This window comes from Coturnix japonica, chromosome 1, assembly GCF_054131305.1.
Source record: "Coturnix japonica strain WE chromosome 1, WE-NBRP24, whole genome shotgun sequence".
Lineage (NCBI taxonomy): Eukaryota > Metazoa > Chordata > Aves > Galliformes > Phasianidae > Coturnix > Coturnix japonica.
The window spans coordinates 135,576,047-136,729,479 of NC_140663.1; the positions used below are offsets into that span (position 1 = coordinate 135,576,047).

At 35.7% G+C, this 1,153,433-nt stretch overlaps 2 protein-coding genes and 1 pseudogene across 17 annotated transcripts; all 3 read right to left on the minus strand.

The window, feature by feature from the left end:
- Positions 1-7,623: 7,623 nt before the first annotated feature.
- On the minus strand, positions 7,624-516,119 carry GPC5 (glypican 5). Of its 16 annotated transcripts, none has more exons than XM_032442041.2 (8): positions 515,892-516,119; positions 507,615-507,776; positions 447,922-448,616; positions 432,701-432,834; positions 429,992-430,087; positions 358,294-358,414; positions 249,398-249,560; positions 7,624-8,119 (listed from the first exon to the last, which is right to left on the minus strand). In XM_032442041.2, exons 1-8 carry the CDS (start codon positions 516,049-516,051, stop codon positions 7,959-7,961), a joined length of 1,692 nt encoding a protein of 563 aa, XP_032297932.2. In that variant the 5' UTR covers positions 516,052-516,119; the 3' UTR covers positions 7,624-7,958. The 16 variants fall into 16 exon arrangements, 15 of the variants coding, with proteins under 15 accessions (XP_032297932.2, XP_032297931.2, XP_032297930.2 ...); XM_032442040.2 differs by having other exon boundaries at positions 7,624-8,116; positions 429,992-430,117; XM_032442039.2 differs by having other exon boundaries at positions 429,992-430,117.
- Positions 516,120-535,975: 19,856 nt separating this feature from the next.
- LOC146762742 (uncharacterized) lies at positions 535,976-538,537 on the minus strand. Its single transcript, XM_085536024.1, has 2 exons — positions 537,085-538,537; positions 535,976-536,038 (listed from the first exon to the last, which is right to left on the minus strand). The coding sequence occupies exons 1-2, from the start codon at positions 537,824-537,826 to the stop codon at positions 536,028-536,030; spliced, it is 753 nt and encodes a 250-aa protein (XP_085392150.1). The 5' UTR covers positions 537,827-538,537; the 3' UTR covers positions 535,976-536,027.
- Positions 538,538-952,057: 413,520 nt separating this feature from the next.
- On the minus strand, positions 952,058-1,036,760 carry LOC146762743 (uncharacterized; annotated as a pseudogene).
- Between the last annotated feature and the right edge of the window lie 116,673 nt (positions 1,036,761-1,153,433).

Sequence of the window (1,153,433 nt, forward strand, 5' to 3'; positions counted from 1 at the left end):
CCCCTCCTTTCCGGGCCCCGGGGGGGGCGTGGGGTGGCTTCCCCTGTCACGGGCATAGGTAAATCTAACTAACCCGTGACACCTGGGAAGCTAATGCAGAAAGGTAAATGCTTTAGAAGGTATTTTGCTTCTAGAAATAAATGTCTGAATGAATTAACTGGATCAGATCGTATGATAAAAGTGATATTTACCTCTGTCAGCTACACATATTGAATGTTAGACAGACTTGAACTACTCTGTTAATTTCCAGAAGAGACCTACATGGCCATAGATACCTTTATCACTATGAAAGAAATCACTTCTTTTTAGTTTTCCATTGATCATGAGAACTCAGTTCAGCTGGCCAGAATCTTCTTTTGCCTTTTGGGATGTCCTAGGATATCTGCTGGGAGCTGGTGGAAATAATGCATAATATGTCTGAAAAAAACTATGACTCTATGCTGCATCGGGAAAGGGTGAGTGTTTCTGAGGATCCCAGTATAACTGCATTGACTTAGACCACAATATTGTTATTGCCGGCAAAATCCATTAACTTTGTACTGAGTTTGAAAGACCTCTAGACCAAAGCTCATCAGACTTGTTCGGTCTCTTCTTGATCATCCTGCAGCTTTGTTTTGGTTGGTTATCTGTGGCAGCATCTTTTTTCCTAGTTGGCCAGGTAGCTACAGCAAATTTACTTCACTTTTATTTATCCTCATATGAGACAATGATTGTCATGCAGCAGTAACAAGCAGTTGTTCTACATAGAATATTTATGATTTTAACACAATTATGTAATGGAGAGATATACAGACTTAGTACAACAGGAGGAGACAAAAAACATGGATACAGTATGTAGAATAGGGGAGAACAAGAGCAGGACAATAAGTACAGGGCATAAAGATTGTCCTGGAAACCCCAGGGCTATAAACCACTCAACTGTAGCCAGTTAAGGAAACAAAGACCAAAAATTGGACAAAAAAAAAAAAAAAAAAAAAAAAAAAGCAAAAGAGAGAACCAGCAGGTTGCATCTAACCATATGTAGTGAAAGAATAATGAACAGTGGAAAGATGAGCATAAAATTAGAAAAAATAAATGTATGTATTTCCATTTATTTATCTTATTACTCTTATTTATTTTTTTTCTTTATAAAATAACTAGGTAATTATGCTTTGTTTCCTTTTCCATAAAATTTAAATCATGATCATGATTTTTTTAATTAGGTTTTTAGAATATTAATAATATTAATAATATTTACAGTAAATTCTTAGCTTTATATATATGGCAGATTTCCTCTTTGTTTGTAAGCAAAACACTGAATGTAAAAATAAGAACGTGTGTTTAAACAGCAGCAGTCATCTGGAGTGCAGAAGACATTAAGGTAGTGGGACATTAAGGTTTTACATACATGAGTTTGTATCGACTACTTTTCCTATATACCTAGAGAAATAGATTAGTCTAAAGAAATGTTATGTTATTTTAGTCAGTGGGTTTGTGGGGTTTCGTAGGATTTGAAACTGCATGGATACTCACAGTCACAGACAATCTTCTGTAAAGGTGATCTCTTGTGGTTTTTATTCACATAACATTATAACAAATATGATACAGTGTAAGAAAAATTTTGCCTATCAAAGGATACCTCTACATTTTTAATGTCCGGTTCATTGTCAGCAGCTGTTCTAAGTCTAAACGTAGTAAAATTTTCATGGCAAAAGACTGAAATCAAAGACATTAAGACAATATGTCAAAATACCTCTTTTAACCAAATGTGAGTGTGTAAGTCTTCTTACATATTTGAGTGCAAATATGTTCCTCTTACACTTGTTATTCAGATTACGGAAATGCTAATATTTTAAACTCCAATTATATATTTAATAGAATTCACTCTATACATTTTTGTTTGCTAAATTAAATTTTTATTTGTCACGCTGTATTTATAACCATTTTAAAAGAGGGAAATAACCTATTACCTGTAATGTTGTGATGCCCTTCTAAATCAGTATTAATGTGTTAAATGCATCAGTTCAGTTTTACACACAGGTGGTACAAAGCCAAGCTCTGCTCGCATTTATATCTATGGAATTCAGTACTTACATAAATGTATAAAAGAAGAACTCGGCACAAGCACTGCTTAGCAGACCTACTGATGCTCTGTCAATGCAAATACATGACAAGCAATATTTATTCCTCAGGATCATGTTGCCCTTTTGTCAGTGATCTGGTATCACATATATTGTTTTATGTGATTAAACCTCTGATCTTTTGAGAAAGAAGAAATGTAAAAGATAAGTGTAAAAGATAAGTATATTAGAAATGCTTCTGTCTACCAAAAAACAGGAATGTCAACAGGCTAGAAATATGTTTTTACCAGCCAATACAAAGGAACTGCCTGTGCTGCCTATGTAAAGTAAATAGGAACTAAACAGGAAAGAACGTTTTCCAAATACACAGTACCAGTTCCCTACAGATATATGTATAAGGGACAAAGAAAGAGAAGTGACTCAGGCTAAGATATTCTATGCATATTTTGGGCAGTATGTTTTAACCAGTTGATTAGAAATAGATCTGTTAAAGTCACTCATGTGTGGAATATATGTGAATAAAATCAGACATAAGTTTGATATATATATATTTTTAATGCTAATATCCTGATTTAGATCACAGATAGATACTGAAAGAAGAATTTGAGGAGTAACTGTACAAGCAATTTTTTTTTTCCATTTGTGGTTATGCTAATAAAAATCAAGGTTAAAATGTTTTGATGTGCCTAATACTGAGTTTATTTGCTAAAAATGTGCCATTGCTTGTCAAGATGCAAGGTGAATTGGATCAAGGAGATCCTTTTTGTACCTGATCTGTTTCACTACATGGTTCTGTAAACTCTTCATAAGCATGAATGGGAGGGTGTGGCACTAAGAGAAACTGAAAATTCAGAAACTGTAATTGAGAAAAACTTATTTATTACTTCCAGTCAAGTCCAACAATTGAGCTAGAATGCCTGACAGACTTGGAGGTAAACAGCTGTGAGACTGAAATTAGACATGCACAGCAGGTGATCTTAGCATAGACCTGTGCACTCTAAGGAGTGATGAGATAAATTGATCAAGTCCTTCCAGCAACTGAAGCTCTGCACATTCTTCATTGTGAACTGATAAAAGAGCTTTATGGGGTGCCAGGTATATGATATCTAGAATTCCACATCTGCAAGTTAAAGTATAGAGTAAATGATAAAATTTCGAACAGCCAGAGGTGCAGATTTTTTGTGTTAGAATTTTTGTTGTGCATCACCAGTAAGGAAGAACTGGGGGCTAGAAAATTATTAATAACTTGCTGAGATTTCTAGGGGCACAATCCTTTTTTTTTTTTTTTTTTTTTTTTTTTTTCCCTTAATCTTTTTAGCTTAATGTTGTTAACAATAAGGGGTTTTTTTGTCTTTTTTGTTGTTTTTTTTTTAATATATATATCATCCCTATTATTATTACTTGTGAGTCAGACAGAACACACAGAAAACAGCATAATTTGCTGAATGAGATTCACGTTTTCACAATTCTTCCAGATTAGAATTTAGCTTTAAAAAGTGTAAGTAGAATTAACATAACTATTTAATTTAATAGATATTTATAAGATGATGAAAATATATAAAAATATGAACTATGAAAATATTAAGTCTAATCTGAAATCTTAGGTAGGTAGATCTAAAACCTTCTATAATCTGAACAGGAATGTTATCTGAAGAAACATATAAAATTACAGATGTAGAGAAATTAACATTTTATGTCTCTCTCCAGCCTGTTACATGCTCATTTTTTACTAGTCATTGAAGGAACAGGTGATACTTGTTTCCTAAGGGAATAAATGCTTTTTATTCTGTTTCACCGAACACACTTAGGAAAGCTGTCACATTAAAATGTTTATTTCAATTGCTAGGACATTAGTTATGAGAAAAACTGTACTTCAGTACTTTGCTGTCTGGCACAAGATACATTTAAACATATAGGTACATATAAATAATTTCTTTTTTAAAAAAGGAATGTTCAGGAAATAAATATCTCAATCTTACCAAATAAAATTATTAAGGATTGTTGAAATGATGTATTTTTATAATTATTCTTATATTCTACTAGTTGTCTTGGTCTGTTTGTTAGTTTGTTTTCCAAATAACTGAACTTTCCTTTAAGAAATTATTCCTTATAAGTGTCTCACCTTCTGCTTTGCTATTTTTTACTTTACTGATACCAGACGCACAACTTTATTAGTGATATTCATTTCAGTTTTAGTATAAACACATTTGAATGCTGAGTGGTTGAGTATGTTAAGTACAGAACTGATATTTTTATCCACATCAACTGTATATGAAATATATTCAGTGCAACCCCAATAACCTTATTCAACAGAAGTTTTGTCAGATACGGAGAAGTTTCAGACTGTTAAATTGGCTGAGAGGAAATAAAAAAAGCTCTCAGAGCAACCTAGACCCAAGTGACATTTCTCAGGTCACCCAAGGAACTCAGCAGTTGCTCTGTGCTACTTGTGTGACCTTTCTGTTGGGAATAGCCTCTGAATCCCAAGAAAGACTGGCTTACATCTGTACTGTGTGCTGTCTACTATTTTGTAATATGAGAGATCTTTTAACTATTGTCTTTTCATTATGTCCAGTTTAGTTTTTTTTATTATTATTATTTATTTTAACTTCTTGGTTTCCATGTTATACTTTTCATTTTTCTACTCATTGCTTACCAATGACTATTCTTCATTTTATAGTTGTCTCTAATGCAGACTGTGTTTTTCAGGTATTTCTTTTGTTTTTTGCCCATTTGTTTATGCGTTTGGTTTGTAGCTGCCAAGCTTGGAGCTACAACCATGCTATGACAGGCTCTTGCACAGTTGTCTCCCTTGCAAGGTAATCTTGAGAAGCATCAACAAACAGCCTTGGTTTCCTGTGAGGCAAGTTCTCTACAATGTGTTAAGTATAATGGCAGAAATGTGATAGAGCTTGGATTACCAATCTAGGCAACGATATAGTGTGTGGTGGTGCCTAGAGATATGGGCATAATGCCTAGAGAATGGGATAATAGAAGAGTTGGGACAGTGGGGTCATTTAGGGAATTTCAGATTTACCTCAGTTGTACTCCTATAAGCTGTGGAAGTAGTCCCAAAATCTAGACTGTCTATGTTTTTTTCTGGAAAGGAAAGACATAGTTTTCCACTCCAGAAGGAACCTTAGCAAATATTTTGTATAAGTGCATTGTAGGAAATAGGGGGAACAATCTGTGAACAAACTGAGAAGTAATACGATGTAGTAACTAATATGTGAAGAAGCCTTAGGATCTACTTGATATCATTATTTGAAAACAAGGCTTGTGTTTCTAAGTTGCTATAGAAAGAACTGTGATATATGACTATCGTATCCTGTCAGTAGATACTTGTAAGACAAAATAAAGTGAAAAATAGAAACGAAGTCCTTCGGAATATAAATCTAATTCTGAGTAATAGGTATTAGAATTTTGACTCTAGATAATGAATATCCTATTCAAAGTTGTATTCCATTTCCCTTGATGGGACTGGTACTCATCACTGTTAAATAATAATAATAATAATAATAATAATAATAATAATAATAATAATAATAATAATAATAATAATAATAATAAAGTGCAGGCCTAGAAAGATCACTGATCTGAGGTGGTATGAAAGGGGAAAAGTATGAAATCAAATTTTTTTTTCTTTAAATTACCAGTGTCATAATTTCAGCATATGCTGAGGTGACAATTGAATTTGGAAGATTTATTTACAAAACCTGCAAAAGAAAATATATATATATATATTTCCTCAAATAAAGCATGGAAAACATGCTTACTTTTTTGTATTATTTTCTTTTGGCTTTAGTTTTATACAGGACTATAAAGGAGAAATAACTGCAAAATTTTCTAAAATACTTTCTAGTTAAAATGACACAGGACTTAGTCATGGTAGCATAATCAAATCTTTTAGCAGTAGTATATGATGTACTATTAGTACTGTGGAACATTTTAACTTACTTATAAAGTGTAAGAACATGAGGGGGAATTCATATTCTGATTCAGATTTGTATTCATTTGTCACCATGTCAGACAGGTATCTCAGTTCCCAGTATTACTGATGGAGACCTGATGTATGATTCATTGACCCACACATAATTGTCTAAATCTTTTGGGGATTTAAGGTACTCAAGACTATCCTACCTTGCCAATAGCTGCCAAACCAGACAGCTTCCTTTTAAGGAAGCCTCTGGAATTTCATATTAATCATATATGTCAGTCTTAAATATATCCAAGGATGCCTTGGCTGTTTGGAGAAATCTCAGTTGCAATGGATCAGACACTTTTGGTAAGGTGAATTCCTTTCTTAGGTGCCTGCTTTATTATGTAGGCATATGGAATGGAATATTTTAGCACAGCATTGAATCCAAGCCTTCCTATTATCTGCAGATAGAATGTAATTATATGTATTTCTGCATATATAGTGATTAATATATATATGTTTTTTCCTGTGTTAGAAAAGTAATCCCTACCAAAAGCAGATGAGTTTACACTCTGGGTTGTTTTGTTTCATTTTCCATTTTGGAGAAAGAGAGTAAGGCAAATTTTCAGTTTTACAGGTTTCTTACTTGAAAATGGGAGTGTAAACATAAAAATCATAAAGTGCATAAAACTCATGTGGAGACCAGTTGCTCTTGGTTTATCCAGGAATTGGACATCTTCAGTAATGAGACAGACAGTGCAAAAGACTGTACTGTCAGCAAGTTCTCACAGAAAATACAGAAATGGGAAGAGTGGCTGACATAACAAATAGTTGTTGCCATTCATAAGAACCTTGACAGGATGAGGAAATCTCCTGATAAAAACTTAATGAAGCTCAACAAGAGGGGATGATAGTCCCTATCCAGGGATGAATAACCCATGTGATTGTGTATGCTGATGCTGACTGTCTGGAAAGCAGCTTTATTAAGAAGGACTTGGGAAAATAAGTTGGATATAACATAACAATGTGGCCTGGCAGCAAAAACAACCAAAAGCCTCCTTCACTGAATTATGAAAAGTGTTGCTAGCAGGTCAAAGGAGGTGATCTCTACTGAGCACTGAAGAGTCTACATCTGCAGTGCTATATCCAGATTTGTGTTTCCCAGGGGAAGAGAGGCATGGGTATACCAGAGTGAGCTCTGCAATGAATCACTAAGATTTTTAAAAGATAGAAATGTTTTTCATACAAGGAGAGGCTGAGGGAGCTGGGACTGTTCAGGATGAAGAGCCTTAGAGTGTTCTTAACAGCATGTATAAATACCTGAATGGGAGGTGCTACGAAAATGGGCCAGACTTCTCAGTGGTGCTTAGTGACAGGACAAGAGGCAATGGACAAAGCTGAAATGTATTAGGTAACATTTAAATGTAAAACAACTTAAAAAAAAAAAAAAAAAAAAAAAAAAAAAAAAAAGCAAAACTTTTTTGCTATGATGGTTCAAGCAATGCAGCAAATGCGCCAAAAGTACTGTAGAATCTCCATTTTCAGAGACATTTAAGTACCAACTAAATGCTGTTCTTGAGCAGAATCTCTAAAAAAACAAACAAACAAAAAGAAAAAACAACAAAAAAAAAACAAACTTCTAGATTTTTCCCCAGATTGTCTTTATTGCTCCCTTTCACAATTTTGTGTATCTGTCATTCTGTGATCTTTTTGTAGAATTTGCTTTTAAGAGAAAGACTTTCATAGTCAACTTGTTTTTGACATAAAATATTGTTAAAGGAAACATATTGTTTATGATGACACATGTAAAAAACATACAAAAAATATTACACAAACAACTTTGTTAATATCCAAGCCTAACATCAGATAAGCTGATGTTGCACACTATGTTGTACATATTAATAATCCTTTATTCCAGAATTGTGAATGGGGATAAACAAATGACAGTAAGACACACATAACAAGACAGAGCAAAACAGTTACCAGAGACTGAGAAACAACATCACCAAACTAATCAGCATAAGTGTCATATAATCCAGTTTTGTTGTACAGCCTGCTCCAGTTGTATGTAAATTGTTGGCATTGATGGTTTGATGGATTTGCTTTATGTCACTGAGGTTCGTCTTATCTGGTATCCCTGCTGAGACAAATAAGAAAATACAGTGTGATGCATGCCTTGTCAGTTCTGGCAAAATGTTACAGCTAGAAAATGTGCGTATATCCTCAGTACATGTACTGTCACTGCTTGGCTTCTGATTCTCATGCTACTGCCAAATTAAAAATCCTTTATGATTGCATCTACGAAGACACAGTAAAGTATACAACTATTCTTCACTGAAAGTAATTCAAAGGTACTCCAGCTATGAACAAAGATTTTCTTATACAAATATATCTCAACAAACTTTTTCAGACTGAAATGAGCAATTTTGCAAGTCACACAGCAATCTTCTACTTACATATTTCTTGGGTTTGAAGGGATAGTAAAATAATTTCACATGAAAATGCAGTTATCTGGATCACAATATTATTCCAAATTAACATATACCTATGCAATATACATATGCAGAGAATACAGCAGAGTATGTTTGTTGCTATATAAAAACCTCCTTTTTTGTACAATTTGCCTAACTTCAAATAGGATTTTTTTAACCAATTTCTAGGCTGAATAGTTTTACTTTTTTGGACCAGGATAAAAAATTATCCAACTCAAAAGAGAGCTTTATATGAAATAAGAACATAATCACCTGTTTTATTTCCTTTACCTGGTTAAATGATCAAAACCCAAAAGTCTTAGAGGCACATTTAGATTTGGATGCTTTATCAGGTCCTTTCATTTGCTGTTCATACTTATAGACTGTGCTATCTGATATAATAATTTGTGGCATGCCACTATCAATCAAAATTAACAAGTCCAAAGTCGGCCTTATTACATGCAACAAATATTGACGTTGCAATTACACTGAGACTGAAAAAGTATTCATATAAAACAACATCAATATTTATGTAATTAGGTCAATACATATATAATTCAGTAGGTAAACTCTACAATTGGAATGAAGCTCATCACTACTGAGCCAACACTGAATTTACAGTTTAAGTTTTTTTGTTCATTGTTTAGGTACTTCTTTCCTTTGTATCATTTGTAAAGATGAGTAAACTAGGAAACATTTGCTGTTTTTGTTTTTGGGCTGTGATGAACTATATTTAACTTATGGTGTTGTTCTCTTTGTTAAGCTAATTTCACAGAAGCTACATACGATCATCATTTTTGATAGGAAAAACTTTCATTGCTTGAGTTATAAGTACTCTTTTTTTCTAAAGGCAGCTTGAAAGCTGCTCTTTGTGAATCTGCTGTATGTACTCAAATATCCTTCCTGTAGCTTTGAAAAAATACATTAAAGGAAGAGTCAGTTAAAGTCAATCATGTTGCCTGAAGAAACTGCTAGAATGAATTTATCTTCTTTGCAGCGGTACTCAGACAGGAGAATAGACTGCTATTTTGTGGATTTATCGATCCAGTGCTCTTACCTGGAAATTGGTAAAATTAGCTATTTGAGTACAATGCAAGTGGAAACACAAGGAGAAAGAGAAACAATAAAGGCTGGCAAGGAGAGAATTTTTCCTTATCATGCACATTTATAGCAGCCTGTCTAGAAAAAGATGAGGCACTCAGTAGTGCTTCGCTGAATGGATGTTTGGTGGATCACCAGAGTTTAAAAAAAAAAAAAAAAAAAAAAAAGATTTAAAAAAAAAAAAAAAAAGTTCAAGAGATCAAAGAGTTATTTTCCAAGGCAATGTTGGAAGTAGAACCAAAATATTTTTTTATCACATACTTTCATCTCATAAAATTTTTTTAAAAAAATCTTTATCTAATAAATAATTTAATTCCTAGGCTATTCTTATTTAAATAATAGTAACTATTATTTGATATTAGAAACTGGAATTATGTTAAAGAAAATGTATTTAAGTTTCCCAAATCTTTTAAATGGTGTATAATAAATGTCTTTTTAATATCAAAAACATACTAGAGATAATATTTTGACTGGAAAATGGTGGAATTCAGAAACTTCAGCTACAATTCAGAGTTTCCACTGAACAAAAACTGGAACTGTAGCAGAGCAAAAGATATTGGGAATTAAAATCCAAGTGTAAGGTTCTTGTGACCCTGCGTATAGCAGAGCTGTTGAATAGACCATATCTGTTTTCAGCATTAACTATGAAATAGTTAGTGGCTGCAATTTTAAATTTTGTCCTAGTCTGTTTTAGAAAAGATTAATCAGCAAAAGAATTGCACCAAATGGTGGCATATAGTGCAGTGTCTTATTATAGTGTAACACCAACAGTATTTCTTCAGCATCTTTTCTTCATAAGGTTCTTCAGCATCTTTTAAAGATATTTAAAGCTGTGAAAGCTGTGAGAGCTAATCTGCACCATTCTCCCAAATAACTGGACCAACAATACAATAATATGGAACAGACTTTAACTTTGATTTTTAAAAGTTAAAGACATGGAAGATTTTCAGTTGAAATGGAGTTTTTCTATTGAGATTGTCAAAATATTCCAGAAGTTGGCTATGACATTTGAACAGTAGAAGCTTGCCTACCAAGGCCCCATGCTGGGATTTCAAATGTTTTAAACTTTTGAAAGATTTTAAAAAAGAACAAACCTTAATAATGGCTTAGCTTGAAGTGTAGATTGAATAAAACAAACAAATAAAACACAACAAAAGATGCCTTTTGGTAACAAGTAATACAGAAGAAGGAACATACATTACTGTTCTTTGACTGGATAGATTCAGAAGAGGTGAAAAGTGATGTAAGAGATATCTGAGAATTAAGCCAGAAATTAACACAGTGGAAGATGTGTCTCTTTTAATTTTCCTTAGCTTCCATTTACTAGAGAAGAAATAATTAACAGATGATATAAAAAGGCTAAAAAAATAACACTTTCAAGCTTTTTTTTTTTTTTTTTTTTTTTTCCCAATGAAGGTTTGTTGGGTTTTAGGCTTTGATTTTAAAGAAAAATAAATTATCTAGCAGTGCACATCAGTTTGCCGTATCTGAATAATAAATCAGTTTACTCAGCTGAACAATTTGAGACTGTTTTTCAGTCTAGCTCTGTTTGCTTCAAGGTTCACGAGAAAAGGGCAAAAGGAGTAAAAATGATTCATTTAGATGAATAAAGGCTTCTAGTTTATGGAATCTACTGTTATGAGGGCTGCTCCAAAAGTAATGTCTCCTATTTTATTATGCTGGACCACGACATCAGAAATAGATTTTGGTGGTATGGCAGTAGAACAAGCATGTACAACTGGCAGCATGGGGCCCAGCACAGTACAGCCCACCCACTGACCCTGGTGGCTCTTCCCCACAGAGTGACCCCAGGCACTTACCTATCACTCGGCTACAACCTACAACAATAACCTACAACAGCTACAACACAGTGTTAACTGGAACCAGGCCACAGTGAGGGCAGTGCTGACTCAAATTATGTCAAAAAACTGTATGCATTTTGGTACACTGGCTAAAAACATACTCTGAAGAATGAAGAGTATACAACTGTGCTTTCCAGTTTGATAAAGAAGTTTGAGAATGGATTTCAAGACTGCAAAAAAACATCATTATATATTTGCAACAACACTTTCAGTTTTTGTAAGTACATTACCTACAAATTTTCAGATGGAATGTATAGAGTTACAATTAGATATTCAACTCAAAAATCTGAAAATGTTTCTTTACCAGAATTTCATAAGACCTCTCTTGCCAGAGAAAAATATCCTTCACAGTTGCGCCATCGCTTACAAAGAACTGAAACTTCTTTCATTGAAAAAGAATGTGTTAGTTTCACAAAAACAAGGTAAAATATCCCATTAGTTTTATGTTTTTGTTCCTCTCCTTTTTTAATACTTTAGGGAAAATATTAAAAGTTAAAATGTTTTGTTACTTACATATTTAAGATACTGCATATATGTTCTGAAAGTTATGTCTTCTATTTTGTTACATTTGCCCATGTTTTCAGAGGTAAATGATGGTGGTATGGTAACAGAGACTGAACCTGCTAATATCCAATTACATTTTGTTGCTGTGAGACCAATGGCAGCAGATGAGCAGACTGACAAATGGCGTCTGACATGGAAGGATATACAAAGGTGTAATTGTATCCCCTTATGAGGAAATAATAGCACCCAGTGAAATTCACTGACTCTTGCTGAATGTTTATAGAGACTAAAGAGTAAATATGAGCACAGTGAGGCAGTGTATGGTGATTTTCAGCAGTGGTGACAGTGACAGTGTGTCTCCTCTGCTGGTATACATACTGATGAGAGTAGCATGCAAACTCTTGTTCACTGCAGGTGAAAAATACACAGCTAATGGTGATAAGTATGTTGAAAAAGACTTTTGTAGCTGAGAGTTTGTCCAATCAAATATTGTTATTTTGCACTTTGCATTGGTTGTACTTTCCATGGAAATAAATAGGAGGCATTACTTTTGGAGCAAACTATGTACATGGTCATTTATATACTTCTTATCCCTATCAATTAAATTAATGAATTAGCATAGAAAATAGGGTTTTTGGAAACTAAAATTATATGCTGTAATTATTATTATTATTTTCATTTCTTTTCCCATTGTATCATTCTATGAGGTCTGAATCCCAACAGGTCACAAGCTACTGTAAGGTGAAAACAAAGAGTCGAAACCAAAATGCATAGATTTTTCCATAACAGTAAAGTCTTTATTTTACTATTTGAATCTGTCTGTGATCATTGCTTGATTTTTTAGAAGTGGGCGAAACACTGATATAACGTATAATTTAGATAACCAGACCATTGGGACCCCTACCTTCTTGTATTCAGTGATTAATGTGGAGCATAGGGGATGTGTATTTATAATCCTTATGAAATAGAGTGAATTGTTTTCTTAATTCTCATAAATTCATGCTACTTTCTCTAAAGCCATTTTTCCTTATGTGAGAAGAAAGAAAACCAAAACCAATGAAAAGCCAAAAAAAATACTCACACTGAAAATGTACTTACATCTTCGCAATAGCATGAGGTCATTTTAAATATGAAGACCAGGTTATTTAAAAAAGCAATATAGCTTATTTAAAACTGCAGGTGAACTCATGTTTTGGCAGGTCAGAATTTCATCTCCTTTGCTTTAGTGGATATAAGAGTCAGTCCATGTTAGAAATACTGGGCTTATGTGGGGGCACCATCCCTAATGTCATAAAAGGTAGTTGATGTTATGTTGATGTTAAGGTGGTGAATTCAAGAAGTTAATGGCAGATAGTACTTAAGACATTATTCATTCCACATTTTTTGTGTATATGCCTGTGTGAGTGAGTGCATTTTTGCAGTCTATATTACAAATACTGAGCGTATTGCACTTGGCGTACACCTGCCCACCCAAAAGAAGCTTATTTCTTACAAAACCCTGCAAGACTATGTCCTGGTTTCAGCTGGTAGAGCATTGATATTTTTCTTCATAGTATCAGGTGTGATGGCCTATTTTGGCTCATACAGTCTTGTCAGCAAGAGGGGCTGGGGGGGGGGGGGGGGGTGCTTTTAAATATGCAATTATTATTATTACTAATTTCCATTTATCTTCCCTTTCTATCTTAGTAAATAGTTTCTCAACCCATGAGTTCTACACTGTTTTTTCCCTGCTTCTCTCTCTCAGCCCACTGGGAGGGGAGTGTGAGTGAATGATTCTGTGATGCTTAGCTACCTGCTGAGTTAAACCACAACAGAATGTTCTGGATATACTGGTGTATTTTTCAGTGGCATTTGGCAGTTCTGTATACACAACTGAATCCTGTTCTGCATTAATATTACTTATTGCAGCTCCCTCTATACTGGACATAGAGACATTAGTAAACACCAAAGAAAGAAATGGAGTACTCATATGTAGATATTTCATGGTTTCAGCATTAAGTTTGCCTGATGTTAAAGGGTAGCATGAAGAACTTCCATATTGACATTAAAATATTGAATCAGATTCCAGTGTTTTCAACTATTTCTGAGGACATGGAACTCCATGAAGAGTTTCCTTCTGAAGTACAAAAAGGGTTACTGTAGCTGTATTTACACAGCTAAATACACATCCCAGAAGGAGATCATTGAGACAAGGTGGTGCTGAATGGTCTATGACTAACATGCTCAGTAATAGCAACACACAGAAGAAAATGCTGAGCAAACCTCCACTACACACTGCAGTGTCCTGCATCACTTCTCAGACACACAAAGTGGTCTTCTTGGCTCAAAGATCCAGTTAGTATTTTGTTTGTTTTAGCTTAAAGTACCTGAGGGGAAAACTTACAAAGTGGTGTTTCTGTAAAACAAATCTGAAGGAGTATATTACAGTCTTTGGGATATAGTATCCAGGCATGGAAAAATGGTTTGAAAATGAAAAGGCTGTTGTTGAAGGACTTGGTAAGGTAGAGAAATCCAAACCTTTGCCTCTCTTGTTTGAATTGCCTTCTGGAAGCAGACCTTGGAAAGAATTATCCAAAGAACTTGAAGCTTGTTTTGGAGGCATAGAGATGGTTTTTTCTAGCACTAAACGTTACATGAACTAGCACTTATACAATGTGGACAGTAGAACTGAAACCGTGAGACAACTCAGAAGCTAAGTTACTTGGCAGTATAGACACAACCAGTGAAATCACTGAAATTCAGAGAATTACTTAGCATCATAGGAAGGTTCTGTACTTGCATAGGAATTCTAGCAGCAATTTTTTAATATCCTCATACATTTCACCTCTATCACTAAACAATCATTTCATTCGGTGAAATGGGTTTTCATGGCTGTTCCCAAGGAGAGTATCTCAGAAACCTTTTTCAGATCCCAAGTCAAGACCATAAGAATGAATACTAAAGGACTAAACCTTATCTGTGTGCAGCAATGTAAGTTGGAAAAGCGAGGTGATCCTTGCTTAGGAGCCAAGAAAACAGAAAATTTACATCAAACTGGCCTTCACATGGGGATATATCATCAATGAATTGGATTTCTGTTTCCATATATCAAGTATGATGATAATCATTACATTTTCATCCCCCTTAAAGTAATCTGTCTTTATCTTGTCTACCGAGTGACAGAAATTTCATCATTTTCCTAAGGGAAACTGCCCGTATAATGTAGTACTCATAACAAGGTGCAGGTAAGACTTCAAACAAACATATCACAATAAGCAATTTCCAGTTTTTGCTCTATATACTAAAAAAAATCTTTTCCAGTCTAATCATTTCTATGATTTTCTGATTTTATAAACATAGACATTGTTCTGCAGAAGGTTTCTCAAGTTTTTGGTATTTAATCAGAGAAAATAATTTGATCAAAAATCCTCCTCCTTGATTTTATATGTTTTAATTATCATTGTAACAGCATATACAAGCAACAATTAAAAATGTTCAGAGAATATCAAGACACAAGTATTATCATTGACAAAGAAATACTATTACAGTCATTGTTAGAAAGCATTTAAGACATCTGCCTAATAGCATCAGCTAAGAGAATTCTTCATGGTTTATCATACACTAAGAAATGAATGTAATGGTTGGACTAGATGATCTTCTAGGTCTTTTCCAACCTTGATAATTCTGTGATTCTGTGAATGCAACATATCAAGTTTAACTGTGCTTGCTTTATAAAATCTGTACATAAGAGAAAGATCGTAACCAATGATCTTACTGTAAGTCATTTGGACTATGAGATCAGCAGACATTAAGTCTCTGGTCTAGTATTTGGAAGCCTTCATTTTAACTTAACAGTGACGCATTATATATTTATGAACTCAGTCTTTCCACTTATGAGTTAATGCAGCACAAATAAATGATGTCACAAACTAAAACATATCCATTTCTTTTGCATTCTTAAGATTCATAAGTGGATTGCATTATTTTTTGCAAAGATTAATTTCTATTTTTTGCCTTGTAGGCCTGTTTTAGCAGACAACTTAGTATTATATAACTGGAATACTTGCTTTTGTTTTGGATACAGAGTATAAAAATTAACTGTATTTTTCCTCTGAGGGAGAAAGAGACACAATAACCTTCCTTGTCTCTAAAGCTATTACCTTCTGTCCCAGTTGTCTCTAAATCCATGTTCTTTATAACATATGCTCATTATAACTTCAGTGTTACTGCATGCTGGAATCAGCATTGTCAATAATGCCAGTTTTAGGTGAAGAAATTCAATTTTCAATCTTTTTATCTATTGAATAACCTCTATCATGAACCTAAGCAAAAGCTTCATAATCAGTACAAAACGATAATAGGGCTAACAGCTTGTAAATCAAACTAGGTAGAAGTTATAAATTTTTTGTACCTTGAATTTTCATCTTATCAGTGCTGTTTTCTATCCTTTGAGTCAGGAGTCTCATATAGATTACTGTTCTTCAAAATAATTTACCCACATGCTTCCTTTTTAATATCTTCCAGTTTGCTCTAGAAGGCTTATAACCAATTTTGATCTGCAAAAAATCTACCATCTGGAACAAAGAGATGAAGTTGCACTGAAGCTTGTGAAAACAATACACAAACAAGAAAGTTTGGGTTGTAGCAGAATGTTGCTACTAAGGCTCATTAAGAAAGTGAAATGATTTTATATATTTTTTACCTTTCATATTCCAGAGATTTATGATCTAATTGTACTATAGCAGTTCATTTTCTTACTGTTTGTCTGGATGCTCTTTTTAACATGAAGGTATAAGTACTCCTTTTCCAGAAGTGAAATATGAACTAAATCCATTTGCACTGTTAAAGTGATGAAGTAACTTCAGCAATTTGTTCTGATCAGTCCATCCAGAATGCCAGTAATTTCACTATCTTATAAAGATAACATAGCCTGTGGATTAGATTAATTAATCACACTAATTCTTATAACTTAAACTGTCCTCCTTCAATTTTGCTGTAAAGCACATTTAGTACAATTTCCACAATTTAAGGCATTGTGCTTTCAGCTATTTTCTCATGTCTACCAGGTGCAAAAGTATAAACCCACATGTTGTAGCATGCAAAATCCCCACAGTGAACAAATAAGTAGGGCTGAGTGATCAGATCTGTGGTTATTCTTGTTGAGGTAGTTTTATTGCATCTTAAGTTAACTTATAGAACTACTTCACTGTATGATCAGAGAAGAACTGGCAAGAGGAAAAAAAAATGTTTTGAAGTTATTATCTGGAAAAGGACTTAAGGTGTCAGCTAACTATAACATCATAAAGCACTCAGAAACAGACTGGGAAATTTATATAATCTACTGCTGATTTCTGACCTGAGACCACTACCAGCAAAAAAGGAAGTGTGGAGTGAAGAACACTGATGTCCCTGTTTCTATTCCCTGCATATAAACAAAAGGACAGATTTTCTAATTGTAAACAAGAAATAAAAACAGGTAATATCCTTAGTTACTGATTTATTTTCCTTCTTGGGACAACTTTTGTTTCCCCATGTTAAAAATGTTGCATATGTCTCAAAAGAGTCTAGTTCTGGGTGTCCTCCAAAACAATATTTTCTAATTGGATTATTAGGATGGAATGGCAAGGGAGGAGAAGAGGAAGGGAGGGGAGAAAGGGAGGAGGGTGGAAGGGAAGGGAAGGGAAGGGAAGGGAAGGGAAGGGAAGGGAAGGGAAGGGAAGGGAAGGGAAGGGAAGGGAAGGGAAGGGAACGGGGGAGAGAACGTAAGGGAAGGGAAGGGAACGGGGGAGAGAACGGAAGGGAAGGGAACGGGGGAGAGAACGGGAGGGGTGGGGAGGAGAGGAGGGGAGGAGAGAGGAGAGGTTGTTGAGAGGTACTAAAAGTGTACTAAAGCCATTTCCAATGCATTTCACTATCTGTGAAAAGTAATGTGATTTTTTAATTTTTTTTTATTTTTTTTAATTTTTTTTAAAAGTGCATGTGTGTGTGTGCGTGTGTGTGTGAGAGACAGAGAGAGAGAATATATTGTGGAGTCATATTCTGTGTACTTTCTTTCCATTTCAGGAAACCACATCCTTACGCTGACCACTCTCTGTCCTTTAAGCATAAGAAATATTCTTCTTGAAACCGAGTATTTACACAGGAAGATTACCTCCAACAGAATTCTGTTTTCTTTTGAAGCATCATCACTTTTTCAAGTGATGACAGGAGGAGAGACAGTAACAGAATGATTTGGGCAGAGAACGAGTTTTATCACAGAAAGAAGCATTAGGGTAAACATTCTCAGTTCCCAAGGAGCACAGTAGAGCTCGCTTTGCAAGAAGCCTATACACAAAAGCTTGTGAATGTATGCCTGACAACAAAACAATTTGCACCTCTGTCCCTCAAGCATGTTTCCCAGAGTCATCTTAAGGTATTTAGCACAGCTGATGTATCTTGGTGATTAGTAGACAGGCAGGAGACATCAACAACCTCTCTAAATCAATGACAGGTCTTTCTCTTCATGAACTCACATTGACTATGCCTGATAAAAGGTTTTTTTTTTTTGTTTGGTTGGTTGGTTTGTTTTTTTGTTTTTTGTTTTTTGTTTTTTGTTTTTAAGAGCATTTGACTAACACTCAAGATAGTCTTCTGAATAACTTTTCCAGGTACTGAGATTAGACTAACAGATCTGCAACTTCGTGGATCTTCTCCTGTGATATTCTTGTAAATTGGTCTGACACTAGTTTCCAGTCATTAAAGACTATAGCCTTCTTCCAGCAAATGACAGCTGAATAAGCATAGAACTGCTTCACAGACCACCAGAGATTCAGTTTTCATCCTGACTCCCAGATTTGTGATTTTATGGAGTTGTTAGAAGCCATGAATTCACTGGCATAATGTTGAGGGTCTGTTTATGATGTAGAAAGCCAACTGTATCAGTTTCTAGTAATATGGTGAGTACTGAAGCAAACTGTCTGCTTATGCCAATTGAAGTCTTCCCTTTTGAGGGACTCCAAATGGGAGATCTGGAGGAAATTGTCATTTGTGCAGTGCAGAAGATTAGAGTGCCTAAAGTAAAATAAGGAGGAATTAAACTGACAAACTAGATGTACTGTTTGAATATGAGATCTGTTGAACGGGCTTATGAAAGTGACTAAATATAACATAAAATACTTAAAAAAAAGAAAAGAAAAGAAAAGAAAAGAAAAGAAAAGAAAAGAAAAGAAAAGAAAAGAAAAGAAAAGAAAAGAAAAGAAAAGAAAAGAAAAGAAAAGAAAAGAAAAGAAAAGAAAAGAAAAGAAAAGAAAAGAAAAGAAAAGAAAGGAAAAAAAGAAGAAAAAAAAAAGGCTAGCTCTTGTGTGATATATATATATGTTATATGTTATATGTTATATGTTATATATATATTCTCTTACACACAGAATGTTAAAGTAACTAGCCTACTTGAAAGCATTCCATTTTGGAATTACATCCAAGTTGGATAGATTCTTATTTTACTACTGATATATGTTTTTAAAGCTTTACAAAAAATGAGCACCTGGACATGGCCTGTGCACCTCAGAGTCCTACACTGACTTGCTGACTCCACTCAGTGGGCAGAAGAATATCCTAACAGAAGATGCTAGCCTATTTGACAAAACCCTCTCTAATTTCTCATATTTATGCATGCCAGAAGAAGATTTAAATGAGCTGTTAAGCCAAATATGTGCTGATATTCTTACTGAAATGTGTACATGCTGCTTGATCCAATTATGTCATGATTATTTTTAATCAATTTAGGCCATATCAATTTAATCAATTTAGACCATAACATATCTTTATATGAAATGAAAATCAGGTGCAGCTATGGCAAATAGTATAGTGATCCTTGCTTGAATAATCATTTTTTTAATATGGAAACCTATTCCTTTTTCCAGTATAAAGTATTTGAGTTTAGCAATGTAGATTTCTACAAACATTGTGTTGTATATACCACTTTGAAACAGAGTGTTGTAAGCAAAAGTAAATAAAATATATCATGATTATTTCCAGCATAATAAGTAATTTGATCACTACTACAATACATTACAGTCTTCCTTAACATTAAAAACAAAACAAAACAAACAAACAAAAAAAACCAGAAACAAACAAACAAAACAAAAACAAAACAAAACACATCATCATCATCATCATCAACAACAAAACAACCTAAATTGCTTTTAAAATAATTCTGGCCTTTCTTGAAATAAATAATTCCTGAAGAATTGAGTATGTGCAGAAATATATGTAAAATTTGCTTCTTGTTGAATATTATCTGTGACAAATTTAGTACTAATAAAGTTTCTTCTCAAAGAGGGGGGGAAAAAAAAAAAGAAGTGTTGCATTCATAATGTTTGAAAACATTGAATGGATATGCACACATACAGAAGAAAATACTCAGATTGCTCTAAAAATAATTACTCCTATTTATTTCCATGGAAACTACAATAGCTACAAAAAGCATGAAAACAATATTGGATAGAGTTAATTCTTGGCTACAAAACACTGTTTTTCAACATAGTCATCACCATTAGCTTTGCATTTTCAACAACAGTGAGCAAGACCTTTGGCTTGGTGCTTAAAGACTTTAAGACAGAAGGGAAGAAAATGAAAACTCTTTTGAAAATAGTATGCCATTAACAGAGAAATCATTCCTTCATAGTTCCTGTAATAAATGTTGGCAAACATTCATTCAGCTGTCCATAATAATTTCAAGACCCTTTTTTAAAGAACTTACTTTTTTTTTCACATTTTATTTTTTTGTACCACAGTTCTTACTTAAGAACAATCTTTTCCTCCTATTATGCTCTACATACATATATTACCACAATGGATCTCTCTCTCTCACTCTCTTTATTTTATTTTCCAAACTACTTTCAGTTCTAGAGCTTTATAACATCTGAAAATTTAATAACAATGTTCCTTATTCCACTATCTTGAGAGAAAAATGTTAGTAAGCCTTGGACAGACTTCTGCAATACCACACAATAAATATCTTTGCAGTCTAGAAGTAAGCCACAGTTAATTCTTTCCTAAAATAGTTTTCCATTTTTTTTTAATTATTATTATTATTTTATTTTTAAAAAATTCTTGTTGTAACTGCTTAGTCTGAACAGTATTTCCTTTCACTATAAGACTGCCACATGAGAATTTTAGAAGCCATTCCAAAATATATATTGTAAACTCTACTTCTCCTCCATCCACAAGATGCATTAAAATATAACGGACGTTTAGCTGGAGTTTCTGCCCATATCTATATTGTTGCTGATATCAGAGTGATAGAGTTCCGTGTTTCTGGAAACTCATGCTTCCTGGTGGTATTTAATGGAACTCTAAATTTTAACACTATTTGCTATAGCAAAAGTTAATTGAAAGTACAGTCTATTTCCTTGAGTTAAAAGCAATTTAGTGGTACAGAGCACTGGAATCACAGAATCACAGAATTGTAGGGGTTGGAAGGGACCTCTAGAGATCATCGAGTCCAGTCCCCTTCATTCACTTCATATTCAGTTTTGGATTGCAACTAACTGGAGTATTCTTTATAAAATACTTTAAAATATTGCTTTTGGTATATTACATGCTTTTCTAAGCAGTGAAAAAGTTTGGTTTTGTAGAGTACTGAAAGTAACTTTTGCTGACATTAGGTTGGTACTGCTATTCTAAGGATCCATTACCATTTATATTAAAAGTACTCCATGATCTAGAGGGTCTCTTCCAACCTGAGCAATTCTATGATTCTATGGTTCCATGTGGTTGCTGAGCCACTCTTCCTCATATTTGAAAATCAGGCTGTCAGGCGAAGTTCCCAGGGAAAAAAGGAAACATCTCAACCCATTAATAATAAGGGGAGGAAGGAGGACCTGGGTAACTACAGGCCAGTGAGTCCCACCTCTGTGCCTGGAAAAATCATGGAACAGAGCCTCCTAGAAGATGTGTTAAAGCACAAGAGGAATGAGCAGGTGATCTGAGTCAGCCAGCAGGGCTTTACCAAGGGAAGGTCATGGCCGACCAATCTGGTGACCTTCTATGATGGAGTGATGACACCTGGTGGACAAAGGGTATGTGACTAATGTCATCTTTCTGGACATGCGCAAGGCCTTTGACATGGGCCCCTACCACAGCCTTATATCTAAATTGGAGAGATATGGATGTGGGGGTTGTACAGTTCAGTAGATGAGGAATTGGTTGGAAGACCTTAGACAGAAGGTTGGGTTGAATGGCGCTATGTCCAGGTGGAGGCCTCCACCTGGCCTCATGATGTTCAACACAGTGAAGTACAAGGTTTTGCACATGAATCAGAGTAATCCCAGATATGTATGCACAGACTGGAAGAACTCTTTGAGAGTAGCCTTGTGGAGAAGAACCTGGGGGTCCTGGTGAATAAAAAACTGAATATGAGCCAGCAGTGTGCTCTTGCAGCTCAGAAAGCAACTTGCAGCTCAGATATGCTGGGCTCCATCAGAAGAGGGGAGGCTTGAAGTGAAAGGGAGGTGATTGTTTCTCTATTCAGCCCTCATGAGACCCCAGCTTGAGTACTGTGCCCAGGTCTGGGTCCCCCAGTAAAGGAAATTTGTGGAGCTGCTGGAGAGAAAACTCACTGCAGCCTTACAGTATTTTATATAAAACAAAGGGAATGGTTTTAAGCTCAAGGAGGGAAGGTTTAGATTGAATGTGAAGGGGAAGCTCTATACAGAGAGAGTGGTGAGGTGCTGGAACAGGTTGCGTGGAGAGGCTGTGGATGCCCTGTCCCTGGAGGTTTTCAAGGCCAGGTTGGGTGGTGCCCTGGGACAGCTGGTCTAGAACCAGATCTGGAGGTTATTGGCTCTGCCTACTGGTGGGCTGGAACTTTATGATCCTTGGGGGGTCCTTTCCAACCAATTCTATGACTCTGTGTATTTTACATCCTGTTAAGTCATTTAACTTCATCGTCTTGGAAAATTCCTAAAAAAAACTTGCTTCTTTTAAGGCAAAGTCTGCATTATTTTATCATTCAGTACAATGTAATATTCTTCCTATGAAGTGGATCCTATCTGGTCTTAACTGCATCAATTCCTGTGGCTTCCTTACAATGAGGAGTAGAGGGGAGAGTGTTGATCTCTCTTTTCACCAGTGAACCCATGGGAATGGAATGAAGCTGTGTTTGGGGCTGGGGCTGAAGTTGCAGTTTAGGGAAATGTTCTTCATCAGATTGTGGTCATGCACTGGAACAGGCTCTCCAGGGAAGTGGCCATGGCATTGAATTTGCCAGGATTAAAGAGACATCTGAACAACTTTCTCAAACACTGGTCTGATGTTCTGGTGGTCCAATGTGGAGCCAGGAGTTCAGCCCAGTGATCTTCATGGATTCCTGCAAAGTCAGGATGTTCTTTGATTCTATCATTCAGTGTATAATAGTTTTCCAAATACATTCTTATTCATCATGATTCAAAGATTTTACACATCCATTTACATCATTAGTCACAGTGACATTTCATGCTGAAAAGCATCTGGAAGGAGCCAGAGCATGTCTTCTGTCCTTTAATTAGCTATTCATACTTCTGCTATCATGCCACCATCTGCATCTGACATCGTAATCCAGTATAATAAAATAGAAGGCATTACTTTTGGAGCAGCCCTCCTAGATTCTCTATATTACAAAACATTATTGAAAGCAGAGGCATATCTACTTGTATAATTTTTATTATCAGTGATTAACTCTCCAGTTACAAACTACCTTTTTGTGGATTTCTTTGCACGTAGACTTTAGCAGCATAAATATAGGAGATGGATTTTTGACAAATACAATTCTTGCTCCACACAGGTGGTTTATAAATAGGCAACAGAAAATATTACGCCTTTAGTCCATCAGAATTCTTAGAAAGCACAGTTGTGCATTGTTACAAAATTAGAATTCTTAGGACTGGTTTAATTATGAATGGGGGAAAAAAAAAGAAAAAAAGAAATCCGTTCACTTTTGTACTCAATGAACTGCAACATAAGTAAACCAGATTTTATTTATTTATTTATTTTTAATAGAAAATTCAATAGAAATGTATTACAGATGTATTCTATTCTGATCACAGAGTACCACAATAACAGTGCGGCATGTAAAAGTATTGTAAGCCCAGAGTTGTTCACATTAGGAACAGTTAGACAAACTGATGTAAAAATACATTGTAAACAGAGAAATGAAGAAACATAGACCTAAACGATTATACATTCCCAGGGAGCACGTTTTTAGATGACGTATCTGGATTATAAGTAAATACTTTAGGAGAGTATGCAGGTAGTTAAACTTAATGCCTTGCAGCACACACAAGATCAAAATGACTTAATGGCTGAAACAGAATTTTTTTCATTTTGGATCTGTTAATCTAAAATGAAATGTGCAGATTGAAATCACGTTGATCTGGAATTAGTACTTACTAGCAACACTTCAACATTATTTGTTCAACTGAAATATCTGATTATATGAATCAGGCATGAGTGTTCATAAACAGGATATCTTGACCTAGAAAGCTTGTTTTGAACAGACTCATTAAGGTCATTTTTAATTTTTGGAATACTTATTATATTTACTATTTTGAAAACTGGAAACACAATGGACATTTCAAATACTTAATGTTTACTATCATCAAATTATTGTTTACTCACTTTGCCACATTTTATTGATCATTTATAATTTGCAATTGATAGTGATCCTTCAAAGCCACAAAAAATTAAAGACAAAATTTTAATTATTACTATAATGAGACATTATTTATGTCAGGAAATGCTTTTGTAAAGTGAATTTATAAGTTCTAAAGAAATAAATTCCTAAAAATAAACTTCACTAACTGAGGACTGACAAATACTTATCTGGAACACTATACTTAGAACCGTCATAGCATAATCTGTGTGCTGGAAATTCTGTACTGAGACTCTTTACAGTGCTTCTCAATTCAGATGACATTTTCAAAGTGTTCCTCTGTGCAAATACTTTTCCCAGATATATATGGTACCTCTGGGATTGAAGGTGATTTTTACTGGTTCTTTATTGGAGTTAAGAACCTGAGAAACAAATGACTGAAATGAGTTATCTTCCTCTATACTTATCATGTAACTGCCCTATATCTTTGACTATTTTTAAAGAAATCTTTTTTAAATAGTTCATGGTCTAAGTCTTCCATAACAGTACTAAAACTACATCTAGGCAGTACTCAGCATTTTTTTCCCTGTAGAACGAATATGAAGGAAAAATGTCTACCCAAATCTGCATCTCCTAGACAAAAATTTCAGACTGTGTAACAAAAGTATTACTTGATTTTTCACAGGTTCTACTTCATATGCTGATTGTCTCAGCATGGAAGTGAGAAGCAATCTGGCCCAAGTGTTATGAAAGAATTGATTCAAATTGAAAGTAAGGGTGATCATTTGGCATTACAAATGTGTAAACAAATATATATTTGTTTTGGAGTAACCAGGTCCATTTTCGGATAGTTTGCAGTAGAAAGAATGAACCATCTTCCTTATTTAAAACAACAACAGCAACAACAACAACAAACAGAACGAAAAGAAACAAACCTACTAGATTGTCTAGATTAGGCATGCTGGTATAGAATTAAAAATGAATATTAAAGATAGAGTATGTTGCAAGTGAGCAAAATTTTCATGATTACCTAGTTTATTCATGCTCACAGCAGTTGGTTTAATTATGGTTAACCCCATACTGTTTCAACATTTTCCTCATAGAGAAACAGTTAAAATCATATTGTCTCTACAATTTTCCATGACATCTGAGAGACTGAAAACTCAGAAACTGTAGTGCAGTGGTCACTCTACATGCAAAGAAAGCCAAGGAAAACAAAGCATGTGCCAGAAAGTCTACCATAAGTTTTATTATATCCCCTTCTGCGTCTACTAATGTTGGCAAGGCTGAGTTTACAAGGTCGGTGATTTATTGTCTGCCTCCAAGCATGAAGTGTGAAAATAATGATACTTTAGCAAGGCTTTTTCTCACAAGTTATATATATAAACATTACTCTCTGGTGAAGTGTGCTTACATTTCACTGAAAAATTTTAACTTTTCTGTAGGGCAGAAATTCAGTACATTTACAATTTCTTAAAGCATGTGTTTAGTCACAGATATATAGTAGATACATTTTTGTGGCAGGATATATACTTTCAGTTTCTGTCTTTTGTGACTACTGAAAAATTAGTATTAACTTTCAAAATTATTGATTACAAAGACTTTTCTGTGTACAATGTAGGATTCTACACACCCGTATTTATTGAATTATCTTATATGCTCTGGAAATAAACAAACAAACAAAAAACAAAACACTACAATTAAGAAATGTATAGTCTTATTATAGGAATAAGTTACAGACTAATCATGAGTGTTTTTATAAATGATTTTATATATTAAATACTTCACTATTTTGCCTATTTCTTTGCCCATAGAAATAATTATTCTCCACTATATTAAATGGTCTATTTTATTTTTCTAATACACATAGAAATATTCTGTGTAGAGATTTTAGAGGCACAGACTGATATCTCTGTATGTGTGTTACTGTATCTCAGTATGTGTGTTGCTGTATCTCAGTGCTACAAAAGTATAACTTTGACAGTTCTTAACAGATACTAAACAAAACTATTGAAAAAAACCAGTTAAAATAATTTTAAAGAGTTAAATTTAAAAACAGATTTTAGCATTCTTTTCTTAAAGTATTTTTATTTTTAGAAAATCTTTTTAACAAACCAAAATAATGCTAAAATTAGCACTTTTAATTGTGAGATTCAATGTAATTAAGAAATGTCATATCGTTGTGTACTTTTTTACCCTGTATTAACTCTAGTAGGGATAATGAACTTCTCACATTACCTAATGTAACTCAAAGTGAGTTTTTCATTCATTGCCAAACTGTAATGTAAATACTGTTGATGGAAACTTTACAGCACAAGTATTTTAGTATTTCAGTATTTCAGAACTTTTTTTTTTTTTTTTTTTTTAAATGACCCCTTCATCTACAGACTGAGATTAATATCAAGAGCTAAACCTAGAGCAAATATGACACATGAAGAATTCTCAGCTTTCTGGGCAAAGAGCCTTGCTGTGAACCTGCCAAAATACTGCTTGGTGAAAAATAAAACTTTTTTTTTCAAGTATATATATATATATATTTAAGAAATCCATATTAAATAGATTTCCTAGTTCTTTGCCAAAAAAAATGTAGTTTTAATTCTGAGTTGTAAATTTACATAGGTTGCTCAGAAAATAATCCTAAAAGATCAACGTTTTCACTCACTGAGAGAGCTGCATCTTGTACTTTTTCTTTAACAAGGAATCCACAAGTCATCACACCACAGATTGCCATTTTGCCTCCAGCTTGTAATGGTGATGTCTTGCCACTGATAGTGATGCAATCCAGAATAATGTCACCTTCCTCCTTGCATTGGTGCAATAGGATATGACAGACTTGCATGTGGTGTTTTTTTGTTTCTGTGTGAGCATTTGTGGAAACCACATGACACAAAGTTTATGATATTTTCCACTGTCATGGTTTTCTAGTTTTTACTATTGGTATTCCACATCATAACATCATGTGGAGCACAGAGAATAAGAACTATATGTCCCAGAGGAAGAAAATATGTCATGGAAGTGATGCTTGCTCTCTCTCTCACTGCCTGGCAATGGGTCTGGGTGTGCTTGCAGGCCGTGCACCTTCAACTTCATATTAGGATTCTCAGTCTTTGGAAAACACTCTCTCTCTTATTTTACTTGATTTATTAGCTTCAGTTTCAATTAGATTGTATTATATTGTGTTACCTTGCATTTCAATATCATATTTGGTAAAATAAGTTTTGCTCCTTAGATCATTGCTGCTTCTCTGTTTGTTTCCTTGAGCCCAGCTCCCATCTCCCTACACCTTTCCCTTTTTCCCTTCTGAGGGATGGGGGGCCTACTGCTCCCTGCCATGGACATAGATGGATCTAGATAACTCCGTCTCATTCACCACTGTTTCCAATGTGTTGAAGATTTCCAACTCTGTACATGGTTCCCTGATAGTAATCTGCCAAGTCACATGGATGAAATGCATGGATTTTTTGCTGTTACTGTTGTTTGTCTTTCACACTGCTGTCAACACTGCAGAATAACATCACTCACTGCCTCACTGTGCTGATACCCACTGTTTGATCTCAGTTCAGAAAGTATCAATGAATATCAAGCAAGTTATACTTGACTGGAAGGAAGATATGCTCTCAAAAGTCCCTTTGTGTAAATACAATTATACTATAGAGCAAAAATTTAGGTATTTAGGAAGAACACAAAAGAATCTAGTGCTTCCTGTAACAAGCTGGTAATCAGAGTAAGAGTCCATCCCTACTACAAGAATTTCAAAAGCTAGAGATGGATGAGCAGCCTAAAAGTTCAAAACTTCAGACCTTCAAAGATATCCTGAATGATGAAATCAACTGTTCATAGAGACTCTGGAAAATTAGGCATTATCTATGTGATTTCTGGGAAGCAAGAATGGTTTCAGCCTCCCACACTCATAAGTCCATGGAACGGGTAATTCCTGCATTTTCGTGCACTGCCAGCACAGTGCATTTCCAGCACAGCACATTCAGCCCAATATGGGACTTACTGTTGCATTTGTTTGTTTGCATTTTTTTTTTTTTTTCCCCTGGAGGGCCAACTCTATCCTGGGCTGCGTTAAAAATGTGGTGGCCAGCAGTGAGAGGGAAGTGACTGTCCCCCTCTACTCAGCTCTTGTGAAGCCCCATGGGGAGTACTGTGTCCAGGCCTGGGGACTTCAGCACAAGAAAGACACAGAACTCTTAGAATGGAATGGATCCAAAGGATGGTCACTAAAATGATCAGAGGACTGGAGAACCTCTCTTACAAAGGAAGGTTGAGGGTACTGGCTTTGTTTAGCTTGGATAAGAGAAAGCTCCAAAGTAATTTATAAGAAGCAAAATGTTTCTAAATTTCTTTAACATCTGACTATCAGACTCATGATCTGCCTGTGAGAATGTACAATTCTGTTGATTATCTATCCTCTTCAGATTTCTGCTTTTATTTGCTTCGTAGATTGTGCATGACCATATGAAAACTGTCCCTTTTATATACATATGGAAGAGTGTACAATGGTACTGAATTTATGATGTTTAATAACAAACAAACAAACAAAAAAAACTATTCTCTATCATATCATTTTAATTTATAATTTTGGAATACACTTTGGTTATATTTTTTCTGTGCTTTTTGTTTACAGTTAGTTACAACAAATCACACATCACACAGATATATTTATGAGCATGTCAGTTAGAAGAAAGCCATGATAACAACAGTTATCCTTCCCAAGTGGTATGTGATATGGTATACTTGTAGCTTGTTATATATATCTTTTTTTTTTCTTTTTTTTTTTCTTTTTTTTTTTTTTTCCTTCTAGACAGCTATATTATGAATAATTAGCACAGAAGTACATAAGGACATGTTTAGGCACAATAATCAAGAAATGGTGGATCCTTTTATCTGCAATTGAAGTTAATCCTACCAAAATGCATGGAAAATAATGAGATAGCTGTGTTGGCAAAAACCCTTTCAATTAAAGCTTTATAGACATTCCATTAATGATACTAGCTTCATTCTAGCCAAAAATGTAATTATTTAAACTCAGAAATCTGAGTATCATCTGTAAATTAAATTCTAGTTCAAATATTTCTTTGGTAATGTTTAATCAGAACAACCGAATGTACATTAAAGAGAGAATAAAGAAAAATATGCATTAATCCCTTAACATTTTCATATTTTACAGACATTTTCTTCAGTCAAGTTCTGGTACGAAGGGGTTCCACTCACTAAGGGAATATTTTCTTTGTAACACATAAAATCGTGTACGTCTTTGTGTTGTATATTTTCTATTTGAAAATCTATTTGCATGTGCTCAGTTGCAGAACAAGTGTGAGCACAGACATTTTAGAAAATTCATTTTGTCACTTAAATTACTGAAGAAATAATTCTCTTCAGATCCTCCTTGTTGTGACTAAACTAAGTGCATCATTACAGTTTGGTAACTGACCCTGTTTCCTGCATGTGGACAAATTCAAAACTTCTCTTCAGACTCTTCCCAGATTTACTCTACTTATGTATTTATTTATCTGTCCAAACACTGACAAAGAAAACAAGAGTGGTTTTCTCTCCCTAGCAGTAGCAGCATCACTTAATATACACTGGTGGCAAGGAAATAATTTACTCATATACAGTTGAAACAGATTTCTAGTTGAGAAGGGAATTCGGTGGCTACAGGCATTAAAATATTACCAAGACTATTCATGGAATCATAGAATCACAAGGCTGGAAAGGACATACAAGATCATATAGTTCATCTTTCCTCCCATTACCGTTGCTACCACAAGCCACTAAACCATCTCTTGTAGCTCCTCATCCAGATGCCTCTTGAACAATACCAGGGATGGCGACTCCACCACATCCCTGGGCAGGCCATTCCAGTACCTGACCACTCTCTGAGAGAAAAAGTTTTGATTTATGTCTAATCTGAACCTCCTCTGTAACAACTTGCAGCCATTTCTTCGGGTCCTGTTTGTTGTGTGGGAGAAGAGGCCAAAGTCTTCTCTCCATGAGAACCTCACTTCAGAAAGTTGTAGAGTGCAATGAGATCTCCCTAACCTCAGGCATATTGACACCACCTCCCAGCTTGGTGTCATCTGCAAACATCCTCATTTAGGTCATCAATAAAGATATTAAACAAGATGGGCCCCAGTAATGACCCCTGGGGGACACCACTTGTAATGGGTCACCAGCCGGACTTAACTCCATTAACCACTTCCCACTGGGCACAGCCCTCTAGCCAGTTCCTTACCCAAAGAAGGGTATACTTGTTCATATTAAACTAGGGAAGAAGAGGAAGACTTGGAGGAAATAATGGGAAGATTGGAAGCCATTTGGATGGAAAGAGTGTTCACTGAACAGAAGGCTGGTGAGAGTGAAAGAAAAATCAGACTTTTGAATGAGGAAATTAACTGAGAAAACAGAATGATGAAAAAGAGTAAATCAGATGGCAAGACAAGTGAGTTTTGTCATGGAGATATAAAAGAAAATATGAAGGAGTGGGAGCGAGATAAAACTTAAGAAGAAGCACATTACTTCAAACCATCTGGAAATGTCTGAAAATACAGATCAAATGAAATCAATTGCCATTCAGTTAAATGAGTATGAAAACAAACACTATAAAGGATAACTATAATCTGCAATTGGAGGGACAGTAGGATTGCCTTACTGCTGTTGTGATTAATTTCTAAATTTATTTCTTCTACTCTTATTTTATTTCAAGTAATTTTAGCAGTGGATCTGAAGACTCACAAGAACTGGAAAAATATGCCAGCAAATTATTAGTGATCACTATATTCTTGCTGTTTTTGTAAATCATTACCTAACCAGTTAGGTTAACCATGAGCCAGTGGATGCAGATAATAGATAAAGTAGGTGAGAGTGGTGGATCTTGAACTGTTTTGAGCTTTTTTCCCCAGAAATTTTTAAAACCATTTATCAAGAAAAACCTTAAGCTATCTGAAGTACAAACACATAATACAGGTTTATTACTCTTTTCTCTCTTATTTTTGCACTTTCTGAAGGCTTATTCTCACATTAATACTTTAACTAACTATATGTCAGATTCTGCTATGAGCTTCAGATGGCTAGATCAGACTCAGTGCTCATGTAGAATCTCTATGAGGCATCTAGTCCAAATGTAGATGCTATGAATTCTGATATATTAATCCTCTCTCCCCACATCGTAATGTAGTACAAAGACAAGGTACTTCCAGGAAAGAATGTATTGGTTTCTCAGAAAAGGGTGTACCAACAGAAATTATTGCTTTATTTCTATAAGTAAAAAGAACAAACTCTTCAGGGAAACAGCATCTTTTTATTCTTTTCTCATAATATAAGAAAACCACTTGTGTCCTCAGTGATGAAGATGATACAAATCAGTCTAGTTACTGAATTGCAATGCCAATAAGTACACTGGGTTCTACGGGCTACTATAAATGCTAGTCATAAATCTGATCTTGAAAAGACTGGCATTTTCCTTGTACACTTATAATTTTGCAATTATAATGAATATATTTGACAGTGACAAAGAAATCTTGCTTTTCCAAAAGCTTTAAAAGGACAAAGAATGAGGTAAAATAAAAATAAATAAACAAATAAATAGTGGGACTTTCTTATACTAAGAGCACTATCATAAGCCACATATTGTTTACTCAGAAAACATGGGAGTTAGTGGCTGGGAGATATAAGTGCATTTAATTCAGTCTAATGGACCAGTTAAGTGATCTTTTCATTTTTCAAAAGTTCCAAGTTATGTCTAATAATTCTTCTTGCCTTCTTTGGCCTAAAGGAGAAATGTTAACAGGGTCTAGGACTGACTGTACTTTGAACTGCATCTTACATGACTGAATGTAGCAAAAAAATTCAGAAAATACTGTACATGAAAAAGTGCATCTTTTTTATTACATTTTTTCTAGTACCTATTTAAATTATATATACTTCCAAAACTTTCCCAAGAAGATATGACTGAGAAATAACAAAACATAAAATCTTAGTGAATTACAAGTTGACTTTCATTTACATTACTAAAAGAAAAATTCTCTTTGACAAATTATGTGATTAAACTAAGTTCACATTCAGATCCACAAATAATGATATTGCATGATTTAATCTCATTATGGGCTGGTTCCTGGTAAAAAATCACCTGTAAAGTTAATGGCAGTGACCTAAAATGAACTACAGAATTTCTAAGAAAATGTTTTTAAATTGGGGCAGGTGAGATAAACATTACATGTCCAGAATTGTTTGGCATGCTTTCCTTGTAAAATATAAATAGGCAAAATACAGCAAATTCTAGCCAATCTTTCAAAGGTAGTGAAGTCGTCTTCTCCAGAGATATTCAAAACCCACCTGTATATTTACCTGTGCAACCTACTCTAGGGAACCTTCTTTTTAGCAGGGGCTTAGGTTTAGTTATCTCCATAGGTCCTTTCCAACTCCTATGACTCTGTGAACCTGTGATTTTATGGCCTAGATTAATCAGCTCAGGAGGCAGTGGCTAATGGATCACACTCTACCTGGCAGCAGATAGATAGCAAGGGTAGTACTGAAGAAGTCCCACTTTGAGTATAAGAACATCAGGTTCTTGGCAATTAGGGGTCAGAATAAAGTGGTCTTAATACCACGAAAAGCTTTCTCACTTGTAGAAAGGTGAGGATGGCAGAACAATAAATATGTTGTAAGTCTCCCTCCAAGTTCAATTTAAAAAATAGATGTCATATCCCATAGAAAGATGTGCCAAATGGATCACCTCTAGTGTTACTAACACTCAGGACACAATGCACCCAAGTTTTGAATCTCGTTCCCAATTACACAAGCATAAGCATAAAGTCACTCCAGAAAAATTCACAGCTGTCTCTGTTTAGCTGAATCACTCTATGTTTACTGAGACCTGAGCATTATTATACTGCTAGTTCTTCTTCTGTCTCACTAGAATGTTGAGTATTTTTCTCACTGACCTTTTTTTACATATTGCAGGAGTCTGTGGGTCAGCGCTGTCTAGGGAAACAATACTTGCTCCCATCAAACAAGCTTGTCTCCTAAGAGGAAGTATTTGGCCCTTTGAAATTATTTGCTATTCCCTCATTAGTTTAACGTGTTACATTTTCACACCACCTGAACTGTTAAATAACTGTTAGATCAAACTGCATAAAGCAATTAGTTTAATCTACAAACACTAAATGTAGGTATTGCAAAAAGAAGACCATAAATGTACTTCAGAAGCTGAGACTTTCCTTCAGTGATATGCTGTTTTTTTCTCTAGCAAATTATTCAGAACATTAACAGCTTTACTCCTGATATTTCAAAAAAGTCTGCTTAAATATTTTTAATAATAAATGATTCTTTGAAAAAAAGTTTATATCCCTTAAACATGTATATGTCATCCTACAGTCAAGTGGCATCAGAGACAAGCAACAAAAAACTTCACAATGTGAACAAGGAGATTTTCTGACATCAGATTCCTCACGACATGATACCTGCATGCTGAAGAAGATACCTGCATGCTGAAGGAGATGCCTGCATGCTGAAGAACAAGTTAGGTATCTATCTGGCTTCAGATCCCTCACTGCTGCTCTGCTGCTGCCAGTGGACTCTCCTGGGCCTGTTGTGTGAGACCCTGCTGCTTCTTCCACCACCTGCTCTGCACTGACTGGTTTGCTGCTTGTGCCCAGCCACTCTGCTGCTGCTCCCATCTGCTGCTGCTCTCCCCTGTGCTTTTGCCTTGGACCAACAGAACTACATGTGACGAGACTCTGCTGCATCCAGGTGGTGACTATGCCCACTTTACGCAATTCTTGCTTTCTTCCTACTTTTCCTATCGACCGCTTTCCCCTCCCCATCACCCTAATTCTCAGTAGTCACCGCTCTCCCTTCCCCATCTTCTCGGTTGATTATTATTTGTAATAAACTGGTCGGACCAACATTTGAACCGTTGTTTCTTAATCTCATGCCAGGTATAATATATCAAAGAACCTTGCCTACCTCCTATAAATTGGAGCAAGACAGTATGTGATACTGCAAGTAATGCTGTTTGTCCAACTGTACTGTTTGGCCACTGAGTACAGAACTAAAAGGTTAGAGCATGAAATTACTTGCCAGTTACTATTGGCATCTTCTCTGGAGGTTCCTGCCAGTTCCTGACTACAGCTGTGAAGGAGATCTTTGTTTTAGACTGTGTTTCCGCACTGCTCAGGGTATGTATCAATGTGTGCTGTGTGTCCTCTCTAAATTTATAATTTCTTCCCAGATCAAAATTAAATATAAAGTAATCATACTAAACATTCCCTTGCATGTTCAGGCATATTTAACAGCATTTTGTTATTTGTTTTTCTCCTTCAGATGTTGACGTCAGTTCAACATTTCAATACTTATTCTGGCACTGCAGTATTCATAGGATAAACTCACTCCTGTGTCACTTTCAAGCTATTACTCTCATCTCTGCCTTATCCTCCACCTTTTGCCAAAACCCTGGATGACCCCTTATATTAATTTTCTTGACTGTTTTCTTTTGGCACTCACAAAATATGATGTATAAGTACTTCAGATTTGTCATATTCTCGGAAATCTCAGCACATACTACCTGTTTAATTTACTTGGTAGAAAATGTGCGTCCTTCTCTCAGCTTGAGTCTAGGAGGCTGATTTGATCAATTCCATCTATTTCTGTAACCTCAACAGAAAACCCCAAGGCAAATACATAGGTTACTCAGGCTTCATTCCTTAGTTAATGGGAGATAGTAAAGATTTGACCAGAGCAAATTAGCATGCTGTAAATAAAAGTGTTTTACAAATGGTGCATTTCTTTCTTCATTTGCTAAGATTTGTATGCGACTGTAATCCTAAATGAAATTCCTGAAGTAAGGAGGCATGAATGTACTAGCTGCTGTTTGGTTTGGTTTTTGTTCTAATTTGTCTTCATATATCGAAGAAAGACATTTATGTTGACAGAGCTAAGCTATACCCATAAGGGAGGATCATGTTTATGTGATTGTCAGAAGTTTTCTTCGCAGTTGTCATTCCATATGCCAAAAAATACTGGAAATGTATCAACGTCCCGTTTGAATCCTCTCAAAAAGATTTCTGCACGCTAAAAACGAATCACTAAATGAATAGTAAGAACATGATATAACATGCATGGTAATATATTCATATATATATTACTTGTTCCTACTTGTATCAATATTAGTATTTGTTTTCCTATTTCTTTTTTTTTTTTAAAAGATAAAATAAATTAAAAAATATAAATAAGCTCAAGGGATTTCTGTATTGTTATATTAAAGGAGGAAAATTAGCCTCTATTTTGGATTTATGTTATATTTTTGCCCTGCAAATACATTTTAGCAGAAGATGATTTAATCTAAAGTATAACATTTTCAGATACATGAATACCAGATACATAAGCCATAGTAGTTTATACAGCATTCCTAGTAAAGATTTTGTTGAAGCTATATTTTCTTGAACATTCCTGAAAGAACTTAATTGATTTTATATTTCCCGAAACAATTTCACCATATTGCTATATTTTTATAATGTATGAATTTACTCAGATGGTTGTGTGTGAGATGTATTTAATAATGTGTATTGCCATTGCTTTTCAAAACAGAGAAATAGAAGAGGAAAATGAGTTCCTTGGTTCATATCTAGGGAAAGACTTATATAATCAACACAAAGCTATGAATAAATGCATATATATGCAACGGGATATACTTTGATTCATTTCTTTTTATCTGAATTCATTTATGAGTGTACATTTCATTTTGCTAAAAGGATGATAGCTACCATAAAATGGTAGGCTAAGTGGATGCAGTGTGTGATTGGACAGCTGCTTTGTTTTATTTTCTCCCTGTCTGCCATTATGTGCTGAAGCCCATCATCTCCTATCCAAAGCACTTATTTAAACTGGGGAAGTGTACAAATCGTTTTTATCTTTTAGACGGAGGAATATAGCTTTTCCTTTTATCGATATATTTTTTTTTTTCCTATATAGATATGGCCTCATTGTTTTAAGACTTCAAGAAATATCTTTTTAACAGAAAATATTTTGCAAAAGTTCAGATTCCTAACCAAATATCATTAGTGCTGGTCTCATTGAGAGTGTCAGTATCACAAATAAATGATCAATTCTGCAGAATATGAAGCATTATCAATTCTTTTTAGTTTCCAGTAGAAAACAAGGTTATTTGGTAGAACACTATAAATATTCAACACAATGGATATAGGCCAAATGTAGGAGTTGTCACTGTTACTGGTGACCCATTTTACTTGTACTGAGATTGATGGTTTCAAACAAACAAACAAACAAACAAACAAAAACAAACAAAAACCCACAAATTGTTTAAATACAAGATTATTCATATTGGGCTTATTCTAAGACGTGTTTATTGTGTTATTCTGTTAATTTTGGGAAGAAGCATATTTCAGTCAACTTTTCAAACTGAAGCATATAACTTTAAAACCTCTTTTGGGCAAGGATTTTTATTATTATTATTTACACTTTTTATTGTTTATAATAACTTAGAATGATATAATGGAGCGGTGACGTTGTTTATACATCCAGATTCACTAGTATCCTGTGAAGTAGTTAAAGCTTACAGATTAACAGCATCTTCTGTATTTTGGCTATTTTTTTTTTTCATATGTAGCAGCTGGTAAAATAAAAGATATTCCCACTACAGCCTTTCTTTCATTTATTATCACAGCTAAAACAACACTATTATTAGAAAATTTTATTGTGCCAAGTAATTCAGATTCTCCTTGTTGTGTGTTATTTAGGCAGAGAAAAATAGTCACTGGTGTAATCTCACCAACAGAGCACTGGTTTTAGCTGCCAAGGCCTTGGGCAAAAGGGGTTCTTGGGTTTCCCCTGAGACAGCCCTTATATTGCCATGCTTTATATCTCTTTCCTGTACAGCATCTGATTTACCAGCTCCTAACAAGCTGTATCCTTTTTGTAGCAGAGCTGATAGGATCTTTAGTATGAGGGTGCATAACCTGTCATACATGCTTGAGGTTGCTGTAAACTCCATTTTATTCTGCTCTTGCAGAATTAATAATAATAATAATAATAATAATAATAATAATAATAATAATAATAATAATAATAATAAAGCTCTTGCAGAGCTGGCACCTAAGCTTGCATATAGGAATGGTATTTTCCACAGATGTCATTGTTTATTGGTAAATCCTTAATTACTGTTAAATTGATAGGTCACTGATCACTGATTAATTGTTGGTAAATTTCCTTGCATATTATTTGTCCGTGAAACTTGCTACCCTTCAGGAATTGCTACACACATAGGAAAGCACAAGTTAGCTGTTCCTGATGGGAGTTTGGGTGCAGCCATCCTTTTCCAGTGAAGAGCTATAAAGGATCTGCTACAGAGTGACACTTAACTCAGGTATGATCCTGTTCTAGAGTAAATGCAGCCAAAGCAATGCTATGTCAACCTGGGACTACAGGTGAGTGAGGAGACTCAAGGTTGCCATAATAGTAATAACAATAGTAATAATAATAATAATAAACACCTATACCACATCAACAATAAAATCATGTTTTACACCAGAAAATCATTGCTGAATTAACATGTGCTTTTAATAAAATAGCAATTTCTCTGTCATGCATACAGTGCACATTACACACTGCAACAAACTTCTGAAATGTATTTGTAGACAGCTACACTGTGCCACCTGGAGTTTTAATAAACCAAAACAAATTATTTTCTCTCCATCTCATGCCATTTTATTTATGAATAAAGTATTCAGATTTTGAGCAAGTGTTTACTTCCATTATTCATGGATACAGAATTCATGAATAGATTTGCAAATGTTGTGAGGATGGTTCATCAGCTATCCAGAAAGTACTATTAACTGTGTAATTTGTAAGTATATTTTGGATGCTGCAAAAAGGGGGGAAAAAATGAGGAAAGGATGAGTGCAGGAGCTTTACAGAAGCAGGTGTTCCCAAATACTTTAGAATTATGATATTTTGGATGAGAATCATGAGAATTACTACTGCTGAGAAATCCACAGTAATGAGATATGGCAACAAGACTTGTGAAGGTCTTGGAGAATATGCCATTCAAGGAGCGACTGAAAGAACTAGGGCTGTTTAGTCTAGGGTAAAGTAGGCTGACGGGAGACCTTATTGCTCTCTTCCAATATCTGAAAGGTACTTACAGTGAGAGCGGGGTTGGTCTCTTCTCACTTGTTCCAGATGAGAAATTCTGTGACTCTACGATTCTATGAGTGACACTAAAAGATTAGGTATTTTTCTTCCTTTCTCTCTCTTCCATCAGCCTGAATAGTTATTTTGGTTATTACATACCTAAGTTTATGTCTGATTCAAATGCATTTAAGCAGATAGTTCTGAGGTTGAGATTTTGCTGGGCTGCTCCTGGTGCAATTGCCCCCTTTTAGGGAAAAATTTTTATGAAGGAAAACCACTAACTGAGGGAAGAAGACTTGTAGTATGTCTACAGATTTTAATTTTTTTACAGGAAGAGCAAATGGCTGTGGCTCTTTTGTTGGTTAAAATATTTGTGCATTTACAGCCCAGAGATATAGCAAGTATAAAAAAGTCAATGTAAATCACATTCATTTCCTTAATAATGAACAAAGTATGGTCACTTCATTCACTTGAAGACAGGTTCCAACTTCAGCAACATGTGCAGCTCTTGACATTAATGAAGACTTACCAAGACAAGAAAGATTCCCGCTGAACCAGGGAAAAAAATAATCTATTTATAAAATGATCATGGCTTTCAGCCTTGTCTATCTAGTAAACAAAAGTAAGAGAGCTACATAATCTGAGGGAGATCTATAAATATAAAAAAAGTATATTCCTGCCAATGCTGAGAATCAGAAGTCATCACTTGAGCTGCCAGTTTCTAAATTCTGTTTCTTTTTCCTTGTGAGAGCCAAAATACTAGTATCAGTAATTTCAGAAGAAACTTCAAAATCCCATACTAGAATAATTTTTTTTCCCCACTGAAATAATAGGTTAATTTATATGAAAGTAAATGGGATCAAAACTCACACATAAACACAATATTTTTTTAATACAGAGCAGTTTTTTACAGCTACCATTAAACAGTCTAGCCAAACAATGCATTACTGCATGCAGACAAAAGCTCGGAGCGCCAGCACCTGCTTACAATATGGCTCAATATTAATTGGACCAGTGAGTCAGATATGTGAATTCCCATATGGAGTCCCACCTGTTTACTGACACGCTCATAAAAGGTATAATACTGTATCCTGTATACAAAGTGTTGATTTGAGCTATTCTGTCTGTTTAATGCAGTTTAAGTTGTGACCATGTGTCTAACTTGTCTTTCTCGGTCTGTCATCCAGAATGAGTTAGTGTAGCAAGATAAATGTATCTCAAGGGCCAATAGTTTGTGTACTGTCATTGTTACTGAAGCTTGGGAACTGGGATCAAAGCAATCATTTCTTCTTATGGCAAACATAGTCTGATTTTCTAATGGAAATATTTGCAACAATGTGTGGATAGATGGATAGGACATAAAGGTTTTTGAAGTAATAGAGTTTTTGTTTGTTTCTTTGGTTGGTTGGTTGGTTGGTTTTGGTTTTTTTTTTGTAAATATGTGAACAGAAACTTTAAATGGAAATCATTAAAAGAACCACAGTCTGCAAGAGAAAATACCTTGGCATAAGACAGGAGAAGTGTTTCATGGCACTTAACATAGACTTTTGTAGTGATTATCTGGCAATGGTAAGAATAAACAATATTTCACCTGTTAGGAAATATCACAGCATACCTGAGAGCTCAGAAAGGGTGAACGTATGAATTAGAAATGGGTACAGATTTAAGAGTACTCCATACAGAGACAAAGTAAAGGTACTGCTTCATTACCAGCTACTGAACATTCTGTTTCTAATACTATGAGGGCTTTTCTGAAAGTAATGCCTCTTATTTTATTATATTGGCCCATGACATCAGAGAAGCCGGCAGTAGAGGCTGAAACTTCCAACTAATATTCCATTAAATTTTGTTCCTGTGGGGTAGATGATATCAGAGGGGCAATCTGATAAAATGTCATCTGAAGTGCATATTAAAAAAAAAAAAAAAAAGAGGGGTGGAAATGAATTCCTCCATGTGGAAGTAACTGTGCCTGTTGATAAGCACTAATGCTTGCTGAATGTTGAAGAGGGCTAAAGAGTGGATGTGAGCACACTGAGGCAGAAGGTGATGCATTTCAGCAGTGGTTATAGTAGGTCATCTGTGCTGGTGTAGATTTTTATGGGTACAGCATGCAGGTTCTTGTTCATAACTAACAAAAATGCATAGCTAATGCTGGTGACTGTGATGAAAACTACTGTTTTGTAGACAAGAATTTGCTTTATCAGTTAGTGTTATTGTGCTCTTCATATCTGCTGCAGTTTCCATGAAAATAAATTGGAGGCATTACTTTCAGAGCAGTCTACATATTTTGGATTATTAATGTTACATATTAGAGGTGTTCTGGCTTACTGAGAGGGACAAGTCAGTGACATTACAGACGGGGATGAAGCCCCAGAAGGTAATGAATTCTTATTACAGTAAGCCTGTGTTCATCTGTGTTGTAGCAGAGGAAATAAATAGGGCTTCAGTCCCAGGCACCCAGGCTGTGTGTGGAAACATTTTAGGCAAAGAATGTCAAGGAAGAAACACTACAAACCACACAGAACAAACTGCAGCCACTCAAACACAGCTTTCAGACAAAGAAGTTTTGGCCAAAAGTACAGAATGAAAAGAAGGTCTTGATTTCAAGACACTGAAAATCATGCAGGAACAGCAAAGGCTGTGGGATATGAAGTGAATCCAATGAGTAACAAGGCTGCCAAGCGATCGTTCCAAGTACACACATGTATAACTCAGCCTCTGAGCCAGCTAACACATGCTTCTGTAATGCAGAAAAAAAAGCCAGAGATATACTTGAAAAAGTTAAAAAATTCAGAAGGAAAGTATCAGTGCTAAAATTTTACATCTCAGCAATATACCCACAGACAGTGAAAGAAAGAATATTTAGAAAGAAATGTGAAAACAGTTCTGAGTCAAAGACAGTAACCTTTAGCATTCAGGTTAGTAATCTCTGGCAACACAGGAGAAATCATGGCAGATAGAGGTGACCACGTGCTGGGCTCATAGAATGAGAATGACTTCCCTCCATAGAAGCTGCATCATGAAGTAAAATCCCATAGAAAACATCAGGATGAAACCAGTTTTGAGGGAACATGAGCAGCCCCACTGAAACTAAAGTCACTGAAACTAAAGACTGTGATCTGAGCAGCAGAAGCCAAGAAAATCATCAGTAGTGGTAGACAGATGAAGAACTCCATGATTTATTCCACCACATTCAAATGCTGTCTTAGCAGAACTAGGGAGAGGTCCAAACAAGAGTCTCAGTGACTGCCCACCCTTGATACAAGGCAGGCTATCTAGGAGAGAAAAAAGGAAGAGTTCATGATTGATAAAAGAGTTGGGAGAAAATGCCACAAGAGGTGAGAGATGATAGATGTGTGCAAGATTGGATTTTGTTTAAGAAGGTGCTGAGGAGAAATCTCATCAGACTTAAGAGATTGCTGTGTTTCAGATTGAATGCAGGCTGCTTCTAATGGCTAGCTGTGAGTGAAGTGCTTGGGTATCTGGCAGCATTACAGAAGCATGGGCTCTGGATCTGGCAGGGTAGTTTCATCACTCATTTATATCTTAAAAGGGTAAAAGAGTAAGAAAGAAGGAACCCATTCCCTGCTACTGCAGAATTCTTCAATTTGTCCAGCTCTCTGGATTTTGGACTTCCCACAGTCTGTTCTACCTCTTCCTTTGATTTCTGCTCTTACTCCTTACTCCCTTATGCCTGCACCCTTCTGACTTGGTGAGTGGGCAGGGAGAACTCCCACATGCCATCTACCTGGGACAACCTGTGTTGCTGATGCCGCTGCTCAAGGGAGCTGTCCTAGCTGACCCCCAGCCCCTAGTGAGTCCTGATGAGTCTGATTTAGGTACTGAAGTTGCTGTTTTCTAACAGTACTCCCCCCAGATAAACTTAATATTTCCAAGAAAACATAAGCACTATTAAACTATTATACACACTATTATATTCACCTAAAGGAACAATTGTTTGGAGAAAACAAATCAGTGCTTAGATATTATGTATGGAAAGACTCTTTTTGTCACTATTTAGTCACTTTTACTTCCACCTTTCATAAAACTGTTGTAAAGATACTTACCTGTCGTAAATATATTTTGTAGCAAAGGGCTTCAAGTAATTTTTTTTTTTTCATATTAAAAAGAAATCAAATATTTTTAGAAGAAAAGGGCTTTTGACGCTAGTTTGAATGAAATATATTCCTCTTTATGTAAAGATCAGCTATTAACCATAGAGTCTAGTGATTTCAAACAAAATCAGAAATACTATTTCAGTGCTCACTGATTCATATTCATTTCATGTTTTGACTTCTGATATAAGCTTCATGAACTTTTTAACAATCAGAAAAAGTAAAGTTCTTTTATTGACTTTAAGGAGTAAAAGCAAATTTATGAATGTGAAAACAGGAAGTCTCACCCACATTCTGCTAATGAATGTGCTAATATACCTTCTTGAGGGATTTTCTCACTGTGGAAATATGCAATCACCATTATTTCTAAAACATGGAGAAGGGAGGTGTTTTACATTAATAATTATAAGAAGAAAAACAATACTTCAGAAAATAACAAGTAATTCACTGGGGCATCACTGACCTTATTGCTTTTTCATTTATTAAATGAATCAGAGGACTGATTCTGGATTGTATCGATTGTGTTATAAAAATGACAGGTGAACTCCAGATCAGTTCGCACACCAGTATCTCTCAACGGAGCACAAAGATGCTTGTCAGTGGTGCCTTCATTATTGAAATAGATGTGATGGACAAGACCTTCAACTGACTGTTAAAAACATGCAGATTTCCCCAATTAAGCTGATCTTTTGTCATTGCTGTTGTTGTTGTTGAATGAATTTTATTGATTAGGTTTTTACTGCTACAGCAAATGATAGCAATGTTCTTAATACCATATTTAAGAATATTTAATCTATGACATTACAAAGTCAAGTTTATCACAGATTCATAGATAAGTTTATGTCATTAGCTATAAATATGTCTGTCTCTAGTAAGGTACTAAGTGAACAAAAGTAACTGTATTTCAGTTTGGAATAAAATGTACAAAAACAGGTTGATGCATTAAAATTTAATGGGTAGACAATTACTAGGTTGGCAACCCTGGGCCAACCTCAGTAGAGCCAAGTTTGACCTCAGCAAGGTGTATCCCATGGATTAGAGCATTGGATGATGTGAGTTGGTTGACAGTGAGTTGAGGAAGCACTACTTCCTCCAAGCTCGTGATCAAAGGCAGTACTGGCAGGAGATCCATGTGGATGAGCAAAGGGTGTATGGAGAATCTCACATGGAAGAAGAAAGTCTATAGAATGTGGAAAAGGAATCTGGCTACCTGGGAGGAAAACAGGAATGCTGTCAAGACATGCAGGGATGAAACAAAGAAGGTTAAGGCCTACTTGGAATTAAGGCTGAGGGAGGTCGAGGGCAACAAAAAAACCTTCTTCGAGTATGTCAAAGCAAAAGCAAGACTAAGGAAAATGTGGGTCCATTACTGAATTATGTGGGTGACTTGGTAACAGATTACACTGACAAGGTGGATTTACCAAGCACTTTCTTTGCTCCAGTCTTTACTCCTAGTACTTCTCCTCAGAAACCCCATATATTGAAGAGAGCAGGGAGGAGGAAAGGTGGGAAGGAAGACATCTCCTTGATCAAGGAAGACAAAGTCACAGATTGTTTAGGCAAATTCAGTGCACACAAATCCATGGGTTCCAATGGATTGAGTGATGAGTACTGAGGGAGCTGGTAGAAGTGATTACCAAGACACTGTCTGACAACTTTGAAATTCATGGAGAGTGGGAGATATGCCTAGGGACTGAAGAAAAGCCAATGTCACTCCAGTCTTCAAAAAAGGCTAGAAGGAATAGCAGGGAAACTGCAGGGCAGTCAGCCTCAATTGCATCCCTGGGAAAGTGATGGAACAACATATTCTGGATGTCACCTCCTAGCAAGTGGAAGAAAAGAAGTTTATCAGAAATAGTCAACATGAATTCACCAAGGGGAAATCATACTCAGCCTATCTGGTAACCTTCTATATTGTCATGACTGAATGGGTCAGTGAGAGGAATGCAATGAATGTTGTCTGTCTTGACTTCAGTAAAGCTTTTGATGCTGTCTCCTTTAGCATCCTCATAAGTAAGCTTAGAAAGTGTGGGAAAAATGAGTGGACATAAACCTTGATAAATCTTGATCATAATTGTAGTAAATGTTTATTAACTATTAGTCAAGGAATAAATAATTATTCTGAAACATTCCTTGCTTCCTCGGTTAGTCTGCAATGTAATTTAACCTTTGTTGTTGTTGTTGTTAACTTTATAAGAGAAACAAGGAAATTATGTAAATATAACTGAATCTATGCTGAAGCACAATTCCTTCAGCTTACCAAGGCAGCATTTTTTTAAAACGTTCTATTGATCATCAAAAGCATTATCTTCAAATGTATTTTTTGTTTCCTACTCTTCACGTTTTTAAATTATGTTACTTTCACCTGTGTTTCACTCCCAGAGGCTGTTAATTAGAACTAGTACTGGACCCAGACTGGACTGTTTATGTGTTTATAACACTGCACTTTCCATCTTGACAGTTTTTATGTAAAAATAATTATTTCTGTGATTCTGGCTTACACATACCTTCTTCATAAATCTGAAGTGCCTCAGTAGTGTTTTGTTCTGTTTTGTTTTGTTTTTTTCCATTTAACATTTCAAATCTCATGACTTTTATATAAAGTTATTCACACCATTTGGCACAAATCCCACTTGTTCCATTCCAAATCCCATACTTCAAGTTTAAGTGAGACAGTGCATATTATATATTAATTCCAATGAAAAGATGAATTTCATCCTGAAATTCTAGGGCAAACATTTAGACTGTCTTACTCCACCCAAGACTGGTACAGTCTGACTTTGGGCTTGTTTGCCTTGGCTACTTGGGATAGGATAGACACAAGGTTCTTTCTCTGAAATTTGAACAGAACCATGGAGCAGCTCAGAAGTTACACAGTTGCATTTATCCTTCCACTTGCCTCTCAGTAAAGAATATCCACTCTGTTATGGCATAATGTTAGTGTGAATGGAGTACAAACCAGACTCAGTTTAAGGCTAGTCAGTCTAGAAAACAGACTGAGTAAATACAGAACTGCAGAAGGTAATCCAAACTAGTTATTTTTCAAGTGACACCATCAAAGATATCAAAATTAGTTGTTGCAGTTAACCTCAGAAAAATCTGTTGACATGAGCATTCTAGAGAAGAAAAGCTGTGTTCTCCACCAAATTCTTTTAGCTAGAAAGAAATTGTATTTGCAGTGACTGAGAGTAGATTGAACTGGTGACTTTAAATTTTCTTTTTCAATACAGATATCATTTCAGCCCAGCATGAGTGAATGATCATAGATATGGAGTTTTTTCTATCACTTGATGGTTAAGATTTTATGTAGAAGAGAGGAATACAAGATCCTGGTCCTTGTTCCAGGCACTGTAGGGAATTTTCCATTGTTATTAATGTGTAAAAGAGATTTTAAAGAGAAATGAGAAAAAGAACATCAATTCTCCATACCAATTACAAAATATAATAATTTCTGGGTGAGATAGCACATTAGTTCTTGCTTAAGTGAATGAAACAAAATTGCAAGAGAGTAAGAAAACAAATGCCACTGTATGTTTAACAAATCATTACCTTATTATTTGTGATACATAGTTATATCTTTAGCAGTCTATGTAGCAATCTATAAATATCTGGATGATCTCATAATGAAAGCAAGAAGATAATTTTGTATATTAGCGTGGTGCTGAAATCCAGATTACTCACAAATTCAGAAACACTGTCAGAAGAAAACCTACTAAGGCCATGGACCACTAAACAGTGTTGCAAAAGAATAATGTCAGCACAGTGTCAGAATGCTATGTCAGCAATAATCCTGTGACAAAGTTTTTTTTAAGAATGTGCATTTTTTGAAGTCCTTCCAGTTACAAGATAGCAAAACTTAATAAGCATTTCCATTTTTTTCCAAGGCTTACCGAGAAATAATTTGGTCATCAGAGAAATAAATAAATAAATGAACAGATAGATAGAATTCCAGTTAAGAACAAACAAACAAACAAACAAAAAACAACAGCCTTTTCTGACTAGCTATATATATATGTGTGTGTGTGTGTGTGTGAAATTTCTGTAAATACATATATTTTTAAATTTTGAACATATAGTTAGTCACTGCACCATTTCTACAGCAAAAAGCTTCATTCCAATTCTTGGCAAAGTCAAAGAAAATTATACTCTATTCTTTGATATAAGGCAATGAACAAAAAGTAAAGGCATTAAATGTAAAAAGGGGAATTCACAATGGAATTTTTAAAGTAAATTAATTTTAACAATTACTTGATCATGCTATTCCCATGCCAGTTTTACACCTTTCAGTGTTACATAAGAGGTACATTTATGTACCTTTGAACTTTTGTGACTAGGTTACACTTTTTGTATTTTAAATGAAATCCCTCTTTTTTTTTTTCTTTTCTCTTTTCTTTCTTTTTCTTTTCTTTTTTTTTTTTTTTTTGCATAAAGTTCCTTTTTTTTTTTTTAATTGTAAGCTTTAATCAGAAATTTCTGCGTCTAGTGACAGTTCATTTTAAATACCGCAAATGAAGAAATGCTACCTATTGAAATGTGAAAATGATTAGGAAAATTATGAATTCAGAAAAGTTTCTCTTAAAGCACTGGTGACATCCAAATATATCTTGGATGCATTTACAAGATAACAGTGCAAGTAATGGAAAAGTCAAAGTTCCTACTTGGGATTTAAACTGCTCTGTATATAAAGCATTGATTTTAAACTCATTGTTCAAGTAAGATTTCTGAATGTTGCTCACCATAACACAGACGGTTGTATGAAGTCATAGACCTGTAACCAGTTGAGAATAAGACCCTTCCTGGCTATTATGAACACTCAGACTTACAAAGCCTGGACTTCTTCCATTCACTCTCCTTGCTACAATAAAAGAAGTTGAAGTTTAATTTAAAGTATATTTCCTAGTTGTTTTCATTCTGTGCCTGTGAATAAAATTTTAAAGGGGTTACTAGCCAGGGGCATAATAGACACATCAGGAACCGGGGAAATTGTCATTCTGAGGCAAAGACAGATTTATGGTAGGTTATTATGGATTCACTAGCTGACAGGACAAAAAGAATAGGTACTACTATAGAATGAAAATCACAGTTATTCAACTTTCAGTTTTAGAAGAAAATTAATTTAAAAATTAATTTTCTTAGACTTTCTTAATACAGGTAAGCACCTGTGAACAAAAGGCCAAACAAAACAAAGTAGTCTGATCAAAATTTGTAGCTTTTAGTGGTAGTATCCTCTTCATAAGATACAATATCATTATTATTGACAAGGTTGTTCTGATTGCAGCCCTCATATTTATTAATCTGGTACACTCTTGTAATGGAAATGTATTTTATAAGTAAAATGTACTGTTCATTATCCTCACTGGTTCATTTCCAAAGCAAAACATTTGCCATGAAATGCTGCCTCTTTATATATACATCCTACACTAAAATTTTCATTAATACTAGAGCAGCTAGTATTTTACCATTTCTTATTCAGCTTTTAAAAGTACCATGTTATGAAAGTATGAGAAGTTGACATACCTGTGCCATTAGTAAAATAACTTTATATCAGAGCTTGATTCAAATACAAAGCTTTGTATTTCACTCCTGAGATTTCCTTGCATTTCAATTAAATAGAATATTCCAATGATAATAATATAACATGTCCCAATTAGGATGGTGGAAAATGAAACATACCTCTGTTATTTCAAGGACCCAAGTACCATTTAACTATTCTATAAATACAGTGGGTGCATAACGTAAACAGAATCTGGCTGCATAACCAGGGTATACTAAGCCTTTACATACCACTTTCTGTCTTCAAAGTCTTGTGCAAACATTGACTAAGTACAGCAGGTATGATGATAAATTTGCATTAAGTGAAGAAATAGCTTTTCTGGTAAGGACTAGGAAGGGTAATTGCAATGGTTGTGAGTTAAATATAAGAGCCAAGTATGGAGGCTCTGAAATGTAAAATTGGGAAGTTGACTGTAGAAGAGTAAAGAAAAACATTTTCAGACAATACTACTATACATTCAAGGTAGAGTAGAATTTGTGACTACAGACAGTAAAAAATGAATGGAGAGAGAACTGTAAGGCAAGTAGTTCGTGGAAACAGGAGAAAGAAGTCCTATTTAGATTCAGTTCTTCTGTTTATAACAAACACTACTAAACATCTGAGTGCATTAGCTTCAGTTTCCTCCATGCTATGTTCACACTTCTAGTTTCTAATGTCTGGTTATTTGTTTTGCTTATTTTTATTTGACACACCAAACATTGCAGGTATCATCCAGGAAATCTTTAATCACAGCTTTTTCACTGCTTCAGACTGACAACGAAAAGTTCTCAAAAAAGGGAGTCAGTAGGAAATAAAAGAAAAAAATATAATTCATATAATTATCCTCAAAAAGGCAAGAAAAAATTAATAAATGTGAATTCTCCATGCAAGCTGCTGTCCCATTTCTGAGCTACAGTGTTACACTTGCTTCTTTTTTTTCTCAGTCAGTGAGAGTGCTCTAGGTGCATTTGAAAAATAAATAGACAAAACATAAGACTCTCAAGCTATTATATTAACAGCCAGGGTTTAAAGAAAAGTAATCAAATTATCACAATAAAACTGTGAACACAGATAATACAGTTTCCTGAAAACATTAGCTTTACTCCTGTATAGGGTTGGGTGTTTTGTTTTTTTTTTAAAGATTTTTAAAGATCTAGCTAAGTGTGAAGATCTTGGCTAACATCTGGCCAAGCATATTCATTTGAAAGATCTCAGGTGAACATATGGAACTAATAATACCTTGCCTTTAAGTGCATGTATATACAATTTTCTTCTGGTTATTACTGAATATTTGCTCTTGGAAGTAATATAAAGAAATGTATTATTTTTAAAAGAAATGTTAAAAGAGTATCTATGATGTTGCAGTTTCTAACTACATCTCCTGGAATACAAAAGAATTGGAACAAGATGTTATGTGTGATTTAGTGATTTCCCCAGTGTCCCAGTGTATTTTCACTTTCAGCTAAGCATCGCAAAAATCTTTTTTATTTTATTTTATTTTTTTTTTCCTTGAAACTAAGGGACTGGAAATACTGAGCTTTTAGAGAAAATGAGAAGTCATAATACAGTACAGTTATGAAATTTCTTCATCCATTCATATTTTCCAGAGTTTAATAAATTTTGTTGCAAGTTGTGAGTCCCTAGTTCTTTCATGATTAAATCTGTATGGATGTGCACTGCACATTGTGGATTCATGTTAAACATCATTATATTTATCTAGATGTTTATACGTGTCAATTCAGGCAACTGGTTCTACAATAAACCATGATTATGTAGTACTTCATAGCAGTCTCTCTGGAATCTAAGGGTGGTGATGCTGGTGCAGACTGGTGAACATTTGCATTCCACCAGCATGGGACGATGTTTTCCTCAGTGGAGCTGAAATATTTTGTTTTGCTTTATAAATCTCCAAATGGTTTAGCGCTTGCTATTTCAAAACTCACTCCCCTGACCTTATTCTTGTTGCCAGAGATGGATTAAGCAATCACAGCCACACTTGCTTCTATATTTGCTATATAAGCATGTTCTAGGCAAAGGACCAGTTCATTTGGCTTTTTTTTTTTTTTTTTTTTTTTTTTTTTTTACAATTGAAAACAAAAAAGCTTTTGAATTTGAGGGGCAGTACAGGCAACTAACTGAATGTGGAAATTCCTGTTTACCAGGGAAGCACAAGAGACAGACTATGCTCAAATTCTCAATGGAAATAACAACAAGAGAAGTGTTCTTTTTCTGGTACACTCATATCTTTTCTGTTTTTCCATGTTAAGTTCACAAAATATTCCTGGTATCACTGCAGCAGCCCACTTTGAAATTTGTTAGAAGCCAGATTTTTATATAAATGCATGTAATTTAGAAGTACATACATACAATATGTTTTTGAAGATAAATCTTAGCTTGCAGTATTTAAATCTTATGTCACATGGGAGTTAAATCACTAATTCTGAACAATTCCACATGTATTCATTTCTACTTCTAGTAAAACCTTAATTTTAACATTAACTGCAGTGAAACATTTCTGCATAATGTTCTTCCGTTTCCAGCCATTCTCTGTAGTAGTATACGGTTATTCAATTTAGCAGCACAGAAGGTAACTACTGTAAACATCACACTCCATTTAAGAAAAGTAAAAATAATTCATGGAGTTTCTAATTCAAGAAAGAAAATCATGAGTGGCCAGATAGAACTGCAAACTGAGACTTCACTACTATTGGTCATGCTGTGTTAAAGATTCACTGGGGAAAAAATAATAATAATAATAATAAATAAAAGAAAGAATAACAATAAAGTGGTTTCAGTATTGGTTACTGCTCTCCTCATATATGCTGCTTGCCAGGAAATTTGTCTGGGGAAGTTGAACACTTTCCCATTTAAATTATACAGGCACAATTCCTATCTTTTGAAATAAATAATCTATAGCAGTATCTTTGCAGCAAAAATCTTTACAGTGATTAAAATGTAATTGCTCACTGGGAACTTGTTGCATAATTCAGTATCTGTCTCTATAATGGGAACAAACTGTATGGTTTGAACATGCTTTTAGATGCAGATTGAGCTCTTTTCTATATCCAAGATGAAAAGCAGCCTTAGACTTGCCTGATAACTGCATTTGATTTTAGAATGAAAGTAAAGTAGACAAATTGGGAAAGTAAAATTTCAGCATCAAAGCTCCATCACAGAATCTTTTACAAGCCTAAGAAACAGAATACAATGGATAGGGTACTTTTATTCAAAGGTGTATCAAAATTGAATGCTTAATTTTAGAGACAGATTCTTATTATCCTTGGGCTGGCATAAAGTGAATGCAACCTAGAAGTTGGGAGGGGGGGGGGGGGGGGAAACCAAAAAAAGAAAAAAAAAAAAAACACCAAAAAAAGCATAGATTAAAGTATAGAGGAGAAAAATGGCTGCACTCAAGAAAATTTTTTACTTGCCCATTCCTGAGCCACTGCTGTAAACTTCAAAAGAAAGTATTTTTATCCCTCATTTTATCCCTCATACTTGAAGATATTACTGTTGCCTTTGCAGTCTGTCTGCCAAAGGTCATTAGGAGGCGAGGTTTATAAGCTCTCAAAGTGAATTCAGTAAAAAAAAATAAAAATTGTCAGCTTAGTTTCAGTCTACTATCTTTATTTCCTATTCCAAGGCATTAGAAATGCCATAAAGCAAAACAGAAGAGGAAAGGTGTTCTTTTCTCTTAACTAAACCATGTCATGATTAAAACAGTATATAGACAACCTAAGTGACTTAGCTTTACTGCTATTATTTCCTTTATACACAGTTCCAGCGAACATGAAAAACACAATTTCCTTTGTTAAATAAATACAGAAAACAAATTTTAAGAAAAATAAATGCTCAAGCTTCAAATGCCATATATTTATTCTTATTTTATATAATTGCAGCCTGTTGCACCTTGTGCTCTTGGAAAACTCCTATATTCTCAGATATGTTGACAGAAACTATAATATAGAGATAAAAACACATCATTTTGCATCCATAAGTACCTCTTTTTCCCCTAAGATCTACCCATAGTCAGTCACTGTAGTTTCCCTGAAAAAGAAGTTCCTCAAAGGCAGTGTTTCTTCCAGAGTTCTAGGCAGAGTTCACTCTCCACCATATCCCAAGAAAGTAAAATAGATGAAAGAATTAGGTATGTTTGCAGCTGCTGATTCATTTGGTGAGAGATCTTTTTTTTTTTTTTTTTGCCAAGGCATGTTTCATTGCTTTAGGCCAGATGGTAAAACATATATATGAGAACAGTCTATAGCCTTTTGGCCTTTAAGCAAATGGATGTACTGTTGTTCTTATAACTAACTGCTGATGCCTTTCAGAGAATCCAGAAGCACTCTCAGCCTAATTAGTTGTGGCCTTGAAGCATACAGATCTAGCTGCAAACACATCAAACTATTGTAAGCACTTGACAAAACCTGTATCCTGTTTGCATTCAGAATCTTGAATTTTCATCTGGAAGCTGATCTCTCATGCAGAGTGGTTTATTTTAGTTCCAAGCCAACTGACGGTTAGTTCTTTAGGCCACATACCAGCATATTTTTTACAGCTCTGCAAAATCTGATGATGCATTATTCTGTAACTTTGCAAATTGAGTCACAGTAAGGAACTGATGGAGATAGGAGCTTTTCAGAGAACAAATCCTAGTTAATTTTGACTTCATACAATGAACATTTTGTTTTGGACATTAGAGAGTGTGTGGACAACAATATAAGAAATTTTTATTTATTTATTTTTTTTTTAAACCAAATATCAATTTCAAGTCTACTGCTTACCTAAATGTTTCCTCCTCTCTCAGTTTTACTCCTTTCCATATAACAGTAATGATTTGAGTCACAGCTGTTTCACTGGGAAAATCTACTGCATTTCAGTGCAAAAAAAGCAAATCTGTTTAAAGCAGCTTCAGTGTTAGATTTAACTAATCTATTTCACTTTGCACAGAAATGGACTGGAAATTAACATGATCAGTTATGGCATCTCAGCTGTGAGGCTGGTAACAAGCAGCTGTGAGGGATAATTTCATAAGCTATTTCAGCTAGAGGCATAAGAACATTTCTTCTTGTGTACTGACATATTGAGAAGTCCTGTAAACGCCTTGTCTGTGGGATACTTACAGAGCAAAATAATTTATTTCTTTCTACATCTAATGAATAAACAAATCTCCACAAATCTATTGTACAAGTAGGTAACACCTTGCAAATGATTATGGATATTAGGGTACTTAAAGAGAGCTTCTGCAATAAAAAGCATCTGCCCACAAGTGTAGATCAAGTTGAGAAGGTACAGCTTAAATGGCAGAGAAAGATTTATTTGAAAAAAAAAAATAAAAAGCACTCCCAACAAGGCAAATATGTTCAGAATAAGGAGAGTGGTAGCATGAAGCACAAAAATAAGAAATCAGTGCATTATACCCTATCAGAGACTGAATACGTCACTTAGTCTCTGCTTACCAACTGTATGGCAAAATGAATAACTGAAAGGCATGCACCAGTTATCTTCAGATAACTGATTGCTAATAACAGATGTCTAAGTATCTGAAATGTTCTAAGATATCCTCCCTGGCTTCTCATCTGCTGCTCTCAAGATGTACAGAGCTCCCATGTTTTGTGTGCTATTTTTACCAGTCTAGTGTAGAAATCTTAGAAATGCTATGGCATCTAAAATGATACAAGGCATACAGATTAGGCAATTCCATCTGAATCTGGACCTAAATTCCAGCCAAAAGTGTCTGCCAGGGAGAAAGACTAGATTAAACTGGCAGAGAGAAATAGAAAGACTTCTGGACTTTTGACTTTAAACTTTGGTAAATACTTTCTGAGAAACATGTCAGACTTCAGCAAAAGGATTTGTCCAAGATTGAAGATGTTCTTGTCTGTGGAAAACAGTATAAGGGTACACAGCTGGAAATACATATATATATATACATATTAAACTTTATAACAAATAGGAGATCTAACATAGAGTCATCTTATAGATAAAAGAAATAGTGACACAAAAATGGTCCCTGTTAACTTGCTAACAATTTGTTTAGCTTAAGGTGATAACTTTACCTTTACCATCAAAAACAGTGCTCACTAGTGATAATTAACATTATAATAGAATCTGAAATAAAATAAAATAAAATAAAATAAAATTGAGCTGTCAGGAAATACAAGTAATCTTACAACCCACCCTCTTCTCCCTAAAGTAGCCTCAGCTACACATAAATCATTCCTGATGGAATTGCCTAGCCTGCTTCCTAATGATGAAGGCTATATAGTGTCCTCAGTTACTTATTCCAGTTCTTCACTAGTCCTGTAATTCACAAATTTGTTTGGTTAAAATATACAAATAAGCAAACAAAATGCAACAAGTCAAACGTGACTTTAAGGTACAACTTGTCAAAAGACTGAAGCTTGTAATTCATATACAATAAATAATCCACTAAACATATGCAGGAAAATTATCAAAGTCAGGAAGTGGGGTATGGAAAGTCAGTAGGTGCTTAAGGTGTAAAAGTAACGTTCTGAAAATGTAAGTAAATTGTAGAGGAGCTAAGTAATGTTCATAATTTTGTTGAACATTCATATTCACTGTGACAGATATATGGCAGTTCTATTCTATTTCTCTTCTTCATCTTTTCTTTTCTCTTTTTTTTTTCTTTCTTTCTTTTTTTTTTTTTTCCTTTTTATTAAGGAAAGACAGAAAAGAATGATTGGGCTAAACTGGAGGATCACAAGAAAAAAATTAGGAAAATGTTACAAATGAGTAATAACAAATGTCAGACAAGACCTCAGAATGTTATTTCAGTACTTGAATACAATACTTGACCTAACACTTCAGATGACTATTGGGATTAGTTAAGCAGAGATGATGCAGTTAAATCAGTAGAGCTAAATCTTACTGAGGAAATTCACAGGGGGGAAAAAAAATGGGTGAAGAGGGATAAGTCAACAAAACTTTCCTAGAAGGATGAGATCTTGAATAAAAATCATATGAACAAAGATGTTCTGATTGTCATCTATTATAGTTTTTCATGTAGAAATTTTAGGTTATCCTATCAAGGAAAATTTAAAAATAAACAAAAAAACCAACAACATATTTTGACAGTAAAAGCAGTTCAAAAATTAGAAAACAAAACAAGTTCTGTTTTCATTCAGAATATGCTTTGCATACAGAGGTATGAGAGTTTAAAAAGTTGAAGAACTTTCTTCTGTAAATTAATTGTCCACCATCAAAAAAAGCAAATTTTACTATGAAAACAAAAAGGAAAAATAAAGATCAATCAAACTAACAAAAACAACAAAACATCCTTATATCTTGAGGTACTGATTCTTCCTTTGTGAAAGAATACAGTAGCAGAGTTACAGAGAAAGTAAGGATGTTTTATTTTAGATTTCTACACAGTGATTTCTATGAGACTCCCACCTTGACATAACCTTCTTTCAGGTAGTTATAAAGGACAATAAGATTTCTCCTCAGTCTCTTCTTCCCCAGACTAAGCAATTCCCCTTTCCTCAGTTGCTTCTCATAAAGTTTGCGGCAGATCCACCTTTCCTCCTGGCTTAGGGTCACCAGCTAGATTTAACTCCATTTATGACCACCCAGAAAAGTGTATACCTGTACAAGTCGTAGGCTGCTAGCTTCCCCAGGAGAATACTATGGGAGGCTGTGATAAAGGTTTTGTTGAATTCTTGGTAGACCACGTCAACAACCTTTCCCTCATCCACCAGGCAGGCCACCTTGTGATAAGAGGAGGTGAGGATGGTAAAGCAGGACCTAAAGATGCTGCTTGAAATGAATCAAACACCTAGGAAATAATTAAATGATATTGTTTCCCTAGGAACTGTAACAGTATCAAGCAATATGAGCTTTCAGGACTCCTCTGAAAAAGTAATGTTTTTCCATTTAGTAGCCCTGACAGATTTCAGTCCTACAACTACATCCTCACCCCAAACAAAATCAGAACAGGGAAAGAAGGAACACACAAATGGTTTTAAGCTGATTTTATATCACAGTGCCCTGGTCTAAAAGCTTATTAACACATCTGAGAGCAGCTGTGAAGCATTAGAGTGTTCTCCAACATCCTTGTCAGTGTTGTGGGTTGGAATAGTGTGCAGTGTCAAACTACTGTCCTTCTGCTATGGGAACAGATCTCCCATTAGATAGATAGCTTCAACAGCCCTCTTTATGAAAACAGAGGAAATGACCAAAGATCTTTGCCTAACATATTTTCCTCTTATGAAAGAATGAAAATCTATGTTAGGCAGGGAATGTTGCAATCACTATTTCCCTTTTTAGAAAGTGACAGAATTTACACAGAGCAGTCAATAAAAGCCTTCCCAAATGGTGGAAACCACTCAAATTATGGGAGCAATGATTTTAAGGCAAAAACAAAACAAGATTGTAAACACAGTGAGAAGCTTCCTGTAGTTGCAGTGCTTGTTCATTTAATTAAAGTCAGTTATCTTTCAGTAGGTGTGAATCCTCCAAGGATTAGTCTGGAGGTGGTACATGCAACAAAACTGTAGTCCAGGAGCTGGGAGTCAAAAGAAGTCTTTCTGACTGCATAAGGACAACTGATGGCCCCTTTCTTCCTTCCTTTCTGTCTAAATTTAAACTGAAAGGATATCTTAATGCATAATTCCTTTAACTGTACATACTATATGCAGGAGCCAGAGCAGGAAGTGTTAGTCTTGCCTTTGCTTTGAAACTAACAATTAATTCTTCTGATTAGGCTTTGTTAAATTTATTATGTAAATATTGTTTTAGTTCAACATTAATGATGTTCCATTTTCATACTTCCCCATTTTAGGAATTTTTTTCTCAATATAATTGAATGCTAAAATATATACATGGTTATATGAAATGAAATATAAGAAAATCAAGCTCCAGATAATGAATCAAGGCTCATGCTATGTAACTGATCTGTTATGCTTTGGAGTATTTCTGCATTAGAGCTGCAATAGGGGGTTGACCTTACATGAATCTTGACTGATACGAATTTGAAAAGTAAATTCTATTGTCTAGTTCACAGACGGCAATTGCTAGGAAAGTACAAAAAAATCTCTTTCTTGGAACAATGTTTCCATTGGTAGCTAAAAACTTGTGGCGCAATTCAGGATTTACACTTCCAGAACAAACAATTCCTTAATGACACTGAGTCTTTCATATGATGTTTTAGTTCGGATCAGTCTATTCATAACAGTACTGACAGAAAGCAAAGAAAGACAGACCAGACTGAAAGTATGCAACTGTGTTTATGAAAACCAAACTGTTGCTACCTGGTTTAACATTGCATGTAGCAATTTTGAGGAGCTCTGCATAAGCTTAGCTGCTGTGATACTGCAATCTATTCTGCAGAATAAGTGTGGTGGATATCTTTTCACAACAAACAAGAACTACTTGTTCTTAAAATAAAAATATAATGTACTTTCACATGCTTTTTAATTTGAAGTATCTTGCATTTACATTTATGTTCCTATTTTATGTGCTACCATAAACCCTGTTTGTGTTATGAACCATCTTTATGCACCAAATTCCTTGTTTATGCATCATTCATGATGCCCATGCAATAGAATAATCTATGTTTTAAAAATTTAAAATATAATAGTATAAAATAGAGACTGTCAGATATTCTATATTAAATATCCCATTCGATCACCTATGTATGCAATATTTTGGTGATTTAATCTCCTGTACTGATATCTCAGTAGCAAGTCATACTCAATAGAATATAGTACCAGAATACTGTGTCAACAGACTTCACAAAAACTTCTTAATGATGGCAGAGAGAAGCAGACTTATTTAAACATTAAGGAAGTCAATATAGCTCCAACATTAAAAACTGATTCTTAGAGGGAATCAATACTTTAAGTAGTTAATTTCTGTCATGTTTTTTGTATAATGTTACATATGTTGGGGCAGTAGTACAGATAAGACATAAAAATGAGGCCAGGGAGATATATAAACTCTACTGTAAATGTGAAAATACTTAGCAAGTACTTTCAGTTTGAAATAATCAATCAGGTGCACTCTAAGGCTGGATGAGAAACTGATCACATATGATCCTTCTAGTAGGGGTACTACTATTATACTATTCCTAAGAGACAGATGTTTACTACTCATTAAAGCTTCTGATTCCATCATCATATAAATATTGTAATGCTCACTAAAAATAAGTCTCCAATTTTCACTTGACACAAAGATTCTAACACCACCAGAATTTTTACTGCAAGTTTTGTTTACTTTCAAAATTTGAGAGAACCTAATCCATGATGATTATATTAGAATCATAGAATCATTAAGGTTGGAAAAGATCTTCCAGCCTAACCATTAACCTGTCACCACCATGCCCTCTAAATCATGCCCCTAAGTACCACACCTACATGATTCTTGAACACTACCAGGAACAGCGACTCTCCTACCTCCCTGGGAAGCCTTGACCACTCTTTCAGACAATAAATGTTTCCTAATATCCAACCGGAACTTCTTTTGGCGCAACTTTCTTTCTGGTTAGCAATTACTGTGTATTACCATTGTTCCCTATTTAGCTTTTTATTTTATTTTATTTTATTTTATTTTATTTTATTTTATTTTATTTTATTTTATTTTATTTTATTTTATTTTATCCTTTTCTATGTTATTTTGTCATTTAATTAGAAACAAAAGAAGATACTGCTGTGTTTTAATCTGAAAATTATTTCTTGGACACCTGGAGGCGTCAAAGGAACATTTAGACTTTTTGTTGAGGGACTAGATCATCTTGTTGATCTTTTCCAACCTTGGTAATTCAATGATTCCATGATCTTGTTACTGTTAGTTGTTTTAATGTGTCTTTTTAAACATATCTTTCAATTAGATATTGACTAGACAGCACAAATAATGACTTGTCAAGTTCTCTTAAAAAGATTTACAAAAGAGTTAAAAAGAAAATATTTATTACATGTAGTGATACTTACCAATTAGAATCTTAGAAAATAAGTTTGACATTTTTACATTAAAATATTAGCAGCTCCAAGAACAAAAATCATTCTTAAAACTTCAGATTAGCTTGAAACATCAGAAAATAAGCCAAACGTGTTTATTTTAAGCAGTCATGTAGAAAACAACCTAGAAAATATTTGGGGGGCTTAAACTTCTTTCCCACCACCACGTTTTCTGTCTGCTGTAATATGATCTGCTTCAAAAAAATCCTGAACGACAATAAAACAACCAGAAGGAGGAACATGTAAATGTATAAAGCACTTTACCCTTTCTAAGCATGTAACAACATGCATACATGCATTCATGCACTGTAATTGATGAATGCAGGTAGAGTGTGGGGGAAAAAAAAAAATAATATATATATACATATATACATAATAATATATATATACATATATATATACACAAATAAATAAAATTTATGCCTTCAGAAGAATTAGCAGGTCACAGCCTGACCTGATGGTTGAGCACCAGGCTAACCCAGGGAGTTCAGGTGCAAGCAATACACCTGGGTGATTGGAAGGGATGGATCCCTCCTCAGCTTCCTCAAAGGGTTAGCAACCAAAAAGCAGTATCTCCTCAGATAGAGTTTGTAGTTCTCTTCAGCTATTTCTGATTGCTAGAAGAGGTAAACTAGTTTTTGCTGTTGTTGTTGGTTTTTTGTTTTTTTGGTTTTTTTTGTTTGTTTGTTTGTTTTTTGTTAGTGCAACTACTGAATTATGTATTCAGGTTTATTTTTAGCATTTTCAGAGTCTTCTATTTACAGTGAACATTTATTTATTGAGAAGCAGGATGTTGCTTTTCTCTGTGACTGTCTTACTTTAACTGACTGTAAATGATTAAAATGTGCTTATCAGAGTTTTATGGAGAATAGCCCTGGAGGTTAACTTCATTCAATGCTTCCGATAAGCCCTGAAAAAAAATGGAGTTTTGGCTTTCTTTCTTTTTTTCAACCCAAAGTTAAGTAAGCTGTCATTAGTAAAAAGGATTTTAAAAGAGCCGTGCCCAAGTTTGACTCATCATTGACCTTATCCACGTATAAGCAGCAGAGAGGGAGCAAATTCGATTATATCCTTCTTCTCTCTTTGGTTGTATTGCAGATAATTTAAACGACAGTCTCAGTACAGAACATTTTTGTTTCTTTGCTAAGAAAGAACGAGTTTTTATAGAAAAAAGTAAAGGGAAGAAAAAACAGGCTCAAGCCCTGGTATTTTTCTCTTGTCCATTGGAAAGTCACAGAAGGGTGTCAGGCTTCTCTGCAGGGTGAATTCTTCATCCTAAGATGTGCTCAAGAAGTTCCAGCAGAGAGCATGGCATGCCAGCTTGGGAAAACTTACTCTTGTAAACTATATCCTCAAACATAGTAGGATGCCTAACTGTTTTGTTGCTTTTTAAACTGTGACACAGTTTCCTTCCCTTATTTCTCAACGTGATAAAAGGTTTTCATAATGCACCACATAGTGCTAGTACATTTTCTAGCATTGTGTTCTGTATTTTCCATCCTGAAATGGATTCTCGCAAATGTAAACAAGGAAAAGAAGAAAAAAATCTCCTTCTATTCCCTTCTATTCTTTTAGTGGAATGCCACCTTTTATTCAAGAGAAACTGTAAACAACATTGTCACTAATGAATGCTGTTTGTTTTGAAGCTCACAGGTTTAAGTGAAAAGACAATTAAAACCAATAAAGTATTAAAGAAAACCATGGAGAATTTTAACATGAGAGCAAATAGCAAAGCAGAATTCTATAAATCAGATCTGTAACGTTCTCTTTCTCCTCAGGGAAATAGTCACATACACAAATCATTGACACAACATGCTAAAATTCCTCTCTGCAAAGATAAGTACAACAGCCTTAATTAGTAAAAATGAAATAACTGAGGCTATTGAAAACTTAAAACTTTACTTAGCTTAGACACCATAATTAAATCAGAATTCTTATATTTTAACAAGTTCAAAGAAATGCAACCAAAAGTCAATAAAAATGTATTAATTCCCTGATCTGTAAGGTCTCCTCTAGTGAACAAGAAATTACAGCAAAGATGGTCCTTCTTTGAAATGTTACAAACAAAAATGGATGAATCAGTTCTCAAGACTTCAGGATTGTGTGTAGCACATGGAAAACTACAATAACAACATGCAGTCCTCTTGTGGAAATAACCTGTGGATGCGATAGGGTGCAAATTATGTAAGATTTGTAGGGAAGAACAACAGTAAAGTAATGCTGGAAGAAAAAATAAAACCTACAAAACCTAAGTAACTAAAAATCACAGCAGTAACAGGAAAACTTTTAAACTTGCAAGACATGAATCAGGTAGAAACTACTTTGGGGAAGACTACAGAGTAAAGGTCAAAGTTCATTCTGACAAATGCAAAAATGAGGTTTCTCACCATCATGAAGATACTGCAGACTCAACTGCATTGCCAAAACAAAGCTAGAGTCATTTGGGATGTTATAAGATTTCTTTCCTGATCCAGGGCTGCAGCTTCTGAAGGTCATAGGCATTCTTCATCATAACTGCCATCCCGTTGTGAGGTCCTGGATACCTTAGGGCTTGGGTGACAGGTACTTTGGCTTACAGAGATGCACTGACTGAAGTGGAATTGTCCTGTGTCCCATGTGAAATATGTATTATATGTATTATAGATTTTTTATGAAAACATAAGGAAAAGGAGAGCAACAACAATGTAAAACTGGTGAAATATTTGACTTTGTTTATGTGAAACTAATGCATCATTGCCTGCTTTCAAGAAAGCGCTTGAAATGCTTAGTGAGTTCTCAAGGTGCTCCTCAGAGATTTCTGATTAAGTTTTACTCTTTCTGTGCTTCAGATTTGAAAACAGCTGTTCACGTTTGTAAGAAGATTTTTCCAAAAGTAATGCCTCCTATTTTATTATGTTGGCCCGTGACATCAGAATTGGATATATGGTGGTATGGTAGTAGTGTCTGAACCTTCCTGCCAATATTTTACTACATTGTTGTCAGTGTGACAGATGGTAACACAGGGCAGTCTGATATGGAAGTGCATATGAAGCAAAGGTACATATCATTGAATTCCTCCATGAATTAAAAATTACACCCATTGGCATTCACTGACAATTGCTGAAAGTTTTTGCAGACTAAACAATGGATGTGAGCACACTGAGTCAGTGAGTGATGCATTTCAGCAGTGGTGACAGTGACATGAGAAACAAGCCACATTTTGAACAATCATGCACAGATTTCAGCTTTACTGTTGAAGATTTGTATGAGACAACATGCAGTCTTGTGACAAAAATGCATAGCTAATAGCTGTAACCTTTTTAAAACAGATTTTTGTAGCAGAGAATTTGATCTTTGTAATAATTTTATTTGTATCTTCTGTAGTTTACATGGAAATAAATAGGAGGCATTGTTACTTTCAAAGTGACCTACGTATGTAACAGCCAAACAGTGACGACATAAATAAGGCATGTTTGTAAAGCAAGGAATACCTTTCACAGGAAAGACAGGGGATATAAAAGTCTAGTAAAGAGGCTTGATCAAATTTTTCTTTGACTTGAATGTCTGACTGCAACTCTATACATTCCATTTGAAAATTTGCAGATAACGTATTTGTGTTCGTAAATATGAAAATATATATATATGATTTATTTTTTGTGAATATGTATATGTAATTACAATAATTTAATGAGAAAAAAAATTATTAACTATTTGTACTTCCTATACCACAAGTTTAAAAACTATTTTGACATGTTGACAGTGAAGACCACAGCTCTTGTCATATTTTCTGTGTGGAGTTACAGACACTGCAAATGCTGTGGTCACTTTTACTCTTCCAAGAATTACATTTAAAAACTTCCATGCTACACATTGCATTTGTTACTAGTAGACAATAGTCTATTAGTCTACTTTAAGAAGTCTTATTGATTTGTTAATATTTGGCAATGTTATATTTGCCCAATTTTAATAATTAAATAAGTTATATGTCTCCTTAAAAACAAAAAAGATGTGCCATCACAGATGCACACATGTAGATATGTTGAAATATATTCTAGGTATTCACTACATTTTAAACAGACATAATCATAAGTGCATGTAAAGGGTAATACATGTGGGTTTCAATTCAACTGAGTGTGTGTACGGCAAAGTTAGCAGTGCATTGCACCTCCCTCTCGAGTGTTCTGTTGTTCCCTACACATACTGTGCCCAAATGAAGCACAATTAACTTACGAAAAATATCACTAAAAATCACATAGTAATATTAAAAATTTGCCGTCTTGTGCAGCTGTGTTGTCAGTTGTCCAAGACTACATGTGGTCCATGGGGAGTGGGTTGGATGCCTATTCTTGAGTAGGTCATATAACAATGGATTCCTGTGTGAGGCTATCTTTATTGATGTTTTCACAGTTCAGTGTACATTTTGTTATGTGCAGATTAATTGTATTTAAATAGCCTTTCACGATACCATAGAAATCTTGAATGCACTCTTTCTGGACCTGCCTAAACTTTTATTTTTCTGGACACCAATACTAGATTTTTAATTAAATAATAAAAGAACAGAGGTTTGGAAATAGAGCAAATCACATAGCAAAACAACATGAGTGAAGTAGGTCAGACCACAGTTCATGTTCAGTGGGACCTTATGTCTAATAACAGCTTGTCGCTAAGGTTTAGGTATGGAAAATGTACTGCTTTTCAGGCTATTTTCCCAGCTTTAAACAATTCACAGTTCAGAGATGTCTTCAGAGATAAGTGATACATTTGTATTGATAGATTTTTCTTCCACACCAATCAGAGGTCAATCAATCATTTATTTGATGTCAATGACTTGATGATTTGTTAAGAATTTACTGTAAATGTTTCTATTGTTGTTATTAATATAACAAAGTATGCTCTGAGGGAGCTAGCAGAGGTGATTATTGAACCACTCTCTATCAACTTTGACAGGTCTTAGTGAATGGGAGAGGTGCTTGAAGATTGGAAGAGTGCCAACATCTCTTGCCTATGTTCCTTCATAATAACATGCAGAAGAACTTTATGGTGATGGTGATTGAGCACTGGAACAGGTTACCAGAGAAGTTGTAGGGTCTCCTATGGAGAAATTCAAAACCTGACCGGATGCCTAAGTGTGCCATCTATTGTAGGGCACCTGATTTAACAGGGGAGTTGGACTTGATGGCCTCTTGAGGTCCATTCCAACCCCTGCAATTGTGTGATTTTGGAATTATATTGTACCCCATGGTTGACAAGAATGGTATGCTGGAGTGTATTAAAGAGAGTATGGCCTGCTGATCAAGGGAGTTTCATCTTTCCCTCTACTCTACGCTCACAACAGTAGTCTTTATAGCATAGTATCAAAATAAATTTGCCCAAGTATTAGGAAAAGTCACTCAAAAAGAGGTTCTAAATACAGGATCCAACCTCTCCTACAGGATGTATCATTAACTCTTATGAAATAAACTTTTTATTTTATCTCTGCTTACACATAGTTTACAGAATCATTTAATCAAATCATATGACAATCATTTCAGTTTATTTTTCTTTCATAAGCTTTGCTAATGACTGCACACATTCTTTAAAATGAAGATCTTATGTTCATAAGATCACATACAATTTCTAACACATTGCCCTTAAACATTAATATTTTACTGCCATGTAAGTCAGGGAAAAACTTTTCTTAGTTTATTTTAGATGAATCTGTTTATGCATACATAAAATCTCACTTTTCCACTTCTTTCCCCGAGGAGAAGCCTAACACATAGCTCTTAACAATCTAATTCACTCTCTCTCATTAAAACTGAAAGAAGAAATAGGATAAAAGAAGTATACTGTGCTTTTCCATAGTAATCAACGAGCATATATTTTCATCCATATGGTTTATAACCTCAACTTAGGAAAATATACAATAGCTTGACTTCTGTGTGACCTAAGATTAAACTGTTTCAGAAACAGATAGGCAGCAAGGGACAGCTTAAAACTAACAAGTTCCATGCAGGGAGATAGAGAACCTGGTAACACTGCGGTAGAAACAAGCAGTCTGGATAAACCCCTCAAGGAACCTCTCAAAACGGTAGCATCTTTCCCTTCCTTTATAACACGAATAATTTGCTAATAAACAAACTCTTGAAATGTTTTAGATAGAAACATCATAAAATATTTACCCAAAGTGCATTCTCTGCATTTTAAGCATAGTCAAACTGTTCACCAGGAACACAACAGTACCAGCAAAGGATCCACTACTAGCTGTTCCAGTCATGAATCAGTAAGAACATTATAACTTCTTGAAAGTTTCATCGAGGTTTTTTCAGGATCACTATGCTTAAAAGAGGTCATGGAAAGAAAATTATGAGGAGAATGTATTTTCTGTTCGATTCCAGTATATAGCAGATCTTGTAACAGAACAAATTGGTAGAAAATAACTGATTGTCTAGATATATCTAGATCTACCTTACTTGCTTAAGGCAAGTAATAAATTTTGCTTGTTGTGTTGTTTTTTTTTTCTCTTTCCCTGTTAAAATCAAATTTGTTCCAAGTTTGAATTGTTCATTTATCTATTTATTTCAGATATTTTCACCTTTTTTTTCCTTTTTTTTCTTTTTTTTTCTCCCTATTCCTCCTAAATTCCTAGTTTTGTTTTTTTGTTGTTGTTGTGGTTGTTGGTTGGTTGGTTGTTTCTCCTGTTTCTACCTTCCCCCTTCCGCCCCCCCCGCCCCCCCCCCCCATCCCTTTTTCTTTTTTTTTTTTAATGCCATGGAAAAAAAGAATAGAAAATGGCGCTGGTACAGAGAAAGAGAAAATGTTTCAAATTTATATATATATATATATGTATGTATATGTATGTGTATACATATATATACATTTGTGTGTGTGTGTATAGATATATAGATATATAGATATATATATACACAAATATACATATATATATATATTGCTGGTAGCTTTTATTCCTTGTGCATAATCCATCTTGCTTTTACAAGAAGTTTTATTAGACCTATGGCATTTTCCATCTCATGTAGTCTGGAATTTGTGTCATACTACAATATCTTTAGAAAAATATAAATATCTTAAGATGCATCTTTCAAAAAAGTAAATTTATACAGGGATATTCAGGAGTTATGACCACGATATGTTATATATATAACTTCAAGCTTCACCTCTTGTTCCTGTTATGATAGATATAACATAACACCGGGCGCCTCCGGTGGCGCAGTGGTAGGAATACCGCTTTGCAACACCAGAGGCCTGGGTTCGAATCCCCCCTGTGGCGCAAGTGGTAGAAGTGCCGCTCTGCTACACAGGTGGCTCGAATCCTGAGGGTTGGACTCAATGATCTCTAAGGTCCCTTCCAACGCACACGAAACTGTGATACTGTGACTGTGACTGTGATACTGTGATATCAGTCTCTAGAGGATGGGAGGGAGTCAACGGGAATGTTGTTGAGACAAGTCCTCCTGTCCGGAATCCTGAATCTTTAAATGAAGTGCATCATTATAAGAATGGAAAAGCTCTTTCTTATTTCAGCAGAAAGTGAATTTCATTATCTCTTTAGGGAGATGACTTATATACATTAAATGAAAGACATATTTTTGTTCTTCACAGATGCAGGCTCAAGACTCAAATTTACTTACCAATGTTTAAACAACATTTGTTTTCTCATTGCACAATAATTGAACCTAGAACCTTAAAGATCATAGAATCAGAGAATCAGAGAATCACCAAGGTTGGAAAAGATCACCCAGTCCAACCATTCATCTGTTACCAATAGCTCCCACTAAACCATGTGTCATGGTTTTGTGCTGTTGCTCTCAATATTCTACATCATAACATCATGTGCAGTATGTATCATTAACTCAGGGTATAAATAGTGGAATCGTGTACAAAGGAAAAAGAGTTGAGAAAGTAAGTTTATGTTTATAACTGAACGATATGGATTGCTAAGGGAAAGTTATATGGTATTAAGGGTGTTTGAATGGGACAAACTGTTTTGATGGTATAAGAAAGTGTAATTGAGGGTATGTGGAAGTGTAATAGAGGGTATGTGAAAGTGTAATTGAGGGTATGTGGAAGTGTAATTGAGGGTATGTGGAAGTGTGGAAGGTTCATGCTCCAGTTCCGTGGAATGGCAGCACCCCGAGTACTCAGCTCTTGGAGGAGAACTACATATCCCAGAGGACGTTGCGGCCAGAGATGAATCACCAGAGGAGGACATATATAATCTCGCTACAAGGCTGGAACGCTCTCTTTTTCTCTCGCTCTCTCTGCATTCCACCCCACTTTTCTCTTTGCATTCCAGCCCTGTCCCCTAGAGTTCACAGTACGCCTCCCAGTTTTTGGGGACTTTCTCTCTCTCTCTCTCTCTCTCTTGTTCGATTTATTAGCCTCAATTATATTGTATTATATTGTGTTATCTTGTATTCTGGTATTGTATTTAGAAAAATAAGTTTTCCTCCTTAGATTGCTGCCACTGTTTTTGTCCATTCCACTCTTTCCATTCATTTCTGGGCCCCTGTCACGGGCACAGGTAAATCTAGGTAACCCAATGACACCATGTCCCTCAACACAACACAAGGTGTTCCTTGAACACCCCCACGGTTGGTGACTCTATTACCTGCCTGGGCAGCCCATTCCACTGCCTGACCACCCTTTCTGAGAAGTAAATAAGTAAATTTCTAAAACATTGGGTGAATCATAAAAGCAAATGCCAAAGAGAAAAGTAGTATTAAAAAACAACAACAAAAAACAGATAATTTCTTTTTTGAAATGCCACTTGTACCTATTTCTTCTGTGGACATAGCATATGTAGTTATACCGTTTCCTAAGTAATAGTAAATAATCTTGAGTGACTGTGTGCAGCGTCTTGTATTCCCACAACTGTGAGTGTGTGAAATGCTATTCTGTATGTTTTGATTTTCATATTACAAAAGCAAAGGGACCCCAGTAACTCATAAACATAATCTTCATTTTGTTCATTGTTTTTAATACACATACATAGTCAATGTTTTTAACCCTCATGCAATAGTCATATTTCTTAATATTTTAAGATTTTACATCAATAACCAGTTCTGGAAATCTGATTATGTAAATATTCCAGATATCATAAAAGAGAAAAAAAATGTCCGACACCAAACTTTTACAGCACTGAACAAATTGAATATTTGGGAAATCTTATCCTATATTGGATATTAGAAAAAAATTCTTCTCAGAAAGAGCGTTAAGGCATTGGAACAGTTTGTCCAGGGAAGCAATGGAGTCATTGCCACTGGAGATGTTTTAGGAAAGGGCAGACGTAGTCCTTATAAACTTGATTTAGTGGGCAGTATTGGTGGTAGTTGGATGATGGGACTAGATGATCTTAGAGAACTTATCCAATTATAATAATTATATGAATCTATATCACAAGTTCTACTTGAAGAAACATTCTGACATAATTTTTCTTTCTTGGATGCATTCTTGCACTGCCAGTATTTTTATTTTTTCTCCCTATACATAATTTTTCTTCATCACGAAACAAACAAAAAACAAACAAACAAAAAAAAGAACAACAACAAAAAAAAAACTCTTCAAAAACTTGGTGCCAGTGATAAAGTGAACTCACTTACTTACACAGATTTATGCATCTTCCATTCACACTGGTGTTACTGAGATTGTGAGATGACAGTTCAGAGAGAATGTAAACATCCAAATAACTTGTATTTTTCCTGTCTTTTTGTCAGCTTATTGGCACTCCACTTCCATTAGTCAGTCGATGTCCTGTATTTCGAACCTACTTAAAGCTTCTGTAACTTATAAGCCAATGAGCTGTCTTCTGGTCTTTTAAATTCATAGTAGTAGACTTCATACCCTCTAGAAATTTATCTGAAACTTGCATCACAAATTTTAAAGATCAACAGGCAACTTTACAGAATTTAGGTCTAATATAAGAGTAAAAATTCTAGTAAATCAAGAAAAAAAAAATCTGTGTTATTCTATTCTCAGATGTGTTTCTCTACACATCAGCAAAAAGGAAAAAAGAAACAGTAGCAGGGAATTTATGATTTGCAATATTACAATGGAATCATCTTCCTATGGATTGTTATTGGCAATAAAAAGGGAATAAAACTCAATAAAGGAGAAAGCGTGATAAAAAATATAAAACCTCATGAGTATTTTTTTTCTGCACTATCATACCCAGTAACATTAAAATTATAATTTTTAGATCATTAAAATGACTAAACAAATTTTCATTTTCTCATGGGCCAGTATATTTTTCACTATATATTTCTGATTTTACTCATTTTCTAACCTTTTTTTATTAGACACAATAACTGGATTATTATGTATAAAGGACTTCTACTATGTCAAGTAGCATATTTAAGCAAATAAAGGAGCAATCTTTCATCTTATGTATTTATATTGCTCCAAATGGGTGCACATACATATATATGCATATATACATATGTGTATAAGCAGAGATTATCTTCTTTCAACGATATTTCAAGGCATTGCTCTGGGAAGACTGTTTTCTTTATCCTTGACTTATGTTAAGCATTCCACTCAGGTTAGGGAAGATGGTTGCCAGATTGCCTGTCCTATTTTTCTTTCCCAGAGCAGACAGAGTATGCTTATCTATTAAAAGCACTCCAGAGTTACATTAAGTTTGGACACCTGTGGAGCTTGTCTACACAGGTTCTCATGCAGGTCACTGGTTGCTGGGGCAGCTTCAAGAACAGAATAATAAGCACTATTTGGAATGGGAAACATATTTCTGTCTCTTTCTTTTATCAGTATACTTATTAAAAAACAAAAAAAAACAAAAAACAAAAACAAACAAACAAAAAAACTCCTTTGGGTAACAAAATGGAAATTCTTTCTGGATAAACTTAGCATTTGTGCTAAATTCACTAATTTTTAATTGGTGATGCAATTATTTTTTGTTTTTGAAACACACACACAAAAAAAATTAAAATCCCTGTAGTGTTTACAGTATTTATGTATCACCTCCATGCTTCTTGGAAAGATCTCTTTGATTTCATTCTGTGATAAAATAAAATAAAATAAAATAAAATAAAATAAAATAAAATAAAATAAAATATAAAATAAAATAAAATAAAATAGAATAAAATAAATAAAGGAAGATAGAGGCCTTGTAGTTTTCATTTTCAGCCAGTGTTTAGAAAAAGAAATCTCAGAGAGAGTGATAAACAATTGATCGCTTGTGAAAAAAAAAAAAAAAAAAAAAGGTGGGGGGTGGGGGTGGGGTGGAATTTGAGCTCTAAGAGGTTTTTTTTAGAGGTTGTATTTAGTTGCGCCTGTTTACTTCTGGCACCTGAGAAAGCTGTTTGGATACCTAAGATGGATACAGAAATGTTATGATTTTCTAGAATTGAAGATAAATACAATTCACAATATCTAAAAGAAAATGAGACATCTATACTCTTAAACAATACATCAGTGTACCAAAGCTGGCACACCTATACAGCTTTCTCATCTTAGTTCTCTCTAGAACATCTCAAATAGTATTATCTTCTTCAGTCTGGACAGCTGCAACAAGTTTCTGAGTATACATATCAGCAAATTGTATACTATAAATAAAGTAAAAATAGGGAAAATGCAGGTATACTTTTTAGTAGTTTATATGAAGACACTGCCTACAGTGTTGAATCATTTCTGCATAAATGATCAGCAAGCATCAATGAATGTCAGTGGGTGCAGTTTTTTCATCAGGGAGCAATTCAGTTCCACACCTTTGCCTCATATGCACTTCCAAGTAAAGTGTTGTTTTGTCGGACTACCCTTCTGCTGCTGTCTGTCTAAAGAACAAAATGTAATGGAATGTTGGTGGTAAGTTCAAACTCGGCTGTCATACTACCAACATCCACCTCTGATTTTGTGGGCCAACATAATAAAATAGGGAGTGTTACCTTTGGAGCATTCCATGTAAAAAATATATTGTTAAAATTACTTTTTACAGTTATAATCCCTTGTTTCTTCCCCTGAAGTATGTTTTTTTTTTTTTTTTTTTTTTAATTATTTGGGACCTGTAAGTCATAAATGTCAGGTCATAGTTGCTTGTATTTTTTTGTGAGAAATGTGTTCTTCTTCTACAACACTACTTAAATGTTCATAGCACTCAACAAGAGTTCATATTGAATTGGAGGTGATGAATAATTCATACAGTCCAATTTAACAATTTTTTTTTCTGGGCGCTAGATGATAATTGAGAATTGAGCATAATTAATGATTCCTAAAATACTGTCATTTGAATTTTTGCCCAGTAACATCTAGAAAATGTAGAAAAAGTATACATTTATGCTTTCTTTAGATGCAAGACACTCAGCATGGAAATATAAGACAAAATATTTCCTACTATCCCATCAGTAGTTTGACAAACCTCACATATCTAACTTGTCTGTGGAAGGAATTCCAGACTGCTAAAATAATTTGGTTAGGTATGCTACCTTTTCCTTTTTGCCTAAAGATTTTATACAAGGGTGTCTACAAAAATGCTTCCTGTTTTGTGATGTTGGCTCATGACATCAGTGGAATATGGTAGTTAACAGTAGATGTTGAACCTTAAAACCAGTATTCTGTTACATTTTTTGAAGTGAGAGATGGCAGCAGAGGGGCAGTCTGACAAAATGGCATTTGACTTGGAAGCGTGTATGAAACAAAAACCTGTCTCTAAATTCTTTCATGTAGAAAAAATAGTACCCACTGGCATTCATTGATGCTTGCTTAATGTTTATGGAGATCAGTCAGTGGATGCTGGCACAGTGGGGGGGTGGGTGGTGCATTTCAGCAGCAGTGACAGCAACATGAAAGAGGCCGTACTCCAGACAGATTTTTATGAGTGCAACATGAAGGAACTTGTTCATCACCAGTGAAAATGCATAGCAAGTGGAGTGGCTATTCTGAAAAACAGTGTTTTGTAGGTGGGAATTTGCTCTATTGAATAGCATTATTGTGCTCTTTGAAGCCATGGAAATAACTAGTTGTAGTTTTCATGGAAATAAAGAGGAGCCATTAATTTCATAGCAATCTAATTTTATTATGTTGTATAGTATCTATAATCAAAGCCCAGGAGTGAAGTTAAGGAAATCAATCATGACATACTAAAAGTAATACTGTTTAAAACAGTATATTTTTGGCGTTTTTTAAATTAGCCAAGATTTCACTCCTGTGTTCTATCTTAAATTCTGTCATGTATTTTTGCATAACTTTGGGAAAGCAATTTGAGGTCAATTTTTCAATCTCACTGCAAGAAAGACATTGAGGCCTTGGAACATGTTCAAAGGAGGGCAACAAAGCTTGTGAGGGGTCTGGAGCACAGGCCATATGAGGAGAGGCTGAAGGAGCTGGGAATGTTCAGCCTGGAGAAGAGGAGGCTCAGGGGAGACCTTATTGCTCTCTATAACTTCCTGAAGGAGGGCTCACTCTTCCTGTAGTGAGCTGGGGTGGGCCTTTTCTCTTGTGTCATTAATGATAGGACCAGAGGGAATGGTTTCAAGCTGCAGCAGGGGAGATTCAAGCTGGACATTAGGAAGTATTGCTTCTCAGAAAGGGTGGTCCGGCGGTGGAATGGACTGCCCAGAGAGGTGATGGAGTCACTGTCCTTGGGGGTATTCAAGGAACGACTGTTGAGGGTCATGGTTTAGTGTTGAGGGTCATGGTTTAGTGGGAGCTATTGGTAATAGGTGAGTGGTTGGACTGGATGATCTTTTAGGTCTTTTCCAACCTTGGTGATTCTATGATTCTATTATTCTATGCTGGCGAAATTATTGAGCTGAATAAAAGAACTCCTTTTAAAGAGAGATTTTTCTTCTCCAGTCTGAACAATCCCAAATCTCTTAGTCTGTCTTTCATAGGAGTGGTGCTCCAGATCTCTGATCATCCTCATGGTCCTCTACTGGACTCTCTGCAACAGGCACAAGTAATTTAATGTTAGAATCCTCAGAGATTAACACAGTACTCCAGGTGGAGTCTCATGAGAGTGGAGTGGAGGGGGAGAATCACCTCCATTTATGTGCTGCTCATACTTCTTTTGATGCAGACTACGATACAGTTGAATTTTCAGACTGCAAGCATACATTGCTGGTTCATTTAGAGTTTTTCATCATCCAGCACCCTAAAGTCCTTCATTTTTTAACCAGCCTGTATCTGTGTTGGCATTACCATTACCACTTACAGAATCTTGCACTTGGCCTTATTGAACTTCAGGAGGATTGCACAGGCCCAGTCCTTCAGCCTGTCTAGTTCCTGGGCAACTTGCCCAACTGGAAAAAAACAAAACAAAACAAAACAAAACAAACAAAACCAAAAACAAAACAAAAAAAAAAAAAACCCAACTCCATTGCAAATAGATTTTTAAATAGATATCTGAAATTAAAAAAAAAACTCTTCAAATCTCTGTACTGTGAAGTGTCTACTTAAGAAGCAATTCTAGTCTAAATAATGTTAAAATGTACTAAATTTTCCTAATCTGTAAATTAGTGGGTTTTTATTATCATCATTCATTCTCTTTAGTCAACTAAAGGTCATTGAAATGTTTCTTTCTTCAGAAAAATAATGTGTCTCCATAGAGCAGTTCATGCTAATTCATGATCATGTGGCCTTTCAAATCATTAATTAAATTAATTTCATTGCTTTCACTCGTGCACTCTTAATTAAAAAGGCAGAGAAGAAGAGGGCTATGAGGAAATAATATATGGTATTATCAGTGTCATGTCCATAAGAACTATTTAATAATAGCTCAAGCTAATTTACTGTTAATAAAACCTAGTAATTTTCTCGAACTGCATACAGGACAACCTGTGAACTTTACAAAGTTTGTTCACTGTTCTCTGCATCAGTCTTGATAATTAATCATTCTACTATCAGTAGAAGTAAAGAGTAATATTCAAAAGCCGTAATGACTAACCTGAATTTAATCATATCAGAACACATTCTGAACACAAGTCACAATATCTTCTTGATCTTCTTTATTGCTGATGACTTTTTGTAGCTAATACTGTGTACGGAGTGAGTTAAGCAAGTATTCTTTGGTGAGATACATTCAATGAAACATACAAAAATAAAAATTACTTAGCATATAATATATTTTAGTCTTTTTTTAGTAATTTTCTGAGGTTGTTGATGTAACCTAAATTAAATGATAAAACTTAGAGACCAAAGAGAAGAGTTAAAAAAAATATATATAAATAAACACTACTTTTTTGTCATGCAAACAATAGGCAAGTGTTTGCATCTGGAATAAAACAAATGATAACTGGAGTATTTTAGAAAGTAAACAAGTGACTTACAATAATGGCTTTTCACCTCCAAATTTCCTGTTACCTTAAGACAAGTTAAGGCTCTATGCAAGGATTACTTTAGTTTGCCATATGCACATGCCATCATCCTGAATATCTCCTGGAAATCTAATGGGAGGTTGATTCTGAAGTCTTGGACAAGGTACCCTTCAAGGTATATGGTACAGAGAAGCAAGGAGAAGTCAGCCATGACATGACCCTGAAGGCACTTAGAGTGCCAAAGGAGATGCACAGAAAACATATAACTAGAAATGATATATCTTCCATTTACAAACATCTGAATTATCTGAGCTTGCATGTAATTCTGTCTGCAATTGTAGCTAAAGAACTATCCAAATTTCATTAACAAGTAAAAGAATGCAATTCTTGCTATCTCAGTGCTATATAATCAAATTATAAACTTCTTCTTTGAAGGGTAGCATAATCAAACATTTCTTCATTATTCACACAAGAATCATTTGACTCCCTATAGGTAGGATATCTCAGATTTCCTCTAAGGAACAAAATTAATGCCTTTCAGGTGGATTTTAATGTCTGAATTGCAAGCTGTTTGTGTTCATTGGCAATAAATTATACTAGTATACACTCAGAATTACATAATTTAGATCCATGACTGTTTTTCTCTGAATGCTTTAAATACTCAATACTGTATTACCTTTTTACCAATATAAAAAATGTGTAAGCTATTCATTCAAAATATTTATGCACGGAACTGCATAGACATTTTTTAATTAAATGAATTGCTATATCAAAGCAAATAAATACACTTTATTAAATAGTAAGAAATACAAATGGCTCTGTAGGAAAATTACTGTGGAACATTTTGCAAGCTTCCCTTCCTGCCTCACCAAGCTCTTATTTTTAACTTTCTGTTTTCTGATCCACTGAATAGTCCATCCTTCAAATCCTTATTTTTCCATCTTAGGGATAAGGATGTCATGCAGAATCATGTTGAATGCCTCATAGAAGTTTAGGTAGATTACAACAGTTGCTCCTCCTTTGACCACTGATGCTGTTGCTCCATCATGGAAGCCACCAGATTGGCCAGTCTGCCCTTGGTAAATCCATAGTGGCTGTCTCGGATCCACTTAGTCATTTTGCATATGCCTTGACTTTTTGAATGTGTTAGAGTGGCTTGGCAACTGCAACATCCAGTTCCTTTTTTGTGCATGTTCAATCTCATCACGTTGTCTCAGACTTTCTCTTAGCCTGCAGTGGAGGGGATTTTGTCCCCCTAACCCTCATCTAGATGTTCAGGAATGTGAGGGACATGGGAAGCCAGACTACCAATGAAGACTGAGGCAAAGAAGTTGCTTCATATGTCAGCCTTTGCCATGTATCTTCTTGCCATTTCTCTCTTCTCATTTATCAAAGGAGATACACTCTCCTTGGCCTTTCTCTTCTGACTAATGTACCTAATAAAATCAATTTTTTGTTATTTTTCATGTCACTTTTCTGGTTCAATTTCATCTGTGCCTCTGCATTCCTGTTCTCATCTCACACATCCAGGCAGCATTCCTGTTCAGTTTCCAGGACCAGACAGGTGTAGGAAGGAGTAATTAAAATAGCACCAATTTAAGTCAACTTAGACTTTTAGAAATGTACTGTCCAGTCTTCAAATTATTATATGTATTTTATATATATGATCTTAATAAGTACTTGGAGAAGCTAGACAACATGCAACTGATGTTTAACTTGCATGATATTTAAAACCAGCTATCTCGTCACTTGCAGCTTTAGGATGAATTCTTTGAATTATGTTAGAAAGCAAAATACAGAGTGAGGATCTTGCCTAAATATGCTCTCAATACTTTTAGATACAGAATGGATCATATTATACCCACAATTGTACTGATTTATTTATTTATCCAATCTTTTTCCTAGTATAAGGGATCTTTGTAATATTGGCTCATACTGAGGTGATTTATTTTTTTTTTTAAATTCCCTTTTTCAAAAATTTGTTTTGAAGTAACAATATTTTTTACTCAATGCAAACCAAGACTAGTGACAGTCCACCAAAAAACTTTGAATAAAGTGACACCATCTGCTTTGGAGACCTGGAACAGTTGTTTAGGAAAGAAATCATGCTGCACTGTGAACACCCAGAATAATCTTTCTGACAAATATGCACAGTAAATGTTCACGCTACGCATTGTATGGGCAAGACAGCAGCCATTTCCAGCAAACACTTTGAGCAATTCAATTGGACAGTACCAGAGTTACCTTCTGTTTTGTCAGGGAGTGAAGCCAAAATCCTGATATTTGTCCACCTCCCTTTTCTTGCTTATAAAACATGCACACAGTACCTAACAGCTCTCTATCACTAAGACTTCCACTAACATATTTGCCAAGTAAACTGCAAGATTCCATCAAAATTCAAGCAGCTTGTAACTTTGACTGTTTTCATTTGGTTGGAGAATGCAAACTGGCCTCAAGTAATACGCATTAAAAAAAAAAAACTAGGAAAAAAAATTAAGATGACACATTAAATACAGTGAGCTGCATGGAATATGCAGAGAATTAAACAATGAGTTTTTATTTTTTTGCTGGTATTTGTATAAAAAATCTTGATTCAGTTCTCTATGTAACGATAAGCAAAAGCATTTCCAGCCAGTTTTCAACACCTATTTCATCAAAGCCATTCAAACTACACAACACCTGTACTGGCTAGCCTGAGTAGTTCAGATCACTGAAGACAGGCCTCTAAGATCCCTTATCAGTTATTAAAGATGCATAATCAGTCATTTGAGGAAGACAAGAAACTAGTCCATAAATGAAAAAAAAAAAAAAAAATGTGATTCAGATCTTTCTCATCTTCAGCAGGTTCCAGTTCCTTGTCTTTGGCATGATCAGATCTACACCGAAAGTCAGATGAGACTGTCCTTAAGCTTTACACTAAAGCTGGATGGCTGTCCAGAAATAAATACAGTTTGCATAAATGCAGAGATATTACAAATAGGAAATAATTTATAACTCTTTTAATGATGAATCTGCTTTAATCATCAGTTTCTAAACTTCTCTATTGTATTTGGTAACAAAAGCTAAATGTATAACCTGGCAAGGATGGATCAAAAACTTAATGATGTCAAGAAATATTTTTTCCACTTTTTTCTGGGAATTTATCATCTTAATTCATGCTTGATTATTTTTTCTGTGTTCAGATTACAAGACACTGCAGAATAGATAGAAAAAGAATGGATAATTTTGGTTTTCTAAATATATAATTGCATGACTTTATGCTCTTTCTCCCAGAGCTGGCCTTAGACTAAGACATTTATGTAGTCATTCACTTGAGCTTTTATAAGAAGCTACTCTATTCTCAATCTCTTCAGGTGTTAATTTTGTATTTAAAAAGGTAATTATGATATTTCTAATCCCAAATGCATTATTTTCTCTTAGTTGAGGATCATAAAATGGGAAGAGAGCGGGAGAGAAAAATTGTATTTTTTAAATTAAAAACTTAGCAGGTCACCTTTTAATAGATTTATCTTTGCACGGGGATTTATATATGTGCAGTAAAGACATAAAAGTAGAGATAGCAATTAAGAACTATCCTGTGGGATATTATTATGTGAAGATATCCTTTCTCCATCTGTAAGAAGCTGTGTTTCCTATCAGATGTCAAACACACTAAGCACAGCTGTCAATAGGCATTAAAGAAGAAATCAGCATATAAACCATACACAGCTCTGTGCAGGATTGGATCCTATATATAATGAATAACCTTCTAAGATTTTAAATTATACCTGACATCATAAGGGAAGCATGAGATGAAAATACATTTCTTGTTCCTCTACTTCTAAGCAAAAGAGGGAAATGTTGGAATGGACATCAAAATTAAGCCCTAAACAACCTTATCCAGGAACTCACTAGAAGAGGAGAACCGATCTAAAATGTATTTCAATAAGCTAGCTATCCTAGGATAAATAATTCAGCAAAAGGAGACATTCAAAACACCAAATGCTTTTGTTTCTTAAAATAAGTCTTTTAATAAGCCCTTTGTATGCATTCCACATGACAGATAATACATCAAAGATGTAAAAGTGACCAGTGACTTTTGCAACAAATGCCAATTTCAAGAATTGTGTACGCAGAGAGGATCTCTAGTAAAGCATTAGTGTAATGTCAGTGCTCTTAGGCTACAAATTACTCTGATCCTTGTTAAGATTACCATGGTCAGGCCATTAGACTGGTAATTACAGAAGCAGTTGAGAAGCTGCCTTTAGAAAAATATTCATACTTTCTTTATTCAGCAGTCTTCCAAATCAATAGGTTTTTTATTTTGTTTTGTTTTGTTTTGTTTTGTTTTCACTTAAGACATACAAAAGAGCGGAAAAAAAAAAAAGTAAAAGTAATATAGGCATATCATTAAAGTGATATTAATTAAATATTAGAACTATTAAAATATTTTATTTATTTATTTCATTGGTTTTGGAGGCAGCCTCTTTATTTGTTTGTTTTTTTATTTATTAGAAATGCTTAAGTGCTTCTTTGAAGTGGTTTATATCTCTATACCAACACATTCGATGCCTCAATATCTTTCTTTAAACTGCCTTACACAAATTACAGCCTTCTTTGACTTTCTTTTTTTTTCATTAGAGCCAGGGTACTTGGATTCAGAAAGGAACCTGTAGCAATTCTGAACAGTAAATAGTTGTACAGGGAGTTAATAAAGTATTATGAAGTTCAGCACAGATATAATAAAAGATTATATCGCCATAGATAAAAGGTAGAGCAATGCTTTTCTCCATGGGATTTTGAAAAGGATGTGAGTTCAATTATACTCTTAAGAACTTAAACCTCATTTTCTGTTCACTGCAATAAATATTTCTGGAACAAATTTACTCAGTTAACTGCTGAACAATATTGATTATTTTAGACCATATTAACTTAAGCTTCTCCAGGGACAGGAATGATTCACTTAGATCAGACGTATCAAACTGAGGCAATTTCTAGCACAAAAGATAAAACATACTTACACATGGAAAAATGGCTACTTATTCCTGTATTACACAGAGAACAAAAGGACTTTACTTTGCTTAAGGTTTCTTTTTTCAAAATTCAGTCTACAGATTATGTTACTGCTTATATCTATCAGGTCCACCATTGTCACACTCAGTATTAAGGGAATGATATTGAGTGTTGAGAGTTGTCTTAGTTCTCTCATATGGTCACTAAGAAAAATATACATCTCTAGGAGATAATTTTGAGCATTTTTGACTATAATATTAGTGGATAGTATGTAAAATAAAATGAAATTATTTCACCCAACAGGTGTTAGGAAAATTATTTGCTTTGAATCTTCAAGAGCACTTGGCCTCCTTTTGTCATGGCACTCTGGATTTCACAGGTTCTTACTTTGCAAAAACAATGCCACACTACCTGAAAAGGACAGGCAGGTGTGTTGGCTCAATTCTTCATTTAAAACCAGAAGGATTGAGTTTCATTTTTTGAAGTTTGAGATTCATTTGAAACCCAGAAGTTTTGAGTCCCAATAACTTGGCCAGAACAGTAGCTGTAACTTTGACCCAGATCCGTCTTATTTTCTTTCTGATTTCTAGGACAAGTGTTTCAGTGAAATAGTGAAAAGCCTGACAATGAGCAGATAATATATTGTTAATCTATCTTGAGTGTTGCAATGCTTTTTGGGTCAATTTAGAATGAGGCATTTGGGTAGATGATTTGTGTGACAGTTCTTCTCTCCTCACAAAGTTCCCCTGCTATACTCAGATTCAGAGCAGTGCTATAAATGTGGTAAATGCATACTGCTACCTCAAGACATGGAGAGACAGGAGGGACTCTTGAGAACAAAATGAGGATACCCACTTCATGTACTGCAATCAGTGGCAACATACTGGTCATATATGTTCAACCAATGAAAGTAAATTTACTAAAATATATTTAAAACCGTATAAAAAAAGCTACATACATACATAAAAGCTAATTTACTTCTAACCTCATACCTTTCATTAATAACAGAGTTATTAATAACAGAGTTTCCTTCAATTCTGTTTCAGCTATGATCTTTGCTGGTTGTAATTTAAAACTATAAGTATTTACCAGCAAATTCTGTACAGGAAACAAATATACTTGGCAAAAACAAAATTATTCTTTATGATCTCAATTCTTTCCTGCCACACTTTAATGACTTGGAACTACTTTTGTCACACTTTTGGGTCTCTACCAACCATGTTCATTTTTTCTGCTTTTTAACAGGAAAAAAAGAAAGCTACTTATCTATGTATTTAGTTTGCTGCTAATTATCCTTGTAATAAGATATAATGCCCCTGTATAGTAAGTATGCAAAAATATGCAGTCACTGGGTCTTGACTGTCACTAACGTGCAAAGTATGACATCATTTGTCCTTCAAAACTTTGAAAAATTTCTTCTACTTATAAAACAGCTTCATCAACATCTTGGGAAGCACAGAATCTCAGCTGATTTTTACATGTTCAGTCTTACCTTTATGGAGTGTTCATATTACTTCTTTTCTAAAGAAAATTTTCAAATCACAATAACATCAACTACTTTTAAATTGCACTATTTTATCCTTTTAATAGATCTATTTTTCTCCCCAGGAATTCATTTTCCCTTGATGTATTAATATAAAAGTCTTTATCTTTTACATTGACCTCCATGTTTGTCTTCAACACATTTTTATATTTTGCTCACTTTATTTTATCCTTAACACCAATAATATGCATAATATTACTCAAAAAACAGGTAGCATTATTACCATTGCAAGTCAGTGAATGTTTTCACCTTAGATAATAGTTTTTGCTGGGGAGTAAATTCAAAGACAAGTGTGTTAAGAATACATAAATGATCTTGCTAGAAGTCTCAGCAGGTATTGAGTCACAACCCATTACTCTTTTCATGTACACCTTAGCAAAAACAATTAAATTCTTGGTATAATGAATCTATTAAAATAACTTGTGATGTTAAATATTAAAATTAAACAAGGAGACAAACAACAAATTAGAGTAATAAGTGAATCTCAAGTATTGCTAATCAGAAGTAAAATCAGTTCAAAAATGATCAAGAGGCTTAATGTCATAGGAGACAATACACTTTCAGCTGTGAATGCTGTCCCATAATTTAGATAGGTAGATCTAAATTACAAACATGAGCGCAATTCATGCTATTAATATTGACTTATAAATTCATACTATTAATATTGACTTATAAATTCACGCTGTTAATATTGACTTATTTTGATATAATTTCACTTAGAGGAGTAAGGATACATCTGCGTAAAACTATAATAATATATTGTTGGTTCACTTTACTAGCAATGAACATAGCTATCTATGAGGCCTGCTTTGAAAGTAATGCCTCTATTTTATTGTACATTAGGAAACACTTCTTTACAGAAAGGGTAGTTAAACTCTGGAATAGGCTCCCCAGGCAGGTGGTTGAGTCACTGTCCCTGGATGTGTTTAAGAGCCATTTGGATGTGGTGCTCAGAGATACGATTTAGCAGAGGGTTGTTAAAGTTAGGGTACTATAGTTAGGCTGCACTTGGACTTGATCTTTAAGGTCTTTTCCAACCTGAGTAATTCTATGATTCTATGATTCTGTGATTATGTTGGCATATGATATCAGAGGTAGACGTCGGTGGTATGGCAGTGGAGGTCAAACCTTCCCAAAAATATTCCATTCAATTTTGTTGCTGTGTAATGGATGGCAGTAAAGGGGCAGCCTGACAAAATGTCCTGTGACACGAAAGTGCATGTGAAGCAAGTTATGTTACTCATATCTTACCCATGGACACTCACCAATGATTGCTGAACATTTATGTAGACCAAATGGTGGATGTAAGCACAGTGAGGCTGTGAGCACAGTAAGCACAGCAAGGTTACGCCAGCAGTGGCAACAGCAATATGAAACCATGATCCAGATGGCCATGCTATTTTTTATGAGTGTGGCATATAGGCTATTTTTCATTGCTGGTGAAAATGCATAGCTAATTCAGAAAAAGTTGTAACAAAATTAGGACTAAAAATTAATAAAGTAAATTAATGTTTTTGTTAACATATATTTATACTTCAGGCCTTTAATTGTCTCTAGAAGTTCTTGCTGTGTGGGAAAATGGAAGCTGAGATTCAGCTCAATGAGTTTTCTTCCACTATGCCCAAATTGTCATTAAACTCATTAAAAGATTCAGGCTAGCATCATAAAGCTTTGGACTAGGTTGATATTAAAAAAGTGAAATACTGATTTTTTAGATCGCTTCCAAGTTTATCTCTCCTATTATTTAGAAACATACATAGCCTTTGGACAACATGTTTCTTCCTTCTGCCAAGCACACCTGAATGACATAGCTTCTGTTCAAGCTTTATGAAAAACATACTGCAGGAAGTCTTTCTATTGCAATGGATCTTACATCTGAACATAGATGAGTTCTTCAAGAAAAGTAGGTAAGGCAGGAAAATGAAATTATTGTATCTGTTCTTGAGACTGGGAGAGGGAAGCAGAATCAATGCAGCATAGATATTATCCATTCTGCTCTTACCTTCATAAACTGAGACAATATTAAACAGTCCTGCTAAACACTGAGAAACCTTTTCATGAGATTCGCAGGGATGCACTTGAGCAGCAACGGAGGACCAAATTTAACTTATGAGTCTACAAATCAGACATCTGAGTTAATTATTCTAAGGCTTTTGATGTTTTTAGCTCAATAAAGTTTCTACCGAGACTATTTATCTCACACTGAGAAGTATGTATGAGATAGGTACTCTGGAATTACTCTTTCCACTGATTATAGAAACTTAAGGTGACCAATTTAGACATCTAAATGTATGTGATGTGAAATAAATTTTTACACAAACAATCTCTGAAGCTATGTAAAATGTTATTCTTCAAAACAAAATGTACTTACAGGAAAAAAGTACTATAACATTGCATTAAAAATATTTGGCTTACTAAGTTTCCTTTTCTTAACAATATGGCTCTTGTTTTAGCAGTCTGGGAACATATGACTTTAATCAGATAGCATATTAGTTAGGACAGATGAATCATTCTCAAAACATACTCAGTAAATGTCATTATTTTGGTACATAAATCATCTTTAATTTTTAAAGGTATAACGTATGAAAAATAATTACCCAGTGAGCTGAGGAAATCATTCTTTTTCAGTCATTTGTGGGAATTCCAACAAAGTTTTATTTTTTATTTTTTATTTATTTTTGTCATTGTTATTGTCTGTTTGTTTGTTTCTCATGGAATAGTTTTATTCTCTGATGAAATGAATATAAATTCAGAGATCTGATGTGTAAAATATTTGAATACAAATTAGAAAATCAAAGAACACTGCTTGCTCAATTTATAAGAGCTGAAAGTAAGCTATTTTTCATTACACAATTTACACACACACATGCACCAAAATAAATAAATAAATAAATAAATAAATAAACAAAATAAAATAAAATAAAATAAAATAAAAGGAACAAAAGTGAAATAATCTGTCATTCAGAGTAGTTGAGCAACAGGCAAAAACACAGCTTCACTCATGGGTTCTGCCCAGAAAATACTGTGTGACCTGTATTCTTATTTTTCCCTTTTGCCTCAATATCTTCTGAATGTTTACTGGTGATAAAAGCATGGTGGCTCTACACAAATAAACCAGTTTCTGGGAGCAGTCATTTCCCGGCATTAACCATACCACAAGAATAACTTTTAGTTCTTATCCAAGGCTAGATCCTGTTATTTATGGGGGTTTCAGTGCTCAACAAGTCACTGCAGTAGAATGATTACAGGCATATGATTGAACTGACAGGTTTAGGAGTTGAAATTTTTTCAGTCTCACAGTTACATAGCTTTTGGAAGCCACAATCAATAAGAAGATTTAAAATTAAAAAAATTAAAAAATAAAATAAAATAAAAGAGAGAGAGAGAGAGAGAGATGAGAAGAAGTGGAAAGGAGAGGAGAGAAGAGGAGAGGAGAGGAAAATGGATAAAAACTCACAAGATATGGAGAAAAAAGGTTTAATATTAAGAATTTGAATGCCCACTGACAATGCTGAGTGTGCCCCAGTATTATCTTTCCGTCAGTTACAGAAAGCCAAGCCTTCTCATTTCTGCCAGTCAATCACAATTCATATCACCTACAACAGCATTGGAGGGCAGACTTTGAGTCACATAGCTTTATTTTCTTAAAACTTCTAACTTTAAAATACTCCATGAAACAATGTGCTATATTTTACTTTCTGCAGAACCATCACCATGATTATTATTCTTTATTAAGCTAATGCAAAATAATACATACAGAAGTAAGTAGGACTGTAAGTAATCAGTTTTATAAACCATGTTTACATTTTCTTTACTTATTAAGCATAGAATTAACTGGAAACAATTAATTTATTTTAAATGATTTATACTCATTTAGCTTCTACCTATTCATCCACATTGTAGCCGTATTTTCCACAAGATTTTCCACAAGATTTCTTTCATTTTTAGGCAGAACTAAAATCCATTGGCAGTTAATTAATGACTGTATATCATAAACCTCATGAACTAACAAAGTGGATATGAAAATCGTTCAAGACATAAAAACCTTTTTTAGGTGAAATCATGTATGTGAGGTTGCCAATTCAACATATTAATACTTTATAATGCTATATTAAATGATAATAAAATATCTTTACTATTCTGTTACTTTATACAATCTTGACAGTTCCAATTTATATCAAGAAAACAAATAACAATCAACAAATGCCAAAAGTTTGGTTTGGCCTTTTAAAACAACTAAAATAAATCTTGTAATTCCCTACATGCTTGTTTCAATATTTCTTATTTTTCAACAGCCATTCAACTGGAAGCTGAGCTGAAATAAGTTGATTTTCTAAGCGAGACTTGCTTTTAGATAAATGAGCACAAATATAAGTCAAACTTTGTATTATATACACATTGACTCATCTCAGTCACAGCATCTAGGTATTTTATAACACAGTTTATTACATTTGAAATTGAAGCCTATCCTGTTCATTATCTTTATTGATAACTTATATGAGGAAATGTATCTGGGGTTATTGGTTGATGCTCAGCTGAATGCGAGCCAGCAGTGTGCCCAGGTGGCCTAGAAGACCAAGGGCATCTTGGTTTGCATTAGGACTATTGTTGCTAGAAGAAGCAGGGAAATAATTGTCCCTCTGTACTCAGCCCTGGTAACACTGTACCTCAAGTAGTGTGTTCAGTTTTGGGCCCCTCACTGCAAGAAAGACATTGAGGTCCTGGAGCATGTTCAGAAAAGGGAAGCTCATGAGGGAACTAGAGCAAAAGTCTTATGAGGAGCAGCTGAGGGATCTGGGGTTGTTTAGTCGGGAGACGAAGAGGCTTGGGGGAGACTTTATTGCTCTCTACAACTCCCTGAAAGGAGACTGTGGTGAGGTGGGGGTCAGCCTCTTCTACCATGTATCTAGCAAAAGAGGTAGAAGGAATAGTCTTAAGTCGTGCCAGGTGAGATTCAGGTTGGACATTAGGAAATCTTCTTCTCTGAGAGAGTGGTCAGGCAGTGAGCTGCCCAGGGAGGTGCGGTGGTCACTGTCCCTGGAGATGTTCATGAAACTTTTAGATGCTGTACTTTGGGACATGGTTTAGAGGGAAATATTGATTACATATATATATATATAGACAGTTGGACTGCATGAGTTTAGAGGTCTTTTCCATGCTTGGTGATTCTATAATTCTATACTCATGAGTGTTTTTTGTTTGGTTGTTTGGTTGAGATTTTTCCCCCATCAAAAAGGAAAGCACAAATTGTTTTTAGTTTGTTTGTTGTTTTGGTTTTTTTTCTAACTTATTTGTTACCTTGAGCTTTCACTGAATTATTGTTCCAAGTCTTTACATAAGTCACTATACAATCTACAGCTGATCATCAGACACACTATTTCTATTCCCATAGGCAAGAAGTGCTACATACCTTCCAAAAGTACACAGCAGTAACAATTATAGAGTAATGGTGTACATGCTATTCCACTTGTTGACAATACTGTGTAGAGTGAAGATTGTTACTGAACTTGTAGAAAGCAGGCCAAGGCAGAAATAGACATAAAATTAAAAGGCCTCTCTGCTACTGAACAAAGAAATTGTGATAGCTGCAGGGAAATCTGCCTCGACATTCAGACCTCAGTCTGAAGAAGGCAGGGTGAAAAAATCATGCAAGATCTAAGAATCAAGGGACAGAAAAGTATCCTGAATATAAACCTTGGACATCACACATACTCTGTGAAATGTCTACAATTAGTGTAGGTGATATGAAGAATGAAGGAAAATGTTTAGGAAGGTGTAAATAATTGTCATTCACAGACAGCTGTTTACAACTGTTCTGAAACCTCATCTTCTTACTCAGGACTCTCTCATATTTCTTCAAGGCTATAGGCCATCCTCCTAAACACTGACCAGTTTCTCAGGTAATTTCATAGGCACTGGTATAGCAATCCTGCTCAAATTTTCTAGCCTTCCTCCAAGTGGAAACAACATCAAACCCCTGTTTGTTTTTTTTTTCTCAGCTAAGTTTCCAGAGCCTTTTCCATCAGTTTGTCCTGCTCTTAGTATTCCTGTCCATGGCATGATAAACATGGGCAGATTAACTTTGGGATGTTCAGGGCATCTGCACTGGAAGCAGAAGAGAGGATAGAACAGTTTTCAGGCACAGGAAAAACATGTATACAAACAAACAAACAAAAACCCTGAACATGCATCGTGAGCAAAACATTTAAACAAAATATGACTCCTTTGCAGAAAAGGACAGGGAATACAGAGAGGATGATTTCCCGTGTGATAAGAACAGTGGTTGGGGCTAAGTTTTGGTCTTCTGAATCACTGTCCATAGGTCACACTAGATTTCTCTGACTGCACTGAAAAAAAGAGCCATATACTAATTGGTGCTTAACTAAAATTTTTCCCCAGGAACTAATTTCACTATCTTTAAACTAAGGGTAATAATAACTGAGCTTAGTTCTAACATACGTAAAAATCATTACACTTAACCATTTGGCTGGTGTTAGTGTGTTAAATGGTGTGTAGCCACTGGTAAACAGATGTAAAATTTCCAGCCTTTCAGCTGGAAAAGGAAAATGGGGAAATAAAGTTAAATGAATAGAATATTTACTCTTGTGCCCTTATTTCTAAAGTGATATAAATGAAAGCCATATTTAAACTTTGCAAGCAGAACATTCCATTACTGGCAAAACACAACCGTCATGAGGAATCTACTACATAGTAATATAAAATTTAGTACCAGACCAACACAAACCTTTGAAATTTTCACTTAACATGTTCTTAGTGCAAACGAAGCTGGGGGAGGGGGAAGCATGGGGGAATTTATCAGCTGCCTTTTGAACACCATAAAAATAAGTTGAAAATATTTAGGATAAATAGGTTCAATGACATTTGCACTAGAAAAAAATTTAATCAAAGAAAAATAGCTACAGACAGCGTATGGAGTTCAGATGCTAGAATTTATATGTATTCAATATCAGATTACTTTCATGACTGAAGTCCTCTGAACAAGATACTTTATGTGGTATTGTTAGAAAAAATGAATATAAGAAGGCAAAGAGGGGCCCCTTTTTCAGATTATAACTCCACTAATTCTATGTGAGGAGAAAATTAAAGTTTAAATGAAAGAATGGGCAGCTTATCCATACTAACCATCGTCACTGTGTTCAAAAAATATATATGCACCCTGCTCTATAGCAGAAGTAGTGAAGGTCATATTGAAAAAGGAAGACTTACTTTTCCAGATGCCATCTTCATTGTGAATTATATTATAGTAAAAATCAAAATGTTTTAGCTGTCAAGAGTCTATCCCACAAATACCTTCCAAATTAAAATTAATGTTGTGACTTCACTAAACACATAATGGTGGAGAAAAAGAAGTGCATTCTGTGCTGTTGGTGTACACGCTAAGCAACTGCTTTTGAGTCTATGCACAGGCTGTAATAAAGATATGATATACAGATTTGATGTACTTAATAGGCTTTAAATAATTCTTCTCTAGCCCCAAATGAACTAAATTTTTAGTGAAAAAAAAAAAAAAAATCAAATGAACAGCCCTGCTGTTAAAAAAGAAAACCAAGTTTTATTAGTGAAGTAATTCAATACCTTTGTTCCAGTGTTTATTATGGTATTTTTAGAAAACAAAATTGGCTGCGGAGTTTGCTACAAAATTTCCTTTTGACCAGATGTTCTTTTGAGACCAAAGTCTTGCTGACTGGCATAAGAAGCATCTGGCCAGCTGTCAGGTTTGATTTGGCTCAGTGGAAACTGGCAGCAATAACAGAATGTAGGAAGGCTGCAATTACACTAGGCAGTAAGCCCTGCAATTCCAATAGGTAAGATCATAACCAAATACCTCTGACACCTGATAAAAAGAGCTGATACATTGATTGGTTCTGCATTAACAAAAAATTTCACGTAGTTGCACTGGCACTGCACCATCAACGCCCTACAGAAATCCTACAGGAGTAAAAAGTGGAAACCTAAGTAGAAAAAGTACAAAGAAAAAAAATATATTGCTGCAGTTCTGCCGTCATTTCACTAGCTGCTTGGTGCATCAGTCTTGTATGTGTTATATTCTGAGTTTGTACTTGTATTTGCAATGCCTTCATTTTACACTGTTTTCAAATGTTTTGGGCTTTGCTTATAGTATGTGAAACGTCACATAACAAGAAACTCTGACTAAAGAGAAAAGGGCTGCAAGGAATCTCTCCCCTGTCTCCAGTAAGAGTTGACATGAGTTGTAGTTAGCTGGCACATGACAGATTCTGTGACAATTTTTATATGTCACTTGGGAGTTTGTCAGCTTTCAATGACATTAACCATGTTGTGAGATGAGAAGATGGAAGGGGTGGAAAAAAAAAAAAAAAAGAAAAAAAAAAAGAGCATATCTGTAATACCTCTGTCTGTCACCTTATTTACTTTCTTTTGCTTGTATTAACAGACTGTTAAATACACTGGTATAAGAAACAACTCTATAAATATATGGCTATTTCATCTGTAGGACTGTAAAATGTTGAGAGGCTTTTAAAGAAAGAACAGACCACCGTCAGACAGCAGGGATGTAAAATAGCACCAAACTATCCTTCAGAATTCTAGCTCCCTAACCTAGCCCAAATAGGCTATTTCATGCTTATCCAGGTTTCAGTCTGTTGCTGAGTCAACAGCTGCATAACAGTTTCTGTGAAAATATGTACTGAACTGTTAGACTGCAAACTTCCTCTTGTCCTTCAGGAAGGGACTTTTACTCAGTCAATAGATATAAATAATAAATAAAATATTTTTGTCCTTTTTTTTTTTTTTTGCTTGTTTGTTTCCTATTTACACAGCTAGCTTATGTCTTTAAAAATAAGATAAACATGGTATCTTTTGATATACAGATGTTTCTTGGTATCTCATTTTCCCTACAGCTATATATGCAAACTAGAATCTCTGTTATGCAAACAACCACACACACCCACACAGTGTGTAAGTAGTGAAATAATATTTTTCTTTGCTGCCATTGATAATTGTTTTTCATTGGAATTGCCTGGACTATTCTTAAACTTGTCCTTTACAGACATAAATTTATTACTCTTCAACAGTCATACAGGAATAAGCATTTAAAAAGGTCCTCAGGGAAGGAGGTGAACCAGACTGCATCCCTGAGTTCACAGAGCGAAACATGTTGGTATCACTGCCATGTTAAAAAGTCTTTGTACTTTCTATGGCTAGACATGCAAGTGTTAGGTACTACTCAAGGCTCTATTACTTACATGTAACAGTAATAAATAGTCAAAGAAAATTACCTCTGTCTTGTTTACTGCCACCTCTTGCTATGCTCGTTTACTTTAGTTGCTAAAATACTATGGCAGGAAGCTATCATTCCATTCTTTTCCCTAGGGCAGTAAGCACTACAAATTCTGATTGACACTGCTATGTATCATAACTCATGAACAGTATGCTTTAAAGACTTCCTCAGTCTTACAAAAATGAGTATTATCTAACTGGAATGGGACTTCTGAGCTTTCTCCAAAAAGCAATTGTTAATATGAATAAGACTGAATTTTCATCAGCTCCTTCACAGAACCTCAGAACAAGAATCACAGAATGCTGTGGTTGGAAGGGGCCTCTGTGCGCCTCTTCTCCACCTTCTGTGCCAGCAGGGCCACCCAGAGCAGGGCACCCAGGCCCAGATCTAGACATCGTTTGAAGATCACCAAGGAAGAATACTCCACAGCCAGAGCTTGCTTGCCCTCAGGGTAAAGAATCATTTCATAACGTTCAGAGAGAACCTTCTGTGATATTCTGTCTCATCATCCAGATTATTATACTTAATGTTGTCATTCTGAACATGCTATGTATTTGAAAAGCACTATGTTAGGACTACTGTGAATGTTAACACTGTTCACTATTGACTCAAAACATAAAGAAATCTAAATGTGACATGTAGCCTATATGAAAAGTTATGTGAGTTTTGGATGCGAAATAACATTTATAATATAAAAATTACCAGAAAACTGCAATATTTTAATATTAAAAATTGAATAAGTAACTTAAAAAGCAACAGTCAAACAAATATGTCAACAAAATTACACAGTAATTATGCTCATTAATCTGATGTTGGTCTAAAGAATCTTAAGTCAAAATAAAGATGTAGGAGAGGACATAATACTATGACCTATCTTTTCTATGTTGGATTTTATTAAGCAAAAAATAAAGTGTCTGTTCACACCCTCTAAATGGATTTATACCATTGGATCAATAGTAAAGGATAAAACTAAACCACTTAAGAAGGCATTGCATTAATAAAATCCCTCTCACCTATCTCTGAAAAGAGGATAAACAGAACAGAGTTTCAGGGGGTGATTAACAGAGTATCAGGTTTCAGTGAAAGGCTTAAATGTGACAAATTAGACTTTGCTGTACACGGAGATAAGGCAAAGAGCTGCAAGACTGAATAACATATTACAACTTTTACAGAAGATTAAAAGGTTTTGTTTATTTTTTAAAAGATACCATGGGGATATCATATGACAAAATATTTTGAGGCTATTTATATAACCAATAAAAAGATAATAAACTTCTGTGCTGAAGCTACCCTTAGGGCTGCTTGTTGATCTTATTTATTGCAGTCAGAATTATACTTGATTCATAGCTGTTCTTGTGTTTATTTTGTAGAATGCCCACTGGGACATGTGAGAAATAACATGGATATTCAGTATGATATTACTGATTTCTAATAATAAAATATACTAGATGTTGTACTTTTATGAGCTTGTTAATTTATAAATATGGTTCTCCTTTTCTCACAAAACTGAATCCCTTACACTGGTGTCTTTTGCATTCATTTTTGTTCTCAGATGGCATCTATCATCAGAATTTCTCAAATCTCTGGGTCAGGGAATCACTTATTTCTTGAAGGTGGATAACCACAGCTGAAGTCCTGTCTTGTCATGACTGACTAACTTTCTGGAGATATAATAACAGTTTAAAAAGAGCTGTTTGATTACGTCTACTACCAAAAGTTATTGGGTAAATTATAGAGTAAGATGTTTTTATATGCATTTAAAGATGATTATAAAAGAATCACAAACAGGAGTATAGATGAACTGTGTATGGTTAAGAGCTGGGCAATGAAGAAGATGAAAAGTATGAAAGAGTTTCTGTACGAGGAGTAAGTAAGTAGATTAGCATTCTTTAGCTTGGTAAGAAATTGACTAAGGTGGAAATGATAAAACATGTAGAGAACTGATCTTCTCTTCTCTGTTCTTTGACAGCAAAAGAAATAGTAGGTATCAAATGAAGCTGTCAGCTGTCAGGTTCAGAATACATTTACGGACTGTCTGTGCATCTCCTTGACATAGAGTGTTGTGAATGATAAAAATGTAAATAGACTCAAAAGAAGACTAGACAAATTCCTGTCAGAAAAATCCATACAAACCATTTCTGCCTCAGGTTGTCTTGTAGGCTACAAGCATTACCATATGCTGCTGTGATTTTATTTTATTTTTTTATTTTTTATTTTTAATCTGGACTTTTACTTGAGTTGCTCTTTGAATCAAGATCGTGTGCTAGCTAAACCTTTGTTTAATCTTTTTGATGTCCTGGTATCAGTTGATCTAGTGATGCCAAAATCTACAAAAGGCCATCTGCCAACAAAGAATGAATAAGAGAGTGAAAGCATTTATCAAAAATAAAACAGAATCACAGAATCACATCTCTTTCCTCTCTGAACTGCCTTAGGTAAAGTGTTTCAACTAAGATTATTTTCAGTTCACTTTATTCCACTTAGATTGCTTTACAGTTAAAAGTCTGTAGTCTAATATAGGTAAATTTACTACTACACTGTAGTAGTAGGTTTTTTGTTTGTTTGTTTGTTTTTTAAAGTCAGCCGCATCGCCTTGTAGGAACTTGAGAGACTAATGATAACAGTGTCCATGGAAGAAACATTTTATAATTTCAACTGTAGATGACATATGAGAATACAGTTCTAGAAAATGATTCTGTGGCAAGCAATGGACATGAAGTTCAACCTAATCTAATTTTAATTGTGCAGATGTTTACACATGAGCTATAGTCATCTAAATTTCCCTTATAGTCAACAGAAACTCACTGTTTCATCCTTGAGAAGTTAGGGAATAAATCCACCATTCTTTCTCTAAGTATGTTATGTTATGCCAGTTAATAAATACATTAACTTTTCATAAGTCACAACTATTTAAGCCACTTCGAGAAATAGATTTTTGATCTATGTCTATTATCTTCTTTATTTTAAGAAAGGATGTTTCTCTTAAACTATTTGTAAATGGTATGCTCATTCGGAACACTCCTTATTTTAAACATCTATGAATATATTTTATAATTTTATATATATATATATATAAATATTTATATCTGATAGCAAGTTTCATTTTATGGATCCAATTTTCCACTGCTCAAGTTATGGAATGATGATAAATTTTGAGATTCCAATTTCAAGAAACTGTAATATCTCATTCTGTTTTCATATAAAAGCACAAAATGTTTGCAGTGTTCTTTACTTGAACATACAGTCTTTCCCTGCAATAGAAATAAATATAAATAACTTTTTAAAAGAATTTTGAAGCTATCTCAAGCACCTTGAAAAATGAACATATAGAAATCTGGAATATATTGCATTTTATTAGATGAATGCTGAATATATACCCAAGTTCCTGTTCTCTTTTTATGACACATTATAGTGTTTGGGTTTACATTGCTTTACTGTAGATACTGTATATTAGTAGAACTGGAGAAGTATTTTCTGAATTACTGTGAATGCAGAATTTCAGAAACCAGATGAATCATACAATCACAGAATCACAAGGTTGGAAAGCACCTACAAGATCATCTAGTCTAACCGTCCTCCCATTAACGTTGCTACCAGAAGCCACTAAACCATGCCTTGTAGTTCCTCATTCAGACACCTCTTGAACACTGTAAATCCACCACCTCCTTTATGTCTGTTGAGTATAAGATAAAATATTACACAGAGAGTTGATTTTTCTTATTGATTTTCATTTTCTTCTTTCTTTCTATAGTCCTTTTTATACTTGCCTCTGGAACTGTGAGACAAAAGCCTTTGTTCCAAAACCATAAGGCAAAGAAGACTGAAGGAATGGAAGTAAGGTTTACGTATTTTGAGAAGTATGTTTCTAGTTTACCGAGCAATAATTATATATATATATTAAATAATAATAATAATAATAAAAACATAAAAGACTCATCGTAGGATGAGGACCCTCTGTGTTCTTTACTTTTAGTTTACTTTGATAGATTGCACCTGACCATCCCATCTGTCATTGTAATTTGTCTCTTTCTAAGCTCACAAGATCACTGAACAAAAATGCAGGGGATTCTTACTTCTCCTGTTGCCTTCTGAAAAATGCACAGGAACTGACACTAACCTCTATCTTCTGTTGAATATAAAACCTTGTAGATGACTTTCTTCTTATTCATCAACAGAAGACTCTGAATTAAATGACAGCAAGGAGATATCCAGTAATTTAATTACCAGTTTCACCAATACAATTTTTGAATAGGAACTTCTTTTTCATTTGTTATATTACAGCATTTTGGGAAAATAATTCTCTACTTTCCTATTTTTTCAGACATCTTGGACTGGCTATGTATCTTTGAGCTATGAAAACTTACATTGCTCTTTCCAATGGGAAGATATAACAAATACCAAAAAAATAAACATTTGTCTTAGCTTAGTCTGTAGCTACTTGATCCTAGAGAAATGTGGATTCAATTTTAATTTGTAGGGTCTTAAACATAGCATAATTTCATGCTCAACTTCTATAGTATCTGGCACGCTTGTGACCATGTTGGAGCCCCTTTCTTATGCCTGTGTGGAGAAAGGTGACAAAAAGGTCAGGTTCTTCTTTTATTTCAAGTGATTACTTTTTTAGAGAAGAACGCATCTGAAAAGAGCACAGATTGACTGAATTCCTTCTCAGTGCAGATGATCAGGAGCTATTTGAATTATATGTAGGGTGTTCATCTCTAAGGGCTGTGTGCACTATGCTGAGACTTAGAATATAAATGTAGAAGACAAAAAAACAGTGAGGGATGGGATTAATCTCATCCACCTTTAGAACATATATGTAATAGACGTAACAGATATCATCAACAGTTGCACATGAATTAGCTGTTTAGAGTCCATCTAGTTTCAGTGAAAGAAATCACACAGTTCTTGTCATGCTAAATCTGTAATACTGTAATCAGTACTAAATCGTGCTCAAGGAGAGTGTTTTTTTCTCTCTGTTCACAGCCAAAGAGTGACTACTCTCTTTATATCTCAGGCCAGAAGGAATTAATCCTTTCCAGACAGTTTGGTTAAAGATTATAGTGGTCAGTACAGTACACCTAGATAAAGAGGGAGACAAGTAAATGTGGAGCATAGAACAAAACTGTTGGGGAACAGGCAACTTATAAAATGTGTTGCCTGTCACTGAAGAATGCTGAGACCATTCGCTGACCCTGGCTTACATGTTAGTACAGATGCAGTTAAAGATCTCTCCAGACTAGAGTTAGACTCCACAGAATGTCTAAATACAATGACTGATTGGAAAGGAGGTTTTGAATTTAGGACGCTGAATGAATGATCTACTAAAATCTACTTTCCTTGATGCAACACACTGCTGCTTATACTCCTGCAGGGAAGTGATCATCCCTCTGTACTCACACCTGGTTTGGCTGCACTTCAGGTACTGTGTTTAGTTTTGGGCTCCTCACTACAGGAAGGACATCGAGGCTCTGGAGCATGTTCAGAGAAGGGCAATAAAGCTGATGTGGGATCTGGAGCACAAGCCTTATGAGAGGCATCTGAGGAAGGTGGGATTGTTTAGTCTGGAAAGAGAAGGCTCAGAGGAGACGTTATTGCTTTCTACAACTACCTGGAAGGAGTTTGTGCTGAGGTGGGAGTTGGCCTATTCTCCTGCGTAACTAGCAATAGGAGAAGAGGTAATGGCCTTAAGCTGTGCCAGGCAAAATTCCTGTTGGACATTAGGAAAAACTTCTCCGAGGGAGTGGTCAGGCACTAGAATGGGCTGCCCAGGAAGGTGGGGGGGTCACTGTCCCTGGAAGTGTTCAAGAAACATTTAGATGTTTTATTGACATGGTTTAGAGGGAAATATTGTTGATATATATGTACAATTGGACTGGATGATGCTAGAGGTCTTTTTGAAACTTGGTGATTCTGTTTCTACAATTCTAAATTGTCAGACAAGTGGCCTTTCCTTTTAGGAATTGACTTAGGCTAAATTCAGATATTTAAATAACATGTTCTTTTCTCATTCTTCTGGTTATCATTATTGTATTATATACAAAAATATTTCATTTTCTTCCATTGACCTTATTTTGCAGCTTACTTTACATACTAATGCAGTCTCATTAAAATGAAACCCAACATGTATTTGGAAAATGTTAATGACTAAACGATATTTCTATTTGCTCAATTTTGAACAGTAGATAAGGAAGAAACAGTGCTAGAGATAATTACCAAATTTCAATATTTATAGAAACCAGGCACTTGTGTAGATAATAAGACAATTCTTGATGTGCTTTGATGATGATTAAGTGCCAGTTTTCTGTAAATATTTAAATAAGGTAATTATCACTTGAACTATTCATTATTTATCTTCTTTCAAATCACAGTGAATACAGTAGAATTGTCATTTTTTTTTTCATAGAAATGTGGAGCTGAAAATATGTATTATATTAACATTTTATTTACTCTCTGTGGAAGTAGCTTGAAAAATGTTCTAAAATTGTAACGAGGAAATTTCTACAAACACAAGTGAGGACAATTTTGTGAATTTATTCATTAAGTTAAGAAAACAGACTTACTATTAAATGAACTCTCCAGTAGGTATTTATGATCTCTGCAAACTCTGGCATTCAATGATAAATCTATTGGCCACTTATGTGTATAGCAGTATGCACATAGGATGAAAAGACATTGTCTGAATCACTGAGTTTTGTAGTTTTTATGTCTACATCGTTAATTCAAGTTGAAAAATATCTAGTCCTTTTTAAGGGGATTGTCTTTATTGTCTCTGCTAATCTGGTGATGTACTGGTTTTGGCTGAGATAGAGTTAATTTTATTCCTAACAACTCATATTGTGCTATGTTTTGGATGTGTGAGAAAAAAAGCACAGGTAACATATGTTTGTTTTAACCACTACTGAGAAGTACTGACATTAAATCAAGATCTTTTCTGTTTCTCAAGCTGCTCAGCCAATGAGGAGGCTGGGATGCACAAGAAACTGAGAGGGGCCAAAACCAGGACAGCTGACCTCAACTGACCAAAGGCATATCCCACAACATACTGTGTCATGCTCTGCAATAGAATCTAGAGAAATAAGATGAACACCTGCCTTTCAGTGGAAAGCAGCAAATGAATTCCCGGTTTTGCCTTGCATGTAATGCAGGTCTTGCTTCAGCTATTAATCTGGCTTAGGTCATCCCACAGATTTTCTCACTTATACCCTTTAATTCTCTCCCCTATCCCACAAAGAGAGAGTGAGTGAACAGTTGTTGGGGTTTCACTGCTTGCCAAAGTTAAATCACAACAGATTATGGTATTGTTTTGGAACCTATTTGTTTTCAAAATGGCATCTTCACATTTACCATTAAAAGTAATCCTGAGTAGTTACACATTTAATCTTCTCATGCTAGTATTACTAAACATAAGCTAACATTTTCAATAAAAGTCATTGGCTTGTACTATGCAAGTACTATATATTTGCTTTGATCTTTATGTAGTTTTAAACATAGAAATATTTACATATAATATTCTTTTTGTAGCTAAGACACTACAGCATTCTCTAAGTGTATGTATTTTCAGGATTTCTGATAAGGCATGAAGTAACACACTGAACTGCTTTCAAGGGAAGTCTGATAATAATGTAGAAATATAGAGCCACTGAAATGCAAATTAGCACACCAAACAGCAACTTATCTTATGATGAAGTGATGTCTATAAAACATTAAGCTTTGTAGTATTCTAGTGTCTAGTTCTACTGCACTCAGAATGATATTTTATTCTTTTAAAGCCACACAGAACACATATTTCTTTATCACTTGATCTAGCAGTATATTTATAAGCAAGTAAGAGGAACAGTGTGCTTCAACACCGGATACACTGACAAAATGAAAGATCATTTGTTGTTGTTCACCATGCTTTTGAATATCAAATTTACTTCATGTTTAGGAAAAAAAGAATTCCCAGTGCCTTAAAATGTATTTATTAGAGCTACATTTGTAGAAGTTGGGAGTGACTAAAAGCAAAATATCAAGCATCTAGGAGCACTGTCAGAAAGAAACATAGCTGGCATGGAGGCTGCAGTACTAGGAGTGCTGACTGTGCAGGGGCTGCAGATTAGCAGACTTTGTGGATTTTCCTGTACTCAACAATTTTCCTTTTTTTTTTCTCAACAACATGCTGCCTCTCTTCTGCTTCACAGGTACATCTGTGTGGGATTCAGTTCTTGCTATCAACAAGACCCTCAGGAACACTGTGCAGAACAAACTGCTTATACATGGATTGGACATTGAACAGCTCTGATTATCCATTTAATTAAAAAACAAACAAACAAACAAAAAACACACAAAAAAACAAAAACAAAAAACAAAAAAAAGATGAGTTACTGCTAGTCTTATGCACCTAAAGAAGACTTGGGATGAAAATATCCTTCCTTTTTCTTAAAAGTACTAAAGCTCTACAAGATAATCTATCAGAAATGGAGAAGGACAAAGCTGTCTGATAAAATCTTGCAAGACAATAAGACATTTCATTAAAGAACATTAAAACATAAGAAAATATGCCAAAGAAACAGTAGCCCACATCCAAACCACAACTTCCATTGTTCAGCATTATACATATTGTAAGGGATATCCCTTAGGCCAGCTGTTCTGGTTCCGTTTCCTCCCAGATCCCTTTACATTCCCAGCTCTTTGCTGGCAGAGCAGCACAAAAAGCAGAAAAGTCCTTGGTTCTCCATAATTTCTGCTCATACATGAGTGGGTGATCAAAATCATTCTCATCCTAAATCCAAAACACAGCACCATGCCTGCTACTAAGAAGAAAATTAACTCCATTCCAACCTAAATCAGGACACCGCAAAAGGGGTTTATGCATCTAAACACATTCAGTTCATGTCGTGTACTCAAAAAACCTGATGTCACGGGTTACTTAGATTTACCTATGCCCGTGACAGGGGAAGCCACCCCGTGGGCCCCCCCCCGGGGCCCGGAAAGGAGGGGGAAAAAGGGAGTGCGATAAAACAGTGACAATCTAAGGAGGAAAAACTTATTTTACTAAATATGATATCGAAATACAAGATAACACAATATAATATAATTGAGGCTAACAAATCGAACGAAACAGAGAGAGAGAGTCCCCGAAAACCGAGAGGCCTACTGTGAACTCTAGGCGACACGGCTGGAACGCTTCCCACTCTCCGAGAAGTTCGAGAGAAGAAGGAGGGCACTCCAGCCTGGGAACGAGATTATATAGCGTCCTGGTCCCGTGACTTATCATTAACCCTGTTGTTCTCTGGGATATGTAGTCTTCTTCCGTGGACTGCACATTCAATAGAAGTATCCATACTTTACATGATGTTATGATGTGGAATACTGATAGCAAAATTATAAAATTACAAAACCATGACACCTGACAAAAGCTGTTACAGCAGGGCCACACTATGTTGACATGGCAGCTAAAGACCTACCCCACAGATCCTGAAAGCAGCACTAGATGAATGAATTTAAGCAACTGAATTTAGATCTGATAGACCGCATCTGCCATTAACGTCTATAGCTCTAGAAATATTAAATATGTGCATACTTTAGGCTGCAATAAGCAAGATGTTCTGCTTTCTGGTCTGTTATAGCTACATGATATAAAAATAAAATCCTATGGTTTTTATATATATGCAAGTGGTTGCAGCTTTCTTGTAAAAAAAAAAATGCAAGAAATGGACGGCAAGAATAACATTACTACCAATTCAGCCCATAAAAGAACGGAGTAACTGTCTTAAAGATTACAATTTTATTTTATGCAGACAATAATTACCAGCATTTTCTAAATATATTGAAAAGCAAGAATGTGTACTTAAGCAATCTCGGGGATGCTGTGTAAAATTATGTGTCTGCAAGAACAATTTCATTTCTTGTTTTTTGTTTGTTTTTTTTTTCTTTCCCCTCTGGCCTCACGCACTACAGCTTTTCTAAGGTTGTGTGAGCTCTTCATATTTTGCCAGTCTTGCATTTTAAATGTATGTGCCATATTTCATAGGAACTCTTGTTTTTGTGTGCGTGCATGAGTGTATACGCATATACAATGGGTGAAGGAAGTTGAAAATATAAATACAGTGGCCTAACATGCTACAGGCATGTGTAGCAGAAATCCAGAAATGAATACAAATGGAGAGTGACTCAATAGGAATGAAAATATGAGTACTCATGTAACAGCCGATGCATATCAGTATTAATTCTACACTGCTATAAGTAGTAAGTCGTTCTTATTCCTATTTCTGTGGTTAAAATTCTGTTTCTATATGGACTGCATGTTGCTGGAATTTGTGCCAGTGTCAGCTCTTACTGATTTAAGATAAGGGTTATAACTTTTGTATTCACAGTAATATAGTTTTTCCACTATATGTATTATTAAAGTACACATAAAACAGACCACATGTCCACTACACTCAGAATCATTATTTTAACAGCACATTGCTTTTAAGTACAGCATGATAAATTGTAGCCTTTGGATGGTTTTAAATAACTGCATTGGAGCAGATATGCAGCCTAGTAATTTGTTCTTACATGTGTTCATTCATTGTTGTTAAAACAAAAGTACCTCTGTAAATATTTTAGTCCTTACGGGTGCCTATCATCTTTACCAACTCAGTAAATACAAAGTTTAAGGGTAATTAGAATTGTACCTTTTGTTGAGTTGAGAGTATTCATAACACTGAGAAAAAAAAAAAAAAAAAGAAAGAAAAAAAAAAAGAAAAAAAAATTCAAATTATTCCCAAGATACACATTATTTATTTGGATCCTAGCTGCTAAATTTACATCACTGCCAGATGAATACTTATTATTATGAACAATGCATGTGCATATGCAATGTTTAAAAATATGATTTTTTAAGCTTGTACCAGAGACAAATGTACTAGGAACCATTCGTCTGAGCTCAGTCATAGGCACCAGAGAAATTTGATGGCTCACTTTCATTCTTTCCACATAAGTAGACCTAGATACTACCATCCATATTGGCTGAAGAAATGTAAAGGTCCACCTTTTTCTTATTCTAGATAAATGAAGCAAAGTAAGATAATTTCATTGTGCACTATTTGATGAAACTGACTGATCATGAAGTCTTGCTACAGAGGGACTTTAGAAGGGATAAGAATATGATAAATTAAATTGCTTTAAAAAGTGTTTTTGTCTCTTTGATAACATCTATGGAAAGCATAAATAACTATAAATAATCAAATCTTGGTTTTCTCTTTGTTTAATTTATTACAGCAGAAATGTTGCAGGGTTTACATTTTGTATTTTTTATACAAGACAAATTATACCATTTGATATTTCTAGGTCAATTTTTAATTTAAATATTATTTATGTGCATGCTAATTCAGAGTTTTTCTTAACACTTATTTCATCAAAGACATGAAGTAGAATGGCTTGTGTCACACCTTCATATTGCCTTGACTAATAAGAAGATGAATCAACATGAATGCATTTGTCTTTACTGAGAATTAAAAAATTCAGCTCCATTTAATCAGCTGACCTATACTTCTTGTTCTTCCTTTTAGTTTTTGTATACTGTGACAATCGGAAGTCTTGCTATCTATTTATTTGTCCAGACCAAGACATCTAAACAGGGAGTATAATATATACAAAGGAAGTACGAATGTTTCAGAAATGGTTAGACATATTTTCAGGGTATTTTAGCCAGACCATAAGTTAACTTTCAAAGCTGCTTAGAAAGAGCAGAAAGATGATTAGTGGTTTATAACAAGTAGAGAGTCAGAGCCAGCAACCTAAAATAAATAAATCAATATAGTAGTTGTTGAGAAGTCTAGAGAAGGAGATAGTCACAAGAAGGACAGTCAAAAGAACAAACTAAATAAGGTGGAAATGAATGGTATGAAAAAGACTTAAGGAGCAAAAACATTTCCTCTGGTAATATAAAATGAAAGATGGTATGGTTCTGTGTGATTTGACAGCTCTCATAAGGCCAAAGGCAACTAAAGTCTGGTTTGGAAAATTACATGGCTGAGGCGGCAAACAAAACATTTGCCTTGGAAAACACATGTACATGAAAAAGGACTAATAGAAAAGTACAGCACATTTTGAGAGCTGGTGCTTGCTCTAGTCAGTTTGGCACCTCCTGTAAAATTATAATGGTAAGTAAAATGAGTTCAGGAGTGGCTCTGTTGCCTAAGAGTAGGTTTTAAGGGCCATTTTAGATGCTTTAGGATGTCCACATGGCCCCCAGCTGTCTCTCTGGAGGGATATCTAAGGAAAATTCATAGTCACCCTGGGAGACCATTAAAATGAAAACTGCCTGTTTTCAGTCTTACATAGTTTTGTTTAAAGTTTCTAAAGAAGGAGGAAAAATATCAAGGTTCTCATATACACACACACACACAAAAAAACATTTATTGACTTTATGCGAAGCATATTCTATTTCTACACATTTAACTTGAAATTACATAGAATACTGGAAATCAAATCCTAGACAATGCCTAGTGAATCCAGTTCAGTACTCTCCCAAGAATCATGGCTCTAGAGACAATACAAGACAGATATGGGTATTGAAATATGATATTAAACAAACAAACAAAAAACACCAAAGGCACACACACTTGTCCTGACAGTTGCAGTGAATGAATTAGCAGAAAGTATAAACGTAGCTCTTTGTGCATCTGCTTCCCCTAGAACAGGGGATATTATAAAATCTATCTATCTGATTGTGTTAATGCAAAGTTAAATTAATTTATGATTGTTAAATCATATAAGAGGAAGTGTGATATTATTTTTACATTTACTATTTACATATGTCTTGAGATCACTTCAAAGAGCTGGAAAAATATGCCAGTGGTGCTCCTTGTATTCAGTCAAGAAACACAGACTCTTCTGGAGATTCAGAACAGCAGCCGGTTGTATGAGTTCTGAATTTTTCTTTGATCAGAGGAGGAATCTAGGCAATGGGCAGATTGAGACTGACCTTAGCCCCATTGTTCAAGATTGTACTGATACATCAAAGAGGAACAAGTAACTTAAACATGGGTTTGTCCATGTTGAATTTCTAGCAGCAGACTTCCTGGCTTAGTCCTTGTCCTTCTATTTAACATGCTCTGTGTCAATGCCCAGGCACAATAAAAGGGAAACTACTTCAAAAAAAGATACTCAGTATGAACAGGCTTTTTCAACTCTACTCTGGGCTGAGAACCTGCTGCTCTTTTCAGCCCTACAACGCTATTCTAGCAGGTTTTGTAGCTTCAGGTGTTAACAGCATGCTTCATGCCACAGCCAGGACATCCTGCACATGCCTACACTCAATTTCATGTTGGGAAAGTAACAATAAGATTAACAACACAATTACAATACAAACAAAAGATAATCATCTTAGGGCCAGAAATGGTCCAGAGTTAGATTATATGAAAGGAGAACACAGCAAGTCTGTTTTTAATTCAAATTCAGTGCTGGAATGCAACCCATGGGCTTTTACTATTAGCAGTATGCTCAGTCACTGTTGATTCTCTTTTAGCTTTCAGTCTTTTTTAAGAAAAGCATCATCATTTATACTATGCCTGTGCATTTCCTATTTATAGTATGAATTAAAACACTTACTTATGCTGCACTGATTTCATCTTACGAAGATCTTTGTAGGGCCACGTAAAAAAACACTGCTGTCAATTCTTCCTCAGTAATCCACCAAAAAGCTGCCTTCCACCGATGGTTTGATTTGTTCCCCAAACTATTTCAAATACAAATCATGCATATTTTTAATAGTTTATCAAGATTATGTTCTGAAGCTCAGCAGATACACACTTCCATTTTCTTTCTCTTTATATCTCTTTTCGGGATAATGTATGTATTTTTGTTTAAAAAATAAAAAATGAAAGAAAAAAAAAAAGAAAGAAGAGAGAATATTTCCTGAAGTTTCATGTATTTATTGTTAGAATGGATCCATCATCAGACAACATCGTCAATTTTCTGTATTGTGTTTTTATGGAAGAAATGAGCTTATTACCCTAAAAAAGCAATGAGACAAAATTTCATGTTCAGTTCTTTCAGAACACAGTTATTTGCCATAGTTTCCCCTGAAATCTCTCCTTCACAGCTTGAGTAACATTATTGATAATCCTGATAAACTGTGTACACTTCATGCATGACAGTTTCCTCAGCGTCTCTCTTACATCTCGGATTTCTTAATTTGAATTTATCTGAAACTCATTGTCAGTTTGTAGCTCAAGAAAATGCATTATCTTTAGCATGACTTTTCTCATTGATGCTTGTTTTTTGGTTGTTTTTTTTTGGTTTGTTTTTTTTTTAAGATGTTGACAGAAGTGTTTTTGTTGTTGTTGTTGTTTTAATTGAAATGCATCTTTCCTAAATTTCAAAGATAGAAATATAAACAATTTTGCATGCAAAACCACGTTTGAATGTCCAGGCATTATTTGTTTGTTTGTTTGTTTGTTTGTTTTAATTATTATTAGCTTCAAATAAAGGAAAGTTATGTTTAATCCTTATTGGGGATGAAGGGCGAAGACAAGACAAAGAATTATGATAGCCACTTCTGTCTTTTCAGAGCCATGAGATGATAGCTAATTTTGTTTGTAAAAATGTTTTGGATTTTTTTGTGAAAATAATAACTCATCAGTGCCCTAGTTGATGCTTAGCATTGCTTACACAGGGGCATAACTTTTCTCATGCTGCCTTGACTGAGAGAAGGCTGGGGGAACAAAAGCAGCTCAGAGCACATAGACAGGACATATGAGACAAAATGGAAAAGGAACATTCTATAGCATATAGGAACATGTGGAACAATAAAAGCTGGGGTAAAAGAGGAAGAAGGGGGCTTTTGGAGTGATGGCATTTGTCTTCCCAGGAAAACAGTATGAGGAATGAGCCCTGAGAGTGGATGAACATCTGCTTGCCCATGGGAAGTAGTAAATGAATTCTTGTTTTGCTTTACTTGTGCACACATGCATAATTTCTTGTACTTTTACCTTTCCTATTCTCTTCCCTCATTCCACACTGGGAGAGTAAATGAGTGGCTATGTGGTGCTGAGATGCCTGTCAGGATCAAAATACAGTATTAAGGCATGTAATTTCTTCTTTATATTTTTTGTGCATTTCAAAATGTTATAGTTTTTGCTATGTTCTTTTATTGTCACAATGGTGCAGTTTTACAAAACTTTACAGATAGATATCCAACTGCTCATTTGTTTTGCAAGTCTTTATGATAAGAAAATGGTTCGGCAGGATAAGTAACAGCAGGGATTGTATTTTCATTACTTGTGAAGTGGCAATGCCTTGCCAGAACAGACTGAACTTCAAAGCCAGTCTAAAAGCACTATACATAGTTTATTTGTTTGGCAGATACAAAAATAAAAGCCAGAGCTAGGTTTGCTACAATGCTACTTCAAATAAACTGCTGTGGCAGCCAAGTATTTGTCAAGGGCTGAATAAGCTTTTCATCAGCCAAACTATTTTTCTGTTCCTGAAGTTAGTAACTGATCGCTGACTTAACTGCTTTATTGCTGCACAAACTGTCATACTGTGTCCAGAGCACAGAAGAAAATAAATAATAATTCATATTTATGCACCTATTCCATCTTTTAGTTTTCTTTAATAAGTATGGTTTCCAATACTTGCCTAATCATAAATTCTAGTCAGTCTCTTTTAATTGGTTTTTGACCTACATACTATTATGGGCCTGATTAACAATTCCCCAGTCAAAGTTGCAAAACATTCTTCTTTGTGTTCAATAATTTAGAGATCCATATGGGAGATGTATTGTTGCTCATTTTCTCAATGTGAATTTAGATCAGTCTAACCATGCAGTCTTGAGATTCATTTGAGACAAAATAATTTCAAATTCCAAAAAACCTTCAGCCTTCTAATTCAAGAATGCAATGAGTCTTTAAACTGTATTTCATCTTTAAAGACACCTGCAGATTCAACATCAAGTATGTTCATAATTAGCAAAAATGGCCAAAGGGCCTTAGAACCAAATATTAGCACCATTATTTTGAACAAGGTGGCCAGAGTGCTTTGTATTATCAAGCTGTAACAGACATGCTTGAAAAGAGTATTCCCATTCATGAGCAAGTCAGAGATGACATACATCCCTTGCTGTCCTCCTCCTCTACTGCCAGTAAAAAAAAAGAAAAGGAGCATAATGAGGTAAAACACCAAATAAAATACTAAAATATGGTGATTAAAGGTTTTTGAAGTAAAGGTCTTTCCAAGCCTAACTGGCCTGTAAATCACAATGTATCTGTAGCCTCCAGAAAAAAGAAAACAAAACAAACAAAAAAAAAAAGTGTGAAGCTTAAAGACCTCTTAACATTTTTCCATGCTTTGTCTACTGTTTAGATGAGTAGCAAGCCTGAAAAGTAAATCACTGGTTTTAAAGGAAGACACCTCAACAACTTTCTTCGTCTCTTTAATAAGACTCTTATTAGATAAGTGACCCTACAAAACCAAGAAATTTCTATTTTCCTGCAACTTTTTTCCTTTCCTTCTAGTACAGACAGAAAATAGCTGAGTTGGATTCATAAATGTTTAAGACATTAGGGAAAACTTTGAGATTGTGTCTGTTTTGTTGCAGTTTATGCCCCATTCGATAAAAATCCATGTAAGTATTATTTAAGTGCTAACTGTCTTCTTATGATCTTGCAGTGAACAGCAGAATAGCTTTCACAATTTGTCAGAAAAGAAAACAAGAGAGCTGTAGACCAAACTGCTCCTAAGTATACTGACAAATAAAGAATCAGAAGGAAAACAAAATTTTTCTCAAAAGAGGCATACACAACATTTAAGCAAAGATTATTCAACTACTCTGCTGACAACCATAGCTGCTATGAGAGTTAAAATAGTACTCAAATTCTAAAAAAACTGAACAAGTATCCTAAAACTAAAGATGAGAGAACATATTCACTGATAAACCAACCTGTGAAATATTTTCCACAGCCAGGCAGATTTATGTGTCAGAACAGACTTTTAAGTAACAGAAAATCTACCTTAAATGTAAATTCTGCCAGATGCCTGATGATTTGCAAGTCCGTTTTTCCTGAGGGAACTATGTTAAAATCCATCATAAATATTCAGATTTTGACATGTCTGTAGATAAATTAATAAAATTCAGTAGGTAATTCCTTTTTGCAAGAATCAGATGAACTAGTTTCATCACCAAGAAGACACAAAAAAATTTATAAAATACACGCTTCATGAAAAGTTTTTTAAAAACATTTTCTAGAGCAAAACAAACTGGCTGAAGACTTTCTGTGACATACACTGGTTTATAGTATTAATTTTCTTCAAAGTATGAAGCTGTCATCAGTTTCTTTTTACTGTGTTCTTTTGCATTATCTCTTGTGAAAATGCACTTGGTCCATTGCATTATTTCCCTACATTGTGATGGAAACAAATTTGCCACAATTAAAAAAAAAAAAAAAAAAGCTCACCTCTTGTACAGCTATAGGGATTCTGACACTATTTAAGGAATCAAGAAGGGTATAAACCAAATAAGATATGAAAATCAGAGTCAATCTTAATCTCAGTAGAAAGGTTACACTAATAAAGCTTAGACCCTAGCAGATAGACCTTATCAACATAATGGCTATCAGGATAGTCTTTGAAAGCTTATATTAAAATCTTCAAACTGAATGAAAATGATAGAAACTGTTATGTAAGCAAAAAACACAGCATGAGATGTACTTTTATGTCAAGGTTATAAAAGCTCCCCACTTACATACTGTATGCACTACGTATCTGCAATAAATTCTAGGCCATATAATTTAATCTAAAACACACAATATAATTTTTGAAACTAATGAAGGATCTGGGGGAAAAAAACTTCAGTGAACATACACACAGATTGCCAGGAAAGCACTAGGGGTCTTAAACTACAGTAGAAAGAGAACAGTAATTTCTTTAAATTTATTTAAATCAAGGTAAATGACAAAGAATTCCACTCAAAGTATATTTCTGTCTGTTAGTATTAAAGGAGGTTTTAGATCGTAACAGTATTATTCCAGTGATCACTCTGGAATAACAATAGCAATAATACTTTCTATGTGATTACATGCTGGGAAATTATTTACTCCATTAGCTGTCAAGTTTCAGTCTCTTGGTATTACCTTTCATGGGACACAATGGAAAAAATTTTTGACTATATGCAGATAAAATGGAATTCAAAACACTCACTGAAAAGAAAGGTAGGAATCTGAACTAAAACCATGGAATGTGATTTTATGAGAGTATATTCTGAACAGTTTTTGCCAAAGCAAATATATAAAAGGCAGTAATTATTTTAAAATTTCTTTGTTAGAGGAAAAAAAAAAGAGTTCTATTTCTATGCATATCTTCCAAGAGCACCTAAATACCAAAGTGTTCAGAATACTGCTTAGAATGAAAACACTAAGCAGAAAATAAATAATTTCATTCATATTACAGTACATTCTCTATTATTCCTGTTCACCTTAAATTTTCACTGAGTATTGTTAACAGTGACAATAATTTTTTTACAGTTGCAATGGGTGGTCACCTCCTCCTGACCTGCTTTTCCTATATATTCTTTTTATAGATGGAGGTATGGAAAAAAGATAAGGAATGTGTGTAATGTAGTACAGATCTTCTTAGCTCTGGGTGCAATAGTCAGTTTCAGCCATGATGGCATTATCCTCATGAATTTAGGTAGTATCAGTAATGATTAATGTTGAAATTGCAGAACTATTTATCTGAGATCTCAAAGAGCACAAAAATACCATTCTTCTGTTATTCAGTGACAAATAGTTGACTTTGCAGGTAACAGCATTTTTGGTAGTATCAAAATCAGAGATGGTTCAACCTCATTGAAAACTCAGTGATGGTTACAGGCTTGAATAGTCAGAGCTGTCAGCAACAGTGCACCAGAAAAACAACAGCTGAGAATTTACCTTTGGTAACGCTGTCAGTGTTATAGTGCTGTCCAGTGGTACTGTCTGAAAGAGGACCCTGTAAGATGACATTCTAAATTACTGTGTTCCATTTGCTTTCAAAGAGTAGGCCATTTTATGTTGCAACTGTGCCTTTCATCTTATGATACAGTAGACACAGAAGACTTTTGTTTGTTCATGTTTTGTATTGACTTCTTTTCTGAAATGAAAATAAAAGAATATTCACGACTGCATGGATTTAAGAGGTCTGCTCTTGTGATAAATATTTTAAATTCAACTCTTCTTCATTTTCAGAGAAAGAAAAGAACAAACCTTACTCTTCCCCTTCTCCTCATCTTCAGACAATCAAGAGTTGTTCTGAAGATTTCCTCTTTAAACATGATTTTCAAGTTAATTACAAATGGGAAAAATCTAAACCTGACAATGCTGGAGATATAATATATAATATAATATATAATATAAATATTCATATATTATATATATAATATAATGCAAAGATTCATTAATTACTTATTTTTAAGTTTGGGCGATGGGAAACCAGTCTTTAATAGAAAAAAAAAAAAAAAAAAAAACAAAAACCATTTAAATATATTAGAATTAATGGTTGGGGAAATGCGGATTTTTAATTGTTTTTGTTTTGTTTTGTTTTGTTTTGTTTTGTTTTGTTTTGTTTTGTTTTGTTTTGTTTTCTTCCTGAAAATTTCCTAACTGAACTGTCCTTCCACAAATAAGTAAATAAATAAATAAGGAAAGTAGTAAAATATTTACTCTTCAATCCAGCTATACTACTGTTGCCCCCTTACTGTAATTCCCATTGGTTTAGCAAACAATGCTGTCTCATTTCATGTAAGTACAGAAATGATGAATAGAAAATCTTCTACTTGATTTCATAACAAGAGGATTTCCCACTAAAGTATCACTCTATACTTTACAAAATTGTATCAGAGAGTGTAAATGGGTGAGGGGGAGGTAGGCTGGGGGGGGGGGGGGAAAGAAAAAAAAGTGAATAACACATCAAATGAATGAAATTAATGGTATCTGTATTTCTTCTAGAAATTTTATAGCTAATTGAATGGCAGTGAAAAGCCATTTGTGTTAAGGGTATTTATGTGCATAGAAAAGTCTTCCTGCATAACCAAGTTTGATTACTTGCTACTGAAAGCAAATGTATTCAACAATTGTTCAATACATTTTTACAATTACTCAAAACTAATCCTGTGAGAAATTTTGTATTCAAATCTAAAGATACATGTATTAATGCTGACTTCTTTTTAATTTTGAAAATCCATTTATGTCAATGGGAAAAAGTGTACTTCTTGTCTAGTTTCACAAATGCTTCTCTTTTTAATGTTAGGGCACAGAAACTTGCTGAGACCAAGAAACAAGACTTCCATGCTAGATCTGCTACGTGAAAAGCGAAAGCAAAAAGTGTCCAAAGCTATCTCCTGCTTGTTGAAGATAAGAAGTTAACTTCAAGTGCCATAGAAGCAGTAAAGAAGCATGTGTTATGAAGGTTAATTCTTTAAACATTAAAAGAAAGGCTTTTCAAATTCATACTGTATTGATATTTGATTACAAAGTGCTTTTGCAGCTGCTGTGTTAAAGAACAAGGAATACATCTGATTGTGATATAACAATTTCTTCAATGACACATTCTACAACAAAAAGATTACTGAAGATCAGAAAGCTTTGTATTCAGCAAGAATTTCATAAACAGACTTATTTACAGTAAATCATTTATTGGGAGAACTGTCAGGGATTTTGGGGAAGAAGACAGACAGTAAAACACATAGACACATATAATTGTTACAGACAAATAAACAAAAAACCCTATGGAATGGTCTTATGCACAATACTCCAGAAAGAAAGTCATCTCCTTTTCCCCCTTCCACACTCTGTCACAAATCATATCTCACAGTGAAGTGGAATGATATAGCACTTAGCGCATCTGGCCTAGTTAGCCTAACTACTGTTATAAGCCCCTGGAATGTAACCAACTTCTTGTTGTAGTGAACAAAATGTGAACAATCATCTTCTCCAAACAACCAAAAGTTGATTTTTGTGTGCTTAACAAGATACATAGAGCGAGCAGAGTAAGAGAGCCAACCACAATAGCAAATCAATATGGTACAATTTGGTGAGACTAACCATCAGTGAAATACTCTCTACCCAAGCCTATAGAAGAGGATGCTTAAGACTACTCACAGTAACTGAGAACTGACAAATATATTCCACAGAAGACTCAGTAAAAGGGAAGCCTGTGAGATTCTGAGGGGGCTTCACGATTCAGGGTGCACCAGGGACCATCTCCTCAAAATCCCAGCAGACTCTGAATGTGACTGAGCACCAGAACTACCCAACAGACCACTGCACTAACCTGCCTGACTTCTCTCCCACAGAACAGGGACAGATTCTAAAGTGTAAAACAGCACGTGCCTGTGTTTAAAGTATTTTGGTATCCAGCTCTACTTAGTATCCACAGTGATTTGTTCTTAAACCACAAAGAACAAGTTTATGTTGTTTTTATTTTTTGTTACACAAACAAGAAAATCAAAAGGAAACATTTAAAATGAATTATCTAAGAAACTTTGTTCACCTTCTACACTGTGAAATACCCATTAAGTGCAAGGGAGTCTGCTCTTATAATCCACTTGAAAAGATGTAGAAGAAAAACAGGGCCACAGTAGGCAGACCTCACTAGAGCAGTCTTCCAGGCAATTGCAACAGCTTCTACATCTTATCTACATTTCTGTGTAAATGACAGTCTGCAAACCTAAAAGCATTGTATCACACTGTTGAAGGCAAATCACATTAAAGTACTCCTGGCATCTTTTTGCTGCCTAGCAGTTCTGGGACTCTTGCGGGCCTAAGAAGTAACAGTTACTTTTTGTATTTTTATGAATGTTCTTCAAACTGAAAGAAGTGAACTCAAACCTACCAAACTGAGTTTTACAGAATAAAACAGAAGATGTATGTGATATACTGAAAATAGGATGTGAACACACTAACCTGTACTGATGCCTATGTATTTTCCTCACCAGGTGTAGAACTTTGTATTTGCCCATGCTGAACTTCATAATGTTCCTCTACACCCAATGCTCCAGCCTGTTTAGGTCTTGCTGAATGGCAGCACGGATTTCTGGTGTGACTACTCCTGATACTCTTATTTTCTTCCTCTACCTAGAAATGACATCCAGAATATGTCGTTTTATCATATTCACAGGAATGCTGTTGGGGCTGACTGGCCAGCAGTTTAAATATGTCCAGGGATGGGGAGTCCACACTGGTCAGCCTGTTCCAGTTCTTGACCAAAGATTCAAACCTTCCTCCTTAGATAACAGAGGAAAAAGTCATTCCCTCTCCAACATTTATTGACTTGTTCTGCTGTCTACACTTAAAAATAATAATAATAAAATTCCTTTAGAAGTTATAATATGACAATATAAAGAAACATCAAAGTCTTCCATACTTGTTTAATTTTCAAAGAAATCAGCTGGCATCTCAGGTCTTTTTACTTCTAAATAGTTTGTCTGGATTTTAAAAATAAACACATACATTAAATAAATTTATGGAAGTACTTAAATAGCAATTTTAAAATAGCAGTATACTTACTAAAGCCTAATGTTTTCCATATTATCAGAATCTATATTAGCTTTTAACAGTTTGGCTTTATCAAAGAAAGAATTGTTCAGTGAATTAAAGCGTCACAAAGAAAGAAACATTCAGTGAATTAAAGCATCACAAACATCCAAGATAGACTGGAAACATAACTGTGAAGCTATTCTAACAACTAAATCATTCAAAAGAGATATTGTTTAGAAAATAAATTTAATTATTTAAATAGCCATTGGAGATGTAATTTGAAGATGTCCAAATTTTTCCATTTGTACCTCTAGTAACACTCTGAATCAACTAGAACTGACTGCAATGACATTCTAGAGAAAGCTTTTCTTAATTTTTGTATATAGTAAAGAAACTGATACTTTTAGAATAACATTCCATTGAATGTATTTTTATAGTTTGTACTAAATTATACCTACATAATAATGAAGTAGACTAAGAGAACACAACTGTAACTTCACTGTTGTAGAGCAAAGGTGATGACAGAGCCTTTATTTGAGAAACAGGCACCATAGGAAAAAATATCAAAAAAGAATTAACTCATCCCTCCCAGCAACAGTTTGCAGTTTTCTCCTGTTCATGCTCTCATGCCACAGGAGAAGAGTGGGGGTAAAGGAGAACCCAGGCAGACTCAGACTGCACAAGCATTCCCAGAAGCATCACTAAAGCAGAAAGGGTGAGTCTCTAACCCCACCCTGCTCCAGGCATTCATGTGCTCATGTATTGGTTTAGGCTGTGACCTTGGAATTCCACTACAACTGTCATATAAACCATTAGATTGAGAAATGTGAATGGTTAGCTACAATATCAAGGCTAAAACAAACTGCTTGGGGTGGTGCAAGCTTATTCCTACTTAATCACCAAGCAAGAAAAAGAAGTTCACTTTATGAAAAAACATAAGCCACATAAAGCATCTGATCCATGCTCTGACCTGTAATTAAATGCCAAAACTCAAAAAACAAAAAGCCGTCACCAAAATATGTAATTTGTTCTTTATAAACCTCAGTCTTCCACTGCATTAATTCTTCAAAAGCTGAAAATGCAGAAGTTCTTTTTACCAGAAATACTTTGATCTGATTAGACACATTGATATAGCATCTGATTAAATTTTGCAAGTAGGTATTCACTCGCTGATACTGTGATTTTTTTTTCTTTTCAGTCTCTCTTTCCCCCTCCCTCCTATGTAACAAACAAATACAAACACAAAAATGTGTTAGTTTTAATAATGCGAACAGTAAGCAATGTCCCAATAAAAATGCAAACTTAAGCTTATGCTGACTGTACAAATGCTGAATTCTGACCTATTCTGCTTGTTATCAACTTGTTATGAGACTCTGCTGTGTGAACTGGAGCTTGGTACCAGGTGTGTCTTGTTATGATGTAGAATATAAACATGGGATAATAGAAATTGCCTTGAAAATTTAGTTGAAAGCAGAGGAGGTAGACCTATAAACAAGCTACAGATGGTCAATTAATTACTGGTCATTGAAGAAATACAACCTTGACAGTGCGAAATAGACTGCTTTCAGCATAATAAAGAAAAAAAGCTGGTAAGCAATTAAAAACAGCTGAGCAACAGGATAAGGCACCTGTCTGTGGAAGTAACACTCTCACTGTAGAGTGTGTACTCCAGGATGCAAAGGCTGAAACTGCCTGAAATTCTGGGGTTTGGATTTGAGGTCAGGGAGAAAATGAGTCTATAGTGAAATTAAATAGTTATCGTAGGAACTGTTCTGCAAATCATTGTGGGATTGTTGGGTTTAGAAGGGTGCTGCTTGTTTTTCCTGCTTTCTCTAAAGAGTGAAGTTTTTTCTCTTGCTGCCTGTATACTTCAGAAATCTTCAGTGCTTTAGAGAAACTTTTGATCTGCTAAGGCAGCTGTCCAGGACTATGCATGGATGTATGTGCATGTTCATACTTTTTCCCGACTAAGTATTGCATTTCTCTTCTATAACACTCTAATTTGTTAGTAAGCTGTTATTAGATGTACATATACCTAAATGCAACTTTTTTTTTTTTCCTCATCTGCCCTTTAACTCACTCTATGTCCTTCTTTGCTCTTCATAGAACCTTGTATTATGTAGCTTGATAGTGATTCAATTATTTTACATCCCTGAGCATGCTTTTTATTGCTTCTTAGTAACAGTCAAAATATTCAACATGTTATATGCAAGGGAATAATTAGGAATGGACGACTATATGTGTCTGTTAGTTTTATAGTTTCTAGTCAATAATCTAGTAAAGTGTTTAACTACTATTTAATCATCTTATGCTTGCCCTTGATCAACTACTTTGAAGAAATTTTGAAGAATAGCCTATCTTCATTAATCCTTCTTTGCAAGTTAGGGATCAGTCAGTGATAGGGCTTGTTATGTTGCTGATGGAATTCTTTTCCCTCTAGAAGGGAAAGAGATCTTTATAGACCCCACAAGTCTCATTATGTGTTTTAAATCAATTTTCTCCATTTTTATTATTATATTTTAAAATTCTGACTTAACAAAATTTCTGTTACATAGGCATTTCAGTGTTCATTTCCAAGGACAAGGAAAACTTGAAGCTACAAAAAGGAAAAGAGAAATAAGGGCTAGTTGGCACAGTCAAAGGCATGGTTAGAATTTGCTTTTACCTTGGGGAAATGTCATAAAACATGCGAGAGCTGCTTCACGCTACAGGAAATGACAATAGCATCAGTGAGCCGTTAAGAGAAGTAGGATGCCTAGTTTGCAGTGATGTCTCCTGCTAGTTTCTAGTCAATAAATATTTTTGCTTTTATTATGTTTTCTCTTTTTCCTACTTCTAAGAAGGTAAATTATCTTCCCAAGATTTAATAGAGTAAAAATTCCCAGTTGTGAAATCTATTACATGGTAACATAGTCCCAAAAGGGAAGTAGTAGAAGCTTTATTGCTAGGTACATTTAAATCTAGATAAGACACAGCACTTGCAAATATACTTGAGGGAACAATCCAGTGAATACATGAAATACATGGCCTAACATATTTTTGACTCTAATTTCTACCATTAACACATGGATATGCTATGGTATGAATTGAAGGTTAGTCAGATAATACTCTGTTACATAGCTGTTAGATAAGATATTCATTATGCTAAAAGTCTTTATTTTACATCATTGTGTTCATTATTGTAGATTTAACATTTAGTAACTTGACCACACTTAAAATGAAGAATACGTTAATAATGATTGAGCTGCAGCCAAAAATATCCACCTGATTTTAAGTGGTTGCTTTTAACATAGCAACTAGAAAATCACACTGGCCATTCTTCATCATCAGAAATGTTGTCTAGGAATAGCAATTGAAAAAGTGTGTCAATGAAAATATCTCCAGTCCTAATAGACTGGAAATGGACAAGAGACAAGCAAGAAGATATAGGAAATTTCTGGTTGACAAGTATCTGCCTAACAAAGGGGTTTTTATGAAAGATTTTGGAACTGAAATACTTCTAGCTCTACAGGTAATTAAGCAAGATAAGGGAGGAGAGTATAGATTTTTTTCCTTAGATTTCTTTGTGCTGATATAGCCAACTCAATTAGAAGTGAACACTCCAGGTACAACTGAAGGAACTTCACAAGTACCTCTCCCCACTACACAGAGGTCTATCTTCCCCATCCATATCACTTATACCAGATTGAAGTGGATATAAACCTTAAAGTTCAGGATTCAATTCAGAAACTAACATACCCTGTGTTTGGGTGACACTTCATTTTGCTGCTTTATTTGTGGTTAGGAGGGATACGCAATTTGGATCACTGATTCTGAGTCTGTTTCAGCACTATGCTTTCCTTTTGATCCCTCTGCACATGAAAGATGCAACCTTATATATGAAAAGCAGCGCCCAGGAAAATCAGTCTTGCCTTTTTTGTGATGTGCTGTCAGAATTATTACAGCTTCAGGTGAGCAGTAATTCTTGAACATGTTATAGGAAGAGACAGATTGGTAAAAATCAGTGTGAAGCAGTATCTTTATGCAGACTTGGGAAGTGAGAGTGTGAAACCATAGTAACAGCCACCTATAGCCTTTCTAATGTTACAAAAGATCTATAGCATGTAAAACCCCCTCTAAATCATGCAGGAAAGCTTTAAAGTTTAGTGCAGCACATTGCTGGCAAAATGTCAAAGATAGGACCAGAAAAGGTATGGCCACATACCAGTGTCACAGAGTTTTCTGGATCAATCTATGTCTGTGACAGGGGGCAGTAGGCCCGTGGGCCCCCTGGCCCCCAAAAATGGGAAGGGAAAAGAGAAAAGGGGAAGGGAGATGGGAGTTGGGCCCAAGGAAACAAACAGAGCAGTGGCAATGATCTAAAGAGGAAAACTTATTTTAATGACTATGATATTGGAATACAAGGTAGAACACTATAATACAATCTAATTGGAACTGAGGTTAATAAGTCAAGGAAGACAAGAGAGAGTGAGATTTCTGAAGACTGAGAAGCCTACTTTGAAACTGAAGGCATGCAGCTTGGAAGCACACCCACATGCCAGGCAGTGAGAGAGAGTCACTTCTGTGATGTATTTTCTTCTCTGACCACGAGGTCCTCTATGACGTGTAGTTCTTCTCTGTGCTCTGCATGATGTTATGATGTGGAATACCAACAGCAAAAATTACAAAACCATGAAAACCAGCTACAATTACAACATGAAAAGTAATATAGATGCTAGATACAGTGTGCAGGAGGGAAAGAGAGGAGAATGAACAAAAGGATAATTTTTCCCACAGGTTGCTGTCATCTTGGCATCTAAAATGAGGTCAATTTTGCAAAAGGAATTCTTACAGGACAGAAAAGACAAAAATCTTTGAGTAGACTTGAATTAGCATTCTGGCGCATTCAGGCTTATGTTCACTTGCCCCTAGACCCATGTTAGACTTGTTAGATTATTTGGCAGACTAAGTAATGCCTTTGGTTTTTGAATATATTCCCTTCCCTTTAAAGTTCTTTTCCAGCCAACATATATGTTAATGCAAGGGAAAAAAATAAAATAAAAATAATAAAGTACCAACAAGGAGAAAGAAATGTAGGTTGTATGTAACTTGCAAAACTGTATAATTCATGTTGCTTAAAAAACAGCTAGTGAGAAAGGAAGAATATTTTATTAAACCGGAACTAGCAATTAAGTTATTTAAATAAAATTAAATTCTATATTGCATTTATCATCCTTTTTCTTACAGTGTGAGTTTTATTCATTTTTAATGACTAATTTGCAGTTTTTAACTTCCAATAATATATAAAATGAATGTTCTGCACCTTCTGTAGAAAACTGCTCTAGTGGTTCTGAAGCTCCATATCATCATTTATAAAACATTACCCATTTACAGGCTGTTTTATGACTCCCATAGGAAGCAACCTTTATACTGAAGGCTGAATAAACCTAGAAGTGCCCTAGTGAAAAATAAGCTCTGATATTATTCTCTTTGTCCCTAGATAGCATCTGCTTTCAAAAAAAATGTATACTGATTTACCAATCTAACCCTTTAACAGCAGATATACAATGTCACTCTGTAATAACTGCTGGAATGGTATTGGAAGAACCTAGAAAGAGCACTGTCTGAAAACAAGTAAATCTCATCCAGAGCAGCCAATGTTTAAACTTCACAATAGGGACTTTACCCTACGATTAAGTCTTGCAGTTTAAGGTAAAGACATGGAGATTGCTCGCCATCATGGTCAAAACAAACTTCACTAGAGGAATACTAATGGAATTTATTACCAACTAAAATAGAGCTGTTTAAGTGAGAAATAAGGACAAAATTAAAAGCAAGAATTCCCCCCCACACACCACCATTTATCCAGGTTCAGCTCCATTCCTAGGTTTCCACCATCTGCCTCTTCCTACCTCAAGTGGAATAGAGAGATGGGGAAGTGAGAATCAAAACCAGTTTTTAACAGCAGCACTCTTCTTCTACTTCTTCCTCACATTTTTTTTGCTACTCCTGTGTGGGCTTTTTTCACAAGCTCTGGAATGACACAGTAACTATATGCTCCAGAGTTTTGCACAGCCTGCAGGAAAATACCTGTTCCAGCACCTGCAGCACCTCCTCCCACTCCTGCTCTGACCTTGGTGTTCATGCTGCCCTTTCTGACTTTTTTTTTTTTTTTTTCCCCTCCCTTTGTCTAGCAGTTTTTCCAAACTTTTAAAATGTTTTCACCATCTTGGCTGCTGCGCCCAGTCCTGCCCTTCACGGGGGGCTATTGAATCCAGATGGAGCCAGCTCTTCTCAGCATGGAGCAGCCCCACCTTCACCTCACAGAGGAACACTTGCTACCAAAATTCTGCTGCCTACCCATAATACAAAGCTTTTGGAAGAGGAATAACCAGCTTGCCTCCTAGTCAAGCATTAATTTTAAAGTTCTAGCTAAGCCAGTTTTAGTTCCTTCACATCACCCTCCACAGGTCAGAAGAAGTCACTTTGTGAATTTCTTCCTTCAGAAAAGGTACTATGGTACTACCAGGTCTAATGATTTCTTAGAGTTATAGGTTTCTCATAGTAAATGTTCCTAGTCCTGTGAATGTGTATATGTAGGCAGAATTCCAAGGAAGGCAAACAACTGATATTTGTGCTGTTCCTAGTACTGCAAGTTAACCCCAGCCATGTGCATGTATATGCCATTTCCTGAAAAAGAAGGACTAGACTTAAAGACATCTACAGATAGATGTTATTCTGCATTTATCAGCCACATGATACACCATAGCCTGAACTTATTGAATTCGATATGTTTCATGTCCGTAAATTGAAGTATCAAATAAACTTTCTGCTACTAGTAAGGGTGTTGTAGTGTGCTGGTTTTTGTCTCAATGGAGAAGTAAAACTAACCTAATTCAGCCAGAAGCTTGTAATAGTTCTCATCATAAGGTGATGAAGAGAAAGTTAATGTGAATTTTATGTTTGTTCCTTGTCTAAATACTATTTGTTATTGTTCATGTACCTAAAGCTCTTTAGAATTCAGAAAATAACTCAAAACATGTTGCTATTTTGCTAGACATTTACAAACATAAGTTCATTAAAAATATGCTGGCTTTTTACTCTCAAGAACAATGCAGCAAGAGAAGTCAAGTCTCATGACCCCAAAATTCAAGAGTATGTCTATAAATTAATATCTTCCCAGTTATATCTTGTATCATTTTGCTTCACCTTTCATAGAATGGTGATGTTTTTTGTTTTTGGGTTTTTTTTGGTTTTGTTTTTTTTTATTTGTCTCCTTAAATTATAATTATTTACATAACCATTCATCTTGCTGGCATAATGAAAGGTGTTATGAAGAGTTACTTAATGTATAAAAACTAGGGAAATAGATGTTGTTCGGAAACTATGTAGTTATTTTAAAATCATTTGAAAATGTATGGTCAGGTACCTCAAGCCGTATTTTCCTGTTAAGATTTATGTTGAAATAAGTCGTTCTATAAGCAAGTGAAAGGATGAGCTGAAAAAATGAAATATTCTTTTTAGACGGAAAAGGTACTTTCTGCACCAGTTTGTCCCTATGACTAGAAAACAAAATGCTCATTTAGATTGCTTTTTCACTTTCCTGATTTTACTTTTATATAATTATGGGTTTAGTGTGAGATTCTAAAATTTTGCTGAGCCATAGTTGAAAATTTTATATGTATTTAATGTTTCACTTTTATTATAGGATGTACAGTCCAAGAACATTCAATGTAAATGTGGCCTTTGATGCCAAAGGAAACTCATCTTAATTACTGATTACATAGAAGTAATACAAACCCAGAAATTATAATATATTTAGAGGTTTTGGTTTAGTTTTTGTTTGCTGCTGTTTTTAAGAAAGCCATTTTCACATATTTCTGGAAGAGTGTTGCACATTCCTTGGAATATTTGTAAACATATTTTTACATCTTCCAAGGAACAATAGAAGCTCTATGCCATAAATTTCTCTAACACTAGAATTATGGATACTATTATATGAAGCCAGGTTTTAAATTTTGCCCTGATTTAACTCTTTGAGAGATTTCACATATTACCTGTGGAAGACGTTTGGCTTCTTTCCCAAAACAACCTACCAAGAATCACTCCAGACATATCAACACACAGCTGCTAATAAAATGGTTTAAATTTGAGACCAGCCACTGCTGAACTATATTTTTGAAATAGTTACGTCTACTTCATTCTCAAACTACAACTGAAAAGATACAAATATCATTGAAACTGCTACTTATTCTTTTAGAATCCATGTCAGAAGTTCCTTAACAACAGAGACAAAGTATTTTCTTTTTTTTTTTTTTTGTCAGATTTCAAGGTCATCCTTCATTTTCTAATACTTAACTGAATCACTTCATTTTATGTATTCAATTTCTCATCCTTTGATGGAGTCAGTGTAATAGGGTAATACTATTATTCACCTGTTACAAAAGATAAAGAACTGATGGAAAACATGTAGTTGAAAAACCCAGGGATATTTAAAAAAAAAAAAAAAAAAAAAAAAAAAAAAAAGTTTTATGGTTTGCCATACTTCACTGTTTCCTTTGCCAGAATGTTTGAATCATTTTAGTACAAATAGCCACAAGAAATTTACTTGAGATTTTACTCCTGAGCAAAACATGTGCTCATATATATAGCTCAGTACTAGTGGAAGAACATTTGTCCCCTATTCCTTCAGCTTTTATCATTTCTTATTTGTCCATTTAGTTACAGGTTATCATTTTTCAAACAGTACTTGAATTATTCTGTATTTAATTCTTTGCTGGGATAGTAAAGTTCTTTCCTGCCAGCTGAGAAAACTACAGCATGAATATCAAACAATTCAAAATGCAAAAGGGAAAACATGTGTTTTTTATTTAACATTTAAGCATAAGAAAGAGTCATTTGTACACTTTATTGATTACTAGACCTTGTCCTGATATTTCACTGAATAATCTGCCCATTAGAGTAGTATTGCTATAATATGTTGTGACAACAGTACAGAACTAGGTGTACATTTAATTTTGAAGACATTATCACTGCAAGTAAAACATGTAATATCTACTCCAAAGAACTGTCTCAATCAGAATTAGAGAATAGTGAGATATGAATACTTATTCTGCATTAACTTATGTATTTCGATATGTAATGTTGAAAATATCAGTATGTAATATAGTAATATGGATATTTTCTTATAAATTGTCCAACAGAAACAGTTTAATATGAATATACCAGTTAAATAGGTAATGCGGGATGAAACCACCAGATACTTCTTGATAATGAGAACACCCAAAAGAACTGTCCAGGTCATTTGTGATACAAAGTACTTTCTTTATCTAGCAAACAGGGAATCTATTTCACTCAAATTGATTGACGCTGCTCAAAGGGGAGATATTGACTTTTATTAGCCACTTTTTGCTTTTAGCCTTTTCTCAAAGTCTTCAAATAGATTGTTTCAGTTGACATATACAAAAAGAAATAAAAGTTTTTTGCCTTGTGATAGAGCCTTTGCTACAAACAGTATAATTCACTGCAGTTCTAATGTGGAATCTCCAACAGGGGAATAATGTACACTGAAGTATTAATTTCACAATACCCATTAAAAAAAAAATAAAAATGAAAGAAAAATGAAAAAAAAAAAAAAAAAGATGCAGTAACCAACTGGAGTCCTTATTAAAGATCTATAATATTTTCAATGTGATTTCCACTTTCTCTCCAATGTAGAAATAAAACAAATGTATCTTTGTTTTCAAGCAGGTAGTTCATTGTGAGTGCTTATAAAGATTCATATACCAGTGTGAAAACAGTAAAGCGCTAAGGAAGTGGCTTCTTTCAAGTATTTGTCCTTAAGTAGCACTTGGCTCATTGTTTGTCTTATTACCATGCTATGTGTAGACATGATTGGCAGTGTCAGCAACAGTTTTGCTTTTTGACAATTCATAATGTCTTGCTTAAAAATGAAAAGGTGAACTGGGTTTACAGGGCAAGGGAGAGCATAAGATGATTGCAAGGCTGGCTTCTGTAAGATGAAATCATTAGCTACCCCTGTGTCAACACAGCTGGTTCCAACCAAATCCAAAAGGGAACCACCAGTACCCAAAGCAAAACCACTGATGTCAATTCTATAAAACCATACTTAAGAAAGTGTAACAAATTCTGCAGAGCAGTTGTGAGAGAGAAGAGTGAGAAAAAATGGGAGAGAAACAACACTTGCAGTCATCAAAGTCAGCAAAGGAGGAAGAGTAGGAAGTGTTCCATGATTCATGCGCAGAGATTCATGTGCAGCCCATGGGGGAAGACCTTGTTGAAGCAGGTTATCCTTTGCAGTCCATGAAGTATCATGTAAGAGAAGACACACTGATGACTATGGAAGACCCCTTGCCTGATAAGTGGTCTGAAGGAAGCTGCTTCCAGCTCACAGACTGAAGCTACTGTAGGAGATACGGCAGCACGTGGGGGATGTATGTTCAAGCAGTTCTTGAGATTCTTCTAGAGACAAGGACCTATGTCAAATCAGTTTATGAATGTATCTCATGTAGAGTCCCACTCTGTTATTCATGCAAATAAATTAAATTAATCTTCCCCAAGTCAAACCTGTTTTGCCCATGATAGTAATTGGAGAGTTATCACCCTGTCCTTGTCTAAAAACTCATGAGATTCTTCACTGTATTTTCACCTCGTCTTCCTGTGGAGGAGTGAGATGGCAACTTGATTGACACATGGGGATGAGCAAAGGTTAACCCACCAAAAAAGGTTACAAAATAGATTATTTATTTATTTATTTATTTATTTATTTATTTATTTATTCTCTTTACTTAGTGGTCATTTCACTGGCACTCTTTACAGTGGTTGGTGCTACTTGATATAAAAAATGTTGAAAGTGTCTCCGCTGGGTCTCTAAATGTGTGCAGTTACTAATTACCGCAGTTGCTTAATTATGCTAAAGTACTCCTGTTTCTTTTCACCAACATTAAATGCTACACTCTGTTGTTTAATATACTGAACAATAATCTGAATGCAGTCATGGACAACAACACAAAAAAGAAAAAGTAAAAGATTAATTAACTTCTATTAATTAAAGAAAACTGGAAAGGTCAGAACATGACAGGAAGAAATAATAACATATCTAATTGGAATGAGAACCTGACATATTTCTTGTGGCTTTTTGGATTGCTTTAAATGCTTTTCTGGTCTCTGTATGAATCTCTGATGAACACTGATGGGTGTATGATTGACTACTGAACAGATTAACCAGTGCTCTAATATGATCTGTGTAAAAATCTTACATTCCGTCCTAGTTAACCTATTCCCTATCATCTGATGCAATGAGAAAATTCTAAAAGGAAACCTGTGGAAATAAAATGTATTGAAAAACAGTACAATTCTTTTAGTCTAAAGCATAGGGGAAAAAATTATTTTGCTTTTTTTTTTTTTTTTTGGAGAGAAATGGAGGCCATAACACTGAGGATATGTTAGAAATGCAGATTCTTTGACACAAGAAATAACCTGCTGTACCTTCAAACATCTAATTTTGAAGAATTATAATTCTCTTGTATTAGAGAACATTGCAGTTTTTCGTAGTTTAATGCAAGTTTGGTGAACGATTTCCCTCTTCTATCAAAATATTTTATGAAATCATCAGGTCCCAGATAAACCAAAGAAATGTCAAGCAGTGCTTTCTTCACTATTGAATTAATTCTCTATGAATTTGCACATAAAAATATTATTTTTCTTCAGACAGTTGTATCTGCTTTTTATTACCAAGTTATTTATAGAATTTAAAGGTAAACAAATAGGGTTTAAAGTGTTTGCTAAAGAAAATTTATAAAGAAGTTATAAATTATTTCTACTTTCTAAACTTTGTGTTGTTTTTGTTCTTGTTTTTTTTTTATGCATTAGGAAGAGCTGGAGATTCTGTTTCATTAGATGTTAGGTCCTTTTTCTGAGTAATTTCAGTCTGTTAATCATCAAAGCACCAGAATTCTCCTAAAATATTGCTGCATGACTTACTTTTGTAATATACTAAAGATTCTGCTCCTGTAAAGATATAGAAATGTCCTGTAAAGAAAAGATATCACCCAGAGTGGTCACAGGTAGTTAGCACAGCAAATTAATGGGAGTGACAATTCCACTGGAAATATAAATTACAAAAACTAAGTTTCAGGTCAAGCCAAAGGAAGTAGTGCAGGCACTATTCAACATTCGTTTTAAGAGCATCCCTATATACAGGTTTGGGTTTGTCTAAAGCAAGGGAAACAGTTCCCACAAGGATTTAGTATTCACTACTCATTTTCATAAAATATTGCCTTATTTTTACTCCTTGGAGAAAAAAATATCAGCTGTCCTACCCTCGTCCCTTACTTTTTCATGCATCTCTTATATGTCAAGGGGCAGGGCTGGATTTCACCATTGTACTGCTGCAATTTTTCCTTTGACCATTCTTTCCCTATAATCATTAAGTACTTTTCAAGCCAAAACACAGCCTTATCAATAATTAAATGCCGTGCTGATCATCATCAAGATATGCTTTTTTATATTTTATTTTATTTTATTTTATTTTATTTTATTTTATTTTATTTTATTTTATTTTATTTTATTTTATTTTATTTTATTTTAAATGATGTAACAGAGTTAGTCAGGGTAAAGAAAAGGAAAAATAAAATTCAAAGAAAAACAAGAAAGTTTTTTGTGTTCTCCTTTTAATGGGAGAAGAGAATAACTTCGAATTAGTTCATAGCCTGTGAAATATATAATCCACCATCTTTATCAGCCAACACTGGAAACAAATGATTTTTGGACAATATAATTGTGCCTCTCAACTGATCATCTGAGAAACTGATACAATGATAGTCTCAGCTATCATTTTAAAACTACCACTGTTTCTTGGTGACAGCCATGAAAACTATAACTAAATCAAGATTCCTGTTTGAATTGTACTTCTCTTTATTTTCAGTATTAATTTGAGACCAATCTTATTTGAAGCTCTGTTAATAAGCCGTTAAGTTATTAGTTTAGTTAGTTAGTTAGTTATTAGTATAAGAAGGTAATTTTATTTAAAAATTATACTTAGTTTTACACATGGTAAATCTGTGCCTGTTCAACAGATAACACAGTTTCTTGTGGACTTATAGAGCAGTTGACACAACTGACCTCTTCTAGAACTGTCACAGCTTGCAGTGTAAATATGCATGAGATCCACATTTTTAAGTTGATAAAAGGCAAATTCAACACATTTGAAAAATACAGCTCAAAGGTAAGTGCTGAATCAATGAAAAGGCAAAGATCATCACAAAGCACCATGAGAACAGAAGATGCCTGAAAATTGTTCAAGGGCAAACTTTTAGATAAAATGAAGGACGGTGTACTGTCAATAGCTAATTATAAAAAGACGTAAAGAAAGAATAAAAGTTCCCATATAATTACAAACATTCACAAAATATTCTCTCAGTTGTTCAAAATCATCTTAGCAGAGAGGCTGAACAGATGAACAATAAATCATCAAAACAGACAGCAAAATAATGAAAGTACTGTAATTTGAGAAGCGAACTATATTAATCTTATTATTATTGACTCCTACTAAACTTCACATATTGTGATGATACTTATTCTATATATTATCTGAGCAGAATCTCAATGACATATCAGTTAGATTATGCAGAATAAGCCAACTTCTTAATTAACAGCACTTAGCAAATTAACCACCATCACTGTCCTAAAAATACACAAAGAATATACAGAGAAGAAGAATATGGAAAGTGGGAACACTGTATAAAAGAAACAGGTCTATTAAAGAAAGAAGAGAATGGGAGAAAGGGAAACTGCAGGATTTGATGAGTTACTAGTGAAAAACAAAGAGTAAAGAGAAATAGTGAGAGAAAAAAAATAATTGAAACAGTATCAGAGTTTGAGCTCCTACAGTGCAGTATGAGAGTTTGTATAGGCTGAGAAAGAGGAAATTGAAGACAGTTAATGTATGTAAGAAAATGTTTCAATTTCTAATGTCTAAAATGGAGAAGATGTATTTAAAAAAAAAATAAAAAAAAATTCAATACTGCCTGAGAGTTATTAATGCTTTAGCACTTCCACACTGCCAGAAATTCAGTTTTCATGTAAAAGAAAGAATGTATTTGCCTGAGGATAGCCAGTTTATCTAATTTACACTAAAATGTGAGATTCTTTGGTAAAAGTCCTCGTAACAAAATTTACACAATGAATGCTGTAACTATAGTACAATGAGGAAATTCAAGTCACATTTGCGAAGCAGTGGGTCATCAAGCTGCTCCTGTGTGCATACTAAGCACACTTAGTCATTTTTACCCTGAATGTTCAAGGAACTTCACATTAGTCATAAGTAGGGATGAGACAAGGTGACTTCAGACAAAGTGGCTGTCTGAGCTCAAATATTTATTCACAACAGTCTTCTGTGGATAGAGGAGATTATTAGAGCATGTTTTTATGCAGTTCAAGATTTTCAGTAGGAATGGATCAATGTATATCCTGAAGCAAACATTAAGACATCCGACCATTGGGATTACAAGAACGTAGATCTGGGGAGTATTGCTGAATCAAATTAAAAGTGTTGTTACAGGGATCCTTGCAATGGTGACTATGTAAATATGTGTTGTCATGGTTTTGTAATTTTTGCTATTGATATTCCACATCACAACAGCACAGAGCACAGAGAAGAAGCACTGCATGTCCCAGAGGACCTCATGGTTGGAGAGGGAAATACGTCACGGAAGTGACGCTGGCTCTCTCTCTCACTGCCTGGCAGAGGTTGTGGGTGTGCTTCCAAGCTGTGGCACCTTCAGTTTCAAAGTAGGCTTCTCAGTCTTCAGAAACCTCTCTCCTTCTTTTATTTACTTGATTTATTAGCCTCAATTTCAACTAGATTGTAATTAGTAAAAGAAGTTTTCCTCCTTAGATCGTTGCCACTTCTCTGTTTGCTTCCTTGAGCCCAGCTCACATCTCCCTACCCCTTTTTCCCTTTTCCCCTTTCCCATCTGTCAGGAGCCGGGGGCCCACGGGCCTATTGCCCCCCCTGTCACGGACATAGATTGATCTAGATAACTCCATGACATGTGTATGTGTGTGTATATATATGTGTCATATGCACGAAAACTCATCCAAGCAATAGATTAAGAAATGATGCGAGGGAAGAGAAGCAACATGCTATTACTTACTTGCCACTTGTTGTTAATTTCTCTTGCTCTTTGCATCACTTTTGTGAACCACAAGTGCTTGGCAATGTCACTATCTTATTATTTGCTTGCATTTTATTTAAGTGTGCAGCTGGATCTGCATGATTCCTAGCAGGATGCAAGAAAAACTCCCTCCAGTGATACATATTTCCCTCATTTCTCAGCTGTGATTCTTGGCTATGAAAAACTTCATGGAAGCGTAATATGTACACATACAATCTCAGAGACATAAGGGAATCACCCAGTCTCATTGTTGCAGACAGTTATTGCCTAGAACCACTTATCTGGGGTACAGAGACCCTATTTTGTCTCTTTTGGTGCCCACTGTCTTCAGATGTCCCCAGCTGGATGAGGTCTGGCCTACTACAACTCTTAAGTGCTGTTGTCCAACCTGTTGATGAACCTATTAATGATCCTTGTACCACCCACCAAACTCAGGCTCTGAAGGACAGTTCTCACCAGGGAAGGTTTAGTCAGTACTATGGTGCATGCAGTGCCCTGCTGCTTGGCTGCTATTCTGGGCTGAGCTTTGCCATTTAACACAAAACCTACTGTAAGAAATAGCTCTTTCTCTTGGACATACACTTGTCCTCACAGAAAATTCAAATTGGGACATTGCTTTACTCAGCCTGACTTTTTGTGTTTATCACAAGGAAATGACACAAGTTTCTTGAAAGCAAAGAGCTCCCTCCCTCATACAAGTGCCATCCATAACATGCAACCAAGTCACCATGTAGAAAGCCAGTAGGATACACAAGGAATTCTACTGAAAATAGTCACACACTTCACTGTCATAGCACCTGGAGAAATTGGGATTGCTTTTATGTGTTTTGGAGAAACACATCCAGCCCCATCTGGGGCTATGCTGCTAGGCTGTATAGACACAGAGTCCTATTTACAGTTTGTTGGATGCTCTCCATGTGAAGCTGCAGAAAGGTCAAACAAGCTTCAAACTGAAATGCCATGGAAAAGACATAACAGGATTAAATAGTTAATTGACTCTCAAATTTGTATTAATGAAATCTTCTCTCTTTGTACATCATAATCCTATTGAGTGTATGTGCTTCGTATCATGCATATACTGTTAATGTGTTTCCTGCCTTACAGTAGGTTTCACTAGCAGATTTCTACATTTAGTATAATGAAAAAAATGATAATAAAAGTAAACAAAAGGATTGCTTGCTTTTATGTCAATTGCATATATACATGCATGAATGTATATTACAGCAAAACTTATTTTGACCTACAGAATGTTTTGAGTTCCAATAACACCATCTATTAATATATTATCTCCAACTAGCTTATAAATTTATATTTACATTGTTAATTTCTTATTTAATTTCTAAATTCTGTTTTTTTTTTTCCACTTCTAAAATGTGGAAGAAAATATTACTTCCAATTATTTCAAATAGCATGCTAGTGTAATTTGCAATTTTATTTATTTTTTTTACATCTAGCCATTACAACAGCTGTATTTTACTTTTTTCTTATTATTTATCCTTCTAGGCAGTAGTAACTCTTATTCTTAAATAAAATATTCAAGTGCTTAACTTTGAGCACAAGTAACCTCATAAAAACCAATGAGCTAAGCATGCTTTAAAATTAATCATGGCGATAAATCATCAGAGGCTTAAGGTCTTTAAATTATATGTACCAAAAGTATAACAGTAACTTTCAAGGAACAGTAAAAAAACATAATAATAATAATAAAATGCAAAAGCACCACATTGTAAATAACTTCCTTATACATTGTTGAATGATATCTTTGGGCATTTATTTTTCCCTTAAATATCCAAACATTATGACAAACTAAACGGAGATTCTCATTTATGAAAGGAAGATCCACAGTTTAGAAGCACATGTGCTAGAGAGAGGAAGAAACAGGGGAACAGTACTCAGAAAGTTATAAATAACTTAAAAATAAATTCTAAGTAGTTTTCTTCAGAAGACTTTCAGGGCTAAATTCAAAAGAATGTTATAATCATGAAATGCAACTTATGTGAATTTGACTCTTAAGAATGTGATCCAGATACCTTCACCTTATATTTTGCTTGAGTTTTTGCAGGTGCCTAAGCTCCTGTTCTGTCAGATTACTTAAATAGTTTGCCTAAATGGGCAACTAGATGAAATTCATAAATTTAGGTAATATACTACTCACAATATCAGATTTATTTATTTTGTTTCTATCTGTGCTATGCCCACAAGATTCATCTGCAATATTATATTTAAGCTTTCCTACTCTTAACCCTAGTGCATACATTCTTGTTGCTTCAGTATGCCCCAAATTCCACCTGAGCTGTGCATCTCAGCCTGCAGTCCTGCTGAAGAGGCAGGAAATGCATGTGTTTTTGCCAATTAAAGCACTGCACCTAGACCTTCAAACCCCTCAGCAGGTGACAGTACTGTTGGTCAGAAATGGAGACAGTTTGCCCTTTGCACTGTGTCCTCTTCCTCTGTGACTATACTGTGAAGGTCAAGAGCCAACTATCTATATCTGAAAGGAGGATCTCAAGTACATCAATATGGGTTAAACTGGGTTAAGATGATGGCTGTTTAAACTGGTAGACTATAATTGCATTTTGAAAACACTGGAGCTAGAAGATTGTAGATGATACACAGTAGGTCACAACAATAACCTTTTAAGGTCAATCTTGCTAATCTAAGTGCAAAAACAGACTTGGGGTAACATATATATCTATTTTTAGATTGGATCTTATGGTCTTATGTTCTTACTCCTCAAAGTGTAGGTGAAAACCACATTTCATGTCTAAACCTCTCTGTATTAATATGCCATTAGTTTCCTGAGGAAACTAGTTACTAAGAGTCTTCCTGGGCAAGAATATTAGAAAACTTAGTTTCATGGATTTCACTCCAGAACAACCAGAGTACATGGGCACATTACAACTGCATCAGTGACTATGGCATTCTTAATATTACACCACTATGAACTCAGAGATTGTTCTCTCAGAAAATTTACATTTACTTCTCTTTGACATATAGAAATTACCATGCATTTATACCTTCCAGGAATGGGTTACATAGTAATTAAAGCAATGTATGCAGATATATATGTATCAGGCAGTTTTACCATTTTATAACAATTTCCTGCACCCTTTAATATGACAGAATTTGTCACAAATACAAATTCTCAAAGACAGTATGAAAAAACACACATATGTCCACTCACACAGAAGTGAATATAGGTATTTGATATATTTATTCAGGAGTAAGAAAAAAAAATAAAACTCTGAGATGGCTCTTGAATATTTAGAAACTGTAATAAGGCTCCAAGTGACAAAAGACATTAAGATTCTGAGACCTGCATGCCCAGAATTAATCAATTCATCCATGAGCTTTAATACTGAAATAATCACTGTCCTCCATGGTCCATGATTTTAAGAGGGTTTTGTATTCTCCATAGGAGACTGCAGTGCACAGGAGGGATCTCTGGAACACGTTCAAAGAAAGCGCATTATGGCATAGAAAATAAATTCTAAAATTTTAATTGGTCATAGAACATTGTAGATAAATACTACTCTGGAATTACAATGATGAACTTTAAGAACACCTGGCTGCATTCACTGACCCATTAGCTAAGCCTCCCACAGACTGACAGAAGCTGAACAATATCACTGGTACAGTGCTCACTGTGATTTGTAAAGACAATTCAGTACATATTCCATTTCCATTTCAACTCTGATACAAAACACAAGCACAGCATCCACTTACACTGCATGGGAAGGTTGTAACATGGACCAGAAGACTCATGGGACTTTCTGGAAGATTACAGTGGGCAGTGTCCCTGCCATGTCAAATGTGGTAATTCTACGATGCTTGCATCTTGAAAATTATTTTCTTTAATTCTTTATAATTCTTAATAATTCTTGACTCCATGACTTTTTGTCTCCAGTGGAGCTCTCAATCTGAAGCTGACTACGTTGAGGATAGCTAGTTGCAATCTTAACAATAACTAAATATTAACTTCAAAGCCACTGGAAAGGAATATGCTTGAAAATATATAGCTCAGATAATGGCAATATTGGTAATATGACTATGGAAATATTTGCCTTTTCTTAAGAAAACCCAGGTACTGAATGTAAGTAAGAATGAAATACTGTTGTCTATTTCATATATTTAAAAATAGTAGTAAAAATACTAAGGATGTGGAAGCTACTTCAGGTATAAAATACATTCAGAAAGACTTAAATATAACATAAAATCTGATGATTATCTTGTAGTAATCTCCAGAAAATATCTAAAATTTAGAGAACTTTTCATCATCAGATCTATAAGCACCACACAAAAGAGCTGTTATTCTGGGAAAGGAAACAGCAGACATAGTTTCACATGTATTTTCTTCTACTAACTGTTCTTGAGATCCACACATAACTGTTTGATGACATATATTGGATGAGTATCAGGTAACGGAAGTGAGAGTTTAAAACTTTATCTGGAGGAAAAGAAAACTTAGATTCAGTCATCAATGCAAAGGCAACCCCCATCCCACCCTTGCTTCCCACATTTGTACTGATTCAGAGGGAACAGGGGAAAGATATCTAGGAAAGGTGGAGGAAACAGATCTCTGTAAACTGCTGAAAAGAAGCAGATGAAATAAATTCCTGGTGCTCTTAAGGGTGAAATGTCTACCTGAAAACTATCCTGCTAAAAAGGAACAAGTGGATGTGGATCTGGTAAGGACTGTAAGTATTGTCCCTCCTTGCTCGGGAGACCGGCTTTCCTCTTGGTAGTCTCTGAGACTCCAGGATTATTCTTATTCTTATTATTATGGTCTCTACCAGACAGCAGGCTTATTCCAGGAAGACCGTGGTGACCCACAGTGAGGTCCTTCCCAGAAATGTAGCTGTTCGGGTCCCCCACTGCAGGGAGCGCCTGAGCCTGCTAGTGCCCAGGGAGGTTGTCAGGGATTCCAGTTGCGTGAGGTGTGAGCAGGTGGATCTGCTGCTCAAGGAAGAGGTGCAGAGACTGAGGACCATCAGGGAGTGTGTGAGAGTGGGACATCAACTGGTGGAGTGACTCACTGGTGTGCCCAAGTTCCAAGATGCCAGGGAGATACCCCCAGAAAAGTGGTTGACCCCCTGCTCTGTCACAATTGGACAGACCTGACTGATGAGGAAGGTTGGAAGAGAGTCCCAGCTTGGCATCACAGAAGCTCCCCCTGCCTGCCTAGCCCACTTCCCCAGCTCCCTCTAAGCAATAGCTTTGAGAAGAGGGATATTGAAGGAGAGGTGAGTGGGGAGGCAATGGAGGATCTGCCTAGGAGGAAGCCTAAGGTGAAGCGGTCACCCCCGTGCTTTGAGACTGCCTGGGTCAAGAAGGGTGGTCGTGGTGGGTGACTCCCTTCTCAGAGGAACTGAAGGCCCCATATGCAGACTGGACCTGAGCCATCAGGAAGTGTGCTGCCTTCCTGAGGCCCAAGTCAGGGACATAACAAGAAAACTCCCAAAGCTGCTTAGGCCCACAGATTACTTTCCATTACTCATAGTTCAGGTGGGCAGAGACGAAATCACCTAGAGAAGCCTACAAACTATGAAAAGAGATTTCAGGGGTTTAGGATGTTTAGTTCAAGGAGTGGGAGCTCAATTGATCTTTTGTTCTATACCTTCAGGGGCAGTGAGGGACAGGGAGCGGGCTTGGAAAGCACAAGTAATGAATAATTGTCTCAAGTTAGTGTTGAGCCAGAAACTTTGGATTCTTCGATCATGGGGCAGTATACTTGGCCTCTGGCCTTCTGTCCATCCATGTTACCCATGTATCTCAAATTAAACAAACCCTATTGCAGAAGCTTGTGGAGCTTATCAAAATAGCTTTAAACTTGCTATGACAGGGGAAGGGGAAAAAACAGGGCTCTCCATAGATGAGCCTAGGGGAATGATGCTTTAGCTGAGGGCGAGGCAAATTACACAGCTGAAGTGTGTCTACACCAATGCACACAGAATGGTCAACAAACAGGAGGTGTTGGAAGCAATTGTGCGTCAGGCTAACTATGACCTAGTTGCTATTACCAAAACATGGTGGGACCGCTCCCATGAATGTAGTGCTGGTTACAAGCTCTTCAGAAGGGATAGATGAGGAAGGAAGGGTGGTGGTGTACCCCTTTCTATTAAAGACTGTTTTGATGTTGAAGAGTTTGGGATTGGGAATGATAAAGTTGGGTGTCTGTAGTAAAGATCAGAGGGAAGGCCTGCAGGGATAACATCTTGGTGGGGGTCTGTTATAAACAGCCTAATCAGGATAAATATATGGATGAGGCATTCTATGAGCAGCTTTCCAAAGTTGTGCAATTGCCAGTGCTTGTTCTCATGGGAGACTTCAACTTCCCTGATGTATGTTGGAAATACAATATAGTGCAGAGGAAGCAATCCAAGAGGTTTCTAGAGTGTATGGAAGATACCTTCCTTATGCAGCTGGTATGAAAGCCTACCAGGGGTGATGCCCTGCTAGAACTGCTCTTCACTAACATTGAAGGACTAGTAGGAGATGTGAAAATTGGGGACTATCTTGAGCAGAGTGACCATGAAATTCTAGAATTCTCCATTCTTGGAGATGCCAGAAGGGTGACTTGCAAAACTACTATCTTGAAATTCCAGAAACTTGACCTGTTCAGGACGCTTGTTGCAGGGGTCCCTTGGGAGTCACTCCTTAGGGGTAAAGGGGTCCAGGAAGCCTGGATGCTCCTCAAGGTGGAAATCTTAAAGGCACAAAAACAGGCTGTTCCTGAATGCTGTAAGGCGAGCCATAGGGGAAGAAGACCAGTGTGGATAAACTGGGAAATACTGTTGAGACTCTGGAAGAAAAATGGAGCCTATGTCATCCTCTGGAAGAAGGGATAGACTACCTGGGAGATTACAAGGAAGTTACTAAGGTATGCAGGGAAGAAGTTAGGAATATATCAATGGTCAGAAAAGAACCTTTAGTTGATGCAATGAGGAATGTGACCACTGAGGATAAGGAGAAAGCTGAGGTCCTCAACACCTTCTTTATATCTGTCTTTTATAGGCAGATAAGTAATCCGGAGGGCGCTTTATGCCCTGATCTGAAAGTCTGGGATGGAACACAGAATACACACCTGGTGATTCAGGTGAAGACAGAGAGCTCCTCCTCCATCTGGACTGTCACAAGTCCATGGGACCAGATGGGCTCCACCCTTGGGTGCCAAGGGAGTCGGCGGGGGTGATTGCTGAGCCGCTCTCTGCCATCTACCAGCACCTGTGGTTATCTGGATAAGTCCCAGAGGATTGGAGGCTTGCCAATGTGACTCCCATCTACTATAAGGACCTCAAGGAGTATTCAGGAAACTACAGACCTGTAAACTGGACCTCAGTACCAGGGAAAGTTATGGAGCAAATCATCTTGGGTGAGATCACATGGTATGTGTGTGGTGCCCAGGGGATCAGGGGATTCCAGGAAATCCAAGGGACTCTATGGTATCATCACAAAGTACTTTGTGTTTTGTTTTGTTTTTTTCACAGAATCACACAGAATCACTGAATTACAGAGTTGGAAAGGGCCTACAAGATTATCTAGTACAACTGTTCTACCAATTGGTAAAAAACTCACCAAAACAGAACTCTGTTTTCAGAAGAAAAACAAACATACAGCAACAACAACCCCTCCCCCCCCCCCCCAAAAAAAAAAAAAAAGGAAAACAAACTACAGTGGCAACGGCTAAGGTTAATCTCTTAAATACTTGATGATATGTTACTAGCTCTCTGTCAGAAATACCTGTCGTGGTCTCCATTAGTGGAAATTAAATCAGTGAACTGTTCATTCAGTTTCAGAAAGGAACAGAAGTCTACCTTATGACGTATAATGTTATCTGGAATTTCAAGCAATAAATAAATAAATAAATAAATAATCCACTAATTTACATGTTCATTAGTATGCATTTCCCCTCTACTGATTTCAAAAAAAAAAAGAACTACAATGGGTTTGCTCTCTGCCTGATAGATGCAATGAAATCCACATGGGATATCTGCTGGTATTCAAGGGATTTCATGTTACCTGTGACCCAGTACACACACTGATATACAGGTCCAGAGTTTAAAGACTTAAAGTTCTCAGATTTCCTACTGGCACCCTACTAGCTACACACATGAGAGCTTATCTGATATTTTTCAAACCACAATGCTAGCATATTTAAAATACCAGACCTCAGCTGACAAATCTGATGGCTAGCTATTTAAAACGCATGATAGGAAGTACAAAAGCAGTGACCTCCCAATAATTAAAGACCATTAACAATACGTAAAGGGTATAAAATACTGAGTTTATCTAAGGAGAAAAAAACAAAACAAAACAAAACAAAACAACACACACGCACCAAAACAACACAGAAACAGATAAACAAGCAAACAGACAAATAAAAGCAACAGAATCAGAAGATTCTGTTCAGGTATCAGCAAGAATTCCACCTGATTCCTACTTTGTGTAAGTTCAGCTGAACCTAATAAATCCTTCACAAATGGTGAAAGCATGTATAAGATCACTTTAGTGAGAAGAATAGTATTGCTACTTGTCATCATAAGAGAGGATCACTGTAGATTGATTTTCTTACTGAAGTCTTTGCAATTGCATTGCAGCGACACCTCCATATGCTTAATGGCAGGCTGAACAGCTTGTAGTGAGTTAAAATGTCTAGAGTGGGTAGAAAATTTTTAAAATGGCACAATTTTATTCAATTAAGCTAAGCATCTAACACCCACTAAAACCAGTCCCAGTTCTGTTAATGAATTAGAAAATTATTCTAAAGCATTATAACAAAGAGCTTTCTCAGCTCTCAGAATTAAATTTTACAGCCTTGTCCCAAATGTGTGCAAAACTTTTCATGTAAACTGCTGGGCTAAGTTGTAACACAGAGAATACATAGAAAACTCTTTCTTTTCTTTTCTTTTCTTTTCTTTTCTTTTCTTTTCTTTTCTTTTCTTTTCTTTTCTTTTCTTTTCTTTTCTTTTCTTTTCTTTTCTTCTTTTCTTTTCTTTTCTTTTCTTTTCTTTTCTTTTCTTTTCTTTTCTTTTCTTTTCTTTTCTTTTCTTTTCTTTTCTTTTCTTTTCTTTTCTTTTCTTTTCTTTTCTTTTTTTCTTTTCTCTTTTCTTTTCTTTTCTTTTCTTTTCTTTTCTTTTCTTTTCTTTTCTTTTCTTTTCTTTTCTTTTCTTTTCTTTTCTTTTCTATTTTCTTTCTTTCTTTCTTTCTTTTTTTTTTTTTTTTTTTTTTTTAACTGAAACTTTCTCTAAGCTATAGAAATCAATACTTCCCTTTAATGTTTAATGTGTTTTCTATAAATTGCATTTCACAGAATCATAGGGGTTGGAAGGGACCTCTAGAGATCATCAAGTCCAACGCCCCTGCCAAAGCAGGTTCCCTATATCAGGTCACACAGGTAGGCATCCAGGTGGGTCTTGAATATCTCCAGAGATGGAAACTTTACAACTCCCCTGGGCAGCCTGTTCCAGTGCTCCGTCACCCTCACTGTAAAGAAGTTCTTGCACACATTTGTGCGAAACTTCCTATGCTCCAGTTTCTGGCTGTTTCTCCTTGTCCTGTCTCCACACACTGCTGAAAAGAGTCTGGCCTCGCTAATTTGCCCCCCACGGCTTAGATATCTATAGACCTGAATCAGGTCCTCTCTCAGTCTTCTTTTCTCAAGGCTAAACAGACCAAGTTCACTTAGCCTTTCTTCATAGGGGAGATGCTCCAGGCCTTTCACCATCACTGTGGACCTCTGCTGGACTCTTTCCAAGAGAACCCTGTCTTTTTTTGTACTGGGAAGCCCAGAACTGGACACGGCAGTATTTGTGAGGCTTAAATAGAAATAAGTAACAGGAAACGTTATGTTATTCTTCTAGAAATATAGAGATCTGAAAATCCCAGAGTGGAAGCACCACTACTTGCTGAAAAGACTTTTATACATAAATACTTTATGAGTTTTTGTTTTGTTTTGTTTTCTTTGTTTGTTTTTGGTTTTTGTTTCTTCCCCTTTTTACATTAAGGGATATTTTGATCCAATGAAGTCTCCATGTTACCTTGCTTTGGTCATGTAATTCAGCATCACAAGGGAAATGAAATCAAAATTATAAGTGAAAAAAACAAATATTTGAGCATGTAAGACTTCTATTCCATTGTTATTAGGGTTGCTGGTCTTAAGTTCATTGTTTAAGCAAGTCTGATCACTCAAAGAGACAGGCTACATAAGAAACTACCAAACATGATCAAGGCTCTGAATTAGAAGTGTCAGTTGGAAGCTAGGGTTACAGTACTTTCTGTTCTCTTTTTTTTTTTTTTCTTCTTTTTTTCTTTTTCTTTTTCGTACCAGTAGAGACATGACCTCAGCTATTATTTTCTTAATAGGTGATCTTCCTGTACATGAAGTTGGCCTCTACAATACTTTCTAGCTCTTTGTAAATGACAGAATACTTGACTGTAGACCCTCCTCTTCAGAAGAGAAAAAAAACTGCCTACAAGACTTCTGAGAACAGTCATGGTAAGGTTAAGTGCTACAAGTTAGACATTATGAATCATCTTCTAGAAGAATCTGCTTCTCTGTCAACTGTTAAATGCATGTGTGCTCAGTTATATCAGTAGATAGAATAAGACAAGTATATTCTTTAAATAATTGTTATATCAATAGAAGATAAAGCTCGTTTCTAGTCAAGAAGTTTTCATCTCCAGTTTCTCCCAAATTAAATTATTCAAATGTATGCACCCTTAAAGACAATCTTTGAAAGAATTTTTACACATTTCCCACATTTTGTGCTTGTAAAAGACTAGGGAAAAAAATTGACTTCTGCTGTGCCTATACCTTCCTAGAAAATCATACAGCCACTAAAGCTTAAATACATTTCTCTCATACAGTTGGTCTTAACACTTTACTTCAATTTTAATATGAATTTATTATCATGTTTGCAAAATTTGCCTACAAACACTACAAGCAATGTTAGAACAGATGTAGATCGAGGCAAAATATGTCAGCTCACTTCACAAAATTATTCTCCTAAACAAACTACTGAAAGTGTTTAATTGAACAAAGAAAGCTCCCACCTTCATGTTTTGAAGATGTATAAGTCACTAATTCTCCAGCAGTAACTGACTACAAGTCCTATTACTGGACCATGCTGTAACACATAGAATCTGTGAAAGCAAACTTTGTCAAGGTTTTTACCCAAGGATCCTTAATATGTTAGCCTATAAATTTTCTTCAGTTCCTTGGGTCTGTTCTGTCACCTCCCTCTATCTTAACAGCACCTAACAGAATTCAGTTGACTTATGATTCTTTTCATGGCTTGCAATAGCACACAGCACTCTGTGTCTTCTAATCGGTTTACCAACTGACAGAATGTGCTGGCATGTTGTGGCTTTTGGATAGGGTTTGCAAAAATATTTGCAAATATTCCTGCATCAATGTTGCATACCCAACTGTATAAGGAATTATTTACATTTGCAGTGAGCTTTGCTCAGTGGTGTCTTGTGGGTTTACTGTATTTATGCAGATGATATATTTACTGAGGATACAGCATTTCTGCTATTTTTACCTGCCAATGTTTGCAAGATCTAGATGTTGGCAGATGTCTTCTTTGTTTGATTTTAACACCAATATATTCTGCCTGCCCTTGATAACTACTGCTCTGAAGTCTGTTTAATCATTACTGTGTTCTAGAAGTTCTCATATTGAAATGCCTCGTTGTGGTAGAACCTGGTTTGTCAGGTTGATGGTTGGATTTGGTAATCTTGAAGATCTTTTCCACCCTAGATGGTGCTATGATAATGAGATTCAAAGCAGTAAATATTGAACTTCTTCCTACAGTTATTTTCAGCTCCGTGTTAGTTTTTCTATATTCCAATCAGAACTGAAAGCAAGAAAATGTGCTAGAAATTTTACAAGCACTGAGGTTGTCATGAAGGTTGTATGTCAACAGTGGAACCTCAAAAGACTGAATTCTGATGTTAGCTAATCAAAATCTCTCTCTTTCTCTTTTACCCAAGGGCAAACTTACAGGTTCGAGCATTCAATAGCATTAAGAATCATGAGAATGTGTACTCAAGGATATAAAATAACCTAGTCACTATCAATCTATATATAAGGGTTTGTGAAGAGTACAGAGTGACACAAAGTCAGGTGAAGAGCAGATGAGGAAAGAAAATGTGTTTGGCTTTATGTATGAAGACTGAACTGAAAGTAAAGCCTCCTGTTTTATTATGTTGGCCCACAGTGTCAGAGGCAGATATTGGTAATATGGCAGTAGAGGTTGAAGCTTCCTTCAAATATTCCACTATATTTTGTTGCTGTGTGACAGATGGCAGCAGAGGGGAAGTCTGACAGAATGGTGTCTGACATGGAAATGCATATGAAGCAAAGGTAAGGTATGTCATTGAACCCCTCCATGGGGAAAAGAAGAAAACAGAAACAAACAAGCCCCTCCCCTTCTTCCCCCTTTCAACACCCACAGACATTTATTCACCAAATAGTGAATGTGAGCATAGGGAGGTGGAGAGTAGTGAGTTTCAGCAGTGCTAACAGCAGCAGTGGATCATCTTCAGTGGCAAAGATTTTTATGCTCATGAATTCAAGCTTTTGTTCATTGCTGGCAAAAGTGCAGTTAGAGCTTATGACTATGTCAAAAAATAGTGTCTTGTAGCTAAGAATTTGCTTTATCAAAAAACGTTATTGTGCTCTTTGTATCTGTTGCAATTTCGATGGAAACAAGTAGGAGGCATTATTTTAGGAGTGACGGGCATATATTACCTCTTGTAAAAGTAATTAGATATTTTCCATATATAGATAATCCTTAATAATATCAGACCTTGCTAAGAGAACCAGAATGGACAGGCACATATGTAATCAAGGTAATTATTTTTGTCTCAGATTAATGCCTAAATATTTTAGGGAAGGAAGGATTTTAATGAGAATTGTAATGATAATTTGTAAGTTGGATACAGCATGTAGTTATTTCACTTCAAATATATATTTATTGCTACAGATTTCTATATTAATATTCAACATAGCTCTCCTGATTAATAAATTTCATGTCTGTACTGCAACTGAATTAAAGCCCTTATTCTCTCATCAATAAACTACTATAGAGTGCTATCAAAATGATGCAGTTTCCGACAATATTAAAATGCTAATGTTAGTTTAACTTCTATGATTTGAAGTAATTATATTATACTTTATGTAAAAAAGATTATGTGTACTCATGCAGAATCTGGCATTTCAGATTTTCCTACAGCATATCTATTCTATTTGACCAAGAACAAACAACATGAAACATGAAAAAGGTATACTCAGTTTGCATATAGACAACATACAATGTGAACTGATGCAGCACAAGCCTTCTATAGTTCAGAAAATCAAGATCTTGCTACATTTTTTTTGACACTAAGTGCATGTTTAAAACTAAGCAAGTGTGCAAGTGTTTTTGTTGTTGTTGTTGTTGTTGTTTGTTTGTTTGTTTAAAGAAGCTTTTTGGAACCACAGAATCACAGAATAGCTTTTGTTGGAAGAGAACTTAAAGACTATCCAGCTCCCCACCCCCACCAGCTCAGGCTGCCCAGGGCCTCATCCAGCCTGGCCTTGAGTGCTTTCAGAGATGGGGCATCCACAGCTTCTCTGGGCGGTCTGTGCCAGTGCCTCCTTGCCCTCTGAGTAAAGAACTTCCCAGCATTCAAACTAAGTCTTTCCCCCGTTATCACAAGGTATCACAGCCAGCTTGGCTATGGGAGGGAATAAAACATTAATTCATTTATATGTATGACTCAATTTTGGGGTAATTGGTAGTTACCCTCTAAACTACCCAGCACTCTAAAGCCAACAAATTCTAAATTTTTGGCAGCCATAATAATGCTAATGTTTAATCTTGGCATAAATTATACTTACCCAAGCCAATCTATTTCATGCCATTATTACATGTTTCAGCTGAATGGTTCATATTTTTGTTACTATTTGCAGTGGATTGCCAGTCTTTTTTTATTGCAGCACTTCAATACAGATGCATTTTATTTTAATTAAGTCATTACTGCTATCTTGTAGATTTGCTTAGCACTTTCAATGTTTAGCCATAATCTATATCTGTAATCTTCATCTCTATAATTAATGTTATTTTATGATATTTTAATGTGAAATTAATTTGAGAAAGACATTCTTTGGCTGCTAAAATAAGCTTTAAAAAGATAAAGCTCCAAAGGCCAGAAAGTGCTTTGATCTTCAAGGCTTATTAATGAAAGCAACACACTTAGAGTTGTGCTTACATAATCAAATGTTTTCAGATAATCTGAATCAAATCTCAAGGCTCTACAAATTTGCATAATTGGTTTAAATTTCCTAAAACTCTGAATAAACTGACAACCTGGGGATATGGGCTGAAAGTACAACAAAGAGAAACGTAGGTCATACAACTGGGGAGGAGGAATTCCAGGCCACCCAGATGGAAGGCAGATCTGCAGAGAAAGACCTGAGTGTCCTGGTGGACATGAAGTTGAACACAAACTAGCAATGTCCCCTTGCCACTAAGAAGGCTATCAGTATTCTTGGCTTCATTAGCAGAAATATCATCAATGGATCCTTCCTCTCTACTCAGCATAAGTGAAACTGCCTGTACAAAATGGCTCTGCTTTGAATAACCATCGAGCCATCTAAATCACTTAAATCTGATTTACACTTATTTTGTAATTATGCATCTGAAATTTACTCAAGTAGAAAGTATGTGTAAACTGGGATGAACATTGCATTTGTGTTCACTTTTGCAGGCAAAAATGATAAAAAAAGTTGCCCATCTTTACTAACTAGTGCAGTCCTGGTTCTGCCACTCCCCAGCTCCTGTGCCCCCTCCATCCTCTTGTTGACAGGACACAAGTCCTTGGCTCTATACAGCACTGCTCAGAAAATGAAACACAGCATCATGTGAGACACTAAAGAAAATGAACACTGTCCCAAATGAAACCAGGACAAATTGTCTATTAATAAATAACAAAAGACAAAAATACAGCAAATTATGAAGACGTGAAAGTTTTTTGCAAGAAACTTATTTGTAAAAGGATAAAAAGAGACATTTCATACAATAGGTTTTTTTTTGTTGTTTGTTTTTGTTTTATTTTTTTGTTTTGTTTTGTTTTGTTTTTCTGCTGGAAATGGTTGTTCACCTTAAATTGCAATCCACTGTACGTAGAAGCTCTTAAACACAGAAATGTAGAGTTTTTTCTTCTGAAATTAAAGGAGTCATCTAGGCCACTGCATGGGGACAATGGTCTCAAGTTGCACCAGGGTAAGTTTAGGTTAGATATCAAGAAAAACTTTTTTACAAGAAAGGGTTGTTAAGCACTGGAATGGACTCCCCAGGGAGGTGGCTGAGTCACCATCCCTAAATGTTTATAAAAACTGTTGTGATGTGATGCTCCGGGTCATGATTTAGCAGAGGGTTGTTAGAGTTAGGGTAGTATGGTTAAGTTGTAGTTGGACTTGATGATCTTTATGACTTTTCCAACCTGAGCAACTCTATAATCCTATGATACTATAATTAGATATTGCTATATCTTAATTTAAAAGCATTGTATTTCTGTCTAATTTTTCATCATTTATTTTTGATACAGATTTCAGTCTGGAATTTCAACTTTTTAAAAAAATATATTACACTTTTTGATACAACAGTGAATGTGGAAGCTCCAAATCAGAATTGATTTAGTCAAACTCACATGCAATGAGCAGGACCACCTACAGCTAGATCCGGTTGCTCAGAGCCCCATCCAGATTAACCTTGAAACCTTCCAGGGACAGGGCTTCTACCACCACTCTGGGCAACCTGATCCAACACGAGACACTTATTCAATACTACCAAAAATCATTAGATAACAAAAATTGCTTAATGATTGACAGAATTTCTGATTAGCAAAAATATAATGACAAATATTTATGAGTTCTGTCCCTGTACATGTTTTCAATTGCTTATTCAAATTATATATTTGTTTTTTTATAAAGATCATTTTATTAATACATAAGGAAGGAAAACAATGCCTAAGAAGGGAATATTCTATATTAAAATTTCTATATTAATAATAATAATAAATAATAATATATAATAATTAATAAAATTTCTATATTAGGCTTCCAAGATGAAAGCTAAACAATGCAAAACATTTTACAATTATTCTCTATCTAATAACAATTATTTTCAGACATTCCCATATGTTGCTCAAAGAGACTGGTCTAGAAACCACACTTCGGCAAAGAATAATCAGATTTTGTACATTCCTTCATATGAAATCAAAAAAAGGGTTAAATATGACTTCACTACTTAAATAAATCGTAACAATTTTTACAATCACTAAAGGACTTTGCTGTGTGGAAAAACTAGTTCATTGTATTTGTCAGTAATAAACACACAAATGTTCTGGACTTAACCATTTTATTTCAAGTATTTGAAACCAACAGGTCTGTTGAAAGTTAGGTGGTTCATTCTGTTTTGATGCACATTCAGATGGATAGACCTATTTTAGTCTATATCTGAACAGGAAGGAGAGTCATTCAGTAATGAATGGTCAATAAAAATGGTGAAATAGATTTTGTTCCAAGGGCTGATGGCTGGATAACTTGCAAAACAAACAAACAAACAAATAAATAAATAAATAAAGGAGGGAGGGAGGGAGGGAGGGAGGGAGAAAAATTATGGAATACCTCTGGATCAATGGCTATTAATTTAAGAGCAGCATATTTCCTGGAAAGTAACAGTTGACGTTGTTATGTGGAACAATTACCATTTTCAATTAACTGACATTTCACATAACTTTGAGATGAGAAGACAATAACCCTCAACAACTAATCTCAGTTCTGCTGTTAGGTGAGTCGTCTGTCAATACTTTCATGGTATTATTTCAAAGACAAACTCAATATACTATGAACAATTACCTTCATTATTTTAAAACTCTAAGAACCACACAGACACGGCTCAGACAGAGTTCGGATGCGGTGGTCACTATGACAACTGCAATATTCCATGTGGATTCATACATATATTTTGCAGAAATATTTTTGATCATTTTCAATATTTCCCCCCCCCCCCCAGTCTACCTGGTCAGGTAGATTGTCACTGTGATACTGTGATACTGTGATATTTTAAAATGTGTGCATAATTTTAAATATCTTCTTACACGATCTTATGTCATTCTTCTCTCCATAGGATTTCAGTAACATGAGCAGCTTAGTGAGCTTGCTTTATAGCTGCTATAGTATGTCATGATAAGATTGTAAAACAAATATCAGTGATTTGGTAAGCTATTTCATTTGAATGAAAAGAAGTTGTTTTCACATCAACACTAAGTTTAATATGCTGTATAAGCCACCCTTTAATTTCCTTAATTCAATAAACACAGCTATTGAGATAATTCAATTAAATTGTTTCAAATTACCTTTTTCTTACAGGGATCATTGAGTGGAAAAATACAAAAACAAAAGCTAAAACAAGCAAACAAACCAAAAGAAAGAAAGAAAACCAAGAAACAAACAAAAAAAATAAAACAACCTTATGGCCTGAGCTATACAAAGTGTAGAAACATAAATAGATGATTGAATGACTGTTGTAAAAATATAAAAATATAATATTAGATTGTCAGCATTATGCAAGTAAGATGTCACCCAGTATTAATATCCTGCACAATTATTCAGTGTCTACAACAGTAACGGGAAACTACTGATCATTCAAAGTGTTATGTACTTAGTAATTCAAGTGTGCTCACTTTAAGGCTGTAGATTTTTTAAATTAATTATAGCATTTGCTATAATTTATATTATAATTAACCCCTAAAATGTGTCTGTATGACTCATGAAAACAAACGAACAACTGCTAGGGTCCAGAACAGCACTCTGCAGCGCATTCACAAGGCTGATAGCTATCATTCCAAAGGCTCTTTTGAACAGCTGTTATAGCCTGACAGAGTTGCAGAACTCTTTGGTTGCTCAGATATTTTATTTTTATTTGCTTTTACTGTTCCTGTTGTTGTTTGCTTTTTTCACTTGTTTATTTGCCTGCCAGATATCCCTGTTTCTTGTCATCCAAGAACATGTATTTATGAATAACATATAAATACACTACTATTATGTAATACTATGTAATAATACATTATGTAATATATTATGTAATACATATTTCTTATACTGCATGCCAAATTTTGACTCAGAATTTGGCCTATTGCACTGATTCTGATCTAGACTCCATGCACCCATACTTATGGATATGCACACACCTTGTGCAGTTATATGTTTGAAAATAATCACTTGTGTAAAATGAGGCAAGATTAAGATCTTTGGTAATAGCTGTTAACGTTTTCAAATCTGTTTTCTTCAAATCTAAATAAGGGTAAGGGAAATATTAGCTTTTAAAAGAACTATAGCATTCAAAATCCAATGTTGATATAAATGTCATTTTCAACAATGGAGTCAAAGTTTTTTCTGAAATAAAATTTTACTCCTGTTCAGAAAAAGTATCAGAGTAAATTCCGTATGAGTCCCACATTCCATTTCTTAATATGAATTTTAATTTATGTAATAATTCGAAGTAAGCTTAAAAGGTAATATATTTTCAAATTCTCTCCACATTTTAAAAGGCATGAATCAGTTTCTTAATGTCAGACACATGCTCATCATTTGGTTGTTAGGTGAACTTGATGTTCTATATATAAAATTAAGATTAATATTTTTTCTTTCTAATATGATATTTAAATTCTTCCTTATTTATCTCACCACACAGTCCTCTAGCTTTTTAATTGTTTAGATGAATGTGCCTTTGAAATATTCTGTTTAGATTCGTATTCTGAGACTTCAGTGAAACTGTCAGTTAAGTAATATTTATTGCCATTAGCATTGCATCAAAAATGTCCCGATTCAATCAGGAATACTACAAGGAATTTACACAGTCAAAAATGTCCTACTTTACTTAACTGCCTTTTTTCCTCAAAGTTATTCTGCAAGTTTTATTCATGTACAGATTTTATCTTTCCATGTATGCATATGTAACATATATTTAATGTATGATACATAATGAATAATAATGTCCACGTATTCATATATAATCTTCCATTGGGGCCAAATCAAATCACAGTTATATTACACTGTGTGAGAGGAAGCATTATCAAGGTTCTAAATGATGGTACACTTAGTCTGATCATCGTTCAAGCTGAGCATTTTATGTACAAATATTTCCAATAAAAATATAGAGGTATTTTTTATCCTCAGAATCAGTTGCATAAAACTGCATGAATTTCTCTATGATGATGTAGCTTGTATTTTTTTTACAAACTTCAGATATTAAGGAAGGAAAATTCATCTCATTAATTTACTGAGAACTACTAGAAATCAGTGAGCACTGATTTCCTCTGTTACTTGAACAGATGTGGCTGTTTTGGAAGCTTGAAATTTTCATTCTTGCCACTACCTTCAAGGGTACAGAAGGAATTACTGATCAACTGATCTATGCAAAATTAATTTGTCAGATCAGTGTTACATACTGAGAAATAAGAAAAAATGTCAGCAGTCCTGAAGCCAGAGAAATTTTATGTAAGATATCAGCTTCTAAAAAGAGCCACCTCACTGCAAAATCACTTGGAGGAAAAAAAGTTGTAAACATGATTGAAAATGAAAAGGAGCCCTATTATTTTAATACACTTTTAAGCTATGGAAATTGACCATTTCCTCACTTCTGTAAGACTGTGGTGAACATTTTGGAAAACAAGCTGCAGTATCTGCAGAATAAAATATTGCAAATGAGACTTGTTTTGGTAATCTGTTGTGAAAGGGAGGTACCAAAATGCATAACAGAGTTAACATTAATTGATCATTAATTGCTCACTGTGATATATTTTATTACAGAAATAGTTAATCTGTGGCAATAACTGACTCAAATCAATACTGTAGTTTCTGCACATAAAAATTATTAAAATGCAATAGACATATTGTTTAATGTTTGACTTGTAACAGTATTTACAAGACGTTCTATCACAGAAACAAATTAGCATGACAAGTATTCAGCCAATGGACACTGCAATTTATTGCAATTCTTGGCACCCGAACAAGCAACTAAGGCTTTCAATATACCCTCCAAAAGCACTTTGTGTAGAAGCAGTGTTCTATCATTAAACCCTCAGGTGCCTGTCAGAGGAAGAAACTCATGTCCTTTTTTCACATTTTCAGTGGGTAAAACACCCTAGGTAACATGATAAAAAATGTTAGTTAAACCTTGACTTTCCTAAGATCTTCCTATTTTTTTATTATTTTTTTAAAATTTTTTTTCCCTTACAGATTGAAACTTTTCATATCATACTCTTGATAGTGGTAGTACAGCTGGTTGAGGATATCAATACCTAAAATCAGCATGTCATATTCTAGGAAGTCTCTGGCTTGGAATCCATAATAATTCCCTCCATTGTGTGTTGAAAGAGTAAGACAATAGCTGCTCAAAGATTCAAAGAAAATTGAGTTCAAAACTAGTACAAAACTTTATCTAAAATACTTTTCACTTGTAAACCCCTCTATTTACTATATACCTTTCTATTTAACTAAATTTCTCAAGAAGTTTGAACTTATGCTTCTAAACAGGTCCTGAAATGTCTTTATTTTTTTAATGAAGATAATTATTCAAACAAATAAGCTTGCCTTTAAAGCTTTAAGAGGAAGGTTCTTTTTTCCAAACTTAGATTTCTAAAATTAAGTGGGGATGATTTATCTGGACAATAAACATTTTGTCAGGAGATGAATTACATCTTAGACCAACCTACTTGCTCCTTTTGACTGAAAAGATCCTGCCATTCTTCATCAGGTTTTCTCAGAATACACAAAATGCAAGGTGACTGAGAGAAAAAGCTGCTGCTTCCTGATTGAAACTCTAAATTTAGCTGCTACCAAAATGTCAGTTTGGGAGTTCAGTTCTGTTGAGTCTATATAGAGATATTTGAGATATGTGTAGGTATTCAAGACAACCACAAAGGCTGCCATGTTTAATAAGAACCTGTGGGGAAATCTAAGCCTTTCTGAAATGAGGATTTGTCATGGTTTTATAATTTTTGTTGTCAGTATTCCACATCATAACAACATGTAAAGTATGGGGGATTAAGAGTTAATGCTCCAGTTCCATGGACTGACAACTTTTTGGATACCTGGTTCTCAGAAGAGAAAAGAAATACATATCCCAGAGGACTTCACGTTCAGAGAGGAAGATAAGTCACAGGAGGAAATCACTAGATTCACTCTCTCACTCCCTGCCTGGCAGTTCGTGGGTGTGCTCCTCAGCTCTGTGCTTTCAGTTGAGTAAGGTTTTCGGTTTTGGATGTTGTCTCTCACATTTTATTGGATTTATTAGCCTCAATTCTATTTATATTGTATTATATTGTATTATCTTGCATTCCAATATAATATTCAGTAAAATTAAGTTTCCTCCTTACATCGTTGCTGCTGTTCTGCTTTTGGGTCCATCTCCCATCTCCCTAACTTTCCCATTTCCCCTTCCCATTTTTAGGTTGGGGGTCTATGGGCCTGCTGCCCCCTGCCATAGGCACAGGTTGAACTAGATAACTCCATGACTAGACTGGAGGTTACCTTAGATGGCACTAGTTTACATTTGAGCCAACCATGCCAAACTGTAGATCTCCACTGATTTAAGCACCTAGTTTAAATGTACTTCCCACTAGAGATTTGTTCCTAGCTTCAGAAGTAAAGCAAAGAAGTAATGAGTTTGTTTTCAGTTTTAGAAAACTTCTAAGCATGTATGTATTGAGTCTAATTTTAGGTTTTTTAACCTAAATTGGTATTTCATGCATGGTTCAGATTCTGTCCCGATTAAAATCACTTACGATTTCAGTTCATCATTTCTAAATAGAGCTTTTCCATTGTTCTCTAAGAGAAATGAACATTCATTGGCTTACATAAACATATTTCCAGTTTTTCTTACCTTTGACTACATGGAAATCTGGTGAGAAGTAGGCAGTGATAATCTATAGCACAGTCCAGATTTAAAAAAAAAAAAAAAAAAAAAAAAAAAAAAAGCAAGAAAAAAGTTTTAAAAAGAAAAAACAACAAAAAACAATATTCACTACAAAACACTATTCATATTTTCACTTTGTTCATTTGCAGGTCAAAGGCTGGTGGTTTTCAAATGGGATAAATAACCTCCAGACCTCCAGTAGCTTTTCCTGCCACAGACATCCACACCTGCTCCCATGAATACTCCGTGCAAGAATAATATCAAAAACTTTGTTAATGCACTTTTATCAGTGTTCTGTGGGTTAGGCACTTCCTTACATCACTAAAATCAATTACAGCTTTGAAGTGTTTGTTAGGTTTGGAGATTCTGATTTTTTGTTATACTTCCACATTATATACTGCTTTAAATTATAGGGAATGAGGGCTGTTGTTTGCTGGCTCAAGAGTCCTGTAAAATCTCCTTTTGAGAGATTTTACATGTATGTACTACAGAGACAGTTAAATATCCAGACTAGGACCAGACAGTACAATCTGCATGTGGAACTCCATATGTACACATTCTCAGAGTTTACTCTGAACATTTTTGCCCACAAACATTTACAAGATTTCATCATAAATTATTTCAGGAACTGAGATACAACAGGGAGGAAAGTTCACATTTTTCATTATATCATTTTATCTATATTCTCTGTATTGACGCTTGAAATACTTCCTTGCAGGAAACAATTTTCTCCTTGGTAGGTCACTGTGGCAAGTATACAGAAATGCAACAGTTTCAATGATGCCTGCTTGCAAACACTGTACATCTTGCATGGAATTACTGTAACACTTGCCTTTCTCACAGACATTTACTCCTATTTATCTGAGTATTTGATTTAGAAATCACAGCTGTCCTTTTGAGTAGAAAGACTGACATACATACATACAGTCTTTCAGTACATTGTGAGATCAAGTAAATATCCACAGTATTCTCTCCACTGCCGCAGTCAAAATCATAACCATTATCATAATAATAATTATTATAATTATTAATTTAATTTAAATTATTTAGTTATTGGATGTTTTGATTTTGGTTTTATTGCTGTTCCTGTTTTGGTGGTGCTTTTTGGTAATCTTTGTCTATGTTAACAAATTCAAAGATCAATTTTATCCATCAATTAGACAATGAAGAATTTCCAGACATAGATTTTTAATTGGCTTTTTTTTTTTTTTTTTTCTAAATGCAATTAAAATTTGTTTCTAGACTCAACATATTCTGCACAGTCTGAGTCTGGAATAAATTTCTATACTCATATTTTCTTTCTATAGTAGGATACTTGGATTTGCACATTTCATTGAACTCAATATCTTTGTATTGCTCAGTTGTATGATCAGTTTTCTGGATGAAGTTATTATAAAAGAGTACTAGGTTGTATGAAACATTGGTTACTGAGAATTTTTAGACCTGTATTTGGAGCTATTCACTCCATATATGTCAGCAAGAAAAAAAATGTCATTGATTGTAGTGAACATATTCTGTTTTGTTTTGTTTTTTCATTCCACATCTAGCTTTTCAGAATAGCATCCTGTAGGAAATACGGTTGAGTCTGACATGATATTATGTTTTGGTTCTAGGAGATAAATAATGTTGATAAAACACCAATGGTTATAGTTGCTGTTAAGCAGTGTTGTACAGAGCTAAGGCCATTTGCAATGAAGGGACCAAGGATGTGGGAGAGAACAGAATTAGGACAGACGACTTAAAGTGGCCAAAGGAATATTCCATATTATATGACATCATGAAGAAGGAGTTTTGAATGGGGTAGGTGTTTGTTTGGCACTCTTCTGCTGCTTGCAGGCCTAGATGGGCAGCAGTTGCAGGGTGAGAGTAAATGCTTGTACTTCACTCATTATATACCTTTATATATACATATGCATATATATACATAAGCACTGTCCTTTTTCCTTTTCTCTTTCTTAGTAAATAGTTTTATCTCAACCCACAAGTTCTACTTTGTGGGGTTTTTTTTTCCCTATTCTCTCCCACATCCCACTGGGAAGCAAAGGGAGTGAGCAAATGACTGTATGGTGATTAGCTATCCTCAGGGTTAAACCACAACAGTTGTACAGATTTGTATTTGCATGCTTTTTATTGCTTATTCCTCCATACATTTTTAATTTAATCCAAATTTCAGTGAAAATAGGCTGAACAAAGTTTTTTTGAAAGATGTTTTTTAACATGTTGTTTGAAAGTAGCCAATAGAAAAGAGGAGACTACAATTACCCTGCTTCATAGAGAAGTCAAGGTATTAACTATTAATTTATTCAAGAGTTCGCAGTTCTGTATATACTACAGATAAGTACTGATGACATGTACACCTGGAATTCTGGTTAACTGGACATCTGTGATGAAAGCTGTTTTGGATGTATCACAGGAGAGGATGTAGCTCTTACGGAGGTGGATGAGAAAGCTATGTCTAGAACTCCTGGAAGTCTTGGAAGGCTGCTGAACCAGATGTCTTACAGGTGTAGCCAGACAATCCTTGTAAATACTTCAGCCATCAATGACAATTCTGAACTGAAACTGCAAAACACCACAAGATACAACAGTGTAATAAATAGGCTTAACTTTCTGATGTTCAAGGAAAATAAAATTACTTGAATTTTGTGAGTTTTGGGTTGTTTTTTTGTTTGTTTGTTTTTCTTGTACAGTTGCTTGTAGCAATTGCCCTCTGTAATTCCCAGGCCTTCGTAATGGAAAAATAAGAACTTCACTTGAATTGCATAATAAGCAACAGTATGTTGGGAATGTATATTTGCTACAAATGTGAGTCAGTGATACATCTTTTGCGTAAAATTCTTTCCTTCTCAAGTGTTCAGTCTCTAAAACATATTCTGTTAACAGCTTTTCTTAGCACTAAGTTTATGCAAGTATTCCCCGAAGGTTTTATGTACAGCATATGTTAAGAAGCATTTAATTCTAAGCAGGAACCTTTTTTTTCACCTCTTTAAAGAAATAACAGTTTTGTATTCCTGTTTTAAAATACTTAGGTCAGCTAAGGATTGGTTGCTATCATTATTGCTGTGCAAAACACAAGCAGTTGTTCTCTATTGTAGATATATATATATGTATATATACACACACACACATATATAAAATAGCAATAGACATATACTATAGACTGTGTGATAATATGAAACCAAATTATCTGAAAGTGTGCTATCTGTACCCTTTAGACCATAAACAAAAGACTTTATTTTTTACTTCCTGGTCTTCATGGAAACATTTATTTTGATTAGAGAGGAATCATTTCTTAGAGCATCCTAATATTCTATTCAGTGTTCTACACTTCGTACAGTGCAGTATTTTCATGTTTCACAATTGTTAGTCCTATGGAGACAGGAAAGTATCATTTGCACTTCAACAGATACAGCCAAAAACCAAACAGTTAAGGCTACATCAGACAGCAGAAATGAACAAAAAACTCAACTGAGTGCCTAGTTTGTAGCTATTTCAACAAAAATGAAAAAGATACCTGATAGAGAAAATGGTAAAGCCCTCAACCAATATGTTATTCATGTATCCCCTGTATAGCCCTGAACTATGACCCATGTAGGGGTGTTAGACTATAAAACAGCAGAGTTAGACAATCATAGTGCTGACATTGTTATTTAGTAGTTAATAAGTTAAAATCATGAGACAGATGGAATGGACTGGTCTAGCTCGGATGGCTTGGATGAAAGAAGATAATGAATTTTTGGACAAGTTTAAAAGTAGAATAACACGTGAAGCATGAAGTCTGGGCCTAAGATGGAACACAGCGTTTTCGAAAGAAGAACTGAAGATAGATTGATTAATCACGAGAATGAATAACATAAGTGATGTAATGTTTACCTAATCATATAAATATACGACCTCTGTAAAGCTTGATGGTCATTCACTAGGAGTGACCCAAGCTATGTATGCATGTTGCACCGTGCACTGAGCTTGTTAATAAAATCAACCCTGGAGTACCCACGAGTTCGAGTCTCAACCTGGCTCCTTTCTGCAACAAAACCCTTTAAGAAGACACTTTCAGAGCAACTACTAGTTTCTAGATGTTATCATTTCTCTGTGAGAATAACTGGAATCTATCTGGCATGCAATATAAAATAAAAACGTTTTTCATGGTAAGAAGCTAAGACCATACGGATACTTTATTAATTTGCAAAATGCAGGTCAAAGAAGATTACATTTCAGATCTTAAAGATGCTCTAGAACCATCACAAAATTGTTATAGTACTAGACAGAATGTCATTTTTAGAATATTGTTATGTTGATATCTCTTTGTAGTTTAGAGTAAGGTTAAGGAATGATGAGAGCGCTACAAAGGTAATCTAAATGAATGCATTTTACTTTACAAAGTGATAGACCAGAAAGAAACCCACGTTTTGTTACTATGCTTTCAGAAACAGTAATGGAATATGCTATTAAATAAATTTGACAAAACGGAAAACAGTAATTTGATCATAGTCTAAACTGGGCAGGCACGTTCTTCTTGAACACTGCCACAGAAACAAGAAAATATTTACGGTGATACTGTAAGCAGTAAATTTTCAGTGATTTTGATATGCTGGACTTCCAAGACTGAATTATGCAAATTGAAAGCATCCATCAGTTGTCAGTCTTACTTTATTGGTGTGCCCCAGTGGAGCAGTGGTAGGAATGCTGCTCTGCAACAGCGGAGGCCCGGGTTCGAAGCCCCCCTGTGGCGCAAGTGGTAGGAGTGCCACTCTGCTACACAGTCCGGGGGTTGGACTCGATGATCTCTAAGGTCCCTTCCAACCCGCACGAGACTGTGATACTGTGATTTACTTTGTCCTGGACATCTGCAATTACTGGAATACTCCAAAGAAAGGAACCATAGAGGAAAAAATAAAGAGATAGTTGTCTCTCCTTAAGGCAAAGATGAGTTTAATTGCTCCCATGAAAATTACGTACACTGCAAGATGTTGTTTAATAAGGCTAACATGTCTTTAACCTGGCCAGTTTACACTATAAAAATTATTTGTTTTTTGTTGTTGTTGTTGTTTGTTTGTTTGTTTGTTTTATGTACTACATATAGATATTATGTTGCCTTTCAGCTACTAAAGCAAATATATTGCTTTAGGGACAAAAACACAGCCAAAATATTGAATGGGTAAATGGGTATTTCCATCACTGTGATACTGCTTGGGAACCACATTGCGATAGCTGTAGTGCTACCTATTTAGATATACTCCTTTTATTATTTGATCAGCTTTGAATATGTTATTTCAGAGAATCTGAACTATGCTTTCAGGCCTTCCATGTATGTAATGTGCTCAAAAATGGATTTGTGTAGGACTTTATTTAATTAATCTTAGAAACAAGTAAATAATGGAAATATGTATCAAATGTAATTAAAAATAATACTGCATCTGATAAACGCCATCTACCTTCAGCCATCATCTTCTTTATACATGCCATTAGCCCACACTTCTAATCTGTTTTATAAAAGGTATTTGAACTTACGTTACACATACCGAGAGTCATTGCCAACTATAATTATGAGTTCATTAAATTGTATTGGCTGCCAGCTTCTTAGTCTCTTGGATAGAGATTTCTCAATCAGTTTATTGAACATTGTACATCATAATTAGAATTATATTCTAAGTATATAGGTTAGATGAGTTCTCAAAAATATATATTAAACCTTAATTATCTCAAAAAGCAAAATGTTTTAAAATCTGTACTTTCAGTTCTAATGCTTACATCTCCGTTAAAATTATGCCACTGTCTACATGTTATCATGCAATACACAGGACATATTCTGGTGTCCCTACAGCCTTAATTTTCAGTGTAAAAGATATTAACTCACCAGTGCTCTTAGCCATGCTGTGTTATGGAGATTTACAGATCTATTTGATTAGGGAGAGACATGACTATACAGGCCTTCAGCTCTGTGTTAAAATACTTCATTTCTTCATGTGATCCATCATAAGTCAGAGCTCTGTAAAGTATGGTGACTGCAATTTCAAGGGATATCTTCCCTTCCCAGTGTAATCATAAGATCACAGAGAACAGAATAGTAAGATTACCCAGTTTAATTTTTCTGATCTTTTAAGCATTTCCTATCACACAGATTTTGTGACAGTTGTTTCAAAATGCTCGATAAGATAGAAATGTTTTTATTTTTATCCTGGTGCACTGGAATTTTGAATCTTATTTCTGTGTTGGCTGTGACAAGTTCCATCTTTGTATATTTATTCTTAAATCTTATGTTCTTGTATTCACATCTCATATCAATTCCTTATTGAGAACTAGAAGACATTTGAGGTAGAATGAGATCGACACTGAATTCTAAGATGTAGTATATATATCAGATCCAAGACACCAAAATCATAAGAGAAATAAATTACATAAGACCATGAGGGAAGGAAGAAATCAGTAGAAGAGAATGCATGGAAGGCATACATACAGGAAATGTAAAATAGTTTTATGGGTGTAAAGAAGAGCATAAAAAAAATTATATTTGGTAGATATAAGGAGGAGAGATTTTCAAACATTTAGAAAAATCTTTCAAAGGCATACTTTTGCATGTGATTGCATTACAGTGACAAGCACTCACTTTAGACGAAATTCCTCAAAAGCAGATAGCTGAAAATATCACCAAAGAAATTGCTCTGAATGAAAAGTTAATGTTCCCATTGAAACATTTAGGAACAGTAACATGTCTTTGTTTTTTTTGGTTTTTTTGTTTTTGTTTTTTTTTCAGTTTTTACTTTCTTTAATTTCTAACAGCTTAACAGTTTGTGTCCTCTGAAAAATAGCTTGAAAAAAGTAATTTTCAGTGCTAAATATTTATCCTGATGTGTATCTATTTCAAAGATTAGACATCTGTCATATGATGCATGTTTCTTTTGCTTCCTTTTGTTTGTTTGTTTGCTTGTTTGTTTGTTTTGTTTTGTTTTGTTACTTTCTGAGAATAATATTGCGCTTCAAGCATCAACAGAAGTGTTTTGTACAGCATTTCCTTTTTGGCTGATTATCCATTACATGATTTTTGAAGATATCAAAGAACACACTGCTGTTCTTCTAAGGAAGCTTTTGTGCACAGATAGGGTTTGTAGAAAGTAATAGCAAAAGTATGGGATTGTGATGGGCTAATACAAATACACATGTTTATAGGAGACTCCAGAAGTTTGACAACCTTTATGTTTTCCAGCTTCTCCTTCTTCAGAAGACCTTTCACTGTAAGTACTGGAATGACTCTGTGTCATTTCTTAGAAGATTACTCGATACCATACACCTATAAATAAATAATTTTCTTTATCTCCCTTTCTACCCTAGACACATATGACCTACAAAACAAAAGGTGCTTAATGGTAGTACAATTTATGGACAACTAATGTAAAAGAAGTTAATTTAGATAAACCTCATTATGATTTTGGCTGGGATAGAGTTAATTATCTTCATATTAATGGTATGGCACTATCTTTTGGATTTACAAGGAAAATTATGTTGATAACACAATATTAAAGTAGTTGCAGAATAGTGCTTGCACAGAGATGAGGACCTTTCTGTTTTTCATACAGTTTTGCCTTCAAGGGTCTGGGAGGGGACAAAGTCAGGACAGATGAGCTAAGTTGATCAAATGGATACCCCATGCCATGTGTTGCCATTTTGAACAACAAAATGGGGAAACTGGCCAGGGATGACGCTGCTTCTGCTTGGGTACTGGATGGGCATAGATCAGTGGGTGGTGAATAATTGTACTTCAGATGTTCTTCTGTGTGTTGTTGTTGTTTTTAATTTTTTTTTTCCTTTTCTTTTTAACAATTCTAATCTCAATGTAAGTTTTTTCACACTTACAGAACTTTCTACAGTTCTCATACTTCTGCAGAGGAGTGACCAGCATAAACCACAACAATAAGAGCATAATATCCGCATGCATTTCACTCCCAAATTACCCATAACAAAACATGAATCAACAGCAATTTATTTTATGTTTGATTATTAGAGTCATTTATTTATTTCAGATTTATGTATATGGACTTAATTTATCTTAGAGTCCAATCTGACACTTAGCACTGAACTCTCCACAGTCTGGATTCTCCATATACATCCTTGTTTTAAAACCACTGAGCCAGCAGTTAGTCTCAGTGTCGGTTTTTCTGGGTTCCTGAATAAACTACTCAGTTACTTACTATTTGAAAGAAGGGCAGATTATTTTAGCTTAAAATTGTATACATGACTTCTAAAGATAAATACAATGTTAAGATCAGATGTACAAGTAAATAGTATAGAGTTCTGCTAGAAGCAATATCCTAAGTAAGAAATAGTCAAACAGGAAATCTTAGTAAGGTTCATAGACATTTAACCTGTATGAGGATTATGTAAAAACTGAGACATCAATGAATATATAAATTAGTGAATAGTACACTTTCAATTCTGGCACGTTCGTGAGAGATATGGAGAAAGTAGCAGAGGGTTTGGAAGGCAATATTAACATAAAAGGGTGTGTATTTAAGATGGATTGTATTCTTCGAAAAATAAAATCTAATTATTGCATTTCGTTTCATTTTGAGCTAAGCATATTCATACTCTCCTGAAAAATTATATAGGATTTTTGAAATAAATGTGAAACACAGAGCCTGTTCAGAGTGGAATTAACTTCATGCTTATACAAAAATAAAATAACTACAAAGCTCCTAGAACCATTTCCTCAAGGATCGTGACACCTTACTTTATCAGTTCTTTGGGAAATATGGATATAATGAAAATAAATGTTGATGATATCTTTTATCAGAAGACACACATTCTATAAGATAAATAAATTACACTTTGTATAAGGTTAAGAAGGATTAAGAAGAACCACTGCAATACATCACCAACACAAGAAGAATTATATGCACTTGTTCAGTGTGCCCCTGGGCCACACCATTTTGCAGTAGATATTTTTCTTTCAGAAACAATGAATTGTCAAAAATAATGTTAACGAACAATAATTAAGTGTATACAGTGCATAAACAATAAGCATACAACTATGCATTCTTCTAGAAGTTTGCATAAAATTTTAGTCAGAAAAAAACAATAATGCTTTACTAAATTTTATATAAAACAAGTACATAATAAACCAGGAAAATATAGATGATGAAGCATATTGCAGCTAAATTTGTGCAAGACCTGCACAGGTTATCAGAACATTTTCTCATCTCCAGCTCCCCTCTACTTTGCTTTTAGCTAATATAAAATTTTCCCTAGCAGAAAAAGACAACTGTCTTCAGTTTTCTTTAGTAACTACTATTTGCTTCAGCTCTTGTTTTTCAGGAGGGAGCAATATTATGGATTTCATGACCAGAATTAATCACAACAATTTATACAAATAAATCATCAAAAATTCAGCACTGATCTAAGATCAAACTCTACACAATTGTCATGAAGAGGTACCCTCTGAAGGAAGAGAAACATTTGCAAGCATTACAAATGCTTTGAAATGCTGTGGGGAGAAACAAAAACAAGAACAAAAAACAAACAAATAAAAAAACTGTAAAAGGAAATCTAGGAATGAATCTCAAAGAAGAAATGTTATGAAGCTTGAGGCCCAGATCCATTCTGGATATGTGTTTTAGGTGACTGTTTGACAAATTATCACAGTAATGCTTACAGAGAGACAGATCTATTTTATTAAAACAAACACCTTTCTCAGGGGTCCAAAAATGAGGTGGAAGATAAATTTGTGTTCTAGGTGTTATGATACACAGAGGCACATACTTTTTTAGCGCAATCTCAGAAAATGACTTTTGTATTAAAGACTTTCAGTGTAAAGTAATGTGCAAATGTAATCTGTGGTACTGGGAAATGAGGAAGTTAAGTAGATATTCGTCGATCATATAAAAAGAAAAGACATTCCAGCTTTAAAATGAAGTATTTAAATAGGTATTTAATCAGGGCAGTTAACAAGTAATGGCCACAATTAATCAAGAAGTGAAAGCACACTCACCTTGTAAGGCCTCCCCCACATCTAACCCATTCAGTTTTGAAAGAGATGGATTGCATTTATACAATAAGTCAACACTAATTTAATTATTATGAAACAATGTCAAACAGCTTGTTAATTTGGTAAATATTTGAACTATAATCCTTGCTTATACTGAATTCTCGAGCAGACAGGTGTTTTTCAGTGTAACAAGTACAGGATAGGAGACAAATTGAATAACTAGGAGCTATAAAGTATCATGTAGAAGAGAGAAGTTCCCCATGAAAATAAAAAAAAGAAAATAAAAAAAAAATAAAGGAAAAAAAAGGTCTTAATATATGCTTTTTAAAAAATTATTGAACAAACAGGAAGGCAGAAAGAGAGAAAGAGAGGAAGGAAGGAAGGAAGGAAGGAAGGAAGGAAGGAAGGAAGGAAGGAAGGAAGGAAGGAAGGAAGGAAGGAAGGAAGGAAGGAAGGAAGGAAGGAAGGAAGGAAGGAAGGAAGGAAGGAAGGAAGGAAGGAAGGAAGGAAGGAAGGAAGGAAGGAAGGAAGGAAGGAAGGAAGGAAGGAAGGAAGGAAGGAAGGAAGGAAGGAAGGAAGGAAGGAAGGAAGGAAGGAAGGAAGGAAGGAAGGAAGGAAGGAAGGAAGGAAGGAAGGAAGGAAGGAAGGAAGGAAGGAAGGAAGGAAGGAAGGAAGGAAGGAAGGAAGGAAGGAAGGAAGGAAGGAAGGAAGGAAGGAAGGAAGGAAGGAAGGAAGGAAGGAAGGAAGGAAGGAAGGAAGGAAGGAAGGAAGGAAGGAAGGAAGGAAGGAAGGAAGGAAGGAAGGAAGGAGTAGCAAAAAGCGGAAACAAAGAAAAGGAAAAGGAAAAAGGAAAAGAAAGAATAGAGTTGATATTACTATCATAGCTGAAATCAGGAATCGGGTAAATAGGTTCCTTTCACATGAAGTTTAAGTATCCTAGGCTTCAGGGAAAGTCAGAAGAAAAGGACCAGTGGGACATGTCGACGTTTCTGTCATCAAGACAATGCAGCTGGGCAAACATAAGGGAAAGGTAGCCAAAGAAACTGGTTTTGACTGGATTAAGAGAAGGAGCTGGGTCAAAGAAGGAAGGTCAACCTGAGAAAGATTTCTGACTTCATCCCAATGACCACAGGAGTGAGACCACCGCTATGGACTGTGCACGTGTTAGTAGGAGGGACAGCATGTAAAATATGTTACCAGAAAAACAATGAATGTGTTAATGGTTTCTTGGAAATCTGTTGAATCTGTATATGCTTGCTCTAAAACTTTTTAACATTTCTGTCTATCGATGCACATGATAGGAGGAGTGATTCCCTTGTGCCTAGCACTGAATAAACACATACCAGCTTAATAACCTAGTTATGGTTATAGAGTTTGATTCCACATGTCACAGCCACAAAGGAAACAAACACACCTATAGAAAACACAGCAGCATTATGTCTCTGACAGAGGCTATCAGCCTATGCTAGTAAGAATCATAATATTCAAATTGCAATTTATTGTTACAGTGACTGTTTGATTGATATTATTTAATTATTTTCATCATTTGTACAAGTAAATTAAGTAGTAAATTAAGTCAGGATCATGCATATATATGCACATATCTCTTCTTTAACAGAAACACCATGATGAGTGCTCTGCAGTTTACAGTCAAGGATATAATCACAATATTGTCCTGTGGTGTCAGAAGGAGCAAAATATGCTGAGATACAAGCAGGATTCTGACAACTACAAGCATCCAGGAAGAAAGAGCACTTACAATTGGGGAAAACCTGACCAATAAACAGGTGCAAGAAAAATAAATCTAAGAGCAAAAGAAAGACAGAATTACCTGTCCTCTACCCTTGAATTCTGAGACTTTCTGCAACGTTCTACTGTTAGCAGCATGTTATTCATAGAGTGAAATTTCTGATGGGCAATGATTTTACAGAGAGGATGCGAGTAAAAAGATGGCAGATGGGCATAGCCAAAGTGAAGATCTATAAGCTTCATGAGATCAATTTTGTTTGAATTTAAATTTTATACAGTACATCAAAACAAACAAAATGAAAGCAAAGGAACTTGACACAACTTGAGCAAAAACAATTTCTTTCAGTCTATGTATTCTTATATGTGTAATGCAAGACAGTTTAAGAACTGTATGTGTAAATAAAAATTCCTTCGGGAATAATTATTACTTATATTTTAAATCACTGTGACCCTTATGTCAAAAAGATTTTAATATATTTGGAAACCAGTTTACAGGTGTTTAAACAAGCACCTCTTAAGACTGCATAGTCAAAAAATGACACTTAAAATACACTTCATATCTTCTCTTCATAATAGCAAAAGACTATTTTCTGGTAGAAAATGCAGGCTCTATATAAGAAAAAACAAACAAACAAAAAAAAAAACAAAAAAAAAAATAATGAAGAAAAGCTTCTATAATTGTATTTTTTTATCTGATACTGAAAGTCAACACCGACCAGTTTTAATGACCAGAAGCAATGCTAAAACCCTTTTCCATCACAAATCAGAATTTTTCACACCAGTAATTACTGAATTCTTAGTTCACATATGTAAATGCAATATTAAATGACCATGCTATCTTGATGATTTTTCTGCTTTTTTGACTTGGAGCAGATTAGATTCCGAGCTTTCTGGGAAATAAAAAGTGTTTCTTACTCAGTGTAGTTGAACAAATACTATTGCACATCACAAAGCTAACTGATTATTGCTAAGGATGCAGAATCGGGCCTTTCAATCCAGGCTGACATGGAATAAATTCTAAAACAGCCTCAGGGAAAAAAAAAAAAAAAATTAAAAATCTTAGGATAGGCACTGAACAGGCAGAATGACTCTTTCAACTCTTGCAGCAACAGAACTGCTGCTAAATTGAAGGTCATTTGAACTCTAACAGCACTTGGAAAGAAGCTTGACATATTCTCTACCAATTACAGTAATTTAATTGTAGCTATCTCACAGTATTAATGTGTATGAGCCAATTTCCTATAATGAGCATGATTAAGATACTTCTCTGTTAGAGTTTTTATCCTCCTGTGGAGAAAAAGAATCATGCTCCACAGAACTTGTTTCTTTTCATTGCCTGTAAAAGATGCCCAAGTGATTATCTCATAGTCAAGTGACCATACGGTGACTATACTATAAATTTCAGTCTTGATGACATCAAAAAATACCAAAAAATTTTGGGTTCCCCAGTTCAAATAGACAGGGGTCTCCTAGAAGTAGTCCAGAGAAGGGCCGCAAAGATGATTAAGGGCCTGGAGCATCTCCTGTATGAGAAAAGGCTTAGTAGCCTGAGTCTGTTCAGAATGGGGAAAAGAACCACAGAATCATAGAATTGCTCAGGTTGGAAAAGACCATCAAGATCATCAAGTCTATCCTCAGCCTAACCATACTGCATTCAGACAGAGAAAACATCTGGATGGTTTTTAAACACATCTTGCTTTTAGCAGGTGGATTAGACTTGGTGTTCTCTTAAGGTCCTTTCCAACCCTTGAGATTCTGTGATTTATATAAAACTGTTTATTCAGGATACTTAGATGAATGCAAGTTTTTATATTCTTTTTACTTATTCTACATACCAATCAGTGTCATGACTGAGAATCTATATATTAAGCCTAAGTGTACTTTGTTGAAATTATTCTTGTATTCATTGTTGAGGATTTTTTTATTATTATTATTATTTATATTTTTGTGAATTGAAATTCTTTAGACAACCTTAGAAAAGTCCAGGTCTTATGATAAGAATCTTAACACTATTTCATTTCATTGATTAAGACATAACAAAACAGTTATTTCTTGAAAAATATGTAATGTATCAGGTGAGTCATGAATACAGAAATGGAGGACTTTTTTTTTTTTTTTTTTTAAATTCTCTCAGATTTTAATATAATTGAACCAGATCTGAAGCAAAGCATTGCTGAAGATCAGTGTTCTGTCCATCAACTCCCAGTGTGGCTGAAGATTCCTGAATTTTTTTGTTTGTCCTGTTTCACACATTGTTAACAGTCATAAATTTGATGCTAAAATTTCATTTCACACTTACTTTCTATAGGGACAATATTTTGTCAAAAGTGTCTATATCCTTAATATGGAATGAAGAGATTTGAATATATAACATTTGTATTTCACATTCATGATGACAAGGGCTGAAATACTTGAAGGCTTGAAATGTGAACCATTGCTATTACACAAATGTAGTATGTGAGGAATTGTGAACAAAAACAACAAATGTAGACAATAATTCAAGAAATAATATTGTTCATGAATATCCGTTAAGAAGAACGTTACTCTTTTCAGTACTGTTAATTGTCACCTTCAGGTGTTTCACATCCATGGCATATTGTCAGCCTGCTGATAGTGGTTCAGTATTCCAGACCACTGGGTTCAAAAAAAACAAAGTATCTCACAAGGTTCTAAAATTACTGTGAAACAGCTACTGCAAAACTATACTGGGAGTATGAAACTGACACAGAATCATGACATGAGGAAAAAAAAATAAAAATCCAGTTAAAATTGTTATGAATTTATTTCAGGAAACAAATCTGACCCTCCAGTTCTCCTGTTGGCACATACTTAGCCTAATGACTCTTTGACAATTTAGATTTAAGTGTTACTTGTGCAAATGGTCAAATCTAGGCCAAGGCCTCTTTCAATCTTAGAAGCTAATGAAGGTGATCTTTTACAAATAAACTACTTTAACAGCCAAAATCAATTAATCGATTGGCAGCTTTGTTCACATCACAGATGAAAGCATGGACTACAAAATAGCTATCATAAGTTACTTGAAAAGAAAGTGCCAAAGAATTAAATCTAGGTTAAACATAGAACAAATGAATTAACTTTAAGGCTAACATAGCAAGTTTTTTGTTTGTTTGTTTTTGTTGTTGTTCTTGCTTTTTTGTTTACAATACTTCAATACTTCAGCCACACATTTTCTCTGAGATAGGCTTCTGCTACTAACGCTGTGTGGTAGTTTTGTATCTCCCAGCTATGAGAATAATTTTACAATATTAATAAATTTGCTATCTTCAATACATTTTTCTACATATTTTATAAATTTCTGAATTGCACATTATCTACACTCAGATCTATAATTATCTCCTTTTTTTGTTGTTGTTTGTTGTGGAGCTGTTTTTTGCTGTTTTGTTTTTTTTTTGGTTTTTTTTTTTAATTGTTCAGTATCTTCATTTCTAGAATTTTTACAAGTCTTTATTGGGGACAGTTTTCAAAAATTCAAGAATACATAACTGTTGATTCTACTAAAGAACTCTAGAAGATGTTCTGAATTACTTTACAAAAGGCATTTCAGCTCTAAGTGTATCAGTCTGTAGTCCAAATAACCCATTATTTAAAATACATACTCCTTAGAATACAAGCTTTACATGTGACTCAACAAACATGTTGGGCATTTTTTGTCTGTAGATCTCTGGATTTCCTTTGAAACCTTCCCATAATTGAGATTTGCTACTTTTGTGGTAGTGTCTTGGTTATGGCCAAAACAGCTTCAAGTAAAAGTGTCCAAGTATATTTTACCTATTTCACCCTTGTAGCCCTTATAAACACTCAATACATCTATGTTGTCTTGGTAATTCCTTGTGGTAGTTTTTACTGATATGTTCTGAATGCCTCCCAGAAATATTTTCCAATGCAAATAGTATAATTTCTAATGCTTTTTACGTTAAGAAAGATTTGCATCTGGGGCTCTTTCCAAGGTGTTCTGTGGAAAACAGAAACTATAGATAAAACAAACAAACAAACATGCAAGCAGATACTTAAAAAAACAACCAACAAACAAACAAAATAATCCACATATAATTAGACAGATCAGAGGACAACTGCAAGTGAATTTACTGATTTACAAAATAAATGTAGTATATTGGCATACAGAGATAACATATTTGATTTCATAAGGTATGCAACGGTATGACAAAGTTTAAAATGGGACATAATCTATTGAACTATATATTTATATAACCACATATGTGCAGTTAACACTGTGGTTCAGAACAGATAAAAAGCTTTTTGTGATTCAGGTAGTTCTGGTTGAGAGAAAAAAAAAAAAGTATATTTCAAAATTTCACTACCATCCCTAAGAATCTACTAACCTTTGTCTAAATGTATTAAAAGCACATTCTAAGCAATGAAAATCCAGTGGATTATTCAAAGAAAATAAAACATCAGAGCAGGCCTTCTGACTTTTTAACCTACATTCAGTCTTGTCTAATGTAAACAACTTTTGATGTAAGTCACACTGAAAATACTATTCTGGGTAAGCTTCACTTGGGTAAACAGGATACTTTCTTTGAATATTGTTATTTTTCCTTCTGGTATAATATACTCTTCAGACATATAAATATACATAGTATATTTCAAACATAATGTAAGAATGTCCTCCTTTCTATTTATTATTGTAAAAATGACTTTTCTAGTCAATTTGCTCTAGTATTGTGAGCACAACAGCTGCAGACATGTCAGCTTTTTATCTTGCCAGGGTTACATAAAAATCCCTGTGCATAAATGTTTCAAACATTGACAGTTTTAATAATGTAATGGAAAGAAAAAGAATATGTAGTTTCCAGTTAACATATATGCCAAAACCAATTTTGAGAAGCACTAGCCCTAAGACTTGTTTGACAACCTAAGTTATATGCATGTAGTAAATATTTATTTATTTGTATTTAATGTTTACCTTAATTTATCTTAATTTATTTATCTTAATATTTATTAAGATACATTTGGAATGTGTGATTCCTTACAATATATCTGGTTTGATTTGAAAACCATTTCCAACAGGATATTTTTCACTACATCAGAATAACAAGCAACTTTGAAGAAATACATATTTTACCTGTGTTAGTAGAAAATGGAAATCATAAAAAATAGAGCTAGTACTGGATGCTGAAAGTGCAGTTTGTGACTACAAGACCATCTTTAATTCACAGATCTCCATCAGAGACGTGACTTATTTATTTTTTAAAATTTATATGTGATTTCAAAGGTGTTACTGGAAGTCAATTAATTTAATACAATTCTAATTAAAATTTGATTGGTTATGTTATGCAAATGGGAAGTCAATTTCTCATCTTCTTGATTTTTCCTCAGAGACTACAGTAATTCTGCTGTAAATCATTGTCACCTTAAACACAGCTGCAGCTTGATGAGAGCCAACATAATGGGACCAAATAAAGCAAAACACTGGAATGTGATGTGATTCCAGAAGACAGATAAATATTTGTCTACCTTTAAACTATTAGAAAAATGAGTGAGAAAACTCAAGAAAACTTTCAAATGAAAGATGTTTAAAGCTAGTGTTATTACACCATACAGTGTCATAGAAATCGACATAATTGTACCTGGGAAAAAAGTACCTGAGAAAAGTTGGTGTGAAAAAGATAGTAAATGGTAAGATATTTTGAATATACTGGATATCATCACAAACCTTTGATCTTTGATTGCATTTCTCCTGTTTATATACTGACAGATGAAATTGCCTTTAATTTTGAAAAGTTTTGGCCTTTAAACGCTGAAATCAGGTAAATATCCTAGAAATTACTTGCAAAGTAAAAATTGCTAAAAATTTGTAAAAAAGCATCTAAAAAATTTGGTTTGCTAACTAGAAATATAAAAATATTTTTAATTTATGCAACACCATTCCTCTGCTAGCTTCTGGCATGTATCATTTCAGTCCTCAGAAGACACAATAAAATCACATTGCATAATATATGTTTACATGAAATCCTGTATACAAAACAGTTTAGTGCACAGCATGACAAAATTTCTCCCTGCTAGGCCATATTTCACTATGTCTATTCATTTTAAACAAGTACCTCAGAAGTAAATGAACAATAAATAATTTATTTGAAGAGGAGCTGATAGTTACCTCATTTTTTAAAAATATATATTTTAGTTAAGTGTTTTCTTAGTGGTTGTAATTTATAAGTTCATAAAATGAAAGAAAAACATTATAAAATAGAATAAAAGAATCTTAATGAATTCTACATGCATTTAGAGAAATGCATGTAGAATTTATATATATACATATATATATATGTATTTATATATATGAATTTATATATATACATATATATACATATATATATACATACATACACACACACACACACACACACACACACACACACACATATATATATATAAACAGTAGAATGCTGTCAGCTAGAATTAAGTTTTTAGGTAGATATTAACCCCCAGAATGCATGTCTTTTTAGTATTCATTTCATAGTTTATCCAATCATAAATGTAAAATACAGAGGAGTCATTGTGTTTATCAATAGATGTTACATAATGGAAGCACAAAGGTAAAAAAATGAACATGAATAAAAATGTCAGAAATGCATATAAATATTTAGAATAAATAAATGGGAACATCAGTACACAACTGAATTTTTACACAGAACAAACATTAATACTAAAATCAAAGGACAAACTTTTCATTTTCACTGCAATTATTCAGTTCTTCCCACTGAGCTTGATAAGGGATCTCTGCAGTTTCTTCTCCTTGAATTTTGCATGAGACAGGCAATAAACTTTTATCTTCATTAAAAATGGCTATATATGAAGAATATAGTATAACTTTGTTCTCTCTAGATATTTTTTCCCTGTTGTTTTCCATTAAATGTAAAAATCTAGCATAAATAAATGTTGCAGTAAGCATCTGTCTTACAGATATGTAGTCAAGACATTTGTATTGTTAAAAAGATAAAGTAGAATGTCTAGATAAATGTCCAAAATCTCACTGTTACTTGAGAAATTTCAGCTATGTAAAATTCATTTGGTGATGTGATTCGGGAAATTTTTATTAGTTTGATTAATCAGTAATACATAGCAAAAACACAAATAGCTTATCTTTATTTATTTATTTAGTCCATTAATGTATTTACTTTTTTATTTTTACCAGTAGATTTTTCTGTAGTTTAGTTTATATTACAGAAATATTATTAGCTTGTATTACAAATATTGTCTGTTGCTCCAACATGTGGTAGAGTGTAGGATAGCAGTGTACAACAAAAAAAGAGTTATTTTAATACTATTGACTTGTGAAGGATTATGAATTTAAAGCTCCTTGCTCCTGAGCACTGCTGCAATTTTCAGTTGGAAGAAACAGCACTTGCAGATGTTTCAGGTTTTATACAATCTGGAGGTACGTAATTTGGTCATTGACTGAGTGGTAAATGATTTCCATCTTTGTATCTCAATTAAATATTGAAGTTAGCTGAGATGAAAATGAGCCTTTGAAAATGACTATCTAACTCTTTTTCTCCAAAGGGAGGATGGATAACATGTTGATAGACATTAATAGAAGTAAAATCATAAAATAGTTTAAGTTGTAAAGGACCTTAAGATCACCTCGTTCCACTCCTCCTGCCATGGGCAAGGACAACTCCCAATAGAACATGCTGCTCAAAGCCTCATCTACACTGGCCTTGAAAACCCTCAGTTTATGGTCTCCCAGATGGTCTAGTGGTTAGGATTTGGCGCTCCCACCCCTGCGGCCCCGGTTTGATTCCCAATCAGGACATGTCATGGTCAGGGAACCATCCTCTGCAAAGTCCTCTGGGATAAGTAGTTCTCCTCCGAGAGCTGAGCACTCGGGATGCCGCCATTCCACGGAACCAGAGCATGAACCTTCCAATAATCCATACTGCACATGATGTTATGATGTGGAATATTGACAGCAAAACCACCAAACTATGACAAGAGTGTTCCAGCCGTATATGGCCCTCAAAGAAAATATATCTCTCTATATATAATTACATATTTTAAAAAATCAAAGCATAATCAGTGTCACAGATACACTTGGTTCTTGATTTTTATGGATAATAGTACTCAGGATTAGTTGAAATTCTGTATGCTATTAAAAGCCAAGTTATTCAGTAGAAGGCTAACAGTACATTGGAGAGACTATGTTTGTTACTTTTAGGTAGTTTGTTTTCTGCAATGTCCTTTCTCTTTTTCCTCACATTTTAAAATACACACACACACACACACACACACATATATATATAAAACTTCCTTCTGAATTTTATACTGTCATGAACAGTGAGGTAGAAGAGAGGATGACTGTAATAGAAATTTTACAAGTTCTGTATAAATGAAAGTCTCTCATGCCAGTTCATTTAAGCTCCATTGCTACTCAAAGTGGTTACCAAGACACTGAAAGTGAACAAGCACTGCTGGGCTATTCAAAAGCATTGTCAAAAAGCAGACCCACCTTGTCACTTCTAAGTTATCAGTTCTAATTTCACGTGGGAGTTACAGTGAGAATTTGTCTCCACTATGATTTTATCACCCTCATTATACAAAATCCTCATGTTTTTTCATGTGTACGGATATGTCTACAATCTGACAAATTATCAACCTATGCAGCTTTTCAAATTAAAAGACTGTAGCACAAATGGTGATAGGGTATTCTTGAAAGGCCATGGTCTCTGTATGCATGCTAAGTTTTTGTTATCAGAACAGGTATGCACTGATTTTTACCTGTCATTTAATCTTCAGTGTAGCTCAGCATGTACAAGAAATACAAAATAAGCAATCCTCAGACCCCTTCACTAACAAATATTTACTAAAACAGAAGTAGCTGTGAAGTGTTGGTGGCCTTGGTTCTGAATTGGAACATCAGTAGTAGTACTAAAATATGACATCTGTCTGCTCAGACACTTTAGTGAATGAGATTTGAGAGCAGTAGTGCAGTCCTTATAGCAAGACAATTTAACATTTATCAGTCCACACAGGAACACTGAAACAAACAAATAAGCAAACAAAGAAAAACAGCTGAGGGGAGGAAAAAAAAAAAAAAAAAAAAAAAAAAGCTTGAATTACTGCAAAAGCCTTTAAGATATGCTACTAGCTACATTTTCAGAGGTCAAGAAGGTATACAAACTGAAAATAGAAATGCAGTTCCAAGGTACTACATGTTATTTAAATCAAAATATTTTTAATAATTTGAATTTTGTCCATCTGAAGATGAAGATGAAGTCTATTTTTCAGAAAGTCAGTAATTACACTTGGGAAGAAAAAAATACTAAATTCTGCAACATTTTGTCAGTAAAAATCTCTTCCTCCACCTTTTTGTGTAACCGGGTCTAAATCATATCATTTACTCTTTTCAACAAAGGCATTTCATTTTTCGTATTGTTCATATGAATAAATAATTAAACATGTCATAGTTGTCTATGGATACTTTTAGACCTCAAAGAAGTAAAGAGGATTGAGGATGCTGATGTCACACTACCCATGAAAACATGTGACTGTGTGATAAAACATTTTAGCCTTGTTCTGTCTTATATGCATTTTCTTTATTTGCCTTCAAGATATATTCACTCTACTATAGCCAATCTTCCTTTTTTCATTACTCAGCAATTTTATTCTGGTTATTTCATGACTGTGTTTATTTCCTCTGTCCACTCTTTAAATTTCCTTGATGAATTTTCTTGTAGCTATGCCTTCCTGTTCATACATTTAATGTTACATTTAATGTAGACATTCTCTAGGAAGAATTTGTGAAAAAATCCAGTGAAGTTTACTTTCCTGTCGTAACTCTTTTACATATTACCAATGCTAATGCTTCTCATAAGCCTTTTAAGAAGCTTTTTTTTTTTTTTTTTTTTCTTGTTCAGCTGTATTAAAGTAACAAATTTCAGGGTATTGTTAAACACAGAGCAGATGACTGTGTTATTGTGTTATTCTTCCTCTTTCAATCTCATGAGTAAAATCTAATGTGCTAATCTAATATAATGTTGTGGTCCAGATAACAAGAATAAATTATGTATAGCATGTGTGATTATCATGCCATCCTCTGCATCTTTTTTATCCAATTGATTATGCTGTAAATATTGCCATGATCAACTTGCAATGGAGAAAAGGATTGTCATAGTTTTCTGCTAGTAGATGCATTAGCAAAACAAATTGTAAACCTCATAGGTAATTCTAGCCATTACCTCCTTAAAAGCAGTATTAAATAATAAAAAGCATTACAAACTTTCTTCTTTGATTCAGATGAACAGCAATTACACACAGAGTGAGATTCTAGTCTGTGATGTTAATACCTTAAGTGCTTGGAGATTGGCTGTACACAAATTATCTATACATTTATTACAATCCAAGGTTATCTGGGGATCTGAAATGTAGATTTGAAAAGTGAGTAAAAATACTGAAGGGAAGAAGAAACTGAAATGAGGTAATATTTATGTCACTGAGTGATATGTTAACATTTATTAGTTGGGTTTTTTTGTTGTTTTTTTTTTCATCTCCAAAATGTATGCTGTTTTAATTTGGTGGAATTATTCTCAGATATCTTTAGTTGTCTAAAAAGTTGGTAGCTGTGTCAGCATTTCCCTTAAGTTCCACATACATTTCCACTAGGAAAAATGGATGTTTGCAGTTTAAGGAGATTACTCCATCCTCACTGGAATCTCCAATTCCTTCTTTCTGTGACGTATGGCTAACAATATTCACAGAATTTGCATTTTCAGAGAATATCTTCTGAGTCTCTCTCTTCCATTTGCCTTTCACACTTAAAATAAATCACCTTCCAGGAATTAAAACTAAATACTTTTCTATAATTTATTTATAAATATTATGTTTGTGCTTATTAATTTGCTGTTGAAGATAACAATGTGATTCCAGTTCACTATACACTGTATACTTTAGTTTTCTGACAAAGCTCACAGATGTGCATCTAAAGCAAGTATGATTGTAAATTTTTAAGACTACTATAAAGTTGTTGTGAAATGGAAGTGAAAAGGGGTCAGACGAAGTCATATAAGTATGTGTGGTATAATATAGCCTTCAAAGAAAAATATTTTTGACAACAATATTTCTTAACAAGGATTTTATATTCATATCCTAACAGAAAAATGCCATCTACATATTTCCTCATGATGAAAATGAGAAAAATTATATATTTTAATTATCACTGAAGCTCTAAAACAACATCTTTCATTGATATGGATACATTTTTTTAATATTACTATTTTTTTACAGAATAATATGCATGGGTATATTTGTACTCCTAGCTCTCATGTGGTGGCCGAAGTTTGATAGGATTAGGGGAAATGTTTTCAGAGTAAAAGAGGGAAGACTCAGATTGGATATAAAGAAGTTTTTTGTTTTTTGTTTTTGTTTTTTGTTTTTTTTTTTTTTTACAATGAGAGAAGTAAAGGACTGGAACATGTTGCCCAGAGATGTGGTGGATACCTCAGTCCCTGAGGACATTCAAGATCAGTATGGATGGTGCTTTGAGCAACTTGATCTAGCTGTAGGTGTCCCTTTTCATTGCAATGAAGCTAGACAAGATGACTTTTAATGGTCCCTTCCAACTAAAATGATTCTATAATGATAACTAATCTTTCCTACATCTTTGGCTTTCAGGAAAGGTAATTGGTATCAGTGGTACAGTGTTCCCAGAAATTTGCATCAATTAATATCATTGCTGATGTTATCTCAAAGTAGATCAGGTTAGTTCATTTTTATTATTTCCCTCAAACAGAACAATCAAAAATTAACTATCCATGCCATTTATTAGGGTAAAATAAATCCAGGTCTACATGTAAGCATAAGCATGTAAATTTTTCATTCTATGACTCATATTTAAGTAAATTCTTAATTCCAATTCTAAGGAAATGCCTGCAAGTAAATGTGGATACATGAAGCCTCAGAATCACAAAACATCTGGCTTACATACTGTGTGGCTACCAAAATAACATTCTTTTCTTCATATCTCACTAGGTTAGAAAACCAGAATAAGCACATGAAAAACCTCTATGTGCAATCAGAATTAAACAAAATGAAATAAAGAGGCTTTTGCTGAATTTGAGAAGATAAGCCAATCTCACAGAATCAGTGAAATAGGAAGGGCTTATTTCTTCTGAACTGCATCATCAATTAGCAAGTTCCTAACTTCCATGGCTCCTGGCATAAATAGGCAGACATACTGATCAAAATGTCAGTAAAGCATCACGCAATAAGAGATGGCTCAGTGGTATTTCAACACCTGCCCTTTTAACCAAATGAAGGGGGAGATGAGGAGGGAAAGGAGCTTCCTAACAGACCATTGTTTTACTCATGAACAGAGAAAAGAGATAGTCACTGATCTCTACCTCTGGTGACAGACAGAAAGTGCAAATTAATGGCATTTAGCTGCATCAGGGGAAGGTCAATTGGGGTACTAGATAAAGAGAGTGGTTGGTCCCTGGAACAACCTCCCCAGGGCAGCAGTCACGGCCCCCAGCTTCCATTGTTCAGTCTGTGTTTGGATAACATTCATAGACATCAGGTTTCAATTTTGTGTGGTCCAGTGTAGAGCCAGGAAATAGACTCCATGATCTTTGAGGATCACTTCCAACTCAGGTTATTATATGATTTTACAGAAGTAAGTATTTTCTCCCTCTGTGCCTCATAGATAAACAAAAACAGAACAAAACAACAACAACAACAACAAAACAAAACAAAAAAGTTTACAAAAATATAATCTAATTTTTATATTTTGTATTCAAAATCTTGTGAGATGTGTAACAGAGAAGAAATTTTAAAGAGAATTAACTTCAAAATGTTAAGAACTGCAGCATAGTTTTATAAGACAAATGTTAGAAGTGATTAAGCAATGAGAAAAGTGTTATTTGACCTTTTCCACTGTCCTGACTTTTGAGTCAGGAACCAAATATAAATTGTTACCCTGTCTTTTAATAGTATCGGAGGTTCTAGCTCGATAGCCTCAAAATTCAACTTTCTCATTGTTAGTAGCCCTCAGGACTTCCTGGACTTTTCTCAGAATTTTATTTGACTGCTTGAAGAACAACTAGAAATGACCATTATCCAACTTGCTTTTAGTTCTAGCCTAGCTTCGTACCATTGTGTTGTATAAAACAGTTATTTCAGTATATTTATTTAGCTATAAAATTACATAAATCAGTATTTATTCTATGTAGCTATAATCCATACACTGCAAGAATCATAAGGCAGGAATCCCTTGTGACAGCTGGGCCCATCTATCCAAATTACTGGATCCTACCTACTGTGGCACCTTTCTCAGTTTTTGTGTAGCATCTTTTTTTCTCAATAACAGATTCTAAAATAAATTTACTGGCCTGTTTCTTATTGGGTATTGATGAGATATTTCTGACAGAGAACTTCTGAACGTACCAGTTTGTGGTACATTTAGTGTAGCCTGAGTAAAAAAGCACTGTCTACTCACAGCTGTTTTTTATTGAGAACAGATGGAATGAGCCCTAAATAAAGAAAGTATACTGTTACAGCCACCAGAGATACCACTCCCTAGAAATGCTTTAATTTTCAATATCTTAAGTACCTTCTATTTGTTATACTTTATAAATAAATAAAATAAAAAATAAATAAAACTCTTGATTACAGATTCAGTCCTGGACTCAATCATGTTCCTGTAGTTTTGGTGTTAAGCTCCATGGTAATGAGGATATTTCTATCCTCATTCTATCCCAGTATTCGTTTATTTCTGTCATTGATTATATGGGGAGGCTATAGAAGTAGCTCAAATGGGTTATTTGTCCTTGAGATTATCAGTTAGGTGAGATGTATTCAGTCCATAACAAAACCCACTCAGCATGTAGCTTTCTCCATCATTAGTAATAGGACATATTTCAGTGTGCCACACACACTTTATTTAAACACTTTAAAAAAAAAAAATAATAAATTGAATACCTTGTGTAAAGTTGGTCAGCTGTTAATTTTATTGCTTGTATCAAAAATGTTAAAAATGTACGTGATAAATGTTCATATATTCACCAACTCTCAAATTCTCAGGAGTTTTCCAGATCTGATTTCTTATTTCTAAGTTCTATATATCTTTTCTTCATGTGGATTTTTTTTTCTTTTTTGTTCTTTCTGTAAACATGTAGCTGTAACAAAAATGAAATGTGTAACTAGTTTAGTCAAAGCATGAGATTTTAACATAAGAAATCAGACAGTATAAGAAATTATTTTATGTCTGTTCTATGTTTTGCTAACAGAAATTATTTATAAATATGAGAACAAATTAGCAAATGAAATGGGAAGATTTAGTCCAATTAATATAGTACTAAAAAAAACCTAAAAATACTGAAAGGAATTTTTACTAGAAAGCTTTGCACAGCACATCAAATTTTATTATCTTCCCCCTCTAGTTTTTTTTTGTTGTTGTTGTTTGTTTTTGTATTTTTTTAATTATTATTATTATTTAGACAAAGTCAGTTTTTACAGTAATAAGTTTCAACAAATATATAAGCTTTTTAAGTAATAAACTGTATCTTTGGTAAGAGTGTCCTCATTTATAAAAGTATTAAGAAAAAATAATAAGTACTAAAGTTCACACATTAACAAAATATAACATTTTGAAGTAGATTTTGTTTTCTAAAATGTTTATGGATTACATACAAAGAATCACAAAATGCTGTTGTTAAGCAGTAATTTTGTGATACCTTGAGATTTCAGTGCTTTCCCAAAAGAAGCAAAAATAATTTTGTGTCTTCCTTTTATTATCTCACCTGTTTCTTTCTCATTTCACTCTATTTTTTCTCCTTTTTATTATTCTGTAGGGAAAAAAAAAAAAAAAAAAAAAAAAAAAAGCTAATCCCCTTTGTATAATGTGTCCAGAACATTTACAGATGCATTCAGATTTCTCTTTTACAGCACCTTAAGGGTTAGACAGCGTTTTATTTCTGATATTTTAAAAGCAATTCTTTCAATATCTGGCAGATATTCTGCTGATCAGATTCAAACAAGATGAATAAAAATATTCCCTCTGTTACAATTTTTATCGCCTAAATCAATAAACTCAGAATATGTTCTGCATGTTATTGGACATCAGTGAGCTGTATGATATGAAGTGTTTTCTCCTACCTAGTTTTATATCACCCAGTTTAGAGACAAGAGTACAATTTTAATATCCTGGTGATTTTTTCTTTATTTTAACCAGAAATTGTACTTGAGAAGTATAATGCCGGAAAATCTGAAGACCTATTTTAAAAGACTAACAGTTATCTAAAAGACTGTTATGTAAAATGAGAGAGAGTGCGAACATACCTGTCACACATTTGGTTTTGGATTTTATTTTGTTCATGTACCACCCTACAGTGGCTCCTAAATCTAATCACAGAATACCATTTTAATTTCAACATTCGGCATTTTTTAAAACCCCCTCAGAAAGTAATATTTCATGCCATGTCAATTCACAAAATGATGGATCTTTCATCTTGGAACATTTTTAATGAAATTCTATTCACTTAGCATAATTATTTAGACAATTAGATTATTCTGCATTACCTATGAAATATCTTCCACTACTTCTGAGGAGTGCACCTCAACAGAAATCTAACAATTATATTAGTGCCTAGAAATTTGGTTGCATGTCCACCCCAGTTTCTGACTACATCAAGGTTCAGTTGTTGATTGATGGATTCTTTTTCATCAGTGAATAAATAAATAAAAAATATCAGTTGAAGAACCTTGCAACCTCAACTATACTGTGATTCTGTGAATAAAAATCCAAGCCTAGATGTGTAAATAAAATTTCTTTATACTCATTCAGCTTTTTCTACTCAGTTTATCTAATTGTTCTATTCAGTCTCATTTATGTCCATCAATGTTTCTGTCAACTTAAGAGCATGTGAGTAGAAAACTGTGTGCTTAGTACATAAAGTGCATTCAGAAATATTCCTGTCATTCTATTCTGTTCATTTTTATATCTACATTTTATCAGAAATAGGCTACTCTACCAACTTTTTTTTCCAATTAAATATTAGCAGTAAAGTTCTGACTTCTAGCACAACCTCTGTTAGGTTGCAATTTTTTTCTTTCAGACTCCTTCACTACAGAAAGGTGAGATGATATCAAAGAGATCTAAACAACAGATTGCCATTAGCATTTTATTTTGAATACAGAATGCACTTTTGAAGTTAGTTTTCCAGTCATTCTGATTTGTCTAGTTTAGTTCTCATGGCAAATTTTGGAGCACGGAATAATGAAGTCCCTGTTTGGATGAAATTGGTCAGGAAGAGTGCACCTAACATTCTCTAATTATTAATCATTATTCAGTCCACAGGACCACACTGGAGCTTATAACACTGAAGTCCCACAAGTACGTATAGTGTCGTTTTGACTGAAAATCTCCTTCTACCAGGGTAAACGACTTATTTCATAACTTTGGTATTCCACAAAGTTCAAAAGAGTTGTTGCTTCAGATCTAAGAGCAAAGGCTAGGTGGCTCATGACTCAGTCATTCCAGAAGAAAAGGGAAGACTATACAATCATTTCTAAAAACTCCTATCCAAGTATGTTGTGTCTTTCAATCCAGTAAACGAATGTTAAAGTTCATTTCCCTTTAACATAAATTCATATTCCTAACCACTACTGGCACAAATGAGATTTCACACAGACTCCTACAGACAGTGTAAGTATGTTTTCTGATAACTTTTCTCCTGGGTCACCAAGGTATTCTACTTCTAAAATACAGCAATCCTAAAGATAGTGGATTAATAATCTATTTTTAGATATTTTGTAAATTAATAATATTTTATTTTGGAGAAATATGATCAGATTATCATGAATGTATTTTTGAATGCAATATTCTTAACTTGACCAACTACTTAAGCATTCATTTCATTCATCTGTGAAAATACTGTGAATGAATTTCCCCAAAAGAATGATTTGTAACCATTGCAGGAAGGCCTCTGGTGCTTTTGAATTGAGATGCTTACATCATACTGTTCCTATGTGATAAGGTACTGTTTACAACAGAGAACAAGGCTGAAAGAATACTGAATAACACTCAGGAACAAATTTAATGCAAATAACTTCATTATGCTAGAATTCTACAGGTAAATGCATATGCTTAGCATGCTCACATGACAATAGCATTCATTAAAAAATATTCTGTCTTCATAGCTATCAACAAAATAATATTTAACATTAATATAATAATGTGAAGGTCTTTTCTAACAGAATTTCACAAATTCATGTTTTTGTAAATCCGTTACACATTTTTAACTTTAAAAACTATTTTGATGCCACATCTACCATTGAGATCTCTACTACATAAATTCTTTTGAACCCAGATTTTAAGCTATTTTATGTCTCATGTTCAGAGGCTGCTCAAATACAGGTTATAATCATAATCTTTCAATACTTTACTGTTTTATTTTATCTGACTTACTGAGCTAGCGAACTCATTCTAACTTGCTCTGCTCTGTCCTATTTTTAAATTTAGACCCTACTAACTTCTCCAGCAGTTCATCTGCAATATTTATTAATCACATTTTTCTGTCAGAGTTTACATTTTACATTCCTTCATTTGCAGTATACCGTATGGAGAGAAAGAAAAGAAAAAAAGAAAAAAAGAAAAAAATGGGGAGTGGCTGGAGAGAGGGAAAGGAAAAAAAAAAAAAAAAAAAGGAAGATCTTAAGTAAGATGAACTACAGACTAACTGTTATCTTTCTCAGTGTCTGCTGCTCCTTTTGATAGTGTCACTTATAAAACTGTTTGTATAAATCTTCTGCTGAGATCGTGGCTTTATGTTCTATAAAGCTTCTAAAGCAGCTTTGAAACTTGTACCAAGTTGAGTAATACTTGTACCAAGTAAGAAGTATGAAAAGCAAATAGAACCTTCAGTGTTTGGGTTGGGTTTCGGTGGTTTTTTTTTCTGTTTTCATTTTGATGAAGTCTAATATAAAAATACCGAACACCAATAACATAATGAAAAGCTGATATTATGTTTTATGTTTATTACCCTTTCTTTGCCTTGTTTTATAAAATTTTAAATATGCATTTTAAAAAAGCTTTCAAAAATATTTTGTTTCTGATTCTAAACCTGTCAGAATTTTTATGTGCTTACAGGCTAATTATTTATTAACACAAATTATTTATTTTATGCAAATTAATTAGATTTTTGACTTCCAAATTTTCAGTCTGTAAGAAATTTAATTGTATATTATTATATTTGCATATTTCTTAATATCTTATATTCCACATATATGTACACAAACATGCATATGTATATAAACACACAAATAAATAGAAATAAAATCAAAATTAATATTAGTAATAATGAATATAAATAATTTCATAGTTTGTAGCTGATTTTTGTAAATGATTTATGAGTGTATTTGTAATACTTCCTGGATTTGTGACATGTATATTCAAAGTTCCTTTTAGACCTTAATGCTATCTGTCAATAAAATCTTTAATAATTATATGTATATATATACTATTAATTTTCGAGTTTTGCATTAGAAAAATGAGTTCCCTTTGTAATCCAGTGTTACTATTATTTCTATTTTCATTTTAGAATTAAAGATACACTTTTTTTTCCCCAGTCGTTTTATTTAACCCTTTTGATTTACATACATGCCAGCACACAGGGAGCAATATATATATATATATATATATATATATATATATATAGGTAGATAGATAGATATTTGTATATATATTTGTATTATATATATTTGTATATATATTGTGTATATATATATATATTTTACACAGATAATCACTCTGAAGTTCTTGTACTACAGTACAGAATTAGAAATTGCTTATATTGTTCCTTTTATTAAATATATATATTTTTTCATTATTCTTTCTATGTGATAACTAAATTTCATACAATATACCTTTCACTCATAAAAAGACTTCTTTCTAGTACCAAGTAACTTTAAGAATTATCTGATGTTTTCAGTCTCCTAGGCAGTCCTGATGCTAGCTCATTCTTGTTTTTCTCATTATTCAGAAAAATCAGAGTTTTGCATCCTATATTTTGGTAAAAGTGCATTATTAAATCTTATTTCATTATTAAAAGCTTGTTCATTCCAATGAAAGAATAAAAGATTTTAAAATCTTCTGTGCGTGTCATAAGGGAGGGTCTGTGTTACACAGAAAATGTTTCCACTAAACCTCAGCAGAAACTCCCTGAACTGACTCTAATAAATTTGCAACATAATAGTACATAAAAATTCTCTTTCTGAATTTTACATCCTTGCATGAAGCTCAAGTAGAATAGGCTCACCTACATTCATCTGTAAGCTGGCGATCATCTATCTCAGTGATCTGTTACCCAGGCCTTTGTATGGCCCTGAAGATCTGAAGGAAAACTACTTTTTGATAAAGCTGAGTAAGTTACAAGGCATCCTTCCTTTTCTTTCACAGACATAGGGTAGTACGTGAATATAACATTTATTTTAAATTGCAAAACAGTACCCAAAATGGCTAACTGTGTTGTTCTTCATTTTAGTGTAAAGGAAGCTCAATGGAGAGTGACCTGTCAAGAATTCCTCCAGAACTGGAGGATGTCCTGTTCCGAGTTCCAGAGAGAGGGAGAGTTTTGGAAGCAGTAAGCTGTGCTCACCCAAAAACTGTGTCACATGTAGCCTAATGCTTACTCCAAGATTCTGTAGTGACTTCATGGTCTGTGTAAAAGAGAGCTGAACAGAACTCAAAGGTGAAACTATGGTTCAGTGCTGTCTGGCAAGAAAATCAATGTCAGAAGACACTAAATGACAAATGCTGTGTGCCAGGAAGCTGTGTGCCTAGACTTGAGATGAGTTTTCAGCATTGCTCTTGTTGCTGGTCCATATACGAGAGGTAAGCTAAAAAAGCACAAGTGAATTTACTGCAGGACCAAAGATGAGGAAAGGAGGTGGAGAAAGATCTTACTGCCCTTCACTCTTCCTTACAGCTTAAGATTATAAACAAGATTGGTTCAAAACTTTCTATTATCTCTGTAGTTACATCCATTCTGTGGTGTTCTTTAGGTACTTCAACAGTAAAAGAGAATTAATTCTTTTTAAAATGATCCATTTACCTCTAAAAGTTCACAGTAGCTAAGCAAACAAACAACAAAAAGTTATTTTCAATACAATTTGCAATTACCATTTTATAAAACAAAACTCTGCTTGTGATAGACTCCTTTAAGCTACTTGAAATATGCACTGATGCATTTCAGAAGACCCAAATGTTGCCACTATAAAAATGAATGAAATAGCAAAGGAAATTCTTCAGAGCAACACTTTTTTCATGAAACAGTGTACATGTTTCTGCAGGCAGACTTTCATTCATTGGGCAAGATCTACAAGTAACTAGAAAGTGTGATGTTGCAAATTGTACCTGTAAATCTATAAATCTTAGAACAAGACTCATTGCTTGTATTTTTGCATAGAAAACAATTACTATTTTTACATTGGTAACTTTATCCTTCTGTGCTTGATAATTTAAATCATGCATTTAGCACTTCTGGATTTTAGCGTAAGATGTATTGCATTCTTTAACAGTATTATTCTGAAGTTTACTGGATGTTAATGAGATGTGTTATCATCATTCATCCAGACAGAGTTCATAATTATCACAGTGTCTACATCGTTCTATCCTTGCGTAATACTTATATGTTCTTATTTTTCATAAGCGTTACACAAAAGGCTCAAATAGGGATTGTGGTCCTAAATTCAAGATTCCAAAATACGTACAGGGCTTAGAGACTGAAACTTTATTTATGATAAAAAATATATAAAATGAACAAATTCATCAAAACATGAAGCCTTTTTGTTCACAGACAAGAGTCATACAGATGCCGTCTGCAGATGCAGAAACATGCTACTGCAATTTGTGAATCTGAACTTTCTCGATGAAAAGGGGTCTGGCTTCAACAGGAAACTCAGAGGCAGCTCCCATCCACTCCAACATAAACTATGTCAGGAGTTGTTTACTTAGCACTGTTTTAGGCTACTAAGAGATAAAATCCAGGTATCTGCTCTTAAAAAACTGCCCTGGCCTCAAAGTTAATGCATAGGAAACATTAGGACCATAAGGCTGCCTTTGAAAAGAAAAAGAGAAAGACAAAGGTTTTAAACAGAGAGTGTAGCTGTCTGGTTATAGGAGCACATTTCACATGCTTCTGTTGCAATGATAAGTGATTCACTGTCTCTGAAATATGCCTCACTTCCACTTCTTGTGCATCTAGAGCTATATCCTGAGGCTTTCAGTGCCAATCTCTGGTGCTCCATTTCCTTGGTTCCAGTCAATATCACAAAATCACAGAATCATAAAATGGCTTGGGCTGGAAGGAACTTCAAGGATCATCAAAGATCCAGTCTCCTCAAGGCCTTGAGCAGTGCATTTAGAAGTCCATCAATGACTTAGCAGCTATGGTCTTTGCTATTATATCTATTACATCCTAATTTTTTAGAGTTCCCATATTATAAATAAAGACAAATATTACTTCACTTACCTTCTTTTCAACTGAATATTTGGTTTTAGTGTATTAATATCAATTTTGTGTAGAATTCAAGTATCAGTGAAATCAAATATTACTTTTCCATTTAAACTTTTGAACATTGTAAGCTTTCTATGACTTCTAAAACAAAGAAAGCTAGTCAAAGACCTGGGTGATCTCCCTGTTGTTAAATATATATGTATATATATATATAAATACTCACATGCACATATACATCCTAACATTATGGCATAAGAAAACCTAACAAGACACAGAAGAGTGGAATTGACTTTTAAGAGTTCTCTGTTAATATAAAGTTTGCTGCTCCATCTGGATGTATATGAACCTATGGGGCCAAATGGGATTCATCCCAGGATACTCAAAGAGCTTTCTGATGTCATCAGAAAACCTCTTAATTTTCAACAGTCTTGGGAATGTTGAGAGGTCCCAATACTGAAAGATGGTGAATATAACAGTTTTCAAGAAAGACAAGAAAGAAGGCCAAGGCCTGTCTGATTTGCTTCAGTGCCTGGTAAAATTATGTAAGAGACAGATTATTCTGGAAATGACTGAATGACATCTGAAAGACAGTGCAGTCATTGGTCACAGACAAAACATGATTAGGAGGGAAAATCCTGTCTAATGAACCTAATTTCCTTTTATGACAAGGATACCCAATTAATTGAGCAGGGGAAGTCAGTCATTTTATTATTATTATTATTATTTTGGATTTTAGCAGATTTAAATACTCTTTTTCACAGTATTCTTCCAGAAAAATAATAAATAAATAAATAAATAAATAAATAAATAAATAAATAAATAAATAAATACGAATCTTTAGCACAGGGCCAGGATTTGGACTTGTTCCTTGTGAGACCATTCCCATTTAGGACATTCTATTGTATGATTCTGTGAAGAATAAAACAAACAAACAAACAAACAAAAAAACCAAACAAAAACAGCTTTGACAGCTTTTTTTTTTTTTTTTTTTTACTGAAGTTGCAAATGCAGAGACATGCTCTGGCATGATATGAATCCTTCATTAAATTTGGGCAAAAAAAATGCAACACTTCAGTTCCTTTTAATAAAACAGAAATATTATTGTCAAGAAAAAATGTCAAGTAGCATTATTTTAACGTCTGACTTCTTCGCTATCCCATGTTTTTAAGCCATTTGAGATTACCAGCTTTTTCTACAATTTTTCAAATAATTTTGTTTTCCAAATTAGTGCATGTACAATAAGTAGTAGATCTGTTAATTTACAACATCTTTGAAAATCAATCTGTGTCTTCTACAGGTAATACAAAATTTCATATCTAATAAATATGATTTCTAAGCCTGTGCAAACTGTTAAATATTAAAGTAATACAGAAATGACATATACTTCTTTACAATAATAAAAGAGTGCTGCTAGATATTAAAAATTTTCCAATACTGAGTGCATTTATGTGGTTATTTGTGTAACTAGTTCTAGCTTATTAGTAGCAACTTTTCTGAAATAAGACTTTTTTCTCTGTTTCAAATGTGATTATGTTGGAGGAAGTTAGTATGACAAAGCTGTATTTTCCTGCTATATGAACCTTTGATATGAACTTTGTCTGACTTGTATATCGCCATTACATTTGTGTGAAGAGTGTCTGAATAATACTAGATTAAGCTATTATTTTGAAAATTGAGCTGGATGTACAGGTGCTGTAGTTGTATTACCATTAATAATATTTATGGATGATATGGTGCTCTTGTGTAGATCAAATACACAGTCGTGGAATTTTAAAATGTCACCTGGCTTTCCCAGTAAATATATGTAACAATAAATGCTGTTCCACAGAAATAAAAGTCATTATCTTTCAACTGGATTGCAGATTTCTGTTCCAGTTCCCCACGAATTAATCTATGCAGAATATGTGATGCATAAATTTTATTGTTTCATTTAATAAATATAGAAAATAAATGTAAAACAAATTGAGAAAGATTTAATTGCTTTATGAACAACTGTAATAATAACTATTAGATTGTTTTGTGACAAAGTTTTCTCATGAAATATGCTTTGATCCATCACAGCACTGCAATTTTTCTCCTGACTGACATTATTTATGTTTAAGCACTCCGGTGATGTGCCTAACACTACTAAAATATTACTTATTAACATACCAGTCATCTGAAATTTCCCACACACAGAAATTGAGTTGTTTCACTGCCACAGATAAATTAAGCTGTGACCTGTTGAAAATCAGTCCCTTAAGCTACATCATGGAAGGTGCTATTTACCTTTTAACTGACTGGCACTCAGTAAATTTGTAGGGTTTCAATGCTTTCCAGGAAATGGTTTGAAATAACTACTGTTGAAAAGAATTATGTATTACTCTTCACTGGAACCAGAATATATCTGTAGTAAATACTTACATGGTGTTTTAAAACAATTTTAAACTCGACATAATTTTCATGGAAAACATACAGAGCACAAGATATAGCAGTATAGAAAAAATGACAGTTTGAAGGAGAACTGTGGAAATAACATACGTGTTTTTAGATAACATTAGAGAATTAGGTAGAAAAATATAGTGAACATGTAGAAAGTTATTAATGTAAAATAAAAACATTTGAGTAATTGAATAGCTTTTTTGCACAATATATTTTATTTGTACAGTGTTTCTAGAGTTTTACAAATATGAGAATGGGAAATTCATTTACTCATTTCAGAAACTGCTAAATGTACCTACAAATAATTACAGGAACCAAAATTCAATGATTACAGCTGTTCTTGCTTAACTATCTATGTTTAATTTTCTGTGTAGATTGTAAAATATGGAGTGCTCAAACAAATGCCCAGAAACTATATTTGCTCTTTATCTCATCACTACTAATCTGCCAGACAGTTGCTCGTATGGCATTTGTTATACTAATTGAAGCAAAACAGAAAATTGATACATGAAGCTACCATGTCCTACCTGTACGACATGATATGTTGTGTTACAATAGTAGAGACAACTGCTTTGTATGCAGTGTGGATTCAGATAATACTAAAACAATTAGATTGGGAACAGAGAGAAGAAGTTGCCAAGGAGAGCTTATTGAGCTCATTTACTGTGACTGTTAGGCGGCTTTTAAGATCACATATCTTGACATAAGCACAGGTGTTCCTTTATATAGGATTGTATTTACATTATCTGTTTAGCAATATATCAAACTCAAAAAAATATTTTAATGTGAAGTCTACATTAGCAAAAGAATGCAGAATGTCAGAAGTGGGATTTATAGAGAGCAGATCTGCAGAATTTGTCATGTGTATCCAAAGCCTATACAGCATGTATTTCAAGGTGTTTTATTTTGGATTAGGTCTTATTCATTCTTTCTTCCCACTAGCTGCTAGAGATGTGTTCTTGTTCTGCATCTTTCAGTCTTCTTTCTTCTGAAAGGAATCTGGTTTGTATGCTACATCACGAGAAAAAGAGAGCAGTGGTAGGGCTAATCAAGAGATATGTTTCAAATGTGCATTTCTAATGAGGATCCTCATCTGAACTTGGACTGAAAAGGTCCAGGTTTCAACTGAGATTCTAGGTGATGTTTACAAATCACTTTTTTCCTCTTTTTGAAACTAATGGATACTTTTGGACCAATGAGGTAGGCAATTTCTGATCCAGATGTTTAAATGATTAGGTCAATGAAGAGCAAATACAGTAAAGTGGATTCTGAGACGTGAATGAAAATTTATAATTTAGGCAGGTCACAAGGGAAACAGATTTAATCTCCCTCCTGTAAACTAGGAGAAGCATCCAGCAACTTAAATTTCATACATTGGTTACAACACTTAAAGTCAATTTCACTTGGTTTGGGGCTTGTGTCTGTATGCCTGTATGCGTGAATGGCAGTCTCCAGAACAGGTAGTTCTTTGATGATGGCCAAACACTTAAGAGCATCTACCTAGTAGATTTTTAAATCAATCTGGATTCTGAAAACATAAAATTATTTGGCAAATGTCTGAATGAGGAAGTCTCTGATCCAATTAAAGAGATATTCAAGACAATGTGATTTGTGTGTGTCAATGGTCAATATATGGGGGGGGAGTTTTTTATAGCACTCAGCCTGGAATCATAAAAAAGTACTTATGAGAAAAAAAGTCTACTCAAGAATATATTTCAACAGTCTTTTTAATGAATAGACTAGCACAAGTTAATATGAAGGAAAGTTAGCTTGAAAACCCACATTTATCCATGTTCCAGGAAAGCAAAAACAACAAATTAGAACAAGTAACATGCTCAATGAATTGTTGTATTTAAACCATTATGAAATATTTCTTTTTCCACAGAAAAAGAACATGCTAAATTATTCAACGTATTAAAAATCAAATTGTCTTTTTTTTTTTTTTTTTTTTTTTTTTAAAGCTCTTTTCTTTTTCGCATATTGGAGAAAGAAAATGATACCTTGGCATGTCAGCCTTGCATTTACATCATACCTAGCATGAACTGAGTTGTGTTTCTTCAAGGAAATATCTAAATGATTCTGACTTTAATCTAGATGTAATCAAGTTCATTTACTTTATGCAGTCTTGTCTTGGAAGTATGTTTTTCTACCAAAGAGCAGAATACAAGTAATTAGATTGTGATGAAAGCTGTGTGTTTTCACATGGTGAAGAACTGTGACTCAAACTGATGTGTGAGAAAGAGGCAGGCTAAGTAAACAGAATGAAGCAGATGTGTGTGGTACTCTGGGCTGGACAGATGAACATCAAGAGACAGAACCACTTTTTAATATGTGAATATTTGTTCAAAAAAGGATAATTCCTAACAGTTAATACTATAACAAGATATGGTTAGAACATGACAAAATGATCATTTCAAGGTAAAACAATCTCTTTAGATTTATATACACTCCTAAGGTTTCAAAAACTAGGGGAAAAAAAAAAAAGAGAGAGAATTTATATTTGTTATTTGCATGATACTTGTAATTACTACTGATAATTGCTATGAGGTCTATAAAGGTCTTCTATAAAGACGTGGAAGAATTGGTAGATTAGAAGACAAACTCATCATGTAAGCGTTTCACACAATCCCACACAACCTCACTGTCTCTAAATTGGAGAGAGATGTGTGAATTATATGGTGGATAAAGAATTTTTTGGAATACTGCATTTGGAGTCAGTGGTTTAATGCCCAGGTGAAGATCAGTGATGACTAGTGTCCCTCAGGGATAAGGTTTGTGGATGATACTGAACTGAGTAGTGCAGTAGACACACTTGAGGGAAAGAATGCTATCCAGAGGGACTTGAACAAGCTTGAGTGGCAGAGCAAGTGCATGAAGTGGTCCTGAGGTCCAACAAGGCCAAGTGCAAGGTGCTAAGCATGCATCAGGGCAATCTCAAATATCAGTACAAATTGAGTGATGAATGCATTGAGAGCAGCCTGAGGAGTACTGGTGGATGAAAAATTGGACAGGAGTCATCAGGGTGTGTAGCTTAGAAAGCCAGTCATATTCTGTGATACCTCAAAAGAATCATGGTTAATGGAGGTGATTCTACCTCCCTACTCCACTCTCATGAGACCCACCTGGAGTACTACAACCAGCTCTGGGGACCCCAGCATAAGAAACCTGTGAATTTATTAGAGTGGATCCAGAGTAGGGCCATGGAAATGAACAGCTGGAGCACCTCTCCTGTGAAGATAGGTAGGGAGAATTTGTTATTTTGTATGGAGCAAAGAGGCCACTGAAGAGACTATAGTGGCTTTGAAGTACTTCAAGGGGAGGTACAAGAAAGATGGGGAAATGCTCTTCATCAGTAACTGTAATGACAGGAATAAGAAGTAGTGATTGTGTAAATTAAATATAAGGGTTAAATTCATCATTAGGAGAGTGGCGAGGCACAGGAACAGATTATCCGGAGATGTTGTTCAAGGGCAGGTTGAATGGGGAAGGTGTCCTCACACACTGCAAGGGGAGAGGACACTCAGCATGGTCTCTAGTTGTCCCTTCCAATGCAAATAATTTTCTGATTCTCTGATTATCTGACATATTTACAATGAATATTTAGCAAATACCATTAATGGTTATTTTGCAATTTTCTCTAAGGAAATACTGTATTTAATTTATTTAACCCACTGGGGAACTGTATTCCATATAAATTATACTGAGATCTGTGAACATTTGTCATTATTTCTCTCATATATAAAATGACATTTTATTATTTGTAACATTCAATAAAGTAAGTTTGGCATTAAAGAAGGAGGAAGGACATTGAGAAAGAAAAATGTTATCAGCAATTTAGTTGTCAGCTTACAGAATCACAGAATCACAGAATGACCCGGGTTGGAAGGGACCTCAAGGATCACATAGTTCCGACCCTCCCTGCCTAGCAGGGCCACCAAACATACACATTTACTAGATCAGGTTGCCCAGGGCCCCGTCCAACCTGATCTTGAACATCTCCAAGGACAGGGCATCCACAACCTCCCTGGGCAGCCTGTTCCAGGGCCTAACCGCTCTCCTAATGAAGAACTTCCCTCTAACATCCAACCTAAATCTTCCCTCTTTTAACTTAAAACCATTTCTCCGTGTCCTGCTATTGTCAGCCCTTTCAAAGGGCTTCATGTATTGAAAGGCTGCAATGAGGTCACCCCGCAACCTTCTCTTCTCCAGGCTGAACAAACCCAACTCCCTCAGCCTGTCCTCACAGAGGAGGTGCTCCAGCCCCCTGATCATCTTCGTGGCCCTCCTCTGGACCCTTTCCAAAATCTCCATGTCTTTTTTGTACTGAGGGCTCCACACCTGGACACAGTACTCCAGATGGGGCCTCACAAGAGCAGAGTAGAGAGGGACAATCACCTCCCTATCCCTGCTGACCGCCCCTCTCCTGATGCAGCCCAGGATCCCATTTGCTTTCCAAGCTGCCAGAGCGCACTGCTGGCTCATGTTGAGTCTTTCGTCCATCAGGACCCCCAGGTCCTTCTCTGCCAAGCTGCTCTCAAGGACCACTCCTCCCAGCCTGTACAGGTGCCTGGGGTTCTTCCTGCCCAAGTGCAAAACCTTGCACTTTGCTGTGTTGAATCTCATTAGGTTCACCCGAGCCCAGCTTTCCAGCCTTTCGAGGTCCCTCTGAATGGCATCCCTTCCTTTCACTGTATTGACCGCACTACTCAGCTTGGTGTCGTCAGCAAACTTGCTGAGGGTGCACTCAATTCCCTCATCAATGTCATTAATAAAGCACATCCCTTGCCAGGTTCTGTTCTGCCTGTGCAGAACGGCATCCCTGTATTCTTCCCAGGTGACACAGCCTTGTTTCCAGAGCTTGTACACCCCTTTCTTCGCCCTCAGTTCTCTCAGCAGGTCCTTGCTGAGCCATGCCGGTTTCCTACCTCGCCTGCTCACTTTCTTATTCAGGGGAATGGAGACCTCTTGTGCTTCCAGAAGGTCATCCTTGAAGAGCAGCCAGCTCTCCTCAACATCCTTGTCTTTGAGGGCAGCGCGCCAGGGGATCTTGGCCAGCAATCCATTGAGTAGCTTGAAGTCTGCTCTTCGGAAGTTCAGTGTCCTGGTCCTGCTCTTTGCCAGGCCCACATTGCTTGAGATCACAAACTCAAACAGGGCATGGTCGCTGGAGCGACCATGGAGTCAGCCTCCAACCTTGACACCTTTGATGATCTCCTCAGCATTGGTGAGCAGCAGGTCCAGCAACACTTCACCTCTGGTCAGTCTGTCCAATACCTGAACCAGAAAGCTATCATCAATGGATTCCAAGAGCCTTCTGGAGCTCTTGCAGCTCGCCGTGTGGTTTTCCCAACAGATGTCTGGATGGTTGAAGTCCCCCACCAAGACAAGAGCCCATGAGCCAGCGCCTCACACATCTGGAGCAAGAAAGCCTCGTCAACAGCCTCCCCTTGATCAGGAGGCCTGTAGTATACCCCTAATACCAGCTGACCTTTATTAGTCCCATCTCTAATCCTAACCCACAGGCTCTCAACCTGTTCCTGACTGTTTCTCATAGGGAGCTCCTCACAGTTTATCCAGTCTCTGACATAGAGAGCAACTCCCCCACCCTTCCTACCTCGCCTATCTCTCCAAAAGAGTCTATAGCCATCGATGGCAGTATCCCAATTGTGGGAGTTATCCCACCATGTTTCTGTGATAGCAACAATGTCATAACTTTCAGAGTGCATTGCAGTTCCTCCTGCTTGTTACTCAGGCTGCGTGCATTAGTATAAAGGCACTTCAGCCGGGCTATCCGTCTCGCCACCTTTATAAGGGATCTAGGATCCGCTAGAACAGCAGCATCCCCAGCATCCCCCTGCCCTGCTCCCTCCCTTTGCACTCTGCCGTCATTACCCACAGAGTTTGGTACAATCCCTCGAATGACCCATTCAACCCCAGTAGCCCTTATTTCGCCCCCTTCCCCCTTTGTTCCTAGTTTAAAGACCTGTCAATGAGTCCCGCTAATTCTTCAGCTAATATCCTCTTACCCCTCAGGGACAGGCTGCTTGCATCAGCAGCCATCATGCCAGGTGCAGTGTAAATTGCCCCATGGTCAAAAAAGCCAAAATTCTTGCATCTGCACCAGCTCTTTTGTCATCTATTTAAGAGTTGGGTTTTTTGGATCCTCAATCCAGCTTAAAATGGATAATAGTATTCAGACAATGGAAGTTTATATTTAAAAATATATTAATATAACTATAGGAGAACTTTCAACTTCTATATAATGTCTTATCACCAACACTGAATGAGAAAAAAACTGTCTATAAATTATCACTAGTCTAGTCTTTGTTAAACTAACTCTGAATTCCCATTTGAACTGGTAGTTTTTGTTTGTTTTTTTTTCATATATTTAGCTCTCTATGTTCTCATCCCCTCAAATAACACACATTTTTATTTCTCATTTCATACTTTATTTCCACATCATATAAAAAATGTTATTTTCTCATAACCATCTACAGTTATGCAGAGTAAAGCTCAAATTGAAGTACGACAACAAAATTTAAAAATTGATTATATTATTTGAATTTTTGAGACTTTGTTATAAAATACATTTTTGTTCTTTCTAGTAAGGTAAAATTATCTGCAGGCAGAAGTAACCAGGTTGTGAAAGTGACATCTTGCTAACTTAAGAGTTGTATGTGGAAATTAAGCTCTGATAAGGTTTAACATGTTACAATATTGGTTGAATGAAAATAAAAAAATAAAAATAAAGTGGAAGAAATTAAACTCAAAAGTTTCAATAAGTACAAGGACAATAAGTATTGCAGAAAAAAACCCACTATTTTAAGATCATGTGCACTAAGATAGAATCTGTGCACATGAAACATAACATAAGAATTTTCAATCCTATATCATAACAAACTAACATTATGTGAAGTATTAAAAAATAGACTGGGTAAAAATTGAATCATTGAATCACAGAAACATAGAATTTGTAGATTTAGATGGGACCTTTAAAGGTCATCTAGCCCAACTCCACTTCAAAGAACAGGGACATCCAACAATATATCAGACTGCCCAGGGCCAGATCCAGTCCTGCCTTGAAAGTCTCCAGGGACAGGGCATCCACCACATCTCTGCATAACCTATTCCAATTCCTCAGTGCCCTCACTGTAAAAGATTTTTCCCTGTATCCAACCTAAATATACAGACATTTAGTTTGAAACTGCTTCCCCTTGTCCTATTGTCACAGACCCTGCTAAAAAGTCTTTAATCATCTTCATTCATGTAGAAGGGATGTTGAAGGGGTACCAAATTTTCATTGATAGGTAGAATTATTAGTTGTCATGTCTTTTCTATTTCTGATTTCCGCAGTCTAACTGCACATAGAGGTCTGACAATATATATAAAATAATCACAATAAGACATTATAGTCAAACTTCTTTCACTCTTTTAATTTTATTTTATTTCACACATGCTGATAAATCACAATGAATTCAATGAGCAGTGATTACAGGAAAACATCTTCCTCAGTGAATTGCTGTTGATGATTTTTTGCTGCAGTAGCTAAGAAAAAAAATGCTCTAAGCAGCTATTAAATAATGCATCTTGGCATTTAATGAGCTCTAGGTACTCTACAAATCAAGTCTTAACCTCCATTGTAAATAGTGCACTCTTATTTCATAAGAGAGAAAACCAAGACTCCAGCAAAGCACTCTGGCTGGGAGTATTTGGTAAATTTACTTCTAGCTGGAAAATGTTGGGGTTTTTTTAGGCTTGAAAGGGGAGTTACTGTGTATTTAAAATTATTGATGTCAGCATGGGAAGGAAAAAAAACCAAGATAAGCATGTTCTCCTAAGAACTGAAAGAGGTTCTTAGATCTCATGCCTCTCAGGAAGTTACCAAAGAGCTATAATGCACTTCTAAATACTGAGAAAATCCTGTTTGGTTATAAAACTGAACACTAAGGAATACCATTTTTTAAAGAAATGCTACTCTATAGTAACAGAAAGATTAAAAATAAATAAATAAATAAATAGAAATTTAAAAACTCTAAACCAGAATATTCTAACAATTTCTAACATTTAGGGGAAAAAAAAATCATGATGCTTTGATTTGTTTTGCAAACTAGGCAGTATCGATTGTGTATTGACAAGCATTTTGTGGTAAACTGTGCTGCACATGATAATTGAGCTGGACATAAAACCAGAGAAGTGAAATAACTACATTCAGAGTGCAGAAAATGTAAAGAAATGTAACAACTTGGGGTTTTTTTTGTTGTTGTTGCTGTTAGTTAGGTTTTTTTTGTTTGTTTGTTTTTTGTTTTTGTTTGGTTTTTTTAATTGTGGAAGCATAAGTAAATGTGTAATTGTTTATCCAAAATTAATAAGTTAATTGAAATAGCTCAAATCAACTCAGCAAGGACAAATCAGACTTTTCATTCTTCCCAAGTTGTTTGGGGTTTTTTTGTATGTTTGCATTTGTCCTGGAACACTGATACTTTATGATTAGTCCAAAACAAGAAATTTAAACTGTTGCAGTCATTTTTAATAGAAGCTTGAAGGAAATTTCATGTTAAGGCTGATGGCCAAAAGCAATACTTTTGTTTTACACTAATCTGAAGCTAGTTTCTTATCTCTCAATTAACTTGACTTTGAGTAATTCAGATATGCAATTAAAAAGCACTTAAAAAATTGAAACACAAATTGTTTTATAAGTCCTTCTTAGCACTTATTGGACTTACATTGCAGAGGAAAATTAACTTTACCATTTGAATGTGGAATATATTTGACTTGCACAAGTTAGAAGGTCTAATAAACATTTTGTTTCTGAATCTTTTCCAAAATGTTAAAGATTTCTAGCAGTGTCAGTCTTGATAATATTATTGTATTTACATCAGAATTATGTTGATTCAGGTTAGATTTCAGACCATGTTTACACTGGGGCAAATCTACAGATATTAAATAGAATTGTTGAAGAATATACTTAAATAAACACATTATTAGTCTCTCCATAGGCTCGTTTAATGGAATTGAATCATGCTATGATAAAAAATATTACAAAATACTGATCACTAGACAGAAAGTATGAAAAAAATACCAAAAACATTTCTCTATAATGCTGGAAGCTTTACAGACTTTACCAGTTTATATTTCTAAGGAGAGAATTCACAACATATATTTTTTTATCAATTCACAAATGTGCTCAATATTTACATAATGCTCTCCTTCCAAAGATGAAAGACTGTATGAACAGTAAGTAAATTGTGACCTTCCTGCAAAACAATGTTACTTTTAAAGATGGATCATGTAGGGTGATGCTTGGCCGCACCCAATTCATCAGTATTTATTAAGCTGATGGAAAGTCAATTTTCCCATACTTTGTTTTGTACCACAAAATATCCATGAGAGATATGCCAGGATTTAAAAAAGGGGTAGAGGGTGGAAAAGAATAAAAGAATAAAGACTTTTCTTTTCTTTTCTTCTCTTTCTTTTCTTTTCTTTTCTTTTCTTTTCTTTTCTTTTCTTTTCTTTTCTTTTCTTTTCTTTTCTTTTCTTTTCTTTTCTTTTCTTTTCTTTTCTTTTCTTTTCTTTTCTTTTCTTTTCTTTTCTTTTCTTTTCTTTTCTTTTCTTTTCTTTTTTACTTTTCTTTTCTTTTCTTCTCCATTATAGGTGTTACAGACATATTCACATGCAATGATTAACACTGAATTGAAACCACTGCCACTGAACTAGAGTTATGTGTTTGCTTCACAAAAGCAAGGTCAGATATCTCACTAGTTCTATGTTTCTGTTCCTCTGTTCTTTTAAAATTTCAAGAAAAATATTGAACATTAAAATGTTTTGTTCCTTATATATTGATAGTATTGTATATTTTACAAGAGGTGCTCTAAACGTAATGCTTCCTATTTTAATATGTTGGCCCACAGTGTCAGATGTAGACATTAATGGTATGGCACTAGGGACTAAACACTGAATTTCTATTGAATTCCTTCATGTGGAAAAAAAAAAAAAAAAGGCACACATTTGCATTCATTGACACCAAGAAGATGTGAGCACAGCAAAAATCTATTCCAGGTAGTCTAATTAATTTGAAAATCATTCTGGATAAAATAATTCACATGTATTATAAATGTTATAAATACATGTAGATATGTGTTTGCATGTATTTGTATAAGCCCTATACACACTGAATACAAACATCAACTTATACTTAATTTTTTCACAGCTTAAATTAAAGGACAAAGCATTACTTTTCCATATGTTTTTTGTTGTGTTTGTGTTTGTTTTTTTTCCTTCCCCTTCAAAAAGATTCTGTAGTAGCCCACAGAGATATCATTTATTTAGTTGTACAATTATCTAGGAATGAAAACTTACTTTGTTGTCTTGCTTCCAAATGAATCCACAGCATGATGAACTAGTGTTATGCCACTGCAGGTTTCCTGAATGAATTATGCTGTGGCAGAATAAGGAGAAACAGTTTCAAACTAAAAGATGGTAAATTCAGGTTAAATATAAGGAAAAAGTATGAGAGTGGTTAGGTGCTGGAACACATTGCCTAGAGAGGTAGTGGATACTCCATTTATGGAGACATTCAAGTTCAGGTTGGATGGGGCTCTGAGCAACCTGCTTTACCTGTGGATATCCCTGTTCATTGCAAAGGAGTTGGACTGGATGGCTATTTAAGGTTCCTTCCAACTCCAAGGATTCTAACAACATGATTACACTTCTGGAATTTCTTTCATTAGTTGAAATAATATGAAGCAAACAATTCCATATTTAGTTATGTAAATTTACCATGACTGTCCCTACTTCTAGGATCTCAGGCATAGTAAGAAAGTAGCACTTTGAAATTACTTTCCAGCACTTTTGAAGTGGTGCTTATCCATACAGATAATTTAGATCAGCAAAAGCTTCCAAACCTGGCTTTTTCAGTCAGTGATAAATTTAGCATAGTAGTGACTATTCTGCACAGTTATAGTACTTTATTTATTTTTACTCACAGAATATAATGTTATTACAAATACATGTTATCTGTGGTAGAAAAAGCAATATTATTAAGCTAACCTTCAGAAATGTGCTTCTTATAGCTGTTAATCCAATGATACACATTTCAGAGGTGTGAATAATCACCACAAATTTCACCTATCTATGAATACATAATGAAGCATCTGAGACTTATTTTGCAGCATATCAACTTCTGTCAAGTGATTTTCATTACATCAAAAACTGAATATGCTAAATTGAAGTTTACCGTGTAATGGATGAGTCCAAAGAACTGATAGGCATCACTTAAAATGTATCTTTTCAGAGTGTGCAAAAATGTTACAGTGAGCAACAAGAGTGAAAAAACAAGAAGTGAAAATTGTCAGCTTGCATAATATATTTGGATAAAGTTCTTATGTTCTTTGTTAATCTAAATTTGGTGACTGGGAAGGAATGAAAAGTAGGCATACAGAGATAATTATAATTATCCCTTCTAGTGCTGGTGTTCTTGACTAACAAAGGAAGTCCTGGTAACGACAGGGACTTTTTACCAGGCAATAAATGTTCTGGAAAAAAATAAGAATAAAAGTAGAGTCTTAAGTTCATTGGAAGATCCTGTGATAAACTTATTTCTCACAGGACTGAGACTCACTTATTTTACCAGTTCCAGCAGCAGCAAAGAACATTGCATTTGTAGGAGTGATTGATTTTTCAACACAATGCTGCTCTTCAAATAGTCTCACAACAGTCACTGTTGTGACTGTACTGTACTGACAAGAAAAAAACAAGATGTTCAAAATAAGTCTGTAATGCATTTATTATCATGTCAGGCTCATGTATTTTTAATATGTAATAAGGTAATTATTTTCTGCCCCTGCCCTTGTCACCGCCATATTGTCACTTTGTAATTATATAGTGTTATACATACTGTTATAGTATGGAACTAGTTTATTTTCTAGAACTAGTTACTCTTACAATACAACTCATTTGTCAAGGTTAAATTCAAAAAAATCTATCTATCTATCTATCATCTATCTATCTGTCTATCTATCTATCTATCTATCTATCTATCTATCTATTTTATTTTTTTTTTTTTTTGTATTAAATTGTTTTCCAAATGTTAGAAAAATGGCTTAAAACATCTAGCAGATCCCAAGTTATGGTTGTCTTAGAGTATTTCATATGGTATTTAGGTAACTGAATTTTGCACTGCATTCAACTGTGGATTGAAATATGTCCTGGGAATTCTCACTTTTTTTTTTAAAAGATAATTAAATCCAATACAGATACCTACATTTAAGTGAGATGAATGGATGAATACCTCTCTCAATGTTAGTTAGATACTGCTTTGAAAAATATTGAGCTCAGAAGGTACAGGAACATTTCAATTAATACTCCTGGTGCATTCACAGAATCACAGAATCACAGAATTGTAGGGGTTGGAAGGGACCTCTAGAGATCATCGAGTCCAACCCCCCTGCCAAAGCAGGCTCCTTACACCACGTCACACAGGTAGGCGTCCAGGTGGGTCTTAAATATCTCCAGAGAAGGAGACTCCACCACCTCCCTGGGCAGCCTGTTCCAGTGCTCTGTCACCCTTACCATAAAGAAGTTCTTCCACACATTCGTGCGGAACTTCCTATGCTGTACTTTCATCCCATTACCCCTAGTCCTATCCCCACGCACTACTGAAAAGAGACCAGACTCACCACTATGGCTCCCACACCTCAGGTATTTATAAACCTGGATCAAGTCCCCTCTCAGCCTTCTTTTCTCAAGGCTAAACAGACCCAGTTCCCTAAGTCTCTCCTCATAGGGGAGATGCTCCAGGCCCTTCACTATCTTTGTGGCCCTCCGCTGGACTCTTTCCAAGAGATCCCTGTCTTTTTTGTACTGGGGAGCCCAGAACTGGACACAATACTCCAGGTGAGGCCTCACCAGGGCAGAGTAGAGGGGGAGGATCACCTCCTTTGACCTGCTGGACACGCTCTTTTTAATACATCCCAGTATGCCATTGGCTTTTTTGGCTACAAGGGCACACTGCTGGCTCATGGTCAATCTGTCGTACACCAGGATGCCCAGGTCCCTCTCAGCAGAGCTCCTCTCCAGCAGGTCTTCCCCCAGCCTGTACTGGTGCATGCAATTATGTCTACCCAGGTGCAAGACTCTACACTTGCTTTTGTTAAACCTCATCCGGTTTCTTACTGCCCAGCTCTCCAGCCTGTCCAGGTCTTGCTGAATGGCAGCACAGCCTTCAGGCGTGTCAGCCAATCCTCCCAACTTTGTGTCATCAGCAAACTTGCTGAGGGTGGTCACTATCCCCTCATCAAGGTCGTTGATGAAGATGTTGAACAAGACCGGAACCAGCACAGATCCCTGGGGGACGCCGCTAGTTACAGGCCTCCAGCCAGACACCGCACCGCCAACAACAACCCTCTGAACTCTGCCAGTCAGCCAATTCTCGACCCACTTCACCGTCCACTCATCTATCCCATACTTCCTCAGCTTTGTTATAAGGATGTCATGGGGGACAGTATCAAAAGCCTTACTGAAATCAAGGTAGACTACATCTACCGCCCTCCCCCTGTCCACCCAGCTAGTGACATCTTCATAAAAGGCCACCAAGTTGGTCGAGCATGACCTCCCCTTGGTGAACCCATGCTGGGTACTCCTGATAACCTCCTTATCACCCAGTTGTCTGGAGATGGCATCCAGCACAAGCTGTTCCATCACCTTCCCTGGGACAGAGGTGAGGCTGACTGGCCTATAGTTACCCGGGTCTTCCTTCTTGCCCTTTTTGAAGACTGGAGTGACATTGGCCATCTTCCAGTCTTCAGGCACCTCCCCAGTTCTCCAAGACCTCTGAAAGATTACAGAGAGTGGCTCAGCAACGACCTCCGCCAGCTCTCTCAGCATCCGTGGATGCACCCCATCAGGTTCCATGGATTTATGGACCTTAATGTTTCCTAGGCACTCACAGACCACCTCTTCCCTGACTAAAGGGAAATCTCCCATTCCCCGGACTCTCTCATCAACCTCCAGGGTCTGGGATTCTGGAGGGAGAGCCCTTTCACTAAAGACAGAAGCAAAGAAGGCGTTCAGTATTTCCACCTTCTCAGCATCCCCCATTACCAGAGTGCCCCCCTCACTTAGTATGGGGCCCACATTCTCCCTAGCCTTCCTTTTGCTGTTAACGTATTTTAAAAAGCCTTTTTTATTATTCTTTATCTCCTTAGCTAGATTCAACTCCAGGTGGGCTTTGGCCTTCCTGGTCGCATCTCTGCAGTCCCTGACTACATTCTTGTATTGTTCCCAAGTGGTCAGACCCTTTTTCCACATATCATGTACTTTCTTCTTTCCGCAGAGCTTGCACATGAGCTCCTTACTCATCCATGCAGGTCTCCTTGCACCTTTTCCCGATTTCTTAGTCACAGGGACGCACCGATCCTGAGCGTGGAAGAAGAGCCATTTAAACACTAACCAGCTCTCACAGGCCCCCTTGCCTTCTAGCACCCTGGCCAACGGGATAGCCCCAAGTCGGTCCCGAAGGAGATCAAAGTTGGCTCTCCTAAAGTCCAGGGTAGCAATCCTACTTTTTGCTTTGCTTCCTCCACTCAGGATCTCGAACTCCACCATCTCATGGTCACTACATCCCAAGCTGCCCCCAACTTTTACTTCCTTTACAAGTCCTTCCTTATTGGTGAGGATAAGGTCCAGCAACGCCCCACCCTGTGTCAGTTCCTCTACCACCTGCATCAGGAAGTTATCTTCCATGCACTGCAAGAATTGTCTGGACTGCGCATGCCTGGCCATATTGGTCATCCAGCAAATATCTGGATAATTGAAATCCCCCATAAGTACCAGTGCCTGGGAGTGTGCCGCTACTTCCAGTTGCTTATGGAAGGCCTCATCAACCACCTCATCCTGATCAGGAGGCCTGTAGTACACACGAGTCTATACCAGGGTAGCTGCAGACACCATAGAACTTCCAAGTCTTTATATCAGGGAAATCATGGAGTGTCAGAAAAAAAATAAAATAAAATAATAAAAATAAAAATTAAAATTAAATTGGCTTGTGGGGTATTTGCCCTTGGTATAGTATCTTATTAGGATGATACTTTAAGATAGGTAATTACTGCAAATTGTTCTGCCTTAAGGGAAGTAATTGTTAAGCAAACTACAATTCTACATATGCAACAATGGAGAAAGCAATTACCAACAATAAGAAAACAATATATATTTCAGTCAGAACATACCTTTTTTCTTTCTCACCCCTCCCCAATATTTTTTGGGGTTTTTCAATTTAACTGTGAATCAGCAGCAAATGCTTCTCCCTGTTGCTTTCAATCAATAACGTATCTTGATGACATTCTGTTGATCTAATAAGATTATCTACCTAGATGACAACAACCAAAATAGATAGTAATAATAAAAAAGAAAATGTATCAAACAGCTTTACTTGACTGTGGCAAATTGTGGTGCCTGCAGATAATGGACGCATTTTGGTTTTTCTACTTTTTTTTTTGTTTGTTTGTTTGTTTTTTCTTAAGACTATGTAAAGAATAAAGAGCTGAAAGATATTTGAGAGCGACCCTGAGCAGTACAATTACCAAATCAGCTTGTGCAACTCACATGCACACATGCAGAAACTGAAGCATGAGATTTGAGCACTATAATCATAAAATCAAAGAAAGCTTTGCACTGGAAAGGATTTTAAAGATCATCTAGTTCCAATCCTCCTGCTATAGGGAAAGATACTTTCCACTCAATCAGGTTGCTTATAAGCCCATGCTTATAATCCCATCCAATCTGGATTTGAATGGTTCCAGGTATGGTGTATCAACAGCTTTACTGGACAATCTGCTCAGCATGAATAATGAATAAATTCTTATATCTAATTTAAACCAATCCTTTTTAGTTTAAAACAATTACCCTTGTCCTATCACTACACTCCCTGATTAAGAACCTTTCTCTGTCATTCTTTTCAGTCCCTTTTAAGTATTGGAAGGCTGCTTATAAGATCTCTCCAGTGTTTTCCATTCCTTAGATTAAGCAATCTCAACTTTCTTAGGCTCTTTTCATTGCAGAATTGCTCTGATGCTCTGATCATCTCCTAGAACCTACTCTAATAGGTTTGTGTCTGTCACGGGTTACTTAGATTTACCTATGCTCGTGACAGGGGAAGCCACCCCGTACCCCCCCCACCCCGGAGCCCAGAAAGGAGGGGGAAAAGGGGAATGGGATAAAAACAGTGGCAATCTAAGGAGGAAAAACTTATTTTACTAAATATGATACCGAAATACAAGATAACACAATATAATATAATTGAGGCTAACAAATCGAACGAAACAGAGAGAGAGAGTCCCCGAAAACCGAGAGGCCTACTGTGAACTCTAGGTGACTTGGCAGGAACGCTTCCCACTCTCTGAGAAGTTCGAGAGAAGAAGGAGGGCACTCCAGCCTGGGAACAAGATTATATAGCGTCCTGGTCCTGTGACTTATCATTAACCCCTGTTGTTCTCTGGGATATGTAGTCTTCTTCTGTGGACTGCACATTCAATAGTAGTATCCATACTTTACATGATGTTATGATGTGGAATACTGATAGCAAAATTACAAAATTACAAAACCATGACAGTGTCTTATGCTGGTGCCCTCAGTACTAGATAGAATACTTCAAATAGAGTCTCAGAAGGTCAGAGTTGAAGGGGAAAATTACCTCCCTTGGCCTGCTAGCTATGCTTTATTTGATCCAGCCCAAGACACAGACATCTTTCTGGGCTGCAAAAGCATGTTTTGCTTTTCATCCAATAGTACTCTCGAGTCTTTCTCTGAAAGACTGCTCTCAATCCAGTCATCACACAGCCTGTATTCATGTTTAAGATTGCCCTGACCAGGGTGTAGGATTGTGCACTTGGCCTTTCTGAACTACTGTTTGCAGAGGTCCAGCTCTCAAGCCAGTAAAGGTCCCTCTGGATGGCAGCTCTTCCCTCCAGTATCAGCCACTCCCCTCAGGCTTGTATCATCCATAGGCTTGCACAATTCTGTTGCTAACAATATGGAATAAGCAAGTTTGTACTTTCATATAAGTCTAAACATAATATCTACAAATAAAATTCATTTCATAATTTCCTCTAATAAATCAATAATGCATTATTGTAGTAGGGTTCGCTCCGCAATTAAATTGCTTCAAGGTTATTACATTCCTTCTGAGTCAGTACCTTAGAAGACAATATCTCCACTAACAAAAAAAAAACAAAAAAAAAAAAAAAAAAAGAAGCAGGGAGGGAGGCACAATGAGAAGACTGAAATCTTTACAAAGCATCTGGCAGCCAACAGTACTGACTAGGGATTATAAAGATCATAGATTTTAAAGATAAAAAAATAATGAGTTCATATGTAAAAATAGAACACAATATTTAGACGAAAAAAAAGAAAAAAGAAGAAAAAAGTAAACCTTCACAGAAAGATGCACCAAACAAACAATCAAAAGAAACCCTATAACATTTCTAACTTTCAGTACAATTTTGATGTGTAAAAGGAAAAAAAAAAAAAGAAAAAAAAAAAGAAGAAGAATCACAGTGCAGCTTCTGCTGAGAAAAGACCAGAATGATGAGAATGATGAGATATAGTGCGGATCACAGATTATTGCACTTTAATTTAAAAATGAGCTTAGACATCTGTGAAATTAAAACCCCAGGGTTGACAATTTATGTGACACTATGTTGAGAAAGAAACAAAGCTTTGAGATGCAAATACCAGCTTTACCTTGCATCAGAGCAGGTAACCTTGCAAGCAACCTTCACATAGACCAGTCTCTCTGCTCTGACTGATGCCTCCCATATGTATCTATTTCTCCTCTCTGTTTTCCAATCAAGCTGACAGTAATTCCCAGTTCATTTTCTAAAGAGACTGATAAAAGCCAGGCTGGACCTGTACCTATTATTAACCTCTGTTGTACTGTTATTACTTATTTTTCTCCTTTGAGATAAGCAGTTACACTGCACTTGATGATCTTTGCCTGTGATGTGTTATTACATAAAAATGGTACTGCAAATGTCAGCCTATTACTGGGTCATTAAAGTCAGGTCATGATATTTGAAAACTTGATGTTCTTAACCTTTTCAGGAGTTAACCAGCATATATTATGGTCTTATTGTCTTTGTTGTTTTTGTCATTGTTTCTGTTGTTGTTGTTGCTTACATTAACTTTTCATATCTATAAGGAAATATAGTGCACTAAAATAAGAAGGCATGACATTTAATTGATTTATAAAAATTATTGAATAAAATATGATTTTACCATTAACAACATTGTGTAATTACTTTCATGGTCCAATTTCAGACTAATTCCCTATTATTCTGAAGGAGTAACTTGAACTCTCAATACACACATACACACATAGAATTATCCAAATCTCTTCTGTACATACTACACAAATATAAAAACCATTATTTTGTCTGTAATTAGAATAATAGAATCCTCCAAGTTGGAAAGGCTCTTAAAAGCCTTCTAGTCTTATTCCCCTGTTATAAATAGGGATATTCAGAACTAGATTGGGTTGCTCAGAACCTGGTCCAGCCTTAACTTGAAAGTCTTCAGGGACAGGGCACTAACCACATAACTGGTCAACCTGTTCCATTACCTCACCGCCCTCATTGTAAAAGACCTTTACTTATATCTAACCTAAATTTACCCTTTTTTCATTTGAAAACATTTCCCCTTATTCTACCAAAGCAGACCCTTCTAAAGAGTGTCTCCTTTCCTGTGAATCCCCTTTAGATGTTAAAAGGCTGATAATCAGGTCTCAGGCCTTCTCTGCCCTAGGTTGAACAGCCTCAGGTCTCTCACTTTGTCCTCATAGGAGAGGTGTTCCACATTTTTCCTGCCTATCAGTGGCAGTATGCTTATATTTGTTGCAAAGCATTGCTGAAGAAAATTAAGCTAAGCTGAAATTAGTCGTCAGTTTCAATCACAATACTCAATAATATGCATATATGAAAATGAACTGGTAAATTATTTTCCATGTGTGAATTAAAATTACAGATCTCTGCTACTACCTGAAACTTATCAAATGTCCGAGAGGCATTATAAGATGACAGAAATGGTGTTACTTTCTTACATTACTGCAGTCCAAAAAGAGAAATATCTCAAAAGTTCATTATTGTTTGCAAGACAAGTGTTTGCATCACCTTTTGAAAGTAGCTGAAAATAAATAAATAAATGAATGAATGAATGAATGAATGAATAAATAAATAAGTAAATAGAAAACAAACTGACAAACAGAAAAAACCCTAACAGGTGGAGCTGAAATATTTGCCATGTTTAGTTTGAAATGGTATCAGAAATCCTCTGGGAAGCCATTCAGAGTGGAGTTTAAGAATCCAGACTCTATCTTCTGCTTGGAAAGTGAGATTTTCTAAATAATTCAATCCAAGAATATAGATATACTTCTAAGTTCTCAAATTTCCATTATGCCTATGGTTTCTGTAGACAATATTTAAATATAAGTTCTTGTCTTTCTTTAAGGTACCTATTTGAAACTGTTATGTAAGCCATCTACAGAGAGTAACTTTTCTAATTGTATTCTTGGTTCATGCCTAGCTTCCAATCCACCAGTATCTTCAAGTTCTTTTTGAGAGGGCTTTGCTGAATCCTTTCATCACACAGCCTGTAGTGTGGATGTGGATGTTGCCTCAGTTGTTAGTAGTTTTGAAAACATTTTGCTTTATTTGTTAGTTCAATGTACTTGATGAAAATAGCTCATTAAGAAACTCTTCCATGAGAACCTTTTTTAGTTGCTTCTAAAATAACTTTTGGAAATTACTGATGAACCATATTTATACTCTTAAAGTAGATTTTAAAAAATAGTTTTATTGATGCATATCAATGGCACGATGATCTCTAACAAGAGAACTGACATTCTTCACTGTAAGAATACTTTATTTTTATTTTTTTTCCTGATGCATAATTATTTCTGAATTAATGCTCTTGAAATTTTGAAACAGCTCCTAAAGGGACAATATACTTTTTTTAGGTACAATATTCAAACTCGTTTGAAACAAGAGGTTAACAAAGTCATGACAAATGGTTTGTGCATCTTTTTCATATTACTGAAACATAGTCTCCACAAATGGAGCAATATGGAATGGCAGTTTTACAAATTAATATGGACTGCACAAGATTGCAGTACTACTTTAGTAAGCACTTTAATTTATGAGAAAAATGGCACAAAACTATTACAACTCTTAGGCAAAATTATCCATACTAATATCACATAGTAGACACTATAGCAGTCAGGAAACCTGAACCCCAGTAGTGATTTAATACATTCTTGAGCAATTGGATGAGTAGCATGTGATAAACTAATTCTGGGCATGAGTATATTTATGGGAGACATTCATGTTGTCACAATAAGCATTTGCTTAGAGGGTCACTCACCTGATAAATTTTGTAATTCTTCCTAGTAGTACTGATGTGGAGAAGTTTAATCTAAAATGCAAACAGTTAGGCTTTCAAGAGGAGGCTGACTACACTTCAGCTCATTTTTCCTAAGCATTTTTTTCTGTAAAAAGCTTCTTCTGCCTCTTATAGCTGTGTCATTTTTGCCATTATTAGAAATCCAATAGCAGACTGCTATATTTTGGCAATTTTCTTTCTTTCAGAAAAAAATAGCTTCTTGGTGTTGGTCTTAGATCTGTGCATTTTTTTTAAAGATGGTTGAGATCTTTAGTTGACCCTTACTAGGACAAGACTGTATAATCTGCCTTTCTTGTGAAGCAAACGTCTCTTCAGAGTTTTGACACTTTCATCAGGGAAATATTTTTCCTGCCACACTTGTTAAAGAATTGTTTAAATGAACTTTCTAATAAGTATTTTTTACAAAATATCTAAATGCAAACTAGCTAGTAGGAAGCCTTAGCAGGTGTGTCTCTATCAAAAATAATTTCACTGCATCTTCTATGTAATTGAATTGACTAAGTTCTGCTGCATCATGATGCTTTCTCTCATTATAATGACAGCTGTGATGTACTGCAAGCCAGTTGCTTAAGCAGGGAAAGAAGTGGACAAAATAAGAAGAAAACTATCAATTTCAACCATATTTCTTAAAATTAAGCACCTGGGGAAAAATAAAAACGAAAACAAAAATGAAAGCAATGCCAAGTGGAGAATAATATGAAATATTATTATTTTGTTACTCAGTCTGTACTTAAAATATTATCCCTATTATTCTTTGTGAGAACACAAAAAATACTAATGACTTAATGCTACTTCCGTTGCCATCAGTGGAATGAACTCTGAAGTTCTCCCTACTAATGGAAATATGTATTTACTTTCATTTCCTCATGAAGAACACCCATTTCAAAACATTCAATTAATATAAGTAGAAAATATCATCTGTATGTCATACCACAAGTGCAATTTGCAAGCTTTCAGTAGTACAAACATCATAAGTAGTTTTTATACTCATCTATAATGCAGAGTGTTCAGATTTCTATAGGCAGAAATAGCCAACCTCAAGTAGAACTACTGTTATTGTCATGTCTAAAATTGCATACTACTTTCTATTTGTAAACATATGAGATATGTATAGCCAGTAAAACTTCTGGTCTATTGAGAAACTAATGCATTTATCATTACCAGTTCTAAAGAATTTTTCCTTTGTTATCAAATTTTTTCCAAATGTCTTTTAAAAGATTATCAGAACACATATTTATGTGACTACACTTCATGTTCTCCAAATATATTTCCTGTTCTCAAAACCTTTCAGATACATGGAGCTACTATTTTTCCCAAAACCATGCAGTAATTTTCAGAAACAGAAAAAAACGATCACTTAAAGAAAGATTTCTGTCTCTGTGGAAAGGTGATCCTAAAAGCGATGTAAGAATAAGAAGTGCGCATCCTATATGAACCTATTCACATATGCATTGGAGCAGGAGGAGATCTTTTATAGTTCTTATGAAAAACACACATACGATATGAACTGTTTGGTTGTCAATAACATGCTCCCAGCTGTCAAGTGTGCTGCTTTCCATTTATTGACAACTAAAACCAAAGCAAAAGATAGGAAAACCCAATTCCTGTAAGGAAATTAATATCCCAAGTATAATACAGCAGATTTACACTGTTCAGTGTAAATTCTTCTTTTTTTTTTTTTTTTTTTTTTTTTTTTAAGAAACACTGACAAACAGGAGTAGGCTTCAACATTTAGTCTACAATTCTGACTAACATGGCAAAGCCCACTCCATACTGGAGTGAACTAAGGTCTTGATCTCCACCGACTTTAATCAAAATATGTAAACTGAACTCATATGTAGACACAAGAATGTTTAAAAACCTTCAGCTCTCAGACACTGAGGATGTAGTTCATTCACTCAGTTATCAGTGCCTACAGAAAATCATATATATTTTCTTTTATATGCTGCATTAGGGAAATTTTGGGTTCCCTAATGCAGCATGCTGGGAACATGCTGGGAACAAGAGCAATACTCAAGCTATTCTATACTCTTGTCCAGTAGAACTATCCTGACTTATTTCTTGGTTTCAGCTCTGGCTCTTCTGCTTAATGTTACTGGCTTTGAAATGGCGTGAACTGAAAGTTACACCATGACAGTGTTGTCTGTACAGAATCACAGAATTGTACCTTGAGAACTATTGGACTCGCAAGAGGATCTACACTGAAACTCCATGAGGATAGCAAGAAAAGGTTAATTTCACTACTCAAACAACAATTCTGAAAAAGAAATTTGAGAAAATTTGGCATGTCAGCACAGTACCTTTGAAAATGTCATAAACTGCAAGACATTGATGAAAGTCTCTAACTGGAGCTAGGAGCAAGTTGATCTACATGATCCAATCAGCCTATCTGAAAAGCCAATGTGCCATTTGTGTTTGCACTGTGCCACAGAGCAGATGTGCTTTGATACACAACATGTTTTACAGCTAATTAATATTAGTGTCAGTCTGGCATATTCTATATAAACACACATTTGGAAAACACATCATCCTGTCAAATACAATTTAATAAATAAGCCCAGCTACCTGGCTAATGTTCAGTAAAATGGCTATGAAAGCCCGTATGTCCACTTATGATGCAAATACTTTCCTCTTTGTTGAAAATAACTTGAAAAAAGTATTTTCTGTTTTGTTTTGTTTTCTCTTCCCTCAGTAAAAATTAAATAGCCATAGATTCAGAATTGTGATTTTAAATACTGTGAAAATATATTTTCAGTTAACAGCTATTTGACAAATTTGTTACATCTATCTGACATTAAAGCAATTAAAACTTACTCCTCATAATAAAAAAAAAAAAATGCATAATTTCTACAATATTTTCAATGTTTTAATTTTAATAATTAAACAAACTTTCTACCACTGAGGAAGAGGCCTGCAGTGATAATTTAGGGACATAGGAAATAAATAAATAAATGTATATATATATACATTTTTTTGTATTGCCAAAAGATATATATATATATATCTTTTATTCTGAAACTTAGAATAAATATTTAATATCTATTGAATTATACTGCAAGTAATCAATAGTTAAATCAGTAATTTATAAATTTATAAATGCAATGTCTCTTTTTTTTTTTTTTAAAGGTAATTGTCAAGAGTGCACCATCTACCATTTTTTTAATACTTATTCAGAAATTAAATTAAATTTCACTTAATTTTTCTGTCATCGTATAAATTGGGTAATCTGTAATGATGTCTTTCAGTTTGTTCATTTATAGACAAAATTTATGAAAAAGAGCTATTCACATGTTATAATACAGCTATGATGAAAGAAATACAAACTATTGAGGAACTAGGCATGATGATCTATGAAGCTGAATCTGATATTGCTTTGGTAGGAAACGTCATAATGCCCAGCACTTAATTTCCAGTCTTTCTTTTCCAGGTATTTGAGTTTTAACAGTTCATTAAGTGGAAGAATGTGGATGTCCGCTGAATTGTTAACTTTAATAGCCAACATCTTGAGGAGCATTTCTGCAACACTGAAAATAGTACAGCTACAATATCAACCATAAGATTTCCTTTTTAATTATCTAACCTTGAATATGATAGACAGCTTCCTATTTTCATACCTTTTCCCAGAGAGCAATATTCAAATTTTCAGAATGAGTAATTATTATTTACAGAGCTATCTGTGTAAGTACACTCACTATTTTGAGAACAGTAATTCAGTTGAGAAAAACCTTTTTAACCAAAAGTACCAATCAGTAATAACAGTAAATTAAAAAATCTGGAAAGCAAAGCACCTAGCATTCAGCTTTTAATTCATTTAGGCCAATTTGTGGAGTTGCACATTTGGAAGATCTACTTTATAATGAATGAATTAATGGTTTGAGAAATAGGAGGTGCTGTCTTCTTATTTTCATCCTAAATTGATCTATCTTGCTCAAGTCAGCATTATAGCAGTATAGGTGCAAACCTGAATAATAGTTTGTAAGCTAAACATTTTCAACAATAGACCATATAAAATAGGATGATAGAAAAAATATAAAGCCAAGATTTAAGTAAGTAAAGTAGTTCTTTGACAACTTATCCTAGTAACAAGCTTACATTTTGTTAGAGGGTTTAAAGGTACATAGGTAAAGATTTAAAGTGCATAGATAATACATAGCACATTGTGTTCGTTTAGGCTGTGATAAAGTTAATTTCCTTCCTAATAGTTGGTATAGAGCTCTGATTTAGGATCAGAATGTTGATCACAATCACACACTCACATTTTTGTTGCTGTTGTGTAGTGTTTACACAGAGTCAGGGACGTTTCATCTTTTCATATTGCCTGGCCAAAGAGTAGCTCAGTGTGCACAAGAACATGGGAGGGGACAGAACCAGGGCAGCTAACCCAAATTGGCCAAAGTGTTATCTCATACCCTGTGACATCATGCTGAACTACAGAAACTGAAGGAATTGGGTGGAACAGCAGGTTCTGCTCAGAGACTGTCTGGGCATTAGTTTTTAGATAAGTAGCTGCACTGTGCATCACTTGCTTTATATATTATTCTATCATCATTATTATTAATATTTTCATTTTCTGATCTACTAAACTGTCTAAATCTTAACCCATGTTTTACCTTTTTTTTTCCCCCTTTTTCTCCCCTATCCTTCTGCATGAGGGAGTGAGAAAACAGCTGTGTGATGCTTGCCTGCCTGCTGAGTTTAAACAAAAAGCACGTCTTACAAACATATTAAGTGGCATGTGGAAATGCATGGTATATTTTCATGAAAAAAACTGAGGGTACAAGTAATCAGTCCCATATCACAGAATGTGTAGTAGATGAGGAAGAGAATTTTAAACCCCTGTATTTCCAAGTAACATTAAAAATTGCTTTTCTCTTAAGATGTTTAATAGATCACAGGGCTCACTCTCTAAACTGCTTGCTGATGTCTATGGAATACAAGTCTATATTGCTTAAAACTGAGATATGATGTATTGCCTAGAGACACTAAATATCATCAATTTATTTAGGCAATGAGATTCATTTAGTTAAAGTTTCCTATTTCATTTTGGAGGGAGTTAAGCATGCAGTCAGACATTCCCCAAAAAGACTTTGAGAATTAACATGTATTCTGCTAGTATTTCAGTTCTTCCCAAAGATATGTTTGAAGTTGTTCATCTGGTTCATAGTTCTGCAAATAAACAGGAAGTTATGATGTCAAGTTTTTTTTCCAAGCGCATTTCAAAACCAGTTTTTCCTTCACAAAATATACTGCACCTGAGGCACTTTGGGTTAAACCTGTATTTAATTAAGAAGTAGTTATGCATTGTGCAGTGGTCAGCATCAACGTGATTCATTAGGAATCACAGAATCACACAGAATCACAGAATTGAAGGGGTTGGAATCACAGCATTGCTGACTTTCAGTAAGGCATTTAGTTATATTTTGTTCATTAAATATTTGCTAAAGTCTCCGCCATATAAATTGTATCATTTATCTAGTCATATTTTAAAATAGTTTTTAGGATTCAGCTGGTGGCTGTATAGAATACAGTAAATAGTAGAATATAGTAAATTTGCTAAGGACATGAAACTGGAAGGAATGGCTAATTCACAAGATGGTGGTGCTGCCATCCAGAGAGATCACAACAAGATGGAGAAATGAGCCGACAGAAAACTCATTAAGTTCTACAAGAAGTGTAAAGACAGGTAACTGGGGAGGAACAACCCCAGTTGGTAAGCAGCTCTGCTGAAAAGGACTCGGGGATTCTGGTAGACATCAAGTTGAATAAAAGCCAACAACATGCCTTTACCACTGAGAAGGCTAATGGTATCTTGGGCTGCATTAAGCAAAATATTGCCAACAGTTGAGAAGAAGTGATCTTTCACCTCTACTCAGCACTGGTGAGGCTGCACCTGTAGCAGAGCATCCAGTCGTGGGCCCCCTGGGACAAAAGAGACATGGACCACCTGGGAAGAGTCCAGCAGAGAGTTAACAAGACTGGAACAACTCTTATATGATGAGAGGTTGAGAGTGTTGGAGCAGTTCAGCCCAGAAATGAGAAGGCTTCGCGGTATCCTAAAGGATATCAGTAGGCAAAAATATTTTAAATGACACATCTTTATTTTCTCACTGATTCAATGAACTTGAAGTACAAAAAGGCTCCACATTATAAAAAATAAGAAATATAATCACAAGTTTTCATAGAAAATACACAGTAAAGTAATAGATGCTGCTATTAAATAGTTGTTTTTGGTTTTTTTTCCCCTCTGATTATTACAGCAATACAAAGTATAGCAATAGATAACAAACTACGTCAAGAGCTGTTTTTCAAAGGAGATAAGGTGTGTCTATTGTCACTGAACAGTTTCTCCAGAAAGTTCTCATATTTTTTTTTTTTTAGTTTTGTCATTGAAATAACTTTATGTTTTTTTGAGTAATAAAGAATTATTTGTTTCTGGTTTATTCTATGAAGTTCCTAAAGCCTTTTACAGTGCAATGCATGTTGTACATAAATGTAAGATATTATATCAGAAAAAATAATAATTTTTCCTTTACTCATGCTCAGCTCATATTTCTGGGTGAAACCATAACTCACAGTGAATTAAATGGGAATGCTACTATTGGCTTTTTCAGAGCTGGAATTTAACTTCTTGTACATCTCTCTTATCTGAAGAATTTTAACAAATCCTTGTTTTGTTTTGTTTTGTTTTTAACACTCCTAATCTGTTTATTCTTTATAGTCACCACTTTGCAAATTGTCCTTCAAGTAGAAAGAAGTCAATATCACTGAACACTCATTCTGAGTTTTCATTGAAGACTAGACTAAAAAAGCACCTGGTAATTTTGCTACTCAGCTTTATCACATGAAGCTTTTAAGTTCCCACCCTCTATAACTTATAGATTTTAGCTAGCCTTTGAATTGAAACATTTACTTTGATTTTAGGTATATCTTGCTCCTTGGAGAACAGATCTGGCTCATGTTGATTAAAAATAGCTAGAAAAGCAGCCCCATTTTTTTCATGTCATCACTTTGAAAATTCATCATTTGAGCAACTATGGCCATATTACATTGTAGACATTTCTTAGTCCACTGTGTAGTCCATTGGCAGAAATAGTTACTGATAGAATTCACTCTTTAGTGGATGTTTAAATTAGGTCTGAAGAGTTAAGGAGTCTTTATCAGAATGAATGAGGTAAAAATAAGGAATATTGGTGTACATCAAATAGTTGATCAAGTTTTACTCAGCCTTGTTGTGTTAGAGCTGATGCAGCCAGAATATCTGGAATCTGTCACATATACTAACATAAAAATTCTACATATCATTTTATTAAGAAATGTGTAATAAGTAAGCATGTGATAGTTCAGCCAGAGTTTTCTCTTTTATATTAAATTCCAGTTAAGCTATTTACCTCTAATTTCCTGTTACATGAATTTCTGTGACAATTCAAATGAAAGCCCTGTAGACTTAACAGTTTGCCATAAGCATCTGATAACTTGGGAAAACCTGTGCATGATAGGTGCTGATAGATATTTGACAATGAAAAGGTAAATGAAACTACCTGTGCTCCTCTGCCCCTTGACATGTGCTGGAATCCTAGCTTTGCTAGTCAGGTAGTGGGAATCTTAACTGACAGTGAATTCTAACAGGAAATCTTATTTAAGGAACACAGGTTGAATAGCGTAGAAAGCAATTAATTGCAGTGAACTTCCGACTCCAAAGAACATGAACCACTTCAGTCTTTTCCATTACAGATGGCATTACTTCTGTTACGAAGCAAAGAACAAATCTCTCCAATTACTTGAAACCCATTAATTCTAACTACATTATTAATATCTGTCCTTTTCTTTTAAAGCAAGTGGTCCCCATAATCATTTGAGGTGATAAAAATAATATAAATCCCTTTTAAAAGTAACATGACTGAGAGAAAATCCACACAGAAAGAAGATGCTGGATAAAAATGTGTTTGCTATCCTTTCTCCCATTATGTGTTCTACCACATTTTGCAGCATCAATAACTTAAGAAAATATCAGTAAATCCATTACTCTAGGTTGCCTGTCAGTATTGTATTAGGTGAACGTGAATCATATATTTGTTTTCCAGACATTGTTGGATCTATAAATTCTATAAAGAAAATTCATGTTAATTATTTTTTCATAGATCTGTATTTGAAAAAGGAATCAAATTTCATAGCATCAATAATTTTTAAATCTTACACCTTACTCATTTATTTTCCCCCTTTTTTTCATTGCCATTTTTCCTTCTTGTAAATTTGTAACGTTTAGTATTTTTGCCCCAAATGTTTTTTCATCTCCTTAGCAGTCCTCACACACACACACACACAAAAAAAAATCATTTAAGCACTGCGCCTGGTGGCACAGTGGTAGGAATGCCGCGTTGCAACACCGGAGACCCCGGTTCGAATCCCCTGTGGCGCAAGTGGTAGAAGTGCCACTCTGCTACACAGGAGGCTCAAATCCCGGGGGTTGGACTCGATGATCACTAAGGTCCCTTCCAACCCGCACGAGACTATGATACTATGATACTATGAAATTAAGAAAAAAAATAGCACAATAAAGAAATAGCTAAAATCTATAGCATATCACATTACAGAGCTAACTGTATCCAAGCTTCGTATTTAAATCTCTCCAAATTGTTATACTATTAAAGGTTTACTCAACATTGTCAACAGACCAAAAAATATTGAGCTGAGGATAGAATACCTGAGAAAATGTTAGCTCTTCTACTAAACAGAATATTTTAATAGACAGGTTGGCCTTTACATGTGTGGTAGGGTTGATACACCAGAAGGATGAGATACCATCCAGACAGACCTAGAAAGGCTTGAGCAGTGGGTGCAGGAGAATCTCATTAGGTTCAACAAATACAAGTGCAAGGTCCCCCCCCTAACAGAAGGGATTGACCACAGCCCTGACAAAAAGGTCTTGGCGGATGGGAAGTTGGACATGAGCCAGAAGGGTGTCCTCATAGTCCAGAAAGCCAATTAGATCTTGGGCTTCATCAAAACAAATGTGGCCAGCAGGTCAAGGGAGGTGATCCTGCCTCTCTGCACAGTACTCTGTGCTGGTGAGAGTACTGTGTCCAAATGTTTAATCATCAGTACAGAAGAGATATGAACCTGTTGGAGTGCCTCCAGAGAATAGGCACAAAAATAATCCAAGGGATGGAAGGCCTCCTTAATTAGGGTAGGCAGAGAGAGCTGAGGTTGTTCAACTTGGAAGAAGCTGAAGAAGATTCTGGGGAGACCTGATAATCAGTCTTTCAGTATTTAAATGGTGTCTGTAAGAAAGAAGAGTAAAGACTCTTTAGTGGGGGCTGTTATGATAGGATAAAGGGAAATGTTTTCAAACTAGAAGAGGGTAGATTTAGTTTAGATATACGGAAAAAGTCTTTTACAATGAGTGGTGTGGCACTGTAGGAGATCGCCCAGAGACATAGTGGATGTTCCTTCCATGGAGACATTCAAGGTCCAGATGGGCTGGACTCTGAGAAACCTGATTTAGCTGTAGATATCCCTTTTCATTTTAGGGTACTTGGACTAGATGACATTTAATAGTCCCCTCCAACTCAAAGGATATCATAGATTAGATTGCATTTTCAGTGACTTCATATTCATATAACAATTCAGAATGCAACAATTCATAAAATGAAACACTGCTTCAGTAGTGTTTGGCTTGATAAATATTCTAAACTGTTTCCTGTAAATAGTGATAAACTGTTAATGCTATTTCATATTCTAAATTGCTAATTTCAATTTCTTTTCCAGTACATAGAGTAATATTTTGTTTATTATTTTTGCTTCTTTGAACAACACATATTTGGTTGATATCAGCAAAGTAATTTGAAGAAGAATGAGGAAGATATGATATGCCTTATTATCATTCATTAAAATAAATTATAGTTTACATAAATACCTAAGATGTTGATGATAATAATAATTAGAGATTCGTTTTTATTTTGTTGTTGTTGTTGTTTGTTTGTTTGTTTTTTAATTGTATGTATTTATTTGTTTTAGGTAATGATTAAAATTGAACATAGAAGTGCCAATGTTTAACCCTCAGGGGTAATTATGATTGTTATGCCGGTTCCATTGCTGTAGAAGTACCAAGAGAAATCATAAGTAATACAGTTTTAAACATTCATGATACATATGTATTAAACTGAGGCAAAAATATTTAACATAATATCCCATACAACTGCCAGAAAAGAAAAGAAAAGAAAAGAAAAGAAAAGAAAAGAAAAGAAAAGAAAAGAAAAGAAAAGAAAAGAAAAGAAAAGAAAAGAAAAGAAAAGAAAAGAAAAGAAAGGAAGAGAAGAGAAGAGAAGAGAAGAGAAGAGAAAAGAAAAGAAAAGAAAAGAAAAGAAAAGAAAAGAAAAGAAAAGAAAAGAAAAGAAAAGAAAAGAAAAGAAAAGAAAAGAAAAGAAAAGAAAAGAAAAGAAAAGAAAAGAAAAGAAAAGAAAAGAAAAGAAAAGAAAAGAAAAGAAAAGAAAAGAAAGGAAAAGAAAGGAAAAGAAAAAAGAAAAGAAAAGAAAAGAAAAGAAAAGAAAAGAAAAGAAAAGAAAAGAAAAGAAAAGAAAAGAAAAGAAAAGAAAAGAAAAGAAAAGAAAAGAAAAGAAAAGAAAAGAAAAGAAAAGAAAAGAAAAGAAAAGAAAAGAAAAGAAAAGAAATCTTCATATAATACCATTAACACAGATTATAAACTGTACACCAGTGAAAATGTTAATGTTGACAGTTAATGAAAAGATAAAATTAGTGTACTAAATCTTCTGCAATTAAGATGAATTAATTTAAAAATCAACAATGAAAACTAATGCAATAAACTTGAAATGTAGTGGAAAATAGCTTTTTCTAATCAGATATTTTATAAATTAACATTTTCTGAGCAATTAGCAAACAACCATTTATGAAGTTTAAATATGTCGATGTAAAAAGCTATTAATATATTTTTTTTTAATTTCTGAAATGAATATTTATAAATTATACCCTACTGGAAGCTAGTGAAAGTAAAATAATTCAAAACAAATTCAAGATTTTTGTGAGTGGGAAAATATAGTAAGAAATGTTTCAATGTGCTTGTAGAAGTGATGTGAAAAAGTATGAAGCATATAGAAAGGGAGTGATAATAAACAGTTATCAGGATATGGGCACATTTTTACTTTGCAATTCTAAAAATGTGAAAGTGTCTAAGAATAGCTTAGAATAATGTAGATTTCTGCTCTGTGTCAGATTCAGTGCTCCCTCTAGTCCCATCTACTTCCTCTGCTGAAGTGCCCTGTGTTCACCTGGGAAAGCTGCTTATATGAATGCATAGATATTTTGTTGTTGTTGTTCAATTGTTTTCATTTCAGATATGTCATTTTCCAAGTCTAGATCTCTGCACAGCTTCAAAAATGCCCATGTTAATGCATACCTGATAAAATGATGAAGGTACAGAAAAAGGCAGCTGAGAGGAGAAGGGAATCACAGGATGAAATGAACACATTAACAGCAAGTAACAGGTGAAATTACTTGAAAGAACTATCAACACTGCAAGAAATTAGGATAGTCATTTTAGGTTGTAACTCGGATACCTACAGACTCAATCTCAGCATTTTCCTGCCCAAAGTAAAAATTTAATATAGGTAACTAGGATAAAAGTCAATAAATAATCTAAAAGTCTCACTGTTTGTATGAACTAAGAATTCTACTTCTAAGAAGATCTCCAGAGATATTAGAGGCATGTTTTTAGGTATATCTACCGGCCGAAATCAGAAGGAAAGACTGTTCTTTCCTTTTTATTTAAAACTATACCGGAGGATCTGCTTTTTTCCTTCTTATATTCATTTTAGTGTTTGAGCACATTTTGCTGTTTCATTCTAGAAAGAAGAAAGAAAGAGCACACTGACATTTTACTCAGTTTACTGCAATTTTGTTTGGGGAAATAGCTGTTAGTTTTCTACATAGCCTGACATTACTCTTCTCAGCTGAAATCCTTTCATGCTAAAAAGATGCTAGATAATATTTTATTTTTTTTTCAATCATGTCAGCATACTGAGCTTCTAGTAAGATATAATCATCAATTGTGTATCAATACAGAATCAAGACACTTGATTATGCACCCTCTTCTTTTCTTCTTCCCTGCAGGGGAAAGTTACCTGTATAGCAGGCAACAAAAAATTAATTATGGGAGTTTGCATTTCCAGTAAAACAACAGTAGCAAGACCTAGTGTAGTATAAACTGAGGGGTCAGCCAAAAAAAAAAAAAAAAAAAAAAAAAAAAGGCTATGCCAGACTGAAACTTTCTGTCTTGCTTCTATTGCTAAGATTGTACTTTGGTTCATTTACTTATACTGAAAATGTCACATCACTATTAAGTATGTGAAAAGCAATATGATGTGGAGGGATAGGAGATTTTCACAGTACTCATGGGAAATGTTTACTTTTTTTTCCTGAAAAAATGAAAGTTAATAAATTTAAAAATTAATAAAGTTAATAAAGTTAATAAAGTTAATAAAGCTCTAGTACACTAAAAGACGTATGCAGCAGAAGTGAAGGCTTTACGATTGTTAATGGCTTTACGATCTCTCGCCTTCAACTGAAGCAGCAGCTAGGCCAATTACCAAGTGACACCAAGGTGATGGAGTGGCAAAATGGTGATTTATTGAAACAAACACAAACTTATATAAACTACGCCTTTCGTGTCCGCCTACTGCATTACATGTCACTAAGATGCTTCTGGAAATTGCGGAAGGGCCTGTCACGTAACATCCCGATAAGTTCCCCGTGTTTCGCCTAATACAACACACAAGATAGTATGTTCCCATTCTATGAGCATCTCCACAGTATCCCACGACATTCAAGTTCATTCAAGCATATAGGAGAAAAAAATTAAGGTTCACCTCTGTTATTTCCTGACTTCCAAGGGCTTGATTTTGCAAATCTAAATTTAATTATTCTAATGAAATTTTTATATACCATATATTATAGAGGAAGTATCTGGATAAGGAAGGACTATTTAATAACTAGAGCACTGTTATTTGTTTGCTCCTGGGCATTCTCAGGTAAAAGCACAGTAGTTAAATTTAAAATTATTTTTAATTGCAGAAGCAGTAACATCTTATCCTATCACCGAATTAAGTCCATTATTAATGAACAATTTCATTCATCAAATTATCATGCAAGCACTAAAAAGTCTTGAATTTCAATGAAATAATGTTTCCTTTTATAATTTTCTTCTATTTTTAATATTTAAAAGACATATATATTTAGCTTTTCCTAACTGATTGAGGGTTTATGTAGACACAAAGACACTGCAAATGGATTTTCTCATGTACTCTTACCAGGAACGGAGATCCAAAATCTGATGAGAGCTGAAATAACAATAATTTTTTGTTTGTTTGTTTGTTTGCTTTTTGCTAGTAGTAAACCTTCAAGCCTTGTAGACACATGTGGGGAAACTAGGTGGTTCTTCTGACAGAAGATACAAAAATTACCTGACTTCTGGGTAGATGTTGATATAGCAAAAGTGAACCAACAAGAAAAAAAAAAGAGCTTTACCAAAATTTCATGTTCAGCATGTTGTCCTCATTTGTTCACTCTATTATGTGAATTCAAGAAAGTCACTCACAGCCCAGAACAAAAAGTCCACAACTAGTAGTAACATTGGCTGTCTCTATTACCATGGATATGTACAGACGGATGCTTTATGTCCTTGCCTACTGAGATAGCACCACAGCCTGGCTACCTACTAACTTCAACAAGCGTGAAACAACTAGTCCCTAGAAACACAAAATTACAAGCTGGGTATATCTAACCAGAAATATTTCTTTCTTATGCCTGTAGATCTTTACTTTTGTAACAAAACTGTGCTTCCAGTCCATAAAGTCTGGATGACGTCACCTAAGTCAGTGATTATCTAGGAACAGAATACTCAGAGGACAAAAAATAAACTGAAAGAGTTATTCAGCAACGAGTTTTGAGGGGCTTGAACCAATGTGATCAGTTACCAGCTGGGTTACTTCTATTCTAAATTAGGAGGAAGAGTCCATGACTGAAATGAATCCTGGGTGTCTTGGGGGGACAAAATAACAGGAAGGACAGACCATACTTATTGTTCTTAACGACTAGGGGAAGGGAATATATATGAAGAATTTGAATAAAATAAAAATTCTATAAAGAACATCTGATCTAATTTAAATAATTTAATTAGTGAAACCCTACTTTGAAGTCACTATGAGTGAAAATGACAAAATGGGAAAACAAGTAAGAAAAAACAAGCAGGCAAGACTGTCACTAAAATACTGTGGCATACTTTGAAACTGCAGGCTCAGGACCATATCCTCTTTCATTTCTGAAAACAAAAATGTATATCAAGCTTTCTGAATTTCAAGAAAGGGGAAGGGTATGTTCTCATCTTAATTCTAATAATTTATCATAAGTTGTGCTATATTATTCATTTATTTATAGCCTTTTAATTTGGTGTCCTACTGGTCTTTTTACTCTGCCTGATGCTTATTCTTCCATGGATTAATTCCCTGTTACTTGTGTGAGGAAATGATGTAGGATTTGATTCATGGATATTAAGGTCAAAGCTTCAACAAGAGAATCTGTGAAATTAAAAAGCAATTATGGTGGTCTAGAACTTCAGGTACCAAACAGCCAATCAGATTTCAAATTTAATTAAAGGTCAAGATCTCTGGTGTGTATTTAAAATTAACAGAGATATAAGTTCTGTGGGGCACCTGGGGCAGTTTCTGTAGAGACAGATAAATATAAGGTACAGTCCATAAGATATCAATTCAAATCACTCCAGTAATAGTAAAAAAGTAGTCACTGTCCCGAGGAAAACGAGTAGCAAGGATTGAAAGAAAAAAAAGTATGATATGAGGATTTTGGGAGCAAAGTGTCAGCTGTATTAAATAGATATTTAACATTTTCTTCAGGAAGATCAGAATTCAGTACATCAGGTAAAAAGAAATTAAGAAAAAAAAAAAGAAAAAAAAAAGAAAAAAAAGTAATGATTCATTTCCTCTTTAAGTTGTCTTTTTATTCACCTGAGTCTAGTGTTTATGAAGTGGAAATGTCTATGTATGCTTTAGTTTAATGTGTCAAACAGGGTTAACTACATTGCATCTTCCCCTACACATCATGCATAATGTTTATTGATGCTTTAAAATCCAAGAAATTAGGATTTTGCAAATGGAGCTCTAGAAATAATAATAATAAAATGTTATAAATAACTGCTGTCAATAAACACTCCACACTGTCTTCCCTCAACATGTTCTGAATTATGAGTATACATTACAAGCAATAATTTATTTTGAAAGTTAAACACAGAATTCATAACTAGTTTTTATAAGACAGATTTTTCATTTTTAGTATTACATTTCTATATAAATCTTTTCATGGGATTATGAAGGATTAAATGACTGTTCAGAGTAAGAATGGCAGAATTAGGTCCTATGACATTTCCTGTGCTTTGCTCTGTTTCCTGAAGAAGAATAGGAAATGTAATACTAAAATTATTTGAGCTAAGTAGAATTGTTCATTTCATATGCAGTTTAAGAAACATTTCCACACAGGCATGAGTGCCAGTGGCAAGATAACTTAAAGCCATATATTTTTCTTTTATCTAATTAAATTCATACTTTCAGCTTGATTTTTGTCAATGGTATTACTTATTTTTAAAAGAAAAAAAAAATAATTCTTTAAATCACTGGAAATATATTAAGATTATTGTCTCAAAAAAATGATCAAGTAACTGAAGGTTTTTACACACGCACTTTTTTTTTTTCTTTTTACTTTTCTTTGTTGGAAGGGAAGTGGATATAATCATGGACCATCTGATAGGAGAAAGTAGGAACAGGAAGATTATACTGTGATTTATATCAGGAAAAGGAAATAAAACATCTCATTGTACACTGAATATGAGCTATTTGAGACAATGAACAGAGCGAATTTCCTTAATACATCACATCAATAAAGAAATACCAAATGAAGTAACTTGATATGCCATCCATTGTGGATATTTTCGCTATTCAGCTCAGTAACTTTCATTTCCTTTTATCTTATGTGCTTCTGCAATATTCATAGTTCCTTTCTAAAATATAATGTTATTCAAAATTTATTTGAAATGCTTTCTGTAAGTTTTTTAAAACAAGAATTATAAGTATGCATCAAAAGGCCTCTAAAACTATAAGTATTGCCTGTGGTCCCGTGGTCATGTTTCTTCCGGATTACAGTTAAATGCATCTTGTGACCTAAGAAACCCACAAACAACAAGTCTGTAAGCTTAGATGACTTAAAACTCCTTTATTCTCACATTCTCATTTCTTTTCTCTTAATTATTTACTTCCTTCACATTAGTTGGGTGTTTGGGTTTTTTTTTGTTTTGTTTTTTTTTATTTGTTTGTTTGTTTGTTTGTTTTTGGTTTTGTTTTTGGTGGTGGTGATGGTTTGTTTTTTTTTTCATTTTCTGGAGGGAATTTGTTGTTATTTTTGGGATTCCTGTATTTTTTGTCTCTGGCACACCTGACACAATCTATAAAAACATGCATATCATACAACAACATGCTTAAACCACAGTTACATGTGTTGAAGGGAATAATTTGTGGAACTGCTATGAACTGAAGGACATGAATTGCTGAATTCAGTGTTGTGGCTGAAGAGGTGGAACCTGTGTCTGTGAGGAGCAAGGACTGTGTGCTTAATGACAAGGGCTTCTTTGATAAATAACGTCACAGCAAAAATGCAAACAGACACCAAAGTAGGAAAAGCTAACCCCAAATCAGTGTGGTCTTTAGTTAAATATTCCTAATTCACCTTGGTCTAGCTCTGTTTTCTGAGAGAGGTTTGTATAATGCAGATGGTAGATGTAGAATATAGCTTATTAACACACCTCTTGCCAAAAAAAGTGTTCAGTTAAAAATAAATAAATAAATATAATAATTATAATTATATCATTATTATAGAATATTATATATAATATATATTTAGTAATAAAACAAGACACAGAGTTTAGTACTTCATCCAGACAGTAAAATTGCTAAAACTTTGCCTGTTATCACGCAAGTATGCCACCAGATATGTGTTCAGAATCACTTGTACTGTATGCAAATATGGTGTTACAATATAGATATATTTTTGAAAAGATTTTGAAAATCTTCATGGACTAATTTGGGTCTCCAGCATCCTTTTTTTTTTTTTTTCAAGTTGCTAATTGTGTTTGCACAGCTGCTTTGAATATCTGACGTTCTTATCCTTAATATTTATTGATCTTACTCTCACAGTGTTTCTGGTTTTCATTTCTCTCTGCTTATTTATCTTGCTTGTTTGTTTTTGCATCTCTTTTCTGGGAGCTTTGCCATCCCCTGTAGCTTCTGCTGATTGTGCTTCCTACTTACTATTAAGTATTGCTTCAGGCGAGCAGCATATCACTGGGCTGTGAAACACCACAGAGGTACTGCAGATGCACTCTCTGCAAATACCCAAATTAGTTGGATACAGGCTATGGAAGCTCTTTTCCATAGGTGCCACCTCCTGCATCTGCAACTCTGATATGTGATTCTCTTAACTCCCCATCCAAGATCCACTCCCTCACAAAACCTTCTCCAGTGTCTGCCCTCTTCCTCCACCCAACAGATGTTGCTGAAGTTCTTCAGTTCAGTTTTCCAATATAGAACTGCACAAATAGGGAAGATGCAGAGACAAGGTCTTTGCTCAAGCTGTTCCACTGAAGGAAATGAGAAGAAATAGGCTGGATCAAAGCAGAAAGAATAGGCTGATGGAAGAATCCACAGAAACAGTACAAGGCTGAAAAAGAATGATCGACTAGTGTCACCAGTCCTCCCATGTGTTTACCTTCATATGCAAAAGGTGTAGGTCTTATTTTGGGACAGTTTATGTTATGTCCTCATCCCCTTGGATAAAGTCAACAGTATAGGCATAGGATCCACCTTGTCCCTAAAACTACAAACACTATACTATATTAGATGTCCCTGACAGTGAAAAAGTGGTTGTATCTAGATGATCTTTAAAGGTTTCTTCCAACTCAAAGCATCATTTATGGGTACTTTTTTGTGTTTTTTATTTGTTTGTTTGTTTTGTTAAGGTTAATTAATCAGTTTGTTAGGCAACAATACTAACTAGTGATTGTAGTTACTATTTTTCTATAGGTTATGGGTGTCCAACCATTTGGATTGACAGGGCTGCAGTGAGTGAACAGGAATGGTCTTGGGCTGCATATGAAGTATCTAATATAGTTAAGGTATGTAAGTACCCAAACTTATTTTCTTGTTTTAATTTTTTTAGTTAAACATAAGGAGAAAAAAAAAAAAAAAAAAAAAAAAGAGAGAGAGAGAGAGAGAAACTAAACTAAACTAAACTAAAATACCAGGATTTTTGACCTTGTTTTTGTGAAACTAACAAAACAGTGTCTGGGTCAGTGGAAGTGGTTGCAGTTCTTAGTGAGTTCTCAACGTGCTTTTCAGAGATTTCTGATGAAATTTCATTTTTTCTGTGCTTTGTCCTAGAAAACTGTTGCTCAAAAATGTACATTCTGCCAAAAAGTGATAGCATGAACAAGGCATGATTGTGATGTGAAGGATGTTTTCTTTGGAAAGGGATGTCTTATAATAGTCTAGTAGAGAGACATTATCAATATTTTCTCTGAGTTGAACGTCTGATAGCAACTCTTTTGGCAGGTAATTTATTTATGTCAACTGACTATGGCATTGTAAATATACCAAAAACTGATATTTTCAGCAGTCTTGAAATTTGTTCTCAAATTTTATTCTCAAAATTGAAAGCAAGTCTGTATATTTTTCAATGTTCACATGACTGTGCTTAGTCAGTGTATCAAACTGCATAAAATTATTTGCCATAACCTGAATTTGCACTGTAGTGCACTCTGTCATGCCCTTGTGTCAGTCCAGACAATGCCAATCTCACACCAGTATTTTAGATGTTGCTGAGTAATGGGTGCATACTTGGGCCTGGGCCAAGCTGCTTGACAGGAAAGAACTGCCACCATGTTAGCACAGAGTAGAGGGCAGTCACAGGACAGGCTGTGCCAAGCTAAGTTTACTGTGGGCCACAGGTTGGGCATACCTGCTCTCGATGTTCTACAAATTTTAATTTGGAGGTATGTCAATGCATTATAATTTGGCTACATGAATTTCCAGAAAGTCAAACTATGCTCTTTCAAATAGATTTTTAATGCAAGAAGATTCTGAGAATGTCAAACAAACTTTACCTTGCAGTAAACTCAATAGAATTTTTCAGATATAACAATATCCATAAATTTTATGTTGGCTTCTCCTCTGATAGGCACAGAGAATTTAATTTTGTTACTGAAATAGTAATATGTTAAAATGCTACTTAAGTCACTTTGTACTTGTTAATAGTTTATTTGCCTATGCAAAAGTCTTTTAGGTATAGTTTATTTAGCATATTTCCAAAAGAAAACAAACAAACAAACAAATAATAAACACAAATAATACATTGTAGAAAGAATAAGAGGTGGGTTTTTTTCTGTTTTTGTATATTTGTTTATTTTCTAGGATTCTTTTTTAAGTGAGCACATGAAAGGTAAAAGAGAATAAATGTTTTCTGGTTATGGTTCTTGATGTTAATGTATTGTTCAAAATATTTTTATTCAAACTTGAAGTGCATCAGCCTTTCAAGCAGAAAACATCAAGGCAAGCAGAGCACAGAATCACTTTGAATCATGACAGTGTATATGAGATATTCCATGTAAATAATTTCTGCACTTTGTTTTAGAGCAGTCTGAACATTCCCATCACTTGTTTCCTTTCCTTTGCATCCTACAACTGTGGGAAAGTCACAGCATTTAGTACTTTATTTAAATGTAAATTTTTGAAAAGGTCATACAGTTTAAGAGTAGGGAAGGTGTGTGAGACACATTAATCCCTTGCTTCCAACCCCTGGTAGTACAGTTAGAGTAACTAGTGCTGTTTTATAAGTTATTATTCTCTGAAGTCATTTTCTGTAAGTGAGCTGGTCACATATCAGCTCCTCATCGGATCTTCAAGGTCCCTGGATATCAGGCTGACTTATTCTTTCTTTACCAACCTTGAAGGTCCCAGGTACCTGGGGAAACAAATTCTGGTGTCCCCATCACAGAAAAGGGAATTGTAACCACACGCATGTGGATCACAGATTCTGAAATCAAGCAGCTACAAATGCTAGGACTGAAACTGCTGCTGGATACCCAAACATGTGATTCCCCAATGGTTATAGGGATGCCTTCATTATTTTCTGCTTCTGCTTCCTCCACATATTGAGTCTTGCATACCTTTAGGAGTTTCATGCGTATTTTTTGTTTGTTTGTATTGTACGCCAAGCATTAAGTTTTGATAAATCTGTCTGTCTTTGCAGCATCAGATGAGAGAAAGGCAGCCAAATAGCATCATGGGGTTACATGAGAAAAGCAAGAAAAGGAAGAAAAAGTAATAAGTTTCCAAAAAGAATATGGGAAAAAGAAACAGATGTGAGTACTTAGGTGTCATGGTTTTGTAATTTTGTAATTTTGCTATCAGTATTCCACATCATAACATCATGTAAAGTATGGATACTTCTATTGAATGTGCAGTCCACAGAAGAAGACTACATATCCCAGAGGACAACAGGGTTAATGATAAGTCACGGGACCAGGACGCTGTATAATCTCGTTCCCAGGCTGGAGTGCCCTCCTTCTTCTCTCGAACTTCTCGGAGAGTGGGAAGCGTTCCAGCCGTGTCGCCTAGAGTTCACAGTAGGCCTCTCGGTTTTCGGGGACTCTCTCTCTCTGTTTCGTTCAATTTGTTAGCCTCAATTATATTATATTGTGTTATCTTGTATTTCGGTATCATATTTAGTAAAATAAGTTTTTCCTCCTTAGATTGTCGCTGTTTTATCCCACTCCCTTTTTCCCCCTCCTTTCCGGGCCCCGGGAGGGGGGCCCATGGGGTGGCTTCCCCTGTCACGGGCATAGGTAAATCTAAGTAACCCGTGACAGATTTTTTGGTGGAGAATGCGGGCATAGAGCTTTTTAGCTTTTAGAACAACTCTCTCTTTACTCTTAAAGAGCTTCGTTAGGGGAGTGTTATCTTTTCGTAGCTGCTCACTGAGAACGTGACCTTGAAATACCAGACAAATTGCCAACATTAAGGGCTGCTGTACATTCTCAGCACTGCTATCTAACTTTTGTGTAGAAAACAAAGGGATTTCTTTCTCCCTTAGAGCAAAGCTAGCTAGCTCTGACTTTTACAGAGCCTGCCAGCTATGAATCCACTCTTCATCCCAGTTGCTCTGTTTAAGGGATTGAAAGCAATTATGATCTTCTTAAAGTATTGGTCAACTATTAACACCATAATTTGGTGTTGTGGAATTGTGCAGGTATATAGCCTAATAAGGTGGATACTGATGGAGACACCTGCCTGGTACTTTTATGAGATGTGGTATGGTCAGAATTTTGGCACCTACACCCCAGATGGAATTGTGAATCTTACAAACACTTGCATCCCAGATGGAATTGCGAATCTTACAAGTACTTGCATCCCAGATGGAACAGGCAATTTTACAAACACCACCATGTTTAATTCAGTGTACAGGCTAAAAAAACCCTTTTTATTTAGGTTGTACTCTCAGATTTCCACACGCCTTTCAATAACTGAGATAGGGTTCATACTTGCATCCATGCTATCACTATTAATGAATGCATATATGTTCCTATGCATTCGTTCTATGCGGAAGTCTCCTCCAGAACCAGAGAATGATGACTGGCAGGGAATATGGAAAGGTTTAGGAAAAGTCTTAGAAGCATGGGGACCCGCAGTGTCATGGGATTTCACTCTTGAACATCTAAGGGACCCTAAGAAATTAAGTGAGTATTTGGGTCAGAGATCTAAGGAGGTAAACCTTATGTGGGGTTTGGCTTATGCATACCGTGCTTTGTATCATACTATTCTGGAGAGAGAGAGTTTCCGATCTGAGATTCAAGCCCAAGTTAATTCTGATCAGTCACAGGAGGCATCAGTAGCAATATCAGTTGCCCCTGTGGAAGGCAAGAAATGGAAACGGGTGTCCACGCGTCTAGAACGAAAAGAAGGAGAAGCACAGGGGGGGGCTGCAGAAGACCCAGGTGCCGGGCATGGAGCAGTACCGAAAAAAGCAAAGGCAAAAACCAAGAGGCATGAAGAAGAGACTGATGATGAGGAGGAAATCACCTATTGTCGACCTCTGAAGCTGACTGAAATCCAAGGCTCAAGAAAGGAGTTCACACGGCTTCAAGATGAAGGTATCCTTGCTTGGTTGCTTCGCTGCTGGGACAACGGGGCCAACAGCTTGTCTCTAGATGGTAATGAAGCTCGCCAACTAGGAAGCATTGCCCAAGATGCAGGTATCGACAGAGAGATTAGCAGATGTTCAGATGGAGCTGCCACTCTCTGGTTGCGGCTGTTAGAAGCCGTGAGAGAAAGGTACCCCTATAAGGATGCTTTGAAGCCTAAATTTGATAGTTGGAATACCGTCCAAAAAGGTATTCAGCGCCTGAGGGAATTGGCCATGGCGAAAATGTTGTACAGCCCTGATCCAAGCGAACTTGACCCTGAGAGAGTAAGGGCCGATCCTGACATGTGGCAGAAAATCACAAGTACAGCACCAGAGAGAATGGCACAGTCATTGGTAACAGGTTCTAAAGGGTTCGTGGACAGATGGCCCCGAGTTGTTGAGCTGATTATAATGCTTCAAACCACCGATCAGCAGCTCCCTCAACTGCATGCCGCAGTTTCTGCCATCTCACGGCTAGAAAACCGAGTAGATGAAATGTGCAAGAAATTGTTTCCATCAACTAATCGTAATGATCCCGTAATAGTATCAGAAACAACTGATGAAGGTCAATCCTCGTACGGGCCACCAGGTCTAATGAAGGATCTGATCAAAGTATTCCAGTCCTACTCCTCACCTGCATCATCAAAAGTCTCAGCTGTTAAACGCACACGCTTCCCAGCTCGAGCAAAGAACAACAGTACAATTGCACCGCGTGTTTCCATGTGGCGCTACCTACGTGACCGTGGAGAAGACATGAGGAAGTGGCATGATCAGCCCACTTCTGCACTACGAGCACGGGTGAAAGAACTACTAGACATACCAACCACCAGTGGAGTTGCTCCAGTCATCACAGGTAACCAATAGAGGGGCCCTGCCCTCAGTCAGGGGAGGGAAAGGGATAATAGAGTTTATTGGACTGTGTGGATTCGATGGCCTGGCACATCAGAACCACAGGAATATAAGGCGCTGGTGGATACCGGTGCACAGTGCACCCTAATGCCCTCCAGTCATGAAGGGACAGAATCAATCCATATTTCTGGAGTGACTGGGGGCTCTCAAGAATTGACTGTGCTGGAGGCTGAAATAAGCCTCACTGGCAAAGACTGGCAAAAACACCCTATTGTGACTGGCCCAGGGGCTCCATGTATACTGGGTATTGATTACCTCAGAAGGGGGCATTTCAAGGATCCTAAGGGGTATCGATGGGCCTTTGGGATAGCTGCTGTAGATATGGACAACATTAAGCAGCTGTCTGTTTTGCCTGGCCTGTCAGAGGACCCGTCTGTTGTGGGGCTGCTACGAGTAAAAGAGCAGCAGGTACCAATTGCTACAAAGACAGTGCACAGACGGCAGTATCGCACCAACAGGGATTCCTTGCTCCCCATTCATGATTTGATTCGCCAGTTGGAGAATCAGGGAGTGATCAGTAAAACTCACTCACCTTTTAACAGTCCCATATGGCCAGTGCGTAAAGCCAGTGGAGAATGGAGGCTGACAGTAGACTACCGTGGCCTGAATGAGGTCACACCCCCATTGAGCGCTGCTGTGCCGGACATGTTGGAACTCCAGTACGAGCTGGAGTCAAAAGCAGCCAAATGGTATGCCACAAAAAAAAGGGGGAGCACGGCAACCGACCACGAAGCGAGAAATAGCTACCAGAAAGATGAGTAAAAGACAAAAAATATTTTTGAAGAAAACCAGCTAGGGAGAAGAATCTATTTTAAAAGCTGTGATAAGAATCACTAAACAGATGTGAATTACTTCTATCTTATACATGCATTTTTCTATGTACTTTTGTATTTGTCATTCTAATCATCAGTGTCTTTTGAGTTTTACTTCAAAATACGTAGGGAAAAGGAGAGCTGGAGTGTTACTGAGATAATGCTGAAGTACTACTTCATACCATTTCTGCAGCTGATCATAGATATAACACAAGCTTAGATCATCCACCAGGAACAAATTTCATGGAACAAGTGCTTTAAGAAATACAGATACAGAAAAATTTAAAACCATTTATTCTTACTTCCAACAGGATATCCAAAATCTCCAAACTGGTATCAGACAGATTTTCACCTTTATGGCTAATTTCCTCTCATCTTTGTTTACTTTCTAATTTTAGCTTTATGTGCTGCTAGAGCAGCTATTTGGAATCAGTACAGACTGATTAATCCAATATTGTGCCTTCCAGAAAGAGGAAGAGAAAGAAAATGAACAAAATATGTGGGAGAGAGAAGTAGTGAGAGTTGGGTTGGAAACATCTGGCAGTGTATAATTAGCATGCAGCATGTTCTGTAATTCAAACAGATTATTAAATCAGTAACTTAGTAAAGTAATGCATATAATTCTGAATTACTTAGCATGGGGTGGTGGCAACATAAGATAGTCTTTTGAAAAGGGAATATAAAATCACCACTTGTTTTTAGTTTCAGTCTTATCCAAATTAACAGGCCAGTCAAGTTTTGATAATTTATGATCCAGGATGATATAAATGCATGTCTCATGTTAAAGTCATATTTTCTACCATGACAACATGCCTTATGTTATGAAAGTTACTAGTTATGAAAAGCACCCCATAGAAACAAGAACTGCAGTGGTAGTGTTTTAACTAAGCAAGCAGACACAAATCACATTATCTAGGATAAAAATTGTTTATGACAAAAATATAGAAAGTTAGCGATTTGAAAAAGTAATTAGCAGAAAATAATGTAAGAAAAATTATCACTTAAGCAAAAACATTACTGCTGTCTGCCAGAGTATCAGTTCATAGCCTTTGCCCAGTTCTTCCTCTGATAAGTTTACAAATGTGTTATGAATTCTTTTAAAAGATTACCATCGTGAACAACTTTATAATGAAATTAACTGCTACAGTTAATACTGCATCTGCAATTTTGCTTTAATTCATAGCTACAAAAAAGCACTCCAGAATGAAGTTTGGCATACCAAAGTAGTTTCAAATAGGAAGAAAAATGTGTTCACGTTCATGTCTGACATGAAAGCATGATAACGTATAAGTTATTATTTTAAAACTAAGAAATATGTCAAGATTTTGCGTGCCTTTTGCTGGTGGTTTTTTGTTGTTGTTGTTTTGTTTGTTTTTTTGTTTTTGTTGTTTGTTTATTTTCAAATGAAAAATAGATTTATAATGGTAGACTGATGGTATTTAATTTTTTTTCATAAATGTTCCAATCCTTTACACATATCCACTATTTTGTCCGCAAGTATTTTGCAGTTATTGTATACTAATAAAAGCCTCTATAGAAAGGGTATTTTGACTACAACACTATTAATTTCTTATTGTTTCATTTTTCTTCTTTTTTTTTTTTCTTTTTCAGTTATCCATGAAATAAGATGAATAACATTTAGTTCAGACAGAGATAAGTGTGAGAAACTTTATAGAAGGAATAATAGACTTTCAAAATTAATACTGTGTTTTTACCTTATTAACCCTCACAGAGCTGCTACAGTTTCATCAGAAAATAACTCTACCATGAGTAACATAATGAACATAAACAAATGCCTTTGTTTTTTACACAATGTATTGCAACTTCTCTATTGTGGAAAATCAAGGTGATGAGCACTTCCTCTGTTAATGAAAAAGCCTTGTGTATCTGTGGCTTTTATTTAAGCATTTACTACCACAGACCTGTTTATGCTGAGTCCTGAATCTTAGGTGGCAAACATACATTTTTGTTGAGACACATCTCACGACACACTACTTTTGATGTGTGTCATGGTTTTGTAATTTTTGCTATTGGTATTCCACATCATAACATCATGTGGAGCACAGAGAAGAAGAACTACACGTCCCGGAGGACCTCATGGTCAGAGAGGGAAATACGTCACGGAAGTGACGCTCGCTCTCTCTCTTTCACTGCCCACCAGTGGGTGTGGGTGTTCTTCCAACCAATGTGGTAAAAAGACGTCAGTAAATTTTATTTTGTTGGTGTTTTGATGACATTATTTTGACTTTGATCAGCACAATGTGTGTAGCTGGTCAAAGAAAGTTTGTGCAGATTGTGATGAGTGTATATTTTAATGATTTATCTTCAACTAGTTTAAAATTGCACTTCTTCCAAACAAATAAGTGGTTTCATAATTATAATTTGTCTCCTCTTAGTCATGGTATAAGAAGAAAAAATATTATAAGCACCTCACAAATGCTGAAGAAGGGAAAATCTTAATTAAAAGCTACTTTATGTTTCCATTCAAAGTATCATGTTAAATTATCTGTTCAGAAATCACCAAAAGGAGAGAACATAATGCTTCCCTTTTAGAAGCAACAGACTAATAACAATGATAATAATAATAAAATTCAAAAAATAAATTGAAATTTTAAACTACGCTGTGAGGATAAATGTAATTTTTAAATTGGATATCATTTCCTTTGCTAACAATAATGTGAAATTTACAGAGCAGTCTGTGTACCTGTAGCATGTAAGTTCACAACCACCTTCCCCAAAACAAGCAAAGAAAAATTGCATTTAAAAGATCCAATGGCACATTTTATTAGCAATAGGAGAAGAGTAGTTTTGTAAAACAATTAGCTTTGCAGTGATACTAAGAAATAATTCTCATCACAAGGTACATGGAACTAGAAAGAGTTAGATTTGCTCTAATGGAAAAAAGCAACTTGACAATTTTATCATCTCAGCAGAGCTACTACAGCAAAACAGCTACTATAGCAAAAGAATGTTTCTCTTTTCCCACAGCAGCAGGAGATCTCCAGATGATTTTAAAGTCTAGGATTAATTATTATGTATCACTCTAGGCTATCTTTTCTGTTTATAAAAAATGCATTAGGGGCAGAAATGAATCTTGCTGCTACTTAATGTTATAAGTGTTATTGTTATTAATATGTAGATGGCACTATCTTAATATAAAGAGATCAGTTAGTAGGGAGCTTAAGTAATACTCCCATAAAGAGCTACTAAAATTAGTAGATAAAGCAACCAGTAAATGTGTATCCTGCCTCAGATCACTGTCCAGAAGTGTCAAGCTACTGTATCTTCAAGCACTCCATTCTCTACTGGAGAATTAAGAAAATCACTACAAGTAGCAGGAAAGAAGGCAGTAAGACATGACAATAGTCTGAGCTCTTGACATTAAGTGTGCTTTTCTACAAAATGGGAAGAACACAGAGAAACCAATGCTGCAAGTGTCTGTTAACAAAGCACCCTGAGTTCAAAGTTGTTAACAGTCTTGTTGCCAAGGATGGCTTACTCCAGCCAAAACCAGAGACAACAGAACAGAGCAAATGCTAATATAAAAATATGGTACTGCACTAAGTCCATGACAAATCAGAAGTCTTGGATTCCAGATATGCTCTTCACTTTTCCCAGAGAAGTAATACTTCTAGTAATAATCTACTATAAGACACTTATAAAACTGTAAGTTGCATCTGAAGTTTCTATCCACAAAACTCTCTATTATACTAACACACAGTCCAATTTCTGTTTACAGAGAAACAGGTAAGGAAATTTGACTGAAGTGTAAATATTCTGTTAATACTGTTCTGTTGATATTCTTTGTCTCCTGTTCTCATAAAGAGAAATTAATCTCTGAGAATTTTTTCTTAGACACACATTTCAGTAGGAAAGACAGGCCTAAATATTTATAGGAAAAACAAAACCACCAACACCAACACCAAAAATCCTACAGTACTACATTACTAAACTCCTTGTGAATATGATTTTTCTAGATGCTAGGAGTACATTGTGACACTAAAGGAAAGGAATTTCACTACAGAAAGGTTTTCATTAAGCAAAAAAGTAAGTTAAAAAATTGCATGAAACTAGACTAAGCACTGTGGAGGAAAAATAGAAAAAAATAGAGATTATTTCCTTAATAAATCAATTAATTAACATTATTCAAAGAAAACATGTTTCTTTATACTGTCTCCACTGGGCATGCTAACTCTTAAGCATAAGACAGCTGTTTCCTTTGCAGAACTGCTTTTAGACAGTAAATAGTCTGCAGGTAATTGACAAGTCAAGCATGTAAAAGCCCCTCAGAGGTTGAAAATATATTTATGCATTTGTAATATTAATGACAAGTTTATCCTTTGAAAGAAACAAAGACTATGCTTCCTGTTTAAATTGACATTTCTTTTTCAATAAATTCTGTGCACACTTTGAGTGCTTACTATGGATCAGAATTGATCAGGATAAGAAATAGAACAGGTTTATTAGTTTCCTGAACAAGCTGTACTTATGAGAAGAGACAGAATGAATAAAAATATAACTGTACAACCAGTTATGAAAAATTGCACAAAAGGTTGGAAGAAAATGGCATGCATTAACAACTGTGTTATACAAAACAGTCCCAAGATACTCATAGTTTTATATCTGTTTACATATGCTCTTTTTCTCATGAATGTACTAGAGACTCAGCTATCCAGTGTCGTGCTTAAAGTTTATGTAAACAGTGAGTTCTGAAAGGACTATGTAAGTGTTAATAATGAGAACTTTTGCAAGCACAGCCACAATCATAATTTAGCCAAATAAATACAAACTATTGCTTAAAACAAAAACAAAACAAAACAAAAGCAGATTGAAATGTCACGTTATTTTACCTTACAGACACATTATTTCTGTTTATCAGTCAATCTGCATACTCAGAATCTTAAATATTTATTAGTTTCATCTGGTTCAACTGAAATAGATTTCCAGTGTTTTCTATTATTTTGCTATGCAATACACGTTAATTTATAGAATAAACTAAATTTTAGAAATCATTTGGGCACTATTCCTAAACAGTGAATACCTTCTAGTTACATAATTATATTTGAGGATATGGCCTGTACAAGTTTTCCCTTTAGAAACACAGCAACCTGAGCTTTCCTTAAAAGAGATTCAATTCAAGAGAATAGTGGTTAAAGTGTGTGAGTTATTTTTTGAAAATGAAATTCATTCTTGAATCCACCAAAATAAAATAAAGACAGTTTCAGGTTTTCTAATGATGTTTTCCAATTGATAAAATTGATTCAGAAAAGAATTTAGAAATAGTTTAATATAGATTCTATACCTTTGAGTGATATGAAAAATCATATTTTTAACTATAATTTCTTTCTGATTGGTCATATTTAACCACCACATATTTGAATCCTCTCCATCTGTGGCTTGTTGTAGACTATTTTCTGATTTGTGAGCTCTATGCTACTGCACTGCATTGATTTATTTAAAAAATGTTTCTGGAACGGCTTTTACATGATGATCAAGTCTGTATATCTATTTTCTGTTATTTCAAGTTCTACAAGATTTTCTTACCATTTAATCAATAAATAAAAAAAACAAAAACAAAAACAAAAAAAAATGCAGGAATGGAAAAGTCATAAATAAGAACAGTATTTCAGTGACAAATAATTGACCCATGCTTAAAGGACAGTACATCTATTTATATTTTATTCAAAAATACATGTTCCTTATGAAAAAGTAGAGTTTCATATACGCTGACAATGTTCTGATTTCTTTCCAAGTTACTGGTTCTTTCAGAGTTCGGTAAATATTTCAAAAATTTCATAAGCCCATTTCAACTTCAAGCTAAATCTTTGTCCAACAATGAAATTTTGAAAAGAATCCTGGTAGATGTTACACAGAAAATAGAAAACTACCTATAATAGAATCTGAGACAATTACAAGTGTGGCTTTAGCTGCCTCTCATATATCTTGCCCTCTGGACCCTTCTCCATTTTCTTTGTTCCCCCTGCTTTGGACACTGTACTTATGTCTGCCTTATATATTGTTCATTACTACACACTGCTTGAAGAGAAGCTACACCACTGCAGTGTAGAGTGGGGTAACCACATCCCTTTGGTTGCTTTGCAGCAGTAAATATGGAAGAAATATATTGTGGTAGAAATAGTGTTAAGTGTTCACTAGCATCATAATTTCTTTCAGTTTTTATTGCACTTCTAAATCCACTCTTATTTACAGAGATAGATTTTTGTACTAAATGCAGTTTTCCAAACACAGTTGTTATTACAGACAAGAGGACTTTAAGTTTGCAACAGATGGGCTATTTGTTTAATCATCTTTGCCAAAAACTAAAGAGATTTTGTTCAAGGAAAAGAAATGCTGTTGGTACATTTAAGACACAATTTTGCCCTTTAATTATGTAAATTTTATTTAACAATGAAACTGTGTTTTATAGCCTCTGATTCAGTGTGTGCTTAATATTCACCAAAATTAATGAATAAATAAATAATACAAGGATGAGACACTATGAAGTGTTAACACAAAAGACAGAGTTACAATGACTGTAAGCAGAACAAAAAGTCTCCATGAATAACTGCAATATAACAGATTTATGCTGAGTCTAAGAAGAGTGCCCCACCCATTGAATTGCCATTATATCAGGCTATTTCCTATTACTAGACCAATTTTTAAGTGCATTCAAGTCACCGGAATGAGAAATATTTAGTATAAGAATATTTTATTTTATATTTGTATTTCACTGATATTTATGTCCACGCAGCATTGCTCAGCAGCAACTAAAACACTGGAGTGTTATCAAGATTATTTTTCTCCTAAAGCTAAAACACCAAGTGCTATGAAAGAAATCAAACCAGAAACTATGAAGGAAATCAGTTCCATCCCAGCTGAAACCAGGACAACAGTGAACAGAGACCATCCTGTCATTCCACATAGTAACATAAATTCCGATGAGAAATTCCATTACTCACAGGGTAAAGAGATTAAAGGTATTTCTAGCAACTAAGTAACCTAGCATACTTAACAGTCTGAATAGATGTGCTGGACATGGAAACTTATTGCTTTTGACTTAAAAAACAAAAAAAAACAAAAAAAAAAAAAACAAAAAAAAAAACAAAAAAACCCACCTCTTTTTCTTTAACACAAATCCACTTGAGTTAATTTATGCCTACTTGTAGGCAAAAGCATAATCAGCTCTGATCTTCAACTAATAAACCTGCTAAAACTCAATATATGAATTCTATATGCAATGAGTGAAAAGGAAATATTTTTCCCTGGTAAACCTTAATATGACATGGAATTTGCACTGCTCGTCGCTTATGATATATTTTTCCCCATTGTGTTTTAAACATTTAAACATTTCATAGTAGAAGGCCTTGCATAGTTAGAATGAATGCTGGTTAGCTATTTGATGGCATTTATTAGCGAATGGGAATCTCACACTAGAAAACATATGTTCACACACTGTAAATATATTAGCTTGCTTTCTTAAATACGCTTCACATCTTAGAACAAACATTTCACTAATAGAGAGCTTTTTCAAAGGACATTATTGTAAAGAAGCTTTCTCCTCTTACCATATTTCTTTACAGATGATTGATTTGAGATTTTTTACTATTTAGTGGGACTCCATCATGATCTCACTCCCCCTTCTCCCCTGTCACCAGCAATCTGCATTCCTTCCAAGACATAGCATATTCAAATTGTTCCTAAAATAAAATAAAATAAAATCTGAAGGTATCTTTTTAGCTAGATCTTCTGGGGATGTATTCTTTTGGCTGGCCTCTTTCTTTATCACCTGGGGAAAATCCTAGTTTCTGAAGTTACTGATGGACTGCACACTACCTGCTTTTTATTTGAAAAAGGATTTTTTAAAAAATGAACTACGACACACTGCAGCAGACAGATGATATTAAACCTCTCTGTGATTAACTGGATGAAGAAGAAAATGAAATAGTAACCTATGGAGAGTTGCTTTTTTTTTTTTTTCTATTTTTTCTTTTTTTCCCTTTTATACAATTTGTTACATAGAAGGGAAATCCTTTCTTCTAAAGCCCTTTGGAGACAAAGCATGGGCTCTTCAACATTGGCTACACAGCATTGTTCACGAAAAAGCAAATACTAGGGTTTAGGCAAATGAAATAATATTAAAAAAAATTATTGTTTCTTTTAATTTTTGCTCTCTAGATGCTTTTATTCATTCACAGTTTTTTTCTCTTTTCAAAACATAAAAAAATATTGCAGAATCTATTTCTTCAACAAAATTAAGAGCCTTTACTTTTAGTATACTCTCAAAAATACCTGACCAAGAGCAATCAATCAGGTGCTGCACCTGATAAAATATACATCTCTCCACTGCCATCAGTCTTTCCTGTTTGTCAGTGAATGCTTCAGTGGCATCTTCTGGTATTCATAGAATGAATAATCACCTTGCTGTGAAATATTTTTTTCCACTAAAAATATACATGATGAAAAAAGCTTACAGAAATGAAATTAAAAAAAAAAAACAAAAAAAAAACCCAAAAAAAACCAAACAAACAAACAAACAGAAAAAAACTGTGGTTCTTCTTCAATTCTTGTTTTTACACCAGTTGAAGTAATAATGAATGAGGAGAAATTAAAATCCAGTGATCTGGTAAATAAACTGCTTCTAGAGCTATTACTATTCAACATAATTGCTTACAATTGTATCATTTGACATAAAATGAGAAATGGTAGTAGATCAGGAAAAAACAAGAGAAAGAAGAAAGGAGGGAAAAAGGCAACAGTTAGCTTTACCAAAAAAATCCCACCAAACTGATTATTCTTAATGCATTTCTCCAAAACTCTCTTTTATATGTTATGACTTACATTTTCTAGAAACTGGTGGATAGTAAAATAAATTAATGTTTATCACAGAAAGGTTGGAAAGACCTAGAAGATCATCCAGTCCAACCATTACCAATACTTCCCAGCTAAATCTTATCCCTCAACAAAACATCCAAACATTTCTTGAACACCCCCATGGTCAGCGACTCCACCACCTCCCTGGGCAGTGCATTCCAGTGCCTCACCACCCTTTCGGAAAAGTAATATTTCCTAATGTCCAGACTGAATCTCCCCTGGCGCAGCTTGTAACTATTGCCTCTAGTTCTATCGCTGATTACACGAGAGAAGAGGCCAACCCCCAGCTCACTACAACCTTCCTTCAGGAAGTTATAGAGAGCAATAAGGTCTCCCCTGAGCCTCCTCTTCTCCAGGCTGAACAATCCCAGCTCTCTCAGACACTTCCCATAAGGTCTGTGCTCCAGACCCCTCACCAGCTTCATGGCCCTCCTCTGAACACATTCCAGGGCCTCAATGTCTTTCTTGCAGTGAGAGATCAAAACTGAACACAGTAATGAATTGGAAAGGAAATGAAAATTGGTAAGAACTAGACATTCCATTTGATCTTTTACAAGAACAGTACTTTATAGCTTCATAAAATGTTACTTAGTTCAGAGGATTAATCACAATTCCTTTAACTGTGTATATTTTCCTTTGATATGGCATATACTGTGACACTACATCATAGATCTTGCTCAGTATATCCCAGTAACAGGTGAATCCTGAGAAGCCAACAAAACGACTTCCTTAGTCACAAGAGTTTTAAAATAAAATCACTGGCAGCTCAATTCTGGGTCACTGCTCCTCAGTACGTTATTGGATGTCACCAAGCATTTCCAGAGTCTTTTGAATTGTTCCCTTTTCTGAGGAAGCTGTTAAAACAGATATCAATTATGGGACCACATTTAACAATGTTAAACTACTGGGAACCACTGGTGAGTGTCTCAAAATAACTAGTCCTGAATATATCAAAAGTACTTTGCATAGAAAAGGAGCTTATCTAGAAGCAAACTGTTATCTCCAATTAAAAATTTATTAAAATGAGCACTCATTCACCAATACACTTACTGTAGACTGTTATCCCTGTGGGGGGAAAAAAAAAAAAAAAAAAAAGTTTTTTCATCCAACCTACCAAACATTCAAAATTTGCCTTTTATGAACTGTGAATACTTGCATTCAGCTCCAAGTGGCCATCCAGAGTGCAGGCTCATAATTGTGCCTGGATTAAGCAGGTTATGAATGCAGTGATGAACTGAGTGCTTCTTAACCAGTTTGGTCCCACTTCCATAAGCAATTCATAAATTAATAAACCTTGATAATACTAGAAGAGCCTAAAGCTGTACCTGACACACCAGTGACTGGTGCTACTGTGCTGGGTTGATTTAGCAAGGAATGACTACAGGGGGCTGTGGGGCTCTTCTGTGAGATAAGGTACAGAACACAGATGGTCCCAGTTGGCTCATCGTTTATGATCGGATTATACTCCCTCATTTCCCAGCCCCCAAGCAACACTCAGGGAAAATAGGGAGACAACTCAAGAACTGAGGACTGAGGTTTGCCTGAGTGTACTGTATGTCTAAGCCTTAGAAGGACAACATAAACTAGAAAACTATTAATGCTTCTCACTGTATCCATTGAAATATATGAGCATGCATGTTTAATCATTGAATGCAAATTCCCTAATGTGCCCTATTAACTAGGCAACATTTAACTAACAATACATGTTTTAATAAATCTCAAGTCGTTCTGCAAATCAAAATGTATGATCCATATTTTTGTCTATAATTAGCTTTCACTGAACAATTTTATTGGGAAACCTTCACCCTAATTAATAATTCTTCCATTTTTTTCTAATGACTGAATTTGTCTATGTAAGCTATCCATACAATATGAACAAAGTGATTATTTTACAATTATTTAGCTCACGGGTAGTTTCTGGCTTTAAAAACAGCTGTCATGTACAGATTTTACTTCCTGGTATTTCAGAAATAGTAATTTTTAATAGCCAGATGTCTCCTTTTTGTCTAAATACTAACATATTTTCCAAATGTCACTGTTGCAATAAGTAAAACACTCTTAAGGGTATTAAGCTTTCCTTGTCACTGCCACCTGTGTGTCATATACTGTGTTTCTCACAACCAAAAGCTGCTCACAAGAGTCATCCTTTTCTTGGAACTGGAGTCTTAAATACATTTCTACCCAAACCTATAAACGCACTGAAGAGTCACAGAAAAATGATGGAACAGACACAATAAAGGTACTGAACAAGGAAAGTTCTGCCTATTTTTCACCCATCCTTCTCTATTTATACTTATTCCCATTCAGATATCCCAATCAGATTTGTTTGTCAAAAAGATTCCTTTCTTCAGCTCCAGTTTCTAAGGATGAAACTCCTCTAGTTTCATCCCTACCACTTTATTTATTTATTTATTTATTTATTTAGGTTAAAGTTTTGCTCCTCTAGTTCGGATCTCAACATATTTTGGCCCTGAATTATCATAGAGTTATAGAATCATAGAATACCTTGGGTTGGAAGGGACCTTAAAGGTCATCTAGTTCCAACCCTGGGCAGGGTTACCAGCCACTGAATCAGGCACTAGTTCAGGTTGCTGATCGAATCTAACCCTGAACACCTCTAGGGATGCTGCACACACAGCTTCTCTCGACAACTTGTTCCAGTGCCTCACCACTCTCTGAGTGGAAAATTTTCCTCTAACATCTAATCTAAATTTCCTCTCTTAGCTAAAAGCAGTTACCCCTTCTATCATTAATACATCATGTAAAAAGTCAGTCTCTTTTCTGACTAGAAGTTCCTTTTAAGTATGGGAATGCCACAATGAGGTCTCCCCAGAGCCTTCTCTTCTCCAGGCTGAGCAAGCACATCTCCTTCTGCCTCTCTTCATATGAGAGGTGCTGCGGTTCTCTGATCATCTTCATGACTTCTGGACCCACTCCAACAATGCTACGTCTTTCTCATGCTGTGGGCCCCAGAACTGAACACAGTATTCCAGATGGGGAAGAATAAATGGGAACAATCACTTCCTTCTCCCTGCTGGCCACCCTTCTTTTGGTGCAGCCCAGGATAACACTGGCCTTCTGGGCTGCAAGCTCACATTGATAGTTTATGTTTGGCTTCTCACCCATCAGGATTTACAAGGCCTTCTCTGCAGAGCTGCTCTCAAAAAGTTCTTCTCCCAGCCTGTTCACACTTCTCACTTGTCCTTGATGAACCTCATTATGTTCATATGTGCCTGCCCAGTTCCATCTATATTTCTTCCTTCTGTTGTGTCAATTGTATCACAAAGCTTGATGTCATCAGCAAACTTACTGAAAGTATACTTAAACCCACAGTCTATGCCACTGAGGGACACAGAGGTGAGGCTTATACCCCTGTAGTTTCCCAGGCCTTCCTTTCTCCTTTTCTTAAAAAAATGGTAGTGACATTTCCCTTTTTCTAGTTACTAGGGACTTTCTCTGACAGCCAATTATAATGTCTTTGATTGACTCATGTCCACAATGCTTAGGGCATTATTGAAAATAAAATAAAAACAAGGGCTTTGTGCCCTACCCTGAAGCCCGGCACAAAATTACATATGGTCTGTCAATGATCACAGCATTCATAAGTTCAAATCATATGTCTAAATGAGAAATGTACCAGCTATTCAGGGAGCCCTTACTTTAAGACTGTGCAATAAAAGCAGTTACCTAGGGATGACTGTATACAATATATATTTGAGAAAGGAAGCCAAATGGGAGAAAAGATACATGTTTCAGAGACTAATGGATTTGACATAAAAAAATACTAGTGACTATATGGTACCACAAAGGATACTTTTAACGAAGACTTTGTCTATTGAGCTGCAGCATAAACCTTCTGTGCCTCCAACTGGGTAAATTACAATGAAGCAGGAGATTTTTCCTTCTTTAATCACATCCACAGGTCCTAAACTGAATTTGATCATAGGCTTCTGATTAAGAAAAACAGCTTATGTTTAACATACGATCTCATTGTTTCTGGACAACATTTGGCACCGTGTTCTACTTAAACCACCTCTGAAAACAAAAAAAGTAGAACTTATGTTCAGAATCAGTTACTTAAATGTAGTCATCCACAATACAGGTTTTCATGTGAACTAACTGTTGTTGCAAAAGACACAGTTACTATAGCTAAAGTACACCAGTGAACTATTCACCACATACTGAAATGGGCCTTTGAAATGATTTGCAAAATTTAGAATATTTCTAGGATACAGTTAGGAGTCTGATCTAGAGGGGAATCCTTTCAAGAGGATCCAGGAACAGAGTATGCTTTCTCCCTGCATTTATTCCCAGAACATACAAAAGAGTATTCATACCACAGTATGGTTCTAGAAAACAGGTAACAAATTTGTAGGCCAAATTTGAATTACAGACTGCTAGCCACATCCCTCTAGTAAAACAGGAGACAAGGGAATCTTAGTTGCTGCTCTGCAGATACATTGCTTGAGAGAATGTAGGTTATGAGTATTTTAGTGTAGATTCATGCTTTTTATGAAGCCTGCAATATTTTTGCTTGATAATAACAATCTTTTTGCAAATATATAGAACTAGGTCTTGCTTATTTCTCTCACTACAATATATTATTTTTAGGAAAAATAAACAAAGAAATACAAAACAAACAAAAAATCTTGCTTGTGTAAAAAAAAAAAAAAAGATGATCCACAGCACTGTTGTTGCAATTATTATAAGTTAAATTTTGTGCACAGGTTACAAAGAAATCTGTCAAAAGAGAGAGTAATTGTCAACATTTTGTATTATGAAAAAATACTTATTTTTTCTATTTTTTCTTCTATTTTTTATACTATTTTAAAATAAGATTGAGATGTTCTCAATAGAACAGACATATAAGCAGTGAAGTGACATAGTCTTGCCAAAGAAATCCAAGTAAGATCACTTCACACAAAAAATAGGAGATTAGAAATACTGTTGTGTACAAACAAAAAAAAAAAACACCTGAAATCCTACTTAGACATAAAAGATTTTTTTTTCTTTACTTAGGTAATATCAAATGCATATTAGACTGTAAAACAATATAACAAATGTTAAACATCATAACAGAGATTTTATTGCTTTTACTATCTGGTGGGTATCACTAGTCATAAACTTTGAATTCTAAGCCAGTTGGAGATGACAGAAATCTACTGAGAAGCCCTTCATTACACCGCTTCCATAATGAATTTGTACACATTACTGCTCTACTTTTAGAGCTGATGTTGGTGTAAATGAGTAGAAATAGCAAAACAAACTGACCAGAGAATACAGAAGCAGCTATGTTACTTGACATCATTTTAAATCTTTCAGTCTTATAAACTACCATTCTCCAACAGTCATGTCATTAAAACAACAAATACTGATCACACTGTTTATTTTATTTGCGTATATATATTCTTAAATTTGTAATCAAGTGAGTCAAAATATAGATTTTTTGATTATGTTTTAAAGTTAGAATATGGATTGGATATTTAATCCAGAGTTTTCATTTCACGTTTGGCACTCTGTGGGGTTGTACATGATTTCTACTTCAGGCTGTAAATCCTCATTCTTTGTATTCAAATTATACAGTGAATCTATCTCAGCCTAGTTTAGTGATGATTTATTTAAATCCTACATACCTAATGACTGACAATTGATTTATAATAAGCACAGATCGAGATAAATGCAGTCATTTTGTCAAATCTACCTTTGCTGCCTAAAATAGTCTTTTCTTGTGTCCCAGTCAAGCATTTTGAATGAACACTACCTTAACAAAATAATGTATTGTAGTCTAGCTAAGATTTGTATTCAGTCTAATTATTTTGTTCAATGAACAGTAACTGTTCAGGTCCTAAAATTTTAGGACAGGAAGGTTGATGAAGCAATGGAAAGAAAACAGCTGTACAAATAAGAGATAATATGATCATTGCTGCTACTGCACTTTCTTCCAGTTCTACCTGATCTCATGATTTGTTATTTTGCATGTTTACACAGGCCTATTTCTTCAGCCTGTCCAGGTTTCTCTGAATGGCTTCCCTTCCTTCAAGTGTATCAATGGCACCACTCAGCTGGGTGTCATCTGCAAACTTGCTAAAGGTGCACTTGATGCCATTGTCTATGTCATTGATGAAGACGTCAAAAAGTACCAGTCCCAAGACTGACTTCTGAGGGACACTGTTCATGACCGGCCTCCACCCTGACACGGAACCACTGACCACAACCCTTTGGTTGGGTCCAGCCAGCCAGTTCCTAATCCATCACACAGTCCATCCTTCAAATCCACACCTCTCCAGTTTAGAGAGAAAGATGTGGTGAGGGACCACATCAGAGGCTTTGCAGAAGTCCAGGTAGATGACATCCATCGCCCTTCCCACATCCAAAAAAGCCATGAATCCATCATAGAAGGCCACCTGGTTGATCAGGCAAGATCTGCCTTTGGTGAAATCATGCTGGCTGTCTCAAATCACCTCTATGTCTCCTATGTGCCTTAGCATAGCTTCTAGGAGGATCTGCTCCACGATCTTCCCAGGCACAGAGATGTGGCTCATAGATCTGTAGTTCCCCGGGTCTTCCTTTCTCCCTTTCTTAAAAATGGGAGTAATATTTCCCTTTTACCAGTCCTCGGGAACTTCACCAGACAGCCAGGATTTTTCAAATATGATGGAAAGCGGCTCAGCAACCACATCAGACATCTCTTTCAGAACACTAGGATGGATATCATTTGGTCCCATGAACTTACACACATTCAGTTTCATGAGGAGAGCTCGGACTTGTTCCACCATTACAGTTACTGCTCAGGTTCCTGACCAGTTTCCCCCTCAGAGGGGGAACACTCTCCTTGGCCTGTCTCCTCCTGCCAATGTAACTGTAGAACCCCTCCTTGTTACCTTTCACATCCCTCACCAAGTTCAACTCCATCTGTACCTTGGCTTTCCTAATCCTATGTCTGCACACACAGATAACAGCCCTGAATTACTCCAAGGCTATACAACCATGATTTCACTTCCTGTACATGTTCCTCTTTTCCCTCAGTTAAGCTGCAGGTCCTTGCACAGCCACAATGGTCACCTACCTCCCCTGCTCGACTTCTTTTGCTGGGGAATGGAGGGCCTTTGCACTCTCAAAACGGTGTCTTTAAAGAGCTGCCAGTGCTGTTCTGCACTTATGCCCTTAAGGACAGTTTCCCAGGGAATCCCACTCAGCAGTTCCTTGAGTACCCAGAATTTTGTTCTCCCAAAGCACAGGGTCCTAGCTCTGCTTTTTGCCAGGCCCGCATTCCTCCAGAAAAAAAAAAAAAAACTCCACCAAGGCATTGCCACTATAGCCCAGGCTGCCTCCAATCTTAACCTCTCTAAAGCTCTTCTCCACATTTGTGAGGACCAGGTCCAGTAGGGCTTCACCTCGGGTCAGTCCATCTATTACTTGGACCAGGAAGTTGCCCTTGACAGACTCCAGGAATCTCCTGGACTGCCTGCCACCCACCATGCCACTATCCCAGCAGATATCCAGGTGATTGAAATCCCCCATCAGGACAAAAGCCCACGTGCAGGACATCTCCTGCAGCTGGAGCAAAAAGGCTTCATCAACAGACTCCCCCTGATCAGATGGTCTGTAGCAGACCCCAACCACTAGATGCCCTTTACTTGACCGATCCTTGATTTTTACCCACAAGCTCACGACCTCATCGTGGCTGTTCCTCAGACACAGCTCTTCTCAGTCTATCCACTCTTTGACACACAGGGCAATTCCCCCACCCTTCTTACCTTGCCTATCCCTTCTGAAGAGCCAATACCCTTCAATGATGGTATTCCAGTTATGGGAGTCATCCCAAAATGTTTCAGTGATAGCAACAAGGTCATAACATCCCAAGTGCAACATGGTTTCCAATTCCTCCTGCTTGTTACCCAGGCTGCGTGCATTGGTATAAAGGCACTTAGAGGATATAGGATCCCCTAGAAAAGCAACATCCCTCTTCCCTACTCCATCCTTTTGTATTCCAACCTCTTTGCCCATCGAGTTTGATACAAGGCCTTGAACTACCCGCTCAACCCCAGAGACACTCATTTTGCCCCCTTTACCCTTTTTTAATAAGAAATTAATAATCCACAGATTAACTAAAATCAAGTATTTTTGAGAAATATTTTTCTTCAGACAGAGAAAATATATGGTAAGCTAAAAATCAAATACAGGAAAAGTCAAGATTTTCTTGTATAAAGACCCTCAAGATAGTGTTAAATATGTGAGCCTTGAACTAGGACATATGATTAGAGTAGAATAAAAATTGCACAGTGTCAAGACTTTATACAAGTGTTTATTTTATACATTTAAAGTACACTATCCTTTGTAGTACCACTCCTCCAAAAGACTGCATGAATTTGCTATGTTTTAAAGCAACTTAAAAAGGACAAAACAGTCAGAAAAACTGTAGGGCTCTGAAATACTGAATGTAATAGAATAATTGACCATTCAATATGAAAACTAGAATTTTTAAGAATACAACATATTTTAAGCAATAGTATACTGCTAGGGTAATAATTTCTGAGTCATAAATAACAAATCTCTCCATTGGTCCCCCAGAGCCTAAAGCCTGTCACCACACATTTGTCTCCAAAACTGAGTGAAAACACTTCCTATATCTGTAGCACTGAGTGGAGAAAAAAGTTGTCCTGAACTTCAGTGGCTATATATTCAATTAAAATTGCTAGTTTTATCTTAGCAAAAATGTATCTTCCCTTCCTCTCTGTTATTTCTGAGTCTGAGGACTATACACATGTTTAGAAGACTGTGACGAGAAATTAGAAAAGGTATGTGTACTCTTAATATGTTTTTATTTTTATGCAAAGCAATGCCTTTAGTATGGGTATTTCCATATCATACTTTATCAACTTATTTAGATTTATTTTGCTTATTTATTTTAGTTATTAATTTAGATCATAAACTTATTGGAAATAGGATACCCTTGGTGAAATTCATTAGACTAAATAACAAAACAGAGATTTGGCTTTGGACAAGAGCCCCAGATTCTAGTGTAATACAAAATAGGCAGTAATCTCCGTTCCTTTCCTGACTGATTATGAAAAACTGACAAGAAGTGAAAGACTGTGAAAATAATTTTTGGTAAAGAAAAGATTAAACCATGCCTGCACGTATCGAAAGATTAAAGGTAAAGTGAAGGTAATCTTCTCGTTTCCACAATAAGTTCATTATGTAATTCTAACATTATTTCTAACATTATTTTTCTTTTCAGGATTTCTAAATTGCTATGTGAGCAATGCCCAATTCAGCCCATTGTGTTTCTACCTGTCTGAGATTACTGCAACTGCATTCTGCTTTTCACTTTAATAATACGGTTATGTTAGACTGATAAACTAGCACTTCATAATGGACAGAAGCAGTTGTACTTGAAAAATCTGCCATGCACCAGAAGAAACAAAATAATATCTGCATTCATGAAGGTTTTTATTTGAACAAATCTAGTATCTTCATCTTCTTCACAAAGCTAATGTGTTTTTTGGTTGTTTTGTTTTGTTTTGTTTTGTTTTGTTTTGTTTTGTTTTGTTTTGTTTTGTTTTCTCTCTGTATATCAGTATCTTCAGGATTTCCGATATAAATTTCTGCACCAGAAATTCAGTTTCATTAGTCCTCTGCTACTAATGTGATCAAACACACACCATATCTAAATATAGTAGTCAGACATTACTGGCAATTAAAACAAACAAACAAACAAGCAAACAACAACAACAACAAAACAGCACAAACCAACACTGTGATGAACAAAAACCATAAGAACTAACAAACCATCACTGAGGATAAACATACTCATGTCAGCCTGTTGGCTATGTTTGATATTCAATTGTACTTCACAGAGGACAAAGAATGCAGCAAGCAACATAGGCAGCCAGGAGTTCAAGATCTGACTTAGCTTGGACTTAGTACCAGTCATATGAAACTGAGAAAATTCCACCAGTTTAAATAGTGGTTATATTTGTAATTTAATGTTTTCATTTTTATTCCTAATGTAAAATTATAAATATTGAATAGTTTGACTCAAGTAGTTCTCTCTGAGATACATCTACCATGACAAAATCTTAACTTTCAGCACAGTTCCATTACATTAGCTCCTTTAATTATCAGAAACAACTTCTGTGCTAGACTGCCAAGTATTACCTCTCCTGTTAAGTCAGTAGGTCAGAGGGCAATATTATTATAAGGCCTACTAATTAACTGAAATAATGTAATGAGGTCTAGGCACTAACATATGCTGTGATGGAACTGACACTTATCTTCATACCATCCTCAGAGAAGTCTTATAATTACAGTCCTATTCCAGTATACCTTGGAAACATTATGTAGACAACTTCTGCACATTTTTTCCAAAATAATTCAATGGTGTTTCCTAGTGGAACATATGATAATTTCACTCTTGAATGTATGAAGGAAATGGAATCATGGACTTACAGTCTGTAATTTTCAGGACTCTTTTTACTTCTCCACTTCCTGATCCTCCACAACCATCTTCATCATCGCAGTCTCCACTGATCTGTTCATCCACACTTCCACCACTGCCTGTTTGCCGTAGATCCCAATTATCATATTTAGGAAATGATTTGCCCCGCAGCAGCTGAGGACAAGACATGGCATGCAAGTTAGCAGTACAGATGAAGAACTTCAGAGAACATCCAAAATTTAATATCTCTTTCTCTAATATGGTTTTGATTTTAAAAGAAAAATACAGGATCCAAAGAAAGGTAATACTGACTTTTTTCTCCTCCAGTTTTACAGTCAGATTTAAAAGATGTCCATTCTTCATTTATTATTTAAAAACATATGTAACATTTCTGTTTGTATTTCTTCTATACTGCTAAATAAGAGATTGGTCATTAAACCCTAGCCAGGAGGCCAATCATCTTGTCCTTCATGCTTTCAGTCTGGAATCATTTTGAGGAGAGAGACAGCATCCATGCTAAATAGCAACTGGACTTGCATCCATTCCAGACCCATATGGTGTCCACATGGTCTTAAAATACAATTAATATCTTGTGTAGAATTTTCAGTTCAAAATATCTGGACTAACACAAGAGCTGTGCTTTGTATATTGGCATATTTCTGTTACATACAAAACGTCCAGGTTGCATCTATTCAGTGTGTTACATGGGAATCTGGTATAAACTGAATAAAACAGATGTGCTGGGATATTGTCCTGGAGATTACTGTTTCCCAGATCACATTTAGGCATTGTTTTAGTAGAGCTAACAAGGGTGACCCAAAGTAAATCAAAGGGATAGCTAACACTGTGTTAGGCAGTGTAAGTGCTTTAGATCTAGTAGACAAACTTGTTCTCTTGTTCCTTCTTATTTTTTAGTATAAGCATGGCCAATAATGGCATACAAGACAGAAGGTCAGAAGCATAGATTTCAAGTTTGACTCACTCCTTCATTCTGTTAAGCAGAACCGGGCAATAATTTGAATAATATTCATTTGTTTTTCATTATCAAATGCACAAATGCTGCCACACAGATTTTTAAATATTAAGTTGTAGAACTGTCATGCATGCATACTGTCTTCCTTATTCCCTATTCAGATTCAGTTTACTTTATATTGCAGATACAAATAAATATCATGATGTCTGTATAAATCTATTCTTGTGAGTGATCATAACTACATCTAGTGAAAATGCAGCTAGTGCAGTCTCATGCATTGCCCTTTCTTTCAGGAAGACTGATTTGCACTGGTCTAGACTTGCTGGCTCAGATTTTTTAATGCAGTGTGGTAAGTCTGAAACACACTTGTTTTAGACCTTCAAATATTTGGTTGTTTTATTGTTCAAGTAAGATTTGTGTTTTTAAAGAGAATAGTTTACTTATGCAGCGAGTAATTTCCTAGACTACCTAATCTGTTAAGTGATGTACAAAGACCAGGAAAAATATTTTAGACATTTCTAAGACATCACACAGATAAATATCAGTAGCTCTATAAAAGCTACTTGCAGCACAATATATGAACAGCGAAGAATGCCATCCACCACTTAAACACCAGCACTAAATTATGCAGCACCTCTGATTCAAAAGCTTTGTTGGATGTTGTTATACTTTACCTGCAGGATATATCTAAGAGGAAATGCTGCTCTGTTCGCTATGTAATTCATGAAAATATTGTGTCAAAATTGTACATAAGGAGACAAAACAGACAGTCTAATTAATTACACCAAGTATCATAGGATCATAGAATCACAGAATCATAGAACCACAGAATGGCCTGGGTTGGAAGGGAACTCAAGGATCATCAAGTTTCAACACCCCCATCACCAGCTAGGCCACCAATCTCCAGATCTGGTACTAGACCAGATTTCTCAGGGCTCCATCCAACCTGGTCTTGAATACCTCCAGGGATGGATCATCCACAACACTCTGAACAGCCTGTTCCAACACCTCACCACTATCTCTGAGAACTTCCCCCTGACATCCAATCTAAACGTTCTTTCCTGTACTGGGGGCCCCAGACCATTGGCCAACTGAGATGCAAGATTACAATGCTGGCTTGTGTTCAGTTTTTCATCCAAAAGGGCCCCCGGGTCCTTCTCAGCAGGGTTTACTCTCAAGGAATTCTTCCAGTCTGCATATGTATCTGAGATTACTCTGACCCAAGTGCATGTTGAACCTCATGAATTTCACACAGACCCACCTTTTCAGTTTAAGGTCCCTCTGGATGGTTTCCCTTCCTTCTAATCTATCAACCGCACCACTCAGCTTAGTGTCATTGGCAAAGTGCACTCAAGCCCACCCTTGATGTCACTGATGAAGATGTGGAAGAGCACTGGTCCCAAGACAGCCCTCTGTCTTGGCACTGGCCTCCACCTGGATATAGTGCCATTCAACACAACCTTCTGTCTATTGCTTTCCAACTATCCACCTTATCCACCAGATAGTCCAGCCCCTAAAATCTGTATCTCTCCAATTTAGGTATAAGGATGTGGTGGGGGACCATGTCAAAGACCTTGCTCAAGTCCAAGTAAGTGACACTGATCACTGACACTTTGTCCAGCAGTGTCATCACTCAATCACAGAAAGCCACCAGATTGGTCAGGCACAACCTTCCCTTGGGAATAACACGCTGGGTGTCTCAGACCACCTGCTCATCCCTTACATTCCTTAACATGTCTTCTAGAAGGATCTGATCCATGGTCTTCTCAGGCACAGATGCGACACTCACTGTCATGTAGTTCCCTGGGTTCTCCTTTTTCCCTTTCTTGTAAATTGGAGTGAGGGATGTTTTTTTCCAGTCCCAGAGACTTCATCCAATAGCCACAACTTTTCTAATACGATGGAGAGAATCTCAGCAACCACATCAGCCAGATCCTTTAGGATCATGGGATACATGTCATCCCCACAAAACAATCTGTATAATACAATACTCCCTATATATACAGTGTAAGTATGACTAAAAACCACATGAAACACAGATTTGCTTCCAAAACTTCCACACTATTATTCATTTTATATATGCTTTTTTTTTTGTTTTGTTTTTGTTTTGCTTTGTTTTTCAGTCTGAGAACATGCTTCTTTACATTCTGCGTTTGTATCTTAAGAATATGTTGCCTTAATGAGGTCATTAAATTTCACTTCTCTAAATTACAACCCATATTGTTAGGTTCTCATTCCTGTTTTTTTTTGTTGTTGTTGTTGTTGTTTGTTTGTCTTGTTTTTTAATTTTCCCCTTTTTATGCATTATTCACCTACAATTATACATATGAAAATCCAGAAACTTGCCCTAAATTCAATATGTTAAAAAAAGTTCCACTTTTTCAAAACTTTTCACCGTACTTATAAAAAAAGTAGAGGTGAAAAGTGAACAAGCTATTTTTTTAATTTCGGTTTTGTTATGCTCTCCTGTATTCTTAATTGTACAAGAAGAAGAATTCTCTCCATATAAATTCACAAATCTCAGTGGTGGTTCTCTACCTAGCGCGGCTTATTTCTAATATAAATTCTTTATTAGCTTTATACAGTTCACATACTCCTTCAAAGCTAGCTTGATTGAAATAAAGTTAAAAGCCAGTCATAATGCCCTTGTTGTGTGATAAATCTTGTAAAACTACTGTCTGGAAGGAAAAGTAACACAGGTTATGAGTAGACATTTTGTGTTGTGTATACTTAACTAAATTGTCCAGCTGCATAAGGAAGAAGTTTAATGGCTATATACTGCTAACTCTATTAAGTAAAAATTAATACAATAAATGTTCTTCTCTTTGTATCGCAGGGTAAAATTACCTCTTTCCTTTCAGTGTCCGAAAGGATTTTCTATTCTATCGTATGTCTGTCACAATCTAGTTTGGCCTTGATCATTTATCATTGTCTTTCAGTTCTAATGAAAATATCAGCAACATTATTGACAACATTAGTTTGACTGATCATGGCAAAGGGAGTGTATCCAGTGTTCTGAGACTGCAGTAGATACTGTTATTGCAGGCCAGATTTGCCAGATCTTTTCCTTAATTTTGTCTAATGTTTGTTGAACTAAGATTTTTGACATCCAAAGCATGTCATCTTCAGGTGACATTTATTTTCACAGAGAATTTTCAGTTTCTTACCTCTATTGCGGTATGTATGCACAAACAAATTATTTTGTCCCTGGGAAGATCTATCTCCGGTCTTGCCACTACATAATGGGAATTCGGGCCTCACAATTAGGTCTTTAACAGTCCATTTGCCTAAAAGCCCCTTTGGATTTTCACTGATCATCCAGTGAAATGCTTTCTTTGACATAAACAGCAATTATGGAAAAGATTTTAATACCATACATCAGCATTAATAAGTTTTGCAAAATTTAATCTTTTAGAAAGAAAGTATGAGTTTGCTTGAGAAAAGTTACATTGTAGTAATAAAGGACTTATGGTTATACAATACTTATGACTTAGTATTGTATAACATTTCAGTAAGGAAAAAGAACTGCAGCTACAAAAGCATATACAGAGGTCTCTGAAGCTTCCATACAAAACTAAAGTGTAAGCCTAATTAGAAAAATTATCACTAAGAGTGTATGTTGCTTGTATAGCCCTATGAGGATTGATAATTTTTCCAGATTATTTAGGATTTTCTTTAGTGATCTTTCTGAAAAGCAATATAAAACACAAACGGAGCAAATAAACCTACAAAAAACACATGCAACATAACTAAGTGACAAAGAGAAACAACAAACTGTCTTATAAGGTACCTCAGCTGGTAAGACAAGCAATAGAATGAATTTTTAAATACATTCTATAATAAAATACAGACAGAAATAAATATGCAAGTCTAAATATTGTATTACATGAATATTAGAAGATAAAATATTCTGCTCCGTAAAATAATTGTGGGTGTCCTGGATAGCCAGCAGACTATGAACTATCAAGACTAGTGTTCTAGACAAGGTTTTAGTGGGATATCTCTGAGGAGAGAAATAGGAATACTAGTCAGATTAGGTATGTTATATTACTCCCAAATCCAGTTCTTGTTTCCACTGTTCAGAAAAGAAACCATAGAATTGGATAATTGTATTCTTTTGGAGAGCTTAAAAGACAAAAAAAAAAAAAAATTAAAAAATAAAATAAAAAAAAATATTTTAATCAACATCAAAATAGCAAATGAATCAAAAACTTTGATTTATACATTCAAATCTAACCAAACAGATCTACATTACTAACATACAATACAAATAAACCAAGCAAGGACTGTTCTATATCAAAATAATTTATTAACATCTGTCATCAGGTACTTCAAAAAAAATTTACGTACTCTGTCTCAGATAGACCTTAAAGCAGAGACTAATTCAGAGGTTCAAGGCCAAATGCCAGACTAATAAATGAAAATGGTCCATTCTGACTCTCAGAAATGTGTGAATCTATGCAAGTAAACCTGATTTAAGTGGAAGACTGGATTCTTATTGACTTTCCTGTTCTTGCAGAAGGTTATAACTGATATCATTCATGACTGATATATACTGAAACACAAGGTATCTGAACATTTACACTGTTGCAACAGATGTGATAGTGCTTACCTTTCAACAGATGTCTAGCATCTCATCTACTTATCTTACACATTGTCTACCTTCAGGGGAATCACTGTTTTTTAAATGAATTTTATTTTTTTTTTTTTTTCAAAAAAGTATTTTTATTAATTATACTCTGATGCAGTCAATGTGAATTAAGCTTAATCATAATATTTCTGCTCTTTCATTTATGAGCATATCAAAGAACTAGTGAAGGAAATCCTAAAGGAGATCGGCAATTAATCCAATTTACTTAATCAAATAGTATCTAGAAGAATTATTTCTAGGAACATAACTATCTTGAACTCTTTCAAACCAGAAGAATATGCTCAAGATTATCCCTTGTCTTAAGCATTAAAAACCTGAATGATTAAAAGGCTGACATTTCTTTTTATTGGCCTAATTATAAAACCACTCATTCCTCTGTGGGCCAGAATATTCTGCAGGGTACCATTTTCAGTAATGTAAGATATCCTTAACAAAAATATTTATAAGGTAGATGCCCAGCTCACACTGTAGACTGGTAGTAAGATAACAAGCATTAGGACTTATTTGATATCTAAAGATATGGCTTTTATTTGTTTTAATAAAAATATGTATCTCTCTGTGTACAAAGCTCATCAAACCACTTTCTATCTTTTTGCTACAGCAACAGTGAAAGTTTACATTCTTCAGTCTGTGTCTGTTTCAGTTTAGTTCAGAGAGCTCTGCCTAAAGTAAATTTAGTTTTAAGTAATTCTAAATACTTTGGACATAAATCAGCACACTGTGATCCTTGGTCTGCTTCTAAATGTATGAGGGCTGCTCCAAAAGCAATGCCTACTTTATTGTGTTGGCCCATGACATCAGGGAAAGGTGTTGGTGGTATCGCAGAAGAAGCTGAATTTACCTGCCATTATGCCATTACGTTTCACTGCTGTGTGACAGACGACAGCAGAAGAGTAGTCTGACAGAATGGCATTTGACATGGTAGTGCATGTGAAGCAAAGGGGTGGAATTGAATTCCTCCATCCAGAAACAATGGCACCACTGACATTCACTGACACTTGCCGAAAGTTCATGGAGACCTAACAATGAATGTGAGCACAGTGAAGTACTAAGCAGTGCTGTTCAGCAGTGGTGAAGGACAGGCCATGTTCTGGACAGCCAGGAAGATTTTTACAAAAGCTGTAGGCAGGTTCGTGTTTATTACTGGTGAAAATGAATAGCTAATGGTGGTGTCCATGTTAAAAAAATAAAAATAAAAAAAAAATACTGTTTTGCAGTTGAGAATTTGCTCTAACAAATGTTGTTGTTATGTTTTTTGTATCACTCATTGTTTCCATGGAACTAAATAGGAGGCATTGCTTTTAGAGCAATTTATATAATTGTCCTTCAACAAATAACCTTTCCCTTTTTGTTTTCCTGTTAACAACAAAGTCCTTTCTGCTGTAAAAAATCTTGCTTCATCTTTGGGAGTACACTTTGCAGCTAAAACTCCTCAGATGGCATTCATACATGAGTTCTGTTATGAGTAATTTCAGTTATTACCAGTTCTGATTGAAAAGAGAAGCAAATACTTGACTCTCATCCCTTGTTTCAGCTCCCACTAGTCCAGCTATGCACACTATCATCTTGATTGTTTCTCAAATGATTTAATTTTTAGGACCTAAAAATAACAGCCTTGCTGTACTTTTAAATCGTCCTCAGAAAAGAAAGCAGAAGACAAATGAGAGTAAAATTAAACACTAGACTGTATTCCTCATTCTGCCTAGATAGTTGAAACAGCAGAACAAAGTTGCATAACATGTGATTAATGATCAGAGTGCAATATTTTTGACCAAAGGCTGTATAATTAGAAATAAACGAAAATAATAACAAAAGACAAACATACAATTCAGAATAAAAACAGGTTACCAAGAATGAGTAAAAAGCATCATAAACAAAACTACATTTAAAATATTTTTAGGCAACCAGCAATTTAAGTTTTGTTCTGTAGAATTATTGATTGGATTGGATCTTTTATTTCACTGTTTCATTGTAATTCTTTGAAGGTCACTGGTATAATCTCCATCACAAATATTTTGCAGATAATTTGCACATAATTTTACACCGGAGTTTTACACCATTCTATCCAAAAGTGAGGAAAATTTTGATTTATTTAAGGAGTTCCTAAGATGAAACCAGAGGAACACATAACTGCTATGTAAAATCCATCAAGACTAAGTTGAGCAGCAAGGGTAATAGTGCATTTACTGAGACATTTGAATTTTTGTTATTGTTACTCTGATTGTTTTAGCTTTTTATTTCAAACAGAATTTGAATCAAAAGGAAGAGCCTCCTTATAGTAGGATAGAATTCATGTCAATGAGTTATAGGTATTTACTCCTGAGCTACTCATCCTGGTATCTTCTCCAGTCAGCAGAAAGAAACTGGAATTCATAAATTCCCCCTCATCTAACCGGCTTTAGGCTCATCTTTAGGATAAGGTCAGATGGTCTAAATCTTAGAACATTTCACACTATTGTTAAGAAAGACAATTTCAAGTATTGAAGATTTAGCTAATATTTCAAACTATTGTGAAGGCATGTATGGCAATTAAGGCATCTTGGGGTCATGTTCATCCAACCTTCTGATGTTATCACTGGCTGCATGGGAGGGGGGAGAACAGTGGATGTAGTCTACCTTGATTTCATTAAGGCATTTGACACTGTCTCCCGCAACATCCTTATAACAAACCGGAAGAAGTATGGAATAGATGAATGAACAGTGTGGTATCTTGAGAACTGGCTAACAGGCAGAGCACAGAGGGTAGTGATCAGTGATGCAGAGTCCAGTTGGAGGCCTGTATTTAGTGATGATCCTCAGGGATCAGTGCTGGGTTCCGTCTTGTTCAACACCTTCATCAATGACCTTCATGAGGTAATAGCACCTACTCTCAGCAAGTCTGCTTATAGCACAAAGCTGGGAGGAATGACTGACATACTAGAAGGCTGTGCTGCCATTCAGCAAAACCTTGACAGGCTGGAGAGTTGTGCAGAGAGGAACGAGATGGGGTTTAACAAAAGCAAGTGTAGTCTTGCACCTAGGGAGGAATAACCACATGCACCAATACTGGTTGCGAAATGACCTGCTGGAAAGGATCTCTGCAGAGAGGGACCTCAGTCTCCTGGTGGACAACAGGTTGGCCATGAGCCAACAGTGTGCCCTGGTGGCCAAGAGGGCCAATGGCAACCCGAGGTGCATTAAAAAGAGCCTGGTCAGCCAGTCATGTGAGGTGATCTTACCCCTCTGCTCTGCTCTGGTGAGGCCCTACTTGGAATACCATATCCAGGTCTAGGCTCTCCTTTCTTATGAGGAAAGGCTGAGTGAACTGGGTCTGTTCAGCCTTGAGAAAAGAAGACTCAGAGGGGTTCTGATCAACATCTATAAATATCTAAGGTGCAGAAGGTAAAGGGATAAGGCCAGGCTCTTTTCAGCAATGTGAGATGATAGGACAAGGGGAAATGACCACAAAGTGAAGCATGAGAAGTTCAGCAGAAATGTGCATAAGAACTTCTTCATAGTAAGAGTGACAGAGTACTGGAACAGGCTACCCTGAGAGGTTGTGGAATCTCCTTCTCTGAAGATTTTCAAGACCTACCTGGATGCCTCCTGGTGCAACCTGGTCTAGGGAGACTACTTTGCAGGGGTGGGGGGTAGTGGAGTTGGACTTGATGATTTCCAGAGGTCCCTTCAAACCCTTACAATTCTATGATTCTGTGATGTCATGAGGAGTTCAGTTATTCTATAAAATTATGAGAAAAGTTAACTATAGAAGGTTTAGTTGAAAATAAGTTCTGGTCATTTTACCTGGGATGTCCAAGAAAACCCAAACTGCTGCTAAGATACCATTCTTTTTCTCAGCCCCTACTATAACAGTCTATATGGAAGGGCTTCACAGTTAGGTCTAATGAAGTATTCAGGAGAATATCACAGGACAATCCATTTTGTATCGTTTTAATTATTAAATAGATTCTAAAAGAAAAGGTTGAAAATAATATTACAGCAGGAAATGAGACAGACAAAATAGTAAATAAAGCTGTTTCTGTTCAAACAGTTCAAATATAATGCCAATGGCTATAAAGCCTGTTCTCTGACAACTGAAATAATTCACTTATGGTTTATCAGCCCAGTCAGCAAGAGGTGATAGGAGCCATTACCACCGATGCCTCACTCACAATAGGGTTTAATCAACACACTGTTGGCAAACAGTGCATAGTAACTCTTTGTTCCTCGGGAAGGCAGAAACCTCTCTCTTTTAGATCTGCGTAAATTGCAATGGCTACTGGTATAACAAATGTAGATTTGGTATGAATACACATCACTGATAACCATAGCAGAATAGCAGAAGTGAGCAGCTCAGAGAAAAATGAGCTGGGTCACAAGCTGTATTTGTAGAAGTCCTTAACATTTCAGAAATCTCTGCACAAATGTCAGAGTATGCCTCCAAGACACTTAAGTCTATGAACAAATAACAGCTATAGGATGGTAGCTCCACCAAAGACTTGGGGCTTGTACTGATATAGGAAGAGACAATTTTTTTTCTAAATGTGCATGTGCAGCATTGTTCATTATACTATCCCGGTCTGGAGGAGTGGTTACAAAATAATGGTTTATGCAGTTTACACTAGCTCCAATCGAACTGACACATACACAAACAATGGGTTCTACTATAAGTTATTTACACAGGGAGGAGACTCACCTATCACTGACATATTGAAAACAAACAGTGACACACTTCTTTATACACCATCAAGTCAAAACTGTGTAAAATTGGGTAAAAGTCATTCAGCAAGACAAAAAATATATTGAAACTCTATATATTTGAAGATGGTAGACTACCAGAACTATTTGAAACCAAGTTAAATAAAAGAAGGATTTAGAAAGAAGCTATTTGTTTTGCACTAGCCATTTTTCTGTAGATAGTGTGTGTCAAACTTGGTTCCTCATAGTTAACAAAATGAAAACATTAAAAATACACTTCTGCAATCAGCAGCTTCACTGGTACTTTTTTTCCTTGTATCAGAGCATTCCAAATCAATATAGAAGATGATATGGGAGTAGACACCTAAAAGTTTAATAGAAAACTCAATTACTATGAAACAAAAACCTTAAACAGTCATTTACCTCAAAATGAAAACTATAACAATGTTGATCATAGAACATTTTTTTTTGTGGGGAGGAATTCTCTGTGCAAAAGTAATTTCCCCTCTAGTATGAAATAAATTGAGTAGAAACTTGAAATAATTGATAAGCAGGAATCTCCTTAGATTTGTAAAATCAAGTAGCAATTACAAATGTATACCACCAGACTGTGACAGTGCTGGACCAATCTTGCATCAAGAGTTTGCTACATTTTCTTTTTCCATAAAACACACAACAGCAAAAGCAAGTGATCTTCTGCACTATTTACAACATTTTACTTCAGGTCACGTATTATTTCTTTTCATTTGAAGCATATATCCTTAAATCAGAAAGTTAGCAAAAACTCTTGTACACTATTTATGCTCCACTTAAGTATTAAAGTGAAAATTTTCCAGTTTTCCTTTCAAATAAGACCTTCCTGACATAAAATTTATTTTCCACTCCTGTTCCTTGGTTGCCCTTTATTTTCATAACTTCTGTATAACTATACTCCTCTGGCTATGGTCATTATGTATTAAGGCTGCTTTGCATAAATTGAGACTTATCGCATATGAAGGGCTATACTTTTAAATCTTCTTTGCCTCAAAACTATTCTTAGAATAGTTGCTGCCACATTGTCTTGTCAAAATTCATCATGCCTGTTTTTTTTGTTTGTTTTTTTTTTTTTCAGGAAATTTCAAGAGAATTAATGTATTCTTGAAGTATGAATGTGGTAGAGGAGGGGACACTATATTAGTTGTGAACAGTTCTTGGTATATAAAGAAGTGGACCATTTTCAATCAGCCTTCTCACAGTGATTGGATAGAACTATTCTTTAACTCCCATTGGGTCGTTGTATGTCTGATAAAATGTAACTTTTCTTGGAAAAGCTAGCTTTGAGTTCAAGTAGCTGCCTATGCTACTTGTCTACAACATTACTTATTCAGATGTAATCAAATATCATGCAGAATATTATCAAATAGAAAGAGTCTTTTTAGAAATTCCTGAGAAAGCCTGGCTCATCCATTTTGCAGCTGTAATATGTGCGCAGTACTCTAATTATAGTAATCCTAATCTATGCAGCCTGTGTTATTAGAAGTGACATATACTTTAATTGTTGACAGATGGCTTTGAACCCTGCATAAATATTTATAAAGTCACGTGTATTCCTACAGTTAGCAAAAACTCCAGGTATATTAGTCTGTCTTTTCAGAAACCTTTCTAAATGCACTTGCAAGCTCAGGATTTCCACTGCCATAACTATTTTATTGTTAAAGTTACCCAAAGTATTTAAAGGGATCACTTTCCTCCCAGCATGAAATAAATAGAACATAGATTATGGACAGTTTTGATTACTTTAGAAATCAGAGTGCTTCCTCAGCAGTAGATTGTATTGTGTTAGGCCATATGCTTGCAGTTATTAAATATTTCTGTAATGCTGATCATTTGTAATTAACTCTGTCCTCACTGGCCATCTACATAGCAGAGATTAACAGAAATCTTTCAATCTTGAATAACAGTTCAGAAAAAAAGTAAAAAAAATAAAAAAATAAAAAAAAAGTGCATGCTGACATTTTAATTCAGTGCACTACTTCTTTTTCAGACCTTAGAAATGCAAGAAGAAATGCATGCAAGAAATTTGGTTACATGTGCATTACAAAAACAAAACTAAAACTAGAAAACAGGTAACATTTACAAAAAGTACCAAACAGAAAATTGAATGAGAAGTTATACATGAGTTTTTCAGAGATGTCCTAAGGTAGGATTAAACAAAAGGATCACATGAAGACTAAACAATCACACTAGTCACAGAAACTGCTTACTTATCTCTTTATCTGTTAGGGTGGGACATGCTTAAGGTAACTGTAGCAACCTAAACTTAAGACTTTGTCCTTGCAGAAAGATGGATCCAGGGATTAATCCATCTCAACCTAAAGATATTTATCAAAGCTAAAAGTCATATCTCCTGCTTTATTCTCCATTTTGAAAGAAATTTAGCTTCTGTGTACAATAGCATTTTACTGTTTCTTCACTGTAAGTATTTGCCTATTTGGTGTAGACATCTGCAGGCGAGCTAAGTGGTATTGTTACCTTTTACAGTCACTGGACTTCTTACAGTCAATAGTAAGAAAAAGACATCTTCAGAAGACCAATCTTACACTATAATAAGCCATGTAATAACACACATGTACATCTATGTTACTGATTTTGGAGGGGTATTAGCAGGCACTTTATATTATATTTATATATTATATATATATACTATGATATATAATATATTTATATTATATATATATACTATGAGGGCTGATTCTAACTGAAGTGACTCTAGAAAATGAAAGAAAGGGAGAAAGGGAACATGATCATTTAAGAGAACAAAGTGAAAATGAGAAACCCTAGTGTGTAACTAGAAGAAAACTCTCATCATGAAGTGATAGAATGCAATTTCTGTCAAGGGGGTTATAAAATTTCTTCCTTCAAAGTCTTATGAAGGGATAAATCATAAAAGGAAGGCTTTTGATTGCACACTTGTCTTTCTCTCATAGAGGGAGAAATATATATAATTATTAAAGTATTATTTGAAAGGAAATTATCAAATAATTTGCTTTATTCATTCATTTTATAATTGATATATATATATATATATATATGGCAAATTTTATGCATTGCTTAACACAGCAACAGTGAGTTTTGACTGATTTTCCTCATATAGAAAATATTTCACATAAAGAATACCAACAATTAAACATCAGAAATAGAGTAGTCATCATTCTGCAGCTTTTATGAAACATTTTAAAAAAAGAATTTACTTGAAATGAGCTATCTTTATTATATTTATTTTTCTCTCACATAGAGCATCTAATTGGAAAAATCCTAGAAAGTTCTATTTAATGTAGTTATGTATTTTTTCTTTTAATTCAAATTAAGAACATCTAGCATTAAAGGCCTTACTATAAAATTAAGAAAATATTGTTAAATCCTAGAAGAAATATCTTAAGACTTTTTCTTAGACACTGTGGGTGTTCTTTTCAATTTATTGTAATCTAATTTCATATTTGCATATCTTTACTGCTTGAGAGATAATATATAATAAATGGAGCTTGAATTTTATTTCAAATACTAGCAGAATTTCAGTATTGCACTCTAAGCTGATAAGGATTTCATTATTGTTATACATTCATTTCTGCATGGTTCTGCAATGTAAATTTATGTAGAAATGAAAGTCATTACAAGATCAAGTATTAATCCAGAAAAAATACAGGACAGCTTTGATAAAAGTGAAAATCTATAAAACTCTTAAGTCTGGGGATCAGTTTCTAGTGTTTGGTATTCCTATTTCTCCTTACCTTTTAAAAATAGAATGTTTAGCAAACTAGAAATGTTTTGGTCTGGAGTTTTGCATGCAGTCATTTCCGTAATGCACATATATTCTATAGATGTTAGTATAATAAGGTTGAAGTTCTAAACTAAAACTTACTAAAAGATCATCTATCAGAAACAGAAAAATGTCAAATTCTTTTGTAGTTCTTATTGCAGTGCTCTTTTTTTTCCGGTGCTGGGCTACACTACCCTATAAATTATATTGAAAACAAAGTAGTTCTATTCTGAGTTGGTACAGTGTAATGCAGTACTGGGCACGGGCACAGTAACTTCACAACTTGGCAGAAAAAATAACCCTCATAATGCCCCCCCCAAATGCAAAGATTATTCATAGAGGCACAGCATTAGGGAAAAAGCTCAAAATAAAGAATCTATGTGTTTCACAGCTTCCTATGTTCCAACTAACAAAAGAACAGATACTGCTTTCATATAATAGCTTAATTATTAGAGGTTCTATGCAGAAAATGGGAGATTTAGACTGAAGGCCTTCTGCTGTCCGCAATGATTCATACCCACATTTTCTCCAATTATCTAACTCTCATGCTGTATTCCAGTTTCATTAAGAAAAAGAAAGATGTGTTAATGAGCTATTCTTATAAAAATGTATCATTAAATAATAAATCCCAGATATTTTCTGAGCCCGAAGTTCTCAAAAGAAAGTTTAGGAAATAAATAGTTTAGGAAATAAATATTATACTTATTGAAGAACAAAGAAAGTTATTCTTTCACAAATATCCTGTAACTGTGAGAGCGAGGCACTCTTATCAGAAACAGACCTTGTAGGCTCTTTGGAATATGTAATATTTTAATCATCAGTCTATAAGTTGAAGGCAAAGCAGGGAAAGAGTAGCAACTTATTCCCTCAAATGTTAAACCACACAGAGTTTAGATTATGTGATTAAATCTTCATCTCCATCTGTACAAAAGAACATATAGACACAATGGCTGGAGGGAAATCTCAATAGCCCCATCAGAAAGATGAGAATCTGTATTGGCCAGTGTTGGAAAAGCATAATTAACCCCATGTCCTGGTGGAACACTCATCACACTGGTGGGAGAGGATCTCCGCAGATCTCCTTACATACTAAGGAGATTACTTCCTACAGGTTGTGGAATGCATTGTATGGTTCATGGGAAAAGCATTTGGAATTACAGACAACTTAAATACAGGATTCTTAGGAACTTAACATATTGGATGGAGGTGTGAGTGCTCTGGAACTGGCTGAGTAACAGTCAGCTGGTGGTTAGCAGTTTTTTTTTTGTTTTGTTTCTGCTTTTTTTCTTGCTTTTATATTTCTTTACTAATTTTTCTTTCTTGTTAAACTGCCCCTATCTCAGCTCTTGCATTTTTCTTTTCAATTCTCTTCTATCTCACTGTGGGATGTGGGTGAGAAAATGAATGGCTTTGTGGTGCTTAATTGCCTACCAGGTTAAACCACAGCAGAATACAGAAATGGAGTAGCTGCACATCCAAGTTGAAGCCTGAAAGGCAGTACAGAGATAGCAAGTATGTGAATGCAATGTGTACATCTGGAAATCCTCTCAAGATTTATCTTCAAATTTTCAAATTAAGAAGCAGCCTATGAATGTCAAGAATGTACTGAAAATATGAATCAGTGTTTTGAAAATACACATTGTTGACATCTCAACATTATTTAAGTAAGTAAATAAATAAATAAACAGTCCAGACAAAGTTCTCTGTTAGAATCTAACCCATTTCTCTTTCTACAGCTTTCTGTAACATGCTTAAGTGTCCAGTACACCGGTCAAAAGAATGCTTGAATCCTGCCAAATGAAACTGTGATTGTTATTCTACATCCTGGCCAAAGATAAAAGGAGCAACCAGTCAGCACTTCCAGACTAGAGAAATATGTAAAATACACGGAAGGGTCATACTCCTAACACTTGAGAGAAAAGATTGTTTCTCCCAGGATTCCAAGAAAACTGCTCTGGTCATCATAATTGACTTACAGATCTTTGCTGAACAATTTTGAAACTTTACATCTAAGGCTCTTTTTATGAAAGGAAGACTCACTAGGTTCTATTGTGCACATACAGAGATGTATCAGAAATGCTACATGACTTAGTAATTTGATTTCCTGTTATGATAAGATCACCGGCTTCAAGAATGAAGGGCAGATGGCTGTCATACATTTCCAGATTTCAGTGAGGCACTGTATATCATATCTAATGCCATCCTTTGCCCAATCATAAGAGAAACAGGTTTACACTACAGTGGCCAATAAGTGAACTTTATGGCAGAGGTCAAATTGTAGAAGTATGGGGGACTATGGATGGTGAGTAGTACTGGCAGTTGGTCATCAGTGGTGTTTCCCAGAGCTCAATTCTAGTGTGATTTCTGCTCAGCATTTTTATCAATGGTCTGGATGTGGGAATGCAGTGCATCCTCAGTAGGTTTGATGATGATGTGAAATATCATATGTTGTTGACTGTCTAGAGGAACAAGAGGCCTGGCAAAGAAATCTGGATACCTTGGAGCACTGAGTAATTATCAGTGGCATAAAGTTCATTAAAGGCAAATGTTGAGTTCCACCTGGGATGGAGTGATTCCAGACACAGGTATAGATTGCAGAGGAAACAAACCTGGGGATACTCAATGACACTCAGCTGAACATGAGACAGCAAAGTATCCTAGTGTCCAAGAAGGCCAGTGACACCTTGGCTTGTGTCAGAAATAGTGTTGCGGGCAAGAACAGGGAAGTGATCATCCTTCTGTACTCAGCACTGAAGAGGCTGCATTTCAAGTACTGCAATCAGTTTTGGGCCCCTCACTAAAATAAAGATATCAAGTCCCTTCAGCATGCCCAGAGAAGGGCAATGAAGATGGTGAGGAGTCTGGAGCACAGGCCTTATGAGGAATGTCTGAGGAAACTGGGATTATTTAATCTGGAGAAGTGGAAGCTCAGAGACCTTGTTGCTCTCAACAACTTCTTGAAAGGAAGTTGTGGTGAGGTAGGGGTCAATCTCTTCTCCTCTGCAACTAGTAATAGAACTAGAGGAAATGGCCTCAAGTTGTTCCAGGGGAGATTCAGGTTTGATGCTGGGAAAAATATATTCTCCAAAAGTACATTCAGGGGCTGGAACAGTTTGCCCCAGGAGGTGGTGAAATCACTTTCACTGGAGGTGTTCAAGCAATGTTCAGATGTTGTAGTGAAGGTCAGGGTTTAGTGGGAAATACTGGTGTTACAAGGACGGACAGACTGAATGATTTCAGAGGTCTTTTCCAACCTTGTGATTCTGTTATTCCATGATACTATGCTGTGCAAAACTACAAATACCACTTGACCTAACATTTCTGCTGTTTACACATAATTTTCTATTGAGGTCATTCCCACTGTTTTCTTGGGCTATTAACTATGACCACTGATGATATCTCCTATCTAACATTATCACCATTGATTCAGGCTTGAAACTATAGGTTATCAAATCAAAGAATGGTTTGGGCTAGCAGATCATCTTATTCCAACTCCATCCCATGTCAAGGACACTTCTCACTACATCAGCTTTCCCAGGAACCCATCCACCTTAGCCTTGAATATTTCCAAGGACAGGACATTTGCAACTTCCTGATAGTCATTCCCTATGTATGGAAAACTGTTGATCACTGCCTGAAACTCTGAATAATCACCTGAGGCAAGCAATGAATAGGCTGTGGGAACACAGGTCAAGGTAAAACAGCTGTGCTACCAGAAGGGGTGGAGCTTGGCTACACCTCTCCCAGATCTCATTTAAGGGCTGACTACTACTAAGGCAGGATCTCTTTCTCTGGAGATTGCTCTTTTGTGGAGTTTACTCTGAACCTTCAACACTGGCAGTCATTTTCCTTTTATCCTTCTATTGTGATAATCTTTCATAGAAAACATCTGTATAATCCCTGTTTACCTACTGACTGTGTAACTGTACAATTGTATGTCTGTACACCCTGTTTTTCTTTATAGCCCTCTTTAGGTACTAGAAGGCTTCTGTAAGGTCTGCCTAGAGATTTCTCCAGGTTGAACATCGTCAACTCTTTTAATCTATCTTCATAGGGGACGTGCTCTAGCCTTCTGATCACCTTCTGGCCCTCCTCTGTAATCAGTCCAACAGCACTTAGACAGAGACAATTTCTCTGACATTAAGTATATTGAAGTATTAATATATAACTAATGAGTGCTAGTGAAGTGTGGCATGTTTGAGTTTACAGTCAGTACCAAGTAAACAGAAATAATAAGGCACTAACGTTACATCTATGCAAGCAGTCTACTGTACATATCTTTATCAGTCCAATGGACAACTGGGCTTTAGAATTTGAGTGTCTGTGTATTGTTTGAACAGTTTTGGCTCACGACAATCAGTATGTATCCTCTTTCAGCAAGAAGTTGAAACAACCCTGTGGTTAGAAGAAGTTAGAAACCATATCCCAAATGCCAATTTGGGTGTAGTTTCTGTGTTTTGGAGAGTGCAGAATTATCTGTATGAAAACAAACAGTTCCATAGCACTAAGCCTCAATGCTAGAGAACTGGCTCAACTTATTTATTTATTTATAAATAAAGTAATATAGTCTTTCCTGTCCACTTTACGTCTTCAGAACTCTTCCTAAACATTTCTTAGATTTGAAAAACCAGAATCTCCCTAAATTTCAGTACTAACACAAGACCTCTTTAAGCTGCTTACAAGTTTCTTTCAGCTCAAGTGCATCAATATAATAAGACAACACTAATCCAATTTTTCACTTAATGTCAGCTCATTTCCTGATTAGAATATAAATAAAAACAGCTGCTTGATATCACAGACACAGTTAATAGAGAGGGGGGAAAAGAGTAATGATCATATTCAGATCAGTGAAGTCATAATACCTGAATGCTGGAGATTAGTATTCTCATAATAAACATTATAGTAGTAGCAGTATCATGGGGTAAAGCAAATGAAGAAATTGCATATTTTTCTTAAGTGGTAACTGTTACTGTAATCAAGGCATCTCATAACAATTACAACATGCTGAATTGAGATGAATCCCGCTATCAGCAAATCTATGTTAAGTGTTTATTTGAATGATTTTAGTTAATGTCCTATCAAATTCAGTTAGCTTTCTATCACTACATGTTATACTAACTCTCTCTTGTCCTGGATTATGAATTTGTATTTTCATAATGACCATATACAGTAACTGGTACAGGTGACACATACCAATCTATTCCTGCGTGTGAGCCAAAGGTTATCAGCTTCAATGATAGGTGCTTCTGTAAAGTTATACATACATCAGCAAGTTTTGTGGATCAACAGGAACAGACATAAACAACAAAGCAACTGGTACTGGCAAACTACTCCTAACTCTTTATATTATTTTGTACTTTTGAGAAACTCCACTGCAGACCCTCAGGCTGGATTCCCCTTTTCAACTCCATTACACTAGATTTGCTCCAGGACTGTATCATCCAGTTAGGATTTATCTAAAAGGAATCAAATTCACATATCCCCAAACTGATCTGTAGGGTAAGTGGTAATAATCAAATGGATTCATGATTTATGAGGGTAGTTTTAAAAATAATTCCTTCTTTATTAGGTTGGCTCATAACTTCAAAGGTGGATATTTGTAGTATGTCAGTAGGGGTTGAATCTCCCACCAATATTCCATTGCATTTCTTTGCTGTGTAACAGACAGCAGCAGAGGGCAGACAGTCTGACAGAATTGCATCTGATGTGAAAGAACTTACAAAAATAAGTTTTGTAATTGAATTCCTCTATGCAGAAAAATGTACCCATTGATATTCCTCATAAACATTCAGCAGGTGTTGAGACCAAGCAGTGGATGTGAGCGCAGTGGGGGGGCATTTCAGCAGTGGCTGCAGTGACAGGGTGACCACTGCTGCTGCAGATTTTTTATTTTAAACATGTGCAGCATGCACGTTCTTTTCCATTACTGGTGAAAATGCATAGCTAATGACAGAGATTGTTTTGTTATTTTTTGTTTTGTTTTTGGAGCAAATTATCAGCTATCAAATATTGTTATAGTGCTCTTTTTGCTGTTGAAGTTTACTTGGAAACATAAGAGGCATTGCTTTTGGGGCAACTTGCATATGTTTAAACAGTGATGCAGATAAACTTTTAAGTGCCTAACAATAAGTGTACATCCAATTACAACAACAACACTAAGAGCATCAAATAGATATTTGTGGATTGTTACAAAACCCTATCCATATTGGTAGTGGATGATACCATAATGCTGAGTAGACAAGGAGGAAAATAAGAATAACATGATAATGCTAATCCAAATCTTTGCTAAGATGTGCAACTTAGATGGAAAGTAATTTTGTTTGCCTTGTTTTATTGTGTTTAAATCAAAATCATTTGCTCTCAAAGAAGAGGGTGAGGACACAGTGGAAAGTATTCAGACATAGAGTTCATTTAGGGCAGTTCCAAATACTCAGCTCTAGTAGAGTAATAACAAATGTGACAATGAACACAGCTTGTAATAGCCCACTGGATTTTGAGATATAATTTATTTTGTCATAATAAAAACCTTCTGATTACACAACATTACTGCTTATATTATTTAAATCAATTTTATTTTCTTTCACCAGATCATTTTCCCCTGATTCACAGCATCCAAGTAATATAAGTCTAGAATATCAAAATGAAGACCAAATATGAAAGCAGACATTTTCCATCAAGAGACCTCAGAGCAATAGATGATCTATTTCACCTGTGTAGTTTACACACCAGGGCCTTGTTTTATGATTTAATTGTGTTTAGCTATTACAGTTTTAAGTGTTTTGTGGTAATCAGCAGAAACTAATTAGACATAAAACTATAAGACATTCATTTTCAAACACTTTATCTTAATTACATTATAAATGCCAATATTAACAGATTACACAGCAGTTTGTTTGGCTGCTTCATTAAATGATTGCTAGAGGGTGCTTTAGAAGCTGTAATAAACACACACTAATGCGCTCAAAGTCCACAGTAGATGTGGACAACTGAAGGAAAAAGAGAAATTATGTATATTACCCTTAAAATGCAATAGTAAGGGTCTTATTTACACCAAGGCTGCAGGGTGATATCAGAGCCACCTTTCATCATTAAATAAATAAATAAATAAATAAAATTGTTCTCAGGAAAGGAACAGATAAAATACAAATATGACTGCCATATTAACTCAGAAATGTAAATCCTCAAGCTTCAAAACAACAGAAACAAGCATGGAATCAATCAATGGAATCAATGGAATAATTATTTTAACAGTAATAGTATTATTTAAAACCCAAAACTTGAAATTAAATATATTTAGTTACATTCCATTCTTCCTAGTTTTTAAAATACCACCAACTTGCTTTGGTAACATCTGTCTGGTAAATTGCTACTGACTTTTTTTTTTTTTTTTTTCCCTGCTGCAACATGAGGATCGTAATGAAAATGAAGCCAAACATGCCAGTGTGACATGCTAATAGAACTAAACATACAGAGGACTTCAACTTAACTCTTTAACTCTTGGAAATATCTCTTTGGGATGCCGTGTTTCTTTCAGAAATCTCATTATAGTGACAGAGTAAAATCTTGGCAGTCAAAACAGAAGTCAGAACTAGTGGATGAATCCCTTCCAGGCAGTTTCAGAGTTCATAATCTCCAGTCCAAAAAGAACTGAACATATAGAATACTTCTTGGATTTTTACATAAAATCTTTACCTTTTTATCTAGATAGGTGTGCATAGACAAACACTTTTCCTGAAACCAATTCACACTCAATTCAAAGTGTTTCCACAAAACAGTTAATATGCCAAGAGTTTCATAAAAAAAACAGTAAGAATAGGACTAATTTTATCATTTTGCTGTCTAAGGAAATAAGAGGAAATCATTACAGACTACAGCTGAATTCAGAACAACTTTACTTCTGTGTTTTAGATTCATGGCACGAAAGTGAATTATCATGCTTTTGTATGAGATAATGGTAAGAAACATAGACGTTGACAGCATGTACAGAACATTATGAAAGGTTTGTAATTGACCACTGATACTAGGCAATTACACTATTTGTTATTCTAAACAAAGAAGAAAATTCACCACATATTGACAAAGCTGAGTTTTAGATGTATCAATACTACATTAAGTAGTCTACACACTGAGGACTGTTTTTAAGGCTGGCACAGAAAATAAGCTGAGCACTTTCTAAGACTGACATGGAATCCATAAAATAGATTTTACTGAAATTAGTAAAACATGAAAAACTTCTGTGATTTAGCAAAAATTATTTCAAAGTCTAGGATATGAATGTTGTCTTGACATTTCACTTTTGAGTTTAAGAATATCTTCCCTATTCAGTGTCCTGTACAGATTTGCTTGTGTAATTTAACTATAACATCCATACAGATATATCCAGTCATTCAAATCGGCCATGTCCATTGCTCACTGGTCAGCCCTGATCTTTCCCTCCTCCCCTATAAAGCTGATCTCTCAGACAGTCCTTCACATTCACCCTTTCATACAGTATCAATTGGAAGGGTCATAACCTCCAGAGAGCATACTAACATTTAAATACTTAAGTAAATCTTATGCGAGTCCTTGGGCTGGTCCTGTGTAATTTACCTGTGTGGATACAGCCATCCAGTCTGGCAGGGTAACATTCTGTGTATCAACGTAAAGTACCATATTACAAAAACGATATTGACAGAAGACTATAACATTCAGTAATTATCACATAGCTGTCAAAACCTTGGATTCAAACACCTGAGGTTTCTAAACTCGACTGCATACGAAAGAGAGAAGAGCAAAGTCTACAGTTGTAAATCTTGACACTCTTCATTGCAATAATTAGTCTCTTGGAGAATCTAGTCTGAAAACATCAAAAGCAAGAGGCTTGATGAAAAGCTTGTTAAAAATAATAAACAACTTTGATTATAGAGGGTTGTGAATCAGATTCTATATGTGTGGAATAGGTGTCATCTGACACAGTGGAAGTTGTAAAATACAACTGTTTTAAATATATCGTCTGTAAAGGCAGATTAATGATTTAATATGTGGAATTCAGACTAGAAGTCATTGTCAGAAGTAAAAATCAATGGATTGGAGAGGAAGCATGGACAGACATTTCAGGGTATGACATACATTATATTAAAAAGTGCACCTCTTTCCTAGTAGAAGAGTTGAAAATTCAATTATATGTAACTTGTCTACACAAAATATGAGGAAATACTACTGAACATTAATATTTTCTTTTTCACTTTGAAAGTCATTCTCTGAGTTCCAAGTAGGCCACGGCACAAACAGTCTGGAATTCATAGTTCATATTTTTTTTTTCAGTGAAATACTTTCCATTCAGACAATGTTCCTTACAGGCATGAAGCCAAAAGAAATCAGCAGAATAGAATGTATTTATTTATTAATTTTAATCAGTGCCACAAATGCTAAGACCTTTAAACCATCTGCTTCAGTAAAGAAAAAAATATGGACTGCTGGCAATGTTACTACTGGAAAAACAAAACAAAACAAAACCACACTCCAGAAGGCAGAGAGAAAAAACACCCTAAAAATATAGATGTCATAAGTATAGAATGAATTCTACAGACATTGTTCCAGAGTTTTTAATATTCTGGATTTCTTTCCAAGATATTCCTTTTTTTCTTCCCCCCCTCTGTGTTTGCTACTGCAAGAGGGGAACAGAAAAAAAAAAAAAAATAGCACTGTAAGCAACCAAAAACTCCTATGATGACTCCTATGATGTTCATGTATGCAGACTTCAAAGGGAACATGGGTATTCACACACTGATGACTGAAACAATCATCTAATCACTCTCTCAGACACATTCAGAATAAAAACACTTGCAAACTAACTGGTGGATTACATTATTGTTTGAAGAACATAGAGATTTTTAATTTAGACCTGTCACTGCCACATTTACTGTCTCCTGGTTATCCACACTTCAGTAACCCCACAGTCAAAATGATTGTATCAGGCAAGTGGCATGAGAAAGGGGCTGTTTCTCAAGTCAAACAATTACCTGCCTTACCCAATCTGGACTGACTTGAGTCTCAGAACCACATGACAGAGGCAATGCAGCATTATATAGGAAACTCCCATGAGACAAATTGCCTTATCAATATCTTAGCTGCAGCTCCCTATAACTAACAAAACTGAATACACTTCTTCACTGAGATTACACTGGGGTATCATTCTCTCCATAGAGAAAATGAGAAGTCAGAGAAGGGACCTCCCATGTAAAACTGACCGAAAAATAACCTGAATAAAGATTAGATCTTCTTACTGCTAAGTAAATGAGCACTGAGAACCAATCCTTCTGCTACATAATTTTCAGTTCTGTAGTTAAAACAGAATAGCAGAATTCTACTATTCAAATGCAGCGTCCATAGCAAGGCACTCAGAAAAGACTGAGTGATTGGCTGATAAAATTCAAGACAGGTAAAAGAAAGTAGCATTGAAAAATCACCTAAACCATGCCTACATGATGCTCAGGACTCACAGATAGATACAATCTGAAAGGAATAATTTGAAGTTCATTTTGAAAAATCTCAAAGTCAGCAAAACTCTGATGATGTTTCAGGTGTGGTTAGAAAATATCTAGTAAGCAAGATGCAAATACTAGAAGAATGTAATGGAATGGATAGTGAGCAGGATCACATTCTATCACATTTTCCCCAAATAACATCTACTATTGCTATTGTTTAGTGATATATATATCACTATATATATATATATATACATACATACATACATACACACACACACTCAGTAAATCATTAGTCTAAACTTAAAGGGTATTTCTGGTGTTCTTAATCATTTGACACTAAAGCAGTATATGCTTGCAGGGAAATAATAGAACAGAAAGTCCTATACATAGAATTAATTAACATTATATCTATTGGTTGTTTAAAAGGAAAGTAGAAGAATGTTAAAAAAAAAAAAAAAAAAAAAAAAAGTAGAAAACCTTTGAAAAGAAGAACAGCTCTGATTTATGGCTGGCATAAATAAGCTGCTGAATTTCCATACATTTTAATGCTTAAAAGCTGTTGGGGTCGTTTCTAAGTAACATCACATCCTGATGTGGGATCATAAACAGGATTGCAATACTGCATGGGTACAAATGCATACACACCTGATGACAAGTTTTACTGTATATAATCACTTCACTGAGCTTGAGGCATTTTAATGAAAAGCACGAGGGGATACAAATATAAGGCAAATATTTGCATAGAAGTGATTCAGATTTGAATTTGAAACTGCATTTGAGCATTTGGATTGAAAATGAAAGCTGGGTGGAAGGAATGAAAACAGATTAGACCAGAGGAAGTTATCTTTGAGAAGCATGTCCTGGAGATGCATAACCATAATGCTTAGGAATTCTGGGAATAATTTACACTTTAGATGTTTAAATCTTGAAAAATTATAAAGAGAAGATCAGATCTCAGAAATTCTATTTCTTTAGTCTTTCACTCCACTAATTTGCCCTTTTTTAGTTTGTTTGTTTTTTTCTTTTCTCTTGTTTCAGTTTAAAAACTAACAAATGTAACAACTGCATTAATTAGCAGAAGGCATTTTTAGAAAGCATTATTCACTCACCCCTTTGAACATTCTGGATTAAAGGCCAAAAGATGTGACAAGATAATGGTTGAGTTGTTTGCAATTTTTAAACAGGCTCCAAGTCAGTGGTACTGTTCTAACAAGTTTTTGAACAGTCACGCTCAAAATAACTATGTTTTGTTTTTCCACATACACATCATGGTTTACTATAATGCAACAATAAGGGAAAAAAAAGTATTTGCATGAATCCTCCCATCTAAAAATAGCTTTTCCTGGTACAAAAATTGGGAAATAATGATTCCAGCCTTTCACTACAACAGGAAAAACAAGGCTTCACGCACTGTGTTCTTGCAGTCTTCTTCCTCTGGAGAATTCAGACATTTGGTCATAAGTCTAATTACACTATTGCTGATCCACTAGCATATATCCAAAGTTCTATGGTTCCTGAATACAACCCATCTCTACTTCAATCAGATTAAAAGACTGAAATATGGGTGGAAATATTTAGATCTTCCTGTTTGCTGTAGATCATTACCTTAATGCAACAGTAAGCATTTCAACTTCCAAAATAAGGTGGAAAAATCAAAATCTTTGCAGTCTATGATTTATATCCACTATGCTGATAAATATAATGGCTGACTAACGACCTTGTAATTGTTATTTTATCAATAACCCCTAATACTGATATTAATATTAAAAATGGAAGTAGAATCAGTTGCACAGAGTACACATTTATGACAAAGTCCAAGTTAACCTTCCAAAAAGGCTGTTGTGTGACAGCACTCAACTGATAGAAAATATGCTCTTATTTTTGTTGCAACGTATACAGCTTTCACAAATAACATTTTTACTAAGAAATACTTTATCTGTGACATCATAGAAATAATATAAGTGGAAATCTTAATATCATGTATGGAAAGGAAAAAATATACACAACGGATATCTGATTTATTTATTTATTTATTTTAATAAGCCAAAGAAATGATATTTTGAATTCTATGATAAAGCTTTCATAGTCTTTAATGATCCATATTGATCTCCTTAGTCATATTAAAAAAAAAAAAAAAAAAAAAAAAGTCACATCTCCGGGTTGCCAAAAAAGTTTCTTCTGAAAAATGAAAATACTATCTAAAAGTATTTTGTTTCTTTTTCCTGTAGAATGGCTCTTTATAGAAAAGACATACGACTCAATTTAATTTCAAAAGAAATGACACACTGAAATGTCTACCTGAAGTAAAATGTTTCTATTAAGATTTCTTTACTTTACAAGCATTAATTTCAAATACTATTTATCACAGAGTCACCAAAGTTGGAAAAGACCTCTATGATCATCCAGTTCAATGATCTATTTATCACCAGTATTTCCCACTAAACTATGTTCCTCGGTACAACTTCCTCTAGTCATTTGTAGAATGCCTCGTGTCTCTCTTTATCCTGGTTAGGCAGTCTGTAACAGACCCCCACCAGAATGTCCACTTTCTTCGTCCTTACGCTGTTCCTTACCAACAGAGATTCAACTTTATCATTCCCAGCCCAAAGCTCAACAACACCAAAACTTTCTCTAACTTACAATCATGCCACGTCCCCTCCTCCTTTGATATCCCTCCTGAAGACCTTATAGTCATTTACTGCAGCATACCACACACAGGAGCAATACTACCACGTTTCTATAAGGGTAACTAAATCATAGTTTACCTACTGAATAATGGCTTCTAGCTGCTCCTGCTTGCTGCTCACCCTGCATGCTTCGGTGTATATATGCTTTAGTTGAGCCACATACCACACCCATTGTCCCATTATCATTCCCCTTAGGCTCATCTCTAGCAGGCCTAGCTTTGTCCCGTCATACCTATTTTAAAGTTCAATAAGCCCTGCTAGCTCCTAGGCTAGGAGCTATTTCCCCCTTTCTGATAGGTGAGGTCTATCAGCAGACATTAGGCCAGGCATCAAGTAAACCACCCCACGCTCAAAAAAGGAGGGGGGAAAAAAAAAAAAAGATTTTTTTGAGGGGGATTGTACCAGCCTCTCAGCCACACATTTAAGACAAGGATCATACAACATTTAAGTACTACTGTGGTAGCTTGTAGCTCATGCAGAACTTAGAACTGAAGTCATATTTATAGTATTTGTATGCGGATTGCTATCTCACAGCTGTACCAGTTATTGAGTACCAGGTAAGAAGGACTGGCTAACACAGGGTGTACAGGTGCAAGCAATGCACCTACTCATTCTCATTTAGGGGTTAGCAGCATTGGAAGCAGGATCTCTATTCAGAGATGGCACCTTCTAGGGACTTGGCTGACGTGTGAAAGGGTAAGCCACTTGCCCCTGTATCATCTTCTGAACTGCATCTTAACAAATACCCTTATATCCTGATAGAAGGCAATACTATTGCCTTCCCTTTCTCTACAATACTTAACCTGAAAAAAAACAAATTGTTGGCTGTGATACTTTTCTGTATTTAAAATTAACATCTGTAATGCAATAGAAAGTACAGCAATGACAGCAGAACATCAAGATCCCAGGCTGCAGCAAATGAAGATCTGCTCAAATGCAACAGCTGCAGGCAGAGAAATAAAGGAAAGAAACTGCTTACACTTAAGCGGCTTCAGGTACATGAGAACCTCCAGTGAGATTCCCTTTCCTCTACTACTCACCCTTACATGAGATCTGGGAAGGGGTGGATCCTGGCTCGTCTGGTTTGGCCCTCCCTTCCTACCAGGTGCTCACTGTTTCAGGCCATGAAATAGAATTTCTGCTGTAACGCCAAAGCATTTTCTCTTGCTATGCAGCAAAGGCAACGTGGCCAGACAAGAAGGGAAACATGGTACTTACTTTAAAGGCTTTATTTTAAATGGGCAAAATACAGACCCCACTTGAGCAAAATATTTAACTATATGTTTAGTGTTTTTAATGTTTCCACTACAGTCAAAGAGGTAATTCAAATGCTTACAAAATGGGAAGAACATGTTGAATGTTTCGCACTGCTGAACAATCAGAGCAATGAATAGCATAAACATTTTGAACCTAATTCTCAGTAACTGCAGAGATTTACAAGGCATTAAAGAAACAGTGAAATAAAAATTGTTTAAATGCAAAGTGGGGAAGAAGTGCAACCATTTAATCATTATTTTCTCTCTGTGAAAGCAAAAAGAAATCACTTACAGTCACTAAGAAGACTGTGGTTATGCAGTGCTTTGCACTACTATTCCATTCATTTCTATCATATGAGGTAAATGTTCCATTAAAATTGAGGTAATGGTTTCTGTAAATTCCATAATGTAGTAAGATTAAGAAAAACAATTTAGCTATTATTAAATAAGAAGTCATTTTATGGTTTTTCTCAGAGATTCAAAGTTATTCACTAAGCTAGTAAGACATGAAAACAAAATAAAAAGGATTTGAACATAATGTTATCTAAGCAGTGAATTAAATTATGCACAGCAATGACACTACTGAATGTAATCCATTCAGAATTTCTAAATTTCTTATTTTTAAATTAAATGTATGAACTGGCTTCTACTGACATTTTGAAAAACTATATTTAGAGTCATGCCGTGTTTTAAATTATTCTAGATTGAAATAATTGATTAATGTCCAGTTTATCTGATTTACTTAACCGCCAGATGGATACAAAGAGACAAGAACATTCTGTATTACCAGCTGTGCTCCTAAGTATGGGTAAATGTCTGAAGTGTTTTATGCATGGCACCTGTAGCAGCTTTCAGTAATAAGAACACTGTAAATCAGCTTAATAAATAAATTTAACATTTAGCTTGTGATAATTATTGCTCTTAAGACTACAGGAAAATAAAAATGTTTCTTGATTTGCGTTAGCGGTTATGGGATAATAGATTCTGCATACACTTGAAACAGTGTGTCATTTAGTGTGATCAAGTACAGAATGCAAGCAAAACCATCAATGATATCTATGGGTTATATGTCTATATATGGAATATATATCTAAGTGGGGATATGCAAGTTTTTATAATCCAAAAGATAATGATACAAGAAACAATTGTTTCTGACTTAAATTCAGTATTCCAGTATGCAATTTGAGAGAAAACCTAATCTGGAATCACAAAGATTCTCATAAAACTGTCCTTGCCAAATGTAACTCCCATTGAGGAGAGCAATGCTTTAAAACTAGAACAAACAAACAGGAAATCTTCCAAAAAGGAGAATGTGCATTTGAACTGTTTTTATTCTTCTGTTTTCAGCACATACAATAATCTATTAGGTAAACACAGGAAAAAGAACTGTAGATCAAATAAATGAATATTTTTCTCTTCAGCATTTTCTCTCTCTATCACTATCCATGCAAATACACTTTAAAAAGCTCCAGTTTATCCTTAACCTTACAAAAAACAGTGTCTCAGTAAGCAGGTAGTTCATTCAGAATTATTTCTGTTTTAAACTGATTTTTAATTGTAAATTTGTGCTATTACTTTTGGCTTAGTGCATTAAGTACATTAGATTTGCACCCATAGTTCTGCAATGGTTGCCTTCGTTGTACAATTAGAAATAAAACAGTGAAGTAAAAATTTAGTCACTACTAGTGTATAAATAGTATTAGTAATTATTAAAATATTTATTTTATTCTCAGTTTTGAGGGATTCGAGGACATACTTTGTTCTTTTTCTGAAAGTAACAATGAGAGTATGTGAAGGTAATAATGAAAACTAAAGCATATATTTAAAAACTAAGTTGGCAAGAAAGAATATATAGAATTTCAATAGCCTAAAACCTCATTGTTATTGGTGAAACTGTACAGTTCACAAGTCTGGGAAACCTATCAGCTAGGCATATGTTTTGGATAATGTATCCATTCAAAGCATTAAAGTGATTGTATGATTTTTTTTTCCTAAAGCCATTTATAACTGAGCATCTATCTGCATAAATGTTAACTGAAAATAATCATGACACTAATGATGTAACCAAAAGCGTGTGCTTCACCACAGAAGTCCTCTCCTGCAACATTCAAGAAAAGACAAAGTTGATTTATTGAAAGTCCATACTAGCATCTGCTGCCTCTGAAGCGAAAATCTCTCTCTCATGTTTTGAAGGGTCTTTAAGCCTACTGCTATCACTAGAATTAGGAAAGTATTTGGTTCTCTATAAAGTGCTATTCAAAATCTTAAATGAGCTGAGAGAAGGCATGAAATGTCCTAACGTAGATCCATATGCATGAAAACTGAATCCCAGAATCACCACAAATCTTATCTCAGTCAGGTGTGATTTGCTTGCTGAGACCACTAATTTTATCTTTTTAATCTAAGAAAAAGTGGGAGGACAGCAAATAAGGAGAAGAAAAAAAAAAGAAAGAAAGAAAAAGAAGAAAAAATCGAGAAATTTTCTACTGACTATCTACAAACTGAGGCTAGAGATGAGTACTAATGGTATAAAAACAGCAGCATATCTGTAGAGTCTGTTGTTTCTGCTCCCCTAAAAGGTAAATGAGTGGTTAGGAGCTGGAAATGAAAAATCAACAGATGAAAGGTAATCAAAGAAGAGCCACCTTGGGAAAGTCATACCAGTGATTCCTATTACTGTGGTAGCTCTGAGGTTTGGAAGTTTCAGATCTTAAGTCATGAACAGTTTCCACTGAGGGGATATCAGCAGTAGTGGAGTGGCTGGAGTTTGACATAAAGGATGGAGAGATATATAGACATCTTCTTGTAAATTCAGTAACTAAACGTAGGAGGAGCACATGGGAGGCCTAGTTACAGAGTCTGAGGTCTGAGGCATAGTCTCAGATTCCCTGTTTGGCCATTTACTTAAGTAGAGACCCAAATTGTTCCAAGTACCAGGGCAACAAATCCTGTGAAATGTTAAGTACATGAGTGTGCTCTGAGTTATATCCTCCTATTGGAACAAAAACTAACAAGAATAAGAAATATTAGAAACCACTGACAAATTTAAAATTATCGAACAGCAATTACTTAAGGATGTTGCTCAGATCTTCCAAGATTCAGATTCTCAATTATATACATAGATTAAAGCATATCTACACTTTGTATATACTCACCATTAGGAAATGACATAATGTGCTATCATGGCAATTGAAGTTTGTAACTCGTTTTTAATCCCTTAAATAATTTTGACCTGTATTGATCAGATAAGTAAGCTGAAGTGTGCAAAATTGTTTTAATGATATTATCTTCTCAGCACATTCCATATCCATTTAGGCTCTACTATGTCGCTTAGGAACTTCTGATTTCCCAGATTTCAGTGTTAATATCGGCCATACTCACTCTATCTTGGGGATGAGAAGGGGTGATACCTGATGTTGAGATCATGCTACAGGTAAACACTTTATTGGGAAAGAAATGCAGACTGAGCTGAGTCTTAGTTGGAATCATCTGGTGAAGAAGATCTGTTCTGTCTCAGCTTGCCACAGCATAGAACATAGTCTTTTATATATGTTTTTAGACATAAGACCTTGTTTATGCATTATGAAAATACACTCAGACTTGATTTCAGTGGAGTACAATTGTACTTATGGTCTTCCACATGCTGATATGCTAGCAAAACATATTCAGGAATTATATTGCACATACATTTACTTTAATATTCTAACTACTTCTTCAAGATATTCTTCTTGAAACTATATACAAATTCAATTTCAAGATATAATAGTTTCCATATTTCACTGGCAGATTACAAGTTTCAACTTTGTAATAAGTGAGTTTTGTTCAGAGATCTACCAAGCAGCCATATACCAGGATCTTATTTTCTTACATTACAGCTCATTTTAAACTTCAAATAATCCCCCTGATTAAAAGTCTGACTTCTGACAAGATGTCTCTGACTGTACATTTGTTCCTTAAGGCTCTCCAGAGCAGTAAAGCATAGCTCAATAAAAAGCTTAAGATAAACATATGTTGCTCACCATTTAGAAAAAACAGTGAATCTAGAATGTTACAAAAATCTAAAAGGATATATTCACCAGTATCTAAATTATTTCTGTACAAAATTAAGTTGATTTTTCTTATTTTACTACCAGTATCTTTAAATACATGGAGAAGCAGATCTGATCTGTTAATTTAGTTAATGCAGAAAACTGTCCTGTGTAACAGACAGCGCAGCACTCCTGCAAATTTTAATTGATTTAGTCTGCTGTACTACACCATAAGACTAACACCATCATACTGATATTTCAGAGTAATCCTCCAGTGCTCTGAATGAGCAGTTGTGTTCTGGAACCTTTCCCCAGCAGGATCACAGCTTCTGCGCTTCTAAATTAAAGAAAGGTTCTTACTGATTCTCTTGAACAAAACCATAAAACTAAACTATAAAATATGAAATGGAAATTGAAATCCATTTCTGTTGGAGAAAAGGGAGAAGAAAAAGTCAGCAGATTCTTTAGTGGTGTTTTCATGCTTACACCTTTTTATATGAACTATGGAATCAATCTCTGTATTATCACATTCACTTTACATTCACCCATATGACTGATTTAAAAATGAGATCACTGTCACATGAGGGCACTAGATAGAATTACTACGTCTCTCCTGCCATCTTCTGCACAACATGTCTAATATCTGTTTTTTGTTTTGTTTTGTTTTTCCTTTTTACCTATTTAATTTAGCTTTTTCTGACCAGCACCACCACTATTCCTAACGGTGCTCAATGCTTGGCATGCAGTTGGAGTTCAATTTTCATTATTCAACCATAATTTACCTCCTAAGTACTCCTAAATTATGAGGCTGCTACCCAGCACACTCTGTTTGGGAATATGCATATGGGAGTACAGTAATACCCTTTTCTTCATGTTGTATTCCAAATCTTGTTTCTCTTAGATATCTTTGAATTGGTCTTGATTCCAAATGAGGAATTATAGGTTTTTTTTCCATGAACAGCAGCCGAAACAGTTGATTTTAAAATAGCTTTAGTAAAGTAAAATAAAAGCTTTTATAGAACAGTTTTTACAGCCATTTAGTTCTGCTTTGTTAGCAAAACTGAAAACTGCAAGGATCACATTCCACCATGTCAGAAACTTCTGATGCCAAACCATGAAGTGAACAGAAGCATTATAAAAACAGAGCTCATTAGACTGAATAATTCTAATATGTGTTTCCCTGTTCTCTTCTAAATTATAAAGTCACAGTAAATACTGCTGTCTTCTTAGGCAACATTGGTACTCTGTGTTTCATAGTACTGACAGGAATGTAGTCTATGGGTCCTTGCCAGATTTGTTCCAGCTCCCATACAGGAGGAACCCATTACCTTTATAATCTGGGCTCTCACATTCCTGCACTGTGCTTCCACTGTACAGTCCCCTAATAAGAGTTTACCTCCACACCATCAGCTTTCCCTATCACTCCTTCAAAGGGGCATAGGGGTACCCTCTCCATCCATTTAACTTCCTGATACCCTTGTTGCTGATAATTGCCATCACCTATGTGAAGTCATGTGATTCCAAAGCCAGAAGTCAACATCAAGTAAGTTATCCCTCTGAGATTGTTAAGCCTCAAAGATTTAGATTCAGGACCAAAGGCAATTATTAATCAGTTATTCATTATTAATTATCTAAGGGATGTACTCTACAACTCAAGTGAGCTTCTTAATGCAGGCATTGGGATTTTGGAGATATGTTTCCTATAATGTTTCAGAATGGCTAGGAAGTCTGTAGGATGGCTGAACTGCCATTTTTTATAGAAGATTTACAAATAAGTGATGTCGTATGCTCATCTGATTACTCAGAATTTCAAAATTTAATCATGAGAATAATGACTATATCAGACCAGCCCAATCCAGAACAGTGAAAGTAGCAGTTTCTATGTTTGGATGAGGGAAATTGTGTTGACATATTTCAACATTCTTTCAAAATAATTGATCCTTAATTGCCTGTCCATAGGTACCTGATAATTATAAAAGCAGAGATAAATTCCAAACAAATTTGATACAAAAATTGGCGTCCAGTTTTCTGTGGAAAACTTCAGACATCAATGACTAACATCCATTTCAAAAGATAGAAAGGAGAGATTAGTTGTGTTTAGCTATGATTAACTAACTATAGAAACGAAGTCTTAACAGAGTGGAAATGCCGTGAAGGAAGTGGGAGTGTTCAAAGGACCATTCCTGCACTATATGCTATTAACATGAGAACTGCACCTATATTAATGTTGAAAAGACCAAATTAAATGTCTACAATGTTTCTGAAAACAGAAAAATTATTTTATTAGTTCAGTAAGTCTAACTTCAAATTAGAAATTACAAGTTGTTTTACCACTGTCTTCTTTATTCATCAGGTTTAGTGTCTACGAGTTATACAAGATCTAGAAAATGTGAAAAAATGTGAAAAGTGAAAGCACAAGCATACTCTGAGAATGGGCATTTAGTTCTACAAACCTAGAATGATTGTGAGATTTTCGTTAGGAAAAAAAAAATAAAAGAAGAAGAAAAAGAAAAAGAAAAGGAAAAAGAAAAAGAAAAAGAAAAAGAAAAAGAAAAAGAAAAAGAAAAAGAAAAAGAAAAAGAAAAAGAAAAAGAAAAAGAAAAAGAAAAAGAAAAAGAAAAAGAAAAAAAGAAAAAGAAAAAGAAAGGAAAGGAAAAAAGTATTCAAAATTTCTTGAGTTCTAGAAAGATAAGAAACAAATATATACAGAGAGAGATAGGGAGAGAGAGAGAGAGAAGCTGGCATTCAAGTAAGATATTTTGACTTTTAATTAGTAATCTTGATGACTACTGAAATGCCATTTTCTCTTGAGTAAATATAAAAGTACTCCGACAAGAAAAGGCTCAGATACCTTTATTATGCACAGATGCCACCTACTGGAAACCAATGAAAGCAGAAAAATCTCAAATCTGAGCTGTGCTCCAGTACATTCACATTCCAACGCATTCAGAGAATTACCTTTGTATAAAATCTCCACATTCATAAACCTGGGGTGAATGTATGAACAAACTAAAAACACAATGCTATTTAGGTCAGACACTTCTCAGTTCCCAACTTTGAACTCGAAATTAAATGACAAAAATTGTCATCAGTTCCTACAGTATTCTGAACTATTAAACCCTTTTGTACAATGGAGAATCATACAAAAAAAATGTGACCACGGGAGAAATTTCCTTATAACCTCGGGCCAAGAGAAAAGGTATTTTCATTGGTGAAGCTTGAAACAGACACTGGAATACACTGGAATTCCCAACAATAACTTCCTGTAATAATGAAAAAGACATGTGACAACAGTTTGTGTAAAATGAAGTCACAACATAATGTCAAGAATGGTTAGTAGGGTCTCTAGCCTATCCCCAGTGAGGAATTTGGGCAAAATTCAAATTCCTTTTAATAATATTCATTGTCTTGAACAACAGCTAATACAGGCTCTTAATCAACAGCTTACCTTTTAAGGAAGAAAAAATACTCTTATTCAGATGTTAATCTTTTGCTACTTTTCCTCTCACAGAAAATTTTCTCAGACATACAGAGTACATTTTAGTCATACATACTTTGTGACAATTCAAATGATATAGCCCAGTAAATAGTGCCGTTCAGATCCCATCTAGCAAGCACCAGAACACTTTTGAAGTACAAGATAAAGTAGAAGTACCAATTGCAAAAGAGTAAAATTATCTAGGATATTAACAAAGGCAAATAACTTGAAGTCACTGCTGTTCATAAAACAGATTTCTGCATTGGGATATTGCAGTCTTTTTAACAAAAATAAAACTCAAAGGCTTGTCTTTTTTCTTAGTTTATCAACTGGTCTAGTCTCCCCAACACAGACAATGTATAGAAATTAAATACTCCAAACAGAAATATAAATGGAGAGAAGTACAAAAGGAATTAGGCTGTGTAAACTTGCTATATTAGCTTCACTGGAACATAAAAATGTAAAAAGCAAACTAAAAGGAACAAATCTGATATTGAAAGTTTAACCAATTAAGAGTTTAAAATGTTAATAAAGCACTCTCAATAATACAGTATTTCTGCTGCATGCCAGTTCCTTTCCAGCTTTATCTACAAGACTTTTATCAAACAGGACTTTAACAATTTGATATAATATATATTTCAAAAAATGCATCCTATTCCAAAGAGAACTCTTGTTCAGTTGGTCTTGTAAAACGTCAGCACTTTTGTAGTAATATTAGCAAACACAGCAGTAGAATGTAGGGGAAAGATTTGGAAAATGATAGTATCCTGCTAAGCTCTAAGCACATTCTAGTACTTAGTGCAGACAAAAAGCCTTGCAAAGGGCTGTTACATTTACTAATTTATCTTCTACATGCAATGACAGTATATTCCTGTAAGCAGTTTCCATACCCTTAGTCTAGATATAGGAATATTAAAACTGCTGTAAAACAAGCACAGGGTGATTTTGTCTCCAACATTGCATCCTCTGTGCATCAGTTCTCACTGATCTTGGAAAGAATTTTAGATACAAATGCAGCAAAATCAAACCCCATATCTCCGTATATAACATTTGCAAATACCATAGAGAAGCAAAACAGCTTTGACGAAGTATAACTACCACTGAACATAAATGATGCTCTGAGACCTAAAATAAGGTCTCTGTAGGTCAGGAAATCCAAGCAAACAAATAAGTATACAAAAGAAAAAAAAAAAAAAAAAAAAGAAAAAAAAAGTAAAATAATATTTCAAGAAAATCAATGCATGAAATTGTTGGACTGGGAGGAAATTGATAGATGCTTGCTCTCGAGCCTCAAAAAATATGCCAATACCTATACTTCTTCTGCTACCAAACCCTTTTGTAACTTTGAATTTTATACAATTTAGGTAAGACAAGAAGTAGCCATGCCTGACCAACCTGTTAAGCTTCTATAGTGAAGTTGCCAGCCAGATGAATGAGGAGGCAGCAGTGGATACTATCATCCTTTGATACTGTCACCCGTAAGATATTCATAGAGAAGCTTTTGAAGTATGAAGCAGATAGTAAGGTGGATCAAAAAGTGTCTGAATGGCCAGAACTAGAGGTAGTGGTCAGTGTGCAAAGCCTACTTTGAAGCCAGTGGAATATTCCAGGATCCAGTACTGGATCCAGTCCTGCTTAATATCTTCATTAACTTCTCAACTGTGTGGTAGGAGTGAAACCTCAATAAACATGAAGATAACATGAAACTGGGGTGGCGTGGTTGACTCACAAGGGGGTCATGCTGCCATCCAGAAGCACTTCGACAGGCTGTAGAGTTGTGTTGACAGGAAACTCATAGAGTTCAACAAGAAGTACAGACTCCTGCCCCTGGGGAGGAACTCCAGGCATCAGTGTAGGCTGGGAGCTAATGAGTCCAGCAGAAAAGTACCTGGGTTCCTACTGTACACCAAGTTCAACAGGAGCTAGCAATGTGTCCTTACCACAGAGAACGCTAATGTTATTCTTGGCCAAATTAGGCAAGTATTGCCATCAAGTCAAGAGAGGTATTTTCTTTGTTCAGTACTGGTGAGGCTATACCAGGAGATCTATATAAAGTTCTGGGCATGTTACAGATGAACTCCATGAATGTAGAAGAGAAACACATCTTTAGAAGACCTTCATAGAAGACAGTATCTTAATGATAGAAATTTTACTGCTTGACTATTTTCTTTGTCTTCTGGATTAAAGACTTCTGAAATGTCCCACTAGCTATTAAACTATGGTTAAATCTAGTTTTCCATGGACTTATGTTTACTTTCCCATATGTTCCTTTTGTCTGTATTCACCGAAATAAAACTGTACCTTACTTCTGCCCTATCTTGACAACAACCTCACTGCAATTCTGTTCTCCTTTGGCGACTCCCCATCCTCCAGCAGTATAGTCAGGTTCTCTCTATATCCATGTCCCTTGCTTGTCACAATTTAGCAGTCTCGTATGACCAACTCCTCCCTGTGATATCCTCAGTTCCATCAAGCAGTAGCTCCTCCATCCAGTGTTGCTACTTTCTTGCCTTCCTTTTTGGTACATGACTCAAGTTTGTTAAAATCATTGCAGTTTCCAGTGGCTAGGTGACATCTATTCTTTTGTTCAGCGTGGCTGATGAAGGCTACAAGATCCAGAAGTTATCAGTAGATCAGCAAAGTAGTGTTTGATGTGTCTCTCTGCAGACTCCAGTATTTTAGGAGGCTACAAAAATGTTCATGACTGAGTAGCAAATCCGTTTTACTGGAGGAATCACATTTCTTTAAAATCTACTTTCTGTATTAAAAAAAAAAATAAAATAGTTTCATTTAAAAGATTTCTTCATCACACTGTATTTAATTCCATCACTGATTGGCATATATGTACACTGTAGCCAGCATTATATTACTTAACTTTTCTGTAGCTCAGCAACTACATCACAGTAATCACAAATACCTTATGCGCATAGTGATGACACATAATCAGGTTTTACATTATAGGGACGCATGCTATAGGTATATTGGTTTCAAAGCAAAAGAATTAATAGACTGGATCCAGCTTGCATCCAAAATGACACTCAGATGTGTTAGTCCAGTTACTAACACTGCTACTAACTACACTGTCTGCTCTTTGAGTTCAGCTTGTAAAGTGGTTTTGTGGAATTTTAAACCACATCTTTCTCTCATTTCAATAGACAATTACCTCACCTGAAAATGAATTTAGTCTTGGAGATATTTTGATGAGAGGAAGAAGTTTCCAAGCATTTCTCATGAATAAAATATATCAAATCCATGTGAAATGCCTCAAACCGAACACTCAGATTGTAGCAGAGGATTTCAATTTTACCTTTTCTTCTCTAATGATTACAAGCAGTTTTCCTCTTCTTTTCTGTATTTGAATGGCATATTTCATTTCACACATCCATTGCTTTCTGCCCAGCACTGTAATTCAGCTAAAGGAAAAAGCTTAGTATTTGAAAATGTCAGCTGCCCAAAAGATATTTGGAGTCCATGAATGTTAACCTTTCTAACATTTGCTTAAAGCCATCCAAAATTAATTCTCCTCTCTGCCTTCCTGTATCTAAGTAAGGAGAGAGAACTATTCTAAGATGCCTATTTAATCAAAAACTGATAGAAAATGTACGATCTATTAGGAGAAGGCCTCCTAATACACATAAATAACTGCTATTCAGTTATCAGAATAAATTATTGTGTCCCAAGATTGTTACAGAGTAAATTAAAGTTATGTTCATCCCTCCCGGTTCCTCTTATTTAGTCTCATACAAGTTCTTTTTCCTCTTTTTCCTTCTTTTTCCACCTTTCTTCTTAGTTCATTGTCCATAAAGCTAAATGAAAAGAAGTAGACATATAAATAGCTATAAATAATCTTAGTGTTCAGGATATTTATTTTAATCTCTGTTTGTCAATTCAAGTCAAATTTACTGGCAGAGAAACTAAGGAAAGCTTTGAAATGATTATCATATTAAAATCTACATTTTTCCTTCTGAAATACATAGCATCGCATCTTTTTTTTTTTTTTTTTTTATGTCAGAATCACATCTAAGCTCCACCTACATTTCCTTATCATCCTTCCCATTTTCACATATCATTATCTTCCTAAAACATAAGGCTTGATATCTAGACTCCTACCTCCACTATCTTACTAGACATCCATCTCCTCAACACATGATGGTTGCGTCCCATACTTCTCCCAAGAAAAAGCAGTTACCCTTTCACACAGCTGGGTAGTTTGGTTGTTAAACAGACATTGCAACAAGTACTAGGTGCCCTCTTGTTCACCAGTAGTCTGCAGAAGAGAGGAAAGCAGCGCAGTTGGTATCGATTAGCTATATTGTGTAGAACAGTCATTTGCAGATGTTGTGGGGTTGTTTGTTTTTTTTTTTCTTTTTTTCTTTTTTCTTTTGTTCTTGTTTTCTGTATATAATCTTCACCTCACAGAAGGAATATAAGTATAATAAATGTATGAAAGACACACTGTCATATTTTAAATGGTGAATGGATAATGATGTTCTCCAAAGCAAAAAGCTGCTATATCTAAACTAACGTGTTTTTTTTTTAGCAGCATGCCTTTGCTCCCAAGCCTACAGGCCATCTAATTTCTGACAATTTGACATGGACTCGCCATATCCAAATTATATATGGAAAATAAGTATCAGCAGATATCTAATGCAACAAAATATCCATCAATACTTCACCCATAGCTTAGTATCAGCATTTCTACTAGGTCATAATATCAATAATCAAAGCCTCATGTAAGGAAGCATTCAACACAAATGCTTTTTTTCAGCATTCACTTTGAACACACCTTTTTATTTCTACTTTGCTATTTCTGCTGTTCACATTAATCTTTGCCACAGAGACAGATTCTTTTGACAGTATTACTCCAGAGTCTTTAGTGAAAAGATGCACCAGACATATTGTAACAAAGAGTGGGGCAATTACCAGGGAATTAAGGAGTATCTTCCTGGAGCATTTAGCACTATCCTCTGAATCAGGAGTTCCCTCTATTCTTTATAGGAAATTTGGCACTTAGGATATCTCTTCCTATATGTATGATTTTATTCCACACAACTGAGAACAGTAACAACAGAAAAGCTTTAAATTCAACATAGCAACATACTTCTCTAGAAACCAACACACTCCCTTCAGTATTAACATCCATTCTTCAAGAATCCTGTCTACTATGAAATGATCCCCACTGTTGCAGCCTATCAGAATCTTAATGGGAAACCGACACCTTTCTGAGGTGACTAAATTCAACATAGGTCTTACAGCTGTCATAGTCTGGTAACCAGCACAAGCATTGCTGCTTCCTTCTTCTAACCTTCCTAAATGTGTACCCCTGAGGGCTTGTGAATTCCAGGAAGGCTACCCAGTTGTACAAAGTTTTACTGTAGGGAGAGAAATAAATGAGTCACCCAAGTTTCTAAAGAAAAAAAAAAAAAGACAGCATAGCACAAACTGTCAAAATGCAAATTGATTTACAATTAACTATTCTAAAAGACCAATGCAGCTAATCTGTCACTGACTTATAGGATCAGCCAGTATGTCTGGGGTCTGGGAAAAACAGAATGGAGGTAAAGGGAGAGAAGGCATAGTCTGCCTACCAGTATTGTCCACAATACTCAGCCTGACTACTGACTTGGTATCTATACATATGTATTGCAACTGGGTCTGCTGTGATAATTCAATTGCATCCCACACATCTCTAGGCCTTGGTAGGGCTTTGGCAATGATTTTATATTCAAAGGCCTGATAAAGATTGATATAGCACATATGTCCCAGTCCAGCCTCAGCTCACAGCTATTCCCTGGGAGGATTTCAGTGCATGGGGTTGGGGCTGCCCCCGCTGTTTCTTTTGCCTGACCTGTTCCTGGAACAGGCCCTGGCTGCCAGTGCTTACCCCATAGGTAGATGCTTTCACCTTCAGTACCCTGGAAGCATCTGGCTGCACTGCAGCATGACAGGAAGTTTTGTTTTGTTTTGGTTTGGTTTGGTTTGGTTTGTTTGTTTGTTTGTGGAGGGAGATATGGTTTTAATCATTGAATTTAGTATCCGCACAGCCCTTATATAATCAGCTCCAGAACAGGCAAAATAGGAAGGCAGGTCATGACCTAGGTCATGGTGAATTCAAAGGTCTGCTCTCACAGATTTTCATCTTATTCCAAAACATAAAAAAAAAAAAAAAAAAAAAAAAGCTGATAGTTTGGTCCTGTGTAAAGAAAGATTTAGGAAGCCTTTCTCTATCACCTGTCACCACCCCCCTCTGCTTTTGGTCACTTCTGCTACTTACAGTTGAATCCACAGTTCATTGTGTTCCACTTAATGTAAGCTGATATCATTGTCTGTTTGATAACACCCAGAAGGAAAGAAGGTGAAATTAATATAGGTCTTGTAGATTTTCATGCTGATATCAGTATCGCAAACACTTTCATCATCTTCCACTGCTACTAGAAGATGCTGACTTGCATCTGTCTTGTCCCTCCTCCTTTTTTTTATTTTTATTTTTTGCCCTCACAGATCTTGTGCAGTCTTGCAGAGAAAATTAAACCAGTGCTAAATAAATCCCTCAAAATATATCAGCTTTAACTTCCATCAGTTGCCCGATTCATTTTATCATGTAGTCAGATGAATGTACATGCTGGCACAAAATATTCAGTTGTTCTGGGCAGTGGAGAAGAAAAATTGTCTCTTTCAGAAGCAGTGTCAGTTGATACCAACTCAAAATGTGACAGCGCAGTGAAAGGTAGGGTAAGAAGAGTACAAGTCACATATTTTTAAATATGAGTTGGAAAGGATATGTATCCAAGATGTGTTGGGAAGATGTGGTTAGACATCTATATTATTACAAGCTAAAGATAGGAAGGGTCAAATATACATTTTTAAGTATGAAAATCTCTGCAGTTTTCTGAAAACTGAGGAGAAAAGAACATAGAAAAAAACAAATGTTTTAATTTTAATATTGGAACATAAAAAAAAACCCACAGACTCAGGAGCCCAAGTATGTTTGCAGAGATTCTATCATATCTGACACAGTGTGATATGACCTGTTCAAAAGAAGGAGGCATATATCAGTCTGACCCTTCAACTGAACCTTGAAATCTATGACTCTAGAAAAGCAACACTAACTCATACAACTTAATTTACTCACCTAAACTTCTCATATATTCCTTTATGCTATCAATTTTATTATTTTCAGTTTTCATGTTATTACTGAATACAACATATTCCTAAAAACGTTTTTGATAATTTACTGTCATCATAGTATCATAGTCTCATGCGAGTTGGAAGGGACCTTAGAGATCATCGAGTCCAACCCCTGGGATTCGAGCCTCTGTGTAGCAGAGCGACCCTTCTACCACTTGCGCCACAGGGGGGATTTGTACTCCGGGCCCCAGTGTTGCAAGGCAGCATTCCTACCACTGCGCCACCGGGGCACACGGTAAGTTATATAAGTTATAATTAATTGCTTATACCTTTGTAAAACATATTTTATTAAAAAAAAAAAACTGTTAAAATAATGCATATATATTGACATGAGATATCACACCAAATTCATAAGCAGCAACTAATGTAGATCACTAAAACTTCAAAGTTCAGATGTTCTTTGGATTTCAGATACTCCTACTATGGCAATTAGTAGGAAATCTACTCAGACCTGTGTTACTGAAACTAATACACAAAATTCCCAACTTGAAAGATACTCATAAAATCACATAATATATACAGAATCACACAGAATCACAGAATCACAGAATTACCCGGGTTGGAAGGGACCTCAAGGATCATGTAGTTCCAACCCCCCTGCCTAGCAGGGCCACCAAACATACACCTTTACTAGATCAGGTTGCCCAGGGCCCCGTCCAACCTGGCCTTGAACACCTCCAAGGACGGGGCATCCAATATACACTTGTTTCTTTTCTTAATGAAGTCTCATTTCAGACCATTCAATCTATTAGTATTGCAGTTAGCAACAAATTCCCAGCCTCTTAACTTCTGATGATGATGTCAAGTGAAGAAAAACAGATTAAACAACAGATGTTCCCAGATGTTGCCTTAACTTCAACCACTATACTCAACATGCTGAGCATCTGAGATCACAAAAACCTGCAATAAATTCTTGCAGTAAAAGATTCAGAAAGTGAAAACTAGAAATTTCTACTAAGCTTTTATTCAAATTAACATCCAAAATCAAAAGAAGAAAAAAAAATAAAAATAAAAAAAATAAAAAAAAAAGAGAAAAGAGAAATAACACATTCCCTGTGGGCATCCATATATTTGTGTGTGAATTAGTTTTCTATGACTAAACACATGGATAAAACCAGAATAAAACAATCAAGGCTTTCTCAATTTATAATTTCTCAGTTAAGGATTTTCTCTAAACTCTGCATACCTACAAAGTAAGATCCACGCATTAAAGCCACACACTGGAACTGTTAGCAGATAAGCTTGTACTAACAGTGTCAGTATAAAAGTCAGAAAGCTGTCAGATCCGCATTTTTTGGTTAACACTAATGAGGACATGTATCGAAAGATCTAAAAATACATTTCCTGAAATGAAGGAAAGTTTCAGTCAATCATAAAATCCAGTCCAGTGCAGATTTAAAAAAACACATTTATTTATTTATTTAATGATATAGTAATGCTACTCAGCACAGAGTTTTAGGGAAAAAAAACATTCACATCTTAAAAGTCATTTTGATCCTACAGAGAGCAAAACGGATGCTCTGTAAGATCCTTCCAATCCAGATATCTGTCTTGTTGTTGACTGTAGGAATCAGCACTCAGTAATCCACATGGCATATTCCTAACCTATGATTTCATACAGAAGCATTACACTTACATGCTCAGATATTGATCAGCTATCATTTGCAAACAATAGCACTGAAGTGTCCGTTGCTACCAAATAGATACTATTTTATTTTTTTCAAAATTTATCTATCATCAGGGAATGACCGTACAGGAAAGATCTGTAAATGAAGTAACTATATATCTGTTCTGACTTTCAGTCTTAGTGTAATATATATGGAATACAGAATTATTAGAGGCTTTTCAAAATTAATGAAATCAAACACCTCAGAACATAATTTCCAACAAGTTTTTACATTCTTATTGACTTTTTCCATTACTGTAAGTCATTAATATAAAGGATTCTAAGGACACCAAACCATGTATTTTATGATTTTGGAACACTGAAAACAAGGTTAGAAATCAGTGATGTTCAATCACCAATGACAGTAGCCAGTTTTAACCAACATTAGTATGGAAAATTTATTTCTACCAGTGACATACATATAATGAACAATACAGTACATCTGGTTCAGCGTAAACGGACTTAGTTAAAATATTGTAAAATTGGAGGTATGTCATTTAACCTTTTTTGGAAGACACTGTAATTTGATTGCAGTACATGACAGGAGGTTAGAGAAGATAACTCATACAATTGCCTATAATTCTATTTGTTAAATCCTGACAATTTAGTAGGCTGATTCTGACTTTGCTGAGTGTTCACTGGCAGAAAAGAAGTGATGTTCCTAGCAATTGGAAGTGTAGTCACATGTCTACGCAGAGTAGCAGTAAAATTCAGCTAAATTACTACTAGCTATTAATGATTATTTCTATGATTTAAGAAAAGTTTTATTACTTGGTTCTGCACTTCAGAGCAACATTACAACTCCCTTTACAACAAGGAGAAGAAAGTAAAACCTAAGGATGTACCTAGCAACTGATGACTTTTCAGGGTGACAGCTAGTTTCTTATAGCATAATTTGAAATAAGCAACTATAACTCATAGTCTTCCAACTAGTTCTGCAATATAAGCTTGTATATATACATTAAAAATGTAAAATTCCTTAGTCACAATGATAAAATCAGAATGACATTACAGAGCAGCAATGAGTTTGCTGGGGGCCAAAGAGAAATGTCACCATTAAGCTTTTGAATTCATGCTCGTCTCCTTTTTAATTATTTTATATCTTTGCAACAGTTCTGAATTTTACTCTTGAAGGCCTCCCAGTGGTTTAAAGTTCAGTTTAGATTACCACACATTCATACTCAAAACTGCTGTGGCCTTTACTTCTGTGTAAAAAGGAAAGGTATTCAGAGTCTGTTATATGGATGTCAAGGATGGACTGCAGAATATGTTCTAGGCCATACAGGTCTTGCATTTCAGACAAAGACTGAAGGATAAACTGATACTTATTTCTACTGTTGAATCCTTGTCTAGCATCATGATTGAAGATTCTACTTGGAAAACAAGAACCAAATCAAAGGTGTAGAAATCTCAGTTTGCTCTTTAGGTCATTAAGCACTTTGCTGTCTTTAAATGACAGTTAAAAGCTACATATTCCTTAAAGGCAAATTGTTCAGGGAAGCAGTTAGCTACAAGGGTCCCTTAGCTAAAGGCAGCTGGTACTCAGACTCCATCATTTCAATTAATAAATTAGCAAATGTAATGTGAACCTCACTGTTAAAAGTAATTGGTTTTGTTCAGATGCAAAATTATGTATTGTTTCTGAGCCTCTAGAGAGATATTTCTAAGTTGGTACTGTAAAGACTTTATCATCAACAATTAATAGTGTTAGACAACATGAAAAATAATGTGTCTCATTCACCTGCAGCAGCTATTTGCACAGATGAGATCTATTTCTAAGGAAGAAATAAATATAGCTTATCGGAGATCTTAAAATAAATCCCAAGTATCCTTTGCAAATTTTGAAATATAGAAGACTCTCAAGAAAAAATAAAATTTCTTCTTCTAAGAAATTCCTTATTTTTATAGTAGTTCTTATATTTTGTTGTATATTTTATATATATTAATCCAATAATTATTACTAGAAATTAAATTTCTAATACTTACTTACCTCTGTGTTTACGGAAAACGTTTTCTACAAAAATCTGTTGCTTCTGACTAGAGAAAGGAAAGTTCTGATATACCAAACAAAAGGCCAGATCATGACTTGCTTTGTATTAAAGGACATTCATCTCTGTTGTCTTATATCAGGATGAATGTTGAGAGCTTTTTTCTTGTATTTCGGAAACAAGGAGATATGACGAATTGTGAAGCAGCTTGCTGAGGATACTGCTTGTATCCTCAAGCAGTCTTTTATATTTCATGATTCTACCCTTCTTGTAGCAGTGATAAGAACCCTATGCCATTATGCCAGGTTCATTAACTTGAATCACTAGTTAATCTGAAGTGACTCATATCAGGGACTAGCTCAAAAATCAAACATGATAAACATTTAAGGAACAAATCCACTAAAAAATGTCTTCCTGATTAAACAAAAGTATTTGCCTAGGCTTCTATCATGAATGGTGTGGTGAGCAGAACTAGGGAAATAATCCTACCCCTGTACTTGGCACTGGTGAGGCCTCACCTCAAGTCCTGTGTTCAGTTTTGGGCACCTCAGTACAGAAAGGACACTGAGGTGCTAGAGCAGGTCCAGAGAAGGGCAACAAGGCTTGTGAAGGGCTTGGAGAATATGCCCTATGAGGAGAGGCTGAGGGAACTGGGGTTTTTCAGTCTGGGGTAAACGGGACTGAGGGGAGAACTTATTGCTCTCTGTCAGTATCTGAAAGGTGCTTACAGTGAGCAGGGTTGGTCTCTTCTCACTGGTGACAGGTGACAGGGCGAGGGGAAATGGCTTCAATTTTTTCCAGAGTAAGTTTAGTTTGGATATCAGAAAAAAAATTACATAATTTACAGAAAAGGTAGTTAAACACTGGAATAGGCTCCCTAGGGAGGTGGATCCACCATCCCTGGATGTGTTTAAAAACCATCTCGATGTGGTGCTCAGAGGAATGATTTAGCAGTGGGTTGTTAGGTAGGGTAGTTTGGTTAGGTTGTGGTTGGACTTGATGATCATTAAGGTCTTTAGCAATCTGAGTGATTCTATGATTCTGTGATTTAGGTTGTTTGGTTAAATATTTAAGGGCAAGAAGAATGGATCTAGGTTTACAATATAAAAAGAACTTTGGACATGTCCTGTTGTTCATCTTCCAGCTGAAGATCTAAATACATCTGTGCTGGTACAGTGCTTCAGGCAAAATAAATATATTGCAGATAGGCAAAGTATATTAGCTGAGACTGTGCGGCATAATAATCGTGATAATTCCAACATACCAGATAATTTCATATAAAATGGACTTAGTCTTATGCTTCTGCATCACTGGTGTAGACAAGCCTCTTCCATCTACCCTTCAAGCCTTCCTTTGATATCCATGAAAAAGCAGATTTCTGTTTTTCTCAGACTTATTTGAAGACCCACCAGATAGCTGTGCTACTCTACTACACAGCAAAAGAAAACAAACAAAACGTAAACAATAATTAAAAAAAAAACAAAAAAACCCCAACCTAATAGCACTTCAGAAAATTTTTATATTAACTGTGACCTAAATCTACTTTTTTTGCCATATACCAGATGTACACACTTACTGTACTTAATTTATGTACATATATATACATATATGTATATAACAACAATTTTAAAGATTACATTATCTTAAAAATGGAATTTTCTAAGACAGTTTCTTTCCCTGATATTTCTGAAGTCATTAAAGATTCTCCCACTGACTTTTTTTTTTTTTTTTCATTTTATTCTGAAATGGATAATTCTGACAAACAAAAATATAGATCTGATATACATCACTCAATTTATTTCTGTGGAAACTACAGTGGATACAAAGAACACAATAACATTAACTGATAGAGCAAATTCTCAACTATAACACACCTCTTCAACACAGTTACCACAATTAGCTGTGCATTTTTTCCAGCAGTGAACAAGTCTGCGCACTGCATTCATAAAAATCTGTAAAAGATAGGTAACAGCTGTACGTGGCCATCTGGAATGTGGCTTATTTTTCATGTCACTTTTCCCAGTGTTGCAAAGCACCACCCACCACCTCACTGTGTTCACATCCACTGGTTAGTCTCCATAAATGTTCAGGAAGTGTTGATGAATGTCAGTGGGTGCCATTTTTTCCTCATGGAAGAAGTTAGTTACAGCACTTCACTTCATACACATTTCCAAGTCAGACATCATTTTGTCAGACTAGCCCTCTTCAGCCATCTGTCACACAGCAACAAAATGTAATGGAATATTAGACTGCCAAAGTCTACTGCCGTACCACCATATATCCACCTTTGGTGACATGGGAGAACATAATAATATAGGAGACATCACTCTGGGAGCAGCCCAAAATTATTATTATTATTTTTTACTGCAGAAATATGTTTCCCGCTCCATGTGTACTTTTCAGTAGCTAAAGAAAATGGATCGATAAAATGGTTAAATTAAGATGAAACTGTAGAATAAAAATCTCTCAAAGAATTAAAAAATAAAATAGATTACAGGTTTTTGCAGTTATATCTCTATGCTAAAACAGTATATGCTCTTCAGACTATATTAAAATTCAGTTATGAACAGTACTTTTAAACTTTTCCAATCACAATGCATGCAAATCTAATTCCAGATTCTCTATTTGATTAAAATGAGACTTTGTCTATGACCTAATCGTTGAACCTTTCTAATCTGAAAATAATATAAATTCAAATGATATTCAGCATTATCACTCCAGACAGACAACTCAATATAGTTTAAATTTCCTTTTAGAAAAATTTTCTATGTAGAAGAAACTGTAGTTCCTTTGAATTTTAACTTGCATATACAGGAAACAGAAAAATTACATCAGGTATCTTCACTTATCAATTTAGATGATTTTTAATCTATCCACTTGGAAATTCAGTGATGAAAAATCTTTCCAGCACTTCTTCATCACTTTCAAGCAAAGAGCATATTTTACGCTTGCAAACAACAGAAATACAGCTTATGTCTTCAGAGAGTTAGGAAAAGTTATCTACAACATATCTTTTGAGTTTGCTCTCAGTAGTGGTGTGCACTTTTATAACAGGATAATAAATTTTCACAAAATATCTGTTGCTTCCCTAGTTCCAGTCACATCTACAGGTAGCCTTTAACAACGCTATTTATTCTTTCTCACTGACTTGCTGTGCAACAAAAACAAATCTAGTCTATTATTTCTGTACAGTATACATATCACTTGCTGTTACAAGCAGCTTGTGAAACTGAACATATAAAGGAGTTTTTGCCATCACTCCCACCAGTCAACATACCGCTGCTCTAGATCAACAGGCAATCGGAAGGAAGGAAGGAAGGAAGGAAGGAAGGAAGGAAGGAAGGAAGGAAGGAAGGAAGGAAGGAAGGAAGGAAGGAAGGAAGGAAGGAAGGAAGGAAGGAAGGAAGGAAGGAAGGAAGGAAGGAAGGAAGGAAGGAAGGAAGGAAGAAGGGAGGCTGCTCAAAATGATTTCATCTTTCAGTTCTGTACAAATGTCTGGGATTGCCATGACCTATCTGCAATACTGTCAACATGGACTTGTTAAACCTCATTAGGTACACACAGGCCCTTTGCTAAATTTCATGAAAGTCCTGTCAACTCATTTCTCATACCTGTCAAGTTGGTACCTGAATGGTAGCACAATCATTTTTTGGAAGGCTTCTCCAAAGACAGTTCACCAAAATCGGTACTACAACAAAATGAATGCTCTCCTTGTAATGTATGCTTGTCACTGCTAATTACTCAGGGCCAGGATGCCTAGCTCATGCTATGCATAGACCTTTCCAATCAGTAAGGTTAGACAAGGGGAAACTATGCTGAATACCTACATTATCTGTCAAAATGAAGAACTATGGGATATCCAATAGTGTATAGTCAATCTGAAAAGTGTTATACTTTCTCCAAACCTTCTTCTTTTAGTAGTGCAAGTCTTGAATTATTTTTTTTCTGCTACATGCATTACATCTTATGTTTCATACATTTAAAAAAGGAGGAAGAAAAAGAAAAAACAATAAAATAAGAAATCCTCCATTCTTATTTATCTAGTGTAGCAACTGTGTATCAATTCAACAACTCAGTTTAGATCCAAAATTTCATTAGCCTGTTGATAGAAAAATCCTTACTTCCTGAAATTTTACTTTTTTTTTTTTTTTTTTTAACTCTTTCAGTCTGTGTAAATAATCCCCTTTCAAAGATCTTCTGAAGAAGATTTCTCCACAGGGTAAAATTTATGTATGTCATTTAGTCTGACAGAATTTTCAAGGCCAGAGAAAAATCTATATGCAGTAGCATATGCGCTATTCATTATAGTTTGCATATTCCAAAGCAAAGAACTTTTTAGGTATCTGAATTACACATTCTCAAATATTATCAAGGTATGTTCATGACTTTTGCAAAAGTTAATCATTTAGGCTAAAAATGCTCAAAAAAACCCCAAACATACTGCCATTGCAAATCAAAAAAAAAAAAAAAAAGCCCAACTTCAATCCCAGATCATCCTAATAATTCTTACAAATCATCAGATTCCTTACAGTTTTAAATATCAATGCATATACTTCCTGATTTTCAGTTAACTTTATTACACCACTGTAGAATAAATGTACAGTTGTCTTCTATACTTTCCCGACAATTTATTTTTCAACTCCTTCACATCAGTAGATGTGAACATAAGTAGGGCACTCCTTGATCTACTGATGTTAGAAATGCTACAGCATTGTACCTTCTGTAGACCTTCTTTATATTACACCTCTTTCCATAGCTCAGAGAACTTCTTAAATGACAGTATAAATGACAGCTTGCCATGTAAGAATAGAAAAAAGGCAGTTGCAATGGAAGAATAGCAAATGTATAAAATATTTTTCGTAAGATGGACTGGAAGAACAATGCTGTTCCAGATTGGATCTTAATGCTGATTTCTCTATAAATAAATAAATACATATATAAATAAATAACTTTCAACTGCTTTGCTCTGATAAAAATAAACTGCATTGTTCCTAAAAAGATGATTTTCACCCTGCAAGATTTGTGTTCTTTTCTGTGAAGTTAAAAATAGGTTTTCCACAGAAGTCTAAAGATCAGGTTAAAATTTCCATGTTCTCCTGTAATTTGATGGCTAGATCCATTTTAGTCTCACACTCAGGCCTATCACTTCTTGGTGCATACTGTCCTAAATAAAAGAATAACTAGAGCTGTAGTCTTTGTTGCACACACTCTCAAGTCCTGTGATATTCTTGCTGCCAATCAACCACATAGCTTTATCTTTTCACACTACTGGTTTGGAGAGTTTGTTTTTTCCTCCAGAAACGTCAACCCAGATTAGAGTTCCTGGCTTCTTCTCTCCCTCTACTTTGCAAGTCACTTATTTTCTGTGAAGCAGTTTAGCGAAGCTGAAGTTTTAAAAGTAGGCACTTTGTGGAGGGTAGCATAGTCTACATGGCTTACCCAAGTGCCCCAGTAACTGTATGCTGCAAATAGAGGATTTATTGTGCCAATTTTTATTTATGTATTTATTTATTTGTATGCAGTCGTGGACAAAAAAAAAATCAACAAAAAGCAAACAACAACAACAACAAAAAAAACCCAATACAGATCATTTTGCCCGGTTTAGACCTAAAGTCTACACAGAAACATATTTATCAGGCAAGCTACCTGAAATTATGTTCTTTCTCCCCTGCTAATAGTGAATTTTGACTGTTCTAGTTTAATGTATGGTTCTTGTGATTCAGTGCCAATGCAAACCTCAATATTCATTCTGAAACCCTACTTCACAGTGTGTATCTATCATATATTACAGGGCATATGATGTCATTTTTTATATTTTTTTTTCTTGTAGACAGTAATTTATGCTCTCCAATTTCATGTTGTTGTTTTTTTCCTATATGCCTACATACATACTTTTGCCCTTAAACACACATATAGACTTGCTGAGATTCAAACTTTAAAATACTGGGTGTGAAATTTGTTCCTGTTTCAGCTGGCAGTTGATTTTTTTTTTCATAGTGTCTGTTATGGTACTTTTTTGGCTCTAGGAAAAAAACAGCGTTGATAACCCACTGATGTTTTATTTGTTTCTGATCAGTGCTTACACAGAGTCATGGATACCCACGATGCTATGCTAGCAAGGTAGGAAACTGGGATCTGGTAGGGAACTGCGATACAGAACCATGACCCAAAATAACCAAAGGGTTATTCCACACCATTTGACATCTTGTGAAAACTATAAAACTGTGGTGATTTGGCTGGGGAAGCAGCCACTTCTCAGCGTCTGGATGGGCATCAGTCAGCAAATAGTGAGCAATTGTGTTGTTCCTCACTTGTTTTGAAAATAAATATGTATATATTTATATATATTGTTATAGTTACTATTATTCCTCTCTTCCTGTTCTGTTGTAGTAAATAGCTTTTATCTCAACCAACGGTATCTACCTTTTTTTCCCCTGATTCTCTCCCCCATCTCACTGGGAGTGGGTGAGTGAGGAAATGGCTGTGTGGTGCTCATCTGCCTGCCAGATTAAACCACAGCATGATCAGAGAAAAAATAAATTAAAAAAAAATAAATAATAAATAAATGGAATAGCAAGCAATTCTGTACAATTTTGTGGCTAATGGGTTTGCCAGCATTTGGAAGTGCTATATTTTATGCTAGTCCATACAAATGTCTTTTTGATCATCCTGTAAGTTTTATTTTTTTCCTTTTTTGTCTTAATCAAATTATTATTTACCTGAAGAAGCTTTCTTACTTTCTTACATGCAGAATTATATATACATGTATTTATGATATGCCTTTCTTACTCATTTTCAATCATCAATAAATGGCACTTAAAAAACCCTTTTGATTTTGTGGTGTGTACTTTTTGTTTTCTTTTGTGTCATTTGTCATAACAACTTTTACTTGTGTTTCAACATCTGAGGATAAAAAGGCTAATCTGTGAACATGCCATAATTCAACTCTGAAAATATCTATTTAGAACTTATGCAACTAACAAATACAAAAGAAAATAATTGACCATGACCTTCCAACACTCAGAGAAAAAAAAAAAAAGACTTACCTGTTTTAATCAACAAGAAATGCTGTTTTCAATGTTTTGATTAGTGAAAGTAAAAAGAGCAGATTTATTTCACTGGAGAAAAAGGTGAGAAATGACAGTTTGGCTAACTGCTTGCATATACATCCACCTAGCCAACATGCATCTGTCCAGATCAGATTCAGGTCCCTGTCTGTTCCTACACTTGCTTTTGCAGGTGAAGGAAACCATATGGGAAATGTTTAATTGAACTCTGGTGTGGAGGACAGATAACAAGGAAAGCAGAATGGCTTCGAGCTTTCACTTACGAATTAAACAAAATCCTAAGGGATCTTTAACCAGCAGACATTTGGAGGAAATTAAATGCTAATGTGTGCAGTTGTACTTTTTACACCCACAGACATCAAATATATAAAGACATTAACTCCTATTCTGTTACAGCAAATTCATAATATATGCACAAGGTATAAGGTTAAATCTTATGGAGTATGGTAGGAATTCAATATCAAATCATATGCTTGCAGTTTAACATGAGCCCAGACATTTTCAACGTTAAACTGTTAAAATAAATGACTAACACTTTTTTTTATGTGCAGAAATATGGCACTACTGCAGAATTAGAGAAGGACCTTGTTGAATTCTGCAATGTGAATTATGCCCAGGAGAATACAGTAAATGAGATTCTGGAATGGTATGAAAATTCTTATGCATAAGATTTCAGTAGCTCCATCTAGAGAAGGAAAACATTTAAAATATTTTGCACTAAAGTTACTTGCATGAGACTTCAGCAGCTGAGAAGAAAGTAAAAAGTACCATTAATGGCAAAAGTTGAATGCTGATCACAGTGATGAGTATGATAAAACTTGTCACTTTATCATAGTCATAGTCACAGTTTTACAAATTATGAAGAATCTGTGCATGTATATAAAAGATAATAGTATTATTGTGGTTGTTGTTTTGGTTTTTTTTTATTATTATTTTTCTAAACCAAAAGTTTAGTATATTTAGGAGAGATGAAAGTACAGCAGTCATCACAGGAACTAGTTGTAGGGAAAAATGGTTTGGAAAAACACGGGGTAATATGTGTGGATTTCAAGAAACAAGTTGACAACTGAACATGTAAAGAAATGAAAAATCATATGAAGCACATGCTTTAAAATAGGAGAATAGGAAATGAATTTAAAGTAAAATGTTAATTCTGGGAGCTGGATTTCCTCCAAAGAACAAATACAGAAACAAAACAAATCAAAAACAGATACAGTTGTATCCTTTATTGAATGCTAGCTGAAAACCTCACTGAATTCTCCCTTAAGGTGACGGAATGCCTAAAAGTGAAATTTGTGTGACCTAAATGTTATTTAAATCTGAACTATGTTCATTTTGCAGTCAGTGAATAGAAATTGTTACTTGAAAAGTCAATCTAGGTGACGGATCTGTAGGTTTTTAAAGCTAGCTGAGATGAATTTCATCCCAAGTTTGTAGCAACACTAATACTTGGCATCAAAATTTGTAGCACTTAAACCAAATTGAAAACAGATTTAGCATACATAGATGAGCATGATACCTAAAAGTTAGATGTTTCAGTGTTTAAATGCTTTTCTGAGTCTTTAAGCAGAGAAAATTAAAACAGAAATTTATGGTAGATAGCTAAAATACTAGAATGATAGACCAATTTGAAAAAAATAATTGGAGAATAAAAATAATAAAATACCCACTGAAAATGCAACAGGCCAAGTTAATTAATGCAAAGAAATGCATGCATATACAGTTAGTACATATAGATAGAGAAATCACCAGTACAGGTACATCTTAGTGATTCTGCAAAACTTTGATGAATTTCTGTCTCAGCGTAGTCCTATCCATGCATCACTATATGATATGACTCCTCTGATCTCTGTTCCTTGCCTGAAGTCTATCTCCTCTAGTCTCACGTTTGTAATACACTTTAGAGTGCCACTCTTTTTACATCCCTTGAGCATGCTACTGGCACTTTTATAGGAAGTGTAGAACAGCTTTTTCTATAAAGTAAAAAAGAACATCTTGCAATTGCAATTTGTTTACCCCCCTATGATACGAAAGTCCAGACCTTGGTTATCTTTTTACTTCCGATTTCAAGGAACATAACAATTCCTGCATTATGTTGTTTTAATAAGTAAATAACAACTAAGATTAAGGATGTTGATACAGTCTAGTTAGACTTCAGCAAAGCTTTTGACACTGTCTCCCACAGAAGCTGGCAGCTCATGGCTTGGACAGGCACACTCTTTGCTGGGTAAGGAACTGGATGGAGGGCCAGGCCCAGAGAGTGGTGGTGAATGGAGTTAAATTACACTCAGTTCTGAGTGGTGTTCCCCAGGGGTCCACAATGGTGTCTGACCTGTTCAATATCTTTCTTGATGACCTGGATGAGGGAACTGAGCACACCCTCAGTAAGTTTGTAGATGACACCATGTTGGGCAGAAGTGTCAATCTGCCTGGAGATAGGAAGGCCCTATAGAGGCTGGACTGACTGGATAGCTGGGCTGTGGCCAATGGTTCAACAACACCAAGTGTTGGGTCCTGCACTTTGGCCACAATAACCCCAGGCAGCACTACAGGCTTTTGTCAGAGTGGCTTGAAAGCTGCATGGAGAAAGGAAACCTGGGGGTGTTGGTTGGAATTTAGCTGAACATGAGCCAGCAGTGTGCCCAGGTGGCTGAGAAGGCCAGTGGCATCCTGGCTTGTATCAGAAATAGTGTTGCCAGAAGGAACAGGGATGTGATCATCCCTCTGTACTCAGCACTGATGAGGTTGCACCTTGAGTACTGTGTTCATTTTTGGGCCTCTCACTACATGAAAGACATCAAGGCCCTGGAACGTGTCCAGAGAAGGACAATGAAGCTGCTGAGGGGTGTGGAGCACAAACCTTATAAGGAGCAGTTGAGGGAACTGGGATTTTTTAGGAGAAGAGGAGGCTCAGGGGAGACCTTATCACTCTCTACCACTAACTGAAAGGAGGTTGTGGTGAGGTGGGATTGGCCTCTTCTCCCTGGTAAATAGTGATAGGACTAGATGGAATAGTCTCAAGTTGGGCCAGGGGAGGTTTAAGTTTGGATATTAGGAAAGACTTCTCTGAAAGAGTGGTCAGATTCTGGAATGGCTGCCCAGGAAGATGGTTGGTGGTGGTTGAACTTGATCTTAATGTCTTTTCCAACCTCTGTGATTCCATGAAAACCTAGAATCTTTTCCCTCACTGTCCAGATCACTGAATGGCACTGCACTTTCAGGTTAGGAATTCTGAGAATGTTTTTATGAAAAATAAATTAGTATCATGATTGAACGAATACTTTGAAAGAACATTCTTGATTTTCACTGCAAATTAAATTCCACACTGCTAAGTTCTATACCACTCCAATATGACACACTGTAAAATACTAGACCAATCTACTAAAATTTGAAGACTCCTATTCCTTTAGAACTTAATATTAGTAGACAATGAGAAGATCTCCCAGACTGCTTATCATCTTTAATACATTATATGTAATTAGCTCTTCCACAATTAGGAACTGGAAAAAAAAACAAACAACAGTTTTAATTGAAGAACATCTGTGATATTTCAAATAGGAAAACAGAAAAGCTTGAAAAGTTTATTTGATGCTAAAATATATTTTTGTTCACATAAAGACATTTTCTTTACACCCCAGCTTTCACAATACTTAAAATATTTAATACTTCTTTTCCTGACTAGCTATTCTCTCACAGTCACAATGAATTATTCCTTCATCGATACTAAGATGCTGTCCAGATGGCTGGAAGCTATCCAATGGCTACTTAACAGAACTCACCCGAGATTTATGAAAAACTATTGCTCCTAGGACAATATTCATTCTTGACAAATGTCAGTGAGTTAACTGGTTTATCTCAGAAAAGCGAAATTCATATTGCAAGTCATAGCATATTTCAGATTTAGTTATAGCCATGTACTAACATCTATCATGATTCATTTTCAGGTCAGATATATAAGCACTGACTTTACTTTTGTTTAGGGATTTTCCATAGTACTTGAAAGTTGCTATAGCACAGAATACAAAAATTGCTGAAGGCTTATGGTGAATTCATGTACAGTTTAAATAATTTTCAGGAATTTACAATACTAAATTATTGCAAGCCTAGCCATACAGGTTATAAAGAATAATTCTCAAGAAAAACATTCCACATTAGGATCTTCTCTTCCATTAAATCCTGGAAAAGTCTAAGACTGAGAATATGAAGATGTTTTGAGAATTATTTATTAACCACAAGCTCTGAAAGGTATCCACATTACTCTGGACAAAAGCATTAATATTTGTGGTTTTGGAAGTATAGTCACATACCAGAGTTTTCATGCCAGAGTATGCAAAAATAACTAGTTCTATTAAAATGCATAAGACAAAAATACAGATAGGCTAATGGTACCTTTTCATCTTTCCAGTTTGCAATTCATTCTGTGATCCAGAAGATTAAATAATAGCTTTGTCTGATGAACCTCACAGGAGATCTCCACAGAGGCAGAGTTGTCTAGTTTTTTTAGATAAAAGAAAGAACCATTTCTCTTTCTTGACTTGAACAACAGTATAAATATCATATCTAGGTAAACCTTTCAAACCATAAATTTCGGCCCCCAGGCTAAAAGGAGTAGACTGAAAACAGAGGTATGTCTGAAAACAGAGGTCTATTAGATCACATAATCTGCTCTAGATACTTTGAGGCACTTCTGCAGTCTCTGTGCTGCATAAGCAGAGCTCATTCTAGAGAATCATAAAATCATAGAATCATAGAATCATAGAATGGCTTGGACTGGAAGGGACCTCAAGGATCACAAAGCTCCAACCCCAATGCTGCAGGCAGGACCACCAACCTCCATATCTAATATTAGACCAGACTGCCCAGGGTCCCATCCAACCTGGCTCTGAACACCTCCAGGGATGAGGTGGCTTTGACACCTCCATCCACATCCTCTCTGGATAGCATTTTCCAGCACCTCACCACTCTCATAGTAAAGAACGTTCCCCTAATATCCATTCTAAATCTTCCTTTTTTCAACTTAAAACTGTTTTCCTTTGTCCTGCCATTATCTACCCTTGTAAAGAGTTGACTCTCCTTGCATTTGTAGGCTCCATTTTGGTACTAGAAGGCTGCAATGAGATCACCCTGAAGCCTTCTCTTCTCCAGGATGAACAAGCCGAGTTCCCTCAGCCTATCTTCATAGAGGAGGTCCTCCAGCCCTCTGATGATCTTTGTGGCCCTCCTCTGGACCCACTCCAACAGCTCCCTGTCTTACTTGTATTGGGGTCCCCAGGCCTGGACACACTAATCCAGATGGGGCCTCCCAAGGGCAGAGTAGAGAGGGACAATTGCCTCTCACCCTGCTGGCTACCCTTCTTCTGATGGAGCCCAGGATACCACTTACTTTCCAAGCTGCAAGAACACACTGCTGGCTCATGTTAAGTTTTTTATCCACCAGGACCCAGGTCCTTCTCTGCAGGTCTACTCTCAAGGTCTGTTCCTCCCATTCTTTATATACGCCTGGGATTCCACTAGCCCAAGTGCAAAACTTTGCACTTTGCTGTGTTGAATCTTATTAGTTTTACTCAAGTCCACCTTTCAAGTCTGCTGAGGTCCCTCTGAATTGTATCCCTTCATTCCACTGTGTCAGCCACACCACTCAGCTTGGTGTCATCTGCAAATTTTCAGAGGGTGCACTGAATTCCATCATCAATGTAACTGATGAACATGTTGAAGAGCACCAGTCCCAAGACAGACCCCTAGCATACATCACTCATTATCAGCCTCCATCTAGACACAGAACCATTGATCACCACTCTTTGTCTGAGGCCTTTCAATCAATTCCTTATCCACCGAGTCATTCAGACACCAAATCCAAATCTCTCCAATTTGGAGATAAGGATGTAGTGGAGGGCCATGTCAAACGCCTTGCACAAGACCAGGTAAATGACACTGGTCCCCTTTCCTTTGTGCGCCATTGCTGTCACACCATAATAGAAGGCCACCAGACTGCTTAGGCATGACCTTACCCTCTTGAAGCCATGCTGGCTGTCTTGGATCACCCGTTAGAATATGTAACTATTCACAGTTTATATACTTTGTTTAAGGTTCAAGAACTTAACATTTATGAGTTACAGCATCAGCTCAGGATTCTTCTCCCAAACCAAAAGAAAGTGCATCTTTTCTTTCAAGATCCCTGCTTTGATATGGCCTGTTGTATTTCAATCAAGAATCAGCATTCTCCATTTCCAGAAAAACATAGTAGTGCTGAAGTCATTGAGGTCTCTGTTCTTTCTGTTCATTGTTTCCTATAGTATCTGCAATAGGGATATGCAGTCGATCTATTATTTATTTATTTATTTATTTATTTATTTATTTATTTATTTATTTATTTATTTCTGTTGGCTAGTAAATAGTTTAAGTTCTGGGTGAAAGAACTTTTTTCTTCTTGTATGATCCAATACAAATAAATGGAATATTAGGTGTGGAATATTTAGGTGTGTTCACGCAATTTCTAGTCATTCCCTAATATCAAATTCCTACAGGAACAAGTCACACTAAAAAAAGAACCTGAAGAATTGATAGACTTAAAATGTCATGGTGAGTTTTATTTATTTATTTATTTATTTGATGTAAGATTTGCTGGCACATATTACTTAGCATGTTATTAGCTATCCATATCATTATTAGGAAAGCAGATACTAGTTACGCTGATCTGGGGAACTAAACTACTGTTTCCACACAGCATAGCCTTGTGTTATACAGATTTACCACCTTGCTCAGAGATCTTACAACAATGCTGTACAGATATTACAGCTTGGCTTGAAAGAGTATGAGTACTGAGTACATACTGAGAATATGTATCACAGTATGATAGTTGTGTTGCTATGACTGGAGCTAACAACTGCATTTTAAGAATATGCTTACCATAAGAGTGTGGATTTAGCAAAATATACTGATACTACAAGAGACATATTAGCTTTGCATAGGAAAACAGAACAAAGCAAAACAAAACAACAACAAAAAAAAAACCACTTAAATTACTCTTCTATAAAAATATTGTTTTTTTCAATTATCAACCTATTGTTAATTTCCTGGAAAGATTATAAATAATAAATATTTTATTTTATATTTTATATTTTTATTTATATTTTATAAGGAAAAGGTATTTTCAGAAATCTCATCTAAGCTACCCCATTATAAGAAAGAACTTATTTTTTTCCAAAAATTCCATTCTCTAACTTCAAAAGTACATGACCTATACACTTAGAAACATCCAGAAATACTGCCATACTAAATATGTTATTCAATCTCAGATTACAGATTAGAGAAAAACATACAAGTTTTGAAAAAATGTTCATGAATACCATACTAGTGTATGTAAGAATTACTGGTTGTTATTAAGGTGAAAACAATGTTATAGAAAGCAAACTGTAGAACAGCATAGAACACTTGCTTTGAGGAAAGAAAGATCTCAATTTTCAGTGAATAGCAAATATTGCTATGGAGCACCCTCTTGCAATTGATAAACTGAAAGCAAGTTTTAACAAAACTTCAGAAGTTGTAAAGATGTAATTCATTATTTTCACAGTCACAGAATGGCTGAAGTTGGAAAGTACCTCTGGAGGTCACCTTATCCAACCCTCCTGCTCCAGAACAGCAGGACTATGAGCCAGGAGTGTGTGCTTGTGGCCTGGCAGGCCAACTGTATGATGGGTTGCATTAAAACAGCAGTGGCTAGCACAGAGGAAGGTGTTCATATAGCCTTGACAAGTATAAAGTAGTTTTGTTATACTATTGACAACTTCACAGTCCATAATAAGAATATTCACTGTCTGTATATTGATATGTTTACTGAAGCTATTATAACAACATATGTTTGCTGCTACATTATTGATTTTTACTATATCTAATTGCCTTTCTAATATCTTTGATTCCCACTACAAATAATTATTGCTATTTGCAATATCTGCTGTTAGCTAGTATTCATTGGATTCTGTCCAGTATCTTTACATGGCAAACTCACCTGACTAATATATACTTGGGTAGAGGACCTCTTCGAACAGGTGGCTGATATGCAAAATGCTGTGTAATATCTGGGTGGAAGAAATAAAGATAGACAGCTGGACTCATGTGCAACCTCCATTGAATACACAATCTGGGGCCAAACATCCCCAGGCTCCACCACTGGTGGAGCACATACATTTAGAGGGGAAGCCAAGAATGATGGTAAATGGAAAATTGCCATGAGAAGGACTAGAAGGAGGAGGAAGCCTGCCTCAAAGCCTGAGGTACCTCTGCAGAACCAGTTCACAGTTCTGCAGGCAGAGGAGGAAAAAGAAACCATAACAGGTAAGTTGTCAGAGCTGAGTAAGGCAGCCAGACGAGCTCATCACTGCAAACAACTACCGCAACTAAGAAAATGTGATGGGTGAGAGTGACCTTGAGAGAGGCGATCCTCAAACCACCCCACTCAGAGGCTGATGATGGTAATGGATGTTCTGAGCTTGGAGTTGGATTGCAGGCCAGCAAGGCAGCATTTAAATGCAAGATAAGGGATCAACTGGTAAATCAGCCTCAAGGTGAGACCAACTCAAATGTCTGTACACTAGCACATGGAGTATGGGGAACAAGCAAGAAAAGTTATAGGTGTGCATGTGCCTACAGGGCTATGATGTCATTGGCATCACTGAGACATGGTAGGATAGCTCTCACAACTGGAATGTAGGAATAGATGGGCTTAAACTCTTTAGGAAAGAAAGCAGGGAAAATGGGGAGGCAAGTGCTGGCAAGGGACATGGGGGGTGCGTTCTCCTCCAGTGGCATGGGGAGGCTCATCCAATGGATGATACAAGAGGGGCTGATTGAGTCAGCTGCACAAGCTATGGATAAGGTTCAAGCAGAAGGGACAGCTGCTGGGGCAGGAAATAAGCATATCCCTGCTTGGGGGGAGCTACGAGGTTGCCTCCATAAACTCTGTGAGTCACAGAGTGTTTGGATGGCAGCAGTGGGTACTGTGTATGGCTCACTGAGAGCAGTAGAGCTAGAGAATTCGAGCCCTAAAAGGTCGAGAGTCTCCAGTTGCTCTCTGGTGATTCATCTCAGGAATCTGCTAGAGAGATAAAGGGAGAGAAAATGGGGAGGATTATGAGGGTTCTCAGGAATCAGCACAGGCTTTCCTGGTCATCGAGGGAAAAGCCTCGGAATCCCTGTTTGCCTCCAGCATTGCAGTCAGCCCTGCACCTCCGCTGGCTCCTTCTGCCCCGTGTCTGCCAGCAGTGCCACCTTCTGTCTACAGTTCAGGTGTCTCCTTGGATGTTAGTATCCATTGGTGGCCATTGGCCCCTCAGAGGCTCATGGTGGAGGGGGGGTCGCAGGATTATTCAGAGCGCTGGGGATTCTGAGGGAGATGGTTTATCAGAGAGGCTGTTAGAGGAATTGAGGTGGCTTTTAGTTAACTCCAGATCACTAGCTCAGGCAGTTCATATTCAAGTTGTGCAACAACAGTGGGACCATGGTTCAGTGCAGTGGAAACATGTTCCACTGAACGCTGTCATGGGCAGTCAGTACTGTTATGTCCTGATACAATATTTGGCTCAGGCTCTTCAAATACTGATGCCCTTGACACAGGAGGTTCACACACTTATGAATTCTCAAATAACTCCTTTTTTCATCACTCATGTGCGGAGTCATACAGGCCTACCAGGGCTGGCTGAGGGGAATATTCATGCAGATGTGGCAGCAGGCCAGCTGCAAGTAGCTCTGACTACTCTTGCTCCAGATACTCTATTGCAGGCACAATCATCACATCAGTTTTATCACCAGGGTGCTCTCACACTTGCAGAACAGTTTGATTTGACTTTACCTATCACACAATCCACTGTGACAGTGTGTCCAGCCTGTCAGACCATAGAAGGTGTTTCCCCTGTGGCTTCACTAGGGGTTAACTAGCTGAGAGCTGAGGCCTGGAGAAGAGAAGGCTCTGGGAGGGTCTTATAGTGGCCTTCCAGTACCTGAAGGGGACCCACAGAACTGCTGGGGAGGGATATTTGTAAGGTCATGTAGCAACAGGACAAGATAAAACTGGTTTAAGCAGGAAAAGAGCATATTTGGACTAGATATTAGGAAAAAATTGAGAATAATGAGACACTGGACCAGGTTGCCCAGAGATGGATGCCCCCATCCTGGAAGACATACAAGGCTGGGCTGGATGGGGCTTTGAGCAAACTGGTCTAGTGGGAGGTGTCCCTGCCCATAGCAGGAGTACTGGAACTAGATGGCCTTAAATGTCCTTTGCAACTCAAACGATTCTGTGGTTTTACAACAAGGAGCTGCCGATGGTGTTTTACAATGGAAAAGTGGGAAAGATGACAACAATGTGTCATTCTCAGCCATTTGCAACCTGGAAATTAAAAAAGCAAACAACAACAACAAAAAAGATACAGGAATCTAAACACAATCATGAAACTTCTAAGACAAATACAAAGGCTAAAAAGTACTACACAATAATTATTCAAATGTTGACATTTGACCAAAAGTTGATACAGATAGCAAATTCATCAACAAATCATAATGCAGCATGACAAAACAGTATAAAAGTATGTTTGTGTTCGGAACAAAGTGATCAGTGGTAGGAATGCCGCTTGCAACACCGAAGGCCTGGGTTTGAATCCCCTCTGTGGCGCAAGTGGTAGAAATGCCACTCTGCTACACAGGAGGCTCAGATCCCAGGGGTTGGACTCAATGATCTCTAAGGTCCCTTCCAACCCGCATGAGACTGTGAGACTGTGAGGTGAAATATTGTGCTATAAATGATAAGAAAATGGTTTATATCCCATTATTGAATATGATAATGGTAAATGGCAACAGTTAAAATTTTGAAATCTGATTTAGATATTATTTTTAAATGGTAAAATACGAGCACAGAATTTTACCACAGCATAAACTAAAGGACTGCTGTAGTTAAGTCAGAATATGTACACAAGGTAATCAGAATAACTTTCAAGGAAGAACACTGAAGTAATAGATCAAGTTGCAGTTTGGATGACTGATGATGATTCTTTAAAAAATTTTTGACTATAGTGTAGGGTCTGGGGAATTTAAACAAACTGTTCTCACCAGTATTTTAAAAGGCAAATTGGCTGTCTAAAGCAACTGTGAATCTGTTAGCTTTACATCAATCTCATAAAAAAGAAAAAAAACGTTATGAGAAAAAGTCTATAAATACTTAACAGATTGCAGTTCAACCATTACCAATTTAACGTGGCTTACATATATGTCTTCCTAGAAGAGATTTGTGCATATGTGCATTCTGATGTGCACTCATGTTTATGTGGCACATACAATCATTTATATGTATATATTCATAGGAATAATCATCATTTAATGCAAAGAGAACTACTGATAAAATAATATTTATGTCGAATAAATCACTGAGGTTTTAAAGATATTTAGTAACCAACCTGCCATTCATTTCAGCCTTTCATGACTTTATAAGGCTAGATTAAACCGAAGTTTTGTCATCTTAAATCCATGAATCACATATTCAAAGTGACATACCATTAGAAATGCTGATCTCTTAGGGAGGAAAGTGTTTTAGCTATCTGCCAAGATGCAGGGAAAAAAAATGTCTATGTTGAGTCATGTTATGATTTGCCTTTTTAAATTTATTTTTCTTTAGGAAGGAAAGACGTTCGAGGATTTTATTTTCTTCTTTTTCCTACTTGCTTTCATAAACCAATACTGTATACACATGACAGACTTATACATTAGCTGTTTGCTGCTAGAAACTCATTTCAAGACAGTTCTGTAAGACCAAACTTGATTTACATGCTAAAGAGCTAGTGTTGCACCTGTTATGTGAATTCCCTGTCCAGAAACAAGTGAAGCAGGAACAAGGAATGCAGGTTAAGCATGCAAGTGAAAACCTTCCTAAATGAAACATCTGGCAGAAGTTTGGTTAGAGCAAAGTGGGCACATCAGTTGTTCCAAACTTGACTCTAAAGGAATGTAGTAGAAATGATAAAATGTTGTAGAAAATCTGACAAGGTTGTTTCTGTAGGTATTTTCCTCCTTTAGGGAATCAAGTAAAAATTCCAATTGCCGCAGGAATTCTGTCCTCACTAGTAGCAGTTTAAAAAAAGGTTGTAGGTCCATTTTTTAAAAAGATGAAATTAGTCCTCAAAAGATAAGTAGAATGACTACTAGTTCAAGAGACATAAAGGTATGTGGACTCATCCAGAAGCAGTTCGGAGAAGCTAAGTCAGCAGAGGAAAGGTAAGATTCAATTTACTTCTCATCAGGATTTTCTAAATTCTCATTCAGGTGACTACTGAACTTGTTTGTTTCTCAAACCCATTAAATGCCCTCCATAGATCCCACAGATCTGTAGTTTCACAAAAGCACATATAAATCTCTTTCTTATATTTGCCTTCTATGAACTCGTTCATATTGTGCACATGGAATTATTTATTTATTTATTTATTTATTTATTTATTTTTCAGATATGAAATGTGGGTATTACTTCTGCAATCTTTCATGAAATGACTAACAAAATAAACACATCTGCTGAACATTATATAAGGTTCTGGCACAGTGTAATTGCCACCCCCTGCCCCCATACAGTTCATACCTTAGTGTTCTGCTCAAGAGATTTTTTGGAAGAAAACACTAAGACATCAAGGAATGAAAGAGTTCCAAGAATCCAAGAATGCTGTCAGGTAAGCTTGTTGAATATTGTTAGCGGTTTACAGATTGGTTCGGCAGAAGAGCGGCAAAGAACAAAGCTGAAGGGAAGCAATAGAGAGTCAAATGACCCAACACCACCTTATATACATTCCCCCTGTGTGGGGATAATATCAGTGCAGAACAGTCTTCTGGGAAACGTAGTTTCTTCTCTTTGCTGTGTGGACCTGGTGTAAGAGGCCATGATTTTTTGTCTCAAAGTTTGCTGAAATGGACAAGTCCAGGCAAGCCTTAGCCAAAGTTCAAGAAATCCCTTTGTCTGAGGGTGACAGATGGACAAGTCCAGGAGCTACGAAAGGGAGATAAGATGAAGATGAATGGCTGTAAAGTGGCCTTTTTGTGTGGGCTTATCTCAAGGAAGATGGCCATCTCCGAGGTACTCACATGACTCTGACCCAAGCTCCCAGGAATGCCATGTAGGCAGGGAAGAAGTAGGATAAAAAGAGCATGGACAAACCATGAAGTTAGGTTTTCTGACATCAGATGCCTCACTACATGAACAAGGAGGTTTTCTGACATCAGATGCCTCACTATGTGACATCTGCATGCTGAAGAAGATGCCTGCATGCTGAAGAACTTCAAGATAGGTTTCTGGCCTCAGATTCCTCAATTGTCATCCTGCTGCTGCCAACAGACTCTCCTGGGCTTGCTGCTCAGAACGCTGCTCGAGACTCTGCTTCGTGAGACCTCGCTACTCCGTAAGACCTCGCTTCTCCCTCCACCGCCTGCTCTGTGCTGCACCAATCTGCTGCTTGTGGCCTGCCACTCTGCTGCTGCTCTCCCCTACGCCTTTTCCCCTTGGACCAAAGAAACAACGTGCGACGAGACGCTGTTGCATCCAGGTGGAGACTATCCCTGCTTTTACGTAATTCTTGCCCTTTTCCTACCTTTTCTATTGCCCACTTTTCCATCCCCATCACCCTAATTTTGGTATTCGCCGCTCTCCCTTCCCCATCCCCTCAGCTGTCTATTATTTCTAATAAACTGGTCAGATCAGCATTTGAACGTTTTCTTCTTAATCTCATGCTGGGCATAACATATCAAAAGAACCTTGCCTCCCTCCTGTAAATTGGAGCGAGACACCTGGGGCATTAACACTTTAGTCCCCAGTACACTACATGATGTGATGATGTGGAATACTGATGATCATAAAACCATGACAAATATTAATGTCACACAGCAAGACATTCACAGCCTCATATTAAGACTGAATAAAAAGCAAGTCCAGACCTTCCACTAACTGGTAAATAAAAACAGTACTTACATTTACAGATCTCACCCACTGTGTTCATACTTGTCGATTACATAATGTAAGATAAGTAAATCCTTTATCTTCTTGTTAATATCATTAAATGTAATCTGATATCACTGAAGTATTAGCTTAGCTGAACTTCAGAAAATCTTTACTAAATTGGCTTTGCTTAAATAAATGCTATTTTTTCTTTCTATTTGTACTGATTTTTAGTTTCTTTGGCTCCATCTCTAATTTCCCTTGTATTGTCCCCAGAAGGGATACAAGAATACAAATCTAATCCATTATTGGACTACTCTAGACTAGTCTTGTCTACCGCTTACTTTAAGACCTGAAACTAGCCTTAGGTTTGTGCTGCAGCCGCTCCATAAACCTGTTTACCTAGATGTACCTACAGTTACTTCAGTGATTTCCACGCGCCATTTTTATTATTCTGTTCCACAAGTGTAACAAATTGTACCGGTTCACATAATCTTGCTTCTTATTTTCATCAGCATGACCTGCAACTGTGCTCATACAAGTCAGGACCAAATTCTATAGATGTAAAAGGAGATTCTTGCAGTCTTGAATTGTTGACTTGCCATGACACCCATCTCTAGGCCTGAAATATTTTAAGAATTTCTTAACAACAAATCAAGAAAAATGACATACAAAGAGAGGATTCAGAACTGGGATAATGCTTAGTTTTAGGGTTGGATAGAGGATCTTGTTCACAATATTACTTCATTTCCTAACTGGCATTTTAGACATAACTGACTATTTTTTTGGGGCCACTATAAATAGTGAACTAACTATAAATTTTGAGGAATACATTACCTCTACCTTAAAAATCCGTTTCATCCTTCAAATTCATTACACAACATATGTGATTTACAGATAGAAACTGAAGCTAGCAACTACTAGCAACAAGCAGTTGAATAGATCTCAGAAAATGGAGAAATCATTATATTCTCGAAAGAATCTCTCACTTATAACAAATGACACTTGAATTGGGGCAGAAACCAAGCCCAGTTCCTTTTCTAGGTACAAACATTGCAAAAACAAAACATTCTTTCTTTTGCTCACTCAGCCATTTTATTCCACTATTATTTGTGACATAAGACTTTGAACAGTATAGGAAAAGTTCTCTCATAGCCCTACCTCAACCCAGCTCTTTCCTTAAATCTATTCTTTGGTGAAATATTGAAATGCTACAAGTAGAAGAAAAACTGATGACCTTCCTCTTCACTAGTATATTTAGCCTTTTTTTATTTTTTTTTTTAAATTATTTTACTTTTATTAATAATATATATTTTTTTAACTTATTGTAATATAAGCAATTTCCTTCATCACTAAACAATGGAAAAAACATATATTTGTTTTTCTTTTGTCTGTTAGGTGCATTTTGGCATTTGTAGTAAATCAGACCACTAGAGAATATAAATAAAAAGATACTAGTGTCTGACCTCAGTTTCATTTCAATCCCATCTAAAGTACTGCACATCATTTCTGATTCCTGTCATTTTTGTTATCTGTAGATTATTTTACCTAGCTTGTCATCTCTTTTCCATCTCTCTGTTATATTTCTTTAGCTTGAACACAGTTTAAACAATGAGCTTTCCATGAGCTATACCACCCACAACCTTAAAGTCAACAGCAAGAATCAGAATAGCAACAAAGGTGTACATTAAAAGTACATATACATTTAGATTTTATTCATGTTCCTTAAGAATCTATTAATTGAATTTTTTTTCAAAGCTACATTTTAAAATAAATAGAAATTCCTGTTTTTCTAAGACAGGAACTAGAGTCTATCACCTCAAACCTTATGTATTCAGCCTTCAGCATTAATCAGAGACTCTTGCTAAGGCAATTTGCTATCACTCAGCAACTAGCCTCAGAATAAATAAAAGAAGACCTGACACAAGATACAAGTAAAGACTATATTATCATGTAGCAACAAATCCTTCCAACCTTATTGAGTTAATCACTTTAATGCTTCATGGTTGTGTTGTCTTATTTGTTATTGAAATTACCAAAGTTTGCTAAAAAAATAAATCACTGCAAGTGGATAATATTATCACTCATTCTAACTTACTTTTTTCTATTATTATTCCTATTGTTTATAGAGAATGGAAATAAATTTGAATTTGAAGATGGCAATTTACTTCTTACAAGACAGATGTCCCACCACTCTCTGTTCATAGTTTGCTATTTCCTATTTCTGTAATTTGTTATAAAAGAAGCTGAGAGTTGCTAGTTTCTATTATTAGATTTTTAGATATTTTAAGTTTCTGGACCTAAATCTCACAAAGTATGTTTTCATTAGTTTGTATTCCGTATGATTCATAACATATACTGTGAGTACAGAAATTAATAATAGTTAATTCCATAATTTAGCAAGTATTACAAAATTATTAAATAGAGGTCAATCATTTCAAAATTATGACAGCTACTCTGAACATAATGCCTCCTGCCTTATTATGTTGGCACACAAATCTAGAGGCAGATGTTGGTGGTATTGCAGTAGAGGTTGAACCTTCCCAACAATATTCCATTATATGTTGTTTCTTTGTGACAGATGGCAGCAGAGAGGTAGTCTGAAAAACTAGAGTTTGACACAGGAGTGTATATAAGGCAAACATGTAGAACTGAATTTCTCCACAAGGAAAAAAAAAAAAAAAAGTAGTTTTTCAGTAAGCAAAACAATGAAGCTGCTATTTAATCTTGTCATTGACTTCCAGTTTTATGCTCACCTGACTGAGGACAGCTAGATGTACTGTGGCTAAATTAAAGTGAGTGTTCAGCTGGAACAACCTTAAATGATGGAAATCCAGACTGATATCTGAACACATCACCCTCTTCCTCTGTATGGTTCTTCTGCTATTTATAACTCTGAATATTCCACAAGTCTGATGAATCTGAAACCTTTAAAACCAATGAGAGAAACTTAGCTAACTTCAGTGAGCTCAAACCATGCTCCTGATAAGAACAGTAAAACCATTTTTTTCTTTGTCATTTCTTATTTCAGCAATATGGAAAAAAAAATACAATTTTAATTAGACTGTAATTAACAGACATAATTCTGTAACAATATTTAATTATTCATCTTTTTCAAAAAGTCTCACAGAAAAAAATATTTTTTTTTACAGTATCTCTTTAGCCAGTTCATTCACTCCCATATTCCTTGCTTCAAGATGCCATACTTGTTTACACTCAGATAGATCTTTTCCCTTGTATAGTAAATCAATGGGAAATGCTTCATTGATTTCACGTGAGGAATAGTAGACTCTGAGCAACAAAGGGCAAAAAAATATCTGTTTTATTGATTACCATTGACCATAACTGCAAATCCATTAACAACTTGGTTACAGAGGGGGCTATAGCTTTCTCCTTGTGTTGAAAAGAAAAACAATTCACAGAATCACAGAATCACAGAATCACAGAATGACCCGGGTTGGAAGGGACCTCAAGGATCATGTAGTTCCAACCCCCCTGCCTAGCAGGGCCACCAAACATACACCTTTACTAGATCAGGTTGCCCAGAGCCCTGTCCAACCTGGTCTTGAACACCTCCAAGGACGGGGCATCCACAACCTCCCTGGGCAGCCTGTTCCAGGACCTAACCACTCTCTTAGTAAAGAACTTCCCCCTAACGTCCAACCTAAATCTTCCCTCTTTTAACTTAAAACCATTTCCATTTGCTCTCAAGGACCACTCCTCCCAGCCTATACAGGTGCTGGGGTTCTTCCAGCCCAAGTGCAAAACCTTGCACTTTGCCGTGTTGAACCTCATTAGGTTCACCTGAGCCCAGCTTTCCAGCCTGTCAAGGTCCCTCTGAATGGCATCCGTTCCCTCTACCGTATCGACTGCACCACTCAGCTTGGTGTCATCAGCAAACTTGCTGAGGGTGCACTCCATTCCCTCATCGATGTCATTAATAAAGATGTTAAAGAGCACCGGACCCAAGACAGACCCTTGAGGGACACCACTCGTTACCGGCCTCCACCTGGACATAGAGCCATTGACCACCACCCTCTGTCTGCGGCCTTTCAACCAATTGCTTATCCATCTAGTTGTCCACCCATCAAATCCACCTCCCTCCAATTTGGAGATGAGGATGTGATGGGGGACCATGTCAAAGGCCTTGCTCAGGTCCAGGTAAATGACATCGGTCGCCTTCCCTTCGTCCACCAACGCTGTCACTCCATCATAGAAGGCCACAAGATTAGTTAAGCATGACCTTCCCCTGGTGAAGCCGTGCTGGCTGTCTAGGATCACGTGCTCGTTCTTTATGTGATCAAGCATGTTGTCCAGGAGGATCTGTTCCATAATCTTCCCAGGCACGGAGGTGAGACTCACCGGCCTGTAGTTACCCAGGTCCTCCCTGCTCCCCTTCTTGTGAATGGGAGTGACGCAATCCTTCCTCCAATCATCCGGGGCCTCACCTGGCAGCCATGACTTCTCAAATATGATGGAGAGCGGCTCAGCAACCACCTCAGCCAGCTCCTTCAGGACCCTGGGATGCACGCCATCTGGCCCCATAGACTTATACTCATTCAGTCTAAGGAGGCACTCTCGGACTTGCTCTACCCTTACAGTGGGGAGGGATTTACCTCCTTGGTCCCCACATGGAGGTATGGGGGTGCAAGAGCTAGGGACGTGAAAAAGACTAGAATCCTGGCCACCAGTGAAGACCGAGGTGAAGAACTCATTCAGCACCTCAGCTTTCTCTTCATCTGTTGAAGCCATTTCTCCTTTTAAATTTACCAAAGTAGGTACGCCCGTTTTGGCCTGTCTCTTCTGGCCAATGTACCTGTAGAAGGTTTTCTTATTGTTTTTCACGTCCCTAATAATTCACACACAAGTAAGGCAGTTACAGAAACAGTTTCTTGCAGAAATTTAATTCACTGAGTTTAACAAGGGCAAATTGTCTCTCCATATATGCACATATGTTTAAATAGTCCAGTTTTTAAAATATAAATATGTCAAATTATTATATCCTTCAAAAGGAAGCAGCTAACCTGAAATCCTTGCGCTTCATTAGGCAGTACTATTCAATTTCTCTGTATAGAAATAAGTTGTTACAAATTAATCCACACAATTAACTAATATTATACTTTTTATGATAAAAATTTACTTAATACAAAAAGAGAAAGAGCTCATGCAGTAATATATTAAAAGTTGTATTGCACTTTTGTTTATTTTTTATTTGTTTATGTTTCTGTTTATACAGGAAGAAACTATGAAAAATCAATGCTACTATCAAATGTTCTGGACTGTTTTCCTCAGTGACAAACAGAACAGACACTAGTACTTCCCCCAGCCCTTCTTTACTTTGTTTTGTTTTTCAGTAGCCCTTATAGCTTGGACTCTAGTGGGCCTTGATGTAGAGAATGATATTGAGGGGAATAAAACTACCACTGTGATACACTTCACTTAGCTGGGTTGAGGGAATAAATAAATACAAAATATGCTTATGCTCCCGTAAAATCTAAGGCTACCTGAAATCTGTTCAGTCCAGCATCAAATTGAGAAGATAAAGGACTTCAGATTCACAGTCCCCAGTAACAGTTCCCTAGATACAAGTAAGAATTCTTGAAGCACAGCCTACACTGAAATATGACTTGTATCCTTTTCTTAGATAACTATAGGGAAGTCAAAACTGGGACAGATTAATAAGAGACAGCATCACCAAGTCACCATGATGGCCCTAAACCCAAAGCAAGAATTCATCATTCATCAGTGACTGTCTTCCAGACTCTATTTTATTCAAAATTAACCTTTGCATATGAATAGAATGTTTAAGCACTCTGCCTTTATGCAATACATTGCTAGTCTGTTTCCTGACCAATTCCAATAGTGCCAGCTCACAAATATGTCCAGTGGCATATGACAAAAGAAAGAATGAGGTATCCAAGTATTGTGCACCAGATATGCATAGAAGGATATACCTATGGTGTACAATTAACATAATTTTGTGATTTTGGTTGAATAATGATTCAATTACAGCAAGAATCCTGTATTTCACAGTCACCACTTCTCAAAACATGTATACACAGGAAGCCACGTTGCTCAGAAAATAACTTACTTTCAGGAGAGATAAGAGATGATAGACCGAAGTCTCTAGTGAGAATATTTTAACCATGTGTGCTTTATTACAGCATACCACACTTCAGCTTGTGTTTATAACATTCAGCACTGAACAATGATCTCTCTGCCTTACATTATTATTAACGACACTGTGACTTTATTAGCATGTAATCCTTTTCCATTCAATTCTTTGGATCATATTCAATTCTAATGCAACTCCAAGGGCTTCACTGGGCAAGAGGATGAATCAATGTTCTATGGTCTAGTGAGATGTTAGCCCCAAATTAAGAAGTGAAAAAACCCTGAAAACAGGATGCTTTCTACGGCAGAAATTAATGGTGGAAAATCATGTTATGTGTAAAATATAATTTGAATTTAAAGTTAACTTAAATATCAAATTCATCTAAAGTTAATTAATTGTAATTTAAATCCACTTAATACTCTGTAATAAATTTTATACTTGTAATGTATAAGCTCAGTCCATTAAAACAATAACTTAATATTAGTGAAAAGAGACTAATTTAAAATAAAATGAATTTGTGGATGGAACAAATGTTGAATTCCAGGAGTCTAATATTTCAAACACAATTTACACTTTCCAAGGGCACCTCTGTCAGTATATACCATATAATTCTACAATATAAAATATACTGAAATGGTCAGCCTTTTTATTCCAGGACTGTGGCTTCCAAGAATTTGCACAGGCTTTATACAGAACAAGAACTAGTTTAAATCAAGTGGGACTTTAACAAGAAAACCAAAGAACAAAAAACAAAAACAAACAAACAAAAACCAACAACAACAAAAACCTTGAAAAGTTTGTTCTGTATTATTCTGGTAGTATCATTTCACTTATTATCTCATTGCTTTAAACTTAAGTAAAGATCAATGTATATCTTTAAATTGATATCAGTGACCTTTGTGCTGACCTTGTCTGCTAGCAAAACAGTGATTTAAGTCCTCCACTCTTTGTAAAACATTGACTTTTTTTTTTTTCACCTTGAAGATTTAGAGCCACATTTCTATAAAGATCAGATATTTAAGTATTTAAGATACTTTTTACTTCCACAGCTGAAGATCATCATCCACATGTTCATATGCATGCACAAATTCTTATTATGCTAGAACAAGCAAGACTCTTGTACTATACTGATTAAGATACTCAAGGGAAGAGATGTACATGTCACTTCTGAATCTGCTGTTAAGCAAGTTAGAACTAACCATGATTTTCTCATTGCAAATCCTAATGTGTTTAATAATAAAGGCTATATTATTGCTTGTTATATGCACTGACCAAATTCCTCTTAGCTGTTTTACTTTTTTTTTTTCTTTTTATTTTCCAATCCCTGTCCCCTTCTGATATTACTGATATGTAAAGACCTTATATAGCACTCATAAGGAATGATGTTTTTTAAATTGGAAATGTAAGGTTTATATCATATATCTTGATCTGATCAAACTGAATCTTTCATGCTTGTGACGTTAAGTTGCCTGCTTCTTGGATTTTCCGTAGCTGTTTTCATATGTTTTCAGTGTCTCCTGGGGCAAAATCAGCAATACCCAATTTAATCATTTTGGAAAATTTAAATATTTTTATCAGTATAAAATTTTAGTCTTTCTTCTTTTATTATTGTCAATTTTCAAGTCAGAATTCTTACATAGTTAGCAGACTTGTAAGGAGAATACAGTATGGCAGTATTTGAAACTGAATACAGTAAGGAGGTAAGAGTGTAAAAAAAAAGAAAAGAAAAGAAAAACAAGAAAAAAAGAAAAAAATCTACTTAATTTTAAAAATAATGCTTGAAACAAAAGTGGAAAAGACAGGCTTTGAAAATTTTATATATTATGATAATTTTAGTCAAAGCAATCACTGAGTTTAGGAAAAAAAAAAAGACTGCTAAGAAATATCTGAGAAATTGATTATTTTTAAAAATAAGTTAAAGAAACAGCTTTCAGAAGAAGAAAAAGTTTGTGAAGAGATTCTGGGGGGAAAAAATGCAGGCTTATAGATCAGATAACTATTAACTGATCCACTCTGCCTGAGCTTTTAGAATAAACTTTCACATCTACATCTTTGGCTCCTGAGCTAAATGCAGGATGATAGCAGGCTGACTCCAAGTCAAGGATCAAAATGAACTATAGCACTTAAGAACTCTGAATGTTTTCTTAATAGGATAATGAAGGTTCTTGGGCAATGTATGAATTCTCAAAAAGAAAGCAAAAGTTCAAGAAAAGGAAACTGGTAAAACAAAGAAAGTGTATCTCTATATAGAAGTTAGTTTAGACTGACATTTAAACAACCAATAGATACAGCACCACAACACACAGTTTTGTAATTAAAAACTTGATTTCATCAGATTTTTCAGGTTCATCCACTAGAGGTTAAATCCATCAACTTTGGTGTGACTGAATATAAAATGCAAAAAGGCATTTATTCTTGACTTTCTGATCTCATAGAATAAAGGATTAACATTCACTTTATTGCAGTGGTCAATTAACTTCATTAGTAATCATTTTTCCCCTCAAATATGTCTAGCTACTTTTTTACATATACATTTTTCATATATTTCAGACTAAGGCTTAACTTCTAGGCTTTCCTTCTTAATATGATTATAAAATAAGAAGAGAATTCTCAAATAATTCTTGCTCGCTTGCTTTAAGTAACTAGTTCAACTGCTTAAATAACTGAGATCCTTTCTGAATGTATTTTTTTTCTGTGTTCTTTTTTTTCACTCTTTCAAATGCTGATGTACTCTCCTTAATCACATATGTAGGTGCAAATGACTGTTCATCAACTGTACAAACGTCTTTTTTGCCTGCAGATATTGGCAGTGTAAGACCAATAAACATTCTCCAGGCATACCACTAGAAAAGCCACAGTCACCTGTTCTGGGGGCATAGCCTATATTTTAAGAATGTATGCATGTTTATATATATATATTTTGTAATAGCTATGCAACACAAAAATAAAACAATGATTTAAATTACTATATTTATTAAATTATTGTTTCTGGAATCAAGATACAGAGTATTAGTAAAGAATAAAACAACCATAGCTAGTGAAAAGACTGCATTTCATTATCACTCACAGATTGCTTGTAGCAGTAATACCTAAGGCCAAGTGGTTGTTTTGTGTTGTTTTCTTTTTTGCTAGGTTTTGTTCTCTCTCTCTCTCTCTTTTTTTTTTTTTTTTTTTTTTTTTTTTAAGGTGAATTGTTTAATAACTTACCTTTTTGCAGGTTCTTAAGATGAATGTACTTCTTTGGTTCTGTTTGAGTGTAGTGGCTGGGCAAACTATTGTTTAGGGCTCTATTGCTATTCCATTTTAAAAGTATACAAACAAAAAATTCAAGCTGCAAACTATCACTCTATGACTGTTTGTTTTCTATGTGACGTGAGAGGTTGAAGGACATGAAAAGAACTATTTATCTGTGTCTCCCAGTTCCTTACCATAAAATTGCTCACATACTCAAGTCAGGAAGTAAAATTTTTCCTAATCAACCTAATCTGCAACTCAATCTCAGTTTAATCTACAAGATTATTCTATTTTAAAAGGAAGCCATGTTATGGAGACTAACTTGGGAGGCCCATCTAGACCAATATTATTCTATCATCCACATGGGGTAATTAATGTATACAAAGATTCAGATCTAGCCTACAAGCATGGATTTATTTCTAATTCAGGAGTCTGAACTATCACTATAGTCAGTGAGGAACCAGTCAATACAATCAATGTAGTTTGCAAAACTTTTTTTGTCATTGTAAAACTGGACACAAACCATTGATCAACTGGTTCCTTAGACACTATTTCTGCACTGACAAGAAGCTCAATGACTGCAGACAATGGTTTACTGCCATCTGAGATGGCAAAGATTACCCTGTCTGGCCTATAGCTGTTGCTTCTATATGACACTAAATAGGTCCCACATTATACCTCCCAGCCACATGTAGGTGTCTGAGGTATATGTATACTCAGTTGTTTTACAAGCCTGTCTATAAGCAGATTCACTGTCTTAGAGTATAAATTGCAGGGGAGGTGAACTGGATGGCACACACTTCTTTCCAGCCTGCCCATGCTTACTCCATCCCCCCTACATCACGCAGATGAGAATATTCAGGGGCACAATGCAACTCTTTCATTATTAAGTACTACCATCATATCAGAGATCGGGGCACAAGAGTAATGAGTTATTTTCAGGTTACAGTCTCAGCAGATTGTGTTAATATATGAAACTGACACACTAATACCATTATTTGGACATAACCTTAGAAATCAAGGTCAGTGATGGTATTCAAACTTGGAATGTTCACTAAACATATTAATAACATGCTCGTGATGCAGAAATATTTATTACAGGCAATTAAATAGTCATAATCATGGACAAGACTGTCTTTAATTTTTTTTCTGGAGAGTAGATGTTCTGGTAAGTAAATTATTTATTGCCACCAGCTTTACTCTAATTATGTGCAGTGTGATTTAGAGCACACAGAAGTACTGTTTTTTCAACTATTTACACTTACGAATTATATTTTATACAATATACAAGACAGCTGTTAATGTTTACAGAAAGGAAGCTGGGTAGATTGAGAACATTATTCATACTGACAGGTATAAATTAACATGACAACAAATTTTCACTTGGAGAATTTTAGAAATTAGCATTCAATTAGAAACCTTATGATTTTAAAATTTTAGACTTAGGTGTCATTTGAGTACTTATTTTCAAACAGCTAAACAGGTTTCAGTTGTTTCCCTCAACACCCATTTAAATAAATAAATAAATAGATAAAAATATTCAATTTTAATTCTGTTAGTCTCTTTCAGTCTTTCAATACCAGTTCTTTGCTTCACTTTCAGCTGTAAAATGTTATCAGAAAAAAATAATGGGAATATTTTGTCTTTGGATTCAAATGTAGCCTTTTTTTCTATAAAAAGGATGCATTTGATTACAAATTGCACTAATGATCAGAGTTTTATATAACTGTTTTTTCCAGTAAAGAATTTGATCATAGAAAAGCAGAAGTAGAGTCTGAAAAGAATATAGAAAATCATTTTCTCAATATTTAAAGATATGTTTCTACTGATATGAATAGAATGAGTTATATACCATTATTTTTTTCTTTCCTTCTAGAAGAGTAGTGGGTGTGTGTTTGGATTATGTTTCAATATTCAGCATTATCTAGATTGTAGAATTAAGAGTATATTTAAGAATATTTCAGAGGATAAGGAAATTTAGCATGGATGTCATGTTTATCTGACTTCCTGAGAAAGGAAGTAACACAAACTATAATAATGTATTTTATTACTGATTGATTGACTGGTAGTCTTTGCACTGTGAGCTGCTACACTGGAAGTTAAAAATGGAATGAGATAATACCTGAGCTTTTAAACGCCTTAAGATAACTAAGTATGCAATATTCTCACTGGTCTGGGTGACATGTCATGGAATGTGTGACTGTTCTACAAACTTCTGTTGTAGTTGCTACAGGCTAGGCATTTCAAATGGCACAAGACATTTATATGCAGTAAATTGAATTCTATGGATGTGCAGTATGTTCAGCTCACCTTTGCTCCACCTGTTTAAACTGACTCCTGCCCATTGTAGCTGAGAAAACTATTTCTCTGAGTATATATGTGTACATATAAATACTTACAGTGTAGATATCTGAATCTAGAAGTGAATTGCACTGTTGTTTCTATATAGTCTGAACAATTTGTAAAAAACAACCTTCTCCTTTGATTAGAATGTACTTGCTCTTTGCCAACCACTTTTTTATTCATATCCTTAATAAAAACAAAAAGACAGTTTTTATTCTGTCTACAGCTGTCTGGTTACGTGGATTTCTTATAGATATTTTGAAATGTGTAACTCTTGGAAAACTTGGATGTGTCCAGTTGTTGTTTATGTAGAATAAGTGATAAAGTCTGTGATGCCTTGATCCCTTCTTTTTGCAGTATCACCTTTCAATTTATATTTGAACTAGTGACTGCAAGTGCAATGCTCTGCATATTCAAAAGCAGCATTCCCTGTATTAATCCTTAACCATCTGGATCAAAAGAAGAGCTCTGAAACTTCTGAAACTGTGAAGACTGTTTCTTTGTTTTCTTTCTTTTTTATTTTTCTTTTCCACAGTGTGAAAGGAACGGTCATTAAGCTCTGCTAACTGAGCATAACTATGATCCTGTATCTTGTGTGATTCTTTTTACAGTACCAGCTGAATTGCTATGTTTCAGTTCAGTGAACTGCTTATCTTAATAAGTGGATAATTGTCTGCTTTCTTTTTTTTTTGTGAATTAAATGCATTCTTTTCTTTATCAGAGTCTGGAACAATGTATCTATTTTCAGAATGCCTTTCTTCCACATTAGGCTCTGAACTGTATCTATAGAACACTCAGGTATTTGTTAACATCCTATTCAACTTACTCATTCAATTTCTCATCCTAAAAGCAGCCTTCCATGCTGGTCTTTGACTCTAAGATTCCTTCTCCCAGAGAATTTTCCCTTCTATGATCCCCCGCTACAGATTTTCCTGGTTGAAATTGCTGCAGCTATAATGTTAAGTGTTTAGAATTTTAAAATTACTGCTTCAATAAAGATTTTGTTTCTGGTTGTAAGTAATCTACTAAAACAATTCCAAAAGAGCTTTGATTTATTGACTTCCTTCAGATTTTCTAAAATATGTTTGAATTCTTCATTCTCCATTTTCTGTTTGTTTTTAGTTTGGAAGTGTACAAGCTTGTGCACTGTCTCCAAGGAAACTGATTCCTACAATTGTCATCAGTATTGCCCTTTTTGACCTACTTGATTAACCAATGTCTATGGACAGGCAGGGTCAAATAGTCATTATGCAAACTTATTTATTGACTACTAACATGCAGAGCTCTCTTTTCTTGGACACAGCAGGACTCAAATCCCTTTCAGACAAAGCTTAATCTAAAATCTTTCTTCATTAGTGTTTTCTGTGTTACTTTGTTACTTTGCCTTTTCTCTCATTTTCTCCAATCCATCCATTCTTTTCTTGGAAATAAAGAACTCCCCAAAAACTGGCCAAAGAAAATTTTCTTCCATCTGTGCCAGCATATGCATTTACTCAGTTTTGTATAGTAGTTTTGTTCTAGCATAGCTGAGCATCTTACTCTTCTTACATATTTAAAAGAAGTGGATAAGAAAAGCTATAAGGAATTCCCTGATCTAGGAATTTTCTCTAGACATGATTAGTCTACTCTGGCAGATTTCATTCTTTTGGTGTTGATTTCCTGTTACTGAACATAGTCATTAAAATCTCTTTGGTTGTTCAGAGCTTTTTCATGGCACTTATTTCCTCACTAACAATTAGCTGCTTCAGTATCAATTCTTTTATGTTTTTCAAGGAAATGTTTAGATTATTAAGACAGTGTCATTTATGGACAAGGCTGACTGTTATCTCATTTGCTTGAAGTAACAATTAATTTTTGATATATATCCTCTAGTGTACTGCCATTGTCAGTTACACAATGAAATGCTCAGTCACTGATTTCAAAGACTATAAGAAAGTATGATAAAATTTGTAATGATTTTAATGTTTAAATACAAATAAAATGACATAGTCACACTGGTTTGTGAATTATCTGCTGCAAGGAAAGTTCTATGAAGTGGATTCACAACTATTCCAATATCATAAAGAAAAGGAACAAAAACTGTATTAAAAGAGAAGTGTGTATAGAAATCTATCACTTACCAGTCACAGGTACCAATCTAAAGTCTAGTTGAATAGACTGGAAATGTTGGATTTATATTGCTGAGATTTGCATGACTACATTAATGAATATTCTTATCTACAACTACAAAGAACGAATTTCTATTTATTCCCTTGTCCGAATTTGCAATTTTTCAAAAAGCTCTACACTAGTCCCATTCTATACAAAGGTATGTTCTTACTGAAAATATGTATTTATATACACTTACCAACACGGAGCTATACTTGAAGAGTTGCTTTTCAACACTACCACTAATAATGCTAGGATGGGCAAATAACTTTTTTTTTTTTTTTTGGCAAAATATTTGGCAGAACAAATTTATCTTTTAGCTCTATCAGACAGCATGAGAATATTAAAAATTTAAACTATGTACAGTCATATCTGAGAACATGATATAGCATGTACATATATGTAAAGTCTGCATCTTAATAGGAAACTTCTCTGTAATTATGTACACATACACAAGCATTAATTATTCATTTTGCTTTTTATCTATCTCTCTTGTACAGTTTCTTTCAGTCTCATTCCATTCTTTTTTTCATTCTGGGCTAAATGTTGTCTTCCCTTTTTCTTTTTTCTCTATCTCTCTCTTTTTTTTTTTTTTTTTAATTTTGTGTGTGTGTGTTTGTGTTTCTAAGTATCCCATTAAACATTTACTAATATTTCTCTATTTTCCTTTAAAACTTCTATTGTCTTGCCACAATTTTTAACTAACTTCCAGAGAGTCTCACTTTCAAAGAGTGGTCAGGCACTGGAATGGCTGCCCAGGGAGGTGCTGGAGTTGCAATCCCTGTCAGTGTTCAAGATGCATATGGATGAGGAGCTACGAGGTATCACTTAGTAGCAATAGTAATGGTGACAGGAGGACATTTGGACTAGATGATCTTGTAGATTCTTTCCAACCTTGTGATTCTATGATTCTGCTCTATTCATGTTTTATACTTTTCTAGATCATCTTTTCCTCTTTTCTTTTTAGTTCCTTATTTCTATTCTGCTTTGCTTTTGTAATAGTCATCTTTAGATGAGGCTTTATTATTCTGAGTTTTGATGCTCTTCCTGGGTAGCTGTGAGCTACATGCAACACACATATGTAAACATCACATGATAGCTTAAGGACAGGTTTCTCTGCAAAGTTTAAGTCACACTTTAATTCACTTAAAAATGACAGCAATAAATGAGACTAGGCAGAAAAAATCTGCTTCAGCATATTTGAGAGTTGTAGTGAGAGGATATATTACTTTAATAAATGATGTATTCCATTCAGTTTCAAGCTTATTTTGGAACATGCCTCATTGTCATTCTTCTCATATTCTTCCCCATGTAGCACTTCTTGCATATCTCAAAGTCTGTCAATATGAACTACTGCAGCATTCCACAGACTTTTGTGTCTTTTGTTTTCTGTATATATATCAATTTGTTAAACAACCAAAATCTTTGACAACTTACACAACAGTTCAGCTAATAGTCCATGCTTTAATGCATCTTATCAACTGCAAACATCTGCCTAAAAATGGCTGTGCTTTCATGACTGTCAGGCTCTAGGGGAAATGTGAAGTTAGATGTCATTTTCTTGATTGGGTTTAAAGCAAGGACTGAAAGATAAAAGATCCCTGGCTCTAAGCAGCAAGTCCATGTAAATAATTTATGGTCTAAAAATAATGCACTATTCAACACTCGCAGGAAGGAGTCTTCTTTCTGTGTCTGTTTCCTAACAGTTCCTTTAGAATGATTCCAATTAATATTCAAAGATTACCAACTTCCTATCTATAAATGAGTTGCTTATTAATATTACATAAGCTGTCCTCCTTTCTTCTTAAGAGGCAGAGCACAACATTCTGTAAACAGTATTGACAAGAAAATACATGGTCTGGAACAGTAGTGAAGCTGTTCACCATTCATGAAGCAACTTACTAATAATAGTTGTCTTCTTATGATGCTCTAAGTATAGTACTAAAAGAAAAAAGGTTTAAGAGGGCACTGTGATTAAAAAAAAAAAAAAAAAAAAAAAAAAAAAAACTATTTTAAATGATCTAGAATTTAATTATCTTTTTGTAGCTACATATATACAGACTGCTCAGTTAGACTGCACAAGCACAAATAAGGTATGTACTTCCTGTTGGCTGGAAAATTCAGTGGAAGAATATAGCCTTATGACACGATACTACAAAGCTCAAAGATCTCATTGTAATAATCTAATCTACTGACCATAGCTATCAATAAATAACAAAAGGGCATCCTTCCATCAATATGCCTTTGGAGATAAAGGACAAGTATTCAAGCAGGACAAATTTCAAACAATTAACAACACTCTAACTCGGTGGTCAAAATCTTAGTAGAGGTTGCATTTCATAATAATTCTGCAGCTTGAGAAAAAAAAAAAAGAAGAAGAAGAAGAAAAAAAATGAAACAAAGCACATCAATTTGTCTAAAGCATGCAAGAATCAAACACAATAGAAATAACTGTTATGCAGTGCTGTACTGAATGCAATTTCATAACTACATGCTGATTATTTTGACAAGCTCTGCTGTTCGATATTATGCCTGACTGCTTCTTTATGGCTGATGGTATTTTTTTGTTCAATATGACAAGCCTAAATGAATTTGAACCCAAGTGAATTAAAAATCTGATTCATTTATTTTGGCTAAAACCCCTCATGCACAAAGGAAATGTGTTGGGTTTTTTGTTTGTTTGTTTGTTGTGTGTGGTTTTTTTAGCTTCTGACAATTCACTGACCCTAGAAATACTTCAACTGTTTCATATTCCATAATTTTGTACAGGCCAAAAAGACTCAGAACCTCTTCACAAGAATAACCAAAGCCAAAAGTTATATTTATATATTAAAAAAAAAAAAAAAAAAAAAAAAAAAAGAGTGACCAAGTAGTTTATGAAGTATTTTAGGAAGCCTGACAGGATTTTTAATTTGAGTTTAAGAGGTAGCTTTCCTGATTAGGGATGAATAACTCCACTGATTTCTATACTTCCTACTTAAAAATATAAAGACTTCGTCAAACTGTGCTGCTTATGTTTCTGCTGCCTTCAATATGTATGCAGATATGAACATGGATGCTTCTACTACACAGGCAAATACTGTGGAGTGCTCTGCTCACTGCTACTGAGTGAACCTTGGAATAAATGGAGGAGTAGAAGCCTCCAGTTTCTTTCCAGTGATAAAAACTTTAATATAACATCTTGTAGGTATTACCACAAACTCTTCATGGAGCAATGCCAGTTTAAGGTAAGCAGATGAAAATCTGGAACATTAAATAAGTTTCTGAAGATCTGCTGCAAGAGCAGCTATGACCAAGTTCTGTTGTGGTAGGTGAACAACAACACTGCTGAAATTGAAGTTCAGGTTCCGGAGGAGTTTGCTCTATGCCAGAGCTTTGATTGCAAGAATTTATTTCACTTACCTTACAAGTGATTCTTTGAAAGGGAGACATACTCACAATCACTCTTTTGCAATAAAAGCAGACCACTGTGATTTTCTTTAATCAGCATAATGTGAGGTGAACATGTTGGATGTGTTCAGTTAAACCTAGGAAGCTTGGATTTAGTACGCTGGAAGGAACTCTGCTGTCTAAGTTAAGAAACAGTTAATTTGCTTGACAGAATGCTGCTAACAGATTCATAGACTGGTTCAGACACACATAAAAAGCAAGTCTTCAGTACTTCAGTAGTTCTTTCTTCGAAAAAAGAGTATCTCAAGGTAAAACAACATTTTTTCTCATAAAAAAAACAAAACAAACATATTTATTACATACATACATTCCTCTAAAATTCTGGCTGAACTTTACATTAAGTAGGGATTGTCAGAAATTTTCTTTTAATTGCCTCATGAACGCTGTGCACCCCTGAAGTGCACATTATTTGGTTTTATGGAAAATGAATTTTTTGCTGCTGTTAACAATATTTTCATTAATTTAAATACACTTTTGGGACACACATATTGCATGCACCCTTCATTTCTGGTACCTCACAATTATTCTGAAATCACATGCCCTCTTACACCAACTAGCTGCAAATAATTCCCTGAACCTCTACTAATAAAGGATGCTTACCACCATCATTCCACATCACAGAATGACAGAATTGTAGGGGTTGGAAGGGACCTCTAGAGATCATCTAGTCCAACCCCCCTGCCAAAGCAGGCTCCCTACAACACATCGCACAGGTAGGCGTCCAGGCGGGTCTTGAATATCTCCAAAGAAGGAGACTCCACCACCCCCCTGGGCAGCCTGTTCCAGTGCTCCGTCACCCTCACTGCAAAGAAATTCTTCTGCACATTTGTGCAGAACTTCCTATGCTGTAGTTTCATACCATTACCCCTGGTCCTGTCCCCACGCACTACTGAAAAGAGACCAGCCTCACCACTATGGCTACCACACCTTAGGTATTTATAAACCTGGATCAAGTCCCCTCTCAGCCTTCTTTTTTCAAGGCTAAACAGACCCAGTTCCCTAAGTCTCTCCTCATAGGGGAGATGCTAACATAACCACAGCCAAAAAATCACAAGATGACTGAATTTGGAAGGAACCTCTGGAGGTCAGCTCCAATTCCTCTGCCTAGGGAGGATCACACTTTCTCAGTCATTCTTCATAGGAGCAGTTCCTTAGCCTCTGAATCACCTTTGTGGCTCTTCATTGGAGCCTCTTCAGCATGTTCATAACTCCCTTATACTGAGCTGAAAACTCAGAACTGGGTGCAGTACTGTAGGAAGGATCCACTCCTTTGACCTGCTAGCAATACTTCACTTAGTGTAGCCCAGCATACCATTAGTCTTCTCTGCAGCAAGTACATACTGTTGGTTTGTGTTCAATTTGATGTCCAGCAGGGCTTCAATGGCCTTTTCTGCAAAGCTGTTTTCTAGCTGCATAGCAACTGCATATACTCGTGCCTGGGGTTGTTCCTCCCTGGGTGCAGGAATGTTGCTAAATACAACGTTTTTCACATTTTGAAAATAAAATAAGAAATTAATAAAAACAAGCAAATGAAATTCCATCTTCTTTTTTTCTTCCACTTCCTTCTATTTAAATTCTAATATGAAAAATTATAGAAGCAGTAATAGCACTCATAAATTTGCAAATCTACCATACTAATACAGAAAATGAGCTACTCATTATATATATTCAGTTGCTTGAGCAGAGCTATGTTAAAGAACCATAAAATATCCATCTTCTGAGCTGCCTGGTGTTAGGAAATCGGACATGCTTTTCGCTAAGTAGAAAGGCTAGATAGCTTTATTTACCTGAACAGCAGTTTTTTAAAGTGCTTCAAAGATGTAGAAGGCATGCTCTTGCTCATCACTTTTGCTCAGGAGTGCAGTTAGGTGACAGACTAATTGCTGCAACATTGGATTCATGTGTGCCCTTATAGAGCAAAGGAACATCTGGTGTGTATTTCTGTCACTTCCTCATTCAACACTGCTGTGCGCTTGTGTCATCAATATCACCTACGCTTGTTCCTATGCTACAACTTTGTTTCTCTCCTACATGATTGCGTGGTTTCTATATCCCTTAGGCTATATAAAGTAATTTGAATGCATACGACAGCAGCTCATGTATAATGCTGTTAGTGCTCCTAGGATTTATCTATGTTTGAAAATAGCATATTGACTCTGAAAAATAAAAACATATTTTTTTGGAATTCCAAGTGGAGATACAAAATGAAACTGAAAATGAAAATCTTAAGAGGAGGAGAAAAAACAAGTATTCTTTCACATATACCTTCTTTTCACTAGGATTAACCTTTTGGATTTCTTTTACACAAAGCTCTGAACATGCAGATGCACTTATCACAGTTATTGAAACCTCTTTGGCTCTCATCAGTTTTGTACTGGGCAAGCACCTACTGATCTCAATGGAAGCTTTATTGATTGAGATTTAAATAAGGCTTGCACACTTCAGCTTTATAGGACTACAGTTCTGGGTAATGACTTACTGTAGAAGATCTAAGGGATAAGGAAAATGTTGATAGTGGTCTAACTTCTGTTCTTTACTTTTTTTAGCATTTTTATCTTTAGCATGATAGAGACATAAGTCACAAATATTTGAAATATGGAAAAACACTTTTGATGAGCGTGTTGGGAGTGTGAGTATACACATCTATTTACTTGTATATGTCTATAGATACAAAAATATGTTTAAAACATGTGCCATACTGTTCAAGAAAATAGAAATAAATGTGATGACCTAAAGTTCAAAATTACAGAATTGTTCTCTAATTTTAAAGCCAGTCCTCATTTTTGGATATGCTTTGAGATGATGAGGTTTGAGAATATGTGCATCCTCAAGGACGCACTACACTTGTTTCTTCTTCCCCAACACAAAATAATTCTGATATTTAGATATATATTTTCTTGCAAAAGTCCTAAGATTCCATCAGGGTAAATGTAACATAAATACAATACAGTTTCTGTCCAAGGAAAAAAGGCAATAATAACTATGCTTACATATTTTTTCATTTCAGATTAGCTAAACAGCTATGAAGCCTTCTCTAATAGCCAACCAGATCTAGCTGTCCACTCGTCTAGACCATAGTGCCTCAACTTAGATACAGAAGTATTACTGGAGTTGGTGCTGAGTACCTTCTGAATTTGGATGTAAATGGCATCCATTTCTCCCTTTGCCTGCAAACCCAGTGATTTTATCCCAGAAGGCAATCAGCTTGATCAGGCATGATTTACTCAGTGGTCAGGCACTTGAATGGGCTGCCCACGGAGGTGGTTAAGTCACTGTTTCTGGATGCGTTCAACAAACTTTAAATGTTCTACTAGGGGACATGGTTTAGTGGGGAAATATTAGTGGTAGATGGATGGTAGACTAGATGACTCTGGAGGTCTTTTTCAACCTTGGTGATTTTGTGACTCTTTGAGATTCTGATTCTGCTCCTTGCAGGAAAATTTATATTTTTTCCAGGTAACAAAGTGAAGTTGATGAGCTTGTAATTCCATGGGTTGTCTTTTTGAGCCATATTTTTTTTTCAGTCATTGGGTGCCTGAGTAAATCTTTATGACCTTCTGAAGATTATGGAGAATAGCATCGCAAGGCTATCAGCCAGATCTCTCAGCACTGTTGGATGCAGCCTCTAAGGTCCCATAGACCTGTATTGGTCAATTTCTCTTTTGTAGCTAATCCTGTTTCTACCATAGTATGCTGATTTTCTGTATTGGAACTCTCTCATGAGTTCCCTTTTTAGCCAGGCCAGTCTCCTAATATGTCTATGCATTTTCCTCAGTATCACAACTAACTGTATCCGTGTTGGAAAGATCCTGTCCTTAAACATTTGCCCTTTCCTGATCTTTTTCCCTTCTGTGAGATACTATTTAACAGTTTCCTGAACAATCCAGGGTCTGCTACTCCCTCTTCTTACTCCACTCAGGATCAGAGCACCATAATTTAATGATAACTGCAGCCACAATTGCCATTGACTGCCAAATGTCTAGGCAGATCTTGTTAATGAATATCAGATCCAGATGCCAGTCATCCCTTAGTTAGTCTGTCTGGCATTTACACCAAGAAGCTATTCCTGCATTAAAAAGAACGTGACCAGCAGGCTGAGGCAGGTGATCCTCACCCTCCATTCTACCCCAGTGAGGCCATATATGGAGAACTGTGTCCAGCCCTAAACTTCACAATTCTAGAATGACAGGGAGCTCACACCTGGACTCTCTCCTGTGCAACCTGCTATAGGGAACAGGCTTAAGCAAGGATGTTGGACTATATGACCTCCAGAAGTCCCTTCCAAGTCCTACAATTTTGTGTTTCTATGACTTCCTTTGGAAGGCTTGCTAACATCTTCCTATAATGCTTTTTCACAAGTTGGCACACAGTTTAAAGTCCCCCATAAGATCCAGCATCTGTGATACATATTTATATACAGAATTTGTCATCTTTCTGCAAATTTTCAATCAGATTGTGGGCTGCTATGTTTAAGAGCTACATACCTTCAAGCTGCTCCTTTACATAAAAAGCAAACTTCCTTCCATTTATTTGCCCTTCCTGAAGAGCCAGTATTAATGTATCACAGTACTCAAGCTGTTCAGGCTATGACACTACATATTTCAGCATCAGTAATGTCGCAATTCTGCATCTGTATGTGGAACTTTAATTCTTTCTGCTTGTCTCCAAGGCTACATGCATTTGTGTATATTTCAAGACAGCACTTTTTTTATTGTTTCTGACATGTCTGCTTATCCTGGCACCCTGCACCATTGGTTCACAAGGTCTGAGAGTTCTGTCTTTATCCAACTGTATTCAAATTGAACCATTTTAACTGCACTGGCAGTTAATGTCTGTGTAAGAAAAAAGTGGCACATGGGGCAAAGATTTCCTGTAAAATCACTGACCATAAAGCAAATTCATGCAAAGAAAAAGAAAGACACATTCACTCACAAAATTTATAGTAATACAGGCATTGAAGTTAATGAAACTGAAAATACAAAAAATGCAATGTTAAAAATTATTATCATATATATATATATATATGCATATATATATATAATGGGGTATCACCCGGGATTTTGGCAACTGCAACAGTTTTTGATGAATGTCTAGCCCAAGTAAATTGGGACTTTTATTTTGGTATTATTTTTTATCTTAAAAATGAATTCAGTTTTTATTGATTTTGAAAGTAACACTTGCAAGTATTAAAGTAATAGCTTTTTGATTGATTCAGTCAGGATAAGTTAGGAATTGTGACTAAAGGGGGAATTAATCAGAAAGGAGTTGATTTAGGACCTCTTTAGTATTATGGATTTCCATTTTTTTTTTTTAATTATTATTATTATTATTTTATTTTTTTTATCATTGTTCTGTTGTTAAAGACCTGGTGGACTGTTTGCACAGAGGTGAATGAATAAATGACTATAAGTGAGAGTAACTGAAAAGTGAGGGCATGTCAGAAGAACAAAAGTCCTTAAATTAAATGCAGAAATCAAACTCAGTATAAGAAAGGCTTTATGAAACTATATGGTAAGCAAACAGAAAGGGAATAATTTTCCATTCCAGGCAAAAACAGCTCAGAAATGACATGGAACTCATTCAGAAATCTACCATCTGAGAGAGAAATGACTGTCTAGGAAAAAATACATAAATATACAGAGGTATTTGTGACATTTTAAGACAAGCAACACTTTTCCAGTCCATTTCATATATTATGTATAAGAATCAACATATGAAGATGTTTCATACCAGCTTTTAGGAATCCTTTTTCCAAGCATTGTATCTTGGCAAGGTACAAAACATTCTTAAGATTGCTTGGTATAGCTATGATAGAAACAGATCATTGAATACTGAACTGAGCAAGCAGCCAAAGAGCTTTTTCTTTGTCTTTAGGAATTAACATAATTATTCTTATATGAACTATAAGAAGTGGGTATCAGTTTCAATTTTTCAAGGACTCCAGAATTCATTTCAAATAATTTTTATGTGGATATGGAAAAGTGTTTTGGGAGTTCTGAGACTCTGAGATCATGACATCCAAACAAAATATATTTTTTCTCTGGGAAACAATTAGCAAGAATCAGCTTTAGGCAAATACTGGCCATGGGGTTGTGGGGGTGAATGTGTGTGCAGACAAACTGCCAAAATTTTGTAATATATGAGTAATATTTTTACAGAAATGGAGAAGAAAAAAATAAAATAAAATCCAGGGATTATATTTTTATTACTGTGAGGAGAAAGGTTAATTTTTTGTTTTGAACTATGTAGATATAAATTTACACTTGCATCTCTTCCTTTTAATAAAATGAATCACTGAAATTAAGCATAGAATCTCAAAAACAGATAGAAAATCCTGAAAGGATTTCTGTAGCACAAATGGGTTCAAGAAATAATCAGTCAATATATTTAACCGGTGGTTCTCCTATCGCACTGAAACACAGTGACATACTAATAATTACTCTATTCATGCCTTTGTAAAAGAAATCTATAAAAATAAAATGATATATTGAATACAGAATTTGAAGAGAAAATTTAGTAAACGTGATTTTTATATGGTTTATAATTCTAAAAGAATATTTAAACATGAAATAGCTTTATAAAAAGTACTGAAGTTCCTTTTTCCCCTAAATTCATGTATCTTCATATTTAGATATGTTATAGAAAATAACTGGTAAGAAGATGAATGCATGTTTAGAATCCATCCCTGGATCTATAGCTGTGCCAAAGATAATAAGCTTCACATGGATCTAAATTACCAGGGAGTGTAAATAGCTCACATCTATCTTCTGATAATTTATCCTAGTCTTAGATTCTTCACTTGCGTCCCACTGATGAGCTTCAAACCTTATGAAAATTCTCATTAATAACAGGAAGGCTGTCTTTTATTCACAAGTTTACATTTCATGTTACTGCAGTTCTTAACTCATACAGTTTTGTTGCTACGTCACAGTACGCTCCCCGTAAACTCATGTACCTCAGCACATATTGTATTTTCTCCTTCTTTCCCATTTTTCCTTGCATTAGTTTATAGTCCATCTAATGGGTATTTGGATGCCTGAATTAAACTCTATTTTTTTTTTCCTTTTATCTTTATTATCTATATTTTATTTCCATGATGTAAATATCATAGTTCAATCTCCTCTAGGTTCCTTATTCAGAATCTCCTTTTGTGCTGGAAATGGTTGCACAGTTCTCTCTAACTTCATTTTTGCTGTTCTTGAAGGCTGTTTTCACTACTTGTATTACTGTTCCTGAAAGCTGAGATCAGCTTGACATTTGACAATTTGAAGTTATCCCTGCCCTAACTAGATATATTTTTCTTTTCTCTTCATTGGCCTTCCATCAGATCCCTTTTTTTAAAGGCTTTTCCATTCCTGTTTATCCATTTTTATTTACATTGCCATTATGGTTTCTTTTTCCTGCTGTTACTTCACATTCCAGTAAGATACATTCTCTACAATTCATTTTGCATTCAAAACCATTAACTTCTCAGCAGATTTACTTTTGTATCCCTTGTTTTTTCAAAGTTTGCTCTTTGAAACTGGGGGGGAGGGGGACATGAAATAGCTAGAGAGCTTAAGTGCATGAATGGTTCCTTTTTCAGCAGTATGCTAATTTAAAATGTTTTAAGGTGATGAAAACACTTCAGTAACAAGGGAAATGATCAACTGATGTCACTCCCAGCAAAGCACAGAGGACTACATTTATATTGCTTCTAATAAAGATGAACCCTTTTTATTGTCATCTATTTAGTCTAACAGGGTTTAGATGGTACAAAAACCTTCGCAGTGACGCAACATTTGTCTTTGCTTACTCCTTGTCCATAATAAAAGTATATTTGCTAAAAAGCAGATCACACATCCCACTCTAAATTAAATATATAGATACATATATATTACTGGATTGCTATTGTAAATTTTTTCTGCTATAAATACCGAGATCTTTTAATTTTTATTTTTAATAATTCAACCTTGCTTGGAGATTATTGAATTCCACAGTCTTTAGGGAAGTAGTTATGGGTTCATTCTTAACCAGCTTTACAGTGGCTTATAACTTGTGTTTTACATTTCCTGGGAAAGCACAATAATCACCAAGTTATTAGCCAAAGTTATCTGATATGATTCTGTTTTTCCTTTTTTTTTTTTTTTTTTTTTTGTAATTAATTCACTACAATTGCAGCATGTGTCATCAAATATTATTGGTGAAAAAGAATTGTGTCCTATCATGGGAGTCTTGTGATAACTGGGTACCTATAACATATACCTATGCCATAAATATACCAGCTCTCCAAGCCCACCCACAAAAAGAAATGAAAAGGAAAAGCTAAAGCAATGATTTGTTGTGCATATAGGAACCCTTAGAACAGTATTTCTACTAAAGCTCTGTGTAATGAAAATATACCCTGAGTTAAGTAAGTACACTGAAATTACACCTGAGTAATCTCATTAGGGGGTATTTAATGAATTTATGTTTGTCTAGGGAGCTGATAAAAGATTTTAAGAACCTGTAGAGTTTTTGTGGAAAAGTGGTCAACCTGTTCTTGAAAGACAGTTACCTAAGGTCCACACAAGAATATGCAACCTAAATTTCATGTTGCTCAAAATGAATGAGATCTTATTTTCTTTCATCCAAACATGCCCTGTCTAAAGCATATCCTATGTAAAATATCTCAGTTTGGTCTATGCTCATTCTAGGAAGCCAAAGCAAACAAACAAGCAAGCAAATAAATAAAATAAAATAATAAAATAAAATAAAATAAAATAAAATAAAATAAAATAAAATAAAATAAAATAAAATAAAATAAAATAAAACAAAAAGAGTGAGAGAGAGATATTCTAGATTACAATTGAAGCCATCTCAAGTGTGAATTGCCTAAGGGGAAAAAAAGAGATGTTTTTTTCCCATTAGTAAACAAGAAATGTTTCAGGATACCATTAAATAATTCAAGATAGTTTGAGCCCAGGTTACAATATTGCTTTCAGTACCAAAGGAATGGTAGCTAGTTTTATTTTGATTTCAAGAAATACACAGAAACTAATGTACTACTTTCCTGTCCAGAAGGAACTTGCATATTTCACATACTGAATAATGGAACTGTCATACAACTTAGAAAGCAATAAAGGTAGGAATCATAAATAATTGTTGCAGTGTTTGAAACTACTTATTACTTTAAACACATTGGGGAAAAAAAGAAAAAGAAAAAGAAAGAAAAAAGGCCAAAGAGAGAGAGAGAAATGTGAAAGAGATAGAAAAGGAGAAAGGCACTGAGCAGGATTAAAAAGAGCATGTAAAAAGTCTGTCCCCTTCCTGCTTACAATCTCCCTTCAAGCACTTGAAGATCAAATTGAGGTCTCCATGGAATCTTCTTTTCTCTAAGCTAAACAAGCCCAACTTTCTCAGGCATTCTTCATAGGAGTGGTGCTCCATCCCTTAGAACATCTCTGTAGCCTTCTTCTAGCTACTCTTCAACATTTCCACATCTTTCTTGTGCTGGAGGCACCAGGCCTGAAGGCAATACTCAAAATAGGGCCCTACAGGGGCAGAGTTGACAGGGACAATCACTGTTATCTCCCTCCTGGCTACCTCTTTTGATATAGTCCATGATATTGCAGACATTCTGAGCTGCCAGCATACAGTACTGATTCACATCAGACTTTTCATTCATCAGGACCCCCAATTCCTTCTCTGCAGGAATGTTCGCAAGTTCTTCTCCCAGTCTGTAGACATACATGTGATTACCACAATCCAAGTACAACACTTGCACTTAGCCTTGAAGGACCTCATTAGATTCTTATGCACCTGCTTTTCAAGTCTCTCCAAGTCCATTCCTTCTTTTGTATCAACTGCACCACTCAGCTTGGTATCATCAGTAAACTTGCAGAAGGTACACTCGATCCCAGTGTCCATGTTTTTGATAAAGATGCTGAAAACCACCAGTCCCAAGATGAATTAGTGGGGGAAAGTACTCACCACTGGCCTCCACCTGGACATTGACAACATTCTGTCTGTGATCATCCAACCAATTCTTTATCCACCAAACAGTCTACCCTTTAAGTCTGTACCTCTCTGATTTAGAGAGATGTGGTGTGGGACCATGCCAAAAGCCTTGCAGAAGCCCAGGTAAATGACACTAGTTGTCCTTCCTTTGTCCACCAGTGGTGCCAGTCCATAACAGAAGGCCACGAGATTGGTCAAGAACGATTTGCCCTTGGTAAAGTCATTCTGGTTGTTTTGGATCTGTTCCTCATCTCACATGATCTTTAATATCTCTTCCATGATGACCTACTCTATGATCTTCCCAGGCATAGAGGTGAGGCTCACTGGCCCGTAATTCCCCAGGTCTTCCTTTGTCCCTCTCTAAAAAATGGAAGTGAAGTTTCCTTTTTTCCAGTCACTGGGGATTTTGCCTGACAGCCATGACATTTCAAATATGATGGATGGCAGTCTAGCAACCACATCAGCCAGTTCCTTCAGAAACCTGGGATGCACGTCACCCAGCCCGATAGACTTGTACATATTCAACCTCATGAGGTGATCTCAGACGTGTTCTGCTCTTAGGGTATGCAGGATTTTTCTCCACCAAACCTTGCCTAGAAGTTCAAGGACAAGAGAGACCTGGGAAGGGCAAAGAATTAACTGTGCACCTCATCCTTCTCCATTTCTGCTGAAGCCGTTTCTCCCTTCTCATTTATCATATTATCTCCTTTACCTTTCTTGTATGACCAATGTATCTAAATAATCCCCCTCTGCTATTGTTCACATCTCTTACCAAGTTTAATTTCACCTCTGGCTTGTCTTTCCAGATTCTCATTTCTGCACATTCATAGTATCATAGTATCATAGTCTCGTGAGGGTTGGAAGGGACCTTAGAGATCATCGAGTCCAACCCCCCAGAATTCAAGCCTCCCGTGTAGCAGAGCGGCACTTCTACCACTTGCACCACAGGGGGGATTCAAACCCAGGGCCTCCGGTGTTGCAACGCGGCATTCCTACGACTGCACCACCGGGGCACACAACAGCATCGTTGTATGCTTTCCAATCCACACATCTCTGCTTCTGCTGTGTATACTTTTCCTTCTTTTCTCTCAGTCTGACAAGTAAATCCTTGCTAAGCCATGTAGGTTTCCAGCCTCCTCTTGTTGATTTCCTATACTGAGGGATAGAGATCTTTTGTACTCTCAGAAAGGCAACCTTAAAGTGCTGCCAGCTCTGTTACATTTCTTTGTTCCTAAGGACAGTTTCCCAGGGAATCTTATCCAGCAATTCCCTAAACAGACCAAAGATAGATCTCCTAAAGTTCTGTGTCCTGACTCTACTCTACAGGGCCCGTGTCCTTTGAGATCACAAACTCAAGCAGAGCATGGTCACTGCAGCTCGGACTGCAATTTTTGGCAGTGGCTATAACACATTTCCTCTCTCACTTGCCTGTATGAATAGTTACTAACTTAAGTCAGATATTTTAAGCTAGTTTTATTTTATTTTATTTTTTTTTCTGTTACAGCTATGACTTTCTGAGAAATATTTGTGTTCAACCTGAGCTTCCACTGTCCCAGACCTACATATCTGTGGGAAACAGAGAACAGAAAACTATTAAAAGAAATGACGAGTAAAACATTAAAAGAAATGCTGAGTAAGATATATAATGAGATGAAAATTGTGAACATTTTTAAGAATGCAGAAATGAATCTGAGGAGGGGAATTAAGAGGGACAGGAAATAAAAACAAGAGGTTTCTAACAGGAGATTGGATCTGGGAAAACAGTTCTTTAAGCAGTATGGGAGGAGAATAGGAGCCTTCTCTCTTCATTACAGTTATACATCCCATCAACAGGCAAAAAAGACCTACCAGACTTTTGTCTGAATTCTTTAGGCCCCCAAAAACTTTGTGAGCAAATTTACGTGGTATTCAGATGTCAACTAATATTAAATGTAAGCAGTGATTACCTGCTACAACTGAAGTGACAAGAAAGTTATAAGAAATAGTTTCTAATCAAAACATTATCATAATTAAAAACATGGGGTCTGCATACTGAGTTTAAGAAATTACAGATAACATGTTTACCTCTAAAAGTGTTTCAAAGATTTGTTCCATTGTTTTTTTTCTCCTTTAGCTTTTAACATTGGTGAATTAAGACGGTCTGTAGATCAAGATGAACTAGTCCCCAAGACTTTTTTGTCTTTTGGCACAGGGAAAAGAGGAAGCAAAGGTGATTGTCCTAGTACCAGATCAGCACCTCACTGCGCTGGAGAGTAGGAAAATAAAGTACTTCCTTCTTTCCTTTTTTTTTTTTTTCCCCCTTTTTCTTTTTTTTTTTTTCTAGAAAGTTTTACCTGGTGGATGAAGATAATGAACTTTTCAAAGATATTTGGGTGGATCATTGTTATAATGGCAATAAGATCTTTCTAAAAACCTCCATCTGCCTGCTTTTAAAGGCCTGTCAGAAACAGGAAGGGGCGAAGAAGGGCAAAAGAGAAAAAAAATACGAGCAAAAAAAAAAAAAAAGGAGCTGGGAAATATGCTGGTTTTGAGATAAAATTATTTTTAACATGTATGGCCCTGAAAAGTTACTTAAAGAAATGAATGCATTATAGTAAATTTAAGTGAAACTGCACCACCTGTGTAATGAAGTGGTTTGCTAATACATTTTAAAGATAAAATCTGAAAAGGAGTCACAAAAGTAGTATCTAATCTGCCTTGTAAAGGGATATACAAATATGTTTTTCATCATATTGCTACCAAATATGTGATTTACTATGTATATAACAAATCTTGATGAACCTTCTTATTTGAATGTGTTGCTTGGTTTTTTTCTTATATATGCTTATTTTTGAAACCACTCAGAATGATTTACTTTTGTTGTTGTTGTTTGGTTGTTTTTCTTTTGACAACATATCAGTCAGTTACAGAGCAGATTAATATTTCTCTTCCTGGAGTACTTTCATCACCTAAGAAACAACTCTGCAAGGAAACATTTGTATTTGCCTATATTATCTCTCAAAACAAAAACAAAATGACAAATTGCATAGCTCAGCCTATTTCTGACACTTCATTTTAATTCATAATGGTGAACAGTTTTGCTGAGGTTTCATATAATTTACATGCTTCCCATTTGGCTCTCATTCTTTTGCTATGTGCTAGCTGGCTCCCAGGGCTTTGCTGAGCAAAATGTGTGTGCTTAAAACATATGATATAGTTTCAAATATGAATTCTGTTATCCATGTAGATTTCACATGCACACTTCAGGAGGGAAAAATAGTTTAATGTGTAATTCTATGCTGCTGTTATAGAATTTTCTACATTTGCAGAGAGCAAAAGACTAGGCAGATGAGTTCTTTAGGCTCCAAACAGCCCTTGTAGATAACATGGGGTTTTTGTTTGTAAGGTTTCAGAGCAACAGATTGCTTTCCAGACTGATACTACTTGCATCTGCAGAATGCATTGCTTATTGTATAGACTGACAAGGAAAACAAATTATGATGATACCTGCAGCAAATGACTTGCTCTGTATTGCTGTTTACAGGCCACTGACTTGGAGGATTTCCCAGAACTGCAAATAGAAGGAAATAACCTGTCTCAAATAGGAAACATTCAATATGCTCAAAAAGGATGTATTGCTTTTCAGTACAGAAACTCCATGGACATCAACTTTCTTCTCTCAGAAAGTGACTCTTCACCACTTAAATGCTGCTACAATACATTTTTGTAGTGTGTTTTGTTTATGTGTTCATTTTTGATGCCATAGCTTTGCACAGTGAGCTTTGCATGCATCATAAAAAAAATGGTTTTATGATCACATATGAAAAAGAAGCCTGTTTCTTATGGCATTCTGTTTTGTAGTTGGTTACAGTATTTATAATGACAGTTCCTTGTGTATTGTCTGGTGTTAACAAAGTGTGAGTTCACTCAGTAGTGTGATTTCCAAAGCTTTGGAAATAGGACTGACATAAAATAATAAATAAAAATAAATAATAATAAATAATAAATTTAATAAAAATAATTAAAAAATAATTTCTTGCTTTATTTAATTTTTTAAGTCTTTTTTTTATAGCAAAGTTTATATTTCTCATTCTTTAGGAATATAGTTTCACAAGTATGTCAGAAGATGAATAGAGGACTATTCCTCTAACTTTTATTACTTTAGTATAATAGTATTGATTTCAGTCGAGAATATCAGAATGGTGTATAAGGTTTCCGTGACAAGGAGGTGACAGTGGGGCTTGCACAAACCCTCTGTAAGGTATGGCTGGGGCTGCCTCATGAAGGACACAGCCGCATCCCAGGGCTCCAGTGCAGAGATCACCTGTCCCAGCAGCCATGGGTGAGCACCCTGGGGAAATGTATTGAAGAAAGGGTAAAAAAACTACTGTGTAGCAGCTGTGAGAGAAAGCAGTGAGAAAACATATGAGGGAAGTAATTGGCATTTACTTGGGCACAAATAACAGCTTCAATTAATGCAACTTCTAAAATCATGTGTTAAGAAAATTTACAGTGTATATCTCGTAAAGAAGTTCAAAGGTAAAGAGTAACTGAATTCTTACACTTCAAAAAATTTATTTGTAAAATTAACTCAACCTTTTAAATAGCAATCAAGACTATTCAGGATGGTGTATGAAATATTTGCAGAAAAAATACCTTAATATTTCAATAAAATACATTGTAGCAAATTTTGTCTCACTGCAAAAAACAGTTTGAAAAGAACAGGACTAAACAGGAGTTCAGCTGCTGTGGAAGAACACAAGACAGTAATGTAATATTAAAATATATATTCACCCTTAATGATATAGAGCATCTATGTATTCTGGTGTAGCTGGCAGTTTACTAAATGAGCAAGGGCAGCGCCAAAAATATTATTTGTTTAATTGAGATTCACTATGCTGTATTAAATTTTAAACTGTTTCAATCAATCTATATCAATCAAAATCTGTATCAATTCTAATATAATAATCTATTAACAGGATATGTCTTTCCTGTTTTATTTTTTATTCTAGATATATCTCTCACATTCTGGTTCACCATCAAGCTAGTCTGTGAATATAGAAGATGGAATGATTTAACACTGTTTGCATTGCAAGTAGCTGAGGCTTGTATGTACCTCTGCAAACTCCAATTGTTCCACATCAGAAATAATGAATATAATTCTCCAACCATAAGAACAGAAACTCTTTACACAAATACAGATCCCTACAGGCAGGTCATGTTCAAGCTGAATTCCTAAAATACATTCTAGTTGATTGTGTACTAATTGGCACGGCTGCCATTGCACAGCAGTTGATTCACTAAATGGAAAGGCCACTAGCAAAGGTAAACCACAACACTGCTGTTTAAAACAGTCTTCAACTTAAAGTGTACAGAGACATTTCTTACAATGGCTTTCACTCAGAATGAAGTGTACTTCCTATACCAATTCTGTTATTCCTCATGAGATCACATTTCAAAGGTTACGTTATCCAATTAAAATATGAAATTAGACATTGACAGCTTCCTCTATTCATAAAAAGATCTAAATAGATGTTTAAATTTAAGAGGGCTCCTGCTTCTTTTTTTTTGTTTGTTTTTCTTTTATTTTTTATTTATAAGTATGAGAAGCACATATGCAAAAACAAACAAGCAAATAGATAAGTAAGTACAAATCCCAAGGCATTTTAGATGAGAGATTCACCTAATATGGTTAGCTAGTTAAAAATCTGACAGTGTATCCACTGTGATACATTATGCAATATAAATCTCATCTATGTGTACAACCACTGGCAGGTGAAGCCTTTCCAAAAAAAGGGACTTTTTTATTCTTCAATGAATTTATAGAAGAATGTTTCAACTTTCAACATTTACAGAGTGACCCCTGGGCATCTGTACAGCCATATCAAAGTTAATGGGAAGTTGTGTATGTACCATTATGACTGCAGCATTGGGGTTCTGAAGACCTCTTCAACTCTCAATACTGTCTCTATTATATATCAGTACCTATATTCTTTTTCTTTCCAAATTGGGATTGGGAATTAAGGGCACCTGAAGCTCCTTTTCACTCGTAAAATTGCCACTATTTCTATTTGGTAGGGGGACAAAATATCTTCTTGTTTTATTAGAGAAATCTACAATCACTATTATGGGGAGACTGATAGAATGTATGAGAAATAAATTAAAAATCTATTTTTATAGGAGTCAAGGAGCATAAGTGATAAATTATCAATAAATAAAAGAAGGAAAAAAAAAAAACCAAACAAACTTCACATGGTTTTGCAATAGCAAATAGATCAGATTTTCTAAAATAAGAAAAAAAGCTGTGCCCCAGTTCACACTGTCATAGGTATAATTCACCCCAAATCCCTCAACTCTCCTTCACTTCACGTTAACTTTCAAATTAGAAGATAGTACAATGTTCCTCTTTTGTTGAGAAACCTAACACAAGCAGTTTTTACCAGCTATAGCAGCAAACAATTTAGGTGCAAAATAGGCTTTTGTAGAGAGCATCTGCACTATAATGAATATTTCAGTTAGTGTCACTATCCACCTAAATAGCTAGAAAAGTCTGTCTTATTTTCTGTGCTACTGTTGTCTGCACTAAATGGGTAAGAATTGATAGTATCTTCCTACTGCATCAACATATATGTTATCTAACTGTGCACTGTGCAGTGCTTTACGCTCAAAGGAATAAGAGAAAAATAGGAAAATATAAATGTTAAGGATTTTTTTTTTTTCTTTAGCTAATTCAAAACTTAGCCTTGGTTCCAGAAAACTCTGTCCAGTGTACATTGTTTTCCTTTTGTTAGGTCCACCTAGAGAAATTAAAAAAAAATAAAAAAATCATCCAAGCACAAATCCTATTTTAGAAGGTACAATATAGAAATGAGGATCGTTTGTATTAAACGATTGAGATTCCAATTAGCCTTTAATATTGTTGAGTTAAACTTGTTAGTGAAAAATAAGACAAACCAGGGAGAAGGTTACTGAGGTTTTATTTGAATTATTGACAATGTGGCTGGTAACCTACTCCTCTCAATTTACCCCCTAAGCATCCCAGCACTGGGAAATGCATACATTCAACTCCTAATCACTCTTTCTTTCTCTGTTGTTACTCTATACTCCATATAGGTTTGAGTTTACACATAGTTTTTGAGGACATACAGTCATCTCAGAATGTTCACATAAATTTTAGTGTTTTGAATTTAAAGTAGAGAAAGACTACTTTTGAGAACAAGATTACAATCACAGAACTGTCAAGAAAGCATTTTCACCCTCAAGAGACACAAAAGCATTTGCAATCCTGAAATCTGATGTATATTTTTGACGTCGTGTGTTGTCCTTTCATCTTTCAACTGAGATAAAGTTAATTTTCTTCCTGATAGCTGGTATGGTGCTCTGTTTTGGATTTAGTATGTGAATAATGCTGATCACACACTGATGTTTTAATTATCACTGAGCAGTTCTTGCAGAGTCAAGGACTTTCCTGCTTCTCATGCTACAGAGAACCGTACAGAGGGCTGCTACAGATCTTGCTCTGTACCCCCCCGCCCCCCCTTTTTTTTTTTTTAATTTTTTTCCCTCTTCTTTCTCTATCATATTAAACTCTCTTTATCTCAACCAACAGGTGTTAATATAGACTTTTTAATTCTCTTTCCCAGCACATTAGGGGAGAGTGAGTGAACGGATGTGTGGTGCTTAGCTGCCTGCTGGGTTAAACCATAACAGATGTTTGAGTGTATAGTAAAAGGAGGGGGACATAGCTCAGTAAAAAATTGCCCATTTCATTCCTAGCTGTTTCATATCTCTGTGGAAATTATGTCAATACCTTACACACAATGGTAATCTTCAAAAAATTTAACATATATCTTCAATAAAGGCTAGCAGTCAGAGAGAACTCAAATCAATACTAAGGGAAAAGGCAGTTCTCTGTAGATGTGCCAGAAAGCAAGAACAGTTCATGCTACAAATATGAAATAGGATTCTCTGCCAAGTATTAATATCCTGGTATGACATATCACACTAATACTCTGCTATCATGCCTTGCCATAGATGACACTTCTCCAAGGGTTTGTGATATGACGGTAGCATTGCATTAATTCCAAAACTAAAATAAAAGAGCCAGCATAAAATTAAAAAAAAAAAAAAAAAAAAAAAAAAAAAAAGAAAGGAACCTAAAGCAAAAGCAACATTTAGGTATGCAGTTTTAATATGAAAAACAAAACAAACAAAAGCCAACATCAACCTGTGCAACAGTCTTTCCTGTTGAAGAAGAAACAGAAAATAATAAATAGGCAGGTCGGGTGCAAACACAGATGAAAGCAAATCTAACACAAGACAACGTTGAGTGACTGTTGCATAAAGTGAGCAGAAATTTTGCTTCCTAAATACACCTCAATTGGCTTCGTGTTACAGAATGGTGCAAAGAACAAGCTACAATATATCAACAGATAAAATTTGAGCAGAAGGAAAAAAAGAACATTTTGAATGCAGGTCTCAAGAGCTTTTCCCTGTTTCTGAAGAATACATCGGACTAAGGCTGATGCAAGCACTAAATGTTGTACTCTTAAGAATTCACTTGTTCCAAGAGAAAGAACTATGTTTCAATCAGAAATAGAATTATCAATGTATAATTTGTTAAATTCATACAGCAATTTAAACTATGCTAAGAGGCAGAGGGATTTTATCTATTAGGTAATTATCATAACACTAAAGAAAGCACAAATATGTTATCAGTGATCAAAGGGAAGCACAACTGCAAGTACCACATTTTGCATATGAATAATTCAAAAATGTGGCTCTTTGTATGTTCAGTTGAGGACTCAGGTGATGTATTCTGTCACCATTCCCACTATGTACTCTCATGAAAACATGTATTAATTTGCCTGTGGTGTGGTGCATTAATATAAGCTTTAAAAAACACAGCTGGAAGGTTTAGCTAGTGTGAAACATCAGTGCCAAGAAAAAATCCCATCTTGCTATTTTTGTAACCTGTTTAAGATAGCTAAATAGACAAATGATGGTATGGTTAAATGCAGAGCTTACTAACAGTAGTAATAACCAAAAAGGAAAAATAGATTGTCACTCACATTTAGTGTCATATAAAATAGTGGCACCGACTCACTTAAAAGATACAGACATCACTTTCAGCCAAAGCTTGTGCATAGTGCACACAGGTAGTCAGAAGAAACTTAACAAATGTCAGGATGCACAAGGAAAGAAATAGACAAATTCATTTAAGGAGGCCAAATTAACCTCATCCCTCCCACTAAAAAATTCTGAGATATAGCTAGGGAGCCTCTGAAATAGGTACTAACAAAACATGATGAAACATTTAAAGTTCTGTGTTGTAAACATTTCCATTTGGCACGGTAGAGTTGGGCCAAAATTTGACCAAAACTTAGACTTATATTACTGACAAATATATTTTTTAAAATTTCTACTGATACTACTTGTTTCACAAAGTCATTTGGCTTTTATACAATTACCAGCTAGTAGTTAGACTGCTGGATTTATTTTGACTTTTAGGATTCCTATCAGTAATAAAAAGAATACATTGGATTCTCATTTTTGTATGAATTTTGCTAGTAATAATTAGATATCACTACCGTTTGTGACATTTTTCAGGCTTTAGTTGAGAAATTAAACATTAATCCATACATACCAGCTAGCAGTCCAGGGGTACAAAACTGTGAGATGTGAACCCTTCCAAATAAGTTCAGGCACATCTTTTTCTGCACATAGAAATAGGAAATCGCTTCTCCCAACTGAAGTGTTTTAATTTCCAGTGTAGCCAATAGAGTGACACCTGCCTCTGGAGATCTCCACAAGATTTTCTCTGCTTGAGGTAGGCTGACGTACATAGTGGTTTTTTTTATAGTATGTCAGGATTTTCTGAAATTAGGAAGCAATTAGTGGACTTCTAAATATGAATTCCAATAAATATCTATTATTTTCAAAAGCAGAAACTAGATTATCTTCTGAAAGAAAAAATACACTGAAATGTTGAAGATCCAATTGCCTGTAATCATAGTACCAAAATATACTTATTTCATAACCTTAGCATTTGTGCTTGCAAATAAGATAAATGAATTGTGTCCTTAAATTATTAGGGGAAAGAAAAGAAAAATAATTACCATTATTATTGCTGCCATATGCAACTGACTTTGTTTATTGTGATTGCCTATTAAAGAAGAGCGATAGCTGCTGACTGAAGTACATAAGAGAATATGCACTGAACCCATTGTTTGCCCTACCGTGAAGATAAATGAATGAGGAAGAGCCTATCATTTAAAAAGCTCTTCAAAACACCAGTCTGTCCAAGTGAGGATTTTTACAGAAGGTGACTTTGTTGAATCATTTTCATCACTCACTGGGTCACCTCAGTTCACACCAGTTCTTCTGACTGCACTGTTGGGAGCATGGATCTGTGGAGTCCAGAGCACAGATTATAGCAGTCAGGGTCCAATGGAATCAAAGGTTCTATTGATTTTTGGTAAATCTGCTATTTACAGGAAAAAAGAAAAAAAAAAAAAAAAAAAAAAGGAGATTACCTTGAACCTCCAACAAAGGAAAAATCACATACGATCCACTGTGGCATGTACTAAACAAATATGTTTTGTGAAGTTTGTGAACAATTGTAATTTAACCCTGGCAGAGTAGCCCAGAAACCAAAGCCTTTTAAAAAGAGATGCTCTTATTCTCCCTTAAGCAACAAGTTTAAGCAATAAGTTAAAGTATAATTAAATTAAAGTAATAAGTTAAAGAAATCAAAGACTATGTTTAAGCACCAAATGTTTACATATTTTAAAGCAGATAATTTTCTACAGAGTTTACACACTTCTGTAACTACACAGCGATATACCCTAACTCCTTTTATAATGTGTGAGGCTAAAGACCTACAATTTGTACCCTTAAAAGTACACTCATATTTGGCCAAATAAACAGCTCTCTAAGCTCTACAGATTATACCTAAATTCTGATTACAGAAATGAATCCCTTCCCTGCTGCAAACAGACGTCATATGTTACCTCTGGTTACACTGCATTGCAGCGCCTTTCACAGTATTTATCACGGGAGGTACTAGAAGCAAAGCCTCTGATTCTTTGCTGGGCATTGATATTTACCAAGTGCATGTCTCAGTCCAAGAGGCCTTAGTACCATGAAAGGGCATACAAGCAGAAGAAAATCAGGATATACTTAGGCTTGTACACAGAGATCTTACTGTGACTGAGAAGGAGGGATTGTACACTACCAAGGCATCATGAGACAGAAAGCAGTGCTGCTTTGATATCTCACACCTTGAAATATTTAGAGGCTGATGTGAAAAGTCATATAAAACTGAATTGCTACTCATTTCCATTTTCTAATACAGACAGAAAATTGCTACATTTCATGCTCCATATGAAACACAACTAAATAACAAAATCGGCCTTACTAGCAAGCAAGGTTACAGCAACATGGAATTTATATAAAAGTATATATAGTTGCCTTCAGAAATAGAAGGTTACATATCATGCTGGCAGCCTTAATGCTGAATTAGAGTATAGAAACATTTACGGACTGAAGGAATTATTAGTTATAAAAAGCAAGAGAAATATGATTTATTTTATTTTTTCTTTAACTGAATTACCTATTTAAGCTGTTGTAATGCAGTATTACTGCTTAGGTAGACTGCAGGAATTAAATATATAGAATGAGGACTTCTGCCTGAGAGGTGACACCACAATCTATTAAATTCCCCTTATTTAATCTTTTCTTTGTAAGCTTAATTTGTGATTCATCCTCTTCATATCACAGAAGACACAAAGGTGAGGTTTTATATTTGAATCTCTAATTTACCCTTGCTATCCTCCTTTTGCAGGCAGTAAAAGCTAGTGAAGAAAGCTTTTTCTGTAATTTCTTCAACCCTTTTATCTGAGGAAAAACAGGTATATATTGGGGCTCTAAGGTATTTGTTGCTCTTTTTATCCCCTGACCCTATTTCTATACTCAGAGTTACAAGAAAGGAAACTATCACATAGAAAGATAATGTATTTGCAGGTTAGTTGGACTCACAGTACATAGACTGTAAGTCCTTCTTTCCAAGATCCCATCCAGCCTCTGGGGATAAGGGCAAATAAGCTCTCAAAATGAAATGCCTTATAATGGAATTGTTCTATTCCATTCTTTCACATCCTTGCCCAAGGAAGAAGTAACACAACTCCCGGTCTCTAGAGGAAAACAACACAGTAAACTATACAGTGCAGATTTAATATCAAAGAGGGAAGAGCAGGCATTCCTGACAGATGAAAGACCTTGCAATTTACCCAGTAAGATTTGCAATATTATACTTTGCAGAACAACTTTTAGTTCTTAATTAAGCCACAACATCCATTTCAAGGCAAAATTGTATTCATTTTCTTACCATTTTGCTACTATTTTAATAAAGAAGTAGAGACACAAGCATGCTAAAGCTGGAAAACTAAAAGAGGTAATTCTTTCTAGGAGGAAGGAATAGTGATTATAATTCTAATATAAATAAAGGAATGATTATATTCTTAACTTAAGAAAAGGAATCTGGATGCCACTTCTCCCAGAATACAACTACTGACAGAGAATTTTCTTTTCTGTTTTTTTGCTTTTTGTTTTTTCCTATTTTAACATTCTTTCCTTTGTTGTTATCAAACAATTATTTATTTATTTATTAGAAATAGAGGAATAGGAACCATGAGAATTCATCATGAAGATACTGATAATATTAGAACGGCTTGCTTATTTCAGCTACAGAAACCATTCTGGAGACTGTATTTAAAAGTTGCCAAAAAGATGGAAAAACAAAATCAAAGCAAGTCTTAATATGGAACAAAATGCGCTATATATTTATATATTTAATTCCTAATTTTTATGCTTGAGAAATGCGGTAGAGAAGGAGAAAAGGAGAATGGAGAGGGAAATTTGCTAAGCTTGCACGTGCCCCGTTTAGCCTCTCTTTTTCATCAGCACACATGAAAGATTGTTGTGCTCAACGACACAATGACAAAAAATGCCAGCAAAGCAGTCCATATCACTGAGTTTTCAGATCATAGTAAATAAAAAAAGATTATTTTCCAACTGAAGTGCAGAGTTGCAGGCAAAAATTTTTGTTACTTTCAACACGGTCAGATACTTTGTCCTATAGTTACAGCTCTCCGTGTATACAGATACTAATGAGTACAACAAAACATACATACAATGTTTTTTAATGTATTACAATACTGCAGGACCATGTCAGAACTGAATACTTTATAAGCCTTAAATTTAGTAACTCACTCATATGTGCACCATGTAGTGAACATCAACGTATTTAGTAGGTAAATTATAATTCAATCTTCCTAGTATTTCTATCTGATTCCTAAATAATAAACTTCACAGAAATGGTGGTTAAGAAAATACTTTGATTTAGAAAAGAGAGATGATGGAAATTACCTTCTAATTGTTTTTAAATATACACAGCCAGTTAATATCTCTAAATTTCACTTTTGTACTTCTGTAGGCTTAATGCAATGCTGAACTGGTACTCACAGCTGCGCATGACCCAAATGCCACTATTACACCCCACGCTTGTCTACCACATGTAAACCTTTTCATAAAGGTTCATCATTTAATAATTTCGCTGAGAAGGATTAAACAGGGTATGTTCGTTTGTTTGTTTGTTTGCTTTTGGAGTTAATGTACAATAACTTGAACTAACAATTACCCTATAACATACAGTAAATTCATATGTTCACCACTAGAGTTGCTTTTAGTTTTATACTACATAGAGAGATAGAAGCAACTTACCTGAATAATATGTTTCAGCTTGTCAATAATTTGATTTATTACAGGATCTGTTCCTTTCACTCTTACTTCTGGATTCCCAGCCTGAGCTTTAATTCCACTGCCAACCACATGATGAGTATAGCTATTTGAACAAGAAACACACACACAAAGAGGTAAATTATTCTGCTCTCACTCATTTCCTAGTTCATATTAACTCAATTCTCATGATACCAACATTACACTTTAATGAGATGCATTAATTTTGTGCATATATTTCTAACAGAAAAGAAATATAGTATAGTATAATTACTTTATCCCACAAAGTTGTGTTATTTGTTATTGCTTTAATTTTGCTGCAAACTCTAACAAGGAAATTGTTATATACTTTTTGTAGGAATAAACATTTCTCTTTGAATAATTTTTAACTCCATTTTAATTCTGTTAAATACAAACTGCACAGTGATTGTCTAAATCCATAACATTTCTAGTTTTGGAAAAAAAAAAAAAAAATCATTTCATATTGTACACATTCTGTATGTTTTTAACTATATCTAAAGTTTCTTAATGTTTCTGGGAATGCACAAGCAGCTTGAATAGGTTTTGCGGGACAATAGTCAAGTTACGCACAAATTATTTTTTTACATAACTGATGTAAGTATACAGAAGGTCAAAACTTATTTAGTAGACAGACATGTATAAAATAAGCCATGGAAAGCAGATAAATGTTCATTTAAGTATGTATCAATGTAGTAAGTAGAACAGTGGTTCTAACAGGCCAATATATCAAAACTCAAAATGCCAATACCAAAAATAATCACTTAGCAGAATTCTATGGCTTATGAAGATGCAATTCTTCAGCTTTCTATTTTTTATGTAATGCTAAAATTATGCAAGAAAAACTGAACTGCTGCCTTATCATAGATACTGTACATTATGCAAATATCCTCCATATGTTGTTTTGTCTGCACACTCTACAAAAAATTAGCTTTATATATCTCTGTCTTAAAACTATTTTGCCAGCTGTTACACTAATAAAAAGAAAGAAAGGAACCCTATTAGGAACGGAGGACAGAAATGCCTAATTGTTGCCTATCAGGCCTACAGATGAGCATAGGCAAGATAACATATTCAAACTCTGCAAAATATGTGTGTTATGAAAATTGTTGCAAGTCCTCTTAGCTTCACAGAAAAATGCTACATGTATGAAGCAATCACAGGAAAATTAGCCTGTTACCTGAGTTTGCAGAAAGCTCTGAAGTATAAGTCTGAAGGGCAAGGACTCCTTACCCTTGGCCATTGTATATGAAAAATGTTCAAGGAGAGAAATTTAATGTCCATCGTTGGTTTTAATATGGATATCTCTGGTAGTTGGAACTGGGAAAAGGAATTATCAAAAGGTAGAATAGGGCTATAATCTGAATAATAGTTGATGGGAATTAGCAGACAGAAAAGAATGTGGAAAGAAAATGAAAGGTAAACTTTCAAAGAGAGGAAAGGGGGGAAAGTGTGGAGAAAGAAAGAAAAATAAATCCCTTTAGAGGTATGAACTTGTTTTCATCCCTTAACTGTATTTATGAGAATGTTAAATAATGAATGTTGTTCATTAAAGGAAAGTTGCCACAAAGCAACAATATCTTTTCTTTGATATTTGCTTAAACATCACCTTAAGTTAGTGAGATTCAGTATCTTCTTAAAGAAGCATACAAGGACCCAGATACCATTCCTAAAATGACAATGGCCACATTTTTAGATATAAAATAACTCCATTGTACAGAATGACTACATTTTCCATATATCTGATGATAGTATAATTTGGTCCAGTAGTCCTTGATTGTTGTAAACCTTTAAAGCATTTGGTTTCCCATAACACATACAAAAATCCTAAACCTAAATACAGCTCTGCACATGCTAATGAAGAACAGTGTTGTTTCTTTTGAACTCATTTAATGCTAGTAAATATAATATAAAATTTAAATTCTATTATGTATCATGCCATTGTAGCAATGATTACCTAGGATTAGACAAAAGTTAAATATCTCAACATTATTCATTCTTCATTAGAGCATATATATTGTCAGTTGTATTTAGGGCACACTGTATCAGCTAAACATTCACAAATGAGGCAGTTGCCCTGAAAACAGCACAAACCCTAATCTGCACCAATACATTCCATCCCATCCTCCTGAAATTTTGTCTGTTACAGACCCCAGGAGTCCACAAATAACACACAAAATTACATTCACAGTAATCATAGAGAAAACATCGCGTCTGGAATTGGTAAAACCTCTAAATATTTCAAAGGATTTATCTTCAGGCCTACTAGATGTTCTACCCTATTACCAGCTTAACTCTTACAGGAGCTACTTCTTTCTATCTCCAAAAATCTTCAGATTATGAAGTACTGGATTATTTGAACTTTGAAATATTTGTAATGTTTCAAGAGTTTTTGTTGTTGTTGTTGTTTTTGTTTTTTGTTTTTTTTAATTTGGTATGCAGGGAGAATTTGATCTTGAAGTTAATCTTCAAGGTGCTTGGTGCCAATTTTTATCTGGTTGGAACAGAAGAACACAGTTTCATTTTGGTAGCCTTTCCCCAATACCATCTTTGTGCATCAGTTCACAGCATAAATGCTGAACAGTGTTTTTCAAGATGGAAGTCTCAGTATGAAACCCCCAATTGTGAATACATTCAATATACTGAAGTAAACAAAACTACTTGGTTATATTTTTTTCCTGATGTTGAAATATCTAACATATATTAAATCTGCCTTCCCTTCAAAGCGATCCAGATTTGAGCAGTTGACTTTAAAACTTGTCATTTGACTTTGAGTCTTTTGTAATTACAGGCTCAGAAATCAGGTTGAAAAAAACCTTTTTCTTTCTTCAAGTATATAATAAGGCATTGACAAAGCCTTATGAAGTATTGTTTTATTAATTCTTACAGCAAAAGAAAATTTCTTGACATCAGCATGTTCTTTGCAGAAAATAATATAACTTTACTTATATACTGCTGTTTAATTTTCCACATACAATTGTGTTTAATTGACAAATATTTATTTATAAAACATCTTCACACAGTCTAATGTGGACTAAGTGATCTGTCAGAACAAAATATTCTATTGGGAATTTGAGCATGATGCACAAAACTTCATCCCTGTAGACTTTCATTTACATGCAAAACATGTTTCTGTTTAGTTAGTGGAGAAATATAAAAACTCTCAGACTCCTGGTTTGAGACACTTCATTCATTATAAAGTTTTAATACAACATTAATCAATTTTTGTTTCTTTCACTCCTAATGTGCAAGTAATGAAAATTAAAAAAAAAAAAAAAAAAAAAAAAAAAAGTAGTTTAGCATCCCCACAGAGGTAGTCCACCTTGGGCAAGTGTTTCTCAAATAGAAATCCTGGGAGAAATAAAAAATAAAAAATAAAATTAAAAAAAAAAAAAAAAAAAAAAAGGAAAAAGATGAATTTTGTGCTAGAGAAGTAATAGACCCACCATCTGTGCTCATTTCTGTGCAAGCATGGTAATGTATCATAACACTTTAATCGGCAGGCTTGGTCCCCAAGTACTATTCATTTTCATCAGCATGAAAAAAAATAAAGCACCAATGTATTTGTATTCTACAAACATGTTTTAAAATGATGAATAACAAGTTACTCATTCTCTGAGTTCAATACATGAATATTAATACAAATGCCCTATCATTTTATATTGTATTTATGAACTCAGGTTTGATTCAGGTTTGATTGTACCAGTAACTGTTAAAAGAGGAGGTCATGCACTATTGGCTATTGATAGTTTCTTTGTTCTTGCAATTAGAAAAGCTATTAGAAGTCATATGTATATGAATTCTGTTAAGAATCATCCAGAAGTGTGGGCATAATACTTAAGAGATATGTATCTGTATATTCAACATGAATAATCTACATTGCATTGTGATTGCAACAAATAATGATACATCATATTTATTGTTAACAACTGACAATGATTTTTCATTCCTTTACACTAGATTTACATTGTTAGAACAGCATAGAATAGATACCATCAGTTATTAAATCAATGCTAAAAATGGATCTGAGCTTTTAAGTTTTGATCTAGATCCAACAGAATTCAACCCAGCACTGGCAGCATTTTCTTTCCTACATGTTGCCTGGGGGAGAATCCACAGCCAAACAACTAGACCTACTAGGAGCAGCTACTCAAGCTCTTTCAATACCCTTGCCTAAGCCTTAAGAGTCAATCCCTTTGACAGGCGGCAAGTATGGGCAGAAGGCTGGCATAATCTAAACATGGCGTGTGTATAACCCATTGCAAAGCATGGGCTGCTCCAGGGCACCCTTTCAGCAGCTGACTGAAGTAAGCACTGAAATGTCAGGGAAATGGTTTAAAACTGACTACTTGCTGTGGAATCTTCTGAAAGTTCTGGTTAGATATAATATATAACAGAGCAAATTACATAACTGTAAAAATAATTTCTTTACTGTAGTTGTCCTCTTGGTAAAAGCAGTAAAAAATGTTAGTTCACCTCTTTTAACCAGCATTGATATGGTAACCAATTTACACTTTTTGCAATACGTGCCTCCTTCACAAATTGCTTTCTTTCCATGTTTTAGTGTGGAAAAGTAGACATTCATGTACTGTGATTGCTATGGGACTTGTTTTGTTCAACTTCTCATTATAAATAAATTCTAATTAATTCACAGGTTACGCTGTAAGCAAGCATTCATACTTATTGAGGTTCACTGTGTTTCAGGAAGGTATGAAAATGCAGTGTGCCTACTTCATTTTGTTTTGCTTTGGTTCTGTTTTTGTATTTTTCAGTCTCAGGATATTTTTGTAAAATAACTCATTCCCTATTTGGTTGCTTTCTGATTAATGATTATTGCAGTTTTATGCCTGCTATTGCTAACCTCTTCATCATTGCTTGACATTTCAAGACTACAGGTAATTGATTTTTTTTCAAAATTTAGTCTTTACATTGTTTCAAAAATTCAAGAACTATAAGAATTCAAGAACTATAAGAGTTCTTATTTAAAAATTACCATGGAAATTAGTCTTCTCAATTAATGGTACCAACTGTGTTGTCTGTGTATTAGCCATCTGTGTTGCAAAATGAATTCCACAAAAAGCAAGACAAAACATTTTCAATAGAAGCACTATTCTGCCAAACTTAATCTCTTTTAAAAAATGTTACACACCCAGAATTGTGTAATGAAAATGAGGGAGTTCCTCACTCTCACAATCTCCATGTTCTCCACAGAGGCAAAAGAAGAAGCATCCGAGTGGGAACCCCTATCAATCTGCATTGCTCCTTAACAAATAAACATGTTCCAGTAATTGCATGCTATGCTGAAGAGAAAAGAACTGAAGGTGAGCTCTAAGACAGATATTTCATTTAAACTAGGTGCCTTGGGTAAGTCACATGTTTAAAACTGAGAAAATAAATTCTTATTACATTAGAAAATAACTAAACTGCAGACATATGCAAGTACACTAAATCTAGATAACTAAGGACAACAACATCTTCATTTCTTGTAGTATACTTGGAACCTTCTTACAGCGTTAATAATTCTACAGTAGCTTCAGTTAATGGAGCAATGAAATGAGAGATATTAATGATCATAAACAAGCACATAAATGTTTATAGAAGATCGCTGGCAAAACAAAAGGAACTATCTTGGAGAAACAATATAAACAACTTGGAAATGCAAAGCTGTCAAGCCTAATTAGTCTAACACTGAGAAACCTGTTTCCTGTATACATCATTAAAATATGTCTGCTTGGAAACAGCAAAAGGATTGTGTAACTATGACATTACGTAGGACACAAACCCTGGAGACAAAATTCTGACATTTCCTATTTTCTCCAATATGATGCTTCAGTGCACAAAACAAAGTATCTTCTAGAGACTTAGAATGTCTCTTGATAATTTTGGGACTGATACCAGACAAAATGCTGACATGGTCAATATTCACCTCACAGCAGCACGGGAATTACTCCACTGCAAATAATTGCAAAGGTGCACTCCCACAATCCATTCTTTGTTATTGACTGGTTGGTATTTTTCTGAAGTTATTTGTAGAAAATAACCACAAAATGACAGTCAAGTTATGGTGAAAGACTATCAAGTAGATAATAAACTTGAATATCATTATTGACAAAAGAAAAAAAGTCACTCAGCAAATAAAGGTCAGATGAAGGAATCAACCTAAGATGCTGTGCAATGCTGAGTGAAATGCAATTTCAGCAAATTCAGATCCTCACATGAGCCACCTGATAGATCTTTTTCTGTTTATTCTCAACAAGTTAACTTCCATTTGGTGGTAAAGCTGCTTTTTATGGACCTCTCTGTTGTCATATTACACTCAGTTAGCAAAAGACTGACATTACTAACAAATAAGTATAAATGGATTATCAGTCTCTGTGACATTGGATTCATTGTATTATCCTAGTTTTCCTGAATGTGCATGAACAACAGTTCTGATAACTAGGATGTGGTAACATTTATACAACCTACGATGTTTTTCATCTTAAATGTTTTATGACTTATATGTGCTTCACTTTAATTGTGAGGAATTTATTTTTTGTTTTCACCTAATATAAAATATTACAATATAATATCACCTATAATATTTATCTTTTTTTTTTTTTTTTTTTTTTTTTAAATACTGAAAAATCTTAGACAATATAACATTATGTGTTCAGGACATATAGGACATAATATTCTGTTCATTAAAACCAGTCTTAAAATTACACAGTGAACAGGGTCTGTCTGGGATGGAGTTAACTTTCCCCATGGTTGCCCACATTGTGCTGTATACCTAGTGTACTTGCAGCTAAAGCAGCATGCATATCACACCATTGGTGAGCAGTGCTGGCACAGCATTAAGACTTTTCCATACCCAAAGCCACTAGACTAGGAATGAGCAACAGTTGAGGAGGCTCACCTAAAGTGGCCAAAGGGATATTACATCCCGTGTGACACAACACCAAGCAGTAAAAGAGAGAGAGAGGCAGAGAGAGCTTTAAACTAGATAGGAAGGGGGAAGGGGATAAAGCCAAGCCTGCTAGAGATCGGTCTGGGGAAGTGGTGTTGGGACTAGGAGAAAGGTGAGGGGCTCAGCTGAGGTGCATCTACACTAATGCAGCAGCATGGGCAACAAGCAAGAAGAGTTGGAAGTCATAGTGCAGCAAGCAAATTATGACCTAAATGCCATAACAGAAACATGGTGGGATTGCTCCCATGACTGGAGCGCTGCAATGGATGGCTACAAACTCTTCAGGAAGGATAGGCAAGGAAGGAGGGGTGGTGGTGTGGCTCTCTACGTTAGGGAATGCTTTTATGCTACTGAGATTGTGACTGGGGATGATAACATTGAATCCCTATGGGTAAAGATCAGAGGAAGGGCTGACAAGGCAGACAACCTGGTGGGCGTCTGTTATAGACCGCCAAACCAGGATGAAGAGACAGATGAGGTATTCTACAAGCAGCTGGCACGAGCTGCACGGTCATCAGCCCTTGTCTTTATTGGGGACTTCAACTTCCCTGACATATGCTGGGAGTATAGCACGGCACAGAATAAGCAGTCTAGGAGGTTTCTGGAGTGCATAGAGGATGCCTTCCTGATGCAGATGGTCAGAGAGCCAAGAGAGGAAATGCCCCACTAGACCTGCTGTTTGCAAACAGGGAAGGTCTGGTGGGAGATATGGAGGTTGGGGGCTGCCTTGGACAGAGTGACCATGAAATGATAAATTTCTCAATTCGTGGTGAAGCTTGGAGGGGGAATAGTAAAACTGCTACCTTGGACTTCCGGAGGGCGGACTTTGAATTGTTCAAGAGACTAGTAGGGGCAGTCCCCTGACATTCGGTCTTAGCAAACAAAGGGGTCCAAGAGAGCTGGTTGCTCTTCAAGAAGGAAGTCTTAAGGGCGCAGGAGAAGGCGGTCCCCCTGAGCCTCAAAATGAGTCAGCTGGGAAGAAGACCAGTGTGGATGAATAGGGAACTGTTCTTAAGGTTGCAGGAGAAGAAGAGAATCTACCGCCTGTGGAAGGAGGGAAGAGCAACTCAGAATGACTACAAAGAGGCTGGTAAGATGTGTAGAGGGAAAATCAGAGAGGCAAAAGCCCAGCTTGAATCTAAGCTGGCTGCTGGGGTAAAAACAAACAAGAAACCCTTTTACAAGTATATCAACTGTAAGAGGAGGACAAAGGGGAATCTCCATTCTTTACTGGACGAGGCTGGGAATATGATCACAGAGGATAAGGAAAAGGCAGAGATTCTGAATGCCTTCTTTACGTCTGTCTTTAAAAGTCATCTCGGTTATTCCCAGGACTCCCCACACTCTGACCTGGTAGTCTCGGCTGGGGAGCAGACTGAACCCCCTGTGATTCTTGAAGAAGCGATCAGGGAATTACTGCTCCAAATAGACTGCCACAAGTCCATGGGTCCGGATGAGATTCACCCGAGAGTGCTGAAGGAACTGGTGGAGGTGATCGCTGAGCCGCTTTCTGTTATCTTTCAGCGCTCCCTGTTAATGGGTGAGGTCCCGGAAGACTGGAGGCTTGCCAACGTGACTCTCATTTACAAGAAAGGTTGTAAGGAGGATCCAGGGAACTACAGGCCTGTTAGCCTGACCTCGGTGCCAGGGAAGGTAATGGAACAAATTGTCTTGAGGAAGATCACACAACAGGAGTGGGACGACCAGGAGATCAGACCTAGCCAGCATGGGTTCGTGAAGGGCAGGTCCTGCTTGACCAACCTGATCTCCTTCTACGATCCTGTGACCCATCTAATAGATGAAGGACAGCCTGTTGATGTGGTCTACTTAGACCTCAGCAAAGCCTTTGACACTGTCTCCCATGCTGTTCTCCTACAAAAGCTGGAAGCCCGTGGCTTGGATGGATACATTCTCAGCTGGGTAAGGAGCTGGCTGGAGGGCCGGGCCCAGAGAGTGGTGGTAAATGGAGTTAAATCCAGTTGGAGACCAGTCATGTTTGGTGTTCCCCAGGGGTCGGTGCTGGGGCCTGTCCTCTTCAACATCTTTATTGATGACTTGGATGAGGGCACTGAGTGCACCCTCAGTAAGTTTGCGGATGACACCAAATTGGCAGGGAGTGTCGATCTGCCTGAGGGTAGTGAGGCTCTGCAGAGGGATCTGGATAGGCTGGAGAGCTGGGCCGAAGCCAATGGGATGAGGTTCAACAAGACCAAATGCTGGGTTCTGCACTTTGGCCACAACAACCCCAGGCAGCGCTATAGGCTTGGGGCAGAGTGGCTAGAGGACTGTGTTGAGGAAATGGATCTGGGGGTACTGATTGATGCTTGGCTGAACATGAGCCCACAGTGTGCCCAGGTAGCCAAGAAGGCCAACAGCATCCTGGCTTGCATCAAAAACAGTGTTACTAGCAGGAACAAGGAGGTAGTTGTCCCCCTGTACTCGGCATTGGTGCGGCCGCACCTCGAGTACTGTGTTCAGTTTTGGGCCCCTCACTGCAAGAAAGACATTGAGTCCCTGGAACGTGTTCAGAGGAGGGCTACGAAGCTGGTGAGGGGTCTGGAGCACAGGCCTTACGAGGAGAGGCTGAGGGAGCTAGGATTGTTCAGCCTGGAGAAGAGGAGGCTCAGGGGAGACCTTATAGCTCTCTATAACTTCCTCAAAGGTGGTTGTAGTGAGCTGGGGGTTGGCCTCTTCTCTTGTGTAATCAGTGATAGAACTAGAGGGAATGGTTTTAAGCTGCATCAGGGGAGATTCAGGCTGGACATTAGGAAGTATTACTTCTCGGAAAGGGTAGTCAGGCATTGGAATGCACTGCCCAGGGAGGTGGTAGAGTCACCGACCATGGGAGTGTTCAAGAAACTTTTGGATGTGGTGTTGAGGAATATGATTTAGCCAGGAAGTATTGGTAATGGTTGGACTAGATGATCTTCCAGGTCTTTTCCAACCTTTATAATTCTGTGATTCTGTGATTCTGTGAAAAGCTGGAGAAGAAGTTTCCTTTCAATGAAGGTGTCTGACCACGTGAACAACCACTATGTGTACTGAGAAGCTGCTTCCTAAGACATGGAAAAATACCACTTCATGATCAGAAATAGGTGATTCTTTCTTTCCTTGCTTCCCCATGACCTTTGCTTGTATTTTCATTTGTTCGTTGTTCATTTGTATGTTTTATTTCTCTTTTCTCTTTAATTAAATTATCCATAAGTTTGTTTTTTCTCAGTCAATTTTCTCCCCCTCTTCTTCCTTTGAGGAGGGGGAGGTGTAGTGGAGTTAGCCATCCATGTGAGACCACCACATTTAAGCATGCTGTGAGACCACCACATTTAAGCATGCTGTCTTCATGCATATCTGTGTGGGAGAAAAATCAGCTCCCAGCTGCATTGCTATACAGTCTGGATTGGTCTTATCTTTCCAGAAATATCATGCAAATTATTTACTTTTAAAAAAAAAAAAAAAAAAAAAAGTGTTTTGACAGTAATTAGAAGTTTGTTCAGCTACTAACCCATAACTGTTTTTTTATTTCACAGCTTTGTAATTCACAGTGCCTTTTCTGAACACATTACATGATTGCAAAACACCTTTATTATCGCTTCTTAGAGTACAACGAGTAACTTGTGAGAAACAAGTACAGGACTACAGGTCAGAAGCTCTAGAGTGTGCTGTATTCTATTAAATAATACAATCAAGCATTACACAGAGATACGAGTATAATACCTGTTATGTGCTTGTCTTACCTGGTTTCTACATGAGTTTAAATGCTTTTCAGGATGCCATACTGAAAAGCAACTGAGTAAAGGCCTCGTTCTTTAATGATTTTTAACTAGCCTTATACCAAAGATAAATAGGGCTGCATTAACTTTCTTAATTTTTGGCACATTACATCCTCCATGATAGGCACAATTATCTGATTTTTAAAGCATTTCATTTTTATTATTACATCAGGCTTTAAGAAGTCAGGTTTTAAACAAAATTGTATTCAAAAACATTGATATTCATATGAAGAGCTTCAGTTTCAGAAGTCACTTTTATCAGAACAAGCAATTGCAATGTCTGTAGAAGGTTAAGGGTCTGTGCATAAAGGCACAAGTAAGGTATTTGAGCTGACCTATTAAAACCAGTATCCTTCATCTTAAATTTTGTTAGACTAAATTACATCAATACCACAAAAGCATATTTTAAATAATAATACAAAGCACATCTTGGCACAGGGGATGTAAGGGATAAAACACATCTGAGAATGTTTTAGTGCTTTCCACTTTTCAGCTCAGCTGTTCTTGCACTTATGTACAGTGTAACACAATATTTAATATTTCTTTAAAAGGAGAATTCCTTCTTGAACATTTCTGGCTATAACCTATACATATATATATATATATATATATATATATGAGCGAATAATGCATTCCTAGCTATTATTGTATTATTAACTTTTATGGATGGTATTGGAGGTTTCAGAGCTTTAATAATTTTTTTTTTCTTTTTCTTCACAACTTCCCCTTCTTACATTTTTATTCAAAGATATGTTTTCTTACAAAAACAAATAAATAAATCTTTCACTTATCACATTGAGTTACAGTTTTCTTCTAGATATAAATATGGATGTAGTTAAATTTAATTATTTTCTCTGTCCATCAGTAATTAAAATAATTTTAGAGAAGGATAAAGAAGTTCATCATTGTGGTTTAACCTGGCAGACAGCTTAGCACACAGTGAGATGAGAGAGAGAATTGAAGGGAAAAAAATAATAAAAAATAGAACTTGTGGTTTGAGATAAAAAATATTTACTAAGACAGTAAGAAAGTAATAATGATAGTAATGCAGTGCAAAATGTTGAATCTTCTGTAGTTCTGTGTAGTCAGTGCTCAGCAATAGTAAAAACATCAGTGTTTTACCAAAACTGTTTTTCTTCCAAAGCCTAAATAGCATCATACCAGCTGCTAAGAAGTAAATCAAGTTTCATCCTGGATGAAACCAGGGCATTAATATAACCAAGACCTAATAAAATAACTAGTTCTCATTAGTTGTTTATTTCATTTGATTGTGACAATATTACAATAAAAATATGACAGTGACCCAGTTTCACACTCCTCTCCTCATTCCCCCAAATCTTAGCAAAATAGCATCTTCTAAGAAATATGACATAGTTTTCCCATGATAATGCCTCCAAAGGAACAAATATGACAAAATGATTTTCAGTTGCATTCTACTTGCCTATCTCCAGCTAAAATAAGCTAAAAATAAGGCACCTATTGCCTAGGCATCTATCGCTTAAGCTTCTCCTACTGTCAGAGTAGAATGGAGAGAAAAGAGAAGCACTAAGGCTTTGAGGGAAATTCAGCTCTCATTGTAAGATGAAATACTGATTCTCCATCTCTATTGGACATGTCTCCTAGACAACTAGCCTAGACACTATGCTGAACTTTTAAATAACTAAACTGAAATGAGATTGCACTAGCCTCTGGGTTCGCGTTGCTGAAATTAGAAGCCTATTGCAGCCAACCTATTATTCGCTATGCTTTTCAGCTCTACGTTTATAAAATCATAGCATCTCCTACATACCTCTGTCATGGGAGGTACTATGAAAAGATACGATTTAAATATTATCATACATCAATACATTGCAGTAATGGGAAGTTTGGACCTGATCAGCAACAAGATGTCAAATAATTTAGATTATTTATTTATTTATTTATTTTCCCAGAACACATAGTTCAGTACAATATAGGAAACAATGCCACTAATAGCAAGTTTTTATCTTTCTTTTTTTTCCTAATGAAATTTGAAGTATTTATTTTACTGAAATTTATTTTACCGACAGTAGACCCTGGCAAACCGAACAAAACCTATAAGAAATTTATACAGATTATAATGGACTGCTGGAAGCTACAATCATTTCCTAATAGAAGAAGAGTTCCAATTTCATCTCTTGTGATCAAAAGAAGACTGTTGTGAGTTTGGAAGTGTCTAGAGTGAAGCTCTGTGTGACTGCTTGTTATGCAGTCTAAATGGAGAATCAATCCAGACAATGCTACTCTGAGATTCGATTTTTAATTTCAATTGTGACATTCTCTCCGTTAAAGAAACTAATGTCAAGTAAGCAACAAGGGGTTCAAGGGTAATGTAAGTCAAACAGGTTGTCTTTCCTAAGGTAATTGCTGCCAAAAAAAAAATTTAAAAAAAGAAAAAAAAAGGTCAAACTGCTACCAAAATTGTTCAGGGAAATGGCATCCTGCTGCAAGTATTATATGTCTGAAAACATTAATTCTGCATTGCAAATATATACATATATGTAAAGGTAAATATTTATATGTCTATGCATATATTAAATGTATGTGTGCAGATGCACATTTCTGTTATGATCTACACATTAAGACAAACTTCTTTATCTCCCCCTTGTATTGAAGAACTTAATGAGGTGATTAAATTGTTTATGAACAATGGCTTGATTTTTCAAACACTGCAATTATAGCAACCTTCAGTGTGAGAAGATAGATTCTCTGGTATTCTGAGAACTGGGAAAGTGAAGTTTCTCAGCAGGCACAACATTGGATCCGGAATTGGTGATGTCTCCTGCTCTTTTTCACTTTTTCTCTTAATGTTTCTAGGTAACAAAAGGCTTACTTAAATTTCCTGTAAAATGGCAATGCTAATGCATATAGCTGTTTCATAGAACTCTCCTGTTAAAGGTGGTGTTTTTACCTCTTACGTGCAGGTCTTGAATGAGACCATTTCACCTTAATCTAACCCACGGGAACTGCAAATCTGGTCACCTTTCCTTCATGGGCAGGATGTGACACCCATAATAGATTACTTTACAGTCTATTCTTTCTCATTGGATTTGAGAAGAAAATAAATTTATTAAAGAATAGAACGAGATGATAAGCAGCCTACAATCTTTGGCTTAATTTTACCACTAATCAAGACAGAGGGGATGTGGATCTACCTACAAACGAATGAACTGCTTCATGGAGTGACAGCCTTGGTAGAATACAGTGAGTATCTACTTCTAGCTGGGAGGTCAGCAGCATAGAAAAATGGCTTGTGAAGCTTCCCACGTACTAAGAAGAACAATGCACACAGTGTGTATAATCATAGGAGACAGAAGAGAGGTGGGCAAGACAACAGAGTTTCAGATGGACCATATCACAATGAAAAATCAGGAACGTACAAATGTTTCATTTCTGTCAACCCATGTCTTTCTTGGTGGACAGTGTGCACAGAGTAGAAAATTATAGTGACAACCGCAGTATACCCCTTTAAGGTTGGAACCTGTGTTAACTCATCTGTAGATAAATTAGCAGTAGGCTCCTGGGTTGCAGTTTAAGATATTCAAGCATTTGAAGCTCAGTGTTAAACATAACTCTTAAATTCTCCTTAAATAATCTTAAATTCTCCTACATGCAGCCAAACACCACCCTAAGTCCTCCAGCACTACAGACATCAGGTTTGATCCAATGCATCCAAAATGAAAGCAGTTTCCCTAGTGGTAGCTAAGACTGACAGAGAGTGCTATATATAAAACACAGTAATATCCCTGAACTCAGAAATATCACTGATATTTAGTTATCAACTTGCTTTATGAATATACTGAGAATCTGACTGCATGGAAGGAATTATGATAAATTCATACTTTGAATTCACATTCAAATTACATTTCTTTTCAGAATCCTTGGAATCCCTTAATCTAAAGCTTGATCTGAGAACTGTAGTGTGTATACTTTGGGGAAAACATGTACATTTGTGGACTGGTAATATGGTGCCTTTCTCAAGCCCCTTAATAACTTTTCCAAGAAAATAAGTTAACAGAGCTTACTTTCCAGCTTACTTTCCACTTGCATTTAAGGTTCTCACTGTGAATAAATCTATCAAATAACTTTCAGAGTGACTAACAGCTTTTCTGAAAACTTTATAATGTTGATGCAGCAATTTTTAAAATGCAAATATGAGATAAAGAAGTTTCATTTCTGATTCATTCACTGAAAGCGTGAATCCAAAACTGCCTCATAAGTAAAGCTTTTGTCCTTCAGAAAACTGTGGCTTTTAGTTCTACATATCTCCCCCCGAAGATCCCCCAGAAGTTCTGGTTATTACTTAATTTGTATACTTGTGAATATGCTCCACGGATATCTGCATTATGACTGCTAGTTCTGATCGATTTTCTATTTTCCCCATATGGACCGCACTGATCTTCTAAAACATGTTTTCATTCCTGCTCATGAGACTGTTTTGCATTTCATCCTTGGAAATAATGTTCTGTTTCTTTCAGACTAACTATCTTTAAGTGTATGCATATTTAACACTCATAGTCACTGGCATAGCCTTGAAATCCTTCCATGAGATACAGACCCATTTATCTGAATAGCATGGTAACACTTGTCACTTCAGACTGCCAAAATTCAGTAGAGCATTGTCTTATTATAGTTTTTAGAAGCAGCTGATAAAATCCAGCTTGCCTCTAATATTCCTATTTGTAACCCAGAAAGCTTGTGGAAGGCTGTCACTTGACAGATTTTGCTCCTTGCTAAAAATCATATTGGCATTGTTCTTCACCAGACTGCTGGTGCACTCTTCCTTTTGTCTGAACAGCTTTTAAGAACTTAAGATTTATCACCTTTTCCTAAACACCAAGACGATTTCTTCTCTTTCCTTCAGAAGTTTTCACAGTTGCCTTATCTTGCTAAAAAAATAAATAAATAAATAGAGGTCTTATTATAAGCCCAATGGCACTTATCATTTTCACAAGCACTAAGGACACAATGTCTCTCGAGCAGCTTGGCTAGGTCTGTGTTACTCAGAACTTTATTCTGGAGCTTCTTTTTGCCTGTTAATCTTCCATGGTCCACTGTAGTTTTGTGTGATTCTTAGGGAGGACATACTAAAGCACCGTGAGCGCATTTTCAATCACTAATTGAGTATTTCTACTTGCATTTTTTTCATGGCTATTCATTAATTTTCAATTGTGTCTGGAGTGGCTTCAGACACCTTTTCTGTTTTATTATATTGTGGCCCACATCATGAACTATAGAAAACACAACCAAAAAGGAATGGAAAAGTTCTAAGAGCCCCAGTTTCCCCAGAGTTAGCACTCACGGGTTTAGCTTGTAAATAGCATGGCACGAATCATTCAGTTCTAAACTTGGCCACACACTGGGCTCAGATTTGATTTTCTGAAGAGCTAAACACTTTCTGAAAAGATTTTAGGTCATTTCACTTAGGTATTCCTTCACTAATTGTTTAGATTTCCTTTTCCATTACTTAGAAGATTGACCATGTCCAGAAGTGTACTCTCTCTCCCACAGTGACGTGTACAACCTTGGGTGCCTTAGTTCAGCTGCAGATATGTAGGATGCTGTTCAAATTCTGGCATACAAATGCCTCATGACATTTCAAAAGCATAGGACAGATGAGGTTTGAAAGAGCGGGCTGGAGTCCTGTATCATTCTGGCATGGCACATAGGTACCCAAGAGCATGAAGCACCAATGTCCATATGCCTCAAGAAATCCCTACATGATAACTAAGCAGATCTCATTGATATAGGTAACATGCTACTGGAATTTTTCACAGAAGTCACCAGACCCCCTAGTTTAATAGTCTTTGTGTCATAAATGTCTCCAAGTCTGAACTGAACCCTACAGACATTTCATGTGCCTGAAGCTGAGCTGACATGGCATACAACAGAGAGTCAAAGGAATAAGTTCATTAAAAAGTGTTAAAATTCGTCCATAATGGTCATCAATTTAGTTATTTGTTTGAAGTAGGACCAAAGAGTTTGCACTGAAAACTTAAGTCATAAGATAAAATATCTTTATGAACTGAACATAGTATTATAATAGTTAACATGAAGATCTAAGATTCTTTGGTGGGACTCAGCCCCGAATGAGACACTCAGATATGTAGATGTTCCTCCAGAGGCACCATAGGCCCTGTACCACATCTGTGTCTACCTTCAGTATCATACCGCCAAGGAACTGAACTGCACTCTGGAGATCTACTGACCCTTCTCAGTGGAGTCTAGAAAGCAGCTCACCACATGTTGAATCTGAAAACCACATTTCATCAGCTGAAGCACTCTGTAAGCATCACTAATTGTACTGAGTTGTCTAAATATGGGTGTCTAATGCTATTTGAGACGCCCTCTAGTATCACATCTGTTCCATAGCTGCTGCTCAAGAGCTGTTTAGATCTCCCATGCTATATATCTGCCTGATCCATCTGGGTAACACTAGATAATCTCAGTATTGCAAATAGCACTCTACAAGCATTGTTCCTTATTAAGCTAAAAGCTGTTTTCATACATCCCTGAAATACATTGGGAAACACATTTAAACATAGTTGTCTGAATGAAGAGTTCTGAGATATGGTTTAGCGGCTTGCTGTAGCTATGGTAATGGGAAGATTGTATGACTAGATGATCCTGTAGGTCCCTTCCAACCTTGTGATTCTGTGAATCTATGATTCTATGATTCTATGTAAACTAATACTAACATAAATATATTCAGTAGTTTCTAACTGTATTGAATGAGATGGTCAATTTTTACTTATTTTTTAAATAATGTCATGCAGAAATAAATGTAACCCTTGGATTTTAATGCATTTATTTATTTAATTTCCGTGTAATTTTCATATGTGGAATTCTGTTATTTTCAGTATTATCCTCTGGGTCTTGCAGACATCCTTGGCCTGTTCTCCAAACTGGATAATTGCCAGTCATCCTTGTTGTGAGGTTTGTAAGCCCAAGTTAATATAGTAATCCTAATGAGAATACAGCACCATGCTAACAAAGACACACAGCCTTTGCATTGAAGTTTGCTGGCCTTAAGCCAGATTTCAGCACAAGTTAAATGAGTGTAGCTTTCTCTGAAGGCCAGGAAGATACACCGTAACTTACATTAAGGCAGATTCCCAGCAATCCGTAAAACAATCGATTAATTGGTTCAAACAGGTTTTGAAGGGCAAGATCTCCGAAAACACATGGCTAATGTTGGCACAAACAAAGACACAACTTTACAGACTGCTATGTAACCAAATGCAGTGTCCACTTGGTATAGGTATATGAACTGTTAGTACTGGGTTTTTACCTATGTTAACTGGGGATAAGGTACAAAGATAAAAATGTATATGTATTGGGTTTAATTGGCAAGGTTTGCTAGCAAGGAGGCAGCAGGTCTAGCACCTGTAATGAGTGTCCCATAGAAGAATAAATTCTACTTGGCTGCAAAAGGGATCTACCACTGGCCAGAGCTGAGCCGTGAGTAACAGCGGTTGTGCCTGTGGGAGAGAAGATTTAAGAAAGGGAAAAATGCATCACAAGAGCAGAAAAGAAGCCTATGGTGGAGTGGTCTCCCGTCCAACAGTGAACAGGGATATCCACAGCCTGATCAGATTGTTCAGAGCCTCCTTCCCTACTCCCCCGCCCCAGCCCAGCCTAGCTTTGAAAGTCTCCAGGGACAGGGTACTGACCACATCACTGGACAATCTGTTTCGGTGCCTCACCACTCTCACTGTAAAAGACTTTTTCCTTATATCCAACCTAAATCTACCCTCTTTAAGCTTGAAACCATTTCTCTTTGTTCTATAACCACAGACCCTGCTAGAGTCCGACCTCTTCTTTCCTGTAGCTGTCCTTTAGATACTGAAAGGCCAGTATCAGTTCACCTCAGAGCCTTCTCTTCTCCAGGCTGAAAAGGCTCACCTCTTTCAACCAGTCCTCGTAGAAGAGGTTCCATCCCTTGTATCATTTTTTTTGTCTCTTCTCTGTATGCACTTCAAGAGGTCCTTGTCTCTCCAGTACTGAGTGCTCCTCATCCGAATGTGATACCTCATGTGAGGCCTCATCAGCACAGAATAAATGGGGAAGATCACCCCCCTCAACCTGCTGACCATGCTTTTTTTGACGCAGCCCAGGATATGGTTGGCTTTCTGGGTTGCAAGAAATGGGTTGCTGGCTCATGTCCAGGTCTTTTTAGTCATGGCTGTACTCCATCCTTTCATTCCCCAGTTTGTATCGGTACAATACAAACTGCATCAATCCAGGTGCAAGACTTGTACTTGGATTTATTGAACCTTATGAGATTCATCTAGGCCCTTTGCTCAAGCCTGTCTAGGTCCCCCTGGCTGGCATCCCTTCTCCCCAGTGTTAACTGCATCCCACAGTTTGGTATCATTATTTTCCCTGGCTTAGAGTTGAGACAGACATCTTGAGAAACTTTTTTCCAAATGGTCGTATTCCTATGTACTGAGTATCCTTCCATCTTGGAAGAGAATAGGATGCTATATGGAGGAGTATCTTTTAGTAAACAGTAAATAAAATATTCAAACTGATAAGCAAGGTAAAAAAAAAAAGTCTCTTTTTCTCATCTGGGCTTTACTCAATCAAGTAATAAACATTTTCCTGGTAGCACTGTGGGCAAATGGTGGTCAAATTTCACACCCTAGAAGGTGTAACTATGTTAATTACATGATAGAAATTGCAAATGTTTCACATGGTACAATAAAGAAAACATACATTATTATCGATACTGAACTTCCACTTTCAGCAGTCACTTCTGGCCAACAAAATAACTTTTCAAATAGGAAGATTGAAGGGATGAAAGAAAGTGCAGCCATATATTATGCAGAGCTAGAAGTTCATCACAGCATCATGTAATCTACAGATCAGTTACTGGATTGCCCAGTGTTCCTGAATATTTAATTTAATCTGTTGTCAGTACAACCACTACAGTTCATGCCAACATCACATGTTAGCTGACATATATACGATTCCGCTGCTATGAATTTTCAGATTGCTAAGTTCTAATGGAACTATTTTTTACTTTGTCTGAATCTGTTTATAAGTTTGAAAGAACTTATCCGTGTGCTCGGGTGTATTGTAAGATTGTATTAGGTCTGTGAGCAAGTTGCAACTACTAGAAGGAAAACAGATAAATGATGCACTCTTTAAATATACTTCTAATAAAGGTTGAAAGATGAAAAAATAGATTAAAATATTTTCTAGGTAAATTTTTGTTTTCAATAAAAAATATTCTTAAAAGCTGTTTGAAATAAGAAGTAAATGATTTAGCTAACATAGTAATGAAAATAAATATACAAGATATTTTTATTCTGTGACATGATAAAATTTTGTAGGATTTATCAGTATATTTGACAAACAAGAAAAAATAAATAACTCTGTATTTAAAATCTTTATTTTAAAACAAACACTATAATATAGACTTGAATTGAAATGGAAGCAAAACTGGACTCAAAAGCAAAACTGGATTCAAAAGCCAAAGAAAGTAAAAAAAGAACAGCTGTAATTTGTACTTGGAAATGATACTGGAAAACACATGAGAAGCTTTAAACTTTTCTTCTCCAAAATATGCAGAAAGAGATATTTATCTATGGCAGCATCTCAAATACTTAAAAATTTGTTATATTCTTATAATGCTTCCAGGATTATTCATGTTCAGCCATGTAAAGTATATCAGTTCATTTGCTTAAATATACATAGATATAAGCTTATGTGTATATGCTGCTTTATACATGTAGCAAGTAATTTTCGGACTGCCATTGCGCATTTCAGCAAACTACTCAGATTACCTAACATAATGCAGTGTAAACTGGGTCTTTGTTCTTTTATATGCAACATTTCATAATAATAATAAGAGTAAACTTTGCTTAAAGATTCTATAAGTTATCACAGTAAATGAGGAAGATGCTCTAAGTTTTGGTACCAAACTGAAGAAGGGATTTCATAATGTTGTAAAGTTACTGAAATATTAAGAGAATATTAAGAGAAATTTTAAGAGAATTCACAAGACAGGTGGCAGTTACCATCATTTTGAAAACAAAAAACAAAAAACAAAAAACAAAAACAAAAAACAAAACAAAACAAACAAACAAAAAAACAACCAATCAACCAAAAAAAAACGGACCATCACTGTTACTGGATATCATTCAGAACATGTCTAATAGGTGTGTTAAGGTTATGTCTTCAGATGGGGCCCACTGCGGATTTAGTGAGAAGAAAACTTAAGGATCATTGTCAGAATTGCCAGGTATCCCTGTTAATGTCAGGGGGTTTGGAACCAGATGATCTTTAAGATACTTTCCAATCCAAACCATTCTGTGATTCACTCTAAAATCACTATGTGCCTAAATTAACTAAGGTAACTTTGTCTGAGCACTGGATCTTAGTTAAATTTTCTGATGACCGTTGTTGCCAAGGTATGTTACCTTGATTATCATAGTTGCTTGCATGTGCACATAAATCCTTTTGTGGATGAAAGCCAAATTTATTAACGGACTTGTGAGGCAGAAAATCTCTGGCAGAGGCAGAGGCTGTTTGCATACCTGGAAGCAAAGGCAGTTCCTGATTAAGGTCCTGATCTGGAATTAAGGGAACAGCCGGTTTAATTCCCTGCTCTGTCACAAATTTTTGTGACTTTGACCTGGTCATACTGAATATATTCATTTTTATGTGTAGGTACATCCAGCTTTCTCTCTCTGAAGTAGCTCACATACACAGACATATCTGTGAAATATGCAGCTTCTTGGAAATTAATGCATTCAAATTATCTTTCAATATTCTCTTAACAGACATCACAGGAGTGGAAATACCTAAAATAAGTTTTAGTAACTATGAGATCTTTCTCAATGAAATTTAGGAAAAAAAAAATAAAAAAATAAAAAAATAAAAAAAAAAATGCAATAAAGCACTTTAATTATCCTCTTTTGAGCTCATCATGAACCAAAACTATTTGAAGAGTCTTCCATCATTCTGATTTAGATGCAATCCAGATGGTATTTCCTGCTAAATGTTACTCTTTACAGAGCTGCTAATTCAGTGTGACTGGCAAATGGGATACTGGATGGTAGCTTCACTTGAGTCCCACAAATCAGAACTGTTTGTCCTCATAATAGACAGCCATTATTCCTTCAGTCCTTAGTATTGGTGGCTAGGATTGATCTGAAATTACCTGTTCAAATATCTTTAATAAAAATAATAGGATGACTAGAATTTTATACTGTCATTTCTTCAATTCAAAGCAAAAATTATATTGCAATTCAAAGCATGAAAAATTGAACATTTAAAAAAGGGCAGAAAAGGTTTAATATGATATTACATATTTCCAGAAGCCAGATACTACTTCATAGTTGTCCTAGTCAATAGTCTTAAAATTAAGGAAAAGATTATCATTTCATTTCTACTCCTGTTTAGTATTCACTTTTGTTTCAGACTCTGGAAGAGTTGGACACAAAGCAACTGCATAAATAAGCCTGACATTCTTTCTAGCAATGTTTTGGGGGGCAGGAGGGGGGGGGGGAATATGATGGTGAAATTGGAAGACTTAAGGAAGGCCATTTATGTTACCCAGGAGGATACAAATCAATAAAAGTTCATGGCTCAGAGGTTCTCATTGATTGGAACATACTGGTAGCAGAGTAATTTCAAAAACCAGCGTAAGGTTTGCCAACCCCACCACATTTTCTGATTGTACACAATAAAATGTTATGATCTATAAACAACTCTCTACAGTACAGGCTTTTGAATGTCTTAATGTGTTTGACTTAAACATGGATCAGCTGAACACTGACAGTGACTTCTTGAAATATTTTTCAAAGAATTATATGTCACAAAACATAAAACGTTTAATATGGGGAAAAAAAATCTATGAAATATGATCATAGGCTGAAAAGCACAGATATTATAAAGAAAACAATCCTCCCTTAGGAATATTGTATTTTGCTGAAAAGAAATTATATGTTGTATGTGACCCTTATAAAAGTACCTAACTAAAGTCTTCTGTTCATTCATTAACTGTTGAAGACATTGTTGGCTGTCAGAGTTAACTCATGCATGTTGCCATGACAGTAATTTACTGCAGACCAGGGAGTGGGAGGAGGGTGGATAGGGAAACAACCATTTCCATTCCTCACAGATATATCTCAGTTAAGTTCTTAAGCAAAAATTGCCTACTCTACTAGTTGTTGCTGTGGGGAAAAAAAAAAAAACAAACCAAAAAACAAAAAACCAAACCAAAACAAAACAAAAAACACATAGTTTATGTTTGAGCTCTATTGTAGATTATTCTGACTCATGGGACGCACTATGAATGAAAATATCTACTGCTCCAAACTGTGGAACAAAGTACTACATAGTACATTCACTCCTGCTGAACCAAAACACAATGTTCAGTTGAAATATAAACAAGTAAGATACATATATGTTTTGGTATAAGTTTGCTATAACATTAATCACTTTTGAATTATGATAAAACATACTCTTTGTGAGGAAAAAAAGTTAAACGTTAAAATGATCATTAAAATGCTATAGGATATGGAATTTTAACTGTTATCAGTCTTATTTCATATTCATGCTAAATGAGAAAATCATTCAAATGCTTGATTTGGGATCTTAGGTATAACTAATGGGTTTAATGCAAGTTTTCAGTACTACAGTAAGAAAAAATCTACTATGAAACAACTAAGAGTGTCTGTCAAATCCAATAATGGTGTTTACTTCACTTCAGTTTGCCATACTCTTTTGCCACTGGAGGTAAATGAAAACCTTTTGAAGCAGTAAGTCTCTTTAAATTGATTAAAACTTGTTTTAATTCATACATGCAAAGTAAAGATAAATAATAGAATAAAATTTATTATAAAACATAAGTACCGTTAAGAAGGACATATTAAAATTGAATGTTTCAGTTGTGAGCAGAAAAGTCACCCTTAACTTGATGAGTCAATGTTTTGCAAATTTCTTGTCTGTGTTCTTTTAACATTTAGACTAGACACAGCTAAGGGCTAGAAAACTATATGACTTCTGGACAGGTGAACCAGGTTATTCTGATTAATTAAGGTGATGCTTTCTGTACAATTTTGTCTCAGCCACCTGACAAACCTTCTTCACCAAAAGTGGGTCCTGTCCTTACACTGTGCATACATCCAGTCTTACCATTTTCTCTTCTTTTCCTAGTGGTCCCCTCAGCACTTCCAGAAGTGGAAGACTGTGTAATACAGTCTGACCCATAAGGATAGCTGGCTTTTTCTTAGTCATACTCCAGAATACTTAAGGACCAGCAGATGTACTGCTATTAGATTTTGACAAGTCCCTGTGTGTGCCCCTGTGGCTGCGCTGAGTTGCATGGTTTAGGGCAGGTGTCCAGGTATGCTTTAAATAGGGTGGGAAGTAGTACAAAAGAGATGGACAGTGTGTTTCATGCATAAAAAATACTTTTTAAAAGAAAAGAAAAAAAAAAAAAAAAAAAAGGAAATTATTCTGTTAGAGGATGGAGGCCAAGTTTTACAATAATATACCAGGTTTCTTCTATAAGACAGCAAAGTAGATTAGAAAGAAGAAGAGGATGACCATGAGGTTCTTACCTCAGACTCAGACGTTAGATATATTTGAAGATGAATGGCACTACAGGGAAAAATTTTAGGAATTTTGTATGTCAACGTTTCCTAATAGTCTGTGAATTTTGCTTCATCAATGGTCTGTGAACTTTTCTTCTTCAACGGAATTACATCGTTGCTCAGTTCAGCTTCACATTAATTAATATGATTTATTTATTTATTTATTCTTTAACGTGATTGTAGAATCATAGAATCATAGAATGGTTTGCATTGGAAGGGACCATTAAGATCATCTAGTTCCAGCTCCCCTGCTATAGGGAGGGACCCCTTCCTCATCACTATTAAAATCCCCGCATAGTTACAGAATGGCACTGCAGATTTTTGCAGGGTCCTGGTCTTTGTGTTAGACTGACACTACCGTCTGACCAGTAAAGTCTTGACAGAAATTTCAGAGAGGAGATCCTCAGAAGTATTACAGAAGCTGAGACCAAATTCTTCCATGTAAGTCCTACATCGAATGGATGATCTTGGAGCCAAGCTAGTATTTCTTTAAACATGTTTCCTCCGTGAAGATGACAAAACTGAGCAGAAGTAAAAACTACTAGAGACAAATAGACATCCTCACAGCTCTCCTGGGTGGCAGTGTCCACAAAAGCAAACACTGGCTGAGAAAGCTTGTCTTCAGTATATTTCAGTCTACCCTAACAAAGTAGAAAGCTTGCTACAACCTCCATCTGGTACTTCATATATATTTAAATACAACTAAGGTAAAAAAAAGGGTTTTCAAAAACCATCACTGTGCAGAGGGAAAAAAAAAAAAAAAAGACCACACCATCCCAGCCTAAATCAGGAGTAAAACAAATCACGAATTCTTGAGCTTTCCTTGCCATGATTAATTATGTCATCCATTTGCAAGGTTTAATTCACATTTACATAGTCTTATCAGAACAACTGAGGCATGTTGAAAAAAAAAATAATATATATATATATATGGCTAAAAATCGGTATCCAAGAGGATAATTATAAAAATATGTTTCTGTATCACTTGTCAGTTCAAAACACCTGAATACAGCCATGTTTTAATGCTTCCCATTTCTCTTCTCATGCTCACATTTTCCTTTCACATCACCTCTGCTCCAACTCATAGACTGGAGCCAGGGAGCAGGGTGTAAATCAGCCCCAAACTGGTGCTTTTCTGATTTTGCCTGCTGCTGTTCCTCCTCTTCCAGCTGCTTCTCCTTCTGCTCTTCTGCCATTTTACAGAATAGGGGTGATAATCTGAGTTTTTCAGGTTCATCATTTGACAAATATTTTTGAGAAAGAGAGTCAGCCTTTAATAAGTCCAGTTTCCATCATGCTTGTTTGGTAATTTCCATAATAATTTCCAAATTGATAGCTAGATTAGCAATGAACACTTAACGAGGGCTAGTAAGGAATTATTTTTGCCACCATAAAGCCATAACAAGTTGCCAGCAGTATCTTGGCACCACTGTCTCCAATTGAATTTCACATGGGGAACATGGCAACATGGACATTTATGAATAAAGATTTAATCTAAAACTTCTAAATTTTTTATGCTCAATTACCATGGATTTATCCAATATATTTTAAAACAGCTAAGTTGTACACTCTACTTTGCAAAAGCCACAGCAACTGAATATTCCTGTAGCTGCAGATTAAAATTTGGGAGACTCATTTGGGAGAGAACATATGTCCCATTGTGCCATTTTTTCCTCATAAAGCAACAGCTTCAATGGCAGTGCCATCAAATAATCTTGCTATTATTTCAACTAATAGAGCTATTTAAGTCATTAGATAATTGGGTATGTCATGGATTCATCTGCTCTTCATTTCCAGTACTTGAAAGATTAACAAAATGAATTCAACTGGCAATAAATTTTTTAAGAGCTGAAAAATCTATCTGGGGAATTGCCAAAACTAAAAGTAGTACCTATAGCTTAAAATGCCTCATCTGCAAAGCAACAATTCAGTATATCTTTACCTGAATGACATTTATCATGTGCTTTCCATTTAGATACTTTGAAGAAATTGTGTCCTTAAAAGATATTCTCTTTGGAGGTTGTGAAGGTATTTGTTTTTTGTCTCATCTTTTATTCTGTAGTCATACCTCAAGAAAAAAATAGAAAGAAAAATCAAAATGGCCAAGATCATAATGAATTAAAACCAGTCTGCATAAATAAATATCAGTTTTCTCTTTACTTAAATTGAACTGGATGATTTTATAACAGCAAAACACAAAATTATGTTTAAAAAGAAAATTAAAGAAAAAGTAATAAGACCACAGTATTAGGTGCATTTCTCCTCAATGGAAGAACTCTCTTTTAAACAGTTTATTCTACCTTTTTGACCATGATACTTATCTTACCTGACCGAATGCCTCTATTTTATTATAAATTACAATAAAATATGTCCCTTCAAAAGGAATATAATACATTTTCTTGCTTTCATCACCTTTATATTCCTTATATTCCATTGGGGGTAGGGGGGAAAGGAAAAAAAACACACTTTTTTCCCTGAATACAGAAGTTTTTGTCACATGCAATTAGTCATATGTTTTTGATGTCTATGTATTGAAGCTGAACACAATATCACTAGATTATATAAAGAAGGATACAGCCTCCCTGCTTTGTGATCATATTCTCTTCATATGCATTTTAGAAAATCACAATAGATTTTTCCTTCTGCCTAGTCAAGTTGCAAGGTAATACATAATTAGCTAGGTAGGAAATGTAACAGAAAAAAAGAATATTTATATCCTGCAGAGTAAAATCACATTTTGAACTGTTCCTTAGGAAGGACTTTGAGTTTGCAATCCTCTCTTTAGCAGATTTATAATTTCTCTCAGTTCTATTCATTTCAAATGCCTGCAGAGACCTTTTTCAGTCATTAGAGAACAATTGAAACTTTCCATCTTTCATCAGAAGCCTTTGATGATGCACTGACTACAATGAGGTGCAGAATCATAAAGGCTTCATATGTCCTTCACTGACCTATTCATTAAATGAGAAATCATACGAGCAGGCTTTGGAACACCTTCTGAATTTCTGACCACAAGGGAAAGAAGTACAGTCATAGAGCATAACAGTAGATTCCTACCTAGATGATCCATTCTCAACCCTATCAACTCTATCTCCCTCTTTTTTTTCTTTTTTTTTTTTAAATATTCTATTACAGTTGAATGACCAACCTGAACATCATTTTTCTCTATTAGTCCTAAACTCTATGTCCCCACATTCTGCAAGAATATTTGGAGACAGTGATAGTTCTGTAAACACCATTTCTATAAGCATAGAAATACTTTCTACCTAAAATGTCATCCTTGTGATCCTTGTCAAAATATGGACAAAACTGAATAAGCATAGAAATGCATCTTTCTGATTCCAAATTCTGAATAAAAAGTTAAATAAAAATAAGCCATTTCTATAAATAGCAAACCATTTTTTTTTTGATATTTTAAAAAGCATTTTAACTTTTTTGTTGTTGTTGAATTTGCAAAAGATTTGTCAGTTCCTCAAGAAGGTTGCAATTTTCAGTAAAAATCTGGTATTCTGAAATGAAAGAATCTTATAAAGAGTACTTGACTTAGTAATCATCTATTGCACAGTACTTTTCATAAGCCATGATATGCATATTTATAGAGAGAAAATACCCACAAATTAATTATAATTCTTTACAGTGAAAACTCATTAGAAATGATGTGTTCATCATTTCATAAATGAAAGCCTTTCTGTGAATGAATACAGTGGTATAATTGCATATGATAAGTATTTTTCAAAATGGTCTATTGATTATACTTAACAACACTGTTAGCTGACCTGCTAATAAAACTGAAACCCCAAGGTACACAGTTTTCCTGCTCTGTAAGGTCTGTAAGTAACTATTAGCATTACAGATTCTGCAATGAGTCCCACATCTGCCATTGTCCATACTGACTGCTCCACTACATATGAGTAATCTCAGTGCTTTCAGGGAATAGACTCACATTGCTCAAGATACAACTCAGACTCTTATCAGGACTCTAAATTTCATTTTCTAAATATAGGCTATGCTATTGACAATTGGAACTCACCACTGTAAATAAATGCATTGAGCACTGAGATCAAGATGCACCTGAGCAAGATGTGGTATGTGTTCAACTTTCAACAAGATTCACTGAACTCTGCACACTAATTTAGGATTTTTAAAAACATGCATTTTCCAAGCCTGGTCTAAAAATATGTTTTTCTTATCCACAGTGTAGCAACAATTCTGTCAGTGAGTATCTTTACTCATTGCTTCAAACTCCCTACATGGATAATTCTGCATGTACAATTACATTCCACAAACCTACATTTCATCATATACTGAAAAATCTAAATATTTGGTAGCTCTCTTGCTAGCAGATAATGAATTCCTTCTTGCTCATTTTTCTTAGAAAAGTAGACAAGATGAAAAAAAATGTGAATATTCTACTTAAAAGATGTATGATATTAGCTCCTACTTTAAATATATGCAGTTACTTAACTCACAACATTTGCATTTGTCTTCAAATGTTAATTCCACCCTGATCAGACCAAAAGCTGGAAGAAAAAAATGCTGATATTTCACAGGAGTAGATTTTAATCTGAGTACCAGAAATTGGGCCTCCGCATGGAAGAGATTTTTCATAAATAAATGAAATAATCTTAAAAGGAATCCCATAGAAAAATATTTGTGAAATGTTTCTTCATCTTTTTATTATAGATGCATAAGTATATTGATAAACAAATACCTAGTAAGCACTCACCTGTGTACCAAATTATGAATTCTCTTCACATTTTGGAGAAACAAATTAGTATTCATAAGCATTTCTGATAATCTTACGACACAAGTAATTCTTAAAAGTTCAGATTTTTTTTAATATATCACTGAATTTTTAACAATGGGCACTTTATACAATAGTATTAATTAAAGGAATATTTCTATGTTTTATATAATGAAGTCTTGAAAATAATGATATCTCACATGTAGTGGTGACAGTGTTGTTAAAACCAAGATATCCTGATGAATGTCAGCCAAGCTTGCTCCCTGGGAACGTCACGACTTCTATCTGACAAACTGTTTCAGATATTTACAAAAAAGATTATGCAATTTTATTTAATTGAAAACATTACTTTTGGCTACAAACATTCTCTTAGAAAATATCTTTTCTGATGTTCTTATTTGCCCATCTGAGATACCATTTATTAGAAAAATACAGTAACAGCATGATGAATATCCATTTTCCAGTCTTCTGATTCAAATTAAATAGAAGTGGGCAAACTAGAGCCTCCTAGGAAAACCATTTTCAGTTGTTATCCATACAGCATATTTTGATATACAAATAACTCAGACAAGAGTTTTTTGAAACATTTGGACTTCTCCTAAATGAACACCTTTACTCTATTGTTATATGAGGACTGCAATTATTAAGATGAATTCCCTGAGTCTTTCTACGTAATAGGCCAATAGTGACACTACTTCCTCTGGATTTATTTGGCCAATAAATGTACTTTCTGTCCTACACTGAAAGTGCATCACAATTTACTCTGCCATTTCATGATATATAAATTCTCTCCACAAAGAAAGAAACAACATAGCCCTTAGGGTACAAACTTGAATCAAAGTAAAGAGCTGCACTTTCAATTGCTTTAATCTTTGTAATAACAACAACAACAACAAAAAAAGATGCTTTCTTTTCCATTAAAATTGTATAAGAAAAATAACTCCTGGCTGACTTCAATTATCATTTGATAGGCTAGCAAGGAACTTATAATTCCATCATTACATATTATAAGGTAGTACTGTCTTACTCAGTTTGTCTTCCTCAGTTTCAAAATAAACATATTCAGAGTCCTGTATAATATATAATGAAGTTTCTGAAAGATTTTATTTTTTTTTTTCCACCATAATGACATTAAACTTTAAAAATTAATTAGGGGGAAGAGGATAGATTTAAATTAGGTGTTAGGAAAAACTTATTTGCACAGAGGATGGTGAGGGCCTGGCATAGCCTACCCAGAGAATGCCCCATTCCTGGAGGTGTTCAAAGCCAGGCTGGATGAGGCACTGAGCAGCCTGAGCTGGTGGGTGACATTCCTTCCCATGGCAGGGGTTAAAACTGTAACATCCCTTCCAACCGAAGTGATACCATGACTCTATGACTCTGTGTAAAAGAATGAGAAAGGACCCAGTTATCAGCACAAGATGTCATTTAGAGGTTATATTATAAATATTTTTAATAAGTGTAAGTTAAGCACTATTTAAAAACAAATGATGTTTGGACATTTAGACCATCATTTGAAATATATGTCTTTAAAATCTCAATCTGTATCTCCTTTATGACAAAATCCCATAGTGAGCCTATATCTCATTTACACTGATAGCTATTTATACAATTCTGGCAGGGTTAAGGGGACTCTGAGTGAGTGTAAATGTAATTAATATATGTTCAGTTGATCTTTCCCCGATCTACAGTAATATTCTAATATATTATTTACCTTCAGCTGAAACATTAATGTCAACTGAAAACATTAATTTTCAAAATCCTATATAAACTTAACACCAAACTTCACCCTTAAACATGTTGCTAGGTGGAATTTAGTTCATATGTTGTACTGTAACCTTTCTCACTGGTAAATGTGTAGTTTTGACTGTCAGTGATATTAAAATGCTACTCAAGCCAAGGGAGATGTTCAAAGGATGAGTGCATTTCTGACAAGAACACATGTAAAGCCTCGTTTCTTCTCAAAATATAACAAGATCACATTTCATCAGTATCTATCTGTCATGGCTTTGATTCAAATAGAGCTAATTTCTTTCCTTTTTTTTTCTAAAAAAAAAAAAAAAAAAAAGTAAAAAAAAAGATTTGTACAAGTAGAGGCTTGTACAATGCTGGCTTTTAAAATTATTATTATTTTATTTTTGATGAAAATAGTGTAAATAGCACCCTGATGTTTCTGTTGTTGGTGAGCAGTGCTTTCACAGAGTCAAGGACTCTTCTATTTCTTGTGATGCCCTGCCAGTAAGGAGCTGGGGGTGCATAAGAAGATGGGAGGGGACACAGCCAGGACAGCTGACCTGAAACAGCCAAAGGAATATACCCTATAATGTGGTAACATGTTGAACAATAAATGCTGAGGTAAAGAAAAAGAAATAGGAGAGACATCTGAGTGATGGCATCTCTCTTCCCAAGTAACCATTAAGTGTGATGAACCTTACTTTCCCAAGAGTGACTGAACATCTTCCTACCAAAGGGAAGTAGTAAACAAATTCCTTGTTTTGCTTTGCTTGTGTGTATGGCTTTGCTTTACTATTCAGCTGTCTTTATCTCAACTCATGAATTCCAATTCTCTCCCCCACGTCCTAGCATTTTGATGGCTTGGAATCCAATAGAAGAATCCAGTCCACAAATGCTTGGCTATGACACCAGTGCTACCGGCACGGCTGTAATCAAGGAGTAGTTTGCCTCAGTTGATGAGGACTGAGTTAAGGACCAATTAAGTAATCTGGACTTCTATAACTCCATGGGTTCTGATTGGATGCACATGAGGGTGCTGAGGAAGCAGGCAGAAGTCTTTGCTAGGCTATCTTTGGTAAGTCGTGGGGAACAGGAGAGGTGCCTGACGACTGGAGGACAGCAAGTGTTAACCCAGTCTTCAAAAATAGAAAGAAGAAGGACCCTGGCAACTATAGAATGGTCAGACTCACACCCCTGGAAAGGTGATGGAACAACTTATCCTTTGTGCTGTCTCCAAGCATATCAAGGGTAAGAGGGTCACTAGGGGCAGTCAGCATGGTTTCACCAAGGGGGTCGTGCTTAACCAAACTGACAGCCTTTTATGAAGAAATAACTAGGTGGATAGATGATGGTAAAGCTGAGGATGTGGTCTATCTTGATTTTAGCAGAGCATTAGATATTGTCTTCCACAGCATCCTCACAGCTAAACTGAGAAAGTGTGGTCTAAAAAATCGGGTAGTGAAGTGGACTGTGAATTGTCTGAAGGAAAAGAAACCAGAGAGTTGTGGTCAATGGGACAGAGTCTAGTTGGAGGCCTGCATCTAGTAGAGTATCTCAAGGATCAGTACTGGGACCAGCACTATCCAATATATTTATCAATGACTTGGAAGAGGCAAGAGAGAGCACTGTCAGAAAGTTTGCTGATGACACAAAACTGGGAGGAATGGTTGACACACCAGAAGGTTGTGCTGCCATCCAGCAAGACCTAGACAAGCTGGAGAGTTGAGAGGTGAGAAATTTAATGAACTATAACAAATGCAAGTATAGAGTCCTGTATTTGGGCAAGATCAACCCCTGGTACCAGTATAGGCTGGTGTTATAGTTTTATGATTTTTGGTTATTGGTATTCCACATCATAACAGCATGTAGTACACAGGGAGTTAAAAAGTTAATGCTCCAGTTCTGGGCACCTGTCCAGAAGAAAAGAAGAACTACATATCCCAGAGGACTTTGCATTCAGAGAGAGGATATAACTCATCATCTGATGTCTCTTTTTTCCTTTGGCTCTCCTCTCTGCTGCTCAACCCGACTTCACATTTCACCTCAGAGTTATGGTGAGGCCTTTCCACCTTTCAAACACTCTCTCATTATATTTGATTTTATTAGCTTCACTTCTAATTATATTGGATTATAGCATGTTATCTTGTACTCCAGTACCATAGGTAATTAGTTTTGGCATGGAACAGGGCCAAACCAGCCCATAAACTGTTGACAGTTGGGGACTGACCTGTTGGAGAGCAGCACAGAAGAAAAGGCTCTGGGCGTCCTGGTGGACAGCAGGATGACCACATGCCAGCACTGTGCCTTTGTGACCAAGAAGGCCAGCTGCATCCTGGGGAGTATTAGAAGGCTTGTATTCAGTAGGTTGAGAGAGGTTCTCCTTTCCCTCTACTCTGCCCTGGTGAGACCGCTTCTGGAGTATTGCGTCCGATTCTGGGTTCCTCAGTTCAAGAAGGACAGGGAACTGCTTGAGATAGTTCATTACAGAGCTGCAATGATTAAAGGAGTGGAGCATCTCCCTTACAAGGAAAGTCTAAGGGAGCTAGGTCTCTTTAGCTTGGAGGAGACTGAGGGCTGACCTCATTAACATTTATAAATATGTAAAGGATAAGTGGCATGAGGATGGAGCCAGGCTTTTCTCAGTTACATCCAAAGACAGGACAAGGGGCAATGGGTACAAGCTGGAACATAAGAGGTTCCACATAAATAGGAGTAAAACTTTTTCAGAGTAAGGGTAACAGAATACTGGAACAGACTGCTCAGAGCTGTGGGGTCTCCTGAATGGAATGTCTCTCTGGAGACATTCAAAACCCACCTGGGCATGTTCCTGTGTGACCTGGTCTAGGTGTTCCTGCTCTAGCAGGGGGAATGAACTACAAGACCTTTCAAGTCTCTTCCAATTCCTGATATTCTGTGATTATGTGATACTGTGATCCCACCTAGAGAGACAGAGTAAGTGGCTGTGTGGTGCTGGGCTGCCTGCTGCGGTTAAATGACAACATCTCTTTTTGGTGCCCAACATGGAGCTCAAAGGGTTCTAGATGATGACAGATTTGATTGGAGTGTGGAGTGTGTTAAACCAAATAAATAGATGTTACAGCTACCGTACTTGTCATGGGGCTTGCTTACCTTACCTAAGAGTCGAGTGCTTGTTAGTGGCTGCTTTTGATTCTGCCACTTGCTCTACCCCTTATCATCTGGCTTTGCTGTACTTAAATCCTGCAGCCTGGTCCAAAAGGACAAAGGGTGGAGCTTGTAAAGGATATGGCTTTAAAATTTTGTAACTGGTGGTTTGAGTTGCACAAAATATGATGTCTTACAGCAGGAACCACCATTACTAACAGAAGATGATCCTCACAGGAAGCAGTGCAAGTGCAGCAGCAGCCCAAACTGAGATAGCTTTGGCAGCCAGGAATTAATGCAACACACTGCCTCTCTTAGAGATCACCAGCGAGATCACCAAAACAGAGAGCTAAGTGATGGACTAAAAGAACTCAGTTGGAATTGTATGGACACTTCACAAGGGTGGTCCATAGACTAAGGGAATGATAACTGTATATTAATTGGAGGGTAGTGATTAATGAGGATGTATTAGGAAGAGTGAGACCTGAGAATGATGTAAGCGATATGGAATAACTGTTGAATAGTGTCATGATACCTCATACCAGATGGTGTCATGCTCAGCAATAAAAGCTGGAATAAAGAAGGGGAAGGTGGAGGACATTTGGAGTGAGAGTAATTTGTCTTCCCAAGTAACCATCACATGCCATGAGCCCAGAGAGTGACTGAATATCTGCCACTGATGGGAAGTAGAAAAGGATTTCCTTCTCTTGCATTGCTTTTGTTCTAGTACTCTTCCCCATACCTTCTGTGAAGAGAGAGTGATTATAGTAATCACAATATTAAGTAAATCAGACATTAGACTTTAGTTGTTTTTTGTATTACTGCTGCCTTGTCAGATTTTATTAGAGTTCAACATCTGAAGGTTAATGTTTTACAAAAATTAAAAAATATATATAATGCTTGGAATTAAGAATAATCACAAGTTACAGAGGGTAATATATAAAAATATATGAATTATGAAATGGCTTTAAACAGTGAATGAGATGCATCTCCCTGCAATCCCAATTCATATGTGCTTTTGATTCACAATGAGACTGCATATCTATCTTGTAGTTGACCTTTCTTAGAGCTCCCATGGGAGGGATGCATCCACAACTACCTCCTGCAGCATGTCCAGGGCCCACAGTATCCAGATAATTCAAGTGACTGAGTACATCACTGTGCCTACTTGTGTAACATCTTTAGGTTTTACTTCTGAGGGCACTGGTGCATTTGTTTTTCTCCATGACTTAGTCAAGATGCAGCCTATATCAGTGCCTGTGCTGTCAGCAAGGTATTGGTATGATCAGAGCAGGAGACTAATAATAGGCATATTAACATATACATCCTGGTGGTTTTGATTTTTCAAGCAACTTGGCAAATATGGGTGTATTTTTTTGTTTGTTTGTTTTGTTTGTTTGTTTTTGTTTTTGTTTTCCTACTTTGGTATTCTTTTAGAAGGAGCACAATTCAATTTTGCTATAAAATTCCACATCAGCACTAATGAACGTATTCATCATCTGTCATGTGATGGAGCAAATGGGCCTGAATGAAGGAAAAAGACAAAAAAGTGTGACCAGGTCAAATGGATGAACTTAAGAAAATGAATTTCAAGGAATGAATAATTGGATCAAAGTTAGACACTACTGTGATCATAGTTAGCTATTTTATTAAATGTATTGTGTCATTATCAATCTGCAAGTATATTTTAGAGAGATTTGTTATATGTAGGTTACTTCCTTTGCTGCTGTAAACTAAAAAGGCCTATTTACAGCATGTGAAAATCTGCTTCACTCATTACAGCAAATTTTCTCTACGTAGCTAAATTAGTTTGTTGTGAGTGTATTCTATTCCATTTATTAGCAAGAAAAAGATCTATGACCTTGGTTACTTTCCTTTGAAAGCAGTCCTTTATCTCAGAATACAGAGTGTGATGTGAATAATGCTGCTACATAGAAGCCTGAGAAAGAAAGTGCTATGTGGAAAATATGGAAGTAATGTCTTGGGAATTTCCCTATGAGCTTCACAGCCTGGCAAGTGTGACTGAAGGCTCTCTCTCCAATGGTGACATTCTTTAAATCCTGAGAGTGAATAAAGCAAGGAGCTTCCAAGACAACATCATTTTAGCTGCAAGCAAATTAAGGCTGTGATGAAATATAAAAAGTAAAATGTAAAGAAATGTTATGGAACTTGCAACTGGAATGTGTTTCCATTAGGCTGGAGTGTGCATAGAGATTATATGGAAATTGTTTGTTTTAGTTTTTTGTTTTTCCTTTTTCCTTTTCTGCAAAGATTGCAGCAATCTCTGTCCCTGAATTACTCATTACAAACTTACACAGCACAGCTGGTGTTCTGTATAACCCACTGGGCATTTGTTGACACTATACTGAACAGGTATATTTACAGTTCTCGGGAGAAAATGGTATTGTATGTGTTTTCAAAACTCTCCTAAAACATCTGCAAGGTACAATGAAAACAAAATACAACAACAACAAATAGTCTGTCACTTCAATCAGCAAATGCTGACTATTAGGAATTAATTCACCCTCTACTACATCCTTGCTGGCTTATTTATTTAACTGCCAGGTAAAGGAAAAGCAAGACTAGATTAAATTTGCCCCAGCAATTCAGATATTGATGGTAAAAACTATAGGAAAGTATAAACGGAAAATTCTGGCACTAGGCAATATTGTTCAGCCTAGCAGAGAAAAAGGAAAAGATATAAACAAATTCAGTTGGAAGAGGTAAACCTAGCAAAAGTTATGGTTCTACTACTTAAGGGAGCTAATTTCAAACTCATCAAAATAGTCCTTAATTTACTCAGAATGACTGATGCTATGTAAATTCAGGTCGTGGTTATGAGTGAAGTCATATTATAACACTGAGTATTTATGATTGAATGGAAATAGTAAAGCCTGTCTTTGTAAAGGAGATTAATCAAAATGGGGGGGTAACTAGAGAAGGTCAACAAACGATGATTAAGAAATCCTACAAGCATCAGTGTTTCTGAAATGAACAACAGTAGTACTGCAATTTAGTAAACTTTTATTTGCTGAGGGTAAATTCTTTGAAATAATTTGAATGAGAAAAAAAGAAGAAATTACCTTTCCAAGAGAGCAGAGGGATTACACAGCCTAGCTGCTCAAAGCACAGAACGTGATGAACACACTGCTGTGATTATGTGATTTTGCTCTTTGTGGCAGTGCAGAGCAGAGATTCATTACACAGCAGACCTTTTCCAGACATATGTTCTAATGCCTGACTAGTTTGAGTTTGATTAAGAAGAATAAACATAATTTGCTAAACACAAGAGTTTATTGCCATTTGAGATACCTAAATTTCTAACTTCTAAAACAAATATCTTTAAAGGATTTAGGAGAAAAGTATGTACTCCTTGATGCAGTTGAGAGAATTTGGGAGTTCCAGTCATCTTGACTATCTTCCTGCTGGTAAATACACTGGACCAAGGTCTATCCTTGCTCGTAAGAAAGAGTTGCACCATGCAGGACCATATGGCTATGAGCTTCTACTTCTCAAAGTGAGGCAGCCTTTCCCACCCCATAGGTGGTCCGACGACCTTGTCAAGGCATCTTCTGGAAGATCAGCGTGTCAACTATGCTGGAAAGTCTCCAAAAAAGCTACACGGCAAGAATGGTCACATTCTACTACTTGAGTAACTTCCCCTGCCCCCTACAGGTAAAACTCTTTCAGGTATGCAGCAGTTTCACATCACAGGGTAGTTTCTGTTCGGACTCCTCATGAGTTCCACTGATAGGTAGATCACTGAACAAATAATGGAGGTTACTGCATCTAGAAAGGCTCAGAGCAGCCTGGAAAGAGGGAGGAAAAAGCACGGAGCACAGGCATGGAGCTCTGACATGGGAGCCAGAGCCTCTTGGCTCCCAAAACTTAACCATATTGGCTGTAATTACCTTGTTGTTCTAGTCTGCAAAGGGCCTCGGTCCTAACAATTGACAAATCAATATATTGTGTGCTCTCACTGCATTCAGTCTAAACGCAGAATAATTATGATACTGTGATTACTCTGAAATGCCTAGAGGATTCTTTAAGAAGACTCTTTAAATAAACCTATTAATATAAGTATTTTGCACTGTCTGTTCTTTCCTTAAGAAAAAAACTGTCTTGTACATGTCACAGCACTGGTGCCATACTGTAAGAAATATTTAAGATGATTTGCACATTTGTGTACATTTTCTGAGTTACAGTTTTAGGGGTCATATGTTTAATGCCCTTAGAGATTAAGAAACATGTTTCAGCATATTTTAATGCTGCTAATCTTTTCATTGTTTCACTGCAGTTCAAAAGTGCAGATACTGGTACTGGCTAGTCAGTAGTTCCCACTTGGCGGTAAGCTCTGGTATGTGCTTCGCAGGCAGTCTCACAGCTGCCATTGAAAAAGATTAATGCCTGAAGCCCACTTAGGGAGATGATATAGGCTCTATTTTGACATCATGTCTACTGTTAAATGCTTGATTTGAAGGAATTTTTCACTGATATTTTAATCATTGCATATGGCATTCTGCTTTGGGAAAGTGAGTAAAAACACTGGGGTTTTTTGGGTTTGTTTTTTTTTGTTTGTTTGTTTGTTTTCTTTGCTTAATTCTCTAGACATTTGTATAGATTCTCGTCTAGAGCAACAAGTCCATTTTCAGCTTTTGTAAATCAGAGTCCAGGAAGATTTTGCTATTATAACCCAACATCAGAAAAATCAATAAATGTTAAATTTCTCTCTAGGTGCCTTCTAGACAACATCTATAAAAAATGCTGATACTAACAATATGATGGGAAGCCAAGCTTATCTTTAAGAGAAAAAGGAATGCATTACTCTTCCTTTTGTTTTGCATTCAGCTTCAGAAAATTGGTATCCTGTATATTAGAGCACTTTCTAAACTCTCCAGGTTGCTTACGTGGTAACAGAAGTCAGGAAAGTAAGATTTATCAGCATAATTAATTATTTTTGCCCTGCATACAGTACACTGGTGCCACCTACAGACATGAGTAAAAGCATTCCTAAAAACATGCACTTCAGTCTGTGAAGCTGCAATCCTGGATATTAATTAACATGTTTATTTCACTGACTATGACTAGAATGCTAATAGCTTAACCACTGGAGATCAGCTCTCCCTTGAATAAAATAAAATAATTGGTTGTCATCACTTTGACAGAAACTGAATCAGGCCTTGAATTAGTTTTTCAGACTTACAATACACCCCCCCCCCCTCCCCCAGATGCTCTGCAAAACAAATTATTTCCTCTAATTTTACTGCACAAGACAAAATGTTCCCTCACGTGCAGATGGTTAATTTCATTTGATTCTGACGAAAGCCTTCTGAACTGCAAGCTGTTATGTTACAACATGTTTATAATTTCAGCAGATACCTCTAACTTGAGCTTATCCCAATAAGAGTTTTACCTAAGAAATGCCAAGAAAATACCAGCACTGTAATGTGTACCCTTGGGCCTGGCCCCGCATTGCATTTGTATCCACAGATCATTCACACCTTTGAAAGATTCCTCTTCTACTCACTTATCTCTATTTTAAGATTAAACAAATGCAGTTTGATCTGGTGTGGATTTGGTTTTACATTTTTTTCTTTCCTTTTATGTCAGTCAAATCTAGAAAAGAAAGGCCCTTTTAGCCTTGAATACATCCCCTGGTGTATTCTGTTATCTCACCTGTCTCTAAAATTTTGTTCAAGACATACTTTGTACTGCAAAACCTATAACTGTTTACTTTTGGAAATATCTCCCTGAATTCAAGAATAGTCACTACCTCATTTTCAGCACTAGCAAAGTTAAGCCTTCAAAAATCATAGTATGCATAGCCTCTTTTTCTCTATAGGTAGAAATGTAAGAAATTAACAGCATCATTGAGGATGGTCAGCAGAGATGTACTGAGGGCAGATTGTACCTGATTATGCAGGTATTCATCTCTAATGAGATGACTGGCTCTGTGGATGAGGGAGGAGCAACAAATAGTTTATAATATGACTTATTAATTTTTTTGAAATGGCCTCTCATGGTATCTTCACCGCCAAGGTGTTGAGATACCATTATAAATACCATACAAAAGTACTATAACATAGATGTAAGATTGGTTGGACTACTAGACTTAATGGCTTGTGATCAATAGAATAAAGTTTAGCTAGAAACCACTACAGTGGGGTCAACAGTGGAACTGGTTTTGTTTAATGGCTTTACTAATGATGCTAACAATGAAAGAAAATGAATGTATTTTCAGCAACTTTGTGGATGATGTCAAGTTGTGGGACAGCAGTCAGAAAGGACCATGACAATATACAGACATGGGCCCATATGTGTAGTTACTTTACAATATGCTTAATATGCCTTAGTCTACTGCTTAACAGTAGAAGACAGAGAATAAAGAATATTATGAAAAATCCTTGGAGAGAGAAATTCCACTGATAAGAGTGCTAGGGTTGCTAGGATGATAAAGTAAGGCTTAACCATACTCTGAGAATAAATTTTTCTTTAACCTTGGAAACATTCTAAGATGGAAGGAGTAAACATCCTGGAGAATGATAGAGTTGTCCTTTTAGGAAGAGAGAATTACTTAAATATAAGAAGACAAAAAAAAAATGGCAAAAGAAGCAAATACTATCAGCTGTAGAATTAAAACACTCAAATTTAAATCAAGAGGTTATTAGCCATTAGTGAAACAGAGTTCAAATAGTATTTCAATCATGAAATACAGAGGGGAAAAAAAAATAATCTATTTTAAACTAGAACATTTAAAATTATGACAGAACTGATATAACACAGTTGTTGCTGACCATAAGAGCATATAGTGATCTACATTGTGTTTTCCGATATAGTGCCTCTTACTATTGTTTGTCACAGTGGCTCCAGAACAAAAGCTTTATTGTTCTCTGTTATTTCAAAATGGAAGATGAGTTGCCTAGGCTTGGCTTTACATTTTCAGGACTTATTAGAAACTCAGAGCCTTCAGTCACTTTCAAGGGAGATGTAAGTATATGTGAAGGAGAGCAATAATCTTCCTAACTAAGAAGGCTTTTAAAGGAGACTGCAAGGAAACACAGGGAGACGGCTCCAAAGCCAATAAGCAGACAAAGGTAATATTCTACCTTAAAAACGCTTTGTCTAAAACAAAAAATTGGTATAATTGCTAGTGAAAATGTATAGCTAATACTGGAGACTGTGTTGAAAAATACAAAGCTCCTTCTTTTTTATTTCATATTGTGAAAGAAGATGTAAAGATAATTGTCAGAGCTTCAGCTCATATGATTCAGAGCTTCTGGGATATTTTTGCTGAGAGAGTCAGAGAGACTTAGCTGATGCATGCATGTATAGAAATTTAGTACAGAACAAATGTGAGGTGACTGGCTTCATTAACTGTGCATTCAGAAAAGAAAAAAAAAAAAGCTTCAAAAATCTACTGGTTAGTCAATTCTTCAAAAGACATATAAAAATTGTTATATAGTTGCACAATTCAGACAAAATCTTGGTAATAAGGAATACTAAGAAAAGAGCCCATTTGTGCAATATAGTCTGAAACAGCAAAATAATTCAATAAACAATGTACTTGTGAATGAGGTAAGCTTTGATTATGGAACTGGAAGAAAGTGCAACATAATCTCATGAAATTAATAACTAATTATAAAGTCAAGGTTGAAGTTTGTCCATGGGGCACATGCACTGCAAGTGTGTTGGTGGAACTGTTCCTGTGTCCTCTGTGAAACAGAGGCACATGAAATTCAAATGATCAAAGTTTCTATGTAACATTTAAATGTGCTGATATAAAAATATATCCAGATTTGTTTCTGGTTATTAATCAAACAAGAAAGACACAGCAAAACAAAAAAGAGGAAAGAAAAGTGTATGTTAAAAAAGGAAAAGATTGCTACTTTAAAAAGTCTGTAACCATTTTATAATTCCAGAATCCTTAAATACCCACAGGTTCACGCAGTTGCTACACAGTGACCATAACAAGCATTATTAACTGCATTATTATAAGGAATCATAAATACAAAATAAATGCTACAGTCTTCCACAAAGAAAATGTGGTTTTGGGAGATGAACGAGTGAAGGAAAGATAATTATTTTGAAATGGCAAATTTCCGACTCACACAGACCTGAATATTTTAGTTCACTGTCTGGTACACCTGATCTATCACTTTTACATTAATTGACATTTGTGTGCTACAAGTGTTCCCTGACATCACGATGGATAAATTTGGAACAGCCCTTGATATGCTAGTAAAATCTTTTAGCCTTCAGGAATGGGTGCAGCATATTGCTTAATGGGAACTGTGCCTAGAACCTTCTAACTTTCAAACTATGCCTGGGAATTGTTTGGGAAAGTGCCAGTTGACACAAATCAAACTCTTCCAGAGACTGCTGTAACAACTCAGTGGGATATATGATAATTTTTCAATGTCTAGGAACATTCTTGAACATTATTTACTTTGTTTAACTTACATACACATTATTAAAACATTGCATACATATATATATTAAAAAGTATATACAAATAAATACATGTATACATGTCATTCATATGGCCAGAAGTTCTGCTTGTACAGGAACACCAAATTTCAAAAAATAAACAACAACAACAACAACAAACAAACAGTGAAAAACTTCTAAACATTATTTTGATCCAGAAACCAATGACCAGAACTTTACCTGCCTTCTCTTAGACCACACTGAGTAATGCCAGTGGGGAAATGGGATAACCAGGAGTGAATACCAGCTCAGCCTCTCCTTCATTCCAGTTTCTGATGGGAAATATTTATTTATAGAAGCACAGTTCATCTGATTGTGGAACTGAGTGACTTGTACAAAACATAAGTTTTTTTTTTGTTTGTTTCTGTTTTTTTTCCAGATTTTAAATATCAAGTGAGCAATTGCCAGTAATAGTTGAAATATATATATATTAATAAAACAAAATAAAAATGATCTATTGGCAGGGGAGGCACATGGCAGCTTCCACAAGAATATATATATACAACCTGAGTCTCAGGTACAGGGTAGAATTTCATTTTTATCTATAAATTCTCTAATGTCTTTCAATTTACTTGACAGACTGCTGTTGTTCCCTCTTTTTTTATAATAAGCGATGATGGTGAAAGACTGGTTTATGTAAAAGAGTTGGCTGCCAAGGCAGCATCATACAAGAGATCTCCTTCAAACTGTCCCTTTATTTCTGGCACTAACACACTCCATAGTCTTTCAAACAGGCTGCATCTTCTCAAGCCAGCGCTTGGGAGGAATTTCCAGGGAAAAAGAAGGGATGCAATGGGAAATTCTTGGTTCGTTCACTCCTAATGAGTACCATCTGTGGCTGGAAGGAAAACAAAAAGCTGTTGCTTGTTCAAGTTTTGTACCTGTTTTTTTCTTGTGCTTTGAAAAATGGATACATAACAAAATTTGAAGAGGAACTTCCAAAATTAAAAAAATAAATTTAAAAAAAAAAAAAAATTGAATTGAACTTCATGATAGTGTCTTTAGCAAGAGTCATTTCCCCAGTGCCAAATGCAAAGCAATTAGTATAACTATTGTTCCTCCTTACAATCCACAGAGGAAAGCATTATGACTGCACACATATCGTCAGCTACCCTTGTGCTGTCCTGTTCAAGCAGAGACATAGCTCTGCTCTAAACAGGGCTTGTATTTCCTCTGAATGATAAAGTATGCTGAAAAGAACAAGTGATAATGGCTTCATATGGAATATACACAAACATACTGGACACTTAATTGTGTCATATCTTTGAATGTAATACAGCTATAATCCTTAACAACACTGCTGGTGTTCTTCATTTATCCATATTAGTCAAATATCCACCTAATTCAATGCTACATACTATGTTAATTCACAATAGCACACATTATCATGTCTTCCATTTTTGTTTCATTAGACCACTGATGGAATAAAAATGGTCCCTGTCATTGTTAAATTTACTGGCTGGCTTTACAACCACACTGCGGTTAGTCCCTGTTCTGCCCCCAGCCTCTTGAACCAATCAGGCGATGAACAAACGTTTAAATTAGACAATGAACACCGGCATCTTTGCTCCATTCTGGAGCTTTGCCCTCTGATCTGGAACCTCTGGCCTGGTGGTACAAGATACTGCTGTTGCATTTCCAGAGTACAGTGGTGGAAATCTTGGCAGCCAGAAAAAAGTTAATGAGAATTTCAAAGGTGCAAGGTTCTTCTTGGAGCTGAAGGAAGTTACAGGTTTCTCAGTGGAAACATATAGGAAGCATCTAAGTAAAAAGGAAAACAACACCAATAAAAAAAGTCTTTTTATTTTTTTTTTTCCTCCAGGGAAAAAATAAAAATAAAAATTAAAAAAAAAATCAAGAGTCAAGTTTAGAAATATGCATATTTTAAAATAAAAATATCTTTCTGGCACTGAAGAGCTTGGTTGCTTCTATTAAAGGAAATGGCATATAAGGGACAGTGAGCTTTTTTCCAGGGGCAGAAGAAATACCTCTCACATTAAACATTTAAAAGCCTGTCAGGACTAAAGAGTAAACATATAAACACAGAATCATAGAATCATCAAGGTTGGAAAAGACCTGAAAGATCATCCAGTCCAACAGTTCACCGATTGCCAGTAGCTCCCACTAAACCATGTCCCTCAACACAACATCCTTGAACACCCCCAGGGGCAGTGACTCCACCAGTTCCCTGGGCAGTCCATTCCAGTGCCTGACCACCCTTTCTGAGAAGTATTATTTCCTAATGTCCAGCCTGAATCTCCCCTGCTGCAGCTTGAAACCAGACAAACAAACATAGATGGCTTTCTGTATCCTGCACTGTAAATGTCTCAGGAACCACAAACACTCAGCTGAACCTTACTCTGATCTTTAAAAAAGCAGCCATATTTTCAACTCACAAGCAGAAAAGAAATTAGACAGAACATTTGCATTTTTGCTGGGGTATATTTAAAATTTCACCATGTACATTCTCAAAGAACATTACAAATATATATATATAAATTTCCATATGCATGTGGATTGATTTATAAAGATAAATTTTAAACCATGATGATTTTAAATACTTAGTTTATTAACCTGACACCTAGACCTGAGTATGCTTAAGAAAATGAGTCTGTGTTATGTATCCAGTATTTTATATAGAAAATACTATATTGATAACAGTATGCCTCAAGCTTTATGATAGCGTATCATTTTGAAAATGAAATGACTAGTCACCAAATCATAACCATTGCTTTCTGTTCTATTTGTGCACGCATGCTTCAGAGAATATTTATGAAGTAAGTCAGATTAAGGAAGGAATCCAACACAGAAGGAAAACTCAGTTCTGTATGACATACTTACTTCTTTCTCATCCAAAATGTTTCAGGAATGAGTCTATTACAAACTTTGTCAAGATCTGCACGGACAGAGCAAGTGTTAGAAGTGAAGTGGCCAGAGAGATCACTCCGAAATCTTTTCAAAATCTCCCCTTACTTGGCTTAAATAAGCACAAGCTTTCCTACAGCTGCTGCTGTACCACAGCTGGTGCAGCAAGAGTTCGCCCCTCTGTTTTCACAAACTTTAACCACTGTGCTCACTTCTGAGAGGAATCTAGACTCCTGAATGGAAGAATATAGGAAAAAAAAAAGAAGAAGAAGTAAAAAGAAACTGCTGTGGCCTATAGGCCTGGTTATTTATTGAAGCAGAAAATATATAACCTTAAGTTCTTTATAGCACCAGTAGCCTCTATAAAGCCTGCCACTGAGCCAAGCAGGCTTGCTTAGGCAGCAAAATGCTTTGAAGTGATCAGACTATGGAGAAATGAGTTTATGTGGCAAATACTTGAGCAAACATATCTAAGTCAAAACCATGGTTTGTTTTTTTTTTCACCCTACATTAAAGCCCAGAACCTTCTGAAAACAAGTGAACACCTGGCATTTCCTAATAGACCTGAGTTTCTCCAAGCTGCTACCACTTCAGCCAGCAATTTGGCCACTGAGCCAGGGCCTCTAACGTTGAAGTGGCTTTTGCTGAAATCTGAAGTAGACACTTGAAGACCTTAAATACATCCTATGAAAGTCAGTAATGCATATTTATTGAAAATAAGAAAAGGCAATGAGTTCTAGAAAATCAATCAGGCCATATAGTAAAAATTCCTAATAATTCTCTAAAAATGACAGTAAATTATTTGACTAAGAATAGTAACTACAATTTCAGTAGCTACAGTAATGAAGGCAGATATTACTAATTCTATTTCACTAGGCATGATGACAAAAAGGAAGACTTTTTCTGGTACTGTAATACCGCTCATGGTAGCATGCCTTATTCTGTGTTAATCGGGTGAAAAGTTGAGGTGCATCTTGTCCTTCCAAAGAAAATTTGCATTAGGTCTTAAAAATAATAGAAGATACTTTAGTATAATCTGTTTCAAAATAATTAAAAATAAAAAAAAATTAAACATTAAAATGCATTGTCTCAGATCCTGCTGCTTCAGCAAACTGGCAGGGTGTCCCCAAAAGTTTCTTATTCATTTAGTTGTAGCACCACAGTGTGGCCAATGTGAGAATATACCGAAGGTGAGAGAAATTTCCATTGAGTTGTTATATGCATGCATTCCCCAGCTAAGCATCAGTGACTGTGTGCACACCCTCCTTCCTACCATAAAAGATTACAGACTAATGTAATCCAGTGATGGGGTTTTTGCCAAGATTAACTTCAGGAACTTAACAATATTAATATCAAGAAGTTTTTTGACTTTTTATATCCTGTAAAACGATGACTTCTTTATAAAACATAATACAGAATAACTTGTTGTAATTATCTGTTACTTGCAGTATCTGTGCATGTTCAAACTTGTTTAAAGTTGGACTACAGATCAAGCTTCCCTCAAAATTCCTTGAAAGTTTTTAGATAACACAGATATATTGTTCATTCAGTACTTATTGCTGTAAACTTTTAGAATACATTATCATTCCTTTGCAGTTAACTGCAGAAGTGAATAATGTTGTCACTGTTTAGGAACATGGTTAATTCTGTGCTATTACTGCTGAACTGATTCATTCCAGTGAGAAAAATAAATAAATAAATTGGCAAATTACAATACAGTTAAGGTTGCCAGTTTGCATTATTTTATTCCTAGTTAAATTTTTCAGGCATTAGTAAATTGGCCGTAAAGATTGCTGTGGCCTGGGGCCACTGTGATATATATTGCACTGACAATCTGTTCGTTATTCAGCTTCTTATGTCTAGATAAGAAATATCATGCACAATTCCAAGTATGCCAGCAAAATATGACAAGGGTATGAAGCTGAGAATCCAGTGTCAGATTACATCCCCTCTTATATCAATTAACAGTGTTATATAAAATTTTGATCACAGAGTTTTGATTATCTAATAATCAAATATATCAAATAATCAAGTTGAAAGAGTAATAGTAATACTTAATAGAATATTTTTAAAGCATGATTTTATTAATTTTCATTCTACTCCATAGGGAAGGAGGGAAAAACAAAATGCCTTGTAAAATATTGTATAACAAATTAATATTAAACAAGATTAATGTTAGAGCTTTCCTGACATACCTAATCTTCTGAATTATACTCCCCCACACTTCTATTAATCATTCATATTTTTAATTCATAGTTTTTTGTTTATTGACACAAAAATAATTTTACAAAGCAAATTTACTTATCCTCATTTATACTATTACATTTTTGCAAACTTAGGAATTCCACAAAATAACAGTAACTTTCCCATTATGTCTGTTTTACAGCATAACACAATTCTTCTTAAGCCCTGTGATACAATTAATAGTATTTATACAGCATATAAATATAAGTGCATAATTTCTGTGGTCATAATAATTGTAATGTTCATACTTAGTTCTGTGACCCATATCAGTCAACTCAAAATTGTGAACTGGTATTATTTTGGGACTTAATGATTGCTGATATGATATTTAGCCAAGGTAACACATAGTTTTGCTGAGTTTTAAATTATTATATATATATATATAACTTGATATATATAATCATCTGTATATATGTGGATTTCCTTAACCAAGATCAGCACTGAAAGTTAAAAACAGAGTATCTAGCATTTTTGAGACTCCTCTGATAATTGCAGGCATACCCTTTTGTATAAGCTTTCTATTTTCACATTTTTGGTATTATCTTTCAGTGGCAGAGTGGATTATTTTCTTTTATCTTGTATTTTATTGTCATGTCTTCAAAGGCTGTGAATATATACTGTATTTCAGCTCATATAATTAAACATTCATTTCTGTCTGAAAGCATAAAAAAATATCAATTGAGGCTGTTTCTGTGTTCCAGAGAAAAGGAAAAAAATATCTCAGTAATACAGTAAAATAGAAGAGATAACCTTGACTGTATTATGCTAGTAATAGCACAAAAACAGAGTAAGAGGAAGAAATCTCCTCTAAATCATCTATAGGCTGTATCCCAAAAATCATCCCAATAAATAAATAAATAAATAAATAAGATTAATAAAAAAGAAATGAGAAGAAGGAAAAGAATCCACATAGATGAGTGCTCTCATTAAACTGAAAATCTGTCAATGAATATTTATCTTTGTTCTCCTGCCCAGAAGGGAGGCTGGAGAAAGACTGAGCAGAAGCACTTACTTCTGTCAATGAAGCTTAGTAATCAGCTCCATCACCAGAAGTCCTCTTACTGCCAGCTGTCATTCAGATGAGAGGTTACTTCAATACATGAGCAGAGGGCCAGCTGGCAGGGGGATAGAAATGACATCCTTGCTTGAACAGTGAAAAATATTTTCAGCCAAATTAGCAAGGTTGAGTTGTCTGTATATGTTTGGGAATACCAGTAAGGCCAGAGGTGGGTGGTGTTTCAGCAAAGAGCCATATTTATTTTCTGTCTTCTGGTGAACACAAGGAAATATTTTCTCCCAAACAGCAAAAGATATGCCACTCAAAGGTAATTTAATGTTTGGTCTGTTCAGTAGATTACTTTTTTTCTTTTTTCTTTTCTAATGTTTATTTCATGACGCTAGTCTTCTCATATGTTCCCTTAAAAGTTTCATCGCACCTCTGTTTCTCTGCTTGATACACAGTGGTTTCTATGAACTACTTTTTGTCTTTGTGACTTTTTTTTTTCCCCCGTCTTTTAAAGACTCCAACTTTCATTTTATTAGCTAACAGAGTCTTTTCAGTCTCTGCCATTTCTTCTGTCATAGTTTTGTAATTTTTGCTATTGGTATTCCACATCATGACATCATGTGGAACACAGAGAAGAAGAACTACACATCCCGGAGGACCTCACGGTCAGAGGAAACTACATCATGGAAGTGACGCTAGCTCTCTCTCTCACAGCCTGGCAGCGGGTATGAGTGTGCTTCCAAGACGTGCGCCTTCCATTTCAAAGTAGGCTTCTTGGTATTTGGAAAACTCTCATCTCTCCCATTTTACTTGATTTAATAGCCTCAATTTCAATTAGATTGTATTATATTGTGTTATCTAACATTCTGATATCATAGTAAAATAAGCTTTCCTCATTAGATTGTTGCCACTGCTCTGTTTGTTTCCTTGAGCCCAGCTCCCATCTCGCTACCCCTTCCCCTTTTCCCTTCCCATTTTTGGGGTCAGGGGACCCAAGGGCCTACTGCTCCCCTGTCATGAACACAGGTGATCTAGATAACTCCATGACATTTTCCTACTCCACATTCATCAAAATTCTCATCCCTTAAGAGGTTTAACTCCAGTTGACTTTGAAATTGTGTGCTCACAGATTAGACTCATTCTTTGAAAACTTCATCACCTGATTCCTGAAGTTCTAGCTTGCAGTATTACAGTGCAATAATATGAGGCTTGCATTGACTTTACCCAGAGCTGAATGTATCAAAAATTGTTGAAAATAAGTCTCTAATTGCTAGTATAGGAAAACGAAAACTTGACTGTCTTCAGCTATACATTGTGTGCCTTTATTTTTCTTTCACTTGCACTGCATTGCATGTAAGGCACTGCAAATTTTAATTTGTCTTCTGTGACTTTTTGAGACATAGCAATTATTGACGTCTTTAGTTTTGAAAGTGTGTTTTGAAAATCTCTTTTCAATCCTGACTTATTTCCATTAAAACTTTCACAAACTCCTTTACTGAAAGTTTCCATCTTCAATGGAAAACTGAGGACTTAGAATGACAAAATGGAATTAACTGGAATTAATGGGAATAGGGCATAGTTAGCCAGTCCGCTACAATATACCTTGGGTAGGTTCAGAGATTTAAGGTTTTCAAAATAGATGTCTTCAACCATCCAAAGCAACTTAATTCACTAAAAATACCTTAACATTATTATGGTATTGGCTTTTAATTTTTAAGATGACAATTTTAATAAGAAGAGGTTATTTAAAACATAACTTTCAATTATGAGATTATTTAACATCTAAGGTATAAGATAAAATGCTTTTTTTTTTTTTTTTCCTTTTCTCATCCAGAAATCTTGAGCTTGTAGAAATATGAAGTGGTTGTTAGTAAAATCTAAAAAAGCATCAAATCTCATTTTAGAATATGTGTTAATAAATCACTGACATAATGTCTTACTGAATGCTGCAGTTCAATAAGTAAAAAATGAGAGCTGGAGACAAGTCACCATTACAAAGAAAATCCTACAAATTCAATAAAGCCGTACTCATTTATATCAGAGTTTAATCCAGTACCTCATTTTACTCAAAATATTCAGAAATTCTAAAAAAGAAAGTCAGCTGCAGAATGACTGTCTTAAAAACAGATTGGTAGGATTAATTTGACTCTACCACAAGTAGAGTGGAATTCAATTGCTTAAATGTAAGTATCTGCAAAACTATTCCATATGCCATAGGGTATCAGTGACATTCCCATGGGGCTGGCAAACATGACACAGAAGTGACTGAATACGAGCAGCACTAGACACTGAGCAAGACACTTAGAACCACTTCAAGAGTTTAACTGCATCTTCAGATGTGACAGCATTTTAGCTTTTAACTCCCAAGGAGACTAACATTTAAATTACAATTTTTTTGTGTTGCTTTCTTCTGTATTCAAAGAGTCTTGGTTGGTCTCTTAATAATTTTCCACACAAACAGTAATTCCAAAAATTGAATTAATCATTCATTGCGTACACTTCACAGGTAGTTCATCCAACTACCTGTAAAAGTGGTGGCAAATCTTTTAATGCTTCCTTCAACATCATGACTAAACAGGACAGGATTTTAATAGAAAGAGAAGGATCTTCTTAAGGAAAAAAGTCCAAAGTTTTTTATCATTTGCAAATCTCCTTTACGGAGTACAAGATTAGAGGTTATACTTTTATAACAAATGATTGATGTAATAAAAATCAACTATTTTTTCTTGTGAAATTAATGTGTGTCATGGTTTTGTAATTTTGTAATTTTGCTATCAGTATTCCACATCATAACATCATGTAAAGCATAGATGATTTTGCCAAATGTGCAGTTCTCAGAAGAAGACTACATATTCCAGAGAACATCATGGTCAGGGATAAGTCACAGGACCAGGACACTATATAATCTCGTTCCCAGGCTGGAGTTCTCTCTCTCTCAGACTCTTGGAGAGTGGGAAGCGTTCCAGCTGTGTCGCCTAGAGTTCACAGTAGGCCTCTCGGTTTTTGGGGACACTTTTTCGTTCTATTTATTAGCCTCAATTATATTATATTATATTATATTATATTATATTATATTATATTATATTATATTATATTATATTATATTATATTATATTATATTATTTTATCTTGTATTCCAATATCATATTTAGTAAAATAAGTTTTCCTCCTTAGACTGCTGCTGTTTTTATCCCATTCCCCTTTTTTCCCTTCCTTTCCAGGCTGGGGGGGGGGTCCTACGGGGGGGTGGCTTCCCCCTGTCATGGGCATAGGTGGATCTAGGTAACCCGTGGCAATGTGCATTATAATGTAAAAGCTTCTTCATTGTAATTAAAATATTAAGAGATCAAATGTATTTGTATACAGTTTGGCTCTGGGCAGCCTGGTCTGGTGGTTGGTGGCCCTGCACAAAGCAGGGGGGTTGAAACTAGATGATCATTGTGGTCCTTTTTAACCCAGGCCATTCTATGATTCTATGACATTTTAGTCCTGGGGTGGTTATTTAATATATAATGAAAACAAAAATCATTAAGTTTTTTGGCAGAAAGCCAAATATATAGTTTTGTTTGTTTGTTTGTTTCTCAATGAGCTCATGACATGTAAGCACAATTTCATGCTGGAAATAAAAACATTAATTTTATTCTGACCAGTCTGTATGCATTGTCAGATGCATCTATTAGAGGCAGTCACTGGTGATTAATATGGGTAAAATAGGAGCCAGCAATTGAATAACAGCTCTGTATCATTACATTTCATGCTATTTCTTTTCTTCACAAGATAAGGCTCATGTACTTAGAAATTCTTTCAGGTCCATACCAAGTGTTACTTGATTACACAATCATGATAAAGTACCAAATGTTGCATCTATCAAAATATGATCTTTAGATAGAAAAGTAGACAGGACATTAGTAGGCATGCCTTAAGAAATGCTGCTTTAAGCTAAGACTGATATCTTCATATGGTGCACAGCCGTCATTTCAGCTTGACAGGACACTAGCTTGAGAACTTCCTACACTGCACTCCTTTGAGCAATGAAGACAACTCCTTGAACAGAACCTATGCTAACTTTATATGAATAATATAAAGAAGCCTGTAATGGATCCAGTTATTATTTTATATAAAAGATTTTCCAGTTTGACAGTAATCCCATTTCTTACAGTCTGATTGAGTGCTTGACCTTCTTTCTTCTCCCTGAATAGGCCTTTTTATAGCTTTCTCCTACACATCTACAAGTAAAAAAAGGGGCAAAAGCTGCACTTAATCACCTTCTGCTCTGGAGATCAGAACCAGGTCAAGTGTAACTGTCCAGTATCTTAAACAGTAAAGAGAAATAATCAGAAAAGATTTGTGTATATGCATGTGGATATGGCAATACAGTTGAAAACTCTTTACAGATACAGTTCTATCTATGAAATACAGTCGCTTACTTCTTTCTCTGTTTATCATAAGGCTTTCTACACAGAAGTAAAACTGTCATCCTCTGGTGAAAAGCACTTGTAAAATATTTGAGGGACTGTGGCTTTTAAAGTTTCTGTCAATCCTTGCAAGAGTTTCTGCATAAATACATTTTTTATCTAAACATAAACATGAAAAGAAATACTACAGTTACTGATTGCCAAAGTAGAGCCTGATGCTTACTGTTTATTTAACAAATATCTGCCAAACAGAGAGCTTCCTCCTCAAAGACTTCATTATCTAACACCCCAGCTTTGCAATTACTTTTTTTGTGCGTTTAGTTACACACATAAGCAGTTCCTTTGATTTCAGCAGTCTTCCTCTGACTACATTTACCTTTTCAAATGACTTTTCATGGTCTGAGTTTAAGCAGATGACAAAGTCAAGGGAAAGAAAGCTTACAAGAATGACAAATGGCTTAAGGTTTCCTATGTTACCATGGAAGAGAGGTAGGTACTTCTTAAGGAAAGCTTCAAAAGAAGAACCTTATCTCAGGGCTTCTCATTCACCTCCCAGTAATGTATTTCCAGCTCTATTTTCTATTTAGGAAACCTAAAAGTTTAGGCAAGGAAAAAACTCAAAATTCAGATGCCTAAGGCACAAATTAAAATAATTTTCTCTCTTGTTTGCAGACCAGGAATTGAATCATAGAATCATAGAATTACTCAGGTTGGAAATGACCTCGAAGATCATCAAGTCCAACCTCAGTCTAACCATAGCACCCTAACTCTAATAACCCTAAATCTCTGAGCACTGCATCCAAACGGCTCTTAAACACATACAGGGACAGTGACTCAATCTATCTCTCTGGGGAGTCTATTCCAGTGTTTAACTACCCTATCTTTAAAGTAGTGTTTCCTAATGTCCAACCTACACTTACCATGGTGCAACTTGAGGCCATTTCCCCTCATCCTGTCACTTGTCACCAGTGAGAAGACATTTGCCCCATTCTCACTATAAGCACCCTTCAGATACTGGAAGATATTGCTTTCGGTGAAACATACATTCATATGGACATACCATGTGGTCACCTTATATCTAAAATAGTATGTATGCTATATATAAAATAATATATACTTCATTCAAAATGTATATTTAATAGTTAGTATTTTTATAAAAGTACATTTTGTCTTTGCATTTCTTAACATGTATACAAATATAATAATAATTTATTTTGGGGAGGAGACAATATTGAGATAATAAAAATTATATAACATATATAGGATGAAAACTCCTTAACATACAAATTTGCTTTTGACTTCAAAATTAAAAATAGATAAATAAATTCCTCTTCAAGAACCATTCATGTCTTTGACAACTAATAACTAATATATTTCTTCCAAATTCACATCATTCATAGAATAGAACCATAGTAACACCAAGATAATCACAAGATCATACAGTCCAACCATCCAACTATCACCAGTATTACCCACTAAGCCACGTCCCTCAGTACAACATCTAAGCATTTCTTTAACACCTCCAGGGATGGTGACTCTGCCACCACCCTGGGCAGCTCTTGGAGTCTCAGGAAAATCTCCCTGTTCATCCACACTGGCCTTCTTCCCTGCCGGATCAACTTTTGGCAGAGGGGCATGGCCTGTTCCTGCACCTTTAAACATCTTTTAAACACTCTTTATAATCATTGGCTGAAAGTAAAGCCCTTAGTACTCATGGTTCACAGTCATTATAAGTGCATTTATTTTAGCAAGATGTTTTCGCTGCACAGGTGGAAGAACAAAAACATAAGGAGAATCTACTTAATCTGTATGAATCCCATTTAAAATGCTGCATTACAGTGAGTTTCACTGATCAGTTCAAAGAAATGTCCAATAACACCAACTGATGTTTTAAGTTGTTTCACTATTTTCTATGCATATTTCAAAACTGGGAAAAATGGGTGATTGGGTGATCTGTCACTTTTTCTAGTCACATAGTTATATGAAGTGTCCCTCACTAAAAATTATAGTGTTCTAAGATTATGGTCAACAGGCAAAAGCCGTTTCATAGTTTGTGGATTTTCTCAGCTTTTAAATAAACATTAGAAAATTTAATCCACTCAAGGGACATTCACCCTTTCAAAAAGCAATGCAACCCATAAGACCACAGAAATGCAGAACGGCTGTTTCAAAATAAGAAAAAAAATGTTAGTCTGCACTTGATGTATATGTTGTAGAAGGAAATACCAGAAGAAAATAAGCTCTAACCTTCTATTCATCTGGGAACATTTGGCCACCTTATATCAGTCTCCTGCATTTCATCTTTTTCTCAAACTATCACACAGTATCACATAGCATTTGTTCATTCATTTGGTTTGTCTCCTTTGCCTTATTTATTATTGTTAGACCAGGTAACCTTTTGATACTGTTTAATGAAATGAAAAAACTTGCAAGTCACTACCCTTGGTGTCCCTCCTTCAGTCAGAAATTTCTGTCATTCTACTAAGACAATACCTGTGTACTAGATGGCTACAGTGGCATGATTTTAAAGGATGCCAGCTCCTTGATTATAGTAGAAAAACAATGATAAATACCCATAGGAACAGATAAGGCTTGTATAAGATGGCACAAATAAGACTGCAAAGATCACAGATTTCCATACTAATAACAACTTTGGTAAAAACAGTAATCTTTTGTTTTTATTTTTTTAACTGGTACATCTAAATCCCTAATATAGCTGCAGCTATTTCAGAAAAGAAAAATGAATAAATGAATAAATAAATTAATAAAAATCAACACTTAATATATGAAGATTTCTCCCTTGCTTTTAAGGAGTAATCCATTCTGCTGCAGGCATCTTTACACCCATTATACTGAACACATACTGAGTGAATATCTGTACCCAGGGAGTATAACAAGCAAACCTCAATAACAGACTCAGCAAGAAATCTCAGTCACTTGGATATCTTTTTGTGCAAGTCAGGCTGAGAATGCACATGGAGCAAAAGCCACAAGTAATTTGTAGCACTTCACAGTTACATTAACACCTCTAATTGTAACTGACAAGGCAATTAAGGCTAAAAAACATCCCAGTACAGAGGCTTGTACATGATGATTGTCCCACTGAAACAACCCATCATGTATTCCATTTGGAGGGAAACTGTTTCACTTTAGTTTCCACCATTGAAGCAGATGTCCCATTTCATCATGTCTTATTAAATGTCTGTGTTGTTATGTATATTGTTATTTCAAAGAATTACAAGCCTTTATATGTAGAAGTTTAACAATTTTCATATAGTATCAACTATTAAAAAAAAAAAAAGATACTGTTATGTATAACCAATTTAGATAATATTTTTTAAGAGTAATAAGCAGATAATATTCTGAAAATACATATATTTAGGATACATTATCCCCCACCCAGACAATATCACTCATGTACTGGATTAGCCAGTCTTTGTACAGTGGTCTCTCCCTGTGGAACTGGTACTATTTTATGTCCTATTTAATTAATTATATGGGAAATGCACTACTCCCTGTGGTGAGCAATAACATGACAGATTGTGCACAAAAGCACAGTGACATTCAGAAACAATAAATTTAAAGAAATTTCTATCTGCAAAAAACAAAGCACTTCAAGATTTGTATTTAAAGAGGAGAGAATGCTTCCAATTAGATCTATTCTAATCCCAAGGGACTAAACATTAGTAGTTAGGGTGTGTAAGATGCAAACATCAGCTGTATCTTTTACTTGAGTTTCATCTGAAAGGAATCCAGTTTATTTGCCCTAAAACTATCCCTCAGTAGAAACTGAAACACAGCAACAAGGAATGAATGAGATTTTTCCTCCTTAAGTACATTCCTCACCCAAATTCAAATGTTAATGTGGATGCATCTGTATTTGTTTCTCCATGTAGAAAACAGGTCTGTAACATGTTTGTTATTTGGAAGAAAATAACTTCCCTCCATTTTCTGGTCACCTATTTGGGATTTAAAATGAGTTTTTTTCTCATCTGAGAACTGTCCTGCCTCATAGCTGTTGATCGTTAAAATCTGTTAAAATTCTCAGTCACATGCTACTTATCATTAACTTAGTATATTTATATATCAAACATTAGTAATATCTGACTATACTTTACACAGCTGTGATTAAAAACACACAGGGGAATAGCATCAAAACATTAAATCCAAATCTCACAATTTTATGCTGTATTGCAATCTTAAAGAATATGAAACAAAAAACAAAGTGCCCGAAAGCAGAATAATTAGGAAACTAGTTCTGGTAACTAATAACTTGTAACTAATAATAACTGGCAACTAATAATAATTACTGGTAACTAATCAGATAATAACTAATAGATAAAACGACTGGTTTTACAAAAATACTGTGATCTACAGTCATGTGACAGAGGTCATGTTAAAGGTGAGTTGTGGATTTCAGAATGCACTTTTATTCACTTTCCCAAATTTTTCTCAAGCTAGTCAAGGTACCTTTGAGATAACAAATGTCATAGCAACATATGAGCCTTTACAGGCCCAGAAAGCAAAGCAAACTCTTTAAGATGCCACGAAGATGTTAAGAGAGCTGGAAAACATGACCTGTGAAGAAGGGCTGAATGAACTGCTTTTTCAGCCTAGGAAAGACTAGACTGAGGGAGGATCTTCATCTAAGGAACTTCAGTTCTTTAAAATGCATACAATAAATTAATAAATAGATAGATAGATAGATAAATAAATATATAAATAAATAAATAAATAAATCCTTGCATCTCCAGGGACGCAAAGACAGAAAGACCTAAGAGGCAGAAGTTTCTTAGGGAAATGCTGTCTGTCTATAAGAAAATATTATTCACCATGTGAACAAGTAAACACTGATTCCAGTGCCCCAGACAAGAAGTGAAATCTCTGTCACTGAAAATATCCAAGATTCAGCTTGATGCAGTCCTGAGTAACTCATCCATGGGCCTGCCCTGAACTGAACATTGGACTAGACCTTTGATGTCCAAACTTTCAGCTTGCCTGGGCCGCACTGAGTGAAGAGGGATTACCTTGGGCTACATGTAAAACACACAACATATTTAATGTATATAAGTAACAAAACCTTAAAAAAAAACAAAAACAAAACAAAAAAAAAAAAAACGTTTTGCATCAAAACATAAAACAAAAGAGGTTAACAAAATAGTAATACTGGCAGAATATTTAACCTTGTTTTTGTGAAACTAACGCATCAATATATGGTTCAACCGAAGTGGTTGCAGTTCCCAGTGACTTTTCCAGATGCTCCTCAGGGATTTTTAATCTAATTTTGCTCTTCCTGTGCTTCAGCTTTGAAAACAGTTCTTAACAAATATACATACTGACAAAAGAACAGTACACACAAAGTGACATGAATCAAGTATGACTATGAACTGAGGGATATTTGTCTTTGCTAAGACAGGGCTTATAAAAGTCTAGTAGAGAAATATCACCAAATTTCTTATTGAGTAGAATGTCTAATTGCAACTCTTTACATTCCATCTAAAAATTTGCATGCTGCACACCACATGTTTCATTTATTAGTATACTCCTATTACACTGCATTCTTAAATCTTGTCAATCATTCGTTTTTTTGGAAAGTTTACATTATCATCCCTTTCATGAATACAAAGACAGACTTACATGAGAATTTTTAAATATATATTAATTATAACATTTTGAAATATGTACTTTTTTTTTTTTTTCCCTAGTCTTTTATCTGTGCTTTAGACTTTATCATAAAACATCTAATTAATTTCACTTGTGGCTACTAAGTACATGATTTAGAGAATTTCCAGATTCTGAGAAAAAAGGAATAATGTAGGTATAATGCATGTCCTCTGTAAACTCACCTTTAGCATGCTTGGATTAGTGAACTGACACGTTATTTGTTTAGAGCAGACACTTCCAACTCATGGACTGCAGGCTGCATGCCTGCATGCAACCTGGCCTGGGCCTTACTGTGCCCCGCCTCCTACCCTATGACATCATAATGGCGTATGTTCCCCACCAAGTGATTCAGCCTGGTCCTGGGTATACACCCACTGCCCAGCAACAACCAAATGCCGGTGTCCTATTAATGCTGCCTAGGCTGAAACCAAACCAAGGGTAGTGGGCAGTGCAGTGCTGACTCGATGCAAATCATTCTAAGCTGGCTAAACACAGTCCCGAGAACATAGAAAAATAAGCAGCTGTGCTTTGTGTTTTAATAAGGAATCTGAAAAAGGGTTGCAAAATAAATAATCATTTTATTGGTATTTTTATACTCTATTTTCAGTCAACAAAATATACTCAACTGCAAATTTTCAAATAGAGTGTACACAGTCACAATCAGATACTCAGCAAAAAAACTTAGTCATGTCTCTGTAACAGAATTTTATCTATCTTACTAGAGAGAAATATTCCTTATTTCACAGAATCACAGAATTGTAGGGGTTGGAAGGGACCTCTAGAGATCATTGAGACCAACCCCCCTGCCAAAGCAGGCTCACTACACCATGTCACACAGGTAGGCGCCCAAGAGGGTCTTAAATATCTCCAGAGAAGGAGACTCCACCACCTCCCTGGGCAGCCTGTTCCAGTGCTCCGTCACCCTCACTGTAAAGAAGTTCTTGTGCACATTCGTGTGGAACTTCCTATGCTGTAGTTTCATCCCATTACCCCTAGTCCTATTCCCACGCACTACTGAAAAGAGACCAGACTCACCACCATGGCTCCCACACCTCAGGTATTTATAAACCTGGATCAAGTACCCTCTCAGCCTTCTTTTCAGAAAAGACCCCGTTCCCTAAGTCTCTCCTCGTAGGGGAGTCTCATAGGGGAGTCTCACTCATGTAATTGCTTTTTGGCAGTACACACACTTGTGAACAACTGTTTTCAGGGATGAAGCATCAGAAGAGTAAAATTTCATCAAAAATTTCTGACAAGCACCCTGAGAATTCACGAAGAATTGCAGTCTCTTCCACTGAATGACACTGATGCATAAATTTTACAAAAACAGCATCAAACATCCTGCTGGTTTTATGGGTATGTTGCTTTCCTTCTATTATCTTTTAATAAAAATATGTTAACAATTAAAATAAGCTTAGTTGCTTGTCTTAGTTATTTGTATACATACTCTTTTTCATCAGTGGTGAAACTGCATAGCTAATTGTGGTGAATATGCTGAAGAAAAAAAAAAAGTGTTTTGTAGCTGAGAATTTGCTCTATCAAACAGTGTTATAGGGGGGATCTTTTTATCTACTGTAGTTTCCATAGTAACAAACAGGAGGCATTACTTTCGGAGCAATCATCAGATATACAGCTCAATACAATACCTCCTCACTAAATGCAGCTCAGGCAAGAGTAAAGGTTGGCCTCTCACCACTTAAGCATCATCATATACATTGCCCCCTACTGGTTTTACTGTGTGTGGTGGGTGCAAGAGGCACAGTTTAACATTGCTCTCTGTCTTCCCTTCCCCAACTTTCTGATGTTGCTTTTGCAATCCATGCTTGAGTGACACTAGGAAACCCTAAGTAAGCCACTGAGTCAGCCTTGCCTGACTCTTTTTCCTTCTCATTGAAAAGACATATGTGGAAGAAATTGAAATGTGGAAATACTGACTGTTCAGTAACAAGACAAGAGAAGGAGATTGCCTTTGCTCAGTTCTAGACACCCTTGAACTCATGGACTAGGGAAGAAGTACAACATCTCAGAAATTGATCTGATACAGAAATTTTGGTCTTGGTTTCAAATCTGTTCCTTACAAAGATCAGTGCCTTTGGGGTTTTTTGTTTGTCTTCTTTTTCACCTTTCTCTAGTGTCCTCCTACCTTTAAATGTTTAAAAGTATTTCCTCATGATACGCTACATAAATGCTGCTGGTTGCCAATGCTTGCCTAACTACTGTTGTATAGCTTTCCAAACACTTAGGTGACTTAAGCACAGAATGACTCAGATACTTCAGTAATATAGATTGGTCTGTATTGCTCATTCCTCAAAGCTGTGAACTGGTTATTTAAACATAGCTAAGGCCAAATCAAGTTTATCACTCAGCATTTGTATTAGAAGAGGTTTAAAATCACGTGGCTTAAGTAATAAGAGCTTGAAATTAATGTATTTTTTGTGTAAAATTCAAGATACTGCTGCAAATCACAGCTCTGATCTGCTGCAGTATTAAGTAGTTTTTAATTTTAATACAAATTGAGCTACATTGTTGCATGAGGCTTCTACATGCCATATAATGCCCTGGTTAAAATTGAAAAAAATATCTACAGAACACAGGCAAACCCTGGAGGCTTTCACCTTAAGATACTGTGCTAGTTTACCTTTTAAATCTGAATTACAACTACTGAAAACAACAAAAGCAAGAACTGGGTTTAAACAGGACAGACTGCCCTGAGTAGCAAAGTTCTCTGAGCCTGTAATAAGAATTTGCAGACTCCTCCACTGGGTGGCAACCTAGGATGCAGCAACTGCATCTCCTGATACAACAGCTTTCTCCTGAGGATCACCAGAAGGAAAAATCAGTCACTGTTAACATTAACCTAATATTTTTGCTTCTCTCAGTGTGCAATTGGCAATGCAATGAATATGTGGAAAAAATGAAACTTTGAAAAGCAGCGAACAATTGTGGCCTAATCAGACAGGGTATGGACCTAATGAGTATTAGCAAAGCTTTTAAACAAACAAACAAACAATTTTTTAACAGTTTTTCTTTTTTTCTTTTCAGTTTGTATTTTAACATGGTCATTTAATACAAACTATACTCACCATTACAAGTATTTGAAACCAATACTGCGTTCTAGCTTTCTCACAAACATCATGCATATCATTCCATAAATCACTTGAAAGAATAAATTTACTAGTCACTTGAATTTATATCAGGAAAATATAAAATTCAATGACAGGAGTAAAAAAATGCTAATTCCTATGTTTGTTTCTGATTTGTTTAAAATGCATTTTTCCTCACAGAATTCCACAGAACAAGGACTCCATCCCAGAATATTTGTAAACCAACTCATTTTATTTTCTAAACTTATTTTTGGCAACCAAGAACAAAATCAGGCAAAATAAAAAGGCAAAGCCCACTCTGTCATCATTACATGATTAACATAATTCTAAGGAAGTAACAATTAATAAATGGAATGCAAAGAGGAGAAGAGTAAAGTGAAAGGTAAAGGAAATAAAATAATATGGAAAGTACTGAGAACAACTGGCTGACCAAGAAATATGAGGTAGCAAAAAATAATCAAAAAAAGGAAGAGATTGCCTTAGAAAAAGGGGGGAAAAAAAATCACATCAACTTTATTTCCAGTTAAAAAATGACATGAAATTAGGTAACAATTTGAGCTCTTCATACTGTATGAAAATAAGAAAATAAATAAATAAATAAATAAAACATACTTGCATTACTGTTGAGAAGTCCCTACAAATTCATAATATTTCTGCTATAATTTTTACTTCTCAACTCCTAATTTTGATTGATCGTTGAAAAGCAGATCTCTGTGGATCCACCATATGCAGACCTTGATGGATATGAACATACAGCTGAGAGTGATCATTAGATTATAACTGTTTGTACCCATTTGGTTCTTTATCAATATCTCTTTTTTTGTTTAAGATGAAAATGATTCAGAAATACCCACTAATGGACAAGAAGTTAAAATAATTCTTTCAGAAATGTCACAACTCAGGAAGCTCAAATCTAGTAACAGCAACCACTCTCTAAGGTCAGCCAGTACAAACTAAGAAGAAAACATCAATACTTTCTCCTTCCTCTTCCTTGTGTACAGCCTCCTATTTTCTGGCAATTTATAGAAGACAGAATTACATCCTACATATTATATCCTATACTATACTGATAAAGTTAGTATTAGTAGTCCTTGACAAATTCTTACATTTTGTTGTCCAAACTTTCTTTGAATCCAGGTGTACTTTCTGCTTCCACACTGTCTTGGGACAGTGATTTAACTATAGGCTTTGTAAAAAAGTATCTTCATTTGTTAGTCATCTGAACAGAGGGAAATCTTGTTTACTCAGAACAACACCAAATGCTAACTTCCTTGCATTCAAGATCTATTTCCTGTCTCTGGAAAGAGGGAAAAAGGCAATGTTAATCACAAGCAGTTTAAAATTTGATTGAATTCTTATAGAAAAATGCCCATCTGAACAAGTGTAGGATCTTTTTACATATGGACTCTCCTCATGTATTCCAGTCCAATTTGTGTACACAGCTGAGACAAGAGTTTTTCCTGTCATGAGCATCTGTTTGACTCATCATATGTGCTGCATCTATCACTCTGAACTGTTCCAATAGCAGTGCTGAAGCATCTGCCACTTTAGCTCTTTCTCTACAGTGGAGTTAAGATCCTAGAGGAATCTGAAAAAAAAGGATGCAGGGTAAAGTGATTGACTGAGCCTTGCTGATGTTCAGAGAACTTTCAGCTTCAGAGATCATCTTCTGCAGGTGGTGCACAGTGTTACACCTGTAACTTACAGCTCCCTGAGGCACAGAGTAGAAGCAATCCAGATCTGTAGTTTCTTTCTGAGAGTCATGATATAAATTAGGAATTGTTTCCATTTACTCTGTTAGGGTGCAAGTTTTTTTCCCTCTGACTTGCATGTTCTTGAGGGCAAGATTCCGACTACATAAGCTTTGCAGCTCTTATATGCTGCTCATCTTGACTCATTCCCAGTTGCTACAGAGGGTAAAAACAGCTGGTCCACCAGCGCTGTTTAGGATATGGCACTCTTCACTAACTATACAGCCTCAGCAAGTTCAGATAAGACACCGAAATTTTGCACATCTAAAAGATGTCAGTAGAATTTCATCATGTCCAGCTTGCCATCCACCAGTAACCTGAAGTTCTCCACAAGGTTACTCTCAATGAGTTCTCCACCTAGGCTGTACACGTACCTGGGATTGCCACAACCCAAGTGAAACACCTAGCATTTGACCATGTTGAATCTCAGAATGCTCATGTGAGCCCACTTTTCAAGCCTGTTGAGGTCACTCTGGATACATCCTTTCCTTCTATTGTGTCAACTGCAACAATTGGCTTGGTGACATCAGGAAACTTGCTGAGGGTACACTTGATCCCACTGTCTTATGCCACCAATAAAGCTATTGATGAGCACTGGTCCCAACACTAACCCCTTGGAGACACCACTTATCACCAGCCTGCACCCACACGCAGAGCTGTTGATCACAACCCTCTGTTTGTGACCATGCAACCAATTCCTTATCCTCTGAATCCAGACATCAAATACATATCACTCCAACTTAAAGATAAGGATATGGTGCAGGACCATGCCAAAGGCCTTGCACAAATCCAGGCAGATAACATCAGATGTCCTTCCTTTGTCCATTGATGCTGTTATTCCAACATAGAAGGAAATCAGACTGATCAGGCATGATTTGCCCTTAGTGATGCCACGCTAGCTGTCTTGGATCACCTCCTCATCTAATGTGTGCCTTAATTTCCAAGAGGATCTGCTCCATGATTTTCTCAGGCACAGAGGTGAGGGTCACCAGCCTGTGGTTCTCCAGGTCTTCCTTCCTCCCTTCTTTAAAGATGGAAGTGACATTTCCCCTTTTCCAGTCACCAGGGTCTCTGTCCTGACTTTTCAGTGTGGAGAGTGACTTGGCAACCACATTAGCTTCTTCAGAAACCATGGATGAGTATCATCTGACTCCACAGAGTGGTACACATTTAATGTTGCATGTGGTCTCAAACTTGCTCTTTGCTTACAGAGGGAGGGATTTTGTTTCTCCAGTACTTGTATAGTCGTTCAGGAACCCGAGAGACATGAGAAGCCTGATGGCCAGTGAAGACTAAGGCAAAGAACTCACTGAGTACCTTAGCCTCCTCAATGTCTGTTGAATCCAATTTTGCCTTCTCTGCTACACTATCTTTTGCTCATCTCTGCTGACCAGTGTACCTGTAGAATCCCTTCTCTTTATTTTTCACATCTCTAGCCAAGTTCAGTTACATCTGCATCTTGGCTTTACTGATCCCATCTCTGCATATCTGGATGGCATTTCCATATTCTTCCCATGCCACCCATTCATTATCATAGTCTTTCACAGTCTCGTGCGGGTTGGAAGGGACCTTAGAGATCATCGAGTCCAACCCCCGGGATTCGAGCCCCTGTGTAGCAGAGTGGCACTTCTACCACTTGCTCCACAGGGGGGATTCAATTTATTTTTAGCTTCAGTCTTTTTCACAGAGAATTATTACTGATTTGTGCTTGTCTGCATGGGTAAACTCAAAACATCATTTACAGCATATTAAAGACGCAAATGCAAATGGGCCAGCAAAGCATCATTAAATTTCTGAGATACCACACTTTCATAATTAAAATTCTTCCTGAATCAAAGTGTCTTCAATTTGGTTTGTTATTCAAATAACTGAGTAAAAAATGAGCTAACAATACTGATTTCTGAATTCACAAGCATCATTAGTTTCCCTGAGTGTCAACATGTAGTCAAGCGCTATAAAATACTTAGACCCTGAGAATACAGCGTAGAATAGCAATTGCTGGAACAGAACGGTCTCTATAAAAATTTTTTGCCAATTTGTGCCTCCCATCATATAATCCTAAAGGAGTATAAGAAGAAGAGCTGCTAAGGGAGATAAGAAATTGTAACTTTTATTAAAGAGAACAGAAAACACAGTACTTTTGAAGTAGATGGTCACAGACACAGTTGAGAATGGCAGATTAGTTTTACTTCATTAAGGAGGAAACACTGATTCTATTAACTGAAAAAGCAGCAAGAAGAATTTGATACAGTTGGAAAGGACAATACCCATTCCTAGAAAAAGAAGAAGAAAAAAATAACTGACAATCTTTGAAATGCATTAATAAAATTATATGAATGCCTATTAATTATCAACTATATTACATAAATGGCATTAATTAAATGAGACCATATGCATAATAATTTACCGAATATCCACTAACATAGGACTACAAAGCAAAATAAATCTTTATACATAGACAATAATTTACTGCAAACTACCACAATTAGATGCATTAAAAATAAATAAATAAATAAATAAAAATCTGTGGTTTTCTCATAGGACCAGACTCCTAAACAGTTCCCAGGTCTCTAAAATTAAATCTGCTCAAAAATAACAAAAGTAATTAAGCCTCCTGTAAATATGTAAAAGCAAGCAAGCAAACAAACAAACAAGCAAAAAACAACCCAACCAGCAGAATCTTTTCACTAATATCGATCTGGTTGCTGAAGGATGCTCAGTGAAAATCTGGACTACAGATCTGTGAAAAGTCTTTAGCTGACAAAACTTATCATTGCTAAAATGGGAAGGAAAATCTGTAAAATGCTGTAGTGGTGAACACTTGTGCAGCCATCAGTACTCAGAAGTTTCCTGCTTGGACTGGTATGCCTGCATTTTGATACATTGCAACTGTGAACACTGCAGTGAAAGAGAATCCTTGAGCTTTTTCACAACTCAAATATTATTTAAATAACACAGTGAGAGCTGTTGTATTAAACTGCCGTTGATGGGGTGATAAATAATTTGCTTTTAGAAATATGAAATGCTTCAGAACGTCACTGCACGAAAGGGGTCTCATTGTGAAATATTACTAAATATATAATTTGAAAAATATCTTGTATTTCAAACTTGAATTTATTTTCACCACTGTATGTCATGAACTATGAAAAAGTGGCCCTGAACCCTGGAAAAACCCCTACCAGGCCACAGGTCTCTAATGCTAAACTCTAGAGTATATATAGTGTATATATATACAGTTATTTTTTGAGGCTGTGTAAAATGAATATCTAACACTCCAGAATGAAGCTATTATGATGACAGAATTCAAATATTTCTATGAGTTTGGTCACTGTTCTTTCTCTCCTACAACAAACACTACAGAAAAATATATATTTGTTCAAGATCGAAGGAAAAAAAGATCATTTATTAAGAGGTAATCAAATGAAATATGTTGAAAACTGATATTACAATTATTAAAGCAGGAATATTTTATGTGTATATTTCATGACAAAATGGAGAACAAAATCCACAAATAATTTAAGCAAAGGAATTATATGCCATTTAATTTTTTCCCTTAAGAAAAGTTTTGGATCTCCTAAATGCAAGTGACAGAGGGATCAGAGTTGCAGATCAAATCAGTATTATTCTTTCTTCTACTTTTTGTCTTCCCCTGAAATAGCTTAGATTCCTACTCTAAATCCCAAATTCATTAAGCTAAGCAAGAACAGTATTTGAGATTTCTCAAAACATAAGACAACAAAAAGTTATACTGGAAAACTAGTAAAGAGACAAACACCATTTTTTTATTATTGGATTACATGTTGCTGACAGAAACAGAAATGCCTTCTGTTGTATACATTGATGGTGACAACGATTCTCATGAGACCCACTCCTTCTTGTAATCAAGATAGGACATTAATGATGTTTCTTTTGGGGTTGGTGGTGGTAAAAATAATGGCACTGATGATAAAACTATTGGTGTTGCTAATTAGATGTAAAATATATCCTGACACCAGCACTTTTTCAAATGCAAATTTATAAATCGTAATGAAAGGATTCTCCTGAATTCAGGGAGAAGTATATAACAATTCTGGTTAGTTTGTCTTGATTTTGCCAGTTGTTAGGAAGTGCATATTTATAGTTGCTTTTCTTTAGGCATCTGTTGCTGATCCTTGTTAGTAACAGCATATAAGGAAAATCAGTAAAAGCCAATGGTCTATTCTTATATTTTAAGTTGCTCAGGCAAATCTTTTGAATAGGTGGCAAGTGGTGCCTTCAATAGTAATTTTAGTTCTGCCTTGTTATAAGGTAAGAACCATCTAAAAATAAATAAATAACTAGTAATAAAACAAACAAATTTGTCTGGTTTTCTTGGCTAAGAAATTATACAGGATTGTACTTTTATTTCAGAATACTTAAGAATAGTAGGAGAAAATTCTTTTCCCCAGCCTAGAAGCTGTGCCAAAGCTAAACATTTATTTGATGATAGATGCTTATTATAATCACTTTCTAACAGCTTGCTCAGCAATTAAAATCAACCGTGCTGTTTGATTCTCTTAATTTGGATACTTTTGATATGTACTTTGTATGAAATTCTTCTTCCAAAACTTGATTAGCTGTTTTTAATAACCTCCATTACTTTTGAATCCTTCAACACATGTAATTTTACTATTTCCTTCTCTTACATCTATTTTTGTTTCAATAGAATCACAGGTCTTGAGATGTAAAATACACATACAGCTCTCCTCTGCGGATGTTTAATTCACATTCCAGTTATGTGCTCCAGACAGTCAAAGTTGTATAGATGTCAGTTAAATCTATCTCCTCCTCTTTCCTACCTATTTGTACAATTCCTGTTAGCATAGCTTTATAAATAAGTAACTACTGAAATTCTGAATTCCTTAATGCAATTATTTTCAGATGCTTTGGTATGCATAACCTACCAATTGTAATTTCTCTTTTTCCACTGAATCTCATGAAATCTATAACACTCTAGTCTGTGTATATCATCACAGGATTCAGTTATGCCTATAAAAGAAACATTTTTATAACCAGTCACTGTAGTCACACAGCTGTCTAAAACAGTGGAAAGGCTGAAAGTGGAAAGAATCTTTTTGAAGTATCATCCCTCATTCTGCAGTGAAATGGACCTTGTGAGAATAGTCTTGCTCCTGAAAGACTTGTCAACTACAAATCTTGCCTGGCATGTTTACAGATTCTTAGTTTTGATAAAAATGTGACCCTACACCATGTAATAGGCTAGACTCAGAACAAGGACTATTTTCAGAATCAAGAACAACACAGTCATGACATTATGGATATTAAAAACCACACATACACATAAAAATAAATAAATAAAATTTTAAAAAATTAAAAAAATAAAAAATAATAATAAAAAAAGACTTAAAGCAAAAAGGAAATACCAGAAGCATATGAAATGTAAACTGTTAGGCAAGCTTTCATTGCAATAATAACCTCTTTTCTATTTCTCTGACCTTTTCCCATCCATATTTGATAATCTCTAGGTGATATGAAATATGGTGAAAGCTGTAAGATTTGTTTGAAATGCAATATTACAGCTGTTAAAATACTAACTTACTTCCTTTATAAAAATGCAACGAAAAGGAGAAAGAAGAGCAACAAAGGCTTTTTAAAATCACATCTATCTTATGTTTCCAGTGATTTTTGCTGCTTCAAAATAGAATCACAGACACAGCAAGCACTTAGCAATCTCTTCAGGTGCTGCTACACTTGCATTAGAATTACGTAGCCTATGGCATTGCTTTCTCGTTTCAGATCCAAAACTTCAGTTAATAACTGCTATGCTACACAATTTTGAAATAGAAGGTTAAAACAGGGATGAATAATGTTGAAACAAACAAAATTCCTTTACATTTAATTAATTGGTACACTGTAGATTTTTCCATCCTCTCCCTCAGCAGCAAGGAACGTTGCATGGATGAATTCCCCAATACCTTTATTTATTACTATACTAGTTGGGAGGGAGAAGTTAAAAAAAGGAAAAAGAGCAAGTTTACAGATTCGGGTTTTCTTCAGTATTTACAGAGGAAAGCAGCCACGTCTGCTCAGGTCATTACTGCTTCTAAAATGTCACAGTATTCTGGGATCATAACAGAAGTTGAACAAGTATTTAGATATTACTAGAATCAGAATCAGAAGGCTGAAGGAGATCTTAGGAGGTTATCCAGTTCACCTTTGTATCTCCATGGAAAAGAAAAAAATGGCTTTAGCTGACTTCTTAGCCATTACTTTTCTACATTATTACTTTTTCTGCCTGATCTTAAACAAGAAGGCAAATGACAGGTCTCTTAATTGCCTACTTTTGTCCCTCATTGTCCTCATTACTAGAAAATTAATCTAACTGTATTTTAAAAGTTTACTATTCTAGCCATTATCTGTTTCTCTGGATATTTTCCTCCCTCTTAGCAACAAATCTAGATCTTTCACTCTTTTCACTCTTTTTTTTTTTTTTTTTTTTTTTTTTTTCCTGGTAAGCTGAGTTTCCTAGATTGTTCTTATAATGCTTTTGGGAGTATTCTTCAGGTATGCCATAATATTCCTGAAAATCATATACCTGGGCTTGTTCAGAGTTTGTCTTGGAAGAGTTGCCCCAGTTCTTGTGTTGTATTTTGTGTATGTATTCATTTAAGCTCTTCTAAATTGATGTGTTTGCACAATGATTAGTCCAAGTTCCCATTGCCTGATATCTTCATTTCCCTTCAAAATGTCCTTGAACACCACCACTTCCACCGCTATTCAAATCCCATCAAATCTCTTCACTATCTGATTGATTCATTAATCTATTTCAACCATCATTTTTCAGCACAGTCTGTGGGGCAGAAGTCTTTCTTGCTCAAACATATTCCCCTTGCGATTAAATTCACAGAATTTCTTTGAGTCTGTTGAGAATATTTCTGAGACTGACTTTCATTAAGTCCCATCACTAAACTGTGCTCCTTGGTGCCATGTTCATACATTTTTTTAAATACTTCTACTAATGGGGACCACTTATGTCTTATTTTTCAGTCCCTTCACCAGCAATATCCTTTCTATAGTGCGGGGCCTAAAACTGAACACAATATTCAAAGTGCTGCAAACTATACATGCATCCAAGCCATGAGCATCTAGAAAAATATTGTGAAAAACGGTGTCTAAAGCTTTACCAAAATCCACATAGACAACATTTACAGCCTTTTCCTCATCTTCTAAGCAGGTCATATTGCCATAAGAGATGAGGTCATAGAAGGAGACCACATCAGCCAGGCAGAACCTGCCTCTCAAAACCCAAGTTAAAGCAGCAGTCTGTCACTGGCTTTTCTGCTTAGTACCAGCTGTCTCTTACTTTATTAACTCACCTTACAGCCTATGGCCACCTTTTTTGATAATACCTATAATAATATTAACAGATCTGTATAAAACATAATTGCAATTAACCTCTTAATATTGAGATTTCCATCGCCTGCTGAAATACTTCTTTTCTTGATGAAAATAATGAAGCATAGATATAATTTATGTGAAATTCCATCTGACATCCACAAATGTTAGCATCCTGTAAGTTGTGAAGCATTCTAATTTCAAACACAGTCATCCAAGAGCACAATAGTTTATTTTTTCTCTTTTTTTTTTGCCATTGCTACTGAATGATGCTTCAAGCAAAAGCATATGTAAAATAACAAGTGTTTCACCTTCAAAATATTTTATCTTCTCCTAGTATTTTAACTTATAGCCCTCTCCTGAAAAGGCACATATATAAAAACTGTTTCATTCCTCAGAGCTAAAGAAAATGTTAAGCAAATATTTTCAGATCCTTACCACAAACTACATATTAAAAGAAGTACTGTATAAAAATCACACGCACTCAAAAAAAAAAAAAAAAAAAAAAAAAAAAAAGCTATTATTTTTTGTCCAATTATATTTTGTAAATGTGAGTCACTCGTCTTCTTCTAACCAGAGTATGGTTAAGCTCCATAAATTTGAAGGAGAAATGTCTGAGGAGCAGTAAGACACAGATTTTTTTTACTGTTCTCAGATGAAGCCTAAGAAACCCATTCTGACTTGTGTTTCAATCTGTTTTTGACATACTCAGGGAAATAATGCACTTGATTCCACATGGAAGCTATTTTAGAGAAAAGAAAAATGCAGGGTGGAAAAAAAAAATACAAAAGAGAGTGGAAAAGGTACCTTTTTACAACATCTTCTCCATTCCAACATGGGATATCATCAGCAGCTGCCAACTCATTACCGCATAGCTGATCAGCCAGGCCACCATAAAAGGCTCTGTAGAGGCGAAGGTGGCTGATAAATTCTCTGCACAAAGGAATACGGAAGCAATTGATAGTGTCAGTCAACAGTATTATGCAGTACTTCAGTCGTGCACTTCTACAAGAAGATACAGAATGTGCTTTTTCTAAGTAGTATCTTGTTTTTTTTAAAATCAATTTGCCAATTTTCTGTTACCTAAGTAGGATTCCCTCAGGTACATTTCAGTTGTTCACAGAGTTGATACTTTTATTTGTGAAAATTAAACAAAACAATTTGTTCATGCTCTGGAACAGGAATAATTTTCCTCGACTCTGAAATTTTCTTGTATAGTTCTGATACAGTCTGAAATGTTGCCTTTATAGAAATGTACGATTTTATTTTACTTTTATTTATTTATTTATTAAAGCATAACAAATTTAAAAAAATAGGTGTTTATTGTCACCTGTTTTTCAGCACTATCAATCTGTCCCCTGCACAGTTATACAAGTAATAGAAAGAGTACCGGCTAGAGTTATGGGGAATTCATGATTTAGGTAGAATGAGTTTAAGATGTAGACATTAAATATTTAGTAGATATTTAAATTACTGTCTGAAAAATGACATTAATTTTATCGCCTTATGCTGCTAAGTTATAAATTATGTATTGCTATTTTAAATAATTGCCAAGATGCCCAGAGCTGATAGTAAGTTTTTATACTGAAATCAAAAGAAATCAGTGGGTTTCTTTAGTTAGTATATTTGTAAATAAATTGTGATATTTATGTTTATAATTTGTTTGCTTATTTATTGAAAATCTCTTGCTGAGAGACCAATTCCTGCTGTGAAAAATTAAAATACTTATTTATTCAGGATTAGAATTTCACAGTATATGAGTTATCTATGACTCGCAGGCACAAAGGAGAATGGTGCCAACAAATTCTGTACTCATTGCTCTATAAAACCAACAAGCTTCAGTTTATTTTACCTTATTGAATGGCATTTGGAGTTGTAAAAATAAAAAAAGTTCTAGACATTTCTGTATGTTTATTTTTTGTAGATCTAAAATGGAACAAGGAATTAAACTCTTAATTATTGTTTACTATAAACTAACACAGATAAAACATGAGTATTATATGCAGTCCACCATTAGAATACCAGAAGACTCTACACAAAGCATAGGGATTCATAATTACTATAACTATTTAATGCAAGCTGATTGTATTAGCATACCTAAAATTGCAGTTCCGAAAATCTCAGAGTCATTTTTGACTGCATATGTGCAATATATTTTAAATACATAAATATGATTCATCTGTTCTCTCCCAACCATGGATAGTTGTAATACGTACTTCTCTGGCCCCAAAGTTGCATTTTCCATTTTACATTGAGTAGGACTGCCTATAACTATGTGTTGGTTTTATGTTCTGAATGAAAATTAGTGATTAGAGGCTTCTCATAAAAATAGCTGGAATTTCTTTTGTACAACCAATCCATCCAATCAACTCCATATAGAAATGGAAATAAATAGAGCTGCTATCACATCTTATGACAAACTGCATTCTAACAGAAAAGTCAGTTATTCAGTTTATTAGCAAACACAACCCGAGGCAAAGATGAAGTTAATGTATAAGTAATAACTGATTTCAACCCCTGTAGATGTCTGATCAAAGTAGCTAGAAGGGCAGATGGTCTGAATTTGAATTTTCACATCATCCTCTTCTAGATCAGACAGCATGTAACTACAGGCAGTTGAGCACAAATGTGCAATTACAGTCAGTGGAAGCTACTAATATTTCTCAGCAGTTTATTTGGAAATGTTCTCCTTTTTTTGCTTACAGTCTCATCTGCTCGGAATGTTGAAGTTTAAACTGTTTGATAGTAAAAAGTTCAGACAGAGATAGTCCAACATATACTTCAAAATGAAAATTTTCATCTGAAGCTGAATATGGAGAAATTAGAGAACTCTAAGGAGTCACACATTTAATTGAGTCATTTCATTCATTTCCTGTTCTTATGATCATTGTCATAAATCAAGTCTGCGTCATTTGGAAGAAGCTTGTTCTTTCCTGCTAAACTTGTGAATGTGGCTGGGAGTATACTTCCACAGTTTACCAGCAGGTAAAGTGGTTGACTGGGAGAACTGTGCTTCCTTAAAAGCAAGCTGTAAGCAATTGCTGAAGTTGCTCTTCTCCTCCAGGAGTTGTTACAGTTGCCATGGGAATATAAAGAAAAATATAAAATGATTGTGACAGATAAAGAAGTAGATGATCCAGGAGGTAGCAAGTAAAAGTGAAATGAACTGTAAAGTTGCTAAACTGAAATCTGTACCAGTGGATCTCGCAATCTGCTTCCCCACGCCCCCAGCTTCATTGTTTTTTACTGTCTGCTCCTCTGATGTCCCCAAAGTTCCCCCCTGAGGTCATCTCATACGTCACATTTTTACATCATGGAACAGTCCCAGATGAAGTCAGATATTAGAATGTGGAACAGATATTGACTGATGAAATTCTGAGCCGACCAAAACAAAATTCTCTTTTGCATCTCTTTCCCTTCATTATTTCACGCCATTACTTTGAATATAACCTATTCTGTTGTAAAATTAATGGCTTACTTTATTCTTTTTTTCTGGCTGTAAAACTAATGTCTTACTTTCTTCTGCTGGCAAGAGTTTCTTCGACATCTCTTGAGAACATCTTCAGTCCTTGGCTATATTTGTTCCGATCAAAAGAACAATGTGGAGACTGCGTAGGCTTCCTTACAGGTGGACCACATACCTTGTTCACCTAAAAGGAAAACAGACATTAAGAAGTAAAGAGCATATGTAAGAAAAAAATATATTTTGTTTCTCTTTATTCTGTTTAAGTCCATTTTCGCATGAAAATCCGTGGACACATCATGAAGATTAGCTAAGAAAACTATCATTAATTATCATACTTGTCAACACTGTATCCACACTGAAAGCAGAAAACACGCAATTGCATTTCATTTTGTGTAAGAAAAATACAAATGAAATCACTCCTTTTGAAGGAGTACAAGGTGTATAAGCAAGCTACATATATTTTATTGATGGTGTTTTTTTCCCTTCCTGTCACGAAACTGCTATGCAGACAGTAACAGTAACCTCAGAGATCATGGCATGTAATGAACAGCAGCATATTTCTATTTTTCAGCAATAAACTCCAATCATATTTTTAATATGCATTAAACTCTGTGATTTCTTTCAGGGTTGATGAATTATTACAGCATGTTCAGCACAGTTACTCAGAGCATACACTGAACACTTAAGCATGACAGAAACTTGCATTACAACTTTGGAAGATGTAAATTTAATGATCCGAGATGCATGTTTAATGATTCAGACCATAGATGCTGAAAATACTAACTGATTTTATACATCTGGTTTTCTGATCTAGATGTCAATACATATGAATTCATATGAGCTTTTTTAAAAAAAATGTAATACTGAGCATTTTCCACTATAGAGGATATCAATCCATGTTCACAGCTCATTATTCTTCCTAGTCACTAAAGAAATGTAATTAATGACATACGTATTTATTAAACAAGATATACTTCATGCTGAGGATCACATCAGACAAGATATTAAGCAGACAAACCAGTACATATATTTTGTGCATGCTCTACTTGAAAAACTAATACTGCAAGTGATTTATTAAAACTTGTTTTCAATACATAGTCAACCTTGTTAAAAGAAAAAGGAAAACAGAAGAATTCACAGAGAATTTAAAATAGAATGCCACTTCATTTTACTCTGACTGAAATGAACAAATAAAGAAAACCAGTTGTTTTATGGCCACACTGCCTGACAGTATGGACAATGCCCATTTTATTTATTATACGGTTGCTTCAGAATTCTAATAACTGTTTACATGGATTGATAGAGATATGACAAGGGGATAATGGCTTTAAACTAAGACAGTGAAGGTTTAGGTTAGATGTTAGGAGGACGTTTTTTACTCAGAGGGTGGTGACACACTGGAACAGGTCACCCAGAAAGGTTGTGGATGCCCCATCCATCGAGGCATTCAAGGTCAAGCTGGATGTAGCTCTAGGCAGCCTGGTCGGGGCAGGGGAATTGAAACTAGATGATCTTTGAGGTCCTTTTCAACCCAGACCATTCTATGATTCTATGATTCATTCTCTTTGACTCAATGCCTCAATAAATGTTTTGTGCCATTTGGGGAATTTTGCATTCACTTATACATTTACAAGTAAACCATAAATACCTTAAAAGGTAATCTTAAACTTCACATCCATAAGTACTGTCAAAATCTCAAACTCCAGTTGTTATCTGAAATGTCTTTTTAACAAATAGCCAATTTTTTCTTTTTTATTTTTTTCTTACTTCTTTTCACTTACTTCTTTTCACTTACTTCTTCAGACATAGTTTCTGCAGGATGAGCGTGTACAAGTAGGTATTCTGATGATGTCACTGTCTGTTATCATTCCCATATCTCTTATATCTAAAGCACTGGGAACACTGCCTGTCTGAGTGGCTGACTAGTGTGGTGTCAGTTACTTCTTGTTAAATGCATCACACATTATCATTCACCAATCTGTTTCTTTTTAAGTGCTCACTGCTGGCTGTGATTTTTATGTCATACTCAAGACACTAACTGTACACGGGTGGCAAATGGACTTTTGCCTTCCTCACTGCCACAGCATCTTCAGTGAGTTGCTGTTGTTTCCGTGAAAAGGTCATAGAGTATTATCTTGCCTTCAGGTGTCCATTGTGTCTGTGAGCCAAAAAATTTAAAACTGAAATGTCAGACTTTTATTTTCCAGTAGAAAGTTGATGGTACATTAAAGTAAAATAAAATAAAATATAAAATAAAATTTAAAGTCTAATAATGTATAATAATGATTATAACGTCTAATAAACGTCTACTTTTTTTGAAGATGCATTTTTCAAGTCTCTCGAATGAGTACATGGCACAAGTATAATATCACTTAGTTTATTTCCACCGCTTTCAGAAGAACTATAACATCCATTAGACACATGGTTTCAGTCTTTGGGCTGCAAAGATAACTTTTAAAGCAAAAAAACATCCAAAATTATCCAGTGCTATTACTGCCATTCATCAGAGACAAAGACTGGAATCAGAAGTTTGAGAGGAGGGGAGTGCGCTCACTACATGAATAATCATTTTGCAGCAATATTTGATCAGAATGTATTCTTATTGTCTTCCACTTCCACTGAAACATTTCCACAAAAGGAGCATTTCTTGACCTCAAATACAAAAAAAAAAAAAAAAAAAAAAAAAACTTGGAGTATAAAATGATTCTCAGAAGGAACTGAAAATACTCTGATGAAAGCGAGACTGACAAAAATGCCTCAAAATATTATTCAAAAGAGAATTACAAATCTAGAATTTCAAGAAAAATTAAAAACTGCTGTAATATTTTAAAACAGACAAGCTTATTCAATTAGTTGATTTCTTTCCCCCAATTCCTTTGTCAAATGTTCTTAAAAAAACAAACAAACAAACAAACAAAAAACAATATATAAAGGCTTAAAAGGAAACCTCAGAAAATTATGAAACTCCTGATTTTCACAGTTCAGACAAACCTATTGTCATTATACTCAGCATGCTGTTATTATGCACAATTTGTATGCCACAGTATGATGACTGGGTTAATTAAAAGCTCTTGTAATAACCATGCAGTTAAATTGCAATTAGTGCCACCCCTGAACTTTATGGCAGTTTGACTTTTTGTGGTGAGATTCAGTAGAACATCTCTGGCTACACATCATTGGGAAAACCCGAGTATCCTTTGCTTTTAAAGAGGACTGGACAATGATGTTCTCTACATTCACATATTCAATAGGGCAAATCAGTCACATTCTTTGGGACTTTTCACCACTGTGATAATGGTTATTTCTGATTTCATCATTTATATGGAAGTGTTCAAGACCAGGTTGGATGGGGCCCAGGGCACCCTGGTCTAGTATTAGATATGGAAGTTGGTGGCCCAGGTTGACAGGGGGGTTGAAGATTCATGATCCTTAAGGTCCCTTCCAACCTGGGCCATTCTGTGATTTTGTGATTCTGAAATCCTATATTTAATTTAAAGACTGAAATGAAAGTAACACCTCTTTAAAAACTTGATAATAGAACTGCTGTGGTATCTTAAAGTCAAGGTATGGAGTGAGACAGAATGTAATAAAACACAGTAGTGAGACCTTTCTGGAATATGCAAAATTGGCTGCAAACAGGAATTTGACTGATTGAGAGAAGATTGCTTAGTAAAAGCAATTACAAACAGTACTGTGACACGGGTGCCATAAAGGTAGGTTTGGATTTGACAAGTATCATGACTGTCTACAAATCTGAAGGAAGATTAAGAAAAGAAAGTATAAACACAAGCACTCAAGTATGTATGTATGTACATATGTGTGTGTGTGCAATTATGTATGCATACATATGAGTGAATACATTCAAACATTCACAGAAATACCTTTTTCCATTGCATCCGTATGCACAAGAAAAGATAATAATTATATAAGAAAGATGAACAGATCTATCTGATCTAATTAACCTAAGATGCTAGCACACATGAGCCTGGTATTCACTAGTGGCAGAGACACAGTACAGACATCACATTTGATTTAACGTGATACATACATTTGATTTAACGCGATTTTCCTTCTTTCAGTTAGACCACAAGAGGGAGCGCCAACATTTCGACATTTCCAAGCACTAGAGCAAGCTTTTACTGCCTACTGCTGCTAACAGATGCTGGCTCAATATCATACTTCTAGCGCAATGTAAAACGTATTTTAATATGTGGGAGAGTGCAGAGGTGTATGAAATTTTAAAGGATTCCCTAAGTTCAAGCTCTTGAATACCAGAAGAAGAAACATTAATTAAAATAGGATTTTGTTGTTGTTGTTGTTTGTTTGTTTGTTTGTTTTCCTGCAGAACAGGAAAAGCACATTAATGAGACTATCAGGAATGAACAGTGGAACATTACTGGTATTTACAACATAGGCAGATCATGGAGAAATACTGCACTGTTTCCTAATTGTCTCGTTCTACACTGTAGCCTTGGGGTTCTTGGCAAAGACTTCTTAGACATCAGAACTTTAGAGATACAGCAGCAACTTAAAGTTTTCTTCATTTCACACATACATTTCACCATTTTACAGATTTTAAGAGAGAAGTCCAACACAACTTGGATGGGGAAAATATGAACAGTCCAGAGAATTACAGTCTAAAGTTGATACTTAGAAAGATGCTTGCACAATTCTTTAAATATTCAGTTTATAAACACCTGCAAAATTTAAATGGAGTTACCAAATAATAACTTCAAACCAGCTGATTTTTTACTCAGCTGATACATAAAAAGGTGTATTTATAAATTATTAAAGAGAGATGGAAGTAGCTTCAAGCTCATAAAAGAACAAATTCAATTCATAGAATTATAGAATCCTTAAGAGTTGGAAAGGACCTGATCAAGCCTTGCTTTGATAATCTCCAGGGATAGCACAACCACCACATATCCAAGCAATCTGTTCCAGTGCCTCACCACCCCCACTGTAAAAAAACTTTTTCCTTATACCCAATCTAACTCTAATCTCTTTTAGACTGAAACCATTTCCCCTTGTCCCATCATCACAGACTCTATACTAAAGAGTCCATTCCCAAAGCAGTCAATTCAAAGCAGCCTTGTTAAATTTGGTAATTTGTCCCACACCCAACCAGATGAGTTTCAACAATGATTAATGTAAAGTGGGTAATTATGAAAGCCAGAAAAGCAGAGAGAGGGAAGAGAGAAAGAGAGAGAATAGAAAGGATTATACATTCAAAAAATTTATATATAAAACAGTACTTGGAGATTACAATCTATGCTCAAGATGGAGGATCAAAGAAGAGACAAACTTACTAACAGGTTATGAAATAGTGGTGGTTTTGTTTTTCTTTTATTTTTTTCATAAGAAAAATTTAATAGAGCTTTGCAAAAGACTGATGTCCAAGGTCTTGGATTCTGGGAGCCACAGTTTACAGCCAGCATATGACTGGGACCTGTATCCTTCTCTTCTACTAAAACCAGTTTAAGCATGGGTTCTTGAGGCTGTTCTCATATCTTATCAGTTGCTAATTATCTCTGGTTTCCTTCTTCATTCTGCACATTGTGACTGTAAAATAACATCTAATGGCCCACTAAGTATGAGTTACTTAATATACTTTTAATTTGCATCTTCTCCTTTTTAATTATCAAAGTCTTAAGTGATTTTAATTCTGCTACTCCTTCCATGAGGGACTAATACTCAAGTAACTCAGGCAGTAAAAATAGTTTTTTCTTCTGAATGGGGTGAGTGGGAAGGAAATGATCTTTTATAATGGCTTAATGTTAGGGGAAATCCTAATGTTCTCAGCCAAGTTATCCTGCAGCCAGAATACAGAACTGCCAGTTCAAACTCATCAAAGGCAGTTCAGCAAAACTGCTTCTTGTGAGAGGCTGCCAGCTCTCCCAGTCCAAGTCTGCTTCAGTGGATGCCAAGGTGTTTCATTTATGTTCAGCAAAAACATTCTGTGGTTCTCCTCTGTAAATCAATTATATAAAAACTGCAGTAGTTCTTTCCCAAGATCAGCTCCCACTGTGTAGTGAGACTGACATATCGATGTTCTCTAGTGGCTAAAACGTACTTTACTGTTCTTTATTTCTGTGTGCCCTGAAAGTATAGCTCTAACATAGAGGGCTAACACTGCCTTCTTGTCTGATACTGGCAGAATTGTTCATTTAAACTAACCATGTGTCTACCCAGGGTCACCAAAAGCCTTTATCAGGCATGTTGCACTCTTAGAACACAACATATTACAACCCACAATGCATAACGAGTTTCTGAGAGCAAGACAAGTTGACTGTGTTTGCATTCCTGCACTCTGTCCTTACATTTTGTGGAAGGTTGGCAAAATTGTAGAGTGAAGAGTAGTTTTGAAAATAAGATTTCTAACAGAAGTGTATGTTTACAGTAACAGTCAGGATGTATTATTTCACTTAGTGTAAGATTCTGTCAACCACTCCTTATATAATTGGAGGTCCATGGTTTTATGATAATCAAGAATCTAAAACCACCTGAAAAAAATAAGAAATGAGAAGGAAAAAAACAATGAAAAAAAAAACAAACCTATGAGTGCAGATCCAGAGATTTCGAAGCAAACTACTTTTTTAGATAAATTCAGTACCTTACATAATATGTAAGTGAGTGAGTAAGTGACAGTCTTGTACTTATAAAAGGTCTTCACAGAACACTGGTTTATCCAGGCTTAAATAAGAGGTTGAAAAGACATTGAAACACTTACTACCAGAAGGAAAATGACTAATCTCCTAAGAAGTAATCTGGAATGGGGGAAGAAATACTAGATTCTCAGAAATGCTAGCTGCATTAATAATTCATTGTCTATCAGTATCACTAAACTTATATAACGCCTTGTAAAACCTCCATACCAAATTCTAGGTTTTACTTATATTTTTATGTTCTCTGTTATTAATACTCACCTAAATTTACAGCCAATGACGTCTCAGAAAATCAGTTCCTTAAAGTTGTTACAAAACATGTTATGTTTCTATACAGTAATCTCTAACACTGCTCTATGTTTTCATTTTATTTGTACATATAGCAATCAGGATCCTTAATGTTTTTTATAAAACCATACATTAAATATGTACCCTTTATACATATGTGCATTTACAATAGCATCCATAATGCTCAGAGTTTTTGTAAAAACGTTTGTCAAAGGCTACCACAGCATACTTCCAAGTTGCCTGGCACAGGAGAGGTCTGAGTTTCTTTTCTTGTATTTTCCTTTTAAACACTGTCTTTTTGTGTCAGAATTTTACACACTCTATTTGCACTTATTTTCCTGAATACATGCAAAACTGGACTGCAAATGATTTTGTATGTTGTTTTTTGGTTTTTTTTTTTAGCTTGCATCAGTTTCACACAAAAATTATGAGGAATTGTGACCTAGCCTAAGACACTAGCTTTGTGTCTTACTTTCAGCAAGACCAAATGCTGGGTCCGGCACTTTGGCCACTGCTTGGAGCAGACTGGCTGGAAGATTGTGTGGGAGAAATGGACCTAGGGGTGTTGGTCGATGCTACATTGAACATGAACCAGTGGTGTGCCCAGATGGCCAAGTAGGTCATATAATATTGGTGATAGATGGACTGTTGGACTATATAATCTTAAAGATCTTCTCTAACTTTGGTGATTCTATGACTCTGTGATTCTATGATTCTAATTTCTTCAGATACAAACATTGTTCTTGTCCTCGGTTCATGTACACAGACGTCAAACCTCAGTAAATATAAACCACTCAAATAAACAAAAAGGAAGAATCAAATCAGAAAAAAAAAAAAAAAAAAAAAAAGAAGGAGCCATCAAACTGTACTGTTATATAGGAAGAAAACTTATCATTTAATAATAATTTTAAAAACAAAATAAAACAAAACAAAAACCAAGCAAGCTTTTTACTAGTTAAAAACAGTTCACAAGCTTGCTTAGCTGATTTTCACTATATTCCCAAAATTTTCTGTTCTCTTTTCTCACGACTGAAGCCCAGTTTAATCTCAGGAGAAAATATTTTTGATATGAAAAACTCAAATTCTTGACATAAGCAAGGAGTTTTTCCACTTTGAAACACTGAGGAAGTGAAATACAACACTAGAGTCATCTGAATTAGATGGAGGTCATGACTGCAGTATACCTGCTTCTTGTTACATTCAAACGATGACTGATGTATCAAAACAGTCAGTATACTATACAAGCGTCACAGTCTTTCACAGCTGCAGTTGCACACATACCTGTGAATGGATGGAAATGGAAGGTGATGGTGTTCAACTGTGTATTAAGTTAGGTGTCAAACCTTCTTTTACAACACAGTGCAATTTGCATACAGAACTATATGAGATGAGGACTTAAAATTCAGTTACTGTTCAGCAGTTTCCACAAATCAGTTTATATCAATCTTCTGAAGGAACTTAAACAAATCAATTTATCAAGTAATTTAAATTCTGCAAAGTAAAGATTGCAGAGACTTAAGCTAAAATTTTCAGGTAGAATTCCACAATTTTATCCCAAAGTCTGTTTTGCTGAAAACTACATATTTCAGTTATTCCTTTTCTTTTCTTTTTTTTTTTTTTTTTCCTTTCAAGTATGAAAGAACTATACAGCATGTAGCTCAGTTTTATAAGTTCATAGTAAAAATACAGTCACATACAGTTATAAATGAACAAGGCTGAATGCAGTTAGACATTTTAGAGTGAGGAATTTTGCTGTGACATCAAATTCAGGTTGTATCTGTGCAGTTTCTGAAACAAGGTTCATTTTCCCATAGCTTATCAATACTTGTACGTCTTTTGAGAAAATAAATAATTAGGTAGATAAATAAATAAATAAATAGTACATACTGTTGATATATAGCTTTGTGACTAACTCCTTTGAGAATCTTCAGCCTACATTTGTAGCTGGTTGCCCAGAACCATGTCCAGGCAGCTTTTGAAGCTCTCCAAGAACTCCACTATTTCTCTGGAGCAACTTGTGCTAGTGTTCAGTCACGCTTGTCATAAAGAAGTGCTTCTTGACTTTCAGAAAGACAGTAAGTTGTGCCCAATGACTCTTGTCCTGTCACTGGGCACCACTGAAATAGCCTGGTTTTGTCCTCTTTGCATACTCTCTTCAGCTGTTTTTACATGTTGATAAGCTCCACCATGAGCATTCTGATCTCAGGGTTTCACAGTCCAAACTCTGTCATCATTTCCTCATGGGAGAGATACCCCAGTTCTCTAACCATCCTCATAGCCCTCCACTGGACTCATCGATAGCTCCATGTCTCTCTAGCACTGGGGAGCCCAGAACACTCCAGGTGTGGGCATCACCAGGGCTAAGTAGAATGGAGGATTCACCCTGTCCCTTGCAGACTGAATAGATCCTGTAGCACAGTACTAGCAGCAACAGCACAATGCTACTCAAGAGTCTGTATGCTGGATTATAACAGTGTCACACACTATTCCACAAAACAAAACAAATCATTAAAATAATCAGAAGGTGTCTGCTTTGGAGGGAAATACCACAAGCAAAGAGGTAAAAAGCCAAGGGAAAAAAAGTAGTTTATATCCTATATAATCTCAAAACGAAAAAAAAAAAAGGGAATAAGCTAAAGAAGGTACTTCAGCTGCTGTATCTGTCAGATCACGTGGTCTCTAATGATGATCTGAAAAGCAGTAGTGTCTAACACCTCTCCGTGGGTGTAGCTTTCCTCCATTGAAGCAGCATGCTCTGTCCTGGCAGCATGAACCTTCTGCTGGCTACTCTGGTAGCCAGGCTGGCTACTCTGCCTAACCCCTATTGTAAGCTGCCATCTTCCTGCCCTCCCCTACAGTGATAGATATTTTCTTGCCAGCAACAGATTCTCCCTGGTTGATGCCAATGAGGGGCTTAAAAACAGCACCAGTGGCTTAGTGGGTAGTAATGGTGATAGAAAAGTTGGACTAGATGATCCTGCAGGTCCTTTCTAACCTTGTGATTCTATGATTCTATTCCCAAACAGAACAGCAGTAGTCATGACAAAGGAGCAGGGGCACATGAAAAAGGAAGTCAGAGGGGCAAATGTGGAAAGTTGTCCCTGCCCTCAGGCTGCTATTATTTTACTACAACATTGGAGAACTCCTTCATAAGGGGAGGGGATGCTACATGCAAACCTGCAAGTGCTAGAATACACAGGAGCAAATGAATCTCTCATAGATGCAGTCAACTGTTCAGAAGAGCCAGCTAGATATTTGTCTAACCTTACCTACAACCAATCAGATAAAGTGCACCTAATATGTATGCAATCAATAAATTTACCTGCAGTTTAAATGCAAACAGTACAGATAATAAATCAAAGCAGCCATAAATTATATAATGCTGTGTAATCTGCTTAATGTGTAAAACAATATGTGATTATGTTACTTTACAGTAATTGCTCGTATGCATGGGGAACTAGGCTGTGAAATTGTATTTTCATTTAATTAATTCTTCTTATCATTAGAGCTTTTATTTCTTCTTAGCTCAAGTTTATATCAGTCTATGCCACTTCATAAAAGCATCTGAAAAAATTTTTATACATATACTTAGTTTACAAACAATAAAATATTGAATATATCAATTCCAAATGACACTTCTCATTTCACTGTAAATTAAAAGAATCAGAGGATTGACATAAGAAAATGCTAATTATTTCCTCTTAAAGACTGCAAAATAGAAAATTAAAATCTGTTTGAATGATGCTAAACACATGAAGCACAATAATGAAATTCAAAGAAGCAAAGATAAAGCCCTTACTAATTCTGCAGCAATCTAATATATAGTCATCAAAATCAGGGAATGATTAGTTACTGATTCCTCCAGCACTGGTTATTTACTGGTAAAACAATCACTGTATTTGATAACAAATATATACTTTATATATATGTATATATAAAAGTATATATGCTTATATACTTTTAGGTGCACTGAAACATACGGGAGTAGCAATAGAGGACATTCACATCGCAGTCTTATTTAGAAAAACTGAATTGTTTTACAGAAAATGTTTACTATTTTCCTCTTTTACTGTATTTACCTGAAACTGTATTTTTCATGAAAATGCTTATAATTTTTCTTCTTCTCTTCCGACTTTCCATTAGATGGTTAACTCTTGAGTTTTTCATGCCAAAAAATCAAGTGCAGACATTTTGAGTAAAGCTTGGAATTACAGCCAAATATTTCTCTTATGGTAAACTACTGTATCTCTGATTGTTATCAAATCCACAACTACATTTGATAAACTATATTATATATTCTTAAAGGCATCTAATATAGAATTTCACTTCAAGTAGGCTGAATATATCTGTGATACCTACAACTTTGTTTTTGGGTAAGTGATGAATTTTCAGTCTCTTTCATGATCTGATTTATGTAGCAGATTTATAGTTAGCATTTTCAAATATCAAGATTTCTTGAAAATAGGGCAATGAAAGTGTAGTTATTTCTAATATGTTAAAGTAGCTTCTGAATGTATTTCATGATTTACCAAATCACTCTAAGGAAGCAATCAAAATTCAATAGTTATGAAGCAGTAGTCATAGTACTGACATGTTTAAAGGAATAAAGTGTAAATAAATCAGATTTAGATACTAAAGCAGTGTATTCACGGGATAACTACTTCAAAAGACACTGATCTCTTGCATCTCTTTAAGTGCCTGAACCTGATAAACAAGTTACTATATATCTAGGTATGGCAATTTCATTTCACAATTAGAAATACTGTTATCTGGTCTCTTGTCAATAGTCGTGCATACTCCTTCCCCATAATAAAACTGCAAATACACTACAGCTTGCAGGTATATGTCTTGTGCATATCTGAGATTATCAAAACATGTTTTTCATTACCTTCTTCCCATTCCTTTTTTAAATCTCTGGAATGTATTGATTTAATGCAATTGTGCAGATAGTTTGTTTTCTGGGATGGTATTGAATAAGGTCATGTGATTTTTCACCAGGGAAGCTTCAAAAAAAAAAGTAGCTACATAAAGCAGACCCTAGCAGGAACAGAAAAAAATAAAATGCATTTCATTGATAATGTTTGTGAATAGCTCTAGTCATAGGAATAAGAATCATTGAAATTCAACATGTCACTGCTGCAGCACTTTAGACTGTTTATGTGTATATAGCTAGTCATCTCAAACAAAAATAATATGGAAAAAAAGCTATAAATGTAGTCTATTAACTTCTTACTCCCAGCATTCTATAGTACAAGAAATATACTTTTTTCTAGTATGAATGAAATAAAAACAAACAAAAACAAGCAAGACAAGAGTCCCTTATAAAATATATTCATGCTTATTTTCAGAAGACTCATAACTGAGAGCTTTTTTCAGGATTAGATTGAGATAGAAGGAAAAAGGACAATAAAACTTTAATAAATTTGTCATTTTCATTATCTCCAACTATTTCAAAAGCTGTCTGGTGTAAGTCCACAGAGATTAGAACATAGTGAGGACATACTGCTTTTAAAAACATCATTCCAAACCAAATTTTTGTAAGCTTGTTATTACATACAGAAATAAATACAAGAATGTAGAAAACTTCAGCATAAATTCATCACTTCCACATCCAGGAAATGCTGGAATCTGCCTGCATAGTTATATTTTTTTCTGTTATGCTTCTGATTCCCACATCTCTGTGTGCATATATAGTTTTCCACATCATGGTCACATACTTAATTTTCCTCCAGATACCAAAACCATGAGTGCCCAGAATATATAATGAACAACTAATCAATATTTCTTTTCATCTCTTTTATTCAACATTCATCTCAAACAAGATTGCTCTTTTGGCATTCAAGAATTAAATTTCAATGCAAAGTTTAGTTAGGAGGAAAGATTTTCATTATAAAGCCTTGTGCTTTTACTCTTTCGTTTCCTGGTCCCATCCCCACTTCCTTCAGCTCTTGCCTTGAATTCATTTCACCTTCTCTCAGGCCCCCATGCTTCCTTATGCAATGCATGATTGCACAAGTCCTCACACAGTGAAACAAAACCAGAGCTAAAAGAGACCTCTCCCAGCACCAAGTAAACTTTCATCTGCCTAATCACCATTCACGCAGATGAACAGAACGGAAAAGCACACTGTAACCCAGGTGAGCCTGGTTCAACCTGTCATTAAATCATGCTGTGAGTGACACAGAAACCTGCCCTTCCATAGAATGGGACCTTACTATTAAATCACGCATAACAAAACACGAAACCCTAACATTAACCTATGCATACCAGAAAAGACAGGGCCCATCCAGACCAGAACTTCAGAAATCTTTCTAAAAACTCTTTTTCCTTCTGCCTTATGACTGACATGCAACATCTAGCACAACAGAATGGAGATAACACAAAACAATTTATTAAGACCAGTAAAAAGTTTCAATCATTTGTTTTCCTTTTATTTTTAAACACTACTTAACTGTGTTACAAAGCATGTGCGTATTCATCAGCCTGCACAGTCCACTGCCTTATGTGGGGTTTTCCCAGGCTATACCCCAGCTCAGAAAGATCAGCATGTGGCAAAGTAGGCTGGGCGTTAAAAGCACAGGAAGATGTTAGAAGATCCTTTATAGGAACAGACACCACACCTCTTTTTCCATGACATTGCTCTCTTAAGCTTCTGTATTTGCATGAGTGTACAAACAAAAACAAAGACTGCTAAAAATGTTTCTGTTTCAGCTCCTATAAGCTAAAAAGCATAGGGCCTACTACAGCACTGAGTATAAACATTACATAGATGGACATACATAGGCTTTAGGAGCACAGAACCTGGCATTAAGTATATGTCCGTATATATATTTGACCATACTTAAATATGTAAGTAGTTGCACAGCTGCAGAAAATCGTGGAAAAAAGTCCTGGTGTAAAGATGCTGAACTGATGCTGCATTTACCTGCAGTCAAAAGAGTTGCAGAAGGAAAGAATTAATAGCATGGGTTCAAAATAGCAAGAAGGAAGCAAAAGATCTTTCTGCACCACACAGAGCAACTTAATGTACACTAGATTTGTACAATGTACAATGAATCAATGTAGATTCTTACATTAAAAATTGTGTATGCATATAGCACATCTCCATGGATTTTAAGATTTTTCCCCCTCTATCTGCTTCTTTAAAGCTCAAAATAAATAAATAAAATAAAATAAATTAGTTATTGTGATAAAATTCAGCTTTAAAAATGCAGAGACTGCTGAATGCCTAAGCAGGCTGTTATCAGCTGGCTTATAATCATCTTTCTCGTGTCAGGATTGCTGATGCATTAATTGGTTATCTAAGTTTTCAGCAGTTCATGAGTCACTCTGAAGATAAATAAATAAATATTAATGAGCTAATTTCAACAGAATTCATATCCTCTTTCTATGGACGTTGAAAGACTGTATGTATTATTACATTTCAGAATCAACCAAACGCATGGACAAATCTGAACTACACTGAAGCCATACTCAGCAGTACAGACCAACTAGATCACTATGTTTCAAGGGATCAATGCCCCACAGTCTTACTGACTGAATTACAAATGAAAGCGAGAGACTGATCAAGTATAACACAGAGATTAAGTTATGGCTGCCACAAGGGATTATGAATAGTTAAAATATGTGCATTTGATGCAAACAGTGAAAAATTGATTTTTTAGCTATTAAGGCTTGGAAGTAATTCTATATGAGAAGAACTTACTGGAACAAAAGTCAACAGTTGATCTTCAAACAAATATATCGGCACTAAATAAGAAAATTTAATATTCCTTATGTCTACTGAGGAAAAAGGAAAAGGAAAGCATAAAAAAGTCAGGAATATCAAAATAATGCATTTTGCATTCAGTCAATCAAAACAGCATAGAACTCTTCACTCACTTAATTTTTCATTGAAATTGAATAAAATATATTATTTTGGAGAATAAAATCTTCCATTTTGAAAACAGAAGTATCTTAAGAGTCATTAAATCTGGAGCAATTATGGTACATTATTCAAAATTCAAATCTGAAGTTTAACAGAGGAGCTCTTTTCAGACCAGGTGACCCAGTATGAAGAGCAAGAAAGAGAACCTTTAAGCTTTGAGTCTGTATTTGCTTTTCCTAGCTTGATCCTGAAGACTGTAGGGTAATAGATCTGAACAATCTGAAGAGAAACAGGGACTAGCCCTAAAAAGCATGTGCAGCCTTGGATCTGTTGTCAAATAAAGCTGAAGTTGGATGCAAATATATGCATTGCTATAAAAATAGCCAAATATTAGTTTTTAGTGAGACTTGTGGCATGTATGCACCTAGCATGGCTAACAGCAGCTTCTTACCTGCTCAGTTAATTCTGGTCCATTGACACGAGCTTGCATGAGAGCATCATTAACAAGTGAGTGAAAATTTAGAAGCACGTGCTCAACATCATATGTTCCATGCATGGCACTTGAGAGCTCTTCCAAGGACTGAATGTATCCCTGCCAATGAAGGTCAACTTCTGCCACGTAGGCTAAGCAGCCTCGTATGACGTTGAGGCAGTAGCCCATACAAGGCTTACTCAAAATCAGACCCTGGCAATGGGGACAGTATTGCATTCTCAATAACGCTCTGCTGCAGTCTTTAGAGAAATGCAAATGGTCTGTTGTGTTGATTACTTCAATCCCCAGATTCAGAGCCTGCAGGAAATTCCGGCTGGGTAACAGAGATCTTCCCATTTGTCTTCTGACTTTCTCAGGAATGTCACCAAAGGGCCTGATATCTCTTCTTGCCATTTGGAGGCACTCTGCATATTCCAGTGTAACATCAGTCAGACCTGGATTAATCATGTGATTGTAGACCACTGGGAACAAGTTGTCAAAAAATCTGTTGACGCATTCCTTTGTGCTGATGTCTGTGCCAAATATGTAGAGTGCAATGTCTGTGAAAAACTCCTGCACACGTGTAGCAGCCTCAGCAGCCATGTTTCTATATGCATTGCAGAAGAGTGTGCTTGTGTAATTCTCAGCCAGTTTGATGAGCATTTCAAAGGTTTCTGTAATTAAAAAATAAAAATTTAAAAAAAAAATCAGAAATTAGCACAAGAACTTAAAGCAATCACATAAGGATTGTTTTACTTTTCATTTATCCCAAAAGCATTTTTTGCAAAGACGCTGACTTAGAATTTCTGAAGAGATAAACTACACACAAACTGTGAAAACTGTATTTTCTACTTAGACAAACACCTTACAAGTAATTTTACTACAGAATAATAATCTGTTAATAATAATAATAATCTATATTTTCTTGGAAGAATAAATTATTAAGTAGAGTCTAAACAATTTTAAAAGGAAATCAGTTATAATCTGTGTTATTAAGCTGCTAAATACAATGAAGCATTACTGCACCTGTCTACATATATACATACAATAGATCTCTCAAACCACAACTCATTCTGCAACTTGCAATGATACTGAAATGCTTCTAGTCATTCTCCTTCAAATCATATCGCTTACTATCCCTAAATGGATGGGAAAAGTAACATTAAACAATAGAAATAACTCTTACATTCCATTAAAAGTTAACTTTTAAAAGATAAAAGAGCTCACCCTCTTGATGAAAGAGGAAGAAAGGAGATGTACTAAGCATACACGAGAACATAGTTTTAAATAATGCTGATTAGTCTGGCAATTACTATTGTTGAAGTGATGGAAGATGCAGAATTGCTCTCAAAGCCTCAATATCTCAAGCCTTTCATTCATTGAAACTGGAGACAATATATTATTATTAACATTTTACATAAATGAATTTCCCTTCAGAAGCAATATATGGCAGAAGACAAAAATAACAGACTGAGATGGGAGGAAAGGGGCATGAGATGCAGTGTTATAAAGGGACCAGTGTTATAAGAGGGACTGTCTTCAAGGGAAATTGACATATCTGGTATCCTGTACACCTTTACAAGTTCTCATTTATTTATATTTTTGCAATAATTTAAATTGAAATCTCCACAGAAATAAAGTTGAGAAAAAGTATTAAGTACAACCAATACTGTGCAAACTGACTGTGATGTTAAAAACAGGAAGAGTCAGGCAGCATCAAAATACATCAGGTAATTAATAAAGCAAAGTGAATTCTGATGCTAAGGAATAGCAGAACATCCAGAATACTTTTAATATAATGCCCAAGATTTGCTATCACTTCTTTAATATGTATCTATACATAAGAATAAATGCCTTATCTTAATGGCCTTATCTTAAGGCCATTTATCTGCCTTTCCAGAAGAATATGAGCATACTGCAGGTACTGTGCTACTTCTGACAGATTCATGTGGATATTTTGCTCTTAAATTGATAATAGGTGGCTGTGGCTAGACAACTGAACTATATTTCAGATATCCAGTTATCACCAAATGAATAACCTTTTATTTAAAAGCTTGAACTGGAGAGAAAAATAAAGAAAACATTACGTAAATTTTATTCTTGTTTTAGATAGTTTAGAGTAATAAAACAAAAAGAATATTTAAGACTACGAAAAAAAATCTGTTTTTGTAACTGTAGATCCAGTCCTTAACACAAATTCTGCACATGCTTCAGATGAAACTTACTGAAGAAAGTACTATTAGCTAAATAATCATGTTATCATAATCTCTTTAGAATGACACTAATAAGATTTCTATGATCTTTTTAAATTTTTTATTACTATTTCTTCACAGATGAAATACAAAGTATATGATCTATAATGTCTGCTACAATCCATGGCTGCAATATCCTACTACCAAGAGCACAAATATTAGATATAAAAAGAAATCATGCTATACATAGATAATTAATATATTTTGCAACATACTCTAAACAGTAACAAATGTCCAAGATTAAATTACATTCCCAGTGCCCCAGCAACCCACAAACAAGTGGATATAATAATCAGTTGCATGAATGACTGGCTACTGGTGCTTCTAAAGGAAGTATATAATAATATTTGCCACTTGTGCTTACAACACTTCAACATGCTTTTAATTGTCATTTTACGACTATATATATATATAAATATTATTTTATTAGTTTTTTGGGTTTTTTTACAGTTTGTTACTTGGGATTATTCTACTAGCATTTGTCCTGTTTTATTACTGCTAGAAATATTCTAGAGGCTTGTTTAGTCCTCCATCAGCTTGAAAAGTTGATAAGTTGTTCACATATTGTGAACATTCGCAATGGTGATCTATGTCACTTACAACACTATCAGAGACTTCAATGACTATCAACTTATGCTGATTCTATACCACATGCATAGCTTAGATTTAAAATTGAGCTTCTATGTAGACCAAGGTTAACATCATCATCTATATAATATCTTAATTACTGAACCACATAAGTGGTAAGTTTTCTATCTGCACAAAACTAACACATACAAAAGACATTTAAAACATAACCAAGATGACCCAGACAAGCTCTTTTTAATGTTATTAAATGCTCACTTGTTTTTAATTGCTTCTTTAATTCACAGGCAAACAGATGCTCAGAGACTCTTACCTCCACTCTCTATATTTTTGTCATAATCACAATACAGTATCCTATGGAAAAACTGTATCTGCAGCATTACTGTGTTGCAACATCTACTGTTTACCATGGGCAATAAGCAAATTTATTTTTCTTTTGCTAATGTTAGTATGATTTGTGCATTCCTAAATCAAAAACCACAACTGTCAACATACCAACTCATTAATTTTTGAAAGAACAGTGTTATCTCTCTTCCTGATTTAGTTAACAAACAAACAAACAAACAAACAAAATGTAGCTGAACAGCTTTTACTTTTACATACTGCATTTATTCAGTGGATTCTTTTGCCTCTATAATACTTTTTTTTTGACAATAGCATATTGAACAAAGTGATCATAAAGCGATGTAAGATAACTATCAGACTAACAGGTCTTTTTTAGAAATAGTAGTATCTTTCATTTGCTTCCTTTAGCATTTCTGTTCCTGAGAGACATAGATTATTCTAAACCATAAAGAAATCACAATAAAATCAGTAGATTAGTGACTTTAAAAGACATAAAATTATAAATATGCCTCATTTACTATTACACTGCAAAGCAAGGGGGGCGGAGGGGTAATCTAGGTTTTTATTGCTGGATATCGATTTGGCAAAGGGATCTTTCTCCCTGAACATATAAGGAGAGCTACTGCATTTCTTTTATCTTGCATTTGGTAGAATGGCCCTAGAAAGGGGAAATCCCAGTTCATTTTTCAGACTAGCTATCTGGTCTCATGGGATCAGTGAACATGAGATCAAACCCAGGATTTCTGGTAGTTAATGTATGTTGTCAAGACAACATCTACTACTCAAAATTCCTTTCATCAACTGCAAAGATTTTTCATGAGTTTATTTCATGAATTACTACCTGACATTGGTTAGCAAGATGCTTTTTAATGACTGTTAATGTTTAATTAGAGCTCATGCAATAGTGCCAAGAACAATAGATGTTAAATTTAAATGTAAATCAATGTTTAGTGTAGTATGAATAATTACGCAACTAAGGGTTTGTGTAATTATTCCCTTGAGCTTCATATCTTAATACTTCTTAATCTTTATCAAATTCCACCAAAATATACTATTTTTATTGCTATATATTCTATGTTTAGAGAGACCATTATCTATTTTTACTATTCAGCTTCACTGAATGTGCTCATAGCCTTTCACCCTCGTTGTAGATGCTCTGCTAAGACAAGTTTTGCAAGTTCTGCTGCAGCCCTGACAGTAAATACATTCTCAAGGCATGTAATGATTTCCAAGAAGGAGCTGCAGATAAGAGCTGCTGTGAATATGTCTCTTCCAGACTATAATCCCACTGTGATTTCCACTCCATTGTGTGATTCTGCTCCATCATGCAGTGTGACAAGGGGCACACATTTCTTGCACGACTCAAAATGGAATGGTTATCTTCATATTCCCTGTCCAGCTGTCAAACCTAGCTTATGAGAGCTAGAATCAGTCTTACTAAATAATGAAACCACATAAAAAAAAGAAGGCCAAGAGAAATGTGAGATGTCCTCCAATACATATTTGGGAAATAGGATAAGTACAATTGTATCTATAGTCTTATATTTCAACATACATATTTACTTAACTTATTCTTAAAAAAAAAAAAAAAAAAAAAAAGGAAAACTGTTCTACTGTTTCACATCCTCTCACCTAATGTAAATGAATTGTTTACTTCTCCCTCCATGTAAGTATTTCAGATTAGATCCTCTCCACCTCATTGCAAACATCACCTAAGTTCCACAGCAGATGTCTGCATCTCAGTTAACCAGTAGAGAGGAACAGGCATGATTCATCTGAGCTAGTTTAGGTGTCCACATGGAAATAAGACAAATCACGCTCCTTCTCTAATTATAGAGAGAAAGAGCGTGATTACTTTGGAGAACATATGTGAAGTCAGGTGATTCCTCAACACTTAAAGATGTTATATAACATCTCTGCTTACCCCTGACATAGAAGGAAATTATATTAGTTTGGCCCCAGCTTGTCCGTAGTGAACAAAGTTTCACTGCTACTTCTCAACTATTTCAGCCTGGAATTAAATTAAACAGTCTAAAATGCTCGCTTTTCTGTTTAACAAGAACAAACAACTTCCCTTTTCAACCTTTCTCTACCTCTACACAATTACTCAGGTACATGGCAGCGTATATTTGACAAGTAAAAATCCTTTACATCCTGACAGTGATGCCTCATAACTATGTAAAGAGGTCTTTCAGCTATTAAAACTTTGGTCAACAGTGGTGACATCTGGGCTTTAGCAGAATTAAATATTTCCAGTAGAATCTGGCAGGACACATGAGAACATTCTGATCTTCTACATTTTTTGATGACTCTGTATGAGAACTAATTTATAACATCAGAATCCTAGAGTAATGGATACTGTGATGTCAGTTATTAACACCTAGTTTATCTTTTCAGTACAAAGTACAAGGCACACCACAGTGCCTTCCAATTTATACAGTTCATAAATGATTTTGAATGAATGGATGCCAATACTGGTGAAAGCAGTGAAATTTACAAGGATAACTGCCAAACCCAAAACCCATAAGGAAGAGGGCAGTAAAAGATCACATCACCTTCTCAGACCTCTCACACGAGCTCACAGGGTTGTGATTCATCTCAGCTGCTACTTCAGCTAAATACCATATCCTCATTTATTTTATTTTTTTTTCCAACAGTGGAAAGTAATGGGGATGTTTAAACTGTGATTCATCTTACTTACTTTAGGTGTTTATGAGAAGATGAATCATGCCTCTATCAATTTGCTACAGAGATTGCCGAGAGTGTCAAGCTCAGCAATCCACTGTTATTATACTAATCAACATTAGTTTTGTTATTTCTCTTGTAGACCAAGGTTATCTGAATTACATATTTACTTGTAACTTCTTTACTAGAATATCTACTTCTTCTATATTGTTTTTACAACTTTTTTAGAATTAACTTATTATTATTAACTGTGTACTGCTACCAGTGGTTCAAGAAGAACTCCCAAACCAGTGGCAACTGTTGGAGAACTCTCCTTGAGGAAATGAACCACACACAGAAGCTGTAATTTGTCTTGGAGCAAATGGCATTGGAAATGATTCCTTTCTCCTTCTCATATCAAGCTTATGAAAGGAGGGAGAACCAGATTTGCAAATCTCCCTGAAATCAAGAATTGGATAAATAGGGGCCTTTCACATATTGTTTAAGTATCCTAGGCTTTGAGGAAAGTCAGAAGAAAAGGACCAGTGGGACATGTTGATATTTCTGTAGTCAAGACAATGCATCTGGGCAAACATAAGGGAAAGGTAGCCAAAGAAACTGGTTTTGACTGGACTGAGTTAAGAAGCTGGGTCAAAGAAGGAAGGTCAACCTGAGGAAGACTGCTGACTTCGTCCCAACTACCACCAGAGCGAGACCCCACTATGGACTGCGCACACATCAGTAGGAGGGACAGCATGTAAATAAGTTCCCAGAAAAACAATGAATATGTTAATGATTTCTTGGAAATCTTTTGAATATGTATACACTTGCTCTATAACTTTCTAACACTTCTCTCTATTGGTGCATATGACAGGAGTGATCCCCCACGTGCCCTGAATAAACACATACCTGCTTTATAACCTAATTATGGTTACAGAGTATGATTCTGCACATCATCCCCAGATAGATTAAGGTGAAAAAACATTAAAGGTCCATACATAAAATAATTAAATTTAAAAAACAAACAAGGATGGCCCCACCAGCCCCTGTTGATAGCTGTAGTTGGCTCCAAGTTTGGGACTGGTTGACACAAACCAAATGGAAGCAGATGACACCAGGCCTCCTCCCATTACATGACTGTATGATGCATGACATCAGAAAATTTACAGTAAATAACAAATTTTAAAAAGCTAAAGCTCTGATTTTATGTCTTTTAATTGTTGATGCAGGACTTTATTTCACGCCACATTAATACTTTGCTGCTACACTCTTGTAAGATCTCTAGCCTTCAGTGTTTAAAATGAAAACAAAAAAAAATGTATTTTTTTAATTTCTCTTGGATAGCTCAGTTTATAATAGGTATATGTATGACAATTCTGCAGTGAGGATTTCTTGCTAATGATGCTCTATGAGAGCTGGGAAAAACAAAAATAAAAACAAAAAAACACAGAGAACAATAATTTGTCCTTTCTATACATTTAAGTTTGGCACTATGATTGTGAAGAAATCTCCACTGAACTGTCAGGTGTATAATGTAAGGTGCATTTCACTTTAGCCATCTAGAAGAGGAGTACTTTGCATACCCTACTATGCCAGTGGGTTCAGACAGGCACCTCATATTTTATCTCTGAAGCAAGTTTGGCAATACTAATTAATTAAATAAATGCTTCAACTGTGTAAGTCATAGTTTCCAATCAGACAGGCACCACTGAAGGGCAATTCATCCGGATTATGGCAGCCATCCACCTCAGGATGGAATGAATTGCACTTGACTTGCTTTTATTTCTTTACAAACTATGCTGAGCCTAAATGTGGTAATAGATTAGATAGTCCTTTAGCTACTTTGTTGGTAGCTAAAATTAGAAAAGATTAATCCCACACATAGTCTGTAAATTCAATCAGGTTCAGTGCTAAGTAAATTTAGTACCAAGTTTACCCACCTCATGAGTCTTCAATTGCCACAAATATATTTTCTTTGAATTAGTGTATATGAAAAGATTCACCATTATTTGGGAACTTTTGGCTTTTAAAATAATTTTTCAAGAGCCTTCAAGTGCAGATGACTAATGCAGTTATGAGACATAATTTTACCTCCTACCTGATTATGATTATGTGTTAACTGCTGATGAAGCCCAAAAGGTCTAACCAATAACAGGGCATTCTGTAATTATTTAGCTTAGATCTACCTGCAATATATTTTAACTTTAATGCCTGTGTTGCCTGATATAATGATCAATCATCAGCCATTTAAAAATTTAATAATATGTGCATTCTCCAAGGTATGAATGTAAATCATTGTTACTTTAATACATATTTCCTAAATATCTTTAGATATTTAGAAATTCATTACACCATACTGATGCATCCCCTAGTAACTGGTATCTGGGAAAACAAAACAAAACAAAACAAAACAGAAGTCTGTACGGTGCTGTTCTTATTGAAATCACCTCTTCCCAGCAAACACTTATTTCCATGCAGTTCAATGTTAATTGACTTACTTTACTACATCTTTAGTTCCAAAAAATCCACCTACAGTTTGGTATTCTGAATATCTTCATCTCCACACGCATTAACTATTTTTTCCTGGTCTGGCTCTATGACCATTGTTCCCTCATCTGTGCTGGGACATAATCTAGCTACATAATCTAGCTACACAGCAATTTCCTGTCCTGGAAAATAAACTTCAATTAATTTACCTAGCAAGGTCAAAGACCAGAACATCCAGAAGAGCAAGACTTGAAAGTAGGGGGTCACTGAATATTAAATAATGATACGTGAGTTTTTCAGGAACAGTGGCATACTAAGTTGGCTATACAGACTTTTCTAACCAGTATCCTAGCATGCTGAAGATAAAATTAAGCCTTTTTGTATACTTACACTATCTAATTTTTCTTACCCAGAAAGAATAGAGAAAATACCCTAAGTTCTACAAACACTTTGGTCAGCAGAGACTTTCAGCTTTAATGGAAGATGGAGAAAGCAGCTCATCTAATCTCTCAGAGAATTTCCTTTTCTGATCATCTAGATCATTCTATGATGATTCTGTGATTCTGTGATCACTGCTACCTTTCTTGAGGGAGATTGTTATTTAAAATCTAATATTCCAAAGACATTACAACAACCAGTTATGTGAATCAGTGGAAAATCTGACACAGCATACTATATTGATGATTTGTAAGAGTAGCCAAGGTTGTAGCATTCATCTGCCATACACAGTGACCTCTTGTGACATAGAATTTAATAAATAGCCTGATTCCACTAATGCTCCACAGATAATGATCTTCAAGCAAGAAGAAAAATCACCAGGTAACAGTTTCTATGCTTCTTTGAGAAAAGTGAAGCAAGTCACTGTAGGGTTGGACCATCTACTTCTGCTTAATCACATAATCATTTTCTGACCCTTGATCTCTAAGTCCAGAGGGGAGAATGAGCTTTGAAATCTCATACCATTCACAGAGATAAGGAAACCATTGTTTATTGATGTTACCAGCTCTTGATTTTTATTATTATTATTATTTTAATACTCTATTGTGCTCTACTGTGGTTTGATCTTTGACTGTTAAACACAGGAAATTCATTCATGTTGTGTGCTGATGGAACTTGGTGATTTTTCACTTATTCTGTACAGAAATGAAAAACAGAGTATATGATGCTAGCTAGAGGGAGCCTGGGTCAAATGCTGACAAGCAAAATGATTGCATTTTCAAATAATGTGTTAAGAATACTTCTCTGAAGGAAATCAATTACCTGGACTAATAGTGACAACAGTGTTGTTCTTTTATTTAGCAGACAGGAAAGAAGTTTATTTTGGACAGTGGAGCCTGAAAAGTTTTCAAAGCTGCTTGAGTTTCAGCCTGTATTTTCTTGCTAAATGAATCAAAAGAAATGGTTTAAATTCCTTCAGGTAGAAAGCAACTGCACCTGAATCTCCTATATTATCTGCATTGTACATATGTCATTACAGTTGTGTTAAAAGGCTGTAAAATACATTAGAAATCAGGTTCTTTGGGATACTTATGTCGGCATAATTTTTGAGCACCTGCAGTTATTTGGAAACTGCAGTAGCTATAGAGTGACAGTTAGCTAAATGTCGTGGTTTTTTCAGAGCACAGTTCTGGAGGTAGACAATCACACTTTCTGTAGCTTCTGGTATTTCACTATCAATCCAAGATAAGTTTGTGAGTGAGTCATCCAAAAAAACTGCTGTTCAACAGGACCTGATGGCCTCCTGGCACTACATGAAAGTCTGATAGTCAGAGTTGTCAGCTGTACACATTAATCCCATTCACACATTTGTATCATGGAAGTCTGCCAGTTTACAGGTTGATATAGAATATAAGCCTCAGCAGGCTGACACACATCACAGAAAAATTTACGTGTCAGACCTAAATACAGGAAGGATGTCTGAACCCATGGAAGTCAAATTTAACTGCCATGTTTGGTATTTAATTTCTTCTCTGATCTTAGCTTTCTAATCTAACTTTTAAATGTTGTTTACTGACTTAGAAGCTTTACTTTTACTAGATGTCAAGTTCTAAAATCTAAACAAAAAATCCATTTAAATTCCATTTTCTTACTATGTGGTAAAAATACTGCATATCAATCACTTGTCAGTCACACAACATAGTGAGTTATTAAATGGCACTTTGAACAGTGTATTTTATTGAGTGAACAGTTTTAATGGATTATATTATTAAAACATATCCCATCTAATCAAGAATCTATTGGATCATTACCTGTGTTAACAGCAGGTAGCAGTGCTTTGCAAAACAAACATACATCAAAACCAGGGGGATGTTCTATTTATATTTCAGCAGCAGAAATACTAAAGACTGTAAAAACTAGTAGATATTGTATGTGCTGTTATTATAGAGTATTTTACAGAATCTGTTCCATGATATTGCAACATAATTAAATTGTAGTGAGAAGCTTTGTTCTGAGGTAACAGACCGAAATGTGAGGTATGTTATTCAGGACTGAGCAGTGGGGGCCAGACAGAGGCAAATGAGGATATGGAAAGAAAAGTAGAATACTTACTATTTTTCACAATAATCTGTAGTATAACTTGAATCACTGAATAATACTGGGAGGATATAATATATTATATATATATCATGTTATATATGTATAATATAATATTGGGAATCAGGAATCCTGAATCTCCAGGAGCCTCAAACTGATCTGAGGTTGACTAGCTGTAAAGTCTTTCCTTACTGTAAAGACTTGGACAAGTTCTATAATTCCCTCTGTTTCTATTCCTTTGAAACACTTGTAGAAAATATTTACTTGAATGAGTTCTGTAAGGGTGATTTATTATTTGATCTGGATGTTTTGTACATTAAGTACCTATATATATATATACATGTTTATGTGTATATCTTTAACATTATATGAAGCCACTGAATTTATTTGAGACATCATTAATATTACATCTTTATTTTAATATTGCAACAGTAGTCTGAGGTATATGACTTTTTATGTGTGACTATCATGCTAATTACAATTGACTGATTATGTTTTCTGTTACAGAATAATAGAATCCTTAGAGTTGGAAGGGATCTTTAAAGGTCATCTAGTGCAATTCCCCTACGAAGAATAGGGACATTCACAGATAGATCAGGCTGCTCAGTGCCCCATCCAGTATCATTTTGAATGTCTCCAAGAATAGGACTTCCACTACATTTCCGAGCAATCTTTTCCACTTCCTCATCACCCTAATTGTAAAAGATTTTTTCCTTATGTCCAACCTAAGTCTACTCTCTTTAAGCTTGAACTCATTTCCCCCTGTCCTATCAGCACAGATCCCACTAAAGAGTCTGTCCCCTTCTTTCCTGTAGCTTCCCTTTACATACTGAAAGGCTGCTACCCAGTCACTTTGGAGCCTTCTCTTCTCCAGGCTGAACAGCTCCAGTTCTCTCAGACTGTCCTTGCAGGAGAGGTGTTCCATACCTTGGATCATTTTTGTGGCCCTCCTCTGCAGTACTCCAGGTGAGACCCCACCAGTGCAGAGTAGAGGAGCAGAATCGTAAGGCTGGGAACTATTGCACTAGTGCTAAACCAGCAAGATGGAACAGACAGCAACACTATTGATACCAAATCAATATTTGTTGAAAAGGAATATAATGAAAAACAAAATCTCCAACATTTTATTTGGACAGATTGATTTTATAATTTGTTACACAATATGGAAAGCATAGACCTAGACCTTTTGAAAGAAGACTTACAAGATTAAGAAGATCTAAGAGATTTCATGTTCAGGATGGGAAAGGGAAGATCAATAACATAAATGTAAAAGACAAAAAGAAAAGAATTCAGAAAAGTCAGAAATGACGATTAAGATCCCACAGGGAAAAAATCAACAACTTCAATGAAATTGTATTAAAAATACATTTTTAATGTACCCAACAGAGAAGAAAGATGGAAGCCCTGCTTACTTAGGAGAATCACAGTCATTAATTTTAAATACAAAAAGAATGTTTACAGAAAATGGACACTAATCAAGTCACTAGTGTAAGAAATGAAGAACAAAACAATATCAGTGTAAGGGTAAGCAGAATAGTGTCTGCTCTTTTAAGGGAATCTAGGCAAGGGCCCTATTCCAAGGCAACTAGGGAAAATAAGAAAGGGAAGCAAGCATGGGAACTACGTGACATAAATTTATGAGCATTTCATGGAGAACTTCTAACCTGGATGACAATCACAAGAAACAAATCTCTCAGTGACATTAACTGGGCTATGAAACTACAGGCACTGCTTCCAGGAAGATCAACATGAACTTCGCAACTGATAAGATTGTGAACCAAGAAGCCTGGAACAGTGGAGAAACAGCAGAGCTCTGCAATCCGTAGGGGTGCATGGGGGAACAGGGCAGTAGGAGGAACAATAAAGGCAGGTACATAGAAAAGAACATAAAAGGGATGGTTGCATGTAAAATGTGGCCAATTGGTACCCTTGTCTGGCTCAGCTCTGTGCCAGATCACCACAGTCTGTCCTATATTCTGTCTTTCATTAAATCTCTTCTTATCGCCCTCTGTATTTGCATACTCTCTTGTGTGCATGTGAAGCTGCAAGGACAACATGCCAGGTACTAGTGATACCTGGATGTGGGTGGCTGAAGCTCAGTCACAGCTCCTGGAGTGCAGCTTTGTGTCAGAGCACATTTGCCTTATGCCAGCTGCTAGGAGGGGTCTATATCTTCAACCATTTCTTTTTTATTATTTGTTTATTTATTTTAATTTGTGTGTGTTTGAGTTCATGTGCATTGCAGCAAACTTGATGTTGGCAAGTAGGGGACCCATGAAGCAGCTGTGAGGGCCTGGGATCTAGGTGGGGGTGCTGGAAAGACAGAGAGGCCATGCCAGGCATAAGAAGGACATGCAAATCTGTGTGTGCTTGTGAGTCTAGAGAGTGCTGTGTGTGTCCTGAACTGGTGAATCTGTATTTCTAACAGCCAGAGAGGAGGAGTGGGTCTCTCATTGTTTAGATGAGAAGCTGGTTGGTAAAATTTACCACTACTCTGTCATGTAAAAATAGTTCATTTTGATTCACATTGTCAGTAAATGAATCCCTGTGAGACTTTAAGAAAAGAGCACAACTTCTGCATATTGCCCAGAAATCCAGAAATGTTAAGTAGATCATGCTTCAGAGGCTGTTCTGTTTTGCATTCCAACACCAGCTGCCAATGTTCCCTCATGCATTTGTTATTACAATACTGGATTGAAATCTCTCTCATTAACTAATAACATAATCTCATTTGTTTTATTATTGTCATTTGGAAGTACTGCTCTGACATGCTTTGCAGAATCAGTTGTGTATGCAGTTAACCAATGGATGGCAACCACTTTCTGAAGCTAGATTTATACAGTTCTACACCTGTTTCTTGTTAGAAAACACTAAAAGCAAATATGTTTATAAAAGCCCGGTGCAGTATTCATTTCAGTCACTTTACTACATACACTCTAAATATTACTTACTTCAAAAAACAAAGATAATATCTCTCATCTGAAATTCTTGTCCCATGTGAAGAGTTGTAAATGAAACATCTTGGACTCTAAAAAGAAGTGTTTCTAAAACTTCCATAATAGAGGCAAATTATTAAGAATAGATGCTGTTTTCAGATAACATATTTCATATTGAAATATACTTAATATCTCTGTGTCATGCAATCATGTTCTTGATGCTAAAATATACCAAATATAGTAACACTGAACATAATATAAATAATTTTAAAAGTTATTTTACTTGTTAAATGTCTCAAACACTTCAGTGTGCTTCAGATGTAATATTCAAAACATGATGAAATTAGCTTTAAAATAAATAAAGGACTGAAAAATGACCTAGACAAGCTTGAGCAGTAGGACCAGGTGAACCTCATGAGATTCAGAAATACCAAGGGCAAGGTTTTGCACCTGAATTGTGGCAGCTTCTGCTGTCAATACAAACTTGGGGATGTAAAAAATCCCTGCTTGAAAGGGATGTGGGGGTGCTGGTGGATGGCAAGTTGGACATGAGCCAGCAGAGTGTCCTTGCAGCCCAGAAAGAAAACTGTATACTGGGCTGCATCAAAAGAAGCATGGTCAGCAAACTGAAGGAGATGATCCTGCCCCTCTACCCTCTACTTTCTACAGACTGCCAGAGAGGTGGTGGAAGCCTCAGCTTCAAGGTCAGGCTGGACCAGGCTCTGAACAACCTGATCTAGCTGAAAATGTCTGTTTTTTTCTGCAGGGGAGTTGGAATAAATGAAGTTTAAAGGCCTCTTCCCAACTAAAAAAAAAAAAAAAAAAAAAAAAAAAAGCATCAGTTTTTACTTTCAAACTCACTTGTAATTCAATTGGTTGACATAATGTGTTAGAACATCTAAAGCCAAGTGATAGAAGCATTCATATTCAACAGATGCCAGTAACACTATTTATATTACCTTAGCTAGTTCAAAATATTCCTCTTAATGTCTTCCAAAATGGGATTACTGGAATGATAATGGTCAGATTATCATGAATTAAAAAACAAAACCAAAATACCTGTGCAGTTTGTAGAGAAAAAATTCATGTTTCTAGGAAGAATCATTTGAATAGGGTTTGTACAAACTAGTTAGTCAGATTACAAAATATATGGGGATAAGTTTATGGAAAACTGACTTAAATAGACTTAGGATCAGACCTTCAATTTGCTGTTGACTTGTGTATACTTTGAATACATAGCATGCACACAGGAATTTTATCACGAGACTTAAAAATAATTTTCACAATGCCAAGTGGAAATTTTATGCATAAAGCTCATTTTCATGATGAAAAATTATCAACTATATAAACATATATATGTGTGTGAGTGTGTAGGTGTAATTGATACAACGGAAGGAAGAGATGTTATCCAAGGGAATCCGGACAAGCTAGATAAGTGGGCTCACATTAACATAATGACATTCAACAAAGCCAAGAGCAAGGTGTGGCACTTGAGTCAGGGCAATCCCAGGTATCTGTACAGACTGGAAGGAGAATTCACTGAGAGAAGCCCTGTGGGCTGGTGGATAAAAAGCTGAGCAGCAGTGTTTGCTTGCAGCTCAAAGGCCAACAATATTCTGGGTTGCATCAAAAGAGCGGTGACCAGCAGGGCAAGGAAGGTGATTGTCCCCCTTGATTCTGCCCTCACGAGGCTCCATTTGGAGTACTGTGTCCAGGTTCAGGGCTCCCAGGACAAGAAAGACAAGGAACTACTGGAGCGGGTCCAGAGGAGGGCCATGAGAATGATCTGGAGGCTGGAGAATCTCTCGTACAAAGACAGGCTGAGGGTGCTGGCTCATTCAGCCTGAAGAAGGCTTGGGCAGACTTCAGTGCAGCCTTCCAGTACTTGAGGGGAACTTCTAAGCATGAGAGTGCCCAACTTTTTACATGGTCTGACAGTGATGGGACAAAGAGGAATGGTATTAAACTAAAGGAAGGGATATTCAGATTAGGTATTAGGAGAAAAATCTTGAGGCACTGGAACAGGCTTCCCAGATCAGTTACAAATGTCCCATCTGTGGGGGTGTTCAAGGCCAGGTCAAATGGGAACCTGGGCAGCCTGATCTAATGGGTGGCAGCCCTGTCCAGGACAGGAGGGCTGGAACTAGATGATCATTTCCAATGCAAGCCATTCTAGGATTCTATAATAAAGTTTAGGATTTAAACTAGTAGTATTTCCCCAAATGACATCAGAATTGGAAGTATGTATTCATTACATGAATTGTACAATGATTTCTTTTAAATTCTTGTATGAGATCTATATTATCAATATCATGCTTACTCATTGTACAACACTCACTACCTTAAAAGCCCAGAGCAGTCTGACAGTTATCAACTATGAGAAAATACAAATTTACTTTCATCTTTCCCACCTGTAGATTATTCTGAATTGCATTTTTTCCTCATTTTCTCTCCTCCATTTTAATTCATCATTCATTCTTTCAAATAGACAGTATTATTTTTTCTGTCAGTACTTAGTATCATGATCTACTATCTAATTCACAGATTCAATGGATTGCACAGCAGAGATGGACAAGAAATCCTATCCCCCTGCTACTAAAATTAGAAGCCTGATCATTGCAGGTCTGAGAACACTGAGAAGATTAGATATAAATTTCAGGTGGTCGATCTCATATATTTTTTTACATCCACTTTATTCTGCATTATTTACATTTTATTTTACTGTCTGAACATTTCAGATTTACATTCAGCATACATTCTGGTATCTATAACCTCCAGGAACTAAACATTTCTAAATAGCAAGTAACTGTTAAATTCAAAACAATGTTTTTATCATACTTCAGGTATAGCTGTCAGTGTGATTAATATAAGTAAATATAGGTACCTGCAGGGTAGAAGTGTATTTCAGCTTTCAATTCTATAACTTTTTCACTGGTATCTAAAGCAGTTGCAGTGGAGTAAGCCCTGAATATGCTTTGTTTTTCTTTCCACTGACTACAGATTGGATGGGGACTACTAATTCAAAGGTAGCTACTTGTATTAGAAACTTGCTGTGCTAGATGGGAGGAAGTCTACATTATATTTGTGTGCATTATTTTTCCTTTTGCTTCCTGTTTGGAAAATTTTCTTCTCAACACCAGGACAATTCATTGTCTCCACAAGTTGGAAGGTCTGGAAAACACTTTAGAGATAAAATGTGTTAACGCACATCAATTCTGGTCTACAGAATTAGTCTGAACTTTCTTTAATTCCAACATATTCCACCTTCCAGGTTTTGTTATGTGCAGAATAAAATGACATAAAGCAATATACTGATGAATTTAAACCCGGAAAAATGTGGAGAAGCAGAAAAGGAGTTTTAAGACAATAAAGTAAATTAATTCCTTCCAAATGTTATGCTACAGTAGGTTGTATTACTCTGACAGATGTTTCTTTTTATATGAATTTTATTATGCTACAGAGGGCAATTTGTTTTAATGAGAACATTTTTATCAGGATAATATTTGCTCTAGAAAGCAGAACTTTTCTAGCTTTACATTCTAACAAGAACAAATTCCTTTGATTCATTGGTGTTACCATTCTTTTGTTGACTTAGTCAAAACACCCATTAGTTGCACAGAAGCTGCAAGAGTGAGAAAACAGGAATATGCTGATTAACGGCTCAATCCTCAGAACATTTCAGCAATGTTATTTACTTCTTTGTACTTCTTTGCATGAACTGACTGCATGACCAGGAGCCAAGAAGGTGAAAAAGTAGAATTACAAACATAACATCAGATTGTTTGCTTCTAAATGTGAATGTACTCCTCAAATCCACTTGGTAGCTATCTTTCTATGAAAAAGTACCTTACTGCTATTGTTTAGATTGTGTTATCTTCAGGTATTTGACTTTCAAAGGTATGCTAATAGTTTCTTCAGCTCGCTGTATATTTGTTTTCAAGGCGTTACATGTTGTCCATTTGAGAATCTGGACGCTTTCTGACATAAAACTAGGGAAAAAAAATAACATATATAACTACTAGTTCTACATTTGGTCCACCAATATCTTCCTGCATTTCTTCATTCTCTTCCATGCTACAACCAAAACAAACACAATAATCTGCAATTTTAGGTTTTGAGATTTTAGAGATATAAGACCCTATCAAGTAAGTTAACTCTTGCTACGTCTTTTAGTTTCTACAGGGTTTGTGATTAGACTGCATTTTCTATCTTCCCTGCACCTTCAATCTCAGAAACCACATGAGGTGTCAGAGATGTTCTATGAATCCATAAGTATCTCAGCTGGCACCTAAAGCCTGATGGTTATGCCTGATGCTTGTGTGATGGTTGTAACCCAACCACCCAAGCACATGGCAAAAAACTCAAAAAACTTGAGGGGGAGGGGGGGTGGAGAGAGGAGAGGGAAGAGGGAAAGAGGCTATTACTGGTTTAGTGGAACTGACTCTTAAATGACTGGCTAGTTACTGTAGCTAGAGGTTTCCCTAGTGTCTCATACGTTTCTAGTTTCTAGCTTCACTAGAAAACTAGCTGTGTATTCTTGTAAAGCTTGTCACTGTAAGCATTTCTGGAAAAATCTAACAGACATTAGAATGCCATGTGTATTTACTGTCCCTAGAAATATTCCTCAGTATCAATTAAGTTTGCAAAGAGATGTCCTTTAGCAATATTTACTAGAAAAGTGGTGCTTATTTAAGTAAATATTTTTAAAGATTAATCAAAATACAGAAAGAAATGTGGGTTTAGTTTTTTAAAGGACCAAACTATATGACATAAATTTAGAGAAGTTAGCACTGATGGAGAGATACAGTTCCTAGGCCAATTCCAACAAAACTGTTCTGCTTCTTTCCAGATTTCTAACTTAACAGCCCCACAGCATGGTCTCTAGCCCAGCACACATTTACTCTATATACTACTAAACACGTCAAATAAAACTTAACATAAATCCATTTGTCTTATCCTGTGTTCTTCATCACTATATGAGTAGATTGTCACCTTGTATTTACTTTATTAGTCCAATTGTCCTCTTCCAACTTCATAGCCCAAGAAATATTTTGAGGGGAAAAATACATAAATACACATGCAAAGAGAAAATGTTCAGGTCTGTAAATATAAAATGACAACACTTATGAAGAAATAAGTATACACGCACACAGGAATGCAAAACTAATTGTATGAAAAGTAATTGTTTTGATTGAATACAGGCTGAGCATTTTCTTATTGTTATTTCATTATAGACTGCTTATGAGTCTGAAGATGTAAATTACCAATAGTACAAATTGCCATGAGAGGGAAGGTAACTAAAACCTATAACCTAGCTGTCCTTCCCTTATTCAATTCCCTTTTCAATTATTGACAATATTCCAGGAGCACAGTTTATTACTTATAATATCACTCTATTTAGTGCACATGGATCTCTTTAAAACTAGCAACCCACTACTCTTTAATTTCCTATTTCTTTCAAGGTTATTTTTCTTACCCTTAATCTTACCCTTAAGGATTTAATTTAGACAGGCAGGACAGGATTTATTAGGCTCATTCCCCTCCCATTCTCTTTTTTTTTTTTTTCCACAGATCAGTGAGACCTTAGCTTTCTGTCTTAATCCTACAGTGCCTTCACAGTCCTTTTTTGTGTGTGTGTGTGTTGTTTTTTTTTTTCTCCAGCATAGATGACAGTCACAATCAACTGAATAAATGCACAGGGTCCTTTTATATGTATGCAATTTGCCCATTTATTTTTGTCTGACCAGCTTTAAAATACTTGCCCCTCTTTTTCAGCTCAGGCCAGGTCCTAAAAAACGAGATTGGCAGAATACCTCCCAGCAGCATGACAGTACACAGCTCCAGCCATGTCAATTTGTGCTGTACACTGTGTATGTCAGCGTAGCTAACACAGTATGAACTGCACATTGTGAACTGCAGAGGGGCTGTATGGCAATGGCTGACAAACGGAAAGGAAGCAGAGGCAAAGTTGTAGCCCTCTGTCATCTGATGTGGTGCCTGCTTTTTGCCTCAGGCTGCACAACTGTGTCTCACCTGAGACTCAGGGTAGGCCCCAGTATGCCAGTCCACTGTCTGCTCCTGACTTTCCTCCCCTCTGCCCGCCAAGATTGATTTTTTTAAAACCACTTAGACACTGGCGACTTAGAGTCATTAATCATTAATTTAATCCACCTGCTCATTTATTAATAAGCTTACTTTCTCTCAAATCCTCATTTTCCCTTGATATTCACTTGTATCTACTCTAAATGACATTAATCCATTATTGTCCTTACCTTTTCCCTGAAATTTAAATCATTATATCTAAGGAGGGAATGTAGTAAGCAAATATCACTTGGATTCTTTTTGGACAGTTTCACGTTAATGCACTATATATACAAGGGTGAAAGACAGCACACAGAAGAATTACCTTAGACCTCTTTCCATTTCAGGCCGGGAAAATTTATTCTTTGAAGAAATGGTGAGATATTGGAAGATTCTGCCCGAAGAGGTGGTAGAGTCACCACCCCTGGAGGTGTTCAAGAAAAGGGTAGATGTGGCACTGAGGGACATGATTTACTGGGCATAGTGGGAATGAACTGACAGTTGGACTGGTTGATTTTAGTGGTCTTTTCCAGCCTTAAGATTTTTTGATTTGTCATCCACCCTGTATTCCACTTACAGGTCACCCAGCAAGGTACCAGCTGCACCACCCACTTGGGTGGCTCTAAGTGGCATATACCGATGTTTGTTTGGTCTATGGGCAACAAGATCAACCTGGGGGAATCAAATTAGAAAACAGTACGATAGAGAAATGAGAAATGTGAATTTCTTTCCTGATCAAATTATGGTTTATTCTTCAAGCAAGCTATAAATTATGAGCAGCACCTTTTTAACAAATAACATGCACAATCATAGTGTTTTTTAAAAACCTACAGGAATAGCAACCATGAATTAAGGGAGATTTCAATTCTGCAAGCTTAAATGTACTCTAGAAGTTAATATGTAGTTTACACTTTCTTTGAAGTGAATTTTTACATTTGGAACATTTTGGGTATGGTGCCCACCTCTTAATGTAAGATTTATTTATTTATTTATTATTTTTAAGACATGCATGCAGAAGCTTGTAAGACAATAAAATCATTGTTTTTCTGTGAGGGGGAGGGTATGTGGGGTGGGGATGTGGGGGGGGAAGCAAGGAAAAAGCCGAGGTAGCTAATGTTGTTAACGTTAATGCTCAGTCTTAGTTAGGCAAACTGTTCTCAGGATACTTGGCCACCTGAGATGGAAGACCATGTCAGAGAGCAAGATGAATCTTCTACGATAATCTGTAAGTGATGTATTACATCATTTGAATATGTACAAGTTGACAGGACCAGATGGAAGTCAACCAAGTTCAGTTAAATAAGGAAGATAGACTCCATCTTAGAATTAAAACTTAAAATCTGTGAATATAGAAGGGAAGATTTTCCTTTACAATTTTTGGTAATGATATTTTCAGCTCAGTCAAATGCTAGTCATTCAGAAATAGAATATATGATTTTATTTTTTTAATTTCAGATTCAGAAATCTCTGAAACTCTACCATTTATCGTCCTGGACACCCTAATGGTACAATACATATTTGAAACAAATGAAAACTTCGTGTTTTGTTCCATAAGTTATTTTCAGATTGGTTCCCCGAGCTTAAGATCTCAGTATACATGATGGTGACTTGGATGAAGTCAGATAAACAACAGAAAATGAAGTAAGGCCACTAAGGCCAAGCTGATTTTCAAGTAGTTTACAAGCCAGCTCATCTGACTGACAACAGTTGAAAATGTCATCCTCTTATGTTCTTGAACAACTTCACTGAAAAAAGACTGAGAGACCTCAAACAAACCACACTCATTAACTATGTTCGCTATCATTACAGACAGTAAAATCACATTTGGAAGACTGCTGACTCTCAGAACAGTCAGAGCTGTGCCTGGAAACTTCTATAATTGTCTTCAGGTGCATTAGTTCTATTATATTTCCTGCCTGCGTTAACTACTACATTAGGCTACTAAGGTCATTGAGCTGGCAAGATTTAGGTTTCAAATCAGTTGAGCATTTAAATATAAGTTTCTGCATATTGCTGTCTAGGAATGGATTTAAGCATGTGGTTAAATGCTTGGTGTATCAGGCCATAATCTTTACAAAGCTGAAATACTGTGTCAATTTTATTTCATAAGCTCTTCTAAACATTTACAACATTATATAAAATTGAATAGTATTCCATTCTTATCTTTTATTGTCTAGCATTCATCATCAAGGAGATGAAATGCTTTGAAGAACTTACAGAGTCAGACTCCATAGAGAGCTACCAAGAGAGGCTCCAAGTGTGCAGTTCTCAAGTCACTTCAGGAGGTTTTCTCATTTCCTATTTCAGATCACTGATGGAATGAGCTTAAAACAATTCCAAAGCATAGTCATAAATCCATAAAATTAATGATGGCTTTTTTGGAGGGCTTGTTGGTTTGTTTGTTGTTGATGTTGTTTTTGTTTGTTTTTATAACTTTTTTTTTTTTTTTTCTTTGCAGTGGTGGAGCTGGTAGGTTTGGACTTTTTAAATTTATTATTATCAATATTATTATTCAATATAAAGAAACATTAAGTCCCACAAATGTAACCAAACTAGCAACAAATGTAGTTCATCTCCATTTACCTCATTAAGTCAGAATTTAAATACACTGTTTAGATGAATAGCTGTCATGTTAAGAAGAAATTTTCATGAAAAACATAATCCAGATGTTGCTAATAAGGCTATGTGAACAATGTGGAAACAATCCATTCCAAAGTTCTTGTATTTTTCAGCTTGTGTACAACTTACTGCTTTCTGCAGCATTTTAAATACCCACCTTCTTCTGCAGAAATTTCCAAAATGTCTTTACACACTGTAATATGGACTTCTCTAGGATTCATTCTACACAACTTTGTAACATTCTTGAGAGCCACTACCACAGTGGTATTCCATTTTGTGAAAATCTAGTTCTCTAGTGAAACTCAATACTATGTGGGTTTATCCATTGCCCATGGTGTCTCCCAGAATCTGAAGATTCCTACCTGCAGTGCAGAAGTACTGTTTGTGACTCACTCATTTTCTTCTGAATTTCTTTCCTTTATTCACTGCCAAGAGGTTATGTGACATGATACCTCACCTGCTAAGGCTATATTGAATTAACAGGGAATGTCAGAAAACTTGATCTTCATGGGACAAAATATGTTTTATTAAATTACTGAAGGTTAAGGAGAGACACATATAGACATCTCTGCATACAAACGTTTCACTCATAATGAACTTTTGTGATATAAAACACCTCTTTTTCTCCACATCTGGTGAATTCCATTAGGACAGGATAGTTTGTAGGAATTGTATCTTTGCTCTTTGAAAGCACATCCTGTGTGAAAACAAAAATCTTCCTAAAACAGAATTCTAGACACCTCCTTCCAAAGTGTGCATTGAAAGCAGGTTCTGATCTACCTATGCTACATCTAGCCCCATGACATTTATATACCTCACTAACACCTCAGCTTCAAGGGGAAAATGAAAAATATTCTCTTTAGTCCAAATTACACCTGGGTTTCTCCTATTGGAAAGAAATCACACGCTTCTGTCTCAGGTTGGCTAAAAAGATAGTAATGATGGGACACTAACTAAAAAACTGCTTCATCTATCACAGAACACAAGATGACCAGAATTGAGAGGGACCTCCCTGCTCAAACAGAACTGCTTAGCGTTGTTTTCCTAAGACCATGTCCAGACAAGCTTTTGCAGATCTCCAATTAAAAAAAAACCATAAATTTACTAGCAAAATCATGTCAGCATTTCCACTGAACAAGACTGGAAAGATTAGTATTTTTAAAGTATCAGCAATACTACATTACTTTGAATGACGGTAATAACTGAAATTATCAGCTGGAATAAATGCAGAAAAAAACATCTGTGTTCTCACATACTGAAGAGATACATTAATGTTCTACATACACTGTTGATTGCTTTAAAGAATTAACCTCTAAATTCAGAAAAGAGGAATCTCTCTTTCAGAACTTTTGCTTGCGTAAGTCATTACATTAAAAAAGGAAACAAAAGTTTATCTCTGACTCAAAAACCTTCTTCTGCTCTCCCTGTGTTGTGTGTCTGTGATATCTCTTTGCCTCACATTGTAGAGATTTCACTGTAGAATATTACATTTTTATTATGCTCTGTGGGTTTTTTTAGTTCTGAAAACACTTTTATTTAAATCTAATTTTCTCTAAAATGTTAATAATTATGTACTTTTCATTTGAAGAAAGACAGAGGAAACTGAAATATGAAAGTCTTATTGTGAAATCAATGATCATGAAAATACTATAAAGTGCACACAAGTAAAACTGTTATTAAAATCATAATATCACAATAACTGAGAAGTCAACTACAGCACAATCCACTTTAATGTCTTCTTTATTGCTGCCATTAGGTTAGCAGGAAATAGAGTGCAGTAAGGTACAACAGTCGGCTATTAGCAAGGACTTGATGTAAGAGTGATGCATGGATTTAGTGGAAAAGTATTTAACTTTTTTAACTTCTTTGTATAATTATTATTATAATCCTGCACCTAAATCTGTCTGCAATAATTTCCCATTGGCTGAAACAAAATCCACTGCTGAGAGCAAAATCATCTTATTCTTTGAAAGCTGCATTGATGCTGAACACACACAACATACAGAATTCCAGCAGATGTTTTCAGTTTCTAGGATCAAGGAAACTTTACATTAACATCTTCCAGAGGCATTATTTACAAAACCTGGCATCCTTCAGCTTCACTGGGGTCTGAGGTCAGCAAGAAAATAATATGAAAAAATTATCTTAGTTAATCACTAACAAGTAAACCCATGAACTTGTACCAAACTCTAAGAATGCAGTATTTATACCAGTGTATAAAATGTTGCTTTTACCACGCAGGAAATTGAAAGCCATCTGCCATCACGGACTCCTGAACTGTACTTTTTCTGAACTCAACCATACAGTGTAATCTTACGTTGCATAAAGAAAGACTGTGTACATGTATTATTAAAAATAGGAAGAACTATCATGAAAATATTTTAAAACTATACTTCTGAAAGTCTAATAGGAAGAGAAATTCTTTGCATACATTCTTATAATGTAAGCATGGGTTTCCCCCTTAAATTTAGCTTTAGTCAAGGTACAAGAAACATACATACTTCCATGGTAAATGTTATCATAACAGATTTGTGAGCCAACTGGTTATGAAGAGTAATGACTGCCACAAGTTAATGAAGATCAGTCTCAGAAACAAAAAAAAAAAATTGTATCTTACTCTAAGACATTTTTCATAAAATGTCTGTAGTGATAAAATTTATTGCTTGTTTCTAGATGTACTTTCAGTATCTGGAGAAATGGAAATGGAGTACAGAAAGCAAAAAAAGCCTGTAGAACCGTTTTCCACAGAAAATTCTATATTGGGAAACTAAGAAGTTGTGGCTTTGTAAAAGGATGGCCATGAATACTAAATACTGCTTCTGTCTGCCAAGTGACCAGTCCTAAACTGAAAGCAAAAAGCCGAAAGGACATGGATATACTCACACCTTCTGTAAAAAAAATAAAAATAAAAATAAAAATAAAAATAAAAATAAAAATAAAAATAAAAATAAAAATAAAAATAAAAATAAAAATAAAAATAAAAATAAAAAATAAAAACTATTTGATTCAATGGTAAAAAATAGGTAAGTTTATGCAAATCATGTCTATGTTTCTACTAATTAAATATCCACCAGCAGGAAAGAACCTACATCAGTCAGACTGAACTGCCTGAGACCAATGTCTCCTCTAATCATATAGGAAATGCATGGTTTTGTACAGCACAGTGGATTATCCCCATCAACGGAGCACATTATACTGCAATGGCTGCTTTGAAAATCTACAGTAAGATGACCTTACCTTTCAGTACTTTTAGCTAAATATAAAGACCATGATTTTATATCCTTTGACCTAATATCATAAAAATCTATTATTTACCAGAACACACAACTACTGTCTGTATCAAGAGTGTAGCATGAGGGGCAGTGTATGGAAGACAATACTTCAGTTGAAATTCAGGAACCGTTTTGGCAAGTGGGTTAGTTGTTAGCATATCTGCGATCTTTTGAGTAGGGTATTATCAGCCTTTAGTACCTGTAATATTCTGTTAAAATACTGCCAGCTAAGAAAACTTCAAAATTATGCAACAACATTAAAAGCTATGAACATGGTGATAATTCCTTCCAAGATTTCAGGCAAAAAGTACAATCTGACAGGCACGCATACTGTAATAATCTTTTACAAAATGTGTATAGCATTAGAAAAGACAAAACGTCAGTAACAGCAGCATAAAACAATGTGGGAGTAAACGCAAAGAACCTGTGGATTTTGCTCCTGAAACTACCTGATCCTAGTTTTTTTGACACATTATAAATTTCATTTTTGTATAATTCTTGTATAACTATTAGTAGGATGAGTCAGAAGATTATCTGTGGGCTGATTAAAAATAATAATGGTCCAGGAGAAAAACCTGTTTCCTATCTAAAGTCTAACAGGAATCCTACTTCAAATACTGTATTTCTAAGCAGGCAAAGCTACCTGTAAGATATAAGAATCAGTGCTTGCTAAAAAATATTTCTTTCTTTCCTTCTTTCCTTCTTTCTTTCCTTCTTTCCTTCTTTCCTTCTTTCCTTCTTTCCTTCTTTCCTTCTTTCTTTCTTTCTTTCTTTCTTTCTTTCTTTCTTTCTTTCTTTCTTTCTTTCTTTCTTTCTTTCTTTCTTTCTTTTCTTTTCTTTCTTTCTTTCTCTCTTTCTTTCTCTCTTTCTTTTCTTTTTTCTTTCTCTGTCTTTCCTTTCCTTTCCTTTCCTTTCCTTTCCTTTCCTTTCCTTTCCTTTCCTTTCCTTTCCTTTCCTTTCCTTTCCTTTCCTTTCCTTTCCTTTCCTTTCCTTTCCTTTCCTTTCCTTTCCTTTCCTTTCCTTTCCTTTCCTTCCCTTCCCTTCCCTTCCCTTCCCTTCCCTTCCCTTCCCTTCCCTTCCCTTCCCTTCCCTTCCCTTCCCTTCCCTTCCCTTCCCTTCCCTTCCCTTCCTCTTTTTTAAATCTACACATGACACACTGCCAACGTAGCCAACACGTTTTGTGTCTGCTCAAAGAATTACAGTGAACTGAAATGCTCCAGGGTTAGTTTTCATGGCTATTGCACACTGCCATTATGCTGTTCCTATTTTCTTTCTCCATGTAATCACACAAAATATTTCCATAAATTATAACAGAGGTGATGATTAACATCATATGAAAAACTAGAATTTCAACAGGAATACTTAATGTTTACAACAGAAATGACTGATTTAATTAGAAGTGTTTACCTCCGGTAATCTATTAAGATCATCATCAACACAAACAATTACATCATCTAGAAAATGAAGAAAAGCATTCTTTAAACCATTGGGGTAAGCAGCAGAAAGGAAGAAATTTATCAGGGCTTAATGAGCCCATCTATTTTAAGTGCAAAAAATACTTATGGATCTCTAACTTCAATAACAGCATTCAAACTATGTGGAGACTTTTGGTTTCAAGTGGGTTATTCTAGTCAATGTTGTTTTTCTGCATAACAGCCGCCATTGGTAAATAAATTTCTGCTCATAATACAGAGCAAATGAACATCCTGCCAAGAGAGAATAGTTTTGTCCCCAAAATGTGGCTTTGTAAAACTTGGCAGAAGGATGGGCTACAGAATGGCTAATCAAGTGAGTCTATCATGAGCAGCAGGAAATCATGAGAAAAATTTTTATTCAACATTTTGTCAGTATCATCTTGTAAAGTGGTATGATCAATGAACACTTTAATTCCCTATCTATAAGCAACCTATAAAAAATACAATGATAAGATCCTTAACAGCAGTCCACCACTTACATAGTTTTGTCTGCAGTGTGCAGATCCAAAAAGGCAGTCCTGATAAATGACTGATTAACTGTTCAGAAATGTATTAGTCTGTTGTTCCTTTCTAGCAGATAAAAAATAACAGTTATCCCGTGACAGCAATGCCAAGAACACCAGGTCTAAAGTTGGGTAATACCACAAGAAGTAAGAGAGATAAAATCACAGTATCCACAATTAACAGTACAAGTAACCACAGAACCTGAAAAAAAAAGTGACAGTTACACATTTACAAGTCAGCTTTTCACTTTTTCTTTCTTTTTTTAAAATTTTATTTCAGTTGGGCTTTATTCTGTCCATATCAATACCTAAATTTGGGTAAAAATTAAATTCCTTCCAAGTACAAAATAATTTAGACCACATGAGAAAGACTGATCTACATGTGAAACCAACACTACATTGGCTTACAGACAGGAAAAGGTAAATTCTGATAAAGAAAGGGAAAATGAAACTATGTTGTGACAAAGACATTTTATTCTATTATGTTCACCAGAAACTACTTAGTGGATTTCAGAAATCACTAACTGAAACAAATTGAACAGTATTCATCCAGGGCTTTTACAAACCACAACTGGAACAAATTATCTGGATATTCAGAAAATATTTGATTCTGGTAATTTTCTGAAAGATGGCAAAAAAAAAACCTACTCTGATTATAATTTAAAAAAATAAAAAAAATAAAATAAATTAAAAAAAAAAAGTTTAAAAATTTTAAAGTTTCTTTATATCATTTATGCTATCCTGATAGTGATTCCAGGCAAAATGATACAGCATTTCTGGAAACAGCAAATTCAGAAAGTTCTCAAAAGATATAGAATAAAAGCACAATTAATCCAATACATAACTTTGTGGGAAACACACCTTCTTGGCAACCTTCTTATTTTTTAATGAGATCACAAGATCATTTAATTGATAAAGGTAAATAAGACGATAACATAAATTATTTCCATTATTAAGACAAGAAAAAGCACTGCTTGAAGCAAAAAATATGATCAACTTGAGATCACTGCAGTTAGAAGACCATGAGGTTTTCTAAGCACCAGCATGTTGATTTACTGTGTTTCTTAGATCAAAATATAAAGCCACTGCTGCTACAACCTACAGATAATAAAAAAATTAGTGGAGATACAAATAATGAAGTGGTCAGGCCAGCTCTACAGGCAAATCTGGATCTCTTGGAAATATGCAGTAATTACACAGGCCAGGTCAAAATACATCTATCAAATGCAAGGTCACATGTTTGTAAGGGGAATATAGAATCAAAGAATCACAGAATGGCTTGAGTTGGAAGGGACCTCAAGAATCATTAAGCTCCAACACCCCTGCTGTAGGCAGGGCTGCCAACTTCCATATTTAATACTAGACCAGGCTACCCAGGGCCCCATCCAACCTGGCCTTGAACACCTCCAGGGACATCCACAGCCACCCTGGGCAGCCCATTCCAGCACCTTACCACTTATAATAAAGAATTTTCCCCTGATATCCAACCTATGTCTTCCCTCCCTCAACTTAAAACCATTTCCCCTTGTCCTGCTGTTTCTATCCTTGTAAAGAGCTGACTCCCTTCCTGTTTGTAGGCTCCCTTTAGGTAGTGGAAGGCTGCAATGAGGTCATCTTGCAGCCTTCTCTTCTCCAGGCTGAACAAGCCCATCTCCTTCAGCCTGTATTCACAGGGGAGATGCTCTAGCCCTCTGATTATCTTAGTGGTCCTCCTCTGTACCTGCTCCAACAGCTCCCTGTCTTTCTTGTACTAGGGGCCCCAGGCCTAGATGCAGTACTCCAGATGAGGCCTCACACAGGCACAATCACCTCCCTGTTCCTTTCCCTGCTGGCCACCCCTTTTCTGATGGAGCCCAGGATACCATTTGCTTTCTGAGATGCAAGAGCACAGAGTAATGCAGTGTCTTGTAATAAACTGATACTGAACATCCTATATATTGACACATAGTTAGCTAAGCTCAGATTCCTTTTATGACCACATAGTTATACAGGATAACACAACCTTTGATAGCATATAAAGTCAGAACTGGCACACACATATCTGTTTTTTGCAAAAGCTAAGAAAATTTTTGTCATGTGATTGTTTGTGGCAATGGTTGTAACATCAAAAACGTTAATTCTGCCAACCATCATTAGTCTAGCTCTAGCTGGTGTTTAAAACTCATTCTAATAAAGAGGAAGGAACAAAATCAACAGTAACATGTTGCCAGGCATGAATTCATGTAGAATAACAAAAAGTAGAGGCAATACATGAAAGGAAAGCAAAAATATCTAGGTATTTCTTGAAGGAAATGTATAACATATGCAGAAAACTAATTAAACAATTATGCAAATGTGTGCCTTCCTTACAAATCTTAAGACAGTCCCACACATGCAGCAAGTGCTATGAAAAAAGATTTTATGCTACTGAGCAGATAAAAGAAAGAAGATAGGAACAACCAGCAGTTTACATGAATAAGAAGTATTACTTGTTAAAATAAAAGACTGCATCTTTCTCACAGATGTCCTTATTTCATACTTTTTCTTCCAATTTGTTGCGTGAGGGCTGCTCTGAAAGTAATGCCTACTTATAGGGACCTCTAGAGATTATCACGTCCAACCCCCCTGCCAAAGCAGGTTCCCTACACCATGTCACACAGGTAGGCGTCCAGGCGGGTCTTGAATATCTCCAGAGAAGGAGACTCCACCACCTCCCTGGACAGCCTGTTCCAGTGCTCCGTCACCCTCACTGTAAATAAGTTCTTCCACACATTCGTGCAGAACTTCCTATGCTGTAGTTTCATCCCATTACCCCTAGTCCTGTCCCCATGCACTACTGAAAAGAGACCAGCCTCGTCACTATGGCTCCCACACCTCAGGTATTTATAAACCTGGATCAAGTACCCTCTCAGCCTTTTTTTCTCAAGGCTAAACAGACCCGGTTCCCTAAGTCTCTCCTCACAGGGGAGATGCTCCAGGCCCTTCACCATCTTAGTGGCCCTCTGCTGGGCTCTTTCCAAGAGATCCCTGTCTTTTTTGTACTGGGGAGCCCAGAACTGGACACAGTACTCCAGATGAGGCCTTACCAGGGCAGAGTAGAGGGGCAGGATCACCTCTCTTGACCTGCTGGCCACGCTTTTTTTAATGCACCCTAGGAATGGCCATTTTGGCCACCAAGGCACACTGCTGGCTCATGGCCAACCTGTCATCCACCAGAACACCCAGGTCCCTCTCTGTAGAGCTCCTCTCCAGCAGGCTCCTCTCCCCAAATATTTCTGTCTATAGTCAGTTCTTATCAAGCAAGATAATTAGGATCAATTTGTGGGTTTAAATATTGTCTTGTAAACATAACCTTTTCTGAGTATTTTTCTTCAAATTTGAATAATCATTGCAAAATACACAGAAATATTAATAAAACATACAAAGTACAGATGCCACAATTGTGTTATTTATATGCCACAGTTACGACAAGAATAGGTCACAAAACTAACAAACATGAAAGCCAAATCATCAGTCTCATACGCTATAAAACTATATAGTTATCTTCAAGAATAACTGAAGCATACATTATTATTGTTATATATCCAGATAAACTATTACCACTACCTCATATGGGTGCAAATATTTTCAGTTTCATCCTTTTTCCTTACTCTAGGGGAAAATTTTAGAGACCATATTCTTTGATTTTCAGTAAAATGTGTAACTTCATTCTACTTCAGCCATATTCAATGCTTCAATCAAGTTCAATATATGACAGAATATGTGCAAAAGCTGCACTCAGAGATCCTATTTATGGTAAAGTTTAACAGATTCACTATACATTGCAATATGCTTTCTCTTTAGACATACCATAGTGGCCATGGAATGTCTTTGCATGCTTGTTTTTCTACACTAACAGGGTAATGCAAGCTTTTTATTTTTTCTAATTCTTTGGCAAAGACTGCAGCATAAATTATTAGTACATTTATTCCAGGTATCCTATACACTTATACACCATAGCCTAATTACTGAAAAATAATTAAACCATAACTTAAGTATTATTTATTAAGTAACTTCCAAGAACTTGCCAGACAAACAATCAATTGCTCCTCTGCTTTTCTCACTTCTGACTGGTTGTGCACTCCAGAAGCAGATACAGTGTAGCCTTTGCTAATTAACTACTCCTTCATTGCAATTAAGTTTAAGAGTAAATGGCTTTTATGTTAGGAATGAATGACAGGAGAATTCTACTGAAGTTACTGAAACTCTGTGCATTTATCACACACTATTTCATGTACCATTGCTGAACAATGTCAGCCTCACCTTCTTAAAAAGCCTTTATGAAATACAAAATGTATGACCACTATACTTCAGCAATGAACCCTCACAACAATAAAGAACAGCTCTCCAAGTAGTTTGCAATTAAATGGTTCTGTGAACCCTTCATGTTTGCTTAGCACATTCCTTTGCAAAGTCTAGGAAACTTATTCAACTGACCAAGATGTTGCTTGGTAGCAGTTTCATCATTTGTTTCTTACTGGGAAGATTGAACCAAGAGTATTTCAGCACTGCAGTCAATCTCTACCATGGTGAGTCAACCAAGAAAGGCAATGCAGAAAAGATCTAATCTGAAATTCACATCAACACAATTGCTAATCAGATGCAGCTTTTGATAAAAATTCCTCTTAAAGCTTTTTGCTTTAGATATCACAGGCAAGAGGAAAGAACAGTTCAGCACAACATTAAAAGATAACTTGAAAACTCTTGTGCTTCAAAAGAAAAAAAATAAATAAAATGAAAAAGGAAAACCCAAACGATGGTAGCTAAACGTTATAAGAATTTTAATTATGTGCTGCTATAATAGTGTTTTATTAAAAGCAGACTATGGACAGATTGAATGAAGTGATTTAAGAGTAATTTCTAAAGACACCTAATATACTTAAGCTATCCATTTTACCAATAAATTAAACGTCTGTGACTATCCCTTGTCACTGAAGACAGTCTTTATGGAATGACCACCATCCACTTTAAAACACCATGCATACTGCCAACAGCAGAAGTTCTTGAGCCATTCTGACTGCAGAACCACAGAGGAAGCTTTTGGTATTGTGCTAATGACTCACAAACAATCCAGGGACTGTTTGGACAATTAAACAACAGTCAGTTTCAGAACATGGCATGTACCCTGATATTTTCTGATTAATAAAAACACAGCTTAATAAAAACATCCTTCCAAAGATTTAAAGTTCTTAGCCGGAACTTAGATGAAGCACAGATCAAGACTGGAAAAAAATGTCAGTAAACATATGATTCAGTGACAAGGCATCCAGAGGAACTGCTTTATCATCTGTAGATCAAATTATATTCAAAAGTCCCTAACTTTAAGATTAAACACTAGTGAAAATGCCTTTACCAAGAGAGCTGTTAGACCCTGGAAGAGGCTTTCTAAAGAGGTGATTGATGCCCAATACCTTCAGTGTTCAAGAAGCATTTGGACAATGCTCTCATTAATGTGCTTTAACTTTTGGTTAGCCCTGAATAGGCCAGGTAGTTGGACTAGATCGCCTTTGAATATTCCTTCCGACTCAGCTGTTCTACACTGTTATATTCTATTTCTTACACGCTAGACAAAGCACTGTATTTCTAAGTTTTGTTTTAGAAGTCTACATAGGTCTAACTTTAAGTAAAATTATAAACAAATAAAAAATAGTAAAGTAAAACTGAAATACACTGAAAGTGGTCACTGCTGATAATGAAGAAAATAGTACACATGTGCCCTACCTAAGAAAGTAATTTAACCACAGAACACACACAGAGATTATAGTTGATATAGGACGAAACGTGAATTATTTAGTGAATAATAAATCAGAAAACAAAGATAAATATGTTGAAGCATGAGTTACCAATCCAATAGCATCTAAGTTTTCACTTTAGTGGTGTGTTTTTTTTCATTAGTAGGCATCTACTGACCTTTAACATAATAGAGATGTCATGCTTTGACTGTTTTTGATACAGAAGTCACAATATTATTGCAATATTATTAGTCACAATAACATCCAGCAGACCATTTATAACAACCTACAAAACTGCAAATTAGCACAAGAATGCAAAAGCAAATATCATTCACTACAATCAGCCTTTGAAGTTTTTCGAAGCATACTTCATTGTTAAGTACTTATGCTAAGAACATTAATGTACTGTGTACTTAGCAACCATTCAGTGTCTTAATATGTTTGTAAATGCAAAATGTCTTTCTAGCGTGATTTCACTACCGCATTGGTTCTTTAATCTTCAGTGAAATATATGAAGTATAAGTTATGGCAAGAATACGAGTGACTGACTTCCATATTCTCAACTGAATACAGTAATATTAAATAAATAAATTTCATTCTAAATTTCTAGAATGTATCATTGAAAGAGTATATATATGCTAAAATTATAAATATTCTGTCTGAACATTTATTTTAACAAATAGAATCAATCTCCACTTACAGTGATACATCACAATCAGTACAGAGCAAACATAGCAACAACAAAACTGAGAGAAGATTAAATTCATTTTTTCAGTGTAGTTCTCGCAAGCATAATAAGTGAAGGAAAATAATGACTTTTACACACAAAACACCATAAATGGCATTTTGATTCCACTTAATCTCATAACAGTCTGGTTGGCTCCAGTCATCTTCTATCATAACAGGAAGAATTATGGAAGAGCTAATTTACTAATAAAAATGCAACCCTTCTGTCTTCTTTCATTTTTATTTATTTATTTATTTAGGCACATTTGCAGCTAAAATGTTTTTCTATCCTAAGACACTAATAGAAAGATGTTGCCAGGGAGCCCCCATATTCTGCTTTTTGCTCTATAAAGTATTTTCTGACATAGGAGGGGAAAATAAATAAATAAATAAATAAATAAATTATAGAAGACCAACTAAATAAAAATAAGTAAATAAATAAAAACCACCACAAACAAACAAACAAAACAAAGCCACCTTTCTTGCAGTGCTCCCCCTTCTGTAGATCTAGAGTTTGAACAGAATAATTAGACTCTCCTGCTTTTCCAATGAGAGTTTTATGAGCTTTAAAGGATATTGCCCAGATGACCAAGATGTGTAAAAGTTCAACATCTGGCCTGTGATGTGATTCCATAAAGCTGTGCTGACAAAAATGATCCTTCATCTAAAATAAATTATCCTTTCACAGGATCAAGTTAACAAGGCTCTTTGCTTACTAAGCTTTCTTTGTCATAAAGACATTTGAGATTTTACATCTAAGGCAAGGATACAGATCCAAGTAAATTCTGTGCTATATGAAAGTAAGTTATTCTTGTTAAATTATCAGTAAAAATTTAGTTAATGGTATTGATGCTTTAAAATTACCATATTTCAGTGTATTCAGTATAAGTAAAAGATGGTCCCAGTTTCCTACATTTTATGACAACAGCTTCCTGTTCTATTTAGTCATCTAGGTCATCAATTAGCAATTGTCTATGTAAAAGAAAAAGAAAAAGAAAAAAAAAAAAAAAAAAAGAAACTCTGTTGAATTAACATCACTTCAGATTTTTATTTTCCTGTCTTTAAATGGTTAAATGTAAAAGTATTATGTCATCATTTGCACTTTTCCTTCCATCTACTTGAAGTTTATATTATTCTATGATCTATACCAAGTAAAAGAAACAACTTTATCATACTATATGGACGAGATCAGGACAAGAAGCCATCAAATCAACACTGTGTATGAAGCAGTGCTATAGATGCTTCCTGAAAAACTTTACATTAGACATGGCATTCTCCAGCTTCCAATTTAGGCTAGATTTTATTCTGCAGAACTGAACTGATGTATAAATTTTGCAGACACATCCCAATACTATTAGATTCACAGCTTTTGTATTCTCCTGAGAACTACCTTCTAATAAATTCATTTTCTGTCTCCTATTATTGGAGGAAATAGTGAAAAGTGGATCTCTCTTTATCATATACACTCTACAGCATATATCCTGAGGTGGTTAAAAACAAATCAAACTGTTTTTGAAATGCGAGCTTACTGTGGCTCCAGTGATATGGGGTTTTTTTGTTTTTTGTTTTTGTGTGTGTGTGTGTTTTGTTTTGTTTTTTCTTTTATAAAATTCCTAACATTCACTTTTCTGTGAATGCCATTAAACTGAGTGTCATATGGCTTTCTTACATCTACATTAAACTTCAATACTTAACTCGAGAACTAACATTCTTGTAGTTATTTGTTAAAAAAAAAAAAAAAAAAAAAAAAAAAAAAAAAAGAATAGTCTGGAGAAGAAGATATCAAATGTAGCTGTCAAAGCTAGTATGTGCTACTCATTGTAGCAGCACAGTACCAAGCATGCCTGTGAAAATACACAGGACTCATTTTACACTTTGATGTGTGGCCTTTGTTTCTTGAAAGTGATCTGCTTTGCACTGATAACTCCACATACTGTTTGATGCAAAGCTGGTTACGTAAGATGCCCCTAATGAATTCCCTCAGGGCAGCTATAACCTGTGCTCTCATACATTTTAAAAGGACTAACTCCTAAAAAGTTAAAATTGCAAAACAATCTATAAGTAAAATAGTATTTTCACTAAGAAGCCTCAGGTCATTTTAAATTTCTGGGTTTCCTGCATCTTTTATATTAATAGACACTCAGCCGTAGTTTTATCAGAAAATCATACTATTGATTCAGTACAAAGGCATTCCACATCCTATTTTATGTGGTTCTAAAATATATATCAATATATATCATTGCTTGATCATACTTTCACTAACTGGTAACAGCAGCTGGCTTTCCAGAAATGGAGTATTCTATAATTCGCTGAAAAACATTGCAATAGATTTTCAACAGAAGGAAAGTATGTTGAAGACTGAACATAGAAGTCAACAAAGGTTTTGTTTTTGACACTGTTTTCTGTATAGTTCCTCATGGTAGCTTCTAGATTAAACTTAAACAAAGTTCCGCTCTGTTCTAATTCAACACCTCAAAGTTTTAGTATTTTGCATGAAATTTTGTATTATATTCAACCAACATATCCTCAAAATCCTCAGCAATATTTTGTGAAAAGCTACCTTCAGTTATGAAACTGAACTTGCTGACAGCAACTGGGTCATTGATTTCAGAAATCCTATATTAGTCAAATTCATTCCATCACTATGTGAAAAATACTGTAATAAATGTAACGTGCCAGACTTGATTGACCCGATTTCCATCAAGATGCAGCATCCCCTTTATTTATAGCATCAGTTACAAACATGAAAACTCATTGTATGATATTTTCACATGAATGAATGCTCTCTATCCTATAAAAATATAGGGCAAACTGAGATGAATTTTGAACTAACTCTCAATTGCCATTATCAGCTCCTTATTCTATGATTCAAGCACTGTGCTTTCTTTGAAACAAATTACTTAAAACCTGACTATGGTGTCATGAAAACATGCTTTATAAGCACTGCTAAAGATTTTTGAAATTGCCTCATTAGTCTTCTGTGGAAGCAACTGATATGATCTCTAAACAACAGAACTCCAATCTAAACACATTTTGTTCAGTCACTACATGTTGAAAGGGACAGAATAATTAATAAAAAAATAGTGAAATGCCAAAGGTCTAAGGCAAAGAGCCAGGATTTCTCTCTATGTTAGAAAGCAGCCTTTTTTATCAACTGACAACCTTGAACAAAAGTCATCAAAATACATGCATACAGGATATGTATATACCCCAAAAATATTCTTGGCTTGGATAAATATATAGTTTTTACATGCATTTCCTATGTAACACTAAACTCTTCTCTCATGCTTGTTTTTACTAACTACTCTGAGATTTCTGTTAACTAAGAAATGAAAAAAATCTCCATGTACAGCCATCATTTTTTTTAGCATAAGTAAAATTTTAGAATTGAAAGATGCCAGACATTGAAGAGACACTTTGGAAGTTACCAACAAATACTCATTCATATTTGTAAATAAATAAATGGTATACAGCTTTGAATATCAGAATAACCTTTATCAAAACAGAAAGCACAGCTCTATGTTTTTCACTGCTCCCAGGACTGTGTTTGTATCAAAATGTATAACATTATTTGCCATAACTTGAGTCAGCAGTGCCCTGTATGCTCCCCTTGTCCTCGTTTCACCTCAGAGGGTGCCAACTGCACACCAGTGTTTAGTTGTTGCTGAGTGATGAGTGCGTGACCAAGACTGGGCAGTGTCACTGAGTGGGGAAAAGCCACCTTGATGGTACAGGGCAGGGGGTGAAGTAGCAGGGCTGTATGAGCTTATGATTGAAATTGTTACTAAACCATCCTGCATCTGTAGAATACAGAATACTGGAAACTCAAGAAGGAAATGACTACATAAATGTGTAAAAGAACAAATGTTACTCTGCTTTACAATACTTCTGTTGGAGTACTGAAAATAAAATTGGCTTCCTCTCTGAAAAACAGTAGTTAAATTTGTTTGACAGCCTGCAGATTCCCATTCAATTGCTACAGTTTTCTTAAGAACCTGAGAACTGGTGCATCTGCTACCAGAAGGGACTTTTTGCAGTAGGGGCAATAGATGTGTAGAAGGACCTGCCACATCTGGATCAAAAAGAATGTTTATGATGACAGGCAATGTAAACATTTGTCTATCTGCTTCTCTCAGATTTAAAATCTCTCTTAAAAAAGGGCTTGTCTACCCCACAATTTTGTGGGATACTTACATAGGAAAAATGACATCTTTCTCACTCATCCCTTGTTAGAATTGCAATTTTATGAACATAATAATACTAAAGCTCAGTGGACTAAAGGTATGACATTACTAAGAATTTGTTTGAGTCATAACTGTCTTCTGAATTATTATTTTTCCCACTAAATCTGAATATGTATAGAAATATTTGGTAAACCAATTCTTTATTACCTTGCATTTGAGATGGATGATAAACTTCAACATTTCATATTCCTCAGATGGATGAAAATACAGAGGACAGAAGAAATAATTTAAATAAAATACCAGTCAAGTCTTCCATCACTGTAATTTCAATGCACCCCTAGCTTTTATTCTGAGTTATGCTGAATTTCAGAGTTGAGTTCAGATATTCAGCAATAACTTACAGATTCAATTTGTGGATCATTCACATATTATATGAGAAATCTTTAGTCTAACAAACCACAGTATTCTTTTAATTAATGCTGTTTTATTTATAGAAGTTTGCATAGTAATTAAATGTTAATAGGTTTTTAGTGTATATTGTACATAATTCATGCAAGAAATTTGAACACAAATCCTTATGAACTAGAAATACTGGTTCTGATCCATTTTATTTTGTGTTTATTTGACTATTAACATCCAATACAAATTAAAGTATCCTATGGAGAACCTACGTCAATTTTCCTTTTCCTCAACCCTATGTAGCCCATCTGATTTATAGTAAACATGAGCAGTCAATTATTTCATCTTGGTATGAATGTAAGTATATTAATAAGGAAGATTGTGAAACACAATTTATGACAGACTTGTCATCAAAGATACTTTTTAATTATAAGCACTGGAAGTATCTCAAAATCACTGTGTCTTTAACTATGGTCTCACAAGTCCTGGGCTGCAGTATCAGACAGACACACAAGCATTTGTGCAGCTGCTCCATGAAGCAGATCAGGAAAGTATCCAATTTTAAATTAATGCATAAGGAAAAATATCTTGCATCAGCTTCCCACTCTAGCAGCCACAAAAGCATCTGGGCTTCAGTCAAATTCCTGACTGAATCAGCTGAACCTCTATTTGCAGCAGGAGCCTGAGCACAGATTAAACCAAAATACTTAAACGCAATGAATATGTCTTCTTAACATCTGAAATCAAAACAATTCATGTTGTCTAACTTTAGGTGCCAGCTGAAGCATCCAGACAAGCCACCAATGAAGATGGAGAAGTTGGCTCGTCTTCTGCAGATATCTCTCACTGTTGACTACAAAGCAGCCCAGGAAAGCTGTTAGCTTAGGTGTCTCAATTAAGTGGAAAGTAGCTGGATTTTGGAGCCCATGTGGATTTAGGTCAGCTACTCAAATGCAATCCATTTAAATGCAGACAGCGAGGACTATAATGACCTTAGGCTCTTTCTGTTGCTCATGGAAGAAGGTTAACTCTAGGAGTCTTTCTTGGACATGCTATTCTATCCTTTCTTTCTAAAGTCTTCAGAGGGACTTCAAGTGCCTAATTTAACGCAGAATATATTCAGCTAATTTTCTAAAACATAAATCACTAAGCACAAGCAGACAACAATAAACAGCTTTAAATAGCTAAGTCAGATTACTCGACTCAGAAAAGCCCTTCAGCATGTCCTCAGTAGATGACATCATTACCTCAGTGTTTCCACCACTGAGCTGCCTTGACTGGCAATGCCAAATCACCAAGCTAATTTCAGTAAGACGCACCCTCTGCTTACCAAATCTCAGATGAAAAAATACAGATACTGGATGAATGAAGGTGGCACAAATACCTATCCTTTCTATGACAAACTAGTAAAAAATTAAAAGTATAACCTGAACATAATTGCATATGTTACAAAAGCTCCTGTTTTTTTCTGTATTAGAGGAAATGACAAGAATTGAACTTTGCTGGGTTGCTATACTTGTAGGTTTAAAGCTAGAGCAGTAGAACACACACACACACACACAAAACTGTTCAGCAATAAAAGTTTCTCAAACTACCTTTCCTTCATGGTGATACCAGAGGCATTCAAAAGCAAATATTTGTAACCTTTGAAGGAAATGTAACTGCAATGTTATTTAATTTTCTTTTCAGACTAGAATTATTAATGAAATGATATTTATAAGCCATTACAGGCAGTCTTTCATGGTTTTCATGGTTTTTTTACAGGATTTTTGGTGAAAAATTAATATAGAAAAGAAACCACCAGTATTCAGTTGAATGCATTTATAAGTGCAAAGGGTCAAGGGCAAGACAGAACTTCACACAATTCTTTCCTTGTGAATAACAGGTGAGAAAACTGCAAAGCAAATTACTTAAGTTACACATTATCAAGAAAGTTGCCTTTTGAAAGTGGTTGGTCATCTGCTATGTTTGATCAAGTTATCTTTGACTGAAATGCTCTCCCTGCTTAAAAAGTGAATGCTGTTTTCTTTAAATAGTTAAAGACTCCTAAGAAAATCCTATTTCATTTGAATTCTAAAATTTTAAGGGAGAGGTTTCAGGAAAAGGTAAGCATCCATATGAATGCTTGCTGATGAATCCAAATGGTATCAAATTAACATAAAATACATACTGAAACCATGAATGCACATTTATTACATTATCTTGTGTTTTTAACATATTCATATTAATTATTCATATTAAACATTGAGAGCATACAATTCTATCACAGCATATGGCACATCAAATAAAATTCATGTTTCAAGACCAGATCAACATGGAGGCATTACCCAGCACTTCCCTTGTCAGGATTTGAATCTGGCTCCAATGTATTTTAATGAAAACCAATATCTAGAAAAGGAAACCTGAATTTCCAAAAAATACCTGACTGGCTCTTCATTAACACATCCATTTGATTCCATCCATTAGACAGTAGTCACATTTCTTTGTCAAACAACTGACACCAAACCTCTCTTTGCAGAAATCAAGATGCTTTCCAGTAATTACACGCCTTTGATTGCTGGCCTCTTATCATGGCAAAACAGCTGTGTAACTTCAGCAAAGTCCCTTTTAATGCTGACACTATATCAAATACCTTTTTGCTCTTATTTCAGAAGCCAGATTCCTGCTTGCATTTCAGTATGCTGAAGGTGTGTACTAAATTTTTCACATCTGACAAGTAAAGAATAATTTATCCTTAAAGTCTCACAGTGTTTAGATAACTCCTACATTAAGAATGTTAATGATGTTATTGTCTATCAGTTCTACTGCCATCAAAATTACTGTCAATAACATCTGCTCTAAAGCAATTTAAGTGGTCTTCAGTTACATAATCACAGACTTAACAGCACAGAGAAGCTTCAGAGTACCTATAACAGCCAAGGAGGCACGGCACAGGATCTACAGATCTCCAGAACAGCTACTTGAGTAGTTGTGAAATCCAATAGCATTATACATCAAGTGATATACATGGGGAAAAGAAATCCTGCTTCATGTGTAAAATTGTGCCCTCAACAGTTGACCTGGCATAAGATCTTAAGACTGCAATAGTTATTTCTGTGAAAAATTCACCTTAATTCTCTAACAATTTAAAAAGTAAATACATAGTAGGTACTCTTAGAAAAGTAACAGATAGCGATATATAATATGTTGTTACCTAAATTGATGCTCTCCTGTGTTTTGAATACTGTGCTCAATACCTTACTGACATAGGCTTTGAAATCTCCCATCACTGAAGCTCCCTAACTTCTAATCATAAATAACCTTATCATATGTCCTAGGAAAATCATAGTTGTTGTTTATCCCTGTCTGGGGAAGAATGAGATTTGTTGACTTCAATTGCTTCAACCTACATTTTTTTCTGGGATTTTATTTTTATAGTTTATCAGTAACTACAGTATCCTGGGTACTAAAGAAATCTCTGATAACTGAAGATGTAACAGCCAGTATCTAAGAACTCAGCCAAACAGACTCAGATGAAAAGTAAAATCATAAATGTTAATATTCAAAGGTGATTGGTCACTAGAACACTATCTGTGGAGGTAATCAACCCCATCTCAAGTATTTCAGTTCAGATTTAGCATCGGTTTTTGGAAATGCACTGTATTAATTTGCCAGCCACTGCCTTATTTTATTAAAAAAAAAAAAAAAAAAAAAAAAAAAAACTTGCTTGCCCAAGGTGTGCTACAGCAGTCAGATTCCATGATTCTATTTTATCCTTATAAAAGGTGGATGTGAACATATGAAGACATTCATTCAGACTAAGTGCAGCTTTCCCAAATCTGTTTGACAGTATATTCTTGTTCCAGTTGCATTAAGTACCATAGCAACTGCAGGGAAAGAAGTGGGATATCAAATAACTATCTCAGCTAGATAAGTAAGCATTTAGTTGGAAGTACAAATCCATTTTTTTTTCTCCTGCTACTTTGTTTGTTCTGTATCTAGTTCCATAAGTGTGATGTTCATGATCACAGTCTGAAATAATTATTTGTTCGCTTTCTACTTCCCATCCCAGGCTCTTGTGTCTGTATTGGTGGCACTGTGAAAGACCTAATTATTACTGAGCCCTTTGCTTTTTACAGACAGTGTACTTAAGTAAAAACTGCACACTATTAACACAGCTGTAGCCAGGCACTGGAGGCCACAGAGCTACCTAATTCCACTTAAAACAGACTCTCTCTGAGAGTGGTCAGGCACTGGAATTGCCCACCCAGGGAAATGGTGGAGTCAACATCTCTGACAGTGCTCAAGAAGCCTCTGGATGAGGAGCTAAGAGATATAATTTATTGGCCTGTGGTAGCAATAGTAATGAGAGGACGGCTGGGCTAGAAGATCTTGCATGTCCTTTCCAACCATTTGATTCTACAATTCTATAACTAATCTTATCTTTGTTTGTTACAAGATCAAACAACCCTAGCTCACATACAGACACCAGATGTGGGCATCTGCAGTCTAGAAGAGTGAACTAGAAACTTCCATCCAAACAACTTTATTTGTCATTCTCTAGATTATGCAGGACATCCTACACAAACTGGCAGGTATGATAGAAGGCAGACAGGATCAGCATCACTGAAGTTGTAGGTTTGAAGGATGGACACAACACCCTGCTTCTAAAAATACACTAGATAATATGTCTATTACATGACTGAAATGAGTCCAGAATCCTGTCCCAGTAAGCTGCTGCTAACACGTTTTCCTCTTGGAAAACTGTACTGCATAATGTTGTTACCTCTTTTTGTTTTGGTACAGCTGCTATCCCTCACTTCCTTACAGTCTCTTCTAACTTCACCCTACTTCTGTTCGCTCATACTTTTGGAAATTCAGTAACAGAATCAAGAAGTTCAAGTTACCACCCACTTAACAATCGCCTCCAAGTTTTATTCAAAAGAAGCTGAAAGTTTGTTTGATAAAGCCAGGAAAATAAGTGAAAAGAAATATATATATGTGTGTGTTTTTTCTTAAACCACAGGAGTCATTAATCTATTTCACAGTAAGGACTAACCATGGTGACTGTTGCAAGAGCTATATTTAAACCTTAAATTATAATAAAAACCCAAGAAAACATTATCTTTAAAAGAAAACAGCAGGTTCATGATCACCAGGTGTAAGGGAAAGAAAGAAAGAAAAAAAGCAGCTTAATGCACTATTAAGTGTAAAATGGAAATATTAAATGAAAATCTAAATCTTTCCCAAGGGGGGTTATTCCTACAAACGTTCCTCAGATATTAGCTTCTATCTATTAACAGAGTACAGGAAAAGCCCTTGAATAAAAGAAATTACAAATCTTAATCCTCTACTTTAATGGAAACTCTTAAATTAGGTGGCTATTTCAGGTTATTTTTATAACAACAAGTCATGAAGAATCAAGTTCCTCTTGGGACTGACCAGAATTGAATTTACAGCTTTCTCTACAATGCCGATAATCACAATAAAATCAGAATCAGCCAGTTAATAGCTTCAGTACAACAGTTACACAGCAAAAAGTAAATTAAAATGCAGACAGAATTTTAATATGGCTGAACTAGGCCTCACTTTGCTTACAGCATATTTGCTTGCTACTTTTAAATAGCATACAAGCAGTAACAAAATTGAATTTTGTAAAGATTTGTTTCATTGCCACTGTTAAAATCAGTACACCGAATACTTTATTCCATAAGATGTACATATATTTCTGATTCAATCCAGAATTAAAAATAAAATTAAATTAAATTAAAAAAATAGGGAAGAAAAAAAAAATGTAGACAAACACTTCATAGAAAGCAAAGAAGTGAGCAACTGATTTCACCTTCTATTTATTTGTACATTTCTACCACTCCAGCACAAGGGAATTAGCTCACCCTTAGCAGAGAGCCAGCTCTCATTCACTTCAGGTTAAAAGGAATCATCTCTCCGAGTTGCTGATATGCTGGAAACTTGCATGTTATCTTATTCCTTAGTAACCTGCTTGTGCTCCCAGACCTTAATCACACCCTTGAGCTACATTAGTCCCTGCTGCACTAAGATTTCAAAGAGTAGTGGAGGGTGGTTACTTTGTTGTGTATAATACACAGATTAGGGTACAGTTTCAGAAACCTCACTGTAGGTATCTAAATATTCAAAATCTAACAGTGCCCAAGCTTTCACTATAGCCAAGGGTTACACAGGGTCCCGTTTCTAAACCATAGGTTTCTAGAGACAGCCAGTATGTCCTAAGTTATTTAGCACTAACTTTGGATTTGTTTCTCTACAGAGACAAAATTATTTTCCCAGTTTCCTAGTTTTCTGTTCTAGAGCTATTTTGCAGATTTTTAAGTACAGTTTTAGATATACAAGGACTGTCCTAAATGCAATGCCCCATATTTTATTATGTTGGTCCACAATGTCAGAGGCAGATAGACAGTGGCATGGCAGTAGGAACCAAACCTTCCTACCAATGTTCCATGTTGTTGCCATGTGAGAAATGGCAGCAGAGTGGCAGTCAGACAGAATGATGTCTGACATGGAAGAGCATAGGAAGCAAAGTTGCGTCACTGAATTCCTCCATGCAGAAGCAATGGCCATCCCTGACATTCACTTTCTCTTACTGAATCTTTATGGAGACCAATAGGTTGATGAGAACACAGTGAGCTGGTGGGTGGTGCATTTCATCACAGCACACAGGCTCTTGTTCATGGCTGCCAAAAATGTACAGCAAATGGTGATGACTGTTGAAAAATTGTGTTTTGTAGCTGAGAATTTGCTCTATCAAACAGTGTTACTGTGCTCTCTGTATCTGCTGTAGTTTTCAAGAAAATAAACAGGAGGCATTACTTTCCAAGCAACTGCATATACAAGGACAAAATAAGTTCCTGTTTAATTTTGTAATAAGAAATTTTAGTGCTTGTTTGATAAATTCAAACTTGATGCACTTTGCTCTCCCTTATTCCTTTTCTGTTCTGAAAAGATCACAGAATCACAGAATTATCAAGGTTGGAAAAGACCTAGAAGATCATCCAGTCCAACCATCACCAATACTTCCCAGTTAAATCATATCCCTCAACACAACATCCAAACGTTTCTTGAACACTCCCATGGTTGGTGACTCCACCACCTCCCTGGGCAGTGCATTCCAATGCCTGACTACCCTTTCCAAGAAGTAATATTTCCTAATGTCCAGCCTGAATCTCCTGTGCCGCAGCTTGGAAACAGTGCCTCTAGTTCTATCACTGTCTACATGAGAGAAAAGGTCGACCCCCAGCTCACTACAACCTCCCTTCAGGAAGTTATAGAGAGCCATAAAGTCTCCCCTGAGCCTCCTCTTCTCCAGGCTGAACAATCCCAGCTCTCTCAGCCGCTCCTCATAAGGCCTGTGCTCCAGACCCCTCACCAGCTTCATAGCCCTCCTCTGAACACGTTCCAGGGACTCAATATCTTTCTTGCAGTGAGGGGCCCAAAACTGAACACAGTACTCGAAGTGTGGCCACACCAATGCCGAGTACAGGGGGACAATTACCTCCCTGTTCCTGCTAGTAACACTGTTTTTGATGCAAGCCAGTATGCCGTTGGCCTTCTTGGCCACCCGAGCACACTGTCAGCTCATGTTCAGCCGAGCATCGATCTGTATCCCCAGGTCTGTTTCCTCCACACAGTCCTCCAGCCACTCTGCCCCAAGCCTATAGTGCTGCCTGGGGTTGTTGTGGCCAAAGTGCAGGACTCGGCATTTGGTCTTGTTGAACCTCATCCCATTGGCTTCAGCCCAGCTCTCCAGCCTGTCCAGATCCCTCTGTAGGGCCTCGTTACCCCCAGGCAGATCGACACTCCCTGCCAATTTGGTGTCATCTGCAAACTTACTGAGGGTGCACTCAATGCCCTCATCCAAGTCATCAATAAAGATGTTGAAGAGGACAGGCCCCAGCACTGACCCCTGGGGAACACAACTCGTGACCGGTCACCTGCTGGATTTAACTCCATTCACCACCAGTCTCTGAGCCCGACCCTCCGGCCAGCTCCTTACCGAGTCGAGAGTGTACCCATCCAAGCCACGGGCTGCCAGCTTCTGCATAAGAATACTGTGGGAGACAGTGTCAAAGGCTTTGCTGAAGTCTAGGTAGACCACATCAACAGCCTTTCCCTCATCCAGCAGATGCGTCACTAGATCATAAAAGGAGATCAGGTTGGTCAAAAAGGACCTGCCCTTCATGAACCCATGCTGGCTAGGCCTGATCCCCCAGCCATCCTGCACATGCTGCATGATCTCCCTCAAGACAATCTGTTCCGTAACCTTCCCTGGAACCGAGGTCAGGCTAACAGGCCTGTAGTTCCCCGGATCCTCCTTACAACCTTTCTTGTAAATGGGAGTCACATTGGCAAGCCTCCAGTCTTGTGGGACCTCACCAGTCAACAAGGAGTGCTGATAGATGATGGAAAGCAGCTCAGCTATCACTTCCACCAGTTCCCTTAGCACTCTCAGGTGGATCTCATCCGGCCTCATGGACTTGTGGCAGTCCAGATTGCTTCCTATGTAAGAAATGTCACTTAAAATGCAATTATATTTACCTGATATACATGTAAAAAACTCTTACTTTAAAAATTCCATTTAAAACTAGATTATTTTAGTTAATATTTGCTGAGAAATATATTTGTTTTTACCTCTCACAAGGCTTTTGAAAATGCAGTGTAAAATTGCATTTCTCCCTAAGTAGTATGCCAGGTTTGCTGAGGTGCGATTTGAAAGGAAAACAGGGGTAAAAATAAGACTGTCTATATTATAAATACTGCAAAATTTCTTACATTTCCTGTATGGAGCATGAACTTCTTAATAGTATAATTGCTATTTTTCATAATCATGCTTCATGTTTTTCACATATACTGCATGCCAGTGTATAGATACCTACTTTATTCTACCTATTTATCACCCATGTTTTTGAAAGAATAGCACAGTTCTTCTCTAGGTGTCTCACTTTAAAGGAATGTGGATTGTCATTTTTTTGTTTGTTTTTGCTTTATTACATTTAGATTTCAGAATATATGTTAACTTTTTTTCCAATGGGACCATTTCTTTCTTCAAGTAAATAACACACAACTGAGCAGTTTCCAGCTCAAGGTTTATCAGCACAAAGCAGAAAAGTTTCAGTTCACAAATCTTATCTGTTGTCTTTCTGTTTAAGAATCCTAAGACTATAATTGTTGCCTTGTGTAAGGTAACCTAAAGAACTACGTCCATCATTGAGAATGTGCATCTGACGGCCCCATGACCAAGTTACACGCTGATCACACCAATATGGTGAGCTGTAAAATGGCGTTTAATGAACCGTGTGAGACCCTTATATAGGGCTCCAATTTCAGCCTCATACATATACATTACCGAGCACGGGGAGGCCTATCGCGTTACATCTCGTGAGTTCGTGCCGCCTAATACATCATTTCCCCCTCTCCATGCTCGATAAAGTATGCCCCGTTACATCCCGAACGCTAATCCTTAATCCTAATATAAAAATGTTAGTCTCTATAATTTAAACTTAATAAGTTGTCTAAAAAGTGAGGTAGACAAGCTACAGAGGTAGGTAGTGCAATATCTAATAACATCAGTAGTTTTCTAATGATTATATCCAAGGCATCTTGGGTTTATACAGTTCCTTCTTCTCAAAGTTTATCATATACCCGTTGGTACTCCATTTTTTCGTTAAACATTCTTTCTATCATACGCTGTAAACAACCCTGGACACATTGAAACAAACAAGGTAAGCAAATCATTAAAGCTAAAAAGAATAAAATACCTATGATTAATACTTTGAGAAACTGCTTAAGCCATGGGCCCAGATTACCAAACAGTCCCTCCAACCAGCTTCCGAATGCATCATCTATTGTGATCTTCTTCGTGTGTTCTTGCATCCATTCCAACTTCCTATGTATCGAATCGCTGTGGTCGCTCAGATTGAAACAACACATCCCTTCAAAGTCCTTGCACCCGTGCCCTTGAGCAAGCAGCAGAAAGTCAATTGCAGCTCTATTTTGAAAAACAGCGTGTCTGATGTTGTTAACGTCCATCAGGAGTTCCGACAGGACTGCTGTGGTCGATTAGACCATGTAACCCAAATATTTTCTGGTTGTGATGTTAAGTGAGTACCCTCTCCCCCGGTAATGAATGCAATTACACAAAGACACACAGCAAGTGATACAACAGATGTCCTTCTCGTTGGTACTAGCAGCAGTTCTTTATCTGTTCTTTTTCCTTTTTCTGAAGAGTCACTTCGCGGTTGCGGCTGGCGGGTTCCCATCAACCATGCCTGAAAAGAAAGTACTCAACTTTCTATTAGTTTTTTGTTTCTCCCAGAACATCCTTTTGGGTGATCGCTGTATCAGGTTTTATTTTTCTCGATGGAACCCATAAAATTCTCCCCGATTCTCTGTCTTTTACAGCAGCATAACCTCTGCCCCAAACTAAAACAGACCACCCTGATTCCCAGGTACCATCATCCCTTTTTATCTTTACCGGTGGCCCCTCATCAATGATTGTTGGTCTCCAGTGTCTCTGTATTGGGGTGTGCTTACTCTCTCCTCGCTCAAAATGGTTGACTGCATAAAGTGCTCGTGCCAATACTTCAGCCTGCTGAGCTAGTGGGATCCTGCCTTTGTGACCATCCCCCTCCCCAAGGACACGTATCTTGTCCTTCAAGAGACGGTTGGCCCTCTCCACAATTGCTTGTCCCTGGGAATTCCCAGGGATGCCTGTAGAGTGAGATATTCCCCACCGTTCAAGCCAATCTTGTGTAGACCGCGAGATGAAACACGAGCCATTATCAGTCTTGATGTGTTGTGGCAAACCGAGGGCCGCAATGGCAGTGGCCCAGTGTTGCTGAGCTGCAGGAGAGTTAGCACGCGCATGCTGGGTGGCTATGATGATTGTCGATGATGTGTCAATTGTGACCGCCAACCACTGCTTTGGTGCCATGCGTTGTTCGAAAGTGAAGTCAGTCTGCCAAATATCTAGAGGAGAGAGCCCCCGAGGGTTAACTCCCGCCCCCAACACAGGTGCTGAATTACAATGCGGACACGTTTGAACCACGTCTCGGGCTGCAGATAAAGGAATGGAGCATGTTCGTGACAAAGCTCGTGCTCCAATGTGCAGAGTGGAGTGTAAGTCACGTGCTTTCTGAAGGGTGAACACCTGTCCACCAGCAACCCGGTCAGCCATCGCATTCCCAGTTGTAAAGAACCCCGGTACCTCCGAATGACTGCGGACATGAAGAATAGCCACAGGTGCAGATCGGAAGGCCAGAGCCTCCTCCAACAGAAAAGCAATCTCAGTGCTAGACACACCCTCATTGCCCATGCGAAGCAACAACTTTGCCACAAAGGCTGAATCGGTGACCACATTACATGGAATTTCTGGCCACAAGCGTAAGGCTATTGCTACAGCCCTGGCTTCAAGCACCTGAACACTGACCGTTTTATCTGTTATCAGCTTGTGCTCCCATTTTTTAGATGAATTCTGCCAAACCACTGCTCCCTGGCCTGTGGCAGAAGAAGCGTCTGTAAATACAGTTGGTCCCTTCATCGGTTTGTCAAATACCCTGAGTTTTAATGAAATCTGAAGGGGTTTTGCAAGATCATAGATTGGCAGTGAGTCTGAGTAGAAGATTTTACCACCGAAACCTTGCAAAGCAAGTAGAATGGCATCAGGTAAAGGGTTAACATTTCTAAAGGCACTTGGTATGTATATAACATCTGGCTCTTTTCCCAATGCCCTCACAGCAGCGAGCCTGATTTTTTGAAGCAAAGAGGATAGCTGCTCAAGCCAGGAGGTGAATGCTCTCGCTGGCTGTACAGAGAACAGCCACCAGAGCGGACGTGGCCGGGAACCCAGAGTATGTCCGAGAATCCCCACCGCCCCATCTTGGCACTTGGTAATCGCCCCCTCCAGGGGTTGATCAGGGCTCCATCGAGCAAGAGCATTGGAGGAGCAAGCCTGCAAGATTTCCTGCCAGGCCGAGTCCATCTCTTGTGTCCACGCTCTCTCCTCTCTGGGGTCCGATCCTTTCAGCTGGTCATAAAATGGTTTCATAATACGCGGAGGTATGCCAAGGGCATTGCGCACCCACTGGATAGCCCCCACCAGCTTCTGGACATCCCACAAAGTCCTAATGTGGGGTTTAATATCCAAGCCTTGGGGTGCTACCATTGTGGGTCCAAAACGGTAACCCAAAAATTCAATCCCTGGCCCCTTTTGAATCTTTTCTTGGGAAATAGTAAAACCCGCCGTGGTGAGAGCTTCAACCACCCGCCTTTCCAAGTCGTGCAATTGAACCTCACTAGGAGCCGCAAGCAACAGGTCATCCATATAGTGAGCAACTCGACAAGCAGGTAGCATTGCTCGGACTGGCTCAATTAGCTTGCCCACAACAAGTTGGCAAATTGTGGGGGAGCATGCCATACCCTGAGGGAGTACCTTCCAATGGTACCTCTCAGCAGGCCCTTGGTTATTAACGGTGGGTACAGTAAAGGCAAAGGCCTCTCGATCCTGGACTGCCAAAGGAATGGAAAAGAAACAATCTTTAAGATCGATAACCACCAAAGGCCAACCCTCAGGTACAGCTGATAGTAGAGGGCTGCCCTGCTGCACCGGACCAAAGAGGATGAGCTGAGCGTTAACCATGCGGAGGTCATGTAACAGCCGAAACGAGCCTGATGATTTTCGAATGACAAAAACAGGAGTGTTCCAAGAACTAAGAGAGGGTTCCAAATGACCTAAAAGGAGTTCTCGTGAAACCAACTCCTTGAGCGCTGTTAATTTTTTATAAGGAAGAGGCCACTGATCTACCCAAACAGGACGAGCATCCTGCTTCCAGCGCAAAGGAATGGCGTGTTTTATTGCCAATTGGTAGACAGTGGCCCTTACCATAAATTTGTCATGCGAACCCCTAAGGCATCAAGGAAGTCTCGGCCCAAAATTGTGCCTGGAACAGACCCAATCATAGGTTCGATCAGTACAGGTTTGTCTATGGAGTCATCCCTATTGACAAGGGCGATTTCCACCTGTTCCGCTGACTCGCCAGCTGACACTGTACCTCCAACCCCAGAGATGGAATTCGTCAAGGCAAGAACTGGCCAAGCTGGTGGCCAGTCCCTTTCTGCTATTACCGTAACATCCGCTCCGGAATCAAGCAGGGCGGTGATAAGGATGGAGCGAGGAATCTTTTTGTAAGGCAATTGTCCCATATATGTCAAGATTATCTTGACTATGGGGCGCTTGCTGAGGTCCATAGTTAGCGCCACTGTGGGCGAGAGGTCTGGCCTCTCCCCCTGAACGAATTCGATGGGATGGTAGGCCCAACTGCTTGGCTGTGGGAGGGACCCAGGGCCTGAGGTGCCCTCCCAAAATCGTTTCCCTGCGGCATGATAACATATTTCCGGCACTGTCGGGCCTCATGACCCAGCTTGCCACAGGCCTGGCACTTTTCTCTACTCCTATGCCCCTCTTCTTTAGCTGTACACTGCGTCTTGTAATGGCCAGTCTGGCCACACTTAAAGCAAGGGCCTTTAGATCGATCATTTTGTATGGACATAACAGAAAGCCATGCGCTTGCTAGCCCTTCACTGGACAACGGCGTTGTTTGTTGTTTGTCCAGTACATACTTAATAATTTCACCAGGAGTCTCAAGATCTTCAGGAGCCGCTCGAATGATATCCTTAATCTCTTTATGAGCCTTTTGCTTCAGGCAATCCTTTATAACAGAAGTCAGCGCTTCCTTAGGCAGTTCCGATCCTTCTACTGCCCGTATCAATCGATTGGCAAACTCAGAGAATGACTCTGAGGGACCCTGCATAATCTCTGACCACGGGGCTACAGGCTCTGCTTTTCTTATAAAGCGTATAAAAGCAGAGGTAGCTGCCCCCGTGGTGGCAAGCAGCTCTCCTGGGCGGAGGTCCCTAAGCTGCCTCTCTGCAGATCCAGCCAAATCCGCAGATGAACCTGAAAGCCTCATTAAATCAGTTTTTGGATCTCCCTCCTTCCCATTTGCTGGATGCTGTGGATCGCGCGCAGCCTGTGCTAAAACAGCTTTGAGTTGTATTATCCACTCCTCCTTCCACACAGTAAACTGTACTGGTTCGAGGGCTACTCTCATAAGGCTTTCAATATCATATGGGAGTAGGGGACCTGGGGCTACGAGAGCCTCAAAGGCACTCATTGTCATCGGGGATCTCAATCCCTTTTTGTCAATCGCCTCTATAAACCGAGCAACTGCTTTTGCTTCCAAAGGTACCCAAACCGGTCCCTCCTGTTTGACTACAATTGGGAACACCGCCCAGTCCCGCTCCTTGAGCCCCACCTCTCGCATTGTATCGCAAATGTCAGTCCAATCAGTGGGCTTACGCGATATCTCTCGCTCCTCCCACTTCTCCCCCCTCCTCCGGGGAACCACGACCGACTGGGTGGGGACAGGCAATTCCTTCCGTTCCTCCCCTTTCTCCTCCCCCTTCGCGGGAGACGAAACCGACGGGGTGAAGGCAGACAGTACCTTTTGTTCCTCCCCTTTCTCCTCCCCCTCCGCGGGAGACGAAACCAAAGGGGTAGGGGCAGGCAGTACCTTTCGTTCCTCCCCTTTCGCGGGATGAGGTCCCTCCTCCGGGGGCGGGTCTAGGGGTGGCTTAACGCCTCCACGGCGCGCCTCCCCCCATGACTCTCCCTCCCTCGGACAGGACCCACCCCCCTCAGGTGAACGAAAGCTCTGCAAACAGGGGTATAGGCGGGGATAATATGGCGGCGCCTCCCCAGATGAGGCAACTTCCGCCATCCCTTCCGGAGTTGTTACGGGCGCCGCCATGGCCATTGTGAAAACGGCCGGCGTGGTCGGCGCCATCTTGGGTACGGAGTCGCCGCAAGGGAGCGGTTCCTCCGTACCCTCCGGGACCCCAGACGTCCCGGAACCCACCCCAAAAACCCCATTCGCGACTGCCTGGATCTTTTTCTCCTCCTTAGCCGCTTTAAGCGCACCCAGGACCAAAACCCAGGTTTTTAACTCCTCCGCCTTATAATCGTTTGTTGCTCTTAGGAGCAGGGCAGCGGTGAAAGATTCCCACCGCTCCGAATCGAGCAAATTACAAGGGGAGGGTGAAAGCTCCGCTTCCTGCAAAAAAGTAATAACGGCAACAATCTCCTTCATAGAAGGAGCATTCCTACCGCAGTGGGTTTTACAAACCCGTAATAGTACCTTTGTGACGGAATCCATGTTTTTTCTGGTGCTCGACACCGTACGTCCTCGCACCCTTTGTATATATACCCGGGCCCAAAGTCCCACGGTCTTCCACGGTCTTACCGCAGGATAATCAGTAGCTGCAGCCAATATATCGCCCCTCCGGCGCTTCCACGGGATCTAACCGCAGGATTCGCGTCCGTCTCGCGGTTAGCCGTCGCACACTCACTCTCAGGACAGCCTCACACGGGGCACCAATTGTTGCCTTGTGTAAGGTAACCTAAAGAACTACGTCCATCATTGAGAATGTGCATCTGACGGCCCCATGACCAAGTTACACGCTGATCACACCAATATGGTGAGCTGTAAAATGGCGTTTAATGAACCGTGTGAGACCCTTATATAGGGCTCCAATTTCAGCCTCATACATATACATTACCGAGCACGGGGAGGCCTATCGCGTTACATCTCGTGAGTTCGTGCCGCCTAATACATCATATAATTACCTTTTAAAACAACAGTATGAGACTGATAATTTCTGCCAGATTTTGATCCATTATTATTCTAAGAACTTTTCCTATAAAAAATATCCATAGAAAGTTATCCTCAACCCTGATCCTTCTTCCCAATTAAATGTATCCCCCCGTATTTGCTCCTATGGAACACCAGATTTTCCACTCACACTTGAAAATCCTGCTAGTCTAAAAGGCTAAAGAAAATTCTGTCTTTGAAACAACACTAAACATCTGTTCTAAACTACCAACTTTATACTGCTATGTTCTCTTGGAGTTCAGTCTTTGTTTAAATTCCTGTATTTCACCAGCAAATCAGCTTCACAAAATTTCCAGAACAAGCAGGAAGCAGGCATCCACAGCTCTGTGCAAATGCAAGCTTTTATAGCCCTGACTACAAAGGAAACAACATTTTAAATTTGTAATTAACAGGTTTTTTGTTTTTGTTCTTGTTTTTTTCTCACGTGTAAGTACTGCATCTAGAATTTTTATACTTTATTAGTGTATGTCTATACTGATCACTCTGTTACACAGACATGAACCAAAATAGTAGTTATCTGAGTATTAAAAATAAAAATAATAATAATAATAAAAAAAAGATTTTGACAAAATCTTAGTATTCACCCAGTATTTTAGTCAAATTTCAGATGATTTCCACAATGACAGGATTGCATAACTTCTAGTGCACCTAAATCAGCTTAATTGTAATGCAGGTATTACCATAATTGAGAAGAACAATTGACTGTAAGTAAGCACAGCCTGAAATGAGACTCCACAAGCACAAGTGCACACTAAGCAAGTATAATTTAAGAACATACTGAGGTGGTAAAAATGGTTATTACAGAAGCAAAATAAATCCCTGTGTTTATAAACCTCAGATATGCCCATAGCAAAGAATATGTGTACGCAAATAAGTATCCAAAAGATAAGAATGCGACACAATGAAAGTAAATTCCTCTAGAACGATAAAATACTTGTTTCCAATACATAAATAAAACTCAGGATTAATGTTGAACTTTTAAGTATTAATCTAAATCTCCAGATTTCTGCACTTAAAATAGCCCTACAGTGCTGAGCTTTATGTGTATACAGAAATACTGGGTCCAATCTTAAGCTGCATTAGCACACTGCTTGTCCCAATTTTGTATCATAAAGGAATCAAAAAACGATTTTAAGAGATGATTTCTGAAATTAAGATTTCTGCAGCAGCTTTGCTCCCTATATCAAACAGCAAGTATTATATTTGTTCCCTTTATTAACACTCTCTACTTCCTCTTCCTTGAAAATTCATAGCAGTCTGGTGAAGTTTTCACTGACTGTAAAAGGGAAAATATCACTTCAGTTTTTTAAAAGGGGAAAAAAAGAAGTCCCAAGAAACTACAGGCCACCCAGTCTCACCTCTGTCACTGCAAAGATTATGCAAAAGATCAACCTGAAAACTGTGCTAACTCACTTTAAAAACAGAGTTGGCTGGTGACAGCCTACATGGCTTCACTAAGCCAAATCGCGAAAAATAACCTTTACTCAAGGAAAACAGTGGTGAGGCACTGGCACAAGCTGCCAGAGAAGCTGTGGATACTGCATCCCTGGAAGCATTCAAGGCCAGGTTGGACGGGATCCTAGGCAGCCTAATCTACTGAGTGGCAACCCTGCCCACAGCATAGGGTTGGAACTGGATGATCTTTAAGTCCTCCTCCTCCAACCCGAATCATTCTATGATTCTAAGATTCTTTTCCTCACCCCATATGATAAAACCATCATGGCCATGAATTACGGGCAACAGAACAATGTACATAATTCCAGCAAACTGTAGGCATTTTTATTTTTTTTTTTTGAGACCCTGATCTATCAATACAACAACCCAGTGAAAACTGGATTTCAGCCTGTCCACTTTCTTTTAATACAATCAGTTTCATTTAACTTCACTGGAAGTTGCAATTCACATGTACTTGAGTCTTAGCTTATTTACATCAAACTTAAAATACAAAAGATTACAGAGCTAAGAAAGAGAAAACTGTTGGAATTTCAAAGTAGCTCTTTACATTGCAAATTACCTACAGCGCAATGTATCTTTTGAAATCCCAAGTGAGATACAGCAGTTCCTGCTGAAAGAGTTTCCTGATCTCCAAATCATTCTCCAGAAAACTTTACAAATGGAAAACAAATGAATCAGTGCCAGAGCAGATTTAGTTTTACAAAAATTATAGAATCCTGAGAGTTGGATTAGAGTTGGGCCCACTCCTCAAGCCTGTCTAGGTCCCTCTGGATGGCATCCTGTCCCTCTGGCGTGCCACCTGCACGCCACAGCTTGGTATCATCAGAAAACTTGCTGAGGGTGTGCTCAACCCCACTGTCAATGTAATTGATGAAGATATTAAAGAGTATTGGTCCCAGCACTGAACCCCAGGGGATACCACTCCTCACTGGTCACCACCCAGACACTGAGCCATTGACTACCACTCTCAATCCTGCAGCCAGTTCTTAATCCACTGAACAGTCCACTCATCAAATCCATTTTTGGATAAACAAATATTCAATTATTTCTTACGACTTACTATGCTACCAAAGAAAGCATCCCAGAAGATTTCAACAGATTTTTTAGCTCATATAATTTAATTACCAGTTAGAATTTTACTATATTTAAATGCAGAAAGTCCACTTTGACTTCAAACAATCTCTGCCTATTCACTGAACTCTGATCATGGTTAAAGTCAACTCTAAAATTGTTATGCAGTAAAAATTTTACAGGAAAAGAAGAAAAAAAACCAACAAAAACAAACACAAAACTGCATTAGGACAGTGTGATTCAATACACTACCAAGCTTACACCACAAATGCAGTAGAGTTTTCCTTTGTAGTTGTAAACTATCAGAAAATGCCAAAGTGAACAATACAATTTATTACATCTTTCATACGCGGTGTACTTGCTAAAACTTGGTGAAAGGCTGCCACATTCATAAGAAACCCAAGGACGGCTTGGGTTCCAGCAACAAACACTACTCGTGTGTTTCACCATAAGATGAAAGAATGTAATCCTTAGGAAGTTCTCAAACCATCCCTCTTTTGCAAAGATAAATAATCACTAATTCTTTGGAAAGATGAAAAATCTCTTTTTTAGTTCCTTTTTATACAATAAAATGGTATCACTAGAAGAGTTAAAAAGTGCACACATTCCTTATTAGCCTCTAAATCAGTGATTACAGTGCCTTTAAAAGCTAAGAAGAGGCCAGAATTCAAATTCTGAAGAGTTACTAAGATTGCACATGAGGGAAACAATAATTTCTCCTTAAAGGCATGCATACTCCAGTCATAGAATCACAGAATCACAAGGTTTGAAAGGACCTACAAGATCATCTTAGCTCAACCATCTTCCTATCACCATTACCCACTAAGCTACTAAACCTTACCTTGTAGCACCTCATCCAGACACCTGTTGAACACAATCAGGGACAGCGACTCCACCACCTCCCTGGGCAGGCCATTCCAGTGCCTGACCACACTCCGAGAGACAAAGTTTTTCCTTATGTCTAATCTAAATCTCCCCTGGTGCAACTTGTAGACATTTCCATCCTATTCGTTGCCTGGGAGAAGAGGCCAACCCTCTCCTCATCACAACCTCCCTTCAGGTAGTTGTAGAGCACAATGAGGTCTCCTCTGAGTCTTCTCCAGACTAAACAATCCCAGCTCCCTCAGCCACTCCCCATAAGACTTATACTCCACATCCCTCACCAGTTTCATTGCCTCAGTGTCTTTCTTGTAGTGAGGGGCCCAAAACTGAACAAAGTACTCAAGGTACAACCCCATCAGAGCTGAGTACAGGGGGATGTACTCCTGCATTCTGGCTCCTGCTGGCAACACTATTTCTAATGCAAGCCATGATGGCACTGTCCCTATTGGCCACCATTCAAGAATAACTAACCTACGAAGGTAGGTATACATTCTACAAACACACTGAAAAAAATACCCAACATACTGAATCTCTTGGAGCATAAAAACAACAGAAATGAAGTCTCTAGGTCCTGATTTCACTTAAGCTTCACTTCAATCACTTCATTTCAATCAAATCCAATTGTTGTCAAGACTAAGGAATTTTTGGATTGCACAAGTAAATTACCTTGATATCTAGGGCGTTTTTTGTTTGTTTGTTTCTGATTTTTCTTCTCCTAGGGTTGGAGGAAAGATGGTAGTGTTAAAAACCCACAGTAGAGAGCACAGCCCTCACTTAAGGCAAGTACAGTTGGTTCTTCAGTTCCACAAAATCTTCAGCCCTTGAATCCAATACAGCATGTCATGGTGCAAAAAAAAAGGCTAATATACCGAAGATGGGAGGAAGAATGAAGCCAGGAATCAGCAAGTGAAAGCTTTCTTTGTACATTTTACCAGTGATGTCCTGAACACAACAGTCATGGACAGCTGCATTAGGCAGACTAATTCAATACTAATACCAATATAATACAAGCAGTGCTTCCAGAAAGGAGAGAGCAACTCATCTTTAGCAGTATAACAATACCTAAACTTCAAAAAGTGAAGGCATCTGGATTCAGAGTTATGGTCATAAAATGGCCATTAAAGCTAAGTCCATCTGCTAACGCATTTTAGCTGTTACTGGAAAGACAACTTCCTAAACTTGTACAAGGTTAACACATTACCCTGTTCGTCCAAGTGGCCATAAGTACACATTAATAGAAAAATGACAAGACCGTAGGATTTTGTCCTCAATGTGTGAACTCTATATTCTTTTTTATCACACAAAACCATCCACTGCCACTATTTCTCACATCTTCCCAACTCCTGACCAATTTCTGTATTAACTGACACCTTTCAAATACAGAGAAAACCGAGCAGTGTGTAGGGAAATGGCTTAAACACAATTCCACAAACAACCCAAACAATTACGAATGTGCCAGATAGTTTCCCATCATGCATTGGAGCAACTGAGGCTCAACCCTCACTATTTTATTATTTTTAGCATCTCTGAGTTTTTTTTAGTAATTCAGAAGCCTACACAACTTGAAAGAAACTTGATCCCAGGAATGTATCTCAAGAACAAAACACCCACATATTTCCATTAGAACTAAAAATTAAGAGGTAAATTGCACATCCAAGCCAAATGCAAATGAAAATGAACAAGTTTGGAAACAAAAAGCAGAAAGCCGTACCTTGAAAAGCTGCTGCATTACGAGATATTAAAAATTTTAATGTAGCACTGGATGTTTGAAGCACTTGCTGTATATCTTGCTTTGCCGCAGACTGATATCTTTCTTCCATCTTTTTGGTACAGCATGTTGGGTTTTTAGAAGTACAAACCTGGAGATCAACACCTAGAGAAAGAAAAAATTGCAATGATTAATATGAAATAAAAGTTCACAATACACAGAGAAAAGAGCTGTTGGGGTTTTTTTTGTTTGTGTGTTCTAGACTTGTTTTGTTTGTTTGTTTTTTAACATTAGTATATACATTTAAAAGAAACGCCCAGAATTCTGAAGACAGTTAGTGTTAAACAAATTTATATGACAGTAGTAACTAAAATTCTGTGGGAAGAGTACCCTTATTACAGTTAATTGGTGTCATATAATAGCATTACCTTAACACTGTAATCTTATTTCAGCTGTGAAGATTGCTAACTAGTGTTGGTAAAATACAACGGACACGCATTGTACATCACTTGGAATACTGACCTGCTAGCTCATATGACCTAGCACATAGCCAGCATTCTTGTTCTGTAAATCCTGGGCTGAAAAGAGCTAACTGCTACTAAATATAACAAACAGAACAGTGAAAAGTCCGTCCTTAATGGGTACATAATAAACATATTCATATTGACTTTCATATGGAGCAGTCATAAATCTTAGTCTAACCTATTTTACCATTTCTTTCTCTAATGACCAGCATTCCCCATGTATGTAAATTGTCATGACAATTTACTACTTCACTAACAGGATGGGAAAAGCTTATAAAAATTAACATAGAATCACAGAATGGCTTGGGTTGAAAAGGACCACAATGATCATCTAGTTTCAACCCCCTTGCTATGTGAAGGGTAGCCAACCACTAGACCAGGCTGTCCAGAGCCACATCCAGCCCATCCTTGAATACTTCCAGGGATGGGGTATCCACAGCCTCCTTGGAAGACCTGCTCCAGTGCATCACCACCCTCCAAGTGAAAAACTTCCTCCTGATATCTAACCTAAACCTCCCCTGTTTCAGTTTAAGACCTGGAAAGTACTGGAAAGCTGCAATGAGGTCCCCCCAGAGCCTCCTCTCCTCCAAGCTAAGCAACCCCAGCTCCCTCTACCTTCCCTCATAGGAGAGGTGCTCCAACCCTCTGATCATCTTAGTGATGATTATTCTCTGGACTTGCTCTAAGACCTCCACATCCTTCCTGTCCTGGAAGCCCCAGGCCTGGATGCAGTAGTCCAGATGGGGCCTCACAAGAGCTGAGTTGAAGGGAAACATCTTTTGAAATGTTTGGCACACTAAAATTCAAGAGGAACAAATCAGTAATGTATTTCTTATTGTATAGTAAAAAGCATCTTTTATGCACCCTGAGGATTCAAGTCAGAATACGTGGTTGTGGAGGAAGACAAAAAGGAAGAAATTCTAACATGGAACATCTGTATCAGCCTTGCCTTTATACATACTTTCACCTATTACATCATCTCTTTGAACTTCATATTTTATTTCCCTGCCACTAAATCTACAAATTATAACTCTTCTTAAATTTACTCTTCTAATGTTTTTCCATATTTTCTCTGATAAATCATTTTATATTCCATGTTATGAATACAGTAATGGGAAAAGAGAAGCCTTACATGGCTTGTACTTTTCATTTTCCATTAGTTACCTTACATAAATAAAGGTGTTTTAAATAACATGTTCCAAAAAGCTCAAGCAGAAAAATTAAGCTACTGAGCAGAATATGCTGATGATGCTAAATTGGGTGGGGAGGCAGATACACCAGAAGACTGTGCTGCCATTCAGAGGTAATTCAACAGGCTGAACATTATGGGCAGGGAACAACACAAAGTTCAACAAAGGCAATTGCAGGGTCCTGCACCAGGGGAGAAATAACTCAATGCCGCAGTACACATTACGGTCTGACATACCAGAAAGCACAAATTACATAGTTCTGAAGCACCCATTTTTAAATCAAGTTCCACTTCACTGGTTATGTTCTCATACCTGAGCACTTGGGTTTGAAATAGATATGAAAAACTGTGCATTGCCTCAAATGAGAATGACAGCTCTAATATTGCTATAAAATCCATTCCAAACTTGAAGACTGTAAACATAAGGCCTAGTTCCAATTTAATCAGATTGTTTACAAGCTCCCCAAGCCTAGTTGCTGCACACAGACAGTATCTAGTGGAGGACCAGATAAGTTATAGCCATGCCATCTCTTACTAACCAATATTTATAGCTGAATGATCTGGCATTGACAGATAACGTTGAAGTGATTTCCAAATATAGCCTTAGCATCTATTTTGAGAAACCAAATACCATGACACAAGTGTTTGACACATAACAGTAAATCCATAAAGCCAAACAAATCAGATCAAAGTGTTAGTACTGGTTCTCCTGTCACCACTGTAGAACCACAACATGCTTTGGGCATGGTGTTGACCTGCATTACGTAGCAAGGATAACTACACTAGCTCTCAACCATCTGGACAGATGCCACTCAGACTCTGAACCAGGCATCAGTACTTGGCCCTCTCTTAAACAACTGATTCCATTTTACTAAGCAGCTAGCAAGCCCTAACAGTGATAGAAGGAGAACAAGTTCCACCAAGACACTAGTCAAAACCAGCAGGGCCTGACCTGAGCACTAGCAAGTGGCAGAAGTGGAAGTAGATGCCAATCCTCCTAGCAGGGATGGCAGCACCAGTCTGCAGACAGGACATGGTGCCATGGTGTCTTTACAGAAGAGAGGTAGAGACATGGGCAGGAGTAGCTGAGGCCACTTGCTTTGTTCAGCCTAGAGGAGACTAAGGGAAACAGTCCCCCCCTCTTCCTCACAAGGGAAACAGAGAGGTAGGTGCTGATCTCATCTCTCTGGTGATGGCAAAAAGATCTAAGGGGTCCCATAGCCAGGAACAACACACTCCATTGCTACCCACACCCAAAGGCTCTGCCCGTGGAATATCTGTCATGGTATTTTCCTGTTGTTCTATTAAAAATAAAGCAGAAACGCATTGGTCCCTCAGCAGGAAACCCTCCCAGCCCTGTGACTAGCCCACCTCATGCACCCTCCTCCCCAGCACAGGGCCAGGCTGCAGCCATGGTCCTGGTAAGCAACCCAAACCCCAGTGTCTACCCCACAGCTGCCCCAAGTCTGCATCCTCACACCACTTACCTCTGCTGACTGAAACATGCCCTGCAAGGCCCACCTGCCTGAGCCAGTGAAAGTTGGGGAAACACAGGCAATGCTGTGGGGATGGGCTGAGAACAGCTGCCACCAGCCCTACAGCACTACGCAAGCAAAATCTTGCTAAAGCCTCCAAGCCTCATGAACATGCTCAGCTAGAGACCAGGAACAAATTAGGATGGGCAAGGCTCTGCTGGCACCCTAACATATGCAGTGGAGGTACATGAGGTCACAGTCCATCACCTGGTGATGTAACGCACCACTTTACTGTGACATCAAAATTAGTTGCCCAGGGTGCTGTCACCCCATGGAAGCATGCCCAGCCCCTCAGTTCTCTAGTCAGCACCAACACTGTACCTCTGCACAATCACTGGAGCTGCTGTAGTGTTTCTGTCAGAGTCCCCCAGCAGTCACACCATCCTTGGCCTAGTGTTCCCCACTCTGCCAGAGGCCCTCTCTTAATGAGTGACAAATGTACCCCTCAGAAGTAACCAGCAGTTTCTTTTCTTAGAAGCAATGATTTCTTCTTTCATACATAGTTAAAAAAGCTGTCTTTCACAAAGCATTTGTGCCACTTTCCCAGTATATATATAGTGAGAGCCTGCTATTACATTTTAGTTATTAACAATTAACATACACAGCATCAGCTCACATGCAGTTCTTTGTGCATATAGGTACATATGCATAACTCTCACCTACTATTAAAATTAAAGAACTTAAAAATTAGGAATATTAGCCAAATTGCACATAGTACTTTCATTGTTTGGCACAGCTTATGTTTGGCACTGCTTAGCTTTCAAGCTTTCTACTATTTTGTCTGTTGTAATGCAAAAAACTAATACAAACTTTTACCTTAGCTTGTTAACAGACTTCAGTGTAGCTTCAAGAGGACATTCAGACTTTCAGCAAAACTCTAATATAATAATGAATATTTGCTTGTGGTTTTTATTTATCCTTGAATATTCTCTTCTTCCTTTGATTTTATGGTAAGTACTTTTCCCAAGCAGCATATTTTTTAACACGAACATCATTCCCAACCCCAAGGGAACTTTGTTTTTACTTTAAGACTGCTAATCACGCACATACAAAGTACACTTTATTGACCTAATTCTGTTCTAGCTCATTAAACACTGCTCCCTTCAATGATCAGGAAAAAGTAACTGAATACAACATGTGAAAGAGCCCAACCAACAAAAAATGGAGTGGTTGCTCGAAGTCCACAGAAGGGTTTTGTAATTATTCCATTAAAATGCTATGGAACAAGCAACAGCATACAGGTCAGTGTTTGAGGAGAGTACACCAGCAACTGAATCAGGTATTTCAATTTCAGAACAATGTACAGAGAAAAAAAAAAAAAATCCTTTTACATGTTTTTGCATGTAAAAATCTTATTGTCCTAGGCAACAATTGTTTTGTCAATTGACAAGTATTCTGAAATACATTTAGAAAGTTTTCTAACTGTAGGAACACTGGCTCTTTTCAGTACTGAATTCTGAAGGCTCTATGACTACAACTTGTTTTTTATCCAAACCCAAAGCAGAGAGAAAAGTGAAATAATTTACACTACAATAATTAAAAATTAAAATATATAGTTACAGTCTATGAAAGATTTTATAACTGGAAACAATCTTGATGAGAGTAGAAAAGAGCTCAGCAAGAATAAAATATAGTAATCCAGAAGAATAATTCTACCTATTTCCAGAAGGTCTGGAACTGATTTCAGCCTTTGATTCACAGTCTCCATCCTACAAATCCATATTTTCAGTAACTTAGGATAAGCAAGTGCTGGCAGGATGAGGATGTTAATGACCAGAAAGAGAAAATACCAGACATGGTAAATTTCTGCCTGTCTGCTTAGGTGAATGCTTTTATGAGATCAAATCCAGACAGTAAAAAAATCCCCAAACAGACCCAGCACTGTCACAATAAACAGTCTTTTAAGAGACAGCACTGAAATGCCACTGGCTGGAAGCAGTCATTCAAACAAGCAGTTTACTGCAAAACAGATTTGCAACCTGTATCATGCTTGAGTCTTTCTCATGCTCATCCTTTAGTATCTATTTGTGAACTAATCTTTATTACAGACACCACCCCGCATTAATCATTGCCATTAAGATCAGTGTAACGTACTTCAGCACTGCTAAATTAAAGAGGTAAGGATCAAACTCAAGCACATGACCCTGGACTGTCCACCCTGCAGACTTCTTCATTGTGGCTCTATTTAGATGGCTCCAGAGAGTCTCTTAATGCATTTCTAGAGAATTTGCATCCAAACATGGCTTTCCAAGGACGTCATAGGTTTGGCTCCTTCCTAGCACCCTACAAGATCCCCTTCCTACTGGCAGGCATCCTAGCAAGACTCTTCTTACATGTTATAGAGCCAGAGGTGAAATACTACCTGCATTCAGGAACTAACAGCTTATGCTCACAAACATGAGAATAATACAGGCAGTAATCCTTACAAAAGCACAGATGTGATAAAATGGACTTCAACAACTGATAGCACTGCATAATCCACTTCCTGTCCCTCTTCAAATCATTTTCTGGAGATCTGAATATGTTCAACAATTAGTGGAAGCACAAATAAATTCTTGATTTAACATCCAGTAAAGCCAAAAGCAAAATTCCCTGAATTTCAACTGTAATGGAAACCTAAATTAGAATTCAAAGAAGAGTATGGGGTTGCTTCTGACCCAGACATTAAGCTTATTTTACTGCTATGTTAAGCTGAACTAGCAAGAATATTTTAACTTGAATTAGCTAAACAGTATTAGGCACCAACTTTTTCTGACATTAAAACAATCTTCAAGCATAGTTTTTTTGCCTTTTTAATTCAATTCTGTACGTATAACTGTTCCCAAAAAGTCTTTGCAGTAAACTTCACACCAATCAACATCTTCATTCCTTTAATTATGTTTTTTGTTCTTATGACACCATAAATGGTCTCCAAAAGATTGCTGAAGAGAAGCCTAGCTTGGTTACTAAAATGAAAATAACCTGCTCAGAGTTTGGAAAAAAACAAAAATAAATAAAATAAAAATGGGATTCATTCTACAATTCAAAGAAATTTAACTTTTTTTCAATAAATCATTGAACTTAGCTTTTTGGTGCCAAGACAAGCCTGACAATCAGATCACGTCAAGCTGCCATCTAACACTTGACCAGCTGAAGAGCTCTGGGCATCACTGGCTGCTCCAACCACCCGCTGCCATCATCTACCCCCAAAATGCACTGGGCTGAGGGCTCCGGTGTGCTGCTCGCTCTCACTCCAGGAAGCACCTCAGAGGATGGCAGCTAACAGTCTGCCTAGATCTTCTAGAGGCTCCAATAAACCTCAAACAGTGCTAGAAGCCCACTCAAAAACAACCAAACTGAGACTCCTACAGGCAGCCTTAAGTTTTATTTCCTCACGTCAGCACCTACATAAAGTGTTTATGTACAAGGGCATATGTTGATGATAAGCCAGCAGACACTGAACCTTCCCACAGATATCCCATTACATGTTGTTGCTGTGTGATGGATGGCAGCAGTGGGTCAATCTGACAGAATGGTGGCTGACATGGAAGTGCACATGAGGTGTGTCACTGAATTTCTCCACGTAAAAAACAAGTAAAAATCATTTATAAATGCTTGCTGAACTTCTATGGAGCACAAACAGTGGATGCGAGTACATTGAGGGGTGGGTGGTGCATTTCAGCAGTGGCAGTGGATCACCTCTGCTGGTGAAGAATTTTCAGGATGGAGGATCTTGTTTGTCACTGGTGAAAATGCATAGCTAATGCTGGTGACTATGTTGAAAAACAGTGTTTTGTAGCTGAGAATTTGCTCTGTCAAATAGTGTGATTGTGCTCTTTGTTATAGTTTCCATGGCAATAAATAGGAGGCATTACTTTTGGAGTGACCTACATACATAAATAACTACTACGGTTCTTTTCTCGAGGCAACACATTTCCTCCTTACTCTCAGTATGGCACTGAGATAAATGATGATGACAAAAGTACAATAGTTACACCAGACTATGGACAGAGAAGAGTACAGCAACAATCAACATACATATCGTTCATACTAATGTTACTCACACATGCAATGAGCGCCAAACATTAATGCCACTAATCGGGCTTCAGGGTTCTTTTGTTTGTTTGTTTGCTTGTTTGTTTTCAGACAAAATATCTGCATTTGCACAGAACCTATCCAAGCAGGCTTTCCAACAAAAGCATTTGTTTTCTTTTTGGTGAAAGTTACGATAAAATCTTAAGCTTACAGACAAGGTAATAAAGCCTTGGATACTATTATGTGTACTTGTGACCTAACTACAGTATCATAACAGATAATCCTAAAGTTATTACAACGTTACAGAGTGCAGTTCACAAATCAGTCTCTCAAAAGCTGTACTCCGAAGTGATTCCTGCAGGAACTGATATAACGTAACCAACCACCGCTTGCAGAATTCATAAAAACTACACAGATTATCTTAAAAGGGGAAGAGATAATCCACATTTTCTAAGTAAGGTGGATGTTAATTCAACTCTGGCTGCATATAGAAGTCAGTTTTTGTCGCGAAAGCGCTGATTCACATTTACTAATCCACATTTAAAAGCGAATGGATTTTACACATAGGGATATTATTATTTAATTATGCACATAGAGAATAAAAGTATTTTCTGTCTCTACGTCCCCAACCACAAAAGTTATCCATACACTGCATTTTGAGCAGTATGACTAAAATCAAGGCTGGGAAAACAAACAAACAAACAAAACCAGCACAGAAATCCAAGAAGGTACTCATTACTTTCATGATTTCCACTTTAAAAGTTTCATTCGCAATACAACGCTACGATGCACTCAAAATTCCATTATTTAAGACGTTACATCACTAGGAATTTTATCAAGATAACGTGCAGAATATGTGCACATCTACCGGCTGCAGCTGTGCCAATCCTCCCGTGCCATTGGGCGCTCACCCCGCCGCCCGACCCACGGTTCTCCCCGTCCGTCCAGCGACCGAAGCGGGACTCGCAGCTCGCTGCTGCCGCTACTCCTTCCCTCGTGGGCCCCGTGCTCCCCTCACCTGCCCTCGGGAACTCCGGGACGCCCCTAAAGGAGCCGAGCTGACGCAGCTGGAAAACTTTCCGGACAGCCTCGCAGCTCCGCGGCTCCCCATCCCGGGGGGCGGGGGTGGCCGCAGCGGCGAGCAGCAGCAGCAGGACGCTAAGGCTTCGCGCTTCCATGCCTGTCCACCCTCGCAGAGACCACAGCTCAAAAGCCCCCAAACCCTTCGCTGCCTGCCAGATCGCCACTCTCCAGCGCCGCCCGCCGCCCCCTGCAGGCGGGGCCCTCCCCAGGGCCGGCGCTACTCCCCGCCCGCCCCCGCCTGCGAGGCGCTGCCTACTAAGGAGTGCGAGGATGGATGCCGGGATCCCGCAGCCCGGGGTCATCACACTAGAATCATACTAGAATTACGAACCCCCTCCAGGCACATATTTTAAGGACACGCTCACCGATACAGCTAGAAGTTTTTTCTTAGGTTGTGAAACTGCCCGAGATCATCCAGCGTGCTTCAGCACGAGACTGTCCCAGCCTTCACTCCAATCCTGTAGCAGCAATTTAAACACGAGACCGCAAAACTGTGAGGAATGTGTGAATTATTCTGAGCACCCACGTGAACAAGGGTAACATAACAGCACATCAGCTGTTAAAACCTGTGTTAGAAATCAACTGTTTCACTGCTGAGCAAGGCAATAAGGCATTAAGTTATCATCCAGTCTACTGAGTGACAGCTTAATTCATTACCTGTGGAGAGAACTATTTCCTTTCTCTAAGGCATCTGTACTCATGGACCTGACAATTCTTTTCTATCAACAAATTCCAACATAGAATATTTGATATGTCCTTTAATAGATTTTGTTCTACTTCCCTTCTTAACGAGAACACTTCTGAATATTGAAGAATATGACTGGGGAAAACAATTTGGATGTGGGAGGCAGAAAGCATAGGATCTTACTTGGCAACTTGAAGATGGTAGAGGAAATCCTGAGAACCACAAAGTGATTCCTCAGCATGTAATATAAGACACGTTTGTTCACAATAAAGATACAGAAATAATTTATTGGAGGAGAGGGGAAAAGTCTTGTCAGATAAAAAAATGTAGACAAATATTCTTTTTAAAATGTGAATTTCTTGAACTGTAGAGAAGTCTTGTCATCAGTAACAGATGATCCCAGGGATCATGGATTTAAAGCAAACTGGCATTTTATCATATTTCCTACTGGTAACAACTCACTGAAACTTCTCCAATTCTACAGGTTAATGTAAGAAATCAAATTTCCGTTTTCCATCTGTCTATTTTCTCTTGGCATACAGCACTAACTTAACTACTTACACAGAATCATAGAATTACCCAGGTTGGAAAAGACCTTGAAGATCATCAAGTCCAACCACAGCCTAACCATAGTACCCTAACTCTAACAACCCTCTGCTAAATCATATCCCTGAGCACCACATCCAAATGGCTCATACATACATACATAGATAACACTCTTCTTCAGACTGTCATCTTGCTTGTAAGCACTGAAAACCCTTTATTTGGCTTTCCTATGCTCCCTGTATCCCTTTAGAGATCTGCTATGAAAATAATTTTCCTTGTTTTACTTACACCTGCTTTTCTCACATCCTTTTTTGCCATGTCAAGCACAAGCCATTAAGCTTTGTTTGCAAGTCACTTTACTGTTCCCATCTAACCCACGATGCTAATTTCCAAAGGACTGCAGCACCTGCCTCTACCTCCAGCTTCCAAGCATGAAAATATTCCTTCATTTATCTCCTGTTTTGTTTGAAATACTTTCATATACCTGAAACATCTGTTAAGCTTTTTTTTCTTTTTTTTTTTCCCCTTAAGTCATTCTTCAAGGCTTTCTCAGTTGTGAGTCCTATCTATTATTTTTACATATATCACACCAGTTAAGGAAGTTCTTATTAAAACCACAGACTGTTGTGTTTACTACTATGTTCACATCATGTGCCTGAGGAAAATTTAGACACCTCCTTCTGGACTAATCCACACTCTTCATAAACTCTTCTTGGCTCTGATACCATCCTCTTGCTTTGAGCTTGGTGGGGAAACCCAGCACTCAGATAGAGCTCCTTGAAGCTATAGAAACAGCAGGAAATGAATAAAAAAACCTTTCCTCCTCCTTTCCCCCCAGTCACACAGAATTAATTGGAAGTTGCTATGGTAAGTATATAAAGAAAATCTTCTCATGTTAGGTTGGGATAATTAAGCTAAAAGACCTGAACTGAAAGAGCTGTGCACCATTCGGATTCATAGCACTATTCTGTCTGCTACCAATGAATGACCCTATAAACTTATATGAGGCCAGTAAAACTTTACATGCATCTTTAAGTTGACCTCATCTACAGATCCATTAACTGCTTTATTTAAAGAGTTTGTACATTCTCAAACTTCTGTAATACTGTTATCTACAAACACGGATCAGAGTGTGGGTTTTCTTAATAAATTTTATTTATATATACATATATTTAATGAATATTCCCATTTTATTTGATTCTTTGTGATTATAGTGAATTATCAGCCAAGAAACAAGGGAACAGATGAGACTACGCAAGGGAAATAACTGCAAGTCACAAAGGAGAATTGTAGACTATCCCCCCTCCATGTTACAAACACTACTCTACTACTGCTCCATATGCTAACCTAAATTTTGATGCATATCCACACTGCATTATGCTCCTACCACCCTGAGTCCTGGTTCCCTATCCCTGCCTAACTCCTCGCGTGATCTCCACAGATAATTCAGCAGGCCGGTACCCGCCACCGAGGACCCGAAGCATCGCTGCTTTGTGCTGCTGCTGCCTGACGCACCGCTCAGTCGTCCCGCAGCACGCAGCCAACGCTCAGCCGGGAAGCGCAGCTCACAGCGACCGCATCCGGGTTCTGTCGAGCGCCTCTGCAGGCAGCGGGACGGGCGGGGAAAGAGCTCCCTCCTGCTTATTCATTTATTTATTTTAAATTACCGCTGCTTCCTTTAAAGGGAAAAGGTTTTCAAAATGCAGGTATTGCATTTTGCTTGTCTAGAAAGAGCTTCAGCTCTTCACAGTAAATCAGAAATTCAAGTGTTCACCTCAGAATATTGTATCCAGTATGTAACTACATAATTTCACAAAGGTTTTATTTATTTAATAATTTAAACTTCAAATCTAGCTCAGCAGTTTACTTAAAAAATACTTCTCCTTACTGCTAGGTACAGTGTTTCCATTGAACATTCTTAATCTCATTTTCTTTTGATTAGTGTCCCTTGTTTTACTTTCTAGAAACTTGGACCTGTACAATTAAAACACTGTCAGACAAGAACATCTGAATTGCTCCCAAAGAGGGAACACACAGTAAGGAAGACTGCAACAAATGAAAGTAGCAACTTAAACAAAATATTCACACCTAGCAGAATTAAAAGCATCATGTAATTGGAATTGTTCTGCAATCTAATGCTAATATGAAAAATCCACATTCAATATTGCTGCTTCAGGCTAGCATCAGCAATGGTAGGGGAGGAGGAGGAGGAATATGAAGACCTCATATACTTCAGTTGGTACCCAAGTATTCTTCTTTGGAGCATTTGCAAAAGATTAACAAACTATTTTGGTCTCCCCTAAGCACATATAGCATAGGGAATAACTCTTCTCTCTTAAGTTATAAAATATTCAAGTTTCATTGTGCCTAGACATGAGAACTAATTTCCCTTAGCCCATATGTTTGCAATACTTTGACTTGATCAGTACAATGATGCTCAAGGAGATTCTGTAATCAGAAACCTGTTCAACAAGAGGCAGCATGCTAATAAGTTATCAGGTACGTCACAACATGATATTATGCATACACTAAGTGGTATCGCTCAACTTCTGTTATTTACTGTTGCTGTTGCCCACATAATCAAGCTTAAATATAATAGGTAACTTTGTATGAATTAATAGTTCAGAATTTTGGAGAAAAATCACACTGTATTTATGTTAATATCCATCTGCCTCTAATAACTTGTTAATGGGTACTCCTTTGGTGTAACAGGCGTAGGATACCAGAAACACCTCAGTTACATAAAAAGTCTCAAGTTGGATTACTTTGGATAACAAACCAACTGCAGTACAACTAGGTTCCATGATTCTGCTGCCCATGAACTTTTTCCAAGGTTGTACTTCTAGTATACTACCCTATTTAGTATTAAACAAATGAAACTAATGTATAGAGATAGGCCTATCTCTGATTAAATAAATACATCATGCCTACAAAGATAATTAGGTACCACAATTTTTACACCTTAATTTACTGACACACACACAAAAAATATTTGCTTCTAACATAGGAACAAAGTCTTTTATGAGCTGGAATTGTGCCCAGCTAGTAAGCTGACTAGCTCAAGGCATACCCTGTGAGACCATCTCCGAAAACTGCATTTATTTCCTAGCTTGCCAATAGCATTAACATACATTTCATGGAAACTATCTATTACATGTGAGCAAACATCTACTTTGGCTCTTACAAAGCCATTATACAAACAGGAATTAGATATTACAGCATGTAAACACTTTGAGAGGTTGGCCTACTGTTAATCACTTACTGCTCCAGAGCACGATAAAGACAATGCAGGCATGTAAGCTTAATCTCAAGCTTCAGGAGAATTTGAGTGCTTCTTAAGAATAGTAAGGACTAAAGACAAACAAGAAAACAACTGGAAAGACCTTAGAAGGTCTCCACAATTCCTGTTAATAATATACCTATAAAAGAATCCCAGCTTTCCCTTCCACTGCATCTCCTGGATGACTTTAAAATATGTATCTATATAAAATATAGAAAAAAAATTAATGTTAAAAGAAAAAAAAAAAAAAAAAGAAAGAAAAGGTATGTGTTGAATGATACATTTTTATTGGTGTCACTTTGCTAGAGTATATTGTCTGATGAAATATTACTAAGATAATATGATATCATATATCATCCCAAAACAGAATACAAATTCCACTCAGCAGGACCGTTTCCATATATTTGTTAGTATGCTTTTTGTCTCCTCCAGGAGACAGAAGAAACTAAAAAATGAAGGGTCTTCATAAGGAATTTAATTTGCATGTGGCAACTGATGTCCCCCACTGCAACTACCTCAACCTTTGCTCCAACAGAATTTCACCAGTGCATAACATTTGATCATACAAAATCAGAAAAAAAATAAATGCTGCAGACTGTACTCAAGTAGATCTAGGTCACTGCACTCATGATTTCATTGGTGCCATGGTCTGATGGTTTTTCACATCAGTAGATTGGTATTCCACATTATAATATCATGTAGTGCACTAGGAGCTAATGAGTTAATGTTGCAATTCTGTGCATTGTTGATATTTCCAGTCTCTTGGTCTCAGAAGAGAAGTCTGAACTACAGCTCCCAGAAGACTTTGTTTTTCCATTTCCATTTGGAGGGAAAGATAAAACTGAGTCGTGAGACTTCCCCCTTTGCTCCTTGGCAGTTTTGCCTACAGTATTAGATTAAGGACTTTGGTTTCAGAAACTTCCTCATTTCATTTGATTTATTAGCTTCAATTCCAACCATGTAGTACATGATATAATATAGTATATATACATATACTGTGTTATTTCATTTTCTACTTCTATCTTTAGTAAATCAAGATTTTCCTTAGGCCATTGCCACCTTCATCCAGGCCCATTTCCCTATCTTTTCTCTTCCCCCTCCCCTTCTTGGGGTGTGGGTCTGTGGGTCCCTTCACCCCCTTGTCACATAATAGGTCAAACCAGGCTGAACCTGACAGCTGGCCTACATCTTTTCCAGTTGTTAACTATCTCAGTTAAGTCGTGAAAGCTAAATCATATCTGAAGGTTGCACTCCTCATTATTTTGTCCTGCAGTCCTGTTCCCACGAGAAGCTACAGAATGAACACAATAATACAATGCAAATGAGAAACAGGACATAAATGAAAAGAAAAATACGTAGTACATACAATAGTTCAGGATGGCATAATACAAATATTTCAGTTAAAAAACATGAAGTAGTTTCCTAACAAAATAGTTATATATTTTCATTTTCATCAAAATATGAAAACTCAGGTAAGAACATTCCATTTTTCCAGTTATATTTTCTGGAACCAAGAAATAAAAACAAGAAAAAAACACATTAGAAAATGTCTGTATATGCATCCCTTGAAATTTCTAGTTCCATTAAAATATTTTTAAAGTCAAAGCTTTCTCCAAAATTCTGAACTAATACTTCATACAAAGTTACCTATTATATTTAAGCTCTCATTAAAAGTTCTTGCAGTCACCAAAAATGACAGCTCACCATCATCTGCTCTTCTGCTGCTATAATCTTCCTCTATCAAAACCCACTGCCCACTAAACCATTTAAACACCTCTTTTTTTTTTTTTTTTTTTTTTTTTTTTAAGCATACAAACAGTTCTGAGCCTCAGTTTAAGGAATGATTGCACAGTAAACACAAACTTCATTGCATTTTTCCCAGGAACTGGTCTTTTGACAGTTCCCTCCTGTCTCTCTTCTGGTCAGGATATCTGTCATCTGTCTCACCTGTACAATTCTGCAATACAGAGTAGAAACCATATTGTTAGCTATACTGGCTTTAGGAACATTGCTACTGATTCTGAACAGCCGTTTTACAAGGTGGTTTCATAAATTATCATAAGTTTGACAGAATATTGAAATTCATGTTTACACTATCAAAAAAAGTATTTACAAAATGATTTAAAGTTGGGAGTGCTTATTTAGTAGGTCTGTGATTCTGATTTTAGATTTCTAACTTGGTCAATACACACAGCTAGAACTGAATTAACTTGTTTTGGTGACTTGTACAGTGACAGCTGCAAAGCATTGGAGCCACCAACTGTTCAAACACGGCAACAGCTAGCTAGCATCTACACCAGAGAAGTTTATATAAAGCATAAAGTTCTGTCACCAAGTTTCTTTCCTTACTTATTACTCGTTGTAACAGTGATCCTACTAAAATTCTGTAAAGTTTGTATTTCATCAGAGATGATTATTTACTTCCTAAAATTGCATTTCTACCTCTAATAACATGAACTTCAGCTAGAAGTTCTTAGAGTACTCAGATCAATTAGACACCTACTATCAGATATCTGTATATCAGAGATACACAGCAGATGTAGTTCCTGAGCTACAAACAAGTTTACACAAGCTTTTTATAAAGAACTCTGCACGGTTACTACTGTAAAAAATAATCTTAATTTCAAATATTTAACAGTAGTTAAATAATAAATTAATCAGCAAAACAGAAACATCTTTACTTCAGAACACACCCAGAATCTAAAAGTAAAGGGGCAAGTAGAAGTTCCTTCCCCTTTCAACAGGTTTTTCTCAAAGAACTTGTATCATGTACACAACAAATAAAAATGAGGGAAAATGTGTGAAGCACATAAATTGTCATAGCAATTAGACAGATCAATACAATAGAAAAGGTATTACAATAAAGGTGTTATGACAGAAGGACCAGAACAATAGAAATATGCTGTAAAGGAAGAAAGATTGCTTATCCATATCTGAAATTTCTAGGTTTGCAGGGGAAAGCTTCTTCAAGCACAGATCTCCAGAAGAAGTCCTTCCCCAGTAGTGGTCAGAACTTAAATGAGAACTGAGAGGCGCAGCCAGGCTCCACCTCTTCCAGTCATAGCGGTGAATTGCCTTCACCTGTGCCCCCAGAGCTGACAGGGGTCTTTTCCCCAGGTTCTCAATCAGTAGTTCAAACCAGGACTCAACAGTTCCCATACACTGTGTTAAGCAAGTGATTCTTTCTCCATTTCCCAATCATTCATAGCAGATACTATATAGGAAAGTATTCTTCTAGCCATCGTATTCTCAGCCATACGCTGTAAAGAGAAATTAGGTTCTGTGCATTAGTGCCCCATTCCCATGTGCATATATTTACACATTAGACATACAACAGATACACATTATCTGTACACAGGGGAAATTAAAAAAAAAAAAAAAAAAAAAAGCAGCTAGGGAAACAAGAGGCACCTGAAAAGAAAGACTACTTCCTGAAGCTTGAACAACCTAAGGTGGCTCCTGGTTTGTTTACATCATTTCTCAGCCCCCACCAAGGATGAAGACGGTAGCACCAACATGCAGTAATTTTCCTGATTTGGCTGTAACTGAAGGTGAGCTTTCTAAGATGCATTCAAGTTCATAAACAGGTTTCCTGATACCTATTACAAAACATAAAGTCAGAAAGAACATTCTCCCCAGCCTCAAAAACTTGTTATCCAAAAGTCAGAATTATCTTGAGCAAAATAAATAAATAAAAGCAGCCCACACTTCCTTACATTAGAAAAGGGGTCTTGCAACCTATGACAATGAACACACCATATTGCTGTATAGGTTCTAGATACTGAGACAAAAACTCCTGCTGAAAGTACTGGACAAGAAGACTGGAACATGACGATTTGGCAGACCAGAAGTAAAAGGTATCCAGGAAATGTTCCATCAAAAGGATGTCCAAAGCTTAGAAGTAACCATTTCATTAAATAAAATTAGGTCTACTATAATAAATATTACCCTTTAGTTTATTATCACGATACATCCAAAAACACTGTTAATCTGGAAACACCTCATACTAGAAAAAACAGTAATAGTCTGTTCTGGAAAAGTCTTGAGTGTTTAATCCATCAACTTATAGCTAAGTTTCTTGGTATTTACTTCTGATATACCTAGACCATTTTTTTCCTTATTGTTATTAACTTCTATTGTTAAGAGGGTACAATACAGGCTGTACAGACAGACCTAGACATCAGTTCTGACTTTGCTGAGGCCCAAAGTGAACAGATTAGGACATTCTCAATCTCAGTAAACTCAAGATCTCTCATCAGTGAACGAGACAGTAAAGCAGCTAACTGCTGCTCTGAGTGTTCAGATCTCAGGGAAGAAACATCCAGTGATAAATGCACCAGTTCCACAGGTCAGTAAGGCTGAACATGTGCAGTGTAACTGCAATGAAACACAAGGTACCATCGCTGCCTTATGAAGATAGCACTCTGGCATCTTTAATGAATTCCACATTAGCTGAAGTTCCAGCGTACTGAGGTGTTATGCAAGTGAGCTAGTTCTCTGGTGTTCAGGGAAAAAAAAAGCACCCACAAATAAGAAAGATGAGGTAAACTGGGTAGGCAGACTTTGAAAATTCACACTTCCAAGGTTTGTTTTATCACAGCGGCAAGGACCATTTAATCTCAAGTGCTTCTGTCACAGCAGTGTCTTGCCCCAGTGCAAAACTGTGAAATAGTACCACTATCAGGTACTGGTGGAAGCCCTAACAAACATCATTTGTCATGAGTTTTAAGGGTGAATGATCTGTAAGTTTCTGTTCTGGACATAAAGCAAAACATACCAAGTTTCTCACTGTTGCCACTTCCAGAAGCCAGTACTTAAAGGAACACACCACACCAAGAACAGACAGATATTTTAATTCTCACCTTAGTTTCATCCAGCTTCCATAGTCGACTCCTTTTAGCATGTATATGTCAGTCACAATAATCAAACAAGTTTTTTTGTTTTTTTAAATTTTATTATTATTATTTAAATTGAGTCCCTCATAATTCTTTCCCCATCTCAAAAAAGGCCCTGCAAGGAACCTCTTGACAAGACCTAGCTCTCAGCCTTTCCTTCTATCCTCCTCTCAGGGTAAAGGGAAGAAATACAGACATATTTTCATACACTTTTGGTATAGTTTGTTCCACTACGTTTTATCAAAACTCCTCCTACAGGCTACAGAAGACCATCACTAGCAGAACTTAAATGAGTAATCCATATGTTTTACGAATAAAGCATATACTTTTTTTGTCAAATGTTAGATCTGTAAGCACGATCTTACAAGCATCGCAGAAACATCCTGTTGGCTCCACTGCTTCTTCTAAAGGACATATGGTAAAACATAATGTCCTATTAATCTGCAGTTCTTTTAGAAGTAATTCACAATGTGCTATACCTTCCTTACCCAATGAGGAACAAGTCTACAAATCAACGTATGTTCCAAACTTTGGACTCCTTAGTACTAGAGAAGCACTCATCAAGTGAAACTACAAAGATTGTTTTCTAAGAATAGCCTCTTCCCTCCTAATTTAAATATATGAAGGCTGCTCCAGAAGTAATGCCTCTTATTTTATTACACTGGCTTACAACACCAGAGGCAGACACTGGTGGTATGGCAGTAGATGCTGAATCTTGCCACCAATATTCATTACATTTCTTGCTATGTGACAGATGGTGGCAGAAGTGTGTAACAAAGGTGTAATTCCTCCATGTGGAAAAAACAGCACCCAGTGACATTTACCACACTTCTCAAGCATTAATGGAGACCAAACAGTGAGAGAGTGAGTGGTATGTTTCAGCAAGGACACTGTCGTTACAGTTGTGAAACAATGGTTTACCTCCAGTAGTATAGATTTTTAAGAGCATGGCATGTGGGCTCTTCTTCATCACAGGCAAAAATGCATAGCTAGCAGTGATGACTGTTGAAAAACAGTGTTTTGCAGCTGAAAGTTTGTTCTATCAAACTGCACTATTGTGTTCTATCTGCTCTTTCCATGGCAATAAGAAGCTTTACTTTTACAGCATCCTCTGTACATTAATGGAAGTGATTACTTTTAAACATAACTCCATGAAGCTTCAAGACCCATCATTTACCTAAGTGTCAGTATCGATTGCCTTGGTACAAACATTTTTGTTCATTTCCTCAGGTAACCATTCCCATGTCAGAGCATGAAGTACATTCATCAAGGCCACAAATGTTGCTCGAGCTTGGGAGGGAATTATGCTGGTAGATGAAGGGTGTACCTCATATACTAGGTTGTGTCCAGATAAGTTGACAACCACTACACTGAACTCTCAGAAACATCCTACCATTATATGGGTTACAGTGGACTACGCTGCCAGGAAAAGGCCATAAGATTCACTAAGTTGTTTCAGTGCAGAACAGTCATTTTCAGCTAGAATCCAGGACTTCATTCTCCAAGGCTCTGAGTGTTCTTTAGCCTTCTTCAACTATTATTTTCATCTTCCATAGCAAAAAGTTATTGTTACTGACTTTTGTGAATTAGACAAGTAATTTGAACTACTGATCTGTAGGGATTTTCAGGGTCTAAAAATCAAAAAAGGAAAAACTCTTAATTCAATCTGTAACATTTATGTTTTTCTCCTCTTAAACAAAGAGGAAGAAAACCTCAAAGCCTCTGTATCGGATATGTGACCAGAGCAACACTAGATACCTTTGAGAAGCCTAAATACTTCTCCACACATTCAGTATTAATGAAAATATGCAATGTTAAGAATTAACAGTAGCCCGCTAATCCAGCAAAAAAAGCTCTGAAGGTTTTTTCACCCATCCTGCTTCCCTGCACCAAAATCACAGAATAAAAACCCACCCCAAAACCTAAAAAGTATTCAGCATTTACAAAACTAGGCTTATGATGCATACGATTTCTGCAGCATTATGGATATCCAGAGGAGAAAAAGTGTTGTTCATCAATCTAAATTGTCCAAAACTTCAGTGAAGAAAGCTTAGTTTTATCCTCACCTACCTGTAGCTTTCACTTCAATAACTGTTTTTCTTCCCTTTCATTCTCTTCCCTACTCCACCAAGTTTTTACTTCCATCTGTCTCAACTGCCTCTCATATTTGGAAATAAGTTTATTCATGCAAGTGTGATATGAATAGATTTATTTTCCTCTTCTAAACCACAAGGGCAGTACCTGTAAGAGTCCACACATAACTGTTTTAATTCTGATTAGGCACTTTATTATTGGCTCAATTTAAATAATCAGACCTTAATAAATAAATAAACACACACGCACACACCACATACACACAAAACAAACAAACAAAAAAAAACCCAAACCAAACAAAACAAAACAAAAAAACCAACAACACAGAAATAACTTGAGCAGTAGATACAAGAAGTGAGCATCTGTTGTCAGTCATTGGCACAAACCTTAGACATGAGTTGCTAGGAAATAAAGAGGTAAAACGAAACATCCTAATTGAACACACAGTCTCAAACAAGAGCTGACTCAGGCCTGGGCAGCCAAAGTGTTTTCACTGATCTGCTAGACAACCTGCATTACAGATTGCTCATGAATTCTCATGGAGCAAAACCTACATTCAATATCCTGCTGAAACAGCCTCTCAAGTGCTGGTCATCAGGTTGTATTCAGTTTGACCATTTGATTTCACCTGGGATTCCTGTGTTTTCTGCAAATGGATATGAAAACAGGAAGAACTACTTTACTTACCCAGGCACCCAGATATTAAAGCACACAAAGAGGATTAGGATTTCTTTTTTTTCTTTTTTTTTTTTTTTTTTAAAAGGAGCTCCAGTCCTTGTTTGTCACAAAGTCAGAAGTGTTTCCAAGCTCAAGACGCTGACAGCTCAAAACATTCCAAAGACCTCCAGTGTGTTTGCTGCTCATGACAACTCCAAAATTCTCTCTACGTTTATTCTTGCACGTGTGTCAGCCAGCTTATTTGAGCTAAGACCTAGCCAGTTCTTACAGCATACTCACCTGCACAGAAATTCCATCCAGCACTTTCAGAAACACAGACCATTTCTACAAGTGTTGTATTTCTACTGCAAGGAACTGACAAATTCAAGGAACACATACTTCGTGACACACAGAAGAATGCTAACAACTTTCAAACAGGAATCAACTTATGAACTAAGTAGTTCAGAGTGCAAAACTTGTTCAAGGAACTTCAGCATCCTGCGCACTATTATACTGCAACAGGAGCTTCCAGCATTGTTATGTGATGGTTGAAAAGGGACACAAAGCACTAAGAGATATCTTCCTGCTACATATCTCGAGAACATAACTTTAACAACTTTGAAGAGATTTCCTGACTTGCTTACATACTTTATCTGATAATTCTGATGCACACAAAAACACGTTGCAAAACTGAGAGCAGAACCTCACTTATGTTGTAGAAGAAACTATTTAAAGTAACGCCAACTACGCAGCTCCATCTCACCTACAGCTTCCAGTAACACAAGTTAGGTATCAGTCACTGTTTCAGTGATTTCAAAAACTTTTGGAAGACAACAGCTTTTTAATCTAGATTGGTAATACACTGACTAGCACAACAATCTTAAGACACTGGTACTCTTAGCAATTTAAATCTTTTAGTTCACACATTTAGTCATTGTTTTCATTAGTAAACCCTTTATTTTAATGGTTTTACTGCACTAATAGTAGTCTGATGAGCCTCTTAGCAGTGCCCATTTCTAAATTAACTAGAGAATGAAATACTAGGAAACAAAAAAAAAGCCCTCCCCAAGATGCATTTAATCTTCAAAAAGACACACCTTAAGCCTGAAGAGGTTGATAGGATTCAAGTATTTAGAACTTTCCACTTCTATTCCATCTTTATTTTACAGCTAAGAAATAAAGGTTGATTTCTCCCCCCAAAAAACAGGCCTTTACATATTCAGAGGGGTGGGGGGAAGATGAACAGGAAAGAGATTACATATCAAAACACAACTAACTGGTGACTCGGTACTTTTTCAGTGCTTATGTTTTATAGCTCTGCAGAGACAACACTTATTTAAAAAATAAATAAAAAGAGCACTAAAAACTGGAGATTAGAAAGGAGTACTAAGCTGGAACCAGCTAGATTTCTTCTCTATAGCAGGGAAGAGTACTGTCATAAACACTCTTAAAAGATGTGGGTATCTGGAATCTTTTAAAGATTCTATAACATGCCACCCAAAGGATTTCTCATTGTTATATGATGTCTTATTCATTGTTAAAACACAGACCAATTCTATCCAAACTGCTGACATGCCCCACAGCAGGACAGTTGTTCTAACATTCTTGTCAGTTACAGCAGCATACAAGGCATAGAGAATTATTAAGTAAGCCAAGCTATAGCAGCCTTCTGCCTTAACTGAGCTTTCTATCTCGTCTTCCTTTTCCCCATCCATTCCTGTTTTTATTTCCCCTCCAAGGAATGGCATCCAAGAACGTCACAGTATTCCCCCACAGCAAACAAGTCTGTATGCTCCTACACTAAGAGCACGACCAACCACAACTTACCTGCAGGTCTGATGCCCTGTAGCACAAATCTCTTACAACAAACTCATGAGAGCACACACTTTTCATAGCGACTAAGCGACTGCAGCATACAAGGGCTAGCACTGAAGCATTTATCACAGGCTACTTTTTGCATTCTCAAATGTTACTTTATTAATAATACAGTTTGGACTATGTACTAGCAGGCACTAATGAGCTCGCTCAGCTGGGAGTAATTAAAGGCAGCCTGAACCCCGTATATGCACTGAACACCCATCTCCAAAACAAGCATTTCTTCCATTAAGTCTTATCTACAGCCATTTACCAAGCTTGTGAAACAAACTATGCCATTAGGATGATGGCTATATATAAGAACCTTATGAACAACTGATTTTTAATCAACCACGGAGATATGCCTTCCCTCTAATTCAGTTTAGACGCTAAATCTGTTGTCTCCGATGGTTGATTTGGTTCGTTATGACCAGAAATGCTGATCTTTTCATACAACAAAAAATAAATATTTAAGATTACCCAGATTACAGCTGTTTATACTTAAAGCTTTGACTATTTTGTTATATTTTTACAGAACCTGAACCAGTTTCTAAAGAGCCTGAAGAAGCCAGCACATGGCTGTAACCAATCATTCTGTATTTGATACTTACACCTAAGCTTCTCATATGTCATATCACCCTAACAATTTAAGTGTAATGAAAAAACACAACACCCCCCCTCAGGAAAACAGACTTCATGAATTCATTGAACTGTTCTTCTATTAAGCGATTTGGGTAAGATACAGAAAAATAAGTTTTCTTTAACAATAAGAACAAAAAAATTGTTATAAAAATAGGAAATTTAGAATAACTGAGGAAAGATTCATTTTACTCTCCATCTCTATACACTGGGCCAGTATTTGAGGCCCCTCCATCCATGAACCCTACTGGTTGTAGTTATTTAATAAATCACACAATTTACCCAACATTTTCTGTTTGCCTTCTGCATTTCCAAGTTCCTTCTGAAACATGAAAAGCTTCAGAACTGGCAGCATAGGATGATGTTAGGTGTGAACTCCTTTCCAGTGTCACTGTTGCCAGACTGATGATCCTCACGTGTTAGCAAGTAATCTCCATTCTCCCCACACCGACCAAACAAAGTGAAGGTAGACAGGTACTTGCTAACATTGCTGAACTGACGTAGAATAAAAGCCAACAGATGACTCATGAGGAAGGCACAAGAAGGATGCACTGAGAAGACTAGAGAATAATCTTAGAGACACAGTTCATTTCACTATACCTTCTCATCTAGACCTCATTCTAAAAAACAAAACAAAAACACAGAAAACTGCAGGACTAAATTCCAGTCTAATGATGGGAGGTGGTATGGAAACAAACAGACTAAGACATCACTTACAAACTACCGAAAGAAGTGATCTGTTTTAAAGATAACTGGTAAAAAGCAGAACATCAAGTATTGCATGCAGTTTCTCATAATGCCAGCTATGCAGAAGAGAACTCCCATGGTGCCACACCAGGGGACATCCCCATCTAGTCTTATGCACATTTACTGCCTATGAACTAGCTGTTACTCAAAATGTCTGCTCCTGACAGTCATCTCACTAGTAGCTTTGATATTTGAAAGTCAACACAAGTCAGATCTAAAGAACTGAGCTGTTCTTTTTTTCCTGGTACCATGCAGTGACAAATTACTCAAAAAACTGCATAATTTCCCATCATGTTTTCAGATACTAAGAGTGTATAGAGAAAAGTTTTCTATGATTAACAGACAAGGTTTTCCTTATAAGGTTAACTGTGCTATACAAAAAACTCCAGGCAAATATTAATACTGCTTGGAATTTCTTGCTTTACTCCCTCCCCTCCCCCCGCCCCGTAACAAGAGGTTACTCTCTTACAACAGGAAAAAAAAGGAAAAAATATTTTATGGAAGTGCTAAAATTCTATACAGGCTTACATTTATTAGTGCTAAGCTTACATAGTATTTATGGCTCAGGCTAATTTTGAAGCAGGAGACCACTTAAAAAATGATTACCCGTACCAAGGCCCAAATAAGCTTCCTTATACACTTGGGGCTATTTTAATAGACTCATCTGAACTCATCTGCAGAGAATAACTACTTTGGTATTTTTAAATGGTATTTCCACATTTTTCTTTAAACAACTCTCATTTTAGCTTCCTCATCATCCCATTCTAGTCAACCTTCGTAAAAATAAGAGCAACAGTGCTCAGTTTATTTCAATAAAACCAGATGAATTTATCAGCAGCAATAATCCATTAACACTGTCAACCAACCACATCTCAACTTCAATGAAACTAAAATACACAAAAAATAACAATTCCTAGGAGTTATTCTAGTGAAGAAAAAAATAATTTACAAAGAACTTAATGTGCAAGGCTTACTACACAGGCAACAGAAATGTACCAATCCACTATACTGAGCATAACTGACACAATAGGAGGGAGAAACAATTCAGCAGGACCTGGGACTCGCTCAGAAAACCTGCATGCAAGAATCTAATGAGGTTTAACAAGGACTAGCGAAAGATATTGCACTTCAGTCAAGACAACCCCAGAAATTAGTACAGATTGGGAAAATAACTCACTGAAAGCAGCCCTGTGAAAGAGAACTAGGGGTCCCTCATGGACAAAAAGCCCAACGTGACCCAGCAGTGCAAGCCTGCAGCCCAGATCAACAGTAACCTGGGCTGCAATAGTGGGAAGGCCATCACACTGAGTTAGGTCCTTGTCCTCCCCTACTCCACCCTCATAAAGTCCCATCTGGACTACCATGGTCTAAGACTGGGGTCCCTAGCACAAGACAGGTGCTGGAGTGGGTCTAGAAGGGCTACAAAGATTATCTCTTTAAGGATAAACTGAGGAAACTGGACACGGAGAAGGCTCCAGTAAGAGCTCACTGCAGTCTTCTATTACTTAAGTGAGCTTACAAGCACTTGCAATCTGACAGCAACAAGGAAATGGGGAATAGCTTTCAGTAAGAGGGGAGACCAAAGTTCGATGTTAGAAAGAATTTTTTTACTCATAGGGTGGTGAGGCACTCAAACAGGCTGCCCAGAGAGGTTGTGGGTACCCCAGCCCTGTAGTTGGGATGGGCACCCCAGGTAGTCAGATCCAGTGTTCAGCAACACCACACATGGTGTGTGTGTGTGTGTATGTACGTGGGGGGGAGGGGGGAAGGGATGTGAGGTGGAACTATATGATCTTAAAAGGTCTCCTGCAACCAAAGCCGACCTATGATTCAATAGCAACACGCTAGAATGAGTCAACACTCAGTACATACATCTTTTTTTTTTAAAAAAAAAACATTTAATAAGCCTCTGAGTTGTACAAGTTTTACAATTAGTGAGATGAAGCTGTATTGAAAGTATACAGAAGGTGATTATTAAGAGTTTACACAAACATTACTGTAACTGCCTCTGAAAAAGCTTAGCTAGCCATTACCTTTAAAATGGTATATGACAGTCATGAATTTATTGCACCTTTGCACTTGTTTATGGGGGAAAAAAAATACTTGTAGGTGAGTACAAATTGTCAGGTTTTTTTTTCCCCTTTTTTTTTGTCATTGTGCTTTATGGTCAGGCTGAGCAATTAAATTAAATGATGGGAATAGGAACACTTCTGTCACTGATTTTTTACGTAAATGTTTTAAAAAGCTACATAGGTACTCTCCAACAAATCTAATGGGACAACTCAAAATCCCTTAGAATAAAAACTGCTTTTATAAGCACTAAGTTTTAAGAAGTTTTGTTGTCAGAATCTAAGACATATACTTTAAAATATACTGCTCACATGACAATATAAACAATCACATTACATCACTTGTTATATTTCAACTTGTGCTAGAAAGTACACGGCTTTTTAGTTCAAAAAGGAACTAAACCTGTTCTCGCTAGCAGATTACTACAGGAACTTATAATAGGAATCAAACTATGAGACACTTGTCTTCTTTACCTGATCTCGCTAAGACAAAGCTTCCTCTAAATCTGCAGAACTAAAGAAAAAATTAAATTTGAGAAATGGTACTTTTTGGTAATGAACCTGTCTGAGGATTCTGTGAGTCGCAGAAGAAAAAAGGCACAAAGGTAAAAATCTCAGGCTGCTTGGATAATTCAGAAAGAAATTTCAAAGGAATGACAATATTTTGCTAGACATTGAAATAATAGAAATTGAGACAGCATCATGACATACATTGACAGACTCTAGAAAGCACGGTCTTGGGAACAACGACCCATTTAACTTTACATTCGGCTTTAATTTAAGAACACCAAGAGCAGCACTGACCCAAATATTCTTAGTTCTTCTACCACACAGGTGTTTCAGAGCACTATAGTTTGTCACCTGTAAACAAACTGAATACTTGCTGGAATTAATGGCACTATTTCTTAGAAAGCCCACTTTAGATGTCTGAGCTGCAAGTGTAGTTCAGTAGTATAAGGCTCATCCAAAGACTGCATCAAATGCTCCACTTGCAGGTTTTACATTTCTACTTCCTTACGAAGCCAGATAAGGAATCTGTCCCCAGCCTTTTAAAACAGTTGTACTAGTGAGCTTTTTAGACAGCCCCAAAGATGTTCTGTTTTTACTGCTTTGCATCATATGCTTAAGTGAATTACTCCAAAGCTTGCAAGATGACCAGTTACACTCACCAGAAATGCACATGCATCACAAGATGCAGACACCTAACTAGTATTAAAGATGCCCCATAGCTGAAAAAATGCCATAGTTGAGACACAGTAAGAATGTCTGTAACCTTCTTTACTACTCCTGAACTTCACAAAGTGTGCTCTTACATTATTAATTAGAGCATCTAGTTTTGATAATAGTAAAAATTATAATCAGTACAGAAAAAAAGCTATTAATTCATGTAATTTGGATTTGAGAAATTAGCTCAAAGATTTTGTTTATTGAGACCTATTTCTTCCCAACAAAGTAATGGAGAAGAAATTGTAAATACACATTCAGCTCAGTGTAACAGAAGACTTGTAACTTTCTTTTTTTGAAGAAACAAACCAGAACAAATGGAGCTCCCCTCCCCCACCACACACACTCAAGGACTTCAGTAAATAATTATTATCAGCAACAAATCTGGTACATACAAACAATTCAGATACAGAAAATGAACATCTAGTTACAATGAAGATTACATAACATTTTTTCAAGGAGAAACTTAAAAGTATTTAGGTTTCCTAGATCAGTGAGAAAGGGAGAAATTCATTGAAACTACGAAGTGTTTCAGCCTCCATCCCCACCAACCTCAACAGGCCGGGACAAGTGCAATACCACAGAAACGCACAGCATTGCAACTGATCCCAACCTGTGTAGAAAGGGGTACAATTTTTTCACATTTACTGACTGACTTGTCACTGCCACAGTCAGTTTTGCATGGATTTGCACAGCAGAGTATCATACAGCTGGATGCAAACCTGCAAAACTAACCAGAGAACAGTGTTCAATTTAACAACAAATATATTGCAAAACATGCTGAATATGTAGTTCTACAGCTAGCAGTACTTTAAGTGCTTATAATGCAGTAGATTAGTGAACACTACCTGCACTATAAGCACTTTAGTGCTACAAGAGCTGTCATCCACTAGTCTGCTGTTAAAAGTGAGAAAGGCCACAAAACATCCCATAATCAGCAGAAAGCATTCAGACTCCTTGATGTAGATTATAACAGGCCACCATCAGTTTTGCATAGATTTGCACAACTACATTCTTCCTGTAGTGCAACTATGCAAAACTAACAGAAGACTGCAAAGCAGAAAGCTACTGGAACATCTATAGTATTGCCTGAGTGACTGGATGAAGACATAACTTCTTATGCCAGAAGGAGCACTTAGGGCAGTAGATGCTAATCTACTTCACTATCTGCACTAGATGCACCTTAGTACAAAAAGCACTCGACACCACCACACAGTACCTTTCCAATCTCTGAAGTCCTGCAAGATCTCCTGAGGCAGTTGTCAACATAATGCTACAAGTGCCTTCACTGCAGTAGGTTCTATATATCACTACCTGCACTGTAAGCACTTTGACATTACTCTGACGCAACCAGCTTTTTTAGTAATTCAAGATACGTTGTTTACTTTGTTCCTGTTGAAAGAAAAGAACAAAGTGAGTATTGGATCAGATTGTAAGTTGCATACTTTCAAGAACCAATATTCAGCCTTCATTTCTCTCAAAGTTAGTGTGCTGCTCAAGCTATCTCAGTCCAGGACTCCCATACGGAGTACCAGGAACGTTAGAATCAATGCTGACAATAGCAGAAGAGCCCATTTGTGGAAACTCATCAACTACCTTTCCATATAATGATACTTTCTGAAAAAGTATCATTTTCAGAATGCCATCAAAAAATAACTACTCCTTTTCAAAGACCAATCTGCAGCAATAAGGGTAAGCTGCACCTTGGAAATAATAAAATAAAAAGGTAAGGCCAGAAGTTTTAAGCAAATATAGAGAAAGTTAAAGCTCAATTCAGAAAATTAAGAATTTAAAAATTACATTCAGCAGACAATATTATCCTTCTGATTTCCAGAAAACACCTTATAAAAAGGCAGCTGATGTGCAATGTTACAACCTGCAAAGTACAGAACATTTACTATTACTGCTACAGATACCCTCTGCCTCAAGAGGGTTCCTCCCATTGGGTTTAGATGGGCCTGCCCAGCAGTGAGAAAGTTTCCAGTAATGGCTGTTAAGTTACCCCAACCAAGTCACTGCTGCTTATTACAGATTTGAGGTTCAAATAAAGCACAGGAGTGCTGTATTCAAGAACTGAAAGCACATTTTATTCCCTCTTTAATTTGGTGTATGACATAAAAGTGAAATTTACCTTACCTGGTACATAACAGAAAACTTAACTTGAAAACACACCGGTTTCTTTAAACTGAAAATGAGCTTTGATTAAGAAAAAAATAAACACATGATTTAAACATGGTGAAGAGTCCTCCTCCATCCGGCTGCTTTTGTCAGACAAATGAGCACTCAAAGAAAACGTGCATAACTCTCCTCTAAACGGGAGAAATTGTGGGCTGCTAAACATGCCTGCAATCCCGGTAAAGTCTTTGAAATTGAGTGCCACAAAAGCACGAGCTCCACATTAAAAAAAATAAATATATTAATACAAGATAAGCACTTACCATTTCCTGTGAAAAGCAACTTTCCCCACCAACACTCCACTGCAACATCCACAACAAGCTCCTGCATTTTCTGCCTCCCATGTCGATGCTGCAAAAACACCACCGAGTTACTCGCTTTAGGTCGCTGCGGAGAGAACAAAGTCACACACCAAGTTTCCCGGTATCCTCCCCCTCCACGTTCCCACCAAAGGGCGCGAAACGCTCGGCTCCCACCCGAAAGCAGCGGCCGCCTCCAGTCCCGAGACCTTCCTTTCCCCAAACCCGCCGCTGCTGCAGCACAGCCCCTCCCGGCGCTCTCCCTCCCATGCAGCGCGGCCCACGGGAGGCACAGGGAGGCCGCGGCCGCGGGCCATGTGCCGCAGGCCCCTTCCCGGCCGGGCCCGCGCCCCTCACGGCGCAGCACGTGTTCCTGCGAGAACACAGGCGATCGTGTATCCCGCGCCCGCCAGGGGGCGCCGCCTCCAACAGCCGCGGAGGTCACAGCCCGGCTACGGCGTGCCGCCCCCCGCCCCCCACCGCCAGACCGGGCCCGCCGAGCCCCGCGGCCCAAAGCGGAGGGGAAGGGGCCGGGCCCGCCCGCTCCCGAGGGCCGCCCGGATGGGAAGGGGCCGCGGCGGGGGGAGGGGAAGCGGCTCTCCGGGCCGCCGCTGCCCACACGCGACTCCGGGCCTAACAGTGAACAATCGGCCCCAGCACGCAGCCGCCGCCATGTCCCCCGCCTCCTCCCCCTCCCCAGCAACATGGCGCCGCCGAGGCCCCGCAGCTGCCGCCGCGCCGATTTCGTAACGGAGCCCGCGGCTCTCGGGCAGCGCGTGGCCCTCCCGCGGCCCCTCTCTCGTCCACCCGGGGAAGGCGGGAGCCCGCGCCCCCACCTCCCGCTCTCCCACGCCGCCGAGGAGCGCGGCCCGGAGAGGGGGGGAGGCGGGAGGAAGAGGAGGGCCCGCCGCCCCCGCCCCTCTGCGAACAAAAGCCCACGCGGAGGGGCCCGGGACGCGCTCGCAGCCCGCGGCGCTGCCCCCCTCCCCGGGGCCCCGCGCCCCCTCCCCCGGGGGGCGGCGGAGCACAAAGCGCCTCCGCCGGGAACTCCCCGAGAAGCCCCCCCCGGCCCCTCCCCGCCGCCTCCACCTCCCGCGTTACCGCCGCTGCCGTTCCCGAGTTGGGCGTGGGCGGCGAACGGAGCCCCCGAGCCGCCGCGGCCTCTGCCCCATGTGCCGCTTTGTTCTGGAGCCGCCAGCTCCCCCCCGCGCCGCGCCGGGCACGCCACAAACTTTCCCGACCGGGCCTCGGGCCGCCGGGGCACGGCCCCCACCCGCACCCACCGCGGCCGCTGCCATTGTGCCGCGCCGCCCGCGGGCTCGGCCGCTCCGGGCCCGGGCCGCGGCCGTGGGGGAAGGAGGGAGGGGAGAAAGGGGGCGGCGGGGCTCGCCGCAGCGGCGCGAGGCGCGCACGCTTTTCAAATCTCCCTCATTCCGGCCCCTCCCGCCCCGTGTGCGAGCTCGGGAGGCGCCGCCACCGCCGCCGCGGCTGCCATGCGCCCTGCTCCGGCTCTCCCCCGCCGCCCACCCACTCACCCACACCCCCTCCCGCCGCCCCGGCCACTCACAGCGGCCCGCCCGCACGCACCCCCCGCGCCGCCGCCGCGCTGCCCCCCGCTCCTCACCGCCACGGCTCTGCCACTGACACTCACCCGCCGGCGGCCGCCACCATCTTCCCTCTTCCCGGCCCCGGCGCCCCGCGCGGCGGCGGCAACGGGGCGAGGCGCGGGGAGCTGAGCGCCGCCGCTCCCGGCGGTGCTCGTGGGGGCTGGGAGGGGGGGGAAAGCGGCGTGGAGGCGGCGGCGGGTCCCAGCGGCGGCGGCTTGTCTCGGGGACCATGTGGGTGAATGAAGGGCGGCGGCTCCCGCCTCAACGTAAATATCCACAAGCCCCGCTCCGCCCTCATTAGAATAGAAAACAAAGTGCTTCCGAGCAGCCGCGCCGCCCAATCGCCGGCCTCAGACCCCCGCCCCCGCCCGCAGCTGCCGCCTGCTGCAATTCATCCACACATCAGGCATGCACCGAGCGAGCGAGCGAGCGAGCGGCCTGCCCTGCCCCGCAGCCTCCGCCACAAACTTTGTCTCCGCCGCTGCGGCGCGGCACAGCACGGCACGGCGTATCGCGCTGCGCAGGCGGTGCGGTGCGGTGCGCAAGGAGGGAGCGGCGCACGCGTTGGCCCGGTGCGGGGCTGCACTTGTCCGAGCGGGAAACGCGAAGCACGAGGGTGGGTGGGTGGGTGGGTGTGGAGGCAACGCAGCCACCATGAGCTGTGACTGCCCTGCATGGAGCCCAGGCCGGGAGCTGTGCGGGATGCTCCTTGCAGGGGTGGAGGAGTGCTGGGAGGTGACACGTGCAGAGTGCTGCGTTGTGTGAACTCGTAGGAAGCGATGGCGAGAGGTCAATATCCTTCCATACAGCGTCGGCGCATCTTTGCAGAGCAAGCATTTAATTCAGTATTTTTAAAGGTGGAAGTGCCTTTATCTCTGAGTATTTCATAGAACAAACATTTTCTTTTAGACCAAAGTTTCCTTAAATGGATGGAGATTAAAAAAAAAATCACTTTCTCTTCCCAATAAAAGGGTCAGAAAAGTAGGATCCTGTATTTGTCATTTCTTAAGCGCTCTGTTTTTATCTGGTGTTGTAACACCGTGGTGATGTCTGCAGCTAAAAGAATATTTGCTTATATCTTTTATTACCTTTAGTATATATTGGAGAAAGTTTGCTTGTTTCCCAGTTTGTTTTGTGTTGTGGCTTGCATAGAATGCTGGCAGCTCCTGACCTCATGGAATTTCATTAGAGCTGCAGCGCTGCCTTTTAGATCATTTTGCTATTTGAACCTTCATGAAGCGATAACATTCAGGGACTGTTAGCATTTACATGTAGTGATAAACACCATGGAAGTAGACCCAATGTATAACAAAGTAGTTGTAGGATTGCTGTGGCTTCCTCACAACCGAGATGCTGAGGCTCTTTTCCTGTTATTTCCACCCAAGAATTTATTTATTTTTCCACTTTTGCTTGCTTTTTTGTTTTTTCCCCCCTGTTCTGCTGTTACTTTTGTCAAACAGGCCAACAAAAAAAGTGATCAATAAGATGCAGATGTAAACATGGTGTTTTCAGTGCTTTGGGTGAAATCTAGGCCTTCCCAAAACCTGGTGGCAATATTCCTGCAGATTGAAACAGGTAACATTTCAGTTCTTTTACCTGAAGATCCCACACGGCTTTTGCAAAGCTGAGCGAGTGTTTTCTCAGAATCTGAAGTAAATGAAGCAATAAGGGAAGTCACGTTATACTTTACTGCATAGAAGAAAGATAATTGAATGGGAGAATGAATACAAGACCTTTTCCAATGGCTTTGCTCAGCTTAGCAGAGGGGATGTGCTGGGAACTGGGTTTGTGTCCCTGTCGGCACTCCATTCAACCAATGGAAGAAATGTGTGGCTTCACTGTGCCCAGGGGATGGAATCTGTGCTGCTCATGAAATCCAGGAGCACATGGACTACCTGCGAGCGTGTGTATCTTCGTATCTTCTGTTTCCCAGCTCTGGGGGATTGACCTACAGAAAAAAAAGTGTCATTCGAAGTGTCTTTGGAGTACTGTCCACATGGATGTGACGTAGGAAAGAACAGACTGCAGCTCTTTCAAAATCAAGGTTGAAACCAGAGCTGCAGTGTTTTCTGTGTCTTAATCAATATAATGAGTAATAATAAGAAAATCATTATACATCACTTGAAATCAAAGTTAACATACCTAATGTGCAGCACACATTACTGAGAAATGTTAGGAAACAGCTAATTTAGCAAGAAGCTGATGCACCTAAAAGGAGAAAATATACTGAAAACTTTTATAACTTGGTTAATCATGATTATTAAAATGCAATGTCAGCTCCTTGTCAAATTACTGTTCCTAAAGCTAAAGGCAGTGAGGAATGTTAAAAATAAAAATAAAAAGTTGGCAACAGGTTTTGAGATGATTTTAGGGGTGTTTCTTAGAACATGGGTGGACTGAGTACAGGCAGACCTGCAGAAAGTGCTCTAGTTTGCTGTTTTACTCCCGGTGTACTTTGGAAATGCACCATTTTTGGATGCACATGATTAATTCTAAACTTTACAAATCCTTTATCTGTAGCAGAGATGATGGGTTTAGTAGGTTTTGGTCATAAAGATGAAACCAGGACATAATCCTCCAATTATCTTCTTATATTTCCCTATCAATGCTAATGCACAGGTAAGATAAAACTGTACTTGAATAAAGTAAAAATTTGAGGGGTTACTGATCTTTCAGAGCTAGTACTACTCCACGCATACAGTTTCAAGAACACTAATTGAAACTGACTGAAGAGCAAACAAACAAGACCGGCGCAAGAAGGCTTCCCTGTCTTTAGGCTTAAGATATACTTTCCAGATGTTAATTTTTAGAATCAACCCTTTAATTCCTGCACATTTTATCATACTCGGGCACACATGCATCGTAATTTCAAATATTTATATTTACGAGGATATGTGTATTCTGTAGGGAGGTGAGTAACAAGATACAGGAGTCCTCAGTCACAGACAAGTTAAAGATTTATGTCTGATTATTAATGCTGGGAGTTTAGTAATGTTATCATTCAACCATTAATTTAATTTCCCTGTGTTTACAATGTTATCCTACCTGGAAATCGGTGTTTGCGCAGGCTCTGCCTATTCATTTCACTTGTAAAATGTTTCATTTGAGGTATAGGAGTCTTCAATTTATGGATATATTTCTGCATCTACAGGCAGAACAGCTTAAGCAGCATGGAAAATGGAAAGTGTTATATGTGCAACAATGCTTGCCTTATCTCTGTGCTCCTCTAATGTTGAAAATGCCCATACCTTGAGGCTAGAAAGCCTGAGTACAGGCAGGATCAATCATTACCTCCTCTCTCTCAGGCTAGCCAAAATTGTGCACTCCTGAGATTTTTACTGAACCAAGTTTTACTGCAGGGTGCCTGGGCTTCTTGAAAATGGAAAACTGAACATACTCCTTGTTAGGGTGTTCTGAAATACTTTGGAGAGGTGTTACTGCAATCCAGACTCAGTTATAGGAAGCAAACAAGCTGCTGGGAAAAGTAGGACTAAAGATAAGCTGCTTCAGCTTCAACTGTTCTGTCTTCTTGTCTCACAACTTCTCTGGCTATTATGATCCTCAGTGTTTTAAACCATTCACTACTTTCCTTTTCTCAGTTCCTAAGCATCTCCCCAGTGCTTTCTTTAAACAGGCAAGAGGGAGGTAGCATGAGAAGCACTAAACAGTAGGAGCCACAGGAGTCACATCTGAACACGTAGATTTAAAACCACGGGGCGCGAGGGGGAGGGGGGGAAGGGGATGAACACAGACAAAAAAAAAAACTCACCAAAATAAACATGGGTGCAGAAATGGTCTTTAAGAAGTATAGATTCCAAAAGTAAGAAAAAAAAAAAAAAGTACTGAAAAAGAAGCTCTGAAGTGAAAGGGGGAAGAAAAATGAGCAATACTCCAGAATAAAGTTGTACTCTGACATTTTACACAAATGTCCAATAAAATCTGTCCACGCTGTTGCCTGGTACTCTTAGGTATAATTCCTGTCTTTTGTTCTCTTTGTTCCATGCAGAAAGCATTTTCTTTTTCTGCTTTGTGAAAATTTTCATGACTAAGAACACAGTTTAAAAACTCCCAGTACTTTATCACAGCTAAATCAAAGAACATACTAGGGGAAATAGGGCAAAATAGCTGATGTACGGGTAGTATTACAATGCATTCCTCAAAATCCCCTCCACACTTTGTGGAATAGACTTTCCACTGTTCTGTAAGAATGAATCCTCGTGTATTAACACATATAATTATGTAAAATGCCTTCAGAGACATGTAAGAACAATTACTGAAACAGATACACTTATGGAAATATGGTCGTCTTTTAGGGATTCCTGCGCTTAGGCTAGCTAACCTGAGTGCTGAACACAGCTACCTGTCCTGGATTTGTTTGAGAATGAAGATGGGTAATGGAGGTGTGGAAAAGGATGGAAAAGCACTGAAGGCAGAAGCAACACCTGTATTGTAGGCATTTGGGAACCTGATGGTTAATAGATAAGAGGAGAAAGGGAATTATTGTGTAATGTACAGAAAATTATGAGTGGTGAAAAAACTGGCGGAAATTGAGAGAGTTTATATGTACATGTCAGAGTAATAGCTGAAAGCCAGGATTCAGTGGGATCTTTTAAATTATACTATCACACCTGTAGATATCATTTTAGATATTCTTCATAATATTCTTGATATTTCTATTTAAGAATTTCACACTTTTGGCAATACCCTTTATCTGTAGAACTAACGTAAAACTGTACTTTAGGTCTTCCTCTCAGATCCCTACACTGACACTTTTTCCCTGAAACTAACCAACGAGTGCCATCCATATGGCACCAGGACCAACATAATACCTAGTAGCCAGTTATGTTTTTTGATGTATTTGGCAGCCTCGTTGGCCAAACATAATTCTGCTATCCAGAGGCCCAAATAATTGGGCTGCACAATGGACTCAGGGGAGTTCACGGAGTTGCATTAGGAAAAAGTTCTTCACTATGGGCTATGGGCATGGAAAAGGCTCCCTGGAGCAGTAATCACAGCCCCAAGCTGCCAGAGCTGAAGGAGTGTTTGGACAATGTTCCCAGACATAAGGTTTGAATTTTGGGTGGTCCTTAGTGGAGACAGGAGTTTGTCTCAGTGGCCCTTGTGGACCATCCTTCCAACTCAGGATGTTCTATGATTTGAGAAACACCTGTTCATGGAGGATATGCAGCAGTAAAATTACACTTGCCTTAGTTGCCTGACCCTTAAAACATGAATCTAACACATCCTTTGACAGCATCTCCTTAGTGGTGCCCCTGCCTCTGGAGCTGTGCAGACCCTGGTTATCCTTATTCCAATGGAGAATGAAGACATTCAGCTTCTGCAAGCCACGTGTTCCTTTGACACTGCCATAGCCAGTGCCCTTATTTTGCAGTCCTGCAAACCATCAGTTCTTTTCCTCTACAGTGCCATCTTTAGCTCCTGCAAGAGAGCACGAATAATGTAAACTTGTGATACAACAGCCCCTTCTTTTTGAGATGTGGAACTGTAAGAAGGATACAGATGAAAAGGATATGCACAAAATCATCTTTCGTTCTCATTTTAAATCAGTTGGAAATTAATAACATTGGTCAAAGTAGGAACAAACTTCATGTATTCATTTACTCCCAGTTTAATGTAGCTTTAGCTCAGCCTTCTTACTTTACCTACTACAGGAATTTTATTCCTTTCAGTGTCACCTGGGAAGCTGGGCTAGCTGTGTACAGACTTAAAAAACAGTCTTTCTTGTTAGTTAGAAAAGTTGCTCAGTAGATTCAAGTGGATGGCTATTCCTATCTGTATACTACTATATATACATCACATTGACTCTACCCTTTACTGTGGGACTGTACTGAAAACACTGTACTAAAATACATGTATTTGTCCATGTAGACACCACTAAAACAGTATTGATGCCATAAGTATTCAGCTTGCTCTAGATTACTGTAGAATATTTGAGTAAGTTTTCTGATTTCTCCGTAGCTTTGTTTCAGTGACACTAATGGCTATTTATGACATCAGTGTGCACATAGATGAAAACCCTCTGTTGGTTCAGAAACTTGAGAGAATTTATGACTATTGCAAGCTGGCTTGGATATCCTGGCTCTAGAAAAGAAGGATGATAGGACCCTTCATAAGAAGAAATTCTTTTGAATTTCTTAATGCCCATTTTAGATGGCTTCAGGCATTGAACTAAAAGTATTTTTGTGATTCTAATGAAGATTTTCACTAGATGATATTAACAACAAGTTGTCTGTATCAGTGTTGTATACTGTTCAGCTGACTTCAGCTGATGAGTGCTCTGCTGCTTACATGCTATTCTAAACTAGCCCACAGCCTCAGCAAGTATAGATAGGGAGAGTCTGTGCTTGTATTTGTGGGAAAATGTGTAGCAGGAAAATAGTAAATAGTAGACAACCATTTGCCTAATTGTATGACTAGTCCTTGCCTCCTCTTCTTTCCTCCTACTCAAAGTGTTATGGAAACCACTGAGAAGTTTAGAAGTAAGATGCTGGACTAGATGCTGTCATTGTGCTGACAACACACGGCTCTCCATTCTCCATGACTCCTTTGCTATGATTCATATTGCTTCAGTAGGAGAGATAATTCAATGTCTGCTAGATGCCGAGGCTTAGACAGGAGCTGTCTGGTCATACTGCAGTAGCTCAGCTGGAAAAAGAGAAAAAATGGTTTCCGTGTCAGTACATTCGATTAATGAGTTTGACTATTGTTTGTGACACATTTTTTGGACATGCAGTTAAATCTAAGGCTACTTGTGCAGATGGTTAGGTAAGTAAGAGGAGCAAATAAAGATGCGTTTTCAACTACATTTAAACAAATTTTATTACCTTTTTCTCAGCAGACTCTTCTCCAGTTGTACACATTGCTGTTGCATATCAGTTTCATTTTTGCTGTACAGTCTGCAGCGAGCTACTCTGAAGTAGTCCAGATTCTTTCTCAAACAGATTCATCTTAACTGAATACAATATTTGTGCTCAAGAGCTGTGCCAAACTGTAGCATGGAACTTAAAATATTAAACTCTAGCAAAACAAATGTCACATTCTGCAAGATTTCAGATACTACAAGTCACTTTTATGCCCTTTATATACAGTATTTATTGTCAGAGTTAATTTGGAAAGAAAAAAAAAAAAAAGACTCTGGATCTTTCTGGTTTTTCAGAACAAAATAAACCCACATTTTTTTGATCTCATACATTTATCTAAAAGTTGCAAAGTATAGGAAAAATATACAAATTTAGGGAGTGAATGCAAATACAGATACAGCAATGTCACAGACAGATGCTGTTTTGAGGGATACAACAAACGTAATTTGAAAATAATCAGAAATCAGAACTTTAATATTCAGAGAGATGCCATTTTATAAAATGCTATTGTAGGACAATCAATTTTTAAAATTACTTCATTTATTCAAGCATATTTGACCGTTTTGCTTCTGCAGACTTCTTCAAATTCTGTTACAGTTTATGTTCTTAACATACGGTTAAATTTTTGCCTTTTAAGGTGTAATGCTTGGCTTCAAAGCCAGTGAGGGAGTCTGTAGCTTGGTTCAGCAAAAGAAAGCAGAACTCTTGCCACTGAGCACTTAGGTTCACTCCTTACAATAAGTCTGAACTTGACCAAGCTATTTTAAAACGTGGAGAGTAACAGTAAAAACAAAATCTGCTTATTTAATAGATTTGTTTCTTGTATATAATCTGAGTTGTATCTACTCAGTTGATTTACAAGATCTGTTTGCTGTAATCCTTGCTCATTGAACTGGAAAAAAAAAAAAAAAAAGTGTTTCATGAGAGATTGGTGTATATTTTCCCTGATTTATTTTCATCGTTAGCACAGCTGTTAAATATTTCATTTGTAAATACTGCTTACTTCTCCAGAGGCATAACCCAATAGTATAGTTTCATATATTCGAACAGTCATAATCTACTACCTTAAGGTAAACAAAGAAACAAAACAGTACAGAGAAAAACTTGTGTGTAACCAATTAAGTTTGCTTTCTTAATCTTTTTATTTTGCGAAACTCAGGTATACGTTTTTCAAGTGCTATATTGCACTTAATGAAAGAAAGCACATGGATAAAGTTAGAGACTTGCACAATAATGTGTTGTAACTTCTGATCTTGACTGACAAGTTAAAAATCAAGGCCAATCATGATGAATTGTCACCAGTAGGCATGTACAAAGAAAAAGAAAAATCAAACAGCTTTGTATGTGAGTGAACTGCTGCAACTTCGATTAGTTTTTCTGCTCATTTTTATAATGAAAGGTTTTTGGCAATATTGTAAAGTTCAATTAGAAGAATATAATCATTCGGGATTATAAAAATTAAAAAAAAAAACAACAACAAGCTGTGGGCATTAGTGAAGTATCTAGAAGAAGTGGCATCTTTCTTTTTGTCATGGAATGATATATTGAAATTTCAAACATGCTAAGTTAGTTGGATAACGTGCCAAATAATTTGAAATACTTTAACATTATGATTTAGATTGAAGAAAAGCAAGACAAATACAAAGGCAAAAGTAGATTCTTTATGAGGAGTAAGAAATAAAATAGCCCATCCTTCCCTAAAAATGGTTACAGTCATTAAGACAAATACCAATTATGACTGTTAGCTATACTTTCAATAATAATGGCTTGTAGAATTCAACATTAATTAAGTTTAGTCAGTTAATTTTGGAGCAGAGGAGAAGCTGTTTTTGACCTCAGCTGCCCTACATTCTAACATGAGCAAAACAACAATATATTTCAGCTCTGAAGGAAAGCCGTGCATCCAAAATTATCCTTGCCTCTTCTTTTTGTTTTTATTTTTGTTTGTTTATTTTCATTTTTGTTTGTTTGAAAACATGAATCCAAATGAGTAAATGCTGTTCCACACTGTAAGATATTTTTCAGTGAATCATCAAGAGAAGTTTCGAATTATTTATCTCTACTTATCCTCAAAATAGTCTTTCATTTTATACATCATAGTGCATTGTAGTAGCCTGTGAATCCACTTGAAAGACCTGTGTATATGCTTTTTCAACTTGTAAAATACTAAGGGCCCTGATTACTCAAGGGGGTATAAATACTTACTGCCACCCTGTAGTACTCAAATGAGAATAAATCAGAATACCAAGCACATTTTGGCCATGGCATCTCACTTCATTGTTATTAGCTCCAGAAATTCACACTGATAGCTTATTGCATCTTTCAGTCTTGAAGGTTTAAACTGGTGTTTTGATGTAATGTCATTGTGAAAAGCATTTATTTTTACAATGTGTATATTCAAGTGCTATTGATAAAGTAATAGTAGCGACAATAAGTCTGTAGTAAAAATTGTAGATAGAAACTTAATATTTGTTTGAAAATTATCTCATTTTTTCTCTGATGAGTGCAGCACACAAAAATATTAATGCCTTTTATTTTTACAAGATGATTTCAGCTTTGGTGAGTTATACCAGTCAACTACTTCCACATGGTAAGTTTATCTGGTAAACAGGCAAGTTATGTTAGCAGCTTGCAAGTAAATTGAATTTAAATTCTTGTATTTTGTATCGGACGAACTGGAAATTTTTTACTTTTGAACCATACTTTAGCCATTGTGGTAGCTGTGAACATGTTTACTGTAATCCTTATGAGGAAGAAGCTTTTTAGGCCCTCTTAACTTAGTATTTTAGGTTCATACTACTGTGAATATCAGGCATAAGTCTGAAGCATCAATTAAAACACAAAGTAATCAAAAGATTTTGAGATACTTCTTTGCCAAAAAAGTTATTTCTGAATTTTTCTGATTTTTTTTTCCCCATGGCTCAGTATCTAAGCAAAATATTTGATATAACACTGATTGTTCTTGATATTTTTGGGGCTTTTTTTTGGCTAGTAACTGTGGGACAGATTTATCAATTGCATAAATTCAGTAGACTTTTGATACCTTGTGGTAGCTAGCAACTCTATCCAGCAAATACAAGACTGAAGATAAAAACAAATTCCCCACAGAATGTGGGAAAGAATGTAGTCAAACCAATGTCAACAACATCAAGTGAATTGTTACCAAAGTCCTTATGCTCTATCGAACTGATGAATCAACTTCATAGATAACAGAACAAAATAAGAATCTTATAGATGTAATCACAATATAAGAAGAACTGAAGAGAACAATGGGAAAAGAGAGAAAATAAAATTTTAAAAATGCAGAGATATTCCTTTGGTTCATCTTTGCTATCTTTGTCTTTATTCTGTTTTAGAAGATCGTGGTTTGTGTGAGATGTGAGTTCTCCTATTTCTTTCCATATGTTCCTAGACCAAAAATAGTTTCTTTCCTCTCTTCATATGGATTTCTCCAAATAAGGAGTGAAGAAACTGTAAATTAACTTCTCATTACTGCAGAACAAATGCATACATCCAATATGCTGATTTGGGGGGAGGAGAAATGAGGAGACAGCTTTTGGAAAACTCTGCTGAAATCTGTCTTCTAGAAATTTCTCACTTAATTACAGATTTTTATTTATTTATTTAAATATCATGTATTTATTTGAATTTACACTTATAAGAGAAGGAAAAAGAAAAATAAAAAAAAAAAACCACACACCTGTTTTCAACAAGTCAATAAATTAGTTAAACTAGATTTCCCAGTGAATTTAATTACATTGTGAATCCTTCATTCTGATTAGAATACGATAAAAAAAAAAGAGTTAGAATGATCCTATAAAAATCCCACAGGGTGAGAGAACATAAATAAAATAGTAGAGGTGATCAGATAGGAAGCTAAGACGTAAGTGCTGGCCAGAAGTAAACTACATGGTGCTGTAAAAGAGATCCACAACAGAAAGTGGCATAGTTTCCCTGGCTGTTGTGCTTACCTGTGGATTTCAAGAATGATCTTTGAGAATCACAGATTCTACCTTCTCTTTCTGTTTTGAGGATTTCTTTGGCACCACTTGTACTTTAATGTACAGGAAATACAACATCTGTAACATGATGTAACAACATCTGTTGTCTGCTATTGAAGGAAAATAGTCTGTGTGAGATACACCAGATGATCCAAAATGACAGCATTTATGAGTCTCTAACACAAATATATACATTTAAAATTAACGACTAACATGGACTTTCGCATATACTAGCATATTAGTCTTTACCGTTCCCTGAAAAAGCATTGTATGTGGATGGAATTTTTTATTTATATATTTATTTTTTTTCCTGATAGCTGCACAGTACTTTTATTGAAACCAAATAATAAAGTGTAATTTATTCAGGTAAATGTGTATCTGCATGTGTATATTTTGATTTAATCAGGCCAAGCATTACATTATTATAGTGTTGGCTTTAAGGTTGTTGTACCCAAAAAAGTACTGACAGTGTTTGTAATTTTGTTTTGTTTTGATTTGATTTTTTTTCCTTATAAACTTCTCTAAATTAATATTCATATTCTAAAGCAGATTTTTTTCTTGCTAATTCAAACTTTTTGAGCTTTACAGTCAGCCTTTCCCCCTGACACTTTGGCTTGATATTCTATTTGAGTTCAAAACCAGCATTTGTTTTATAACAGATCTTCTGCAGAACAAATTAGTGTTATATTCATCGCAAGCATGGAGGTTAAAAACAAGTTCCTGGCCTTAAAAGTCAAAACAAAATTATATGTTAGCATCTGTTATTTCTGTCATTTTGTCATCTCTCTGCACATCAACAAAAAGCATCGATGGTTTCATCATAATCTTTAGTCCTTTTTGTTGTTGCTGATACCTTCGTCCAGCATCTTTATCTTGTTTATTTTGAAACCTTTGTTTTTCAGTATGAATAACTCTGAACTTTTCATGAAGATTTTCAACACTAAATATTCAAATATATATATATTTATTCATTTCCCACATGTCAGATTTAATTTCTTTGTGATTGCATCTTCCCTTACATGATTTGTTTTACCTTCTTCCTTGGAATGCAAGGAAGTTGCTGTATGAGCTTAAGGCATTTCTCCAATTTCACAGTGTTCTCAGATAATGTTGTTGAGTAAAACTTGAAGACACATATGCTTTAAAAATGAATGTAAGTAAGAAAATGATATTACTTGTTATTACATGTCATCAGGTGGTTTGTTGTTTTAGGGGGGGAGGTCTGAAATTTACTCTTAACGGTTTGTGCTTTTGGTATGATTTCAGGCTCTAACTGATACTTTGGTTTTGCACTTCTGAAAGTTTGTATCTTTCATTTAGTACAGATTTCTCATCCCTTAAAAAATGTTTATTTAAGGAATAAGAAAAGATATACGCATTCTAATTTTATTATAACTCAAAATCCTGAAAATGTGAAAACAGGAAAAGAGTGCTGATACTGCACATTAGTTCTGTTAAAGACTGAGTTTCCAGACGTGCTACACAGGCTGCCTGAGTACTGTCCCCTTATACCTGGTTGGAAATGGATAAAGAATACTTTAAATATCTATATCTATATCTAGATATATTCCATCAAGCACTTCAAGCATTGCTTGCCGTAATACACTGGATACTGCATATAAGTCACACACAGTCCTTATAATGACCTATGCAGCAAAATTAATTACATTAATATAGGCATTTAGAACATATAGACCGGCAGTCAGATCTTGTTTCTATGAAAAGTTATCCAACTAAAATGAAAGGCAAATAGTATGATTCTTTAGCTTTATAAAGAGCTGTTTGAGAAACTAGTCAGAAGTTATACCAAATGCTGATATAATATACAAAATGTGTGCTATTCTCTAATTTGTTCCTGGATGGCTACAGACATGTTTAAAACTGTCCCCCCTTTTTTTGGATAAAACGGTAGAAAAAATGGCTTGTACATCAATGATAACAATACCTACCAATCAACAAGCTTAGGTACTGAGGAATTTTGTTGTGTGTTTTTTTTTTTTGTTTTTTGTTTTTTTTTTAATGCATTTAAATCCTTTTATTTCTTTATTCATAGTGGAGTCACTGACTGGTATTAATCATAAAACAATTATCAGTGTTACCAAAGAAAATCTAGCAAATACTTTCCCATACCCTGAGAATGGGGAGATTATTTACTGATACCTCTAAGTATGCAGTGTAAAATATTTATCTACGTTTTTTGGACAGTAAAAACAAAACATAGTTACTTGCTCTAAAATAAAAAACTACATTCTAGACTTTTCCATCATATAAGCAGTAGGTATATTAGAAAATAAATAGGTGATAGTACATGTATGATCCACGTATAATCTGTTTTTATAGTTCTTCGACACAGTGTTTGCATGTGATTTAATGGTCATGTATTTTGTTTCTTTGAGATGAAAGACAAATCTAATTATGCCAAAATTAGACCACATTTACCTTATCTTAAAATTATATTATTATTGCTAAAGTACTTCATATAAACTGATGACTAAACGGATTCTAGTCTACATTTAGCATTTAAATTGTGTAATGGCACTTATAGAGCATATATTGTCTTCTGGCATTTGTTAACACAAACCAAGAAGAAGAGAACCACAGTGATCTCTACTTGCAAATGTGTGGACAAATAAATTAAACCATAAAGCTTCAGATCATGTGGGGCTGCACAGCCTCTAAAGACCAGGGCTTAGTACCTCCAGGCTACAGTAAGGCTGGAAATTTTGAGGTCTCTTGGTAATGACCATGGCTACTTTCTCACATTGTTAGCAATGTTAGTGTTGAGTTTGTTTTAAATATCTGTATCATGTGATATGTTAATATTTGCTTTTGGCATGTTACATTTTTGTTTGGTACAAATAGACCCTGTGGGTCTCCATGCAGGCAAGCTTCACAGAAAGAAACCCAGATATTCTACATAAAGAACCTATTTTTACTGGCTTGAATAAAGACATAATAAAGCAGCTCCAACTGAGGTCCAAAATGATTCTTTCTTCTGCAGCATACCACACACTTGTATATGAAGTTCTGAAACCTAAAAACTCTGAAGTACAGAGTCACCTATCTTGTCTATAACCATTTACAACTCACAAAGTGACAGCTGCATCCCATAAGAATATTATTACATGGATAACACTAAATTTAAAAATCATTGCAAACGTTTTGCATCATTCACTATGGCTGCTGATTCCTGGCTGTTGCTAATGCTAAGCTGTTATATGATGCTGACAACAGAATGAAAGACTTGCATTAATTTTGCTGAAGTCTAGTAAGAATTTAATCTTCAGCTAGGTTTTTGAGGAGAGGAGAGGAGAGGAGAGGAGAGGAGAGGAGAGGAGAGGAGAGGAGAGGAGAGGAGAGGAGAGGAGAGGAGAGGAGAGGAGAGGAGAGGAGAGGAGAGGAGAGGAGAGGAGAGGAGAGGAGAGGAGAGGAGAGGAGAGGAGAGGAAAACTGAGTAATGTTGGTAAAAGATTTCTTTACTTTTTATTTTTGGTCAGAACGTTCCCTTATTGTGCAGGATAGTTAAGTTGGAGTTCATTCATAGGAGCTTTTTCTGATTGATTCCAGTGGAGTCTTCCCTAGTCCATTCAATTCCACTTCACACACCTAAAAGCTATCTGGGAAGATGTTAGGGTTGTTTTTTGTTGTTGTTTGTTTTATAATGTGGATCTTAACTAGTAATATCTTGATCAATTTTTAGCCTACTGCACATATGGAAAATTGCTACTGTTTTTAGATAATGGTTTCTTTTGCAGCTATTACTAAACTTCAGTGCTTTTCCACCCTATGCAGAATTCATCTTAAATTTCCTCCAAAATCTATAAGATTTATCTCTACCTTCTAACTTTTTTGTGAAATTAATGTCTTACATGCAGACAAATTTGTTAATTTTTTTTCATAAATATTATCCACCTAAGTTCATACTACAAACTATACAAAAATTCTTAAAATTTTCCTGTACCAAAAAAATAACAAAAGAATTAATGTGAAACCCAGTTCCTTTCTTCATCAGTCACTGAGAAACAATTTCAGCGTTTAGTTTCTGTCAAGTGGTCTGCCAGTGTAAGGTAAGTCAGAACCTTTGTTGTCCATGGGTAAACTTGGCTCCAAAACTGCTATTGCAGTTCATCCTATAAAATATATGTAAAGTAGAGATGTTTACACCTGATCACCTAGATTGCCTTTTTATATCCTAAAGTCAATTAAATAAACTCTGAGAAGTGCCTTTTCCTTTCCTTTGACTATATAGAAAATCCACACTGACTGGATCATGTTAGGTACTGTAGATACCTAAAGCTGTTTGAGATGATGGCAAGATGCTTAGTTCTGTTTTCCATGGAAAACAACACAGGTTCATAATACCTGCCTATCAGCCTCGAAGGTCTAATCTAACACAAGTAGCTTTGATTCCTCTTTACTCCCAATGAATTAACACTGTATGTAGGCATTCACAATAACTGATGTATTATATATCTTCAAGCTTCTACCAAACACCTATCAGAGAATCAGAGAATATCCCAAGTTGGAAAACCCATAAGGATCATTGAGGCCAACTCCCAGCTTCACTCAACACCACCATTCAAACTGTATTTATGCCAGCACTGTCCAAATGATGCTTGAACTATGACAGGTGTGATGCACACCTGGTAAACAACACTCTTATGCTTTGACAAATAATATGCAATATATCTATATATAGATATGTCATGTGAACTCTGATCAAACATGATAAAGCTTCCTATTTCTTCAGTGTCTAAATTCCCATTTTGCTTCATCTTTCTTCAGGTTTTACAACTCTGAAGTTTGAAACAACAGAATTATTACCTCTACAGTAGCATTTTTAATGTCTGAATATAGAGGATTTTTGAAGAGCTTCAAACTGATGTGAGAAAATAGTGCATTTCAAAAAGGAATATTAAATTGTGCCTAAGTATACCTTAGCAGCTGCTGTTTTAGTCTAGGATTATACAGACAGGATGTTCCTGTAGAAAGAAGATAAAAAGGCTCAAGGTATGTTACCAAAAAGGAGCAGAAACACAACTAATGATCTTCTGGTGCCCTAACATTGATAGTTTTGTGATCAGTTGTGAAATGTGTTTGATATACTGATGTGAGTAGATAATTCCACTTGAAATGGTAATGCCAGGAAATATGCAGCTTTGCAGCTTGTATGATTATGGAGATATCACACAGCTTGGTAGAAATTGTTCAAATTGAAAAAAGTGGCAGGGGCTTGGAATCTCACCTTCATAAAAAGAAGCTACTTTCTTTATCATGCACAATATTATGAAAAAATTTGGCACGTTATTAACCTGCAATCTTAACATCAGATGAGGGTAGCTGTGGTCTCTCCCACTTCTACTTCCTTTCACTTCTTTCTTTCAGCTATGCTGTTAAGTCTAGAGAAAGAAAATGTATTCCGAGATTTTTGAAAATGAAGCGAACAATAGCACTCTGGTGGAAAGAACAACAATGTTTATATAAAACAACAATATTTATACAAAAGTTTAAGAGTGTATGTCTGTGTTCTTAGCAAACAACACATTGCAAAAAAAGTGTGGTTAAATACACTGCCTGGTATCTCAAGCCCCTCAAATAATGCAGTAGTCTTCGGTTGTTATAGCAGCTGCTCTATCATTATTCTTACTCTAGCCAGTTTCTGAACAGTGATAAAATGTGCTTTCCTAACTCAGTAAGAGATCCATGAGTTATGTGATTATTTGATAAAATAAGCTTGCTGGCAATGTAACTTCAAATCTCTGCCTGTTATCTTTTTTTTTCCCCAAGTCTCATAGAAGAAGTCTGGAATAATTAACATTTCTTCCACTGATTCCTGAAGCAGAAAATAATTTTCAGTTGCAAATGCAACTGGAATTATAAGCTAGCTCTCTTTATAGTTAGTGATGTGTGGTGTCTTGAATGGATGACTCCTGCCTTCTAAACTAGATGCTTAGGATAACTGGGACACAGCATTCCTAGATCTGTTCTGTGCTTTTCCACACTAGCACCAGAATTGGCCAGCTACAGATTTAGATTGTTACAGTTGGACCACATTAATTCCAACCTCACACGTTAGTCTGCAATTGCTTTTCCTTCCTAACCCCCTTTCCCTCCAGAAATATTTTGTATAGATGGAAGGTGAAACAAACTTCAGGACTTTCTATTGCACCTATTACCAAGGGGAAATGGTTTTAAACTAAAAGAAGGGAGATACAGATTAGATGTTAGGGTGAAATTTTTCATTCAGGAGATGGTGAAGTGTGGAACAGGTTGCCCCTAGAAGTCTATGATAAAATGATGAATGACAATATGCTTTTGTTCCAGAGCACCTACCACTGGTATGACTGTACCACTGCGGACAAGTTTGACATGGTGAAGAGCATCAAGCCAAGGTCTTGCCACTGGATAACCACTCCAGTGATTGTATCCTGAAACTGAAACAAGGAATGCGAGTGGATGGACGACCTGACAGTGCTCTCAGCAGTCACACAAACTGAAGAGACAGAAGGAAACATGAAGGGAGGAAAGAAATGAAGAATAGAGAACAAAGATGGATGAGAATCCCCAGGAGACCATAAAATGCTGCTTTCAGAATGTCTCTAACATGATTATGAAATGAAAGGGTGAGACACAGATTTTTCATGGGATATGTTTAAGAGAGTATGTACTTAGAAGAAGAAACCCCAGTAATATAAACATCTGTGGTTTTGATTCTGCATAATCATGGACTACAAAATATGCAGGCAATATTTTGGAAAGGGAGAACTAGCAAATGAGCCACAACCCAAAAACCATTAGCAACATAGATTTCATTCTATATTTATTCAAGGCTCTGAAATAAGAACAGATGCAGTATAATAATGCTCCTAGGAGCCCCTACTTGCAAGGTTTTATCCTGTATCTGATGTTTGCACATAACTGATGAGTTTAGAACAACTGTACGCCTGCTATTCTAGGCTCACTGAATTTAAATGTAAATAAAGAGAAAAGTTATTTTATTTCCATGGTAATTAAAACAATATTAGAGTTGAATACAAAGACAGTGGACTTGATGTACCATACAGCAGTCCAAATTTGCCAAACCACCTGATTATTCAACACAATTACAGTCTCCAGGCAGATTGCACATGTCATTTAAAACAGCATCCCTAATGTCTTTGTAGTACTAGACCATGTCAGGAGGAAATTCAGTTGGTGGTTGCTTGTATGTAAATGATACTTTCAGAACTCACAATTCATAACATGCAGAATGTAGGAAGGTGATCTACCCTCCCTGAAGATCATAAGCATCATCAAGTACTTGCCATGCCCCAAACAAGTGAAAGATAGCAATAATGCTGTAGTTCTGGTAAGTCAATTAGAAATGCCATGTTGCTGTAGGGCACCTTTCACCACAATCTGCACAGCTTAGAAAGCAGTTCAGTTAGACAGATAACACTGTTCAAAAATAAAATCTCCCAGCTGCCCAGTTTAAAGACCAAGTTTAAAATTGGTTTCCATCTTATCTTAAATTTGATTGTGACATAGGTACGTGCTGAAAAACATAAAGGTTTGTTTTAAATGAATATTTCAGTGATATATATTCACTTCTTTCAAACATAAAGGACAATGTAGAAGAAACAATAAGACAAAAGTAAAAAAAGTGAAAGTGAAAGTGAATTGTTCAGAGAGAATTTTTATGGGAGAGAATGGTATTTTTTAAAAATTATTTTATTTTTTTTAATGATAAAAATGATAGTAGCTGAAGTTGAAAGGTCTCAAAGAGAGTCAGTAACTTCATAGCACAATAAGCTGGGAGAAAAACACATTTCAAGGCTTTTGAGTACTTTGTGATATGTGAAACAACTGTAGTTATGAAGCTTTTATTCATAATTTCCTGCTGTTTGGGTCTATTATCACCCAGTTGGGCTCACATTTGCAATAGTTTGCAAATACACAGCTTAAGTGAATAGATGTAGAAGACCTTCAAATTAACCAGACCTGTGACTCTGAAAGCAGAGATGGCTGATGGTAGCTTTCGGAAAATGATATATTGTCTGATACCTTTCTGTATGTTTAACTTATTTCATTATTCCAGTCATTTTTCTTCTTCATTTTTTTTTTCTTATAAAGACAGCTTATAAAAATATTAGTATGAGTGAGTGTATTACATAGTAATAAATAATAAGCCAGCTGTGCATATGTTCTGATAAAAACAGATGCATCTTGAAAGAACACTTATTTCTTCACAAATATCTGAAACTGGCAGTCAGATAAAGAGGTAATACTAGAAAGAAATTCATCATTCCCAAGATAAAAAAGTACATTCTTGAGTACTGTCACTTAAAAGTTGCATTGCTAACATTTTAGATGTTTCTAAAATGAACACAGATGTTTATATTGCCACAACAAAACAGAAGCAATACCAGCACCATGTTTAATAGCAATTACCTTCATTGGGTATGAGTAAAAACAAAATTCACTGTTCTCATAAGGATTTCTGTAATCACATTTTCTGCACGGGTATACTAGTGTATGTGTTGCTAACTTTCAAAGCCACAGCTCAATTTCAGTCAGTTCTGGTAGAGAGCTGGAAGTGTCAAATGTACTGAAGTTCTCAGGAGCTTCATAAGGATAGGTACTTGGGAACAGAAAACCACGTTAGTCTTATCAAAAGAAAGACTTTGGCATTAATTCAGCCCATCAAAAAGGACAGGAAATGCACAGGGGAAAGAGACATATAGTACAAACTGTATGTGCAGCTGGAAATAAAAGAACCCAAATTTATACAGTCGGTAAGGGCTCCCAATGCACTGCTGTGAACAAACCTGTTTGAAGATAGATAAGAGAAATAAATTTACCTGACTTAGATATGTTATTTTCACCCACAACTTACTTAGGGATTACTTCAGCAGCACTAATCACTTGAAAGTCAGTTATTTACCCCAAGCTAGTCATATAGGCCATGTCTTTAGTGCTGAATGGAGCTGCTAGGGACAAACCCCCAGCTCTGAGCATGAATAGCACTGAACAGCAGAGACTAACAGGAAACTTGGGTATTTTTTTGAGAAGGACTGTTTCTACAAACAAGTGAAATTAGGTGTAAGTAGTCTAATAAAAATAAACTGAGTTCTGCTTCAGATTTTAATAGTTTTGGTGCTCACTGAACAACTTCATATAAGAAGCATCTGCATTTTATATAATGGATGTGGCTGGGTGTAAGCAAGTTGTAACAATCCAGCACACTGCCAGGAAGTTGGTAGGCAATTATCTAGTGTGTAAGTAAGTAGGTATCCACTGTTAAATGACGGTCTTCAGATGAAAAAAATAAATAAATCTTACTACTCACTAGCCAGGAAACCTAAGTAATTGTTTTAGAAATATTTCTTCAACTAAATACTGGAATTCAGATGTATGGTGTCTTATAAAGGTGTATTGACTTCTCTTTCTGCTGTTCAGTGACTGATATCACTAGAGCTATTAAAGTTTAATATTTAGTACTGAAATTCATGTTTATATTGACTTTTTTTTTTTTTTTTTTTTTTTTTTTTTTTTTTTTATTTGTCACCACAGCGTCAAAAGATCAAAACTGACTTAAGGTGTGCTGGAGGAGGAAGAGCTTTCTAAAATGACCAGGTTTTCACCTGTGTTACTAACAAAATTTGTATTACTGATATTATGAACTTGACTATAACGAGGAACTTAGAAACATTTTCCAACTAATGGATACAGGTGTATAGTTGAGCTGCTTCCTAACTGCATGACAGCAGCTACAGCCCTTTGGAAGGAAATATTGGTGCATAAGTAGGGAAGAAACTCAATAAGATCTCTTTCTTTGCATGTCTTAAGATTGAAGCAAAAGTTAAGGAATGTTACATATATAAAGGAATGTCTGCTTGGTTATATATATATAATTCTTCTTTAGATACGTTCACAAATCATTATAGAAGTTTTGAAAACATTTTATTAAATAAAAGGTCATTTAGACTAGAAATAACGTGTAGTAGGAATCAAAGAACAGTAGGAATCAAGGCAGTAAGAGCCAAGCAACTTCCCTGAAAGTAGGATGAGGTCTGCTTGATGAATTTGCTCAGGACAGCAGATGAAAGAGAGGATACATTTGTAGCAAAGAAAAATTGCTCAAGGCTGCAACACTGTGGAGGCTTGGGGAAAAGGGGAGTTCTTTCAGTCACTGGGGATGTTTGGAAAAGTTTCCAACAAGCAAAACTCCAGCACAAGTTGAAGCTGAATTTATTTCCTCAGTCTTTATGGCTAAGATAAACATTAAGGAAATCCTTATGGACAGCAATGAATGGAATTTAAGGAATTATTTTGAAGCATACTCTAATTTTTCTTTTCACAATTTTTGTTTTTGTTTGTTTGTTGATGGCTTTTGTAACTCCTTCCCCCCGCTGTCCCATCCCACTCCTTCCTCACACACACACAGTTCTCTCAATGATAAGTTTACCCTTCTCCTTTGTTAGAGCAGAATTGTGTTCTGCTCCAGGCCTGTCCATGACATCAAGAGGAATCTCAGGTAGCAAACATAGGACACAAGTGTTGCCAGTAGAGAAATGCTTTTTTATTCAGTTATCCTCCAAGTAATGTAAGAGGCTAATGTAGGAAGACATTGCTTTTCCACTTAAAATACTTATATTAAAAGGCCAGCTTTACTACTAGAGCTACTGAAAACAAAACAAAACAAAACTACATTGTTACTATATTCTTAAGCTATTCAGTACAATCAATTACTGGTTAATGATGTACAACACATTTCTGGTTTAAGCTATTACTGGTCAGAGTGATTTGTCACAAAGTACATAAAATATTTTAAAGTATTCACAAATGACTGCATTAATCGAATTCTTTACTTCAGGAAAAAAGAAAAAACAAAAACAGAGAAGAACAGACAAGTTTAGGAGTGGATTTAAGTTTTCAACACTATATTTCCAGTAGTGCATTTTTTGTCTGGAAAATAAGAATGAAGAGTTTTAGCTCACCAAAGGTGTCTAAAGAATCTGTTTCAGACAAGCTGCCATTGACAATGCTGTTTGAAGGCGGAGAATCTAACTCACAAAACAGGATTTCAACTTATTCAACTTTTTATATAAGCTTTTAGTAGGCTTGTCAGTCTATAATATCTGAGATCTCTCTTCTACTCATTGTAGAGGAAGAACTAACAAATAACTCAAACAGAATTCAGTTTGGATGGCAAAGTTTTGTCTGTAGTGTCACATATAGAATATTTTCTCTAATGAGCTCAAGCACCCTTAACAGCTACAAATGATACCAGGCTGTTCGGTTTCTCAGTATTTATAGCAGTCTGAAGTACAGTAAAGCTGACTGGCTTAGGTTTTGGTTTCTGGACAACTATTAGTTTAAGAATGACAGATATGTTATAGTAAATTAAGCAAAGCTAGCCAAACTGAAACAACTTTTCCAAACAGAGATAATAACAATCACTGCAAACAATTTGTCTGTTTTATAATTTTACTTTCTAAAATCAGGATAGCTAGTAGGTTAAGTAATAGCTTTTTGGAAAGTTTTATTGGTAATACTTTGATAAAGATGGCATTTAAAGACAACAGTGCTGCTGAAAATTTTAGAGACATAAAGATGGAAAATTAAAGGTTCGACCTTGAGAAAATATCACAGTATCACAGTCTTGTGCGGGTTGGAAGGGACCTTAGAGATCCCTTAGAGAATCCAACCCCCAGGATTCGAGCCTCCTGTGTAGCAGAGCGGCACTTCTACCACTTGCGCCACAGGGGGGATTCAAACCTGGGCCTCCGGTGTTGCAAGCGGCATTCCTACCACTGCGCCACCGAAATATATTTAGTTATCAGTGAAACCATAAATAATCATTGCTTGAAGTTGATATCTTATGATATCTGCCTGCTGTTGCTTTCTATTTAGAAGATTTCAGTCAATAATCCCCTGATACTGCAGGTTGCTCAACTAGAGGAAATATTAATGGAAAGATGTATTGAAAGATGAAGACTAAAACAATTTCTCACCCTGACCAGTAGACAGCTGAAAATGAGTTGTGAGAGTCCCAAAACAATCTCAAGGGCCAGAAAAATCAGTCATAAGGAGAATGGTTATCTGTAACTGCTGTGATTGGAAACCTGGACTAGAGGTTTTGTTGAAATAACTATGTATAAAATGGGAAAACAAAATAAAACAAAACAAAACCAACCAAACAAACAAACAAAAGAGCAGGGCAACAGAACAGTGTTATAATCTAAGAGATGAAAATATTCAATAATACAAGATACTGTAGATAAAAATTATGCACTGATAGATCAGTAATTTAGGCTCTGATAGATTATCAGCTGATGTGCTTCAAAATATATAATCCAATAAATCTAGATTCCTAGCAGTGCAGGCAAGATCTACTCCTTATATTTAAATACAAAGTAAAGATCTAAAGAATGGATGGCTGACATAGGGTAGAAAATGTGTTAGTTATTTCTTTGTCAGTCCACAGAAAGAAGCAGGTGCTTCTTTGGAGTAATTCATCAGACAGTCATAAAGAGAACTAAAGCTGGCTAGATTAATTGCACTCCATAAGTACTTCTCTTTTGATTATAAGAGGGCCTAGTGTGACTAACTCAGATGTAATTGTTTATACAATTTAAGCCTAAAGCATGCTGAATATTCACCCTAAAAATCACTCTGGAACTAAGCTTCATTTGTTGTGTATAAATAAAAGTTTTAACCTTTCATTCATTAATTCAGATATCAATTTAACATGGAAATGACCTATCTATGTAACAAATATTATGTCTTCCAGTTTTAATTTTAAAAAGCAATGTAAGCTGGTACTATTTCCAGATGAATCTTTAAAGTTATGCATATAGCATATGGAGCATAAACATGCTCTCTGTATCTTTGGGATAAAGTGGGGATAGCAGATCTGTTTTACTTACATATAAATAATTATCCAAATGTCTTTTTCTGAAATGAACACAGGCTTGATTAGTGGGCCCAGCAGAACCCCATCATTTTCAGTAAATCCCAGTACAAGGTTTTTCACCTGGATTGCAGCAACTCCCTGCAAGCTGGGGGATGTAAGGATGGAGCACAGACCTGTCAATAAGGATTCTGGGAGAGGAAACTGGTGAATGACAAGCTGGACATGACCCAGCAATGTGACTTTGCAATCTAGAAAGCCATATCCTGGGCTTCATCAAAAGAAGTGTGGCCAGCAGACTGACGTGATGCTTCTCTGCTCTGGTGAGATCTCACCTGGAACACTGCATTCAGATGTGGAGCCCTCTGTACAGGAAATATATGGGCTTTCTGGAGTGCATACAGAGAAGAACCACAAAAAAATGATTCAAGGAATGAAACACCTTTTCTGTGAGGACAGGCTGAGATTGCTGGGGCTGTTCAACCTGGAGAAGAGAAGGGGACAGATTCTTTAGAAGGGTCAGTAGTGATAGGACAAACTAAAAGAGGGGAGATTTAGATATAAGGAAGAAGTTTTTACTTTGAGAGTGGCGAGGCATTGGAACAGGGTGCCATGAGATGGTGGATGCCCCTTCCCTGGATACATGCAAGGCCAGGCTGGACGGGGCTCTGAGCAACCTGATCAAACTGTAGGTGTCCCTGTTCATTGCAGGGGGGTTGGACTAGATGACCTTTAAGGGTCCCATTCAACTCAAAAGACCCTAAGAGTCTATAATTCTATACAATTCTATAATATTTCTTTCTTAATTACCACTTTGTGCATATAATGAATAAGCAATATTTGGTTCATATTCAGATGGAAAACTTTCCAGTCATCATACACATTAGGAAATTATTTAAAACATTATTAAATGACTTACATTGTCTTTACAGTCTGTCCAGGATTATACTTTTCATTGAGCTTTCAGGAGTTTATAGTTACCATTCTCATCAGTAGCGCTGAGAAGTTTCTGCATTGTCTAGATTCAGATTTACCACTTAAATACTCCCAGTATACTCAGAGATTGTGATCAGGAGGCATAACATAACACCTACCTCACAAAATTACTAGCTTTAAACAGCATGTGATGTCCAATGCAAAGTTGCAATCTTTTTAACTCTGGGATGTAAAGTACTTCAAAAATCCTACTCATCCCTTTTGAGCTGAGATTCAAAATAGGTCAACTAATCTATTTCATTAATAGTTTCAGGACAGGGATTTATAAGCCAATAACTCCTACGTAAAGATTTATTCCAAAGGAATTTTCTCCCATCACAGAAAAAAAATGAATGCTTAATTTCATTCACCCAGCTGTAAACACATTTACAGATGCAGAGACATTAAGCAGTAATATGTAACTGCAGAGAACAATGTACTTTACTGCATACATGTCAAATATGACCAGCATACAGACCATGGGGTTACCTGTAAGAAATGTTTTAGGCCCTAACCATCTTGGTCGCCTATTGCTGGATAACTTCTTCTTGTAACTAGGGGGCCTCAACACTGACCACTGTAGTGATCCTGCCTACCAACAATAAGTAGAGGGGAAAAGTAATTTCCCTTAATTTTTTGGCCATCCTCCTCCTCATGGCCAGCCCATGCCAATACTTTTTGGGCTCCAATTAGCCTTGGATCTGCCACCGTGCCATTGTGGTGGTTCTGCAGAGGCCAATCGGTAACTCCTGGGCCAGTGGGACACGATGTGCCACCACGCTGGGTGCAGAAAACGGCATTTCCCTGACAAAGCCACAGGGATTTCTGATGTCTCTCGGGAGTGTACTGCTTCCTGACCCAACACCGAACCATCCACTTATTACCAGATGGCAAACAGTTACACCACTACGCTTTGAAAGTGAGAGCTCTTTGTTCCTGAAACAGAAAGCAGCATGATGTCAGGACTGGTGCACATCAACGAGCAGAGTTTGTAGGCACTTCCTGGAGAAGCAGACGCTTGACTCGCTTTTTCCTCCACAAAGCTCGGACCTGCTAAGAAGCAGCGGCTTGGAAACCACCGCAAGCTGCCGACCCTGTCGACATTCACCGCCCGCCACAGCTCTCTCTCTCTCCCGGAGCATCTTAAATCGGCTCCGGCGGATGGAATATCACTACACTGCCGGTCCAGGCACATCACCCCCCTTCCTCCGCCGCTTCCCAGACCCACCGCTGCTGCGCCCTGTGCTGCCCCCCAGCGGCTGGAGGGAGCGCGGCGGCGGAAGGCGGGAGGCCGGGGCGGGCGGGGCGGCGGCGGCGGGGCCCCGGCAACGGGAGTGCGGGGCACCGGCATGGGGGTGGGGGAGGAGGGCGGGATCATGGTTGTACCCCACGGCGAAGAGGGGAGGATCTCGTTGTGGGGAGCGGACACAAATCGTTTTTTCCCCGGGGAGAGCGAGGCTGGGAGGACATCGGACTTTTTTCTTCTTTTTCGTAGAAGAAACGGCTCGAACGGGGGCAGAGGAGTTAAATAGAATAGCAGCGATGAAGCCAGAAAGGAATGCCGCTTGCAGATTGTGATTATCAATAATCCCGGTCCCGAACTGCTGGTGGCAACGTGAAAACCTGTGGCAGCTTTATATTTCTACTGGCGGATGCTTAGAGAAGTGTCGGTCTATTAAGCCTCTTCCTTTATTTCAGGATAAAGGCTTCCGTATTACTTAAAGAGGGTGTAATTTATGGTGTGCTGCCTCTTTAAAATGCTATATGTAAAGTTGGGTTGCCAGGTCCCGTTTTTATAGATACCAGATGTAGGGAAAAAGCAGTTTATGTTCCAACAAGTCTACAGAGTGGATGTGCACTTCCTAGCTGTTAGCAAAACATTGACTAATTACGGTACTGATTCCTGCGTTCTCTTTCAGACACCCTGCAAAGTGTGCGTTGTGTTTAAGTGTGAAGGAGCGTGATGGCATCAGCACTTTTTTTCGTTTAGTAAATGCGGTGAATTCCAACGAGCTCAGTAAACACCGCCATCGAGATTGGGGAGAGAACTTTTGTTGTTGTTGTTTTCCCTGTTTGGAAACTGGAGAAAGTGGTATCTGAGTAGTGAACAGATGGCACGAATCAGTCAGCATAAATCCTGCCCGAAGTGGTGCTCCTGTACGGAGCTGTACTGAAATTAACCTCAGTTTCAGACACCGATATGGTTGTTGAGGAAGTTTGGAGGAGTGTATTTCCCTTCACATGGTATATTGCTTCAAATATGGTATTTCCTTTTATTTTGGGGGTGGCTGAATAAATGATTATTAACACATCATTCTTATATAGAAGGAACAGTTTTCTGTTTGCTTGTTTGTTTGTTTGTTTGTTTTAAAATACTCAGATTTTAAATGAGGTTTCTGATGACTGTGACCGATCAGATTTACAGCATGGGTTATCTCTGTACTTCCTATGTACTTTAGGCAGAATGGTCTCTCTTTACCCTTGGTCTAATTGCTTTCTTGCCATCTTGTTTATTTTGCCTTTCAATCAGTATCAGTCAGACTTTCTCCTATTTTTTCCCCTTGCCAACGCATCCCCTTCCCACATGCGTGGAAAGGGGAAGATCGCCTCACATAGTCGTGTTCTCCCAGCAGGCGAGTAGGAGGTGTTTTATCATACCTTATTCCTCTGTAATAGGGAAGCCACAGATTTGTCCTGCTACCTACGCTTACTCACATCTCTTTTTAATACTGAAATGTGTGCACACAATTTAGGGAAAAATAGTGTCTGTCTGCTGATTGGGGTTATGATTCCCTCTTTCTTCATATACCTGTGAGAATGACTGCAGCAAAGACTTCTCTTGTGCCATGCACTATTCCAGTGCCAGTATCTGGTGTGGTACAGAAGACCTCACAAATCTTTCTCAAGCTTCAGAGTGAGGAAGACTCACACAGCTTTCACTGCCCATGGACACAACTTCTTTTAGCACCCGTTGGCTTTCCATCTCCACTTGGGAACCTGGGAAAGCCCAGATCAACCCCTTCTCCTGAAGCTCTGTAATCACATGCACACACCGATGTCCATTGCCTCATGTGTCACAGCATGCTGCCATGTTTCACACCACTGCTGCCAGCCAGCTCATTTTTTTTCACAAGTCACAAGGTTCTTGCTCTTTTCACTTACTGTGACCAGACCCCAGATCACAACAGAGGAAGACTGGGAATGAGGCTGCCTCTTTCTTCTTTCTTATCCCTCTTCATTGCAGGGGAGCTGGACTAGGTGACCCATAAAGGTCCCTTTTAACTCAAATGATTTTATGACTCTTGCTTTCTTTCTCTCTTGAGCTCCTGATTCCCTTTCCTGTACAGTGCAGCTCCATACTTACTTGTAAGGCCCATTCACAGGAAAACTTACAGCACTTATCTCAGGGATGCCTTAAAAAGAGGCTGTAAAGTTTTCTGCACTGATAGACTAGTAAGGAGTTTGAATTAATGTTTTTAACTCTGATGAGAGTTTCGTATCAGAACAGGTAGGAGAGAAATGTTCAGGAAAATGGTTTGTGAGGGAAGGAGAAAGATATCTCAGCCAACCCAGCTTCTGACAGCAGCACATAACAGTTTGTTGCAGATTATTCTGGTGGGTGGTAAATTTCAACCAAAGCATGTTCACGAATTAGTTATGTTGTTTTGTTTTGTTTTTGCTATTATATTCAGAATACAAACTTTGAATTCACATACTATTTGCTGGGTTTAGATGGTTACCCTCTATCTCCTGAAAGAAGAAAATTAAGAAACCAGGTATTTCGAACATGATCCAGAGGGAGTTGTCTGTTAGAGAAAATCCTGCTTAGATCTTCTTGTGACTCAGTATTCATAGCTTTGTACTTAGCTGTATTTGTACCAACTACTGATAACTTGTGCTCTGCATCTAGTGATGTATCAGCAGCAGAGGTACTACACAGAATATGAGGTTCATGTTCGTGAACTTGATTTTCATAAAATTTTAGTAAGAACTTTTCATTCTCACAGTAGGCTAAGTGGAAAGAAGGATGGTGATTTTGATGGATTTGTTTCCTATAGGTAAAGCCCTTGTATGCCTACAAGACCGAGCTGTAATTATGCTAAAAAGAGCAGTATTTTTCCCTTTTGATGAATAATCTGGAGGGGGAAAAGTTGAAGATGTGGAAGGAATGAGGAAATATAAAAAGATTTTGATTGCTTGGCTGTAACTGAAGAGGAGGCGGTACATTTTTGTTGACTATGCTCCAAATGTTTTTGCTTTTCCAAGTCTCATGTTCCTCACTTAGCACTGAGGGAATACATAGCAGTATTTCTGTTTGTTTGTTTGTTTTTGAAATTATTATAACAACTCCTGATCCTGGAATATTTTATTCCACTCCATGGAAAACGATTTATATCTAATCTAAGAAAAGTGGACAAAAATCTGCACATATGATGATACTCAAGGTTCTAAAGAAAACAACAACAGCAAAAAAAACAACTTAAAGTCCCAGCAAATTATAAGAAATGAAATCTCTCCAATAATGACAAAAAAATCAATTATAAACATAGTTCTCTTATTATAATGTGCATATTTATTTGTGCATGGGCATGTGCTTGCAGATGTGTGCTATAACTGTGACAACTGAGAGATATTTCTACAATTATGCTGTGAAAGAAGAAAATGTTTCCCAGTTGTTGGTGATTTTAGTTGTCTGTATTGTAACCTGAAAATACATGAAAATGTCTTGATTATACTTAAAAAAAAAAAAAAAAAAATTGGTCTAGAAGGGTAAATAATCATTTTTCCTTGAAAAGTTGTATTGCAAGAAAGATTATGCTTATGTGTTTTGTTTATTTTTACCTTCCAGAAGAATATTATGTGCTGTAAAACAAAGCAGTTTTCTGTGGGCATTAACAGGTTACCCATATTTTCACAGATTTAGAAGATCAGAAGAAATCCCCATGTGAAGGAATATTTAACTTGCACCAGCAATAAACAGAAAGCTTTGAATAAAGACATTTTTTAAATTTTGGGGAGAGAAAAATATTTTATCATTATGCTATCTTTTTATCAATCACTCCAAATTCAACATGTCAAATCTAAGAGATTTCTGGAACTTCAAGAATCTGAATATAATGTAGGTAAAATATGCTTACCTTCATTCTTAAGAAGGATTAGTCACTTTGATCATGATCCACAGGTAGTAAAGTCATTCAAAACCAGCATTCACAATGTTAACACAATTTTAAGCCCGAAGTCACAACTTCTTAGGTCTGTATTGAAAACACAAACTGAAAAGGAAGAAGAAATATACAGCTGCAGCAACAATAGCAGGAAACTAGAAGAAATAAAGGGGTAGGTTCTATCTCTTGATCTGAATATAATCAAGATAAAAGCAAACTTGACTTGCTTTGATAAATAATTGCACAACGGATGTCCTGCTACTTGCAATTTTTTTTTTTTAATTTTATTTTTCATTTTTTTCCCAGAGTATCTTAACAGTTTAGACTTGGCTTCTTTTGCTTCTTTTATGGAAATAATAGTTTCTTAACTCTTTAGACCTGAACTGATTTGGGGATCTCAACTAATAGCTATTCTAAATTTGACTCAGAATTGAATACTCAGGAGCCCTACAAAATGGTCTTTCTGCTGCAATCCCATTTTTATTTCCTATGGCCCCAGGACAGCAGAATCATGAAGACTTCCAAGGGCCATGGATGTTATCGCTTTACTTTGGAAACAGCTCTCCCACTCTTCAGAAAAATGAAAACTTGGGGAAGAGTGGCTTTCCTCATATCAGGAATAAAGTCAAATATTAGAAATATAGGTTATTTTCCAAATACCACTAAGACTGAGACTGTTGCCTCTGCCCTAATGCTTTTGATTAGTTAGTATAAATGCTACTGCAAATATCCTAAAAGATGGCAGCTCTGTTCAAGCATTGCTCTAAGTGTAATGATTAGTTTTGGTTTTGCTCATTTATCTCAGACAAAAATGGTTTTGAAGAATACACTAGAAGTATATAGAACAAGAAAGATTTGTATCCTCCACTCTATTTTGAGCAGGTTCAAAGATTTTTACACCACATGCTGTTTCTGCAATCTGCCTGCTATGTGTGTATTCAGGAATATGTAAGATATGATATTAATACTCTTTAAATTTTGTAGTTCTGACAGAAAGAAGAATATATTCTTCTGGGACCTGCCTGAAATAAACAAACAAAAAATCCTTAAGATGTGATAGCAGTTTTCCATTTCCTCCTGTATATTTGTATAAAATTCTAAGACACCCAGAAATGTAATTGTGAAGCACTCTTCAAAACCTGCAGTGTGCAACATAATCACTTCATTCAGTGGTGTCCTGATGTCAGCCTTGAAAAAAAAAGAATAAGGATAGAAGCAACTGAAGTTTGGACACAAACATAATTTCATTTAGCTTGCTGAGCAAAGGGAATCTGTTCTTTTGATAGCAGTCTGGGATAGCTTTTGTATTGAGCCTAAGTAAAGAATTCTACAATTCTATACAGGATAGTGTTCTTGGCTACCTTAACATGCATATTAATTTATATACTGAGTTTTTCTTGAAAATAGAACCAGATGATCAGATACCAGATCTGTGAGCAAAGAAAACCTGATTAGACTGATCTGCTACAAATGGCAAAATAGGTTTTCCTTAAAGGGTTTTCATGAAGTGTTAAAACTTTACTGAAAATATAATACTAGCTGATATTTTCAGTATGATCTTAAATGTGCATTCTGTCACTCCCCCGAGGGACGTGTTTATTTTACATGTAACTATTTCAAAACATAGGTAATGTAGCCTCACATCCTAGTTTTTTCAAGATGATCTCTGTCACCTCTGGTTCTTCTCATGGTGTGCACAGATGTCACCATCAAGTGTGAAGCAAGGATAAGTTCTTTACCAAGAGTGGTGAGGAGCTGGCACAGGCTGCTCAGAGAGGCTGTGGATGCTCCATCCCTAGAGGTGTTCAAGGCCAGGCTGGATGGGGCCATGGGCAGCCTGGTTTAGTATTAAATGTGGAAGTTGGTGGCTCTGCCTGTGGAGTGGGGGTTGGAGCTTCATGATCCTTGAGATCCCTTCCAACCCAAGCCATTCTATGAGCTCAGTGATAATAAAACCAGTTATTTGCTGTTCATTTGAAAACTACAAAAAACATAATAATAAGAAGAAGAACAGTATTATTAATAATAGTAATTTTAAATATAGTTATATCTAGACTATATATATATATATTGTTCTTACATAAAATATAAAATTTGGAGGATTTTTTCTGAAGCTAGCAATACTTGTGCTTATGATAACAGCAGCAAATAAGTGCAGTGCTCTGTAATTCATTCATTTATTTATTTGTTTATTTAACACTTAATGGTAATAACAGGAGAAGTGGCAGGATCTCTCTTCTATGCCTTTACTAAAGCAAGTGTATTGACAATGTCCTCTGAACTGAAACAGCTTTTCAGATAAAGCTGACAATTTTTTTCCCTACTTCAAAGGAGAAAGAAATTGGTTTTCTACTACTACTAAAAAAATATAATAATAATAATATTTTATATATATTAATAATATATTTATATATATATAAAAGAAGCAATTTCAGTCAGTTGTTTGCAGTAAGTTTGAAGCAGGCTGTCCATCATTATACAGATACAGTGAGGGCAGTGGTACAGGTGGAATTTTATAGCAACAGAGCCCTAAAGGAAGAGAGACAGTGTGAAGGTGGCAGATGAAACAACAGAAGAAACCAGAGAACAAAATAACTGTATCCAATAGATTGCCACGGAGCACTTTGAAGAAAATTATAGAGGGTCAGGAAGAAGGAGAAACTTGGTTGTAGTGTATGCAAGGCTTTGAGGGAGAAAAACTTAATCTGTTACTTGGGACTCATGGAAAGAATATGAAAAATATTAAAAGTTTTTGTCTTTCACTTCTTGCAGTGGGACCGTATATGAAAGCCAGCTATTCTTCACTGAGTAATAAAAAAATATAGTCAATAAATGGTATGTCAAAAGAAAGAAATATGTGAAATATAGTGGATTGCATATTTTTATGACATGAACAATGCTAATTTTCTTATTTGATCAGATCACTAAGATAACTGACAAGGAAGCAAATGGTGCTATTGGAAACCTGTGGATTGGGTTATAGTTGAGGTTTGAGCAGGGAGAAGGAACTTCTGTACATCCATTCTCAGAATGTATCAGCTATAGTCCCATAACTGCTTTCAGGAACGCACAGATAGTCTGTACACAATTTTTTCAAATCCCGTGCTTATACTGTACTTTTTCCTTACGTTTGGACCCTGATATTAAGAATTAATCAGTCAGGTCCTGTCAAAGCATCTCGGTTTCAGCTTTGAACAGCTTGTTTACTGCAGCCAAAAATCACTTCTGAAAGACTTGGCTTTGACTATCATTGCTCTGTAAGCAATGATTACTTATAGTTGTCAAAGTTAAGCTTTGAGCGATTGTGATTTGTTTATTTATAAAACATAATAGTTTTAAATTCATGGATAATACCAAGACTTTTGGTCCTAAATTCGCTGACTATTGGAATGTAGAACATTTCTACACTTTCCTCTCATGTGTACATACTAGCAATCAGAACAGCTACTGTGTTGTTTTCAACCAGTCTCAGTGGATTGATGGCATGTACTATAAGAATTGATTCTCATCAACCAAAGCACCTCTTCTGAATGCTCCTGAAAAACACTGCATGGTTGGAAATGCTTTCCAGCAGACCTGCTCTGGATGGTTGGGGATCAGAACTGCAGAACACGTCAGGCGTGTGCTTGCTCTTCCTTTTAAGTACAACTCTGTGTTCTATATACACAAGAATAATTAAAATGTAGACGTGACATAGTTTCTAAAGAAGGTCACAATATTGCTGAACAATTATAATCAATCACAACGCCAGTATTTTTGAAACTGCTATCAAGGCATGTCAGCTCCTGGAAATGCTAAAGGGCATGCTGGCAAGAAAACAAACTAATATCAACCATTTATAAAAACACACTCTCTAAATCAAAATATTTAGGTGGGTAATATGTTCGTTCATGTTTGTGGAACACTAACAGAAACTAAATTAAAAATATCAAAATATACACAGAATCTAGCAATTAGAAAAATTACTACAGACAAATAATGCTGTTTGTTAGTCTCATAGACTGCCTGTTTTTAGTAATAAATAGTAATCACCAGCCAATAAGTCTCTGCATATTAATCTTTGCAAAATGATTTTCCATCTCTTTTAATTTCTTATTAGTTCAATATTAATAAAAAAGTTAACAAAAAATGTACTTTCCACATGCTTTATATTTTTTCCTGGCTCTTTCAGCTATAGTGTTGGTTGGAGATAAAACTGTTAGATATTTATGTTTATACTCCTGTGTATTACTGACATTAATATTTACTGCAAATGAATACTGACAAACTTCACAAGGTCTCTATTAAGGGATAATATTGTAACTTACCTGATTTACTTCTGATTATATTATTAATAATAATAATAATAAATAGTGAACAGAACAAAATTGGAATAATCCAAATGCAGTGTTCATGTTTACAAAAGACCCTCGCCTTGCCTCGCCTTCCACCTTTCCCTTTCCCCTCTCGCTCCCCCTTCCCCTTCCCTTTTCCATGTGTAAAAGCATTCCACAGTTCTGGTTGCTTTGAGGTCTCTGGGAATAAAATGACTTTTTTTCTTTACTTCACGTTAAAACATGAAATTATGTTTGTATTGCTCATTAGTTTGTAAGATGTATCTCAAAAGGAAATCAGAAGTGAAAATTAATGACTTCATCTCCTCTGAAAAAATAATAAAAAAAGCGTTGGAGGTTGAAGTTTCTCTCACTATGTGCACCGATTGTCAATGTATCTAATTTTTCCTTCTTGAAATGACAAAATACTAATGTCTATTCATTCATGTCACATAATCTCAGCAAGGCTGAGGTGGAAGGGACCTCTGGAGGTCGACTGATGCAACTCCACCCAGAGCCATTTGCCCAGGCCTGTGTCAAGGCAGCTTTTGAAGCTCTCTCAATCTCTCTTGGCAACCTTCATCAGTGATTCCTAATGTTCAGGAAGAGCCTTCTTTTTTCATTTTATACCCATTGCTTTTGTCATATCTGTGGGCATCCCTGAAAAGAGCCTGGATGCACTCTTTTTGCATCTTTGCTTTCATTATTAATACATATTGATAAGATTATTGGTAAGATTATTGATAAGATCCCTCCTGAGACTTCTGTTCTCCAGGCTGAAAACACTCTCAGCCTTTTCTCATATGTGAAATGCTCCAGTTCCTTTGTCATTATTGTAGTCCTTACTGTTGGACTCTCTCCATTATTATTATTATTATTATTATTATTATTATTATTATTATTATTATTATTATTATTATTATTATTATTATTATTACAGGCTGAAAATTCCAATAACATTTGACTGAATCATATACTGCATTCAACATATGTGCGTGTTTGCATATTTATGAATATAGTATTTTTATATCTGTCTGGTTTTGTTAATATTGCACATCACTTTGTCTCAGAAACATAGTGTGTGTTTTTAACAAATATACAGAAATTAGAAACAACACTTAAATCCTCATATTTAGTTTGCAGCAACATACATTTTTTCCTCTAGATGGCAATGCATTGCAAGAAATATTCTGAATCTGTTTGCAGTACTTATAAACATTTGATTTGATGTTCTCCAGAAGATATTTAAAGTGAAACTACTCTATCTTTTCTCCTGATATTTTATTTACTCATCTATCTATCTATTCATTTATTTATTTTGGAGGGTTGACAAGCATAGCAAAATAATGATGAAAAAATAGGAGCTAAATAGAAAGGAATAAGTAAGTTATAAAACCATTGCTCCTAGTACATGCATAAAATAATTCTATATGATGAATAATCACGTGGGCTTACATACCTAGATACCCTGTGTAAGTATTTCAAAAGTATATCAATGGTTTGCACATGCATTTCTGTAAGAAATATGTCGGTTACATTTCTGCATCAAGACTTCACAATTCCATATTGACTCATCATATTTTCAGCTTTGTTTACTAATTCAAATACAATATAATAAAATAATATTAATACATGTGATATCTGTATGGAAAATTATGTAATAAAGGTAACGTTGTAGGTGTGATCATACCGAACATTGCAAGAACTAACCTGTCTGAAGAGGCACTACCTTTCTTATACCAATTCATAGAAGCATGGCATTAAAATAGACATATTTCTGGATACATCCGTCAAAAATAGTAACATTGTATTTTTCCCTTGTCTATACATTTATATATATATCTGTATCTATCTATCTATCTATCTATCTATCTATCTATCTATCTATCTATCTATCTATCTATCTGTCTGTCTGTCTATATCTGTCCTTCCACAATATAAAAAAAGACTTAGACTATATTTTCCTGGAAAGATTACATAGAAACTCAGGGATTCATGGTAGTTGTGCACCAGCATATAGACATCTGGATCTTATTTATATGTATGCCTTCAGAAAATACTATGCACACCTATAGAAAAACAAACAATCAAACAAAAAAAAAAAAAGAAAGACTATTTGGATTCATCCATACTAATCTGAGATTTTCTATGTGCAAGTTTGATTTTCCACTATAAGTAAGGAAAAATAAATACTGATGCTTCAACTGAAAGTTTCTCACCTTTCTTCTTTTTGGCAGAATCTGACAGAGCAGTAAATCAACCCAGAAAATTTATTATTCATTTATCATCTTCTCCTTAAACTTCTGGTGCAGATTCCTGGGGAATTACTGACTTTTGTTAAGTGAGGAGATGATCTGGTAGCATGATCATAATTAGGACACTAAGGACATTTTAGGGAGGTCATAAGCTGTGAAGTACTCCCATAAGAGAGAAAAGGAGAGAGCAGGAAAAGCTGGCTGAAATGACAGTTTTAGGGCAATATATCTCCAAATTTATATAAGTTAGTCATATGTTTTGCCTCAGGAAAATAATATGGGTTTATGGCTGGATTTCTCATCACTGTATATTTGCCCTCTTGAAACCTGTCTAAAACCTTGTGCTGATCTGGTATTGTTTGCCTGTTGGGTCTGATTAAGAGAAAGAGTGTTTGGGGGGATTATCTGAAGCTAATAAATACAGAAAGAGAAGGTAACAATAAAGATAGCTGGGCATTGGTGGATATTGATAGTAAAATATATAGGTATTTCCTTTGGGATGGTGAGAAAATGATGAGGACCTGACTGTTGATTCTACAGATTTTAAGATGACTCAGGCAAAGAAAGGATTAGAAAACATACTATCTGATTTCAATGTACCGAATAGGTAAAAGCTGCAGATGGCTGAGAATTAGGAGTACAGCAGAGGAGTTTGCTAGCTGGTGTCTTTGTGATAAAAACTGAAGGTTAAAAGAACTGAAGAGCAGTGGAACTGATTGAAATAAAGCATAAATATCATAGGGAAAGCTATATATCATTTTCTGAACACTGGTGGAAAAGCAGATGAGTCAGTATAAGAAGAGTAAAAGGCAAAACTCTGTCCCTTGTAGCTAATTAGAGTTCAAACTCCCACCTTTGAAGGTAGACAAATTCAGAAACATGCATTGTAGCAAACTGTTGTGTTGTACTCAGACATCTGGAAACTGTATGTGGTTTCCAACAAGAAAGTTCTGCAAGGGCAGGCAACAGTGGGACTGAGCTCCATGGTGAAATTCTTGGAGAGCTATAGGAGCAGGAGTGTGACACTGCTGCAGTGATGTATCTGCTGCAGTGTTGATGTTCAGCAGTCTACATGGATTCATACAACAGTTCTCATCTCTTAAACTCCTGAAGACTCATTTATCTCTAGCATCACAGTACTTGCCGTGAGGTGTCAATGCTATACTCTTACTGCGGCAAGTAAGTGTTAAACACCAAATCATCCCTTAATAAAATCTGCCCTTGCTGCTGGTGAAAGATGCACATTTAAGGCAAAGATATTAAGACCTCTGCATGAATCTACAGGAGTATATTAAACTGGGTCTGTTGTATACATGACCTCTAAACTGTAGTGTCTCTCCAAAGTATGTTTCTCATGATGTAAAGCTTTGCAGATCAGATCTGAGGTAAAAGAGACACACGGATACCAGATGCTTATTATATGTACTGTCTATCTTGTTTCTTCTTCCCAGGGGTCAAGAGATTGCTTTCTTCAAGACTTAATGCAGTACTAATGTGTAGGTGTAGCTTGTATGCATATCCTTTCTTTGTAGGCTAAGTAAAATTGGTGGTCCCCAGTTGCTAGATCAGCTTTGTAGGATAACTTGCAAGTCTCAGTCTCTTCTTAGCAGTACTCAGAGCTAATCATCTTTCCCTGCCACTGCAGTGAATAGTTTAACAGAAACATCATACTGTCCTTGCCACCAGCATCTTTGGCATTTATGTTGCTTAATGAGATTTATGCAGGAGACTAGGGAATTATTTTGCCAAAGCACTAATAACTAATTATAAAATCATATGTTATTTGAAATTTAACTATAAATCATAGATAGTTGCAATAAAAATAAAGGTAAAGATTCATTTGGCTAAACTATGTTTCTAAGAATTAGTAAACCATTGTCAGTGCTGCCTGCCTCAGACTTCTTTGATAGTAACTATGGAAAGCCAGGACATTCCAAAAAGTGATTAATCTCATCCTAAATTAAAAGTTTAGGATGAATTTGATCAGAAAGCGATCATTTCTCTCTGCTGAATAGGTTGGTTTTCCACATGTAAAGTTAGGTGAGGTGAATCTCACTGTGTCTGCTCTGAACAGTCCTTGTCTTAGAGTACATAGGATGATAAAATCATAGAATATCCCAAGTTGGAAGGAAACTGTATGGATCATTGAGTCCAACTCTTGGAACTGTCAAACAAAGCTGCTGTAATATCTATATATATTAAGAATTTTTTAATCATCGTCAGGAAGCTACAGCCAAGTTACAGCAGTTTAATAGAGGGAGGACTGGCCTGTGAAGCTGTCTACTACATTATATAAAGCCATGCTATTTTTCTTGGAATGCTATCAGTTAGTTCATAATATGTGCTTGCTAGCATTTTAAATTAGATTTTAAACTAATGCAAATGAATTTGTTAGATATTTTCATGTGCAAAAATCTCTAACAAAGAGAGATTCTTAGATGCTGTGAAAACAATACTCCACTGCCTTGCAGCTTTTATACTTTTATACATAGTTTCCTTCCATGCTAAATTTGCACATAAAATGCTGTAAAACAGCAATATCTAGTTACTTAATGTTTGTTTTGAGGCTAATAATTGAGATAAAGGGGAAGGAAGATACCAACAGTGATATTACCTTGCACTCACTTTGTGCTATTCATCTGCAAAAGGTTGCATAAAATTGAAATACTTCATTAAAGATTTGGTTCTTTACTTCATATTCAGAGAAGAAACTATTTCTGCGTAACAAATTTGATTTTTGATGTTGGTCCTAGAATAGTTATCATGCAGTTATTCACTGATAAAATTCTCTCTTCTTTTTTCCACTTGAAAGAATCCCTTATGGTTATTTTGTTCTTTAGATTCCCTCTCAAGAACCATTTTTTTCCCCTTGTGTTACCTCTGACTGGCATAACAGGGAATATATAATTCTTGAAATTCACGTCTTATCTGTATTTGTAAAGATCTCATGTAGTGTCTGTACATGCTTAGGAATCTGTCATAGTTTCGAGAAAGGACAACACATGTTTGACTTCTTTAAAAAGAATTAAGGTGGATGCCAGAGCATGTTGTGCAATGTGGATGAAATAACAGGAGTTAGATATAGCTTTTGAGCAGCAAAAGCTGCAGCAAGTGGTTACTGTTAGGATTGTATTATATACCAAAATTCTTCTGTGGAGTCAAACCAGTGCTTAAAATGCTAGACAGCTTCCTGCAATACCAGGTTATCAAGGGTCTTTCCTTCTCTACTTTCTGTACAGACTCATCTGATGTAGTCACTGAACTGAGAAAGACTAATTTGCCTCTGGCATTTGACCAGTCTTTAGGAAATACAGAGGGTCTGTGGCAACAATCTTCATACTTGAGCTGTTTCAGATTGTACCAGTTTCTGAGTCATTAGGATTATACATCACCACTCAGAGAAGATGGGGTACAGTATGGCCAAATTTACCATAAATGTATGTATATTAGATATTTAAATCCAAAGTTTGCTTTGTGCAACTGTTAGGCTAACCCTAACTCTAACCCTAACCCATCCTTAATATACCTGATGAGATGACGATGATCAATTGTGGCTTTAGCCTTTCTCCTCCAAAACTGGTGTCTGTACTCCCCTGCCTTGGCAATGATTTCTACCACCTTGGAAAGCAAAAGTAAGGTGCTAGCATTTGCAAGGCAGAACTAACACCAGGGAGAAACAAACCTCAGAACTGTCAGTTCCCAGAGCCATCTCCCTGCCTGAATCATTGTGTATATGTAAGGAAGACAAGTGGAGTGAGAGAAGAATGATCTCATCAGCAAACTCAATTTAATTTAAAGTAACCGTGTCTTTAGTCTGCATCAGCATAGTTCAAAGTTGCACATATCTGGTGTGTTCTTGTCGTATTAATAAAACTCCTCCTGGAAAAGAATTGTTTAAACTGTCAAGAGTAATGTCCTCATGCACATTTAAAAGTAAGATAAATCAGTTAATCAAATATTCTCACAGTATACATCTAATTTAAAGAAGAAAAAAACAAAACTAACAGATCCATTGGCCTGATAGCATCCTCTTCCTTTGTTTTCCCATTTGGGCCTCCGTTTGTCTGATATTGATTAGTACTCAACTGTTACTTTGTTAGGTTAATTATATAAGACAGTTCATTAGCAGTGCCTAGAAGGAGTGATGGAAAGTGTTACAGCTTCAGATATTTTTAAAGAGACTATTTGCCAAAGGGTTTGGTTTCCAATTGTGAAAAACAGATAATAAGTTACAAATTATTCTACCATCAGATGGAGACAGTAAATAAAATATATTGGGATAGTTCAATTTATTTTCAATGAGATGCTATCAGTTGCTGCTTTCTTGCTTAATGGAGAAAAAAATGAAATTCTGTTTATTTCTAAATGATACATTTTAAAAGTCAGAATACTTGAATATCTTTCTGTAAGTTTTTTAGAAGGATTTAGGCCTGAGTTTCTTCAGCTGTGAAATGAGAATGATTTCTCACAGGGGTATGAAGAGACTTAATTAATTAATATTTAATAAATTCTTTGAAATCACAGATGGAAAATTCTTTAAGTTAGTGCTTTGTGAATAGTGTTCCAAATAACTTCATATTCTGCCAAAATATTCTGCCAAAGATGTAAGTATCAATCAATCTTTAAAAGAGAAAGCCATTTCAGAACTGCTAAAACTGGGTACATTGTAGAAGCTAATTAAATTAACAGCAAGTGGAATGACAGGTTTCCAGAATGGAACAGAAACTGTTGTGTGAAGCTTCGTCTTTCATATTTTTACATGTGTTTTTCTTTTTGGACACAGTAAAGCAGTTACTCTTTTTAGAAAACAGGCCATCATAATCAAGATTTGAATACTTAATTGTAAAACCAGAATTTTATTTTGATTAGCAAATAAACATTTTTTTTTATTTATTTTTTTTTTCTCTAATATTGTTTAAATACAGACTGGCTCAAGAAGTGACAAAGCAAGAATGTAATTTTTTACACTTCCCTAAGTAACTAACCTGGAGAAATAAATATCTCTCTGAATAAGAATGATTGTAAAAGGACTGAATCACCCTTTGAAATACCTATTTATCTCTACTACGTATGTAGGGAAATTAATTTGACCGTATTCCTAACCCTCGGTTGCTAAATCTAGATCTTCAAAGATATCACCTGTTAAAGAGACAGAAAGCAGCACTCGTAGCTGTTCCTGTTGCTCTTAGGAGAAAAAAATGGAGAAAATAAAATGCAAAATGTAGCAAACAACAATAACAAACACAGAAAACCAGAAACAAACATAAACAAAACAAAACAAAAAAACCCAGATGTCAGCTTTTCTGTTAATGAGATTTTTATAGTGTTGCCTTGACCATGACAATGGAAATCAGCACAAATATTAAAAGACCCTGACACACTACAGTCAGTGTGTGAAATAGTGTGCCAAAGTTCTATTTGGTTGTCAATTTATATATAGTGATGTAACACGTAATAGCTCAAAAGCACACAGATTGGCTTGTCAGGAATTCAGGGAACAAAAAGGCAGCCTGCAGCTAGCTTCTTTCACCTATACTGGGCACAAACACATTATCTACGTGCTGAATTCTATTGCTAAATATAAAGAACAGTGAAATTTTAGCAAGCAAGAGCTAAAGCTGGCAGAAGAAGAAAAATGGTAGCATTCAAAAAGCAACGGCAACAAAGAGAGAGTACTACGGTCCAAAGCTGAATAAAAGCCAAGGGAGCACATCCAAAACCAGAATAGGTTATAAAACGTGGTCAGAGATAAAATATTCCCATTGGAAATAAATGGGAAAGGCACTACCTCTCATTTTTTGACTGAACAGAGAATTATAGAAATCGTCCTTTGTACAGCCACCAAATACCATGTTGTGCCTTCACTGTTGTCCCATTTTAGGCTTTAGGCATTCTGTCTTTCTTCTCATGATTTTTCTTGGCATGCTTTTATTATTATTATTATTATTATTATTATTATTATTATTATTATTATTATTATTATTATTATTTTAAGTTAATTTCTTTTCGACCATTAAAAACATCTTTAACAAAGAGCAGTCAACAGCTATTTTTCGGATATGTCTACTCTTCACCTCATCAACTTGCCTGCAGCAAATCTGGGGCATTTTAAGCTGCGCTGAATAAGATGTGTGAGTGAAAACTATAAAGGAGCATCATGTCTCTTAAGTTACTGCTGTATAATAAAAGAGAAGGAGCCCTCAGCTCAAATATACCCGCATACAGGGAATGTACACTAATGTGTGGCCATCTCACAGAAAAAATAACAAAGTAGATATATAGACTCTGAACAGTGGTCTAGTGAGAAGCTGCACTTGTACAGATGCAATTAGTCAGTGTGGCTAATGTACAATCTGACTGCCACCAAAACTGGATGTTTCTGCTCCTCCTACCAATGCCTCCGTGGCTCCCCTGCATGCATTCTATCATCTTCTGCTGGACAGATTGATAAATTAACAGAAATCTAGTATGATAAAGAAGGGAACTTTTTCTTCAGCCATTTTAGAGGTTGAAATCAGCCAAGCAGGCACTTACAGGAAAAGCCACTGACAGGGCAACAGAGGGATGTAAACTGCGCAGTTCACAGTGAGATCTGCATGGATAAGCCAGGAAGTGTTGTGTCCACACCACCTCGTGTAGCAGCAACTGGCTTAGCTCTGCTGCTGGACTGCACTCTTACAGAGACGAAATCTCCAAGAGTATAAAAGAAGAAAGTGAAAAAGCATAAAATAAGGGCCCTGGTAATGTGACTGTAATTGAGCAAAAACTAGAGAAGGAAAGCTTTTATGTTGAATGTTAATAGTTCCAGCTGCCAACTCTAAGGAGGAAGAACTGCATGACATTTATAAGAAAAAACAGGATTTTATAAAAGAAGTGACCAATTCTAACAGCAGCTTCTTTTCTGAATGGAAACAACTTATAAGCTATTTTTTTGTGGGTTTTTTTTTTTTTTTGGCTGTTTGTTTGTTTGTTTTTAGATATGTATATATATTTATTTGTCTCACAGAGAGCTCAACAAAAGTGTCACCGATTGAACTTCTTTTCAAGAAACACATTAGGAAGCATGTTTTACTGAGCCAAGAAAGATAAGTAATCCAGAGGAAGTGTGTATGGAAAACCCTAACTAAACCCTAGTGTGTATGGAATAGGCAAAGAAGCTAAAAAAAGTCCACATTGAGTCTAAAAATAATTAAACTGTGTCAGTTTTTTGTTGTTGTTGTTGTTTTTTTTTATGTTTTATTCTTTTATTTTTTTCTTAAGTGACAAAAGGTACGATGAATTCTTTGCTGGAACATTATGATGCATGCCATTTTTAATTTTTTATTTGGTATGTATTTCATACTTTGTCAAATGGATTTCTCTGGGTTACCAGAGGACTAATTTGACTGTTTGGCTTGTCCACTCTGGAGCAGAATTCCATGGTAACATGAGAGGGATCACCATACCAAAGAGCGACTCAGCTCCCAGGACAGGGCAGATTTGAATGCACAGCTCTTTCCATTCAGTATTGTGGACTCAGGGAATGAAAGAAAATACAGAATGATTCCTGAGAAGGGAACAAACAAGTTGTCAGACCACGACAGGACCTGAGGGAATGGCATGGAGCTAAGTCATGGGAGGGGCAGCTGGGGTTAGGGAAAAGGTCTGCACCAGAGGGTGGTGAGCTGCTTGGGGCAGTGGGCATGGCCCAGAGTGCCAGAGTTCATGGACTGTTGGACAGTGCTCTAAGATGCAGGATCTGATTTTTGGGTGTTCATGTGTGAAGCCAGGAGTTGGATGCTGGTGGGTCCCTTCCAACTCAGGATGTCCTGTTCTATGATTCTGTGACCTGTGGAAAAAAAAAAGACACTGGTTTAAATGACTGGACCATTCAGAGAAATTGCGTAGGATTAGATGTTTTGCAATTCTTGTCTGTGTAAACTGTGACCTCTCAAAAGGAATTTCAAATATTTACAAAGAAATTAAATTGAACTTGGGATTGATTGAAAATAGGATTTAGTCACTCTGAATTGTGAAATCTGCTAAGCTGTGAACAACTTTGAGACCAGAAATGGTTTTCTGTTGTTGTTGTTTTTTGTTGTTGTTCATTTTGAACAGTTAGAAGCATTCTGTAATTTGTGAAACAAGGGAATGCAGCGATAATGATAGCATAATACTTAAGTGCTGGTGATCCACAAAAAAGGCTCTTATAATTACAGCCAGCCTGAACTGAACATTATTAGTTTCTGAGAAATTTTACATCAAAACAAGAGAAGCAGATGTTGCCCAAGAAGTTTCCTTCTGTCATTATTTAAGATCTCATTGTTGAGATAGAATCGTAGGAAAATGTAACAACGCCTTACAAAACTGAAAAATGTTGGATAAGTGCAGAAACTGAATGTGCTAGATTCTGATTTATTAATGAGATGATTAAAGAAAACCAGTCAGTTGATCATAAGTGAAAAGAGCAAAAAACTTGAAAATTAATCTTTGAAAGGAAGTCCAGGCAGGCAAAATGAACTATATGACGCCCTCCTGGGATCTTCAGGGTTCAATGTAACATCACATATTAGAGGTTCTCCAGCCCCTGATACAATCACTGGAAGTCACTTGTGCCCTCTCTGATGTCCATGCTTTCATAGTTTATACTGTTTGATTGAGAAGCCACTCTTACCCTGTGACTACAATAGAAGACAATCTCTGTTGCAACTTTCAAGTGAAGAATATTTTATTCTTATCCAGTTTGTTTAAACCAAAACAGCCTAAGGTAAAAAATACAAATGTAAGCATTCCTCATAAAATACATAAGAGAAAAGAAATCAAAATATGAATTTAATCTAGCTACAGTAATGTTACATAAAATCACTGTTTCCATAATTTGACTTACCTCCTTACTTCTAGGCTTTCTGCATGCCTGTCTTGTGCTTGGCGTCAGGCTTTCAAGCCTTACAGGCAGTCTTCAAAGTCTAGTAGTTGCAATTAAAGACAGCCTGACCCTCCTCTTAATTAGAGTTCATTTGCCTTCTAGAGATATGCAAATTCTCTTTCTGTCTCTTTCATTACTTATTCCGTTCTGCCTTTCCTTATCTTTTTTCCCTTAATTCTCTCTCCTTCTTGTACTCTATCTGCTTTTCTCTTTTTCACTGCTTGTCTCTCTATTTCAAACAGATGTATTTGCCTCAAAAACTTAATTGTTTAATTATTTGCAAACTTTTGGTTGGAAATATGAAGTATATACCCTCGTATCTTTCTTTAATGAGTCCAGAAAAGCAGAAAGTGTGATCTTCTCCATATATGGAATGATAAGAGTCTTGTTTAATATCAGGAATTTCCAAGAATCCAAACTGCCAGAGCTTTAGGAGGTCTAAAATGAGAACAAGTTAAAATCTTTGCTTCTCTGGTTATTTTCTCAGGCTGCAGCTATTAGAAATAAAATAAAATAAAATAAAATAAAATAAAATAAAATAAAATAAAATAATAAAATAAAATAAAATAAAATAATAAGAAAGAAAAGAAAAGAAAAGAAAAGAAAAGAAAAGAAAAGAAAAGAAAAGAAAGGAAAATAAAAGAAAAGAAAGGAAAATAAAAGAAAAGAAAGGAAAAGAAAAAGGAAAAGAAAAGAAAAGAAAAGAAAAGAAAAGAAAAGAAAAGAAAAGAAAAGAAAAGAAAAGAAAAGAAAAGAAAAGAAAAGAAAAGAAAAAAGAGAAAAGAAAACAAAAGAAAAGAAAGTGAGTTGGTTGCAACCCAGTCATGGTTGTTTACAGTTTTGGAAAGGAATGCTTAAACTAGCTTAGTTTAGTACTCTTCTGTTGAACACAGCTGTGTTTTTAACCTGGAGTTTGGACTCAAAGTGCAAGATGCTTCAAGAAAAGGAATAATCTATAAGTTATTTTTAATTAACACACATTAAAGAAGAAAAAAAGAAAGGTTGTTATTGAACAGGACAAGAAGACTCTCAAACACATTAGATATAAATTTATAAAGAGTTATGCAGAACTTCTGCAGTGTACATTTGTGCACATTGAAATACCACTGCAGAGGTAAGTTAGAGATAGTGCCTTTAAGATTAAAGTTAACATTTTTGTATTTATTAAGGTTGTTACTAATACTCCTGTGCCTGTTTCAGGAAGCCTTTTGTTTTGGAAATAAATATGATTTCTGGTTTGAGAGCAGTTGCAAGAATTATGGATTTTTATAACACAATTCTAAATGGTGTGATAAAAAAGAAATTTTGTGCTGTGAAAAGTAGTTCTCAGCAGTTCTCAAAGCTGAGGAACGTTGCTTTCACTGCTTGCCTAAGAGGAAGTTCGTGGTCAGGGGAAAACATGCAGCTCAGCATGGATCTTTAAATACAGAAATAATTAGAAGGGCAGCTCATGAAAAGACTGGAAAAAAAATGCAGTTTAATGATCAAATAAGGCTGAAATAGTGCTGGCATTGCTGGAACTGTAATTAAAGTGCTCTAAGCAAGAATTGGAGAACCTATTTATTGAAAGATGTATTTACTCAGGTACAGAAATGATCCACTCTTGTAATATAATAATTAAAACCTCCTGCTTTGTATATTTGGTTGTAGGAGTGATGTTCAGATCAATCAAAACTTACCAAAGGCAGGATCACACAGGATGATTTGTCAAATAACAAGGTTTTTTTATTTTATTTTATTTTTTAAATCACACTGATATTACAAGGTGATGGTTCTTAAAGATGCTCAGTACTTGCTGTGTGGGATGCTGCATTTCATTCTACTCAGTTTCTAGTATTCGGCCAATTATAACATAATGTGTGCCACTCTACTCCTCAATGATAGGCCTCGGTAAAGAAATCTTTCAACTCATCTGTGTGAGGTACTGAAAGGATCAAAAAAATTTGGACTTTGAAGCAACTTCCTGTTAGTAGTTGAAAATTTTCATTCTTTTTCAACAGATTATCTTTGATCTTTTAAAGACAGATAATGGTAACAGTAAAGAAAACAGATAATCCTGCCACTCGCACAAATGTTGAAAAGGATGCTACTAATCTGAACTTATATATATATATATATGTAAAAAGCATGTAAGTTGACATGACAAGAACTGATTGGATCCTGAGCCTATCCCTATGGACCTGTTAGAATCACGTGGATGCCCAGTAATCAGCAAGGCTGAGAACATTACTAGAGGAGCTGAGGTTAGCTAATAAAAAAGACCACTGTCAAAAAAGCAATCTGTAGATTCTTGAAAATTGGTAGGCATATCATCTGAGCTTCCTACAATGGTACTTCTCTGACAGATTATAGAGAATCAGAGAGTGGGCATTTTAATGTAATGAGATTTTTATGAACAATTGATGTAAGATACCTGTCAGAAAGATGGAATAGTTGAATGAGCAGCTGGAATTTCTTAGGCTAGGTCTTCTTTTTGTGGCATATATAAACACTATTCTCAAACTAAGAGTCTAAAAAGCTCAGGAGTGCTGAGGAAAACTGTTCTCTCAAATGATTCTATAATTAGCTTAATTCCATCAGAATGAGGAAGTAGGAAGCATCTATAACTACTGGACAGCGTACAGTTAAATTACCTCTTGTTGGTACTAGCAATGCAGCTGCTTCAGGAAACTGTGCATTTCCTCCAGCAGTCAGGAATTACAGATCTGTGCAAGAAATAAGTTTGTAGTACTGATGATCAGCTTCCTGGTTACTGCATTTACTGACAAATATCCCCCAAAAGCAGAATAACCCTAGAGGAAGTCATGTATAAGCAATGTTTTATACCTTCATCATTTTGACAGCAAAGTCAAGTTGGCTTGCAAGAGGTAACACAGTATGATGTGTTAGATGTGACTAAGAGATTAAGAGCACATGTCTGTGCTTTGGGTCATCTCTCTGCCTTGGTTTCCTCTTCACTCTGTGGTTACAGTTTGGTGCTCTTTATATGATTCCAAAAAATGAATTAAAATGTTTATGTTGTCTCTGATGAGTACATGAAATTTGTGCTTTTGTTTAAATACCTGTTCTGGTCACAGTATTTTTCATTTTCCTACAGGAAGATCTTTAAATGATTCAAATATAGATAATATTGTGTGTCACTGTGGTATTTATCTATGCATTATTTTATTAAATTGAGTAATTACTTACTTACCTCTAGATTATTCTTCCTTAGATTAAAACTGTGTTTTTTTTCAAGCAATTTATTTGACTACAGTGGAATTAGTTATGATGATCATTACTATTCAGAGTAAGGGTGTTACAATCTTGCTGTTCTACAGCTTACTTAAAAAGGATCTTGTATATTTATTTATACAATGGAACAAATGTTTAGAAGAACATTTTTTTTTTTCTTTTTTTTTTTCAGTTGTGTGAATAAAACGTTCTTTATCATACAGCTAAGGGTGGATGTTTTCTGGTGCCATTGTTTGTTTATATGTTTAGTAAACAGAGAGTATCATTGTGGAGCTATTTTATTATTTTGTATTGTAATTTTTTTAAAGCCATACTTTTTTAGTTTTTAAGGACCAAGACTGGCAAAAATGTTAATGTTTTCTAAGTGACTACCCAGGGAAAGTGCAATAACCATTATTGTTAAAGGTCCTGCATTGGCAGGAAGGATGGCAGATAAACTGGAATGCACTGGTATTTTAATTTAGTCAAATTTAAATGTAAAGCATCCAAAAGAAGCTTTATAGCTTTTCTGAAAAGTAGCACTTAGGCTTATACTCAGGTGCAGTGTCACTATGAAGTAGCACCTGTTAATAGTGCCAGTTCAAGTAAGAGTGTGCAAGAAGGTTATTAAATATCCCTAGTATCATTTGGTCTGGAAAATGAAGCCCTTGTACAAATGAATGTCTTCTCTCTTTGTTATGGAGACAGTACATTGAGAGCTTTTACTAATGCATTATCCTTCTGTTGTGTTTATCACTTTCATTCTTTTTTTCTTTCATATTTAATCCATTTTTTTCTCTTTTTTTTTTCCTGTTTCCTCTTCTACTTTATACCTTAAATGTAGTAAGATGTAATGAGTGATAAGATAAAGCATATATACACATTGCCTTCCAATTACACACTCCAACATTTAATGTGATGCTTTTCTGTTTTAGTTATTTAACTGAATGGAAATCTGCATATTATGGTTTGAAAAACAAAAGAAGAAAAACAAAGAAACAACAACAACAAAAAGCCTCTAGCTCCATGCAAGAGAAAGAGAATGAAAGAAGTTTAATTTGTGTTCTAGAAAGTTTGCTGTAGCTACTAGGACAGTGACTCAAATACGTGGGTGGATGTAGGTGTGTCGGATCTAACCACTTATTTTTCCCGAAGCCTGCTGTCATGGTTTTGTAATTTTGTAATTTTGCTATCAGTATTCCACATCATAACATAATGTAAAGCATAGATAATTTTACCAAATGTGCAGCTCACAGAAGAAGACTACATATCCCAGAGAACATCATGGTCAGGGATAAGTCACGGGACAAGGACACTATATAATTTCACTTCAGGGCTGGACTCACTCTCTTGAATCCTTGGAGTCAGGGGGGAGCATGTGGGAGCCTTACACCCATTTCACCTAGAGCTACAGTAGGCCTCTCGGTTTTGGGACTCACTCTCTCTCCCATTTCGCTTGATTCATTAGCCTTAATTTCAATTATATTGTATTATATTGTGTTGTCCCGTATTTCGATATAGTATTCAGAAAATAAGTGTGCCTCCTTAGATCATTGCCTCTATTTTCTTTTCCTTTTCCTTTTCCTTTTCCTTTTCCTTTTCCTTTTCCTTTTCCTTTTCCTTTTCCTTTTCCTTTTCCTTTTCCTTTTTTCCCTTTCCTTTTTTGGCCAGAGGCCCTGCGGGCCAGCTGCCCCCCTGTCACGGGCCCCGGTAGATTTTTGCTTAACCATTCTCATGCCACTGAACAGAAAAGGTAGAGTTTGCAATCCAACATGTGAAACACACCATTTACAGTTCAAGTTCACAGTTAAGTACACTTGAAGAGGCTCTGTTTACCAATATTTTTAACACTTATAGGTGAGGGACTAGACATGGGTCACTTCCTGTCTTTATCTTCCTTTTCCAGAGGACATTATATCAGCAAGGAACAATTCTGAGTTGCAATTGGTGCTCATTGAAATCCCATTTGTCAAAAATCTGGGAGGTTCATTTGCAAATCAGGCTTAGTGTGTTCTGTCACTGAAAAATAGACTTGTCATGCTGCATGGACTAGGAAAAGTGCGAAAAACCAAATTCCACAGTTTATATGATATAATAAAGTTTTTAGAATTCTTAAATAGTGATTATATAACAGCCTAAAGAAGCCTCAATACTTGAACCTACTTCAGACAGGGAGAAAATAGATTTCTGCATTAAAATTTTGTGGTAGAATCAGGTTCAGTGATGTAGCCATACGTGACCAATAAAACAGTGGTTCCTCAAGTTGCCAAGAATGTCGTTTTTATCTTGTGTAAACAATTGTACTTATTTAAATAAGAACTGTAGGTATCTATGTCCTTTATATTTTTTCATGACTCAAATTCCTAGTTCATATTTGTAGTCACACCTTTGCTTAAAAAGATGCTTATATATTTCTGTATATATATACTTGTACACCTAGAATAAAATGTGAATTTGTATTTGGAGTTAAACTTTTCTATTGTTATGTCCAAACTATGAAATTATAGATGTTAGTTTTACTTAGAGATGATCTGCTAAGAGGCTAAGTACAATAGTTTCTCATTATTGTGTGAGGCAGGGGTAAACATGATGACTGAAATTAAATGCTGATTTTTTTGGAAAGGTTCTCTACATTTCTCTGATTCCTCTTCCCCTCAGCCCTCTTTCCACAAATCTAAAAGTATTGATTACATAAATGTATTGAAACAGAAATCTTGTCAATTCTAGTGTCCTTTAGAGAAGTTCCTATAAAATGATATTACTCTTTTTCATAACACTAGCTCTATCCTCAAAGTGATACAATTGGGAAATCCCATCTGTGCATATCATCTGCTGCTTTTTAAATTACTTTACTCAAATTGATTTTGGTTATATCTATCAACCTCAGTCTTGATGCAGTTCCTGAGGAGGCAGTTAACCTTAACATCAGCTACTAGCAAGAATTTAAATTACCATTGTTCACAGGATACTGGGACAGATTATTTTATAGGAATATTTTAGACTTACTTGCGTTAATACTGAGAAATATGTCCAAAGTCATAGTTTTGGGTTTACAAAAGCTGTGTTCTGCACAAGATAGAAGTCCTTGAAAAATTAATGTAATATTAATATTTCAATTACTTTGAAATGAATTTAATAGATCAAAATTATTAGATCTGAATTAATATAAGATCAGGCATCCCTCTACTCACTGAAAAGGTATTATAAATCTTTAGGAAAGGAGAAGTTTAATGATGAATATTTGAAGAAAGGGATACAAAACCTCAATTACTGATTTTATTCAAATGACATTGACCAGGAATCAGCTGCTAATCAGTTGACAGTCATCCTTTCATCACCTGAGGTTGGACTGTCTTCTTCTGCATACAACAAAACTGAACTTCATGGCAGACCATTTCTCCTAAAATTGAATGAACCAAAATTTGGGATCTGATAAACGATATCCATCTATAGATATTACAAATCTAGAAAATCACCAATTTGAATAATTTCATTTCACTAAGGCTCATTCTACGGAGCTGGCAGTGAAGCAGTATTGTATCTGTACTATGTGTCAGGTAGCCTCCTATCTTATCTTTTCAGCTTGTAATAACCATGAACTGTAAAGGCAAAAGAGAAAGTAGATGGCACAAATGATCCCTTTTCCTTTATGATGATCTTTTTCTAACTTGTTGAAAAGCTTGTATGACCGGATTATTTCTTTGCTTTTTTATGTTTACTGAAAAAACAATTACAATAATGACGTTTTAAGGCATACTACTGGTAATGGTGATGTCAAGTTGTAAAAAGTAAGACAATTAAACACGGAGTAAATGAATAAAACTATTTAAAATAGATCAGAAACAAACAAACAAACAAACAAAAAGATTCTGGGTATTTCAGCTACTTAGAGGACAATTTAAAGGCTGATTTACAGAAGATTGTTTAAATATAGGTCTCAATTATTATGTTTATATTGAAATAAAATGTGAACTAGCAATCCATTCATGTTTACTGGAATTCATTTCCAAAGAACCCTCAACAAAAATAATATATTGAAAAAGTCAGTATGGCAGATTTTATGAAAAATCTGCATAGAGTTTGATAAGAAAAAAATGTAAACATCTACATCAAACTACATATGGCTCTGGGAGAAAGTTGTACAGTAATGAGGCTCACCCAGAGAGATGACAGAGATGTAATCTGACACATACTAAGAAGTCTTTCTCTGCAGAGGCCTTTAAAAGAAAATGGGTTTCCTCTCATTCTCTCAAGATTATACAATATTTAGAAACAATCAGCAATTCCAGCTTTAGTACTTCCAGTTGGTCCCTATTGAAAGTTAGTCATGTATTATTTAAGATTTGTAATGCTAGTATAGCAAAACTATGAAACAAATTTTCAGGATAAAAAGTAGCTAATGTAGGCTGGAGTGTTAATGTAGGCAGAACTGTACAAAAGATTCAGCTTGAAAATGAAAATGCTCCGAATTAGTCTTTAAATTCTTGACAGCTTAGATATATTAAGCTGTGGAACAGTGTCCCGAGGGGAGCAATGAAAATTCAAATATGTGGTATATTTAAAAGTAGGTTTGGAAAATACTTAGCAGCTCTATAAGAGAAAACAATACCGATTTGGCAAGCAGAATATCTACATAAATGTTACCCAAAATGCCATCTCATAATCTTGGGGAATATAGTTTCTTTTAAGATTGGTCCCAGCATACATCATTTCCTGTTACAAGTGAATATAACAGTTGTGAGAGTACTGCAGTAGTGATGAGTTTCACAGTTTCAGAACAGCAAGGATAAAATTGACCTAGTCATATGAAACAAAGGACTTTTTTGCAATTGTGAAAAAACTTACAGAATGTGGCAGTATTTGGTTTCTTTCACTCCCTTTGAGTCGCAGAGAACTTGTTCTTGAAGGTCCTTTAACTTGAGATTTCATTCTGTTCTCCCATGTTATGTTTTGAGAATCCATTTGTGAAACTTTTTTGGTTTTACACGATCTTCAGAACAATAAGATTAATCACTGACACACTCTTCTGAATGACCTTTCCTGAACAGGATATATATAAAATGAATTTGTCAAGTTGTGCCATGATCTTGTCATCCAACCTGTCTCTCTGTGATAAACTTGCATTTGCTGTGAGTTCTCTCTGTTACTCCTCTCTACAACTCCTTGGGAGCAGCAAATATTGGGTAGATTTAAGGTGAATAATTGATACTCTGTGATTTACTTTAAGGGGTGGCTTGAGACCATCACTGTTTGTCCACAGTGAGCCCATGCCCTGTCAGTGAGAGCAGAGTTATCACTTTCTTTTGCCTGACATCAAGAACCATGTTTTGTTGTTGTTGTTGTTGTTGTTGTTTTGTTTTTATTTTCTTTTCATACAGTCCCATAAGAAAAGCACCAAAAGTATCCCTGCAATAAGTTCAGCCAGTTCATGTCAGCTAAGACTTCTGCAATTGTTTGACATGCTTTTGCTATTGTAGCTTTTCGGTTTAGTTCCCCATTTCCAATGAACACCATAATGCAATTGTATCTCCTGTCTTTTTACATTTTTTTTCTTATGCACCCCAAAATTTCCTGTTCTGCAATTCAGATAGCTTGCTTGTAGCCCTTTTGATAATCTGAAATCAGCAAAATTTTCTTAAATATGTTGGCAGTATGACATGAACTGCTTCAGAGAGTCCTGGTACAGTATGTAACCCTAAAGAATCTAATGCTTAGTCCTTGTCTGTGACACGGAGGACTTATTTGCCATAGTCTTGCTTATTGCCTTCAGCTGAAACTCTGGCAGCTTCACCAAAAATAACATTTTTAATGTCTTATTTGTAGAGTGGTGTATTCCAGGCTACCTTAGGAGTCTTTTCGTAGTTATCAAACCAAACGTTAGTTATAATAAGAAATGCATTTTTTGTAGGTTGAGGTAGTATATTTCTTTCTTATATTAGTCTCTATAGTTGAAAAAAGAAAATGTCCTTCTTAGGTCTGGTGTAGAAGCAACAGACTTCAGCAACAGCTATGAATTTATAACACCTTCTTAGTTTAATTTGTATTGATTTTTCTTTACATTTGCACTAAATTACTGGCTAACAGAAGCAGAAAAAAAAAAAAAAGAAAACAAATGAAAAAGATTTTTTTCCCTTTTGAACAGCCTGTTTGCTTCAACTTTGGTTCTTTACTTGGCACTGTTGTCTTCTGCGTTGTTTACTCCTTCTTTGTGCTGGTATTTTGTGGGATTGCAGCAGATTCAGTTTTTTAACCTTTCCAACACATCCTGCAGTTCCCATTATTTTATTCTTTTGTGCAAAGTCATTTCTTTACTGTTTTAATTAGGTGAATCAGTTTATCTTGTGATCACATCAACACCACTGCTTGTTCTAAGCTGTGGGAGTGTGGGATAGTGCAGATGGAAGGTAAAATTAAAAATTTCTCATTTGAGAATCAGAAAGCTGTTCAGTTTAAGCTGCGTTAGAAAACCATATCCTGAAATACGGACAAATAGATGTTTTCCCTCAGGGTTAGCAGAAATATTTTTTTAATCTTACAGACATAATTTTGCCATGTATTCAGGATTAATTTAGAAGGTAAATATAATGGTTTATGGGATAGGTAAATGAAAGTGTGGGAACTACCATTTGAAGTACAGACCAGCTGCCAAAAATGGAAGTAAATGGTGGTGCTGGAAAGGTTTTCCCAAAGTCACATATTAAAATGGGTACTGTGCCAATATTCCAGTATTTGCTGGAGTTACTTGTATGACAGACTAGGAAAATTACTTACATATGGAAGTCATCAAGGAAGACTGGAGACATATAGGGCCTTATCCTGTGACCCATTGCTTAGCTACTAGAAAGCAGAGTGATAGCAAAAGTGAGATTTGGGATTCTGAGCAATGGTGGTTCTTTTAATTTCTTAATGATTAAAGAAAGAAGGTATTATATATGTAACTTATAAATAAGGAATATATTTTTTTTTTTCCTGAAAACATTGTTAAACCACCAGAAAAAAAAAATTGCAAAACGTGGATAATTGCTTTTTTTAAAAAATGAGTGAGATTTAATAATGGATGAAACTGTGGACTCAAGTCATGGTAACTCATGTTTGCTTTTTTTTCCTGACACGACTTCTAAAAAAGCACAGATACTCTATTATAATTTCAGAATTTGCTTATCTGATCCCCGTCATCAAGTGGTTTCTGAAAATTTTATAGTTGCTTTTTTTTTTTTTTTTTTAATAGAGAAAATTGCATGAGGGAAGATGCAAACATTTTTTTTTCTTCTGAGTCTTCTAATTGCCTGACAAAGAAGTTTATTCCTTCACGTATCTACTTTTGTTTCTAAAACTGCTTCTACCTGTCAGTTCTCATCTTTATATCATATTGATATTGTTCTTCATCTTAAAATTTGCTCCTTTTACTGTTCAGGGTGGAAATCCTTCTCTGAAATTACATTTTTATTATGCTTGTCTCTTGGTTTTCTTATGGAAAAATGAAAATGTGTATGAAAGAAAAAACTCTTTTATCCTCCTTTTATTCCAAAATTAGGAAAAAATAATCAAAATCACAGTCTTTCACAAATTCATTTTGCATAATTGCTACTCATTTGGATTTTATAACAATCCCATTTCCCATTCACTCTGTCTTTAGTATAACAAGGGTAGTTCAGGATGTCCTACGTGTGTAGTGCTCAACATAGTGGGATCTGGATGATTCAGACCACAAGTTATGATAGAGGTGGACAGTAAATAAATGAAACAAAAGTGGGAATTGCAATCATTACTTATTTTGTAATAGAAAAGAAAGAAAAGAAAAAAAACAACAAAAAAACAACACTCAAACCACTTCATATTTACATCAGTATTTTACCCTTGCTTTGATATAAGTGCCATGGATTTGTATTTATGACTAATTACAGAGAACCGAAGAACTTGGATCTCTTATCAAATAAGCATATGCAAAAATTTAATGTACAATTACATTCTTTCAATGAAAATATCTTTTGGGGCTATCTATGATTTTTAATATGGAAAAAGACTAGGAGATGTTTAATAAATTTTTATTTTATGTTATTCTAGTTCAAGTTTAGTTAGAAATGCTAGTAACTGTTTTAGGTTGAAAATAATTTTTGTTGTATTCTGTTGCCATTCAGATCCACACTATTCTGCCTTTTGCCTCATCCTGTTCTGTCAAAAAAGAACTTGTTTTTGTTGTTGTTTTGTTTTTTGTTTTTTCCTACTCAAAGTAGCTTTCTGCTACTCATGAAAGCAGTTATTTCAGCTAGTACCTTAATATTCAATTTTTCTCAAATAATTTGTGTAAAGTGTGAATTTCCTTTGAACAGCAGAGAGCAGAACCAGGAGAAAACTGATAAACACCTCTGATGCTGTAGTTACAATGAAGTGAAATGTAAAGGCTCTTCAGCACAAGTTTTTCTGCTCATTTACTTAAGCTTATCCTATGGATTAAGGAACAAAACTCCTCCTTCTAAAACTCTTGACTGACATTATATCTTCCTTCTATTGATTGATTATACAGGGATATTTCATAAAAAGAATACACTGTATATGATATCATATTTGGTAGGGATTGTAATTAAAGGACATGATCATACATCATGGCCATCAACACATGTTTACAGAATTTAGAGATCTGATAAACTGCATGCAACTTAATTCAGAAACTATATTTTTAAAATGAATGCTGTAATAATGAGTGGGAACAGCAGTCTTGTAAATTAAGTGAATGTACTCTTAGAGTTAATGCAAGGAGAAAGCAGTATGAAACCGTATGTACTTGTATTAACCTACATGACTATGTGCTTGTATTAACCTACATGAGTATGTTGTACTTATTATCCTTAAAGCAAGTCCAACACAGAACATGTAAGCCTTTGCAAAAACACAACTTTTAGGACTTTGAACAGACACTTTCTGTTGCCTTTGGTTGAGTCTTCTTGTTCTTTGAGTCATTGTTCTTCTTGTTCTCTTATATCATTGCCCTTTTCAAATCTGTGCTTCACATCTGGAGACAATTGTTAAACATCTTGGCCGAATGTATGGATCCGTGAGAATAAAATAATGAGATACAAAAAAGTAATAATGATTCTTAGAAAAGTGCCAAAGAACCATTCTGTAAGTGTTGTATGCACAACTATTTTAGAATCTGGATAAACTTTTGTGTGTGATAGAGATGTGAAATTTATTAAGGAGAGCTGGAAAGTAGTAAAACTTGAAATCTTTTACATAGCTAGTGAAATCCATCTATTTAGCTGATAAACTGTTTGATAAGAATTTTTTTTTTATATATATATTTAGCGTATTTTTTTTTTCCTCTTATTTTTCAGGAGATGATATTTTTAGAAACAGAATGTCTCAAAACTGTATTCTCAAGCTGGAGGCCAGGCAATAAAAATGATGAAATGTAGAAAAAGAGTAAGAAATAAAAACATCTGAACTCTAGCTGTGTATTATAGTGTGACATTTAAACTGTGTCTATCTCTGAAAATAACAGGAGTGAACAAATTAATTTGGAAAAATAATCCAGCTTCCTAGATTCTGATTACAGGGTATCCCAGCAGACATCTCAAGTTGTCTTGAGGAAAACTGTAACTATAGTAGTTTCTTATTTTCAGAATACTTCTTAGTCTACGTGCTTCTTTGGTTTCTTTATGCTTTCAGTATTTTGAGAAGAAGCACAACAAATATGTTCTGAAATTGATTTTTTTTTCTTATTTTATTTTGTGGTGCTTCATTTCTTCCTGATGAAGCTGAATAGATTGTTTTCTCTAAAGAGCAACATCTTTTCTTCTAATTTAAATAAGTTACTCCAAAAGTAATGTCTCCTATTTTATTACATTGGTCCATGATGTCATAGAAAGATGTTGGTGGTGTAGCAATAGAGGTTTGAAACACCCACCATTGTTCCATTTCTTTTTGTTGCCATGTGACAATTGGCAGCAGAGGGGCAGTCTAACTGTCATGGCTTTCTAATTTTTCCTGTTGGTATACCACATCATAACATCATGCGGAGCACAGAGAAGAAGAACTACACGTCCCAGAGGACCTCATGGTCGGAGAGGGAAATAACTCATGAAAGTGACGCTGGCTCTCTCACTCACTGCCTGGCAGCGGGTGTGGGTGTGCTTCCAAGCCGTGGTGCCTTCAATTTCAAAGTAGGCTTCTCAGTCTTTGGAAACCTCTCTCTCTCTCTCTCTCTTATTTTACTTCATTTATTAGTCTCAATTCCAATTAGATTGTATTATATTGTGTTATCTTGTATTCCAATATCATAGTTAGTAAAATAAGTTTTCCTCCTTAGATTGTTGCCGCTTCTCTGTTTGCTTCCTTGAGCTCAGCTGCCGTCTCCCTACCCCTTTCCCTTTTTCCCTTCCCATTTGTCTGGGGCTGGTGGTCCACGGGCCTACTGCCTGCCCTGTCACAACATAGATTGATTTAGATAACTCCATGACATGGACATGGCTTATTACATGGAAGTGTGCAGGAAGCAAAAATGTGGAACTGAATTCCTCCATGTGGAGAAAATGGTGCTCATCATCTATGTTTCTGGATTCCAACCAGTGAACAGTGAGCCAGTGGGTGGTGCATTGGGTCACCTCAACTGGTGCAGATATTTATGAGTACAGCATGCAGGTTCCTGTACATCTCTGGCAGAAAATGCATAACTGGTGGTGGACACTATGGAGAATTTGCTCTATCAAATATTGTTATTGGATTCTTAGTATCTATTGCAATTTCTGTTAAAATAAATAGGAGGTATTACTTTCAGAGTGGCTTATGTATTTATATTATGCTACATTTGAAAGATTAATGCATGTAAGAACTAAAGTCAAACTATGTCCTGCCATTACCTGCGGGAGAAATTCATTTTCAGAAGGATTTTCATGAGCAAAGTGAAAAATACAACCATTTTTAAGGCAGTCATTTGTAGTGCCTTATGTATGTACACAGATAGTATGAATGAGTAGTAGTAAAACCAGACTTTCATTTGTTAAGAGACTTTATTATCATAGCTGGATATAAAATACTAAGATGAAAAAGAGTTTGAAAAATGTAAATACAATGAAATAATTAATAGATACTTTATTATTAGATTATACATTTTTAGAATGTGGCTTAGTACAATAGTCAAAGATGTTTCTCTTTTTATATCAGGATCTGTGGAAAAGTTCCTTTAGCAACATAAATAGGCTCATGGATCTTATTAAGAAAACTTGAGCAGATAAAGTATTTTTATTTGATTGATACAATGTCCTCTAAAAGAGAATTCAAGCTGATTCTACAGACCATTGAAGTCAAGCCATTCAGTGCTAGATTTGGAGAATATAAAGCAAAAATTTATGCGACATTGAAGCTATAAACCTGACAGGTTTTAAGTAAAAGTTATAGAGAACAATAATATGATAGAAGTCTGAATAGCTAATCATTATGGACTCAGTATGACTTGAAAATGAGCTACAGGAAGAAGCATTAGTTAATCACGGCACATAGGCACTGGCAAGCAGCAGGGAAATTGGATTTTTTTTTTTCCTCTTTTACTGTGAAATCATTGAAGTGAGAATTAGTGAACGGTTTACAACAAAAATGATAATAGTCATTTCTGTGAAGTAGTTTTTAACTCTTCCACTCGAGTGGCAGAAAAGGCTTATACACACAGAGCTGAATTTTCAAAGGGAACTTAGTTTTGATCTAACTGTTTACTTGAGGTCAGTTGTTTTGTCATTCAGTTTCAAAAGCAACGGATATAAGCCATAGCTCACGGCCTTTGAGAAAAGTTCTGCTTAGGAATTTTAACATCTTGGCTAGGATTTTTAAAGTATGCTGTGAGTACAAGCTCTAAGAGAAAGAGTGGTGGGCAACAGAGGTTGGAGATTCCCTCCTGCAGGAGATGGAGGCACTGATCTTCATGCTTTCATGGGTCTTTTGTGTCTTTGTACCATCTTGAATTTTTTATTTTTTAAAGAGTGCTAAGCCTTGTCCAGTCCTGTGAAAGCTTTTGTTGCTTACCCATGTGGGAGCGGCCAATGCTGCAAAGGGAGCAAACAAAACTGAGCACAGAGCCCATTGGGAGATACCAGAGGCTTAATGTTATTCTTGTCCTTTCTACAGGTGAAGACTTGTCTTCCTGGTTTGACTCACAAACTGCTTTGGGTTTTGACCAAGGGTCCTTTACAGAAGGAGAAATGTTTCTGAGAAAGGGGATCTCTATTTGGAAATCCAGAATTCGATATTGCTCAAAACAAACAAACAAACAAACAAACAAACAAACAAAAACTGATTTCATAAGAACTGGATGTCCTACAGTGTTACACGTAGGAGTGGAGTAGACATTTTTAACTCCATCAGAAATAGGAAAACAGCTTTGGAAGAATTTATACATGAGATTTATGTATGAATTACTGGAAATTTACTTATCAAATTGCATATAATTAGTTTTTGTGCAGAAATTAAGAGATGGACTGTGTATTTCATATGTCTGGCAAGAACTCATTTTGGTAGTTAGAATTTATTGCCTAAGCCAAGCGTTTCAGCCTGAAATGTTAAAATGTCAAAAAACAAACAAAACCAGAAAGGCTTCTACTCTCTTTCTCCAATAATTTCTGGTTAAAATCCAATCAACTATAGATTATTGCACACGATTCTTGTTGCTTTTCATGAAATTAAGAATATATTTATATATTGTTTTACAAAAATTCCATACAGGGCTAACACACATCCTGGAAGTGTCGCAGATAGTTCCTCTTAATGATTTATTATGGCTACTAACAGTATACCACACTGACCTGTGGTTTGCATCGAACACCAACTGCCATCTGCTCTGATGTATCATCTACTAACATAATTGCCTCCAGATACGATAACACATTTAGCTGAGAGCAGTGAGGCATTTCCTGTTTATGGTGTTCCAGGTTAAGGAAACTTGTGAAATGATTAGAAATAACAGGCAGCTAGGTGGAACTGAATTTTCCCTTGTGAATTTTAATGATATCAAAGAAAACAAAAATACTCAAGATCTGTAAATGTTTTAATTTCCTCTCAACGAGTTGTAAACTACTTGATTTTAAAAGGAAAGCAAAATACCAGAGTAAAATGACAGTTGTGGCATGTCTGAGTTACATGAACATTTTCTTACAAGGGTATATTCACACAAGACAGTTATGATCCCATAATTTTATTTAAGCATACTATAATGGTGGTAGATTTACTTGTTCTTCATTTATTAATAATTAGTTAAAATAAAATTGCATTGAAAGCATTTCACTGTGAATCAAAAGATATTCCTGATTGATCAAAAGACTCAAGTGCAAGCTTTGTTTTAACTCTGCTCAAATTTGCTGAGGAATGAACCAGAATGAACCAGACATCAGATTTTTTTGAATTTTTTGGGGGGGAGGGGGTGTTTGTTGGGGTGTTGGGGCTATCTCTATGATGCAAAATGAAATGCATGGAAGCTTAATATTGCAGTTTGTTGTGGTAAACCAAGCTTTTACCTTTTAGTGATTTTTTCATTTTCCTTTGAAGTTAATTTTGAAGTGGGAAGGAAATGCAATACAAAATGATACTGTAGGTTATTTACATTCCAAGTCTAAAAAAATAAATAAACAGAGAATGCAAATTAAGGTTTCCATAGAAATGGTAATTTGCCAGAACCAAGGATTTGAAGTGGTATGTATATATTTGTCATAGATATATATTGCACATATATACCATAGAATCAAAGAATTATAGATTGGTTGAGGTTGGAAGAGACCATAAAAATCATCTAGTTCAATCACCTCTGCCATGGGGAGACACTCTAGATAAGGTTGCCCAAACTCTCATTTAGCCTGGCCTTGAACACTTCTAGGGATGGAGCATCCACAACTTCTTTGAGCAGTCTATTCTAGAGCTTCCTCATCATCATACTAAGGATTTTTTTTTTTCTTTTTATCTAATCTAAATCTACCCTCTTTAAGTTATGTTTATGTATACAAAAATGTATAACTGTCTTAATTCTGTTAACAATGGTTTTAGTCTTAGCTTGTTAGTAAATTGGTTTACTTAAATCACCAGTTAAACTAGTAAAACATAGGAAGACTGATGTTTAAATTTCATAACCAAACCCTCAAAAAAAGAGTAATTTTACAACCTGGAAACATGAAAGGATGTGGTGGGAGGCCTGTCAATCACAATCATACTACAGCATGTGATTTCTACTTGCTGTTGTCTCAAGAAAGAAAGAGTTACAGTTCAGCTCAAGTACTCATTTGTTCTGTAAGTAAAGAAAAATAATTTATATTTCAAAGTCTTGAAAGCTGGGAGAATGTTGTAAGTCTTTAGGTTACAGAAGAAGGAAAGAAGTTTAGGAAGCCATTTTGCTAAGCAAAGTAGTTAACAACAGTGAAAGAGGGTCACTAAGTGACATTTGGTAGTGCACTTTTTTGCATGTTGAGAATTAGACGGTGATGAAGTGAGAGCTTCTAACAGAAGCATTAAGTAAAAATAAATCATGAGCTTCAATTAAGCACAAAGCAAAAAAAGGTATATTTTTACATTCTTTCAAAAATGACTTTTTTTTTTTTTCTTTTTTCCTGTTGGAAAAATTTTATTCTGCACACCTTCAAAAATTCGAGAAACAAATTTATTTTAAAAGTACCTTAAATTAAGCATTTTGATGTAACCTTGTCAAAGAAAAATTAAAACAAAAATCTGTAAATCAGAATTAACTTTTTTTTTTTTTTTTTTTTTTTTTAAAACTACTGTTGTAAAGTCCTGAATGGAGCACAGACAAGTACCTCAGCATGAGTAAGATGGACTCTCATTGCTTAATTAGCTCACAACTTTTAAGAAAAATGTGTTCTATTAACTATGTCTAAAAAATAGCTAGACTACACAGCTTGTCCAGCATTGCTCATACCTTTAATATAATGAGTAACTCGTAACTGTTCTATACTTAGCTAGTGGGATGTTGGTAGCATGTTTAGCCTATGTATGTAAAATTCACTACTACAGCTTGGATAATAAATAGTGAGTTTTCTAGATGAGCACTGCATCCATTAATTACTTGAAGTAACTAAATGGCTGATTTTAAACAGTATATGAAAAATATCGTACCTTGTTGGTGCTAGTTCACAAAAAGAAAAAGAAGCTGAATTAATAAAACAAAAGTACAATTACACATTCTAAAAATGAGAAGTCAGAATATGATGATGAAACTTTATATCTCTCTTTGTATTTTTTTACAGACTGATATTTATAGATATGCATTTTATGTATATATGTATATATATTTTGCATCAGCAGAGTGTTGAAGATAGCAATTTAAGGACCTCAATTGTGTGGTCTATTCATATTAATTTCATTTACTTTACTAGAATCCATGTCTCTCAATTTAAAACATGGAAGTAGCCCTAAATTTCCAGTGCCATAGGAAATACGAGAACATTTGTTTTCCTATTCTACAGACTGAAAAAATAAACTTTTTCTCTGTATGTATGCACTTAATTATGTATTCATGAATACAGAATGTGAGGATATAGGGCAAGAGACACATTAAAATATCCATTCTCAGTATTTATCTCCAGACTAATTCCATATCCTAGTTAAAGGGAAGACATAATTTTTTTTCTGCCACTAATAGTTCCATCAAATGATCAAATATTCACATGCTATAACTTCATCTACTGATGCACCAGTTTTAATAACTCAAATAAACTTATGATAAAATTAATATTGACTACTAATCATTACGTTAAATAACTATCTAGATATTTTAATATGATTGGTTATATCCTATTTGCTGAAGATTTGTTCATGAACTTCCTTGTCCTCCAGTAATAGTGCTAAGTTGAGAAAAAAAGGTAAAATATACTATAAGTAACAATAATAAAAAGTAAATATAAACTGAATATAGTCTCAAAAAATTATACACTGTACTGGGTACTTAAGATATATGCACTTCAGAGGAACTCCACCAAGAGTGAGGCTGCTTTTAATACAAAGGATTTGGTTGGATTTGAATGTAACAAATTTAATTCACAAATTTTCTGTTAATATTTCACTAACAAACTTTTACAATAACATCTATGTCCATAGAAGGCTGAATTTCTAAAGTGAGGAAACTAAGAGTATATTTGAACTTCATGATCATATGTGTTGGCACAGCAAACTCCATGGCATCTAGACCTGCACACTTGCTTTCCCAGAATCCTGGCTGCTCTGGTTTAACAGAACAATGCAGTATATGAAAGCATATGTATATGCCTATGTAGGCACGGTTTATGAGCATAGCTACCTAAACAGATTGGAACCTGTAGACTTATAGACTGCTCTCTAGCACCAACAAGAAATAGTGCCTTAGTGCAGGCACAAGTCTGGAGGTCACGGACAAATATCAGGAAGCTATTGGACCTAGAAAACTGAATGAGTTGCAAGATTTTTTTTTTATTTTTATTTTTTCCTTTGCTGATCTTTAAGAAAATTGAAGAAAGATTTAAAAAGGCAATTAAAGCCAGTTAATGGCATTTTGAAAGAACAGACAGGGCAACTAATTATTCCAAGACTTCCAAATTGAACAATAACACTTACTTAACAGATAAAAGTTGTGCTCATCTTTGATTAGATTTCTTCAGCGGTGGCACTATTACAGGTAATACAAAAATGTCAGTGATAGGCACAGAAGAAAAGGTCCCTGCCAGACAGCCTACTGAAAGTGTTGTGGTTAAACACTGACAGACAGATAAGTACCTTATAGCCACTCTCTTTCACCCTCCTCATCAGGATGGAGTGGAGTTAAAAGAAAATGAGATGGATGACAGACTGGTTTTCTTTCAGTAGTCTCTATAGTCAGTTAGATGGCTCCCACCAGAAGATGGTAGGGCAGTGGAACAGCCTCTGCAGGGAAGTGGTGATGGCCCCAAGCCTGACAGAGTTCAAGAAGCTTTCAGATAATACTCTCAGACATAAGGTTTGATTTTGGGTTGGTCCTGTGTGGAGCCAGGAGTTTGTCTCAGTAATACTTGTGGGTCCATTTGAAATACTTTATGATTCTATGATGCTATGGATTTTTCTTTCCCTTTCCCAAATGCTTCCTCTTTGCTTTTGTCCCACAAGATGATGTCATCAATATATGGCTGATATTCAGGACCTTTACCCTGTTCCAGTACAGTTTGTATTAGCCCTTAGCAGATAGAAAGGCTTTGTTTCTACTGCTGGGGCAATTGATTCCATGTGTACCGGATGTCCCTCCAGTGAAAACAATTTCTGACTTGTATTCTGCTGCAAAAGAGGTTGGGAAAAATGCATTGATGCTATCAATTGTGGCATAATCACTGGGTTGCCTTACGGCAACCACTGGACGCTGTATATATATATATGTATGCTGGGACAACAACACTCAGCAGTAATGTGACTTCCCTCAGGCCACACCAGTCTCCACTCTCCATCAGCCTTTTGCGCTGAGTATATGAGACTGACTATTTTAGGGTGAACAAATCTTGCTGAACACTTCTTGGATCTTCAGTCAACAAATCCACTTGGATGGGAATTAAGAATTCTTAGTTTGTGTGATACTGTCACTGATGCATTGTCATGGTAGCAGTTTGCACTGCTCCTTCCCATTTAATCTCACTTCAGCTGTTGGATCCCCTATCACTCCAAAAACACAGATGAGATCTGACCCTTCATAACCTGACAGCATGAAGGTACCCTGTGCATCAGTGTTCATTAGAGCCCTATCTTGTGTTCCCAGTGCTCCAGAAAATTATTATAGGCCAATAAAACCAGCTGTTCTTTTATCTTGCATATCTGGAAGCAATGCCCTGGTGACAGTATCCATCACTTAACTTAATTCATGCAAACGTGAAGTTGATGCCCCTTCATTAGGGTCAGAAGTAAGATAAACTCTTCTAATATTTCTGTGAAACTGCTCAATAGACAATGGAATATTAATTCTCTTGAAATAATCAATTTTGGATATTGTTTTTTCTTGTAATTCATGTATCAAGGCTTCTAGGATTGAGGAGGGTTTGCCATTCCACTTTATGTCTTCCTTGTGGTCACAGAGGGAAATCCAGAAGGTGCTACATAATGTGGACCCATGATTATGTTAGTCTTGAGCAGAAAAATGCTGATTCTTAATAACTGAGTTACTGATCTGTATGGATAAGGAGGATATTCAAGGTGTTGAACCAGATTCTCCATTGTCAAGACACAGGTCCATATGGAGGATGAGGGATTTTCTTCATACCTCTGGTGTTGGCTGGCCAATCCATCCACTGCTGGTGCCTATTTCCATCTCCAGTGTGCTGATATATAATGTTGTCTTTCTGCCACATGGACCAAGTGACTTGCATGTCATCTGGTTCTTTGAATGCCTAGTTGTTCCTCAGGTCATATGTCATCAACTCCCGCACAGCTAATTCCCTCAAGTACTGGATGCCTCTTTCCAGAGAGGTCCACTTACTTTGGAAATATACAGTAATTTCCTTGACAGGAAATTTTTCATTCATGCCTGTCAGGAGTCACTTACAAAGGTTTAGGTTTTGTGTTCACTTGCTTAGTCAATGGCATTTTCCTTAGAGAGGAAACTCAGCTGACTGAATTCTTTGCCCGCTAATTCCTGACTGTTGGCCTCAATATCCTCGGTGACAGTGTTCTCTCCTTGGTGATGGCAAACATCTTTTGCAGATCACTGGGGAATAGAGACTGGGTAATTTCTGATGTATTTATGACTTCCATCCCTACTTCTCTATTCCTTTGATTGCTCTGCAGCAGAGCCACCTGCCTCTTCTGATTCTTCTTCCTTGTCATTCGTAGTGGAAGCTGATTCTTCCCTTAATGAAATGAACTGACTTTCGCTTCCTATGTTCCCTCTTTACTATAGAGTTGGCTGATACAGTTGAGGGCTGACTCTCTGGTTTAGCCACAGTGTCCTGATAGATCCAGTGACCTAATCTTTCCCTAGAGGGTACTGAAAAGTACTTACTCTTCTTTGATAAGTATGGGTCAGTCCCCAGCTCAGATTACTGTTTGTCGCCCACTAAGGAAATACACTTGTCATTTGCTATAGCAAAGAGATTTTGTCTGATTCCATCATTGAGAAGGTAGAGAACATACCTTTCCAGAATTTCCAAAGCCCAGGGTGTCAGAGGTATATTATTATTTATAGGTAGATTATGAAAGTGTGTTGTGTTACATTCTTCTTACTAAGAATGGAAATTCAGTGAAGTGTAACATGCAAAGCACATGCATCAAATCAAGATGCTAAAGAATGAAAACAATTTTCTGGCCACCCTCTCTTTCTTGATTACTTGCTAATTATCTGTTTCTTTTTTCTTTCACTGCCAGATTGCATCTTACAGACATAGAACAATTCTCATCCGTGTCCTCTAATCTGTTTTTCACAGTTTTGAGCTGTTGGCAATAGAACAAGTACTGAGGTATGAAATGAGGTCACAAATGCGTTTGGTTTTCATGGACATGCTGAGGAGGAACGGCAAGTGTGTACTAGAGAAGCAGAAAAATGAGTAATATAAATATACAGATATAACAAAAGGCAAATATATCTCCTTCTTCCTTATCCCTCGCATGAGTATTCTTAACATTTTAGACTAAGTTTTTAGACAAAGTTTTCAAAAACAAAGTGTTGTAAATACATACTTTTTTGTTGTTGTTGTTGAAGTAAAGGAATTTTAATACCCAGAAAGGATATTTTTGTGGGGAGTTGGTATCTAAGACTGATTATCTGCTAGAATATCTTGAGGATTATCTGAAAACCCTTGTCAGCCACTATCATGATTAATCAAAGCCAATATCAAGAATAGAGGGCTAGAACTAAAACACTGACAAGGCAGTTATTTAATGATGTAAACAATATTGAGCACTCTTAAGTATAAAAATTCAAATAAACCCTAAAAAGCAACTAAGACAACGTTAGTCAGCTAAGAAAGTAATTGATATAAGGCTTTAGTTAATACTATCTTGTTTACTTGCTTCTTGTTTTCCTTTTTTTTTTTCCCATGGATAGCAGTAAATTACCTTTTTATCTTTGTCCACAGTAGTCTATAACTCTGAAGACTATCCCATGCAGAAACATTTTTCCTGAGAAGGCACAACAGTTCACATGACAATGTAAAGACAGAGCTCTAGCACAGAGAAACATTTTGAAGTCAGTGGATATGCCTGCAGCCAGAAGCCAATGCCTTCTGTATAGGTACAGTGTCCTAACAGGTAGGTTGAAGTTTGAAAAAAAAAATCAGAAAAAAAACCTGAGGAGTACAGAGATAGGACAGGTGAGGTGTTCCCCAGTTAGTTATTCTAGGCACATACACATCACTGTGCCTAGAATAGCAAAAGGCTAATTCCAAGTAAAAGACAATGAGTTAAAGTGAGAGCTAATATAACAAACTAACTCTTTGTGACCTACCCTTTTTACACTGTTATTTCATAAAAATAATAAAGAATATAAAGCAAAGCAAAGAAGATTTCTTCAGAAAATTCCTTTTTGTCTTTTTCTGTAAATATTCTCTATAGACTGGATTGATGGGCCAAGGCTAACGGCATGAGTTTCAATAGGGTCAAGTGTCGAGTACTGTATTTTGGTCACAACAACCCCAGGCTTTGGTAGGAGTGGCTGGAAAACTGCCTGATGGAAAGGGACCTTGGGTGTGCTGATGGACAGTCGGCTGAATATGTGCCAGCAGTGTGCCCAGGTGGCCAAGAAGGCCAGTGCCATCCTTCTTGGGTTGTATCAGGAATGGTGTGGTGTGCAGGACTAGGGAAGTCATTCTGCCTCTGTACTTGGCATTGGTGAGGCCTCACTTCAAGTACTTTGTTCAGTTTTAGGCACCTCAGTACAAAAAAGGACATGGAGGTACTGGAGCAGATCCATAGAAGGGCAAGGAGGCTTGTGAAGGGCTTGGAAAATCAGCCTTATGAGGGGAGGCTGAGGGAGCTGGGGCTGTTTAGTTTGGGGAAAGGGAGGCTGAGGGGAGATCTTATTGCTCTCTTCCTGTATCTGAAAGGTGCTTACAGTGAGAGTGGGGCAAGTCTCTTCTCACTGGTGACAAGTGACAGGACAAGGAGAAATGGACTCAAGTTGTGCCAAGGTAAGTTTAGGTCGGACATTAGGAAGCACTTCTTTACGGAAAGGGTAGTTAAACACTGGAATAGGCTCCTCAGGGAGGTGATTGAGTCACTGTCCCTGGATGTGTTTAAAAACCATTTGGTGTGGTGCTCAGAGATATGATTTAGCAGAGGGTTGTTAGAGTACTATGGTTAGTTAGGCTGAGGTTGGACTTGATGATCTTTGAGGACTTTTCCAACCTGAGTAATTCTATGATTCTCTACTTCTAATGTAATAAGGAAACAAAAATTAGATCAGCTGTTTGTTGAGAGCTGCTGGAAATTCACATAGAGGTATTTCATAGGTATTGAGAAGTAAATAACAGATTTTAAATGCATGACTTTAGAAAGATATTGTGGAGAAATGGAACTCATGGTGTTAAAAGATTTTGCTGCCAGTCTCATGCACAGAATAAGATGTTTATTTCTGTTTTATTTAAGCTATAGAAGGGTACAGTTAAGTGATTTTTTTATGAGTGCCTGACATGCTTGGACACTTTTGCCCAGACATAGCTCAGCATTGCAAGTTGTGAACAGAAGCTGACCTAAGCAGCTCGAGAGGTTTCCTTTTGTGTATATGTAGTTGATAACTGCAATGTATTAATTGAAATGAATGCTGTAATGAATGTGCTTACACATTTATAACTATGTGTAAGCAAGTATGAAGCCAGGGTATATTTCTGTGGGTCTGAAAACAACTTGACAGCGAGGGAAGCAGTGTGAATGTTGCTCTGGGAGAAAGCCAAGAGAGAGACAGAGTGAGCCTCTTTTAGGTACAGAACTGACTGCAAAAACAGGCTTGTTTTTTTGGATAAAGAAATGGCCTCTGATTCTTTATTCTATTTGAAGAGAGTAATTTTCCTTTGGAAAAAAAACAAACAAAAAAAAAAAAAACAAAAAAAAACAACCCAGAGTTGCATTGAAGAGATACCTGAATTAAAATTGCCTGCTTTATTTATTTTTTTTTTTTTCCTTTTTTTCTTTTAAAGAGAGGAACAGCTTGGCAAGGCGATTAATGTTGGTTCATTTCCAACAGTAAAAGCAGATTGTTTGAGATAATTTCTTTGCAGATAGCTTTGCATATCTTGAAATTATCCACTTATATCTGGGTCAAGATGCAAAGAAGCACTTTTCAGGAATGTGACTTGAAACTAATATATACTAAGCAATATGAACTTAATAATTTTTCTTTGAATTAAAGCACATTCTTGCTCATAGAAGAATATGCCACTCTAATAGATCCCACGTCATACTTCTTTAAAAAGGAAGTTTTGTGAGAGAAATAAGCCTGAAGCTCAGCTTGTTTGAAATTCACATACAGAAGATGCTATACTATAAAAGATTACCATCTCTAGTGAGCCAAGCAAGGGCCATTACTGACACCTTTTGAAGGAAGAATTGCAGCTCCTACATGCCTTGAGAAAGGGGGAAGATCAGACATAAAATGGACTAGAAAGGAGAGATACATACATAGACATGGTCTAAGTGTAGTCATAAAGGTGTTGCAAAATATAGTTTCATGGAGTTGCAGACATTTGTAGGTGATGTAGTTTGTCTCTTTGGTATAACTACATGTATGTACATATCACACAAACTTGTTCTCCCCAGGATTAAATAAAAAGGTCAAATAAAATCTTGGCATATTCTCTTGTTAATGATGTAAATATTTCTCCAATTCTAATAATGAATCTTAACTGAAGAATGTTATGTGAAAGTTGTCTGACAATTTTTGGATATCTGCTTGTATTATTAGGAGAGTTTCCACGTGAGTACAGTGTCTCAGAACACACTGGTTTAGGCTGGTAGAACAGTTCTTTTCTTCCAGGTTAGGTTGCCATCTCACTGGTTATACTATAGGTTTCCATCTAAACAACTTCATAATGGAGAACAAGAAACATCCAAGCCATGACCATAAATCATAATCTTTTCTGTATCTGAGTAACAAGCTATTTCTCGTGGTAATCTTGCTTTTTTATGTATAATTTATATAGTTATTCTAAACTAAGGTGTTTCACATCTTGGAAAAAAATGAGAGAGTATGGAAACACAGAATCAAGTTGAGCAGGCAACCCAGTATATATATATATATATATATATATATATATATATTTACACATTAATAGTGCTTCTCTGTTTTAATTGTGTTTGTTATTAGCTACCACAGAGCTAAATGCTTCAGATAACGTACTTTTTGAGAAAAATGATAATAAAACAAAGAAACAAACAAACAAGCAAACAAACAAACCAGGGATTGTATAGGTAGCTTCCATTAGCAACAGTGGGATGCTGGATACATTTGCAAATTACAAAATGCTCAGTTTAAAACCTGTTTTTCAGATAATAGTTGTAAACCCAGAGTGGGAGCATGGGAACACTAAATTAACATATATTTTCAGACCCATAATCTTTGCATGGAACTGATTTGTTAATTTTTCTTTGTTTTAATGCCAGAATGTTTTTTTCCAAGGTTGCTTCCACCTTCCCCCCTTGCTAAAAAATGCACAGAGTAATAAGAAAAAGAAATATTTTATTGCTTGAGTTTTACAAGCTAAGAGAATATCCACCATTATTTTTATTCTTTCAGTGACATTTAAGGCCAGTCTTTCTACATGTGATACTGAAAGTCCACAACAAAATACTGAAAGTCCTTTCTGTTACTTAAGGTTAAGACCAACTGTTTTGTGTAAAATGTAGTAAATACAGTGTGTCTTTTGCACAGGATTTGTGAAGTGGACACATGCCAAAAATCCACAAGATATAATAGACTGTCTTGGGAAACTACTCTGTTGAATAATTCACAGTAACCCGAGGCTGTGTATTCATGAATTGGTTCAACTTAAGTGGATGTCTCAAAAAATCATTTACATTTGAGTATTTGAACAATATTTTATGTAAGAACGATACTTCTTTCTGATCCCTTAAGGGGTATTCCTTTCAAACCAGAGCCAATTGAGTCTGCCACCTAGTGAGACCGGGGGAAAGTACACTGAATCACGCAATAAGGCAATCCATTTTATCAGCGATTTAACTACCTCAATTATCATCTTCCAAGAAATTTTAAGTAGATTCCTCCTCCCGCCTTTAAATTTTGGAATGCATTCAGTTTTAAAACTAATTAAAAGTCTAATTCTTAGATTAGAACCGTAGAATTACTTTTTATTTTTTGAAGAAGAGAAAAAGGAGAGAATAAATCCATTTTCTAGAATTGTGATGAGCATGGCTTCACTAGAAGGCATATGTATTCATGCATTCAATATATCTGAAATCATTCTGACAGTAATAACTGCAATTCAGGCACTGCCTGTGGGTTCTCAGTGTTCAGATTTGGGCAGTAACAGTTAGTTTTGATAGATAGCTGGATAGCACTGGAAATGAAATGGCTAAGGTGGATACTAACTATTCAACAAAAATTATTGTTAATAACTACACCCTCTTCCTTCTGGATATATTTGATTATTTTGCATATTATACTTTCCAAATTTATTCACTTAAAATTTAGCAAACAAGAAGTAGATTTGGAAAACACTGAAGGTTTGTTTAAAGATAATACCTTGAGGTGGACTGATCACAGAATTCCAGTTGGAACTGGAGAAAAAAACGGAATTCAGTTTTAAGGTATTTAACAATTAAAAATATATTTTATCAAAATCAGTGAAAATTACATCAAGAGAACAACTCAGAAACTGGAAGAACAAGTTTGTTAATAATTCATTAGGTAGATTTTGAAATATAGAGAATTTTCACATATTCCATATTTTTCTCACATTAGAATGCTTTTCTAACCAGCATTGTTTTTAAACAATATATGATTTATATAAACTTCTAAAAAAACAAAAGGCTATTTTCAATGTTGTTTACAGTGCAACAATAATGATAAATGACATTTTGATATGTGGAAAGTTGTCAATGTACAAATTCATTTTCATGGAAGTTAGTATACCGCATCACACACTCGATAATGGGCCAAATAATTATCTTAAGAGCTGATGGTGGTAATGTGATCCAAAGCATTAATTATCTTGCATGATGAGTATTGCATCCCAAAAATCTACATTACAGTGATAGAATTTATTCTGCCTGCTTATTATCTCTGCATCAGAACTGTGCAGAGATCAAGAAGGATACACAGTTTGATTTTTGTCACTTTGCTTCCACTGGACTCCTTAATTGCAGCAGCTGTTACTTGTCTCCACTGTTATGAAGGTCACTGAACAATTTCCAGGATAACCCAGTGTTCTCACAACTGTCTGAAACATCTCCCTTTGGTGCTGAAGTGTTTCATGTTTGGTTTCTGTATCAAGAGCAAAGTACCTGCAGTTAGTTTAAAGTCTTGGGAGAATTAGACCTTTTTTTTTTTTTTGGTCAGGGATGTTATGCTATTGAGAGATGCTGAGAAGCTGCTACTTGATTCTACAGAGTAAATACTTGTTATCATATTTCTATACAGATACTATGTGTAATAGAAAAAATTCTACAGTTCTATAAACCTTTGAAAAAGCATTCCTAACTTAGAAGAGGAAACTAACAAAACGCAAGATGAATGGGGAGCTCTTATGAATATAGCTATTATCTGTTGAAATAGTTTCTGCTACATAGTTTGTGGACAGGGTAACTTGGTGTCATGGTTACTGGTATTCCACATCATAACATCATGTAAGGCCCTGGGAGTTAAAGTGCTAATGCTCCAGTTCCGGGTACCTGCCCGGAAGAGAAGAAATCCCTCCGCCCCATTGGTCACGGAACCAGGCTGAACCAGCCCATAAACCGTTGACACCTGGGCAAGAGAGGAAATCAAAGAACTATCAGCTCTGATTTCACATAGTATAATGGACTAGGCCTGTGTTTAATTTCTTTTCTTCACTCTTCTTTTCTTTTCCCTGTCCCATTCCCTTTAATATTCCCCTTCCCTCTCCCTTTCCCTCTCCCTCTCCCTCTCCCTCTCCGTCTCCCTCCCCCTCTCCCTCTCTCACTTTCTTTCCTTTTTATTCTTTTTCTTTTTTTTTCTTTTTTTTTTTTCTCTGTGATCTAAGATGGTACCTTAAATTCTGCATCAATTACAGTTGTATTAATTAGCATACTACTAAAACTTAGAGATTTGGAAAATCTTCCTGAATTTAAGATATATACGTAGCATTAGTACAGTCAGTTCAGGGCACCAAAATGTAAGCTTCTCAATGTTTTACTTTCTTTGATTAGAGGACATGTGAATCACTTCTAACAAACAAACAAATGAACAAAAGCAAACAAACAAACAGAAAAACCTCAAATGTAATTACAAGATAGAGGAAAAAAATTCCTACATTTCTTCTCACTAATTAAGAAATAATGTATGGTAAAGAAATAACTCACATTCAAAACAGTATTTCTCTTAAAAACTCAAAATCCTTCCAAAATATGTCATCATTAGTCCAATGGGAAATCTAGAGAATTTAGGAATTAGTCATTAGTCATTACTAGTCCCGTATTTCTCTCTCCCACAAGAGTTCTTTAAAAAACAAATGGACTGTCAACACAGCAGCCATCTTAGGAAATGAAAGGAATAAAAAAATTATTATTGAATTGTAAGAGTGTAATGCACTATATTCCAATGTACTTCATAGAAATAAAGGCAGTAAGATATTTCAAGTTCAGAGTATCATTTTCAGGATGCTACCTTATTTATTTGGTGATGGAATTTTATTAAAAAAATTCTATCACGGATGATTTGAGTGTTCATAGTGTTTACAGAACTTTTCTTTCTGAGTTTGATTCGACATTAAAAGGAGTTAACTTAGCAAAAATAATCTGACAAATTCATCTACCACTCTGAAAGTAAAGAGTGTGTGCCTAGAAAATCCAATTTTATGACTCATCAAAATTTGTAAAACAAATAATAAGGAAACATCCTCTTAATCATTTTTATTTACAGATATGTGTAGTTGGATGTGGTGATATCATAGCAATAATTGTGATTATCTTATTTTTATGCTGAATTTAAAAAAACAATATAAGATCTGTTCTGTCCAGAGACAGAAATTCTATATGCATACACTGAGAAGCAAGTAATAATTGTGGGTAGTTTTTAGAATAGAAACTATATTTTTCAGTGTTATTATAAAATTTGTCTTGGAGTTGATTAAACACTTAATAACAGCAGAGGAAGGTTTTAATTTATTTGCTCATCTGTCAAACCATAGTCATTAGTACTGTTGTTTACAAACATCCAACAAAAGGAAATTAAAAAAAAAAAAAAAAGCGGTCTTATCTATGAAAACAGAAAAATGTTTGTCTCTTTGCATTCTTCAAACAATGAAGGTAAATATCAAAAGCACAGTCTATATGTAACGGACTCACATAGAGAGTATGAATCTACAAATGAATTTTAATTGTGCATTATTCGTTCTTGCTCATCATAGTGTTTCATGGCATTTCAGAGCTCTCAGTGTTGAATGGTGAAGGCTGTTGGTTTTATATGATCCTTCAGAGAGCCCAGCTGTAAACAAAAATTATGAAAGGCATAATGCAGTCCCACAGTCCCAAAGCATGCATAGCTACATTCATTGCTTTGGATTTGCTGATTCATATAAACAGATTTCAGTTGCACTGTCACAATGACAGCCTATGATGATAAAAGGACTCCCTGAATAGTTTCAGTCCTTGCATTCATTCTGGAGCTATTTTTTTTTATCCTGTGGGAACTGAAGATGGTATATGCAATACTTACTATAATACATCCTAAATAAATGGCTCAAACCACAGCTGTTCTGAATTCATTCTATATCTCTTCCACAGAATGTCTTTAATTTCTCCTGAGACTGTGGGATCTGGAGGGTGCAGTACCCTTTACAGTCCCTATTTTTATGTATGTATGTTTGAAATATAGAGGGAGATTAATCCCATTTACTGTATTTTAGAAGTCCATTTCTGAGCTAATTGTACAGTATGAAATTTTGTGTTGCCATCTTTTGCTATTGCAGGGCAAATTTTAGGTAAAGCAGACAAATTGTACCTATAATTTGTTTCTGTTGACCACAAAGGGTGCCTTAATTCAGAGACCTGCAATCTGAATGTATGAGATTATTCAGTATAATTAGATATTTATGTGGTAATTCAGCTCTTTGTAGAAACAGCTAAACAGTGAGAACCCAAAGATTTTAGCAGTACTGTGTAAAAATATAGATAAATAGGAAGCTACAATTAGTTTTAAAATGATGCTAGATGGAATGTCTGCTCAGGATTCATTCTGCCAGGCCAAAATCACTATCATTTTACTTCCCCCTTCTTAGATCCTCTCTTCTGTTCACTGAATGTATGATCTAATACTTCTGATATGTATAACCTCCCCCTTTTACTAGTCCAGTCCTTGAGTTGATGCCTTCAGCACTCAATATCTCCAGCCTTTATGTGATGTTCAGATTCCACCTGTAGGTCCTGACTTTTTACGTAGGGTTCTTGTAACAAAAATACTAGAAAAAAAATCAATATCAACACTGATCTGGAAGGATGTATTTGTCACTTACCTTCAAGCCAGCTGGGGAAACTTCCTCTTTCATATAACCTATTGCCAACTTTAACTTATGACACTCAACTCATTTGCCTATCCATTCACTAATCACAGCCTTTTCAGTCAAATGAGCAAATTTCATTTTCACATGATATCAAAGTTTCTCCTAGACTTTAGCTAGCTAAGGTCTATTTAATCCCTTTAATATAGTCCTCTCTCTGAGACTGTGACAGTCTACATTTGGCAGCTGATTCTCATTACAGTGGAAAAAAAAAAAAGTTGGAATTTTTTGTAGAAACAGCATTTTCATATCATCTCTTCTATGAACAACTCCCTGTTCTGGTTTTATTTTGATAGTTGAGGAGGGAGGAATAAACATATCTGAATGAAAACCTAATTAATTAATGTTCTGAACTACTTTACTGTTGCTATTTTTTTAGAAGCTGTTTAGCACAATTATAATGATTCACAGTATTATGAATAAGTGTAAAAGTTTCCAAAATAATTAGGATTATAGCTCAATTAACTCCTAGTATAACTCTATAAAACAGCTCCATTGACATTACAGAACGATATAGAACCAAGCCTTTTTAGAAAATATTTCCCATTTTAATTCAAAAACTGTATGAGCTAGGAAAGATGACTTTGGTTGCAAGCAGCTGCACTGGTAGCATCTATTTTCTTTATTGAAATAATTGAGGTAAAGATTGGATTTTTAGGGAATTCATCACAGAAATATAGGAGGAAGGCCAATAATGTCCTTAGTGATGAGAAAATTTTGTTATTAACAACTTCTAACTCCTTCTGGAGGAAAATGAATAGATTATCCTCAGGGTTTTTAACTTCAAGCAGAGATGTAATTTTTTTAAATCTCTCAGCCAGTTTGTGTACAAGAAGTCGCTCAGCACTTCTACATCTCTTCATTTCACCCAACTTTTTCCTCGCCAACCCATAAACTGACATAAAACAAATGCAAGTAATAGAATACTAATTGGTAGAGAAGTGCTCTTAATCTATGCCACATCTTATTTAGTTGTAGAAACAGTGTATCTGGACTCAGACTCTTGTAGTGATGCATTTTGAGTTGTAGAATCCCGGCCTCTTAAAATTAATGTTTAATTACCTATAAAATCAACGGAGAAAAGCAGATGTCATTGGAAGACTCCTGAGATAAATTTGTTCATCATTCTGAGTACAGAAATGAATGAAGAAATTCTGGGAGAAAAACAATACAAGTCATGAAGTGTTATGATGGATTTCTTATCAAGAAAGTGTGGGCCCTATATTTATGCTAAAATAAAACTTATGATTGAAATACTTCTATAGGTTCTTATATGGACCAGATCTTGATGCTGTGAAATAAGTCATATTTATTTATTTGCAATTTCTTTTCATGGAATATAAGAAAAAAAATAATTATTTTATAAGCTGTTCCAGAAAATCAAATATGTACAAAGTATTAGGATAAATATATTCATACATCTGTTAAATATAAAATTGCTAAATCACGTTGCTGACCATTTACTTATATGTTCCTGCATGAAACCAAAATCAACCAAGCCAAACCAAAAACATTTCTTGAGACTGCGCAATTCGGCACAAAATTGAATCAATGACATGAAACCACAATATAATGTTGATCTGTTTCATACTAATTCTTTATACATGTCACTAAAATCTGGTTTGAAGGAGAGTTGAAAAAAATTCCAAATAGGCTTTAAATAAATCAGGGAGATAAAAGACTGCATGTGTCAGAATGAAATGCTTTTTAATCTATCTAATGAACGTTAGATGGCAGCATTATTCAAGATATTTAAGACAGCATTTTATTAAAGGAAAAAGACCCTCAGAATATCTTGTAAAATATTTATTTATAGGGCTTATTATCCATTTTTGAAGGAAAATTGTAATTATTTTTTCTATCTCAAGTGGTGGTGCTAGAGTTTGTAACTTTCTCAAAATGTTGTATTCTTGTATCAAGTGGCACAAAAGCAAAGCAGATAGTGTTTTTCATTATAGTAATAAAAATCACCTTGAAAATAAAGAGAAAAAATAAAAAGGTCAAAGACATGGCATAGGAGGTGTAAGGAATAAAGGATACACAAACCTTAAAATGAAGAGATAATTCAGAGACAACCAAGAGGATAAATAAATAAATAAATAAATAAATAAATAAATTAATAATGAAATGGTGGAGAGGATCAGTGGTAATACATGGAAGATTATAGAGTTTGAAGTAAATTATATGGTTATCAAAGAAACATCAAAATCCTTTAACTTTCTTACTGCTTAAAACAAACAAACAAAAAAAAATTTCTTTTTTTAAAATTAAACTTCATATTGTTTTATAAATTACAATGATGATAAGCCAGACAGTGATTGCTCAGTGCTAGCATTTTCAAACTGCATTAGAATTCATTTGCTTGACTCATGAGGTGCTGATGCCTGTTAACAAGACAGTTCACCCAACACAGTCACTCCAAAATCTTTGCAGAACTGGTTCAGGATCTTGTTTTCCTTTGTGACCCTTATAGCTGCATGTCTGTCACAGGGCTGGCTATTGGTTAACTTTCAATTCCTGGCAAGACATTAGAACAATTTGCTAAGCTGTGAACCTCAAATCACCTGAAGTGTTACACAGATCAAAATTTGGTGAATTTAAAACCACAAATCAGAGTAATCTCTTTATGAATGTAATCCGCTCATTCAATAGGGGTGAAAAAAGAAGCACACTTCATAAGTCACTTCAATATGAAGAAAGGTCCTTCATATTGTTTCTTCTCAACAAAGAAATGATTAACGGTGAATAAAAATATCATTAATCAAATGAAGTTACCATAATGTTACTGCACAAATGTGATTATAATACTATAGAAGAACAGACTATAAGAGTAGATTTTAGTCACTTTTTGTCATTGTGGGAAGACTTTTGGGTGAGATCACAAGCAACTGTGTTCTAGGCCTCAGTTCTGATTTGCAGCGCTGCTGGGATTTGATGCACTCTATTCACCCATAGGTTTGGGATTTGGTGGCCTGGACATAAGGAAAAATTTGAGAAAGCATATGTCTATGGCCATTACCCAGTCTGCTGGCAAAGAGTGGAAGGAGAAAGAGATTAAAGAATCTAGGGGTGTTCCCTCTTCTTGATGTAGTTGCACTGGACAAACATGCTCTGACATGGCCTGAGCCATATTTCTACCTCACCTTGTTCCTGCTAATTCTGAGCCTTATTGTCTTGATTTCATTTTCTGGCCTTTAACTGTCCCCATGGATCTGCCTGATGTTCAGGGCTTAGGCTGCTGATAGTGCCCACAGCTACCTTGCTCCTAAATAAGGAGTTGGAACAGGTCCTGGCTGTGACTGCGCTGACTCCCCATGAGGAGCTCCTGGCCCCAGGGAGCAGCCAACCTGCATGGCACCCAGCATGACAAATTAATTATTAGCTTGAGTAATCAAACACAAAAATACTCTTAAAAAAATTGCATTGCTGCAACATATAGAAGGTTTTAGAGATTTGTATTGGAAATAAAAGTGATCACCACAAGGAGAGAGGTGCTCTGATTTTAGTAAGATGAGGCTCAGCAACGACTTTTCAAAAGGAAGGATGCAGAAAAATAGAAAGTAAAAGAACTAAAATTGGATTGACAACAGTACTAGCAAAAAACATTTTGAAATTATGCTGTAACACAGTAAGTCATCCAGTCATTGTACTGCAAAACAGGCAATTCTCATTCTGAGATGTATTAGCAGAAACGCTGCATATGAAGCAAGAGAAGAAATTCATTATTATACTTCGACAAGAATGGGAGAGCCTCAGAGTATTTTTTTTCTGCTTTGGGTACCTAACATTAAAATCATGTAGTCAGTTTGGGTAGGATTTGAAAGAAAAATAAAGGATATTAGAATTTTTTGAAAGCATTAACTGTAGAAGTGAGCACAGTCTCCCTGATTTTGTATTTTAGATGTTTACGACTGTCAGTTCCAGGAAACATCCAGTTATTTCCTGTATGTAGCATGTAAGTACAGGGAAGAACAGTACACTATTAGTTTAATCTGAAGGAAAAAAACTGCTCTCTGTCTAGTATTAAAAATATCATCTCAAATTTGAGTATGGTACAAGACAGCAAAATACTATAGAGAAAACTTTAGAATGTGCTGCACTCTGTGGTCTTTTGAAATATCTCCCAGACCACAGTTTCCAGTGTATGGTAGATATGGCCTTTATCTGATTTTTTTTTCTTGTGCTTGCAGGTGGCAGTTGAGGAAGCACACCATGTGCCCAAATTTTGGGCTGGGCTCCCCAGTACAATATCTGGGCTCCCCAGTACAAAAAAAGACAGGGAAAGAGTCCAGCAGAGGGCCACTAATATGGTGAAGGGCCTGGAGCATCTCCCCTATGAGGACAGACTTAGGGAACTGGGTCTGTTTAGCCTTGAGAAAAGAAGGCTGAGAGGGGGCTTGATCCAGGTTTATAAATACCTGAGGTGTGGGAGCCATAGTGGTGAGGCTGGTCTCTTTTCAGTAGTGTGTGGGGATAGGACTAGGGGTAATGGGATGAAACTTCAGCATAGGAAGTTCCGCACGAATGTGTGGAAGAACTTCTTTACAGTGAGGGTGACGGAGCACTGGAACAGGCTGCCCAGGGAGGTGGTGGAGTCTTCTTTTCTGGAGATATTCATGACCCACCTGGACGCCTACCTGTGTGACATGGTGTAGGAAGTCTGCTTTGGCAGGGGGGTTGGACTTGATCTCTAGAGGTCCCTTCCAACCCCTACAATTCTGTGATTCTGTGATTGTGTATGCATTCTTTCATACTACACTGACATTAATAGCAATTCTGCACTTTAAGGAGAGCAGAGCACTGGAGATTCATTAGTAGAAACCTTATGATGGAATTTTGTTTCTTAATGAATGCACAGCTCAAGTGCACAGGAGCAAGGTTATCCATACTCATAGCATACTAAGCCCAGTGAAGTCTTCTCTAGGTATTGCAACTTATGTATCAGTACACACCTTTATTAGGCACTTGCTGAATGAACTGAACCACCCCAATCATAACTTGGAAATGTAATAATTAAAAATTCAGAAATATTTTATAGAGCCTGGAGATACATTCTGTCTGCTGAGTACGCTAAAGGTAGCTTAATTTGTGGCTGAAGCTTGTGGTTACAGCTTCATAAAAAATGGCCTGTAGTTTTATTACAGTGATCATCCTTGATTTTGTTTGTGACTACAGGTAGAAAAAAATGCTATACAGCTTAAGAGAATGTTATCATCTGCATAGGTTTTTGCAGAATTGTATAGGCTGGCTTGAAGCTCTGTAGGAAACTTGTTCTGTTTATTCTAAATTGTCTTAGTGCAACAGAGATACACTCCTGCTGTGGTATTCCTGCTATATAGAAAGGTTATTTATCCATATTTAGTACTATGAATATCTACACTGAAAACATTCATGTACAGCCAGAAACAACTTGAAATTAAATCATGAAGTAAAAATATATTTATATGTGTATTATTGATAAAGGAAGATAGAATAAGAATCTAGAGACAGAGAGCAGCAAAAGAGTAAGCGTTCTTCATATATTGTATTTCAGTTTTTTCATTTAGCCACATATGGGCTAAACAAGTGAAATTCAGAGGTATTTCACTGTTTACCAGGTTATTAATACCTCCTCCATTTTTCATCTGACTTTTTATTTCTTGATCAGCATATCAAAAAAGTATTTTTAATTACTGTTTTATCGAGTATTTTTATTAAATCAGATTGGTACTGAAATGGTTTCAGTTTAATTTTAAAGCCAATAAACACCTTTGTGTGTTTCAGTGCTTCATACTGAAGCCAAATTTAAATGTTAAGCAGTAAAATAAGAGAAGTGACTGAAATAATAAGATAATACTGAAAACTTATTTTATTTAAATTATGGCAAAGCAGAATTTTGTTAATATTACTGATGTCTACAATAATGTTCAGATCATTGCTCTGCTGCAAGAAAAAATATGATTCTACAGTCAGTTTTGTAAATACTTCTGCCATCTAAACTCAAAACAAAAGAAACCAAAAAACATTAGATGGCACTGTTCACATGACAGCACCTTTGCAGTGCTGCAACACAGCTGGATGCTTTAAGGTTTCCAGTGCAGGGCCACAGAGATGATTAAGGACCTGCAGAATCTCTTGTAGAAGGAAAGGCTGAGTAATCTGGGTCTGTTAAGCCTGGGGAATAGAAGATTGAGAGGGGAGCTAATAAATGTTTATAAATACCAAAAGGGAGTTGGGAAGGCCAGGCCCTTCTTGGAGGTGTGCAGCAACAGGACAAGGAGTAATGGCCTAAAACTACAGTATGCGGAAGATCCTCTTTACAGTAAGGATGATGGAGTGCTGGAACAGGAGGCTCAGAGAAGCTGTGGAGTGTCCATTCATGGAGATAATAAAGAACTGTCTGGATGCTTACCTGTGTGACCTACTGTAGGGTAACTTCTTTAGCAGGGGGGATAGAGTCAATGACCTGTTGAGGTCCTTTCCAACCCTTGCAATTCTGTGATATTGTGTTGTGTCTTTCTATAAAATTGTTTCTTTTTTATTTGAAATATTGTGGTTTTATCTTCTTTTTTTTTTTTTTTCTTCTTCTTCTTCTTTTTTTTTCTTTTTTTTTTTTTTTTCTTTTTTGCCCCTAAGGGCTAAAAGAAACTACACACACACAAACAACAAAACAACCCAAAACAAGCAAACAAACAAACCAACACACTCTAAGGGCCATTCTTTGGAGGACTGCAGAACTGCTACAGAGATGCAGCGCAGCATTGCTTTAGCTCCCCTTCATTTAAGAAAACAGGGCAAAGCCAGGCAGACTCACAAGCAGTACAGATGTCTAATGAGGCATACGTATCACCAAATCTTCTGATTCTTTTTGTTTTATACAAATTGTAAAGCCCAAAGATTTTATAGCTCTGATATCAGGATTTAGTGTCTTCACTGACAGGATATTACAGTAGAGCCAGGTAAGGAATAAGGATACTGAAAGGTAGAATCTACTAGATAGAGAAGTCTCCTCTAAATTGGTGGATTAGCTTTTGTATTTCACTCAGATTGTAAGAAGGGACCAGATTGTCCACTGATACAGAATAAACATGGTTTTTTTTTGGAAGAAAATGAGTATTCACTGTGGTGATCAAAAGGAAATAATATAAAATGACAGCATTTTGTAACACTGAAGAAACAAATTCTCTAAAGTCAGGAAATAATGTAGTACATTTCAAAACATAAACTTCTAGAAAAGCTGAGCACTATATATGCCAAAGATTCTGTTAAACATGATAACAGCCTGAATTATAAATGAGGGCTAGTCCAAAAGTAATGCATCCTATTTTATTACATTGACCCATGACATCAGAGGGAGAAGTTGATAGTATGGCAGTAGGGGTTGAACCTCCTCACCAATTACATGGTGCTGCCATGTGACAGATGGCAGCAGAGAGACATTCTGTTAGAATGGCATGGAAGTACATATGAAGAAGTGTTACATGAATTCCTCCATGTAGAGAAAATAGCACCCACTGACAGTCACTGATACTTGCTAAACGTTTCTGGAGACAAATAGTAGATATGAGCACAGTGAAGTGGTGGGTGGTGATCTCCAGCAGTGGCAACAGCAACACAAAAGTGAAACCATGAATATTTTTACAAGCATGCATGCATGCTGTTGTTCACTGCTGGCCAAAAAAAAAAAAAATAAAAGGCATAACTAATGGTGGAGAATAGATTGAAAAATAGCCTTTTGTAGCTGAGAAATTGCTCTACCAAAAAGTGTTATTTTACTCTTAGTGTCTGCTGTAGTTTCCACGGAAATATGGAGGCATTACTTTCAGAGCAAACCTATGTAGCAGAAAATTGATAGTTGCACTGTATAACCAATTTTGCTTTGCTTTAAAAAGTTTGAGTGTTTCAATGGAGTCACAAGTATTCTTCTGTATAAATGATGTCCACATTGCTTATGTCTCAGTCTTGGAACTCTTTATCTTGGAATTCTCAGAATTCCTGAAGATAATGAAGAAAGAAAATGGACTTCTGTTTAGTTGACACATTTTGAATACCGAGGTTAAGATAAGATAAATCAGGTTTTAGAAGTCTCTATTTCTGTTCTTTTAATTTGAAGGTAATATAGATCATTAAAACAAATGTAGACATTTATATTGTTTATATATTTACATTTTGCAAAGCCCACCTTTTATGTCTTAATGAAAAGGTTAAATTTTGTAATTTAATTTTTGTCACTTTATGAAGAGAAAGACAATCTACTTCATTATTTGCATTAACATTCTTCTATTTAGTCTTTGGGAAAAAAGGTAGAAAGGATGGTGAATGAAAAAAAGTAAAAATGAAAGTTCTGACTTAGAATCACAGAATCGCAAGGTTGGAAAAGACTTCTTTGACCATGCAGTCCAACTGTCCATCAGTATTTCCCACTAAAACACATTCCTTATTACAACATATGTTTCTTGAACACCTCCCGGTGATTCTACCACCTCCCTGGGCAGCCTGGCGCAGCACCTGACATATATCCCATGTATCTGTCTTACAATTAAACATATCACATTCTGAAAATGCTTTGTTCTCTTTTCAGGTAAAATGATCACACACGGTGATTGACTGAGACAAAAGTTTTACTTTAAAATTTTTATTTGAGAAGAGATTGCTTGTACCTTATTAATTGTGTGTCCTGTCTTATTCTAAGGCCAATTTCACTTTCATGATTCTTTTTTTTTGCATCAGTGAAAACATATTTTGTTTTTAAAAAGGAGAGATAGTCTATAACCTGCTGAAAAAATATTACAAATGTGTTTTTCAGGTGCAATTATCAATTTCCATATACATGCAGATGTCTCATATGTGACTCTAATCAAACTTTTTTATGCATGAGCCCATGTAGTATGGCCCATTCACATTGATTTTGGAAAAAAAAAACCAAAACAGGTTTGTGATGATGGCCTTCTTTGAAGCTGTCACATTTTGGAGAGCAAAGATAAAAAAAAAGCTGGAAACCTATCTCTCTCACTCCCTTGGGTGTCCCTCCTTCTGTTTATTCCTGTATGCCAAAGAGGTCCCAGGGCATTAGAGCTCCAAAATACACAGTTTAGCCTCTAGCACTCACTCCATATTCAAACTTGTATTTCCACTTTGTTTTCTATACAGAGTTCTGATTGGTCACAAAGGTAAATTATGTTCTTAATCTTTTCTAAAGCAGAATTTTAAAAGGAAAGGAACATCATTAGTGAGTTTAGGTAGAATATATTACCATTTTTAAAATTCTCATTTTTATTCATACTGCCTCTCCTGAATTAAATTATTATTAGCATCAATTCCTTTGCATTACACTTAAGAAAACAAAATTTGCATATTAAGACTTAGTTTCCAGCCACAAAGCAAGATTTTCATTTAGTTGATGAAACACTTTGAAATGTATTTTAAAAAGAACTCCCTTTGCCTCCATGAATTTTCTTTTCCAGAGGAACATAATTTTTATTTTTTTTTTTTTAAGAAGTTCAACATAAGAAGTAAAACTCTTCAGGATTTCCAGCAAATCAATAGGATTTTTCAACTAGCTTTTTGACTAACTGCCATTTAATAATCTATACTATTACTGTTTACCAGCTCTGACTTTACTAGTCTACTGTAGGCTTACTCTTTCTAAAAGATCAGGTTAGTTGGTGTAGTGGACTGTCACTCATAAGTGTTTTTCACTGGTTGTTACACAGCTAACAGAAAATTTAACTCTGGTTTATGAGAAATAAACCTAAGTTCAAACATAGTTACGTAGCTATATCCATAGTTTGTTAAGCTTAATAAAAGACCTTTCTAAATTCTCATCATACTTAGTATTTTCTTATGCATTGTTTTATACATACTGTTACACAGATTTCTTGACAGTAATGAATCTACTTATTACCCTAATAATTCGGGAATAATTTTGATCATTCTAACTCTTCCTTACTGTAATATGTTAAGTATCATAAAATACGATATCTTCCTTAAATGTTGTCACATAAGATCCAGAAAAACAAAATATTCTAATACATTTAATATAGAAAAAAATATAACTATATAACAAAGCAAGATGATTTTATTCACTTTCACTAAGAATGTGTTGCCCCAAAGCTACTGATGTTGAAAAGCAGAAATTTATTTGATCTTGAGACAGTTTTTGTCTAGGAAGGCAGGCAGGACCAGTCTCACTAACATGAGAACTAAAAGACCCAATGATCAAATGATAGTATATAAAGAACAAAATATATTTTCCATTTTCAGTGCAGAAGAGGCTTGACACTCTTGCACTTTCAGTTTCTAAAGCTATGCTGAAGCAAAGTGTTTGACCTCTCCAGAACTGGTCTAATCACAGGAAAGCCTGAATGTGTTCAATAAGATATTGCAAGTGAGGATGCTCAGTATCAGGAAATGACACACCCACAACTTCAGTTAAAACACTCAGAGCTTTCATTTTTTTAAAATATTGGTAATAGCAAACTTGCTGCTGTGATAACCGTGGATATTGTTCTCAGTGCTGTTCTTTCAGACATGTAAAGTAGCACAGACCCACTTTGCAATCTCACACTGGAGATAATTAGATAAATGCTAAGGAGACAATGGACAGTAGATTTTTATAATGAGGATGGATATTACAATGAACTTCCAAGGAAATGAAATAAAAAAGACAGTTTACTAATAGTACAATTAAGAAGGCGAAAACCAGCAGTTTACAAATAAGGAAAGCTCAAAGCTGTATCTATTGCTTATGGACTTAAGATCTGTGAGTCTCTATTTACTCAGCTCTGGTAATTTGTTTAAGGACCTTTGAAATATTCCTATAAATGGAATTAATATTAAATTACCACAGGAAAAAAACAAACAAAACCTCTTTCAAAGTATAAACACAGATTCAAATTGTCCATATTTGAACTGTCTTTGCCACTTCTTCTTTCTGTAAAATGAAATGCATTCCCATTCCATGTGTCCTCTAGTTTTGAAGAATTTCTCCAAATTAGTACTAAAAAAACCCAGCTGTGTAAGGTGTATGGGCTGTCTTGCAAATCAGCATAACCTGCTTCTTTGCATAAACTTCTTTCTAATAAGGAAAATGATAAGACTCCTGTCAATCTCAACATATTTGCATATGACCTCTATAGTCTTTGAAAATCATGGCATTTATCTGTTCCTGTGAATCTGAAAGTGTTCCAGCTTCTCTGTACACTAAAAAAAACACAATGAGTCAGAGAACCCAAGCCTCCTTAAGAAAAACTGCAGAAATAAGGAAAAGTAGTGAAGTCAAATGCACTTTCCATGTTCTATACCTCTATCTTCATTAGGTACAAGTAACTAGGACAAGTAATTAATACCAAATTTAAGATGTGATCATGCTTCATTCTGAAAAGGATGTACTATTTAGCAGCTATTTTGTTGCACTGTTCAGGAAGGATCTCAGATTATCTGAAAAAGATATAAAGTAGATACCATTTTATTAGTTCATGAATCTTAAAAGAGTTCATATAAAAACTTGTTTTAGTGAAATATTTGGTGAAATTTTTTCATTCTCCTTGCACCCCATGTGACTATCATCACTTCAGGACTTTCAAGTGACATAAAAATTCACGTTTCTCTTTTACCATCAGCTGGATTTCTTTTAGTCCTAGCAGGAGATTAAAGAAGGTATTCAGGGTTTAAATGGGTTGAGGAATAAAGTTCATCAGAACAGGTGAAGGTGATGATCTCTGGTGAGGTTCATCTGTGTTTTCTCAGAAATCCTTCTCTGGATGATTTCTGCCTTCTGTGATGTATTTTTTTTTTCTTTTCTTTTCTTTTCTTTTTCTTTTTTTCTTTTATTATTTTCTCAGATAACTTGTGACATTCCATCAGTGAGTAATTTCTTTTGTGGAAGAAAATGACTGGCATACCACAGGATGTTTTATCTCAGCTGGATTAATTCTAATACTGTAAGTACTTAATTCCCCTACCTATGTTTTGAACAGTCATTAAAGTAAGAGAAGTAGGTTAAAGGTTATTGATTCAATTTTCAGTTGAAAACTCTCTAGAGTAGTAGCTGTATTTGTTTTGAATTTGACTGTTTCTGACACAACAAACTCCTTCTTCTATAACTCCCCAGGAGAGATTTTAGATTCTGCAGCAGCACAAATAATTCACTATGTACTCAGTAGCATGGACAACAGAAAGCTTATACAATCACAAAAGCACTGACTGCTTCTTTTTCTTTTTTTCTTCTTCTCCTGGAGAACTTAGCGTCTACAGATTCTGACAAATCTGTATTCATGTGTGTATGTCCCTGGATACTGAGAGAATGTGCAAATTCCTAATAGGAAACAGGGCAACATTTATTTTGTTTGGTATGATAAAAGCTTTCCTTTTTTTTCCCCCTCCCCCTGAAGGTGTTGAATGTTAATCTTCCATGTTATTCAAGCTGAGCTTGTGGGACTTGGAAAATCAGGCCCCAAACTCTTTATGCTATCAGGATACACTGGAGCTCTTTACCTGAGTTATTTTTATTATTATTGGTAGTAGGATACTCTAATAGTAGGTAGTATTGGTAGTAGGATACTCTAGTTAAGTTGAACTGTAGAGAGGTTACGTATCTGTAACACTCTACAATTTCATGTCTACTTGTAAAGTAGTAGTAATGATTACCTAATAGCTTATTACTGGCCTTTTCAGCACTAACTGTTTCTTAAATTTCTCTAAATTATTTTTGGGATGTCTTTGCAGCCTGAAAGAAATTGTGTTATTTCAAATAGATAAACAGATTCATAGATGTTTGACTTTGTGAGTGTCACAAATCCCTTGCTATCAACTCAAATCTCTGAACTTCATCACAGAGGTAGATTTTTAACATCTCAATACTTTCTGGGTTATTTTACATTTAAAAAATAGTTAAAGATGCAGATTTTAGAAGGCAAATGATTTTGGCTGGGATAACTTTCTTCTGGAGGCTTGCATGATGCCTTACTTTGGATTTCTAATGAAAATAGATTCCAACTTCTCGATAAAATACAATTTCTATGAGAAGGACCCTGTAAACTCTACATGTCATAGGCTGAAATGTATGTGGAAGAGAATTACAGAATTACACCAAAAAATGTACACTTTGAAATCAAATCCAAGGTTTAGTATTACAGGGTTTCTGATAGTACAACTAGTTAAATGATCATAAGCTTTTCTGCATTATCTTTAAAGCTTGATTGACGTTTTATACATTTTGTTCTATTTTGCCCTACTCACTGTTCAATAAATCAAAAAGACAGTTGAAACAAAACAACAGAAACCAGGAGTAACTACTGAAGTCAGTTGTAACTTTGGAAAAATACAGAATACATTTTATCTTAATTTTAGTTCAAATTTGATAATAGTATATGACAAAAGCTCTGTTAGAGATTGCAGGAGTAAACAAATTGTTTTACACTTCTTAAACAGACTCTGGCAAATAACATAAGTAGCTCTCTTCAGTTTCAGAATGAATGTTCATACTGCAGAAATCATTCAGTAATGATGCTCTGCTGCTACACTGAGCCATCTATCATGCAAATTAGAATCTTTCCACAATCCAAACATAACTGAATGCCTCTAGAGTTGCAAGTAACCACTCACAAGTTGGACTAGATCAGAACTTATTTTAAATTACACTGGAAACTGCAGTGACTCTAAGGTGATTTATCAGTAAGGCATCTGTTTACTTTGTGCATGCCTTCTTCATGGTTATTAATCCTTCAAGGTGTGGAGCATTTCCAATTACAGAAACATACCTTCAAGTAGCTTGAGACAGCAATTTATACATTTGAATCAACAGTGGTTGCTAATTCACAGAGGAATAAAAAAACCCAAATGATTAGAGAATCTGAAAAACCTAATATTTATTACAAGTACTTCCTATTTTTATGAATAATCTTTGGAGAAATGTGATCTTACATTGAGTATTACTGATTGAAGGCTGAATAACCTTTTTCATTCCAGAAAATGAATATAACAAGTACATGCATGTAAGGGTGGATAATATAAAGATGTTAACCAAGATGGTGGTATATTTTCAAAAGTTATTAGCAAAGGAAAACTCACCAATGTCAACACCTTGACCAGAAAGCTGAGGCAGTCTCCACTGAGGAGCAGCCTCCAAGAGATACTACCTCAGTGCTGGTCAGCCCTAAAATGAGGTCTCAGAGGAGGTGGAGTTGGAGTCCACCCTTCCGGGAGCACAGCTAGATTACTCTCACCTGTGCTCCCGCAGCTGACCCAACACTTGCCTCAGCTGATTAATCAGAGGTTCAAGCTGTGATTTCCCATACAACATGCAATGCATAATCAAGACAAGGGAAAGAGCTGAAATAGCAATAAAAGCTATTGCTCAAAACCATATCTAGTAAATGCTAATTTAATCTTGCCATCTGCTTAGCTGAAGTCATGTAACTGAGCACTGTAAATGTCTTAACATAGACATTTTGTAAGAAGACTAGTGTGATTGTGGAGAAAAGATGTAAATGAAAGTATTCTTCACACTTGTTTTTTTTCCCACATTTACTCAAATTTGTTGAATCAGAACTTGAGTATGGAAAACAAAATATACAAGATAGATAATTCAATTGTTCAATTTTTTCTGATGGTTTTGCCTGTTTTATTTGTTGACAATGCTTTAGATTTCAATCATCATATTTAAAATCAATTAAAAACAGAAATCAGCAAAGGCTTCCTTACATAGCCATCTTTTCCAGCAATCTTTCTTGAGATGCGGTACCTTAGTAGGGGAAAGAACACTGATTAGAAAACCAAAACCATAAAAAAAAGAAATCAACAAAATCCCCACAAACCCCGAAATGAAAAAGTAAATCCACTAGTTAAATCTTGTTTCAGTAAACCACTCCTTGGAATGACTGAAAACATAATGGTTTGCTAAAATTTGTAATATGGACTCCAAAGTTTGGAGAAGCAGTAAAAGTTTCACTAGGGCAGTAGGCAGTAAGCCGAGTCAGTTCCAACCTTAGATTCATGGGAATGCTTCTTTCTGATGAAGGTGATAGCAGCCAAAGTTAATTGAGTTACTACCTTGGATCTCTCATCAGAGTAGAGACAGAAGTGGTTATATCTGGCCTTCAAAATGTAGTAAATGAACTTTGCATGTTACAATGCAGTCTATTTGTGCAGTTCATATAATCAATTTGATTATTTGGCCTTTATTCTTATATATAAGGGAAAAATCTTCTACAGTAAGGGTGGTAAGGTACTAGAACAGGTTGCCCAAGTGATGTGGTGGATGCCCCATCCCTGGAGACTTTCAAGGTGAGGCTGGATCAGGCCTAGGCCACCTGATCTGTGTTTGGTATCCCTCTTCATTTCTGAGGAGCTGGACGTATATGGCCTTCAGCGGTCCTTTCCAACTCTAAGGGTTCTACGACTCTAAATCCCTAATGAAATTATTTCAATGAACTGGAGTTAATGTCCAGAGGTTTCAGATACCACAAATGCGCACTGAATTTACAATCTGTGCCTAGTGCTCCCATACTGATTTTGTTTATTCTATTTTATTCTTGTCCTTGTTTGGTCAGGGTGAATGCTTAGTAGTTAAACATTTTATTAAAACAAACAAACAAACAAAAACCCCAAAACCACAAAAAGAAAAGAAAACAAAACAAACACACGCCCTATTTCTGTGTAAATGTCATCAACTTAATGGTGACTACTCAATATATAAAAGAAAACAGCAGTGGTAAACAAATTGTGCAGAAAAGATCATGCCTGCTTCCTTCTAGTTCTGTGTCATAATACATAACTTTGTGATATACCTACAAGCAACAGAATTTGTAATGCATTCTGCTCTCTTTAGAAAGCAGCAGCTTTCTCTCACTAGGTCTGGAAATTTCCTTTTAAATAATAGGGAATTTCTTGCAGGAAAGTAAACAGTGACCTTTTATTTATTTGATAGATGAGTTTATAAAAGCTGTTTAGTCCTGGGAGACGTGGCATTGACAAGCTCTCACGAATCTGAACTGGACAAAAATTTCACTAAGCAGTTTTTTTGTTTTTTTGTTTTTTTAATCTATAAACATGGAATGCACTGAAAGGCTGAACTCTGCAGAACCCCAAACCATTTCAATCTTTTCTTCCATGACTAACAGCATTTTAGTTATACACATTAACCCCTCTGATTATATATTTGGGGATCATATTTAGCTTTTATTTTGCTTCATCCTTCATAGAAACAGTACAAGCTCTGTTGAGGTAAAAATACAATAAAGCATGTATTCTTGTTAAAACTGCATATGAAAAGTACTTTTAACTTAATTTCTGTATTCATAATTGAAATGTATTGAAAACAAATGAAATCAAAATAAAAAAACATAATTTTGCCTGACTTGATTTTCACTTATTTCCATTGTATACATTTTCACACAGAACTTTCTGTCTTGCACCAATATAAATGAACTCCTTCAAAATATATAACTGAGAATTTAAATCAGACAGCTCCAGGAGTAGAAACTAATTTATATGTACTTCTTCAGATCTTCGTTTCAAAAATGAAATTTCTTAACATGCAGTTGCAATAAATGAAGATTGTATATGTGCTATACTTATACATATTTATTGTGTTGATATGTTTATCTTAATAGTATTCTGTATATACAGATCTAGAAATCACAGCACGTCTAGGTTTATTTACAGGTCACACCCACAGGCTGAAGATACAGCTGGACCATGTAACCTCCTTTTTGGTCATTACAAAGCCAGTAGTTTCTGTACTCTCCCTCAAAGGGACAGCATACATTTTATTATTTGTTCTCAACTGTGATTTTATTATCCTGATAATATTTTCAAGGCAGCATCTTTCTAGTAAGTGATAGATTAAGATTAAATTATGTTTTCAGGCAACGTGCTAGTTATTTTCTTCTCTTTCTGCTATAGTTTGGTGACTACAGTTTATGTCATTGGAATAAATACTGCAGCTTAAAAAACTGTGGGGATCTGAATTCATTTCTGATATTAACAAACCTTTCAGTAGAAATTTACTTTTTGTAATAAAGGTGTTGAATATCAAGTAATCCCCCCCCCCCAAAATTTTTTTTCTTTAGAGATCTCTCCTTGTTATGTTCCTTTTCATATTAAATAAAACCAAGGAAGTCTATAATCTCTTAACAGCTTTCCTGGAAATGTACACATATTACATGCAACAAAGACTGAGGTTTATTACATAATAAAATGAGATTTGTTTTGCAGTTCTATGTAAGATTGAAGACATTACACATTATATATAGAACTTCATGAGTTTAACATAGCTGATTGTCTTTTAAAAACATATAAACTTTCTGGTCTTATTGTTGTCCTTATTTAGAAAGACCATAAGTGTTCCCGGTCATTATTGAATTTCTTTATAGATCTCTATGCTATCTCTGTAGATAAAGCCATAGCATCTGAATCGTAGAAAAATGTACTGGCTTACTTTTCAACTCCACTAGTTCCTAACCTTTCATGAGCACTTAATGCCTCACATAGAAGGAAATGGTCATGCCATAGAATCCTGTGGACCATGAAGGGTAATTGGATAACATCTTTTGAAAGATTTACAAGCCTGCCAAGGATTTTGCCAGCTTTAGAACTCACTGAGTCAGTGTGAAGGGATCTGAACTATTCTGACATAAATGTTCAAAGAGAGACTTTTCCTGTGAAAGTATAATTTAGAGCCTGTAATAAAAGTGTACTGAAAAACACCATGAGGAAGAAAACAACCATAAATTGAAGACCTTAGTGTTACATTATGGAATGCTTCTGTGGCATGTCTTCCAGTCCTACATCATATCATTGTTTCCTAAAACTTTTTTTTTTTTTTTTTTGAGTTACAATGGAAGCTTATCAATAAAAGCTCAATAGGGAAGCTACTCTTCTTATTCACAAGCATATATTGTATAATTCCAGAAGTTAGAAATAAGGACAAGAATCATGAAGACAATTAAGCAGTTTATGTACAAAATATGGGTTCTCAAAATTGTTGCTTAACATGTATTCCATTAATTCCACCTTGAATAACTAATATGCACCTAGTAGTAAAAATTTTTGTGTTCTCTTTCTATTGCTGTGCAGTTCAGCACTGACCAGGGCAGTATCCTGATGCTGGGATAACAGGCTCAGTAGTGGTGGAATGTAGGCCATAATTTACTTTTGCATAGAGGGATGTCTAGTACTTCAGGGGTGAAAGCAGAGCCCTGTCATTTGCAATGGATTGATCCAGACTGTCTTGGAACTGGATGAAGGTCCTAAGCATCTACAGTATCTGAATAGCATCACCTTCTGGGGCAGCAGAGCAGAGGAAGTATTTGCTAAAGGAAAGATGATAATATACAGTACAATAGAATCATAGAATATGCTAGATTGGAAGGCACCCACAAAGAGTACTGAGTCAAACTCCTGGCTCCACACAGGAACACATAAAAATTAAGCCATATATCTGAGAGCACTGTCAAAATGCTTCTTGAACTCTGTCAGGCTTTGAACTGTGAAGAATTCCCTGGAGAACCTGTTCCGGTGCCTGATCACCATCTCAAAATAATCTTTTCCTCATATTGAAAATAACCCTCCCCCCTGTTGCAGCTTCATGTTGTTTACTTGGATCCTACCACCAGCCACCCGAGAAAAGTGATCAGCACCTGCCCCTCTGCTTTGTTTATGAGGTAGATACAGGCTGTCATGAGGCCTCCCCTCAGTCTCTTCTTCTCTGAGCTGAACAAAAAAAAGTGAACTCAGCTGCTCCTTGTGTCTACCTATCCAGACACTTCACTGTCTTTTTTGCCTTTCTTTGGGTTCTTTCTAACAGTTTTCTTTTTCTTATATTGTGGTATCCCAACCAAGCTCTTCTGATAGTTGATTTTTCTGATAAAATAAAGCAAGTTCAAATGGCAGTGGAAATTACGACATCTAGCTGGCTTACATATTGCTGAATGAGAGACTGACTCATGGATGGTGACAAATGACCAATGGGAGTTATAGTAATGGACATGAGGAGAGTAGTGACAAACCCTTTGGTCTGATGCAGTAGGGAAAATTATTGCTGCCCAGGTAGAGAACATGATTATAAAAGTACAACATGATTATAAAAGTACATCACATAGATGTTGCATGCCTACTCATGCATTTGAAGAACATTAAAACAACCAGTTGGAGGATCACACCGCTAGAATTGAAATGGATTGACTAGACCTGGACTGGTCACAGAGGGGTAACTTGGTGGGCCCATGACTCCTCAGGCCATCAAAAAAAAGTTGCAACATATGGATGGACAGATTTAAAGCCTCTCTTGTATGGAGGACAATGGCTGAAATATCAGTGTGAAGAGGCGAGGCAGATTGATTATAGTGCACTCCTACAAACATGCTACAGAAAGCACCATGTGCTTACGATGCTGGAAGTAATGACTGAATGATGGTGTTATGACACTGATGGACAAATGGAAGGTGACTGATGTCATTTACCTGGACTTGAGCAAGGCCATTGACATGATTCCCCACCACATCCTTATATCCAAATTGGAGGGATGCTGATTTGATGGGTGTACCACTCAATGTATACGGAAATGGTTGAAAGGCTGCAGAAAAAGAGGGGTGATTAATGGTTCTATATCCAGGTGGAGGCCAGCAACTATCAGTGTCCCCCAAAGGTCTGTCTTGAGGCTGGTGCTCTTTAACATCTTCATCAATGACATCGATGATGGAATCAAGTGCACCCTCTGCAAGTTTGCTGATGATGCCAAGCTGAGTAGTGCAGTTGACACAATGGAATGAAGGAATGCCATTCAGAGGGATCTCAACAGTCTTGAAAGGTGGACCTGGGTGAGTCTAATGAGGTTCAACACAACAAAGCGCAAGGTTTTGCACTTGGGCTGGAGGAATCCCAGGCATATATACAGACTGGAAGGAGCAGAATTTGAGAGTAGCCCTGCAGTGAAGGAGCCAGGGCTCTTGATGGATGGAAAACTTAGCATGAACCAGCAGCGCACTCCTGCAGCTTGGAAAGCCAATGGTATCCTGGGCTTTGTCAGAAGAGGGGTAGCTGGCAGGGAAAGGGAGGTGATTTTCCCTCTCTACACTGCCCTTGTGAGGCCCCATCTGGAGTACTGTGTCCAGGTCTGGAGCTCCTTGGTAGAAGAAAAACAGAGAGCTGTTGGAGAGGGTCCAGAGGAGGTCCACAAAGATGATCAGAGGGCTGGAGCACTTCCCCTATGAAGATAGGCTGAGGAAGCTGGGCTTTTTCAGCCTAGAGAAAAGAAGGCTATGGGGTGACCTAATTGCAGCCTTTCAGTACCTACAAAGAGCCTATAAATAGGAAGATAGTCAACTCTTTACAAGGGTAGATAACAGCAGGACAAGGGGAAATGGTTTTATGTTCAAGGAGGGAAGATTTAGGTTGGATGTTAGGGGGAAGTTCTTTATTATAAGAATGGTAAGGTCCTGGAACAGACTGCCCAGAGAGGTTGTGGACACTCTGTCACTAGAGGTGTTCAAGACAAGGTTGGATAAAGCCATGGGCAGCGTGGTCCAGTATTAAATGTGGAAGTTGTTGGCCCTGCCTGTGACGTGGGGGCTAGAGATTCCTGATCCTTGAGGTCACAGAATCACAGAATTACAGAATCACAGAATTACCCGGGTTGGAAGGGACCTCAAGGATCATGTAGTTCCAACCCCCCTGCCTAGCAGGGCCACCAGGTCCCTTCCAACCCAGACCATTCAGTGATTCTGTGAAAGGAAACATCCCCTGTGCCCTGTGCTACCATACAAAATACAATTCTGTGCCTTGAAAAGTAAGTCTTGTGTTGATGTGGTACCCCAGAAAAAAAAATGCTGAGTAAGACATTAGGACTTGTTTTATTACAACCTTATAGACTGAGGCCAAAAAGCATGGTGCTGAGTGGGTATATCACATCCCTTAACATCCATCAGCCTCTTGTAAAGTCAAACAATATAATGGACTGTTGAAGACTACAGTGGGAGCAATGAGTGCAGGGGCATTCAAACAATGGATGCTCATTTGGAGAAAACTGCCCTGTTAGTCTTTGGGGATCTGCCAGTTGAGCTGGCTGGCCCTGCCCAGTGAAAACTCTTATGTACTATAGAAGTCCCTGTACTACTCATGAAAAAAATACTGGGTAAGATACTCTCAGTTATCCCTGCCTGAGCCAAAGGCAAGTCCATTTGTGAAACTGCTTTGGCTCTAGGACCTGAGTGACTTGGTGGATAATGTAGAAGGATGAGGAAATCCAATGAGTATCTCAGGTGGAGTTGATGTTGAGTAAAAGTAGATAGTGACATGAGTAGTATAAAGTTAATTGCTATATAATGCTGTATGTCATTGCTACTATGTCTGTAATAGCCATAGTTATACTACAATATTGTATTATAGAAAGCTTAACTTTGTAGACACTGTTTTTATGAATTTAAAGTTCTACATTGTGTAAAAGGTTTTAGAAATTTTCTTATTTTTCTGTACCATGGGAGAGGCACCTAAGCTTTAATTCCTGCAAAAAGACTATTTTGCTGAACTTTGATTGCAAGGACTTTATGTATAAAATAGCACTGAAAACTTTGCAGCATGGCTGTCAGACACAGTGTAAACTGCAATGCAAATTGTCTTGATAATTTCTTGGACATCTGTTGTAAACTATTACAAGCAATTTGTTGCTTTAGAAAATACCTATGCGTTTCTACCTATTCTTTAATATTAATTTATTTATTTAATAATATTTATTTAATAATAATTTAATATTCAGGCAGTATAAAAACTGGATTACAAATAGTATGCATGGATTTTAAAGAAGGGTACTAATTATGTTTCCTTTAGGATCTATGAATAAGAAAATTGTGATTTTTGTGCAAAAGCACAAAAGCAGAGTCTCATCTGAGAGCCACAGACACTGCTTTGCACTTCTCAGACACAAAATACCATAATTTTCACTGAAATCCTAGTACTTTTCTTCCATAGGTTTGTATTGGTGACCTTCAGACAATATTTCCCATCTTCCCCTATATCTTCTGACTGTAGGACTTTCAAAGTTTTTATTCTTGTATTCTACTTTATGGTGTGTGCCTATGAGTAGAGATGTTTGGAGACATGTTATGAGCATATAGCAGTGAGTAATAACTTCATGCAGGCTCATCACCATGAAAATTCAAGATTTCAAAATAACATCTATCTATAGTCTCCTGTTTGAGTTTCACTGGTGTGAGTAATGTGCCTCTAGGAAAGCCAAGAATTATCTTCATGTGTATACTGAGTGAAATGTATCCAGAGATAACCACGCCACTGACCTGAAGCACTGAATGAAGGAAGAATCTCCAGGGAAAGTTCAAAGTGTAACAATGAGATACAGGCATGCGGGAATCTCTGTTATACTTCTTCAAAGGGGAAGAAGTACCAGAGAAAACTTCACCAAAATGGCTAGAGAAGCACTGGGAAGAAGCAGTGAATCTATTGAAAAGGAAATCGCAGAATCACAGAATGACCTGGGTTGGAAGGGACCTCAAGGATCATTAAGTTTCAACCCCCCTGCCTGGCAGGGCCACCAAACTTCCACAATTACTAGATCAGGTTGCCCAGGGCCTCCTGGGCCTCCAACCTGGCCTTGAACACCTCCAAGGATGGTGCATCCACAACCTCCCTGGGCAGCCTGTTCCAGGACCTCACCACTCTCCCAGTAAAGAACTTAAAGACCTAAATCTACCCTCTTTCAACTTGAATACATTTCCCCTTGTCCTGGTATTATCAGCCCTTTCGAAGAGTTTACTCCCATTGATTCTATTTATTTGCAAATTTGTACTTTGAAATCATGAAATCAAAATTTTATAGACTAGCTAATACAGCATTTTTTACTCTTTTCCTGATGAGTTTGGAGAAACGTAGGCTTCATTCTGACCAGTATCCTGGCATGTACTTTTAATTCCATGAAAAGCAGTGCAATTGTAGGTGTCAGAATACTGGGATGTAAGTTGGAATCTGACTATAGAGATAGAGACAATTTAGCACATAATTGTTTTTCTGAGATAAGTACAGTATACTGTGAATATATATATACATATAAATACTGAATTAGGATTTGCTCTATAACAGAGAGTCCTTGTTTACACTTGAAAAAAATTAGACAAAATGGCACATGTAAAAGAAGACAGCTAAGCATAATGTACTTGATGTTTTATTTTCTGTGGATAATCCTTCAGAGTGAAGGATTACTGGAGTCAAGTCTGAGAAACATGTCATGAAAATAATTAGAGTTTGACATTTTGCAGGTACTCTGTGACATGATGATTGCTGCCTTAGGAATGTTCCAAAGTGCAATTAAATTTTGTCTCTTACTAACAGATCATAAATCATTATCCACAGTTCAGTAGGATATATTCTGACCATACATTCTAGAGGAATTATTGCAGTTCATCATATTGTGTGGTTTTAGGGAGCCTTAATCCTTAAATAATTGCAGAAGATATAATTTAGTGTGCCTAACGAATTAGGATACTGACATGCTAAATGAATTTCACTGCATTATTTTGCTGTTGCTTAGACATATTTCTGGAGATAAAAATACATTATTCTACACAATATTGTGCAATACAGTCTTTATTTGTAGACTTTGTCTTCTTAAACATTTTAAAATAAATTAACTGTATTTTACATCATAAAAGGTACAACTTTTCTAATCCACAGATCACAGAATACCCTTCTTTAGTGCAGTTCTAATTCCAGGAGGAGTATTTCCTCACTATCATTTATAAAATTATAGTCCTTTTTGCACTATTATATAAAATATGTTCTACACTTTTGAAAAATAATCTAGAGGGGATTTACCTTCTCTGAAAGTGAATTCTGGGATGGAAATCTCATATAATCATTGTTTTTTAAAAATTATTCTAAATATTCATCTTGAATCATGATAGTGGGTGCTTCTGTATGTGCTGCCCTACTGAGAATAGAACGTGAAGTGATCCTAATGCTGCTCTAAAGACAAGCATGACAAATAGAGCAGTGGAGACAACGGTAGAGTGACAGGTTCCTTCCATCACTAATTAGTCCATCACTAATTTCTCTGCAGTATTACCATTATACATAATGAAGACTGTGGTAGAAAAATCAGAGTCATGCCTATCATTCTAAAGTACTACAATGGGCTGACTCTATCTAAAGACTAAACTCATATTCATCTACTTGCCTATTCATGCTCTTCAGCAAGCAGAGTTGTGAGGATATAAGAAAGCTAGTAGGTAAAGACAAAGACAGGGATATCAGTCACCAATTACTACTGTGGGTAAAACAGACTTGACTTGTGAAAAGTCTTTTTTTTATTGGCAATTAAATTAGGTTATAAAATGAAGGAACAAAGACAAACATTTTCTTCTCCTTTATCCCAGATTTAACTTTGCTACTTCATTCTCAACTTCTCTGCCTCCTCCACCCTGAAGTGACAAAGGAGAAATGGATAATGGATGTTGTGGTTCAGCTCCCCTCTCACCAAAATTTTTGCCTGCTTCAGCTTCCTTTGGGGCATATCTACCTGTTTCAGTTTGGGGTCTTCCATGGGCTACAGGGATATACTTTCTCTATTTCAGTTTCCATGGCCTGCAGGGGAATTTCTGCTCTGGTGGCTGAAGTACCTCATCCTTCTCTTATTTCAGTGTCCTCTCTTCTGTTTCTCAATCTTTTTCTTTGTTTTTCTTTCTTCTCCTCAGTGCAGTAATTTTCCCTTTCTTGAATGTTTTATCAGAGAAGCATCACTAACTTGGCTCAATTGTGTTCTTTGATAGATCTGTTTTGGATCCAGCAGTATCCATTGTGGGGGCAGCTCCTGGTCTCTTCTCAGAGCTACTACTCCTGAAACACCCTACAGCCAAACTTTTTCCACCTACACCCAATGTAGTTACAGATATACTGCCTATTCTTTTGACTTGTAATAAGAACTTTTCAAGTACCTCAAAATAATGCAGAAGAGGTAGAAACCAGGTGATCCTGGTTATAATATTAAAGACAAAAATCCCAGAAAAACAAAAACAACAACAAAAAACAACAACAAAAAACAACAACAAAAAAAAAAACTCTTCCGAATTTAGATGTAGTAGATGTGCCCCGGTGGCGCAGTGGTTAAGGAGGCCACCTTGCAACAAATAAGTCATACTTAGCCCTTGCAAATCAGGCAACTAGCACACATCATACAGGTACTACACTGGGTGGCCACAGGCTACTCTTAACTTCTCTTTTTTTCTCCCATACTTTCACACTTCAGGTCCTTAATTTCTCACCCTGTTGCAAAATTTGATCAGACAGACATTAGTCAGAGACTAGAAATCCTAGATTTCACAAAGTAATTTGAACAGTGTAGTCATGTACAGGTGGGGATGATAAAGTCAGTAATGGCCCAGTTGTACCAAAGCTTGTGCTTTGTTAAAAAAAGCAAAGCTATTTAAAATTTGATGTTTCTGGTGTGTCACCTCTTTATGTAACCCTTATGTTATATATTGCTCCAAAAGACAAAGTAATTAGTAGAGAAGTTCAGATGAAGCAGAAGCAAGCAACCTAGGAAGTTATAATAATAAATCATAGAATCTTAGAATAGATTGAGTTGGTGGGGACCTTAAAGATCATCTAATTCCAAGCCCCGTTCTATGCTGGTCTCCCTCCTGTTTATAAGCTCCCTTAAAGTACTGGAAGGCCACAGTGAGTCTTCTCTGAGCTGAACATACCCATCTCCCTCAGCCTGTCTTCATAGGATAGGTGCATATCATTGTCGTGGCCCTCTTTTGGACCCACTTATATATCTTGGTGTCACCCTAATCATATTTCCTAGATTTCTTCAAGACTTCTTACAAGTTCATACTTAAAATGTTAATCTTGTACCTTATAATTTAATATGCTAACCTGTAAGCTTGTAGTTACTAATTATGGTCTTTCTGCTTTAGCAGCTGTTTGTTGAAACCCTTACTACATTCCCTACTTTTGCCGAAGAAGATTGTATATTAATCCACAGTCACACCTGTGCAATTACAGATCTAAATTTTGATGACTACTCACTACACAAGTACACATGGAGCCATCTGTTTTGTCATTATCTAAAGAATGGTCTTTTTCTCATTTATTTTCATCAGTTGATAATTACAAAAAATATTGTGCTTAGTAAATACTGCACTGTCACTCTACTGCATTATGATTTAGTAAGCATAAAGTTCTATCAAAGCACAGAACAGGGTTTATAGTTACAGTAGGTGAGTATTTTTAAAATTTATAATTATATGTTTTGAAATGTGAAGATATCAGTACAGCCTGCAGAGCCTTTAGCTATAACGTATTATGTATATTTTAATATTATTTTTGACCATTATTCAACTAACAAATTTCAGGCACTTTTGATATATTTGCATTTATTTTCTTAATATTTCTGACATATTTGGGCCCATTATTTTTCCTTGTCTTGCAGAATCCTAGTCTTTTAGCCAAAGTAAGTCTGCCGCTGTAAGATTTTGCTATCTCTGCAGATTATGAATTACTCCCAATATTTATGAGTTTTGCCTCATTAACTTTTCATAGTTATATATAGGCATATTCATAGGCATATTTCATAACTAGGAGTTCTATACATTTACCAGAATCTTTGTTTCTTATATATAGCATCCATATTTCTATATCTTTTACCAGTTAAATCATTCTAACTTTCTATCAGTACAAGCATAATTCAGTACTTTTCTAATTGTGATATTTCTTACATATTCAACTGATGAAGGCTGGTGCCTCAGAATGATTCTCCTTATTAGCTAATATTCACTACCCTATTCCCTAGGAAGCAAAATGCCGTTCAGAATAGGTGGTGAGAATGAAACCTTCTAGATCATCCTTGTTATTTGGAAGAGTGATGTGTGATGTAATATATAATGGGCAGGTCTGGGGTTGATGAGAATGAAGTTTAATTCTGAGATGACCAAAAAGATGATCACACCCAAAAAGACATAATATTTACATAAATATAATATTTAAAGTTAATGCAAATGTACTCTTCTGAATGGGAACTGACTCACCTCCTGTGTCTGGAAACCAAGGAGAATAACTGTAGTTCTACTCAGAGCTCAGACATCACTGCCTTATGCATAGTGCATACCACGTTATGTGTGCATGGATTATCTCACAGCACAGTGGAGTTTTTTTGTGGATGTATCAGTGAGATTGTGATGTGACTGTTCCTTGGCTCCTTCCTGCTCCCTGGGGTCTGTAAAATAACAGCTATTCAGGATGCACTAGGAGCTTATTGTTGTTTAAGTCTTCTGGTGAACATGTCTGGAAGTATCTTGTACAGAACTTGACTCATGGCACCTGAATGTAATCTTAACCCCAAAAAATCTGTGATTAAAAAAATCTGACCTCTGTACCATGCATGCTGTCTCAAATATATTCTGATATGAAAGTTCATAGGGATAATAGATGTTGAGGAAAACTAGTCTGATCCTTTGCACTACACAGGTCACACAGGTTAATCTGCGACTCCTTCAAAAAACATAAAATGACGTTGTACTGAGCTCTTACCTGAAACAGTACTCTTTTAAATTAACTATCCCCTCCATGCATTTTTTTCTGCTGAAGTTAAGAGTAGTGATAGAGAAGGATAGGTTATGAAATCAGACCAACAGATTTCATAGTGCTGAGTTAGGAGTGGGGACTAAACAGTTGTGCAATATGAAAATTAAACAAATAAACAAACAAACAAACCCCTAGTTTTTCTGTTATGCTGGCATCCCGTCTTGCATTTTTTCTTTGTTTTCTATTCAACATTCATCATATGTCTTTTAAGAAATTTGACTGCTGCCCTGAACATGTCATTTACTTGAATAGTCATTTACTTGAAATTGCAAAGTTTTGCTTTCTCTTTAGTTTTTAGCATACCAACCCAGTCGCCTGTCAGATACTAAACAATACATAAAATGAATCCTGAACCAATAGAAGCTGAATACTTAGATTACTTATTTTGCTAAAATATAGAAAGTCCAGGTTTGTTTAATAGGCTGTCCAGTTCTTAATATGAGCAAAAAGTGAGTCAGTATAAAAAATGAAGCCTTTAAACCACATACAGAAAGTCATCTATGAGAAGTAAACTAACTGCCAGTTAAAGTGACTCTGAATCCATAACATGAACATTTTGCCTTACTACCTTAGAAGACCTTGAAATCTGGATTATCAATGAAGTTTTAGAACTAACCGTCTTTTCTCAAAGTTAGTTCTCCTTCATTGAACATGTTTGTTAAATTTCTTTTTCACTGGTGGAACACTGTAGTGAACGTGAACTCTCTTTTAATTATGTCTATTTAATTAAGATTTTAATTCTAAGGTCATATATTAATAACACAGCTCATTTATGAGCTACTACTGCAAACCTGATTAACTGTCTCAATCAACACTGATGGATTTCAGGAAACATTCAGAAAATTGGAAAGGAATCACAAGCCAATTTAAAAATCTACACTGTCTTATACTTCTGAATAGCACGTCTGCTGGCCTGAAAGTCACATTTTCTTCAGTGAAAACTTTTTGTAGGAACATTTTTTCTTATTGGCTTTATTGGATGTGTACTTTTAGTTTCACTTCTACAGTTGTGTTCAGTAAATATTTAAAAGTCTGATCCTACTCAATTCTGAAAGAAATCATAGAATCAGAATCATAGAATCACCAAGGTTGGAAAAGACCTAAAAGATCATCCAGTCCAGCTGCTCACCTATTACTAATAGCTCCCAGTAAACCATGTCCCTCAACACAACATCCAGTCTTTCCTTGAACACCCCAAGGGTCAGTGACTCCACTACCTCCCTGGGCAGTCCATTCCAGTGCTTGACTACCCTTTCTGAGAAATGATACCTCCTAATGTCCAGCCTGAATCTCCCCTGTTGTAGCATGAAACCATTCCCTCTGGTCCTGTCACTAATGACACGAGAGAAGAGGCCTAAATGGAGTGATATGTGTCTTTGTTTGTGACACCCATTTAGGAGGATTTTAGGATTGCCTCAGTTTCATAGTAAACTTCTGCCTTATTAACATAACTAAGTAGGTCACAATGAATGTGCAGATACACATCTTTTTCAATCCTCCTTCATAATTTTTTAAAGTTATTATCTAGAAAATGAAAACTAGTACTAGAACTTTCTAGATTTCCTATGAGGAGGGAATAAAAGGAAACAGGTGCAACTTACATGCATCTTATAAAGTAAAAGTGAAACATTATCAAGAAGAATTAAGCAAAATTACAGTATTACTTATACTACTATAAAATTAAATTAATTCTGTTCTTTTGAAGAAAAACAATTTATATTTAATTGAAATGTTTGAAGAGGATTTTTAAATTTTTCCTTTACAGTTTCCTTACTGGAGACATTTATTTTTCATATGTTACCTTGAATAACAGAATTATCAGTCAACTCTCTTACTCTGGAATTTGGCATTGTAAAGAATAACTAAATGGCACAGAAAGCCTCAGCTATTTTTCTATACAATAAATCAGTTCTCTTACTGATGTAAGTCACAGCTGCAGAACTTCAGGAAAATAAAATAATGTGGGAACTCTCACACATCTTTTCCTGTATTCCTTGTATAGCTTCTCTCTTTTTAGGCACTGCAGATACCTTGTTCCTTCTTTTGCTTCTCTAATATTTATTTCTCTTCATATGACATGACATCAAATCTGCTATTAGGAGTAGAATCTTCTTTCTTTTATTCTCACCATATTTTTCTTGTAATCTCTTTGGGAATTTGCCTATCTGCTTCTCTGTGCGTAAGCTTCTGCACAACTTATTAGATTTGTGTTTACGCTCTTCATAAAGCTAAAAATAGAAGTCCAAATTTAGTGTTGATGTTATGGTGTTTTATCTTTAGAAATTTCTATGAAAATGCTGTGGAAAGTTAGACAAGAAACTCACATCAAGGACTAGTATAGTTACATTGCTGCTGTGTGAACTGAAATGGGAGAAAAATAACTATGCTGCTTTCAGTACTCAGCATGGTTAGGCATGCCAGTCTGTTGAATCACTGCAAGCAGGTTTTCTTCCTTTTGAAGTTTCTGAGATATATATGTGTCTGTGAGTATGCCTGGGGAAAGTCAGATTCTGAGGATGAGTTTAACAAAGTTTTTTGAGAAAGTTTTATAAGTTAATCAACAGAAAATATTAAACAAGAGGAGAGATCCCCCAGGCTTTTCTTCAGTGAAGCTGCACACTGGGGTATGAAGTAGTCAGTTTTGAAGATCATAAAATTGTTTTTCAGCTTTTAGTTTCCTGATTTGAAGTAGATTCTTGTATCCCAGCTCTAGCCTTCTAACACTGCACCCTGGCTGCCAGACTACAGGGTGTTTTGGGACAGCTTATTTTCAGTGCATGTCTATAGAAACTTTAATTCAGTTTCAAGTAAAATACATAGTTTCTGGAGGACATACATTAAAACTGATGTCTCCTGTGTTTCACCAGAAGCTTGCTAATTCAGAGACAGATTACAAGTTTGTAAAACCAGTTTTGTGTTTCCTTTTTGGTGTTCACTGTAGATAATTTCAGGAAGAACTGAGTATTTCTGCCATAACATAATCTGTATTTGTTGGTTGAGGATGTTCTACATCTCCTCAGGAAGAGATGGGAATGTTACGCAGGTTGCCATAGACTTAGCTGCTCCTGTTGTCTTCATTTAGGAAGAAGGACAGAACAATGGACTGAATCTCACAGGCTACAGCTAGTCACTGTTGAGTCCAGAACTGACAAGGGCCTTACAAGATGAATGAAAGGATGACACTGATTGCTGCCATTCTACTTAGGGCAAATACCCTATACTGTTGATTTAATCCTTCAGAGTATTAGTAGGAGTGATACATAGCCTGGCCAGGGATTAAGACAAGGGTCAGCCTGGGCACTCAGGGATCCTGTGCTTGAGATGGCTCATTGTTCATCTTCTACATAGTAGCACAGTAATCCCTGAGTGCCCCTACCTTTGTGCATCCCAATTGCTTAAGGAATAGCAGGTAGAACAGTTTATAGTGTGTAAATTCCTGTAGGACTCAGCTGCAATGTAAACTTGATGGCCGTGAGTGGTCTGCTGCCTGGGGATTCGCTGGCATGCTTGGAGAAGAGAGGTTTAGCTGCCAGCCTACCTGCTTTCCAGAGGCTGTTTGCATAAATAAGGTAAGAGCCCTGAAGAGGCCCAGCAGCTGAGACAGGCTTCTGAGGATCTACCTTTTAGACCTAGGGAACTACTGATAAATAAATGGCACTTATGTGGTTGTGGAAGCCCCAGCTAAATTTTGAAATCATTGAGATCTAAGGTCAGTAAGCTTTTCAAAGAATCTAAAATGGGACTTGGGGCAATATTAAAAGTCCCAAGAAGTGACAAAATATATTGAATACATGCTACCTTGTGTGTTTTTATGATTTTAAACTAACACACTCATTATATTTGTTTGTTCATTTTAAGAATAAAAACTCTAACCAGGAAAAAAAAAAAAAGACTTTTTATTCTATATTTTCTCTTTTTATTTATTTATTTATCTATCTATTTATTTATTTATTTTCCTCTTTCATACATAAAACATTGCCAGGCTGAGGCTGAAGGTTGCAAGGTATCCATTTGAGTCTAATTACCCATCCAGGTTGAACACAGCCAGTCCAACAGAACTCCATCTGCAGTTTTTAATTGCCTCCAAATGAGCGGAGTTAAATAACAACACAGATAACACAATGTAAGTACATAGAAACTCTGAACACCCAGTGCTCTAGAGTGCTCAATTAAACTTTAAACTTGATTATTCAATAGAACAGAAGTGTTCAAATTAAAGGCTTTCATGCTACAGCAGTCTATGACCTCATTCTCAAGTTTCAGTGTTGCAATGGAATTTAATTAAGATATTCCCCATACAAAGCATTACCCTAGAGGTTAGCTTTGTTCCAAATACCTCATATAGGCATCTCTCCTGCTTTTAAGTGAATGACTTTTGGTGAATCAAAATAAATATTGTTCTGTCATATACTCACTTTTATTCTGTACAGCATAAGAAAGTAACAGTATTAAATCACTGAAACATTTAATTCACCATGCTGAAATATGCTTGCCAAAAAATCTTTGTTTTCTTTGCATTAAAACTGTAAACCTTGTGTCAATTGCTGATTATGCTAGAAACATCCAGTTTGAATAGGAATAAATTGCATTTCCCCAGATAGGGATAATAACAATAACAATAATAAAAAAATTTAATTCCAGAATTTTGGCCTGTGGTGAAAAAAAAGCAAAACCAATACTTGGTAGGAACAGAAGTTTAATCCCTGAATCCCTGGATATTCTTAGGTCCATGTGGTGACATGTAATCTATTTTTATTAGTAACTGCAAAGTATATTGGAATCACTATACGAAAGCTAAATTTCTTCCTAGTTTTATGAAAAGAATAGTAAACATTGGATATAGACATAGAAATATATACATTTTTTGTTGTTTATTTGTTTAGAATCACTGAAATATACTATTGTCTCTCTTTATATATATTTAATTACACTCTTAATAGAAAAGCCTAACATAATACAAATATTTAATCTCTGTACTAAGTTAGTCTTTTATAAAGTATTTGAACATCTTGTGGTCTTAATGATAAAATTATGTCCCAATGCACATTGCTAATCATGATGTAAGCAGTATATTGCTGTTTCTCTTCAAACAGTTATTTCAAGCTAATTCAGTCATTGAAAAGAAAAAGATCCCTTCATTTTATTTTGCATTTTTTTTTAGTATGTTCAACTGATCAGAATGAAAAAGCCATGCCACTTTAAAATTTTATTTTGATTAATAATTTGCTGTTTTAGACTATTCTCACCTGGTGGAGATTTAGAACAATTTATTATTATTTATTTATTTATTTTGCATTTCTCTTGTCTTCTGTTATCTGCTCATCATCTTTTATATACTATTGAAAAAGTGACATTAGAAGCTAGTGATTTTGTACTACTTCTTGATTTAACTTCAATTCTTTTCATAATGAAACTCTCATGGTTCTTTCTGGAAATTATAAAGTGAAACAGTGTATCACTGACTCAAAAGTAACCTCCTTCATCTCAACAGTCCCTAGAGTATATAAGTTTAAATCACCCACTGGAATCTAAAATCTAGGTATTGTAATCTCTGATTTTTAGGTACTTAGTTGTATCAGATACTGAATGACACTGAATACAGAAGAGTGTCACAACAACCTTGGTCCAGATTTTACTGCTGAATATTGATGTTCATATTTTTTAATAGCATTAGTAGGTCTTTTCTCAAATAGCTGACACACTAATCTCAAATTGCATATAAATAAACAATTTCAGATATTGTTTTCTGATAATTATCTGAAATTTGGAACAATCATTCAGTAAAGGCATAAAATAACTATGTAAGTAGCTAAGGTAATTAAGAAATGCATCTTGATTCGGGAACCTTCCCCCCCCCCCCCCCCCAAACATAAATAAAGTTTATGACGTTGACAATGCTTGATAGTGGTGAAGGCACAGTAACGATGTACCAGTATGTAGGGGCAACTGACTGAAATTTGGTAAGGGCTGTAACTTTGGCAATACTAGCTCAAAGGAATGTCAACAAATGGTTGTTGTGGCCCTGCCTAAAGCCTCTTCTTTTCAGCTACCAGTACAGTCAATGGCTGCATTCTCAATTAACGTTTGAGTGTTTGTCTCACTCCAGTTTATAGGAGTGAGAATAGGTTCTTTGATATATGTATACACTGCATGAGATTAAGAAACAACGGTTCAAATGTTGGTCCAACCAGTTTATTACAATTCCTAGCCACTTAGGGAGATGGGGAAGGGAAGATGGGTGATAAGAAAATAGGAAATATAAGCAAGGAGTCACTGTAGAGGGCAAAAGAGAAAGTCACCACTGTGAGTCCAGCAAGGTACGTAGTAGGTCTGCTGATCGCAGGTACTCATCTAGTCACCGCAGGGGATGGGAGAATGCCAGGAAGCTCCACAGCAAACAGGCCTTGGGAGGCTCTTCTGAAGAGGTTTTCCCCCCAGGAAATTCTCTGTCAAAGGTGTCTTTGGGAGTTTGTCTCCAAAGAAGTCCCTTGTTTAGTGAGGGCCTTTTATCCCCCATTTCTGTGTCTTTTCTTCATCTTCTTTTCTCTCAGTTTAGTGTGACAGTGTTAGATAATGTTAATGTAGAATGTCACACGCCTTCTCATTTCTCATAGGGCATAGATAAGTTTTAAGCAAATGTTTTTGATGTATTTTTCATCATTACATTTCTCTTATTTTTAAAAGGGTTTTTTCATAGTTCTAGTCATCTATCCCTAGAGTATCTACCATATGACTTCTGCATGTAGATATAAATTGGTCTTCCTTTTTACAGAAGTGGGAAGTGTTTCTCTTCCAATTCCTGTCAGGTTCTTTGGCGGTCGAACAGAAAATCAAGAATGCAAAAATGTCCTGTCAATCAAATAGCGTGGGCAAAATGTCACTTGTAAAAATAAGAAATAAAGGTTTAAAATTTTAATCTTATATTTGTTGTGTGTTTGAATGTATATAATGTCAGCACTGATTATTAGGTAATCTCTTTTCAACTATCCTAATAAAATGTGAATCATCCTTCTGAGCTTTATGCTATGAAGTGGCAGTATAATTCTTCTAAATGTTTTTCCTGTGGGAAAAAAAATAATGTAAAATAACTGGTCATAAAAACATTCTCTGAAAAAAGAAAATAGTAGTAAGTGAGGCACTGTATTCTTAGAGATTGCTTGGAACAGAAAAAATGAGAGGGAATCACTCTGTTAAGTCAACAAGTGATTCCCTAGCAGGCTTTTTTTATTCATTTCTTCTGTGATATGATAATTACTTTAGAAGTTTTAATTACTTTAATTACTTTAGAAGTTATAGATGAGAAGCACTATTTAATGTTCAGTCAGTCTATTGAATAGTGATACAAAAGCCATTTATCTGATGCTTCAATCCAGTGCACAAATGTTCAGAAATTATGTTTATTGCACAATTATATTGTACTATGTGAATTGCTAATTAAAGAATTATCACTTGTTTCCAATTTCTTTTATAACTTAACAGCAATGGAAAAAAAAGCATGCTACGTTAGTATTAAAGTAATAGAGAACTAATACCAAGGAAAAGCTGTTCTCTTACTGTTTTCAGCTGCTCTGGTTACAACAATCAACCTCTTTTAATTGTTAAACACCTGTCTTCTATTTCATTGAAATTGTTAAATTTCATTCTTAAATAAATGAAATCATTAATTCCCACTCCTTTTTCTGACTTCTTTTTTTTTTTTTTTTTTTTTTTTTTTCTCTTTACAATATCTGTTTAATTATAATATTTAAACTTTAGGACCCTAAACATTATTATGAGATTAATTGTTAGTATTTTTCCCTTCTAGCTTAGATCAGACTTGTTCTTCAGTTTTCCAGAAACATGAAAAGAAAAAGATGTCATTAGAATTAAGACTTATTTCTCAGTGATAATCATGGTCTCTTTTAAATCTTGCTCCTTGTACTACTGCCACTGCAACCTGTCTTTGTTGGACTTTTTGAGCATCTGATTAATGTAAATACCAATAAGAAATAAAATTGGGCTAAGGTGACCACTTCTTCAGTAAAGAGCAACAATTATATAGAATTCATGTTGTCTTATTCTCCTTTACTCTGAAATCTTGTTCTCACTTTCTGAGTCACACAGACCTTTTTTTTTTTTTTTTTTTTTTATACAAAACCTTTGACAAAGTACATAGTTAGATAATCTAAATGATACTATTTGACAAGATCACAACCAAGATTTCAGTCTTTCTTATTCATATGTGGAATTGGGATTGTAGGAAATGATGTATTTAATTGTACTTGCAGAAGAGTCATTATTCTGTCATTAAATCTGACTCAGAGACTTGATTCAGGAAATCTTTCAGTCATCAAGTACAGTGTGTCTAAGGGGAAAAAAAATGTCTTCTGTGTTCATATGCTTTTTCTTAAAATTTGTCACTATAAGAGAATGACTGTGGACTTTTCTGATGTGTGTGTACATATGCATTCAGATGTCTGTATGGAGAGAAACTCTACAGAAACAGAAGTGGCATGTTTTTTTTCTTTGTATAAGCAACCATACAATGGTTAACAGTGAATCACAAATCAGCAATCGGAAGAAAATGTCGTACTCAGACCTAAAATTTTACAAGCCAAAAAGACCAAGATAATATACAGATCCTTACATTACCTGTTATCATTTTCATGACAACTGAACTGTAAGGCTTACAGTTACATTATTTCATAATGTGGCTCAAATGACAAATGGCTACTTTTGTGACATGCAACTTTTTTCAGAGTTGTTTGTACTTTTATCTTTTCATTGATCCCTCTGATATTTGTGCTGCTAAACTTAGCACAAGTTCATGCATTTCTGAAGTTACTTGCATTAGTAAATCTGAGCAGAATTGTCTTCCCACTGGGTATATTCGTGCATAGGTTTATGTAATAAAATAGGTATGTGTGTGCATGTACTGCACACACTGAAGATTGCATTCAATATTCAGCTGGTTTAATTTTTTACATATTGCAAAATTAGTACTGTATGGTTCAACCCTTAAGTTTATCAACTGACCATTCCTTTTCATGTACTTATGAATGTGTAAAGAATAATAAATAAATATACCACCATGAACAAAATGAGGAATGTTACCAGTGTAAGGGTAATACATGTCATCCTTCTCTATGGAATGATTTTATTCGGAAGAATTTAAATTTCTAACTTCAGAAGTGCATAAATAGGTGCATTTCAAAAATTTTTAATTTTGAAATATTTTCTGATCAATCACAGCTCCATTTATTTAAGAATTTCTGGAGTTTTGAGTGTGATTCTTGAGGTAGAGGAGAGGAAGAGTGAGAGATGAAAATAGGAGGAGAAATAAGGAAAAGGTGGGTAGGGAGAATAATGAACATCCCTCTTGATACATTTTCTCACCTTTACTATCAAGTAATATTGTTCATGTTTGAAAAAGTGTGCTTTGAAAAAGTGTATGATATTAACTGTGATTAATGCTCAGCAGTAGGTCGAGCTAACATTTATGGGACTAAAAAAGTGGAGGAAATCTAGTGAAAAACTACTGCTGTTGATGTTTGCCCATGACTCAGAAGTATGTTATACTAATAAGTTGGCTTAAGATAATTGAGAAATTGATTTTACCCTCTGCTGTGTTCTAAGTAAAAATCCTTCCAAAAACTTGTTGCCTGCTGTGTTTTAATATAGTAATTATATCTGGGCAGGCATTTTGCTATTAATGTATGCTTTGAAGTGCCGGATATCAGTATGTAAATATTAAAATTTCACACTGGCTTTAGATAATTTAATCATTTCACCTAGGGAAATCTGTGAAAGTTAGGACTTCATTCAGGAAATAAGAATAATACAGTGTCCTGTTTTAGGTAACCAGGTAGTGGGGGGGAAGAATAAATTCCTGATCTTAAGAGTCTCTCAAGAAGCATATGATTCATCTCACCAAAGAACTATGTATATGTTCTCTTAGAAGGAAGTGGAAGATGAACATTGGTGTCACTAAATTGTCTCTCTCAAGAAAAAAATGAAAAACGTTTTTCTGTGAGATGCTTAAATGTGTTGTTGTGCAGGGTCTTTAATTTAGCCTAGTAGGAAAACAAAAAGGTCAGTCATATATCTTAACAATGTGACACAAGATTGTTTCAAGCCTACAATTACCTTTTCACTAACTGCAAATTCTTACCAGGAGAGATACCTGTTGATTGATTTGTCCACCAAATGTTTACAGATCATTATTATGAAGCATTTTTAAAATTTATTTATTTTTCCAAAAAAATCCTTTAATGTTGCTGTTGCGGGTAGCACAAATAGATGAGTATGTTGAGAAAAGTTTTTAGCATCTTTGGGCTCAAAATACTGTTTTATGTTCCTTATGACCTTTGCATAGGTTAAAATTATGATGTAGTTGTGCTTTAATTGGCTTTATAGCAGGAAAATTCAAGTCTTGAAGTTAGTAAAATAATAGGATTTTAATGCATTGCAACATTCCTGCCCAGCCAAATGGTGTGTACCTAACAATGGTAGGTACCTAACAGTATTTAACTTCTGAACCTGTAAGGAAAGTGAGGATTGTGCAGATCTCCACTTGCAATTCTTAGTCTGGGAACAGGCCACGCTCTGCACAACCTGCAGGTCTGTAAATGGTGTACTCTGATATGTAGTGGCTTCAGAAGAGAATTTCTCCTTAGGCTGTGAACTAAAATTTACCCTAGAATTTATTGGACCAGTCTAGATTTACTTCAGCATTTGGATTCCTATATGTCTCAATACATTTGTTTTAATAATCTTTTAAACATTAAAAAATACATGTTGAATCTTTGCAGTGCATTGCAAGAGCTATTACTTGCCTCAGCTGACAGTTTTATTCTGTAATAAAAATAAGACTGGAGAAAGACTGAACCATTAGAACTCCTTTTGCCTAGATCATCTTTTTCTCTACACTACAAGATCCAATAAAGTAATCTAGAAAATCATCAAAAGCTGTTGCTCTGATTACCCAATCTTACTAAAATATCTACCTACTTCTGAATAGAAATTATTAGTTCTACTTACAAAAAGGTAATGTACTGGAATATATATATATATATATATATATATATATATATATATGAAGTATTGGTGTTTTTTCTTATTGAGGCTACTATCATTTTCTGAAATCTTCAAATAGTCTTTCTTCCTTTCTTTGGAAGGCCTTTTAAAGTGCAAAGCTAACTTTAAATTGAATTGATTCTATAACGATAATGATATCTTTCACACCTCAGAAGGTGGCCTTCTCTCTAAAAATCAGCTCTTTTCACTGCAAGTTGCATTATTGTGCTGATTCCTTGTATGAATTATTCTTTGAAGACTCCATAAAATGGTTATATTAAAACCAAATAAAATCAAAGCTCTGAATACACAGGCTCTGAAAGCACTTGTACTATATGAAAAACGAGTTATTAAGTACCCATGAAGGCAGTTATTGCTTGATGGAATGTAATTCAGCCGAAGAGAAATAAGAGCAAAGCTGAATTATGATTTTTTTAAAGTTTATTTTTAACTGTACATTTGAATTATAAATTGAGAATAGGAAATTATACAAATGGATAAAGAAAAAGATCCAATGAATAATTAAATATATTATGAATTTGTTTTGAATAATTAATTGTTGGGTGCTCTCTCTGTTCAGTTACTTATTACTTGTGTCTGTCAGGAATGAACTGCATGGGTACCTAGGGATTTCTTTGGTCCTGTATTTGAGAAACTATTGTCATAGACAATTAATTTGTTAATTTTTTTATTTTTAATTTATTTTTTTGCTGTTGAAATGGTGAAATGAAAGGCTAATCTGAAGAAAAACAAGAAATAGCCAGGGGAAGCTGATTAAATGACATAAAAGTTCTTTCTTTGTTCCTACCTGTTTGAAACAAAAATCTTTCCTTTACACTCTCCTTTAATATTTAGTTTTTCAAAATATTGCTTTCTTTTTCCTTCTAAAAAATATGTTATGTGGAACAAAAGGCTTCTCTAATACAGTCCTGGAGGAATATGACAAGAGTGAGCTGAAAAAGGAGTACTTTGTCATTGTCTTGTTGCTTATCAAGTCATTTGCATTAGTAGAAAGGGGGGAAAATTCTACGGTTTTGTTATGAGTGATACAGAGAAGTGCATGGGTGCAGCTGCAGCTGCACTGCTAATGATAAGTAATTGTGCTTCTACATATCCCCTATTGTATCATGTAACTATAAGTTTTTATACTGTATTGACTAGTTATATAGCCCTAAATTATTCTGCTCTTGAGGTACAAGCAGTGCAGAACCACCTTCAGATATCAATACAACATGGAATCATAGGCATGAAAGAGATAGAAATATAACAATTTGATGGACTAAGGCTTATTCCCATCATTTGTGTAGGTCCCTTTTGAGCACTGGGAGGCTGCTATAAGATTTCCTCAGGGCCATCTCTAAGCTTAACAGCACCAACTTTTTTAGCCTTTCTTCTCAGGAGAGGTGCTTCACACTTCTGATTATCCTTGCGGCCTTCCTCTGGACCTGCTCTAATGGGTCCATGCCTTGCTTATGCTTGAGACCCCAGAGCTGATCACAACAGTCCAAATGGAGACCCCATTGGAGTGGAGGCCACTCCAAATGAGTGAAGTAAAAGGGAAGAATCACTTCCCTCAAGCTGCCAGTTGCACTTCTTTTGGTGCAGCCCAGGATATGTTTGGCATTGATGTACCTTCTACATTTACACAACTAAGCTATTATTTACCTATCACCTTCCAGCAGAAATCTTAGAGATTGTGAATATTTATCTCACAATATCAACTCAGTGCTCATTAGCAGGCAAAACACAGTGTAATATTACAAATTACTAAAACTGTGTTATGTTGTATCCATTACAGGATAAGCCCCAATCTCGATTAATATTTGCTTTTAGATAAGATTAAAAGCAAAACACAAATAAGGCTCACAATAAAATCAAGGAAAATAAGAAATGTTAGAAATGTAGACCAAGGTATAGAAGAGTTTCAAAGAGATCAGAAGCTTTGTAAAAAGTTCTTTTTGGTGAAAAGTGTCTCCCAATTAAATATTTGCACAGTAGAATTTAAACAACTGGAAAGATTTTCCATTTATTTTTTCAATATGGAGTAAAATTAAATTGTAGAGCTCATTTTGTGTCAAGACAGAAAACCAAAAGGGTGTGAGTCCAGAAGAGCAATGAACAAATTCAGCTATCAAACACAATGGTCTGGATTTGACATCCAAATCTGGAAACCCTGAATTAGAGGATTGCTATGATTTATGAAGGTGTGTCACGGATGTTTTTCGTACATTTTTCCCTTTAACATCTGCTACTAGCTACTGCCAAGGAGAAGATGATGGACTAGTTGAATGCAATGTCTACAACTCTACTACTAAATAAAACATGGTAAGGAACCATTTTCTGTTCTTGGGGTCAAGTGTTAGATCCTGGCTGCAACCAAACTTCACTTGGCTCTATGTATGTCTTTTCTGGGCTTCATGCCATACTTTTTTGTCCAAAGGACATAGTTATCATTTTGTGTCTTTTTTTTTTTTTTTTTTTTTTTTTTTCACCTTAAGGGTTTAAAACAATATGAGAGCAGATCACTGCATTGATATTTTCACAGCATATATCTGAGAATGTATTTTGCAAATTCTGTGATGTGACATGAGGGCCTGCAGGGATGCTTGAGGCTCTGAAGATCCTGCTGAGATAGTGTTGAAGTGTGAAGGGAGGTAAGGCTGTTGTAGTTTAGTTCAGTATATATACTGGGAATTCAAATGCCATACGCTGTCTCCTGAACTGTACCCAGGCACTGTCCCAGTGCATGCTACTTGGTACTAATCTAAACCTTACCCCTGTAGCCAAAAGCTACGCAGTTCAGGTGATAAGAGAATCATTGCTCAAGCTTCTTTCCTGGAGTGTTTTTCTTCAGTAGTTTTTTACATGTGCAGGAAAAAAAATAATAATTATTTTCTCGCTGAGATTATAAGATGGCTTTTGTTTGGATTTCTGGGGAAGATAACTTCTAAGTTATCTGGAGGATGAAAAAGGATACTGTTTAATCCTGATAGAAAAGAACCTTGTGCAGCATCAGCTGAATATAAGTTGCTTTACATTTTGCCGTTCTTCATTGCTCTCTATTGATAAGTCACAGCTTGCTGGGTTTTGTGCCCAAGCCAGTATGTGATCATGTTATTAAAGCCAACTTTTAGTCTAAAACTGCCAATGGTGCAGTTGGGATTCGCAAGCTCATTGCTTTGCTGCATTGCACGTGTTTTGGAATTTGTTAGTGTGTTGTGAGGGGCAAAACCTCCCTATCTCCTTTCCAATCTCATGAGGGCAGGAAGTGGCTGGGTTTGGTTAATTCCACTGACAGACAAGAGCAGCTCTTATTTTAGTGTTGCCATACAGCCCAAGAACAGCATATCTTCAGTATTAGCTCAGAACAACTGATTCAGAACTAGGGCAAGTCTTTCCCTTAGCTGGGAGATCCTCTCCCCAGGTTGGAGAGGATCTGCATGAGGATCCTTGTTACTATTTCACTGTTATTTTCTAGACTACATATGTTCAATTTTATTAGTCCTCACTCCCAACTATACCTTTGCAAACATACTTAATATGATATCTGTTCAATTTTCATTGCCTTGCAGACATAAAATATCCTGTACTGGATACCTTACAGTTTGTCTAGAATATCATATGAGAACAGGAATTGGGTGGAGCATGTCAATGACTTTCACTACAGTCTACATTTAATTTTAATTCCCTTGCATTTTCAACAGTGGTTTTTTTTTTGGTGTTTTTTTTTTTATTATTTTTTTCAATTTGGTGGAGGAGAGATTTCAGTGAACTTTATGCAAAGTAAATAAGTCAATGCGGGGGAAAAAATTATTAGATCATATGACTAAAGCTGTGAACATAATCATTTGTCTGATCTTCCACAAAAAGTACTTATGTTAGAGTTATAAAAAGAAAAGTCTAGTGTAGGGTTTTGCATATTTTTATTTGATTGAGCCATAAAACGCATCACAGGTGCTGAATGTAGATTCTGGTGATGACAAAAACTGCATGAAAAAAGGGACCTTCCCTCCTCCAAACCCAGACCAGACAGATGTTCTGGCCTCACAGAGGATGCTGTCCTCTATAAGCAAAATATATTGTTCATACTTGGAGCAAGTCTCTTGACTTGGATGTCTCAAGAATCAGATGTTGATCAGGAGCCAGATTCCACCCTTGCATTATGAAGATGAAATGCAAAAGTAGCAGATGCTTCAGACTACGGAAATAACTCTGGAGGGAAAACTAGAGTGCTGCACCTGATTTTCACTTGTGCTATGCTAAACCAACTTGTGTTTGGACCTGTGAACGTGTTAAGAATCATAATAAACACATACAAGAAGAGGAAAGCATGGAGAACTGAAGAAAGAAGGAAAACTAGAAGGAGACTATTATGGACAGAGTGTAAAAATGATAGACATACATACAGAAAAAATCCAGCAGCTGGAAAACAAACAAGCCAACCCCCTGATGTTAGATTTAGTCCAAGAGACTTAGTGTTTTATTTGAGTTTGAATAGCTTACTTTTAACACTGTAAGTGTTAGAGTGAAGTGTAGTACACAAACAGTACCTCTTGCTCTGCAGCAGTGTGCAGTCTCTATTGCAGCTCCCCTGAAATCCCTCAGTTCACTCCATGGAACGACTGTCTCATTGTTCTTGGAGCACATTAGTTGTCTGCAGGCTCCATCTCATCTATTCTTTGAATTCAGTAAGGCACAGAAATACTACTCTGGGGTTTTGGCTGGTGATTTGAGACTAGAGCAGATGTAATTAGGCTCAGGCATGCTGATAGAAAACTCAGGACTTCTTTTACAGTATGTGTGCACTATAAATGAAGCTCCTGTTGTTATGAAGGATTCTGTTTTCAGTTTCCTGTGATTCCTGTTGCAGCACAGCTTAATTCTGCAGCAGGGAATCCTTTTAGACAAGGACAATAAGAGCTGACTACTATGAGTTAGCCTGTAAGCTTGCGTACAGGCCTGAATAAATAGTTCAGACAGTAAGATTTCAGGTTTTTGAAGCCCTGAATGCAAAACTTAACTCTTTGAGTGGTGTGGATTTTCTGATACCAAAACAGAACCAAAATATTTCTTGTTAGCAGTGTGATTATTGGTATCACAAAAATTGAGCTTGTATGTGAACTACTGGACTGTACAAGTGTACTTCACCAATGTGTACGGTATAATGTCTGAAGAACTGGCTTAGTACTGAGCATCTGTCAGATGAGAGGCCTTGTGGCGTTTATCTGTAGATGTACGTCTAAATCGTAAATGCCCTAATTTAAATAAGTAGCCATTTCTGGTGAAGGCACCTGGGTAGAATGTGGTGTCCCTTGAAAGCTAGTCTCCTGATGTGTCACCTTCCAAATGCAGCACTTTGACAATTTAACTTTTCTCCTGAAAAATGAGCTTTCATATATTATTATTCTTAGTATAAAATTCTAATTCTAGATTTTTCAGAAAAGCTGTGACATCCCACATATAATTCATGAATCCAACATCCACTAAAATGATCTTAGCAGCAGAATACTTGCTTTCATCAAAAATCAAAGCGGTTCTGTAAGAATGCATAACAAATTTTCATCTATATGTTCATATATATATATGTGTATATAATATTGAATATTTATTAATATGTCAAAAATATAAAATATGCATATATTTATATTCATAGTTTATATTGTATAACTTTGGTATATTCAGTTGCATAGTACCCTTTTATGCATTTAGATCTCAGGTCACTAGGATAGTCAAACTGATACATTACTTCAAGGATGCTCAGACAGTTTCAATGAAATTAAAGAGTGTGTGTCTGAACTTAGCTGCCTCTAGGATCTCAGTATATGATCTGCTTTTGCAAATGCTTGTTACTTAATTAATAGAACCTCTTTTATGTCACTGTACAACTTCAGAATAGTATTGAAATAGTCTATTTTAATCATTCAGTCTGAGAAAATAATTTGATTGTCATATGATATGCTCCATATCATCAAGAACTCTGAAGTGATCTCTCTTATCAGTACTGGGTCAAAACACTTCTGTTCTCTGCATGCCCTAGGCAGTGAATATGAATACTTTGTGAAAAGACATGCATTTTGTGTGTAGTTTAAAATGCCACATTTTGTTGCTGGACTGTATGGAAAGTAATACTGTATTTTGTTCTCAGAGGAATGCTGTTTTACATAACAATACCATAAAAAGCAGTCCTGCAGCATTGGCACCTAAATCACCTTATAAAGCATAGTAGCCACTACTTTTGAAACTGCCATATTAGGATGGAATAAACAATCAAAAAGGGGGGAAAAAAAATCTAAAACGAAGAAGACAAAAAGCATTCAGCAAGGATGCTCCCTAGTGTTCTATTCCCTTCAGAGAGTTCTTGTTACAAACTGGGAATATCTAGATCTCTCAAGAGAGATCTAAGCAACAAGACTATTAGCACATGAGCATCAAGTATAACTTCTGATCCTTTAAAAAAAAACCAAAACCTTTTACTATAGAAAGCATCTACTAAGTTTTTCAGTACATATTCAGTTACATATAATTCTTCTGTCACTCTAAGTCTGCCTGTATATAGTGCTCTCACTCATCCCGAGTTCAAAATGACCATCAAAATCCCTGAGTTCTAGACTTTCTTCACTTCTTATCAAGCCATCCTTTTCATGATTAAAATGGTTTGCTAAAATAGTTGCTGAGATGTTCCAAGTCTCACAATAGCAGGTAAATTGCAATCTTAATGTGCTGGCTGCAGAGAGGTAATGATAGTACAAATTGTGAGCATATTTGTAATCTTTCTCTACAGCTGTACTGGGAAATGAGCCAGCTTGGAGCAAAATTCTAGGCAGAAGCTCTTTGATGAAGCATGAAGACAGTTTCAGAGCATAGGATAGTTTCAGAGATAATTCTGCATTATAAGGTTTTCTTATTTCTTTTCTTTTGGATCTAAGACCAATTCACTCACTGAAGTTGGAATTCTTTAACTAAAAATAAAGACAGTGTAGACAAAAGGAAAAACAGTAACAGTAGCATACACACACTGTGTTCAGCATACTGAGCAGTGAGTTTTATAAGAGATCTTCCATGGTTTGTCAGTGCTTCTGCTATTGCCTTTAGTCTGCACAGTCTGTCAAGATCTCTCCCTCCAAAGCAGACAGTGTGGAAGGGATTTTTTACAAATGCATCTGATCTAGTCACCTTAGGCCCCTTTTTAGGGTGCAGTTCATCTGATCCTAATTTATCAGTCTAAAAGAAATCAGACAGATTGTGCTCCAGAACTGTGTGCTTGTCTCCTATGATTTTATACACAGCCTACAGTGACCAGCAACAATCCTCATCCTTTGTGTTGGTCCACAGTGGAACATAATACCCACAAAGTCCAGTTCTCAAAAAGAAGAGGTGGGAGAGAGAGGTCTGCAGTGCTGCCTTGCTATGTGCTTTGCTATTTGTAATATTAGTAAAAATGATTTATTCTGATAAACCTTGCCGTAGCTGAAGGCTAGTTTCTGATTTCCTTTGTGTAAGCATATGCATAGAGAGAAAAATAATGTGTGTGTGTGTATATATATATATATATAAATATATATAAAATATATATTTATAAAGTATTTATTTGTTTGTTTGTTTGTTGTAGCATTTCACATTTGTGCTTACTGGTCACTGTCTTTATAGGTGTGTAAAACACAGGAGTGCATCACTGACCTTTAGTCAGTAATTGCAAAGAAAATTATTTTCAAAATGCTAATTTTGAGACAAAACATTTATGTAATATTTCCTCCCCTTTTACATCATCATTTTGTCCATTCTAACTACTAGTAACTTGTTGCATTAGGTGTGCATGAACACTCGGGATGTAACGCGATAGGCCCTCCCCTGCTCGGTTATGCATATGTAGAAGGAGTTATGCATATGTAGAAGGGGTGTAGACGAAGTAGATAGTGGCTTATTTAAACCGCTAACACACACAATAAAACGCCATTTAGCTATTCACCATATTGGTGTGAACGTGTAGTTAAATGGGCCCCGGCTGGACCAGGCCGGATTCACGGAGGCTTAGCCCTTGAATCCTGGAGTGAAAGGGACCACTGGTAACAGTAACTTTTCACACTGTAAATGGTCATCTTCAAAGAAGATACACTTGAAAAAGTTCTCTCCAAACAAAATAGAATCCATCATGTAAGCGGCTGTGTATCATTACCTATCTCTTTTTAATTCACTGGCATGGACTTGGTTCATTTATGTGGCAGATTTCTGCATCTATTATGGAAACCATCAATTCAACTTTCTATTTCAGTCAGGAGTAGTGTAAGTGCTAGTGAAGAACTACTAACTTGAAGCTGCATGCTTAACAGAGCTGTATACAGAGAAAACACTGGTTGTGTGAATTGATCACTTTTTTTTTTCTTTTCTTTTTTTTTTTATTTTATTAAGTTAATAGATTTTCTGTATTACTTCTATTCTCCCCCCCCCACCCCCCCAAAAAAAAAAAAAAAAAAAAAAGTGGATAAATTAGCCCTTTCTTGTACTTAGGTGCCCTTTCTTGTACTTCCACCTCTGCTGGTTGATTGCTATTAACACAAATTATTGTAGACCCATATTTTAAATGACTTTGGGTGCTAGTGGATAGCATCTGAAATTCATATTTGAAAGATGCAGTTGAGAGTGTTCTAAAAATCAGGGGAATTAAGGAGAACCTCTCCTGTAGCATTTAAATTGGATTTTCTTTCCCCTGTGCTGTAAATTTTCTGTGTATTTTTCTAATTTCAAAGGCAATGCAGATCATTTGCAGCATATCTAGTAAACCCCAGATGATAAGTCTAGCACTTGTTTGAGGATTCAATTCCTCTTTGAGAGTTTTCATGTTCCCATATAAAGATGCATATTCAGCTTGGCCCTCCCTGTAATGTTATAGGAAGAGAAAATGGTCTGCCATGTAGGAGCAACTGCAGTAAATATATATCACATATGTAGTCCCAGTGAAAAGAGGGATTCTAAAAGAGATAAATTCACTGGCTCAATTACTTTTTTTACTTGCAGCACAAGGCAGCCATTTTGTTTTTGCAGTAAGGAAAACAGGATTCATATATGTGTTTGGGTTTTGCTTGGGTTAGTCTATTTGATCTGAATAATAAAAGATACACAGGGATTCTAGATCAGAAAGTAGCTTACTACTACTGTGTGGCTTACTTTAGCAATAGATGTAGAAAATAGAGGAAAGCATCCTGAGCTTTACTTTATAGTTGGGTAGTACAATGTAAGGTGAATAATTCTTCAGCATTGCCCTTGTAACTAGGAAAAAGAATGTTTCACTGACCGGAGCTTAAATAGAAAAGAATGAAGGGTATTAGTCCATTCTTTGTGATTGTAACAATGAGCATTTTTATTTTCAAGGGATCTGTGTCTTTGTCACATTCTCTTGTGGTAACCTTGACGCCTGATAAGTTATTAGCAAAGGGTCCTTATATAACAGTCTTGCCTTTGTGAAGCCATGACACTCAGTGGGCTGATCACAGTTCTGAGAGTTTTCTTAGTTGTAGCAAAACTTCAGTGGCAGATTAAAACCATGAGTCAGGCTGTGAAGGAGGCTTCAGAAACCTTATTAATTTTCTTTAGAGTCTCATTTATTTATAGTATTTGTCTTGCAGTAGTAACCTGTTTTATGTTCAATTTTGAAGAAAAAAGCCTATAGAGATACCTAGAAGTCCACCAGCTATTTTATTTTCCATGATTTCCAGGAAAGTAATGGGCCAAATTTAGCCTTGTTGGGATAAAGATTAGGTCTCAAGGACAAAACTAGTTGCAAGGCTCATACATATGCATAAGATAGGTACTGGATTTCTATGTCAGAAAAAGAGAAGCCATGCATTAAATCAATATCTGAAAGATAAAAAACAGAGGCAATTTCCTCTCTTATTTTGCTGCAGTAACAATGAGGACCATGATGACTTTTAATATATCAGATGGCATTTTAAGTAATTTTCAAAGTTACTATATGCTTTTGAACTCCAGTAGTCATTGAAATTACTACGCTTCATGTAAAGAGAAATGTGCCATTTTGTTCTTGTTTTAGTGTTTATCACATTTAATTATTAATAATTTAACAGTTACATGAGAAAGCTTCTGTTGTTGATTTGCTGCCTTGGAAGGCAAATGCAATTCTATGTAAAAAACAGTAGAAAACTAAATGGTAAATAAATTTTAGAAAACTAAATGGTAAATTAAAAAAAAAAAAAAAAAGTATAGTACCTTGAGTAGTTTTACATTTTAACAGTTCTAAGGGGAATAATTATCTGGGGAAAAAAAGCCAGGTAAGTAGTGTTCTCAGTGTGCCTACAGTGGAAATATCACTTTCAATTGGAAACAGACATTTTAGTTTCTGTGTATGTGAAGGGATAAAAGACTTTGGACACATGCAATTGCTTCCATACTCCTTCTTCATCTGAACTGTGAACAGAGGGAGGCACCCCCCTCAGTGAGATTGTGTGTGTCAGTTATATCCATCTGTGATTTTCAAAGGAAACCTCTCAATGAGTACTAAGCTTCCAATGCATCTTGGCCTAGAACAGTGGCTAAGGAAAGGCTTTTCCAAGATAAGAAGTGCAAGTATAAAGAAAATTCAAGGAAGTATTTTGTAGATTTTGCATCTTCTACAAAAAAATCTTCTTTCTGTCAAAATCAGTGTCTGGTACCTAAAAAATGGAGATGGTTAGCAGTGTTGCATTATGATGAACGACAATATCTGCAATTCAAATCCCCTTCCCCAGAGGAAGAGGCACAGAGAGAGAGAACGAAATTCCTCTGAATGCAAAGCTTGGATAACAGCCTTGTACGCAGTTATACAGGTCACTGCTTTCTGCATTTTTATGGTAGTAAATCTTTATAAACCATAATGTACTTGCTCTACTGCTCAGAAAAAAATATAGTAAATCCTCTAGAGACTATACTGAATTTCTAGGACAGGTATGCTTATTGCAAAATATGATTGGATTTTGAATATGCTCAAAATCTGCTAATGTCCTTGTATTAGCACTGAGCCTGCTTGGGCATGTCTGTATGTTCAAGAAGTTAAATGATGCATTCTATATGCATATACTAGTCTGTGCATTTCCCTGACTTACCTCAGCTGGAATCCTCATTATTCAGGTAATGTAGCTTCCTGTCATGTTTGGGAGGGATTCTTGTCAAGCAAAATTAATTCAAACTCTCTGCTTATGTTGGGTCTTAGGCATTTTTACATTAGAATGAATTTTTTCTCTCTCTTTTTTTTTTTTTTTTTTCTTTCCTGCACATTTCATTTTCCACAGAAATGAATGTAATAGAAGTCATAAGAATTAGAAATTTCACTGAGTATCTGAGAAGAGGAAACCTGAGTCCAGGTGACTGCCTCTACCACATACTTATTTTGAATGAATGTCGTGTGCTGTGCATGACTTCCTGCTCTGCTTTTCTCACATCACTGTAGAAAAGGAGAAGTACCTAAGCTATGAAGGAGAGGCAGCATCTCCCTGATTCAAAAGAATAGAAGACAAGGGTTTCAGAGGATCAACACATCAGATAACTCTGGAAGCAACCTGTCATGTTGACCTGTCTTGTTACCAGTAGTGTTAGCAAAAGTAAAATCCTCAGTGTCTCTTTCCTTCCCAGGAGAACTGAAGTAATGAAAGTAACTTTGTTCTGATATTCTAGCAAAGCTCTTATTATTTTCTGAAAAGGGACCAGCATGATAGTTGGACTTGTAGAGTAGGAACTGAAATTTAACCACAAGCAGAAAAGGCAAAGAACAGATTAAATATTCCCTGATGTAATCCCCCTAGCTGGCACATTGTGTGCTTCTTATTTAAAAGCAGAAAAGCAGTTCAGAGGAATATTTAAAAAAAAAAAAAAAAAAAAAAAAAAAAAGGTGATCACAAAACTTACATGTTTCTACATAAATATATGCATATATTCCATATATAATCTCAAAACTGCTGACATATCTTGTATGAAACATATTGTAGAGTTGCTTTTGCATTTTTTCCAAAACATTTTTTTTTTTTTTTCAAGGTGGGCAGCTCATTTCTAAGACAACCACATACACAAAGGATGAGGTCACTGTCTACTCACAATTACAATATACATCAGAAATGCCTTACAAATTTTATATATATTGCACCTTAAAAATGAAAAATATGCTTCAGAATAGAAATGGATTAGAAGAATATTTTGCAATTTAAAAAAAAAAAAAAAAAAAATCTGCTATCTGTGCTGTGCTGTGGTACTAGTTAAATTTACCTAGTAAATACTCTTTTTCAGGCAGTAGTTTGTGAAAGGGTTTAAAGTTTCCATTGTGTTGTAAGATTAAGATTTCTTGGAAGAAGCTGGAAGAAACTTCTAGGATCATCAAGTGTTAAGTCCCTGCTACAGGCAGGGTTCTCAACCGCTAGATCAAGTACTAGATCAAATCACCTTGGCCCCAGTGTTGAACACCTCTAGGGTTGCAGCATCCACAGCCTCTCTAGGCAACCTGTTCCTGGACCTCACTACTAAATAAGATAAAAATTTTCCCCTGACATCTAATCTTAATCTTCCCTCTTTTAGTTTAAAATCATTTTCTCTTTTTCCTATCACTACCTACCCATGTAAAAAGTTGATTTCCCTCCTGTTTATAATCTCTTTTTAAATATTAGAAGGCTGTAATGAGGTTTCCTTGCATCCTTCTCTTTTCTAGACTAAACAAGCCCAGCTCCTCCAGCCTGTCTTCCTAAGAGAGATATTCTAGACCTTGGATCAAGTTTGTGGCCATCCACTTGACGCTCCCCAAAAGCCCCATATTTTTCCTGTTTTGGGGTTCCCAGACCTGAACACAATACTCCAGATGGGGCCTCATGAGGGCAGGACAGAGGGGAAAATCACCTCCTTCATCCTACTGGACACCCCTCTTCTGATGCAGTCCAGGATACTGTTGGCCTTCTGGGCTGCAAGCACACACTGCAGGCTCATTTTAAGTTTTCTATCTGACAAATGAAAACTACTACTACTTTCAAGGAATTCTGCCAGTCTTTATAAGCATCCTGGATTACTCTGACCCAAATGCAAAGACTTACACTTATTCTGTTGAACCTCATTAGGTTCACGTGGACCCACCTTTTGAGTTTATAAATGTCCTTCTGAATATCATCCTTCTACCATATAAACTGCACCACTTGGTGTCATCAGCACACTTTCTGAGGGTACACTTTATCCCATAATCTATTTCACTGATAAAGATGTAAAAGAGTATGAGTCCCAAGACCACCCCCTGAGGACATGACTCATTCCTGGCCTTCACCTGGACATAGAGCCATTGATCTCAACCCTCTGGCTGCAAGCTTCCAACCAGTTCCTTATCCACCATAGTCCAACCTTCATATCTCTCCAATTTAGTGAGAAGGATTAGGTGGGTGACCATGTCAAAAGCCTTGAACAAGTCCGGGTAGATAATGTCTGTTGCCTTCCTATTGTCTGCTGATGTTATCCCTCTGTCATAGAAAGCCACCAGATTGGTTAGACACAACATTCCCTTGGTGAATCATGATGGCTGTCTCAGATCATGTACTCATCACTCATGTGCCTTAAGCAACTCCTCTCTTCCTAGAGCATCTGTTCCATGATCTTCCCAGTCACAAAGGTGAGGATCACTGGCCTGCAGTTCCCTAGGTCTTCCTTCCTCCCTTTCTTGTCTCTAGGGACTATGCCTGACAGCCATGACTTTTCAAATATAATGGAAAACAACTTGGCAACTATGTCAGCCAGATCCCTTAGAACTCTGAGGAATTGCTCCCTCAGTTCTCACCTTCTTTGGAGAGTTTCAACCTCCAACCTGTTGCTGTTTTTGACATCCCTTGCCAAGTTTAGTTCCATCTATGCCTTGGCTTTCCCAATCTCATCTCTGCAAATCTGGACAGTATTCTGCTATTCTTCTCAGATGATTAATTTTTGTTTCCACTGCCTGTACATGCACTTCTTTTCCCTCAGCTTGACAGGGAGGTCCTTGCCAAGCCATGACAGTTTCGTACCTCCCCTGCTTGCTTTCTTATTCTGAGAGATGGAGAGCTCTTGCGCTCTCAAAATGTCATCCTTAAAGAGGACATATCTTTGTTCACTCCTTTGTCTCTAAGGTCAGCTTCCCACGTGATTTTATCCAACAATTCCTTAAACAGACTGAAGTTTGCTCTCTTGAAGTTCAGTGTCCTGATTTCACTCTTTGCCAGGCTCCTGTTCTTTATGATCACAAACAACTAAGGCATGGTTCTGTAGCCCAGGCTGCCTCTTCTTTAATGATATCCTCTGTGTTTGTGAGCATCAGGTCCAGCAACAATTCATCTCTTCTGCAGAGTCCTGCAGAATACTGCATAATACTGTGGAGAAGAGGGACTGTAGAGATCATCTCTGTGAGAGCTTGTCACATTCTTATTCTGTGCTGAGCTGATTTTATGGTAATGCTCTGCTTCAGATGGGATTATAAAAATGTAGTTTTTAAAGTCATCTTGTTTTTCTAAAGTTGGTAGTACGAAGTGTTAGGGAGAAGCTGACCACTAAAGAAGCTTTGTCAAGGTCCCTTAATGGTCATGTAATAGGGAATATCTCCAGATCTACCTAGATAGGCACTAAAAGTTTGCCGATTCTAAGAAGAAAGCGCTACTAAAACAACACTGTCAGACACCATCTCTTTTTCTAGGTGATGTTTCTTATTACCAGACTGAACAGGTAAAATAATCTGTGTGCTGCTGCAGTCAGTTCACATTAGAAACACTTTAAATCAAGGAAATCACATCTCTAGCTAAAAATGAAGGGCAGAGAAAAATCTATGACCTCAGGACTTACAGACCTACCTTTGTACTGCCCACACTCCTCTGAAGCAGACTGTTCCTATACAAATAATAATGTGTTTGGCTGTGGATATATTCTGGTATAGTGCCATTACACCACTGATCAATGCATTTTAGAATTCAGTGCCTGCAGCAAAGGAAAAGCTGTGTTGTATGTATTTATGCGCTAGTTCACAGGACGTAAAAGTGTGTGTATAATGTGAGCGCAAGGTGTGACATAAAGAGTATTTGAAGGTGAAAAGCCTGGATGTTTCTGGAAGGTAGGATAAAATGACAAAGCCAAATTAAGCACTGTCTTCTGTTAGAAATTCCTGGAAAATACTATCCTCAGAGTGGTGCCCAGGCACTGTTTGCCTACAAGTGGTACCCAACAGCCACAAAAATTATCTTTTCACAGTCTCTCTGGAAGCTGGATGTATGACTTAGGTTTAAAGCTATCATTATTTTTATATATTAAGTGAAGTATGCAAGCACTGAAGTAAAAGTGTAGTGCATTGCATTTTAAGTACGATTGTCATGGGTTACCTAGATTTACCTATGCCCGTGACAGGGGGGAGCCACCCCGTAGGGCCCCCTGGGCCCGGAAAGAAAGGGAAAAAGGGGGAATGGGATAAAAACAGCAGCAATCTAAGGAGGAAAACTTATTTTACAAAATATGATATCGGAATACAAGATAACACAACATATTATAATATAATTGAGGCTATAAAATAGAACAAAACAGAGAGAAAGAGTCCCAGAAAACTGAGAGGCCTACTGTGAACTCTAGGCGACACAGCTGGAACACTTCCCACTCTCCAAGAAGTCCGAGAGAGAGAGAACTCCAGCCTGGGAGCAAGATTATATAGTGTCCTGGTCCTGTGACTTATCCCTGACCGTGATGTTCTCTGGGATATGTAATCTTCTGTGAACTGCGCATTCGGCAAAATCATCCATGCTTTACATGATGTTATGATGTGGAATACTGATAGCAAAATTACAAAATTACAAAACCATGACAACGATGCTTATAGTCATTATTCACACACTAACAGCAGTGTCAAACCTTTTAGAATTTTAAGTTTCTTTGTTTTGTTTTTATCCCCTCCTTTTTTTTCCTATTCACAACAAATTGAGCATTTGATCTTTTCTTTGAATAATGTACATTTAGAAATTTTTGTAATATATTCATACTATCATTCTAATTCTCTAAAATCCATATGTGTTGAAATAAATTATGATCTGATCACAAAAGTAGGTCTAAATGGGGAAAGACTATATAATAATTGATTTTTATTTAAACCTAAATTTTGGCCAAGTAGTAGACCTGCAGTATTTTCTTCTTACAGTAGGTGGCAGAGGTACACTACATATTTGCAATTTATTTTTGCTATTATCTTAACAGGAAGGTCACCTTATTTTCTTAAAAATCGGTATTAGTGTTTAGAAGCATCTTCATGTTAAAAATCTTATTTCTTCCTAAAGAATTCTGTTTTGAGTACTGCTAAACCATTACAATGCTGAAAATAATTTAAAAAAAAAATAAAAGGAAAAATATATAGAGCTCAGGTTAGAAAGAAAATGGATTGGAATTAAATCATTTCTACTGCATTAACCTCAAAGTCAAACTTGTTTGTTTCTTATGTTTCCATTTTCCTGGTGTTAAATAAGAGTAAAAATGTTTCTATAAAAAAAACAAAAACAAAAACAACAAAACAAAACCACCCCAATTTCTGTCACAAACAACAAACATTATACTGGATCTAGCATACAATATATTATTTGATCCTGGTTGAATTTCTCACAGTAGCATTATACAAAAATACAGAACCCCTATTGATTAAAATACAGTTGTATGTGAAGAATTTTTAATAACAGATTAAAGCATTACACATGTATTTTCACTGGCAGCTAATGGAGATTGTGTAGATGTCTTTCTGAGCCCTTGATGATTTCATAATGTAACAAATCCCTGCCTAGACTTAAAGCTCTCCTCCCCCAACCATGAATCACTGTACACACACACACACACACACACATATATATAAAAGGAAGAAAATGTTAGTGCTACTGTGAACAACAGAAAATAAACACGTACATTAGTTTCTCCAGACCCGTCAAAGAACATTTTTCTAGTAAAGATATCAGTGTTTGCATGCTCCTGCAGATTTCAATTTATTTCAGCTTTGTCAGACTCTTTGCAATGTGTGTTGCTCTACTATTTTTCATATGTACTCTTATACTGTGCTTATCATCATAGTGCCTGAGTGCCTTGAGGTAATGCATTGAATAATTAACACTCATTGCATATTTATACTGTCAGATTTTCCCAAGGAGACAAGTGAGTGTGTGAGAGTTTTTTTTGGCAATTAAAGCAACACACAGATACACAGTGATATATGCTAGAGAGTTCACTCTCCAAGAAACATGCCTTATAATTAGAGAAATTTGGTGATTCTTTAATTCCGTTTAATTTAATTCAGTCTACTTTACTTTCATTATGTCTGTTCTTTGGGGTCTTTTGGAAAAGGATGAAGCACTGCTGTCTCATAAGAGCATAGTGATAGAAATTTTAATTCGTGCATGTGAATATGGAAATAGAGGATGCTTATTTAATAAGCTTGCAATGGAATCAGTAGAGTTATAATGGGAATTGGAAGGAACTTCTATACCGTTCTGTTCTCTATACAATTTATATTTCATTAATAGCTGCAGCCTTGCTGTGCCAACATTCTTCAAAGAACTCTTTAAAATTCTACTGCAGCAAGCAAGTATGTTACCTTGAAAAGGCATCCTGTTTTCTTTTCTTTTTTTTTCTTTTTCTTTTTCCTCATTCCTTGCTGCCCAAGTTAATCAGATTTTTGTATTGTCACATTAGCCAAGGGCAGTACATATTTGTGTGATTGCTATTGCTGGGAATCAAGGATAAATACTGGCATATGTGTGCATAGTAAATTTCTCTTGTTTAGGTAACAGCCAGATCACTTTATATGACAATTACTACAGCAAGTGGAATGGATGAGAACTCTTCTCTTGTAACTGAGAACAAAATCTGTTAAAGTACCCCTGAATCCTATCCAAAATTGTTTCTTACACTACACTAATTACATAAAAAATAAACAAAAAAGAGTGCATTATTCCTCTCTGTATAGATTTCGTTCTTCACCAGACCTTCTTTCTATGCAGATTACAGATTCCATTTTACCTGGTTGCTGATAAGAGGTAATACTAACTGAATGTATTTGTCCAACAATTACCAATATTTTGCAACCCCAAATAGAAGTAGCAAATTCTGTGATCATTTAAATGCTTTATTCCCAGTAGATGGCCTTTCAGAGTCTGGAATCTCAATCTAATTATGTTCTTTCAGCTAAGGAACAAAGAAACAAATCTTTTGTTTGTCCCTCCTAAGAAAAATGCAATAGACGAATCAGGCTTTTTCTATTTTCTGCTTTTCTCACTGCTAATTATTTGTATTATCACAGAATCTAGGAATAAGAATCCCAGTACTCCTATTATGAATGATACTGTGAAACAGAACAAAAGTATCAGAGCCTAAAATGAGTATATAAAATAAGAAATGGGAAATGAATTTAAATAGAGAAAAACAAATGATGCATTTTAAATGTCAAATAGTTTCTATGCCCTGCAAATGCTGAATTAAGGACTTATAGCTTCTAAAGCATATTTTAAATGTAATTAGTAGCAAAGCACTTCAATCCTGGCTTTTCATTCATCCATGGAAAGGAAAAAACCCACACAGAGGAAATAATATCTATAATAATGTTAAAACTCCTTCGTGAGCCACTTAGGCTGAGAGATTGCCTTTCATCATTATTGCTTGGTGCCCGTGATGTCTACTTATTGTTGGGTCTTCACAGGTTGAATATTTGCATAGGTAGTAATGGAATAACTGGATTCATTCCTGTACTTGATAACAAGTAAAATAATAATTGTATTTTATATTTCCATCACATTATCTTTTGTGAGAGTGATAAGTATTATATTAATTATAAGTAAATAAGTAAATTATAAGTATTATATAAATTATGAATTTTAGATTTCATTAAAATTCAAACTTAATGCCATCTCTTACAAAAGTAATAGAATGCAGTATTTCAGTCATTAGCACTTTCCAGTGGTGGTGAGTCAAAACATGGGACAAGTAAGTTAATGACAGCATTTTGGCTGACTGCACTTGCCTTCCAGAAAAGGAGAAATTCTCAAAATCATCCAAAGGCAAATGTATTAGCAAACATCTCCAAAGAGAAAGTATTTGTACCGTTCTTGGTCTGCATTTATTTTTATTTAAATAAATATTAATATTGTGGTCCACTATTTAAATCTACATTTAACTTCTTTTACTTTGGATTACTGTGCAATGTTTTCTCATTTATTGATTTTACAATTCCACTTAGGCACTATGTTTAGTTCTGTCTCCATTTATATTATATTAAAATGCTACTGCTAATTTAAGATCATGAAAATAAATTAGAATTATGTGATTTATTTCAAATTTAACACACAGATCCCTGTGGATCTAGGTTATCTGGTTTGAAATCTTTCTGACTACAAGAGATATGTTAATTTAATTCTTCTCATTGTATTAAATTCTGAAATGTGTTTTGTTCATGGTCATTCTTCAAGCAGGAGAAGTTGTCAGTTAAAGCCAAATTTAGATTTTTGTTTGTTTCATTTCTTGGTTGGTTGGTTTTTAGATGTATTGTGCACTGCTGTTCTGCTGAGCAGAACAATTACACCTAGTGAACATCTACTTGTTATCGACAGTTTAGCTGACTGTGTGTAGGTGTCTAAAATGAAAATGGAAATAGTCCTTTATTTCAATTTAAAGGAAATGTAAGCTCAAATTGCCTCTTCTTTGGTTCCTCAACCACTCGCAGTAGACTGGGGGCTTGCACATTTGTGTTGTGGATATGGCATTAATTCAAGGGTAGACAAGAGCTGAAAGTCACATATAGTCCAATTCCAAGGATCTTCTATGAGCCTGAATAATTCTAGTAGCTTGTTTTTTCCAGTCATAGAGTAAAACAAAATATGCTCATTTGAAGTTGTTAGAAAAAATGAATGCTGCACTAAGAATGAAAAAATGGAGATCATTTTTGAAGATAACCTTTTCCAGTTCTGTGTCACCACTAAAATTCAAAAGCTTCATGTGTGGGTGGATTAATCAAGAGTAGATGGGAATAGGACAGTTAAGTATTTAGGAATACCTAAGAGAAAAATGCTGTTCTAAAAACTGTACAGTGGAAACAGGAAGTGATACGAGTCTTACATTCTGAAGGCTGTTACAGAAAATATACAGCATTGCAATGATGGTGTGGGATTATCTTTTCCCTGCTCCTGGTGGAAGATACTGCAAGGGGAAGAAACAAAACATGGGCTGTGGATTACTGAGAGAGAATGAAAGGGCTGCAGCCTGTAGTCAGATGTCATTTGTTCTACTGGGAAATGTGAAACAAAACTACTGCTTAGTTACTGCTCCTGGAAGATCCAGTTTGTTTTCAGTTAAAGAATTAGAGGATGAAGTGCAGAAACAGAAACAGAAACAGGAATACAGAATCTGGGCTAGAAAAAGGACCTGTTCCTTGTGTAAGATCTCTTAACTGGTTTGTTTTGTTTTTTATTGTTTTCACTCTTAAAAAAAAACACACACAAAAAAAAACCAGACAATAATGAACAAAATTACACAACGCACACAAAGAATTTAGGGGATACTTCTTAAGTCTTTCTCTTTACTTGTCTTTGTATAAAATTATTATGTAAAATTCGTATTTATTTATTTATTTATTGAAAAATTAGGCAGAGTAAATCTTAAATGCAGTTAACTGTATTTTCGAAGGCCCAGATTTGGCCTACCTGAATTTACAGAACTAACTTTGGGCTGTCAGAGAAATCCCTCTGCAGACAGTAGTTCAAGTAAAATCTGAATCAACCTATGGAAATTCCACCTCATTGTCAATGGAGAAAACACATAATGTTTCGTCACCTTTGTTTAGGAGCTAGAAGTTTAGTGGAATGAATCTAGAACTATGTACATTTATTTTTTTTTTAAAATATATTTTATAGAACATTGCTATTATTAAGTACTACAGAAGCTTTGTTTTAAGCCAAATATAATCTTTGTTTGGTTGGTGTTCAACCCTGTTTGGTCGGTGTTCAGCCCACTATGGAACAGATGAGAAACTGCTCTGAGAAAAGAATGAACTGAAGTCAATTTATTTATTTATTTATTTATTTATTTATTTATTTATTTATGAGTGTTCTACTGTACCTGATAATTAACATGAGAAGCAACATTCTCTTGTAAGAATCACACATCTTTCTGTATTTTTGGCACTTATATAAAGCTCAAAATTTAAATGTATTTATTCTAAATTCTGAGCTTTATTCAAGAAAAGAGACAAGTAAGTAAATGGAATTGCAATATTGGAGAGAAGCTTACAGAAGATGTAACTGACTGCAAAATACAAATTAGTAGAGCTACATATATGTGACGGCTGAGTAGTCTTCAGTTTGGAAGCTATAACAATGTTACATAAAAGTATTCAGGTGACAGCTAATTTTCCTCAATTGCCATGTAAAATATGATAATAGTGGTAAGGGGGTTCTTAAATTCTTGATACTTCCATTCATTAATTTTTAAGCATCTGCTACAGACTTCAGGGCACACAAATCTTCCCAGGCATTGTGTCTAATGCTTTGGAGTTTAGAACAAGTTTTATTTTAAGTCTCAGCAAATATATTTATAGAATTTCTTTGTGTGTGGAATCTGGAAATATCCTTTTGATTATTATTATTGTTACTAACTTAAAATCAAACTTGTAATTAGAAGAGAGACAGACTTTGTACAATCCCTGATAGTGACAGAAAAAGTGGGAATCGTTTAAAACTAAAGGAGTTAAATAGATGTCAGGGGGAAAATTTTCACTCTGAGGGTAGTGAGATGCTGGAACAGGCTGTCGAGGAAAGCTGCTGATCACTCACCGAGGACAGGTTGGATAGGGTACTGGGCAGCCTGATCTAAAGCTTGATCAGGTTAGCAATGCTGTCCATAAAAGGGGGTTGGGTGCTCTTTAGGGTCCCTTCCAACCCAAACCATTCTATGATTATTAGAAGTTATGAGAAAGGGCTGTAATACTTTACTGTGTTCTTAAATGTTTAGAAATCTTACTTCAATTATTGTCTATTTTTATTGTCACAAATTATTATAATCAGCGATATCTTGACAAATATTACAAGAACTTTTGGAGACTGCTTCAGATCTCATAGTCTCATTTTGCAACACTCTGCAAAAACACATAGCAACAGACTATGGCTTTCTTTCAGTGTAAGCAGATGTGAAACATAGGAGCTGCACACTTGATCTGATCAAGCATGATCTGCTCTGACTCCCTCCCAGGAGAGGGAGTCTTCTAGGTTGTACAAAATTGAATTATTTATTTTAGGTGCCCGAGGATTTGATTTCAAAAATATAAGTAATTGCAGATTTATTAGAGCTGAATAAATTATTCCAGAATATAGAGGATAATAATTATTGTTTTATACTTTTTGTAATTTAAAACACATAAATTTAGGAAAAAAAAAAACAAACGAAAAAAACAAAAAAACAAAAAAACATTCTGTGACCAGAAATTGTATACAAGTATAACAACTTTCAACAGTTAACCTACTAATTAGATAATGTGAAAAAAAACCAAGAAAAAATGAAAAAGCCTCACCTTGAAATATTCTGTTTGTATGATTATCTTGCAAGCTCTTGTTGGATTGCTGCATTCACTAATTAGCATGGTTAAATATTTTAACCCATAATGTCAATACTTGCATTGGCAACTTGTATTTAGAAACATGGTATGAAATAGTACAACACTAGGATTTTAACACGTCTAAAAAGCAAAGAAAGCAAGAGCTCTCATCACAGAGCTGTATTGGTCATAGGAAATACAGAAAGAAGTTATTCTAACTCCTCACAAGAGATAAAATGGAGCCTCATTCTATCAAACATAAATTAAGAAATTATTTCCACAAAATATTCTCTCTGAAGAAGAATCTCAGATCTGATCAACAATGTATCGACTTCCTTTGTAGTACTTATCTCCCTATGTTTCCCTTTTTACTTCCATCACACCCATGAAAATGATTAATTACAGATTTAGTGATCATTTTTTTTCACCGGATTAGAAATAATTTATTGATTTTGAGATTAAATTAAAACCTTTTTCTGTGCTATGGCAAAGTAGGTGTTGCTTTCATTTTATTTTATTCATTAGTATTATCTGGGAAAGTAAAGGTTTGAGTAATGCCTTACATTTGAACCACAAAATGCTGCAGGCTGTATTGGATGAGTAAAGCTTGTACAGTGACCCCCTGTGAGACACACATCTCAACTCAGTGCTGAAAATGTTTCATTTGCATAGACATTCACCTTATTGATTGCAGCAGAAAAGACAACAGATAATAAATATGATAAAAGTCAGTGCTGCTCGGATGAATACTTGTTTTTACCCTGCATGAAATCTCAGTTGGAGCTTCTGTGATAGGGCTGGTCTCTGAATGCATTTAAGTCTCACAAGCATTTTGTTGAAAATCTGCATGAAGTGATATAGAAACCAGAGGAATCACAGTTTTATATTCATGAAAGTGAGGCAGCACTATAATTCGAAAATGCTTCCAATAAAAGTGCAATGTACTTTCCTTGATCTGACATCTTCAAACATTTTTGCTTACTGTACATTACAGATATCCTGTGGCATGCCACAGTACATTTTTTTAATGTATCACAATTGTAATATCTTTACAATTTCTGCAGCTTTTACAGCATTCAGGTAGATGCTATGCCATACCCTGTGCTTTGCTGTCTTTTCTTACTGTAAGTAGCACTTGAAAATAATGTCCTGAGTCCATGCATACAATAGGTTTTTAATTTAAATTTAAATAAGAAAACGTAGAGGATATTGAACAAATGGTGTGTGTGTATGTACATATGTATTTATTTATTTTAATTGTTTAATGCATGCTACCATTTTCTCTAAGATTCCTAACAGCAGGAAAGTGATGATTCTTTAGTAATGCTCTTAAGCGCTTCTGTTGCAGCAATTCATAGTGGCAATTAAAGTCACAGACAAATGGGTTTGGCTTCATCTACCCTCATTTAAGTATCTGAAAACTGGTTGCTTAGAGTTGAGATAGGCAGCCTAGACACTCATGTTAGCAAATAAGAAAGATATATATTATATATATTTCTTAAGGGTGATTCATTCCTAAGGAGTACTTAAACCACATCCCTTCAATTACCCAAAAGTGTATCATTCTTCCAGAAAGAGAGTTTCTGGTAGAATACATAAATACAACTTTTTTGAAGTCTATAGTTGTTCTGAACTGTCCTAGACATAGATATATGAAGATACCAGAAACTTAAGCTGATACAAGGGACCATGTAAACTATGGACTTCCAACCTTTTGGCTTGCCTGGTCTGCATTTAGTGAATAGAAATGGTCTTGGGTTGCATATAGGTTGCTCCAAAAGTAATGCCTGGTATTTATTGAGGTGATAAAAACAGATGCAAAGAGCACAAGAACAGTATTTGGTAAAGAAAATTCTCAGCTACTTAATGCTACTTTTCAACATAGTCATCATCATTCATTACACATTTTTGCCAGCAGTGAATGAGAGTGCATCCTGTTCTCAAAACAATCTGCACCAGCAAAGCAGATCCACTATAACCACTACTGAAACACACCACCCACCACCTCACTGTGCCACTGTGCTCACATTCACTGTTTGGTGTCCATAAACATTCAGCAAGCATCAGTGAATGACAACAGTTGCAACTTCTTTATTTTTTATTTTTTATTTTTTATTTTTTTTTAATGGAGGAATTAAATTCCACTTCCTTTGCTTCATATCCACTTCCACATCACACACCTTTATGTCAGACTGCCCCTCTACAGCCATCTGCCTCACAGCAACAACAGGTAATGTATATTGGTGGGAAGGTTCAGTCTCTACTGCCATACCACCAATATCCATCTCTGATGTTATGGGCCAACATAATAAAGCGGGTGGCTTTACATTTGGAGGACAGGACATCCATTACATTTCTGGGCAACCTGTGCCTGTTCCACACCACTCTCACTGTAAAAATTTTCCTTATATCCAATCTAATTCTCCCTTCCTTTAGTTTGAAATCATTTCCTCTTGCCCTGTCACATTAGATACTGCTAAGGAGTCTGTTCTTTCTTGCAGCTCCCCTTTAGATATCAAAAAGCCACTCTCAGGTCTCCCCTGAGCTTTGTCTTCTCTAGGATGAACAGCTTCAGATCTCTCAGCCTGTCCTCATAGGGATGATGTTCCATCCCTTGGATCATATTTGTGGCCTCCCTCTGGATGTGCTTCGACTGGTCTACGTCTCTCTTGTACTGAGGACTCCACATTTGGACACAGAAAATCAGTTTTTTGTTGGTGTGTGTGTTTGTGGACTTAGATATAACACACAGGGATTTAAAGAGCGGTATACAAAACAACAAAAATATCAGTTATGTCTTATCCTGATAGTATTATTTCAAGGAGAATGTTTTTTGATTATTCGTTGTATTACCCATCCCCTTCCTTCAAAATGACCATCTACAAGGTTAAAGGATCTTGTTGCTTTCTCCTGCTTGCTTCTTTTCATGCTCAGATGTGTGCCTGTTCTGTGAAGTCTGGGTCAATGAGTACTCAGCAGCACTGAAATCTACAGTGCATGAAAGCATGTGAACTTAGTTGTGATATTATTGGACATGCTTCTTTATTTTGTTTTGTTTTATTTTATTTTATTTCACTTTATTTTATTTATTTTATTTTATTTTCAGAAGCCGCCTTATGAGTACTTACTTGTGTGACTTTATGGATTGGCAGAAATCCCCCTGCTGAGATCTAGGCTCCCTAGGCTGCTTTGTTCTTCCTGTCATAATAGTTCATGGGGGTGGCACCGGTTACAGCATGTGACACTTGCCCTTACCATAAGAGGGGAAAAAACACTGTACTGAAGATTATCAACATCTGTTGAAAATAGATCACACTATACCCAAGGTATGAGATGTGCCTGGGTTGTAAACTATTCAGTGGCAGCAGCTTTTTTGAATGTTTACATTCAACATACTGACTTGAGTGCAGCTTTATCCTGGACTACCTTCTGGTAGATAGGTCACCAATAGGAAACACTAAATAGCCAGGATATTCATGTAAGAAGACAATTTTGTGAGCCAAAAGAATTCCAGTTCCTGGAACTCTCTTATAGAATTTGCTGGAGATGAGATCATGATCAAATCTGAGAGTAGTGGCAGAAGAATGCTGAATTTGGAAATAAAATCCATAATTATAAATTTCAGACTACTTTCTAAACCACCCAGCTTATCCTTCCTTTCCAATTGACTGCCTGGTTTCTGAAGCTGGAAGTAAACTTTATTGACAACCACAAGAAAAGTCAATAACTTTCCTATAATATGGGATTAAAAAACCACAATGGATATTTCATCATTAGTTTTTCAAGTTGTCCTATTCTTGAATGTATGGCTACTTCCTGGTGTATTAGAACACTTAATGACTTAGTGAGATCAAAGTATTTACTGTTTCTTGTGCATGAAGGAAGGATGCTGTGCTGACATAGAAAATAGTCATTATTTTCATACACGTCTATCTTACTTCTCTGCTTCTAGTACAGATTATTAAAATGAGACTGACAGCAATGCTGTTCAAAAGCAAAAAAAATGAAGAAAAAGTGAAATAATTTTATTTTCTTATGAAGACCTGATAGCTGCCAAAGAGGCAGTACTTTATTTATGTTTATTTATTTATATGTGTGTGTGTGTTTTACGGGTTTATCATTTGTCACTTCTTTTTTTTTTTTTTTTCTTGTCTGGATTTTAGAAACTGGGAGTTGAAGATTTCCCCAAATATGACTTTAAATAAAGTGATTGCTTTTATGCATCACAATAATGAAATACTAATTATGGATTGATATATTAATATGAGAGATATTAAAGCTATTCAGAATGTGTTAAAAAATTTTGTTTTCCTTTTCTTTGCAAAAGAAAGGATAACTTCTGTGATATAATAAATACTAAGTGAGTGTATTTAAAAATGAGCTTCCCTGAAATTACTGTGAAGTGTTTCCTTTTTTGACATTAAGCACTATGATTAGTCCCAAAATAGTTTTCTGTAGAAGTAATCTGTTAGTATTTGTGTTAGCACTGATATGTAAAACTGAAGGGCAGTTAGATTTATTATTAGTAAATGAAAATACTGCTAACTGTACACATTAATATTTTTCTTGGGACCTTATCTATTTTAAATATTCAGTAACATAATTATATATAAATAAATTCAGTTTTAATATGTCAGATAGAGTTATCATATTGCAAGCAGCCCTCCAAGGTTAATAATGTCAGGAAACATAAAGTGTTTTTGACTGTAAGATTAGACTTCTTATTTTTAAAAGGACTTTAAATTTCATTTCAAAAGTAGATTTCATGCCCCATGAAATTTAAACTGTGACATTTAAAAAATACTCATTTTATCATAATGCAGTGAGAAATTATAGCGTACATCCTTCTTGTTCAGTCCATCAAGGCAGCTTCTGAAAAGACTATGAGTCTTTTCACAGGTAAAAGATGTGAAATTTGCTGTATAATCAATGCCACCAACTGTTCGTCCTTAGGAGACAAAAAGGAAGAAATAATTACTTCCTAACAGTGTACACTGGAAGTTGAAAGCAAAACATGAAAATGTACTCTAAGCACGTTTGTGTGTAAAGTGGGTTGGTGTTTTTATTTTATTATTATTATTATTTTATTTTTTACCTCTAGAAATGGTTTTACTTTGACTTAGAAATTCCAGAAATATCCAAAATATCCAACAAAAATTAAATAAATAGGAAATACTGTTTATTTTTCCTGCCCCAACTGCTAGGATTGATTTAACTTAACTAGATAATGCTGTGCTCCCACATGGACTTTACTGGAAGTGTAACTTGTACAAGATAGATACATTACAACACAATTGCCAATTTTGAAAATACTGCTACTGAGATTCTTTGAGATCTGCAGTCTTTTCTGTTTAGAATCTTGCATTCCTTGAGGTACAGTTAGCAAACATCGAAAACACACATAATACTTTATTACTAAATTTTACTTCAGTTACTTTTACAAGTTCAAACAAATCAACTTTATAATTGTCATATGACATTGATATTGAATTTTATACAGTTTCTTATTTTTTTCTCATATATACTAAGATCTCATTAGACTTTTCAGAGGATCATCTGATTCATGACTCAGGTTTATTTATTGATCACAGGAGTCAAAAGAAAAAATAATAAAAATAATATTTATTATTTGTTATTGTTCTTACAAGTGTTTACCTTCAAATTAGTGTGTGCTGAATGTATTCTGATTTTTATAAAACTAAGACTCTGCATCTTCAAAGCATCTGTATGTTTACCTGCAAAGGGAAAATCTAGGGCCATAGATTTTTCCAGATGAGTATCACTTGATTTTGGAGAACTAAGACTGAAAGACATGATAGAGCTTACAGCTTCTACAGTCTAGAAGAAACTGGACCAGATGTCAATGAGAGAACATTTGAAGATGGACAGATGCCATGAGGCAAAATATTACCAATGGAATCAATGTATTAGTGATGTTTTTATGGAAGTGTAGAGCATCCTATGATGCAACTGTTCCTTTCCAAGGCTCATAATAAGGCCTTGGGAAAGAAGAATTACTAGAAAAGTTGTAAGAAGTAATTTCTATAATCACAGGGAGAATGGAGAGCATGTATAAGAAACACTAATTCAAAGAATACAGCTTATTTGCCTTAGACTAAGCCTGACTGTATCTTTGTGTATCTGTGACATACCAGCGAGAAAAAAACAAAACTGCTTAAACAAAGGCTCAGGAATAGAGTTGAAAGTTGCTGCTTAATACACTCAGAGTGGAGACTAGGAAAGTTAAAGACAAGAATGAAATCCTATAACAGCCTCCCATTAAAAATATTAGGAGCCAGTTGCTTTATTTCTTTTAAGAATATCTTGGTGAATCAGCAATTGGATTATATGATTTAAATGGCAAAGACACAGGAATTCTTTTCCTCTGTGGTTGGCTTGACAGGTTAAGGTACTAGGCAGGTGCCTAAACTTGAAGTAAGTTAAGAATGGTGAAAAAGAAAAAGGAGAGTATGAAAGAGATATGAGAGGCAATAAAAATTTCCCGTTAAAGAAGATAAATGCAAAATATCTCATTCTTTTGCTATTCTATCAGAGAATAAGGAAAGTAAGGAGAGAAATACTTACTCTGGTATACAAGTAAGTGAAAGCTTGTACAATGCTTATAATCTTTATAAGAATGTCTTTATGTTATTTGCTTTATAAAAAGCACACTTGATCTTTAAAAATACTGAAGGAAAAGTATTTCAGTTAAATACACTGTCATAGTTCATCTCTACAGAAGCAGAGAGCTGCTCCCAGCAAAATTCTGGCCATTCTTCTTTGCAGAGTCCAACAGGGACAATGAAAGAAGATTCACCTAGAAAATGAGCTCAGAGAACTATCTTAAAGAATCACTGCTGAAAAGGACTTTGTTGGAAGATAAAAAGTGACCAACTATTACTTGAGGTGTCCTGGTTATTTACCACAGAAAGGTTTGTAGGACAATCAGCCATACCTAAGACTCTTAGGACACTTTGTTAACAGTATATTTTTGTTAAGCTTGTAAAATCAGTGACTAAAAGCATCTGTGACTTGTGATACATTAGTACTGTTGGTTAGATATTTATGAATCATACCATTTCCCTTAACATCAGCCAGTACCTGACCATTCATTTAAGCAGCCGACATCTGTGCCTCATGGACTGCTTTCAATTCTCAATATTTTAATAGAATGGCTATAAAAAACAAGTTGTTTTTTTATATTATATTATTTTTATATTATACTACACTGCACTATACTAATACTAATACTAATACTAATACTAATACTAATACTAATACTAATACTAATACTAATACTAATACTAATACTAATACTAATACTAATACTAATACTATACTATACTATACTATACTATACTATACTATACTATGTCAGTAAAAATATGAAGATAAAAGCATGCTTGAAATCATCTTTCTATCTTAAATACCTAGCTGCTGCTGAGCTAGTAGTCTTATGAATCTGGCTCCAGGTCTGGAACTGTTTGTTGCAGTTGAGAACATATTTCTCTTCCCTGGTAGTACTTTCAGCACTAGATCATAAATTGGTGTGTATGGAGCAACTTTTCGGCTCTTCAGTTGATCTGATACATTGTGTATAACAGAATTTAAGATGGATAACACGAGGAAGGTGGAAAGTGTGATGAGAAAGAAAGACACTATGGATATAAAATGCCATTACATACATGACAGCACATTACATAACAGTCATTATGGGAGCTACCATGCATATTTCATTTCAACTTCTCAACTTTCAACATGTTTTCAAAAAAATTACAAAGTCAAACTTTGTTTTATATTAATATTAACCATAACTTAAATTAGGATTAATTTACTATTCATATATAAATGCCTGATTTAAAATTTTTAGTCACAGCTAAATGGAATCCAGCAGAATCTTATATTATTCTGTGATTCCATATACTGCTATTTTTATTAGTGCTCTACATTAAGTGAAACTGATAAACCAGTTGTATTTGAGAATGTTCAGGCTAGACATATTATGAACAAATGAAGAGATTTAATGTCTGTTACTATCTTGCATGAATTATCTTTTCATTTCTTACTGTTGTTTCTTTCAGTATCTGTTACTTGCTCTCAATATGTGCATTTTGTTTCCATTAACTCTCACCTTTTTAATTATATATTGATTCCATGTCATTAACTTTATCTGGCACAATTTTCAACAGATTTGTCAAATATCCTAGAAATGTATCTTCAATAGACTTATTATGGACTTAACTGACACTTGTTACAGAAGCAGCCAGCTAAAACCCACAGCACAATAGCAATTTCAGCTCTTCAGCTGGAGAGAGATTTGTTTGTTCTACGTATTTCCTTGTTAAAAACAAAACAAAACAACCAGCCAACCAACCAAACAAAAAAACAGTCATACATTAGAACAGGAAAAATCCAGCCATTCTCTGATATATATCCTGAACCGAGTGTTCTTTTCAAGAAAGCTGATTCATAGACAAAATAAGACTTTTGAAGACTGCAATGTTATTGGCTGTGATTACAACTATGATTGCAACTTCACTTATATCTCACAGAAAATAAATACTTTTAAAAGTTGTAATCCTTTGAACAGAGTGCATGATTATAGCAGTGTTATGTAAAAAGCATTCAGGCTGAATTCATAAATCAAAATTCTGAGTCTTGGTCAGTATCTTTAGGTCATTATCTTGGTCTTGTATGGCAAGGTTATGGTAGTAGGGGTGCTGCAACAGTGGTTTCAGTGAGAAGAGTTCAGCAGTGGCCCCATGTTAGATAAAAGCCTGTTGCACCCGTGCAACAGCATATTTAAGGTGGTGGAGTAACGCTGCATAAGAGCAGCAGGGAGAGAGGAGTGAGAAAATGAAGAAACAGTCCTGCAGACACTCAGATCAGCATAGAAGGAGGGCAGGAGGTGCTCCAGAAGCAGAGCAGAATTTCCTTAAAGCCCAATAGAGGACCATGGAGAAGTTTGTCCCCATGCAGCTCATGGGCACAAATCTTCATGCGCAGCCTTGGAGGAGCCTTATGGGGCAGCAGCAGATGAGGCCTGAAGGAGGCTCAGTCCATGGAGAGCCCCTGCAGGAGCTGCCCTGGGCCACAGCTGCAGTCAGTGGAGAGGGGATCCTGCAGGGATGGGGATTTGATGATACTATAGGAACTGATAAACTACCTTGTTTTTCTGAACCAGCAGCTTTCCACCTTTCAGTCAAAAGCATGTTTTCTGGTACACTTTCCAAACCTAATAAGTTTGACTATAGTCACTCAAACTCAACCTAAAGTAAGAAAATAGTACAAAATGCCCTAAGAGGGAAGTGATTTTGGTGCTGGAAGTGTAATATCACAGACAAGTGGGGAAGATACTATTGCAAGTCAGAACAACACTGGCTTCAGGGACCGGTCAGCGGGCTCTTTCACTCTGCATAGGGACACCTATTGGGTAAGATTTGCATGCTTCTCTACACTGAGTGCTTCTTCTGGGAAATTCAGAAACCATTAGAGAGTTATTGGGTGATTTAATGTGATTGTGGTTGGCTGTATTACTCATGTTCTTAGTTAACTTCACATGCTTTGCAGTGTAATTATCACCAGCAGTCCAAAAGAATCTGTAGCCTGTTGCATTAATAAACTGAACAGTTCACAAATCTAGATGTGAGACTTTTGGAATGTGATGGTTACTGATAAGCATTTGGTTACTGATAAGCTTAGCGCTGGATAGTGAATGGTTTTCTTCTTACTTGAAGCTGTAACATAAAAGATGGAAATATAGCCAAATATAGTTTGTTTTAAAATGCTAGCAGTTTGATTTAATAGCTGTTATTTCAAGAAACAGTACAGATGATTTACTCATACATTTCTAGTTCTCATAATTGTCTTTATTTTTATGTCTTAGCTGGAAAAATCCTATCTTTTGGCAAAGCCACTTAACTGGTCAAAATTAATTGTTGCTGTGTGCTAGTGTTTTAATTACAAACACTAGATGTGCTTGAGTACAAGAAAATGAAAACCAATGTTTCTTTCTGACAAGAGGAGAAAAAGTACAAGGACTCTGTGTCTAAATGAACTGTGTACAAATAGAGGAAGAGGAAAGCAAATGTAATTTATGAAAAAGGATAAGAGTAATGTAAAAAAGAAATTAAAAGTATGTGGCTACTGAGCTAGAAAGGAAGCCATTCCTTAGTTAACAGATACAACCAGAGATATGTACTACTTGTTAATGTTGAAAAGCAAACTGAGATGCAACAGGGAGACGTTAGAAAAATGTGTTCTGAGAATTCTGAGGTAAGAAGATAGAAAGGAAAACTCTTCTAAGAACACAAAATAACAAGAAAAAAATTGCATAATCCTTTAAGCTGGACTAATGAAAAGACTTAATTTTTAAAATCACAGGAATGATTACTTCAGAGAGAAAAACATTTGGTGATAAAGAAGTGATAAAGATCACTTTCAGAATCTGTGGAATCTCTACTTGAATCTACTTGAATCTCTATTTGAAAAATAAGGATGATATTTAAAGTGGGCTATGAAACTCATAGATAAGTCATGATACTATGTGTCAGGAGATCTCTCATCTCTTGAATTGCTCAAAGCTAATAAAATCAAAGGCCATTTTTACTGCAGCTGTCAGCATCTGATGAATCAACATATATTAGAACTGTGGATCAGCTCTTTTTTTATTTGATGTGTCACAGCTAAAAGCTTTGAAAACTCTTTGCATACAGTATGTTGAAAATCGCATAGAAGATATTTTCAGTTCTCTTCATTGGTTTCATATTAAAGGGAACATCCAGCTAACCATTCAGTTATTTTAAATCTAGAAGGATTTTGCAGTCTCCCTTGAAAACTTCTGTATTTACTTTTTGTTTCATTGTTATATGAATTTCTACATGCTAAGTTCACCATATTTATAGAGGGTAGATATGAGCCTGTAACCAGAACCAACTTCTTTCATGCACTGAGTATGAACAAAGAGTGCAAGATTGAGGATATCATTGTGAGGAAGAGAAAAAGAGAGCATCTTGGGCCTGCAGAACCACTTAGTATTGAAACTTCTGTACACTTAAGCACTGTGAGGGAAGGCTACACTAGCCACCTCCATATATCTGGTCTATATATCTCTGTTTATGTCCCATGGATAACAGTATTGTTTGGTTTAACCTGAAATCTTTAACAGACTGACAATAATTTGATTAGCTTTGGCATGAGGACTCTACTGCATTTTCAAGCTGAAGTAGGGCAGCTCATACCATTTTCCCTTTGTGATTTCAACCAAACAGTTGCTGATAATATTAAAACATAAATTAGGACCAGAACATGTTCTCCCTCCCTAACTTGTGATTCTTTTAACTGCTTAATTCTTAGTGTCATTGCTGGTAAAACTTTAGGTATGCCTAACAGCATTCTTTCAGACTTTCTCCAAGCATGAATTGAAATGAGTAGATGCCAACGAACATGCAGAAAAAAAACATTATAGACAAGACTGTTCCATGTATTGGTGAATATAGAACTGAATATAGACTTTGAACTGATAAAAATGCATAAAATATAACAAACAGGTCTAGTGGTCAGTAGTGCCTCACATAAGGCCAGCAAAACATCTGTGTTTAAGGGCTATGCTGTGTAGAGGTGGCTGTACCACAATACTCATTCTCAGAAAGAGAACAGCTCCTTGTTCTGTTTATTTATTAATTTATATGTGCTGCTACCTGGTGATCTGCTGATCACCTAAAATCTTTGATGTTTGCCAGTAATTTGAAGAAGAAAAAAATGCTCTTCAAAAACCCCAGCTCACTCCTTACTCCAAAACTGAGGCATTCTGTGGTGTCACTTCTGTTCCACCCCCTTCCTTCTGGCAACAAGACATCAGTGCAGGCTCTGGCAATATTTAGGGTAGTATTTCCTGCCGTTTTCTATCAAACATAAACAATTACAGTCTTCAGTTTCAAAGTTTGTAACTTGAAATATGACAGGTGAGATATTCAAACAGTCTTGTTACAGTTTTGTGATTTTTGTTGTCAGTATTCTGCATCAGAACATCAGGTAAAACAGTGGGAGTTAAAGAGTCAATGTTCTGATTTCATGGACTGCCTTTTTTGGGCATTTTGGGTTCTTGGAGGGAGGGGAGGAGTGGCATTCCTGGAGGACTTTGTGGGCAGAGGAAGAAAGGTGGAGGTCCTGTCAGGGTGGCTTTCCCGCGGGCTGACTCTCAGTTTGCTGTGGAGAAAGCACATGGTTCCCCTGCAGTCTAGAGTAAGATCTTAGTGTTGGACATTTTTCTCTCTCATTTTGTTTGATTCTGTTGGATTTAGCAAATTACCATTCCTCCTCAGATCGTTGCCCAGCTGGCTAGTACTTTTTTTCCTCCTCTCTTTTGTCTCCTTTACAGGCCTGTGCCCCGATCATGGACACAGATGTTGAAATAACTCAGTGCATACATCCAGGCAACTGTTTTCACAGAGGGCTCTGTCTTTTCTGCAGTATGTAAGGTCTTCTGTTACCACTCATTTAGCAAGAAGGACCTAAATTGAACTCTTCACTCTTAAACTCTTCACAACAAAGGCTTCATGAACAGAATGGAGAAAAACCTGTAAGCAATTTTTCACTCAGGTGTATGACCCATGTTCTCAATGAAAATAGCAATCTTCTATTTCCTTCTCATCTCCTTTTACCTCAATATATAATCACTTTTTGAATTTGGTGTCTGTGATAAGGTTTTGGTAGTGATAGGAGGGTGCATGAACCGTGCAGGGTGGTCTGTGTGAGAAGAGACCAGAAGCTGCCCCTTGTCAGAGGCAACCAGTTCCACTTAGCTTGAAAAGGAACCATGTCTGGCTAAAGTTGAGCAAATAAGTGATGATGGCTCTGCCTTAGTGACAGGTTAAAAATGAAGTGCAGAGGCTGCACGAGAGGAGTGGGAAAAAAGGGAGAAAAATATTTCTAAAGACACCGAGGTCAGTGAAGGAGAGGAAGTAGGTGCTCCGTGTAACCAAAACAGAGATTATTCTGCACTTCTTGCCAAGCTCACATTGGTTGTAAGTAACATAATTTTGATAGATTATGATTTTACACTTTATTTTCTTGTACTTAGATTTTGCATAGAATATATATCCTTGCCTGTCAGTCTGCACAAAGAACAGAGCTCATCATTTTGTCTTCCATTTTATTTACAGAACACTAATACCAAAAGTCCAACAAAAACACTGTAAAATGCTGAGATTCTGGACAGTATTACCCATACAAAACTACATCTAACAGTGAGCATTTGTCTTGGTTTCAAAAGAAAGGGAGGAAAAATAAAAATGTTCGACCTGAGTAAAAATGTGTTATGAATATTATAGATACCAAAGACAGACCTAAAAACTTTCTTTGAAAGACTCAGAAGACTACGGAGAAATTTATGATGACAGAGATCTTCAGAGTCTAGTAGTTGTCCCTATTTAAAAAAAAAGACAAAACCAGAAACAAATAATTTTCCACTCTTTCACTGATTAAAGTCCAGATTTGTTAAATCACGTATTGTGATATGTGCAAATTCATAACTTCCCACAGATTCCCATAGCTAAACCTGAATATTTTACTCTGGCATTTTTCTTGAATTTTTTTTTCTGCTTATCCTGCTTAACTTTCAGATGTGACATTTGTAACCATCAGTTGGTAATAAGAAAGCAGATCCATCTTCCAATTCTATTATGGATAAAATTGTTGATAATAGTCCTGGTGATCAGCTTATCTACACTAAATTGCTAATGTATATCTGAGTAATACATATGGAACAGATATATATTAGTAATCACATGTTAATGGAGACTAGAAAGCTCTGCTGTCCATTTATCACATATAAATACTTTATATACTGAAAGTGATATATGAACTATTGCTACTTATTTATTAAGGATTTTTTTTTCTTTTCTTTTTCTTTTCTTTTTTTTTTTTTTAAAAAAAAATGTGCTGGAAATATACTTTGAATCCTGTAAAGCATGAAGAAAAATGGTTCCATTAATTATTTCCATTAATGTCCTAAATGGAAACAAAGCCACAAAAAAATCTCTGTAAAGCTCCACGTAGGTTTTCCTTATAAATTTTAGATGTCAGGATCAAGATGCCACTGCAATATCTTTCCTTATTCCTATAGATAGAAAAAAATATTAAAATAATTTTATTTCTTTTTCTATCTAGCATAAAATCAAATTTAGTTGGTATTAACCTAGCATCCTATATCCCTATTCACTGTCCATATTATTTAACTGTCTCACTTGCTAGAAATCACTTTCTTTACGGGGTAGATGGATGATTTGGGTGTAAAGTTTCACCCATAAAATCTTTGAAGTTCAAATTGTTGAGAAATCTCATACTCATCAAGTAAATATAAAGATAAAAGAAAATCCATTTTGTTCTATAATATCTTTGTTCATGCCGATATTGGTAATTAAACTGTGAATGACACTCTGGTGAAAAACTGAGTATTATTGATGTGATAATCAATACTAATACCACAAGAAGTGAGAAGGGAAGGAGAAATCATTTCACTGAAATGTTTTTTCTTTCTGATTTGCAGATCTTAACCTCAAGACACAAACTGGGAATAGTAATTTTAAATAGATCAAGGAAGGCTTTATCCAAGGGATAACAGACCCTGAACTTCTGCTCCCAGATAAACTTCATGCTGTTTCAGAGAAGAAATATACATTTTCTGAGCTATAAAAATCTGTCAGTCGCTACCTGATAAAATCAGCAAAGACTATACTCAGAAGGAAGGTAAATAAATACCCTGACAATATGAATTCCTAGCTAGGGTATAGAAAGTTACTTCTATTTTGTCTTTTAAAAATTAATATAAGATTTAGTATTTTAAAATTAAGGATAATAAAAAAATATATATTTGATCAATTTAACTGGAATTAAAAGAGATAATATATGAAAAACAGGTTCTGACAGGCACTAATAACCTGGTGTTTGAGACATCTCATACTTTATTAATCCTTATCTGAAGGTCTGGAGATTATTTAGAATAATTCATTTACACAGCTTCCAGCTCACAGTGTTAGGCTCATCTAAAGCACTATTCCTCTATTTTACAAAGTCTCATTTCTACAAACTGAACTAATATTACACATTTAAGAAACAGAACTTTCAATAGAAAAGATCAACTGAATAGCAAGCTGTACAAAGGTGGAGTACAGTTCTCTTCTCTTCTTGTTGAACTTGTGAAGAGACTCCGCTTTTGATGTGACACAGTAACAGAAGTGCATAGTGCTTTTGTGCACACACTCCAGGTGTGTGTTTTTTTTTTTCCGCTCTAAATTGATGATACTACAAGACATCAGTAAGTTCTTCAAGTTCTGTTTCCTGAAACAGTTTTTAGGAGGTCAGAATAACTTCAGATATCATGGAAGAGTGTTAGTGAATGAAATATACAACATTAAACACAATGCAATCCTGTATCAATTTTGGGAGTATCAGAGTGAGCGGAAAATGTGTTGGGAATTATGTGAACAGTGTTATGAACCTGACTAGAAAGAAGTACAAAGAAGTTCAGTTTTAAAATTTACATTTATATTTTTAGAAACAATGTTCTTAATAAAAGCAGTAGTGTTGTTGCAACTGGAATAATCACAGTTGCCATAACAACTTATAATGAAATAGATATTCTTAAAAATGCAATTTATGAAAAATTTGCTCAGTAGTCATTTTGTCTAGCTAACAACTAAACCATTACTGCCACAAGTAAGTCTTGACATGGTAAGAGCTATAATTTTTACCACTATTATTTTTAGATTCTGATAAATGCTTCTCCACATACACTTTGAAAGATATGATAAATTATAAATGAATGAAAAATAAAAAGTGTTTTTTATCATACAGCACCTGTATATGTTACACAGTTTGCTAAGTTATATGCTGGCAGTTAAGTGTTGGATTTAGAATTAAGTGAATCTTTTTGCTTGTTTTTCAGAAATGAGTTTGAGAACCCCTCAAGGGTATCTAATATATTCCTTAAACCATGAATTATCTTCAGATATGTACAGTGGGTATTTCTGTCAAATCTGCAGTTTGTTGCTTCTTGCTTAACTCTATCATTTCAACAAGTGCCTGAAAAAGACCTTTTTCAGCTCAAATAGAGTAACTCATTCAGCACCTCAGGAATGTGTTTGGAAATTCAATAATGTTTTAATGTAAATTTACTAACACTGTGGATCTATAATTGAGTATGATACTTCTTTACATAGGGGAGAGAGAGCCCAGGTAAATTTGTCGGAAACCTTTCTTGTCCCTTGCTGAACTTTTTTGCAACATAACAGCTTACAAGGCTGATTTATGAAATTTAGTTAAACTGACACGTATCATTTCTGCAATTTGTGCTTTTAATTTCAAAAAGTACATGAGGTAAACAGGATTTTTGCCATGCACACATATGAATCTCTGACTTGTTGTTGTTTTTAAATAGAGAGGACTACCTGGAATCTGAGTACTCAAATAAGTCTGCCACTCTGAATGCACCAATACTGGCAGAATTTGCCAGGAAACCTTATGAAATAGCCACTTACTTCAGAAAGTCACAGATCAGCATTATGTAATAACAAAACTATTAAATTCACATACATTTTAAAAGTGAGGAAAATTAATCACTAGAAAAGTTTTCTAGGGACATAAACAGGCACAATTCTGTCAGCATGAGAATCATATTTAAAAAAGTCTTGATGCACAGCACTGTGGAAATAGATACACATGTATAGTTGACATAGAATGGTTTAGGTTGCAAGATCCTTCTGAATGTCATCTCTTCCAACCTCTCTTGTCAAGCAGAAAATCAGAATGATTCTTTTTTTTTCTTTCTTTCTTTCTTTTTTTTTTTTTCCATAGAAGAAATTGTAATAGAAGAAATGAAATAGCAAAATAAATGTGCACACTTAGCTTAGCTATGTGAATTGATTTCCATAAAAAACTGAAAGCTTTTTTTTTTTTTGAAAGATATGGAGGACATGTTCTTAAATAATATTAAATTTAGATTTCTCTTTTTAGAGACTTTATTCATGTGAATTCCAGCAGATATTCAGCACAGATCATATACTCTTACAAACAAAAACTACATAAGTGTTTGAGTATGGTAAAAGTTTCTATAAATAGAACTCCTCTAAAAAGTGCTTCTTTTGCAAAGAGAATTGCTATTAAAATTATACATCTAGCACTGACTGTAGCTTATGTCTGAAAACATTCTATTTAATGACTTAGATTAGTAAATTTTATTTCATTGCATTCCATCTTGAAAATACTTGAGAGGCTGAGAGATCTGGGGTTATTTGGTCTGGAGAAGAGGAATCACAGGGAAGACATTGTTCTCTACAGCTACCTGAAGGGAGGTTGTGGCAAGGTGAGGGTCAGCCTCTTCTAGGTGGGGGATGGGGGGGGGAGGGATTGGGGAAGAAAAAAAGAAAAGAAAAAAAAAGAAAAGAAGAGAAGAGAAGAGAAGAGAAGAGAAGAGAAGAGAAGAGAAGAGAAGAGAAGAGAAGGGAAGGGAAGGGAAGGGAAGGGAAGGGAAGGGAAGGGAAGGGAAGGGAAGGGAAGGGAAGGGAAGGGAAGGGAAGGGAAGGGAAGGGAAGGGAAGGGAAGGGAAGGGAAGGGAAGGGAAGGGAAGGGAAGGGAAGGGAAGGGAAGGGAAGGGAAGGGAAGGGAAGGGAAGGGAAGGGAAGGGAAGGGAAGGGAAGGGAAGGGAAGGGAAGGGAAGGGAAGGGAAGGGAAGGGAAGGGAAGGGAAGGGAAGGGAAGGGAAGGGAAGGGAAGGGAAGGGAAGGGAAGGGAAGGGAAGGGAAGGGAAGGGAAGGGAAGGGAAGGGAAGGGAAGGGAAGGGAAGGGAAGGGAAGGGAAGGGAAGGGAAGGGAAGGGAAGGGAAGGGAAGAGAAGGAAGAAAGAAAGAAAGAAAGAAAGAAAGAAAGAAAGAAAGAAAGAAAGAAAGAAAGAAAGAAAGAAAGAAAGAAAGAAAGAAAGAAAGAAAGAAAGAAAGAAAGAAAGAAAGAAAGAAAGAAAGAAAGAAAGGAAGAAAGAAAGGAAGAAAGAAAGAAAGAAAAAGAGGCAAAATTCATACAATTTTATTGTCCATTTTCCAGAATTTAAAATTTCAGAATGTCCTTATTTTAGTGTTCCTCTAGCATGTCCTCACTTCTGGCCCATTACATCAAATCATTTAGTATTATACTTTTTATTTTTCACAGTGATTGAATTAAAAAGAAGTATTTTCCTTCAGAAGTGGAAGAAAGAGAAGAAAGATCTTGCAAATTATTTCTAATGAAATTTAATTTTAATGTATGAGATATTCATATGTCCTCTATGATCTGAAATCTTTCACCAGGTTTTATAAGCTCAAAAGAAGAGATCAGGCTTTCATAGATGTTAGAAGAAACTCAGGAATTATGGTTTACAAATTCATTATTTACTGTCTACATTGATAATTACTTCTACCTGGAGGAAATTCTTTTCCATTTTTATCTATCTATCTATCTATCTATCTATCTATCTATCTATCTATCTATCTATCCATCTATTTCTCTCTCTCTCATCTACTTATTTATTTATTGGTGTCTTTTTTCCTTTTTCTTAAATGTAAATGCTTGGGATTCTGCATGAGAATTTAACTTAGAGTAGTCAGGTCAAATGTCCCTCTAGTTCTTGAAGGATAATTAAAATGAGCAGACATTCATTGTTCATTCTGTGTAATTTATGACTGCAGAGATTTCAACATCATCAATCATCATTAACATCACTTCTCTCTTTCTCTCCCTCCTTTTCACTTTACCAGTGAAAATTCCAGATTTTTAATTCCAGGATCCTCCAAATTCTTTCATCATCCTTCAGTTTCTCTTCAAATGTTTTTCCATTTTATTACATCCTTCTTGAAATGGAAGGACATTAGCTCCATGATGTATTAAATATCCAGAGGTAGAGAAGCATGATTTTCAAGTTGTAGTTTTGTTTTGTTTTGTTTTGTTTTGTTTTTAGTTGTCATCTTTCCTAAGATTCATCTGAAATTTTGATTACCAGTGTACATTAGTCTAATCTTTTAAGAGAACCATGCACTGGGATTTTGTCCCTGAATGGCAGTAATCAGCTTAGAGCCAAACACTTTGTAATGATTTTCTTGTATTCAGTTATCATCAGTTAAGATTTATCTACAATGAGTTTCAAAGCTAAAATATGAATTCGCGCAGGCTTTTGTATGAAACTAAAGTTAAGTAAAGAAACAAAAGTTCTGATCTGGAATAAAATTCTCAGTTGCATCCTCTTCCCATAAGGGCAAGAAAGGACACTAGCCATTTATCTCTGTAGTTGCTTTATCTTGATCATAAAAAGGAGAGGAAAAAAAGCACCTCCCCCCAGTGGTAACATTTACTGCAAAATCAGAACAGTTTGAATCAGAAGACAGCTGCAAACACACACAAAGGAATTGATTAATATCTCTTTAATTATTCAATTAATTATAGAGAAAAAATAAAATGTTTTCTTAAAACTGAATCATAATCAAGTACGGGATGATTTCCTATTTTTTTCAGCACCAAGTCACAAGGGATTCTAATCTTAGAAATGCATGAATGGTTTTCAATGTCAGCTAAGGTTGGTGGGGTTTTTTTTGTTGGTTTTTTTTTTTTTTTTTTTTTTTGTCTTCTAGTATTGCCTAATTAAATCTGGGTGGCATGACAAAACAATTTCCCAGAGAGTTATGTGATGTCTCTTCTTTATCAACATAATTTCATCCTACAATGCAGCTCATGTTCAGAGATAGTACGAGGCAGTGCTAGTTAGTGACCTCAGATCTACCCATTGATGCTTGAGAATGGAGAAGAAAAGGAATTAAAATTCTTAGCTGGTATACATCTAGAAATCTATACAGAATTATCTGTACTGATGTTAATGGACCATAATGACTTACACCAGCTAAAAAGCTAATCCAGATTCTTTTCCAGGATCCTTCTTAGCCTGATTTGCAGACAGTTAGTATGAAATGCTATTTTAAACTCAAGTATTTATACAAACAGCAGTCCTAATTATCTATATTATCTAATTATTTTTCAGACTCGCTAGGGAGAGTATTTTAGTTAAGCAGTGTTGCTCATTTAAGCTTTTTAAGAACTTATTAGCAGTAAGTTTTTTCTCCACGGGTTATTAAAATTTCTGGTGCCCTAAGACTAATTTGGATTTCAGTCATCCTGATGTCAGTCAGGAAAAATCCTGTCAAGTCACTGGAGCTACAGGACCAGTGTAAAATTTTTCAGTGTAAAATTTTTCAAAATGCAATTTAGTAGTCTAACAGAAGAAAATTGTTTAAGGATGATATTTAATATTTATCAATGAATAGATTAATACGAAGGAGTGGTGGAGTAAGTTATTTCAAAATACAAGTTCTTTTTCAGTAAGATAAGTAAATAGCGATGTGGTATGTAGAAGGTTTGAATGCAAAGAAATACACTCCCTTCTAATGGTCCATATGCAATGATTCCACTAAGTGAGAAAGGGAAAAAAAAAAAAAGTAGTATGTAGTGCTGCTCCAACAACTACTTTTACTCTGTAAAAGAATAGGAAAGTAGCAGGAACCAAAACAGTTTATATAACTCTCTGACACATGAGTTATATTTTTCAATTAATTTTTTTGTGACAGTGTGATAAGGTACTCATGTTGGTAATTTCCTGAGTCTAGATGAAGGCTTGATTTGTTTAAATATTTTTAGAAACAACTCTTGGAATACTGAACCTGACCAACTTGGCTGCCAGTCAAAGTTTGTCTGAACAGCTATTTGTGCTTGCCTTCAAAAGGAATTATTCCTTCTGTTCAATACTATAGAGGGAAATGGATAAACTGTTGGCCATTGCAGATCAAATCCAATGTTAAATCGTAGAAAAAAATTCCTACTGGCAAGATCTAGATGGGGACTTCCATGAGATTTAAGTATATGATTATTTAGTTCTTTAGTCAGAAATTACTATCCCTTCCGTCCCAATGCCCACTAATTGCTGACTAACTGAAAATGTTTATTACTTTTATTACTTTCAATTTCAGAGTCCCACTGTGTCAGAAGCATTCTACTTCTAACAGTGCAAAATAACTCTACCTCCACTGTAACATTTACAGCCTGCACCTTCACATATCTTACCTGCCAAATCAGACCTGTCCAGTATTCTTGGATGCCAATAAAGGAGGCTGTAGATGAAAATGAGCTAATGAAAAGGTCCAAGTAGAAATGCCAGTAAAGAGATTAACTACAAAAGCATTCAAAACAGTCTTTTTCCTATTCAGATTTCTACTTTGTTTTGGGCCAGTGCTCTGTTTGGTTCAGAAAATGGAACAGCTGAAGGAATATTTCTACCTACAATTACAGAGCATGAAGTTCAGTTTTAAGTTTGGACTGTTGGATTGAACTTACATTATCCACTAGAGTACCTTATCTGTCATGAAGTATTCTGTTATAAATCTATTATGATTCATCTTGGCAAGGTTATTTTACTTTTCATGAAGCATTTTCTTAAAACAATCAGAGTGCGATTTCCAGATTCAAGTTTATGCCTTAATGGTAATTTATATATTTAATAATAGATCAGTGTATATATGCGTGTGCATAAATGAAAAGACAATATTTACAGGATTATGGAATGGAAATGCTAGTAGCAGGTGTACAAGCAAAAATACATGGGTGAGAGGACAAACAATGTGACATAAAAAGGGCAAAAAGTATTTCCTACTTTCCCCACTGACACTGAAGATCACTTAGTAGTGCAGGGAGGGGTAAAGCTTTATCTTACAAAGTATGATGGGAGGACATAAAAGCCAAAATAACATTTTCTGAAGAGCTCTGTTTGTGTAAGATCTGGATGGAATGAGTCTAACTTTCTTAGCAGAAACTTTTATGTTGCTGAATTTTGGGTTTCCGTCCAAAACAGTGTTAGAATAAATCAGTGTTTTGGCTGTTGCTGAACAGATGGAATTCGTACCTGCTGAATATTGAGTGAGTGGCTGACTAGATGCTTAGCTTCTGGCTGGAGTCAATACATCACACAGTGTAAAAGATTCCAATGCATAAATGCAACTGTGGAATTATCCAAAGCAAAATACTTTTAAATCATTCAAGTCATATGTATGATATTTGTTAAGATTTGCTCTTGCTGATCAGTTGGCAACATCACTCCTATTTTTAATAATGGGAGAAAGGATGACCTGAGGAAACCACAGGCTGGTGCAACTCACCTCTGCTCAAAACTGATCCTCTGAGAAGAGGTGTTCAGGCACATGTGAGACAAAGAGAGTATCCAACACAGCCAGCATGGCTTCAGCATGTTCTTGAACAATCTGCTAGCCTTCTATGGTAGAATGGCAGCATCACCAGGCAAAGGAAGGGAAACCAGTGTAATCTTTCTGGACTTGTGCAAGGACTTTAATGTGGTCCTGCATCACATTCTTATCTCTGTTATGGAGAGATGCATATTTGAAGATTGGCTTATTCAGTGGATAAGGAATGTGTTGGATGATTTCAGCGAGAGCACTGCTGTCAACAGCTCTACATCCAGCTGGAGTCCAGTGATGAATGGTGCTCCCCAGGGTTCTGTCTTGGGAGCAGTGCTCTTTAATGACACAGACAGAAGGACTGAGTGCACACTCAGCTAGTCTGTGGACAGCACCAGGCTGAGTATTACTTGGAGAGAAAGAAGCCCAATGAAGTACAGTAATAGCTAAAATGAATATGTGATCACCTTGCTAGCCATCTGATGTTGAATTAATTGATTTTCCTAAGAGAAAAAGGAACTCAGATATGACTCAAGACACCTCTGACTTCAACTACTATAAATCAACTGATTCAATGTTGTCCACCTACTGACTGTGCAAAGCTAACACATATGTAGACAGATATATATAGAACAGATTCAGTATATCTGTTCTCAAGAGCACTTGGTCCCACATCTTGTTTGGACCCCATGTTCTGTTTTTTTCTGAGCTCAGTTTATATTTTTTAATGTGTATATTCATTGTTTTCATCAGTTCAGATTGTTTGAAATAATGTGAAATTACCTTTTGGCCCAACAGCATTTTGTTTTTATTACATGGAACTAAAAGCATGACACACACAGAAGTGAGCCAAGAGGATACAGAATATTTGGTACTTCTGTGGGATTGTGCGAGATGAAGGGATAGAAGATATGCTCTGGGTTTTATCCTGGTCTAGTTGCTTCATTAAGCATGGTCTGTAATACATTCTCCTTTTAATTGCATTTTGGTTTCTTGCTATAAGGATCTATTTATGTGATTTTAGAACCCTTAGGGTAGAAAATAGTAGGAGGAGGATTGAGGAGGTTAAGATTTTGAATAATCCATGGAATTAAATTATTTGGCATACTAGATATACTTGACAATGTGTTTAATATATGGTAGGACTACAAAAGACAAAATATTTGGATGAAAAGGTTTTGGAGAATGAAGATGTGGTTAATATTACAGTAACACACATTTAATTTCAGTTAATATTTTACACCCACATGAAATACAGTGTTCCTTTTTTTTTTTTTTTTTTTTCATATGTCCTAGTTAAAAATTTGGAATCGACATTGAAACTTTCACCACACAGCCTTTCTCTTAGGCAGAAGAGAGAAATGCATTTCTCCCTATTCTTCCTAGGCCAAGACATCTCATAGGGGTTACGGAGTAGATAAAAGACTAGATATGAGAACCACTAGGGGCATAGTAAAATTCTTTCATCAGATAGCTGAAAAAAGCTCAAGTACTTCAATTTTTTTCTTACTGAGATCATGTTCTTTTATTTATGCAATAAAATGAGTAATTAAATATTGAAATCACCACCGGCTTTAAGGACTCACTGACTAAAAAAGAAATGAATTAGAGAGACTTTTATGTCTTCAGGTGTTGTTTTTATTCTCATTTCTATGGGTGCTAGTTGGCTTTAACCTTGCTGACATTAAAAAAGTCAGTATAGCATAAAGTCAGATATGGTAAGACAGTAAAAGCTCTGTAAAGGAAGAAGTCATCTACTTTATAATGATTATAAAGGAAAAAAAAAAAAAGAAAAGAAAAAAAAAAAGAGAAAATGAGAAGGCTGGAAAGAAATATTGATTTGTGTTGATGCTCTCACATTTGTGGTTATAACTGTGGTTTGATGTTGCATATAGAATGCCTCCCTGGAGATGAGAAATGGTTGAAGCTGGGCTGAAATATTTGTTTGCAGGTAGGTCCAGGGCTGGGTAGGGAAAGTCTATTGGGAACTGCAGACAAGCTCTACTCTAGTCTTACGGGGGCAGAAACTGATGGCCCCAGAGGATAATGTTGGGTTCTGGAACCTGGGAAGGATTTGGGGAAGCTCTAGTGGGTCAGGAAGGGAAAATGAGACCTGGTGGTACCCTCAGGACCCTGACATATTCCTTCTCATTAGTGATTTCCTTTGTAATCCCAGTACTCCAAATTCCATTTGATTACAATTGTGTTACCTGTTTGTCTTTTTTTTAACGCACACAGTGCAGAAGTAAATGTTATTATCTCAACACTGAACTTATCTCCACATGGAGACCACTGAAAGAACACAGTGCTTTCCCCAAATATTTCAAGAGGACAAATTACTTCCTTTAAAAGGCAATTGTTTGTGCTGCTATCATTTTTTAAATGTACTTAGATTCAAAAGAAGATGCTAATGCAATATATCATTCAATAACAATTTATAAAAGTTTGCTTTTAAATGATTATGTCTGTTCTTTTTAAACCACAGTACTGCAACTTGAAAGAGTGGTAAATTTTCTAGTATGCAGAAAACAGTGTGTGTTACAGATATACAGCAAACAGATATGTGTTACTACTAATGACTATTCATAGTACTCTACTAGTTTTACTGATTTCAAATTTAGACCTTTAACACTATAGACAAGAAGCTGGACGTGAGCCAGCAGTGTGCTCTTGCAGACCAGAAGGCCAGCTACATTCTGAGCTGCATTAAAAGAGTGGCTAGCAGGTAGAAGAGGTGATTGTCCCCCTCTACTCGGCTCTTGTGAGGCCCCATCTCAAGTAGTATGTCCCTACCTGAGGTCCCCAGCACAAGAAATATGTGAAACTATTGGAACAAGGCCAGAAGAGGATCACTAAGATGATCAGAGGGCTGGAGAATCTCTCCTATGAAGAAAGGTTGGGGGAACTGGTCTTGTTTAGCTTGGAAAAGAGAAAGCTCTGGATAGCCTTTCACTATTTGGAGTGAATGAATAAACAGGAAGGGGAACGACTGTTTACAAGGTGGATAGATAAAGGACAAGGGGGAATGGTTTTAAATTAATACAGGAGAGGCTTAGGTTAGATATTAGGAGGAAGTTTTTCACACAGAGTGTGGTGACACCATGGAACATGTTGTCCGGAGAGGCTGTGGTTGCCCCATCCATGGAAGAATTCAAGGCCAGGCTGGATGTGGCTCTGGGCAGCCTGTTCTAGTGGTTGGTGACTGTGCACACAGCAGGGAGGTTGAAACTAATAGTAATAGTAATAGTAATAGTAATAGTCTCGTGCGGGTTTGGAAGGGACCTTAGAGATCATCAAGTCCAACCCCCGGGATTCGAGCCTCTGTGTAGCAGAGCGGCACTTCTACCATTTGCACCACAGGGGGGATTCGAACCCCGGGCCCTGGTGTTGCAAGGCGGCATTCCTACCACTTGCGCCACCGGGGCACACTATCATTATGGTCCTTTTCAATCCAGGTCATTCTATGGTTCTATTATTCAATTATTATTTTCAATGAGGCATCTTTTTAGTAGAACTAAAACTCTTCCTCCAGCTCTAAAAAAGGTTACACTTCTAAAATAGTCTTAGACAAATGCATCTTTCTTTTCCTTAAAAACCTTTAAAATTCTCAAAAAAAAAAAAAAAAAAAAACAGAAAAAAAAAAACCAGAAAAAAACCCACCAAGAACAAACAAACAAAAAAAACAGAGAAAGTGATATTGATTTGGTTTTCAATTTAAAAGATATTTAAATTTATATTTGAAATCTAGAACCCAGTCTATCTTCTAATGAACATAATTGTGCACACCAAATCACTGTGATTTTGATCACATCTCTCCTTTGCTTACATGGACAGAGAAAAACCCAATCAAACATATTCTTCAGTATTTCACAGAGCTATGTACAAGAAATGATTATGGAAATATCTCAGTACACTTTTAATCAAGAAGAAGCTGCTCTGATAGCAGTAGTCAGATATACTGATTTATGGTTTGTTAAAAAGGAAATGGTTGCAGGGAATGTTGGAAGTGGCTTAGGTGTGCAGTTAGAGGCCCAAGCAGTATGGGCATGCATTTACATCTAAAATATTTGCAGAATGGTTTCTGCCAGGAGAACATCTACAGATAGAATAGCATTCTCAGGAAACAAGATATTTTGGTAGGAAGGATTAATTGCTATATAGATTTTTAAACAAAATGCTTTTATCTGATGTCAATTTCTAAAAATCAAAAATTTAAGAACTTTCTATTGGAAGAAAAGAATGTCCACATACAATCTGATTGAAGAATGAGAAACATAAGTGTGTCAGTGCATGTTTAAGTCTGTTCTGATTTGAAATTCCTAACAGTGATTGCCAAAAATATAATACTAACTTGAGAAAATGTAAGACATGGAAGGAGATTTTTTTTTTTCCTTCCTATTTTTACTTAAGTATGTACAGGAGGCATTTAAAAAGAAAAAAAAAAAAAAAAGTAACAATCAGGTTTTATTTCAGGTCATTCCTCTCTTAATATTTCCTCCCCCTTTTTTTTTTCTGGGTCTATAAAGTGTCGGTGCAACTGTTTTTTTTTATCAGATTATAAATCTTTCTCAAGAGTTGGAAAATAAATGACAACCTAGGGTTTACAACAGCTGCTGTGGTTGAATAAACCATGAACTTTATATTATCAGGTAAATATCACTGTTGAAGCTTTAGGCACATCTCAAAGCTGCAGGATATAAAAAATAATGTTTTTTATTAACCGTGGCATCCTACTGAATAAATTAGAATGATAAATTAGAAAATAAAATTTTGATGGATGATGTATAAGAATTTTTGTTCTTTACAATGCTTAATGAATTTCTCTCAGATTGACAGGATTATATGCTACCTAATTATCAGATGTTTTAGGTTAATCTGAATAGTTTGTTCTACTAAAAATATGATCTTAATTCCTTGTTAGAAGGTGCTGGAATATCCTCCCTCCCTCCCTCCCTCCCTCCCTCCCTCCCTCCCTCCCTCCCTCCCTCCCTCCCTCCCTCCCTCCCTCCCTCCCTCCCTCCCTTCCTTCCTTCCTTCCTTCCTTCCTTCCTTCCTTCCTTCCTTCCTTCCTTCCTTCCTTCCTTCCTTCCTTCCTTCCTTCCTTCCTTCCTTCCTTCCTTCCTTCCTTCCTTCCTTCCTTCCTTCCTTCCTTCCTTCCTTCCTTCCTTCCTTCCTTCCTTCCTTCCTTCCTTCCTTCCTTCCTTCCTTCCTTCCTTCCTTCCTTCCTTCCTTCCTTCCTTCCTTCCTTCCTTCCTTCCTTCCTTCCTTCCTTCCTTCCTTCCTTCCTTCCTTCCTTCCTTCCTTCCTTCCTTCCTTCCTTCCTTCCTTCCTTCCTTCCTTCCTTCCTTCCTTCCTTCCTTCCTTCCTTCCTTCCTTCCTTCCTTCCTTCCTTCCTTCCTTCCTTCCTTCTCCTCTCTCTTCCTCTCTGTTTCTCCCTCTCTCTTCCTCTCTCTCCTTTTCTTTTTGTAGTTTTTCTCTACTTTTTCTCCTGAAAGCACAGATATTTGTTTATTCATTCATTTTTCAGAATTGTTACGCACAGATAATGGGAAGCTTATGTAGAAAGATTTTTGTTGAGCAGCTGGGAAAACAGCAGAGTTACTGATAATGCATTTTCCATGCTCTTTACGGAATGTGGGAATGGTATTAAGAAGCTAGAGAAAATACTTTGGCTTTTGTTTGCTGGGAAAAATAAACCTCTAGTAGATGGTGAAATATATATCCAAGACAGTAAGTAAAATTATTGTAGGGATTAGTTATCTCTAAATTGTCTTCTTGAAGATTTACTTCACTGCTAAGTAGCCAAAGGAATATAACTTAGTAGAAATCATACATTTCAAAAATTAAAGTATAAAATTTAAAACATAAAATACATAGAAAGAATTTAAGATGTAAGAAAGGTAACAATTTCTCCTAGATTCAAGATTACATGTTAATTTCTGGTTAGCAGGCTAGCTAAATGATCTTTATAGTCAAGATCCCCAACACTCCTCACATTTGTTTGTATTCTTATTAAAAGTACACAGAAATAATCTGTTTAGAAAAATAACAGGAACACTTGATACTGAAAATGGGAAAAACAATGTAGAATATTGAGCTTTTAAATTCTTTACCATAAAAGTATGTAGAAAGAGTGTGCTCTTTTAAGGGTCCTTTTCCAAGGCAACAAGGGATAACAAGAAAGTGAGGCAACAATAGGAACAAGCTCTGTCACATTTTTTTATAATAGCAGAGAAGTATGTCGGAATATTTATTCCAGTGTATTTATCTGAGAACTTCTACGGTGGGAGACAATCACAAGAAACAGACCTCCAGTGACACTAATTTCTGAGCTAGCAAGCTACAGATGCTATTTCCATGAAGGATCAGCCTTGCATCTGATAAGATTGTGAACTGGTGGTGTTGGGGATGAACTGAGCGGCTGCAAGAAATAGTAGAGCTCAGCAGACCCAGGATGTGAGAGAGTGAGAGATGTGTGGAGGAAAGAGGAAAGAGGAAGCAGATGTAACAGAGTGTAAAGTGGTGTGTAACATAGAGCTGGTTAGTATGATTGTCTGTTTGGGTTCTATGCTTGTTCATTGTGGTCTATCTTATCATCTTGTTAAATCTCACTGCATCTTTTCTTAACTCTTTATCTGCATATTCACACCATCTCCTTTGTGGGCATGTACTACGAAGCAGGGATTTAGGCAGGGACACTGGATGAACAGAGGAACTGTGACAGTACTCAAAGGATCCATGAATGTGTGTGTTTTGTGTTTTGTAAGTGCCTTTGTTAGTGAACTTCTATCTCTACCAAGTGAAGATAAGCATACATAAATCCTGTGTGTAAGTCCTATTGAAGTGCCCTTGGCTGGAGCAGCCTGCGTGATCAGTCAGATCAGAGTCCTGTCTCTGTCTCTGTGTCTCTAGGATATATACTCACCTTTGCTACTGTTACACTGCTTTTAAATGTATATACAAATTTGGCAAATAGAAGGATATTTTTACTACCAAATCATACAGATTTCTAATAGCTTTTGTCCCATTTCTTGGAACAGTTTCATAAAGGAGAAATCCAAAATCAAGTTGTTTATCAAGAATGACAATCGTCTGAACTGTTCTGTGGAAATGCTTGTCTCTCTTTATTGATTTATCCTAACTGATTGCTTAAAATTTTGAAAGCTGAATTGGAAAATAATTTTTAAATGGTCAGCAATACTTTTTCCTGAAGAGGTACTCATCAACTCTTTAAATGAGGAGGGGTGAAATATTAAATCTATCAGGTTAAAATGAAAGATGTTTATTCTTCCATGCTCAGTTTCTAGTTCTGAATTCAACTCTAGGCATTTTAAATTCAACTTCATACCTTATGACAATTAAAGTGTAAAGAGATTATCAAACAGAATATGAATAGAAAGCTTTTTTCAGCTTATCTCTTCTACAGTGAGATTTTAAATTCAAGTCACAGACTCTGAAATTAGTGATGCCTCAAATTCATAGATATGAAGTGGTAGCGGGTTTGAATGAAGGGCAGGAAAGCATAGCTTTCATAAGAAACATCAGTGCATTTGCATTCATATCAGCATACTGTTAAACAACACAAGGGCAGTAAACTACTGCTGTAAAATGGCAGTCCTTTTTAATGGAAAGATTCTCTTCATTGTAATATATCCTTGATTATTCTAACACAAGCCACTAGTCATATTTTCATGTGTTAATGCACACCACACTAGTCAAGACATCAATTATGTGCTGTTTCACTCGAGTTGTTCAGTATTTCTGTCATGAATACAATAGAAATCAGTGTCTGTTTGCAAACAAATTCCTTAGAGAACCAAGAGACAAAGTGATTCAGTAGCTTATTTGCAGAAATAATACCACTGGTGTAGTTACAGTTCTTTTTATTCAGTATCTTTCATTACAACTGATTTAAAACCATTTTTAAAAATTACCATGCAAATACTAATAAAATATTGACATGGAAATTAATCATAAGTAATACCACAATGGATTTTACTTTTTGAACAATGTAAATAACACTTCATATTGTGTAACATAGTGATTAAAGGCTAAATTTATACTAATTATTAATATAGAATAGGATTAGTGTTCTTTGATTCTGGGATCAGCTGAGACAGCACATATCCATTCCACTCATACATATCTCATGCTTGCATTTTTTTTCTCTCCAAATTGTGAAGGACATTCCAACAGTTTATTAGGATTAGTTCTAAAAGATACCTCCCACTTTTTTTTTTTTTTTTTTTTTTTTTAATGTGTTAATCCGAAAAATGTAGTTGACATGGGCAAAAAATATGACATAGATAGTGCTAGTAGTCAAAAGTATATACAATTGTGTACCATTGTTGAGGCATGTTTTAGGTAGGTTTATTTTACTTACCATTCATGAGGGGATTTAAAAACTAACAAAGCCAATCAAAAGTAGAAAAAACAAATTACCTCCCCCCCAACACGCATGCCCAAAAAGCCAAAAAACCAAAAATCCATCCTCCCAGAATGAGAAAAATATGACAAATGTCAAACACCTGTCCCACAGTAAGCAAGGAACTGCTATTTCAGCCAATTTGATTTATGGAATGACAAATTAATATTCAGTTCAGGAGCATTTTAGTCATAAATTGTCTAAAAAAGAAAAAAGGCTCAGTATTCTGTCTTTCCCACTTCCCCAGGTTGTTGCACAAAGTGATCAACATCATATATCCTGTTATGTAGCAGCAGAGGAAGCAGCAAGTTTCTAAGACACTGCCTTCTAAATGTGAAAAAAAACACAACACATTAGAGCTCTACGGTATCCCCATCATTTTTGATCACATTAAATATTTGGAATATTTCACTTTAGTGTCACTTTAGTGGAAACAACTGTATTAGAAAAAGTGCTTTGCCAACATTGTGCGAGCTTCTCTTCACTGACTAGCTTAAATCCTGTGTATGTGGTGTGAACACGTGCTCCCTTATGCTGTAATCCCACAGCCATCAACAGTCTGTAGGAAGTGTTCTGAATAAGTTTGTTTCTTGACTTCTAAATAAAGATTCTGTTTTTCAGATATGATGATGTTTGCCTTTATATTCTGGAAGAGCAAAACCTCTTTCACTTAAAAAAATTAATTTCAGTTACTACTTGTGTTAAAAAAGGAAAGAAAGAAATGATTACATAGTAGAAAGCATACAGAAAAAGGAAAGGTTTAATCTTATTTTTTAATCAGTGTTCAAAGGTACACTGACTTCAATAAGAATTCTCAAAAGAAAATAATTATGGATTTAGATCTCTTAGACTTTTACATGCAGAGTAGTTATTACATTCTGCATGAGTTCTTCAAAAGTTCTTGAAGATTGCAACCACAGGATGTAGGCAGGTTTCTCAGGAGGTCTTGTTACATCCCTGCTGTTCTCTTGAATTCTGTTTACCCAGTACATGTTTGTAATACTTCTAAAACCAAAACAAAACCACCAAGCAATACCAAACCTGGGAGATTTCATATTTTTTATAGGTTATCAATATTTAGTTTACAGATTCATAAATAAAATAATGAGTTGTCTGCTTGGAACATAAGGAATACAGCCTTCAATACATAGCTTTCAATTATATTCACAGAACTGTGAAAAATGATTTTGCTTAGTTACATAAATTGCACTGTGAATCATCAGAAAACAACAACAAAAAATACTATAAGCCCTTCATGTTACATACTGATCTGATTAATGTATGAAATATAAATAAATTGGTCTATCAAAGACTATCAGTAAGTTCAGAAATTGGCAAGTCACAAGTGAAATGTGCTTTCATGCTATCTAGTTACCAAATTGTTCTATCCTATAATTAAGCAACTTAAAATTATTTCTTTTTAATGTTGCTAGAATAACACTTTACACTCTGAAGTATCTCACATTATATATTATATTAAGCATTCAATCCTTTTGTTAATGATGACCCTTTCGTTCTTTAAAGAAGTAAGACCGGAGAGAGAGAGAGGAGGAGCTAATTTGTAGCAATAAAGCTAGCTGAGTGATAAAGTGTTTTGACAGAATAGTTCAAAAGTCACACTGAAGTAATTTTTCATTGCATGTTTTATGTTCTGTATCATATCAACAAAAAGGCTAGAAATCTTTAAGCCTGCATATGATAAATTGCCTTCAAGATATATCCTTTGTCACTAAAGCCAAATAAACTTTGAACTATTAATACATTTCTAGATTAAGTAATGCAAACCTTTGGGAAAATATGGAAATGCAAACCATAAAACTTCAAACTAAGCAGAAACTAAAAAAACATAGATACTGATTACATCTGAAATTCTGACATAAATAGTGCCTTACAAGCATAAATATCCCTTCAATTTTATCAAGTTTATCAGTTTCAAATGGTTCTGTTTGCTATTTAGGCACCAAAAACAAGACAAACCCCAAAGCAAATACCTTAATTCAAGATGAACAAAGGGATGAAACAATTCAAGTACCAAAATTCATTTTTTCAAAAACTTCAGATGAAAGACTGGTGTCAGGTGAAGTAAGATAATGAGGCTTAAAATTGTGTGTTGAAAGCTATTCTCAATGTCTAAGGTATCTGATGAGTTGATATGAGGTTAACAGGTATTGCACAAACCTACATGAGATCCAGACCATTCTAAAGTAACAGCTATTTAGACAGACAAGAGAAAGAACTGCTCCAAAAGTAATGCCTCCTGTTTTATTACATTGGCCCATAACATCAGAGGCTGATTGTTGGTGGTTTGGCAGCAAAGATTAAACTTTCTGCCAATTTTCCATTACATTTTATTTCTGTGAGTCAGTTGGCAACAGAGAGTTAGTCTGACAAGATAGCATCTGACATGGAAATGCTTATAAAGAGAAGGTATGTAATTGAATTCTTCCACGTGGAAAAACATTGCATCCCTTGACAAGGTACTGAATGTTTCTAGAGACCAAACAGTGGATGTGGTAGAGTGAGGCAATGGGTGGTGCACTACAGTAGTGCAGACAGTGACAGTGCATACCTCCTCTGGTTCACATTTTTGCAAGAGTGACATGCAGGCTCTTGTTCACAGCTGGTGAAAACGAATGTGGTTGTCCAGTTTGAGAGAGATATTACAGATTAGTTTTTTTCCCCAGTTTCTTTTAACGCTATTTTTATAAAACAGCTTTGTCCTTTCAGAATAGATGTATTTATATCCAGAAGACACTGCTATGCCGTCCTTTCAAGGAAATATGTTCTCATCCTGCTTCTCATCTAACATTTTCAGGTTAAAAGTCTGTGCAGAGGTTTTGTGTCAGTGATATAGGGTACATGCCATAAACAGCCTAACACTGAACAAGATTAATTTCATAAATGGAAATGGTAACTTTCCCTGACTCTATAGAGGACATTTTACTTTTTGTGCTTCTAAACATCACTTTCTAATAGAAGAAAATTATTTTGCTAACCTGACCAAGAAATAGATGAGGAATACAAAATTCTGAGGCATGGCGCTTTTAAAATATAGTATTCTTATGAGGTAGATGTAAATATATAACACTGAATATCCATTTATGTGAACTTTCTATAGTAGTTTGACAGGGAGATATTTGGTTGCAATTTCTTTTTATCTTTTACATTTGCATTTCTTTTTTCTTTTCTTTTTTTTTCCATTTTTTTTTTTTCCAAATACATTTGCATTGCATTTTTACATTTGCATTTCTTTTGTATTTGCTTATACATACTTGGGTTCATTAATCTATAACAATGAAAAACACATCTGTTTCCTTTGTATTTTTAAATAATATGGAGAATAACATACTTCACACAAGGTATAAGGAGAACGTTTCTGATGCTGTAAAATTCACAGCAAGGAAGTCTGCACATTTTTTGGAATAATGAAAGAAATCTGCTCTAATAGATTATTTGTTTTAAAATAGTAAAAAAACAAAAAACAAACCTGTAAGTCTGCTTAGCAGTGTGTTGTGAAATAACACTTCTGCTGCTGGCTTGAAAAGAACTCTCAGTTGTAGAAACAAAAGCTAATATTAATAATCATTGCTTCTTTAATTCCTTAAATTATTAGATCAGTTTGATTGTGGATAGAATAGGGTCATTCAGGTTGAAGAGACCATAAAAAATTGCTCCTAAATAAAATTTAAATTGTATTAATAAGGGCATTGTCCGGATGCCTCTTGAATGCGGACAGGCATAGGGCCTCCCCTACTCTTTCTGCTGAGATATTCTTCAACAACTTGTCCCTGAGTCTATATCTCTGTTCAGCATTACTGTGTTGCAGGTGAAGAACATGATGTTTTTCTCTGTTGAATATACCATTACTGATTGTTCAATGCTTCAGTCTAACTAGATCTCTCCGCAAGACCTTTCATCCCTCGTGGGAGCCAAAAGCACCTTCCGGTTTAATATCATCAGCAAACATGACGAGGATGTATTACTTCCTTATCCAGGTAATGATAAAATGTTGAACAAGACTGATTCTGAAGTGAAATGCTGGGAATACTTCTGATGACTGCCAGCCAGATGTAGATCCATTTACTATAGCTATTTTGGAAATACCATTCAGAAAGTTAATTGCCCAATGTAGTGTGAACTTGTTTATCTCACAAATAGATAATCTATCTATAAGGATATAATGAGAGACAGTATCAAAGGCCTTAATACAATCCAGAGTGAGTGTTGAAGGTGATCAAATTTCTTAGGGAAGACTTCTACTTGCTGAATCTTGTTGCCTGTGAAATCAGAAGTAATTTCATTAAATCTATATAGAAAACCCCAATTTCATTTCCATTTATTTTTATTCAGAATTCTTTTGTGAAAGAATTTCACAACTGTTAAAATAGACACTTATTTTTAATCTGACATTATTCTCATGAAAATAAAACAGAAAATGTTTCTTCACAAACAGAAAGAGTTTTAGCAAAAAGTTTTACATAATTTACAAAGGATAGCAGCCGCTTTTGTACATGCTGTCACCTGGCAAACATACAACATTAATAGCAATATTAACCACACAAAACAGATACACATTTGGAAATATGAGTATTTGACAATTAGGTTAGTTTCACATAGAAATTTCATACAAAATATTTTTAGTGTTGTTTCAAAATTCTGTAATCAACAACTAAATCGATAGCCAACATTATTGAGGAAAAGGTGAAATGTAAGTATTTTCAGAAAACAAAATAGAAAGCATTTTCTGAAGTGGGAGTCATAGATTTTCCAAAATTATCTCAGTAGTTCTTCCACTGATTCTGTGCATAGGTTTCCCACCTTTAATTTATCTTGCTTTCTATTTTCATTGAAATCTTGATGCAATTTTATAGTTATAACTAAAATAAAATGCTAGTTTAAACACAATTTTAATTAAACCTGCGTCTCTCTTGGTATAAATAGATATTAAGAAGATCTTACTGCAACTTGGAGAAATCTTGTAATCCAGTCTTAAGTGGTTAATTTAAGTAATCATTTATTGTTTCCTAGCTATGACATTAGATGTATTCCCAAACAATGTTGATGCGTTCTACAATATAACTGCCTGAAGTCCCTGGAATGTCCAAGAAAGGAAGAAAACAACTCTAAAAGCAGATATTAATTGTTCCTCAGGCATCTAGTCTCCACTGATTACTGGAAACACAGACATGTCAGGATGTTCTTGCAGGCATGTTTAAATGAGTCCTCCTCCGAGAACAGACATCAAATGAAGCAGTGTAACAAAACACACTTTGGCAGTACTGCCTGCCTTTCATAATAACCTAATGCATTGAAACATTTCTCCAGAAAGAGGAAAAGCTGAATTCTGTGCTGTTTTCAACCCAAAACCAAATCAAAACTTTTGTATTAATGAGGAACTGTTGAGTAAAAAAAACCCACAAACACAAACAAAAACAACAACAAAAAATAAAATGAAATGAAAGAGGAACACCTACAAAAATAATAACAAAACAGCAAGGAAGAAAAAATATGGTTTTTATGCTGTACATAAGTCAGTCATTTTGGTTGTAAAAGAAGTCCAAATCTCTTTTTCACTCAAGAATATTTTTGCTCTGTATTTGTTGATCACTTAGTGTAATATACATTCAGCAGAGTGCTGTTGGGAGTTCATGGAGACTATTCCACTATGTGTCTTTGAGTACCCTCAGGTTTCTCTTTTCCCACACTGTGATCAGTGTTCTTACCATGAGGCTATCTTTCTGTAACAGCTCTCAGTGTGTCATCTCTCCTAAATCCCAATTTCATTGTTGTCTTGAAGAGGTAGGCATCCATCTCAGCGGTCCAGTCCTTCCTGGTTGACACAATTACCTTTTAGCTGAAGAAAGGGAACTACCAAAGTTAGCTACCCTGAAAAAGCAGGCAGACTGATTATTGTTTGACACAAAGCGAGCTTTAGGCTGTCATGTCCCAACTGAACTTTCCTATGTACGCAGAATTCCACTTACATCAGGGGAATGGAGAGCTTTTAGAAATGGGAGGATTTAGAGGCTAGGATATATTTTGTGAGACAGGAGAAAAGCTGCTTTCCTCTGTCACCTTCCTGTCTCAGAATAATAGCTGAATACTTTCCTATCAGTTCTGTACTAATATTAGTAATGAAGATATGAAAGCTTCCCAAGGCCTCTTCCTTTTTCTTTGAAAGTAGCAAGAAAGTCTCACAAGAATTTCATTCTGTCTTCTGATTCTGTGCTGTGTTATATCTATATTCAGTTCGATCAACTCATGTGATATTAAGGCAGATACCTATAACTGGATTTTCAATGTAATTCCTAAATAAGGAGAAATAATTAAACACTGATTTCTACTTCAGTATAATATAACATCTTTCTGAAAACCTGTTTCTAAAAAGCATTAAGCAAGTTGTGTGCAGCATATAAAAGGAGAGGTATTGAAACTATGGCTTGACTTATAAAAGATTTGCGTATGCTGGGATTTATTCTACTTGACCTAATCCAGTAACTAAACCTCACTCAGCATGTTTTCTGTCTTTCAAAAATGAGTATACTATATAATCAAAGGGCTTACCTAATTAATGGTTGTCAAATACTTTCACATTCTAAATAAGAAAGTACAGTAGAAATAGGAAGAATTGTTGTTACAATCTCCTTCCATAACTGTATTAAGTAAACAGGTATATGTTAATAAGCTATTCATTTGGAATTGTATATTAAATTATTTCAATGACATTTTCTACTTTCAAATGTTAAATTATAAACAAAACATCCTGAAGGTCTGAGAAAAAAATATCAGTTCTAAATATTCTACACTCAGAAGTTGAAATAGCATGAAACATTACCAGAAGCAGTAGATTTACACACTAGAAATGGGAGCATGTGTCAGAAAATCTGCAGATCAGAAAAGCATCGAGGAATTTTATGTCATTACAAATTCCAATGCAAGTGGGAAATTTATGAGCCTAATCTGCATTTTGAAATAAAAATGAAACTTATAAAGAAATATTTTCCAATTAGCTATGAGAGAAGTGCCTACATCTGCACCACATTTGCAAATCTTTAAATCAGCTAACAAGAAACATTACTTTAACTAGTAAAACACTCTGTTAATTTGTGACATAATTAAGTATGCATATTCTGTGGAGGTTCAAAAATGTGTGTTTATTTAAATTTGAATGGCATTTATTTTGCAACTCCAGATATGTTATTAATAAACTGAGTGATTTAGAATCAATTTACATAGCAAGTGAATATTACTAAACTGAAACCTTTAATTTCCGATATATTTTAAGGAAGAAGCAACACACTATTTCAAGATTTAACCCTAATATTGCCAGTAATATACATGAAACTAGCTTTCATTATACTTTGTACTTCACATGTCAAACTGTATGAACTGAAGAAAAATATGTATTAAATATTTTTTGTCAAATTCTCCCTAGAAATTGAACTAGATGCATTTCAGATCTAATAGATTTATTTTCTATCACAGTACTCTTCTGCATGGGTCAAATAACTGAGAGAAATTCTGTAAGAAAAGAGAGGAATCTAACAACACCACTGTATTTCATGATCTATCAACCTTTCTGTTATGAACCTCTAATTTGATGCCTTTTTAACCATATGAGCTTGAAAAAGGAACTAAGGATATCAGCTCAAATGTGTTTGTTTTTTTAATAAATAACAAAAAGCATGATAATTGGTAAATTGATTCTGTCCTTAAGTAACCAGTGATAACAAAATTGAAAAGAAAAAAAATATTACCACTAAAACTCTACTCTTGAAAAATTCTATTAAATTTTCTGTCAAAGAATAATGCCAGTAGGGACAAAACATGCAATTATTCTAATCTTAAGCCTAGGTGATTTTACAGCCAGTGGAAGCAAAGCATTTATGAAAGAAGCAACATTTTGCAAACTCATTATACCTATTCTTTATTTATTTTCCCTACTGCAAGTTAAAATTTGTGTGATAGGCTTGATCTTGCAGTCATTTAACATGCACTTATCTATGTCATCTGATCTTATTCATTTCACAGTAAAATTAGGTAACTGAATTTTGCAAGACTGAGGATGCACTTATGGAAGACTATAGGAAATGTTGTGAATGTCTTGTGAACCAGTCATCATTAAGAAAAGCAAACACTACTGTTGTTAATTTAGTAAAAGCAGATTTGTTATCTCCTGCAGTAGGAGTTAAGTAAAGAATTTATATGTGAAATAGTGTGCTACAAAAATGTATGATAGAAATTATGTCATAATAGTAATAATAGTAAAAGTACAAAATTTTTCCAATAGTCATTATTTCCATAGGTTGTAGGAGCAGTTCATCGCTTCTTCATCATTTCCACCTCATATCTATGTAGGTCACTCTCTGCTCCTGCACACTATTTCTTACACAGGCCAGGATGCTGTTGCCCTTCTTGGCCACCTGGGCACACTGTCGGCTCATGCGCAGCCGAGCAACCAACACCTTCAGGTCCCTTTCCTCTTCACAGTCATCCAGACATTCAACCCCAAGTCTATAGGGCTGCATGAGGTTATTGTGGCCAAAGTGCAGGACCTGGCACTTGGCCTTGTTGAACCTCATCCCATTAACCTCAGCCCAGCAATTCAGCCTATCTAGATCCCTCTGGAGGGCCTCCCTACCCTCAGGCAAATCAACACCACCTCCCAACTTGGTGTCATCTGCAAACTTACTCAATCCCCTCATCCAGGCCATCAATGAAGATGTTAAACAAGATGGGCCCTAGAATCAACCCCTGAGGGACACCACTTGTAACAGGTTGCCAGACGGACTTAAATCCATTAACCACTATACTCTGGGCATGACCCTCTAACCAGTTTCTTACCCAAAGAAGGGTATACCTGTCTAGGCCATGGAAGACTTATTAGTAAAAAGAACAGATTCATTTTCATGCAGAAGTGTTGAAAAAGACTTCATAATGCAGTTAGGGGATTCACTTCCACTGTTGCTATGTCCTGACAGTAGCTGTAATTTAAGTTGGGATTGCTCTACCAACACTGACCTTTGAAACATGTGCACTGTTGTTAATCTTCAGGATGTTAAAAATGTCCTTTCATGGCTCATTTTACTCAGTTTAACATTTTCTCTATATACCATTGGTCCTAGAATCTTCTTACATCATCTTAAGCACCTTGGAAGTCTCACTTGCACAGTTTTAGCCTGGCTGATATCTTAATGTAACTTGACTAAAACAGTGTAAAATAATTACTATAAGAATCTTTTATTCTTTGGTTCCTAAGCTAGTATTTGATTGCTTCAGAGGTCTAGATTGTATATTTTACTTTCTGTTACCATGTGTTTCCACTTCCTCATATTTTTGTTATCATTAATAGTATGCTAAATGATAGATACTTGTTTTCTGAACTTACTGTTTATTTCTTTACTTTACCATACTGTACTGTCTTTGGAAATTGAAAATTCTGTAACTTTAATTCAACTTAATCAGGTATATATAAGTGGCATAGAATTTTCTATGAAGCAATGTTCAACAACCCTAGTTGTGTGGTTTTTTTGTTGTTGTTGTTGTTTTTGTTTTTTGTTTTGTTTTGTTTTTGTATTGGTATTTAGAAGTATACAATAATATACAGAAACTATATATTCTGTTGGGAATACTGCTAATCATTATTTGTGTGCTCTATGTGAGTTATTTCCATAAAAAGAAGATATTTCTTAAATTTAAAGATTCACCAGGAGTCCACTGGTTTCTGATTTCTGGACCCAAGTGTGTTAACATTCAGTGATTTTTTCTGTCACCCTAGAAGGTGACAGAAGGTACATACTATCATCTGAGTGCTCAGCTTCCTCTTTTGTTACATTTTCCTCATTTTCTATTTCTTGAAACTTCTTATGCTACATTTTTGTTTTTTGTCCAGTTAATCAATCTGACTCTCCGTCAATTAATCTGTCAGCTCCCCGTAAGAGAGCAGACAGCAGTGTAGTAGGAACGTTCTCTGCCTATTAAGGAAAATAGGACGGAAGGCAATAGATACCTTAGTTACTGGGTGCTGTGTATACTATGACAATGAGGGTATAATCCCTGCCTTATCTAAACTGTAAAATAAAGAGCCAGCTCGAGTATCTCTGCACTGTGTGACTGCAGCACTGAACACTACTGAGTATTATATAGGGCCACAGAAACAGTATGGGTATAAACCATACAAACTTGTAAACTCATAGCATTTTTACATGTAGCTGGAAGAATGGGTGTTAACCCTGTTTACCAAAGGAGCTGTAACACATTAGGTATTCATTACTTCTTCTTAGTTTATTTTAGCTCAGGTCTGGAAACTGCTCTTACACCACTCCACCGTGTTACCCAAACAAGGAGAATGAAGGAGAATACCAGAAAGAAATACAAAGACACCATCAGTTTCAAAGTTGTACAGCTTATTAACACTGTTAATATTAACTCAGTGTTAGCTGTACTTGTTCATTGATCTCCAGAACACCAAATCCAGTCACAGTACTAGGCAAGAGCTGTCTCGGTATTTTTCCTGTGCCCTGGTTAATGAGCCCATCTGACTGTGGAGCTCTGAAGAAACAGTTGAGTTGCTCTACAAGAAGCTGTGTGTTCCCTGCAAAGCTGGTACTTAGTCAGAACTAATAAGCTTTGCTGAAATTAAGATGACTGGATGTACTAGGATGGCTCCCCACCTCACTCCCCAAGTATTTTGGATTTAGTAATATAATGAAATTTTCTTCCTTACAGTGAAGGATGGTATACTATTTTTATTTTCTGCTAGTGGCTTATTGCATGCTCATTGTACAGCACTATTTTTATTTTTTTTATTCTTTTTTCTTACAATATAAATATCTAGGTGGTAGTAAGTAAGGATGCCTTTTTGTCCCTCTGTAGCTACAATAACACCAAATGTGTAGTTTCACAGGTTGTTAAAGTTCATGTTGCTGAGAAATGATTCTTTTTCTCTTCCAGTCCCAAGCTAGGGCAGACCAAGTAGTTATATATACTAATTTGTATAAATTGACTTGTAGTTTCCAGAAAGACAACAAGAGTCAATGTGAACAAACCAAAACATGAGAGATTCCATTTCAGTGTTAGAAAATGTTTTCTGTGCAGGTGATTGTAAAGCAGAGATTTCTCAAAGACACTGAAGAGTCTTGATTCTGTGATTCTGTTGAGATCTTCCCAGAGATCTCTTCCCTTTGGAGAAGAGGAGGCTAAAGGGAGAACTTACAGCTCTCTACAACTGCCTGAAAGGAGGTGGAGTGGGAGTTGGCCTCTTCTCCCCTGTAGCAGATGTGCCAGGGGAGGTTCAGGTTGGACATTAGGAAAAATTCCTTCTCTGAAAGACTGGTCAGGCTATGGAATGAACTGCTCAGGGAAGTCACTGAACCAGTTTCCTGGTTCAGGAAATGGTTAGATAGTTTAGTGGGGAAGTATTGGTGGTAGCAGGACAGTCAGACTGGATGATGTTTGAAGTTGTTTCCAACCTTGTTGACTGTATGATTGTATGATTCCCTTGTCCAGGCTGAACCATATCAGTTCTCTCAACCTTTTATCACAGAATGGATGCTTCTATCTCTTAAGGATCTTTATTGAGGTGTCACCATTAGCTGTATGTCTGTCTTGTACTGGGGAACCCACAAGTGGACACAGTTCTCCAAGAACTGACTAGAACCATGTGCTATTATCTGTTGATTTTGTTTCCAGTCAGAGTTTTCAATTTGTTCTGTGTCAGATAGTGTTAATGTTATGTCTCCCCCCCAAAATCTGTTGCTATAAATTCTAAACATAGGAAAAAATATCCCAGTTACAAACTTGTCAATTTTCTCTTAGTAATTTCTCCAATAATAGAAATGTTAATTGGGTTATGAAAAAGTTTTCCTAACCTACTCAAAAAGCAACCTTCCCTCTCCCTGCCCCCCTCCCCCCCCTCCCCCCCCCTTTTTTTATTTTTCCCCCAAATCAGCTTTCTAAGACAGCTGTGATCAGAGAACATATATTAACAAGAAAGACCAGAGGAAAACATTTGAAAAAGAGAGAGAAAAAAGGTTTACCCCTCAAAGACTGATTGTAGGTGAGAATATTTGTGACAGCTCCAGGAAGAATCCCAGGTCAGCTTGAATTCTGATTTGTATAGAAAGAAGTCTGTCTCAGCTGGTGATTGAAGTGTCCTTTTTCTTCCTAGTGGTATTAACCAGTGCAGAAGAGAGTTAACAGAGCATCAAATAAAGAATCAAAGAGTTGTTCCAAGAGTAAGTTACACTGCTAAATCTGAAAAAAAAAAAAATTAAAAATTTAAAAAAAAAAAAAATCCAACCCCAAACTTAGCTATACACTTAACACTCTAAGAAAATGGAGAAGGCATCATTAAAGAGAGAGAATATGTACACACACACACACACACACACACACACACACATATATATATAATTAAAGGAAAAAAATAAAAGCTTCTTCTGTTGCTACCTAACTTCTCTGTGTACCACTCTGGATATTTTGGGATTCCGTAGAATGACAGATTTGAATTTGTTCAGGCCTATCACAAGAAATTACAAAGTGCAACTGATTTCAAAGGTAGTGATCAGGAAGAAAAATATAACCAATATACTAATTTGAACTAATTTCACATGAAAGAGAAGTCAAATTTATGGCTTATTCATTAATACTATAGTTTGGATGCAAATCATGCATCTTTAGATAACTCAGTCCTAAGATTCAGTTAGAAAACTTAATAGTTTCTGGAGTATTTGTAACAACTTCATTTATTTATTTATTTATTTATTTATTTTTCCTGATAGTGAACCATCACTTTCTGGTGGCTGTATTAATTGGCAGAAAAGGTATTCCTGAAGCTTTCTTTACTCATTCTATATACTGAACTACAGTTGTAAATGAAACTGAACATATCAAAACACTAGTGAACAAAACAGAAATAACAAAGAAAACACTGCCACTGTTCCTTTCATTTTGATCATAACAAGCTACCTTGAAGTTAAATTTCCAAGAATAATTTATTCATGTATTATCAACTAATGTGAATAGTATGGAATTGCATTCCTAATGAAGCTGCATTTTTATTTCATAATTTATGAATAATAAAGATTTACAATAATATTAATGGCAATGAAACAACTGTTGCATTAAGGCATAAGGAATTAAGTTTAGACAAAAAGGCTGTCCCTGTCTAATTATTTGTCACTCATAATTCACACCTCCTCTTCCATCCTTTGAAGTTTAAATGGGCACATATTATTCCTTCTGTCTAAGCACTACCATCAGTAAGGTATATAAAAAACGCCAGTATTTTCAAAAGCTGAAATGACATACGCAGGCTTATATCTATATAACATACATACTAATTACTTCTGCTAACTCTTCTTCTTGTAGGATGGGAAAGCCACGAATTACTTTCTCCTCTCCTCTCCTCTCCTCTCCTCTCCTCTCCTCTCCTCTCCTCTCCTCTCCTCTCCTCTCCTCTCCTCTCCTCTCCTCTCCTCTCCTCTCCTCTCCTCTCCTCTCCTCTCCTCTCCTCTCCTCTCCTCTCCTCTCCTCTCCTCTCCTCTCCTCTCCTCTCCTCTCCTCTCCTCTCCTCTCCTCTCCTCTCCTCTCCTCTCGAGCTGAAGTTACAAATCTATTCATTTAAAATCAAATGAAGCATTTCCTTGTGAATAAATGAAAGAGGAACTGTGCTTATATGCAACACAGAGTTCTCACGTTAGATAGAAGTTGCTTTTGACCTATTTATAGGAAATAAATACCTATACTTAAAACATGAGTATAAAGCTCATATCTATTACAGTATTAATGTATATTCTAACTTGTAATATTTGAATAGTCCTACTGAACTCAGTAGAACTATTCATATTCTTGTTGCTCAAAATTTTGTGCTTTTTTTTTTTTTTTTTTCCTATTCACATTAAGATTATACATTCAGCATGTTGTTAAATCAAAATTCAGTCTATTACAAATTTTAACTGGAGATGGTAGGAAAAAACTAGAAAATTAATGTAACCAAGAGAAGGTGTATGGAATGATGTTATCTATCTTATATCTTTTCACGTTGAGGAACTCTGAATTAAATGGCTCAAAATAAAAATATTGGATGGAAAAAACAGAAGGTGAACACAGACTATGGGATGAGAAGTTGGCTGAGGTGGTGAGGACATAAAAAACAGTAAGTTAATTACATCAGTCAGGGATGTACAACTATACTTTTCCTAGAAGTAAGCTATGGGAATTCCACTGACACTTTTGCTGCATTTGAGGATGTGTTAAAACACTAAAAAGATTCTGAAAAATCATTTTAGCTAAAGATGTGATGCAGAAAGTGGTAGTATAGCTGTGCTACCACAATTGTTCAAGTAATTTGAAATGTTATGGCAGTTACTAACTTATGTTAATGTGAATGATGTTAACATTTTGACTTGATATGAAAGATTTAAAAACAGTGACTGAAAAAAAAAATCTTATTGGGAAAAAAAATTAATGAGACTTGCACAGTTAATGTGAATGAAAGCATGACTCTTAGGGAGAGAGAGATGCACGTATACATCCATAAATAATCTGAAGTTTAAGGAGTACAGACTAATTATCTTTTGCCAGATGAAGGTGGGGAACAACAGCTCTTTGTGTCATGGTGAAGAAGGGCACCCGCCACCCTCCCCTGTGAAGTCCCCAGAAGAGAAAGGGGAAAATACATTCCTGAGAACCAAGCAACACTCCAGGCAAGCTGCTGGTGCCCTGCTGCTGGTTCCCCAATCCTCCCAGCAGGGACTGAGGGATACTCGTGACTCAGGTCCACTAGCACTTGTCTTTCTGAAGAAGACTAAAGTGGTCTCAGAAAGTGCCCCAGAGAAACATTGGAAGAAAGAACATAACACCAGAAAAAAAACAGTTAGAATCTAGGAAATATTTTTTTCTTTGACATCTTTAAAAGGACGATTAATGGGTCATTCTTTAATAATTTGATAATGTGAACTTTTAGTTAAAATTCTTGTTCTGTATGTTCCTCTCTGCCTGTAACTAGGCTCTGGGTGTTGCAAGAGCTGTAGAAATACTACCTGACCTGGTATCAGAAGATTCGTGGCTTGACTTAGTCAGGACACATGCCTCAAGGAACCTGAGAAGTGTCACAGATTAGCTTCTAGGAATTAAGAACAAAGACAAGTTCCATAGTCTCATAAAGTCTTGAAGAAAAGGAAAGGCACCATTCTCATAGCATGGCTTTGCTCTGTATATTTATTAAGCGACCATTTTGATTTGGTCTTACACTTCCAGGCCAGTTTATTCACTTTTAGAAAAAGTCATAACATGCTTCTAGGTACTGTGTACGAACTTTGTAGATGAAATAATGTAGTAAGTGATCTGCATGTTTAAGTTATATGTGTCTCTTTTGGAGGCTTATATGGTAACAGTAGTTAAGTTTCTCATTAAAATAATTATGTGAAAGAATTCTTCTTATTAGAAGAATCAAATAATTAGAATAATTACCTTAGGAACAAAGTGGTTGGTATTTTGGTTGTTACTTTCTTTCGTTTTGTCTTAACATAATTTATTAAAGTCTTTTGCTTTGGAAAATATTCCAAATTCTCCAAGCTGTTTTGAGGACAATACTCTCAGTTAGTTGCATCTTGAATAGAAGATGTCTGTACTGTAAAAGATCTTTCTCATGTATGATTTTTTGTCCCTGTGTCTGTACTGAACTAAAAGCAATTAACTTCAGAGAAAAGGAAAAAGAGACTGAGCATTTCAGTTAAGAGTAAATCATCATATTCTTCTCGTATTCCTATGCTTCCATTAAAGGATAACATTGCTCAGAAATCTACTGTGGCTCTAACTCCATCTAGTACTGTAAGGCATGTTTCTGTCATTATTTCTGATTGACACCATATTTTTTAGATTTTCCTCTGAACTGTGATAAAATTATAGTTATTCCTTTATCTGTAAGACACTTCCTCATCTTGTAAAGCCATGAATTTTTTTTCCTCATTATTTATGAAATCATCTTGAGGGCTCGACATTCAGTTTCTAATCTTTTTACTTCCTCTTTCTCCCATCATTCTCTTCCTGAGGCCTTGCTTTTTGTTTGAGGTTGTCTAAGTACTTATGGACTATCTTCTCCACAGCAAATTCTCTTCAGATAATAAATAAATAAATAAATAAATAAATAAATAAATAAATAAATAAAATACTGGGCAATATTTATTATGGAATTCTAGCAAAATTTCATATAGTATTTGAAGAGGGAAAGGAAGAAAATTTTATGTAGGTAAAGAAGAATATTTTTACTTAGATCTTCAAGAAGACAGCATGATATTCAATGAGTAAAGCCACAATTTGGTGTTTTACACTATATATTTGTATTCATACATAGAAATTAATAATAATTTAGAGTTGTTTGAATACTATGCAAGACGCATGCTTATAGAAGGTATAATTACTTCCACAATGTATTAGCATTACTATTAGAACCTCTGAGCAGTTTCTAATTATATGAAAATCAGATCACAAGGGGTCTCCCTTGCTTTACTTTTCTGTACTTCCAAGTAGAGCTATCTAGCACAGAACAGTTTTCCTTAGAATAACGAAAGGCATATTTTCTCTTTTTTAAAATCTATGATACTAATAGAAGGGTAGGATATTCTATTCCAAAGGACAGAGATATCATCTTATTATTTATTTCCTTTATTTAAAGGAAATAAATTTTCTTAAATTCAGCTTGTCACAGAGTGATTACAGAAATAAAATGCTCACATATAATATATATATATATATATTACATACTGATATGTATGAAGGCATTCATGTAATAAATCTTTTTTAATCAAGTGGGTGAGGATATTCTTCTCTTTGCAAATATATTATAGGACTTGGACCTATTATGAAGAATTCTACATCTGCATAATATGGAAAGCTTTCACTAAAACAAAGAGGGTTAAAAAAAATAATTTCATGATTATTTGAGCAAGAATGACTTCTCTTATTTTAGAGGAATAAAATCTGCCTGGTGGCGCAGTGGTAGGAATGCCACGTTGCAACACCGGTGGGCCCGGGTTCGAATCCCCCCTGTGGCGCAAGTGGTAGATGTGCCACTCTGCTACACAGGAGACTCGAATCCTGGGGGTTGGACTCAATGATCTCTAAGGTCCCTTCCAACCTGCACAAGACTATTACCTATTACCTATTACCTTTTCTTGTGTACCATAGAATAATAGAATGCTTTAGGTTAGAAAGGACTTCAATGATTACCAAGTTTCATACCTGTTACCACAGGCAGTGATTCCAGTTGCTAGAGCAAGTACTAGATCAGATTGCCCAGGTCACCATCCAGCTAATCGCCTCCGTCTCTTTGCTGTCTCCCCTATGCTGATGGAACCCAGGATGCCATTGGCTTTCTGGGCTGCAAGAACATTCTGCCGGCTCATGTTAAATTTTTCATCTGCCATGATGTCTAAGCCCTTCCCAGCAGTACTACTTTCAAGGATTTCTTCTCCTAGTTTGTATACATATCTTTGATTACCTTGATCCAAGAGCAAAATCTTGTACATAGTTCTGTTGAACCTCATTAGGTTCACATGGGCCCACCTTTTGAGTTTATAAAAAGCCCTCTGGATGGTATCCTTTCCTTCCTTATCAACTGCATTGCTTAGCTTGTTGTCATCAGCGAACTTGCTGAAGGTGCACTCAGTCTCAACACTGATAAAGATGTTAAAGACTATGAGTCCCAAGACAGTACCCTGGAGGACACCATCGCTCATTACTGACCTCCACCTGGACATAGAGCCATTGACCAGAACCCTCTGGCTGCAACATTCCAAAAAATTCCTTATCCACCAAGTAGTCCACCCTTCAAATCCATATCTTGCCAACACAGAGGTAAGGATGTCATGGGGGATCATTTCAAAAGCCTTGCATAAGTCCAGTATATGACATGAGTTGCTTTCCCTTTATTCACCAATGTTGTCATGTCATCTGGCCATCAGATTGATCAGGCATGACCTTCATTGATGAATCCATGCTGGCTGCCTCAAATCACCTGCTTGTCCCTCAGGCACAATAACTTCCAGAAGGATCTGTTCCATGGCCTTCCCAGGCACAGATTTGAGGCTCACCAGCCCGTAGTTCTCTGAGTCCTTCTTCCCTTTCTTGTAAATGGGAGTGATGTTTCCCTTTTTCCAAGCCCTGGGGACTTTTCAAATACAATGGAGAGCAGCTCAGCGACCACATCATCCAGCTTCCTTAGGACCCTGGGATGAATCCAGCCCCATGGACTTGAACACATTCAGACTCATAAGCTGGAATTAGACTTGCTCTGTCCTTACAGTGGGATGTTGGGGGATCTGAACTAGAGGTTCAGATTTGGGGATGTAAGGTTCAGGAATATGAGAATCCTGGCTGCCACTGAAAACCAAGGAAAGTAACACCAGCTGAGGATATTGCTTTAAGGGTTTTCTTCTATTTCACATTCTCCTGTGCTTATATTTAGGGCAGAATATATGACTTAGTTTTCATCATATGACATAGTAATTTATGTATGATCACAAAAACAAACAAACAAACAAACAAATAAATATTCCTGCCTGGTATTTTCAACTTAATTGTTCCTCAAAAGGAAAAAAAAAAAACTTGCCAACAAAAATATCTTGTTTTCCCCTTTCTTGAAGCATCAGTTGACTAATGTTATCCCAGATAAATGCTGACATTTTCACTGACGCTGAGTGAAAGCAAAGAATTTGAGTCATAGTGAAGTGCTTCTAAAATGTGTGTAATGAAAACAAATGAATCCACTTTAGGTATATTAGATAATCTGAAAAAAAAGAGCATGTATTTTCAAATTTGAGAAAGCTGCAATTTCTGTCAAGATAAATATTTGCAAATCTTTGAGATAAAATATGAGTTGAAAAAGGGCTGAATTTTTAGTGTTAGAAAGAGTTAGAGTATTTATGAGTTTGAATTCAACAATAAACTCAAACGTTTCTAAAATGCTGCATCTCCTTGAAAGCTGACCTTCTATTTGAGACAAAACAGCTTCAAATAGCTCACTTGTTAAGGTGTTGTTTAGTTTGGGGCACTCTTGTTTTCTGTGAAACATCTTTGAAGTCTTAGATCCACCTAAGATCTAAGCTAGGATCAGCTAGTTGTGAGTTGGATAAAATACTTACTAGTAAGAAAATATACAGTCTAATAACACTAGTTACCAGGCAAAGCATGATTCACCCAAAGAAAACAGGCTCTGAAGAAAATGTGGCTAACCTAGAAGAATAAAACTATGCTATTGTATGGGCTGTTCTTCTCCCCCACCCAAATGAAAATAGTCCTACTAGCAGAAATTAGTATTAGTATTCTTTAGCATAATTATTTTTGTTTTATGCAGCACATACGTAAAATGGTTAATCACTATAGGTTTATATCAGAAAATTTCATTAATTAAGAATTTTGTCAGGAGTTCAATTTCTTGTAAAATTTATTTTATTTTATTATTTTATAATATTATTTTATTTTATTTTATTTTATTTTATTTTATTTTATTTTATTTTATTTTATTTTATTTTATTTTATTTTATTTTATTTTATTTTATTTTATTTTATTTTATTTTATTTTATTATTTTATTTTTCTGCATTTAAAGAAGTCCATTAGCAAAAACTTACAGTTTGAAGTAGAATCTGGACTGAGGAGGACCAAATGCTGAAATTCATACTTCAGCATGGACAATGAGAATTTGTTTTTTGAAGACTTCAGACTATAAAAAGACAATTAATTTATACTGAAATGTTCTAATTAGAGCCACATTATGACTATGACACACTAAGGCAGTCTGTAATATTCAACAGTGGCTTTTTTGTTTCAGACAATACTATTCATGTCCTGAATGAGAATGAATGCCAAAAAATAAACAGCAATTAGCTGACTGCATTTATACACCTGAATATGTCAAATTCCTCATGAAAAGAAAAAAAAAAAAAGCAATGGAACAGATTCATTTCAGGTACCTTGTACAGTTAACACCTACAGAGATGGGGCACCCAAAGCTTTTCTGGGCAAACAGTTACAGTGCCTTACTGCCCTATAAGTAAAGAATTTCCTCCTCCTATCTAATCTAAATCTCTCCTCTTTTAGTTTAGATTCAGTTCCATTTGTCCAATCATTATTAGAGCATGTAAAAAGTAGGTGTACCTACTGTTCCCATTAAATACAGGAAGGTTGCAATGGGGTCTCTGCATAGCCTTCTACTGTCCAGGTTAAATGACCCCAAATTCCTCAGACTTTGCTCGTAAGTGGTAGTCCAGCCCTCTGATCAAATCCATGGCCTCTTCTGGATCCATTCTAGCAGTTCCACATCTTTCTTGTGCAGGGGGCTCCACAGTACTCTAGATGGCATGTCAGGTGGGCAAAGAGGGGGAGAATTATCTCACTCTTCCTGCTGACCATCCTTTTTTTGATGCAGTTGTAGGCAAGGTTGGCCTTCTGGGCTTTAAGCACACAGTGCTCGTGTCCAGCTTTTCATCCTCTGGAATCTCCTTCTTCACAGGTTGGTTCACAGAACTCGCAAGGAGTTCTCCCAGTCTGCACACATATCTGGCATTTCCTAAACCAAGATGACACCTCACACTTGTCCTTGTTGTATCCCATTAGGTTTGCATGGACTCATTTCTCAAGTTTGTCCAGGTCCCTTTAAATTACATCCCTTAAAATAGGTTATGAAATGAGCTCCTACTGAGCCCACAGAACTTCACCTACACAGGCAGGTATACATCATTTAGACTGATTTATGATACATTAAAATATCATAAGTTTTCTGAAGAAAACAAGAAAGTATTCCATAATTGATGAGATATGTAGATTAGTAAAAGAAAATTGTACAAATGTACCTAAAATGTGCATAGTCTAAGGCTATTTTCTAAATTATAGAATGACAGAATCCTTAGAGTGTGAAGGGGTCTTTCAACAGGTCCAGCTCTCTGCAAGGAACAGGGACATCCACAGCTAGACCAGACTGCTCAGTGCCTGCTCCAGCCTGGCCTTGAAAGTCTCCAGGAAAAGAGCATCCACCACCTCTCTGGGCAACATGTTTTAGTGTCTCACCATCCTCAGTGTAATAGGCTTTTTCTTTATATCCAACATAAATCTATCATCTTTTAGTTTTAAACCATTTTCCTTTGGATCCCTTTTTATATACTTTCATACAATATGAGTACAATGACTGAATAGCAACCATCTAATGAAATATTCTTATTTGGCAAATATTTTTAGAATATCTAAAAAAGACTAAGTTCCCGTGCCAGATGGTAGGATCTTTGCCGTACAATTCTTTATTTAACTGATGGTTATACTGTAGCTTTAAATAACCTGGCATGCAGAAGACTGTCTGCAAAAAAATCATCCACAAAAATAGATATTCTTGGCATGTGCTATGGGGAGAACTATTGTATGTTTCTTGAAACATAAAGGTTAAAAATGACAGTTAGATATAACAGGATGACAATGTCATTATAATTCTTTAGTGATGTCTTTGAGAACTTTTGGCAGCATATCAGAGAGAGAAGAAATAATGATCCAGTACAGTAATTTTGGAAAATTCTGCCTAAAGTCTGAACTATAATATTGCAAACAAAATTCTATGTGCCTTCCAGGATTAGAAAATGAATATTTTTGAGAACTGATCTGCAGATACTGGTTATACAGTCTAATGTAGTTACAGGTTGTTATAAAATTGGAGGATTAATTTGTGCAGTTCGTGGATTTTCACATTCTACAGTTGCAGTGGATACTAAATAGTCTTTTAGAGCAAAGTAAAGCTCACAATGCTTGCAATATGCAAACTTCAAAATGATGCTGATTTCACATTTAATTTTAATGAGCTCCATATTCAGAATCTTTCAGTGACAGAAAGGAGCTCAAACATTTCAAAAACAGCAATTAGATAAAACTTTAAGAATTTTCAGATTTTACTTAATCTGGTACATACATACCTGCATTTCTGAAGGAAGGTATAAAAAGAAAATAGAACCTGGTTGAGAAGTACAGTGTTCATACTTCAGTGTTCCACATGAAATTCAGGATATATATCTACCTAATTTTTTTTTTTTTTTTATAATAGAGATTGATATCTTAATTCAGAGATATGTACAGATACTACCCAATTTTTATGGCTAAACAGTCCTTCTTATTCATTAAACTGAAAGAAGGCTGCAGTTTAACACTATTTGAAATCTTACACAATTTGTAGTTTGAGTGCATGTCTGAAGTAGACAAAATCCTTTAGTACTATTAATGTTAACTCTTAGCTTGAAAAGGTATTATTCCTGAACTGTCTTTTGGTTAAATAAAATGTTCCATGTGAAAAAAAAGTTTTGAGATTTATTACCTGGGAGCTGAATATTAACATTGGTCTGAGATTCATGGAGGAATGGATTCCCTCCCTAAATGCTACTTGTCTGCAGCAGCAAACAGGTAAATACACCAAGGTAAACTTTGTTTAACACAGAATCTGTGACACTGATTTTCCTGCTCTTCAAAGCAGTAAAACTAATGTTGGAATAAAAGGAGTTACTTTTAATATGAAATAATATATACATACAGGTTTATGCTGAAACAAAAGAAGATCAATTAATTCTAATTTAAACAATGAATTTCACTCTGTCACCAGGAATAGCACTTATAAATCAACTTCATTGTTTATTCTCCTCTAACCAGAGGAAAACAGTTTATTTTTTCTTGTCTTTAAAAATTTTTGAGTTTTCCTCCCCTTCTTCCCATGTGTAACTTGCTTTTCCTGTTAAATAATTAATTTCTTATTTATTTAACTCTCGTTGTAGTTCTATTTGTTTCTTTTCTCTGCCATTTGAAGTAATAGCTTTACACTACCTCTCTTGATTTAGGTAAATTACTGCACCACTAACTAGAAATCAGAGAATTCTCTGTTTAAGCTAGACTGTTCATCTTCTTCTTACATTCTGTTCAGTGTTGTATAATCTGATACTTTCTTACTAAAAGAGCTGAAAGTGTTTTTAAGAGTTAAAACAAACAAACAAATGGACAAATAAATAAATAAAATGGCCAGTGATACTAAATTAAAACTATGGAATTCTGAAGATCTGCTCTTTGTCCTTTGCTAAGTTAGACCCAAATATTTACAAAAATTCTATGTGTCTTTTTTTAGTTATTTGCCTAGTACTGGACCTTGTATTGTTTTATTATCAACATGTTTTATTATTTGATTAGATCCTTAGCACTGATCTTTTCAGAACTTCAAATTGTTGTTTGTATGTGCAGTGATTCAACAGAAGTGAGCAACTGATGAATAATTTTCATGTGCTGTAGCTCTCACAGTTGGTGGTTACAAGAAAGGAGTTTTGATCCAATCCCAAAAGACCAACTTTTTATGTATTATGAAGCAAAAGGCCCCAGGCAGAATTAATCTCACCTAGATTTAAGCATCTACTTTTGGTTTGGATGTCCTAACCTCTGTTTATGTTCAACAGAGAGAAATACACACACCTGTTTCATGGTTCTTTCACGGACCAAATGTCAGTTTTTTCTTTAGAATGAGAATTGTAGTGCAGAACTTTAAACTATGCTCTATTTTCTACAGGGGGGTCTAGAGATACAGTTAATGATGTGCAAGTCTACACAAATCTAAAAGTAAACAAAATCCTTTTTTTCTCTCCTGCTGAAAAACTCCTTTCAGCTTACGAACAGTAAGAAGGCACTCTTCTCTAGTTTAGGCTTCACTCATCCCTTGTTTTTTGTTCACTTCCCACTAAAAGTTCAAAATAGAGCATGAAAAATCACTTATACAGGGAAATACTAATATTTTAGTGACTATCCTGTTTTCTGGGCCTGTTTTTATTCTTTGGTCCATGTCTGATGGAGATATTACTACATTTGTTGATGGATATAGATAAAATTTCTGTACCTAAAGAGGGAATATCACAGTATATACATAGTGTCTTCAGAAGGGGGAATAAAAAGTGACAGGAAGTAAAAAGCAGGAGGGGCACAGTGATGCTTTGGGAAATAAAGAAATACAAGCATTCAAAAATCATGCAAGACTCTTGTGTTACAGTAACTATTGTTCAATAACATCTACTAGAGAAGAACAGTTTTATGAACACAAGAAGAACAGTTTTATGAACATGTTTTCAGGCTGCAAGGTTGGACTGTAATCATGCAAAATGTGATGTACTACATTTTAGTCAACAGATGTTCATCTGTTTCTATTGATGGGATAGCATGAACAATGAGGTTTGCACACAATATTTTATTTTCTTAGTTTGTTTGGTTTGTTTGTTTGTTTTCTTTCTTCCCAAACAGAGGAAAATGATGGACTTCATATATTAAAAAAATCATTTGGAAGTTGTTATTTTAACTTCCATTATTGGATCAAACTTACATAAATCATTCAGTAAGGCTCTCATAAATTTTCAGCTGCCTTGAAGCTGTGAACACTTAAGATTTTCCTTTTTTTTAAACGTTTATGTTTAATTAATGAGCATATCTTACATGTATTCCATAAATGGTTGGTTTCCTTTTATTTGACACCATGTGCAAAGTTTATTACTTTCCAGTGCAAAAGTGAAATGTTATCATTCATAAGTTAACAGAGAGTGAAACTGATGACCCTTAGACATATCATTTAAGAGGAAGCTGGACAGAAAACCTAATTCTGAAAGTTCCTTTATAAATAATTCATTATTTTCTAGAAATAGCTCATGAGATTTTATGATACTTCATAAGCTCTAAAGTTTTCACTAGCATGAGTTATACACTGCTGCAACTCTAAGTTAACACTGCAAATATAGAAATATTTCAGAAATGCAATTGAAAAAACTGTAAATACAGACATTTCATTCCACAATGCAGATTGTCTTAGTTTATGTCATATTCTCAGATTTTTATAATTAGCTGACATAGTCACCATTCAACTCATCTGCTGACTTATTAGCTAACTACTGACAGAGTTTCAGTAAGATTTCATAAGGAATAATAGATGCAATCAGTTTTCAAATTCTTTCTCTTTCTGCAACACATTTGAATCTAGAGCATGAGTTTGGGGATTTAATCTCCACTTGTGTTTCACTTTATTTTTGCATTAATCGTGACAGTTCAAATTTTAATTTTATTTCTTATCTATGATTACGCAGAAAAGTGACATAGCTTTGTGCAGTGGTTAAGCATTAATCAAATTTGACACAAGTATTGTTAATGGGATTCTTGCAAAAAGCCTCCCATGGAATTAATTGTTTCTAAATGTTTTTACTGGTGAAACTTGATCATTAGCAGAATTCCAGAATTTAGGCAGAAGAGAGGAAGAGAAAATGTAGTGCAGAGAGAAAAAATAAATGACAGTTAAGTAAGGTAAGTCTGTAAAAAAGATCAATATATTTTATATAAAATAATTAAAGGTTTTGAAAATGCATAGTACATGAAGCATGTGATATTTTTCCTATGTTCTTTGTCAAGAAAATGGTTGAAGAGAGAGTAAAAATAGCTGGAAGATCTGTCAACTAGCTATTAACATTTTAAAGATAAGAGGGTATGAGATTTCTCAGCTAGGAAATAGGTTCTTTACTTATACTGCCCTCTTATTTATATGATGTTTCTTACAGCTGACAAAAAAAAAAAAAAAAAAGTTTATTGTTTTAGTTTGTTGATATTGCTTTTTTTTTTTTTTTTGCTTATTTTTATTTTTCCCATGAAAAGACTTTTACTCTCTAGCCTCTTAATAGCACCATACTTGATTCAGAAACTTGTGATTTTTCTTCATTGATAGAGGGCTTTTGACAGCTTCAGTGGCATTTGTGGTTAGACAGAAACATGCAAGTAACATCTAACCCATCAAAAACTTCTTCAGCATTTATTCCTGAAGTCTTTGAAATCATTAACTAAATTATCAACCTCCAAAAAGTAATTCATACTCTCCAGGATGTGACCACTATTCTGATAGACAAAAATTTCTGGGTATGTTTTTCCCTCACACTTGACCCATCCAGTCTTTGTTGATAAACCATGTATCTACTTCATTATTATTAACTGCTTTTTCTTTGTCAGATAACTTGATGTCTAATTGTGTTTATCACAAGTCATTTTGCAGAGCAGATTTTTTTTTTTTTCCCCCCAAATATTTAAAACAGTTTAACAGGAACTCATAAACTATGTCCAACATTTAATTTCAAATATGTTTCTGTACATCCCATGAAAAATATTAGATTATTAGATTATTAGATTATTTATATAATTTATATTTGTAGTTTTATTATACTCTATTAGAAGTTATGTTCTTAGAGATATTTTTAACTGTTGGGATTCACGTTAATGTCTGACTCTAATCAATGTCCAGTTCAAGAAGGTTATGGTCTCAACATTCACTTTAACCCAGGCATGAATTTATTCATCCTGTATCAGCAACTTTTCTGTAACAAATGTCGCTGAATTTATAATAATTTGTTATTCTTAGTAGTGACAGCTAAGCAGAACTGCTGCAATTCAGATTTGTTTCATGGAGCTTAAAGGATTAATTTAGAAAGGATATTATCAATCTGATAATTGGATTCATTTTGTAATTAGATATAATCCTGCCAAGACCTGATAGACAGCAGAAGGTGCAGAATAAAATGTAAGGGCCTGCTTCTGAAAACCCAGCTCAAGCCTCTGTATGCAAACCTCAGATAACTGTATTAGAATATCTGGTACTTAGATAAGTAATTCTTCTATGTTGAGACATGAATTGAAGGATTAATATATATATATATATTTTGTTAAAGGGATATAAGAAATGCTTATATATATGTGTATTAGTTATATATATATATATGTATTAGTTATGATAACCCTATATATATAGGGGTGTATATATACACACACACACACACACACACACACATATACATACATACATACATTATATATTACCTTATACATACATACATATATATATATACACATATACATATACATATACATACATACATATATATATATATATATAGGGTAATCATAACTAATACATAGTTGAAGGCGACTGATAGAATAAATAGTTTTCTTGAAAAAGAGAAAACTAGTTTTCTCTGAAAGCATAAGAGATAAAATCCATGAATTAAAGGATTCTATGATTATCATGTTACCTTTTCTATGTGTAAAGAGAATCCGACAGAAACAGAAGACAGCAGTGTTTCACATGATATTAATAAATATTTCACCCACAGACAGCCCTTAAGACTCTAAGATGTTTTTTTATTCATGACAACGAATTATTGAATATGAGTCAGTCAGATTGTAGATGCACATTTAAAAGTACACACCTTACAGACTTTTCAGAGAGATAAATCAGGAGCCTCCACTTAAACTGATGGAACATTGTTCTAAAAATAGAAGGCAGAGTCTAGTTTGTTGCTTTGGAAGTATTTGGAAAGCGTGTGATTACATTTTCATCAAGTTAAAACAGGAGGATCACTGTCTATCAGACTGACTTTTCCCTGTACAATCAGGACAGCTTGCAGTGTATATGCAAAATGAAAATGGAGACTATAGGAATGTACTATTTAATAACAACAACAAGGATAATAAGACCAATTTAACTTTGATAAGTGTATTTTAAGAGATTCAGCTCTTTTTTTTCCTCTGTAATAAAATATGTATTCTTAAATTCAGTTCTATATTTTTTCCTGCAAATGTACATTTTCTGATTTCAGTCCAGTTTTTGTATACAGTTTGAGTAACAAAATGAAGGATCACGGCATTTTAAATTTCTGATCCGTCAGTTTGCTTTTCCTTCCTCCAGCCAAATGTAGACAATTTGTAAGTTGAATCTGCATTTTTAGTTACAGTGGCAGATATAATGAGGTCTATTACTGCCTCTCAGATGTGCCAACCATCAACACTCAATCCTCTAGAGTGCTTAGTCCACACTGAATATGAAATAAGTAAAACAAACTAAAAGGACACAATTAAGACTTTTAGTTCAGATATTTCTGTCTAGGTCAGGTCTTACTAATTTACAACACCAAGCATATGATCTAGACTTTTCCCAATGAACTTAAAACTGTAACAAATATGTAGTAGATTGGCTCTTTTATGGAAATTTAGTACACCTGTTGTGCTGCTTGAAATGTATGCACCTCTAAACCAGCAAATCAGAAAGGTTTGTGGTTCTAGGACAACTCTAAAATTAATTGTTAATTAAATTGAAATTAAGTGCATGGATAATAAGGATTTAAAAATGTCTTCCTTTCTGTGTTCTTGAAGGAGTTCTGTGCTACATACCTTTGTTAACACTTTTTATTAAGAAAGCTACAATTATCTTTATAACCTGTGACACTTTTGGTCATCATCTTCTACCTTTCTTTTAGCTTTTTTTTTTTGTTGTTTGTTTGTTTGTTTTTTGTTGTTGTTGTTTTATTCCTATTATTCCTATGGATAAATTTTCCATTTTGAATGAGAAAAAATAGAACATTGTCAGATTGAAAACTTTCTAGATAAGCTTGCTAGAAGTTGCAAAGTACCTTAAGGACAAAAGAATGAAAAAAACAACTTTTTTTTTTTTTTTCTTCTGTTTGTTTTGTTTTTTATTTCCCAATCCACAAAGATTATCTTCACAAATGAAGCTGCTTTGTGCATAGGGAACAATGTCTGACTGTTGAAGCACTGCTGCAAAGGGGCCCGATGGAGAGCATAACACAAAACTGAATACTGATTGTCTTGTTGACAGGTTCTTCTAGGAGCAAAAAGTTTCAAAGATGCCTTTAAGTAGTAGAAAACATAAATTCAGTAGTATATTTCTGCAATAGAAATGTGAACTTTCAGCACTATAGGCCTGGTCTAATTAATTCAGTTATTTCTGTCTTTTTTGCAACGTTCATGAAAGAGGCTTCAATCCTTATGGTTAATGCACTGGTTTGGCCCAGTTCTGTGATTAGTGGCGCAGAGGGATTTCACAAAATCCACACCTCCAGAAAAGGGAAACAAGGGGCCCCAAAATAATTAAAAACAGTGGCAATGATCAGAGGAGAAACAAGCTAATTTACTGAATATGGTATCAGAATGCAAGATATTGGAGTGCACAATATAATACAATGTAATTAGAATTGAAGCAAATAAATAAAATATAATTATAGTACCTAAAAGCTGTAGGCCTTACAGTAGTGCTGAGGCAATATGTGTGGTCAGGATGAGCAGCAGGGAGGAGAGACAAAGGAAAAAGGAACATCAGGTGACCTTGACAGGGGTTATATCATCTCAGACTGCAAAATCTCCTGGCGTATGTAGTTTTCTTCTCTTCCGTACAGCTGCCCAGAACTGAAGCATTAACACTTTAACACGCAGTGCACTTCATGATATGGAATACCGATAATCAAAAATCATGAAACAATGACACTTTTAGGTTTGAAAAATTGAAAATTGTGTAAAATTTAGTTTCAGGAAAACAGAAAACCTACAAACCTCTCCTTAATTTAGATTGTAAATTCTGTACTGGCTTGTATTTGTACTGACTGGTATTAATCACAACATATTTTCATTGAAATAAAAAGATAACAGATCTTACAAGATTCATGTGGCAGAAATTGAAGAGGATACTTGTAGAATGCAACCATTCATAATGCTATTCACAAGATACCAGACTTATCGTGAAAAAGAAACATAAAATATCAGAAGTTATTAGTATTAACAGTAATCAATAACAATTTAACAAAGAAGAAACTATAGAAAGAGGCAGGAAATGGTTGAAGACATGATCAAATAAATACATGAGCTTCTTCATATAGTGTCTAGTTTATACATTTCACATACATTAAAACATTCTTATATACCTGAGTCTGATTTCTGGTTATAACTCACCAATAAATAAAACCCACTTCCACTCTTTTCTATAAAAGTAAATTCATTGATAATTTTGAGAGAAATACTCTTGAACATGCCCTTGCTGTGTATAGGGGAGGGTATGCACTATAGCACCGCAACGCTGTATCTCAGAGACAGTGGAACACTAGGGTTGTAGTTATACTGCTAAATAAAGGGGACTAAAAACTGATTCATGGTTCAGACCCGAAGGACAACACAATGGCTTGCACCCACACCTTGTCCCAGAACAGAGGGTACTCTATGGCATTTATTTTTATTTCTTCTTCTTCTTCTTCTTCTTCTTCTTCTTCTTCTTCTTCTTCTTATTATTATTATTATTATTATTATTATTATTATTATTATTATTATTATTATTATTATTTAAGAGAGCTATTTATTATTCCTCAAAAAATGATCCTGACAGTGAACTGAGAATTGAATACTATGGATAAGGGATCTAGCACAGGTTACCTCAGATGCTGTGTCAGTGGTTAATTTGGGGCATGATGTAAAAATGGAAAAGAGATTTATAATAAGATTGATCCTGGACTACGTTGAGTGTAAAAATATAATTCAGATTCAGGTGGAGTCAGGACCATTATTTCTTATTGAATATGTTATTACTTGGAACAAGAGAGCTTGGAATAGTATGGTTTATGAGAAGAAAAAAAATCTCTCTTTTCCTAGGTGTATTCTAATGAAGTTCCTCATAAACTCAATTATTTATTCCTTTTATGGTCGCTGAGCTCAGATAGCATTCAGCATTAATATTTTTTTGCCAAATTACTTCTTAGAATATTCTGTTAACTAAATTTGACTTTTGTCAGTTAATATATTGTCTCTCACTTCAAACTACTGGGTGTGAGTAGGATTTCTAAATGGAAACATGAGCATGTTATCAAATACAACTACTCATTATTGCAAATTCTTTCATATTTTGCTGACATTGAATTCCAACTGAATAATCAGAATCTTTAAAATAGCTAAATCACTTAATGTTTTACATATTACAGGAGTTAAATAAAACAGAAAAAAACAAATTGGCAAGATTGTGTTTGCTTGTTTTTGTTTTTGTTTTTTTTTTCAGGTACGACACATATCCCAAATACTATGCAAAAGGCATAAGAAAAGTACTAAGAAAATTAAAAATGTCTTAAATGCCTAATCTTATTGTGTCACAGATAGGATTTGATGGGATCGTTGTTTTTTTCTAACTCACCTAGGCTTTTATAACTGTCTTTTCAAATTGGTTTATCCTTTCTGAGTTTTGTTTTCAAAACAATGTTGACTAATCTTGTATGCTCCTATAATAACTTCCCTCAATGTCAGTTTCTTCAAAACTCATCTCTGACTGAAGTTAATCCAGAGCCTTCTGAGTCCTGGTATTTTTTATCAACTCTTAAGTGGTGATTGATTGATACAAGCCTTCTTTCTTTCTGTGTAGAGGCCCAGCCTGGCACCAGATGTGTACCCATCACTCAGCAACAAACAGAACATTGATGTGCTATTAACACTGTCTTAGCTGAAACCAAGACATAGGGAGGATGCAGTGCAGGGCTAACTTTACTTTTTGAACCTCCCGCATGCACACATTCAAACAGAAACTCATGTGTACTACATATCATACGTATACGTTGGTGTCACTTGGTGAGTAAAACACAGTCATTACCAGTAATACTATTTCAACCTGCATAATGTTGTCACAAAAGTAAACAGAATTAAAACAAACAAACAAACATAGATGAAGGAAGACTGTTCAGTGAAATATGGAGACAGATGAATACAAATAATGTGACACTATGGTTAACTGATAAGGAAATAGTGTCAGTTTTCAAAGATTACTAATCGAAAATATATAATGTGCAAAAGCTTGCTGCCAGACTAGAAGCATATCAAGGAATGCTTAGTAAAGACAGAATAGCAGAACTGAGAAAAGTCTGCCATCTTAACAATCTTCTCTTTTTTAAAATGTTAGGACTCAGTCTTTTTAGAATATCTAGATGTGAGTTAGCAAATCTTGTTGCAAAAAAATAAAAGTCATTTACTGATAGTGAGTTTATGAAGCAAAGCTTGACAGATATAATTTTTCTGATTAAGAAAAATGAGATTTTTCGAAAATCAGTTTGTCTCACCAAACTATAGTGAGGTGAACTGAAGAAACAGGAAAAAAGGTTAAAAGAAATTTGGAGAATAGAGCTGCAATATTCTGATTGTATGCTTTGGTAATAGATTAAAGTACTGATGCTAGAAATGGATCTCAACTTGCCTTTTTTATTAGAGATATTGATAATGAATATGATATCAGTGAAGGAATGGTTTCTTTTATGCCAATAAATGAAACAACTAAATCTCTTAATTTGTATGAACTAGTAAAAAATGCATCAAAGTGATTTTCCTTTAACCTTAAGTCTATCTGGTACAGCTAATGATGGTGCCACCACTTTGGTAAAAAGGAGGGACTATGCTGCCAGCATCTTGTATTTGATGAAATGTAACTGTTTCAGATATCAGGAAAATCTGTGTGCAGAAGTTTTAAAAATGGATTATGTCATGCAAATTGTCATCCAAGTTGTGAATTTCATAAAAGCCAAGGGACTGAATAATTGCCAATTCCAGGAGTTCCTTAAAAGTATGGATTCTGAATGTGGGCACATTATTTATTTCTCTGAAGTAATGTGGTAATTTTAGTAGAATCCTAAAAAGATTTCATGATGTGTGAAATTAAATAAAGTTAAGGAATCAAAAGGAAAATTTGTTTCATAACTTGATGATTTAAAAATGGCTCCGAGATTTTTTTATTTATTTTGTTTTGTGTGTGTGTGTGGATTTGACCAGTCATTTAAATGAGTTAATACTGAAAAATATGCAGCCTTGTTTTCCTTTCTGATAAAGGAATTTTAGAATTTTAGCACTACTCAGCAATGAATTAAACATCATTGTGTTATCAACATTTTTCTTCTCCTGAAGTCAAAGCATAGCAGAATACCAGAGACTATGAAGACACTGACTGTCCTGTTGAAATTAGTACACACCTAAATTTTGCAAAAACAAAGGCTAAGTAAGAATCAAATTAAATCCTGAAATTATGAAAGCATTCATTATTGAAAAGCTGTAGTTTTCCTTATGAGTATTGTTCCACTGTCATAGCAAAATAATTTCAGATGAATTCTGTTTGAATAAATTTGCCAAGCCAGATACATCTTGCTATCCTGTAGTGAATGCAGTATTGTGATATATCTTTCTGTATTGTTATAAAATAAGTTGTGGTATATTTTCATTGAGAAATAAAAATTAACAAAGCCAAAATTTTCTTTGCAAATAACATTCTGGATTTTGTCCCTATGCCCTTATTTTATTCAGTGTTCTTTCAGACTCTGAGTATTTTAAAATACATCTATTTTTTTCTGCAAAAATTCCTTCTTGAGATTGCAAATAGACTATGATTATTTATTTTTTTCACATCACATTCATATGTATTCTATGTAGTATTTAACTTGAGGGTCATTGTATTTGTATATGAGAATAAAAGGGCTAACTCATGTCAAGAAACAAATCTTTTTTTTTTTTTTTTTTTTTTTTTTTTTTTTTTTTAATGCTGTTTAATATATACATCTGGTTCCAAATATCACCAAACATTTATTAAACAGTGAGCTCCCTGAACAAAAATTCAATGGTGCATCACAACTTTGATTGGATGCATTTATTTCTGAAAGTATTTATTACTCTTAGTAGGTATATTTTATTGTTATTAGTCTAAGTCAAAATCTATGCATCCATAACCTAGTAACACCATCTGAATTGTCTAATCTTGCCTTGCCTATATTTGTCTTCAGATGAAATGAAGTAGCATTATCATCAGTTTCTATCATTTTCAGCTATGGTTTTTTGATGGTGTTCTTTCTCCTTGCCCTTCTATTTCCAGCCAGACCATCACAGTACTTGTTGCTTTCTGGTCTAGGCTAGCTTGTGGAGAAAATGGCACCTTGCTTGGCAGCTGAGGATGAGCTGAGCCAACTAACTACAGTGCTGAACTGGTTTAAACAAGATTTTGGAGGACTGAACGTGCAGATCAAAACCACAATAAGTATCCAATATGACTATGAGTCAATCATCTTGCCCCTTAATTAGTAAGTAGCCCAAGAGCCCTTGAGCTCTCCTGCATGACAGGATCTCTCCCTTCAGTACGGATGCTTCTTGAGGTTAAACCTGCTGTGGTGTTTCCTTACACCTGCTGGTGTGTTTGACTGTGCCTTGACATCAAGAGACTCATTGCCGATACTGATCCTCAGTACATGACTTACAATTTGTTAAGCTTTCTTAGCTTCACTAAGTTTGTATCTTAGATTAATTGTGCACATACAATCCTTTAAATATAAGATATTGACCAAGTCTGGGACTAGGAGTGTATTCAGCCACATCTAGTCTCCCTACCTCTGTGGTTCAAATAGTTTAGTAAGCAAGGGGGTTCACTCTGAACCTTCTAATGCAACAATATTTAGACATAAACTGTTGACCAAGTCTGGAACTAAGCTGAGATCTAGATGTGCCTAGACTCCCCTCAGAAGGAGTTTAAAAAGCAAGGGTGTCCACTGTGAGCCTTGTGACTCAATGGGAGAGACTCCTGAATGAACATTTAACTCTGTCCTCTATACAGTAAATAAACACGTGTACTTTGCCTTCTCAAATCTTATGATAATTACTGCTTAACTTAAATTTTACTTCAAAAATAAGTTGGCATTATGTAGATTTTAAAAATCTATATTTTGTTCATATAAAAATTTCAGAAAATTAATTGAGAACCTTATACCAGTTTTTCTGTGCAGTTTCCTTAGGAAACAATGCACTAAGAGATAAAAAAGGTAGACTTCAAAGTTGAAGCATAGCTAATACTTCTTAATTAGTTAAATTTGCACACATACGATTTTTAGAAAGTATACATTTCCATGTCAAGATCCATGCAGTCATTATCACAGTATAGACTTTTATTCCTTGTATTACCTTCAGCCTCAAAACAGGTCAAATTCTGTGTGATTGCTAAGTACCTGTTGTGAATGTGAGTGGATGTTATAATTTTCACTTCTCTGGAAACTTTTAACTGCTTTAGTAGTTCAGTGACTCAAGAGTCTTTGCATGTCAGCATGCTTTGAGAGATTAAATCTGAATATTTATGTAGATTAGGAGAAAAAAGTCACTGTTAGAACTGCAATTTAAAGTTGCATCTCAGTCAAGTTCCTCTAGTTTTTACATCAAGTCTGGGAGATGGGGAATAGACTTACTGTTTCTAATTTATTTTTTCTAACTTTTCTTCTAAGTTTCATTTTAAAATTTATATCAGTGGAAAGTTTGTTAGTTTCACTCCATCTCATATTCTTTAGATGTTCAGAAAAAGAAAAATAAATAAATAATAATAAAATTTACCTAGTTTTCAATAAATGTAGAGAGAATACCATACTTAAAATATGTTGATCTGTTAGAGATGGTTGTCTTGGTGTGGGGAGAATCTAAGGGTTTTTATCCAGTTGCTTGAGAACAGTTGTCTAGAACTATAAAATGGCTTGTCTTGTGTCATATTTGCCACTTCTGTCAATCATTAAAGCATCCATAGAGCCTGACAGTTATGAAGCAGAACCACATACCTTCTAAACAGATTCCTGGATGCCAAACTACATATGTAGGTTAGCAGATATGACTTCAAGCTACAAGAAAGGAGGGAAAGAAGATATAGGGAATTATAGGCATGTCAGAATGAACTTCTTACCAAGAAATTTTATGGAGCATTTTGTCTTAAATGTCATTACTGTTAAAGACCCAATAACTTGATCGTCTTGTAGGGATAAGCAGGACAGTGTCTGCTTGTTTAGGATTATTTGGCCAAAGGTCCTTTTCCAGTTCAACAAAAAAAAACCAAAATGGTGGGAATAAAGTCTTATCAGTCACATAAATTTATGAGAATATATGACAATGTGGAAATGCTTATTCCAGTAGGACTGTGTGGTTGAGGACTTCCAATTGCAAGCAACTTCCCATTTTCTCTAATTGATGGGCTATCAAAATACAAGTGTGACTTACAGGAAGAATAGATATTGCAGCTGATAATATTCAGACCCAAAGGGTCACTTGGATGGGGAGGGATACAGAAAACTGCAGAGCTCTGCAAACCAATAAATGGATGTGCAGAGTGAAGGGGAAACAGAAGGAACAATGAGGAGAGGTGGATAAGGACTGGTTAGCACACTTGTCTAGCTCAGCCCTGTGCCTGATCACTGCAGTGTGTCCTGTGTTCCTAATATTTTCTCTAATTAAATATTTTCTTTGTTATCTCTCTGTATACTGTTTCCTGTGTGCATGTGAGACTAGGGTGTGGGTGAGTGAAACTCAGTGCCAGCTCCTGGAGTCAGATTGGGAAACACACACACCAGCCTAGGGTTCCAGCTACCAGAGTGAATGTGGGGGTTTCAGCACCAGCAGCAAGTGGGACCCATGTGTGCGAGTAGAACTGGTGTTAGATACTGGAGTCAGATTAGGATGTAGTACTTGTGAAATGTGGTATCAGCTACAGTAGTGAGCAGAGGTCCTAACTCAAATATCTTGAGGGATCACAGCGCTCTTAATTTGAAAAGACTATCGTGCCCTGTTATTGTTACTGGTGGGACTGAGTTGACCAGGTACCAGCTACTATAGCCTGACCCAGGAGTGTGGGCATCTGCAGACTGTGGAGACACCTGCTGGAGATGAAAAGGCATCAAAAAGAAAATAAAATTCACAGAAAGTAAGATTACATTGTAGTATTGTTATCTGTAAGAACTTATAGAGAAATTAACATCTAGGCAACTGGAGATCACTATCAGTTCAAAGTCATTATTTACCATTCATGGATAAATAACATCTTTTTTCCTTTAGTTTTTCTCTGCATAAATAGATCAACTCATCTGCACAGAGCATATTTTTTGTTATTTACTACAAGATTATAAAATGAAAACACTTTGTACAATTAATTATTTTGCTCTTGAGTAGAAGTAGATTAAAGCTTTCAGTTTTAAAGATAAACGCAACAAACTAAACTTATTTATTACCAGGCCTACTTACAGGGTCCATAATTTAATTTCAGTTAAGTACAGAATCCATGTACATTTTCAATTATTTATGAAAGGAAACTGGAAATTTGTTCTAGCAGTCAGTAGAGTTGAGAGTGACAGCACTCTATTAAATTACTCGTGATGCTGCTTCTGAAATATTAAGCTTGGCATTGTTTCTCCAAGGTTTTCGCTACTGAAGAGATATAGAGCACTTGGTAACTTTGTGCACTTTATACAGTAACACATACCTTCTTCATAAGAATAATTTACATGCGCATCAGTTAGAAGTATTAATCTTGAACCCATTCTTTGGCTGCTTTCTCTAAATCAGTTCTTAGTAAAATAATACCCACAAGTATATTAGACACCTTTAGTGTCCCAAAGATTTATTTTTAACATAAAACAACTCATCATGTTCCCTATAAAGAAAACCCTTGGACTTGGATCAACAAAATCCCTTGTGCAAAGATGTGTATTTTCTCATATTTATATGTGTTGATTAATTATTTGTAAAAACCATGTTTTAAGTAGCTATACAGTTAAATGTAAGAAAGTCTAGGAACTAACCTTTATGCGAATGAGCAATTGGACTTTGTAAAGCTCTGCCTGAGGATGGATGAGGAGCCAAGTGAGTGTTTATGATTCAAGGAAGAACAGAGAAAATTGTCTGCTACAGGCCACCTGACCAGGCAGGCAGATGAGACATGCTAAAGATAGAGAAGAATAACCTCACATTTGCTGGCCCTGACCATCACTTTGATTATCCTGTGATTTGTTGGAGGGAAAATTCAGAGGCTGAAGTCTCCAGCCCTTAGCAGCTAGGCAAGTGTGAAGTGCTGCACCTGAGGGAAACAACCCCATGTATGTGTGGGGGACACCCAAATGAAAAGCAGCTTGGCAGAAAATGATGCTTGCAAAGGATCACTAAGATGATGGACTAGAACATCTTACCTATGAAGAAAGACTGAGAGAGTTGGAATGATACAAAACATAGAAGAGAAAGCTCAGGGAGGAGTTTGTCTTTGAGGACCTGGAAACTGTGCAAAACACTCCAGAAGTGACCTTAATAGAAAAAGTTGTAGGAAAAATTGCTTCCTCAGATTTCAGGTTGCACACTCCGTAATACAGTCCAAGAGGTGGATGCCTTTCCTTACTGACAAGAGATTGTTTCTGAAAAATGTTTCATCCACTAGGACCCCCCAGGTCCATCTCTGCAAAACTCCTAGAGTCCTGGACAATGTCTGTCTATTCCTACTGGGTATTTAATCTCTGTTCCCAGCTCTTATAGTTCCTTTTTGCTTCTGAGCTCAGTCACACATGTCATGTCTACCACTCTAGGTACTCTTAATGCAGAAATTGAGTTCTTAGAGGAAGTCTTCTGCTCTAAAAGACAGTACCCCAGAATATCTTCCTGAACAGATTTTAGAAAAGCAGATTAAATCCACCGTGCTTCTATCCATTTTCTTGCAGTGACTGCAGGAAAAGTTGCCATTTACATCTTCAGCACATTATTTGTTATTTGTGAATAATTATCTTCCTTATATTGATATATCTACTTGAGGCATGCAGTAGGTTATTATAATGTGTTAAAAATCAACTTAAATATATATATATTTCAGACATTTATATGATGGGTATTTTTTGTCAGACTTTTGTTTATTCTTAAAAGCTACATATCTATGTAAGAACAGGGAGGGAATACATCCTGATGCTGCAAATAATTTTGCATTAAATGTTAATATCAGTTAGAGATAAGGTTTTACAGCATTTTGCAATTTGTTTTAAAAGTGTGTGAGATTTAAAGAATGATATACCTAAGCATTTGACAAAAAAGCATGATGGGATTTGTCCCAAAGTAAGGCATCAAAATTAAATGTGTACATGTACATATGGTGTGCAAATTCTTTTTCTATTTATCAAAGATTTAGGACTCACTTCAGGCTCTTAAACACAGGTGTTTATGACTAACCAATATGCACAACTTTATTACACTCGATTTCAAGCTGCCTTTTCAAAAGGTTACATTGTACCTAGTAGGTCTGCAGGAAATCCCATAGTTTCATTATGACGCAAATGACAGGTAACAGAAATAAACTCAGACTGAACACAGGCAATAGATACTAGAAAGTCATCCAGCTCATCTTCAAGTACCTATCTTGAGTTTAATTCTTTTGTATGTATATGCATATATAGTGTGGTTCTATACCACACTATATATATATTTGAGTCTGGATCAAGAGTCTACATTTAAAACAGATCTCTCGACTGTCCCACTTACAGTTGAAGTGTACAAGCACATGCACAAATAATTGAATCCTCCAGTGATCTTTGTGTGTATAATTATAAACATATATATATATATACTGTGGGCATCAGATCCTCAGAATCATATTTTTTACCTCAGTAAGTGCTATATAATGTAAACTTCATGTTCAAATGAAAAACTGTTTGAGGATTCTTCCTCATGATATTCAAGTGTATGGGACTAAGTTCTACAAAGCAGGTGGCTTATTAGACATTTATCAGACTTTGCTGTCTTCTTATCTGTTTATTGCAAAGAAACTCCAAAAGTTCATGAAAACCAGTTGCCAGTCTCTTGGTTATTGAAACTCTAGCAATCTTATTAGGGAAACCATATATATAAATATATATCATATTGAATATTCATACAATAAATCTGACAAAATGTTTCCAAGAATCATCATAGTTCAGCCCATTTAAAAAAAATAAAAAATCATAAGAAAGAAATGAACAATTATTTGATCAGTTTATAAAACTAGTATTAAATAGTTCACTTTGTCAGCAAAGATCTTGCTAATAGGTTTTTTTTAGTTTTGTTTTTTTTTTTTTAATAGACTCTTCAGAAGTCACTGTGTAGACTAGATAAATCATTCCTAACATACAGTCTACAATGTTTTTAGATTTACCACCATGTAGATTTCACAGAGTGTTTTTGTGCATCCTGATTGAGTGGCTGGAACATTTAAATATAAATATAATTAATACCAATGACTTGTAAATATGTTTAAGTCTTCTGAGTCTCTTTCATTCAAGAAGATGATAAGAACAATTTATGATTAGCAGGCAAAATTTAAGAATTGGACAAGAACTTTGCATGGAAATCACAAGGAAAAGTAACAAGGTATGTCTTAAATTCTGTCATTCGGTTTTCTACTGGCTTCTTCACAATGGATATTTAGCATCTCCTTCCACTTGTCATTATTATTAGTTGACTTCTTACAAAGCAAAATGCTACATTTTTTTTGAAAAACTAGACAGCAATCATGCTTTTGGTTGTAGGCAAAATTTTATGGACAAGAGTCCAGTAGTGTTTCTGAGGGTTCACTCCACTGTGGTCTTGTTTTTGACGGGATATATATTCCTAAAATATGTGTCTTCTTTAATATCTTTATAAGTGTTTTAGAAATGAAGATAACTAGTGTGAAAGCTGCAGAAAAGACTCCCCAGCTTTGCTCTGGAACTAAAAGATTTTCATTACGTAGAGTGCTGGACATCTAACATACTGAACGCAAAGTTTAGGCAGGAATTCTGGACTAACTGTGCTGGAGATTAGATGGGATAAAGAAACAGTGAGTGAACAAGGGCTGTATTTTATTGCTTATGATTTTTTGAATGGGACATATGGAGTTTTGATTCACTTCCAAAGAATAAGAATTTGAAGTGTAAAATGCATAAATACAAATTGTGCTATTCCTTACACAGAAAGGAAATTAAAGCATGTCTTGGAAAATCCAAAAATCCTTAGCTTAAAGGATTTAACCAACTCCTCTGGTTTTCCTACTGAGGAAAATGGTAGTTAAGTCTGTTTTTTTAAATGTTTCTCAATCCATTACTCAATTCAGTACTTAATTGTATTCTTCTCACTGTTATAACCTTAAAAATAAAAAAAGTAAAAACAAAACAAACAAAAAACAGCTTTTACAGACTCTTGTAAAAGATAGGTTTGATCTAGAAGGCAGGAAGTCATTACTGTCAACTTCAAAGTGCCTATAGACAAAACAGTAAATAGAATTTGAGGTACTTGAGGAATTAGAGCATGGACTCATATCCGTAAGGACTTGAAGGTCATAATACTGATTAAATTAAACATATTCTTTATAAACAAATTTGGTACCGGGGTATTTCTTTTCTTTTTTAAATAAATTCTCAGCTATTGAAATGGTAATCTCAGCAATGGCCAAGTATTTTTTATTTTTTTTTTATTTGTATGGCTGGATCTGAGGCCTTCTCATCTCTTTTTTTCTGTCTTTATAACAGGATGTTGCTTATAGGAATACACACACAGAGTGGCTGAAGTGCTTTGTTTTGTTCATCTTAAAGGAGACTGACGAGAAACCTAATTATGGCTTCTTCACAACATGGAGCAGAAAGGCAGGTGCTGTTTTCCTCTCTGATGACTGATAATGGAACCCAACAGAATGTCATGAAGCTGAGACTCAGGCTGGGTATCAGAAAGAGGTTCTTCACCAAGAGCAGTGTCAGGCACTGGAACAGGCTCCCCCAGAAAACAATCATGGCACTTGCTGGAGTTCAGGAAGCACCTGGACAATGCCCTCAGACATATAGTCTGATTTGGGTGGTCCTGTGTAGAGCCAGGAGTTGGACTTGATGATCCTTATGAGTCCCTTCCAACACAGAATAATTTATGATTCTATTTGTTTTCTTTATATATGCATATATACACATATTTATATGTTTTATATATACAAACAAAGTTGTTTAATAAACATCTGAAGGTTTTAAAATTTCCTTGGAGCTCTCTAGATTACTTATTTTCACAATGACAACAAACTTTTACCTTCTGCTTCCTGTTTTCCCACTGTTTTCTCTACATAATGAAGTGTTATGTATGTCCCATCCCCCCACAGCCTTCATTCCCACCTGGCAGTAACAATACTATTTCTATGACTGCAATAATCATAACATGTGAGAGTATAATTTTGCTGCCAAGTGCAATCCTATTCCTGCATGAGATTCAGGCATAGGTGATTCAGTTCCCTATATCGTACCACCTCACTCACCTAGCACCTCACCATGGAGTCATCCCAACATGAATCACTGTGCCTCAGGGAGAGCATTTTAGTATATAATATGGATTTATCTTTAGGTTGCTCAAAATATTTTCAATGATTTTAGATGCCATTTGCTAATGACTGTTCTCTCAATAAAAGTTTAATCTTTCAAATATAATCAAGTCCACATATTAAATTTGCTGAACAGTTTATATAATGAGTTCATTTTTCAAAATTAAGTTTTCTTGTGAGAAATTCCTTAATTTAAATGATTTAGAAAGTTCAGTATAGTCAAAACAAAATTAGGTACTTCAGTGTAATACTGCATACCTAAAACAATGCATTGAATTTACATTTTAGTTTACTGATACATATGTACGTTTTTTTTCTCAGTTTGTATGCTAACACTACTACTTTTTGGCACTGATAAAATAACAGATGCAGTTGTTTTGCTTTCTTTACTTGCAGGTAAGATTATGGCCGACATTAACAGAACCAGTACAGTATTTCTCTTTTACAGTCATTTTAAAGAAATCCTTTACTCTGTGAACAAGGATGACAGCAGCAAAATTAGTAACAGTCAGTAATTCATACATAAACTTTTTTTTCTTAATCTCTAAGTATGTACTTTTAATTGCTATTCTGTTTTTCAAATCACACTTTTTCTTTAATTTGAAAATGAGCATAGAAAAAAATATCTCTAAGATAAAAGAAATAATCACCCTTGTCCTACACTTGCAATAGAAAACTCCAAATGGATCAATCTCCAGAAAAAACACCTTTCCCCAATAGCAGTCAGCCCTTAATTGGAGTCTAGGAGAGGTGGAGCCACACTCTATCTGATCACACAGGTGAACTATCTTCACCTGTGCTTCTGTGGCTGACTCAGTTCTTGGCTCAGGTGATCAATCAGTGTTTCAGGCCATGATTCAACAATTCCCATACACACATGATGTCATATGATACAAAATAACCCCTAGCCTAATTCAGGTCAGTCTTTTTGGCTTCTCCCATTAACTGCTACTGTACCATAAAGGCTATGGGTGTGCACCCTTCACTCAGCAACACGCAAAATACTGATGTTCTATTTGTACTGCCTCAGCTGAAACCAAGGCAACAAACTAGGTAACAGTGGTCTTCTTAATGTCTCATGAATTCCAAAGAAATATAATGCTATGGAAACTGGATTTATTTTATTCCTTCACTTGTTAGTCTAGAATATCCCTTTCTGTAGTTTTCCTATTCATCTTTGTCTAGCTTGAAAATTGCCTTTTCTGTCATAATTTATGTTCTCATACAAATATATTCATTGTGAAATTATTGATATCAGAACACTTAACTGTTTAGTATGTTGTTATCTTTATATGAAGCTAGGTTTTAGATAAAATATTAATTCTATGTCAGTGCTACGTTGACTTATATTAGAAGATAATTTGGTTTCCATTATTCTCATTGCTGGATATTTAGTAACACGAAGGATGAAGGCCATATGACTTCCAAATATAAGGTGTAATGGGCTAGAATTAGTAAAGAATTCATCTGTATGAACTGTTTTCTTGAGGAATTATCCCACTTCTCTCAATACCTACAGTTTTGAAGTAAGAACTTGTTTCTGTGTCATTTATGTAGAAAAATACTTCAACAATTTTGGATCTAGTGACCTGCAGATTCCCCTGTAGTACATTTATCCTTTGTCTAAAATTTGGGATTGTGCCAATGATTAAATTATGTAGATGGCTTGTACCACTTTCTGCATTCATATCCTTATTCTGTTTTGTTTTCTAGTAGAGATGTAGCCAGGCAAACCAATATGTGCTAACTGTTCAGAATTCCTTAATTTGTCCACATACAACAATTAACCAGTTTGTGTAGCCAGCATCCAAGGCTCCTGCTTGAGCTCTGCCACGATTCAAAAGTACCTCAGCATTTTCTAGATTGTTCAAATGACAGTATTAACTAGAGTTGCTCTGAATTATGGCAATGCACTCAGGCTATGACTGTATTAGCAGCTGTGATGAAATAGGTATAAATCTGAAGAATAAAACTGTCAGTACTGAGTACCTGATGTCCAGCCTACTGAATTAAAACAGTTCATTTTGGAGTCTGGTTCCATAAACTGAATGCATATTAGCAACTGGATCAGATTTCATATCATTTGGAATGTATTTTCTTGTTTCCTTTCCAAAAAATAACTCATTTCTGTGATGTGTGCATTAAATTGAGGCGTTTGGGAGTTTTGCTTCAAAACAGTCTTGTTGGGAAATAAAATTCTAAGGAAAGATATGCGCACAGTAGACTGCAGTGAGTTCAGTGCACAGCAATAATACTGATCACAACAAAGAAAGAAAGATCAAACACTGCTGTATGACCCTTGTCATTGTAAAAATATTATTTTGGAAAGAGGAACAGTTTGATTCTACTCCTTCTTTATTTGTTACCTTCTGTTGGGAGACTGAGTTTTCTGTGTAAGGGTTGAGTGCATAGAATGTAGTTCTAAGTAGGATGAGTGCTCTGGAATAGTTGAGTTACAGCCTGTAGATTAGGGACCTAGTGGGCAGGGGGTTTGGGTTAGGTGTGTGTACAAGTCCTTTTGTGTGCATCGGGTGCATGGTGGGTGTACATGTCTGCATGGGAATTAGGATGATATATAAGGAATGTGATGCAGCAATAAATTTGAAGAGAGAGTAAACCCCATGGCATCTGTGTTTATATCTCTCTTCCCCAGATCATCAAGGTTCCAGGATGATTGGGTTGTTGACAGGTATGTCACCTTCCTCCACGAAAGCTCCTTAGCAGTTTAAATACTGGAATAGTGAACTACTTTACTATGTTTACTATCTTCTTTACTATCTTTACTATACTTCTTTTCTATCTTCTTCTTTCCTTCTAGAAATTCAAATATAAGAATAATAGGATCAAAATTAAAGCAAGAGGTCGGACATATTGAAGTATATTATTAGCAATTAAAGCACAGCTAATCAGAAAGCTTTTGAGTCTTACTGTCAGGTGCATTTCTCTTTTTCAGTCAATACTTGAGGTTATTGGGCATCACATGTGAAAGGAGAGCATGAATTTGAACAAAATGTTACTTTACACAGTGTATGTGACTGTGTGTATAGGGTAAACACTCCCGAGTCCTATTAGGTGTTTAATACCTGTGCCCAGTACTGAGTTGGGTACCTGTTTGAGCAGCTTCATACTTAGAATGATGAAATCTCTTACCTCTATCTGAACTCCGAACATGCAGACGTGTTTTCTTCCTGGAGTTTAGAATCAAAATGAATATAATTGCATAGAATCATGTAATTGTTAAGGTTCCAAAAGGCTACTATAATCATCTAGTCCAGCCATCATCCCATCACCACCATGCCCATTAAACCATGTCTCTCAGTGCCACATCAACATATTTCTTGAAAACCTGCATGGATGTTGACTCCACCGCTTCTCTAGACAGCCTGTTACGGTGCCTTTTCAAGTTCTTTGTACACCTCTCTAAAACGTCAGCCCTCTCACTCCAGAGTCATCCACAACTTCAGTGTCACAAAATAGATTTTTCTTTTCTCCCAGCTTGAGTTGTTTTTCTTGTCCCATGAATTCCTGGATGCTGTATGAAAAAGAACAAGTACCTCTATAAAGATTTCTAGAATATACTGTTATCTGTGATGTCCATCCTTTTGTGATCATAGGGTCTTCATAGGGTCATAGGTCTGAATCAGGATTCAGGTCTATGCCAGAAGTACTACACAAATTATTCTATGCTAAAAAATAAATTTAGCAACAAACAACTCTATATATCTGTTAGCTTGCGAACAGTATAAATATTTTTGTTTCACTACATATAAATCTATGGAACTAATACGAATAGAAAAAAATATAAAATATTAGTGAATTCTATTTTTATCATAGTTTTATCTTATTTTCAGGTCTGCCAGCAAGATGGATCTGCTTTAAATATTCATTGCTAGTGCCTCACAAAGTAGATGATGATACTTATCATTATTTAGGATTCAAGAATATCTGCATTTCTCTATAGTATACAGTTTCCAACTACATTTTGAAACCTCATATTTTAGTTTTGTAGAATGGAGTTCATATGCTCGGTAACAGAAAAACTGTTTCTGAGAATATATTAGCTCTAATTTGGAAGTCTAATTATTAATGCTGCTGGGAAGGTCATATTTCAAAAATAATGATGTTAAATCTCTCCTGGTAGGAAAGGTCTTAGAGTTTCAGAATCTCTTTCGTTCTGCTTAACTGGTTTGTAATTCCTTGCCATCATTATAAATATATAAGCATTGCCTCATAACATGATAAAATATTCAATTTTTTTGGAATCAACACTTTTCTGTTATTTTCCTCCTGATCCAAACTCTAAAGTTGATGAATGTCAGGTTCTTATCTCTGAGAGGTTTGAACAAACAAAAAAGAGATAGAAGACAACACCATAAGCTTGGTGGGCTGATATTATAAAAAAACTTCTGATGTCTTCAGACTGAAATTAAACTTACTTCAGAACACTACTTACTATAAGGATAATGTGAAATGCTTCACCTTTAATTATGGCTTTAAGTTTCACAGTTTATTTTTCAGTTCCCTTGTTTAATCGTAATAATAATAAAAAGCTAAATATAAAGAACAGATACAAAAATATCTTTGTACAGAACTCAGCTGTCAAGGTTTTTTACATAGAGAAAAGCTGGAAAACTTTTTGTATATTTCCTTAATTTAAATATTCTTTGTAATTATTCAGACTATTTTAATTAAAAAGATATAATAATAATAATAATAATAATAATAATAATAATAATAATAATAATAATAATAATAATAATAATAATAATAATAAAGTAGTTAAATTAATTTGTTATTTCAGTTTTCTTCCCAAGAAATATGACAATAGTAAGCTGGGAAGAGATATAGCTTGGAAAATGATGGATAAGTTTTCTACAGTCCGCAATTTAAATTACATTACAATATAACCGTGGAAAAAAAAAGACATTAAAATTAAGGAGTTGTTTAATACACTTTTATTAGTTCATGTTTCTAGAGGAAATTAAAATCCTCAATTGTCTTCACAAACACTAACTTTTCTTAATGCAGCTAAAACATAAATCTTTTTAGGTGAGTTCAGGAATGTTGAAGTTGTCTTAGTAGTCTTCATTAGCACATATTAATGTAATTTCATAAAACTTTGTGTAGTTTTTTTATTTAGTCCTTTGTTTTGTTTCTGGAAAGATTAAAAGGGTACCAAATGACATCTTGTATATAGAGATAAGAAGCCATTTTAATTTCCAGAGCACTGAGAAAAAATAGTAGTCAGTCATTAGAAGAAAAAGTTGTGCAATGATATACGTGGAGATGCTCCCAGGTCTCTAGAGGAGAGAGGAACTAGAGGAAGGAATATTTCTACTGAATAGGTAACTGTAGGCCTTGTACAAACCTCAGAGAGAATGAGAACATTTTTATTTACTTTTCTGTGATTTATGTATTTATATATTTATATGTTATATATTTAATCCCTCCTATGTTCAATTTCCTTTTGCAGCATGAAACCAGGAAAGATTCTTGCATTTACAATACAAGTTCTTATTCTTGCCCCATTTGATGAAATAGTTTATATATTTTCTGGCTCATCAGAATGTTCAAAGGTTTTTTTCTCCTCCAGACTTACAAAGAAGGTACACCATCAATAGCTTCTTGAATGTAGACTGAGAGATCTTCAGGACAAATAATTATTGATTCTCCCTGCAAAACACACTTTGAACACTATAAAACTACTCTATCTACTCTATCTTTATAATGTTTATTAGGTATCTGCGAAAATTTTATATTAGGTAATAGCTTTGACTTGCTTTTCTGTGATTCTGAGTGCCTTCAGTTCATGATTAACTTCAAGGCAAGGAGATAGGTGTCTTAAGGTCTTGTTGCAAACCATCTTTCAAAAATGAATTGTCTCCAATAGCATTTAATTTGCAGGAAAAAAAAATCCATTATTTTTCTCTAAAATGTTTGTTGAATTTGTGAATTTAAATATAGATTTTAATCAATCTGCTGTATTATATGCTGTATTATATGATGGCAAGCTTGAGATAAGTGAAATACACTGAAATAACTGCTAAGTTTTATTTATTCACTTCTGGATACACCATATGTGATTAAATTTATGCAGAAACATCCTGAAAACATGTTTTGCAGAGTAACTTTTTTGGATAAATTAAACCTTGATTAGAATCCTGAAAGTCCTTACATGGTGGCAAAATTTGGCTGCCAATATAACTGAAATTTAAGAGAAGGCTTTGAATAACATTACATTTCAGCTTAAAAAGTACTTTGACATCGTTCATGACATTGTAAAATCATTATCCATGTGTATGAAGGAAGAAAATAAATACTCTTTACACATAATACCTACATTGCAGAAATCTGTGGTATGGTGAGTAGAATTTTCTAATATTCATTATCTTAAAAAGACTATAAAACATAAAAACATAATGTCAAAAATAAATAGAATTAAAATAAAAATATTTTTTATTCTCGGAGTAGTCTTTGTGAGACCAGAAATATTAAAGACGTATGTGACAAAGTGAATAATTAAGAAAAGAGTAGAAGGTTTCTGATGTAAGTCTTTTTGAGACCAGAAATATTAAAGACGTATGTGACAAAGTGAATAATTAAGAAAAGAGTAGAAGGTTTCTAATGTAACTTGAAGGATAAGGCACAATTCACACTGTGTTCTCTGATCCATTTGCTGATGTGCTTAATGAAATAAGAATAAATTAATCTCCCTCCACAATTATTTCACCATCTTTTTTTTTTTTTTTTTTTTTTTTTTTAGTTTTTGTCTCTCTACCTTGACATAGGTTGTGGCCCAACACCAGTTTATAAACCATCTGAGATGAGATAGAAATATTTTTAAGAACAACATGATGTTCCCTTTCAATTTGCCAAAGATGAACAACAGAAATCACATAATCTCAGAAATTGTTTCCCAAATATTTGTTAAAATATAGGCCATGTGAAGATTTTTGTGCTCTTTCACAATCAAAACTTTGTTCTATGATGTATATTAATGTATCTCTGTCACTCTGAAAGTAATGTCTCCTATTTATTTCCATGGAAACTATAATGGTTACAAAGAGCACAGTAACACTGATATAACATGTTCTTAGCTAAAAAACACTGTTCTTCAACAGAGACACAGTGATTGTGTGCCCCGGTGGTGCAGTGGTTAAGGACGCCACCTTGCTACACTGGGGCCCGGAGTTTGAATCCCCCCTGTGGCGCAAGTGGTAGAAGTGCCGCTCTGCTACACAGAGGCTCGAATCCTGGGGGTTGGACTCGATGATCTCTAAGGTCCCTTCCAACTCGCACGAGACTATGATTAACTATGCATTTTCACCAGCAATGAACAAAAGCCTACATGCCATGCTTGTTAAAAATCTGCATGGCAGTCCAGAAAGTGCCTTGTCTTTCACACCTCTGTCTCTGCTCCTGAAACACACCACCTACTAGTCGTGCTAATATTCACTCTTTTGTCTGCATAAATGTTCAGCAAGTTTTGATGTACATGAATGGGTCCACCTTTTTTCACCTGGAGAAATTCAGTTGCTACCACACCAGCAATATCCACCACTGACTTCATGGGCCAACATAATAAATAAGGAGACATGACTTTTGGAGTAGCTTTCATGTGTGGGAGTCAGAAAATGTCAAGTAGAAAAGAGTGTTAGTTAAGGCAAGATCGGAATTAATTATGATATAAATGGATTAAATGAATGTTTTGGAGTAGACTAAGAAAGAAGAATGATTGATGTTGCTTCCCACTGTGCATGCGAAAGAATCTGAAGACAATATAACTATTAATTTGCTACTAAATATACCACAGCTTGAAAAGTAACAAATTTTATAAACTCTTGCCTAAGGAATCATTCTTATTATTTTTCAAAGTACATTTATATGTTTTAATTCCGGGTGTGAAGTTTTAGACAAGATCAAAGTTTTGAAGTGCAAGACTTCATATCACAGCACCCTGCATAGTGGTGGGTTTATCATTTTGCTGTGTTATTTGATACTGTTCCTAGTTAGTACTACCAAAATGCTCTCACATCACTTGCTCCAGAAATTCAGTCACAGGAGAAAAGGGGAAAGGTGTTTCCTTTTGAACTACATTTCATAGGTCAAATACCTACGCAGCTGATAGGTTTAATGGTGATTGTTCCTTTGAGTGTCTCTTTTTTCTTTTTTTGCTACTTAAGGCCAGTAAAGAGGTCACGAATTATCAGTGGCAGATCTTTGCTTTTATAGAAAAGAACAGGTTTCCCTGGGCTTTAGCAGCTCTTTCACAATTTCCTACAGAAACAGTGTTTTTTGAAGTGAACATCTACTCTTCATGAAAATAAACAAACAAACAAACAAACAAATAAATAAATAAATGAAAACAAAAAACCCAATCAGATACTTTTTTGCTCTCAAATAATTACTATATAAAGGTTTGGGAAATTTGAACACACACACACACACACACATTTTTGATCCTTTTTCTTTCTAAAGATGTTGTCAGGAACAAAGAGAGAATTAGTAAGTGAAAGATGAATTAAATCATCTAAAATGATTTAGATTTGAAACAATGTAATTAGTGTGTATGAGAGTTATCATTCTTATGTTATGCATTTGTAAATTCCACACAGTTTATGCACATAGCGGAGAAATTAGTCATTAAAGCACTACCAAAATGTTCAGTTCCTATTTATTAACACAATGTTTTCCTGTGGCTTAAAATGTATTGTCCCTAAAAATAAAAAATAAATAAATAAAAAATAAAAAAGAACGTGCAATTAAAAAAATCTATTCTGAATTCATGATTCCTAAAATGTAAGTATATAATGTAATGCACTCTATCTGTGTGAAATACCTGCTACATAAGCAAGAAGTATAATTGCTGAGTGTAAAGGAAAATATAACTTTTGTTTTTTTGTAAAATTCGATAACTAAAATGGGATTGTAAATCTGAAAACAAATAAATAAAAATAAATAAATATAGAGATGTGACAAAGTCAAGACTGTCAAAGGAAAGAAGAAATGAATACTGAAAAACAGAAACTGTTTATTTTTGACTGCTGATATTGCAACAAGCGTTAATAAACTATTTATATTTTGTAAATTGCCTACTATTGTTCAACAGATCTCTTTTAATTTAGTCAGGAAGATGACTTCACTGTCTCAAAGATATATCCAACACTGAAAAAATTATGTAGTGATGAAATAAGGAAAAAGCAAATCAAAGGCTGGTCTGAGTCCCTGCTTAAATATGCCTGCTGAATTCAGATCTGATTTTAAGATAGAAAGGGAATGATTAGTGAAAAAGATCACTTTGATTACAACCAGCAATTCTAATATCAAGTAGTGAATTAAAACAAAACAAAACAAAAAGTAAAACACAATTGCAACACATTTTCTAGCATTGGTCTACTTACAGATGTCAGCATTTTACACGTTGGCTAGACCTGGTTCCATAACTAGCAGGGCAGAAGGATTTGCGGATCTGCGACTCTGGAAAGGGGAAACAGGACAGCAGCAACGATCTGTGGTGAAACAAAATAATTTACTAAATATATTATCAGAATGAAAGATATATATATAATACAATGCAACTAGAACTGAAGCTAATAAATCAAGTATAATGATAGAGTGTCTGAAAGGTGGAAAGACCTCACCATAATACTGAGGTGAGATGCGCAGTCAGGTTGAGCATCAGGGAGGAGAGACAAAAAAAGGGGGAGGTCTCATGACCTTGCTGGTATATATACTTCCAGTTCACTACATGATGTTATGATGTGGAATACTAACAACCAAAAATCATAAAACCATAACAACAGAGATACCTACACAGGCATACAGGCTTACGTACATACATATGCATACTTAAATAAGCATACATGCACGATTTGTTATCATTTCTTTAGTAATGCTAATGAATAAAGTAATTGTAGAAATGGTAATATACTACCTAAAATTCTGTTGACTCAAAAGCTACTGTTCAGTGAAAAGATAATGTGGGGCTCTGTGTGTGAAGCTGCAACCCTAGCACATACTGACATGATCAGCTGACAGTATCTTACTCCTACAGGACTCCTGCTGAGCTTGGCTGTGAGAAAACTGCTACCTTTCATGTAATAAGCTGCCAATTGGTTCAAAGTGGGAACTTCGTGCAAACTCTGAGATAGGAGAAAGTGCTTTGTTAGATGCGAACCATCATCTATCCTTGGAAAATTAAAGACTTTCTATCCTTACTTTCAGATTCTGCAAAACAGGCTGTGTTTCTCTTTGTGCAACAGATTTGGATGCTGTCAGAAAGTAGAATCAAGGAAAAAATACAGAAGTTGTCATTGAGAATACACGCCCATTTAAGAAAACACAGTGGAGTGACATCAACTTTTTCACCTATTGTGCTGAATCCTTCTAGATTTTCCTTGCTTTCTATGGGTAATTTCAGATCTCTTTCTAAATGTTTTAAAAATAAGTTATGTAGAAATATGCTTGTACAATTCTTCACCTGTTTCTAATGTCCTCTTATCCTCTATGGATTCTACTGAGCTACAAAAAAAATATTCCCTTCAAGTTTTTTTTTTTTTTTTTTTTTTTTTTTTTTTAAGAAGCCTTTAAGAAGGACTCTTAAAACTGAAAGCATGTTTCACAAGGCCTGAGCAACTGTAAGGCCCACAAAAAAAGCACTGGAAGACTGTATCTCTTCAGAGACAGCAGGAAAAAAGCAAACAAAAAACGAACTAAAGAGCCTGGAAATAGTATCTCATTTCCGCCCCCCTTATATCCCAGAATAGTTTAGAAGACCATAAATAAGATGTAACTGTGCTCTACTTGTGTTGCAATTTCCTTTTGAAAAAGCAATATATGTAAACAAAGTAGTGCTATATGTGATACAAAATCGATCAAAGATGTGGCAAAGATTTTGCCTGAGTATCTTAACCAATATTAAGATAACATTTCTTTCCAAATTAAAAAGTAAGTCTCAATATTGTAAGTCTTAAAAGTTTGTATTTAACACTGCAAGATGTTTTGTTTTGTTCTATTTTCCTGTCTGTGAGACTATAGTCTTGAAAATAAGCAAAGTCTTACTTGAAAGGGGTGTAGTTTTTAGCATGGAGATCATAGAATTACTCATGTTGGAAAAGACCAAGTCTAACCACAGACTAACCATAGTATCTGATTGTTATGTCCATTTCTGACTGGTAAAACTGAATGTTGAAGCTCTGAGTAAAATACATCAGTAGTCTAAGCAAGTATGCTGTGTGATCATTCTCCATTTATGACATTTCTCAGTATAAGCATTATCAACCAAGAGTATCTGTGGAGATATATTAACCAATTTGGATATTAAAAAGCTTTAAGAGCATGCAACCAATATGAAATGAATAAAACAACTAATATCCAGTGGATATTTCTTTTGCAAGATATCCCAAACAAAAAGGATAGGGACAGATTATAGTTTCAGTGCCATTGCACATCTTATCCCAGGATGCTTATGACCAGTTCCCAACCCCTGGAAATATGTGTATCATATACATCAATATGATAAATATAATATATAAGCAGATAGTTAAAGTATACCTCTGCCCACTTCTTTATCATCATTTCTGGCTCCAGGCTGTGGTAACATATTTAGTCAGGGAGCTGGGCAACCTGCTCTAGTACTAATCTGGAGGTTGATGGCTCTGCCTGTGTCAGGGGTTTTGGAAACTGATGATCCTTGGCGTCCCTTCTAACTCAAACCATTCTGTGATTCTATGACCCAAGTGCTGGATCACCAGCAAGATACAGGGAACATTTGTTATTAGTGTGGTTAAGTCTTTCAGTGTTATCAGTAGCTAAGTGCTGGGCTGCCAAGAGAAGATATCTATCCTAGAACAGAGAATTTTAATTGCACAGCATAATTAAGCAGCTACATGCTCTAATTGGGTCCTAAACAGGCACTGCTATTGGACAGCAACACCCATAGTCCCCAGTGGTAAGGAATGCCTCCTAGTGGTGTCTACTTCTAAAGACCGAGTGAGTCATCCATATTCTTTATTTAAAGCCTGATTCTTGGTTATGATTGTATTATGCATGGACTAATAAGAATTTGACACGATCTGCAGAGGGTCCAAATTCTGTGCAACACTTAGTGCTAGAAATTGTAGATAATAAGTTATGCTCATTGTTAATATATGTTATTCTGTAATAATTAATCTCCAATTATAACCACAGCCAGAACCTGCCTATACTCTATAATGCCAACTGACTTTATTATATATACTTTTGTGTAATTCTTGTAAATGAGTTTTCAGCAGATGCAATGGATTTTCACAAAGACAATTGTCTTTGATATTTTCCAGTATGCTCTAATACAAGCATAATTGTCTGGCTCTTTCAGTTTATATTAGTGTAATAATTAGTGAAGCATAACTTAACATTAATTTCCTCTTCAACATCTTTATTGATGACTTGGATGGGGGCATTGAGTGCACCCTCAGTAAGTTCGCGGATGACACCAAATTGGCAGGGAGTATCAATCTGCCTGAGGGTAGAGAGACCCTGCAGAGGGATCTGGATAGGCTAGAGAGCTGGGCCAAAGCCAACAGGATGAGGTTCAACAAGACTAAATGCCGGGTTCTGCACTTTGGCAACAACAACCCCAGGCAGCGCTATAGGCTTGGGGTGGAGTGGCTAGAGGACTGTGTTGAGGAAACGGACCTGGGAGTACTGATTGATGCTCGGCTGAACATGAGCCAACAGTGTGCCCGGGTGGCCAAGAAGGCCAACAGCATACTGGCATGCATCAAAAACAGTGTTACTAGCAGGAGCAGGGAGGTAATTGTCCCCCTGTACTCGGCATTGGTGCGGCCACACCTTGAGTACTGTGTTCAGTTTTGGGCCCCTCACTGCAAGGAAGACATTGAGGCCCTGGAACGTGTTCAGAGGAGGGCTACGAAGCTGGTGAGGGGTCTGGAGCACAGGCCTTACGAGGAGCGGCTGAGGGAGCTAGGATTGTTCAGCCTGGAGAAGAGGAGGCTCAGGGGAGAGCTTATAGCTCTATATAAATTCCTGAAGCGGGGTTGTAGTGAGTTGGGGGTTGGCCTCTTCTCTTGTGTAATCAATGATAGAATTAGAGGGAATGGTTTTAAGCTGTGTCAGGGGAGATTCAGGCTGGACATTAGGAAGTATTACTTTTCAGAAAGAGTAGTCAGGCATTGGAATGCACTGACCAGGGAGGTGGTGGAGTCACCGACCATGGGAGTGTTCAAGAAACACTTGGATGTGGTGCTGAGGAATATGATTTAACTTGGAAGTATTGGTAATAGCTGGACTAGATGATCTTCTAGGTCTTTCCCAACTTTGATAATTCTGTAATTCTGTGATTCTGTGAAACATTTGTGTGTTCTAATGAGGGACAATGTTTTTTGGGAAATATTCATGATAGATGGACAGCTGGACTGGATGATCTGTACTCATTCAAATACTGTGTTTCATTAAAAAAATGTCAGCTTTGCTGGCTCAGACAAAGTTTCAGAAGTGTATTTATCCAGCTATAAGTAATATGCATTCATACTTGCAGTGCTGGAAGCTGAAGTGCTGTCAGATTTTGTTGGGACTGCACTTCTTTATCCATTTAACTGCCTCAAGGGAAGCAAGTACTTCTGAGGCAACCTAAATTTCAGGCAGCTTCTGTCAGACAATTTTTTGGTAAAAGTATTGTGGCTGAACACTGGACGGAAGACATAGTGGACTTGTCAAATTTTGTCCAAATTTAGAACAAATGCTGAGAATCCTGACAATAGCAGACAGTACTGTCAATGTTGTTCTACCAGCTGTAAGAGAAATATTTATTCATTTCACTTCAGCTTCAGCCACTGGCTGCTGGATAGATTGTTGCTTTTGCAAATTTTAAACTGAGTGGCCAGACATAATCCTACTCTTTTTTAATCTTCCACTACTGTGGGTGAAGTAGGCAGAACAAGAAATTGTTAGACTCTTGAAAGGCTGTTCTTTTGGTTGTCTTACTTTACCTGGAAATCCTTACTTTTGAAGATATCATTTTGCTGTGCTTTTACAGTAGGATTGATAAAACAATAAAATCCCTTTGAAGTGAAAACAGCCAACTATTTAACCCACTTTTTAGGAAACATTTGAAGACACAAAATGGCTTAAAAGAAGGCATTCTGTCAGGAGCTATGAACTTCAGAAAAGCAGAAAAACACTACTCTCACACATTTCTAATTAAATATACAATTAAAAACCTTTCAGTGGCCCCTAAGGCTTCCCAGCCTAGTTAACAGAAAACTTCTCATTTTATTTAACAAGCAAGATAAAACTATAAAAGTTTTTCTTTTCTTTATTTTATTATTATTATTTTTTTTAAATATATATCCACTGTTAAATAAGATGCCTTCCATTTGGTTTCCTCATTTTGCTACAGTGGTTTATTTAAAGGTAAATCAAATGGCTCAGGATTTTAGAAGGAAATAAATAAATAAGTAAATAAATAAATAAATAAAAGATAACAAACATTAAGTTTCTGTTTTGTTTTTTTTTTCATTTTCTTTTTTTAAGTTACTGTAATACAGACTGTAATTTGGGAAAATCTCTTTAATGCGGAATGCAGTGACAAAATAAGAGATGATGGTATTAAAATAAAAAAGGATATATTTAAAATAAATATAGGGAAGAAGTTTTTCTTACTGTAAATGATGAGATGCTGGAACAGGTTGCCCAGATACACTGTGGATGCTTCATCCCTGGAAGTGTTCAAGGCCAAGATAGACTGGAATTTGAGCAACCTGATCTACCGAATGCATGGCATGGGATTTGGAACTAGATGATCATTAATGACCATTCCACCGTATAAGATTACTGTGTATTTCACAAAGTATCTACTTGTTTTAACACATTTTAAGATATTTTAGTGTAAGTATTCAGATTAGATTTTTTCAGATGAAACACTTTTAGTTCAGTTAGACTATCAACTTTGTTCCATCTCCTTTTTGATGGAACAGTTAAGATACAGATAGTAGAAGATTTATTGTAACAGCAGTGATTAGAGATTGTTGTTTCAGTTCTTCCTTCTCCAAGGGATCTTTAGTTCTGAAACTATGGATGAAATATATACAAGACAAAATGCATATATACCTTTAATGAATTAGTATAGTCAGTGTACAGGGGAGGAACTGACACAATCTTGACCTCAGTGGGGAAAGTAGGATAGTGCAAAGAGGCACTGGAGAATAATTCCAACATAAATGAGCCTATAGAAAGTGTTTAGGGGGGTACTGAGAGCACTTTTTGCAGCCAAAGGGAGGATAAGATAATATTGAAGTGAATAAACATTAAGATGAATCCACCATGCAAAAATTCCTGCAGAGAACTTCTGCTTTTTAACTCTCCACTTTCATGGCTAATCCTGCTTTTTAATGTAAATCCTTATTAGTTCTTATAGGTAGTAGAAACCTTCTCAACCCATCATATATTGATGGGACATAGAGTGGTTAAGCAGTGTATACATAGCTTTTAAATTCCTTACCTTGTATGAAAATGACTAAGACCTGTAATAATTTTTTGTGTTATAGTCAGAACAAATCTTCTGTCACAAAATATTTTTAAGAGGCTGCTGAAATGTTATAAATATATATTATATATTATATTATATATATATATATATATATATATATATATATATATATATATATATATATATATATATATATAATATTCTTGTGAGTGGGAGATGGTGCTGAGGCATATGATTTAGCCTGGAAATATTGGTAATAGTTGGACTAGATGATCTTCTAGGTCTTTCCCAACCTTGATAATTCTGTAATTCTGTGATTCTGTGAAACATTTGTGTGTTCTAATGAGGGACAATGTTTTTTGGGAAATATTCATGATAGATGGACAGCTGGACTGGATGATCTTGGAGGTCTTTTTCACTCTTGGTGATTCTGTGATTCCATGTGAAGTGTTAAGAGATGAACTCAACTAAAGCAAATTCCTTACGGAGCTGAGCTTGTGAGATGGAAAAGAGAAAAGTAAGAAAAAGAATCACTTTACTAGGGGAGCAGGGAGGACCCGGGGAACTACAGGCCGGTGAGTCTCACCTCCGTTCCTGGGAAGATTATGGAACAGATCCTCCTGGACAACATGCTTGATCACATAAAGAACGAGCATGTGATCCTAGACAGCCAGCATGGCTTCACCAGGGGAAGGTCATGCTTAACTAATCTTGTGGCCTTCTATGATGGAGTGACGACGTTGGTGGATGAAGGGAAGGCGACCGATGTCATTTACCTGGACGTGAGCAAGGCCTTTGACACGGTCCCCCATCACATCCTCATCTCCAAATTGGAGGCATGTGGATTTGATGGGTGGACAACTAGATGGATAAGCAATTGGTTGAGAGGCCACAGACAGAGGGTGGTGGTCAATGGCTCTATGTCCAGGTGGAGGCTGGTAACAAGCAGTGTCCCCCAAGGGTCTGTCTTGGGACCGGTGCTCTTTAACGTCTTTATTAGTGACATCGATGATTGTTTTTTGATTGATGTTTTGCTGATGACACCAAGCTGAGTGGTGCAGTCAATACGGTGGGAGGAAGGGATGCCATTCAGAGGGACCTTGACAGGCTGGAAAGCTGGGCTCGGGTGAACCTAATGAGGTTCAACACAGCAAAGTGCAAGGTTTTGCACTTGGGCTGGAAGAACACCAGGCACCTGTACAGGCTGGGGGAGTGGTCCTTGAGAGCAGCTCGGCAGAGAAGGACCTGGGGGTCCTGATGGACGAAAGACTCAACATGAGCCAGCAGTGCGGTCTGGCAGCCTGGAAAGCAAATGGGATCCTGGGCTCCATCAGGAGAGGGGTGGTCAGCAGGGACAGGGAGGTGATTGTCCCTCTCTACTCTGCTCTTGTGAGGCCCCATCTGGAGTACTGTGTCCAGGTGTGGAGCCCTCAGTACAAAAAAGACATGGAGATTTTGGAAAGGGTCCAGAGGAGGGCCACGAAGATGATAGGGGGCTGGAGCACCAGCCCTATGTGGACAGGCTGAGGCAGCTGGGCTTGTTCAGCCTGGAGAAGAGAAGGCTGCAGGGTGAACTCATTGCAGCCTTTCAATACCTGAAAGAAATCTACACCCATGAGGGGAGTAAACTCTTCGAAAGGACTGACAATAGCAGGACTAGGGGAAATGGATCCAAGTTGAAGGACGGAAAATTTAGGTTGGATGTTAGGGGGAAGTTCTTCACTAGGAGAGTTGCTAGGCCCTGGGACAGGCTGCCCAGGGAGGTTGTGGATGCCCTGTCCTTGGATGTGTTCAAGGCCAGGTTGGATGGGACCCTGGGAAACCTGATCTAGTAAATGTCTATGTTTGGTGGCCCTGCTAGGCAGGGGGGTTGGAACTACATGATCCTTGAGGTCCCTTCCAACCTGGGTCATTCTGTAATTCTGTGATTCTGTGATTATGGATCTTGACCAAGACTTATTAACATGGAATTTGTGTTTTGGATTTAGAATGTCTCATAGGATAAGGTTAGTTTTACCTAACTAATAGAATTGCAGTTTGAGGATCTGTATCTCAATGAGTCACTCAAAGACCAATTTATTGCTATTAGAAGAAAATAAAATCTTCTAGAGAAGGTTTAATTTAAAAAAATATCATTCTAGAAAAAAAGGGAAAAGAATCAGATTTCAAATAATAATGGAATAAAGACATAAATAAAATGAAAAATAAAAGTAACCTGTTTTAGACTGTGAAAACCAGAAAAACTTATTCAACAAATATAGGACTCTGTTAGCCAAGTGACAGAACAAAAATGGTTCAAGGTGTAATTTAAGATATAGTCCAAATATTTGAAATATGACTACTGCACTTAGATTTTCTGTGCCTCTGAGGATAGTAACTATTTGCCTAGTTATTATTTAGTGTAAAGAAATTTCAATAAGTAGTCCTAGGTATAAGAAGATTAATAATAATAACTGAGTTGTAATTAAGGAAATAGTCCCTAGAGACAATATTGTTGAAGTAAACAATAGTCCATCATATACACAGAAAGAAAAAGCAGACTTACTGCCTTTGAGGCCTGTGTCTCCCGCCTAGCTGCAGTTTCAAATATTCAACTCACTAACAATGCTGAGTTACAAGTAGTAAAGGTATTCAGTGAGGGCTAGAGCAATTAATGCTATAGAATTAAAGTTGATGGGAATACTCAGAGTAAAGGAATGTTACTGTGACAATATGATAAAATAATGTCTTCAGATGCCAGAAAAAGTAAAAGAAAAAGAAAAAGAAAGAGAAAAAGAAAGAGAAAGAGAAAAAGAAGAAGAAAAAGAAAAAGAAAAAGAAAAAGAAAAAGAAAAAGAAAAAGAAAAAGAAAAAAGAAAAAGAAAAAGAAAAAGAAAAAGAAAAAGAAAAAGAAAAAGAAAAAGAAAAAGAAAAAGAAAAAGAAAAAAAAAGAAAAAGAAAAAGAAAAAGAAAAAGAAAAAGAAAAAAAAAGAAAAAGAAAAAGAAAAAGAAAAAGAAAAGGAAAAAGAAAAAGGAAAAAGAAAAAGATAAAGATAAGAAAAAGAAAAAGAAAAAGAAAAAGAAAAAGAAAAAGAAAAAGAAAAAGAAAAAGAAAAAGAAAAAGAAAAAGAAAAAGAAAAAGAAAAAGAAAAAGAAAAAGAAAAAGAAAAAGAAAAAGGAAAAAGAAAAGAAAAAGGAAAAGAAAAAGAAACAGGAAAATGAAAAGGAAAAGGAAAAGGAAAAAAGGAAAAGGAAAAGGAAAAGTGGTTATTCAGCACAATCATATCTGGGATGGCAATATCTGTTCTTGAGAGAAGACAAACATCTTTGCTGAATCTCTCTCTGTAATTAATATGAATACACAGGATCTTTTGGGGAATGGGACTCAAACGAGCTCAAACCTGGGTTTGTGAGTAGGTAACTTCAGCCAGCCAGCTTCAATAACAGAAGAATGAATGAGCAGTTGAGGGTATGGTTTCATTGTACTGTAGAAATTGCCATGTTATAATGTTTTTGTCCCAGACATATATACATATATGACACACTTGCTTTGATTGTGCTGGCTACTGAGCTGCAAGCAGGCAAAACTGCTAGGAAAAAATGCTGTCAAATTTCATCTGACTACAAATTCAGAATAAATAAATAAATAAATAAATAAATAAATAAATGAATAAATAAATATAAAAAAAAACAAGTTACAGCAAGAAATATCTTACATTGTGCTGCTATTATAATTATATACTCCTTTTCAGTTCCATTCTGGCTTTTGTTCAAGGAAAAATACAAAATTATTTGTTTCAATACTTTCACTAACTACAGAAGTACTTCAGTCACCTCTACTCAGCTAACCTTGCAGCACAGTGCATTAATAACTGTGTCTGCCTGCAGAAGGGAAGGAAATATACCTTCACTGTCTCTGGAATAAAATAACAGGTCAAACAGTTGGTTTTTTTTGTTTGTTCAGTTTGACTTCAGCAAGCCAGATTTAAACCCGTCTCTTCCACATCCCCAGAAATCACATGGAGTGGTGGTTTTTCTTGATTCCAAAATACTTAAGAGCTAGAAATATAATTTCAAGGGTGGTAGAATCAAGGAGGAGGGGAATATTTATAATCCCTTTTGTGTCTGTGTATGCTTAGGTGAAAGGGAAATTTTTCAGATTTTTCTTTCTTTTTCCTCTGAAATTATTTTGGAAATCCCACAGAAATAATTTCATGTAATATGCATAAAGCTGCACAGTACAAACAGGCTGCTTGCTTTGTGAAATCTCAGACTACAGGCCAGTGGGAACATATTAAATTTTGCTTACTTTTCCTTCTAGCAAGCTTTCCAGTCTTGAAAGAGCATTACCAAGGACACCTTTGCATAAGGCCTTGTCAATATTCTATTGTCCAGATTTAAGCTTGAACCTAGGTTTTCTGCTTTTGCTTATCACAGTGGATTAGAAAACCTAGACATTTTCCTCCTTTTGTCTATTCTTCTCAATAGTCACAAACTATATGTAATACTGAAATACGGTTATTCTTTAAAATCACCCTACCACTTTCTCAAATCTTAAGTTTTGTCTAATCTCATTTTCATATTATAAATTACTATTAATTATATTGATTCAGTGAGAAAATTGAAGAATTTTATTAGTTTGTTAAACAGACTGTTTGAATTGTGTTGAAGTATAATATTATTCAGAGCTATGCTATTTAGCTTTTCATTTCCAAAATGCACGAAACAAATTGACTTTTGATTTGGATTAACAGATTTGCTAAATAGAGTACAGATTATATTTGAATATTAGATATTTAATATAATTAATAATTTAATATGTGCATATAATTTCCATTTATGTTTCTGTGTAGAATGGGGAGAGGGAGGAAACAATAACAAAACAAAGAAACAAAGTCTAGATAACGCTGATAAGAAGCTAAGAGAAGGTTTAGCATTTCTGGTATTAAAATACATTCTTATTATGCCTTTTAGCTTTAACCAGAACATAAATTTTATCTATCCAGAACTGATAGAGTTAACATTCTTTAATTCTTTAGTTATGTGCTTTCTTGTGCCTCATTATGCAATGCCTAATAAGTACAAAGGGTTTGCAGCTTCTTATAGCTGTCTTTTTTAATTTTAGAAGAGAAACTGAACCCTGTGTAACTATATTTTGAGTGCAGACATTTTAATTCCACTGAAAGCTGCATGCCTCTTTGTTTGGCATCTTTATTCCTGAGAACTGACACAAAAATCATTCTGCTACACATCCATATGAGACCAAAACAAAGGGCACTGGAAAGTTAACAGTTCCCATAAATGCATACATCTTGACAATGTGGCAGAAATTTCTCTTCTTACTTCCATTCTTACTTCAGAGAAGAATTTAATCTTAATAATGCACCTGGAGATGTAGAGGTTCATTTTTTAAAAAAGCAGTTGTGCTAGCATTTCATTGGCTGTTTAGTTGTAAGGACTTTTTTGAAACAATAGCTTTATTACTTTACCTGCAGTGTAAAGATCTTAGCAAAATGTGAAGGAACAGTGTAACAGTTCCTACATACTGTTCCTGTCTTCTTTAAGAAATTCATCCATGTGCTCTGCTCTGAAATATGAGAAGATCTAAGGTACTTTTGCTAAAATTTATGATATCCAAATTAAATTAAAATGAGATTTCTATGAAACAGTCATATTTATTTTAGTTTCAAAGATGTTTAGGTTTTATAGGATCAAAAATGTTTGCTTAAAGGTATAATACAAACTCATATTCCTTGTGCAGAATGTGAAATTGAATGTTTATTTGGACAAATATAGTAGTGAGTTGGATAGATTTCTCTTGAGAAGCATTGCTGTCATGTAACTTATATCTTGATACCAGAGAACCAGAGAACTTTCTTTTTGTTTATGATAAACAAGAACATAATTGTTTTGAAAATAATTGCTACTTTTTAAAGTAAATGTCTGCATATACTTCTTATCATAAAAAACTGTATATGAAATTAATGAGTCAGATAGAAAGTATACAACTTCCTCCATGTGAACATATTTGGTATGCCTCAGGTTCATTTTCTGATGTGGAGGAGCACTAGATAAGGTACCAAATGTCTGGGAGAAACTTCAGAGAAAACCAACAAACATACTCAACTGTTTTGAATTTCTGTTTTTACCCTGAGATTTGTAGTACTACAGGGTAAAATGTCACTGAATTGGCATTGCTAAACTTTCTGTAAACAAGATTTTGAATAATGTTTAGTAAATTTAGCAACTGGAACTCAGGAAACTACTTTTGATGATTTTTTTCTGTTTTCCTTTCTTTAATGTAATTACTGTTTTGGTGCCAGTTAAGGAAATTAATCGAATAATAATACTACCCAGGTATAATCTGGTAATTCAAAACTTAATTTCGCCATAAACTATAAATATACTCCTTTAGTGAAATAACTATTCTGATTAGAAATGAAAGAGAATATCATTTCTTCAAAATTGATTTTGTCTCTATTCTTCATGAAAGCATGGAAAGAGAATATGTTAAAATCATGATGGAAAGGACAGCTTTGAAATGGTGAATAAAACCAACATAGATGTAATTTATCCAGAATTTACAAGCAAACAAACAACAACAACAACAACAACAAAGCAATTCAACAAACAAAAAGCCCCAGACCATCTAGGAATGGGGAATTAATATTGACAAAAATATTAATTAAAAACCTATAAAAGTGGCATAAGTCACAAAATATAATAATTAATAAAAAGGATCACAGAAAGAAGCTGGGTGTGAAAGAAGATAAGAAATGCAAAGGTGGGGAGGTAGAAAGGTTACACAAAGGGCTATGATTATGAAGAAAATTTTCAAGTATATGAGGAACAAGAGGTGAGCATAAGAAACAGTACACTATTTGAAAGATGGCAAAGGTACTTTATTGTCAAGAGACCCAGATATCACTTAAAAGAAAATGGATTTGCCACAGTGTTTAAAAAGAGTGATGAAGGACAGTGTTAAGAAATAGACATACATGCCTTGGGAGAGGAAAAAGAGATACTAAAGATAATAACATCAGAAGAGCTAAAGAAATTAGGACATCTAGCAGTAGGTAAGACTGAGTGAGGGAAGATGAGGTCTGTGGAAAATTTCTTTAAAAATGCATTAAAACCACTAGAAACAGACAAAATATTTTTGAATCTGTAAGCGTTCAGTAGAAAAGTAGATATAAGTAGCACATGCTTAACAAAAAAATGGCAACAGAAGATAGAAATAGAGTTTTCATTTCTAATTGATATTTTCAATAGTAAGCCACAAAGTGTTCATACTCAGTCAGCTTTATCTATGTAGCTGAAAATTTAGTTGGCATTAAGCTGAAAGAGGAGGCTAGAACCTTGAAAAATGTATTTTGAATCAGTGATTGCCGATTTCTATTAAAGTAAAATAACATTCATTAATGTTGCATTCTCTTTGGATCAGGTCATTTAACACTCTGATGGGGAATACTGTTTGACAAGACTGCCATGACAGAAGGCTGGATCATACTAGCTGCAGCTAAACGTAGTTTGTCAATTCTGTGGTAAATCTTTCTGCAAATAAATAAGGTGATACTGAGCAACTTACTGAAATTTCTCCCTTTGCTTTAGTTTAGTCAGAGGTTCATTTTTTATGATGTAGTACAAACAATTTTTATTTTCAGAGACGTTTCGTTTTGACAACTGTAATCTTATATCAGTGCACCAGGATGCTTAAATAGAAGGGCTTTTAATAGGAATGCTCCTTTCTCAAGAAGAATTATTAACTACTAAGATATGCAAAAAATGCAAAAAAACCTAAGATATGTAAAAAGTATACTAAGATATGAAAAAAAAAAAAAAAAAAAAAAAAAAGGAAAAAAAAAAGCGCTACTACTCATCTATGTTGTCTTTGATGGTAACCAACTCTAAGAACACAGTGAGTTTTTGTTGCTGTTGTTGTTTGTTTGCTTGTTTTTCTTTTTTAATCCAGGTGAAAATAATGGGTAAAAACCCTAATTCTTGTGCAGCAAAGGCAATAATATTAATTCTTAACAAAATGCAGTGGTTTAACTCTTGTCCAGATGCAGATGCGGATATTAAACTCTACTAAAAGTGTTACATCTATCAGCTAGTCATCTCAAGAGCTGAATGTCAGCTGAGTAATTGTTGTAAAGGGCAATATTTGTAGTGTACAAAGTAGAAAAGGGTAGAAAATCCAAAAGCTCCTAAAGTTAGCAAGACCCAGGAATTTGCTGTTAATGTGAACTGCCACATTCAAATTCAATATTCAAATCACTATAATTGTAAAATATACAGCAGTATTTCTATGCAGTGCATAGTTTCCACTACATTCACTGCTACTTGAATATTATTTCTCTGTCCCACCCTAAATCTTGTATTCAGCCCTCAGATACCGAGGTGAGCACTATAAAAAGAAGAACTGAACAATTACTTTTTCAGTGCAGGGTTTCCGTACTCTGCAGGAAAACATTTCAGAAAAAGGATAAAGGTATATTGAGCAGCAGCTGTTTCATTCTCTGAATTGCATCTTGTGCTGAGAATAAAGCAAATGTTCAGAAGGAAAATAACAATATGTGACAATGTAATTACCATAGCTAATACTTAGTCACAATAAACTAGAATTTAACTTGAGGCTAGATTTAATCTGAGAAAGATTGTTGTGTGAACAGTGCATTTATTAACAATATTATTTTAGTATACTTCAGCACAGGATACTGAAGTACATAGGTCACTTGGGAAGTGATGCCTTCTATTTATTTCCATTGAAACTACAACAGATACAAAGAGCACAATAGCACTAGATGATTGAGCAAATTCTCAGGTGGAAAAAAAATTATTAAAAAAATAAAAATAAAAAAAAAAATATATATATATATTTCAACATAGTCACCTCTATTCGTTACACTTTCTCACCAGCGATGAGGGAAATCCAGCATGCTGGGCTTGTAAAGATGGGCACTGGTAGAGGCAACCCACTGTTACTGTTGCCACTGCTGAAAGCATCACCCACTGTCTCAGTGCGCTCACATCCACAGCTTGGTCTTCATAAATGTTCAGCAAGTGTCAATGAATGTCAGTGGGTGCCATTTTTTATTTATTTATTTTTTTTTCCTGCGAGGAATTAAATTCCACATCTTTGCTTCATATGCCCTTGCATTTTAGATGTCATTTTGTCAGACTGCCTCTCTGCTGCCATCTGATACACCAACAAAATACACCAAGCAACATAGTAATGGCAGAAAGGTTCAACATCTAGTGCCATACCACCATCGCTTTATTCTGATGTAATGGGTCAATAAAACAGGAGGCATTACTGCTGAAGCAGTTTACACCAAATACTCACTACCTAACCTAACAGCATCGTGTGCTGAATAAGTAGACTCATTATTTACTATGGACATTTTAGAACCACATAAAACATTAAGAGATGGTAAACTACTAAGAGGTCATTCATGTGCTTGTATAAGTCCATATCAACTTTTGCTTTTCTTTGTTTGGTTTTTTGTTTTTTGTTTTTTTTTTTTTTGGTAGACATTGAAAAAAAAAATCTCTTCTGAGCTGTGAGATATGTCTAGCATATTCACTTATTTCCAGAGCCCTTGAGTGTTATAGAAAAAAAATAATAAATGCGCAAAGAATGGAGACAAAGTTAATAAATCTCTCTCTCCTTTTCTTTCTTTCTTTCTTTCTTTCTTTCTTTCTTTCTTTCTTTCTTTCTTTCTTTCTTTCTTTCTTTCTTTCTTTCTTTCTTTCTTTCTTTCTTTCTTTCTTTCTTTCTTCCTTCCTTCCTTCCTTCCTTCCTTCCTTCCTTCCTTCCTTCCTTCCTTCCTTCCTTCCTTCCTTCCTTCCTTCCTTCCTTCCTTCCTTCCTTCCTTCCTTCCTTCCTTCCTTCCTTCCTTCCTTCCTTCCTTCCTTCCTTCCTTCCTTCCTTCCTTCCTTCCTTCCTTCCTTCCTTCCTTCCTTCCTTCCTTCCTTCCTTCCTTCCTTCCTTCCTTCCTTCCTTCCTTCCTTCCTTCCTTCCTTCCTTCCTTCCTTCCTTCCTTCCTTCCTTCCTTCCTTCCTTCCTTCCTTCCTTCCTTCCTTCCTTCCTTCCTTCCTTCCTTCCTTCCTTCCTTCCTTCCTTCCTTCCTTCCTTCCTTCCTTCCTTCCTTCCTTCCTTCCTTCCTTCCTTCCTTCCTTCCTTCCTTCCTTCCTTCCTTCCTTCCTTCCTTCCTTCCTTTCTTTCTTTCTTTCTTTCTTTCTTTCTTTCTTTCTTTCTTTTTTAAGAATTTGGACCAGCAGGAGTCTCTCTTGTTCTGTTTGTCAGAAAAGCACATCACAAATCGTTCAGAAGAAAAGGTTCCCCAGGTGAAAAGAACAGTAAACTTTAATTCATTTTCTTATTGCAGAACTAATTACAATGATTGTAATGTCACCTACATATATCTGTTTTCTTGTTCAGAGCAAAAAAACCCAAAACAAAACAAAAGTTTCTGCAACATAATGTAGGTGTTTTTATTTATTCTTTTTAATTTCAGCATTTTAAACAAGTCACCTTGGTGCAGGCTGCATTAGTTGTAATCATGCATGCTTTACAAGGAGAAAGTATAGAAAAATTGAAGCACTAACTAATCTTCAGGCTTTCTGATTGATTGAAAGTGCATAACAGAAGTAAGAGAAAATGTTAGGATAGTACTCTGTCAGTAATAAACTAGTATCAGCAAACTTCCAAAATGTTATTTCTGCATAGGTAATGACTTTGACTCTTTATAGTTAAGCTGAAAAAGAATAAAATAATAAAAGGTACATATGCAGAAAGCTGCTATTCTCCTTTTAGAAAGAAATCCCAAGGCAGAAAAAAAATGTTACTCTTAGTGATAAAACTGCAATGACTATATTTTTCTACAGAAATTTTGAGTAGGTTAAAAATAATATAAAAAAAATATTGCTAATGTTTTCAAAGTTCCTTAAGCAGTTGTGAGTTTGATCACACTTAGGAAAGATTAAGAACTGGTGATTTGAAGATGTGAGAGTGAACTTGTAGTCACTTGTTTGAAGGAACAAGTTATTATAATATTTTCTAAGACTTCTTTTTATTTCTGATTCCCTCTTTACTCTCCTCTTACCTCTCAAAAATTCTGTGAAAAATCCAGGTCTTTGGGAGGAGAAAAGGCTTATACCAAAGAAGATGTGACCTTAATTAGCATTCAGAGAGTATATTAGGCATGTTTAAGCTAGAAGATGCAACATAATGCCAATGAGATTATCCTTACAGCCAGTAATGATTCTCTAGACAGAATATAATTCCTCAATTAAGTAATGACTGAAGAGAGAGAGCCCACATAATTTAAAATAAGCTTTTGAGGGAGGAGAGGACATTAACAGAACCATGGAAGTATGAAAATAATGGCAGAGGAAGTCTTTACACATACAGCCATACTAGTGCTATTTAGAAAGAGATTGTTGATATATAGTAAATTAAGCACCGTCAAGAAGAGAGAAGTGATGTATGCCCACCATGGTTTGAAAGCAACTGTCCATGAACCGTTGATCTGTATGAATCATACATCTGATGCACAAAGATGATTTTGTTTCAAACATTAAATTATGATTTGGGACATACAGGAGCCAGAACACTGTATTTTATTTCTGCAATAACTAAATTTATTCGTTGGCTCATTAGGATGATCCAAAGGGCACTGGCATAGTTTTCTGTTCTCCTCATCCATCTCTATCTCTATCACATTTGAAAAGGAGTCTCTAACCAGCACTTTCCACACAAAAGGCTTTCCCCTGGCCTGTCACACTTTTTTTCCCCTCTCCAGAGCTGTACAGAAGCCGAGAAGTCATGCCAAAATTCATAGCAGTGTCATGTGTGCAAGCAGTAAGCTTTGTTCAGCACTTGTGCGTATAGTTGATTAACAAAGTTCACTGAAATCCACTTATAACAGCCTTGATTCCCTAAACAGCTAACACGACAAAAAAGAAGAGTCATAACAACATGCATATAACATGTAGTAAAGTATACAGCAAATGTTCTTGGAAATCAACAACAGTAAGTAATCAAGTTTCTATTTTCTGAATAATCCCCTCTAATCTGAATGAACTTTCACATTTGAGACCTTTTTTTTTTTTTTTTTGGAAGAAGAAGAAGAAGAAGAAAAAAAAAAAAGCCTAGTTCATAATTATATTAGAAAATCCACAATTTGTCTAAATTGCTAAGTGAGTCAGTGAATTAGCTCATTTTTATTTAATTCTTCACATTTTCTATGATCTGCCAGGACATCAGACAAGACCAGAAGTATCATTACAGGTGCACTTCTTTGCAGTGTTAAATATACCTTTTCAGTGGCCATGATCTACTTTTCAGTACCATTTCTTTTTGAGAGTATAATCAGTAATATCTATGGGTGCTTTCTTGAAATCTTTTTAAATTTTATTTACTTATTTAAATCAGTAACAAAGCAGTTAAGAAAAAAGCATTAAAACAATTTGGGAGTGATGGATGGTATTTTATGGGATATAATGCACAGTCATCTTTGTTGATGTTGTGTTTTGGTTTTTAAGCAATTACGAAAAACCTGTACCACAAAACCACTTAACATTCATCCAAACATTTTAGTCATATACAAGCTAGACACAACACCAAGATTTTAAGTGTTCAGCCAGTATTAACGTGAAACCTGAGCTTCCAGAAAAACAGTAGGTCTTGAGTAGTCTGCATTGTAGACTGATTTACAGATATACTTAAAATAAAGATTACAGATTTGTTCTGAGGAGAGATATTTCCTGATGGACTATCTTAATAAACTCAATATGTATGCACTTAAAACATTGCATCATTTTAAAAATTAATAAAAGACAATATGAAGTCAACTTGATCCCAGCATAGTAAGCTTTGTAAAGTGAACATCAGGTTGAATTTTTGTCTGCCTTCAAGCAGTTTGCAGTATATACCCAAGTACTGAATTGACTGTCTTATTTCCCTTTTCCTTTTGGGTAATCACTATCATTTTAGTGAATTTCTGACTGTACTCTAAGGGATAGGTAATGAAAACCAATATCAGCTGCATACACTATTAGACAACCTTATTGCTGTGCTGCCATCACTCATCATTACTATCAACTTGACCTTGTCAGCACACTGTGCAATATGTTCTTTGCTTTTGATTTTATTACTGCCATACTCAGCGTCTGCAGGAGTTACGTGATCTAATTGATCTCAACAGCACACTTATCCAAAACTAGAGTAAGTTCTCTGTCTTCAGACATATTATTGCAATCATTTCTTGCATTTTTCCCTATCTTGTATCTGAGCAGATGTGTTACATGCATTATTATGCACTGTAATGTATTTTGCCTTTTAAATAGGATCTTGCACTCCCTGTCATTCACCTTCCTCTAGTGTGAGTACAGAACTTATTAGAGATGCATACTTCATCCTCTGAGATTATCTGCTGTCAATGCATTTATACCATAATTTATTCTAAAAATGTTGCAGGGATATTACTATTCAACAAACATGTCGTTTTTGCATGCTTATCTTCAGTGTATTAATATGACATTCAGATCAACTGAAGTCAAAGAGTTTTTGTGACCAGAAAGACAAAATGTTTTCCGGCTACAATATCAACGTTACATGAATAAAGAATTAGAGAATTGTAAGACCTAGATTACCAAGATGACTTTATATTATGAAATAGCAAGGAAAAACTAGACAAGCGTTACAATATTTAAAAAGAAAAAAAAAACTTTTCAAGGAACAGAAGATGAAAGATTTTTTATTTTTTTTTTTAAATCAGATCCAGCATTTGTTAATCAACTGTTTGAATGGAGTAGAAGAATGGTGAATAGTAAAAGATGATGAGGAAGAAATACAGAGATAACTAAAGAGGGGACAGAGTGTTAAGAACAAAAATAACGAACAATGGAGAGAGATGAGAGGAGCTCAGGAAATAAACAGATTATGATGAATTTGGGACTAAAAATGTGAGCTTCAACTCATTATCCCTCTTTCTGTTCATATTCTTGATTGCGCTGTCATTCAGTGAGATTTGGCCAGACTGAAGAGTGGGACAGAGAGGAACCAGATGAAGTTTAGCAAAAGCATGTGTACAGTCTTGCATCTAGGAAGGAGTAATTGCATGCACCAGTACAGATTGGGGGAATGACCTGCTAGAGAGAAGCACTGCAGAGAGACCTGGGTGTCCTGGTGGACGACAGGTTTGCCATGAGACAGCAGTTTGCCCTGGTGTCCGAGAAAGCCAATGGCATCCTGGGGTGCATTAGAAGAAGCATGGTCAGAAGATCAAGGGAGGTAATCCTCCTGCCCTACTCTGCCCTGGTCAGGCCTCACCTGGAGTACTGTGCCCAGTTCTGGACACTCCAGTACAAAAAGACTGATCTCCTGGAGAAAGTTCAGTGGAGGGCCAGGAAAATGATAAAGGGCCCGGAGCACCTCTTTTTTGAGGAAAGGCTGAGCGATCTGGGTCTATTCAGCCTTGAGAAAAGACGACTCAGAAGGGATCTAATCAATTAAAAAGATTCAAGGTATGGGAGGCAAAAGGATGTGTTCAGACTCTTTTCACTGATGTACAGAGATAGGACAAGGAGAAACGGGGACAAAATAAAGCATAGGAAGTTTGGCAGAAATGTGCATAAAAATGTTTTCATAGCAAGGGTGATGGAGCACTGGAACAGGTTGCCCAGAGAGGTTGTGGAGACTTCTTCCCTGGAGACACTGAAGACCTACCTGAACGCTTACTTGTGCAACCTGGTCAAAGGAGACTGCTTTGGCAGAGGGGTTGAACTACATGATCTCTAGAGGTCTCCTCCAACCCTATATATATAAATAGCTATTCAAGTTCTTTGTTTATTATTTAGTTAAAAAATGAGTTTTAACATCACAGACATCAAGAGACATTATTTTTAATTCAAAATATTATGTCTAGTTTGTTGATTAATTAGCTAATTCTGGATCCATGATTCAAGAATTGTCACTCACACACTCACTATTTCTCTGAAGCCTAACCATCTCTTTCATTCATTTAACACAAACCAAACCAAACACCATTCTAAATAGCAAGAAATGTCCCATGTTTTCCAAGTCTGCTTGGAAACAATGGTAGCCAGTATATGCACTGAATTATTTCCCTTACAGAATAGTATAAGAATCTCATAAGCTTTAATCAGTTCATTATTTCTAGATCTGATTACTTCTAGATTGATGTATGCAAAAATATTTATCCACTGTCTAGCAGTTTCATTCACCTTCTGAGCTTCTGATTAGATGATAAAATCAGAAATAGTCATTTGTATCTTTGTTTTCTTTTTTTTTGGTCCTTCATTTTTACCATCTACCTCTCTGCCTCCCGTAACTCAGCAGTTCATGATTAACTACCAGACCAACCTTTCTTCTCCTGACACAGTTCAGAAACACAAAGCAAGTAAAATGAAACTGTTTAAAACACATCTCCCAATGTACTTTTAATAGAAACTAATTTTCTGTTTAAAAAAAAATCAGGAAAAAGGGAAAAGACAGCAAAGAATATGAGGAGCAAAGAAAAGACATCAAAGAAAATGTATAAAGTTCTTTGATTACAACCAGAGAGTGGAGATTTGCTGAGGTCCCAGAGCAGATAAAAGAGTAAACAATATAGAGCTAGTGAGGATAAATTCATGAAGATAATCAGCTGGTATAAATTCTACTTAAATACTTTCATATAGCATTTCCATGGATACAGGTGTCTGCAAACAATGCTTTTCAGATACGTAACCACTTAATGACACTAAATTCACTAACAAACAATGTATATTATGTTGCTACTGTTATATATTGTATTATTATATTAGATATATATATATATACACATAATAATAATATGCATATATATAATAATAAAATATATAAAAATAGCATTATATATATGTGTGTGTGTGTGTGTGTGTGTGTGTGTACACCTAGTGAAAGCAATCAAATAAAATATTAAATACCTGAAAATCAATTAAGAATTCCTCTCTCATATGCAGGGGAAAAAAAAAATAAATAAATTTAAAAATCACCAGAAATAGTTAAAGAAATATAACAACTTTTAATTTTTATTTATTTATTTTTCTGAAATTAAACTGGGAGTGAAAGTTTGCTTATGCTTGTTTACCAGTTTTGATCTTAAAATTTGTATGTGGAAACTGGACATAATGCGTCTTAGCTGTAACTACAAACTGCTTATCAGAAGTTCAAATAAAAGTTTTGAATTAAAAAATAAAAGCACAGAACTAGATTACTTGAGAATGAATTCAGCTGCCAAGTCAGATGCTTGTTTTTGAGCTAGAAATATCAGATTACCTATTGTTTTTACAAATGGAAAAAGAAAAATCTGTAGAAAACACTTCTTAAAAATTTAAAATCTAATTCTGCACAGTAGACTTTCTTCTCAGAGTACAGAGAAAAGGATGGCATCTGTCTAAGCAGTTTCGGTTGCCTAACATAATAGGAGAAGAATCCTCTCATAAACTGTCTATGAATTTCAAAGTGCTTGAGTTATAGTAGAAAACCTAGGGATGCTTGTTGAACTGATTACAACATAAACACCATGATATATGACTGCACAGAAAATGATGAGATGAATATGACTTTGAAATGTAACACTGTTTCACTGCTTTGCTCTCCATAAGAATAAAGGGTTTGTACTGTACTGCCCTTTATTTCATAAACTGGTTGTTTATAAACAACACAATAAAGAAGTGTGAAACAAGGTAACTCAAAAAACAAAAACTATATTGTCACTGAATAATAAAAAAGTGATTTTTTTTTTGTTTTTTTTTTTAGAATCCAATTTATCAGTAACAGGAGGAGAATAAATGTCAAGAACTAGCACTAAATTACTGCAGAAAGTGAAGATAACATCAGAGAATCTGGGAAGAAGTGCAGATAGCGAATTCTTCTTAATACATTTAGAATTTAGTAGCAGTGGGGTAAAAAAATGAAACCATAGAGAAGTTATACTAAAAGAAAGAAAAAAAAAAAAAGGATGTTATGAAGGCAGTGGGAATGTCAGCTGCCTGCTCTCTTGTCTTCTCAGATGCAATAAAGAAATCTTTAAAAAGCTACTTGTTCTAAATCTTCTATATTTTTTCTATCCCATCTGGAAAATAATGATATTTTGAAATGCCCTACGAAAATCAACTCAGAAAGAATGTTTGCATCAAAGTTTTGCTGTCAGTCAAAAGAGGGTATTATTTTAGTTTGTTTTGAAATATGGAGAACAATTAGAAATTTTACTTAACATCTTACTTTTAATAGGTAATATATTTCAGTGTCAAGAGATGCCTAGGTCTCTTTGGGAAAACATTATCAGTTAAGATTTTAGGGAAGAAAAATAACCATACACACTTAAATACGTATAATCCATTCACAGTATGTTTGTGAAATTAAAACAAACTTTTGTATGTGTTAGTGGATATTTAAGTAGCAAGGTCCCCAAAACAGATAATGCACCTAGTTGTCACTGTGCCTGAAAAGTCAGAAACGTTGATTTTAAATTTTTCAGTTTGATAATACTGGCTGCCTTCATAAGTCTCCTTACAGTGAACATCCTACAGCTGTCTAAATCTTGTCTATAGGAGATGTTATAGTAGGTGATTTTTGGGGAGCATGGAGGGAGGAAAGAAAAAAAGAAAAAGATTTAAACATAAAACAACACATAAAACATAATACACAATACTGAAGAAAACAGTTTTTACACCCAGTAAGCTCTGATACTAAAACATTAACGTAGGATTTTTTGCTATTAAGGACTTAATGTTTGACAGTGGAGATTTTATTCTGAGTGAAGCATCTTACCCGGCACTCTTTAGAACATTCCTTTCTTATTGTCATTGTGTATGTTTTACTCTCTATCAATCTTAGAAACAGTCTCAATACTAGTTTTTCTTATCATCCTAGTCATTATCTGAGTAATAGAGGAAGATAAACTTGGGAATATGTTACGCACTTTAACTGTGAAATTACATAGCGAAAAAATAAATACAGACCTTCCTACCTAACAGTCCTGCTCATGGCAATCCTTCCCAAAGCAGGGGTGGGAGTCTGATGATCTGTTAGGACCCTTCCAAACCAAGCAATTCTATGATTCTCTGATTACACCACTGAACCAGACTCCTTTTCTTTTCTTTTCTTTTCTTTTCTTTTCTTTTCTTTTCTTTTCTTTTCTTTTCTTTTCTTTTCTTTTCTTTTCTTTTCTTTTCTTTTCTTTTCTTTTCTTTTTCTTTTTCTTTTTCTTTTTCTTTTTCTTTTTCTTTTTCTTTTTCTTTTTCTTTTTCTTTTTCTTTTTCTTTTTCTTTTTCTCTTTCCTTTCCTTTCCTTTCCTTTCCTTTCCTTTCCTTTCCTTTCCTTTCCTTTCCTTTCCTTTCCTTTCCTTTCCTTTCCTTTCCTTTCCTTTCCTTTCCTTTCCTTTCCTTTCCTTTCCTTTCCTTTCCTTTCCTTTCCTTTCCTTTCCTTTCCTTTCCTTTCCTTTCCTTTCCTTTCCTTTCCTTTCCTTTCCTTTCCTTTCCTTTCCTTTCCTTTCCTTTCCTTTCCTTTCCTTTCCTTTTTCTCATTTATTTTTTATTTGTTAATTATTACCTTTTAGGGCTATGAACTTTGGTTAAAATTCTTCATTGTTATGTGATTCTCTCTCCTTATATTATTATAGAACACCAAGTGCACTGTCCAGAGGATCTGCTCACTGCATCAGAAAGATACCATTGATAACCACTGAAACATCAAGGCTGGAAATATTCCTTTAAAAAATGAAAAAATTCTTAGCAATATTCCCGATTTTGAGTAAACAGCTGCCATGTACTGCAATAATCCTAGAAGCCAAAGACAACATTGTGCTACAGACTATATTTACAATATATTTGTAACACAGTAAAGAGAAAGATTGTGACCAAGTCTCTACGTGGACTTCAGTAAAAGTATTGTTTTCTAATCCCCCGCGGCATACAATGATGTTTCCCTAGAAGAAAAGAGAAGCCTTTCAATTCCAGGGGGAATTGCTGAAGTATATATAAAGGCTTCCAATCTGCAGGTGTGAACCTGCTCAAAATGTAGTCTTTTTTTCTTCTCCTTACATGCTGAAAAACTGAATATGGGGAAGTACTCTGCATTAGCTGCCCTGCTTCTCTTTACATGCATGTTTCTGTTTACAGATGAGTGATACCCAAGCTGGAAAACATAGAAAAGTCATAACATTAAGATCAAGCATGGATCTGTTTCTTATGTATTCTTTAACTGATGAGAAGCAGTTTATCTCTGTGCCACCTCACATTCTTCCAGCACATGGATAAGCTTCAGGGATCAGGAAAGGCTGTACATTGCCTCCCAGATGCAGTTTAAGTAAGGTCACCTTGGTTTGTGAGAAAGAGCCTTAAGCACAAAATCTGAGCTCTGACACTTTTTCTCAGACTAAAGCTTATTCGTTTTTTTGGGTTTTTTTTTTTTGTTTTTTTTTTTTTTTTACGTGGACACTATTCTCCAGAACTCATCCAAAATATTGCTCACTCTACGTAGTGAACAGATTATACAATGAGAGTTTAAAATACTTTAAGGTAGCAGGTCTGTTTGCATGTAAATTATATGCTTTCATATCATGAATACTAAATAAAAAAAGAAATATAATTTTCCTAAATAAATAAAGCAGTTTTTGTTTTTCTTATTTTTTTTTTTAAGTGCACAAATGTTAAGACTTTCAGTCTCTCCCCTGACATTAGAACTCATTGAGATAAACACAGAAGCTTGAATAGTCAAGAAAAAATGTAGACTGAAGATGTTTTTTTTCAACATAAGTTATAAATCCATACCTGTCTGACTATTCCTGTTAGAAGAGAGAGTTCTTATAAGAAATTCATCCCATGTGTGCAAGGTCAGATACAGAGGCTAAAGTGTTCTACAGCAAGCCTCTAGGCATTGTTACAGAAGCTTAGAGGAGCAAAAGCATGTTCAAGTCAGACAATAATGGGAAAAGAGAAAAAAACAACAAAAAAACCCAAGGGAAAAAATAATGCCCATGTCTCTATCTCCAAGCAAACAGAAAGAACAATTTCCAGAGAATTAATATTTCTACAGTAGCAGATTTAAGAGTTGGAGTCCTTAACAACAGGAAAAAACACTTAAAAAACCAAAACATAAAACAAAACAAAACAAAAAAACCAAAAAACCCAAAAAACAAACAAAAAAAATCAACCAATCAATTATACAGAACAAAGCATATCCCCCTGAAGTAATTGTTGGAATATATTACAAGTAGGCACATATTACACAACAGAAAAGAGTATTTAAAAAATACAAAAAAATATTAGGGCACCAAAACAGACAGTGAAATTACCCACAGAAATTAAACTAGCCCCTTGATGACATCATGCAATAATCATATGATCATTTTTTGTTTGTGGTCTTTGATGAGTGTGAGAACTAAATATACTTGTAAAAATGCTACTTCCTACCCTGCTCCATTCTATATGCTTTACTGATTAAAATCAAGATTAAAATAACACGATAAAATTTGGACTAGAGTGTTAGGCAGAAAAATTTGACGATATTTCTCATATATATTTCATTCTGTGAGCAAATGTACTCCTCCTTCATGTCATCATGCTCTCTGTTCATTCATGGATCAGAAAGCCGATATTTGAGGATGACCCTCACTGCTACAGTAATTTATCTGATGTGAGAAAGCCAGTTTATATTACTTGCTTCTGCAAGAACATGGAATGTATTTGGAAAGTAGTAGGACATGCCCAAGGATACTTGTCTGTTACAAATGAGTATCTTGATTCATAGTGGAACATACAGAAGCCAAAAAGAGTAACAACAAAATATCTAAGTAGAATTAGCCTATTTGACATCATAAAGGTGACAGTTGCACTTGTCAGAAACAAATTATTGTTTGTATAAACAGTATTCAAGCAGCTGACAGTCTAATTAGCAAGATACAGTCCAACACCTCTTAGGGGCTTACTTTACTTGAGCAACTGTTTATTTTCTTTGCCTTATGACATGATGTGGTATGTATTTTCTTATACTAACAAATGTGAAATATATTACAGTGACTGCCATGAGTGCTGTAACCATGTATGCATGTAAGAGTTAAAAACAGTCCGCAAAAATAATGTGGTCTATTTCCTAAATATAAAACTAATTTATCTTCATTTGTAATTAATGTAAAACATCCATGGCATGCATTAATCTTTACAGTAATATAACTGTTCTTGCAAACAGAAGATAATGTAAGGGCATATACTGAAATATGGAATATTTCAATGGTTCATAATTAAAAACAAAAAAAACAAAAAAACAAAAAACATTTTCAATTTCTGATAAGTAATTTTTCCTACTGTTACAGATTATGACTAACAACTTTGAATACTCATTACTGATTATTCAGTTCATATCTTCTAGCAATACTTTTGACACAAACACTTCACTTGTGTGCTGATTTTCTTTTTTCCCCACCCTCTCATATTCTTTGAGCACTGGTAAGAAATTGGAATTTGGTCTAGAATATAAACACCTGCACAAAAATCAAGAAGAGATGATCTTGCTTTTGTTAAAAGAATAATCTAATTATTGCAAATAGGTTAATGTTTTGGAATATGATTTCATATGTGAGAATTTATGAAATGTCCTGATGCTGACAGCCATTTTTGTTCTTCCACTGTTTTCTAAGAAAAGGATAACTGTCATTCTGGCACTATTAAAAGTATAAAAACGTAGATGCAGATAATCATGACTCTTGGGAAATATTTAAAAGATCATTCAAATATTTTCATCATTATTTTTAAAATGTTCCATGATGGAGAGAAACTTTTTCACTCATTCATATCACTACATTAATTAGGAACTAGAAACTCTGTTATACCCTTTGCTTAAGTGCACTGTATACATAAGGCATATATAAAATTATTTTCTTTAGTAGCGTCTCAGAACTAAATAACTAATGTTTTATATAAGTGCTCAACAATTAACAAAAATATGTATAACATTAAAAAATGTACTGTGCATCTATGAAATCTATGAAAGCACTGCATACATGATATTCACATCCAGTGTTGAATTATAGTTCAGGCCAGTTAAGGTTAACACTTTAATCACATCCTTTTTCAAAATTAAAAAAAATGAGTAAACAAAATAAACCCTTCCTTTTCCCAACCCCCTACTCCCCAACCCCACCCCCCCAAAAAAAAGAAAAAAAAAGGAAAAAAAAGAAAAAATGCACCACACACACAGCAATTCAAAGCTCCTAGCTCTACAGTGTATTTAATCTGTCTTTTCCTTATTTATATCAGTCATCTAAGCTCCAGTCTTAAGTTTGAAAAAGTGAGCTTCAGAGGGAGTTTAAAATTTACTTTTACTCTATTTTCATTATCCATTTGTAGCAGATATCCTCATAAATCTCACTACCTAAACAAATAAATCTTTTCCTGTCATCTAACCCGAATTCCCCAATTCAGCCTCAGACAGTTGAGTAGGTGCATCGCAGTCACTAGAGAGCAGAGCTCAATGCTGTCCCTTCATCCCTCTCACAAGCAAGCTGTAAACTATATATTTCTGCATCTTTATATAGCTTTTCAAAGATAAAATACAATGTCAGTGCCATTGCTTCTGAACACTAAATTCATTTGCTGTAGAGCTAAAGTTATCATCTAATTACCTGATAGTTTTGGTGGCAAAAACTTAGGAAGTCACTTACAGGATTTTTTAAATTTAAGTAATTGTGCTTAAAACTTACAGTTTTGCAAAAGGTCCAAACAACGAATTACTTTGAAACATCTTTGTAACTACAAAAATGGACAATGAATGTTATATTCTGATTTTTGCCAATGACTGAGATTATAAGAATCTGCTCTTAAATATAGTTATCCTTTCATTAATATGGAATACTTTCCAAGATTTCTGAACGAGTGTGAATTTTAATCAATAGCCTAATTGAGGAATGTGAGACTCAGATAGTTTTTACATGTAAATTAACATGGTTTTCAGGCTTAGTTCAGTTTTACATGTGTTAGAATGATTGCACAGCAATTTGGATTGCATAACACGAGATACATGCAACCTCCTGTACAAACTATAAGCACAAAACTTTTACAGATTTACATGACTAAGACATAAAACTAATTACACCAGATGTACTGGTATGCACATGTAGGAAAGCTATTTTATCTTCACCTCCTACCTATTATTTAAAAAATTATTTTATCAAAGTAATTAAGAACAATCACAAGAAAATCAATTTTCTATTTTATTCCATTTTCAATAGAATAGTCATATGTCTATTAGTCATAAAAAACGAGCATTAGGCACACTCGTTTTTTATCAGTATTAACAGGAGATAAGGTCAGTTATCATTAGAATTTACCTTTTAGACCTAGAGAAAGAAGAACTGGAGTAGATGTGCATTTCTTTGTACTTTTACTTATGTAAGATGTTAGAGTAAGAAAAACTACCGTAGAGTTTCTTAGTATTACCTAAACAGCTGATTAAAGAAAGGCTAATTATTAACATTTAACCTTTTTAGAATAGGTCTAGAAGATCCAGGCAACATCTGTTGAAAATCCAGGTCAATGGGTTGAGAGCATCTGTGTGAAAATGATTATCTGTTGCTATGTGTCATGTGAGTTCCTCAGGTTCCCATTTTTCAGTCAGTAACCTAAATAAATAGTGATTTGGTTTACAGTGTGAACAGAAAATTATAATATTCCTTCTGAAAAAAAAAAAAAAAAAAGATGAAGAAAAAAAAAGAACATATTCATTGTAGCTTTGTCAAGGAGACATCAAAAAAAGACAGGAAAACTAAAGGAGGAAAGAAGCAAAATCTTAAAGTACTACTGATGTTTTACATAACATATTCTGAAGTTTTTGTTTCTGATAAATACAGCAAAGTCTTCACTTATCCATAATACAATGGCATCATACTGGTATTCTCAAGTAATTGGTATGCTGGGATCTGCTTTAAAACCACATTTACTTAAGATGAATTACCCTTCTTAGAGATAAAGAATATTAATTGGCCTGGCAAGGTTTGAAGAGCAGAAGGAGTAACAGCGCAGAACTCAGAAACAATAAATAGTCCTTCCATGCAGTTTCATCATGAAAGCAAATCAGCAAAGCATTCAGAGATACTAAGGAATTTTATAAGTACTGGGAAGTTCAGAATTATATATCCCACTTAATCTTTGATGAGGCAGTATAATAAATGCTACTTCATTACTATTATATATTTATAGGTAGAAGAAACTCAACTCACAACTTTCCCCTTCATTTTAGTAAGTACGCAACTTGGACTTAGTCTGCGCTGCATGTAAAAACACATATTTCTATGTGTAAGTGTAATCAACATTGTAATGTCAAGTCAGTCCACTCCAGATAAGTTTGTCTTTTCAGCTTTTGTTGATACTTAAACATTCTGAAAAGCCCATGAAGTCAGTATTTCAGTCTTATATTTTGTACCGTCTTGCTTAGATGTTGGGTGAGTATTTAAGTTATATGATAATCAAAATTGAATTATTTTTCTTTCTTACTTTTCTTCTGTAATTTCTCATGTTTAGCACATCAGTTAACACTATCTTATGCAAATAATTTATTTATTCTGGTTGTCTGACATAAGCCAGAATTTTCATGAAACAGCCACAATTACTGAGTCTTGAAGATCCTAGTGCACTTACTGGGAAAAAACAAGAGGGTATATATGAGGTAGGAACCACTTGTTAAGAGAATTATTATTTGAATTCTTAACTTATCAGCATCAGGCACACTTACAAATCAAGTCATCCATGCAGAGCCCGAAGGCATAAAAGTACACCTGGAATATAATGAGACATTTTCATTAGAATAATTTAAACTATCTAACTAACTAACTAACTAACTAAATCATTTTAAAAATAACTATTTAAAAATAATTACTTATATATATATATACACTAAGCAAACAAACAAACAAACAAACAAAAAGCAACTATCCAAAAACATACATCACAGGAATAAAGACTGAGTGCAAGTACAGGGTATGCAGTTTTTTAGTGTACAAGTGATAGCACCCTTCTTGCTAACATTAGTTTTATTACTTGCTTCAGTTGGACAACTCAGTTAATTCACTGTCCCAATGAAGAACAAAATAATTAAAAGAACACAGATTTAAAAAAGTCTTTCCAAAAGAAGAAAACTTGAAGAAACAGTACTACAGTACATCTCAGCCTCCAGATGGGGAGGCAAATTATAAACAGTGCAAAGTGCAGGAGGAAAGCTTGTTCTGTTCTTTCAGTGGCAGTGCAGTTGAAGATGAAACAGCCTACTTGTAGTCTCCACATTTCTTTTAATCAGCAGTGAGAACAATGTTGTAGCTGTGCAAACTGTCAGATGCTGCACTTGTGCTTTTTCTTTTCCATTGTTACTAGTAGTAGTAGTATTCCCACCATTTCACCATTGTCTGTTCTCAGTAATTCTGAGATATTTAGAGCATTCACAAGCACTTTTGTACTTCTACTATCATCTTCTCCCCTCTCTTCACTGAAGACCATATTTTCTGTTTACTTCTGATCGCACAATAGCCTGCTATTGCATTGTATCACAGTATAATTCAGTAGGGTCTAGCTGTTCCCACAGCTACAAAATTTTTAACTCTTTACTATTAACATTTTTTTAAATGAAAGGCATTCCAATTAAACTAGCTTATTTAAGTAAAGTTTTGCTAAGCATCTTCATCAAATTCTGTCTCTTTGTTACATATAAGCTGTCAAGTGCCCTGCCTTGACTTGTGAGTCTTTCTGTGTCATTGCAGTAAACAAACTCTTACACCAAGGAGATAAAGGGTATTACTTTCTAATGCAATGAAGATCCATAGTTCCAGGGCGTTAACTTTTTTAAAAAATATCTTAATATGAATGTAGATTTGTACATCCAAATCTAGTATATAATCTCATTATAGTCTGCCCACAGTGTTCACGTGTTGTTACAATGTGTGCAATGCATAATGAACAGAATTCAAAACAGGAGAATCTTCTTATAGTACCAGATGTATAATGTTTTTGTATGCTTCATCAATACAGTGTATGAATTACAACAGTTTCAGTATATTCACAAAAAATAACTTATCATTCCAGATCTTTCGAGGCTTTGTGTTTCAAAATCATCTGGATTTTGACATGTATTTAAAGCTCATACTTGTTATCAAAGTATCTGAGTGGCATCCCAGAGTATCTGAAAAATTGATGAAATATGCCCATATTTCATCTTTTAGTTAGATGTTATATTGCATATTATAGCAAATGTAACTGTAAGCTAACTTAAGTTATTGCTTTGGGAATAATGCAAAAACACTTTTATCATGTATGTTATTAACAAATGTTTCCTATTTAAATCTTTTGTTCTCAGCTGTTGTAACAACATAGTATATACAGATAACTTGAAAGAACTGGAGAGATGAATAAAACTGCACGTTTATTTTATTTACTATTTAATGTAATTATTATGAAATTATTTCTAGAATAGCCAAGGAGGGATTCAGAATGTTGATTATAATAATCCCAGCTCACAAATAAAACAGAAGTATCTAATATAGCTTACACAAGCAGGATAGAATGATGTCAGACAAATAAAAAATAATTGCAATAAAGAAGAAGAAACGGTAATTGTTCATTTATAACATCTTTATATTAAATGATTTATAGTTCCCTTCAAAACTACAGGAAAGAAGGGGACAGATTCTTTAGCAGAGTCTGTGAATACAGAAAAAAGGGAAAAGGTTTCAAGCTCAAAAAGGGTAGATTTAGGTTGGATATAAGGAAGACGTCTTTTTCAGTGACTTTCAAGGCAAGGCTGGATCAGGCCCTGGGCAACCTGATCTAGCTGTGGTGTCCCTGATCTTTGCAGGGATGATGGACTAGCTGGTCTTCAGAGACCCCTTTCAACTTTAGGGATTGTATGATTCTAAACTGAAAGGAGAAGAAAAGGTTGTGACTGTTTACTTGGCAATTAATTACCTAAAATAGGTAGGAATAAATATAATAAAACATTAAAGAGAATATTTATAATGTCTGACAAAATCTCTTTTTTAATGAAAGAGAGGCACAAATACTGCAACTCAAAGAATAAATAAGGAAAAATAACAAAGGATTTATTCTTATGATTGTTGAATGTTGCTGATTGTTGAAAGGTAATTTAAAGAGTAAGGTACTTACATTTAAGCATGTGCGGTATCTACAATATTCTGTTTTCAGTAATGTACTAAGTAATTTCTATAGGCTGAATCTTTGTAAATGTTAACTAAGGTAGCACTTTTAGTATTAGAAATAAAACCCAAATACTAGATTGACTTCTTTCAGAATTTGTAGAATGTTGTCCAAACAGTGTTTGTCCTACAAGTTAGTTAAATATCAGAAGGTTCAAATCAGAATCCCAATACGCCAAATGAAGCAGAAAAATATTTATTATTTTGTTTTGGTTTTGAGTGTTCTGTTATTTTCAATTTATGAAAAAAATATATACCAGTGCTTCTGAAATATGCCTTTGACCAAATAAAAATCCTTTTTATTGCTAGAAATTCTGAAGAAAGTGAGAACACTGAAGATCATTTCTCATTTCTCATTAAAAGAAAATTATTGTGTAATCTTCTGCAGAAAAGAAACTGCAGAAGATTACATCTGTATCAAATTCTTCAGAATGAATTTATTTCTTATGAAAATCTTGACTTTTACCAAAACATTTTCATTTGATTAGAGTACAATGTGATAAATAAATGCGAATAAGTATGCCCTTTAGATGCAGAAATATTTCATATAAAGTTTTTAAATTAATTTAGCACCAGAGATTTCGGAAACTCCAGTCTATATTTCCTTCCATTCTACTCTAGAATTAATAACAGCACATGGACCTGCATTTAAAATATAATTAAATGGACTCTGGTGTTTTTAACCTATTGTTCACTACAAGAAAACCAATATGTATACATAAAATTATCTGTCATCATACTCTGAGGTGTAAAAGAATATTATGATGATGCAATATAAAAGGACGGTATAGTGATGAAGAGAACTCATAGCCCTGTTCTTTCAACACCAATACATAGAATCTTTTAGCTGAAAAGCAATATAGCTGTTGTGTCTTTTTTGTTTGTTTTGTTTTGTTTTCTGCTTATAGTGTTTTCCAGTGAGAGAAAGTAATAGTAAAGAAACTATTGCAGTGAACATAGGGATTAAGATAATTCCTTATAAATGCCTCTGACTAGGTGTAGTCAGATCATCCACTTTCATAAAACTTAACAGCACTAGTTTAACCACAGAACTGCGATGATGATCCAGTAAATGAGTCCTTGATCCAGAGTGGCTTTTGTGAGATCTGAGTTTATGATTGCATCTGATGAATTTTTATATCTGTGGTTTTTCAAACTGGGATTACACCTTGTAAATTTGTATACTAATCTTTTCTTGCAAAATTGGAGATTGTTGCTACCTGATTTCTAGTTTTGATTACTATCCTAGGAAATAGAAGTACTAATACTTTAATGCATACAGAGGAAGTTATAAATGTATCCTGCATACAAGACTTCTTTTTCATCCAATGCTGATTTTCTCAGGCTTCTGGCATGCTTCTTTTATCCTCTGTACTACATGTGGTAGAAAGGAAACTTTTGTTGGCTGTTTTTGTTTGTTTGTTTGTTTAATAAGTGTTGTAATGTTTCATCTTCAGAAGATGGGTTCCTGTTCCAGATTTAGAGTAGGAGGCTATTTGCATATAAGCTCATATTGTATTTTGGTGGTATCTGTTCAGACCAAGGAATAGATTCAGCTGTTGAAATCAAAGGAGCACACAGATATGGCAGAAAACCAAAGAAATCTGTGGTCTTATAGGTGCAGTAGTTGATGGTCTGGTAGAATTTCTTACCGTGTATCGAACGTTTATGGCAATATAATTGGGCTCTCTGTGATGTAAAGAGAGCTGTTCAGATAGGTGTTAAATTAACTTCCAGAAACACTAGCATTTATTGTTAATTAGCATGCAGTGCTGTTTTCAAGCTACACATATGAGCCCAACTGATCTGACAGAGGTCCTAGTAGAGACAAAATCTACAGATTCTACTGAAAGATAGGGAAATAGGCTCACCTTAGTCTCAGTGACAGTGATGGAGGACCTACAGTCTCAGTGTAAGCTCAGAGATAACCCAGAGCACTGAAAAGAGCGTTCTGGAGTAGCCCAAGACTAGGACAAGGAAGAAGATGGCCATCCGCCCTGGATTTGAATGCTTCCAGGGAGGGGGCATCTACAACCTCACTGGGCAACCTGTTCCACTGTCTCATGATCCTCACATTAAAATATTTCTTCATAATATCTAGTCTAAATCTATCCTTTCCGCTTAAAAACAATTCCTCCTGTTGTGTCTCTATGTGCTTTTATAAAATGTTCCTCTTCAGTTTTCCTGTAGACCCCTTCAAGTACAAGGAGGCCATTATAACTTCCCCCAGGAGCCTTTTCTTCAGGCTAAAAAGCCCCAGCTCTCAGACAGTCCTTGTAGGCGAAGTACTCCAGCACTCTGATCATCTTCATGGCCCTCCTCTGGACCTGTTCCAACAACTCCATGTCCTTCTTGCTTTGGGGGCTCCAAAACTGGACGCAGTACTCCAGGTAGGGTCTCATGAGAGCAGAGGAGCAGAATTCTCCAATTTGGAGACCAGACTGTCATGTCGGACAGTGTCAAAATGCTTTGCACAAGTCCAGGTAGATAATGTCAGTTGCTCTTCCTTTGTCCATTGAGACTGACTGGCCTGTAGTTCCCTGGATCTTTGTTTTCCCCTTCTTGAAAGTAGGGGTTATGTTTCCCCTTTTCCATTCAGTGGAAACTTCAACAGACTGCCATGAGCTTTCAAATATGACGGATACTGGCTTGGCAACTTCATTTTCCAGTTCTCTCAGAACTCGCAGATTAATCTCATCAGGTCCCATGGCTCCCATGCACCTTCAGGTTCTTTAGATGTTCTCAAACTTGATCTTTACTTACAGCAGGCCAAAAAGGCATCCAGTAATGGCTGGAACTGAGGAGAATGGAAGTAAGTACTATGTGACAGAGCATTCCAGATGATCACAGAATGATAGAATGTCCTAGGTTGAAAGGACCTTAAGGATCATCTAGTTTCAACCACCCTTGCTGCAAGGAGAGTTGTTAACCACTAGACCAATCTGCCCAGAGCCACATCCAGCCTGGCCTTGAATGCATCCAGGGATGAGGCATCCACAGACTCTCTGGACAATCTGTTTCAATGCATCACCACTCAATGAGTGAAAAACTTCCCCCTAATATCTCACCTAAATCTCCCCTGACTTAGTTTAAAAATATTCCCCCTTGTCCTATCACTGTCAACCAATGTAAACAGTCATTCCTTCTCCTGTTTATACATTCACTTCAAGTACTGGAAGGCCACAGTGAGGTCTCATCGGAGACTTCCATTCTCCAAGATAATGAGTCCAGTTTTCTCAACCTTTCTTCATAGAAGAAGTCTCCAAACCTCTAATCACCCTAGTGGTTCTTCTCTGGACCTGTTTCGGAGCTCCGTGTCTTTCTTGTGCTGGGGTCCCCAGGCCTGGATGCAGGACTCCAGCTGGGGCCTCACAAGAGCTGAGTAGAGAGGGACAATCACCTCCTTCTCCCTGCTGTTCACTCTGTTTTTTAATGCAGCCCAGGATATAGTCAGACTTCAAAGCTTCAAAAGCACACTGCTGGCTCATATCCAGCTTCTCATCCACTAGGATCCCCAAGTCCTTCTCCAATTGGCTATTCTCAAGATCTTCCCCTGGTTTTCATAAATACCTGGGATTGCCCTGACCCAAGTGCAGCACTTTGCATTTGGCCTATTGAACCTCATTAAGTTCACATGGGCCTACTTCTCCAGCCTGTCCAGGTCCCTCTGGATGGCTTCCTTTCCCCCTACTGTGTTGACTACATCACTGAGCTTGGTGTCATCTGCAAAACTGCTGAAGGTGCACTCAGTTCCATCATCTATGTCACTAATAAAGGTGTTGAAGAGCACTCCCAAGACAGGCCCTTGGGGGACATCACTTGTGAGCTGCCTCCACTCAGACATAGAACCATTGATCAAAGCTGGATATGAGCCAGCCAACCAGTTCTTAATCCATTGAACTGACCATCCTTCTAATTGATACATCTCCAACTTAGTGAAAAAAATGTGATGAGGGACCATATCAAAGGCTTTGCAGAAGTCCAGGTAGATGACATCTGTTGCCCTTCCCCCAGTAACCAATGCTGTCACTCCATCATAGAAGGCCACCAGATTGGTCAGGCAAGATCTGTCCTTGATGAAACCATGATGGCTGTTTCAGATCACCTCTTCATCCTGTATGTGTCTTAACATAGGGAAGATCTGCTCCACGATCTTCCCAGGCACAGAGGTGAGGCTCACCAGATGCAGGCAGATTAACAGTATTTAAACTTAGAAAAGTTTAGTTTTGGCTTGCATAGAAAATACTGTTTTTCCTGCTTCTTAGAAACTGACAAAACACACAGAAAAGCTTTTAAAGGTCTCATCAACCTAGATTCCACTCTGTCACAAACATTTCTGTCAAAACCAAATTGTCAGAACTGTGAACTACAAACTTCCCTCTAAAGTCACGTACTTGATGTGTGCACACAGCATATTACTTTGTCAGATGCTCAAAACCAACAAAAAGATACTCACCATTACGTTTTTCCAATAAGGCAAAGACAAGAACACTGTACAGAAAAGCAAAGTAGAAGTATTACTTTCATTGCTTAAGTTTAATTCCCAAAGTTAACTTTTTGATTTTCCAAATGTCTTGTTTCTAATGTTGTAAATATAATTACATCTTTGTAGAATTAATCTATCTTCTGACTGCTGAATAAATAAGTGTGACCAAATTGTGGAAACTATACATGCTGAGAAGCAATTAGTACAACTGATTGTTTTACTTCAAGAGAGGTCATTCTCAAAACAAAATACTATTCACAATGATTAATATACCAAACTATGCTGGAACTAACTACCAACCTGTGCTCTTATTTTCTGTGAGCTGTAATACTTCTCAGCATTTCATTTTTTTAAATTATTATTTGAAATCTTACACAGGAGAATAGATGACTTATTTATTTATTTGCACAACTTTAGTACTTCTCTGTAAAGTCTCAGGCTCTATAATACTTAGTCAGAAGAAAATATTTCAAAAGTAGTTCACTCACAAAAAGTTCATATAATGTCTAATTTTCATCCAAAAAGATAGATATATGAGAGTTCTTTAACTGATAACTATATGGCACTGATTCTGTGACACTGAGATGATGGAAAAAATCTATGTGTAAATGAGCTATGAGTATTAAACTAGAATGTTACATAACTTTAGGATACATTTTTCAATAAGATAAAAATTCTTGCTTTTGCTAGAGATGACTCAATATATAATTTCCAAAAAAGTTCTGAATTATTTTCTGTATACGGCAAGAATAAAATATCTTTTCATTTGCTTTAAACAGTGCTAATACTTATTCAATCAGTCTAGTTTCAAAAAAAAAAAGTAACAGCAGACAGGTGAAAGCAAGTTTTTTATATTGCATATCCTTCCTTTGCTGGGCATGATTTGCATTCAGATTCATGTTTCTTATGTTTTTTTCCCACTTAATAGTAGAAGTTAGAGTTGAAAAATTAGCAATATACTTAAGAGTTAATATCTTCCTTTTACAATGTAATGTCTGCAGATTCATTAAGCTGCTACAATTGTCTGCACTTCTTACTCAAAAAACAGGTAACATGATCTGTGTCCACCAAACTAAAATAGAATAGTGTTACTCTCAAAATCTTGAGACTAAAGGGATTCACATGGTGCCTGTAAAGCTACAAACGTGCAGTTAGAAAAAGTTGAAATAGTTGAAATATTAACAATCAAATAACTATTATAACTCCATATCTGATTATTACAGGAAAAAAATAAAAACAACAACAACAACAACAACAACAAAACTAAATTAAGACTACAGACTCAGAGAAAAAGTCTCATTCAAAATGATACTGTTAAAATGGTTTATAAATTATAAATAAATGGTTTATAACATTGTACAGCATAGGAAGTTCCGCACGAATGTGCGGAAGAACTTCTTTACAGTGAGGGTGACGGAGCACTGGAACAGGCTGCCCAGGGAGGTGGTGGAGTCTCCTTCTCTGGAGATATTTAAGACCCGCCTGGACGCCTTCCTGTGTGACATGGTGTAGGGAGCCTGCTTTGGCAGGGGGGTTGGACTCGATGATCTCTGGAGGTCCCTTCCAACCCCTACAATTCTGTGATTCTGTGATTCTGTGAACATCAATCTATGTTATATACATAGATCCTAGTTTCTATTTCTTCCCCTTATGCCATGTTCACTTTTCTACTACTTCCACTAATCCTAGGGACAGTGTCATCAGTTTTGTGTCTGAATGAGGTATTACAGGGACTCACAGATTCGCAGATTGTTTTGAGTTGAAAGGAACTTTAAAAATCATCTAGCTGGTTTAGAAACCAGCTACTCACTACCACAGAAATGGACACATCCAACTAGACCAGGTTAGCCAAAGCCCCATTCAGTCTGGTTTTAAACATTTCCAGAGATCAGGCATTTACAATTTCACTGGACAACCTGTGCCTCACCATCATCATGGTGGAGAATGTCTTTCTTGTATCTAATCTACACCTATTTTTGTTTAGTTTAAAACTGTTATACCTTGTCCTATGACTACCCTTTCTGACAGAGTTTCTCCTTGACAATTCAATAAGTCCTCCTTAAATATCAGAAGACCACTATAAGGTCTGCCTAGGTCTTCTATTCTTTGGACTAACAACTTTCTCAGTTCTGTCTTCATTGGAAAGGTGCTCCATCCCTCTGATCATTCTTGTGGACATTCTCTAAACTTGCTCAAACAGAGCAAGTTTATTTTCTGTGCTGTGGAGTCTTGAGCTGAACATACTAGTACACTTGTGGTCTCATGAAAGCAGAATACAGGGAAAGAATAATCCCTGCTGCTATCTCTGCTATATACATTTCTTTTGTGTTTAATCTTTTGACTTGCCTTTATTGACAATGCTTTCAAGCCTTTTAATTATTTTAAATTCTGCATTTTTAATAACATATGCAGTTTACATATAATTATAAGAAATTTGCTCATTGTGCCTACTGAACGTGGTTTCCTGTGTTAAAGAATTATCAATTTTTTAAAAACCTTTAACAGATGAGATACTAGATTATCAAGAAAGTTTACCGAAAAATATTAACTCCAGAAATAAACAAACAAACAAACAAACAAACAAACCTGTTTCTTTATAAAAATCAGTGATGTTTCAGAGTAGATGAGAAAGCAGAGGACTGCTAGAAGAAAATAAAATAAAGGCCTTTACAGGATTCATTCATCACAAAGATCCATTACATTTAAGAAGGAAAAAGAGCTGTGGGGCAGAAGATCTATTAGAAAAATGAACAAGTATGCTAAAGACAGGGAAGTCCAAAAACTAGATTGCTAGCATAGACTGTAGTAGTATTTTACACAACTTTAAAAGCAAAGTAGAAACAGAACAAAACAAAACAAAAACAAAACAACAACAACCCCCCCATAAAATTACATGTCCTATTTTCAACTGGTAAAAATGATTAATGATAATGAGTTTACTGTATGCATGATCAAGCTCCTGTTAGAAATCATGGAAATAAAGCTAATAGCAAAATATTTATACAGGTTTTAAGTTTGCAGCTATACCTGTTGTCACCAGTGACAATATCTCTTATGCTTAGAATTGGAACCGACTGGTGTGGTGGTATATTAGTGTCATGTTCAGTAAGTAATCATGTAATTTATTTTTGGTTTTCTTGTCCAGACTTACCACAATGCTTGGAGTCCATAATTTTTAAGTTCATGAAACTAAAGAGTTTGTCTCTCAAATTTTTAAGCAGCAAAACAACGAAGGACTTATTTGTTCATTTTTTCTTAGTGATTTCATGACATAGAATAGACTTCTTGTGCTGCTCACTTTTAAGTGATATACTGACTGACTTTGTGTAAACGTTTCACAAAAGTGACCATCAGAAAGAACTGAAGATAGGAATATGATAAATTAACCATTTCTATTAGGTTGACTCAGAAGAAAGTAGAATGATATTCACACAAGGTAAGTGTACTGAGGCAACTGAATCTTGCTGCCCAGAGAAGTTGTAGACACCCCCAGAAGCATTCAAGGCCAGGCAAGATGGGAACTCAGCAATCTAACCTAGATGATGGTGTCTCTGCCCAATGCAGGCCCACTGAAACTAGATAATCTTTAAAGTCCTTCCCAGACCAAACCATTCAATGATTCTATTCAATGTTTTTTTGAGATTCTATGCAGGAATATGACAGATAGCTTATGCTGTCATCATCTGTGGAACAGAGAGAGTGCATTGATGGCAATATGGTAAGAAATGAAAATGAATGACTGGTGAGAACAGTTGAGAAAGATCTTGAAAATAAGACCTTAACAGAGTGAAATACTGAGAATTTACTTAATACAACATTGGTTAAGCAAAAATAACATAAGAACAAGAAGTCTAGCCCTAACCTAGATTTTTTTTTTTAAATATATATATATTTTTCTGAGTAGGTTCCAAACTTCTTTGTAAAAGATTTCAGCAGTATTATGCTAAAGCTAAAGTACAGAGAACTAATGCAAATTCCAGGCTGTCTCTATTGGTAAAGAAATGGCCAAGAACATTTTGATGTCTTTAGAACCCTACACTATGTACAGCTGCCATCCTATAAACTCTGACATTATGCCCTCATTCTGTTCCCCAAGACAGACCAGGATGAATTTGCTGGGATAGCCTACTAACAGCAGTCCCTTGTACATGCTGTAACTTGAACTGTACTTATGAATTGCCTGAGAAAAGGCCACTCTCCCCCAACAAACTCATGCTGGCTGATCACAACCCAGAATTCATGTCTGTGCATGAGCATATTAATTGGTGCAACTTTGTTTTTTCCTTGCATGTGCATGGCTTCTAATATCAGAAGTGGTGTGCTAAGAAAAATGTATGAGATGGTCCCCTAAACCTCATCACATGGTCCACCTCCTATGAGCTAGTCACTCTCAAAAATTTGAAAGCTAAGTCATTTATGAAATTGCTGGGTTCAACTTGTCATCCTGCTGCTACTTTAAAATGGTTGCTGTCTCCTTGTTTTTCTGTTGCTGCCTTTTCATGGTTTGATGCTGAGAATGTTTTGAGCAAAATGAATTGCCATCCTTGACTGGAACATAATGAATTTCCCTGCGAGTCCTTTATTAATTGGCAGTGGGGCAATAACTTAATCAATTTGATTCTTAATTGAAAATAAAATGTAATTATTACTGATGTGCATAGAATTTTGCTGATGCTGTATGTGATTAGCTCTTCTTAACAGTGGTTTGTTGGTTGACAGAACTCATTTGTAGCAAAAAAAGAGAAAATATACATTACTAGATTCACTAAAGTTATTTTTGCTACTGTATTCATTAGGACTTCAGTTTTTTCTGTGACTGAATAATCCCCAGAATCAGAGATATTGACAACAGACTGTCAAGTAGCCAAGGAGAAGCCAAAGAGATTATTTTGATAGGAAAATGTAGGAGCTATTCTGGAAGAACAAAACAAAACAAAAACCCTAATAACTATATCTGTGATCTGTATTATTAGCACATAATGTGCTGTTTCTACAGCCGCAAGCATGGAAACTGTGCTAGAAAATACACACTAAATAAAATGCAAATACAGAGATCAAGGAGAGAAAGAATCAGTCTTTATTTATTAAGATTTTATGTCTGTGAATATAAACTAAGAAATTACCTATAAGAAGCACTGTTTCATTCAAATAATGACTTGTTTGAATACAGCTGTGGCTTTCAGAAAAAAAAAAAAAAGTGAGAAAAGTATTGTCTTGGAGGGATGAGGAACGAGTAGATAATCTGATCATTCTTGTGTATATGGACTTCTTTTGTAAATACAGACAGAAGTATCATCTCTTCAAGTGACATTCTAAACACAGAATTAATTATCCTAAAATTAATGTTGCAAGGTTTAACAGAATTACTATTTGATTTAAGCTAACCAAAAGCAAATTCTAAACACATAATTAAAACTGAGAAGTGTTTGTAAATATCAGTTATCAACTTTTGATGCACATTCCTGAAATAAGAATAGAGGAGATAGTCAAGGATTATTTTTCCTTTCAGTAACCTGAGGACATAAGCAAATACCTCTAAAGACTCCTCATTTATCAAGGAACTGAACTATTTCTTATTTAGAAAGGCACATGACTAATAGTATCTTTTAATAATATTACTGATATGCCAAATCCTGTTACATTATATCCAGTGTAACATCACATGGCAAACGGTATATAGTTTCAACCAGCATTTTTTTCCATGATACCTGGCTGCTCATAAATCTAATAACATTCTGCCCTTGATGAGTAGATGTCATCCATTAGCAATATGGTCTTTTCAACAGAATGCTTATTTCCTTAGACATGCACAATTTTCCTTGATTAGGTAATGAAGGCAGAGTTCAGATAAGGTCTCTCATCTGCTGAAGTTTGTAGATTCTCTTTTAATAAAATTGTGCTGGAATATGACCTTAATTTTGCCTAAAAGAAATATATTGTTCACACCAAGGCATGTGGGTTAAAACCTTTATCTCTGTGTCCACTTTATGGCTCCATAATATGTTAAGTGCCTTGGGAAGAAAACCAGCCTTAATGAATATGGTGGAAAAATGGGTTTAGAATAGATGGAGTAAGGTAAGAAAGTTTGTTCTCTTAATCCTCGGGTAACCAAGAAAGAACCATATCTGACTAAAAAGGGGCATCAGTGCAAAAGGTAAATGACGGCTACACTATTAATCACACTTTTCCAAATTTCTGAGCACTTTCCCCAATTTTCTGATTTTCAAGAGTATAATTTTATACTTATTGCTGCTTGTCCTTTTATCACAGAATCACAGAATTATCATGGTTGGAAAAGACCTAGAAGATCATCTACTCCAACCATTACCAATACTTCCCAGTTAAATCACATCCCTCAATAAAACATCCAAATGTTTCTTGAACACTCCCATGGTCGGCGACTCCACCACCTCCCTGGGCAGTGCATTCCAGTGCCTCACAAACCTTTCCGAGAAGTAATACTTCCTAATGTCCAGCCTGAATCTCCCCTGGTGCAGCTTAAAACCATTCCCTCTACTGATTACATGAGAGAAGAGGCCAACCCCCAGCTCACTACAGCCTCCCTTCAGGAAGTTATAGAGAGCTATAAGGTCTCCCCTGAGCCTCCTCTTCTCCAGACTGAACAATCCTAGCTCACTCAGCTGCTCCTCATAAGGCCTGTGCTCCAGACCCCTCACCAGCTTCTTAGCCCTCCTCTGAACAAGTTCTAGGGCCTCAATGTCTTTCTTGCAGTGAGGGGCCCAAAACTGAACAAAGTACTCGAGGTGCGGTCTCACCAGTGCCGAGTACAGGGGGACAATTACCTCCCTGTTCCTGCTAGTAACGCTGTTTTTGATGCAAGCCAGTATGCCATTGGCCTTCTTGACCACCCAGGCACACTGTCGACTCATGTTCAGCTGAGCATCAATCAGTACCCCCAGGTCCGTTTCCTCAACACAGTCATCCCACCACTCCACCCCAAGCCTATAGCTCTGCATGGGGTTGTTGTGGCCAAAGTGCAGGACCTGGCATATTTATGCAAATATGTAATTTAAAAAAAGTTTTTAGAGACTTTGTTTTGTATTGTATCTGGCATCTCTGTACTTATTTTGATTCCTCTGTTGTTTTTGCTACACTGCTCTCTCACATTAATCCATGGAATTAGGCAGAAACTTCTATAAGAACATCAGAGCTGTCCTGAATTTAGATGTCAAGTCGTTGAACATCCTTCAAGTCACTGAAATCCTTCCTCTTTCAGGAAGGATTTTAAATACTAAGATTTTTTTCTTGAAAGTTAAAAAAAAAAAACAAAACAAAAAAACCAAAAAAACCAAAAAAAGCAAAAACAAGTCCCACTGAAAGTTGTTTAAGCAAACTGGCAAATCATATCTTTATCAATTATGCCTAAATGTTTTAATATTTCACACTGTGATTTCATGTAGACGATGAAAGATGAGATGAATTTTGAGAAGAGGTAAATAAACTGGTAACATAAGTCAGTAAAGTAATTAAAATGCTTATTTACAATAGTACCCTATACTGTGATAGAGGCACTTCCGTCAGGACATTTAAAATTTTTGAAAAGGCCAGATTTCTAGCAATTAAATGTTTCTCATCTTGATAATGATTATTCTTGTCAGTTGTAATGTTTATATTTTCCAATCCTCCTTTGTCATTAGTTCATTTAGAAGATACTCAGGCACTTGCTTGCCCATTTAAACAATTTATATCATTGGTAAACAGTAACATATCAAAGGTATTCAAACAGAGCTGGTAGACAGAATATAGGGCTTATGGAAAACTTAGATTTCTGAACTATCAGTTAGATGCTCTGTAGAGTGAGCTAGGGCACATCAAAAAGTGCAAGACGAGAACTCAAAATACCCTGATTGTAATTGTAATCTGGTCCAGGAATATCTAAAAACATGAGTTATTAATACTGATCCTCCCACATCTCCCCTCCTTTTTTCTTTTTTTTTTCCTTCCCCCCCCCCCCCCCCCCCCAGTACACTGGATGTTATTTTTATTATAAAAAGGAAAAGCAGGATCAAAAGATCTCAAAGATAAAAATTACACGATAAGAAAATGCTGCAAATGAAGACAGAAAACTGTAAAAGCCAGAGAACATTCATAAACTGAAGCAAGTTAGACTGTTAGAAAAAAATCTCTCGGAAACGCTGGAAAAATTTGGTTTGACAGTTGTACTAGATGATCTTAGAGGCCTTTTTCAATATAAATAATTCTATGATTTTCAATTTTATTATTTCTGGATGTAAACACTGATTGAAATTTGCTTTTATTTCCAACTGTATGATTTTCTCATATTATCTATCTTCAAATAAAAAGAAATACCTGCATTCTTGCTGCTTAGTCATTGAAAATGAACATTCTGTGCTTCAACAACATCTCACTGCTTTCACTCCCTAAGCAATTATTTAGAATAATTATTTATCCAAAGTTAAGCTGTTTGTGATCAAGCTTGTCTAAAACTCTTTCTGTAGCAAAAACTGCACCATTTCTGAGAGATTTAGTATTTTTTCCTTTATCTTGTGCAGAAATTAGTCCTGAATAAATAACTTACTGTATGTTTCTAACTCCATTTAAATTACTATCAGTCATGCTTAAAATTTCTCCCAAGATTTATAGATTTTGCTTTGCTTTTTTTTTTTCTTCCTGCATTATTTACCACTCTTTTCTATTGCACTTTTATACTGACATGACAATCCATTTTCTTCATGTCCATTGATTTCAAAAAATTAATGCATAAAAGCTTAACAGAGAAGTTTTGTTAATGTTAAGCAATGTGTTCTTTATTGGCAGCACTAGGGTATGGTAGCATCGGGATAACTCTCCAAGAATGTTCCACCAGTTGATCATTTGGTAACAAGTTATATTCTCAAATGTGTTATATATTCATTGCGTTCCCAAATTATCCTATCCACTCCCAATGATTGCCCAACAGATACAGCCTTATTTGGTGGTTTTGGTTGTCATGTAGCATCCTCCTTGCACCATGTTGGTTCATTGTTAGTCCCTGGGGAGGTTGCTCACTTCCTCCCAACACTGCTTTTGTCCCGAAGACTGCTGTGAAATACAGAGACAACCAAAGAAATCTATGCACACAGAAATTTCGAAGATGAAGTCTTAATGCCGATTGTCATATTTTAGTTGTATTCTGCCTGGTATATGTGGATCCTGGCTTTAATTACTTCTTCAAATCACCATGAGAATGTTCTTTCCTAGTGAAAAGTGTCCTTTTCTTTAATTTTCTTTTTTCTTTTCCAAGTAGATAAATTCTATTTTTATTTATTCTGTTTCTACTTACACAAATCATAGAACCTTTGTATTTCTGTTTCATTCTGATCATTCCTCTTTCACTGCTGTCTTCAGGAATATAAGAAAAAATATTCTTGAGTCTATTTTTATTAAAAATGATTTGTAAAACTGAGCAGAATATTACTAATTAGGGATATATATTTCAGGGAAACACATTATTCTGTACAGACATAAATTAAATCCCTTTTCTGTACTGGCATGTTTCTGGATTTTCTCTTCATTAGCTGCCATTACTGTTCCAGATGATAATACATCTTTTGAGGAGTACTCCATAGCAATTTACAAAAATGTGAAGCCTGAGGAGAGGGCATGCACAAACATGAAAGGGTGCTCTGCCCTCCAGCACCCCAGCTGTTGCTGTGCGCTTCCATGGTTCAACCACACCCCTGCCCTAGATTCTAGCATTGCTCCCCACTAGGGCCAAAAGCCACTGTGACTCAGCGTGATAGATAGCAAAATGGTGTTTATTGGAGGTGATTAGCACCTTATATACTTTAATCACTTCGTCTACTCCCCCTTGAGAGTACTTTTGAAATGCGCACCCAACATACATCACAAGGCAAGGGGACAGAACATGGGAGGTACTATCGCATCACAACCCGAATCATTGTTAACGCCTACAACCCCCAGCTTTTTCCTTCAAATTGGTTGTAAGGCCCAAGGCCTTGCTCATACAATGAGGTGCAAAAGATCTTTCCTTTGGCTGGGGACTGATTACAATCAAGGTACTACTAGAGAAAGGTAACATCCACAGTTCTGTTTCAAAATGAATGCTCAAAGAACCGATAGCACACACCTAATTCAATTAATGTCAGTGTTAAACACTATGAGTCAAATGTCTAACCCAATAAATAGGAAGTAGCCCAAAAGTGCCTCTGAGCTCTCCTTCCAAGCAGTTGTCAATACATGAAGATCTCCCTTGGAGTAGGAACACCTCTCGAAGTTATTTCCTCCTGCGCAGAGAACCACCCTGACATGCAGGCAAGTTGCTGTGTGAGTTGCAGTTTTAAGATGTACTAGCCTCACTAAGGTTACATTATAGTTTGACTGTGCAGCCCCACCCTCTATGTAGCAAATAGTCAAGGGTATATGGCCTTTCTGAATCTTGTTTTTTAAATTACTGTAGATTTATTTCATGTCGGCAATAACCTTCCTGCCTCTCTTATGAGTGAAGTTCATAGTGCTGTAGTTTCCATCAGTGACAAGAGATTAACTACTGATTACCTTATAATTACAATAAATCAGAGTACAGTACCTTCACACAAGTATTCTACTGACTTTGAAGTTAGATTAAGACTTGTTTTGTATTGTTTTAAATGACCAAGTGCTATGACATGGTGGTACTTCCTAATTAGGAAGTGGGATAAATGCAGTGTTTGGAATTGACAACTGAGCCCAGCTAAAAACACTAGTTAACACGTCTGTTCCCTTGAATGGTCTTTATGCTTTCTATGCTACTAATTAACCGTCTCCCTTGTCTTAAAAAAAAAATAAAAAAATATTATTATTATTATTTTCTAATGTTCACCAGAGAGGACATTAAGGGACTTGATCCCGGTGTTCTGAATTACAGTTCAGTTAAGGATTTTGGCTGCTTAATCAAGATCACTTTGTACAGAATTAAGCCCTACAAAACACAGTCTACGATATTATAGTGAAATAAGTAGGAAAACTAAGAGATACATTCTGAAAATTTGGACAGTACACTTATTGTGTTATATTTTTCCTTCTCTTACTCATTTGTACCTCCACAGTCTCTTGCCAATACTCTTCATGAAGAAGCTCCCATTACCATTCATAAATACCTGATGAATTTTCATGGAGGCAAAACAAGGCAAGTGAGATGGTAGGTGGTGCATTTCAGCAGTGGCAACACGACACTGAATCACTGCTGGTTTAGATTTTTATGAGCACAGCATGCTCTTCTTATCAGACACATTTAGTGCAACACATCTCAGGGAATGGTGTAGTTTCTAAGCCCTCTTTGCTTCAGGATTTTGAAGTGATAAGTAAGCAAAATATTTTCTTATCCATTTTCTTTCCTTTCTCTCTTTCTCTCTCTTTTTTTTTTCTTCTTTTTTTTCTTTTTTTTTTTTTTTTCTTTTTTTCTTTTCCTTTTGCTGTTTTGCTGATACACATCACTCCATACATAGCTGGGCATTACCTTCTACTGCAAACTACAAATTGATGTACTAGAATTAAATTATGTTATTAAAATTGATGGGATATTCACTTCCTGGAAAATAACAGTATGTCAGATATAGTCATAGTCCGTTATCACTAATCTGCTGTGATTAGTGTCTAATTTTTTGTTAGCCTTTTGAATGATAACTCCGATGAGTCTTTCTGCCTCCTCTCTCTATTATCTATTGTTTAAATACAGGAAGCCAGGAGACTAGTAGAGTGTAGGGAAAGTCCAGTTATGCATGTCTGCATGCATAAGTGACTTGAGAATGACTACAGCAAAAATGGGGAGATGAAACCTAGGAGCAGCTTGAGATGTCAAGAGGTGTAAGATATTGAAGAACAACTGAGAAGGTGACTGAAGGAATTAGGAAAGATGGTATCAGAAATCAGTTTTGTTTTAACACTTTGATCAGTGTTCTGCATACGATAACAAAGTACATGCTCAGTAAGTTCATGGATAATGCTGAGTTCGGCAAGCATGTTTATCTGAGGACAGAAAGAGTACAAATGAATCTGGATTGATTATATTGACAGGCTGACTCCAATTGCATGATATTCTACAATTGTGAGTCCTACACCTGGGGAAGTATGGCTGGGAAAGGGACCTGAGCATGAGAAATGATGACTGTCTGAACGTGAGCAAGTAGTGTGAGAAGGTGGCAATGAGCCCTTTTATTTATTTTATTTTATTTTATTTTATTTTATTTTATTTTATTTTATTTTATTTTATTTTATTTTATTTTATTTTTTATTTTTAAATAATGCAGTTCACAGTTCTTAAGACAATCTTTTATTTTGTAAGGTTTCCTAATAGTAGATGGTTGAACAACCCAAACAGGTTTGGTTTTGCACACTCTTCAAAAACTGATGCTTTTAGATAAATTGATTTTATTAGATAAATAAAATGACAGTAAGGTCTAAACAAGATAATTTATTCTAGCTCTTAATTACTTTACTACTACTACAAACCAACTGTAACTTGTAATATCAAGAATGTTTCAGTGTTCATGTCACATCATATCTGTTCTAAGACACATATTGAACTCATGTAATTACGCTTGTATAACCTGTATGATTTTAAACCAGTGAGGTTTGAGCAAGGACATCCTAAATGAAGTCCTGGATTTCTCAGACATCTTCAATGGTATTTCGGCATGTCCAGAAAACAAACAAACAAATAAAACAAAACTAAACATAATTTGTTATAAATGTCCAGGTAACCTAGATAAGAGAGTTATTTATGAATTTAACAATAAATAATTGCTGACCCTGAGTGATAATTTCTTCTTTGAAATTACAATAAGAAACACAAATTTGGTTTAAATAATATTTAATCTGGATTATTCTGCTGTGATTGTGCAGTTTTCCTAGTGTAGAATCACAGTCCTTAATTAACACAGTTAAAAATGTGGTACAAGGTGTTAACTAGTGTGAACTCACTAGTGGTGGCACACATGGTGTGAAACTAGTATGTCTGTTAGGTTTATGAAAAGGCAAAGAGGATAAATGAAGGTTGTGTGGTGACTGGGGAGGATAGAATAATTGAGTGGTTAAGTCATAACACACCTTTGGAGACTCTGAGCCATGCCTCTATCAGGTTATATTAACACACAGCAGGTTACCCAGGATTATATCCAGTCTGGTTTTGAGTTTCTCCACACTTGAATGCATCACAGCCTCACTGGAAAACCTGTTATGCCGTTTAAGTGCTCTCAGAGTGAACAACCTTTCTTCTATGTTCAGGAAGAATAGCATCCATTTCATCATTGTGCATGATGCTTTTTGGCACCAATGAGAAGAATCTGGCTCCCTCTTCTTCGTTCTCCTGAACTTGCCCTTTTTCAGGCTGAACTCTCTCTGGTCTTACAGCTTCTTCTTATGTGAAAGATGCTTCACTCCTTTAATCCCTTTTTGACATATTTGCTGGATTCTCATCATTGCTAATTTCTCATGCAAGCCTTGTGTGCTGAATTTTGGCCTTGATCAGTCATAATTTTGCAGACTTTGTGTAACTGCAAAGGCCTATCCCTGAAATCACTGATCAGGTAAAATGAAACCCAGACTATGTCTATATTGCTCTGCCTGTTATGGATACTTCAGTACTCAAAGATAAGAAGAAAGATGTACAGATGACCAAAGTTGTCATGTAACTGTTAACAACTTTATATTTGTGCAGTTCATTTGAGGGTTTGATTATGGCACATGTAACTAGCGCCAGTTGTCTCTTCATACAGGGATATTCTGGATCCATGACAGAGGTCTAAATAGAAGATTGCTGCTTTATGCCTTACAAGTTTGAAATGCGTGTTCATTGTATCTTAGAAGCCTGGAAGAGAGTTCACTAACTACCCTCTATACAAGTCTTGCTTAGTTAATAGATTTGAGACCATGTACAACTGAAAGCTGTGGTTCTGTTCTTATGGCTACAGCATTCTAATTCCCCCAAGTCATATTGTTTTCACATTTTATATAGGAAAATCTTTGAACAAAAAATAGGAATGGGAACACTGTATGGTCACCACAATTATCTAAAATAAAAACAAATGTATTGTGATAAAGAAGTTTTTAAAATTGCATATATATGGTAACGGTTTTCTAGAAGTGATATTTTTGAATGCTTATAACATCCAAATGTTTAATTTAATATTCCTCTTTTGTTTAAGACAAAAAATACCTAAGGGGAAATAAAAATTCTCCTCAGCCTTTCAGAAACGCACCAAATCCAGGTGCTTTTGAGCTAAATGCATTGCTACTATAGAGTCTCTGGAGATGTTAAAGGAGTAGTTCTTTGAGATAAGTAGAAGAGAAAGTATATTATTATGGGCAATATACAGAGGGACAAAGACATGCACGGATGCATACTAATAAGAGTTTTGTTTTTACATGCAATTTATACTGAATAATTGAGGACATCTACTTTTCAAAAATTATTATTAGCATTACTCTCACATAGAGACTGATCCATCTTCCAAAAGATGGAAGGAGTAGAATATAAAATTCTTTAAATATTATTTGACTTTCTCTCCCATTAAATTTATTTATTTATTTAATATTAGATGTAGGGCTTTTGACACTCATGAATGAATAAATAGTAGATAAAAATGAAATGGAAGTAAAGTAGTAAATATCATATCTGCTTGGAGACACCACATAACTCGAACTTTGAGAGGCATTCCAAGATGAAGAAATTCATTTTTGCAAGCTCACTTCTAATGAAGACACTATTATGATATTCAGGAGATATTCATGCCTAAATCATGAAAGAAAAGTTGTATGACATTTTGGATATGAAGATATTAATTTATTATTTTAATATGGACTGATCGCTAATTTCTTGATGGTTACCTACCCCAGAATATCTGTTTACTTCTAAATTATAAAATGCCTTATTTCAGGTAAGAAATTCACAGTTGTAGGGTTTTTTGTTTGTTTGTTTGTTTTGGTTTATATTTCAGTTTCAGTGACTTCCAGCACTTGAGAAAATATTAACATAGAAAATGAAAGTGTAAATAAACAGAACAAGTTCATTTACTGTTCAGTTCTGTTCTTTACATTAATTTAAATATTATTCTCACTGAAAGATTCTGCTAATTTCAATTTTTAGTTTTTAAAGCTTCACTGATATTTTGTTATATTTTCCTATCATATGCATGCTGCATCCTATTTATATTCAGTTTCTTGACAAGAACTTTCCTTTATTTCCTAATAAAATTGTTAAAGAAAAATATAGGTAGTCTTGCCAATATGGAGCTGTTTATTCTCCAAGTAATATATAAATTGAATTATCTTGTAGTTAATAGCCGTGGTGGTCTCCCACTTGCTAGAATAGCAAGTATTTTTCTGTATTATGGAATTACAATTGTGTGATTCAGTTAGTCTCCCCTGAATAGTGTTGTCACTTCCATATAGCAAACTGGACCAATAGAATATTATTTTTTGTTTTCTTTGTAATATCTGATACAGGCAATCTTCCATAATTTGCAAAACACGAAGAAAAATATGAAAGAAAATCTATGAGAACAAGAGAAAAATGGAAAACCTTCACAGTGGAAAGATGAAGCTGCATATGCTATCTTAAACTTTGTCAGCTGAATGATTAATACTTTATTTCCAGTTATGTAGGATATTGGAAAAATAATTTGTAATTAGCACCCTCAGATAAATGGTTTAATTTCTATATTCCTGTGTGGATCCAGGAGTTGGACTCAACGAGTCTTGTGGTTTCCTCCAATTTCAGGGTACTCTATGATTGATTCTATTATTCTAATCCCTTGTAATATTTCAATGATTTATGTCAGTGTAATCTTACATTGTTACAGCAAATTGTTAGTGTTACAGCAAATTGTTAGTTAGACACATTGTTACTGTCTTTTGTGAACAAAATTATCAGCTAGCCCAACTTCTTTGCAATGAACAGGAACATTCACATATATATCAGGTTGCTCAGATAGTAAACCCTCTTTACTGGAACAGAGTATCCACCACCTTTTTGGGTAACCCATTCCAGTGCCTCACTATTCATATTTTTAAAAACTTTGTATCTAATATAAATCTCTTCTGTTTTAGTTCAAAAACATTTTCACTTTCTCAGCCTGTCCTCATAGGAATGTTGTTCCATCCCTTGAATCATTTATGCGTCTGTCCTCTCGACAGGCTCCAGCAGTTTCTCCTGTACTGAGGACTCCACATCTGAATTCAGATGAGGTCTCACCAGTGCAGAGTAGAGGGGCAGGATCACCTTCATTTGCCCCACTGACCATGCGTCTTTTCATGTAGCCCAGGATACAGTTGGCTTTCTGGGCTGTGAGGGCAAAATGCTGGCTCATGTCCAGCTTGCCACTCACCAGTACTTCCAAGTCCTTTCCAGGATGGCTTGATCTTTCCATGCCCCAGCTTGTACCAATAGTAAAGGTTGCTGCAATTCAGGTGCAAGGCTTTATTGAACCTCACGAGGTTCTCCTGGGCCTGCTGCACAGTCCTGTATAGGTATTTCTCTAGATGGCATTTCACCCCTCAGGCATGTTGAGAGTGCATTTGATCCCACTCTCAGTTTTGTTGATGAGAATACTAAAGAGCATTGGGCCCAGTAGTGACACTTCTCTGATCTCTATCTCACTGATATCTATCTTTCTGATCTCCATCTGGGCACTGAACTATGGACCACTACTCTCTTTGTACAATCTTACAACTAGTTCCTCATCCACTAAACAGTACACCCATCAAATACATAACTTTCTTATTTGGAGAGAAGGGTGTCACAGGGAACCAGGACAAAGAACTTACTGAAATCCATACAGATGACATCTGTGGTTCTTCCTATGCTCACTGACACAGTTATGTCATCATAGAAAGCCAGTAAGCTGGACTTTGTCTTGGTGAAGCTATGCTTTTTACCCCCAACATCCTTTTCAGCAGAGCTGTGCATTGTAACAGGTGTAATTTCATTCTTCATTTAAACAAACTGAGGCATGTAGAACAGAATTCAGAGTTAGAATTTTATAAGTTATTGGGAATTGGGCTCAGTACCTTTGGATTTTCCTAGATTACTGAGTAAATTAGAAATTCGTTGAAATTTTAAAATTTAGTTTGCATAAGAAGTGTGTGCTATGCAAATCAATTTTGCTTTGTTTCTTGTTAAAGGGTATAATGTTTGCTTCCTGTTGATGTAAGCAGATAAACTGTAAGTATGCTGCTTATTAGTTAATTAATATTAAAAACTATTAAATATAAAAATATAAAATATAAAATATAAATAATTATAAAATATAAATAATATAAAATATAAAACATTAAACTATTAATTAATTAATAAGAGAAAATTTTTGTGTTTTTGTGAAGAGTGAAGTGTGGTGTACTTAAAGTAGGGTATGATTAATATTGAAATAAATTATCAACATAGATACAGGAAAGTAATTTGTGCAAATCTGAAATGAAAACCACATCCATTGACACAGTGGATAGTCTGAGACTAAGATTATAAAAAAAAACAACAACAAAACATTCTGTTACTGTTTAATGAAAAGATAATAAAAAATAACAACAACTACTTCTGAACTTTAAAAATGATTAAACGTATGCTGCACTACACTTCTGGAATTTCCTTTAATACTAGATTTAAATTCTAATCTTCAAGCTCAGAAAGGAAAAAATGCTATCAATACTAATAACAAATAGAAAAATACCAGTCATTCTTGTTTTGTTTTGTGAAGCCTAGTTCATCCTGACAGTGAAAACTGAAAATATATTAATACTTTTATAGTAGAAAAAGGCTAAAGTCACCACTTACCAAAATTTATTAGCATATACTTAGGAAAAGCGATATAACAGTAAGTAAAGAATAGTATTCTCTGTGTCATTACATCTTGGAATGAGGACATTTTCAGATGTAGATTATGTTTATTGTTCTTCATTGTCACTAATAAATCTATCATTTATTAGGACTTTGCTTCTGATATTGTTTAAATTGTGTAATATCTTTCATATGCATGCTGGCAAATTTCACAATTTAATTATGTTTAGTCTGAAGAAAAGCCTCCACATACTTCCTATTTCATTTTAATTCAGAAACATAAGTAATTACTTTACCTCTTTCCTAAAATTATAATTCATTTGATGATCAATGATATGTCTTGTTAAAACATTTTAAAGTATTATAAAGTGTTATAAATCACTGTTTGCAGGCCAAGATTGCTTGCTGTTTACAACAGAAAGGTAATTTCCAATCAAAAGTAAAAGAAGTGGCTTATTGAAATGCAGCTGAATAGAGAAGCCAGAAATTCAGTAATTCAGACAAATTCAGCGAAAACATTCACTGGAGCAATATCAACACAGCACATAAAAGTCCACACTCCAATTTTACATTTTATTCACAATTAATATGGGAAACAATCACATGGTGGGGAAACACATCACCATGTAAACATTTTCTGGGGAGCAAATAAAAGCAGAGAAAAAATCTTCACAAAAATAAATGTGTCTACAGATTTATTTGTCTGTAGAGGTTTTCTGAAGACTGAGTGATGATTGATAAGGAAAATAGGAAAGTAAACTGACTTTGACATGTTATTTTGCTGCTTTGCTATCATAACTGTTATTTTTTAATTTATTGATATGAATCATTATAATAACGGTTATATATTCAGAATGTAAATCTGAAACATTTTGTAGTCGAATGACAGCTACCCTGGAGGCAAAATGCTTATTATGCATACACTGTAAAATATGTGTTTGTTTCAGTCTTTTGGGATTCCTCAATATACACACCAAATCTTATCTGAAAAATATAATAGGAATTGCATTTCATAGTTGTCACCAAACAGTAAAAAAAGAAACAACAAACATAGTTGAATGAATAATATTTATATGGAGTCCTCTTTTTGTATGCTTCAAGTCTTTGAACTTATCAAGAAAAGACTCAATCAAGAACTTAAAAAAACCCCACAATTCTTAAGGCGTATCCAGATGCTGTTGTACTTGAAGACAGTTGCAGAGGGAATCTCAAGCATATTATGTTTAAGATTTCTTGCTAAGATTGATCAGAGTGAAGAAATAATTTACTTTACTTCTGAGCTCTTTGACTAGTCAACATATTAAAATTTGTTTTAAATATTTAGTACTCATAAGTACACATTTTGGATGCTCTGCATTTCAGAAATGAACATTCTAATTTATAATGTGGTAAATTTTGATTCCTAAAGAACAGACAGCTTTAATTTCTAATTTTGTGAAAGGGTATTAAAATGGAGAGGGGAAGGTGGTTCAAAACCCTCACTGCAAATAAACAAGTGTCATGGTTTTGTAATTTTTTAATTTTGCTATCAGTATTCTACATCATGACATCATGTAAAGCATGGATGATTTTGCCAAATGTGCAGTTCACAGAAGAAGATTACATATCCCAGAGAACATCATGGTCAGGGATAAGACACAGGACCAGGACACTATATAATCTCATTCCCAGGCTGGAGTTCTCTCTCTCGAACTTCTTGGGGAGTGGGAAGCGTTCCAGCTGTGTCGCCTAGAGTTCACAGTAGGCCTCTCGGTTTTCAGGGACTCTCTCTCTCTGTTTCGTTCAATTTATTAGCCTCAATTATATTATATTATATTATATTGTGTTATCTTGTATTCCAATATCATATTTAGTAAAATAAGTTTTCCTCCTTAGACTGCTGCTGTTTTTATCCCATTCCCCTTTTTCCCTTCCTTTCCAGGCCGGGGAGGCCCTACGGGGTGGCTCCCCCTGTCACGGGCATAGGTGAATCTAGGTAACCCGTGACAACAAGTCAGTGTGACAAACAAACAAAAAACATTGCCACAAAGTTAGGAGATAATGTAAACATAAAGAAGGATTTGGGAAGAAACAAATTACATTTCTGATGCTGAGGACTTGCCTGGCATATTCTGTGACTCTACAAAGATGCAAAGAACCCCACCGAAAACAAACAGCTCAAGAAACCCATCCTTAGATTCCAGGAGAAGATTAATAGTGTTATATGCAGCAATGTATTTTTATCACTAAGCTACAACCATTTGTTTCAATGATATTCCCAACTGTACATTAGCTTTAAGTATAGCTGCTCTTCTCCCTCTCCAAGATGACCCAAGGACTAACAGATTTATTTGCTCTCTTGGGGTGTGGAAACAGCTTTTTACATAGTCTTGAAGTGAAGAGCCCTGATTAAAAGCTAGAGCTTGAATGTTTGAATAAATTGAACTATGCATTCTCATAAAACATACGAACAACATGCTTAATGAAGTCATCTATAGATTTAATAAAGCTAATGTTTTTGTGAATTCTCTGGTAACATAAAGAATGATTAGGTGCTCTGTCACTAAAACTTTGTTTGCAAAAGTGACTTACTTATTTCCCCAGAAGAGGCATTTGCTGAGATGAATGTTACAGTATCTTCAGAGTAGGGAGTAACCCATAATAGTATATATATTTTCAGGTATAGGAACTGTCTTGGATGCAGACATAACTAGTATCTTCAGCAAATGCTAGAATTTAGTTAAACGTGACTCCAACAGAAGGTCTTTAGTTTATGTCTTAAATAAAATATATCCAATGTAAAATATACCTATCTTGTAAAAGCATAAAATATATATCTGTTCGAAGTTTGTTTGTTTGTTTGTCTGCTTGCTTGCTTGCTTTTTTGTAGTATTATTTTCTTTCCATTCCTCAACTTCACAATATTTTTCACTGCACTCAAAAACTGTTGGATCTTTTATCCACAATGCTGTCTGTGTGGCTTAAGAAGAAAAAAAAAACAACATTCTATCAAACTTACATAAAACAAAGAAGTGAACACAAAAAGCCCCAAATAATGCAAGTTCTAATCATCACACAAATTTCTGATACTGATATGTACATACAGGATAATTAAATGGATAAGTAAACAGTCACATAACATGTTACAGTGCTGGCACAGGTGTCTAGCATGTACGACTGATAATAAGCATATAACAAGATAATAAAGCATATACACTTTTAAGAGGGACACCCTTTTGTAAAGTCTGAAACTGTCAGCACAAAGTCAAACTATTCAGTTGTTGAGATTATATCTAGGGAACACTTATTTGAATGAGAAAAGCATCTTCTGACTGTTTTCTGATTTATGTAGTGTGGGTCTCCATAATGAGAGACTTGTTAAGATATCCAAACCTAAACAAATGAAAGACAAACTTAACTTTCTGATGTTCTTTTTGCAGTAGGACTAAAGTATGAGAAAAATCACAGCTCTCTCTCTCATTTTTTGTTTCTTTTTTGTTGTTGTTATTTGTTTGTTTTAAGCATTTTGGAAACTGTACAATCACTTTCTTAAAAACAAAAAACCCAATAAAATTAATATCTGTATATAGGTATAGTAATGTATTAACTGCCCTTTCATATAGTATCTACACATGCAAGCACATGTGCAAAGGCACAAAGGGAAATATAACCTTCAAGTTCTGGTTCTAGGCCAATCACAAACTGACTTCTCTCTGGATGGTAGATTAGCAACTGTCTTCAGAAGCTTTATGGATATTAAGTATATGAATTTACTACTGTCAGGGTTAGGACAGTAGACCAGATGCTCTGATCCAGTATGACAAGATCAGAATTCTAATGATACCGTTTAATACAGTCTGAAACAGCAGCCTTTCATGTGACTGCTCTTGAAGTGGAAGGGCAGCAATATGGCAAGCAATCTGTTATAAACCTTTATAGCTTGCAACCAGAGTTATATGACTGCCACTTAATGAATAAAATAGTGGTTTTCCTTATTTGTTTAATTAGCATAATTCTCAGAAACTTGTTAAAGTGAAACATTTTACTATGCCAAAATAGCAATACATTACAAAATAACTTACAATCTTTTTCCTCTTCCTTAATATTATTGTGCTTCAGTGATGTATTAGACTGAGAGAAAATCTTATAAATCACATAAAGACATTTCCTTCATACTTTGGCATCCTTATTTTGCAGAAATGTGATAAAAGTGAAAACAGCATGGGTTAACCAGATACTTACCTATTTATAGCTAGCAACTGTGAAAAGCAAGGCAATTCATTTTGTGCAGTATAGTGAATATACTGAATGATACTTGATGCACTTGATGCAGTGGCAGGTAGACAAGATACCTGATATGAATCACTTAATGAAAAATTCTCAGCACTAATCCTCTGGAAAATTCCACAGCTGTTATTCACTGGTTTTTGTTTTGTTTGAATTGTGGCTAATGTATAAATACATATAAAGTGAAAAAACTATGACTTGTATAGACACAGATATACTTTCAAAACAGTACTTTCCCACACAAGCACTTTCATTAAATTCAATGAGACGGTGTGCAAATTTAGTATGCAAGCAAACAATGGAAAATATTGTAAATTACTTTGAAATTAAATCTTTTTTTGTCAAAGACAGTCTTCAATTTGGTGAACTCTCAGAATTAACAAAGGTTTACAAATAATCTTGTATATATAAATTTCAGATAACAATAATTAAAAAACCTATGTATAAGTGCTATCTATACCATTTGCATAATAAATTGTCAATGTGCTTGTAGGCAAGTACAATTATATATCAGACACTTCCAATCAAGCTTTTCAATACATGAAATAAGTGATACAATTGTTTGTATTTCCTTTTCAATTCTGTGAAATATGGACAGATAAAAGAACAGCTCATGTGTAAGGCGTACGTTCCCAATGCATGAATCTGTTCATTTCATCCAATCTATAATATTTCTCTGAGACATTTTAGACTAGTTATTCTCAAAAACAGAAGAAAAAGGAAAAGAAACATCATCACAACTCTTGTCTAAACAATTTCTATCATTTTCTTCTTAAAAAGTGGTGTGAGAATAGCAGATTAGATGAATAGCATCAGTAATGTTCTTCTGTTAAACTGTGAGTTTAACTAGCTGTTGTAGTTACAGAGTGATGAGAACAGGACCAGGTTACACCACTCAGCAAGGAAGAGCTTCTGCATTTATGGTGCAACAGATAGGCCAGGGCAAAGCCCAAGAGAGCTAGTGTGGATTAGGCTAGGGGTTATTCCACATCACATGACACTGCACAGAATGCTATAGAGCTGTGGAAAGTTGGACAGTGGTGGCTGTTGCCTGAAGGTTTCTGGATGCTGTGTCAGTGGGTGGTGAGGTGTTATGTTGAAAGTAGGAATTTGGTCTTCAGAGAGTTGTTTTGGTAGCTGTGCACTGGTCAGCAGGTAGTGAATGGTTGTATTGTGAGTAAATATGTTTTGTATCCTTGTATATGCAGTTATAATTATGTGTGGTTTTTGTTCCCATTTTCCCTTGTTTTCATCTCAATCCCTGAGTTTTATTGTATTTCCATTTTTCTTCCTCATCTCACTTCAGTGGAGTGAGACAACAGCTCAATGATATTTATCTATCTGCTGAGTTAAATCACAACAACATGAAACAGTTCTTAAAAGTTCTAATATTTTCAGGAAGATATATATTTGACTGACAAATAGTGTTTTTTGCATAACAGAAGCCCTTAAGATTTCTCGTAGGGCAATGTGATTTGTTCACAGAAGGTATCAAAAATATTTACCAGATGCTACCAACTATGCTAATGAAATCAAATTAATTTCTTGAGGGCACTTTAAAACTGCCTGTTTTAATGGTAGATGGTCAAATTACCTTGCTGTTCTATAATCTAAATTCAGTCACCAATAAGCTAACAGCTTGTGAAGGTAGTATCAACAGTGCACTGAGAGACAATGATACGTGTTTCTTCAGTTGAACTCTAGTGATGTTTGATATTGTTTATGCAATAGCTTTTCTGTCCTACTTCTTCAGGAGGATGTATGTCTATAGTGATGTGATGTTCCTCAGAAGCATTGTTATCTTAGATGCTGGTTTTCTTTTTACCTGCTCATTTTCTTCTCATAGTGCTGCTGCTGTGGTCTCTGACACAATCTGAGATCTCACTGAACTGCTTCTCTGTGCAGTCTGTGCAGACACAGTATGGTCATTGTAATCTTAAGACTGTGACCCTGTACCTGTGGTTGGTATAGTTCTGTCTATGAATTATGGAGTTGTGCTGTAGGATGTTGGAAGGTATACAAGTGTTTGAGAAAAGGGAAGGAGATTTGTTGTTCTTAACCCGTGGAAAGTACAGACCACAGGGTGATAGCCCTGAGATTTTCAGAAGGCATTTGAAGTCTTGACTACTTAGCTTTCCTTTGTTGCACTTTAATGAATGTGTGCACTGGTTAAGGTATTAAGAGATCACTGTGATTTAGAAGCCTGGCAAATCAGGGCAGTGTAACAGCTTAAAGCACACGTTTTCTAAATGTATTAATTAGCAAAACACTTCATGGTGATTGTTATTCCTTACCTGTTACTGATTGGAATCACAGAATACACTAACTCTTCACTTCTAATGCTTGTATTCTATGTTTCCACTCTGTGTGCATGAATTGTATGTAATTCCACAGAGCTGATGCCACACATTTAGCACTGACAACTACAGTTCCATACGGTACTTACTCACATAGGTTAAGAGAATCTATCTCTGAAATTCTTTTATACAAGAAGTCTGAAGAAAGCTTATATTCTCCCATACTCAGTGTTTTATAGTTTTCACATACCCAGAAAGGTTTTTTCCTTTTGCCAAATAACTGTTGCTGGCATCTATTGTTATTCAAACAATGCAAAAGCCTCCTTTCCATTCTGATCACAAAGTTGAATAACAAAGCATTACTGACTCAGTGCTCTACTGAACTGTGTGCTATTGGAACAAAAAATGCCTTGAAAGGGATGACAGCCGAAATACAGAGGTCTCCTCAGAGGTATATGAAGACAGTGTTCTAGAGTATTCCTCAGTCTGCCTCTGCAAGCTTCTCCCTTTTTGAAGTGTTTAAACAGAATAAAAAGCAGGCTTAGAAAATTCATCAAAATTTCACATCTACATCTCTCATTACACTGTTAAAGAAAATATTTAGCTTAAAAAACCTTAAGTGTCCAAGTATCCCTCAAAAGTAAATAAAAGCAGATGCAGCAATTATTTTCCAGTTATTTTATTTCAATCATTTTTTTCATGCTTTCTAAAACAGATACTATTCTCTTGAAAGTTAGCTTAACCTCTTGTTGCTCCTACTAGAAGTGACAGATCATTAAGTGCTGACCATGATTTCACCTTCAGAAATGCAGTCATAGAATCATAGAATGGCTTAGTTTGGAAGAGATCTAAACGTCATCTGATTCCAACTACCCTGCCATGAGCAGAGTTGCTACACACTAGATCAGGCTGCCCAGGATCCCATCCAACCTGGCTTTCATAGTCTCTAGGGATAAAATATACACAACCTCTCTGGGCAACCTGTTCCAGTGCCTCACTGCCTTCTGAGTAGAAAATTTCTTCCTAATATTTAACCTGATTTCCTCTGTTGTTTTAAATCACCCCCTCTTGTCCTATCATGATTAGTCTGTGAAAAGAATCAGTTCACATTCTGCTTCTAATCACCCCGGAAGACCACAGTGAGGTCTTCCCAGACCTTTCCCTTCTCCAAGCTGAACAAGACCGGTGCCCTCATCTTTCCTGTATAGTAGAAGTACTCCAGATCGTTGATCAGGTCCAGAGGAAGACCACAATGATGCTGCAACAGTTCCATATCATTTGTGTATTGGCGCCCTGGACTTGGATGTAGTACCCCAGATGGAATCTCACAATGACAGAATAGAGGACAGTAATCACCTTTTTCTCCCTGCTGGCCATCTCTCTTGATGCAGTCAAAGGCATTGTTCATCTTCCAGGATACAGGTACACACGGCTGGCTTATGTCAGGCATTTTATCTATCATGACTTCTAAGTCTTCTGCGGGGCTGCTCTTAAGGAGTTCTCTGTCTGTACTCATACCTGGGATTGCATCACCTCAAGTGTGTATGAAGCAGATCTGTGGAACTGAATTCTTCCATGCAGGAAAAAATGGCACCCACTGACATTCATCAATGTTTACTGAATGTTTACAGAGACCAAACAGTGGATGTGACTCCAGTGGGTGGTGGGTGGTATGTTTCAGCAGTGGTGACAGTGACAGCAGGTCACATCCACTGGTTCAGATTTTTAGAAGTGTCATACAGGTTTTTGTTCAGTGTTGGTGAAAATGCATAGCTATGTTGAAAAATAGTGTTTTGTAGCTGAGAATTTTATCTGCCAAATAGTGTTATTGTGTTCTTTCTATCTCTTGTTGTTTTCATAGCAACACGTTTCCTCCAAAAGTAATGCCTCAGATTCATTTTCAATCACTACCTGCAAAGGTAAAGCACTAGGAAAAATAGTTGTAGTCATCTTGATAGAAATTACAATTACTAACTGATATCATTACAATATTCCTCTTACCATTTATTATGTGCATTTTATTCCTTAACTAGTTCATCATTAAGTACAAAATGTTCATTTACAGTATGAACCCAATACACTAAAAAAGGAAGTAATCTGAAATAGTGTCTTAGAGTGGATATATTTAACAAAATCATTAAGGTTTTCTTCACTGAACAGAATATTTATTTCATAGGTAAAATACCTATTAAAATTGTAAAAAATTACAGAAATTCCACATTTTATTTATGAATTATGAAAGTATAGATACCAGAAAAACTGCACTTAGCAAGAACTGCAGATGACTGCATGATTTTTGGAAGGCAAATACAATGAATACATACAAAAGTATGTTATTCAAAACTGGAACATAAATTCAGATAAAATGCCTAGTTATCATCTTGAAGAACATCAGTACTTCAGTCATAACTACTTCTAAAAAATAATCCAAGCAACTATGCTTTGAAAGATCTGCAAAATTCATTTTCCTTGTAGTGGATGGCCCTCGTAACTGTAATAACTAAGCTTCTCAGTTGCAATGAGCACCTGTTGTGGTCTCAAAAGAAGAATTAAAAATTTGAACTCATATAGCCCAGACAACTGCAAAGATAATCTTCTTTCCCTTGGCTTTTTAACACCAATTCAGTTTTGTCAGGTTTGAATAAAAGCTTCATGTGATAGATGGATTTTAAGCTGGTAATATCTTTGTGCATATCATAGTGATATAAATATGATATACTATATGAGTTCATTAGCTGTCTAGTGGGAGAAAAAGGATATGAATACTCATTATGGACTAGAGAGTGACAGTCATAGAATGATACAATTATTTGAGTTGGAAGAGACCTTTGAAGGTTATCTAGCCCAGCTTCACTGAAATGAATAAGGGACATCCATAGCAAGATCAGTTTGCCCAGAGCCCCCATCCAAACTGACCCTGAATATAAAAAAGGTATTCACCACCTCTTAGAGCAAATTGTTTCTAATTCAGTAAATATTAAATAGAGGACTATGAATCAGAGCACTAAGAAGAAAGCAGTTCTTTTAGCTTTGACCACATAATTTCTGAACTGTTCTTCAGCAAACTCAAGTCATACTAAATTCAACTGTGCTCAGAGAAAGAAGTAGCTTGCAACTCAGCCTAAAATAGTATTTATCACTACTGCTGTTATTCCTGTTGTAAGAGAGATCAAAGTGGTAGAAGACGAGATAACAACTTTACCCATTCAGCCTCCCGCTGAGAGATTCTCAGCAGAGAATTGCATGGCTATTCAAGATTCAAGCTGCATTTTTAATGGCCAAGTTAGAACATTAATTGTATGTGCAAAATTGCACAAAGTGCAATCTTCATGTTGCACAACTTGTATCAAAAATATCTACCACAGAGCCTTTCCTATTTTCCAGTAATCCTGTTTTATCCCATTGCTCACCACTTGATTGTTATTTTTATCATGATTTCTTAAAACAATGTGCATTAAAAAGAAACAAGCTCAACTTTGCTTAAAGCCTCCTATATTAAGTCTATCCTCAACTGCCTTATTAAGCTAAGTAACAGTAATGCACAATTAAATAATAATTAGATAATGACATTTTCTGAGATGAAATTATAATTAATGAAGTTTAAATTAAAGTACTGACCTTGAGGAATAATAAACCTTGCTAATTGAAACTAGAAGTTAATATGTTCTATGATGGATTCTCAAAATACTAGAGGCTTTAGGGAGGTATGATGTTCCTCCTCTTTTCAATGAGATGGACTTGTTTTGCTAATTTTTTTTGCCTTTAAGAAATTCGTAAATGTATTGTCATAGATTCAGGTATAGCAGTTGTTGGTGAATGTGGATTGCTTTAATCTGTTTCCTAGTTTTATACTGAAATGGACTGGAAAGGTTTATGCAGTATTGCATCTGCACTGTGAAATCTTTCAGAAAATGGGCATGATCAAGTAATACACAGCGGCTTCAAAAGCTATATTCTCTACACTTGAGACATATAACAGTGATTTGCATAACTTTATTTAAGTAGCAATATGCTATTACCAGGTTCAACACATATCATGACTCACATCTATAGGAGTAACCAATTCAAAGACTAGGAATTTAAAAATGTTTCAGATCCCCAAATTAGTGGCATGCATATTTACATGATCTTCATGATTCTACCCTTGAAGTGTGCAAAATAGCAAGTAAAGTATTAAAAATCATGTTCAATGTGTTAATAGTGTGATACTTAGCAGTATTTTAATTTTGATTTGTGAAAGAAGGATTTCTACTAAAAAAGCCATAAGGTTTGCTTGTGCTAGAAGCATTATTCATCTTCTTTGCATTTCTGCCTGAGGTTAAAGTAAGCAATAGGTTTAGCTTTCTGAAAATGAACACCAGTGTGAGAAATATTTTTATTTTTCCTCTCAGCTATCCTTTTTTAAATTGCATCCTCAAGTGGCACTACAAAGTTTTCCATCATTTCAAATAATAGTAACCAGTCCTATGGATATTTTGAGTGAGAATCTAGAGGGTGCTTATAATACAGGAGAATTTTTATTCATTATTAAAGTGTTTTTCAGCAGTATAGATCAGGTGCTTTCACCCCACACCTCATATTGAAAGCAGTCTGTTCTACAAATAGACCCATTGATTTCAAGTAAGCTCAATGATAAGCATTCTCTTTGAAGGCTAGAACACAGTCCAGTTCCTCTGTTGTGTTAAACAGCATACCTCCTCTGGATTTAATAGAATTGCACTGATCTAGACCAGCTGAAATTCTGGTATGTAAATAGTACAAAAATGCTACTCACAGGAAAATCTATAGGGATATTTGCAAAGCAAAGATAAATGTAATATCTTAGATTTTTTTTTCCTATAGAACCTTATAATTGATGACTGATATTGTTTCTCTGTTACCAGCAGTGGTTAAGGATGGCAGAATCTCAAATAAGGATAGATTTTTGTGGGTTATTTTTCTTGTACGTAAAACATCTTCCTGCAGTTCTGATAAAGGCTTTTGGCAGTGCTCTACTAAGAATAAGTAATGATGAAGGGAGACAAAAAGCGTTCTGCAAAATATATTGAGAGACCAATCTGAAAGAATAAATTTCATTTGTGTCTCACACTCACAGTTACATTGCTAGGCTTTTATATTTTTGGTGCTATGAGTCCTGTGTAATGAACACAGATATTCTTTCAACTTACAATTGTAATACAACCAGAAAGGCAGCCTGGTGAAACAGTCACCTTCAGTTGCACTTATAAAAAGGAAATCATTTAGACTGTAAGGATAGTTAGTTGGACTGTGCCTGTTAGCAATATTTCAATGCTGCATCCTGTGTTTAAGTACTGCCATTTTTCAAATAAAACATCTACTCCTATTCTAGTTGAGGAACAAGATATCCTCCTACTCTTTATATTACCTTTATTCTACTTCAGTTTTCTTTCCGATCTTCTCAGAAAGACAGGACAAGGAAACTTGTTACGGCCTCTAAGGCAGTTTTTCTGCTTGGAAATGTATGATAATGTATGTGTTGACTCAAAAAAAAAGTCTGAAGAGTTCACCAAACATTTTATTTTCAGACACAAAAGTGATATACAATGGATTTTATTTAGAAATAATTTGAATATTTAAGTTAGAACAATGTTGAAGCTGCTTTAAATTCTGATTTGTGGGGGAAACTAGTCCTTGTTTTTAATGCATATGTAATTTTCTGATCAGTACAAGTTGTTGAAATGCTTATGACTGAATAATTACAATAAAAACATTTTTTGTTATTTTATTTTAAAGAAGTGACAGAATTTATTCATACATTTCAAGCACTAATTTTGAGATGTTTTTCTACTGTACATTTTGACAAAATAATTTAAAGTATATTTATTTTCCATGTACTGACTTCACCAAAGCAGTATTTTAACACTATTCTACTTGACAGTTTTATGAAAAATTATAAATACAAGTATGTGTAAGTGACTGTTTTGAGGAAAATAACCTGTTACTTTTCCTGAGTGCTGTGGCTAATTGCATTTAAGCAGATATTTTAGCATTAATGCTGCCGAGTTTATTAACTTTTGGCTCAGTTCTACAGAAAAGCTACATGAAGCACTGAGCACTTAGAATATTCCCTAGCACCACTGGCTTCATAGCTGTCAAGATTCACTCCTGTGTTCAAGGACATTTTAGTTTAAGTAAACTCAAATGAATGATTCATGATATGTTCATTAGTTTCGGCTGTAAAGAAATCATGTCAAGAAAAAGACCTCTATCCTCTGTTTTGCATGCAAAACAACAGAATTTTTAGTCTCACCTGTTTCTTATGTACTAAAGATCCCTGTAATTACAAACTCAGTTTCAATTTGTATTAATTAATTCACTCTGGATCACTGTGATTAATGTTTATTTTTATGCATGACACGAAAATAGAAACATCTTATGTATAAAAATAGATTTTAAAAAATGTAGAAGCTACAGTTAAGCACAAATTACTCTGATCACTTAATGACTCATAATGGCTCACTTCAAATCTGAGGCGTAATGTAATGAAGTGCAGCTTGTTGACAGCCACCGACATGTGACTGCATGTACACTAATCCAGTGTTACAGCAATAACATTAAACTATAAGATTTTAAAAACTTATTCCAGTCAGAATTAAGTTTGAGCATATGACAAAATTCAGTATATAGGTACCTTTTCTTTTATGAAATTCTCATCTTTTAAAAAATGAAAATGATTATTCAGTTTCATACGGGAATAAGCCTGATGTTTGACATCTACTGAGCAATTCACTGCATCAGAAAATTTGTGCATAATTTGTTACAATTCAGGACATATTTCCATCTTCAGTCTCAGGCAAAGCCCTTATGGCAAATTTCCATGAAGTGATTGACTTCAAAGCCCTGACTGTATGAAAACAATTTCCTACAAAAGAATAGCAGCATAGTCACATTTCTTTCTCATGTTCCTTTTGTCTAGAAAGATGATGCCTTTTTCATAGTCCTGTATAACTTTGGGTATCTGATTAAAGAAAAACAAACAAACAAACAAACCAAACACAAAACAAACACACACACACATACAAAAAACTAAACAAAACAACAAAACAAAGAATGTTCTCTATTGGCCTGCAATGAAATATCACAGAATCTCAGAATGTTAGTGGCTGAAATGGACCTCCAGAGATCATTGAATCCGTGTCTCCTGCAAAGCAGGCTCCCTACAGAAGGCTGCACAGGTAGGCAGGTCTTGAATATTTCCAGAGAAGGAGAATCCACATCTCCCTGGGCAGCCTATTTCAGTGCTCCATCACCCTCAGTGTGAAAAAGTTCCTTTGCATATTGGTGCAGAACTTCCTGCACTCCAGTTTATGATCGTTACCCCTTGTTCTGTACTCACAGATCATTGAGAAGAGGTTGACCATGTCTTCTTGATACCCACATTTATATGCTTAGAAACATTAACCAGATCCCATCTGATTCTTCTTTTCTCAAGTCTGAGCAGACCCAGGTTGCTCAGCCTTTCCTCATAAAAGAGGTGCTACAGGCCCTTTATCATCTTTGTGCCCCTCCACTGGACTCTCTCCAGGAGATCCCTGTTTTTTTGCACCGGGGAGCCCAGAAATGGACACAGTACTCCAGGTGAGGCCTGACTGGGGCAGAGTAGAGGGAGAGGATCACCTCCCTTGACCTGCTGACCATGCTTCTTCTTTTGCACACTGGATCCCACTGGCCTTCTTGGCCACCAGAGCACACTGCTGGCTTATCGCCAACCTGTCATCTGCCAGGACTCCCAGTACCTTCTCTGCAGAGCTTCTCTCCAGCAGGTCATGTCCCAGCCTGTACTGACACTTGCAGTTATTCCTTCCCCAGTGCAAGACTGTACACTTGTCTTTGTTAAACTTCAAATGTTTTATTTCTGCCCAGCTCTCCAGTCTTTCCAGATCTTGCTGAATGCCAGCACAACTTTTTGCTGGGTCAGACATTCCTCCCAGCTTTGAATCATCAGCATATTTACTGAGTGTGGACACTGTTCCCTCATCAAAGTCTCTGATGATGATATTGAACAAGACCAGACCCAGCACCAACCCCTGGGGAATACCACAAGTGATAGATCTCCAATCAGACTCTGCCCCACTGATCACAACCCTCTGGGCTCAGCAAGTCAGCCAATTCTCAACATGCCTCACCATCCACTCATCTATCCCACACTTTCTCAGCTTCATTAATAGCATGTTGTGGGAGACAGTATCAAAAGCCCCGATGAAATCACGGTACATGACATCCACTACTCTCCCCAGCTGTGATGACATCATATGGCACTTTGGTTTCTTATCTGAGTTATAGCTGGAAGTTCTGCTGACATGGAGAATATCACCTTTAAATTTATGTGGGTTTTCTGTTTTGTCTTCTTTTTTAAAAGGAAATCTCTGTGAATATTCTTATAAGTAAAATGCAAACTTATAATTTTGTTGAGAACAATTTACGTTCACATATCCTTACATATAAAGCCAGTTACTTAGAAAAAATATATATTATTTTGTAGGATTTTTAAGTAAGTCCTCTCTTTTCCAATTTCTGCAGTATTTTCTTAGTACTCATAAGCAATTCTGGGCATTTGAAACTGTCTAGACAGAAATGGAAGGGGAGGGAAAAAGAGATTATTTTAAACAGGAACATACTTCCAAAATCATTGTTTCCCGGAGCTTCTATTATATCCCAATATTCTTCCAGCAGTTCTGACAGTTAACCTCCTGTTCAGACGAAGGATGTATTTAATCTCATACTTCCTTTTATTCATCTGACTTTCCTTACTGGATCTGTACATCTTCCCTATCTACCCCTGCATTCTAAAACTGTATATTGAATAAATAATGATTAAAAAGGCAGAAGCTTTCTGTCTTGAGTTTTGATTTTTTTTTTCTTTACAACAGAGAGTTTTAATTACAATTAAATCCAGATTTAAAAATGAAATATGTGTTTTGAAAGTATTTGGAGCTGGAGTTTAGTTTAGAATTGTTCCTACTATTTAATATATTTTATATGTTCTACATAGAAAGTACTTGTCTGATGTATTTATTTTTTAAAGCAAAGTGAAATCTGAGTACACAACTACACTTAAATGACTTCCACATATGGATTAGGGTGCAATAAAAGCTGGTGATGATATAAGAAATGTACTGCTTTCTCATGCACTGGGAAAGGTGTCTTTTTAGAGTAGAATAATACCATCAGTGAGAGTTAGGAATATTGTTTGTTAGTGGAATGTTCTATTCTGTCCTTTTGTCCTGTACCTGTCTGAGTAATAATGCAGAAGGTATGAGTCTAAAATGTTGTGGAGTATTAAAATCTCCTTTCCACTGAACAAGAATGTGATTGGGTACCTAGTGAATTGGAGCGTAAAGAAGTACATAATGATGGTTAAAGATTAAAAATCACTTATATGGACTCTGGTCAAGTGCTCTCAGTCATTTAAATTTGAAGTAGAATGAAACAAAATGTGATTCCAATTGACATGAATTTTAATAGAAATTTTGTGAGACTTAATATTTATATATTAATATATAAATATTATATACATATATATATGTTATATATATGTATATATGATATATATATTATATATATTATATATATAATTATATAATTATAATTATATATATATAATATAATTATATATATTATATTATATATATATTATATATATGATATATATGTTATATATATCTCTGCACAAATGAATGATTCTGCCTATTTAAGAATAGGAATAGAGAGGTTTCATGGGACACATCTGAGTAACTGTTAACTTTGAAAGTAGCAGGTGAATACTGAAAACAGAATGAGCTCAAGACTTCTGAGGAACATGGACAAAATAGAATTTTGCCATTTCATTAAGTAATAATGATAAGATGTATCAACAGAATAGCTTTTGAGTTGTAAGGTGAGGAGAAGAAGGCTGGGGTACTGAAAGGGTTCAGGGGTGGTCTTTCAGTCATTCTCAGAATGAATTTCTTCCTTCTGCCTAAGAATCTAATCCTCTGCGTTGTAACTTTTTGTCTCCTCTCAGGCTGTTCTCTGTCTTGTTCCCCATGTCATCCTTTCTGCACAAATGTTTTCATCTCCTGTTGTTTCATAGGCTACCGTTACATAGTAGGAGGGAGAATACATTAAATATTTATAAAGACTAGTATTATTGGATAGTTTTCCCAGCATGGATGAAGAATTAGTGAAGTATTAGTAAATATTTCCTTCTTCACTGATTCTCCTATAGAGTTGCTTCTTTTTCTATCAGTTGCAGCAACTTTTGCTGTTCAAACTGGAAAAAATATAGTGGTTACTCAGCAAGCAAGGAATTCAGGAAATGAAGACAAAATTTCCTTTATGTTAGGCAAAACTGGTCACCTGAAATGTCTGTTTCTTAACTTTAGCATTAAATTGGTCCTAGCATCAAATTGCTTTGACAGTGATGGTTTGTTAATATCTTTACAATGTGCTAGGAAATGCACATGCAAAAAAAGCATATAAGTTAGCTGATTGAAATTCTGAATAAATATTTCAAAGAATGATGGCTGCTTGTTTTGACAGATTTCATTCTAAGAGTAGAAATCAAAGTCAGCATTAAGGAAGCAGTAACTTCTAAAACAGGTTCATGGGAAGATCTCATGAAAAAGTAGCTTATCCTTTTCAAGACATAATATTCTTTTTGAAAATGTACAGTGGTAATCAATCTGTGAAGATCAGTATTTGCTGATAATGGATGGATGGCTTCAAAAAGATGATAGAATTAAATTATGGTGGTTACAAAAAATAAACATTTAAAATACCAAAAATGCTTTTTAATCAATGTAAAAAATGTTAATACTTCCAAAATTGCTCTTTTATTTCAAACAACAAAGTGAAATTTATTTCAAGAAATATTTATAAGTTTCTGTATTTAATTATTTACTCTAAAATTTAGATATTTTTTCAGAATTAAAAAACAAAACAAAACAAAAAAATCATAGGATTTTTTTTTAATTTTTTTTGGGGGGGGGGGGAAATTATAAAAATATGTTTTTAATTTTAATAATTATTGCCAAGGAAAAAGAAGGATTGTTTCTTGATTAAGAAAATTTCCAGAATCAACAAATTTGCTTAATCTGTCTTTCAAGGCAAAAATGTATTTTCATGACCAGCATGCAACCAAATAAAGCATCAATTGCTACTGCAGTTTTGAATATGGAGGATAATTCTGAGATCTACAGTTTATCTGAAGGTTTTACTTGGTTCAAAGTAAGAAGAATAAGTTGTGTGTTGACTCATTCTCAGCATAGTGATGTTTTTTCTTAGTATAGCTCAAGAAATTGATTACGATATTATCATGCCAAATAACTTGAGATGAAAGAACAGGCATATAGTTACTGAAGAGTAGCTAGCATATTTCTTTATATCTTTCTTGTTTCCCTTTGTTTCATTCTCAGAATGCATTACTGGGCATGAGGTTAAGATACCCTTAGACTTGTCATTATTATCATCCTCAGAAATCTGTTGTTTCCATTTGAAATTAAATCAGCTTTCAAAATAAAATTTCTGCATGAATTCCAGATAGTTATTTGTTGCCAAGGCAAACTCAACATGTTTCTGGTTAGTTCAAGACAAGTTTTCAAAATTGGCTTTCCTTTCTTTTCTTGTCTTTCTCTTCTTTCAAATGTAATTGCTTCTCAAGTAACAGAATCACGTTTTCATAGAATATTTGTGTTAGAACAGACTGACCAGATCAAGTCAAACTATCAGTATGACCTACTGAGTTCTATCACTCCACTAATATGTCTATTAGTGTAAACCATGTTCACATGTCTTTTAAGTACTCCTATGGGGACTCCACCACTTCTCTTGGCAGCCATTTCCAATACTTGAAAATTAAGACATCCTTCATAAGATCCAATATAAATCTCCCCCAGTGCAACGTGAAGCTATTTCCTCCTGTTCTATCACTTGTCACATGAGAAAAGAGGCCAACATTTTACTTGCTGCAATCTCCTTCCAGTTAGTTGTAGAAAGTGATGCCACAATTTCCATAGCTGCTCCTCATATGTTTTGTTTTCTAGTCTATTAATCAACTTTTTTGCTTTTTTCTGCATCTGTTTAAGCAACTTAATACCCATCTTGTACTGTGGGACTCAAAACTGAACTCAGTATACAAGTATGATCTCACCAGTTACTCATACAGCAGGACAATCACTTCCCTAGTCCTGATGGTTACTCTTTTTCTGATTTAAGCCAGGATGACAGTGCCTTTCTTGACTACCTGGGCACACTTGTCACTCATGTTCAGTTGTCTCTCAACCAGAACCCCAAAAACCTTTTCTGCCACTCTTCTCCAAACCTCTACTGCTGCATTGTATTGATATGACCCAGTTTAAGCACCTGGCATTCAGTCTTGTTAAATATAATCTAGTTGGACTCAGTCCATTGATTTAGGCTATCCAAATCCTTCAAAAGAGTCTTCTTACCCTCAAGCAGGTCAGTCCTGCCATACTTGATATTTTCTGCAAGTTTACTAAATCTGCATTCAGTTCACTAATCCAGATAATTGAGAAAAGTGTTAGATTAAATTGGCTTCAATAGAAAGTCCTGTGAAAATCACTGGTTACAAACTCCATTCACAGTGACCCTTTGATCACAGCTAAGACTCTTTGGCTATAGCTCTCCAAGCTATAAGCAGTCAGCTTCTCCAGGAAACTACTGCAGGAAAAATTGTCAAATTCTTTTCTAAAATCCATGCAAACAACATCCACAGCATCCACAAAGTTATCTGATTCAGAATTCCTAAGTTGGGAGGCTATGATCTGACACTTCGCAGTCTCACTAATTAATAGGATATCAAAGTACAGGTCTGATTTCCAGTAAAAACTGACTTTGCAAATTATAAGGGTATGAGAGGGATGCAAGAAACTGCAGAAAGCAGAAACACTCTTAAACCTGGAGTTTTACAGTCAACTGAAAATCTGTACTCTCTATGTAGAATCAATTAGTTACCCTATTGAGGCACTAAGTTACTTCTAAGTTATTATAGTACTCAAAGCATAGATATATAAAGTTACTTCTATAGGTTTTCACTAATTTGACGTACAATAAGTTTAAATATGCTTTACAAATATGAATGAAATTTTCTTGTGATTCATTAGAAGACCATAGCACAATGTAACATATTACTGTAAGCAATTTTGAGTGCCATGATGTAAGGTCATTAAACTATTATAGAGCATCCAAAGGAGGGAAGGAAGGATGGGAAGAGGGAAGCAGATGTTGCTGTCAATCAATTTTTGTCCTATTTTTATTGTACATATGTCACTCTAAATGTAATGCCTCCAATTTATTCCCATGGAAACAACAATAGAGACAAAGAGCACAATAATACTATTTAATAGAGATAATTTGCAGCTACAAGACACTATTTTTCAACATTGTCACAACCATTATCTATGCATTTTTGTCTATAATAGACAAGAGCCTGCATACTCTGCTCGTAAAATTCTACACCACTAGAAATGATCCACTGTTGCTATTGCCTCTGCTGAAATTCTCTACCCACTGCCTCACTGTGCTAATATCTACCATTTAGTCTCTGTAAATATTCAGAAAATGCCAATAAATATCAATGTTATTTATTTATTTATTTATTTATTTATTTATTCTGCGTGGATGTGTTCAGTGGCACCACATTGCTTCATATGCACTTCTATGTCATACATCTCTGCTGCCATCTGTTTCATGGCAACAAAATGTAATGGAATGTTTTCAGGATGGTTCAGTCTCTACTTCCATACCACCAACATCTCTCTGAAATTGTGGGCCAACCTAATAAAATGGGTGGCATTACTTTTGGAGCAACCTCTTATTTAACAATACTAATTCAATACTTTAATTCAAATTCTATAACCTTTTTCTGTTTTTCTGAAACTTTTCTGGAGCACATTTTCGTTTCAGTCTATGCAAACTGCCTCACAGCTTGAACAATCGATTTACAACCATCTTAAGATGATTTATCTATAAAGAGGAGAAGCCAAATACAATTGGCATTTGAAATAAACAGCCCTCTAGCTACTGAACAACTTGTGCATCTAGCAGTCTCCAGTGAATAAGTCATCCATAGTTTGCAAATGTAAATTAAATTACAAAATCTCCTCAAAAATTCACTTTTACCATTTACTATCAGGTACCCAGTACCTCTTATCTTGCAAATTTATACATTTACAGAATGCATCAGTGTGGCTGATAGTTGTAAAGAGAATATGAGACAAAAATTCAAACAGGAATTGACTGAAAGAAAATTGTCACTGAAAATAATAAACTGCCAGGGAAACTAGAAGGAAAACAAAATGAAAAACAAATCACAGAGACAGGAATTAGAATTCTAAACTATTTTTTTCTTCTGCTTTACCAATATATCTATGGAAACTAGTCACATGATAATTGGCTGGAAACAAATGCTGATTGCTTCAGCTGTGGTGTTGCTTTCTTAATATAGTCTTGTAGAAGTGCCAAAAAATAGCCTACTCATCTACAGAACTGGAAGAAAAAGTATGAAAGAAACTGGAGGGGAAAACAACAGCAACAACCAGCAAGCCAATGCAATTAAATCTAATCAGATTTTCCAGGATTGGAGCTTGGTTTTGTGATGGGTCCAAATTCTGAAAATGACCTCTTAATCCTGATTTCATACTGGGCTTGATGTGGCTTTATTTCTAGGGAATACTGAGTAATTACAGCATTCTAAGAAACTGTCCTGGCAAGTATGTCCATTTTGGAAAATTCATGCTTTGCTATTGTTCTGATGTTATGCCAGAGTTGTAACGCTGAATTTAAAAGAGAAAGAAATGAAGCAGAAATAACAGAGAGAGATTCTGTTACTACTGACAGAAAAATACTACTCTTAGAACTGGAATGAACACTTCATGATAATGATTATTGAAGTATGACTAGAGGTGTTATCACAGGTCATATGGTATGTCTGTTTAAAGGCACTAAACTCTGATAATACTTTTTCCCTTCCTAAGAAGGGACAATATTTTTCCTTCTTTTGTATTATGTGAGGACAGGAGAAATAGGCAACTTTTTCATCTAAAATTTTGATGGGTGGGTAATGTGATGTAAAAGTTGGAGGCTGTCTGGGGCACAGTGATCATGAGATTCTAGACTTCTTGATCCTTGTTGAACCACAGGGGGGAGTCAGCAGAACTGCCACCTTGTACTTCTGGAGGGCAGACTTCAACCTCTTTAGGACCATGGTTGAGAGGGTCCTTTGGGAGGTAGTTTAGGAGGTCATGGGAGCCAGGAAGGCTGGGAATACTTGAAGGAATTTGAAAGGTGGAGGAACTAACCATCCTCAGGTCATGGAAGACAAGCTGATGGGCAAGGAGGCTGAACTGACTAAACAGAGACCTAAGACTCTAGAGCAAAAGGAAAGTTTATGGTTTCTGGAAAAGTGGGCAAGCTACTTATGATGACTGCAGGTGCATAGTGAAGCTGTGCAGGGAGAAAAGTAGAAAATCCAGCGATCAGCTAGAACTGAACTTGCCCACTAAGGTAAAGGATAACAATAAATATTTTAAATAAATATAATAAAATTTTATTATAAATACATCAACAGCAAGAGAAAGGCTAGGGAGAATCTCCATCCCTTGTTGAATGCTGAGGGCAACTTGGTGACCAAGGATCAGGGTAAGGCTGAGATACTTAATGCCTTCTTTGCCTCAGTCTTTAATAGTTGGACTTGTTACTCCCTGGGATCACAGCCCTTTGAGGTGGTAGATAGGGATGGAGAACAGAATAGGCCTTGCATAATCCACACTGAGATGGTTTTGGTCCTGCTCTGAAAGCTGCATGCTCACAAGTCCATGGGGCCAGATGGATTGCACCCTACAGTGCTGAGGGAGTTGGTGGGTGTGGTTGCCAAGCCACTCTCCATCATTCTTCGGCAGTCCAGGCTAACTGGAAATGTCACGGTGGACTGGAGTCTGGCAAATGCGATGCCCATCTTCAAAAAGGGGAGAAAAGATGATCCTGGTAGCTACAGACCTATCAGTCTCACCTCAGTGCCAGGGAAGGAACGAATAATCTCAGGAGCCGTCATGGACCAGTTAAATGTCGACCAGGGGATCAGACCCAGTCAGCATGGGTTTACAAATGGTAGATCCTGTCTGACAAATCTATGACAAGGTGACCTGCTTAGTGGATGAAGACAAGGCTGTCAGTGTGGTCTACCTGGACTTCAGTAAAGCCTTTGACACTGTTCCCCACAACATTCTTGTGGAGAAGCTGTCTGCCCATAGTTTGGATGGTCATATGGTCCACTGGGTGAAACACTTGGCTGGATGTCCAGGCCCAAAGAGTTGTGGTCAGTGGAGTTAAATCCGCCTGGTGGCTGGTCACAATTGGTGTCCCTCAGGGCTCAGTACTGGGGCCACTTCTATTTAACATCTTTATTAACGATCTTGATGAGGAGATTGAGTGCACGCTTGGTAAGTCTGCAGACAACACCAAGTTGGGAAGGAGTGTTGATCTGCCTGAGGGGAGAAAGGAACTACAGAGGGACCTGGATAGGTTGGATTGATGGGCCAAGGCAAACTGTATGAGTTTCAATAGGACTGAGAATCAAGTTCTGAATTTTGGTCACCACAACCCCAGGAAACCCTACAGGCTTGGGGATGAGTGGCTGGAAAGCTGCCTGATGGAAAGGGACTTTGTTGTACTGATGGACAGTCAGCTAAATATGTGCCAGCAGTGTGCCCAAATGGCCAAGAAGACCAGTGGCATCCTGGCTTATATCAAGAATGGTGTGGTGAGCAGAACTAGGGAAGTCATCCTGTCCCTGTACTCATCACTATTGAGGCTCCACCTCAAGTACTGTGTTCAGTTTTGGGCACTTCAGTACAGAAAGGACATTGAGGTGCTGGAGCAGGTCCAAAGAAGGGCGACAAGGCTTGTGGAAGGCTTGGAGTATATGTCCTGTGAGGAGAGACTGAAGGAACTGGGGCTGTTTAGTCTGGGGAAAAGGACGCTGAGGGGAGACCTTATTGCTCTCTTCCAGTACCAGAAAGGTGCTTACAGTGAGAGCAGGGTTGTTCTTCTCCCTGGTGACAGGTGACAGGATGAGGGGAAATAGCCTCAAGTTGCACCAAGGTAGGTTTAGGTTGGATATCAGGAAAAACTTCTTTACAGAAAGGGTTGTTAAGCACTGAAATAGGCTCCCCAGGGAAATGATTGAATCACCATCCCTGGATATGTTTGAAAACTGTTTGGCTGTGGTGTTCAGGAATGTGAGGGTTGGTAAGAATTAGGGTAGTATGGTTAGGCTGTGGTTGGACTTAGTGATCTTGAAGGTCTTTTCCAACCTGAACAGTTTTATGATTCCATGATACCTCCTCAAGAATGAACATCTAAGAACTCTGCTGGAGAATCTTTCTAACTCTTTAAAAGATATTCTGAAAATCTAGGCATGCTGTGCAAGATTTTGTGTTTGTTCTTTTGTTTCTGTCTTTTATTTAATGTTATACAGAGGCCCAGTTTCACTAGAAATGAGTGCTATACTCCAGCTTGATGACTGGGTCACGTGTATGAGTATAGAATGCGTGCTTGAATTACCTTGGGATGGACGTGTCAAACCTATTAAATGATCTCTGTCTGGCAGAATATTAAATAAAAGACATCATCTTTACCACTTGTGTTTTTAAATGAAAACCATGACAGGTCTACACTTTTTCTTGGTTTGCTTTTGGCAGCCCTGTGAAGTCTATATACACAGATTGTTTTCAGAGCATTATTTGTCATCTGTGCCCCTCAGGACATTAAGCTCTTGTCAGCCTATTTTCTAATTCCTATGGGCCTTATCTGCAGAGTGAATAACCTGACTGCTCAGATTAGGGGAGTTATATCTATTACTACTAAAACTCTTGAGGAAAATTTCTGTTCACAAGGGGAACAACCAACAGAATTTATCTAGCCATTTAATAGGTGTCTTCAAAATCATAGAAGCTGGAGTAGTTAAATACACAAAAGATTTTCTGTCAGTCTGGCCTAAATACATTTAGTGTGAAGACACAAAGAAGTTCAGATTTGTTCCCTACACTACTGCAGCAATTAGAATGATCATTATAAAACATCATTCATTAAGACTGGGAAATCATAAAATCTGAGCTCTCTACTTTAATGTATCACCTATGTTCAGCAGTGCTGGGACTTTTCTGAAGGCACAGTCAGGACTTCTGCCAGTAACAATATATTAAGATCTTACTACTTGGCACCTTTATGCAATTTTTATGATAAGTTTAGGAGGGAGCTGAGTGACATCTCAGGTGTCAAACACAACTGACGTAACTAAATAATTAAAAGTTTATGCAGAATTATCACAAGATAATATTCAGTTGAACCATATGGATCTGCCTTAATCTGTGTCAACTGAAGGTCTACACTCAGTTTCTTTTTTCTTTTTTTTTTTTTTTTTAACTTCTGTCATTAAGTTGCATAACTGGAAATATAATGATACTCACTCAAGTTATCATTTGCTTCTTTAAAGATGTCCTGTAATTAAATAATTGCCTGAAGGTTTCCATAGTTATTTTTGGACTTGATCATTTTTAACTATCACCACACAGTTCATTAACATAACATGATTGCTTCACCAGCTTTAATTAGTTCATCATTATGACATGTTTATGAGGTAATGGTCTCTGCTTGACACATCATGAAGATGAGAACAAATTTGCCACAATTTCTTGATTTGACATATATGAAACAAGTAGAAATTTTTTAACTGTTTTACTAATTATACCTAATAACAACCAATCAACCAACCAACTGAACAAAAAAGGCAAATAATGTTATTTCCTCTTCATTCTATATATCATATTATGTTTTTGACTTTTGACATTTAAAAGTACATATATTTTTATGACTCAATTATGCAGTGTTACAATCTTTCTAATGATATTATATACTCGTGTAAACAGTATGACACAGTTTCTCTAAACAATATATGTAATCCCTTCAAAAACTAGCAGAGCAGTTGTTTTCCTACTTGGTAATTTTGTTTCATATTCATTAGGATTATTAATTTTCCTTAATGCTAATGTCAATTTAAAATTTAACATACTCAGCAAGTTTTAATATATTTTTAATAATTTTGTCCACATAGTATGTGCTGACAAATTCAAGTACATCTTTCCTGACATTGTATGAACTTGTTTATGAAAAACATTGCATAAATTTTTAAGATCTGACACTTTTAAAATGCAAAGCCTGATGAATCTTACAGTGTGGTTCTGTTAGTGGAATCTACTTGTGGTCAATACTAGAGAAGCGTGATGGTCAGTATTATGCCAGATTGAATGTGAAATCAGAATAGTAGCATAGTATAACACATCAGATTTAGACTTCTAAGACAGGATTCTTTCCTTTCTGTCCTTTTGTGGCTAGATGGTTGGTCAACTTCTACTTTTGTAGTGTTTCTGATCTTTTTAATCTTAGGGCTTTAAAGGTCTTAGAGAAGTCTACCATTTCACTTCAAGTTTACATCAGTATTTCAGTAGTGTATCATTTGATCTGATGCACCATCTGGGGAAAAATGTACTAATCTCTGTTCTTTGTATGCAAGTTATTATGCCCTAGATAATTTAACATGTTTTTGCCTTGTCTCTGAACATCGGATTTCAAAGGCACTTTTGATCTTGGTTGGATGTTATTTAGCCCAGAGGGGTAAAATATCTGGAAATCCTGTTTGTACATAAATCATTCCTTGATAAAGTGTTAGTGTGCATCAAGTGCACTGTTTAAAGGAATGAGATTGACATTTTTTTTTCTACATACTTTTTAGCCTCTTAGAAGCATTCCTTCTCAGCATCAGACAAGAATAGTTGATGCCTAGGTAAATAGAACCATTCTCTGGTATCCACTGCTGCTACTAATGAAGTACTGCTTTTATAATTTTAAAATTGTTTGAGTTTAAAAGGACCTTAAAGATCATCTAGTTCCAACATGATTGCCATACACCAGGGTATCTTCCACTACATCAGGTTTCTCAGAGCCCCATACAGCCTGACCTAGAGCATTTCTAGGGATGGGACATCGACAACTTCTCTGGGCAACCTGTTCCTATGTCTCACCACTCTCATAGTGAAGAATTTCTTCAAAGATCATATCTAAATCTTTTTAGTTTTATTTTCTGTTAGTTTAAAACAATTATCCCTTGTTCTGTCACTGTGCTTCCTAATAGTGTCCTTCCCTATCTTTTCTGCAGGCCCCCTTTAAATACTGTAAGGACACTAATTGCTCCCTGGAGTCTTCTGTCCAGCTGTCTCTGTCTGTCTCCAGAGGAGGTTTGATATTAATTTTATGGTTGTAGGTTCCAGAAAAACATTATTGCCCCAGAATTTTGCTTTGCACACTGGCTATTGAAGGACTATTGAGAAACACAGCAAACATCTCAACTATCAGAAGGGGACTTTCCCCAGTTTTACTATCACTTTGGCAGTGAAGTTATAACAATCATAAAGGAACATCTTTAAATGAGTCGTTAGACTTCATTCATCTTACTGTATTATTAAGATTGAGATGAATTTGTTCACATGGCATGTACAGCTGTGTCTGAGTCCAACTCAGTTCTTGCATGTCCATTCATCTTTGCTTTTTGTTGTTGTTGCTGTTTTTAAGGATTCAGTTTCAATTTTTCTGGTAAGTATATGAGTGAATGCTTAAGTACACCAGTGAAAAGTCTGCAGACCTTCCCAGGAAAATAAATTTATGAACATTTTTAAGTGGTTTCATTAACTTTGAGTGACTAGACACTTTTTAATGAATGTTTTTTCCCTGAGAATAAGATATCAAAATCAGATTTTGTTAAAACATATAGCAAGTTAAAGCAGCATTGCTGAGAGAGTCACGGCAAGTTATTTGTTGCAGAAACATCATCAACATGGATTAGTGTATGATTTACAACTGATTTAACTAACCTTCAAACCTGATAAAAAATAGTAAAAAAGGGGAAAAAACAAAACAAAACAAAACAACAAAAGAACAACAACAAAAACAAACAACAACAACAACAAAAAGCAAAACCAAACAAACAGAAAATACTATTGCAGAAGATACAATTTATAGAATGTCTGCTGTTTGATACTGAGAAGTTGAGCAGTTCTTAATGAGACAAATAAGTTTTAGGCCTATTACTAGGTTTTACCACTCAGACCTGTCTTTTCTCTGGAATTATATTAAAACAAAATCATAACTGAGTGTAGAGACTCAGAATAAGTTAATATTTTTTTCTCTCACTAAACAAGTCAAATTCAAATATAAAGTCTAAAGTTAATCTGTGGTTTGTGTTTCTTATTTAATAATTTTAAATATACTTGATTTTTTATCCTTCTTTGGTTTTATTTTTAGTTTAGGCATTTTAAGCTTTTCTATTTTTAGAAAATAGATGAAACTGTAAGCTGCAAATTGCTGTCAAAATCCCTTAATTTTGTGATAGGCAATATCAGAAGACCTGCAAGACTTACAAGCAGACTGCTTATTAAATATATTATAATTATGTAAAAATTAAATAATTTGTTTTAATGTGTAGGCTTCCAGAACTATCTTTTGTCTCATCATGTAACTCTGACATGTTTTATTTCTCTACACAGAATGTAGATATGTTTGAAAACTAAAACTCTTAATATCTTCACAGATAAACTAATGCTAACTTCACTGCTTTGATAGCATTATTCTTGATTTACAGTAGTGACTGCAAAGAGAATCAAACACTTCTCATCTTTATATACTTCTTTAATGTTGGAGACATTTTCTTTTTGTCCCACATGTTATATTTTTACACATTCTCATGCTGCTATCTTTTTCAGTATCTTATTCCACAAGCTGCCTCTCACAGCATGTTGCTGAAGTGGACAAAGATATTTTCATCACCATGTCTTCAACTAAAGTCCTAAAGTGATAGGAGATTGAAAGTTGTGAGATAATTGCTCTGACCTATTTGCTGCAGCCTCTTGTCTCTGCAGCAGTCTTGTCAGTGGCCTGAAATGAGAAAACAGAAATGGAACAGACTCATTAATGTCTTGGAAAAAAAAACCAAAAACAAACAAACAAACAAACAAACAAACAAAAAACATCTGGGGGTTAGCAATTATATAGTAAATGAATTAGCGAAGATTATGTATTTAGACAGAAACTAGAATCTGTGATTTATCTATAAATTTTTAAGTTTTTTGCTATCTCATTGCATATATTACATTTTTATTTACCATCTACTTGTCTCAGTGGAAATATAATGAAACGCAGAATTCTGAATGCTGAGAATTTATTTATTTTTGTTAAAGAGTACTACTTTTATTGCGTCTGATGTAATAAAAGCTTATGAGTGATTAGTGCTGCTTGATAGAAATTTCCTAATACATATTTTCTATTAAATTGTTATATTTACAGAATTTTGCATGCAGTATATGACAATGCTATGAAGATCATTCCATTTTAACTAAAACTATTCATGAGTATATATGTAACATATATACTTAACACTGTAGCATGGTAACACTTCCAATAGCTTACTGCCATGTAAACAAACAACAAATGCTTGTTACTTTATTTTAAGATTTTGTATTCAAGAAAGAAACAAGCAAAACCAAAATATCTCTTATTTTCTAGGATACAATATACTGTCAGTTATTCTTTATTCCAGAGTAGTGTATGCCTTCAGTTTCATTTGAGTAGAGAGTTAAGAAAAGGGCATAGGGTTTATAGAGAACATAGCAATAAGCAGGGCTTGCTGTGAGTGAAAATCAATATAAATACAGTATGAAACAAGGCACACATTGATACATTGGCAGAGGTCAGCTGTAGACTGGCAAATCAGACAAGAAACAGGATGAGAAGTCCCTCTAACAGTTATCTGTAACAAGAGTGAAGAAATTGTTTTGTGAGCAATGAAAATAGTGCAGCTTGATTTCCTACAGCTCCCTGTACTCCAATGACAGAAAAAAATTCAACTCCTATGTCTTATGGATATATTTTCCCTTTTGATATTTCCCAGACTTCTCTACATTTACATTTTTTTCTTTCTGGCCCTATACACACTGTTCTCACGATATCTCAGACTCCTTCATTCATCGATAAATTACCAATTATATAAGAATCAGTATTTTTTGATCCACTTCTTATTGTTTGGCTAATAAAAAATCAAACAGAACAAAAACTTAATGAGCTGAAGATTCTCAAACTGTATGTGTACAGGCTAACTTTTCCTTTCCAGCTGCCTAGCTGGTGAAACATAAGAAAAATTGTCTTTGTGAGTTCCACTTTCCTCAAATTTGGCAGAAACTATTCAATCATATAAAAAAAAAAAAAAACAAAAAACAACAACAACAACAACAACAACAACAACAACAACAAAAACTGTGGAACAGATGACAAACAGATGGTTAGATAGCTTATTCATGTAAGCTCCATTTCATTAAGAAATTTGTTAAAATGTTTTTATCACAGTGGATTTTAAACAAGTTAATAAATACAATAAGTCTTATTTTATGCCTGGTATAGTGTCCTTACAGATTCTTAAAACTACGCAGAATTATTTAAAATTTATAATAAAGCAAAAAACTTGGTTAATTTTATTTAAGGCTTGATACCAACTATGTACGATTAACTGAAATAAACTAAAAGCTGATAATTACCTAATTTTACATGTATATCATCTTGTTTATCCTCCTGTGTGAAGAAGCGATGGTTTTAAATTCATTCTAAATTTATTTTTAAATGTTAGTACAGTTATGTACAACCCTGAGTAGCAGAAATGGTGTCATCTAAACCAGTAATAATTGTGAGATTTGGGAAAGTTTTAATCAATAGTTTTTAAGTAAGGGACAATTTTGAAATCTTTACTGCACTGTTGCTAGTAGTAAAATGAGAGTTATAAACACAGACTGATAAAAATCCAAACCAGAAACTGAAAACAGAAAGGCTGATTAATATTTCTTTTTAGAGAAGTGTTAGTAAGGAAAGCAGTCTGGAATAGATGTTAGACCCATTCTGTTGTGAATGATCTTAATACAAAGCCACTTTATCCTGTCAGTCTTATTTTCCTACCTTGTTGTAAGATGGTGTATGCTCTGAATATGCTTAACACTATCCATTGATGGAAGAGAGCACTACTTCTACAAGTGCTATTACTACTTTTAGACAATTAGTTACATATATTCAAATCTATGTCTGATCAGTTGGAGTTGGATGACCATCATAATAAGACTACTCTCTCTCACAGTACCAGGGGTAAGTAACAGAGTTGATAAATAGAGATAGGAACATGTTAGCTGTAAGTAATATGCAAAATGGCAAAATATATTTGGGGATATCTTATTTTACTGTTTCTTATACTATGTTGTACACCTAGAAACAGCATTGTGATTTCCTTGGCAATGTGTTGTAAATGGAAAAGACATGAATCCAAGCAGAGCTACTGGAATTATGTCAGATAATAATAGATAATAATGTGATACTGTAACTAAAATAGCAAAGATCTTTAGATTACAAATGTGAAACTGTCAGGTAAGGGTAGGGAGAGGACCATTCATCTGCATGTATTCCTACTTAGACTACTGCCCTGTCTAATCAACATTTCTGGTTACCTGTGTGTAATCAAAGGCTAAAACAAAACAAACAAACAAACAAACAAAAACAACACAAAACAACAACAAAAACAACACAAAACAACAACAACAAAAACAACAAAACAAAGCAAAAAAACAAAAAAAGAAAACACAAACAACAAAACATTTCTAAGAGCCCAATACCAATGCCCCACATATAATCGACCAAGAAGCTGATTTTCCTATAAAAATGCAATATTTACAGAAGACACGAGTGAATCTGATTAGCTAATAATAAAAAATGATAATGACCAATAAGTTAAATAATAAGCACATTAAAAAACTATTTATGAACTCTTCTTTGCAAGCATATTGTTTGCACATTTAGTTTGTTAATGTAAGACAGAACTATACTATAGCAAGTACTAATGTCAAAGGAGGTTACAGTCTAAAATTACCACAGTTGCATACATCAAATATTTTCTTAGTCTCAAAGTACTCTTAATTAGGATACATTTATGGATGCACTCGGAGATTATTTATTTATTTATTTATTTATTTACTTTTTAAAGATGTGAACAAAAAATAAAAAGCAAAAGAGGGCTGCAGAAACTTCAAATGAGTTTAAAGAGCTTCAAATACTCGAGATTTGTATCAAGTATTACAAATTTACTTTAAGTTGGTCTATCTTGCTGTCTGCTTAGGCACTTTTCCCTGTTGTGAGTGACAGAGAGGCAGGGTAGAATGGAAACAGAAGAGAAGAAATTTCAGAGAAAATCTGATTACATCATGCATACAATTGTGTAGGTGAAGCTTTTGCAGAGTGCATTAGTATGCAAATTTACTCTTATATTTTTTGATACATTTTAATAATCAACAGATATATTTTCTGAATATGCTTGTTATTCATCTGAGTAAAATAACAACAAAAATTCTTCAAAAGGTAAAATCAAAAATATCTCTTTTCAGCTCAGAGTTTACTTACACAGTTAACTGCTTTATTGTTTCCATCAGCTACAGTCTGTCAGTAATATTTTCAGTTAACTTTGTTGCTGGAAGCTGAAGTAGAAAAGTGCAACAGTAGACATTACATATAATAAAAAGTGCAGGCCATAAAGACACTAGCTATAAAACATGACATAAAGAATCTTTTATATCACTGTGTGCTCAGCAAAGTTCAGTTTGTAGCAAATGTTTCTAGAGTTATTATCTTATAGTGTGAAAAATTTGGCTCATTGGTTTTAAGACCAAAGAAACAGAGCCTTTTTCTGAACTATAACTGAGTGGAAGCAGCTAGAAACATTGACATTTTAAGAGATCAAATACAGTGTTCTAAAGGAAAAGCAGTACACAGTCTTCTAAAATGAACTACTAGATTTAAAGGGACAATTTTCTAAACAGGTTTTCATTACATAAGAAGCAGAAACAGCTTGATTACTATCTGCACTCATTTGGATGGAAGATAATTTTAATGGTTGCGAAGGTTTATTGGACTCTACTGATTTAAACGCCTTCACAGTAAAGAAAGAGTTGCTGGATATCCACTGCAGATTTAGGATGTAGTGGATTCTCAAGGTCCTGAAGTAAATGAAAAGTAAGCAGCTGAGGGAATTTGGATGATCTTGTACTTTAATGAGTTTGTGGTAGCTGCAAGAAAACTTAAAATTTGTGAACTACTTATTTGTCAGTTGAACATTATCCCTGCACTCATAAAATGTGTTATTTTGCTACATATTTAAGATCTTCATACCCATCAGATATGACTATGTTAATACCATCATCTGATTTTTGGGGTCCAATAATTTGTCATGCTTGGTGCTGATTATGCTTAACAATACATTAGAATTTAAGACTGAATTTTGAGTGCTTATCTCTAATGGGGAATGAATAATTATTCCTTGCAATTATTTGTTAATTACAATCATGTAGAACCAGGATTGTAACTGAGAAGGGATCAGCACCTCCTTCTCTACTTTCCCTCCTCAGGAAGTTGTAGGGATCAATGAGGTCACCTCCTGGCCACCTGTTCTCAGTGTCCTCAGCCATTCAGTATAGGACTGGATGTCAGGACAGTCTCCTGACTCATGCTGAACCAACTGTTGACCAGCACACCCAGAACCCTTTCTGCAGGGCTGCTCTCAAGCCACTCATCTACCAATCAGTACTTGTGCCCAGAATTACTGCCTCCCAGGTGAAGAACCCAGGATTTATCTTTGCTGAATTTCATGCCATTGATGATTGTTCAGTGTTCAATTGCTTAATGAATACCTCACATATAACCAAAAGTTTGTTTTTCCTTTCTCTCCAGACTACCATCTTAATCGAATGGGCCACAAATCAGAATTCTCTTTTTTATTATTTTTTGAATCTCATGATAACTTTGTTATCAAAATGAAATTCCATATGTACTCTACTCCTGTTCTCTTTTTGTATATGTTTTCTTTGTACTTATCTTCTCTGAAGAGAGACACAGTGAAGTAAAATTGCCAGAATCCCAGACTCAGTAGGAGGAGTGAGATGCTCATGTTGGTAGATTCTTCTTCCTCACTCTTGATTCTACTTAGAGATATTGTTGTGTGATTTTTCAAAGTGTCTGCTATGTCCTGCTATACTCACAGGTGAAGTAGGACAGTTTTGTCCCAGTCTTAACTGGATTATAACATGCTTACACATGCACAAATGTGACAGCTGCACTGAGAATAATGAATCCTATTTTATTACATTTGCCCATGACATCAGAGGCTGATGTTGGTGGTATGGCAGTAGAGGTTTTTAAGTTGTTTATGATGTGAAATTCAAATGTTTGTATTTGCATGCAAAGGTATTAGATTGACTTTTTGGAAGGAATAAGCATTATGTAGTTCGAGATGGAACTGTTGGAGAGTAAGGAAGGATTCACAGAAGCTAGAAAACTGGAAGCTAAGAAAAAGTCCACTGAAACTGAGGATAGAAGGTAGTTAGAGATAGTTTACAGAAGCAAAAATGTATAGGCCACTAGATTAATAGGATAGAAACAAGCTAGGGTTAGAACAATGCAGGGTATGGTAGAGATAAAGGTTTGAGAACAGCTCCAGGACACAGGGAGAGGAGGTGATAGGATGTTCACAGAACAAGTTAGAACTGGTTTGGGGGCTACCCCTCCAGCAGGATCAAAAGTTTTCAGTGATGAAGACTACGTAGCTTCGTGAGGAAGATGTTGAGCCTTCATTTCACGACCACCAGGAGGGTACCCCTACTGCTCATGCCACATGTGTGATGGGGAGGAATCATATGCTAAGAAGTTCTTAGAAATATAATGAATATGTGTCCAAATTCCAGGAAAATGGTTGATTATGTATTAGTTCTGCTTGTATCTGTACCAGGCCAGATGTTTGATTGGAGACCTATTTGCTTATTTAATTGTTTGTTTATGTATCAATTCTTGCATTAATGACTGGTTCCTGAAAAGATTATTTTGTTCAACTGCTACAGGCTAAAACTTGTAGCAAGTACATAGTGGCTTTCATCATCCACACAATGATAAAGAAAACTCTCACTGAATCCAAAAGAATATTTTGGTAGAAATACTTTCTATTTCTTGGCCCTTGAAAAATATTTTTCACTGGTCATTTCAATGTGGTATAATAAAATTATCAGATTAGGCTAATGAATTTTTTACATTTTAGTCATCAATAGTGGCCTTCAGCAGGAGTATATAAAGCTCAGATCATTCACTTACTGAAGATCTTACATGTTTTGAATATAAAAGTCAGTTCTAAAGAAAAAGAAGCCTAAAAAGAGTTTCTGATTTTATTTATTTATTTATGAACAACTAGGAATGTAAAGATTTGTTCCTATGCAATCCTAAATGAAAATTGTATTTATGGACTCTAAGTGGAGGTGACCTCTGTTTTCTACCACCCTAAAATACAAAGAGTTGATTTAGAGGAAATCAGTAGTGTGAGGATCCCAGAATACACACACAAAAAATATAAACTCTGTATTTTTAATCTATTTAATGCATAGCAAATATAGCATACTAGGATGATCCTACATACACCCCTGATACTGATATTTCATCAGTGCTAACCAGGAGAAATCCCATTTAACATGCTCATTACACACTCGTTTGGAAGGTAGCAGTAGATCATAATCATGCCAAATTCATATGGCAGACAAAATACAGCAAATACAGGCGAGCTGAACATTTCGAGACATACATACAGCTTGCACTGTGTTTTCTTATATATTTTGTGTAAAAATCTATATTGTCTTCTCAGTAATGAGACTTGTTACTACTTTCAACACTTTTATTTGATTTTATCTCTAGTTTTTATTATCCAGTTTTATATTTTGCTACAGTTCATAGTCCTGGATTATTTGTGCTATGCTTTCTGCTTGCATAACCTCTTTTATACTAACCTAGATTTTTTTTAATTTTTTTTTCCTTCTCTTCATCCTTGTATACACTTAGGTATTGGTTTCAACATTATCTGTTCTTTTAACTTCTATGGAATATTGAATCATTTAAATCGTATTTCTCAGGAAAACTTACTGCAGCATGGTAATAAAGTTATTCCCATTAGTACTGCTAGCAGATCACATTTGTAGCATAGTTGTCCAGATACTTGTTTAAATTTTAATGTGATTATATGTCTAAATAAATTCCAGAATATATTACAATTTCTTGTAGAAATAATATGATAAAGGCAGGTAAAAGGCAGAATTTGTTCTAATAATTTGTTTGTTGTTCTTTATTTACAAACAGTTGAACAATGCTAGTGAGTCCATTATTTCGTGCCCTAAGACAGGCTCATGCTGAGAAATACCTGTACATCCTTTTCAACATGTAGAGAAATGGAGTTAGGTGGGGAACTACTGCATCTTATAATTTCCCCAAATTCATCTTTGTATAAATAAGTCTAGAGAAGTTTAGTTTATTTTATTTGTTTGTTTTGTTTTTTTGTTTGCTTTATTGCTACTTTGTAGAAGTGACTTCCCCACTCATCTGCAGAGTAAGTTTTTGAGATTCAGATTCCATTTTAACTGTTGTAGTCCTGGAGTCATAGATGATAGAACTTGGATCATTGTGTTTTCTCCTCATATTCTTTTGAGGTGTGGTCGTGAGCTTGGGTAGTTGTCATTATGACATCAACATAAACATTTTGTCAAAAATACCTGAAAAATGTTTGGGTACTCATTGAGTTAGAAGAAAAAGGCTAGATGGTGCTGTAGAACTATCATAGTTTTGTAAGAACACAAAAAATATTTTTGCTTTTACTCATAGATAAAAGTTGATACAGAATAATTGTTAATTATTAACAATTATTGTTAATAATGGTAATATTTGTTTGTCCCTAGTTATAAAAACTGTAATATTTTAATTGAAGGTTAGAATACTAAAAGCTACAAAAAGTCTCAATCCGCCATTAAGTTACCTGAGTGAAAAGAAGGTATTTTACCTCATAGAAAGCTGACATGTGATGGTCTTTTTACAGCTGTTTCTCCTCTAATACAATACAGTGCTACTTCAGGTGGAGATCTCAGGAAGTTATCAAGGCACAAGGTAAATTACAGGTGCACTGTAGTACTGTAGTACATCTATGGGGACATCATTTAGACAAAAGTAAGGATATCAGTAATAATGTACTCAAATTATATGTCAGGCACAGAACTGTGGAAAACTGTCTGTGCAGTGAAAACTGCACTATGTGCACTGAACCTGATTTAATGATATTGTAAGCTAGAATTCTGTAAGCCCGATTTTTCTGGGTGTGTGTGATATAATTGTTAGCTGTGATGAATGTACTAAAGATGATTAGAAAAAATCAGTGTTATGTGTATAACACCAATAGGCTTTTAAGAACCAACTGAACATTTAGGAGAATGGAGAAAAAGGAACAACAGAAAATAATCTCCCACTTTAACATCCCCAGGAAACAGCACCAGTCCTTGAGAAATAACACTAAAATGTGGACTTTCCTGATGGATGTTTTAAGTCTGAATTAAATATTGCTTAACCATGGATTTGTTGATTTGTAACAAATTTGGAGCTGATCTACTGTATCATAAAGGCTTAGATTGTAACTAACGTATTACCTGATATAATATTTTCATTTGTTCTTTGAACTGATAGGGTAAACAGTCCTGCCTACACAAATTCTTTTTCACACCACCCTCAAGGATCAACTGGTGAGTAAACTGAAGGTACTCCACCAGTCAGCTAGCCCTGTTGATCACTGTTTGTCATCTTCATATGGTGTGTGTTCATTCTTCTCTTCTGAGAACCAGGTACTCAGAAAATATCAACAATCCATGGAAGTAGAGTATTAACTTTTTAACTCCCAGTGCCCTACATGATGCTATGATGAGGAATAGCAATAACAGAAATAATAAAACCATGAAAGAGTGAAAAGAATGCTTCTATCCTTCTGTCCATTTCAAAGCCTTTTCTAGATGCAGTCACTTGCTCTGTGAAGAACTGGAGGAGTCATGATAATACAATGTGAGTGAGAAAAGGACTTTGATGACTTTCATTATTCCCTTGACTGCACAGTGGCAGCACAAAACAACTCTAGTAAAAATTAGGATCTACATCCTTAAGCAGTTGCAGTAATTAATGCTTTTCTTGTATCTCTAGCAATAGCTCCAGTCTTATTTAACATTCCTCATCCATCAAGTATAGGTTTGGTTCTGGAAAGTGAGTATGCTGGAAAGACAATCAAGACACAGATAAACAAACAAACAAACAAACAAACAAAAACTTCACATAGAAAGGATGGTTCTTTGCTGACAAATTTATATTCAAATTTATATTGAAAATATAAATACTTTGGAAAGAAAATATATAACAAAAGGTGTGTCACATATAAAAATTTAAAAACAGTATAAGTAAGACTCTTTGTAAAAATGCACAATTTATACATATTACAATTTTTAATTGTAATACCTAAGGAGTAGTTGTTATATATACATATACACAAAAACAGAAAAAAAAAACAAAAAACAAAAAACAAAACAAAAACAAAACAAAAACAAAACAAAAACAAACAAACAAACAAAAACAAACAACCAAGAAACCCCAAATGAAAACAAATGAAACACATTTTGCATTTTTCTTATTTTTACAAGTCTTTTTAAATTACAAAGAACTCTCCATGGTAATGAATGCAGTTGCCTAGCTAATGTGTAGGGCTATCTAATGAATAAAGAAGATTTTGGGGACAACAGGAATAACATCTAAGAATGACATTTTAAAATAAATGAAACTGAGTTCATATGAAATGTTGAACATAGAAAAACACTAAGAAAAGAACATATTTTTTTCCTATTATATTCTTTTAAGCACTGTAGTATGCTCACACATATATTGTTATGCCTTCCATATAATACTTTTTTCTTTCTGGAGGTCCAAGTGATGAGAAACAACACTCTTAAAGCATTTCTGTATACTCAGAAAGGTGATGTTACTGAGAGATTCCTGAGAATTTATCAAGAAGAAAAAACAGTTCAGCTTTAGGTATGGTAAGTAAATAATCTGTGTCAAAATTCTGTAGAGCTGCTCTCTAGCCATCCTTGTCATGGGAACATATCACGTCTTTCTTGCATATTTGCCAGTTTAATTTTCTGAAGCAAAAGATTGTGTGCACTTCAGAACATTCCTATTCGTAGAATTATATCACATTTTAACCTACATTAATGCTACTGTCTGAGAGTATAGAAAGAGCAGGAAAATAAGAAATGTTCTTAGGTAGCTGAAGTCATGAATATCTTTGTAACTGGTGAGTTAGATGGTATACAGATGCCAAGTTATTAAATAGCTGTCCTGTTTTTTAAAGGATCAGACACTGAAGACTATAATTTTCCTTGATCATCAGAACCTTTGGAATTCAGGCAGTTGTAAACAAGTGAAAATGCATAATTGAATTGAACTGAATTATAAATTAAATCATAATATTTGTTGGGAATATCCATTTAATTAAAAAAAAAAAAAGGTAAATCTGATTTTTTTTCTTTTTTATACACTTGTTGTTTTTTTTTTTTATTTCTTCCTGTCCTACTGCAGTAAATGTAATCTACCAGGAACTAGTGTTCTGCATTGAGAATGATGTTTTTCTTGGATATTTAAGAAGAGAAATAGATCTGTTGTATCTAGGCAACTGTTATCATAAGGTTGCTAGAACACTGGCAAGAAAACAGGACTAGGTAAATAGGTAAAAAATTATGGTGCAGAAAATTGTACATAATCTTCCAGTGTTAAGAAGCAATTGATTTAGTTTGTTGAACAGAAAACTTAGGAATAACTAAGTACTGATGAAAAAGGACTAATAATGTTTTTTTTTTGTTTTGTTTTGTTTTGTTTTTTCTTCAGTAGTGATCCCGAAAGAAAGATTAAGAGAACAGAACCTTAAGTTAGATAGATTTAATTTTGAATTAAAACGCAAATTTGCAAACATGGAGGTGATTTATTATCTGAAAAGCTGTTTAAGCAAAGTAGAAACTCATATTTTTATAACACTAAGTGAGATTTAGAAAAAGAAGGAAATAAGTAGGAAATCTTTTTAAAGCATAATGTTGAAATGTTCTCCTGGGAGAATTTTTGGAGGTTTAGTGGAAATGTCTTTGAATTTATGGATCTCTCACAATATCAAACACTCTTGGATGAAAGAATAAATCCTCTGTTAGCCTCAGAGATGTTGATAAGTATATAACTCTCCATTTACTTCTGTGGAAAAATTAAAATTAATGTTTTCTAGTATCAGTGAAAAAGTATGTCACAATTCCACTTTGTTAAATTAACAGAAATTAATTTGACTTCTTCCTCAACCATGAGATGCTGCCAACAGTTAAATATAGTAGGTACAGTAATACACTGAGATAACACGATAGATCTTTTTTTCTTAGGTGCCTATCAGGTACAAATCTTTTTCTTCTGATTACAGGTTTTCAGGTTTGTCCATTAACACAATTTTTACTGCATAAGAGGAAAGTAGTCACTCTATAAGCTTGAACTATAAGAAATTTAACTGAGCAGTAAATTGTGGAATAATTTAGAGTGAAAAAATGTTCTTGCTCCTCAAGAGACTGATTTTTAATTAGTCACTTTCAGAAAAACTTCTTAATTCAGATGTCATGAATACCAAATAACCTTACTTGGCCTCACTTCTTTTATTTATGCACCTTATTCTGTAGTGAATTCATTCAATGATGGCTCTAGGCATAGAAAAATGTAGGTAGGTAGTTAGAGTAGCAGACTGCTAGGGTAACGAACACAGAACTGTTCTGAACTTGCCCTGTGCAAAAGCCTTGAAAAAGAAATTGCAGTTGCTGCTCATGAAAGTGTGGGATTGAACAGTGGCTGTTACTGTCAAAAAGAAAGAAGGAGGGTAAGGAGCTTTCTGTTTTATTCCTACTGACACCCCTTACATAATCCTGCTCTTCAGGAGACTGCCTCTTCACCACCTCTTTTCTCTGTTTCTGTGTGTGGATATTTTTTCCCCCCTTTCTTTTCCATCCCAGTCCTCCTTGTGCAGCAAAATTTGCTTTTACTTACACAGCAGACAAGCTTTGAGTTGACTCTACCTTAGCTGTTCTTTCATCTCTAGAAATCAGCTTTATGTGAGTGACTTGATCTGGCCTAGATTTCCATTTTCTTCTACTTTAATTATCTACCTTATAAAGTAACAGGCTCTGAGCCTGGTCACACTGTAAGAGGAGAACCAGACTTGAATTTATAATGGGTAGTTAAGTGAAACTATTAGAAAACAAACAAACAAACAAAAATACCACCCAAACATATAGGTGGGAAATTGCTACCACAAACATAATTATGCCACTGTGTGCATAATGCATACCCAGAACTTGATTGCTTTTCTCTGATTCCCATTATTTCAAAGGATAGGAAATGCCCATTATTTCCAAAGAAAGGAAAATTGGGAATGTATGAGAAAACTTATGAAACACTGTTTATCCTATAAATGTAGGGATATGTATCCTGTCACTGAAAACAGAGGGATAACTTATTTAGAAAGTAGTTCTCTGGGTCAGTCTGTATAATCTACACATTGGATTGACAGATATGCATTGATGGCTTTCTAAAATAAAGAAGGAACTGAATGCATCTCTGTGAAGTGTATTTGCAAATGCTGAGGAGTTTTGGGTTGTTTTTTGTTGTTGTTGTTGTTGTTGTTTGTTTGTTTGTTTTTAGTACAATATATAAATATTGATCTGGGCTACAGCCAATCTTTCAAATTCTTGGCTTTTCATCATAAACTGTTAACCGGCCTGCTTTCTAAAACTGCTGAAATCTATCTGCTGTCACTGTTTTTCTTGTGATATAGAAGACCCAGTGTAAACGTATGTAGAATCTGCTGGAACACCTGCCACCCCCAAGACCACCCACACATGACAGTAGTGCAGAAAACTATAATTTAGACATTTCATTCAAACTAAACAGATACTATTTATGTACTTTGCTGTCCATACTAAGAAACAAAAACAAAAAACTACATACACACACACACAAAAATGCTCACAAAAAGCCAAACCAGCTTTCTATTCTTTGTCTAGGTTTCTTCTTGCTGCATCTCTTTTCTAAAATTTCCTGGAGCTGCAGTATAGAATTATTATCAGTTTGAATGTTCATATTTACTCTCACAAATGTGGGGCACCCAAGTGCAGATGGAAGGAGAAAGGGACTGACGTTCTCTTGATAAACTCTCTTGAAATACTCTCCATAGTGTATGTATTCCTCTATAGAAGATCTTACATCACAGCAGTAAAATGTGGGAGATAAGATAATGAAGTATCTGCACTATATAAATATATTTTTTAGTTTCTTATTAAACCAGCAATATTGAATGACGTGTGGAGACAAATACTTCAGCTTATGCTTTGATGCTTTTTTATTATAAGGAATGCTGTTTATTTTGGCTATTACAACAGTGATTGCATTTATTAAACTCTGCCAGTAGGGCTCTCCCTTGTGTTGTGTTTGAATTCAATCCAATAATTTTCATTTTAAGTAGCCTTCATTTCTGTCCAGCTTTAACCCTAAAATGATAAATCGCTAGTTCTATCTGTGAAATCTGTTAACCTTAGGATTAGAGTGCCTCTGTACCCGGAGATCTAATAAAAAAGTTTCTATTGTTTCCTTTCTATGTAATTTGATTCCTCTTAGTGAAGATGTGCATATGTTCAGCACTTATAACTGCAATGTTGCTTAGAAAATTGCAGTTAGAGAGTCATAACAGTCAAGTTGGATTACTTGTCACTCAATCTAAAATTCTTAAAGCATACATCTAAAAGGGGGAGGTGATCTTGACTGCTCCAGTTTTCAGATCTACCTCAGGGTAGAGAGCTGTTCTGTCTCTACTCTGTGCTGGGACAAAATTCAGGCATAGAGCATTATTCCATGTGGTCTGTTTCCTGTAGAAAGAAACCCAAGACAGTATATTGGTCCTGCAGAATGAACAATCAGGAATCAGGACTATATGAATAATAAAATGATACCTATCTTCAGTTTAAAACAAACAGTTTAGACTCTTAAAAGGGTCATCAATCTTCCTGTCAGTTTAGTAGTAACTGCTGTACTGTACATACGCTTGCTTAGTAAATTAATAAGATTTAAATATTTTTTTCAAATATTTAGTGTATCTCGCTGCTAAAGATATACCTTCGTATTTCTGTGTAGTAATTTTGTTGATAACTGGAAACAAATATCTCAAGAATCTTTGGAAAAAAAACAAAAACAAACAAACAAAAAACATTAAAAAAAAACCAACCCACATAAGTAACTTAAAATACCCAATGTGAATATATATATTTTTTTATATATGAAAAAGATGAAAATAAGTATGTTTCCTGTTCATTTCCTACCTTGCAATTTTACTGATGCCCCTAAAAATCTTAAAATAGAATAGATTCAAAGGATGTGAATGTCCAAGTAGTAGCCTGGAAATCGGATGCCTAAATATAGATTTAAATAGTTGGTTTTCAAACTATAAGATTGCATACTTACATATAGCTAAATGTTAACTATATCATAGCAACCAGTGTTCCAACATTCAACTCATCTAATTTTGATTTATGAATAAGATTAGAATGTGATTCAGTTAAAAGGAACAGAGGATCCCCACTGCAGACCAGATTCTCTTTAAAGAGAATTTTGCTGCCTCTCCAGGGCTTAGATCAAGGTCTTCACCAGTAAGTTTAATAGCTAAGTACAACTTTCATATTATTACCTATTCCTGCTCTTTCATGTGAGTAACAATATTGTCCAACCAAAAATCTGGTCTATTATAAGAGATTTCAGCACCATGGGAAGATTACTAATGGATTCAGGATATCAGGTTGTGTTTTCCTCAGTCTTCCCAGTAATGATGAGAAATATGGGAAGAAATATTTGAATCTAGGTCAGCAGTCTCTGGCTCCAAAACTGATGCCTCTGCCAGAATTTTGGATTGTCTTCAAGAATGCTGAGGGCCCAATGGGACCTTCCTACTTTAATGGAGGAAACATTCATTGGTTCATAACCTGGATAAACTGATTAAGAGAGATTTAAACTACAATATGTTGATGAGGGGGGTATCACTAGGAGCACTGAGATTAAGCCAAGAGATTGTACAGCACCATCTGAGAATAGAAAAGCTAATAGGAGCACATTTGCTGTGACAGGGAGCACTGAGGAACACATCTAAAAGGCATTTGTACAAACATACACAGTTTATGATGAACTAAGCTTTGGTTCTTTCTCAGAAATATGATACAATTGGTATTAGAGTGACTTGGAATGAGTTCCATGACTGGAGTGCTTGGATAGGGAGCTACTGACTGTTTAAGAGGGATAGGCAGGGCAATAAGGTGGAGGTGTTTCACTGTGTCTAAGGGAGAGAGTAGACTGTACAGTCATTGTATTAAAGAATGGTACCATAGACAGCCTGTGGGTGAGGATGAAAGGGGTAGATAGCAAAGCAGATATTGTTATGTGTGTCTACTATCAACCATCTGCTCAGGAAAATAGCAAGGTTGAGTTGTTCTCAAGGTAGGAGAGAAAAGGGAAAGCCTTGAGGGAGAAGTGACAATAATTTTTGGACACAGTGATCAGGATATTCTTGAATTCAAAATTTCTGATATGATGAGCAAAAAGGTAACCAGAGTTTAAAAATGTTAACTGTAAGCTATTCAGAAAGATAGTTAGGAGAGTCCCTTGGGTCCATGACGGCTGCTTGCTCTTCCAGAATCCACCTGTAAAAGCCCAGAAAGAGCAGGCCATACTAGTGTGCAGGGAGGACACTGTATTGTCTGAACAGAAAAAGAAATTTTATGATTTCTGGAATCAAGATCTGGCTTTGCAGGGAGATTACAGAGCTGTAGTTCATGTCTGCAGCGAGAAAACAAGAAAAGCCAAAGCTCAGCTTGAGCTGACACTGGTCAGTGTGATGTCAAACAACCAAGAAGTCTTTTTAGGTAGGTATAACAGCAAAAGCAGTGAAATGGAAAACGTAGGATAGATATATGATTCAGGTAGTTGCCTAACATTTGAACATGATATTTTTCTTTTAGTAGAGGCCTTTTTTCGTCAGTTTTTAGAACTAATGAAAGAGCTTGGCCTTCTCAGTTCTTTGTGTTGGAGGACCATATTTAGGGCAGCAGTGACTTTCCATTCATGTTCATTGTAATCTTAAAGGACCAGTTTTATCAGCTGAATGTTCATAAGTTCATGGGCCCTGATGAGATTTACCTCAGAGGACTGAAGAAGTAAATGAATTTTATAGCTGGACCCACCCCAACACTTTACTTTGAACAATTTATTTGGAGAAGTCTCTGCAGTCTGGAACCTAACCAAGATTACAAGAAGGGCATGAGATAAGACCCAGAAAATTATGCATGGTAGTCTAATCTCAGTCCCTGGAAAAATTGTGGAGAATATTATTTATAGTGCTACTAAGGGGTATTTAAGGAACAAAGCTATTATTGTGCAGAGTCACCATGAGTTCATGTAAGGAGAGTCCTGTGTTAGTAATTTGATCTCATTTTATTATAAGGTCACCTGCTGGGTGGATAAAGGGAAGGCAATGAATGTAAGTCTTAGAAAGGCCTTAGATACAGCCCCTCACATCATCCCACTGGACAAGCTGTCAAACTGCAAGATAAACAGATACATATTATGCCGGGTGATGAATTGACCAAACCACAGAAATTTTAAAGTGTTGTAACAAATAGAGCTACATCTGGCTGGTAGCTTGTCACCAGTGCTGTTCCCCAGGGCTCAGTTCTAGTTCAGTTCCACATTTTTATCAATGAACTAGATGCAGGATTGGAATGCATATTTATAAGGTTTGTTGCCGGTGCCAGACTAGGAGATGTTTGTTGACACTTTCAAGAGATGAGAGTTATTGAAGAAAGATCCAGATAGATTGGAGATTTTGGCAATCATTGATTACATGAAATTTAACAGAGGTAAATGCCAAGTTATGCATCAGGGACAGAGTAATTCTGGGCACAGGTACAGACTGGCAGACAAATTGCTGGAGAGACTTTTGATCGTCACTCCCAGATCTCTTTCCGTGGGGCTGCAGAAAGGGATCTGCAAGAGATCCATTTAAAATTTGGGTATAATATGAGTTAGCAATGATAATATGATTTGTAATATTTAAAATTTCACCCACCTTAAATGAAATATATAATAACAGATATTTGTGGACTCCTGGTATTTTCAAAAATTGAAAGTGGGCACCAAATATTATTTTAAATACTGTCTGTAATATAAAGCAGTGGGTTAAATGAAGATTGAACTAAGACATAATTCTGAACCATTGAGCAGTCTGGAGATTCTTAATTCTTTGTGTTTTGTTTTAATTTCCTGTCACAGATAATATCTGCAACAATGTCAAAAAATTGGCAAAATAACATCAGAAAAGCTATTGTACAGAATTTCTAGATGTGAATGAAACCAGAGAAGAAATACTGGTTTTTATTATTGTTATTCTTTTGTTATTATTGAAATAAAGTGAAATGAAAAACGATATAAGATTCTCAGAGTTTTCTAGTGAGAAGAAATCTAAATTGTGATTAGCCATATGCTTGTATTCAACCAAGACAAAGCCCAGTGCACTTTGCCTCATGACTTTTTGTCTGGGTATATTAAGAATAGGTTGAGTGGCACTGATCAAAATGAGATTATACGTACGTCACAGAACTTTATAATGCATCAAGACAGCTCAAGCAGTAACCAAAGAGAGGAGGGTTAAGAATTTTTATTTAATTTTTCCCTCACCACATTAATGCCAAGATTCATTTAGAATTCTTTTGTTCATCTCCCAGTTTATTTTTATCAAGGTCAGCATACTATACTTAAAACAGTGTCAACAACAAAAGACAAAGAAACAAACAACCAAATATCCATAATAAATTTCATTTAAGAATCAATCTTCATTGTAGAATAACTAGATTTTTTATAAAGTATATCTCTATAAAAGTAATATAATCACTTTTTAAGGGAATATGTGGATAACTGAAGGTGTAAATATCGAAACTTTGGAAGAAACATAAAGTATGTAAATTGTCCTTCTGTTCCTATTTTTAGCTTCAGTTATTCCCAGCATTTTTTTACAGTATTTTATTTTCTTCGTCTTTACAGCACTATGTACAAAGTGATGTATGTTTGTATGAGTAAATGTATGCTCAATGGGAGCAATGGGAGAAGAATCTGGCAGAAGCCACTTGGTTGGTCAATCTTAGAGGATCTGTCATAAGTGATGGTCTTAGTCAATCTAGCCACCTACACACTATAGAAGGAGATAAGGTCCCTGTTGTACATGTAAAGAATATGTTGGGAAAAGCTGTTTTGGTCCTTCCAGCTTCTGGAAAGGGCAAACCTATCCGTGGAACTGTCTTTGCCCAGGGACCTGGGTGCACTTGGTGGGTAATGCAGAAGGATGGGGATGTTCAGTGTGTACCACAAGGGAATTTGATGCTGGGGGAGTGCAGTCAATAATTTTATGTACCTATATATATATATATATGTTTGCATGTGTAGTGTATTTTAGTTATTATACATTTAGTTATGTTACATGGAATTCTACTATTTAGCTATCATAGTTTTACATACGTGTATATATATGTATATATATTAACCATGATTTAATAATGTAGAATAAGTGGTGGAATGTCATGGTTTTGTAATTTTGTAATTTTGCTATCAGTATTCCACATCATAACATCATGTAAAGCATGGATACTTCTATTTAATGTGCAGTTCACAGAAGAAGACTACATATCCCAGAGAACAACACTGGTAGTGATGTCACGGGACCAGGACGCTATATAATCTTGTTCCCAGGCTGGAGTGCCCTCCTTCTTCTCTCGAACTTCTCAGAGAGTGGGAAGCGTTCCAGCCGTGTCGCCTAGAGTTCACAGTAGGCCTCTCGGTTTTCAAGGACTCTCTCTCTCTGTTTCGTTCGATTTATTAGCCTCAATTATATTATATTGTGTTATCTTGTATTTCGATATCATATTTAGTAAAATAAGTTTTTCCTCCTTAGATTGCCACTGTTTTTATCCCATTCCCCTTTTCCCCCTCCTTTCTGGACCCTTGGGGGGGGGAGGGGGGGGGGGGGCACTGTGGCATGCTGACCTTTCCCAGTTTCTAGACCTCCACCCAGCCACTCTCTCACTTCACTTCTCCAAGAGAATGGGTAAGAAAGTGGAATGGAAAAGCCTAAGGTTTCAAATAATGACAGGGAGATAACATTGATTACTGCTGTAGGAAAAAGTAGAATAAACTGAACTAAAATAAAATTACCTCATGGCAACATAAAACAGATTTGAGTGGTGAGAAACAAACAATAAAAAAATAAAAATAAAACAACTTCCCCCACCTCACCCATTTCCCAGACTCAACTTCACTGACATTACTCCTTCTCTCTCAGCTTCTCCACCATCTCCTCAGACTGAGCTGCTAAGGGATAATGGGGCCTTCCAGTCAGTTCATAACCCTTAGGTTATGCTGCTGCTTTCTCCAGACTTGATTTCATTGCTGTGCCATCAGGAACTGTCTGTGTCTGATACAAAGTCCACTTGCCTCTTCTCATGTAAGATGCCCATGCAGCTCCCACTACTAAAAAAAGCTTTCCATGTAAAATTACTACAATAATATTCTCTATAGTTTCACATTTTCCTTCTTTTTGTTGTCTTTTCAATATATGAATTATGTTGCTAAATATGTATACAGCTTCTGATGATAAATACTTGAAGTGGTACAAATTTTCAACTCAACAAAATAAAACATTACATAGAATATATACAATGTGTATTACTCAGGTCACTCTGAAAGTAATACTTCCTATTCATTACTATGGAAATTACAAAAGATACAAAGAGCACAATAACACTATTTTATATAGAAAATTCTCCGCTATAAAATATTGGTTTCAACAGTTGCTACCATTAGCTGTATTTTTTTGTTAGCAATGAAGAAGTGTCTGCATTCTACAACTGTAAAAAATGTGCACCAGCAAAGGTGACCCACTGTAGATGTTGCCACTGCTGAAATGCTCTGCCCACTGTCTCAGGCACATATCCACTCATTGGTCACCATAAACATTCAGCAAGTGTCAGTGAATGTCAATGGGGGACACACCTTTGCTTCATACATACTTTCATGTCAGACATCATGTTGCCAGACTGCCTCTTTGCTTCCATCCATCACACAACAACAAAATGTAATAGGATATTGGCAAGGAAGTTCAACTTCTACTGCCATATCACCAACATCTGCCTCTGATGTTGTGGGACAACGTAATAAAATAGGAGGCATTATATATATATTTTTTATATATAATTTACCTTCTTTTTCTTTCCCTTGTTGCACAACATGTTCTGTCTAGGATATAAATGGTATACCTAATGATATTTGTGTTTACACAATGTTTGTGGCACCAGAGTACTATGTAATGTACTGTTTCTTTCCTGCCATGCATATTTTTTTAAGAGCAGTAGTAAATGTTTCTTTTCTAATAAAAAGGAACTGAAAACTTAGAAGAGTCTCCAACTGAGGTTTAATGTCAATGAAACTTTCAGGGAAAGTATAAAATTATTTCCCCTAGATTTCTTTTTTTCTTGCTGATATATTTAGTATAATCTCCATCATTCATAGAATTGTAGAGTGGCTTGAATTGAAAGCAACCTTTAGGATCATCTAGTTCCAATCCCTCTGCCACTGACAAGGCTGCTAGCAAGATCAAAAACTAGATCAGGTTACCCAGGATCCCATTTAACCTGGCCTTGAACACCTCCAGGGACAGGGTGTCCACAATCTCTCAGATCACCATGTTCCCGAATCTCACCATCCCCTCCATGACAAATCTTCCCCTGAGATTTAATCTAGATCTCTTCTCCTTTAGTTCAAATTCATTCATCCTTGTTCTATCAATATCTACCTGTTCAAAAAGTTCATTTTTCTCCTGGTTTTAACCTCCCTTTAAGTTCTGGAAGACTGTAAGTCTCCTGAGAGCATTCTCTTCTCCTGACTGAACAAGTACAGCTCCTTTAGCTTGTAATCATAGAATTACAGAATGACTTAGTTTAGAAAAGTCCTCTGAGGGTCATCTGGTCCAACCCTCTACTTAAACAGGGCCTTTCAGAGCATGTGCCTCAGGATCATGACCAGATGACTCCAAAAGAGGGAGATTCCTCAGCCAGGCTGGGCTACTTGTGCTCTTCTTGGTGTACAGATGAAAATTCCTCTGTTCTGATCTGTGGCCTTTGCCTCTTCTGGCACCAGGTACTGATGAAAAGGTGTCATTCTGTCCTCTTTTCACCTTCCCTTCAGATATTTATAGACATTGAGTCCATACTATTAAGAGCCTTCTGTTCTCTGGGGTAAATAGTACCAGCTATCTCAGCTTCTCCTCGTAGAAAAACTCCAGGTCTTTAACCATCCCTGTGGTCCTTTGTTTGATTTTTTTCCAGTAGCTCCATGTATCTCTTGTTCCTGGGGACCAATAGCTAGACATGGTACTCAGAGGTGTGTCCTCACCAGTCCTAAACAGATGGAAGGGATCACTTCACAATCAAAGACAGCACTAAATAATCATAGAATCATAGAAGCACCAAGGTTGGAAAAGACTTAAAAGATCATCCAGTCCAACTGTTCACCTATTACCAATAGCTCCCACTAAACCATGTCCCCCAACACAACATCCAGTTGTTCCTTGTGATAATAAAATCCAATGTAAGTAAAGAAAGAAAGAAAAATAAATAAATAAAAAATCACTCAAACCTTCAACGAATATTATTCAGTAAGCAATTACTGGCTATTTTCTAAAAGCTGGTTCTGTTATTAGGATGCAAATAACAGTTAGGAGATGTTCAAATTCTCTGCTGTTTTATTTCTTACTGTTTTGGGAGTAGGACTGCAAATGGTTTTGCTAAAGGATTAGAAATCTATAATTACATTTTTTTCCTTGGTCCATTCTATCACACAATTTTCTGCCTTACACAGAAGCTCATTCTCTTTCAAAGATGGAAAATGATCATTAATTTCATTCATAGCTTCTTTTTCAAGTGATTCTGAAATTAACAAGAAAAGTTTCAGTTTAACCAAAGGGAAACAATAATGTTTTTTGTTTATTTTCTTGCTTTTGTGTGATTTTTTTTTTAATGTATTTTGATTTTAATGTGAACTGAAGTGTCATACCTATAAAAAATCAGGAAGTTGCATGAGTTAGTGTAAGCTAAGGGAAGAGTGGAAAACAGTGGATTTTTGTCTTTTTCTGTGAAGTGCTTTGAATGAAATTCTTCACATTTGTGAGCAGCAATGTAGTGAGTGAATACCCAATGTAACAAGTGCAGTATAGTTTTGTCATCTGTCTTCAAGAGGCAGTTGCAGGAGACAGAAATACAAAATGTAACAGACAATCAGGTCTAAACCAGTTTTTCATTGATCAAGAACAAATTAACTTTCCTATATATTTAGTTCTCCCGTGTACACTGTGAGAGTTCTGTTTCCAAGTCTAGCAATCCACATGTCAAAATTTTCATAACACACATAGTACTTCAACAATACTGAACACTAGCACATCCACATACAAAATTTCAATGGAAAATTTTACAGACTTTCATAATAGCCAGGATAATTTCTTGAAATTTATTACAATTCAGAATGTACTACTCTAGAAAAACTGTAAAAGTTATCAGAGTACTGTTGGATTTGTATAGGGTTCATAAATCATGCAAACAAAGAACTACAACAACAACATAAAAATATACCAGGAAATAAAATTGAAATAAAATTATCATTTATATTTGTAAGATGATTAAATGCTTCTAAAAACATTATATGTTTTGTAGTTTATCCTCATTATTTTTATGTTAATAGAAATCTCATTTTATTCATGCCAGTTAATTTTTGAATTTGTGTTCTTCTTGTTGTTCTGTTTCTCTGACTTTTTAAATATTTTGTCTCTCAATATTTGCACGCTATCTTTTCAGTGCAATTTTCTCAAAATATGTATTATTGATTCATAAAAGAATACAGTATTTCTTTTATGTCTGTTCTGCCTTTTTTAGATAGAAGAAACTGCAGTGCATCTAAGTAGACTTTCCACAATCTAACAGAATACCGATGATCTTTATTTGCTCCTTGATATTAAAAATAAATAAATAAATAAATCAAACCCCCAAAGAATCCAACTCACTTCTACATTTGCAAAGTATTCTGTGAAACAAAAGAGAAAGATATATATATGTTTTTTCACATATTGACTCATATGGGAAGTTCAAAAATATTTTTTTACAATATTTTATTGATTAAATGTTTTGCTTTATTACGAGGATGATAAAAGCCCTAACATCATTTTGGTGTAGTGCAATAGTAATCTGATGTGATGGAATAATGCTAATAGAATGCAAAATTAATAACATGATGTGATGTACAGTCATACTTGTTCACATGTTTTTTTGTCAGGCCAGACTAAATAGCTAGTGTTTTGAAAGACATAATTTCAAAACGCATAGATTGTATAGCTTCTCCTGAAACTTTAAGACATGATTAGAGTAATCAGCTTACTGTTTTGCACTTGCTGGAAGCTGTTTGTTTGCCATACCATTGAAAATATGCTGCCACGGCATCTACCAGAACTTAAGATAGATTGCATCAGCATGAGAATACTTATTTGTAGAGTTTTTGTAAGTTTGATGTATCAACATAGAATGAAAAAAAAAAAAAAAAAAAAAAAAAAAGAAGAAAAGGAAAAAAAAGAAAGAAAGAAAAAAGGCATCTTCTGAAAATACATATAGTTTCAGAATTATTACAAAAAAATTCTTATGTGGAGATATTTTAGAACTTCTCAGGCATGCAGCCAATCACCAAGATGCACATTTCTTTCTTTTTGTTTTGTTTTGTTTTGTTATGTTTTCCCAGAATGTCAGTACTATTTATGTCACCTTTGAATATATCTTCATTTACACTGTTGGAAGAAATATTTCATGACTAATTAATCACCCTGCCAAATGAGTTAATAAAAGCATGTGATAGCAATTTGGATTAATCATATTAATATAGAAGGCATTTTTGAAAAAAAAACCAAACAAAGCATCATTATTTTCATTATATCATATGAGACAGTATAAAATAGGATATCAAATTATACCACTTTGCACTACAGACATACTACTATTGGTCTTCCAGGCTCTTCCTCCTGTTCCAAATGCATTTTACAGTGATTATATTTACACATTTTTAAATTCTATGGTAATATTCTTCCAGTAATTTTTTTCTAAGACCTTCAAAATCTATACATTTAATATCAGTCAGTATTGTACCATGGTAGGTAGTATTGTCTAGCTAAAAATGCTCAGTTCACTCAACAGAATATATTTCTACAATTCTAGATTGTCAAGGCCAAGTGGAATAGCTATTCTTGATCTTTTATATGACACTTCCTTATTTTGATTTTTGTTTGAACTGAAACACAGCTTCCAGGAAAACAACAAACTAATCAGCCTCCTCCTCTTCCTCTCACCCCAGAAGCCCACACAAATAACAACCTCAGTTCAGTTTTCTAAAAAATGTCCAATCATAACCATATTCTACAGCATTAATATTTTCTTTCAATATCAAGAAGTCATCTCTGGTAAGGATTTAACAATTTTTTTTCTTGCTTAAATTAGACTTAATATAACAGTGTACCCACTAAAAAGTTTGTCTATCAGATTGTAAATTAACACTTTTTCTGTATTAAAATGTCTTTATCTTTTATTTTAATCCAGTGACATCATTTGTATTCTTTCAAGTTTCCATAATTAGCATAGCTGCTTTTGTATTAGAGCAAGTAACGTCTGTGTAACTGTGATGAGCTAAGCTTCATGTTCTTCATTCAGACCCCGTAGTTATATTTTCTTCATATATTCTGAATATATATGACATACTCCAAATACATCCTGTTGTATTTCCTGGCATACTCTGACATTAGCTTGCTTTGCCTTAGCTGTCAGCGTATGTGAATTTGCTATGCCCAAGTTCTTAGATAACCAAAGGCTATGTGATTGCTAACACACAGTAAAAAATAAACAAAACAAACAAATAAAAACATACACAGAAAATCTCTAATATAAGCCAAACATCTTAACAAGACAAAACATAGCAAAATAAAAACAAAACTGTAAAGCAAGCAATAAACTAACAAAAACCCTCACAATTTGTATTAATAGAACTTTCCTCTCAATAAGGTTCATTAACTTGTACTCTGCTCTTCATTAATGTTGCCATATGAGGCTTTTTTTTTGTATATGTAGAGACCGGGCACAGGAAGCTATATCTATCCAGCACATATCATGAAAAGAATATGATTTGTGTGCATAAAAGGCATATAATGTCTATTAAGAGCTGAAATATGAGTTTTCTGTGTATGTCAAAAGCTACGTTGTGCATCGTGGTCTATTATATTTATTTATACAAATATATTTATGTATATTTGAGGTCAGAGTAGGAATTTTTCTCTTTTCATCATGATAATCTGAGGAATTCATTTATAAAGTACATCCATCCTGGCCTTCATTTTGATAGCCTAAACTTTTAAATTCTTTCTGTAAAGATCTCAATTTTCTCAAATTTTATTCCACGCCTTTTCATTACAGTTCCAGCTTAATTTCTTCTTTCATTAGCATGGATGAGCTCTTACAAATGCTTATGTTCTGAAATATTTATCTACTTTAACTGGAATTACCTTTACAGAAATAGTCTGATTATTTATTTATTTTTTAACAAGTCTTGGACCCTGTGTCATTCTTGAAAAACTCCTGGATGTCAATGTATGTAAAATTTCGTTAATGCTGGAACTTATTCATCTAAATTCAGCTGCTCATTCAGGGGCACATACAGCTTCTTGACAAGGACTTTGTCTAAGTCGTTTTTGAGGATGTCACACACACAGTAAAGGAGTGATTTCTGATGTTCAGATGGAGTCTGTTGTTACAGTTTGTGCTCATTGCCTCTTGTCCTGGTATTGGCCATCACTGAAAAGAACTTGGTTCCATTTTCTTTGCACCTCCTTTCATGTATTTATGCATATCAAGACTATCCTCCCAAGTCTTCTCTAGATTGAACTGTCCCAATTCTTTCAGCCTCTCCTTATAAGTACTAGTTCCTTGATCATCCTCATGGATCTCAATTGAATACCTTCTAGTATGTCTAGGTCTGTTGCACTGAAGTACTCCAAAATGGATACAATACTCCAGATTTGGTCTTGCCATCACTGAGCTTAGAGCTTTACTTGTCTTAATTTAGTTGATTTGCCACACTAATTTCAAAAACAAGCTACCAAATTTTCTGCAGGACACTATTAATACTGCTAAACAAGTAGGAAAATAGATGGGAAAAAGGAAAGGAGAGGAGAGGAGAGGAGAGGAGAGAAGAGGAGAGGAGAGGAGAGGAGAGGAGAGGAGAGGAGAGGAGAGGAGAGGAGAGGAGAGGAGAGGAGAGGAGAGGAGAGGAGAGGAGAGGAGAGGAGAGGAGAGGAGAGGAGAGGAGAGGAGAGGAGAGGAGAGGAGAGGAGAGGAGAGGAGAGGAGAGGAGAGGAGAGGAGAGGAGAGGAGAGGAGAGGAGAGGAGAGGAGAGGAGAGGAGAGAAGAGAGGAGAGGAGATAAATTATAAGCAATGACCAGTATGATTACTGATTCTTGAGAACCTATAGATAAGACTGGGTGTTTATCATATCATTTATATACATAAATCTACATTGTTCTCGAAGACCTTTGCTGTAATTTTTCTACAGTTCTACTGGTTTTCCGTCATTGTTTACTGTTTGTTATTATTATCTTTATAGAAGACTGGATGTCAACATTCAATAAGAAGCGAATAGATCAGTTATCTTCAAAAGTATCCATTTACAATTTCTTGGTTTCAGATTTAAAAGCCTGTATGCATTTATCTAAAACAAACAAACAAACAAAAAACAACAAAAAACCCCAAAAAACAACAAAAACCCACAAACAAATAAACAAACAAAAAGTAATTAAACATACAACTCTTAATTTTTTAATTTTTTTTTTTTTTTTTTTTTTTTTTTTAAATTCTTATCCAAATTTTAACGCAGCTATGCTGACTTGCCAGAAAAGCTTTATTTAAAAGCTCTCTTCAACCCTATGTATCAGGTTGTATTCACAGGACGTTTTTCTGAATGTACTGCTTCTAATCTCCTGTGAAGTTCTAGATTATACTTCAATTTTTGTAGCATATCTGAAAAACAAACAAACAAACAAAAGAATAAAAAACAACACCCTCTTAATTCTGATCTAGTATACTTTAATAGGGCAAACAATCTTAACATAGACATACAGATTTTTCACTGTTTCTTCTCTGATAATAGATTTAGATCATCCCTCTTCCTCAGAAAAACTATTTTTGAATATGCTGTTAAATTGCAGATTCTACTTGTTTTGATTGTATACTGAAATAATTTTTTTTCGCATAATTCCAATATTTTTAGCTTTTCCCCTAAATTCCTTCAAATGGTTGTTCATTAACAAGCCTCTTAATAAACTCATTAGTGAATCAGAAATTGGGCTCCCAAATCAAATGTGTCATTATTCTGATTATTCATTTCTAATAAATGAATCTATATAACCTTTACATACATACATAGAAAATACTGAGCTTATTTGTCCTCTAAAAAACGTACAGAACCCATGATATGTGGCTGACTAAAGCATATTTAAAGAATTTTTTTCTTAGTTACAGCAGTACAAATCCAAAGTAGCAGAAGAATTCTTAAGTTTTCCCTGATGCCAAATTTAACTTAGTGCAGTATAATGAGTGCAATGAGTGTCACCTTAAATATTTAACAAGATTCCTGCTAAATTTAAAGGAGATTCCCTTGATGGTGAAAGTTACATGTGTATATATTTTTTATTATGAAAGTGTGAAAAATTCAGAGCTTTAGCTGAAAATAAAAGTCATAGATACATCTTCTGTATTTCCTCCACTTATATGCCTCCTATGTCCCACGTTACTTCCTCATTTTTTACTCCTCCATCCACACAACAATTTATAACTGTTGTTCTATTAATTACTAAATGTTACCAGAGAAGATGGTTCAGTCTTTGATATCTGTAAGAGAAATATAATTAAAGGTACCACATTAGTTTGAACATGTTTTTATTACTAAATGAAGGTGCTATATGGCAGTTCTATAGAATGAAAGAGAATAGCAAATTCAAATATCTTTTTTGAAGATACATTAGATTTTCAGCTCTGTCTGGGTTAAAGAAGTTCATCTGTGACTTTTATTTGTCTAGAGACAAACATATGTACAAGTTATTACAGTCTGTACATCCTCCTGTTATTGTTTTTGTTCTGAGATCTTAATATACAAACTCGTTTAAAAGTTACAATATAGAAACATGTTTATGCAGATCATTCCAGGATGGAAGTGAATTCCAAATAGTAGAAGGCCACTTCTACTACTTCAGTTTCTAGACTTAAGTTATTATCAAGTTTCTAATAACCATAATGTGTGAGATCAGAGTGGATGAGAATCATCTCACTTTTATTTTGGGTATATAATGAAAGTTGGTTTAATTGGAGTTATTCAAGCTAAATATTCTTTACAAACTACTGGAAAGAAACAGACAGCTTCCAATGTCAATCAGTCCAGTGTCAGATAATAAAGGTGCTTCCCCTTCGATAACTGATTTTAAAATATATAAATTGACAGTCCTTTAACTCAGGAAAAAAATAAAACATAAATCTTAAGACATGTAATAGGCAAAAGGGGAAAGTGATTTCAGCTTCCCATTTTAATTGTGGTCCATCTAAATAATTCTTTTTTTCTGATATTAGGAATACATTGTGGAAAATAGGCTCATTAAGAAATATCTAGGGAATTTTAAGATACAGGCTTTAGAGTCTCCTGAGTATTTTAACAGATTTCCTAGTATAGTAGCATTTAGCAAAACAGAACAAAACAAAGTAACAACAAAAAAAGTGAAATAATGAACATGACATAATTATAGAAAAGACTGAAATGAAAACAAATTAACATTAAATAAGTAGACGTAATAATTAAGGGCTTCAATTTTACCTTTTTCTTCTTGTAGATGAGAAACTACATATAAAATGCATATTTAATTTATTTTTAGGCTATGATTTTAGGCTATGAAGAATCCCAGAGGTCCCAAAATATCTGAATATTTGGGAGTAAGTGGCACATAATATTGTATTTTCTTTCAAATTTTCAAGGTTCAGAAAGTGGAAGGCATGAGCAGGTGAATGATCTGCTCAGCCTGGTGGTGAGGCTAAGTGATGAAATAGGTTAAAAAGCCCTGGGGAGCAACAATGTAAGAGAAAGTGCAGAATAGCCATGCTCTGCTCTCACTGAAACAGGTTCAACCACCTGAAGAAGTACCAGATCCAGTATAGCCTGCTTCCTCTCATTTGACAGGCTGAAGACAAGGCCAGTGTGGTATTAAGAAGCTGGCTTTGGATGCAAAGAACATCCTTCCCTCCTAATTATACACACCAGTGGAACAAAGGCAAATCCCTTATATACATGTGAGTAGCCATGCTTCCCAGCTTGGAGAGAGATCTGTAGTTGTCTTGAGATCTCTCCCATTCACACATATTTGGTTAGTTAATGAAAAGGCTAATCTTTTTAGCAGGCTGTTTTTAGGACTCTAACAAGGAGAGTTCCCCAGAGGTTGTTGCTCAACCCCATCTTGTTTAACATCTTCAACAATGACCTGGATGAAGGCACATAGCACCCTCAGCAAGTTTGATGATGATGCAAAGCTAGGAGGAGTAGCTGACACACCAGAAGGCTCTTCTGCCATTCATGAAGACTTGGATAGGCTGGAGAATGTAGTGTGCATCACTACAGCTGACCTGCAGAAATAGAGATCTGAGGAAAAGGACTTGGTCTAATCAACCAAGTGGGCCATGAGCCAGCAGTGTTCCCTTGTGGCCAAGGCCAATGACATATTTAGGCTGCATCAAGCAGACAGGGAGGTTGAGGGTGGTGATCCTCGTGCTCTGCTTTGCCCTGGTGAGGCCACGTCTGGAGAACTGTATGCAGGTATGGGCACCTCAGTTCAAAAAAGACAGAGATCTAGAAAGAGTTTAGAGGAGGGGCAGAATGATGACAAGGGGCCTGGTGCAACTCCCTTCTAAGGAAAGGCTAAGACACCTGGGTCTATTCAGACTGGAAAAGAGAGGACTGAGAGGAGATCTCATAACTGTCCATAAATACCTAAAATAAGGGACTCAAGTTGGTGGAGGCAGATCCTTTTCAGTGGCATGCAAAAGTAGAACAAGTGGCAACAGTTAGAAACTGGAACACATGAAGTTTCATGATAACACGTGGATGAGCTTTTTTACTGCGAGAGTGAAGGAGCACTAGAACAGGCTGCCCAGAGTGGTTGTGGAGTCTAGTCCTCTGGAGATATTCAAGACCTATCTGGATATTAACCTGTGCAGACTATTGTAGATAAACTGCTTTAGCAGGTGTATTGGACTTGATCTCTTGATGTCCCTTCCAACACCTATGATTCTGAGATTTAGTGATTAGGATTGTACAGGATTTACAAGATTTAAGAGAGGAATCAGAGGGGAGAAAAGGGAAGGACTAGATTATCTGGGGAGGATTAAGTATGGAAAACAAAGGATTATAAAGGTTTGTTTACTTCTGAACAGAGGATTTTCTTTAGACGATTTGTCCAGACATGCCTTGTGACTAATCAGCACAGTTTGTTCTACGTTCTTATTAAGCTCCATTTCTTCATTTTTGGGTACCTATTCAGTGTTCAAATGCACAGATCTGTGGGCTAGACACTGCAGTAGTATTATGGGTCAGAGTTCCACATGGCCAGCAAATGGAGTGACTGTGTAAATGTTCATGAGTTTGCCAGCAAACATCAAGCTGAACTAGACAGCAAGAATGTAAAGTGTCCTGGGAGCTAGGTGGATAGGCATATTTCTCTAAGAGTAGGTCTATGGGACATGCTGGCTTTTACAGGGATAGGCGGCCAGATGCTGGAGGGTCTGTGGGGTTAGTATGCGCCTCTCTAGAACTGATGGGAAGGGTAGAGATGAGGATCATCTGCTAGATGACTCTTGTGCCCTGGGGATGCAGGATTGTAGCATTTGTTAGCATTTATATTTTCAGTGCATGTGTTTTCACAAAGCGAGTCTCAAATGGGGCTATTGCTTCAGTGACTAATATGTCCAACTGCTAGTAACTGGGGAGACTGTGGTTCAGGAGTAACTGTCTGCTACCAGGCACATTGCATAGCTAAGCACAGATGCTTGGAGAGTATGCACATGTGGATATGTTTTGTTCTGATGGGCTTTTCTTAGGCTCAGCCAGAGGCAGAAGCAGGACGAGATTATTGATGCTGTGTCTACATGGGTGTTATGAGTGTCTATGTTGCTCTGTGTGTCTGGCTGTGTATGTATGTGTGCATGTGTATTGCATACCTGAATTTGTGGTCTTCCTAGGAATGCATACTCAGCTTCACTCCAGATTGATCCTGAGGGCATGGAGTTGTGTCAGCCTTGCCTCTGCTGAGCAGCTGTATTTGGCTCCCCCTTAACATATGCTCTAAATTAAAACGTGTGTCATGCCTTTTTACTTGGAATTTCAACATAGCTCTTCAAACAGTATTACTTCTTTAGACTCTCTATAAAGTTAATTTTCCTCTGGCACATTTTGAGAGTATGACTTACCTCATTTGGATATCCAGGCTAGGACAAACTTGTGGATGTTGTACTACCCCAGCTGAGGAACTAAGTCTAAAAGAAGAATTATTAAAATATAGACAATGACACAGCCACATGAACACATAAGGAGCTTAATACACTGAAACAAAAACAAAGGAAACGAGTGATATATAGATTTAAATTTGTTTCAATAACATTATCCATAATAATAAGATCAAACAAAATGAAAAAAGAAAAATAGCTGTGACTAGAAAGAAAATGATATTATGAAAAAGAATTGATATTTGTTCACAAGAGATGTAGGTTGAAAACCAGATCACCAAAGGATGTTAAAGGGGAATAGCAGTTTTGGAGATTAGACAAAGACACATTCTCAAATTTCTATGAGACACTGGTAGGCTTTTATGCATCCTTGATTATTTATTTATTTATCTGTTTATTTATTTTAATTGGATAGACACGGGTAAGTAGGTGATGGATCTAAAGTGGTCAGATAATGTAGAATGTAGGACTTAAAGAGGAAAAAAACCATTTGCGCTGAAAATGGGAAAATACAGGAAATTTTTTTCAGAGAGTTGTAACAATGGCTGCTTAGAGAGGCTCTGAAGTCTCCTTCCCTGGAGTTATTAAAGATCTTTCTGGATGCCTACCTGTGCTACATACTGTAGTGAACCTATTTTAGTAGGGAGGCTGGACTTCATGATCTCTTGAGGTCTCTTCCAAGCACTATGATTCTTTGATTCTGCATGACTCTTCCAAAACATGCAGAACAAGTAGATATCGAGTTAACAGTGAATTTAGTCCCTTGCAGTTACATTCACCAAACACTCAAAGATTTATCCAAATTATCTTCAAATACACTGTAAATTTTATCACAGCTCACAAAACATTTTCAAGTTCTACAAACTAAGGAAATATTCAACTAAGAAAATACAATTAAAGAAAAAAATGATAAAAGTCACAGTTATGAAGTTCTGAGAAAAGGGAGCAAGAAGGGAAAACAAAAGTACAGCAAGTATCCTACATTCAGAAATATCAAATTTGATAATCTCCATACCAGAGGGGGAAGGATACTATCTATGACAATGTCTAGTGATTACCTAGAGAATGAGTACATTTGCTGGACATCAATAAGAAAATTCCAGACTTTCAATGATTTTGACAAATAGAAATATAGCCGAATCTAGAGTTAGGCCTATTAGAAATGAGAAGAAAAAGAGACTTAAAACTTGACAAAAGATAGATACAGTGTCTTTTAGATGAATAAATATAATAAAAATTCAAAGTTTCAAAGTGTCTTTGACATTTTTTAATCTACCCTTTCTGTTGAAGGGGATGGAAGACATATTTTTTGGAAGGGAAAGTTACTGAAGGGAAAAATAATGTTTTCAAGAATTAGTGTAAATTTTCAGTTAGTTGTCAGAGGTTACTATTCAACCTACAGTGGATGGATGCCCACTGCATGTTAACCCAAGTTACCAGTGACCTGAATTACTAATCTCTTGACTTTAGAAATCATGTTGATGTTCTGTTTCAGTTCTCGTAATATTTATTGAAGTCTTCAAACATTAGACACAGTAAAAACAATTGTAAAAGTCTATTGCTCTTCCTTCCTTCCAAAGCAGTATTATTTGGTTCTAAAAGATTTTTTATATTTGCCTTTTGATGACATTATTTAGAGACTTGACATTGAAATAATATCCTTAAGGAGAGACATTTAATGTCTCACTACAGGAACTGTTTTATGTAGCAACCTTTTCTTAAATATATTATTGTTTAATTATTAATTTATACTTAATAATTAAAGATATAAATTTATTTAATAATTTAAAATATTAAGATTTATTCAGTCTTTTTCTATTCTTCATACCTGCTTAAGATGCCTTCTTGCTCTTCAGTTTTAATACTGACATTTTTCTTTTTAATCTTTCAGCCTAGTATTATATACTTAGTTTAATACCTGCTTGTGTCTCAGTTGTTCTGCTGTCTTATTCTGGACTCTCTTCAAATATTGATTATCTTGCTGGAAAAAATTGTTACCCAGAAAAGAAAGAAGCACATCTACCTGGTCTCAAGATAGATGCTTATAATGCTTATAACTTCTCTGGATTAGGGCATCAATTTCTGTTCTGATTACAAGTCTATTTTTGTCTACTACACTAGGCAGCAAACTCATTTCTAGTTTACTGCTTAGTATCCACTTTAATTATGTCTGATTGATACAGCTATTGGTTTAAGGGAGTCATTATATTTCTCTGTGAGATGAGAGATAACATGAAAATTTCTATAGAATTATGATTGAGATGGAATTGCTACTTCTTGTTACTAACGCAGGTGATATGATAGTGTTTAAGCTCTTCAGACATTCTAAAACTGGTAAATTCAGATATGTACTTGAAGCCAATCCAGAAAACTACACTTTAATGAGATACTTAGGAGATTATTACACAATAAACATCTTCATTAACTAAAAAATCAAGAAGCACAGTAGGTACATTTTCTTCTTTCATCATGCTTAGAAAATTCTGCTTACTTTTTATTGTCCTTGTTTTCCTGTCTTCTCTCAAGTTCAAGGTCCTTTAGAATTTGTTCTTCCTCCAAAGCAGAAGCATTTTTGTGTGGAATTAGCATTTTATTTTCTGTTACTTTTAGTAAATATAACACCAAAATATGTATCATGCTGAGTAGACGGTTTGGAATCCTAATATAGTTGTATGAGTGTTTATCAGCATATTTACAATACACTAGCAAGATGTTCCATATGTTCCACAGTTTTTATTTTGGCATTTTAAAATTCATCACAACTCTTTTCTGCTTTGGACACTGAAAAGAATGAATCTGTAATTCCATTTTATTTTTTAAATTAATTATTACCCTATCAGTAACAAAAGAAAATTCTGATTGATGATGGGCAAGATTTTAAATGGTTTTATATTTTTTTTCACATACTGACATCCAAAGTCAGAAGATTTTAGAGAAACTTAAAAAGCATAAAGGAGTAAGCTCCTACTCTCTATTCTGAATGTGTTTTTTTTTTTATAAACTCATCACAATAATTTATATACTACCAGTCTCCATTCATGATAGCTAAAAAAAAAAAAAATACTACTTAAGTATTTGTTACTCCATAGCAATAAATATTTGTTCAGTCACATATTCTTGGTATAATGTCTGGCCTTCAGCTTACAGAAAATGTTTGGGGCTTCTGCAAGTTATCTGCTAGCTACATATGGATGCTTCAGATAACTTTGAAATCATACTGGAAATCACACAGTATCACAGCATCACAGTCTCGTGCTGGTTGGAAGGGACCTTAGAGATCATCGAGTCCAATCCCCGGGATTCAAGCCTCTGTGTAGCAGAGCGGCACTTCTACCACTTGCGCCACAGGGGGGATTCGAACCCGGGTCTCTGGTGTTGCAAAGCAGCGTTCTTAACCACTGTGCCACCGGAGGCACACAAAACATAAACGTAAGTTTGTCTTAAAATCTTTTTTTTTTTTTTTTTTTTTTTAAAATTACCTCTGGAGATCACCTAGTCAAAATTCCTAGCCAGAATAGCTAGGATATACTCTGCCCTGGTGAGGCCTCATCTGGAATATTGTGTCCAGTTCTGGGCTCCCCAGTACAAAAAAGACAGGGATCTCTTGGAAACAGTCCAGTGGAGGGCCACTAAGATGGTGAAGGGCCTGGAGCATCTCCCCTATGAGGAGAGACTTAGGGAACTGGGTCTGTTTAGCCTTGAGAAAAGACGGCTGAGAGGGGACTTGATCCAGGTTTATAAATACCTGAGGTGTGGGAGCCATAGTGGTGAGGCTGGTCTCTTTTCAGTAGTGTGTGGGGATAGGACTAGGGGTAATGGGATGAAACTACAGCATAGGAAGTTCCGTACAAATGTGCGGAAGAACTTCTTTATGGTGAGGGTGACGGAGCACTGGAACAGGCTGCCCAGGGAGGTGGTGGAGTCTCCTTCTCTGGAGATATTTAAGACCCACCTGGGCGCCTACCTGTGCGATGTGGTGTAGGGAGCCTGCTTTGGCAGGCGTTTTGGACTAGATGATCTCTAGAGGTCCCTTCCAACTCCTACATTTCTGTGATTCTGTGATTCTGTAATAGGTCTATTAAAGATCAGGTTGTTCTCAGAGCAACTTCCAGTTGAGTTCTGAATTTTTCCAATGATCGAGACATCTCAGATTCTTTTCATAATCCAGTCCAGTTCTTGATCACACCTGAAGTGATTTTTTTTTTCCTTTTTCCCTACAGAACCACAAAAAATTGACCTAAACAAATGCCACAAGACTGGGCTACAAAGACTCTTAGGAGCCTGGAGCTCCTAAGAGGAGAGGAGAGGATGAGACACCTGAGATATTTCAGCCTGGAGGAGAAAAGATTGAGGGGGGATCTTATCACTGATTATAAATATCTAAAAGGTGGGTATCAAGTGCATGGGGTCAGGCAATTTTCAGTTGTACTTAGAGACAGTCAGAGACAAGAGCACAGACTGGAACAGAGGAATATCCATCTGAACATAGGAAAGAACTTTGAGTATCACAGAGAACTGGAACAGGCTACAGAAAGAGGTTGTGGATTCTTCTCTAGAGATACTAAAAGCTCACCTCAATGCTTTCCTGTGTAACTTACTCTAGGAACCTACTTTAGCAGGGCAGTTGAACTAGCCAATCTCCATAAGTCCCTTCCAACCCCTAGAAGTCTGTGATTCTGTGACTTTCATTTTGCTAGAATTATAATATTAATCTCGGAGGTATTTCTGAATATACGAATACAGTTCAACAATTTTAGTTCAGTGTAGTTGTAGATTGGCTGTTTGGAACATATTATGGCTATTAAGAATATATAAATTATAGCATGTTATACTGTACTTCTTCTAAAGTAGAAATAACAACTTCTTACAGCTTACAACTCTTGAACCACACAATGACTTTATCATATAAAGAATGTCCAAAAGAAAACTGCTCAGCAGTTCTGAAAAAAATACCTTGAAGGAAACGAAAAAATGTATGCCTCTGAAATATGACTAAACTTCACATTAAGATACCTACATTTTTAAACCTGTATGTTTTCATGTGTAAGCCACATCTGTTTACACGATCAGGACATCTGTGCAACTGATGTTATTTAATATATGGGTTCTGTTGATTGCTAAGTTCACATACACTTCTAGTTAATTACTTGCCATGAAATTGTTGTGATTTACAACATATAAATCTCTTTGGTCTGTCTACAATCTTAATATCCCGTATATCCATATATACAAATTAGTTAAGTTTGTTCTTTCAGAAATTAGGATTTGCTTTTTTCAATCAGATTTTTTTATTGTTGCCTCATATAACAGATGTTTCTGCCCCAAAATGTTGTTTTTCTTCTCATATTTTTGTTTCTCAGTCCAGAATGATTATAAACCATTTATTTTTTGTTGGATTTTGTTTTCTTTTAATTCTTTTCTGATCTTATTTTTTATGTTTCTTTGTTTTGAGATGATGAACAGTAACAATGAAAAGTCTAGAAAGCATACTAATTAAGTTCGTAGACAGAACCTGAATTCTGATTTGCGTATTGAATTTCAGTAGAGTAAAAGCACCACAAGTATATTGACAAAAGAAAGGCTGAAATAGTTTGTCTGAAATCCTGAGTTTCACTTTGTGTCACTGTCACACTAAACAAACATACTCCCATTGCGGTGCTTTGAAATCTGTCAGGAATCTGTTCAATAAATCTTCTCCATACAATTGCAGGTTTGTGGCCCATTGTGACTCATTTCTTTTCAAATGACCTGAAGATGCGATCTTAAGATCTGAAGATCTTAAATACTTGCGATGTATTTAAGACAATATGCATCATTTTATTTTTCAGATATTCATTCATTTATCTATCTATTTATTTATTTACTGAACACTTAAAATAATTTTCAGTGCATGTACTTTTTCCTTCCATATTAGACAGAGTCTACTACACAGGTTGCCCCATACATGGGTTTGTTTTTCTTTCAATGCACATTCATTTTAATGCAAATTTATTATAGTAATTTCTGTGTTAATCAAGCCCACAGGTATGTCTAAATATTTTCAAGGGCTGGTCTTTTTTTTTCATTTGTTTTATTTTGTTTTGTTAGGTTTTCATTTGCTTGTTTTTTTGTTTGTTTTTGTTTGTTTGTTTGTTTGTTTTCCAAATATTTATTTATTTATTTTTCTTATGAGATAGAGAGAAATGCATGTATATATATGTAGAATATTTTTTTTGAAAAAACAGGAAAGAGTAGAAATAGTAGCAAATATTTCAGGTTAGACAGGTGCCAAAGAGAAGAGTTAATTTAAAATGAAAATGAATATTTATGTTTAAAGAAAAAACAAGTTCTAAATTACTTGAAAGTGAGATAGTTTAAACATCAAAATCTTGGCAAATCCCACATTAAGTACTGGCAAAAAATGGAGGGGAGTTTCTGAGAGAAATTCTGAACACTTCAATTAGACATTCAGTAATTTTGGATTAAAACACTGAAGTGCTGCAGAATTGCAATTATTATCTCTAATTCAGTTATTCTGAGATGATATCTGAAAATAATAATAATAATAATAACAACAACAATAACAATAATAATAATAAAAGAAAGACAAAAAATATTATTCTGGCCTTCATCAACTTACAGGGTATTTTTCTATCATATCTCTTCTGATTATTATATCTGATAGCAGAATGGCTGCAACAACAAAAGCTTTTCCAGTCCTTAGTTTCTTTGCTGTTATTGATTCTCCCACACACTTTTCTATAGTGGAAACAAACAAACAAACAAGCAAACAAACAAACAAAAACAATTACATATTGCATAGTTATTTTTTGTTTTCAACTTACAATTAGTTAATAGGTAAAATATGACTTTAATTTTTGCACACATCAAACATCAGTGCCTGAATTCCTTCAGGCTCTCTCTCTCTCTATTTTTTTTTTCCAAAAATTTCTCTTCCTTCCTGCCATCATGATGGGAAAAATCCACTGTTACTGGCAGTGAACCATAAGTGGGAATGACTATTCCATTTTGTCCCTTTTTCTGCCTGTGGGAAATTGTTATAATGATTTCCATCAAGTCAGACTTGGCATTTCCAAGGAGGTCAGCTTTGAAAATAAAATAGCATTGCTTTAAATATTACATAAAATTTATTACGTATATTTTTTTTGTCACATATGTGACAGTTAATGTAAAACAACAAGAAACAATACCAAAAATACAAGAAAAAATTCGTATTTGAACTGCCTAGTTATATAGATTTGTTATCAGAAAGCAATCAGAACAGGAAATTACATTTTATGATTTGTCTAATTTCTAAGTGTACAAAATAGTTAAAGAACATGATTTTCAACAAAATATTGGTGTCCAGGAAAAGAACATTTATATCTCAATAAATGCACAATATAGGTATGTGAATGATTGCATTATAACAAGACAAATTAGTAGTAGGTTTTTTTCTGTTTCTTTTTTTTGCTTGTTTTGTTTTGTTGTTTTTTTTTTTTGCTTTAGTGCTCTCTATAATCCCCCTCAGTAGCATTTAAGTATAAGAACAAAACTAGTTCTAAGGAAGGATTCAAATCACTTAACTTTATCTTTCTTTATGTTTTATGTTTAATCACTGCTGTCAAACATGACTATATATAGTCATTCCATTGCAGATAAAACTGATGTCTTATGGAAATTATTTATTTCATTTGTACTCCAAAATGAGCCACTTTTTAAAAATGTTTTTCTCCTAAGTAGCTAGAGAAAAAACCCAGCTAACTCAGACTACATTTTTTTTTTCTAATGGAAAATAGAATAAGAAAATATATTTCTAAATAAAAACTAAAGCCATACTAATAATATGGCACGTGGGATTGATTTCACCTAATTATAGAGGTCACCAGTAACCATTTATATCTGAATTAGTTTAATATAGTGTACTTTTATTTCATGTAAAAATAAGTGACTTGCTTTGCAACAAATATGACCTATCTATCTTCGATTTGATGATATGTTTGAATGGAATTAATTATTCTTCATATGTGTAGGACACTCTTAAAATAATGTGCAGTACACCAAAGAAAAGAACATAAAATTTCAAAAGTTGCATATTCATCTAATTCCACCATAGATTTTACAACAAAAAGGCTTTGTCCTGTAATTAATTTAAAGTTTCAAGTGTGAAAATATACACATATGCCCTCTTGCATTTGGTTCTTCAAGCCTGTGTGTTAACCCTTGCGTTTCTGACCAACCGCTTGGTTGGTCAGAATAACTGCAGGCATACACCAATCTGGTCAGCAGCAAAGGTGTTTATTGTAGCAACACATCTATTCTTATAGTCCTCTAGTACATTCGTTAATCCCCGATTGGTCTGAGATACAATCTCAGGGGGGCTCAAGCAACACACCTGTCACGGGTTACTTAGATTTACCTATGCCCGTGACAGGGGAAGCCACCCCGTGGGCCCCCCTCCCGGGGCCCGGAAAGGAGGGGGAAAAAGGGAGTGGGATAAAACAGCGACAATCTAAGGAGGAAAAACTTATTTTACTAAATATGATACCGAAATACAAGATAACACAATATAATATAATTGAGGCTAACAAATTGAACGAAACAGAGAGAGAGAGAGTCCCCGAAAACCGAGAGGCCTACTGTGAACTCTAGGCGACACGGCTGGAACGCTTCCCACTCTCCGAGAAGTTCGAGAGAAGAAGGAGGGCACTCCAGCCTGGGAACGAGATTATACAGCGTCCTGGTCCCGTGACTTATCATTAACCCTGTTGTTCTCTGGGATATGTAGTCTTCTTCTGTGGACTGCACATTCAATAGAAGTATCCATACTTTACATGATGTTATGATGTGGAATACTGATACTGATAGCAAAATTACAAAACCATGACATTCCACCCCTTATTCTACATTATTACATCATGGTAAATATATATATACATATATATACACGTATGTAAAATTATGATAGCTAAACAGTAGAATTACATGTAACACAACTAAATGTACAACTATAATAACTAAAATACACTACACATGCAAACATATATACATATAAATACATAAAATTATTGACTGCACTCCCCCAGCATCAAATTCCCTTGTGGCACACATTGAACATCCCCATCCTTCTGCATTACCCACCAAGTGCACCCAGGTCCCTGGGCAAAGACAGTTCCACGGATAGGTTTGCCCTTTCCAGAAGCTGGAAGGACCCAAACAGCTTTTCCCAACATGTTCTTTACATGTACAACAGGGACCTTATCTCCTTCTACAGTGTGTAGGGGGCTAGATTGACTAGGACCATCACGATTGACAGATCCTCTAGTATTGACCAACCAAGTGGCTTCTGCCAGATTCTTCTCCCAGTGCTTAAATGTTCCGCCACCCATTGCTTTCAACATAGTTTTCAACAACCCATTATATCGTTCAATTTTACCAGAAGCTGGTGCATGGTAGGGAATATGATAAATCCACTCAATGCCATGATCTTTGGCCCAAGTATTTATAAGGGAATTTTTAAAATGTGTCCCATTATCAGATTCAATTCTTTCTGGGGTGCCATGTCGCCACAGGACTTGTTTCTCAAGACCTAATATGGTGTTTCGAGCAGTAGCATGGGGTACTGCGTATGTTTCAAGCCACCCAGTGGTTGCCTCTACCATGGTGAGTACATAACACTTACCACTGCGAGATCGTGGCAAGGTGATATAATCAACCTGCCACGCCTCCCCATATTTATACTTTTGCCACCGCCCTTCCTCCCAGAGAGGTTTCATCCTTTTGGCTTGTTTAATTATGGCACATGTTTCACAATCATGAATAATCTGCGCAATAGCGTCCATGGTTAAGTCCACCCCTCGGTCTCTGGCCCACTTATATGTCGCGTCTCTTCCTTGATGACCTGAGGTCTCATGAGCCCATCGAGCTAGAAATAATTCACCCTTATTCTGCCAGTCCAAGTCAATTTGAGCCACCTCAATTTTGGCAGCTTTATCTACCTGATGGTTGTTTTGTTGTTCTTCAGTAGCCCGACTTTTGGGCACATGTGCATCCACATGACGCACCTTTACAACCATATTCTTTGTTCGGGCAGCAATGTCCTTCCATAATTCAGCGGCCCAAACAGATTTACCCTTCCGTTGCCAGTTGTTTTGTTCCCACCTCTGTAACCACCCCCATAAGGCATTTGCCACCATCCATGAGTCAGTATAAAGATACAGCATTGGCCACCTCTCCCGTTCAGCAACATCTAAGGCCAGCTGGACAGCTTTTACCTCTGCAAACTGACTTGATTCTCCCTTACCTTTGGTGGCCTCTGCAACCTGTCGTGTGGGGCTCCACACAGCAGCTTTCCATTTGCGATGCTTCCCTACAATGCGACATGATCCGTCTGTGAATAGGGCATATTTCTTTTCATTTTCTGGTAATTCGTTGTATGGTGGGGCCTCTTTAGCACGTGATACCTCTTCTGCTGGTGATGTTCCAAACCTTTTATCTTCAGGCCAGTCCATGATTACCTCTAGGATTCCTGGACGATTGAGGTTTCCCATTCGCGCTCGCTGTGTAATCAGCGTAATCCACTTGCTCCAGGTGACATCGGTAGCATGATGAGTGGAGGGAACCTGTCCTTTGAACATCCAGTTCAGCACTGGCAGTCGAGGTGCCAAAAGGAGCTGTGTTTCAGTCCCGACTACTTCGGAAGCAGCCCGAACCCCCTCATACGCGGCTAAGATCTCCTTCTCAGTTGGAGTGTAGCACTCTTCAGACCCCTTATATGATCGACTCCAGAATCCCAGGGGTCGGCCTCGGGTCTCTCCTGAGGCTCTTTGCCACAAACTCCAAGTGGGGCCTTTCTCTCCAGCAGCAGTATAGAGGATGTTCTTTACATCCTGTCCAGTCCGTACTGGCCCCAGAGCTACAGCTCGGGCTATCTCTTGTTTAATCTGTTCAAAAGCCTGCTGCTGCTCAGGGCCCCATGCAAAATCGTTCTTCTTCCGCGTCACCTGATAAAGGGGGCTTACAATGAGGCTGTAGTTTGGAATGTGCATCCTCCAAAAGCCTACTGCACCCAGGAAAGATTGTGTCTCTTTCTTGCTAGTTGGTGGAGACATGGCAGTGATTTTGTCGATCACATCTGTTGGGATGTGACGACGTCCATCCTGCCACTTTATACCTAAGAACTGAATTTCCTGGGCAGGTCCTTTTACTTTGCTTCGCTTAATAGCAAAGCCGGCTTGTAGAAGAATTTGGATGATCTGCTCTCCTTTTGTGAAAACCTCTTCTGCTGTATCACCCCACACAACAATGTCATCAATGTACTGCAGGTGTTCAGGAGCACCACCTTGTTCCAGTACAGTTTGGACCAACCCATGGCAAATGGTTGGGCTGTGTTTCCACCCCTGGGGCAAACGGTTCCAAGTATACTGAATGCCCCTCCAGGTGAAGGCAAACTGTGGCTTACATTCTGCAGCCAAAGGAATAGAGAAGAAGGCATTGGCAATGTCAATGGTGGCATACCATTTGGCTGCTTTTGACTCCAGCTCGTACTGGAGTTCCAACATGTCCGGCACAGCAGCGCTCAATGGGGGTGTGACCTCATTCAGGCCACGGTAGTCTACTGTCAGCCTCCATTCTCCACTGGCTTTACGCACTGGCCATATGGGACTGTTAAAAGGTGAGTGAGTTTTACTGATCACTCCCTGATTCTCCAACTGGCGAATCAAATCATGAATGGGGAGCAAGGAATCTCTGTTGGTGCGATACTGCCGTCTGTGCACTGTCTTTGTAGCAATCGGTACCTGCTGCTCTTTTACTCGTAGCAGCCCCACAACAGACGGGTCCTCTGACAGGCCAGGCAAAACAGACAGCTGCTTAATGTTGTCCATATCTACAGCAGCTATCCCAAAGGCCCATCGATACCCCTTAGGATCCTTGAAATGCCCCCTTCTGAGGTAATCAATACCCAGTATACATGGAGCCCCTGGGCCAGTCACAATAGGATGTTTTTGCCAGTCTTTGCCAGTGAGGCTTATTTCAGCCTCCAGCACAGTCAATTCTTGAGAGCCCCCAGTCACTCCAGAAATATGGATTGATTCTGTCCCTTCATGACTGGAGGGCATTAGGGTGCACTGTGCACCGGTATCCACCAGCGCCTTATATTCCTGTGGTTCTGATGTGCCAGGCCATCGAATCCACACAGTCCAATAAACTCTATTATCCCTTTCCCTCCCCTGACTGAGGGCAGGGCCCCTCTATTGGTTACCTGTGATGACTGGAGCAACTCCACTGGTGGTTGGTATGTCTAGTAGTTCTTTCACCCGTGCTCGTAGTGCAGAAGTGGGCTGATCATGCCACTTCCTCATGTCTTCTCCACGGTCACGCAGGTAGCGCCACATGGAAACACGCGGTGCAATCGTACTGTTGTTCTTTGCTCGAGCTGGGAAGCATGTGCGTTTAACAGCTGAGACTTTTGATGATGCAGGTGAGGAGTAGGACTGGAATACTTTGATCAGATCCTTCATTAGACCTGGTGGCCCGTACGAGGATTGACCTTCATCAGTTGTTTCTGATACTATTACGGGATCATCATTATGATTAGTTGATGGAAACAATTTCTTGCACATTTCATCTACTCGGTTTTCTAGCCGTGAGATGGCAGAAACTGCGGCATGCAGTTGAGGGAGCTGCTGATCGGTGGTTTGAAGCATTATAATCAGCTCAACAACTCGGGGCCATCTGTCCACGAACCCTTTAGAACCTGTTACCAATGACTGTGCCATTCTCTCTGGTGCTGTACTTGTGATTTTCTGCCACATGTCAGGATCGGCCCTCACTCTCTCAGGGTCAAGTTCGCTTGGATCAGGGCTGTACAACATTTTCGCCATGGCCAATTCCCTCAGGCGCTGAATACCTTTTTGGACGGTATTCCAACTATCAAATTTAGGCTTCAAAGCATCCTTATAGGGGTACCTTTCTCTCACGGCTTCTAACAGCCGCAACCAGAGAGTGGCAGCTCCATCCGAACATCTGCTAATCCCTCTGTCGATACCTGCATCTTGGGCAATGCTTCCTAGTTGGCGAGCTTCATTACCATCTAGAGACAAGCTGTTGGCCCCGTTGTCCCAGCAGCGAAGCAACCAAGCAAGGATACCTTCATCTTGACGCCGTGTGAACTCCTTTCTTGAGCCTTGGATTTCAGTCAGCTTCAGAGGTCGACAATAGGTGATTTCCTCCTCATCATCAGTCTCTTCTTCATGCCTCTTGGTTTTTGCCTTTGCTTTTTTCGGTACTGCTCCATGCCCGGCACCTGGGTCTTCTGCAGCCCCCCCCTGTGCTTCTCCTTCTTTTCGTTCTAGACGCGTGGACACCCGTTTCCATTTCTTGCCTTCCACAGGGGCAACTGATATTGCTACTGATGCCTCCTGTGACTGATCAGAATTAACTTGGGCTTGAATCTCAGATCGGAAACTCTCTCTCTCCAGAATAGTATGATACAAAGCACGGTATGCATAAGCCAAACCCCACATAAGGTTTACCTCCTTAGATCTCTGACCCAAATACTCACTTAATTTCTTAGGGTCCCTTAGGTGTTCAAGAGTGAAATCCCATGACACTGCGGGTCCCCATGCTTCTAAGACTTTTCCTAAACCTTTCCATATTCCCTGCCAGTCATCATTCTCTGGTTCTGGAGGAGACTTCCGCATAGAACGAATGCATAGGAACATATATGCATTCATTAATAGTGATAACATGGATGCAAGTATGAACCCTATCTCAGTTATTGAAAGGCGTGTGGAAATCTGAGAGTACAACCTAAATAAAAAGGGTTTTTTTAGCCTGTACAATGAATTAAACATGGTGGTGTTTGTAAAATTGCCTGTTCCATCTGGGATGCAAGTACTTGTAAGATTCGCAATTCCATCTGGGATGCAAGTGTTTGTAAGATTCACAATTCCATCTGGGATGTAGGTGCCAAAATTCTGACCATACCACATCTCATAAAAGTACCAGGCAGGTGTCTCCATCAGTATCCACCTTATTAGGCTATATACCTGCACAATTCCACAACACCAAATTATGGTGTTAATAGTGGACCAGTACTTTAAGAAGATCATAATTGCTTTCAGTCCCTTAAACAGAGCAACTGGGATGAAGAGTGGATTCATAGCTGGCAGGCTCTGTAAAAGTCAGAGCTAGCTAGCTTTGCTCTAAGGGAGAAAGAAATCCCTTTGTTTTCTACCCAAAAGTTAGATAGCAGTGCTGAGAATGTACAGCAGCCCTTAATGTTGACAATTTGTCTGGTATTTCAAGGTCACATTCTCAGTGAGCAGCTACGAAAAGATAACACTCCCCTAATGAAGCTCTTTAAGAGTAAAGAGAGAGTTGTTCTAAAAGCTAAAAAGCTCTATGCCCGCATTCTCCACCAAAAAAATCTGTCACGGGTTACTTAGATTTACCTATGCCCGTGACAGGGGAAGCCACCCCGTGGGCCCCCCTCCCGGGGCCCGGAAAGGAGGGGGAAAAAGGGAGTGGGATAAAACAGCGACAATCTAAGGAGGAAAAACTTATTTTACTAAATATGATACCGAAATACAAGATAACACAATATAATATAATTGAGGCTAACAAATTGAACGAAACAGAGAGAGAGAGAGTCCCCGAAAACCGAGAGGCCTACTGTGAACTCTAGGCGACACGGCTGGAACGCTTCCCACTCTCCGAGAAGTTCGAGAGAAGAAGGAGGGCACTCCAGCCTGGGAACGAGATTATACAGCGTCCTGGTCCCATGACTTATCATTAACCCTGTTGTTCTCTGGGATATGTAGTCTTCTTCTGTGGACTGCACATTCAATAGAAGTATCCATACTTTACATGATGTTATGATGTGGAACACTGATACTGATAGCAAAATTACAAAACCATGACAACACCACATCAGCAATCTCCCTAATGATCTTTCTTCCATTGTTCCATTTCTTGATCAACTGCCCAAAACTTGTTTACTACTTCTTCAAGGTCATACTGACCATAGCTCCATATTCAAGCAAGCATACGTATATGGGGCCAATAGGGAGAACTATCCCGTACAACTGGGTCCCCACAATCGCTTACTGCAACATGCCCAGAGTAACGAAGAAGCTAAGGTACACAAATTATTTGGGGGGAAAAAAGCATGTAAGAAACAATATCTTTGAGACTATGTCATGTTTAATGACTCAAATTAATGCTTATGTTCTAAGTAATGCACAACACTTATGGTCTTTACATTTTATAATCCAATACTTGCTTAAAAAAGCATAGTGATCTGAAAGTAGATGATGCAATATTTTAATTTTACATATTTTTCAGCAGGACAGTATACAAAAGTATTCTGATATATTAGTTAATGCACTAATAAAAGATAATAAAAGGCTGAAGGAGCTTTACTAAGCTTTGAAGATCTGTTTTGCCCTGTTATATAGTATGTTCTGAACAGCTTGTGCATCTTCATTTTATAAACCAGGAAACATGGTCTGTGTTTAAGTTCCAATGCAATATGTCCAAGAGTTCTGGTCTCCTCAGTGGCAAACACAGATAGTATGCTGGAAAACACCACAGTTTATCCCCTGATCATACACTAAGTTTATTTTTCCAGAAAAAAAGTAGGGCAACAACAGAGAGGTGTGTACGTCATATATACCATGAAGATTTGCATCAGGGAACAGGAAAACATTAATGAGTTCCTGAATTTAGAAATATTCATAGTATCACAGAAATCCACAGACTCTTCTGGCTTAGGATTTCATGGCAATAAGCTAAGTCATGGATGGAGCATCTCAAAGTATCTTAGAAAAGGAGAACTTTAAAAAATGCTATATTATTATATTGAAACAGTAAACCATGATGAAAACCTGTGGGGAAGGGAAAAAAAGCAAAAACGTTTCCATGGAAGTTAGACATACAATCCTCAGTTCTCAGTCTTTGGGCAAATATTCTGTAAGTATCAGCTGGCACACCATTCATTGGCTGAAAGAAAACTACAGCCTCAGGTTTTGTTAGAATCTTCTGACTAAAGTTATCTTTTTCATGCTATCAGAACAGATTTGTAGGACTATTCTGATCTTCCTGAATATGAAGAAACACCAGTTTTAGTTCTTTGCAAAAAGAGCAGAAGAGATAGTAAGTACTCCATTGTGCAGATAGGAGATTTTAGTTTTAATGAATCCATTACTTTGTGATGGACTGCTAACAGTGAATACACATTTTTAACAGATTCTGCTCTCTCTCTCTTTATCTCTCCATTTTTCAATGTATGTAATAACTTTTATGAAACTATTTTATTTTATTTTATTTTACACATAATCTGTAGGGCAATTATGATGGCTTAGCAAACTGTTTATTTCCCATTAGATATTATAATTCATAGCTAATTAATATTTTATCTGAAAGCACTATGAACTTTCACTTTTTTTTTTTTTTTTAATAATTAAAACAAAGTTGCTGAAATAATGGCAATTATAAATACATGAAATGAATTAAATGATAATTTAAATAATTAATTATACATTATTGTATTGGCATACTAATCATTTCTAGTGAGAGCACAGAATATTATACATACTTCTAAAACAATTGTGCTGACCTTTTCAACTACTGAGAAAACTTGTGTATTGCTGGTTCAGAATTATAAAATTTAGAGAGAATAATGGTATGAAGGATTTATTAATTGAAAAACCAAGAAATCTGCAGTATAATTAATATTTTGATCTTCTTCAGGATCATGAAAGAAGAAAAGAATGTGTTTAAAATCTGATGACTTCTGTGGTACAGAGGTTTTTCTTCTATAACTTAAAGCAAGAACAGCTTGAAAAAAGGAGAAGTCTGAAAGCTGCTTTGGATAGGTATGTGTGACACAAAAATTCCTTTAGAAAGAGCATAACAGAATACAGTTCCTTTCTGTTTTTTGACGGCATGACTCAATGGCTGCATCCTGTGAGATGAGGGATTATAAGTACTCCATGCAACCAAAGCAACAGAAAACAATTTCATTTACTAAATTGTGACCTCACAACTCAGTATAGACAGCTTATTGAATGTTACTCTCTGGAATGTTAAGGTTTTGTTTGTTTGTTTGTTTGTTTGTTTGTTTTCTTTTTTTTTTTTTTTTTCCCCCCCATGTTTGTTATTTCCCCTTCTAACTGAGAAATTCCAGACAAACATGGTGTATTCAGAAGTTGTCCTTCATATCTCACATCATAGTGTGTTAGAACAGATAATCACAAGGTCACAGAAAGACTAAGGTTGGAGGGGATCTCTTGAGGTCATCTAGTCCAATCTCCTTGTGAAAACAAAGCCACTTAAGGCCACACCTTTGGTTTTGAAAATCTTCAAGGAGGGAGATTCTACAACCTCTTCGGACAACCATCGCTATAGTGGTCTGACACTGACACAGTTAATGTGTGCTTCCTGATAATCAGATGGAACCTCCTGTAATCCAGTTTGTGTGAAACAGATGTGTTTCTCAGTCTTCCTTTTATTTCTTACAAGCTGTAGTGAGCTTTATATTACTGCCTGAGGAAATGAGAAAGAAAAAGGAAGTGAAGGAGAGAAATAGGAAAGAGGAAAAATGAAAGGCTTGTTGGTATTATTACCAATAATAATAATGCTTTAAAAGATACTTTTCACAAACAAATTTTATGAGCAAGTTATATCAGAGTGTATTATACATGGTTTACAAATACCTTCTTGGAATCAGCTTCTACAACCACCTGACTACATGTATGACCTGACATAGATGCAAAGACGTTTTCTGGTTGTAACCTCATACTTGTCCTACTAAGTATGCTCGTGTCTACTTATTTTATTTTCCCAAATGTTGCTGAGAACATACCTAAAAGAATATATGCACATACACAAAATCAAATTTTTAATGATGACATAATCAGTGTAATAAATAAAATAATTACATTGGTGGTTTCAGTATTCTTTGCAGGAAATACTATTTGACCAAGAAGAAAAAATGTGTACATTAAGATCTACTAGAAGATGTTGCAGTAAAATTTATGCTGCGAGCTTTCTGCTCAGATATAATTCAGGTTAGTAGTAGGTCCTTAGATCTTTTCAAAAGAGATGGGAAGAAAAGTGAAGGAAAGGGGGAAGGTAAGAAAAGAGAAAAAGAAAGAGAAGGGAAGGTGGAAAAGGGAAGAGAAAAGGGAGGGGAAGGGAAAAATAATATTTTCAAGAATTTTTGTAAATGTCCAGTTAGTTTTCAGAGGTTAAAATTTACTGTTTAGCCTACGGTGTATGATATGCACATGATAATCATATGTCTTAATTTTAGCTAGGACAGAATTGTTTTCTTCAGATTGCCTGATAGAATGCTATTTTTTGGTTCTAACAGAAAAACAATACTGATAATACACCAATGTTTATAGGCATTGCTGAGCAGTGTTGTACAGAGCCAAGGCCATTCTAGTTTTTCAGCTCATATTAACAGAGGTCTGAAAGCGGGCAAAATGAGGACAGTTGGCCTAAACTGGCCCAAGGGATGTTCCATACCACACGATATCACGCAGAAAGAGTTTTGAAGGAAGCAGGAGTTCATCACTCTCTCTTTTCTACTGCTCAGGGGCAAACTGGGCTTTGATTGATGGTTGATGAGTAATTGCCTGTGTGTCAACTATTACATGCATTCAGCCTATATGTATAATTATTTGCATTTTCCTTTTATCTATATTAGTAAGTAGTTTTATTTCAATCCACAATTATACTGGTTTGGTTTGGCTTAGTTTGGTTTGGTTTGGTTTGGTTTGGTTTTTCTCCAGCATTCCACTGGGAAGAGTGGGAATCAAGCAAATGACTGTGTGATGCTTAGCTACCTGCCAGGATAAAACACAACACCATAGTAGCTGGTGACCTGAATTATTCATCTCCTGATATTAGAAACTATGTTGGCAATCTTTTACAGCTCCAAATAATGTTTTGTGTAATGTTTTATGAAGTTGTCAAGTTTTAGGCACAGTATAAACAGTTAAAATAATCTATTCCTTCTTCCTTCCAAAGCAGTATTATGTTCTACAAGGGTTGTATGTTGTTTTCTCTTTCTTTTTACTCTGAATGATGCTATTTACAGTGTGCCAAACACTAAAGTTTCCAGTAATGTCCTCAAGAAGCCATTTCATGTCGCACTATGGGCACTATGGGAATTGTTTTATATAACAACCTTTTCTTAATTTTATTTACCTTTTTTTTTTTTTTCTTTATTTGCTTAAGATGCCATCTTGTCATCCTAATATTGTCATTTTTCTTTTTAATCTTATTTTTACGTTATGTGAAGGAAATAATTTTCTTGAAATTCCTTTTCACGTTCATCACCTCAGTCAGAATCCTAAGCTCTTTGCAACTTTTATCTACTGTATTCTTTGACACTATAGTGAGATCTTCAGATTGTATTAACATGGTGATATTTTGAGTTCCTGACCTGTGCAATTTTTCTTGAACATAAAAATGCAGGGACAAAAATACTGGGTTTGGTCAACAATTTCTCTCTAAAAATGGCCAAATGACAAGCTATTGGGAAAAAAATTAAAAAAAAAAAGAAAAGGGGGGTGGGGTGGGGGAGGGAGGGAATGTATGGTTCTTTCCCATAATAACTGTCAGAATAAAAATGATTATGGACAAGCTAATGAAGTGTTTATGTAATCCATAACATATATTTTCTGATATAACTTATATACTTAGTAATATTATTATATTACATATATATATATATGTATGTATGTATATATGTGTATGTAATATTTCTTACATTATTTCTTATTACAGAAATAATAACAACAACAATAAAATAAAAAATAATCAGCAAAAGCAAAAGCAGTGCATGGAATTCCATTACTCACAGCTGAGTTGATTCAATGATAGACATACATGAAAAAAAAAGACACCAACTGAAATGTGAAATGAACTCCATCAAGATGTAAGAATTTATATGTAATCTATGCATATTCTTCATATTATTAACACATATTTAGATGTGGAGTATCAATTAGTAGCTATTCCATGGAATGTAAATAGCATATATGACCTAAGAATAATACAAAAATAATTCAGTAACTGACAATGGCAAATATTTTTCTAACTTTTCTCTTTCTCTCTCTATGTATATATATTTCTATTCAAAATATATCAGGAAAATCTTTGGAATATGGAGCAAGTATTTATGCCAATGTCATATCCCATGTTATTTTGTTTCTAGTGCCTGAAATTTTCAAAGGAAAATATAATACTTACCTTTGGTACAGAGAAGATATTTGTGCTGATAAAAACAGAATGCAACACTTGCACAACTCTTCCAGTAAATTTGGAAAGAAACAGAGTTGCTGGCACAGAATGAAAATTAAAGTATCTCTGATTCTGAGTAAAGGTACATGGTTCTGAGAAAATACAATACAGCAAGGTGCAAAGAAGGTCACACCACTGAAACTACTGATTCATGACAGAAGTGCAATTGTTTAAATTTACAGATATGAGAAATCTTTGTTACAATCACAGTGGTACTGCAACATGATTTGCCTCCTGTTGCAAAGACACTTCTGTCATCCTGAAACACTGCGACTAAATGAATGGTAGCTTCTGTAAAAATACAGGAAAGAAGAAATATAATCACAGGACCTAGTTTGAAGACAGACAAACAGGATTTGCTATCTCATCGCATGAGAAATAATGCTTTTGTAGACAAACCTGGAAACACAACCTTTTTCACAGATTTTTCACAGGTTTAACACAATAAAATTAAATTGTCTTAGTTGTGCACTGTATGTATTTATATAGAGAGAGAAGAATATAAGACGTGTTATTATGTTTTAGCTTAGTAGCTACTATGTGAGATGTCAGAGTTTATGCAAAAAGCAAAACAAAACAAAACTGTGAAACTCTTCTTTATGTCATGCACAAACAATTTAATAAACAAAAATAAATTATTTCCCTTGCATGAGCATTAAGAAAGAATAATCATGGAAAAATATGTACATACAGGAAAAAACAAACAGATTGAAAGAATTCTTGGTGGGAATTTCAAACATGAGAAAAAATGAAAATTATTAAATTTCTTATGAATAACAATGATTGGCCATGCAAAGAATCAACCAGTGTCTGCAATACAAGTGACATAATGGCAGCTATAATAAAAATCAAACACAAATGCTTTTTGCTTTGCTTTTTTCTGTCTAAAACATAATGTTCTATTACAATCAGGTATAACTTAATGGAAGCCAATGCAGGTCCAATTGGATGATTGCCATTGTCCTCTTGCTTCATTGCTTGAGAATTAAAGAAACTTTTATTTTGTGGTGATGTGCATATGAGCATTAGAATTTATTTAAGGGAAGACACACTGGAGCTACGTGCATAAGGAAGAATAGCATCACCAAATTTATCACACATATGAACACTGGAAGTGTAAGACCAACACTACAGAAAAGAACAGACTTGTACAGTGATACTGTCTGTGACACTTGAGGTACTTTTCTCCATTAATCTATATAGTGACTATCAGTACTACTATAAAAAGACACATGAGAACTGCAGAATTTTGATGAAACTGTTCTACTTAGGCTTAACCTAGACTGCTAGACTAGCAGTAAGTTTTTGCTTCCTGATAAATATATCTCATCTTTTGCCCATAAAAAAAATATTTTCATATCAGTTCTTTGACTTTGTCATAATGGTTTCTATTGTAATTTATTATTTGAGTGCTTTATTTATTATTTTTATTTTGGCAGTATATTAAATAAGCATCTTAATCTAACAAACTTTTTAATAACCACATTGATGACTGATATTTATTGCACAGTAGCTTCATTTACTTTGGAAACTGCATCATGTCTGGCAGTAAGACTGTATTTGCAGTCAGATGAGTCAAATGTAGGAAAAGTGACCTGAGTGAGGCTGAGGAGCTTGAAGATTCATATGTTGGTTGCTGGAGAAAACCAAGTGTTTACATCCAGCTATAGAATGACAGATTAGAAGAATGTTCCTGGATCCCAAAATCCAACAGATTACCTACTTCTAAATGAATGTACAGAAAAAGAACTTCCCCTCACAGCTGTTGCAATGTAAGCAAAAATCTCAAAACAGAATATGGCTGGACCTGTCCAGGTACATGCACAAACTGCTTGTGTGTGCCTAAGTTTTGCTCTTATTTTATTTATTTAATTTTTTAAAGCCTTCTTTGTCCTTATGATTCTAACGAAGTTCGCCTAGTCTGTGCATGGTACCACTGCAGAATCACAAGGTATTAAGGGAATAAGTGGTAGGCTAGTCCTTACAAAATTCTGTGTTGAACTAATCTTCGTGGAAGTTTGTTCAGAAGAATTGTTGGAGCTCTATTAGTTGTTTTTGTTTTTTTTTTTTATGAAATGCCAATCTAGTATCATTTTAGGAAAATCTTGAAAATCAGCATAAGGGCATAAAAATTAATACATCATGTAAGCTTAGGGATTTTCAGCTATTTCTTGTAGTTTGGCCTGCATGTCTATTGTAGTAACAGGTGGAGTATAATATGTCAATGAAAGTGATATTATAAAATCAAGAATATGATTCCTCAGTTTTGTTTTAAAAAGTAAGAATTGATAACTTGATAACTTGCCCCACAAGAGAATAATGAGAGTCATAAAACTCCTTTACTATACTGTTTAAATCAGTAATGATTATTAGATGACTTGTTAAGAGATACCATGGGAAATCCTAAGATTACTGTTACAATAACCATATTAATAAAATTTTGCAGAATTATCTCTTGTGGACAAAAATGAACCAGAAAAAGATGTGCTTTACTGCTCAGCTGCCAGAATGAGAAGAAATCTGTTAATAATAATAATAAAAAAAGAAGTTACAAAGCAATGCTATTAGTATATACTAGGTTAGGCAACAAAATATTGAATCCTTCTATCCTTCATTATATAACGAAATAGCTAATAGTATACCAATAACACAATTTCCTTTCAAATAGCATTAAAATTTATTAACGTGGACCAAGCAAATATAGAAAAATAAACAAACAAACAACAACAACAACAACAACAAAACACTACTATGCATAAACTTCATATAAATATTGCTAACATTTTTGAAATATTTTCTCAGATTTATAAATTTAAAGCTAATCTAGGATACAAATTACAAGATTATGTAGAAGAAACAAACAAGAACCAAATAGTAATGACAAACAGATTAAAGATGTAGAAGATGTAACCTTGATGGTTACATCAAGGTTATCTTTAATGTCAGTGGAAAAAGAAGTATCAGTAGAAAGTATTTTGCTTTAGTCTATGGTGTCAAAACAAACAAACAACCAAAAGCAGAAAAAAACAACAGCAAAAAAAAACTTTAGTGTGAAACACCCTTTTAAGGTGACCTAACTCATCCATTTGCTGTCTGTTGTGCTTTAACCACAGTAGGCAGGTACCACCACATAGATGCTTGCTCCCTTCCCTCCCAGTGGGACTGGGAAGAGAATCAGAAAAGTACAAATGAGAAAATGCATTGCTCAAGATAAAGACAATTTACTCAACAAAATAAAAACTGCACACACAAGAAACTCAAAATAAGGATTTCATTCATTACTTTCCATTGACAGGCAGATGTTCAGCCATCGCAAGGAAGGCAGATCTCTAGCACACCTAACAGCCACTTGGGAAGACAAGCACTGTAACTCCAAGTGTTCCCTCTTTCTTTTTCTTTATGTAGCTATTATTGCTAAGCAAGGTTAGTTTGTGGTTGGATTTGATGATCTTTCAGGTCTTTTCCAACCTGAGGAATTCTATGATTCTATGATATCACATAGTATCAACATCCCTCTGGTTAGATGGTGTCAGCTATCACAGAAATATCCCCTCTCAGTTTCTTGTGCAGCCTCAGCTTACCTGCTAGCAGTGCAGCACTTAAAGTAAAAAAGTTGATGACTTTAGTGCAAGCACTCCTCAGCAGTAGTTTAAATTTTTGTGAGTTATCAACACTGTTTTTCTCACAATTCCAAAATATGGCATCACTCCAGCTTTTTCTGGCATAAAGAAAATGAATTCAGCTCCAACCAAAACCACCAAAATGTGGGGGAAATATATATTGTTCTTTTAAAATCAATCTTTTAAAATCTTTTAAAATTTAGATCACTAAATTAATGAAGATAAAGTATGGCTGAGAATAAAACATTTGTAAATGTTCTGAACAATATCTCACTACTGTATTCTAAGCCCCACTCTATACCATATGACCTTATATTAGGTGATCTAGAGCTGTTTCAAAGAAATGAGGAGAACTGGATATCCAAATGTGAGATAGAATCTTAAAATATTTGTATTCAGAACAATATCCATGTCATGTCCTGCCCTAAGTAGTTAGAAATGCCAAATAACGTACTCTGATTCAGCACACTGTAGTACTTAGTGACATGAATAAACCTAATCTAATAGATTCTTCTTCTTCTTTTTTTTTTTTTTTTTTTTTTTTTTTTTTTTTTTTTTACTAGAAAATGAAAAATGAACAGCAGTATTAATACCTATCAAGTGCATTCATTTTTTTCTGGTCAACTTCATGATATTTTTTCTCCATTGCATTGATTACATAAGACCAGAAATATACTTAGGGATCACAGCTTTAAGGATTGTTGCTTTGTTTAGGAACCTTTTCTGTAACATCCCCACTGGCTGAGAACAAAACATATTAAAAAACAGTGTTCTTTCTTCATAATCTGTAACAAAGGGAAAGAGAGGGGGAAAAAAAAAATGGGGAAAAAAGGAAAAAAAAAAAAAAGTGTTATTCCTTTTACAAGAATTCCCTACTTCTAGAGCACTCTTCTAGGAATTGGGAGGCTGACAACCCATGCTTGCTGTTGTTTCAGAGACAAAACCTTAAGGTACTCAATGTGTCTAAACATAAATTATCCATCAGTCACAATAGACAGACACAAAATAGCTGTGTAGCTTACCCTATGTTTTTGTCTTTACATCTGTAGTTATACAGGCTGCTTAAAGTCATCAGATTAAATCAATTGTATCCATAGCACTTTCCAGAATGATTTAAACAAGTTGTTATCTGACTGCTTATGGAAGCTAATGAAAAGTGTCCATTTAAAGTCAAATTGTATCTGATTCTTCTGCCCACCTTCTAGAATCAGTTTAGAGATAACTGTAAAGTTGCACATCCAAAAAATAGTTGGAACACAACAGATCTCTCTAGAAATAGAACTTATCATATAAATTTGTATTTTTTTTTTTGTCTTTTCCTATTCATTCTTTTAGTAATACAGCATTTACACATTTCTCTCAGTAATCCAGGAAATCATACATTCAGCTTTTTTAAAAGCAGCAAATATCTCATGAAAGGCTGTCAAGGAAATCTGTGAGAAAAATTTGTTCCTAACTGTATATACCCAGCTCTAATTCATTAGATGAATATAGTATGACCTGGGGGAAATAAATAAATAAATAAATAAATAAATAAATAAATAAAGTACTAAGTGATTGTAATAGGAGTACTAAGTAATTTTAATGGGAGGATCTTCCTGAAAGCTTTGACGTGAGGATACCGAGACACTGGAACAGGTTGCCCTGTGAATGTCCCCTGAAAGCATTCAAGGCCACACTGGATGGGACTTTGAGCAACCTGGTCTAAAGGGAGGTTTCCCTGCCTATAGCAGAGGGGTTGGAATCTTGAAGGTCCCTTCTAACCCAAATCATTCTATGGTATATGGTATACTATGAAGTGGATTAATATATATATAATATATAATATTCACTTTCTGGACAGGGTTGTTGGAAGGGTTAATTCCTTATCACATTCAGTTCTGATAGTGAAAGCTGATCAACTTAATGAAAAGAAATGGTTCTAGACACAGATAACATTCAGAATATACCATACTGCAAACCAGGAATTGCATTTGTGACTGTAAATTCTATTAATTTTTTGTAGTACAATGCTCGGTATTCAAATGATACAGCTGCTTGCTATTTTGTTGTGTAAAAGATATTTGAAAAGCAGACACACCATCAGTTCAGTATAGATTTCCAAAGTGACATGAATACTGAAGTAAAATAACTCCTTCCAGTTTCTAGCTACTGACCATGTCACATGCTTTAAGTGTTAATCAATTTTCCAAAAACAGGTTTATCTCAATTTTCACGTTAAGTAAAACTTTTTATGGACTCAAAGAATGGTTCCAGGTTCCTGCCACACAGAGGATGGTGACACACTGGAACAGGTTGCCAAGGAGGTTGTGGATGCTCCATCCCTGGAGGCATTCAAGGCCAGGCTGGATGTGGCTCTGGGGAGCCTGGTGTAGTGCTCAGTGACCTGCACATAGCAGGGGAGTTGAAACTAAATGATCATTGTGGTCCTTTTCAACCCAAGCCATTCAATGTGTTTATGATTCTATGATATGAAAATGCAAATTTATTGAAGGGTTATTCATTTAACAGGATGAACTTCAACAAGACCAAATGCCGGGTCCTGCACTTTGGCCACAACAACCCCAGGCGGTGCTATAGGCTTGTGGTGGAGTGGCTGGAGGATTGTGTGGAGGAAACGGATCTGGGGGTACTGATTGATGCTCGGCTGAACATGAGCCGACAGTGTGCCCAGGTGGCCAAGAAGGCCAACAGCATCCTGGCTTGCATCAAAAACAGTGTTATTATCAGGAACAGGGAGGTAATTGTCCCCTTGTACTCGGCATTGGTGCGGTCGCACCTCGAGTACTGTGTTCAGTTTTGGACCCCTCACTGCAAGGAAGACACTGAGGTCCTGGAACACATTCAGAGGAGGGCTACAAAGCTGGTGAGGAGTCTGGAGCATAGGCCTTATGAGGAGCGGCTGAGGGAGCTAGGATTGTTCAGCCTGGAGAAGGCTCAGGGGAGACCTTATTGCTCTCTATAACTTCCGGAAGGGAGGTTGTAGTGAGCTGGGGGTTGGCCTCTTCTCCCCTATAATTGATGATAGAACTAGAGGGAATGGTTTTAAGCTGCACTAGGGGAGATTCAGGCTGAACATTAGGAAGAATTACTTCTCGGAAAGGGTAGTCAGGCATTGGAATGTACCGCCCAGGGAGGGGGTGGATTCACCGACCATGGGAGTGTTCAAGAAACATTTGGATGTTGTGTTGATAAATATGATTTATCTGGGAAATATTAGTAATGGTTGGACTAGATTATCTTCTAGGTCTTTTCCAACCTTGATAATTCTGTGATTCTGTGATTCTGTGATTCATGCGGGATAAGTGGTATCTCCAACTACTTCTTGATAACATGTACTACTACTGTAAATAAACACCTGAAATAACCTATTAATGGAACGATAGTATAACAAGGGAATATAAATATCTCAATTTAGAAAAAAAAAGGTGAGGAAATGTTTTTTTGTCATTCTTCTTTCTCCTCTTGAGTGCAGAAAATAATATCATGTAGAAAATAAAATAAAATAAAATAAAATAAAATAAAATAAAATAAAATAAAATAAAATAAAATAAAATAAAATAAAATAAAATAAAATAAAAAGCATTTCCATTCATTTTTGTTAACCTTACTACCTTTCTGCTGTTTGCTTGGTAAGTAAATTGGATGTTTACTTAATCACAGTTCTGTAATGCAATGGTTTTGAATGAATTTTAGTTTGGGAATTGGAGTTTGGCAATTTCCTCTGGCAAAAAAGAAATACATATATATACATATTTGGAACTTGTTTTCTCTCCCTTTTAATCTCTACATTCACTTCAAAAAAGTCTGTACTTTTTCACACTACACAGCTCTGTTTTTTTCACATACATAGTAAGACTGAGACAATGAAACTGTTAACTAAATAAACAGCTCCTCAGGAAGTGAGTTGAAATGCATTTGATCCATCTTAATGTGTCTCACAGAAAGTAGAAATTGGATTAATATAGCTTGCTCGTGCTTGAAGCACATAAAAATGGCTTAAAGGCAGATGGAGGGAGAACTAAAAATCTAAAAAAAAATTCCCAGTAAACATAAGAAATTTCACAGCTCAATTTTGTTTCTTCCAAGATGTAAGTCTCAAGTCACTGAAGTGAATAATATGGAGACTTGAGATTATCATGTAGTTTTATTATAGTACTGAATATTTTAGAAAACTCAGAAACATGAAATTAAGAATGTGCTTGTACTCATGTACTAGTGCAATATCTAAAAATTCAAAACTGAAAAGAAGCATAGAATCTACTGCCACATAATGCTGAATATATATGCTCCTGTTTGCAATTCTTCTTAGTTGCGTGAATTAAGTTTTCTATCAGTTCTAGGAATATTTACAATTTCAAGAGGCACCGTACATAAAAATATTTGTAGCATTTTTTAGGTTTAACATGATGCAGATATCTGCAGTGAATATTATTCTGTTATCAATAGCTTTTATCTTTTGTCCACCTTTTGGACAAGCGTGAATATCTAGTTACTGGACTCACATTACTTATAAATAGTTCATTTCTGTCTATATTGTAATAGAGAATCAGAGTTAGTGTGCGGAGTAACCGGAGTAACTTATAAACATTATCAGTGTATGTGATATACTTTCCCAAAATTAAATAAGTTAGGGCATAGTAATGCTTATAACTGACTGATCATGCACCCCCTCCCCTCCCCCCAAAAAAATAAAAAAATTGTGCCTCCTAAGAGCTTCATCAGGAAAGCCTGGCATATAAACTCCTCCACCACACTTCCTTTTTCTTCCCTCTCCATCTCCCACCCCCTCTTCCTCTTCCCTTCTCTCCTCTCCTCTCCTCTCCTCTCCTCTCCTCTCCTCTCCTCTCCTCTCCTCTCCTCTCCTCTCCTCTCCTCTCCTCTCCTCTCCTCTCCTCTCCTCTCCTCTCCTCTCCTCTCCTCTCCTCTCCTCTCCTCTCCTCTCCTCTCCTCTCCTCTCCTCTCCTCTCCTCTCCTCTCCTCTCCTCTCCTCTCCTCTCCTCTCCTCTCCTCTCTCCATACCACTCCTTTCCTCTCCTCTTGTCTTTTTGTTCTCTTTTATATACACATATACTATTACAAAGAGGACAATTGTATCATACATAAATATTTGAAACAGAGATAATTAAGCAGAGCTCTCAGTATCTGTTTCTGTCCTCATTAATATTCTTTCTACATAGGTGAGTTTCTTCACCCCATAACAACATCACTTGTCACTTTATATCAGGTATTAAGATTCTGTGTCTCCAAACTACATGAGCTACAAGAAAGAACATAAAATCTTTGCCTATATCTTAATTAAATTTGGAAAAATTGTCCATTCATGTACTGAGACTGGAAAACACAACCCTAATTGCTTATAGGGAACACGAACATAAAACCATACTTTCTTCAGGATGCCTCTGAGGAAAGATGCAAACATTATTGTATCTTTATTTTATTTTGTGTTTGAAATCTGTTTTGGCATTGCCATTTAGCTTGTATATAGAAGCTTGCCTCTTCATTCATTTCTGCTTCTGTTCTTGGACTATTCAGAAAATAAATTATGCAAAATTACATCTTGAGTGGCAATTAATTAGAAATTGTCTGCTTAGAGAAAACAAAAACTTCTACACGTTCTTTGTTGTGTTCATGTTTATCCTATTTCCACAGGGAAATTAAAACAGCTAATTCATAACATGGAACAATAGATTCATCTAAGAATCATGTAATAATAGAATCATAGAATGACTTCAGTTGAAAGATCACCTAAAGATCACTCCTGATACAGGAAGGGTTGCCATACACACCAGATCCTGTTGTCCAGGGCTATATCCAACCTGGCCATGTATATTTCCAGGAATGGGACACCCACAACTTCTCTGGGCAACTTTTTTCAGTGCCTCACCACACTTAAAGAATTGAAGAATTTCTTCCTAACATCTAACCTAAATTCCTCCTTCTAGTTTGTAGACGTTCCCCATTGTCTATCAGTTTTAAACCATATTAAAATATATATATATATATATATATATATATATATATATAAAATCATATATCTTCCTATTTATAGATTTCCTTCAAATACTGGAAGTCTGCTATGAGATCACCTTGAATCCTTCTCTTCTCCAGGCTAAACAAGACCATCTCTCAACTTTTATTCATAAGAGAGATACTCAAGACCTCTGATAATCTCTGTGGTCTTTCTCTGGTCTTTCCATATCCTTCCTGTGCCTTTAGCCACAGGCCTTTCCATCCTTCTAAGCAACCATTGGTACAAGGGTCTGTTTGAAGGCAACATACAAATAATTTTGTGTAACATATAAGTGTTCCTTAAATATTCAAGTCACACAGTCCTGTCTTGGCAAGACGTTGCAAAAATTCAATATCTACTAACCAATCCCTTCCACAGGAAAAGTGGGAAGAATTTCAGGTATTTATTTTGATAAAGATTCATAGAATCATATTGCATGAGTGACAATATTTTTAATGAGGTCCAATTGAGGATTAATTTTCTCAGAGACTCCTGATACAAACTTACAGTAGTGATTTTATCTCAGAGCAAAGCAGCTACAAAGTTTCATGAAAACAGTGGTCATGAATGTTTCAAAGTCTAATTGTATCCCAGGAGCAAATATTGGGTTCAGTAGTGATAAGCATCTTATATAACAATCTGGAGAATGAGGGTTGCATGCACTCTAAGTGAATTGTGTAGGAAACAATTCCTCATTGTGAAACTGACAGCATTGTCCAAAGTGATTGTGGAGCTATCTTTGGAGATATTCAAAAGTCTTCTGGAAGCAATTTTGGGCAATCTAGGCGCTCCTCCTTGAGCAGGATGACACCCAGAGTTCCTTTCCAAACATAACCATTCTGCGATTCTATGAAAAAACTATCCTTCCATGAAAACAAGAAACAATAGCAAATTTTGTCCTGCGTGTTATGTGCACTGCACTAATAATCACTTATTGGTGGTATGTTACTTCATTTGAAGGGACATTCAAACCTTTAAACTTCAAACTTCACACAAGTAACCTGGATGTTTTTTTTTTAATTTCTGGAATATCTCTGCATAGGCAGTAATTAAGGTTCCTAAATTCTATTATTTTGTCCGGTTTCTAACTGATGTGCCATGCGCCAAGCTTAAAGTGCATATTGGAACAGGCCAACAGGTTAATGTTGATCTGGAAGGGGTTAATTAAAAAAAGTGCAGAAAGATAAGTGAACTAGAAAGCTGATGGATACAGTTTTGCTCACTTAGAAAAGAAGAATGATAATCTTCAACTATGCAATTGTTTACTACAAAGAGACAGTGAAATTTGTCAGATCAAAAAAATTTCAGTCTTAAAATGTAATTTAAGCTTTTTTTTTTCCATGTATGTATATACATATATATAAATTATACTAACTCATAATTACTGTGTTTGTCTTCAATGTTTATTTCTTATTGAAAATAAAGACAAAAATCTTCAATGTAGACAATACAGAGTCTAAGCAGGAAAGAAATCTATTTCCTATCACAACAAAAGGTGAAAAATAATTAATGTTTCAATGTTTAATCATGCTACATAATTACTCAGTACAAATACTTCCAGATTTAATTCAGCAAGATTATTAAGTCCAAATATGCATTTTCCAATTTCTTATCAAAACACTTTAAAACAGAAGTGTTAAATTTTTTTAAGCTCTTGAAAGTGCTAAAATATACTTGAGACGAGAAATAAAAAGCATTACATTGTCTCACATCTTTTAACTAAAGTCAAACTTTTTAGTTAGTGAAGAATCTTAGTTGTTTTTAGAGTTAAGATATTTCACAGTTGATCTTGCTATTACAGCTTTACTACTACATCTTTACTACTACTGCTGCTGCTGCTGCTACTTCTAATTTGCTTCTCCTTACAATGCCTTTTCTACAAGTTAAAACAGTTTCATATTCTAATACTGTGAGTTTGTCCCTGTCAGTTGCACTTCTAAAATGCCTTTTTCTTCTTCTTGTATTCCTTTCAAAGATCGTTTCTCTGTGTAAAGAATATGCATATTGATTCCTAACAAGAGCAAAAAATTTAATATCATGTGGTGGCTATAACAAATATTGGGTTCTTTGACGTTCTTCAGTTAATTCTATGATGAACACATTTTGGTTGGCGTAAAATCCTTGTCAAATTACGCAATAGGAAAAAAACTAATCTTGATGTAGAGTGCTTATTTTTAGAACTTTTCTCTAAGAAATGTTTAGAGTATACTGATTTAGCTCATTAATAACAGTTTGAATTTTTCCTACGCATTATTTCCTTTCATTGTTTGGAACTTATTGCAATACTTAGTTTATCACTTGACTGTAAGTATCTTTCACATAGAGAGATAATACTTCAAGTGTAGAAAATCTTGACCCAGTATAAAAATACAAAAGAACAGCCTGAAGCTGGCATTTTAGATGAATTAAAAAAGTGATTCATAAGGCAAGAAAAGTAATAATGTACAAGTAGTGAAAACAAATTTAGTAAAATATTAATTAATGACAATAACAACAACAGAAACAAGCAAACAAACATAAAAAAAATCAAACAAACAAACATCTTCCCCAGAAAATGACTGCACTGCACATAAACTTGAATCATTTTGTATAGTAGTTTCAAAGCTACTGCCTTTTAGTCTTAGAAACTGCCTCAAAATATTTCTATGAACTGAAGACGATTCATCTTTACAGATGGTACATGCTGAGAAAAAAACTGTGTTGAGAATGTAAATACTAAAAAATTCTGAGAGTTCAGTATTTTCATGGACAGGAAATTATGATACAAATTAAAAAGTGTGTCAGGGAAGATGACTCAGTTTTCATGTCCAACCCTACATTATTTGACTAAAAATGTCTAGTAATGATCTGTCAGAGTAGAAGTGGACAGAGCTCTGGATATGTAAAATTCACTGTGTTTAAAGCCCTTAAACAATAACATAGATGACCCAAATGACAGCTGACTGAGTTTGAATGCACACAGGTCAGACGGAGCAATCTGGACTTCTAGCATTTTGAAAAGTTCTGGAGATAAAGATGTTATGATCACAGAATCACAGACTCATAGAATGTTTGAACTGAGGGAAATCACAATTTCCAGTAGCTCAAAGCTCTATCTAGCCTTGTCTTGAATGCTTCCAGGGATGGGGAATCCACAACTTCTCTGGGCAGCCTGTTCCGCTGTCTCTCCATCATCGTCATAGAATCATAGAATAAAATCACATCATAGAATCATAGAATGGCCTGGGTTGAAAAGGACCACAGTGATCATCTAGTTTCAACCCCCATACTATGTTCAGGATCACCACCCACCAGACCACATCTAGTCTTGAAGAATTCCTTCCTTTTTTTTTTTTTTTTTTCCTTTTCTTTTCTTTTCTTTTCTTTTCTTTTCTTTTCTTTTCTTTTCTTTTCTTTTCTTTTCTTTTCTTTTCTTTTCTTTTCTTTTCTTTTCTTTTCTTTTCTTTTCTTTTCTTTTCTTTTCTTTTCTTTTCTTTTCTTTTCTTTTTTTTTCTTTTCTTTTCTTTTCTTTTCTTTTCTTTTCTTTTCTTTTCTTTTCTTTTCTTTTCTTTTCTTTTCTTTTCTTTTCTTTTTTTTCTTTTCTTTTCTTTTCTTTTCCTTTCTTTTCTTTTCTTTTCTTTTCTTTTCTTTTCTTTTCTTTTCTTTTCTTTTCTTTTCTTTTCTTTTCTTTTCTTTTCTTTTCTTTTCTTTTCTTTTCTTTTCTTTTCTTTTCTTTTCTTTTCTTTTCTTTTTTTTTCTTTTCTTTTCTTTTCTTTTCTTTTCTTTTCTTTTCTTTTCTTTTCTTTTCTTTTCTTTTCTTTTCTTTTCTTTTCTTTTCTTTTCTTTTCTTTTCTTTTCTTTTCTTTTCTTTTCCTTTCTTTGTTTGTTTAAAATCATTACATCTTGCCCTGTTACAAAATGCACTTTATAAAAAAAAAAAAAAACAACCTCCTCTCACATTTCCATTTTTAAGACTTCATGGCTACAATGACATCTCCCCAGTGATTTTGTTTCTCTAGGCTAAACTACTTTAACTCTGTCACTCTTTCATACTCTTCATAGGAGAGGTTCTCCAGCCTTTTGATCATCTCAGTGGCCCTCCTCTAGGCCTGCTCTAGTAAGTCCATGCATCCCTTGTTTTTAGGATGCTGGATGCAGTATGACCACAATTGTTTTTATGCAGCCCAGGATGCAACTGGCTTTCTGATCTGCAGACACTCATTGCTAAATTAGGTTGAATTTCTCATCAGGCAGTACCCCAAATAATTTCTCTGCACGTGCTCTCAATCTGTTCACTACACAGTCTGCACAAATTAATTATGAAATTTAATCAGAAATAGAGGAGATTGTCCATCCCACATGCATCAAAATAGTGGTAAACTTGGCAACACCCTTTTTCCTTAGTGTAAGCGTTCTCATGATTTATTGTCCTGGATTTAGCTGGGATAGAGCTAATTTTCTTTTCAAAGGTTGCATGGTATTAAGTTTTGGATTTGTAATGAAAATGGAAGTGATAATATGCCAATCTTTTAGTTCTTGCTGTGTAGTGCTTACAAAGAATCAAGGACTTTTCAGTTTCTCTTTCTGTCCTGCCAACAAGCAGACTGGGAATGCACAGCTCGGAGGGGACACAGCTAGAACATTTGAGCTCATCTGATGAAGGGAATATTCCACACTATCTGACAGCATGCACACAACAATATTTGGGAAAGGAGGAAGACATTCAGAGCTTTATTTTTTTTTTTTTCCCAAGTAACCACTAGAAGTGATGAGTCCAACTTTCCTAGAAATGGCTGAATATCTGCCTGCCAAATGGAAATATAATTAATTCCTTATTTTGCTTTTCCTATGTGCACAGCTTTTGTCTTTATCTCAACTCATCAATTTTTTCACTTTCACTTTTCAGAGTGAAATAAATTCAAGCGAAATGAGGAGTACTGCAATATTTCTAACAGTGTGCAATATCACATTTAACTTGTCTCAGAGCCTCCTCTAGTAAAACATCTGTGTAAGATAGGCATTGATTTTCAGTCAATTATAGTATATTGTTGATTATTTTTTTCCTCTGTATATTTTCTTTTAAAAGCTGACATGCATTCTGTTGAGAGGTGACCTATGTAAGAGACTTAGGAGAGAACAGAGAAATGACTTTCAGAAAGATTCTTGCATAATATTTTTTTAAATTCCTTTTAGACCTATCCTAAAAATATGTATATGGGGTATAACTGAATTAAAATCAAATATATTTCTGACAAAAGTAATTGAAAAAGACTAACTAGCACAACTGATATTTCCTTCTCCACATTTGAAAGTCTTTGAAAATTTAAATGCAAGTTTGGAATTTCTCTGCAATTGTAACAAACCCACTAGAAAAACAAAAGAAACAAAGCAAAACAAAACAAAAAAATCCAGTGCACTGTATGTGTGCTATTTTGCCATACTGAAAACGTCATCCCTTGGCAGTAGTAATGAAACAAATTTGTTCAGCAAATCTAAAGAAAAAAATCCCATAACATATCAAAATAATGAACAAAATGGATTTTTATATTATTTGTTTGTTTGTTTGTTTTAAAGATTGATTTATAACTGAAATATCAGCAAAATAGAAAATTCAAACAAATATGCATTTCTACATCTCTACATCTCTTCAGATAACGGGTACAAATCATTACTTTGCTTCAATCAAAAATAAAGACTGGATTCATTCCAACTAATCTGCAAATTTAATTCAATTTTGTTACTTTATTTCAGTTGTCATTAAAGTCAAAAGCGAAAGTCACCATAACATGATTTTAAAATGTTTTTTCTCATTCCTTAATAATAATAATAATAATGAAAAATTGTTATTTTTTGTTTAACTGGTATGTCAGTAAAATTCCTAAGTTTATGTGAAGGAAATGTGTTTCATATCAGTAATTTAATAATATTTAAAATGTGTACTTGATAAAGATGTTTTCTACTTTAATACTCAAAGGTTCAGTGGATGAATAGTGGAACTGTGCTTATTAAATTTTTTTTGATAAAAAGTCCCTCTGTGATGTGTTTTCCCCAAGGCTTTAATTAACATAACAACTTATATTTATCTGATGGTGGCATTGGCATCCTTAAAAAATGAGTTATGTAAATGCTGTAGTTGAAATTTAATGTACATCTTTTTCAGATTATTAATCTCAAGATTATTGTCTTGAGAAAAGTGAAGAATTCTCTTTGTATTTAGCATAAAGAGGGAATAAAACAAATTATATGCACCACTTTAATTTTATGGTAGCACAGGGAAAAAAGTTGTTTTCATTTCTTTCTTTTTTATTTCTTTCCCTGTTTGAGCTTGTCATCTTCAGTTTAATTTGAAGTCTAATAGACAGTAAGGTAGTAGAGAGAACTGTCATCTCTATGTTGCAAATAAATGTGCAGTTTCCTATCATTTTTCAGTCTGCAAGTGCTGCAAATGAAAATATACACTTCACTCATAAGACTAACATGCCAATACATTTTTTGATATCAAATAACATTTTAACAAAGCTTAATTTTAAATAAGATAGTGACTTAAGATTCAAAGTGTCAGCGTGCATGTGATTATTTACTGCATAGAGGATGGGGTTAAACATACTCATGCAGGACATCCTCTCATTGAATCACAACGTTCAGACTGGTCCTCGCTTTCTAAATTCCTTCTCAGAAAATTCAAGGTGGAGTTGAATCCAAATTTAGTCCTAGACTTGATCAACCATTTATGTCCTAATGTTGAAGAAATTCTCCTGTTGAGTCGTGAAGAGTGGACTCATTTACTTTCTAAAATACTTGAACCAAAAAGATAAGGAGCCTAGGTGCAGCTGAACCCATTCTTAGCCCAGACTTGGTCAATGGTTTATGTCTCAGGGCTATATGTGCACAATCAAAGATACAATTTTAGCAAAGCTTATAAGAAGTAACCAACTATTAATCATATTCTTACTGAGAATCTATATCTGCAAGATTTTTATGATATCAAGGTGTATGGGATCTCTGCAGGAAGTATAATTTTGAGAGGTGTCCCTGCTAAAAGAGGGATTCTGACATGCAGCCCAATGCTGTGCAGAAAATCTAACCAGGCTCTTGGTCTGCTCAGTATTTATGAGGCTAGAAGACTGACTTTTAGTTATATTTGCATAACACTACAGATGTCATTTTCTTCCAAAACTGACAAGAATTATATGTTGACAGACTGTCCCATAAACAGTCTTAAAATTCAAAATCTGAGGAAGGCACCACCCATGCAGACAATGCTGATCTGCTCTCCTTCTGATGTTTCAGTCCCCAACTGTGAGGATAGAGAACACTACCTGCAATGCCAATCCCTTTAATATTTTCCTGAGAAATATAAAGTCCCTTGATAATTCCAGTCTTCATTCTGCACAGTGACGTGATCTGACTTGTGGATAGTACTCCTCTGGATTTATCAGAGACTGTAGTCCCTTTGAATTGCAAACAGAGGATCCCGGCATGCAGCAAAACTCTCTAGAGAGATTGTTCGGATAGCAAGTGGGATATTCAGTGTCTTTAGGGGAGGACTACTATCACTCTTCATGTTTTGCTTTTTGTTGTTTGTTTGTTTTTTGTTGTTTTGTTTTGTTTGTTTTTTCCTAACACCGATTTTGTTTTCTTGGTTGGAACAACTTTATATGGTTGTCTATTCCTGGGTCTTGACTGCTAATCATGTTGTCTCCTCTTTCCAGCCTCCAAGTCCTCTCAGTGTTGCACAGGGACATTTTGGGAGCAAGGAGAAGGCTCCTACATATGTTACAAACAGAAAAGAAATCCAGTTGCTGTTGTCTTGAGTGTTCTTGCAATCTATCTCCTCAGGGTAAGAAACTAGCCTAGCTTTTTCTTGCAGGGGCTTAAGACAGGGCTGTCAGTCTGCTCATGTCTGTTCATAGCACTACACATCATTCTGATTCCCATATGTTGCACTGCCTGGGTGTCTCGCTCCAGTTTGTAGGAGGGAGAGGAGGTTCCTTGGTATATGTATACCCAGTGTGAGATTAAGAAACAATGGTTCAAGTGCTGGTCCAACCAGTTTATTACAAATCTTAAGCAGGGAGATGGAAAGGAGAGGATGGACACTATTACAAGTTACGGTGATAGGGAAAGGAAGGCAGGCCAATAGTAAAGACAGGAAATAGAAGCAAGGAGTTTTGTAGGAAGCAAGAGAGAGATAGTCACCACCATGGATCCAGTATTGTTTGTAGTTCAGTCACTGAAAGAAAGTCAAAAGCCCAGCTTCTACTCTGCCCTGGTGAGGCCTCATCTGGAATATTGTGTCCAGTTCTGGGCTCCCCAGTACAAAAAAGACAGGGATCTCTTGGAAAGAGTCCAGCAGAGGGCCACTAAGATGGTGAAGGGCCTGGAGCATCTCCCCTATGAGGAGAGACTTAGGGAACTGGGTCTGTTTAGCCTTGAGAAAAGAAGGCTGAGAGAGGACTTGATCCAGGTTTATAAATACCTAAGGTGTGGGAGCCATAGTGGTGAGGCTGGTCTCTTTTCAGTAGTGTGTGGGGATAGGACTAGGGGTAATGGGATGAAAGTACAGTATAGGAAGTTCTGCACGAATGTGTGGAAGAACTTCTTTACAGTGAGGGTGATGGAGCACTGGAACAGGCTGCCCAGGGAGGTGGTGGAGTCTCCTTCTCTGGAGATATTTAAGACCCGCTTGGGCGCCTACCTGTGCGATGTGGTGTAGGGAGCCTGCTTTAGCAGGGGTTTTGGACTCGATGATCTCTAGAGGTCCCTTCCAACTCCTACATTTCTGTGATTCTGTGATTCTGTAATAGTAGCTGGAAGACTGTGTAGAGGAAATGGACCTGTTTTGGGCACCTCACTGCGAGAATGACATTGAGGCCCTGGAGCATGTTCAAATATGGGCAACAAAGCTGGTGAGGGGTCTGGAACATAGACCTTATCAGGAGAAACTGAAGGAGCTGGGATTGTTCAGTCTGGAGAAGAGGAGGCTCAGGGGAGACATTACTGCTCTCTATAACAACCTGAAGGGAGGTTGTTGTGAGCTGGGTGTCAGCCTCTTCTCTCAAGTAACTGGTGATAGGACTAGAGGGAATGAGTTCAAGCTGCACCAAAGGAGATTCATGCTGGATGTTAGGAAATATTACTTCTCTGAACAAGTAGTCAGGCAGTGGAATGGGCTGTCCAGGGAGGTGGTGGAGTCACCAACCCTGGAGGTGTTCAAGGAACATTTGGATGTTGTGTTGAGGGACATGGTTTATTGAGAACTATTGGTGATGGGTGGATGGTTGGACTGGATGATCCCGTAGATCTTTTCCAACCTTGGTGATTCGATGATTCTATGATGATTTCATTTCCTGGTTATCAGAAGCACGAAGCTTTTCTTCCCAGTAGTTAAAAGATACCTTCAAAATATGCTGTTAATTTTCTTCTCTGTTTTCCTTAGTTTCTCTAGAAAAGTCTTTGTAATCTTGATTTTTTATTTTTTTTCTCTGAAAACCATATTCAATTTATATAGTATGTACACACATGCCATTACCCAAGGATTCAACAATAATTCTCACAGTGCTCAATGCAGTGAATTAGAACATTTCCTACTCTTCTGTAACTGCCAGGGGGATTTATCCTTGAATTTATTTTCTTCCTTTCTTTTCTTCTTCTTCTTTTTTTTTTTTTTTTTTTTTTTACTTCAGGATATCAATGGCTTCTCTATTTTTTTTTTTTTCCAGAATGTAGGTACACTTTATATTACCTATCTAAACAACTGAAAAAACTTCAAAGATTGATGAAACATCTGTGTCTGTTACTAAAGAGAAAAGAAATTACTGTCATACATTATAGAATACTATGTACTCTGTGTTTTCCACAGAAGGAAAAATATATATATATATGATAGAACCGGGAGCCTTAATAACATCTCACCAAACTGCAGCCAGTAATATCAGAATAGATTTATCTTTTGCAACAGACATACATCTGTAATGAAGGCTGTTTTCAGTTTCTGTCTCAGATTTCTGTTCACTTCCTCTGATTATTTCCCATAATTCAGAACTGAGTCCAACACTTTTGTTCCCTTTAGCATGTTCCATAACAAATGGGTGAACAGGAAAAAGGAAGATAGTATGAAAACTCCTGTTCATGGCAAATCATTTTGAAGCCTATCTTTTTTAAAGGAGGATGTTTTAAAGGAATCGTGACAGTGCTATTAATGGCTGGGTCCCTTGCCTAATTTGCTTGACTGAAGCCAAGTAATAACATCACTGTCTTGTGAGGACTTTTGATGGATTTGTATCATGAGAACAAGTGATCCATTCATCTCACTTTGTGGAGAGAGAAAGCGTCTGTCAGGCAGCTGTACAGGTAATGGTGAGACAGAGCCTCCCATACAGCATAATTAACCCCACTGTACACAAGGGTAAACAGTGAGTCAGACAATTCAGCCTACTGATTTAGAACAATATCAAGAATTACGGATGACTATTTTAGATACAGGTGCTTATAAGTAACTAAAGCTAGCAGAAATATATGTGTGCCAGAGTTTTATACATTATATTAACCTGGTGGTTAAAGTACAGACCATAAAGAATGAAAAATAATGCTGAAATTTTGGGGTAAAGAAAGTCATTGCATTTCTAATGAGTGGAAAACACAACAATAACTTGACCCAAACGTAAACACCCACAAGGTCCCTAACCCTTACATGTAACCAGTCTTGGGTGCCCAGGAAAACTGATGTGTTGTGCAGGTATAAAAGGCTCTAAGCACCTAAAATAAAAGTCTTTTGCTCTGCACCAGTAAAGGAGTCCTCACCTCTTTTGCCACGCCCACAGGGGAGCTTGATGTCCTCTTGCAACATGAAATAAATTTTATATAATTTGGAATATAGCCCACTGATTAAATCACTAAAGGCATGTTTATATTGAAAAAGGAATTGCTGAAGCAACTGTGATCTGTTTTGACAGTGGTGGAATTCTGACCTTAGTGGAGCTCACCATAGTTTTGCAGCTGTATTCTTTCTGTTATAAATTTCTGTATATGTCTGTAGGCAGACATACACTGGTTCTGTGAATCAAAAGGAAAACAGGAAACTCTTAATACTGATTTTCACACTTGTAACATGTTTCTGAGACTTGCAGTATCACTCTTAGATAAAATGCAAAAATGTGTAGATAATATATAAAAACCTGTAGATGTGTAAGATTTTAGCAGCTTTCAAAATGATATAACACTTTGAGGCTACTTAAATACTGAAGGGAAAAGAAAAAGAATAAAGGGATAAACAAGTAGTTCTATGACTATTTGAAGCACAAAGATCTTAGTCCAGCAGAGATACAGAACTAAATCAGCTATGGTAAAATGATCCTTCAAGTATATAAATATCAGAGAGGTCTTAGGTAAGACCTTTATTTCAATGAAAGGAAGCCCATAGATGTAATTTTCTTGGATTACAATGGATGCTGCCTTACCAGGGCTGAGTACAGGGGAATTATTACCTCTCTGTTCCCTGGCCCTCCAGCCAGTTCTTTACCCAAAGGAGGGTATACCTGTTCAAGCCACAGGCAGCCAGTTTCCCCGTGAGTATACTGTGAGAGACCACGTCAAAGGCTTTGCTGAAGTCTGGGTAGGATACATCAACAGCCTTTCCCTTATCTACCAGTCTGGTCACCCAGTCGTAGAAGGAAATGAGGTTGGTCAAGCATGCCCTGCCTTTCATGAACCCATGCTAGCTGGGCCTGATCGCCTGGATACCATGCACATGCCGTGTGATCTCACCCAAGATGATTTGTTCCATAACTTTCCCCAGTACTGAGGTCAGGCTGATGGGCCTGTAGTTCTCTGGATCCTCCTCACAGCCTTCCTTGTAGATGGGAGTCATATTGGCAAGCCTCCAATCTTCCAGAGCCACTCCAGTTTACCAAGAGCACTGGTAGATGGCAGAGAGTGGCTCGGCAATCACCACTGCCAGCTCCCTCAGCACCCAAGGGTGGAGCCCATCCGGTCCCATGGACTTGTGGCAGTCTACGTGGAGGAGGAGCTCTGTAACTGCCCCCACCTGAATCACTGGGGGTGCATTTTGCATTCCATCCCAGACTTTCAGATCAGGGCATAAGGTGTCCTGAGGATAACTATTCTACCCATTAAAGGTAGATGTAAAGAAGGCATTGAGGACTTATTGGTAATAGCAGCTAGGTCACAGCACGCCTGACACACAGTTGCTTCCAGCTCCTATTGTTTGTTGCCCATGCTGCATACAGTGGTGCACATGTTCTTCAGCTGAGTCATCTGCTTCAGCCCCAGCTGAAGCACTGTTCCCCTAGGCTCATCTCTTGTAAGCTCTGTTTCGTCCCCTTCCCCTGTCATAGCTACTATAAAGCTGTTTCAATAAGCCCGGATAACTACTGTGTTAGGATTTGTTGCCCCTTTCAGACAGGTGGGTTTCATGGACAGACAGCAGGCCAGGGGCCAAGTAAACTGCCCCATGGTCAAGGAACCCAAACTTTCTGGTTTGACACCAGCCTCTGAGCCATTTATTCCTTGCTTGTACCAGGCCTGTTCCATGTCCCTCACTTCTACTGAAGGTATAAAAGAGCTCCTACTCCTTCAAGTAAACACCCTAAAACCCTGAAATCTCTCTTCATAGTTCTCAGGCTTCTCTAAGCAATTTCATCACTGCCTGCCTGAGCTACAAGTAGTGGAAAATAGTCAGTGGGCCTAACCAGTTTTGGGAGTTTTCTGGTTACACCCCTGACCCTGGCCCCAGGAATACAGCACACTTCGTGACAGCATGCGTCAAGTCTGTATACGGGGCCCTCAGTTCCTCTGAGAAGGGAGTTGCCCACCACAACCACCCTTCTTTCTTTCCTGGCAGAGGAAGTCTTAAGGCATGGGGGTGGCCGCTTTGCCTTAGGCTCCCTCTTAGGTAGTTCCTCCATCATCACATCACTTAGCTCCCCTTCGATTTCCAGAACCTGATACCTGTTGCTTAGAGGGAGTGGTGAACATGAGGTAGGCAGGCAAGGAGAGCACCCACGACACCAAGTTGTGACTCTCTCCCAGTCCTCCTCATCAGTCAGATCTGTTCTCCTGTGGCGGGGCAGGGGGTGCACCACTTTTCTGGGTGTATCTCCCTCGTCCCTTTCCCTCTGGGATGCCAGAGAGTCACTCCACCAGCCGATCTCCCTCTCTCATTCCCTGATGGTCCTCAGCCTCTGCACCTCCTCTTTGAGCTCCACCACCAGGCTGAGCAGCTCATCAATCTGCTTACATCTCACACAGCTGGAATCCCTGCCACCTTCCCCAGGCAGCAGGAGGCTCAGGCACTCCCTGCAGCCAGAGACCTGAACTGCTACAGTTCTGGGCAGGCCCTCCATCTGGATCACCATAGCCTTCTTGGAATAGGCCCTCTGTCTGGTGGAGACCACGTTTAGGCCTGCAGTCTCAGAGACCACCAAGAGGAAAGCTGGATTGCTGAGCAAGGAGGGACAATACTTAAAGCCCTCACCACCTGAGCCACCTCCTATGCACTCAGCTGTAATAACCTATGGGCAGCACTCACACACTGAACCACTCTGTTCTCAATAGACAGCAACAACTACTAACCTGGGATGAGCTAGCTTCCACCCTCCCAAATCAATTTAAAGCTTATTGTCAGGTGCTAACGTTACAGGCAGGTGATGACACATTCCTAGGGTGTCTAAACTGCTGCGAATGTGCCAGCTCCACCCCTGCTGACTCAGGAGCCCACCCACAAGCTGTGAGCTCCCCAGCACAAGCACAGCACTGTTGCTGTCTTCAGAAAAGCCATAAAAAAAGCTTTTTTGTTGCCTTTTTCTACTCCAGATCCCTTGCCCAGTGCAGTCTTACCTGCTCTGAAGCTAGTCTCTGCAAAACATTTGCTGAAGCCACAAATACCAATTCCCTTAAAACTGTCAGAATACTTTGTTTCAGGTCTTCAGTTTTCTAGGTATTTTTGTAGACGGGTATAATGTTAGCTAGCTTCCAGATAGCAGGGACCTCCCTAGTCTCCCATGATCCTACATACATCCCACTTCTGACAAGTGACATTGTTTGTGTGTCCCGGTGGTGCAAGTGTGTGCCCCGGTGGCGCAGTGATAGGAATGCCGCGTTGCAACACCGGAGGCCCTGGGTTCAAATCCCCCCTGAGGCGCAAGTGGTAGAAGTGAGAAGGCTACACAGTGGCTTGAATCCCAGGGGGCTGGACTCGATGATCTCTAAGGTTCCTTCCAACCCGCACCAGACTATGATACTATGATCCTTTATAAATTGCTGACAAGGTCATCCACAGTATCCTTTTCTCTAGATTGGAAATGCAGAGATTTGAGGAGTGGACTATTTAATGGATGAGAAACTGTTTGTGAGAATGTACTCAGAGAGTGGTGGTCAATGGTTCAATGTCTGGATGGACATCAGTGATGAATGGTGTCCCTCAAGGGTCACTACTGGGACCAATGCTCTCTAATATCTTCATCAGTTATGCAGATAATGAGATTGAGTGCACCTTCAGCAAGGCTATGGATGACTCCAAGCTCCGCAGTGCAATCAGCACACCTGAGGGATGGGATGCCATCCAGAGACTGGCTTGAGCCAGTGGCCCAGGAGAATGTCATGAGTTTCAACAAAGCCAAAGACAGGGTCTGGCACCTAGGTCAAAGCAACACCCATTATCAATACAAGTTAGTGTTCAAAAGGATTGAGCACTGGCCTGCTGAAAAGGATTCAGGGTACTACTGGATGGTAAGCTGGACATGAGCCAGTGATGTATCCTTGCAGCCCAGAATGCCAACCATGTCCTGGGCTGCATTGAACAAAGCATAGCAAGCAGGTCCAGGGAGGTGATCCTGCAACTCTACTCTGTGTTGGTGAGACCTCACCTGTAGTACTTCATTCAGATGTGGAGTCCTCAGTACAGGGGAGACATAGAGTGTCCAGTGGAGAGCCACAAAAATGATCCAATGATCAGAGTGCCTCCCATACAAGGATGGGCTGTGAGAGCTGGGGCTGTTCAGCCTGAATAAGAGAAGGGAGATCTGATAGAGTTCTTTCAGTATCTAAAGGAGGACTATAGAAAAGAACATACTTTTCTGCAGTGCCTGTTGTGAAAGAACAAGAGGAAGTGGTTTCAAACTAAAAGAAGTGAGATTTAGAAAAGTTTTTTTGTTTGTTTGCTTGGGCTTATTTTTATTTTATTTTATTTTATTATTTTACTTATTTATTTATTTATTTATTTGCTTCAGTGAGGGTAGTGAATAAGAATAGGTTGTCCAGAAATGTGGTGTATGTTCCATTATTGGAGACATTCAAGGTCAGGCTCAATCAGGCTCTAAGCATTCTGATCTACCTGTGAATCAGATGTCCCTATTCACTGAAGAGGAATTGATCTAGAGGACATTTAAAGGCTCCTTCCAGCTCAAAAATTATATTATTCTATAGGAGGGGTCCAGCCACAACGTCTTCAAATATCTTCAGCACACTGGAGTGAATCTTAGCAGGTTCCATAGACTTATGTTAGTCAAGCAGATACAACTGCTCCTTGCAATTTCAGAGACCACAGGTCACTTCCCTCCCCAGTCATTGTCCTCCAACTGTAAGGACCTGTAAGCCCAAGATCTGTCATTACTGAGATGAGGTTCAACAAGGCCAAGTGCCGGGTCCTGCACTTTGGCCACAATAACCCCATGCAGTGCTATAGGCTTGGGGCAGAGTGGCTGGATGACTGTGAAGAGGAAAGGGACCTGGGGGTGTTGGTCGATGCTTGGCTGAACATGAGCTGACAGTGTGCCCAGGTGGCCAAGAAGGCAAACAGCATCCTGGCCTGTACAAGAAATAGTGTGGCCAGCAGGAGCAGAGAGATGATCATCCCTCTGTGCTCAGCTCTGGTAAGGCCGCATCTTGAGTACTGTGTTCAGTTTTTGCTCCTCACTACAAGAAAGACATTGAAGCCCTGGAACGTGTCCAGAGAAGAGCAACAAAACTTGTGAGGGTTCTGGATCACAAGTCTTATGAGGAGCGGCTCAGGGAGCTGGGCTTGTTAAGCCTGGAGAAGAGGAGGCTAAGGGGAGGCCTCATTGCATTTTACAACTGCCTGAAGTGAGGTTGTGATGAGGAGGAGCTTGGCCTCTTCTCCCAGGCAACAAACAGGACCTGAGGAAATGGCCACAAGTTGTATCAGAAGAGGTTTAGACTGGGCATAAGAAGGAACATTTTTTTCAGAGAGTGGTCAGACACTGGAATAGCCAATAAATTATTTTTCCAATTGCGATAGGTGGACCTTGTCAGGATGGAGCAGACCCCTTGTCTAGAAGACCAAGAGAACTGATGACCTGGGTTTACATATTTATTTCTTTGTCAACCTCCATTATAGGGAGGATTGGTGAAACACTATTTGTGCTCCTTAGACCTTTAGTTTTCCCCTGGGGTCCTAAAATCTTTTATGGTAGATGATAGACTTCCTGTAGCTATGTTGTTGGTACTCATTTGAAAGAGGACACAATCTCTTTAAATTTGACATTTAAAGGCTTTCATTGGCATGTTGTGGTAACACAGTGTTGTCAGTGAAATTTTCTGTACTTGGGATAAAAATGATTGTCCTTTTCATACTAAAGAAGTGTGGAACTCTAGTGTGCAAAGACAGCAAAATGTTGGATTTGTTTACTCTGATAACAGATACTCTTTAGAAGCAGAAACAGTCACTTCTAGAAAGAGAGAGAGTTTCTGTAAAAGTAGACAGCTAAAATAATACAGATAGATTGTGCTATGAAATTGCTAATTTCTCTGTAATGCATATAAAATGAATCTATAAATCAATTTCCGATATGAATGCCTATTTTTTCTTTCTTTCATGGTGGCTATTTTTGTTTATTTCTTTAATAAAAAGAAATACTGTGTGACCAGCAGAGCTGAATTCTGCTTCGCACTGAAAGAATTACCAGAACTTGCAACGCTAATTTTCTCTCTCAGGGAGAGGCAGCTCTAAAATTTGTCCCTGGAAGTGACTGAATATTATTTTCAGGAAAGTTTGTTACTTTTTATTTTTTTTAATATATATGGTTTTTTGTTTGTTTGTTTGTTTAATGTTATACTTTTTTTTTTTTAAATTATTATTTTTTGAGAAAACACTAACCATAAAAACCATGGTATCATATAGTGGCTTGCATTGGAAGGCACCTCAAAGACTGTCTAGTTCCAAACCTCTTGTCATGAACAGGGTTGCCAACAACTAGATCAGGCTGCACAGGATCCCATCCAAGTTGGCCTTGAACACCTGCAGGGATGAGGCATCAACAGCTCCTCTGGGCAGCTTGTTACAGCACCTCACCACCCACTCTGTGATAAACTTCTCTATGACATCTAATCTAAATCTCCCTTCCTTTAGTTTTAAACCATTCCCCATTGTCCTGTCACTATCTACATATGTAAGAAGTTGCTTTCCCTCCTGTTTTTAATCTCACTTTGAATACTGGAAGGCTGTAATGAGATCTCTCTAGAACCTTTACTCCTCCAGACTGAAAGAGACAAGCTCCCTCAGTGTATCTTCACAGGAAGTGGTCCCCGATCATATTGGTGCCCTCCTCTGGACCTGTTCTAAAACCTCCACATCCTTCTTGGTCTGGGGGCCCCAGACATGAATGCAGTACTCCAGATGGGGCCTTTCAAGGGCAGAGTAGAGAGGGACAACCACTCCCTCACTCTGCTGGCTGTCCTTCTTTTGATGCAGCCCAAGATACTGATGGGCTTCTGAGTTGCAAGTGCATGCTACGGTCTTGTGTTACAATTTTCATCTAACAGGACCCCTAAGACCTCCTCCCTAACGCTGATCTCAAAGAGCTCTTCTTCTAGTCTGTGTACATTTGAGATTACTCTGACGGAAGTGCATAACATTGCACCTGAACTTGTTGAACCTCGTTAGATTAAAATGAGCCCACTTTTTAAAATTTCCAATTCTCGACCTACTTCACTGTCCACTCATCTATCCCATACTTACTCAGCTTTGTTATAAGGATGTCATGGGGGACAGTATCAAAAGCCTTACTGAAATCAAGGTAGACTACATCTACCGCCCTCCCCCTGTCCACCCAGCTAGTGACATCTTCATAAAAGTCCACCAGGTTGGTCAAGCACGACCACCCCTTGGTGAACCCATGCTGAGTACTCCTGATAACCTCCTTATCTCCCAGTTGTCTGGAGATAGCATCCAGCACAAGCTGTTCCATCACCTTCCCTGGGACAGAGGAGAGGCTGACTGGCCTATAATTACCCAGGTCTTCTTTCTTGCCCTTTTTGAAGATTGGAGCGACATTGGCCGTCCTCCAGTCTTCAGGCACTTCCCCAGTTCTCCAAGACCTCTGATAGATTACAGAGAGCCGCTCAGCAACAATCTCTACCAGCTCTCTCAGCACCCGCGGATGCACCCCATCAGGTCCCATGGATTTATGGACCTTAATGTTTCCTAGGCACTCACGGACCACCTCTTCCCTGGCTAAAGGGAAATCTCCCATTCCCCAGACTCTCTCATCAACCTCCAGGGTGTGGGATTCCTGAGGGAGAGCCCTTTCACTAAAGACAGAAGCAAAGAAGGCGTTCAGTATTTCCGCCTTCTCAGCATCCCCTGTTACCAGAGCGCCCCCTTCACCTAGTATGGGGCCCACATTCTCCCTAGCCTTCCTTTTGCTGTTAACATATTTAAAAAAGCCTTTTTTATTATTCTTTATCTCCTTAGCTAGATTCAACTCCAGGTGGGCTTTTGCCTTCCTGGTCGCATCTCTGCAGCCCCTGACTACATTCTGTTTTCTATTTTGCAAAGTTTTATTAAAAATATTTAAAAAGCTAAAAACTGAGTACTGAGCAATTTTTCTTCATTATAGCTTTTAATACTTACTCATCAACAGAGAATAAAGCTGTGCTGGCACTCTACCAGTCACATCTGTCTTGCTAATGAAATAAATTACAGAAACTTTTCCAATTTTCTTCTTGCATTTTGTAAAAAAAGCAAAGAAGAACAATAGATGCTACAAATAACAAGAACATAATGTTACCAGAGGAATTGTTGTGACACTGCATTTCAAATTAATTCTGTTCTTTGGAAAATATTTGATGGAACACATTTTTTTCAAGTGAGAATAGCCTCCATATGACAGAGAATAGACAAAATGTGTTAGTGTTAGAAACCTTTGCCCGAATACCATGTCGAAAAATACCACAGCTATAGGACTTAAGATCTTTCACACTTTTACAGAAGTGAAGGGTTAATAAAGGCAAATCTTGATCTACAACTCATTCATAATGATGAGAAGTCTTCCACTGACTTTTTCTTGGACGCAAATACTTTGAAAAAAGTGTTATAGATTTTTAACTACATAATTATTATGCAATTAAAAAAACCAAACAAAAAACAACTGCCATTATACTTAGCATAACTGTGGTAACATGGAAAAGACTTCTGTCTTTCAAAGTTAACTTCATTCTTTAACATGATTCACATCTGGGTGTCCACTATTGTATATAATGATTGATTAAATGTTGTGTTGACATTGTTGAGTTAGGTGAATATTCAGAAATCCTGGTGAGTATGAGTGAAACACACTGTAGATGAGCTAAGCAGTAATATAATAGGCATGGTGGATGAAGGAGGACAATATCATTTATGCGCAATAATTATAAGGAGAAACATTAGCATTCTTTGTTTCAAATTTTACCCTACTTAGACTATATTTACTTTACTGCTATTTTGCAAGTGTTCTAGTACTAGATTACTTAGTCTGGAAAAAATTACTGCCAGATACAAACTTTCCAAGGTTACATGTACAGAACACAAAAATAATCTTAAATATTGGAAATATGTTCTTAATATCAATAAAAATCCCACAAAAACATGTAATTATAAGTTAATGAATTGCAGTGCTGGGTACCTAACTCAATATTAGAAATGAAATTTGAAATTATTGTGAGATGCAAAAAATTGTTTTTTTTTTTTGTTTTTTTTTGTTTTTTTTCCCCCCCTAATATACATACGCCTCATGGAGTAAAGGGAACGGGTTAAATTTATACTTCTAACATCTTACCCATTTTCTCTTTCTTTGCAGATCTTAGTTGAAAATTATTTCTAGGGAAGATTCCAGATAACAGAAGGCTGAGCAGATGGCCGTTTCCAACTTTGTAGTTCCATAAAAAGTAAGGGCTCTTACTGTTGCTGACATCTGAAGTTGATGCAAGTTGCCTGCCTTGACAGACTAAAAAATGTAACAGATAGTCAACCCCATGTTCAAACAGCTTGGCTCTTGGAGACAGCAGTTTGCCCATGTGTTAAAATCAGAAGAAAAATTAAACAGAACCAATATGTCTTCTCAGAAATTTGCTCATTCATTTATTTTATTTTTTTCATTTTTGTTATCAGTATTTTTGCTTTCAGAAATGAACAAAACTGAAAAGCTAGGTTTTTTTTTTGTTTGTTTGTTTATTTTTGCTTTTTTTTGTTTGTTTTTGTAAAAGAAAAAAAGAAGAAAAATAGAAAGATATTCTAATCAAATTCTTCACAGCATACAGCACAAATGTCTGGTTCTGAAGTAAGAGTTCCACCAAACTGTTATTACTGTAAACAAATCTATGTTGGCTTACTTTGCTAATTAAAGAGTAAATACATATGGCATATCAAATTTAAGCACATAAGTCAAAATATACTTGACAAATATGTGCTTGAAATCTTCTGTTTATTTCCTGTCAAATTTTACCTGTAAATTGGTTTGAACTCAGGATGAAAATTTGTTTATTTTTGTTTTCCGTTGACCTTTATGTGGATCATTGTTTTCTTGAAGAAATCTAGTAAATAGCTGTAAGGAAAAATACCAGCATCAATATCATCATAAGAAAATTATTCAATGATATTTTTTTTTCTTATCATTTTTAAGTATGCTTTTCCAATTTCATAGTACATATTCTACTCCTTTATCTTTTTTCAAGGGCCTAGTTCACAATTAATAAGACCAGTTGTTTTCAAGTAAATCTCCCAAGAAATGAGACTGTGTGATTGAAATGTTCTCTTGATGAAGTAATTTCAGCATTCTGTTTGTATCAAATGTTAGCTTTACAATTTGTGATAAAAGGATATTTTAAGATAAAGGTATTTAAAATATTTCCATTAAAAAATCTGTGAGCCATAGAGATTTACATTATTAAAGGACTTTTCCTTCCATTGTTTTCTTTATCATATTCTCAGTTGTTTGTTGACTTTGCTTTTTCTTGTCTGTTTTTCAAACCAGCAAATGAAAAACAATTGTAAATAATCCTTCAGCAATTTCAAAGTTATCAAAAATACATTTTATACTAATCTAAAATCACCATTTCCCCTGATATGTCACAAGAATATTTCTACTGATATTATGGAGGATATCTACTGATATTATGGAGGATATGGAGGATGGAGGATTCAACATTTGTTGAAATGTTAAAACTTTGCATTGACATCTGAGGAAAATGAGAATAAAATAAGGATAAATCAAAAGATATTTCAAAGTGTTTATTAGATTTAGAAACTTCAGAACTTTTGTCTTCTGTTCTTTACACAGTTGTGTATGACTGCAGTAATGGGCAACAATAATTTTGTATGTTTATTTCTTTTTCTTTTCCTTTTTTGAGGGGGAGGTGGGAGGGGCTGTCCTACAATCAATACAGCTGAATTTTTTCAAGGAATTAATTAAATTCTAATAAGCCTGCACTTTATATTCTTGGTTATTTTTAAAATTACAAGATTTTGATTGTTTGTTTATTTTTCTTAAAATAATTATATATCTTCTCTACCTTATATATTATGTATGTATGTATATATATATATATATATATATATATTTCCCATGTATATAACTGGAAAATAGACTTCCATAAAAAGCAGACTTCCATTGTAAAGATTATTTTTCTGACTGACATAATAAGTTTCTAAATCATGCTGAATTCTACTACAGATCTACCCAAGCATTTCTGAATCCATAGTCTAAAATTCAAATTGAGATGTTGCATTTCTGAACAGTATCAGGTTCTCCAAGAGAACCAGAAATTATTTCTATTCTATAAATGGTTACGTTTAAATTTTGCAATTACAACAGATCCAGTATATATAGTTTCAAATCTATGGTTTTATCATAGAATACGTGATACTAGTAAGAATAGCTACATATTCGGCAAAACTGACTCTTATTTCTTCAAGATCAACAACAGCTTTTACAGCCCAACTGAATTACTGGTCATCTACATATAAAGAAATAATGTGAGGTCAAGAGAACTAAAAAATGCAAGACTTCACCTACAGAACTGAAGAAATCAGGAATGTATGTAGTTATTGTTTAAAAAGTGAAAGAAAAAGTAAGAAATAATAAAAATAATATGATTTTACTTTTGAAAAATATAAATTGTCCCAGTTTAACAATGGTAAATAACTCTCTGTCACATAGGGGTTGCCATAATTAATGCTAGAGAAAATGTATTGGATCCGATTGTTCACTGGATGTTTAGTAAATATGCATATAGGCAATATGTATAGTGTGTTGTCTTGTTTATGAGCTTGTTTAAGACATGTGATTGTATTAATAAGGTAAAATACACTAGAGTGTGTTGTGCAAATGATTGCTCAAAGCCAAGCTCTCATTTCAGAATGTTTGCTGTCAGTGACTGATAAATTTGTGCTATGAGCAAGGCTAGTGTGCTTAGAAATGGTGAATCTTGCCATAGACAGGAATGTATCTGACATAATTTTTATTTATTTATTTATTTATTATTATATTTGTTTATTTATTTATTTCCCCTGAAGCTACACTTAGAATTTTAGAGATTTAGTTTATTGCGTATTGAAGCAGGAAATATGTTGCATGGTGATTATTTAATAAGACTGAGTGAAAATTTTTGGCTTTTTAAATTGTGTAAACTCCTAAAAATGATTGGTTTGTTCAATAATTTCTTGAAGAGACAATGGAAGAAAATATGTACTGTTTGTAAAATTTGAAATCATCTTGATATGATGACAAAATGACTGATTTTACAACATTTTAGGTATTATTTTTAAATTTTGGTGAACGATGACTCCCATAGTAGAACAGTGAAAACATTATGGAAAAAAGTGTTTTACATTTGCAATCACATTATTATATTTTGTCTTTTTACCGAGATCAAACTCATGTATGTTTTCTAAAATCAGTAGAAATAAAAGTATTTGGTATTGACAACTGCACTACAAGAAGATAGCAATAAGTTTTAGGTTTTGATGCTCTGACAGTTCACAAACTTTGACATAGTAATGCATTTAGGTAATGTACGTTTCACTAGCTTTGGATAATTTTTATTGCCAGAAATATTGCATTCAAAATCAAATGCATATTCTTATGCTGTTATGAAGAAAACTGTGTGTCATTTAAGAAGATGAAGTACTAAAATATTGTATGTTTGTTTGTTTTTCACTTTCTAAGGTTTAGGAGATTAAAGATGAATATTATGATTCATAAAAGTTTTCAGTGTTGACCCTCCCAGGAAAAATAAATGGAAGGGACCTCTAGAGATTATCGAGTCCAACTCCCCTGCCAAATCAGGCTCCCCACACCACGTTGCGCAGGTAGTTGTCCAGGTGGGTCTTGAATATCTCCAGAGAAGGAGACTCCACAGCATCCCTGGGCACCTCTTGTTTCTAAGATGAAGGGATAACAGGCAAATAAAATACAGCAGAAACAAAACATTTTAAGACAAATAAAGAGGCTGATATGTGAAATATTAATGACAGACACCAAGTCTATCCTAATAGAAAATGGAGATGTTGGTAAAAGATGTTTTAACTTTGTTAAGTGAGAGCTTTAAAGATTAAAATGTAATCTTGTAAAAAATGAAAATTTCTAATGTGATTTTTGGTTCTAAAACATGCCAATTTTTGAATATCTAAACTGACATATTGTGAAACCTTGAGTTTCATTAAGCAAATATTACTGAAAGCCTGGAAAATGTAAAGCCTTTTGATTGTGTCTCCATCACATCAAATGTCATCAAAAGGCAACATGTAATTTGATAATTGAGGTCATAGGACATTCTGAAGTGATTTTTATTTAAAACATAGCTTAAAACATAGCTCATTATTCTTCTAATAGTGGTTACAGTTGGTAAGCTTTGAAAACAAAAACAACAGCGATAATAAAAAAAAATGGTTTCTATGTTTTAGGTCAGGTTTAAAATACTAAAGTATTCCATATAAAGGAAGAAATATTCTTCAACAATTATAATATATGTAGAAAACTGTCATCTTGCTTGTAAAGTCTGTTAAAATATAATTTGAAATAATTTAAAATTCTTAATAAATGTGATTAAGTTTTCTTTAGGTATAGTATTAAAATAATTAAAATTGCATTTGTAGTGGTGTTTTACTTAAATCAATTATTCAACTGTATATAAAGTTATATTAAAAAAATTGTAATTCAAAGAACAATCACTGTAATCAGAACTAGGTTAATTCTGACACTATACTTATGTATTCTTTTCTATATGTGTTTATTATGTATCACATATCACACTTATCATATTCACATGTGTTCAAAATAGCAGCAACAGTTATAATAAACATTTTAAAAAACAGTCATCTTAGGGCATATGCAGTAGTTTCTTATTAAAAATAATAATAAATTAAAAAGGCTTTCAAAAATAAATTTGTCGTTTATTCTTTCTAATTTGATAACTGTGACTCAATAAGTGTAATGAAAATTGTAAGTACAGGGCAAATTTCACAGAAAAATTGAGAAGATTTTACTTGTTAGTTAAAAAAATGTCAGGATGATTGGAAAAATGGAAGAAAGCTTTTCATGTCTACAATCAAACACAAGGAATATTTTAGAAAAAGGACTTCTGTGCAATCATCATCATTTCCATGTCAGATATCATTTGGTCAGATTGCCCCTGTGCTGCCATCTACTGCACAGCAGTAAAACGTAGTGGAATACTTGAGGGAAAGTTCAGCTTTGCCATACCACCGCCATCTGGCTCTGACATATTGTGTAAACGTAATGAAACAAGAGACATTACTTTCAAAGCAGCCCTTATAATATTGTATCAACATTAAGGAGCTAAAATACATAATTTTCTCTTAATAAAAACCATTGAATTTGCACATTTATAAATAAAGACTGATATTATTGAGAAAAAATAAATAAATAAATAACATGAAGTGAGAATGATAAATAAAACTAGCCAATTTCGTAATTATCCATAGTAATACCTACCATAACAGATTTTGTCAAATGAAAGCCAGTTGGGGTAGTTAAATCTGTTGTGTCTACTGCAATTGTCCCCTATGTGAAGAAAAGAATGGGTAAATACTCAAAACTTCTATTAAATATAATTTAAAATGTGTCAATGTCCAATGAATAATGTGAATAATCTGGGTGTCAGAACATATGTGTTTGTTTTTTTTTTTCCTTCTGCTTAAAAAAAGCAAATGTAATTTCATGGGCACATAGGTGATTGCTTGTGGTTTTGATATAGCGTGACAGTGCTGTGATGGGTTTGCAGAACATTTGGCTGTCACAGAACTGTCAGAGGCAGGCGTCTGTCTTCTGTCTCAGGAAATCTGGTTAACTCATGTTTCTTCATGGTTTAGAATTTTAAATTTAAAGTGTCTGTAAGAATATCAGATTTTCAGTGACTACAATACAAGTGCTCCTGTCTCGCAATACTGTTGAACTTCAATCCTATAGTAGCATCAGCCAGCATTATCTAAGGATAATGCATATTTTTTTTCTTATAAAGGAATTATGGTAAGATGTATATGGAAGGTTGCAAGATGTCCACATTAAAACCTCAAAATGACTTAGTAATAATCGCTATTAAAACAGTGAATACAAATGTGCTGCTGATAGTGGGATACTTAAAGTGAAATAGAGGCATAATAAATAAGTTCTGAGATTACAAATTCATGCAGTAGTAATCATAATAGAAATGATTATAATTAATTCAGTTGGTATTTTAGTGGATGAAATGTGCCTAATTCTGATTGAGATGCCACACAATTACCACTAATATCCTTAGAGTTAGTTGCCTACTTTGTTTACATTGAAGCACATCTACTATTCAGAAAATTTTTAGTTGCAAGAAAGTAGTTGGTTTATAGGTGATAGAATGAAATTATATTTATTTAATATATATAAATATAATATTAAAAAAAAAGAAATATGAAATTTGTCCTCAAATAAAGCTATTCTTTCCTGTCAGCTTCTAGCTTACAGATTGCACTCCTTCTCTACACAATATGGAACAGTAAAATAAATATAAGTGGGAGAAATTACTGAAAAAAATCCATAATTTGTCAGTTTGAATATTAAGAAGAAACCAGCTGCATACTGAAGGAATTAATTCAGTACTGAGTAGTAATTGGTCTCTGCATGTTGTCACCTTTATCTGTTTCTGATAGCAGAAGTAGCCCATATTGGTGAGAAAAAAAAAAAAAAAATAATAATAATAATAATAAGCTCAACAAAATATGTTGGTTTTTGTTTGTTTGTTTGTTTGTTTTAATAATTCACACAGGATTAATTTACTTTCATCTAGATCTGAGCATGATATAAAGTCACTGAATAAGCTCAAGATATCCCAATGCATTCAGTTTGAATAGCAGATTTATCACACGTTAAATTTACACTACTACCTTCTTCTTTTCCCCCACTCCTTTCCCCTATCTTTATTTTTTCTCCTTTCCTTTTTCCCTTTTCCCCTTTTCTGCTTTCCCCTTTTCATTTTTCTTTCTTTCATTTTTTCCTTTTTTTTTTAATACAAAAATTTGTCTTCAACAAATGGTTTTGTCCATTACTATTGTGAAATACGCAATTCAGAAAAATATAGAGAAAATATTTAATTTAAACATATTGACATCTATCTAATAAATATGAAAATAATTAAAAATTATTCATATTAAATAAGGAATTTTGAATTGGAACATTGTGTTAAAACAGTAATAAGCCAGCTAAGCTATAATTCTAATGATTTGAATTTGTCAGTGTATATACTGCATGCATACACCTTCACTTTGTAAATGGCATTGCAAGTTATATCTTAGACACTTATTAATGATCTTAAAATTGTGTTTCAGAAGTTATTTAATTCTGTATGACTATTACAATATTTTAAACTGACAATTGCATTTATTTATTTATTTTTATTATTGTTGGTTGACATGCCCCCAGTCCAAATAGTTGGTTTACATTTCAAGCAGTTGGCAGTAACTGGCTTTAATCATGCAGTTAACATTATTTGTAATCTCATAGTTTTAATTTAATCAGAGTAAATTAACAACTATACTTTTGTAAGTATTATATGTATAATTAGTTCAACTTATATTAAAAAAAAAGAAACAAAAATCTTGTCCTTAACATTATTCTGTTCTCTTCATTAGCTAAAACTTTGGCACAATGTCTTGACATTTGATATTCCAAAGATAAATCTACTTAAATGTAATCAACATTAACAGCATTTTCATTCATGCAAGGTTCAGTTTTTAAGCATATATTATGACTTCATCATCTGAAAGAGACAGAAGGGAATAGAGTTTCAAACCACTTAAAAAATAAATATAGCCTACTAAATACTACATACTGTACATATCAGATAAAGAAAATTTATCTTTATCTGTTCACATTCAGATTGAAGATTTAATGACTACAAATCTAACCTCAAATCAGATGATATTTTAAATATATATGTCTGCTTCAGAAAGATGGAAGCCAAAATCTGTGGGTTAGGGGTTTTACAGTTTGAAGATGCTGCTAATCTGTAGGTGATGAGGAAGAAGTATTGTAGGACTAATGATTTGTTTGTTTTGTGAGCATCTTATAAATTCCAACTTATTTATCAGCAGAATGAAGTTGACAGACTAAGTCTGACAGACATGATACTGCAGCAGTGCATCCTGTTTTACTTTGCCATGTTTACATGGCAATTTGCAAATGGGTACAAGCAAGATCATGCAGTGTTGCAGACCAGCTTGTCACTAGCCAGATGCTCATCAGCTCCAATCAGTAAGCCTTGCAGGCATGTTATCATGGTGATATGGATGAGCTTCTGTCTCTATGCACAGCTTGTTATTCTGGGCTTGGTGATGCTCTAATTGTGACTAAACATCTGTTTAACTACAAATACTTCTGAAATAAAGCTGAATTCTGAGGTAAAAAAGGGCCACATTTGAAGAATTATCTGGATCCCAGTTAGATCACTAATGTTAGCACACCTGGAAAATTGAAGTGTCAAGGATGTGCACACAAACATAGATTGCTTTGACAAAGATGAATGAAAGCAAATCTGCTACTTGATGGCTGAGCCTAAAACAAGCAGATGCTTGTGGGGTTTTTTTGTTTGTTTGTTTGTTGTCTTGTTTTTGTTTGTTTGCTTTTTCTTTTTTTTCTTGGTAGATTAATTTAGAAGTTGCTCACTTGGTTAATACTTCAAGGAATCTCACTTTTATAATATTTCAGCCTTAGTTCCACAAAAAATATACATTGTTTCAGCATGAACAGCCAGCATGTTAAGAGCATCACAGAACTGGGATCTAAGTATTACAGATGCGGTTATAATAGCCACATGATACTAAGGAATTATTAATCCTCTAATTTGCATTCAGTTATGCTTCTTAAGGTTACATCTAAATGGTTAGTCACTTCAGAAAAACTTTTTTTCCTGGCTCAAAAATGACTAGTTTACATTTAAAAGATGCATCTTACATATCTCAAGAAAACAAATTTCATCATAAAAAAACATTTCATATAACCAAGATGTATTGACTAAACTTGGCCCCTGAGTGTGCAAGAATTTGGGAATAGTGAAAATCAGAAATAAAGCAGAAAAATAAATGAACTTTACTACTTTAGTGTGGTGATTTTTGAAGATTTAGTACTTCTAAACTAAAAAGGGAGTTCCTTACAAATCATTCATGATATTTTGGTCATGGGACTCACATGTAGGAGACCAGTTTTAGCTTTTTTCTTTAGGTCTGTTGAACCATTAACATTATACAGAAGAACTTTCAGGAAGAAAGGCTTTGAATGTCTCAAGAAATGGGGCATCTGAAGCTCATTATCCTCTGAGTAGAGACTTTTTCTTGATGTTTAGCTTAATTGTCCCCTTTCCCTCTTCTTGTGACTAAACATAATATTATCTTCAAAACAAAACACTGCACTGCAAAAAAAGTACAACTTGTAACATTTTAAGAAGTTGAGTAATTATTGAAGAATGACACAGAGCTTATACAAATTTTCAGCTCGTTTTATTTTGGATTATATGGAGTAATATACATTTATGAAGAGAAATTTGAAGAAAATATCTTAAACACAACAAATTATAAAGAAATTGCTAGGTAACTTAAAGGCTTACAAGTCTATGGGATCAGATATGACTTTGACACCAGGAAAAGTTATGGAGTAGATCGCATTGAACATTATACATACAGGGCAATTGGGTGATCAGACACACCTGACACAGGTTTATGAGAAGCAGGTCCTGCCTGACTAACTTGATTTCCCTTTATGGCATGATGATCCACTCAGCAGATTGAATCAGGCTGTGAATTTTACCTACCTGGATTTTTAGTTAATTGTTTGATTCTATCTACAATGACACTCTCTTGAAAAAAATGGCTGTACATAGATTGGACAGGTTTACAGTTCAGCAGGTGAAGAACTTATTGGCTAAAAGAGTGAATCGAATTGAGGCCATATCAATGCTTTACAGGCTGATTCAGCTGGTTCTGTGACTATTGGGGAAGGGGCACCCATGGACCCAGGCCCCAGGAAAGGGGAAAAGAGAAAGAGTAGGGAGATGGGCTTAAAAACAAAACTCTGGCAACAATCTGAGAATAAACAAACTAGTTTGTTTAGCAGATGATATTGAGTTAGGTGGGACTGTTTATTTACTTAAAGGTAGGAGGGCTTTGCAAAGAGATCTTTAGAGGCTAGACTGATGCACTGAGTCCAGCTGTCTGATATTCAACAAGGATAGGTTCCAGGACATGCACTTGTGTCATAACAACTCCCTGTAGAAATATAGGCTTGCAAAAGAATGGCTGGAAATTTTCCCAGAAGCAAAGAATCTGTTTGACAGCTAGCTGACAAAGAGCCAGTGCTGTGCCCAGGTGGGCATGCTTGAAGGCCAATGACATCATGAAAAAGGAAATATGAAAGGACCTGAAGGTCCTAGCATGAAGTTACAGTAGGGAAGATCAGGTTGGATATTAGGAAAAGGTTCTTCACCAAGAGGATGGTCAGAACAAGCACCCCATTATTTGAATTTTGGATGATCTGATGTGGAGTCAGCAGTTAAACTTGCTGATTTTTGTGAGTCCCTTCCAAATGGAGACATTGTCTGAAACTATGATTATCAGTTTTCATTAAGAAAGAAGAAATTAGCCATATTAATTTAAATTTTCTTCTGAGTAATCAGTGTCGTGGCCAGACAGACTTCAATTATTTTTTTTTATTTATTTTTTTTTTTCACCTGATATGTTGGGTTCTGTACTGTGCATTCACTAAATTTCTTGCAGTCTATTCTTCCCAAACCCTAACCCTATCCACTCCACAATAAAAATTTCTGCAATACATACTGTCAGCTGAATGTCTGCTGAAGATGTTAGGCATATATCTGAGTAAATCCCACATGACTGCTGATTTGATCATTGGATTTCAGTTGTCAAGTCTTCAAAACTCATACTTAAAAGCACAGGTATAAGTGTTGAAAAATTTTTTAAGCAAATAAAATACCCTCTGCATAGTTCACTTAACTGAAACAATATAGACTGTCCTCTGTTATGAAAATAATGTGTGTAGATTGCAAGGTTTTGCAGCTGTGGCCTGCAGTGTTGGCCTTTGTGAGAAGTCTTTGCATAAGTATTTGCTCTCTCTTTTTTTTTTTTTTTTTTTTTTTTTTTTTTCTTTCCATGCAATACCAGAAAGAAATTCTTGATCAGCTCCTTGAAAATTATTTTGTTTTACAAATATTCCATACATATTACTTTGATAAATGTCCGTGGAAATATGCTATAATACATTTTCACAAATCTATTTAGTGTCTTCACTTGAATTGCAGGCATGAAAATTCTTTAGAATGGTTGTTATTTTTACATTTCTAAGTGACAACTTTGTGTTGTGAAATATCCTTGTACTATGATGCTTTTATTAGTATACTTATCCCAATAAGCAGATGGTAAAATGATTATTTTCTTTAAATGTTGTCAGTGCTTCAATTACTGTAATAATTTAATTCACTATTACTGGCTCAACCCATTAAGTAGAAAATTATTATACTTTGCTACGTGAGGTTAGACTTAGAGCACCAAGAAGACATAACATCACATGTGTAACATGTATACGTAACATGACATAACAGTACATGTGATGTACTGTGTTTTATAGTAGTTAGCATTTGTCCTCTTTGCATGGATTGTCTTTATTTTTAATATGTAATATATTTGACAGATGAGCTAGGCAGAAGCTATTTTCATTAAATCAAACATAACAGTTTCAACTTCACTTAGAAGTTGAAGTCTGCTAATGGATAATACATTATAATATCTAAGCAAATATGTGGTTGTTATTTCTATAAATACATATCATCAGATGAAACAGGAATAGCTGGGCAATTAATTTATACATTACTATTTTTCAGCTGTTTAGAAAAACAGACAATTTGTCAAGTAAATTTTTCATTTAGTAGCTATTTAAATAAATATTTCCAGAATGAAAAGTTTTTTCAGATATTTTATTAGTAAAATGAACTTGAAATCTGAAGTACTAAAGGCAAAGTCTAGATAGTTTTAAGGGCATTTACAAAACAACAATAATTACATTGTCAAAAATAGCTGAATTTGAAAAAGGAAATATTTTTCTTTATGTAAATATGAGAAAGCATAGGGTTTCTAGGATTTATTTATTTTATTTTATTTTATTTTATTTTATTTTATTTTATTTTATTTTATTTTATTTTATTTTATTTTTTTTAATTTTAGTATTTGCTCATAAGAATGTACTGTGAGTCCAGGATGAAACTGGAGTATATGATGTTATTTTTGTACTTTAATCTGCCTTAATAGTAGAAAGATTTTCAGACTACTACTTTAAAGTTTCTTCTTCATAAAAAGCATTTTACTTTATAAAAATAGTTATGTTTTTTTTTTATATTATGCAAGCAGATATATTTTTATTATTTAGAAATATCATAGAATATATTACTTTACAGATTCTGCTCTAGAATTAATTGCAAAAAAAATTATTCTCTGTTTGTACAAAAGTAATTAGATTTATTTATTTATTTATGTGACAAATTAATTATGGCATACTATGACAAAAATATGAGTATTTTAAAATAAATAAATATATAATTAAAGTACTTACACCATCATTATCGTAACAGACAAATAGAAACTGCATGAACAGGTAGAGTTGGGGAAAATTAAGAACATAATTTATTAATAAGTTCTAAAATGGGGCAAATTATATCAAAGTTCCATTTAACAGGACTGGGAATTCTTAGAATATATTTTCACTGCCTCTGAATTTCAAATTCATGATGGTGCTCTTGATGAAAAGCCTAGATTATATACAAAATACTGCAGTTACGTATGTGTCAGTAATGTGTATTCTTCCTGATATCTCTTCGGTATAGAAATAAACGCAGCATAAAATGTTTGTATTTCACAGAGAAGAATAAAGAGAATAAGAAGATATTTAATTTTAGCCACTGCATAAAACTATTTTAAGTTAGCAATTTTGTTAGATTGATTTTTCCTTTTTTTACAAAGGGTCTTACGTGGTTAAGACAAGGATTTTGTTGTTGTACGCATCTCAAATAAAATTAATTATAACCACCGAATCACTGCATCACAAAATGGCTGATACTAGATTATGTCAACTTGTCTGACTCCCCTGCTCAAGTGCAGCCATCTAGTTCAGGTTGTCCAGAACAATTTCCTGGAGATATCAAGAGATCTCCAAGTAGGAAGACTTCATAATCTCTCAGGGCAAACACACACCATTGCGCTGTTAATCACACAATAAATGTTTCCTGATGTGTTCCAGACTGTTTCCATTGTTTCTTGTCCTGTCACTGAGAACAGAACCTGGCACTACTATCTTTGCACACTCCCATCAATATACACAGATAAGAGATCCCCCCAGTTCTCGTATTTTTTTGGGGCTAACCAGATCCAACTGTCTCAGCCTTTCTTTATAGGAGAGATGTTCTAGTCTTTTGATCATCTTTATAATCACAGAATTATCTAGATCAGTCTATGTCCGTGACAGGGGGGGGCAGTAGGCCCGTGGGCCCCCTGACCCCAAAAAATGGGAAGGAAAAAGGGAAAGGGATAAGGAGATGGGAGCTGGTCTCAAGGAAACAAGTGGAGCAGTGGCAGCGATCTAAGGAGGGAAACTTATTTTACTAACTGTGATATCAGAATGCAAGATAACACAATATAATACAATCTAATTGAAATTAAGGCTAATAAAACAAGTAAAATAAGAGAGAAAAAGAGAGGTTTCTGAAAACCGAGAAGCCTACTTTGAAACTGAAGGTGCCACGGCTTGGAAGAATACCCACACCTGCTGCCAGTAAGTGAGAGAGCGAGAGCAAGCGAGTGTCATGTCTGTATTACCCTCTCTGACCATGAGGTCCTCTGGGACGTGTAATTCTTCTTCTCTGTGCTCCTCTTGATGTTATGATGTTGAATACCAGTATCAAAAATAACAAAATCATGACAAACTCTTTGATGGACTTTCTCCAGTATGTGCATGTCTTGTATTGAGTGACCCAGAAATGGCTATATCAATGTAGGTATGGTCTCACTAGTGTTGAGTAGGGGAAAAGCATCACCTCTCTCGATCTGCAGCTAATAATTTGCCTAACGCAAAGCCCAAGATACTGTTAGTCTTCTTCATAGACAAGAGCATATTTTTGGCTCCACTTGCTTGTGGAATAAATAGAAAAATGAGAACTGTTTGTGCATTTATCCTGGTGTATTTGATTTTAACTCCATGGAATCAATGAAGTTGTGCTGAGATACCATTCCTTATCAAAATTCTGTTCCTATGCTTTTAAGTTTTATAATCTGATTTCAGTTTCAAAGCAGGTTTGTATGTCTTTCTGTATCATAAAAGAAGTGTTAAAAAGCAGTAGAAGATGAACTAAATTTAATTTTCAGATTAAAATTATTTAATAGCAATTGACAACAAAAACAAAATTCAAGATACACCTGCTTTTTTTGCATATATATATCATTTATTTCAAACTGATAAAAGTTAGCATTAAAATAACTGAAGAGAAATAAAGACAATTTTCTCCCAAGCTTGCTCAGATATAATTTGCAGCCAATGTTATGTAAAAAGGGCATTAGAAACAGGTGCTTATACAATACACACAACCTTGCCATTGACTTAAAGCAACACACACACAGAGCAAAACCAATCAAAAACAAGAAAACCCATAGCATTCAGAATCCTGATCTGAAACTCCATAGATACTTTCCTGAAAGTGTTAAATTTTCTTAGAAAGGAGCTCTTAGTAAAGGAAATGTTCTTTACTTACTTCCCTGGGACTAAGATAATTTCAGAAGTGAGAGCACAGCATGTCTGAGAGGTCAAGTTCAGAGGTTTGTTTTTCCGATGTTGCTAACAATCTTTATAGTATTACTGAAGAGTGCATTGGAGCTGTCTCTTTTAAATATATATAAAGGTTTTGTTACCTGTTTTGAAAGTTTTCATGTATAAGTATAGCTATTTCTGAGCATGGTGAGATCTGTTAATTAATATAAGAAAAATTTCAGTGTAAATTCCTTAATGTAAGGGAGAGATTACCATATCAGATAAAGCTGCAGAGTAAAAAGGTTACCTAGTTAAATAGAGACTTAGCTGTTCATAAATCCTGCAGAGACATGATATTCTCTAGAGAGAAGACCTGGAGAGTAAGGCTACACAGAAATAACAGCTCGAAGAACTGGATTACTCGTGACATATTGAAATTGTAGGCACATCTGTTGTAAGCAGCTGATTTGTTATAATTTATGCTTTTAATATTTTTGTAAATATGCCCAGATGCAATGCAATGAGTACACAGTTATACAGTTCAAAATAAATAAATTAATACTTGCATGTATGAAAACAGGAACAATCTCTTTTCAGTTCATTCAGGAAAAGGTTCTTATTTCTCTCTGCATCACTTCCAGGTACTGAGATTTTTGTATTTACATGAACGAGGAATAAGCATTAAATGCAGAATAGATAAAATACCACACTGAAACAACCACATTCCAGTCTGTCAGCAAACTGCTTTTTGTTCCTAATTTCTCTGTAATGTACGTATTTGTGAATTTATAATATGTATCATTTGCCTTTTCCTTTACAATTAAAAGAAAAAAAATAATAGTTGATGCAACATTTTTTTTTTTTCAAATACCAATAACAGTTTTTCATTGTTATTCTGTAAATGATGAAGTGCTTACCAGTGGGTTTTTTTGTTTGTTTTTGTTTTCTTATTTATTTATTTATCTTAATAATTCTGCATATTAATTCCATTACTGAGAAATGCTGAGGTTATATTCCAGGTGAAATATAACTCTCCCTGTTTTGCACTCTAATTAAGGACAGATTTGAATTCACCTTGCAAAATGTATTAGTATTCTGACTTGGTACAGGTCAAATGTAAATTACCCAGCATTTATGACTGAGAGTCCAGAAAGAACCAGCTCAAAGTGCCTGGAGAGTACTTTTTGTTGACCTCATTAGACATAATTTAAATGAATACATAAAAGGAAGGAAAAATGGAAAAGCTTTTTTTATTTTATTTTATTATTATTATTTTTTTTGTCTCTAATAAATAGTGTTGATAATATCTAGGATATGAGCAAGAAAAACCAAAACATTTTTTGAAAATTAACAGATTAGTAATGCCAGAAAATACAAATTAGAAGTACCAAATATTTTATACACAACTTACAGTGATAAAATATAACATTACTAATGTGATGCAACATTCACAAGAAAAGTATCTTTAAGCAGAAATTCGAAAATATGTCCACTTTCAAACTCTTGAAAATTACATTACAAAACCATGACAGTTATGGACATAAAAGATAGGTAAAAAGGTTATTTTGTACAGTTATGGAATTTTAATTATATCTGTATGTATAAATTATGAGATATTTGATTTCTATTTTCACACTATTAATAAACATTTCCAGCTGAAGAGTTCCTTCCTTCATGTTGCCTTCCCTTGCCTCATCTTTTGTTTACCTTGCCTTACATCTTGTATTTTTTCATGTAATCCTTTTAATTAATTTGTAGTTTTCTGGTATTGAATTAAAACACAGGAGATACTTGTCCAAGTGTGATTGTTAGCTGTTTTGTTTGTTTGTTTGCTTGTTCATTCATTTCATAATGTGGGGAGTAAAATGAATTTGAGTATAAAAGGGAATGTCTAAGTTGCGAAGCAAATACACATTTCATATGTTACCAGACCTTGACCAATTTGTTTTTCTATTTTAAAGACAGGCTAGAAAAAATTAAACTCTGACAAATCATAAAAGCCTCTTTAGAAGAGGAAGATTTGAAAGGTATGATTGAGTGGATAAATAATACAAAATCACTGACGGAGTAGGAGATAGAAATCACTGTGACTGTGAGCTAAGTAGACCTCTTATCAAATTTAAAAAATCTGTATCAGTTTTCTAATGTAAAATTTTAGTAGGGTTTTCAATACCCCACTTAAATGTAATTTCTGTGACAAATTAATGAAGTAATGACATTTGAATATGCAGTTCTGTGAACGAAGTCTTGGAAGTAAGGTAAGTTTGTTGAGTGGTGCTTAATGTATTCTCATTTTTTATTCATATAAATAATTAGAAATGCTCACAGTATCCTCAAGGAAGCTCTTTTCTTGAAAGTTTCCTTAAGATAAGATTAACAGAAGAAAACAATGGAAAACAGAGCAGACATGAAAATCATGAGAGCTCTTCAGTTCTTCATAACTGAGCATATGCTATAGTAGTGGCCTCCTATCAAACAACTGCCATTTATGGAGCAATTACATCAACTATGACAAACTACAAAAGTAAATACCTGCCTTGCTTAAATAATGTATCTGCTTTTCAAGAGTAGGATGAATTTAGGAAACAGTTAATCAGTTTTTCTTTATTTCTTCCGAGAAAATTACACAAACAGTTATAATGCCTTGGATACCTGATGACATCTCAACTATTTTCAGGCAACCAAATAATGCTTCTGGAAGTGTTCAGTTTCAGGCTGCAGATGCTAAATTCTAATGAATAAATGTATTCTTATCATCTATATGTATATAAACTCTTAATACAGATGATGTAGAGATCAATTATTTAAGAATACATATCTAATGCTATTGATAATTTAAAGATAGTATCAAAAATTATATTTACAACAGTAAAAAACACACAATCACAAATTGCAGGGGTTGGAAGAGATCTCGAGAGATCATGAAGTCCAACTCCCTTCTAAAGCATGTTCCCAAAAGCAGAACACACAGATAGACATCTATGTGTCTTGAGTATTTCCAAAGAATCATAGAAATCAAACTCCATAACCACAAAGTAGTTATAAAGCAGGTATGTTTAATGAGTGATGTGCATACACCCTGGTGCAAGGGGAATAGCTCCACCTTACTTAGAAATTTTTGTGGACCTATTCTGGACATGCTTCCATAAGTCTATGAATCTCCTGTATTGAGGACTCTACTTCTGGATGCAGTACCCCAGGTGAGGCCTCACCAGTGCAGAGTAGAGAAGCAAGATCAACTCCCAGGATACTGCTGGCTTTCTGGGCTGTGAGGGCACATCGCTGGTTCACATCCAGATTCCCATTCATCTGTACCCCAAGATTTCTTCGACAGGGCTATGCTCAATCATTTCATCCTCCAGCTTGTTTTGGTAGTGAGGGATTCCTCAATCCTGGTACAAGACCTTGCATCTGTATCTGTTGGACATCATGAGGTTCACCTGGGACCACTGCTAAAGCCTGTCTACATCCCTCTGGAAGGCATCCCATCCCACTGCTGTGACAATACCATACCACACAGCTTGGTGCCATTAGCAAAGTTGTTGAGGGTACACTTGATCCCACTGTCGATGTCATTGATGAAGATTTTAAATAGTGCCAGTCCCAACACTGTCCACTAGGGTGCACCACACATCACTGAACTCCATCTTGACATGGAGTCATTGACCACCACTCTCTGGTCTTGATTCTACAGCCAGTTCTTCGTCCGCTGTACAGCCCACCCATCAAAACCATATCTTTCCATTTGGAGAGAAGACAGTTGTGAGGTACAATGTCAAATACCTCATTGAAGTCAAGACAGATTATATCAATTGCTCTTTCCCTGTCCACTGGCACAATTACACCATCATAGAATGGCAATAGTTTGGTCAGATAGGATTTGCCCTTGGTAAAGCCATGGTTGTTCTCCCCTGTCACCTCCCTGTCTTCCTTATGCCTTAACATAGCTTCCAGGAGGATATGCTTCATGATCTTTTCTGGCACAGAGGTGAGACTGACAGGTTGGTTGTTCCCAGGGTCAACCTTTATATCCTTTTTAAAAATGGTGTAATGTAAACTTTTCTCCTTGAAACTTCACCTGGTTGCCACAAGTTTTCAAATTTCCTTGAGAGTGACTTGGCAACTACATCAGCTAATTTCCTCAGGAGTCTGGGATGCATCTCATCAGGACCCGTAGACTTGTGGATGTTCAGGTTCCTCAGGTGGTCACAGATGTGGTCTTTGCTTACAGTGGGAGGGACTTTGCCTTCCCAAATCCTGTTCTACCAAACAAAACGTCTGAGGGCTGTATGATGAGCAGTTTTGCTGAGAAGACGGAGGCAAAAACTTTAAGTACCTTAGTCTTCTCCTAGTCTGTTGTTACCGCTTTGTCCATCCTGGACTTTTCTTGTTCTGTTATCTGCAGAAGCCTTTCTTGTTCTTCTTGGCATTTCTTGGCAGTTTAGCTCGAGCTGGATCTTGGCTTTCCTGTCTGCATCTGCACATAGACTAGCAACTTCCTTATACTCTTCCCACAATACCTGTCTCTGTTTCTACTGCCTGTGCATTTTCCTCTTGCTCTTCAGTTTTGCCAGCATGTGATGGTTTAATGATTTTTTGGTTAACGGTATTCCACATCAAAATATCATGTAGTGCACTGGGAGTTAAGAATTAATGCTCCTGTTCTGGGTACCTGTCCTATAAGAGAAGAAGAACTACACACTACATACTACAGAGGACTTTGCATTATTTGTGTTTCCTTTTTCCACTCAGGGAAGATAAATACCATCCACAAAACATTACCCTCTCCCTTTTGACTTCAACAGTGTGTGAGCTCCCCTGATCGTCATGCCTCAGCATTAGAGTAAGACCTTCGGCCTTTGGACACTTTCTCTCATTTTATTTGATTTATTAGCTCCAGTTCTAATTATATTGTATTCTATTGTGTTACAGTGTGTCATCTTGCATTCTGATGTCTTATTTAGTTAATTAGTTTTTTTCTTCTTGGATCAGTGCTGCTGTTTTGTTTTGAGGCCCATTTCACTACGCTTTTCCCCATTTTCCTTTTTTCCCTTTTCCTAGGGCATGGATCCATGGGTCCCCCTGACCCTCTAGTCACAGAGCCAGGCTGAACCAGTCCATACCAGCTGCCAAATATTGACAGAATATTGTGAACAATCCTCAGAACATCTAGAATGTCCAGGAAGTTTTATTCTACTTATTGAGCATTTCTTTGACTGCATGCTGTTCTTTACTGGAAATAATAGACACAATCTGCCATTAAATGTTGGAATGCATTCTTTTCTGTATCATCTCACTCCAGTTTTACTTCTTAAGTGACATTTTAAAACTAGACCTATGACACCAAATCAAGTATGACACCCAGAGCATAATGTCAGACATTTCACAGACTGCGAGGGATCCCAGCAGGCTTTCCAGAGCAATCTCATCAGCATCACAAGCATGCTTTCTGCTATGTAGTATTTGCCATATGTGCTTTGTGCCATTTATGTGCCAAATTATATAGTAATTAAATATGTTTTTCATGTGGATTTTTAAATAGGAAAAGTAATTAAGAATTTCATAAATAATTTGTTGTTTCTTGGCTACTTCTTACGCAATACAAATTTGACAATAATGAAGAAAAATTCATTTTTTATTAGAGCTGACAAATGCTGATATCTGAAACTGGGGGAAAAGAAAGGTAGACTGCCTCCAGTGCTGTTTTGTAACTTAATAAAATATTTTGGGAAGCATTACAAAACCAGTGTAGTACATACAGATAAAACATAGTAATTCTGAGGTAAGATGATAGGTGATAGGGTTTCAGGAAACAGTTTAGTGTATATTTTTCTTCTCTCAGAGTAGTAGTTAAATTTTAGCTGCAGCCACAACCCTAAGTTTCTTGTCAGTAGAGGCCATGTGACCTGCTGGTCACTGAAGACCCACCTCTCTGAAGTAATAGCATTGTAATATATATTTTAGGTAGAAGGAAGAAAGTCCATGTTAAAGGTACAGAACTGGAAATTTTTGTGGAAAAAAAAAAAAAAAAAGTTATAGTAACAATTTTTTTTTTTTTTTTTTTTGTCTCTGGCGCTACCAATTTCAATAAATAGCAGAAAATAATCTATCTACCATTTATAAAAAGAGAGTTAAGAGTTTTCATGTATCTGTTGTAAGAATATATAAAATTATTTTAGTGTTTTAAACAAAACATGGATGCACTCAGGACAGCTGAGCATGGAAATCTCTCTTCCTTCTCCCTGTAGGCATCTTCCTGATGGGGAAGTTCAACCCATTCACCTATCTTATCATTCAGAAATAGTCTGTGACTGGCTTGTCTGTGATACTATCTTCCCTAATCTTCCCTCTGTCTTAAACCATTTTTATATTATTTCTTATTGCACAGGTGGAGCTTGAGTGATTCTAATCATCATAGTATCATAGTATCATAGTCTTGTGCACGTTGGAAGGGACCTTAGAGATCATCGAGTCCAACCCCCCGGGATTCGAGCCTCTGTGTAGCAGAGCGGCACTTCTACCACTTGCGCCACAGGGGGATTCGAACCCAGGGCCTCCGGTGTTGCAACGCGGCATTCCTACCACTTGCGCCACCGGGGCACAGTAGTCATTATGTATCTTTGTAATGTTTGGTACCTAGGAGGCAGGTAGCTTTTGGGGAGGAGATATATTTTGGTATTATAATGAGCATTTAAAGAGTAGAGTTCACAAAAAGACAGTACTCTGTTAAGAAGTAACAGACTTTTGGCCCACGGACAGCAGGTAATTAGCAGGCATTTCTCCATGCCTTGGCACCACCAAGTACCCATCCCAGCATTTCTCTTACAGATAGTAAATTAGGATATACTGCCAGCATCTAAGGTTGCTAAAGTAAATATTGCGGATCACAGAACTTGGCCATGTAATCTTCTGTTCCCTCCAGCTCCCAGGCTATACAAGCTGTGCTCAACTTCATATCACTGTGAACAATTTATACCTTAGTTTTCAGTGAAAAAATATTATAGCCAAAGCAGTTATTCTGGAGACTTTGGTTGTTATATTCAAATAATCAATTTGTTAATTCTCTATTTTTTTTAATTTATTTTTGTATTTATGTAAGTCTTGTCCAGGAAAATAATAATAATAATATAAAAAAAGTATTCTTTTTTATTGGCGTTGCTTGAAAACATTGTTCAGTACTGAATTATTACTATTTATTTATTTATTAATTTCACCTCCATCCCTGTAATCTATTTGGTCTCACTGGTCTACCTACATTGCAATTTAGGCATTTATACAACCTATCCTACATCTCTTATATTGCTGTATAAGATTTATTTCACCAAAATGTAGGTATAGATTTGAAGTCTTTATATCATACATGTGAAAAATAACTCAAAATGTGACTGCGATGATCCAGCATAATGTTCTGAGGAAGAGGTCTATAGTGTTTATAAGTTAGTTAGTGTTTTTTTGTGTGTATTGACAAACTGATCTAGTTAGAGAAAATGGAGAACGAGTACTTGAACTTGTAAATAATTCCATAGTTTTTTTAGGTGTATTTTGATTAGATCATCTGAGACAGCAAAGGTCATCAGTACTAGTGTTGGGTAGGGATGATAAACATAGTTAATTTCCTAAGAGAAGAAGTGAATGTTGACATATCAATCTCCATGGTGTAAATTACTTAATTCCTCAGTAATCTGCTATTAGGTTGCATAGACATTCATTCTGTAGACAGTCAATTGAGAATGAAAGCTGAAAAATACTCAGTCTTCAGTATCATGGGTCACCTCTTATTTATTTATTTATTTATTTATTGTTATAACTTACAGTAGGTACTGCAAGACAGAAACCTGAGATTTTTATATGTCACTTTAAAGCTGAAATGCAAGTTCTTAGTCCAAAGCATGTGACTTTATACTCTGTTCTGCAAAATTTTAACCACTAAACGTCCTCAAACCTTTCTGCTTCTGATGCATATTGTTCCTGCCCTTACCTGTATTTCTTTTGGGACTACATTTTAAAACTTTCACATGGTAGAGAAATTCTAGATGTGAGGTCTAGAAGGTTGCTTTTCTTTGTAATGTCATTTGTACTTAGTTCTGTTTGCCTGTCAGATAACAAATACTTAGAGAAGAGGAAAAGAAACATGATGAGCTCACTACAGTAAAAAATGAGGACAAAGAAGAAAGAACACTTCTTGCAAAGTCTGATGAGTTATGAAAAAGTGCTCTATTGCATTTAGTTTGGAAAAGGGAAACATTTATTTCATGCCTGTGTAGGTGACAGACAACAACTGTCTTAATTATTTCTTTACTTAACAAGGGAGATTTTATTTTTGAACTTTTTTTTTTGAACTATTTTTTTTTTAAAATCTTGAACACTTAACCACTCTATGACAGAATTTCTTTGATTGTATTCAAAATTAACCTTTGACTTAATCTAACCAATTATAATGCAATTGTTTGTTACAACTGAATGCCTTGAATGTTTTGAAAATAACTAGATGTCATAGATTTTTAACTTTTTTTTTTTTTTTTTTTAATATAATATAACGGTTGGGAATTATGTGTTAAATATTTGTATTTTAAAATCCTTATACTCATTATAAAAATTTCAGAGAAATGATAATTTCTTATTCGAGATTAAATTGTTATTGTCGTTCAAAGACCCAAATGCTAGAATTCTTTTAATTATCATAGTCACTCCATCTCTTAAAGCATCATTTTGTTTCTGTGGATTTTCTCTCTAAACTTGGAATCATGGAGTGTATAAATGTCAAGGCTAGCAGCAAGTGAAGTAACCCTGGAATCAGCAGCACTATTTGTCTTGTGTAGTTAATTGTACAGAAACAGGGTTAATTAGCCTGGATGGAGCACCTTGCCAATAGAAGCACGCTGTTGACCCAGGTAAATAGCTCTCTTTCACATTGTGGAAAAATACTCCAGTTGATGAACGTTGCTCTATGGATATAAGAAACAGCACTGTATACTATGTGGCAGTTAGAAGCATAAAAATAGTTGTAGGTAACTCAATAAATAGAATTGTATAACAATGTAAAAATAAAATACATTAGTTGAACTGTTTGCATCTGAATTTTACCTTCCTGATATTGCTGTTTCAATAGCATGTAAGATCTTTTGCTATTACTTATATATCCTTGTTCAGTTAATTTCAGTTAATAGATTCCACTTAGGCATTAGCTGAATTGTTTTCCTGAAACTTGGGCATAATATCTATTTTTATTTTATTATTTTATTTTATTTTATTTTATTTTATTTTATTTTATTTTATTTTATTTTATTTTATTTTATTTTATTTTATTTTACTTTATTTTATTTTATTTTTTTTCAATGTCAATTTAGCAAAATTCCCACATTGTGCTTCTTGGAACATGTGAACTTAGCTGACTATTCATATGAAACATCATACAATAAGATTTTGTCAAAAGTATTTCTTTAGGTGTACTGTTATATGCTTTTCATCTGGAAAAATTAGCAGGTTTCCTTTGAGCAAGGTCTTAAAAGACTACCAGCTGATAAACAGGTTCAGTTTTCAGGTGGACATTGAGGATATAATCTAATATGCTACTTTTGAACAAGTAATGTTCCTCGGTGTTCAAGTTGTAGGTGGTTGTTTTTTAAAGATGATTCATTGCACTGTAAATTATTTAGCAGTCAACTTTGCTTTGCTCTGTTGAGTCATTCAAACCTGCGGAGGACAAAGCAGTTAGACAAAGAAAAGCAAGTCAGGCTCTGTCCCTAGGCCTTCCATATAATGAAAAATTGATAATTCATGTATTTCATTTTATTTAAAGGTTAGTGTATAAGTAATCTAAATGCATTCAATTTAAAATTTAACCAGTGATTTCTGTATGTATCATAAAAGTCTGCAAAAAACAGACTGCAAGACAACTCTGTTCAGAGATGCTCTTAATTAGTTCTTTTTCCAGTTAGTACACATCTCTGGGCTTGCCCTGAACCAAATGCAAAACCTTGCACTTGGTCTTGTTGAACCTCATTAGGTTCATAGTAAAAACGTAGACCCTGACTCTATGTATATATTTATGATCTATGGCAATAACCACATGCAGAAAAATCAATGTCTTTCCCATGGATGCCCCTATGTTTCATTCTGGATAGTGAGATAGAATCAAAACCAGTCTGTCTATCTAAATCAAATGTTCAAGAGACACTTAACATATTTGAAGTCCTCATGTATCCAGTTGTATTATCATAAATATGAATTGTATAATAAGAAATACTAGAATAACAACAAGAAATAATAACAATAAGAAATACTAGACAAGCTGGATGGTTGAATGAAGGGTCTCATGATCTGCAAACAGTTGCTAGCTTTCCCTCTGAGTGCAAATGGTAACAGAACAGCAAACAGTCCTCTGATAAATGCAGTTCTTCTCTTCTCGGACAGGTGCCCAGAACTGGAGTATTTACTCTTTAACTCCCAGTGCACTACATGAAGTTATGATGTGGAATACTGATAATAAAAAATGTAAAACCATGACATTCCTGCCAGATCTCCTGCAGGATTATTTTCTATCTTATTTTCTCACTCCTATTTGCTGTTGCACAACAGGTATTTTTCTTTTCTTAAATACTCTCTCGAAGAGATAAAACTAGCATCACTCTTTGTAACAGCTTTGGTGAGCTATGAGCCAGCTGGAACTGGTTGTAATATAACATGGGGCAGCTTCTGGACTCTTTCCACAGAGGTCACCTCTACAGCACCTTCTACTATCAAAGTCTTGCTATGTAAACCCAATACAGATCTGCTTTGAGTAATTTCAAACAATATAATATCTAGCAAAAATTTGTCAAATATCATATACTTCTGAAAATACACTTTTTCACTTTCTTTAAATAATGCAGGAGCTGCTGGAGCAGCATTCAGACACATAAAATGTTTCAGATGCACTCTGAAACATTTTCAGCAAGAAGCAAAACTACCGTGTTTGTATAAAAAGATTTTCCCAAAGTGAATATTGTGAATACTGCTACAGCAGTAAATGATAATAAAGATTTATTATCTTTATTTATTATAAAGTATTTCAGCTACTGACCCTTAGGGATAACAACTAGAATTTCTGAACTAAGAAGATTCCCAATGGATATTCAGGAAGACCAAAAATATGTCAGGTGTGAGCAAGTGCAATTGTTTTCAAATAAGCATCTGACAAGGTTTGAGATGAACACTGAGATGAATATGAACATTTTAAGTATCACAGAAGGAAAAAAAAAAAAAAAAAAAAAAAAGCAAAAGAAAACAGAGTATATCTACTTATAACATATTTCCAATTTCCCTGGAAATTATGGTGTGAAGTAATGGAAAATGATGATATTGTCTTCTACCATGATACAACCTGGTGTTCTTCTCTTGAAACTTTGGTTGAGATAACCAAGTTCTTTAAAACTCTGAAGTTTATCTGTGAACTGATGTTTTTAACTCTGGGATTCATACTGTTGTATCTGGTGAGATTTTTAAGACTTGTTTTGACATATTTTCTGAAAACTGTTTCAAATTGTACAAATGAATGAATATATATATAAATGTATTTATTTCTTATAGGAAGAATATTTAATTCTAATATGCATCATTTGAAGTAAGTGTTCTAGTTACTATATTGCTACAGGATAAAATGGAAATATAAATTCATACCTATGCTTATAGATGAGAGGTCTGTATTTTATGGGAAGAAACAAGAGCTAATTTTCTTATGCTTTAAAAGGGCTTTCCAAAGACATAATTAACTAAATTTGAAGGGTTTAAAACTAGTTAGCCTCAGTGGCCTGGAAATAATCTTACTATCTTCTGTCAATTACTTCTTTAGATCACTGAATCCCCAGAGATTGTTTATAGAAAATCCAGATAACAAAAAAAGAACAGACTGAGTCACCAAGCCATAGCTAGATCCACATCTCTCTTCTCTGAATCTCAGTACCTTTCATTATGCTCAAATTGCAGATTGGTTTGTTGTCTATATGTAATATAACACATTTTCTCTCTGAACAAGAGAAAATAAGTCAGTTGTTGATGTAGACTACAACATTAATCTACCAAAACTCACCAAACTTCTTTTTATATATATATATACATATATATATATGTATGTATGTATGTACATATGTATATATATATTATGACTAGCTGAGTAAATGTATTAGTATCCTGGGCTTCCTCAAAAGAGGGGTGGCCAGCAGAAGAGAAGGAGGTAATTATCCATGGGACCAGACAAGCTGCATCCTCAGGTGCTGACGGAGCTGGTGGGGGTGATTGCTGAGCCTCTCTCCACCATCAACCAGTGCTCCTGGTTAACTGGAGAGGTCCCAGAGGATTGGAGGCTTGCTGATGTGATTCTCATCTACAAGAAGAGTAGTAAAGAGGATCCAGGTAACTACAGGCCTGTCATCCTGACCTCTGTACCGGGTAAAGTTATGGAGCAAATCATCTTGGGTGAGATCACACGGCATGTGCATGGCATCCAGGGGATCAAGCCTAGCCAGCATGGATTCATGAAAGGCAGGTTGTACTTAACCAGTCTCATCTCCTTCTACGATTGGGTGATCAGGCTGGTAGATGAGGGTAAGGAAGTTGATGCAGTCTACTTGGACGTCAGCAAGGCCTTTGACACGGTTTCTCACAGTATCCTCCTGAGGAAACTGGCTCCCCGTGGCCTAGACAGGTATACCCTTCTTTGGGAAAGGAACTGGCTGTAGGGTCGTGCCCAGAGGGTAGTCATTAATGGAATTAAGTCCTGCTGGCGACCTGTTACAAGTGCTGTCCCCCATGGGTTGGTCCCAGGGCCTATATTGTTTAACATCTTCATTGATGACCTGGATGAGGGAACTGAGTGCAAGCTAAGTGAGTTTGCAGATGACACCAAGTTGGGAGGTGGTGTTGATCTGCCCGAGGCTAGGGAGGCCTTCCAAAGGGATCTGGATAGGCTGAATAGCTGGGCTGAGGTTAATGGGATGAGGTTCAACAAGGCCAAGTGCCGGCTCCTGCACTTTGGCCACAATAACCCCATGCAGTGCTATAGGCTTGGGGCAGAGTGGCTGGATGACTGTGAAGAGGAAAGGAATCTGGGGGCGTTGGTCGATGCTCGGATGAACATGAGCCGACAGTATGCTCAGGTGGCCAAGAAGGCCAAAAGCATCCTGGCCTGTACAAGAAATAGTGTGGCCAGCAGGAGCAGAGAGGTGATCATCCCTGTATACTCAGCTCTGGTGAGGCTGCATCTGGAGTCCTGTGTTCAGTTTTGGGCCCCTCACTACAAGAAAGACATTGAGGCCCTGGAATGTGTCCAGAGAAGGGCAACAAAACTTGTGAGGGGTCTGGAGTCTTATGAGGAGCGGCTCAGGGAGCTGGGTCTGTTTAGCCTGGAGAAGAGGAGGCTAAGGGGAGACCTCATTGCACTTTACAACTTCCTGAAGTGAGGTTGTGATGAGGAGGAGCTTGGCCTCTTCTCCCAGGCAACAAACATGACCCATGGAAATGACACAAGTTTGTATCAGAAGAGGTTTAGACTGGGCATAAGAAGGAAATTTTTTTCTCAGAGAGTGGTCAGGCACTGGAATAGCCTGCTCAGGGAGGTGATGGAGTCGCCATCACTGGCAGTGTTCAAGAACCGTCTGGACAGGGAGCTAGGAGATACAGTTTAGGGGTTTTCTGTAGGTATGGTAAAGGCAGGATGGTTGGACCAGATGATCTTATAGGTCCTTTCCAACCTTGTTATTCTATGATTCTATCACCCTCTACTCTGCTCTCATGAAGCTTCATCTGGAACACTATGTCCAAGCCTGTGGCCCACAGTACATTAATAATATGGAGCTGTTGAAATGGTTCTAGAGGAGACAATCAGGGAGCCTGAACACCACTCCTATGAAGACAGGCTGAGTGAACTAGGCTTGTTCAGCTTGGAGAAGAGAAAGCTCTGGGATTTTAGAAACAGGAGGGAGACTAACCTTTTTATGGTCTAACAATGATAGGACAAGGGGGAACGATTTAAAACTAAAAGAAGGGGGATTTAGATTAGATATTGTGGTGAAATTTTTCATTCTGATTTGTGTATTATTCCCTCATAGAACAAATCATTCCAGTCTATGACAGTTGTTTGGATAACATGATTGAATTTCACTCTGTGGATACTCCCCCTCTGCCCACAGATCACAAGGGAAACTCCACTGTCCTTGACCAGACAAGTAATTTCTGATAAGTGAAGTTTTCTCAAAGAATTTAAACAAACTAAGGATCCCTAAGTGTATATTTTGTAAACCAACATGCTTTTTCACTCCACCATGATGTCCTTTTCACAGTAAAGCTAGAAGCTGTCAGGAGAATACCTGTTATATTTAAACTTTAGATTGTATGATATGGATTTGGAAGGTTAATACGGTAGGTTTTGCCTTTGACCTATTTAGGAAAACAGATCAGGATAAGGTCTGGTTTTCTAGGATAGCAGGTATTTATCTCTCCTACAAATATTTTATCTGTAGGGGTTTTATTGAAATACTTTTTTCCCGGAGGATTTTTTTTGTTAGTGATAGTAGGATCTAAATTAGCATAAAGACTACAGCCATTTTCTTAGCTCGAGACATTTAAGCTCAGTATGCTTTGATCTTTCATAACTTGTTACAGATGAGAATAATTTCTTTAGTTCTATTTTAAACTTTTCATCACATAATCACAATCATAGATTTGCAGCTAAACTAAACAAACTGCTATTAATAATGTTTTTATATTACCTTTAGTAAATCATCAGGATATATATATATATAAAAAAAAACAACAACAACCCTTCTTTTAATATTTTTGAAATATTTTGGAACTAATCAAGCTTCTATTGAATCTGAAGCTAAAACTACTGACAACAAGGGGCATACTTACTACTTATATACACAGCAGGAGACTAGATTCAGTTACTCATAAAATTATTTCATCCCTATGTAACCACAATAGAAGCAGAAATCTGCAGGAATAAAGATAATGTCAGGGTTGTAAGGACTGAGAAGTTTAAAAACTAAGAGTTCTGTATGAAAGATAATTTGAGAATTACAATCATTATAAATTAAGCTGTAGTTTCTAAATTAAGTCTGGTTTTGTTATGAGCACTGATGACTACAAGTATATCTGATATAGATTTGCATTTTGTAATTATATTAGTGTAAGATTATATTAGTGATTTGAAGCCTTTTCTGACATGAAAATGTGAAGAATTTTAATTAGTTTTATTTGCAGCATTCAGCTGATTTAATGGGTGACATAACCAAGTATGAGACAAAAATCATTGTATGGTCTTCACTGCAGCATGAATACATGGTGTAGAACAAATGGAAGTAAGTTGAAATGAGCTATCAGTGTAACTAACTCAAGCTTCTATTTTGCATGTAATATTTTCTTCCTTCCTTACAACAACAGCAGCTGCACTACTCCAGTTTCCCAGAATTGCTATTAATATTTTAATCCTATTCCTGTACATTAAGATGTTACAATTCTGTGTAGGTTGATCTTCAAGTAATGCCTCCTTTTTATTTCTATGGAAGCTACAACAGATAAGAAGAGCACAATAACACTATTTTGTAGACCAAATTATAACCTACAAAATACTTTTTTTTTTTCTTTCTACATAGACACCAGAATTATCCATGTATTTGCATCAAAGTTGAACTGGATTACAAGCTGCACTTGTAAAAATCTGCACCAGCAGAGGTCAGTGACCACTGTCACTGTTGCCACCACTGAAAGGCACCACCCACCACCTCATTGTGCTCACATCCACTGTTTGGTCTCCATAAACACTCAGCAGCCATCGGTGAATGTCAGAGGGTGCAATTTTTTTCTGAATGGAGGAATTCAGTTCCAGACCTGTGCTTGATACACACTTCCATGTCATGCACCATTCTGCCCCTCTGTTGCTATGTGTTGCAGGGCAACAAAAATTAATGGAATATTGGTGAGAAGGTTCAGCCTCCACTGCCATCAACATCGGATGTCATGGGTCAACACAATAAAGTAGGAAGCATTACTTTTGGAGCAGCCCTCCTTGGAAGATGTAGCTGTTTAACATTTAGATTTTGCATCTACGCAATTTACACACTTTTATGATTGCCTACACATCATCAGACTCAAAGATTAGCGATAAGCCAGATCTTACATCTAAATTTAAAGATTTTAACTGCAGAGTGAATCAGAACATTGCAATGGGAATCTTACCCAAATCAAGACTTTCCATTCTATTTATAGGGAGCCAGCATACTCCTGAAAACTGAAGCTGTATGGAATCATAGAATCAGCAAGGTTGGTAAAGACCTCTAAGAACATCTAGTTTGACTGTCCTCCTACCACCAATGAAATAAAAAATAAAAAGACCTGAAGGCAATGGTGGATGGAAAGCTAGACATGAGCCAGCACTGTGCCCTTAGCCCAGAGAGCCAACTATATCCTGGGCTGCATTAAAAGAAATGTGTGCAGCAGGTCGAAGGAGATGACCCTGCCTCTCTTCTCTGCACTGGTGAGGCCTCACCTGGAGTACTGCATCTAGATATGAAGTCCTCAGTAAAGGAGAGACAAGGACCTGTTGGTGTCTGTCCAGAGAAGACAGACGGAGGAAAATGATCCACAGAAAGAAACACCTCTTCTACAAGGACAGCCTGAGAGAGATGGGAATGTTCAGCCTGGAGAAGAGAAGCCTGTCCAGATCCTTCTGCAGAGCCTTCCTACACCCAGGCAGATTGACACTTCTTGCCAACTTGGTGTCATCTGTAAACTTACTGAGGGTGCACTTAATGCTTTCATCCAGGCCATCAGTAGACATTCGAAACAGGAGAGGCCCCAGTACCAATCACTGGGAAAAACCACTTGTGAAAATGAGTGGTGGAGTGTCATGGTTTATAATTTTTGGTTATTGGTATTCCATATCATAATATCATGTAGGGCACAGGGAGTTAAATTGTTAATACTCCAGTTCTGGATACCTGTCCGAAAGAGAAGAAGAATTACAATTCCCAGGGGGTTTTGTGGTCAGAGAGGTGAACTTCTGGCCACCTGATTCCTCTCTTCTCCTTTGCCTCTCCTCACTGCTTCCTGTCCTGACTGTCTGCATCACTTCACTATTAGTGTAAGACCTTCAGTTTTTCGGACAGTCTTTCTCTCATTATATTTGATTCATTATCTTCAATCCTAATTATTTTGTATTATAGTGTGTTATCTTGCCTTCCAATACGATATCTAGTAAATCAGTTTGTTTCTCCTCAGATCATTGCAGCTGTTTTTAATTATTTTGGGGTCCCCTGTTTCCCTTTTCTGGAGGCATGGATTTTATGAAATCCCTCTGTGCCACTTGTCACAGAACCGTGCTGAACCAGCCCATAAACCATTGACATGGGGGATCCAGGGCACCCAGAATGTATTATAGTTCCACAGTGTGCTGTTCATATACTAGAGTAAGTCTAGAAGGAAAATTTTCAAAATGTGAATAGCATGGACATTCTGCTCTTAGCACCACTCACTCTATACAGACTATTCCATCTCCCTTTTCAAGTCCAGAGAATAACATCTATAATCCATCATATTGTCTTCTCTGATCAGTTGTGGGTTTTTTGTTTTTTTTTTTTACCATGGTACGGCTGAATCCTGATGAATGACATGTATATTATTAATGCTGCAGTTCTCCTAATATGACAAGTGTCTCCTTATTACAAATAATGTTTTGTTTAAAAGATTTCATTGCTATTTCATCATACTGATATTGACTACAAGAAATATTTGAATTCCCTACATGTTACTTGATCCATCCACTGAGAGATTTGATCCGTCCATTGAGGCGAGTCTTCTCTGTCCCTGTCTGCAGTCTACATTCCCACAGCATTTTGTCATTCATATGCTGCATAGTTTTTCTGAAAGAATGTTAGCCAGTCTTTAGAAGCAAAAAATATATTCTAGTAAGTATTTCAGTGCAGTTGACACAAGCAAGTATTGATCTCAGAGCCATCTACTAGATGCTATACTAATGTAATGCAAGAAATAAGAGATGAAAATAGGGTGGGGAATGGGGGAAATGGTGCATATATATATATTTTAATGTAATAACATTTATATTATAGATCTTTCCTGTGACTTGTCTCTTACTGAATGTGTGAATGTGGCATTTTTATCTGTTTTTTCTGCATCAACTTGAAATGTATTCAATTATTTACATGCAGTATGAAAAAACCCTTAACTGTAATGACAAAGAAAAGAAAAACAATAATAAAGTATATATATATATATATATATATATATATATTATGGTGGCAGAAATCTCAAAAAAATCACATACTGCTATTTTGTTCATCATATCTATTCCACAGAATGGAATAAATACCTTAGAGTGGAGATAAATGTATATCTCTAGAAGTTACAGATTCATGTGGTTTTAGGAGAAACACAAGATATTTGTGTTAAGGCTCCATCCAGCCTGGCCTTGAACACCTCCAGGGACAGGGCATCCACAGCCACTCTGGGCAGCCTGTTCCAGCACATCTCTCAGTGAAAAAAATCACCATAACTTCTAATTAAATCTCCCCTCCCTTAATTTAAATATATTCCCCATTGCCCTATCACTGTCTACCTATATAAAAAGTAAGCCTCCCTCCTGTTTATAAGATTCCTTTAAATACTGTAAGGTCATAATAAGGACTCCCCTGAATCTTCTATTCTCCAGACTGAACAAGCCCAGATCTCTTATGCCAGCATGTGGTCAGCTAACAAGTGAGAATAATGCATTGACTGGATAGGGTATATCTGGAGATATACTATTAAGCACACATTTTGATATAAGAAAACAGCAGCAATATGCAATGTTAAATATTGAGGCTCATAAAGAGATGCTTTACATGGCTTAATATTTCTTGTCATCCAAGGTAAGACTGAGAACAGAGATTCAATATGAAGAAATTCAAAATATGAAGAACATTAGAAACAAGCGAATAGAAAACAAAACAATTAATGTTTGTTCAACTGTCTTACCACTTCAGGGCTAGCCAAAAATTAAAGTGTAATACTGAAGGCACTGTCCAAAAATCTTGAACTATGTAAGGCATGGGGCATCAGCCATCACACCATCTTTTCTTAATACCATGTCTGAACATCTCCTGGTGTAGCTTTCTGCTACACCATTTCTGTTTCCATGTATTCTCTCATCACACATAGGACTAAGTAGCATGAATCAAAAAGTTTGAATCATTTTAGATTTTTTTCTTCTCTAGAGCTTATATTATTTATTTATTTATTAAATAAAAATTACAATTTTCCTCTGTAAGACAGAACCTAACAAGTCCTAAATGTGAGAAACATACTGCACCATTGGCATACTGGATTTCTTGTTTTAGGGCTGCTAAATGTCTATAAAAATGTTCTATTAAAATGTTATGCACTCTTGAAAAGGTATGTTACAATATCTTGAAGAATGCCTTCATTGGAGGTCACTCTTCTGTTTAAATAAGCTAATTAAAATATGAAGATTCAACAAAGTACTTGTAGATGTTGTGTTTGTTTTTTTTTAAATTATCATTATTTTAATTCAGCCTGGTAGAAGTGCAAGGATTCCGTTTAAAACTCTTCTGAAAAAAGAACTAGTATCTCAAATGTAAAAATCAACTGGAACCCACTGACAGTCTTAACACTGAATAATCTTTCTTTCTTTTTATTATTTTTTTTTCTACTTATTTTTTATTTCTGAAAGGTCTTGTATCAGGAGACTTCTTTTTCTTTCCTGTATTTTTATTTATTTATTTATTTTATAGGCAGCAGAACAGATAATGCAAATTATCATGTTGGCTGGGTGATCTTGAGTTATTCTGGCAATGTATCTCAACTTTAATGAACACTGAATAATTCTGAAACTGAAAAGGTGTATATGTTTCAAGTCTTTGGCTGGATTAAGACTCTGACTTAGCAGGAACATTTAGGGCTACATTTTTAAATCTAAAGATATATGTCTATTTTGAGTCATTTTCAGGATTTCATACTGGCCAGAGGGCCATGCCCAGCCGATAATGGTTAAAAATTCTTTTTAACATTTCTTTGCCCAGTTTTCACCATATAATGTCCCCAAACTAATCTGCATACATACACATTAACATATACGCTGGAGTATGAAACAGTTTTACAAGCACTCACAGCAGAAGGGTAATTTAAAATACAAAAAACATACACACTCAGTGATTAATGGTGATGGTTTCCTTATATGATTAAATCATGTAGCATCAGTGACAGAAAATCCTCAATGACTTTTTGGAGAAAAAGAAAAGGAAAAAGAAAAACAAAAAAGTTTAATTGAAAATTAAAAAATAAAAAAAAAAAGTTTTACTTATCTGAAATGCAAACATCATCCTTCCCAGGTGAGATTTATTTATTCATAAGGTACGTTAAATTTCTGTTTTCTTAGACTGAAGGGAAAATTAATGAAATTTAAGAAGTCTGTAACTGATAAAAATGAAATACAGCTTCCAAGAGAAAAGCATGTGGATTTTGTTGTTGTTGTTTGTTTTTTTGTTTTTAATAAAATACCGTGGATCTCCACTTTAATCTCATATTTTCATAATGTCATTCTGAAAAGGAAAATAGAACATCAGTGCTTTAAATGTCGTTTCTGGCTCTGGTGCCCTTCATTGCATCTTATTAAGATCAAAGGGATCACATTAAATAATTAGGTTTATAATTTTGCCATAAGTCTTCCTAATGCTGTGGACAGGAAACTGCAGCATGTCAAGAAATAATTGATGAGAACTGTTCTGATAGTGCTGTGATAAAGCACATGTTATTTCCCTAGGAAAAAAAAAAACAACTATAAATTACTTTAAAATAGGGGGAAAATAAATAAACAAACAAACAAAAACCTCAAACAAATCACAAATGAAGGCAATTGAGAACAGATTGGATGATGTTACCATTATATACTAATCTATGTATAATATAGAGCCATTATCTCTCTGTTCACATGACAGCATGAGATAACATCTGTGAAATGCCTCGAAATCTGGGCATCAAATAGTGCTTAGTAAATGTGTTCTCCCTGCAGAATTTCCCTGTGAAGGAAGCTGCAATACTGATATCTCCAAGACCACTGTAAATCAGATTTTATAAAATATATACAGTTTCATTAATAATATATTTTTGATACAGATTTTACACTATAACATTAACATTTTATTTTTCAGTAGAAATGTAATGAATTAAAGGAATGATATAGTTGCTATTGTTTATCATATTACCCACAAATATTTTGAAAAACACTATCACAAATTGCCTTAGTAAAGATATTTCTCCTTTTCTTCTGATAGCTTTGAGTTAGCATATATGTTTTATATATACATATATATACATATATATGTCTTTAATCTTGATTAGTCATTGCTTTATATCACCTCACATTTCATTTCACCTTGCCACATCACGTAAGTGCTGTAGTGAACTGTAACACGATTTAGAGTTCTACTATATAATACTGCAAGATTGTATGGCAGAAAACATTTAAATAATGCCTACATGAACTAGATGTTAGAAAATTTACCGACATGAGAATTGAAGTGTCAAAGCAAGTTTTCCCCACAAGATGTGAAAGACTGTCTTGCTACTGTCAGACTGAATGGAGTACTAAATATAGCTATCTACCTGATTATTTGATACCAAATCATCTACTGAGAGCATATCAGTAAGCTTCACCCATCCAGCACTTCAAGCGATTTTTTATTATTTTTTTTTCCCCCCCTTAGGAGCAGATAGATCTAAAATGAAGAAAAACACTTCTAAACAAAAAGAAATCTCCAAAGTTTTTCTTACTATGCTAAACAATTTTATTTATTTTGTTTGATAGACTTTCCTTTCCCCTTCATGAATTTGAAAAATCTGGATAAAGCCTTCCTTCCAAATCAGAAGACCTGAACAACATATTAGTGGTGATGATCACATTTATCAGTTCTTTGCAAAATGCCATTGAAACTTCATTACCTGGAAAAAATATAAATATATATATACTTATAGTTTGGAGGAGGAAAATCAGAAAATTATTCTTACATTTCTGTTGCCTAGTCATCTTGAAAAACTGTTCTTATCCATTTTCAACTGATGTTACTGTTATCTAAGTCCATAATATTTCCATTTATACTATATTACATTTATATTTTACTAGATAAAAGTTGTGGTCCTTTTCAAAGACATGCCATTTTATGATTCTGTGATTCTGTATTTTTCCAATAAAAATAATAAAACTCGGAAACAAACTACAATATATAATCAAAAACATGCTATGAAAATACATGTTTTGGCTTAAAATGGAACCAAAATATTGACTTCTCAAACACTTTATGTTATGCACACGCTCTCCTGAGGTCTACTGTGCAACCTGTTTTAAGATCAGTTCATATTTCTCAGCTAGCAGAAATTATATTAAAACATGAACACTCAAATACATTTCCTTTACAGGAAGGGGGGGGGCAGGGTTTCATAGTGGTAGAAGTAGTAGCAGTATTGTTGATAATGTTAATTTTTGTATTATTGTATAATTATTGATGATGCATTATTATTTGCAGCTGTATTGGATTTCTATTGTAAGGTTTTAGCAGCAAGAGAAAGGGTTGTGTGGGTTCTGTGAGAAGAGCACAGAAACTGCTTCATGTCTGATCAGAACCAGCTTCAAGCAGATCTAAAAAGGACCTGCCACCAGCCAAAGCTGAGCCAGTTGGTCATTGCATTTCTTTGAGAATCAGACAATAATGGGAAAAGTGCTGTTCTACAGCAGATGGAAGTTACAAATATGAAAGAACAACCCAGAAGCCAATGAGGTCATTGCAGGAGGGTAGGAGGTGCTCCAGGTGCAGTTCATAAGCTCCCTGCAGCCCAGGAGGCGCCCACGGGGCATCAATGGATGGGGCCTGAAGGAGGCATAGTCAATGGGCACCCCCACAGGAGCAGCCAGTGCTGAAGCAGTAGCCCATGGAGAGCAGCCCAGTGGGGCTGGAGGAACTGCCACCTGTTGGGACCCATTTGGAGCAGCGCATGAAGAACATCAGCATGTGGAACAGACCCATGTTGAAGCAGTTCTTTAGGAGCTACAGGCTCTGCGAAACTCATATATATTGGATCAGTTTGTAATTGAGAAGGACTGGGAGGAATGGGAGCAATCTCACAGAGGAGCAACGAAATAGAGTAAGGGTGGAGTTACAACAGTGAAAGCGTTACAGACTGACTGCTATTCCCATTTCACCATTGTCCTACATGGTGGGTGGAAGGAATGCGTTTGTACTTTTTCTTTAGATTTCATGTTCTAGTCTTTTGTCTGTAAGCAATAAATTAAATTTATCTCTCTATGTTGAGTCTGTTTTGCCAGTTCTGGAGTCCTCCCGTTACTTAGGACATGAATTTGTTCAAGCAAAACTGTACTTTGCTTGCACTGATACACTTATCTTACACGTTAAGTTGCTGGATGCAACTGGAATGCAGCTGGAAATAAACAGGACATTAATCTAGACTCAAATATTCAAAATATTCTGGTAATAGACATGAGATCAAATGCTTAACTAGCCAACTTTTGAAATCCTTGAATTTTTTACTTGTGAAATACACTGTAGGACACACTACCACCCTGAAAAGAGTCAAGGTACTGACTCATATAGGCTTATGATTCTAATTGACCAGCTTAAATTGGAGACTTCAGAGATTTTACTCTCAACATTTCCTAACAGTAATAAAAACTAGTTTATCAGAGGTGTACATTCACTTACTTTTTAACAAGTGCAGAACATAAATATTACCAGTTGAAAAGATCTTGTGGCTTTTTATCAAGGGTTGAATATTAGCTGAAATAAAACTTTGTAATGTTTGTTAAAACACATACATATAATTGAGAAGAAATAACTAATTCCTTGTTTCACAAACTATCTTACTCTGCAGTACTTAATTCAGTGGCACATAATCACTTTTCTATTGCCGCTTATGACAAGAACAGAATTAATACATTCATTAATTTTATTTCATTGCTGTCTCGCTCCAATTTACAGGAGGGAGGCAAGGTTCTTTGATATGTGTATACCCGGTGTGAGATTAAGAAGCAACGGTTCAAATGTTGGTCCAACCAGTTTATTAAAGTCCTAGGTGTTTTAGGGAGATGGGGAAGGGAAGGTAGGCGATAGGAAAAGTAGGAAATATAAGCAAGGAGTCTCTGTGGAGAGCAAAAGATATAGTCACCACCGTGGGTCCGGCAAGGTACACAGTAGGTCCGTTGATCTCAGGAACTTGTCTGATTACCACAGAGGATGGGAGAAAGCCAGGAAGCTCCGCAGGAAGCCAGCCTCGGGGGTTCTTCCAACGAGGCTTTCCCCTCAGGGAATTCTCCATCAAAGGTGTCTTTGGTAGTTTGTCTCCAAAGTCCCCAGTTTAGTGAGGGCCTTTTATCCTCCATTTCTGTGGGGTTGTTTTTCTTCTTCTTTGAAGATTGAGGATTACAGCTCAGCATTTTTGGGAACGTATCTCAAGCAAACACTGAACTTCCAAAAAAGCAGGCAAACAAATAGGGTTTTAAACCAACTTTTGTGACATTCCTGGCCCACAGATAAGCCAGCAAGGAGGGGGATCTCTGTTGCCAGACCCAAGCATTATCGCCTTCTGCAGTGGTCAGCTCCTTCGAGCAGCACCCCTGAAGAAGATTGCTCGTCCTGCTTCTGCTTATCTTTGCAATCATAAGCAGAGGTACTGTGGCACGATCACCTTCCTAGATAGTTAGCAGTTGCCAGTCAGAGTCTTATCATCAGAAAGGCCTCATGAAGCAAGCTTTGAGACAACAGAGGAAAAACAGTTCTGTCCCTCACAATTGCTTATGTACTTTTTTTTCCTATAGCCACACTTCCTAAATATTCACTGGGAAAAAAAAAAATGTTGAGCTTAATATTGCTATTCAAACCAAAGTCCCAGTTTAATATTCATTGTGTATGGTTCAGCATTAATCCAAAGTTATTGAGATTTGGTTGAGTTTATACACAATTCATGAGGTAAATATAAATTGTGAATATAGAATTAAGCTAATGTTTTCCTGTGGAAAAAGAAGATGGTGTAGTTGCAAATAATACAGGAAAGGGGATTATATGATGATTATTATGACTATTATGCAGAAAGAATAAAATCACATCCTGATGTGATTAAAAAACAAACAAAGAAACAAACAAAAAACCTAACCTTAATCTTACTTTCACTTTAATTGTAGTTAGTAGATGGGGGGAGGGGGGGAAGTGACATAGAAAGGGTGCAATAAGAGAATAAGAGAGCGAGAAGTCTTTGTGTTTTCCCTGATAGTTTACAGCATGATGCAGAAAAGTGTTCCTGCAGTAACTGGCAGAATCTGTGAAAAGGGGATGAATGCAGCCTACTTGCAGTGATAATTGTATCACACAAAGAGGGATAAATTAAGAAGTTCTACATGTGATACACCATCTGTGACTGTTTTTGTTATTTTCTCCCTATACATCTGCTTCTATTCAGCTCTAGGGCCACACTCCATCATATTATGCAGACCAGAATAACACAAAGTTCAGATTTGTTGACAAAATGAAGCTTCTATTCCTAAATATGTAGTAACCAGTAGAGTCATTTTTGATCAATAATCTTTGAAAATCAAAACAAAAGCACTGATCCAAATACAAATATCAAATGTCAAATTCAAATATAACTATGGATTAGGATCTCTGGAGTTCAGAGATAAGTAGCATGATGCTTTGATGACTTGCTGAGCCTGGTATGCTGTTGTGTTCTAGAATAAAATGTGTTTTTTAAAAATTATTTTTGTTTGTTTGTTTGTTTTTATAATAGTGCACATGTATTAGACACATAGACTAAGAGAAAGAATTGTTTCCAAGGTACATATGATTTCTGAAACATACGATTAGACATCTCTGAATAAACACATTCATAAAATTACTTTTAAGCAAAAGTAGTATACTAGCTAAGATTTCCAGTGAAATTTTACTCCTCTACTTGACAAGTTAATTGGTAAATATTTCTACAATTCTATTTTGTAGTAACAAATCTGAATCTGCTTTTCTGCGAATTATATTGATTACCTATTTTTCTGTTCACAGAAGATATGAAAATCAGTCCATCACTTTCTTGTTTTTACGATGTTCTCTGTATTTGAATACTTTTCTGTTTTATCTGTTACTTTACAGACTAAAAACAAAGCAAAATAGTTGCATATTAGGTATATCATGATTTTTCTTTTTTGTAATTTCTTTCCTAAATGTGTTCCACTGTACTTAAGAGAACATCCACCTACTGATCTGTAGTACCTCTTGTGAAAGGCAAAATTGTTTTTCTTTTTTATCTCAAAGGTTGCTCTGTGAGGCCTTTCTGGTGATAAGACTGACTGAATTATTCAGGGGGGTGAATGGTGTGTATCACCATGCCACAGTACCTCTGCTTATGATTGCAAAGATAAGCAGAAGTGGGACAAGCAGTCTTTTTCAGGGGTGCTGCTTGAAGGAGCTGACCACTGCAAAAGGCAATAATGCTCATGCATTGCAACAGAGGTACCGCTTCCTGCTTGTTTATCTGTTGGGCCAGGAATGTCACACTAAACTGAGAAAAAGGAAGAAGAAAACAAAACAAAACAGAACAAAAACAAACAAACAAAACAAACAAACAAACAAAAAACAAAAACAAAACAAAACAAAACAAAAAAAAACCAGAAACCAAAAGATAAAAGGCCCTCACTAAACAAGGGACTGTGAAGACCCTTGCTTCCTGGCTTTCTCCCATTCCTTATGGTGATCAGATGAGTCCCTGAGATCAACGGACCTACTGCGTACCTCCCTGGGCCCACGGTGCAGTCTCTACAGAGACTCCTTGCTTATATTTCCTATCTTTCCTATTGCCCATCTTACCTTCCACATCTTCCTAAACATCCAGGACTTGTAATAAACTGGTCAGACCAACATTAGAACTGTTGTTTCTTAATTTCACACCAGCTACACACATATCAAAGAACCTTCCCTCTCTCCTATAAATTGGAGTGACACACTTCTACAATTTATAAAGATCATTTTCAATGTCAGGCTTGCCTTATATTATTAAAATTGTTTCCCAGTGGCATATACATACTCTAATTCTTTGTCATTATCTAAAATATTGGTATTGAATTCCATCATATTCTGTAGAAAATAAAGAATGATCATCCCTAATATGCCTCCCTAATTGTAATACAAATTACAAGTAAGAACTGTTTGTGCATGTTTTCTTCAGTGTGGCACTCACATAAGAGAGAATTATGACCAACTGAATCTTACAGCCTTTAATTAGGTAAAGCCAAAGCCAACATCAAGTATCATCTTAATCCAAAAAGTGACAAAGGGGAGAGTGGCAGAAAATTTAGGAGCAGTTTTCTGAAATTTGGTGAAAAATAACTTGCAGTTTATTGCATTTACTCACTCCAAGCACAGTTACCATCACAACAAATGAGGGCAATAGCTTCCAGTTCAGGGTAGCACAATTAGAAAACTAAGAAGAAAGTAATATTCAAGAATATTCTACAGAAGGGTAAGAATTTATTATAAATTGAGAAAATACAAGATATTTAGGATTTTCTTCTATTCTGAAAAACAGAAAAAAAATTAATTATGGACTATATATCCCTTTACTCTTTCTAATCAAAATCAGTTAACCTTCTCAGCAAAGCCAGTTAAACTTCCCGTATTTCCAAGGGAGGGCAGCAGAAGGAAACCAAGTGTGTATGGTAACTGTTGAATTACAGCCTGAACCACAGATTGAGCACCTGGGGAAAGGACCCAGTCAGCCCTGGGAGCACAGGTAAAGGCAATTCACTTGTGTAACCAGAAGGGGTGGAACCCGGCTGCAACTCTCTTAGACCTCACAGAATCATAGAATCACAAAGGTCGGAAAAGACCTAGAAGATCATCCAGTCCAACCGTTCACCTATTACCAACAGCTCCCACTAAACCATGTCCCTCAACACAACATCCAATCACTCCCTGAACACCCCCAGGGTCAGTGACTCCACCACCTCCCTGGGCAGTCCATTCCAGTGCCTGACCACCCTTTCTGAGAAGTAATATTTCCTAATGTTCAGCCTGAATCTCCCCTGCCACATTCCCTCTAGTCCTATCACTAATGACATGAGAAAAGAGGCCGACCCCCAGCTCACTACAATCTCCCTTCAGGAAGTTATAGAGAGCAAATTTAAACCTCATTTATGGGCTGAATGCCACAGGGGAAAAATCTCTTCCTGGAGATCACTCCTTGGATAAATCTTTCTCCTGCACACCTAAAATCTTCTGATATGGGCAAGTAATCTTCCCTTCCTTTATAGTACCTTTCTATTGTGCCAGTCCTTCTGTCAACACACCTTTACTGTACCACCTTTATCAGTGTATTGATCTGTCCAATTGTTACATAGGTGAGAGGAACAGAAATGAGTCATTAGAAGGAAGAACTAGCAATGTGGGGTGCAGCACAGCAGAAAGTGTACTTACTGTCTACAAAGGAAAGAACCCTAACCACAACACAATTGTTAACAAAGTTGTTTTGACATAATTGAGTATAAAACTGCCCAAATATTAATCCAAATGTGAGAATATTTTTCAGTAGAATAGTAAAAATAAATAAATAAAGAGATGATAGATAGATAAATAAATTGAGTTTGTCAACACTGAATACTAGAAAAATTCTAAAACATAACACACACTAACAGCTTGTCCTTAATGCAATTCTGAAGCAAAAGTGAATTTGCTGACATGTACAGTTATTTAATACACGTAAGCAGAACAGGAAGGCATGCTACTACCCTAATGTGAACATGTGTGCCCTGGTGGCGCAGGTGGTAGGAATGTTACATTGCAACACCGGGGCCCCGGTGTTCGAATCCCCCTGTGGCACAAGTGGTAGAAGTGCCACTCTGCTACACAGAGGCTTGAATCTCGGTGTTGGACTCGATAATCTCGAAGGTCCCTTCCAACCCGCATGAGACTTTTACTATTACTATTCCCTAAAAAATAAAGCAGCAGAGCAGAGGTGGGTAAAGTCTTTGATTGTTTAGCAACTGAAACTATCTTCACCAGATCTAGAAGAGTAGAAACCAGAAAGGCTGTTCATTGTATAGCAACATTTTCTGCAACTCCTTTCTTTTATTGAAGGAAAATGCAAAGTTGCAGCTTGTAATGAAAACTTATGTGAACCTGGACAACTAAACTATGTTCTCACCACCTATTCTCTCATCTTTAAGGATTTCCTTCCATTCTCTTCATTTATTTCTCAGTCATGATGGAGGTAAAGAAAATTCTTATGCTCTTTTTGTATGAGCTGGGAACAAAGATGAACTCTGAGTCTCCACTGAAAAGGCTTTCTCTTTTGAAGCAGCATGTTTTCAAAGAAATGTCAAGAATGGATTCCATCCACGCTTTAGAACTGTTATTTTAAAGTAACTCTGTGATAGAAGAGTTACAATGTACAAGGCAAATCTTTATAAAACTTAACTGAGTCTGACATTATATATATATGTGTTTGTGTATGGTAAAGGAATGAGTGACTAATAGATTTGATTATATATATAGAGAGAGAGAGAGAAAGAGATCATTTATCGAGACATACACAAAGTAAAGTGCAGATGAAAATGACTCATTTTTCAGGCTTACCTAATTTATTTATATACTGCCTGTTATTTTGCTTCCCAGAAGTTTCCTTAAGGGGAAAAAATATATATATATACACATGAAACAGATGTTACAAATTTATTTTCAATATTCCTTACCTCTCTAAATATTTCTTATTTTCCGATTTAATAATGGATCACTTTAAGTTCATAAAAATGAAAGTAGATCTACTGAGTCTATGTTAACTTTAGGGAGAATGTTGAGTTCCTCAGACAAAGGAAAGGAAAGGAAAAGAAAGGAAAGGAAAGGAAAGGAAAGGAAAGGAAAGGAAAGGAAAGGAAAGGAAAGGAAAGGAAAGGAAAGGAAAGGAAAGGAAAGGAAAGGAAAGGAAAGGAAAGGAAAGGAAAGGAAAGGAAAGGAAAGGAAAGGAAAGGAAAGGAAAGGAAAGGAAAGGAAAGGAAAGGAAAGGAAAGGAAAGGAAAGGAAAGGAAAGGAAAGGAAAGGGAGAGGAAAGAAAAGAAAAGAAAGAAAAGAAAAGAAAAGAAAAGAAAAGAAAAGAAAAGAAAAGAAAAGAAAAGAAAAGAAAAGAAAAGAAAAGAAAAGAAAAGAAAAGAAAAGAAAAGAAAAGAAAAGAAAAGAAAAGAAAAGAAAAGAAAAGAAAAGAAAAGAAAAGAAAAGAAGAAAAGAAAAGAAAAGAAAAGAAAAGAAAAGAAAAAGAAATATAATGAAAAAGATCATTTCTCTCTGAACTGATTCTTGCACTGCTAATGGTTGCTATGCTGCCTTGTTGTCCTTTTTAGTGTGAAAAAATCCAGTTAATTTAATAATTATTCTTTGTCAAAATACTTAAAGTGAATTAATTTTTTTCCCCCATATCTTACAGTATTCTCTTTATTTACTTTATTAGATACAAAATGTATGCATGGTTGATTATAGGAAGCATCTATATTTACTTAACATGTGAACATATCAAATTCCCCATAAATCTTTTTAAATGTAACATAATGGAAGTAATGTAAACCTGACTACTTTTAATACAGAATCTCATTTTGAATTCTTATCCTTCCCCCCCCCCCCCCCCCCCCCCACACACACACATTCACACACAAATACATACACAGTGATTCCTCTCAGTTTCTTTTTGATGTCTGCCTTTCCCTGCCTTTGTCTTTTCCACCTAACACCACAAATAAGTAGCTTTCTAGTAGCTTTCCTTTCAGATTTGAATGTGATATGGACATCCTCCTCTGAAAAGTCAGGAAATAGGTATCCTCTCTGTTGAGCCATGGGACTGTAGGGCCTATTATATAATGCTTGGAAAACTGTAGCACGTGTTGATTTCTCGAACTGAGTTCTTGCCACCTGCCATTTCTCCTTTGTCCTTTGTGATTATAGAAATAAACATTTAATCACATAATCTGACACCAACAGATAGTTATTAAATAGTTATTATTTTTTATTTGCTTAAATTTTGTGAAAGGCTGTCAGAAGCAACAGTATTATAAAGTTCTCATTAGTCAAATCAAATATGATGATATCCTATTTAAATTATACCTTACCTTCCTTACATTTCTCCTTTTGTTCTCTCCTTGTTGAACAGACAATAATGTCGTTGATGAGAATAGGGAAGGACAGTATTAAGTTTGTGCTTGATTATGAGATAAAAAAGTTGAGTATATCACTGTAAATGTGTATATTATAACTTTTAGAAATATAGTTTGATCAGACAAAAATATCTATGGTTTTTGAAATCTAAAATGCTGTTTCCAGCTTTTACAGTTCTAACTGGAAAAGAGGACTTGTTGTTAGGGTTTGAAATTTATTCTAGTTCAACCTAATTCTCAAAACTGAGAGCAAACTCTATGAGATTTTTTTTTTTTATTTTTTCCCTCCAAAAATAATACAGTGATTCTCTTCCAGACCAATGAAATTAAGCCCACATTATTGTTGTGCTAAATCATCTGAATAAACATCAAGATAAAGCACATACTGAGATGTAAGGAAAGCCGTATACTTAGTCACCAGACACTCGTACCACACAAGCTGTTGTCATTAGAATGAACAACACATATTCCTTGCTTGTGATATTCCATCACTTCTGCCAAGTTTCTGAGAACAGACTATTTCCAGGCCATGGCTTCCAGCTGTGTTGCTTCATTTCTATGCATGGGCTGAAGACATGAAGTCAGACTAAGCACAGGAGCATATGAACGTATACTGTGCGCTGCTCTTACTTTATGTTTTACTCTGACAAGTCTCATTTCTGCCAGAGAACAGAAACATTCCATGTTTTTTTGTTTTATTTTCCTTTTTCTTTTTTACTTCCATTCTATGCATATATTAGACACATATAATCAGTAAACAAAATACCATTTTTTTCTGAGATAAAATATATTAATATAAATATTTATATTAATAAAGTATAAGTAGAAATACTTATAGAAACCATGAAATTTTTTCAGTTCATGTAATAAATCCTAAAAAAAGTTTAAAGTCTACAACTACTATGATACATAGTTTTACAAAATAATAATAAAAGTACTCTCAGTACCAACCAGTTTACTAATATTGATAACAGGTATACAAATTTATATATATATGTATGCATTTTTATATATGCATGTATGTATATGTATATTGCTGTAGAGTCATAGAGTCTTCAATTACTGGCATATTCAGTTTTATTGACATTCTCTATCGACAGTCAGTTTTTTTTAATGAGACCTGATTCTCTACATTTTTATATATATGTTGTTCAATTGCTAAAAAATATAGCAAAATTCACAGTAAAAAAAAAAAACAAAACAAATGCCCCATGACATGTAAACTGAATGGAAGAAATAGGCTTATTTTCAAACTTATCTCTTCCAACATTTTTAATAAGAAGTCAGGTGAGCTTCTAATTACATTCAGATAAACACAATAGTAAAGATGATATGTGGAGCAAAATTAAAACAAAAATAAAAACAGGGTTGGAAATGTAATCCATATCCAAAATCAATTATGGTATCTGGCTGTAAGAGGGAAATTCATATTCATGAGCAATACAAACTACACACTGAATTTTACTGGTATTAGTGTCTAATGGAAAGTAAATGGACAGCTCAGAGAAAGCACAGCTCTGACTTTTCCAAACTAAATACAGCTCTACGTGCTCAGCCTCACTCTTATTTTGTGTGTTGGCATGATGTAGTGTATTTTTCACACTGAACACTGAATCTGAACTTCTCCACAGCCTCCCAAATGCAAGTTGCCCTGAGATTAATTTGCAAGATATTTACTTTAAGTTTTCCTACACAGAACTTGACCATCAGTGTTAACTCCTTTGTGAGTTCAGTAATTTTATGACAGTAGTCTGTAATTTTAGTAAAGTTAAATTCAAGTACTCCATCCCCCAAAAAATAGTACTGAAACGTTTTTTTAAAATTTACTAAAGGTTTTATCAGGAAACAAAACAAAAACAACAACAACAACAACAAAAAAAGCATTCTTTAAAATACAGAAAATGTGTAGATTTCTTTTTCTACCTACTCTATCTCCGATAGTGACACACAAGCATAACTTTCAGTTTTAAATTCAGTACTGGTTAGTTAGTATTTTTTCTGATTCCTAAGAGAAAGTTTTTTACTTCACATTCTGACCTTGCTCTTCATCATTACTTTCCTGCCCCAGCTTGTCTAGAGGCTTCCTTTTCTCATACCTCATTTTTTCCCTGCCTTGCCTCTCTTTACATTCTGCAGATTCCCATAACTGAGCATATAAGGTTGCTTGTGAGGAAGGATCAATCTATAGTTACATATTAGATCTTGCTATCTGTTTCAGCTGGTACACTCCTAAAGGCAAAGCACATGGATTCTGTCTACACAGAACCTTTTAGAAAAATCTAATATTCAGTGAAGTATTAGGGCTACTCTGCAAATAGAGCTTCTTATTTCATTATGTTGGACCTGATGTCAGAGGCAGATGTTGGTGATATGACAGTATAGGTTGAACCTCCCTGACAATATATATATTGCCACATGACAGATGGTAGCAGAGGGGCAGTCTCACAAAATGGTGTCTGAAATGGAAGAACATATGAAGCAAAGACATGTCATTGAATTCCTCCATGCAAAAACAATGGCACCCACTGACATTCATCAATGCTTGCTGATCAGTTACGGAAACCAAACAATGGATATGAACATAGTGGGGTGGTGGATGGTACATTTCAGCAGGGGCAACAGCAATGTGAAAGACAGGCCACGTTCTGGGCAGGCCATGCAGATTTTTACAAGCACATCAGGCTTTTGCTGACCAAAGAATCAGAGAATGGCCTGGGTTGTGAAGGACCACAATAATTTTCTGGTTTCAACCCCTCTGTCATAGGCAGGGTCATCAACCACTAGATGAGGCTGCCTGGATCCACATCCAGCCTGGCCTTGAATATCACCAGAGATGGGGCATCCACCACATCTTTGGACAGCTTGTTCCAGTGCATCAACACCCTCTGAGTGAAAAACTTCCTCCTAATATTTTACCTCCTCTATCTATGGTTTGAAACCATTCCCCCTCTTCTTATCACTATCCACCCATGTAAATATTTGTTCCTGTCCCTGTTTCCACACTCCCTTCAAGTACTGGAAGGCTGCAGTGAGCCCCTGGAACCTTCTCCAAGCTAAGCAAGCCCAGTTACCTCAACCTTTCTTCACAGGAGAGGTGCTCCAGCCCTCTGATCATCATAGTGGCCCTACTCTGGACCTCTTCCAAGAGCTCTGTGTCTTTCTAGTGCTGGGGGCCCCAGGACTGCACAGAATACTCACTGATGTTCTTGTAAAAATCTGCACCAGTGGAAGTGATCCACTGTTCCACAGTAGCTATGATGGCATAGTAGTCCATGCAATCCATCTTTCATCAGCCTGAACAGATGGAAGTAAGAACGTGACAAATACAGTTTATATCACAGAATCACAGAATTGTAGGTGTTGGAAGGGACCTCTAGAGATCATCGAGTCCAACCCCCCTGCCAAAGCAGGTTCCCTACACCAGGTCGCACAGGTTGGCATCCAGGCAGGTATTGAATATCTCCAGAGAAGGAGACTCCACAACCCTCCTGGGCAGCCTGTTCCAATATTTGTTCGATAAGTTGTGACAAATTTTTATGCCATATTCCTTTTGTTCCTTTATTAGCACTCGTGGGACCCACCTGGCACAAATATTGCAATATTCCAAAGTTGCCACAATAGTTTTGAACTCATTAATGCTGATAGTAAGCTCTGAACACAGATTCCCTTTATTGAAATCCATTGATTTGTGCAGATGAGATCACTGTGACTCTCTTCATTGCATGGTGTGACTACTATGAATGGATGTCTGGAACGTGGCTTGCCTTTCACATCACTGTCACCACTACTGAAACACACCACACATTGCCTCACTGCACTCACATCTACTGTTTGATCTCCATAAGTACTCAGCAAGCAGCAAGAAATGTCAGTGAGTGCAATTTTTATTCTACATGGAAATCACACCTGTGTTTCATACACACTTTTTCTTTTAGACTGCCCCCCCTGCTGCCCGCTGGGTCACACAGCAACAAAATATTATGGAATATTGGTGGAAAGGTTCAACCTCTACTGTCATACTACAGTCATCTCCCACTGATGTCAAGGGAAAATGTAATAAAATAAATAGGAGGCATTACTTTTGGAAAATCCCTTACATGAGGAGAACTGAAAAGAACATGATATTTTATAAAGTTTGCAAAAATAAAAATAAAAAATAAAAATAAAAATAAGAAATATGTGTTTGACTTCTCAGAAAATCTGCTTTTCAGAATTATAGGTGATGAAAAATAATTCTTTGAAATTTCTACTGCTGCTCTACTGAAGCAAGTAGAGACATTCACTTCTGCTCCATCTGAAATTGTACTTCAGTTTGTTATTTTATTATAATTTCATGTCTTACTGTAGTAGCAATGATGATTTATGTAGCAATTGTAGCTAGAAATAATAATAATAATAATAATAATAATAATAATAATAATTAAAAGATCCAAAGAGATGTACACGGAGAAAGGAAGAAAGATTAGTTTGAGAATCCTTTTTGTACAGACAGTATATTTGCTATTTAGATCACTTTAAACCTTGACATTTCTGTGAGAGAACCATGCCCATTAATCATCAAATTTTAAACTGAAGGTGTTTAAGAAATATATAGACATCTTATCGTCAGTTTCTGGATCATCAGTGGTCCATGGAGCCTAGTTTTAGATGTAATAACCCAAATCCTTATTAATGCATTAGTTATCTATGTGACATTGCAGTGGAATGTATAAGACAGGGATTTCAGTCTGGATTTACTGTCATTTTAAAGTCTGTTCAGTAAATCTAACAGCAAAAATTACCTTTTTTTCAGATGTGGTGTTTTTTTGTTTTTGTTTTTGTTTTTTGTTTGTTTTTTTTTCTTCTTTTTTTAACTATAGATTTTGTCGTGTCATATACTTTAGTCGCTCTGAAAGTAATGCCTCCTGTTTATTTTCACAGGACCTGCAATAGATACAAAGTGCACAATAACACTATTTGATAAATCAAATTATCACCTACAAAACAGTGTTGTTCAACATAGTCATCACTTCACTATGATCACATCAGCTTCATAAATACACGACAAGTGTTGATGAATTACAGACAGCACTAGAATTACATACAATTTCATACAATGTAAACATAACTGATTCATTCAAAAATATTCAAGGTGATCCAGAATAAGATATAACATAATATGTAAGCCATTCTACAATTCTATTAACTGCTTTCCCTAAGTCCTATTCCTTAAATAGAGACTTTAGTAATTTTTATAATTCGCTCTAAACTACTGTGGGGAACCTGCTTTTGCAGAGGATTTGGAATAGATTATATCCAGAGGTCCCTCTGAAAAGCTGATTCTGTGATTCTGTGAAAGAAAAACGACCTAACCTTAGAAAACTATACACTGAACTTTAAATTCCTCCAGAAAATATATTTACATGGCTCTGGCATACAAAAATGTTATCTAATCAGTAGCTCATAGTGCAGCAAATATATAATCGTGATCTTTGAATATTCTCCTGTGTCTTTGTGTGTTCACACAATTTTCTACTATACTAGCCATACAGTTTCATTTACATTTTTGTTTCTATTATTAGTCAAATGCAATTTGAGACCTTGTTTTTTTAAGCTCTTGTTACCTGATTTATCAGCCAAGATTTGTTAGCCATGGCCAATCCACAAGATAATAATTTTATTCTCCAGTAAAATGTATGAACAGACAACATATTACAATTTTAGGTATTAATATTTGATTAAAATATTGAATCATCCTGTAATTAAAAATCAGTTTTAATTCTCAGAAGGAAATGAAAATGAAAGCTTATTTTAATTCATGTTCCGGTATAATAGCACATTTGGTAAATATAAGAATTTAATTTAATCACCTTGACAGACAAATACTTAGATTGTTTTTTAAATAATTAACTTTTTATCCTTAGCTGAGGGCCTTAATACCACTCACTTTTGTTGTTGCTTTGTATGATTTTTATTATATTTTTTATATTTTATTGATTTTATCCAACAATTAACCTCATTGCATTACATACAACAGAAGATTAGCAAGGTCTTTCCTCCCTTTTGTGACTAGCTGTTCCCTATGTAAGAGTGAGGAGATTCTCACGTTGAGCTATCTGATGAATCACTTACTGTAAATTGTGGGATTTAGATTTCTACATTTTTTTCCTTTGCAGCTGATAATTCTATGCAAGGTAGAGCAAAGTCATCAAAATTTACTAGCCCAAGGCTAAAATCTATCAGTTATTATTGACTGTAGAAGCAGAGGATAATTCAAGAAAACAAAACCAGTACAAAAACAAAACAAAACATTACCTAAGGGCAGTTTATGGGTAACACCAAACTTTGTGTAGTATTACCTTTTAGGTTACAAGAAAACTTTTTTTTCCTCCTGCATTTATCAAGATGATTGTGCTGTTTGAGGTGAATGTAATTAACCTTCAGATTCTTTCTTGAAAGATAGGCTTCGTGATTTAGCTAAAATAATGTATAAGCATAATACATACTCGTGCAAAAATCATTACAAAAACAAATTACTTATTTACTGTATACACACACATGTTATATGGATATATATTGTTAAGTGAAATAACTCTAAAAGGAGAAGAAATAAAGCAGAATTTAGAGAATGAATTTAGCAAAATAAGATCATTAGGACAAGGGGAAAAAAAAAGATGTAATGAGAGAAGGCTGAGCTATTCCTTAGCATGCAGCTAATATAAATATATATAAATATATATATATAAAATCAAGAAATCAAACTTGAGAAGTTTGATAATAAAGCATTCAGGCACATGAATCATCTTCATCTGTCTATAGATGCTGAAAAGAGACAACCTTGCAACCAAATAATACTGACTAGCTTTTATATATACTGAGTAGTCAGTCTCTCCTGTAGGATAGGTTGCCAAGGATCCAATTAATATGTTTGAGAGACAAATTTAAGTCTGAGAGTGAAAATGCTGTAGGCACTTTCAGTTAGTTCTTTTTGCATAAGCTCAAATACCTGGAGGTCATATTTGTAAAATATTTATTTATTTATTTATTTATTTATTTATTTATTTATTTATTTATTTATTTTTATTCCCCTTCAACTTCTCAAACAATTAATTCTATTTCAAGAAAATGTCTATAACTAATCCATGTAAAGCTTTTATCTTTCTATTTGGAGTAAGACACAAAAGCCTAAAATTAGTTTTCTGAAAAAATTTCTTTGTGAGTTAAGTTTAAATTAGTATTTCAACAAATGAAATCTAGTTCTTGATTCACTGACCGAGAAAAGGAATCTAAATGAAAGCTTTTAAAAATCAAACCATTTAAGCATTTCCAAAACAAGAAATAAAGCAAAATTAAATACACAAAGAGACAGCAACAATCTTATCTTATTTAATCTGAAATATTTACCATCTAGAATAATTACTTTCAGAGTAGTAGCAGTACTTATCTACTGCTTATGGGATACATATGATTTATGGAAGTTATGTGCAGATGACTAGTGAAGCTAGTCTAGGTGAGACAACAGCATGCAAACATCCCCCCATCTCCAAGATTTTCCATTAGTTGATTCAAGCTTGACAGTTACTGCGGTGATGCTCAGAGACAGCGTGGTTCTTAAAATTAATGTAAGAAATGGCTTGCAGAATGACCTATTTCCACAGTACCAATTGCCAGAAAATGTGGGCTAAAGAATTTTGTGCTGTCATCAAATTCGGATTTTGTCCATTCGGTTTTGTTGCTGTTGTTGTTTGTGTTATCTCTTTTTTAAATAATGTTTGAAGCATATATAATACATTACAAGAAGGGTAAAAAAATATAAAAAATAATAATAATAAAAAAATCACCTACTTTTTGTTTTGACCTGGAAATAAAAATCAGGTGGAATTATTAATCTAAGTCTAAAAGCATGGGAAATGTCTCCAGATATAAGCTGGTCAGCCTTGGATCTTTTTTATAACCAACTGAGAGAAAAAGGGTCTTTGAGGTCTTGATTTATATCATCTTAAAATGTGTTTCTAAAAGCATATTAGGTCACCTATGACCTTGTATCTATTCACTGACAGCAGAGAGATCCAGGAGGAAATAACCAAGCTGTCCACAGCTGATAAATAATTCTCTCCTTCAAGTCAGTGACACACGTATTTCATTCAGATCAAACAATATTTGAGATACTTCTTTCATCCCCCTCTTTTGCACTTTCTGATTTTCCTTAAGAGGAATGAGGATATATTTAACAAAAAAAAAAAAAAAAAAAAAAAAAAAAAAAAAAAAAAGTTGCTTGATCTATTTGCTTGCCTTTCTAATCTTACAGTATAGGTAACATTATTCTACATTATTCTTATAACTTATGAACACTCTGAGGAAAAGTATCTTACATACTACTACAAGAGTTCATGGCCCATTGCAGATTACCCTGCATGTTAAACTTTTGTCAAAAAAGTGAGTTCTAAACTCTTATCCCTGACACAGTGAACTATTAAGATCTAATAATTTTTCATTATTACTTCTGTCACTATTATTTCAGATTTCTTCTTTGATTGAAAAATAGATTTTATTCACATTTAAAATTGTATATTATTTGTCCTAAGCAAACTGGACATATGTAATTTGTATGCCATAATAGAATGTAGCCAGAAGAGCCAAGGAAGCTAGCTGATATCATCAAGGCTCTTGGGAGAAAACTGTGGTTTTTCAGTACTTGAGGAGCTTATAAAGGAAGGAAGACTGACTTTTTACTTACTGGACAAGGGGAAATGGCTTTAAACTAAAAGAAATAAGACTTACATTAGGTGTTAGGAAGAAACTATTTATTCAAAGAGTGGTAATGCACAGGAACAGACTGCCCAGAGAAGGCATGGGCGCTCCATCGCTGGAGCTGTTCAAGGCCAGGCTGGTTGGTTCCCCAGGCAGCCTGATCTAGTGGGTTTCAACCATACCAAAAGCAGACGGTTGGAACTAGATAATTTTTATGGTCACTTCCAACCTAAGACATTCTGTTAGTCTCTGATTTTATAAATTCAGCAAGAAACTACCAGATATGGGAGGAATGAATTTTCCCACAGCAGCCCATATTCTGCTGTGCTCTGCACTTTTAGCCACAGTAGCATTGATATCTGGAATGGTTTACCTGGGATATAGTTAATATTCTTCACAGAGATTAAGTGTTTCTGTTTTTGATGAAAATAGAGGCAATACCATACTGTTTTAGTTGTTGCCCAGCAGTGCTTGCACAGATCCAAGCACTTTTCATCTTCATGTGCACTGCCAGGAAGAGTATGGGGATTCTCAACAAGCCAGAGGGGACATAGGGAGGGTAGGTGACGCAAACTGACCACAATGATATTCCATACTGAATGACATCATACTCATCATTAAAAGCTGCAACGAAGGAGGAAAGGGGTGCTATTTGGATTGCTGTCATTTGTCTTCTCAGTAAGCTGTTACAAATGATGAATCCTGCTTTTATGGAAGAGGCTGAAATATCTGTCTGCCCATTGGAAAGACATGACAAAATGTTAATTTCCTACTTATTCTTTATATGCAGTGGGCCTAGCCTTACTAACTGTTTGCTAGAGTGAACAGATGGCAACATTGTGCCTACTGGGGAAGTCCATTCTTTTTAAAAGAGAAAGCCAGTTATTTTCAAACTAAGAAGCACTTATATTATTGTCTAATGATTGGATAACTAGTGTTGCTAACTTACCCTTTAAGTGGAGGCACCAATCTATATAGTTCAATGCTAATTTTTCCACCAGATTTTATGGGGAAAAAAAAAATTAAAAAAAATAAAAATAGTTGTACAGACAGAATTGAGCTAATGAATCAATTAATTAACAAGCAACTGCAATGCAACTGAACTGAACTGTGAGGTAAAACAAGTTCCAATTATGAATTCCTTCAAAATGCAGCTGCAAGCATCTTCATTTAAAGGATGACATCTGTACCGTATAGCCATTAATTTTGAAGTTAAGCTAATGGCTATATAAACTTGAGCGGACTACTCCTGCCAGATGTTTTTTCTCATTCTACAATAAAGATTCTGGAATTGGGTTAAAAGGGGAAGAGCTTTGTCAGTACACATAGACTAAGGCATAACTAAAAGGGCACATATTTCTAGGCTTTGTTCATTTTTCTTTTACCCAGTAATGTCTGTGGGTTTTTGTTTGGTTGGTTTTGTTAAATATCATACTCAAATTTTGTGTTGTTGTTTTTTTTTTTTTCTGTTTTTATTTTTTAATTTTTTTCCTGAAAATCACATATATCTTTTTTTTTTTTTTTTTTCCAAATATTTTTTCTTTAGAAGCTTACTTTAATTGCTGTCTCAGCACATATTGCCTCACCATATGGCAGCAGGCTCTTAACTAATAAGTTGGCACTTAGAGAAGAAAGGGATAAATATTGTTTATGGTTAACTTTAAATCACAGGTGCAGCTCTAGATAAAAGTAATGTGTGGAAGTGCCAGCAAGGCACAGTACACTTAATTATATTACTTGTCATCTCAGCGAAACTAACAAGGACTGATTATTCTGTTTCGACACATTTTATAATGTTATTTTTCCTCATGTCCATGAAAATTCTTTAGTATCAAAATGAAAAAAGCTTTTAGGACATCACTAAAAATGGAAATGATTTATCATCATACACGAGGATTTAGGTATTCCATGGAAAGGTATTTTATCAAAGCATTTAGTTGAAATTGGCTTTGAAAAGCTAGTTTGCATTAAACTAACCTATTGTTTGATTATTGTTGGTAATTCTACTTGTGCTTAGGAAGTGCTAAAATTACTTTGTAGATGTGATTAGTAATTCTACTATCACCACAAAGTGAAAAGGCACAGAGGGTCAGCCTAAGAGGAAGAAACTCTGAGCCAATTCCATTTCCTGAAATTCTCACACAGAACTATACATTAATTGTTACTGCTGATCTATGAAAACCAAATGATAAATTAATTAGAACATCCTCTGTTGGTTACTTTGGATACAAGTAGATAAATAATATAAAATGTTTCCAAACACATCAGAGTAGATGAGATTTGGAAAAGTTAGAATTATTTTGCAGAAACGAAGGGTGGAATTCAGTTCAAGATTGCATCTAAAACAGGAGTCTCTTTACTGTTTATGAATTTCAACTGCTAAAATACTATCAGTAAAACAAAATTACAATTATTTGGTGTTATCGTGAAACTCACTACACTTGAAGCACATTTGGGTAAACCATTTGACTGTAAGCTGGAGATCTGGAAGACAGTAGCCTCCCCTAAGATCTGTGTTAGACTTTTCAGCTTTTTATTTATTTATTTATTTTCATTCTAGTATCTGTGATGTTATGTTACTAACTTATTATACACACATATGTACAGCATAGATACGTATTCATACACAGATACACATTCCATCAGCAGTAATGTTGATAAGCTGCTACAAAAGCCCTATGTCTAAAACTTTATTAGGAGAATGCTGGAAAGAAAAACCCAAATCATAGTGTATTAATTTGTATCTAAATTTTGCCTTATTTCCTCATAATGATATATTAATAATCTTCTACTTGTGGAGACAATATACAATGGAAACATTCACCACTGACATCCAAAAATAAAACATATATGCAGCATGATAACATACCTAAATGTAATTTCACCAAAAATTTATTTGTTGAGCAATATCTTATCTATAAATTACTACCAGAGCACATGAGTTTTGTATTTGAAATAGTGGAGTATTTTATTATTATTGCTTCTGTCTATTTCTGTAAGAGCAGTTTAGCAGTTTTCATATATCACAGAAATTGAAATAAAATGTTCATTAAGACTAACATAGACAGATAAATACTAGTATTGTGCCTGAGCTGTAACATCTATTCTATGATGTTTACTGCCACATGTTAGTTATTTTCAGATGGAAAAATGCCCAAGCAGTAGACTGACTTTGTATACTTATATTGGTATCAAGGCTAAAGTAATAACAAGTGAAACAAATATGTTTTAAAACATATTTCAGTCATCAACTTACTAAACATAATTAACAAATTTGAATGTATAACTGTCACGGGTTACTTAGATTTACCTATGCCCGTGACAGGGGAAGCCACCCCGTAGGGCCCCCCTGCCGGGGCCCGGAAAGGAGGAGGAAAAGGGGAATGGGATAAAAACAGCTAATCCATTGTGTTCTGCACGCGTGGGTTCGAATCCCATCCTTACAATATAATACAATTGAGGCTAATAAATCGAACGAAAGAGAGAGAGAGTCCCCGAAAACCGAGAGGCCTACTGTGAACTCTAGGCGAGAATGCTTCCCACTCTCCAAGAAGTTCGAGAGAAGAAGGAGGGCACTCCAGCCTGGGAACAAGATTATATAGTGTCCTGGTCCCGTGATATCACTCGAGAACAACCCGTGTTGTTCTCTTGGATATGTAGTCTTCTGTGGACTGCACATTCAATAGAAGTATCCATGCTTTACATGATGTTATGATGTGGAATACTGATAGCAAAATTACAAAATTACAAAATCATGACAATTATCACTTAAGATCTTATAGTATCCATAAGCTCGTTAGACACTGTAGACATTAGGAGATGCCTACCAGGGAGAATATTAAGTAATACTATTAATCTGTGTGATATTTGATTACTCATGCTAGCCCAAGATACTCACTGTGAACATTTGGGAACATTTTTCCCTTGATCCTACAGAGGAATTTATTCATTACTTCCTCTGTTTTATTTATTTTTTTTTTTTTCTGCATTAACAGGGTGTCTGACACACAAATTTAGGGAATATTTTTTACTTTTACTCAAGTGAAAATAAAAATTGTACCCTTTTACTTATTTATACAAAAACATATGACATTTGTTTTCCTTTACAAACGTTTTAATAGACTTTCTGCAAATGATTTCCAAACTCATCTACCTGACAAAAAAAGAAAGAAAAGAAAAAAAAAAATCTCCTTAATTTCAAATAAATGAATATTTTGGAAATGAAACTGTCCACATTTTTACTTTAGACAGACATGTATTTCTTTCTTACTTTCCCTGGGGAAAAAAAATAAAATAAAAAATTCTGTTATTGCAGAAACAAAAATGGTCACTAGAGATTCTAACCACAAAATTAGCACACACTGAGGAGTTGAGGAGTTAGTGAACCACTCAATAGCTGTATGACGTACTGCATTGACTGTGAATAGCACTTAGCCTTCAGCCCCCTGTTGCATTGAACAAATTCCTTGGTTTTGACTGTATTCCAAAAGAGGTATTTTCCCATGTGAGCATCTGCAAATAGCGTTGTTTTCCTCTAAGAACATTCTAAAGACAAAAAATCCAGGGAAATTCTACCCAGACAGAGTTTATGACACATTCTGTGGTCTATCCAATGCAGTGCAACAAATTTCAGATTTCCAGCATCTGAATGTGTATTAGGGGTGTACTCTTCTTCTTTTTCTTTTCTTTTTTTCTTTTTCTTTTAATGTTAGATCCAGTAAATAATATTCCAGTCAACACCTTACAGCATTTATGTGCCTTTCTCATTCTGATCATTAAAAATCCTTATGCAGGTGCATAGTCAAATTTAGATAAATTTAGATAAAAAATTTAGTAGAATGCTGAAATTTAACATCTTGCCAACCAAAATTTTGGATATTTGCATTTGCTTCTAAATTCATGCATTTTGGAAATAAACAGTCATTTGCAAGGTAAATATGTGGGAAAACATTCATGGATGGGAAAGAATATAACTTGATAAAATATATTTTGCTTTGTTTTGTTTTGAAACACTTTTGAAAAATAGCTCACTTGCTTAACATCCAGACATCAAATAGTGTCTGAATAGTAATTGGTACTGAATAGTTTTTAAGTTCCTTTATCTGTATACATATTTTATTATGAGGAGAAACAATAATTCATTTGCTCCCATATTGATTTATCTGTCTGTATTTCAGTGTGCAGTGTTGCAAGATCATAACCTTGGCAACAGAATAATATTGTGAGATATTCACTTGTCTTTTAAACTGGAATGAAGTATCCTTATAGACTGAATATCAAAACAGAACATTCTTTATTTGTTGTTTGGGAGATTGGATGTTTATACTACAAAACTGTTCAAATTATGACCAGTAACAGCTTTGCACTTTGTCAGAAATCTCCCAAACTCTCTTACATAGTATGGAATGTACACATAGCTGCAAGCAGAAGTGGGATGGAATCATTCAATGCTTAAGGCAATGAGAGTCGAATGGAGTGCATACGATTGACTACAGTGCCAAAAAACTTTCCAGCATTAGATACAGCATAGTTATAGGCTTGGTACACGTCCAAACATGAGAAGCTTAAGAACATGCCATCTTTTTTTCTGTTAAGAACAATTCTGTTTTATCATACAGTGCAAAGAATTGCAAACTGGTAAGCCTACAGAGGATACAAGAGCTTTCTTTTATATATAAATATATATTCAATATATTAATCATTTATTATTAGTCTCACTTGTACAGTCACTCTTTCAAATCATGAATAGGATACCTCCCCTACTATTGTGATATAGCTAAAAAATGTTTGCTCCTGTGTGGGTATTTTCAATAATCAAAGTATTTAATGTAATTTATTTTTATGTAATCCATACATGTGGCTAAAGTGGCTTACTGCATGACGAACTCTCTCATTATAAATTAGTCTTTGTATTTATCAATGTCACTGAAACGTGATTTTCTAATGGGAATGTTGTATTGAAATTAGTAATGAGATAGAAAAATGAAAATGAAAAAAAAAAAAAAAAAAGTTTAAATTTTGTAGATTTTTGTATAAGCTACCAGGAAAACCAACAGCTCGCTTGCACATGCTACAGTTTTTCAGCTTCTGGAGAAAATCATGCCACATGTCACATTTGAGACCTGTGACAGAGACATTAAAATGTTATGAGGTCTCCCTTGATAAAGACATAGAGCTGTAACTTATTTCTTTCCCACTTAGAAAATGAAACTTCAAATTTACTAAGATTAGTAGTATCTATATATTCAGTAATAGTTTCAATTTTTTTATGTAAGGCATTTGAAATGGAATTTTAACCTTTTTGCACTCATTGCACACAAAACAAACAACAACAACAAAACTCTAGCATTGCAGTTATATAACTTATTACTATGGAAAATGGGTAGTAGTCAAAATTTAATCAGAAGTCACTATTAACAAAATCTCAGGTGATAACATATCAACATCTGTCTTTTCTATTTTACTTAGAACTACCTATAATGAAATTTAAAAATATATGTGTTTTCTATAATATTTAAGGTTCTGAAATGAATGAATTGAATATAATTAAAGAGGTTAGTAGGAGGGATTGTAATTATTTCAAAGATTGTATGTCAAGGGCTATTATAAAATATTTTAATGACAAGAAAATAATTTGAACGAAGACTTATTGGCTGCGATTTGATCAGTTTTGTGGTATAACAGCCACCTACCAAAAAATGGATAGAGAAAGTTCTGTTTCAATTTTTAGACTGTAAAGATATCTTCTTCCAGATTAAAAGAAGAGTGTGTATCTCATACTGTTACTCTGTTCTCAAGGTTAAGATCTCATAACTCTCTGCACACTAGAAAGGGATTATTCAAACCTCAGAATGAGTCATCTGACATAATTTAGAGTGTACTTTACATTTAAAGATAAAAGATGCCCTAAAAGAATCTAATCGTTCTTTTCTGAATATAAATAAAGACATTTAAGATACTCAAATGCAGATGACCACGTTACAGATGTATTTTTATCAATCAGCCCCCCTCTAGACTCTAGGCACATGAAAGGATTTTGAGAAAAATCCCCTCCTCTTCATCTTCCCAACCATTCATTTAGGATTACATTTCTTCAGAAATCTGTTTAAACTATGTGTTTTTGCTTGTTTTGTTGGTTTTTTTTGTGTTTGGTGTTTTTATTTTAAATCATTATTCTCAGTTTCAGCTACACTAAATTGAATTAATTTATTTATGTTAGCCATGAATTTTGCTAATATATATATATAAATATTTAAAAAATGGTAAGTATTGTGATTATTTATTTTTCTATTTTGGCACACTCTTTCTCTGTATAATGATATAAATAGGTAGTACAGTTCCTATCACACCAGATTCTAGGATTTCAATATATATTTAGTTGAAGGTTCAGTTTCTCAGAAGTTATTCCTTCTAGAAGTTTGGTGCACTAAGATAATAGAATTCTTTATACATAGGGAAAATAAAGAGGAAAAAAACCACAATGACAAAGATTGGGCAAAAAAAAAAATCTTAATTAAATCATTTTACTGATTATCAGTGTGTTCTTTATTTCTGTAAGTTAGAATGACCCCTGTTCATTCAAATATTCAAATATTCTGTTGCCTTGGGTGTAATGTGCTATTGAATTGAATTTTTATTTATTTATTTATTTATTTATTTGAAATGAAGGAATAGGTAATGATTTCTTCAGGCTGCAAATAAATATCTAACATTTATTCTGGTTATTAAAACATTCTGCATTTTTAAGTTATTGTCAGCATGTATGAAGGCTCAGATATTAAAGAGACAGAAAGAAGACAAGTGTTTTTAAATCTGAACAATTCCAATGACTTCCATTTCAAATGAAGGCTGAATACATGATCTCTCAGCAGTACAAAGAAGTTGGAAAACTTTGAAAACATTTTGATTGAAATGTTCAGATTTAAAAAGTAATTACACTACTGAACTTTTTCAAACATTTATGAAGGGAGAATTTTAAGCATCTTAAAAATTTATGTTAGAAATTCAAATTGCTCTGACTTCAGTCAGACTTTTTCTCTACTTGTAAAAATCTTACTTAATTTAACACTGAATAGAGCTATGTATGATTTATTTGTGGTTTAGGAAATTAATCTTATTCATTATAGCCTTCCCCCCAGGAACAATCTTAGTGGAAGTTCATGAAGCTTACATGTTGTTCATCACTAAATTCATAACATAACTACTCATGAGTAGAACTGTGAAAGGTTAAAAATCACTATTTTACATGTATGTCTTTGCTCTGCAATATAATGAACAGAGCAAAGCTCTGAAAACCAAATGCATTAAAAGACGTTTATTTTTCACCAGTGTTATTGTGAGACAGAGACAGAACTTTTAATAATAGCAAGTAAAAAATCTTGAAATATGCATTCAGACTCTTTCTTGGAAAACAGAAGTGGTTTTAATGAGTATTTCACATATAGCAGCACATACTTCAATGTGGTCAAACACACTGTTAAGAAAGTACTTAATACAGCTGATTAGCTTTGACTATTTGACAGCACTTTGAGTGCTGTGGGAACGCACTCAAACAGGGGCTGGGTTGTGTGTAGTGGGGTGGGAGGGGGGAGAAGGAGGGGACAGACGGGACAGGTTAGGGAGTCTGGCTTTAAACAAAATCAGAGAACCTGATCTTGACATGCAGTGTAAATATATAAGCATCTGAGTGCAGGTAAAGTTGCCTAGACATCTGCAATTATAATACCTATGGGTACTTTTTGGTTACTGTAGTATAAATATCTACTAAATTAAAATATTCCAAATAAATTGTATTTAAGTAATAAGACAATAACATGAAATAAAAATATAATGACCTATACTTCTGGTGAATCATGCTGAAAGTCCCATAAATGATCTTAAGCATTTTACACTGGTCTTGTATGTCTCGGTAATTTTTTTTTAATTTTTTTAATTTTTTTTTTGTATTTCTGCATTATGCAGCACTGTAATGTGTATTTACTTAAATGTTTTTCCTGCTTTTGTGTCTCATAGAATTAAGGCCAATTGGCCTTTGGAGAAAAATCCAACCAACCAAAAAAGTGAGGAAATACGGGTTTAGTCTCTTAGACCCTGGTTTACATATAATTAACTAAATTTAATTTACATAAACTAACTTTCTCCATTTTTACTATACACTCCTAAGACCCTTCTGTTGCTCAATAGGAAAACAGAAATTACTGTGGTGATTGTCATGGTTTAATAATTTTGTAATTTTTGCTATCAGTATTCCACATCATAACATCATATTAAGCATGAATAATTTTACTGAATCTGCAACTTACAGAAGAAGACTACATCTCCCAGGGAACAACATGATAGGTCACGGGACCTGGACTCTATATTAACTCTGTCGCAGAACAGACTGACGTCTTTCGAGTTCTGGCGTTCAGGGGAGTGTGTGGGAGCCTTCAGCCGTTCGCCTAGATTCACAGTAGGCCTCTCGGTTACGGGACTCAGTCTCTCTCCTATTTTGCTTGATTCGTTAGCTCAATTTCAATTATATTGTATTATATTGTGTTATCCTGTATTTCGATATAGTATTTAGTAAATAAGTGTGCCTCCTTAGATCGTTGCCGCTGTTCTCTTTTCCTAATTAACTTTTTCCTTTCGGCCTAGGGCCCCTCCGGGGCCCACGGCCCCCTGTCACGGACGCAGGTAGATTTTTAGTTCAAACCGTGACAGATTTTGGTGGAGGATGCGGGCAAATTGAGTTGCTGTTTTTCTGTGTTTTCTTCTGTTGCTCTTTTAGCTTTTAACAGAGCTACGAGTTTTTTTTCCCTGTTAAGGAGCTATCTCGTGTTTGCGATTCTGCACCTGCGAGCTTGACCTTGAAAGTCCAGGCGGACTGCCAATACTCCGGTATATTTTATAAACACTGCTGAGCTTTGTTTTCTTTTACTTTTTTCTCTCTATTGGAGGAAAAAAAAAAAAAAAAAAAAAATGTTTTCTCTACTAAATTTGTTTTACCAGGGACTGTGTGCCATTGGTTCCTTTTTTGAGACGCTCCGAACATATTGGGCCATGTTTAAGCTAGCCACTTTTTCTTATGGAGCTATACAATTGTATAATGGATTGAAAGCATGGTTAGCAATGCTCACTTCGTATCTGTATACAGCTCCAGAGGGAGCAACTAATGCAACTAATTATACAGAAATGGTGATTTTTAAGCGTGCTCCTCTTTCTTTCTATGAATCCTTTATGCAGTTTTTGAATGATCAGTGGGCCACACTCTTAATCTCCCTGATCTTACTGTTGATTATTGTAATAATCTCACTCAGTATCTGGGTTTATAACATCCGGAGGAAGTCTTCCCTAGAACCAGAGAATACTGAGTGGCAGGGAATTGAAGAGATTCTCAAAGGACAGACATCTTCAGTGTTATGGAGCTTCACTCCTGAACACTTGAAGAATCCTGAGAGTTTGATTGCATATTTGAGGCAGGAATGTTGTGGCTCAGGCAGATCTCAGGAGGCACAAATGATTTTGGGCCTAGCTAATGCTTATTGGGCCTTAGTCAATACCATTCCTGAGAGAGAGAGTCTTAGAGCTGAGGCAGAAAAACTTTGGACTGAGAAGGTAGAGAGAGAAAAAGCTTTTGAAGCTGAGAGAAAAGATCTCCTGTACCAACGAGACTCAATCTGGTACGAGAAAGAGAGTCTTAGAGCTGACGCAGCAAAACTTTGGGATGAGAAGGTAGAGAGAGAAAAAGCTTTTGAAGCTGAGAGAAAAGATCTCCTGTACCAACGAGACTCAATCTGGTACGAGAAAGAGAGTCTTAGAGCTGACGCAGCAAAACTTTGGGATGAGAAGGTAGAGAGAGAAAAAGCTTTTGAAGCTGAGAGAAAAGATCTCCTGTACCAACGAGACTCAATCTGGTACGAGAAAGAGAGTCTTAGAGCTGACGCAGAAAAACTTTGGGATGAGAAAAGCTCCCTGCAATCCCAACTCAACACTCTCCAGTCTGAGCACAGTGCCCTCCGGTCCGAGCACGACATTCTCCAGTCCGAGCACGGCGCCCTCCGGTCCGAGCACGACGCTCTCCAGTCCGAGCACGGCGCCCTCCGGTCCGAGCACGACACTCTCCAGTCCGAGTACAGCGCCCTCCGGTCCGAGCATGACACTCTCCAGACTGAGCGCGATGCCCTCCGGTCCGAGCATGACACTCTCCAGACTGAGCGCGATGCCCTCCGGTCCGAGCATGACACTCTCCAGACTGAGCGCGATGCCCTCCGGTCCGAGCACGACACTCTCCAGTCCGAGTACAGCGCCCTCCGGTCCGAGCATGACACTCTCCAGACTGAGCGCGATGCCCTCCGGTCCGAGCACGACACTCTCCAGTCCGAGCACAGCGCCCTCCGGTCCGAGCATGACACTCTCCAGACTGAGCGCGATGCCCTCCGGTCCGAGCACGATACTCTCCAGTCCGAGCACAGCGCCCTCCGGTCCAAGTATGACACTCTCCAGTCCAAACACAAAGACCTCCAGTCCGGGTACGACAATCTCCGGGCAGCGCGCAGCGCCCTCCTGTGTAAGCACAACGCTCTCCAGTCTGAGCACGACGCCCTCCAGTCTAGTTATAACGTCCTCAGGGCAGAATGCGACACCCTCAAGTCTGAACCGTATGTACTCCAACTTAACCAACCACCGGGGGCACCAGATACAATGTTGGTTGCCCCTGTAAGAGGGCGAAAAACAAAACGAGTTTCAACTCAGATAGAGAAAATGCAGAAGGAGTTAGAAGAGCGGAGGGAGTTAGGAGAGCAGGACTCAGGAGAGCAGGGGGACTCAGGAGAGCAGGGGGACTCAGGAGGTCAGGGGGACTCAGGAGAGCAGGAGGAGTCAGAAGACCAGAGGAAGTCGGCGGAGCAGAGGTTGTTAGAGCAGTATAAGAAGATGTTAGAGGAGGAGAAGAAGTCAGAGGAGCAGAGAAAGTTAGGAGAGAGAAAGTTAGGAGAGAGGAAGAAGGAGGAAGGTCGCCTGGAGGAAATAACACAAGCGTCAGAGTCAGGGTCAGAGTCAGACGAGGAGCCAAAAGCTAAATTTTCTTTACGAGAATTTCTCGAGTCCAAACTTATAGATGGGGCAGCCTCATCAACACAGCTGCCAACATTAACACCTGAGACTCTTGATAGAGCAAAAGGTGAGCAAAGTATTACGACCATTATTGATCGATCTTTTAAACTGAGTGAAATTCGAGATCTGAGAAAGGATTTCACACGTCAGCCAAAAGAAAATATGGTCACTTGGTTACTTCGCTGCTGGGACAATGGTGCCAACAGTGCGTGGCTCGATGGCAGTGAAGCTCGCCAACTGGGTAGCATTTCCAGGGACTCACGTGTGGACAGAGGTATAGGCACATGCCAAAATCGGTCCTACACCCTCTGGAAGCGGATGTTGATAGCGGTAAGAGATAGATTCCCCTTTAAACGGGACTTGGAGCCTGAGAAAAAGAAATGGACTGATATGGAGAAAGGTATCCAATTTTTGAGAGAAAGGGCTCTGGTGGAAATGCTCTACAGCCCCCAGTTCAATCGTAACAATCCAAACCAATTACATGATCCTGAAGCAGTCCACGTTCCACGACAAATGTGGCGTGACTTTACAAAGGCAGCTCCAGAAAAGCATGCCAGTGCACTTGCATTGGTATATGGCAAAGGGGAAAGAAAGCCCCTTGTAAATGAGCTAATTAGCAGACTTCAGGAGCTTGAATTATTTATAAGCGCTACAGAAGTTAAGCTTTATACTTCAGCCATTGTCCAAATGGGAAAAAAAATAGTGGAAAGGTTAGACAAAGTGGAGGAAACACAAAGTGATATTATTGACAAATTGGCTAATGTGCCTGATGTAGATGAATCCACGGTGGTACCAGATGATGGAAACCAGGATTTCCACGATCGCCTATTGAGAGAGCTAAACAACATGAGTTCCTCTCGACCTGTATCATCGAAAATCTCAACCATAAAAAAGAGACGTCCTCGTATTCAAGCAAACGACAATGATAAGACCATACGTTTTGCTTTGTTGTATTTCTTGAGTAATCATGGGGAGGATATAAAGAAGTGGTATAACTCATCCACTTCTGCACTTCAGGCACGAGTGAAAGAATTACAATCCAAAACAACCACCAAGGTGAACTCTTCCAAACGGGGGAGAGTTCCAGTTGCTGCAAGTCAACGAGGTAAACAATAGAGGGGCCCTGCCCCCAGCCAGGGGGGGGAAAGGGACAACAGAGTATACTGGACTGTGTGGATTAAGTGGCCTGGCACATCTCAACCACAGAAATATAAAGCCTTGGTGGACACTGGTGCACAATGCACCCTAATGCCCTCAAGTCACCAAGGGACACAACCAATTTATATCCATGGAGTGACTGGGGGTTCCCAAGAATTGACTATGTTGGAGGCCGAAATAAGCCTCACTGGTAAAAACTGGCGAATGCACCCTATTGTGACTGGTCCAGAGGCTCCATGTATACTGGGAATCGATTACCTTAGGATGGGATATTTCAAGGATCCCAAGGGGTATCGATGGGCCTTTGGGATAGCTGCTGTAAACACAAATGGTGTTAAGCAGCTGTCAACTTTACCTGGTCTGTCAGATGATCCTTCTGTTGTGGGGTTGCTCCAGGTAAAAGACCAAGAGGTACCAATTGCCACCAAAGTGGTTCACAGACGGCAGTACCGCACCAATAGGGACTCATTGCTCCCCATTCAAAAGCTAATTCGCCAATTAGAAAATCAGGGAGTGATTAGCAAAACGCACTCGCCTTTTAACAGCCCCATATGGCCAGTGCGTAAAACCAGTGGGGAATGGAGGCTGACGGTAGATTACCGTGGCCTGAATGAAGTCACACCTCCATTAAGTGCTGCTGTACCAGACATGCTAGAACTCCAGTATGAATTGGAGTCAAAAGAAGCTAGGTGGTATGCCACCATTGATATTGCTAATGCTTTCTTTTCCATCCCATTGGCTGCAAAATGTAGGCCACAGTTTGCTTTTACCTGGAGAGGTATTCAGTATACCTGGAACCGTTTACCCCAGGGGTGGAAGCACAGCCCAACAATTTGCCATGGATTAATCCAAGCTGTTCTGGAACAGGGTAATGCTCCTGAACACTTGCAGTATATTGATGACATTGTGGTGTGGGGCCATACAGCAGCAGAGGTTTCCAAGAAAGGGAAACAGATAATCCAAATTCTTTTGAAAGCTGGTTTTGCCATTAAGCGCAGCAAGGTGAAGGGGCCTGCCCAGGAAATCCAGTTCTTAGGCATAAAATGGCAAGATGGACGTCGTCACATCCCAGCAGATGTGATTGACAAAATCACTGCTATGTCTCCGCCCACAAATAAAACAGAGACCCAATCTTTTCTGGGAGTAGTGGGCTTTTGGAGAATGCATGTCCCAAACTACAGCCACATAGTGAGCCCTCTCTATCAGGTAACACGGAAGAAGAATAATTTCTCATGGGGTCCTGAGCAGCAGCAGGCTTTTGAGCAGATAAAACAAGAAATAGCCCGTGCCGTGGCCTTGGGGCCAGTACGGACGGGACAGGATGTGAAGAACATCCTCTACACTGCTGCTGGAGAGAAAGGTCCCACCTGGAGTTTGTGGCAAAGAGCCTCAGGAGAGACCCGAGGCCGACCCCTAGGATTTTGGAGTCGAGCATATAAAGGGTCTGAGGAGCGCTACACTCCAACTGAGAAGGAGATCTTAGCCGTGTATGAGGGGGTTCGGGCTGCTTCTGAAGTAGTTGGGACAGAGGTTCAGCTTCTTCTAGCACCTCGCTTGCCAGTAATAAACTGGATGTTTAAAGGACAGGTTCCCTCCACCCATCATGCTACTGATGCCACTTGGAGTAAGTGGATTTCATTAATTACTCAACGAGCTCGAATGGGAAAACTCAGCCGTCCTGGAATTCTAGAAGTGATCATGGACTGGCCTGAGAGTAAAAAAAAATGAAACACCACCTACAGAAGAGGTATCACGTGCTAAAGAGGCACCACCATACAATGAGCTACCAGAAAACGAAAAGAAATTTGCCCTATTCACAGACGGATCATGTCGTATTGTAGGGAAGCATCGCAGATGGAAAGCTGCTGTATGGAGCCCCACACGACAAGTTGCAGAGGCCACCGAAGGTAAAGGAGAATCAAGTCAATTCGCAGAGGTAAAGGCTGTTCAGCTGGCTTTAGATGTGGCTGAACGGGAGAGGTGGCCAATGCTTCATCTTTATACTGATTCATGGATGGTGGCAAATGCCTTATGGGGGTGGTTGCAACAGTGGGAAAATGATAATTGGCAACGAAAGGGTAAACCTGTTTGGGCTGCTGAACTGTGGAAAGACATTGCTGCCCGAATAAGGAACATTGTTGTAAAGGTGCGCCATGTAGATGCTCATGTACCTAAAAGTAAGGCTACTGAAGAACATAAAAATAACCATCAGGTTGATCGAGCTGCCAAAATTGAGGTGGCTCAAATAGACTTGGACTGGCAGAACAAGGGTGAATTATTCCTAGCTCGGTGGGCCCACGAGACTTCAGGTCATCAAGGAAGGGATGCAACATATAAGTGGGCCAGAGACCGAGGGGTGGACTTAACTATGGATGCTATTTCTCAAGTAATTCATGATTGTGAAACATGCGCCATAATTAAACAAGCCAAGAGGATGAAACCTATTTGGGGGGAAGGGCGATGGCAAAAGTATAAATATGGAGAGGCATGGCAGGTTGATTATATCACCTTGCCACGATCTCGCAATGGTAAGCGTTATGTACTCACCATGGTGGAGGCAACCACTGGGTGGCTCGAAACATACGCAGTACCCCATGCTACCGCCCGAAACACCATATTAGGGTTGGAAAAGCAAATCCTGTGGCAGCATGGCACTCCAGAAAGAATTGAATCAGATAATGGGACCCATTTTAAAAATTCCCTTGTAACCACTTGGGCCAAAAATCATGGCATTGAGTGGATTTACCATATTCCCTATCATGCACCAGCTTCTGGTAAGATTGAACGATTCAATGGGTTGTTGAAAACTATGTTGAAAGCAATGGGTGGCGGAACGTATAAAAACTGGGAGAACCATTTAGCAGAAGCCACCTGGTTGGTCAACACTCGAGGATCTAGTAATCGCAATGGTCCTAACCAATCCAGCTCCCTACGTACCGTGGAGGGAGATAAGGTTCCTGTAGTACACATAAAGAGCGTGTTGGGAAAGACGGTTTGGGTCCTTCCAGCGTCTGGAAAGGGCAAACCTCTCCAGGGTACTGTTTTTGCCCAGGGACCTGGGTGCACATGGTGGGTGATGGACAAAAATGGGAATGTTCAATGTGTACCACAAGGGAATTTGATGTTGGGGGAGTGCAGCCAATGATTTTCCTGTAAATATATAGGTAGAGTCTCAGAAAATATTTCCATTAGATACAGAATAGTTCAATTAGGTATAGGACTTAAGATAGAGTGGATTAATATTAAGGAAACACTTTTTCTCTATATACCTTAATTAGGCATTCTGTAAGCAAGTTTTCCATCTGGACTCTATATCCTGCACTGGCCATGCATGTGTAGAGCACACATGGAAAGAAGTATAAGTCAAAAGGAAATCTGCCGTGGTGGCTGGGAAAGGATGAGTGCACCTTGATGTGGGGGACGCCCTACTAGCGCTGCCTTTCCCCTCTACCGCTGACATGTTTTCCTTTTTCTGGCAGTTTTGCCATTTTTCTCAAAATTAATAAATAGTAAATTAGGTTATAGAGTTTTGTTCTCAACTTAGGGATTTGTATGGAATAAATATAAATTGTTGAGAAAAAATAAGGTTGCTGATTATTCACAATTATACATATGAGTGTGTATGTATGTATAAACATAATGTAATGATGTAGAATAAGGGGTGGAATGTCATGGTTTAATAATTTTGTAATTTTTGCTATCAGTATTCCACATCATAACATCATATTAAGCATGAATAATTTTACTGAATCTGCAACTTACAGAAGAAGACTACATCTCCCAGGGAACAACATGATAGGTCACGGGACCTGGACTCTATATTAACTCTGTCGCAGAACAGACTGACGTCTTTCGAGTTCTGGCGTTCAGGGGAGTGTGTGGGAGCCTTCAGCCGTTCGCCTAGATTCACAGTAGGCCTCTCGGTTACGGGACTCAGTCTCTCTCCTATTTTGCTTGATTCGTTAGCTCAATTTCAATTATATTGTATTATATTGTGTTATCCTGTATTTCGATATAGTATTTAGTAAATAAGTGTGCCTCCTTAGATCGTTGCCGCTGTTCTCTTTTCCTAATTAACTTTTTCCTTTCGGCCTAGGGCCCCTCCGGGGCCCACGGCCCCCTGTCACGGACGCAGGTAGATTTTTAGTTCAAACCGTGACAGTGATTTGTCTTGATTAGTGTTAAGGAACAAATAAGTAGATATGACATTTTAAATAGCTACAAAATTATGGTATATTATCATTTTCCTAGCATGCATCATTGCTTTCTTATCCTCCAAATCCCATAATGCCATCTTTACATTCTCATATTTTGAAAATGATTTCTGGCTAATGCATCTAGAGGACAATCAATTTGAATTGTATGCCTGTTCCTTATTTATGTTATTGTCCAAATAAAAAGTTATTTTTGCACTTTGTTAAAAGTTACAGTATTGTCTGAACAGAAGGAAATTTAAGCAGACAGAAGTCACAAAGGCACCGTATTGCACATTACCTTTCAATGGTTGAGGGAGCATTAATGTTCTTATATCCAGGAGAGGTAAATACTGTTGTCAGAGTCTTCAGAATAACATATTATTTTATCTGTTAAGAGCATTACAGAGACATCAAGCTCTGCTAACAGAGTCTGAAATAAATTTAGGAATCCAGGAGGCCTTTCTCACCTGACACCTGCAGGTCATGTCCCTTCAGGTAGGAAGTCTCTGACACAGCAGGGAGGGACCGGGATTAGCAGGTCCACACCCCAGAGATTGAAAGATGGCCACCAGGGAGCACAGCCACCTGAGAACAAAGTGAACAGGATGGGCAAACGGGATAGCGCATCGAAAGTACAGCACTTTGCATGGGCAGTTTGAGCAGGGCAGGTGTGCAGGGTGCAATTCTCTTCTTATCTGGGACCATGAGGAGAGAGTTCTGTTAATACTAACAGAATACTAATTAATTCCAGAGTGTGGCAGACAGGGAGACTCACAACTTCTCTAGAGTGACATGCCCTCAGACAGGACTCCAGAGGAGTAAGAACTGCCCATACCCTTAGCTGTGGGAAGCTCTGGAATCTGGAAACCTCCCTATGGCTTGAGGCAGGAGGAGAGGAAAAGGGGTGTAATGGGTGCAGCTGTGTCCTGCTGCACCAACTTTTCAAGTAGATAGCTAGGCTGCAGGAGGAAATCACTTCACTGTGAGGCACCTGAGAATCAGAAAAGGAGACAGATAGGAGGAGGTCCGCACTGGCACACTTCCTACCTAGGATGAAGAACATAACAGCACCCAACATCAAGGGGGATGAACCTTCATCTCTGCTTGGAACAGAAAGAGGTGTGTTCTCTTTACTCCAGCAGTTCCTCAGAACAACAGATAGAAGGCTCTGGGGATGAAAGCAAAGTGTCTCAATACAAGTCAGAGCCCAGGAAGCAGCAAGCATATAGAGCAGGGTCAAATGAGATATGATATCATAGCTAGCACTACTAAAAAAGGGTGACATCCCTTGTTCATTTACCTTCTCGTGTTTTACAGGAGATTGTTTTTTTCCTTGAGCTCATGTCTTGTGGAACTCCAAGACATCCAACCTTTCTCACCTTCATCAGAGCAACCCTAAATGAAATACGTTTTTATGCATATGCTTGTTCAGATATGCTATCCAATCTGGCTTATCTTTTCTCGTATACAATTTATTTTATCCAATTCCTTGAAGTACTAACAATGTTTGAGTTGTGTTTCAGACTGTCAAAAGTGGTAGTGTGTTGTGCACTAATTACTGTCATTTCTGTCATTCATTTTGGTGCCCAAAAGAAATCAGCTTCCCTGTAACATACCAAAATAAATATTTGTATCCAGGTCTGGTAAAAAAAAAAAAAAAAAAAAAAGTATATCAATCTTGGTTCATTGTCATTATTATTATTGTTGTCATTATTTATTTAAAGCTAAATTTATATACTTTTTCTATTCTAGAAAGTAAAGTTACATCACATCTGAATTTATTATTATTTTTTTTCTATTATTTTCTTGTGCGTAATTAATAGCTTATCTCTACTCTGAAACATGACTAGAAATGTGAGACTAAATAGCAGCTGCTGCGGAATAAAGTTTCTAAAACTTTTGAAGAAGGTGTTAAAATATTTTGACAATAAGGAGATGCATCAAAGGCCACAACAGATTATCTTGGAAAGTAAGCATGGATTTACTCTGGAGCTAACTGTAATTATTTTAAAGGGAAGTAATACTATTCTTTCATTATATAATTTAAACAATGGAATATAAACAGAGATGTTTGTTTTCCTATTCCTAAGTGAACAACACTTTTAATGTGTAATTTATTTTAAATTAAATCAATTCACCTATGTCTATATGCACGTGTATCGTACTCCTGAAAATAAGAAAACAAATGGCAATACAGAGAATACTGTAAATAGATGATTACTATATCATTACTATAATGTCACAACTCTAAGCAATGAGCAGCTTACAGAACAGAAACTGTGCTCAAGAAAGTTCAGTTTCTGGAACTAGTCATTAGGAGCATATATTCCATGAAAAATAAATGTGTTTTGCATTCAGGTGTCATCTTTTAGGAAAGGGTGGATAATACCATGCATATTTATTTGTTGATGAATTTCTAAGATACTAAGGGAGAATACCTTCATGCATATACCTTTACTGAATTCAGATTAATATTAAGAGATGCAAGTAGGATGAAGCACCATATATATATATGGTACATAAGATCTTTGCCTGATTATAAATTTTTGACTTTGACAATAATCAAACTAAGAGGAGCCATGTTCCAGACTAGTACAGTATGTTCTACAATAATAATTGGTATAATGTAAAGAGTAATATACTATTATTTTGTCATTTATTGATGTGAGGAAAAGCAAGAAGATGGCTTCATTTAGGCTTCCATAATCTCTCTATATTTTTCCATATAATCAAGGTCAAAGGAAAGAGAGGATCAGAATATAATGCAGGAATAATAGCTAAGATGATACTTTTGTCCATTTTAATCTCTAAAGACAAAGACAATGAATGTGTGCTTAAACGTTGTTATTCAGATAACAGAATTATGCACTTTTGTATCTTGTATACTTTCACTTTTTACTGTTTTGATGCTTTCTAACTAGCATCAAGTAATATGTCAAGTGATAATCAAAGAGAAACATCAGCAGAAAATTATTCATAAGGTTCATTTTAGAAAAGATGCCCTGGAGAATGAAAGAATGTATTCATGTTTTGAATTTCTCACAACAGAAAACATTTTATGCTGTCAATATGAGTAGTTTTTTCACGGTAAAGAATGCTCATCTACTTTATCTGTGTTCTTAAAAAAATATCTGGTACAAAACCAACAAGCTTAAAATCTTACAAAAGATAATACTTCATCTGATTGGTGCTTGTTACAAAGAAAACAAAAACGAACATTTCATAGAACTGTAGAGTCGTAAAAACGCTTAGGTAGGAGGGAACCTTAAAGATCATATAGTTCCAAACCCCCTGCCACTGGCATGGTTGCCAACCACTAGATCAGGTTCCCTGAGACCCCATCCCATCTCTAGGGAAAAAAAAGCCTACTACTTGGGAGCAAGGCTTCAGTCTGTAGTGCACTGTTATTTACAGGTTTCCTGAATAAATTGTGCAATATAATTCTGTGTACCAAATAGACTGTGTATAGCTCTTCCATGCTTTTTTTTTCTTTTCTTTTCTTTTCTTTTCTTTTCTTTTCTTTTCTTTTCTTTTCTTTTCTTTTCTTTTCTTTTCTTTTCTTTTCTTTTCTTTTCTTTTCTTTTCTTTTCTTTTCTTTTCTTTTCTTTTCTTTTCTTTTCTTTTCTTTTCTTTTCTTTCTTTTTTTTTTTGTGTGTGTGTGTGTGTTTGTTTGTTTGTTTTGTTGTTGTTGTTGTTGTTTTTTGTTTTTTGTTCTATAGTTTTGATATTGCACTGGATATTACTTGTCGTGAAACATGAGTGGAAGGAAATGGAATAGGAAAAACTGCCTTTACTAGAGAGTAGATAGATATCTTACTGAAAAGAGCATTTACATATTCTTTATGTACAGTATCCTATAAATTGATATAATATCTCTATATATAAATTTGGGGGTGTGAAGCTCAGTGAAAAATAATTATTTGTAAGTGAAAAAAAAAGAGTTTAAAAAGAATCATTATAATGAGATTAGGATTCTACACACTTTAAAGCAATGTTAGTAATTTTATTTCTTATCATTGTTAGGTTGTTCAGCCCTTCTCTTTGTGCTCTGGTAAGTCAGGTGTATGAATTATGTACTATAATCATACTAAGCAGCCTGATATTCTTCTCTGAGCTATAACATGTCACTGTAAATTTAGTAATGAATACAAAGTTAATATAAAAAAGAAACTTGGTGTTGTATTTCATAGATGATAAATTGCACGCAATCTATTTGTATGAATTTAACTGCTTACCAGTTATAGTCACTGCAAGTAAAGGAAGAACACTGGCACTTCGTTTATCCTGATTTATTCCGCTGTTTTATTCCAAGACTACCAGGTCTTCACAGGACAGATAACATATCAGTATCCTTGTTTATACACATTTTTAAATTAAATGTCTGTACTAACCTAAAAAAAAAAAACAAAAAAAAAAAAACAACAACAACAAAAAACACACTTAAGGTTAATTTTTTATAACAACTTATAGAAAATATGTATTCTGTGATTGTTTTTATTTGCATCTGCAGAATTTCACTAATTGCGTTTATTTCTGTACATCCTACAGTATAGTAAAATGTAATCTTCAGTTCTTGATATTGTTACATTACATTATTGTTACATTACATTACTTTATTCCTGAATATTCTTGAGAGAGCTGAAGATTTTCTTACTCGGTGCATGTGGCCATCCTCAGTGACAATTTTTAGTTGATCTGAAACAATCAGATCAACTATATGGAGTAATTTATATTTGTTTTATATTAGTGAAATTAGTATTATGTACTGATGTCCTTTAAAATATAGTTTCCATCAACTTCCAACAGTTATCAAAAAGATCTTACTTTTAAAAAATAATGTTGCTGTGATGGAAGTAAACAGTGGATGTAAGTACAGTGAGGCAGTGGATGGTACATTTCAGAAGTGGCAGTGGTGTTGTGAAAGACAAACCTTATTCTGGATGGACCTAAAGAATTTAATGAGTGCGGCACGTGTGATGCTAATGGTGGTGACTGTGTTGAAAAACAATGTTTTGTAGCTGATAATTTTCTTTATTAAGTAATATTATTATGCTATTTGTTTCTAGTTTGATTAAAAATAAATAGGAGACTTTACTTTTGAGCAAGCTTTGTAAAACAGAGCACATTTCTTTTGGAACAGCCCACATATTATAAGAAATTGATATCAGTCAACATATATAAATGTATGTACAGGAAGAGACTGGGAGAATTCTATAGTAAACTTCTAAATGATTTATACTTTGGACACAATTTGCTTTCACCGTAAATTTGATGATGTAGCACATTAATACATCATCACAGTGAAAGCACTATGGTATTATATACCATACTAAAACACCTTCAAAATGACTATGATAAGAACTGTCACTTTGGTGATACATTAGTCTGATCTGTCATTAAAGGAACGTGTTTTTCACAGAGATGGAGTACAGATAGAAAACAGATTTTGTCATTCCTTGGTTTCACTTGGTTTCATAAAATCACACAATCACAGAATTATAAGGGTTGGAAGAGACACCTGGAGGTCATCAAGTCCAATCTTTCTGCTAAAGCAGATTCCCTGGATTATGTGACACAGGAAAGTATCTAGAATATCTTTGAATATCTTCAGAGAAGGAGAGTCCACTACCTCTCTGGACAGCCTGTTCCAGTGCTGTTTCCTTGTGTTCAGTTGGAACTTTCTCTATTCCTGTCTGTGCCTGTTGCCTTGTGTTCAGTCACTGGTCATTGCCAAAAGGAACATGTCCCCATCCATTTGACACCTACCCTGCAGATGTTTAAAAACACTGTTAAAGACTTGTCTCAGTCTTCTTTTCTCAAGGTTGAACTATCCCAGGTCTATCAGCTTTTCCTAATAAGGAAGAAGTTTCAGGCACCTAATCATCCATGTAGCCCTCCACTGGATTCTCTTAGTTACTTGTCATTCTTTAACTGGGGTCCACAGAACAGAACACAGTACTCCAGATGTGGTCTCACCACAGTGTCCATCTCATTTCATAGATTTTGGAAATATTCCCAACCTAAGGAACAGACAATTTACTACTGAGTAGGCAGGTCTGAACATATCCAAAGAGGCTATGACATCTAAGATTTTTTACTCATCTAAAAAATGACAGTGAAAATGGATGTAGATGTGCTGTCATCTCTCAAGTCCTGGGCAGGCTGGAGAGGAATCTGATGAGATTCAGCAATGGCAAGTGTAGAGTCCTACATTTATTCACATGTACTGTTAGAAGTTAGGGTCTGACCTGCTAGAAAGCAGTTCTGTGGATAAAGACCTATATCTCCAGGCAGTCTACTGTCCATAAGCCAGGAGTGTGCCATGTGATTCTGTGAAGTGCTGGAATAATTAAAAGGAATGAATCAGGTTTAATGAACTTGAATAAAAATCAGAATCCATTGCTAGATATTTTGGAAACATGCCTATCCTAAAGAACAGATATAATTTACTATTGAGTAGACGTCTGAATATTTCAGAAGAAACTGTGACGTGTAAGACTTCTCTTTTAACTATATCTTTGGGGATTTCATCATCATTTCAGAGTTTGCATACTAGATGACACTTTATACTTGTTTTTTCACTCCAGCTGCTTCAGGATTTTATGGTGTGATAACCTGCAGATGCTACTGCTATAAACATACTGCTTAGTGTATTTAATTATGCTTGCTAAATGTCAGACTAGGTTTGCATATGAAATCAGTGAGATCAACTAAACTGTAACAGTGGATATTCAGTAATTTCTTTGTCATAATCAACGGTACATAAAATACATCTTTTTGAAAAAGCTAGTAAAAATATTTTAAATTATTTAAGATTGAAACAATAGGGGATTTTCATGGAGACCTTTACATGACCAGTAAGTTTCATCATTCTTTGTGATGAAGAAATATGTATTGAACTCAAATATAGTTGATAGTTAAATACACATGGCAGGTTACTATTTTAACATTCAGTATAATTATGTCCATTGGATCCTAAAGAAATTCTGTATGAAACAAAACATTTAGAAGCCTCTCATGAAGGTCTCAGACTTCTTAGATTTCCAGTGGAAAGAACAGGTTTTCTGAGAGTTTAATGAGGTTTAGCCAAAACCTATTCAGAAATATGGAGATAACTCAAAACATCTTCTGTCACACACTTCCCTGTGGATTTGAAGTCAGAGAAACATGTACAACCTAAGATAAGCCTGTCTTCTTAAAGTGTGGATAAACTGACTGACTTTTGAAAGTGCATTTAAAAGAATAGAGGTACTGAGTTTGTATAGCAGAACAAAGCTTTAATTTTTCTTTAAAGTAGAAGACATAATTTCTTTATCAATTTTGAGGAATGATATTACTCCACTAGTTTCTGTTCCCTGTTAATTTCTATTTAATTTAAAAAAAAAAAAAAAACACCTTTCCCTCCTAAAGTTAGAACACATCACACACTTACTCCTCTTTAAACTTGCCAGAATTTATTTATTTAACATACTCAGATTTTTTATTTTTTTTTTCCCCACTTCTCAAGTGATTATTGTATTTCTAGATGTAATTACTATTCACACAACTGGACTCTCACTGTATGAAATTTCGTGTGTAGATTTTGAATTTACACAGTAGACTTCTGCATAAGGGCATACATGGGAAACACAATAAACTAAATCTATTTACACAAATTAGGGAATTACTTAGAACGTGGAATATGCATACACTGCTGATTTAATCTTGTTTTCCTTTTATCTCTGCATATATCTGATACACACACACTTTTTCAGTTTCTAATAGAACTACATGTTTTCTGGTCTGCACTGCTTTAATCTGTATACTTAAAATGTTTCTAGAATATGAGAATGCACATCAGCCTCTCCCGAAAACTCTGCTTCAGTCCCAGTTTTGGGAACTGACTGAGATATCTGGTTTCACTCAAAGATGACAGTGAGTTTTTGATAGTGTTCATATTATATTACTACAATTACCACCTCTCAAAGGCAAAAGTTTTTAATTCTTTCCTGGGAAAGTGCCTGTAGTTTTCATTTTTGCTTCACCAAACTGCAGGGAACTATGTTCCAGCCCTCTATACAGAATTGCCCTCCTGTGCATCCAGAAATGTAAGGGTGATGTATCAAAAAGGTACACGCCTAGTGGACTGAGTAGAATGGAAAAGGGCATCTGATTCTTTTGTTCAGGCGGTGGTTTTCTGCTCAAAAAAGAATAGAGCTTAACAAAGAAAAGGCAATAATACTAATTTTCTATGAAGCCTAAAAGATTCTTAATCATAAAACAGGAAAAACTTATAGTGACCATTTTTAGTGACAAGATCTAATTCTATTTTTATTTATGTTCAATTTTTGCTTTTACTAAGCTTGTAAAAACTGTAAATTTTGAAGTTAGTATGTACATTACTTGAAACTTTCATCAGAATCAATTAAAAACTCATTTCCTCTTTTTCTAGTTTTAAAAAATTAAGTAACTTCTATATCTGAGATACCCTTTCTAAGTGCTCAAATTATCAGTGGGGTATAAAGCATAACTGATGCATAACTAATTAGAAATACTTAAATACTTTAACATTTTTTATAGATTTTTTCAAACAATGTATCTTGTACATAGTTTTCTTACTTCTCTGTACAGTTAAAATCTAAGTATTTTTTAAAATTTGTCATTTGTACCCCAAATCATTTTTTAATTTTTTGTTGTTGTTTTTTTTTTTTTTTTTTTGGCTATTTAAATTTTTTGCTGAAATTTTATTTTTCATTTAAAAAAAAAAAATGTAAAAGGGAAATGATCTACCACTGATCTCTACTAAAATTCCTAAGAATGTTTACTTTTAATCTAGGAGAGCTTTCAATATTTTATTCCCATTCTTATAAAACAGGCTGTCAGAACAAATAGTTTTATTCTCTGTTCACAAATAGGGTTTCTTAGTGACTCCGCTGTGACATTTATGGTAATAAATAATATTTATAATATTTATAGAATTTATAGAATACTTATAGGATGGCTTCTGTTGGAGCGTTTCCGGCACTGTAAAGTACTTTAATTTCTCAGTTAGGTAATACAACGCACAATTCACCAGTAATTCACACTGGTGAAACAGCTTGCAAAGGTCATTTATAAAATTAGAAAGAGAAAGACAGAGGAATGCTTACGTAATACAATAAATCTTTCTTTTCCATTTAGCTGGTTATTTCCAAGTGTAACCTTGACCTAGCCTCATCTTCTAAAACACACTGTCTTGCTTGATTTATACTTAAATACTTTATATTAATATATAAAAATAGAGAGAGTCATGCTCAAATTGGAACTGTAGTAAAATAATGAATCATTGAAACCTCCAATGGATATAAATTGCTGGACATTCAGCAGTTCAGTTCCTGTTCTTATTGAGTTTTACATATTTCTGGAATATTTTCTGTTTATTGAATTGTCTAAGAAATCCAACACATCTATTATCCGTCTTGTTCCTTGTTGCCTATTGAGCATTCATACTTAGAATGGGAAGCCTGAATTATATGCCTTGTACCTTCTTAGGAACTTGAATCTCCTTTTCTCCACGTAGAGATTCTTGAAGTTGAAATATTTTGCTTTCTTAGTAAAGCTGAATCACTAATGAGAAATGCAGGCAAGATACCAGCAGGTAGAAAAGAAGCATACACTGAGAAGGAAGAGTGCCTTAGGTTACAGCTTGGTTGAAAGTTTGCTTATAAATTTTGCATTGAAGTTGTAAGTGGAAAAGAATCTGTGAATATCACTGGTAGAAAGAAACTCAATGTCCTCTTTCTTTAGAAATTCCCAAGTCAACTCAACTCTCTACAGCTGATTGCATTTATTTATTTATTTTCCTTCTGACTCTTTAATTATAGTAGATCATTCTAATTTGTCTTCAGAAAGTGAAACTGTATTTCAACATTAGATTCTTATCTGGTCAGATTTCAGTGTGATAACTTCTCTTTAGGTACCTAAATTGGATATATAAATAATAATAATAATAATTTACTTATACAACCTTGTTTTGATCTGATTTAAACAGAAGTTTTATAAATTAACAGTACATAAAAGTACAGAAAATTTACAAGGACTTCTCCAAAGCAGTTGTATTTTTTTCCAGTATCAGTAGCATATACTTATAATTCAGCTAGTAATTTGGCAGGAGAAACTATATGAAAATAAAAATAATCATGTGATAATAAGTACATAATATTCAATTTTAGTAGCCTGAATGAAGAATTTACATAGAATTTTAATCATGTTGACTCCTGCTGGTAACAGAATCACCCCTGGAAGGTAAACTGAGTTGTCTTGTGACATTACCCTGTCTTTCAGTAGCTATAGAGGATAACAGGTGAAAAAATGTCATCCAGCTTCTAGCATAAATTTCTTAAATCCTGTTAGATTTTATTTTTTTCTTTTTTTCCAGAAATATGATAGGACATATCTTCATATTGATGAAATCTACTAACAATAATATTCTTTTTCTGTAGGTAGTAGTAGCATTTCTTCTGCATATACAGAAGATTTCATAAATGTTACAAAACGTTGTGTCATTTTCTTTTAAAATTTTGTTGTGAAATTCTCAATTATATATTTATATACCTTATCTGAACATATAAATATATGTACTCTCTCACTATTTTAGAACTGTTTCCTCATTATCTGTTTTGATAGTATAGAACTATTCTATTTTCTAGTGATAATGCAGTACAAATTCAGTGTTATTAAAAAAAAAATCTAATATTCAACATACATTTTTAGTCTAGATTTCTATTGGAAAAAAGTGAAGTTCTTTGAAATAGATCTCATTCAAAGATCTGATTCATATTTTATGTTTTTACCATAGAAGATAACTACATATAACACATATAAGGTTAAAAACACTTGATTTTAATGAAATCCTCAAATACTGTTAGTTCAGTAATACTCATCTAAATTTAATTCCATATTTAAAATTTCTGGTTCATGAAGCCTGGAAAAACAAATCATGGTATAAAGAATAAAAAACCTGATCTCTTTAAAAAGTCATTGAAAAAAAATAATAAACAAACAAACAAACAAAAACAATACACAGAGCAAAAATAATAAGAAAAAGAAAAAAACAAAACAAAACAGAAAACACACACACACACATACACACACACAAAAACCAAAAAAAAAAAAACCAAAAAAAACCCAAAAAACAGACCTAACACGATGATGGAACAAATCTACTATCAGAGAAGTAAATTGTCAACATTATTTACTTAAAATTTATTTAAAATTCTCCTTTTTCTTTAAAATCTAAGGTTTGTTCTGCAATTTATTGTATGGCTTTAATCATTGTTAATTCAAGCAAGATTTGAGTGCTTCCCATTATTTAATTACACATAGGAAATCCTTAGATAATAAAAGTTAAATACAATTTAAGCTTCTCAATGCCATCAAATCTGAAACTTATAATGCTATCAAATGCATATGTGTCTGGAAGACATTCAGAATTTAATCTTCTGTCATTCTGCAATTATAACAAATGCAAATCTCTGCAGGAATAAAAGATATTTCAGCATCAGGTGCAGAATATTATCAGTGAGAGGATTTTATTTTTTTTTTTTTTACTTAGAAACACTGGAGCTCACAACATACTGCAAAATCAAATAACATTAAATCAGTTCTGAGTACTTATTTCTAATTGGTATATTAGTGATTTTTTTAAAGGATACAGAAATGCTGGATGTGTTAAATGTATTATCCTGGAGTAAAGTCAGTGAGCACTCCTTCCATAGCTGTGTTAAATTTAAGCACTATTTTGTTCTATGTACTCTCCATCTAGACAGTCTTGCACTACCCTTAGTAACTGGTCAGACTTCCCTAATTAGCAATTACTTACGAAGATTTTGTCATTTAAAAGGCACCTAGCAAGGTCTGTGTTGATTTGATCTTCATTAAAGGTCAAAAAAATTTTACAGTGTAAGAACTGCATGAAGTGGATGAAGCTGCATGAATAGAAAGAACCAGTTGTTTGGTTTTCTTTATGACTTGAAGAACTTTGTTAGGTGCAATCATCCAAACCCTAAAATAAAATTCAAAAAGTATTTCTTAACTTACTAATTAATCTTAGTAAAATTACACAAAAATTCAGATTCCCAGAGGAAGGTACTTAAATAAGTTTAATTTTTTAAAGATATACTGTTGTGTCCTTCTATCTATTAGATATTCTAATAATATTCTGCATAATTAATAAATATAAGCGAGATTTACAGATACGTCAGAAATAAATGTGTTTGGTTTTTTTTTTCTTTAAGCACAAACTTTCAACATATACAGAATAGCAGTAAGAATTAGCCTTTTTTGTGTGTGTTCAGGATAGTTTCTTTTAGAATTTGTAGTTGTTTATTTTTTTCTGTTTCGTTCCTTATTTTTGCAACAACTGAGGAATCTGTAGGTGGTTCTTTATTATACTTGACAATCAATGCATTAAGAAATAAAAGTGAAGTCTCTGCTTTCAACTACTTTAGAAAACTGCCTTTCTGAAAAGAGGCTGATCGTAATAACAGATCCAACAAAGAAGTACATCTTACCATAGTTGAATCTGTTACTGATTTTTAATATACTTTATAATACACTGATAGCACATATCTATCATCTTCTATTATAGCTACATTTTTCAACTGAGTTCTAGTTCTGAACTAGAGAAATTTTCCTTTAATGACTTTCACTTTGAGAATAGTCTTGAAGAAAAATAAATTTTCACCCCAGATTAATCAATTTTTTAATAGAAAATATTTCTCAGGGAAAAATAAAATAAAATAAAATAAAATAAAATAAATAAAATAAAATAAAATAAAATAAAATAAAATAAAATAAAATAAAATAAAATAAAATAAAATAAAATAAAATATAAAATAAAATAAAATAAACTTCCCAAGAGAAAATTCACAGCATTTTCAAGCAAATACAGATCCATTAGTATAAATTCATCAGTTTTGGAAGTGATTACAAATTGTCTGAACATTTTAACTTTATATATGTATTCTCCATATATATATATATATATATATATATATATATATATACACACACACACACACACACACACACACACACACACACATATATACATATACATATACATATAAAGACATAGGATAGATATTCCGTGATTCTCAGATTCTGTGATTCTGTGATATTCTGAATTTGAAGGGAAATGCTGGAATCAACAGGACCAACACTGGGTTCTGTACAGAACTAACTACAAATTAGAACATATGTTTTTGACAGCATTGTCCAAATGCTACTTGAACTTTAGGATTATTGGTAATGTAATCACTACCCAGGGGAACCTGTTCCAGTGCCTGAGCACACTTTATGTATTATAAAATCTGAACCTCCCTTGTTACAGATTCATGCCTTTCTCTCAAGTTTTCTTATTCTCTTGATTTCTTAAGTATGTAAGATATAAGATTAGATCTCATGACATTTTTGGGGTAGTCCAAATGAAAATAAACTGATTTTCATTTAGATTTGTTTGTTCTTTCTTGTTTTGTTCTGTTTAGAGGTTTTTGTTTTTTTCTTAATTGTTTGTTTTATGTTTTGTTTTGTTTATTCAAATTACACCCTTTCACATCCTTTTGCATTTATCTATAGCCTTTCATACTTCATCTTTCTTTATATCTCTTGATGCTTTAGATGAATACTTCTTGTGTTACACAGCTCATTATGAATATACTGTGCTTGTTTAGGTAAAGTAGTCACAGATCTGGCTGTTTTCAGAAATGCTTGCTGAAGCATAGCAGATAAACTAGCTGACTGCTATCACTGATTTTAGTGTGACAGGCCTTCTAGCTTTTCAGATTTTTGTTATTACAATGCATTTGCTAAGCACAGAAACAAATACGATGCTAAATGGAGCAGGAAGCAAATTTACTTCCATGTATACTTCACTTACATCTGGGTCTCATTTGATGTTGAGTTGTTATCCTCAGTATAATTTTACACATCTGTTCAAACACATATATTCAAATGTAGAAGCTCAGAATGTACCTAGCTGAAATATTTAATTGAAATGTTGCCTTGAGCATTGATTCATTTCTATTTATTTCATCTTAGCTGTGAGAAAACAGTGAATAAAATATTGAGTTAACAGCAATATTGTACTTTTTACATGAGATATACAATTTTTCATTATTATAAAATTTATTTATTTATTTATTTATTTCTACAGATATGTTGCATCATTTTTTTACGTAAGTGCTCTGCTATGAAGGGGAGGGCTGGAAGACAGCTCCAGCTGTTGGACTACAAATCCATCTGTATTAATGGTGATACATTACTCTTGTTTTTGAGTAAATGAAACTTTACATATAAGCATTATCTACCTGAAATATTTTCCTCTAAACAATACTCAATATAAGCATTATTCTGTGTAGATTTTTATATTATTTTAGTAGACAACTTCACAAAATAATAAAAGAGTATTAAGTGTGATACTAACGGACATGGTTAAGTGGCGAAATATTGATGGTAGGTGGACAGCTGGACTAGATGATCTTGGAAGCCTTTTCCAACCTTGGTGATTCTATGAGGAAAACCTACTAAAGTATGATTTACTGAGAAAAAATGTTTTATATATATGCATAAGTATAAAAAATATTGAAGTATATTTATACCTCTCTATATAAACATAGAGAAAAATGTATATTGTTAAAGAAAATGGGGTTTCATTTGATTTTCTGTTTTCTTTCACTACTTCAATTTAATTCAAAGCATGGCCTTGATTTATGGAGGAATTTATACTTGTGACTTATGAAACTTTTTAAACTGACAAAGAAGAATATTAATAGAAATTATTCACCACATTTATTGCCATTCAAGACTAATGCAAATTAAATAATTCTTCAAAAAGCAGAAAAAAGTATTATCTGTCAATATAAAATATTAATAGTTTCACATATCATTACTTATTTTCACACACAACTATTGTTCAAAAACATCAAAATTTTATGAATGTTCCTCTGTAGAAAGTGAGATATTATACTACAAATTTGAATCCAATTTTATGCCACGTGGCTATATCTTCATCTTCTTTGATGCTTTGTAACAACTATTTTGAAAAATAGCTGACTACATTAAACATAAAGCCAAATTTCATTTATGGTGAATTTAAAATTAGGTATGTTCTAACTACACTAAATGTATAGTTTAAGGTTTCAGTGGTTTATGTTGTTGTTTTTTTTTTTTTTGGTTTTTTTTTTGTTTGTTTTTGCTATTGTTGCTGTTTGTTTTTCATATAGAAGAAGTACCATAACTCACCATTCGTGTGACAGTTTGCTAACTGACTTTAAGGTTATGCCCTACCTTACAATTGGCTCCCTGTAGTACACAGAATTTGGTAGTATAACTATATATTTCTTGTTTTATTTTATTGTGATCAATCCTTACAACAGATACCAATCTTTTTAGATTATTTTTAAAATTTATTATACACATGTAATATATTGCCCAGATTACATATATATATATATATTTAAACTCTCTCAAGACATGCATGATTCAGGTATTCCTTGCTCCTCTGTCACTTCCATCAAATCTTTCCTCTTCCTAGCCACTTAAAAACATTTTCTCCTCTCTTTCCACATGCAGCACTGTCTCTAAAATTAGGACATGCAGATTCTGGAAAAAAAACTGTGCTACAGTTTTTAGCTACTGTACACAGTACTACTAGAACAGTGCAAGGACAACATCTTTTTGTGATGTCAGTGCCATGAAATTAGGCATCTACCTGAATATCACAGTTAACAAAACCCGAGATATGGCAAAAGGCAACTGATTATAGATATAAATATATATACATATAAATATATATACATCATTCCAAAGAAAACAACACTATTATAATTCTTAAACAAAACAAACAAAAACAAAAAACAAACAAACAAAAACAGGACACAGATCAGGAAAAAAAAATACAATAATCACTCTGTTTATTCTAAGATGAAATCATAAAGATCGCTCTTCCTTTCACTGCATTTTTGGCACAACTAGTCAAATACTATGGGGATGATTCACACAGGCAAAACTAATTTTCTGCAAAGTAGGCTTTTTGTCTAAGCTTGTCACTTTGTGATATTCATGGCATTGGAAGAGAAATAGGCACTTCTAGAATCTCATTTTAAGATAGAAATCTAAAACATGCAAATGAATTCTACCCTTGTAACATTTTTCCCCTTGTTTTCAACTGACTACACATTTTACAGCAGTTGATTCAGATGCATGTAGCCGTACAGTAAACATTTCTGATAATTCCACACAATGCATTTTCATGTCACACATCTGAAATGTCTTTCATTGATCTATTTTCGGTTGAGAAATCAATTGCTTTTATGTATTTTCTTCTGGAGCCTTCTACCAATTTAAATCGCTAAATCCTAAGTACTTCCAAGCAACTGAACTGTTTTAATATGGACGCACCTCACAAAAGTCAAGAAAAACAATCTGATATGTCATCTATCATTTGCCAGTCAGTTTAAACTAACTATACATTTTGAATGTACGTTTAAGTCTATCTTTACCCATTTATATTTGCCATTTAATTAGAGTGATACAGATATTGGTTAAAAAATAGCTATATGGTTTTTTTTTATTAGTATAATTTTTCTGACTATCTCTACTGGTTTTAAGGAAATAAAGCTTTTCATTTAGCTACTATTTTAAATAATTTTAAACCATTTTCACTGCATCATTTCATTCTACTTTCTAGTTATTGCTTTATTTAACCACTTGAACTAAACACAGTATTTTTCAGAGGATCACTGTTCCTTTGTATCAAGGGTTTAAAGTTTTTCTATCCCAAATGGAAACAACTTGTTTCTTAGGGTCAGAGCAGTCTTCTGCTTAGCAAATAAACTCATACATGCAAGTCTCTGCTTTAGTGATACTTGCAGCTGATGAGCTCAAAGCTGATAGCATAAAATCTGATTTTTAGTCCCCTAACTAACGACCTTGCCCTTTTTACAACTGTATTATTCCTACTTGTGTTAGACCATGATGCTTCCTGGGTAGCATTCTACTCTGCTTATCCAATCCACAGTATCACAAAAATATATGTTGTTAACAAGCTCTTGATTGTTAGTAGCATAATGAATTAAAATATCAAGAATTAACAACTGGAGGTCTACACTACTACAACTGTGTACGATCTGATTACCATTTAATCAAAATCATTTTTCAAGCTTTACTTCAACTAGAATTATCATGATTTATAATACATAGGCTTTATTTTCAGTGATAATAGCATTTATTTTACTGTAATTAAGTCTGGTTAATTGTATTTTATTATTTGAGTAAGAGGATTAATTTGACAAGTAAACAAATTTAAAATAAATAAATAAATAAATAAATAAAAATAATTTCCTTTCTAGTGTTCTCCTAGTAGCTGTTAAATACATTATTCCATATTTGAGGAAGATTAAAATAAATAAATAAACTAACTACATAGACAAAAGTTAGTAAAAATGAAAGTTCTTAAACTCTTTCTTATATAATGGAAAATCATTTAGTTATGCCATCACATTTTTGGAGCTGTTTAATACTTATGAGCACTCAGAGAGGATACTATTGAAGCCAACTTAAACTCATAAAAAAAAAATACTACTAAGAAATCCACAGAAGAGAAATTACCTGTGCACAGGTAATTCCTAAGGGATTGACACGGGGAAAAGAGTTACAAGCATATAACATCACTAATGTTATTAATCTGAATGACAAGTAAGAAAGAAAGGATAACAATAGACGCTGACAGTGCACACCATGAACCGTGAATCAATTTATCCTGACACTGACAGTTCAGAAAGAACATTCATCTGATCACATGGTTGAACACAGTCATTATCTGATCATGAAAGGGAGACAGAAAATCTTTTTCTTCTTTTATTTCATTTTAGGACTATATTAGAAATTTATTACAGTTTTTCTTTTTTCACTTTTTTTTTTTTTTTTTTTTTTTTACCTCTCCCTCATTCATTCCCTCTTTTTACTTCTTTATCTTTCTCATTCTTTCTTATTTGGACTCACTGGTGTTTGTTTTATTGGTTGTCTTCTTACTTCTTTAAGATAATTTTTTGTTATATGAATAATAATTAAAGTACTTTTGAGAACTTAAATAAAGAAAAGGAAAAAAAAAAAAACTTATTATGAGCATTGAGGTCACTCCCATCATGTCATTATCAATATGAGAGTGAGTTTCCGGAGAATGAGGATGCATATTACGAAATTTTAATTTCCTGATTTATTAAGACAAAAAATTAATAATAAAAATTACAAAATCATGCATTACTCTAAAATTTATGTTCAGCTGTTTTTCTATATGTTTATTGCTTTTTATATCATTCTTGTAGTAGTAGAGACATTCCAGACTTCAGATTCTCTGACTCTGGAGTGATGACTGTCATGAAGAAAAAGCTTCAAGGAGATCGTATAGCAGGCTTCCAGTAGGCTTGTAGGGTTAGGGTAACCAGTCTACAGGAAAGCCAGGGAGGAACTTTTAATAAGAACATGTAGTTACAGAATGAGGAGAATTGGATTTAAACTGGAAAAGAGTAGATTTAGTCTAGATATTAGGAAGAAATTCTTTATTCTGTGTGAGACACTGGACATGTTTCCCAGAGAGGATGTGGATGCTCCCTTCCTGGAATCATTCATCAGCAATCTGGATAGGGCTTTGTGCAACCTCATATAGAAGGAAATGCCCTGCCTATAACAAGGCAGTTGGAACTAGATGATCTTACGGGTCACTTCCAACCCAAACCATTCTATGATTCTGATACTAGAAGTATTATATTACAAAGAAGTTAAATGGTGGCCTGATCAACTCTTCTAGCCATGCTTTAAAACAAAAAGAAAAAATATTGCTTAATGTAAGGAGGTTGGTCCTGTCTTCAAATCCTGATAAAATCTTATTTGGGACTTCAGGTAGTTTAGTTTACACTTCTGCAGGTGGAAAATTTATATGGAACAAATGTTCATTGTTCTAGAAAAGGAGGGAGAGTCTTCTGCTGCAGATTCTTCCTTGTACATATTTGGGAACTGTAATAGTAACTTGGGAAGATTCCTTGAGTCCAACATTGCTTGTCAAAGAATGCCGAGGTTTTTATTGAATAAAGTTTTATTAAATTTATTATAAATACAGGATTGTTTAATAGTTGGCTATTTAATTGTTTTGATAGATTACGTAATCTATATCAAAGCCATCATTCGTTTTCAATATCCATTACTACATACGTTATTTATCAAGCTCTAATTGATTCACATTAATAATATGCACTAGAGGATAAGCTCTTTTCCCAACTCTTTCTTCTTTTGTAATAGAGCATATTTCTTTTAAGCAATTTTCATAAAGAGATGTTCCAAAACTAATGTCTTCTAATTTATTGTGTTTTCCAATTATATGAGAAGTATATAAATACATTTGTGGTATGGAAATAGAGGCTGAACATTCTGCCAGTATTCTATTAAATTTTGTTGCCATACAACTGATTCCAACAGAAGGGCTATCTGTCAAAATGACATCTGACATGGATGTGTGTGAAAGAAAGGCATGTAATTCAGTTGCTTCATTCAGAAAAAAACTGCACCCACTGACATTCATAAACACTGACTGAACGTTTGTGGAGATGCAACAGTGAATGTGAGCAAAGTGAGGTGGTGGGCGGTGCATTTCATCAGAGGTTACAACGTTGTGGAGGACAAGCCAAGTTATATATAACCATGCAGTATTTCCCAAGCAATGTGTGCAGGACTTTGTTCAGCACTGCAGAAAACTTGTAGTTAATGGTGATGAATGTGTTTTAAAATACTTAGGCCTAGTTTGTTTGTCTGTTAAAAATATTTGTGGTAGGACCACAGTTCCAAAGCTAGCTACAATGTTGCAATTATAGTCTGCTTTTGAAATTAATTATAAAGAAAATGTTCATCCAGTAGATGGAGATAAAGTACTAGAAAAAATATTTTCTTTTATACGATTTATTACATAATGAAGTTTTTTTTGTGTGTGTGTGCTTTTTTTTTTTAATCAAGATTTTTATGTTAATTGACCACAGATAGTGTTTTCATGGCTGTAAATACGAAAGCATCCAAATGGTATTCTAACATAATATTTATAGCCCTAAGTAAGCGTTTCCTGGAGACTAATTGAAATTTCTTATAACAACAAATTTTTCAACAGCTTCACTGTGATTAAGACTCAGTACCTTATCATTTATTTCCATCATATAAAAGTTATGTGAAATAGTTCATATTGTTCAGGTTACGACCCTGGAAAACTTTTTTATTCTGTTAAAATACTACGAGTCTTATTTATAGTTCACATATGTTACTACATTATTCATGTTTTTTGTAGTTTCAGTTGAGTTTCAAAGACTGAGATAAGCAGATCCAAAAATATCCCAAAAAACTCACAATCATCATTTGGACCCCAGGTGAGCTACTGTGCTTTCATAATTTCTTATCTGTTCCCATTTAATAGAAAGTGAAACAGCTGCTTGTCTTCTAACCTTTGGAATCCAGCATTTTAGGGTTTTTTTACATTTCTATTCCTTTTTCCCTACCCATATATATATATATATATTTTTTTTTTAAGCTTGTTTTATCTGTGTAACATAATCTGTTGTTTCCAACAAATGATAACACACCATCTCACAAACAATAAAATTTCTAAATAATTCTGTAAAAATATAAACCAGAAAAATATTCCTCAAGTAGAAAATTTATCTATGTGTTCATGTATAAACTCATTTTCTACAGTACTATGTGGGATCTATAAATATTCTTCTATCTAAAGTCCAGTGGTTTAGATCGTGTGCTCCATGGTCTGCCATATAGATTTCAAATAAAATATGTGGAAGTATAATAATATATAATATAATTTTATTTTTATAGTATACTAAATATTTTTTAATTTATTCTCTCCTTTCTCCTCCCCTCCCTAAAATCATGTATCTTACTTAAAAGATATCAAAGGGGGAATATTTAGACTTTTATTTACAGATTTTTTGGGGAACTTATTTAAAATTAAGCATAACTACAGATGTGTAGATGTACCATTCTATCTACTAATAATATTAGATATTTAAAAAAATTATCTTCCAAAAGCAGAGAAAATGTATCATTGTCATGAAGTTCTACCTATCAATGTATCTCATATAGCTTCTCTGCTCATTATTTCATATTTTTTTTCCTACTTTTTCTCCATGCTTTCTGCAGTTAGGCACTTAATATGGTGAGACTTGAAATTCTATGTTAAGTGGTTTTTTTTGTTGTGGGTTTTTTTTTGTTTTTTGGGTTATTTTTTTCCTTTTTGTCACTAGGAATTATGCAATTATCTCTGAAGAATCCTTGCAAAATAATGGCAAAACTATCTTTGTGGTAACTCGAAAGCCTAAAATTCCACTTCTCTGGGATTTCACCTATAAAAGCGTCATGCTTTATCTGAAACAAACTTTTTTCTTTTAGTTTCTAGATGACACAGATTGGTGGTTTACAGTCTCTGCTTTGTGGAGTAGAGTAGTTTTCTTTGGGTAACTGACTTGTAAATCAAAGTAGAATTTCAAAAGAATCAGAGTTGATAGATGTTTCAATAATGTGGCATGTTGTCCTATCTAATTTTTCTCTATTAGTACCAAAGGGAGAAATAAAAGTTTAAATTAAAAAGCAATGCACAGTGTCTTATGGGATTTGGTTAAAAAACAAATAACAATAATGGCAAAAATTGCTTCTGACAGTACAGTTTTTGTTGTTGTTTTGTTTTGTTTGTTTTTATGTGGGGTGATCTTATCTTGACATAATATATTTTTAATCATCATTTTGAGTACTTTTGAGTAAATACTTCTTGGAGCTTGGAGGCAAACCTAAAATATTGCTTACATTATTCCTGCTCTTAAGGATATTCTTGATAAGACAAATGATATAATCAGAGATGAACATTAGAATTGCCTAATATAGCAAAAACCAGACTTGTTGTAATCACACCATATAAGATAAATTAGCATATATTTGATTCATTTGTACTGTTTATGCATCACAAACAGATTACACAAAAGTGCTGTTCACTTAGCAGCTGATTTGATTAAAACTGCAAATACTGCATCTAAGTGTTGCTGAACATAACCTTTGTTGCTAAGTAACACCACATAAAATCCAAGTGGTGACACAGAAAGCTACAGCCCTGCTGACTATTAATCACTGAATTTTCTATGCTTATGGAAAATTTGCTTAGTTTGGCACAGTATATTTTTTTCTATTTTTTTTTTTTTGTTCTCTTGTAAAATTTGCCAACAGCATTATCAGTCACTTTTATATGGATTTGCTTAACTTTACATTAACTTTTATTATTTTTATTTAAATTAATTTTTGTAGTAGATATGGTAAAAAAATGTAAATATAGAAGAAAAAGTGAAACAAAAATCTTTATATTTCTTAGTAAAACATAGAAAAGACAAACTTTATGCTCAGATTTGAAATTCCTTATAAAAGAGTGATTTGTAAAATATGTTGAAAATCTAGTATTACCATTTTATTTACAGTAAGATCAGTGTTTAGCACTGAAAATTTAACATACTGGAATTTGATTGTCTGGACTTGTGTTATCAGAAGCTGCCCAAGATTTAAAGGTGAAACTCTGTTTTTTAAAAAATAGATTTTTAAATTAGAGTAGTAGAAGAATTTTATATATTTATGTGCAGGCTTTATAAAGTATATCTCTTACTTGTTATCCCCTGATACTTCTTGCTTAGAGTTAAAGTTTTTGTATCAAGAGACCTGAAGGATTTTGATTTTTCATCTGACTAAGCAACTTGGAACTATATTAAAACATCAGCAACAAAAACCTAATTTCTGTCAGGTACTGTAATTTAAAAGACTGTGGAAGGCTGACTTCAGGGGAAGAAATTCATCATTCAGTTGCCCTGAGCATGTGGAGAAGAAGTTAGAATTACAAATAGTTATTACATTGTAAAGATACTCTGAAACTTAAACAGGAGTTGTGGATTCAGTTTTAAGTATATATATATATTTTCTGGAATTTCTAATTTGGTCATAAAACTTTGTGTAGGTCTAAACAGAGTTGTAGAAGTTATGCTTTTACATATTTAGCTGATAAACTGCAAATGACCTTAAAAAAATTACAGAAGAGCTGGTACTATTTGCATCTACAAATGCTGACTAAACATTATTTGTCTGTGGCTCAAAACAATATATAAGATGTTGCTTATATATATATATATATTCATATAGGAAAAGAAAAAAACTAAAAGGATAGCTACAGGGATACACATACTAAAAGTACTTCAGATAATATTAAAGAAATATCTTTAAAATGGAAGAGCATGATTATTAGAGTTCTTTTGAGAGTGAAAAGATTATTTCTCGCTAGGTATGAATAAGCAAAAGAGACCGGTAAATACTGATATTTATAAAGACGATGAAAACTGATCTATGCACTTCTGAATTTGTTTCTCTCTCCTTAAATTATTCAAGTTTTTAGAAATATATATACATATATATTTAAGGACAAATAACTAAAACCTCTGTGAATCAAATAAACACATTGAGAGCTTAAACAGAATTATCATGCGCCAGATGACAATAGGTGTTCTACTATATTGAAGAGGAAGTAGTAGTCTATTGAGGAGTCATTACTGGAATTCTTTAAGAACGGGGAGCAATCTCAATATCTGCCTTCATTTCTGATGTTGGCAGAAAGTTGAACTGAGGTAACAAAATTACTTGATATAAAAAAATTGTCAGTCATTTTGAACAGACAAAAGTAGTGAAATATACATAGATATACATAAATAAATAAATATATTTTCTTGGGGAGTAAAATAATAGGATGAAGGGGAAATTATGTCTAAAAGTGAAAGGCCATTCATTTAGAGTATGAGAACTAGAAATTTTATCCATTCTTCGATCTGGAAACAAGCTGAAACAGAGTCTGTGTACAGATTTATTTACTTGAGTTGAAGATAGAATATTCTGTTTTAAATAGAGTTGTCTTCAAATCAGGTAACTAAATCTGTATACTGACTCTGTTTCATCTTGTTTCCAGGTCCAGTAATGTTCTGCTTTATATAGAGTAATCGGCAAAGAAAAAATCCACATTTTTTAAATTTAAAAAGAGGCTAACAAAGTGTAACTTAATGACTCACTTAGCAAATTAAGATTCAGAGATTCCAGTTATGAAAAGTTTTAGCTCTTGATCCCATCCACCCACTGTCCATACTGATTTGGTATAGCTACCTCAATACAGAGTAGATTGAACACAGCTGTCTACTTTGACTTTCACTAGTCTCTCTGTTGTGGTGCTGCTGCTGTGCAGTAGGAGCTGACTATTACTGTGACAATGCACCAGTGAGATTCTTGGAGTCATTTTCTGGAGAGCCAAGGCTTTATCAGGAAGACTTGCTCACCCTTTAATATCTAGAAGAAAAGTCTAATGGAGAATGGACTACCATAGCCTAAATGAAATCATGACATGGCTGGCTGCTTCCATGCTAGACATGCTAGAACTGGAATCAAAGACACCAAGGGGTATGCTATAACTGATATAACTAATGTATTTTTTTCAGTCCCTTCAGCAGCAGATTGCAGGACAACATTTGCTTTCACTGGAGAAGTGCCTGATATTTGGAACTGACTGCACCAGGGGTGGAAACACAGCCCTACTATTTGTCATGGACAAATCCATAATGAACTGGAACACAATCTTCTGAAGACCTTCAATATGTGTATGACATCATCATGTGTAGAAACAAAGCAGGAGTATTTCAGAAAGTAAGTTAAATTAGGAACACTAAATCTAGCAATCCAGAGTAATACAAAAAGGCACAACAAGGTATCCACTGCAATAATGCAAACATGTGAGGTGTTAAATAATTTTTATACTGTGAGTGATGGGTGCTGAGAAATTCAGACACTGGGATGTACATTTGGCAAAAGCCCCTTTGTTAGTTAATATTATGAGATCTGTCAGTTGAGCAGGCTCTGGTCAATCAAGAATCTTACATGCTTACCCTCAGTAAGTTTGCTTATGAGACCAAGCTGAGAGGAAGTGTCAATCTGCCTGGAAGTAGGAAAGCCTTTCGGAGGAATCTGAATATCTGGGCCAATGGGATGAAGTTCTTCAACACCAAATGCCAGGTTCTGCACTTTGACCACAACAACCACAAATATTTCTGGGGGCAGAGGGGCTGGAAGATTATGTGGAAATAGACATGAGGGTATTGGTTGACTCTCAGTGAAACATGAGCCAGAAGTGTGCCCAGATAGCCAAAAAGGCCAATGGTATCCTGACTTGTTTCAGAAATGGTGTTGCCAGCAGGAGCAGTGAAGTGATCATCCCCCTGTACTTAACACGTGAGGCCACTCCTCGAGTACTGTGCTCAGTTTTAAGTCTTTCAGAACAAGGAGGACACTGAGGCCCTGTAGTCCATTCAGGGGATGGGCAATGAAACTGGTGAGGGATCTGGAGGACAAGTCATATGAGGAGTGACTGAGAAAACTGGGATTGTTCAGTCTGGAAAAGCAGAGGCTCATGGGAAACTTCTTCTTTCTGTTCAACTACCTGAAAACAGGTTGTGGTGAGGTGAAGATCAGCCTCTTCTCCTGTCTTTCTAGTGATACGACAGGAGCAAATGGCCTCAAGTTGTGTCAGGGGTGGTTCAAGTTGGATACTATGAAAAATTTATTCTCCAGAATAGTGGTTGGGTGCTGGAACTGTCTGCCCAGGATGGTGGTTGAGTCACCGTCCCAAAAAGTGTTCAAGAAACATTTAGATGTTGTAGGAAAGGGTGTGGGTTATGGGAGTAATATTGATGGTAGGGGGGGGCTAGATGATCTCAGAGGTCTTTCCAGCGTTGGTGATTCTATGACTCTATGATTCCATGCTATGGAAAGTCCCTGCAGTGCACATAAAATACCGGGAAAGACAGTCTAGATTATTCCTGCCTCATGCAAAGGAAAGACCATCATTAAGATTGCTTTTGTTCAAGGAACTGTGTGCACTTGATGGATAATGCAGAATGATATGGAAGTCCAGTGTGTATCTTAGGGGAATTTGATTTTCAGTGAAAATAGCCAGTGATTTGAACTTAATGATGCCAGTTGATACACAATGCCATGGAAACTACAACAGATATAAAGATCACAATAACACTATTTGATAGAGAAAATTCTCACCTATGAGAAACTATTTTCCACCATAAACATTACCACTAGCTATGCATTTTCAGCAGCAATGAACAATAGCTTACATGCTGTGCTTGTAATAATCTTCACCAGTGGAAGTGACACACTTGTCACTGTTGTCATTGCTGAAATGCATCACCTACTGCTTCACTGTGCTAACATTCATTCACTGTTCAGTCTTCATAAACAATTAGCAAGCATTGATGAAGGTCACTGAGAGCAATCTTTTCTGCTTGGACATATAACCAACAACAAAATTTAAAAGAATACTGGCAGTAATATTCAACCTCTACTTCCATAACATTCTACTTCACAGTGAAGGGCCCAAGGATCTGGGAGGAAATAGGACAGCTGGCTTAAACTAACCAAAGGAACATTACATACCATATGACATAAAGCAAAAGGAGTTTTGAAGGAAGTGGGAGGTAAATCTTGCTCTCTTCTACTGCTTGGGGGGCTAGCTGGGCATTGATTAGGGACTGGAGAACAATTGCTTGTGCATCACTTGTTATATGCATTCATATATGTATGCGTATATATATGTGTGTAAAGTCATAATGATTATCCTTTTCCTTTTCTCTATCTTAAAAAAGTTTTACCCAATCCACAAGTTCTACTTTGCTTTTGTTGTTATTTTTTAATTATCATATCCTTCATTTCACTAATATGGTGAAGGAGTGAGCAAATGACTGTGTAGTGCTCAGCCACTTGCCAGGTTATGCTCCAGGGATGGGGCACTCAAACCTTCAGTGCATCACCACTCTGTGTGAAAAACTTCCTCCTAATATCTAACCTAAACCTCCCCTGTCTCAGTTTTAAGCTATTCCCCCTGTTCCTGTTACTATCCACACTCATAAATAGCTGTTCCCCCTCCTGTTTAAGTGCTCCGTTCAAGTACTGAAAGACCACAATGAGTTCTTCCTGAAGTCTTCTCTTCTCCAAGCTAAACAAGTCTAGTTCCCTCAAACTTTCCTCATAGAAAAGATGCTCCAGCCTGTACTTGGGGCTTCAGGCCTGGATGGAGTACTCCAGATGGGGCCTTACAAGAGCTGAGTAGAGGGAGACAATCACCTCCCTCTCCCTGCTGGCCACCTGTTTTTTAATGTAGGCCAGAATGCAATTGGCCTTCTGTGCAGCATAAACCAGGAGACATTACTTTAGAGCAGCCCTCCTATGTAATCTTGTATAATATTGTTATGGCTAGTATATGTCACGTCAGTAGTATTACAGTAAGAGTCACTCAAACAAATGATGGAACTGGGCAAGTGTAGTGTTGATAGAACCATAGATGCACAGCTGAAAAGGAATGAAAGCTGGCTTCAGCATACAGCTATCCAATACCACACACAATTTTTCCTGCACTGAAGGACCTTTAAGACAGAGGGAGCCTGAAGGCACAGACAAAATGAACTCAATAGACATTTTAAAGGAATGGTCATTTAAATGATATCTTTGTTTGCATATCAAAGGACAGGGAAAGTGTTGGTGATCAAATAGGGTGTATTAGAATGTGTGAAACGATGTAGATTAAAGGGTGGATGATGTCCTGGGATCAGGTGGTATAAAGTTAATTTTCTTCCTAGTAGATAGTATTTTTCTGTATTTAGAATGAAAATAATTTTGATAATACATTGACATTCAATTTTTGCTGAGCAGCATTTATGCTAAGTCAAAGACTTTTTGTTTCTTCTACTGCACTGCTTGTGAGGAAGCTGGGTGTGCTCAGGGAGTATATGTTACCCAAACTGGCAAGAAGATATTCAATACCATGTGACAATATATTCAACAATTAAAAATAAGGGGTGTTGGTGAGCATTTGCATCAATTTTTCCTTCCTTCCTTCCTTCCTTCCTTCCTTCCTTCCTTCCTTCCTTCCTTCCTTCCTTCCTTCCTTCCTTCCTTCCTTCCTTCCTTCCTTCCTTCCTTCCTTCCTTCCTTCCTTCCTTCCTTCCTTCCTTCCTTCCTTCCTTCCTTCCTTCCTTCCTTCCTTCCTTCCTTCCTTCCTTCCTTCCTTCCTTCCTTCCTTCCTTCCTTCCTTCCTTCCTTCCTTCCTTCCTTCCTTCCTTCCTTCCTTCCTTCCTTCCTTCCTTCCTTCCTTCCTTCCTTCCTTCCTTCCTTCCTATCATACTGTCATCATTTCTACTCCAGTTCTCATATTTTTTATTATATTCAATTTTTTGTCCCACTTTTGGAAGGAGTTATTGAGTGAATGATGATTAGCTGCCTACCCATTTAAGCCCTAACAGTCATTTTAACTCTGGTTCTGGGACTGGTTCAATTAACATTTTCCAAGAGCAAGCATAATCATCATTCCCAGTGTAACTGATTCCTGTGACCACTCTTAAAAGACAATCTGAAAACAGTAAAGCATATGTAATTTGATTTGTCCTACTTCTTACCAAAAACAGTATCAGAAGAACAGTTCCACCATGACACTGAACATTCTTATCTTCAAACTTGTGCTATTAAAAAAAAGACTGTAACAAAAACAAACAAACAAACAAACAAACAAACAAAAAAAGATGGTTCTATATCCTCAGTGTTCCTGAGTCTTTCTGGACAAATAAACAAACCAACAAATGAAAACTCATAAAATTGAATGTTTTCTATACACATCAACACATCTTGGGACAAATTTCATGCAGCCAAAGAAATATATTTGAAAATCTACCAGTAACTGTTTCTCAGATAATATTCATTGTGAGCAAATATAGTCATTACTGGTTGACTATGTACAACTTTACATCTTATCTGCATTCAGATTAGTTCTGTGTTTGTGCGTGTAATTATACAAAATTTTACATTAAAATGGCTGCAATATAAATAACTTGAACATGACCCATGACAACACCTTTCTCACAATTAAATGATTTATTTTCTCTGAAATTTAAAGACAGCAATAATCTGTATTTTGAATCCCCTGAATCGGTACTGGAGGAAATTTAAGCTTCTTGAATTCCTTCTTTGTGAGGTTCACATTCACTGTCTGAAAGTGTATGAATATCACTATGGCTACTCATTGCACAAGCCTATCCAGATCCATACACAAAGTTCAGATTGTTCAAAATACAGAGAAAATAGAATCTCTGTCATTTGTTACAGACATAAAAATAGTTGTACTGACCTTTCAGATGAAAAATCTCAGAGTTCTGTCTAGGAGGCTCAGCAGCAGCAAATTCAGGAAAGGTAACCAGAAGAGAATAAATGTAGAACATTTATCAGCATTGTCTCTCAAACTGGTTTGAATTCTGTTTCAGAGATTTACTGAGTCAGAGATGGTGACTTCATACTTGTAGAATATTTTTACCCCAGTATTTTATGGAAGCACTGAATGAATATATGTTAATACAAAAATTTCTATGCCGCATTAGACCAGGGAACTGTGTGGTGCCTTTCAGCAATAGTAGCCATTTAAAACAAACAAACAAAAAAAACAGACATGACGTTCTATGACTAGTGAGGTGGGGGAAAACATGGACCCATGCCCTGGGAAAGGGAAAAGGGGAAAAAGGGCAGAGAGATGGGTCTAAAAACAAAATAGCAGCAATGATCTGAAGAGAAACTATTTTACTAAATAAGCTACCAGAACGCAAGATAACACACTATAATACAATATAAAACAAAATAATTAGAGTTGAGTCTAATAAATCAAATATAATGAGAGAGTGTCCAAAAACTGGAGGCCTTGCCCTAATTCTTAGGCAAGATATGTAGATGGACTGAGCAGAAGAGAAAGGGGTCTTATGACTTTACCAGTTTTATCTCCTCTGTGAATGCAAAGTCCTCTGGGTGCTGTAGTTCTTCTCTTCTGGGACAGGTACCCAAAACTGGAGCATTAACTCTTTAGCTCCCATTGCTCTACATGATGTCATGATGTAGAATACTGATAACCAAAATTTATAAAACCATGACACCTGGATGCTTTACCTGTCTCTATTCAATTGGTGAATTTTGCAAGTGAATTCCTTATATGAAAACTTGTTTGTAACCTAGATCGTTTTCCCTAACAGCCTGCAAAATGTGTTTGAAATTGGAATTTACACTGAAAATTGATTTTACTTTCTATTACTTTCCTACTAGTGTGCAGCATCGACCTTGATTTTATTTTATTTTTTTTACCACTGCTGAACATATGTTTTCATAATCTAGTTGACTTTACTAAAAAGGAGGAGTTAGTAACCTGTGTGACTTACATAAACTTTATGTTGTTTGCTTATCTATCTATCTATCTATCTATCTATCTATCTATCTATCTATCTATCTATCATCTATCTATTTATTTCTCCTAATCACTTTATATTTGTCAAAGGTAACGCTCATTTTCCATGTAGCATTTCTTGACACTATAAATTTTGAAAGGTCTTCCTGCAGTTCTTCATGGCTTTCCTGTATCTCCTCAGTCTGTAGTCTAACTTTGTATCAGTATATTTCTGCACTTGTTTCTCACATCTGGCTTATTTCTGAAATCATTCAATAGCACAAATTCCAGCATAGATCATTAGTGAGCTGTAGTGACCTCTAGTGATCCTTCTTAATTATGAGATTCAGAATCTTAATTTTACCCTGCTTCCTAAACTTCAGCTACTTTTCAATAGTATTTTTACATATTATTAGCTGTTGTTTGTTTCTCAAGAAATTCTCAAGACTATGTCAAGTCTCTTCCACTGTGTCAAGAGCCTCGTGGAAATCCAATGAGACTATGTCATCTAGATTGTCTTTATCCGTGTACTTTTACACTCTTACACATTATGAACATAATTTTACAAAGCAAAATTTAATAATAATAAACCAATTCACTATTTGCAGTACATCCTGCTTTTCAAGTCATTTGTGTTCTCATAGCATTTTCTACTGATTTGCTACTTGTTCTTCAGATTTCCATTTAGAAACACTTAAAAGAACTGATATGACATTTACCACTTACCACCTTGATGTGTTCAGGATATTTTAAATCACAACAGTATACAATTAATGCATTCTTAAGTTGGGTTTGAACTCCTTGATGAATATTGGATGAGTAGATTGTCATATTTAGTTACTCTTAGTTTTATTTTTATTTCACAACCTCTTCTTCAATAACTTCATCTGAAATTTCTTCCACAAATAAAAGTTAGAGATGGAGACAGTTTTTTTTCTCAGTAAAAACTAATGTGAACATTTTGTTTTTTTTAAGTTTCTTCGAAGTGGTCATGCATTTTCCAAGCACTCTATTATGTATTTTGGCCAAAGGAGCTCCTTAGGAGAATTTTTTTTTTTTCCTTTTGTGTTTGAAGAAAATATCAGGACTAGATTTTAGTCTATTCAATATTTATTCCACAAATTCTTCTTTGTTTTTCCTGTGAAACATTATTTCATGTGATTTTTTTTTTTTTTTTCTGTTTTCTTCAGTTTGACATTCTATCAGATTTTTAAAATGTTATCTTCTTTTTCCTAGTAAGGATTTGGCATGAAAACACATGAGGTTTTGGAGCCATCAGAACCCTATTTACTTTAAGATTTTGGTTCTATTCTGAATAATTTTAACAGAAGAAAATGTAAACATAAATAGAATTTTCATTTTATGCAGTCCTTTTATTTTCTGTCACTTTTTTTCTTGAAGAATGTTTTATTATTGTCATTAATAGTTTGTGAATAGTTGACAGATAAAATGACAAATATATATTAGATAGCTAAATATGACATTTATAAATTTGCATAGATTGTTTTACTAAAGGGAAATGAGTTTTGTTACAGTGTTGGATGCCTACCAGAAAGAATATTTTTGCAAATGAAGAAAATGAGCTTGCCACATGAAAATTCAACCAGTATGCCAACAAAAAAGACAACATGCTTTTGTAATTTTAAGATAATTGAGGGAGGAAAGATCTCAAAATGTCTAGACTCAAGATTTTTTCTGGCCTGAATCTCCTTTTGTCTCCTGTTTTAAATTAGACATTAGATTCCTGTTTTAAATTAGAGAATTAGGGAATTATTGTTACCATATCTGCTTAATTTGTAAAGTATGTCTATACTTCTGAGTAACAAGGTCTCTAATGATTTTTTTATAATCCATTATTGGTAACACCGCTTAATAGCATAACAGATTTTTCAAGCCTCTTCCAGCTGGCATGGTCAACTACTGCTAACTCTCAGTTCCCAGATAATGTGAATTTGATGATCATTCTCTGTTGCAGAGATACAGAAATGAATAGCATTTCTACTATAAAGATTTCTTACAATGACATGGATAGAGAAGATCATACTCATTTACAGTGCTGACTCCACATCTATGTAATTTCAAATCATATTTAACACAAACTGAAGGAGTCTGATGGGTATTAGGAGAAAGAAAAATCAGATGAAGACAATGTAAGAATATGGGTAGATATTCATGGATCTTACTTTTACTCTGGAAGACCTAAAAGTGGTTTAATTACATATATAGGAAAATATCCATTCTTTTTGTTTCTGGTCTTCAATTTGTTGTCTTAGTATAAGCATATATTTAACAAAAAAATAGATCAAAGAATCCATATGCTAATTAAATAGATGTGAAGGTTTTGTTGTTGTTTTTCAAAGTATCAAATGTGTTCAAATACTTGAAATAAATATAATTGATGGATCAAAGGAAATAACCAATATTAGCCTAATAAATAAAATTTTCTTAGAAGTGGAAATATTAACATGTCCTTTCTTAACTGAAGAAAATTAAAGATAAATATATCGTAAGTATAAACATTTGTTGCGTCCACAATAAAATCAACCTGTGCATTTTTTATTGCATATGCATGTGTTCTGAAATAAAGAAAAACATTGGGAAAAATAGTTCAGTATATGTATTCAAATCTTGACTAGTAGGAGCAGCACTGATTTTGTAGCTACGTAGATTATAAAAGTTATTAATACTTTAATTTATAAGAATCAAATATCACTCTGAAAGTAATGCCTTCAATGGAAACTATAATGTATACAAAGAGCATGCTAACAGTGATAGAGGGAATTCTCACCTACAGAACATTCCTTTTCAACACAGTCACGACCACTAGCTATGCATTTTCACCAGTGATGAACAGGAACCTGCATGCCACACTCTTGAAAATCTGTATGGCCATCCAAAATATGGCTTGTTATCCACATCACTGTTGTGACCTCTGAAACACGCCACCCACCACCTTACTCTGCTCACATCCACTCTTTGGTCTCCATAAACATTCAGAAAGTGTCAATGAAGGTCAGTGGGTGCAATTTTTTCTGCATGGAGGAATTCAATTACATGCCTTTGCTTCATATGTATTTCCATGTCAGTCACCATTTTGTCAGATCGCCTCTCTGTTGCCATCTGTTGCACAGGAAAGAAATTTAAGAAATTTAAGAAAATGAAAATAATATAAAATAAGAATAATTAAAAAAATGCTTGATATTCTTTATGTTCTTCTAAATGAAGCATTCTGGGTGTAAATAAATTTTATTATTCAATCACAGTTGGAAAAATGGCTATAGTTACTTCTAGGATAACTCTGTCACAATAAATATATATATATATTTGAGCTTCATATTTATTTTTAAGAGATCAAAATTAATATTATAAAATGCCATAAAGATTTTCCATAATTACCTCCAAAACAAACCTCCTAACTATTTTAGATTCCTAACAATGGGATGAATCATGTTCTAAAAATATCTATTTTTGTATTCATGAAACAAAACTTTTAGCTCAGATGTAGATGTCTTCATCATAAATAATAATAATAATAATAATAATAAGCAGTTAAATCTCACTCTATTTGACTTACTTCAGTGGAAAAGAATATATCGCTTCATAGTTCTTACTAAACTTCTCATGTACTGGGATGGAAATTATGTTATCAGTTGTGTTAGAAGTAGTAGAACTAAAGATAACTTTATGCTGCACACAACAATTGCATACACTACATCTATTTCATTTACTCTGCAGTATAATTTTTTAAAGTGAAATGAGTACTAAGTTTCTTTCTGAAGAAGTCTAAGGAGAAAGAGGACTGCATAAGTTATTACTGCTCCATTAAATTCAAAGTGCCGTGAGCATGTTCTCTGACAGCAGTAATGAAATGTCCTGTACACATATATGCTGATATACACAGCATATTCAAGCATATTTCAAAAGTATATTTTGAGAAAGATCCCTGGCTCATGCTAAACCCTAAATCATGCTCAGGAAAACCTTACAAAAATATTAACAGTAATGGATAATGATCTGGCCGAGATCTGTTCTCCAAATTTGCCTAAGATCAGGCCCAGAATCAGGGGTTATTCCCTAATAGAATTTGCATCTCTGTCATAGATTTTGCTTTAGATCTCATAGAACCATAGAATCACCAAGTGTGGAAAAGTGCTCCAAGTTCATCTAGTCCAGCCATCCAATATTTCCCCTCTAAATTATGTCCCTTATTACAACATCTAAATGTTTCTTAAACACTTAAGAAGGGCATCCTGTTCCAGCACCTGACCATTCTTTTGGAGAATTAATTTTTCTTAATATCCTACCCAAATATCTCCAGGCCATTCCCTGTAGTCCTATCACTAGCATTCCCTGAACTTCTTCCTTAACAAACAGTCCTGGTTCTCTCATCTGCTCCTCATAAGAGCTGTGTTCCAGACCCCTCACAAGACTCATCCCCCTTTTCTGAATTAACTCAGGGCCTCAGTGTCCTTCTTGTACTGAGGGTCCCCCAAACTGAACTCAGTACTACAAGTGCGGCCTCACCAGAGCTGAGTATAAGGGGGTGATGACTTCACTGCTCCTGCTGGCAACACTATTTCTGATATGAGTCAGGATGACACTGGCTGTCTCTGGACATGCGCCAGTTCAATGAATACCTTTATGAATACCTTCAGTGCATACTTATAGAACAAGAATAATAAACACATCACACTTTTTTTTTAGATCATTTTTCTTACATTTTAGCTATCAGTGTAATGGGAATGCAGAGTATTTCAAGGCTCAGTTTTGACTGCTCTTTTGCAACCACTCATAGTAAATAATGGACACTTATAGTTACTACCATTATCTGTATTTTCACCCGCAATGAAAATGAGCATGCACGATGCAGTCATAAAATTCTGTATTAGCAGAAGTGACCCACTGTTGCTGAATCCTGTGAGTAAATGAACCACTCATTGCCTTATTATGCTCACATTCACTGTTTGGTCTTCAGAAAGTGTTAGCAAAGGTCATTGGGTGCACTGTAACTTCTTATTCATGGGGGAATAGAATTATGCGCATTTTCTTCATAAACACTTCTGCGTCATATGTCATTTTGTCAGACTGCCCCTCTGCTGTAATCTGTTGCATGGAAACTAAATTTAATGGAATATTATTAGGAAGGTTTAACCTCCACTGGCATACCACCAACTTCCACCTCTCATGCTCTGAGCCAGAATCATAAAATAGGAGACATTACTTTCTGAGTAACTCTCAGTTACTCAGTAATACAGTTAATGTATGTAAGCAAAGAAACTCATTTATTTATTTACTTGTTAAAACATATTTATAAAAAAAAAATCGGGTTCGGCCCGGTTCCGTGACTAGTGGTGCTGAGGGATTTCACAAAACCCACGCCTCCAGAGAAGGGAAACAGGGGAACCCAAAATAATTAGGAAAAAAAAAAAAAACAAAAAAAAAAAACAGAGGCAACGATCTGAGTAGAAACAAACTAATTTTACTTGATATAGTATCAGAATGCAAAATAATTAGAGTTGAAGCCAATTATCAGGTATAATGACAGAGTATCTGAAAGCTATAGGCCTTACAGTAATTGCACAGTCAGGACGAGCAGCAGCGAAGCAGAAGAGAGGTGAAGAGCAAAGCTGAAGGGAAGCAAGAGAGAGTCAGATGACCCAACACCATCTTATATGTGTTCCCACTGTGCAAGAATGATATCAGCACAGCGAACAGTCTTCTAGGGAACGTAGTTTCTTTTCTTTGCTGTGTGGACCTGGGGCATTAACAGTTTAGTCCCCAGTACACTACATGATGTGATGATGTGGAATACTGATTATCATAAAACCATGACATTTAGTCTCATGTTTACTTATTAAAGTTCTGAGAGATCAGTAATTTGAGTTTCTTTGAGTTGGAATCTCACATTTAAGGTTTTTGTTGTTGTTGTTTGTTTGTTTTGTTTTGTTTGTTTGTTTTCTAAGAAAGAACATGTAAGTCTTAGGATTTTGAAATATCAACTCAAAAGTATTTGAAAATTCTCTATATTGTGTCTGGTTGTTCTTTAACAGAAGTCCATTTGGAATAACCACCATAAACATTTAATTCAATTGATTCTGGTATTCTGTAGAAGACTATTTCCCAGATGATATTTTAGTACAGTATATCAGTTTATTTAAGGGGAAGCCTAACTTACTATTATTATTATTATTATTTTCTCACGAGCTCTTTTTTGCTTTGAAATTATTAATCCCATGGTGAAATTACTGAGAGGAGTTACAACATGTTAACATTCAATGACAGAAATTCTTGACAAAATCTTGTTCTTCACCCTTATTTATATAACCAATAACAGCTGGGCTGAAGAAATATTGTTATTTTTTATCATTTAAATAGACAAACTTTATAAATATTTCTGTAAGTGAGAAATAATTGTCTTTTCTTCATTCATCTTTGTTTCCAGAATAAAAGTCTCATCATTAAAGTTCTACACCATGCCTGAATCCTAACTCATACATTCAAATCAGCTGAAAAATGCTTGTCTGTTTTTTTTCATAAATCATCTTTTTGAGATATAATTTACAAGATTATTTATAGTTTACAATTTTTACATAAGTTACTATTTAGTAATGATGAAATATGTTTCCTGAGAAAAAGTTATAAAAATAAAAATCGATGCATTTTTTATGGTAGAATAATTTTGCAATATCTTTGCTCCTTAATGTACTGAATTATGCCCCAAATCCCTTCTATAAGTTCATCTGACTTCTCCCAGCAGTACAATCCATATGTCCCTTAGTAACAACAAATTCACAAGTATAGTTATAACAGGAAGACTGACAAACTATTGTCTGTTTGAGGGAATAATTTACCATTATAAATTGCAGCAAAAAGCAATTTTGTCTAATTACACTCAGCATATTAAAATGTTAGCTTTTCCCACATGGGTACTTACTCCAGATTTGTAATTGTTACTACTGAAGTTAAAATGTCCTTCCATTTGGGAATGAGAAGATCCAAGTTTGCTTTTGAATATACAACCTTTACATAATAAAGAGTATCATAACACCAGAGTATTTTTGCAAATGTCTCTACATAAGCTTGGGGGAAATAGTAATCAAAATGTGCTGTTAATGCAAATGGTAGTGTTTTTTGTTTGTTTTCTTGTTTTGTTTTGTTTTGTTTTAAAAAGATTATTTTATTTTAAAGTCTTTTCCAACTGTTGTTGGAAGAAAGGTGAGAAAGAAGGAAAACATACAATCACATTGTTTTTTCCCTAATAATATCCTTACTATCTGAAAATATTGTCTTCTTCATAAAAGTCAGATGGAAAGAAAGAGACAACAAAGTATAAAAGCAAGAAAGGCATTTCACTCTCTGAAACAGTAGTGTTACTTGATGAACAATGAGGTGATGAATTTTCTAAGCATCTTTTTCTTCAGTACACTTTGATCAGTGAAGTTTCAACCAAACGGTATATTACCGTTAATAATTTGTCCTTCCTTTCCTTCCTTCCTTTCCTTCCTTCCTTTCTTTCTTTCCTCTCCTTCCTTCCTTTCCTTCCTTCCTTTCCTTCCTTCCTTTCCTTCCTTCCTTTCTTTCTTTCCTTTCTTTCCTTTCCTTCCTTTTCTTTGCTTTTCTTTACTTTCTTTACTTTTTTACTTTCTTTCTCTTTTAATGTTATTTTCTTTTTTTATTACTTGGAATATCTTGTCTAACCTAGCAATTCTCATTATCAGAACTGATAAACTCACTTTCTCTTTAGCCCCTTTTTCTTTGTACACTATTCCACTATTTGTACCCTCAGTTACACTTCCAAATACCCTCAGTTATAGTTCCACATACCATTAACAATTACGCTTTCTTATATCATCAAAACAGTTTGTCCCATTCCCTTCAAAACCCACCAGTCAAATAATACAGATCTTCAGTTTCCATAAACACCCTTAATACCATATAACTTTCTCTTAACAATCTGTATCATTCAGTTATAAACACCTCACCACAGAACCAGCACTGACTGACCCACCTCCCTTCACATGCCTCCTCACAAGCAGAACACAATATTACATAAATGGGTTGACACTCATTCCCCAGATGGAACGGGTATCTCTCTGTTGGTTTGCTATCCCCATTCATAAATTCATACAAAACATAGGGAGGGACAGTCAGACAACAATGATTGTTATACTCCACACTCACCCTGCAGCTATGCTGAGCCTCAGGTATTCAACACACTGACTCACAAATCACAGCGCCGGCTTAACTGAAATCTGAATTCAAGATGATATTTTGAATGTTTTGACAACAATAATTTAAAAACACGGTACCAAATATGTACAACAGATGATAATATTGACCACACAACATATAACTCTCACTATTACAGTCAGCAGAATCCACATTGACATTTGACAGGATACTCACTATACCCTGTCAAAGCAGGAGGGACCAATGATCTAGGTCCATTCTATTACCAGCCACCTAAGGGTGAGCTATTGCTCTTTTCCTTGCACAATACTTACAGGTCCCCTTCATGGGAGCTGCCCCAAGGAGCCTTCCCACCCCAGCCAGCAACCTAACCCAGGAGCTCAAATACCTTTGGGGGGAGTGGGCACTCTCCTTCATACCCCACATAGGATGTCTCCTCATGACTTATACATTCCCCCTTTCCATACACATACTTGGCCTGCTGATGGATGGTCCTTGTCTGTTCCTGCAGTGATCCAATGAGGAAGGGAGTCCTTCCAAGAAAACTCAGGATGCGCCAAAGGTGTCCTCCCTCTCGGCCAATCCTGCAGTTTAACAGAGATTGTCTCACCAGAGTCAGCAAACTGACACAATTTTCCTATCACACTTGCATGAAATGCCACTGCCTTGTTGATCAGTGAATGAATCACATGACAAATTTTAATTTCTGCTGCTTATAAGCCTTTCATGGACTGCCACAAAACAATAGCTATCTCTCTGGAAAGCTTCTTCCCCATTCCCATTTGTGACATATGCTTAAGCTGCATTAACTTCCTAATTGTTCATACTGTAACACTTTAATACCTTTATTTTATTTATTTATTTATTATGTTGCACTGTGTGAACTAGAATATGCTTACAGTTGCTTACCTTCTCTTAGCACGTAATAGGTGGTGTGATATTTGTCCTCGCAAAATTCTACTGAAGTTCTTGGAAGCTTCCTGCCAACATCAATAGATATCAACAGAGGTAAATCACCCTGGCAGTTCTCCTGCTTCACCTCATCAAGACTGCTCAGAAAAGCAGCTACAGTAAGACACATTTTGTGCTTGAGTATCACCTGAGATCATCTCCTATGAGATAATATGATAAGAAAGCCCCAATAATTCAGATCAATATCAATCCTACCTGATAATGGCAGGAGAAAGAACAAAAGTCATAGGATAAGCGTGAAGAGAACTTTTATAATCTGGTTGCTAGCAATTTTTTTTGGGGGGGTACTTGTTGATAATAAACCTAATAATAATAACCTTAACATTTTTACTCTGAGTAGGGTTTATGGTAAAGGCTCTTCTTTTTTTTAATTTATTAATTATTATTATTATTATTTAAATATATTCTGCCTGCTAATTACTCTATTTTGAAAAGGTAGAGGTAAACAAACAATAATAATTGTTATTATATGTATATATATAATATGTAAATATATATATATATAAAACATATATCACAGAGTCACAGAATGGCCCAGGTTGGAAGGTATCGCAAGAATCACGAATCTCCAAACTCCCCACAGTGGGCAGGGCTACCAACTTCCACACTTAATACTAGACCAGACTTCCTAAGGTCCCTTACAACCTGGCCTTGAACACCTCCAGGCATGAGGTATCCGCAACATCTCCAGGCAGCCTGTGCAGGACCTCACCATTCTCATAGTAAAGAACTTCCCCCTGACATCCAACCTAAATTTTCCTTCCTTCAGCTTCAAACCATTTTGCCAAGTCCTGCTGTTATCTACACTTTCCCCCTCCTGTGTGTAGGCTCCTTTTAGGTACTGAAAGGCCATCCATCTGCACTTTGGGTGAGAGACTGTGGGTTGGAAGTTTTTTTGCACCTCAACAGTACCAACCACATAAATATTAATGGCAATAGAGGATGTCCTTACTAAATGTAGGATCATTCAGATTACATGGAAGAAAAGATATCATCAGGGTATACTGAGATAGATGCATAGTTTCTTCTTGCTGTGTTTTTGAATGTGTATGTGTTTCTGAATGTGTATTTAGAAAATACTCAATGAACAGATATTATTAGAGTCATGAACAGATCAAAATATTACATTACTAACAAATATATATATATATATTATTTTGACTTTTTTCTGTAACTGTAAAAATTAAATAAAATTTTAGAGTCCAAGCTTGGAAAGTTCCAGTTTCAGTTGTGGTATACTTATACCAAGTACCCAATATTCAGTAGTTATAAAAAAAAAATTTTGTAAAATTTCAAGGTTCTGGTTGTATCACAATTAAAATCTGTGTAAAAGTTGCTCCATGATCAAAGCTTGATCATTGGACAGTGCTCTGAAGTAAAGCAGGGTTATTCATTTTATGTGCTGGAATAGCACTTAATTAGCTTTTTTAAAAGAAGTCTTTCTCCATGGAATAAATTCCAAACTGTCATGGTTTTGTGCTGTTGCTGTCAGTATTCTACATCATAATGTCATGTGCAGCATCATTAACTGAGGGTATAAATAGTGGAATTGTGTACAAAGGAAAAAGGATTAAAGAGAAAGTAAGTTTATGTTTATAACTGAATGATACAGATTGCTAAGGGAAAGTTATATGGTATTAACAGTGTTTGAATGGGACAAACTGTTTTGATGTTATAAGAAAGTGTAATAGAGGGTATGTGAAACTTTAGTTGAGGGTATGTGGAAGTGTAATTGAGAATATATGGAAGTGTAATTGAGGGTATGTGGAAGTGTGGAAGGTTCATGCTCCAGTTCCGTGGGATGGCAGCGTCCTGAGTACTCAGCTCTCGGAGGAGAACTACATATCCCAGAGGACGTCGTGGCCAGAGATGAGTCACAGGAGGAGGGCATATATAATCTCGCTCCCAGGCTGGAACGCTCTCTTTTTTTTCTCGCTCTCTCTGCGTTCCAGCCTGTCGTCTCTGTGTTCCATCCCTGTCGCCTAGAGTTAACAGTAGACCTCCAGGTTTTCAGGGACTTTCTCTCTCTCTCTCTCTCTCTCTCTCGTTTGATTTATTAACCTCAATTATACTGTATTATATTGTGTTATCTTGTATTCCAATATCATATTTAGTAAAATAAGTTTCCTCCTTAGACTGCTGCCACTGTTTTTGTCCATTTCCCTCTTTCCCGTCATTTCCAGGGCAGCGGCCCCTGTCATGGGCACAGGTAAACCTAGGTAACCCATGACACAAACATACCTATAGACTGAAGTAGAACAACTAATTGAAGCACCCAACACACAGTTCCAGAAAACTGCCAGCAGCAAGGTTTAAAATGAACAGCAGATTGATTCTGTTTAAGTTCTATGGATACAGCATGTGATTTTGAGGCCCCTTCTTATTCTGTTAGTGAATTGATCAGGTAGCTGTAGTCCTGGTTCTTTCATGTGTGATAAATGACCTACTCTGTCTTGTCAACCTGTCAGTGAGGCTTGACCTAAAATATAGGCCTAACTTTTGATCCAAGTAACTTTTAGGATATCGATTTCCCAAAGTGGATGAAGGTGTTACACAGAAGATGGGATTGATCCTGAAAAAAAAAAAAAAAAAAAAAAAGAAAAAGCTGTCACACCATTAAGAGACAGAGAAACAGAAGCATTTTCTGGTCCCTTAGTGGAAAAATAAAAGGTGAGAAAAGCTTTTTCCTTCCCATTTAGTGGGCTGCTGCTCAGGAGATGTTACTTCAAGTATTCTCAAATTCTGATAATTGACCCCACATCTCCTATCAAGGGAATAGAACATACTTCACATTGTCACTGAAATGTGGATGGCAGAGCACTTAGAGATACCTTCTGATAAATAACAAGTTAGTAGGAACCTAACTACTTCTTAATTAACTTTGCAATACTGACAAATTTACCTGACCAACATGAACAAACACTGTGACAGAAAATATATCTGAATGTGTTTATAGTACATTGGAGTTCTATTTCTTACTGTAACTAGATGTTATTATGAAACAAACAAACAAACAAACAAAAATATGTCCCTCTGCTAGTATTAAGTTGAGAAAAACAAACACAAACAAATTGAAACTTTCTGCATATTTTTCTGTACATTTGGACAATTTTAATATTAATGTGTGCAGACTTATTACTCCTTTTGTTTCTCTTAAGAGTGACCTAAATTTTTCATCTTCACAAGCTGAAAATCTGTGGCATACCATTGTGCTTACTATGGTGAACAATATTTTATTTCAAAGATGTGAATTTCAACACTGAAAAATATAGATAAAGGATGAGAAATTTAAGAATGCAGATGTTAAAAGCTTTGAGATTTTTTTGAAATATAACAAGAGCTTTTGTAACAACACATGAGACATTTTTTTACTTATGTAGTAATTTGGTATGATTCAACCTTTTATTTATTTATTTTTATTATTTTTTAAGCATTTTGCTCTTACTATGGGTAATTAATTAATGATTTTCAGTTATTTTACCATTTTAAGGCCTTTAGTCAGATGGGAAATTGCCTGAAGGAGTTTTAACTTTACATTAGATTGAGCTCTGAAATCTTCAAGAAGAGGGACAACATCACTTATCAGCTGAAGTGATCTGGAACAGTGTGCTCTACTCCATGTGGCTGAAGATGAGTTTGATTTTTTCAATTTTCTTTAAAAAAGAATAATTATGCTTGTAAAGGAGGGGATTGTGGCATCTATGAGAAAAGCTGGAAGAGCACCACACAGCTTCGTGTCATCAGGAAATTTGTTGAGGGTGTGTTTGATCCCATGTCTGTGTCATTGATAAGGATGTTGAATAGTGGCCCAAGACAGACTGCCAGTGGACATCATTCATCACTGGCCCCCAACTGGACACCCTTACCACAAGATTCTGGATGCAATCTCCTGAACAATTCCTTATCCACTGAATAGCCCACCTAGAAAAAAATTTTAATGTTTCTCAAGTTATACTTCTTTAAAGCTGTTGTTTGTGATGATCTTTTAATTTGTGGATTGAACAAATTTTCCTCACTAAAGACTTACATTAATTACAAAACGGCTTGGACAGAACGATTTGGTTTCTCTGTTGTACATTCAGATGCACATATATTCATATTTTATAAAATGAAATATCATGCATGCATGCCAGTGACAACTAGATTACATACTTTCTAAAGTTTATAGCAAAGCAATTTAAAATGTACCTTGAATCAGTGGCCAAGGAGTGAAGAACTACTTTTCCTATGCCAACAGGCCTCTCTGATTTAAATCTGCAAGCAGCAATGGTTAGAGATCAGGACAGCAGCTGGGGATTCATGTAGAAAAGAATGGCTCATTTATATTCCTATTTTCTTCTAGCCATGAATTTTTTTTCTGATCAAATTGTCAGCAAGGTGCCTATTGAAGGCCTAGGAAGCTCAAATCAGTTTTAGAGCCACCAGCAATTCATTCTTCTGCATAAAATACTCTAATTTTTCACAGCACTAGACTTGTGCAGGTGGTGCTGTGTAAACAATTTGCCAGAAAATCAGCCCTTGATTTCAGTTTTTTAATTATATAGGATTGTTTCTTTTTTTTTCTCACCATAGGTTTCAATGCCTGTTGACTGCATCTGACTCCAATAGAAACAGAAGTAAAGTAGATACATTTTGCCCCATACCATTTTCCGTAAGAAATGAAAATAAATTCAGACATTAATTATTGCAATCTGGACTGGAACTAGAAACCTCTAATGCCTAGGGATAACATTTAACTTTCTCCTGTTTCCTACTAAATATAATTTCCATTGCTGTATTCTAAAATATATAATTGGCTCTAAAATAAAGAAATCAGACATACTTTTGAGGTATTTGTCTTCTCCTATAAAATCCTCGCACAAGGAGAACAATTAATTCTAGCTGATTACACCATTTGAAAAAGAATCGCTTAATACATATATAGATGAAGAATATCTGCTGCTCAGTACATGAGATGACAGTAAAAGACACTATTTCTTCTAGTACCTTATATTTCACATTTATTTTACTTAAAAAAAAAGAATAATGGAGAAAAGGGTAATTGTGTTCGGATCTTTCTAACATGATATATCTGTATTCAATAAGGTATCATTATTTCCTTTAAAGTTTCAGACTATATAATAGAATCCTTTTTCTTTAGGAACAAAAGAGAGGAATCAAACTCTCACTGATACACTAGTCCATATAACCCTAATGGCCATAACTTTGTAAACAATTGTTACAACATACTTTCAGGGTACTCCCTGGGTTCCCTTCCTGTGACTTTTCAGATGAGGAACCTATGAGGAACCTATGAGGAACTGTATATAACTCCCTTCTGTTCTGCTGTCAGGAAAATTAAGTCATGAAGAACGCAAATCAAGATTTGAAGTTAGGACTTGAGATGTGTGAAGTATATTTATACTCCCTAGTATTGATAATGTCATGCATGCTGCTGATTGGAAAATCAGATTGAATGGGGTTGACAGCTGTGTGGGAATCTAATGAATATTTAGAAGTATTATAAAGCTCACTGGTTGTTATTAACAAATGACCACTATTCTGTGCTATAATAAACATATGAAGAGATTATGTCCAATTCCTCCTTTAGGCACTAATATTTGAATCTGTATGCCAGGGACACTAGTCTATCCAAGTCCTTCCTACTGTTCACGGTCTTCTAGTCTTCTGAATGCCATGGTTGTCTAGAAAATCTTTACAGAAATCATTTATCTCTACCTCTTATATATATATATGTGTGTGTGTGTGTGTGTATGTATATGTATATGCATATATGTATATATATTAACATTTGTGAACAAATTGCACTGTGTGAATCCCAGATTTTTCTGATTTACTCTTGTCTTGGGCTGATGCCAGTTGAATAACAAATTTTGTCTAGAAAAAAACAGATTTTTTGAAAAACAAACAAAAAGTTAATTTCTTGTGGTTGTTGCATGCAAGGCTAAAGGCTTTCCATCTGTTTCACAACCTGTCTTCACTGTATGCAGCGCAGTGTCCTTACAAGACTGATAGGAGGAAAGAAAATGTGTTCCATCTGATTAACTGACGAGTTTTATACATTACCCTGCTCAAGCCTCTTTCAAAGGACCACTGCTCTGCTAAGCAATTTCAGAAATTGTCCTCATAAGTAAAATTGTATGAAGGAAAAATATTAGCTAGATTTCAGCATATCTTTTAGCTCCTAGAATGATATAAAATGGAAATAATAAATTTTTGTTGCTGCTTTTGTTTGAAAAATAATTTTAGCTCAAAGTAAAAACTACTGATAATAATGACGATTAATTAACTGAAATTAATTTTCTGAATTCAGATGACATTTAGATATGCTGTATCTTCATTACCTTACCTATTTAACCCTCTTTTAAAGAAACAAAACAAAATAAACTGAAACAAACTATTTAGTATACTGAATTCAAAGATGTACTACTAAATAAATAAACAAACAAACAAACAAATAAATAAATAAGGAGCCAGCCTTTTTTCAGCAATGCCCAGTGACAAGACAAGATGGAACTGGCACAATCTGAGGCCCATGAGGTGTTATCTGAACATCAGGAAAACTCATGTTTCTATTTCCACAATTTTATTTTATGTGAATCTGTATACACATATATGTATATAACACACATATATATCTTCATATATACACATCCAAGTACTGTTATAGAAAATTATTTTTGCAACATTCATGTTTAGAGAGAAAATATTTTTAAAGTTTTGTCTTCTGAAAACATATGATTCTTGGTATCTGAATAGTAACAAACAAATTATGTCATCATTATGCCAGTCAGACTCTATGAAGACTCCTTAGGACAGCTGAAATGACTTACTTTACAGCACTTAAGTACTCTGTGGCCATTTAGATGTATTATTGTATAAATGCTCTGCAGTCCCCTTGACAGCATGTTAAATTGACTGCAGTCAGATATAAGGAGGCATAACAAGTTTCTCAGGTCTTTCAAATAATAGCCCACATTAGATATGGTTATGGTTTATTTACTGATAGTTATCTTAAACCAATGTTTCATGAATTAAATTATAAAGAAGGTATCAGCTTGTAGCCTGTTTGCCAATAATTTTTGTTTGTTTATATAAACTAGTGAACCAATCAACAAACAAATAATGGCCTGATGCTTCTCATCCTGCACTATTCAGTATGAATAGTTCAATGTTTTGGAGCTAATTATAGCTCATTAACCCTGAAATACAGGATGAAGAGGATGTATGAGGAGCATCTAAAGCCACTTGGACTATTCAATCAAGAGAAGAGGAGATTAAGAGGAGGCCTCCAGGTGAGCTACAGCTTCATCATAAACAGAGGGGCAGGAGCTGGTCAGTGTCCTCTGGTGACAGTGACAGGACATGAGATAATGACACAAAGCTACATGAAAGGTTGGCTAGGTTGGGTATTAAGAAAAGGTTTTCACAGAGAGTTGGAGCTCGGCTGGAGAATATCTCCTGTGAGTAAAAGCAAAGGGAGGAGCCTGTTTAGCCTGGAGAAGAGAAGACTGAGAGGGAACTTAATGTGTACGAATATTATAAGGGGAGGATGGAGCCAGGCTTTTTTTCTGTGGTGCCTGACTAAAGGACAAGAGGCAAAGTGCTCAAACAGAAATGAAGAAAGTTCCACCTGCACATGAGAAAATATTCTTCACTATGAGGGTGACTGAATGCTCCATGGAACAGATTGCACAGAGAGGTTGTGGGGTCTCCTTCTCTGGGTATATTCTAAATGCACCTGGATGTGATCCTGACAATGTGCACTAGGTTATCCTGCTTGAAGCACAGGTTTGCACTAGGTGATCCCAAATGGTCCTTTCTAACATTAACAGTTTTGTGGTTTTAATTCCTTGATTTTGAGAAAGCAGCTCAGCACTACAATAGTCCTTCTGCCTGAGGAAGTGGTTACGGCATTAAGACTGCATGAGTTCAAGAACTGTTTGCACTACACTTGTGGAAATATGGTTCAAAATTTGGATGGCCCTCTGTGAAGCTAGAAGTGGAACTTAGAGATGCTTTGTTGTAATTTAACCCAGCAGACAGTTAAACATCATACAGCCTTTTGCTTTCTTCCTTCAACCCTCTTGCCCTGAATGAGATGGACAAGAGAACTGAAAAATAAAAAAATAATAAAATAAAATAAAATAAAATAAAATAAAATAAAATAAAATAAAATAAAATAAAATAAAATAAAATAAAATAAGAATTCATGGGTTGAGATAAAACATATTTACTAAGATAGAAGGAATAGAGTTGTTCATGGACTATGATATCCTTCCAGTTCTGTGTTGGCTTCCTGCTTGTACAAAGTTTTTTTATTGCAGATGTTTGGAAAGGGAATAGAAATTAAATAAATAAATATTTAAAAAATAATAAATAAATAAAAATTATCTTTCTGTTTCTAGATTTTATAAAATGAAAAAAAAAAAAAGAAAAAAAAAGAAATAGGTTTTCTCAGATGGGTGATTTAACTTAATAGGAACAGCTTGACAGCATTTCTAAGATAAGAATAAAGTTATTAATTCTCTGAATGTGAGATATACACTTGTAGAAACTACATACGAAGATAAGCACCAATTGCCCCTTTATTTTCAAGTACTTACACACATCAGAAATTATACTCAATCTGTTGGAAACATGGTTATCTTTAAGGAGCTGATTCATATTTTCCAGATATTATTATTTTCTTCTCTTCTTAGAAGTCTAAAAATATCAGAATCAAAACACACATAAAAAGACCCCCAAGGACTGAGATAATTGCCTTTGTTAGACAAAAAAATGAAATAAAAATTGCAACAAATGTCCATGTGCACTTGGTAGAAAATCTCTTTTTTGCCCAGGGGATAATTCTGTGTGAATATATAAAACATGAAACTTAAAAATGAAAGAAAGCAAAATAAAGCAAAGAAATGTACAGAGTTAGCAAGCAGCATCTATCATTTACCACATCATGTAATTACCATTATATGATTATTTACCCTCCTCTTTTTGTATCTTGCATGTATTAGTTGATATTTTTATTCTAATTAGCTATATTTGGGAGAAGGAAAAATAAAATAAAAAAAAAAGTAATGAATGATTGTATCAGGAAATATGTAATTTATTCATTCCAGGGTAGGAAGAATCACAGATGGATGACAATTATATTTTCTCTCAGAGTTCCTTAAATACAATGAGAAAATCTTCAGGTCTCTCTTTCTTCCAAATTAAATAATATATATTTTACCATAAAATCCAGTGATGGATGGGAAACTGGACATGAGCCAGCAATGTGATCTTGTAGCCAAGAAAACCAACTGTACCCTGGAATGCATCTAAAGGAGCATGGCCAGCAGGTTGAGGGATGTGATCCTGCCCATCTACTCTGCACTGTTGAAGTCTCACTTGGAGTACTGCATCCAGATGTACAGTCCTCGGTACAGAAGAGACATAGACCCATTGGAGTGGGTGTAGAGGAGGGCAATCCTGGTCCAAATTTGGTCCATTTGTTTCCTGAAAAGAACCTGATACCTGTGGCTTTGGGTGCCCTGCTAGAAACTACTGTCTGGGATGGTGGGATGTGCCCTGGCTGCCACATCACAGCCAGCTGCCCTAGACCCAGAGAGCCACTGTCCCGGGAGGATCCCTGAGGCTAAGATTGAGAAGTTTAATAGTTTCTGTAAAATATTGCTGAGCAAGAAAGTAAGAAAATATAAAAATATGTTGATCTTGTAAAACAAAAAGCAAGTGGCACTTTTTTTTTTTTTTTCTTTTTTAATTACTCTTTTTGTGTGTGTGTGTTAGCTTTGTGTTTTTACTTCGGCTATGAAGTCTAGGAAAAATTATTCCTAAGTGGGTGAAATACATCTTTTATTATTTACACATGCATAACATTCTGGTGAGGAAACACTGTGAAACAGAGAATTCCAAATAACTGCAGTGCATTGATATATATATATATATATATATATATATATATATATATATGTATACATATACTCTTTCTGACATGAGGAAACAGCTATATAAATGTGATATCATTCAGGTTGTTTTTAAAAGTCTTGCAGATGACAGATGTAAGTAAGCTATTCATGTGTCTCAGGGTAGTCCGGACTGTTACTGCTTATGTCTTAAATTCCAAAAGAGCTACCTGTCTCCAACAGGAAACTAAAGGATCTATTTAGGCTCTTGAGTAAGTAATTTGTACTTACATCATAATTTCATTTGACTATCTGCCTAGAAAACAACCTGATTTATATTAAACAAACAGGATGGAATTAATAGTGTCTTAAAACAGTGTCTCTTAATTTTGATTTATCTGCAAAATGAGCATGGTTTAAAACTGATCTGCAGAAAATAAATAAATAAGTAAATAATCAGGGAATACTATCCCTTTTCTGCAGCTTTCCTGATTGATTGGTTGCTGTACTCAGTGTAAATAATTTAAAAACATAAGAGCTGGACTGGCAGCTTGGCAACTATATTTAAACTTGTGTTGCCAGCATGTCAAATTCAGCTGTCAGTTACAGTGAGAGATGGGAAAGGTTTGAATGCATTGTCAGTCTCTTACTTTTAAAGTATTAGGGCTCTTCTATTAAATGTAAGATACATTCTCAGTGCAGAAACAAATTGTTTCACTGCCTTAGTGCCTGTGCCTTACAACCACACATGTACTCATGATTCCAGTTAATTTTTTTCATTCAGTAACACAGACTGAACATGAGACATTTATTCCTGGCATGGACTTGTCTCTGTGAAGTGGAAGACAGGATACAAATATACTTCGACAGTAATAATAAATAATAATAATAAGTAGAACTTATGAATTGAGATAAAACTATTTACAGTGATAGAGAAAATAAAAAAAACATAGTCCTGCCTTGCAGCTCAGAAGATCAACTATGTTCTGGGCTGCATTAAAGTAGGAGTAGCCAGCAGGGAGAGGGAGGTGATTGTGGCCCTCACTGTGGCCTTCCAGTACTTGAAGGGAGTACATAAACAGGAGAGGGGAAGACTGTTTATGAGGGTAGATAGTAATAAGATGAGAGGGAATGGTTTTAAACCATTAAGACAGGGGAGGTTTAGATGAGATATTAGGAGGAAGTTTTCCACACAGAGAGTTGTGACACATTGGAACAGGTTGTCCAAGGAGGTTGTGGATGCCCCATCCCTGGAAGCATTCAAGGATGGGCAGGATGTGGCTCTGGGAAGCCTGGTCTAGTGTTTGGTGACCCTGCCCACGGTAGTGGGGTTCAAACAAGATGACCTTTGAGGTCCTTTTCTACCCAGGCTTTTCTGTGATTCTATGATTCTATGACATATATATGTGTGTGTGTGTGTGTGTATACAATAAGCGATGCACAAGCAACTGCTCACTGACCCCCAACTGATGCCCAGCTAGTCCAGTGAGCAGCAGAAGAGAGTAAGATGAATCCATCCTTCAAAACTCCTTCCACTTGATTTCATATGTTTTGGGATATTTTTCTGGTCCGTTTAAGTCAGTTGTCTTAGTTCTGTTCCCTTCGAGCTTATTGGCCCCTTTGCTGCAAATAGCCTTAGCTTCATGCAGCGCTGCTTAGCAGCAGTTATGTACATCAGTGTGCTATCAGCATTGTTTTTCTCCTTTAACCAAAACTTAGTATCATATCAGACACTCTGAAGAAAACAGTTAAATCCCAGCTGAAACTAAGACACCTTTACTAGGAAGTTCATAGAGTTCATTGTCTGTACGCTAAAGTAATTTTAAAATCCTTGATCACACAAATAGACAAAGCTTTTGAATTATGCCTTTAGAGATTTGATCATTTTTAGTTTTGTGGAAGTACAGAGACTCTGGAGGATTTCAGCCACTCCCACCCTTTCTAATTTCTTTCTGCTCAACAGCTCTTACCATACAGCCTCAACATTTCAATTTCAAATCCTGTTCAAACTTGATTAAATGTCCTCACAAATAAAATCCTTTTTTTTTCAGATCTCTGATGAGTGAGTCAGTGCCATCATAACAGATGTTTTTCATGCTATCATATCCTCACAATCAAAAGTTAGGTAAGCTGGAGAGTTTCTGCAGGAAAAAGCATGATTGGAAGCCCCAACTAATTTTTTCTTGTCTTAAACTTGAAAACCATATTTCAGAACTTATTTGGATGCTTTCAACTAAAAAAATAAAGAAAATGAAATATCGCTTTATTATTATTATTATTATTATTATTATTATTATTATTATTATTATTATTATTATTATTATTATTATTATTATTATTATTATTATTATTGTTGTTGTTGTTGTTGTTGTTGTTGTTGTTGTTGTTTATGTTGTTGATGTTATTATTGTTGTTGTTGTTATTATACTCAAGTGATGAATAATGAATTTTATCAATAGTTTCAAAAAGATAAAATAAGATATCAGTTCTGACAGGTACAGTCATGAAGGAAAAAAAAAATGTAAAAAAATGGTAAAAATGGCAGGTTGCAAAATTCACACGAAGATATCCCTTTGTACTTTATCTTTCATCATTTCTTAGCAGATTTGTTTCCTCACTTGGAAAGGAACCACAAGGACTGTTGAGTCTAACTAACTCCTACTTTCTTTCTGCCAGAATATTGCCAGAATTCATCTTAAGTGTTCTTATTCCAACTCTTCTAGAAGTAACATTTATGTACTTTCAGTGAGTGATGCAAACAGATAGGTAGAAAGGCAGTGGAGAGTAAGCTTCATTTATGCAATTAGTTAATTATTTATTGAATTTTATATTTTGAATGATTTACAAAATTTTTGAATGTTAACAGAACACACTTGAGACCTTGGCTGTTTTCCAGACTCTGCCTTATGCTAGCCGCTCCTTCACTCATACTTCTAAACCTAGAATCATAGTATTATGGAATCGTGATCATTAATGTTACAAAAGATTTCTAAGATCATCTAGGTCAACTATCTACCTACTATCAGTGCCACCCACTAGACCGTGACCCTTAGTACAACATCTAAACATTTCTCTAACACCTCCAGGAGCGGTAACTCAACCACCTCTCTGGTCATCCTGTTCCAGTGCCTGACCATACTTTTGAAGAAGAAAGTTTTCCAAATCTCCAACCTGAACATCCCCTGGGGCAACTTGAGACCACCCTCTTCTCCTGTCTCTAGCTGCCCAGGAGAAAAGATGCCCCTCCTCATCAGAACCTCTTTTCAGGTACTTGTAGAGGGTCGCAAGGTTTGACCTGAACCTACTCTTCTCCAAACCAAAGAATCCCAGTTACTCCTCATCAGACCTCAGTTACTCCTCATCAAACTGGTGCTCATGTATCCTCACTAGCTTCATTGTCCTTCTCTGAATACTTCCCTACCCTGAACATGCTATTCTCTGAACAGGACAGGGAGAAAAAATGATAGAAGGAAACCTTAAAGATAATATAGTTCCAGTCCCCTGCAATGGACAGAGTTTCCTACCCTAATCCTGCTAGATTAGCCTGCCAGGGGCTCTGTCCAATCTGGCATTGAAAATCTGGCTAAGAATGGGGCAACCACAGCTTCTCTGGGCAACCTATTCTAGCACCTAACCTTCCTTTGAGTGAAGAATCCCTTCCTAACATCTAATCTAAATTTCCCCTCTTTTAGTTTGAAGGCATCCCCTCTTGTCCTATCATTATCTGATCATGTAAAGTTGGTCTCCCTCCTGCTTGCAAGCTCCCTTCAAATACTGGAAGGCCACAATAAAGTCTCCCTGGAGTCTTCTCTTCTCCAAGCTAAACGAGCCTAATTTCTTCAGTTTTTCTTCATAGAAGTGCTTCAGCCCACTGATCATCCTTGCAGCCCTCCTCTGGACCTGCTCTGACAGTTCCGCATCCTTCCTGTACTGGGAGACCCAGACTAAAACACAGTACTCCAGATAGACCTTACAATGGGAGAATAGAATACAATAATCTCCCTCTCCCTGTTGGCCTCTTCTGTTTTGATGCAGCTCAGAATATCATTGTTCTTCTGGACTGCAAGTGCATGCTTCTGGCTCGTGTTAAGTTTTTCATCTACTAAGACTCCTAAGTCCTTTGAAGCAGGGCTACACGCAAGTCTACCCCCAGTCTGTATACATACCTGGGATTATCACAACTCATGTGCGAAATCTTGCACTTTGCTTGGCTGTACCTCATTAGGTTCACGTGGGTCCATGTTTAGATTTTATCAAGGTCCCTCTGGACATTTCTTCCTACAGCCATATCAACTGCGCCACTCAGCTTGGTGTCATCAGCAAACTTTCTGAAGGTACACTAGATCCCATCTATGTCATCTATGTCATTAACAAAGATGTTGAAGAGCACTTGTCCCAGGAAAAAAAAAAAAAAAAAAAAAAAAAAAAAAAAAAAAAATCTGTCCTAAGGCAAAGATTTCCACATAAATTATCCTGGGGTGCACATGCAGACAAATCATGTTTTTCTTATGTCCTCACTGTGACATTAACATAGAGGAAGGAAGGCAGAATTTATCATAATGTGGCCATGTCAAGTTAAGGCAACAATATTCTATGTACTTCTTGTTTTGCTCATGTCAGTAGACAATTTCAGATAGCTTTCTTAGGGTTGATTTAATCCCATGACGAGCTTGAGTAATTGAAGCTAGATGCCTAAATTTTGAATTGCTCATGTTATAAATCTTCCTTGAAATGCAAAAAATGTGTAATGATAACCTTCCCATATATCTTCTATATTTAAGGATTCAAGCACTTATTTTTTCTCTATTACTTCTTGGCAGGCAGCTAAAACTGAAAACCTCTAGTGCAGAATATTTTTTGAGGTCTGACCACACCTTAAGTTACTGACTGCATGAACTTGGTGTACAATTTTCGTTGGGGAAGGGGTGGATGTAGGTTTGCCTTATTAGAGGAGAGACAGGAGCTGTCCTGTGTTAGAAATAAGTGATGAAAAAGGTTTGTGTATTAAATGTGAAATATCATTGTACTCACTGAAAATCACAACCACACCACCAATTATTCTATAAAATAAATAATAAACTCTAGAGAAATGATTTGTTTTATTTGTTTGTGCTTACTTTTACTTTTCTGAAGGAAAAAAATGACTTACAAGATAATTTCCAGTTGAAGATTCTGCAAGATCTGTATCTTATTAAAAACAGTAATCACCGAGAGTCTAATTAAATCCCAAGGGATTCAGAAATCAAGCTGTATGAATACCTAATTATTAAAAGTTCTTTAAAAATATCCAAATAATTCATCATATTTCCCTAGTAATTAAAAAAGTTTTATAAAAACAATTTGCTAGCTAATATTTCTATACTAAAAAATTTATTCTAGGAATGCTGATCTTAGTTGAAAATATCTGTGCCTCCTCCTTTCTATCTTTTTTAGAGAAAATTGGATATTACTTTCATATTCTGCTTTACTGCATGTCACAGATTTGAAACAATACTATGTGGATTAGAGATTATAAAGTAGAAAAAAAAAAAAAAGATATTATAAGAAAATACCACACATTGACACATTAAGAGCATACTTTTAGAACAAACCAATAGAAGGAATAAAATGATTTAATTCAATCAAAAGTTCTAAAAGAAATCACAGAATTATCAAACCATTAATCAATGTACACTCTGTCATCTAAATGACTTTCATGTAATGGAGTAAATCAAGTAAAAAAACACTGGTCTTGAGACCGGTGTTATTTAACACCTTTGTAGGCAACATGGCCATGGCAGTGGGCTTGAGTGTACCCTCAGCAAGTTTGCAGATGATACCAAGATGAGTGGTGCAGTTAACATAGTAGAGGGAAGGAATCCAGAGGGGCCTGATCAGGCTTGAGAGATGGGCCCATGCCAACCTCATGAAGTTCAACAAGGCCAAGTGCAACGTCCTGCACCTGGGCCAGGGGCATCTAAAGCACAAATACAGGCTGGGCAGAGAATGATGTGAGAGTAAACCTGAGAAGAAGGATTTGGGAAAGCCAGTTCACAAAAGACTCAGCATGATCAGGCAGTGTATTCTTGAAGCCCAGAAGGCCAACTGTATCCTGAGCTGCAGCAAGAGAAAAATGGCCACCAGGTTGAGGGAGGTGATTCTTCACCTCTACTCTGTTCTTGTGACACCCCATCTCTTGTACTGCATGCAGTTCTGGGGCCCCCAACACAAGAAGTACATCAAACTGTTGAAGCAGGCCCAGAAGAAGGCCATGAATATGATCATAGGCGTGGAGCACCTCTGCTACAATGAAAGTCTGAGAGAGCTGGAGCTCTTCAGCCCGAAGAACAGATTGTTCTGGGGTACCACACAGCCTTCCAGTATTGAAGGAGGCCTAGAGGAAAACTGGCAAAAAATAAAATAAAATAAAATAAAATAAAATAAAATAAAATAAAATAAAATAAAATAAAATAAAATAAAATAAAATAAAATAAATTATAAGGCCATTTAGCAACAGGATAAGGGGAAATTACACTGGAAGAGACTAGATATTAGGAAGAAATCCTTTATTGTGAGGGTGGTGAGAGACTGCAACAGGTTGCCCAGAGGGGCTGTGAATGACCACTTACTGGAAGCGTTCAAAACCAGGATGGATGGGGCTTTGAGCAACCTGGTCAAGAGGGAGGTGTCTCTGCCTGTAGGAGGAGGGTTGGAACTGGATGGTCTTAAAGGTCCATTCCAACACAAACTATTCCAGATTAGGTGATTCCATGATTCTATGATTTTAAGGATGCGGGGAACAGATTGGTGAGGAAAACAAGGAGGCAACTGTTTAGCTACAATTGTAATAAAACAATCAATTAGTAAATTAATTAGTATACAACAAAACTTGTCAGTAAATAGAGAAATAGAAAATAGGGAAGGAATCAATGATATTTTTATATCAAGGAGTTTTATTTCAAGAAGAAAAAATACTTCATGGGTAAGCTTGACATTATTGACATAAGTAACTTGGATTTTCTAAAAGATATTGAACTTGAAATTATTTTCCTAAGACATTTTAGGGAATAAAACTTGTTAAAGATTTTCTTAGATGTACCATTTATTGCATTCTTGTAGACTAGTTAATTTGGTACAAGAAACAAAGTGGATAAACAGGCACATTTTAAAATAGAAAGAAGTGTACATTTGTGAGGAGCACTCCAAGTCAAAAATTTCAGATGAGGCAAGTATCTTGGTGATATCAATGTTTATTTGCTATTGCAATAACACACACATACCCCCTGTTGGCAAGGGAGAAATTGCGTGACAGTCAACAAAAGTTGTTCTGTAATATACTCTAAGCCCAGTACAGGTAATGCTCTCCTGTCTCTCACACATTGGTTGAGCATCTCAGGCTCACAGTCTCCCTGACACTGTGACCATGATACATTTCCATATATGGTTGGTTAACAACCTGGGTTTTTTTTGTTTGTTTGTTTGGTTGGTTGTTTTTTTTTGTTTGTTTGGGGTTTTTTTTTGTTTGTGTGTGTGTGTACTTTACCACAGAAACAGGAGGACAGTCTTTCTTAGAGTGAGCACCTTCACTCTGCCCTGTACTAGGCTCTCCCTCCTCCCTGCATACTTGTCTTATCTTGTTCCTGTACTCAGTTTTTACCCATGTCAAAACACTCCACTAGTGGAAGAAAAATGATCACCCCCTGTCAGTGCTCACTGAACTAGTGGAAGAAAAACGTCTCACCTAAATGCTTCACTGCTTTATGAGGGCGTTCAGTAAAGGCCTACACTACATACAGGAAATGCTGGTTCCACAACAAAGACCTACACTACAATCTAGCTCTCACACATGGTGACCTATATTGCAAACTGGTCCATGTAACATAACAATAAAGTGATGTAAAAAATGAGGTGGATAGCAAGAATAGAGTCCTTTACGTTCAACATTTTTTAAAGTAATCAATACTTGAAAAAGTTAGCATTAGCTGAAGACAAGAAATTGCTGGGACTATTTTACACTGATGGATAAAGAGAAAATTATTTCTAACTGCACCTATCATAACAGTAGACACTAAGGTTACTTTTATACATCTTCTTTATTATTAAGGAAAAAAAAAATAAAAAGCTAGCTCTAGAGCATTGTGGATATGGTTTCTCTTAGTATTATTTATCTTTGGAACTAGGAATTTCATAACAACTCTACATTTTTACAAATACATTCAAAAACAACTAAGATTCCTGTCTTGCTAGAATTCATAGGAGGGAGAGAATGTTTTTTTTATGTATGCATATCTGATGGCAAGACTAAGACACAACAGGTCAAATGCTATCTCAACCAGTTTATTACAGATCCTAGTCATTTAAGGAGATAGGAAATAAAAGCAAGGAGTCTTTGAAGGAAGCAAGAGAGAGATAGTCATCACCATGGGTCCATCTTGGTTCATAGTTCAAACACTGATCTTCAGTAGTGATGGGTCTTCAGAGATTGTTCTTTGGTTGACTATGGCAACTGTACAAACTTATAAATAAGTCCAAAGTGCAACCACTTTGTTTTGTTTTTTTCCAACAAATAACTGAGGATCATGTAAGTTTTGCAAGTTTACTATGGTTTTATAATTTTTGGTCATTGATACTCTACATCATAACATCATATAGGGCACTGGGACATAAGCTACAAGTTAAAAACCAAGCCCAGCACAATGCTTTAGGAGGAGATGGAAGCAAAGTGGAGATCTCATGCCCTGAAAAGCAGTTCCTGTTCTCCATACTGCAGTCCAAAACATCCTGCCCAGTGGAAATTTAAGGTAGTGAGGCCTTAAAGCACTTTACTCCAGGTGCAGAAACATTAAGTAGTTCAGGGCAGCTGTGACTTTCAATATAGCCAGTATGTCATCTGAGTTATTTAGCAAGGTTAGAACAGTGATTTTCAGCATGTTCAATTTCACTAGAGACTTCGCTTCATCAAGGCCCACAGACACTAGTAGCATCACTAATTGCTGATTAGAGCTTTATCTGTTTCCCTGTGATGAGCTATTTGAACAATGGATTTGAATATTGAATGGTATTTTTTGAATGAGAAATCTATTAATTCTGCTTAAAAAATAATCTCTGCAACTACAAAGCATGATTGGTTTTACATTTTGCTTACAAAAATGTAAACAAGAAGAATGCTTAAAAGAAACTAGAAAAATATATATCAATTAAGAAAAGAGAACAGACAAAATGAAGGAGAAATAGCTGAACAGAACATTATTATTATTATTATTATTATTATTATTATTATTATTATTATTATTATTATTATTATTATTTATTTTCAGATTATTATTATTAGGATTTTTTAATTGTTTCAGTAAAGCCACATAGCCCAATAAGATCTTTATTCAGTTGGTAAGGTACATAGAGGGAGAGTGTGTGCATCTTTAAGGGTATTAAGTCAAGGATGGTTTCCAAAGCAACAAAATAATAATAAAGACAGAAAGTGATGGGAAAGAAACCTGGCCAGGAAAGTGACAAAATAGAAGAATATTGATTCAAACAAGAATGTGTAACTGAAGATTTCTAGATAGACATGTTAAGGAATGAAAGGGGGACAATAAACAAAATGCTGAGACACAGACATGATGAAGCAAAAGTGGAGACAATGACAAGAAACAAAACTCCCAGTCATACTACTGGATAAGCTATCAAACTAAAGAGCTACTTTCAGAAAGATCAGGTTGGACTCTGCAACTTATAAGACCACAGACAGTGCAAGAAAGGTCTAGATTAAGACAGTGGAGAAAATGCAGTGCTCTGCAAAATCACAGGGAGATGTACAGGGGAAAGGGGGAAAAGGAAGAGGATAGATAAAGAAGGCTTGACAGCATGTAAAATTGTTTGGGTCTGTAACTAATTGGTAACTAACTGTAACTAACTACTGGTGAAATGTGGATGAAGATGAGTGAAAGTCAGTGTTGGCTCCAGGAGTTAGGCTGTGGAACAAGCACCCTGGCCTGTGGTGCCAGCTACCAGAGTGAGTGCAAGGTCTCAGGTGGGATCTATTTGTGCTTTTGAGTTAAATTACTTAGTGCCAATTCTGGAGCAAGTGAGAGCCCTAGTGTCAGTAGGACATTAGGAAACTAGCTAAGGAAACCAGCTACTGGGGGTCTGGCATGAATAAACATAGTATGAGTACCAGCTACTGGAGTCAGATGAGAAATGTAGGTGCTCCTGGCCTTTAGTGCCAGAAACGAGCATGTGGGGTTGTAACATCAGCTACTGGAGTGAGTGGGATCTTTTGTTCCTAGTTTTTGGGGTGGGAGTTGCGTCTTCCCAAACCAGCTATTGTTGGGGATTAGCAAGAGTGAGGCAAATGCTCTGCACCAGTGGCTGGACTAGGACCAAAGGTTGCAGTTCATGTGCCTGGTACCAGCTTCTGGGGGTATGGCTGAGTGTCTATTATCCCTAACCTGGTGTTTGTGAACTTTATGTATTTATTATTCACTAGAAAACTTAAAGCTGGGTTAGCCAACAAGTTGCAGGGGCTTCAGGCCCAGGCTGGGGTTTCAGGTGGGAAGTATGTCTTCAGTGGTATACCTATGGGGACTTGTGAACGTGGTATGTATAAGAGATTAGTGCTTGCCTGTTTGCAGAGAACTTGAAGCTGGAGTAGATGGTAAGTTGTTACAAGAGTCTAGGATCCACATAGGAGTGCAGAACACATAGAGGGGCTGTACCAGATCTGAAAGATCTGTGAAGACGTGTGTGCTTGTGCTGTGCAGATGTGCCATCAGTAGTAAACTTATGTCTCTTCCAGATGAAGAATATGAATGGGTTGTGGATGCCTAGTCAATTTTTTATGTGAGTCCTGTTGAAAACAGGCTTTGGGTGGGGCAAACTTTGTGACAGACCAAATTAAGTTTCTATTTTATGTGTATAGAATACATATTCAGCTACTGGTTGGACCTCCGAACAGGAAAATCATAATTGCACCCTAACAGTCTGAGCAGAAAGCTGGGTACTCAGGTGTGGAGCTGGGCATAGGCAGCTAGACAGGAGCAGTTCTGGTCCAAAGTGGCTAGAGGATGTGGAATATGGCATGTTCCTGACCTCAGTTAACACTGTGTGGCTGCATTGCACCCATATTTTATACCTGTATTTGAAATATGCTATATGCCTTTTACACTGCTTTCTTTATATTAGAATAATATAAAGATAATAATAATAATAATACACCTGCTTATTTGAGCCTGATTTCACTTTCAGGATTATCTGTATATCTGAAATCCAAATACAAACATGCTCTGGCATCACTGCCTCTGCTACGTAATTCACAAATTAATCTACTTATGGTCAAAATGAGATTTGATTTGGGGGCTAACCTGAATGAAGATTTCACATTCACAGCTTTCTGAGTTGTTTTAGTAAAGGACTGAGTTGCATTACATTTTTGCCTAGATGCACTGAAAATGCTTTTAATTGAATAATTCTGTAGTATCTCTGATGTTTCTAGGATTTTATTTCTTACTGCTTCCCTTCGCAGTCCAAGTTAACAATTAAAAGCCTGAGCTTGCTGAAGGTCAGGTGTTTTATTTCACACCCCTTTAAACTTTGGAGCAGGGATAAGCTGCATTAACAATTTGAATGGTGGTATAACAGGGGAAAGCACAAGCATCTCTGCTCATCTCTTCTTCCCTTAAGAGATTAGTGATGAAGATATTAAACCAAAATTATTAAGTTCCTGCTTTGTTCATTTTGAATGGAGAGTCTTCAATAAGCTAGGAAATTACCTTACTGACAATGATAGATATCTATCTTTCTCACATTTTGATCCTGAATATTCTAATTCTCTGACTATTGAAAAATAGCCTTTCCTCTTCATAGTCAGATTACCACTTCTGATGCTTAGTAGTTATTGTCCTTTTTCTAATTTCATAGGATTACTATTTGTTTTTCTTTTGCCTCTCCCCTTCAAATCAAGGGACTGCTTATAAGGGAAAACAAGGAAATTACTTGATGTGTCAACATCTACAGTGTGGGAAAGTTGGGGAAAAAAATGTTGCATACATTGATATGTCCCTTCTACATGCATCTCATGCCATATGCATGCATGTTTATAACCATAGACATCAACAAATTTCCAGTATTTGAGAATCAGAGACCTTGAAGAGTGACTTAATCGCTCATATGAGAGGCATCCTGAAGATACCACTTTATTGATTAGAGCCAGACGAGAAATGGAAGAAAGTGAGGATGAACTTGAGGGATTAACTCCTGTTGAAACTAATATTTCCTATTGGCTGCCTCAGGAAGATCAAAAATAACAGCATCTTTTGTTTACCTAAGCAAGTGATGTCCTATTCCCTCTTAGGTCTCAGTGTTATAAAAAAGGCCCGATTTTTACCCAAAATAGAACTTCTCTTTCTAAGAATAAAGAATAAGAAAAAGAGTGCAGCCGGAGTTAACAAAAACAACTTACAAAACAAAATACTTCTTGTAAATGAAAAGACCAGCATTATGAGCAGCAGCTACTTAGCTAATATACTACTTATAACTACTTATATTCTGATCAGATCTGTCATTATGTCAACTCTTCAGGCCCTACACTGGGCAGCACAGGAACTGTTGTGGTTTAATCTCGAAAGCAGATAAACACCACACAGCCCTTCACTCATTCCCTCTCATCTCTCAGAGGGGTAGGGAAGAAAATCAGAAAAAACAGGACTGTTCTCCAGCTCCCCACAGCTCTGCCCTGCCCAACCATGAGACCAAATTGTCAACAAATTTTACTGAACTCATGCTATCACTCTGCATTAAAAATACATAGTGATACTTTTTGGAATGTACTTGTTGCTTTGCCTAAGAGCACCTCCAGTTCTTCAATTGTTCATAGTTACCAGATAGTGAATGGATATCTTTTTGAACTCTAGAAAATAACACCATTGAGATAGTTTTACAGAATTCTCTTCAATTTTTGTGAAATGCAATTTTGCTTTGCAAGTATTATAACTAATCATATAGCAAACAATACATCTTAGAAAAAAAAGCACATTAAAGATATGTCCTAAGCAGCTTAATATTACAAATTACTCCTTCCCTCTCCAAATTTTTCCATTTATCATCTTCTATTTCTAAGCATGTATCTATTGCTTTTATTTAGCACAAGTTTTTTAAAAGAGGACTCCTTTACTGAGATACTAAACATTCTAATATTTAAAAAATAATGCTGAGGATGTTACCTCAACAGACCACTGTTTTCATCTCCAGGGTATAATCAATTCAACAAAGTCCTCACACATAAATCAAAACACAGGAATAACCCCTAAGTAGGTCAGATAAATGTCTTTTTATTAGCTATAAAGCACACAGTGATTAATAACTCAGATTACATCAGTAGAATAACATCTTGAGGGTCCATAAATTACATTAAATAAATGCCAGTTCTAGACATACTGAAAACATCTTACAAGACATTTTTTTTTCCTAATTCTCATGTAACATCCACTGAATGCAGTGAATGAGCATGCTCTCTTTAACAGTTCCAAACATAATTTGAAGTTCAACATTCAGAACTCACTGTTGAAACTTTCAACCTCATATGAATTATAAATAAATTATAAATAAATTCTAATTATAAATAAATAAAAACAGAATCAGTTCTGTCTGCCTTTCTTTATACTATAAAACTTTGGGTAATTTCTCTAAAAAATATCTGTCTTCTGAGAATGACAGTTTTTGCATGGCATTTAAAAACTAGTTAGAATATATAAATTAGTCCCACAAAATCTATGTGTGCACTTATTCATGTCTCTGTTCCTTTCTGCCATGGCTAAAAAAGTAATTTAGTAGCCGCAATAAGGCACAATAAAGTTGCCAGTAAAATTTTTGCAATTTATTTTGGTAGGTTGCCAGTTTGATATTTCATGTCAGAAACAGAGCTGTAAAAAATATCATTCTGGAAAACTGAAGTGCTCATTTTTATTTTATTTTATTTTTAAAAAAATGGGATACATAATTAAAATACCAGCTACTTCAGAGAGAAGAGATAATGAGGGAGAGGTTAATATAAACATACTCTCTTCTACCTGGGTGCATAAACACATGACCCAAAATCTTAAAACAACAACAACAAACAACAAATCAAAACAAAACTTACATTATTTGAATGGTTCTGGAGGCACGTGAAATCCATAGATATCTTATATAATCTCAGCTCATAGCTAAGAATCTGCTCCTGCCCAGGGCACATCAGTTCTTAGCAGATGGTCTAACTTAAGCCTGACTTCACAAAGATGTCAGAGAAAGATTACATTGACACTTAAACACCAACTGATTCAGGAAGGAGAGGATGGAACAAAGTTTGGAGTATTATTAAGTGACAGGACAAGAAGTGGAAATTCAGGAAAAAGTATAAGTATGCCATTTGATCTAGAAGCAATAGAGCCATAAAAGCTGTTCCTTTTTTTTTTTTTTCTTTTTTCTTTTTTTTTTCTTTTTTTTTTTTTTTTAAATAGTTTCTTACATCCAGTCTACGAATGGCTTTGTGCTCTTCTGCAAAATCTGTTCCTTCCTACATAACATTTAAAAGATCAGATTTCTGTTTTAAATGTTCATTTAAATCGTAATTCCAACCTAAGATTCACAGAACAATAAGGCAGGGATTCAGAGTTGGGAGTAAAAGAGAAAATGAAATACCTACTTTCTGATATAAGAAGGTTTGGTGATGTCTGATAAGGGATAGTGAAATCTGGAAAACAAGGCAAGACAAAAACAGTCCTTTTATTCAAGGAGTAAGAATTATTTGTTGAGTGACCATAGCCTGAAAATCAGTAAGGCTATACTACAACTAGGATTGCAATAATTAAATTAAGTAGCTAAATAATTGTCACAAATACTGAGTATCTTCAGTGGATACCTGTTCTTCTCATACTAAAAATCTGTATTTTTCATCTGACATAAATAAGGTACTTCTGAATTCTCAAATTCTCACTGGGTGCGATGGCACGTGCCTGTAGTCCCAGCTACTCAGGAGGCTGAGCCCGCCGGATCTCTTGAGCCCAGGAGTTCTGGGCTGCCGTGCACTATGCCAAGTGGGCATCCATACCAAGGCTGGCATCAGTCTCTCATTCAAAATTCCCTTTATAACTGTGGGAAATAAATAAATACACCAAAAGGGAAATCAATCAAATGAAAATCAACATTACATGGATCAAATTGTGGATGTTCAATTTTTTATTTATTTATTTATTTTTGTTTGTTTTGTTTGTTTGTTTCATTTAACCAGATTAAATATGAGATTGATTTTGTAACAAGAAGAATGTGCTTGGTTTTGTTTATAGAAGGATCCAAAGCAAATAATAATGCACACTAAATGTAATCTTAAAATCACAGTGAATGTTTTTAGTTTCTTTTAGAAGTCCACTTAAATGTAACAGTACTAAATCCAGAACATATTAAAATGGTATAATAGATAGCAGTACTATAAGAAAGTATAAATCGATTACATGCACACATAATTTCTGTACAGTTTCTGTTTCAGAGAACCATAAACTTTCTAATTTTAATGAAAACTAACTTAAATGTGAATTCAGACACTATAAAAAGTAAAATGTCAAGTTATGATTCTTATTTTGATGGACAGAATTCATAGAAGAAAGGAAAAGAACCGTATTGATTTTTACTGAATAAATCACTAGAGAAAATCTCAAGCTATACTTAAGTAGCAAGCTATCAGATGATATCAGATGAATTTGAGTTACATTGCTGGGGCAATCTAAGTAACACTCATGTGGACTTGCTGCTGAATCTGCAAATTATGAAAATGTTTTAAAAGTAGACAGTCTGAATGAGGAGGAAGACACTTGGTTACATCCTCCAAGGAAGTATATACAAATAATGGATGCCACATTATAGTGATGAAGATGTGGAGAATATCTGTAGGGAATATTGACAAGGAAGGAGAAGAAGCATAACAGAAAGCTTCTGAAGTATCTCTGTAAAATTAACAAACAAACTAGCAAATACAGAATTCTGAGTTACAAAATCTCCCAGATAAGAAGCTGCAGCATCCAGATTAATTGCACAGAAATTTTATTTGGGCTAGAAGATTGTCCTGGCTAAACTAAATGAAAACCTGCTTATGTGTGAGAAAGTGTTGCCACAGGCTATTTTCCAGCTTTGTTCAAGAAGTGCAGCAGATGCAACTCCGAGAAGAGGACAAGGAGATATGAACAATTATAAAAGATAATACAAATGATGTAATACACGGCTATAATTTTGTATGTATAATGTATTGTATTATGGACTTCAAGAGAATTCTTTCGTAATTTAACTGCTACTGTTTTTATGGCCAAAATACATACTTGTAACTTGACTTCTATGACACATGTTTCAGAAATAGCTTGTTATTTAGTGTTATGTGATAGTGGTAATATGTCTCATAATTTGGAACATTTTACACTTGTATTACTTAGCACAATACAAATTTCCAATTTGATATGAAAATACCGATTGCTAATTTCTGAGCTTCTCCAAATAAAGGATGTGCAGTATAAAACTACAGATTCATCAGAATAAAATAAGAGTTGACAATAGGTATATATTTTGCTAATGAATTATTATTACAAACACCACAAGAATTAATTTAATATACTTACATGTTAAACTTGTAAATACTTTCTAAAGTATATTTCAGGTATGCAAATTCTTTCCATGAAATAAATTAATAAAAATATATATTTTTATTAATAAAATTAATCAAATATATTAATATTTGAACCTGAACTTTAACACTAGATTGGTATTGTCAGATTTGTTTAAATTCTTTTAAGCATCAAAACCTTCAACAATTGAAACAACTGGTAAATATTTGAAAATTGAATTTGTCTGCTAAAAGGTTCATTTAATTACTATAAAAAATATTACTTGTAAGTATATGCTGGAGGGAGAAATAGAATTGTTGAGATTCAAGAAGAATGGGGAGAAGCTTATCAGTTTGTGTAAATAACTAACTATTGAGGGGAGGGAAGATGGGGAATAAAGAAAATAGAATCAGACTTCTCAGATGCTATAGTGAAAATATAGGAGGCAAACACTAAAAGCTAAATATAATACATTCTTATTAAACTTTTAAAATATAAAGGGAAAAGAAGAAAGAGAGAGTTTAACCACTCTGAGGATGGTTGCAATGGGGACTGGGGAAGCTTTGTCACCGAAGACATCAAATGTGGATATGGAATCCTTGGAAATATTATGAACATTACTGATATGGTTGAGCACACTACTGGGAACTGGACTTGATCTTCAGAGGTCCTTTTCAATCTCAAATATTCTGTGACTGCGTAGGGTGTGTGGGGGTTGTTTGTTTTAATTTTACATAAATTGGCTTAACTTATTTTCAAAAAGTATTTTGACCTTGGATTTTTATTTTTTCTTTTTCCTCATTTTAAAATACACGTAATAGGATTCTGATATAAATAGTCTATTGAGTTAAATGATAGGATGTTCATTGTAACAAAATCAACTCTGAATTAAGTTTTGCTAAATATTTTGAAGCTATCTTACATGAAGTTCAGAAACATAACAAATAATTATCAGGTACAATATTCTAGAAATATGTTAACCATCTCTTTTATCCAATGCATAAATATTTACTTTTTATAATTGTTTTCACAGAAGAATAGAAGAGTGTCACGGCTGACTACTTGTTATCAAAAAGAAAACTATGAATCTTTACTTGGTTAATTTTGCTGCTCCAAACATAGATTTGTTCATTGTAATTTTTTATTTTTATTTTTTTTCTTTCTCATTTATTGTGACTAGATTGAGCTCATTTTAATCAATGACTGTTATGCTGAATAATGCACCAACAGATCAAATAATTAAAGGAAGAGATGAGAGAAACTTATCTGAGTTGCAAAATTCTGTTAAGAAAAGAGAATTTCAGTTGCAGATTCTCCCCAAGCCTGTATATTTTGAAACAGTTGAAATGTTCTTTATTCTATCTAGAATGTATCTATGTAATGAATTTTCCTACAACAAATTGCTTAACTAAAGAATGCCAGACTTTCCTTAAAAGCTTTCCCCTCAGAAGTGCAACTGAAGAGCTATTTCATCACAACCTATCTCTGCAGAATGGATGATTTACCATAGCTAATAACCTAATAGCACAAAATGGTTTTCTCATTTCATTTTTTCTTTAACTGATCTATAAGTTTTCATAAAGCATGAGAGACAATGAAACACAGAAATAATACTTCCCTAGGGGTTTGACCACTGCACAGAAGAATTATTAGAACAACTGAAAGGTTTATGTAACATACTTTCTTGATGATTAAAATGTAAATGTTATTATTTTTTATTTTTTTAATTTATTTATTTATTTTAATTTTCTTTATTTGTTAGCCTCAGAGCACAGTAGAACACAGAACTGATTAGAGAAATGAGTTGCTGTAGCTACTTGGGCTCCACACCAACAGTCAGACACTTATCACATCCTCCCCTCCCTTCTACTTATCTTCTGTCTCCTGTGGTGGGTCCATAGACCTCCTTCTCTTGTTCTTCTTTAATAAATGCAATGGGGAATGCTTCCCCACTGAGAGGAAACAAACCCTCTTCATCTCTGTAGAAGAAGGAAGACTAGATTTCTCTGTCTCACTTTTCTGGATTCCCACTAGGAGCACTTAACCTGCTTGGCTAATATTTCTCTTCTACCTGTTTCAATGCCTCTTTCTAAAAAAATCTGGAACCTGGTCTGCATAACACAACATCATGTTCACACCTTCCACATAGGAATCATCACCTCTATCTTGTTTTTGAACCACACCTTGGCCACACTGCTTACATGGGAAAGAGCTGTTGCATGTACTCTCCTCAACATACCAGTCCCTTTACCAGGAAAAAATCCTGCTTTAATCCCAGCTCCTCAGGCCTAATACCTATAAATTCCCACATGACAGATACTTATGATTAGTATAAGTGGTATCTCATTGATGGCAGCATATAAAAAATGATGCTGAAAGGATTCAAGACAAAGGAAGAAGAAAACCTTAAGCAAATGCTATATTGCTTTTAGTGAAAAACTTGGCATGCTGGTGGCTCATTGTAGTAACACATAGGAAAGATTAGGACAGTACCACATACACAAGTAAGTACAGTGAAACTTGTGTATAGCACTTTTTGTTATGTAATTGTTTTGTATGAGTAATTAATAGTAAGGATACAATTAAAATTATTATCTGTTTTCATATATTAGCTTTATTTTTTACCTACAATTCACATTAGAAAAGTAACATGCTAAGCTGTACAAATAATAACCTTTTGTTTCAGTTTGACTCCCATTCGATTCATTTAGAATCACTTAGTTCTTATTTTGTGAAAATAAATAAATAAATGTTCTGCTTTTCTCTTCAAGGAGAATGAAAACAGAGGAAAATGAAATAGAAAAACATAACATACTAAGCTTCTCACCCATGAATATACTAATCCAGTTTACCAAAGCTGTGAATGTAGCAACACTGAATGCTTCTAACTAGGTAGCAACTTTCCAGTTTTACAGTACATAATACTAAGCGCTTCCTGTTTAAGCAGTGTGCCTAAGATATGCAAGGTCTGTGCTTTTTCAGATTACTCAAGCAGGAAAAATAGACTACTCCTATATACTGGAATTACACATTTCTGCTGATGCTGCATGCTGTTTTCCCTCTGCTGAAGATTTTAATATCTTTTGCAGTATAGTTTAATTAGCCACAGGTCATGTAGAATTGTTGCAGTTTTTGAGTGCCTAATCTGTTTTATTGAAGACTAAGACTAATCTGAAACAATAAAAAACAAGAGGTCTACTAACTTTGAGGCTACTATAGAAAAAATCCTGACCTTCTCATAAGAGCCCATAGATGTGTGTATCTGTTTATTTGTGGGTTGTTAGTTAGTTGCTTACTTCCTCCTTAGATCTAGTTACCAATTTCTCAAAAAAAAAAAAAAAAAAAAAAAAAAAAGCGCAAAATTACTGAAGATTTTCTTTACATATTTTCTTGTTTCAGTCATATGTAGTGCAATCGCCAGTGACAGAGTAGTTATTCAAAGAATGTATTTTTTAACTAAAAATAGTGTCTCCTGCATGAAAAGTCTGCAGACGTACAATATCTTTGCTTTGAGATGTTTGCATAGCATCCTATTGAAACAAAGGTTTTGAATTATAACCTTGAAAAAGTAAAAAAGAATTTTATTTTGTAATGTATTAAGTTATTTAATGAGAAAAGTGATTGTCTAGTTAGTATAAAATAATAACATTCTGATTTAGTAGTTTTGCACTGCAAAGAAAATCTTACTGTATGTAGTTCAGAGAGAAAGAAAATCAAATCTACTTGTCTTTAATTTAAATGCATAAGTATTGAGGATGAAATGATTTTATTTTATTATTATTATTTTTTGGAAAAGCATTTCTGAGACAGCTTGCTATATTATAAGAATACTCACGACCAAAATGAGAAAGAAAACTATCCCAGTCAGATTTCAGTTTTTGAAATAGCAAAGTGTTTTTGTTTTGTTCCCTCTTTCTCCTATGCATGTGAATTCTTACATATATATATATATTAATAAAAGTTAGAATATAGAGTCAGCTTTGACTGCATGAGGATTTTTCCTAATACTCTTTTGTAGTAATGATTTGGAGAAATTACAAAACAGTTTTGGTTTGTTTACTTTATACAGAAACAAAGCTAAAAGATTATGTGGATGGTAAATACTACAGAGACAAAAAGGAGGCAACATAAAATTCTGCAATCTTAATTTACTAGATAGTCCCATTTTGGAGAAGGAAACTGAATAACTTTGAGGAATTAAGATAGAGATTTTAAAACATCCATAATGTTTTAAGACAACTACAAAAATGCTATATTTCATAGAATTAAACAATTGTGTGAGATAAAAGTGACCCTTAAAGCAGAGACTTGTTTCAGGCTTACCTTGAATGTCAGCCCAGGTACAGCTTCCACCACCTCTCTGGACAACCTGTTCCATTGTTCTTACAATTAAGAGACTTTTTTTCCACATATCTGATCTAAATCTACCCTCTTTTATATGGAAATAATTTCTCCTTGTCCTGTGACAGCTGACTCTGCTAAAGAATCTGTCCCCCTTCTCTTTCATAGTCTCCCTTTAGCTACTGAAAGGCCTCTATCAGATCTCCCCACTTCTCCAGGCTAAACAGTCCCAGCTCTCGCAGCTTGTATGCAGAGGGGAGATGTTCCATCCCTTGGATCATTTTTTGACCCACCTCAGGGTGTGCTCCAACAGGTCTATGTCTCATCTGTACTGAGGACTCCACATCTGGATGCAGAACTGCAGGTAAGATTTCACCAGCACAAGGGGACAGAAGGGCACACTTCTTTTGATGCAGCTGAGGATACTGTTGGCTTTCAGGGCTGTGAGGGCATGTTGCTGGCTCATGGTTTGCCATCCACTTGTAATCTCAAGGCTTTTTTTTTTGTCAGGGCTGTGCTGTATTCTTTCATCTCCTAAGTTATGCTGATATTGGTGGTTGCTTCAACCCAAATGCAAGATCTTACACTTGGCTTTGTTGAACCCCATGGAGTTCACCTGGACTCACTACTTTAGTCTGTCTAGGTCTCTCTATATGGCATCTCATCCTGTGTGCATGTTGGCTGGATGGCAAAGCTTGGTACTGATATGTGTTCAGTCCTATCCTCATTAGAGAATCATACAATGGTTTGGGCCAGGGACCCTTTAAGACCATCTTGTTCCAACTCTCCTGCTATAGGCAGCGTGTGTGGGAATGGTTGAGTCATGACCTGAATCTCTGATTGATCACCTGAGGTGAGCACAAAATCAGCCACAGGCACACATAATTCACCTGTGTGAGTGGAAGGGTGGAGCCTGGCTCCCTGTCTCCTAGACCCCATTTAAGGGCTGACTGTCACTGAGGAAGGATATGTCTCTGGAGGTTGATCCTTGGGGAGTGTTTTTGTAAGCCTATAACACTGGTGAACACTTTTCTGATTATTTTTTTCCAACCTGATAATCTTATTAGCCTAATTTCTCTATATAGCATCTGTTTACTCATTGACCATACACAGGGTCACCTCCTTCTGGACCAGATTGCTCTGAGCCCCATCCAGCCTGGCCTTAAATGATTCTGTGAAGGGGGTATTCACAGTCTCACTGGGCAACCTGTTCCTGTGTCTTACCATCCTCCTTTTCTCTGTACAGTGGCATGAGAAGGCTGAGAATAATTTTGAAGGCAAGAGTTATTAAAGTTGTAGGGGGGGAAAAAAAAAAAAAGCATAAAAATATTTAAGACAGTAAGATTGAAATGAATCCAAAAGTAATTTATAAGCAGATTAATATACAACTGAAGTGTACAAAAAAAAAGGTGGGGGGGGGGGGGGCAGGAAGGGGGAAAAAAGGCTAAAATTGACTCCTACTTTTTTCTGACAGACAAACATATTCTAGAAAAAAACTGAATATGGAAGCGCTGTGTGCCTTAGGTCAAGAATTAGATTTGTAAGAAAGTCAGCTACCTGAACTTAAAAGACTAACTATAGAACTAAAGTAAAATTACCAGAGGAGCTTATCCATTTCTAATCTGTACATCAAGTTAATTATTGATTATTTAATTATTAGCAAACTAGTTATTAGCAAACTAATTAAAAATAATCATTTTCTGATAACAAAGTGTGGAAAAGATCACTGTTACATTGGATGACCAGTCTTTCTTAGCCTCACAGCTTCTAAAAGTGGCTTGCAAAAAAGCTGAAGAGAAACAGGGTTTCTAATAATAGGAAAAGACTCAATGAGAAACTTGATCTAGTGGAAGATGTTCATTTCAGGGGAGGTATTCAAATTAAATGATCTTTAAGAACACTTACCAGACCAAGTCACTATGACTACTTAATTAGTAACCTCATACATAGTTAGGGAAAGGGAAGTAGGGACAGGTGAAAAATTACTCAAGGGAGAAAGGAAGCATTAAATATTATCATAAAAGAAACAGAGAAAATCTTGAAGTCTATTCAGCATTCCTCTGTGTGCATATTTATATTTATATATATAAAAGTAATATATATATTTATAATTTATATTTCTATTGGCTAATATAATCTTCCAAAATTCTCTGGCTTAAATATTGGCTAGATGTTTTTGGGCATCATGAAGACGACTGGTATCAGACATTATGATGATATCTGAGAGAAAAGGTTTACCTATATTGAGCACTGAAGTGTGTTGCTACCTTTTAGTTACTCATGGTGCAGAAGAGTATATGTTCTCAATACGCACGGCCCTTTATAGGATCATAGGATGGCCCGGGCTGGAAGGGGCCTCAAGGACCATGAATCTCCAGCCTCCCTGCCAGGCAGGGCCACCAGTCTCCCAGTTTACTAGACCAGGTTGCCCAGGGCCCTATCTAATCGGGCCTTGAATACGTCCAGGGATGGAGCATCCATAACTGCTTTGAGCAGCCTGTTCCATCACCTCACCACTCTCATAGTAAGTTATTACTAAGTTTTCTTTTTTAAATGTTTCATTCTTGAATATTAACTATAGAGCTATCATAGAATTACAGGGTTGGAAAGGACCTACAAGTTCATCTAGTCCAACAGTCCTCCCTTTACCATACCTACAGAAAACCGCTAAACCATATCTCCTCGCTCCCTATCCAGATGCCTCTTGAACTCTGCCAGGGATAGTGACTCCACCACCTCCCTGGTCAGGCCAATGATGACTGTTGTTGATAGGTAGGAAGGAATGCACAATGTTGCCATTAAATGAATACAATTTTTTATTTCATGTCATTCTTGCAGTTAAATTTACAATTGTGCTATTCTCCTTCCATATGTAGCGGAATGCTACTTTAGGAAATATAAAACACATAAACTGTCAATTATGTGTTACTTGACTCAAACAATTAAACATTCTGCAGAAGTCATATCTTTGATCTGTGAGAATAATCTATTCCAAGGCATTTCTAAAAGCCTACTATGGGTAGGTATATTTTGCAGAGAAGTAATGTGGTTTATAGATGCTAAATGTATAAATTAGTGAAAGAAAAATCATTGTGAAAATAGAATGCTGCGAAGAAAAATAATCACATATTTAATATTCTTCTTAAATTAACATGGAGGAATCTGCTTAATACAATATTATTGAAGACAAACCAGTTTATTTTTCCTCCCAATTATATTTTTCTCATAGCTAACATTCATAATTTTACTTTGTAGTATTTTCTAAGCATACAAAACCAAGAGCTTCCCTTCCTCTTCCACTCAGGAAACAGATATACCGCACCATACATAACAGAGATATAACTCACTTAAGTTCTGTAAAGTCTGCTGCAGTTCTGTCTACAGTAGGTATTGATATCCCCTAAATAGCATCTGCAGTTCTCCCAATAGCTTTTAAATAGGTATGGATTGCTTTTTACCCAGCACCTATGTATGCTATTTAGCCTTAAGACTCTATGTGTTATGCGTACAGGGTTCTAAACCTTACTCCTCTGCCTCAGTGAGCAGCCACTTAATAAAAAAAAGCCTGAAATCCACAAAATTTTCCTAAATGACTTTGTTTGTGTCCTTTAATTTCATGCATATCACAGAAGAATGAAAGAACTGTGCTATATTCTGAACAGGATATATTCAGAGTCATATAAAATCTTCAGGGTTCTGATATTGCCTCTTGCAGTCATACCTGCTTCATACATGGTACAACAAAATCTTAGAATACGCAAAGGCAGTATTGTACATCTTCAGTTCAAAGGCAGCAACAGTTAGGCCAAGCCTCACTGACCACTGGATGCTGCTGTTGCCTCAGAGAAATACAGTGATAAACTCATTAAACTGGCTGCTGATTCTGTAATTCATGAAGACAAAAAGTTCAGAACAAATTCTTTTAGTACTTCTGCTTGGATTTAATTACCGTATAGTGACTGATGTCATGATTTCAAAACACATCGCCTACACTCAAGAAAAATCATTCATCAGCCATATTTTTTTCTGATTACTCAAACTATGCTTATCTTTGAACTTCTACTGATTTTGGTAATTTCCCTGAAAAAGGCAATATTGATTCAATCAGGTATGCAAGGGAGGAAGAAAAAAAAAAAAAAAGGAAAAAAAAAAGTCTTACATTTCCAGTGCCATTACTCTTTTATCTCTCTCTCTCTTTTTTTTCTTTTTTTTTTCTTTTTTTTTTTTTTTTTTTTTCCCCAGCCTATTTCCCATACTTTTATCAAAGTAAATGTGAGATTACAATGAGGTATAAATTAAACGTGGATCTGACAGAACATTAAAGCATTTATTCTTGTGGTATGACCCTCTCCAATTTGAGAGGTGTATGATTATTGAGATATGTGACTGAGTTGGATGTGACCAAGCTGGCTGCTTCTTTTTATATAGAGTTTCAGTTCTACATTGCTAAGCAATACACTTACAACCCCTGCTATCATCGTTTATCAAAATGTCTCTATTTCATAATAATTAATAAGGAATATAGTCATGGATTTTTATGTCTATCGCACTCAAGCTGAAACAGCTCAAATGCCTCAATTATTAAGGTTACAATTGAGTTGCAAAGAAAGATTTATGTGTGCAACTTAATGGTCATGTTAATGTATGTTGATTCTGAAAAGCAAAGAGGGAGCAGGATATTTCTGCCTAATTTAGTGCATTTTCTACTTTTTCACCAACACCAGGGAAGTGGACTGATGTTGCTTACATTACTTTCTTTTCTGTATCTGAATAACAATTTTCAATAGCCAAATGGTCTAAGCACCTGCAAAATAAATCCTCTGAATAACTCTTCTGTCTTGGTCTGGTCACAACACCAAATTAAATTTGGTCAGAAGGTCACTGCTTGTACCATCACATCTTGACAGTGGTAACAAATCTGCTCTCCTATTTGCACTAAAATTAAGTGAAAAGCTATCAAGTCAAGAAGAACATTTGCTGAACGTATCACATGAAAAAAAAAAAAAAAAAAAAAAAAAGGACAATTTGTGTAGAGAAAGAAGATATTGACCACACTGAAATTGATAGTGGTAGTAGAACTGTAGAAATTGTAAACTTACTGCAAAATTCCTGCTTCTACCTCTTACGAAGAACAACAAGAATAACAATCTGGTAAAGTTAAATACTACATGTAACAATTTCTTAACCTAGTTTCTCATGACTGGCAGATCACAAATTGGCATTTAAGTAGCATTCAATCTGTAGCAGTTTATTATTGATGAGGAATCAATTAAATGTAGGTCAAAGCATCAAAGAAAGGAAATGGGCAGCTAATGTATTATTTTCCAACGACGAGAAGAAATGTATCGTGAGATTCCCTGCGAGATGACAAATTCTATGTAAAGAAATTTATGTGTCTGGATTTTGGTTTTCAATGCTGTCCAGCAAACTGTGAAAGCATGACACTATGGTAAGTGGAACAAAGGATCTGAATACTTTTTTCTTTCTTTTTCTTTCTTTTTTTTTCTTTCTTTTTTTTTTTTTTTTTTTTTTTTTTTTCCCTGCTTTGGGCAATTATACACTACCCAGGAGAACCAGAAAGGCAAAAATGTCTTAGCTTTGGGGTAATCACTCTGTCTCCTTTTCTTTCTCTCTGTAAATACTCAAATAGGGGGAAATTACTTACACTTCTGTCTTAGAACAAGTATTAAGCAGGAACAGAAGAGTGATATTAAAGAATAGAAGAAAGCAAATGATCCTTTGAAAATAGCAGTCTGTGTGTGATCTGATCCTTAAAACAAACAAACAAACAAACAAACAAAAAACAACCTTCTTTCATTCTTTATTGGTGAGGATTCTTCCTGTGTAAAAATTGATTTTGGAAAAAAACTACTATCATTTTTTTCTTGAAAATATTTTATCATTTCTTCTCTTGTAAATGGCATTTGTGACAGAAATCTGAATACTGGACACAGGCCACCAGGACCAGCTTAGCCTCACAGTATTATACATTGTTTTTCAAATGTTATCATCCTGGAAACTGTGTTATGGAATAATGTGATTATCAGGATTTGGATGAAGTTATTGAAAACTACCAAACTGGTAGTTTGGTTTGATATGTTTTAACTTTCCATTCAATTACACTTGTTTTTATTTTTGGTGTTTTTTTTCCCCTTAACAAGAAAATATAAAATATTAAAGATTGCCCATTCATACTGTAGATTTCTGTACAATGAGAAGCCTGTAACTGTATTTAAAAAAATCATCTGCATAATCATCAGTAATAGGAAAAAAAAAAAAAACTGCTTAGTTTTTTAGCTTTGCTCCTGTCACCCTTTTTAAAATTTTTTCAGCTGGACTAAAAAATTGTTCCTTGGGTTTTTGCATCAACATGAGAGGAAAACATCGCCTTTAATAGATAAATAAATCACTATCTTGTAATTTTAAGTGTCTAAGTACATTTAAAAAAATCAAAAAGTTTAATATCAAATTCTTAACATGCTAATTAACTCTCATGATACTTAGTTTGTATTAAGATTTTTTTATTATTTTTTTTACTGGACTATGCCATTGCTCAGAAAAAATATGGAAGGAAGACAGGAATTAATTCAGGCTTATTTTTTAGCCTGTCTTCTTAAGCAAAAAAAAAGGAATAAGGGCAAAAATCATAAAATTACGTAGGAGAAGAGTTTGGATATTTTCATCAATAGTATTAATGCAAAATAGATTTGACTGCTCTAAAACTTTAAGAAAAAAAATAATTTAAGGCAACTTTAAATAAATTGAGAGAAAATTTTCAGTCATAATTTGTATATTTGCATTTATGGATAGTACTTGTTCTACTGTTTGGCAGGGTAATGTGCTGCTTATTGTCTTATTCATTCATGTTTAATCATTATTATTATTTTTATTATTCCTCCCCCCCCCCCCTCCCCTCCCCATCCCCCGGGACTTAAAGACCAATCTTGATTCCCAAGGATAAAAGTTTGAAATGGTAGATTTTACAATAAAAAGCAAAGCTGGCAAACAGAGAAAGGAACATAAGGAACATTAGGTGAAATCAGAGAATAGGATTCTTTTAGAGAATAGGAATCTAAAGGATTCTGCCTTTAAAATATTCTAAGTTGTTGCCCACTTTTAGACAGTGATGTTATTATAAACGTAAAAAAAGGGAGAAATAGCACTTGATTTCATATGTCTTAATAAATAATTGAATGTAGGCACAAAGCAGAATTTCTGTTTGCTTGTAATAATTATATTTGGCTTTTGAATGGCTCCAATATTATTTCTCATAACAGTACTTAAATAATAATAATAAAAAAAACCAGACAAATTAATAGGTTTTTAACAGCTTCAATTTCCTCATCAGAATTCGGGAATTATACTATGCTGCAACAAGCTTCTAGATTACAATTCCTCATACCTAGATTTCAAGGATAAAATGTGCCCTTTTTAAAATTGAAATTAGGTAGAAGTGATTTCTGAATTCCTTTTGAATGTTTACTTAACGCAAGAAACTAAAAATTCAAACTTATTGGGCAAATAATGGTACATGATGTCATATACACCTGGATAACCCTAGGGAAACAGGCACAAAACACAAATATAAATCATCGTCATAAGAGGAAAATACAGTTTATAAGCCTTAGGGCTTTCTGTTCAGATGATGAGAGATTAAATATTCTTTACATCATAGTTAATATTTTTTTTCTGCTGATAAAAACAATACTTCAAATAAAATTGATTTTTTTTTAAATTATTATTATTATTTAATGAAAATGAAGAAAAAGCTCAGGCCAACACTCCAGAAAGATGCTAAACTTGTTTTAATCAACACAGTAAAACTATTGTCCTGTCTTCAGCTAGGACAGTTGATTTTTCCTTTGTAGTGTCTGGTATGGCATTACATTTTGAGTTTAGGAGAAAAACAGTGTTGATAACACCAATGTTTTAATTGTGCAGAGCAGTTCTGTATGAAACCAAGGACATTTCAGTTTCTCATCTTTTCATACTGTCTTGTCAGTGAGCAGAGATGAGGGAGCATAATGATTTGAGATGGGACACAACCTGAACAGCTGACTGGCCAAAGAAATATTCCATGCCATATGATATTGTACAAAAAGCACTTGAAAACCAGTAGAGGGTTGGTTATCAGTTAGTCACTGCTTGGGGACTTGCTGGGCACTGGTCAGCAAGTGGTGAGCAATTTTGTTTTAATTAAGAATTGATCCAAAATATATTAAAATTGATTTAAGTCTTTTGATTGATTTTTCTTTTCTTTCTTTCTTTCTTTTTTTTTTGGGGGGGGGGGGGGAGGGTTATATCAGGCTGTTTCTTGGTCACTGCAATACGGTATACTATAGCCTGGAAAAAAGTTTGACAGCTTATCGTTCTGGTGGGCAGATTACTGTAGAAAGTGTTTTTTCTTTTGGGGTGTGAACAATTGTGAAGTAAATTTTTTATGGTTTTCTGCTGTCTTTTCTGAACAGAAATAAAAATTTGAAGACTTTTTTCCCATTGCAACAACCACACAGCTTTGCTCCCCAGCAGATATTTCTGTCTTAAACCTTGATGCCTGTTACCTTCTTGAATGGAAGTGGAATATTATCTGTGTGCACGTTTGTGAAAGTTGTAGTGCCAGGAACTGGATGGGATGCTGTTATTCATACAGTTTCAGAGTCTGTCTTCATAGAAGAGGCATATTTTCATACAGACCTACTTCTCAGTTTTGTCCAGATCCCTTCAGGTGACATCCCTTTCTTTCCCTTTTTTCAACTGTACCACTCAGTTTGGTGCTGTCTCCAAACTTCCCAATGTCTATGTCATTGATAAAGACTTGAAATATCACTTGTCCCAAGATGGATCCCTGATGAAAACCACTAATCTCTGGACTCCACTTGGACAGAGGGTCATTGACTACAGCACTCAGAGTGGGACCATTCTACCAGTGCACTAAATGGTTTACCCTTCAAGTCCATATCTCTCCAATTTAGAGATAAGAATGTAGTGGTGGACCATATTGAACTGGATTGATAGTTGGAAGCTAGGCAAATAGCACTAGACAAAACAACACAAAACAAAAGAAACCTTTAGAAAACAATAAATATCATCCCTCACTAGCTTGTTAGTTATTTTTATTGTCATTGTTAACTATATGAGGGCTTTAGAGGCCTAGTTTACATGCAGATGCTTAAAACTAGGAGTCTTGATGTCATATCAAATCATACCCGAGCCATTTTTATAATAAGCATCTACATGCAGTGTAGTTTTCCAAACTTATAATCACTGAAGAGAAATACTCCAAGAGTATTCATAACATTCTCAAGCTTCTAAAACAGGTTAGAAAAATTTCCCCTCTACAGTGGATTTTTTATTTCTGTTGGTCATCAAATTAAAATTAAATTTGTAATATTTCATGAACTTTCAAATCTAGTGCTAGTATAAATGGATGGGTCACCTGAAACATCTTCAGGTAGGTGGTATATATGGCTCTGTTATATGGTATTAGCTGGTGTGATGATGAAAGCCAGAATAAATTCTTAGACAGTTTAAAATGACATTAAATATTTATAGTAAGGCACTTGAATCATGTCCAGGGAGTCTAAATCAGATGTAGATGTCTAGATTTAAATGAGCTGTGTCCGACTTATTCTTTCCTGTATAACAAGTGGTGTTTTTGTTGCTGCTGTTTGTTTGATTATTTTCCTTGTTTGTCTTGTTTCCCTTGTTATAGAGCACTTCCATTTAGATATTGTCTCAATGAAATATTTATTCTAGTGAAATAGAAAACTGCCCTGGGGGAATTACTTCCAAGGTTCAACATTTACATACTTATGGATAAATATAAAATATCTACAGAAAATTGTGAAGTTGTTAAAAAATGTATTTCATTTTCTCAATAATATCTTTGAAATCATATAATAATTTTTGATGGATTTCTACCTCCTATAAGAAGAAGAAGAAAGAAAAAAAAAGAAAAAAAAAAAAAGCATGGTGCTGTAGATATTTTGTTTTTGTTTTTATTTTATTTTTTTAACAAAGGCAGATAGTGTTGCAGCAAAGTAACTCTATTAAAGTAATAGAGGGGAGATTTATCTTAGATGCCATGTGGAAATTATTTACTCAGAGGGTGGTAAGACACTGGAACAAGTTGCCTATATAAATTGTGGATTTTACATGAAAGGAATTGGTTGGAAGGCCGTAGACAGAGGGTGACATTATGAATGACATTATGTCCATGTGGAGGCTGGTGACGTGCGATGTCCCCCAGGTGTCTGCCTTGGGATGGGTGATCCTCAGCATCTTCATCAATGATATCAATGAGGATTCAATACTTCTGACAGCTGCCTTTTGTTCAGAAACAAAAAGGGAATCATTGCAGCTTTAAGTTGATACTTCTACATTTTATCTACCTTGCACTGAGAAAACAGATTATAAGTTATGCAGAGGGCTACACAACAGTTACATGAGAAATTCTTCCTTTGGATTTTATATCTGAGGATCTGAAACCTCAGAAATTTTTAAATCCCTGAAATGATGAGAGTCTCTAAGGAACCATAATAATCTTTTAGCTGCAAGAAAACTGTTAAAAGCTTTTCATGCATAGCAATTTTGTGCCTTGCACTGCAGGCATTTTGAAAGATTTAGTTTGATTTAATATTTAAGAGGAATGACTTTGCCACAGTGAGAGATCAGAATTATGAACAAAGTCCTATTTAAATATATACATACATATATATATATATATATATAATCATAATAATAAAATCTCCAATAATGTGCCATGATGCAGTGATAATAATAGTGATAATAATGGTAAGATTTTAAAATGGTAGCATTCATTAGGCCTTGGAAATGAGGATTGATTTTTGCTATTGTACTAACATGGAACTAAAGCAAATAATACAAAATAAATTGGAATAGACAATACTAGTTCTAGTTGGACAAATCCAACAATGATCATTGACTGCACTTCAGGGTTAATTAGAAGTTAGAAAAATATCATTAAGGGTGTTTTCCTCATACTTCTTGAACACTTAAGAAGAATAAGATATCAATCACCTGCTCTTGTCCTGGTTTAACCTGGTAGGCAGCTAAGCTCTACACACTCATTCATTTACTGAATTAATGTCTACTCAGAAGGGGGAAAGAAACAAATGAAAACAAAAATATAAAATCCATGAGTTGATATAAAGACAACTTAGAAAGACAGAAATGAAGGAAAGAAATAATAATTGAAGAATATATGGAAAAAGTGATGCAAAATGCAATTATTCATCCCCCACTGATTGATGCCCAGACAGTCCCCAAGGAGTGGCAGCCCCACACAGACACATCACTCCAATTTTGGTATCCTACATGATGCCATATGGTATGGAATATCACTTTGGTCAGTTTATGTCAGCTCCCTCGGTTCTGTCTCTTTCCAACTTACTGAGCACTTTCAGCCCTCTTGCTGGCAAGGCAGTCCAAGACACAGCATCCTTCTGGCCATTATAAAAAACAAATTAACTCTATCCCATCTGATAACCCTCTTGACTGCCAAGGCACACTACTGATTTGTACTGAGATTACTGTTTATCAGCCAGATCCCTTTCTGTTTGGTTGCTCTCCAGCTAGTCCTCTCCCATCATTAGCATTTTCCTTTGCTGAACTTCATGATTGTCAAATACTCCAGTCTATCTAGCTCCCTCTTCAAGGCCTCTTGTCACTCAGAAGAGTCAACAGCACTTCCTACTTTGGTACTGCCAGCAAATTTTCCAAGGATGCAATCAACTACTGCATCAAGATCATTAAAAAAAAAAGATACTGCAGACAGAAATGGCTCTACAGTTGAGCTCTGGAGAATACCACTAGTGACTGCAAGAAAGATCAAGCCCCATTCACTAAGACTTTTTGAGTTCTATTGTTGAAAACATTCATTGCCCAGCATAATATGCACCTCCTCCTCTCACAAGTGAGTAGTTTGTCCAGAAGAATATTGAGAGGGGCAGTATAATAAAATCCAGAATTCTTACATTCACTTTATTTCCCTTATTCACTAAGGCACAGGTTATAAATTACGAAAGCAGAACATTCCCTTCACGGACCTCTGCTGATTACATCTGATAATAGCTTTGTTCTTTAACTGTCTTCCAGCAGCACCCAGGATAATCTTCTATATAATTTTTCCAGATATTGCATTTAAACTAACAGTTCTGTAGTTCCTAATGTCTTTTCTTATGCCTTTCTTTTAGACCTATCAGCAGTACATTGGCTAGCTTCTAGATAAAAGAAACCTTCCCAGACTCCAAAGAATTTTAATTTGGTAGATTGTTGAGTGGAATCCTTCTATAATGTATTGAGTCCTTCAGTACTCGGGTGCAAATACCATACCACCCTCAGCCTGTCTTCATAGACGAAATGTTCCAACCTTGGATCGTTTTCATGACCCTCCTCTGGACTTGCTCCAACAGGTCCATGTCTCTTTTGTACTGAGGACTCCACATCCCCCAGCCTTGCACTGGGGCCTTTCATCCCCCAGCTTGTACTGATTGTTCATTTCTTCTGATTTTTAGATGCTTATTCTGGATACCCGCATTTAAATTTATAAGAATCTGATTATTTTGCTCTGTTTTCTTTGATAAATAAAACACATTCTTCAGTAGTTCACTGGGGATCAGAATAAACAAATAAATAAATAAATAAATAAATAAATAAGAAAAAACATGCAAATAAGATCTCATTTTAAAAAAGCCCTTCCAAATAGCAGGCAAACAGGAAAAATTAATAAGTAAATCTTTTATTTGGCTAAAATTATTAATCAGTAAAATCTCTTGGACTTTTCAAAGGTAACTGCAAAGGCTAAAATTCTGTATGTAAAAAGCTTAGATGACAATGTGACATGAAGAATATCCTTTTATATCCTATGAATTCCAGTTTTCTCTGTTTATTGTCTTTTTTTGTGTGTTTTTTCCACATTTGCCTATGTGATAAAACATTTACCTATTTTCAGACACAGAACAATGAAATCAGTACCATTTACAAAAATCAGCATTTCTTAATTTTCCACACTAATTCTCTTTTGTCAAAATAATGCCTGGTATGTGCTTAAAGCTTCTTGGTTGAGACTCTGCTTATATTCAGTAAATACAAATAAATTCTTTAAATCAGGTGCTCTGCAGTAAAAAAACAAAAACTGTCTTATACAATCAGCTAAACTGTTACTCTGTATTATCTTCAAAGGAAGCCAGAATAAAATATTCAAATATGCATGTTTACCTTTGGTCAGAGTAATCCCTTTTTAGGTCATATGAAAAAACTCTGTAACTTACTTTCAGCATATGGAGCACCAGCCAGAATAAGGCTCTATGTAACACAAAACAGAACAAATGGATAAAAAAGTAAAGGCTTACATATTAAGATAATACCAAAGAAGAAGGCTCAAGATGTTTGAAAATATTTTATTTAAAGAATATTCTGATCCTTCAAAATATCACTAATACATTTCAGCAGCTTCGAAATGAACAGTAGAGACAATACTGCATATAAACTCATGAAATGAGCTCATATGAAAGCAAAATATAATTCCCAATAAGTATGAATTTTCAAGAAAGTGGCTAGGAATAATAACTTTTCAACCATCAGCTGGTTTTCTTGTTGCAGATACTTGAGAACAGTTTGTTTTTGTTTTTGTTTTTGTTTTTGTTTTTCAAAAAAATTGTTTCTGGGACCACAATCTGAAATACATTTCCACCACTAACAATTTTCTATAGACTGACGTTACAATGTAGTTTCAGCATTGGTATAACACACATACAGTGGAACTTTTGTTTTGTTTGATTTGATTTGGTTAAGAAAACAACCTTGCTATATTTTTGTACATGCCTCTAAATCTAAATGCATTCATGGAACCATCATATATAGATATGCTAAGTTTAATAAGTTTTAGGACTACAAAAATTACTGTATGACAGAAGCTGAATATTTCCTCTGGCTGTACGGAACAGTGGAAATGAGAAGTATGTACTCTTCTGACTTAAAAAAAAATTATCAGATTTTGGGAGGTTCAGGTGCCTGAACACCTGTGTTTCAGAGAAGTTTGGAACTCCTACATGACATTCAGAGACTGTCTCAAAATGGTGTGTGGCTTCTATTGTTTTTTTTTTATATACTTATCAGCTACCCTGGTGGGGCTGAAGTCTTTAGAAGGACTTAGACTTTATTAATTCCATCCCCTGAGAATAATATAGTGTAAATGTCAGGTTCTCAGTATTTCATTCAGCATATCCTTCTCTATTACAGTGCCTTATATGCTAGTGTGGCAACAGCCTATGACAGATTAGAACATCTAAGCTGTTATTAAATGTGTGTTTAAACATAAGAATTATTTTCTTTGCACCCTCAAATGAATACCTAACAGAGAAAGCAAAAAAAAAGTTTTTTGACTATTCTTCAGAACAGAACTTGAAAAAGCATGAAGAACGCAGAGTACTGTTTGCCATTCATGAAGAATATGTTAAATGTTCATAAGTATGTGGATATTTTCACTAGTGTATAAAACCATAATATCTTATCATAGAAGGATTTTGTTTGTTTGTTTGGTTTGGTTGTTTGTTTTTCTTTTTCACAGGAAAGGACAGACTTTTTTTTTTTCTTTCTTTTTCTTTTTTTTTTTTCTTTAAATCTTTTAAATCTTTAGTTCAAGAAAGAGAAACCACTATATATACATATATACATATATATATTTAATAGCAAGAAAACAAGATGAATAGTTGCTTATTCAGAAATATCTTGATGCCATTGTGCCTCTTTAGAATGTTCTTCACCAGTCATTACAAAAAACAAACAAAAACAAAAACAAACAAACAAACAAACAAAAAACAACACCTTCATTTTGACTACAATATAAACGCAAATGTCTGATTGAGTAGCATTGAATTACCATGCAGACCAGTAATCTTGGTATACAGTGTCTTATTTGTGTACTGAATGGATATGTATTTAAGAAAAAGTGAAAAAAAAAAAAATGAGATGACAATGCACTATAATCTACTGTATTAGAAAACAGTATCAGTAAGAGGACACAGGGCTTAGGCTTACTTGGTGAGTGAATAGAAAAAAAAAGCAATTACACAAAAACTTGAAAATAATAGTTTCTATTTTTGAATAAAATATAAGTTATCATATATATATATATATATACACACACACACATATGCAATTAGTTGAAATTTGAGTCAGTTGAGAATCATTTTTAGATAATGACCACTAAACTTTTATATTTTACAAAAACATAACTTGGCCCATACATGTATGTAAACACTTAAACTATGATGCTCTTCTTTGAATGCTATTATTTTTCATTTTATTCCTGCTTTAAAACAAAACATGGGAGTTGATGTAGTAAAGCAAACATCAGGTTTATTAATATTATATTTTCCATTATTTTCAGTAATGAAAATTAAAAAATAAAAATAAAAATAAAATAAAAAAAGGAATATTTTCAAATTTGGTCTTTCATGGCAATGGCAAGAAGACAAGAATATTATTTGAAAAATAAATTATTCTAGAGAGGTTTCCTCTTTTTCAGTGGGAAAAAGTGGAATATTTGCCTTGTATTTTTGTATTAATAAAAAGAAATTTTATTCATACTACTAAAATAATGCTTATTTAAAATTTTATACAATTAGATTGAACTTTAAGATATTAAGTAATTCTGACAACAAAGTGCAGGGGGAGAGCAGCAGCAGCATGGCCTGTCTTAGACAGCAAGCAGATACAGTGATAGGGTAAGTCCAGGAGGAAGAGGCAAGTCTCAGGTAGCAAGCCCAGGAGAGTCCTTCAGCATGCAGGCATCACGTTGTAAAGTGATGTCAGACACCTATCCTCATGGCTTTGGGTCCCTTTTTTATCTTCCTGCCAACATGCCATTCCTGGGTGCTTGGCTAAGAGTCATGTGCACAGCTCCCTTGGATAGAGGTTCTCTCCCTCAAGAGAAGCCCACACAAAAGATTGTTTCCCAGACATTAAGCTGTGGCTTATCTCTCTCCGTTTGCCTCTGGCCTGCAAATCTTCAGACAAAAGGTTTTGCCAACTTTGACCAGGATTTGCCTGGACTTGTCCATCTGTGTCCCTCAGACAAAGGATTTCTCAACCCTTGCCCAGGACGTTTCCATTAGTGTTCTTGGGCAAGTTTTGTGGAAGTGATGCAAAAGAATAATCTCTTACAGTCCCTTATCAGATGTCCTGAGAATTTCATGTCTGCTTGTAAGTAATTTGAATTAAATAGTAGCACACAAGCAAAATAAATAAACAAACAAATAAATAAATGGAAATCTACAGAGAATTGTTGCTATGCTGTAAGTTAAAACTTTTAAATATTCAGAAAATAGGACTATACATTTATAAGCAACTTATAATAACTAGATCAGTATTGATGCTATACCTCTTAAGTTTTTATGTAATTGAAGACGCTTAGAAAATCAACTAGGAAAACTGTAAGGTGTGCATGGGAGTATATAGCTATCATGGCATTTCTAAACCATTTGCATCTTACCTGTAACTCCTTTTTTTCATTTAGAAGATGTTTTAGCAACAAAATATGAACTAACAATTAACACTTATTATTCACTTCTTGAAGAGTCCTTAGTTATAACCATAGGAAGAAAACTCTACGAGCATAATAGGGTGAATACTGATCACTAAATATTGTGCTTATGTCACAAACTGCTTGGAAAATGGGCTATGTTTTCATGGTAAGGATATGCTGTTTATAATGAGGGATGAGAGAGAAACATACAGACAGCAGAAGCAGGAATATGTGGCCTTGGGGAGCTCTCTGGATGTGCAGAGATCAGAACAGGAAAGTCAAGGTACAGATGGAATTAAATTCAGGTAGGTATGTGAAAAATAAAAAGAAAGGATTCTACAGGTAAGTTAAACAGATAAATGATAAATGGTAAGGGAGAGCAGGCCTCTTCAGTCTCAGGCTGAGATACTCAACAAGTTCTTTGTCTCAGTCTTCATTGCCAGTAAAACTTCCAATTCCTGTCATGTCCATGAAATTCTAAGCAGGTGTCGGGGGGGCAAAATCCCTCCCAGTGTAAGAGTGGAGAAAATCCAGGATCACCAATAAGGCTGAATGTGTACAAGTCTATGGGACTGGATGATAACGCATCACAGGATCCTGAAGGAACTGACAGATGTGGTTGCCAAGCCAGTCTCCATCATATCTGAAAAACTGTGGCATTCAGATGAAGTCTTTGTCAGTTGGAAAGGGGAAACTCCCACCTCTGAGAAATGTACAAAAGAAGACTTAGGGAACTATAGACCAGTGAGCTGCACCTCTGTGCCTGGGGAAATAGTGGAACAAATCCTCCTGGAAACTATGTTAATTCAAATGCAAGATGAGAAGGTGATCCCAAACAGCTAGCACGGCTTAACCAAGGGTAGATCATGCCTAACTGATCTGATAACTTTCTATGTTTCAGTGATGACTGAGTAAAGGTAGAAACTCTAGGATGATCCCTGTACAGGGGAATTGTACAGAGGGGTTGTACAGGAGCCTTCTGTACATGACCTTGGCAAACAAAGGGAAGGCAACCGATGCTGTCTATCTGCAGTTCTGCAAGGTCTTTGGCATGATCCCATACCACATTCTTATCTCTAAATTGAAGAAATATGGATTTGAAGGGTGAACTACTTGGTGGATAAAGAACTGGTTGGATGGTTGCAGGCAGGGGGTTGTTATCAACAGCTCTACGTCCAGGGAGAGACTGGTGATGAGTGTGTCTCCTAGGGGTCTGTCCTGGGACCAGTGCTCTTCAACACTGTTATCAGTGACATAGACAGTAACATCAAGTGTACTCTCAGCAACCTTGATGATGATATTTAGCTATGTTGCAGTTGATACAACAGAAGAGAGATGCATTTGCTACCCAGAAAGCCAACTGCATCCTGGACTGCATCAAAAGACGTGGCCAGCAGAGTGAGGTTGGTGATTGTCCTCATGACACCCCATCTTGATAACTGCATCTAGTTCTGGGGCACACAACACAAGAAAGTTATGTACCTGGCTTGTTGGAATGGGTCCTGAGAAAGGCAACAAAGATGATTAGAGTGCTGGGGCTCCTCTCCCATAAAGAAAGACTGAGGAAGCTGCTATTGTTCAGCTTGCAGAAGAGATGGCTCCATGGATAAGCTTTCTAGTATTTCAAGGGCAATTATAAACAGGAGGAATACCAACATTTTACATGGTCTAATAATGATTGGACAAGAGAAGATGCTGGCTTTAAAATGTAGAGGAGATTTAGATTAGATATTAGTAGGGAATTCTTTGTTCAGAGTGGTGGGACTCTGGAACAGCTTGCCCAGGTGAGCTGTGAATGTATCATCTCAGACATTTAAGGCCACATTAGATAGGGCCCTGGGCAGCCTGATCTAGCAGGTAACAATCCTGTCAATGGCAGAGGGTGTTGGCAGTAGATAATCTTTAAGGTTTCTTCCAACCAAAACCATTCTATATGATCCTATGACACGTCAGTAATCTTAGGAGTTTAAAAATGACTGCACTGCCTCTGACCAACATTCTATTCTGAAGATCAACTGGCAATACAAAGCAAGTGAAGGAAATGAAAACCAGAGATATTTCCTTAACACAGTCTCTCCTACATTTTTCTAACTATTTTTAGCCATACAGATTTTTTATTATTATTTTTAAAGCCAGTTATTATGTTTTAGGACTTTTTTTCCCCATAAATAGGGTAATAGGACAAAACCTATGATGATTTCAGTGAAAGATATTCACTAGTTAACAAGTCTTTTTGCACTGAAAATAAAATGAAGTTCTATAACTTCCTTAGAAACACACATTACCCACACTTTTACTACTGCTATATAGAACAATCAACATGCACCTAGATTACATCCCATTCATCTCTTGGATTTTACAGTATGAGTTAAAAAATAAAAAATAAATATGAAAGGAACAAAACAAAGATTCTTCTTTATTTTCTTTGTTACCTGAAACATGTGCAGAACCATGCTGACCAGGACATGACTGTTCTGAATCTGAAATCAATTTTGATCTGTCCTTTACAAAGAGATTTTACATGATAGCTTTGCTAATGTCCTTGCTAATGAGCTGAATCTTCAAAACATTTCATCTGCTCCAAAACTGAAACACCTAGGCATATGATTATAAACTAATCATTACACAAGCTCTGCTGTGTGACTGTAATTTGCCGCTCAGATTCTAACAAATTGTCTCCTCAAATCAAACATCTGCTACGATAAATGACAGTGATTACTGAATAGTGGTATTAGGCATCTTAGCTCATAAAAATATCAAAGAAGCTTGATGTACTGTGATTGAGAAAGTGCAAGCCTTCATAAGTATACTTTAAACACTTGGGGGGAAAAAAAAGAAAAAAAAAAAAAGGATGTTTCAGAATCTTAGTAATATCTCTCTGAGCTTTTATTCTAAGACTTTTCAGTTTGATTGGTCATAAGTTTGTTAGAATTTAATAATGATACCTTCTTAATGATGGCATTGATATATAAAATTTAAAACAATAATTACTTTCTGCAAAAATAACTTATGTGGTTTTTTTTTCTGAGTTTAATTTTATATGGAATTATTTTCTTCTCCTTTTTTTTTTTCTTTTTTTTTTTTTCCTATTTATTCAGATATTCTTCTGCTATAATTACTTCTATTCCCACAAGTTGTGATAAAAAATATTTAATTTAAATTTAAATTTAATTTAAATTCTTATTTCATCAGAAATAAATATTTCCTTCTGCAAAAGTCTGTTTAAATTTGGGGGAAATATTTTTAAGTTTTTTTTTGTTGTTGTTTTTTTTTTTTAGTTTAAATACAGAATACACAATCCTTGTAATCAAGGAGGAGAAATGAATGAGAAATGAGAAATGGTCACAGAATCAAGCAATTCTATTTGATTAGCATTACCTTGTCGTAAACACATTGGATATCCTGAGTTAAGTTGTGCTCTGCTCCAAGACACACTCCTGCAACAATACAACTGACATTTTCATCCCCCAGGTATGAGCCCAGTAACTATTTAACCTATTGTAAATGCTTTTTTTATCTCATTAAACATGACTTTTTATTACTTTATTATTATCACTACTGGTATTGAAATTATTATTTTATTCTGAGTGCAAGAAAATAGGCTTCATATTGATGTTACAATTAGGAGTCTTAGGACTTGTCAATGCTCATTTTGTCTAAGATAAAGATTTCTTCACTCTAACTACTATGAAACGGGATGAGGTTCAATAAGACCAAATGCTGGGTTCTGCACTTTGGCCACAAAAACCCCAGGCAGCGCTATAGGCTTGGGGCAGAGTGGCTAGAGGACTGTGTTGAGGAAATGGATCTGGAGGTACTGATTGATGCTCGGCTTAACATGAGCCGACAGTGTGCCCGGATGGCCAAGAAGGCCAACAGCATCCTGGCTTGCATCAAAACCAGTGCTACTAGCAGGAACAGGGAGGTAATTGTCCTCCTGTACTCCGCATTGGTGCGGCCGCACCTTGAGTACTGTGTTCAGTTTTGGGCCCCTCACTGCAAGAAAGACATTGCGGCCCTGGAACGTGTTCAGAGGGGGGCTAAGAAGCTGGTGAGGGGTCTGGAGCACAGGCCTTATGAGGAGCGGCTGAGGGAGCTAGGATTGTTCAGCCTGGAGAAGAGGAGGCTCAGGGGAGACCTTACAGCTCTCTATAACTTCCTCAAAGGTGGTTGTAGTGAGCTGGGGGTTGGCCTCTTCTCTTGTGTAATCAGTGGTAGAACTAGAGGGAATGGTTTTAAGCTGCATCAGGGGAGATTCAGGCTGGACATTAGGAAGTATTACTTTTCAGAAAGAGTAGTCAGGCATTGGAATGCACTGCCCAGGGAGGTGGTGGAGTCACCGACCATGGGAGTGTTCAAGAAACGCTTGGATGTTGTGTTCAGGGATATGATTTAGCCAGGAAGTGTTGGTAATGGTTGGACTAGATGATCTTCTAGGTCTTTTCCAACCTTGATAATTCTGTGATTCTGTGATTCTGTGAAACACTGACATGTATGTTTCTTGCTCTGCTGCAGCCTCTGCTTTGTGAATAGGATAGGATAAAGTTCTGTCCAGCCATAAAGGTTATAATATAGCAAGAGACATCTTGATATTACCTGAAGTTTGAAAAAACTATTGGACAGCTGTTAAACTTTATGGGGTTCTCAAGGATGAAGGAGTCTGTGGTGAGAAACTGTGTACAAATGATTCTAAAAGGAAGGGACTTGATCTCCAACATGAAACTTCTCTTAATGAAGATCTGAGTCAGTGATAAAACAGAGCCCACCACCTTTCTGCTTGAGATGTTTGTTTTGAAGTATTTACTTTATGCTTTGTGAACTGCTTGCCAATCTGTTCCAAGTATTCCCTGAACAGAGAATGAAGTAAATAATATATACATTAATTTTACAAATTCTGATAAATATATGCTTATTTTATAGCAGTTAAGACTAAAAAACATTATTAGTAACCTTAACTTTTATGTCTAGACATTTGGTTTGTTACTGCTTGGTCTATTTTATTTCAGGAATTAGGCATAGCACTTAATTCTGTGGTTTGCTCAAGATTCAGTATAGTTTATCAACAAGAAATTGTCTCAAAACAGAGGAACCATGATTTCCATTCAAACAAGTGGTCAAAGGACAACTTCAGTGCTTCTCATCTCCCCTCTCCCCCCAACCTTTTCCTTTTAACATTGAGAGTTAAAGTGCTCAATTGTGATGTCATGAAAAAAGGCTCAGTATATATAGCCTTTTGCATAAGATGATTCAGAAACCAAACTCCCACGATTCAAGAGTGTAGAAAATGAAAGTACGGTAAACTAGAGAGACTGTGTGTTTTTCTCATTACATAAAAGCATGACAAAATAAGAAATGTAAGAAAACCAGTAATTTGCAGTACAGGATTAACAGAGGGTAAAACTTCTATGGTATTCTTCTCTTTTCAATCTATTTTTCAATCTTTTATTTTTTAATGTAAAATGAATTAGGTGTCTAAGACTTCAGCATTCCTGACATAGAGCTTCATCATTATGACATTTATGCCCCTCTGTTTTACTTCAAACATTTTGTGTAAATGCCTACTCATATTTAAACCTGGTTAGGATATCCAAGACATGTTTATGGGATTAAAATATATGGAAACACAGCACATAGAGAGGACACATATTCCTATTGAAGTTGTTGAGCATTGTGGTGGATATGCAAAGCATCCTCAAAGGACACTAAAATCTCCAGGCACTAGAACGGAATCCCTTTCTTCCTGTGCAGAGAGTTACACTTCAGGGTTAGAATAACTGCATGAAATTTCTGGTGCATCTTATAGCAGCATGTATCACTCTATAACACCCATACAGAGAACTTTGCTAGTAAATTTGACAATCGAGCCCCAGGGCCTCAGTGAATAATATTTTAATTCATCTATTTTATTTATTTATTTATTTATTTCCAGTTGCATGTGCACCCAGAATTTATATCTAATTCTGTGTGAGGGTGTAGAATTTTTTTGTATGAAAAATAAATGTTACAGCGTGCCAATGACTGATTTGGCCTGCTTCCATGACTAGCAGGGTGGAGGGACCTGCGGTTCTGCACCCCAGAAAGTGATGAGAGAAAAGAAAAAGACTACTTTAACAATGCATCAGAATGCAAGATAACACACTAAAATACAGTATAATACAATATAATTAGAATTGAAGCTAATGAATCAAATTAAATGAGAAAGAGTATCTGAAAACTTACTTTAATGCTGAGGCAAGACGTGCAGTTGAGACAAGCAGAAGGGAGAAAAGCCAGGTCCCGTGACTTTTCCAGGGATTTTATCTCTTGTCTGAATGCAGAATCCTTTGGGGTATGTAGTTCTTATTCTCTTCTGGGACAGGTATCTGGAACTGGAACATTAACTCTTTAACTCTTAGTGCACCAGATGATGTTATGATGTGGAATATCAATAACCAAAAATCATAAAACTGTGGCATAGCTTCCTATTCCCATTCTGATTATTTCAGCTTAGCTTTTCTGGCTGATTTTTGAAAAATACATCAATGCTTTCCTAATTCCACTGAGTGAAATGCATGTTTCTTTAACATTCTGTGAACTGACAAGGAGAAACTCTTCTGATTACAGTTGTTACAGTTACTATCTAAGCAGTTCAAGACACAGCTGACTTGAAAGGCATTGGCCTGCAGCGCTGCTGACATTGTGACGAGAGCAAAAATAAATGTTTTCATATATTTCCAGTGATGCCAACATACAAGTATTTTTGTCTGCAACCACTGCAAAAAAAAAAATCTTAGACAGGTTTGCATGGACATAAATGTACTCAAATCTGCAAGCTGGAGAGATCACCTGAATCAAGCTATGTTGGCATCATTGGGAATATATAAAACATGGTTGTAAATGTTGCAAAATAAAGTTAACTCCCTACATTATTGCTCTTATCTTGAGACTTACTACATCAAGGCTGAAAGTATTTCAGTCAAAATTGTAGTGATCAGTAGCAGTTGATGCTGCACATGTTTATACATGTATAATGTTGAATATTATTTATGGTACCTGAAAATGAGTTGACAGTAGTTAGTTTCTCCATCTTAATCCACCACTACAAGCAGGCACTGTCTTGCAAAGTTGCACATGAATATGTGCTGCAATCTGAATTTTTGCATGTTTTACCAGGAAATAATTAGTTCTAAAAAGGTGGGGTTTTATTATTATTATTTATTTATTTTTTATTTTCATACATTCTTATTAGATATTGTTTACCTTTCTTAAACAAAAAGACAAGTAAAACAATAGCAGCTTGGAACACAGATTCTCAAATAAGCAAATGTATTTTTGTTGTAAAAATCTCAATGTTTCTTTTTTTTTTTTAACTTGAAAAGATAATTATTTATGAAGAAAGAAATGAACACACATATTAATAAGAACTGCTCCTTTAGCACTTGTTGGCACAAATAGCATAATGGCACTATTTTCTTTGACAGAGTTTCAATCTCTTCCAGTCCCTCTTCTTCTACTCAGTCAGGTTTATTTAAAAAACAAAACGAAAAACAAGTAACTAACACGAACAAAGTGGAAATCACTACAGTAACATTATATTTTTACAACCATTCAGTATACAGGAGCATTTTTGTTCACATGATGAGCAACCATTGTGGAGAGTTGTTAGCAGTGTATGGTAGAGTGTTGGCTGTAACACTTGTGAGATATCAGCTCCTCTGAGTATGTTATAATTGCTAAGTGTCTTTTCCATGCTCAAAATGAACAGGTCTCAGAGCTAATTTATAGGTGTTATTCCTGTAGTGGCTAAACAACAAATTACCAGAACAAGTAACTGGAGCATTCTCTTAGGGAAATAAATCAGCATGTTAGCAAATAGGTAATAGGTAATAGTCTTGTGCGCATTGGAAGGGACCTTAGAGATCATCAAGTCCAACCCCCGGGATTCGAGCCTCTGTGTTGCAGAGCGGCACTTCTACCACTTGCGCCACAGGGGCATTCGAACACCCAGGCCCCGGTGTTGCAATCCGGCATTCCTACCACTGCGCCACCGGGGCACACGGTGCAAACCACAGATAAACCCTTAAGAAAATTAGTTAAGCTATCAAAGAGAACCTGATTTGATATCAGTAGATTTGGAAAATCTTCCTGTGGTTCTCACATGTTAATATTTTGTTTGGACCCTGTAACCATAGTCACAAAAAGACGACAACAACAACAACAACAAAATAATCCTAGCTATATTGATTGAAAAACATTTTGTTAAATTTTGTTAAAATCTCTGTACAGACTTTTAATAACAGTCTGGAATATTTCTACCTTGAACACTCTGAGATGATATGGGCAAAAAAGAAGTTTCATTGTGAGATTTGAAGATAAGGCATCTGGCATACTCAGTAAACATGGAGATGTTTTTCTTATATTAATTTACGTAAAGAAGCAAAACATCGCAAAACATCTATATAGAACCTTACAGTTATTGAGAGGCAAATATAAAAAGGCAAGTGCCCCAGGAACCTAAACAGCAATTTGACCTGAGATTGTACTTACAAGAACTACAGATGACATCATTTACAGAATGCCAAAGGCAAAATTTTCCTTTTCTTGATTTTAGTAAATGGTTTTTAAGCACAGAACAGCTTTGCAAAATCATGCCTTTAGTGTGAAGAAAACATGTCATGCAAAATTAGCCAAAATACCAAAGTAAACAAATAGGCTTTGCTCTACTCATCTGTTTTAGTTATCTCAGGCCTTATTAAAAAAAAAAAAAGTTCTCTCAGAGAGAAATATCACCACCAGGTAAAATAATAATAATAACAATGACAATAACAACAACAACAATAATAATAATAAAAGCCTTAAAATTATGGGTGTGATTCTATTTATTCTATTCTACTTATTTGAGCCTCTGAAAGAAATAATATTTGTCTCTGAGAGACCATGGAAATGAGAATGAAAAATTAAATTGAAAGACTGTTTATATGTTTTTGATATGTATATTTTTCAGTCCACACTTTTTTCCATCTTTTGCATATCTTCACTGTAGTAAATTGAAGTGTTCTTTTTCAAAAATACCAATATGATTTTCCATCTTAAGGTCGGATTAATACGTTGGAATGACTGTTGAGCGAAGACAAAGGAATATGAAGTTTAACAGCTACAAAAAATATATTGACAATTGCGGAAGTTACCCAGTGAACTTAAAAAAAAACAAACCTGAGTGTCTAACATGGAAAACTACAAAAAAGGTGTATATCACCTAAGCCTTTCTCCTATGTGATCAGTACCAAAGAAAATGGCCTAAATGGTTTAAAAAACATGTTCAAAAAGTGTAGTGAAGGTTTGAAGAAAATAGGGTCTTGAGGATCAGTCAGCTCCAATGAGCTAGTAGATGGAGTGAGATAGACACAGGGAGATATGGAGATACAGAGATAGATATGTGTCCCTCAGATTCAGCTCTAGTAGTTTCTCAGCAATACATTTTTGAAAGTTTCATAAAGTGCTATATAAAATTGAATTAACTAATAGTATTTACATCTAATGACAGCATGTTCACCTTGTCATCATTTCTGTTACTTGCATCATTTGACTTTCTACAAAATCTCTTCAATTATTTATTTAACATCTTGAGGACAGCTTAAAAGAAGAAAATAGAAATTTTTAGAGTTCTGAACTGTTTATGAATAAATTGATAAAGCACAACCGTCTTTATGGTTGACTACAACTATAGTTCTGTTCTTCTCTGGCATTGTTAGAATCCAGTCAGATGAAAAGAGCAACTGAGTTAGATCTGGGGGCAGACATAAGAATGATGACAAGAAAGCATGAAGTAGTTTCTAGAACTGTCAAGACTTGAACATTCTGGGCATCTCCAGAAGCAGAAACTGAAGCACATAAATGGAGCTAATATCACCTGGCATTAATAATCAGATAGTTTAATATTTATATTGGAACTATTCTCATTAGGTCCTTTGTAAATTAGGTAGAAGTAAATACATGTTCTGGGAAAATATTTCATCTTATTGTAGACTTTAAAATTACATAATAATTATATTCTAGATTAAATTGATTATATTTGTTCATGTTAGGAGGAGGAATTTAAATTTAAATTTTGATAGTAGTGGCTCTTCTACACAGTTATAACAGAGTAGAGAATGACTAACTCAGGTGTAAACCAATAGTAAAGATCATAAGCAGTGTGTATTTCATGAGATCATTAGTGATAAGAAGTACAGAATTAAATTTATTTGAGCGACAATTGAAGAACAGCTTTAAAGAAGTAACAGCACACTTGAGCATAGAAATTAAAATATTTATGTCTTTTTTGGATTACCTTTACTATTGTTTGAAAGTAAAAATCTCTTGTAATAACATCTCACCTAAACTTTTCTAGTCTTTTCCATCTCATTAAAGTCTGCATTTCCCCTCTAATTCTCTTTTCTCTTTTCTTCTATAGCTCTTTTTCTATCCCCTCTACTCCCCTCCCCTCTCTATCTTAAGTCAACTGTTTTTAAAGTAGATGAGTGTGGAAACTAATAAATAAATGTAAACAAACATAATGTGCTCTTAGTACATAATCTGAGTTTCAATTATACTTGCCTAACTAAAGAACAAATGCAGATTATGGCAAAGCATCTCTGTTTTGCAGACTCCTGAACTAAGCACTGTAAAGATAACAAAAAAAAAATATTTTAGGAAGTGGTTCTTTCTATCATAATGTAAAAGTCTAAAAATAGTTTGCTGAATCAGACTCAAACATCTTTACTTTTCAATTAGCATGAAGAAAACAATGCAAAAGTTTAATGCTTATAACTCCTGCAGTGAGCAATAGGAAGAAATTCAGAAACAGAATAAGTCAAAGGAATTCTTGAACATTCAGCTTTCAGTTTTTCAGTTTTGATATCTGTATATCTCATATTAGCATCAGATGAACATACCAAAATACATACTGCTAAAGAAGGAAGTCATTCAAATTGAATTTGAATTAAGATACTAGGTATCTTTTTTTTTCTGTCAGACACGGTTTGTCTTATTGGTCTTAACTAAGTAATGCATTATTAGGCAGGGATTTGTTACCTACATAACAATAAATTCATTTTTTTGCCTCATTTATCCTTTTACCTCTTAAATTCTGCCTCAGCAAATAACACCTTCCATGGATAAAAAGTGAACTGAGAGTAAGAGACATTTTTAGGAGTTAATGTAGTGGTAAGGTTAAGTTTACTGAAATTATATAAGGCATTTAAAAATGATTCTTCACTTTAAAATGAAATTCACTGTTTTTTTCTGTGTAGCCAGCCTCCAAATGATAAAGGTCATTAGGCTGATTTGATATTTAGTCTCGAGTCAACTGAATAATGCTCTTCGCTTGTGAAACAAGCATCCAATCATATTTAAATTACAGAATCACAGAATGGCCTGGGTTGGAAGGGACCTCAAGGATCATGAATCTCCAAACTCCCCATCACAGGCAAGGCCACCAACCATTTAATACTGGACCAGGCTGCCCAGGGCCCCATCCAGCCTGGCCTTAAACACCTCCATGCATGGGGTATCCACAACCTCTCTGGGCAGCCTGTTCCAGCACCTTACCACCCTCATATCAAAGAACTTCCCCCAACATCCAACCTAAATCTTCCCTCCTTCAACTTAAAACCATTTCCCCAAGTTCTGCTGTTATCTACCCTTTCAAAAAGTTGACTCCCCTTCTGTTTGTAGGCTCCCTTTAGGTACTAAAAGGCTGCAATTAGGTCACCCTGCAGCCTTCTCTTCTCCAGGCTGAATAAGCCCAGTTCCCTCAGCCTCTTTTTGTAGGGGAGGTACTCCAGCCTTCTGATAATCTTTTTGGCCCTTCTCTGGACCCTCTCCAACATCTTTCTGCTGTTCTTGTATTGGGTGCTCCAAACCTGGACACAGTACTCCAGATGATGCCTCGCAAGGGCAGAGTAGAGAGGGACAACCACCTTGCTGTCCATGGTGGCCACCCCTTTTCTGATGGAGCCCAGGATACCATTTGCTTTCCGAGCTGCAAGAGCACACTACTAGATCATGTTAAGTTTTTCATCCATTATGTCCCCAAAGTCCTTCTCTGCAGGGCTACTCTCAAGGACTGTTCCTTCCAGTCTGTATGCATGCCCGGGATTCTTCCAGCCTAATTTCAAAACCTTGCACGTTGCTGTGTTGAACCTCATTAGATTCACCAGGGGTCCACCTTTCTAGTCTGTTGAGGTCCCTCTGAATGGAACCCATTCCTTACATTGTGTCAACAGTACTACTCAGCTTGTTGTCATTGGCATACTTGCAGAGGGTGTACTCAATTCCATCATTGATGTCACTGATAAAGATATTAAATAGCACCCATCCCAAAATAGACCCCTGAGGGACACTGTTCGTTACCAGCCTACACATGGACATAGGTTAATAGGTTAATTACATAGGTTAATTAAACTGTTTTCCTGGTTTCAAATAGGATAGAGAACTGTTCTTTTTTATTCTTTCCAAATGTCTGGTCTGATTCTATATTTTGGCTTTAAAAGAAAAACAATGTTGATAATCCACACTCATGTTTTAGTTCTTACTAAGCAATGGCTGCACATAGCCTAGTATGTTTTGATCTCTTTTACTGTCCTGCTAGCTAAAAGTGGTGAGAGAGCACTTAGAGTTTGTAGAGGACAGAACCAGGACAGCTGACCTAAACTGACCAAAAGGAGTTTGGATAATATATGACACAATGTGAAAAACTGTGATGAGTTGGCTTGAGGCAGCTATTGCTTGAGGTCAGACACTATTGGTGTGTGGTGACCAATTGTGTTGAACAGAACTTGTTTTGTAAACATATATTATTATCCTTAATATTATATTATTATTCTTTTCCTTTTCTGACTTAGGAAATAGTTTTTATCTCATTCCATGGGTTTCACTTTTTTCTTTTTCCATTTCTCTCTCATCCCACTGGGAGGGGAGAGTGAGCAGATGACTAAGTGGTGCTTAGCTGCCTTCCAGATGAATTCACAACTGTTTCTATCTTGTAAATTTTACTAATGCTACTTCTTTTAATTATGTAATATTTGATGTCACGCAATAATTATTCATTACTGAAGTGCATGATATGCCAATTATATCTCAGACATATAATTTCCTAAGTATTTTCTTTATTTTTAGATATAAATGAAAACTGAGTTCACAAAACATTTTATTAAGTGGGTTTTGTATTGGCTATTTAAATATGGGGCTTTTTTTTGCTTACTTGTTTTTTATTTCATTATAAGGGGAATCTAAATAAATCACTTTTAGTAAAAATTGAGACTGAAAATATTAAGCTTATTGCTACTATTTTTATCTCATAGGCTACTGATTCTAAAAAAATAAACTATTTTTTGTCATTAGAATTATTGAATGGCTTAAAATAGAAATGAAAGAGATGGCAAAATATGTTACTTTTTCACATAGTTCCACGATAGTTTTCCAGATCTAATTAATTTGTTTTTCCTAAATATTACTCTTTATTATCTTTCACAGAGTTTAATAGAAAGTGTTGTCCTCCATATGATATTTACAGAGCTAGTTGCTCTCTATCAATAGCATGACTCTCTCAGTCATCTATTTACTAACCTTTGGCATTAAAATAGAATTCCTTTCTTAAGTGGAAGGAATTTAGAAGTTAATTAGGTGATAATTTATGTAAACTGACACCCAGACAGCAAGGAAATGTTCTAGTGAAGTTTTTTGTTTGTTTTTTTGTTTGTTTGTTTGTTTCCAAATAGGGAATGCAAAGGCTCCAATCTTAGAAACAGAACTTCAAAAGTCATTAAATTCATTGCTTTTCATCAACAGATCGATCTTGTTCTGTCCGCACTTCATGGAATCATACCATCAAAACAATGGAAATCCACTTTGTTTTCTAGGAATATAGTTAATTTAGTCACTCTGAGAAGAGCTAGAAATTGTCCAGCTTTGATTAAAAATAAAGAAGTGAAATAAAGAAACCAGCAGTGAAAGCAAACAAAGAAAAAAAACCAAATAAACAAAACAAAACAAAACCTCAGCTAGGGCACGAGGTTCTTTTATATATTGAATTCTATATAGTTTGATTCTAAAATCAAATGAAAACTGTTCTAGTAACCAGAAGAAAATAAAACTCCAGCTACAGCAGTATATCTGGAGAAGCATTTGGTATAACTTTTTCAGAAATATTCACTTCAATAATGCTTTCCAGATTTAACAGCAACAACAACAACAACAAAAGAAAAAAAAAAAAGTTCTTTGTTTACTAAACAAAGTAAATAAACATGCAAGGCCTCATCTCTATAATGTTTTTGGCATATGATTCTGCGGTATTGAACTGAACACCATGTCAGCATGTAATGCTAAAGTCTCATGTACAGTTAGTTTAAACTCTTGACCCATTTAAGTCTGCTAAAGATAAATATTTTACAGTGAAAAATGTTGTTTTCCTATCTCAAACAAGATAACACTTCCTAACCTGCTTGTACATCTCTCAGAATTTAATCTTCAGCTATCTGTTTTTACAAATAAGAAAACAGTTTAAAAAAAACCAAAAAACAAAATTGAATTAAAATGCATTACTGCAATGATAATATGTTGAAAGTTGCTACTTTATATATTGAGGGCTTTTTATTGCATCACAGAAATTTATTTTGTCTCAAAGCAATTAATGTGATAATCAGTTTTCATTCCAACTACTTCTTCAAAGACAATGCAATCATATTCAGAGTCTCAGGAATTCTGCACAAGCTTTCTTCTTGATCATCAAAGGACATAAGCATATGTGATAATTTCAGACATCTTATGACATGTACAAATTCTCAAGGCAGTGAGTAGCTTTGCTTTTTTTGTTTTGTTTTTTTTTGTTTTTCCACTTGAGATAAAAGAGGCTCTTGAACAAGGTGTCCTCACAAACAGTTTTTGCGGAGGCTTGCAAATTCCTCTCTGCTTGATATCTGTAATTTGTAAATCCTCAACAAATAAGGCTTCTCTTGCAAAAGTCAATCTCCAAGTTGAGTTAATGAACTTTGGACTTACTGTACAGGCTTAATAGCTTAATTGATATTAACTTCTCTGCTCTGGGCAGGATAAAGTTGGAGTTAATTTCACATTTGATGCATGAAACAAATAGGAGTCACCTGCAAGGGGGAACATATATTAAGCAGACCAGGAAGGCTGTAACCTGCAAGTATTTCAGCCAGTGTGTAAAGAAGGAGGAACAATCGTAGAACCATAGAAACACAGAATCATAGAATAACTTGGGTTTGAAGGGACCTTTAAGATTATCTTGTTCCAAATCCCCTGCTATAGGCAGGAGCATGTCCCTATAAACCAGGCCACTCAGAGCCCCATCCAGCCTGGCCTTAAATTCTTCCAGGGAGAGGGCTTTCACAATCTCACTGGGCAGCCTGTTCCAGTGTCTCACCACCCTCACAGTAAAGAACTTCTTCCTAATATCTAATCCAAATCTACCTTCTTCCAGTTTAAAACCATTTTGACTCATCCTTGTCACTACATGCCCTTACAAACGTTGTTGGGAAATAAGGATGAGAAGAGGCTACACCTCCAATACTTTGAGAGGCCCAGTAGGGGGAACTGTCCCCATGGACTCTCCCTTCATTAAAGAAAACTTAAGGTTCTCCTCTCTTTTTGAGAAAAAAAACTGAACAAGACTATTTGAGCAAAATTTTCCCAACACACTGCAGAATAACAATAATGAAATTACTCTGTTTGGATTTGAAAAGTCATGTAGGTGTATCAAAATTAAATATGCATTTTAAAACAATTTGTAGGTGGGAAGGAAATGGCAATGCAGATAGTAGACATGAAAAATGTTGAATACCACTTTGTTGATTTTCACCTTCCTTCACTGCAAAAAACTCTTTATTGCTACATCCTTGATTCAAGATACAGACTATTTAATAAGGGATGAACTAGAAGTACTGTTGGAATACTTTTTAAAATATTTTTTAATACTTGTTTTTAATATTATTTTCCACAAAATAAAATCTCAAGAATGATAAAATTAAGTATATCCAAATGTATTTACAGGTGAAAATTCACAACATCTGCAGGAATTCTCAACAATTTCACAGGTTCACTCATGAGTCTAGGTTAAACTATTGGGGAGGAATAAAATATTTATTAGTGTTGGCCTACAATATCAAATTGCAGAGAGATATAGGTAGTATATCTATAGGATTACCTGTATAACATCATCTATTAAAATATACACATATTTATGTATTTAATCAAGAAAAGATGGAAAAATACAAATGGTAAAAACGAGCCTGTGATGGAGTTATCTAGATCAATCTATGTCCATTACAAGGGGGGCAATAGGCCCATGGGCCCCCCGGCCCCTGACAGATGGGAAAGGGGAAAAGGGGAATGGGGAGGGAGATAGGAGATGGGTTAAAGGAAGCAAACAGAGAAGTGGCAACAATCTAAGGAGGAAAACTTATTTTACTAATTACAGTCTAGTTGAAATTGAGGCTAATAAATCAAGAAAATAAGAGAGAAAGAGAGGTTTCTGAAGACCGAGAAGCCTACTTTGAAATTAAAGGTGCCATGGCTTGGAAACACACCCACACCCACTTCCAGGCAGTGAGAGAGAGAGAGAAAGTGAGCATTCGTTCTGTGACGTATTTCCCTCTCCAACCGTGAGGTCCTCTGGGATGTGTAGTTTTTCTCTGTGCTCCACATGTTATGATGTGGAGTACCAACGGCAAAAATTACAGAACCATGACAGAGCAACAGACAATGTGAAAGTCTAAAGACAGGATAGACAACCTTCTTGTAGTTGGACCTGGTTGTGATACATGTTAAAGTCATTCTCTAAATTATTTTAGCAAATCTGTCTATACTGTTAATAGAGTGATCTCAGTCATTGACAAATAAGCACAGATGAGATGAATACCATGGTAATTATAGAGCTTGACCCCACATTTATGCATACTGGATTATAGCCTTAGCAAATGATGTCTTACTCTTTGTGAATGAAAGACAGAATCTATTGATTTCTGCATTCAAGTTTGAGGCTAAAGCACTCATCCAGAAAACAAGATAATTGGCTTAAGCTTTCACACTACTCTGAAGGGATTCATACAGTTCATTTTCTGTGCAATTGCATAACCATTAAGATTGCAGCAATTTGCCATTTACTTTGAGACAACTCCTAGTGCTGACAATGAGATTTATGGGAATAAGAGAAAAACAAATACTTAACTCCAAATTTTTACTGCTAGAATAGCAGTTGTTAGGTTGGGATCATAGTCATCCTACTGATATGACTTCTAGAACATCACAAACAAAATTAATTTTGGAGGAAAAAAAAAAAAAAGTATCATGAGTTGTATATAATGAATATTTTCTCCCTATTTAAATACCCACAAGGCCAAGGGTTCGAATTTGAACATTTAATATTGTAAAAGTTCAATATAGCTTCTGAAAAATGCTTTAGTTATCATATCCAAAATATAAACATCATAACTTTTCTTGTTTTTAAACAGGACGATAATACTTAGGGATGTGCAAAATTAGGTTAAAGTGATTGGAATTCAGCATCTGTGTAAATTTTCTTTCTAATCAAGGTGAAAAAATAGGTACTTTTATAGTATACCTGGTCTCATCCTTTACATAATAGCCTGCACTACTAAGTCCATATCTGGAGTGCTGTGTCTGAGCTCCCTCATTCAAGAGATACATGGGCAAGGAGAGAACTAGTTCAGGGAATGGCCCCAAATGTGACTGAAGAGTTGGTATAGCGGATGTTTGGAATGCTGAGTGAGTTGAGACAGTTCATTCTGGAAAAGGTTAAAATGACATTTTATAAATAGTTTTATTATTATTTTTTTTTATTTTTTTTTTAAATTTAAATATCTGAGATGAGGAAACAAAGATTAAAGATGGACTTTTCTCATTGATGAGAAGACAAGATACAGTCCAGAGCAACCTTCTCTACCTGACCTAGAGCAAGGAAGAAGTTTGGACTCGATGATCACCAGAGGTGTCTTCTATCATGTGATTCTGTAATTTTGACTTAAAGTGTCAGTTTTTCTCTGTTGACTCAAAGAACTTGAAAAACAATAGTTCAGATGTAGATTTATAACACATGCATTGTATCATATGAAACTTTACTTTTTAGCAGTATTACTGTCCTCATTTTTTTGTTAATTTTTTGAGGAGTGCCTCTCACCAAGCACGCATAAGTAGGATATACACAATTTACAAACACAAATGTATTATTCACTTCCCACCATAAGCAAAAAACAGCTGGGTTTTTGGAGTGTGTTGAATTTATACATGGTGTTCTCAACAAGACCATGAGATGAGTTTTGCTAGCTGAAAGTGTGTTGGAAGGAATGGAGTGATCTCTCCTTGCAGATCATCTCAACATATTTGCTTAGTGGCCTGAGCCTCAGATGCACAACAGACCTAGACAGACTAAAGAGTTGGACAGACAGGGACATGATGAGGTTCAACAAGAGCAAGCATAGAGACTTGGACCTGGGGAGAAATAACCTCATGCTACAATACAGATTAGTGGATGACATGTTGGTAGGGAACTCTGCAGATGACTTGGGGGTCTATTGAACTACAGATTAGCCATGAGCCAGCAGTCTGCCCTTGTGGCCAAGAGGGTCAGTGGCATCCTGGGGGCCATTAAAAAGTGTGTAGACAGAAGATTGAGGGAAGTGATTATCTCTCTCTCCTTTACCCTGGTAAGGTCACATTTAGACTACTGTGCTCAGTTGGGCTCCTTTGTTAAAAAAGACAATGGTCTCCTAGAAAGAGTCCAGCTGAGGGCCACAAAAATGATTAAGGACCTCGAGCATCTCATATTCAAGGAAAGGATGAGAAACCTGTCTCTGTTCAGCTTGAAGAGGAGACATCTGAATGGGGATCTAAAAGACTGTTTATAAACATCTAGAGTGTGTGAGTCAAGTCAGTCGGATCAGACTCTTTTTGAATGTTCTGATTGACTTTCTGCTGAGAAAACCCTCACATCTTTACTTGAAGCACTAAAGATCTGTATATATGCACTGATTCAAATTTATATTAAGCACTACAGGCAAAAGCCATTCATTCTAAGTTGCTTTCTGAGACCCGAACATCTAAAGTCTGCTCAGGTCTCACTGGACTTGTGAATTGTACTTGTGGCATATAAAACAGAATATCAGCTGCAGTTAAGTACTGAAGTCCAAAGCAGTATTTTATATGGCTCTGATTATCAACCACATACTCTTTCCACAGCTGACATAGATTTTATTCTGAATGTTCCATCAGTATTCTGTATATGTGAGAAATGCTGAACTCTGTATGCTTAAATGGTCAGCTCTTTTCATTGCCCCATCTGTAAAGTAGTATGACACTTTTTTTTTTCTTTCTTTCTTCACAACAGCTATTTTTGCAGTTATACATCAACAAGGTCTCCATCAGTTTTTTATGCTATAATTAATTTAATGTATTTTATGTGGGGTAAAGGAGCACAGCTTATATGGAAAACTAAGCATTGTTTTTAGTCTAACAGTAGTCTGTCTAATCACAACTTATTATTAGCCCAGTTACACTAGTACTTGCAGTTTATACAGTTAATGTGATACATACACCAGTCTTGAAGCACCTACTTCTTCCTCTGTTGTTATGTTCAATCTTCCAGTGCCTTCGTATGCCCTGAGATCACTGGCTTCAGCTGAGATGAGTGTGATGCTAAGAGCAGCTTGTTTCTTCTTCCTTATGATAGGATCCACCTAAGGTTATTTTCATGCACTTGTTACAATTAAAATCATATACAAACTTACTATACATTGTTTGTTTTATAGTCTCTTATTCTTTCTCTCTGTTTACCCTAAAACTTTTTTTTTTTTCTTTTTCCTAGTGCAGCTCCCAAGAGCTGTGTAATCAAACACTTATTGAATGTTTATGCCCTTTGAGCCCACAGTACAGTCCTGTGCTCATGTTTTCAAAGTTCCTGTTTGCACTTAATGCTGGTAATCCACTATATTGCATCTTAGTGTAATCTCCCACATAGTTCGTGACACTATAACTGCTTTCAAGAACTATCTATTACTTACAAGTATATACATACATCTGATATGTATATTGTATAAGATTATTACACCGTGCAATTGTACAAAGCTCAGCAAAAGTGAAAATAAGTAAACAAGTTTATAGATAACTACTGTTACAGTGAAAGAAACATAATGAAGCTCTTAGCAGGTGAAGCTCATATGAAACCTATAAAATCTGGCGCCTCTATGGTTACCTGAGCACAGATTCTGTTACAGCACTGTATTTATAGGCGACAACACTATATAGAGAGAGTTAATTCACATAGAAGAAACCAGTATATGATCTTACTATTTTTATCTTAAGTGAATAAAAATACTCAACAGATAAAAAATAGAAGGCTTGATTTCTTCCAGTGTTTCATGGCTGCTTTTCATCATTTAACTCCTTTTTTTTGGTCCAGAGTTAATGCCTTTACTTGAGGGTACTGAGAGCTGTCTTTACATCAGTCTTTACACACCATGTTCATATTTATAACATGATGATAGTGTCCCTTTGGGCCCTAAATCTGGAAAATATTGCAACTCCAATACCAAAGCCAGGTTTTCCTTTTTCCATACCACTCTGCATTTGAAGATGTTCTGGGAAATATTCAAGAGACTTCCACCAGTTGCTTTTTTTTTTTCTTCATTTGTTTGTTTTGTGCATTTGGTTTGGTTTTTGTTAGTTTCTGTCACTTCTGTTCAGTTTTAATAACTTATTTCACAGTACTGCTTTTAGGCATTTGTAATTCACTATAGTGAATTTTAGACATGTGCTTCTTAACTATTCTGATCTGATGCACTGCTACCCTTTAGCTTTTCTTCTGTCATTTGAAGAATGGTGAACCTTCACACATGTATAATAGTGCTTAAAGGCAAATCAGCAATTACAAGTTTAATAGCTGCTAAGAGCAAATTTATACAAAATGCAATACTAGAGTTCAAAGTCTGTCCTTCTCCATTCCAGTGAATCGTAAGTTACTCATGGTCTCTCTTGTGACACATTGTTATTCATCCTAGATCTGTTGAGAAAATAATGTGCTTTTGTTCATAGAATTTTCAATTGACTTTTGCTCTCTCTTTAAGCCAATCTCCTGAAGTCAAGGTAACATTTCTATTAAATGTAATTGCAACCAAATCAGCTTCTGTGAGGAAAAACTAGATGGAATAATACAAATACTGTCACTGAGTGTTTTTGTTGTTATCATTTTTTAATTAGCATTAAAAAACAACAATAACAACAAACAGAAATGTTAACCCAAATGCACATTATCACTTCTGCCATTGAAATCATTATCTAGTATTAGAACAAATAATGTTCTTAATTACATGTTGATCACAGGCTGTATTTTGTCTTCATGACTTTCAAATTTCAAAGGTTATTTCTATAAAGCAAAATAAGAATCAATCTTCGACACTCTAAATTGATTATGTAAAACATTAGGTAAAAACGTTAGGTAGAAATTGAAAGAATGGGAACATTATGAAGGTTAGTGTGATAAATCTGCTATCAATACACTTTCAACAAGGTTAGCAGCTAAGAGTCAACATAAATGGAGGAAGGAAGAACTATGCAGTATTTGGTTTTGATTTGAAGAAGTTCATATGCATAAATTTAGTAGCTGCTATTATGCATTGAGTTACAAATTTTATTATTTATTACAATTACAAAATTGATACATAGTTACTGTAAAATATTTACTTATAGATTCAATAACATAAGGAGAATCTTCTGTGGAGGGTATTTTCTAAGATGGGTAAATAAGGTAATTTTTTGCTGTTTATCCTATTTAACAAAAAGTGCAGAAAAATAGTAAATCCTTTTCGGTCTTTGGAGACTGTCTTGTCTTTGTTATCAGATTTTATTAGTGTATTTTCCTGCATGAAAATGTAAATATGTTAATTTTTTAATAAGTCATTTGAGATTATTCAATTTTAAACTGAGAAAGATGCTCTCTTAGGTAATGAGGAGAAAGCAATTAACTTAAAGATCTCTTCATACTGTTTCCAGGAGAAAACAAACAAACAAAGAAACAAAAAACCACGAAATATTGCTGGTCAGTGCAGGTGGATGTATTTCAAAAGCATAGTAATTAATATATCAAAATATAAAATCTCCTACAGACTGTAGGACTGTATATGGACATAACCTTGTAGGTTTATGAAATTATATTTTGAACAAGATATGAAAGAAAAGTGAGTCACTTAAGTGTAAAGATTTGCACAACGGTAAACTGTACTTCAGGATGTTGAATGTTAACCATAACTTTATGCCATTATGACAGGGAAGACTACTCTACATACTGACTGAGATTATTTTAAAATTTTTATGTACAAATTGATAGCCCTGGAAATTTAGGAATGTTGCCCAAATTGAAACCACTGTTGAGTTACCCTCATTCTTGGCCCTTACACAGGCTAATTGCAGCTCTTGTCCTCAGCTGAACACCCTCACTGTGTGCACATTGATTTCCTGGGCTTGACTTTGTGTCTTTTTTATTCATATAGATGTTCCTAGTAGTCAATATTCTCAGTTGAACTTGTATTTTTATTGGGTTGTCTCCAAGACCTCCACTGGCAAACGGCCTGGATAACAACATAATAAAATCGGTATGTGAATGTAAATGATGCATGTTTAGTATGTATACTGAACTCTCTGGTGGACCATTTCTCCAAAGCTAATCATGTTAAAGAGGACAAACACCAACTATGTTAAATAACAATTATGGGATTGCAAAGGATTCTGAAATAGAGGAGTCACCTTGATGAGTAGCATAAACTTGTTAAAGCTGGGAGGGATAGTGGAGAGGAAGTAGCAGCTGTGACATAGATATAGAATCATAGAATCTTAAGAGTTGGAGGGGATATTTAAAAGTCATCTAGTCCAACACTCCTGCAATGAACAGGGACATCTACAGTTAGATCAAGCTGCTCAGAGCTTAGTCCAACCTTACTTTGAATGTTTCCAAGGTCAGGACTTTCACCACCTCTCAGGGCAGCCTGTTCCAGTGCCACACCATCCTTATTTCTTCCTTATATCCAATCTAAATATCTTCTCTTTTAGTTTGAAGAAATTTACTCTTGTCCTGTTGCAACAGATCCTGATAGAGTCTGTCTTCTTCCTTCTTACAACCTGTCTTTAGATACTCCTTTACCAGCATGCCCCTGGTTTACCCCTGTACTGCCCAAGCTCCATGTATGATGTTCAGGGCAGGCTGCAGCCAGTAATGGGCTGATCTGTCAGGACAGTATGCAGGAAGGACACTTTGGATTTGAGCTGTGAGGAAGCATGTAGGGCACTTTGAACTGCAGGGAAAATTTGTGGGGTGTCTCCTGATTTACAGGTGCATCAGTAGACAAGTGAAGCACGGAGGCAGAAAAAGCTGGTGCAATTCCCCATGGGAGGGGTACCCCCATAAATGAAAAGGAGATTATAGTGATCTGCATGGACGTAGGAAAAAGGTGTGTGCACATGGTTTCATGTGTTTCTGGGGGGAGCTGGTTAAAAATTAGTGGTATTTAGAAAAATTTAGGTATTTGTTCACATCTTATAAGTGTCTAGTATTGTAATTTGTCTGTGGTTTATCTGATATATTACTGACTAAAGTATTAACAAGTACCAGTTAACAAATAATTTACATGACAAACAATTAACAAACTGCTTTGATCCTGATGGAGATTTTCTCTGCAGTAGTTATCCCCTTCTCTTATTTGGGTCCCACGGGATTGTTCCCCTCACTGAGAGCTGAGGTGCCATCCTTATCTGAATCCTCCTCATCCCTTGAAGAGCTCCTTCTCTTAAAAAAAATAAAATAAAAAATTGTTTAATTTTCTCAAAAAGGGTTTGGCTATTTAATTTAGAAATGTATGATGATAACATTCTTGTTTTGAGACAATTATTCCTGTGATCTGAAAAACAGAAGTCTAGAATGAAGCATGTGCCATATACTACATGCTGCTTTGCAACACCGGGGCCCGGGTTTGAATCCCCCTGTGGTGCAAGTGGTAGAAGTGCTGCTCTGCTACACAGGAGGCTTGAATCCCCGGGGTTGAACTCAATGATCTCTAAGGTCCCTTCCAACCCGCATGAGACTATGATACTATGATACTATGATACTATGACACTACGTTATACTATATTAGTGGCAAAACCAATTTTTGAAGCTGAAAAAAGTATTTTGTGGGAAGTAATATGTTATTCTGTACATTTGTAGATCTAGAATACATTGCCTCATGAGTTTGTTAGTGATAATCTACCAAGAAAACCTGGACAGTGTCCAGTTCAAACAACAGTTAAAACTGGGTAATCTGAATTGTTCACCACTAGGTAATTGTTTTCCCCTGAAAAGAATCAAAGAAATTTAAATAAACAAGTTTGATAATCCATTAACATTATGGTATTATATTGATAACAATTGCATGTAGATGAGAAAGTGACATGTACATATGCAGGTGTTCATCTACAAAATCATTGCTACAGGTTGTGAGCTGAGATTAAGCCTGGAATGGGGATGAGGGCAGAATGAGCAATCACAAGGCAACAGCAGAGGTCTTGGAACTGCAAGCAGAAGTGGGTAGTAGATGGCCTAGAGTTATGCATGACAAATGGACAGTCATTGTTCAATATGGATTTTAGCATGTAAAGAAACTGGTTTGGTGGCATAACAAAAGAAATAAAAACAACACTGCATATTTGTCTTAATTGTGCTATGGAAGCCATCAGTTACCCATTTAGAAACATATATTCAGAATAATGATGGGGAAAACGTATACCTCAAGAACTGCTGAAGAATAACAGGAAACATCTTTTCTAACATCTACAGAGGGTCCTACAGGTTTGATGTATTTCATTCAGATGTGTGCAACAGTCTGTGTAAATTGCAAGGCACTATATGGGGAGGTGCCTTCAGTGTAATTAAACCTGCAAAAAAACTCTAGCAATTGTGCTGTGAGTTTATTACAGGTAGAACTGATCAGTCCATTATACTGTACCACCACATATAGAAATTTCATATTATTGAAGGGAAATACTCTTTGACTACTTGGTTTTGTCCTAGTCATCCTGAAATGTAATCCCATTTTTGTTATATTTGTTGTTTTTATGTAATAATCTTTTCCATTATTTCAGAGTAAGGGAAAAATAATAATATTCCAAAATCTCATTTTAACTACTTATCTCCAATTAAAACATGATTTCAAATATCCTGGAAAATTATCACTAAACTCAGTAATACTTTAATATGTTTATTTTTATTCTATGTTTCTCTGGTCTTTAGTTTTGTCAATTTTTATTTATTTTATTTTATTTTTTTCTTTTTAAAGTAAATTTAACCTTCCTTTCTATAGTTGAACATTTGGCAGTTTCATCTAAGATGTTTTTTGGTGTTTGTTGTTGTTGTTGCTTTGTTTGGTTTTGTTGTTGTTGTTGTTTTGTTTTGTTTTGTATTTTTAGTTTAGTAAAGAAAAGAAAAGGAAAAAAAAAAGATAAAAACTACCCTCTTCTTGCATTAAATATTTGAGATTTTGTTTTTTAAATCTACAGTAAATGTTGGTATGTATGTTGGAAATATCCTCAATAATTTTTGGTCCAGACGGTATCTCTGATAAAAGCAGTTTTTATTCGCGATTGCAATGGCGGGCGCCCTGATGGCTGAAGCGCACCTATGGACATGATGTTACAGTCTTTATACCTTTTTTTATTCCTAAAACACACCAGTATATCCAATAAAATCTTAGGCAATGGTTTTGTACGTATGGGGGAAAAAAAGGAAACTGACAGTGAAACATTTTAATAATTTCTAATGTAATATTTCTTTTATATTTCATAATGATTTAGCAATCACCTAGCTATTTAAACAATTGTGCATTTGATCCAGCTACACTGCAAAACAATACCTGTGATAATTTTGAATCACAGAATCATAGAATGTCTTGGGTTGAAATAGACCACAGCAATCACCTAGGTTCAAACCCCCTGCTATGTGCAGGGCTGCCAACCTGGTGGCTGCCCAGACTCACATCCAGCCTGGCCTTGAATGCCTCCAGGGATGGGGCTCCACAACCTCCTCGGACAACCTGCTCCAGTGTATCATCACCCGCTGCATGAAAAACTTCCTCCTAATACCTAATACCTACTCTAACTCTCTCCTGCCTCAGTTTAAAACCACCCCCCCCTTGTCCTACCACTATCCACCCTCATAAACAGCCATTCCCCCTCCCTACAGTATTCAGAATACAGAATCCATTATTTTGGTCATGGAAAGAACTGTTATAAAATAGACATATACTTCATTTGTATACATAAAAATCAAGCTTAAACAAAATAATGATTTATGGTAATTAGAAAAAAGATGCTTCCTTTTTCTTCTGAGACAGTCATTTATACAAGTGAGGTGAAATTATCTAGCAGTTTTTATTCATTTTCTGTAATTTCCAGAAATCTGAGATAAAAGTATTGTTGACAGTTAAGTTAAATGTCATTCTAGATTATGTAGTAATTCCACTAATGTCAACACTGCTCATGTTCATAAAGAAGAAATAACGAATATTCAAGGCATGAATTGACAATGAAATGCATACAAATGGTGAATTTGTAACTGTTTTTGCACTTCACATGAAATACTGTATTTTTCAATCTAAATGTTTGATTTAAAATTAAGGTTCACCTCTAAGACTATTTCTGATTAGGACAGAATGAGTGTCATGGTTTTATGATTTCTGGTTGCTGGTTGTCATGCTCCAATTTATAGGAGGGATATGAGGTTCTTTGGTATACGTATACCAAACATACATACCAACAACAATATACGGCATGAGATTAAGAAACAGTTCAAACATTGGTCCAACCAGTTTATTGCAAATCTTAATCAGGGAGATGGAGAAGGGAAGGATGGATATGGGGAAGGGAAGGCAGGTGATAGAAAAGATAGAAAGAGGCAAGAATTGCATAAAGTGGGGATAGTCACCACCAGGATCCAGCACTGGTCCCGTTGCAAGATGTTCTGATGGTCTGAGGCAAAAGAGCAGGCGGGGAGAGCAGCAGCAGTGTGGACAGCCTTGGGCAGCAAGTGGGTAGCAGGAAGAAGCCACAGGGTAAGTCCAGGAGCAGGCAGCAGGTTTCATGTAGCAGGTCCAGGAGTCAGTCAGTGGGCAGGACTTCTGTAGTGAGGAATCTGATGGCAGACACCCACTTCTTCTTCAGCATGCATGTCTCAGGTTGTGAGGAATCTGTAGTCAGAAAACCTTTCTTCTTCTTCTTCAGGATGCAGACATCATGTTCTGAGGAATCTGATGTCAGAAAATACTCTCTTGTTCATGTAATGAGGAATCTGATGTCAGAAAACCTAATTTCATGCTTGCTGATCCCTTTTATCCTCCTTTTTTCCTGCCTATGTGACACCCCTGGGTGTACTCCCAGAGATGGCCATCTTCCTCAAGATAAACCCACAGAAAAGACTCCTTCCTGGCCATTAAGCTTCTGCTTATCTCTCTCTCCTTGCTCCTGGCCTAGTCTATCTGTGTCCCTCAAACAAAGGATTTCTCAATATTTGACGTGCTTGGACTTGTTCATCTGTGTCCTTCAGTAAGCTTTGAGTCAGTGATATAAAAGTATAATCTTACACTGGTATTCCACATCATAGCATGTAGTGCACTGGGAGTTAAATTGTTAATGCTCCAGTTCTGGGTACCTGCCCAGAGGAGAAGAACTGTACTCTCCAGAGGGCTTTGCAGTCAGAGAGGAGATGTAACTCTTGGCAAGGTCACCTGATTGGGTTCTTGCTCTCTTCTCCTTGCTTCTCCTCTCTGCTGCCCATCCTGACTGCACACATCACTTCAGTGTTACTGTAAGACCTACAGCTTTTAGATACTTTCTCATTAGATTTAATTTATTAACTTCAATTCTAATTATATTGTATTATAGTGTGTTATCTTGCATTCTGATACCATTAGTAAATTAGTTCGATTCTCCTCAGATCATTGCTGCTGTTTTTAATTAATTATTTTGGTGTCCCCTGTTTCCCTTTTCCAGAGGCATGGATTTTGCAAAATCCCTTCACCCCCACTAGTCACGGAACTGGGCTGAACCAGCCTGTATATCACCTCCCCAAGTCAGCAAGGAGTCACTACTGTGATGGAGTCATCCAAGACTCAGAGGAACAATGCTTATCGATTTATTGAGGGTTTTCTTAACAACAATTAGCAAAAGCAAATGCTTGGAGGTAAAATTGGCTAATTGGCAATTCTGATTAGTGAGTGTTACAGGTAAGACAATGTTAGGCAATGGCTGCTACAAAGAATTGAAGACAAAAGAAGATAAAAGAAGATAAAGAGAAAAGGCAGAAAATGGGAGAAGAGAGACAGACAGATATACAAAGATAGCAAAGGAAAGTGGCTCACCACTCTTGCCAAGAGACAGTGATGTCTTGGTATCAGGTGCTGATCTTCAGTAGTGATGTGTTAACAGAAATTGAATTGTTCAGCTGTTGAATGTCAATGACAGTACAAACTCTTACTTATAGTCCAAAGTGGTCAAGCCTCCTCTTTTGGAATGATAGCTTCTGGCTTCGGGATCTCAGCAGGAACTCCTTTGTTCCAGTCTTTCAAACCTTGCAAATTTAAGTCAGCAGATAAGAGGAAGTAGGGAGATTCCGGGGGGGGTGGGGGGGGTGACATATTATGCTTTGTATTTCCACTGTAAAAAGATGATAGAAATGTGGATTCAAATTTAAATAGCTGATTGTACATGAGGTAACTTCTTGCAAACAATCTGTTAATTTTTTTCATACACATCTGTCTTTGCAGACATGTGAGATATGATTCTGTCATAAAAGTCTTTCTCAGTGTAAGGAAACAAACAAATAACAACAACAACAACAACAAACAGAAGAAGAACAAAAGTAATATAAGGTAAATTCTAATCTCCCTAGGCGCAGAGAAAAGTCTGACTTGAAGAAGTAATTAAAGCTAGAGTCCACACATACCAGGTGGAATTCACCTAAAATGTGACAGAAAGCATCAAGACATTCCCAATTGTCTTTCTTACTTTTGCATGCAGATTTCTCCTACTGCCCTGGTATTCCATAGCAGTCTTTGGGACAAAAGGTGTGTTGGGAGCAAGTAAATGTCCTCCTCAGAGAGTAACAATGGACCAACAGTAGACCATCATGGTGCTAGAAGGAAGCTAGATGACAACGAAGATAACCAAATAAGTCTATGTCTGTTGGACAGTCACTGGGGGTGGCTAGAATAATGAATTTGGGAATGTAATGAATATGTAATACATGTGAAAATATATCCTGTACACAAATGGTCAAATGGTGGAGCATTCTTGGAGGGTTATCTCGTTGCTTCCTCAGCTCTACCAATTAAGAATCCCTTTCTTAATGGCAACAAAACTTTAGTGTTTAGATTCTACACATCAGTTTTTAGATTCAAAGCTCTAGTCTATAGCTCCCTGGACTTTCCTTTCTACCCTTCTTAAAAATGAGAGTACTATTTCCATTTATCCAGTCACTGGAGGCATCACTTGACAGCCCTGATGTTTCAGATATGATGCAGAGTGGCTAAGCAATGACATCAGCCAATTCCTCCAGAACCTGCTTTCTTGTAACTGGAGTGCATAGACTTGCATGTATCTTCTATGACTCTATGATATGATTACTTTTTGTAGTTTTTTTGGCTGGCTTGCTGTATCTCTGGGGTAAGTACTCACTGTAAAATGACATTCAAACTTCTATGAACAGGGAGAATAAATTATATCCAAGAAAGAGAAAAAAAAGAACAGCTGACTTTGTATGTGAATAAGGTAAAAGATGTTTCAGAATTTGGGAATACCCAGTCCACTATACAGTGAGATTAGCTGTCAGTGTTAGCAATAGTCTCACTCATATCTGACATGCTGGATCTTAGCAGTGCTGCTGTGACTAACCAGATCAGTGTGAGAAGCTTTTTGTGAGAATGAACAGCACAGAACAGGGAGGTCAGAAGAAAGAGCAAGAAGCAGAAACAAAGTATTTCAAGGAATGTAGCAAAATTTGATAAATTTCATTACATAGTTAAAAGCTGAGAGAATTAACTCACTGATCATCAGAAAATTTGCTTTAATTTTCTCATGCTTTTGGGTGGAAAATTTAGCTTTTATTTTGAAATTGAACTTGTGCAATGTTGTTAGTCATCATCATTTGGAAGAGTGGTTCTGTAGTCAAAACTGTAGTCATAAAAATAAATTGCAAATTCATTAAAATAGTGTAGAGATATGACCAGCTCATAATAATTGCAAAGCTAAATTGATGTGCAATCAGTGAAAAATTTATCTGGGGAGAATTCAATATCAATACAAAAGCTGAAGGTCTTCACAGGTCAATCAAGTTAGAAAAAGGGAGCATTATCTTAGGTACTAAAAAAGAAATTCCTATATTGCAAACCATAACTCTGCTCATTAATTAAGGTGTTATCAAGGGTATTGCACAACAGTTCTTAATTCATGAGAGTTTTGCTAGCACATTTTAATGTTTCTTTTTGAATAATATTTGTAAAATTGAATTTGTGTAACTTGGGACATAATTTTTTTTTATTTTTCAAAAGAAATCATGTTAAATTAATTTTTATTTCTACTTTTATTACATGTTTCCCAATTTTGTACTCCAAAATAAATAATATCTGATAAGAATATAATTTGAATCTCTTATCTTCTTTTTTTTTTTCTTCTTTTTTTTGCTAATTATTAATATAGTTATATTAATATAACTATACTATTAATATAGTTATTAGCCAAAATATTCACTAGTAATTACATTTAAATATATTAAAAATGCAGAACAAAATTAAGTACACTTGTTCTCTCAGCTTGGTCTGGAAATATTTCTATAGTTATTTTAAAATATTCATATATAAATATTTGTTACATATATTTATACATATATATATATACATTATATGTTATATACATACTTTATATACTTTATGTGTTATATGTGTGTGTGTGTTATGTATGTGTGAATATATGTGCCATATATATGAAGCATACTTTTTTAACATAAAAACACAAGATATAAAATATTAGCATGTGCCCATCTTGAAAGAATGTCCTGTTTGGGGCTTTTATTCACTAATATTGTTCCATTTTCATTAGAAGAGGCTAGTACCATAATGTTCTAAAGTAAAGTGAACATAACTAGTCTTCCTCAAAGGAAAACAAAAAGTTTTGTAATTACAGTTTTGTAATTATAACTCATTTAGGCCTCAGTCTTCACTTCTCATTAAAGTATTCAATCCATGAAAGAGTTACATGAAAATTAGGCCTAAGAATGACTTTCTTCTTAAAGATTGGTGATTTTTTGTAGTTATAAATAAAACCAACATGCTGTAGAATGTTAGTACAGATTTATGTCTGCATTTGTGTCTCTGAACTAAACTTCAAATGAATGAAGGCATCTAAACTCAAAAGATACCATGCTTGGACATATGAAGCATTATATAAAGGTAATTTCTTATATAAAAAATAAAAAATTAATAAGATCACCTCACATCAGATAATCAAATTTATTTGATATCTCTGACCTTAAAAATTAGATTGTTCTGTTATTTATCAAGGTGAAAGTATGATCTTTCAGTGCCACCTTCCCTTCCTTTCCAGGAACTTTATTCTAGAGAGTTGTGAAGACAATTTTTTTCTGAAGTGCTCATATACATTAGTGAAGATTGCTACAAGAAAGTCCATAACAAAATCAATAATTCTGCCATCTTAAATGGTCTTAAATTGTGTGCAATAAATTTTGTTTGGGGCCATACCTTGACCAATGAGAATAAAAAGAATATTGAGTAGCTGCGCATTAAGTGTGAAACATCTATCTAGAGTAGTGAATTAGAAAGGGAAGGAACAGAACATTCCTACCTTGTTTTGAAATGACACTGCATTTTATTTTAGGGAGAGTGTATTGCATAATAAATACAGGTAAATAAATAAATAAATAAATAATGCAAATATGTGCTCTCCAAATGTTAAAAAAAAAAAAAAAAAAAAAAAAAAAAGCAAGGTGATCAAACATTATGATACTCATGATTATCATGATTTAATTGTATTTATTTTCAGTGCTGAATCACATTAACATTTATTTGTAGAATTTCCAAGATAACATGAAAAAGTTATTATAGTAATTTATTAATGTCCCTTATGGCATTCTTCTAGACAAGCTCTCCAACTTTGAGATACACTGGTTTTATGAATAAATTCTTTACACTGAAGGTGGTGCAGTACTGTAATATGTTGCCCATAGGTGTTCTGGATGACCCACCGCTGGAGGTGTTCATAGCTAGGCTGGATGGGGCCTTGAGCAATCTGATTCAATGCTGACTTAGTGACTGGCAACCATACCTGTGGCAGGGGAGTTGGAATTAGATGATCTTTGATTCCATGATCTTGTGAATCTAGGACTCTATGAATTACACCTAACTGAATAGAAAATAATTGTGAACAGATTTCCAAACCTGGACATCAGAACTGCAGTACTCATCATGGTGAATGCCTGTACTGCCTTTGAAACAGCCTTATAGACGGATAATTGCTGGTGTATTTTTCATGCAGGCTTTTACCTGTCTTCTAGTCCATATTCAATTCTACAGCATAGATTTATCTCAATGGCGACAAATTAGGCATGTGATCTGATAGCTTGCCTGTTACTTTGCCTAAGTAAAAATATACGTAGTTGTTTAGAATCATAGAATCACACTGGATGTCCTGTGTTGGAAGGGTCCCCTGGGAATCATTGAGTCAAACTCCTGGGTTCCCACAGGACCACCCAAAACTCAGACCATATGTCTGCTACCACTTTCTAGAGGCTTCTTGAATATCAGCAAAACGTTTTGCAATGACCTCTTCTTTGGGGAGGCTGTTCCAGTGTTTGACCATGCTCTTGGTGAAGAACCAATTCCTGATATCCAAACTGGACCTCCCCTGTTGCTGCTTTCATCTTGTTCCCTTGGGTTTTATTGCTGGTCATCAGAGATAGGAAATCAGTGCCTGCCCCTCTGCTCCCCTTTGTGAAGATGCCATTTAGTAACACTGCTGTTTAGTTTCAAATCCATGTTTCAGTGCATTAAAAAACACAACAACAAATGTTTGTTTTTTAAATATTATTTTTATTTTATTTTTTTAGGATAATTGGTGAAGTTCATGGTAATACTTTCTTGATTTAATCAGTTTGTTTACTAATCAACTACTGCTGACCTTGTTTTAGACACCTGTCTCTGAATTAGTTAATTAATTATTCCCTTCTATAGTCAGCAGAGGAAATAATGTAGCATTAGAAGATAATTAGACTCATCCTGAAATAGGCCAAATAAATCGCTGTCTTCTTAATGTTGTTCCATTCCAGTTACTTCAAAATAGAAGGGTAGTGACTAAGTCAAAACTAAATGTTTATCTTTAAAATATCTTAAATTTCTAGAGGCTGTTCTGAATTATTCATTATAAATACTCTTAATTGCATATTGTTCTCATTGTCCTCTTTTTTTTTTTTTTTTTTTTTTTTTTCCCCATTTGTGAATTTCACAGCTGTCTCACATTGACTAGTCACTCTTTGTTATTTTTAGAATATGATTGTTCATCTTATGTGATATTGGTTTTGCTCCCAGATTGGCTCACACATCAGTACACTAAAAAGGACAACACAGAGCAAGATACAATGGTGGATTATAAACACTATACTATGAACAAATTTTAGACAAACCATTATTCATGCTAACTTTAAAAATAAATCCAGAATTCACAGACTATGGGATGGCAAGTTGCAATCTGTGTTATCAGGAACAATGGACAATAATGGTTCACACAGAACAATTAACTCACTTGTGTATTAGTGAGGATATTTGTATATTAAAATTTATGTTATTTGAACAGCTGTTCCTACTCTGCTCACATGTGATCACAAAGGCCTCCATAATCACCTATGCAGTATTAGTTGCTTGGTTTTTAAAAGCTGTGTTTTGCAGACAAAGAAGCTTGGTGTAATGAAAGGAAGGGTTCACTGTAAAATGCTGAGAGCTGGATGGTAAGTAAAGTGAAGATACACAAAGTTAAGAACACGTTCTGAACATTAGCAGTTATTCCAGTAGTGATTATCATAAAAGAGCTACGAACTCATGTTCTCTGGTCAAAGCAGAAGAGCAGAGAAAAAAGTTATCCTTTCAAGTTCAAAATCTTTGTCTTTACCAACCATATTGCATCTGACCTCTGAGTTAAAAAATGTGTCCTAGCCATAAAGTTGAATTTCAGCTATCCATCTTAAAAGCAGATATTAAAATACACTAGTCATTCACTAGTCAAAGTCAAGATAAATATGTATATCTTTCTGATAATTTGTGATAAGCCAAGATAAATTCTTCAGACAACTATGCTCCTCTGAAGATTCCTGTCTTCACTATCCATTGCAAGGCATTTGAAATGTCTGCATCACATTTATATAGTTAAAATTATTCTAGATGAATTCCAGCATAGTCTTCAAAACTTCAGAGAACAATTCTAATTGCCTGTATTTTAACACCTTATCAGTTCATAGGAACCCAATACGTGCCTTATTTTGACAAGACTGGCACTTAGCTGTACATGAAACAAAGCCTCAATACAGAAGAGTCCCTCACTTGTCTACTGCAGTAAAATATGAGGAAAAAATATTTTATAAATGCATAAATAAGAAAAGGAGAATTATTGAGAACCTCCATCTCTTCTTAGTTGCTGGACGAAACATGGAAAAAAAGTATGAGGAAAAGACTGAGAATCTTAATGCCTTCTTTGTCTCAGTCTTCGCCACTAAGATGAAATACTTATGAAGTAAGTACTTACAAAGTACCCAGCCTCCAGTTGGAAGATGGTGACATGGATCAAGATGTAACTCTCATAAGTAGGGTTATGTGTCTACATTATTTTAATAAAGAAATAGGTAATTAATAACTTCTTACCAGAAAGAATACAGTAATAACTCCAAAGACATGGATTTGAGTGTGCCTGGCTGAAAATTAAGCAGAAGGTAGGCAATAATAACTACTCACACAAAAGACCTGAGATTAAATATAATTTAATTCACTGGTGCAAAGTGAAATTCCTTTTTTAATTTTAACTATTAGACATTTTTCGTACAATAGTAACAACATGTTCCAAACTAGAGGAAGAAAGAGTAGGGAAAGGAGAAAAATATAGATATATATAGATACATATATAAATATATATATAATTTTTCAAGTTCCTCTGAAAATAGTTTGGTTTTTAATCTCCTGGAAAACAAGCAAACAAACAAACAAACAAACAACAACAAACAAACAAAACAGCAACAAAAAAACCTCACCACATATAATTCCAAAACGTTGAGTTCTCATTGCCTACATTTGACTAGTGCTTTATGAAAAATATTTTGTCCATAATCAAACAGGAAATGAAAAAGTTCACTGAAATCAGAAAATAATAAATAATAGTCTGCTCAATCAGTAAACTGAACAAAATAAATACTGCTGCTCTAAAGCGAACTAACATTGCTATTTGCAGAAAACAAAAGATCAGATGTCTAATAAAAAACAAAAACAAAACAAAAACATGAACAACAAAAAAAAAAAAGCCAAAAAGAACCCTACTTATTTATTTACATTATTAATAAAATTCTAACACTGGATAACATTTTAAAAATTATTTATTTTTACTAACACTAGATGTACAAAGTCAGCTAATTCACTGTACAAGTAATCAATAAGATTCGTATGCAATTTAATGCCACTAAATTGAGCCCTATGTCTACTGTGTGTTTGCTAAAAAAGTCACATTTTTTTTCTCTTATTTAAAGCAAATATACATTCAGTTTAGAAAATTAGAGTTCCTTTAATCTATTGTTTTAATTATTTTGTTGCTATTATTTTTTCTTGTTTTTAATGAAATAAAAGACATTTCCAGGTGACAATTTCAGCTTAAAGTAATGAGATGAGATGTAAAAAAAAAAAAAAAAAAGTTAAAATCCTCTGTAGGTGTCTGTTTTTCTCAGTTGATTCTCATAGGTGTGTTTGAATTGGAAGAGACCTTTAAAGATCATCTTGTCCAACTCTCTTTCACTGAACATGGGCTTTCACACCTATATTATGTTTTCCAAGGCCCTGTCTATACTTCCCGGAAAGCAAATGGGATCCTGGGCTCCATCAGGAGAGGGGTGGTCAGCAGGGATAGGGAGGTGATCGTCCCTCTCTACTCTGCTCTTGTGAGGCCCCATCTGGAGTACTGTGTCCAGGTGTGGAGCCCTCAGTACAAAAAAGATATGGAGATTTTGGAAAGGGTCCAGGGGAGGGCCACAAAGATGATCAGGGGGCTGGAGCACCTCCCCTATGAGGACAGGCTGAGGGAGTTGGGTTTGTTCAGCCTGGAGAAGAGAAGGTTGTGGGGTGATCTCATTGCAGCCTTTCAGTACCTGAAGGGAACTTACTCCCAGGAGGGGAGTAAACTCTTCAAAAGGGCTGATAATAGCAGGACTAGGGGAAATGGTTTTAAGTTGAAGGAGGGAAGATTTAGGTTGGATGTTAGGGGAAAGTTCTTTACTAGAAGGGTGGTTAGGTCCTGGAACAGGCTGCCCAGTGAGGTTGTGGATGCCCCGTCCTTGGAGGTGTTCAAGACCAGGCTGGACGGGGCCCTGGGCAACCTGATCTAGTAAATGTGTATGTTTGGTGGCCCTGCGAGGCAGGGGGGTTGGAACTACATGATCCTTGAGGTCCCTTCCAACCCAGGTAATTCTGTGATTCTGTGATTCCCTTGAGTGTCTTCTGGGATGGGGCATCCACCACCTCTCTGTGTGACCTGATCTAGTGCTATGTTTATTTTATTTTATTTATTTATTTATTTTTAATTTCCAATCTAAATATTCTCTCTTCTAGTTTGAAATCATTTCCCCTTTTCCTATCACAACAGGTCCTGCTAAAAGGTCTGCCCCTCTGCCCCCTTCCTTCTTACAGCCTCCCTTTAGAAACTTCAAGGCCAGTATCAAATCTGCACAAAGCCTTCTTTACCCCAGGCTGAACAGCACTAACTCTCTCAGCCTGTCCCAGTAGAAGAGGAGTTCCAATCCTTGGATCATTTCTGTGGTCCTTCTCTGGATGTGCTCCAACAGGTCCATGCCTCTCCTGTACTGAGAACCTCACTTCTGGATGCAGTATTCCAGACAAAGCCTCACCGGTGCAGAGTAGAGAGGCAGGACCACCTCCCCTGACCTGCTTCCCCAGTCTCTACATTCTGATCCATCAATCTCTTGACTTTCTTTTCTGACTTCCTACACTTGGGGTTGGAGAGCTCTTTAACACTAAGGAAAGCTTCCTTAAAGACTTACCAGCTCAGCTCCCCTCCCATTATGTAAGATGTCTCCAGCTCACAGTGTAGCATGAATTTCTAAAATAAAAATAAAAAAATTTAAAAAATTACTATGTTATTATATAACATTAAATAGCATACGAGTTATATGATACTAAAGCACAGATTAAATGAAAACCTTAGAGGAGTACTGTGTATAAGAGAAATAAATAAGGAAATATTCAAAACAAGGGAAGAAAATATTTTGAAAGAAAGAAAGATTTTCATACAAAGGCATAATTACACGAAGTATAAAAATCTCTTTTTTAGAATAATATGTTACCTTATCTAAATATGAAGGAGTAACTTGAAACTAGTTTGGTTAAAATGGGGAACTGCTGAGTTAACAGAAATAGGAATGACAGAGGCATGGAAATCAGGGAGAATCTGACATGAGTAAATGACCAGTGAAGGAAGGATGAAGGCCTTCAGCTAAATGTATCCTTCCTCCAGGCTCCATTTCTCCTCCTCAAGTTCTAGGGAAAGAGTGAACTTGTGAACTTAGCTAAGTTTTGCATTATCCTGGATGACCAGTCCTTGTGGAACTCCCTCCCACCTCCTGGGGAGGAAATCAAGGCCTAAAAAACAAGGAATATTGTGCAAATGGCACAATGTCTGATAGAGAAAAAACTTACCAGCACATGAATAATAATAGCTCAAATATATATATTATATATATATTTCCTAATTGGCCCTTGAGCGAAAAAACAAAACATGGGAGCACAAAGTTTAATGTTAACACATCTATGCTCCACAAGCTGAGCGTGCAACTTAGACAGAATAAAGATTATCAGTGGAGACAGAGCAAAATGTTGTGTTCCAAATTGCCAAAGATAATTTCTGGTTCACAGGTAAGAAATGTATTTCAGTCACTTGCTCTGCAAATACAGATTGTACTGAGAAATTTTTCAGGTTCCAGTATTTTAAACAAATTACCTTGGCATCTGATCTTTTGGTTCAAACATTAACCACACAGAAATAGAGAGGCTGTAATGCACATATGTGAAACTGTATAAATGTAAAACAATGCTTGAATTAGAGAAACTTTCCCTTTAAAAAAAAAAAAAAAAAAAGTGGGGAAGTAGCAGTGGGAGTGCAACTATAACTCTCCTTTCTTTATTGGAGAAGGCAGTCTTTAAGTCAGGAGCTGACTGCCTCTCCTTAGAAAAGCTTGGTGGAGGCAGTCCTCCCACTTCATCCTCAGCCACCTCACCCTCCAGTTTCAGGGCTTCAGACCTATTACATAGAGGCACCTGAAGAACCAAGGTAGGCTGGGATGGGGATTGCCATATCGCTAAGTTGGGACCTCTGCAATACCTCCTCTCCTCTCAAGTTAACTCTCTCTGCTCAACTACAGTAAGAGAGAAGTTCCACTACAGTTTGGGGGGTGCAATCTGTCTTTCTTGCAGAGAGTTACACCACCGGTCAATCTCTCTTGCACTCTCTGATCGTTCTTAATTTCTCTATCTCCTCTCTAAGCTTCACCACAAGACTGAACAGTACCTGCTCGCACCTCACACAGGTGGCATCCTTCCCATCCTCCCCCAGCAGCAGCAGGCTGTAGCACTCCCTGCAGCCAGAGACCTGAACCACCACATTTTTGGGCAGGCCCTCCATCTGGATTTTGACAGTCTTCTTGAGTCAAGCCCGACATCTGGTAGAGATCATGTTTGAAGTTGTGGCCTCAGGGTCTGTCAGAAGGAGAGCTGATCTCTTGAGCAAAGGCAAAAGCACTCACACATCCTGCCACAAGACCCACTTCCCACACCTGTTGTTGCAGTAATGCATGGGCAGTGTGGGCTGTACTCACACTCAGACTTCCCTCCCTGTTATCAGTGTATGGTAACACCCTTTTCTTACCTTTTTTCAGTGGAAAAAGCACAGAGATGCCAGCTTGTTCACTGCCTATACAGGACATCTGGTATCATCTCCCAGTCTCCTGTATCAAACTGGATTTATTTATTCATTTATTTACAGGCCAAGTCCTCAGCCAGAAAATGTTCCTGGGCCTTCCCATTAGAAATGAACAGCTCCAAATAAATGTTTACAAATGTAAGACTGTTCTGAGTGTTTCAGCTGCCCCATGTTGATTTGAGACAATGCACTCCTTACCAGTCTCAGACTGAGAGGGGATCTGATAAATGTTTATAAATACCTAAAGGGAGGTAGGTGGCAAATTAATGAGTCCATTCTCTTCTTGGTAATGTGTTGCATTGGACAAGGATTAATGGCCTCAACTAGAACATAGGTAATGCTGTGCTAACTTGTGGAAAAGCTTCTTTACAGTATGGCTGATGGAACACTGAAACAGATTTTCCAGAGAGGCTGTGAAGTCTCCTTCTATGGTGATATTCAAGGTCCATCTGGACATCTACCTGTGTGGTCTATTGTAAGGTACCTGCTTTAACAGGGAGGTTGGATTCAATGATCTCTTGAGGTCCCCTCCAATTCTTTGATTCTGTGATGCTTGTGCATTCTTTCCAACTCAGCATATTCTATGACTCTGTGATTCTGTATTGCTGTTAGTGTCTATTTGCTTGTTTCTGAAATGTGTCTTCTTTCAGCGTTTTTATATCTTCCAGATCCTACAGTCAAGATTCTTCCTTTCTCCTTTGATTGTTTCTTTCTTGTTTATATTCTTCAATTCATGATGTTAATTAATTATTTTATCTATTTACTTATAGATGAATGTATGCATAAAAGTTGTTGCATGCATTTGTACCGTGAAATGCTAAAGTCTTCACAGAGTTTTACACATCTGTGAACACAGTGACGTCATGTTCTAAATACTCTCACATGACCCATTGGGTCATTTTGCTATTAATTACTGTTTTTTTGTGTTTTGGGTTTTTTTTTTAAGACTGAGGATATTGGTAAACTTTTAGATCCATTATGTGTTTTCTGTCTCTCCTCAGCTTTCTTAAAGTATGTGAACTTTCTCCATTAGGTAAATTACGTCATTCATTCAAAATGCAATCAGCTTCTAAATAAGAGCACTGTAAATAAATCAGTGATAAAATTTTACCTTAACTATGTAATGTGTAAAAGTAAATGTGAAGCAATTCTTTCAAGATTATATGGTAAATAATCAAGAACAACTCATTTGGCCAAATGTAAGCTTCTCCTAAATTATTTAAACTACTTGTCTTTTAGCCAGTAGAGATAAGGAGTCTCTTCCAATAAACAGTAAGTCTTATTTTCTATCATACGTATAAAATATGTCAACTAAAGTTATCAATGAATAAAATGCATTAGCTCCTGTCGTTGACTATAAAGGAGCCTAGGAGTACTGATTAGATGTTAATGAATCGCACTGCAGGTCTTGGCTCCCACTTAATAGCCATGAAATAGATCAGAATGGAATCTGGTATGATAATTTCAAATGACAAATATTCTTTTAAAACAAATTTAAAGGCTGTGCTACTTCCAATACAAAAGTTCACTTTTCTAATTTTGTTTTGAATTTATATAGTTAATTATTTGACATCTGAATAAACATAAAGAACTTTTCCTGATTTTCTTGTTTTATTTTAAAATTAAATTTACTTTTTTAGTATTTCATGTAATCTCAGTAAGACAAGTACAAAAAATTTAACATTTAACAACAAAATCATCTTAAATTGAATGGGTATCTGGCAATGTAATAATATACAACTGAAAGAAGAAACAATGAAAATATACATTTTGCTTAGAAGAGAATGCATTTTTCAATAGAAAGTATTTTGAGGAACATTTTTAACCAATTCCACAGGATGCTACGTTGTGTTGTGTCCTACATTTCTTTTGCTTTAACTGTTTATGGATTCCTGCAGTTAATCATGAAAACTGATGCATGTATTCTGAGAAGAAATATCAGATACTGTGTGTAAAGAAAAGCAAATTACGTAGGTTGGTGAATGTGGGGGTAGATGTAACTGTGAGCAAGTCAACAAAGAGCTTATCAGATTCTTTGGTAGACCTTATCACTGTGAAACCCTGGAAGACCAGAGTGTGAGACTAAGGGCAACTTGGTCACCAAGGATCGGGATAAGGCTGAGGTACTTAATACCTTCTTTGCCTTGGTCTTCAATAGTAACACTTGTAACTCCCTGGGAACACAGACCCCTGCACTGGTAGATGGGGAGAGGGAACAGAACGAGCCCTGCATGATCTGTGATGAAATGGTTTTGGACCTGCTTCGAAAGCTGGATGTTTATAAGTCCATGCGCCAGATGGTTTGCACCCTAGAGTGTAGAGGGAGTTGGTGGATGTGGTTGACAAACCACTCTCCATCATTTTCCGGCAGTCTTGGCTGACTGGGGATGTCCTGGTGGATTGGAGGCTGGTGAATGTGATGCCCATCTTCAAAAAGGGTCAGAAAGATGATCCTGGCAGCTACAGGCCCATCAGTTTCACCTCAGTGCCCAGGAAGGTTATGGAAAGGATAATCTTGGGTATCATCATGGATCAGCTAAAGGTCAGCCAAGGGATCAGCATGGGTTTATGAATGGTAGATCCTTCCTGACTAACCTGATTTAATTCTATGAGAAGGTGACCTGTTTGGTAGATGAAGATAAGGCTGTTGATGTGGTCTCCCTGGACTTCAGTAAGGCCTTTGACACTGTCCCCCATAACATTCTCATAGAGAAGATGGCTTCCTGTGGTTTGGATGGGTGCACTCTCTGCTGGGTGAAGCACTGGCTGGATGGCTGGGCCAGAGAGTTGTGGTCAGTGGAGTGGAATCCAGTTGGTGGCCAGTCACGAGTGGCGTCCTCCAGGGCTCGATGCTTGGACCACTTCTGTTTAACATCTTCATTGATGATCTGGATGAGGGGATTGAGTGCACCCTCAGTAAGTTTGCAGACAACACTAAGTTGGAAGGGAGTGTTGATCTGCCTGAGGGGAGAAGGGCACTACAGAGGGACCTGGATAGACTCAATCAATGGGCCAAGGCAAACTGCATGAGTTTCAATAAGGACAAGTGTCAGGTCCTGCATTTTGGTCACAACAACCCCAGGCAACCCTACAGGCTTGGGGAGGTGTGGCTGGAAAGCTGCCCGATGGAAAGGGAACTTGGTGTGCTGATGGACTGCTGGCTGAATACAAGCCAGCAGTGTGCCCAGGCAGCCAAGAGGGCCAATAGAATCCTGGCTTGTATCAGGAATGGTGTGGTGAGCAGGACTGGGGAAGTCATCCTGCCCTTGTACTCGGCATTGGTGAGGCCTTATCTCAAGTACTGTGTTCATTTTTGGGCACCTCAGCACAGGAAAGACATGGAGGTACTGGAGCAGGTCCAGAGAAGGGCAATGAGGCTCATGAAGGGCTTGGAGAATCAACCCTACAGGAAGAGGCTGAGGGAGCTGGGGCTGTTTAGTCTGGGGAAAAGGAGGCTGAGGGGAGACCTTATTGCCCTCTTCCAGTACCTGACAGGCGCTTACAGTGAGAGAGGGGCAAGTTTCTTCTCACTGGTGACAAGAGGAGAAATGGCCTCAAGTTGTGCCAGGGCAAGTTTAGGTTGGATATTAGGAAACACTTCTTTACAGTAAGGGTAGTTAAGTACTGGAATAGGCTCCCCAGGGAGGTGGTTGAATCACCATCCCTGGATGTGTTTAAGAGCCGTTTGGATGTGGTGCTCAGGGATATGATTTAGCAGAGGGTTGTTAGAGTTAGGGTAATATGGTTAGGCTGCGGTTGGACTTGATGATCTTCAAGGTCTTTTCCAACCTGTGTAATTCTATGATACTATGATTCTTTTGGTATTAGAAGATTTATCTTTACTGATGACAGCTGACATGTGAAGATATTTTTCTCCGCATTTCAGCTTTTACTGGGGATAAATAGCAATAGAACAAGTACTTTTATTTGAATTTTGTCTAGAGAAAAAAAATGCAACAATAAAAAAGTACAATATTAATTGGCTGCATTTTATTTCAGTCCCTTCACATGCCACTGACAATAAGAGCTTCTTGTCCTCTCTGGTGCTATTACATTATGCAGCTCAACTCTTGCTCTCAGTATCTTTCTATCTTTCTGGAGTAATAAATGTTCATTTCTACCAAGTTCTCTGAGGTTGGAAAAGCAAATGATTTTTCCCTCTGATGACACTGCATCTCCAGCTTCAGTGGGTTTCTGATTACATACTCAAGCTCAAACAGTTTTCTTCCATTTTCATTATTTTAAGGACTCCTTTCTTTATTGCACATGTACCTTTCCATCTAAGAATTTAAATCACCCATGTGCAACAGGTTTTGATGCCTGGTCCTTACTATGCCTCCTGTGGTTCAGCTCAAAATTGCTTTTTAGCCTTGAAAATAGAATGAGAATGCAAGTTCTGTCTTCTTTGAAACCTAAACGCTGTAAGATAAGATTAGAGAACTGGTGGAGATTTTATATTGAGCTAACATGTGTCAAAATGAACTTTCATGGTCTACTGATTCAAGAAAATCAGAATGTCATTGGAAGAAAGTGATATTTCCATGTATGCATCCCATCACTTTATTTTAATATCTCTACCTTTACTCTGCATGGGCTGAACTGTGAAGTGTTTGGCTTTATACGGGAATAAAGGAAACTCATTTACTTGTAAAAAGACCAGCAAGATTACAAAAGTTAAACATTTATTCTTATTGAAAAATAGGTATCCAGTTCTAGTAGCTATTTTGCAAGCACTTTCAAACAGGAATGTTAGATACCATCATTTATGGTGATTAAGAAAACATCACTGCCAGGAGATTTACCCTTAAGATTGGCCTGTTCATTCAAATAAACTCAGTACTAAGAATATTTAAAATACAGAATGTAGCATGCAAAGATCCTATTGTTTCTCTGCACTGATAGCATTAACAACCTAGACACACTCTACACTGTCTGATGTAATAAAATAATATATATCTCATTATGTTAGTTCAGTTTCTATAAATCTGACTTTCATTTACAACATACAGTATTTTTTATAATGAAATTATACTGTTGGGTTGACTTGATGGTTTATTTTAAGCACGTTTATAAATCATGTAAACAATTAAAGAAGAATTTAACAATTGACATGAAGAGAAAAAGGAGAGGAGAAGGAAATATACTGAGTAGGTGGAATACTGATTTTGAGAAATCTAAATGTTTTATTAGTGTTAAGAAACAAGGAAATAAAAATAATACACGTTCAAAGTAGTTGAATATTTTCACTTTTAGAGATACATAAAAAGCTTAATTAGGATTCATTGAATATTGTGTCTCACCAGTGTTTTAAACTGGCCCAAATGTCTTCAAATTCACCCAAGAACTGTTACAGATTTCAATTTTCTGTGGTCTAGATACTTACCTAAATGTCTAATCAACATACTGGGTACTAAATCTGAATTTGGCAATACAGCTATATTTTGTTAATATTATTTTATTAACAAATCAGGGAATCGTAGAATCATAAAATCCTTGGAGTTTGAAGGGATCTTACAAGGTCATCTATCCAGCACCTTTGCAATGAATGGAAACATCCACAGCTAGATCAGATTGCTCAGCCCCTAGCCCAGCCTGGCCTTGGATGCCACCAGGGAGAGCACTTCATGTTAGAATTATAATATTGCAAATGTTCGCTTTCTATTCATCTGTATTGTAGTGAATGACCAGTATATCCATCTATTATTTATTTGCATCTGCAGCAACACTGGGCCAAATCTGGCTGACTTTTAGGTTACAAACAAGGAACATTTTATCTAATGTTATTCATACTCTAATTTTTCAGGAACTCTGATGGAGCATAGTTCAATAAATCATCTGGAGTATGTCTCTGTACATGTTCAAGTGAGGCATAGCCTACAGCTTGTGACGAGTAGCTTTCAAAAAATGAAACAAAACAAAACAACAACAACAAAAAACAGATGTGCCTTTATGACCTTATATGCTGGTAATAAAAAATAAAACCCACAGCTCCTAAAAGCATATCTGTCCATCAGTATATCTGTCTACTCACCTGAATATAGAATGGTGCTCAGTTGAAGGCTGCAATATTTTATCTTTTATTGCTACTTGGAATGGCTTATAATAGGCATCTTCTCACTGAAGTATTTAAGAAAAACACTTTCATGTTTTAGATTAAGTACAAATAAATGTGTGAATAATTGAAAATAATATGAAGTAACTGATAATCTTTACTTTCTTCAAAAACTCAAAAAGCACTGTTTCTTTCAAAATATTTCAGAAATGAATGAGATTTGAAAGTTCACATTTTTCTGGTATTTCTGTTTAACCCAGAAAAGTTTTAAAAGTTCTATTTCTATTTCTATTACAGTATCATAAAATTTATTTTATTTTCATAATAGTTGCATTTCTCTCTCCTTCTTCGTATCCACTGAGATGTCTTCATTCACATACAAGTAAATATTCTTAAACACAATAAGGAAGGATCAAGATAGCCCTTTGACTGAGACTATTAAGATTTTTTTTTTTTTTTTAACTAGATACTGGTTTTAATACATACTTTTTTCCTCCCTATGTGCAGCAAATCATACATTATCATCTTGGTAATACAACTTTATTATAATAACTTTTTAGTAGAGAACTTTGACTAAACGGTTTGGATTTGGTTTTGCAAATTGCGAATTACAAACTCTATAATTACCAAGAAGTTCAATTTCCAACATTCTAGAAACAAGCACAGATTCTGCAGGAAGGTGTGTATAGACTTAATAAAAATGAACATCAACCTACATTCTGTTAATTTAATATCTGACATTTCTGAACTTGAATGGCAGCACTCTTTTCTAGGTCAGCCTTCCTGCTACATGCCTGTCTCTTGGAAAGGTAATGAAAAGTGAGGCAGAAATTGGGCTTGAATATGCAAGTCAAGCCTCTAATACATCTGAACATACTGTCCTTATGTGGTTTGCTGGGGCATGTGATAGCTTAGCTGTAAATCACTTATTATTGATCACTGTCATTATGGAAGAGGAACATCTGTCAAAATGTTGTAAAAATACTGTATATCCTTCATATAAAATCTGCTTCAGATAAAACATTATTCACAGTTAATGGAGACTTTTACAGAACATCAAATAAAAGAATGGTGATTGTGTTTGTAAGAAGGATTAGCTTCCAGTGTATGCTAATATCTTAACCCTTCTGCATCTTCTTGTCAGTGGAACTGCAATTAGAAAGTTACAACTCAACTTGAAAATGAAACAAAAATGATGTTAAGATCTTATGATCACAGAATAGCTCAGACTGGAAGAGACCTTAAGGATTACCAAAGTCTAACCTCCTAGCCATGAGCATGAAAATTCAAAACTTTCTAAACCAGACTCAGGTGTATTCCACAAGTACAAAATGCCAGATTCTGAAGTTTGAAATTCAAGTTAATAAATTTGAACACTACAGGTAGTCTTCCATATAGCAGTATCAATGCTAAGCCAATGAAATTATTATTTATGTATAAGAAATGTTTTTACTTCTACACTATCAATCACATTGATTTACTTAATGCAATGTCTTCCTCCTTGTGTGAACAACTATGTAAAACTTAACAGAACCAGTATATTGCTACATAGGTATTTATAGAAATAAGGGTATTTAAGTGAGCTGTTTGCCTTTGGAGGTCCTTGTGGCACACAGCACTTGTATCCAATTTGAGTGAATATGATGTTAATATGTATATACACTGTCTGTCTGTGTTAGCTCCAGGCATTGACAATAACACACATCAAGATTCAGTAGCATCTGTTTACTGTTATTAGGATGTGCATTACAAGACAATAATTTAGTTAGTCAGTTCTTAATTCAAACTACTTGAATTTCTATGTAAAACTTATAGAATTAAGACATGATTTTTGAAGGGACATTTTGTTATGGTCTTGGCAAAACTGGAAAGTAACATAATAGAAGTAATTTCTGACCTGTTACACTACATATACTTGTTCATGCAATGCTTACATTTCAGCATCAGTGTGATTTTTTTTGTTGTTGTTGTTTTTTTGTTTTGTTTTGTTTTGTTATTGCTGATATCATTTTTGGGACATTCTCAAAGCATCAGTTATTTGTACCTCATAACAACACCAAGTATTTCTTGTGTAGTAATGTCCTATAAAGATGGCTTTCTGTTGAAAAGGAATGTTACATATGGTTTCTGAACAACCAGAGTATCCTTACACGAATGTGGAAGACATATATGAAAGGGATTAAAACAAACAAACAGAAACAAATCAGAAAATATTTATCTTTATCTTGAAATTTTTCACAGCTTAAGGATGAGAAGAAATAACAGCAATTTAGCTGTCCCATTTGCTAATTTTAGAGACTAACTCAGGATTCTTATATTCTTCTCTTCTTCCCTGATATTAATTGTCCTACTGACGAACTCTTCACAAAGATTCAATGTTAATGGCTATTGATTTTCAGATGAAATTTCAGATATATTGAATTATCCAATTGAAGGTCAGGGGATTTATTCTGATGCTGTTATCTAGATCAATCTACCTCTGGTACAGGGGGGCAGTAGGCCTGTGGGCCCCAAGACCTCAAAATTGGGAAGAGAAAAGGGAAAGGGGTAAGGAGATGGGAGCTGGGCTCAAGGCATCAAACAGAGCAGTGGCAGTGATCTAAGGAGGAAAACTTATTTTACTAACTATGATGTCGAAATGCAAGATAACACAATATAATACAATATAATTGAACCTGAGGCTAATAAATAGTAAAATAAGAGAGAGAGAGGTTTCCAAAGATCGAGAAATCTACTCTGAAATCGAAGGCACCATGGCTTGAAAACACATCCATACCTGCTGCCGGGCAGTGAGAGAGAGACAGAGAATATCACTTCTGTGACGTATTTTCCTCTTTGACTGTGAGATCATCTGGGATGTGTAGTTCTTCTTCTCTGTGATCCACATGATGTGGAATACCAATAGCAAAAATTACAGAGCCATGACAGATGCATAAATACAGACTTTAGAAACTAGCTGAAAATTTTTGATGCAGATTCTCTGCGAACTTCAGATAATTTAGACATTTCTTAACAAATAGTAACATAAGGTATTTTTATTTTTACTTTTTTTTCTGATTAATATTATTGGAGTTGGGAATTATGGCAATTCAGTGTGTGCAGTGAAGTATAGAGAGACTCTAAACATTAGAGTGGTGTTTTTTTATTATTATTTCAGTGAAAGAAGTGTTGATATACCATTATTTAATTGACATTTGTTCCATTAAAAAGGAAAATTAAACAACAAACCAACAAAACAGATATTATGTATATTAGCATGTTATACATTTTACACAAAACTTTGATTGATAAGTTGATTCAGAGAGTGTACCTGATCGTTTTTTCTTCTCCACATTTAATTTCTCAGGAAACAAATTAAAATGGGAAACTCAACAGTAGTAAAAGAAGTCTTCTATATTTGTTTCTGTAAATGTTACAAAATAATGCATACAAAATTTACAATCTTTCACTCTTGATATCATATTTTTCAGCAAGTATTTATCTGACTATATTCTGGTATTCCTGCTTTCATGTTATGTAACATAGCTGTAATTCACATTAGGAATTAAATAGTGTCTACCTTTGTTTCACAAGTCACAACATTTAAAAGCAAATACTACACTGTGCCCTTAAAACTTTTTGTTTACATTTAAATTATCTCCAAATATATATATACATATCCGATATTGATTTTAAGACTATAGATGATTCTTATTCCAGTGGTTAATTTCATTAAAAGAAAGAATATAGTTACATATAGTGTCAGACTAGAAGTACATGCCTCATTAGACAGTTCACCTCACAGCTACTGCAAGGAATTGCTTCATATTATCAGTGTAATGGCTGTGAGGATGATCTCCAACCACAGCAGGTAAACTATAAACCAAAATAAGTGACAAGTCAGTGCTCATATAACTATTGTGAAATTGGCATATCTAATGCATGAAAGATTTTGACAGTCAATTAAGTTTATCCCTGTGTCTTATTCTTCATTCCTACATGTATCCTGATTAATTAGCAGAAATTTATGATTATAAGGACAAAAACACCAGAAAACAGAGTTTCCTGTTCTTGTAGAAAACAAAGATGACAGCCTTCCCTAAAGTTCTTCAAAAGCTTAGTTAGATCAGTTTTTTTGAGGACTAGGAAATTAATTAATGTGATTTTTTATTATTATTATTATTTAATTTTCCAAACCAGGATTTGTTTTTGTTCTTTAGCTAAGACTGTGTTTGTTTATTCTCCCCTTGACTTGATAGTAATGCTGTCTCAGATATGCCCTGGCTAGGACTAGCCTTTTTGGGTCCTTGGGAAGCCCCATTTGTGACTGAAACTAGCCCAAGATATTGTCATTTGGACTCCTCCCATGAGTCAATTACTCATCCATTGTATGATGTGTTTATCTAGCTGTATGCTAAATATTTTGTCAAGTTGGATGCTGTGAGAAACAGTTCTAAAAGTTTTGCTGTAATACAAATGATAACATCTATTGCCTTCCGTAAGACAAATATACCAGTAACATTGTCATAAAAGAAAATGAAGTTTCTTAAACAGGATATTCCCCAGTGAATGAGTGACCCCAATGGCCAATGAATGCATTGTCTTTCCAGTGTTTTTTCAGTAGCTCTCCCTCTGATCTTCTTTATAATTTTACTAGGAACTGACACGAGCCAGATAGGCTTGTAACTACCAATGTCTTCTTTTATTGTCCTTGAAAACTGGCATGACATTTGCCAGCTTTCAGTTAACTGGGACATTTCCAGACTCCAAAGACCATCAAATAATAATTGAAAGAGGTCTCATAGAATCATAGAAAGGACATTAAACATCACACAGATCTGAACCCCTTGCTGTGGGCCAGAGTTGCTAGCCACACTTGATAGGATTGCCCAGGGCCCCAACCAGCCCAGCTTTAAACCTCTCCAGGGCATTCCACAGCTTCTCTCTTCTAGTGCCTTAGAACCCTCTGTGAGAAAAAAAAATAATAAAATAAAATAAAATAAAATTTAAAAAAAAAAAATCTGCCTAACATCTAATCAAATTCTCCCTTCTTTTAGTTTTAAGCTGTTCTACCTTGTCCTATCACTATCAGACTGTGTCAGCCACCTTCCTATTTATAAGTTTCCCTTAAGTACTGAAAGGTTGCAATATCACATTATCACAGTATCACAGTCTCGTGCAGGTTGGAAGGGATCATTGAGCCCAACCCCTGGGATTTGAGGCCCTGTGTAGCAGAGCAGCACTTCTACCACTTGCGCCACAGGGGGACTTCGAACCCGGGTCCTCCAGTGTTGCATCGCAGCATTCCCACCACTGCGCCACTGGGGCACATAATATGATCTCCCTGGAGACTTCTCTAAGCTAAACAAGTCCAGTATTCTTGGCTTTTTTTTCATAGGAGATGTGCTACAGGCCTCTGATCATCTTCATGGCTCTCCTCTGGACTTTCACAACTTCACTCCATGGACCTGCTAGCCACAATTCTTTTGATGCAGCCCAGGATACAGTTAGCTTTCTGGATTATGAGAACATCATTTTGTAGAAGTTGTGTAGACTGCAATACCTATCAGTTATTCATTTCTCACAGGGAAATAAAATACTTTTAAGATCTCTCTATTTCTCATGTCTCTAATTGTACATGGACATGAAGTATTTTTTCTCTGTGAAAGTGCTTTCCCTGTGTAATCAAACATATGGAACCTCCTAGACCCAGAAGCAGTGTGCACAAGGCAGTAAGGTCCTTGTTTCAAACATATTTGTATCTGATAAACAAGTATTGGTTTTATATTCCATCAAGTTCACTTCCATTTTAAATATTGATTTAGCTTCTGAACTTCTAGACAGTTGACTTTGTCAAAACTTCCTCTTAATGCTCATTGAACTTAAGTCCCTAGAACAGGGGGCAACCCATAATTGGGACTAATGAATTTTAAGAGGTTTAAAATTCCATTAGTTTCAACCGTTGTTCTATTTCTGTGGAACTATGCTTATGCTCTATAAAACTCTGTGTTTCTCAAATATTTTCAAAGCACAAAGAAAGTGGATCTGTGTTGACCACAGCAAAAAAACTGAAGGTGACTTTAGGTTGTTGTTGTCTCATGAATTGGCAATAAATTGCATTAATCTTCCCCAAGTCAAGTCTGTTTTGTCTGTGATGGTAAATGGTGAGCAATCTTCCTGTCCTTATCTCAGCTCCAGATATTTCATCATATTTTTCTCCCTCTGTCCTGATGAGGAAGGGGAATGGTAACCACCCAGCAGCTAGCTAACATCAATACAGAAGAGGCAAAAAAAAAACTACTCCTGGAAATCTTTTCCAGGAAAACAAATGACAAGAAAGTCCTCCATAAGCGGGAGCAGCCAGCACGTACTCACAAGGGGGAAAGGTTACTTGATGAACCTGATAACCTTGTAAGATGAAGTGCCTGACTTGATAGAGAAGATAATAGTGGATAATGTCTATGTGGACATCAGTAAGGTTTTTTTCCTTGTTCCCTGTAATATCTTCATAGATAAGCTGAGAAAGTATCAGCTGGATTAGCCAGTCCTTGTAGGTGGGTCTAGTTGGAGGACAGTAATTAGCAGCGGTACCCCAGGGGGTGATACTGGCTCTAAGTCTGACATCTTCATTGATAGCCTATACAGTGGACCAGTATGCACTCTCCACAGGTTTGCAGATTACACAGTCATAGATTATTAAGTAAGGTAGTAGGTACACCAGATCACTGTGATGCAGTTCAGAGGGATCTGAACAGGCTGAAAAAACAGATTGACAGGAATCTGATTAAGTTCAGTGAAGAGAAGTGCAAAATCCTGTATCAGGAGAGCATGCTGGGGACGACACAGCTGGAAAGCAGCTTAGCCGTAAACAATTTCTGGTGGAAACCAACCTGAAATCTCCCAGAAGAGTTTCTTATCTCTAAAATATGAGCTCATGACCTTAAAAAGCTGGTGTTAAAGCATCTGTCAACAAATTCATATGAAGATAGGAATTTATAAGTCAAATAATACTATGAATTGAGTATAAAAGAAGGAAGAGTTGATGTTGTATATGATTTATAATATATTAATACTTAAAAACCAACTGTACAACTCGAAATGTTTCATATTCTAAGACATAATACATGAAAAAAAAAGATGGGTAGTATTGCCAAGGCAACCCCCCACTACCGATGCAAATGGGAAAGTACTGAGAGCTGCCCGACCAAAAAAGACCTGAAGATACTGGTAGATAGGAAGCTGAAGCTGAACATGAGCCAGCAATGTACAAACAGAACAGAAAACCTACCATATCCTGGGCTGCATCAGAAGATGTGTGGCCTACAGGTTGACGGAGGTGATCCTGCCTCTCTACCCTGCGCTGGTGAGGCTTCACGTGGAGTACTGCATCCAGACAAGGAGTCCTCAGAACAGGAGAGACATAGACCTGTTGGAGCACATCTAGAGGTGGTCCATAAAAGCAATCCAAGTGATGGAACACTTCTTCTGTGAAGACAGGCTGAGAGAGCTGGGGTTATTTGGCCTGGAGAAGGCTCTGTGGTGACCTGATAACAGCAGACTTACAGTATATAAAGAGGGGCTATAAGAAATAAGGGGACAGACTCTTCATCATGGTCTGTGGTGACAGAAAAAGGGGAAATGATTTCAAGGTCAAAGAGGGTAGATTTAGGTTAGATATAAGGAAAAAGTCTTTTACAGTGAAAACGGTGCGGCAATGGAATAGGTAGCCCAGATATGTGGATGTGACATCCCTGGAGACTTTCAGTGCCAGGCTGGACCAGACTCTGGGCAATTGGATCTAGCTGTACATGTCCACATTAATTGCAGGGATGTTGGACTAGCTGACCTTTAAAGGTTCCTTCAAACTCTAAGGATTCTAGGATTCTAACTGATAACGCTAATCCTCATATACAAAGCAATGTTTTTCAGCATAGTCACCACCATTAGCTAAGCATCAATGAACATGAACCTGAATGCCATGCTTGTAAAAGTCTTCACCACAGGAGGTGACTCACTGTTTCATAGCTGTTCTGATCATATAATTTCTGAAACACATCACTCAGTGTCTAACTATGCTAATAGCTACTGCTTGGTCTCCATAAGCATTCAGAAAGTATCAGTGACTGTCAGTGAGTGCAATTTTTTTTTATTTTTTTATTTTTTTTAATTTATTTTTTTTTTCCTACATGGAAGAATTCAAAGATATACATTTGCTTCATGTGGACTTCCATGTCAGAAATCATTCTGTCATACTCCCCTCTGCTGCCCTCTGTTGCATGACAACAGAATGTAATGGAGTACTGAAAGGTTAAGCCTCTACTGTCATAGCGGCAGCATTCACTTCTGACTTCAAAGACCAACATAATAAAATAGAAAGTAGTACTTTCAGAGTAGACCTCTTATCTGTCTATCTATGCCTGACAAATCATAGTATTTTTGATAACAGTAGTTTGTTTTGATTTACAATAAGAGAAGTCATTGGTGAACAAAGGCGTTGTATCCTTGTGTATCACAGAAGGCTATGAACTAAACAGACAGCTTCCCTATTCTTTTCAATTGTGGCAACTACGTAAATTAAAGTATAATTGAATTGGAAACATTAAACAAAAGAGGAAAATAAATTACGACATTATGAAATACTTTGTTATTCATGTCAATATATGTTTATCCTAATACATTATTTTTTTTTCCAAAAAATATGATGGATTTCCTCTTTTCTTTCATTTCTGTCCTGTACAAATTTCTTCTTTCTTACCATTTAATTTCATTTCCTTCCTTGCTTCCATTTCTTCCTCTTTGTTTCCTTTCCATTCCCTGTCCTTACATTTGTCTTTCACTTCTCTCCGTCCTTCCTTTCCTCTGGTCCTTTAATTCATTCCTGTACTCATTTATGTGACCATTCAAATATCAGTCACATCTTTTGTGCCACATAGGAGAGAAACAATGAGTTAAAAGTAGGCTTCATAGAGTGTAGTGTGGCTGTATCCAGGCTCTGTCTGTGCCATCAACTGCCCAGCCAAATGCCTGCAATGACAAATTTGTAGGGGCAGCATTTCATTCACTCCACTTTGATTGGTTTGCATGGTTTGCTATATGAATTGGAAGTGAGTAGAAAGTATAGTTAAAATGTTTTATTGCCTGGGGCAGGAAAATAATTAGGACTTGTTCTGGCTGCTTGCCTTGGCATGTCAACAACAGTGACCATAGTTAAAAGAATGTTTGGCAATGCTTTTGCTGTTAGAATTTTTGAAGTACATAAAAAAGCTTTCATGCCTGTTAAGACAAAAAAAAAAACAACAACAAACTAACAAAAAAAAACAAAAAAAACCCCAGACTATTAAGCTATGAACTTGTGAAAAACATTAACAACATCATCAACAACAACAACAACAAATCAGCAAACATATTTTTTCATAAAACAAAGAAAAAAACCCATAAGTGACAGTAGTTCAGGCTTACAAATACTATAACTGTAAAATTAGTATTTTGTGTAGAAAAAGGCAGAAAATTCTTATGAAGTAATTGTCATGCTTCCACTATGATATTTTCATATTAAGTATATTATTCTTCTATGTCTAGCTGTCACCTTACTTCCTCTTGGTTACTGACTTAAATCAACCAAAACTTGGTTGCCAAACTTTGCATAAATTTATATATTTAAAATTAACTGGTCAGCTCCTTTTACAGTTAATGAGGAAAGATCCCTATCTTGGGAACATAAACTATAACACTTGTATTAGATATGTTAGACACAGCTACTTCTTTCCAACAAGACTGTATTAATGAATAATACAGTGTTACCATATTAAAGCCATGATTGCAGATTACATAGCAAAAGAAAATATAAAAATTAGTACCACCAGTACCAAAATATGTTCTAAAAGATTATTTGTAAAATTGTATACTGAATGCAATACTCAGAGCCTTCCCACAAATAGACTGGCTGTAAGTTCTCTTTATGTCTCTACGACACATTTCAGTCACCAGAAGCAGTCTTGACTGTGATTGCAAAAAGGAAGTGAAAGTAGTTTTTCAAACGCAAAATGGCAAAAAAGCAACATTGTTACACATGCAGTCCCTAATAGTCTTCTGAGACATAAGTAATTAAAGAGTGGGTTAAGTTTTCTAGAAACATAGTAGAAACATTCACTGAAAGGTCACTGCTATCACCCAGAAAATCAGATTCATATGCTTGACATCCTTCTTATTATCTTAAAATTTCTAAGTTAAAATTCATAAATAGTGGAGTCTTTTTATGATGTATAACAATAGCATGATCTATTTGTCTCATTGCAGTTTAAGCATCTATAACATAAATATTTGCCCTTTAGGCTCTATTCATAGGGAATGTAGACAAGTAGGTATTTTGAAATGAATGGTTGCTTTGTTCTCATTTCCTGTGAGGTAAACCAAACTGCAGAATAGAAGCACTTACTGCTCTCTGCCAGACATAATAGGATTCTAGATGGCTTTTCGGATACAGATATTAGTATGGCAAACACAGTTGGATGAGCTGAACTTCATCTCCCATCCAATGTCTTTCTCAGAAATCTAAGAACAGATGTATAGCAAGTCTTGTTTAGCATGACAGTTACATCCACTCTGAATAATGGCATAAGCTCTTTTAAGAAATATAAGGAGTTTTGGAATAAATTAATCTTTCATTCATACATCTACAGAGGAAGCCCTTTCTCAGTTCTTACCACTGGGCTCTTTTGTTTGTTTAGCTACTATATGTATATAATAATAAGGAGGAAAAAAACAAACAAACAAAAGAACAACAACAAAACATACAATAGTGTGAATGTCATTCAGTTATGAAATTAGTCAGAGCAGCTACTGCCAAAATTATAAAATGAGTACTGTTCTGTGTACAGCCTGTGCAATTGAAAATGAAACCTCAAATAAGATTAGATTTTGCAGTAGACATTTTATATCTCTGCAGATCACTCTCTTAATGAAGAATAATAGCCAAATAAGTTTTCTGGAAAAGGCGCACATATAGAAAATATATATTCACAATTATATTAATGCTAAACTTTAATTTTTATAGTTCCAGCTAATGCTGTTCGTGGTTACACAATCATTTCAAATAGACACATTAGTTTTCACAAGTTGCATTTTGCACTAGGTGTCTTGGAGTTATCTAGATCAGTCTATGTCTGTGACTGGGGGACAGTAGTGAAAAGGGAAAGGGGTAGGGAGATGGGAGCTCTGTCTAAGGAGGAAAACATATTTTACTAACAGTTATATCAGAATGCAAGATAACAATTTAACACAACCTAATTGAAGTTGAGGCTAATAAATTAAGTAAATTAAGAGAGATGCTTTGCAAAACCTAAAGGCCTGCTTGAATGAAAGCGTGCATCTTGGAAACACACCTACACCCACTGCCAGCCAGTAAGAGAGAGCAATTCCATGACTTCCGTGATGCATCTTCTTTCTCTGACCATGAGGTCCCCTGAGATATGTTGTTCTTCTTCTCTTTTGAGAAGCAGGTATCTGGAAGTTGTCAGTCCATGAAACTGGAGTATTAACTCTTTAATTACCCGTGCTGTACATGATGTTATGATGTGGAATACCAATAGCCATATTACAAAACTATGACACTAAGTAATCTGATCCTTTATTTAGTCAAAGAATAGTTAAATGGCATAATCTACTCTAAAGATTTCATAATAATTTTCTAGACTGTAGTCCACCACTGTAATAAAAAATAAAAAGATATAGCAAACAATGAATAATCAAGTAATAGAAATATTAAAGCCACATTTTACAAATAAATGTTGATAGATACACTGAGATAATATCTCTTATGTATGATTTTCAGTATTAATAAACTAAAAAGTTTTATTAAATAAAATACAAAAAGTATATGTAATAACTATCAATTGTGTTGTCAACTCGAATATAATTCAGGTTATACTAATTTCTATTGAGTGTTATTGCAGTGTGCAGAGTGTTATTGCAGTGGAAGCAACACTGGACTATCACAAAGTTTGTGCCAGGTGGACTGCTTGAATGTTCACACAGGAACAGAAAGAACACTGTATGAAAGTTTATTGGGACTTATTGAACAGAAAGACACTGTGTGAAAGTTTCTTGGGACTTATTGAACCAATATGAGGCTGAAGGTGACAGTTTCCTCTATCACATCATTACTCTTGATTAGACATGTTATCACCACTATGAGTTAGAGTCAAAATGGTAGTCTGTGAAGTGACTACATGTAAGTTCCCCATCAAAGAGAAAGTTCAAGACATAACTCTGAGTGAGTAAAGTGATGTGTACTGTGTTTTGTTATAGAAAAGGATAATCCTTCTGGGTTTCCTGGAGCACAGGAAAAAAAAAAAAACAAAAAAACAAAAAACAAAAAAACCAAACCAAAACAAAAAAAAACACGAAAAAAAAACGACAACTCTGACTGCAATATTGTGATTTTAACTCAGTTGAAAGCTTTAACATCTAGAATCAGGCCAGATATGAAGACATCCTTTCTTTTGCTACCCAATAATGCCAGTCCCCATACCAGTCTGAAAACCATGGATCATATTACCTGCACAGTCTTGGTTGGACTGTCCTACTACACTCACTATATAGTCTGGATTTGGGGCCTTCTGATTTTGTTCTGTTCAGATAATGTGTTCAGCATTTTTCCTACCATCTTAGCAGCTGTGAAGCAGTGAGTCATTTGTAAATTTGTTATGAGTGTGAAGTTCTTTTTCATCTCTGGTGAAAATGCATTGATAATGGTGATGACTGGGTTAAAAATCGGTGTTTTGTAGCTGAGAATTTTCTCTATAAAGAGTGTTATTGTGCACTTTGCATCTGTTGTAGTTTCCATGGAGATAAATGGGAGGTATTACTTTTGGTGAGACCTATGTATTTAATCGCTTGGACCTTCAGCATAGGAGGGTTGTGTCTAGGCTTGCCAAATTCCAAGTTGTTATCATGTAAATAGCCTAAGAACAAGCTGTGGTCAGTGTTCTTTCACATTCTGTTGAGGTCATCAACTTCGTTTCTGTGAAGGAGGCAAGCAAATGGGAAATTCTAAGCAACCTCTTTAGGGAGTATAGCTAGATAAACTTGAAATTTAATCCTTCTGACAAACCTTTATTAGTAGCAAATGTAGATGAAGTCTGGGGACATTAACATTAAATAGTGCTGACAAAGGCGACTAAGTCAGAAAGCAACAATGTTAGGTCCAGAGCCACTGTTAATTGAGCTCTCATTGCTGTAAATGAGATGCCAATGTATGTTGGATTATGCTTGTTTTAATTTCTTTCCAGTTTCCAAATTAAATTAATACATATCTTTACAAACAATCAAACGATTCTTTCCTAAACTTACTTTCCCTTTCTGACAGCTACATGAAGCAAATAAGTGATCTGCAGGGCTTTCAGTTGGAGGCGAGTCATGTTATGAAAACAGTTGAAATCTGATGGAAAATACATATTGTATGTTATCCTGAGGAAGAATTTCTGATGTGATAAAAAAGATGAAAATTGTAATCAATGCCATTGTAACACCAGTGATTTACATTGACTGATACATCAAAACAAGTTCTCAACAGAATAATGAGTTGGATACATGTCAATCAATTCTTTCTTTTATTCAAATTCCTCAACTTCACAAGGGAACCACATTACAACAACAAAACATATTTCACTTCCAAGTAATCTATCTACTTGTGAAGTACAGAATAGAGGTGAATAAATGATTGAATGAGTCATCAACTGACTGCTTCACAAGAAATAATGGACAGGGTTAAATTTTACTTTAATTTTGGGTTCATGTTCATCTGATTTAGGCTTATCTTACTCTTAATACATTTCAGATGTCAGAATCAAATTTTAATTAGGCAAAATAATAGCCACACTTGAACTACACAGTTGAAAACACTTCTAGATTTGAAATACAGCAGCCTGCGCATCAAAGAGAAAAGAAACAGGGCATCTCAGTCTTCACTGGAGCATGATCTCTAAGGAACTGGTAAAATATATGGATAAAATATAATTTGTAAGGGGTACTTTCACTGTTTCAAATGTTAAGAAGAGAAAAAGAAATCTGAAATTTGATAATGTTATCAAGTCTTGCTACTTTCCATTTTGTGGCTCAGTTTTCTACTCAAAATCGAATGCTGCAGTGCCTGGCTGAAAACTCTTGTTAATATTGCAAGGAACTCCAATGGAGCACCTTTCCATTCTTGAAGAAAAAAAAATAAAAAAATGGACAGCTAAACATCAAACTGTAATATTTTTTTCTCCTTTTTATTTTGTTTTGTTTTTCCTTATGCTCTTCTTCCTCAGTATGTGGTGACTTCAGCTGTGGACAGAAAACAATATAAAATCTTTTGACAGAGATTTTCAAGTTTGGTTGAAATGTAAGAATATTTTATGCAGAAAGCTAGGGCCACCATTTCATACTAACTGTAGTCCAAGAAGTCTGTAATGGAGTTCTTCATGGTTCTTCAGACCATCAAGGAAATTGTGCCGTACACTTAGAGGTGAGGATTGTTCTGTAACATCTGTTTGATGGCTGTGGGCTCTTGGTCATACCTAATATCTTTATGATACTAAAATGTCTGCTTTGTCCATTATCTGAGAAATATCTCAGAAAATGCCTCTCACAGCTATTTGTTTTACTGGAGCCTTCAACAATGACAGTGAAGGAGAAACAGTTCATGAAGAACTACCACAGAGGATTTCCCAACAGGAACCCTGGTCTTAGGATTTGTAGAAATTGCCCTCAGAGCAGTTTCTGTACAGATTGTTGAGTTTCTTGCAACTAGACTAACTCAGGCTCCAAAGAAGTACTCATTGGCTTGAGTGACCAAAAAAATTCTCCTTATAGTGGTTACTTTCCTTAAAGCCTAGAGCTCTGGAGCCCTTCCAAGTTCATGCCCTGGGATTCACACCGCAAAAATCTCATTACCACCATGAGAATGAGAATATTCTCCTCAAGGAGTTATTCTTATTTTCCTTATGAACTGCTTTTAAGCAGAGGCTCCCACTTAAGGCCCTTGACTAAGGTGAAATTTCAGTGATGCCTATGTCTAAGCACTTACTCCATTGATCTTCAGCCTGATGTGTGTTTGACTTGCTACTACAAATATTTCTGGACTAGGGGCTGTGGCTGGTTGTCTTCCTGTACCAACTCTGATCCTTTGCTTGGAGCTCCTGCCCTGATGATATACGAGTACCCTGTAGCTTCTGGCTTCCAGAGGTAAGACAGCCTGCACTACATCTTGACAGTATTCATATATTTTACAACAGCTTTGATGTTATTATATGGTTTTATTATATGATTTACACATTAAATATACATTTTACTCATTAAATATACATTTTACCTGTATATTGAATTTTATATTTCAACAAAGTTACTCTTTTAGCAGAGCTGTCCTAATGCGGACAAGTTAACTGGAGTACAGGAATTCTGTGTGTAGCTTTTGGATGAAGCTTTTCTGGATTAACTGGGCTGGACCACCCACCAGCATTGTGAATTCCTGAAATATCTTGAGACTTGACCCATATAAGCAATGATTCAAAGTACCATTAGCACTGTCTTAGGAATATCAAATGAGAAACTGGTGCCTTAGAATAGAAAAGAATGACTAGATCAAAAAGCAGTCTCACAGAAGGCCCAGTTTCATGATTTTGTTTTTCCATCAGCAGGATGGAACTTAATGTCTAGAGTTTTTATTTGACTCCAAAACTGGAGCATTTCCAGAGAAGAACAGAGTGAGTGGGTAGCCCTCACTTTGAGGTAAAGAATTTTAAGGTATTTTAAATTCCAGCAGATTTTACAATTGTTCATTTTATTTCTATAGACCTGTGATTGTTCTCTACAGTACAGCATTTTTTATATGTGAAGCTAATGTAATTCCTTTACAAGGAAAGGAAATATTCAGAAAGAATAAAATATGTCTACTTTCAGCATTCAGTATTCTTTGGAAAAACTCCTATAGTTTTGTTTTTGTGTCTTTCCTACTCCTATCATTAACAAACATAATCAAGTCCAGACTTTTTACTCAATCTAGTACTTATTGTATTGCAGCCACAACTCTTGGCTCAGGATGAAAGTACAAAGAGCAAACTGCAGCTCTGCTTCACACTTAGCCAGAGTTCTACTAGGCCAAATGACAAACTTTTAAATGCATTGAAAGATACTGGAAAAGGAGGGAAAGTTATACAGTATCTGTATAATAGGAAATCCCTAGAATCAGTTTTGCTCTTCATATTCATTACATGGAAATTGTCTATACAATTCGTTGGGTTTTTATAAGCCCTATAAACTCTTGAGACGAAGTTAGTTTTTGCTGCAGCTATTTATTAACATGAACACTTTCTGGCTTTGTCTACTGTATCTTACCTAAAGGTTACTTGGCCAGCTGGCCTCAGGAAGAATGCACAACTCATTACAACATGGAAAAAATATGCCTCGCACCACCATTTCAATGCCTGCATGATCAACCCAGACTTAAAGAAATTTCTGAAGCTCTCTGTTGCCAGGATATCAATAGGAACTGGGAAGAAAGCCAGAAGAGGTCAAACACGATCTTGCCAAGGGCTAGTTTTCTGGGTAAAAATGAATAATTTTCATCTCCCTAAAAATAATGATGCCCAGTGACATGTTTAGTCCTTAAACATCAGACTTCTGCATCTGAATTCTTGCTTTCAGCAGACTCATATGTTCATTCTCCAAGCTGCAGATAACAAAAATATAGAGATGTTTCTAGGCTGTAGGCAGGATCAGGAAGAAGCAGGTGGCTACTTTATTTCTAGCAATTGAGTAAGAATTAAAAAATAAATTAAAAACATAAAGAAACTAAAAAAATAAAAGAAACGTTTTAAACTTTTTTTTTCTTTTTCTTTTTTTTTTTTTTTTTTATGTGCTTTGAAGGCTTTCTGAGGAAAAAATGTAAAGGAAATGAAGACTTCTGTTGAATATTGTTTTTACCTCAATCCCAAGTTTTTTTACCCAAGTAATTTCCACAGACACTGAGAAAAGGTCTGAGCCTTGGGAATTATTTCAACTGAATGAATCATTTTTTAATTTTTGAAAGAGTGATTTAAATAAGTAAATAAATAAATAAATAGAAATAATGGGTTATCTTAGTTACTGGTTAAGGTAATCAGTAATATTTGGTTCAAGATGACACCAGTAATTAACAAGCAGAGATTTCCTGAGGGACTATGGAGGCTTTAACTTTTCCCTTATATTCATCATCCTTAATTGTGTTTATATTACTAAATTAAATAGTGACAACATTATACCTAGGCACTATCATACTTCTGTATATATTAATTTTATCTTATGGAAAAACATGATTTTACATGTGCCTAGAATGGAATCATAGTGAGACAATCAGTACATTCCCAAGAACTTGTTTATTTTGGAAACACAATTAAGGCTTGCTTTGTCTTGTTTTGTTTTTTGTTTGTTTGTTTGGTTGTTGTTTTTGTTTTTGTTTGTTTGTTTGTTTCTTTCTTTCTTTTCTTTTCTTTCTTTTCTTTTTTTTTTTTTTTTTTCCCTTTTTCTTTTAATTTTTCCCTGGCAAATGAAGAGAGTAGGCAGAGATTTTTTTTAATTTCTATTTGTTTATTTATTTATTTATTTTTCTTTTATTAAATTAGAATACTGTGTTTATTCCTTTTTTCCCTAACACTCTGGACATGAATTTTTCACATTTCCATAATTTATTTAAACAGACAAAAACAAACAAACAAAAATACTTATTTTCACTTAAATCAGAAAGAGAAATAAAAGGGATGGAATTAAACAGAACAAAACAAAACATAAGATAAAAGCAGAGTCAAGCAAAGATAATTTGTCTCTTATTTCTCCTAACACTCCTCATTTTTAAAATTTTAATTCACCTTTTTTCCCCTTTTTTCCTTTTTTTAAAATTCCTTTTTATTTTTATTTTTATTTACTTTTTTTTCCTTCCCCCAAAATGGCATGAAGGCAGCTAAGAAAACAAATAGTTTTCACTGAAAGTAGGCAAACACTTTTCCCTACTCCTTTATATTTCAAAATCATGAGCTTTCCACATCATTTAAAAATGTGCAATTGTTTTAAAAGATTTTCTTCAATATCAAATTCACATGAATTTATTGGAATAGGAATGTACAGAAAAGACATTAGCTCTTATTCCCATTGTCTATTTGAACATTGTTTGACACTGCCTATGCCTAAGCATTGAATAAAGTGAGATAATAACATTAGTTTAATAATATATCTCTCATACATTCCTTAACATGAATAAAGCCATGCTAATACTTTGTCCTGAAAACACTAAACCTATATGAGCAGAATTTTTTTTCAAATAGGATGTAGTAAGCATTCATATACTATTCATTCATTTTCATACATCTCCTCCAAATTTCCACGTCACTGACTAGACTAAATAATCTTCAAATGGCTAACTTAATGGAAGGTGAATCCTGGCTTTAAAACTTTAAAGCTTCATTAGAATAATACCAGAAAATTCAGTTTGGTTTATTCAGTTCTGTTCAATAGCTACTATGTCTTTTTCTCCTACTTTCTCTTGTCCCTGTGCAGATATTACATTTTATGTAAGGTAAAATATGCCCAAAGAGCAGGTCTTCAACCTAATTTTAATAGTTCAGAATTTTAAGATAGACTTTGAAATGTCTTGGAACAGCAAAGTGTTAGTTTTTGTTGTTGTTGTTGTTGTTGTTTTGTTTTTTTTGTTTTTTTTGTTTGTTTGTTTTAAAAAAAGAGAAATCTATGTCAAACCAGTAAATATGTTGGCCTTAGATAGAAGGAAACACATGCTTTTACACAAATCTAAAAATATATTTATTACCTAACGTGAAAGTTATAATTTTTATATTTTTTTTCAGAAAATGAATTGGGGAAAACAGACAGAAATTACTTATGAACATCATGTAAAATTAGCTGAATTCTGAGATCTCTAGAATCTAGCCCTGTTACTAAGAAAAAGTTATTATTTTAAGGGGAAACTGAAAATTAATATTTAGATAATATAAATAAAAACATTAATTTTAAATTATTTGGAAATACTCACTAGGGAAATAAGGTGTTTCTTGTGTTTTTCTTGTTGCTGTTTTTTGTTTGTTTTTCCATAAGAAAATACTTTGTGCTACTGAGATAACTTCAAGATAAAAAAAAAAAAAAAAAGAAGGAGAAGGAGAAGGAGAACAAACATGCCCATATGTGCCTCATAAAAGAACAATCTAACTGTTTTGAGATAGTCCTGGTAGCCAGCAATGCACCATAGTTATTTGTTTGCTTTCCCCCATCAGTAAAATTGGGAAAGACAGGAGGAAGAGAAAAAGAAAATTTTAGGTAGGGATAGAAATCGTTTCATAAGTAGAAGTGGAAGAAAAGACAAAGAAAATAAAATTATGTAATGCAAATGTAATCATTCACCATCTCCCACAGGTAGACTAATGCCTAAACAGTTCCTGAGCAAAGATGGCTCATGTCCCAAAAACCACTCTTTCTCCTTTTCACTGCTGAACAAATGTTGTAAGATACGGACTGTCTCCTCAACTAGTTTAGGTTATCTGCCTGGTTGTATCATCTCCCAAACTCTTGTGCACTTCCCAATCTGTTTACCTGGTAATGTAGATTGAGAAACTGATGGAGAAAATAAGCCATTGTAGTTAAAATACTCAACATATTCAATTACTATTCAAAACTACCTTTTAGGCTACAAAATCATTCTGAACCCTACAGACATACAGTAAATCACTGGATCAGAATTCAATTTGCATGCAAGTTATATTGAAAAATAAGTTTCTTCTGTAGCTGATGAAGATTTAGAAGGGCAGAAAATATTATACTCTTACATGTAATTTCCTGGGGCTAATCAGTTGTATGAAATGTAATTTATATTGCACTAAAAATAAGAGAGCTGTACAATTTCCTATCATTCTTTTGTTTTAAGTAATGAATGACTAAATGAAATACCTTGTCAGTGTTGCTTTGTGCAGGGAATCTCTCCTTTTAACAAAAAGAAAATATTGGTATTTCTCATTTGAGTATTGAATATTACCCTCCAAAAATTAAATATAGTATTTAGATGAAGCTGTCAGAATTGTTGTTCTGATTAGTTTATAAATTACACTAGAGTACATAAAACTCTTATATTTTCAGTGATGGATTTACTTAAATTTAATGGGTTTGTGATGATCTTGCAGCAATCTACGAGATCCAGTTCCCGGAGAATGACTAGAGTATCTGTCTGGAAAGATCAAGTGGTCATTCCGCAGAAACCAAAAAAAAAAAAAAATTGTTCATACACTGGTGGGATTCTTTGCACTTGCAATGTAGAAAACTGTATCTATATTCATTTAAGGTCAGTAAAAATAAACAGTCAATCGAAGGACACTAGTAATCACAGCTGTTTTAAAGATCTAAGCTAAACTCAAGTGAATCTTGAGCTAAAGGTCTCTGTCTCTATTACAAGTAGAGAATAGAATAGACAGTATAAGATCCAATAGCACTTTCATTTTGCACCTATGTAATAGTATTAGTTCAAATTGTATGATACCTGTTCACTTAAAAATTCTGAAGCCATTCTCCAGCCATGGCCTCTACCAGTAACCCAATATGGAGGATGAATTTTGCAAGTTGTTAGACTTTCATGATAGGGCACATTCTCAGCTTAGCTCTCTGACAGGTAAACACGCAAAAGGTCCAAAGTACATGATATTTATTATTTTCTTACATTCAGAAAAACTCAGTATGACTGTGATATTCATGACTGCAAGCAGGGTGAAAGTATTAATTCCAGCAAACTGTGAGTGCCAACATAAATTCTTCCTTGTGACTGAAGACAGGCAAGCAGCCAGTACCACTGGAGGTTTACAGCTAGTGCTGAGGTAATTCTTTTCTGGCACAGAAATTTTTTTCTGTTTGACAGACTTTGGCAGAAAGGAAGGTGCCACCTAGAATTTATTATTATTTATAACTGAGTGACTATTGTCAAGGAAAACTTCAGGGCAGATCTTTCATAAATGCACACAGGACTCTGAGGATCTTGTTAGGTGATAGCATCCTAATTAGGGCTAGCATTTTTCTACTTCTATAGCATTTTGAAGTAAGGTGGCAGATTATGTTCTCTGAACTCTCCTTCACAACTATTTCCTGTGTGCTTCTCTGTGGTGTATCTTTACATGCACCTGACAAACTCACTCTTCTTCAAATTTTCAGGCAAAACATTACAACAGCACAAGTATAGCTGTCTTTCTTTCAAATCCAAATTCCAACTATTTTAATTTCAATTTTCTGTGACTAGTAATAAATAGTGGACTGTCATTTTGAAGAGAACTACAAGTGTCTAATATGAATATGAATCCCTTATGTTTTAGAAATCAGACACCACAGTTGGGAGGACTGATTGGAATATATGAAACTTCAAAAAATTTATTTATTTATTATTTATTTATTTATTTTTATTTTTTTTTTAAATCTATGTTATTCAGAGTCAGTTCAACACAGATCTCGGACAAGACAATGTATCCTGAGAGATATGAAAGAAAAGTACTTACTACCAAGTAACTGCAGGGGATAAAGAAGAAACACAAGTGAACTTTATTGGTTGAAGCTTAAGTAGTAAGTGTTTTTGAAAGGCATTTTATTCACACTGACTCATTCTCTGATATCCCAGAGATGCCATCATAATTAAAGATTTCTTTCTTCCTTATATTCAGTGAGATAGAAATGACAAGGACTTCCAAGTGTATAAAATGTGATAACTTCAAATACATCATCTTTAAATGAAACAGTTTGAAATATAGCAGTTTTAAACAAAGTGCTTTCAATCAGGAGTTGAACTAGTCCAGAATAATTTGAAAAAGAGGAGGTATCAAAGCAGATTTAAAGAGACACTTTGCCCCCCTTTGGTTATATCTTCTTCTATTCGTCCTCTACATCTTCATCCTGATCCTCCTCCTAACATATTTTCCCATGGGAAATGGGGTGGGGAGGGGGGGCGGGAGGCAGGGGTGGGGGAAAGTGAGAATGTCATGGAAGAACTCATGTATGTACTGATCTTAAACCACCACAGTGATGTAAGAGCAGCTGAGTAGAGGAGAATAATAGATAAATGACCTCATTATACATCCTTGGTGAGCTCTCAACCTTAAAGAGGGCAGATTCAAGCTTACAAAGGGTAGTTTTGGGTTATATGTAAGGAAAAAGTCTTTTACAGTGAGGGGGATGAAGCACTGGAACAGGTTGCCCTGAGATGTGATTTACACCCCTTCCTTTGAGACTTTCAAGGCATGGCTGGATCAGGCCATGACAAGCCTGATGTAGCTGTGTGTGTCCCTGCTCATTACAGGGGAGTTGGACTAAATGACCTTTAGAGGTCCGTTCCAATTCTAAGGATTCTGTGATTCCATGATTATATGACTCTTCACAATTCAATAATTGATGCACTTACTGTGAATATTTCATCAGAATAAACTGTGAATATATGTAATATGACAGAAATTTTATACCTTTCAAGTGTAAAGGATTCACTGAGTAACACAGATTACTTTTCAGTCACATAGTCACATAGTAAATACTACATATCTTAAGGGTAGGCATCTCTCTCTACAAGAAGCTCAGTTCTTGTCTGTCTGCATCTCACATGCTCCATTAATTTTGTGTGAAATCTGATACAGCAAGGAAGTATGCCTCAGAGAGTTATCAACAAAAAATATCACATACAGACATGAAAGGTTTATAAATAAAGTATCATACCAAGACAATAATGAAGGGAGAAATTCTGTAATAGCCTTGTCTGTACCTCTACATTATGAAATCAGACTTGTATTTTTTCCTTTTATAGATATATGACACATTCTCTCTCCATTCCACCCCCCCCCCCCCCACCCACCCAACCAATTTAATATCTGCCTCTGTGACTTTTAAGACTTAATGCACTTAGAGCATTTAGAGAGTAAAGCTTTTAACCTTGTTATTACTGTAGAGAACAAGGACAACACTGAAGTCTCAAAAAATAAAAAAATTAAAAAAATTTAAAAAAAACAAACAATGAAACAAAGAAAAAAATCTTCCTTTATAAACTTAATTTAGACTTTATATGTCTTTAGAAGGGTAATAACATATGCAAATATATCTTTATAAAAATTAATCTTTTTATATCATGAACAGTTCTTAGATGAACCTGTTCTTAGATCTTAGTATCAATTTATGTATTGTTCTCTCCCTTTCCAAGTTATTTCCCTTGTTCCTGTCCTTTTTGATTAGCAGAAAGCTTTTGTTCATAAAGGAGATTCATACTGATATCTGTCATGAGTATGTGTATGTATATGAAAATATATGTATGTCATAGTATATCTCTATATTTAAATTAAAATAATAATAATAAACCCTTATATTCAGAAAGCCATAAACATTTGCAATGTATTTCTTTTTTATGAAAAGAACATTGAAAAGCTTGATTTCTGTTAAAGTATATCAAAACTGAATTGTGATTGTTTTTTGTTGTTATTGTTGTTGTTGTTTGCTTGTTTGCTTATATTCAGTGAATGAATTCATTTTGCCCATGTTGCCTTCTTTCCTCTAAATGACAAGTAGGCTTCAGTCACTGTAAAATGTTTCAGTGATGAAAGTACATGAGAGTAAGTGCTGCTGAAAACCACAAGAAAGATATGAGGCTCAAGAGCTAATGGAGACTTCCAGAACTGCATTCAGGTTTTGGGCCCCCAGAAGAAGACAGACATACAGCTGTCAGAGTAAGTCCAGAGGAAAGCCACAAAGAACACTTCTCCTACAAAGACAGTCTGAGGCTCATTCAGCCTGGAGAAGACAAGGTTCCAGGAGTCCTTGTTGCAGCCTTCCAGTACACAAACAGAGCTCATAATCAGGAGGAAGACAGACTGTTTACAGAGATAGATACTGATAGAACAAGGGTTAGTGTCTTTAAACTAGAAGAAAATAGATTTAGATTTGATGTTAGATATACTAAGCAAGAACTTCAGAGTAACTTGTCTCTTGAAGACTTCTCAGTGTTATTGCTATTAATGAGTATCAT

Excerpts from the sequence above, each read along its gene's own strand:
- GPC5 (XM_032442039.2), bottom strand. The coding sequence starts at position 516,051 with ATGGAAGCGCGAAGCCTTAGCGTCCTGCTGCTGCTGCTCGCCGCTGCG. Across the intron at positions 358,415-429,991 it reads GGAGAAGATGTTGTAAAAAG|CTATACTCATCATGTGGTTG; the intron begins GTACCTTTTCCA and ends TTGTTCAAATAG. Across the intron at positions 249,561-358,293 it reads AGCTGAAACATATTATTCAG|CTGCTGCGGGGCAAATCATT; the intron begins GTAAGTTGCTTC and ends TCTTGTCCTCAG.
- LOC146762742 (XM_085536024.1), bottom strand. The coding sequence starts at position 537,826 with ATGTTGCTGGGGAGGGGGAGGAGGCGGGGGACATGGCGGCGGCTGCGT.